At 40.2% G+C, this 1,153,433-nt stretch overlaps 6 protein-coding genes and 1 long non-coding RNA gene across 15 annotated transcripts; 4 read left to right on the forward strand and 3 right to left on the reverse strand.

The window, feature by feature from the left end:
* Window positions 1-24,048: 24,048 nt before the first annotated feature.
* Window positions 24,049-113,249, reverse strand: cnot6l (CCR4-NOT transcription complex, subunit 6-like). Of its 2 annotated transcripts, none has more exons than XM_072591619.1 (12): window positions 113,038-113,249; window positions 75,105-75,228; window positions 72,334-72,520; window positions 67,111-67,196; window positions 66,267-66,356; window positions 64,904-64,972; window positions 56,529-56,686; window positions 48,668-48,822; window positions 42,014-42,162; window positions 40,282-40,515; window positions 39,666-39,868; window positions 24,049-28,845 (listed from the first exon to the last, which is right to left on the reverse strand). In XM_072591619.1, exons 2-12 carry the CDS (start codon window positions 75,214-75,216, stop codon window positions 28,633-28,635), a joined length of 1,656 nt encoding a protein of 551 aa, XP_072447720.1. In that variant the 5' UTR covers window positions 75,217-75,228; window positions 113,038-113,249; the 3' UTR covers window positions 24,049-28,632. The 2 variants fall into 2 exon arrangements, with proteins under 2 accessions (XP_072447720.1, XP_072447798.1); XM_072591697.1 differs by lacking the exon at window positions 113,038-113,249 and adding an exon at window positions 112,786-112,804.
* An 8,126-nt stretch (window positions 113,250-121,375) lies between these two features.
* Window positions 121,376-196,877, forward strand: mrpl1 (mitochondrial ribosomal protein L1). The gene is made up of 9 exons (XM_072591735.1): window positions 121,376-121,533; window positions 130,076-130,181; window positions 134,068-134,341; window positions 136,489-136,572; window positions 137,204-137,275; window positions 148,019-148,130; window positions 161,184-161,284; window positions 178,640-178,721; window positions 196,660-196,877. The coding sequence occupies exons 1-9, from the start codon at window positions 121,434-121,436 to the stop codon at window positions 196,782-196,784; spliced, it is 1,056 nt and encodes a 351-aa protein (XP_072447836.1). The 5' UTR covers window positions 121,376-121,433; the 3' UTR covers window positions 196,785-196,877.
* A 32,410-nt stretch (window positions 196,878-229,287) lies between these two features.
* Window positions 229,288-694,615, forward strand: fras1 (Fraser extracellular matrix complex subunit 1). Of its 2 annotated transcripts, XM_072591717.1 has the most exons (74): window positions 229,288-230,156; window positions 259,358-259,389; window positions 411,704-411,811; window positions 413,972-414,064; window positions 420,022-420,181; window positions 423,993-424,126; window positions 433,904-433,987; window positions 435,033-435,134; window positions 437,692-437,883; window positions 440,366-440,455; window positions 452,981-453,019; window positions 453,744-453,891; window positions 456,646-456,789; window positions 460,999-461,133; window positions 472,846-472,989; window positions 474,881-475,021; window positions 479,735-479,872; window positions 485,791-485,964; window positions 491,090-491,230; window positions 493,542-493,685; window positions 494,325-494,477; window positions 494,590-494,736; window positions 498,680-498,826; window positions 508,645-508,785; window positions 510,220-510,360; window positions 515,374-515,514; window positions 518,955-519,225; window positions 527,858-527,942; window positions 530,551-530,871; window positions 551,289-551,451; window positions 553,085-553,263; window positions 561,670-561,792; window positions 562,089-562,203; window positions 564,262-564,399; window positions 566,477-566,509; window positions 568,501-568,632; window positions 575,834-575,956; window positions 579,712-579,959; window positions 583,260-583,396; window positions 590,918-591,080; window positions 592,785-592,917; window positions 596,331-596,521; window positions 598,054-598,207; window positions 603,974-604,237; window positions 605,462-605,650; window positions 606,076-606,195; window positions 606,895-607,074; window positions 608,718-608,842; window positions 611,764-611,904; window positions 614,254-614,481; window positions 615,217-615,330; window positions 617,485-617,635; window positions 618,848-619,007; window positions 622,377-622,545; window positions 625,428-625,674; window positions 627,526-627,870; window positions 628,180-628,340; window positions 631,407-631,554; window positions 633,396-633,601; window positions 638,481-638,637; window positions 641,421-641,621; window positions 643,572-643,759; window positions 645,786-646,061; window positions 653,848-654,080; window positions 666,830-666,990; window positions 668,123-668,337; window positions 670,547-670,697; window positions 670,789-670,896; window positions 672,590-672,749; window positions 675,827-675,943; window positions 677,137-677,303; window positions 683,521-683,726; window positions 684,558-684,704; window positions 692,910-694,615. In XM_072591717.1, the coding sequence occupies exons 1-74, from the start codon at window positions 230,084-230,086 to the stop codon at window positions 693,480-693,482; spliced, it is 12,003 nt and encodes a 4,000-aa protein (XP_072447818.1). In that variant the 5' UTR covers window positions 229,288-230,083; the 3' UTR covers window positions 693,483-694,615. The 2 variants fall into 2 exon arrangements, with proteins under 2 accessions (XP_072447818.1, XP_072447824.1); XM_072591723.1 differs by lacking the exon at window positions 566,477-566,509.
* Window positions 694,616-712,718: 18,103 nt separating this feature from the next.
* On the forward strand, window positions 712,719-780,229 carry anxa3a (annexin A3a). 2 transcript variants are annotated; one of them, XM_072591886.1, is made up of 14 exons: window positions 712,719-712,803; window positions 717,659-717,712; window positions 724,803-724,925; window positions 730,810-730,897; window positions 736,566-736,660; window positions 738,726-738,839; window positions 743,044-743,134; window positions 758,328-758,407; window positions 762,510-762,569; window positions 763,943-764,036; window positions 764,119-764,214; window positions 766,080-766,138; window positions 772,767-772,889; window positions 778,164-780,229. In XM_072591886.1, exons 2-14 carry the CDS (start codon window positions 717,698-717,700, stop codon window positions 778,221-778,223), a joined length of 1,098 nt encoding a protein of 365 aa, XP_072447987.1. In that variant the 5' UTR covers window positions 712,719-712,803; window positions 717,659-717,697; the 3' UTR covers window positions 778,224-780,229. The 2 variants fall into 2 exon arrangements, with proteins under 2 accessions (XP_072447987.1, XP_072448073.1); XM_072591972.1 differs by lacking the exons at window positions 766,080-766,138; window positions 778,164-780,229 and having other exon boundaries at window positions 772,767-772,884.
* A 3,823-nt stretch (window positions 780,230-784,052) lies between these two features.
* Window positions 784,053-811,298, reverse strand: LOC140493525 (uncharacterized). Of its 2 annotated transcripts, XR_011963713.1 has the most exons (5): window positions 810,797-811,298; window positions 803,654-803,758; window positions 788,185-788,243; window positions 785,600-786,167; window positions 784,053-784,813 (listed from the first exon to the last, which is right to left on the reverse strand). It is a non-coding gene; the product is annotated as an uncharacterized lncRNA (long non-coding RNA). The 2 variants fall into 2 exon arrangements; XR_011963707.1 differs by lacking the exon at window positions 785,600-786,167.
* Window positions 811,299-811,719: 421 nt separating this feature from the next.
* Window positions 811,720-915,295, forward strand: bmp2k (BMP2 inducible kinase). 3 transcript variants are annotated; one of them, XM_072591776.1, is made up of 17 exons: window positions 811,830-811,900; window positions 812,329-812,346; window positions 841,979-842,097; window positions 844,204-844,309; window positions 845,649-845,791; window positions 846,759-846,880; window positions 859,898-859,979; window positions 866,046-866,178; window positions 867,736-867,839; window positions 875,250-875,329; window positions 884,083-884,243; window positions 889,865-890,022; window positions 894,913-895,017; window positions 900,324-900,583; window positions 903,173-903,339; window positions 907,451-907,564; window positions 913,169-915,295. In XM_072591776.1, the coding sequence occupies exons 3-17, from the start codon at window positions 842,041-842,043 to the stop codon at window positions 914,599-914,601; spliced, it is 3,225 nt and encodes a 1,074-aa protein (XP_072447877.1). In that variant the 5' UTR covers window positions 811,830-811,900; window positions 812,329-812,346; window positions 841,979-842,040; the 3' UTR covers window positions 914,602-915,295. The 3 variants fall into 3 exon arrangements, with proteins under 3 accessions (XP_072447845.1, XP_072447850.1, XP_072447877.1); XM_072591744.1 differs by lacking the exon at window positions 812,329-812,346 and having other exon boundaries at window positions 811,720-811,900; XM_072591749.1 differs by lacking the exon at window positions 812,329-812,346 and having other exon boundaries at window positions 811,720-811,900; window positions 900,327-900,583.
* Window positions 915,296-919,457: 4,162 nt separating this feature from the next.
* paqr3a (progestin and adipoQ receptor family member IIIa) lies at window positions 919,458-935,650 on the reverse strand. 3 transcript variants are annotated; one of them, XM_072592302.1, is made up of 7 exons: window positions 934,330-935,650; window positions 933,820-934,008; window positions 933,136-933,229; window positions 925,352-925,507; window positions 923,995-924,192; window positions 922,469-922,559; window positions 919,458-921,672 (listed from the first exon to the last, which is right to left on the reverse strand). In XM_072592302.1, exons 2-7 carry the CDS (start codon window positions 934,002-934,004, stop codon window positions 921,533-921,535), a joined length of 864 nt encoding a protein of 287 aa, XP_072448403.1. In that variant the 5' UTR covers window positions 934,005-934,008; window positions 934,330-935,650; the 3' UTR covers window positions 919,458-921,532. The 3 variants fall into 3 exon arrangements, with proteins under 3 accessions (XP_072448403.1, XP_072448318.1, XP_072448493.1); XM_072592217.1 differs by having other exon boundaries at window positions 933,136-933,298; window positions 934,330-935,649; XM_072592392.1 differs by lacking the exon at window positions 933,820-934,008 and having other exon boundaries at window positions 933,136-933,298; window positions 934,330-935,648.
* Between the last annotated feature and the right edge of the window lie 217,783 nt (window positions 935,651-1,153,433).

A 1,153,433-nucleotide genomic window follows, 5' to 3' on the forward strand; every position in this document is an offset into this window, starting at 1 on the left:
ATCGACAAAGGTTGAGTAGAGTTGGGTTTTTTTTCGATCATATGGCCTTAATCAGGTCTGTCTCTTGATTAAACTTTAAAAGTATAAAAACAAAGATACTAAACTAGGCTGCAGCAGCATTTTTGGAGCAGTAGGACTGCTATTTTTTGGGTCTTAGACTATTATGGTGCAAAGATTGCCTTTAATAGAACCATGTGCTCTTCTTGTTGGATGTGGAAGATTAGGGAGAGATTCCATGTTACTGACGCAGGAAGTATGTTTGGTTGTGAATCCTATCAGATCGCATGGATCAGTTGGAGAGGCAGTTAGAGTCAATGAGAAGTTTACAAAAGCTTGGGGGTGTAATGGATGGCAGTTACTGGGGTGCAGGGAGAGATGAACCAAAGATGCAGTCAGGTAGATACATGACCTCCAGGTAGGAGAGGTAGGTAGATAGTGCAGGAGTCTCCTGTGGCTATTGCCATCGCAGACACATATGCTAATCACAGCAATCCAGGTTTGTTTAATAGATCATTTCAGTTGCACAACACTAATCTATTGCTATAATTTCGGTGTCTTATGGTCCTACTCTACAGATACCTGATGAAGGAGCAGCTCTCAGAAAGCTAGTGCTTCTAAATAAACCTGTTGGACTATAATCTGGTGTTTTATGATTTTTAACTTTGAAAATGTAAGGGAGTAATGGAATCTCCAGGGAGTATGGAACTGACAGCCAGGTTTTTGGTACCAAGACTGACTCGAATGTAACAAGGGGTACGCCAGGTTCCAAGTCATCAGTTGTGATAGGAAACACTCTAATCAGAGGCACAGATAGACAATTCTGCGGATGACAGACATCAAACTGATGCGTTGCCTCCCTGGAGCCAGGACTAAAGATGTCTCAGAATATTCTCAAAAGGGGAGAAGCACCAGCGGGAAGTCGTTTTACACATTGGAACTAGCATCACAGAAAGAAAAAAGAATGAAATTCTGAGGAGAAAATACAGGTGGTTAGGCAAGAATATAAAACGTAGGTCCTTGTGGGTAGTGATATCTAGATTAGTCCCAGTGCTAGTGAGGGTAGGAATAGAAAGATAGAGCAGATGAATGCATGCCTGAGGAGCTGGTGAAGGGGAAAAGGATTCACATTTTTGAGTCATTGGAGTATTCTGGGGTCAAAGTGACTTGTATAAGGAGGACAGATTGCACCTGAATTGGAAAGGAACGAATATACTGGTGGGGAGATTTGCTATAGCCGCTTGGAAGGTTTTAACCAAGTTTTTGGAGGGGGGTGGGGGGTGGGGAAGGGGGTGGTGGAGCCGGGAAGCTAGTGAGGAAAGAGATCAGTCAGAGACTGGTATAGTTTGGAAAGGAGTGAGTCAAAGAGTCAGGGCAGGTAGGAACAAAGCAGAAAACAAGGCAGGACTCTGATTTACCAGCATTTGTTTCAAAGCAAGAGGTCTAAACAGGGAAGGCAGATGAACTCAAAGCACAGTTATGAACTTGGAACCGGGTATCATTGCAATTACAGAGACACGGCTCAGGGATGGACAGGACTGGCAGCTTAATGTTCTAGGATACAGATGCTACAAGAAGGATAGAAAGGGGGGCAAGTGAGAATGGGAATGGAATTTTTGATTATGGATAACGTTATGGCTGTATTTAGGAAGGGTCTTCCTGTGAATATGTTCAGGGATGTTATTTGGGTGGAGCTGAGAAACAAGAAAGGGATGATCACCTTATTGGGATTGGACTATTGTACAATTTATCCACCACTGATGGCAGACTGATCAGTCTATAGTTCCCTGGCGTTTCCTCACAGCATTTCCTACATACCGCATTTGCACAACATTAACCATCCTCCAGTCTTCCAGAACTTCACTTATGGCTGTTGATGACACAAATATCCCACAAGGGGCCCAGCAAACCCCTTTCTATCTTCCTACAAAGCTCTGGGAAACACCTGATCAAGTCCTGGGAATTATCTACCTTTATGTATTTTAAAACCTCCAGCACCTCCTCTTCTGTAATATGAACTCTTTTCAAGACTATTATTACTATTTATTTTCCCAAGTTCCCTAATTTCAATGTCATTCGCCACAGTAAATAGTTGTCAGTCAGCAGGAAATAGAAAACTAAATTTCTAAGGAGATCTGTCATCTCTAAGAATAATAGACTGGTTATGGTCAGGGGTTTTAACTTTCCAAACATAAACTGGGATTGCCATAGTGTTAAGGGCTTGGATGGAGAGGAATTTGTGAAGTGTGTACAAGAACATTTTCTTTTTCAGTATGTGGGTGTACTTCCTACAGCAAGTTGCAAAACCTATCCTACTCTTGGAAAATAAGGCAGGGCATAGAAGATAACATGGCAATACAATCCCTCAGCCCTTGATGTCATGCCAACCTGTGAAACCAATCTAAAGCCCATCTAACCTACACTATTCTATTATCGTCCATATTTTTATTCATCCACCTTTTAAATGCTCTTAATGTCAGCGAGTCCACTATTGTTGTAGGCAGGGCATTCCACGCCCTTGTTAATAGATTAGACTAGATTCCCTACAGCATGGAAACAGGCCCTTCAGCCCAACAAATCCACACCGATCTCCTGAAGAGTAACCCACCCAGACCCATTCTCCTACCCTATATTTACCCCTGACTAATGCACCTAACACTATTTAGCATAGCCAATTCATCTCACCTGCACATCTTTGGATTGTGGGAGGAAAACCCACACAGATATAGGGAGAATGTGCAAACTCCATACAGACAGACAGTCACCCAAGGCGGGAATCAAACCCGGGTCCCTGGTGACGTGAGGCAACAATGTGAACAACTGAACCGCCCTCTGAGTAAAGAGCCTACCTCTGACATCTGTCCTATAGCCATCACCCCCCAATTTAAAGCTATGTCCCTTCATGCTATCCATCACCATCCGAGGAAAAAGGCTCTCACTGTCCACCATACCTAATCCTGATCATCTTGTATGCCTCTAATAAGTCACCTCTTAACCTTTACTCTCGAAATGAAAAGTCTTTCCGCCTTTCCTCATAAGACCTTCCCTCCATACCAGGCAATATCCTGGTAAATCTCCTCTGAAACCTTTCCAAAGCTTCCACATCTTTCCTATAATGCAGCAATCAGAACTTAATGCAATACTCCAAGTGCGGCCACACCAGAGCTTTGTACAGCTGCAACATGGCCTCATGGCTCAGTGGAGGAGCACTTTGGGGCCAGTGACCATAATTCTATTATTTTTAAAATAGTGATAGAAACGAATATAGACTGGATCTGAAAGTTAAAGTTCTAAACCGGAGGAAGGCCAACTTTGATGGTATCAGGCAAGAACTTTCAAAAGTTGACTGGGGGAGGATGTTCGCAGGCAAAGGAACAGCTGGATAAAGGGCAGCCTTAAATCAAAAGAGATAACGAGAGTCCAAAGACAGTATGTCCCTGTTAGGGTGAAGGGCAAGACTGGTAGGTGCAGGAATGTTTGATGATGAGAGAAACTGAGGTTTTGGTCAAGAAGGAAGAGGAAGCAGACATCAGAAATCAATTGATTCCCTCAGAATATAAAGGCAATACAAATACATTTAGGAAGGAAATTATGAGAGCAAAAAGGGACAGGAGATAGCTTTGGCAAATAGGGTTAAGGAGAATCCAAAAGCATTCTACAAATACATGAAGGGCAAAAGAGCAACTAGGGAGAAAATAGAGCTCACTTAAAGACCAGCAAGGCTGTCCATATGTGGAACCACAGGAAGTGGGTGAAATACTAAATGAGTATTTTGCATCAATGTTTGTTGTGGAGAAGGATATGGAAGATAGGGAACGTGGAAAAATAAATAACGACATCTTGAAAACTGTTCAAATTCTAGAGGTGGCAGTACTGGGTGCCTTAAAATACAAAGGTGGATAAATCCCTGGGACCTGATCAGGTGTACCCTAGAACTCTGTGGAAAGCTAGGGAAGTGATTTCTAGGCCCCTTGCTGAGATATTTGTATCATCGATAGTCACAGGTGAGGTGCCAGAAGACCAGGAGGTTGGCTAACACAGTGACTCTATTTAGGAAAGATGGTAAGGAAAAGCCAGGAAGTATAGACCACTGACTTGACATGGGTGGTGGGCAAGTTCTTGGAGGGAATCCTGAGGGACAGGATGAATATGTATTTGCAAAGGCCAGGACTGATTAGGGATAGTCACAATGGTTTTGTGCGTGGGAAATCATGTTTCACAAACTTGATTGGAGTTTTTTGAAGTAACAAGTAATAACGAGGGCAGAGTGGTGGAAGTGATCTGTATGGACTTAAGTAACATATTCAACAAGGTTCCTCGTGGTGTACTGGTTAGCAAGGTTAGATCTAAAAGAATATAGGGAGAACCAGCTACATGGATACAGAAACGGCTCAAAAAGGTAGATCTTTGGTGGTGGAGGCTTGTGTCGAGTGACCTGCCACAAGGATCGGTGCTGGGTCCACTGCTTTCTGTCATTTCCATAAATGATTTGGATGTGAACTTAAGTGGTATTGTTAGTAGTTTTGCAGATGACACCAAAATGGGAGGTGTTATGCACAGCAAAAAAAGGTTACCTCCGAGTATAATGGAATCTTGATCAGGTGGGCTAATGGGACGAGGAGTGGCAGATGGAGTTTAATTTAGATAAAGGTGAGGTGCTGCATTTTGGTAAGGCAAATCAGGGCAGGATTTGTACACTTAATGGTAAGGTCCTAGGGAGTGTTGCTGAACAAAGAGACCTCGAGACTGCAGGTTCATTGTTCCTTGAAAGTGGAGTTGCAGATATAGCGAAGGCGGCGTTTGGTATGCTTGCCTTTATTGGTCAGTGCACAGAGTACAAATGTTAGGAGGTCAGGTTGCAGTCATATCGGACATTGGTTAGGCTAATATTGGAATACAGTCTAGAATTCCGGTCTTCCTGCTATAGGAAGGATGTTGTGAACTTGAAAGGTTCAGAAAAGATTTACAAGGAAAGTTGCCAGAGTTAGAGGGTTTGAGCTACAAGGAGAGGCTGAATAGGCTGGGGCTATTTTCCCAACAGCATTGGAGGCTGAGGGGTGACCTTAGAGGTTTATAAAATCATGAAGGGCATGGATAGGATAAATAGACAAGGTCTTTTCCCTGGAGTGGGAGAGTCCAAACTTAGAGGGCATAGGTTTAAGATAACAAGGGTAAAGATATAAAAGGGACCTAGGAGGCAACCTTTTCATAGAGAGTAGTAGTGAGTGTATGGAATGGGCTACCAAAAGGATTAGCATAGGCTGGTACAATTGCAACATTTAAAAGGCATCTGAATGGGTATAGGAATAAGAAGGGGTTAAAGGTATATGAGTGAACGACCTAAAGACAGACCTGAGAAGAGCCATGAGGGAACATGAGAAGTCTTTGGCGGATAGGATCAAGGAAAATCCTAAGGCTTTCTTAAGGTATACCAGGAACAAATGAATGATTAGCGTAAGATTATGGCCAATTAAACACAGTAGTGAGAAGTTGTGTGTGGAATCAAAGGAGATAGGGCAAGTGCTAAATGAATACTTTTCGTCAGTATTCACACTAGAAAAAGACAAAGTGATTGAGAACACAGATACAAAATAGGAGTCTAGATAGGATTGACTACATAAGGAGGTGTTTGCAATTCTGGAAATTGATAGGCCTCCTGGGCCAGATGGGATTTATCCTAGGATTCTCTGGGAAACTTGGTGGGAGATTGCCGAACCTTTGGCTTTGATCTTTGTCATCATTGTCTACAGGATGAGTGCCAGAAGACTGGAGGATAGCAAATGTTGTTCCCTTGTTCAAGGAGGGGAGTGGAGACAACCCTGCAAATTATAGACCTGTGAGCCTTACTTTGGTTGTGGGTAATGTGTTGAAAAGGGTTATAAGAGATAAGATTTATAATCATCTAGACAGGAAGAAGTTGATTAGAGATAGTCAACACTGTTTTGTGAAGAGTTTGTTTTGCCTTACAAACCTCGCCGAGTTCTTTGAGAAGGTGACCAAACAGATGGAGGAGGGTAAAGCAGTTGATGTGATGTATACGGATTTCAGTAATGCTTTTGATAAGGTTCCTCACGGAAGCCTATTGCACAAAATAGAGGCATGGGATAGAGGTGATTTAGCTGTTTGAATCAGAAATTGGCTTGCTAAAAGACGACAGAGGGTGGTAGTTGATGGGAAATACACATCCTGGAGTTCAGTTACTAGTGGTGTACCACAAGGATCGGTTTTGGGTCCACTGTTGTTTGTCATTTTCATAAATGACCTGGATAAGGGCATAGAAGGATGGGTTAGTAAATTTCCAGATGACACGAAGGTCAGTTGAGTTGTGGATGGTAACAAAGGATGTTCTAGGTTACAGAGAGACATAGGTAAGCTGCAGAGCTAGGCTGAAAGGTGACAAATGGTGTTTAATGCAGAAACAGGTGTGGTGAATCATTTTGGAAGGAGTAGCAGGAATGCAGAGTACTGGGCTAAGATTCTTGGTAGTGTAGATAAGCAGAGAGATCTCTGTATCCAGGTACACAGATCCCTGAAAATTGCCACCCATGTTGACAGCGTTGTTAAGAAGGCATACGACGGGTTAGCTTTTATTGGTAGAGGGACTGAATTTCAGAACCATAAGGTCATGCTGCAGCTGTACAAAACTCTGGTGTGGCCGCACTTGAAGTATTGCGTACAGTTCTGGTCACCACATTATAGGAAGGTTGTAGAAGCTTTGAAATTGGTTCAGAGGAGATTTACTAGGACATTGCCTAGTATGGAGGGTAGGTCTTATAAGAAAAGGCTGAGGAACTGGAGGCTGTTTTCGTAAGAGAAGGTTGAAAGGTAACTTAATTGAAATACAAGATAATTAGAGAGTTAGATAGTTTGGACAGTGAGAGCCTTTTTCCTCAGATGGCGATGGCTAGCATGAGGGGACATAGCTTTAAATTGAGGGGCAACAGATATAGGACAGATCTCAGAGTAGTAGGGGCATGGAACACACTGCCTGCAACAGTAGTAGACTTGCCAACTTTAAAGGACATTTAAATGGTCATTGGATAGGCATATGGACAAGAATGGAATAGTGTAAGTTAGATGGGCTTTAGTATGGTTCTACAGGTTGGCGCAACATCAAGGACCGAAGGGCCTGTACTGTGCTGTAGTGTTATAGGTTCAAATGCTGGCAAGTGGGACGAGAGATTTAAGATATCTGATCAGCATGGACAAGTTGGACCGAAGGATAGGTTTCCATGCTGGATATCTCTACAACTTTTAAGTCTTTCAAGCATCATGCTCACACCAAATCCAACGGATGGCTATCACACTATGCAGCAAAGTGAGAAATAAATCTCACTCATACAGAATGTACCACCTGTCTGCATGACAAATACACACAGGAATTTTGAATGACATAAAGCAAGTTGCAAAGAATGTCGGTGTATTTCCCCCAACACTCGTCAAGTCCATAGAAGCTGCTGACACCATGCAAGAGTGAATATAGAACCGCTGGAGAAGTAGTAATGGAGAACAAAGAAATGGCAAAGGAATAAATCGCTACTTTGCAACCATTTTCATAGTGGAAAACACCAGCAGCATACTGGAACTTCAAGAGAGAGAGTCAAGGAACAGGAGTGAATGCAGTGGCCACCACTGAGGTGGTGATGTTGGGGAAGCTGAAAGGTTTGAAATTGAATAAATCTCACAGACCAAATGGACTAGATGCCAGAATTCTGAAGGAAATAGCTGAAGAGATTGTAGCAGCATTGGTGGTGATCTTTCAGAAATCATTAGGAATCAAGGAGGGTCTCAGAAGACTGGTAACGGCTAACAGAACACTCTTGTTTAAGCAGGGAGGGAGGCTGAAGACAAAACTCTATGCCAGTTAGCCTAACTTCAGACACTGGTAAGCTTTGAGTCCATTAAGGATGAGATGGCATAGTGGCTCAGTGGTTAGCATGACTGCCTCAGTGCAAGGGAACGGAGTTCAATTCCACCCACCCTTGGTACCTGTGCACATTTTCCCCCATGTCTACATACATTTCCTCCAGGTGATCCAGCTTTTTCCCACAGTCAAAATATGTGTGGGCTAACTGGATCAGCCATTGGAAATGCAAGGTCACAGGGAGAAGGTGGGATGCTCTTTGGTGTGGACTCAGTGGACTGAATGGCCTGCTTCCACCCTGTAAGGATTCTTTGATAAGTTGCCCATAGTATCCAAGGATGTACAGGCTACAGAAACACAGGCTTACAGGGATGGGTGGTGGTGGTGGGGGGAGCCAGTGTGGACTTGACAGGCTGAATGGCCTGCTCCCACACTGTAGGGATTCTTTGATAAGTTGCCCATAGTATCCAAGGATGTACAGGCTACAGAAACACAGGCTTACAGGGATGGGTGGTGGTGGTGGGGGGAGCCAGTGTGGACTTGACAGGCTGAATGGCCTGCTCCCACACTGTAGGGATTCTATGATGAGATTACAGAGTGCTTTCAAGTAAAATAGGGCTGAGTAAGCATGGCTTCATCAAGGGGAGGTCATGCCTGACAAATCTGTTAGAATTCTTTGAGGAAGTAGCAAGCACATTAGACAAAGGAGAGCCAGTGGACACAATCTATTTGGATTCCCTGAAGGCCTCTGACAAGGTGCCACACAGGAAGCTGCTAAATAAGATAGGAGACCTTGGTGTTAGGGCAAGGTATTGACATGGGTGGAGGATTAACTGACTGGCAGAGAATGGGTTAAAATGAGTCTTTTTCAGATGTCAGCCAGCTGGTGTTGGCACTGCAACTATCCATGTTATACACTGGCAATCTGGACAAAGGAATGCTAAGTTTACAGATAACAAAAATCGGTAGAGGGACAGGAAATGTGTTGAGGAAATAGGGAGGCTGCAGAGGACTTGAACAGGCTAAGAGAGTGAGCAAAGAAGTGGGAGATGGAATACAGTGTGGGAATATAAGAGAATATGAACTTTGGTAGAAAAAATGGACTGTTCTCTAAACTGGGAAATCTGAAGCACAAAGGGTCTTGGGAGCCCTAGTTCAGGGTTCTCTTAAGGTTAAGCTGAAATTCAATTGCTAATTAGGAAGGTAACTGCAATGTTAGCATTAATTTCAACAGAGATGTACTGCAGAGACTGTATAAGGTATGGTCAGACCACATTTGGAATATCATGAGCAGTTTTGGTCCCCTTGTCAAAGGAAGGACGAACTGGCTTTGGAGGTGGTCCAGAGGAGGTTTACAAGAATGACCCCTGGGACGAAGGACTTGTGGTTGAGGATTCTTGGTCTGTAATTGATGCAGTTTAGAAGGATGACTGAAACTTACACAACAGTGAGAGGCTTGATAGAGTGGATATGGAGAAGCTGTTTCTACTAGTAGGAGAGACTAGAACCTCAGGGCAGAGCCTCAGAGTGAAGGAACAATCTGAGATGAGGAGGTATCTCTTCAGCCAGGCAGTAATTAAACTGTCGAATTCATTGCCGCGGACAGCTGTTGGGGCTCAGCCATTGAGTATATTTGAGACAGAGAAAGATCGGTTCTTGATTAGTAAGGGGATCAAAAGTTATTGGAAGGCGGCAGGAGAATGGGATTGAGAAACAGATCAGTCACAATTGAATGGTAGAAGAGACTTGATAGGAGCAGAAGTAAGCCTATGTATTATACTCTTACCTTATCAAATTAATAGCCGGGCACAGAAAGAAAGGCAAACTTCATCAGAAAGTAATTAGAATTCAGTTAGGAAGTGAAAGAGACAGATGGACACCCCTGCTGATTCAGCCATGATGATTTTTTTTTCATACTGCCTGTTAAGTTTGTTCAGTTACAATGAAAGTTGCTATGTACTAATAATAAACACAACCATTTATTCTTCTCCAATTCTGAGCAGCATTGACAATATACCTCTCGGAAAGTCCCTTCGGTCCACATTAGTTGAACTTCTTTTAGAATTTGTATTTACATTTTACTTTGACATCTGGTTCAAGATGTTTCATGTGGTTTGTGGTTACTGTTGCTTGGAATTTAGAAATGAGTAGGATATAGCTGTCCATCAATGCTCTGAACACCAAAATTATCCAAATATTTTAGGTAAATAGAAATCCACACAGATTAATGTGGAGGTCATTTATTACTTGGAAGATGCACGTTTAGGTGGAGACAAAAAAACAGAAGAATCACTAAAAGTTGTTTCATGGGTTAATAAGGCTGAAAGAAGAGACAGTGAACCAAACATTCATATTGATTCAGACAGAGATGGAATTTGATACATTCAGAAGTTATGAAATAGCATTTTAAAACCAGAGTAGCTCTTACAATTCTGGTCACCATATTATAAAAAAGAATATGGAGGGGGCACTGAGAAAATTTACAAGGGCGATTCCAGAAGGAACTGGGTTATACATCGGGCTGGCTCTCCCTTCGTGGAAGATGGTGATAAGGTGACCCGTTGGGACTTTTAACATGATATTAAGATTTCAATGGCACCAATATAGTAAAAGTAATTGTTTTCTCTGCTAAGGAATATCATAACTGGAGGCCATCGATAAAAATTAGTCACCAAGATAGCCGAAAAGAAATTTAAAAACACTTCTTCATTCCATGGGTGGACCTCTTTATCCATATGGATAGTTGAAGTTAGTAATAGGGATGCGTTTAAGAGGTAACTAGAGAAATGCACATGGGAGAAGGAAATAGGTGTTCACCATGGTAGATTTAGATGTGAAAAGCTAGGGGAAAAACTCAAGTCAAAAGGTGAACCACTGTCACTGACTGGTTGGGCTGAATGACTGACCGTTGTGCCATATATTTTGCATAGAACTTTAAATAATGGGATTTTGGAGGGATAGACTTAAAAAGCAGGGAAGTGATGTTCAACTTGAATGGAGATTTGGTTAGGATGCTGCAAATATTTCTGGACACTACATTACATAAGAAGACACTGATGCATCGGAGATTTCAAGAACTAAAATATTGCAGAATAACAAGAGGTTATATCTGCCGTGAACAAACCACGACTCTCTAGTTTGGAAGCAAAGCTGAGGGGTAATTTTAGTGATCTTCAAGATGAGGCAAAAGTTTGATCGGTTCAGATGTAGATACTGTTACACTTTAGGGAGACCAGACCAAGTAAGGACAAATTGAAGATAGTCACAAACGCATTGAAAAGGAAATTCAAAAGAACCTTTTAATACAAAGATTAAAAATGGAAAAATTGGCTACCACATGGATAGATTGATGTGACTGGTGTAGACATTCGAAGGGGAAGCTAGATATGTACAAAAGGATACAGAAATAGTATTTATTGTTGGGGCTAGATGAAGAATAGTGAGCTTGCCTGGGGCATGACTTCATTGCAGCTTTGGTTCAAGCATGGACTGAAAGAGCTTAATTCCCAAGATGAGATGGTAGTGACTGATCATTATATCAGTGCTGCATTTGAGCTAGTGTTGCGCCATGGAGCAAAACTAGAGACAATGGGAATCAGGGGTGAGGATGGAGAGAAACTGTTTACTTAATGGAGTCATATTTAGCATAAAAAGATGCTTGTGATCAGAATCAGAATCCCTAAATTATGGAAGCAGGCCATTCAGCCCATTGAGTCCATACTGATCCTCTGAACAGCATTCCACCCAGACCCACACCCCGAGCCTATCCTTGTAACCATGCATTTCCCATGGCTACCCACCTAGCCTGTACATCCTGGACACTAATGAACAATTTAGCATGGTCCATCTACCCAACCTGTACATCTTTGGCATGAAAGGGGAAACCAGAGCACCAAGAAGAAACCCACACAGGCACAGGGAGAACCATGCGACACAGTCACCCAAGGCTGGAATTGAACCAGAGTACCTGGCACCTTGAGGCTCAGCTCCTGGATGTCACAGAAGGACTAACTCAGGGTAGTATCTGAGGCCCAACCACTTTCAGCTGCTTCATGAATAAACTTCCCGCCACAAGATCAGAAACTAGGATGTACACTGTTGATTGCACCATAGGACCTCTCAGATACTGAAGTAATCAATGACCAAATGTAACAAGACCTGGATTATATTCAGGTTTTAGCTGACTAGTGGCAAGTAACATTCACACAGCAGAATGTTAGGTGATAGCCATCACCAACGAAAGAATCTATCCATCACCTTTGACATTCTGTGACAGTACCATTGCTGAATTCCACATGTTACCACTGATTCAAAACTACAAAGGGACTTGGCATGGCTACAAGAGCAGGGATCTTGCAGCGAGTAACTCACCTCCTAAAATCTCGAAAGCCCAACCACAAGGCACAAGTCAGGAGTGTGATGTAATGCTCCCTACTTGCCTGGATGAGTGCAGGTCCAACAACACTCAAGAAGCTTGACATTGCCCAGGAAAAAGCAGTCCACTTGATTAAATTTCATCCACAAAAATTAACTCCCTCCACCACTATATATAGAAGTGTGCACCTTCTACAAGTTTACTTTAGAAATTCACCAAGGCTCCTTTCAAACACACAACCACTACAATCAAGAAGGTGGAGGGCACAGATACATGGGCAGAATCTTTCCAGCCCCTGAATGAAGTCTGCACTGTTGAGAAAGTTGGAGAACCTGTGAGAAAAGGCAACAAGTTTTCTGATGTCAAGGGCAAACAGTCCCATTTTCCAACCAAGTATCGAACAGTGAGACCAGATTCTTGTTAATGAACAGCGAGAGATCTACTTTCATGTGTTAACATTCTCATTATTACAGGATCTCACCTCAGAGTCAGAATTGGTATATAGTAACTCTAGCTTCCCACTTGCTCCTCCAGGTTTCCATCATTCAACAACTCAGGGCACGGTCCATGGGCAGCGACTACATGCGACTCCCCACCCCCCGCCACCCCCCAAATCAGGCAGGACCATCCAGATCCCTGTCAGCAACGCAGAGTGCCAATTTACCTCTGCAACATATCCGGGAAAATAAAATGAACCGGTGAAGGCAGCTGCTGTCGCTTTACTTAGTGCATGACTGAGCTTCAAAGATGGAAGTGGTGTCAATAATTTTGAAAGTCCCGGCAGTGGCCAGTAATGTCACCTATGGCAAGTGGGAGAACACAACGTGAAGGGCACCGCTGGGCTAAGGTACATAGTTACTGAGACAAGTTTTTGGCAAACATTACAAAACAAAAATTGCTCAGGCTCACAGAGAGAAGCCTTTTATAAAACTCATCAAAAATGATATGTAATCAAGTTTTACTAAGATTCAGCCCATGGTGACATTACCATTTGCAAGCTTCTGTCAATCAAAATCCAGGAACCATTTTACCAACAGCACTTTGGGTAGTCCTGCAACAAATGAACTATAGAAGATAGCATAAAGAGTAGGCCATTTGATTCCTTGAGCCTACTCCATCATTCAATGTGATTATGGTTGATCATCAAGCCCAATACTCTTATTCTTCTTTTCCGCCACCCCAATATTTCTTGATCCATTTAGCAACAAGAACTACATCTACCTCTTTTTAAAAACCCAATGCTTTGTCCTCAACTACTTCCCATGGTAATGAATTCCACAGGCTCACCACTCGCAGGGTAAAGAAATTTGTCCTCATCTCTGTCCTAAAAGGTTTGCCCTTTATCCTTAAACTATGATCTCCGGTCTGGACTCCCCCACCACCGGGAAACTTCCTTCCTGTACCTAATGTCTAATCATGTTAGAATCTTACAGGTAACTATGAGATCCCCTTCATTCATCTGAACTCCAGTGAATACAATCCTAACCAACTCAATCTCTCCTCATACGTCAGCCCTGTCATTCCAGAAATCAATTTGGTAAATCTTCACTGCATTCCCTCTATAGCAAAAAACATCTTTTCTCATATAAGGAGGCCCAACACTGTATATTATATTCCAGCTGTGGCCTTACCAATGTCCTGCATAATTTCAGCAGGACGTCCTTGTCCCTTTCCTCTTGCTATGAAGGCCAAGATACAATTTGCCTTCTTTACTGCCTGCTGCGCTTTCAGCAACTGGTGCCTGAGGACATCCAGGTTTCGTTAAACATTCTTTCTCTGAATTTACAGTCAGTTAATAATCTAGCTTTCTATTTTTTTGTTACCAAAGTGGACAATCTTTCATATACCTACATTATACTGCATCTGCCATGCATTTGCCCACTCACCCTCTATAAATCACACTGCAACATCTCGGCATCCTCCTACCAGGTTTGTATCACCTGTAAATTTGGAGATACTACATTTAGTATATCTAAATCATTAACATTTATTCTGAATAGCTTGGATTCTACTACTAATCTCTGTGGTACCCCACTAGTCATTGCCTGCCATTCAGAAAAACACCTATTTACTTCTACTTAATTTCCTGTCTGCTAACCAGTTTTCTGTCTATCTTAAGACACTACTTTTATATAAACCTTCAGAAGTGCGGGACTTTTTTTAAATGCTAGAGGAGAGTCCTATTGAATTTGAAACATTAACTCTATCTCCACAGAGGTAGGTATAGGAGAGGTTGTCCACTTTGGTAACAAAAATAGAAAGGTAAATTATTAACTAACTGTAAATTGAGAGAAACAATGTTCAACGAAACTTGGCTGTCCTCATGCACCATTTGCTGAAAGCGCATAGGTGTAGCGGACAGTAAAGAAGGCTAACTGTATGTGGGACCACCCTCCCTCATGGTCAACAATGCCCTCCAGTGAGTCTCCTCCACTTCCTGCACCTCCACCCTTGAACCCCACCCCTCCAATCACAACAAGGACAGAATCCCCCTTATCCTAATCTTCCATTCCACCAACCTCGCGTTACACCTCATCACCTTCAACCATTTCCGCTACCTACAAACACAGACCCCACCACCAGGGATATATTTCCCTCCCCACGCCTTCCAGCATTCTGCAGAGAGTGTTCCCTACACGACTTCCCTGTAAGGTCCTCGCTCCCCCCACCAACTCACCCTCCACTCCCGGCACCTTCCCTTGGCACCACAAGAGGTATAAAACCTGCGCCCACACCTCCATCCAAGGTCCCAGAGGATCCTTCCACATCCAACCGATTTTCCTGCACCTCCAAACATAGCAGCAGACACAGTAGATGACATGTGTCTCCTCTACATTGGGGAGACAGGACACCAACACGCGGAATGTTTCAGAGAACATCTCAGAGAATTCACAAAATACTCCACTGCCTTGTGGCCAAACACACCAACTCCCCCTCTGCCAAGGAACATGCAAGCCCCGGGCTTTTTCAACTGCCAAATTCGAGCCACCCGATGCCTCATCTTCCTCCTTGGGACCCTTCAACCACACAGATCAATATCAATTTCACCAGTTTCTTCATCTCTCCTCCCCCCACCTTATCCCAGATCCAACCTTCCAACTCAGCACCACCCTCTTGAACTATGCTACTTACCCATTTTCCTTCCCACTTATCTGCTCCACCCTCTGCTCTGACCTATCACCATTACCTGCACAGGACTGGAGTAATGGATGGGATTTTCCCATTGTTCCAATTTTTACACTGGACCTGTGTTAATGTTGGAGTTGAAGTGAGCCATTTGTCTGCTCTGCCATTCAATAAGATCATAGCTAATCTGATAAATTAACTTTGCCCTATAACCCTGATTTCCCCACACTGATCAAAACAAACTCTACGATCCTTGAACAACCTGGCCTTGACAGTTCTTTGTGGTCAAGAATTTCATACATTCAATACCCTCAAGAGAAGAAATTTCTCATCATCTCAATCTTGAGTGTGCGACCCCATGCTCCAAGATTATGCCCTCTGCTCCTACGTTTTCCCACAAGGGTAAACATTTTGCACCGGAACAGTATCTTGAAAATAAAATTATACACATATTGTAAAATAAATTGTGAACAGTGTATTATTAAATACATTTTCATTTGTAGAAAGAAAATGAAGAAACTCAACAGGTCTTGTAGCATCTGTGGACAGAGAAATAGAGTTAATGTTTCAAGGTCAATATGACTCACCTCCAGCATTTTAAAAAAGCTCCACACTTCTGAAGGTTTACATAAAACATAAAATGTTATTTGTTTTCTCTTTTCACAGTTGCTGCCAGACCTGGGTTTTTCCAGCATTGTCTGATTTTACTTCGGATCTCCAGCTTCCATAGTACCTTGCTTTGACAGACTTCTTCAATATCCACTCAGGAATATATCACATCCCAGATTGTTTTTTCCTCTTATCCATTGAGACTACAGAAATAAAAATTTAAACATTTATTTTAAATGGGATTAAATTCTGAGTCACATTGGCCAAACAAAAAAAAAAAATTGGTCCTAGAAAAATGACAAAGAATTAAGGATTACAGATAAATAATGTACCCCTGGATACTGCAGACAGAGTTTGAATTTTTCTGAGGAGATTTGTTTTTTTTGAAGAGTAAGAGAAGGCTTTTCTGGCACCTTGGCCAATATTTATCACTTACAAAAAGAGTTACAGATTAGTGATTTGGTCGTAGAGAGTTTATTCTTGAAAGAGAGAGAGCGAGAGAGAGAGAGAGAGAGAGAGAGCGAGAGAGAGAGAGAGAGACATGCTGACAAATCTTTTCAACTTGCATTCATCAAGACAGATGCAAAAGTAGCAAATTTCAAAAGGGAACAATAATGCATACTGCATGAGAAACTGGGTGCTGATTGGTTGGCAAATGGTCCCAGTCTGATCAAGGAATTGCCATAGAAAATGCACCAAAGAAGCTACCCCAAGCTATTGGTTTTTTATAAAAAAGGCAAACCAATATCAAGTGGTCAGCTATGTCAGAGGGAAATGCATTCTTCATGGCATTATTTCAACTACAGCATTTAATTTTACTTGCCAGAGGGATGTGACCTAGAATGGGAAAAGCAGGGAAAAAAATACATTAAATGTGAAGTCTATGCACATAGTAAAAGTGAAAATAAAATCCTGCTGAAACAATTGTGATACATGCAAGTGGCAGAATTTTTAGAAAACATTATCTGCATAAAGAATATGGATTTTAAAATATTGACACTATAATAATATTTTCATGATTCTTGAGCTTCTAGCAGTTAGGAATACACTGATGAACAACACGGTTAGAGAGGTTCTTTAAATGAAATCTTAAGTTCCTTGTGACCTGGCGGTGCCTCAAAGGCTCCTGCAGGAAGTACATTGTTTGAAAAGTTACTTCTGTACTTGTACCTACCTCAGAAGAAAAAAAGTGTTTACTTAGCATGTTGAAGCCAGTCACTCTTAAAACATAGGTCTTTCTAGTGTAAAATCCCAGTGGAAATAAGGCAGAGCATGATTAATTTCCACCACAACCAAAATGTGCCATGCCAATTTTGACTTCGCAACAAAAACTTTCAAGAAATGATGATTAACTAAGAAATATACACCTTTTCATCCATTAGCAATACACGGCAAGAGATTTTATGGAGAAAGGCACAAATCTGCTAAAGAACCAATCTGCCCTGTATCTGAGGGATTGCAATGTTTTCCCTGAATATATGCAACAGTGAACACTCTGATTAGTGAAACTTTTTACTGAAGTCAATATTCTTCAAGAAGATTTTATCAAAAAAGATTTGCTCTCCAATTCAATAACTTCTGATCTTAAAAAATGTATGCTTTCCTAGTATATGTTCTGAAATAGTCATACCAGGTTCTGGAATGTACTCTGGTGTCAGACCTGCTGAGCTTTTCCAGCATTGTGTTTGTTTCATACTTTCCTAAGACAGACAACCAAAAAGGTTAACACTTTCAATTACAGTGTAAAAAGTTTCACAATTGAGATTTACTTGTAAAAGGACATTAACTTCCAAAGGTAATAACCTGGTACCTGTCTTTATACTACGTCTCTAGTATTCCCCATGAATTCAATTTATCAGCGACTGTGATATCTAGATATATGTAGCTGGTAACTACTCCAGTGCCCACATTATGGATTGGTTCCTAGTGGTATCATTTTCTCTCATTGGGAGGTCCCATTTATTAAGATCATTTATTTAAAAAGGTGCTTGTGAACTCCCAATACTTCAAAGGCTGATGTGGAAAGTACATTCCTCAAAGTCACATCTGTACTTATACCCACCTCAGAAAATGACCTTGTTTATTCAGCATATTGAAGCCAATTTCCTTTAACAGCCTAGGTTTTCAGAATGCCTAGTGGAAATAAGGCAGAGCATGATTCATTCCTACTGCAACTAAAAGGTATGTTACATCTGAGAAGACCTGACAAAGCAAGACATAGAACGCTATTGCAAAATTTAAGCTTTGCAGTTACTTGCGAACCAGAAGAACTAAAGATCCATTGACTGGATCTGGAATCCAATTTTAGAAACAGAAATGGATCATGAAACCTAAGATGCTTATGACAACTCAAAATATACAAAGGAGTTGCATTCCCCCAACCGATCATGAAACTACAAGCAGAAAACTATTTAGGCCTTCGAACCTGCTCTGCCATTCAATATGATTATGGCTGGTCAAATTATTATTTCTTTCAAGTGCTTACCTTTTGCTGCTAATCAGTAGTTAGCTGCTGAACTAAGCCCCAATGGTGTTGTTAAAAGATCAAATCTCTTTTACTGATAATCTTAAATAGGATATCTAGCAAGCGACTTACTAATGACTGGAAGCATTTGTAATGTTATGTACCAGATCAGAATCCCATATAATTTGATGTTTATTAGGCAAAGTATTTTCCTTCTTTGATCCAATTGAAGCACCAGATGACTGAAGGTTGGCCAACGTGGTGCCACTGTTTAAGGGTGGTAAGAACAAGCCAGGGAACTATAGACTGGTGAGCCTGACCTCTGTGTTGGGCAAGCTGTTGGAGGGAATCCGGAGGGACAGGATTTACATGTATTTGGAAAAGCAAGGACTAATTAGGGATAGTCAACATGGCTTTGCACATGGGAAATCAGGTCTCACAAACTTGACTGAGTTTTTTGAAGAAGTAACAAAAAGGATTGATGAGGGCAGAGCAGTAGACATGATCTATATGGACTTCAGTAAGGCTTTTGACAAGGTTCCCCATGGGAGACTGGTTAGCAAGGTTAGGTCTCGCGGAGTACAGGGAGAACTAGCCATTTGGAAACAGAACTGGCTCAAAGGTAGAAGACAGTGGGTGGTGGTGGAGGGTTGTTTTTCAGACTGGAGGCCTGTGACCAGTAGAGTGCCACAAGGATTTGTCCACTACTTTTCTTCATTTATATAAATGATTTGGATGCGAGCATAAGAGGTATGGCTAGTAAGTTTGCAGATGACACCAAAATTGGAGGCGTAGTGGACAGCGAAGACGGTTACCTCCGATTACAACATGATCTTGATCAGATGGGCCAATGGGCTGAGGAGTGGCAGATTGAGTTTAATTGAGATAAAAGTTGGTGCTGTATTTTGGGAAAATCTTAGCAGGACATATACACTTAATGGTAAGATCCTGGGAGTGTTGCTGAACAAAGAGTCCTTGGAGTGCAGGTTCATAGCTCCATGAAGGTGGAGTTGCAGGTACATAGGATAGTGAAGAAAGCATTTGGTATGCTGTCCTCTTTGGAAGGATGCCATGAAACTTGAAAGGGTTCAGAAAATAAACAAGGATGTTGCCAGGGTTGGAGTATTTGAGCTATAGGGAGAGGTTGACTAGGCTAGAGCTGTTTTCCCTGGAGATTCAAAGGCTGAGAGGTGACCTCAGAGGTTTATAAATCATGAGGGGCAAGGATAGGGTAAATTGACAAGGTCTTTTCCCTGGGGTGGGTGCGTCCAGAACTAAAGGACATAGATTTAGGGTGAGAGAGGAAAGATGAGATACCCAAGGAGCAACCTTTTCAGGCAGAGGGTGGTGAGTGTAAGGAATAGGTTGCCAGAGGAAGTGGTGGTGGAGGCAAGTACAACTGCAACATTTAAAAAGGCATCCTGATGCGTATCTGAATAGGAAGGGTTTGGAGGGATATGGGCTGGGTGCTGGCAGGTGGGACTAGATTGCATTGGGATGTCTGGTCGGCATGGATGAGTTGGACCAAAGGGTCTGTTTCCATGCTGTACATCTCTATGACTCTGAAGTCTTTTTTTCTCCTCATGAAACAAGTTTCCTATCTGAGCATCAATTTCATGGTGCTGCAACGTTTTGATAGTTTTATCATCCTTCCCCAAATTCAAAATCCAAATCTTGACAACATTCTGACAACACTAAAGAAATTATTTTAATAGTTTTAACGTATTTCTGTAGTCCGTACCCTCATTAATCCAGTCTGGAATTTTACTTTTATTTTAAAAACAGATCAAAGTAATCTCCTTTGATTAAAAAAAAAAGTGTACATCTAAACCTCAAGTTCTTTAAAATTTTATTATATTTTAGTTCTAAAGCTGATTAAGGATTATTCCCTCATTTCTGTCTTTCATCAGTTTTGAAACCATGTTATCAATTTCCTGTATCTTGTATCAAGTCCCAATCTCCACACGTTGCATTTTAAAAATTCAAATGCTTAATCTGTTTTACAACTGTCCTTTTTCTGACATCGGTGGTCAATACTTGATCTTTTGGCAGAGGAGAGGCAGTAAATATTTTTGCAACAGGAAGATGTGGGAAAGAGCAAAGTCACTGTGGCTTACAGCTCAGGCTGCAAAGTTAAAATTGAAGTTGGATTCTTATTCATTTTGGATCCCAATGAAAAGATTTGTGCTTTTGCTATGTGCTCAGTAATGTGTGGTTAAAATTTGGACCATCAGCTCTTGACAGCTTCAGCGTAGACAAGTAAACTGGTTAATTGTCAATGTCTACCCCTCTTTTGTTTTTGTCAGGTGGAAACTGATTATATAATGCTCAATAAGTCACAATTTCAGACTTGTTTTCTCCTATAAGGTAAAACAAAAAATGTTGGAGAAACTCAGTAAGTTGGCAATATCTACAGAGAGAGAAGTGGAGTTAACATTAAGTCCAGTTTGACTTGTATAACTCTTGTATTCTAAACTCACTACACCAGTCAACATTCTGTTAGTTGCACAGATTGCTAATCAGCATTGATTGTAAAAGCACACTAAATTGAAGTTTTAGGGATTGCAATTCTTATACAAAGAGCCTTCATGGAGTGCATGCTTTTACTGTGTCCTGCCTCATATTCAATGTTGCAGACTGCTAATCAACTCATCAGTCATTGTTCTGCATACTTCTGTGTGTTGTCAAAAATTCCATACTTTTTATCCCATCAGCACTCCTAGTTTAGTATCAGCTATTGGATGCAAGTTTCCTTGCTGAGCTGGAACTTCGGCACCCTATTAGGTGAGATCTTCAGTGGGCCCCAGGCAAAGCGCCCGAGACCCACTGAAGATGTTACCTAGTAGGGTGATGAAACATTGGGAAATGAACCTTCCAGCTCAGCAAGCAAACCTATATCCAGAACCTCAACCTGAGCTACAAATTCTCTCAAAACTCGCTAGTATCAGCTATTTTTGCCAAAAATTATTTTGGGTTTCCAAAACAACTCACAAAAATATTAGAAACTGTCAAGTTTCCCATGATTGTAGGGACACTACTTTGTATTACCAGTATTTTCCCACCCTAATACAATCTGATCTTTGTTTTGAAGGTGACCAGGCATGTTGATGAGGTTAGTGCAGTCAATGTAATTTTTACAGATCTCAGCAAAGCCTTTGACAAAATCTCACATAGCAGACTTATCAAGGCGGCAAATGCACATGGGATACAGGGTAATTTGACGAAGTGGATTCAGAATTGGCTCAGTTATAGAAGACAGAGGGTAATGAAAAAAGGTTGCTTTAGTGATTGGAAGCCAGTGGCCGTAGCATGCCACAGGGGTCGGAGCTGGATCCCCTATTATTCAGCATTTACATAAATGACAGATGACTGTGAGGTTGAATTACTTCATTTTCAGATAACACAAAGATTGGTCAGGGGCTTAACAGGAAGGTCGAGTGTCGGGATGGTCACATGGGCAGATAAGCTGCAGTTAGAATTCAACCCTGAAAACTGAGGTGATACACTTTGGAAGGAGTAATTTGACAAGTATTCAAATGAATGGCATGACACGCGGAAGTTCTGTGGAGCAAAATCACCTTGGCAGATTTGCCCATAGATCTCTGAAGATGAAAGGGCATGTTCATAGGGTGGCACAAGAGGCACACTGTTCACTTACCTTTAGCAATTGAGGCATAGTTTACAAAAATAGGGAAGTCACGATGGAATTGTATAAAACGTTGCTGAGACCTCAGCTAGAAAGTACGGTGTGTAGTTATGGTCGCCACATTATAGGAAGAATGTGATTGCACGGGGCAGGGAGGATGTGGTTTGAGGTGCAGATGAGCTTTACCAGGATGCTGCCTGGGAAGGAAAGTTTAAGTTCGAGAAAAAGTTGGATAGGCTGGAGTTGTTTTCACTGGAGCAAGATGACTTAGGGACAATAGGATTGAGGTATACAAGGTTGGACAGAGTGGATAAGGAACAGCTGTTCCTCAGAGAGAGGGAGAGAGAGAGGGAGGGAGGGAGGGAGGGAGGGGAGGGAGGTTTGGCAGGGGGTGGGAAAACCTTTTTTTACTTGGCGAGTGGCGGCTGTCTGGAATATGCTGCCAGAGAGAGAGAGAGAGAGAGAGAGAGAGGGAGAGAGAGAGAGAGAGAGAGAGAGAGAGAGAGAGAAAGAAAGAGAGAAAGAAAGAGAAAGAGAGAGAAAGAAAGAGAGAAAGAAAGAGAGAGAGAGAGAGAGAGAGAGAGAGAGAGAGAAAGAGAGAGAGAAAGAGAGAGAGAAAGAGAGAGAGAGAGAGAGAGAGAGAGAGAGAGAGAGAGAGAGAGAGAGAGAGAGAGAGAGAGAGAGAGAGAGAGAGAGAGAGAGAGAGAGAGAGAGAGAAGAGAGGGAGAGAGAGAGAGATGCCTCACCTGGATGAATACTTGTCATGTCATAACATTCAGGGCTATGGGTCCAAGTGCTGCTAGAAGGGATTACGTTGGAAGGTCATGTATTTCCCACATTTGGGCTGAAAGACTTCTTCTGCACTGTACTATTCTATGAACTCCTCAAACAAATACACAAATCTTTGTTACCCTCAACCATAGATGAGATGCATCTTCAACTTAAATGACAACCATCTGCAGACTTTTTAAAATGTCAGAAGTTGCAACAATTCACTATTCAGATGGCAAGCAATGGCCAAAACCGCATAACACAAAATTTTGAATGGGCATTCTCTACCTAAGCCCTGTGACATTTGTACTTGTGACTTCTATCAATTTTCCAAAGTGCAGGAAACCAACCTGTAATGTTTTTCTCTCCTATGGTAGAAAAGTCCACCACTAGCCTTGGGTAAAGAGGGAAAAATAAAAATAAATCAACATAAGTCAGAATCATGCAATATGAATATTATTAAATCAGTCAAAAGCATAAAACTTATGAGAGATAATGCCCCAGAAGAGTTTTTATTTGAAAAATGTCACCCCTGGGATATTATAGTGTATGCCTTTATTTTATCTTTGATACAGTTGGAAATAAATTACCTGTTCTAATTCTGCAATCACTTTGTCCCAACACAGTAGCAAATGAAGTGGCAACAGCACAAAAGAAAATTTAGAGACTAAACAAACATCAAAACTTGATAGTTTTGGCTTCAGAACACCAGATAAAATAATGTCATTATTTGCATACCATAACATTTCTAAATTTATTCACAGATTGCCCAATAACAATTATCACTTAAATTTTCAAATTCCATGCTTTGTTCAGCCACTTCAAAGCGTAATTAAGAGTCAAATCACATTATTGCAAGTGCACAGAGGGCACATAATTTGACCTAAAAGGGCATTAGTAATGCAGATAGGTTTTCATGATGATGTAGTAGTTTCCTGGTCATGATTACCGATACTGACATTTTACTCCAGATTTATTTACATGAATATAAATTCTACAGCTGTCAAGGAGAGATCTGAACTTGCGTTTCTAGATCATTGGTCCAGGTCTCTGGATTATTCACCCGATAAATTAATTATACTACATTACCCCCAAAAAGTGTGGAAATCAAATTAACTCATTAATTTTAAGAGGCAGACAGAAGCCTCTATGGTGTTCATCTCCCAAATAGGTTTGACTCATTAAACACCAAAGAATAATTTTCAAATGACCATTTATTGCCTAGTCAAAGGAAAGAAAAAAGAAACTACACAGGTGCAAGGGAACAAGCAGACATAATTTAGCCCCATACATTTAGAGCAGTACCCGAACTCCATATGGAAAAATACTCATCTTTTTAAATCTTTCACATAGTAGTACAAGTGAAGCATCTCTGCTGAGCTGTCACAAGTTCAGAGATAGATAGAGAGTACAGCTACTGGCTTAGTTGGTATATTTCCATTGCAGTTAAATGACTGGAGACAAAACATAAATCTAAAGCAGATTGGATAATGCAAAAATACTTCAGTAAATTAAGCACTTTCACTTTTGGACTGATTTTAATAAAGAATAGCTGGTGAAAATTCAAAAACTTCATGCTTATTTAGTTCAAGTAAAATAGCACCCATCACATCAGTAAGAGGCAATTTACTTTTACTAAACCCTTACATTTTTACCCTTTGCAGAGTGTTCAAGAAGAAATAATCTATAAAAATAAAAAAAAAAGATTGTTGGGTGTTGGAAAGAAAGAAAGAAAAATAACATCCAACTGCTCAGACTTCAGGGAAATAAACACTATCCAGTGACCAATGGTTCTAACAGACACTGGTGATGCAACACAGTCCACTTTCATTTCCTATTAACCACCATGATAAATTTCTAATAGCAAAAACTATATATATATTTTTTTTAAAAAGGATGTTAAAAAAATAAAGGTGGTCAAATGCTGAAAATGTCTGATTCACGTTTTTTAAAAAAAACTAAATCATTGCTACCACATTTACAAACTATAATCCTTTAATACAATACAGGCAAAGTTTTGCAGACAGAAGCACCATAGGTCTCAAAAAGAATCATATCACTCATTTGTTTTTTGGTGTTGCACATAAATAACGCAACATCTAAAAATCCCCCAGTAATTTAACTAACATTTAACTACACAACACTCTAAAATCTCACTGTCCCTTCCCAATAACTATACCCAAAAGTATTTTTTTTTTAAAACTTTATTGGAATTTAATGTCCAAAATCTTTTGTTTTTAAATTTATTTCCACTTTCCAAATTAGAGCCCAAATGCAGTGTAATAAAAATGTTAATAAGCATCCTTTCTAGCTGTCTGCAAGATAGAATTTCTTTAGCTAGAATCATTTCAACAACACCTCAAATCTTCTGCTACTGATATACAACATGCAAACACTCTGAACCAATTTGTCATCTACCATCAGAATTTATTCTTGGCCCAATACCATGTTTGTAGGGGTGTGGAGGGGTGTGTGGGTGGTTAGTGATGAGGCGGCTCCAATCCACCAAAAAAAACCCAAACATTTTACTGGTTCAATTAGGTATTAACAAATCAGGTTTCTCTAGATCTAATCAAAAGTGCAACTTGTCACCAATTCTCAAAGTCTGATCCAATTTAAAAATGCCAGCAGTTATTTATAAATTGCCAAGAGTGTGTGCGGCTGGAAAGCCCACCACTTAATTAGGTCAATTCTGTAGTGCTCCTTTATTGAACTGTAAAAGTACGTGTGTTAAAGGCCAATATCATGGCGTATTTTTGATAGTGCTTTATGGTTTTAAATAAGCACTTTTTTTTTGGTTATCTGCAGCTTAGTGATTATCAGGCTGCCATATACAATTCATAGAAATATATAATTACTATTACAAAAACCTGTTTTTGTGACTGTCTTAAGTCATGAGACCCGTACTTCATTTTAAATGACATTATCAAATATGTACTGAGTGATATGAAACCTTGAAAGACTGGAATTCAGTAGCTTTTCAATCCATTGAGAGCTAGTAAGTACATTTGATAAAGGGAGTGAAGGGTACTGAACAAGAAAAAGAATCTCTCCACATCAAAATGCACAATACCCAAGAAGTGACAAAAACCTTTACGCGTTTGCAGGCTTTGTCGCTAAAGGTAGTACACTCCTGCATTACACAAAAAAAAAAAGAAAAGACAAGCCGTGCTGGGAATGAGACAGAAATAAAGCTTGTCTCAGAAATCATTGTGCCATATCTGACTTATGACGCAGTTTCCAATGTCCCACACTCCTTACACCGAAGTTAAACACATTACAGAGCTTGTACAAAACTGTTTTTAAGTTGTTTTTTGTGATTTTTCTTACATAAAATCTCACAAATCTTAACAGATTTATTGTATAGAATTTTAAAAGTTGCCTGGAGAAGGCCTGTCAGGTTTTCTCTGCTTGCTTGGGCAGTGCAGCTGCTTGAGCAAATTGAATGAGGCACGTTGTTATGAAACGAGGGACAAAACATAACAGAAACGTACATGAATCTGACTGTGCTTTCTTTATTTTTTTTGCCTGAACAATTAAGATAAACACACACAACAAACTTACGATCATCTCCATTTCATTTTTTTTTCTTAAAATGTTCTTTCCCTCACTTAGCTATTTTTAAAGTACACAGTTGTTGAAACTCTGGAAAAATGCGTACAGAAGCAAAGAAAACCTGATGAACATCCTCTTGCAACAGTGTCTTGATCCTTTTTATATTGAAAGCAGACAAAATTTGCAGCTATTAACAGTAAGCTTTCCCAAAAACTGTTTTCCTCTTCAATTATAAAAAACAAAGCGAAAAATCCAGTTATTGGGCTCCTTTGTAGTTCATATACAACCATTATAGGTAAATTTTAAATTCCATTTTATACAAACTGATCTGACAAAATATTGGGAGTGAAGTATGGTAAGTTAATATTGCTTGTAGTTATTAAAAGAAATGCATGAAGGAAGTATTTTAACAAGCAAGGACTTCAAATATTTTTAAGGACATGAAGTCTTGGAATTTAAAAAGTGTCTAAAAAGTTCAAATTTTTACACCTGAAGTGATTTCAAACCAAAAAAGTTTGAAATTTAGTTGGTGCCTCTAGTTTCTTTCATTCTCATTGCTCCACACTTCATGTCCTTAAAGGTTGTGAGGTTGCAGAATTAAAGTGCTGACTTAAAGCTTCAGATTTCAAATAAACAAAAACAATCTTGAAGTCAAGAATCCAGTCAGATATCAAAAGGTGGTTATTGATAAATTCTAAAACTAGACCTTGTCGACTTATGAACTTTATTTGATGTAATACTAGCATTATATATTAAACTTAAAAAAAAGATTTTACACATCAGAAGATATGCTGTCTGGCAGATTTCAAAAAACTTTCAAAGTGGGTTCTTAAAATGCAGTAATTTTTTTAAACGGGGTTAGGATATAGTTGAGAGGGTTCATTCGACTTATAAATTATATACTGCATCAATGAAAACCCAATTTCTTTATAAAGTGCAGTAGGTTGTTGGAGTATACAACATGAGAATTAACGACCATCAGATGGTGCTTATTTAGTACAGTAATCTTTTCGGTGCTTTACCTGACTTCATGCTTAAATTATTTATGATACACCTCAAATCACTGTTCACTGCATATTTAATTCATAGTAGAACAGAAAATGCGATCTTGCCCAGTAGACCAACATTGAATTGTACCTTTGACTGGTTGATGACAAAGCAGCCATTGGCAGTTATGTCCACGAGCCTCCTTCTCCCCAAAAAGGAGCAAATTATTAACAGTTCAATTGGGAAGACAAACAATCAAAATGGTAGTTCTTTGCTTTTTACAAAAAGGCTTTATAAAGCAATAGGATAAATTTAAAATCCGACAGTTCATTTTCACTAGCTGTAATACACGCTCAAACAGTTTGGAAAATTTGAACCCTCTGTCTACCTCTCTCTTTCTCTCTATTCAGATCAATAAGCAACAGGTATCCTCTTTCATGAAACCAGTTATGAATCTCATTCTGAGCAAAACAGGTTAATGTCATCTCAAGTCACAGAACCAACCCAGTCTCCTGGCCATCACCTCCACCTTTTGGTTTTAATTGTCTCTTGACTCCGGATCAGCCCAAGAAAGATTCCACTTAATTGTGACAGGGAGCCAGATAGGCAAGGCGAACTGTTGATCAGCCATCAAAAGTTGAAAAGAGAAGCACCAAAGAACTAAAGTGAAGTATGAAAAAACGTATGACTGAGACAGACAAGGAAATCAAGGATAAACAAATAGAAAGGCATTCATCAAAAATTCTCACACAAACCTGTGAAATGACTATGATTTCAGTCATGATTGATGAACAGATCTAAATAAAAAAAGGGCAGGAGTAAAGCTCAGAACAAACATCTGAAGATGTTCTGTTTGTTGGTCTTTGGAGAAGTAGTAAATGGCACCATCTTGTAAAGCATGTAACTCCATTGTTGCAATGCCAGATTATGTACATAATCCAACAGTAAAACCCAAACACTTGACACACAGCATTATAATACAATGCATTCAGAGTTGCAAGGAATGTCATCTCCAGTGTCTCCAAAGGGCTGAGTAGTAAACCTTTTCAAGTTTTTGTTTGTTCCAGCCTTAATGTTAATTGTGAAATAAACAATATACTTGAAACATACAGAATACATACATTTTTTGTTTAAAAAACAAATAAAGGTTTTACAGGCCATACTTCACTCCTTCATACTTTGACTTTACAACTGTACATGTCCATAAAAGTAGGCAGCATTTCCAGGATAGGGATCCACTACCTCCTGCTGGGTAAATGTACACCATTCATCAATGGTGGCAAGGAAAGCTGAAGTTCAAGCTGTATTAACAGTGAAAAGTGGTCAGAGGGGATATGAGGATGTGGACATCCAGTGATAGAATTGTCCACAAGCCACTGAGGATCCAAAGGGCCAAGAACACCCAACACGTTCATCAGAGTCTTGGAATAAAAAATGTAGTCGATAACACCCTGGGAAACAAAACAAAGGGATACCACATTAATAGATCAACAAAACAAGAACATACTACTTGAAAACAATACTCTAAGTTTCATGGCAGCACACACACTGAGGGTCTACACACTGATGGTCGCATTGACACTTCATGTCAATGGACCTCAGAGGTCCACACAGAAAAAAAATAGTGACAACGATGTTTCTGGAAATCTGAAATTAAGACACAAAGTGCTAGAAACGCTCAGCAGGTCAGGGGGCATTTGTGAAGAGAAAAAAAAAGTTATGTTTCAGTTAATGATCCTACTAAAAGTAGGCTGTTGTTTCTGTCATCCTTCGCAAGAATATTATGAAATAAAAGGTAACAGCTGAAGCATTGAGAACATGCCTTTTTGAAAAAAGTCAGGAAATAAGGTTCTTGAGGTCACAGATCATTCCTTCAGACTTTACTTGTGCAACTGTATACACCTCATAAAAGCTGAGTATTACTAGCCTTTTACATTTTTATTTCAGCAAAGTACTTACTAATGTGAACATGCACCCAGTTACCTTGAATGAGTTTATGTTAGCACAGTAAAAAAATGGTTGCCATTATATTACATAATGCAGTCAAAAACTGAAAGGTAACACAAAGAAATAGGAAGACAAAAAAAGAGCAGGTTGAAAATCTCACTCCCAACAAAAAACTAGTACATATCCAAGAGTAGCCCAAGTTGACATGGCTTGTGGATTTGCATGCTATTCTCGAGATGAAAGGTGTGCAAATGCTCTTATATATTTTAGAATTTGGAGCTCAAACTAATAGCAAGTGGGTTGTGGTCCATTTATATGAAAGGTTAAAATAACTTCAGTCTTTCTGGAGTCATAATTATAAACCAGTATAAATCAAAATTGCAGGTGACTGGCATCACATTGAGTGATAATTTGAGCTTGTTTGTATTGAGAGTTTTATACTGTGTGACAGAGGTGGAGGGAGAACGGGAAAGGGAAAAAAAAATACTAAAAAGGCTTCCCAGTTTAGAAGAAATTTTCTTCTTTGCTTAGGGAAAACCAACAGATTGGAAAGTCTTCCCCCCCCCCTCCCCCAGTTCACAGAAGACGATGCTAGTATTAGATTCACATCAACTTGGAGAAATTAATTCATTCAGAACAGTTAGGAATTAAGTTATCATAGTTTAAATGGTTTTAGTTTGAAAATTCAAAGCCAAAAATGTTTGGTTAGAAATTCGAAGGGGTATTTTAAGCTAAGAAATTTCATCCTCAATTGTGCGAATAATCAAGGAAACAGATATTAAGCTTTCAAGAATAAAAATTAGTAGCATTGCACGCATTCATTTTATTTAAATTTATGAATCTGTAACACCATTGTCTATAATCTCTGAAGTCAGATTTCATTATGGGATCAGATTTGTCCAGTAGTGACATCAGCTTGGATCATACGCTACTTGAAGGTAATATTTTAAGAGCATGGACCGGAGGACAAAGCAGAGACAGATTACAAAGTTGCCACTTTGCCCAAAACACAGACCCCAGAATGGAAGTCCCACCCATTGAGGGCTGCCAGCCAGAGACCAATGTTATTGAAAGGTAGTGCTACCAGATGATATGACACTCACGAGAAGCCCAAATCACCAGTGGTGCCCAGGCAAGTGGAGGTGGGCTAGGATATATGAAGGGAGTTAAAAGTTACGTTGGGTCAGGATGCTGACAGTATTCCACATGCTTTAGGGTTTTACCAAGCAGGTAAAAAGTATGCAGGGAACAACCCAAGAGCTTTAGACAAGGTGCTCAATTTAAAAAAAAAGAAGTGTTACAAAAGATGAGGAGTGGATCAGCTCCTCACTTTTTTTTAAAACTTCCCTTTCAGTCAGTCACAGCAATTATATTTAAAACACACAGCTATCAAAACTTCCAGCAAAGTACTTTAGATAACTAGATATAAACGAAGAAGCTTGTCCTCAATGAAAAGAATTCAACTACTTACTTTAAAAAAAAGTTAAAAATCACAACACCAGGTTATAGTACAACAGGTTTAGTTGGAAGCACTAGCTTTCAGAACGCTGCTTCTTCATCAAGTGGTTGTGGAGAATATGATTGTAAGATACAGAATTTATAGCAAACGTTTAGTGTGATGTAACGGAAATTATGTATTGAAAAAGACCTGGATTGTTTGTTAAGTCTCTCATCTTTTAGAATGACCATGTTGGTTTCAGTTCTTTCATATGTAAATCGCAAAACTTTAAAAGTTACATTCTGCAGTGAACTTTTAACACTTGGTGTCACGTCAGCCCAGATAATGTATTGAAGGTGTTAGCTTCCAGCATGAGGCTCTCTCATAATGGTCAGACCGATTCTGATCGAAAAAACAGATTTACAGAATCTTATATGGATTCATGCAATTTTTCAGCAAAGTAAAATATAATTCTGCAAGTTGAAACTCACCCCTCAAACTTGTGTGTGCATGTAGGGTTGTGGTGCGACAGTGTGCGGGTGCATGCGCATGCGTGGGGGGGGGGGTTATGAGTACCTGTGTGAGAGACCGTGTATAATGTGTCAGTGTGAGCGTTAAGGAGTACAAGGCTGTGAGAGGGCGTGTGTGGGTAGAAGGCCATTCAGGCCCACTGTGTCTGCACTAGCTCTTCAAATGAGCATCATTACTTGTGACATCTCATGGACACCTCTTTCTACTGTCACCTTGACCATGATCTCTTCTCCCATCACCAAACCATCATCTCCCAGACCATCCACAACCTCATCACCTCAGGGGATCTCCCATCCACAGCCTCCAACCACAGTCCGGGAATCTTGCACCACATGATTCGACCTCGTACGCAAAATACACAAACCCCGATTGCCCCAGTCAGCCCAGTGTCTCTGCCTGCTCCTACCTCCTTGTACCCTGACACCGTCCTGTCCCCCTTGGTCCATGAACTCTCCATATACATTTGGGACACCATCCATACCCTCCACAAGTTTTGTTTCTCCGGCCCCCAATGCCTTATCTTCACCATGGACATCCAATCCCTGTACACATCCATTTACCACGGCAAAGACATCTGTCGCCGACCCAACCAGTATCCCTCCACCAATACACTCATGCAATTGACGGAACTGGTCCTCGCCTACAACATCATCTCCTTCGAATCCTTCCACTTCCTCCAGACAAAAAGGATAGCCATGAGCCCCAGCTATGCCTGCCTCTTCGTCAGGTACATGGAACAGTCCATCTTCCACAGTTACACTGGCACCATTACTCAGCTTTTCCCCCACTGCATTAATGACTGTATCAGAGCCACCTCATCCTCCACGAGGAGATTAAACAGTTCATTAACTTCATGAGCACCTTCCAATCTGACCATCTCAGACACCTCCCTCCCCTTCCTGGACCTCTCCATCTCAATCTCCGACGAATGACTCAACACTAACATCTACTTCAAATCACCAACTCCCACAGCGACCTGGACGAGACCTCCTCCATTCCCCACTCCTATAACACTATCAGTTACTCCTAATTCCTCCACCGTACCTGCTCCTAGGAGGTGCAATTCCACTCCAGGACATACCAGATGGCCTCCTATTTCAAAGACCACAATTTCCCCTCCCACGAGATCAACAATGCCCTCCAGCACGTCTCCTCCATTTCCCACACCTCCGTATTTGAATGCTCCACCACTCCCCGGTCCCCAATTTCCACTCCATTAATCTCAGGATACAATTTATCCAACACCATTTCAACCACCTACAATCAGACCTTACCAGAGATATACATTTCCCTCCCCACCCCCATCAGCATTCTGCAGAGACCACTCACTTTGTGACACGCTTGTTAGGTCTACACCCCCACCAATCCACCCTCCACCTTCCCTTCTGCCTACACCTCCTCCTTCACCTCCATCTATAGCCCCAAAAGGATCCTTCCATATTTGGCTGAGATTTTCTGCATGCCCAAACACCTCACCTACTGTGTATGTTGCTCTTTACATGGTCTCCTCTACGTTGGGGAGGCAGGATACCAACTTGTGGAACGTTTCAGGGAACACCTCCGGGACATATGCATCAAACAATCACTTCAATTCCCCCTCCTACTCCGCCAAAGACATGCAAGTCCTGGGCCTCCTCCACTGCCAAATCCACACCATCCAACGCCTGGAGGAAGGACACCTCATCTTCTGCCTTAGGACCCTCCAACCACAAGCATCAACGTCGATTTCACAAGTTTCCTCATTGACCCTTCCCCCACCTCATCCCAGACCCACCCCTCCAAGTCAGCACAGTTCAAGAGGGAGGTGTTATCTGCCCATCTTCCTTCCTACTTAACTGCTCCACCCTCCCCTCCGACCTATCACCACCATCCCTACCTCCATCTGCCTAGTGCCTTCCCAGCTACCTTCCCTCAGCCTCAATCCCACCTTCTTATTTACATCTCAATAACCGCCTCCAAACCCCCACCATCAGTGAGGAAGGGTTAATGCCTGAAACATCGATTCTCCTACTCCTCCGATGCTGCCTGGACCTGTGCTTTTCCAGTGCCACATTTTGACTTTGATCTCCAGTATGTACAGTCCTCACTTTCCCCACCATTATTTCTTGTCTTTCCCCTATAACAATATACATTACTATTCAAATAATCATTCAATGTCTTCTTGAATGCCTATATTTCCAAGCAGCGTATTCTGTATCCCAACTGCTCGTATGTAAAGTGTTTTCTTTTCAGTTCACATTTGTTTTTCAAATCTGTGCTCTCAGATTCTTGATACTTTACAAGGTGAAATCATTTCTCCCTGTATATGTCACGACACTGTAAACTTGTACTAGATCTCTTCTTGGTGTTCTTACCTCCAAGGAGAACAGTCCCCATTTCTTCAATCTATCATCTCTGAAACCATTCGAGCTTTAAAAAATGGCTTTCAATCTTTAAATCTAATTGGGCTCTATTCCTTTTCAACATTGTATCCCTGGTAAAATCTAAATGATTCATTATTTAAATGAAACGTTAGCCTTAACCACCAGAAGTAGTGACTTTTAAATGTTGTCAAATTCACTCAGGTAAGTGCACTAAAAATCAAGCCCCACTATTCCTGGGATTGTCACAATTGTGAAAATTTGATGAAATCACCAAATTGCTCAATTCTACCTAATTGTCTAAAGTTGACAATATGCACTTCAGGTACTTTCCATCGTCAGGAAAATAACTTCATTGTAAATTAAACTTTTTTGACTAATGGGGAAAAGGAGACAAATTTAGCTACTAATCTATAACATGTACTCTCCCCCTTTCTTAAAAATCTAATTAACATAAGAACAGATGCAAAGTAACAGGATAAGACAGGTACAATGGGTAGGGAAAGAAAAGAAAGTTAGAGGAGTACATTTCCAGTGCAAGACTAATCACAGCGGATGAGTTATTTTCTTTTGACTCCTGATTTTTTGCTACTAACAAAAGGATGTGAACACCATCAATAGTCAATCTTTTGTTCACAAGTTCAGGAGTCACCCTTTCATGGTCTCAAAAAAAAAGGTGATTTTTTTTTCCCCTGCCTTTCCATAAGAGATCTGCAGAGGGAGCAGCTTGCAGAGAAGGGTGAGGGCAAGTAAATGGAGAGACAGAATGTTTTCTTTTTGTAGGGCAATATTTCTGTTGCATGGCTCACACAAATATGCCCAGGAAGCAATCAGTTGCTGTTACCATGATGAACCCCGAGGCCACAACAATTGATCCTGAAATAACAAATAAAGACTGCTGGGCAAAATTGCTTTAAGTACAATAAAGGTGGTACTATTCTGTCTAGAACCTTCCTGCACTGGTTAAATAAGGCAAAATTATAGATAACTCAATGCGGTCAAGTAACTTGCTTCAAAAATTGCAAACATCTTCTTACACGGTTACCCTGATTTTTCCCATTTTAGCCTTTCTGCTCTCCTTCCCCAAACTATGCCATATTATACTCACGCGGTTTTCTTCTCCAACTAATACATGATTTCATGTTACTAGTGAGACTAAATTCCTAACATTGCTACCTTGCATCCAAAATGATGACCCTGCTACACATCAGGTTCACGGAAATGGGTGAGCTTCACATTATACACTTTTGCTTGGATCACACAGCATTGCCCTTTGATAAGAAGGGCACTGCTTGGCACTGGCCACATGGGTGTTTTTCTTCCTGGTGGTGGAAACTGAATAAAGATTTGTTCACCTTGTGTCCTTCACTGTCTTATGTCTGCACACACACAACATGGGTGCTGGGGAAAAAATAAGCACTACGTCAGTTAGGTGGTATTGTGGGGGTAATAGAAAGAGAAAAAAACAGGAGTGTCAGGGGGTCAAAAAAAATTTTTGAAAATACATTTTTTGCTGATGGTTAAAGAGTAATCCACGAAAGGCTAGTCTGCCTCAAATGTCACTGTTATTATCCCTTATTTCAAGGATGGCATCAACCCAGGGTCTTCATGAAACCAAACAGACTGGTTATGACTTCCAGATCTTTGGGTGCATGGGGAAGGGTGTCCTAAGTAGTTAATGGAAACCAGAATGTAAGATTTGCTTTCTTTTCTTTTCAGTTGCTTTCCTAGCTCATCATTAAGATGCTTGAACTGTTATCACCCCATGGTAATGACCTGGCTTCATGGACAAGTTTTGATTTCCTTTTGTTTACTATAAAAAGGTCAGACATTGAACATATTCACAAGAGGCTGCCAATGTATCTTTAACAAAGATAGTCTTTCTTCTATATAATAAACTATAATAAAAACGCACAGGAACTACTGGAATTATTTCTCTAAAACATTAGAAAGATTTATCCCAGCAATACCCTTACAGACACAAACATCAGTGAAGAGTCACTACACCTCCACACAAGCATCTTGCATTGAAGTTCCTGAAAACAAGCTAATTCAATTCACCATTTCTTAACGTGGGATTACCAAAACTCCTGTATTCCACAGCCTTGTTGAATGTTTGTTCCCACACCTCTGCAGTTTTCTGCTCCTTAAGCTTTCTTTTCACCAACTCAGGTTCTCAGGATTTCTTCCCAGCTTTGACTGCTTTGAGACCACTGACAACATCACATCTGCTAGTATTTGCTTCTTCCCCTGTAGGAATCTGCATCATGATCCCCCTCTCTCTCTACTGCTGCCAACCTTCCCTTCCCCCAATACTGACCCTAACCCCAAACCTCTAGTCACAAAACTGAATCAGCAAACATCTCCCAAGATAGATTGCTGGCCATTTAGCTGAAATTACATGACTTCGTGCAAATATTATTTTGGATTCAATGTTCAAAATGACTGATCTTTCAAAGAAGAAATGTCAAATCTTCACAAGACTGAAAGAAATCCATTTTGTCTCCAGGTTAGAACTCAAATTAACAAATAATAAAGTTACCAATCTTTTTACAAGGATTCAAAGAATGATGCACCTTAAATCAATAAGTTATGCCATTTTGAATGATTGGCAGCAAGCTCCTTCCCATCATTAATGTTGATGTTGCCATACTTTAAAAGGAGGAAGAGGAGTTTTCAGTGAATCAGAGGTGCAGTTTTCATCTTCCATGAATGCTGGCCATTTGTCAGTGAAGTTCCTGCTGAAGGGTTTATGCCTAAAACGTCGATTCTCCTGCTTCTGAGGCTGCCTGACCTGCTATGCTTTTCCAGCAACACACACTTGACTCTGATCTCCAGCATTTGCAGTCCTCACTTTCTCCCATTTGCGAATGAGAATACAGGATCCACTGAAAGCAATGCTCTTTAGCTATCTAGTCTCATTGCCCAGTCCATTGCAGTTGGTTTTGCAGGAATGATGCTGGAATGTGAAGTCGGCTTCAAGCAGGACAATAGCACTTGCTCAACATTCCTTTCATTGAATCTGGAAGTGATGGCAGAGACACAACTGATGAAAATGTCTCAAAACTCTTAGATGTGTCACTGATATACATAGACCAGGTCTCATTGCAGTAGAGTGTGCTGACGACTGATCTGTACACTTCTTTTGACCTGGTTGGGGGTGGGGGGGGTCTTTGTTATCAAAGACTCAGCATAATCACTTGCAGGAAATTATTTATCCTTCTTCTTCTTGGCCTCATGGGTTGCGATGCCTTGGTAGATCAATCAATTCAACAATTTGTCTGGCCACATCAATCAACACTTAAATGTTACATGCAGACAGTGACTTAATCAGAGAGGTGATGTGCTTTGACCTAGAATGACTCCATGTGGTTCTGTATTTGTCCTCCTATCAGAAGATGGTGCAGTTTACCATTAGGCCATACTAAGCACGTCGGCCAACTGGAAAATGCTATTTGCGTTGGCTTATCTCATCCTGTTTTTCCCGCCAAAGGCCCACACCAGACAGACATCAGAATCGTAGTACACTCTGGCATTAAAGACCCCCAGAATGAAGATCCATTCTTCTGTTGGGATAGTGGTGGAGACTTTAAAAAGTCAAAAGAGAACTTCTTAACACCTTCAAGAGAGTCAAAGGTTAGGATATAGCTGCTGATAACATTATAATTGGATTATGGCAACTACTGGTGCAAGTGTCACAAGTGTGATTTTCATTTATACAACAGAGTTGTGGCAATGCAAAATCCTAATCCAGTTAATAGTACCAACTTCATGAATATGCAGATTACTGTCAGTCTTGCCTTTCCAAGTGGATCCCCCAACTTGTTCCTTAAACTGCTGTCAGAAGTCCCAACAAGCATGACTCATTTAAGGCGATGATGTCAATTTCACAAAACAAAAAAATTGTCCATAACACCCACACACCATGTACCACAGCAACATTTACTGCCCATCCCCAACTGCCCTAGAGAAACTAGTGGTAAGCTACTTTGTTGAACTATTCAGATGAAACAAATCACTCGACATTATTCATAAGTGTTCTAACACAGGGGGGAAAAAAAACTGTTACTGAGTCATTCCGGGTTATTATTTTCAGCTTTAGTGCCTGTTCCCAAGTTACTATAGCCATTGACCATGCAGTGACAATCACATTACAGGGGTGGTCAGGTGGCCAGCAAGAGAAGTGGCTACAAAATTGGTTAAGGGTTACAATCAAATGAGCTGGGGATTTGGATCAAGCTTGGTTGACCTCTTACTGAAATGAAAACTGTAGCCAGGACTTGTTGGAACTTGTCCTGTAAGCTGTGACTTGCAGTTTCCTTTGTTGATCAGATAAGGGAGGGGTCATAGTAGTCTGCTAGACATATTGGCATGACTATTACCTTATATGGAGCATGGTATTTGGCTGTTTATGACTTGGCATAAACATTTGGGAGTCGTTTACCAGTGAACTCCATTGGCTGTGACTGAACATGGTGATCAGGTTTGGTCAAATCATTGGCTGAATGCCAGAGAAGTTTCTGGAAGAACACACTTTGGGATAAAAGTCACAAGCACAAAAGGATTTTGCAGAAGTGACCACTCAAGGTCCACGTTGGTGAACCTCTTATTTCGTGATTGATATATTTTTTGTTATGGCATCAGTGCTTCCCAAGTGTGTTTTGTTGAAAACCCAATAGCTGCTTCAATAGATCTGGCTTGATGCCAAGCAATCTCAAATAAAACCACAGCATGAGTCCTCAACCACATGACTGAACGTGACAAAGTACGAAATTATGTGACTTAAGCAAGAATATGTACCATGTGATAAGACACTGCATAAGAAAAATTGCAAAATAAGAAGTACATCTCAAACTTGGTTTGAAAAACTGGATTGTCAGCATGTTAAGATTTTGTGTTAACTCAGTTAACACAAACATATGGACATAAAGCAGCACTCTAATAATATTTTAGATTTGATGCAACATCTCTGACATGGCACATACCGAACAGTGAAACTTTCATTTTCACCAATGAACCTCTTCAAATTGAGCCATTATAATGTTGGGATAAGCAAAAGACAGGAACTTATAGGAAAGTAGAGAAGGATGGCAACCATTCCACCAACATGCTTACTGTTGACTTAATGCCTGAAGTAAGGCTCTTTGTCAGAATTGGGGGAAAAAAGAATTGAAGAAAACTTAATATTAGTTAAAAACAAAATATCGGACTGAAACTTGGTGAATCTTTCAGCATGATAATTTTGGGTACTAAAAGGAGGCAATGGAAATAGCTCATGTTGGCTGTCAGCTTTTAAAACTCTGCAGATTCTGGATAACACCCAGTAGATCGAGGGTGGCAAATGCAACATATTATAAAAAGGATGGAGAGAGAAAACAGGAAATTACAGACTGCTTAGACTATTATCAGGACGAAGGAAAATGCCAAAGGAAATTGCAAAGGACAACTGGGCAGTTACAGTATTTTCCAAGTCAAAACAGACAATGAAAGGGAAGTTATAGTTGGCAAATCTACTTAAGTTATTTTGAGGAGAAAGTGGTTAGAACAGGTGAAGACGACAGACCAGTGGATATGTAGTATTTGGATTTTCAGAATACTTCAGATAAAAGTTGTATGTAGGAGATTAGTGTGCCCTAAAATCAAAATATTGAGACATACAAGACCATTAAAAGGCAGCTCCAGACCACAAATGTTCTTAAAAAAAGAGAAATTGAGATCTGAAACTGAATTAGTGAATACAAAACACACCTCTTTGTATTGTTAAACAAGCTAGATATAAAACTGTTCAGAAACACCTTTTTGAGCCAATTTTTCTCCCAAAGCACATGCGCTGTTTGTCTTAATGAACTTAGAATTTAAGTTTAAGCACTTCAACACTCATCAGAAAGGCATGAAAATAGAACAGTTATATAATCCTTATACCTCACAATTAACTGTGAAAAATATCAGCATTCTCTACAAAAGGATTCCACAAGCAGTGCAGCATACTACTTACTTTAAAGTCAAAAGTGTAATTTGTGTAAGGCATCAAGTTGTTTTCATAAGCACTCTTGAGTTGGAAATCATGAGTAATTCTACCATCAGAAGTTCCATTCTTCCCGTTACAACTGAAGTTCATCAAACACTCATTGTATCTCAGCTCCTTGAAGTCTTTGTGATTCTGTGCAACACCCCCAGTGCTTAAGTATTCCACAACACCTACATAACAAACAGAGATAAATGCAGTTGATAGACTGAACATACTAGTAATTTCAATTTACAATTCACTTGCAATAACCTCCATGTTAGATCTTACATATACATACACAATTTAATATCAGCTGTATAAAATAATAAAAATATTGTTGAATCTAATTACATTGTACAAAACAGAATCTATTCCTTGCAATGCCATTTTGATTAGTGTTATTTGTCCTAAAGCTACTCTTTCTAACAAAAGGTTACTCATATATACAAAACAGATCTGGACTTAAGGGCAAGAATTTCAATTATGAGGAACAAAGAGTTGACTTGACTCAAAACCCAAAGAAAGAGAGTTTACAGATTTTCTTTCCAAATTCATTAGCACAACGAAGATAGGAGTCATAGTATTTTGTCCTTGATGATCTTACCTGAATCTGGCAGTGAATTGAGATCTGCGCAGAGCACCAATGGGATGCAGTTAGGATCTGCAGAAGGGCAGTTTGGCCTAAGAGAAGCAGCTGACTTCTCTAGAATGGTTTTGAGTTCAGAGATAATCATCATGGTTTGGATTAGTTTCACATCAGAATACTCAGGGTCCCAGTGCATGTGTGCATTAGCCACTAGAATGAGCTGCTTTTCTGTACCGTGAAGTGTCTTCACACCTAAAATGGATGATACTTTTAGGGCATCAAGACTACTTAAAGAACAAGCAAATCTGCACTGATATAGCACCTTTAACAAGAAAAGTGAAACCCAGAACACTTTGCTACGATACAGCAGTGATTTTCAAGATAACTTTTTTTGCCAATAAAGACAATAGTCAAACTGTATGCAGAAATTAATTAAATGATCTAATCATTTGTTTAATTTTGATCGAAGAGTTCAATGTTGGTTTGAACACCAGAACAACACTCAAAATACAGGCACTGATTTTTTAAAAAAAAATACACCTGAGAAGTCAAATTGGGGCCCCGAGTTCAATATTCTGAACTTTGGTATCTTTAACAGCATATACTAAAGAAGTTCTATACAGAAGCAGTAGTCTTGATTATGTGCTTGAATTTAGAGATTCTAGAATCTAGAATCACCCCCGATAGCTCCTGAACAAAGTCACGATAGAAAAAGTACCAAAGATAATGTTTGTAAAATTGGCTGGAAATTATGCAAAAGGTCTCCTTATAAAAGTTCTTTTAACCAACAATCACAGACAGAGCACAATCTCTTCCAGTTCATAGACACCAACTTGGCATCAGAAGTTCCGAACCAGCAGTGGAATGGCAAATGGTCCATTTTACAAACTGATTAGCTACCTTTAGGATAATCTATTAACAGAAGACATGGCCAATTTGTCCAGCGTACATTAATAAAAGTATTTCTGAATTATGAAGAATGAAAAGCACATTTGCAAAGACAAAAGCACTCCATGGCATTTACCCCACATCTGGCTCCCTCTTCCCAAGTACAAGATTTAGAAACACTGATTACTTTGAAAAATGTCCACATACTTGTGTTTTAAGGGTAAAAGAAAAAGTGAATGACTGGATTCTTAGGATAACCCTACTTTTTAATTTATTTGGAATGGGTCAGTCATTCTCAAGCACCTGTAATGCAATTTAAGTTATATAGATGTTGAACATTTGCAAAATATTAAAGAATAAAAATGAATAGAATCAAAAATTGTTTCACAGACATTATCCTTTGAGCACATTGATCAGAGAAGTGTTAATACAACATTAACCATCAGGTAATAGCATATTCTGTATTAAAACAAAATTTTTTAAAAAAGATTTCTTAAAATTTTTAAGGGTACTTTGTTTCACCTTAACAGATTTCCTGAAAGTAGCACTAAAAGGGCAACAATCCACTGTTTTATTTAAAAGAAAATGGAGAAAGGATTGGAGGAGACTAAAAGAAGAAATGCTTTCTATATTAAGCATACACAAGTTTAAATGAAAGCTCTTGTGCAAGTTGGAAAACAATAATAAAATCATAAAGTTATTAATAATAGCAAAAGCATTTTACTTTTCCATTAAGAACATCAACCAGACATCTAAATTATCCCCTGATCTGTTGTTGGTCAAATCTTCACATACACTAGTTTTACCTAAAAAGTCAAGTATCTGGGTTTCAATTGCAATGTTAAGAGTATAAAGCAAGTACCTCCAAAAAGATCCTTGTGGACCTCTAAAAGCACTGCAACCCCAATATTATCTTTTGTCATCACCCGATTTAACATAGCTTCAGAGCCTTCCGAATTGGCCATTGCTAACTGGTTGAATTCCACTGTGTGTTTCTGCACCAATGCAAATCTGAGAGTAAGAAAGGGGAGAAAAATCAAGAAAGAAATAGAAGACTGACAACCTTTTAAAATCAACATCGAAAAGGGTTATAACAAATCACAGCAAATTCAGAACTGCATGTTTCACAAATTCAAGCAGTATTGTAAACGTACAGTCACAAGGATAAAGACTTCAATAAGGCTACTCACCATCACCACCTCAAATCAACCAGAAATGAACAATCAGTCTCAGCATCACCCACATGCAGACAATGACTGTTCTTCAAAATGCTATCACTCACTCAATGTCAATGCACCGAATATAGCAGACATTATTCTTGCCTGTTTGATCTTAAATTCTTTAGCAGACAGAGATACAATAAGTAGTGACTATATCTGCAACTATATCCTTCATTCCAACTCATGGCAAAAGAGTGATAGGATTCACAGGTAATAAGATTAGTGACAAATATATGAGCCTACCGTTCTTGGCTCATCTCATTTAGAATCCACATGGGAATAAAACCAACTCTGATTATATCAAGTTAAAGGACCAGAAACCAAAGTGAAAGTTCTGACAGATGACTGAGAGGAGAAATACATTAAAACATAACTATCGAAAACACGCCATGTTGTCCTACAGTATTACTCATGTTCAAAATAAAGTATACAAGAAACTAGCCACATCTTTTAAATATACAAATGCCATCTTTTTCTACGTCATGAAAAAAGAATGGAACAAAGTAAGTTGGCACTTAAAGTAGGGGAGGGAGTAGGTGGATGGTTTTTTTTGGGGAAGGGGCTACAGTGAAGATCGGGGAAGGACTTAGAATGGATTTTAATTCTCCCAGTTTCCTGGATAATATTCAAACAAATGCATTGTAATCCTGGGGTATCTTGTACGAGTCAGTGAGTAAGGACTCGAGGGGTCCATATGCGTCTTTTAGAATACCATCCAATACTTCTCTTCCAACAGGAAGATCTAGTCCTATGTAAATATTTAAAAGGAATGCTCTCAAGTGGCAGATTGAAATTCCATGTAAAATGTAAACATCCGATACGTTTGCACTCATTTCTTTACTAAGTATGTACCTTGTCTCTTTCCCTTCTACAAAGGCCTGATAGGAACACCCAGAGTAGAGGTAGTTTATAGCATGCTAAAAAGCTTACAGGTGGCCAGATATTTTGGTGAAGTAAATAGAAAAAAAAAGGTGGTGGTGTTATTATGGATTAAGAATATGGGAGAACCATTTTTTTCCTATCCATGACCTTTGCACAAAATGTAAATATGTATTTCTTCTCCAATAAATGGTACCTGAATACCTATACAGTGTTTCTTAACATTATAAAAAAGGTTAAACATTAAAAATAAAATTTATATGAAAAACTTAAAGCTTAGACTCATCGTTTTCAAACGATGGTTTTCAAACTGTGTCTCATGTGGAAGCATAACCAATATCCTGGGGTTACCATTAACCAGAAACTAAACTGGACTAACCAGACAAATACTGCATTACAGGACAGAGGCTAGGAACCCTTAAGCAAGTCCTTCACCTCCTGACTTCCCCAAAATAGAATGCCCACCACCTACAAAAGATAAAAGTCAAGGAGTGTTGTGGAATACTCCCCACTCGCCTCAAACTTAACACCCTCCAGGACAAAGAAGTCTGCTTCAGTAGTACAAACATTCATTCCTTCCACCACTAACACACAGCAGCAGGAGCACAGCCCATCAAGACGATTCACCACAGGAATTCATCAAGACTTCATAGTTAGCTCCTTTCACATCTAGAAAATCCCAGCAGTTACATGGGAATACCATTCACCTGCAAAGTTCCATTTCTAGCCACACACTATCCTGACTTGGAAATAGATCACAATTCCTTCACTGTCACTGGGTCAAAGGTCTGGAACCCCCTCTGAAACATCTCTATGGATTTACTTATACAAAACAAACTGCAACAATTCAAGAGCACAGCTCATCACTACATGCAAGGGCAAGAGATACTCAACTGGACAGCAAAATTCACACCCTAACTAAAATACATAGTTACAGGGTATTCTAGTGAATTTTAAAATCTCTGTTAAGACCCTGACCTCCTTTGGACTCCACATTCCATCTCTGCCAGGTTAGCAGAACACCTATAGCTTTTACTTGCAGCTAAATCCACCCTGAATAAATACACACATTCTAGCATACAAAAACACAAATAGGAGCAGACAGCACAGGTCAACTAAAAATAAATCATTTCTAAACTTTACGACTACTAAAGCTTCAATTTTGAAATTCAGTAGAGAATGGATTCACAATGCAATTTGATGTCCATGAAAATAATTTCAATTTACATGAACAGTAAGCTAGATGGAGTAAATTCAAGGCTGAAATTTCCTCCATATTGGTACCCAGAGAAAGAGACAATCTGTACATATTTTAAAAAGTTCATCTTAAAATAGCCAAGAACATTTAGTATTAGTGAGTTACCCATGCATACACAAACATTTTTGACTTGTTACAGTTTTGTTAATTAGCCCATTGAATCTGTAGCCATAGTAATATTCCATCCATATATCAAGGATCCTTGATTTCTAGTAATTCTCTTCAAACTACAACAACAGGATTGTTCTTATTTCTTGCTGTGCTTGCCAATTTCCTCATGATTTATTGCCACGTTTTAGATCTGTTCTACAATTTTATACTCAAGAGACCTGTAATATAGTTAACTTTTTTGAAAGAGTCAAGATGCCTCACAAGGAACCTAAAAGTTTTCTGATAGCAGATTCCTGAATATTCAGGGCTCAATGAATAAGAGTGATGGATAACTAAGCTAAATTTCCAATTTTCAGACTCAAATAAGGCCAGCGCTTGATTTTTGCTAATTTACATTGAGGCATCCAAAAAAAAGGTGTAACTGAAAGTGGGCATAAGGCTCACAGGAAGGGGAATATGTTCAAATCTAACTTTACGCATGCACCAGTTTCCCCTGCTGAGGGCCTTTCCGGCTCTGCCGCAAATGAAACTCTCAAGCATCCTAAGCATTGTTCCGATCCTTTCGGATTTAGAGAGAAATCAGAAACCTAGTTTCTTGAGCAAGGTTCAAGGGACCTGGGCTTGATTCAAGCCTTGGGTCACTTTGTGCATTCTCCCTAGGTCTGCATGAGCTTGTGCCAGGTGTTCCAATTTCCTCCCACGGTCCAAAGATATGCAAGTTAGGTGGATTAGCCATACTAAATGTGGGGTTATGGGGATAGGTTGGGGTAACTAGGTCTGGGTGAGATGCTCTTCAGAGTATCAGCACAGACTCAATGGGCCAAATAATTTTTTTTAAAAAAACAAACATACTATAAGGATTCTAAGATACTATGTAGACACATGTTTTTACATTTGTATACAAAAACAAATGTTAAATCATTATTGTTACTTCATTAGTTGTTTAAGTCTTGTTTATGACTACATATGCAATTCACTCTTTTTTATTCTTAAAATAATTTTCTAATACTTTACAGTATTTAGGGCAGATTCATCTTAAAGTTATATCACAATTCTCTAGAAACAGTTTTGGATATGAACATAGGAGTTATAGTTAGTATGTTTGCAAATGACATCAAAATTGGAGGTGCAGTGGACAGTGAAGAGGGTTCTCTCAGATTACAACAGGATTTTGATCAGATGGGCCAATGGGCTGAGAAGTTTAATTTAGATAAATGGGAGGTGCTGCATTGTGGAAAGGCAAATCAGGGCAGGAATTATACACTTAATAGTAAGGCCCTGGGGAAAGATTTGCTGAAATAAGAGACCTTGGAGTGCAGGTTCACAGTTCCTTGAAAGTGGAGTTGCAGGTAGATAGGATAGTGAATGTGGCATTTCATATGCTTGCTTTGATTGGTCAGCGCATGGAGTATAGGAGTTGGGAGATCATGTTGCAGCTGTACAGGACATTAGTTCGGCCCTTTTGGAGTATTATGTGCAATTCTGGTCTCCCTGCTATAGGAAGGATGTTTTGAAACTTCAAAGGGTTCAGAAAAGACTTGCAAAGATGTTGCCAAGGCTAGAGGGTTTGAGTAGGCTGGGACTATTTTCTCTGGAACATTGGAAACTTAAGGGTGACCTTATGGAGGTTTATAAAACCATGAGAGGCATGGATAGGTTAAATAGACAAGGTCTTTTCCCTAGAGTGGGGGAGTCCAAAACTAGAGGGCATAGGTTGAAGGGGAAAAGGAAAAAAATATAAAAAAAGGGACCTAAGGGGCAATTGTTTTATTTTTTCACACAGAGGGTGGTGCATGTATGGAACGAGCTGCCAGAGGTAGTGGTAGAGACTGGTACAATTACAACATTTCAAAAGGCATCTGGATGGGAACATGAATAGGCAAGCTTTATAGGGATATGGGTCAAATGGGACTAGATTTATATAGGATCTGATTGGCATGGACGAGTTGGATCCAAGGGTCTATTTCCATGTTGTATCCCTCTATGACTCAATAAGAACTATGAATAGGCAAACACTGATTGTCCACTAAGTGTTAGCCAGAAAAATAAGTTCAGAAGTGTGCAACTGCAGCTCGCTAGGACAGGAACTCAAATTCTTCAGCTCTGGAAAGATGACCCTCATCCCTATTGCCATAAGGAAAATGACCAACACCAGATGGGACACTTAAGTCAGCTATTGAGATATGTTTTGTATAAATAACTATGCAACATTCGTTTTCAAATTGAAAGATATAGTCCTATGTAAATATTTAAGAGTTGATAAAGCGCAAAGCTGGAAAAAGCACAGCAGGTCAAACAGCATCAGAGGAGCAGGGGATCAACGTTTCAGGTCAGAGCCTTTCTTCTGCATTCCTCACTATCTCGAAATATTTAAGAGTTCCTTCAAACTGCAGATTACAATTACTACGTGTGAAACATGAGCACCTGACAAGCCTTTGCAAAAGGATATGAAAAAGGTAAAACTGTCAGAAGCTATTAAAATTATTATAACCATGCACTTGGATAAGTTCAAGGCAGAGTCAAAATGGTTTTATAAAAGGGAAATCATGTTTAGCTAATGTATTGTATTCTTTGAATGCATAATTTGTGCTGTAAATAAAAGGAAAACCAGTGAGGTACTATAATGAAATTGCCAGAAGGCATCTGATAAGATGCCTCAAAGATTATTGCAGAAAATAAAAGCTTATGGTATGGGGTAACATATTGACCTGTGAAAAGAAGGTTGGTTGACCAACAGAAAGGAGAGAAAAGCAATCTTTTTCAGGTTAGCAGGATATCACAGGTGGCACTGCACAGGGGTCTGGTGTTGCGACCTCAACACTTCATAATTTATATAAGTGATTTATATGAAAAGGACAGAAGTATGGTAGCTAAATCTGCTCATGACCAAAAAAGGTAGATAACAAAGGGAGTTGTGAAGAGGACATCAGAAGCCTATGAAGGGGTACAGATAAGTTAAGTGAGTGGGCAACAAATCTGACAAATGCAGTATGATCTGTATAAAGTGAAATTGCCCATCTTAACTTAAAAAAAAACTTGTTTAAATGGCGAGTGGTTGCACTGCTCGGAGATGCAGAGAGATCTAGGCATCTCAGTGCATGAATCACAGAAGGTAGCATGCAGTTATAGCAAATAATTAGGAAAGCTAATATATGTTGTTTTATTGTAAAAGAATTGAACACAAGGGTAGGGAAGATAGGTTTCTGTAATACATAGCATTGGGGAAACTAAATGAGCAGTACTGTATGCATCACTGGTCACTGCATTTAATGTTAAAGCTTTGAAAGCAATTTGGAGAAGGTTTACTGGACTAATACCTGGAATGAGTGGATTGCTTGGAGGAAAGACTAGCCCTGTATTCTTTGGAGTTGAAGAGTCAGAGGCCAATTAATTGAAACATAAAAGAATTGAAACACTGGACTGGGCGGATACGGAAAGGACATTTCCTTTTGTGGGAGAATCTAGAAATCGGGATTGCAGTTGAAGATTGAGATGAGGAAACCTTTGCCCTCTCAGGATGGTCGAGGGCCTTAGCCATTTTCAATCTCAAAAGGCAGTGGATGTAGAATCTTAAAATTATTTTTAACACACAGACAGATAGATTCTGGATTGCCATGCTGGTAATCGTGGGTACACAGAAATGTAGAGTTGAGGTTAAAATTAGATCAGCTGTGATATTACTGAATGGGAGAGCAGGCTCGAAGAGCCAAGTGGCCTACTCTTGTTCAGAGGATCAAATAGTTAGAAAAAGCAATTTCTTCAGCACTTTAGATAAACACCAAAACCTTTGACATGAACACAAATTTTGTAGCTTTTCATCCATTCTTGTATTTGATTTACTTTCTAAGCCTGAACTGTAAATTCATGAAGTTTCAAGTTCTGAAGTAGCTGTGTTTTGTTGATAGTGAAAGCCAAAACACAAAAATGATTAGTGCAATTAATAAACCTATATCAACGTCCAAATAAAACTTACAAGGATTAGAAATTTAACAGACTCCAAACAACAATCAACAGTACATGACCAGGACATTAACTGGTCTACACGTACTTCTCAGTTTTGAAGAATATTGCACATCCATCAACATGCTTTCTTTCTTGCTCTGACATCAATTTGGCACGAGATTTTGGACAGAAGAACCCGTCATATCCACGCTGCTTCAACTCCGGCAAAAAAAGGTTAAAGTATTGCTCAGTTTCTACTTCCTATTAAAGAAAACAGAACAGTTTAAATTTAGAACTTCCATCAAAACGCATAAAAACAGGATTGGGCTAAAATGTGAAGGCAAAGGTGATCATTTTCAAATGTAATTCCTGGCATTCAGTACAAATATCACAAAAAAAAGGCTTGTGAACTTGGATCCAAAACAAAGTTTTCTACTTACAACCCTTCATTTAGATTTAGTGCCATGCCTCAGAATCAACTAAATCATGCTTTACTTTGAAAAATGAAGAATTCTACCACATTATTATGGTCACACTTCTTCAAGAAACCATGCACCACTGGATTGTCAATTATTCCTTTTCCATTACAGAATACTGAATCTAGGATGGACTGTGCTCAAGGTAGTCCAAACACTGATTCAGAAAGCCACCTTGAATGTATTCCAGAAACTCATCTGCTATGGTCTTGTTACTAATTTGATTTACTCATTCCATATGCAGATTAAAATCAACCATAATAATTACTGTTGTAAACTTATTGCTGCTTTCTCCAATTTCCTATTTAGCACCTTCACCAGTGTTAGTACTATATTCAAGTGTTTATAAACATCCCGCATCATATCTTACTGTCCGTTGGTATTTCTAAGCTCTACCCATGCAGCTTCTACTTCGTCAGAGCAAATATCCTTCATCACAATTATGTTTACTCTTTTGGCAGCAATGTCTTGATTGGTTCCTGGTCAAATGGCTACAGCTTTGTATGTGGACTGATCAGGAGCAGCTTTTTAGCCTGGAAAGAGGAATCACCTAAAATTTCTCTGTCCCTCACATGGAGATTTAACATAAAATCTCCTAGTAGTGGTTCTTACTCATCGCTTTCTTGTAAATTGCTCTCTCTGCAAATTCCCATTTTGCAAGTAAAAATGTGTAGGAAGGGGTCCTCAAGGCCCTTAAAAAGGAAATATCCTCAACCGGTCAGTAAAAAACTGAGATCAGTCTGACAAGAACCTTGTACCATTAGCAAAAATCAGAAGAAAAGACATGAATAGTACTCCTGTCTCGTCTTGTCTCAGAGTGTTCTACTTAGTTATGCGCAGAAATTTTAAAATGGGGTACAATTTGAGTTAATAGTTAACAATTAAGATTTCTAGGGTGTAGGTTTGCTTGCTGAGCAGTAGGTTTGATATCCAGACGTTTCATTACCTGGCTAGGTAACATCATCAGTGGTGACCTCCAAGTGAAGCGAAGCTGTTGTCTCCTGCTTTCTATTGATATGTTTGTCCTGGATGGGGTTCCTGGAGTTTGTGGTGATGTCATTTCCTGATCGTTTTCTGAGGGGTTGAGAGATAGATCTAGATACTATGTGTTTGTTTATGGCATTGTGGTTGGAGTGCCAGGCCTCTAAGAACTTTCTGGATTGTCTTTGCTCAGCCTGTCCCAGAATAGATGTGTTCCGACCTCTTGGAATCCTAGTAGCACACAAACCCACCAACACTCTCAAAACAAAAACGAAACAAACTTAAAAGACCCAGTACAACCCATGGACAAAACCAACGTCATCTACAAAATTCCATGCAAGGACTGACAGAAACACTACATAGGACGAACAGGAAGAAAGTTAGCCACCAGGATACATGAACACCAGCTAGCCACAAAAAAACACAACCCTCTCTCCCTTGTAGCCCTACACACGGATGAAAAAACCACCAATTCGACTGGGACAACACATCTATCCTGGGGCAGGCTAAGCAAAGACATGCCAGAGAATTCCTAGAGGCCTGGCACTCCAACCACAATGCTTTAAACAAACACATAGATCTAGATACCATCTATCAACCCCTCAGAAAACGAACAGGAAATGACGTCACCAAAAACCCCAGGAACCCCATCCAGGACAAACACAAATAGAAAGCAGGAGACAAGAGCTTTGCTTCACTTGGAGGTCACCACTGATGATATCACCTAGCCAGGTAATGAAACGTCTGGATATCAAACCTCCAGCTCAGCGAGCAAACCTACACCCTAAACCTCAACCTGAGCTACAAACCTTCACAAACCTTGCAATTAAGATTTCTTTACTGCCATTTCTTAAAAACAAATAAAGTTTGATTATAATAAATCTTTATTTCCTTGTTCATGTGACATGTATATATTCTTCTAATCTGAACTGGACAGTTAAGTAAAATTGGGGAATTTCATGCTTTATTGAAATTTTCATTCTGGAGCTTACTTTCTAATGAACTACCTTGGAGTTGTAACACTATCATTTGACAGAAAGATTAACTTAGCAGTATGTTCCAGGTCTTCTTCCTAATTTGTTTATTTGACCAAACAACAAATAACAAGCCAATACTGTACTGGCGGAAATCTGGATGTGACAATCCTAAATTGAGAGGCTAACAAATCACTTGAGCATCTTAAAAATAATACATTTGTCACTTAGTCAAATTAAAAAGGATTATGAATGTTTAGGACCCATCATCCTGCTGATCTCTACTTTTAAATTACATAACTAGTCTCTACCAAACAGACACTTTATTGGTCAAATCAGAACTGAATTTTTTCATACTTCGTACTATTTTAGTAAAACTCCCATCCTGGTTATACTTCCAAAAGTGCGCTAATCAGGAACGAAGACAGTATAGAATTCGAGGCCTCATTCGAGTCATGGAGATGTACAGCATGGAAACAGGCCCTTCGGTCCAACCTGTCCACACCAATCAGATATTCCAACCCAATCTAGTCCCACCTGCCAGCACCCGGCCCATATCCCTCCAAACCCTTCCTATTCACATAGCCATCCAAATGCCTCTTAAATGTTGGAATTGTACCAGGCTCCACCACTTCCTCTGGCAGCTCATTCCATACACGTACTACCCTCTGCATGAAAAAAGTTGCCCCTTGGGTCTCTTTTATATCTTTCCCTCTTCCCCCTAAACCTATGCCCTCTAGTTCTGGACTCCCACACCCCAGGGAAAAGACTTTGCCTATTTATCCTATCTATGCTCCTCAAAGTTTGTAAACCTCTGTAAAGAACACCCCTCAGCCTCTGACGCTCCAGGGAAAACAGCCCCAGCCTGTTCAGCCTGTCCCTGTAGCTCAAATCCATCAACCCTGGCAACATCCTTGTAAATCTTTTCTGAACCCTTTCAAGTTTCACAACATCTTTCTGATAGGAAGGAGACCAGAATTGCACGCAATATTCCAACAGTGGCCTAACCAATGTCCTGTACAGCCGCAACATGACCTCCCAACTCCTGTACTCAATACTCTGACCAATAAAAGGAAAGCATACCAAACGCCTTCTTCCCTATCCTATCTACCTGCGACTCCACTTTCAAGGAGCTATTATCCTGCACTCCAAGGTCTCTTTGTTCAGCAACACTCCCTAGGACCTTACCATTAAGTGTTTAAGTCCTGCTAAGATTTGCTTTCCCAAAATGCAGCACCTCGCATTTATCTGAATTAAACTCCATCTGCCAGTTCTCAGCCCATTGGCCCATCTGGTCCAGATCCTGTTGTAATCTGGAGGTATCCCTCTTCGCTGTCCACTACACCTCCAAATTTTGGTGTCATCTGCAAACTTACTAACTGTACCTCTTATGCTCGCATCCAAATCATTTATGTAAATGACAAAAAGCAGAGGGCCCAGCACTGATCCTTGTGGCACTCCACTGGTCACAGGCCTCCAGTCTGAAAAACAACCCTCCACCACCAACCTTGGTCTTCAACCTTTGAGCCAGTTCTGTATCCCTTTATTCCATGAGGCCTAATCTTGCTCATCAGTCTCCCACGGGGAACCTTGTCGAACACCTTACTGAAGTCCATATAGATCACATCTACTGCTCTGCCCGCAAGCTTCTTTGAGTTTTTTTGAAGAAGTAACAATCAAGTTGGTGAGACATGATTTCCCACTCACAAAGCCATGTTGACTATCCTGAATCAGTCCTTGCCTTTCCAAATACATGTACATCCTGTCCCTCAGGATTCCCTCCAACAACTTGCCCACCACTGAGGTCAGGCTCACCGGTCTACAGTTCCCTTGCTTGTCTTTACCATCCTTCTTAAACAGTGACACCACGTTAGCCAACCTCCAGTCTTCCAGCACCTCACCTGTGACTATCGATGATACAAATATCTCAGCAAGAGGCCCAGCAATCACTGCTCTAGCTTCCCACAGAGTTCTCGAGTACACCTGATCAGGTCCTGGGGATTTATCCACTTTTAACCGTTTCAAGACATCCAGCACTTCCCCCTCTGTAATCTGGACATTTTGCAAGATGTCACCTTCTATTTCCCTACAGTCTATATCTTCCATATCATTTTTCACAGTAAATACTGATGCAAAATATTCATTTAGTATCTCCCCCATTTTCTGTGGCTCCACACAAAGGCTGCCTTGCTGATCTTTGAGGGGCCCTATTCGCTTCCTAGTTACCCTTTTGTCCTTAATATATTTGTAAAAACCCTTTGGATTCTCCTTAATTCTATTTGCCAAAGCTATCTCATGGCTCCGTTTTGCTCTCCTGATTTCCATCTAAGTATACTCCTACTTTCTTTATACTAAGGATTCACTCGATCTATCCTGGCTATACCTGACATATACTCCCTTTTTCTTAACCAAGCCCTCAATTTCTTTAGTCATCCAGCATTCCCTAATCCTACCAGCCTTCCCTTTCACCCTGACAGGAATATACTTTCTCTGGATTATTATCAGCTCATTTCTGAAGACTTCCCATTTTCCAGCCTTCCCTTAACCTGCAAACATCTGCCTCCAATCAACTTTCAAAAGTTCTTGCCTAGTACCGTCAAAATTGGCCTTTCTCCAATTTAGAACTTCAACTTTTAGATCTGGTCTATCCTTTTCCATCACGATTTTAAAATGAATAGAATTTATAAAAGAGTTTATTATGATTTTGTGGGGCTTTTGTTCTTTATGACATTTATTTGTCAAAGGCAAGCATGCAGTCTGTCTTTTTAAAAACAGCATTTTTACTATGTCCTTACACCTTCATTTCTGCTCCTCTAAATTTGCACTGGTTTATATGTGCTTACTTCATTCTTCCTACTGAAATCAATTATTCTGCATTAACTTGTATTTCCTTGAGCCAGTTTAATTTTACTGGTTGATATTCTCCTGAATATTTTTTTTCCTTTACCATTTCTAAGGCTTCAAATTTTCATGCTTTCTACTAACCTTGAAATTATGCCCTGCACAGAAGCTCAAGCCATGAATAAATAAAAAAAAAAGTAATTCAAACATCGACATTATTATACATTTATCTCTAATCTGTCTTTTACCACTACGACCTTATGCTTCTTAGTTTTTATTCAATCAGTACACCCACTGCCCCTTTGTCCACATATGGTTAAGAATTTGTCAACAAGTCCAAACAGTGCTTTATAAAACACCTTTTTAAAGCCTAGATAGAAATCATTGCCAATACCCTCAGCCTACTCTAATACTTCAAAGAACTATTGTTACTTATAAATTTGTTTCCAACAAAGCATTGCTGGATTTTTTGTTTACATATTTCTCCAAAACCAAACCAATTTTCATCCAGATTGTCTCATCACCTACACTAGATTAACTGATCTGCAGTTATCAGGCTTAACTATATACTGTACTCATTTTTCCAACCCAGTGTCAACATTTGCAATTCTCAATTTTCTGGCACCACTACTGTATCCAAGAAGGATTGGCAAGTTGCATCATGAGCCTTCATGGCTTCATTCTTAATTCCTTCAGCAATCTAGGATGTATCCAATTGGCATGGATTAAATTTTGCCGTTTTACACACGAACAATATTTTAAAGACCACTTCAATGCTTTTATCATATTCAATATTTCTACTGCCTCCTCCTTTCACTGAGTAAGTCCTTTATTTAGTGATGACAGGTGGAAAATACTCAATTAGCAAACCACATCAGTGCTGGCTGATTCCACAAGATCTAATGCCTGAAAATCTGTCTCACCCATTGTTTGATTAACCTTTTACTGTATACAGATTTATTCTTGTAGAAATATTTGACTTGTTATTCCAATGCTTTGAAATACTTTGGAGAGATTAAAAAAAAAGTTATCTTTCTCTCCCTGGATGCACATATGCTGTAAAAAGGAAGATTGGTGAGTAGACATATAGAAGTGGACACAATGTACCCTACATATCTGACTTAACTTGCAGCGGGGTACACAAGTACTGTACTTGAACACTGTTGCCCTAGTTTGATGCCCATGAAACACTGGAGTGGGAGTAGTAATACTCCTCAGGCATATATAGAGGGGGCATGGAGATAAAAGGATGATCACATGCCTGAATAAGTTTTTGAACTCATAACAGAAGTTTCCAGTTTGCTCTTGAACACTTCTCACTGCATTGCACTGAGCACATGTTTTATAATGAGTTTTATTTTCTATGCAAAATCTTAATACTGCATGAAAGATCAACAGTAAGTCAAAAAATCTAGGTGTCATACAATTTGCCTTTGCAGAATCATCACATCTTCGCAATTACAGAACTAGCTAATGGAGCAGCCCAGCAAAGCTCGAGTTTTAAGAAATGAAAATGTGAAATTGCTCCAAATGCTTTACAGGAGGCTTCCAAATTTGTTGAGTTGTAGAAATAGAGCCAGAAAGATTCAATTATGTGGCATTTTCGAAATTCATGAAACATTCAAAGTCTGTGAGAAGATTTGTAGCTCGGGTGCTCATTGTTGTGGTTCTGTTCGCTGAGCTGGGAATTTGTGTTGCAGACGTTTCATCCCCTGTCTAGGTGACATCCTCAGTGCTTGGGAGTCTCCTGTGAAGCGCTTCTGTGATCTTTCCTCCGGCATTTGTAGTGGTTTGAATCTGCCACTCTCAGACAACAACACACCAGAATGAAGGACCTGATACCCAGCATGAGCAAAACCAATGTAGTGTACAAAATCCCATGCAAGGACTGCACAAAACACTACATAGGACAAACAGGAAGACAGCTAACGATCCACAGTCATGAACACCAACTAGCCACGAAACGACACAAACAGCTATCCTTAGTAGCCACACACACAGATGACAAGCCACATGAATTCGGCTGGGACAACACTACCATTATAGGGCAAGCCAAACAGAGAACAGCCAGGGAATTCCTAGAGGCATGGCACTCATCCACAGATTCAAAATCAATAAGCACATCAACCTGGACCCAATATACCGGCCACTGCAACGGACAGCTGGAACTGACAACTGGAAGCGGCAGGTACAAATCACTACAAATACCAGAGGAAAGATCACAGAAGCGCTTCACAGGAGGCTCCCAAGCACTGAGGATGTCACCTAGACAGGGGACGAAACGTCTGCAACACAAATTCCCAGCTCGGCAAACAGAACCACAACATTAATGAAAAACATAAAAAGTTCACTATCCATCTTGTGATTCTCAAGAAATGAACGAGTCTTTAAACACTTAAACTTTAAACACATTTTTCTTTTCTTGACTTCCTCCTCCCCATCTACATCTTCAGTGGATGAAGTGAGAAAATGTACACAAACACCCATTCAACAAATTTTATTCTTCCCAATGGCAGAATCTTACAAGATACAAATATTGCATCATGAGACTAATGAAATCACTTTACATTTAGACCTCCTATTTAGGATTCCAAATCTAAGTATTAGTTGCCTACCTCATTAACAGCATGAATAAACACGGTCAACTGACTTTGCACATGATACAGCATGCTTTCTATTACGTATTTTGTCTTACCTGAAGACTAAGAATGTCTGCATCACAGTTTACAATTTCTTCCATTATTCCCTTTTTCCTGTACTCCCAGTTCAAAGCCCAGGAAGGGCAGTAGCCATAGAGCTGCCTTGTGGCGTACTTGTCACACAGAACATTATAACACATGATAGTGAACAAAGCTGTAAAGAAAATCCATAAATATTGAAAAAGGTGTAAATTATCAGCATTTGCGAATACTAGGAGTTCTTTGATCAACATTCAATTATATCTACACACAATAAATCAAACATTTTACTAATAAAGAGCAGATGCAAACAGGAAAACGTATGTGGACATCATAAATGCCAATCTGCATGATTCAAAAGGTATATCATGAATACCATTTGTGAAACTTTAAAAAACCATACCCACAATTTGGTATGTTAATTGGAATGTGGGTGTCTCTTCAATGTAACTTAGAAGAAGCTGCAAACAGCTTGAGCTTTTATTAAAAGGCAAGTTTTCTTAAATTTTGGTAACTCCACTTCTCAGTACTGCACAGCATCAAAAGTATTTCCAGGTTCGACACAATTCCAGGAGTATGCTTGATTTATAATTCCAGGATAAGAAGCAATGATTGGACACTTCCATTTCTCATACCACCAATCTTTAACAGGAACATACTTTTACTTGGTATTTATAAATTAGCATGATCAACACTTTCTGAAATAAGTGAGCAACTTTGATAATCCAGAAAATGTTAAGGAGTACAGCTCCACAGATATCACAAGCATCATGATATCTTGGTCAGCTGCCCAGTTAGAGGGCTGAAGCTATTTGTGCTCATCTCTGTCTCCTGCTTTTGTAATTGTTCCTCACTGGAAATGTGCATTCGCTTTCATCTCTAAAGTTAAATCAAAAGTACAGATCCTCAACTGCTACATAAGAGAATCTAACCGAAGACTAGGATTTCACATTTTGTATCGGGTTACATTAATGCTAATTCAGTAGGTGCCTTTTTTAGCTAATCCATTAGGGGGAGCCAATTACTAATAGTCTTGCACTCGAGATGGATTCACTTTTTCCACTGCCAGTTTACAAAGAGATCTGACACCTGTTGTCTCGAGTCAAAGCTTTCATTCCACAAACCCAAACTGGATTTAAACTCAGGCTGCAAAGTGGCAAATAAACTAATCCATGACACCAATCAATCATTCATCAGTAGATTAAGTTTCACTGATTGTAAAAGATTGTAATTATACAGCACTTATCAAAGCATTTGCAGCAAATGAAAATACAAGGTAGAAGTGTAGTAACTGCTCTAACGTAGGAAACATGGGAGCTAATTTGTAAGCAACTCTTATTTCAGTTATGTGGAAAGAGATAAACATTGACCAGGATACCAGTAATAACTGCACTGCTGTTCAAAAGTAGTCCCATGGAAGCAGGCAAATGGGGCCTCCATTTAACGGCTCATCTGAAATACAGCACTCCTGACAATGCAGCATCCTCAGCACCATGCAAGAGGGCTACCATTAAGTTTTGTACCAGGACCTTAAGTCAAACCTGAATCCCAAATCTTATGGCTCTAGAGCGAGTGCCACTACAAAACCTCCATTGACATTTGATTGGTTAGCTGTAAAGCAGACCCAGGTTTGAGGTCAACTTTCAGAGTAACTGGGAGACTATCAACATTCTCCAATTTATAGAGAAAATTCAGAATCTGTACATGTCTAAAATGCAGAAATCATGGAAATACTGCCTGGGTTGCAGTGCCCATCCACATCCAGCGTGTCTTGCCACACAGACATGTCAAAAGCATACTAACCACATCAGAAAACAATAGGATTGGGAATCACTGGTGTAACAAATTTAAAATTGTAAGATGTCTTAATTAGGGCTAATTAACACCTTTGAAGTTTCAAATTTTGAAAAAAAAGTCTTATTCTTCCAGAAAAAAACCTATTTGTCTTCCTCTTAATTTATTCTGCTCCCTTTTCTTTGTTATGCTACGAAAACATTGAATCGGGAGTCTAGAACGAACATTCAATTCAAACTGCTCAGTTCAATGTGGTTGCCGTGCTCATTGGAAGCAGCATTTTGGAAAATTTTCGTTTTTTGAAGTTGCGACATGTAGGTTTTTTTGGGGGGGGAATAAAGAGAGAGAAAATAGAGGAATTAAAGTCTCTAAATATTGCAAATATGGCAGCCTCGCTGCCGGGAAGGTGGACTCTCAATGGCCCAGCATATACCTCCAGCCTCAAGGCGATTCCTCGAAATGCATTGTCTAAGCAGTTCAAGACTGTAATGTTTGAACTTTCAGCTTTAATTTCTTTAAATTTTTGACTTAAAACTAAGCAGGTCTGCAATGTCTAACTTTTAAAAAAAACTTGGCGTGTTTTATGCTATGATTAATGTGAAGCTTAAATTTTTAAACTTTGGTCGTTCTTTCTACCTTGATACCAAAATTAGGCACCTAAGAGGAGATCTTTCATGATGACATGATACTCTTTTCACTTTCCTCCTGTACTTTTTACTGGAGTACGTGACCAAAAAACCAAATTAAAAAATAAAATCAAAAGTTGCTACTCAAGTCTGCAAAATGCAATGAAAAGCAAGCAGCATCCTTTTCTGCTTATCACAAATGACACAAGTAAAACTGCTGCACTGCCTCCCTTCACATCTTTATTAATCTGGGAGATGAGAAGAAAAACCTGTTTTGCAGCCACGGCAAACATTGCTATTTCATTAACCACTCGAAGTGATATTAGAAGAAATTATTACAATGCCGCAATTTGAAACTTCGCTGCAGCGAAGCATGCGCTCTTTGCTTTGCATTCTTAACAGTGGAGCAGGAGGTTGGTTAGTTCACTTGGCTGGACAGCTGGTTTGCGATGCAGTGTAACACCAAAAGCATGGGTTCAATTCTGATGTCATCACAAAAGGCTCTCCTTTGCAGTCTCTCTCTTCACCTGCTGTATTTGTGATGACCCTCCAGTAAAGTTACCACCAATTGTCTCTCTTTAATGACAGCAGTGTTATGGTCTGCTGCACGATATTAACTTTACCTTTAAATGGAACAATTTAGCCCAAATACCCAGTTAATGGGTATCCCATTCGTAAAATTACATTTTGAGTGGATGGTCATGAGTCTGTGTTCTAATGCCATGCACCAGAAATACTGTCTGATTTTAGCCCTGCCTCAGTTCATATTTTGCGAAAAGCCACATTTTTCCTTTGTTAGTGCTAGACAGGACCATTCCAACACACTCCCTAGTAATCGCTCTCAATTTTCCCCTCAAACTGGAGGTCATCCAAACCTTTGCTGCTGTGGTCCTATTTCACAACAAGACTCGCTCACATACTGTTCACCAATCATCCTCGTGCTCACTAAAATACAGTAGCTCCTGGTCAAACAATAACTTCCCAAAACAAAAAAAAATTGAAAACAATGAGAATTTTCAAGACATTTCCCATATGGGCAGCACGGTAGCACAGTGGTTAGCACTGCTGTCTCACAGCGCCAGAGACGCGGGTTCAATTCCCGACTCAGTGCAGAGTTTGCACATTCTCCCCGTGACTGCGTGCGTTTCCTCCGGTTTCATCCCACAATCCAAAAGTGTGCAGGTTAGGTGGATGGGCTACGCTAAATTGCCTGTAGTGTTAGGTGAAGGGGTGAATGTCGGGGAATGGGTCTGGGTGGGTTGTGCTTCGGTGGGTCGGTGTGGACTTGTTGGGCCGAAGGGCCTGTTTCCACACAAAGTAATCTAATCACTGGTCTCTTGGAGTTACACAACACCCAACGTCTCCACACTCATCAAATTTTAGCCTCAAGGATCCCCAACTTTAATTACTCCACTGGTGACATGTTTTACTCTGTCTAGCTCCACATACCATATTTCTAGGTCTACGAGGTACTGCATGAAACCTACCTGCTCAACCAAGCTTTTGATCATGTGACCAAATTTCATATTTATGATATCCGTTATAATTCTCATGTTATTAGCACAAATTTATTCAGTAGTTGAAAAAAAAATCGAACAATTAAGATTAGAGTTCCAACAAAGCAGTGAAAATATATGGAATGAAACTGACTTTTCATTTATAATATTTAGGATTTTTTTTCAGCAAGTTCAGACTATGTAAAATTTACCAATAGAATGCTTAAAGCTGATAAGTCTCAATTGAGTCTAAAAGGGAATGGATATAATTTCTTCCTTTCCAAACATATAAAAAAGGTTTGAGACTAGAGCAGGAAACTGTATATGTATGTACAATGAGTGGAATGGCCTCCAAATGAAAATACTTAACAGTAAAGTAGCAATCCTAAAGTTATGTATGGAGTTCAACACAATAAAGACAACTATCAATTTATTCAACAAGGTGGCAACCCATCCCTGCCAATTACAGGCAGAAATCTATTAGGTGCTACAAACTATCATCAATGGTCAGATAAAGAGAAATCACTTAAGTCTGGCGAAAACATTTATCATCATGTGAATTTTGATTCAAAGATATTTAGTCATGCAGACTTTTGAATAGAAGTATTACAACTTTTATTTGACATTTCAACTAAATTTCAAATGAGTACGCACACCTGGGCAGAAACTGTTAGGTGTTTCCAGGAATCTACATGTTCTTGATTTTATGTTTACAGGTTTGTACAAGTTATTTTGCAACAAATTACTTTTCTATTTTTAAAAAAAGAGGACAGACTAGAAAATTCATGACAGTAGAAGTAATTGAACATCTGTTAATTAGAAATTATACCTATTTGGACTAATTAAAAACCTCTGTCCAATAGCAAAACAGACAATATAGACCCAAAGCACAACATTTTCATGGGATCAAAATTCACCAGCCACAATATCCATAATAAAAATTATACACTTCACAATGCCAAACAGTTTTACTTACAGCCCATGTGAGTCAATATATTTCACATGTTGCTGGCTAGTCAACTGATGAAATTATATTAATAAAATGAAAGCCAGCATGAATTTATTAAAAGCAATAAGACCAACTTGACTGAGTACTTTCATGTAACAGAAAGGACTGGGATGGGGGGGAAAGGGAGGGAGGGGAAAGGGAGGGAGGGGCGGCAACATGGTTGATGCCTGCAAAAAGTTGCAAAAAGACTTTTGTTAAAGTGGCACATAGATTGCTTGACAAAGAGTCAGTGACCGAGAGGAGATTACACCGTCTGTGTAAAAGAAAGAGGAGTAGCGACAAGATGTTTCTCAGTCTAGAGGGTGGCATGCAGTAGTGTCTCGAGGTCAGGTTTAACCTTGGCTTTGTTTTCCAAAGTGCAGCAACCAACAAGGTAGCGAGAAAACTACAGGCACTTTGCCCCATGACTTTATGAAAAAGACAAAAAAAAGCGACAGCGTTGAATACATTTAAAAACTTGTTGAACGTGTTGCAAACAAGGTGGATAAATAGCAGATATTCAATGGAATAGTTATACTCCCAAAAGGATCTGATGAAGTACCATATAATTTAACAGCTGGCGAGTTTAGGGTAATAGATTACCATAGAGACAAGACTGGCTTACAGAAAAAGTGTGAAAGTGCCAGTGTTGGACTGGGTGGACAAAGTCAGATGTCATATGGACACCAGGTGAAGTCAGATGAAGGAACAGCATTCTGAAAGCTTGTGATTTCACATAAACCTGTTGGACTATAACCTGGGTTTTGTGTGACTTCTGATTTTAGTGGAGAGGATGCCAAGCATTGGGTTAAGCCAGGCATCTTCAAGTTAACAAAGATCAGAATGGAGGTATCAGATACTTACTATCTAAATTAAATGAGTCAGACAAAACAGACCAAGAGGAATTATCCACGCTTGCTAACAACTTAAAGCTAGGTGGGAAAGCAAGCTACTAGAACATTAAAAGTTTGCAAAGAAATAAAGAGAAATTAAGTGAGTGGGCAATAAAAGGTGACAGATGAAACATTAATGAGGAGATGATATGACATGACACACGCATGGATTGCAAGAACAGAAAAGAATTTCGGTTTTCAAAAAAACATGACAAAACCTGTAAGTGTTGATGTTTCAAGGACCCTGGTGAACGTTATATGGAACATAAAGCTATCACGCTATGAGAAAACAAAATCACAGGTTAGCCATCACTACAAAAGAATTGGAACGGAGGAATAAACATCTTCTGTTATAATCATAGAGTTTTGGTGAGACCACAATTGGGATATTGTGTGCAACTGTGGTCTTCATATTTGGGCAAAAACACAGAGGAACCTCGATTTTCCAAATATCAATTATCCAAATTTCGGATTATCCGAAGGAGATCTCAAGATCCCGATAGAAACATTACGTCAAAGACAACCCCGATTGCATCTTTTGTTCACAGGTACACAGTGATTAAAAACAAATTTGGCGCACTGAAACGCTGCCGAGAACAGTCCTGTTGGTGTCCACTCTGGCTGCCCGGGGGAGGAGAGCCAGCAGGCAGGGGTGGAGAGTGGTGCGGGGTTGGACTGTGTTGGGGGCAGGGGCAGACGGGGTTGTTCACACACCATGTGCTACTGCCTAGGGTCCTGAACGGGGAGCCAACTTCACAGAAAACTGAGCCCAAGAGGAAAATCAAATAACCAAATAATCACTTATCCAAATGAAACGGTACCCATCCATCTCGTTCAGGTAAGAGAGGTTCTTCTGTATACAGTATTGGCATTGGGAGTTGCAGAGCAAACATTCACTGGACTGTTTGCTGGGCCATTGGGACATTGTGCCATGAAGGAATAGGTAAACTGGGACTACATTCTCTGGAGTTGAGAACAAAAAAAAAAACACAACAAAACTGCTTCCACTGAATCATAGAAACTTCTGACCGGGCTTTACAGAATAGATACCTAGTGGTTGTTTCTTCTGGCTGATACAAACTCAAACACGGGCACAGCGTCTCAAGATAAAGGGACCAAATTATTTAACAAATTAAAATAAAGAACTGCAGATGCTGGAAATAAAAACAAACGAAGAAGCTGCTGGAGAAAAATTAGCAGATCTGTCAGCATCACTGCTAACACACTCCACGGAGGCTGCCAAACGTGCTGAGACTTTTTCCAGCAATTTCTGTTGTTGTTACCAATCATTTCGGACTGAAAAAAGGAGGAATTTCTTCAGAGTTGTGATTTTTCCAGATTATCTACATCAGCAAGTTGTGGATTCTCAAACCATTAAAATGCATTTCAAATGGAGATAGACAGATTTTTGGTATCTCAGCTAACGAAGGGACATGGGGAAAAAAGGGAGGACAAGCAGAGCTGAAGCTGGTCTTCTGCCATTGCACTGAATGGCTGAACAGGCTCAGTGGGCTATATGGTCTACTCATGTTTCTACTGTAATTCTTAGATTCGTATGCTGAAATATGACAAACGAAACTCAAAGCATTCATGTGTAAATGGATTCAATTCAGATGAAGAATGAGCTAACAAACTTACAAGTGGGTAAATGCATACAAATCTTGAAAGGCAGCAGTTCAATTCTTAGAAGGTTATTAAAAGACAGAATAGGATTCTTAGCCTCATAAATAGAGTACAAAAGCAAGGAGGTTTGTTCAACATTTACAAAATATTAGTTAGGCACCAGCTGTACATTTTGTAAGGACATCAAGACCTCAGAAGATGCAAAAGCTTATTGAAATGGTCAAGACAGACTTCACTTACATGGAGATACAATAGAGAGCAAAGTATAATAATTATATTGATATCTCAAAATTAAAATCCTTACCAAAGGAACTGAACAATCATTAGACTCTTGAATATTGTTGTAGTTGGAGTGCTAAGATTTCTGAATGTGTCTCCTGGCACTGTGATCTTAAGAAAGTACACTTCAAATGAACAGAGATTGAGCCAAGCAGGAAGGGTAGTTGAGGAGCAGATCAGCTCTCGAAAAAATCTGACACAAGAAAGCTTCACAATGAGAATCAGCCCTTGTTTCAATATTATTATTAGAAGTTTTCTGGAAAAAATCCTTGAGATGTAATTCTGTATCAGTTTTTGAACTTTTTTGTATCTTTTTCTAAAATAAAAAACCAGTAAGAAGTATTTGATGACTTGGTGAGGTTGGGGTGGGGGAGCATGGACTACTTTAATACATTAACTTAAAAAGAGAGAGAATTAAGTCTGTGATAGAGTTATACAGATTTTGGCTAAAGTACAATTGCTTACATAAAAGTAAATATGATGCAATAATAAACATTTTACTTCTGTTCATTACTGACTCGCTATTCAAGATTTTAAATCAATTTGCTCATCATAAAAGGATGAAATATTTATCAAATAACTAAATTAAGCACACACAAAAACTACTTCTCATTATTTGTGCATCATGGAACCGCACGAGATTCAGAAGCAGTAGATCCACTTTAAAATATGCAACTTTGTTTCCTGACGTACCTGTTGGCAATACTTGGTCTCTTTCCTTCAAAGTGATCCATGGTCTCTGCGGAAGCTGCTCCGGATGAACTGGAGAAAAGAAAGCATAATTTTCAAAATGCAAGATTCCCATTTTACCTGCTCCCATGGCCACACGTACACACCAACTACCATTCTGAGAATAGCTAATTTGTAATTGCACAGCAGCATTTTTGAAGTAAAGCAAAATAATGCTGGACGAACTCAGCATGTCTGGCAGCGTCGCTGGAGACACAGCGAGTGCACAAGTTAAAGAAAGCACACAAGAGGAGAGTAAAAGAAAGAGCTCGTGAGGAGGATGTGCAGGAAGATGGGGAGACAGTTAATGTCTTGAGTCTAGTATGATGCTTCATAAAAAAGGGCAACACTTGACTCAAAATGTTAAAACTTTGTGCTTCTCTCCTCCCCCAAAGATGCTGGCTGCCAGACTTGCTAAATTTCTCCAGCATTGTATATACTGGTTTACATTTCTCGAGTAACCACTAAAAGCTGCGAAAGAAAATTGCTCAAATTGGTCTATTCTTCTTGCCCAAATTGCTGAGACAGATTTCAAATCCCGTAACACGATTTGTTAAATCTAAAAGTCAAACAAGTAGAAATCCATAACTTCAAAATAAATCAATAATGGTGAACAATAAATGGTGAAACATGGTCATTCTGGTGTTTTGGGGAAGAAAATTTTCTAGTCCTTGCCTGTATGTTTCCAAACCAACAGCAATACAATTGACTTGAACTCTCCTCTGAAATGGCCTCATATCTCACAGCCAACTTCAAGGACAAACATGTACTGTGAAATAAAAGCTCACTTTGCTAGCGTCACCCACTTAGAGAGTTTATTTGGGGTAAAAAAAATTACAGTTGTAGGAAAGCAGAAAATGACAGGTCGACAGTGGGAGAGAAAGACGAATGCAAGACATAATTATGTCCTGTAAGAAATACCAATAGATCAAACAACAACAAAAAAAAAGACAATACACTGGAACACAATTTTATTTTTCTGAGAGGCTGCATTTTAAGAAGTTTTTTTTGTTTTAAAAAGAAACTACATGTATTAAACATTGATTTTGAAAATCAGAGCCACATGACACCAGATGATAGCCCAACAGATTTATTTGAAATCACAAGCTTTTGGAGCACTGCCTCTTCATCATGTGAAGTGGTTTCTTCACTTAAAGGAGCAGCACTATGAAAGCTTGTGGTGATTTTAAATAAACCTGTTAGGCAATAGCCTGGTGTCATGTGCCTGACTTTGTCCGTCCACTTTCACATCATGTTTTTCGAAACAATTGGAAGTAGACATAAAAAACCTTGCTAATATAGTAAGTGGAAGGAGCTCACAAAATACCTGCTAAATTGTCAAGCATGTAGTTCAGTAGCTTTCTTGTTCCATCTGGTTCCTGATAGAGGTTCAAAATATCCTGTGACAAAGGATTGCCTGTCACCAGAACAAAACATTAGAATTGCGTATTTTCATATCTTACACAAGGTGACTCATTGCCACATAATCATAAAACAATACTAGTTTGTTGCACTGAATGATAAAATTTGACATCAGTACATTTTGACAAAATTAATTCCCCAATTTCAGCTCAGCCAATAAAGGTGAGCTGAGAAAAGGCCATGAAAGTCCCTCAAAGTACAGACCGGAATAAAATCAAACAGTAATTGATAAGTCACTTTCACAAAAATCAGTAAATTAAAAACAAGTAGTACTGACAAAAACTTGACAGAAATCTGTGATTTGCTAAAACAACTGGGCAATCAGTGTTGGAGGAGGGCCAGCAATCAAAAAGGAAGGGAACAAATATTTTTTCTTCAAAAGCAGCATTTGAAAGAGACAAAAATATACTTTGAGTGACCAAAACAAGTTAACAGGGACAAACACTGCTACTCAAGTCATTTTGTGACCTGTGCACTTTTAAAAGATATCTTTTATCAGACATTACATGGCAAACTTACACCTAACAAGGAAAATATATTCAATTACATCTGAACCCTTACTTTGAAAGCAAAAGTCTCCTCAAAAGTCACAAACATTTGGAGTGGCCAACACTTGTTACACTTAAAATTATGGTATTGGTTGTGAGGAGGGGAAAGGAATCAAGAAATCCATCACTAAACTTCCAGAAGTTGTCAGAAATGCAAGAGAGGGGTCATTAATATGCATAATAATACTAATTAGCCCTGACCTTTTAAACCCAGGGTCTGTAACTGGAACAGTCTTCCTAGTTCGTAAGGCAAAACCCGTAACAGATTGTTATTTAAAAGCAATTCCCTGCAGAAAAAGAAAAAAAAAAATTGCTTAAAACGTAGAACTTTTTTCCAGCTGTACAGATTTTTTTTAAATCTTAACATAAAAGACCTTCCTTTAACAACAAAAAGTAGAAAACAGTTCTGTTATCAGAGATATTCAACCAATATCTCTCTCCTTATGACCGCTTTAAAAGGACAAAGTTTAAGATCAGGAGATGCTCTTGCGCATGTTCACAAGTTATATCCACACTCGACTAACAATAATAATTTGGCTTTAAATACATGTTGGTTTTAGTTTTTAAAGGAGCCACCATTTTGAAATTTTTTCCAAAAAAAAATTCACTCAGGATGAGGGCATTACTGGCTAGGCTAGCATTTACTGCCCATCTCAGAGGGTAGTTAAGAGTCAACCACATTGTTGTGGGTCTGGAGTCATATGTAGGCCAGACCAGCTAAGAATGGTGGTTCCTTTCCTATAAAAAGGACATTAGTGAACTGGACACTAGTTCGCCTGACAAACAACAACAAATTCATGGTCATAATTAGATTCTCAATTCCAGGTTTTTTAAAAAAACATACCCTACCCTGGCTTCCCAGAACATCAACTGGGACTCTGGATTCATAATCCAGCAATAATACCAATCCAGCAATATTGCCTCCCTGCGACCAGTTTGTAAATGATAAATTTGACATGATCACAGAATTTGACCTTTAAATTTTACAACAGTGACAAGCTTCTCAAGACAGTCCTGTGCTGTAACCAACCCATGTATAATATATAGTTATACTAAACACCAAAAGTAATACACCCTAAACTACAAGCAGCCAGATAGGATATTCTGTAGGTCTGGAAAAGCACAGCAGGTCAGGCAGCATCCAAGGAGCAAGGGAAAAAAAAATACTCAAAAAAAAAATCAATGTTTCGGGTAAAAGCCTTTCATTCAGGCATTTGCCTGAAACATCGATATTCCTGCTCCTCAGATGCTGCCTGACCTGCTGTGCCTTTCCAGCACCATTCTAATCTTGACTCTAATCTCCAGCATCTGCAGTACCCACTTCTGCCTATTCTGTTGATCTGTCTGATCACTTGAATAACAGTGAAGATTAGATTAGATTACTTACAATGTGGAAACAGGCCCTTCGGCCCAACAAGTCCACACCGCCCCGCCGAAGCGCAACCCACCCATACCCCTACATCTACCCCTTACCTAACACTACGGGCAATTTAGCATGGCCAATCCACCTGACCTGCACATCTTTGGACTGTGGGAGGAAACTGGAGCACCCGGAGGAAACCCACGCAGACACGGGGAAAACGTCCAAACTCCACACAGTCAGTCAGTCGCCTGAGGTGGGAATTGAACCCGGGTCTCTGGCACTGAGGGGCAGCAGTGCTAACCACTGTGCCACCGTGCCGCCCACAAACACTCAGACATTAATGGGAAGAGGTTCCAAGAACATCCCTCATTCCCAACAAGCCAGAGTGCAAGAATCAAGAATAAAACAGCTATAAAGTGCCTTGAGTCAAGACAGCATTGAGAGAAATATCCTACATGATCTGAGATTCCAGCCTTGCTGGATGCCAGGATGGAGTCAATTTGTTGTGCTTCAGCATGCCACATGACATGAATAATAGAGTTAATAAAATCAACGGACCATGAAGATTATATGATCTGGCTTCATGGCTGCAGTGCTCAAATCTATGTGCCAAAACTAGTCACCCCTTCACACGAAGCTGCTTTGTGCCAATGTGACAACAGTGTTTGTTCTTTTCTATTTAGAATTACCCTTCACAACCAAATTGAACACTAGGTTAGAACCACTGGTAGTGGCTCTGCAAAACATGGTCACAAAAACTGTCCTTTCAGCCTACTCTAACAATCACATGATCAGGGATCCAATTGGAGGCGAGAGTGACGGCAGTTAATTGTCAATGTGCCCTCTCTGGAAATATTTCAGGATAAAAAGTATGCAAAAAATGTTTTGATAGGCTAGTGGTAGATGTATTCCTTATCAAATCAGCTTCAGGCTTTCACGAATACTTGAAATATTAAGGATTTTTGTTTTTTTAAAAAACAGCATTGTTGAGGAAGCCTAGCCAAACTGGACAGGGCTGTAGATGAAAATCACTGCTTATTTTGAAAGCTGAACAGGATCCTAGTTACAAAATAATTGATGATTGCTACCTTAAAAAAGTACTGACTAATCATTTTGATTCAATCCTTTGAAAACATCAGCAATTGCTTGTGAGACAAAAAAAAAGTGATTTATTTGACACAGTTCGGAGTTTCACGCTGAAAGATGATTAAAGTGCCTGTGTGCAGCCATACTCAACATCCTGTTGTTAGACCCTAAATTGATAGATGTACTAGTTCTGTTTCTGAACAATGGAGTGTTACCAAGCTTTCTTTCCATCAGACATACAACTTGGGAAGAATGACTGGCAGATGTTTTTCATGTGACACAAGTTTGCAGAAATGGCCAAATTCCATCCACTTCTACTTTCGAATATGCTTGCCTGAGGTCTCCCTTATCTGTGGTAGCACCTGAATGATCAGAACCAAAGCTCTGTCAGCTTTGGGACACATGGCTGCCAGAGGGAAATACCAGATTTATGGATGCACTAGGTGGTAAGTTAGATGTCAGCGGAGACATTTCTAACATGATGTTCAACCTTCAAATTCATCCAGGTTCAAGCAGTTACAAATTGATGCCAATACCAACAAGTCTCGGATTACTAAACACATGCAGCAACTTAAATTAGATCTCACCCCCATTGATGCAGTCATTAAGGCATTTGAAAAAATAAGTTTAATTTGTCTTTATTAATATAGATCATGCACTTGACATCTTTATCCACTGATGACTCAAATGATCTGCAAGACTACTTAGTCAAGGGATAGAGAAATTTGCACAAGATGCCTTGATCAGAGTTCCTCTACTTTTTCTGTTGTTTGATAAATGCCTTTATACATTTGTAGCTCATGAAAATATTTATCTAATGTTATGCCTGAGTCTCTAAAAACAGCTCACTCAAGATGTTCTCCATGTTTATGTCATAGTATTGCTTTGAGAACCAGTTCAGTATTATTTGAGATGTTAAAAAGGAATCAATCCAATTTGGTGTTGGAACAAAAAGAAGATTTGGAAGCTACATTTTGTGACTGTTGTTTTCTAGCCACAAGTTAGAAAAGGCTGCATACACAAACTAAATTGTATTGTTGGAGTGTGATTTGGGCCACTGACAGCCAAACAATTGTGTTTTCAAACTGAAGAACAGCTTCTATTACTATTATTTAGACATGACACTAGTGCATAATTATAGTAAACAGTACATTTTCAATTCAACATCAAGAAAATATTTCAGGTTTTTGTCATTTAAAACGAAGGATGTTTGCTGTCAACACATGCTAAATGAAAGTAAATATTCTATAAAATGAATTTACACCAAAGCCAGTCTTCAAAACAACCCAACAGGTTTTCCAATTCTATTCTTCCTGAACTTAGATATTTTACTTTCCTATAATATTTCCTCTCATGCATTGTCCTCTTATCCTGATCACCCTGGCTAAAAAATGGACTTCAAATCTCCTAACAGAGAAAAAAAAAAATTAGTTGTGAAAATGATAATGCAATTGTTCTCAGTTTCAAAGTTGGAATTCCATAAAGTCAGATAAATTTATTTCAGATATCAAAGGAGTCAAATTTTTATACCTAGAAAGCTCTGGATGTCAAATAATTTTATGACGTACAATACCAAAAAAAGACACGAAATCAGTTTGGAAGCTTAGATTTCTTAGCAATTTTGGCAACTTTTGAATCAGTATTTGGTATGTTTAACAGTCATGCATTTCCCAAGAATGTTGTTTTATGATGTATTCATCCAGGATTTGAATAATCGCCTCCAATCCCATGGATATGCAGGAGAAAAAAAAATTTTCTTTGAGATTTAACCCTCAAGTTTCATTGCACCTTGCATTGTTGTCACATCAGGCTTTATGCCTGAACAACAGTGAACATTCAGACATTAATGGGAAGAGGTTCCAAGAACATCCCTCATTCCCAATAAGCCAGAGTGCAAAAATGGAGAATAAAGCAGTTATAAGTGAGAGAAATATCCTCCGTGATCTCCGGAGATTCCAGACTTCCTGGATGCCAAAACGGAGTCAATTTGTTGGGCTTCTGCATGCCACATGGCATCAATAATTTCCTGGGGCTTCTTAATTGGAACAGTTTCATTTAAATCTTTTGATAAGAAACTGTAATAGAAGAAGAAGAAAACTAATCCTCTCTCCAAACCATAAGCAGCCAGAAACCAGATATATCAAAGCTGCATTTTAATCATCAGTCAGGGCAATAGGCACATTTGAAATATGAAAGTTGCCTTCACTTTTTAAATTATCCACTCATAAATCTAAAGATAGTGATTTAAAATATCCTAAAGATAACCTTTATTAATAAAATCACATTTTAAAAAAAGAACAGCATAGATTAAAGTCTAATGCACATCCTCAGAAACAGTATTTTGTTTAAAATATGCTATACAAATAACACTCACAGACATTAGGTCAGATAACTGGAAGACTGATCAAAAGAGAAGAGGTGTTAAGGAATGTTTCAAAGAAGGACAAAAACAAAAACTGAGGGGGGCAAAGAGGAACAGTATTGGAATTAATGCGCAGATGGTGGCTAACTGAAGGTGGAACCACTGTTGGTGGGGGCACTAAAGTTTTAGATGTTCAAGAGGTCACAATTAGATGAACACAAATGTCACACAAAAGTGTGGGGATAAAACATACTACAAAAGAGATAGAGTGGAAAAGCCAGAGTGGAATCCGAAAACAAAAATAGGCATTTTAAATTCAAAATGTTGTTTGCTTTAGATCATAAAAGTTAGCGAGCAGAGGACTAATAGCAGAACTGTTGTGGTTGCATCGGTCATGAAGTTAGACAATTTTGTTTGTCACTATTGTGCTTGTAAATGTGCAATTGCTGATGGTTGAAACTGTTGAAAAACTATTCAGGAAAAGGAATGATCTCAAAAAGGTAAATACTTCAGCGGATATTTGAGAAGAATGGCTCTGATGAAACTACCGTGAGAACTTCTAATTTGCAATAATTGAAGCGTTTGTTAGAAATTGATCTTTAAAATCACTTACCTGAGTGACACCATGTTTCCAAGCTCAGCTGGTAAACTGCGCAACTTATTAGAAGATAGATCCAAATAAGCTAGATTATGGAGCTTGGCAATATCAGGTGGAATGCGTGCAAGATTATTGTCCTTCAGGTGCAGTACAGTCAAGTGTGTTAAAGACCACAATGAAGTACTCAAGCTCCTCACTTTACCTGCATAGGGAAAAGGAATTTGAAAATATTGCTGCATATCTTGACTGAACAGGAAAATATTTTGCCAAATACCTATTGGAATTCTAGAGTGGTGAATGCTTATGTAATCGACTTTGAAGCCTCTTAAAAAGATTGAGACAGCATTTGTAATCTACTAGGTTTCTCCATTGCGGTCATGGTACCTTTATTAGGTCAAGAACTAAAACGTTCTGCTAACATTAACTTTACCAAAAGCACAAACATCAGAGTTATTGATTGTTGAAACCATGCAACAGAGGGGATTCCTGCATCCATAAGGATGGAGAACATCAATGTATAAACCATCACTTTCTGATGCACTGGGCGGCAAATGCCACCAATAAAACACAGCAGCCAGCTCAGGTAAAAGGAGTTAAAATAGAAGCAATTTCCAAAACGTATAAAATTAATAACATTGTACCTACTGAATGCATGTCAAATTTTAACAACTAAATATGTGGGCGGCACGGTGGCACAGTGGTTAGCACTGCTGCCTCACAGCGCCTCAGACCCGGGTTCAATTCCCACCTCAGGCGACTGACTGTGTGGAGTTTGCACATTCTCCCCGTGTCTGCGTGGGTTTCCTCCGGGTGCTCCGGTTTCCTCCCACAGTCCAAAGATGTGCAGGCCAGGTGAATTGGCCATGCTAAATTGCCCATAGTGTTAGGTAAGGGGTAAATGTAGATGTAGGGGTATGGGTGGGTTACGCTTCGGCGGGGCGGTGTGGACTTGTTGGGCCGAAGGGCCTGTTTCCACACTGTAAGTAATCTAATCTAATCTAATCTAATCTAATTCTTTAAAACCAACATTATCACAAGGTAAGTTGGTAATAGGAACAGTGCCACAGGATCTACAATTAATCCACATTTACAGAACAAAATATTAGACCAGTGTCCTCATCTGTTTGATGCAAAGAATGGTAACCTGGGGCTTGAATCAGAATAGTTACTCAGATTGTTTTAAGTCAACTATTGCTCACTTGCAGGTACTTTCTGAAATTGAACATGTTACAACACACTTCAAAGCAGGGTGGGAACCCAGGCCTTCAGACCCAGAGGCAGGGGCACTACCACTGCATCACAAAAGTCCTCTTAGGTAGTTGCTAGTACATTTAACATATCAAAAAAAGTTGGTCAAACCTCTTGGTCAATTTAGCAACTATTCGACGAATTATTTTTCTATTCAACCTGTATTTAGTGATGTTATAACACACCTCTGGAGCTGTGAGACTTGAACTCAGGCCTCTACCACTGTGCCACATGAATTTTCTTTCCCCTTATTTGTTCTTTCTCTACCTTCAGTAGAAGGGTGAAGCTGAGCGAAGATATTGTTATTTTAAAATCAAATCACATAACTGGGACATATTGGCCTTGAACCCAGTTTTCTGACTCACATGTAAGGACTCTCCCAAATACTACAACATTCCTGTCGAGCATTTTTCAAAACAACCTCTGTTCAGATGTGTAATGTCTTTCAAACATGTGGGACTTGAGCCCAAGCCTTCTGGTGCAGAGGTAGGGAGATTACCACTGTGCCACACAGCTGATGATAGACTTCAGTTGCATGCATTTTCTAATCAGAGCTATCACACCACTCTTCTGGAGCAGGCAAGATTTAAACCCAAGCCTTCTGAGTGAATCACTGTACCACAAAAGGCCTTTATTGCTTACTTATAGATATTTTGTAAATCAATCCAGTCATAGTTGCTATTACTTACCTCGAGACCTGGTGGGAATTGAACCCAGGCCTCCTAGCTCAGAGGTAGGTAAACCACCACTGCCGACAACAACTCTCTGATTAGAATCAGATTTCAAACGACGAGAGAGATGTGCCAATCTGCAGTCAAGATTTGATCCACTGGGTGGTACTTAAAAGTGCACAAGTTTTGTTTCCTCTAACTCTTTCTTTCCCTCCTAAAACTTGATCTGGTACAGTTCAAAGAGTGTTGACAATCTTTCAGTATTCTTGCTCAAGTGGTCACCTTTCATGACTAAACCCAAGCCATGTTTTAAAGTTGAATGCCTGCATATTTGGTGGCATCTTGCATAGTGCAGGTTTGCACAGCTATTGGTAACACATGGAACATAAAAAGTTGACTTTATCCTCAAGACCAGCACTAAGTGATGCTCTGAGGCAGTAGCAAACCAACTAGTCATGATATGATTTCGGTCAAGTATACCGGCCAACTCATTTAACAGGCTACATATATGCAAAGCAACAGATTCTAAAGTACAATGAGTTTACTATAAGATTGAGACTCTATTATGTACTGTAAAACACCAGACACAGATGCAATTAGGTCACTCTCCAAAACTGAGGTTACAGTTTAAAAGCCATCTATTTCAAATCAATAGAATTGTCAAAGCTTGCAAAATAAACAGCGAGGAGAGAAAGAACTCCGACACAACAAATAACAGAATGCCAAATGATCCTGAAAGAAGAGGAGGTACAAATAACACAACATTTCACTTCCTGTATTTCAACTTCAATGGAAACTGCAAATAGCTAAAAACTCTCATCGCACGAAGAAAGAGATAGCAGCATTTTAACAGTTACATCTACTTACCCGAGATTTCTAATTCTGCCCAGTGTGTTTTCTTCCCATTGGCTGCTTCTTCTAATGACATGATTGCATATATTCTTTGTAGATCTTTTGGATCATATTTTTCCTTTGGCATTCCTATGGAATTCTGGGGGAGAAAAAAATCTCTCATCAACATAACAGAGCAAACTGCACTTTATGAAGAAATATAGTGAAAAAGGCAAAAAAAAACTTTCCAGTTTACTTGTAGCTGGTAATCAGCAAGTGACACTGTTTGGGTTACATTTGGTTCAGTGATTTTTAAATGAACATTTGCAGAACCACAAATTGAAGTATTACCTCAAACTTATTCAAATATTTATATAGTATTGATTTATTTTTAAAATATCCTCAAGCAAAGACAAGAGGAGAAGATAAAAGATTACTTGAGCATTTACAGGCTGCATAATAAGTACTAAAGAGAAAAGTGAGGACTGCAGATGCCGGAGATCAGAGTAGGAGAGTGTGGTACTGGAAAAGCACAGCCGGTCAGACAGCATTCAAGCAGCAGGAGAATCAGATGTTGTTTCAAGCACAAGCCCTTCATCAGGAATGAAGTTTTTGGCTTATGCTCAAAAATATCCATTCTCCAGCTCCACAGATGCCTGACTGGCTGAGCTTTTCCAGCACCACATTCTTCAACTACACAATAGGCATATCAAGTCAAGGTTCTGTGGCAGGACCACTTTTTTAAAATACCTTAGAAGTGACAATATATTGGAATAAGAAGTAATATTTTCACATTTATTAAGGATGCCAAATTTGAAGTGTGGCAGACAATGAGAATGAGCATATCAGACAGACAGAACAGGCAGTTGGAATAAATACAGACAAATAGCAAAGTGCTATTTTTGATTGGGACACAGGAAAAACAATACAGACTTAACGGCACAATTCTAAAGAATGTTCAGGAACACAGGGATTTAAAGTTTCATGGGGATTGACCTTTGAAGATGGGAGGCCATGTTGGGAGAGTAGTTAGCAAAGTACATGCAATGCTGGGCTTCAGTAATGGAAGTAAGTGTACAAAAGCATGGGAGTTATGTTGAAACTTTACTTTAACATGCTTTGGTTAGGCTCAACTAGGTATTGCATCCTGTTTTGGTCACCATACTTAAGGATGAGAAGATGCTCAAGATATCCCAGAAATTTAGCACAATTGATCCAGGACTAAAAGGGATTTTAGCTACAGGATTAGATTGGAAAGTTGAAGATGCCATCTTTGGATCAAAGCAAGTTGAGGAGAGATCTGATTGAGAGTTACAAGGTTATGACAAATTAAATTTTAAAAAAAAGTAGACAAAGAAAAGCTGCTCCCATTTGTTGATAGCACAAGAAGTAGGGGTCACAGATTTAACTGTTTTGGAGAAGAAATGTTTAAGGGAAAGGGAGAGAGAGGTTTTTTTTAAAAACATTGCAGCAAGTAATAATGATCTGTAACTTTATGTTAATGATGGTGATGAAAGCAGAGACAAGTAAGAATTTTAGAAGGAAATAACTTTGGGACTTGTGAAAATCCAAATCTGTGTAGGTTTGATTGCAGGAACAGAACTGATTGGGACTTTCCCCAGAGATCACATATGAACTCAATAAGCCAAATGGATTCCTTGGTCATTGAACATAGAACATAGAACAATACAGCGCAGAACAGGCCCTTCGGCCATCGATGTTGCGCTGACCTGTGAACTATTCTCAGCTCGTCCCCCGACACGATCCCAATCATCATCTATGTGCTTATCTAAGGATTGTTTAAATCTCCCTAATGTGGCAGAGTTGACTACATTAGCAGGTAGGGCATTCCACGCCCTTACCACTCTCTGCATAAAGATCCTGCCTCTGACATCTGCCTTAAATCTATCACCCCACAATTTGTAGTTGTGCCCCCTTATACAAAGCTGACGTCATCATCCTAGGAAAAAGACTTTCACTGTCTACTCTATTTAATTCTCTGATCATCTTGTATGTCTCTATCAAATCCCCTCTTAGCCTTCTTCTTTTCAATGGGAACACACCCACGTCTCTCAGCCTTTCCGACTAAGACCTTCCCTCCAGACCAGGCAACATCCTGTTAAATCTCCTCTGCACCTTTTCCAATTCTTCCACATCATTCCCAAAATATGGTGACTATAACTGTACATATTATTCCAGGTGTGGCCACACTAGCATTTTGTATAGTTGCAGCATGATATTGCAACTCTGGAACTCAATCCATCTAGAAATGAAACCTAACACACCGTATGCCTTCTTAACAGCACTATCCACCTGGGTGGCAATTTTCAGGGATCTATGTACATGGACTCCAAGATCCCTCTGCACATCCACACTAACAAGAATCTTACAATTGACCCAGTACTCGGCCTTCCTGTTACTCTTCCCAAAGTGCATCACTTAATATTTAGCTGCATTGAACTCCATTTGCCACATCTCAGCCCAATTCTGCAGTTTATCTAAGTCCCCCTGCAAACTGTAACATTCTTCCAAACTGTCCACTTTAGTGTCATCTGCAAATTTACTAATCCATCCACCTATGCCTGCGTCGAAGTCATTTACAAAATGACAAACAGTAGTGGTCCTAAAACAGATCCTTGTGGCACACCACTGGTAACTGGACTCCAGGCTGAATATTTTCCATCAACCACCACTCACTGCCTTCCTTTTAGAAAGCCAGTTTCTAATCCAAACTCCTAAATTACCCTCAATTCCATGCCTCTGCATTTTCTCCAACAGCCTACCATGTGGAACCTTATCAAATGCTTTACTGAAGTCCATGTATACCACATCAACTGCCCTACCCTCATCTACATGCTTGGTCACCTTCTCAAAAAACTCAATGAGGTTTGAGTGACATGGCTTGCCCTTGACGAAACCATGTTGACTGTCTTAAATCAAATTGTTACTTGCTAGATGATTATAATCTTATAATCCTTTCTCTTATAATCCTTTCCAAAACCTTTCCTACAAAAGTAAGGCTCACTGCTCTGTAATTACCTGGGTCATCTGTACTGCCCTTCTTGAACAGGGGCATATTTGTAATCCTCTAAATTTGTACTAAGTTTGTAGACAATGACAACTCAAATATCAAAGCCAAAGGCTCTGCTATCTCCTCCCTAGCTTCCCAGAGAATCCTCGGATAAATCCCATCCGGCCCAGGGGACTGGTCTACTTTCACTCCTTCTAGAGTTGATGACACCTGTTCGTAACTAACCAACCTCGATCCTTTCTAGTCTAATATCGCGTACCTCATTCTTCTCCGCTACAATATTCTCCTTTTCCCCGAGTGAAAACCGATGAGAAGTGTTAGTTTAGCACCTCTCCGATCTCCACAGGGTCGACACACAACTTCCCACTTCTGTCTTTGACTGGCCCTATTCCTACCTAGTCAGTCATTCTTTTATTCCTCACATACCTACAGAAAGCTTTAGGGTTCTCCTTTATTCTATTTGCTAAGGACTGCTTGTGTCCTCTCTTTGCTCTTCTTAATTCACTCTTTAAATCCTTCCTAGTTGATCTGCAACTCTCCATCGCCCCTTCTGAACCATCGTGCCTCATCAACACATAAGCATGAGGAGGCTTAACGAGAGCTATAATTTCTGTAGTAAACCATGGTTCCATACTTCATGACTTCCTCCCTGCCTGACAGGGACATACCTATCAAGGATATGCAATATCCGTTCCTTAAACCAACCCCAAATTTCCATTGTCTGCATCCCCTGCATTTTGCTACCCCATTCTATGCATCCTAATTCTTGTCTAATCACATTATAATTGCCTTTGCCCCAATCGATAACTCTTGACCTGTGGCATGTACCTATCCATCGCTAAATTAAACGTAACTGAATTATGGTCACTCTCTCCAAAGAGCTCATCTGCAACTAAATCAAACAACTGGCCCGGTTCATTACCAAACACCAGATCCAGTGTGGCCTCTCCTGTTGGCCCTTTGATATACTGTGTCAGGAAACCCTCCTGTACATATTGGATGGTTCAGTTTTTGCCCAACGTACTAGATTTATAGCATTTCTAGTCAATGTTGGGGAAGTTAAAGTCCCCCATAATGACCACCCTGTTCCTGTCACTCCTACCCAGAAGAGTTTTGCTAATCCTTTCTTTCACCTCCCTGGAACTCTGCGGAGGCCTATAAAAAACTCCAAGCAGTGGGAAACTCTCCTCCCCAGTTTCTCACCTCAGCCCACACTACCCCAGTAGATGAGTCCTCGTCAAAAAGTTCTTTCAGCCACCGTTATACAATCCTTGACTAGCAAGGCCACACCTCCCCCTCTTTTACCACCTTGCCTGTTCTGAATGAAAGATCTAAACTCTGGAACCTGCAACATCCATTCCTCACCCTGCTCTATCCATGTCTCCGAAATGGCCACAACATCGAAGTCCCATGTACCTATCCATGCTGCAAGCTCACCTACCTTCTTTCAGATACTTCTGGTGTTGAAGTAGACATACGTCAAACCAGTTTGCTGTCTGCCAGCACATTGTGACCTGTAAACCCTGTCCTTGTCCTCTCTACTCTCATCCTCCAGTGCACTGCAACTACACCTCAGGTTCCCATCCCCCTGCTGAACTAGTTTAAACCCACTTGAATAGCACCAGCAAGTTTCCTACCCAGGATATATTCGTCCCCCTCTGGTTCAAATGAAGACAGTCCTGTTTGTACTTTGAATTTCATTCGCTAATTGCTCGCTCAATCTTTTCAATGCTCATTGTTGTCAATGAGTATTCTTTCCAAATCTTCCCCTTCCATCCTTTAGCGTAGGTTGGTATTTCAGTCATTACAATGTGACTAGTCAGCATGGATTGCAACAACAACAAAAAAAAAAGGAAAAAAAGTTGCTTAATCAACCTTCTTAAATTGAGAACATAAGAGAGTGCAGATAATGGTTACACACCAACTATAATTTGTGGATTTCCAAGAGGGCTTCAATAAGTACCAATGATAAGCAGAAGAATAAAAAGTGTCAGAGAATGTAAAGTCAAGGAACATGTTGCAGAATAATTCGCCCTCAAGTCAGCAAACAAGTCAGAGAATGGGAGTAAAAAGATAGTTATTCAGGAGTGGCAGAAGAAGGTGGGACAAGGGGTTTGATAAAAACGAATGCTGAACTTAGCTGCGCATAAATGACATCAAATCAAAAACACAATTTCCAAATTTGCAGAAACTAAAAAAGGGAACATCCAAACAGAATAGTACTGCAAAATGAAAAAAAAAGGACTTTAGTAAACTTGCAGAATGAGCAAACAATTAACAAAATGAAGTTCAATATAGACAAAATGTAAGGCGCTACAATTTGGCAGCAAAAAAAAAAAAAAAATTTTTTTTAAAAAGTTACTTACCACTTGGAAGGGGCATGTCTAGGTGGGATACAGAAACAGGATGGCAGGATACAAAGCAACCAAATCATTAAAAAGTTGTACCCTGGTTAACAAAGCATGTAAAAAAAAAGAGATGTATTGTGAGAGGAACAGAATGGAAGTGGAGGAGTTAGGCCATGTAGATAGATCCCTCAAATCCAACAACCTTAGGAACCAATGTCAGGGACTAAATTATCCATGCAGCACTGCCACCATTGCTCGTTTTTAGGCTGGCAATTTGGGACAAAGAAAGTCAGGTGGGATCAGGTGTCACTTGGGAGCACCTGTGACAGGCCAGTCTAGAAAGCAGTGAACTAAGCTGGACTGATTTGGAGAGTTGAACCGGGAACCTTCCTCGTCACAATGGACGTTTCCGCACTCTACACCAGCATCCCCCACAATGATGGCATCACGACAACAGCCTCAGTACTCAACACCAACAACTGCCAATCTCCAAACACCATCCTACAACTCATCCGCTTTATCCTTGATCACGTCTTCACCTTTGACAACCAGTTCTTCATCCAGACACACAGAACAACCATGGGGACCAAACTTGCACCCCAATATGCTAATATTTTTTACCCACAGGTTCGAACAAGACTTCTTCTGTATGTAGGATCTCCAACCAACACTGTACACCAGGTACATTGACAACATTTTCTTCCTCTGGACCCATGGTGAGGAGTCACTGATAAAACTACACAGTGACATCAACAAGTTTCATCCCACCATCAAACTCACCATGGATTAATCTCAGCTATCTGTCTCATTCTTGGACACGTGCGTCTCCATCAAGGCTGGACACCTCAGCACCACACTCTACCGCAAACCCACAGACAACCTCACAATGCTACACTTCTCCAACTTCCACCCAAAACATATTAAAAACAGCCGTCCCCAATGGACAAGCCCTACGCATACACTGGATCTGCTCAGATGAGGAAGAATGTGACGGACACCTGGAAGTACTCAGGGATGCCCTCACAAGAACGGGGTAGATTGCCCAACTCATCAACCGCCAGTTCCAACGTGCCACAGCAAGGAACCATAATGACCTCCTCAGGAGACAGACGTGCTGCAACTGACAGGGTACCCTTGGTTGTTCAGTATTTCCCAGGAGCTGAAATATTACACTATGTTCTTTGTGACCTGCAACACATTATCAATGAGGATGAGCACCGCACCAAGACCTTCCCCACACCTCCACTATTTGCCTTTAAACAACCACCAAACCTCAAACAGATCGCTGTTCGTAGCAAGCTGTCTGGCTCTCAGGACAACTCCATACAACCCTGTCACAGTAGGCGCTGCAAGATGTGTCAGAGTGTGGACATAGGTACCACCATTACACGTGGGGACACCTCCCACCTTGTACATGGCAGGTACTCATGTGACTCAGCCAATGTTGTCTATCTTATACAATGCAGTCAAGGATGCCCAGAGACAAGGTACATTGGGGGTACCGAGTAAAGGCTACGACAACAGATCAATGAGCACCGTACAACAATCAACAGACAGGAGAGTTCCCTCCCAGTTGGGGAACACTTCAGTGGTCCAGGACATTCAGCCTCGGACCTTCGGGTGACCATCCTCCAAGGTGGACTTCGGGACAGGCAGCAGAGAAAAGTGGCCGAGCAGAGGCTGATAGCTAAGTTCGGTACCCATAGGGAGGGCCTCAACCGGGATCTTGGGTTCATGTCACATTACAGGTGATCACCATTGCACTACACACACACACACACACTTTGTGGGGTGACTTTGTACTTGCAGGGTTACATTGTACTTTGCTCAAAAACTGCATGAATTTATGTAAAACTCACTTTTTAGATTGGAATCAATCTAAACATCATGGCATAGACAGAGAACACAGGGGGCCGACACCTTCAACATATTGTCTAGCTATCACCGTTGTTAACAGCCAACCCGAAAATGCAACTTTTAAATATTAAAAAAAGTTTTGTGATTTACACACGAAAGAAGTGAAATTATCACTGTATTCTAACAGATAAAAAGCTTAACAGACAATGTATAATTTCAGTTACATCACACTGTACATCTTTGCTATAGATTTTGTGTTAGGACAGAGACCTCCACTACCACCTGATGACGGAGCGACCCTTCGAAAGCTGGTGTGCTTCCGATTAGACCTGCTGGACAATACCCTGGTGTTGTGTGGTTTCTAACTAAGCTGGAGGCATCCTGCACCAATGCACAGCCGGTTGGATTATCCGTGCAGGTCGTTTTGTTGAGACCTTCACTCGATTACGATTAATGCATAGGTCATAGGGAAGGGGCCCCTCCTCCAGACGAGGACAAGGACGAGGACACATAACACCAGAGTCTTGCCACACAATTGATGACATTCATCAGTGGTATAAGTTTGGAAAATGTCCCGTGCCCTCTTCTTCTTTAGCAGCCTCTCCCTATACCTTTTTGACTTCCTATTCCTCACTGCAGCTGATAAAAGGGGCTACCCTCCAAAAGCTTGTGATTTCAAATTAACCTGTTGGACTATAATCTGATGTTGCACAATTTTGGATTTAGAGGATTAAAAGAAGGAGGCTTGTCCAAATGTCCAAACAATTCTTTGTTCATCCTCACCTCTGCTTCGCCCAGCCATTGTTCTACACTGGGGGTATTGCTATGCTACAAATCCAAGTATTTGTATAAATTAAAACTATGCAAAGAAAGTGATGCGCCGCTGCAGAGGGAAAACAAAATTACTAACACAGATTGCTGTACAAACTGCCCACACTTTAGCTATATTATGTAAAGTGAACACTTGGCATACCACGAATGCACAGATTATTTTGAACATTCAGTTGGGAGTTCAACCCAAGGGAGAAAATAAACTGTTCATTTATTTCACTTCAGTTTTACAGTTTTATTGCTGTGGACAGGAAAACCACATGGGTTGTAGCATGAATTGGAGAGAGGGTGGCTCAACAAAGTGCAAAGGCAAAGGCAGTGATTTTATTTGGAGGCAAGTTTAAGTATCCATTCTAACTTATTTGTAAAAAAGTGTTTTCCAAAAGATAGATTAGGACTGATTTTGATATTTCCCTACAAAACTAGGTATATGCATTGGATTTGATCCATGCAAACTAATGGCAGACATAAAAAAGGTACTAAGTAAATATAGGTCTGCCTTTCCCACAGCTAACAAAGCCAGCTGTTGCAAAGTTGTGTCAATGTCTGAGATAAACAGGTAGGCACATTTCACCCACTTAGCTAAAAGCTGCTGTTTATAGTTCTCTGCTCTTAACATGCCACTTTTTTTTAAATATAAAGGTGGAAGGTTGTGCAGCACTAGATTTGTCAGAGCAGTCCATCTGTTATTGTAACTTTGACACAAATCAGCAACAGCAGACAAAAACACAATACTGAAAAGCATAAATTAGTTAAGTTGGAAATGGAAATGTTCACTTTTCAATGTTCAAAACACAAACTAATCAAGCCCTGAAGGCTGGATGCACTAATGTTTTGTTTCCCAAAATTTAAAAATCAGGATATGCTTGCAACACATGATGCCATGCCCTCTATAAAAGCTGCAGTTTGGAAAAAAAACAAAATTTCAATGTAAACAGAAATTACCTTGGCACAAGAGAGCACAGCATAACAGAAAAATTCTAATCAAAATTACTGACAATATTGATTAATGTACAAGATCACTGAATAAGAAACTGGAGGATGCAGGAGTGAAAAGAGCAGGATGGTTAAGATTTTAACAAACCCACAGAAACTTAACTATTTTTTTCAACTTAATATGATGTTATCTCTACACACAGTTGTCTGATCTTATTTCCTTTCTATCGCCTGTAATATTGCTCTAAAGGGAACAATCTCCTTGTTCAACACCTTGAAACTGTTCAACAAATAATCCCAATAACTCAAAAACTTTATATAGTTATTATATTATCCTGCTATCTATACAACAAAGATTTTCAGAAGAGATTGACAAAGATGCCTTACACAAAACACATTAAAACCAAATAATTAGTTGTAGGTGTATAGCAATGAAAATAAAATCCACTGGGATTGACAGAAAAAGGAGTTATTTGGTTTGGAAGTGATGCACCTGACATATTAGTTCTGGATTCATTTGTGTTCTTAACATATTCTGATGATTTGGATGGGCATTAAAAGCACAATATTGAAACTGATGCTCTGCTAAGGTACAAGCAAACAGTACACTTGGGTATCCATCATAGTATGATATACATAAAACCAAACGAACTTTGTGCGAATGCATTTTAACCTAGTTAACCTATGGAAACCGGGTGTTGAAAATTCATATGGAGAACATACAAACAAGGGGCAGAAGGATGACATTCAGCTCGTTAAGCCTGCTGTAGCTGTGAAATGGCAATCTAATTGTAACCACAAATACACACTTCTGACTTGCCCAGAAAATCTTTCACCCACTTGCTTACCCCAGAATTTATCCCCTTCGGCCTCAAAAACATAAAGACTTTGTATCCACCACATTTTTGGGGACGAGTGCTCCCTTGATTCACAACCCTCGAAGGGAAAAAAACTTCAGTGATTCATAGAAAGGTCACAGCAGAGAAAAAGGTCATTTAACCCGTCTGAATAAGCTAGCCACCATTTGGATTACACGCATAGAGATTACAGCATGGAAACAGACCCTATGGTCCAACTCGGCCATGCCAACCAGATATCCTAAATTAATCTAGTCCCATTTGCCAACACTTTGCCCATATTCTTCATATTCATATACCCATCCAGGTGCCTTTTAAAATGTTCTAGTTGTAGCAGCCACCATCACTTCTTCTGGTTGCTCATTCCATACAGGCACCACCCTCTGCATCAAGAAGTCGCACCTTAGCTTCCTTTTAAAATCTTTCCCCTCTCACCCTAAAGCTCTAGTATCTACTCCACAAGGCTTACAGGTTCTTGCACTTCAGGTGCAGGTTCAAGATTTATTTTTAGGAGGTTGAGGGTTTCCACCTCAAAATAACAAATGAGGCAGAAAGTTTCAGGCACTCAATAGTTTCTGGACGAGCAAGTATTTCCTTAAATCCCATCAAACGACAACAACACAGCTTATCTAAAAAAAAGTGTTAGATTCAGTAACATTACAGAAGTGCGGCAACGTGCTGCTCAGCACACAATTGAAGCACAACTCTTTCAGATGTCCTATCCAGCAGTAAAGAACCACGAAGCAGTGCTAAAATCTGTTGGCAAATTAACAGTATCACAAATAGCTAAAATCAGCTTTCTCTGATGCTTTGTGGTTAGTACCTTTTAGAATACACTACATTAAAAATTGAAGGGTAAACGATTGTTTTTCCATTCCAATAGTAACAGGTTAGACAGCATTTATAGAAAAGGAAGATACTAAACAAACTATTGGGATTAAAGGCAGACAAATCCCAGGGCCAGATGGCCTAAAACCTAGAGTTATAAAAATGAAGTGGCAACAGTGATGACGAATGCCAAATTCCCTGGATTCTGGAAAGATTCTCGAAAAATGCTATAACGTCCTTATTCAAAAACGAGGGGGCGCAGAAAGTAGGAAACTCTAGATCAGTTAGTTTAACTTCTTTTGTTGGGAGGTTGTTAAGAATCGAGAATTAATGAAGTTGTAATGGGACATTTGCAATTCAAAGTCAGCATGGTTCTATGAAGGGTAAATCACGTTTGACTGATTTGCTAGGGTTGTTCAAAAGATCTAACAAGCAAATTGGATAATGGGGGTCCTTTAGATGTAGTATATCTGGACCAAGAAGGCATTTGATAACTTGCTGCTCAAAAGCTTAGTACAGAAGGTAGGAACACATAGGTTTTGGGGTAATATGTTAATTGGAATGCAGGATAGGATGAGTCAGAAAAGCATGAGTATTTTCTGGTTGACACATGGTGGGGTAGCAGAGGATTTGGACCTCAGATACAACTATTTACAATCCCACTAAAGACTTGGATGCAGGGATAGAATGTATGACAGTCAAATTTGCAGATGCACTAAAATTAATGAGAAAGTGAGTTGCAAAGAAGAAATAAGAAACTTACCAATGAATAGGGATTGGATAGCTGAAATGAGCCAAAATTTAGCAGATGGAGTTCAGGGTTAAGTGTGAGGGTATGATCAGATGAATAATAGGCTATGTATTATCTAAATGCAGAGAAACTTAAAAAAATGCTTTGGAGCCTTCTTTACCACCTTACCCACTTGTACTGCCACTTGCAGGAAGTGATGGACTTGCACCCGAAGATTCCTCTGTCTATCAGTGTCCTAAGGGTCCTGCCATTTACTGGATACATTGATCTTGTATTTGACCTCGCAAAATGCATCAGCTCACACTTGTCTGGATTAAACTCCTTCTGCCATTCTCCTCCCAAATATGTCCTTCTCTATGCATTAACAATCTTTTTCACTAACCAGAACTGCATAATTTCATGTCATCTGCAAACTAACTAATCAGATCACCAACATATTCAACCAAATTAAATTTAGATTTATTACAAACAACTTTGTAAAACACTGCTGGTCATAGACCTCCAGTAAGACAATACTCCTCCACAATGACCCTCTATCTTCTCTGATCAAGCTAATTTCGTATCTGATTTACCAATTCACCACAGATCCCACCTTCTGGATTAATCTACCATGAGACCCTTGTCAAAATACAAGTAAATCCAGCCCTCTGACTTCTCCAAAATATTTTTTTTTTTTTAAAAAAAAAGGACCTTGCCCACTTACTGTGCCCCATGCATAAATTCTCTCCTTTGTCTCCTGGACCCACTTTCCCCAATTGACCTGTTGCTCCTTTATATGTATAAAATGCCTTCGGTATTCTCCACTTGGCCAATCTCATTCTCCTGTAAGTGCTCTAGTATCGCCCCTGCCCTCATGGGGCAATCTACATATTATTTTAATAAGCCCTCCTAGATGCACCTAATAAATTCCATCTGGTCTAAGGGATTGGCACTAAGGGAGTCCCAATCAGTATGAAGGAAATTAAAAATCACCCACTACAATAAGTCTTTTTTTTAACCTCTTCTCATGTTCCTCTCTCTCTCTCCCACTAGCTACTGGGAGGCCTAAGTTATAACCCCATCATAGTGGCTGCACCTTTCTTATTTATAAGTTCTACCCATGTGGCCTCACTGGATGAGCCCTTTAAGATGTCCTCTTAATGCAGCAGGAGAGGTTCAGCCTATTTTGGCTCAAGTTTAGAAGAACAAAAGGAGATCTAATTGGCCTGCATAAGACGCTAATAAGGATTGACAAATGTAGAAGTAGAGCAATCTTTCCACTGTGGGGCAAACTAGAACAACAAGTCATAATTTTAATTTCAAGCGTGGCAGATTTAAAATGAGAGATAAGAAAGAATTGGAATTCACTACCCCAACATGCGCTGGATGACATGACACTGAACAAGTTTACAGAGGAAATAGATTTTTATTTGTTATTATGTTGAAACATTATGGAACCAAGCAGTGGGGTTGAGCAAAATGAGATCAGCCATGGTCGCATCAAAACAAACAGTAGAGCAGGCTCAGGGAGCTGCTCTTGCTCCTAGTTCATGTTGAAAATTGTTGGGGCATTTATGTATGAAATCATTTTTGTTAGCCTCATTTGAAAGTACATGCAGATACATTCTTCCTTATATTTAAAGATATAGTGTTTGAAATAATCCTGTGGAAAAGTAATGTTTTTTGTAACTGTTAGATGCTCAGAGAAATGATCAACATATGCTCTTCATCACATACAATTAGCAGAATGAGATTGTTAGAGGGAAAAGTTAAAAGTGAATGCAGTTTAGGTTAGGACACTGTATGGTCAAATTTTCAAACAGTCATACACAGTTTTCCCACTATTGGCAGGGGTACAATTTTCTAGGCATGTTCCACCTCCAACTAATTTGAAACACTCCATGTCACATTGCAAGTTTCCTTCGCCGTTCTGTTAATAATTGTTAATAATTGCTGCTAGTTTTCACATTCTCCCAGTATCTGCATGGGTTTCCTCCTGGTGCTCCAGTTTCTTCCCACAGTCCAAAGATGTGCAGGTTAGGTGAATTGGCCATAGTATTCAGGAATGTGTAAGTTAGATGGATTAGTCAGGGGTAAAATGTAGAGTAATAGGGCAGGGGGAATGGGTCTGGATGGGATACTCATGGAAGGGTTGGCGTGGACTTGTTGGGCCAAATGGCCTGCTTCCACACTGTAGGGATTCTATGAAATCTTTTTACTAGTCACCTCAAAATTTGTGTCTTCAGAATGTGACCTCAGGGAAACAGATCTTCCCCATTACTCATTATTTGTACACCTTTATTAAAAGGCAGCTGTCAGCCTCTGCTCTATGACCTGAGCTCATACAATCTTTCCCCATGCCTACAATTTTCAAGCCCAGATATTCTTGTGTTCTCTTCTGAACTCACTCTGGAACATTTTACATCTAGTGATCCTTCTTTGTAACTAAGGGTGGCACACTGCTGCCACACTGCACTAAGGACCTGGATTCAATTCCAGGCTCAGGCAACTGTCAGTGTAGAGTTTGTGCATTCACCTTGTGTGCACGGTTCTCTGCCAGGTGCTCTGGTTTCCTCCAAAAGATGTATCAGTTAGGTGGATTGGCCATGCTAAAAATTGCCCAGTGAGAAAGTCTATTACCTTAAAACTTATCCCTAAACATTGAGCCTAAAATGTAAATGTTGAATTAGAGAACACATTGGCTGCATACTAGAAAACAGACCCCCCGCGCCCTTTGAGCCTCCCTGCATGTCTGTTTTCTAGTGTGCAGCCAACGTGTTCTCTCATTCAACATTACATTTTAGTCTAAAAATGTTTAAGGACAAGTTTTAAGGAAATAGACTTTCTCACATGGAACCCAGGGGGCAGGTGGGAGGAAGACTGCCTGTGTTAGGCATACAAAAGGGATGATAGCCAGGGACAAAGAAGAGTTGCTAATGGGGATCATAAATAGGTAAAAAAAGTCAGTGACCAACATATCTGTCTGTCTGTGTGTGTCAGGCTTGCAGCAGTGCTCCAGCAAGGCTCAGTGCAAAATGGAAGCGCAGCATCACATTTTCCGCTTGAGAACACCGTTACCTTAAGAACTCAACAATCAGAGTTCAATACATTTTAGAACCGGAACACCACTTTCATGTCCTTCACTCATCCACACCTCAGGTCCTGTCAAATTGGTTACTTTCAAGGCAACCAACCCATTTTCAACTACTCAGTCCCAATTAGCAGCTCTTCTTTCACCCTGGCTTACCATTATCCATTTTGCCTGCTTGTTTCTCTCTCCCTCTGGGCTCTGTCGCCACTTATCTTATCTTATTCCTTTACCCTCTCTCCTTCTGTCTTCAGCATGCATACACCACCTTTTCATACGTACCATTAGTTCTGAAGAGGGGTCATTGGACTGAACAGTTAACTCTGCTTTCTCTCCAGAGATGAGAGCAGTCCTGCTGAGTAATACTCTAGCATTTTCTATTTTTGCTTCCTCAATAGATATTAGTCTAGTAAACCTCAAAACTGCTACCAACGCATTAGCATCCAATCTTACCCAAGGTTACCCAATACTGTACAAGTACTCCAGATGGAAGCCTGGTTGGTACAAGTAGCTGATGGATTTGGTGTAACTGAAGCATAAACCTCTCTACTTGTGTACTCCATTCCCCTCACAATAAATAAAAACATTCTATTAGCTTTCTCAATTATGACAAAAGAAGTACTTCAAAAAGAAAAGGAATAGTATGGATTGTTAAAAGTTGGTAGTCTCCTGCAGCAGAAACCCTTTCTGCTTAATCGACTTAGGACACCTTATAAAAAGGGGTTTATAAAACCTCTACAGGCAAAAATAAAGATGAACTTCCGAGGAATGAGCAATGCCACAAGAAAACAGCTGCACATACATCAAAAACCTAATGAAAACACAATAGTCTGAGCCAGTGGCCAATTTCAGGTCGGTACCAAAAAAATGTATTGTATATTATAAAGACATCTTATTTATCTGCATTTTTAAATTATGGACTGAAACAAGCAAAGAATGGTTTTAAAAAACTAAGGATTGCTACATGTTTTAAAAGCTAGGAAGCTGACACTCATAAGTACCATTTAAACTGGTGCAAGCTTGAACAGTGGTTCAAGGAAGGCAGAGATTGCATGACAAGTAGAGATCCCTCTCTTTTCTGCACTAAAAAGCTATTTTAAACCTGATGAAAGCCTGATCATCTTTCCTCCAGCAGTTGCCGTAAACTGATAAATCAGAGACTTTTTAAATAAGGGAACAAGCCACGCCTGTGTCTCTGGCAAATCAGAGGAAATATCCAGAGGAGGAAGACCAAAAAGAAGCATTCTCATCAGCACAATTATCACAAGAACCACCTCCTCATGAACCATAACTGCTTTCCTGATTTTCCATCCATCCAAAATGCCTATGTTGTGTGTGCATGCGTGCATGTATTTATATGAAGGGGAGTTTAAGAGAATTAGAGATTTTCTAGTTGAGTTGTATGCTGAGTTCATAAATGCTTACATGTAAGCTTGAAGCTAATTACTTGCAATTTATATAAAATTTCTGTTAAGTACAGAAAACTGACATATATCCTGTTAACTTAGATCTTAAATAGATAGATAAGTTGGGAAATTCTACATAATTTTAATCTTTATCTTACATGACATTTCCACGAATACTAGGCCTTGATTGCTAGTACGTACCTCTGGAGGTATAACAACAGACTTCAGCATATTAAAATATTTTGTATTCATATGCACTCCCATCCACAAAACTTTAGCTCCTATTAGTACACTCATGACGACTTCTTTCCCCCTCATAATATTTATGAACACTTACAATGGAAGTTGCTATACTAAACAAGTCACATTGTATCTAAACCATCTTGCTCTTAAGATGTGGCACTATGTTCATCCAGGATCACAGGGACACTACAGTGGCTCGGCAGTAGAAACCTCACAGCACCAGCGACCAGAGTTCGATTCTAGCCTTGGGTGATTGTGTGGAGTTTGCACATTCTCACCATGTCTGTATAGATTCCTGCTGGGTGCTCCAGTTTACTCTCAGTCCAAAGAGGTATTAGATGGTTTGGACACAGTAAATTTGTCCAGCCATGTCCAGGAGTGTGCAGACTAGATGGGTTAGCCATGGTAAATAAGGGTGACAGTGATAGGGTGAGATGCTCTTTGGAAGATTGGTGCGGATTCAATGGGCTGAATGGCACAATTGCAGACTATAGGCATTTGATGATTCATGGAGTTCCACAAATTCTTCCTCTGTAGCCCTTTTTAGTAAATATCCAAATCCCCTCAAGGGTACTATGAATCAGCTTCCACCACTCAAACATCAAGAACTGGACTTACATGACTTCACCAGTTCACCTCCCCACAAACTTCTGCCTAATGCTCCAGGCCAAAACTTGCTCAGAAAAAAGGAATTCCCAACACATTTTAAAAATACTTTTAAAAATTCAAAACTAAAAAAAAAGGTACAAACCAAATTTTTTTTTAAAATAGATAATTCATTATATTGAAATAATGTCTACAAGTTTTGCTTGTAGGCCTCAACTTCGCTCAAAGTCTGTGCTTTAACTGCATATCATTGTCATCTGACCACAAATGCTTCCTCAGGATTATCAGTGAAATCAATCTTATGCCCAGGGTAAAGTTTTCCTTCAGCTGCCATGCTTGCATTTCAGCATTACTCAAATTAGAATCCAAAGACAAAAAATGTTAAATTTGTTCATATCTATTAGCATAATGTCTGTTTTCTTCAAAAAAAAAGAGGCAAACATACAGACAGAAGTGGGCAGAGATTATTTTCTTGGTCGAATTTGATTTCTTGTTTTGTTAAACTATCGCCTGGACGGAAGGAAGGAATTTGGTCTGGTATTCAAAAGGGATTCTGTACTCTTGTTACCTGTCCCTGAAAGCACAAGAGGGGGAAAAAAAAAAGTGTAGAAACAGGAACAAGGATCAAGATTACATATGTAATGGGAGTGGGCGACGTAGGAAGAGGAGGAGAAGCAGAGAAAATACAATGCACAATTAACAGCAGAAAGAGACAATATTCACCAACTTACCATATGATACTTCAGCGGTACAAATATCTGTACTAGTTAGTTATTTATGGAAGAGCCATATCTTCGTTAACTAGAGAAAGATTCTAAGGAATCAATGTCATACTAAGAAACACAGGATTACATGTTTATCAACAAACCCTCATGTACTTAAATGATTCACACTGGATTGCGCTGCTTGAACACATTTAATTGCTACTGCTTTCTTGCATTAAATATATGCAAGTCAACTTTTCCAACCAAAATGTAATTTATATTTTCATTCCATAAGCAAAGCTTTAGCATGGTTCCACAAAAACAAGATGCAGGAGACTGTTTTGGATCACAAACAGAATTTAGCAAGATTGACTCTGAAAAATCATTCATTCCTACATTCCATGTTGTATCTGTATCTCTTTTAAAGAACTAAAGAATTAGGGATTCGACATTTAAAAAGAACCCCATGTTATCACCCTATACCCAAATAAATTCTCTTTGGCTCAAGAATTGGGTTTAAATTTACTTAATCTACACATACGTAAAACAAGTCCCTAATGTCAGGTTGTACATCTGTCTCAGTGAAAAACACGGTAAAAAAAAAACTGACAACTATATAATTTATAGTAAAATTATTTGAATACACCAGATGAATCTGACGCCATCAAAAGATAAAATAGCAAACTAAAAAAAACCTTGCCACAAAAGCAATGACCATAGTTTGATGATCTTGCCTGGGAATATATAGTCAGAAAACAGGAATATGAATGGCAGCACAATGGATTCATAAAAACCATGAGCTACAGGCTATAACACTGAAATTTTGTTAAACAAGGCTGAAAAGCAGTCCTCCTTGCCCTGTAGGCCCTGCACCATGAACAGTTCTGATCAGATACACTGTTCAAGAAAACAAGAATTAACAGTAGTAGACCATCTGGCCCATCTGCAATTCAATACAATCATGGTTAATTTTATGCTTGAACTTCACTTTCCTGCTCACTTCCCAAATGCCTCCTATCCTTGAGGGATGAAATATCTGTCAATTAAAAGTTATTCCATGATGGAGAATTTACAATCTTGTGAGGCACAGAAGTTAAAGAATCACAACTAATTGAGTGACAAAATCTCTAATCTTAGAGCCAAATAATTGGCCCTTTATCTGGAGATTGTGCTCCTCAGTTTTGGATTCCCTCATCACTGCCAGAAACACACACACAGTCTGTAACTACCCTATCAATTTCTTTCAGAATCTTGTACACTTCAAATGACATGACCGATCAATCATTCTAAACTCCAAACTGACTCAAATTGCTGAGCCTCTCAAATAACAAGTCCTTCAACCAATGGACAAATAGAGAAACTTCACTGTACTCCAGATGTGATTGCACCAAAAACGTGCTGTAACATTCAAACAAAACTTCCTAACATCTATACTCCAATATCTTGCAAAGGCAAACAGCACGTTTGACGTTATCACAATTGTTTCCTGTACCTGTGTACCAAATGTACGCACCATGCACGGGACCCCCAAGTCTCTTTGAACATGAACACTTGAAAGTTTCGTACCTTTTAAAAGTATTTTATTATTGACTAATGTGAATAACATCACATTTCCCGAAAAGTTATAATCCATTTGCTGTTACGCTGCTCTCTCACGTAACCTGCCCACAGCTTACTTGCCCATCTGGGCTTTGTATCATCGCAAATTTAGATACATTGCTCTTTGTAACATCTTATTAATCGCTAATGTAGATTGCAAATAGGAGAGACCCAAAAGTGACCCTTGTAGCACTCAATTATTTTCACTGCCTGTCAAATTGAAAATGACCCACTGACATTACTTTCTGCTTATTTACAAATCCTCTATTCACACAAATATATAACCATCTCCAAGAGCCCTTACCTAACCTATTGTCACATCTTATCAACGTGTGAAGAGATATTCATTTCCTTTTACATATTTATTTGTGGACATATTTTTGTCAGGGTCAGAACAAATAACATTGGTTTTGCTCAAGATTATGACAAGATAACAGAAGGAAACTGGAATCGCATTTGGTGTTGTCCTACTTCTCTTCTGTTCCTGGATGACTCACCAGTCCTGCATGTTTTTGGTGAAGTCAGCAAGCGCAGGACATACCAAGGCCTGGGTAAGATATTTTGTGGGACTGCAATAATAGAGACGTGTTTCTAAACGTTGAAATTATCCTCTGCACCATTAAACTAAAATGCAGCAACTTCAAATACTGCCTCCTCTGTTATATGTTGACAAGTTCCTGTTTATTACCAGTGTGCTATCAACTGCTGATCTTACAGTTAAGAAATATCATAGCTGTGCCCAGTTCTGTCTTGAACTGTTGCCCATTCACATGAACCTCCAGTATCACCAATGCTGAATCTCACAGAAATCCATTCATTCCAAGTTACTAACTGTCCAGGCGGTGGGGTGTTACAATTGATTTCCATTTTATAATTCTGTTCTCATGTTGACTTATAGAACATTACGGATTTGGGTAATCTAACAATTTAGGCTGTATTATAAAATTGTTCAATAACTTATTAATGAGTGCAAGTATTGAATTGCCTTTCACTTGAATTCAATAGCTGGAAGATATGTTTGTTCTGAATGTGTATTTGTTTACGTATGATCGAAACTGTTTCACTATGTAATCCATTGCACCCTCCTCAATGCTTCCTGCTTTAGGCGTTTGGTATGCTTTCCTTTAATTGGTCAGAGTATGGAGTACAGGAGTTGGGAGGTCATGTTGCAGCTGTACAGGACATTGGTTAGGCCACTGTTGGAATAATGTGTGCAATTCTGGTCTCCTTCCTATCGGAAAGATGTTGTGAAACTTGAAAGGGTTCAGAAAAGATTTACAAGGATGTTGCCAGGGTTGAAGGATTTGAGCTATACGGAGAGGCTAAACGGGCTTGGGCTATTTTCCCTGGAGTGTCGGAGGTTGAGGAGCGATCTTTATAGAGGTTTACAAATCCTGAGGGGCATGGATAGGACAAATAGACAAAGTCTTTTCCCTGGGGTCGGGGAGTCCAGAACTAAAGGGCATAGGTTTAGGGTGAGAGGGGAAAGATATCAAAGAGACCCAAGGGACAACTTTTTCACTCAGAGGGTGGTATGTGTATGGAATGAGCTGCCAGAGGAAGTGGAGGAGGCTTGTACAATTGCAACATTTAAGAGGCATTTGGATGGGTATATGAATAGGAAGGGTTTGGAGGGATATGGCCAGGTGCTGGCAGGTGGGACTAGATTGGGTTGGGATGTCTGGTTGGCATGAACTGGTTGGACTGAAGGGTCTGTTTCCATGCTGTCTATGACTCTATAATTTAAAAGGCATTATAAAGTTAAGCATTTAGAAATAAGTCCATAGGAAAGCCTTGTCATCAAAATAATAGTGAAAACGTAGTGCCACTCAGTGACAAGGAAATAAGAATCATCTTGTACCTTAGAATTATCCTAAAAGACCGGTTCAGCTTCAACTACAGTATTATGTTTAATTCTGGGAACCACCCTTAGGAAGGTGGAGGTAGCTTTACAGTGGTTGCAGGGAAGTTTTACAAGAACAGTTTCAGGGATGAGAGATTTCGGTTACCAGGAGATTGGAGAAACTGCAGTTGTTCAGTGGAGAAGATTAAGAGCAAATTTGATAGGTGTTGTTCAAAATCAAAAGTGCACCTAGACAAAGTAGCTGAAGAGAAACCATTCCTTTGGTGAAGGGGTTCAAGCACTAGGGGTCATAAAATTACCAGATGATTGGTGAAAGAATTAACAGCATGACAATTTCTTTTTCTCCTTACCTGCAAAGATATAGATTGCACACTGAAGACAATGGAGGCAGATACAACTTTTTGACATTTCAACCTGCTCTTTTCAACAATCCCTCTTTTTTATGCAGTCAAATTCTTCACCATTATTGAGTACAACTGTACTGTTGAATCTGCTTCCAACAATCTTTCAGGCAATACATTCCAGATCAAAAAACTCAATCTGTTAAAAAATATAGTTCACATGTCACAATTGGTTCTTTTACAAATCAACTTAAAACTGGGTGTCTTAGTTACTAACCTTCCACTATTGGAAATACTAAACAAGATTGAACTATTAAAACCATCTGTCCAATCTCTCCACATACCTGCACAGTCCTGCATTCCTCCAAAATCAAATTTAAAAGAATGAGTCAGTGTTGAACAGGTAGAAAACCAACAGTCTTCAATGCAAGGTCCAATTTCCTCATTTATCAATAGACAATGCTACAGGTAAAGACAAAGAAAAACACAAGGAAACTCAAAATTCTCCTTTGATAAAAAAGATAATATTGATATCAATGACTTGGAGGAGCTTGCTGTCACTCACTGGCAACGATTAGCCATCAAGCTAATATCACAAATGTACCTTATCAGAAGGATGTTGAGACAGTGATAAGGGAGGAAAGAAAAGAAGCAAATTTTTCAACTCTACCTCGCAAGACATCCCATCCAAAGCCAGAGCTCTATGGGTCAAGAATTACGAGTTAATCTCAAGAAGATACATGAAACCCCGAACACATCCCATCCGCAAGAGTCAGCTGATGACAAGGACTTTTTCTAAAAACTTTTAAAATAGCATTGTATCATTTGCTATTCTGCAGTCTTTTGGCATCACCCCCCAAAAAGAACACTGGACAACCCCAAAATGACCACCTATAATTTCCCCAATAAAGTCAAAAATGCAAGCCATCTAGACCAAAAGGATAATAATGCTAAGTGTATTCAATAGAGCCACTGCTTTCATTTTGTTTGCTACTGTAAACATCCTCTTCTCGAACAAAAAGATGCAAAATACCTTGTTAGCAGTTCAGCCATGCGGTCTCCAAGAAAGATAATGTTCCCACATTCTGTTAATGACATCAATATTTTCGATAACCTGTTTGGAAATGTTATTACACACCTCTGATGCAAGTGGGTTCTGAGCTCAGGTCTCCTGGCTCAGAGATAGGGTCACTATCATTGCAGCACAAAAAGTCACCAGTTAATTGTATAGAACTTTTTCCCAATCAACTTGTTCAGATGTGTTTATGCAGGAGCAGGGAAGTGGTGTGTTTGTAGGAAGTGTAACTGTGAACAAAGCCACTGTTTCATCCTTCACTCAGACATTCTTCCAAACTGTTGGAATAGACAACGGAGTAGCAGCTCATTAAAAGCTGTGCAGTTAAAACATGAAATAGTGATGCATATTATATAAATGAAGGTCTACAAAAGTGTTCCGAAGACGACCATTTTCAGCTGAAGGAACAACACCTGACTGGGCACTTTACAGGCTCTGGTCTCAACTTTGAGTTCAACAATTTTAGACCATTTTGTCAGATATGTCCCCCACGCAGTGTATGTATCTTGCTTCAGTGCGTTTACTTTCAATGAATCGTCCTTTAAAATGTTGCTACTAATGGGGCAAGATGGTGATGGAGTAGGACAATCCAGCTAGAGTTCATTCGCTCTGCACATTTTTCTTCCTCTTTCTTCTTTACTTTATTTTCTCTCAGACTCCCGGCCTCCAGCAAGCAAAACTCCCAGTCTCTGGCGAGCAACCTCCCAATGTGGTGTGGCATCCTCCCAGTAACCTCCTGGCCTGGCATGGTGGCATCCTTCCATTCAGGCCTCCCAGTATGGTGGGGAAACCTTCCAGCCTAGCACAGCAGCATCCTACCAAAAGGGGCCTCCTAGCAGGGTGAGGAGTCTCGTGCAGACTGGAAGCTAAGTGTCAGCACAGTCTGTTGCAATGAATGTTTATTTCTGTAATGCTGGACATTTTATTTCTCTATTATCTGAGATCTTGTAACTGAAGAAGTTGTGCCTAGATAGTTTTGTATCTAAGTCAGCACTATATTTGGCGATGTATAAAAGCTTTTCCCTATACTCATTAAGTAGATGTGACAATCAATTCTATTATGATGCACCAAAGCTTCTTTTTTTTTTCCAAAAATCTCTATGACAGATTTTCTACTTATTTTATTCCACATGTCTCCCTTTGCCTTCAACCTTTCTATTTTGTTCCACTTGCTCTTCTTCCTTTTTGACAATATATATTTCCACTAATCTTCAGTTCCAACAAGCAGTCAGTCAGTCAGATAGGACTTGGAACATTTACTTGGTTTCTCTCTCCACAGATGCTGGTGGAGAGACTACACTTCTAAGAAAATATAAGTAGCTACTGTTGTTATGATCCCAGCTGATGATAATACTGGTCACTTTAAACTTCAAGGTGAAAAACACAAAACTTTTTTTTGAAAAATAAAGCCAAAAAATTGTGGAGGTCAAATACAAATTCCATTTGCAAATGTCTGTCATTGTATTCTTAACATCTTGAGAGAAACAGGAACTACACTACAGCAGGAAATAAAAAAGGTTGGAAACATTTAATTACAAAAGAAAAATGATTCAAAATGTATGAGTCCTTTCTAACCATCACTATGCTTACAAAATCCAATACTGCAATGAAGCTTTCCCCACTATCTTCGCACCAAGAATGCTTGACCAGTCTAACACAGCTATGCTCGGTTTCCTTTCAGCAAATCTCTGCACATTCACTGGATGCTTCTTACTTCAGCTGGTATTCGTCCCTGCAGATTCAAATTAAAAAAAACTTTAACTCAAGAACTATTCACAAGGGTTTCATAAACTCAGATTCCAGCAGTCTCCGTCTGTCAGTCTCTCTCTCTCGGGCACATACCCACTAACTGCCTTTTAGGTTTTCCTGTGTGTCTATGAACAGCTATCACTAAGCAATGGAGTTTATCTGCTTCAACATTTTATTTCCCTAATAGACTGAACTTCTAAACCTCATGTCTTTATTGCAAGGTTTGTAAAATCTCATTTGCATGCATTTTTGAATAAACAAGCCTCCAGATGCCTGGCAACAAGTTCCAAAAATGATTTTAAAAAACTAAAGACCATGTACTCCCTTTTTAACAATCTAAATTAAGCTTGAAGTTGTATATTCTTCTTTATACTGGTGACTAAATAAAACAATCACAGAAAGTAATAATCCCCCAAGTCACTGCTCCAACAACGAGTGCACAGTTACAGGATGAATAAAATCAGAACAGAATGGGATTCAAAAGAGAGGTAGAAGTTGGTGTGGAAGTAGTCAGCTTCAATTCATGAGGAACTACCAGCAGACTATGGAAAGAGAGGGCACTTCAAGATAGGTTTCAATGAAGTTCGGGTGACACGAATAACTAAGGCGGTCAACAGGATTTCACCTAAATTGTGAACACACTGATGCAATTGATATTTACAAAGTTAAGAAAACAACAAAGCAATAGAGAGGTTGGTGTTACAGACAGTGATAACCAGAATGTGACAGTGAGAGAAAAAAAAACTCAAAATGCATGAACAAGGCCGACGAATTCACATCAGAGAGTCACAAAAATTCTCAATCACAGGGCTCACCAATAGGAGAAAAATTGTCTCCTAAGAATCTGAGGTGTCGCTTCTCCCAGATTTGCAACAAATACAATGGAAGCCATCTGTGATTGAAATAGCAGTGTGAAAGAGAGCAGGTATCGTGTACAGAGAAAGTTGCATAATCAACATTCAAAACTGTGGAGTGGCTGATGAGGCAGAAGACAGATAGAGTTTTTGGACCTTTCAACAAAAAGAATACTCAAATATAAATAATTCATACAAATTCATTTTGCTTCTCTAGCTTATGGTTTTAGAGGTCAAAAATGATAAAAGTGAAATGGATGTTATAGTCATAAACTGTCGATTGGAGTTAATATTGAAGTTTTATTTCAAAGATTTGCATTTGTGTATTGACATCTCAAAGCTTCTTGTACCCTGAGTAATTCACAGTACAATGACGATGTCAGGGAGACAAATGTACAAACATTTAACTGTGATCTCACCTATGCAAGGAAGCATGTTTCAGGTGATTGCTTTCTGTGCACAGAAGAATGCGCCTTTTTGTTTACAAACATTTGCGGTTAACTGACTGTTAATTTGATGTTTTCTTGTGCCAATTTAATACTTGGGTGACTCAGAAGTTAAATAGCACAACCTACAAGAAATGCATTCATTTTAAGAAAGCATGATGATTGAAGATATTGATAAAGTCTTCTAAGCACAGTCAAATCCCCGACATGCCAACCTAAGTGAAGAAAGAATTGCTATGACATGACTGCAACATCTAGTCCAGGAGTTAATGAGAATAAGAAAGGGAGTTGCTGAAAAATCAAAACGTGGACATGCAATTCAAAGTAACCACCTTCAGGAGAGGAAAAAATACCAATCAAATCAGAGCACGCAAACAGAAAGCGTGCCACAAGAGACATAACACAGTGACATCAGAGTTGTTGACGAATGATGTATTGGAAGGTTGGTATTACAGAGGCACTTTAGAAGAACAAGTGGTGGAGAGACATTCTGTAGGTTTCTTGTTAAGAAAAAAAAAGGTATGGAGTGAGAATGAAAACGAAAAAGTTAGCTGCATGCTTTCGTGGTCACGAGAAAAAAAAAAGGGTGTAAATAGGTTGGGAATGAGAAACGATGACAGGAAAATGCAAATGCCATTTCTGTAAAATTCTGCATGAATCTTAGTTAAAATCACATTATAGGATCTACCAATGTGGACTTCAAATTCAAGGTCTTGGACAGAAATTTTAAAATGCAGCCAGAATGTGTGAATTTAAGAATTTGTGGCTCCGCACACTGAAGTTCAAAAATATTGAATGGAAAAAGACAAGCTCACAACATCACTGGCTCCAGACATTACTGCCAGCAATTTCCAGAGAAAACAAATTCACACAACCAATCAGATCAGGAAGTTGTTAAGAAACAACTCCATAAAACATAAACCTTAAACTGAAGATTGACACCAGATATCATCCCACTGAGATGAAACAATAAGATCTTTCACTAATACTCAAATTTGATAAGATACTCACAGAAGAATACTCTTAACTGAGCATTAGTACATGTGGGAACAGATTTCACAATGAGAAACAACCCAAAATCAGAGAAATTTCTTTATCTTTTGGATGTTAATTGTGTAATCTATGACTAAACAGAACCTGCAGCAAATCTAAGAAAGTTGATGAGAAGAGATCTTAAGTACCAATGTTCAGAGATACAAGAAAGTTTTCAGCGAATGCCAAAGTAATATAAAAAAAGAGAGACATTTTTATCTTACTTATCAGAAACCAGTGATTCTACAAGCAGTGCTTCTACAAACAAACAAAGAGACTGGGAGCAGCACTGGTAGAAGTGAAAAAACTGGTAGCATTCAGATCCAAGGCTCAAACAGCAGCTGAGAGCAAATTATGCCAACACAAAAAGAATGCTTTTGGCAGTTGATATGAATGTAACTCCTCACATTCAGACATTCCATGACAAGGTTTTAGGCGAGAGACACCACACTGGAACGGATTTACAAAAAAGAAAAATCAGTGGCAAGCTCCATTAAGAATACAGAGGTTATACACTAAGCTTCAAAGTTACAATTCACTCAAAAATAAGAAAGAGAAAAAAGCCAGAGAGAAATGTTGCCAGCAGTGGTTCCATTTCAGTCAATGCAACAAACAGGCGACAGAAGATTTAAAAATAAAAAGATCTATCGTCAAATAAAAATAACACCATCTAAACATGTTTACTGTGGAAAAGGACATGGAAAATATATAATGTGGGGAAATAGATGGTGACATCTTGAAAAATGTCCATGTTACAGAGGAGGAAGTGCTGGATGTCTTGAAACACAAAAAAGTTGATAAATCCCCAGGACCTGATCAGGTATACCCTTGAACTCGGTGGGAAGCTAGGGAAGTGATTGCTGGGCCCATGCTATGATACTTTAGATGTAATCTAATCTAAAATCTAAAACTTCTATCATCGATTATCACAGGTGAGGCGCCAGAAGACTGGAGGTTGGCTAACATGGTACCATTATTTTAAAAAAGCTGCTAAGGACAAGCCCAGGAACTGTAGACCAGTGAGTCAGACATCAATGATGGGCAAGTTGTTGGAGCGAATCCGGAGGGGCAGACTTTACATGTATTTGGAAAGGAGAAAGTGAGGACTGCAGATGTTGGAGACCAGAGTTGAAAGGTGTGGCGCTGGAAAAGCGCAGCAGACCAGGCAGCATCCGAGGAGCAGGGGAAATCGATGTTTCGGGCATCAGCCCTTCTTCAGGAAGGAGGCTGGTGTGTCAAGCGGGCTGAGATAAAAGGTGGGGGTGTGGAATTTGGGGGAGGGGTGCTGGGAATACAAGAGGTGGAAGGAGGTGAGGGTGATAGCCGGAGAGGGAGTGGGGGCGGAGAGGTCGGGAAGATGATTGCAGGTCAAGAGGGCGGTGCTGAATCCGGGGGTTGGGGCTAAGATTTAAAAAGAAGGGCAAAAGCCCTTCATCATTCCTTTTGCCCGAAACGTCGATTTCGCTGCTCGTTGGACGCTGCCTGAACTGCTGTGCATACACTTTATCTCTGGGACTGGGACTGGCTAATTCAAAGAAGACAGAACCATGATAAATTGGTTACTTTCAGGTTGGCAAGCTCCAACGAGTGAAATGCCACAGAGTAAAATGGTAGCCTTCAATAATTTACAATTCATGTTAGCAACTTGAAGGCAAGGATCGACTTTTGCTGACCATATCAAAAAGCAGATGGAACCCGTGATGCAAAGACACAAATAGCCTATCAAGAGATATAGATATTTTAAATGAGTATGTTAAGATAAAACAACAGTATAATGTGGGAAAATGTGAGGTTATGCATTTGCTGGAAAGAACTGGAAAGCTTGTTCCTTAAACGAAGGAAGAGTTGCAGAGATATAAAGGACGGTGATACACGCTTGGGTCCAACTCATCCATGCTGACCAGGTATCCTAAATAAATCTAGTCACGTTTGCCAGCATTAGGTCCATGTCCCTCTAAATCTTTCCTATTTATATATCCAACCAGATGTTTCTTAAGTGTTGTCAATGTACCAGCCTCCACTACTTCCTCTGGCAGCTCATTCCATCCATACATCCCCTCTGCATGAAAAAGTTGCCCCTCAAGTCCCTTTTAAATCTTTCCCCTCTCATTTTAAACCTACACCCTCTATTTCTGGACTCCCCCCACTCTCAGGAGCTTGCTTGTTCATGCTACCCATGCCCCTCATGATTTTGTAAACCCCTAGAAGTTCCCCTGAAGCATTGGAGGCTGAGGGGTGACAAGCCTAGTCTATTCAGCTTCTCTATAATTCAAACCCTCCAACACTGGCAACTTCCTTGTGAAACTTGAAAGGGTTCAGAAAAGATTTACACCATCTGCACCATAACTGGGAGACCGGAATTGTACGCAGTATTCCAATACTGGCCTAACTAATGTTCTGTACAGCCGCAACATGACCTTTGAACTCTGAAACTCAGTGCACTGATGAATAAAGGCAAGCATACCAAACGTCGTCTTCACTCTCCCTGCGACTCCAGTTTCAAGGAGCTACAAACCTGCACTCCAAGGTCTCTTTGTTCAGCAACACGCCCTAGGACCTTACCATTAAGTGTATTAGTCCTGCCCTGATTTGCCTTTCCTCACAGTGCCTCACATTTATCTAAATTAAACTCCATTTGCCACTTCTCAGGCTCCGTGGTCTACAGTTCCCTGGCTTGTCCTTATCACCATTCTTAAAACAGTAGCACTACGTTAGCTAATCTCCACTCTTCCAGCACCTCACCTGTGATTATCGATGATACAAATATCTCAGCAAGGGACTCAGCAATCACTCACCTAGCCTTCCACAGAGTTTTAGGGTACACCTGATAAAGGTCCCGTGGATTTAATTCATTTTAAGATGCTCAGAACCTCCTCCTCTGTAATATGGCCATTTTAAGACACAGTCATTTATTTCCCCATGTTCTCTCTCTTGCATATTCTTCTCCACAGTAAACACTGATGCAAAATACTCATTTAGTATCTCCCACATCTGCCTTTCCACACATAAGTAGCCTTGCTCCCTAATTCTCTCCCTAATTACCCCTTTGTCCTCAAATGTATTCATGGAATCCCTTTGGATTCTCCTTTACCTTGTTTGCCAAAGCTATCTCAGGTCCCCTTTTTGCCCTCCTGATTTCCCTCGAGTATACTCCCACTGCCTTTTTAGTCTTCTAGGCAATCACTTGATCTCTGCTGTCTACACCTGACATATACTTCCTTCTTATTTTTAAGAAAAACCTCAATTTCTCTCGCCATCTAGCATTTGCTTTGGCTACCAGCCTTGCCCTTCACTCTAACAGTGATATACTGCTTCTGGACTTTCGTAACCATTATTTTTGAAGGCTTTCCACTTTCCAGTCATCCCTTCACCTGCAAAGATCCAGCTACAATCAACTTTTGAAAGTTCTTGGCTAATATCAAAATGGTCCTTCCTCCAATTTAGAACTTCAACGTTTAGATCCGGTCTATCCTTTTTCATCACTATTTTAAAAGCTAAAATGAATTATGGTCACGAGTCCCAAAGTGCTTCCCCAATGACACCTCAGTCGTCTGCCCTGTCTTATTTCCCCAAGAGTTGGTCAAGTTTTGCACCTTTTCTGGTTGGTATATCCACACACTTCATGAGAACACTTTCTTGTACACATTTAAATTCCTCTCCTAGCTCCTAGCACTACAGTAGTCCCAGTGTATGTTTGGAAAGTTAAAATCCCCTACCATAACCACTATTATTCTTACAGATAGCGATCTCAATTTCCTGCTGACTACTGGGGGGTCTGTAGGACAGCCCCAATAAGATGATCATCCCTTTCTTATTTCTCAGTTCCACCCAAATTATTTCCCTGGATGTTTTCCCAGGAATATTCCCCCCCCCCCCACCTCCAAATACAGCTGTAATGTTTTCCCTAGTCAAAAATGCCATCCCTTCATCTCTCTTGCCCCCACTTTTCTAAACTTCCTACAACATCTATATGTTGGAACATTAAGCTGCCAGACCTTTGCCTTCCTGAGCCATGTTTCTGTCATAGCTATGATATCTCAGTTCCATGTTCCCACATGTCCAGAGTTCATCTGCCTTACCTGTTTGGTCTCTTGCATTGAAATAAATACAATTTAAACTTATCAGTCCCACCTCATTCTCTGCTTTGTTCCTGCCTATCCTGACTATTTGACTTACTCCTTTTCCCAACTGTACCAGTCTCAGACGGATCTCTTTCCTCACTGTCTCTCTGGATCTCAACCCCATCTCCCACTTTCAATCCTCCCAAGCAGCTCTAGCAAGTCTCCCCATCAGTACATTAGTTCCCTTCCAATTCAGATGCAATCCATCCTTTTTACACAGGTCACTTCTACCCCAGAAGAGATTCCAATGATGCAAAATTGCAACTCCTTCTCCTCTGCACCAACACCTTCACCATGCATTCACCTTTCTATCCTCCTCATCCTACGCTCACTAGTTCATGACATCAGGAGTAATCCAGGTATCACGGTCCTTGGGGACCTACTTTTTAAAATTAGTGCTTAACTTCCTATATTTTCTCCTCAGAACCTCGTCCTTTTCCTCTTCCTATGTCCTTAGTTCAAGTGTGTACAATGACCTACTGCAAGTCCCCTTCTGTGGGAGAAAGTTCTGCACTCTCTCAAAGATATCTGTTATCCTGGCTCCATGAGGCAACAGACCGTTATGTCTCATTGTCGGTCTGTGCCTCTGAGTATAGAGTACCCGATCAATCACTTGGAAGCTAGTACACACCTCATCACTTCAGTCAGTCTTGGTAGCAGAAACCTGTCTGCCAGTGCGACATTCCCCTGAAAGCCCTACATTTTACAAAACAGCGTACATGTTTGAGGTGGGCATAGCCACAGGAGAGTGCTGCACGAACAGCCTCCCTCACCTACCTTTCCTAGAGGTCACCCATCTCCCTCCCTGCAACTGCCATCCATTACACCCCCTTGTTCCTGTAGATTCCTTACTGCCTCTAACTGCTGCTCCAACCGATCCATCTGATTCGACAGGATTCACAACCAAACACTTCCTGCAGACATAATTATCAGTAACATGGAAATTCTCCCTCATGTCCCACATCAAACAAGAAAAGCACATCACTTTACCAAAGGCCATTTTTGCACCTATAAAAAAAACCTACAGAAAACAGTGGTTCAATAAAGGATCTGGATTCCCTTAAACATGAATCATTAAAAAATGTTAACTGGCATATACAGCAAGAGGAAAGAAAGTGGGTTGTTAGTCTTTGGACAGGGAAATAAAAGTGTAAATTTAACTGTTACACTAAAAATGGCAGTAATGAGACCAATAGCACGGTTATGGTCTAATTTTTTTTAAAAAGGGGATATAGTTAGACAAATTTCACAAGGTTGATTTCTTGGAAAAATGGGTTACCTTATGGAGGAAACATTGAGTTGGTGGAGCTAATATTGTTTCAATGGGAATCAGTTAACTGACAGGCTGGGTGGCAAGGCAGAAGTGACACCAACAACGTGGATTTGATTCCAACACCGGCAAGCTCACCATGTGGGTTCTGTCTTCTCAAACTCGCCTTTCATTTAAGATGTGGTGACCCTCTAGTTACATTCACTGCCAGTCATCACTTTCAATCAGAAGAGAACAGCTCTATGGTCCTCTGGGACGATGCTAACTCCTATGTTTCAATAAGGAATAAGCAAGATCCTGAGTGAGCTTAACAGCATTGACAGCCTCATGAAACAATCCAGAATTTGGGTGCAGAGCTTCAGGATAAGGAATTTCCCAGGTAAGATGGCAGCGAAAAGGAATTTTTTTTCTCTCAAAGTTGTGTTAATCTCACAAAGTTTTCTATTGCAGAAAACAATGAAGGCTGGGTTGTTCAGTGCGTACAGGTTAGGTTAGGCAGATCTTTCATTTGCAAGGGTCAAAGGGAGCTGAAAATGTGTTGCTAGCAAAGCGCAGCAGGTCAGGCAGCATCCAAGGAGCAGGAGAATCGAGCAGGAATTCTGAAGAAGGGCTCATGCCCAAAACGTCGATTCTCCTGCTCCTTCGATGCTGCCTGACCTGCTGCGCTTTGCCAGCAACACATTTTCAGCTCTGATCTCCAGCATCTGCAGTCCTCGCTTTCTCCTCAAAGGGTATGGGAGACAAGCACAAAAGTCGATTTAAGGTTGGAGCAGATCAGCCATTATCTGTTGAGACACCAAATGGCCTGTTCCTGCATCTATTTCTCATGTTCTTAAAATATGTGATGAAGTGTGTATAGCACATTATATTTTAAAATTCAAAAACAAACAAAAAAAAAGAGAAAGATGGATAGCAGTCATGTGAAAAACGTGAACATACTTTTTTAAACAGGTCAGAAAGTCGGCTGAAACAGTGACTCGAATGCATCAACTCCAAGAAACAAAACCCTTAAATGATTTGTGCGTGAAAGTGAGTCAGTCATAACCAGTCTTACAGACAGATAATACAAAAAAATGGATGGGAAGGCAAGTGAATCAGGTAAAGTCTATGGAGGGACACAGGTTCAGTGAGTGTGCAAAAACTTGGCAGATGAAAGATTGTGAGAGAAAATGTCAAGATATGTGCTTTGATAGGAATTAAACGTTTCCTAATTGGAGAGGAAGACTACCGAAAGCTTCAGCATAGAGAGAACTGGGGGTCTTCATACATAAATCACACGCAAGCATTCAAGTTTAGCAGTTAATAGCAAAGACAAATGGACTGTTGGCCATTATTTCAAAGGGAATGGATTATAAAAATAGCAAAGTCTTGTTCGATAAACGAGTCAGACCACACCCAGAAAACTATAACTACTGCTGATGTCCTCCTTGAAGCAAAGAAATACTGATATTTTAAATTAGTCCAGAGTAGGTTCACCAAGCTGATCTTGTGAAGAGAAGCACTGAGTTGGTTGGATTTGCTCTCATTCGAGTTCAGAAGAATAAGAGTCAACCCTATTGGAACGTACACGATTCTTAAGAAGTTTGAAAGAGAGGATGCAGAGAGGTTGTTTTCCCCTTCTGTGGGAGAATTGAGGTGAACCATCAGTGGCAAATGGAATTCAATCCCACTAACTGTGAGATGATGCATTAGGGTAGGACAAACAAAGCAAAAGGAACATGAATGAGAGGACCCTGGGAGGTATCGAAAACCAGAGGGACCTTTGTCAGCGGGTTCTCCTAAGCTATCAGGACAGGTGGACAACGTGATACGCCAGTAAGATATATGGCATACCTACTTTTATTAGTCAAAGCAGAGAATTCAAGGTCAGGGAGGGCATGTTGAAAATGCATAAAATGTTGGTTACACTTGAATATTATGTGAAGTTACATTATAGGAGATATGCATTTGCACTTGAGAGGACGCATAGGAGATTTACAAGCATGTTACCTGAGCTAGACAGGTTTAGTTATGGGGAGAAAGTGAATTGACTGGGTTGTCTAGCTTTGGAGTAGAAAAGATGGGGGCAGGGGAATTTATGATTGAGATCTGGACAATTATGAGGGGCACAATCAGGGTCAACTGGTAGGAACTTTTCCCCTTGGAGGGAGCACCAGAAGACAGAGATTTAAGTCAATGTGATTTAGAGGGGATGTGAGAACTTTTTTCATCCAGATGGTGATGGAAATCCAGAACTCACTGCCTGCAAGAGTGATACAAGCAGAAACCCTCATAATATTTTAGTAGTATTTAGATGCACACTTGCAATGCCAGGGCATACAAGGCTATGGACCAAAAGGTTGAAAATTGCGATTGTAATAGTTAAATGGTTGATTTTCCCCCAGTGCAAATTCAATGAGGTAAATGGCCTTCTTTTGTGCTCTAAATAAACCGCAATGACTAGAGGGCATAATCTCAGAATAAGGGGTCACCCATTTAAGACAAAGATGGAGGGCTTTTTTTTGCTCTCAACAGGTACTGAATCTGTGGGAACCTCTCTTTAACCACAGAAGGCTGGATCATTTAGTATATTTAAGGTTCAGACAGAGTTTTAATGAGCTGGAAAATAAAGGGCGATGGCAAATGGCAAGTGGGATTGAAGATTATCAGATCACCTTGATCTCACGGAATGGTAGAGCAGACTTAATGGATATGTCTAAAGTTCCGTGGTCTAGAATCCCCACAGTGCAGAAAAAAGACAATCAAGTCCACACCAACCCTCTGAAGAACATCCTACCCAAATCTAAACCCACACTATCTCTATAGACCTACATTTCCCCATGGCCAATCCAACTAACCTGCACATCCTTCTACCACAGGAGGAAACTAGACCACCCAGTGGAAACCCAAACAGATATGAAGAGTCTGTGCTGGTATCAAACCTGGGTCCTTGATGTTGAGGCAGCAGAGCTAACCAGTGTGCCACCACACCACCTAGCAGAGCTTTGACTACAATAAGTTTAAGGTCTTACTCAGAAAAGAAAAATTAACAGTGTAGTTCAAAACGGAGAACAACTCTTCTCGCAAAGGAGTCAAGTTTTTTTATTCAAACGAGTCACCCTCACCAAAATATTGTAGCTTGCGGAGCTTCCACTCAATCAGGTTAAAAAGCTCCGAGTGGGGCAATATAAAAAAAAACTGCAAACAATTGACAGAAACCTAAATAGACGACAGAAACTTATTAAATCCAAATCATATTGTCCATGGTGATGATGCACCTCAGCCCCTGCAGTGTCCACAGTTTGCTAAAGGCATCTATCATGCCAGTGAGCACTGCACGTTCCTTCACAATGGACATCCAAGTGTAGATCTAACCATAAAAGAGGGGAAGACAGTCAGGTACAATGACCCTCTCCATGGCCTGCTGCCAGGACCTGTTAACTGCCTCTTTGGTCTGACTCAGGAGCAGGCCTGCGAGGATGCTCTACAAGCATTCCACCTAACCCCAGACAGGGTGCCCATATAACAGGAACATGGGGTTGAAGAGCAAAAATTTATGAGCAGACTCTTCAAAACTAAAAAAAGGGCTGCAATGGAAAACATTCAACTTAAGCGTGAAAACTGTTTTGCTCAGACCACAAAAACTAAGTACGGCCTGGCATCCAACATACTTGCTAAGGTTGCGTGCAGCATTTATCAACCCAGATCCCCGATGGAAAAAAATGGAATGACTCTGGATGTTAAATCACATTGATGTGGACCCACAATCATGCATAGGTCAGATGATTTCCTTTCCTAAAGGATATGAATGAACCACATAGGATTTTATGACAATTGACAGATTACATGCTGACCATTAAACTAGCTTTTAGTTTGAATTCAAATGTCAACATCTCCCATGATAGGATCCAAACTCCTGGCCCCAGAATATTAGCCTGGGATTCTGGAGTTACTAGTCCAGCGATATCACCACTACATCACCACCACTCCCTTATGGAGCTTCTAAACTTGGATAGCTTTGATGGAAATCTTAGAGTTGTTGGAACGGAAAGCTAACCAGAACTGTTAAAGGCTCATATTTGCAAGCTTAGAAAAGGAGTTACAAAAATGTATCTGCTGTCCAAGAAAGATTTTGGGAGAATTCAGTTAAGTGAAAACTTAAGACTTCAGCCAAGAGTAACCTTTCTGTGAAATTAAGGATCTGGAAAAGGATAGTGTTAGTGAACAGGTTGAAACTTGATTTTGCCACTGTAAGATCTAAGACAGTTTTATCTCAACTTTATTGCATGAAAGAAATAAAAACTATATTCTATAAATAACATAGAACAACAGTGCTAGTGCCTCACATGAATGGGAGTAAAAGGTAACAGATAAAGTCACCAGAGCCCTACCGGACCACAGCATTGCTCTCTCACTAGAGTTAAATGACTGGTGGCGATTCAAACGGAGGGTCAACACACCTCAGCTGAAGGGAGAGGTTGAGAAGGACAACTCTTCATGGTAACCTCAGCTAGTGCAGGAATTGAACCCCTATTGTATTAGCATTACTCTGCACTGCAAACCAACTGAACTAACCACTCCACCCCAAAGTGAGTAATCACCATATCAGCAATTACAAAATTACACAAAGCAAAGTTCCCTTCCCAAATCTGACTTGTCCAGTAGGACAATCAACTAGGATCTTAACAAATGCACAGTTCTAAAGTACCTCCTGGTTCATGCACATAAGCTCTTGAACCGGAGCATGAGTACAAAAACATATTAAATCTTGGGTGTCATTAAGTGACATATCAAATACAAACATATTCAGCAAACTTTCCCTACCTAGAAAAATAAATTGCTAAGATCCCAGCTGCAGCACTGTATTTAATTCTAGTTGCCAGAAGTTAATAAGGAACTGAAGGTCCTTCACAGAATGCAGGAGAAATTTCCCAAGATGATTCAATGTATGAAGGATTTTTATTAGAATATTACATAGGAGGAGGAGCTGGGCTTGTTCTACTTGGAGCAGAGAAGAGTGAGGAAACAGGAGGAAATTTACAGCTATACAAGGCTTATAAAGAGGCAAAAATATGCAGTGCTCATGAACTGATCATACAAAGTTCAAGGGACACATTTAGTTTCACCAAGACACACAGCGGGTTGAGAGAAAGATCTAAAAAAACCCAAGCGGGAATGACCTGGAACTTGGCATTCACTATAATACCAAAACAATAACAAGATATTATTTCAAAAGGTGTATGTGAAGAAATAAATTTGAAAATCTCCAGGAATACAGCAAGTAAAGAGAACTAAATGAACTGCTAGAGAACCAGCACAAACTCAACAGACCAAATGTTGTCCTTCTGTACTACAATGACTCCAGATGCAACACTAAAAAGTATTATATCTTCAATATTCAAAACACAATGCAATGGTAAATATTACTTTCAAATTTCCAAACCGTTACGAGTGGAATGCAGGTCATTGGTTTTTAGTCAGGCTGATAAGTGTATAATATGTAATGCAATTAAAATTGGTTATTACTGTGGAGAAATTTCTAAGCATCAAGAAGAAAATTCAGTATAAATTTCATATCCCCCTCCCTTTTATTCTCTACTTTTTCTTCTGCATGAATGCTTCACGAAACAGACAGGAAACAACATCTCACTTAAAACCTTGAAGCTCTCCACCAAAAGGGCCCACAACACAAGCAAATCAAACTCTAAAACTTGCTGGCTAAAAATAAAAAAAAAAGTTTTCCCCCCTATCACAAATACACCATCGATTGAATTTCCAGCTTTTAAAAGTGGAACTCTGCAAACCTACAGAGGGAAAGGATCTGATCGCGACACAAACATTAAGAATAAAAGAGAATACCTGAACTTCACCACCAAAATAAGTCATTTCCGAACCTCCCGCAACAAAAACCCCAATCGCTACCTTTCCTGGTCCCGTTCACGATGAATGCAGACCCTAAGGTTCCCGTTTCCTTCGGCCAGTAAAAGGAGAACGCACAGATTCAAACCCCAGGGATCCGCGATGGACTAAGGCCATCGCGCCGGCCCGTCCCTCCAACGCTCCGGGGCCTCGCTCACAGGCCCGGGCATCACCTCAACCGCCAGCAGGCCGCGGACAGGGCCCAGGCGGCAGCTCCCTGTCACCCAGAAGCTCAGGCCCAGCTCATAGACTCACCTCCAGCCCGAGCGGCGCTCACATCTCTCCGGAGATGCGGCGCTGGAGAGACCGAGAGACACCAACGCCGCCGCCGCCGCCGCCCCCCCGCCGGCGAGCGATCCGACTGCCCCCGCCACAACCAGCACCACCACCCGGAGCCAAGCGGACTCACTGAACCCCTGTCATGGCCCTGCCTTCCACCGACCGCCTCCCTCCCTCACACCAGCTGCTGCACAACACGGCGTGTGCACTATATATACAAATGTGATCTAAAACGTTTGTGCAATATACATGTACCACATGGTGCACAGTATACACAACATGCAAGATATACAAATTTGCACTATTGATACCATCCATATGACGTCATTTCGACAATGTAAACAATTTATATACTCCGTGCCAAAATAGTGGTCACTAAATACAAACATTCTGTATTCAACGTACAGTATCCAGACATAATCGTAAAATATTTACAATACAAAGGCCAATCAGCCCATAAAACCTAACCCAGTTTAGGAAAAAATGGGGAATCAATATACAACATAAGAGTAATGCATTCTATTCAGCCTAGTGAACTATGCAGTGTACAATACTAAATTATATGGAGGGATAACTATATATACATTGCAAAATACAGTGTCCGAAATAAGTGTAATGACATTCACCACATATAATGAATAGTACAGCACATATTTTGTGTGCATTGTGTACGCAATATTTACCACATACACTCTGTTCATAATGCAGTGTGCTTTCTATTGTTCACATTTATTATTTTCATAATATATTCATTGTATGTAAGAAATTTGCACAGAATGTAGCATTTACAATATGTACAGAGAGCACAACATATGCTTATACTATAGAAAAGAAACATTTCAATCCACTTCAAAACATGTAATTATAGATAATAGATAATAAAAAAAACTTATTCAGATGAGTGACCAAAAATTTAGTTCAAAAGGTAGTTTAATGTAATCTTGAAGTTAGGGGTATAAGTAAGAAAGCATGAGTTTAGTGTGAGAATTTCAAATTGTGAGGCATGGAGAGCTGAAAGCACAGGTGCCAATTGTAGTGGAAATGGAAAGAGATGTATTAACAGCCAGAGTTAAGGAAGTAGAGCTCCTGAAAGGTTAAGATCTGGAGGAGATAGAGAAAAATAAGGATAAGTAAAGTATAAAAGTTTTAAAATTGACACATTAATGACGAGGAATCAATGAGCACAGGTGTGATAGGTATTCAGGATTTCATATGGAGTAACATACAAAAATCATACTTTTGAAAGAGATCAAAATCTGGAGAATGGAGGATGGAATGTCAAGAACATATTCCTCCAGCATTGACCTAATTCCTTTCCCTGACAATTGTCTGAGGCTGAATTAGTCTGTACACAATTATAGTTTCATATTTGATCCCAAGAGGTGTTTTCAACCAGATATCTACATCATGATCAAAACTACTTCTGTCCACTTCCATAGTATTGACCAATTCTGTCCTCTCTACTTATCTGCTTTGGGTCAACAGCCCAAATATTATGGTAAAAACAATGACTGCAGATGCTGAAAACCAAATACTGGATTAGTGGTGCTGGAAGAGCACAGTAGTTCAGGCAGCATCCAACGATCAGCGAAATCGACGTTTCGGGCAAAAGCCCTTCATCAGGAGTAAAGGCAGTGAGCCTGAAGCATGGAGAGATAAGCCCAAATATTATCTCTGCCATTTAGAATCCAGTTTTATTTATAATGCTCCTGTGAAGCTACTTGGCATGTTTTAAAATGTTAAATGCATTATAGAAATATAAGTGGTTATGTTGTAGTTGCAGGCCTGGATGTAATCAAAGCAGTGAGAGGCTTTTCCCAGTTGTTGAGCAGATTCAACAACTGGGAAATTGTTGAAAATTCAAATGATTAGTAGGTGGAGATAGTCTTTGTGATGGGGAGGATATGGGATGAAAGCTAATCTCAATGTGAAATAATATACTGTGATTGTAAGCAGTCTGCTTACTGTTTCAGCATAGCCAAGGTGGGGAATGGAACAAGCGACCCAATTCCTAGAGGAGGTCATTAATATGTCTTCCCAATACAGTAGGTTCTGCTACAACTTGTGTTCCTTCAATGTGAATTGGCTATAACGCAATTGACGAATTTGGACCATTATTTCCTGACATGTATTGGCGATAATGTGATTCTGGTCCAATTAGTTTATATGGTGCTATTATTACTCAATCTTCTTACTTAGCGGGATTGCACAGGAACAAAACTATTGCACTATATCAGAACAGACTGTACTTAGTTTGAAATGATACATCCAGAATTGGCCTTTATGTAATCCTAGAGTCGAGTCAAGCCTCTGCCAATCAGATTTCTGTCCCTTCCACAATGCTAAATGGGGCTCTTCGATTAAAGTCACAAATGACATTCTACGTGATTTACAAAGGTAAATTTTGTCTCCACAACATTCTTAGCATTTCTCCAGCCTTGAGCACAGTTGAGCAGACTATTCTCTGCCAAAGTCTCCCCACTGTTGTCCAGCAGGACTGAAATGCTCCCACTTAGTTTAATTCTTATTTACCTAATCATAATTCAACAATCACTTGCAATGACTTTGTTTTGTCCTCCTACACTGATACTTCTGGTGATCCCCAAGAATTTATCCTTGGCACCATCCTTTATTTCAGCCACACACTATCCCTCAGCAACACCAAAGAATTAGTTTCAATCGTACATTAACAATCTACCTCTACCTCAGCACATTTTCCTTCAAGTCCTCCACTATGACGAAAGGATCAGATTGTTTATTCAACAGCCAGAGCTGATTGAAAAAGAATACCCCCTTATTTTTAAATATTGAAAAGACTGGATCCAGTATTTTTTATGCAAACTCCAAACCCCAACTACTGACTCCACATGGATTAACCAAGCTATTCACAGACTTGGTCATATTTAATGCTAAAATGAGCTGCCAAACTCATACTTCTACAGTCATTAAAACTATAACATCTCAGCAAATCTGGTGCTGACACCCTCATTTAACTCTAGACTATTCCAAAGCATTGCTGGTTGGTTACACACATCCTTCCTTCTCTAAACCTGAGGTAATCTGAAGCTCAACAACCTGTGTCTTAATTCATAGTAATGTCCTGTTCACTGATCACTTCTATTCCCTAAACATTTCTATAATCTAATCCAATATCATCTTTAAGACATGCATTAAAACCTATCACTTTGCAGGGGCCAAGCCGGAGAACATAAGTTATGGTGCTATTTCTGGCCTGGGCCCACTGGCAAACTGGAAACTGTACCCCACCAAAGTACAGAAGCGCCAACCCAGTCACAAATACAGAAACCACAACATGATCTAAGCACAATAAGCTCCAGCAACAATCCAAGCACAACAGCCCTAACTCACAAATAGTGACCCCACCTCCCCACAGTGGCCCTGTGACTCCCAGCCTTGCCCTTGCCTCAGGCTCCTCTCCCACATCCAACTTTACCCTCCAGGACCCAGTCCCACCCTGACACAAGTACAGTAACTCCACTCCGCCAACACTAGCCCAGTGGGGGGCCTCCTGGAGCCTCAAGCCCACATTCTTAGGTCCCAATGTACCCCCAGCCTGCAGCCATACCCCTCGACCCAACCCGGGCTCTGCCATTTGGACCAAACCATTTTTCATGAAACCTGATAACTCCATATTTTTGTCATAGATTATTTTATAATGTTACTGTGAATGTTCTTAGACTATTTCATTACAATAAAAGGGCTATATAAACGTAATGTTGTTGTTAAATTTCAAACCAACGTCATAATTTCACTTCCTTCCACTGTTGTGCCATTGTTCACTACTACCTTTACTTCATACCCTCTAAAATCTTTTTTGCTCTGTTTTTCTACCTTTGATGCCTCTAAAGCAGGACTGAAGGTGGTATAGGAGTAATTTATAAGGTTGACAAGGCTGATGTGTTATTCTGTGATCTATGAGTACAAAGTGACATTAGACAGAATGCAGAGAGGAACTTGTAACAGAACCCTAATTTGTGATTTTGGGTAAGTATAATGATATGGATCTAAAATGAAGAATGAAAATAATTTAACCAGGGTTAAAAGTATGAGGTTATACATTTGAAACTATTCTATTATTATAAACTAAATTATTTCAAGTTCTAAATTTTATTTTTCATAAACTTAGCAAGTTATTAATAATCAGATACATAGCAGGGTACCTCTTCTCTGTTAAATATATACCCTGTTCCATGTGGAAACTCCAGGAAGCTTCTCATATCTATGTCAACAATATGAGTAGGAAATGTTGTCAACCTGGGAGCTTGAACTCCAGATTTTGATACTTGAGCAGTAGCTCAGGTCACTTTGATGCATCCACATATCTGACGGCTATCGGGATAACATGTTTCCAGTAGCGGTCATCCCACATCTTATTATAGGGAGGTAGAAAAGGAATAGATGAACCCTGTATAGACAAGGAGGACCAGGCAGGGAATGCATGAAATTATTAAGTACATTTCTCTCTCTCTCTGATATTTCTTGGTGAGCACAATGGTTTCTTTTGCAATTGCAATAACAACCACACCAAAAAGATAATGAAATAAGAGAATATAATGTTTGCTACAGGTACAAAAGCAAGAAGAGATGGGTAATAAAAGATAGGCAAAGGGACTAAAATAGAAGCATACACTTGGAAGCAGAAGGAAACTTCATTTGCTGATGAAGGGCTTATGCCCGAAACGTCAATTCTCCTGCACCTCGGATGCTACCTGACCTGCTGTGCTTTTCCAGCACGACATTCTCAACTTGGAAGCAGAGTCATTTCCCAAGTACTAAAATAAGTATATTGTATCTGTCTTTACCAGGAAAGAGGATAAAACCAAAGTCATAGTAAGTCAGGAAATAGTTGAGATTGGCTAATAATTGATGAAAAGTACTGTTTAAAACGGCTGGCTCTACTTAAAGTAGATAAACTTCAAGGTTCAAATGGCAACTGTCCGAGGATGCTTGGCAAATCAGCTGGAAATTACAGAAGCACTGACCAGAGTCTTCCAGTCACTTTCGATACAGAAATGGTACCGGGGACTGGAGAACTGAAAAGTTTTACTTTTGTTCACAAAAGGGTGTAAAGATAAAAGCAGCAACTACAGGTGAACTTCAGTTCGAGAGTAGCCTTTAGAAATTATAATCCACACAAAATTATCAGTGATGTCAAGTAAAAAAGCCTTTCGAAAACATCAGTTCAGCCACGAGTATTGTGCCCAATTCTGGGCATTATGGTATATAGGTGTGAAAGGCCTTAGAGAGTCATACAGCACAGAAACGGACCCTTCAGCCCAACCAGTCCATGCTGATCATAAGTCCAAACTAAACTAGTCCCATGTGCCTGTGCTTGGCCCATAACCATCCAAATGTTTCTTATTCATATATTTATCCAAATATCTTTTAAACATTGTAACTATACCCACATCCACAATTTCATTCCACACAAGAACCATACTCTGTGTAAAAACAGTGCCTCTCATGTCTTTTTTAAAAATGATTCTCCTCTCACCTTAAAAATATGCCCCTAGTCCTGAAATTCCCCATCCTAGGGGGAAAAAAAACTGCCATTCACCTTATCTATACCCCTCATGAATTTATAAACCTCTGAAAGGTCACCCTTCAAACTCCTATACTCCAGTGAAAAACATCCAGCCTATTCAGCCTCTCCTTGTAACTATAACCTTCCAGTCCTGACAACATCATGGTTCATCATTTCTGAACCCTCTCCAGTTTAATAATATCCTTCCAACAATAATGATCAGAATTGGACACAGTACTCCAAAAGAGGCCGCACCAATGTCATGTCCCAATTCCTATACTGAAAGGTCTGAGCAATGAAGGGAAGCGTGCTATATGCCTTCTTATCCACCTTGTCTACATGTGATAGTCTTCTGTGTATAAAGGCCACCATTTAGATTCATAGAAAAATAGAGATGTACAGCAAGGAAACAGATCCTTTGGTCCAATTTGTCCATCCCAACCAGATAGTCTAACCTAATCTAGTCCCATTTGTCAGCACTTGGCCCAAATCCTTCTAAAATATGGGTGGCACGGCGGTTCAGTGATAAGTACTGCTGCCTCACAGTGCTGGGGCCCGTGTTCAATTCCCACCTCAGGTGATTGTGCAAATTCCATACAGACATTCTCCCTGTGTTTGTGTGGGTTTCCACCCAAATTCCAAAAGATGTGCAGGTAAGGTGAGTTGGCCATGCTAAATTGCCCATAGTATTAAGTGCATTAATCAGGGGTAAGTGGAGAGAAGTAAGTCTGGGTGGGTTCATCTTTCGAGAGTTGGTGTGCACTTGTTGGGCCGAAGGGCTTGTTTCCACACTGTAGGGAATCTTAATCTAAACACTTCCTATTCATAAACTCATCCAGATGCCTTTTATGCTGTAATTGTACCAGCTTCCACCACTTCCTCTGGCAGTTCATTTCCATACACACCACCCTCTGTGTGAAAACGTTGCCCTTAGCAGCCTTTTATATCTTTTCCCTCCCACCCTAAACCTATGCTCTCGAGTTCAGGACTCCCCCACCCCAGGTAAAACACCTGAGATGACAAAAAAGATTTGCTTGAAGGAAACAAGAATGAGGGGCTTTAGTTGTCAATAAAAATTAGAGAAACCGGGCATGTTCATCTTAGAGAGATAAGGTTGAAAGGAGATTTGATAGAATTGTTCAAAATTACGAGAAGTCTTTCCAGAGAAAATGTTTCCAGTGGAAGACACAACAAAATAATTGTCAAAAAAAAACTTTTATTTACATTGGTTACATTGTGTTCTGTCATGTGGCACAATCATGATTTTGCACTTGATATATCGACTTTTTTAGTACAGAAGCAAGCTATTCGCCCATCATTTCTGTGCCTGATCTTTAAACTAATGCAACAATTTAACCCCAGATCCTTGCACTTTCTCTCAAGCCTAAAATGTTACTCCATTTTAGGATATTTGTTCCCTTTTGAAAGTTAGAGAAACTATTTCCACCAACTTGGCATGCAGACATCCTAAATATGAGCAAATAAAAACTCTACACCCCCCACACCTCCCTCATAGCAGGAAATGTTATCCCGTAAACTCATACTTTATCTTTGGAACTTAAATCTAAAGCAGAATTACTTTCATTAGAAAGTTTCTTTCTTATTTAATTTTCAAGAATTTCTCACAAGAGTTAATCTCTCTTACAGAAATAATGTACTGAGGTAGCTGAAAATCTGGAAGAAAATCAAAAAATGCTGGAAATACACAGCAGGTCTGGAACATCTGTCAAGAAAAAACAAAGTTAATATTTCAGATCTAATCAGTTCTCATAAAAGGTCACAAACTCAAAATATTATTTTTCATGATTTCTATTACGATAGGTCAGTTGATCAGACATTATTTCCCTGCTTTGTCTTTTGTGCAATACTCAGTTGATAAAGTTAGCACTGAATTTTAACATAATAACTTGACTGTAAATCATAACTATTACCTTGCACATTTTACACTTGCAGTTGCTCCACGACCAGCATATTGTAATTTGAAGTTGAAATTATGTGCAAGATACTAAAGCAAATTCAGACAAACTGGATTGACAACAAATTCCAACAGTTTATGTAATTCCTATGTGTGAACAAGGATCATTTCAACTGAGTTGCTAACAGTCGTGACTGGAGGATCAGTTGAAGTTGTAACAAGGAATTTGAAGTTGTTAAAATTCCATTGTATTTTCTGCAATATCTTATGGACCTGTGCTGTACTTGTGGGTTTTTACTTATAGATAATTTATGAATGAAGTGTATTTTTAAAATAAAATATTGTCTATTCCAGAGACATATCTCCAGAATGTGGGAGGCCTGACCAAAGTATCAAGTTCAAAAACATTGTTATTATTTACATATAGTGTTATAATCTCAATTAGCAGTATCTCTCCAGCACTATATGATTCAGTTGTCCTTGGAAAACGACATATATGATTAGTAAAGATACATTGATGGAATATATATAATTAATTTAATTATGGTGGTCATTTTCCTACTGTATAGCACTTGCTTTAATTTGAATTATTTGCTTATTTTTAATGGTCCCCAAGAAGGACGCCTATCGTATACGTTTTATGTTTCCAACTGAAAAGGTCTTTTTCAATATATAATTTCAGTGGCATCACACTGTAAACTTTTGCTATAAATTCTGCGCCTTACGATCTTATACTCCACAACCACCTGATGAAGGAGGAGCGCTCAGAAGGCTAGTGCTTCCAAATAAACCTGTTGGACTGTCACCTGTTGTTGTGTGATTTTTTTTTAACTTTGTACACCCCAGTCCAACACCGGCGCCTCCGAATCGTGTTGAAAATGCACAGGCAGGAGCTGCGCGGGGTAGGAACTGATGTTCGGCGGTCTGCATGGCAGTGGGGGACACAAACACAAACGGAACACTGGGGAAACCGACGGCATGGCGGCGGGTGTCGCAGGACGGCTGTCTCGAGGTCAGTTGGTGACGTGTTTCAACCCAGCCTGGTTCGATTTGAGGGCTTTATGATGTCGAACGTTCCAGAAAACGCTCGAGATTTCGTCTCTCCCCCCCCCCCCCCCCTCGGGGAGAAACGGGAAGCGGCTCAGTTGTCAGCCCGGGCTGAGGGCTGGTAACGCCCCTAGCTCTGGGCCAGGAGACCTGGGTTCAAGTCCCACTTAACTCCAGAGGCGTGTAACAGCATCTCAGAACGAACGGGCTGGTTAGAAAATTTAGGTTTGTTGATGGCCCTCTGTGTGATCCTTGCCCCTGGATATTTCCGAGGGCCGGGGGCCGGGGGCTGGGGGCCGGTCCTTATTCCGGCGTCGGTGGGAGTCGCGCTTCAGGGAGAGGAGATCCTGCGGAATTCCCATCGCGGCAGACTCCCAGGGAACGGCCTGCGAAGTGGTGCTGGGAAAATTGCTCAGTGCCTGCAGCCCACCCCCCACCAAAGCCTCCATTTAAATCGGAGAATTCAAACAGCTCCGCTGAAGTTAAGTTTTAAAGAAGTTGCCCCAGGACCAAGTTAAGATAATTAAATATCCAGCTAAATTCCCGAGCAACTATTAGACTGACTCCTGAGTTAACCCACACGCCCCAACTACACTTCGCCCAGACCTCCATCATCCACCTCCAGCACTGACCCAAATTCCTGTCCCCTCACTGGTCCTGATAAACCCTAAATACTCTGCCTGCTGCCCTGATACCCAGCTCCCTATTGTTTGGCATCTTAACCCCTGCCCATTTGGCACCCCAGTCTTCTAACATCCTAACCTCGCAGTTGCCATACAGCTGGAGTCTGTGTTCTCATGTTTAAATTTCAGAATAGAACAGTTGACTACTGTGGACAAGGACGGTCTGTTTGTCTTCCTAGTACTTTATAGTCCTGCACTAAGAGGGAGCTGTCAGAATGGAAATACTATTCTTTCTTTCGAAAAGAGCCCTGGTCAGAGGCTCCTGTCAAAAATGTGGACCTCTTTTGTTGCCTAAGAAAAGGAGCAAAACTCTACTGTGCGAAGTTTCCACTCCTTCAAAAATGTGGCCCATTTAAAGGATCCACAGACCTGAAGTCTCCAAACTCCTAGTAGATGAGCAAGAATAAGGATGTGGCAGAAATCATTAATGCCTCCATAACAAAGTATGAAATTAACTTTATTAAAGGTGGTGATTAGTAAGCAGCAACCGAAAATAATGCTGAAATCAATTGGCTAGCAGTGAAAACCCAACAGATTTCCTTTTATACTTTATGGAATGAATCGTTCCACTCCTTCCTACCTTCAGACCATGTGACCTGGTTTACACAGTCATAATATATGGTTGACTCTTCATGTCTATTAAAGATATAAGCCAGTAAGTGTTTATTCGAATGCATGCTCAAGGTGACTTAGTTGAACAGTAAATATACCTTTGTTAATCCTAGCCATATGTCAAGAACAAACTGTGAAATCAGATAAATGTCCAGCCTTTTCATCTATGTAATTTGTTTTTTTAAATTCATATGTGAATGTGCTTGCTAGCTGGCTGGCTAGCATTTGTTGCCTATTCCCAGAGGAAACCCATACATACAGTTGCCTGAGATCAGGTGAATTGGCCATGCTAAATTTCCCATAGTGTTAGATGCATTAGTCAGGGATAAATATAGGTTCTGGGTGGGTTACTCTTTAGAGGGTTGAGTGGACTTGTTGGGCCAAAGGGCCTGTTTCCAAACTGTAGGGAATCAAATCAAATCTAATCTATTTCCAGTTGCCCTTGAGAAGGTGGTGATCAGCTGCAATCCACCTGCTGTGTGGGTTCACCCACAATATCATTAGGGAGGAAATTCAAGGATATTGACCCAGTGACAGTGAAGGAAAGGCAATGTATTTCCAAGTCAAGATGGTGAACAGCTTGGAGGGCACTTGAAAGTAATGGTGTTCCAATGTATCTGCTGCCTTGTCCTTCTAGATGGAAGTGGTTAGAAATGTGCTATTTGAGGATCTTTGGTGAATTTCTGCAGTGTATCTTGTTGATCATACAATCAGTGTCAGTGGTGAAGGGAGTGGATGCTTGTGGATGTATTTCCAATCAAGTGTGCTGCTGTATCCTGGATGGTGTCAAGCTTCTTGAGTGTTGTTGGGGCTGCACTCATCCAGGTAAGTAGGGAGTATTCCATCACACTCCTAACTTGTGCCTTGTACAAGATGGACAGGCTTTGGGGAATCGGGGAGTAAGTCACTTGTTGCTGTATTTCTAGCCCCCAACTTGCTACGTTTGCTACTGTGTTTACATGGGGAGGTGATGGCCTCGTGGGCTATTGCTAGCCTATTTATCTAGAAACTCAGCTAATATCCTGGAGACACAGGTTTGAATCCTGCCATGGCAGATGGTGGAATTTGAATACAATAAAAAAAACTTGAATTAAGAATCTATTGATGACCATTATTGATTGTCAGGAATACCATCTGGTTCACTAATGTCCTTAAGGAAAGGAAATTTACCATCCTCACCTGGTCTGGTATATATGTAACATCAGATCCACAGCAATGTGGTTGTCTCTCAATTGCCCCCTGAAATGACCCAGCAAACCATTCAGTTGTATCAATCGTTACAAAGTCTCAAAGAAATGAAACCGGACAGATCAACTGGCAGTGACCTATGCACAGCAAAAGACAAGGGTAGAAGCAGCCAACTGCAAAGTCATCTTTACTAGCATCTGTGGGCTAGTGCCAAAATTGGGAGGGTGTGGTGCTGGAAAAGCACAGCAGATCATTCAGCATCAGAAAAGCAGGAAAATAGGCATTTTGGGCAAAAGCCCTTCATCAGGAATGATGCTCATTGCTGATTCCAGCACACACTCTCGACTCAGATCTCCAACATCTGCAGTCTTCACTTTCTCCCAAAATTGGGAATGCTGTGTCACAGATGAGTCAAGGAACAGCCTGACATAACTATACTCTCAGAATCATATATACAAACAATGTTCCAGACACCAGCATCACTATCCCTGGATATGTCCTGTCCCAGCAGCAGGACGGACTTGGTAGAGGTGGTGGCATTGTGGTGGACAGTCAGGAGGGAGTTGCACTGGGAGTCCTCAACATTGACTCTGGACCCCATGAAGTCAGGTGCAACATGGGCAAGGAAACCTTTAGGTGATTTCCAAATACTGCCCTCCCTTGGCTGATGAATCGATACTCCTCCATGTTGAGCACCACTTAGAGGATGCACTGAGGATGGCATGGGCATAAAACATACTCTGGGTGGGGGATTTCAGTGACCCAGTACTACTGATCGAGTTGGTTGGGTCCTAGAGATTATAGCTGCTAGATTGGGACAGCAGTAGATAGTAAGGGAACTGATGAGGAAAAAACATACTTGACCTCATCCTTAGCAATCTGCTGGCTGAAGATACATTTGTGCATGTTCGTATTGGTAAAAGTGACCATCACATAGTCCTTGTAGAGACGAAGTTTCACCTTCACATTGAGAGTGCCCTCCATCATGTTTTGTGCTGCTATCACCATGCTAAATGGGACAGACTTCAAACAGACCTAGCAACTCAAGGCTGGGCACCCATGAGGCACTATGGGGCATCAACACCAACAGAATTGTACTTCTGACACCATTCTGGCAATAGTACTGAAGACTTGCTCCAGAACTTGCTGCTTCCCTAGCCAAGCTTTTTCAGTACAGTTACAACACTGGCATCTATCTGACAATGTGGAAAAGGGTCTAGATATGTCCTGTACATAAAAAGCAGGACAGATCTAACCTGGCCATTCACCGCCTTGTCAGCCTACTGAATCATTAGTAAAGTATGAAAGATGTCATCAACATTGCTATCAAATAGCAGCGGCTCGGTGACATTCAGTTTGGATTCTGCTAGGGCTATTTAGCTTCTGGACAAAAGAGCTGAATTTAAGAAGTGAGATGAGTGATATCCCTTGACACCGAGGCTGCATTCAACTGAATTCGGCATCAAGGAGTCCTGGAAAAACTGAAATCAATGGGTATGATGCGGCAAGCTCGCTGCTGGCTGGAGTCATACTTGGAGATAGGAAGATGGTTTTGTTCGTTGGAAATCAGTCATCACAGCTCCAGAACATCTCTGCAAGAGTTACTCTGAGTAGTATCGTAGGCCCAATTATATTCAGCTGCTTATCAGTGTCCTTCTGTCCATCATAAGGTCAGACTTGGGGATGTCCGCCGATGATTGCACAATATTCAGCACCATTCGTAAATCCAGATACTGAAGCAGAACATGTCCAAATATGCCAAGATCTGGACAATATTCAGGCTTCGGCTGACAAGTGGCAAGTAACATTTGTGCCACACAAATGCCAGGTTAAGACCATCGTCAGTAACAGACAATCGAACTACTATCGCTTGAAGCTAGAGAAGTAATTACTGGGCCTCTTACTGAGATATTTGTATCATCGATAGTTGCAGGTGAGTTGCCGGAAGACTGGAGGTTGGCAAAAGTGGTGCCACTGTTTAAGAAGGGGGTAAAGACAAGCCAGGGAACTATAGACTGGTGAGCCAGACCTCGATGGTGGGCAAGTTGTTGGAGGGAATCCTGAGGGACAGGATATACATGTATTTATTTGGAAAAGCAGGGACAGATTTGGGATAGTCAACATGGCTTTGTGCGTGGGAAATCATGTCTCTCAAACTTGAAGTTTTTTGAAGAAGTAACAAAGAAGATTAAGGGCAGAGCAGTAGATGTGATCTATATGGACTTCAGTAAGGCATTCCACAAGGTTCCCCATGGGAGGCTGATTAGCAAGGTTAGGTCTCATGGAATACAGGGAGAACTAGCCATTTGGATACAGAACTGGCTCAAAGGTAGAAGACAGAGGATGGTGGTGGAGGGTTGTTTTTCAGACTGGAGCCCTGTGACCAGTGGAGTGCCACAAGGATCGGTGCTGGGCCCTCTACTTTTTGTCATTTACATAAATGATTTGGATGCGAGCATAAGAGGTACAGTTAGTAAGTTTGCAGATGACACCAAAATGGGAGGTGAAGTGGACAGCGAAGAGGGTGACCTCAGATTACAACAGGATCTGGACCAGATGGGCCAATGGGGTGAGAAGTGGCAGATGGAGTTTAATTCCGATTAATGCGAGGTGCTGCATTTTGGGAAAGCAAATCTTAGCAGGACTTAAACACTTAATGGTAAGGTCCTAGGGAGTGTTGCTGAACAAAGAGACCTTGGAGTGCAGGTTCATAGCTCCTTGAAAGTGGAGTCGCAGGTAGATAGGATAGTGAAGAAAGCGTTTGGTATGCTTTCCTTTATTAGGCAGAGTATTGAATACAGGAGTTTGGAGGTCATGTTGTGGCTGTACAGGACATTGGTTAGGCCACTGTTGGAATATTGTGTGCAGTTCTGGTCTCCTTCCTATTGGAAAGATGTTGTGAAACTTGAAAGGGTTCAGAAAAGATGTACAAGGATGTTGCCAGGATTGGAGGATCTGAGCTACAGAGAGAGGCTGAACAGGCTGGGGCTGTTTTCCCTGGAGTGTCGGAGGCTGAGGGGTGACCTTAGAGGTTTAGAAAATTATGAGGGACATGGATAGGATAAATAGACGAAGTCTTTTTCCTGGGGCCGGTGAGTCCAGAACTAGAGGGTATAGGTTTGGGTGAGAGGGGAAAGATATAAAAGAGACCTAAGGGGCAACGTTTTCACGCAGAGGGTGGTATGTGTATGGAATGAGCTGCCAGAGGATGTGGTGGAGGCTGGTACAACTGCAACATTTAAAAGGCATCTGGATGGGTATATGAATAGGAAGGGTTTGGAGGGATATGGGCCAGGTGCTGGCAGGTGGGACTAGATTAAGTTGGGATATCTGGTCGGCATGGACGGGTTGGACCGAAGGGTCTGCTTCCATGCTGTACATCTCTATGACTCGATGCCATTCAATGGTGTTACCATCACTGAATCCCCCACTATCAATATCTTGGGGGTTACCGTTGACCAGAAACTCAACTCGACTTGGTTTGGTGACTCATTTCTTTGTAAGGCTGGGACTTGGCTGAGTTGAAGACAATGAAATAAATCAAAAGATTTGCATTATCGTGTAAAATTAAAGCACACAGGATGGGAGCAATGTTCTGTCATGGAAAGAGAACTGGTCGGAAAAAAAGTATAGCAATAAATGGATATTTTGAATGGCAGCCAGTGAATAGTGGGGTATTGCAGGGATTATTGCTGAGACGCCAGCTATTCACAATGTATATTCATAATTTAGATGAGGGGACTAAATGTAATATCTCCAAGTTTGCAGACAACGCAAATCTGGATGACAGAGTGAACTGTGCGGATAATGCAGATGTTCTTTGGACAAGTTGAGTCAGTGGGCAAATGCATGAGGTAGACTGGATAAATGTGAGGTTATCCACTTTGGTAACAAGAACAGGAAGGCAAATTATTATCTGAATGGCGATAGATTCACAAAGGGAGAGGTGCAATGAGATCTGGGTGACCGAGGACATGAGTTGCTGAAAGTAAGCATGCAAGCACAGCAGGAGGTGATAAAGGCAAATGGTGTGTTGGCTTTCACAGTGTGAAGATTTGAGTACAGGAGCAGGGATATCTTGCTGTCGTTGGACAGGGTCTTGGTGAGACCATGCCTGATGTATTCTGTGCAATTTTGGTCTCCTTATCTGAGGAAGGATGTTCTGGCTATGGAAGCAGTTGAATAGTATTCTGCCAGGCCGATTCTTGGGATGGCAGGACTGACGTATGAAGATAATCTGAAACTCGTTAGGACAGTATTTACTGGAATATAAAAGAATGAGGCATATCTCATTGCCTGTAAAGCTCTCTTGTCCAGACAGGAAGAATGTTCCAGATGACTTGGAGTTCAGAGCCAGGAGTCCCATTCTAAGGATGTAGGGTAGGAGTGAGATGAAGAGACATTTTCTTCACCCAGAGAGTGAGCCCGTGAATCTTCTGACACTGAAAGCAGTAGAGGCCCAAGTATTGAATGCTTTCAAGAAAGAGATAGATAAAGTTCTGAGGTCTAAAGGGATCAAAGGGTCTGGGAGAAAGCAGGAACAAGTTACTGAGTCAGGTGATCAGCCATGATCGTGTTAAATGGCAGAGCAACTCAGAGGGCCAAATGGCCTACTTCTCCTATGTTCTTGTGTTTCAAGCAAGAAAGCTGCCAATTGAAAATACTTTGGCGATTTTATGTTCTTATTTTACTTAATTGTTGAATTGTTTCTTTGCTAAGAAATTTGAGTGACTTTAAATATTCTGCATCTAACAACCTTCCAAACAGACAGTTGTTATTTTAGATGCAATATTTTTATTTTGATTGCTGTTGCTTCGTTTCATGGAATCTACAACATAGAAGCAGGCTTGCCAGTGTTTGCAGACTCTCACCTTAATTACCTATTCCAACCCTGTGTTCATCTTCCATGCAATACAACTTGTAATATAGTGGCTATAAGATCACTAAACACCCAATGGCATTTCAGTCTTAACTTGACTGAAAATGCTCCTAACAAGCCATGTGAGGAGATATCAGGTCAAAAAGATAGGATATAAAGGAGGAAAGCAAAGTGGAAAAAGCAAATGTGACTCATTGTAGGGATTCTATGTATAAAGAGGCCATTAAGCCCCTCAAGTCCGTACTGAACCTTAAAGAGCATACCACCCGAACCCAGCCTTCCACCCTATCCCCCAACACTGCATTTACCATGGCTAACACACCCGGCCCTGAACATTCCTGGGCCACTATAAGCAATTTACCATGGCTAATGCACCTAACCTGCACATTTTTGGACTGTGGAAGGAAACCAGAACACCTGGCAAAAATCCTTACAAACACTGGGATAACGTGCAAGTTCCACACAGACAGCCAAGCAATGCTGGAATTAAACGCAGGTCCCTGGCACTGAGAGGCAGAGTCTTAGCCACTGTGCCACCTATCCCTCTATCACCTGTGCAGTCATAGAAGGATTTGAAAACAAGGGTGCGAATTTGAAAACCAAAATGTTCTTTGCCCGGAAGCCAGTGCAGGTTGAGAGTACATGCATTATAAGGGAATGGTGCTATTCTGCTTTACACAATAAGCTGTCTTTTAAATACAATTGCTGCTGCTTCAGCCACTCCTTATGGAAGCAGGTTCCACTTTTTGGAGGAAAATCCTTTTTATATATTTTATTAATACCTGTCTTACATTTATCCTGGTCTGTTCTACCTCTCATACCTGGAAACAATTTCACTGCAGCCACGTTATTTACTGTGAATTTTTACACACTGACAATTGGCAGTGATAAATGAAGCTTCCTTTCATCATTTCTCAAGCAGCATATTTTCGCTGTGATACTTGACAAGTTTGAACACTGGACAGTGGATGATGTATCTTAGAAAAGTTATATTTATTGCTAATAATGATGTACTTTCAACTTTTATTTCAATATGTGAATAAATAAATGTAATATGTTCTATCTTCACTCACTTTGCAATCTAAAGAACTTTTAATTAAATATGGAATGATTTTTTGGGTGATTGGTTTTCTTTTATATTTCAGTGTTCATTGGATGCCATAAGCACACGTTAATAGGCGGTTACAGCAATACTGGCATATCTTCCTTATCGAAGAAACATCTTGCAGTCAGGCAATTTGCTGCAGTGAAGTAGGATTTCTCAGATTTGTTGAAATGTTTTATTTTGTGCAGGATGAATATAAATTATGTAGTTTTTTTAATACGTGTGTAAAAATCTGTCTATAACAATAGGTTACCATTTGCATGAGAGCATTATTAATCATGATTCATTAAAAGAAACAGCAACATGGACATTTATTTAATATATAATATGAGGATGGTAGGACAGGTTGAGAAAATTGTTAAAATGGAGCAAGAAGTACAAAAGCAAAGAATTGATGTATTCTGCCCAATTTTAGGGCATTACTTTTTCGCTGTAATGTGAAGGCTTCAGAGAGGGTGCAGAAAAGATATGAGAATATAAGATGTAAGAGCAGGATTAAGACATTCTGCCCACCATTCCATTAGACAGTAGGTGCTCTGGTAATCTACCTGCCTGCTTTTTCCTCATCCCTTCAGACCTTTTTAACTAAAAGTTTGTCTATCTCAGCTTTGAAGATTCTTAATGACACAACATCAGCAGCCCTCTGTGGTAAAGAATTCCATAGATTCATTACCCTCTGAGAGACAGAAATGCTTCTCATTTATGTCTTAAATGAGCAGCTCCTTAGCCTGAGGATATGCCATCTGTATCAAAACTCTCTGAAAAGGGAAACAATTGTTGTGTATTTATTGTTAAGTTGTCTAAGAATCTGTATGTTTCAATACCTGGTATTAGCCTGGAGAACCTGCTGTGGCCTTCATCCAATGACAATGTATCTTCACTTACATAAATGACTCTAAACTGTCCATAGAATTCCATGGAATCATTTTGCAAGATTCTTATTTTTATACTCCATTCACTTTGAAGTAAGAGCAGCATTCTACTTCCTTTCTGTAATCTGCTGAATTTGTATGCGAACTTTGTGATTTATATTCAGGGATATCCAAATCCCTCTGTGCTGTAGCTTTCTGAAGTCTTTTTCTACATAATTAATAATCAGCTCCTCTATTCCTCCTGCCAAAATGCACAACTTCATATTTTCTCACATTCTATTCCAACTGCCAAGTCTTTGCTCACTCGCCTAACCATTTATATCCCTCTGTAGACTCTGTGTCATCTTCACCACTTGTCTTCCCCTCTCTTTCTGTGTGATTGCAAACTTGCCAATTTACAATATTGATTCGAGGAGCGAAGAATGTTAAATATGTGGGGAGATTTAAATTATAATAATTGAGACAAGGTACAAACTAGATTTTGTTAGAATTGATATCTTTTTTTCGATCATGTATGGGCAATTGAGACCTGCTTGGAATTCTTGCATCATGTTTGAACCACAGGTTACCTCATGCATGTCAACATGTAGGAAGTGGTTTCAGCTGCTTGTACCCAAACTCAGCATAACTGAGTTTATGGGTAACTGAACTTGGTGGAATATGAAGAAGGTTAAGAATTCTTTGATTAGACATTCTAGAAGTTAAGCACTCTTTAGGTAGTGGGTGCTCATGATAGTGGATAGATTTTGATCAAGAAGAGAAAAGTAGTGCAGGACCTTTTTGAAGTGTTTGCCACTCTCAAATTAGTACTCCGCACTGGGAATTGCTGAAAGTTACAACACCTTGCAAGAGTGCAATCCAACCATGGTACCAATTATTAAGGGATTGCACAGAGAATTGTGCCCAGTTATAGCCCCCACACTTTTGGAAGAATGTGAAGGTTCTTGAGAGAGTACAGAAGAGGTTGACCAGACTGAACCCAGGAATGAGGCAATGTAGATGCAAGGTCCAGATGAGAGAAGCTGAGATTTGTGTTCTTTGGAGTAACAGAGATTGAGAAGAGATCTGATAAAGATGGTGATGGTACAAGGACTAAGGAACACATATTTAAAACTTTGGACAAGAGATGTAGGATGAAATGAGGAAGAATATTTTTACTCCATGACTGATGATGACCTGAAACTTGGTATATACAAGAATGATAATCAAAATTTTCAACAAGAAATTGAAATGTACTTGAGCAAAATTAACTTTCAGCCTTTCAGGAATAGAATGGAGAATTGGTTTCATTGGCTTTCTTTGCAGAGAGCCAGTATGGACTCAATGTGCCAAATGGTCTTCTCCTTTGTTGCAATGACTATACCTCTGTGATTGGAGAATTTGGGGTTGTTCTCAGTCGAAAAGATTGAGAGGCAATTTGATAGAGGTCATTAGGGCTTCAACAGAGTAGATCTTAAGAAGCTTTTTCTATTGGCCATAATCAGAGGACACTGTTTTAAAGAAACCATGACATTATGAGAAAAATTCTTTGCATGCAGCGAGTAGTTAGGCTATCGAACACAGAACCTGGGCGTTTGGTGGAGACAGATTTAATTGAAGCTTTCGCAGGAGAATTGAATAAGCCCCTGAAGAAACTAATTTGCAGGGTTATAGGAAAATCTTAAGGGAGTGAGCTCAATTGTTTCTGTGGAAAGTCGACATCGATATGATAGGCTATGTAGCTTTCTTTTGTGCTGTAACCGCTGTTATTCTCATCATTGATGAATGGAGCTAAGTTCGCATACTGACTTCTATTACCTGATGGATGTTCATGAGATATATTTGGAGAAAGTCTCCCGTGTCCATCCTTTAGCTAACAGTCCTATGGTGCAACGCATCTAAATTGTCTTTGGCATTTCCTTTACAAACTGTAATTCAAAGCTCAAACTGAGCTACAATTTTGTCATCTCAGAAATCATTGGATAGTTTTAGGCACAAGATTGACTTTGGAGGTGGTTGGGACACATTACAGAATTGCTTGTTGTATTTTGTTGAAACTTAGATGCAGAAAGTGGGAAAATATACAATTTCCAGCACACATGTTATTGTCTTTGAGTTCAGAAAATTATGATAAGAGTCCAAATTCATTTATTTTGTTGAAACACTTGCAACTAATCAGTGGAGTATAATCTGAATGATTTGTTTCAAGGTATAGCTTGAAAATTAGGGGATGCAATGCATTTAGCAAATTTGTCATTGCATTGTAGACAATTTGATACCAATATAATTTCAGAAGCAGTAGCAATATTGACAATATTGTTCCTGCTCCCAAGGAGTGAAGCTAATTAGGTTTCTAATATTAATAAAAACAGTGGGTTGGAATGTGTTTTGTAACATCAAAAACCTAAAAGAGCCCAGCAGATTATCTGGGCTCATCTTAATTGAAAAATTTTAAGTTAAATAAAGAAACATCCAAAATAAGATCAAATAATATAGAGTGAAAACAAGAGGAATTGCCTGTTCCAGAATATCTTGTACTAAACACGAAATTCTAAATTGGCATAGATTCAACTGCAGTTATTCTGCTTATCATTTTGCAATAATGCAGAAATTGACAAGCTATTGCTTGAGATATGTAAAATCTTCTGACTGTTCTACTGCTAGAGATGAGTTTTTCCCCCATCTTTCACATAGCTCATGTATTTCATTTTAAATATTCTGTGATATACTTCACAGCTTTATGCTTTTGATATTTGATTCTGATCTCTCTTCCTGCACCTTCTCTGTGGCTGTTACATTCTGTGCCACACTCTGTTCCACTACCCTGATGCACTTTGTATAGCACACAAAACAACACTTTGCATTGTATCTGTGTGTGTGACATCAATATATTAATCAATCAACTCAATAAATAATCTCAATCTTAAAAATTAACGTAAATTAAATAAAATTCCAAGATCCTTTGTTATCAGTGAGTTTGACAAGCTGTTTCTTTGGATGAACTGCCCACTGCACAGAAAATGTCCAGTAACTTATTGTTTCCTTGACTGACTTGTTGACTCATGCATTATGAATACAGCTTCACTTGTAGAATTTAAATTTTAAAAAAAACAATTTTGATCTGTGCATTGTCTTGTATTTGTCATAAAAAAACTATTAAATAATTTTCCACTTTTTTCAGTACTAGAACTGTCAAAACAGAAAAGAAAGAACCAAAGGAGGAAAACCTGAAACCTAAAAGTAACAGCAAAACAGACTTAAATAGACATAAACCATATGGTCTGACAGCTTGGGAGCCAGTTGATGATGTCTACCGGATCCAGTATTATCCAAAGAAAGTGCATGATATTGAAACTGCAATTGACATGCTGAAGAAGTTTCAGCAGTTAGACTTTACTTACCCACGGCAACCTGTTTATATTGATCTGCGGCTTGACATGAAGCTGGAAAAGAAGGTGAAGTATGCAAGCCTGTGCTTTACATTCTTGAGCAAAAGCCTGTTTTATAGAAAACTTTAGTAAGTTAAATCATTCAAATTAGTTGTTCTTAAATGTTCTATTATTAATTGATTAAGTTTCTCCAAATGTTTGGGTCTTTGGTTGTGCCACGTATATATTAGGCCAACTGCAATTGGGTATATCTTATTGGAATGCTTGCATTGAAAACAAGTACCTGCTGAAACATCAGTTGCTTTCATTTCAGAGTTAAAAATCTCACAACACCAGGTTATAGTCCAACAGGTTTAATTGGAAGCACACTCACTTTCAGAGCGTCGCTCCTTCATCAGGTGATAGGTTTCAGCCCTCCACTAACACACAGAATTTATAGCAAGAATTTACAGTGTGATGTAACTGAAATTATACATTGAAGAATTGATCATCTGTTAGAATAACGTGATAATTTCACTTTTTTCATGTGTAAATCACAAAACCTTTTTTTAAAAAGTTGCATTCTCGGGTTAGCTGTTAACAATGGTGATAGCTAGACAATATGTTGAAGGTGTTTGTCCCCTGTGTTCTCTGTCTATGTCATGATGTTTAGATTGATTCTCATCTAAAAAGTGAGATTACGGAGTTTTACATTAATTCATGCAGTTTTTGAGCAAAGTACAATGTAACCCTGCAAGTACAAATTCAGCCCACAAAATATGTGTGCATGTGGTCTTTGTTTGTCTGTGTGTGTGTCTGTCTGGGTTAGGGGTTGTGAGTGTGAGAGAGTGTATGTGTGTGTGTGTAGTGAGTGTAGAGTGTCTTAAGTCTGTGAGGGGGTGCATGTGTGACTGTGGGGTTGTGTGTGGGTGTCTGTGTGTGCGTCTGTGTATTTGTGTGTGTGTGTAGTGCAATGGTGGTCACCTGTAATGTGACATGAACCCAAGGTCCCGGTTGAGGCACTCCCTATGGGTACCGAACTTAGCTATCACCCTCTGCTCGGCCACTTTTCACTGTTGCCTGTCCCGAAGTCCACCTTGGAGGATGGTCACCCGAAGGTCCGAGGCTGAATGTCCTGGACCACTGAAGTGTTCCCCAACTGGGAGGGAACCCTCCTGTCTGTTGATTGTTGTGCGGTGCCCATTCATCCGTTGTCATAGCCTTTACTCAGTTTCTCCAATGTACCATGCCTCAGGGCATCCTTGCCTGCAACGTATAAGATAGACAACGTTGGCTGAGTCACATGAGTACCTGCCATGTAACAGCCCTCCACTATCACCTGATGAAGGAGCGATGCTCCGAAAGCTAGTGTGCTTCCAATTAAACCTGTTGGACTATAACCTGGCGTTGTGTGATTTTTAACTTTGTACACCCCAGTCCAACACCGGCATCTCCAAATCATTTCATTTCAGAGACCTTGTATCCAATACATAAATATTCTGAAAAATTCCTTTTTGTATCTAATCTGCATTTTTTTGGTGTTGATATAATAAGACCAGTATTCATGTCAGTTCAAGTTTGCAGCCTGTTTGGACTGTACAAATCAAATCTGTTAATGTGGATATTTTTCCCCTTTTATTGACTGTGCTGTTTCTCAGATGATCCTGGACTACATGACAAAAGATGCAAAATTTAAAACACTGAACAGAGTGGGATGGGTACAATAGATTTCCCCACTGTGCCATTCTATGTACATGTCCCCTTTTGGTTTTCAAATACAAAAAGCTATCAGTTTATTATGCTGGCAAACTGAAAGTGGTTAGTTCAGAGTGTATGATTATCAATTTCATATGTTTTTAAGAAATATATTTTAAAAATAAGTTAAAATCCTGTATTCATATTACTTTCCCTTTGACTTGTGGACCATCTCAAATCCCACCCCAAATCAAGCGAATAGAAAATTAATTGCTCTCAATGGCTGATCAGTCAAAGTTATTCATGATTTATGAGGTAGCTACAAGAGGAAGGGCTGTGGAGTCTCTTTGTTGAAAAATTAGTCTTCTTAGTTGAGATACATTCTTTGGCTCCTACTTACAACATCGTTGTGATATCAGAAACTAAGGATGGAATATCATGGAGTCACAATAAAACTGCTCACCGCTCTTTGTTAAGTAGTTTGAAAACAATTGTAAATTGCATTTGGTTTGTAACTTGTGTTTTCTGTTGTATCCCAGAAAAAAGTGGACCCATTTGTCAGCATCGTGCATTTGCCTTATGCTTTTACAACAACGGTCAGCAAAGTGCTGGTATTCACAGAAGTGAGTAAGAATCATATTTTTTCCTGCGAATTTCTGTAAAGCCTTATACAGGGGAACATCGATTATCTGAACGAGATGGGGGGGCACTATTTTGTTAGGATAGTCAATTATTCGGTTAATTGATTAAATGCCTTTCCTCTGGCGCTCAGAGTTGTTAAAGTCTGCTCCCCGTTTAGGAGACTGCAGAAGCACACAGCGTGCGAGCGAATGAGCCCGTGCCCTCAGCCGCGCCCCTGGCCAATTCTGTCCCCAGTCAATACCGCCCGCCTCCCAACCCTGTCCAAAACCGACCCACCCCCAACCCCATCCAACACCGCCTCCCTCAAGTCCCCCAACTGTCCAACATCTCCCCATGCCCCCCTGCCCTCACCCCTATCCCCATCCAGCACTGCCCCTTGAGAGTCTTTTTCAGATAGCAAATAATCTGCAATTTGATCTTCCACCCTGTAAATACATAACTGTTTAATGATTTTGTTTATTCCAGTTTTGTCACTTGAGAAATGTAAATTTTATTTCACTTACGGAATGACTTTAAAGCCAGTATTGACCAATTAAGGTACATTAAAACCCTCTCCGTGGCAAACCATTATGAGTGTTGCATTTGGTCTCTAAAATATTGTTGTTCTTGCAGAGTCCAGAAGAAGCTGCTGTGGCACAGAAACATGGAGCAGATATTGTGGGTGGAACAGACCTCATTCAGAAAGTATGTATTCATGAGCACAGTGATTTTCTAACAGTATAATAGAAATTATGCATCCATGAAAGGCTTTCTTTTGATGTTATGCTAAAACATAATTTTTCAATGCTTCAAGTTGTTTTCAGAATACAGTTTGAAAATGAGAAAAACAGTCTACAGTCTTAGAACTACAGGACATATGCTATATCATGAACTTTAACTGAGTCGGGATCTTCTGCCTCCAAGTTGTTTTGGGCCTGTTAGTTTTGTATCCTCATTGTAGACAGGTTAGCGTTAAGTCACGTCAGGTTTTGTGAGAAAGATTTTTTTTTGGTCTGGTGTGGAGCTCTTTACCCAATATCTATGGTGGCAGAGATATTTCTGTGATAGAATACTTGTAGACTGCTAGACTATAGATAGAAAAGCGTTTCTGCTGTTGTAGATGCTGGACAATTAATTCCCCATTTGACTAAAGCTGATCCTTTTGTAAGATGCTGTGTCCTTACACTCACTTGTGTGCACTGATCTCAACAGTCTCCCAAATCAAGGAAAGTACCAAAAAAGAGCGAGAATCCCAGTTGTTTGCTACTCAACGTCATTACCACTCAAACACCTGTTCAGCATTGGTGAATTGCACCTCTTCCTTTGTCCCCATTAATCTTATTTTTCTTAGTTTGTGGTGATGGTGGGTCTGCTTCTTTAAGGAACTTTGGTTTTGGGGAGTTATGATAGATAGAGACAAAAAACTGCAGATGCTGGAATCCAAAGTAGACTAGGAGGAGGCTGGAAGAACACAGCAAGTCGGTCAACATCAGGAGGTGGAGAAGTTGACGTTTCGGTTATAACCTGAAAAACTTCTCCACCTCATGATGTTGCCTGGCTTGCTGAGTTCAGATAGATGGCAGTCCTGGCTGTCTTTGCAGTTCTGTAGAATGATAGACAAACATAGAAAGCCCAACAATTTAACAGTTTTCCTTCTGATTCATTGTTGAATTAGGAACGTACTGTTGCATTGTCATCCATATGTAGGAACATCGAAAACAGTGGTAGGCCATTTGGCCCTTCGAGTCAGCTCAGCCATGATTATGATCACGGCTGGTCATCCAATTCAATAGCCTGTTCCCCCTTTAACCTCATATCACTTAATCCCTTTAGCCCCAAGTACTATATCCAACTCTGTCTTAAAGTCATAGAATGTTTTGATCTTGACTGCTTTCTGTGGTAGTGAACTCCACAGGCTCTCCATTCTCTGTTTGAAGAAATTTCTCATCATCTTAGTCCTAAATGATTTATCCTGTTTCTTAGATATGACGTGATTTGTTTTCTCTCTCAATTTATCCTCAGACTTTAGAAGTTTGTGTATACCAGTACTACCAGCTATTTCCTTGCTGGCTTTCATTGTTAGTCCCCTTATGTTGGTGAGAAATGTAATTAATGTGCTCCAAATGAGTGGTTTGAAATGAAATGGGAATTTACATGGAAAATGTTAAATCAACTGAACTGAATGCAATGGTGACATTTACCAGTGTGCCTGAATAGATGCCGATCCTCAAAGTTGGAGGACTCATTTAAAGTTACACAGGAAAAGTTAGAGGATTAAAACCGTGACATCTCCTCTCCACTTCTCTTCTAACCATTCAACTACACTTTTCTACATAGACACACATGCAAGCATGTACCCGTTGCAAAGACTATGACAATACCAAAGTACAGTTAAATGAGACAAAGGGTTTATTTCTCCCACTGAGACATGGGGAATGTTTTGTAACACAGGCACATTTACAAATGTACAAGAAGAGATAAAATTGAAAAAGATAGAGAGATTATTCAATTAGTAATTACACACATTTTTTTAAAAAAACAAGGTATTTCCTTTTATTCATTTGATGGAATAAAATGTGTACAGTGCTGGCTGGGCCACCATTTATTGCCATTTCTTTTTGGTCTTAAGAAGATGTGGTGACCTGCTTTCTTGAACTGCTACAGTCCATTGTACGTAGACCAAAATGCAATTCGGGAGAAAGTATTAGGATTTTGAACCAGTAGGGAGTGATATATTTACATTATCAGGTTTGGAGGGGAACCTGTAAGTCAGTGATGTTACCATCTATCTGCTTCCCTTTCTCTTGTGGATGATAGAGATGGTGAGTTTGGAAGAAGCTGTTTAAGAATTATAGAATATAGAACAGTACAGCACAGAACAGGCCCTTCAGCCCACAATGTTGTGCCGACCATTGATCCTCATGTATGCACCCTCAAATTTCTGTCACCATATGCATGTCCAGCAGTCTCTTAAATGTCCCCAATGACCTTGCTTCCACAACTGCTGCTGGCAACGCATTCCATGCTCACAACTCTGTGTAAAGAACCCGCCTCTGACATCCCCTCTATACTTTCCTCCAACCAGCTTAAAACTCTGACCCCTCGTGTTAGCCATTTCTGCCCTGGGAAATAGTCTCTGGCTATCGACTCTATCTATGCCTCTCATTATCTTGTATACGTCAATTAGGTCCCCTCTCCTCCTCCTCTTCTCCAATGAAAAAAGTCTGAGCTCAGTCAACCTCTCTTCATAAGATAAGCCCTCCAGTCTAGGCAGTATCCTGGTAAACCTCCTCTGAACCCTCTCCAAAGCATCCACATCTTTCTTATAATAGGGCGCCCTGAACTGGACTCAGTGTTCCAAGTGCGGTCAAACCAAAGTTTTATAGAGCTGCAACAAGATCTCACGACTCTTAAACTCAATCCCCCTGTTAATGAAAGCCAAAACACCATATGCTTTCTTAATAACCCTGTCTACTCAGGTGGCCATTTTAAGGGATCTATGTACCTGCACACCAAGATCCCTCTGTTCCTCCACACTGCCAAGAATCCTATCCTTAATCCTGTACTCAGCTTTCAAATTCGACCTTCCAAAATGCATCACCTCGCATTTATCCAGGTTGAACTCCATCTCCTACCTCTCGGCCATCTCTGCATCCTGTCAATGTCCTGCTGCAGCCTACAACAGCCCTCTATACTGTCAATGACACCTCCAATCTTTGTGTCGTCTGCAAACTTGCTGACCCATCCTTCAATCCCCTCATCCAAGTCATTAATAAAAATTACAAACCGGAGAGGCCCAAGGACAGAGCCCTGTGGAACACCACTCACCACTGACTTCCAGGCAGAATATTTTCCTTCTACCATTTGCTGTCTTCTGTTGGTCAGCTAATTCTGTATCCAGACAGCTAAGTTCCCCTGTATCCCATTCCTCCTGACCTTCTGAATGAGCCTACCATGGGGAACCTTATCAAATGCCTTGCTGAAGTCCACATACACCACATCCACAGCTCGACCCTCATCAACTTTTCTAGTCACATCCTCAAAGAACTCGATAAGGTTGTGTGAGGCATTACTTGCCCCTCACAAAGCCATGTTGACTGCATTTAATCAAGCCATGCTCTTCCAGATGGTAATAAATCATATCCCTCAGAATTCTTTTTAACACCTTGCAGATGACACATGTGAGACTTACTGGTCTGTAATTGCCGGGGATTTCCCTATTTCCTTTCTTGAAGAGAGGAATTACATTTGCCTTTATTATGGTGAATTTCTGCCGGGCATCTTGTAAATGATACAGAGTACTGCAACTGAGTGTCAATGATGGAAGGAGTGAATGTTTGTGAAGTTCTGCTAATCAAGTGGACTGTAATGTCTGAGATGCTCCTTGAGTGTTGTTGGAGTTGCACTCATTTGACTTGCGCCTTGTTGGTCGTTTAGCAGAGTCTGGGTGAGTCAGTTGTTGCAAGAGCCTCTGATCTGCTCTTGTAATCAAATTATTTAGAGAGATTTTCTCATTAACCTGTTCAGGGATGTTATTAAATACCTCTGGAGTAGATAAAACTTGAACCTAGCTCTCCTAGCTAAGAGCTTGGGGCCATTGTATTTATTTGACTAGCCCATTTCAGTTTCTGTCTATGGTTGATTGTGGAGAGTTCAGTAATGGACATGCCATCGAATGTCATGTGATGATTTAGATTCTCATTTGTTGGAGATTATCATTGCCTGGTATTTGTGTGGTGTGAATATCCCTCACATCATCAGCAACTGTCCCCACTTCTTAACTTATGATGGAGTGAAAGTCATTGATGAAACAGATGAAAATGGTTGAGGAAATCCCGCACAGATATACTGGATCTAAAATAATCAAGAACCAATAATCAGAAACATTTTTCTTTGTGCCAGGGATGACTCCAATGAACACAGAATCTTTCTGCTGATTTTCATTGAGTGCAGCTTTGCTAGGACTCCTTGATTTTACGTTTGGTCCAATGTCACCTTTGTGGAAAGGTCAGTCAACTTTACATCGCCTTTGGATGTGAAGCTCTTTTGTCCATTTTGGAACAAATAAGGTGTCATAAGGTGAGGAGCTGAGTGGCCTTGGCCACTGAGTGTTAGTGAGCAAGTTATTGCTAAATAAGCATTGCTTGATAGCACTGTTGATGACAACTTCCCTTTTGTGAATGGTGGGGAGTAGATCAGGGTGGTAATTGGGCAGGGTGGTAATTGGGCAGGTTAGAATTGTTCGTCGGTTTGCCAAGCCGGTTGGTTTTTTATTTGGAAACATTACATCCCACAACTGGCTGACATCTTCAGTGCTGTGTAGCCTCTGGATGAATCGTGTTGTTATGATGTACAGAATTGATATAGTTCTGTCTGTTGTTGCGTGTGGTTTTATTTCTGATTTGTACTGTAGTGGTCTGTAGATGGAGTCTGTTTCAACATGTTTGTTTATGGCACAAGTGGATGAATACCAGGCCTCCAGGAATTCCTGAGGTTGTCTTTGTTTTGTCTGTCCCAGTATCATAACGATGCCCTAATTGAATTGGTATCCTTCATTGTCAGTGTGTATTGACATGAGGCGAAACTGGTTATGTCATTTTATGCAAGCTGACGCTCATGTATTCTGGTGGCAAGTTTCCTGCCCGTTTGTCCTATGTAGTGTTTTTCGAAGTTGCTGCATGATATTTTGGATATCACATTCGTCCTATATGTTGTGGGTATGGTCTTTTAGTTGGTGAATGTGTGGCTGTTGGTTTGTGCGCTATCATTATTCCCAGAGGACGTAGGAATCTTGTAGTCAGTTCTGAAATGTTTATAGTATAGGGTAGAGTGGTCAGAGAACGTTGGGTTGCACAGTATCTTGGTGGTGTTCATATACTGGGCATTGGCTGTTAGTCTGTGCAAATAATGGGTACCCTTTGTATAGGTGTTCTTCTTCTCTTTTTGCAGCGATCTGGAGTGTTGCAGTGTGTTATAGATTGTTTAAACAAAGTCTTGACATAGCTCAATTTGTGGATGTTGCATTGGTTACTGTTGTAATTAAGAACAGGTTAGATTTGTCCTACTTTTTTGTGCAGGACAGGCCTGTGTAAATTTTCTCATTACTGGCTAGATGCCAGTATTGTCAACATACTGGAACAGCTTGGTTAGAGACATGGAAAGTTCTAGAAGTCTTCAGTGTTATTACATGGACGTGGTCAAGCCATAGCTCTCACAGTATGTAGTGCCTCCAGTTGTTTCTTGATATCATATGGCGTAAATACATTTGGCTGAAAATTAGCATCTGTGATGCTGGGGACCTCCAGAGGGGGCCAAGATGAATTATCCACTTGGTTCTTCTGGCTGAAAATTATTGCAAAAGCTTCAACCTTTTTTAAATTGATGTACTGAATGCCCTCACCATTGAGGATAGTGATATTTGCGAAGCTGCCACCTTCATTAATGACTGGCTATGATAGACTGCAGAGTTTAGATCTGATCCATTGGTTGTGGAATTGTTTTGCTGTGTGTTTGTCAGTCATGGCTTGCATAGTTTGGCATGAAGCAGTCTTGTTATGTAGCTTCATCAAGTTGGCATCTTATTCCTAGGGTCTGCTGCTGTTCCTGGCATGACTTCCTGCAGTCTTCACTGAACCAGGCTTGTTCTGCTGACTTGGTAATAATGGTAGAGTGAGGGATATGCCCGGCCACAAGGTTAAAAATGTGTTGGAGTACAAGTCTTCTGTTGCTAATTGTCCACAGTGCCTTGTGGATTCAACCAACCCAACCTCAAGAGTATGCTGCCAACATGCCACCAACATGTCTCCTGTCTCACCAGAGACCCAAACACCCTGTTCCATGCTACACAGCCACCAAAGATGCCTACCATTCCATTCCCTGCCCGCATTTTGGTAAATCAGACTGCAAGTCTGTGCTCCTTCTCCCAGTTTACAAGCAGATGTGAAAGCATGAGGATCCGGCATGGAAAGTTGGACACTGCTGGTCTGAGGTAACGGACGAGCTCCGACGTGACTGCTTGGAGTCAGTGGACTAGACAATATTAAAGAACTTAGTGGTCAACCTAAATGAATATGCCACTACCGTCACAGGCTTCATTGGTAAGTGTGTAGAGGACTGTGTGCCAAAGAAATTAACCAAAATATTCCCCAATTGAAACCATGGATGAACCTGAAGAGACACTCCTTACTGAGGCCCACGTGTTCTGAGGTGTCCAAGTTGAGTGACCCTGACCTAAATAGTCAGGGCACAGTCTTCACAAAACCATCAAGGATGCCAAGAGAGTACCAGACTAAACACAAGTTCCAGACTAATCATGCAAATGCACATCGACTGTGGCAAAGCTTAGATGATATACCTGGTTACAGGTGAAGTTGAGTAGAATCGCTGATAACAATGCATCTCTCCCTGATCACCTCGATGTATTCTATGCTTGTTTTGAACAGCAGGTCAGTGAAATGATGTCACCTGCCCTGACAGCCTCGGGTGCACCTGTACCTAATGTCACCGCTGCAGATGTTAGATCTGCCTTCTTGAGGGTGAACCCACAGAAGGCAACTGGTCCGGATGGAGTCCCCGGCTAGGCACTTAGATCCTGTGCGGACCAGCTGGTGACAGTATTTGCAGATATCTGTAACCTTTCCTTATTAAATGTGAGGTTCTCACCTGCTTCAAGAAAACCATTATCATTCAGTGCTAAAGAAAAATATGGCAACTTGCCTTAATGACTACTGCCCAGTGGCTCTGACATCCAACGTTATGGAGTGCTTTGAGAGGTTACTAATAGCATGCATCAACTTCAGCCGCACAGATTGCCCTGATCTGCTGCAATTCACCTACCATCACTGAGTCGACAGCAGAAGCCTTGACCCTATGCTCATCCCTGGAACATCTGGATAATACCAACATCAGGCTACAATAATTGACTCTAGCCCTGCCTTCAATACTTTAATTTCAACAAAACTCATCTCCAAACTGAGATCTAAGACTGTGTTCCTCCATGTGGATCCTTGACTTCTTGACCCAGGCCGTAATGAGTAAGCATAAACAACAACGCCTCCACAACAAGAGTGTTAAGGTGGAGATGATTGAGAGCTTCAAGTTCCGAAGACTAAATCTCATCAACAGTCTATCCTGGTCCACTCACGTTGACGTTACAGTCAAGAAAGCCCAGCAACGTCTAATTCTTGAGAAGGCTAAAGAAATTTGCTATGTCCATCATGACTCTTACCAGTTTTTATAGATGCACCAGAGGAAACATCCGATCTGGATGCATCACAAATTGGTATGACGACTGCTGTGTCCAAGACCGCAAGAAAGTGGAGATTTGTGAACGCAGCTCAGTTTATCATGAAACCCAGCCTTCCTTCCGTTGACTCTGTCTACACTTGCTGCTGCCCCAGAAAAGCAGCCAACATCATCAAAGACCCTTCCCACTCTGGTTATACTCTCTTCCATCGGGCAGAAGATACAAAAGTTTGAAAACACCTACCAACACATTTAAAAGCAACTTCTTCCCGACTGTTTTCGGACATAGGTCATATATTAGAATTGATCTTTCTCTGCACCTTCTCTGTAACTAGAACAACATTCTGTTCTGTTATCCTGATATACTTACGTTCAGTATGATTTGTCTCGGTAGTACGCATTACAGTACTTTTCCCTTGACCTCAGGACATGCGAAAATAATAAATCAGATCAAAGAATGTCAGTCAGAGTGCTGGATTTGCTCGGAGTCTATCCCATTGTTCACGGTCATTGTGTCACTATGGAGGATATTCTCACTGTGAAGACCGGACTTTGTTTCTACAAGAACTGCATGTTAGTCTCTCTAATTCATACTGTTATGGGCGGGAGATCTGCAACAGGGGTATGCTTGAGGATGTAGTCAAGTATGTTTTTCTCTCTTGGTTCTTGCACCACCTTCCACAGACCTCATTTAACAGCTGTGTCTATCAGGATTTGACCAGTTGGGCCACTCTTGGTGTTATTCGAGAGTGTGGTGCTGGAAAAGCACAGCAGGTCAGGCAGCATTCAAGAAGCAGGTGAATCAACATTTTGGGCAAAAACCCTTCATCAGGAATCAGGACTAACACTCTTGGCATTAGTCATTGATGTTCCCCACCTAGCTTATATTCTGTGTCCTTGCCATCCTCAGCGTTCATCCATGCCTGACGCCGATGGTGGGCAAGTTGTTGGAGGGAATCCTGAAGAACAGGATGTACATGTATTTGGAAAGGCAAGGACTGTTTAAGGATAGTCAACATGGCTTTGTGCATGGGAAATAATGTCTCTCAAACTTGATGGATTTTTGTGAGGAATTAACATGACGATTGATGAGGGCAGAGTGGTAGATATGATCTATATGAACTTCAGTAAGGCGTTCGACAAGGTTCCCCATGGGAGACTGATTAGCAAGGTTAGGTCTCATGGAATACAGGGAGAACTAGCCATTTGGATACAGAACTGGCTCAAAGGTAGAAGACAGAGGTAGGTGGTGGAGGGTTGTTTTTCAGATTGGTGGCCTGTGACCAGTGGAGTGCCACAAGGATCGGTGCTGGGCCCTCTACTTTTTGACATTTACATAAATAATTTGGATGTGAGCATAAGAGGTACAGTTAGTAAGTTTGCAGATGACACCAAAATTGGAGGTGAAGTGGACAGCGAAAAGGGTTACCTCAGATTACAACAGGATCTGGACCAGATGGGCCAGTGGGGTGAGAAGTGGCAGATGGAGTTTAATTCAGATAAATGCGAGGTGCTGCATTTTGGGAAAGTAAATCTTAGCAGGACTTATACACTTAATGGTAAGGTCCTAGGGAGTGTTGCTGAACAAAGAGACTTTGGAGTGCAGGTTCATAGCTCCTTGAAAGTGGAGTCACAGGTAGGTGGGATAGTGAAGGCGGCGTTTGGTATGCTTTTCTTGATTGGTCAGAGTATTGAGTACAGGAGTTGGGAGGTCATGTTGCAGCTGTACAGGACATTGGTTAGGCCACTGTTGGAATATTGTGTGCAATTCTGGTCTCCTTTCTATCGGAAAGATGTTGTGAAACTTGAAAGGGTTCAGAAAAGATGTACAGGGATGTTGCCAGGGTTGGAGGATTTGAGCTATAGGGAGAGGCTGAACAGGCTGGGGCTGTTTTCACTGGTGATCGGAGGCTGAGTGGTGACCTTATAGAGGTTTATAAAATCATGAGGGCCATGGATAGGGTAAATAGGCAAAGTCTTTTCCCTGAGGTGGGGCAGTCCAGAACTAGAGGGCATAGGTTTAGGATGAGCGGGGGAAGATATCAAAGGGACCTAAAGGCAACTTTTTCACGCAGAGGGTGGTACGTGTATGGAATGAGCTTCCAGAGGAAGTAGTGGAGGCTAGTACAATTGCAACATTTAAGTGGCATTTGGATGGGTCTATGAATTGGAAGGGTTTGGAGGGATGTGGGACTAGATTAGGTTGGGATATCTGGTCGGCATGGACGGGTTGGACCGAAGGGTCTGTTTCCATGCTGTACATCTCTATCACTCTATGCTTGGTAGTAAGATTATAAGGGAAACAAGGGGAAAAAACCATGCCCACCCAGAGCATTGCGTGTCTGTGTGTGGAAAACACTGTCCATTTTGATAGTTGAGGTGAAAACCTGCAACTCATTTAACAGGAACCTGGATCTGTATTTGAAATGCTGTAACCTGCAAGTTCACAGACGATGTACTGGTAAGTGGAATTAGAATGGGCAGCTAGTTAATCCAGCTGGTGCAGACATGATGGGCTGATTAGCTTCCTTCTGTGCTGTATCTTTCTATGTTTCTAAGTATTATTAGTAAATCTTAAATTAACTATTATTCCATGTGTGTGTTTTTTTGTATTACTTTTTAAGATGAGCTTTTAAGGTTCCTTCTTCTAAATTAATTTTGGAGATTGCAATTCCAAGCCCCAAAATGAATGTCTTGTCAAATCCTATATAAGCATTGAGAGCACAGCAGTTCTCCACTCTAATCTAAACTCTGGTTTCCAGCATCTGCAGTCATTGCTTTTACCTATATAAGCATTTTTTAGCCTTTTTGAATAAAGTGGCATTTACTGCAACCTCGAGTTTTTTTATGCCTCTTAGCAGTATCCACACTCTAACCTTTGCTACTCATCATAAATACCATGCAGTTTCAGTTAAGATTTGAAACAAGGCACCTTATTTAACATAAGACCTTTGCAACAGGAAGAGAAATTAAATTTCTATCAATTAGGTGGACTGAATTCAAAGAGTTTTCATAAGTTAAAGGAAACATTCTGTCTCATCATGTCATCTACTTCTCTGTAGGGGTGTTGGAGTACAAATGCATATCACTTTGAATTGATGCAATAAGAGACCAATTTGAAAGTGCATTTCGGTGTATTCAAACACACTTGAGTGAGCAAATTAATCTCCTTCATGGATGGTTTACAGTCACTTCTATTTTCAGATCATGGATGATGAAATTCAAGCAGATTTCTATGTGTCTGTTCCTGACATGGTATCAAAACTCATACCTCTCAAGAACAAGCTAAGGAAGAAGTTTCCCAAAAGCAAACGGGGTAAGAAAATAATGAAACATAATTAGTAATTTAAAATAATATATTTGTGAGTAAAACATCTGAAAATGTAAACTGTATCAAGCAATCATAATATAAAGTTTTCCATTAATAATCATTTCCTGCAGAAATCATAAGAAAAAGTAAATAATAAAGGTTGCCTGTTTGATGAAACAAATGTAGATTTTTTTTTTACAGATGAGACATAATTTTAACCTAAAAAAAATTGATGATCCTCTCCTTTCTCAGGAAGTGGATTAGTTATTTATGAGCTAGCTTTTTCAAGGAGGTGGTGTCATTATTTAAGTATTTGAAAGACATTGCATGACTTCATTTTAACAATGGTTCTATTCTTGTTCAGAATAGGCCAGGGAAAGATAATAGGTGAAAGTGAGCAAGAAGGAACCTATAATGTGTGGTTTCCCATGCCTATGTCCTCCCGCCTTGCTTCCCCCCCCCATTCCCTTCCTCCCTGCCCACCCTCCCTCCTCATAATGTACTGCAAGTTGTGCTGTGTTTAGACAATAATGTTCTCAGACTTTGTGTAGATTTTAGCATGTTAGAGCATGGATAGATTTGTGTTAGTACAATTTTTAAAAAAATGTTTTCTAATCTTTCCCCTTGTTTGAGGGTCCTGCAAATTGAATATAGGTCAAATACTTTTCTATTTCATTCCCCAGGAATGTTTATCGTAGACCATAAGGCATGGGCAGGGGTTACACTACCAAGACAAATTTGCCCAGATTGTGTGTATTTTCTAGCACAGACTGGTGCATTTCCTGTTAATCAACATCTCTACCTTTCCAACATTAACAACTGTTTCCAAGGCAGTTGACAGTGGAGAAATATGTAAATGCTGAAAAAAAAACATATTAAGAGGGTTGATCAAAAAGCTTAATCAAAAAGGATAGGTTCTGAGGAATGCCTTAAAGAAACAGAGACAGGTAATTTCACAGGGTTCACAGGTTTCTGAAATAACATTTGTCAGTGATGGTGAGGGATGTGTTGAGGAAAGGGTCCACAAAGTCCGGAGTCAGCAGTATGTTTTGAAAGAGCATTTGTATTGTTGAAAGATGTTGCAGAATTATGGAAAGGTAATGATATTAAGAGATTAAGATGCTGGGGAGGTACTTAAAATTGAAGGTGCTGAGAGTCTGGAAATCAATGTAAGTCAGAAAGCAAAGAGGTGATGCACAAGCAAGTCTCAGTGCAGGATTGTGTACAGATAGCAAGTTTTGGGTAAGGTAAAATTACCAAAAAGCAAAATATGATTTGCTAGTCCAGAGAATGAATTATTGAAAAAATAATATTTGTTCACATTGCAGAAAATGGATTCATTTCTTTATTAGTTACTCAAATAACCTACAAACATAAGAAACAGGAGCATGTGTTGAGATCCAGCCTTCCCATTCAATGATATCAGAACTGATCTTGTAGATGATTTCCCTCTTGTAGCTATATTTCTTGATGTTTGTAACCAGTGCAAACTTATCAATCTCCATTGTGATTATACTCAATAAATGAGCTTCCACAGTTTTCTGGAGCAGACAGTTGCAAAGATTCAGCTCTTTCTGAATGAAGAAATTACACTTCATTTCAATCCTAAATGGACCGATGGTCCACAGTTTATCCTGAAATTCTGGCTCCTGGTTTCTATTTGCTAACTGTACCTGCCTGTTAATTTCCATTGTCTTATAAAGGAGGATGCTGAAATTCCTTTTTGAATTTTCTTGTTGACCTTCAGAACAAAGTGCATAATCTCAGTTTTCTTCACATTGTGTTCAATCTACCAACTGTTTTCCTGCTTACTTAGCATTTCCAAATGTCCTTGAAGTGTCTTTGAATCTTCCTCATGCAATTCACACTTCCCTCTAGTTTTGTGTTACCTGCAGAGTTGGAAGTATTGCATTGAATAGCCTTATCCAAATCGTTGTATGCATTATGACTAGCAAGCAGTGATCCTTGTGGTATTCTACTATTCATAGCTTGTCAACTGCACAATGACCCATTATTTCCGACTTTATTTTCTATTCATTTAACCAAGTTTTCATCTGTGAAGATGCAGTGCTAACTGTTTATGAATCGTTATGACTGATTTACATTCTACCAATCCAAAAATATCCATTAACTGCTACTTTGTTTTGTGGCAATTCGCTTTTGACTCATCATCTGAGGTATCAGAAATTGCACATGAATCTCGAGCGCAGAATGTGATTAACTGTGGAATGGACTACCAGCAACCTTAGTGGAACACAGACGAGTTATGAGATTAGGCAGATTGTTGTTAATTAAAACAGCATGCTAAATTTAGAAAGAAGGTATAGAAAGAATATACATTAAATGATAAAATTAAAAATGTTCTAGTGTGCCTCAAAGCTGGTACCCTGTGGCATTTGTAGCAATAAAGCATAGGATGTCCCACCATTTTTAGTTAGATTTGGTTCTGCTCAATAATAAGGACAGGATTCTCTGCAAGTATTTTTATAAGGTACTTTAACAGTTCAAGGATCTGTGAACATTACTTCGAGCTAATTTCTTTAGTCATTCAGAGAAGTGGATCTAAGCAATGATTGTACCATTAGCAGGCTGCACAGTGGGTGGCATGGTGGCACAGTGGTTAGCACTGCTGCCTCACAGCGCCAGAGACCCCGGTTCAATTCCTGCCTCAGGTGACTGACTGTGTGGAGTTTACACATTCTCCCTGTGTCTGCGTGGGTTTCCTCCAGGTGCTCAGGTTTCCTCCCACAGTCCAAAAATGTGCAGGTTAGGTGAATTGGCCATTCTAAATTGCCCGTAGTGTTAGGTGAAGGGGTAAATGTAGGGGAATGGGTCTGGGTGGGTTGCACTTTGGCAGGTCGGTGCGGACTTGTTAGGCCGAAGGGCCTGTTTCCACACTGTAAGTAATCTAATCGAATTTAATCTAAACCCAGTTGCTGGATCTTTGCTTTAGAAAACATTGGGGCTAAAAAGAAGGCCTGGAGAGCTGCTGATAGTTCAGCGCAGCTGAGAATGTGGGGAAGGAAACCTAAAAGCAGTTTTGGACTTGGGTTTGTTGAAAAATACAGGAGAAATTCAAGGGAAGTGCCAAGCTGTTTGATAAATAGTTGAAATTGTGTCATAATGAGTTGCTTTAGAACAGTGTCAGGAATCCTGAGAAACATGCTCAGGAGAAAAGGTTGAACTACCAGGATGTGAGTAATTATTGAGTTTGTCTGTGAGGGATGAGGAGCAGGATGCTGCTATCCACTGGGGAAAAGTTAACCTTTGGTGTTCTGCCCAGAGAGGCTACAAATGCTAGAGTTTTGCCATTAAAGCAATACCAGAGGACAGTTAGAGTAGAAGTCTCTTTTCAGGAAATGCAACAGCTATTTCTTCAAAAGTGAAGATTTCAAATTCCTTCTGTTTGGGAGGATTGCTTAGAAAACTAGGCAATGCCCTGACCACATTTGTTGTTTGATGTACAAGGTGGTATTAATTCTAGATGTTGAAGATTAAGTTTGTTATTTGAGATGGTTTTGCTTTACTGACTTCATGTTGTAAAGTTTATTTTATTTGTTTACAAAACTGTGGAATCTTGTTGCTTTATCATTTTATTGGGTAGCTGTATTTAATACTTTATTAACAAAAATTAATTGTCACTAAACCATGCATTTTTGCCTCAAATTGTATGGTTTTCCACCCATTAGTCAACTTTCTTACCATGCTATTACATTCCCTTCAATACAATGTGTCGTGACTTTATAAGACAGAATTCTTTCTGGCATCTTATTAAACAGTTCGTGATCCTTTATGTCCAATAGCATAGATAGGAAGTGACAGAAATTTTGATCTGCCCCAGTAGTGGAAATTTGGAATGTCAATTGTACATTTGTTGTTCCTGATTATGAAACTATAGTGAATTCTTAAATTCAAATGAAGGCTGTGACACATGTATGAAGAAGATCACCATTTCCTGTAAACTAATCTTGATACAATTGTCAAATGCCTACTTTGCTGGTGTGTACTGCAAATAGAAATTTGTTCACTGTTCTGGAATCAATGATAACTTCAATAAATTGGAAAAGCTTAAAAGCAAGTTGAAATTCAGTTATATGTTCCTGTAAAAATAGCAATTATTTACATATGGAGCAAACAACTGTCATTAAAAACCCCAGGGGAAGTATCAAACAATGTTTGTTCCTGAGCAAGGTGGAGAAAGAAGCAAATGCATGGAGGAAAGGGATTGCAGAAAAAATACGTAACAGTGTAAGCACTAAATTTCTATTATTTCCAGAACAGCTACTAAGTTCCCATTTTCTGCTTTGCCTGAACAAAATAGCACCTGACATCATTATAATAAATCAATCATAGCAGTATCGGTAAACAGGAAACATTGATCTATTTTACGCAAGAGTCAGATTATAGCTTCAGGCTGAGGAATGGCAGAATAAATTTAATTTGATAAATGTGAGGTGCTGCATTTTAGAAATGCAAATAAGGGCAAAAATTATACAATTAATGGTAGCGCTGTGGACAATGTTGCTGAACATAGAGACCTAAGGATGCCGGTACATAGTTCCTTAAAATTGGAGTCACGGGTAGACAGGGGAGTGAAGAAGGCATTTGGCATGCTTGCCTTCATTGGTCAGTGCACTGAGTGTAGGAATTGGGATGTCATGTTTTGGCTGTACAGGACATTGGTAAGGACATTTTTAGAATACTGCATTCAATTCGGGTCTCCCTGCAAGAGGAAAGATGTTAAACTGCATTCCAAAAGTATTTTACAAGGATTTTGCCAGGATTGGAGGATTTGAGCTGTCAGAAGAGGTTGAATAGGCTGGGGCTTTTTTCCCTAGAGTGTCGGAGGCTGAGGGGTGACCTTATAGAAGTTTATAAAATCATAAGCAGCATGGATGGAGAGAATAGCCAAGGCATTTTTCTCAGGAATCCAAAACTAGAGGACGGAGGGTTAAGGTGAGAGGGGAAAGATTTAAAAGTGACTTCAGGGACTACTTTTCATGCATAAGGTGTGAGTATATGGAATGAGCTGCCAGTGGAAGTGGTGGAGGCAGGTATAATTGCAACATTTAAAAGGCATCTGGGGACTCAGCAAGATGGCGGCAATTCTGTGGAACTGCTGTGGACAGCTCTGCCTAACAGCCAAGGCATACCGGTGTTTTCTGCATCCCTGCCCAACTTATGTGGTGGAATTATGAGTTTAAAACCTGACAGAACACATATTTATTAATATTTGGGAGTGGGAAGGATGCCAAAGGGAAAAGGAGCGAGCAAACAGCAGCAGGGAGGAAACTCCCCTGCAGCACCAGGCGTAACAGAGACTATAGCAACAGCAGCCTCTCCTGAACCTCTTTCCCCCCCAGGGGACCTGACAGACTCTCAGGATTTGGCTGCGGCGATGGAGAGACTTATCTTGAAGGTTGGCGCTGCGATTGAGGAAATCCGTAGGGAGATTCATGCCCAGGTCCAATCTATCGCATCCATGCTGCAGAAGCATAAGCAGGAGATCCAGGGCCTCGGGGAGAGGCTGGAGGAGGTGGAGGGTCGAACTAAGGCCTCGGAAGCTGCAATGGAGTCCTCATCCAGTTGGATCCAGGTGCTGGAGCGAGAGGTGCAGGCCTTACGAGACCATATCGATGACCTCAAAAATTGAGGTCGGAAGATAAATCTCCGAATTGTCGGGCTTCCTGAAGGTGAGCAGCCAGTCAGCCTCTTTGAAAGCTGGCTGCCAAAGTTTTTGGGCCTTCACGTCGTCGAGTCCAGCAGGCTTTAGATTGAAAGAGCTTATCAGGTTACAGTGCACAGGTCAGGCCCAGTACCGCACCCCCGCTCCGTCCTAGTGCACTTCCATTCATATAAGGACATATAAAAAGTCATAGAAACTTCTAGATCCTTGGGAAATGATCCGCAGGCACTGCTGTACAAGGGGTCAAAAATCATGTTTTTCCAGGATTTCTCTGCAGCTGTAATTCAAAAGAGGAAGTCCTTCAATGAAGCTAAAAAGAGGCTGAGGAACCTGGGCATCCAGTACTCCATGAGATACCCCGCAGTACTTCATTTCAGCCACAAGGACTCAGTTTATACATTTGATTCACCGGATGAAGCTAAAAACTTTGTGGACACTTTAAAATAGACGGATTGGCCTGAAGAATCCGATTAATGTTTGTTCTCTTTTCTATCTTTCCCCATGTTTTCCCTTCCTTTTTTTATTCCTTTCTTTCTCCCGAATAATTTCCTTTTTGGAAAGGGCGGAAAAGACTTTGGAATAGGTTGGTCCTTTTTTTTTAATAACTGGATTTTTTGATGGGAAATTTTGTGGATGTTCTTTGTTGTCTCTCCCCCTATTTTTTGTTTGTTCTGCTTCTCTTTTAGTCACAAGTAGGGGTGACATGAAGCCAGGGATGGGTGGAGTACTCATCCTGACTTTGTCTTTTTTTCTGTTGATTTAAGGATCCTCCTTGGTTTTTTTTCTGGCCTATGGCTGGGGCACAGTCCGGGTTTAAAGGACCTCTGAAGGAGGGAATGGGTTGGCTGAGTGCCCCCTATGGGCAGGGGGGAGAGTCTTCCTTTCAAGGTTTTATTGTTGGTTTTCTTTGTAGTTTTTTGGTTGTAATAGTTGTTCGTAATCACGATAGATTAGTTTTTGTCTATATAGTTTTTCCATTCTGAGTCTTTACTTACTCATGCTCGGCGCTTTGTAAGCAGGGTTCTCCCTCCGAGGGGTTCAAGGGTGTCTAAAAGGGAATATGGCTAAGTGTTTTATTAAATGGTGCACCTGGAACATTAAGGGAAGTCATTCGCCTGTTAAAAGGAAAATAGTGCTTTCTAGTCTTAAGAGGGAAAGGGTTGTGATATCACTTTGTTGCAGGAAACCCATCTTGAACACCCGAAATTACAAGAGGGGGGTTATGACCAGGTATTCTTTTCATCCTTTATACTAAAAGTAGGTGAGTGGCAGTACTTATCCAGAAAAATCTTGCGTTCACATTATTAGAGCAGGTGAAAGATGAGCAGGGACAGTTTGTGATACTTAAAACCTTGATATATGGGGAGGAATACGGCATTTTAAATGTCTACTGTCCTCCGGTGCACCCCCTCAAATTTTTAATTAGTGCTTTCTCTAAGTTGAGTGCTTTTGGAACACAGTACATTATTAGAGGGGGGGGATTTTAATTATCTTTTGGATCTGACAGTAGACAGGATGCCTCGTGGGCCCCCAACTATTTCTTCACAGGCCAAGCAGGTGGTTGACCTATGCGAGGAGTTGGGGCTGGTGGATATTTGGAGATGTCTTCACCCTACTGGCAGAGACTTCACCTTTTTTTCAAACCCACATAAATGTCACACGAGGATTGACCTCTTTCTGGTTCCCTCGGCCCTTCTGGATTCGATTATGGGTTGTATATTGGGAATATAGCTATCTCTGATCACCCAGCAGTACATTTGGAGGTTAAGGCCAAGAGTGAGGGGTTGGTTTGCAGTACTGGCAGTACCCTTTTTTCCTTGAGGATTCCAAATTTGTGGAATACGTTTTGAAGGAGTTTCAGGAATTCTTGACTGTCAACTCAGGCACAGCTGGTAGTCCATCTATGCTATGGTAGACTGCTAAGGCCTTTGCTAGGGGATTAGCTATTTCCTATTCGGCTAGCCGGAAACGGCAGAAGGAGGAACAACAGCGTCTACTTGAGACGCGGTTGAAAGCAGCGGAGGTGGGAAATTTTGCGCGGCCTTCGGTGAATAAGCTACAGCGGATCACGGCCCTTCGGGCTGCCTTGAATTCAATACTGACGCAAAATGCAAAGAAAGAACTTGCTTTTGCTAGACAAAGGCTGTTCGAATATGGGGATAGGCCAGGGAAGTATTTAACGTACCTGACTAGGACAAAGCGTGTTTCCCAATCCATTACTGCAATCAGAGACAGCGCCGAGGTCCTTACATATGACGCTAAAAAGATTAATGAGGTTTTTCGGAGCTTTTACTCTAAATTGTATTGGTCTGAAGGTTACGAAGACAGGAGGGCTGAAATGGAGACCTTTTTTAAGAACCTGGACCTCCTGGGGGTAACCCTGGAACATGCCTCTCTCCTTAATGCCCACTTGACAGTTCAGGAAATACAGGAGGCAGCTAGGCAACTTCAGAGTGGGAAAGCGCCTGGCCCTGATGGTCTTCCGGGTGAGTTTTATAAGGAGTGTATAGGGATTTTGTCAGGGCTGACGTTGGAGATATACAATCACTCCTATGTGCATGAATGCCTACCACCATCTTTGAGAGAAGCTAATATTTCTTTAATTCTTAAGAAGGGGAAGGTTCCTGAGGATTGTCCTTCATTACAGGCCCATCTCTCTATTAAATTCAGATTCCAAGATTTTGTCCAAGATCCTGGCGCTGAGATTGGAAAGGGTATTGCCCCATATTGTTAAAGAGGACCAGGTCAGGCTTTATAAGGGGCCGTAGGTCCTCTAATAATATTAGAAGGTTGCTGAATGTGGTCCAAGTTTGTCAGCAACAATCGATTCAGGGGTTGGTGATTTCCTTAGATGCAGAGAAAGCATTTGCCCGGGTGGAATGGCTGTATCTTTTTTATGTCTTAGAACAGTTTGGGGTGGGTGGAGGTTTTATATCGCCACCCTCTGGCCGCGGTCATCACCAATGCGGTGAAGTCTGGGAATTTTACGATTGATAGGGGTAGTCGGCAAGGCTGCCCCCTCTCACCATTATTGTTTACGTTGGTGATAGAGCCACTGGCAGAGGCTATTCGTCAGAACGCCCACATAACCGCTCCAGAAGTGGGATTGAGGGCACACAAGATTACACTGTACGCAGATGATGTCATTCTGTTTTTATCAAACCTGATGACTTCCGTATCCCATTTGATACAATGTATCAATTCATTTAGGGCTATTTCAGGATATAAGATTAACTTTGCAAAATCAGAGGTTATGCCTTTGGGGGACCTTAAGGATGTGTCAGAAGTTGAAGGTGGCCCTAAGCTCCCTTTTAAGTGGTCACGGGCAGGGTTCCGATACCTAGGCATTTTTATTACCCCCAAGTTTGATCTGTTATTTTGGACTCACTTTGCCCACTTGCTCACAGTATTAAGCGAGATCTCCAGAGATGGGAGACTCTTCCAATTCCATGGCTGGGCCGATATATCTCTCATTAAGATGAATATTCTTCCTTGTTTGCTTTATCCCATGCGTATGCTCCCTATAATGTTTCCCAGGTCAACGCTGCGGAAGCTTATGGAATCGTTTGGTTCCTTTGTCTAGCATCATGGGCAGCCCCTCATCAAACTTACTAAATTGCAGTTGCCTCAAGGAGGGGGAGGAGTTGATTTCCCAGACATCAGGAGATATCAATTGAGTTCCCTGCTGTTCTTTGTTGTGATTAGGTAGGTAATGATCCAAACTCAATATAGCTGGATATTGAGGTCTCCCAAGCAAAGTGCCCTCTTATTAACCTGTTGTTCATGGATAAGATGAGGACAGTTATGGACCACTGCCGGAACCCCATTGTCATTAGTACAGTCAAGGCTGAGGGCGATGCGTCAGAGTGAGGGTTGTTTATCCAAGACTTCGTCACTCACACTTCTAGTTGGCATGCCAGGGTGCCAACCAGGGATGATGGACTCAGGGTCAAGCTATGGGCAGCGAGAGGAGTTTCTAGTTTGGGAGACTTGTTTAAGTCGGGGGGGGGGGCGGGGGTTTGATGTATTTTGAGCAACTGAGCTGCAAATATGGGTTACCCAACAGAGATTTTTCTGTTTTTTTTCAGGTTAGGGATTTCATCCAGAAGAAGATTGCACTTTTCGCTAAGCCCTATAAGCCCGATACAGAGACGTTGTTGCTACGTTCTACAAGCACCCTTTCGGTTAGTGCCCTCTGTTGCCTGCTGGGTAGGAGGGCCTGGCAGGATATTAACCGGTCATGTGAGCTCTGGGAGCAAGAGCTAGGAGTGGCAATCTCTTCTGAAACATGGGAGAACATATGGGAGAATACTCAAAAGATCTCCATCTGTAATAGGACATGTGCTATGCAGTTAAAAGTTTTGCACAGGGCTCATCTGGCACCAGACTGTTTGGTGAAGTTTAAAAAAGGGGCATTTTCAGTGTGCCCCAAATGTAAAATAAATGTAGGTACTCTTACCCTTTGCTTCTGGACATGCCACAGGCTCCGTGTTTACTGGAGCGCTGTGGCGAGAGAGATAGGGAGGGTATTGAGGACTGAAGCCAAAGTAGACCCGCTATCTCTCCCCTTAGGTCTACCGAATTTACCTTCTTTAGACAGGCATGGGAAGAAACTATTTATACTCTTGCATACTGTGCACGGAAGAATATTCTGATGAATTGGGTGTCTGAGAACCCGCTGGGCTTGCTGGGATGGCAGAAATTAATTATGGAGTACATTTCCTTGGACATTTTTAACAAACATGGTACACCACACAACAGACCATTTTTACAAGACATGGCAGCCCTACTTGAGTTATTTGGAAATAGATTTGTCAGTTGTCTTAACTAGGGCGTTTGTTTAACCAGGATGGTTAGATTTGTCAAGCCCTGGACCCTGGAGGGGGGGGTCTCCTGAGTTAATACAGGTGTATATACAATGCTCCCGTTCCTTTGTTTGGGAGCTTTGTGCCAAACGGAGCTGTTCTGTATTTTGTGGGTTTTTTTTTGCTTTTCTTTCTTTTGTTTTGGTGTTGCTTTGCACAGTCTTAGGGTTTGTTTTGTATTAGAGGGTAGGTTAATAGTTAGGAGACAGTAGTTGTATTGTAATTTGTGTTTTTTTTCTTTTTATTATACTTATACTTTGTATTTTTCAATAATTTTATGTTTGTAAAGTGAAAATAAAATTGCTAATAAATTATATTTACAAAAAAAAAGGATCTGTGGATGGCTGCATGAAGAGGAAAGCTTGAGAGGGATACAGTATTGGCCAAATACCAGCAAATGGGAATAGATCCATTCGGATATTTGGTTTGCGTGGACAATTTGGACCAAAGGATCTATATCCGGGCTGTGTAACGATGATTAAGTACAATGTTAATCTTAGCTCTCCAGAAGACTCACTTTCCCTGCTGTGTTAGATTGCAACTTGCAGTGTCCTTTAAAAGTCACTGCACTCAGCCTGAACTTCTTTAGATTCAACTTCTACCAGCAAGGCCCATCTCTACATTCCTTGTTCCTTAAATCTCCAAATATTCAGTTTGTTCTATTCTCTTTCAAACAGAAAGCAAACACCTACAAGCATCCTGTTTTTTCACAGCATTACCTGCCTTTTTTGTTTCTATTGCTGTCTCTCTCAAAAGCTTACTATAATTATTATAGAAAAGGTGACAAAACTGAAACTTGATTTCAACAGATTTCTTGTTCAAGTTTCACTCCCAAAGCAACTAGACTACAAACATCCTGAGCTGGGATGATTTTGAAAATCCCAATTTTACCTTAAATTGGTACATTTTAAAACATAATTATCTTGTAATCTCCAGCACAACTTTCATGTCTCTCCCATTTAAAAATGTTGTGGCAAGTTTGACATGTTTTTAATCCACACTTCTTGATCAAATACAATATTGGGCTGAGAACCACAACCACCCCTGCAAATGAACATGATATCTCCCACCCATCCTGACTTATTAAAAACACTGCATCATTTACCTTTGCATGATAAAACCAAAAACTGCAGATGCTGGAGATCTGAAATCAACAAAAATAGGAAATGCTGAAAAAACTCAACAGGTTTGGCAACATCAGATGCATCTGGTGTGAAGACCAGAATTTTTCCCTCAGTGTCAGAAAAACAAAGGAGCTGGTCATCAACTTCAGGAAATAGAGTGGAGGACCTGCCTCGCTTTGTGTTAATGGTATGCACATGGAGATGCTCGAGAGCTTCAATCTCTGAGGAGTAAATATCATCAACAATCTGTCCTGCTCCATGTCGATGCTGCAATCAAGAAAACACCCAATGCCCTCGCCTTCCTCAGTATGACTGTTAGCAATTTTTGTAGATGCACCATAGAAAACATCCTATCCAGATGTAATACAGCTTGGTATGTCAATGATCTGCCTAATCCATTAACTCCATCTATACTTCATGTTACCTTGGGAAAGCAGCCAATATAATGTTAAACCCTACTGCTCAGTTCTTCTCTCTTTTATCCTCTCTTGTCAGGCAAAAGATACAAAAGTTTGAAAAAAATGCAGACAAACATTTCCAGACCAGCTTCTTCCCCACTGTTAGCAGACTTTTGAATGGGCTCCTCATATGTTAATATTGATCTTTTTCTGTACCACCTCTAGCTGTAACACTTTATTCTGCATTATTTTCCATTACTCTGATGTATTTATATAAGGTAGTATGATTTGCCTGGGTAGTATGCAATACAATTCTTTTCACTATCTCTTGGTACATGTGACAATGATAAATCAAATCAAATTTGTGGAGATAAAATAGTTAACATTTTGAGTCCTGTTACTGGATTATTGGTGCTGGAAGAGCACAGCAGTTCAGGCAGCATCCAACGAGCAGCGAAATCGACGTTTCGGGCAAAAGCATTTTGAGTCCTGTGACTGTTCAACATAACCTTGTCCCCCAGGTAACCTACACACTTGATATCTTGTCCCACCAGGGATCCTTATCCACTACTCACTGGAATCTTAACACCTGGCACTCTCGTCCTTACCCATCTGGCAGTCTAATCCCCTACCCATCTGGTACCTACCATCTCAGCACCCTAACTTCACACTTTCTGTACAACTGCCAAAGTGACTGTAATTCTGAGCTTTTAACATTCAAAATACAGCAAATAACATGTGAAAAGGGGTTGTGTTTTGCTTCCCTTGATCCTTCCGCACTATGAAAAATCTGTCAAAATGGAAGTATGGCTCCTCATTTCTGAAGGAGCCATGATCATCATCCCCTGTTAGGAATGAAGGAGCTCTCTCCTTTTGTTTAAAAAAAAAAGGGGCAGAGTAGTGATGTAAAATTGTCATTCAAAAAAATCCAGCCTCACTGATTCTCTGAATGCCTCTTTTGTGTATTTGATCATTTTGTTTTCCAGGCTCTGTTGGACTAAATATCCCTGAGATGATAGAAATATTTAAAACTGGTCATGAATACCTGGTGGAGCGTGACTGTTACATTTTAACTAAAGTCGGGACGGTAAGTTCTATTAAAACAGCAAAGACTTCTTACATGTAGCGCATAGCATTTAAAATTTGTAAACCCATTATTTTTGTGATTGAAAACATGTTACTGACAAATGTAAAACCCATCTGTCAAGCCTGTTCATCCAATTGCAACATATTCAACTTGTCAAAATGCTCCTTTAATTTAGTTTTTTCAATCTTACATAACATACTCTGTTTTAAATACTTGCAGCATGTATTTTAGTATAATATTGTACTGTTAAATAGCTTGTTTGATGTAACTCTTATTTTGCAGTAATTAACTTGATTATGAAAACTAAACAACTACAATTTTAGAAAAAAATTCAAATAAATCGGGTGAATTCAGCTGATCAGATTCAATATTTATCCTTGAGTATTTTTGAATAATTAGTTACTGTATCTTGTATGTTTCGATTTACTGCAATCTCTACTTCCCAAGTAGTGTGGAACAATACTGATGAATCCAGTACACCAATGTTTACAGTTGCATACATTTGCATTTTTGAATTTCTGCTCTAAAATTAATGTTGTTTTGAATACACATATGTAACATATGAAATTGTATTAATCTCCGGTTAAATCTCACTAAACACATTATAGACTTAGACACTGTCTTAGCTGTATTATTAGACAGTTTTGTTCTAAAGGAAATAAATTGGGATGGTTTATTGTTTGATGCCCCTAAAAATACCACTTAGAGGGAATTAGTCTTGTGTATCAGTAGATAAAAGCAGATCTTGAGTATCACTAATTATTCATAGAAATGTATGGTAAGTGAAAACTGAGATGTATAAATTTGATTTGCTGTCTGTGTATGGCTAGCTTTGTAACGCATGGCATGATAAATGCGTAGAATAAAATGTAATCAAATATTTAGATAGCAAGACTTTTTGTTAAAATGTCATTTTTTTCCCTACATTCTTCTTCCTTTTAGAGTTTCAGAAATAATTTATATTTTTTTGCCTCCAGGGTTCTGCCTGACCCTTTCCCAATATTCAATTCTACCTCTTAAATTGATGCTGTTAGATTTCCTTCCTGTTAGAAAAATGGAGAGAAACAGAAACAGGAGCAGGAGTAAGCCTTTGAGCCAACTCCAAAATTCAGTGATATTGGAACTTAGCCGCTTCCACAATATTTTCCTGCACTATCCCTCCAACTCTTGGGATGATGCTTTTAATAGGTAGAATTCTGACAAGCTCAGTCTTAAACAAACCTATTCAGTGACTGAGTCTTCACAGCCCTTTGGGGAAAAGAATTCCAGAGAGAATTCCAAAGAGTTCAGAGGATGCTCTGAATGAGAAAACGTCTTTGGAATTCAATCTTGAATTGTTTGCTCATTATTCAAGGGCTTTATAACTCCCACCCAGGTGAACATCCTTTACGAATCTATCCTGTAACAGCTTGTGAGAATTTTGTATTTTTGAATGTGAGCACCTGACATTCTTCCAAACTCCAGAGAATATAGACCCAGTTTAGTTCATCTTTGCTTGCATAACACTTCTCCCATCCCAGGGATTAGTTTAATGAACTTTTGTTGCATTTTCTCCATGGCAAGTTTGTTGTTCCTTCTAAGGCTACCAAAACTGCACACAATGTTTTAGATGAGGTCTAACCAAGGTTCTATAAAATATTTACTTCTCTACTCAAATTCTCCTGGAGTAAAGACCAACATTCCATTCGCCTTAATCACTTGGTGTTGCTGTACGTTAACTTTCTGTGACCCATGGATACTCTGTTCCCTTTAAAGTTAAACACTTCACAAATTGGCATTGATAGGAAAAGAGTCTATTTTTTAACCAAAGTGGATAACTTGTTTTATTTTTCTTGACTGAGATCAAATGACAGAGCAGACTCGATGGGCCAAATGAACTAATTCTGTTCCTATATCTTATGGTCTTAGAACATAGAAGAACAATACAGTGCAGTACAGGCCCTTTGGCCCTCGATGTTGCGCTGATCCAAGTCCACCTAACCTACACTAGCCCACTATCCTCCATATGCCTATCCAATGCCTGTTTAAATGCCCATAAAGAGGGAGAGTCCACCAATGCTACTGGCAGGACATTCCATGAACTCACGACTCGCTGAGTTAAGAATCTACCCCTAACATCTGTCCTATACCTACCACCCCTTAATTTAAAGCTATGCCCCCTCGTAATAGCTGACTTCATACGTGGAAAAAGGTTCTCATGGTCAACCCTATCTAAACCCCTAATCATCTTGTACACCTCTATCAAGTCACCCCTAAACCTTCTTTTCTCCAATGAAAACAGCCCCAAGTGCCTCAGCCTTTCCTCATATGATCTTATTATCAACAGCAGCAGACACACTGTAATGTCGCAAGGTTTGTGAAGGTTTGTAGCTCAGGTTGAGGTTTAGGGTGTAGGTTTGCTCACTGAGCTGTAGGTTTGATATCCAGAAGTTTCATTACCTGGCTAGGTAACATCATCAGTGGCAACCTCCAAGTGAAGCGAAGCTGTTGTCTCCTGCTTTCTATTTATAGGTTTGTCCTGGATGGGGTTCCTGGGGTTTGTGGTGACATCATTTCCTGATCGTTTTCTGAGGGGTTGATAGATGGCATCTAGATCTGTGTGTTTGTTTATGGCGTTGTGGTTGGAGTGCCGGGCCTCTAGGAATTCTCTGGCATGTCTTTGCTTAGCTTGTCCCAGGATAGATGTGTTGTCCCAGTCAAAATGGTGTTTTCTTTCATCCGTGTTGCATTTCCATGGAGGAAATGCAACAAAAGTTCACTAAACTAATGGGTCTTTTAAGTTTGTTAGTGAGTTTGTTGGTGGGTTTGTGTGCTACTAAATCGGAATCCTAGTAGCACACAAACCCACCAACACTCTCAAAACAAAAACTAAACAAACTTAAAAGACCCAGTACAACCCATGGACAAAACCAACGTCTTCTACAAAATTCCATTCAAGGACTGCCACAAATACTATGTAGGACAAACAGAAAGAAAGTTAGCCACCAGGATTCATGAACGCCAGCTAGCCACAAAAAGACACGACCCCCTCTCCCTCATAGCCCTGCACACAAATGAAAAAAACCACCATTTCGACTGGGATAACACATCTATCCTGGGACAAGCTAAGCAAAGACATGCCAGAGAATTCCTAGAGGCCCGGCACGCCAACCACAATGCCATTAACAAACACAGATCTAGATACCATCTATCAACCCCTCAGAAAGCGAACAGGAAATGACATCATCACAAACCCCAGGAACCCCATCCAGGACAAACATATCAATAGAAAGCAGGAGACAACAGCTTCGCTTCACTTGGAGGTTGCCACTGATGATGTTACCTAGCCAGGTAATGAAACGTCTGGATATCAAACCTACAGCTCAGCGAGCAAACCTACACCCTACACTCTAATGTCACAGACCAGTATATTCTCCCCAACCCACCCATTAACCCCATCAGATTGATGGATCCAGAGCTAGTTCAGTGAATGGTGCGGGAAAGCATGTCAAGAACAGCACCAGGCACACCTAAAAATAGGACGTTCTTGGTGAAGCTACAACACAGGATTACTTACACACCAAACAGCACAAGCAGCATTCAGTACAGATGTAAGTAACCAACGAATCAGATCTAAGCACAGCAGTTCTGCCACATCCAGTCATGAATGGTGGAGAATAACTAAACTAACAGGAGGAGGACTCACCAATATACCCATCCTTAATAATGGGGGAGCCCAGCACTTCAGTGCTGAAAATGAGACTGAAGCATTTGTATTTTCCTTAGAAGTACCATGTATCTGATCCATCTCTGCCTTCTCCTGAGGTCAAGGATTCTAATTATAGTGATTTTGATTCACTCCATGTGATATCAAGAAGGAGCTGAATGCATTGGATACTGCATAGGCTATGGGTCCTGATAAGATTCCAAAATAGTACTGAAGGGTTGTGCTCCAGAATGAGCTGCACCCTGTACTCTTCCAATACTGCTACAATGTTGGCATCCACCCTGCAATGTGGAATATTTCTGAGCTATGTTCAGTCCTCCAGAAGCAGGACAAATTTAACCCATTGAATTAGTAACCAATCAGTCTACTCCGCCATTGGCAAAGTAATGGAAAGGGTCATTTGATAATGCTGTCGAGTGGCCCTTGTCATTGGAGGTCAAACATCTCTGCAAGATTTCGTGCAAATAGTGCCTAAGGCAGAACTATTTTCAGCTGCTGCATTGTTGACCTTACCACTTTTATAACGTGAGAAATGAAAATGTGGCTAAAAAAGCAAATCGAAGATGAGGAATCCTACAGCTTGTAACTCACCTCCTGACTGCCTACCTTGGTACAAGTCATGAGTGTGATGGAACACTGCCTACTTGCTTGGATGTGTGCAACTCCATCATCACTCCTCAAGAAGCTTCACCTTATCTAGGATAAAGAAGCCCACTTGTTTGGTGCCCCATCCACAAGCATTTACTGCCTTTTCCACCAATATACAGGTGGTACTAATATGCATCTTCAACACGATGCACTGCAGCAGCTTACGCAGACTCCTTCGACAGCAATTTACAAGCCCATAATCTTGTACCATCTTACAGGACAAGGGCAGTAAACGCATGGGAACATGGCCACGTACAGATTGTCCTCTAAACCACTTCACATCCTGACTTGGAATTGTAACACTGAGGCCGGGTTAAATTCTTGTGCAGAATTTTTGTTTCTCTAAGGCTTGAAGCAATTAAAATACATTTAGTTGGGTCCAATGAGAAACTGCAGTGCTTGATGTGGTGCTGACATATTCATGTCAACAAAATCTCATGTTTAGTCATTCATTTAGACTGAATTAGCCAAAGCAATGAGTAACACAGTTACTCCAATGCCATTATGCATTGCGTGGGGAAGAGCGTTTTCAAAATATGTGGGGGAGCTGTCCGCAATTGCGATCCAGCGACATCTGCTGTGTGTGTGTAAGGAAATGTGAAAACGACAACCAAATCTGTGATGATCCTTCTAAGTGATGATACCCTGTTAACATTGACTCAGGAGACTTATAGTGTATACTGGTCCATTTGGAATTGTATCCCATTAAAAGTTACTGTATTTGCATTAGGAGGAATGAGTTATGGTAAGAAAATATTTGGATAGAAATGATGATAAAATCATGGGCCATCATGATAATATTTCCAAAAAAGGTGCAGCAATAATGCAGCATAGTTGTTGTCTACCTGTTAAAACAATATTTAAAACTGCAGTACAGATTTGAATACTTCGTGGGTTTCAGAGGTACTTATTCTGTGGTATGGCATAATCTGCCTTCTACAATATGTGCCAGGATTCTGAGGCTCTGAATAGTTATTCATACACATGTAGTGCAGTTACTGCCATGTTTTGCATTGTTATATTTTATTGGCCAAATTAGAACATGAGAAACCTATTATCTGCCAATGAGTGGGTGTATGATGATTTATGAGAAATATTTCCTTTGATATTTCTCCGAAAGTCAGTGCCCATAATGGAATAAAATTGAGTTAATAAATTCAAAGGACCTTTTCACATTTAGAAACATTGAGTGGAACCTTCCAAGCTGTAGCTTACAAGGAACATTGGTTTGTTTATCCTCAAAGCATCTCCAGTTGTGCGCTAGATGATGCCAACCACCACAACTTACGACTGAACACCAGCAGCCTTCTCTCTGCCAACCCACCCTACCAGGGCACAATATGCCAACTCCTCACTGCAAAAGAGTAGAATTAAAGGCTATCCTTTGGTTTTCAAGGATACTTCGATTCTCTCAATCTCCTTCATTAGGTAATTCAGTCATGTAATAACAAACATCTGTGTTTGTATACGCGTTATACAGGGTATTTAGATTCACCCAGAAGCAGTGTCAAAATTTTTTTTTAATATTCCCAGTAAGTGTTAATCCCATGAAACTTAGATGTAAGGAAAGTGTTAATATCCTAGATACAACAGTATTTGGCAAAAGTCAACACGCATAGGTTAGTAAATGTTTTTTTCAAATTAACTGACATTTTTAGACACAAATTGCCATCACTCTTAAACACAAAATTTCAGATTTGCATTATCACATTGTCACATGTATTTTCATCACACATTCTTAAAAGTAGAATAGTTTAATCATGCAATTTCTACACTTTTTTTTAACTGCAGCTCAGACCTGACTCCCAGATTGAATATTAACAATTTAACACTTTTGAATACAATACTATCCATCATAGAGTTGATGAAAGAGTAACTGCTGCATATAAGTCATTTTAAATTATTGATACCACTTTAATTTATACATTAATCTGCCTCAGTGTTTTCAAGTTTGTCTAACTCATAGTTATCTGCTATATTAACACATTTGAAATGGTTCTGTCTTCTCTTGCAGCCTCCCTCTCTCTCCCACCCTCCTTGTAGCTGTGGCCACTCCCTTTCTTTGTGGCCTCCTCAGCTCTTCCTAGCCCTGTTACAGACTTTCCATCTCCTGCTGGTCCTCTCTGCCTTTCCATTCTCACTCAGCCCACTTTTCTTACCCAGCACCCTTGCAGCCTGTCCATTTCACTGCATCTCTCCCCAACTTCGCAGCCTCCATCATTGTTTCAACAGCCCCAAACAAAGATCTGGCAGCCAAACAGTACCCTTGGCAAAAGGAGGTTCTCTATCCCACATCAAAAAGGCTCCCTGGTCCTCCCCTTCCTGGCCTCAGTAAAACAGCTATCTGCTCCTAAACCTCAACACCCTGTCTGCAAAAGATTCCCCAGTGACTCCCCTACTCCTGCAAGTGACTCCTCGTAGCCCATCAGGACCAATCATAAGAGAGTAATAACCTGTGATTGGTGGAGTAGCTTCTCACATTTCCTGCAATTCTATTCACAGAGTATCTTCTCTGGTCACTCCATGAGTAAATTTTCTGGGCAGTTGGGAATTTCGAAGGTCATTGTTGCCCTCTATTCTGAGCACCTATCTGTTCTCTGTCCCTTTATATCTACCCACCTGCAACCCTTATCCTCAACCCTGCCCTGCCAGACTTCTCTTCTCTCCATAGCTAGTTATAGTGCCTTTAGAACCTTTAAACACTGGGACATAGCAGTTCAAGCTGTAAGAACAAGGTTTTGCTTGGCCTTCAATGCTGATATCATGCTGAGCTGGAAGCCTGTCAGATCAGATGTGCTCCGCATTTCCCAAGAGCCCAGATTTGGAATTTCTGGCAGAAATGCGGCGATCCAAACAAGTTTTAGGAAAAGGTATTAAGAGTGGCAATCTGACGGTGACTGAACTCCTCACAGGATTGGGGGAGGGGGAGTCAGCATGGACAACTGACCTTTTTCCCCTTCTGGTACCTTCCATAAGGTTAATGAAAGTGGTGGTAGTAAGAATGATTCCTTAGCTGAAAATGTGTTGCTGGAAAAGCGCAGCAGGTCAGGCAGCATCCAAGGAACAGGAGAATCGTCATTTCGGGCATAAGCCCTAATGATTCCTAAGCCAGGGCAGCTATTTATATGTTTGAGAGGAGTTGCTCAGCTCTGTCATTAAGCAGAAGGGTTTGGCCTGGAGAGGTGGTTACAGGAGCAAACAGGACAGTGTAGCCCAAGCTTGGATTTAACACATGCCTTTCTCAGGCAGCATCAGGAGAAGGGTTACACCTGAAGTGTTGACTTCTCCACCTCCTGATGATGCCTGGCTGGCTGTTTCTTCAGCCTCCTGCTTGTCCACCTTTCTCAAGATACCTGTAATTCTCTGGCAAATGTGCTGCTACAGTGCCACTTTGTGGCAAATGTGGAGTACTGCAGTAAAATTTATACAAGAGGCTGAGTTCAGTTAATTAATCTAAAACAAACTATGTTCAAATCAATCTGTTCAGAGATGTTATTACACACCGGGGAAAAAAAGGCACATGTAGGATTTGAACCTGGACCTCCTGGCTCAAACATAGGGATCCTCCTGTGACACTACAAGAGCCCTTGGAAGCAGAGGATAATTATGATCTTGTAATTATGATCTTGTAACGGTAGGTTACAAGATAGTGCCACAAACATGGCTGTGGCATTAGAAACGCTACCAGATTAGAAAACAGATTGTACCATATTCAACCTGTTTTGTTTAGCAAGTCAGGTTGTTGAAGGAGTACAGTATCTCAGTTTTGGTACCTCACTGTGCCTTTTTTTTTCCCAGTGAACATTCCAAGTGTAGTATTTAATGGATGAAACAGAAACACTTCGTTGAAACAGAAATATTTTTAAAAGTCAAGTGTAACACCATTGGGCTATTATGGCAGTAGTTACTTTTTATATTTTATTTTATCAAATAGTTGCAATTCATTTGAATGTAAAATAATTACTCACTAGGTTTCACATCACTTATTGGAGAATATGGTGATTAGATCTACTCACAAGCTTTTGACCTAAGGTTTCAGGATTTATCATTTCTTTTGGATATGTCACAATGTAATATTTATTTAAAACTCAACTGAACTTTGAGCCACTAAAGGTGATTGCAACAGCTGCTTCCTTTTACAGTAACTCTAGCAACTGTAGAATTCAGATGGCAGAAATCCTGTTTGGTTACAGCTACTGGAGAATGTGACTTTATTGATGCAACTACATGCGGTCAGTTTATCATCCTTCCTTGTCTCAGCTCGTCTAAATTAAAGTCCCAGTAGTAGCTTGACAAAATGGAAAAGGGACTAATTTGTTTTGTTATCTTTGGAACTGTAGTTTGGCTGATCGTGGGGCTGTACATTATTGTGTGCGTTTTACTTCTGTATTCAATTTGTTGTAAACCACAATACAACAATCATCAAATGGAAAATCAATCGCTGCCAACTGAAGAATTTTCAGAAAGTGTGTGACATGGACTGTGGACAGATTAAATGAAATGCATTTTTTGGAATGTTCGTCGGGGAAAAAAAGGCACAGTGAGGTACCGAAACTGAGATACTGTACTCCTTCAACAGCTTGACTTGCTCAACAAAATAGTTTGAACGTGGTACAATCTATTTTCTAATCTGGTTTGAAGGCATCGGTTTATGGGATTAAGAACGCTTAAGGTGTGATGTTACAAAAGATGGTGACATTCTATAACAAGATATATTTCATGAGCCTTTCCGCATTAATTATTCAATGTTTCCTGTAAATTTTTGCCTGCAAACGATTATGTTAATTTCATGTAGATTTATCTGGTACATTTTCTGATTTATTGTAGCATATTAATTTTGACATCTCTTTGAATTTGAATCCACAGTAAACTGTTTTTTTATTTACACGCACGCGCACACACACACACACAGGCACTTGCAAGCATATCTGGGAAATGTGCAATACTTTACATGAAGCTAATATTTTTTTCCCTGAAATGAAAATCATTTGTTTCTACTTAGCCTTGTGTTTACGTTCATCAAACTACATAGCCACTTTGACATTTCTGAACAAAACAGAAGAGATTGCAAAATTGTCCAAGATTAAAATTGACTGTTATTCAGTTAAGTATTCATTGTGCTGCAAATCTTCTGAGTAATTAAGTTGAAGATGAATAAAATATAAATCTATTTATTTTTAACCCAAATGCACATATATCATGTTATGCACAAAGATAAACCAGGTATGACCATGCACTTGAGAGCTTTTAAAAATATTTTTGCATCTCAATAAATATAACTATGAATTTAGATATTTTATTTACGTTCTGTGTATATAGGACTTTAAAAAGCTAGGTGTTGGTGTGCCCAAGCATTAATTTGATTAATCCAGGAAAACAGGTCAGGAATCCTTTATACAAAACCTTGGGACCAACTGTTTTTTGTATGAAGAATATTTACCCTTTTTGGAAATACGTGCATTCAGGTTCCTTCAGGCCCTTTGGGACGGGGGGAAAAACATTGCTTTTTGACATGTGCGGGGCACTTTCAAAGAAACTTTGGTTTATACCTCTTTTTGATATCCAGATATGTAGTTAAAGGATACCCAACCTGTAACAACACTCTGGGTAGATAGTAAACTATTGTGAAGAATGGTCACAGACCATACTGTTGTGAATGGAATGATTTAGTTGCAAGACAACTTTTGTAGTAAAATACTTTTATTCTATATTGACTAAGTACATTACATTCTTGCTGAGCAGAAATGCAAAGGTTGCTGGGGAGATTGAATTCACTGCCTTAAAGATAGAAGTGAAAGGGAATGCAGTATACAAGTAGGGATGTTTTGCTAAAACTATACAATGCACTGGTCAGACCACATCTGGAATACTGTGAACAGTTTTTGGCCCCTTATAGAGTCATAGAGATGTACAGCATGAATCAGACCCTTTGCTCCAATTTGCCCATGGTGACCAGATATCCTAAATTAATCTAGTCCCATTTGCCAGCACTTGGCCCATATCCCCCTATTCCTTTCCAATTCATATACCCATCGAGATGCCTTTTAAATGTTGTAATTGTACCAGTCTCCGCCACTTCTTCTGGCAGCTTATTCCATACAAGCACAACCCTCTGCATGAAAACGTTGCTCCTTAAGTCCCTTTTAAATCTTGCTCCCCTCACCCTAAACCGATGTCCTCTAGCTCTGGACTTCCCCACCTGAGGGTAAAGACCTTGATTATTTACCCTATCCATGCCCCTTATGATCTTACAAATCACTATAAGGTCACCCCTCGGCCTCTGACGCTCCAGGGAAAACAGTCCCAACGTATTCAGTCTTTCCCTATAACTCAAACCCTCCAAACCTGGATTTCTGGGTAATCCAAGATGGAGGATGGGAAAAGTTGTGGTTGTAAGAGTTGTTCCTTTTTTCTTTGAGGTATTTTTAGGTATTGGAGCTGATTTCCTTGAATTCTAGGAGCAGTAATTACTATTTTAAAAGCATTGTTTTGGAACTTTGGGGGGGAAAGTGCACAGTCTGCAGACAGTCAATCCATATAATATTTTAGAAATTCCATTTTGGAAATAGCACCACTCTGATTCAAGAATGGGATACAGACCGATTCTAATCTCACACCGTTTAATGCATTGTCTGAGCTGAGATGTCACCTTTTTTGTTTATAAAACCATTAGTTATCGAGAATGTGATTTGAAAGAAGTTCTGGGATTTACATGTTAATGAATGGAAACCTGCAACCCATTCTGAAAGATGATAGACTTAACAGCAATCTGTTTGTTCAATATATCATTTCAGTTGTGTGGCACTATAATCTTTTGCTATAAATCTTGTGTCTTATGGTCCTGCTCCATAGCTACCAGATGAAGGAGCAGTGCTATGAAAGCTCGTGCTTCCAAATAAACCTATTGGACTATAACCTGGCATTGTGTGATTTTTAACTTTGTCCACCCAAGTCCAACACCTGCTTCTCAATGTCATTTTTAAAGATAGAGAAGAGTCGATTTTCTTCTCTTGGATATTAGTTAATCTCTGGAATTCTTTATCATAGATAGCCACAGAGACTAGTTCATTAAGTATGTTCAAGCTGATTTAGACGGATTTTAATCAGTAAGGGAATGAAGGGTTATGGAGAAAAGACAGGAAAATGGTGTTAAGAATTTTCAAATCAGCCATAATTTTATTAAATGGTAGAGCCAGTTTGATAGACTGAATAAGATTAAGACTTTGGAATAGATTTAGGCCAGTCAGCCCATCAAGTTTGTTTTGTCATTTGAACGTGGCTCATATATATCGCAATCCCAGTAACCTTTGATCTACTTAACAATTAAGAATCTATCAAGCTTGATCTGCTTCCACAACCACTCTGATCAGGTCTCTCCGTAATCTTTAAGTTTCAATCAGACTCCACCTCATCCTTCTCAACTCAGTCACATACAGACCCAGATTCCTCAACCTTTCGCATATGACAAATGGGACCATTCTTGTAAACCTCCTCTGGACTCCCCTCATCACCAGTAAATATTTCCTCAGATGTGGGTTCAACATTCCTCATAAATGTAGTCTGGCCAAATTCTGCTCCAACATCTTAGGGTCTTATTGTGGAGGCAGAAACATCATTGCATTTGGAAATCACTTGGATAAGTTGGATGGTAGAAACAGCAATATGCCAAATGCCTTATTCTTTGATGAAATTTTTATATGTTTTTGAATGCCAATCTGAAATAATGAATGCAAACTTCAGTGCATGTTTATTCACCTGGTAAAACTGAGTTTCTTTCCAAAGTCGAAACACCATGGAATTTCTTAGTGCAAGAGTTATTATGCTTATAATAGTTATGGTTTTTTTGGTCTTACTTTCTTTCATGAATGCTGTGGTCATTATAATAAATTTCAGTATTAGATTTAAAGTATAAATTCATATGCAAGTTCAGTAAATTAGTTTAATTGGTATGAGAAGAAAAATACTGAAGTAAATGAAACAAGTGTTGGATTATAGAGAAGGTTCATTTGTATCTGAAAGAGAGAAGACAATGTTTTGATGTCAGCGTTTTTAATAACAAAGGGATAAATGTGAATCCATCTTTTCACTTTACAAAGTGATTGACTTGTTGTGTTTTCATCAATTTTGTTTTCTCCTGAGTTAGTTAAATATCTTTGAGAACAAAAAGTGGAAAAATGTTTAGCATTATTTGTCTTTTCAATAATAGTGACAATTTCAGTGAGCTGTCTCCTAAGTTGTTTTATCTTTATGCTGTTGTAATAGACATGAAACAGATTATGTGTTAAGTTTGAAAATGTTTTTACCAATGATGGAGTGAAAATATGGTATTTATTTTCCTTGCTCCCAATCATTACTGCATACTTAAAATGCGACACTCTTGTGTAACATCATCTCATGTTTCATTCTCTTCTATTAACAATGCAAAAGTGCTGTAACGATTGATCATGTTAAGATTGGAAGTACGTGTCAACCATTTGAGTGTAATTTGAAAAAATGGAAAAATATACAACACCAGAAGTGTTGGAGTATAAGGACTAACCAAAAATCAACTTCAGCTGTGTGTATGAGAAATATGAACTTAAGAACTCAGAGCCAGATTGGGAATTCACTGTTTAATATGTTATAGCTGATCTCATCATGGTCTCAAATCCACTTTCTTGTCCACTCTGCAAAGCCCTTTAATGCTCTCCAAATATAAAATCTCCTCCTCAAATTTAGCTCATGTGCTGGCTTCACCAGATTCTGGTGAATTCCACAGATTTATGATCCTATGAAAGAAATAATTTCTCTTAATCTCTTTTGAATCCACCTCCCCTTACTTGAAAGCTGTGACCTCTCATTCTAGATTCATCCACAAGGGGAAAATTCTGACCAATATTGACTTCATCAGTTCCCTTTGGCATCTTGTATACCGCAATCAGATCTTGCCTCATTTTTCTCAGCTGCAGTGAGTATAGGCCTAAACTGTTCAAACTTTCCTCATAAGAAAAACCTTTCATTTTTGCTTCCAATGCAATTACATTTTTCTTCACGTAAGCTGACCAAAACTCTGTGCAGTATTCCAGGTGTTGCCTTGTAGAATTGGAACAACATTTCCCTACTTGTATACTTGATTCTTTTGTGACATACCTTTGGAACCATGCCTTTTCTTGTTTCAGCATTGACAGATAATAGGCTTCTCATCCTACTCTAATTTGACCAGGAAAAAAATAAAAATGCCAAAATGTTGTAGTAAGTTCACTATGTAGGTATGAATAACTATTCAGAATCACAGGATCTTGGCATATATTGTACAAAACAGATTACATCATACCACAGAGCAACTACCTCTGAAATTCTCAAAGTATTCAAATCTGTATTACTGTCCTAAATGTTGTTTTATTAGGCAGACAACAACTATGCTCCATTATTGTTGCACCCGTTTAAGAAATACTGTGATGGGCAGGATTTTTTCACCATTTCTATCCAAATATTTTCTCGCCATAACTAATCTCTCCTATTGCAAAGAGAGTAACTTCATTCGGGTTACAATTCCAAATGGGGCCCCAGGTATCCATCATTTACACAAATAGAGCAAATGTTGCTGCGTCGCAGTCTGGAACAGCTCCCCCAGTTATTTTTAAAACGCCCTTCCCTGTACAGTGCACATGGACACTAACTGTATTGCTCATTCCTTTGGCTAATTCTGTTTAAATGAATATCAAACATGAGAGATTTTGCTGATTTAAAAAGGTAAGCACCACATCAAGCTCTGCTGTTTCTCACTGTACCCAAATAAATGTACATTTTACAGTAGTTATATTGTATAAAACAGTCAACCTATTGTTATATCATATGTTTAAACAGTTCTGTAAAATTCACTAATTACAAGATGAGGAATTAAGTGAGTATTGAACAGGATTGAGGTTTAAACTAGAAATGGATTGTAGTTTGTGTGTAAACTCATTAAGAAATATATCTATCCATGATTTGGAGGTGGCAATGTTGGACAGGGGTATTTGAAGTTAAAAATCACAACACCAGGTTATAGTCCAATAGGTTTATTTGGAAGCACTAGCTTTTGGAGCACTGCTCTTTCATCAGAGGACAGCTACCTAATGAAGGAATAATGCCCCGAAAGCTAGAGCTTCCAATTAAACTTGTTGGTCTATAACGTAGTATTGTGCGATTTTGAACTTTATATTTATCTATATTTTCAACAGTGCTGGAAAAGCACAGCAAGTCAGGAAGCATCTGAGGAGCAGGGGAATTGATATTTCAGGCATAAGCCCTTCATCAGTAATAAGGCTTCCGGGCTGGAGGGTGCTTTTGGCAATGAAGAGATCAAGGGCGGGTAACAGACCAGCATGGGGTGTCCAAGTGGATGGGGTGTGTTGTAGGTGGAAGAAGTGGTCTTCGGAGGGTGGGTGGGAGCTTAGATGGAAAAGGTGGACCTGGAGGTGGAGATGGCGAAAGAAACGCTTAAGGCTGCAATGCGAGTCAAACTCATTGATCTGGGAATGTAGCACGATGAAGGTGAGGCCTTTGCTGAGAATTTATCATTCATCCACAGTAAGGGGGAGGTCTGGGGGAATGGTAAAAACATGGCATGGCTGGGAGCTAGGACCTGATCCCATGCTGGTGTGTTACCACACACCCTATCCACTTGGACACCTTGCGCTGGTCTGTTACTCTCCAGCCCCACACCAGGTCCTAGCTCCCAGCCCTGCCATGTTTTTACCATTCCCCTTGACCACCTCGTTACTGAGGATGAATGATCAGTACTCAGCAAAGACATCGCATTCATCCTACTACTTTTCCAGATTAATGAGTTCATCTTGTGTTGCAACATGGAACATTTATTCTGCTGTCTCTGGGCCCACTTTTTCCGTCCAGACTCCTGCCCACTCTCGGAGGATCCCTTCACCCACCTCCAACACATCCCATCCACGTGGATGCTGTGTGCTTACCCACCCTTGATCTCTTAATTTCAACACACACACACACACACACACACAGAAAAGCTTATGCCCGAAATGTGAATTCTCCTGCTTCTAGGATGCTGCCTGATCTGTGCTTTTCTAGCACCACACTCTCAACTCTGATCTCCGGCATCTGCAGTCCTCACTTTCACCTATATTTTCAACCGTCTTGCAGCAAGTTTGTATTTACAATGTTTTATAATTTTAACTACAATGTCTTTACCACAGTTCTGTGGAGATCGAGGGTTGACAAAGAGCTGCTTTGTATACCCTATTAGGACGAAATTTAAACAATTCTTGTTACAGTTAAGATTTGATATCTGGGGTGGAAAGAATGCCGATCTTCGAGTGAATTCATTGGCCCCTGAGTCAGAGAATAATTGTTTGCCAGCAATCAGAACTAAAACTGGAGAATAAAACCTGAATTCCTTCTGCTTTTGTTCGAAAGAGAAGGTGCATTTTGCTTTTATATATAAACAAATCCCCATTTCAATATTGTACCATTTATATATGTGTTAACACTGTATGTGTTAAAACAACTTCTTTGCATTTTTTGATCTGGTAATTCAAGCAAACTGTCTTTTTTAAAAAGAAAGAATCTGTAGTTAATTATAAACTTTGTAATCATTTTAAAAAGAATACTGATAAGACTGTGTTTTCAATGACGTAAAGTAAATATGTAATATAGTACAGCAAGTACAGAATGAGCTAACAAACAAGTGCATTGCACCTCATTTAGATTGCGTTTTGTAATATTTTTACACCTGTAAGGTGCCTATTTAACTGAAATATGCTATTAGTGACACAGTTACAGTGAAATTGAAAAAAATCATGGCAGACACATAAATGAACTAATCACAGAGGCTCACCCAAATTATTCAAGTACATATGATGGTATTAAATTACATTACTGATAGAAGGCAATAGTTCCATTCCTGTGCGATCCCAGGTTATAAGAAAATTGCATAATAGCAACACCATTTAAAGCAATGGGACTAGAATCATGTTATAGCCAATACAGGGAAGGAAAGTTTGCATTCTACAAACCTGGTCAAAACTCTTCAATCGCATTGTAGCCAATTCATGTTGAAGAAATGCACATTATAGCGGAATCGACAGAATTGTAGATAACGAATGCCAATCATTATATCTCCTTTCTTGTGTCTTCATTGGACCAGTATATATATTGCTGTATTTTATTTTGATGAACAAGGAATTCAAATCTATGCTAAGTTGCAAGAGTTCGTTAGATATGGTTAGTTAAGTGATATAAACAGGTTGACATCAAATAGTTATTTGTTGGTGGAAAAATATTTTGCATGATGAAGTGACTGCCTTGTTAAATATCAATTTTTTTTGAAGAATCTTGTTATATGCTGGGACTTCACTGTAATATAACATTTGTTGCATGCTGCATATTTTGAAAATAGTGTAGAGTATACATGAAGGCATATGATACCTTATTGAGCAGCAAGAGCAACAATGTGGCTATACTTAGTCAATTTTAATGTGGAAATCATTCCAAGATCTTTACAGAATAGATGTTAAGGCAGAATGGGACAGGTGACCAAAGGCTTTATGGAGATCATTGGTTTTAAGAATGTTTTTTAAAAGGAGCACGGATGCTAAGTGTTGAGGAAGAGATCATACACTGCGGGGCTGAAGTGTTTGAAGGCTTTGCCACTAATGATAATTGTGTGCAAAAGATATGAGTAAGAAATCTATAGTATGTTGAAAGGAACATAAGCCTGAGCAAGTTTGCAGACATTGGACACAATGATGTGAAAGTGATTTGAACATTAGGATGGAACAGACGAATAAGAGTAAAAAGCACTGAAGAAAACGAATACTTGCCTTGAACAGACTAATGAACAGGAAAACAGACAAATAAAGTGAGCAATTTACTTAATGTGGAGTAATTGGCAGGATCAACTGTTGGGATGTAGGGCAGTAAAATCAATAAGTTGATGATGAATTTGCATAGCAATAGTGTCATCTCCCAAACTGTATAGCATCTTGTCATCCATTGTTATTTTTCAGGTGGATATGCCCAGGGAACACATTGTTGCTAATGTTGCCACAATTATCAAGGATGTTTGTACGCACCGACCAGTGGAATTTGGTGAGTGATATATTTTGAAATATTTTGGAGAAGTAAACTAAACATCAACCATATGTTTATTAGCACGTGTCAAAATCTTCACTCTTGTCAGCCCACTGTAATTTCAGAGACCGCCTTGCCGGTATGATATTTGTTGTGTGATCGTCCACTGGAACCATCTGAGATTCTTTGGTAGATTCTTTGGTAGATTCACTGCGGCCAATCCATTTTTCTTTATAATAATCTAAATTATTTGGAGATTTTAAAAAGACTTGTGAACGAGGTTGCAGATTCATTTGCCGAGCTGGTGTGGTTTTCTGCAGACATTTTGTCACCTCACGAGGTGACATCATCAGTGTGTCTTTGATACTTTGGTGGTCTGTCCCATATTTATGTATTTTTTTTATATATACTTCCAGATCTGTATCTGAGTAATTTGTCTATGGGGTTCAGTTCAATGTGCTTATTGATTGAGTTCTGTTTGGAGTGCCAGGTTTCAAGGAATTCTCACGCGTGTCTCTGTTTAGTCTGTGATTTGATGGTTATGTTGTCCCAGCTAAATTTGTGTCCTTGGTTGTCTGTATAGTTGGATATGAGAGAATACTCATGGTGTCTGGCAGTGGCGAGTTGACATTTGTGCACTCGTCTGGTCAGTTTTCTTCATGTTTGACCTTTGTAGTGTTTTCACAGATCTTGCAGGGTATCTTGTAAATAATATGCATCCTGTTGGATGTGGGTGTTGGGAAGAGCTGATGAAAGATGTTTACTGGTTTGTAAGCCTCAAAAGTTCTGAGAGATCTGAGTAGAGTCATAGAGACATACATCACAGAAACAGACCTTTCGGTCCAACCCGTCCATGCCGACCAGATATCCCAACCCAATCTAGTCCCACCTGCCAGCACCCGGCCCATATCCCTCCAAACCCTTCCTATTCATATACCCATCCAGATACCTTTTAAATGTTGCCGTTGTACTAGCCTCCACCACTTCCTCTGGCAACTCATTCCACACACGTACACATACATCTGTGTGGAAAAGTTGCCCCTCAGGTCTCTTATATCATTCCCCTCTCACCCTAAATCTATGCCCTCTAGTTCTGGACTCCACCACTCCAGGGAAAAGACTTTGTCTATTTATCCTGTCCATGCCCCTCATGATTTTATAAAACTCTAGAAGGTCACCCCTCAGCCTCCAACGCTCCAGGGAAAACAGCCCTAGCCTATTCAACCTCTCCTTATAGCTCAAATCCTCCAACTCTGGCAGCATCCTTGTAAATCTTTTCTAAACTCTTTCAAGTTTTACAACCTGTTTCCAATAGGAAGGAGACCAGAATTGCACGCAAAAGTCCAACAGTGGCCTAACCAATGTCCTGTACAGCCACAACATAATCTCCCAACTCCTGAAGAAGGGCTCATGCCGGAAATGTCGATTCTCCTGCTCCTTGGATGCTGCCTGACCTGCTGCGCTTTTCCAGCAACACATTATCAGCTCTGATCTGCAGTCCTCACTTTCTCCTCCCAACTCTATACTCAATACTCTGACCAATAAAGGAAAGCATACCAAACGCCACCTTCACTATCCTATCTACCTGCAACTAATATCTGATATTTCTTTGATGTACGGTATGGTCACTATTGTGTCTGATCATTTAATGTTTTCTTCTTTAGGTTTGTTGCGCAAGTATCAAGAGGACAGTGCTCTTGGGGTACACGTTTCGTTTAAATCCCATGAATAGGTGTGCCTGTTCTGCCTTCCAGAGTTCTGGGTTGCTGCAGTGTGTCCTTGCTTGTTTAATAGTGTTCTAATGCAGCTTTGTTTGTCCGCTGGTAATCTAACTCAGTATAGCACGACTGATGAAGGGCTTGTGCCCAAAACATCAGCTCCATGGATGCTGGCTGACCAGCTGTGCTTTTCCAGCACCACCCATTTTCTTTCTGATCTCCAGCATCTGCAGTCCTCACTTTCTCCTATGTTATAGTATTACGCCAGCACCCACAACTGAAGGATGACAGTAATACTAAACAGAGAAAACAAACAAACTACTCAGCGATACTGCTACTTAGCAACAGGTAATGATAGACCTGACCCCACAACTCGAGAACAGATCACCATGACACTAAAGCAACTACAGTTTACAGCGCAGCAGACATCAACAAAGTAGACCTGCAAAAGATTAAGTCAGATGGATCCCGCACCCCCTGATTTTACAGACTACCCAAGGTTCACAAAAAAAGAGCGCCCCCCCCCACCCCCCAGGCCTATTATATTACTCCCAGGGACACCTACCTACAGGCTAGCCAAGGGGCTGCAAACAAGACAAAATCCGAATCAAATTCTCCAACCACTCCATTCACTCCTCCCAAGAGTTCCTTAACATCATCAGAAACTCCACTATATAGGAGGACGAAATCATGATTTCATTTGATTTAACGGCGCCAAGAGTACCATTGCCATGTTATTGGATAAAGTGGTTACTAGGGCACCCTATGACACCAGCAACATCAACAATAACAGCATGTTAACTTCACTGGACCTATGCCTCAATACTCACTTTACATTCAAAAGAAAAGTGTACACTAATAGGCCACCGATATTAGGACTGACAGCAGAAGCAGTAATGCAATACTTAGAACAGCCCTCCCCATCATCCAACCCAAACTCTGGATCCAATATGTAGATGATACCATTGTCATCACTAAACATACCCAACTGAAAAGTTCACTTCCTTTCCTGGACACGTTAGTGGAACTCCCACCAATCGGTGAACTCCAGACCAGTGTGTACAGGAAGAACATCCATACAGACCAGATACTGAACTATAACAGCAACCACCCCAGCACCCACAAAAAAGTTGCATTAAAACGCGACTTAAATTAGCAAAGACACACTGAAGCAACCCAGAACCCAAGAAGGCAAAACAGGAACACCTATTGAGGGATTTAAACAAAAGTGTACCCCAAGAGCACTATCCTCTGATACTTCCGCAACAAACCTAAAGAAGAAAGCACGAAATGACCAGACACGATAGCAACCATACCGTACATCAAAGAAAAATCAGAAATGACTACCTGACTACTTAGACCCCTAGGAATCTTTATGGCTCGCAAAGCAGTAAACAGCTTTCACCAGCTCCTAACAAAGATTAAAAACTCACACCCACATCTAACAGGATGAGCATTATTTACAAGATACCCTCCAAGGACTATGAAAAACACTACATAGGACAAACATGAAGAAAACTGACCAGTGTGTGCACAAACATCAACTCACCACTACCAGATATGACCAGTAATCCCTCATTTCCAACCACACAGACAATGAAGGACAAAATTCAATTAGTACAATGTAACTATCCTATCACAGGCTAAACAGAGACACGTGAGAAAATTCCTTGACGCCTAGCACTCCAACCATAACTCAATCAGTAAACACATTAAACTGGGCCCCAGGTACAAATTACCCGGATACAGAACTGGAAGTACCAAAAAACAGAAACACATAAATACCAGGTGGGACAGACCACCAACCCCATATCAAAGACCCATTGATGGTGTTTCCTCGTGAGGTGATGAAATTTCTACAGAAAGTCACACCAGCTCGTTGAACGAATCTATGACCTAATCTAAATTATTGATACCTGATGGTGAAGGTTGCTCACATTGAGTCTTTGGCAGAAGGTAAGCTCAGTCTTGATAAATGGAATAGTTTATTACATATTATTTAGTTACTGGTTATGTTACCTCTGAGAAACATGAGTGTTTTTGGGAAGAGCTCATAGCTAAGAGTCAGTACACGTGACTGATACAGAAACATCCTAATGCACAATTTACAGACAACTGAACAAAAACCTAAATACTTGAATACATACTAAATACGTTAGTTCCCTCCCAAGAACAATCCTTTATATCTTGAGATCAGTTAACCCTTTTAGATACTAGTTGCCATGTCCAGCTTTTATTAGAATTAAATTTATGTAGGCTGTGAGGTGAAAAGAAGTGATATTGAAAGGGAGAAACCCAGTGCTAAAACTTACAAATACCAATTAGTCGTCATTCTTTGAGCTGTAGTGGGAATGTCGCTAGAAATTTGGATACTCATGGAGTTTACTAAATCTTGGTCAAAGTCTTACTAATTTGGGTGTTACACCCACACCAAATATATATCAGCCAGATTTCCTAATGGTACTACAAGCTTGACAGAAATGCAAAGACAAAAAAAAACAATATATAGGATTTTTCATGATCTCTGAATGTTTCAAAACCCTTACAGTCAATGTAGTACTTCTTTGTGTCTAATAATTGTTATAATGTTGGAAACTTGACAGTTAATTTCTGCACAGCAAGTATCCCCCAAACTTCAAGGTGATAATGACTAGGTAGTCCTGCTTTTTTGAGTGAGTGTAAATGATTGGTCAGTCTACCAAGGGGTAAACTCTTCTGCATTTCTTCTAGTGCCATTGGATCTTTTATGTCCATAGGACTGCAAACAAAGTATTTGTTAACATCTCAACCAAAAGGCAGCATTTAGAACTGCATTGAATGTTGGTTTCTGCTTTTGTGCTCTAATTCTAGAGTGGGAATGGGAAAGATATCCAGATAATTTTCAAAGTTTAATGCATTAAAGCAGATTAAAGAGATTTATTATGCATGTAACAACGACTACACCTGATATAGAGCATTCAGTTCAAACACTAGATTCTGTTCCTCAGCTATGTTTTTTTTAAAAGAGCACAAATTTTAAAATGTTTTATTTTGTGTGTCATTTATTTTAAAAGAATTGAAAGATGAGTATAGATGAATGACAGATGAGTTCAGGGTGTGGATTTGTGATGTTACTGCCGTCACAAAGATATGGTTGAACAAGGTACAGGCAACTCCATATTCCAGCATAGACGTTCTTCAGGTGTGTGTGAAAGAGGAGGTGGTTTGCATTATTAATTAAGGAGTCCATTATTGGAGTAAGGAGAAAGGATCTCTCGAAAGTGTTGTAAAATGTGCTTTGTGAGTAGAGTTTAGGAACAAAAAGATGTTAGGAATGTATTATAGGCAGGTAATTGAAAAGAAGATATGTAGACAATTCACTGAGGGTAATTAAGTGATTTCAACTTGCCCAAACATCATAAATCATAGAATCCCTACAGTGTGGAAACAGGAAATTTGGTCCAACAAGTCCACACTGATCCTCTGAAGAGTATCCCACCCAAACCCATTCCCCTACCTATTACTCTACATTTACTCCTGACTAATGCACTTAACCTATACACCCCTGAACACTATGGGCAATGTAGCATGGCCAGTTCATCTAATCTGCACATCTTTGGATTGTGGGAGGAAACCAGAGCACCCAGAGGAAACCCACGCAGAATGTGCAGACTCCACACGGACAGTATCCCAAAGGTGGAATCAAGTATGGGTTCCTGGCACTGTGAGGCAACAGTGCTACCATTGAGCCCCCCAAAAATGTTACAATCAGTTGGAATAATCAGAAGTTTAGAGGGAACAGATTGCTGGAAATCTATTCAGGGGAGCTTTTGCTATCAACATGTAGAATACTCTACAAGGGATGGTACAGTGCTGGACCTAATTTTGAGGAATGAAGCCAGTCAGGTGTTCAAGGTCGCAGTAGCGGAGCATTTAATGATTGCGACCACAACACCATATGTTTTTAAGCTTGATGTGGAAAAGGAAAATGATGGTCTACCAAAAAGAGTTTTGGATTGGGAAAGGCAGGTTCTATTAAAATGAAGTGCACCTGGCCAAAGTAGACAGAACTGCTGTTTGAGGGTAAATCTATAGGTGAATAGCAGAAGGATTTGAAAAAGGAATTGGGGAGAGGACAGGCCCATCATGTTCCCTTTTGGTGATTTGCAGAAGCAACAGAGCCGGGGAACATTTGGTGCTGAGGAATATTCAAGACTGGATAAAAACAAAAAGAGAGGCATCTAACCGTACATGAAAATCAACAGAGGCATTCTTGGAGTATAGAAAGGGTTGTGGGGGAGTCAAGAAAGCAATTCGGAGAACAGAGAGTATGAAAAAAAAGGGCAAGATTATGGAGAATCCCAAATCATTCGACAAGTATATCAAAATCAAGAGAATTACCAGTGAGCATATGGCACATTACAGACCGTGGCGGACATTTGTGTATGGAACTGGAGAACATTGGTAGAGTATTAAACAAGTATTTCACAACTGTATTCACTTGGGGGAAAGGAAGATGGACTGCGAGGTACTTGAGCAAATTAGTGTAGTGAGTGAGGAGGTTTTTGCATATTTAAAAATGGACAAAAACCCAGGTCTGAATGTATCTCAGGCTGCTGTGGAGAGGAGAAGGAAATCGCAATGGCCCTGAATCAAATTTTAAATTGTCTTGCTACATTAGAGGTGTCAGAGGAATGGAGGACAGCTCATGTGGTTCCACTTTGCAAAAAGGGAAGAGATTTACAGATCAGAGTCTCACATTATTGATAGGCAAACTATTAGAGAAAATTCTGAAGGAGACAATTAATCTCTTCTTGGAGAAATGACGTTTTATCAGGCATTGTCAACCTGGGCTTTGCTAAGGCTTTCAAAGAAGTCAAATACATAGGTGAGTAGAGTGCAGTTGATGTATATGGATTTCAGCAACGCCTTTGACAAGCTGAAAGTGATGCAGAGTACCTTGGCAATTTGGAGTCAAAATTGAATTAGTGGCAGGAGATGGAGGGAAATGGTAGAAGGCTTGTTTGTGTGACTGCAAACCAGTGTCCAGTGGTGTTCCACAGTGGTCAATGCAAGGTCCCTTATTTTTTGATATGTAGAAACAATGTAGGGGGGATGATAAGTAAGTTTGTGTGTGACACAAAGATTGGCCAGGCAGTGGACAGGTTTGAAGTTACAAGAGGATATAAACTGTTTGGTCAGATAGACAAATCAATGGCAGATAGAAATTCACCTGATAAGTGTGAGATGATACGTTTTGGAAGAAGTAACAAGACAAGGAAATACTCTGTGACTAGCAGGACACTAGGAACTTCAGAAGAGCAGATGGATCTCTGTGTTAGTCCACAAATCCTTGAAGGTGGCAGAACATGTTAGTAGGGTAGTCAAGGCATACAGGACACTTAGCCTTATCAGGAGAAATTGAGGACTGCAGATGCTGAAAATCAGAATTGAAAATTGTGGTTCTGGAAACGCACAGTTGGTCAGGCAGCATCTGAGGAGCAGGAGAGTAAATGTTTTGAGCATAAGCTCTTCATCAGAGGGGGCCTGAGGGAGGTGGGGCTGGGGGAAGGTAGCTGGGAATGCGATAGGTAGATAGAGGTGGGGAAGGATGGTGATCAGTCGGAATGGAGGGTGGAATGGATAGGTGGGACAGAAGATGGACAGGTGGGACGATTCAACAGGGTGGTGCTGAGTTAGAAGGTCTGCTCTGGGGGGGATCCAAGATGGCAGCAACCCAGAAAGTCTGAGTCTACAGTGCTCCTCCCAGGACTTGGGCAATGTGGGTCACCCACCCCCACCACACTCACCAAATCATTTAAAATAGCTTTTACTTAATGTAATTAGTTGTTTAGTATTTAATTTAAACAATTTAATCTCCAGTAAAAATGACTAAAGGGAAGGGAGCCGGCAGCTCTCAGCAAGCAGGAACCCCTTCCCCACCCTGTCCAGCTGCAGCAGAGACGTCCGCAGCCACCCCAAGGACTTACCTAAGGTGGTGAGCCTTGAGGAAATCATGTCCAAACTGGATGTGAAGATTGACGCTTTTTTCGAAGAATCCCGAAGCCAATGGGACTCCCTCTTGGCCACGCTGCAAAAGCACGACCGAGACATTAAGGAAATCGAGCGCCGAGTTGGAGGGGCGGAGCTAAAGGCTGCGACCTCCGAAACTACAGCACAATCGGCCATGGATTGGGTCCTGACTCTCGAACAGCGAGTCCGGACCTTAGAGAACCACATTGACGACCTCGATAATCGAGGTAGTCGAAAAAATATTCGTTTGCTGGGCCTTCCCGAATGGGAAGAGGAAGGCCAGCTTACAGTGTTCCTTGAACAGTGGCTTCCACAGCTTTTAAATCTGGAGGCTGGATCAGGCCAGGTAAGGGTAGAATGGGCCTACCGGGTTGCAATACGCGGGCTCGGCTCAAACCAGTGTCCCCGCCCGGTCCTGTTCCGGCTGCAGAGCTATAAGGAGAGGCAGATACTCTTAGAAGCCTCCAGCAATCTTGGAAAAGATCCCCAAGCCATGATCTATAAAGGATCCAAGATCATGTTATTCCAGGACTTTTCCCCAGCTCTGGTCTGAAAGAGGAAAGCGTTCGATGAGGCGAAGAAGTGTTTAAGGGACTTAAATATTCAGTACGCCTTGCGCTACCGAGCGACGCTACACTTTAACCATGAAGGATCTGTGTATAACTTCGGATCGCCGGAAAAGGCCAAGAAATTTTTGGACTCTCTTAGATAAATTGTAAGAGATAATTGATGTTGGTTTGCTTTTCCCCCCACTCTGGTTTACATCCCCCCTCCCTTTCTTTTTTATATATTCATCCTTTTTTTAACCTTACTGTTTAATATTATCTTGTGGGGTGGGGAGAGGGATTTATTTATTTGTTCTCTACTTAACGATTTTCTTCCCCCCTTTTTTTTATTCTATATATATATCGGCCGGGGGGGGGTCTAGTTAATGTTGGTGGGGGGAGGTGGTTAGCTTATTCTATTTTACCTCTGTCTCTAGGAGCGGGGTTGTTTTCCCTTCTTATTTTGTATTATTATATTTAATTATTACTTGTTGAGGTTGTAATTTTATAGTTATATATGTTTATACATGGTATTAACATTACCAAATATATCCAGGTGTTGGTGTGGATGGGGGTTGGGTGCTCACTGTTAACTCGAGGTCTGTAGTATATTTGAATTTTCCTCATCCTATTGAGGAGCGCCTGGGTCAAGGGTGGGGCACTGGTTGGGGGAGGATACGATGGACCTTTGGAAAGGAAGTGATACCCCCGGGAACAAAAGGAAAATCTCCATTTAAATATGTTTTTTTTAGAAATAGTTTTTTTATTATACTGTTGTGAGTGTATTAGAGAGCCTTTATTTTTGTGAATTTTATATGCTCTATGCTCCAGATGTTCTGGATAGGGTTTCCCCTCCTGAGGGGTCTCTGATTTGCCTGGACGATTATAGTTGATCAGTCAGTTAAGTGGTGCACCTGGAATGTTAGGGGGAGTAATTCGCCAGTCAAAAGGAAGAAAATATTATCAAACCTCAAGAAAGAAAGGGTTGATATAGCTCTCCTACAGGAGACACACTTATTGGATAAAGAACACTTGAAATTACGACGGGGTGGATTTGATCAGGCCTTTTTTTCTTCTTTTAGCTCAAAAAGCAGGGGAGTTATTATTCTTATTCGGAAGAATTTCCCTTTCAAAATTCTGAATCAGATAAAAGGCAAATCTGGACAATATATTCTGATTAAAGCCCTTCTAAATGGAGAGGAATATGGGATTTTAAATTTGTATTGTCCCCTGGCACATCCTTTTTAAATTTATAACTGAAGCCTTTTCAAAATTGATGGCTCTCGGTGCCCGTCATACAATTATAGGGGGAGACTTTAATTGTATTATGGATCCGGAAATAGATAGGATTCCCAAGAGTACTTCAGGAGTATCTCCCAGATCTAGACAATTGGTGGATCTGAACAAAGAATTAGGACTAGTAGATGTATGGAGATGTCTTCATCCATAGGGCAGAGATTTTTCTTTTTCCTCCAATCCACATAAATGCCATACCAGAATTGATATGTTTTTTGCCCCCTCGATTTTTTAAAGTTCCATATCATCCTGTAAAATAGGCAGTATAGCAAGTTCCTACCACGCTGCTGTATATGTGGAAATCAAGGCGAGGAACAATGAGACATCCCCCCGGCATTGGCGTATGGACCCCTTCCTGATGAAAGATAGTAAATTTGTAAGGGACTTCTCTCAAGAATTTAAAACTTTTTTAGAAATTAATTTAGGTATGGCTAGCAACCCATCAATGAGATAGGAGACCATCAAAGCTTAACGTGTGGGCTTTGATCATCTCATACCCAGCAACCCAGAAAAAATTAAAGGGAGCACAACAGCGTCTGCTTGAAGCTCGCTTAAAAGCGGCTGAAACAGCATATGCTGACAGACCTTCTATTATCAAATTGCAAAGGATTACGGCCCTTAGGACAGCTCTAAACACCATGCTTATCCAAACGGCTAAGAGGGAAATATTATTTGTAAAACAAAGGTTATATGAATTTGGCGACAAACCGGGTAGATACTTAGCATTTCTTGCAGAGACAAAGAAGGCCCCTCAAACTATCACGTCTATCAGGTAAAGTACGGGTATTTTGACTCATGATCATAAAAAGATTAATGCGATCTTTAGAGAATTTTATTCTGAGTTATATAAATTGCAGGATTGTGAAGATAGGACTAGGAGGATGCAGTCATTTTTAAAAAAATTTGACCTTTCTGGACCTAGTTCCGGAACAGGTATCGGTCCTAAATGCTCCTCTAACAATCCAAGAAATACTTGATGCAATTAGGCAACTTCAGAGCGGTAAGGCACCTGGCCCAGATGGTTTTCAAGCTGAATTCTATAAAGAATTTACAGGAATATTGGCTGGTCCACTTATGGACATGTATAACTACTCATACAGTCAGGGCTGTCTCCCGCCTTCGCTGAAAGAGGCAAATATCTCTCTTATCCATAAAAAAGGAAAGGACCCAGAAGATTGTACGTCATATGGACCAATATCCTTGCTAAATGTAGATTTTAAAATCCTCTCTAAAACGTTAGCATTGAGACTAGAAAGGGTATTGCCACATATCATAAAGGAGGATCAAACGAGGTTTATTAAGGGCCGTAGATCATCCAATAATGTTAGAAGGGTTTTGAATGTGATTTAAGCTTGCCATCAGGGAAAGATACCAGGAGTAGTAGTCTCATTAGATGCGGAAAAGGCATTCGATAGGGTTGAATGGTCATATTTGTTTTACACATTGGAAAGGTTTGGCGTTGGAAAGGTGTTTTCCAAATGGGTCTCAACATTGTATAGTGATCCCAAAGCAGTTGTGATTACTAATGGATTAGGTTTGGATAGCTTCAGTGTGGATTGGGGCTGCCTGTCAGGGATGTCCTCTCTCGCCATTGCTATTTACGCTAATAATTGAACCACTAGTAGAAGCTATACAGGCTGACCCTAATATAACGGCCCGGAGGATTGGTACAGGTAAACATAAAATTACCCTGTATGCAGATGATGTTCTCCTATTCCTCAGTAATCCTCTGATGTCTGTGCCTCGTTTAATCCAAGTCACTAATACATTTAGTGCATTCTCAGGCTATAAAATTAATTTCTCAAAATCGGAGGCTATGCCAATGGGTGGCCTTGCTATGACACCCCACTTAGTGGATGGATCCCTTTCCCTTTCCCTTTCGGTGGTCCCTGGAAGGGTTCTTATATTTAGGCATTTTTATTACCCCAGTATTTGGTCAGTTATACAAGGCTAACTTTGTGCATTTACTGGAAAGGATAAGGCAGGACCTCCAGCGATGGGGAGACCTTCCAATTTCCTGGCTGGGTAGAATATCACTAATTAAAATGAATGTCCTGCCCCATCTCTTATATCCTATGAGAATGCTTCCGGTGATGCTGCCAAGGCTGGCACTACGTAAATTATATGGCTGTTTGGGTTCTTTTATCTGGAATCATAGACGGCCCCTCATTAAGCTGAAGAAACTACAGTTTCCACAGGCAAGGGGAGGATTGGATTTCCCAGATTTTAGGAAATATCAGTTAGGTTCCCTATTAAGTTACATAGCTGATTGGGTCTTGTCTGATCCACAATCAATCTGTTTGGACATCGAGGCTTCTCAAGTAAAATGCCCACTTATTAACCTTTTATTTTCAGACAAGAGGAAAATCATTACGGATCACTGTAAAAACCCTATAATACTGAACACAATTAAGGCTTGGAATATAATGCTGCAAAATGAGGGTAATTCACATAAAACATCCCCCTATGCACCGATAGTGGGAGCATGGGGACTTCAACCGGGGTTTACAGATGCCACTTTTAAACTCTGGAGATCCAGGGGTATCTCTTGTTTAGGGGATCTATTTAAAGATGGGGTCCTGATGTCTTTTGAACAGCTGCATCAGAAATTCGGATTACCTAATGGAGACCTCTTTCGATACTTCCAAATTCGAGATTACATACGGAAGAAGACTACGTTATTAGAGAGTCTTTATAAATCAGATAGAGAATGTAGAGTGCTTTGGCCAATGGGGGTATCTTCCGTCAGTACTATTTATCATTTCCTACATGAAGAAGTATCGGGAGATATGGACAATCTGCTTAAAACATGGGATCAGGATTTGGGACTAGAAATCTCTATAGAAACGTGAAAACGCCAGAAGAATCACTATCTGCAACAGAACTCAGGCTGTTCAGCTGAAGATACTTCATAGGGCCCATATAGCACCGGATCGTTTGGCAAAATTTAAGGCAGGAGCATCTCCAGTGTGTCCCAAATGTAAAATAGAGGTGGGCACTCTTGGACATTGCCTATGGACCTGTCATAAGATCCGTAGATATTGGACTAAAGTAGCAAGTACTCTGACAGAAATCTTAGGAATGGAAATTAGAGTGGACTCTGTATCTCTCCTTTTGGGCTTTTCGAACTTACCCTCCCTGGATATGCATGGGAAGAGATTATTTTCTATTCTCTCTTCCTGTGCAAGGAAAAATATTTTGGTAAACTGGGTGGCTGAGGGCCTCCCTGGAGTTTCAAATTGGCACAGATTAATTATGGAATGTATTCCCCTTGACTTCCTTACAAATATGGTGCACCAAAAGACCGAATTATTCCATAAAATATGGCAGCCCTCCTTGAATTATATAAATACAGATATTTCGGCCACCCTAACAAGGGCTTTTATTTAATTGAGATGGCGAACCTGGCTGATCCGGGGCCTCTTGGTAGAGGAATCCCGCACGAATACGGGTTTTCTTACATTTGATAACACATTCCGAGCATGTATCTCACTATCCAATTTCTGTGTTATCCGTCGGGTTATTTTTCTTTCTCTTATTTGAATAATGTAAGAGACTTAATTGTACACTCTGGTTAGTTGTAGGTTAGATTGGTCGTTAGTTGAGTTTTGATTATTTTCTCTCGGTATTTTTCTTTTGTTAAATTTTAGTTATTATTTATTTAAGATTTAATTGTATCTCAATGTTTATACTTAGGATTTTTTTTATTTTTATAAACTTGTAAACATGTTGAATTTTCAATAAAAATATCTATTTTAAAAAAAAGGTCAGCTCTGGGATAAGGTGGTGGGAGGGAAAATGAACGAACTGGTGACATTTACATAGATCCTGTGTGGTTGGAGGATCCCTAGGCGTCCTTCCTCCAGGCGTCAGGCGGCTAGAGTTCGGTGGTGGAAGAGGCCTACAATTAGCATGTCTGGCAGAGTGGGAGGGGAGTTAAAAGTGTTCAGCCAGAGGGTGGTGGGGTTGTTTGGTGCACATGTCCCAGAGACTTTTTCTGAAACATTCTGCATGTTGGCATCCTGTCTCCCCAATGTAGAGGAGACCACACCAAGAGCAATGGACGCAGTAGATAATGTATGTGGAAGTATAGGTAAATCTCTGTTGTATGTGGAAGGATCCATTGGGGCCTTGGACAGTGGTGAGTAGGGAGGTTTTGCACTCCTTGCAGTAAAGAAAGATGTCGGGAGTGGAGGATGGGTTGGTGAGGGCCGTAGACCTAACAAGAGAGTCGCGGACAGAATGGTATCTGTGGAATGCAGATAGGGGTGTGGAGGGAAATATATCCTTCGTGGTGGGGTCTGTTCGTAGGTGGTGGAAATGGCGGATGGTGATGTGTTGTATCCGGAGGTTGGTGGGGTGGAAGGTGAAGACCCGAGGGGGTTTCATCCTTGTTGCAATTGGAGGGGTCTCCCACAGCTACCTGGACTACACCACCTCCCACCATGCCACCTGTAAAGACGCTATCCCTTACTCTCAATTCCTCTATCTCTACCACATGTGCTCCAAAGAGGACCAATTCCACCATAGAAAATCCCAGATGGCCCCCTTCTGCAAGGACTGCAATTTCCCCTCCCACCTAGTTGATGATGCCGTCCAGTGCATCTACTTGAACCTCACCCCTCCAATTGTAGCAAGGACAGAAACCCTCCCCCACCCTGCCTGGTCCTCACCTTCCACCCCACCAACCTCCGGGGTTCAAGGATGGAGGTGTGGGAGGTGGAGAAGATGCACTGGAGGGCATCGGTGACCACATTGGAGGGGAAATTGCTGTCCTTGAAAAAGGAGGCTGACTAGGATCTTCTGTGGTGGCATTGCTCCACCTGGGAGCAGATGCGGTGGAGGCAGAGGAATTGTGAGTAAGGAATAGAGTTTTTACAGGATGCAGGATGGGCGGTGGTGTAGTCCAGGTAACTGTGGGAGTCAGTGGGTTTGAAGTAGGTGGGTTTGAGTCGGTTGCCGGTAATGGAGATGGAGAGGTCCAGGAGGGGAAGGGAGAGATATCCGAGTTGGTTCAGGTGAACTTGAGGTCAGGGTAGAAAATGTTGGTGAAGTTGATGAACTGTTCCACATGTGCGTGAGGTGGCGCTGATGCAGTCATCGATGTAGCAGAGGAAAAGTGGGGAATGGTGCCAATGTAACTGCGGAAGATGGACTGTTCCATGTACCCGACGAAGAGGCAAGCATAGCTGTGGCCCATGCAGGTGCCCAGAGATGTTTTCTGAAACATTCTGCAAGTTGGCATACTGTCTCTCCAGTGTAGAGGAGACCACATCGAGAGCAATGGACACATATGTGGAAGTACAGGTAAATCTCTGCACCTCTTCCATGACTTTTGTTTCCCTGGCCCCCAATACCTCATCTTCACCATGCACATTCAGTCCCTATAACACATCCATTCAAATTGACAAAGGCCTCTAAGACCCCTCTCGCTGATCCAACCAGTACCCTTCCACTGACATACTCAACCGATTGGCTGAACTGGTCCTTACCCTCAACAAGTTCTCCTTCGAATCCTCTCACTTTTTCCAGACAAAAGGGATAGCTGTGGGCATCTGCATGAGCCCCAGCTATACCTGCCTCTTCATCGGGTACATGGAACGTTTCAACTTCCGCAGCTACACTGGCACCATTCCCCACCATTTCCTCCGCTACAATGATGACTGTATAGGCACCATGTCATGCTCCTTTGAGGAGACTGAACAGCTCATCAACTTCAGTAACACCTTTCACCCTGACCTCAACTTCACCTGGATCACCTTGGACACCTCCCTCCCCTTCCTGGACCACTCCTCCACCTTTTCCAGTGACCGACTCAACATGGACATCTACTTCAAACCCACAGACTCCCACAGCTACCTGGACTACACCACCTCCCACCATGCCACCTGTAAAGACGCTATCCCTTACTTGTGGGCGGCACGGTGGCACAGTGGTTAGCACTGCTGCCTCACAGCGCCAGAGACCCGGGTTCAATTCCCGCCTCAGGCGACTGACTGTGTGGAGTTTGCACGTTCTCCCCGTGTCTGCGTGGGTTTCCTCCGGGTGCTCCGGTTTTCTTCCACAGTCCAAAGATGTGCAGGTCAGGTGAATTGGTCATGCTAAATTGCCCGTAATGTTAGGTAAGGGGTAGATGTCGATGTAGATGTAGGGATATGGGTGGGTTACGCTTCGGCAGGGCGGTGTGGATTTGTTGGGCCGAAGGGCCTGTTTCCAGACTGTAAGTAATCTAATCTACTCTCAATTCCTCTATCTCTACCACATGTGCTCCAAAGAGGACCAATTCCACCATAGAAAATCCCAGATGGCCTCCTTCTGCAAGGACTGCAATTTCCCCTCCCACCTAGTTGATGATGTCATCCAGTGCATCTCCTTGAACCTCACCCCTCCAATTGTAGCAAGGACAGAAACCCTCCCCCACCCTGCCTGGTCCTCACCTTCCACCCCACCAACCTCCGGATACAACACATCATCCTCTGCCATTTCTGCCGCCTATAAACAGACCACACCACCAGGGATACGTTTCCCTCCCCACCCCATCCATGTTCCGCAGAGACAATTCCCTTCGCGACTCCTTTGTTAGGTCCATGGCCCACACCAACTCTCTCTCCACTTCCACCACCTTCTTTTGCCACCGCAAGAAGTGCAAAACCTGTGCCCACACCTCCCTACTCACCACCGTCAAATGCCCCAGTGGATCCTTCCACATCCAACAGAGATTTAACCGTACTTCTGCACGTCATCTACTGTGTCCGTTGCTCTTGGTGTGGTCTCCTCTACATTGGGGAGACAAGACGCCAACTTGTGGAATGTTTCAGAGAACATCTCTGGGAGACACACACTACACAACCCCAACGCCTTCTGACTGAACACTTTAACTGCCCCTCTCATTTCGCTAAGCTCATGCAAGTCCTGGGCCTCCTCCACTACTACACTCTAGCCATTCAATGCCTGGAGGATCAACGCCTCATATTCCACCTTGGGATATGTGATCAATGTAGATTTCACCAGTTTCTTCATTTCTGCTCCCCCCCACCTTATCCCAGAGCTGACCTTCCAATTCTGCATCACCTATTGAACTGTCCTACTTGTCAATCTTTCTTCCCATCTATCCCCTCCACCCTCCTTTCCAATCTATCGCCATCACCCCCCCAACTTCATCTATCTATCACATTCCCAGCTACCTCCCCCCACATCCCCTCATTTATCTCCAAGCCCCTATAAGCCACCCCCTCATTCCTGATGAAGCGCTTATGCTCTCAACGTCAACTGTCCTGCTCCTCAGATACTGCCGAACCTGCTGTACTATTCCAGCACCACACTCTGGATTCGCATCTCTGGGCCCAGTGCTGGAAATTGAGATGAATGGAGGTTTAGTATAGCTTTGACCTTACAGACATGAGGGGGCTCGTCTGTACTGAGAGATTCTCTTAAATCACAGCTCCCTGATTACAGCAGTTAAGAGCCAGGAACCTCCAGTTTGCACCTTGCTTATGTTGGATTAGCTATGGCAATGGAAATAATATAATTGACTTAAGTTTTGGATCAGGAAGAGGTAACTTGATTTTGCTGCAGATCCAGCAACCCTACCAATGTAACTATATGCTTTTTGCAAACAGGATAGGATTTAGTTGAATGCTTTCAGTGATCCTCTTTGGGGTAGATAGTCATGACAAGTTTACAAAGGCAGTTTCTATTTTAAACATGGATATGAAGATTTCATTGTGGAAAAAGTGAACAGGTACTCAAATGTAATATGCTTGATATACTGTACGCGAGAAGAGTGATAATTTTACATGTGAATGGAAAGGGAACCCATATTCGAAGAGCATATGACATAGGAGTAGAAGTAGGCCATTCAACCCATCCCCTATTCATGAGACTGCAGTTGATCTGATGATTCTCAATGTCACCTTACTGCCTTTTCCTCATCACCCTTGATTCCATTATTGATCAAGAATTTCTCTCTCAGCTTTAAATATACTTGGTGGCCCAGCCTCTTCAGCCTCCGTGATAAAGAATTCTACAGATACACTACTCTCTGAGAAGAGATTCCTCCGCATCTGTCTTAAATGGGTGACCTTGTATTCTGAGATTATCTCCTCTATCATTAATTCAAGACAAAACATGCTTAAAAGGAACATAATTCCACCATTTTAGATCAGCAATAACTCAGCTAAATAACAAAGTATACTGCTAAAAAGATGAGTCAATTTGTTAAAAATCTGTTGCTGCTAAGCTCTTTTAATTGCATGATTTAGAAAATATTGTTCTAAGTATGGAGTTTTCACTTGAATATCCTGAGTTTAATTTGGTTAATTGTTGATTTTTATGTTATATTTTTCAAATAACAGTTTAAATTATCAAATGTTTTATTTTTTTCAGGGCCATTTGTAGAACGAGCCATTATTTGCAGTGCAACCAGTGAGTCTTTACTGTTCAAAGTAGAACCTTTCCTTCCTCAAGTGACGACAGAAGATAATGAAGAGAATGAAAATGTCAATAATTAACTATATTGTATTATTAAGTATCGATGATCTGCTAATTGCTGTTGTATGTCCCTTTGGCAGATTGTGATGCAATAAAAGCTTTGATTCATGTGACATGAATGAACAAGTTAAGTTTGTCAGCTTTGCTTAAACAGGAGTTTTGGGCATTGAAATTGAATCAAGTAAATAACCAGTGTGCATCTTGTTCATGTTTGTTTAAGACAAATATTTGCTGTTGCACAGATACAATCCTGCTCATGTTTGTTCAATGAGAATGATTGTTAAATATTATTTTCAATATAGCTTGATACTATCAGAAGGATTACCTTCCATATGGTGTCTGCTAATATCTGGATGTCTCCAATGTTCCAAATTACCATATCTTGTATACCCTGCTTTAAAGTACTGCGATAATTTATAATTTGAAGAATTATAGTTGTCACATTAAAGACTGTCTGGGCTTGACTCAACATGGTTATAATTCTAGTATAACAATTGGCAAATTCTGTAGTACTTAACATATCCACTGAGTACTTTCTAAACTTGAAGCAGTTTCCAAATTTCCAATTAAATTCACATTTTCCGATGTTGTCAATGTACATGCATGAAACTATTTTAATATGTTCCTTTGTGAGCAATATTCAGAAAGACATGTTCGATTCTCTTACCTTCTCTTTAGAAGATGCAATTTTCATTGAATCACAAAGGCTGGAACAAAATATGCGATAATCATGAATCCGTGTGAAAACGTTTCAGGTGGACACTGCACTGTTAAAAGGAGAAGTATAAACTAGAAAACTAAATTAAAAGTTAAAATTCTGAACATAAACAGCAGGCCTAATTGCATCTTTAAATGGAAAAGTATATCAACATTCCTTATTAGGGCTGTCTTCAGAACTCTCAAAAGGTTATCTGAATGGGCCTTCATGTACGATAGAGGTTCTGAGGTGGGTTAGACAAAACTAAACTCTTCTTTACCTCATGAATGCATTGGGTTAACTCTTGTATCATTTGTGATTCTGCTAAACATTTCAGCTCAATATTTGTAGTTTTATATTATCATTTTTTTCTCATCATTTTCTGCTATGCAAAGTAACATATATCAACATATGTTGAAATTGGCAAAACTCCCAAGTTTCCTCTGTGGTGGTTTGATGTGACAGGTTGAACAATGTCTCCTGCAGCAGACATCCCTGTGGTACATGGACAGAGAGACTGCACTATAGATTTGTAAATGTCTATGATGGGCAAATGGCATCAACTTAGGTTTGGGAAGAGAACTCATTAACCACATGACGAGGACGACTGGTAAGTGATATGGTAATTATGATATATTTGTGTTTTGATGCCAACACAAAAGGAGGACGTGGAGTCACTAAGCCTGAAAGCAAGAAGCTGATTGTATGGAACTCCAGAGAACGTGGTGCAATGTGCAGTGCCTTCTCATCATTCAAGAAGAAGAGACAGCCACTGATCCTGCTGGGCTGTTTTCCAGTTCGGAGGATGACACCACCTGATATAGTGCCACATAATTTCTTCCTCAGCACAGATACTCTTATGTCAATTGGCAATCCCACACACAGCAACAACAGTACAACACACATGAGTTCCAGTATCTGATCGAGGCAGTGGTAGTTACGCCAACATATACTAGGACTGTGGTAGGGCGTGGTGATGCTGAGCTTCAGACTGATGACATGCCTCTGCAATCAACAACGTGGCAGGTGCTGGAGCTCTAGTATAAGGTCTCTAAATAGCTGACCGAATTTCCAAAAACTTTGAGCATCTTTCCATAAGTAACGGTGGATTCTGTGTGAAACGTGTATAGGCACAACTTTCTGCACAAGGCAACCTGAAGTGGTGACTCTTGTGAAGGGTCAGCTAATCAGACTGGTTGCCAGAAATGCAAGTAAATCTGCATCATCTTTGAGATCTATGGAGCAATAGCTGGGTGATAGGTGCTCACGCTCTCGGGAGAGCAATAAACAATGTCCTGAAAGGGTGAGAGTGGCAACTGGGAGTCTTCAAGGCTAGCCTGGACAGTGAGTTCTCCTCTTGTATAATGATGACATGAATGACTTGAAACTGCAAAGCAGGAGCTTGTTTCATGTCTCACCTGACGAGTCGAGAAATGGATGTAAAAGTGAGAAATGCACTACAAGTTGAAATGTAATCTCTTGGGAGTTATTGAAGATTGTGAACAACATGGGAGAAAAGACAAAGTCTGGGCTAGAACATGCTTTGTGCCTTCCCTTTTCAAAATATACAAGAACGTGAGTTCAAAACTCGTTTGACCTTGATGTCTGCATGCTAGTGGAAGAAGGTGTGCTACTAAGCTCAGGTACACATGCATTTTTCATGGTAAACTGGTTAGCAAGGTTAGATCATATGGAATATCGGGAGAACTAGCCATTTGGATGCAAGACAAGCTTGAAGTTAAAAAACAGAGGGTGGTGTTGAAGGTTTGCCTTTCAGACAGGAGGCCTGGGACCAGCAGTATGCCACAAGGATCGGTGCTGAGTCCACTGCTTTTATATAAATTGGAAATTATTTGGATGTGAACATAGGAGGTATAGTTAGTAAGTTTACAGATGACACCAAAATGGAGGTGAAGTGGTCAGCCAAAAAAGTTACCTAAAGTACAAAGGGATTTTGATCAGATGGGCCAATGGGCGGAGGGGTGACAGGTGGAGTTTCGATAAATGTGAGGTGCTGATTTTGGAAAGGCACATCAGAGCAGGACTTATACACTTAATGGTAAGGTCCTGGGGGAGAGTTGCTGAACAAAGGAGACCTTGGAGTGCATGTTAATTGTTCCTTGAAGGTGGAGTTGCAGGTAGATGGAATAGTAAAGAGGCTTTTGATATGCTTTCCCTTAGAGACCGAATATAAGAGTTAGGAAGTCATGTTGCAGCTGTATGGGGACATTGGTTAGGCCACTTCTGGAATATTGTGTGTGATTCTGGTCTCCTGTAGGAAGAATGTTGTGAAACTTTAAAGGGTTCAGAAAAAGATTTACAAGGACGTTGCCAGGGTTGGTGGATTTGAGCTTTAAGGAGAGGCTGAATAGATTGGAGCATTAGAGCCTGAGGGGTGACCTTATAGAGGTTTGTAAAATGAAAGACATGGATAGGGTAAATAGATAAGGTCTTTTCTCTGGGATGGGGGAATCCAGAACAAGAGGGCATAGGTTTAGGGTGAGGGGGGAGAAATTTAAAAGGATCTAAGGGGCAAATCTTTCACGCAGAGGGTGGCACATATGTGGCATAAGCTGCCAATGAAGTCTGATACAATTACAACATTTAAAAGGCATCTGGATAGGTATATGAATAGAAAGGGTTTAAAGGGAATGGGCCAACTGCTACTAAATGGGACTAGATTACGATAACTCGTCTGCATTGATGAGTTGCACTGAAGGATCTGTTTCCATGCTGTACACCTCTAAAACTGTTAGCTATGGGTTAAAGCTGTGGGTTAAATGCTGATGTGCCATGAAGGTAATAGTTGAATCTATCACTGACTACTCATTTCTGTGTTGCTGGTAAAAGAGACTGTCACTGGCCGCTAGTAAGCCAGTCAAAAGGAAACAGAACAAAAGAATTTCAATTTGCTTGTAAAACCAAGAATCTCAAAACCACTACTCAACTATCAAATTTCCACTCCCGCGCTTCATGAACAACCTCGAGACTGAACTATGTGTCTTTAAGTTTTTTATCAAAGAATCGTGGATGCTGTAAATCAGAGACAAAAATAAAAATAGCTGGAAAAGCTGAGCAGGTCTGGCAACATAGAGAAAGAGTTCGGGCTGAGTGACCCTTCTTCGATTCTGAGAAAGGGTCACTTGACCTGAAACATTAACTCTGATTTCTCTTCACAGATGCTGCCAGACCTGCTCAGCTTTTCCAGCTATTTCTATTTTTGTATATCTTTATTTTTGGAATCACCTCATTCTTATTTTGCATCATTATTTCTTCATACACTCAGAAAATGAATATATCCATTCTTTATTTAACTCAAGAAAACCTGATTAAATTTGCTCCTTTAAAAGCATGAATTTATTTTCTAAGAGAAATGTAACCACAAGGAAGTCTTTATGAAGTAACCTGGTTGTAAAAAATCACCATAGCCCATCATGACAGACCTTCTCCCAAATCTTTATCCTCAGAGAAACCATTGTGTTCTGGTCTAAGATATCATCATTATTTGAAATGTCTATCCTCTGTAATACCACAATTTTCAAAGCACAGAACATCAGCATGTTACTCAAGACCCTTCATGGGGTGTCGATCTTGAAGGCACATAAAGTCTGAAAATCTGGGACTGGCTTAGAATGATGGTATTGGAACATACTTCCCTGAAGCCTTAGACAGATATGAAGGAAATATTTGCAATGGCCCAAAATATTTGCACATTCAGCAAATTGAAGGTTTTCCTGTGGGAGAAGGCTACTGCCTGGACCTGGAAGTGTTGATGGTCATGTCTGATATCAAGAATAGTTCAAGGAATCCTTTCCATGGATGCATTGAGAAGCTCCCGAGACAAAAACATTCGGCATCACTGTGACTTTCACTGCCACAGGCAATGGATGTCCACCAGTTCCCTTCAAGGCTTAGATCATCTTCCATCATAGCTACACAGCTGAGTTCCTGTCTCCCTGGAGAGGTGCACATTTCAGTGACAATGCTGTTTTGACATTTATAGGAAGCAGACCATCAGACTCTCAGCCTTATTTCCTCCTTCTGTGCAAAACAGGCTGTCTGGAAACTCCTCTGCACTACTTTCCTGTATCATGATCATTATGCCTCTCTGGGTGCTGTCAACCCCTCAATGGCTGCAACTTTCTCCACTCTTTATTGTCATCCTCATTTGATATTTCAAACCTGGAGTGAATAAGCCCCATGTTAAATTGCTACATACATTTTACAAGGCCTCTCACATTCTCATTTCGTAAGACCATAAGAAGTAAGCCATTCAGTTCATTGCGTCTGCTCCACCAGTGAGATCAGGATTGATCTGATAATTGTCAACTCCATTTTCCTGCCTTTTCTAAATAAACTTTAATTCCAATAATTAAAAGTCTGTCATCTCAGCCTTAAATATACTAAATAACCCAACCTCAACCACCTTCTATGCTGAAGAATTCCACAATTTCACTACCCTCAGAGAAGAAATTCCTCCTCACTTCTGTTTTAAGTGTGTGATCCCCTTATTCTGAGATTATGCCCTCTTGTCCTAGGCTGTTCAATAAGGGTTGCTTCCAATCCTTCTATGTTCTCATAAGTATAGGTCCAATCTACTCAAACTCTCGTCACAACACAGCCCCCAGCCCACCATTTACCTGCTGTCAGTCTAGTGAACCTTCTCTGGACTGCTGTCAATGCCAGTATCTTTCCTGAGATAAAGGGTCCAAATCTGTTATTATTGTGAACTGCCTTGTACAATTTTAGCAAAACCTTTCTACTTTTATACTCTATGACCTTTCTTTCAAAGGAAATATAGAACAACTGTAGATTCAGAAGTCACAGTACAACCAAAGATTATTTTAATTTTTTACTTTTGCATTAATTCTGGAAATGCTAGTCTCATTCAAGATCTTCCCTAATGTATGTTCTTGAGTACATAAGATAGATGTATGTATTTTGTCATTTAGACATTTTTAAAATTGTATTACTTTGGATCTGCTATTGATGAACCTAAACTGACAACTTGCAAATATACTGCATATGATACAGTTTTGAGACACGTGCTTGTATGGAAAGGTGCATTTGCCCTTTTCAAAATAAATTAAAGCAAGTTTTGACTCCTGCGCAGTACTGAGGGAGCGCTACAATTCAGATGAGACATTAAGTAGTGTCTGCAGGTTGATGTAAAAGATCCCCTGGCACAATTCAAAGAAAAGCTGGGGCTTTCATTGCAGTCTATTTAAATCCTTAACTGAATCACTGAAGCAAATTAATGGGTTGTTAAAAATTATTCTTGCTAAAGTGTATTTGCAGATTCCACCGAAGAAAACATGAACCTTATTTGATATGCAAATTACTGGGACTTAATTTTGTCTCAAGGCTGCAAGAGGGGCAAGATCATTTGGCATTGTAAATTTTCCTTTTAATTATGTATATTGTGTCTTATTAGCATATTAGATAGTCAGGTACATTTACACCAGCAGATTGTTGACTACAAAATCTCAAGGAACTAGAAAACAGATTAATCATTCAGCCTTCCCTACTGTTAGATCGTATAGTTTTCAATGAGAGTCCAAGTTCGGTGGTAGTTTCAAGCAACCTTTATTGCTGTACAACTTTGTTACAGCTTCAGGTCTTCATAGCAAAAAGTTTCTAAACTTATTTTATACAGCTCAAACTCATAGCGCACAAAGCCCTTGTATAGAGTTGGTCGGCAGAGCTGAGTTATCCAAGTGTGATTGGATCTTTGGTACAGCATTTTATGCCAGCAATTCACCTCAGCATTTTACTTGCTGTCGTGTCCTGATTGGACTGTTACTTGACTCTCTTATCTCCCTTCTTGGTCTTTTCACAATGGACACTGTATTCATGTACATTCCTTCCCAAGCGTTTGCCAGCTGCACCATGTTTGCCAGCTAACCATAAAATTAATTAGATACTTCCCTATCACTAAAGGACCTTTTAAATTCCTTTGTAACCTCATTACAGGAAATGCAAAAGAATATTGAAAAAGAATTGTTATAATATCAGTTCCAACCAAGTTATGTGGTTACACCTCATGTTAGTGATTTTTCTGTATATAGGTAGATCTATAACTACTTCGGAATTTATATCTATGATTATCTTAAGGATCTTAATTAAAACCTACTATTAGTATTGTAACAGATTGATTTAATTAGTGAATTTCTCTTGAATTATTTAATGTAGTGTGAAATGCTTTTATCTATATCTTATACGTAAACAACTGTTAAAAATCACACAACACCAGGTTATAGTCCAACAGGTTTAATTGGAAGCACTAGTTTTCGGAGCGCTGCTCCTTCAACAGGTGGTTGTGTAGCTGTAGCTGCATATACTATCTCAGTTCTGTTAACTTGATTCTATTGAACTAGTATTGTTCTACTTGTTAAGACTACATTAAGCAAATATTTGCCAAGCTCTCTTCCTGCTGTCAGTCATATTCTATTGTATTAGCCATTTTGTGCTGCTCAGTCATCGGCAGCTCAAACACTTACCTTTTTGAAATAAATTGAAGAGGTGGAAAAAGTCAAAAAAATGAAGTTACTTGAGAAATTAATAATATTTTTATGTAGGTTAAAAAGAAACAAAAGAGTTACATTTATATAGCATTTGTCATCAGTGAACATTAGCACTGCTCTGATATAGTAAATGTGCCAGCTTGTTTGTGCTGAGTGAACTGCATAAGCAGCGATGTGATCGGGACTAAATAATCTGTTTTATTAATGAGGATGGTTTCAGACCAGAACTCCCTGAATGTTCTTCAAAATAAGACCATAAAATCGTTTGCCTCCACCAAAGAGGACAGACGAAGCCTTTTGAACTGCAGCTCCTATAACAATGCAACAATCTGTCAAAATGCAGCAGAGCCATCAAACTTGACTTTAATGCTCAAATCCTAGACAAGGAGTTGAATCCACAACCTTCTGAATTAGAGATAGGAGTGTTACCAACAGTCTAATGTCTGACATATACTACTTCAGTATACAATATTATTGCAACATTTGAATAAATGTCTAGATTTTCTTTGAAGTCAGCATGAATTAAAATTACAAGTATTGTTCATATGTTGGGCAAAGAGCTCCCATTTGCGGTTGCCATGAAAAGTTCTTGATTTTGTTTGTGATATGATGCAGTTGTTTCTGCTCATGAAGGTGTTGCACAGGAAAGCTGGACAGCATCTCAGTCTGGACTGCTTAATTTGCACCATCTAGTGATTGTTTTCAGAACAATTTTGACACCAGATTAACTATGTGTAGAAAATACATTGTCAAAGGAAATACTTTAACAGTCTGCAGAAACCGCACAAACAGTTCAAACTGTCCTAATGTCAACTTTGCTTTCAATTCTGCCCACCTGCCTTCTCTTGTTTGGGTCGCCGATCATCAAGCATTCTCTATAAATCCACTGATGACCATTGCTACCTTTGACTACACCTCCTGCTATTGCTAAGTTTTTCCAATAATACAAGATTCCTTACCAGCACTATGAAATGTTTACTTTATTGCTCAACTGAGAATTCTCACAACAGTGGTTAACAGGGTCTGCAACCACATCCATTCAATTTCCTTCTCTATTCCACATCACCAGCCTTTTAAATTCAACAGATGGACAAGATGGTGGCAAAGTAAGACAGTCCAGTCAGAACTCCACTGTTCGCCAGTTCCTTTTCCTTTCTCTTTCTTTTCTTTGTCTCTTTGCAGCAGTTCTTACTCACTACCCCCCCAACTTTTAACTTTTTAAACTACCCTACCCTACTTAGAAATGGAGACGAGGCGAAGGGAGATGAGAGGGAGCTGGAGCCCATGTGAGAAGCAGAGCGTGTAGGCTGAGTCCTGGAGCAGGAAGCTGAGTGAGTTGTGGCAGCAGAGCGAATGCGGACTGAGTCCCAGAGTGGGAGCAAAGTCAGCCGTGCACAGAGGCCAGCACATGGAGCCAGCAAGGGGGCCTTATATCCTGAAGAAAGCATGGACTCATCTTTGAAAAGGACGATAACTTGAGACTTTAAAGAGACATTTTATTCTCATTCTGGATTTTTAAACTCTGCATTCCCAAGGTAATCTATTTTTAACTACTTCAATTCTGTGACGACACTTACAGTATCTGTACCTAGTTACCCACTACCTAAGATGGCACTTTACAAACTTTTCACTGCACTCATTTGAATGCACGTGACAATAAGTACTATTCTATTCTATTCCATTCTTCTGCCACTGTCATTGCCTCCAACATCATGCCACCACAAATACATCTTCCTTCCATTTTCGGCATTCTGATGGGATTGGTCCTTCCGCAATACACCTAGTCATTCTTTGATCATCCTCAACATCCTGTCCCCTTCCCCTCCAAGCACAAGGGATACAGTACCCAGCCATTTATCTACTCTATTTGCACCATCCAAATTCTCATTCACACCTTTTTGGTTTGATTTGATTGATTGTAGTCAAAAGTATTTAAGTCCAACATAAAGCTTTGTTTTGTGAGCAGTACAGGCAGATCTCTGCTCACTCTCTGGGCGGAGCAGGTAACGGCTGTCTGATGGTGTTTTTTTTAAGTCGCGGTATAGTCCAGTTATTGTTTTTTTTAACGGCTAAAATTTAAAGTTTTTTTTAAGCGCCTAGCGGACCCGGAAGCTGGTGTCGCGCTAGCTTACCTGGGAAGGTTTTTTTTTCTTATAAAAGCGCGCAGGCAAGGAACCCGAGGCACTACAGCGGTAGAGCCTCCCACCCGCCCTCCTCCTCTAACCTAATAATACGACCCGTTGTGATAAGCAGGTAAGTGCTGAATTTTGCTTGTTTGTTTCTTTAGATCTAGTTTTTAAAGTTTACCTTTTAGAGGGATGGCAGCGAAGGCAGTGCAATGTTCCTCTTGCAACATGTATGAGGTGAGAGAAGCCATTAGTGTCCCTCCTGATTACACTTGCAAGAAGTGCACCCATCTCCAGCTCTCCAAGGCCGTGTTAGGGAACTGGAGCTGGAGTTGGATGAACTGCGGATCATTTGGGAGGCAGAGGTGGTCATAGATCAGAGCTTTAGGGAAGTAGTTACTCCGAAAGTTATAGAGAGATGGGTGACAGTGAGGGGGACTGGGAGGAAGCAGCCAGTGCAGGGACCCCCTGCGGTCATTCCCCTCAAGAACAAGTATACCGTTTTGGATACTTGTGGGGGGGATGACTTACCAGGGGTAAGCAACGAGGTTCAGGCCTCTGGCACGGAGCCTGTCCCCGTTGCTCAGAAGGGAAGGGTGGAGAAAGGTAGAGCGATAGTTATTGGGGACTCAATAGTGAGGGGCACAGATAGGTGGTTTTGCGGGAGTGACAGAGATTCACGATTGGTATGTTGCCTCCCAGGTGCAAGGGTACGTGATGTCTCTGATCGTGTTTTCCGGGTCCTTAATGGGGAGGGGGAGCAGCCCCAGATCGTGGTCCACGTTGGCACCAACGACATAGGTAGGAAGAGGGGTGAGGATGTTAGACAGGCTTTCAGGGAGCTAGGTTGGAAGCTCAGAGCTAGAACGAACAGAGTTGTTGTCTCTGGTTTGTTACCCGTGCCACGTGATAGAGAGTCGAGGAATAGGGAGAGAGAGGAGTTAAATGCGTGGCTACAGGGGTGGTGCAGGAGGGAGGGATTTCGGTACTTGGATAACTGGGGTTCTTTCTGGGGAAGGTGGGACCTCTATAAACAGGATGGTCTACACCTGAACCTGAGGGGCACCAGTATCCTTGGGGGGAGGTTTGCTCGTGCTCTTTGGGAGGGTTTAAACTAACTCTGCAGGGGCATGGGAACCTGGAGTGTAGCTTTAGGGTACAGGACCTTGAGTGTAGGGAGGTTAGGAACATGGCATCGATCTCGAAGGAGGGTGCCTGTAAACAGGAAGGTGGCTTGAAGTGTGTATACTTCAATGCCAGAAGTATAAGAAATAAGGTAGGTGAGCTTGCAGCATGGGTTGATACCTGGGACTTTGATGTTGTGGCCATTACAGAGACGTGGGTAGAACAGGGACAGGAATGGCTGTTGCAGGTTCCAGGGTTTAAATGTTTTAGTAGGGTCAGAGATGGGGGTAAAAGAGGGGGAGGTGTGGCATTGCTTGTCAAGGATAGCATTACAGCAGTAGAAAGGGTGATGGAGGAAGACTTGCCATCTGAGGTAGTTTGGGCGGAGGTTAGAAACAGGAAAGGTGAGGTCACCCTGTTAGGAGTTTTCTACAGGCCTCCTAATAGTCTGAGAGAAGTAGAGGAAAGTATTGCGAGGATAATTCAGGAGAAGAGTGAAAGTAGCAGGGTGGTTGTTATGGGGGACTTTAACTTCCCAGATATTGACTGGGAAAGTTATAGCTCGAGTTCGTTAGATGGGTCGGTGTTTGTCCAATGTGTGCAGGAGGGTTTCCTGACACAATATGTAGACAGGCCAACAAGAGGTGAGGCTATACTGGATTTGGTTCTAGGTAATGAACCAGGCCAGGTGTTAGACTTGGAGGTAGGTGAGCACTTCGGGGGCAGTGACCACAACTCGGTGACTTTTACTCTAGTGATGGAGAGGGATAAGTGTGCACTGCAGGGCAACAGTTATAGCTGGGGGCCAGGAAATTATGATGCGGTGAGGCATGACTTAGGATGCGTGGATTGGAAAAATAGGCTTCAAGGGAAGAACACAAATGATATGTGGAGATTGTTAAAGGAACAGCTAATGGGTGTCCTTGATAAGTATGTACCGGTCAGGCAGGGAGTAAAGGGTCTTGTGAGGGAGCCGTGGTTTAACAAGGAATTGGAATCCCTTGTGAAAGGGAAGAGGGCAGCCTATGTAAAGATGAGGCGTGAAGGTTCAGTTGGGGCGATTGAGAGTTATAAGGTAGCCAGGAAGGATCTAAAGAGAGAGCTAAGAGCAGCGAGAAGGGGACATGAAAAGTCCTTAGTTGGTAGGATTAGGGAAAACCCAAAGACTTTTTATAGGTATGTCAGGAAGAAAAGGATGACTAGGGTAGGTATCGGTCCAGTCAAGGATAGTAGTGGGAAGTTGTGTGTGGAGGCGGAGGAGATCGGTGAGACACTAAATCAATACTTTTCGTCAGTATTCACTCAGGAACAGGACATTGTTGCCGATGTGAATACTGAGTCACAATTAATTAGAATGGACGGCTTTGAGGTATGTAGGGAAGTGGTCTGGGGAATACTGGAAAGGGTGAAAATAGATAAGTCCCCTGGGCCTGATGGCATTTATCCTAGGATCCTCTGGGAAGCTAGGGAGGAGATAGCGGAGCCATTGGCCTTGATTTTTATGTCGTCGTTGTCTACGGGAATAGTGCCAGAAGACTGGAGGATAGCGAATATGGTCCCCTTGTTCAAGAAGGGGAGCAGGGATAGCCCGAGTAACTATAGGCCAGTGAGTCTCACTTCTGTTGTGGGCAAAGTCTTAGAGAGAATTGTAAGGGATAGGATTTATGAACATCTGGATAGGATTAATGTGATCAAGGATAGTCAGCATGGTTTTGTGAAGGGCAGGTCGTGCCTCACAAACCTTATTGAATTCTTTGAGAAGGTGACCAAGGACGTGGACGAGGGTAAAGTAGTAGATGTGGTGTATATGGATTTTAGCAAGGCGTTCGATAAGGTACCCCATGGCAGGCTAATGCAAAAACTACGGAGGTATGGCATTGAGGGTGCATTAGAGGTTTGGATTGGGAATTGGCTGGCTGGAAGGAGACAGAGGGTAGTAGTTGATGGTATAGGTTCATCTTGGAGCGCAGTTACTAGCGGTGTTCCACAAGGGACAAGCCCTTCCTGATGAAGGGCTTTTGCCCGAAAGGTCGATTTCGAAGCTATTTGGATGCTGCCTGAACTGCTGTGCTCTTCCAGCACCACTAATCTAGAATCTGGTTTCCAGCATCTGTAGTCATTGTTTTTACCTCCTTTATTGGTAAAGGAATTGAGTTCCGGAGTCCTGAGGTCATGTTGCAGTTGTATAAGACTCTGGTGCGGCCTCATCTGGAGTATTGTGTGCAGTTTTGGTTGCCATATTATAGGAAGGATGTGGAGGCATTGGAACGAGTGCAGAGGAGGTTTACCAGGATGTTGCCTGGCATGGTAGGAAGATCGTATGAGGAAAGGCTGAGGCACTTGGGGCTTTTCTCATTGGAGAAAAGAAGGTTTAGGGGAGATTTGATAGAGGTGTACAAGATGATTAGGGGTTTAGATAGGGTTGACAGTGAGAACCTTTTTCCGCTAATGAAGTCAGCTGTTACCAGGGGACACAGCTTTAAATTAAGGGGTGGTAGGTATAGGACAGATGTTAGGGGTAGATTTTTTACTCAGCGGGTTGTGAGTTCATGGAATGCCCTGCCAGTAGCAGTGGTGGACTCTCCCTCTTTATGGTTTATTTAAGTGGGCATTGGACAAGCATATGGAGGTTATTGGGCTAGTGTAGGTTAGGTAGGCTTCGGTTGGCACAACATTGAGGGCCGAAGGGCCTGTACTGCGCTGTATTTTTCTATGTTCTATGTTCTATCATAGGGTGTTTAGACATACAACGTGATGCATACAAGGTTACAGCTGCACTAGATGTGTATAAAGCAAGATCAACATTAACAAGATCAACAATTATTTAAATTAGAGATGTCCATTCAGCAGTCTAATAACAGCAGGGAAGAAGCTGTTCTTAAATCTGTTGGTGCATGTGTACCTATACTTATTTCAATTTGGCATGACCACTGCTCGTAGTGTGGTTGCCTATACATTAAGGAGAACAAATTAATATTGAGAAATTTGAGAATTATGTTTCAGAATGGGCCTTGTCAACAAAAATTGTCAGCAGAAATGTAATTATATTAAGTGGGTCACATCAAACCCCACTGAATCCAGGAAAGATTTCAAAGCTAATTATTACATCCTCCTTAAGGAACAAAAACATTGAATTGTTGTGACAGAAGATCAAGATTGTTTAGAGACTATCTTGATGGTAAAATTACCAGTTTCCTGCAATTAATTATCAGACACTTGTAAAAATATGGGTACCAATTTTGCGACATCAGCAAAATGAATAAAACACCAATGAGTTTTGACGTGCCCACAACCAAGCTGTGGAATGGAAATGTTCAAAGACAGTTCTAGTGAAAATCACAAGAAAAAAAAGTTCACAGTGATTCTAACTTCCATGATTGATGATTCAAAATGAAGCGTATGGTAATTGTGAATGTAAAACCTTGTTGAAAATCAATTTTCCTACTGGCATTTGTGGGCATGTTCACAACAATCATTGGATGTAGGAGGGTGGAGGGAAGTTTAGCTTATTCTTAATATAAATGCAATGTGGGTTATATTGTTTAGAGGTACCTCTTCATCTAATCAATTATATGGGATCTGAACATGTCCCATACCAATAAGCTAAACTTCCCTCCACCCTCCCACATCCTATGATTGTTGTGACCATGCACACAAGTGCGGTTAAAGGTATCTTTGTACAACTAATTTATTTCAAGAAACTGTATCACCATTAATTTAACAACAATTACTCTACATTTAAATTATTGAAACCAGCAAAATCTACATGAGTGGTTCACATCTTATTCTTGTTATATGTAAACTGACCCTCATTTTAGAATGATTTCTGTAGGCAGATAAGCCAACACCTACAGTACGTCTGAAGGTTCAATTGGTCTTTCTTCACCTCTAGATGGTGACAAATTTCCAAGGGGAGAAAAATGATAGGCAAGGCTAACAGCAGCTGGATTGTAACACAATAGTTCATAACTTCAGTATATTAGAGCACTTCAGTCTTGAAAGGATATTTTTAACTCGACCCAAAGGCTGTATTTTTATAAATGTTCTCGAATCCGACACAACATGCCCTGACATGCAGCATTAAATAGAAATTTTTGCTGCAAGATTTGTTGTTAAATTAACAAAAACAAGCAACTAAAGGAAGAATCATACAACCAAAAAAAGCTACTGATACAGACAAGTACTCAATAACTCTAATTTTTAAGCAATCTGTTCATTTGTTCCAAATTTTAACTATTTGAGTAGAAATTAAATGAAGTAATCATATCTGGATGTTTGGAAAGTCAGCACTTGGTCCAGTGCTAGTATTACCACTGTAACACCTGGTTTCAATCTCCTGTCAGTTCCTATAATCTAATTCCTACAGAAAGCTTTTGGTCATGTGCTGACTTGCAAATTTTTTAGTCTGTCCCAAAAATTAAAAATGTAAACATGTACACATATCAATAGCTGTTTCTTCAGAATGCCCTGCTGAATATCACCCTAATAGTAAATACCAAGGCAGAAAGATTGACAAATACGTTCCCTCAGGCTGCTAAATGCCTCAGGTCAGAAACACACCAGTCAGAGTCTTTTGCTCCATGGTAGTAAGCTTTTTGTTGTTCTAGTAATAATGCTCTGGTTTAAATGGTTAACGTTGTTAATTCTAGCACCTTTATAACCATTTGCAGCTATCATTCTTCACAGATTTTAAAACTCTGCAGATAAACTTTTATAGCTAATTTCTTAGGTCAGTATGGCATGCAGATATCCTTTTTAATATTTGTCAACCATTAGATTCCTCTTCCCTTGAATGTCATGCCTTTCCTAATGATACTGCCTCACGGTGAGATACATTTCCACAGCTGCCATCTCTGTGTGTAAGTGTGTGCTGTGTTGGGTGCGAAAGGGGTGGCGGTGACATGAAAAGAAAGCAAGAGAGACTCAGATTTATACCACTTTTAAAACCACAGCATGTTTCAAGATGTTTTGCATCCAATTATTCTTGAAATGTGGCCACTGCTGTAACATAGGAGGAGGGCCATTACAGTTCAATCTTATTCTCAGCCAATGTACCATCAGTAAGCACTGAAAAGTGAAGGGAAGCAGAAATCTTGGTAGAGTTATTTTATCCCCTCCTTGCCCAATTAGCAGCAGCTTAAAAATGTGTTGCTGGAAAAGCGCAGCAGGTCAGGCAGCATCAAAGGAGAAGGAGAATCGACGTTTCGGGCATAAGCCCTTCTTCAGGAATCAATTCAGGATTCCTGAAGAAGGGCTTATGCCCGAAACGTCGATTCTCCTGCTCCTTTGATGCTGCCTGATCTGCTGCGCTTTTCCAGCAACACATTTTTAAGCTCTGATCTCCAGCATCTGCAGTCCTCACTTTCTCCCAACTGGCAGCAGACAAACATTTGCAAACTTATACTGTGATCCTGAAATTAGCTAACTCATCACAAACTACAGATGAAAACTAGAATCTTCATGGTCTATGGGCCTCAGGTTCAGAGAGTCAATTATAATGTGTAGGGACATAGGAACAGGAGTAGGCCATTCAACCCCTTGAGCCTGTTCTGCCATTCAATGAGATTACGGCTAATCTGTGGCCTAACTCCGTATACCTGCCTTTGGCCCATATTCCCTCATAACCTCAACAAAAAATTATCTATCTAGATTTAAAATTGACAACTTATCTAGCATCAACTATCATTTGTGGAAAAGAGTTCCAAAACTCTAACAACCTTTGTGTGTTGAAATGCTTCTTAACATCTCTTATGAGCTATCTGACCTTATTTTTTGAGAATAATATCCCTAATTCTAGAATCTCCAACGGTTGAAATTGTTTATTTTTACCAACCCTGTCATTTCCTTTAAATATTTGAAGACCTTGATTAGATCACCCTTTAATCTTCTAAACTCTAGAGAAAACTAGGAGGCAATACTGGAGCTGTGTGTGTGTGTTGGTGTATGTATGTGTGTCAAAGATAGATTTGTGTCTTGTTATTGTGCTCATAATTTTACAAATATTAAAGATATTACAAGCATTTCCAAGCAGTAAAAAGAGAATTACCTATCTACTCCTTGTAACAAATTCATAAACACATTAGAATCAAACTATTTGTGATTTTACAATATGTATTTCAAAATTCTAATAAATTGAACTGCTTATACAAAGATAAAGAAAAGTACAACATCCTCAATGAAAAGAAAAACATAGGGCAGTGCAATAGACTAGGTGAAGAGATATTTTACAAATCAAAAACCGAAAGAACTGCGGATGCCGCAAATCAGAAACAAAAACCGATATTGCTGGAAAAGCTCAGCAGGACATCCACTAGAAGGAAGTGCAAAATGTCAAGTGGATCCCAGGCTGATGAAAACTCAGTCACCATTGAATATTGATCTCTTTACTTGATGTCTACTTAATTCTAATCCCATTCTTTAATGGGAGTGGTCTGAGCTATGTCAGGCCTCAACACCTCTATGAGCACTATCTTGCCTCTTAATTAATATTGTATCTTCCCTGAGTGTAAATTATTACCCGAGTTCAAGCAGGGCCCATAACAAATTCAATAGTTGGTACTTACTTTGTTAATGTCGAAGCAATCATTGACAGATACACTGGAAATCACAAACTCACCATGATCAGATCAAGGACTTGAAGAACTAACATTTCTAGTTCCCACCCAATTATCTGCTGTCTTCACTTCTCCCACTCCCAGTTGCTGCATGCTGGATAAGTATACCAATCCCTGAGGAAATCTGAAGCCTGAGCTTTTAAAAAAAACATGGAATGAATATTGACACTGCTGTATCTGCTAATGAATTGAAGGTGGGGTAGGACTTGGAATTTCAATTTGCACATACAACTATAGCAAGTGGGATTGTTTCTAGCATAAGGCAATCAGCAGAGAATGGTTGGATAAAATAACTTATGTGCCTGACTCGAATGGCAGTTACTTACAGCAACGTGGACTCTACATGTAATACCTTCACTGGTTTAGTGGTGCTGGAAGAGCACAGCAGTTCAGGCAGCATCCAACGAGCAGCGAAATCAACGTTTCAGGCAAAAGCCCTTCATCAGGAATGATCAGGTTCCTGATGAAGGGCTTTTGCCCGAAATGTTGATTTCGCTGCTCTTTGGATGCTGCCTGAACTGCTGTGCTCTTCCAGCACCACTAATCCAGTATTTGGTTTTCAGCATCTGCAGTCATTGTTTTTACCTATGTAATACCTTCATTCTGATCCTGACTAATGGGCTCTATTTCTTGGTTTGGGGCAAAATCCCAAAGTCAATTCAGCAAGTTAGAATCCATGCTGGCTTGAAGCAATTAATTTTGACTTCATTATTTTATGTCTGTAAGCTGTGCAGTGGAAAAGGTGTGCATTCACATCATGTTATCTCTGTTGTATTTAAAGAAGCAGTAAACATGTAGAAATTAAAAGTGTTTGTGATGAATATTGTTTATATTGTGGGTTACTAATAGACAAGTATACCCAATGATTCATAAAACTCTTGGTCATTGTTGAGTTGCTTGCATTGCCATCTATGTGCAGCTTTTAGCACCTTATCCCAATGATAATCCAGCCAGATAGATGAATACAGATATATACAGATTTTAGCCATGTCACCACAGGGAGGTTTACCTAGCTTTCAGCCTGAGCAAACAATCCATCCATCACTTGCCTTCTACATTTACATGCAACAAGTGCAAGATCCTCACCGGAAGTCTGGTAGCACCTTAAAATGAACCACAAGCAAAGAAAGTGAGCCCATTGATGATCTACGCAGCCACAGCCAATTCATGTCATTGATGTTCAGCAGGGACTGGATTCTTTTTTAGGTGCTGGAGATATGTGATCACCAGATGTCACGTTCTCAGCATGCAGAATTACTGCTCTTCTAACATGTCAAGGAACCTGACTCTAAACCCAATGACATGGGTAGTAATTCCTGTGACCAATCTCCTCTTGTATGCATCAATCTACTCCGCAGTACTCTCTTATATTTCACTTTTCATGCATATACTGACCCCACCACATCATGTTATGGTTGCAGTGCATGCTAACAGCCTACCTGTTCTGAAATGCATTAAACATAGCCCACACTGCTCTTAGCAGTTTGAAAGCCTTCAAAGTTTTGAAAATGTTGGATCTGACAAATGTTTACTAGAGAGAATGGAGATCACAGCAGCAAGTGAGTATTTAGAGTCATAGAGTCAACAGACCCTTCGGTCCAACCCGTCCATGCTGACCAGATATCACAACCCAATCTAGTCCCACCTGCCAGCACCTGGCCCATATCCCTCCATACTCTTCCAATTCATATACCTATCCAAATGCCTCTTAAGTAATGCAATTGTACCAGCCTCCACCACATCCTCTGGCAGCTCATTCCATACATGTACCACCCTCTGCGTGAAAAAGTTGCTCCTTGGGTCTCTTTTATATCTTTCGCCTCTCACCCTAAACTTATGCCCTCTAGTTCTGGACTCACCGGCCCCAGGGAAAAGACTTCGTCTATTTATCCTATCCATGCCCCTCATATTATAAACCTCTATAAGGTCAACCCTCAGCCTCCAATGCTCCAGGGAAAACTGCCCCAAACTGTTCAGCCTCTCCCTGTAGCTCAAATCTTCTGACCCTGGCAACATCCTTATAAATCTTTTCTGAACCCTTTCGAGTTTCACAACACCTTTCCGATAGGAAGGAGACCAGAATTGCACACAATATTCCAACAGTGGCCTAACCAATGTCCTGCCAACATGACCTCCCAACTCCTGTACTCAATGCTCTGACCAATAAAGGAAAGCATACCAAATGCCTTCTTCACTATCCTATCTACCTGTGACTCCACTTTCAAGGAGCTATGAACCTGCACTCCAAGGTCTCTTTGTTCAGCAACACTCCCTAGGACCTTACCATAAAGTGTATAAGTCCTGCTAAGATTTGCTTTCCCAAAATGCAGCACCTTGCATTGATCTCAATTAAACTCCATCTGCCACTTCTCAGCCCATTGGCCCATCTGGCCCAGATCCTGTTGTAATCTGAGGTCACCCTCTTCACTATCCACTACACCTCCAATTTTGGTGTCATCTGCAAACTTACTAACTGTACCTCTTATGGTTGCATCCAAATCATTTATGTAAATGTCAAAAAGTAGAGGACCCAGCACCAATCCTTGTGGCACTCCACTGATCACAGGCGTCCAGTCTGAAAAACAACCCTCTACCAGTACTCTCTGTCTTCTACCTTTGAACCAGTTCTGTATCCAAATGGCTAGTTCTCCCTGTATTCCATGAGATCCAACCTTGCCAACCAGTCTCCCATGGGGAATCTTGTTGAACACCTTACTGAAGTCCATATAGATCACATCTACTGCTCTGCCCTCATCAATCTTCTTTGTTACTTCTTCAAAAAACTCAATCAAGTTTGTGAGACATGATTCCCCACGCACAAAGCCGTGTTGACTATCCCGAATCAGTCCTTGCCTTTCCAAATACATGTACATCCTGTCCCTCAGAATTCCTTCCAATAACTTGCCCACCACTGAGGTCAGGCTCACCACTCTATAGTTCCCTGGCTTGTCTTTACCGCCCCTCTTAAACAGTGGGACCATGTTTGCCAACCTCCAGTCTTCCACACCTCACCTGTGACTATCGATGATACAAATATCTCAGCAAGAGGCCCAGCAATCACTTCTCTTGCTTCCCACAGAGTTCTCGGGTACACCTGATCAGGTCCTGGGGATTTATCCATCTTTAATCGTTTCAATACATCCAGCACTTCCTCCTCTGGACATTTTGCAAGATGTCACCATCTATTTCCCTACAGTCTATATCTTCCATATCCTTTTCCACAGTAAATACTGATGCAAAATATTAATTTAGTATCTCCCCCATTTTCTGTGGCTCCACACAAAGGCTGCCTTGCTGATCTTTGAGGGGCCCTATTCTCTTCCTAGTTACCCTTTTGTCCTTAATATATTTGTAAAGACCCTTTGGATTCTCCTTAATTCTATTTGCCAAAGCTATCTCATAGCCCCGTTTTGTCCTCCTGATTTCCCTCTCAAGTATACTCCTACTTCCTTATACTCTTCAAAGGATTCACTCGATCTATCCTGTCTATACCTGACATATGCTTCCTTCTTTTTCTTAACCAAGCCCTCAATTTCTTTAGTCATCCAGCATTCCCTATACCTACCAGCCTTCCCTTTCACCCTGACAGGAATATACTTTCTCTGGATTCTTGTTATCTCATTTCTGAAGACTTCCCACTTTCCAGCCGTCCCTTTACCTGCGAACATCTGCCTCCAATCAGCTTTTGAATGTTCTTGCCTAATACCATCAAAATTGGCCTTTCTCCAATTTAGAACCTCAACTTTTAGATCTGGTCTATCCTTTTCCATCACTATTTTAAAATAAATAGAATTATGGTCGCTGGCCTCAAAGTGCTCCGCCACTGACACCTCAGTCACCTGCCCTGCCTTATTTCCCAAGAGTAGGTCATCGACATACTGAACCAGAAAATTGTCTTGTACACACTTAAGAAATTCCTCTCCATCTAAATCCTTAACACTATGGCAGTCCCAGTCAAAAAAGGCCAGCACAAGTTTAAATACACACCTGTAGCTCAATCTCACCTGTTTCACTGGTCACTTTTGTGAACCCTAAGAAATCTGGGATAGAGTTAAATTTATAACAATCTCCCCGTCTCCCCCGCCCCCAATCCCAATATAGTCCTTTGGAAGTCATTAATAATTAAAACCTTGACTAACTTTGGTGTGCAGTTTACTCAAAGATGTTCAATCATGTTTGTTAAACCCAAATGAACAGGAGTCAGGATGCTGTTTCAGCTTACAGATCTTTAATAAATAGCATATGTGTCTGTGAAATAAAGCAAGTACTGAATATTCCTGTTACGTACACCTTGTGACCTGTAAGCCTAAGAAAGATGATTAAACTCAAAATGACATGGAAACAGCAAGAGCAGAGGATATTTGACCTCACTCATCTACCAGGAAACTGGCAGGAGCAGATCAGGCAGTGCTTTTTGCACTTCCCAAACTTTTTTGCCATTGACTATCTCAAAACACAGATTATTGCAGGTGTAATTAAGTAACCATAAATCATGCATTTTAGGCTATATTACAGTCCTATAATGTGAAATCCTTTGAAGATTTGAGCTAAGACCTACAATTGCAGGTTCCAGCTGCAAGTGCACCCCATAGGTAAACAATGGTCAGTCATGCAAAAGCTGTAGGTTTGTGAGAAGACCTGGCAGGCATCAGCAGTACCCGAGGGCAAAAGGATCTTTCACAGATTATAGCTTTAGCTGGTCCCCATCAGTGGTTGGAGCTAATAACACTTTGGTTTGTCTGTGTTTAAGTGAAGGTTATATTAAGATAAGAAGAGTCTATATAATAACCTAAAGGAAAGCCATCTTCAATTTGTACTGTCTTGCACCAAGATGGACTGATAAAGTGAAAAGCATTTCTACAAGTCGGTTGCAAGTGACCTCATCGCATAGATTGGCTGAAATTGAAAAGATTATCACTGTATAAAATATGTCACATTTTAACCCAAAGATCATAAACAAGTTAACTGGGGAAGACTAATGGAAGGCTTTTCAGAGGGCTCATTGGATTTCAGGGAAGGTAAACAGATTTACTAGACAGAAATATTGAAATAATTAAATAAAATAGACACACAAGAGTTTGAAACAGAAGTAAGATTCAAACAGGGTAAGGAAATAGAGAAAATTACAGAACTATAAAGGTGGCAGATGGAAATATATCACATTGATATCCTGAAGATAAATCTGAGCAGCTCAAAAGGGAGGTATGCAATACACTACTTAGGAAGAAGGACATTATAGAAAATGTGGAAAGATTGTCATTTTAGTTTAGATTACCAGCAGTAGGTTGAACTTGCTAGATTGTAATATAATTGGGTGAGCTTATCTATTCAATCTAAATTGAAATGACTGACTTTATGCCACTTATGGTAATTGAGTAAATCAACCTAGAAGAAGTAGAACCGATGTGGTGCTGAATTACTTTGATGTATTGAACTGTCTTTGTGAACAGAGATATTAGTTCTGTCAATTATATTGTGCACATTGAGGATCATGACAAATTAATATTAATTTGTTGTTAATTGTATTATCATAAATGAATTACTGAATTTCTCCACAACCATACAACCAGAATTCTTTCTTTCTTGAATTCTGCAAAACAAAAGTTTGTCCTGATATTATTATTTCTAGGGGAGGGTGGTGTCAAGAGGCAACAAATGGAAATGCAGCAAGTTTGGACTACAGATGTGCTGCTGAAATTAAATGTGTCATATTATGACTTAAAAGAAAATCCATTTCCTGCTTGGAAGCGATGAGGTTGGAATGCAAGACTGAAGATCAGCGATTGTAATTTGGAAGAAGAACGGGGTGTCAGTGATGAGGAGAGGCTGTACATGTTATTGACGGTCACAGCCCATGAAACATACTGGAAACGTGAAACTCTTAGCTCCCAGTCATCATTTCACTGCTGGGTTCCCTGATCCTGGAATACCTGCACTGCAATAGTGAGTTTTAAATCAGCACTCAATTCCAATATGGGAGTTATATTTGATGATGTTAATGGACGGGCAGGACCTCAAATGACACAATATCCAATGCCATTAAAAATAGTCTATTCAGAATATATCCACCATACATTTAAGTGTTTAATGCATCATCTTGCAACTATACATCCACTGTATGCTTGGGATGGGAGTTAATATTTTTGGAACTGATATGACGGTTCAGAAGAGTCAATTTTAGACATTGGTGCTTTCTTCGACTGATGATAAATTCCAAAATAGATTATGAGAGAGGGGTTAAGAGATCTTGCATTAATATTATTTATTTGTTGTCAAGTCTCAATGTTTTTACACACAGGTCCCAATTTAGAGTTAGAATCAAAGAGAATGTTAAAGCAATAAGATTAGTTTGAATATGAAGAAGATTAAAATGATCTTGAGATTGTGCTATCCATGATTAGCAACTGACTGAAATTTTTGTAAATTCATGATATTTTGTTACTCCAGAATATTAGTTTACTGTAATGTTCTCATAAAATCAAGTTTTTAAATAAAATATTGATTGGTTTGTAATAGTGATTGGAATAATTGCAAGCAGATATTGTCGATCATTTAACATCAGCCAGGAAGGTGAATGAATGATTTAAGTCATCCAATTCATCATGCTATCACCACACTATTGATGGCCTTACTTCCAAAATACGCAGTAAAGTAACAATGCATACATGTCCTTGGCGACTGCTGTATAGTGGCTTTATCAGGTGTCAGAAAATTGTGGAGGCAGATGTTAAATGTATTTATAAGAACATAGATACATCAAAAGCCGGCTAAACAAACTCAAAACCACTTTAATGGAAACAAATGAACAACATTAAGATCATGATCATTTTCTGTGCTGCCACTCAAATCATTCCAAATATCAACTTCCCAAAAAGGCTGTATTCTCAAATAAGGTGCAGCCCTGGCATATGCCGAATGTATTTCTGTCTTGTTACAATATCCTCCCTCTCTCAACACAATCTATGACAGTGCTATTTTGTCAGTGAGGCACTGTAAGCTTGTAAATTATTAGATAATGGCCATACTTGATACACGAATAATGCAGAGGATAATTTAATCTGCTCAACTCAACACTGCAACACTGGCAAAATTCCATAATGACAGCAAGAAGAAAACAGCTTATACAATATAATAGCAGCTAGTTTTTAAAGAATATTAATGAACATTTTCGTAGTGAAGAATTGATGAAGTTCAGGCATACAAAGGCAAGACTGATTTAAGCATCCATGGGTGCAGTGAAAAGACCATGGGTGCAGTGAAATGCTAGTCTTAATAGAGTATGAAAGCCTGTATGAAGCATTTCAATGTTCTACTTGAGAATACAAACTATGTTATGGATAAAGGTTAATCCAATATGCCAGGAAAGAATAAGTATTAAGCAAATCTAAAAAAATGGAAGATACAAGAAAGATAAAATAGGAAATTAACAAAGAACAGATCACAAATAAAAGCTCAAAAGAAAGTAACATCATTGAAATTTGGTATCAGAATTAAATAGTAGGTGTGTAAATCTAGAAGGTATTCAAAACAAAATTGGAGTATCAGAGCCATTAATAACTTTGCAGAAGTATAACATAACAGCTCTAATGGACCCATGGTACAAGTTCGAACAAGATTGGGAACTTAATATTCCTAGTCACAACATTTGCAAGAGAGATAATGATCCTAGCATTTATGGGGAGACAGAGAGAAAGTCCATGAGTAGGTGAGATGCATCCAAGAACTTTGAAGGAATTAAGAGTGGAATTTGCTGGGATACTGGCCACAATTTTTCAGTTTTCCCTAGACTCAGGCGAGGTGCCAGAAGATTGGGAAGTTGCAAATATCATGGATTTATCCAAGAAAGGTTGTGAGGACATATCCAGCAATTACAAACCAGTCAGTTTAACTTCAGTGGTGGGAAGCTTCTAGGGACAAATTATTTGAGATAGAATTAGTAGTCACATGGAAAAATGTGGGTTGACTACGAAGAGTCAGCATATGATTTCTAAAGGGAAAATCATTTTTAATTAACTTGCTGGAGTTATTTGAAAAGGTAACAGAAAGGATTGATGATGGTAACACTGTTTATGTGGTGTACATTTACTTTCTGAAGGTGTATTCAAAAGTGTCACAATAGACTTGTGAGGAAAGTTATAGGTCATGGAACAAAAGGGTCAGTAACAACATGGATTCAAAATTAGAAGCAGGAATTAATGGTCAATTGATGTTTTTTTCAGCTGGTGGAGGATTTGTAGTGGAGTTCTCCATGAGTTGGTATTAGGACCATTGCCTTTACTGATATACATTCATTATCTCGGTATTGGTTAATGGGGCAATCCCCAACTTTGCAGATAACTGAAAACTTGGACAAATCAAAACCTTTGAGGAAGACAAAATAGAACTCCAGAAGGACAGAGACAAATTGGTGGAGTAAGCAGATTGGCAGCAGATGAGTTTCAATGCAGAAAATTATGAGATGATGCGTTTCTTTCAGAAGAACACTGAAAAACAATATAGATCTTATTCTAAATAAGGTCAAAAATGAAACAACACAGGGTTATAGTCCAACAGGTTGATTTTTGACATTGTCCAACCAGTCCAACTCCGGCATCTCCACATTATTCTAAATCGGGTATATTAGAATTCTAAGGGGGTGCAGGAGCAGAGGGACATGGATATACATGTGCACAGATCATTGAAAATGCCAGGACAGGTAGAGAGAGCATATAGTAAACTTTATCAGTAGGGCATCAAGAGCAAGAAGGTGATGTTGAATTTGTACAACCTATGTGTTAGGCCTCAGCTGCAATATTGTGGACAGTTCTAGGTGCCACATCATAGGAAACATGTAAACACATTGGAGAGAGATGGAAGCCATTTACAACAATGGTTCAAGGGATTAGCAACCAGTTAGGAGGATAGATTGAAGAAGTTGGGGCTGTTCTGCCTGAAGTGAAGAAGCCTAAGAGGAGATCTAATAGAGGTTTTCAAAATCATGAGTGGATTGGATCAATAGGGAGAAGCTATCCTACCTGTAAAAAGGAACAAAAGGGTACAGATGACTGCAAAAGAAGCAAGGGTGAACTGAGGAAAAACGTTTTTATTCAGTGTGTAGTTAGAGTGTGGAATGAACTGCCTGGATGTATGGTGGAGGCAAGCTCAACTGAAACATTTAAAAAGGTATTGAATGATTATTTGGATTCAAATAATGTGCAAGAGTATGGGGGAAATGCAGGAGATTGGCACTAGGTAATGATGAGTCGATAAAGTGTGGAGCTGGAGGAAGTACAGCAGGTCAAGCAATATCAAAGGAGCAGAAGAGTCAATGTTTCAGGTCGGGACCCTTAGGATAATGATAGTCATTTAAAAAGCCAGTGCAAGCATGATGGGCAGAATGACCTCATTCCGCACACAACAATTCTGAGATTCTGTGAAATAAAATGGGGGGAGTGGGGGAAAAGGCAGATGGGTGGTTGTCATGGCTAGGAAAAATGTATGTGTGCTAAATTCAGAAGTCATGCTGAACTTGTTGGCAAAATTTAATTTGATTATCTTTTCCTTGCTTTCTACACAGAGCCAATAAGACTGAATAAGAGTGGGCTGGGGTCAAATTTTAAATTTTTAACCTCTCTCTCATTTGTAGAGGAGATTAGAATTGGTCCTCAGAAAGGTAAAATATGGGAAGTGGGGTGATAGTATTAATCCATGATTACTCAGCAGCAAATGTCAAGTATTTTAAATAGTTTTATTAAGCTACAACATACATGACTATATTCATTCATTCATATGTACTCTGCCTGAAGTTAGGTCCTTGGCTCATTGTCAGCTGCTGCTTTATTTTGATCTTTTTTCTTGATAGTTATAGTCAGTGTTGGGGGTTTGCCATTGCCTTCTACTCTCAGAGGAAGGGTGAGGAAGCATATCCAAAGTCAAACTCAACAGGAATAATGTTGGCATTATTCTGAATCACAGGCTAGCTAATTCAGCTAACTGTCCCAGCATAAATAACACCTTTTCCAAGCTGCTTCTAGTTCTGGAGAAGGGTCATTGAAAAACAACTTGAAACCATTACCTCTGTTTTCTCTCCACAGATACTGCCAGACATTATGAATTTCTCCAGTCATTTCTGTTTCTGTTTGTTTCAGATCTCCAACAACCACAGTTCTTTGTTTTGTTTTAATGGGGAATTAAGTTGGACATTAACAGGTTAAACGTAAATAAATGTACAGCAAAAATCAAATAAAATGGTATATTTTAATTATAGCAGTAGACTTCTTGTTGTTCAAGTGTGGCAGAGAGCTTGTTCAAATATGTCCATGTTGTTTCACCTCACTGGGCTAATGCAATGAAAATCATGTCTCACCATGACTGAAGCCCTCACAAAGCTAAAGATTTTATAAAAGTACACAAAATTCCTTAATTTACTGGTCTTTTAGACTCAAGTTGAAAACATTGACCAGGCTTCTGTTCTTAACAAGGATTACTATTTATTATAAATATATTCTAGCTATAAGTGAACAATGATGGACCATCAGAATATAACTAAACTACTCTAGTGAAAATTCTACCCATCCTGCCATCAATAAAACATCCCCTCCACACACACAAAAAGGATGTTATTGATAGAAGAAAAGACTGAGAAGGAAATTCAATTATCCCTATCCACAGGTTTACTGAGCTGATCCTTTTGCTTTACCAGGATTTGCTGTTCCCTGATCATCCTTCTCTGGATATTTTCATTTGCTCACAGGAGGCACAGAGTGACTGGTTCACACTTACAATAGTTTCTAACTTAATAGTTAAAAACCATAGATGACGAGGGGAAAATAAACTGGTGTTTTTCAGGACTGAGTTTTTTTTTACAGCAGAGAAAAGGACTGCACTTCCCATTTCAGAGGTCCAATAGTTTCTGACCAAACATTCACACCCACAAGGTGTTCAGTTATCTTGGAATCAATCACATAATTGATGTCTTGTAGAAGGACATCAGCAAAATATCACCATTCCACAGATCAATCAGCTGGTTGTCGCCAACTGAATCTCCCTCTGTACACATTCTTCTGGCTCTTGCCTGTCGGCAGTCATTCCCCCACTGCTTGAACAAGCAGTATTGTAAACTTCACTTTAATTGAATGACAGGCAGCTTTCTTTTAAAAAGTGAAACAATCCTTGGTTTTCAAAACAGTCTTTTCCCCGTTGCGGTCCACAACAAAAATACAGGAAAATGAAAGGATGGTCTTTACTTAGCTCACATCATCTGATGGTTTTCACATGACTGAAAGTCTGTTGTGGATTGACAACATCCACAGAACTTAGTTTCATGTTGTCATGGTTGCTGTCTGGAGGAACTAATAATGTGGTACCATCTCTGGCCTTCCTTCGGAAAGCTGGTGAAGCTACGGCCATTAGACCATAATAAGACTATAAGACTTAGGAGCAGAAGTAAGGCAATTGGCCAATTTAGTCCATCATTCAAAAAGATCATGATTGATCTGATAACCTTCAACATCACTTTCATGCCTTTTCCTCATAACCTTTGATTCCCTTACCAATTAAAAATCCGACCACTTCAGCATCAAATTGACACATTAATCTTTCAGTTATACATTCACCCCTTGGAGGAAACAGTTTACAGCCAATGGTGGGAGAAAATAATCTTTCACTTTTTGTTTACTCAAACTTTCCTCATATGATGAGCTGTTTATCCCTGGGACCATTCTTGTAAACCTCCCATAGATCCCCTCCAATGCTAGCAGATTCTTTCTTAGATAGGGGCCCAAAACTGCGCACAATATTCCAAATGTGGTCTGACCAGAGCCTTATACAGCTTCAGCAGTACATCTCCCCTCTTGTATTCTAGCCCTTTCAAAGTGAATGCTAACATTGCATTTACCCACCTAACTGCCACTGAAACTGCATGTTAACCTGAAGAGAATCCTGAACTAGGACTCCCAAGTCGCCCTGTTCTTCAGAATTCTGAAGCCTTTCCCCAATTAGAAAATTGTATATGCTTCCATTAGAGTCATAGAGATGTACAGCATGGAAACAGACCATTCGGTCCAACCCGTCCATGCCGACCAGATATCCCGACCCAAACTAGTCCCACCTGCCAGCACCCGGTCCTTATCCCTCCAAACTCTTCCTATTCATATACCCATCCAAATGCCTCTTAAATGTTGCAATTGTACCAGCCTTCACCACTTCCTCTGGCAGCTCATTCCATACACATACCACCCTCTGTGTGAAAACGTTGCCCTCTAGGTCTCTTTTATATCTTTTCCCTCTCACCCTAAACCTATGCCCTCTAGTTCTGGACTCCCCGACCCCAGGAAAAAGACCTTGTCTATTTATTCTATCTATGCCCCTCATAATTTCATAAGCCTCTATATGGTCACCCCTCAGCCTCCGACGCTCCAGGGAAAACAGCCCCAGCCTGTTCAGCCTCTCCTTATAGCTCAAATCCTCCAACCCTGGCAACATCATTGTAAATTTTTTCTGAACCCTTTAAAGTTTCACAACATCTTTCCAATAGGAAGGAGACCAGAATTGCACGCAATATTCCAGCAGTGGCCTAATCAATGTCCTGTACAGCCGCAACATGACCTCCCAAGAGTTCAAAATTAACATGAACGAAGTCTTCGATAAGCTCTTGGTACTTAAAGGTTGACAAAGCACGGGGACTTGATGAAATGCATCCAAAGGTCTTGAAGGAAGGGACAACATGGACTTGGAGGAGGTCCCAGAAGACTGGAAAACTGCAAACATTGCAGCCTTGTTGAAGAAAGGTTGTACAGATAATCTCAGCAGGTATAGAGCAGCCAGTTTAAATTTGGTGGTGAAGCTTCCAGTAATTGTTATTCTAGTCAAAATTAGCAGTCACATGAAGAAAGGTGACTGCATGGGATTTCTGACAGGGACATTGCATTTAACTAACTTGTTAGAGATTTTTGAAGAAGTTACAGGCTTGTCGAGGATAACATTTCAGCTCTCCTCTTTGTTATCCATCCTGGCTGTCCTAGGGAGTCTGGCATCCTTATAGCCTTGACATTATGCTGAATGGCATGCATTTGAGGGGATTAAAGCTCTAAAGTGTGACTTCAAATTACTTGGCTACAGTGGTGTCTAGATTTTGCTATCCTATCTCGCCCACATAGGCTGACAGAACAGGCTGTGTGCAGGGATCTGCTGGCACCACCTTCATTAATCAAAAGGGAAAGAGCTAATGATTCAGCACCTCAGCAAATCTTGAAACAGTCTTGGTTCTGTGCACATGTTGGAATGCATGCAAGGAGATGTTTATATTTTGCTTCTTTACTTAGAATTCACAAATTGAAGCCAGCGTGCATTTTAAAAATATTCAAGACTAAAAATACAGAGGAGTTCAATATTCTCTAACAACCCAGCTCCAAAACAACGTGTCTGACCCTCACAAAAATGGCGGCCAGTTGCCCAAGAAACCCGAGAGCTCCTTCGCCGGTGAAGTAAACACTGGGCCTGTGGGTTTTTATTGGAGGCCTCAGGTCTCCCCTAGGAGTTTATAAACTCCCCAGTCTCCCTCTTCCTGTGGTTTCCAATCCTACCCTGTCTCACGATCTGCTCTCCCCGGGGGCAGGAGCGAGGTCATGTCGCTCGGGCCCGGCGACCTCCCCGGGATGTTTCTGAAACCTGTTTCTGTTCTGAAGAAGGATCCCTTTATCCTTACTTTCTGTCTTCTCCCAGTCTGCCAATCCTTTGCTCCTAATACCGTGATCTCTTACCTTATTTAGCAGCCTCCTGTGTGGCACCTTGTCAAAAGCCTTCTGGAAATCCAAACAGATCATGTCCACTGGCTCTCCTTTGTCTAACTTGCTTGTTAACTCCTCAAAGACTTCTACTAGAATTGTCAAAACATGCTTATTTAAATTTCAGTGCTTGTTTCCTTGTGGACTAGTTCATTGCAGTGTTTTCATGAGAAAGGTGGATTACAATGCTGATGTTTTTGATTAGAAAATGTTATTGTTGTATTTGTAATTATCATTACGATCTTGCTTGCAAAGAAATAGTCCCCTATAGAAATATCTGCCTGAGGAGTCTGTCATAATTTGTGCAGAAGTCATGGTTTTCCCAACTAGGTTGAATTTTCTGGCAGCTGGTCTCCATGCTGTTACGTATTTCACGATGAACAACCTTGTTGTTTGTGATTTTGTCTTGCCATTGAATTGTTATGATGGCCACCAGAAGTTTTATTTTATTCATGGGACATGGGTGTCACTGGCTTGGCCAATATTTATTGCCTGACCCTAGTTGCCCTTGTCAAGGTGGTGGTGTGCTGCCTTCTTGAATCACTGTAGACCACGTGGTGTGGATAGACTCACAATACCCTGAGGGAGAGAATTCTAGGATTTTGACCCAGCAACAGTGAAGGAGTAGTGATATATTTCCAAGTGAGTATGGTGAGTGGCTTGGAGGGGAACTAGTAGGTGATGATGTTCCCATGTATCTGCTGCCCTTGTCCTCCTAAAATGAATTTCTATACCATCACTTTGGCTTTGCCACCTTTTCAACTTTTCCATTGTAATTGTGGTGGAACATTTTAAGAATTACTTTGGAATTACTATTACATTAAAAACTCAACAGATACTTACAAGAGACATAAAAAACTGAAGCAATAAAGAAATTGTCAGATTACAGCAAGTTTGGCAGTGGCATCACAGAGAGATGAGGTACGAAAAATGAATATGTAAAAAACGAATTGTTCGCATTGCATTTTAAAAAGTGAACAGTCACTGCAATTAGTGCTTATTCTGTAGCCAAATTGCCGAAATGTAAGTCTTTTTTTAAAATTTGCAAACGGATGCTGTTTACTGGTTTTAAAATTGACAAAGGCATGTTCCTCACACTGTGTGGTAAGTCAATCTTCCAGACAATTACACTCGAGGGCGCCATCTGTTGTCACGAGAGGAAGAAAAACAGTGAATGAATTAAAAAAAAGAAAGCAGTCACAAATAGGGAAAACGTTGCATCCACCAAAATAAAAGGCTGGAGACAGGGAAGTACGTTCGCTTTCCTTTCCATACATCTAGTTTAGGAAACAAGCCGCCTGCATTCGGATCTTTCCAGGGGAATGCGCTCTCGTGAATAAAAGATCAGTGCATTATTAAAACTGAGATTTTTCACAGGTCGCGGTACATGATGTGAATGATCTGGGGAGACTTACTCCATTTCACCGGATTACTACAGCATATTTAGTGTTACGTTAGGAACAGTCGGCTCTGGATGAACTTTTTTTTAAAAGCTTCTTGAAGAGAAAGCGAGACCCCGAGTGGGGAGGAGAGTATCGTGTTACATCCACGTGACTCGATGGAATCCCGGCCCAGCGTTTCCCAGTTACCAAGTAGCAGTTGCGAGTTTTGTCACAACTCTCCGGGCGCTGCTCCAAGCTCCCAACTTCTGCAAGAGGGGGGGTTTTCCTTTCTTGTTTCCCCCCCCCCTCCCTCCTTTCCTGTCATCTCGTTCAGTGTGGTCACTCCTCTCCACCAGCTCCGGGAAGCTGTGCAGAGCCGGATTTGCTGCATTCAAGGCAAAAAAAAAGGAACTCCCGCCCTCCTCGGTAGCTCGTGCAAGGAATACTGCCGTCAGCTCACTAACTCAGGCACCAGCTGCTGCTCAGGACGTTGGCATTTTTCATGTTATATTTCTTTCGCCTCAAAACAAAAGTTCACCAGGTTCCCGCGAGAAATACGTCGCGGAGAATTTTCTTTTGCTCGGATTGACTTAAGGGAAGGTGGCAAGGAGTCCAGCTCAGAAACGCTAGACGTATTTTATTGCCTGGTGTGTTTTTGTTTAAATTGGGGGCGGGAGAGGGGCGGAATGATGTCAAAGTGAAGTTCACATACCGAGCAGAAAGGTAAATCCGTGCTGGTGCAAAAAAAAAGATCGTTTGAGCACAGCGACAGCTCCGGGTACAGTGCAGCGCCGATTCTCCCTGCTCCTGAAACTCAGCACTGCTCTTGACTGCAGCTCAGTCCATCCCCCGGCAAGATCACCAGCCTGGAATCTGGACCAGCAGAAACATCAAAAACATTTCTTTCAGTCACAACTTGCAACTGCTCTCAAACAAATCAATGATTCATTTGTAGCCACCCGGATGCATTAACTTAAAACGGTACCAGAAATCTGTGAGATGCCATTTGGAAGTGCCTGTCCACCGACTTTCGACTGACAGGAAAATATCAGCAACCAAAGACATTTTATTTCAACTGGATCACCATCATGAGTGACTTGACATTTTGGGTTATTGCAGCCGTGTTGATCGGCTTTGTAACCTTGCCGCAGCAGAGTGAAGGTTGGTGCATGTAACATTTATTGAATATTGTACACGAGTGTTTGCCTTTCCAACCTTTGTGGGTTAAATCATCTATTTACTCTTAATTATATTACCGCCTATACATTTAACTTCAGTCAAGTATGATTCTTCGGTATGTTTGTTTGGCAAGCTCCTAAAATTAACAGTGACAGCGACCGAATAAAATAACACTTCAGAGTTTCCCAAAACTATGACTGAAACGAGCAAATTGAGAGGCTGTAATACGGGTACATACAGCTACATAATTTCACGAATTGTTACAATTGACTTAAATTGGTATTTATGAGAAATTCTGTTGCGCTTCCGTTTGTTGTCAATAATGGTCTGCAGACATGTTCCAGCAGTGGTTGCTGTTCAGAAGCAGAAGTCACTACAAATTATTCTCATTCATTTTTCACAGGCAACATTGTGATCGCTTAAGTTTCAAATTGCACTGCAATGGGACATCACAGCTTGCGCTGATACTGATGTAACTCCGATGCTCCTGTCCGTGTTTACATTTTGATTTGCATTTCGACTATTTACAGCCCCCACCCCCAACAACCACGAAGTGAGCGAATTGTGAACCTGTTGGTACTTTGTCATTGGTGCTCATTCATAAATCGGCCGTTGTTGTTGAACACATCTTAAAAGGGCAATGTATATATTCATGTAGGTATACATTTTTCATTCAGGAATGATATATTGCAGGAATTAGAAATAATCAACTACTCGATGTTTACTTCACCCCGATGTTCACTAGTTCACCTTGCAAAATCTGACACAATCTGGTGGGACCCACAATTTAGCGAGGGCCTCTTTACACAAATAATGTTAAAACAAAAAGAACTGCAGATGCTGGAAATCAGAAACACAAAAAAAATTGCTGCAATAACACAGGACTATCAGCATCTGTGAAGAGGAAACAAATTAAACGTTTTGGGTTCAGTGACTTTTCAGAATTTTTTTTAGCGAAAACGTAGGAAATGCTACTTTGAAATAAATTATAAAGGACAATTAAGCAATGTTGCAACGTCGCCGAGAGAGAGAGAAAATGACCACCTTAAGCAATAAGTTCTCATGCTTTGACATACGACTCGGGCCCCTGTTTCAGGAGCTGATCTGATCAGATCTCTATTGTCCCGCCACAAAACAGCACGTATTAAAAGGGAAATTGTTAACTACATTTTGCTCATTGATCCTATACGTTAAGATATCAAGAGGTCCTCTGTTCCACTCTGTTCTCTGCAAGGCAATTCCGCAAACGACAACAGTATACAGTATCACCATGAACAACCGATATCTTCACAATATATCTATATGTTTAGACTAAAGTACGCAATTAGTATTTTGTAATAAGTTGTCTGACGGGTAATGCTGATCTGACATTAGATCATGCAGAATATTAAAACACTTCTACGACTCCTCCAGAACTTCCAGTGAATGAAGTTGGTGGATCGGGAATGGTAACACCTCCGCCAAGCCGACCGTTTACTCTTGTTGGTTTGAATTTTATTCCGGATGTTTATTCAGCATTTGATAGATTGTTTCGGCAACAATGTTATAATAATTGTTGATGACCTGTACCCCTAAGCCATTCTCAAACAAATACACTCAGTAAGTCTGTTATGTTCTAGTTGAATGTATTTGATAACTTATTTTCAATAGGCCAGTGGATGAAAACTGCGTTGCATAAAAACAAACTACAGAGAAGTATCGTAGCGATTAGAGTCATAGAGATGAACAGGACAGAAACAGACCCTTTGGTCCAACTCTTCCAACCCGACCAGATATCCTAAACTAATCTAGTCCCATTTGCCAGCACTTGGCTCATGTCCCTCTAAACCCTTCCTATTCCTATACCCATCCCGATGCCTTTTAAATGCTGTAATTGTACCATCCTCCATCACTTCCTCTGGAAGCACATTCCATACACGTACCACCCTCTGTGTGAAAAAGTTGCCCCTTAGGTCCCTTTTATATCTTTTCCTTCTCATCTTTAAACCTATGTCCTCTAGTTCTGGACTCTACCACTCCAGGGAAAAGGCTTTGTCTATTTATCCTATCCATGCCCCTCATGATTTTATAAACCTCTATAAGGTCATCCCTCAGTCTTTGATGCTCCAGACAAAACTGCCCCAGCTTATTCAGCCTCTCCCTATAGCTCAAATCCTCAATTAGTTTCAATGACCCTCAATCCCTGTTATAGTAAGCAAGGGTTGTCTCTTGTTACAACAGTACATATAATTAAAAGAAAAGTTCAATTTGACTTAACCCAACTCACCACTCAAGTTAGGGGTTCACAGCATTTCGTTTTCCCATATCATTTTATCTTTTTTAGTGCTCTGGGAATTAACAGATGGAAAACAATTGAATTTGATTCTACGCCACTGAAGTAGACATGGCTAACTGAAAAACAATGACTCTTTTTAAAAAAACTTGCAGCTAACTTGTGTCCTCTTTTGAGGAACATAAAAGAATTATCTCTCAGGCGGCATAAATAATATAATCAAATGGCTTTTTTACCTGAATATCAGATCACACCTGAGCACAAATCCTTTACACTTATTCATTTGTGGACGTGAACGTTGCTGGCTTGGCCAGCATTTATTGCCCACCCTTAATTGTCCCTGGAAAAGGTTGTCTTGAGCTGCTGCCTTGAACTGCAGTACTTCTTGGATTATATAGACCAAGTGTTCTGGAAGGGAAGGGATTTCCAGTATATTGTACCAGTGACAGTGAAGGAGCCGTGATACCTCCCAGGTTAGGATTGTGGAACTTGCTGGTGGTGGTGTTTCCATAGCCCTACTACTCTTGTCCTTTTAGATTAGATTCCCTAGAGTATGGAAAGAGGCTCTTTGGCCCAACAAGTCCACAACGACCCTCCGAAGAGTAATCTACCCAGACCCATTCCCCTGCATTTACCCCTGATTAATGCACCTATCACCGTGGGCAATTTAGCATAGCTAATTCACCTGACCTGCGAATCTTTGGATTGTGGGAGGAAACTGGAGCACCCACAGGAAACTCCACACACAGTCGTATGCGATGGGAATTGAACCCGGGTCCATGGCACTGTGAGGCAGTAGTGCTAACCACTGAGCCACCGTGCTGCCCTTGAGCCATTGTGCCACCCTAAACCACCTTTTAGGTGATAGAGGTCTAAGGTTTGGAAGCTGTGGTCAGTGGACACTTACTTGTAGATGCTTTCTATGACTGTGGGTTGCTGGTGAAGGAAGTGTAACATAAGATGGTATACGAGGTCCCAATCAAGAGGGCTGCTTTTTCAAGCATGGTGTCAAAGATGGTATCAAGTTTGTTGAATGTTTCTGGAGCTTCAATCATCCAGGCAAATGGAAAGTATTCCATCACCTTCTGACTTGTATGCTCTAGATGGTTTATAGGCTTTGGAAGTCAGGAGGTGACTTACTGCAAAATCCTGAGCCCCTGACTTGCTGTTGTAGCCACTGTGTTTATATGGTTGTTTCAGTTCAGTTTCTGGTCAGTGATAATCCCCAGCATGTTGAGAGTGATGGTGTTGCATTCACATTTAAGGGCAATTGTTAGATTCTCCCTTTTTAAAGACTGGCATTGTGTGGCACTTTGTGTGGCATGGAAATTGCTTACCAGCATGAACCTGAATATCTGTCCATGTCTTGCTGCATAAGGACATGGACTGCTTCAGTAACTGAATGTTGTAAATAATGTTGAACATTGTTCAATCTTCAGTGAACGTCCCTATTTCTGACCTAATGTTGGTGGGAATTCCATTGAAATAGCTGAAGATTGCTGGGCTTGGGACATTACCTTAACAAACTATTGCAGTTGAGATAACTGACTTCTAACAACCATATTTTATTTCTTTCACTATAAAAAATCCACAAAACATTCCAGCAGTAGCTGTAAATCAGAAAATGGAAAGGAGAGAGGAACTTAGTAAAGTTGAAATCATTGTGGAATGGAAAATGGGCACACTGATGGAGCTGTGTGCTGACACATCCCTAGGAATGATGAAGGGCTTTTGCCCAAAACATCGATTTTCCTGCTCTTCAGATGCTGCCTGACCAGCACCACTCTAATCTAGACTATGACACCAGCATCTGCAGTCCTCACTTTCGCCTGACACATCCCCTGGTCATGATAGATTTCATCATTGTGTCTAAAGAGAGGTAGTTGATGAGCTAGTGCAAGGTGTGGAAAAATGTGAAGCTTCATACTTTGGCAGGAAGAATAAAAAAAATGGCTGTTACTTAAATGGAGTACCACTACACAATTCTGAGGTGTAAAAGAGCTTGGGTGTTTCAGTGCAAGAGTCACAAAATGTTAGTAAGCAAATAAAGCAAGGTGTTCAAGCTAATGGAATACTGTCCTTTATTCCATGGAACTTAAAGATGTCATGCTTCAGTCGTACAGGGCATCATTGAGCTCTCATTATGAATATTGTGTCTAGTTTTTTTTAGATTACAGATTAGATTACTTACAGCGTGGAAACAGGCCCTTCGACCCAACAAGTCCACACCGACCTGCCACCCACCCATACCCCTACATTTACCCCTTACCTAACACTATGGGCAATTCAACATGGCCAATTCACCTGACCTGCACATTTTTGGACTGTGGGAGGAAATCGGAGCACCCGGAGGAAACCCACGCAGACACAGGGAGAACGTGCAAACTCCACACAGTCAGTTGCCTGAGGTGGGAATTGAACCCGGGTCTTTGGCGCTGTGAGGCAGCAGTGCTAACCACTGTGCCACCGTGCTGCCCACTCCTTGTTTTGATCTCCTTATTTAAGGAAGCTTGTAATTGCACTGGAGTGGGTTCTGAGGAGGGGTACCAGTTTGATACTTGAAGTGAGCAGGTTGCCATATTTGAGCAAAGATTGAATGGACTGAGTTTATTTCCACTGAAGTTTAGAAGAGTGAGGTATGACTTGAGTGTTAAGTGTATGGGATCCTAAATGGTCTTGGCATTGTGGATATGGAAAAGGATGTTTCCTCTTGTAGGTGAGTCCAGATCTTTTGGGTGCTATTTTAAGATGGAGGTTAACTCTTTTAGGAGAAAGATCTGGAGAAATAATTTCTCTCAACGTTTGCGAGACTTTTGTAGCTCCCCGCTTCAGAAAGCGGCAGAGGCAGTGTAATTCAAAATTGAATATTTTCAAGGCAGAGGTAGATGGATTCTGTTGTCTAAGGTTAACAGGGCAGATGGAAATTTTAAATTCAAAACATAAGCAGATCAGCTATGACCTTATTGAATTATGGAGCAGGTGCCAGGGTCTACTTTGCTCCTAATTTGTATGTTCTTTTTCAGGCAAACTAAGTTTGACCATTTATATAAAAACGTGCACACCGTGTCATGAGGGTAATTGTGCAGGAATATGTGAAACAAACCTACTTAGTACGTGTGAAACTCTTAGTCCTTCATTCATTTCTTCAATGATGAAGTTTTGGTTGGGAAGTGCCTCTCTTTGTCATTGTCATGCTCACTTTCTGTTTATACTTTGAATTCTGCTGTTCATTTTGCAACTTTTGTTCGTTTTGGCAACTATATCTTATATCTTCAGCTAATGGGATAGGGTCAGTACAGACTCAATGAGCTGAATGACCTCTCTCTGCACTGTAGGCATTTTATTCTAATGTTAATGCCTCTTGCATCAGTCTTCATAGTGGAAGACACCAGCATCATAACAGAACTTCAGAGAGTCAGGGAACAGAGATGAGTATCGTGGCCATTGCTTCAGAGTTTGTACATGGTTTGTAGGTGGAATGAACTGCCAGAGAAGGGTGGATTCAGGTACAGTTACAACATTTAAAAGGCATTTGGACAGGTGTATGAATAGGAAAGGTTTAGAGGGCTATGAGCCAAATGCAGACAAGTGGAACTAGTTTAGTTTGGGAACATTGTTGGCATGGATGAGCTGGACCGAAGGATGGGTTTCATGCTACTTGACTCTGGTTCTATAAAAGTTTGAGCAAAGTAGTGGCAGATAAGATACAATGCGGGTAAGTGGGAAGTTATGTATTTTGGTAGGAAGGATGGTGGAGTAGACTATTTTCTAAATGGGGAAAGGCTTCGGACATTTGAAAGGGACTTGGAAGCTAGAAATGCAAATGCAATGTTAGCATTCATACAAGATGTACTACTGAGACTGCATTAGGCTCTGGTCAAACTGCACTTGGAATACGGTAGCGTGTTTGGCTCCATTTCTAAGGAACAATGTGCTTATATCGAAAGGGTCCAGAGGAGGTTCACAAGAATGAGCCTGGAAATGAAGAGCTTGTCATTTGAGGAGCGGTCGGAGTCTGTACTCAATGGAGTTATGAAGGACTAAGGGAATTTGATTGAAACTCAAAGAATACTGCGAGGCTGAGATAGTGTGGATGCAGAGAAGACGTTTCCACAAGTAGGAGAGATTAGGACCTGAGGGCACAGCCTTAAAGTGATGGGATGATCATTTAGAACTGTGATGAGGAGGAATTTCTTCAGGCAGAGGGTGGTGAATCTGTGGAAATTGATTCCAGCAGAAGGTGGGGAGGTCAGGTCTTTGAGTTTACTTGAGACATAGATAGTTCTTGATTAGTAAGGGAATCAAGGGTCATGGGAGAAGAAGGAGAATGGAGTTGAGAAACATATCGGCTGTCATTGAATGACACAGGAGACTAAATGGGCTGAATGGCCTAATTCTACTCCTATGTCTTGTAGACTTGCTCTGCAATTTTGATCAATGGCCTAAATAATGGGAAAGAATCTGGATAATATATTCACATACAGATCCATTGTTATAATGAATAATGGTTTATTGAAAAGCAACCATACTATTATAGTCAAGGTTTTTGAATTCCTCTATGCACAGGAAATTTCTTTCTTGGGTGTTTTCTCTGTGAGCTAATTTTTCATGAAAATATATATGTAAATACACAGTGGCGGGACATTGCGTAAATATCTTAGAAATTGATGTTTTGTTTGTGTCTATGAGTATAGTGAATGTCAGGTTTTGAATGTTTAACTTATAAATAAAGCTGGTATTAATCTAAGTAACATTTCTTAAAGGAATTTTGTAGTTAATCTTTAATTACAATACATTACATACCAGTGCACCTGGCATGAAATTATTGTACATGTATGCAAAGTCTCGAATGTTATTTACACAAAGGCATCCTGCTCCAAAATTAAGTTTGTCGTTCAAACAGCAATTATAGATGTCTGCATTCAGTAAATTCTTTTCCTCGATCATATTGCTCAGACATTAAAGGCATATTTGCAAATAAAAAGTGCATGTTATATTGTAGTGTATGCTTATACAGAAAAATGGGCCTTAAGGTGTTTCTCCATTTGGCATACACCAAAATTCCAAGGCAGTGAAATACATATCAATCTTCTATATTATAAACATTCTGCTATCTCATTATGTAGAACCAAATCTGGGAATAAAGAATTAAACTTGAGAGCCAGACAGTTTAAAGCCAGTGATAGGAAATGTACTGGAACCTGCATGCAAATAAGTGACAGAGCATTTAAAAACACCAAAACTAACACAACTTTGTTAGCATGGATTCTAAAAAGCTAAGTGATGCTTAATTGACCTGAGAATTCTTTGAAGAGGTAGTTGATAAAATAGACAAAGGTGATGCAGTAAAGGCTTTCTACTTTGGTTTTCAAAGTACCTTATGATAAGTCAAGCTCATGAAAAGATTAGGGCAAGTGGTTTGAGGATAATTAGAGGATGGGTAGCAAATTGAGTGAAAAAGACCAGGATAAAGGGTCATTTTCAGATTGGAAGTGGTTAGAAAGTGGTGCTCCACAAGGATAAATGTAGGTCCCACCTTTATTTATAATTTACAGTTAAGGATTGGTGAAGAATTGGTAGGTTATGCCTATTGGAGAAAAAATGAATAGATTAGGTTTTCTTCAGAAAAGTGAAAATGTAGAGGAATCTGAAAAGAGGTATTTAAAATGGTAAATGGACAGGTATTTCATGATGCAAACAGTTTCTTGGCTGAAGGCCTTAAATTGGAGGTCTTCTTACATAAGATGAGACAATGAATGATGGACTGCTGCAGTATGGGATTACCTAAATTGTCAACCTCATCGGAGGTCAATGATGTAAGCTGAAGCCTTTGGGTCTTTAGGACTCAGTATTGCTACACAGGTGAGTCATAGGTTTATAACAGTGCAAAAGATATCCCTTTGGTTTATCAAAGCAAATAATGAGGTCGGACTGATAAATTAAACTGCATTTATTTGAATGCAAGAAGCCCAACAAGTAAGTTCGATGACCTCAGGCATGTTTGGAAATATAGGGCTGGAACATCATAGTGATTACAGAGATGTGGCTCAGGGATGGACAGGGCTGGCAGCTTGATGATCCAGGGGAAAGAAGCTATAGAAAGGGAGGCAAGAGAGGAGGGGAAGTGGCGTTTTTGAATCTGCATAACATTACAGCTGTACTTAGGGAGGATAATCCTGAGAATGCATTCAGGGAAGTTACTTGGGAAGAACTGAGCAATAAGAAAGGGATGAAGAAAATTTTCTAATTCGGTATGTGGATGTACCAACTAGAGAAGGTGCAAAACTTGATCTGCTGTTGAGAAATGAGGCAGGGCAGGTGACTGAGGGGTCAGTGGGGGAGCACTTTGGGGCCAATGATCATAATTCTATTAATTTTAAAATAGTGATGGAAAAGGATAGAAGGATCTAAAAGTTGAAGTTCTAAATTGGAAGAAGGCCAATTTTGACGGTATTAGGCAAGAATGTTCAAAAATTAGGTCGGTGGGGGGGGATACTGGGGGAGGTGTGGAAGTTCATGGGTAAAGGGATGGTTGGAAAAAGGGAAGCCTTTAAAAAAATTAGATAACAAGTCCAGAGACAGTGTGTTCCAGTTAGGGTGAAGGGCAAGGCTGGTAATGCTGAATGCTGGATGACTAGAGAAACTGAGGTTTTGATTAAGAATAAGAAGGAAACATATATCGTGTGTCGACAGCAGAGATCAAGTGAATCCCTAGAAGAGTATAAAGATAATAGGTGTATCCTTAAGAGGGAAATCATGAGAGCAAAAAGGGGACATGAGATAGCTTTGGCAAATAGGGTTAATGAGAATCCAAAGGGATTCTACAAGTAGATTAAAGATAAAAAAAAAACAATGTAGAGAATAGAGACTGGTGAGCCTGACATTAAAGATTAGCAAGGCTGCCTGTGTGTGCAACCGCAGGAGATGGGGGAGGTACTAAACTAGTATTTTGCATCAGTGTTTACTGTGGTGAAGGATATGGAAGATAGTGAATGTGGGGAAATAAAGAGTGCCATTTTGAAAAATGTCTATATTACAGAGAAGGAGGTGCTGGACCTCTTAAAATGCATAAAGATGGATAAACCCCAGGAGCTGATTAAGTGTACTCTAGAACTGTGTAGGAAACTAGAGAAGAGATTGCTGGGCACATTAGTGAGTTATTTGTGTTATTGATGGCCACAGGTGAGGTGCCAGAAAACTGGAGGTTAGCTAATGTGGTGCTACTATTTAAGAAGGGTGATAAGGAAAAGCCAGCAAACTATAGACTGGTGAGCCTGACATCGATAATGGAGGGTAAGTTTTTGGAGGGAATCCTGAGGAACAGGATTTACATGTGTTTGGAAAGGCATGAACTAATTAGGGATAGTCAACATGGCTTACTGCTTGAGAAATTGTGTCTTATTAATTTGACTGAGTGTTTTGAAAATGTAACAAAGAGAATTGATGAGGGCAGAGGAGTGGACGTGGTCTATGTAGACTTAAGACCATAAGACATAGGAGTGGAAGTAAGGCCATTCGGCCCATCGAGTCCACTCCGCCATTCAATCATGGCTGATGCGCATTTCAGCTCCACTTGCCAGCATTCTCCCCGTAGCCCTTAATTCCTCTAGACAACAAGAACCTATCAATCTCGGCCTTGAAGACATTTAGCATCCCGGCTTCCACTGCACTCCGTGGCAATGAATTCCACAGGCCCACCACTCTCTGGCTGAAGAAATGTCTCCGCATTTCCGTTCTGAAATGACCCCCTCTAATTCTAAGGCTGTGTCCACGGGTCCTAGTCTCCTCGCCTAACAGAAACAATTTTCTAGCATCCACCTTTTCAAAGCCATGTATTATTTTGTACGTCTCTATTAGATCTCCCCTTAATCTTCTAAACTCCAACGAATACAATCCCAGTATCCTCAGCCGTTCCTCATATGCTAGACCTGTCATTCCAGGGATCATCCGTGTGAATCTCCGCTGGACACGTTCCAGTGCCAGTATGTCCTTCCTGAGGTGTGGGGACCAAAACTGGACACAGTACTCCAAATGGGGCCTAACCAGAGCTTTATAAAGTCTTAGTAGTACATCTCTGCTTTTATATTCCAACCCTCTTGAGATAAGAGACAACATTGCATTCGCTTTCTTAATCACAGACTCAACCTGCATGTTTACCTTTAGAGAATCCTCGACTAGCACTCCCAGATCCCTTTGTGCTTTGGCTTTATTAAGTTTCTCACCATTTAGAAAGTAGTCCATTCCTATATTCTTTTTGCCAAAGTGCAAGACCTCGCACTTGCTCACGTTAAATTCCATCAGCCATTTCCTGGACCACTCTCCCAACCTGTCTAGATCCTTCTGTAGCCTCCCCACTTCCTCAGTACTACCTGCCTGTCTACCTAACTTTGTATCATCGGCAAACTTCGCTAGAATGCCCCCGGTTCCCTCATCCAAATCATTAATATATAATGCGAACAGCTGTGGCCCCAGCACCGAACCCTGCGGGACACCGCTCGTCACCGGCTGCCATTCTGAAAAAGAACCTTTTATCCCAACTCTCTGCCTTCTGTTAGATAGCCAATCCTCAATCCATCCCAGCAGCTCACCTCGAACACCATGGGCCCTCACCTTGCTCAGCAGTCTCCCGTGTGGCACCTTATCAAAGGCCTTTTGAAAGTCCAGATAGACCACATCCACTGGGTTCCCCTGGTCTAACCTACTTGTTACCTCTTCAAAAAATTCCAACAGGTTTGTCAGGCATGACCTCCCTTTACTAAATCCATGTTGACTTGTTCTAATCAGACTCTGCTCTTCCAAGAATTTAGAAACCTCATCCTTAATGATGGATTCTAGAATTTTACCAACAACCGAGGTTAAGCTGATTGGCCTATAATTTTCCATCTTTTGCCTTGATCCTTTCTTGAACAAGGGGGTTACTACAGCCATCTTCCAATCGTCCGGGACCTTTCCTGACTCCAGTGACTCTTGAAAGATCTCAACCAATGCCTCTGCTATTTCCTCAGCAACCTCTCTCAGAACTCTAGGGTGTATCCCATCGGGGCCAGGAGATTTATCAATTTTAAGACTTTTTAACTTTTCTAGCACTATCTCTTTCGTAATGGCAACCATACTCAACTCAGCCCCGTGACACCCTTTAATTTTTGGGATATTACTCCTGTCTTCCACTGTGAAAACTGACGCAAAGTACTTGTTAAGTTCTCCTGCTATTTCCTTATCTCCCATCACTAGGCTCCCTGCATCAGTTTGAAGTGGCCCAATGTCTACTTTTGCCTGTCGTTTGTTTCTTATGTACTGAAAGAAACTTTTACTATTATTTCTAATATTACTGGCTAGCCTACCTTCATATTTGATCCTCTCATTTCTTATTACACTCTTTGTTATCCTCTGTTGGCTTTTGTATCCTTCCCAATCTTCTGATTTCCCACTGTTCTTAGCCACTTTATAGGATCTCTCTTTTTCTTTAATACATTTCCTGACTTCCTTTGTCAGCCAAGGTTGTCTAATCCCTCCCCGGTTAATCTTTCTTTTCTTGGGAATGAACCTCTGTACAGTGTCCTCAATTATACCTACAAACTCCTGCCATTTTTGCTCTAGTGTCTTCCCGGTTAGCCTCTGCTTCCAGTCTATTTTAGTCAGTTCCTCTCTCATGCCCTCATAATTACCTTTATTCAACTGTAACACCATTACATCAGATTTCGCCTTCTCCCTTTCAAACTCCAGACTGAACTCTACCATATTATGGTCGCTACTTCCTAAGGGTTCCCTTACTTTAAGATCTTTTATAGAGTCTGGTTCATTGCAAAGCACTAGGTCCAGAATAGCCTGCTCTCTTGTGGGCTCCATGACTAGCTGTTCCAAAAAGCCATCCTGTAAGCATTCCATGAATTCCCTTTCTTTAGATCCACTAGCAACATTATTTACCCAGTCCACCTGCATATTGAAGTCACCCATGATCAATGTAACCTTGCCTTTCTGACATGCCTTCTCTATTTCCCGGTACATGTTGCGTCCCTGGTCCTGACCACTGTTAGGAGGTCTGTACACAACTCCAATTATGGTTTTTTTGCCTTTGTGGTTCCTCAATTCCACCCACACAGACTCCACATCATCCGACGCTATGTCATTCAATACCATAGATTTAATTTTGTTCTTAACTAACAAGGCAACTCCACCCCCTCTGCCCACCTCTCTGTCTTTTCGATAAGTCGAAAAACCATGGAGGTTTAACTGCCAGTCCTGACCCCCCTGTAACCAAGTCTCTGTGATGCCTACTACATCATAATCATTCACTATTATCTGTGCCATTAATTCATCGGCTTTGTTATGAATGCTACGAGCATTCAGGTAAAGTGCCTTAATGCTAACTTCCTTATTAGAGATGTTGTAAGTCATATGTCCTAAGTTATCCTTGCTTTTTTCTGCATTCTCAGTCTGCCTCAATTTTAAATCCGCCTGGAAACATGCTATCCTGCTGCTTATCTTTCCATTTACCTCCATACTCCCTGTTGCTTTCACTTTCCCTTCCCCCCAACTCAGAAGTTTAAAGTCCTACTGACCACCCTATTTATCCTCTTCGCCAGAACATTGGTACCTGATCGGTTCAGGTGGAGACCGTCCCAACGGTACAGATCCCCCCTGTTCCAAAACTGATGCCAGTGCCCCATGAAGTGGAATCCCTCTTTCCCACACCAATCCCTTAGCCACGTGTTTACTTGCCTAATTTTCTTGTCCCTATGCCAATTGGCACGTGGCTCGGGCAGTAATCCGGAGATTATGACCCTTGAGGACCTGTGCTTCAATTTCCTGCCTAGTGCTTCGTAATGCCCAAACAGGTCCTCCACCCTAGACTTGCCTATGTTGTTGGTACCAACGTGGACCACAACAACTGGATCCTCCCCCTCCCGCTCCAATATCCTTTCAAGCCGGTCAGAGATGTCTCGCACCCTGGCACCGGGCAGGCAACACACCATGCGAGACTCCCGATCCGGCTTGCAAAGGATACTATCTGTCCCCCTAATTATAGAATCCCCTATAACCACTACCTGTCTATTAGCTCCCCCCTCTTGAATGGCCTTCTGCACCATGGTGCCTTGGTCAGTTGGCTCATCCTGTCCAGAGCCCTTTTCCTCATCCGAACAGGGAGCAAGAATCTCGTACCTGTTGGACAAGGTCAAGGGCTGAGGCTCCTCCACTCCTGAACTCTGGGTCCCCCTACCTGCCTCACTTACAGTCACACTCTTTTGTGCCTGATCACTAGCTGAGTGGGAATTAATTAATCTTCATGGGGCACTGGCATCAGTTTTGGAACAGGGGGGATCTGTACCGTTGGGACGGTCTCCACCTGAACCGATCAGGTACCAATGTTCTGGCGAAGAGGATAAATAGGGTGGTCAGTAGGACTTTAAACTTCTGAGTTGGGGGGAAGGGAAAGTGAAAGCAACAGGGAGTATGGAGGTAAATGGAAAGATAAGCAGCAGGATAGCATGTTTCCAGGCGGATTTAAAATTGAGGCAGACTGAGAATGCTTGAATAAGCCATTCTACAAAGTTCCTCTTTGGAGACTGGTTAGCAAGGTTAGATCACATGGAATAGAGGGACAACTAGCATTAGGGATACAGAAGTGGCTTGAAGAGAGGGTGGTGGTAGAAGGTTGCCTTTCAGACTGGAGGCCTGTGACCAGTGGTGGGCCACAAGGATCGGTTTCTGGGTCCATTACTTTTTGTCATTTATACAACTGACTTGGATGTGAATGTAGGAGGAATAGTTAGTAAGTTTGCAGATAACACCAAAATTGGAGGTGTAGTGAACAGCGAAGAAGGTTACCTCGGAGCACAACATGACCTTGATCAAATGGGCCAACAAGCCCACGTTTGGCAAATGGAGTTTAATTTAAATAAATGCGAGTTACTGCATTTTGGAAAAGCAAAATAGGGCAGGACTTAGACACTTAATGGTAAGATCCTGGGGAAGTTGCTGAACAAATAGACCTTGGAGTGCAGGTTTATAGTTCCTTGAAAATAGAGTCCCTGGCAGACAGAATTGTGAAGAAGGCATTTGGTATGCTCGCCTTTATTGGTTAGTGCATGGTTAGTATAGGAGTTGGGAGGTCATGTTGTGGCTGTACAGGACATTTGTTAGGCCACTATTGGAATATTGCATGCAACATTAGTCTCCCTGCTATAGGAAGGATGTTGTGAAACTTGAAAGGGTTCAGAAAAGATTTACAAGGAAGTTGCCATGTTGGAGGGTTTGAGCTACAGACAGAAGAATAGACTGGGGTTATTTTCCCTGGAGCATCAGAGGCTGAGGGGTGACAATAGAGATTTGTAAAATCATGAGGGGCGTGGATAGGGTAATTAGTCAAGGTCTTTTTCCCTGGAGTCCAAAACTAGAGGAATAGGTTTCAGAAGAGAGGGATAAGATTTAAAAGGGACCTAAGGGGCAACTTTTGACAGTGTAGTGCGCGTATGAAATGTGCTGCCAGAGTAAGTGATGGAGGCTAGTAGAATTAGAACATTTAAAAGGCATCTAGATGGATACATGAATAAGGAAGGGTTTAGAGGGATATGGGTCAAATAGTGGCAAATGGGACGAGATTAATTTAAAATATCTGGTTGGTATGAATGAGTTGGACTGAAGTGTCTATTTCCATGTTGTACAGTTTTATGACTATAAGTCCAGCTTCTCAAATCTAATTTTGTCAATAAAGTTCTTCATCCTCAGAATTGTTCCAATAAATCAGCTTTGCCACAGTTTAATGATTGTTGTATCGTTCATGTTTTATGGTAACCAGAAATGGACACACTACTCCAGTTGAAGCTGAGGCAGAGTTTTATAAAGTTTCAGTATAGGTTTTTACATTTGTGTCAGTAGTTGTATTTATGAAGATGCCTTGACCATTTGTTTCCAGTTTTGACCTTTGGCACCCGAATGTATTGGTTTCTGCTGGTGTACTGTTCCTTTGGTGTCTGCATTACCAAACAAGCCCAGCCAAGTGACTATTGTATTCACATGTTTCTGAAGAACATAAGAAAAAAGTAGCAGGATTAGTTCCTTGAGCCTGTTTCATCATTCAGTGTGGTCAAGGCTGATCTTCAGCATCAACTCCACTTTCCTGCCCACTCCCCTATCTTGAAATTCCCTGAGGAATTAGAAATCTGAGTGTCTCAATGATAAATACATTGAGCAACAGAGCATTCACAAACCTCTGTTCACAAGCATTCCAAGTGTTCATGCCTTTTGATTTAATAAATCTCTCCTCATCTCTGTTGGAAATAATTGGTCCTTATTCTGAGACTGCATCCCCATGTGATGGATTACCAGCTCGGAAAACAAACAAAATTATAACATTTAATTCGGCATTTGGATGAAGGGCTTATGCCTGAAACATACATTTATGCCTACTCTTTGCTTCCTGCTACCTCGCTATGGCAGGGATCCAGGTTTTATTCCAGCCTTGGTGACTGTCTTTGTGGAATTGGCATGTTCTCCCCATGTCTGCATGGGTTCCTGCTGAGTGCTTCGGTTTCCTCCCACATTTCAAAACTGTGTAGGTTAGGGATATTCAAAGTTTGGGAGAAGATTTGTAGCTCGGGTGCTCGTTGTTGTGGTTCTGTTCGCCGAGCTGGGAATTTGTGTTGCAGACGTTTCATCCCCTGTCTCGGTGACATCCTCAGTGCTTGGGAGCCCCCTGTGAAGCACTTCTGTGATGTTTCCTCCAGCATTTATAGTGATTTGTATCTGCCGCTTCCGGTTGTCAGTTCCAGCTGTCCGCTGCAGTGGCTGGTACATTGGGTCCAGGTCGATTGTGAATCAGTGGATGAGTGCCTCTAGGACTTCCCTGGCTGTTCTCTGTTTGGCTTGTCCGATAATAGTAGTGTTGTCCCGGTCGAACTCATGTTGCTTGTCATCTGTGTATGTGGCTACGAAGGATAACTGGTCATGTCGTTTTGTGGCTAGTTGGTGTTTATGGATGCGGATCGTTAGCTGTCTTCCTGTTTGTCCTATGTAGTGTTTTGTGCAGTCCTTGCGTGGGATTTTGTAGTGTATTACGTTAGCCTGGAGCAGTGTTTTGTCAAGGAATAAGATGGGGCTATTTTCTGGGTCTGCAGATTGGAAGAAGCAAAAATGGCCCTTAGTAGTGATATGCTCTTCTTGTCGAATGTGGGAGTTTCGGGAGAGTTTACCAGCTATTGAGGATTATATCTGCAATAAAATGCCATTGGTTGCATATCCTATCAGATCGAATGGAATGGTTGGAGCGACACAGGCAATGAAGAATTTACAAGAGCAAGGGATGTGATGGATGCCAGTTATAGGAAGGGAGAAAAGTCACAGATACAGTCACATAGATGGGTTAACTCTACGGAAGGTAAGAGAGGTAGGCAGGTAGTGCAGGTGTCTTCTGTGGCTCTCCCCATTTCAAACAAGTAAGCTGTTTTGGAAAATGTATGGTGGTGATAGATTCTCAGGGGAACGTAGCACAAACAGCCATGTTTCTGGTATTGAGATTGGCTCTAATGTAATGAGGGATACCTTCGGTTCCAAGAGATTGATTGATTGTGTTCGGGAACTCTCTTGTGCGAGGCACAGACAGACGTTTCTGCAGCCAGCAGCGAAAAATCAGAATAGTGTGTTGCCTCCCTGGTGCCAGCATCAAGGATGTCTCAGAGAGGGTGCAGAATGTTCTCAAGATGGAGAGGGTCCAGCAGGAGGTCATTGGTTCCAATATGTACAATGACATAGGAAAGGAAAAGGTTGTGGTTCTGATGGGAGAATACAGAGAATTAGGCAGGAATTTAAGAAGGAGGTCCTCGAGAGTAGTAATATCTGAATTACTCCTGGTGCTACAAGCTAGTGAGGGCAGGAGTAGGAGGATAGAGCAGATGAATGTGTGGCTGAGGAGCTGGTGTATGGGAGAAGGATTCACATTTTGGATCATTGGAATCTCTTTTGGGGTAGAAGTGACTTGTACGAGAAGGACGGATTATACCTAAATTGGAAGGGGACTAATATACTGGCAGGGAAATTTGCTAGAGTTGCTCAGGAGGATTTGAGCTAGTAGGTGGGGGGGGACCCAGGGAGATAGTGAGGAAAGAGATCAATCTGAGACTGGTACAGTTAAGAACAGAAGCGAGTCAAACAGTCAGGGCAGGCAGGGACAAAGCAGAGAACAAGGTAGGACTGATGAATTAAACTGCATTTCTTTCAAAGCAAGGGGCCTAACAGGGAAGGCAAATGATCTCAGGGTATGGTTAGGAACGTGGGACTGGGATAACATAGCAATTACAGAAATGTGGTTCAGGGATGGACAAGACTGGTAGCTTAATGTTCCAAGATACAAATGCTACAGGAAGAACAGAAAGGGAGGCAGGAGAGGAGGGGGAGTGGCATTTTTGATAAGGGATAGCGCTACAGCTGTACTGAGGGAGGATATTCCTGGAAATACATCCAGGGAAGTTATTTGGGTGGAACTGAAAAATAAGAAAGGGATGATCACCTTATTGGGATTGTATTATAGACCCCCCAATAGTCAGAGGGAAATTGAGAAACAAACTTGTAAGGAGATCTCCGTTATCTGTAAGAATAATAGGGTGGTTATGGTAGGGGGTTTTAACTTTCCAAACATCGACTGGGACTGCCATAGTGTTAAGGGTTTAGATGGAGAGGATTTTGTTAAGTGTGTACAAGACAATTTTCTGATTCAGTATGTGGATATACCTACTAGAGAAGGTGCAAAGCTTGACCTACTCTTGGGAAATAAGGCTGGGCAGGTGACTGATGTGTCAGTGGGGGAGCACTTTGGGGCCAGTGACCATAATTCTATTAGATTTAAAATAGTGATGGAAAAGGATTGACCAGATCTAAAAGTTGAAGTTCTAAATCAGAGGAAGGCTAATTCTTCCTGTTTTGGCAAGAACTTTCAAAAGCTGACTGGGGGCAGATATTCTCCGGTAATGGGTTGGCTGGAAAATGGGAAGCCTTCAGAAATGAGATAAATGAGAGTACAGCGTTAGCATATTCCTGATAGGGTGAAAGGAAAGGCTGGTAGGTATGGGGAATGCTGGATTTCTAAAGAAATTGAGGGTTTGGTTAAGAAAAAGAAGGAAACATATGTCAGGTATAGATCACATGAATGAGTATAAAGAAAGTAGGAGTATACTTAAGAGGGAAATCAGGAGGGCAAAACGGGGACATGATATAGCTTTGGCAAATAGAAATAAGGAGAATCCAAAGTGTTTTTACAAATATATTAAGGACAAAAGGGTAACTAGGGAGAGAATAGAGCCCCTCAAAGATCAGCAAGACGGCCTTTGTGTGGAGCCGCAGGAGATGGGGCAGATACTAAATGAGTATTTTGCATCAGTGTTTATTGTGGAAAAGAACATAGAAGTTATAGAATGTAGGGAAACAGATGGTGACATCTTGAAAAATGTCCATATTACAGAGGACCAAGTGTTTGATGTCTTAAAATGCATAAAAGTGTATAAATCCCCAGGACATGATCAGGTGTTCCCTAGAACTCTGTGGGAAGCTAGAGAAGTGATTGCTGGGCCTCTCGCTGAGATATTTGTATCATCGATAGTCACAGGTGAGGTGCTGGAAGACTGGAGGTTGGCAAACGTGGTGACACTGTTTAAGAAGGGTGGTAAGGACAAGCCTGGGAACTACAGACTGGTGAGCATAATGTCGGTGGTGGGCAAGTTGTTGGAGGGAATCCTGAGGGACAGGATGTACACGTATTTGGAAAGGCAAGGACTGGTTAGGGATAGTCAACATGGCTTTGTGCATGGGAAATCATGTCTCTCAAACTTGATTGAGTTTTTTGAAGAAGTAACAAAGAGGATTGATGAAGGCAGAAGTTTGACGTGATCTATATGGACTTCGGTGAGGTGTTCAACAAGGTTGCCCATGGGAGACTGATTAGCAAGGTTAGGTCTTATGGAATACAGGGAGAACTTGCCATTTGGATACAGAACTGGCTCAAAGGTAGAAGACAGAGGGTGGTGGTGGAGGGTTGTTTTTCAGATTGGTGGCCTGTGACCAGTGGAGTGACACACGGATTGGTGCTGGGTCCGTTACTTTTCGTCATTTACATAAATGATGTGGATGCGAGCTTATGAGGTACAGTTAGTAAGTTTGCAGATGACACCAAAATTGGAGGTGTAGTGGATAGCGAAGAAGGTTACCTCCGATTACAATGGGATCTTGATCGCATAGGCCAATGGGCTGAGTGGTAGATGGAGTGTAATTTAGATAAAAGTTGGTGTTGCATTTTGGAAAGCAAATCTTAGCAGGACTTATACACACAATGGTAAGGTCCTCGGGAGTGTTGCTGAACAAAGAGAGCTTGGAGTGCAGGTTCATAGCTCCTTGAAAGTAGAGTCATCGGTAGATAGGATAGTGAAGAAGGTGTTTGGTATGCTTTCCTTTATTGGTCAGAGTATTGAGTACAGGAGTTGGGAGGTCATGTTGCAGCTGTACAGGACATTGGTTTTTGAATATTGCATGCGATTCTGGTCTCCTTCCTATTGGAAAGATGTTGTGAAACTTGAAAGGGTTTAGAAAAGATTTATAAGGATGTTGCCAGGATTGGAGGATTTGAGCAATAAAGAGAGGCTGAACAGGCTGGGGCTGTTTAACCTGTAGTCTTGGAGCTAAAGGGTGACCTTTATAAAATCATGAGGGGCCTGGATAAGGTAAACAGACAAAGTATTTTTGCTGGGGTGGGGGAGTCCAGAACTCGAGGACTTTTGTTTAGGGTGAGAGGCAAAAGATACAAAAAAGCCCTCAGGGTGGTACATGTACTTTTGTACTCAGGGTGGTACATGTATGGAATGATCTGGATGGGTGTATATATAGGAAGGAGTTGGAGGGATGTGGGCCAGGTGTTGGCCGGTGGGACTAGATTGGATTGGGATATCTGGTCTGCATGGATGAGTTGGACCGAAGGGTCTATTTCTTTGCTGTACATCTCTGTGACTCTATGGGTCAAATGGTCTCTTTTCAAGTTGTAGGGATTCTATGATTCTATGTTAGTTTGATTTGCTGGCCTTTCCTCATGATAATTTCTCTTGTCTCTGTCTTCAACGGTATCAATGAGCAGAATGCTTTGACCCACTAACCACTGTGGGTATTGACAAGATAGTTGTTAACACAGTGATATCAGATTGACCAATTTTTGATATTGAGGGCAAAGTGACTGATTTTTGAAATAAGCATTGAATTGTAAGATGCTAATTTTGCTGGTGAGCAGTGAGAGGCCTATTTACACCTATTTCCATTGATAAATGTGTTACGTTTAGCTAAAATTATGCATAATTTCCCATTCTCCCAAGGCTTAGTGAAAAACAAGGTGACCATTCCCAACATGGAAGTCAGAATGATTATCTGGTGACCCGAGCTTACCACTTGCTCCTCCAGCCCTCCTCCTTTGAAAACCGACACCAAAGTTTTGTGGCACGTTCCATGGACAACAACCAGATGCATCTCCATCCACAAATGTTGACATTGGACACCACCAGCTCCACTGCACCATCGTGGCACATCTCCGATTCACTTACAATATGATTCTGTGCTTCAGTGCTGCATTTTGGAGTGCACTCAAAGTTTTGATTGTGTGCTGGTACAGACTCTGATGTCATGGATTTGATCAGGGTGCTCTGATAGCACTTTGAGTCTTTGCACCTACTTCAATGCTGACAGCATCTCAGCCATGATCTCATTGAATGGCAGAGCAGGTTCAAGGGGTTGAATGACTTACTCTTGTTCCTATGTTCCTATATCAATGACAAAATCATTTTGCCTGCTAGTGACCATGAGATCAGTGCTTAGTTAACTGAACAATTTGGGGCTGGAATGAAATATGGAGAAATGATATGATCTCCACCAACACAGGAGCTCTCTCTCTCTCTGCTGTCAAAACCCATTTTTAACCTGAAGAAAACCAGTTTAATTTTCCTTCAGCAATCATTGTAAACTATGATTGAAGATATGTCAAAGACATTTTAGGAGCACATCAACCACATTTAAAGCTTCCGCTGGTTTGCAGAGACACAAAAAAAAGTGACTGAGAATCAACATTCTGACCATCATAGGGATCATCTCACAACTTGGCAAGAGGAACCAATGAACGTGTTCAGTTTCTCTTCACCCATAATGTATTTCTCTGTGTGAGTGTGTGTAAGGGGGAGTTTGTAAAGGGGATTAGATTTTTAATTTGTAGACTTATGTGCTGATGGTTTTTACTGTTACCTTTAGGTAATTTCTAATTACTTGTAATAAATAATAATTCTTGTTACATGCAGAAACAGTGGAAATGTTGGTGGGGTATGTCATTCACAGTAAACAGAACCTTGGTTTTAACAGTGCACATCTTTGCCTGGCATGATGGTTTGACATGCCTTGGGCTCAGGGAGTAAAATGGGGAGAGGAACAGTGAAGTAAATGGTCAAATAAAAGCAAAATACTGGAGATGCTGGAAATCTCTAAATCATGAAACGCTGGAGAAACTCAGTGGGTCTGTTAGTATCTGTTGCGACAGTAACATGATGCAGGAGTTACTCACTTTGAACGTTGGGCCATATCAGATGGTCTAACTTTGTACCTTCACTGTTGTATTTGTAGCTGGAAAGACATTCACTCTTATAGCTGATGATGGCAATTGAATATTTATTTGCAAATCTAAGAATGCATCTACAATGAAGCTTCATCAGTACAACCATGGGCTCTCAGAAGGTGCTTGTCTTCTTTTCCTTCTCAGTATGTTTCAGGGTAGTCCCACGGTCCCCAACTAAGGTAGAGGGAACCTGCCGTACTGTGGAGCCTGTTAATCTTCCAATTTTGGTCAAGCAAATTCAAGAATATTTGTTGGTAGAAGGTGTGGACTTGCTGAGTGTGTCCTCCCCACAGGTTGGTACATCATCCTCAGATTGAACTGCCACAGTGCTGAGGGTGTTAGGTTGTAGATGAAAAAGCTGGCCAACTCTGGAGCCTCTTGAGAGCCCTGAGTGTGATTCCTCTTCCAACCCTGTCTCCTTGTGAGGTCGGGGAACCAAGAGTGAGGTCAGGGTCACTATTTCACCTGTTGCTCAACAGCTGGTGCCCTATTGCAGGTTGTTTTCTTCTATACACTGAGGCAAAGGGACGGATTGTGTGAAATGAATGGAACTAGCTAAATTGTTAGTATTGATACAAGTGCACTATCATAAGGGATTGAGTTGGCAGTACAGAGTCGATGCAGAGTTAGAGTGGCGGTTGGTGAGAGCAAGTGAGGGAAGAAGTTGCATATGATAATTAGAGTAGAGGTCCATAAGTCTTGATGGAATGTGAAGGCAATAGCAGAGGATGGATGTGAGGTTGCACAGAGATGATGGGAGCATTTATCTGCATGGAGGTGAGAAGGTCATTGACCTTGTTACTGCAGTGCCAGTTGATCCTTTGGAGTGTGGATACTGCATTGGCCAGGGTGGGAACCTTGGACTAAGCTGGGAGTGGTCGTCTTTGCTAGTCCTGGGGGAAGTGACAGTTCTTGCTTGCATCATTCCATCCTTGAGGACCTCCAGCTCCTGCTCACAAAAAAGGCTATCTGTTTCCCTCTGTCCGACATGTCCATAAAGCGTGCAGGGCAGCACCGGACTGACGTTCCCTTGCATGGTGAACAATTGCATTTTAAGTAAGGCATCAGCACCAGGAATCCTAATAGGTCCCAGCTGTGGTAAGTACTTCCACCTATTGTGAGAGGAAAGGACCACTGGGGTGCCACAGAAGCATGGTGGATGGGTAATGAGGTGACTTTTGGAAAATAGTGTCATAAACTTTGCTAGCTTTCATGGAGAGAAATCTCCATGATTTCAGCAAAATTGACACTTGGCTAATTTCTTGTAGAATTCAGCCCAATGTTAATATTTAGCTACTTTGTTTTCCAAGTATTGAAAAATCTCTTAAAATCTGCTTTTCCCTTCCAAGCTAGTTTACTATAATTTACCTCATATCTTTGCTTAAGCTTTTTGGTCGTTCATTGCTGGTTTCTTCAAGAAAGAAAATAATCAGGCTTACTTCTATTCTTCGCAAGCTTATAAGTCTCTTGAATATTATTCTTAACTTCTTTGGTAAGCCATGATAAATCTTCCCTTTGTTTTCTAATGGAATGCATTTCTGTTGAACATTTGTTTCTTTGCGTGCTTCCCACCTCATTTATAGCCATACCCTTTCATTTTATTTACCTAGTCAACTGTAGCCATCTCTTGCCTTATATGTGTGTAGTTTCTTTTGTTTAAGGTTTTTATTAAGTCTGGAGTACGTCAGTTCCAAACTAAGGCTCAGTATTGCTGAATTCTGTGTTACTGTTTTCCAGTGGGTCCTTAACTATAAGATTAAAGTTATCCCTAACTCATTTTACAATACTGGATCAACAATAGCTTTATAATACTTTTCGTCAGTATTCACTCAGGAACAGGACATTGTTGCCGATGTGAATACTGAGTCACAATTAATTAGAATGGACGGCTTTGAGGTATGTAGGGAAAAGGTGTTGGAAATTCTGGAAAGGATGAAAATAGATGAGTCCCCTGGGCCTGATGGCATTTATCCTAGGATCCTCTGGGAAGCTAGGGAGGAGATAGCGGAGCCATTGGCCTTGATTTTTATGTCGTCGTTGTCTACGGGAATAGTGCCAGAAAACTGGAGGATAACGAATGTGGTCCCTTTGTTCAAGAAGGGGAGCAGGGATAGCCCGAGTAACTATAGGCCAGTGAGTCTCACTTCTGTTGTGGGCAAAGTCTTAGAGAGAATTGTAAGGGATAGGATTTATGAACATCTGGATAGGAATAATGTGATCAAGGATAGTCAGCATGGTTTTGTAAAGGGCAGGTCGTGCCTCACAAACCTTATTGAATTCTTTGAGAAGGTGACCAAGGAAGTGGATGAGGGTAAAGCAGTAGATGTGGTGTATATGGATTTTAGCAAGGCGTTTGATAAGGTACCCCATGGCAGGCTAATGCAAAAACTACGGAGGTATGGCATTGAGGGTGCATTAGAGGTTTGGATTGGGAATTGGCTGGCTGGAAGGAGACAGAGGTAGTAGTTGATGGTAAAGGTTCATCTTGGAGTGCAGTTACTAGCGGTGTTCCACAAGGATCTGTTTTGGGACCATTGCTGTTTGTCATTTTTATAAATGACCTGGAGGAGGGGCTAGAAGGCTGGGTGAGCAAGTTTGCGGATGACACGAAAGTCGGTGGAGTTGTGGACAGCGAAGAAGGATGTGGCAGGTTACAGCGGGATATAGATAAATTGCAGAGCTGGGCAGTAAGGTGGCAAATGGAGTTCAATGTAGCTAAGTGTGAAGTCATTCACTTTGGTAGGAGTAACAAGAAGATGGATTACTGGGCTAATGGTAGGCTACTTGGTAGTGTGGATGAGCAGAGGGATCTTGGTGTCCATGTACACAGATCTTTGAAAGTTACCACCCAGGTAAATAGTGCTGTGAAGAAGGCATATGGTGTACAGGGCTTTATTGGTAGAGGAATTGAGTTCCAGAGTCCTGAGGTCATGTTGCAGTTGTATAAGACTCTGGTGCGGCCTCATCTGGAGTATTGTGTGCAGTTTTGGTCGCTATATTATAGGAAGGATATGGAGGCATTGGAAAGAGGGCAGAGGAGGTTTACCAGAATGTTGCCTGGCATGGTAGGACGATCGTATGAGGAAAGGCTGAGGCACTTGGGGCTTTTCTCATTGGAGAAAAGAAGGGTTAGGGGAGATTTGATAGAGGTTTACAAGATGATTAGGGGTTTAGATAGGGTTGACAGTGAGAACCTTTTTCCGCTAATGAAGTCAGCTGTTACTAGGGGACACAGCTTTAAATTAAGGGGTGGTAGGTATAGGACAGATGTTAGGGGTAGATATTTTACTCAGCGGGTTGTGAGTTCATGGAATGCCCTGCCAGTAGCAGTGGTGGACTCTCCCTCTTTATGGTTTTTTAAGCGGGCATTGGACAAGCATATGGAGGTTATTGGGCTAGTGTAGGATGGTAGGCTTCGGTCGGCGCAACATCGAGGGCCGAAGGGCCTGTACTGCGCTGTATTTTTCTATGTTCTATGTTCTATGTTATAACTCATTGGTTTATTCAGTTACTGTTCCAAGAACCAGTCAGGAAATGTTTTACAAACTCAGCTTTCAGACCACCTTTGCTGCTTTGAGCACAGCAGTTTGTAATGATTCAAGTCCTTTGTAGTAATGCATTGCTTTTGTTGAAATTCCAATGATATCCTGCTTGTTTCTCAATAATGGTACAACAACTGTTTTGGGGCGCATTAACAAATCTCATCAGCATTTCTTGACACTTACTTTCTCATATCTGCCTTTTTTGATTCTGCTTTCTTATGTTCTCAGGTAAGTTCCTTTCTTGTCGCAGTCCAAATGTAATCCTTTACTAACAGGTCTGCTTCTCCTCCTTTTCTCATCTCTCTATCTTTTGAAAATGTTGTGTACCCTTAAATATTCATTTGTCAACTTTGGTCACCTTATAATCATGACTACACAACTGCAATGGACTGTTGCAAAATGTGGAGGACATGAATCAGTCAGATCCTACTTTCATCCAGTATCCAGACAAATTGACTCTTCAGGGGCTGGAATCTTGAGTTTTTTTTAACCTTTTTAATTTACTCCAGGTTGAGGAGCTGATGGTAATACGTAGTGCACCCATGGTGCCTAATCTGAAATCCGTCAAACCAGTAATGTTTGAGAGTATCATACGAAGATGATAGTTTGCTTTCAAAATGTTTTAGGCTATTAATCAAGTTCAAAAACTGGACTTCTTTCAGCTCTGTAATCTATGCATATAGAATCTGACATTGTGCAGATTTGCAGTGTGAAGGTGCACTGGGATACTTTGGATCTGTCACTGGGACCTGCCAGGAATGTATCACAGCAGCTGATTTCTGCACATGTCCTGCCTACTGCGACATGTCCTTGCTGAATTGCATAATCACCACTTTTATTTCTAAATTTTAGTGATTTTCTTGCAGAAAATCCTTGCAGAGAGAAATTAATAATAAATTAATGAAATTATGTAACATTCCACATGCACTGTTAATTTCTATAAAACATTTGGAAAATGTTATGTTTTGTTCAATGAGGCTTAGCTGTATTTTTAGTGATGAATCAAGTCATAATTATTAAGACTGAATGGTTGTACGAAGCTTTTAGTCTTGCAATCAAGATTGACACAGAAGTACAAAATTGCCATGGGAACAATAACTTACTTACATAAGAAAAGGGTATTGATTGATTGACATAAGTCATAGGAGCAGAAGTTAGGCCATACAGTCCATCTAGTCTGCTATGCCATTCAATGAGATTGTGGCTGACCTGACAATCTTCAACTCAACTTTACTGTTTTGTCCCCATAGCTTTCATTTCCCTTACTGATAGACAGATTTTCAATCTCAACCTTGAATATACTTAATGACACAATATCAACAGCCCTCTCTGGTAAAGAATTCCATTGATTCATTCCTCTGAGGAGGCAAAATATCGCCACCTTTCTGTCCGGAATGCATGTCCCCATTACTCTGAGATTACACTCTCTGTTTCTAAACGAGCCCACGAGGGAAATAATCTTCCCACATCTATCCTATCGAGTCCCCTTAGAATCTTTTATGTTTCAATAAGGTCTTATTCTTCTATATCCAACAAGTTCAGGCCCCATCTACTCAACCTCTTCCGATAAGATGGTGCCTCCTTACCTAATATCAGCTGAGTGATCCTTCTCTGGGCTGTTCCATTGCCAGTATATCCTTCCTGAGATAAGTGGCCCAAAATAGTTCATGGTATTCTAGTCGTACTTGGATTACTGCCTTGCATACATTTAGAAGGACCTCCCTCCATTCTCTTTGAAATAAAGGTCAACATTCCATTTGCCTTCCCTATTACCTACTGAACTTGAATGCTAGCTTTTGTGATTCACGACAAAGACTCCCAATTACTTCTATTTCTTTGTGGTCTTTCGCCATTTAAATAATATTCAGGTCCTCTATTCTTCCTGCCAAAGTGCCAAACTCCTATTTTGTTACAATATATTCCATCTGCCAAGTTTTTGCCCACTCACTTAACTTGGCTATATTCCGTGGAGACTGTGTCATCCTCACCACTTGCCTCCCCACTATTTTTGTGCCATCTACAAATATTGCTGTTGTCCATTCACATTCCTCAACCAAGTTATGGATAGATATATTGTAATTAATTGTGGCCCCAACACTCATTCCTGTGACACAACAATAATTCCAGTTTACCATCCTGAAAATTCTCTTATCCCAACTCTCTGACTCCCATTAATGAGCTAATTCTCTCAACATGTTAAATTCTACTTCCAATCCCATGGGCTCTTATTCTATTAAGTAAAGTAATGTATGAGACCATATCAAACACTTTCTGAAAATCCAAATGTGTTGCATCCACTACTTCCCCTTTGTCTGTCCTGCTTCATACCACCTCAAGGAATTCTAATAAATTTGTCCGGTACGATTTTCCCCTACATTAAACCGTGCTGACTGCTTGATCATGTTACACATTTCTAACCGTTCTGCTGTTAGTTCTTTATAATAGACTCTAACGAAGTGTTAGGAGAAAGTGGGGACTGCAGATGCTGGAGTACCAGAATTGAAAAATGTGGTGCTGGAAAAACACAGCAGGCCAGGCAGCATCCGAGGAGCAGGAGAATCGACGTTTCAGGCATAAGTCCTTCTTCAGTGTTGCCTTGCCAGTTTTCCAATCCTTTGCAACTTCTCCAGAATTTAAGGATTCCCAGAGGATGACTACCAGTGCATCCATTATATCTCTGTTGATACTTTCTTTAATATTCTAGGATGTGTCCCATCCAGGATCCAGGGTGTCTTCTACTGTGCAAACTGGTGCAATGTATTGAAACAACTCCTGTATCATTTCCTGGCTATCCATTATTATTTTAGATTAGAGTGGTGCTGGAAAAGCACAGCAGGTCAGGCAGCATCCGAGGAGCAGGAAAATCGACGTTTTGGGCAAAAGCCCTTCATTAGCCCTTTAAACCCTATTCATTATTATTTCCCCAGCCTTATTCTCTAAGGGGCCATGTGCATTTTGGCATCTTTCTTCCTTTTATGTATTTAAAGAAACTCTTGTTTTGTGGTCTTGATACTCATTGCAAGTTTACATTCACAGTTTATTTTTGGCAAATTGACTCTGGTTAAGGCATTGTATTCAGTTGAGTTAATGAAGTCACTTGCTGAATGCTTCATGTTCTTTGCATCTAAGTTAGAATTAATGTTTGGAATGGTGAAATGTGCAACACAGAGATCTTTTGTGGGCAAACATGTATATTACTCAACTGTTGGAAATTTAAGATAATCCTAAAGCCCACTTCATTGCCCTACTGTTAATATATTGTGTTCTACTCATTTTCAACCTCTTGGGAGATAATACTTCAACAAAAAGTGCAATATAAATGTAGTTGTTGTCTTGAGGGAACAGTATTAGAGCCATCTTGATTTTGCTTGATGTGCAGATGTGTATGTTTCTGGAAGCACAGAGAATTTTGCAGTGGGAGCCCCAAATATTTTGTCTTTCGTTTTTGTTAATGGATATTCGAGGCTAATTGTAGTATTAGGACTATTCTGTTTGCAGTGAGACAACTCAGCACAGGGCAGGAATAATATGTTTCTCTGTCCATGTACATTTCCCCAATGAGCCATCTGAGCAGTAGGTGCTCTTTCTTCTCTCTTCTTTCAGTATAATACAGGAAACAGTTCTAAAAATGACAAAAATTGATAGCATATGCATTACTTGATGAATATTAGAATTGAGCTATTTTATCAGTTTCCATAATTAAAACAATTCTTTATCAATGAACTGACTTCCTGTTTCCTTTCTCCAGGTGCATGTATCCATCAGGGGTCACTTTTTGCGGTAGGTCAAAACTTTACCTTTATATTTTGTTATAGTTGCATTTTATTATATGTATGTATGACATTAACGGTGACTGTCAGAATTACTACTTTTTTTCTGTACAAGTATGGGATTTAGATATCTCCGTGCTAAACATATTGTTTCCATCAGGACATTCTAGGTTTCTACTATGTAGGCAAAAGTGTGGACTGCAGAGGCTGGAAATTATAGTTGTGTGTGTGGTCAGGCAGCACCTGAGGAGCAGGAGAATCAGCGTTTTGAGCAAAGACCCTTCATCAGGAATGAGGCTGTGAGCTGAGGGAGTGGTGAGATAAATGGGAGGGCGGTGGGCCTGGGTAGGACATGAACAACAGGTCATGAGAGTGGTGCCGATTTGGAAGGTTGGAACTGGGTATAAGTTGTGGTGGTGTTGGGAGGGGGGACGTTGGGTGGTAAGGGAGTGGCGATGGAGGAGGTCCAGGACCTGCATGTCCCTGACAGAGTGGGAGGGGTAATTGAAGTGTTCTGCTGCGGGGTAGTGGGGTTAGTTGGTGTGGGTGTCCCAGAGATGTTCGTGCTGGGCAAGTAGGCATCCTATCTCCCCAGTTTAGAGGAGACTGCATTGGGAGCAACAGATAGAGTAAATGTCATTTGTGGAAATGCAGGTGAATCTCTGATGGATGTGGAAGGCTCCTTTGGGTCCTTGGACGGAGGTGAGGCGGGAGGTAGGGTCGCAGGTTTTGCAATTCCTGTGTTGGAGTATGTGTAAAAGGACAACATTATAAAGAAGACTATAACAGTAATCCAGTTAAAACAAATTACCTAACTTTGAATGTGGGTTAGCAATGAGAACCACAATTGTATTTTGATGCAAAAGTTAAAATTAATCATGCCTAATATGTTACATTTTCAGATTATAACTTACTGTATTTGTATAATTAGATTAGATTCTCTACAGTGTGGAAACAGGCCCCACTGCCCAACAGGTCCACACTGCCCTTACAAAGAGAAACCCACCCAAACCCATTCCCCTAACCTATATTTACCCCTAACTAACACACTTAACACTATGGGCAATTTAGCATGGCCAATTCACCTGACCTGCACATCTTTGGATTGTTGGAGGAAACCCATGCAGACACGGGGAAAATGTGCAAACTCCACACAGACAGGCGGGAATCGAACCCAGGTCCTTGGTGCTGTGAGGCAGCAATGCTAACCACTGAGCTGCCATGCCGCCCTATGGATGGCACACGACTGCTTCACTTTCCAGGAGATTATAATTTGTCTTTATTCTATCACTGCTGTAAAATGTGAAATGAAATGAACCACTCACTATCACCGTAAAATTAGTTTGATATTAGGCTGCATTATGTAAACATTAGGAAAGCAGAATAGGTTTTCATTTGATTTGAAATGAAGTTGTCCTCCGCCCACCACTGTTTTGATACTCATTCGAAACCTGTTCGCATTAAATTATGCATCTGAAGGTCTGTATAATTCTCTAAGGAGTTAGACTGAAGTAAACACTGCTGGTTTGTAGTCTTTAAGATTGATGTTATCGTACCTCATTAGATGTGCTGTACCAGTGGAATTCTTAAAACAAGAGAAATGATCTGGTCAACACACACAAACCTTGAATTTAATTTCTTAATCAAGCAGCAGCATTTCCAAACATGTCAGAGATAAAGTTCTTTTGCACTGGTGATATCAATCAGAATTAGAAATGAATAATCAGGTTTATAGTTGAAAGCATTACTGTTAGGAGGATGTGCTTCTCCCTTTCGTTAATAACTGCAGCAGAACAGAAACCATCATTGAAGACCTGGGAATATGCAAGTGTTCAGGGCTTTATTGATTTGTAAGATTATGTTACCTTATATAATGTAATGCAATATTTCAAGTAGAGCTGTATAAACAGGAAGATTTCCTTAAGTACAGAATTTAGATTTCGGCAATGTTCTAACTTACTGTACAGGTCAATTAATTTTGCTTAATTGAATTGTTTTGGACACACCCCTTCCACTGAAAGATACTTCAGGTTACAGGACTGTGTTGAAAAAGGATAGTTATAAAGCCAATGTCAGGTATAGAAAACAATAATAAAAATACAGCCAGAATATGCAATGTGCAGGGGCATTTGAAAAATTAAATGCAAGGCAAGAGAGAGAATGTGAGAGGATTAGCGGGTATTGTAAAGGGGAATCTAAAAATCTTGTATCAATATGTACAAAGTGAAAATGTATTTCATGAAACGAGATAGTGCATGTGACATTTGATACCATAAATAACAAACTAAGCACAAAGATATTTCCTCTCTCAAAGCTATACAGAATTTAAAAACTGAGGTTAGATTGAATTTGTATTGAACCTTGGTTAGCTCAGACTCTGGTCCAAACTATCACCATTACTCCCCACCTGCGTCCACCTGTTGCCTTCCAAGCTACTTCCTGCCACCCCATCCCCTTCCGATTTATCTTTTAAGTCCCCTTGGTGGGCACACCCCCCACCCACCCCCACATTCCTGATGAAGGGCTTATGCCCAAAATATTGACTCTCCTGCTCCTCAGATGCTGCCTGACCTGCTATGCTTTTCCAGCATGCTCTTTGACTCTGACCTCCAGCACCTGCAGTCCTCACTTTCTCATACTCAGGAGTACTGTGCAAAGTTTTGTGTTATAGAAAGGATATGAAAATAATGTGAAGGTTTCAAAAGAGATTGACAAAGAACATCAGAAAAAGGCACATGGATGCACTATACAGTCTCTCAAGGCTGGTCCATTTTTCAATAAGAAGGTGAATGATCTTCAACCTGAACTCAATGATAAAAATTCATCCTGAGGAAAAAGAAGCTTTTTAAAGAGAGTTTGAGAGAACCATTGCTGACCAGGGAAGTCAGGGACAGCATGAAAGCAAAAGAGAAAGCATATAATGTGGCGAAGGGCAATGAGAAGCCAAAGGATTGGTAAGCCTACAAAGACTAACAGAGGTCAACGAGAAAAGAAATAAGGACAAAGAAGATTAAATGTGAGGGTAAGCTTGCCAATCATATAAAAGAAGGTTGCAAAAGTTTCTTTGAGATATATAAAGGGCAAAAGAGAGACAAAAGTGGACACTGAACTGCTAGAAAATGATGCTAGAGAAGTAGTAATGGGGAACAAAGAAATGGTGGAGGAACTGAACAAGTACTTTGTGGAAGTCATGAGTAACATCCCAAACATTAAGAGAATCAGGGGGACAGAAGAGAGTATGGTGGCCATTTCCAACGAGAAGATGCTTTTTAAAAAAAAAACCAAAAGGTCTGAAGGTGAATAAATTACCTGGACCACATGGACTACACCCCAGAGTTCTGAAGGAGATAGCTGAAGAATTAGTGGAGGCATTGGTGATGATCTTTCTGGAATCACTGGTATCAGGGATGGTCATGGAGGACTGGATAATTGCTAACTTAACCCCCCCCCCCCCCAATTAAAAAAGACAGGAAATTACAGGCCGATTAATCTGACCTTGGTTGTTGGTAAGTTTTTGGAGTCCGTTGTGAAGGATGAGATTTCTGAATACTTGGAAGTGCATGGTAAAATAGGGTAAAGTCAGCATGATTTCATCAAGGGGAGGTCATGCCTGAAATCTGCTGGAATGTTTTGAAAAGGTAATGAGCAAATTAGACCAGGGGATGCTAGCAGATGTTATCTATTTGGACTTGCAGAAGACCTTTGACAAGATGCTGCTCTGGAGGCTTCTGAGTAAGGTAAGGGCCCATGGTGTTAGAGACAAGGAACTAGCATGGATAGAAGATTGGCCGTCTGGCAGAAAACAGAGAGTGGGAATAAAAGGGTCCTTCTCAGGATGGCAGCTAGTGACTAATGGTATTCCACAAGGGTCAGTATTGGGATCACAACTTTTCATTTTATACATTACTGATCTAGATGAAGGAACTGAGGGTATTCTGGCTAAGTTTGCAGATGATACAAAGATAGTTGGAGGGACAGGTAGTATTGAGAAGGTGGGGAGGCTGCAGAAGGATTTAGACAGGTTTGGAGAGTGGACAAAGAAGTGGCAGATGGAGTACAGTGGGGAAGGTGTGATGTCATTCACTTTGGTTGGAAGGATAGAGGCATGTACTATTTTCTAAATGGGGAGCAAGTTCAGAAATCTGAAGTGCAAAGGGACTTGGGTGTTCTCGTCCAGGATTCTGTCATGGTAAACTTTCAGGTTGAGTCAGTAGTTAGGAAGGCAAATACAGTGTTGGCATTTATTTTGAGGGGACATGAATATAAAAACAGGAATGTACTTCTGAGGCTGTATAAGGCTTTGTTCAGACCACTTGACCCATTTTCCTCTAAACCCTTCCTATTCATACACCCATCCAGATACCTTTTAAATGTTGCAATTGTACCAGCCTCCACTTCATCTGGCAGCACATACATGTACCACACTCTGCATGAAAAAGTTACCCCTTAGGTACTTTTTAATCTTTCCCCTCTCACCCTAAACCTATTCCCTCCAGTTCTGGACTCCCAACCCAGGGAAAAGACCTTGTTTATTTACCCTACCCATGCCCCTCTTGATTTTATAAGCCTCTACAAGGTTACCCCTCAGTCTCTGATGCTTCAGGGAAAACAGCCCCAGCCTATTCAGCCTCTCCCTATAGCTCAAATCCTCCAACCTTGGCAACATCCTTGTAAATCTTTTCTGAACCCTTTCAAGTTTCACAACATCTTTCTGATAGGAAGGAGGCCAGAATTGCACACGATATTCCAACAGTGGCCTAACAAGTGTCTTGTACACCTGCAACACGACCTCCCAACTCCTGTACTCAATACTCTGACCAATAAAGGAAAGCATACCAAATGCCTTCTTCACTATCCTATCTACCTGCGACTCCACTTTCAAGGAGCTATGAACCTGCTCTGCAAGGTCTCTTTGTTCAGCAACACTCCTTAGGACCTTGCCATTAAGTGTATAGGTTCTGCTCTGATTTGCCTTTCCAAACTGCATGAGGAATTCTGCGTCTGTATTCAATGGACTTCAGAAAGTATGGGAAGTATAGTTTGTGAATGATTAAAAAAAATTTGTTAATGTTGCAAAAGTGAGCAAGATGGTGGATTATAGGAGGCTATAGATTGGTGAAATGGGCAGACAGATAGAAGGTGCAAGTTATTGCAGGCAAGTATGAATGCATTTTGGGAGAAAAAAATATAATAAGCAGTATCATCAAAATGACACTAGTGCATTGGCAAGAGAGACCCAAAGTCAAATTTGCATTTAGGTGCAGAGACATGTTTAAGTGTGCAGCGAACCACTTTTTTTTTAGAGTAAATCTGATTTTCTTCCAAATTCCCAGATCAGGCGTGCACACAGTCTCTTGGTGACTTTGGGATCTCCATCTTAAGTGGGGCTTTCCTTTCCACTTGGAGCACACACTGATAACTGAGGCAGGATATCTAACCGAACTGCTTCCATCCCCTCACACCTCATGGGTTCCAGCTAACCCTGGAAACTACACTGCAAACTTGACCAGTCTTGGGGCACTTTAAATTAGATTTCCTCCTGCATGCCATTTTCCACTGGTAATGTAGGCATTTTGAAGCCCATTCAAACCATTGAAGGTGTGTGAGTTCATGAAGAAAATGGAAAGGCTGCTGGAGAGTTTGGACAATTCTTTGAGTTAAAAGCAATGTGTTTTTAGGAGGTCAAATGTCAGTGGGTGCTGAGTTGGAATTTGACCTCATTTTTACTGTAGTGATTCATAATAAGGATTAGTCCTTTAAAGATATGTTGACTGTTACATTGACCTGTTTTGTATACTTGTTCACACGTATTACTTGTGGTTTCGTAATTGAATAATGGTATGGAGAAATGTTAGAAAATGTCCTGTCAGCCTGTGCTGTAATTTTGTGGATCTGACTGGTACATGTATATAAAAAAGAAAATGGCTTTGACATTTGAAAAAAAATTAACCAATTGTTTCCTGAAATTAATTTACACAGACTGCTTTAAATAAAAGTTAGCAACATCTGCTCCTTCTTTCCCAGACACTATCTGTCATTTAGACAGCTGTAGCCATTATCAAAGCTTAACTGTGTTTCTACAGCTAAGGAATACCTTGCTGTACTGAAAATATTCATCTGCGAATAAATGGCAGTTTCGAGAAATTGAAAATGCAGATTGTCCCTTGTAATTTGTTGTCACAAGTATTATAAGATGCAAAAAGCATCTTTTTCACTGTTTCACTATAATTAAGGCTTTATTAAATAGCAAAAACAAACTATTTTCTCCACTGACTTGTAAATATTGCAAAACTTTGACAATTTTATCCAGTGCATACTTTGTGAATGATGAGAATGGAGGATGCCTGGAATGGCATGGGTGAAAGGAAGGGGCATGGGCTGGAATGAGGTGTGGTTGAGGGTACTGAGGGAGGTGATGGTGAAATATGAGGCTTTCCTACGCAGTTGGAAGTTATACTGGGAACTGAGGCACGTCATCTAACCAAACTGCCTCCATACCTCCACACATGGGTTCCAGCATGCCTTAGAAACTACACTGCAAACTTGACCAGTGTTGCTGCTCTGACAAAACGGCATGTGAGGTCACACACTGGCCCAGTGTGCAGATTTTCTTGAGTCCCGAGGGAGTTTTGACAATTGGAGGTAGATTTTCACAAATCATTGAAAGTGATAGGACATTTGATAAGGTAGTTAATAAAATTAGGCAATTATTGACGACATGATAAGAAGCACTGAATATAAAAACAAGGAAGTTTAATGAGCCATTAAATATTAGTGGTTATCCTTCAGTTATGCATAATTTTGCAAAGCAAACTTCAGAAAGAATGTATAACGTTCAGAGGAGGTTGACCAGGAAGATACGAGGGATGAGAACCATCTGCTAAGATTGGAGAAGTTTGGATTCCTCTTTGAGCACAGCAGATTAATGGTGGTACAAAGAGAGGTATTCAAAATTTGGATTTGTCCTCATAGAACAAGTAAAGAGAAGGTCTGGCAAGTGGGTTTGTAACCAAATGCTATTAATTCAAAATATTTGGCAAAAAAAAACAGATGGGGAACAAGGAGAATTATTTCACTCTGACAATTGGTATGAGTTGGAACGTAGTATCTGAAAGGTGGAGAAGCAGGTAAAATAAAACTTTCAAACTTAAATTTGGTATGTATGTGAAGATAACTAATTAGTAGCTTATGGGGATGGACTGGAGTTGGGATTGAGTTGAACAGCTGTTTCAAAAAGCCATCACAAATATGACATGCTGAATGGGTCCTTCAGTATTGTATTCTGTGCAGTATGATTCTATGTTCCAGTCATGAACAAGGATATTGTTGTGCAAAATGGAAAACTTCTGGAAGTCTTGTAGCCTTAAAGGAGCAGTCCTATCAAGGGTAATTTCCTTGTTTAAATCTATTTCATCCTGAGACTGGCTGAGGATGTATGTTGACCTTGGTCTGACTCTCAATGTTCTATTAAACATTATGTTTCATATATAACGGGGAGGTGCCAAGTAAGATACATCAATTGTCTTATGGATAAGGTGGTTATAGATTTTGCTACGGTGGTCAGTTATTAACATTTAATATGCATGCAGCAGATGATCATTTTTGTGGAGGAATCAACAGCTTAACACCTTTTTAAAATAGTGGAGAACATTATTTCTTATTCAGCTAAGTATTCAAACTTTAAATCGCATGCTATAATGAGTGGGATTTTTAACTGAACAAGCCTATTTTAAATACAAACAGTTTCTTTCAATACAAGTAGAATTTCTCAAACTGTTCAGAAAATTCATAGTAAATTAGAGCTTGTGTTTTTTCTGATATTAATCTTTGAAAAGCATAATACAATTTCTGAAGCTTTGAAATCATTATGTGGGTGGGTAGCAAAGTAAATGTGATTAAAATATTGATTAATTGATTTAGGTGGTATGAAGTTTTCCATTAGTATTAGTAGGAAGTCTTATTTTTAATGTCAAGATAATAGAGTTTCAGTTGTTGAAAAACATTTTTGCAAGAAGCAAGGCAAAGTGAATGCAATGTTTGTAAAAAAACCATTGTGATCCAAGTTCTGCTGTTTCATATTGCATTAAAATATTGGGATTGAATTTTTGAACTAAGCAATCCTTAAGGGATTTAATAATGTCCTTTTATTGATCTGTCTTCAGTTCTCAAAATATTGTATTTGCTGGCTTTTAATTATGATGTGATCTGCTAGACATAGAACATAGAACATAGAACAATACAGCGCAGTACAGGCCCTTCGGCCCTCGATGTTGCGCCGATCAAAGCCCACCTAACCTACACTAACCCACTATCCTCCATATACCTATCCAATGCCCGCTTAAATACCCATAAAGAGGGAGAGTCCACTACTGCTACTGGCAGGGCATTCCATGATCTTACGACTCGCTGAGTGAAGAACCTACCCCTAACATCAGTCCTATATCTACCCCCCCTTAATTTAAAGCTATGCCCCCTTGTAATAGCTGACTCCATACGCGGAAAAAGGTTCTCACTGTCAACCCTATCTAACCCCCTAATCATCTTGTACACCTCTATCAAATCACCCCTAAACCTTCTTTTCTCCAAAGAAAACAACCCCAAGTGCCTCAGCCTTTCCTCATAGGATCTTCCTACCATACCAGGCAACATCCTGGTAAACCTCCTCTGCACCCGTTCCAGTGCCTCCACATCCTTCCTATAGTATGGCGACCAAAACTGCACACAATATTCCAGAAGCGGCCGCACCAGAGTCTTATACAACTGCAGCATGACCTCAGGACTCCGGAACTCAATTCCTCTACCAATAAAAGCCAGTACGCCATATGCCTTCTTCACTGCACTATTTACCTGGGTGGCAACTTTCAGAGATCTGTGTACATGGACACCAAGATCCCTCTGCTCTTCCACACTACCAAGTAGTCTACCATTAGCCCAGTAATCCATCTTTTTATTACTCTTACCAAAGTGAATCACTTCACACTTAGCTACATTGAACTCCATTTGCCACCTTTCTGCCCAGCTCTGCAGCTTCTCTATATCCCGCTGTAACCTGCCATATCCTTCCTCACTGTCTACAACTCCTCCGACTTTCGTATCATAAGTGGGTTTTTGAAGCAAAACAGCATTAATAGAATGTGAAGATTAAAGTCAAGAAAATTAACTTGGTTTGGCCTTTGAAGTTATAACTTGAAGACAGCAAAGTGAAATACGCAAGGTTTTACATTGACTTTGACAGTTGAGCTGAAAATCAATTCTGGCCAGTGTAATGTTGAGCTTTGCGGTTTTTCATTGCTTCTTTTATTAGACTAGAAAGTCTTACTGTGCAGCAAAACCAAAAAAATCCTATCTTTCTCTCTGTTATGTACATGAACCATTTTAAGAAATATCTAAGTGCAAAGCAGATCTTAAAAAGAGAATAAGAAGGGCAAAGAGAGAGTATAGGAATAGATTAACAGGTAACAATAAGGGGAAACAAGAAAGATTTTAAACACACAAATGACAAGATAAAAGTTGTCAAAGAAAGAGTAGGGCTGACTACGGACTAAAAAGCAGAATATGTGGGGAGGCATCAGGTGTAGCTAAAATTTTGAATGAGCCCTTTGAATTGTCTTCAATAAAGACAAGGATACTGCATGTATACCAGTAAAGAATTAGGTGTAGCAATGTGAGGTGGGAGAACAGTACGTAAATGGTGCACTTAAAGATAGTCAGTTCTTAAACTAGAAAAGTAGGTCAGTCCAAATAAAATAAATTCTAAGTTACTGATGGAAGTGTCGGGGACACTGAAGAAGATCTAGCTGTAATCTCCCACTCCTCCTTGAATATAGAAGCAATTTAAGTGCACCGGAAGAGTGTAAATATTCGACCCCTGTTCAAAAAAGGCAGAACGATTAATCAGACAGCAACATACCAGTTAGTCTAATACCTATGGCATGAGTCGGTTTAGATATAATAATCTGGGACAAATCTAAATGGCAGTTGGAAAACTGAGGTGATAAATTTAAAGTCAGAAAATTAGTTGCATAAGAGCTACTTTAAAAAAATGATCAGGTAGAGAGGTAACAGAGTTCATGTTTGAGTTCAGGGACCCTTAGTATCTTGCAGCCCTGCTTGCCCCCTTACAGTGATTCCCTCTTTTCACCACCCTCTTTTCCCTTGTTCTCCTGATGCTTGCTGTAGCTTTCTAATCTCCACCCACCCTCCTTGCAGTTTCTTTCTTCTTCATGTCTGTTCTGGAGCCTCTTTCTTCCATCACCACACCGAGCAGACATAACAGCTGAAAGATGGATGCCTGGCCTCTGCCAAGTATGTATTACCTGGAAATGTTACCCACTATTTTAAGTTAAGTTCAGACTTGTTCACTAACATATTGTGTGGTGCTGTTCTAATATCTAACCCAGCTCCACTGATGTTTCTTGTTGTATAATTGAGTTATTCTGACCAGAAGAATCCATGCTTGATCTCAGTTGAATGCAGGCAATGTTCGGAATGGACATGCTGTCTAAGATTTTACTTTGTTGGATGTAGACTATTTGGTTTCTCGTATTTCAACCCTCACTGTCAAGCCTGACAACTCAATGATGCATAGTTGAGATGAGATACTGCTGGGCAAACCATACTCAGATGGAAGCTAATCCCTTTTGTTGGATGGAGAACAATATAGAATGATGACTTCTTACTGCCTTCTCAGGCAGAGTGTTCCAAAGTTGCACAACCCTCAGAGAGGAAAAAGAACTCCCCTCTTCCCTGTCTTGAAGAGGCAACCCCTCATTTTAGAATATCGTCATCTTGTTCTGGAGTCTCCCACAATCCATTCTGATATCCATTCTCACTCCTGTATAATTTTCACAGCCATGCCTGAGGAACTTGGTGACTAGTGTCAATAAGTTCTTAAAGGTTGGTGAACTCGTAAAGGCAAAACATTCAAATAACTAGAGAAGTGGTTGTGAGCACATTTCAAAGACTAATCCAAGATCATTCATCATCACTGGTGCTGATGTTCTGTACAGAGGTATTTGCAGTTTTTCAAGAGTACTTTCTGCATGTATTAGTTTTCAAGTGATTAATACTTGAAGATGAAATACAGACTTTTCAGTTCCATTCCAAAATAAAAGCTCAGGACATTGTGTATAGAATGAGTGTGCTGACTCTGAGGGAGCCCAAAAGACTGCTCATGTGTTTTGCTTGGTCTCAAAATATTTTTGATTTTCCTTGAATATCTTTAGCAGTGCTGGCCCTCAAAATAACTTATTTTATGGTGATAACTGATTACAGTATATGTTTGTGATGTTTGAAAAGTTAAAAATATTTATTTTTAAACAAATCAAAATACTTATTTACTTTTTCAACAACATTGACTTACTAGATCTGAAACAATGAATAAATGAAATAATATTATAAGAGAAACATTCTGATCTCTCTTCCTCTGACTTTTATAGTTTAATAACCTGCACATATATAGGAAGTATTTTTCTAATAATCGTAACAAACTGTTAAGATAAACATCAATCTAAAACAATGTTTAATTTCAAGTTGTGAAAATTTTTATTATAATATTTTCAACATACTTGGCATTTGAGATCAAAGCTTTTCAGCTCTAATATAACAAATATTTGTCTGAAACTCCTGTTTTTAAGAGGCCATATATTTATGACACATCCAAGGGTATAATTAGTAAATAATCTGGCACCTAGTTGTATCTTGTGAAACTGGCAATCAAGACTGAAATGAAGGTAAGGAAAGCCACTTTGCTTTCAGGAAGGTGGAATTAATCTAGATAGGGTCTATGCTGTGATTGCACATCAAAGACAACATCTGTCATTGCCTCTTTGTTAGAATCTACAAAATGACCCTAGTGCTTTGTATGGGAGGTAGAATTGTTTTGACTGGAATGTAATTCCTAGCTTGCTTTTTTAGAGCACCAGGGTGTACAGAAAGAAAACACAATTTTATTGTGTTCAGACATGAAATAATAATGATTGTGAAAAGTTTTCAGTCTGAAAAAATGTAATTTTCTACATTTTATAGTTTTAATCTAATTCTGGTCTTTTCCTATCTGCTGTTTAATTACTCAAATATTTGCAAACATGCTTTCAGCTGTGCAAGCCTCTCAATTCTGAAATTCTCTCCATTTGGCCTCCACACTCTTTTCCTCTCCCACCACCCTCCGGCTACTTAAAATGTAGCTCTTTGACCAAGCTTTTTGGCATCTTTCCTGAAATGTGACTTGATATCAAAAGTTTTTTTGACAGTGTTTCTGTGAAGTACAGGACCCTGGTAATTTTTTTTTGTGCATTAAAAACACAATGTGAAAACCAGTTGTTGTTTTATGCTGTATGATCGTGAGAAGCAGTAAAAATGTACCAAATGAGTTTAGAGGTCTGAAGGCATATTGTGAAACCTGTGAAGGATAACAAAGAACAACACATGGAATGATGAATGGTCTGCATCAATGATGAAAGCTTTGATAACTGAGTAAGGCAGATTAATAGTAAACATTTGTCACCTTGCCCTTATTTTCTTCTGGTATTTTTGACAAAATTGATAGTAGAGATATCTGATCAAATAGTAAATACCAGTAATGGAAAGGTTAAAGAGATGTTGGACCTCTGAAGTAATCAAGTGGATTAAGCTAGTTTACAAACCTGTGTTATGTCTCGCACTCAGTATGTCAGTTACATGCTTATGATATCATAGCATTGTATCAAGGCATGTAACCTAAGGGTATAAAGATCTCACATTCCATCTTTCCTCAAGTCACCTGAGGCATAAAAGTCTTCTGAAGCACACCTCTATGATAACCTAACAGCTTAATATTATCTAAGACACTGATGTGCCTGAAGAATGTAACGTTGGTACACAATAGTAAAAATAACAGTCAGTTGCATTCTTCAGCTTTGTAATGGGAGATAACACAAGTATTACCACATAAGGGAAAACACTCTGTTGGACAGAAATTCTCCCCATGGTAACGGTGATGACTATCTATGAAAGATTAGAATGCAAGTTGTTCTTCAAGATAAAATACTTTTCAAAGATTCCCTTCATTAAAAGCAATAAAAATAATTGAATTGAACTTTTGAATTGGGATACAAAGGTAGTGCAATACACTACAAATAGCTGGAAGGCTGCAATTCTTTGTTTTTGAGAGTTGATATTATAAGCAATAGTTTCTTATAAAAGTACAAAGTCTCTTAAGGAGGGACCAGTTCTAACTTTGAGTAATTCAGAGTCAATGAAACATGGCTGCAGGGGTCCAGTGGAGTGTTTCTAAGGTGGAATCATTTTTTAAGATGTTTAAGGAGATAGTCAATTGCTCCCAACTGAAATATATTCCAGAAAGGAAGAAATATTGTAAGAGGGGGTTTAAAAAAAAGTCCATGGTTTTATGCAAGTAAGCGAAAGTTAATATAAAGACGAAAAAAAGGGAATACCATATTGGAAAGGTGAATGACAGGCTAGAAGATGGGAATATTTTAAAGGTCAACATAAGGTTACTAAAAAAGAAATCGATAAGGTGACATTTGAAAGAAAACTGGTGCAAAATATGAAAATGGATAGCAAAGCTTTTTTCAGTATATAAAAGGGAAGAGAGTAGCAAAAACGAATGTTGGAGGATGAGACCAGGAGTTAATATAGGGGACAGCAGAAAGAGCAGAGTCACTGAATAAATATTTTGCTTCAGTTTTCACAATGGAAGGCACCAATACCAACCCAATAGGTAATGTAGAGACTAGACAAAGAGGGGAACTTCAAATAATCACGAGGGAAAAAGTACTGAGCAAACTATTGAGGACAGACTTGCAAAAATGCAAGGGACAGGAAAATACATGCCTGGGTAATTAGAGACTTGATACTCCAATTGTTGAAAGATTGAATATTATTATTAAAAATTACATTCAAAACAACAAAGTATTCAAAACAATTGGATATTTTTCCACAATCTGTAGTGTTGCTTGACCTGAATAATTTCAGCATTTCCTGTTTCCTTGTATATGTAATATAATAAGTTATTATGTCTGCTGTAGAACCAAAGAACATAACAGTTTAAATGCTTTGCTTTACAATGAGCCCATTGATAAACTGCACTATAACTTAGCAATGATAAAAAGCAGCGTGGCACATTTCTTTGAACAGTTCAATCAATGGCCTTAATAATTGAATACTTTGTTAATAAATTGCTCCAGTAATCTAATTTATTGCAATTCATTTCTTTATGTTTAAAATCAACTTCTTTTGCATTAACTAATTTCCATGGAACAAAAAATTGAGAGTTATGCAAGCTCAAGGAAATTGCCTCGCCAACATCTCTTGCCTATCTTCCAACAGTGTCAACAATGCCAGCTGCTCCATTTGTCATAAAAACTAAAATCATTCACTTCAGATTTCCACTCACGTATTCCTGACATGCTGCTAACACTGCATTTATTGAAAGGTTGTGTTTCAGTCACTACATCACTTCCAATTTGTGTCAGGAGTGGAAAAAGATTTTCAGAATGGTGGGCTCGTGAATTACTTGTAAGTTGTGGGTAAGGTGAGTAAATGGGAATTTTCAGCTTGAAGAAAAGATTTACATTTCTGTGCAGACTTTTTAAGTTAAAGCATAAAACATCTTTTGTTTTGCTTTTTGTATTTTTTCAGCATAGTGGACAAATATGTCTTAAAGTTTGTTATAATCAGGGTTTCACGTTCTTTCGAGCTTTGTCAATAAAACTAATTGATTTGAAGATCATAGTAATTTAAATAGATAGTATAATGCAGGTGTTTAACAATGGAAGTGTATAGGTTATTGTTATGATTTAATTATGTGTTTTTCTGGGATAGAAGCAGCAGTAAGATAGGTTTGGATCAAATCTGAATCATCACTGCTGTATCTATTTTTGTTGTCATAGACTTTTCTGCTAAATTGTCAACCAGGCTTCTATGACTGTTTATAGCAGTGAAGTAGATTATTTCAGAGGAAAAGTATTCCCAAAGTCTGAACAACTTGTCTTCTGTTAGACAGCTGCTGAGTGGCATTGAGTGTTGAGGCACAAAGAGTCAGGGACAAATTCTTGTTCCCTCTTGTCTGAAACAGGAAGCAAAGTAATTTGAGAGCTGAAAAGAGTAGAGGAGACTGTTCGGAGGAAAATATTTTGAATTTTTAATGTAAGCATTCTGCTTAATTTGAGTGTTGAAAAGGGGGGACATGCTTCTCTTTTGACGTCCAACATTTTGTTCACATTTTGCACTGGTGATGGGAAGACGAAGTCCATGAGAAATAGGAACAGGAAAAGGCCATTCAGTCCCTTGAGCTGCTCTACCACTCAATAGGATCATGGCTGATGCAACATTCCTAACATCCATTTTGCTGCCCTTTCCCCATAATCCTTGATTCACCTACTGATCAAAAATCTGTCCATCTAAGCCTTAAATGCACGTGAGGACTCATACCCCCCACCTTCCCCAAGATCTTTCTGGCAATGAGTTCCAAAAGTATTTATCTCTCTGAGAGAAGAAGTTCTTTCTCAGCTCAGTCTTAAGTTGGTGCCCATTTATTCAGAAACTGTGCAGTCTGGTCCTTGACTCTCCCATTTGGGGCAACATCCTCTCAGCATTTAACCTGTCAAGCCCCTTAAGGATCCTGTATGTTTCAATAAGATCACCTCTCATTCTTCTAAACTCCATTGAGTAAAGTCCCATCTTGTCTAACTTTTACTTATAAAATAATCCCTTCATACTAAAGATCTTCTTCGTGAACCGCTGAACTGTCTACAATGAAATGATATTTTTCCTTAAATAACCAGGCCTACTCACAGCACTCTAGATGTGGTCTCACCAGTACCTTGTACAGTTACAGGAAGACTTCCCTACTCTTATACTCTGACCACCTTGAAATAAGCATTCCATTAGTCTTCCTGATTACCCATGTGCTAGCTTTGTGTTTTGTGAATGGGTACACCCAAATCTCTTGTGTTGCAGCTTTCTGCAGTTTTTCTCCATTTAAATAATATTCTGTTATTTTGTTTTCTCTTCCAAAATGAACAACTTTGCATTTTCCCACATTGAGCAAAAAGTTGGCAAATGGAGCATACTTACTTAACCAATCAATATCTCTCTGTAAACTGTTTGTATCTACCTCATGACTGGCCTTTCCACCTATTTTAATCTCATCTGCAAATTTGGCTACTGTACATTCACTTCCTTCAAGTCATTAATTGTAAACAGTATACATTGGAAACAGTAGTAGTCCCAGCACAGGTTCCTGTGGAACCCCACTGGTTACAGGTCACCAACCTGATAAAGAACCTCTATGACCTCTTGCTGTTTCCTGCCCATTAGCCAATTCTCCATCTATAAAAATATACTACTACCAGTACCCTAAGCTCTTATCTTATGACTTAACCTTTTGTGAGGTACCTTGTCAAATACCGTCTAAAGTCCAAATATAACACATTTACTGGCTTTCCCGTGTGTGTTCTGGTTGAGACTTTTAAAAAAAACTGTAATAAATTAGTCAGACATGATTTCCCTTTCATGAAACCATGTTGACTCTGCTTGGTTAGATTATGATTTTCCCAGTGTTTCTGCTATTGCTACCTTAACTGATTCCAATACATTTTCAACATAGATGTTAACCTAAATGATCTATAGCTACTAACTTTTTCCATCCCTTCCTTTTTGAAGAGGGGAGTCTCATTAACAGCTTTCCACTTGTTGGGCCAAAGGGCCTGTTTCCACTGTGGGGAATCTAATCTAATCTAATCTAATCTATTCTAATCTAATACCAAATGCCAACTTCATTATTCTATCCACTGTCACTCTATTTTCCAGCAGCTATGAACCTGCACTCCAAGGTCTCTACATTCAGCAACACTCCCTAGGACCTTACCATTAAGTGTATAAGTCCTGCTCTGATTTGCTTTTCAAAAATGTCGCACCTCACATTTAACAAATTTAAACTCCATCTGCTACTCCTCAGCCCATTGGCCTATCTGATCAAGATCCCGATGTAGTCTGAGGTAACCTCCTTCATTGAAAACTGCATGTCCAATTTTAGTGTCATCTGCAAACTTATATACTATACCTCCCATGTTCGCATTCAAATCATTTATATAAATGACAAAAAGTAGTGGATCCAGCACCAATCCTTATAGTACATGACTAGTCAGACACCTCCAATCTGAAAAGCAAAACCACACCATCACCACCCTCTGTCTTCTACCTTCAAGCCAGTTCAGTATCCAAATGACTAGTTTTCCCGATATTCCTCTAGATCTAACCTTGCTAACCAATCTCCCATGAGGAGCCTTATCACTGCCTTACTGAAGTCCAAATAGATCACATCCACTGCTGTCATCAACCCTCTTTGTTACTTCTTCAAATAAACTCAACCCAGTTCGTGAGACATGACCTCTCACACACAAAGCCATGCTGACTTTCCCTAATGCGTCCTTGCCTTTCCAATTACATGTACATCCTGTCCCTCAGGATTCCCTCCAACAACTTGCCCACGACCGATGTCAGGCTTCCGGACTGTAGTTTCCTGGTTTTTTTTTCTTACCTCCTTTCTTAAATAATGGCACCACGTTAGCCACCTCCAGTCTTCTGGCACCTCAGCTGTGACTATCGTTGATAGAAGGATCTTAGCAAAGGGCCCAGCAATCACTTCCCTAGCTTCCCACAGAGTTCGAGGTTATACCTGACCAGGTCCTGGGGATTTATCCACCTTTGTGTTTCAAGACATCCAGCACCATCACCCCTGTAATATGAAAGTTTTTCAAGATGTCACCATCTATTTCCCCACATTCTATACCTCCCATGCCTTCCTCCACAGTAAATACTGATGCAAACTACTCGTTTAATATCTCCCCATCTCCTGTGGCTCCACACACAGACTGCCTTGCTGAACTGTGAGGGGCCCTATTCTCTCCCTAGTTACCGTTTTGTCCTTAATGTATTTCTAAAAACCGTTTGGGTTATCCTTAACCCTATTTGCCAAAGCTATCTCACATACACTTTTTGCCATCCTGATTTCCCTCCTAAGTATACTCCTACTGCCTTTATATTCTTCCAAGGATTCACTCAATCCCACCTGTCTATACTTGTCATATGCTTCCTTGTTTTTCTTAACCAAAACCTCAATTTCTCTAGTCATCCAACATTTCCTATCCCCACCACTCTTTTCGTTCACCCTAACAGGAATATACTGTCTCTGGACTCTTGTTACCTCAGTTTTGAAGGCTTCTCATTTTCCAGTCATCCCTTTACCTGTGAACATCTGTCCCCAGCCAGCTTTTGAAAGTTTTTGCCTAATACCATCAAAATTAGCCTTCCTCCAAGTTAGAACTTTAACTTTTCTATCCTTGTCCATCATTATTTTAAAGCTAATAGAATTATTTCTGGTCCATTCTCCAGAATGGAGCCTTTTCCCATAACTTAAGTACATTATATTAATGTGACTACCACAAGTTTCCACAGTAGTCATTTTATTGTCTACCTGAATAAATAGCAATTAGAGCTAAGTTAGAGCACATTTCTGTTTTGTAGTTATTTGGAATTCAGTTAAAATAGTTAAATCTCATAAAAAGGTCATGGGGCTAGAATTTCATCTCCTGATGGAGGTAGGGATGGGGTCAAGAAACCTGAAAACTTTAAGGTCTTGCCTATAATAACTGATTTCCACACCCTTCATGACTCTCTGCTGTTTTTGTGTGACCTTTGTGGGTTGGAAAGGCTTTTGGTTGCGACTTCTCATGTATATCCACTGACATCAGAACTACCATTATACAAGCTGCAGGTAGGTTTGCCCATATAAGGATGTAGGTTTGCCCGCTTAGCTGAAAGGTTTGTTTTCAGACATTTCGTCACCATACTAGGTAAGATCATCTGTGAGCCTCCGGATGAAGCACCGGTGATTTGACTTGCTTTCTATTCGTGTTTAGGTTTCCTTGGTTGGTGACATCATTTCCTGTGGTGACATCATTTCCCATGGTCATGTCATTTCCTGTTCATTTTCTTAGAGTCTCTGCATGACTGCCTCTGCTAAGAACCTTGATATTGGAGATCCCATGGGTGTTCCGTTGGTTTGTCTGTAGGTTTTGTTGTTGAAATGTCATTTACAAAATAGCTTGCAAGAACTGTAACAAACATTACATTGGACAAACAGGCAGAAAACTAGCCACCAGGATACATGATGTCAACTAGCCATGATTCCTGAGGCTCTGCCTCAGCTGCCAAGCAGCACACGAATCAGTATATGTGATTGTCATGGCTTTCCTTGTCATTGACATGATGAGATGTACTGTAAGGAAGGGCATGTGCTACTATGTATTGGACATGGGAGTAAAGGGTTAGCCCAGGATAATTTTGATGACTGAAGCATTGTGTTACAATGGATGGCAAGCCAACTGTCAGATTGCAATGACCGTAAAATCCAGAGGTCTTCCAGGCATATTCATTTCCTGCTTAGTGGCCACTTTAAGGGGTAAGCCTGGGAATCCTCAGTTCATTGCACCATGTGAAGGGGAGTGTGTTGGAACAGATGAGATGGTGAGCATGTCTATATTCGAGTAAAAGGTGCAGAAGGTGAACAGTCCTGTTGAGGTGACTTGCAGAGCTGTGTGAGTTGCTGCATGATGCTTCTCTAAAAATCAGTTCATTTCAGAGGTAAGTAGCAGAGTCCTTGATGGATGTGTCGAAGTGGCACCATTGGCTTAGAATAATGATCACAGCAATGGATGTCAATCCTCTCAAAAGATATCCAGTCAATGGGCAGCCAGCTCTCATGGGGCAAAAATATTTCTGCCAATGCCTAACTCAACAGTACTTTAGGTATAAGGATCACAGTTCGCCTCCAATGGCCTCTTGGGGTTGTCTGTGGGCAGACCTTTTATGTGCCCTTTTAATGAGCAGAGAACAGGAGTAATATCTTCTATTCCTGGCATCTTCCTAGCCTGAACCAAAACCTGTACCCGTTCGGGAACCTAATACTGCACCTGGAGCTTGACCTGGCTTCCACGTCTCACAAATATATTACAAAGTGAGTTTGAAGGTGATCTTCCATTTTCAGAAGCTGCAAAAAGGCCCTCCATGAAAATTCAGGTTCCAAAAATGAAAAGGCAGTGTTCTACTATACTTGCTCTGTTACGTTTTCTTTCTTTCCGTTTGGATTGGATTTAATGAATAAAAGGTGTCTGTGGGATACTGCATCTTTTTATTAGCATTTGTAATACTGGGCTAACATTTTTCTATGCAAATCTCCATTGCTTTTGAAAAATAGTTTTAAAATGATGAATGAACTCAAAATGACAGACACTCTAATTAAAGTTGTACCCTTCATTCTGCCTTCCCTAGGGTCTGAGAACTTAGTAGTATATTCTGCTTGTCTGCCCACAAACATAGATACTGTGGCCAATAGGCAATGTTAGTGGCAGCTGTTGAAACTTTAAAGCTTGGAATATGCAAATCTCCATGTAAAAGGGTAATATACCCAAAGAAATCCTACCTTTCCTCTCAATTCAAGATTAATTAGGAGGGCCTACTTTCACACAGAAGATAATGAGTGAACTTTCACTATCAGCAGTACGTGAAACAGTTGGTGGTGGGTTAGATCAGTCTAATTATGTTACATTAGTCTAATTTTCCTTTCAACTGAAGTCAGTGGGAGCAGGTACAGTGAGGATCAATTCCTTTCTTTTTTCTATTGTCTTTCCAGTTCAAAGATACAGATGCGAGTGGAAGGATGAATCTTTGTTTCTGATCAATTGATGAGTTAGATCTGTTGGCAAGGGATTCTAAACACAAGATAGGTAATCAAACAATAGAACCAAAATCAAGGATTAGTTGCTGTACTTCAGATTGTTGTAGGAAACTACATAAGTGAACATGTATTTGCTTATTGACATTAGTAATTTTCTTAATGTTGAAGCGTTTCTAGCTGCTATGCCAATTTTTGTAATACTTATATGAGCTTCTCTGCACTGGAATATTTCTGCTAAACTCCACAGCTGTTTAATTGATGGCAAGGGATGACGTTATGATAAAAAGATTCACTAGCTACTTCCCGGAAGAAACTTCTATTTCTGAATGGAAAGGTGAAGCAGTGGATCAATAAGAAAATATCTTGGTTGTATTTTTTTTTCCTGTCTGTTAATCTTGATGAAAAATTAATTTGTGTAAACAATGGCACAGTCCCAACTCCAGATTCTCACTGCAAAGGTTAGGAAAGGACTATCCAGCCTACTAAACCTGCTGCAGCATTCCATGGGATTAAGGCTGATTTCATAATCTTCAGCTTCATTTTTCTGCCTTTTTTGCATAACCCTTAATTCTCTTCCTGACTTAAAAATCTATTCACCTCAAACATGAATATACTTAAGCGTTCCAGCTTCTACAGAGCTCTGCAGTAAAGATTCATTACCTTGTGCGGAAGATAATTCCTCCTCATTTATCCCTTAAATGAGGGACTCCTTACTCAATTATTCCCACTGGTTCTAGGCTCTTGCGCAAGGGGAGCAATCTCCTTCATGCCTCCCAAGCCCTGTCAAGTTCCTTAAGAACCTTATCTGTTTCAATAAAGTCTCCCCTCATTCTTCAAAATTCCAATGAGTACAAGCACAAACTACTCAATTTTCGAGAGAAGTTTCTTCCAGGCATTCTGTCAATTTAGAGAACTTGCTCTGGACTGCTTTCCATAGCCAATATATCTCCCCTTCAATAAAGGACCAGTTCAATAACGAGAGGTCACGCTTTCAAGGTGAGAGGTGAAAAGTTTAAGGGAAATACACGAGGCAAGTACTTTACACAGAGGATGGTAGGTGTCTATAACGCATTACCTGCAGCGGTAGTAGAGGCAGGCATGGCAGATTCATTTAAAATGCATCTGGACAGATGCTTGAGTAGGTGGGGTGCAGAGGGATAAAGGTGCTTAGGCATTGGGAAACAGGTTTAGACAGTGGATTTGGATCGGCTCAGGCTTGGCGGGCCGAAGGGCCTGTTCCTGGGCTGTAAATTTTCTTTGATCTTTGTACTGTGGTCTCACTAGTGCCTTGTACAGTTTTAGCAAGACTTGCTTAATTTTAGGCTCCATTTCCTTCAAGAATAAAGGCCAGTATTCCATTTGCCTTCTCTGTTACCTGCTGAACTTGGTCGCTACCTTTTTGTGATTTATGAATGAGAACCTCTAGATCCCTCTTTTTGCAGTCTTTCATGCCTTTTTTTAAGTTAAATAGGTTGACACCTGGAGGTAGACAGAAGACTGTCATATGAATGAGTTAAGGGGTCATTCTTCATTAGTGTCCATACTAATTTCTTCTGTCTTGTGTTTAATAGTAAGCCTAGCAGAACATTGGCAATTTCCTTCAAACAAAATACACAGACAAATCAAATGTTAGTTCCAATGATTATAAATTCATTCAGTAGACATAATTTACTTTAGTATAGAACTCTATTGGACAATAGACAATCTGGATCTACTATTTCTTTCACTCTGTACTCTGAGCCTTTGTACTAATTTTGCAGACTATTCTCTTTGACATCATGCCATTTTATTTGCATATCCCACTGGCAGTCCCTGACTTGCACTATCTTCATACAAACATTTTTCCATATGTATTTTCAGAAGGATAACTCTCTCCTTTAACATGTGCTATTATTTCACAGCAATAGTTCTTGCCTTTCCTTTGAAGTATTTCTTCTTTTATACTTCCTCTTATGTCCTCATAGGAATGGAAATTCACATTTCCCCAGACGTATTGTGATACATTATATTCTATTTAATGACAATCTTCCTGCAAGGAAAAGATTCTGTGATTTCTCTGTTCAGTGCAGAGAAAAGTTTAGGTTTTCACTGGTCTTTGTGTTGTAGCCATTGTGAATAAATCCAGAGCTGTTTTAAGTGACCTAGTAAGAAATGTTAGCGGATCATTATTACACGTGTTTCATGTGCCTGGTTTCTGTCCATTCACTCAAAATCACTTCCTTTGGTTGGCATGCAGATTCACTTGGCAGTTAGGAAGGCAAATGCAATGTTAGAATTCATTTCAAGAGGGCTAGAATACAAGAACACGAGGTTGTATAAGGCTCTGCTTGGACCAGATTGGGAATATTGTGAGCAGCTTTGAGCCCTTTATGTAAGGAAAGATGTGCTAGAAATGGAGTGGTAGAGAGGAGGTTCACAAGAATGATCCTCAAAATGAGGAACTTTTCATGTGAGGAGCTGTTGAGGACTTTGGATCTGTACTTAATAGAGTCTAGAAGGATAAGGGGGAAATATGATGGAAGTTTGCAGAATAGTGAGGGGTCTGTATGGAGTGGATGTGGAGAAACTATTTCCACTAGTAGGAGAGGCTAGGATTGGAAAGCACATCCCCCAGAGTAAGGGAACTGAGATAAGGAGGAGTTTCTTCAGCCAGTAATTGGGGAATCTGTGGAACTCATTGTCACAGGGGGCTGTGGAGGCCAAGCCATTGGGTGTAGTTAAGACGAAGGTAGTTTGATTCCTGATTGGTAAGGAGATCAAAGGTCACAGGGAGAAGGCAGGGGAATGGAGTTGAGAAGCACAACAGACATGATTGAGTGGCAGAACAGAAATCTGTGGGCCGAATAGCCCAATTCTGCTCCTGTGGCTTGTCGTTTATGCGGTGAAACCAATCAACACCTGACTGGTTTGACCAGGACTTTTCTCCTTTTCTTTCAGTGACTATTCTTTCAAAATCGCAACTTAGGAGGCTTGGAGAATTAGGTATAAGTCATTAGAAAACTGAAAACTGAAAATTTTCCTTGCATTGAACCAATATAAAGTGTCCAAGATCAATCAATACGTGGACATGACCCTCCTATTCAGATCCAGCACTTGCTGCTCAATGCCTTGGTCTTAGATAAGGGTTCTGTATGGGGCCTTGATGCTATTTTCAAGGTGACAGGGATCTTCTGTTTCTTCTGTTGTGTCCTAGTCATAATTATCCATTTGATTATGAGAACTCCACCATGCAAAAGATCTTGAGACAGAGAAATGAGTTAGATTTTGGAGGCAGGAGGATGTCGGGTGTGTGGTCTAAGTCGCTCTTCCTTGCACTTCATCTCAAAGAATAATGAACTTGACATTTAAATTTAATAAATGGCTAGTTTTGCTGTTTTTTTTTGCTGTTGCATGATACAAGAATTGAAGGATGGAATATGGGTAGCTTAATTAATGGACTAATTAATTCAGAAAGGAGATTTATTTGAATGAAGTACTCATCTGTGGTCCACAACATGATGTAAGCTATTTTAATTGTATAGGGATAATCAAGATATTTTTTGCCATATGAAAAGTAGAATGGGAAAGGACTGTTGGAATAATCAGGCCCACCTCATCCTTGTATATTGCCCTCATCTGTCCAAAACCTAACTCATTCCTGCCCCTTCAATCCCTTTATCACCTTCACTGTGAGATCTCCTGGCAGAGGGAAAAGACAAACAGAAAATAAATCTCAAATCAGTTCAGTATATATTATGTGACGTTCCTGCCACATGCAGTAAAGGCAACGAATCAGATTTCCATTTTAAAGATAGTGGCAAATCCATTTTCACCAAATAATGAGGGAATTTGCGTCAGACAGAAACGTTTGAGAAGCACCTACCCTAACTTTATTTTTCTTTTTGCTTATATAAATATTTTCTATTTTTGCTTTCTAATTATACCATTCCTGTCATATCTGACAGTCCCATTCTTTGATCATGTTAAAACCCTCAGTCAAATTTCTTTTAAGCCTTCATCTTTCTAACCTCCATGGTCATATCCCATGCAGTGTGGCTATACGTTATAATATAGAAATCTTTAGCTAGCTGTGCTGGATTTTCCTCAATATCCTCCATTGAGTGCAGGGATCTGAACAGCACACTATCTAAAGTACAATGTTTTGCATGATAGTAGGAGCAATAGCATCTAAAATGCTTGTTAGTAAGAGGAAATATGACAGTTTCTTTTGAAAATTAGAACATTTTTAAACCAAATGAGACCACAGAGCTTTTGATAAATGGATTTAAAATTAAGGAAGAATAGTCCAAGTTGTCAGAGAAAGAAACAGATCTCTTTGAACTACATGCTTAGTAATTAGGAATCATCTAATACTTTCTAATCACCCTGTTTATCAACAGTACACCAACAGTAGGTGGGAGTTGAACCCAGGTTTCCTGGTTCTGAAGGAGTGATAATACCAACTGTGCCACAAGAACCCTTATCAGGAATTAGGTGATTGGTTAGCTCAGTGGGCTGGACAACATGCTTTGTAACGCAGAGTGATGCCAATAGCATAGGTTCAATTCCAGCACCTGTCTGAGGTTACCAGGAAAGACTCTCCTTCTCAGCCTCTCCCCTCAACTGAACTTGGTGACCCTCAACTTGAACCACCAACAGTCATCTCATGAAATGGAAAAGATTTTGGGCAGAGCAGGAGGAAATATTATTCACATAAGATTATGAAACTGTGAAATACATTCATGGGTTGATGATTGAAGTAATGAATAGATGGTTGTCGAAAAGGGCTGTTTAGGTTCATAGATTATGACAGGAAAATAGATTTGAGTGAAGGGTGACATTAAAGCAAACTGGCTGGATCTATTTTCATTGGTAATCATGCCTTATTCCCTCAGTTTACTTTTGTGCAATAACTTGTGCTTCATTGAATGTTTTCCAGAAATCCAAGCTTCACTATATTTTTCTTGCTTCATAGACCATGTACTTTTTGACTGGTTTTCTGTCTTTTTACTACATTGCTATGGATTTGAGTGTTCAGATTTTCTATCTGCTCACTCACCAGCTTTTCTGTTGCCGTTCCTTGCTCTGTAAGTTTCAAAATCTGACTTGCCCTAATACTCTTGCTTGCATCCCTTCCTTGTTGCAAAAATAAAACAAACCACCAACTTGACTTTCCCATTTAGGAGTTCTGTCAACATTAGGAGTAACCCGATTTCGACTGAATGCTGGCTGTAGAGGTTGGCAGTCTTGAGGTATAATTTATTTTTTGCTTTTCTTCTGTCACTTAAAATGGTGCTATTGACCTGCTATTGATTTCCACATTTCCTTGTCTTTGCTGCCATTTGTTGGAGTGCGATGAGCTATATATGAAGCAGATCCAGTCTCTGTCACTTTCAGAGAGGTCACATCCTTGGGCTGACTGCCACAGCCTTGATTTTGAAGCTACTTGGATGCTGCCTGAACTGCTGTGCTCTTCCAGCACCACTAATCCAGAACAGTCTTGCACCAGTCATACACAGAGCAGGATGTTTACAATTAAGTAAAACACAGGTGAACATTTTTATTTATCACTGTCACTGAGACAGGTACAGTTAGTTTCCAATTCTGTGGTGATGAACGAAGAGAAGTTCAATGCATTTAGGAAAAGAAACACTAAACAATGGTTTGTATGGCTGAATTTTAAACAAAGATGAGTTGTCCTGCCATAGGGATTGAAAGCAGTACCTGATCCCACGTAGGCAGTGGTGGTTAGTTGAGAGGTCACCATCAGGATCATGAACCCATTGAGGATTATGGCTCACCTCCCTCAACCCCTGGCTTAATCAGAGGGCTGATAACACAATCATGTTGAAGGTAGCCATTGCTGAGGTGAGTTGAAGGAATAGAAGGTGCATCTAAATGGAGGTGCCCAAGAAACTCGGGAAGATATTTTTCCTTTTAATTTTGCTCAGGCCAGGCAGGCAGGCCCCCTCTGACCACAGCATTTCTTCTTGAGTGGCAATGCCTTAGCTGCCTTGGCTTTTACATTGGACTCACCTGGTACTTTCCAAAGCTATTCTCTCGGAATTATCATCTTATAGCCCATCTCCAATGATCGGGTGCAGTCCAATCTTATAAATTCACACAACTTGTCAAGCTGCTGCCAGAACATGCCACTCCCTGTCTACTTTATTTTTAGGATTGATTCAGGCAAAATATGGTAAAATTCAAATAAATTAGTTTACAGTTAAAGATACAAAGAAAAAGTATTACTGACTACATGGATTGAAGTTATTGAAACTTATTTCTTGGTAAATTATTGCACTGAACCTTTGTTCTGTGATTGCATTTTTTAAAAAAAAGTGAGATATTATTAGATATGAGGAACAGATATTTTTATCTAGTAAATGTATACCTTAGCTTACACTTGTCTTTCATAAAAAAATAAATTGAAGGAATGCATCTGCTTAGACTAATTTGTATGTTGGTATAGTGAAAACATATTTGTCACACTGCCATATAGTTAATTAATTAAATTCCAGTGGAGGGGGTTTTACTGCCGTGGGAAAGGTTAATGACCTGAGTGTGATTTGTGACTGAGATGGAAATGAGATGAAGGCCTTGAAGCACTATGACTAGGATCTCAAGTTCCTCCTGGCAGTACAGTTGTGTTTCAGCAAACTCTCTGAAGAGCGTAATTCGCGTGCAACTTTCAGTATGTAGCAGTCTCGAATTATAATACTATCTGTGTTCTAAAATTAGTATGGGTAACTGTTCTCCATTGTTGAGGCAAAAGAGAGGAACTAGTTTGGCAAAAAAAGTTTTTATTTAAAGAATTAGCATGATGATAAAGGTAACCTTAGAGCACAGTGGCCTTAAGAAAGCAAAAGACAATGCTGCAATGACCAGATAAAGTGTTTTCAGTGCTGCAGTTTGAGAGATAAATATTGGCAAAACAGCAAGAGAACTCACGTGCTCTTATTGAAATAATGTGACAGGATTTTGTATGCCTACTTGAGATAGCCTTGACTTTGATTTAACGTCTCGTTTGAAAGATTTAGCTTCCAACGTTGCAGCAGTTGTTTTGACTTCATTGATGGATTGGCTGAGATTATGAGGGTCATGTTTCTAAAATGGGGCCAAGAACCCACCCTTTCTGACATAGTGGTGTCACTGAATCAAGGCTGACACCTAAGGTATGGATTTGATACTACAGTTCTAAGGTTGAGTGCCCGGTGTCATTGCCCAATGTGTTACTCACTACCTGGAGGCCAAGCAGTCTAGGACAAGTGTCAAAACCCAATAAAGTCTCATCTTGAATAGTTTTGGAGATAAAACTGGATACAGTTGAAGCAGTCACATTCCATGTTCTCATAAAAAAGATTTGAGAACTATATAAATCAGACCTAAAATGTTAGTATTTTGCCCTGATTTGCTGATGAAAAATGTTTTCTTGCTCTAAAAAGGGATTGTTAACATTTATTTAACTACTTTTTAAATACATTCCTTGGTTAGAAGTCCAGCCTCTCTCAATTGGTTACATCATATGGACTGAATAGGCTGGGGCTGTTTACCTGGGAGCATTGGAATCTGAGGGGTAAACTTTATAGAGGTTTAGAAAATCATGAGGGGCATGGATGGGGTGAATAGCCAGGGACTTTTCCCCAGTGTAGGGGAGTCCAACACCAAAGGTTTATGTGAGAAGGAAAAGATTTAAAAGGAACCCGAAGGTTAACTTTTTCATGCAGAGGTTGGTGCATATATTGAATGAACTACCAGAGGAAGTAGCAGCATTTAAAAGGCACCTGAAGAGGAAGTGTTTGGAGGGATACGAGCCAAGTGCTGGCAAATGGGACTAGACTAGGTTAGGATATCTGGTCAGCATGGACGAATTGGACCAAAGGGTCTGCTTCTATGCTGTACAGCTCTGTAATTCTATAATGGAAACTTTGGAAAGGCTTACAGCTCAGTTCTGTTACAGCTACCAGTGCAGAATGTGGTGAAGAAAGTCTAAACATAAGATGGGGAAAAATACAATTAATATTGTCATTGTAAATGCTATGCAAAGGTTGAATATCCTAATGAGCTCCCAGATACATTCTTCATCGTTACTAATTTCTTCTATGCTTCATGACACATTTGTACTTAACCTTTCCACAATAATTAATATCTGTGGAGTGTCTCTTGTATCCAAACTGTGTTGCTTCAGGAATCAGGATCTATTTAGGAAGCTTCAGGAGTTGTTGGATTGTTTCCATTTGATGTGACAGAATTTATGCAATGATTTACAGTTTAAGATATAGTATACCATGTTTGACAAATCAGTAAGTAATCATAGATCACCTTGCATTGTCAGGCACTTGCTAATGCTGACTATTTGTCAAATTTCTAGTTGTCATTCTGGGCATTTTTGTTTTTTTTTGCTGTGGACCTTGATTTTGAATCAAATGGTCAGTAAAAGTTTAACATGAATGCACCAGATTTCAAAGAGCTTGATTTGACTACATTTTTTTCTAATTCTTGTCTCTCTTTTGGCAGGAAAGCATATTGTAATTTTATTTCACATGCATTTATAGATTTGATGCATTCAGGATGAATGAGCTACTTGCAGTTAGTGCTTGCTTTTCACAATGTGTGACTCAGCAGTTTGAGCTACTTAAGTAGCAAAGCTAGATCACAAGATTACATTTTTTGAGTTCTGGCTGGTTCCCCAATAATGATTAATCGTTTGGACTAAAAGCCATTCAGTCCAGCACAGTTTTCCTTCAGAAGTTGAACTCTGTTAAGATGAAGATTTTCTTTGTAGTTTGAAGCATGTTTTGTGGTATTGCTTTCAAATTTCTGACATGAAATTAAACATTTTGTTACTTGATTAGATTATTTCCCAAACAAACATATGGAGTTTGTTTGTCAGCTGATAAACATGGTACAGCAGTTCATTTGTATCTGTAGCTTCTGATATTTCCTTCAACTCTCTCAAATCAATAAGTCATTTCTTATGACATTTGATAAAACCAGTGTCCTTTTTAACAATGAGAATTTTCCTTCAATTAAATTTCATTTGCAACAAGTATGTATGTATGTATTGTTAAATGGCATTTGCCGATTGTATTGTTTAATGACATTTGCCAATTAACTATTCATTGTTCTGAAGAAGGATCACTGAACTCGAAGCATTAACTTTGTTTTTTTTCCCACATTCGCTGTGAGACCTACATTTCTCCAGCAATTTCCTTTTTCATTTCAGATCTTTAACATCCGCTGTTCTTTATTTTATTTCATCTATTCATTGTTGCTCAGTTTGGGTTTTGGCAGGCTCCTTGACTCCAATTCTCAGAGCAGATTTGATCCAAAGACCTGAATTCTGGAGGTAAGTCAAGCATGACTACATTTGACACGAAGACATCTCTTTACTTTGTGATAGCAAGAAGGAGCACTATAAATTGAATAGAAGTCAGTGTGGTCCAGGGAAATATCCCTGTAATATGGAGTCCTACCCAGATATATAAAGAATTTTGCAGGGTTCTTTGTTTTAGTTTTTTGTTCTGTAACCCTACCTGTCATCTCTTCTGCAGGAGTTATTTAACCTCAATATTACGTCCTTATCTATACCTTAGTATGCTGTATGTTCCAGCACTTTGCTTTGTGTCATCTCAGGAAACAATGATAATGCTGTGGAGGGAGATATTTTAACACTCAATAGAAAGTCTGTATTGTCATTAGACTAGTAATGTAGAGGCCCAGACTCTCTTTGGATATGGCTCAAATCCTATCATGGCAACTGGTGGAATTTAAAGTTAATTAATCTGAAATTGAAAAGTTACTCTCAGTTATGGTCACCATAAAACCATTGTCAATTTTTGCAAAAGATAATCTATGTGGTTCACAATGATCTTTAGGAAGAGAAATCTTCCATCGTTGCTTCTTCTGCCCGACACGTGATTTCGGATCTAAAGCAATAAGCTTGACTCTAAACTGCCCTTTGTATTAGTATCATAAGCCACTGCGTTATATCAAACCACTACATAGTCAAAAAAAGGGACAACACTGTAATGATCCAGGCAGTGGAAATGAGAACCGCACACATCGCCCTGTTGAACTTGCAAAGTCCTTTTAACTTCTGGGCACTTGTGCCAAATTTGGAAGAGCTACCCCACAGGCTAGTCGAGTAACAGCCCTATGTAGCCACACTCATTGAATCATAACTTAGAGCATGATCATCATGCCTGGGTATGCGCTGTACCATCAGTCTGACAGAACTATCAGAGTTGACAGTGGCACAAAGAATTGAGAGGGAATTGCCACAGACTCTTACACATACACACACAGCCCTCTACATGGACAATTTCATTGCCTGTCACAAGTGGTTCAGTAAAACTGGGGCACGAAGATCAATGTGGTTAATTAAACCTGCATGTGTATGGAAACCAACAAGACGAATAGACCTACCATATCTAGGCCTCACAGATCTCTCTGTGGCAAATGAATCTGTCTTCACAGACATATTGGTCACAGTGACCACTACACACACCTTTTGCTTGCTCCAGACCAATATGCAGCAAGACCTGAACAACATTCAAATTAGGTTGATGAGTGTCATAACTGTAGGAAGTCAGGTGGGTATTTGGAGATGGGTGGGATACCATTCATGAAAAATTGAAATACTGTAGTTACAAGAATGGGCCAGAGGCGAGTAACTCAACTTGTGACTTGCCCAAAGTCTGTCCCCCATCAACAAATCAGGCACATGATAGAATGCTCTCCACTTAGTTGAATGAGTGCATCACCAACAACACTCAAGAAGCTCAAATCTGTTCAGCGCAAAGCCTACTTTATTGGCACCCCATCCACAAACTTCCGCAATCATTCCCTTCACCACTTAGTCAGAAGCAGCAGTGTGTAACATCTATATGTGCACTGCAGCAGCAACCCAGGCTCCTTTTGCAGCACATTCCAAACTAGCATTCCCTCTGATTTGTTTTTCCTTGCAGACCTCTAAGATTCATGCATGACAGCAACTTCTGGAACCAGATGATAATGCTGCGATCTATGTCAACATGTGGGGAAATGTTGGAGTGGCTGTGCGTAGCTTAAAGGGAACATTGTCCCAAACCCATGACACCCATCCTCCTAAATTGGATGAAGACCAATTTTGGTGGTATTAGCAAGAAGTTTCAAAAGTTGTTTGGGGACAGATGTTCACTGGTAGATGGACAGCCAGAAAATGGGAAACCTTCAAAAGTGAGTCCAGAAACATTGTGTTCCAGTTAGGGTGAAGGGCAAGACTGGTATGTGTAGGGAATGCTGGATGACTTGAGAAATTGAGGTTTTAGTTTAGAATATAAGAAGGAAGCATATGCCAGATATAGCCAGTAGAGATCGAGTGAATCCCCACAAGAGTATAAAGGCAGTGGGAGTATACTTAAGAGGGAAATAGGAGGGCAAAAAGGGGACATGACATACCTTTTGGCAAATAGGGTTAGGGAGAATCCAAAAGGATTCTACAAATAGATTAAGGACAAAAGAGTAACAAGGGAGAGAATCGCATCCCTTAAAAGATCAGCAATGCCAACTAATGTGTGGATCTGTAGGAGATTGGGGGGGATACTAAATTAGTATTTTGCATCAGTATTTACTGTGCAGAAAAATATGGAAGGTAGACAACATGGAGAAATAAATTGCAACATCTTGAAAAATGTCCATATTACAGAGGAGGTGGTGCTGGACATCTTAAAACGAAAAAGTTGGATACATTCCTGGGACCTAATTAGGTGTACCCCAGATCTCTGTGGGAAGATATTGCTGGGCCCCTTATTGAGATATTTGTATCATTGATAGCCACAGGTGAGATGTCAGAAGAGTGGAGGTTGGCTAACATGGTGCCACTATTTAAGAAAGGTGGTAAGGAAAAGCCAGGGAACTATAGACCAGTGAGCCTGACATCAATGGAGGGAATCCTGAGGGGCAGAATTAACATGTATTTAGAAAGGCAAGGACTGATTAGGGATAATCAACATGGCTTTATGTGTGGGGAATCATGTCTCGCTAACTTGATTGAGTTTTTTGAAGAGGACTGATGAGTGCAGAGTGGTGGACATGATCTATATGGACTTCAGTAAGGTGTTTGACAAGTTTCCTGGTTAGCAAGGACAGATCACACACAATAGAGGGAAAACTAGCCATTTAGGTACTGAACTGGCTCGAAGTTAGAATAGGTGCGAGGGCTCCGAAAACTTGTGGTTTCAAGTAAATCTGTTGGACTGTAACATGGTGTCATGTGATTTTTTGACTTCAAAGGTAGGTAACAGAGGGTGGTGAAAGGGGCTTGGTTTTCCAGACCTGTGACGAGTGATGTGCCACAAGGATCAGTGCTCAGTCCACTGCTTTTTGTCATTTATATAAATGAGTTGGATGTGAACGCAGGAGGTATGGTTAGTAAGTTTGCAGATGGCACCAAAAGTGGAGGTATTGTGGACAGCGAAGAATGTTACCTCAGATTACAATGGGATCTTGATCAGAGAGTCCAATGGACCAAGGAGTGCTAGATGGAATTTAGTTTAGATAAATGTGAGGTGCTGCATTTTGGAAAGGCAAATCAGGGCAGGAATTATACACTTAATAGGGAGTTGCTGAACAAAAAGACCTTGAAGTGCAGATTCATATTTTCTTGAAAGTGGAGCCCCAGGTAGACAGGATAGTGAAGAAGGCGCTTGGTATGCTTGCATTTATTGGCCAGTGCATTGAATATAGTAATTGGGAGGTCTTGTTGCGGCTGTGCAGGACATTAGTTAGGTTACTTTTGCAATGCTACATGCCATTCTGGTCTCCCTGCTTTAGGAAGGATATTGTGAAATTTGAAAGGGTTCAGAAAAGATTTACAAAGACATTGCCAGGGTTGGAGGGTTTGAACAATGGGGCGAGTCTGAATAGGCTGGGGCAATTTTCCCTGGAGCATCGGAGGGTGAGGAATGATTTTATAAAATCATGAGGGGCATGGTTGGATGAATAGCCAAGGTCTTTTCTGGGCTTGACGGGGTCCAGAACGAGAGGGCATGGGTTTAAGGTGAGAGGGGAAAGATTTAAAAGGAACCTTAGGGGCAACCTTTTCACACAGAAGGTGGTGCATGTATGGAACAAGCTGCCAGAGGAAGTGGTGGAGGCCGGTACTTTAACACTATTTAAAGGGCATTTGGATGGGTGTATGAGTCGGTAGGATTTAAAGAGAAATGGGCCAAATGTTGGCAAATGGGACTAGATTAATTTCAGATATCTGGTTGGCATGGATGAGTTGGACTGAAGGGCCTATTTCCATACTCTATGACTCTCTGTAGAAGGACAAGAGCATGGTAACACCACCTCCTGTAACTTCCCTTCAAGTCATACAGCAGCATCTTGTCTTGGAAACATACTGCAGATTCCTCGCTTTGGCTGACTCAAACACTAGGGGCTGCCTTTCTCACAACACTGAGAGTATACCTTTCACCAAAGGTTTGCAGCGGGACAAGACAACTGCTTACCATCTTCTGAAGTTAAACGCTGACCTTGACAGTGCTGCTATTTCACATAAAATCATGATTAAAATGAAGTACACAAGTCTATCATTTTTCTTCTGGTTGCTGTAATATTTTTTGTCTAATACTCACTCTGCCTGTTCTGATGAAGCTCAATGTTAAATCAGGGAACAGCACCTCATCTTTTGAAGGGCAACTTAGTCTTCTGATTTGAACATTGATTTCAATCATTTCAGATCATAGCTGTTGTTCTCACTATTTTAGCAGTAGCTTTTGGCAATAATTCTGCCATTTAGAAATACTTTGAAGTGATCTTTTAATTCTTTACTGGTTCTATTTGAATTTCCTTTGCCTAGCTTCATCATTCCTTTTTTAATGTAATCTCCTCTATCTTTCACCTTTTGTTAGATCTGTTGTCTGTTCTCCACCCATTTCACTCCTTCCCCTTCATCTGCATTTGGTTAAAAAAAACTTTTCCCAGTTCTAATGAAAATAAACTAAATTGTTGACTCTCTTTCTCTCTCTACAAAGATTTTGATTGACTTGCTAAATAATTCCATAATTTTCTCTTTTCATTGAGGAGATATTCAGGGATGTGACTAAAGATTTTGTTCAGGAGGAAGGTTTTATTCAATGTTTTAGGGGAGATAAGCAAGAAGATTTTAGGGAGGATAGTTCAGAGCTAACGTTAGGCAGCAGAAGGCTGGACTGTTTTATAAGATAATGGACCTGTGGGGGTTAATGTTCACCGTCTCCAGCCACAGACTGAGTTTGATAAGGAGTTTCTTTTTAGTTTTCAGAGGGAACATATGTACCTGTATCAGCTCTTTAAGCTGTTGGTAATTATGCAATTATGCCTCACAAAAGTTGTTAAACCTATTGTCATAATGCAATGAATTGTCTAGTTATCTAAGAACAGTGCCTCTACTTTAGATGCTCCATGGTGGGATAGCCTCTTCCACTAATGACTGGATAGGCCCAAGGAAAAGAAGGATTTGTTGCAGCGGACTACCTCAATCAACCCTCCCCTGCGCCACATATTGGCAGAGCTAGCAAATATCATAGGGTATGAGAAGCGGCCATCTGAGAAAATCCCTTGATGCCTGTCACTGTTGGAGCAAATGAACTTGTATGGGATATTGGAATTGGATGAACATAGAACACTCGGAATGTAGGACTGAAGAAAGCAAAAGGGATGCCTGTGAACTTATGTAATATTCTGTTGATCAGAATGGTGAAAATCTGCATCTTTTTACAAAAAAAAATAAGTGTTAGGAGATTTTGGTGTCAGTGTTTACTGCAATATCTTTGCTTTTCTTGAAAACTATTAAAAATGATGCTCAGTCCTAGCATGAAATGCAGTGATGTCATACAAAAATCAATTGGCAGCAACTGAAATGAACAACTTTCTGATGATATTTTGTCCCCTTACTTTCAGACATAAGTATTATGTGTCTTTAAATTGGCACTGTACTCCCTGATGAAACACAGTGGTTATTCTTGAATTAATTAGACAATATTTATAAACTTTAAAACTTCTTGGAAATGATTGTCAATTAGATAATTGATGACAAGTTTAAGTTGTGCTGTAGTTATTTCTAAACAATCTTGCCAGACATGTTATGACACACATCAAGATTAGGTGGGACTTAAACCTGGCATCCTGGCACACAAAGTGGGGCTCTATCACTGTTGCATAAGAGCCCTAAACTGTACTGTGCAATTACTTCCAGCACTTGCTACTGAATAAGATACTTATTCCAGGTGCTCCAGCTGTTTCTGTCACCACAATAAATGCACGATGATTCTTGTACGGAGTCTTAGCGTTGATTCCAGGTTCAATGCTAAGTACATAACTCTTCAAAGACTGTTTCTTGTGATTGTATATTCCATAGTCAGTGTCTAGTTCTGGAATGAAACCATATTTAGTACATTTTGTTGGAAGATTGCTTCTGTTAGATTCTACCAATTGGTAGCAACAGAAGGCAATGGAAGTGAAACAGGCTATTTATTTATTTGCTTTTGGACACTTTTTCTTTGCTTAGTCAAGTATTAACTCTCACTACGGTGCAACATATCTACAAAGTCACGTCACAGCTGCAAACAAGATGAGTATAGAGTTTCTCTTTGAGTTCCATAAAAATGATGGGCTATGGGATATTTTCTGTGGCTCAGATTGTTTTAAAAATGCTTCCTAATGGCTCAGCACAAATAGAAGTGGTATTAGCCTGGGATTACAGCCAGATAGCAATATGAATTCAGACCGTTGACAAAATAGAACAACCCCCAGAGTTGACTGGCCCCAAATGATGAAATTCTAAAAGAACATACTTAATCAGTTGTCTCATTTTGATACAAAGATTAGTTTCAGTGCCATGAGTTACAATGAACATTTTCCCAACAAAATCTGTTTCTTTGAAATGTTTCAATGTGTGAATCTGATATGGATGCCGTAAATGGTACTGATTTAAAATCTGATGACATTGTGTGCGATCTGCACTGTACAAAGGAACTTCAATTTTCTGAACAACACAAACGGGAAGTATTTTGTTTTGATAATCGAATGTTCGGATAACAGTTTAGCCAAGAATTGGGACCTTGCGATCTTGTTCGGATAATCGATGTTTGGATACTCGAGGTTCCGCTGTACTGATATAATACTTTGCATTTATACTGCAACTTTGATGTAGTGAAATGTTCCAAAGCAAACAGAGGATTATTCTGTGCACCATTTGTTGCCTAAAACTCTGCTGTCTGGGATATTCGGAGTACAACTTTTACTACAGTTATCAGGTGAAGTTGTAGAACACTGCAATTCTTTCGGTAGCAAGAACATTTGAAGCATGTTTTCATGTCAAGAAGCCAAAAGGACATTTGGGTCTCCACAGGACTGAAAGTGACCAACAATAATGTACAACAATAATACATGGCTTGGAAAGGGTGGATGCTAGGAAATTGTTTCCGTTAGGTGAGGAGCCTAGGACCCGTGGACACAGCCTTAGAATTAGAGGGGGTAAATTCAGAACAGAAATGCGGAGACAGTTCTTCAGCCAGAGAGTGGTGGGCCTGTGGAATTCATTGCGGCAGAGTGCAGTAGAGGCCGGGACGCTAAATGTCTTCAAGGCAGAGATTGATAGATTCTTGTCTCGAGGAATTAAGGGCTACGGGGAGAATGCGGGTAAGTGGAGTTGAAGTGCCCATCAGCCATGATTGAATGGCGGAGTGGACTCGATGGGCCGAATGGCCTTACTTCCACTCCTATGTCTTATGGTCTTAATAGTATTTACTTATCGCATAAAATCATATTTGAGATTGTAACAGTTCTGCTAGTAAAAAATTGGCATCATTGCTATATTTGCACAAAACAAAAGAACATAACTAAAATTATTTGTACTTCCCTTGACTCATTACGTATTCAAATGTTAGGTTTCATGCTTGAACACTGCTAGCAACTGTAAATTTAAGACCAATTATTCAGTATCAGTCTCCTCCAACCATTGTTTTCAGAACTGTTCCCAGTTCAGTGATGTATTCCTAGTTATTTTGTTTCTCATTTTTATAACATTCTCCATGCTATCTAACATCTTGACTAGCCTGTTGATTTTAAAAATGTCCAAATATTTTATGTCTGCATATGGATGTAATTGTACATAGTTGAAATGTTTTATGTAAAGGAAGATACAACTTGCTGCATTCTATGTACTTTGAAAATGAGTTAAGCCAAGGCACAGTGTCTTCTGTGATTTTGGTTGCTAGTCTGATTGTGAATATGTTAGCCAGAACAAAATATTCCTTCTTTTTCCTTCTTCCTGATGATTACTTTTGACATTTTTTTCAGCTCTGAATGTGTATCTTTCCAAGTAATTGTACAATAAGTTGTTTTGTATAGCGAATGTTGTTGTGGAAGGTGTCCTCACCAGAGCCTGTTGATTTAAGATGTGTATTGAGATTTTCATGTAGTTCATTGGAAAGAGGAGTACTCGAGATGTGTTAAGTTCAGGGCCAGAAGTTTTGCACATTTTTGTTGGATAGAAAAACTTCATTGTTCTAACTAATGTGGTTTAACTTCTAACTCTGGTGCAACCCCATCTGGACATGCCTGATGATTTATTTTTGTATTTTTCCATTTCTGAACAGATAAATCTTAAAGCTCTCACAGTGCATTTTGAGTGATTAGTGATTGTCATCCCATGCAGACAAGAAACTAGATTTGTGACAGCCAAAATTCATTTCACTTGTGTTCATTATCAGGGTAGGTCACTTACATCTCAACAGATTGGGCTGTAATCAAATCAGACGAGCTAATGTGAGAGAGAAACATGTCATACTTATTTCCACAGCTATTTGAGATTTTAATGTGTATTTCATTACGAAATTTGTAAATCATTAGTGAATGTTTGTGTGTAAATGAAGCTGGAGTCAGAAAGTACTATTCCATATATTGACTACCGTACACATCTATTATGTCGTTGTACCAGCTTACTTGCTACAATGATCTTTCACTGATATGGCATTTTTTTAGGTATTGTTTGGTGATTTTAAATCCACTGAGCATTTTCAAGGATAACATTCTGAAATTTGTTTACCTACCTTTGAAATATCCACCTACTAACAAATGCAACATTTACTAAATTTTAAAGTTATTACTAGACCACCCATGGCAAAGTTTGTATAGTTTGGTACAGAAACGAGTTTATGCTATTTACGGTGGTGTCAGTGCACACTCAACTGACTTATTTGCTTTTAATGTTACATTTACTGAAGCAACACATCAAATGAAGTCATATAAGAAAAATCGATTCTAAAATTGCCTGCTTAAAAAAGATCTTCGTTTGGTGGTAGGTTGTAAATATAATTTTTGAAAAAAATCCTTCCTAATTCTCTCATTTTTCTGGACACAGGTTCATGATGTAAAGACTGATTTTTTTCTTTTCTGTATGTTTGATTGTGGACTGAAATAGAAAAAGGACTGTTTTAAAGCCAAGGACTGTGGAAGGAATTTGCTGTACTTTTAAGAAGAAAATTTTGTAACTAATTGGTGCTTACACTGCTGATTTGTTCAAGCAGTGGATGAAGCTATTTATAGATGGCTTGGCACCAAAGTGTGTACACAGAGTGAGATTCAGTCAGTGACAAGTAGCCGATTAGTTTGTGAAATTGTAATCAATTATGGATGCCCAAGCCTGATGACCGTCTCTGATGTCTTTCTGGGTAGCCAAACATCTTGCGGCTATAAAGTGCAGGAAAAAGCCTTTCAACCTCTGGAAGGGTATATGGTGTTTTTCCCTCGCTGGAGTAAAAATACTTGAAGAAAACCAGTTATTTTCTCCCACCAGTTGTTGTAAACTGTTGCCCTTAACTACTAACTAAGAGACTTTGCAGTTAGAACCTTTCAAGGTTCTATGCCTCTTGAGGAGAAGTGAAGGAACTTTGAGAAATGAGTTTGAAGATCAGCAAGTCCTGGTAAGCCAAATCAGCGAACCCTGTAGACTGATACTATTGAAATTTGATTTTTAGTTTTTTCCCCACCAGCTGTGAAGCCAATTCCTTTTTTGTTTGTGTTGCGTGTGTTGGCTTTTATGATTGGTTAACGTTTTAACTGCTGGAGCCATATGTGGATGGTTTGCAGATGTCTACTCATGAATAGACTTTAATCATTTGTAATAAACAGTGGTTCTTGTTAAGTATGGGCAATTGGTCAGTTTTTTTTCTATTGACTTGATTCCAGCATACAGGTAATTTGGGGATTTTGCATGCTTTGCAAATCATTAACTTTTGTAGTAACTCTGGGACCAGTGGAGATTGAGAATGAGTGCACTTTCCCAAGTGGGTTGTAACATCCATCGCCTGATCCAAACAGATACATGGAAAAGGAGATATCATCAATGCTTATAGTTCCTTTCCTCCCTATTTTCTTTTTGATTGCTACATTTTGTGTTTATCCCAAATATCTAGAGATAATCAAACAGAAAGTTTGAATCTTCTTCTTAAAGCTATTCATCCTGGTATAAAAGAAAGATATATAATTTATAGCATAGTATGTAAATTCAGCAAAGCAGGACTTTATGCAGCTAAGTTTTGTACTGAGAAATGTTCAAAGCTAGATTTCACTTTCAAGTAAATGAAACATATACTCACCTTTAGGGAGATTAATTTTCTTGGAGATTTTCTTTGTTGCCCCATATCTTTGGTAGCAACCTTACTTTTCGGCATAATTCAGGTTTCTGAGGCTGTTATGTTAGTAAAACCTAAAGGAAATTCATACCCTTGGTAGATATCATTCTGATTGTTTAGTCAGCAATACAAAACTAAAAAAACTATACTTTGTGAAAAGGAACTTTAATTTCTCTTAACATAATGAAGCAGCCTGCTTGTGTGAGGACAGAATTAATGATGCTGACATAATATAAATTAAAATAAATGTACCGTGGATGCTGGAAATGTGAAATAAAAATGAAGTTCTGGAAAAAACTCATCAACTCTGACAGATCTGTGGAGAGAGGAGTCGCAATAATGTTTAAAGTCAAATATGATTCTTTGGAACATGCTGCAGATATTCTGTGAAAGAAGAAACTCAGTTAAGATTTTGAGTCAAAGATGATGCTTCTTCTGAACTCCGTACAGATGCTACCACATCCGCTGAACTTTTCCGCAATTTCCTTTGGTAATGTGGATATATAGATTGATGAATTATTGTTTTACCTCTTGGATGAGCAAACTTATTAAATTTTGAATACCACCTGAAAGAACTTGATGAAAGCAGTTTATCACATTTGCAGTTAACCATTTTGGATAAGGGTGGTTGTTTTGGGCAAAACAATACATGTAAAGCCATGTTGGTAATAATTGTAGAAAGGTAGCAACAAACTCTTTCAACCTGGAGCTAGACTGTGTCATTAGCAAGGGCTTAATTTTGTTTTGTGAGTACTGTTGAAGTTAGCATTTGTTTCAGTATCCATTTGGAGTTTGACTTCTGATGGTATTGCGGTTGGCTGAATCATAATAAGAGGTTTCCATCCTGTGAAATACAGGTATTGTGAGCATAATATTATGCAGTGTCCATTCTGTTGTGAAAAATGGGCAGAGAAAAATTTGTTGACCACCTGGAAACTGAAATTGAATCCCTTCCTCCCTCCCCTCACACTTCACGTTGCAAAGGCTGTCAAAATCAGAGAATGTCGATAATTGGAAGTTAATTTGCTCTTTGAGAAAGCCATGAATTTGGAGATGTAGCTGGTTCCAAGACCATTCTGGTTGATTTTCCCTGTCTTTAATGGTGTAAGTCTCCTTTTAGTGCAAAACACATCTTTTTCTCCCCCCCGCTTGGTTCTGCTCCACATAAAGCAAAAAAAAAACTATTATTCATGTACAACTAATTGCCTAAGTTTATATAGATATCCTATTCCTGATTTTTGAAAAGTCGTTTTGAAGTCAGCCTCAGGCATTTGAACTTTATGGTCTGGTTCCCTTGCACCATAGAGCAGATGCATGGCCAATTTTTAATTACTTACTTAGCATTGATTGGTGGGATTTGATTTAAGTTGAAATGTCTGCATTCAGATTCTTTGGGAAGAAAAATTTAGACAAGGAAAAATTGAATGGATGTGCATTTGTGTTGAGCCAAGTTAAATGGATGACTTAACAGTTGCAAGTTGTAATTGTTTTCAGCCATCAGGTTTCAGGAGCGACCATTCTGGACCTGGTAAAACTGCAGTGGGTGCACATGGAATGTTTGCTCAGCTGGCTGTGTTATGCAGCAGCAGAGGAAGTGATATGAATGTCTGATGGGGGAGAAAAGATTATTATTTATGAAGACATTATCAGTCAAAAGCAAATTACTTGGTGATGACAAGCTTTGGTTTCGTGCTGTTATGACATGGGGTAAACCCCTCTGCTAATTAAAACAGCAACACAGAAAAGATTCACCCTGTCCTGTAATATGTTAAAACCAGAGAGGCAAAGAACTATCCCAGAGGTAAATATTTAAAGTAAAAATTAACAACTTTATTCTTTAAGTCCATCAGAGAATATTAAAACTAGCAACTATTTACAACTTATTTCTCTTAAACCTATCTTTTACCTCCCAGTCTACAATACTAATCCGATTTAAAAATAATCCTGATTAAGATTTACAAAAAAAAAATCATGTTTCAAAACCAATCAGCTTTGCTCAGTTTCCTCTGTAGATTTTCCTCTGTAGATTCTCTCCAGGTCGGTTTTGACGTTCTCCGGCGCAGACTCTCCACAGACAGGTACCTCTCAGAGAGCTCTTGAGCTAGCAGCCTACACGTGTTCGTCATTTGGCACTTCTTTCTCTAGCTGTTCAAAATGTCTGATTTTATATCCCAAAACATCACATTGTTTCATTGGTTTTAATATTATCAAAATTTTGGGAGAGGTCACAGGACAGAAACAGATAAGTTGAATAGCTTTAAGGGTGGCCTTGCTCTATGTCTGCAGTAGTGAATAGAGTGGGTTCTTTTTGATTATATGTTTTATTGAGATATGTCTCTTGATTAAACTTAAAAATATAAGCCATAAGTATTATATTAGCCTGGAGCAGTGTTTTGTAGAGGAATAAGATGGTGCTATTTTCTGGGTCTGCAGATTGGAAGAAGCAAAAATGTAGAGGGATATGCTCTTGTTGGATGTGGGTGTTTAGGGAGAGTTTACGGGTTACTGAGGATTATATCTGCATCAAATGCTGTTTGTTGCGAATCCTATCAGATCGAATAGATAGGTTGGAGCGACAGAGACAATGAGGAATTTACAAGAGCTCGGGGGTGCGATGGATGGCAGTTATAGGAAGGAAGAAAAGTTGAAGATACAGCCACATAGATGGTTTAAGTCCAAGAAAGGTAGGCAGGTAGTGTAGGAGTCTTTTGTGGCTATCTCCTTTTCAAACAAGTATGCTGTTTTGGACGATATAGGATGTGATGGATTCTCAGGGGAATGTAGCATGAACGGCCAAGTTTCTGGTATTGACACTGGTTCTAATGCAATGAAGGATATGTCGAGTTCCAAGAAATCGATTGTATTAGGGGGCTCTCTCATCCGAGGCACAGACAGATATTTCTGTGACCAGCAGCGAAAAATCCGAATGGTATGTTGCCTCCCTGATGCCAGGATCAAGGATGTCTCCAAGAGAGTGCAGAATGTTCTAATAGTGGAAAGGACTCAGTAGGAGGTCATTGTACACATTGGAATCCAATGACATAGGAAGGGAAAAGGTTGCGATACTGAAGGGAGAGTACAGCGAGTTCGGCAGAAATTTAAAAAGAAGGTCCTCGAGAGTAGTAATATCTGGATTACTCCTGGTGCTGCAAGCTAGTGAGGGTAGGAATAAGAGGATAGAGCAGATGAATGCATGGCTGAGGAGCTGGTGGATGGGAGAAGGATTGACATTTTTGGATCATTGGAATCTCTTCTGGGGTAGAACTGACCTGTACAAGAAGGATGGATTGCACTTAAATTGGAAGGAGATTAATATACTGGCAGGGAGATTTGTGAGATCTGATCAGGAGGATTTAAACTCGTAAGGTTGCGTTGGGGCGTGGGGGAAACCTGGGGAGACAGTAAGGAAAGAGATCAATATGAGACTGGTACAGTTGAGAAAAGGAGCGAGTCAAACAGTCATGGCAGGTAGGGACAAAGCAGAGAACAAGGTTGGACTGATGAATTAAACTGCATTTATGTCAATGCAAGGGGCCTAATGGGGAAGGTAGATGAACTCAGGGCATGGTCAGGGATATGGGACTGGGATATCATAGTAATTACAGAAAAGTGGCGCAGGGATGAACAGGACTGGCAGCTTAATGTTCCAGGATACAAATGCGACAGGAAGGACAGAAAGGGAGGCGAGAGAGGAGGGGGAGTGGCATTTTTGATAAGAGATGCATTACAGTTGTGTTGAGGGGGGATATTCCTGGAAATACATCCAGGGAAGTTATTTGGGTGGAACTGAGAAATAAGAAAGGGATGATCATCTCATTGGGATTGTATTATAGATTCCCTAACAGTCAGAGGAAAATTGAGAAACAAATTTGTAAGGAGATCTCCGTTATCTGTAAGAATAATAGGGTGGTTATGGTAGGGGATTTTAACTTTCCAAACATCGACTGGGACTGCCATAGTGTTAAGGGTTTAGATGGAGAGGATTTTGTTAAGTGTGTACAAGAAAATGTTCTGATTCAGTATGACGATACACCTACCAGAGAAGATGCAAAACTTGACCTACTCTTGGGAAATAAGGCAGGGCAGGTGGCTGAGGTGTCAGTGGGGGAGCACTTTGGGGCAAGCAACCAAAATTGTATTAGTTCTAACATAGTGATGGAAAAGGATTGACCAGATCTAAAAGTTGAAGTTCTAAATTGGAGGAAGGCTAATTTTGACGGTATCAGGCAAGCACTTTCAAAAGCTGATTGGGGCAGATGTTCTCTGATAATGGGTTAGCTGGAAAATGGGAAGCCTTCAGAAATGAGATAGCGAGAATCCAGAGAAAGTATATTCCTGATAGGGTGAAAGGAAAGGCTGGTAGGTATAGGGAATGCTGGATGACTAAAGGAATTGAGGGTTTGGTTAAGAAAAAGAAGGAAGCATATGTCAGGTATAGACAGGATAGATCGAGTGAATCCTTAGAAGAGTATACTTGAGAGGGAAATCAGGAGGGTAAAAAGGGGAGATGAGATAGCTTTGGCAAATAGAGTTAAGGAGAATCCAAAGGGTTTTTACAAATATATTAAGGACAAAAGGGTAACTAGGGAGAGAATAGGCCCCTGCAAAGACTGCCCTTGTGTGTAGCCACAGGAGATGGGGGAGTTACTAAATGAGTATTTTGCATCAATGTTTCTTGTGGAAAAGAACATGGAAGATATAGAATGTAGGGAAATAGATGGTGACATCTTGAAAAATGTCCATATTAGAGAGGAGGAAGTGCTGGATGTCTTGAAATGCATAAAAGTGGATAAATCTCCAGGACCTGATCAGGTGCACCCTAAATCTCTGTGGGAAGCTAGAGAAATGATGGCTGGGCCTCTTACTGAGATATTTGTATTATTGATAGTCACAGGTGAGGTTCTGGAAGACTGGAGGTTTGCTAACGTGGTGCCACTGTTTAAGGAAGATGGCAAGGACAAGCCAGTGAACTATAGACTAGTGAGCCTGACATTGGTGGTGGGCAAGTTGTTGGAGGGAATCCTGAGCGACAGTTCGTACATGTATTTGGAAAGTCAAGGACAGATTAGGGATAGTCAGCATGACTTTGTGTGAGGGAAATCATGTCTCACAAACTTGATTGAATTTTCTGAAGACGTAACAAAGAGGATTGATGAGAGCATAGCGTTAGACATGATTTATTTGGACTTCAGTAAGGTGTTCGACAAGGTTCCCCATGGGAGACTGGTTAGCAAGGTTAGATCTCATGGGATACAGGGAGAACTAGCCATTTGGATACAGAACTGGCTCAAAGGTAAAAAAACAGGGATGTGGTGAAGAGTTGTTTTTCAGACTGGAGGCCTGTCTGAGTGCCACAAGGATCGGTGTTGGATCCACCACATTTCGTCATTTATGTAAATATCTTGGATATGAACATAGGAGGTATTGGTAGTAAGTTTGCAGATGACGCCAAAATTGGAGTTTGTAGTGGACAGCAAAGAAGGTTACCTTGGAATACAACTGGATATTGATCAGATGGGCCAATGGGCTGAAGAATGGCAAATGGTGTTTAATTCAGATGAATGCGAGGTGATGCATTTTGGGAAAGCAAATCTTAGCAGGACTTCTACACTTAATGGTAAGGTTTAAGGGAGTGTTGCTGAACAAAGAGACCTTAGAGTGCAGGTTCATAGCTCATTGAAAGCAGAGTTGCAAGTGGATAGGATAGTGAAGAAGGCATTTGCTCCGCTTTCCTTTATTGGTCAGAGTATTGAGTACAGGAGTTGGGAGGTCATGTTGAGGCTGTGCAGGACATTAGTTAGGCCACTTTTGGAATATTGCATGCAATTCTGGTCTCCTTCGCATCGGAAATATGTTGTGAAATTTGAAAAGGGTTCAGAAAGTGTTTACAAGGATGTTGCCAGAGTTGGAGGATTTGAGCTTTAGGGAGGGGTTCAATAAACTGGGGCTGTTTTCCCTGGAGCGTCTGAGATGGAGGGGTGACCTTATAGAGGTTTGTAAAATTATGAGAGGCATAGATAGTGTAAATAGACAAGGTCTTTTCCTAGGGGTGTGAGTGTCCAGAACTTGAGGGCATAGGTTTAGGGTGAGAGTTGAAAGATATGAACGAGACTTAAGGGGCAACTTTTTCACGTAGAGGGTAGTACGTGTATGGAATGAGCTGCCAGAGGAAGTGGTGGAGGCCAGTTTATTTGCAACATTTGAAAGACATCTGGATGGAAGTGTTTGGAGGAATATATGCCGGATGCTGGCAGGTGGGACTAATTCCCGCCTCAGGCGACTGACTGCAGCGCCAGAGACCCGGGTTCAATTCCCGCCTCAGGCGACTGACTGCAGCGCCAGAGACCCGGGTTCAATTCCCGCCTCAGGCGACTGACTGTGTGGAGTTTGCACGTTCTCTTCAGCGCCAGAGACCCGGGTTCAATTCCCGCCTCAGGCGACTGACTGTGTGGGTTGGGATATCTGGTCGGCATGGACAGGTTGGACTGAAGTGTGTGTTTCTGTGCTCTACATCTCTATGACTCTGACTCTACTACATTCAAACTTACTTTGTACTTTTTATCTTGGACATAATTTAAACTGATTCGCCAAGTTTGAATTTGCTTTTGTCTCTGTATTTGTCTTGACCATGTGTTACATTGTTATCTTATTCAGTATACTTTGTGCTGTGTTCGGCAGTTTTGCTAGTTTTTCAACTCTTTTACAGGTCTTTAACATCTTAATAACAACATCATCAAAAATACTCTTGCTGATTCATGCCAGCCATGTTAAAAACATGTCACAATCACCTTCTTTGAACAGTGCTGTTATAAGGTGCCAACAAAACATAATGGTCATGTTGCAAATGCTGTGACATTAATTGAGATGCTGGATACTTTTCATTTTCATTTTTCTGAAGTACAAGCACTGATATCTTGCCAATTAACAATGTTTTGTCCAACTGTTAATTTTTTTAACTGGATCTAGAATGGGGATTGCATGCTATGGCTATGTGTGTCTATTGTAACAGTTCACTATTTTAACCTTCATAAAGGTTTTGCTATAATTTATATTGTTGTAATGTATTTAGGTTATTGCCAAGAGTTGACTCAAGTGTGCATGCATTCAGACTGTTTATTGGGATGATTAACTGGAGCATGAAATGAAAACGTTAAAATTTTGTGTTTGCCAGATATGAAGATAGAGAAGTGGGAGGTTTCGTGGTGTATCTTTGTTAATCCATTCAAATTAGATCATCAAATGCCTCTATGAAAATGGTCCAGAGCTTTGGTCTCCACTACTCTTCCATATCCATTTTATAATTGATCACCTAACCCCAAAATCATCTCAAAGTAGTTTGAATCCATATGATTATTTCCCGTTTTGCTGCTTTACTTTTCAATCTCCGAAGATAGCTCATAAACCTCTCTACGTTCATTTTTCAGATCCTTCAAATTTAGGTTAAAATACTCTGGTTTCTTGCATTGAATCATCTTGACTCATTCTCCCTTGTACCTTGCTCGTGAGAACTGGAGATTGTACCAAATTTGAGGGTGTGACCAGAGAACTGAAAAGTTTGATCATGGCTTCCAATGCATTGCATTGTCATCATTTAGCCAACATAGTCAATGATTATTTCATATTAATTGTATGTATTAGGATGAAATTCCTCATTGGAACATGTGCAAAAGGGGCAGCACCACATCAGCGGGAAAATGGTCTATCTGCTAAAGTAATAATTTTACTTTGAATGGGGGAAAACTGGATGATATGGTAAGCAGGATACTTTTGATGTTTAGATCAAAATTTATTAAAAGTACTACCTCAAGTCCATGAAATCATATTTTTGAAAAAGTCAGCAAATGGGGCTTTATGGTAGTAGAAATAGAGAATAAAAATCAATATGTGATGGTGCATATGTAGAAAAAATTGTAACATCATTTGAATAGAGTGTTGTGTGATTTGTATGTGATTTTTGCTTGTGAATGATGAGAGACCTCTGAATCCGAATGAATGTCCCATTATTAATTACTCTCATTTCGTTAAGTTCAGCTTCCCATTCTCAATGACCATTTCCGATGTGAAAATTGGAACAGTAACTTGGCAACTCCAAGTCGTTGCTTTCTCTTCCATCTTGGATAGCAATCACCAACACCTTAGTATGCTCCATGGACAGTGGTAGCATGCAGTTCCAATCCATAGGCATCAATACTGGGCATGTACCAGTCTCACCACATCCAGTTCACTTACAAAATAGTTCTGCACTTTGCGTGCAGGTCAAGGTACACGCTTCACTGATTGGACCAGGGTTGGTCTTGGGGGCTCCTTGCTTGCCCTCTTAGTGTTTACTCATATCATGCCTACTTTGATCCTTAGAGCATCTTTACGTTGCCTTGCCATGTCATGCCATTTGTGCATTGCCTCCTCAGCTAGATATTGAAGGCTCACGTTGCATATCTTGCCTTGCTGTTGAGCACAGACACCAAGCAAGGCAGCTTGCCATATTACGTTAGCTCTTAGACCATTTTCCTGCTAATGTGTTGTTGCCCATTTTGCACACCTTCCAATGAGGAATTTCATCCTATTACATACAATTAATATGAAATAGTCATCGACTTTGTTGGCGAAATGACATGATCAAACTTTTCATTTTTCTGGTCACACCCTCAAATTCAATACAATCTCCAGTTTTCACTCGCAAGGTACAAGGGAGAAGGAGTCAAGATGATTCAATAAACATGCATGGTTGTTGGCTGTGATCAGTCAAGAGGCTGGATTATGCTTTGTTGATCTCACACCTTGTGCCGTGTGTGGACCCTTTGTGTGTGGACTCTTTCACTGGTAGCATGTCATCAACTGTGTTGTGTTGGTGTCTGGAGCAGGGGCTCTTGGCTGCAGTAATCCCGGAGAGTGAACCTTGCAGAAATCCTGGAGTTAAGTTTGAGATCCTGGCTGATTAAACATGAACTTTGTTTAAGCACTTCCTTTTTATTCTTTTGTACCTGAAAATGGCACCGGATTGTGGCTACAGGCCACTTTTTGCCATATCCCTTTTAGTTATGTGTGACAATAAATCATTCAGTCAGTCAGTTACTCATGTGGCAGCAGAGCATGCAGCGAACACTGCATGTGTATCAACTAAATGGCAAAACTCCAAAAGTCTAAGGGAAGTGGTTCTTAGTCAAGTCAAGGGAGATATCCTTTAGTCAAGAGGTACTGGTGTAGCTAGTTGAGAGCATCCTCTGTTATCACCCTCTAAATTTGGCCTGGTGAATTGGCCTCCTAAATTAGGATGTCCAGGGCCTTTTGATGAGGGGTGACTGTATATCGGACAGTGCTAGGCATCAACCATGGTTAGTTCTTTAGGTCCAGATCAACCAGTCTAGAGAGTTCTAGTAAGTTAGTTGAGGACCTTTTATAGATATCTGTTAGGGATATCACTTAAATTGACTATAGTGTGTGATTGACATGACCAGACATGCCATGGTAAATTCTGTGTCAGTCCATTAAAAGAGATGGGGGGTGGAGTTTTATCAGCAGCTACTGCTACTGCAGCAGCTACCCCATATTGGAATGGGGATCATTGATAGTCAGCACTACCCTGGTGTCTACTTCTCAGAGCTCAGTATTCTGGCCCCAAGTACTCCTGATCACGTCATGTAACATCAGGAATCAATGCCACTAATTAGCTGTGACATGCAAGCAATAAACTGTAGCCTGGAAAAATTGATCCTAGTTGCCAAACTAGCAAGCACCTTCCAATACTGTGTTTTAAAAGATGTCATAATGGATACAGAAATACCATATAAGTTAGCCATTAATTCCAGTTATAGGCACATTGAAAACCCATATGTCACTAGGTCAAAATTTAAAAAACCTAAGGAAAATGATAAATATATTTAAATCCTTTCCCTCATATCACTCATGCTTGAGGCAACATGATTCAATTAACAGTGGCAGGGTCCTCCAGCCTCCAAGTTAACCTCGTGCATCCAACAAACCTGCTTGCTTTTCCTTTGTCTACTTTTAAGAAGTTGCTAATTGCTGTCAGCATGGGCTCCTCCCCAACCAGGGGCTGAGAGGTGCCTGCCCTCCAACAGTTCTAATTTCCAGCAGTGTGGAGAATTTCTTCTTCAACCTATGTCAAGTTGTGGCAGTGATATGCTCACCAACATGTGCTCCTGTCTCTAATCTAGCCAAACCTCCCGCCAAAATGTTTGTGTCTGAGCTGGTGGAAGGTGCAGGACGCAACCTTGCTGCTGCACCATCTGAGGGATCTTTGGAGTCTTTCTTAATTGCGAGACTTCTCCAGCTCTGAGACCATGCAGATGTTATTTGCACCTGCAGGAGACAAAAAGATGGAATGCATTATGAGCTGGAGGTAGAAGTTCAGGTTTGGTCAGAGTACATTCACTGTGGCAGAAATAGGAGAACAGCATAGCAATGAACAATGTTTCTTGCTCAGTTGTTGGGACTTGGAAGTTTCAATATTACAATGAGTGGTTAAGACCCTCACTGGTCTGGGCTAGAATCCTCATACAGGATACACAGCTGCATGTCAGACACCTCACCACCCATCTTTCTATTTTCTCCTGGTATGAGATGAAGGAAGGGATTGAGTGAGATTAAAGTGGCTGGAACAGCTGTCCGAGAGTAGGGGAAAGATGGTGAGGTGCCAAAGTGAGTGAGTGGGCCGCACAAACATCAATTCAGATTGATAGGGTGGGACAATTGAATGGGTGAGAACGAGTGAGGGAAGATGCTGCTTGCAACAGTGAGAGTAATAGAACATGAGCTTCGATGAGAAGTTTGCACAAATATAAACAATAGAGAGGGAGTGTGAGAGGGCAGAGAGAAGATGGTGGCACACCATACTGGAGTAGAATTGGTCATTGAACTGCTTCAGCATTGCTGATATTCTTCCAGGCTATGATGTCTTCCACATCGACGTGGTAACCTCAGATGATCAGGTGTCATGGTTTCCACTACCAGCCCTGAGCAACGAGAAAGACTCTCACCTGCACCATAACATCCACCAGGTCCCTATCGGCAGTGCAGGATGCCAGTTGGTCTTTGTGCGACATGTCAGGGTAATTGATAGGAAATGTGCTTTGCAGCTCTGGACTGGAACTGCTTGACTGGTACATAATTGGATCTGAAGTTTTGCGTTGAGATACCCTGGAGTTTGCAGCAGTTGCGAGTATTGTTGCAACAGGGAGGATACATGAGTGGCCACCATAGGGGTGTCTGAGGCATATTTGGGAAGATTGTGTGAAGCCTAGCGAGATTTCTCACACTGAGAAATCATCCAGAACATTTGCTAAAATTGGCAGTCAGCTGAATTCTGGTAAAAGTCACCTCATGATTATGAAGAATATCTTTCCATTAGAACCATTGAAACTAAACATCAATTTAATGGTGCTTGAAGGTATCAAAGTCAACAGACAGAAGCAAATGTTTCAGTGGTTGATGGATAGAGAATGAAGGAACATAATGTAATATAGTACAAAGGGCATGAAAAAACCTTTTACATAGTGGATTGTGAGACTACAGAATGCATTTCTGAACTTGGTCATATGATATCTTGTCAAGCTATATGAATAGGTCAGATAACTAGTTTGAGGAGAAATTCATGAAGGGATTTTGGGGAAAAAAAGGCAGGCATGTTTGAATTGGACTTAATCCTTATGTACGTGATAAACATCTGGGTTGGGCTAGAATGTCTGTTGCTGCACAGTAATTCCTACATTGATCAGATCTATGTCTCCAATTTTAGAGGTAATCAACCCCGTTTCTAGGTGAAAGTTGGACCACCTGCTGCATGCTTGACACTCTCCCTGTCAACAAATTTCTGTACCTCCACTCTCAATGCATGCCTTCTGAGCCAGTCAACACTGCTTACTCCCTAATCGTTTGAATGACAAAGTTAAAATGCCAGGAAAAAGAATATTAAATAGATGAACAAGAATTAATGATCGTGTGTAAAGAACCGATACAAGGGCGAAAATGGCCCCGGAGCATCAATTTCTTGTGCTTGATAAGCTGTTTAGATGAAATCGTGATGCTAATTTTTAATTTTACACCAGTTTTCTTTTGGAGCCCCTTTAAAGTGCAAGTGACGATCTCTTAATCTTGTCCACCGTGTTCAGTGACCAACATGTTCAATAGGCCATTAGTGCAACTCAAATGGTTTATCAACCATTTAATAGAAGCTCCTTCCTTTCTGGCCTCCCTGCTATAGGAGGAATGTTGCAAAACTTGAATTAGATCAGAAAACATTTATGAGATATTGCCAGGGTTAGAGGTTTGAGGTATAGATAGAAGCTGAATAGGCTGTGTGGCTATTTTACCTGGAGCATTGAAGGCTGATGAGTGACCTTGTAGAGGTGTATAAAATCATGAGGTTGCATGGTAGGGTAATTAGACAACGTCTTTTTTTTCCAGGATAAAGGAGTCTAAAACTAGAAGGTGTAGGTTTAAGGTGAGAAGGAAAAGATATAAAAGGGACTGAAGCGGTTACTTTTTTATTTGGAGGTTAGTGTATGTATGAAATGAGCTGTCAGAAGAAGTGGTGACATGATTGCAACATCTAAAAGACATTTGGATGGGTATATGAATAGGAAGGGTTTTGAGGGATGTGGGCAAAGTGCTGGCAAATGGGACTAGAATAATTTCGGATGCATAGTTGGCGTGGAAGAGTTGGACTGAAACCCAAACTCTTCATAATTACAACTCTTCACCTGAGGCAATATTCTGGTAAATCTCCTCTGCACCGTGTCCAGTGTAATCACATCCTTCCTACAATGTGGATTCCAGAACTTCACATAATACTCTGCAGCTGTGGACTAATGAATGTTTTATACAGTTCTAGCATAATGTCCCTGCTCTACCCTACGCCTCAACTAATAAATTTTCCATGCTGTACATCTCTTTGACTGGTACAGTCCATCCATGATGCCTAAAACATAGAGGTATGTCTTTCTCTCTCTTTTCTGTTAGTCCACAACAAGAAGCAGAAAAAGTTCCCTTGTCCTATCTGTGTGTCATGTGACACATTGTGATGGTGTGGCTGCCATGGTTGATTAGCTGCCAGTACATTTAAGCTGTGAGATGTGGGTGTGAAGCTTGGAACAATGCTAAGTCTCTCCTCATGAGGTGAAGGATATGAATTTTAGGTATGAGTTTTTACAGGGTACAGGTCGTTCTGCTATAATGTGCATTTCATTGATGCTAATTTGTTTCAATGTGATTGACGAATTGGGGGCATTTTTAAAAGCATGAACATTTAAAGCGTGTATTAGTTATAACATGATTCTGGTCCCAATAATTTGAGTGGTGCTGCTATTACACTATTTTCTTATAATGGGGAATTTCATGAGCACGGAACTACTGCATTATAGTGGGACCAATTTGTATCCGGTTTGAAGATACCCTCCTGACTTTGTCAACTCAAGTGAGTTCATTAAACTTCCTCCTGCATTACATTCAGACTGTTGGACCTACAATAGCATTAGACTCCGCATGTCATAGAGATCCACAGCAAGAAAAAGGCCATTCACCCCATTGAGTCTGCACCAGTCAAGAACAAACATCTAGCTATTCTAATCCCTTTTCTAGCACTTGGTCCATAGCCTTGTATACTTTAGCATTGCAAGTGAAACTTCTAAATACTTGTTAAATATTTGAGGGTTTCTTCCTCTATCAATCCTACAGGCAATGAGTTCCAGATTCCCATCCACTCTTCCCCCCACCTCCCCCACCAACCTCCTGGTCATCGAACCCTCCACGAAGGGAAGAAGTTCCTTCCTGTCTCCCCTGAGTATGCCTCTCATAATTTTATACATCTCAGTCATGCCTCCCCCAAAACTCCTCTGCTCCAAAGAAAACAACCCCAACACCGTATATCCAATCTCTCTTCATAACTAAAACTCTCCAGCTGAGGCAATATTCTGGTAAATCACCCAGTCCAGTGTAATCACATCCTTCCTGCAATGAGGATTCCAGAACTTCACATAATACTCGATAGTTGTGGCCTAATCAATATTCTATACAGTTCTAGCATAATGTTCCTGCTCTTACATTCTATGCCTCAACTAATAAAGGCAATATCCCATATGCCTGTTCAACCACTTTATCTATATTGGCTGATACTTGACAAGGCCAGTGGACATGCAGACCAAAGTCCCTCTGATCCTAGGTGTTTCCCAGGGTCCCACTATTCATCCTCTATTTCCTTATCCTTGTTTGAATTGGATAAGTGTCACCTCACACTTCTTCAGTTCAAATTCCATTTGCCACTGATCAGGTCATCTCACCAGCCCATCTATATTCTCTATCTGATTTTCACACAATCTGTGGATTTAGTAACTTTCCTACAATCAAGTCAGTATCACATATTTACCACAAAGCAAGGGCCTGCAACGCTTATCCTTGGAGAACCCCAATGGACACAAAGATCCAGACACAAAAGCACCCATGGCCATTAACACCTGCTTCCTGCCATTCAGCCCATGGCATCCCATTAGCCAAATTTCTTAGATTTCACTGCAGTTTACCTTTGCTATCAGTCACCCATGTGCGACCTTATTAAAGTAGACGATGTCAAATGCAGGACGTCTCTCCCTGGTATGTACACTACTCCACTTCTGGCCCCTTGAACGTTTTCAATTTTTATGGCTCAAAAAGTATTTGTTAAACATGCTGCTACCAACTAATGTCCCTGAGCTCTGGAATTCCTTGCCTGTCTATCTCTGTTCCCTTTTCTCCTTTAAAATCTACCTCTTTTACTTGGCCTTTGGTCGTCTGTCCAAGTATGTCCTTTTGTGGCTCAATGTCAAATTTTTTTGATCATAAACTTTTAAAGCACTTGGGATGTTTTATTAGTTAAAAGCCCTATCTGACTACAATTTGCTATTGAGTCCAAATATCAGACTTCTTGCAATTTGCCCTTTCACTTGATCCCAGCTCCCTGTTTGTGGGAGTTAGATTTTAGCCGAATAATCTTGGTATAGATTTTTACATGGCAATATAAAATTTGCTGCTGCCAAATGCTGATACTGGTCCCACCAAAGATGAACAAAATCATGTGTAAGCAAAAATGTACAGAATATGCTGGTATTGAATGAGCAGTAGATGCCTGTGCCTGTTTAATCTGTTATGTATTGTTAACATCAAGGTATAGTACAAAGGATGGAAATACAGCCTCAGACAAAGCCAATCAGTGGCAAAAATCAGAACGTTTACAAACAAGTGGCACTGGCTGCTGACAGTTGGGGAAGAATACTGGCAGGAAACCAAAGAAATTAACTTTCTTGCAAACACACTGGTTTCACTGAAATGGACATTGAAATTGTCTTAACCAATACCACAAATGACATCCTCCTTGATATCTCTGTGACACTTGTCATGGTTGACCTCTGTTATGATCGCACCTGATGGTAATTCAGATCCCAACAGGAACCTGGCTTCATGGATCGTTTACTTTGTTTTTGTTTACCATGGAGGTTGGTTGCTGAACGTACTTATGAGAGGCTGCCAATGCACTGTTAACAAAAGATTATTATACAAACGAAAAACACAAACGATATTACATTCAGACAAGAATCATTAGAGAGGTGGCTGAGGAAATAACGGAGACATTGGTTGAGATCTTTCAGGAGTCACTGGAGTCAGGGAAAGTCCCGGATGATTGGAAGAGCGTTGTTGTAACCCCCTTGTTCAAGAAAGGATCAAGACAAAAGATGGAAAATTATAGGCCAATTAGCCTAACCTCGGTTGTTGGTAAAATTCTAGAATCCATCATTAAGGATGAGGTTTCTAAATTCTTCGAAGAGCAAAGTCTGAATAGAACAAGTCAACATGGATTTAGTAAAGGGGAGGTCATGCCTGACAAACCTGTTGGAATTCTTTGAAGAGGTGACAAGTAGGTTAGACCAGGGAAACCCAGTGGATGAGGTCTATCTAGACTTCCAAAAGGCCTTTGATAAGGTGCCACACGGGAGGCTGCTGAGCAAGATGAGGGCCCATGGTGTTCAAGGTGAGCTACTGGGATGGATTGAGGATTGGCTGTCTGACAGAAGGCAGAGAGTTGGGATAAAAGGTTCTTTTTCGGAATGGCAGCCGGTGACGAGCGGTGTCCCGCAGGGTTCAGTGTTGGGGCCACAGCTGTTTGCATTATATATTAATGATCTGGATGAATGGACTGGGGGCATTCTCGCGAAGTTTGCAGATGATACGAAGTTAGGTGGACAGGCAGGTAGTACTGAGGAAGTGGGGAGGCTACAGAAGGATCTAGACAGTTTGGGAGAGTGGTCCAGGAAATGGCTGATGGAATTCAACGTGAACAAATGTGAGGTCTTGCACTTTGGCAAAAAGAATAAAAGCATGGACTACTTTCTAAATGGTGAGAAAATTCGTAAAGCCAAAGTACAAAGGGATCTGGGAGTGCAAGTCGAGGATTCTCTAAGGTCAACATGCAGGTTGAGTCCGTGATTAAGAAAGCGAATGCAATGTTGTCACTTATCTCAAGAGGGTTGGAATATAAAAGCACCGTTGTGCTACTGAGACTTTATAAAGCTCTGGTTAGGCCTCATTTGGAGTACTATGTCCAGTTTTGGTCCCCACACCTCAGGAAGGACATACTGGCACTGGAACGTGTCCAGCGGAGATTCACATGGATGATTCCTGGAATGGTTGGTCTAACATATGAGGAACGGCTGAGGATCCTGGGATTGTATTCATTGGAGTTTAGAAGATTAAGGGGAGACTGAATAGAGACGTACAAGATAATACATGGCTTAGAAAGGGTGGACGCTAGGAAATAGTTTCCGTTAGGCGAGGAGACTAGGACCCGTGGACACAGCCTTAGAATTAGAGGGGGTCAATTCAGAACGGAAATGCGGAGATATTTCTTCAGCCAGAGAGTGGTGGGCCTGTGAAATTCATTGCCGCAGAGTGCAGTGGAGGCCGGGACGCTAAATGTCTTCAAGGCAGAGATTGATAGATTCTTGTTGTCTCGAGGAATTAAGGGCTATGGGGAGAATGCGCGTAAGTGGAGTTGAAATGCCCATCAGCCATGATTAAATGGTGGAGTGGACTTGATGGGCCGAATGGCCTTACTTCCACTCCTATGTCTTATGGTCTTATAGAATGTTCTCATTACCAATGTCAGAAAGAAAGAAAGATTCATTCCTTTGATCTAACCAATACCTTGCAGCTACTGAAACCACAGTAAAGAGTCATCCCAATCTCCATGAAAACGCTCTTGCTCAGCTGTCCAACAGTAAATTGGCTTCCTTTCTGTAAATTGTATGCTAGATTAGATTAGATTCCCTACAGTGTGGAAACAGGCCCTTTGGCCCAACAAGTCCACACTGACCTTCCAAAGAGTAACTCACCTGGACCCATTTACCTCTGACTAATGCACCTAACACTATGGGCAATTTAGCATGGCCAGTTCACCTGACCTGCACGTCTTTGGACTGTGGGAGGAAACCAGAGCACAGGGAGGAAACCACACAGACAATGGGAGAATGTGCAAACTCCTCACACAGTCGCCTGAGGCTGGAATCGAACCCGGGTTCGTGGTGCTGTGAGGAAGCAGTGCTAACCACTGAGCCACCGATGCTATTTACTTCAGTTAAGCGGCATGGTGGCTCAGTGGTTAGCACTGCTTCCTCACAGTGCCAGGGACCCAGGTTCAATTCCCACCTGTTGTCTATGTCGAGTTTGTACATTCTCCCCATGTCTATGTGGGTTTGGTCCGGTTTCCTCCCACAGTCCAAAGATGTGCAGGTTAGGTGAATTGGCCACGCTGAATTGCCCATAGTGTTAGGTGCATTTGTCAGAGGGGAATGGGTCTGGTTGGGTTGATCTTCGGAGGGTCGATGTAGACTTGGTGGGCTGAAGGGCCTGTTTCCACACTGTAGGGAGTCTAATCTAATCTAATGTTTGTCTATAAAACCCTTGAAACAAATTACCTCAATATTACCAAACATGGGTTTCCTCAACATGCACCATCTCCTCTTACACTCCATAGCCTTCTGCTTATTGGGCTTTGACCTTGCTAACTTTTAAGCATCTCAGGACTTCTTAGTCCTGACTGTTTGGTCTCTGCTAATAATAATAGCTTTGCTATTATGGGTCTCTGGAAAGAGCCTACATCCAGTCTCTCTCTGTCTTTGTCTGTCTGTCTCTCTATTATTCCATTTGATGAAATTACACTTTGCTTGATTCTTCGCTCAGATCAATTATTGCAATGGTTTTTCTTTCATGTTTTACTCCATTATTTCCATTGCTAATGAAATATCCTTGACACTCCTCATCAACTGCCTGCTGTCCCTTAGTGATATAATCAGAAGTGGGTGATTAGCTTCTGTACATGTGTCCCTGATATATGATTGAGTCATTCCATCTCTTTCAAGCATGCCACACCTTGCAGTCCAAGATGGCGGCAAAGTAGGGCTCCTGTGCTGAAGCCCATTCACTCTAACCACTTTTGTTTTGCTCTCGCTTTGTACTTGCTTTCCTTGCACTGAGGTTGGACGGTATTGGCAGCAGTGAGAGCCTACTGTGGATCTCGAACAGGCTCAAGCTGGCCCAGGTTGCAGACCTCTGGCGGGCCCAGTGCTGAGGAGAGTGAACCCTTACTTTCTCTTCTGAAGCAAGTACAGGATCTGGAATAGGCAGCTGCTACATTGGCAGAAACAACATCAGTGAGATAGGCACCATCTTTTGCTGCTTGGCTTGAGGATCTGCAACTTCATTGTTGTTTAGGTCCAGCAGTGTTGCAGTGGTGGAAGGCATCATGAGTAGCGTTGGTGAGATTGGCCCAGCGATGGGAGACATGATTCTGCCATTGGGTCATCTGGCATAGGAGGCAACATGGCCGTGGTGGAGGAGTCTTAGACCTGTGGTCAAGAAAGTGCCTGAGAATCAATGACTTGAATCTTAGTTGGGTCTGGCATAGGTGACAGAGAAGCAATTGTGGGGAGTGGTGGCGCAGGCATTGTTGACTGTGATGAGCTGGCTCAGGAGTGCTGGATTCTCTTCAAGCTATTTTTTCCACATTCTTAAATTATTCAAAATGCTGTCATTTCGTGATGATAAATTAAAGCTTTCCACTGTATTTTAATCGATTTTTACTGTAAGATACACGTGACGATAAAATCAAAATCATCGAGGTTGTCAAACCGCTTGTTCAGGATCCAGCCTTAAACTTCCTTCAAAACAACATTGGTAGGATTGAAGCAATTGTCTGTGGTCCCTGCCACAAATCTTCCCACCAAATTCATCACTACTCTCTTCCTGAACCAGCTGTTTATAATCTCAGTGACTTAATTAAAAATATCCAAATCTGAGCTAGGGTTGTGTCATAGTCATAGAGATGTACAGCATGGAAACAGACCCTTCAGTCCAACCCATCTATGCTGACCAGATATCCCAATCCAATCTAGTCCCACTTGCCAGCACCCGGCCCATATCCCTCCAAACCCTTCCTATTCATATACCTATCCAGATACAATTGCAACATTTTAAAAGGCATCAGCCCCCACCACTTCCTCTGGCAGCTCATTCCATACACGTACCACCATCTGTGTGAAAAAGTTTCCCCATAGGTCTATTTTATATCTTTCCCCTCTCACCCTAAACCTGTGCCCTCTAGTTCTGGACTCCCCGACCCTAGGGAAAAGACTTTGCCACATGCCGTTGTGATTCCATGCAAGTTCTTCGTAATACATATGTCGAATGCTCCTTCACTTTCCAGTAAGCGGCTGTTAGCTCATTTGCCTGGTTTTTGATGCAGGGTGACACCAACAGCATGGGTTCAATTTCCATCCTGGCGAAGTTTGCCAAGAAGGACTCTGCTTCTCAATCTTTACCCTCATCTGAGGTGTCGTGATCCTTAGGTTAAACCACCACCAGTTGTCTCTCTCTCCCTCTCTCTCTAATGAGAGAGCAGTTCTGTGGTCTGATTGGTGACTTTACTGTCTAGCTCCTGGCACTAATTCATTTTTATAATTGTATCTGCACTCAAGCATCAAACAAGTCATGTAAAGTGTGTTAATCAGAAATGGTTACTGCAGAATCTAAAAATCAGTTAGTTCCTAACCTGTCTGGTGTGAGAACCTCACTGGCTAATCACAAACACATACTGAAATGGTGCAATGAGAGCAAAGCTTGGGTTAGTAGGTCACAGCAAATATTTTAACAACTGCCACTCAGCCTACCCACTCACTCCATTCTTGTTTGGAATGGGGAGTTGAGTCGATGTCATTACATTATGAGCCATGCAGTGTTGTCATTTTTATAGGGTTCTAAATTCTTTATGTAGCGAAACAGTTATACAGGAAACCAAGTTGATCCTCCTTCCAATCTCTCTCAAATACTTCTCTCTGCTCCATCCCTCAATGTCTCTCCCTTAATCCCCACCATTTCACCATTTCCTTATCTCTCACTCTTGTATCTCCTCTTTATCTTTCATGTGGCTGAGAGGAATGTAAGCTGGGGTCATTTGGCATGATTTGGAGGTGTCGGTGTTGGGCTGGGGTGGACAAAGTTCGAAATCACACAACACCAGGTTATAGTCCAACAAGTTTACTGTATTTAGAATCACTAGGTTTCGAAGTGCTGCTGCTTCACCGTCTGATGAAGAGGCAGTGCTTCGAAAGCTAGTGCTTCCAAATAAACCTGGTGTTGTGTGATTTTTATCTCTCATATGGCTGAGAGCAATGTAAGCAAGACAATCTTTCCCATACACACTTCTCTCTGAGCACTTAAGGAATCCTCTGGTTGGACTAGTGCTGCCTTTTAAAATACCATGATCATTGATGACTAGATGGACCCATTTCCACCATCTTGCCCAAAGCTTGTCAGCAGAGAAAAAGAAAACTCAGTTTCATCTGTTCTCTCCTATTCGTTAATAAATGCTTAACTAATTTTACGTTTTGTCTTCTGAAGTCAATATAAATTATAGAAATATTTTACAACATTTAAATTGGCTTTTATTCTATCCTATATAGGTAAATCATAATTATTTAAAATATATATATAATCTAATTTTCAAGGGACATTATATCAAATGGCCAATCTTGGCATGGCAACATGGAGCTTTTTACTTCAAATTTCTCATCATGATAGTGTTAATCTCTCCTGATTTTGATTCCCTGGGGAGTGAGATTTAATGGACAGTTGAACTGCAGCTTGCAAAATCAGATTAGCCACGTTTATTGTCTGTATGCATCGAGCTATCTGGGATCAAATCAAAGTAGCTGTGAGTTATTAGCCTAAAGATAAAGTAGGAAAACTACACAGAAATGTCCTGCACCTTTCTTGGAGAAAGATTTTCGTTATTTTTGTTATACAAAGGATGTCTTTGCCTGATTTCTGGCTTAAAAGGTGGTGTTAACAGAGACCCAAGAGTAGGTCATCAGCCTTTTTTATTCTGAAGCTTGACACATGGTACAGTGCTTAAAATGTGGGTGAGATTTTTTTTTAAAAGGTTGATGTTAAAGTTAATCCCTCGATAATGTATTACAATTTAATTGAAGAGTCCTGAATACTCTCCTGTAGGGGAAGAAAAGATTTTCTCATGGGACCTGTTCTGCAATACAGAACCAAATTGTATGCCAAGGACATCTTTCATTTATGGAGCATCTATTTCAGTGCATGTAAAATACAGTATAATGATTTGTTAATTGTTTCCAATTAAGTCACTGATATTTTTTATGTGTCTTAACTAGGTGTTAGTTACAGCTTATCTGTCTTGGGTTACCATTTTTGTCTGGCAAAGTGCTACTACTGGCACACATCAATGTGAATTGTTTAAGATATGAATTAAAATCGTGTCACTTTACATTAGACTGTAGTTAAGTGAATAGGGTATTTTGAGCATGGGTTAGTCACTGCCTGAACTGTGATGTATTCCATCCATTTTCAACAAGCTCATTGTTATCAAGCTTTGTAGCTATGCCACCAATCAAAAGGATTACTGTGTCAGTGAGCAATTTGCTCCTTTCTGGGAATCAGAGGGGACTGTTAGTAGTCAGTGAAGGCAGGAACTGTAATTATCAAAATTATTTTGTACAGATTATGTGAAGGTTCATGATGTGATTTTTAAAATATAAATGGATAATTCAAGTTTCAACAGTTGCTGCAGGTTTCCTTCACAAAATACAATAAGAAGTACTGGTGCTCATTTCCAAAAACAGGTTAAATCCACAGAAGTGTAAAATTGAAGAGACATTTATACTGTACTTTTCATTACAACAGCAGTCTGAGTGCTTAATAGCCCATGAAGTTGAAGAGTGTGGTGCTGGAAAAGCACATTTCCTGATGAAGACCTTATACATGAAACGTCAACTCTCCTGCTACTCGGATGCTGCCTGACCTACTGTGCTTTTCCAGCACCACACTCTTTGACTCTGATCTCCAGCACCTGCAATCCTCACTTTCTCCTCCTTAATAGCCAGTGAAATATTGTTTGAACTATGGTCAATGTTTAGATCAGAGTGGTGCTGGAAAAGCACAGCAGGTCAGGCAACGTCTGAGGAGCAGGAAAATAGTTGTTTCGGGTAATACTGTAGGGTCCAATATACACACAGCAAACACTCACAAAAAGCAATGTGAAGTTACTAGACTTGCAGGAGTTATTGGTTCACAGTCAGTATTGGTAAGTAACTGGTAGTCCTGCTGCAGTTACACTGCACTTCATGGCTGTCATCTTCTGACTTGGGACTTCAGCTAAAGCCTCCTGAAAGTCACTTGCCTGGCTGAGTAGTTGGAAGCTATGTGGTTGAATTTCTGTTTTGTGATGTCTCTATGCAGGAATGTCTCTACTAGCACTATTCAGTCAATTCCCAGTGCATAACCATACTATTTTATACCAGAATTTCTTCCCTAAAATATATGTTTCTGATTCATTTTTATTCATTTTACCTCGGTCATTCAACACTTTTTGTCTTTTTCTCAATTGTAACACCAGAGGATCTAGTGTATTTGTGTGTGTGTGTGTATTTGATTTATGTGTGTATACACGCACATGCACACACACAAAACATATCTACCAATGAATGTCACATTGCTTTGTCAGGGTTTAGGACCTTTCCAGGTAAGTGGGATTTCAGGATCCCCATTTTTCCCCTTGGAAATTAGTTCACCCACATTTATATTTTGTGTAAGATTGAATGATTTTAATAGTATACTATTACTGCTTATTCTCTGCTGTCTTTCCTCATCAAGTAACTCTGCACTTTAGAACTCTCCCAACAAACCTTTTATTTTGTTACCTATTTCCCTTCCAGCAAAAACTTTTCAAAAGTTTGTTTCAGTCTGTGCTTTTGGTCAATCTCTGTATGCATGATCTTCCTCCTCTTATCCCTTGTTTGAAATAGAGTCCCTTTATTTGAATAATGGAATGCAGGACCTACATGCAAGATGTAATCCTTGCCTTCTGCCAGATTTAGATATTTAAAACTGAAGTTCAAATTGATGAGGGGAGAAGGAGACTAACACTGTAGATTATTCTGCATTGACGAATAGGTCTTCAGATCTAGGATCTCTGGTTTTGTCTGAAGCTCAGTGAGTCATAAACTTTTCCTCATCCTGCTCCGTGTCCTATTCCTAGATTGTTAATTTCTTTTATCTTGAAAATATGTGAACATACTTCCAAAGAGCACTTTGTGTTTTTTCTAGGTGTGTGTTAACTTTAGTCTTACATAAAGGGAACCTGCTATTTCAAATGCTTGTGCCTGATAAGGACAGAGAGATGCAAAAAGGAATTGCAGAGATAATTTTGTAGCTTATTTAGGTTTTCATTTGTGCATGAGCTCAAAGTTGATAAACTGTGGCTTTGATGTGATTAATAAGTGGCATTAGAATTGTTGCAAAATTTTTATGTATTGCTAACTTAACTGATAGGCACTTGGTGTTTTGAAGTTTGCAGTATAACTAGTTTCCTCTAGTTATATCTCTTCCACCACATTTTATTTGCAAATAATTCCAGCATAATTATTACTTTGATATAACAAAACAACTCAATCTACTGGAAATTTTCAAGAAAAAGTGTATGGTTTTAATGGCCATACCTGTTTGACAAGAAAACCTGGCAACTGCAAACATACAAGTGCAAAAGAGGAAAAAAATTGAAAGGATTCTACCTTTATCCACACCATTACCACCGTTGGCTACTGACCTACGGCCAAAATGTTGAATGTGTTGCTTGTAACTATTTGACTCTCATTGGCTCCCATGTTGAGCAACATTATGATTTGAAAGCTCTCATACTTAAAAATCATGGAGAATTTTACAGCAGAGAAAGAGGCCATTTGCTCCATTGTGTCCATGTTGGCTCCCAAAGAACTGTCCAGCTCATTCCATTTTCTCGTCCTATCTCTGTAGCATTCTACATTCATGACTTTAATTGTATATACAGCTTTCTTTTGAAACCTCCTATGAAATCCATCTCTAACACTCTCCCAGGTAATGCTTTCCAAATCTCAACAATTCTGAGTAAAGAAGTTTCTCCTCCTCTCACTGCTAGTTCTCTTGCTGACAGTTTTGAAATTGTGTCCCTCAAGTTACTGACGTACCAACTTGTGGAAACCCAATATTCTTCTTTAACTTCCAAGATTGTTCATAATTTTGAACACCTCAATAAGGTCTTCTCTGCTCCAAACAGAATAAGCCCAACTTCTTTAATCTTTCCTTGTATCTAAAGTCCCTTATTCCTGATATTACTCTAGTAAATCTCTTTCAACTGTCTCCAGGGCTTTACCATCCTTCATTAAATAGGGTGCCCAGAACTGAACACACTACTCTAAATGTCGTGTGACCAATAATATATAGAGGTATAGGACCACTTTTATACAACATACCTCAGATTATAAACCCAAGAACCATATAAACTCATCAACAACTGTTTTGACTTGCCTGGCCATCTTCAGAGAATTATTCACTTGAACCCTGAGGTCCCTCTGCTCTGTACATCCCTCAAAGTTGTACAATTGAGCCTGTATTGTCTATCCATTTTCTTCCACAATGCATTACCTTCCATTTCTCTGCAGCAAAGTGAGGTGTCACCTTGTCAGTGTCTCTCTGAAGTCACTCTGCATCATCCTCACAATTCCATCTTTTCCTAGCTTAGTATCATCTACAAATTGAGCGATTTTGCCCTTAAAGCCTATTTCCAAGTTTTTTATATATATGTCTATATAAAAAATATATCAGTTTATATAAATTATGTAAATCTCTCCTTTGGCTCATGTCCTCCCAATATCTATACTCTCCTCCAGCTCCTCAATCCTTCAGTTATCAGTGTTCTTCTAACTTTGACTTCATGTGCATCTGTGATTTTAGTCAAGCCATTTTTATTTATTCGCTAATGGGACATGGGCATTGCTGGCTGGGCTAGCATTTATTACTAATCCCTAGTTGGTTTTGAGAAGGTGAAGGTGAGCTGTGTCTTGAACCTCTGCGGTACATTTAATGTAGGTATATCAACGTTACCACATTCTCGGTTGTCTGCACCTCAGGTTCTATCGTATACTCTGTAAATCACTCTACCTCAATTTCCTTCTTTAACACATCCGTTAAATTCTACCTCTTTGGCCAAGCTTTTGGTTATCTAACCTCTGCAGTTGGGCATTAACCTTGTTTTGTAATGCTCCTATTAAATTTCATGAGCTATTTCATTCTGTTAAAGGCACTATGTAAGTATGACACAAAATATTTCTTTTCCTTTTGCCTGGTGTTTCACCTATTTTTATACCACTTGCACTTACTGGTCTTTATGCTTTATTTCAACAATTTTGGTCTTCTGTATTGTCCAGTTAATTTTCAGCAGGTTTTGCAGAAGAAAGCCTGGTATTTGAACCAGTCAATGCAAAATGTTTATAAGTTCTTTATATAATGACTTGTTCCTATAAAATCTCCTTATAAGTCTACTCTTTGTGGATTGTCCAATTTTTGGGGGTCTTTTGGACTATTTGAAAGGGCGACTGGTGTGTTGTTTAGAGGGTGTGGCAAAAGGATCAGTATTTAATACCTCATTGTGGGAATACCCACTAGTGAACTGACATTTTCATATGCGTTTTGTAAGAGTTGTGCCTAAGTATGCAGCAATTTCATAGGTTTAACGCTGACAATTAACTTTGAAATATGCTTGACTGTGATGAGTTTGAAGTTCAAAGTCACAACCTTGGATAAAAAGTGTAGAATAGCTTCTTGCGGGAGGTACTGATTGTGGTTGGCACCTGTGGAACTGGAACCTAGCCCAACATGAGTCACTCCCTTTCAAAGTGAAGAGAAAATTGAAGATAAAGCAACATATTCAAAACAAAGGTTCAGTTAGAGTTTTAAACTTGCGCTTTTCTTCCATTTTAGCTTTTTGGCACTTGTCAGCACCTCATTTAGGTTGAGAACAGCAGATGGTGCGCATGTCATATTGAGTGATTTGGGATATATCCCCATAGGCTTTGGACCACCCTCCCCGCCGCAACCACCTCATCAGCATGTCCCTAAAAAAAATTGTTGAATGCCTAAAATACTTCCAATAGTGCAGTTCACAAACATGTTGCTTTGCTTTGAAAGAATTAACGATGAGTTGGAACTTAATACTGTACTAATATTTGGCAGAAGGCTCATCCTCCCTCTCCAATCTATCTTCTGATATATTGTTCCTGCAGAGCTGCGTCCCATTTCCCTTCCATAACTTCAAAGACCCATTTATTTATATAAGAACAGAAAATGCTGAGATGATCATGCAGCAGCTACAGAGAGAGAAATAATGTGAACATTTCTTGTCCGGTCTGGTGATAGACCATCAACTTGTAATTTAGCTTTCTTTCTGACATTGAAATGCTGCTTGAATTGATGAGTGTTTACAACATTTTTTAGTTGCTTCATATTGTACATCAAGTCATAGAGCTGTATAGCATGGAAACAGGCCCTTGGGTCCAAATCATCTATGCCGACCAGAAACCATAAATTAATCTAGTCCGTTGCCAGCATTTGACCCAGATCATTCTCGACCCTTCCTATTCAAATACCCATCCAAATGTTGTAATTGTGCCAGCCTACATCACTGTCTCTGGCAGCTCATTCCATTATATGCATTACTCTCTCTATGAAAAAGTCACCCCTTAGGTCCCCTCTCACCCTTAAACCTATGCCGTCTAGTTCTGGACTCCCCTACTCCAGCAAAAAGACCTTGTCTATTTACCCTATCCATCCCCTCACGATTTTGTAAAACTCTATAAGGTCATCCATTAACCTCTGATGCTCCAGGGAAAATAGCCCCAATCTATTCAAGCTCCCCCTATAGCACAAACTCTCCAATACTGGCAACATTCTTGTAAATCTTTTCTGAACCCTTTCAAGTTTGACAACCTCCTTCCTATGGCAGGGAGACCAGAATTCCAAAAGTGGCCTATTCAATGTCCTGTGCAGCTGCAACATGATATCACAATTCCTCTACTCAGTGCTCTGACCAATAAAGGCAAGCATACCTAATGCCACCTTCACGATCTTAACTATCTGTGACTCCACTTTCAAGGATCTATGAACGTGCATTCCAAGGTTTCTTTGTTCAGCAACACACTTCAGGACCTTACCATTAAGTTTATAAGTCCTGCTGTGACTTGTTTTTCCAAAATGCAACACTTTACATTTACCGAAATTAAGCTCCAACTGCCACTCCTTGCCCCATTGGCCCATCTGATCGAGGTAACCTAGGAACTGTGAGGTTGATAATTGTGTTGTTTTATTCATGTCAGAAGTTGGTAGATTTCCTACTGCTTGTTTGAAACTTGAAGAGGTGCCTTTTGTCTGTCAGTAGTGAGTCAACTTCCCTGTGTTTTGCAATAATAATTATACACTTAGTGATGTCAGCTCCTGCTTTGCACTGTGGACAAGACAGGTGTCAGAATTAAACCTGACTTGATAAATCATATGTTTAGTTTTTGCTGTTTATTGCCATAGTCACTGAAACATATTCAGAAGAATATTTGCAGGTTTTCTTAACTAACAGAACATAAATATATTTCCCAGAAACACAAAGTTTTATATATAAGCCAGAAATATCTAAATACAGACAACAAAAACAAAGTTTCAACCTATATTCAAATACTACCTTTTCACAGGTACTCAGTTCCAGAGAACTATAACACTTATCTGAAATCTTTAATTTTGTATTTACCCAGTTTTCTTTTTCCTTTTCCTGCTGAGACAATTTCACGAGACCTTTTTGGTCACTTCCCAAATGAATTTCTGGCATTTAAAAAAATAAATACCTTCATGGAACTGACTAAAGTGTATCTGCTCCTATTTTAAAATTCAAATCCTAAATGATGATAAATATATTATCCATTTTGTATCGCAACTGATGCCAAGTTAATAATTGTGGTCCCAGTATGTCATATTACAAGTTGTCAACTGTTTTTATCACACCCTTAACTTGAAGCCATGTTGTGCAGGAAAAATGTCAGGGAAAATAGTTTCCCAGATTTTCCTGTGCTTTGTTTTTGAATGGAAAATAGGATCTTAATGTTGAACTGTATTGGCTAGGGTCAGGGTTATAGTTAGGGTTCGGGTTAATCATAACCCTTATTCTAACTCTTAAGTCTAATATAGATTCAATCCTTCCTATACTATGCATTGGTACTCTGATATATTTTCTTGTGTTCAGCGGTTATGAGCCTTGTCAAACTTCTGTGTAATTTACTTTTTTTTGTAAAATGTTGCCTTTTGAATTCCAGTTAGCTCAGTGAAATAGACCCAATCACCTGAGGGAATTTCACAGGCACTACAGTCAGACGGAGCTGCAAATCAAAGACAAGCATTACTTGCTACCTTATCCTTTGCATGCTAAATGATCAAAGGGGTTATAATTACAGTGTATTGACTTTTGCTAAAGTAAGTATTTGTACAGTCTGTTCTATTCTGATGGCCACCTTTACAGTTACCTTCTGCTTAAAGTGTCTCAGGTTGTCATTTGTAAATAACATTTCTAATTAGCCAGAAAGCCACGCTTTGTTAAGCAAAATACTGCGTTTTCCCACAGGTAACCTTGAGTACAATAGTACAGTACATAATTGACCAATTGATAGTGACATTTTATCTTGGAAGCCAGCAATGGTCTCTCAGCTCCAGTTTACATGATAATTGAGGAAAGACTTTAGACGTATCATCTTTACACAAGATGGTGAGAATATTGAATTCATTGCCACAGGAGACTTTGAAGTGGATTGCATTGCAACGTTTAAAGGGCAACTTGAAGGGTTCTTGTGGCACACTGATAGTGCCCCCATCTCTGAGCCAGGAGGCCCCAGCTCAAGTCCATCCTGCTCCCAGAGGTGTATAATAACATGTGTAGCAAGTTTTGGATTAAAAATATTTTTAAAGGAAGCTTGGTACATATATGAGGAAAAGGGAATGAATGACATTGGGCATGTTTGGAATGTGTTGCGTGGAGAGAGACTTGTGTCAAACATTAACCACTAGCATTGATCAGTTGAGCTAAATGGCCTGTTTGTGTGCTGTTGATGCCTGCATAAGGAAAGTTACAATTTTCATGACTTGCTTAATTATAATAAAGCCAATGCTTTGCATTAAATATGGAACTTTAAAATATCCGAATATGATTGTCACAAAAGGTTTTGCGAACACACAGTTTATAATTAAGAAAATATTCCAACTATCCTAAACACACCGTTAATAAAGAAATTGTATAAAATCAGCTAGTCCAGCATTCAATCTTTGCATATACTATTGGTTAATCTCAGAGGAAGATGGTGATAGTACAATTGAGAGTCAAAAAGTGTGGCGCTGGAAAAGCACAGTGGGTCAGGCAGCATCCGAGGAGCAGGAGAGTTGACCTACCGGGCATAAGCCCTTCTCATTCCTGATAAAGGGCCTATCCCCAAAATGTCAACTCTCTTGCTCCTTGAATGCTGCCTGACTTGCTGTACTTTTCCAGTGCACACTTCTCGACCCTGAACAATAGCATCGGCAGTTCTCACTTTCTCAGAGTACAAATAACTCCAACTGGGTTGACGATAGGCAAACCAAACCAGGCTCTGCTGGAAAGTGGATGAAGTAGAATTGAGTTTGAACATGATGCACTCATGGTACTAGAATTGCCTACCCCCTGTTTAGATCAATGTAAAGGTTGGACATTGTGGGAATCCATGTACATTGCTATTTTATGACTAGAAAAGGAAAATGAATACATTGATTACAAGAAACTTCTCAGTGAAAGGATCATCAAATAAAATTGTTCAACAATGTTTTGTTGAATACAAAGATTGATGACGTGCAGAGGCAGCAGAGCTGGTAAAAGTCGATCAGTTCAAGGTTATTGGGAAGATTAATTATACTGATATACAGTGTGGGAAGGAACAAGGAATCCCAACAGATTCAAACTGTACCAGTTAATCATACAATGTTTAAGATAGGATTTATAGTGAAAGAAGCATCTTCAATTTGAACCATCTTTTAATAGTCTATTATCACATTTTTAAACCTGCCTAACGCAATCATAAGCAGTTTATGATAATCCCAGCTCACCCATTTCGATACCTGTAACTGACGAGGATAGAATCCAATACTGCCCAAAATCTCAGTTGTCATAACTTCCAGTGCTTTCATCTAAGATATTCCTAGTTCACGTCTGGTAACACTTAGATTTGAAACGTAAAGTGAACTGTTTTATGTGACTGCTTGTGCTCATACCTCCCTCACAGATAATGTGTTATATAGCTGATGTTGAAATATACCAATTTGTTTGTACTTTTAGGTGCTTGACTCTAAGCTCTTCAAACATAGGTCCTATCTATTTGACAGCAAAGACGATGTCAACATTTCGTTGATGGCAATAGTGACTCACATTTAAAAAAAAGTCAGTTCTTTACTGTGATAGTTGTGTTCTTGTGCAATTGCACTTTGGAAACAGCGTTTAAGTGTTGGCGATGTAATACACCCAATGTTTTTAAAGTTTGCACAACATCACCAATTTGTCAGTTTCGTTACATGAGATTCACATTAATGGGATGCACGTTATAGCAGAATGACCTGAATTGTTCTTTGCTTGGGGACAGCAATTATTAACCATCCTTTATCAATCTGAGATGATGCTGATAGACCACCACCTTGAAGTGAAGCATGTTGACTGAACAGAGTTGCTGCTGAGGGCAGTTAAGAGAACACCACAATGTTGTCACATGTGGGCCAGACTGGGCAGAGAGTCATTGGCTTGGATTTTCCACTGGTCAGACAGGCCGAGCTCTCTAAATTCTCTTTGCAGGACTCCATCCCTTTTTCTACCTAAGTCAAATATGTATCACTATCTCTGTTGGTTTGTCTTTCCCCTTTGCCCTGTAGTCACTCAGTGACATCCCTGACCCTGGCACCTTGGTGGGATCCTGGAGTGTCTTTTGCAGCCACAGACATGCTTGATTCGCTTAAATTGAATCCCCTACCACTGTAGCCTGATGTTCTTCTTCCTCCCACCATGTTCCCTCCAGCCCAAAAACTGCAGTGGTTCAAGAAGGCAGCTCACTGCCAGCTTCTCCAGAACAATTAGGAACGGGCAATAAAAGCCTGTGAAATCCAAATCCCATGAGCAATTAAAAATAATTAGCCATAAAAAAAAGGATCTAGGTTACAGCGTGAGGCTTCTTTATTTTGCTTGTTTCTCTATATTGTTTTCACCCATGTTGCTGCTAGCTTTGCCTATTTTCTGTTTTTTAAAGAAATATCTGAGCAGTGTCTGTGTATGACATTTGTGCAAAAAAGTATTGGAGTAGGGTCACTCATGGGTTTCTTTCTGCTTCTGTGCCATTTCATAAGAGAGTGCAATAGTTGAATTGATGACTGATGACTGTGGGCAGGTACACAGTCTTAAGAAAATATTTATGTCAGATTTTTCTAACATCTTGGGCTGGAATTTGTTTTTTGGATCATTTACCAATGTGGAGCTTTCCTGGGTCTCTTTTGTGCACTTGAAAAAAAATCAGACGCATTGTGGCCTCCAGGTTTTTCCTAAGCGAAATAATGTGTTATATGGATGCAACTGTTCCTCCGATGTGCTTCAAAACATGTCCTAGCCTTCAGTCGGATGGGAACTTGAACCACATGATTAATTAAGAAGAGACCTTCTCTCAACTGTTACTGTTGTTATCATCCTTTCAACCTTTGGTACCTACTTTACTGTCACTAGCTTCTTGTGACCTCTTGCTGACACCATGATGTGATGTCTTTTTCTACGTTCGTGCCCGTAACATGCATTACAGAAAGTTAGGTTATTTTCAAGACAGATGTCTGAAGTTGATTAACTACCAAATATGCATACTAATATAACAGTTTAGACTGACATATAGTCTGGGATTTGTGCTGATTTATATTGCTATTGCATTATAAACATAGTCAACTAGCTGACCGACTGCGCAGAGAATGTGAGAGAAACTGAGCAGTCTGGCGGCATCTGTGGAGAAGGAAACACTGTATGACTACTCAAAATCTAAATCTATCTACACCCTTTATTAATGTCAACAGAGTCATGCACAGGAATGTGGTTTCATTTGGCAGAAGTGCTTGAGTTTGTTAAAAATCAGTAACTTGTAAAAAAGGAACAAAAACAGAAATTGCTGGGGAAACACAACAGTTGTGGGAAGAAAGCAAAGCTAACATTTTGAATACAGGGTCCCTTCTTCAGAGTGGTCACTGAAGAAGGGAGATTGTCCAAGGCAAAGTGGCAAGCTTGATTGGCTGCACGTTCACAAGCATATTCAGTCACACTGAGCAGTGTGTACTATCTACAAGATATATCTCTAGTGAGAGAGTAGGACTGTGGCAACTTTATCTTTTCAGAAAAAAAGGGCAGCACAGTGTCTCAGTGGTTAACACTGCTGCCTCAGAGCACCAGGGAGCCAGGTTCGATTCCAGCCTTGGGTGACTGGCTGTGTAGAGTTTGCACATTATCCCTGTGTCTGCATGGGTTTTCTCTTACAGTCCAAAGATGTGCAGGTTAGGTGGACTGGCCATGCTAAATTGTCTGCAGTATCCAGATACGTGTAGGCCAGGAAGGTTAGCTATGATAAATGCGGGATAAATGTAAGAATAAGGGTGGGGGGGGGGGGGGGGGGGGGGGGGGGGGAGTTGTGGTGCGGGATAAATGTAAGAATAAGGGTGGGGGGGGGGGGGGGGGGGGGGGGGGGGGGGGGGGGAGTTGTGGGCGGTGGCTGAGTGTGCTGTTCAGAGGGTCGGTGCAGACTTGATGAACTGAATGGCCTCTTTCTGCACTGCAAGGATTCTATGATTCCATGACCACAGCAGAAGGTACCACTGAGGAATACCACTTACACGTTCCTCTCTGAGCTACTTACCATCCTTGGAAATATATTGCTGTTCCTTCACTGTCATTGAGTTAAAATCCTGGAATTCCCTCCATAATGACATTGCAAGTCACTTTGAGGGGACAGCAGTGGTACAAGAAGGCAGCTCACCACGACCTTGTCAAGGATAACTCGAGGTAGGTATTAAATGCTGGCCAGGCTGGCCCAACAAGTGAATTTTTAAAAAAAAGCTATTAAATAGAGTCATAGAGATGTACAGCATGGAAACAGACCCTTTGGTCCAACCCGCCCATGCCAACTAGATATCCCAATCCAATCTAGTCCCACCTGCCAGCACCTGGCCCATATCCCTCGAAACCCTTCCTATTCATATACCCATCCAAATGTCTCTTAAATGTTGCAATTGCACCAGCCTCCACCACATTCTCTGGCAGCTCACTCCATACACACCCTCTGCGTGAAAAAGTTGCCCCTTAGGTCTCTTTTATATCTTTCCCCTCTCACCCTAAACCTTTTGAAAAACAGTAAGTTACAGAATAATTATGCTATTTTTAAGCTAAATAATTGTTTTTTCTCTGACAAGTTGGTGCTTCAAACTAAGCCAATCAGTGTGAAAGCTGCCAGAATGCCTCAAAAATGTATTTAAACACAGAAGCCACATCATGTGCATTTAAATTACTACTGGGGAACTGGGATCTATTCTCTCTTGCATTCAGCAATGTTGTATGCCCTGTAGCTTGGTAGTACAGGGTTTCAGTGTAAGCAAAATATGACATAGTTTACATGCAATGTAGAGCATTCCATTTAGCTCAACCGAGATAAATCTAAATGTTCATATTCACATCCTTTGGTTTATGTTATTGCAAGCCAACTGAAAACCTGATCTTCAGTTAAAAATGCAAATAAGTCACTTCACCACTCCTGCAGGGAATAAAGCTTGATCTGCACTGTTTATTAGTGCAAATATTTGTTTTAATCTATTCGGTTCAGCTATTAAGTTTGTAAAGTAGTTAAATATTGGAGCAGCGTGATGTCATATTTCAGTAAAGAAAATAGAGAGGAAAATGAGATCGACTATAGATGTTTATTCAACTTTTAAAATAAAGTGCATGTTGACATTTTATAATTAATCCCAAAAAAGTCCACAGAGTATATTAACTTGCTGGCAGGTCCAGTATCCCTGCTGATAACTGACAAATTTCATTGAACTAAGCTGAAAGATTTGAATGGTAAGAAGCCTTAAAAGGAAGAAGAGCAGTTTTTTGTCATTGATTCAAACTAAAAGCCTGTTCAAAAATAGCCTCTGAACTGGTGGAAACATTGAGTCAGGATAGATGATCAAGAACCAAAACATAACACCAAAGTTGAAGGTGTAGTGGACAGCAAAGAAGATTACCTCCGAGTACAACTGCTTATTGATCAGATGGGCTAATGGACTGAGGAGTGGCAGATGGAGTTTAATTTAGATAAATGTGCGGTGCTACATTTTGTAAAGGCAAATCAGAGCAGGACTTCTACACTTAATGGTAAGGTCCTGGGGAGTGTTGCTGAACAAAGAGACCTTGGAGTGCAAGTTCATCATTCCTTGAAAGTGGAGTCCCGAGTAGATAAGATAGTGAAGAAGGCGTTTAGTACGCTTGCCTTTATTTGTCAGTGCATTGAGTAAACGAGTTGGGAGGTCAAATATGGCTGTACAGGAGATTGGTTAGGTCATTAATGTAATATTGCATGCAATTCCAGTCTCACTGCTATAGGAAGGATGTTGTGAAATGGGTTCAGAAAGGGTTTAAAAAGATGTTGCCAGGTTTGAAGAGTTTAAGCTAACAGGAGAATCTGAAGAGACTGGGGCTATTTTCTCTGGAGTGTAGGAGACTGAGGGATGGACTTACAGGTTTATAAAATCATGAGGGGCTTGAATAGGGTAAGCAGACAGAGTGGGGGATTCCAAAACTAGAGGGTGTAGGTTTAAGGTGAGAGGGTAAAGATTTAAAAGGGACCGAAGACACAACTGTTTTACGCAGAGTGGTATCTGTATGGAAGGAACTGCCAGAGGCAATGGTGGAGGTTGGTACAATTACAACATGGAAAAGGCATGTAGCTGGTTATGTGAATGGGAAGGGTTTAGAGGGATATTGGTCAAGTGCTTGCAAATGGGGGTAGATTAAGTTAGAATATCTGGTCAGCATGGACAAGTTGGACTGAAGGGTCTGTTTCATGCTATGTAGCTCTATGACTCAATGACTAGCTTCTTACTGCTACAGAAGAACTGGTTGTCTAAATTTTAATTGGAGAGAGGAACAGTCGCATGCTAAAAAGAATTTAAAATGTTTTGATGTAGTTAAGGAGGGTGAAAAGAAGAAACCTTTAGACCTGATTGTAATGATGAAGTCAAGATAAAAGATGAGAAAAGCTATGAAAATTGTTTCAATTACTTTTCCCTATTTGTTTTCATTTCCATACACTGGAAATACATAGGAAAAATGAAATTGAGATAAGTTGATCTGCAGAAAAGGTCAAATTGTGAGAGCACTACATAAATCCTATTAGAGGAAAAGAAAAATTCTTTGTTCAAGATGACTACCATTCCTGTACTTGTACTACCATAACTGCTAACATGATGTTTTTGTACCTGTGTACTAATGAACTAAAGTTAGTAGCATCATCATCTTAGATACATGCTGTGCACACTAGCGTAAGTAAAGGGAAATGGAACAGTACTGAGTAATGTCATTTCCTAAGTAATTCCACTGGAATATATCATTTTAAAATATTTGCATTCATCAAATCTAACCTAGCTTCGATGTGTTTATTTTTCTGTTCACCACCTGGACTGAAATTTAATTGATTTTTGTCTTCGACATGTATCAGTGGGAATTGCCATGAGCAAAATACAAATGAATGTTTATGCTTTTAGTCTTTGTAAGGCCTACATGCAGATCCTCTTACAGGTAACTTTGCCTGGCCTTTGTGTTCTTTAGTGCTTGCATCAGAAAAGTGCTCGATATGAAAATTGATGGCATTTCAGGGAGAAGACATAGAGCAAGCACCAACTTGACCCATTTTAGCAGGTGTTCCAATTGCACCACCAGTTGCTGTTAGAAGTGACACCAATATTCTTTTTCGAATCTGTTAAGTGCAGTTACTGTGTGCAAGAATTGTGAACAGCTGATTAAAGCCCAGAGAGAGAACTCTGCTCCTGAATCTGCCCGCATGATTCCCTGATCCATCACCAAATCTTTGCCTTTCTACACTCAAACTTTAAACAAATGATACTGCAGCACATGTTGTTCAGTAATGAGTAAGGCACCAGATACCGAAGAGTTTACAGATCTAGTTAGGAAATATTATGACCCCAAGCCGCCTCTAATTCTGAGACGCTGCCGGTTTTGCTTAGCAATTTGACAACCAGAGGAAGCCGTATTAGGATTTTGATGAGGTTAAGACGACTTGCAGAGACACGTGACTTTGGTTTAATCCTTGATGAGATGTTGAGATACTGTTTGGTATGTGGGATTAATGATGTCCCCATGCAAAAGCACCTAATAGCTGAAGCCCAACTGGACTTCAAACAAGCAGCACAGCTGGGTTTATCATTGGAAAATGTGGCTAGGAGAGCATATGAATTGCAGAGTATTCTGATGGAAGTGGACACCCTTGCCAGTCTACCTGAGCTTGGGGAATACTACTTGAGTAAAGACGATTGTATAGCCTCACTCAGGACATGTCCTGAACAGAGGGACTCTAGGTCAGTCCACAGCAGAACCCTAAAACAAAGCCAAGCCTCAGCCAAATGGTTAAAATTTTCTTCAGGATCCTGGCCGGCAAGCCACTGTGGTTGCTGCCAGTATGCAAACTCAAGTCAGCGAGAGTCCGACTAGACCTAAATTGTATAGAGAACTCATAGGCTGGTAGTGACCTACTTGGGCTAGAGTCAACAAGACCGGGTTATACCAATTGGAAGATAAAGTGAGGATGATCAAAAGGTGCCCCGGTTGCCATGTCAGTACTGGAGCTTAGGTTTTGGCTAACGAATTTTTATGAAAAATTCATACATAACCTGCCACCTTTCCATCAACCCTTAAAGAGGGTCAACCTTGGTAATGGTCACCTAGCCAAGTCACAACTTTCAGGAAAAAGAAGCAAAAGCTATCACCTTTCAAGGGGTTGACATACTATGATCCCAAGTGAAATCTGGTATTGACATGCGATGCTTTCCAGTACGACATCGATAATTTTAGCTCACTAGTGGAGAGGAATGCCTGATAGCATATGCATCCAGGAAATTGACCAATGTAGAGTAAATATGCCCAGATAGAGAAGGAAGGTTTGGTAGTCATATTTGGAGTCAGGAAGTTTCACCAATACCTTTACAGTCATAAATTTGTAATAACTAGCCACAAACCTCTGCTAAATCTACTTAAAGAGGACAAGTCAGTGCCAGCCATAGCTTTAGGTTGAATTCAGGGTGGCCTCTAATACTAAGTGTGCATTATTACAACTTTGAACACTATCTGGGAATCCAAGTAGTAATGTGGGTGCATAAAGTCATCATCCGCTGGCAGATACATCACCAGTAGTGCTGCCATCAGAAGAATCTGTAATGGTTTTAAATTTTCTGGGCACACTGCCAGTCACAGCTGACAATATCCAACCTTTGAACACAAAGATCCAGTCCTGGGAAAACTGAAACAGCTGGTGGTAATGGAGGAAGCCAAAGGATGTCACAACCACAATTGAAACCTTTTTGGACCTGAAGAGTCCAGATCACAGTAGGGAATGGCGTATTATTATGGTGAGCACGAATGATTGTCCCAATCAAAGGTCACCACCAGATACTGACTGAACTCCACCAAGGTCATCCAGGGGTGTCCAAAATGAAGGTGTTTTGTCTTGTGATGAGGAAAGCCAAAACTGGACAATGAGAGAGACCGTTTCCTTCAGAGCGTGAAGTTTGGTGTAGGAACCATGGAAATGGCCCTGCATGGGTGAGAGTCATGGTTGACGCGTCTTCAAAGGTATTGAGATTTTCTTTTAATCAAATTGCAGCTGAGAAATAACACTGGATAACATATACAGTCTGTACAGGTGATGTGTTACGAGGGTTTCTATGACATTCCAATAAAAGCTGCAACAAGGGGAAGTTTGTCCCAATCAAAACAGTCCTTCCTGCATGAAGTCACCTCTACTGTTAGTTAACTGTCATTTTAAGAGAGTTGCTCCTCATTTCTTTGTGCACAGGCGTTTGGATATTATGAAAACCATGCCGTGTGTGTGTGTGTGTGTGTGCGTGTGCGCGCGCGCGCAAGGCTGCTTCAGGGGATCTGAGGGGCAATGTTTTTTTAACATTGGCATGCATATGGAATGAACTGCTAGCAGAATTGATTGAAGTGGGTACATTAACAACATTTAAAAGGCATTTAGACAAATACATAGATAGGAAAGATTTAGAAGAATATAAGTTAAGTGCAGGGAAACGGGGTTACGTGGCTGGATGTTTTGTCGGCATGGACCAGTTTGGACAAAGGGTCTGTTTCCATGCTGTAGGTCTCTGTGACTATGATGCAAAGTCAGGTCCAGTAACATAAAAAGTTTGGGTAGGTGTGATGATCTTGAACAAGCATGTGGACCGTAGAAAAGCTGCAAATCTGCTAACGGTGTGGGAGCAAACGTACGTGGCTCCTTGTCAGCCTTTCAACTGTACCAGAACCTGTAGGGTTCTCCCTCTCTGTCAAGCACTGAAGACATCTCGGAATCTGAGATGGACATGGCAGATGTTGCCACCACAATTCCTTTGCCACCTTAAGAGAAATTTTTCTGATATGCTCTGGGCACAAGAGGTGAACTACGGTCCATCACATGCTGCTGTATCAGAGGCAGAGTTGGAGGAACCTGACCCTATGTGCTAAAACTCCCCAGGAGGAGCTACGAAAAAAAAACTGGCCTATGTCCTCTGACTAAGAAGTGGAGGAATGTTGTGATCGTAATGAATTCAGCCAAGTAGACGTTACAGAACATGAGTTCCCTGATTGGACCAGATTAACAGCCCCAGTCAGAAAGCCCTGGCTGACAGATAAGAACAGAAATGTCAGGGGTTCTGCTCACTCTGAGCTGGCTCTGAAGGAATTGGATCAGTGTCATGGACTCTCCACGTGTAAATAAAGGGTGACTTAGTGACAGGATACCAGCCTCTGTGATGCTATTTCAGCTTTCATCATGATTGTGTGTTGTCAAGTAATTCATTTTCAATTAGCTACCTCCTACAATTTTTGGATTCCAAATAGAAGGGCCCGGAGGCTAAAGCATTAAGCTACAGGAGGTTTATTATTAAACATCTAGACAACACTTAAACTAAGTCAAAATGGCCGATGATGCTACATTTTGTTAGGTAATTAGATTCTTAAAGTGATAGTCCCATACTTACATAACTATACAACACAAATGTTTTCCTTCAATATTACACAGGTATTTTTTTCTGTGAAGTCCAAGTCATTGACTGTATTTAAAACAGGTTCTTGATTAGTGAGGGGGTCAAAGATGAGGGGGCGAAGGCAGGAGAAATAGTCATACAGCACAGAAATCGACTCTTTGGCTCTACTTGTCCATGCTGACCAGGTTTCCTGAACTGAGCTACTCCATTTTGCCTGTATTTGGCCCATAGCCCTCTAAATTTTACCTATCCATGTACCTGTCCAAATATCTTTTCAATGTTGTAATTTTACTCAGTACTACTGCTTGCTCTGGCAGTTCATTGCATGTGCACACCATCCTCTGTGTGAAAAAGTTGCCTCTCAGGTCCCTTTTAAATCTTTCGTCTCTCCCCTTATATCTATTCCCTCTGGTTTTGGATTTCCCTACATTGGGGAAAAGACCATGGCTATGGTCTTAGCAATGCCCCTCATGTTTTTATAAACCTCTATATGGTCACTCTATAAGAGCCACCAGTCCCAGGGAATTTTAATTCTAATTCTGTTAGAATGAGGTTAAGAAACATAGTCATGATCAACTGATGGAGCAGACTTAATGTGCTGAACGGTTTAATTCTGCTCCTATACCTTATGAACTCACATGACCAAGAAGTTTTACATTTTGCACCAGTTAATAGCAGAGGTGAGCATTGCTGTGAATGACGTAGTTTGAATGATTACTTATATTGTAGACCCTGTGTTCCATTAATATTTATTATCACAAACATGAAGGTCAACAAACAATCTTCACTGGCATTGCAGATTATTTCCATCTTCCAGTTATTTTATAATTGTAACTGATAGCAAGGATCTCAAGTTCATAGAGGCAACAAGAAGATTTATTCCAAAAATGCTATCAATAGCATATCAGACTAGACTCTGGCAAGGCCAAAACTATTTTATATTTTCATTTTTGGGGATGACTTCAAGCGAAGTGAAGATTGAAAGTGTGACATACTATTATATACACAGCGTTTAGTATTTGAAATAAATTTAGGCTGAGTGCATATAATGCAAGCCAATACAATCTAAGGCTTGGTTGTGAAGCGGGATTACAGAAACTGGGTTTCCATTACTGGGAAGATAGGTTAATGGGTAATCGATTGAGTTTATTTAGGAATTTGAAAACAGTTGACAGGAGAACTGGAGAGATTTGTTTTCACTTGCGTGGGAGACTAAGATAGCTAGACATTATACTTCAAGTCTGAGCTAAGCCGCTCAGGAAAGTTGAAGTGTAATTGAAGTATGAAACTCTCTCACAGATAATATACTATCAATTATAATAATAATCATTTAATCATTTGAGATTGATAGATTTGGTGAGACAAGTATATGAAAGGATATGGAACAAAGGAATTTGAATAGTATTAAGATATAGACAAATAGGAGGATGGGCTTGGGGGATTGAATTCCTATATTTTCTTTAAAGCAAATCAAATGATCATTACACAAAATGTACATCACCATAGAAAATTGCTGAGGATCTTGCAGCATGTGCAGAGATTTAGACTCCCAATAATTTTATGACAATACGTTCATTTGCATTTTTCAATCAATATCTAACAGGTGTTGAAAACCATGACACTAAAATAACTTGCCTCGTCTGAACAAGAAGTTGTGAGCTGCATGGTATTCTTGGCATAACTATATTTGTCACTGTCATATTAATTATGGAGATATATGTTCTTCATCAGATGTATGGGTTTACTATGTCCATCTTATTGGGTTTAGTATACCATTTTGAATGTATAGTATTTTTTTGTAACACTCTTGTGATGTACTTGTATTGGCTATACTTTATAAAGCAAGAATTAAATTTTAGATTTTTCTGAGTGTTTATATTTAAGCATGTGGATTAAGAGTTATGGGCATTGAAGGAGTGCTTGGCAACCTGACAGATAAGCCTCAGGCTTTAGGATCAGCTGAATCGGATAACATTTCCTGCAGCTTTATTTTAATGAAGCCTCAATGGATTCAGCCACAGGACTTGTCTCTGTCTGACTGCTTGCATTTAATATAACTACGGAAGATTTGTGACTATTTAATGCGTTAAAGTGGACTTAAACCATCAGGTGGATTGTCCCAAAGAATCTCTCAGCCAGTGAAGTACTTTTGTGTCAAGTCCCTGTTGGAATGTAGGAAATACCAGAAGCCAATTTGGTCACAGTGACTAAATAATTTATTCTAGTTGATGATGGTTGAGGGGGAAATATTGGCCAGACCACAGAGGAGAACTCCATTGCTAGTCTTTGAAATTGCTATCTGTACTGTCAACCTGTGTGTGCAGAGGAAGCAGTGATTGAGCATTTTCTATTAAAAGTAATTTTACAGAAATGAATTTCTTTACTGTTCATCAGTTTATGTAGAGGCTATACTCTTTATCCAACACATTTAAATATAACAAGAATAAACTTCTGTTCTTACTCCGATATGGAGGGGTCTGGGTGTCCTAATGATGAATCACAGAAGATTAATATGCAGATATGGAAAGTAATTAGGAAAGGAGAATTGAATACAAAAGTAGGAGGTTATGCTTGAGTTATATAGGGCATTGGTAAGACCACATTTGGAGTACTATGTGCAGTAGTGGTCACCATATTTATGCAAATGTAAATACATTGGAACCAGTTCAGCGAAAGTCTATTAGATTACTACCTGAGATAGATATGAGTAAGCACGGTAGACTTATACCAGCTGGAGTTTAGAAGAGGAAGAGGTGATGGCTAAAATACACAGGATCCTGAGGGGTCTTGACAAAGTGGGTGTGGAGAGGATGTTTTCACCATCCTTTTCAAGAAGAGGGTAGTTTAATATTTTTTAAGGCAGAGGTAGATGGATTCTTGGTAGGTAAGAGTTGAAAGGTTATTGGGGTAGGCAGCAATATGATTTTGAGGTCACAATCTGATCAGCCATGACCTTATTAGTTGGAAGAGCAGGTTCAAGAGGCCAAACTCCCTACTTTAGCTCGTTGTTTGTATTTGCAGTAATCTGTCAGAATAGATCATTCATGGAATTAAAATTGAGTGGACTCTACAAAGGGCATGTGATTTATTCTGTCAATTCTGCCTGAGGTTGAAGAGAGTAGGGTAAAGACTAAGGTCTACTCCACTGGCTCTTCCCAGATTTTATTGACTTTGCAGTTTGAATTATTAACCGCTGTTACTTCATGTGTAATTTCTGTGACATACATTGTTTTTGATCATTCTTTGTTGAAATAATTTAGTTGAAAATCTCTTGCCGCGTATCAAGAAACTCAGTTGTCACCTGTGCGTTGTTTCTCTGAACAGACCATTTCTCTCTCTTTCAACTTTTTAGTGATAAATTAAGTTGACAGATGAATTTTCACTCTTCTGCAATATTTTTAATCTAATTATGCAATGTTCACAGTATGAAATAAAATGGAACTGACTCAAACTATGCAGCTGTGAAATCATTAGTATTGAAATAAATCTTAGCAATTACAATTTTCTTTTAAAGCTAGTCAGCCTATTGATCCACGTGAATTCAAAGACCACGTGCAGATAGATTCCAAGTCACTTACTTAATCTTTTGAAGAAAAGTTCGAGGTAAATATCTCTTGATTGCTGAGATAACAGCAAAAATGCAAATATTTACAAATCCTGTCGCTGTGAAGTATTTGCTCAAAGGAAATAGGAGCACGAGTAGTCCATTTGATTCATTGAGCCTAATCTATCATTCAGTAGGATCAGGGCTAGACTGATTGTTTTATGACTTCAGTTTCCTGCCTGGTTCCCATATCCTTTGATTACTAAGTTGGTCAGAAAATGGTATGATTCAGCCTTGGGGAAATTCAGAAACCCAGATTCTAATGCTGTCTGTCAAAGTGAACTCCATCTTCTCATGACTGTCTTGACAGAAGAAATTCTTCATCATCTTCTCTGCCCTAAATGGGATACTCCTTGCCTCCAAACTATACTCCTTCACTCTAGATTACATATCAAGAGGAAACGTCCTCTTGGCATCCATCTTCTCAAGCCTCCTCAGAATTTTGTATCTTTCAGTCAGACCATCTCTGATTCTTCTAAACCCTTCTCAATGAATATACAGCCAACCTGCTCAAACGTGCCTAATGAACTAACTTCTAATGAACCTTTGCTGAAGGTTTGCAAAATATATATATATACACACACATACACATCCCTCCTCAGTTTAGGAGACCAAAACTAAGTAATATTCTGTCATGAGCTATACAACTGCAGTGAGACTTTATTAATTTTATACTCCATTGTCCCTTTAAAATAAAACATTTCATTTGCCTTCCAAATTATTTGGTTTAACCGCATAATATTTTATGATTCATGTATAAGGAGGGGGGGGGGGGGGGAACACAAGTGTTCTGCAGTTTTTATGTTAAATAACATTCTGCATGACTATTTTTCATGCCAAATGAATAACTTTGTATTTTCTTACGTATATTTGAATGTGCGGTCAATCTTTTGCCCATTTAGTTTCATGTTTCCATATCTTTTTGCAAACCAATTCTAGCCTTCTCAAAATTGTTTCCCTACAAAACCTTTGATTGACTTAAAATGTGGCTAAATTAGAGCCTGTCCCATTACCCAAAACATGAACATAGACGTTGAACTATTGAGGCACCTCCACTGATCTCTGTGGCATTCTATTAAGTAGTGTTTGCTAGCCTGAAAACAACACTTGATCTGAACTCTGCTCATTGTTAGTTAGCCAATCTACTGTGCATGCTAATATCATCCCCAATATCTGTGGCATTCTGTTGGATGCCATTTGGAAATGCAAATATGCTATATTTGCTGGTTCCCCTTTATCCACCCTGTTTGTTGCATCCTCAGTGAACAGCAAATAAATTTTCCAAACATTTTTTCCTTTCACAAAACCCTGGTGAATTTTACGGTGTTATGGTTTTCTCAATGTTGTGCTATTACCTAACAACTAATAAATCCTGAAATTTTTCCAATGACAAAGGATTCTGGGTAATCAAAGATGGAGGACAGAAAATGTTCTGGCTCTAACAGGTTGCTTTTTTTTTTGAGGTATTTTAGGTGTTGGAGGTGATTTCCTCGAATTCCAGGCAAAGCAATTACTGTTTGAAATGTTGCATTGTTTTGGAACTGGGGTGGGGTGGGGTGGGGTGGGGGAAAGAAGTCAAAACACCAGTACTTTGAAAAGGGAGAGGACCAGACAAAAGCAGCACATGGTGAAGTCAGTGCGAGAGAGAGAGAGAGAGAGAAAGAAACCCATACTGCTCCCTGACACAGCAGTGAACCTGCGCAGTTACTGCCTTTGTTGTTTAATTCATATATCACTGGAAAACTGAGTGCATCTGGGTAAATTCACAAACATTCAAATTTACAACTGATCATTTCAGAAAGGTCATAGCACAGACACAGATAAGTGAATAGTTTTAAGTGTGGCTTTGGGGCGTGGCTGTAAGTCTGTAGTAGTGAATAGAGTGGGTTCTTTCTTGATAATATGTTTTATTGAGATGTGTGTCTTGATTAAACTTCTATTTATAAGCCATAAGTATTAAGTTAGCCTGGAGCAGTGTTTTGTAGAGCAATAGACAGGGCTATTTCCTGGGTCTGTAGATTGGAAGAAACAAAAATGGCCTTTAGTAGAGTGATATGCTGCTCTTGTCAGATATGGGAGTTTTGGGAGAGTTTACATGTTACTGAGGATTATATCTGCAATAAGTGCCGTTGGTGGCAAATCCTATCAAATCGAATGGATCAGTTGGAGCAAAGGTTTGGGGCAATGAGGAATTTACAAGAGCAAGGGGGTGTAGTGGATGGAAGTTATAAGAGAAAAGTCTTATAAGAGAAAAGATACAGCCACATAGATGGGTTAACTCCAGGAAAGGTAAGAGAGGGAGGCACGTAGTGCAGGAGTCTTTTGTGGCTATCCCCATTTCAAACAAGAATGCTGTTTTGGAAAATGTAGGGGGTGATGGATTCTCAGGGGAATGTAGCACAAGCAGCCAAGTTTCTGTTATTGAGACTGGCTCTTATGCAATGAGGGGAACATCAGGTTCCTAAGAACGATTATGTTAGGGGACACGCTAGTCCGAGGCACAGAAAGACATTTCTGTGACCAGCTGTGAAAAATCAGAATGGTGTATTGCCTTCCTGGTGCTAGGATCAAGAAGAGGTTGCAGAATGTTCTAAAAGGGGAGAGGACCCAGAAGGAGGTCATCGTACACATTGGAATCAACGACATAGGAAGGGAAAAGGTTAAATTCTGAAAGGAGAATGCATAGTTAGGCAGGAATTTAAAAAGGAGGTCCTCGAGAATAGTAATATCTGGATTACTCCCGGTGCTGTGAGCTAGTGAGGGTAGCAATAAGAGGATAGAGCTGATGAATGCATGGCTGAGGAGCTGGTGTATGGGAGAAGGATTGACATTTTTGGATCATTGGAATCTCTTTTGGGGTAGAAGTGACCTGTACAAGAAGGACGGATTGCACCTGAATTGGAAGGGGACTAATATACAGGCAGGGAGATTTGAGACCTGCTCAGGAGGATTAAACAATGTAAGGTGGGGAGGGTGGGACCCAGGGAGATGGTGAGGAAAGAGGTCAATCTGAGACTGGTACAGTTGAGAAAAAAGCAAGTCAAACAGTCATGGCAGGCAGGGACAAAGCAGAGAACAAGGCAGGACTGACGAATTAAATTGCATTTATTTCAATGCAAGGGGCCTAACCGGGAAGGCAGATGGACGCACGGCATGGTTAGGAACATGGGACTGGGATAACAGCAATGACAGAAACATGGCTCAGGGATGGACAGGATTGACAGTTTAATGTTCCAGGATAGAAATGCTACATGAAGGATTGAAAGGGAGGCAAAAGAGGAGGGATAGCATTACAGTTGTACTGAGAGAGGATATTCCTGGAAATACATCGAAGGAAGCTATTTGTGTGGAACTGAGAAATAAGGAATGATCACCTTATTGGGATTGTATTGTCAATTCCTTAACTTATTGAAACCGATTCTACATTTTGATTTCTGAACTGAGACAATTTCTCATTCCTGTCCTGATCTATTTCTTTATTCAGAGTCAGCCCCCTCCACCTCCTGCTCATGTCTTCCTGGCCTTGTGAAATGTCAACTATCTTTGAACATTCAGGTTCCTTTGTGGTCACATCTGTAACTAATCATACTTGAGGCTTAAAAGGAAAATGGCCCTCATCTTCTAATAGCGAGATTGTCTTTGCAGGAGCACAGGATTTGTGTACTGTATCTGTACGGAAGTCCAGATTGACTGTTGCCAAGGCAGTTGAAATCTCTGGGCAATTGCCAGACATCTGGAAAGTCTGAAAATATTGTCAATTCAGTGTTAGAACCTGAGATTTTTGAGTTTTCTGATTGATTGGCTTGGCTGAATGATTACCCAGGAAACATGAGAGGAATGAAAACTGGCTTAAACTCTGGTTAACAATGAAACTGACCCCCTCCCTAATGCATGTGCTCTCAACTTCCCCACGAACACTTGACAGAAACCTGACCTGACCTCATTCAAGCTGAAAAGTGTGTTGCTGGAAAAGTGCAGCAGGTCAGGCAGCATCCAAGGTGCAGGAGAATTGACGTTTTGGACATAAGCCCTTCTTCAGGAAGAAGGGCTTATGCCTGAAATGTCGATTCTCCTGCTCCTTGGATGCTGCCTGACCTGCTGTGCTTTTCCAGCAACACATTTTTCAGCTCTGATCTCCAGCATCTGCAGTCCTCACTTTTTCTCCTGACTTGATTCAACCCAACCCCATGTGTCTTGTGTGGCCCCCACTCCCCAACCTGATTAAAACTGACCCAACAGTCCCAAGCTCCGCCCAGACATTTTGCCCTAATCTACCCCAAATGCTTAACAACTTAACATCCCACTCCCTCACTTAGTCTTACCCTATTCTCTCACCCACCGAGCACCATATCTCACCTATTTTACTGTTACCTTCTGTTGGTAGCTGTGAAAGTGCCTTCAGATCTTTTTAATGCAGCAGGAATTACCAAGAGAAAAGCACACAGTTTCAATGCTGACCCACTTCATTGCTCACTGCATGGCTCCCTGCCCTGGACTAGACTGCTTCAGCTGCGAATGTTTGGGAATCCTGATCAGACGATGTGGCCACGAAAAGCTGCACCTCCTTCCCCATCTGCACCAGATTACCATGCTAACACTCAAATTCTTGCCATCTCTACTTAAATCTATTCTTGCATTTCACTGTCATTAGTATTACATCCAAAGTGTGATGTGAAATTGTTGTGCTATCTCAAATTGAACTGTGAACATAAATTGGTATCATGGTTACACATTCTGTTCTTTTTATACTTGGGTTGTGTCCAACAGAACATTTAAAACTGCATCATATGAAGATAAAATATTGGTGGTGCAAATCTGTCGTTGATAATAGTTCTTCAGTGAATGTTTTGAACAATTGTCACGTCACGTATCTTAAGCTACTAAAATTGTTGAGAAAATTGCAGATTCAGTCGTCAAAACCCTACAAATTCAAGGTTCTGGAATTGTTCTCCGATTGGAAAGCTACTGGTATGAGCATTATTTGAAAAGCAAGTAAAAGAGAAAGCAGTTAACTAATACTCCTGGAGAAGTTACGGGTATCATCAGAGAGTAAGTGACTGAACAATAAAAGCAAAGTACTGTGAATGCCAGAGATCTGAAATAAAAACAAAGTGCTGGAGAAACTCAGTAGACCTGACAACATCTGTGAAGTTAATGTTTCAAGTCCAATATGATTCTTCTTCTGCACAAGAGTTGCATCAGATTTGAAATATTAACACTGTCTCTCTGTCTTTACAGATGCTGCCAGATCTGCTTCATTTCTCCAGAATGTTCTTTTTTAAAAATGTATTACTGACTAATCCAGTTGAGTTGTTGAAGGCGTTCATTAGGGCAGTTGATAAAATGAATGCCTGTGTTACATATGAATTTCCAGATTCTGCGCAAAAGATGATTAGCGAAAGTGAAAATATGTTGAATTGAAGGTAACTCTCTGACACAGGCCACTAATTAGATGGCAGCTAACAGATGTAAAGTCAGAGTTTGTTCTCTGGAAGGATGTGACAGGTGGTGTTCTCCAAAGATCTGACTTTTGACCATGAATGTTAATAACTTAAATCAGGGAATAGAGTTGCATTTAAAGTTTGCAGATAACACTTGAGCCCAGATGTTAACTCCCATATGGGGTGTGTGGAGTTGGGAGAGTTTGCAGCTTTTCGAGCACAGCCTTTAAGAATGGATGGCTGCACATCAGATTTTTGGGAATGGGATTGCAATCTGGATTTTAATTCAGGTAGTGCATCTCCAAAAGAACAGTGAAAGATGCCAGAAACAGGAGGCAGGCTATTCAGACCTTGTGTCCCAGAGTTTCAGTGCTGTATCTAACATCAAAAAGTAAAGTTTGCCTCCAACTCCCACCTCCCCCCAGCCATCCACTCTACTATCTATCCATAACCCATCAATGCCACTTATACCATCTGTAGCTCCAGTGCCAACTTAATAGCATCTAATCAAACCATTTCTTGTCCAACACCTTACACCGTGCCCTAACAACATCCTTTCACCCCTGGCACTCTACACTGCATTCCCCACCCTAACAATTGCCTAAATGCTATCCCCTCCACACTTCATGTGAACTCTGAAGAGTCATCCAGACTCAATGTTAGTTTGCTCTCTCTCTCTATGGATGCTGTCTGACCCACTGTAATCTCCAGCATTTGTTGTTTTCAGTGCCAACTCACTTCATGCCCAGCACAGACACACTTCTGAACCTACGCTGAAATGAATAGATGGAATCAAGCTTTTTGGAGCTCTCCACATCAGAAGGGGTGGGGAAAAAAGTATTTGAATATTTTTTAAGGTACAGGTAGATAGATAGATTCTTGTCAGACAAAGGAGGCAGCAGAGTTGGGAGAAAAATCTTTACGAAGGTGACAGCAGTCGGTCTGCATTGTGGGACACTATTCCCGTGGTATGTCTCTACTTTCAGAAGAAGGTGGTGTGAGGGAGGGAAAGAAATCTGTTTTAAGAAATGTACTACTGTGCCTTGTATTTCTTCAAGGAATGTATGAGTTTAGACTTTAGTTAATGACCTGAGTAATGGGATGTTTTAATCCCCAATGTTGACAGCTGAGACTTGAGCAATTCACATCTCACAATTTGGTCAGGTGGAAGACTAGAGCAACGATAAATTATAAACAAGATAACTTCATAAAAGTACCAAGAGACAAATAACATAGCAAGGGAGGCAGAAACAATTGTGAAATAGGGTCACTATGACCCTGAGAGAATAAACATTCACTGCTCCAAACCTAACAAACAGTCTAGAGATTCCAAATGAGCTTCTTTTTATTACTTGATGGAGCTATAAAAGTGCTTGAATTTTGTTTCTGTCAATGGGATTTGAATAGGTGGTACATGAAAAATATTTTAAGTGACAATGAAGTCCATCCTGTTATCAAATTTCTGTTTTAAAACACCTTATAGCATGCAAAGTTGAAGGGTCTCAAGGACACTACGTGCTGACCACTTCCTGATGGACTTGTGGTCAAAGGTGTTTTCTTCATAAACTTCTCCACGAAGGACAGGTGATACGGGACGGTCCAACTACTCGGAGCGTTCCGCGGCAGCGAGGCCAGGCCCATCCTTCGCAACACTGGGGACAGGTAGAACCTCAGTACGTAGTGACACTTGGTGTTTGCGTACCGGGGATCCACACACAGCTTGATGCAGCCACACACAAAGGTGGCCATCAGAGTGAGGGTGGCATTGGGTGCATTTTTTTCCCCTGTTGCCCAGATCTTTGTACAGTGAGTCCCTTCGGACCTGGTCCATCTTTGACCTCCATATAAACTGGAAAATGGCCTGGGTGACTGCAGCGGCACAGGTTCTGGGAATAAGCCAGACCTGTGCCATGTATAATAGCAATGACAGTGCCTCACACCTGATGACCAGGATTTTTCTCGCGATGGAGAGCGACCGTAGATTCCATCTGCCCAGTTTCTGCCTCACTTTGCTGATACGCTCCTCCCAAGACTTGGCGCATGCCCCAGCTCCCCCGAACCAAATACCCAGCAGCTTCAGGTGGTCGGTCCTGACGGTGAAGGGAATCGAGAATTGGTCAACCCAGTTCCCAAAGAGCATGGCCTCGCTCTTGCCTCGGTTTACTTTGGCCCCCGAGGCCCGTTCGAACTGGTCACATATGCACATGAGTCTGCACACGGACAGGGGATCCGAGCAGAAAACGGCGACGTCATCCATGTACAGGGAGACCTTAACCTGCAGGCCCCCGCTGCCAGGAATAGTCACCCCTCTCAGGCTCCCATCTGTCCTGATGGACTCGGCAAATGGCTCTATGCAGCACACAAACAAGGCAGGAGAGAGAGGGCAAACCTGCCTGACTCCAGATCTGACTGGGAAGCTATCTGATTCCCACCCATTGATTGAGACTGCACTGACAATGTTGGTGTAGAGCAGTCTGATCCAATTGCAGATTCCATCCCCAAAGCCCATTTTGGAGAGAACATCTCTCATATACCTGTGTGATATCCTGTCAAAGGCTTTCTCCTGATCCAGGCTGATCAGGCAGGTGTCCAACCCTCTGTCCTGCACGTAGGCGATCGTATCCCTGAGGAGTGCGAGACTCTCAGCGATCTTCCTGCCCGGCACAGCACAGGTTTGGTCAGGGTGTATCACCGACCCCAGAGCAGACCTGACCCGGTTGGCGATTACCTTTGACAGAATTTTGTAATCCGCATTCAACAGTGAGATTGGTCTCCAATTTTTGAGTTCCTCCCTCTCCCTCTTCCGCTTGTAGATGAGGGTGATGATGCCTTTCCTCATGGATTCACTCATGGGACCTGCCTGAAGCATACTGACATACACCTCCAGCAGGTCCTGGCCAATCAAGTCCCACAGAGCGGAATAGAGCTCGACCGGTAAGCCGTCGCTTTTATTCTTTTCGAAGGACTCGAGGTCAACTCATCCAGAGATAGCAGCTGGTCCAGCCTCTCTCTTGTTCTGTCGTCTAAGACCTCCGTGATAGAGGACAGGAACGACTGGGAGGCCGCGCTGTCGGTCGGCTTTGCGTTATACAGACTGGCAAAGAAGGATTTACTGACCTCATGACATCAGCCTGAGATGACGTTATCGAGCCATCTTCTTCCTTCAGGCTGCTGAGCACGGAGCTCTCTTTGTGCACCTTCTGGAAGAAGAAACATGAGCACGTCTCGTCCTGCTCCACCGAGTGGACTCTGGACCGGAAGATTATCTTGGAGGCCTCCGAGGCAAAGAGCGAAGCTTGCTGGCCCTTCACCTCCTTGAGGACCTCCGTGACATCGATCCCCATCGTCTGTAGCAGGAGCAGGTTCTGCATACTTTCCTGGAGCTGGGATAGTTTTCCCCGCCTCTCTCTCGCCTCCTGAACACCTTTGAGGATGAAGAACCTCTTGATGATCCCTTTTACTTGTCCCACCAGTCCGCTGGGGACTAAAGAGGGGCTTCACAGTTCTCCAACCTGCATAGACCCTCTTGAGCTCCCCACAGACATCAGGATTATAACCTTGACTGTAGCCATGATCACCACATCACTACCTGCATTGACCAGCCTGGTTTGTTAAGCTTAGCCTTACAGTGACCATTGCCTTTAGCATTGAGCCTCTGGACAATCATTAGCAATAGTTAGAATAAGTACTTGGATAAAAATAATGCAGCACAGCATAGTTATTTTGTTCCGAGATTTGCATTTTACATTAATACTTGTATAAAGCTTATGGTTATGCAAATATGATAAGCTGCAATCTTTGTATAAAGATGCTGGCCTTTGTCAAGTTCAGGGCTTGCTGTGAGTCTCTATAACCACCAAAACTTCTTATTTGTGCCTTGTTTAAAGCGCTGTAGGCTTTATTTTCACCTTGTACCAGTAGCCCTGAGAGTAAAGCGATAATGGTCTAAGTTCTGACCCATCCAGCATTTTCCCACTATTCAGCACAATGTTATTTGAGACAAAGGCTGCACTGTTCATGGAGAGCACCTATGAACAGCAGCTAAGTGAAAGGGCAAAGTGCAACAGATGTTTTATGCAGTTTCAAGGACTATTCCTATAAATGGCAGAACAAAGACCGAGAGGAAGAATTGCAGAAAATCAATTACACAAGTTCAAAGAGATTTGGATTTTAGAGGTGCCAGAGAAATAAAATGCTTTAAAAATGTGATGAACTAGTTGCCTCATCAGCTTATGTACTGAGGTAGTCCCTAAAACCTATCCACTGTGCAGATTTATGGGCATGCTGTAAATTTAACTCTGAAATCAGCTTGAATTGGTCATAGAGTCATAGAGATGTACAGCATGGAAACAGACCCTTCTGTCCAACTTGTCCATGCCGACCAGATATTCCAACCCAATCTAGTCCCATCTGCCAGCAGCCGGCCCATATCCCTCTAAACCCTTCCTATCCATATACCCATCCAGATGCCTTCTAAATGTTGCAGTTGTACTTGCCTTCACCACTACCTTTGGCAGCTCATTCCATACACGTACCACCCTCTGCGTGAAAAACGTTGCCCCTTAAGTCTCTTCTATACCTTTCCCTCTCTCACCCTAAATCTATGCCCTCTAGTTATTGACTCCCCCCATCCCAGGGAAAAGACTTTGTCTATTTATCCTATCCATGTCCCTCATGATTTTATAACCTTCAATAAGGTCACCCCTCAGCCTCTGACGCTCCAGGGAAAACAGCCCGAGCCTATTCAACCTGTCCCTACAGCTCAAATTCTCCAACCCTGGCAACATCCTTGTAAATCTTCTCTGAACCCTTTCAAGTTTCACAACATCATTCCAATAGGAAGGGAACCAGACTTGTATTCAATATTCCAACAGTGGCCTAACCAATGTCTTGTACAGCCATAACATGACCTCCTAACTCCTGTACTCAATACTCTGACCAATAAAGGAAAGCATACCAAATGCTGTCTCCACCATCATATCTACCTGTGATTCCACTTTCAAGGAGCTATGAACCTGTACTCCGAGGTCTCTTTGTTCAGCAACACTCCATACATCCTGTCCCTCAGGATTCCCTCCAACAAATTTGCCCACCACTGACATCAGGCTCACTGGTCTATAGTTCCCTGGCTTGTCCTTACTATCTTTCTTAAACAGTGGCACCACGTTAGCAAATCTCCCGTCTTCCAGCACCTCACCTGTGACTATCGATGATATAAATATCTCAGCAAGAGGCCCAGCAATCACTTCCCTAGCTTCCCACGGAGTTCTAGGGTACACCTGATCAGGTCCTGGGGATTTACCCACTTCTATGCTTTTCTTGTCACCATTTATTTCCCTACACTCTATATCTTCTATGTTCTTTTCCACAGTAAACACTGATGCAAAATACTTGTTTAGTATCTGCCCCATCTCCCGTGGCTCCACACAAAGGCCGCCTTGCTGATCTTTGAGGAGACCTATTCTCTCCCGCGTTACGCTTTAGTGGTCTTCACATGAGCAAAAGCTAACATAAAGGGGTGGAGGTTTATGGCTAGCTTAAATTGTAAATATGCTGTAAAAGTTAAATATTTAGGCATGAATTATTTGATAGGATTTCGCTTCCACCTCATCATTTAATAGGAATTTTGACCTGCTTCTTGTAGGGACATTGGCCCAGCCATGTGTGTAGATAAAGCTTCATAATCACATTCAATGCAAATGTCAATTCCTTCGGTGAAATAATAGGAAAATCTATTGTGTTATCCCTAAGTATACTACACAAACTAAGATGTTGATACTGTTCAGTATTATACTGGTTTAGCAGTTTGGATTTTGTTTAATTTGGCTATGATTGCCATGTAATGGGATATATTGGCTCAACAATCCGAATGCATTGAGTAACCTGATCCTGCAGGCAGTAAATCTATTATGTGCAATGTGATTTTCTAAATACTGCAGCAGCTGTTAACTCAAAAAGTATCTAAAGGTAGGAGTATGACACTGGTAAGGAGAAAGAAAAAAGAATCGGGCCCTTTGGCCCAAAAACAAATAACTGAGTTACTTCCATTTTTAAAAGGAGCGACAGATATAAAATGTAAATGGAAACATCTGCAGGCTAGTATCAACGAGGTAAAAACAATAACTGCAGATGCTGGAAACCAAATTCTGGATTAGTGGTACTGGAAGAGCACAGCTGCTCATTGGATGCTGCCTGAACTGCTGTGCTCTTCCAGCACCACTAATCCAGAATCTGCAGGCTAGTGTTTACTGCGATAATGGGGACCTAGCTCAAGGATGAGCTGGATGTGTTTAAAATATTCCTGGTTACAGGGTGTTCAGAAATAAATGGAAGGTCGTAAAGTAGAAGTGGCAGTCATATTAGTAAAGCAGAGCATTGCAGTTCTGTAGAAATAGGACATTTCAGTGGATCCAAGGGCAGATTCTATTTAGCTTGAGCTAAATGTCAAAAAGGGTGTGTTTACATTGCTTGGTGTAGTCAAGAGACCACCAACTCATCAGAAGGATATAGAAAAACAAATCTGCAAGGGAATTAGAATGGCACAAACATCATAAAATAATTAAAAACCAAAAGGATTGCAGATACTGTAAATCAGAGAAAAATAGAAATTGCTGGAAAAGCTTTACAGGTCTGGCAGCATCTGTGGAGAGAAATCAGAGTTAACGTTTTGGGTTGCATGACCCATCTTCAGAACTGATGGTAGTTAGGAAAATGTTGGTTTATATGCAGAAGATCAGGGGTGAGGAGTAAACGATAGGTGGGGATAGAGCCCAAAGGGGGAGAGAAGAGCGTTTGGACAAAGACTGGATGACGATCTGGATAGATGGTGAATGGGGACTGTCAGTGGATAACAATGGGTAGTGTGTAATAGCAGACTGTGATACCAAGGCCAGATTGTGGGGGTTAGAGTAAGGACATGGGAGAGCTCAGCCTTAAAGTCGTTGAACTTGATATTGAGTCCAGAATGCTTCAGGGACCCCGGGTGGAAAATGAGGTGGTTTCTTCCAGCTTCTGCTAAGCTTCTCTGGGGCACTGCAGCAGACCTGAGACAGAGATGTTGGCCAGGGAGCAGGGTGGTATGTTAAAGTAGCAGGCAATTGGCAGTTCAGGGTCATTTTGGTGAAGAGAATGCAAGTGACCTGTTAAGCGGCCACCCAACGTACACTTTATTTCCCCTATGTAGAGACCACATGGTGAGCAGCATATGCAGCCAACTAGATTGTGAGAAGTGCAGCTTCACGTGGAAAGCGTGTTTGGACTGTTGGATGGAGGAAGTAAATGGACAGGTGTCACACTTTTGGCAGTTGCGGCAGACGGTGCCGTGAGGCTGTGGAAGGATGTTGGGAGTGAAGGAAAACTGGATCACACTGTCCTGGAAGGAATGGTCCCTGCGGAAGGCCAACAAGGGGAGGGGAATATGTGTCTGGTGGTGGCATCTCACTGGAGGTGGTGAAAATGGCGGCTGGTGATGCTCCGGGTGTGGATTGGTGGATGGTATGTGAAGACATGGGGAACCCTATTGCTGTTGTGGCAGGAAAGACTGGGGTGAGGGCTGAAGTGCAGCAGATCTGTCAGACCTAGCTGAGGGTTTTGTCACAACAGTGCTGGGGAATTCTCAGTTGAGGAAGAAGGTGGACATTTTGGAGGCTCCCTTGTTGAAGTTGGTGTCATCAGAACAAATGCGATGGAGACAGAAGAACTGGAAAATCAGAATAGAATCTTTACAAGAAGCAAGGTGCGCACTTGGTTAGTCCAGTTAACTGTGGGAGTCGATGGATTTATAGTGGATGTTGGTGGCCAGTTTATTCCCAGAAAGGGAAGGGAGAAGTCAGATATGGAATAGGTGAATGTGAGAGCCGGGTGGAAATTGAAAGTGAAATCGATTAAACCTTTCCAATTCCGGGCAAGAGAGGGAGGCAGCAAACGATATCATTGATATACTGGAGAAAGATTGTGGTTTGGGGCTGGAATAGGATTGGAACAAGGAATGTTTCACAGACCCACCAAGACACAGGCATAACTCGGGGCCCATGCGCATACCCATGGCCATCCCTCTGTCTTGAAGAAAATGAGAGGAGTTAAAAGAGAAGTTGGTGAGGGTGAGCATGCCCAGGTGGAGGAGGGTGGTGGTGGGTGGGCACAGTTCAGGCCTTTGTTCCAGAAAAGTAGTGGAGAGGCCTGAGGCCATCCTGGTGTGAGAAGAATATCCAAAAGGATTGCACGTCCATGGTGAAGATGAGACAGCTGGAGCCTGCAAACTGGAAATTCTGGATTTGGCGTAAAGCGTCAGAGAAATCAGAGTAAGTTCGTAGGAACTGGGCGAGGGGAGAAGAGACCGAGTCAAGGTAGGAAGAGAAGAGATCTGTGGGGCAGGAGCGCAGAAACAATAGATCTGCCTGTGCAGTCCTGTTTGTGAATCTTGGGGAGGAGGCAGAATTGAGCTGTCTGGTGTTGGTGTAGTGGGGGGAGATCGCCAGATTAAATGAAATTGGTGACTGTAATTGTTACAATGGCCTGATGTTCCATCATAGGGTCATGGTTCAGGGGGAGATAGGAGGAGGTATCTGACAGCTGGCCGTCAGTCTCTGCAATGTAAAGATCATTCTGCAGACTATAGCAGCACCACCGTTATCAGTAGGTTTAGTAACAAAGTCAGGATTGGATCTGAGATCACTGAGTGCAGTTAGTTTCTGGGGTGATAGGTTGGAATGGATAAGGGGGGCAGAGAAATTGAGATGACCAATGTCACGCCGACAGTTCTAAATGAATAAATCGAGTGCATGTAAAAGGCCAGAGGGAGGGGTCCAGGTGGAGGGAGAGTGTTGGATCTGGGCAAAGTGCTCTGCGGGACGTGGATTTACCCTTGTCCAAGAAATGGGCATGGAGGCGGAGGCAATGGAAGAAGAGTTCAATGTCATGTTGTGCCCAAAATTCATTCAAGATAGGGACTCCAAGGGATAAAACTGAAACCTTTGAGTGCAGAACGTTCACCATCAGAGAGCTGAAGACCAGGAGAGATGATGAATACATGACAGCAGATGGGGTTAGGGGAGGGGATGGAATCAGAGGGAAGAAGAGAGGGAGCAAGGTCTCTTAATTACAGTTATAGTGGGTGACTTGAATTATCAAATATAAACTGGCATAGTGTTCATGTGAAGCATGTTGGGGACCAAGCATCCTTGGACTGAGTTCAGGAGAATTTCTTAGAGCAGCATGTGTTTGGTCCAACAAGAAAGAAATCCGTGCTCGCACCCAGATTTTGGAAGTGAGGTGGGCTAGTGGGGGGATACTTAGGGGACAGTGATAATTTTTTCATGAGGTTTAAGATGATTGTGGAGAAGGACAGTGGTCAATGTAATGTCAGAATAATCAGCTAACCTCAGTGGGACAAGGGCAGAGCGGGGCTGGATAGAGTGGAACCAAACGTTGGTGGGAAAAGCTGCAACTGAACAATGGGTGACTTTCCAAGAGGAGATGATTCGGGTACTCTTGATTTATACTCCCGAAAAAGTGAAAGACCGGCAAACAAGTGCAGATCTCCCTGACGATGAAAGATATAGAAATAAAAATATTGAAGAAAAAGTGTGTGTGAGAATGGGTCAGGGTGAAAATAGAGCTGAGCACCACAGGGAAGGCTCAGAAGGGAGAATAACTCAATTAAGAGAGGCAAAGAGAAATTATAAGAATCCCAAGGCATACAGAGTGAAAACAATGTTCAAGTATTTTGTAAAATAAGCTAGTTTAAAGTGAGAATTTATTTTTTGTTCAGCGATTTAGAATGGTGCAGAATGTGTTGCCTAGAAATGTGTTGGAAGGAGGTTCAATCAAGGCATTCAAGAGGACACTGTTTCTGTTTAAATAATCACCTAATGTTCAGGATTATAAGGAAGTGGCTATAGATCTGTGCCAAGTTAAAATGCTCAGAGAGCATGTGTACATAAATGGCAAATGTCCTCCTTCTGCACAGTTTTGTTCCATAATTGTTTTATCTAGGTTCTCCATGTATCTTTTCCTGGTGTTTTCTTTTGTAATATAACCATTGTGCTATAAAGAATGGAAGAATGAACTTCTTATTGTGATTTCCAGATGTCCCATTAAACCAGTACATAGTTTTGAAATGTCGGTGTAATACCATTGGAAAAGTAGCAACTAATTTGGGAAAAAAAACTGTTAAATTAATTTGTTTTCTTGATTGTGAAACTTGAGGGATAATTATTGTGCAGGTTATGGGAGAAACTTGCATTTTCTCCATTTTAGTGCCCAGTGATTATGTGCATCCATCAGAGAGGCAAATGGTATAAGTTCTGATTGGAAATTCTGAGATAGATTTCCTAGGAGATTCTTTTTGTTTAAAGTGGATACGCATTGGCAGGAGAGATGAAGACCTTAGGGCACAGCCTTAGAGTAAAAGAAAGACCTGTTAGAGTGGAGATAAGAAGAAACTTCTTTAGACAGAGAGTGGTGAATCTGGGGAATTCATTGCCACAGAAGGCTGTGGAGACCAGGTCATTGAGTACATTGAAAACATAGATAAGTTCTTGATTGCCAAGGGGATCAAAGGTTACAGGGAGAGAGTGGGAAAATGGGGCTAAGAAACCTCTGAGCTATGATTAAATGGCAGAATAGACTAGTTAGGCCAAATGGCCTAATTTCTGCTCCGATGTTTTATGGTCATATTGGTGCATCAGGATCACTTCACCGAATAATTCAATCTTTGGAACTACTTTTTCTAGTTCTGCATTTTAAATCAGAGGTACAAAGTCTAATTTTGCTTATGCAAATCCTTTTTTTCTACCATCACTGCTGCATAAAGAAAATAAATTAGGTACACTCGACTATTAAATTATCTGATGCAACATTGCTGACTGAATACACATTGCCACAGAAATCCAAGCTGAACATTAGCTGGACTGGGTTCTCGGTGTTCTCTGATCTGGTTTGTGGGTTTTTTTGTATTATTTTCTGACCATAAAGTCTTCAATGCAATAAAATACATTTGTGAGTTTTAGAAATTCAAGCCATATGAGCTCAATGGAACATTCTACAGACTCATTAATCATTATACTGTATAGTTTCATGTAAAAAGGCAATGTGGTACTTCAATATTTACTAATGTTTGCTTCCAATATGTTCCACCATGTTTCTTGCAAAATAAAAACCCTGGATAGAAATATTTAAAGCTTCTTGAGTTGCATTAATTCCTGAACTCCAAACGAAATTTACAAACCTACACGAACAACTGCATATGTTGCTCACCTACAAGATTAGATTAGATTAGATTAGATTACTTACAGTGTGGAAACAGGCCCTTCGGCCCAACAGGTCCACACCGCCCCGCCGAAGCGTAACCCACCCTTACCCCTACATCTACATCTACCCCTTACCTAACACTACGGGCAATTTAGCATGGCCAATTCACCTGACCTGCACATCTTTGGAGTGTGGGAGGAAACCGGAGCACCCGGAGGAAACCCACGCAGACACGGGGAGAACGTGCAAACTCCACACAGTCAGTCGTCAAGATAGGACATGCATTAATCCTGATGAAGATAAATGTGTCACCTGGTACATGCAGCATTTCACTGTGACTCAGCTCCAGTATACTGAGCAGCTTGGATTTTTTTTAAAAGGCTCTATATTCAGAACAAAGACTGGTTGTATACTACCTGGTTAGGTTGATGAACAACCAAGCTCTCCTCTTGCAATTTCTGGAAGTCTGTGTAGTCCTTAATTGGATTACTATAAGAAATAGGAATGTAAGTAGCCATTCGTCCCCTCAAACGTTCCCTGCCACTTCGTAGGATTGTGGCTGATCTGACATTGCTCACATCCACTTTCCTGTCCTTTCTCCATACCCTTGATTCTCTACTGATGAAGAATCAATCCATTTCTGTCTTACATATGCCCAAGGACTCTGCCCAACAGCTCTTTGTGGCAAGGCTTTCCAAAGACAGTCAACCCTCTGAGAGAAGAGAGTGTTGCTTATCTTACTTTTAAATGGGCACCCATTTATTCCTAGACGATGCCAACTGTTCCAAGAGTCTTCCTTGAGAGGAAACATCTGTAGTGATTGTAACGAGCTCAGCCAGGTGGACCTCACAGAATATGAATTTCCTGATTGGTGCAGATTAACAGCCCCAATCAGGGAGCCTTGGCTGACAGGTTCTGTTAATTCTGAGAGCTGGCTTGAGGAAGTTGGATCAATGTCAAGGACATTCAACATGACTTGGTGATCGGATACCAGCCTGTGTGGAGTTATTTCAACCTTCTTTCAGAATTTACTCTGCCAAGCCCCTTAAGAATCCTGTATGTTACAATGAGATCATAGATTTATAGAATCCTTCCAGTATAGAATCTGACCATTTGTTCCATCAAGTCTACACTGCCCTTCCCCCGAAGAGCATCACACCCTATTCTCGTAACCCTGCACTTCCTGTGGCTAATCCACCTAGCCTGCCCATCACTTAGACACTATGACCAATCCACCTACCGTGCCCATCTTTGGACTGTTGGAGGAAACTGGAACACCCGAAGGAAACCCATGCACACATGGGGAGAATGTGCAAACCCCACACAGACAGTCACCCGAGGATAGAATCAAACATAGATCCCTGACACTGTGAGGCAGCAGTGCTAACCATTGAGCCATTGTGTTCACCTCTCATTCTTCTACACTCCAGTGAGTACAATCCGCACCTGTTTAACCTTTACTCATCAGACAGTCTTTCCATATATAGGATCATCCGAGTGTATCTTCTCTGAACTGCCTCAGCGAAGTTATATCTTCCCTTAAATAAAGGAGCCAGAACTGCTCACAGTACTTCAGATGTGGTCTCACCAGCACTTTGGACAGATGCAATAAACGTTCTGCCTCTTATACTCCAATCTAGGTTTCTGTGTTTTGTGCAGAAGTCCCTTTGTGTTTCAGCTTTCTGCAGTTTTCTCCATTTAAATAATATTCCAATCTTTAGTTTTCCTTTCCAAGGTGAACAGTTTCATGTTTTCCCACATTATTTTCTATTTGCCATTTTTTTGCCCATGCTTTTAACTTGTCTGTATCTCTTTGTATCCCTCACAACTTGCCTTTTCATCTTTTATTGTATCATCTGTGAATTTGGCTACAGTACATTCATTTCCTTTCTCCAAGTTATTAATACATATTGTAAACAGTTATAATCCCAGCACTGAACTCCACTGGTCCAAGGTCTCTAACCTTAAAAATAACCCCTATCCACGCTTGCTGTTATATGCTCATGAGCCAATTCTCTATCCATGCAATATATTGCCTCCAGCTCCGTGGGCTCTTATCATGTGACTTGACCTTTTGAGAGGTAAATTGTCGAATGCCATCTGTAAGACCAAGTGCAACACATTCACTAGTTTCCCTCTATCCACTATAGTTAAAACTTTCTGATTACAAACTCTCTAATACATTCATCAGATACAATTCCCCTTTCGTGAAGCTATACTGAATAGAATGTGATTGTCCAATTATTCTGTCATTACTTCCTTAGTAACTGAATCCAATATTTTCCCAACAGTAGATGTTAGGCTAATCAGCCTACAATCACCCACTTTTTGTCTCTTTTCCTTTTTTGAATAGGGGTGTCACATTAGCAGTTTTCCAATCTTCTGAAGCTTCTCCAAAATCCAAGGGTCTTTGGAAAATTATAGCCAATGTATCCACTTTTTGGATCCTTGCATGCAAGCCATCAGGCAGAGAGGGTTAATCTGCCTTTAGCTCTATTCGTTTGTCTCATACTACTACTTTAGTGATGGTGATGGTACTTAATTCCTCCCCCATATTCTTGAATTTTAATGGGTTGTTTGAAGTATTCTCCACTATAATGACTGATAAAATATGAATGTTTAACGCCTCTGCCATTTCTTTGTTCCACAAGTCTTCACATATTAATTTTCAAGGGCCGAATGTTCACTTTGAACTTTATTCTTTTAAAATATTTAAAGAAGCTTTTATTGTCAGCTTTAAAAATCACTAGTTTGTCCTCATAATTTATTTTCTCTTATTTTATTATCATTTTTGGCCTCCTTTGTTTGATTCTGAATTTATCCCTGTCTTTGGGGCTTTCACCGACTTTGGCTGCCTTGTATGCATTTTCTTTCAACTTAATACTCTCCCTCTCTTCCGTGGTTAGCCATGGTTGGTTTGTCCTTTCCTTAGAATCTTACTGCTTTACTGGGATGTATTTTTGCTGGTAGTCATGAACTACCTCCTTAAATGCCTGCCACGACTTGCTTATTGTCACTTTTGCTAACTCTATCCTCATTTCATTGTCATTCCCTTTATTTAAGTTAAATACACTTGTTTCCAACCCAACCTTATCACACTTGAAATAAGAACAGAAATTGCTGGAAAAGCTCTGCAGGTCTGAGGAGAGAAATCAGAGTTAACATTTTGGGTTGAGTGACCCTTCCTCAGAATTTAGTTCTAAGCAATTTTAGTTTTTGTTTCTTATTAACAGCATCCACTGTTCTTCGTGTTTTTATTTTCATTCTCAAACATTATAGAACTTAATAATGTGACAATCATTACTTTTGAGCAGATCTTTTACTTGAAGGTTATTTATTAAACCTGCCTCATTACCAATTACCAGATCCAAGAAAGCTTGTCCTCTGGTTGATTCCATGATATATTGCTTTAGGAAACTACCTATAACACGCTCTTCGAATTTGTTGTCATAGTTACCCTTACCAGTTGGATTAACCCATTTAACATTAAAGTCACCCATGATCATTGCTCTACTTGTTTTACATGCTCCTGTTATTTGTTGATTTCAAGTGGCTACTGGTTGGGGGTGTGGGGTGGGGTGGGCTGGTGGGAACTGTACTGTACTCCTACTAAGGTCTTCTTTCCTTGCTGTTCTTTCCTTCCAACCTGGATCATCTCTCACAACTGTCCTTGTTTCATTTCTTATCAACAGTGCTTCGCCACAATCTTTAACATCCTCCATGACTCTCTGAAATGTTAAATATCCCAGAGTGTCATTTTCCAAGTTTTGATATCCTTGTAACCATGTTTCTGTCATGGCTATGAGATCAAATTCATGTAATTCAATCTTTTACCGTCATTTTGTCTATCTTCTTCTGAATGCTTACGCATCAAGATACAAAGCCTTTGAGTTTGTTCTATTATTGAATTTCCCTCCATGTTTACGGTTCCTTGGTACAATACAACATGCACACTTTACATCCCTTTCTTTTGCTTTCTGGTAACAGTCAACCCCATCACTAACCTACAATCCTACCTTTTCCTTTACCTTTAGTTTTATAATTTTCCATGCAATTGAACCTAAACCCCACCACCATCAGAAGCCAGCTCCATTCTTCCCAAGTATTGGTGCCAGTGTCCCATGAGTTGAAACCCATTTCTCCCACACTAATCTTACAACCACTTGCTTAACTCTTTAATCTTGTTGACCCTGTGCCAATTAGCTCATGGCTCTGGTAGTAATCTGGATATTATTAATTTTTGCTTCTGCTTTTTAACTTCACTCTTAGCTGCTCATATTCCCTCAGCATAACCTCTTTCATCTTGCTGCCTGTATTGTTGGTACCTTGGTGAACCACGTCAACTGGATCTTTCCCATCTCACTCTAGGTTTCTCTGCAGCCCAGATGAGATATCCTGAACCTGGGCACCAGGCAGGCAATGCAGCCTTTGAGACGGTCAATCCTGACCACAGAGAACAGTGTCTATTCCTCTGTCCATACAATCCCTGATTACAATTACATTTCTCTTTTCTCCCCCTCTGAATGTCTTCCTCTCCCACAGTGCTGTGGTCAGTTTGCTCATCCTTTCTACACCCCCCACTCTCACCCACACAGGGAGCAAGGATCTCAAACCTGCTGGAGAAGCTCAAGGGCTGAGATTTCTGGATCTCTCTATCTGCCTCGCTCATTGTCACGCCCTCCTGTCCTTGGTCACTGACCAAATTTGAGGACATTCATCTAAGGGATATGACTGCCTCCTGAAACATCATGTTCAGGTAATTCTCTCTCTTTGTTCACAGCTCAGACTCCAGCTCATCAACTTTGAGCCAGATTCCTCGAGCAACCAGCACTAGTTACAGATGGGGTCATTATAAACCATCATGAGGTCCTCCAGCTCCCACACCATACAGTTATAACACATCGCCTGGCCATGCATCTTGATTTGATGTAGTTTTGTTCTTAATTAAAAAACATATCCTACTGGTCTTTTAGTTTGTAATCTGTAAATATTTCCCCTAATTAGCTTATTTCTGAAGGTAAGCTATAAGCAAATTAGTAGCTATTAGTAAAAAATAAACTTCTAGTTTCCTGTAAGCCCCTGATCCTGTTCAGTTTATCCTGTTCAAAAGAACTTTACAAAATCTCAGCCAAATAAAGCAAAACGTACCGCTTCCTTTCTGCAAGTAACTCTGATGCTCTAAAATCCCCAAAATACAGAGGAACCTTGATTATCCGAAGGACACGGGTGGGGAGTATTTCACTTGGTTAATTGAATTCTGGATAATCGAATGCCGGATAACATAGTTCAGCCGAGCGTTGGGACTTTGCGATCTTGCTGGATAATCGAATGCCAGATAATCGAGGTTCCTCTGTATATGCTCACTCTGCTGTGCCTCAATCCGGATGTGATTGCTCCTTACTGACTATGCAAAGTTTACTAATCCTATATACTCTCCATAAAGGAGCCACCATCTGCAGCTGAATGTTAATTCAACTTAAATAAATGTAAGAACAATTCATAGAAATATATAGCCTTGGATCTTTCACTTTGATTCGATTCACCTGAAGCTTGATAAGGAGTAGATTGAGTAGGAAATTAACTTAATTGGTCCTAAATAGAGAGTTCCAGATAGAGAGTGCATTTCCTACTCATGTAAAGCTTTCTTCTCTCTAGGAACATGTAATAATTGTTTCCTCAATTTTACTTCAGTGTTTCTGATTACTGAAGTGTCAACTGAGTTTGTAATATAGCTCTTGGTGTTGCTAAAACTGGGATTGTATTAACTTGGTGGAAACTGTGAATGAAGAAATGCACCATCCATGTATCCACTTTTTGCTCCAATTGATGAAAAGCTTTAGGTACTTTGCCCATTTCCATTATATGCCTAAGGTAATTAATTTGAGGCTTTAAAGTGCCAGGTATTAACTTGAGGGTGAAAAGAGGGATCTCAGTGCTACGACTAACTGTGCAGAAATACTGTTCTGTATGTCAGAAGAACTTTCGAGAGCTGATGCTTAAAATCTAGGAGAACGCAGAATTTGGCGACCTAAATGGGGAAGCTTTGGCTTAAAGTATGACAATCAAGTGAAGTGAAGATTTTAGCGAGGGGAAGCTCTGATAATAGGGAACAGGAGGAGAGCTCTCTGCAGAAGCTTCTACCACACAGCTTTTACAAAAGCAGGACTAGCTTCTGCAGGAATGATGCCCAAGGTATCTTGGGTACAAAGAGACATCAGTATTAAAATGTTTCATCTCCCCACACACCCACCCCAACCTACCACTTGAGATGGAACCTGACTCCAGAGTGAAAGCACCTTAACAATGGCTGTCAGAGACACAACATTTATGACCTGGCTTTTCTTGATGGAGCTGGCCGCTTCTTGATCTTATCCCGTTGGATCTGTTGTAGCGTTCAGAAAATTATCTGTTCTAGATGAGGACTATTCATTGTCTTGTCCTGCAGCAAGCGTGACGAATGGGAACACATAATTTTACCACGATTCCTGATTGTACAGTCGATGGTGTCCTGCATAGGCTCTTTCATGGTCCTCTGAGGAGGCATAAGAACTGCATGGGCTACTATTCTTAAAAAAAACACTTGCAGTTGGTATGCAACCATTCCCAATTCACCAACAGTGGTGAATACCTGCTACCTTGGCAGTAGCCTTGCATTCCTCCTTGTCAGTCAGCCTGCACATTGTTTTGCCTTGGTGGAAGTCACAAATTGTGACCCATGCCAAATAATCAGGACTTTATTTCTCTGTATTTTAACTTGAGCAGTTATTAGGTACTGGAATTTGTTCAGCACCATGGACGACATAAATAGTAAAGAAGCCAGTATTTGTGCACTGACTGTTGAAAAGAAGCCAGTATTTGTGCACTGACTTGATTTGCAATGATGGATGCTTCTGGTGAAGTGTCATCCGTCCTTGGGTGAAATCACTTGTCTCACATTACCTGCTAAGTTGGACATTGAAATATTCATTTCAGCAAATATCCTCCTATGTGCTGCTGATACCACTGAATTTTATAATATTGTCTTTAGTTGGGAAGGCAAATTTAATCAAAAGACTCAAAGAAATGTTGGTGCTTTACCATTAAAGAAAGAGGAGATGATGTGAAACCAGATTTAACATGTGGTTTTGATTTGCATCCCTAAGCATTTTATGTGATTGTCATTAGTTTGCCGTCACACTCCATTTTTACTTATAATCTCTTCTGGAACCCTTCAATTCCTCATGCTCTGTTTTAAAAAAAAAATGCCATTAAATGTTTTTTCTGTCTGAAGTGAACCGGCCACATTCCGTAGGCAGACTTTTCAAATGTCTCTAAATATGATACTAGCAGATTTTTCTGCCATACATTTATTTACAGTGTAGAGAGATGGTGCGTCAAAAAGATTCTTTACATGCATCCTGCAATGCGGTTTGGCAGAAATTAAGATGCTGTGGAAATCCTTGTGGTATAATTAAGTCACCACAAAATGTTCTGACAACTGGAGTAAGAAATTGATGAGAAATATTCATGTTAATAAATGGAGAAAAAACCTTTCAGAAGCAATAAAACTAATGACTTCAATATTAAAACTTAATTCTCCTTTAAGGTCCTTGGATATATTTTCATCGGCGCACATTTGAGAATAAATTAGAGAAGAGGAATAGACTCTTTCAAAGTCAAAAGGGAAATGTTTTTAATTGTTAGCCATGTGGGACGGCAGTCTATGCTGTTAGCATGAATTATTTAAAACCTGGCTATTTCTACAGGATTTAATTAGGCAGTTTCATATTCAAATGCTATTGATCTTGTCATAAATCTTTAAAACCTTCAGGGCTAAGAATTCAACTGCCCTATTTTGGGGCACGATTGGGGCTAGGCTGGTGTCTTGTGTGGGGTGATGGGAATGGTATCATAATTTGTGACCTGACAGAGCCAGCTCCATTGAAGGTGGGAAGTATGCAAGTTTTCTGCTCTGACCATACCTTGTTAATAGTGAGTTGGGCTGGACAAGTTCCCTTGTGTCTGGTATCTTTTGTGCTATCAAGTGCCTTTATGCTCAGCATGGAGTCAAGGCAGCACACTGTGCAGTCAGCCTGTTGTCATGAATGATAGGCTCTACCCCTCTAACTGGAAGCTGCATTGAATGGCATCACTGGAATTCAAAAAATAGAACAGAAAACACAGTGGTCCATGCATCTCTGGAGGCGTAAGGACAGGAGGTAGGCAGCAAGTTATGTACCAGGGTCTGGTGGGGAGATGTGTTTGAAAGAAGGGCAGTGAGGATCACCTTTGGCATTAAGTGGGAATAGGTGGCCGTGAGAATGTGAATATCACTTGGCAGCAGTTACTGCAAGATGGCTTCGGAATTTGGGTGTCATAGAGTCAGAGATAAACAGCATGTAAACAGAACCTTCGGTCCAACTTGTTCATGCTGACCAGATATCCTAACTTAATCTAGTCCCATTTGCCAGCATTTGGCCCATATCCCTGTAAATGCTTCCTGTTCATATACCCATCCAGATGCCTTTAAATATTGAAATTGTAACAGTCTCCACCACTTCCTCTGGCAATTCATTTCCACACACACCACCATCTGCATGAAAGGTTGCCCCTTAGGTACCTTTTATATCTTTCCCTTCTCACCCTAAACCTATGCCCTCTAGTTTAGGACTCCCCCAGTCTGGGGAAAAGACCTTGCCTTGTTCCCCTATCCATGCCCCTCATGATTTTATAACCCTCTATAAGGTCACCCTTTAGCCTCCGATACTCCAGGGAAAATTGCCCCAGCTATTCACTCTCTCCCTATAATTCAAACCCTCCAACCCTGGCAACATCTTCAAATTATTTTCTGAACTCTTTCAGGTTTCGCAACACCCTTCCAATAGGAGGCAGACCAGAATTGCGCGCATTACCCAAAAGTGGCCAAAAGATTGTCCTGTACAACTACAATATGACCTCTTAATTCCTATACTCAATGCACTGACCAATAAATGCAAGCATAACAAACACTTTCTTCACTATCCTATGTACCTGCAACTCCACTTTCAAGGAACGATGAACATTCACTCCAAGGTCTCTTTGTACAGCAACACACTCCAGGACCTGATCATTAAGTGTATAATTCCTGCCTTGATTTGCTTTCCCAAAATGCAGAATCTCACATTTATCTAAATTAAACTCCATCTGCCTCTCCTCAGCCATTTGGCCCATCTGATCAAGATCCTGTTGTACTGAGATAACCTCCTTCACTCTCAACTACACCTCCAATTTTGATGTCATCTGCAAGCTTACTAACCATACCTCCTATGTTAGTCAAGGTCAGAGAATACATCTGACATGCACCTTACCATGACCCCTCCTGCTACTCAGTCCAACACATCCCCAATACTCATATAAAATCATTCCTTGCCACTCAGAACTCATGACAACTATACAGGAACTCCACCTCACTTCATCTGTGTTCCAGTAATGATAAGCCTCACACCTAGCTCTTGCTGCCTCCAAGAATCACTATTCAGCACATAACCCAAATGCAACTCTGCACAACAAGTGATATTCTCATAGAAATGACAGAAACCAGTTGTGGGAATGTTATTGGCTTGGGAGAGGAAGTCCAAACAAATGGCCAGCAACTCCTTGGTCCCAGTAATGCTGTCACCTGGGAATGATGATCACTGCTGAGACTGCACTGAGCCATAGAAGGAAACATGCTCTTATTCACCCCAGAGTTCAAAATGAGTTTGAAATTTTGATCAGGCCAGGCTGTTGGGCCTTGAAGGAGGCAAAGGAGTGGTTGGGAAAAGCCTTTGAGTGACATAAAAGAAGATAAGCCACCACCTCCCTCTGTCTGGTCACTAGTCCACCAGGCTTCACTTGGACCCAACTTGATCTGTTGTTATATTTTTCCAGATGACCACTGCTGGCACCATGTGGTATCTCCACCTCCACTAGTATGTGGCACTAAGTAAGGGTTGTTTGAAGTGTGCAATGTTAACAATCTCCCTTTGTCTTGGACCCATCTAGTGATTGTCGTGGAGGATACCTACAGAAGAGGCACTGTTCTGAGGTATCCAGAGATTTATTTTGACAGCAATAACTGCAACGGCATTTACTCAGGCCTAATTATTGGACCTGAGGGAACCATACATCTGTTCCCTGCTGAAAGCGAGAGTGGACCTCCATGTCTGTTTAAATCCATAGATCATCATTGACTATGATGTCAGAAGAATGAGTGGAGCCAATGTACCAATAATCTTTCAGAATCATTACTGTATACAACACTCACCATGGATTAAAAACCCATTAATTAGCCTATTTAAGAGCTTCAAATGGCCCATGAGTGAATAGATCACTTGATGCATCCCCTACCACTGGTGCAGGCACGTAAGCAGTTGGATTTATGCTGTTGAAGTGGTGCCTGATGTTATGCCCCACTGTAAACTGCCTCCTTCATGGGACCATAAAAGTCCAGCCAAGGACCTATTCAATACAAAGGAAGCAGTTAAGATGACTTTAAAATGAATGAGTGCATTTCCTGAGACCTTTTGGGGAAATGGCACTTGGCTTTATGAGATTCCCTGTAATGGGGTCCTTGAAATGGGATATCGTGGAGAACATTGAGGATGGTAGCATATTCTTACCGTAGCGATCTTCTCAGCTCCCAGTAAATACTCATCCTGTTACCTGGTGTGACGAACATGCTGCTGATGATGTGACCATGGACTCTTTTGTCCCCACCGCTTCCCTAACACCAATGATTTCATGATTTTGTACCAAGAACTGGCTTCTTCCCAGTCATAACAGTGAAAAAAGGAAGAAATGAGCAACACATAGCATTAATTTAAAAAAAGCCCTGACATTTGATCTGATACTTGCAGTCACCAGCCCAGACACTGGAAATCAGCCCGAGGAAACCATGCTTAATTTGTCAGCTCACGAGAGAGCAAGGTCCCACAGAGGGTTCTGTTGCAGGGGTAGTAGTTGCAGTCTTATATGTGAAGCAGATAGGAAAGCTGTGAGACTTGTACACAATGATGTTGGATGAATTGGCTGACCGGTCAAATAGCTTCCTGTCATGAAAGCACAGAGAAATTGCTCCTAGCATCATGTGGTCCCTGATCCCTCTCTGCCACCTCTGATCCATCCACATCAGAGGCACTTCCAATGCTGCTCACTTACTTGATGTGAGCAACCTTCGTGTGGTTGTTACTTCTGCCCCCGATGAGGATGCTGTAACACTGTTTGACAAATCCAGAAGCCTAACATAACTCTTAAAAATGCTGCCGGCCTCTTTAAGAAATGCTAAAGGAGTTTACAGCTTAGTCTTTGTTTATAGTTGAGTGATTGAGAGCTTCATTGCCTGGACCTGCCTTTCCCAAATTTGGTGTCCTGGCTATGTGTTGAGCAGTTTGTCTGTGAGATGTCAGAATTTGCATGCATTCACAATCCTTTGACTCCAGCTTGGGTCACCTCTATTTGTGCACCCTTTACTGAATGATGTCATATATACAGTATGCCCATGCAGGAAGCAGCTGCTGGTACGTCTGCAATGAATTTTGGGCCTGAAGCATTTTGCCTCTGAGAACTTACGTTTTTTGTCAAAACTAAAACAATAATCAGATTAGTTGAATAATCAGAACTATTTACCCATTTTGGTTTAAGTGAATCAAAATTCATTTCCTATCGCACTTGCACAGATCCACTAGGAGAGAAATATATCTTTTGGGTTCATAACTGTTTTGTACACTAAGTACACTTTAGTACATGAATAATGAGGGTTCCACTCAGGAAGCATACAGTCGCCATTAGTTCATTTCTCAGTTAGTATTTAGGTGGATTTCACAGTTGCTGAAACTACAGAACTTGCATTCCAACAGTATAGCAGTGCAATACTATGTCTTCGCCGAAGTTTGCGTGTATTTGTTGAGCTCTGTGGAATTTGTATTTAATGTATATTGGACTGGTTTTATTAAAAGTTATCCAAGTAATTTTAAGGAGAACATAGCAGCTGTATATCAGTAGAAAATGCATTTTGCAGTTAGTTGGCTTTCACTTAACCTTCCAGCAAAATGTATCTTCCAGTGCATTTGTTTTTTGTCAGTTCTGGTATAAATTTTGTGATACATGATTCTGAATTGGAGAATAGAGCTGGAAAAAGTTTTCTCTCCAGCAAAGATCAACAGCTTGAGCTAGATGTAAACCAGGACTCACTTTGCTCAACCAAGGGGAACACTTTCTTGTTTGCAGTGCATGCAGTAAAACTGAAACAAATGCTTGTCAATACATTTCCCATGTTACTGCAAGGAAATCTTCTGTTTGAACTACTTGTGCCTCAGGAGTATAAGTAATTTGCCATGACTTCTTGCTCATCTTCATAGACGGCTCAGAAGCCATAACAAAGAAGTGCATAATTAACAGTTGTTTCGTGCTCTGTATTGCACCAATCAAGAATCAAATTGAAATTGCCTGAAGTGATTTAACATGGGACTTTAAGCTAAAAATCGAGGTAACTGTCAATTTCTTGGTTTGGTGGGATGAAAATGGAGATCTAGAAACAGTATGTTGACTTGCTTCTGCAAGAACAATTGCTTATTTATATTTCACCCCTCGATAACTAGGGATGCAAAGCACAGTCTCATTTGTATCGAAGTTGCTGTCATGTCTGCACATAATGATATATTTAACATTGACTATGTTGTTAAACCATATGGTCCTTGAAACATAGAGCGAGCTTATGCTGAATGCTTGCTCAGCCTGCCCATAGTAAATTGGTAGTCAGATTGTGAAAATAGGGCTCATTCTCTGGTAATTGTTAACATTTCAAAAATATGATAGTGTAATCCTTATAGTCAGATAACTATTAATTGAATCACTGGCAGTACAATTTTGTTACCATTGATAACAAGTTAAGGCATGGCACATATTTGACAATTTAACAAATCTACTTCAGTCAAATATACCTAGACTTCCTTTCATAAATATACCTCCACCATCTTCATAATCATTATATTGATACCACTTGACACTATTTGAAGATAGAATGTAGAAGCATTGAGAGGCTTTGGATGTGGAATACAAGATATTTGCTGGGTCTTCCTTTCCCAGGGAATAGCGTGCCTGGATTTCTGGATTGTGTGGTCAAATGTGATTCTCAGTATTCCTTTCAAGCAAGACATTGGACTTTTTTTTGTGGGGATTGACATCAACTTGTGCAAGAGCTAGATAACCTAACATGTAATTCAGGCTTGTGTGATCTTCTGATTTGCGGCAATTGCCTATTGACTTAAGGAATTAGACTCCTCCCTTTCTATGCTGTCTAAACATCAAATTTTCTCAGCATCATACCCCATTTGCCATCTTAATGTCCAACTCATTTAAACTGTCTGTATCCCTTTGCAACCTGTTTGTGCCCTTCCTACAACTTACTCTCTGTTTTTCACTGTTCCAAAAATAGATTGCATATAATTGAGATCACAGTACCAATGTTGTGACATTCCACTGTCAAAAATATCTAATTTTATTCCATCTCTTCGCTTTACTTTTGTTAACCATTCCGTTGTCTGTATAATATATTACTCCAGTTGTGTGAATTTTTGTCTTGTTTGTCACCTTGTTAAATGTATTTTATAAATCAGAATATATTATGGGTGGCATGGTGGCACAGTGGTTAGCACTGCTGCCTCAGACCGGTGCCAGAGACTGGTGATCAATTCCCGTGCCAGGCAACTGTCTGTATGGAGTTTGCACGTTCTCCCCGTGTCTGCGTGGGTTTCCTCCGGGTGCTCAGATTTCCTCCCACAGTCCAAATATGTGCAGGTTCGGTGAATTGGTCATGCTAAATTGCCTGTAGTGTTAAGTGAAGGGGTAAATGTAAGGTAATGGGTCTGGGTGGGGTTGCTCTTCGGAGGGTCGGTGTACACTTGTTGGGCCGAAGGGCCTGTTTCAGCACTGTAAGTAATCTAATCAATATTACATCCACTGGCTCCCCTTTATCTATCTTTTATACGACATCCTAAAAATATTCCAATTATTTGCATTCCAGTAGATTTTCAGACAATTTCCCTTTCACAAAACTGTATAGGCTCTGCTATTATGATTTCCAAGTGCATGATCAAGACTTCCTTAAGAGTAAATCATATCATTTTCTTTATGTATTCTTTTCATTTTCTGTATCATTTTCTGTATTCTTTCTCCCTTTTTTAGCAGTGGAATTTGAGTTGCAAACTTGCATTTGGCTGGGACCATTTTAAAATTCAGCAAATTTTAGAAGATAACCAATATATCAGTGTCGGTGCAGTCACCTCTTTTCAAGCGTTAAAACGTAGGTCATTTGATCCAGTAGAGGTGTTTGTTTTTCATCCCCTTTTTTATAGTGACTTTCCTTGATTGTTGTTTATTAGCTTGGGTGCCTCACTCACATTGGTTTCTTGTCCCCACTATATTTCATTTTTTTGTCCCTTCTACTGTAAAGACAAGTTCAAAACATTTGTTGACCATTGCTGTTACCTTATTCCCCATTATGATTTATTTTGTTTTGACCTCTAAGGGACTGATGTTTACCATTTGCTCTTAAAAAGTGCTTTTCTATTCCTTGCTAACATACTCTCATTCTGTATTTTTCCTTTAATAATTTTTTTTTTCGTCCTTTGTTGGTTTCCGAAACTGTCCCAATTCTTAGGCTTATCTCTTCTTTTAATTCAATCTCATCCTTAACTACTTCAGTCAGCTGCGGATGGCTCACTTTTCCTGGGGAGTTTCCATTTCTCAATGGAAGTTCAGAGAATATTGGATTATTTCTGTAATGCTTTGCCAATGCTTACATGTTTCTGTTTTGCTTAATTAATTTTCCCCATTAATGCCAGCCAGTTCTCCTTTATGATAATGTAACTGTATTTCTTTAAGTTTGACAACATTGTCCACAGTGTTTGGGATGCCTTGTGCTTGATTAATCACTGTAATATAGAACATTTGGATAGTGATGTAAGAATTAATTTCATGTGCAGTGGTGAGGCAAGTAGCATATATGAAGTTTGTGTCACTACACTCTAATCTGCATAGTTAGCTAGATGTGCAGTAAATTGGTATATTATGACTTTTGAATGATTTAAAGTGATGGTAATTCATAAAAATGCTGTATATGCAGCAGTGTTGAAATGATGTAGTTGCTTTTGCTGGTCTTGCCAGCAATGTTTCAAATGTTATTCTAAGACCAATAATTCAGTAACTACCACGTGAATTTAAAATGATGATTGCAAAAACCATGTAAAAGAATCGCAGTTGCAAGACATAAAGAGCTCATTTGGCTTTTTGTAAATCTTTTATGCCTTCTCTCTATTGTTTTCACTTGCCTAAAGTGTAGTGCCAGAACAGGATGCAATTCTCCAGTTAAGACTGAAGCAGTGCTTTATGCAAGTTTAACATGACTTCCTTGTTTGGTGCTCTACTCTCCCCATTAATGAAGCCTAGTCTGCTCTCTGTGTTCTCAACCTATTTCACCACCTTCAATGACTTATGACGTGTATATCCCCTTGCTGATTTCTCAAAACTGCCAATTTGAATGTGGTCGGTCATCCTTTGTCATTCTTGCAACCTTGTATAATTTGCTAAGTAGGTGTAGGCCAAGAAACTGTTTACTGCAACAAGCAATACACGTTTATTGAAGTGTTTCATCAGGACAATTCAAACAGGCTAACAATGTCCTTTAAATTAATTTGTAAACTTGCAAATGGTATGGTACAATTTAGGCCATAGATTCCTGGCATATTGTGGGATAAAATACCCTTTTTTGTCATGTGTACTTCAATGACTGCAATGAAAAGTTTGTAATGTCACCTCAGTGTAATCTTAGGTCCAGATGCTTGATGTGTTGTTACAGAATTGAAATGAAAAAAAAGACTAGCATGGGAATACAGAGTTTAAAAAGTCCAGAATGATAATGAAAAGTATATTTAAAGTACTCAAGTTATAGTACTTTCTCACTCAGCCTATGCTCACTGGGCTTCAGAACATAAGGCCTCTCTTCCTCCACCACTGACCTCTGTCCTGGACTTCCCTCTAGGACTTGTATTCCCAGCCTGTCCGTGACGGCTGTGCTCCCACTCCAGGCTCCAGCCGTGACTCAGCTCTCAGCTTGGCCCAAGCTCTGCTCCCGCTCTGGGCTCCGGCTGCATCTTGCTTCCCATTCTATTCTCCATTCCTTCTAGGTAGGGAGGGAAGTTATTCGTTGTTGTGGGGGAGGGGAAAGAAAGACAAAGGCTAAAAGACTGGCAAACCGAGGAGCTCCAGCTGGACTGTCTTACTTTATCTCTTCAGCTGTTCGTATCAAGCAAGGTGACCCTTGGTCGTAACAAACTGCGTATTCACCCTGTCCACACCTGCAAAGTTCTCAACACAGCATCTGAATTTAGATTCGATTCTGCAGTTGAACAATATTTGCTGGATAATTGAGCATGTGAAGAATTACACTGACAAATTTAGGATTGTCAATTGGATTCACAGTGTCATGCGCTTGGGTGTGGTGGAAGCCAGAAACATTAATACGCAAGGCCGTGTTTTTTGCAGACAGAACATATTTGTACCCTACATATGGTCCAGTTCACTTTATAGGGGACAACCATTTACTGGTTCACTTCTCAGGTCCATACCCTAACCACTGAGAGTCAAACTGTTTGATTTAAGAATTTAAATTCAGACTGGTCGTTAATAGTTAATCATGAATTGGCTATACTTGACCTTGACCCTTAACTCAAGGAGTAAATTCCTGGAGAAAATGGGATTGTACTTCACAAATTTTTATTCACTTAAAAAACATTCAGGTGAGAGAGACCTCAACTGGACTTTTGGATCCAGTTCTGGGCACCATAGTTAAGGATGGTTGTCAAAGTCTTGAAGGGAATGGAGGCCATATACCAGAAATAGTATAGGCATGAAGTAGTTTTATGACTCCACGAGAGAAATTGGGGCTGCTCTTCTGAGAAGAGAATTTTACAGGGAAATTTAATACACTATCAAGAGATACTTTGTTTCTCCCTCTATTTGACCAATGTTCACAGGTAGGAGGATCAGTCATCAGAGGTTGGCAGGGACTTGGAGATTTAAGATAATTAGTTTTCAAAGAAAGCCTGGTCAGAGTTTTTAAATTGAGTTACAGACTGCTTGAAAGATCAGCTGAAGCAGATTCAATATAAAAATAGTTATTATAGTCCCATAGGGCAATCAAACTGCACTGTCATTGGAGAGACACAACTGGTGGTGGTTTTAAATTGAACTGAATTTATTGTCACGTGTACCGAAGCACAGTGAAAAGCTTTGTCTTGTGAGCAATACAGGTGGATCACAGAGTTAAGTAGCAGAGATAAGTAACTAAAAGGTAAACAGAGGCAAAAACAAAACCACAGGTACAGGCAAATATTAAGGGTTTGTGATTCCATTCAGTATTCTAACAACAGTAGGGGAGAAACTGTCTCGAAACCAGCTGGTGCGTGTGTTCAGGCCTCTGTACCTTCTCCCTGATAGTAGAGGTTGTAGGAAAACATTGCTAGGGTGTGATGGATCTTTGAGAATGCTGGCGGCCTTTCCTTGACAGTGGGACTGGTAGATGGATTCTATAGATGGGAGGATGACCTTTTGTGATTGTCCGGGCTGAGTTCACCGCTCTCTGTAACTGTCTCCGATCTTGAATGGTACAGCTGCCGTTCCTGGTAGTGATACATCCAGACAGAATGCTCTTGATGGCGCACCTGTAAAAGTTGGCAAGGGTATTCGCCATCATGCCAAACTTCCTCAGCTGCCTGAGGAAGAAGAGACATTGATGGGCCTTTGTGACCCATGCGTCACATGAAGAGTCCAAAAAAGCTTGTTGTGGATGACCGCTCCCAGGAGCTTGACACTGTCCAGCCATTCTACCTCTGTCCTGTTAATAAAATCCTAACAAAAGTCAATAATGAGGTCCTTGGTTTTGCTGGCATTGAGAGCGAGGTTGTTCTCAGTGCACCACTTTTCCAGGTCTTCTACCTCCTTTCTGTGATCTGTTTTGTTGCCATCTAAGGCTCAACTGACTATGGTGGTGTCATCAGTGAACTTGTAAATGGCATTAGATTAGAGTCCTTCCAGTGTGGAAACAGGCCCTTCGGCCCAGCCAGACCACACCGACCCTCCGAAGAATAACCCACCCAGACCCATTTCCCTCTGATTAATGCATCTAACACTATGGGCAATTTAGCATGGCCAATTCACTTGACCTGCACATCTTTGGACTGTGGAAGGAAACCCACGCAGACACGGGGAGAATATGCAAACTCCACACAGACAGTTGCCCGAGGCTGGAATCGAACCTGGGACCCTGGTGCTATGAGGCAGCAGTGCTAACCACTGAGCCACCATGCTGCCCGCATTAGTCTGGTATTTGGCGACACAGTCTTGGGTATACAGTAGGGGGCTGAGTACTCATCCCTGGGGGGCTCCAGTGTTGAGTGTTAGTGAGGATGAAATATTGACCCCAATTTTCACTGATTGTGGCCTGTGGGTCAGGAAATAGAGGATCCAGTTGCAGAGAGTAGGGCTTAATTCAAGATCACTAAGTTTAGTAATCTGTCTTGAGGCGATAATAGTATTGAAGACTGAACTGTAATGAATGAGTAGGATTCTTATCTAGCTGTTCTTGGTGTCACGGTGTTCTAGGGAAGAGTGAAGGGCAAGTGATATGGCATCTGATGTGGATCGGCTGGTCCGATAGGCAAATTGGAGTGGGTCAAGAGTAGTGGGGAGGCTGGAGTTGATTAATGCCGTGACCAGCCACTCAAAGCACTTCATGACCAACGAAGTTAGGGCCACTGGGCGGTGGTCATTGACCTGTATTGCAGCATGAGCCTTCTTCAGCACAGGGATGATGTTGGGCCTCTTGAACAGGCAGGGACAGTGGCCTGCTGCAGGGTGAATTTGAAGATGTCCGAGAAGACCACTACCAATTGATCTGCGCATGCTCTGAGAGCATGGCTGGTGCACCATCTGGTCCTATCGCCTTCCTTGGATTCACATGAAGGAAAACTGATCTGACCTCTGATGCAGTGACTGTTGGGATAGGTTTGTCAGGACTTGTCAGAATAGGTGCTACCTCTCTGCTGACATTCTGCTCAAAGGCAGCATAGAAGGTGTTGAGATGATCTAGGGGGGGATGTGTCATCGTCTGCTATCTTGCACTGTCCTTTTTTTAGAACCTTTGATGTCATTCAGTCCTTGCCATAGTCGCTGGGTGTCAACAATGCAGCATCTGAGGAGCAGGAAAATCAATGTTTCGGGCAAAAGCTCCTTGGATGCTGCCTGAACTGCTGTGCTTTTCCAGCACCACACTCTTGATCTCAAACCAGCTGTCTAGCCAACTGAGCAAATCAATCCCCATTCAATCACATTCAAAGGGGATTGGAGAAATATCGAGAACAGAACGTTTTTGCAAGACTATTGGGAAAGAGCAATGGAGTGGAACTAATTGAATAGATTTTTCAAATAAGCAACACACTTCAAGTTACCCCCAATTGTGTTATAAGATTCTGTGCCATTCCTCCTTTGAGTAGCAGGGGAACAATTCTGCAGGACAAAATTGATTAAATCCAAGAATGATGTTCCAATGAATATAAATATTAAGTATTTATTATTCCAGTGATAGCAATCAATTAACAGTGAAGGAAAAACTGGATATTGTATATTCTGTGACAAGTTGGAGGGGTGACCGTATCGACTTCAAAGGCATAAACAGACTCGAAAGTCATGAGCTTCCAATCTAAATTGTACAATGAGATTTACTGCCAGTGAAGGCACTTTTCATACAGTCTTGTTTATAAAATCATGAGGAGTATGGATTGGATAAATAGACAAGGTCTTTTCCCTGAAGCGGGCGAGTCCAGAACCTAAAGGGCATAGGTTTAGGGTGAGAGGGGAAAAATTTTAAAGGGATCTAAAGGGCAACTTTTTCATGTCAAGGATGATGTGTCTATGGAATGAGCTGCTGGAGGAAGTAGTCGAGGCTGTTACAATTACATTAAAAAAGTATCTGGATTGGTATGTGAACAGGAAGGGTTTAGAGGGATATGGGCTAACTACTGACAAAAAGGACTAGATTAATTTAGGATATCTGGTTGGTATAAATGAGTTGGACTGAAGGGTCTGTTTCCATGCTGTATATCTCTATGACTTTAAGTAAATGTATTGCAATTATAATTACAACCTTGTGGCTCAGTTGCTCATACTGTTGTTACTGTGGCAAAAGATTGTATGGTTGAGCTCGATTACAGAGACTTGAGCATATCATTTGGGCTGGAACTCCAATACAGGTGTACAATCATACAGAATCACAACTTCCTTCCCAAGGGAATATAAAAAGTCCCATGCAGGGAGAGGTGGGGGAATTGTTTCTTCTGAATAATTTTGGCCAAACAAATCATGACTCCAATCAACATCTAAAATGTTGCTGTTTAATGGGGCAATGAGTTGTATTCATGACTTTTAAACCTCCTTCATTGTTACAATGAATACATTTTAAAATTTCTTGATATACTGTAAAGTATTTTTGAGGTTGGGATTTCATATAAATACAATTTGTTTTGTCTTCATAAAATATGATATCAGCTAATGCAAAACCATAAGTACTTGAGACAGGTTTCTGGCATCATGGCAGCATTGTGTCTTATTTGACTATGATTTAAATTAATAATCATCCTGTGGTATTTTTCAAAAGTTTTTGTTTATAATTGCAGTTGACTGTTTTTCATGGAGAAATATGGTTCCTGGTGGCCATTTTCCTTATCTGCATACTTAGATGTTGAATAAATGAGACAATCTTGTAAAAACACATTAACATTAATTGCAGCACCCATAATTCGTGTTTTATCCTAAGGTTAAATTACTTCCATACAGTCATCAATGTCTCCTGGTGTGATTCTATGGAACAGTTTTTAATGTCTAAACATTCCTGTACTTTGTTACATAATTTTGTTCTGTTAAATACTGCTCTTTGTTGAGTAATGTGATAGGGAGTTCAAGCTGAAAGCAGCATTGTTTAACTGCCAAGAATAGGTACTTCATTGGATGTAGATGTTGCCTGTACTTGTACCAGTAGTATAATTACTTCCAGTTTTGTGTGAGGTTTTCAACAAAGCCAGTGTGGAAACTTCATCTAAAGATACATGATGCTCCATTCCTACAAACAGACCTCGAGCATAAGCTACATTGAACGAAGCCCAATAATATGTCAGAGTGATTTTCAAAGCTTGTGACATAAATGTCTACAACATATTATTGGGATAGGCTTGAGGAGATGAGATAGTTGCTGTTTTCAATAATTGTTGACTTGAGTTGGCGTATCTTCGTGTTCCCACAAGTAAACCTTTCGTCTTATGTTTTAGTGATGTTAATGACAGACCATTCTGTAATTAGAGTAGGTGCAAACAGACTCAAGTCATGAACTTCCAATCTAAATTGTACGGTGAGATTTACTGCTAGTGAAGGCACTTTTTGTACAGTCATGCCCTGAAGGGTTGCATTCATGACTGATATGTCTATGATGATACATGGAGGAGTCTAATAACACCACTGGAAAGAGGACGCAAAATCATTCTTTTAACTTTTCTTAATATAACATTTTAGGGCTTGTTTCCATCCATGTAATAAATATGTGCAAACAGTCTCAGTTACCTGCATGTTTTTGTTTTCACCCTCATACTTTGATGCTTACTTTATGCAAGTGCTGACTCTTTTCTGCAAACAGTTACTCAAGATTTGACAGCCCTTTGCCCAGCTGCCAAATGGGCATTCTTAATAGGCGACTCTCGATGTTTAGTATGTTCAACTGTGAAAGTCATCACAGACCCGTTTCTGTCTTATTCAGTATCTATATATGCTACTTCCTGACATGCATTGTTGGATAAGGATCAGGAATGGACATCGTAACTTTTTTGTTAGTCACCTCCCTGACTTAGTGATGTTGAGGCCTTCAGTCGCTGTTCTGGGTAAGGAATCTCCGGGTAAATTCTGTAACTTTTCGCTCCGGGTTTGGAGTTTTGCTAGATAAGAGTACATGTTGGAGATTTGGGAGTGCGGGTCCACACGTTTACTTTGATTTCCTCACTTTCTAATGATTAATGAGATTTGTAAAATTGAACAAAGTACTGAAATGTTTTCTTGTTAATGTTAACAGATCTGCTTAACTTTGCAGTTGTTTTGTTACATTGTTGGATAGCTTTATGGCAATTATGCTTTCCGATTACATCTGAATCCATTTAGTTTACACATTGCTTGAACCTAAGTGATGGCTTGACTTGAGCAGCATCACTCTCACCTGAATGAGAAGAGGATGATAATTTATGCAGAACCTGAGGCCCAATATGCGAGAAGCTTTCCAACATTATTCTGACAGTGGGTGTCGCTTAGCTAACCCCACGTATTGAGAAATCTGTGTGCCCCGAAATCTGTGTGCCCCAAGGTTTATAAATTCAAATTCCATTCTAATTCTTGAAAAAATGGTCTGGGCATCACATGAGAGACTGCTGTAATGCCAGGTTAAATTTAATCTTACTCTGTCAGATTAACTGTAAATTTAAGGTCTGCTTGGTCATATGGATACAATGAAGTTCTCTTTTGTCTCCGAGTTGCCAGTATCTCTCAACAGATTAACCTTGATATTAACATCCCCAAAATAGCTCAGCGTTAGAAATGTTCAAACACGTAAAATAGTTCCAATTTGCATGCGTCTAATTTCTTTCATTGTTACTGTGCTGGGTATCATCTTGTTGAGTGTCTCACCTCTGAGATGGGATAGTTTGTTTAAAACTGTTAACAGTACAATTGGGAGCCTGATTTTAAACCTTACAGCTGCTGTGAGGGCTAACTGAGATTTGGGAAATCTGGCTTGAAAGGAAGCATCAGCTACCAGTCCATAGTGGGTTTGCATTGCTGCTCTTTACCACTAGCTACCCTTCCTATTTCTGTCTTCCTTAGAGGTTGGAAACCTCACTACTACCTTGTTGATTGCAGCCCGCTTCCTTCTGCTCAGCAAAGTCCTGATCCCTTCCAATTTCCATGGCTCATTCTCAAGCACTCATAGCTGTGGAGTCCTGCTAATTTCCTGTTGGTTTGGTTGGGAAATGGAAGAAAAAGAAATCCCTTGTGACTGGCAATTATAGTCCTCTCTCTCTTTCTGTCTCTCTCTCTCTGTCTGTCTCTCTCTCTCTCTCTCTCTCTCTGTCTCCCTGTAATTATCGGAACCTTTAATAGTTGTCTTGGTGGCTTTGATGTAAACTGACTGTGATTTTATAATTGTGACTAAACTTCCAAGGAGCGCTCAGCTGGGAACGTTGTGATAACCTATGGTCATGAAAACCGTTATGTTAAAAACACTTCCCTTCAGTATGTTCGAACTGTCTCGTTGACCCAATATCTTACCATTTTTTCCCCAAAAACGTTACCTATTTTTCAAATTAACTTGTTCAGAGATGTTATCACATACTTATGGAACAGATAGGACTTGAACCTGGATCTCCCAGTCCAAATGCAGGGACACTACCACAGTGCCACAAAAGGGTCCTCCAGTCTCTTACAGATGTAAGAATTTACCACTGATCAGTTAAAAAATTTTTCATTAACTGGGGAATAATGAGATCAAATGCCATTAATTACTCAGTGCAATCTCATCCAGTATCCGAGAGGAAGTAAATAAAATTCATTGTGAATACACTACCTATTGCCAAAACAGTGTTAAATTAACTCTCTCATCTGCAAGTTATTGCTCGGTTTTAATCTTTGCCATGATTACTAGCTAAAATCTGCCTTTGAGTTTGACATTAATTCAGTTTCACACCCTTATTTGATGTCATTTGAACAATTTTGATATATTAGTAGCTTGTGGTCACCCACAACTAACCGTTGTTTTCTGCAGATGTTTATTGCATCTGTAGTTTTCAAATATACACCTGTATTCCTATTGTATACTCTAAGTACAGAACTTCACACAATAAGTGCAAAAGACAAAAGCATCCCAAAGGTCACTCTTGCTCAATTAGTCAGTATTTTGACTAGAGTGGATATGTTGTTGTACCCTGATGGTATCTGACCAATTCAGTAAGCAGAAGGTGGCTAACAAACAAGAAAATGATTTTTAGCACTTACTGAACATGCAAGTTTCAAAAGATATTTCACTCTCAAAAAGGTTAATTTGCTCAGTATGCTGTTAAAATTCATGGTCTCTAGGAGATGGAACAAGAGAGTTGACTGGAGAGAAATGGGTTTGTCATTCTCTTGGATCCAACTAACTGAGCATTCCATGCGAGATTCAGTTTTTTTCTTGAATAAATCTTGCCACTTGAACCAAGAGTGGATGGCTGAACCAATGTCATCTGTTTTATAGTGTTGCCAACATGTTCTGAAAGGCTTTTAGCCAATTTTTGCCAAGTCATGAACTATGATTAATGTGTAAACACATTTCAATAATCTTCTGGGGAGGTAATGACTGAATGATATTACCACTGGACTGCTAATCCAGAGACCCAAGTCATTCTGGGGACCCAGGTTTGAATCCTGCTATGGCAGATGGTAGAATTTCAATTCCATTAAAACAAAATCTGGAATTAAGAGTCTAATGATGACCATGAATCTATTGTTGATTGTCAGAAAAACCCATCTGTTTCACTAATACCCTTTTAGGGAAGGAAATTGTCATCCTTACCTGGTGTGGACTACATGTGACTCCAGGCCCAGTGCAATGTGGGTGACTCCTAACTGCCCTCTGGGCAATTAGGGATTGGTTTAGCCAGCAATGCCTTCATCCCATAAATGAATAAAGAAAAAAAATACAGGATCAAGCTATTCCTATCAGAAATGGGACATTTCTGTTTTTATTTAAGATAGCTACTCTGTAAATTTTAGTTCACATTGCCAGATCTGAATCTTTGAAATCTTTGCACAAAGGCTATTGTGAGGTAAGACTGATTTTTATACAGTTCAATGTCATACATTTTGAATTTTTTGGCATTTTGAAAACTTGTTTCTCTGTGTTTTTGAAGAGGTTTAATTAGGAACTGAAGAAGTATTTCTGTAACTATGGTGATTTCTTAAACAAAATCAGAGTTCTTGGAGACAAATGGAAATTTATTTACTTTGGGAGAATTTAACAAAGTTCATTTGGCTTCAGTTGGAGGTTTCTGGAGTTGTTCTGATTTTGACTTGGGGTAAGATTCAGTTTAGAAGTGCTTTTTTGTTCCAGTTTGGCAGTTTTGCTAGTTTTGGCTAAGACTGGATTTGTAAAACAGCAGCTCCTGATGAAATAAAATGATTTAAAACAGATAAGAAACAGGTTACTCAATGTAAGGAGTCTAGTTATAAAGTTCCAGACTAGAATTGTTGGGTGAAAACCCTGAAAGAGTTATTGAATCTGACAAAATCTACATTCAGGTGTACAAAGACTCAAAGAAGAGGCGATCAGATCCTCAAGATGAGGAATCGAAGCCATAGTTATTTAAGCTCAATAGAGATGGTACAGAAGGGATTTCTCTTTGGTGTGGGTACTGTATAGAAGTGCTGTTGGAATTAATGGGATTGTATGTTATGGTATGTTTTGAAATCTTTAAACTTATGGAAATAGTTGAGTTTTTTTTTCTTAATTTCTTTTGCATAACAATTTTCTGTTCTATGATAAAACCAAAGGTGCAGCATCTGATGTTTGTGTTTCAGTGAAAGACCATCTCTTTAAAACCTCCCAAAAACAAAAGATCTTTCAAGCCAGATTCTATCTGGGGATCAGACTTGTTCAGTAATAATATCAGCTAACACTATAATCAGTGAATATTCTTGTGTCCTTTTACATTAAGTTGCTCCCACAAAATGAAAATTATATTTGTACTTATTCATGAAATTTTAACACGTCATCTCATTACAGCCAAAATCTATTTTGATTATTTAGTTATTCTGTCCCCCATTGTTGTGCCTGTTTTCTGAACTATTTTTCCTTTTAATTTTGATTTCTTGCCACATCCCCTTATTTTAAGCAAAGCCAAATATTTATTCATTTGCATTTTGAAGCTGTCTTCCACTCAGCTTGCACTGTTGAAGTGCAATGAACTTGAAATAATGGTTGATTTGTGGTGTAAATTGGGGCTAAAAGTTGCGAAGGTACTCGTGTATCAGACACCTGGCCCCAATCCAACAGCTTCCACTTTTACCTTGTGTGCCTTAGGTTGTTTGAGCCTTTCCCTCTTGTGAGTTGCAGAGATGGTTGCTCTTGTGCAGGGGCAAACTTAATTCGGCAATGTGGAAACAACCTGATGGAGGCAAAAGATGCAGAGTGCAGTCCCATCCTGCATGTTTACTTTTGCCATCTTCCTTATCATATGCCAGCCTCACTTCTCAGCCGCCAAGAGTACTTGAATACAGAGTAGTGCATGCTGAGAGACCAAGACTAAGGCAAACACCACCCCAACTCAGGTGGCAGACATGTTATCATCCACGGCACATACTGCAGTGATCATTGGATTGAATGTGTTCTTGTTCATAGAACTGGGAATACATTACTACAACATCTTACAACAACATCCCTTTCTTTCTTTTGGCTTCTTGCATCCCAATTAGTTGACCTTAATTCCTGGTTTAGCAAATTTTCCACATGACAGTCAAACTGAAGGGAGAGAAAAGCTGTCTGCTATAACTGTCAGTAGAACTAATTGCCATATGTGCTTATAATAGTTGCCACTATAATTAAATGTGAAGCATTTTAAAAATGTGTTATTAATATAGATGTATATATTTAAAATCTTGACATATATAGACAAAGCAGCGAGCAACATTAAAATCATTTTTATCCCATGGGTGAGGATAACTGTCATAAATAATGCATGACTTCATTACGTTTTGGATTATGTGGCTTTGCTAATTCAAGGGACGACAATGGGCTCAACACTTATTTTAAGTATAGAATATGAACATGGTGAAAAGACACCTAAACGTGGTAGATGTACCAGTTTTGAAAGCAGAATTCTACATTTGCAGTGCAGCTGCTCTAATTTTAGTTTTATATGCCATGACATACACTGAATATTCAGTATCACACTGCAGACAGTACTGTTTAGATGTCACTGTTCTCGTGTTTTTTAAATCTGTTTTTTTGGTTTCAAATTTTGTAAATGTTTTTTTTAACCAGGGATTTGGGACCACAACAAAGCTACAAAGGCACTTAAAGCTGTCCACTGACTCTGGATCCCTGCTGCTGTCTTCATTTTCTGTTCACGAATATATACCTCTGATATATGCTATATGCTGGGGTTGAATAGGGTTGATAGTTGTTGCAAGCTTGAAACAACCACCAACCATATATGGATGTGACATTTACATCCTCAATTTTAAAATATTACATCAAAATTGTAAGACCCTACAATGGATAGTGAGGACACCTGAGAGGATCATCAAGGTCTCTCTTCCCTCTATTACCAACATTTACTCCAGACGCTGCATCTGAAAGAGTAAGAGCATTGTGGAAGACCCCTCACACCCCTCACTCAAACTCCTCTCCCTCCTGCCATCAGGCAGAAGATACCGCAGCATTCAGTGTCTCATGGCCAGACTGTGCTGTAGTTTCTTCCCCCAAGCCATCAGGCTCCTTAACACAGTATGATCAGACTCTTTCCCATCTGAAATACTTTGCACAACTGCAAATTGCTGCCAGAAAAATGCCTATTATTTATCATTCTTTTATTACATTGTAACTTGTGTGTTTTGCACTTCTTATGCATATTATGCCATGTATGAGTGTGTAGTTTCTGCTGTCCATGTAGCACCCTCAATGATAGATTCATAGAGTCATAGAGATGGACAGCATGGAAACAGACCCTTTGGTCCAACCCGTCCATGCCGACCAGTTATCCCAACTCAATCTAGTCCCACCTGCCAGCACCCGGCCCATATCCCTCCAAACCCTTCCTATTCATATATCCATCCAAATGCCTCTTAAATGTTGCAATTGTACCAGCCTCCACCACTTCCTATCGCAGCTCATTCCATACACGTACCACCCTCTGCATGAAAACGTTGCCCCTTAGGTCTCTCTCATATCTTTCTCCTCTCACCCTCACCCTAAACCTATGCCTTCTAGATCTGGACTCCCCGACCCCAGGGAAAAGACTCTGTCTATTTATCCTATCCAGGACCCATATAATTTTGTAAACCTCTATAAGGTCACCCCTCAGCCTCTGACGCTCCAGGGAAAACAGCCCCGGCCTGTTCAGCTTCTCCCTGTAGCTCAAATCCTCCAACCCTGGCAACATCCTTGTAAATCTTTTCTGAACCCTTTCAAGTTTCACAACATCATTCAGATAGGAAGGAGACCAGAATTGCACGCAATATTCCAACAGTGGCCCAACCAATGTCCTATACAGCTGCAACATGACTTCCCAACTCCTGTACTCAATACTCTGACCAATAAAGCAAAGCATACCAAATGCCTTCTTCACTATCCTATCTACCTGTGACTCCACTTTTGAAGAACTATGAACTTGCACTCCAAGGTCTCTTTGTTCAGCAACACTCCCTAGGACCTTACCATTAAGTGGATAAGTCCTGCTAAGATTTGTTTTCCCAAAATGCAGCACTTCGCATTTATCTAAATTAAACTCCATCTGCCGCTTCTCAACCGATTGGCCCCTCTGGTCCAGATCCTGTTGTAATCTGAGGTAACCCTCTCCGCTGTCCACTACACCTCCAACTTTGGTGTCATCTGTAAACTTCCTAACTGTACCTCTTATGCTCGCATCCAAATCATTTATGTAAATGACAAAAAGTAGAGGGCCCAGCACCGATCCTTGTGGCACTCCACTGGTCACAGGCCTCCAGTCTGAAAAACAACCCTCCACTACCACCCTCTATCTTCTACCTTCGAGCCAGTTCTGTATCCAAATGGCTGGTTCTCCCTGTATTCAATGAGATCTAACCTTGCTAATCAGTCTCCCATGGGGAGCCTTGTCGAACGCCTTCCTGAAGTCCATATAGATCACATCTACTGCTCTGAACTCATCAATCATCTTTGTTACTACTTCAAAAAACTCAATCAAGTTTGTGCCTGGAGGAATGCTGTCTTGTTTTTTGCTGTATCAATTGTTTATAGTAGAAATGACCAATAAAAAAAACTACTGTCTCTTCTCTACACTCTCAAAACCTGGGAGGATTAAGCTGCAGTAAGAAAAAGTGAGGGAGCTAAAGACGGGTGAGCCTGACAGCAGTGGTGGGCAAGTTGTTGGAGGGAATCCTGAGGGACAGGATGTACATGTATTTGGAAAGGCAAGGACTGATTAGGGATAGTCAACATGGCTTTGTGCGTGGGACATCATGTCTCACGAACTTGATTGAGATTTTTGAAAAAGTAACAGAGGATCGATGAGGGCAGAGTGGTGGACATGATCTGCATGGACTTCAGTAAGGCATTCTACAGGGTTCCCCACGGGACACTGGTTAGCAAAGTTAGATCTCAAGGAATACAAGGAGAACTAGCCATTTGGGTATAGAAATGGCTCGAAGGTTGATGTCGAAAGTGGTGGTGGAGGGTTGCTTTTCAAACTGGAAGCCTGTGACCAATGGATGCCACAAGGATCAGTGCTGCGACCACAACTTTTTGTAATTTATCTAAATGATTTGGATGTGAGTATAAGAGGTGTCGTTAGTAAGTTTAAAGATGATACCAAAATTGAAGGTGTAGTGGACAGCGAAGAAAGTTACCTCGGAGTACAACAGGATCTTGATCAGATGGGCCAATGGACTGAGGAGTTCCAGATGGAGTTTAATTTAGATAAATGTGAGGTGCTGCATTTTGTAAAAGCAAATCTTAGCAGGACTTATACACTTAATGGTAAGGTCCTAGGGAGTGTTGCTGAACAAAGAGACCTTGGAGTGCAGGTTCATAGTTCCTTGAAAATAGAGTTGCAGGTAGATAGGATTGTGAAGAAGGCGTTTGGTATCCTTTCCTTTATTGGTTAGAGTATTGAGTACAGGAGTTGGGAGGTCATATTGCAGCTGTACAGGACATTGGTTCGGCCACTTTTGGAATGTTGCGTGCAATTCTGGTCTCCCTCCTATTGGAAGGATGTTTTGAAACTTGAAAGGGTTCAGAAAAGATTTACAAAGATGTTGCCAGGGTTGGAGGATTTTAGGTTTGGGAGAGGCTGAACAGGCCGGGGCTGTTTTCCCAACAGCGTCGGAGTTTGAGGGGTGACCTTATAGAGATTTATAAAATCATGAGGGGCATAGATCGAATAAAGAGACAAAGTCTTTTCCTTGGGGTGGGGGAATCAAGAACAGTGGTGAGAGGGGAAAGATAGAAAAGAGATGTAAGGGGCAACTTTTTCACACAGATTGAGCTGTGATAGGAAGTGGTGGAGGCTAGTACAATTGCAGCATTTAAAAGGCACCTGGATGTGTATATGAATAGGAAAGGTGGATATGGGCCAGGTACTGGCAAATTGGACTAGATCAGTTTAGGAAATCTCGTTGGCATGGATGAGTTTGAACAAGGGTCTGTTTCCATGCTATTGATTCAATGACTGTAACTGGCTGGAAACCCTAAAAAGCTGCTTTTATGAATAGTCTCTACTGGCAGGAATCCTCATTCAGGTGGCATATGGATCAGGAAGTCACAAATATGCTTTCCAGGAGTGCTCTATTCTATAAATTATGGGAACATTAATGCAACTTCACTGGCTCATGGTGGTACTGTGCAAGGGTTATCTTCCTCTCAATTACAATAGGTATTACACAGACATTACGAAAGAGATAGTGCTAGAAAAGTTAAAAAGTCTTAAAATTGATAAATCTCCTGGCCCCGATGGGATACACCCTAGAGTTCTGAGAGAGGTTGCTGAGGAAATAGCAGAGGCATTGGTTGAGATCTTTCAAGAGTCACTGGAGTCAGGAAAGGTCCCGGATGATTGGAAGATGGCTGTAGTAACCCCCTTGTTCAAGAAAGGATCAAGGCAAAAGATGGAAAATTATAGGCCAATCAGCTTAACCTCGGTTGTTGGTAAAATTCTAGAATCCATCATTAAGGATGAGGTTTCTAAATTCTTGGAAGAGCAGAGTCTGATTAGAACAAGTCAACATGGATTTAGTAAAGGGAGGTCATGCCTGACAAACCTGTTGGAATTTTTTGAAGAGGTAACAAGTAGGTTAGACCAGGGGAACCCAGTGGATGTGGTCTATCTGGACTTTCAAAAGGCCTTTGATAAGGTGCCACACGGGAGACTGCTGAGCAAGGTGAGGGCCCATGGTGTTCGAGGTGAGCTGCTGGGATGGATTGAGGATTGGCTATCTAACAGAAGGCAGAGAGTTGGGATAAAAGGTTCTTTTTCAGAATGGCAGCCGGTGACGAGCGGTGTCCCGCAGGGTTCGGTGCTGGGGCCACAGCTGTTCGCATTATATATTAATGATTTGGATGAGGGAACCGGGGGCATTCTAGCGAAGTTTGCCGATGATACAAAGTTAGGTAGACAGGCAGGTAGTACTGAGGAAGTGGGGAGGCTACAGAAGGATCTAGACAGGTTGGGAGAGTGGTCCAGGAAATGGCTGATGGAATTTAACGTGAGCAAGTGCGAGGTCTTGCACTTTGGCAAAAAGAATATAGGAATGGACTACTTTCTAAATGGTGAGAAACTTAATAAAGCCAAAGCACAAAGGGATCTGGGAGTGCTAGTCGAGGATTCTCTAAAGGTAAACATGCAGGTTGAGTCTGTGATTAAGAAAGCGAATGCAATGTTGTCTCTTATCTCAAGAGGGTTGGAATATAAAAGCAGAGATGTACTACTAAGACTTTATAAAGCTCTGGTTAGGCCCCATTTGGAGTACTGTGTCCAGTTTTGGTCCCCACACCTCAGGAAGGACATACTGGCACTGGAACGTGTCCAGCGGAGATTCACACGGATGATCCCTGGAATGACAGGTCTAGCATATGAGGAACGGCTGAGGATACTGGGATTGTATTCGTTGGAGTTTAGAAGATTAAGGGGAGATCTAATAGAGACGTACAAAATAATACATGGCTTTGAAAAGGTGGATGCTAGAAAATTGTTTCTGTTAGGCGAGGAGACTAGGACCCGTGGACACAGCCTTAGAATTAGAGGGGGTCATTTCAGAACGGAAATGCGGAGACATTTCTTCAGCCAGAGAGTGGTGGGCCTGTGGAATTCATTGCCACGGAGTGCAGTGGAAGCCGGGACGCTAAATGTCTTCAAGGCCGAGATTGATAGGTTCTTGTTGTCTAGAGGAATTAAGGGCTACGGGGAGAACGCTGGCAAGTGGAGCTGAAATGCGCATCAGCCATGATTGAGTGGCGGAGTGGACTCGATGGGCTGAATGGCCTTACTTCCACTCCTATGTCTTATGGTCTTATGGTCTAAGCTTAGAAGTTCACGTTTCAGGTGATAAATAGAAAATTGTAAAATTTACTCTTGTTCTTCAATGTAAATATCAAAAGTGGAATTTAAAAGTGAAAATTTCCACATGGCATTTTCAATCTGTTTTGTGAAACAAGGAAGTTGAAATGTGAAAAATAAAGTCAAGTGAACACTGTTTTACCATATACGATCACAATTATATCGTCATCGTCAACTATCCTCGTGGGGTCTTCGTGTCTGATTTTTACCAGACTATCCTGTCTATTTTCAAAGGTGAAGCAGGTGATACATCTTGACATTCACTTGCAGGTTCATTGATGTGATGAAAAACTGAATCAACAAATTAGACACAAGTGCTTTATAAAATATTCATGGAAAAAGAAATATTTAATGCTCAGGCTAGAAATAGAGCAGAGAAGAACTTGCACATCACTGTTTTGTTCTGAACATTGATTTGGTCTGTTGCAGTTTTCGTTTGCTGGTTTAATACAGATAGGATTTCCTTGCACTACTGTTTTCCTATCATCATATTAAGTGTTGTATATTGTACATGGCCCATAGTTTGGTCTTGTGATTAATTGGATCGAAGATGTTTCTGTGTTAAATGTGTGATTCCAAGTTGCTTTTATGCCAGTAAATTTGGCTGTGTTTCACACAAAATTACTTGCCTTCATTTTAAAAAAAAGCTTTTAATATGGAAAAGTAAAAGTATAAAGAAGAAATAATTTCATGAAAAGTTGACTAAAATGGTGAAAGCCTGTTTGAAATTGTGGGTTTTAAGAAGTGCTCTAAAAGTGGCGAGAGAATTATTCAAGCAGCACAATATAAAAGTGAATTTGTGCTGAATATAAGAATTTCCTTATGTCTTAGTGGGCTCGATCCTACACTCAAATTCATCTTTTAAATGGAGGAGTTGATGATTTCTCTTTCCTTGAATTTCTTGTTGAGAAGTCTGCTGATAGGTTCTTTGTTAACTGGAAGCCTACTTTTACTCATCTGTAAATGACTTGGCCTGATGGGCAATCTCATAAAGTCGGGCTTGAGCCATTTGTTCACTGTGCAAGCTTGCGACTGAAGTAAGGCGCATCAAAGGAATTTTTCTTGAATTTCATGCAAACTCATACACAGGCCTAACGCTATCACTTTTGGCTGTGAAAATTGCTGAGTCCACCGCATACTTTCCCAGAAGGGTAAAGTGTTTCAAATGTTTGAGCAACAGGTGATGGTAGCTATTTTGCACACTATTTAGCTGGAGCAACATGTGAGGTGTTTGCTGCTAACAAGATGTTGCTGTCAAGTTAAAAAAGGATTCTAACTGTCTCACAAATGACAAATGTAGTATTATGAATTTCAGTGCCATTGTGTTGCAAGTTATGTACAGCATATGGCGCATAAATTGGCAAATCATATCAAACAACATATCCCTTTGGCCACATGACTAAACACCATCTACAAGTTAGCTGATGACACCACCATTGCAGGCCAAATATCATACAATGATGGGTTGGAATACAAAAAGGTGATAGTGATTGGTGTCATGGTGCAGTGATAACAATATCTCTCTCAATGTCGGCAGAAGAAAAGAACTGAACATTGAATTCAGGAAGAAAGGAGGAGGAGGACATGCTGCTATCTACATCAACGGAGCTGAAGTGGAGAAGGTCGAGAACATCAAGTTCCGAGAAGTGACAATAACAAACTATCTGTCCTGGACCGCACATATAGATGCGATGGTCAAGAAGGCACAACAATGCTGCTTCTTCCTCAGGCAGCTTAGGAAATTTGGCATGTCCATAAGGACCCTCACCAACTTGTATTGAGGCACCATAGAGAGCATTCTATCCAAGTGCATAATGACCTGGTACAGCAACTGCTCTGCCCAGGACCGTAAGAAACTACAGAAAGTTGTGTGCACAGCCCGGACCATCACGGAAGCCGACCTCCCATCCATGGACTCCAAATGTACTTCTCACTGCTGCAGTAAAGCTGCTAACTCCAAGAAAGACCTCTGTTACCTGATAATACTCTCTTCCAACCTTTTCCATCAGGTTGAAGATACAGTAGCTTGAACACTAACTAACTAACAGGTTCAAGAGCAGCTTCTCCTGACATTAGACTGCTGTTATTAGACTGCTGAATGGATCTCTCTTAATTTCAAGCCTTAATGTTGATCTTGGTTTGTCTACTTTCTGTGCAGCTGTAACCTTGTAAGCCTCGCTCTGTCTAAGCAACCTATGGTCTGTTTGTTCTTGTTTGCTATGATCTGCTTGTACTGCTCGCTAAACAAAACTTTTCACTGTATTTTGGTATGAGAGACAAGAATAAATCAAATCATTCACAAGTACTCAGTGTCAAGCCAGCCAGTGTTTGCAAAATTTATAACACTGTGCCCCACATGTATTTTTGCACTTGGAAAATATTTGCCGTGAAGTTTGTGAAGAATCAGACTAATAGCTAATTTTGGATCATCAGCTAAGCTTGTAGTGTGGTGTGCTTGCATGTATTGGAAGTTATATATATTAATACACCAGGTCTTGGACTCTGCAGATGGAAGAAAACATGGCCAACAATGTTCCAACTCAACAACATTGATAAAGCTATTTTCTACTTAATTTCTCACTGCAGTGTCTGAATTGGAGTTACCCTGCTGGGTTTATCATTTAAGCAAGGTTTGACAGTTAACTATCTGTCATCATAAATTCGTACATTGTCCATTGCAATAACTCGACTGATCAGAGTCCAATAAGTTAGCACTCTCCTCTTATGCAACATAAATTTACATGGATATTCCTTGTGCTTGAGTGCAAGACAACAATCATGGACAAAATGCGTCTGTGTTTTTAGCAATACTCAAGAAATGAGTTCTTCGTACAGTTAGGGCAACTGAATTGGGAATTGGGGAAGCATAGAAGATCAGAATTGAACTTTCAAGATAATGGAAGGCACATTATGCTCGAGGAATTGCAATGGTAGATAGATCAAGGTAGTATAGTTGTTTGCAGATGAGGACAGGAACTGAATGCATGAAGGAGCTATTTATTGTGGGCCAATGAGTTAGACTTGACACAAAAATACTGTAGAGCATGACAATGTAGACTTCAGAACTTTACTGACTTCACGGATTCCATGACTCAGTAGCATCTCTTTCTGGAATAAATTGTTTCCCGAAATGAAAGGTGCAAGGAGAAGCTGTTATAAAGGAATTAAAAGCAGCACGTCCATTAACCATCCCTGGGAAGAAGAGGTCAAACCAACATAAACAAGCTGTTTCCTGGGAGAAAGGTGGTAACACTGCTTGATAACCTGCTGCTTCATGACAAATGGGCAATTAAGACTACCTGCGGGAAGAAAGTTCTGAGGTGGGTGGTACGGTGACTGTGGTTAGCACTGCCACCTCATAACGCCAGGGACCCATGTACGATTCCACCATAGGGCGACTGCAAATTCCACACAAACATTCTCCCCATGTTCGTGTGGGTTTCCTCCAGTGCTCTGGTTTCCTCCCATAGTCCAAAGATATATAGGCAAGGTATATTAGCCATGGCAAAGGCAGGGTTTGAGGGAATATGGTGGTGGGTAAGGGTTTGGGTGAGATGTTGTTTGGAAGTTCAGTGTGAACTTGATGGGCCAAATGGCATGCTTCCACACTTTTGGGATTCTATGACTATAAAGGGGCTACTGGGGATGAAAGAATATAAGGGATCATCAATAATATCACACCACAAAACTTGAAAGAGAGAAATTTATATGAGAATTCAACCCCGAAAGTCTCCTTTAGCAGACCTTTGAATAATAACGGTGCACAAGGATCGAATCCTGGACACTTCCAGAGACCGACATACTGTTGGTTGGAATTGTAGCTGATACCACTAAATGAGTGATATTCAAATTGAGTTTGGAGGCTTAACTTGATTACTTGAGGGGTCTTATTTTGGTTGTTACACCAAAAACTTTAGTCAAGTTTAAAATCATTGTTTCAGTACTTGATTGTCTGTGAGATTCCTTAATAAGTTTTTCAATTAAAGGTATCTTGTGGTAATTTACACACAACCAAGGTGTCAATAAGTTGATGTTTGTTGTAGGTGTAGATTAAGAGGCAACAAGGAAGAGTTGATGTTCTGTCTAAAGATGACAAAGGCAGGGATAAGGGCTTGATGAATCTGAAAAGTAAAGACAGAGATGGCAATGACTAGTTCTGTTTGTGAAAAGCTTATGATTCCCTGAACATATTCATACACAGACATTTGCTAAAGTTCAATTCCAAAATAAACTGCTGAAAAAAGATGTGTCTATTTCTAGGTCATGAAAAATTAATGCAGAGTTAATTAGAACATGGTTCCTGCAACAACCACAAATCTCTGATCATTCATAACTTGTATCAGTATATTAGATATTTTACTTTGCAAAGCAAATGGATCACAATAAAGTATTATCACAGTATTTTTGAGCAGCCTGTGAGAATTTACAAGAGGAACATAGCCAGATCTCAATGGCACCTCTATACTATTGAGATGAAAAGGTGACAAACTTGGTTCTTTTCACATTTGCAACTGCAATGTAAAACAGTTGCTGTGGAATTTTAGCAAAGACTCATGACTTCTCATTGCTTACCTCCTGCAGTTGCACAGTAAGTCAAGAACTTTATTTCTGGTTTTATAGAGTGCCAGTTCACATAAGGACTTTGACCAGTGTTTTTCACCTGTTTGTGACCAAGCCATTATCGTGAACCTTGTACTTAACATCTAACTCTTTCTCAAACTTGTAACTCTTAATTCCCCAGCTGATCAAGATCTATGTAACTTAGCGTTAAATATACACAAAGACTCTGCCTTCACAGAGGCAAGGAATTTAAAAGACTGACAACCATCAAGGAAGAAATTTCTCCTTATCTCAATTTAAATTAACACCCTTTTATTCTGAGGCTAAGACCTCTGGTCCTTGATTCTCCTACAAAGGAAAAATTTCCCTCAGCATTTTCTCTGTCCTCTATGTTTTAGTGCGATCACCTTTCATTCTTCTAAACTTCTCTCTGAGTAGAGTCCCAATTGGTTTAGTCTTTGCTCATAAGGCAATTCCAGCATACCAGGGATCATTCTAGTGAGCTTTCCCTGAACTGCCTCCAAAGTAACAATATCTTTCTTTGAATAAGAGGATCAAAGCTGCTCACAGTACTCCAGATAAGATCTCACCAGTACCTTGTACAGTTACAGGAAGACTTCTCTTCCCTTATACTCTAGCCCACTTGAAATAAGGGCCAACATTCCATTAGTTTTCCTGATCACCTGATATACCTGTGCTGCAGCTTTCTGCAGTTTTTCTTCATTCAAATACTACTTTGTCCTTTTGTTCTCTCTTCCAAAACGAACAACCTCATATTTTCCTACGTTGTACTCCATTTGCCATAATTTTGCCCACTTAACTACATAACCTCTCTTTCTAAACTATTTGTATCTGCCTGACAGCTGGCCTTTTCTATGGATTTTTATTATCTGTATACTTGGCTAAAATATATTTGCTTACCACCTTCAAGTTAAGATATACTATAAACAGCTGCGGTTCCAGAATGAATCCCTTCAGAATCACCCTGGTCATGGGTCACCAATCTGAAAGAGTATCCTTATCCTCACTTGCTGTTTCCTGTCCTTTAGTTAATTCTCCATCCTTGTCAATGTAACATCTCCAACATGGGCTTTTGTGAGTTACCTTTGTTATTTTGTGAGTTGCCAGAATGCTTTCTGGAAATCCAAATAGAACACCTCTACCAGTTATTTTCTATCCATTCTGGTCAAAACTCCCTTGAAACTGCTTAGTGCAGGTGATGGTTTGGTGGTATATTATCACTAAAATATTAATCCAGAGACCCTGGTATTGCTGTGAGGAGCTGAGCTCGAATCCTGCCATGGCAGATGGTAGAAATGGAATTCAGTAATTTTTGGAATTAGGAGTCTAATGAAAACCTTGAGACCGTTGTCAATTGTCAGGAAAAGCCCATCTGGTTCACTAATGTCTATTAGGGAAGGAAAATGCTGGCCATTTCTGACTCTCGATCCACAGCAATGTGGTTGACACTTAACTGCCCTCTAAGGATGAATAGTAAATGCTGGCCTGATCAGCGACGCCTGCATCCTGTGAATGAGTAAAACAAAAGAAACACTCTAATCTGTCATTTACAATTTTCTTTTCATGATGTCATGCTGTCTCTGCTTGATCAGGTGGTGATTTTCCAAATATACTGCTATTACTTCTTTAATAACTGATTCCAGCATCTTTCCAACAGTGGATGATAGGCTAATCAGCCTGTAGTTGTCTTCTTTTTGCCTGCCTCCCTTTTTGAATAGGGGCGTCATACTGGCAGTTTTCCAATCCTTTGGTACTTCTCCAGAATCCAAAATTATCAAAAATTTCAAACATTCACTGTCAGCTTCTTCTATTTAGATCCTTAGATGCAAGCCATCGGAACCAGGGACTTAGTCTATTAGTTCAAAGATATTTTGTTCCATGCACATATTACGCTGCACCTCCTCAGTTTAACACTTCAAAAAAAAAGCTGCTAACTATAGCTAATATAGGTACTGCTGAGAAACTTGGCTTGTATAAATTGCCTTTATTTTGCACCAAATCCTGCGCTTCTAGAAGCAGTTCATCACGTGTATTGCAGAACCAACCAAACTGCAGAACCTTGTTAGAATTAGTTATGGCCAGTGGTTTGGAATCCCTATGTCCCCCACACCCCAGCTCACTTTATGAAATTTCTAAGGGAGGAATTAGCACTACTCACAATGATCTCAGTGCAATGTAATTACAGATTCTGGCATATACTAAAAAAAAGTATGGCAAATGCTGACAAGAAGAAATTCTCTCTTGGTTTGTTTCTAATTTCACAATATATATTTCCAAATTAAATCCATTTAGGGGAGAATCTTTCAGTGTCAAAGCTTCCCTGAGGTTTAGCTTCTCCTGTTATCATGCAGCCTTAGGCTTTGTTGTCAGCTTACCTTTGCAGTTCAATTGATCTGAGCCAAAATAAATTTCAACCACACCCATATGACAATGCATCATGAGTGTCCTGTAGACAGAGAATGCTCAAATCTTGATGGATTACCTCAGTTTTGTAGTTTATTTAGAGCTGTCTAATGCTTTTGTCTTCTGTAAAAGGAATTGTATTTGAAATGAGCTGACATGTTAGTCGTATCAAAGAAACCGAGCTTATCATGTTATTCCATGATCATTGAAAAATGGGACTCTTAGTTGATGTTCACACTGTCTTTTCAACTTTTGAATGTAGATTTAAATCCAACCCAAACTGTTGTGGTATTTTCAAAGCTGTTTTACATTGCAGATGAGTCTCACGAGTACACACTAGCTACTGATCGGTTAGCTCAGTTAGCTGCATAGCTAGTCAGAGTGACACCAACAGCGTGGGTTCAGTTCCTGCACCAGCTGAAGTTATGATGAAGGGTTTATGAGACAGCAGCCTCGTGACATGGTCCAATAATAATGCCCCTATCTCTGAGCCAGGAGGCCCAGGTTCAAGTTTCAAAACTATGTTATGACATCTCTGAACAGGTTGATTAGGAAAATGTATAAAATACAAAATAAGAGGCCACTAAAACTTGTAATGTGAAGCTGTGCTCCACGTAAACTGGCTGCATGGTAAGGGCCCTACATTACATTTACAATCATGGCTGACCATGACAATTTGACCACCAAATGACACTGTCATCCATATTGGTAAGTGATGAGCTGTAAAGCTTAGTGAAAAATTAGGTTTGTTCGTAACTGATCTAAAAAGAATCTGGCAATTTAATGTGTAGTCACTGTTAACAGCTGGAAAGCAAGATAATACTGGCTTCAAAGTGAATAGAGTTTTGGACAGTCCAAATCCCAGTATTTAACAGATGTGGGCCAATAGAATGGACAGGCTAAGGGTGATTAGTTTGAGAAATTAAAATATGTTGTGAAGGTAGATGAGAGAAAGTTTGAGTCAACAATCATCTGTATTAAGTCTGATCTTGGCTCCAGCTGCTGAGTATAATGGATCCTGAAAATTTAGAACTGATGTTCAAACTGAGTAATAATGCATAGCCGCTCAGATGTAAAACCACCAGTCAGACTGAAAAAAACAAAGTGGGCTATCTGGCCTACCCTGGGGAAAATTGGCATATTTGGATTAAGCACTAATTTTATACTTTGTCAAAATATATTTCCATTAAATTTCAACCCATTTACAGTTTAGTCATTGGATCTTGAGTGAGAGGATGTCAGCTCTTCCTCCATTGACAAGCAGGGTTTTTTGTCCAATACTAAACATAAAAAGCTCAAACAGGTCTGGTAGCATCTGCATAGAGAGGACAACTGAGTTAATGTACTTAGTTTGTGACGAATCATCAGAACCAGACGTTCTACTCAACTACATTTGTGGGAGGACTCTCAGAATTTGGTGACTTAGGCACTTGTTCTCAATGCCTCAAACTCCATTGGCTTTGGTTCTAATTTTATTTTACTTTTTATTCTTTCTTGGGATGTGGGTGTTCCTGAATAGGCTGGCAATTATTGTTCATCCATAATTATCTTGGACAGTGCAATGTGAACTGCCTTTTTGAACCATTGTAATGTTTGCAATGTGGATATGTGAAAGTGCTGGGAGGAAAGGATTTCAGGATTTTGAGCCAGCAGCAGTGAAGGAATGGCTATGGAGTTCCAAGTCAAGCTGGTGAGTGGCTCGAGGAGACCTTTCAGATGGTGTTTGCATTTCCCTGCTTTCCATGTTCTGCTAGTGTTGTGACATTGAGACAGATAGCCGAGTCAAATCAGCCTTCCTACCTCTGTATTTGCAACACAGTAAAATTAAAATGACCCTCAAAATAATCTGCAGTAGCTCCTCAACAGACATTTTGAATTACTAAGTATGATACATTGGATTTATAACTCCAAAAAAATACTTAATTTATTAACCTGTTTTAACTTTTTAACTTTGATTTTTAACTATGTATACCCCAGTCCAACACTGGCACCTCCAAATCATAATTTACTAACAATACAGTAACAGAGCAAAATTAAATAACAAGCTAATCTAATTAACGCCTAAGATTTAAACTCATTAAATTTTAATTTCAGCCCATTCACACAAAAGGCAAACAGAAAAACAAACATGGTTAAGGATATTTTTTCAAAAAAGGAAAAATGTCAAAACTGGCATGGTTACTTAAGTGGTTTCCACAATGTGTTGCTTTACAGTTATATGGAATTGAGTCTTGATTCATTGGCTTCTTCAGAAAATCAACGGCAGTTCTTTGAGTTTATTCTGAGAAGGAGTCAATAAAACTTGTATCTTAGTTTCTGTTCTCTGAACTTCCAAGGGCTGTTAATGAGAGATTAGGCAGGAAGCTTTCAAATCTTCATTCCGTGGCATCAGCAGCCAAACTCCTCCTTTCAGAAATTCCCAGTTCACAACAGCGGTTCAAAACTCGTGCTCCTCCCTCATATCATAATCTCTCTCATACTTGGTGGTACCAATTCTCAGGTACTGACCATGATAATGACCAAGCATCTATGATCTGGTTAAGTATAAGGCCTTTCTTGAGATGAAGCATCCAAAGAACACTTTGTAAACAAGAAATAAACTTTCAGGCCTGGCTTCATGAGCAAATAACAGTTTGTTTGTTCTCTCTCTCTTTTTTTAAACACAAGATGCTTTCTAAAGTTCACCTTTCAGTTCTCAGCTCCCAGGTCTCCGCTCCAAAGCCAAAATGATTTCAAAAATAAAAGGAATAAAAAATCAGTGAGAGTTCTAACGCTCGTTGACAGAGGTCATGGCTTTGGCAGGTGTTGTCAAAGGTGTGTTCATGAGTTACAGCAGTACATCCTACAGGTGGTCAACACTGCTGTGTTGGTGGTGGAGGGAGTGACTATTTAAGGTACTGGATTGGTGGATTGAGACATTTGTGATGTTAGCACCAGAGAGGAAAGTAAACCATCCTGGAGTTAAGTTAATGGTAGCAGCAATGTCTATCTGCTCCAGTATTTAAAGACTCCCCGATCAGTGCTTCCACTCTTCTTCCTTCCCCTCCTGTGTATCTAGGTCATCAATGATACTCCTGTTTGTCTCTTACCACTGTCCTTCAAGGATCCAGCACCATCACCAGGATGGAAAACCAGTCAATGATCAGAACCTCGAATGACTCTTCCTTGACCTGTCTTTCACTTGGACTGTATGGTAGTTTTCAGTCCCTTCCCTGCCTGCTTGCCTTGAATTTGTGATGTGACCCACTTCTGTCGATGCCGTCCATTTAGTTTTCTAACTTTCTGATGTACCTCGGTGACTCCAACCACAGCTTGAGCTGTGAAACCAGGAGCAGAAGCTTGTTCAGCCCATGGCATTACCTGTCTTAGTCATGAGATGTGATCACAACTCCCAAATACTTTAAGTTTATACTTTTATTTCACTTATTGTAATTTTAGTTATTTTTAACTTACTTTAACCATACTGTTGCACTGTTAACTAAAATGTGGCGATTAGTAGAAATTCTTTGCTCTTACTCAAATTTAAGCTCCCTCTTCTGTGCCAATTAATTTTTCTTTACTAGTTTTGAAATTTTGTTTTTAAAACTTCTTGGAGTTGAAACACAGCTTAAAGCAGCTGTTCAACAATCAATCAACTCATGGCATTGCTGCTCTGTCACTCTGAGACATTTTTCGCTTCTCCTCATGCTATTTTATTTGAGCCCTCCCTGTCAGTCTCCCAACCCCCTACCTGCTGCCCCATCTTCCCGCTTTCCCCTTTCTCCCTCCTCCCTATCTCTCTGTACGTGTGCCTCTGTCTATCTGTCTCTCTCTCTCTCTCTCTCTCTCTCTCTCTGCATACTGTTAGCTGCTGGTGGCTGTTTCCAGATCCTCCTCCTCCCTCCTCCACTCCCACTCTTTTTGGATTGGAAGTGAAAATATATTGGTTAAGAAAGGTGTTTGATAGAAAAATGACATGACTCTGCATCAGTTGTCAGGAAATGGTTTGATCTGCTATTCATGAAATTTTGACAGTGCGAGCAGAAAATAATAATGGAATGGAAAATTATTATCAAGAGTCAACTTTATTTTTAAAAATATAAATCCTGTTTGACATGTTTAATATAGTTTTTAGATGTTACAATTATTAAATAAAGCAGAACTAATAGATTTGGTATATCTGATTTTAAAATGTCATTTGATAAGGCACAACGCAAAATACTTAGAATGGAGGTTCATGGAGATATGGTAATCTATCAGCATGGATAGGGGATTTGTTAATGGACAGGAAGTAGAATGTCAGGATAAAGAGGGCATTTTCAAGTTCTCAACCTGTAATTTGTGAACTGCTGCAATGGTCAGTGTTAGTAACTCAGCTGTTTACCAACAATATATACAAAGAGACAAAATCAAATATCTTAAATTTACTGTCAATAATGAGGAAGGGGAAGTGTGAGCTGAGGAGAAGGCAAGGAGGCTACAAAGAGATATGGATGAGCTAAGCGAGTAGCAACAATGTGGCAGATGTAAGAGAAGTTGGAAATCTGAGTTTATTCCATAAGGTGTAGGAGCAGAATTAGGCCATTTGGCCATTGAGTCAGGTTTGCCATTTGATCATGGTTGATGTGTTTCTCAACTCCATTCTCCTGTCTTCTCCCCACAACCTTTCATCCCCTTACCAATCAAGAACCTATCTATTTCTGTCTTAAATACACTCAATAATGTGGTCTTCTCCAGACTTCTATGGCAGCGAGTTTCACAGATTATGTACCATCTGCCTGAAGAAATTCCTCCTCATCTCAATTCTAAAAGTTTGTCACTTTGCTCTGAGTTTGTGTCCTTGAGTCCTAGTCTCTCTTACTAGTGAACACATCTTCTCCACATCCGCTCTATCCAGATCTCTTCGTATTCTTTAAGTTTCAATCAGATCCCTCCCCTCAACCTTTTAAACTCCACCCAGAGACCTCAACCACTCCTCATATGACAAGCCCTTCATCCCCAGGATCATTCCTGTAAACTTCCTCTCGACCCTCTGCAACACCAGCACATCGCTCCTTAGATATGAGGCCCAAAACTGCTCATATTATTCCAAACACGGTCTGATCAGAGCCTTATATAGCCTTATTAATATATCTCCGCTGTTCTGTTCTGTCCCTCTTGAAATGAACACTAATATTGCATTTTCCTTCCTAACTGCAACCTGAAACTGTATGTTAACCTTAAGAGAATCCTGGATGAGGACTCCATGTCCCTGTGTGCTTTGGATTTCCGAAACCTATCCTCATTTAGAAAATAGTCTGCAGCTCCTATTCTTCCTACCAAACTGCATGACCTCTCACATTGCCAAATTACATTCCATCTGCCACTCCTTTGCCCATTCTCCTAGTCTGTCCAAGTCCTTCTGCAGTCTCCATGCTTCCTCAATGCTATATACCCCTCCCTCTTATCTATATATAATCTGCAAATTTAGCAACAATGCCCTCTGTTCCTTTGTCCAAACTGTAAATACAAACATGGATAGTTGTAGTCCCAATACGGACCTTCATGAGGCACCAACTGTTGTCCTGTAAAAGACCCTTTTATTCCTACTCTTTGTCTTCTGCCAATAAGGTAATCCGAACACAACGGGCGGTCATCTTATTCAGCAGCCTCTGGTGTAGCAACTTGTCGAAGGCCTTCTGGACATCCAAATCGATCATGTCCACTGGCTTGCCATTATCCAACTTATTCATTATTTCCTCAAAGAGTTCTAACAGATTTGTCAAGTATGATCTCCCTTTCACAAAGCTGTGCTGATTCAGCCCTATTTTACAATGCACTTCCAAGTACTCTGCAATCTCAACCATAAGAATGGACTCTAAAATCTTAGCAACGATTGAGGTTAGAATAACTGGCCTATAATTTCCTGTCTTCTACCTCCCTCCCTTTTCCAACAGGCGTATTACATTCACTATTTTCCAATCTATTGGAACCCTCCCTGACACCAGTGATTTGTGAAGGATCACCACCAATGCCTCTGCAATATCATCTGCTATCTTCTTCAGAAGTCTGGGATGTAGTCCCATCTGTTTCGGTGATTGATCCACCTTCAGACCATTTAGCTTCCACAGCACTGTCTCTTCAGTGATGGCTACTACATGCACCTGTAACTCTCTTGAAGTTCTGATAGCCTTCACTTTGGTAGTAAACATTAAAAAAAAGAACGTGTTTAAAAAGTCACAAAAGTTGTAAATGTTGATTTTCAGAGGGCCTTGGGTGTACTTGTACACAAAACATAGAACGTTGGTGTATAGATAAAGGAGGTAAAAACAATGACTGCAGATGCTGGAAACCAGATTCTGGATTAGTGGTGCTGGAAGAGCACAGCAGTTCAGGCAGCATCCGAGGAGCAGTAAAATCTTTTACTGTTCCTCGGATGCTGCCTGAACTGCTATAGATAAAGGAAGCAATTAGGAATTGGCATGTTGACCTCTACTGGGTTTAAGAGTACAAGAAGGACGAGGTCATGTTATGATTGTATAGGCATTTAATGAGGCTGTTCCTGAAATACAGTATGCAGTTTTGGTCTCCATATTCAAGGAAAGATAAGTTTGCATTAAAGGCAATTCATTGAATATTTAATTGATTGGGCAGCCCTCTCATCTTGGGAACCAATTTTGAGAAGCTGTCTCAATACAGCCTCGACCTTCTGGAGTTTAGAAGCATGTCAGGAGATCACGTTGAGATGGAACAAGATGCTGAAAAGTAGATGTAGAAATTTTGTTTCCACAGACTCGAGAATGAATGACCTCAGAGCATAGTGTCATGAAAAGAGACTGCTCATTTTGGGCTAAGAGAAGGACTTGTTGAAGTTCAGTAATCCAGTGAGTTAATAATGCAGCCTGATGTAATATATTTAATGCTGAGCTCAACAGATTTCTTTAATACCTAAAGGAATCAAGAGTATGGAGCAGTGCACTTATACAGCCAAAGTTCAGCCATGGTTACATTAAAGATCATCACAGGCTTGAGGGGCTGTATGGATATTTTTTAAAGTGGCATATGTTATTTGTCTGAAACTTTTAAGTGTCATAATTATTAAACCTTTGTGATCATTTGATAATGAGTCAATGGTGTAAAGCATGATATCAATTGGCTCTTACCTTTGCACTGTCAGCACCTGTCCGAGTATTACATTTAAAGGACAAAACACTTCATGAAATTTACATTTTATGTCACTGAAAATGCATCCAGGTTAAAATTCAACTCAGTAATCTGGCTTCTCTGTTTAGTCGAGAGTCAGTGCCACTCGTTTGGTTTATGACACCGTTGCAAATCCGTGATGGCAGTTCTATTTTGTAGTGACTGTGAAAGGTCGATGTAATCTGTAGGTCTAGTTTCCAGGTGGCTGCCTGTTACTTTCGATAGCTAGAAATAAGGCAGCAATTCTGGCATTTAAAAACAAAGCATTTGTCCAAATCTCTGTGGGGCCGTTATAAACAAAAAATGAGTTCTTCATACATCTAGCTGAACAACTGAGGCATATGTGGATGAGGATTGTTTATATTCATTATTATTTTTTGAATTATAAAATTTAATTTATTATGAAAAGGAGCAGTGAAGCTAAAATTCAGTGTCATGTATAATGAGTTGTATGAATTGCCATAACTGATGTACCCTTCAGTTTGCAGCAGTTGAACTTTACCTGCAGTTAACCTGCTGTAAGTACACAAGTAGCTTATGAGTTTGTAAAGTGGGCCTTGCTGTTTGACATAGGTTTTTAACTGGTTTGTAATTTGCAGAACATGCTGGAAGTGTTAACTACTCTGAGCATGAACTGGATTGCACACTTGCTATGTTTTGTGTACGAGCAGGAACTATCAACAGGAATTGGGAAATATGTGGCTGAAAAACCAAGACAATGTGTAATTAGCTAGAGTGAAAAGCTGAGCTCGATCCAGGAACTGGATTTCCCTTTCTTCTCTTGTTTATTTTCAGTGGAAGTATTTTTGAGGTGCTCATTTGTTCAGCGTCAAACCTAAATTATGTTTTAAATTAAAACCAAATATTTTTTCCACCTTTGGGCTCACTGTCATTTAGAAAAGAACCTTAGAGAGAGGAAAGCTGATATTGGGGTACTTCGTATAATTGAGGAGACATAAAAATGGCCATTCACGCCATCATGTTTATGCTGGTTGTATGAAAAAAAACTGTCATGCTTAGTAGCGAACAGTCATCCCACACCTCCACTTTTTTGGTCCATAAACACATTCTATGTTCCACTTGTTTTTGTTCTTGTCCAATTCTCTTTTGAAATTTACTTATGGAATTGTCCCTCACCATTTTTTCAGTTACTCTTCAGATCCTGACAACTCTGACTGAAAGCATTCGTTTCAAATGTCCCTGGGGATATTTTGTCAGTTATTTTAGCATTTGACATCTATTGGTCCAATCAGTAGAGGGAACAGCCTTTTTCTATCCAAATAAGTCTTCCATCAATTCATCTCAACCTTTACTGATTTAAGCAAAGCAATTCTAAATTTCTTCCTCTCATTATAATTGAAGTCCCTCATAGAATCATAGAATAGAATTATAGAGTAGAATCATAGAATCCCTACAGTGTGGAAGCAGGCCATTCAGTCCATTGAGTCCACACCATCCCACCCAGACCCAGTTCCTACCCTATCCGTGTAATTCTGCATTTCTCATGGCTAATCCACTTAACCTGCACATCCTGGACCCTATGGGCAACTTAGCGTCATGGTGGTAAGCCTTCTCTGGACTCGATATAAAACTTTTACATCTTTCCTGAAGTGTGGTATTTGGAATTGTCAGCAATATTCCAGCCAAGGCCAACCAGTAAATTGTAAAATTTTAGCATATCTCAATTTTAAACATATTTATGAACTACAACTTGTCCTTCAAACCTTTTGTTCATGGACACACAAGTTCACCTCTGTCCATCTAAACTTTACAAATATGTACAATTTATAGCATATTATTTTTCAATATTAATCTTCCCTAAGTGCATCTCTTCACAGTTCTTGGCATTGAGTTCCATCTGTCATGTTTTAGTCCTTTTACAAAACCATCTGTTATCCTCTAGTCTATGACAATCTTTATGGCTGTCTGTTGTGTTGCCAACTTGTATACCATCTTAAAATGTTAAAATGTTGCTCACTACATTTAAGTATCTGTCTTTTACAGAAATTGAACAGAGACAAACTGAATCTAGAATAATAGCACTGGAAATCACCAAGTCTGAAAGCATCCATTGACCAGTGTCCTCTGCATCCTAATTCTCAGCCAATACTGTATCCATTTAGTCATGATCCCTGTACAGCCTGTGAGCTTTTAAAAAGAGATTCCATCTTCTCAAGAATTGTTGAAAGGATTATGCAACATTTCATGTTTTAAGACTTTTACTGTCACACACAAGTCTATTTAGATAAAAAGTTCCCAGCAACTAGCTGCTCACAATTCTTAAGTCAAATAGATTCAGTTCCTGAACCGTCTAAAATATGCTTCTAATTTTGAATTATAATACAATCCTTAATAAATGCTGCTACATCCTCAATTTTCTTCTCATTCATTTCTGAAATTAATAAACAAATATTAAAAACCCTTTCTTGGTTCCTCCATTTCTTCTTTAATGCATTCATATCATAATCCCAACTTGTCACCTATCGTATTAGATCTGCTTTAAGCATCTATTCCGTTTAATCTTCATTATTATCTTTCTTATTTTCCTCCACCTGGTCCTTGCATTTTATTTTAAAATTCTTAATTCACTGCTGTTTATGTCTGTCTTGTTGCTCCATTTTGTTATTTTCTGGGTTCTTTCAAAATTGCTGTGAAAAAAATTAGAATCAACAAAATTGAAAAGTCATTTATCCGTTGTGAAAAAAGATTTAATTTCTGCATTAATACCTTTTGTTATTACTGTATCAATATATAATGTGTGGATTTCACGAGCGTAATAGTCTTTCCTTACACTGGAATGTTTTAATACCTTCGGATTGTGTGTCTCTTAATACCCACTCTATACCAAACAAAATAAGGTGTTGAATAAATTCCACAACATCATGGCTGTTTTACAATCACTTACTGTATTTTTTCTCTGCTCTCATAAATGATATTTCAGGAAAAGGAGAACATTACACTGGCAGGAATGTCACAGATGTATGACAAGTGATAGAACATAAGCAAACATTGAGCAAAACTGTTGTTATTTTCTTTGAAGTCAATGCGAATAAAAATTAGAAGGGATGTAAATGGGACAGTCCATTCCAAATGTTCACAATCTTGAGAATGAAATTGGTCTCTTAGCCGTGTGCTTAACTCCTTCTTTTGAGCTTCGTCTTAAGTTATTTGTCATGCTGAGGATGGTGGTCTTGAGGTTTTGTGGATATTTTCAATCCATCTCTGGAGTAAGCCGGTCTTGAACCTGAGACTTCTGTTTCAGATACAGGGACACCGCACTGTACCATAAAAGCCGTTAGGTGAACTTGTCATCATTGAGTATCATGGACATCTGAGTAAAATTGCTTCCACTTGATTAATCACTCTGCCAGAAACTTGCAGAAGCAATATCTTAGTTCGTTGCTGTAACTGTGCTGGGAGATCAGTGAAAAGCTTGGAGAAATCTAGGGCAGCACAGTGGCTCAGTGGTTAGCACTGCTGCCTCACAGCATCAGACCCAAGTTTAATTCTAGCCTCGGGTGACTGTGTGGAGTTTGCACATTCTCCGTGTCTGCGTGGGTTTCCTCCGGGTGCTTCGGTTTCCTCTCACAGCCCAAAAATGTACAGGTTAGGTGAACTGGCGATGCTAAATTGCCCATGGTGTTCAGAGATGTGTAGGTTAGGTGCATTAGTCAGGGGAAGCGAAGAGTAATAGGGTGGGGGAATGGGTCTGGATGAGATCATCTTCAGAGGGTCAGTGTGGACTTGTTGGGCCAAATGGCCTGTTTCCACACTGTAGGGATTCTGTGACTGTATGAACTAATGGACCTAATCATTTCTCAAGAGTTTCTGCTCATGCATTGATAGGTAATTTGATGAACCCCATGTGTTTGGTGCCAAGTATCAAATGGGTAATGATTTTCTGCACCTTTTTTTCAAGCGTCTTCATGTCCTTCCTGTGATAGTATTAACCAGAAATGCATGCAGTATTCCAGATGAAGGTGCAGTTTTGTACAGGTTCACCATCCTTGAGTTGGTTTTCCGTACAATTCAAAATTACTTTATAATCACTGCCATTTGCTCGGGAGTTAGTTACAGTGAGCAGTCCATCAAACACCATCCTCCCCATAAATTTTTGATGTGCTCTATCTTGTACAAGTCATTCCGCTAGAAGCGGCAGTTGCGTTCCTCTGCAACCTCATACTGTATAAAATCACATTATGGAAAACTGCTATAGAAAATTACGCTGTAGAAAATTGCTCTGGCCATTCAGTAGAAAGTTGCATTATCGAAACATTGTCCACAATTTGTCATTTGTGTTACAGCAAATTCTGATTGATGAAATGTGCGCCATAGCGGTACGACCTGGAGATTAACACTGTTTAGTTTATAGTTTGAACCACTCATTCACCATCCCCAGACTCTTCAATGTGCACTTAGTGACACCAAAAGTAATTAACAATGCAATTTCCCATTCTCTTAGCTCATTTTGTCCCTAATCAATCTAACTTTGATTATTTTCAATTCCTCAACTTCCTGTCTCCCCAAATGCCTGCTCATATTTTGCTTCCCATTTTTTTTCTTTGTTTTTCTTTGTTTTTTCCTTAACTTCCACATTATCTGTCCTTGTCTCTCTCGCTCTTATTTAACTTACTTTCTCCATTCCATTTTGCCTGTTACCCTTTTCATTTCTCCTCCAGCTCACCTTGTGCTGCTGCTGTTTTTCCTGAGTCCCTGAATTGACCATTGAGTGGGAATTCCTGCCCATAACCTGAAGGGTGCTGAAATCATTTCAACCCACAGTGGCAGAAATGGCATTGCTGGCTGAATACCCTTGATCTGTTATGTCAAAATGTAGTTGAGAGCACAGCATAGCAGGTCTGGCAGCATCCAAGGAGCAGGAGAATTGATGTTTCAGGCATAAGCCCTTCATCGGGGATCACTTTCACCTATGTCAAAATGTAGCCTGGAACTCAAAATGCTGATTGGTTAATGTGCAGAGGATTGTGAAGTTGATGTCATGTAAATCCAAAAGGTCGGAGAAAGTGAGGACTGCAGATGCTGGAGATCAGAGCTGAAAATGTGTTGCTGAAAAAGCGCAGCAGGTCAGGCTGCATCCAAGGAGCAGGAGAATCGATGTTTCGGGCATGAGCCCTTCTTCAGGAATCCTGAAGAAGGGCTCGTGCCCGAAACGTCGATTCTCTTGCTCCTTGGATGCTGCCTGACCTGCTGCGCTTTACCAGCAACACAGTTTCAAATTCAAAAAGTAGTCAGAGCTACATAATTCAATCCAAGAAAATTGACCTCTTGAATGTGACATCTGTTCTACTTTTTTTTTCCCTGCAGAATAATACTGTTTGGAAGCCAGACTCTTGCCAAGATTGCAGCTGTCACAGTGATATTGTCCTGTGCGAGTTGACCCAGTGTCGGAACCCTCAGTGTGATTTTCAGAAGGTAATTATGTAGTTATGCATTGTCATACCTTTGAAATGGTTGATGTACAGTGATAACCTAGGATAAGGATAAAGTCTATAATTTGCAGAATTATTAGAACGTGCGTTACTTTGTTTAAAAATATGCATTGTACCTGGATAAGTGTGTTTCACTTCCCATCATTTATGTCTTTGAAATCTGAAAATCTGCTCTGTAATGGAAATGGATCATGAGCCATTGACCTCTGTTTCTAACAGGTTACCTGGTTGTGGCAGTGTCAGTCTGTCGGTGTAACTTGGTTGGGTGCCAATGGTATTTTGTTTTCATCTTGGGCACTTACTAGAAACTTGAATGTAAAATGTGGCACGAACGAACTGACTGAAACACCAGCTGAGAGATTTAATATTTCAGACCCCATAAACTACAATTACATTCCTAAGATAATGTATACGTTAGTTTCTTTCTGGTATCCAAAAGCCAGGATGATGGGCAGGAGGGGACAAAAGAATTTCCCCTTATGGGAAAGCCACCAACTCCCCCCTCACCTCGTCCACACCCCCTCCGCCCCATCCACTCTCCTCACCCTGTCCACCTTCTGCGCACTGTCCATCCTCAGTGCCCCGTCCACCCTCTGCACCCCCTCGGTGCCCCGTCCCCCCTCCGCACCACGCCCCCCCCCCCCCCCCGCGCGCCCTGACCACACTCCATGCCAGTCGAGTTTCACTTACTCTCTCAGGTGCATGTTTGTACTGATGAAAACTTTGACACGTCTGAGCCCTCTTTGCAAACCAATAGCTTTATGTCATTTGGAAGGAGACCTGGTAGTCTGACTCTCAACCTAAAGCAGGAAAGCAAATAAAAATCCAGACCAGAGTCTTGTCAGTTATGGTTATTATCCACAAGATAAATGGTTGTTGCAATGTGCCAAGGATCATAGAATTCTTTTTCCATTTAGACTTGTACTGATTGGAACCAGGTTGGAACCTAGTTGTGTGAGTTCCCGGATTGGCCCAGATTAACAATCCATAATGAGCCCTGGCTGACAGACAGAAACAGGAGTGTCAGAAAGCCTCCTCACTTTACGGACTGACTCTGAGTTTGCTGGCCAGAATCCATATGCACTTGTAAATAAAGGGTGACTTGGTGAAGGGATACTGGCCTCTGTGCAGTTATTTCAAAACTGATTGTTGGACATGACTAAATTTAATGCAAGGTTTGTACCGTGCTATGGAATTGCCAGCATGTCATTCCCTATACATGAAATAAAAATCCGTGCTGGGGAGAAACTAATATTTAATCAACAGAACAAAGCTGCCAGACAAGGGAACTGAAAGGGTGCTTGAGGTAACTTGAGGTAAAACAGGAAATAATGTGACACCACTCTTGCTGACATATGTGAAAAATAATAGAATTAAGGTATGCGTAATGTGGTGCTTGAATAAGGAACAGTTGTCTGGTATACCGTTTTAAGTTTCTTGAAAATGCCTTTATAAGAAGAGGCTGCTTGTGTCCTTTCTATTTTATGGCTCACGATCATAGAATCTTAGAATAAGGGCCTGGGTTCAATTCCAGCCTTAGGTGACTGTATATTGGAGTTTGCATGTTTTCCAGTGTCTGCATGGATTTTCTCCCACAGTCCAAAGATATGCAGGTTAGGTGAGTTAGCCATGCTAAGTTGTCCCGTAGAGTCCCTGCAGGCTCAGTGGGTTAACTACAGTAAATGTGTGGATAGGTGGGTTTGGAGTGGGATGTTCTTGGAGGGTCAGTACATGCTTGATGAGCTGAATGGCCTATATCTGCATTGTAGAGATTCTGTGATTTTATTGTATGTCAAAGTATTCTCTCTTGCAACAACCAGCGTCTCGATGGGAATAATATGTCACGTCAACATTAGTGATGTGTGTACATGATCAACATTTTGATTTACTAAAATCTTTAGTGACAATATTTGAAAGTATTGTGTGATACGACCGTGCTACTTACAACCTTTGCTTTTTAGGAATTGCAAGTTTATCTAGAATGTATCATGAAAGTGGTGCAAAGAAGTAATTTAAAAACTGTTACTAAGCTGTTAAGCAAGTATTGTCTTTTAACTGTAAAAGACGATCTTGGAATATTGCTCTACTTTTAACTTTTATGTACAATGTTTTATATCACATGCTTTGTTCTTACTGTTGTCAGGGTGAAGTCTTCAAAATAAGTCCAAACAATTGCTGCCCTGAATGTGCCCTGAGGACCCAAAGCTTCTGTGAATATGAAGGACAAGTTCATGGGGTAAGCATTCACATATCCTGAGATGTGTTCATGGTAAAACAAAAAATATTTTGAACAGAAGAAACATTTAAAATATATATTGCCTCAATATTCTCTGTGTGTGCATTGAAGTGAAAAAAAATCTATTGCCATTTATCATAACCATTCATGGTATTGCACCATGTCTGGAAGATAATTTACCTTATTGGCTTTAATTTAAGATTTTTTTATGAGAGTCACGGATGTGTACAGCAGAGAACAGACCTTTTTCAGTCCAACTCGTCCATGCTGACCAGATATCTTAAATTCATCTAGTCCCATATCCCTCTAAACATTTCATGTGCCCTTCCAGATGCCTTTTTAATGTTGTAATTGTACCAGTCTTCACCACTTCTTTTAGCAGTTCATTCTGTACATGCACTACCTTTGCATGAAAAGTTACCCTTTAGACTCCTATTCTATCTTTCTGCATTCACCTTAAACCTATGCCCTCTAGTTTTGAACTTCGGTACCTTGGGAAAAAGACCTTGGCTATTCACCCTATTCATGCCCTGCATGATTGTATAAACCTCTATAAGGTCACCCTTCAAGCTCTCATGGTCCAGCAAAAATAGCCATAACCTATTCACCCTCTCTCTATAGTTCAAATCCTCCAGCCCTTTTAAATCTTTTTCTGAAACTTTTCAAGCGTAACAACATTTTTCCTTTAGCAAGGAGACCAGAATTGAACACTTTTTTCCAAAACTGGTCTAACCGATGTCCTGTATAGTGGCCACATTACCTCCCAAATCCTATACTCAGTGTGCCAACCAATAACAGCAAGCATACCAAACACCGCCTTCACTATCCTGTCTGCCTGTGACTCCACCTTCAAGGAACTATGAACCTGCACTTCAAGGTTCTCGGCAACTCTCTCCAGTACCCTACCCTTAGGTGTATAAGTCCTGCCCTGATTTGCCTTTCTAAATGCAGTACCCTCACATTTATTGAAATTAAACTCCATTTGCCAGCCTTTGGCCCATCTGATCAAGGTCCCATCGTACTCCGAGATGACCTTTTTTGCTGCCCACTACACCCACAATTTTGATGTTATCTTCAAACTTATTAATCGTTCCTCCTATATTCACATCCAAATCATTTATATAAATGACTCAAGCAGTGGACTCAACACTGGTCATTGGTACACTGATGGTCACAGGTTTGCAGTCTGAAAATCAACCCTCCACCATCCCCCTCTGTCTCTCCTACCTTCAAGCCAACTTTGTATCCAAATCTCCCTGGATCCCGTGTGATCAAATCCTACCAGGCGAAACCTTGTTGAATTCTTAAGACTCAGTTCATAACTATAAGCGAAATCCTCAAATCTGTTAGGTGCTGTTTTTACATTTCTCAATAACATAAAGAATTTATTAATGTATTCAAATAGACGATTTTAGACATCAGGCATGGGGAAATGGCAGGTGAGCAAAATTTGTTGCATCTGAGGAGTTGGGCAGTACTGTGCTAATCTTAAAGGAACGTGTGTTGAAATGATGAGATCTTGGGCTGACCAAAGCATTGTCGAAGCTTTCAGCAGCAGCTCTGCTTTGGCAGAGGTTGAGCCAGGAAATATCCAAAGATGGAGTCATTGTTTATTTGATAGAGACAATGTGGTCAGAGTTCAGCTGAGGATTGAATATTTTGTTGAGTTTGCAAACATTCTGGTGGTCGAGGAATGAGATGGCATTGATGGTGAGGCAGTGGAGTTTGTGGTATGTTCAAATGTTGCTGGAAATTATGACTTTCAGATCACTAACCTTGGAACAGTTCTCATAAAGTGGTCAAGAGAGTTGGTGGGGCGGTTGACACTTTCTGTCTGTTTGTAAATGATGTTACCAAGGAGAAGCGTGAAGATTCTATTAAGCACTCTTTCAATTTTTAAATATTTTAAAAATTATTTTTATTTCTGTGGGATAAAGACTAAAGACATATTCACATCTATTTTTATCTTATTAGATATCCCAAATGCATTGCCATCCATTAAATGTTTTTGGTGTGTCTTCACTGTTTTCACAAGGTCCCACCTTGTGAAAGATAATGGTCAGAAAATCTGTCTATGATATTGCTTGAATAAGAAAAACTGGTCTAGTTGTAATGGAGAATATCCTTCTGTTTTTTGAAATTGCATCAGGAATCTTTGACACCCACTAGTGAGGGCAGATGGGACCTTGCTTAGTGTCCCATCCAAAACATTCCACCTCTGACAGGACAGCATTGTCCCTGGACTGCCATGGGCTGTCAAGCTAATTCTGTGAACTCTTCGTATTCGCACTGCATTTTGTGGCCTCATTTGTCTGGTGGGCACCTGAGATGAACTTCCTCCAAATGGAGCTACGATTTAATTTCAATTTTTAAAAGTGTGATTCATTCCCTTAACTTGTCAGAGTGTGGCAGGGTCAGCAATAGAATCATTGAATCATTCTGGTGTAGAAGCATGTCATTCAGCCCCTCAAGCCTGTGCCAGCTCTCTGAGGATTTTAATTTAGTGCCAGTTGCCAAATAACATTTCCCCCCCGTGATCCAGCTTGCTGTTTCTCTTTAATTAACCATCCAATGCCCTCATGAGTGTCTCAGTCTAACCTGTATCCACTATGTTTCCTGAAAGTATACACCAAACTTGATGGTTCACTGTGGAACAAAAAAGCTTTTCTCATCTTATATTTGCTTCTTTTGCAGAACGTGGTAAGACTGTGCCTTCTGGTTCCCAATCCTTTAACAAGCAGTAATAGTTTCTCCCAATTTACACTCTTTAGATACTCTAAGATTTTGAAAACTATGATCAGACCTCCCCTCTGCCCACTCCTCTCCAAGGAAAGTGGTCCCAAATTTTCCAATATATCCTCATAATGAAAGTGTCTCATCCTTGAAATCATTCTCGTAAGCCTCTTGTGACTTGCTCGAATGCATTCACATCATTCATGAAGTTTGGTACTTAGAACTGCATATAATACTCAAGCTACAGTCTAATTAGTATCCTATTGGAGTTCTTCATACTCTTCCTGCTGTTGTACGGTCTGTCCTTACGTAGGAAGCCTGCAAAACATTATATTTTTTTAAGCAGATCTAGTAACCTATCCTTTTACCTTTAGTGACTTACGCATCTATATGCTTAGGTCTCTCTGGTCCTGTCCACCCTATAGGAAAGTATCCTTTACTTTATATAGCCTCTTCATGCCAAAGTGCATCATCTCACACTACTCTAGATTGAACTTCATCTGTCACCTATGTGCCCACATGTTGAGTGTTTTTAAAGTTTCATATTGTCCACATCTTCGTTTACAAATTTCATGTTTTGTGTTGACTGCAAACATTGACATTTTCACCTGCGCACCAAAATCTAGATCATAGTATGCAGCAGAGAAAGTATTATACTGCACGTGTTACTGTAGCTTGAATAATACCCATTCACAATTAATATTTGGTTCATTTCACTCAACCAATTTTGTACAAGGTTGCTACTATCATTTATTTTCTATGAGCTATAGACTTCCTCACAAGTTTGTGGAAACCCATGTACAACACGTTTACAGCCTTGACCTCCCATCACTGCTGTTGTTACCTTTTCAGAATACTCCACCAAATCAGACAGACATTATTTTCCTTTAACAAATCTGTTGTAACGCTTTGCAATTAACTAAAATGTTTCCACATGTCTATTAATTCTATCCTAAGTAATTGTTTCTCGAACTTTCCCCACCACTGAAGTTAAACTGACTGGTCTGTAACATCTGGATCTGTCTTTTGTATAACCTTTTTTGAGTAGGGCGTAACATTTCCATTTCCCAAATCCTCTGGAGTCTCCCCCAATCTCAGGAAGACTGAAAAGTTATTGTCAGTGGCGCTGCAATTTCCACTCGCACTTCCTTAAGTGTCATTGGACGTATCTCATTCAGCCACAGTGCTTTGTCAACTTCATGTATTTTTACTCTATATTGACCAATTTTGATTTTACATCATCTGAAACTCTGTAATACAGAGCTCACTGTCCCCAAATGTCCCCCGACTGTCACTTGACCTATATTACCTCACGATTCCCAAGGCTCAGGTCTGGGAGTGCCTTTTGATTGGGGAACTTGAAAAATACTACATAGGAAATTATGCAGCGTACACACGACAGAGATAGTAGAATCATTGCTCGTAATGTTACAAGGATCTTTAGATTCCGGATAAGTAGTAAATTAGCACGGATAGAGGATTGACTAACCAATAGAAAATAGAGTTGGGATAAAAGGAACAATTTCAGAATAACTACCTGTGACTGGTGGAGTGCAACATAGATTAATGCCTTGGATGAGTGAAGTGAGCATATTAATAGTTTGCAGATAATATAAAATAGATGGGAAGGGGAGTGGTGAAGGTGATGTAATTTACAGATGTCTGCAGATAGTGAATAGGGAAATATCTTGGTAGATAATGTGAGCAAATGTGATAGTGGCAGGAAGAATAGAGGAGTTGAATATTCTTTAATGGAGAAATACTGCAGAAAGCTACAGCATGAAGAGATTTGGGGACCCTTGTGCATAAATCACAAAAATCTAGAAGTGTTCAGCAGGTAATAGGAAAGGCAGATGGAACATTGGCTTTTAGTTCAAAGTGGGTGGAACATAAAAAGAGATCATTCGTCAAAATTCTCAACAAATAGTCAGACCACTTCTCAAATATTGTGAATAGTTTTGGTCCGTTTATCTGAGGAAAGAGATACTTGCATTGGAGGCAATCTAGAGAAAGCTCGTAAGATTGACCCCGAACATGGAAAGAGTTTTGTGTAAGGAAGCATTGAATAGTTTGGTCTTTACTCATTGGAGTTTAGAACAATGAAATGTGACCTTATTGACAGAAAAATTCTTAGGGAGCTTAACACTATAGATGCTGAGAGGTTGTTTGCCCTTTTAGGAGGTCTAGGACATTAACTTCAGAATTTAAAATTGAGACTTGGGGAACTCCTTATGTCAAACGGTGGTGAATCTATGGCATTCTTAAGCACAGAGGGCTTTCAAGGCTGGGTCATTAAGTATATTCAAGATGCCTTATCATCTTATAAACTAGAAAGGAGAATTCTTCATCCTTAGTCAAAAATTAGCTTGCTCTCCTCTACCTGTAAATGTTTGCTTCTCCTATGTCAATTCAGAAATTAACATTTTTCTCAATTACTTATGGCGGCCTAATAGAGCAATTCTAGTTTTTTCTTGAGATTTTTAAAACAAAAGTCCACTCTGATGAGAGATCATTTAATCTGAAATATTAACTTTTGATTCTTTCTCCATAGATGTTCCCTCAATTGCCGATTATTTTCAGCCTCTTGTTTTTATCTTTAATATTCACATGCAATAGCTCAATAAAAAGCAACCAGAAACCACTTTGGTTTGATAAACAGAAGAAACCATAATTAATAAAGTAAATAATGCTGATGGATGTATTGCAAGAAGCAAATCATTATATAAATTGTACAATAATATAACTCTTGCAATGTTACAACTTCATACCCTGTTAGAGGTTTCACTGCTTCATGTTTTGGTTTGTTGTCATTTCGGAACAGGCAATTACTATTCTGTGCTGTCACCTTCATGACACAACAGATTTGAGCATTGTAGGCATTTCACAACTGCGTTTACTGCCTTGTCACACCTTCAAGAATTGTGTTACATTTTTTGCTTATGGGGAACTGTGTACAAATCGGTGTTTTGTATTCCACCCATTGTAAAATTAACTTTCAAAAATAAGACTTAGATGACAACAATCATGAAAGCAATATCAAAATGACGACAGAGAAGCCTATTGTTGAAGTGTGGTGACTGTATTAGAAAAGCACAGAACATCAATCAAACTTCTAAGTTAAATATGCAAATATTAGCAAGTGCTTTTTAAATTGATTTTTTACGAGCTATTTGTTGTTACTTAGAAGTGATGATGCTTGCTCTTTCTGTTTTTAATGTTTGCAGCATGAGACAGAGTGGATGACCTCAAGGTGCACTATTTGCTCCTGCGCCAACAAGAAAGTTGAATGTGGCCCAAAATATTGTCCCTCCATTACCTGTGGGAGAGGAGAAATTGAGTACACCCCAGAAGGAGACTGTTGTCCAAAGTGTGTCAAAACTGGAGGTAGGACAGCAAACCTTACTGCAGCTTCTGTGCATCTGTTGGGCATTACATATCATATAGAAACAAAGAAACTGTACAGGACAGAAGTAGGTCATGTTCGAACCATGTTGTCAAGTTTGTTTTATGGTTTATTTTGTTTTTGATGTTAACTCATGAATACTGGAAAAAAAATGTCGGCTAGATGAAGAATTCATTGAATATTTTCATGCCAGTTTCTAGACTAACGTAATACGGCAGCAGGACTGGTGAATTTAAACCTTGCTTTGACCAACAAGGTTGATTAATTACTGATCTCCTAGTGAAAGTACTCCAAGGGGGCAGTTAGGTGCTGGTGATGCATTAGCAAGCATCTACTAAGATGATCAGCACAGATATATTCCAAATAAGAAAAATTTTAAGGACAGACCAGCCATCCATGGTCAACTGAAAATTTCAAGGATAGTGTCAAACACTAAGAAAAGGAACATAATTGTGCAAAAAGAGGTGGCAGGTCAGCAGATTGGACATAATATTAAAAAGAACAAAGAAGGTTTACAAAATTGAGGGGCATGGATCGAGTAAATAGGCAAAGTCTTTTCCCTGGGGTCGGGGAGTCCAGAACTAGAAGGCATAGGGTTAGGGTGAGAGGGGAAAGATATAAAAGAGACCTAAGAGGCAACTTTTTCACACAGAGGATGGTTACGGGTATGGAATGAGCTGCGATAGGAAGTGGTAGAGGCTGGTACAATTGCAACATTTAAGAGGCATTTGGATGGGTATATGAATAGGATGGGTTTGGAGGGATATGGGCCGGGTGCTGGCAGGTGGGACTAGATTGGGTTTGGGATATCTGGTCAGCGTGGACGGGTTGGACCGAAAGGTCTGTTTCCATGCTGTACATCTCTATGACTCTATGACACTGACTCCATAACTACTAAATTATGAATTAAAAAATGAAAATTTAGTGTATGAGAGAAATTTAGCCAAAAATACAAAGGAGCAGAAATGTTTTGTCAGATATTTAAAAAGAAAAGGGGTAATGAAGTAAATGTTGAGTCCATAGAAAATAAAGGTGGGGGGTTACTTACAGAGAATAAAGAGATGGCAGGTGAATTGAACAGGTAAGTTGCATTGGTCTTCACTCGAGAAGATAGAAGAAACATCCCAGAATTAGCTGTAATCAGGAATTGGAAAGGAGTGAGGAACTCAAGGAAATGTTAATATTCAGAGAGTAGCAGGGAAGTTGTACTCAGTAAACTGTTGGAACTGCGAATTGATAAGTGCTCGGGTCCTGATGGATTCCATCCTTGAGTCTTAAATGAAGTAGTTAGTGAGGTAATTGATGTGTTGGTTTTAATTTTCCAAAACTCATCAGATTTGGGGAAAGTTGCTTGAGATTGGAAAGTAGCTAATGTAAACATCTTATTTAGAAAGGGAGGTAATCAGAAAGCAAGAAACTCCAGGCCAATTGGCTTTGCATTGGTCATAAGGAAAATATTCAGCTATTCTGAAAGAGATTATAACTGGGTTCTTGGTAAGCTTAAAGTAAACAGGCAGAGCCATATGGTTTTGTGAAAGGGAAATCATGCTTAACTAATTTATAGAGTTTTTTAAAGAATAACTTGTGCTATGAACAATGGGGAACCAGTAAATATGTTGTACGTAATTTTCACAAGGAATTTACTGAAGTGCCACATCAAAGGTTATAGCAGAAGTTCGAAGCTCATGGCGTTGTGGGTAACGTATTGGTGTAGACGGTAGATTAGCAGGTGAACAGGAAACAGCAGGAATAAATGGGTCCTTTTCAGGCTGCAGAATGTCATGAGTCATGTGCCACAGGGGTTGGTGCTGACACCTCGACTCTTTGACCCAAATTATTTATATACATTAGAGGGACTGCAAGTGTGGTAATGAAATTTGCTGATGACACAAAAATAGGTAAGAAATGTTGCACAGAGGATGTAAGGAGCCTACGAAGGGATAAAGATAGGTTAAGAGGGTGGGCAAAGAACTGACAAATAGAATATAAATGTCTATTTTGGCAGAAGGAATAATTAAAAAGCAGCATATGATGTAAATGGTGAAAGAATACAGGGATATCTGAGTGTCCTCATGTATAGATCACTGGTTAGTGTGCAGGGACAGCAAATAATCAGGAAAGCTCATAGAATGGTCACTGTTCTTACAGAGGGATGTTAATGCACTTCAGTAATTCAGAGAAATTTTACGAGACTAATACCTGGAATCAGTGAATTGCCTTATGAATGAAGTCTAGACAGGCTAAACCTATGTTCTCTGGAGTTTAGAAAAGTCAGGGGTGACTTAATTGAAACATAAAATCTGGAGGGGAATTTTCTGGGTGTATGTGGAAAGGCATTTATTTATGTGGGAAAGTCTAGAATTGGGGGGAGTCACAATTTAAAATTAAGTGATCACCAATTTAAGACCGAGATGTGGAATTTTTGTTTGAGAGTTGAGAGTCTTTGGAATTACCCTCTTCAAAGGGCAGTAGATACAGATTTTAAAATAATTGTAATGCAGAGATAGATAAATTGTTGTTTACCAAAGGGGATAGAGATATGCAGGAATATAGAGGTTAAAATCCAATCATCCATGATCTTATTGATTGGTGGAGCAGGCTCAAAGGGCTGAGTGGCCAATGAATGTTCCTTGTTCATGTGTTTGTAAAAGTGAAGAACTGTATGATGAATGAAAATTATTCCAGAATAGACACTTTGTGATATGCAATAGGATTTTAAAAAATAATTCATTGAGGTTGTGATCTTCACTGGCCAGGTCAATGTTTATTGTCCCTCCTTAATTGTCCTTGTGAAACTGATAGCAATGTGTCTTTCTTAATAGTTGGAATCGATTTAATGTAGATACACCTATAATATTGTTAGGGAGGGAGTTTCAGGATTTTGATCCAGCGACACTGAACAATTGGAGAAATATTTCTAAGTCAGGATGGTGAGAGGCTCGGAGGGTGACTTGTAGGTGGTGGTACTCCTAAGTAACTGCTGGCCTTGCCTTCTGGATGGTAGCAATTTGTGCAGTTGGAAGGTGCTGTCTGAGAAGCTTGCTAATTTTTTTTGTGTGCTTTAATAGTCCACTTGTCTGATTTCATCGCACTTACGGCTCTGAGTTAAATGATAATCAGTACAAACCACACTCGGAATTTGAGCATATAACCTAGAGAGGTAGTCTGACATCTCATTGTAGTATTCAGAGAATATTGCACTGTTGGATCTACCACCTTTTGGTCAGCATATCAAACACTGGCCCTGTATTCTTGTTCAGATTGACATAAAAGACCCTCATGGTACACGATAGAGAAGGTTAACCAGTTGTATAGCAAGCATTCAATCCTCAGTGACCACCATGAAAACAAATTAACTGGGCATTTTTTACGGCTTCCTCATTCATGGCACACAAGTGGCCGTGGAATTGTTTGTGAAGTTCTACTTGGATGTCTAAGGAATAGGATGTTATTTAACAGCAGTTGTTTCCTATTTTAGTTTTAATTGCTTTCAAATATGGTCAGTTCTGATAGAACGCGATAGTTCCGTCCTTGTGCGATCTCGTGTTATAAAAAAATTCCATAACAGCCGCATTTAAACTAACGGGGCTGGAATTGTGTTCTAGCCCATACAAATAACAGTCTAAATTTTTCAATTCGGTTAAAGCCAATTTGCGTTGAAGAGACATGTGTTGGAGCTGAACCAACTACGTAAATCTGTTCTTGCGTAATCGAAATAACAGGGCAGCAACGAATTTCACATCTTATTTTTCCATGTTGCTCATTTTTTGCATCAATTACTTATACAAACAGAGTCATGCCTTTATGAGGGAAGAATGTATAGGGATGGCGAAGACTGGAACTTAACCAATTGTTCCAAGTGTGTCTGCAGTAATGGTGAGGTGCAGTGCTACATTGCAGAGTGCCAGCTGTTATACTGTAAGAAGGTATGTGGCATATTCTTGTACTGTATTTAAATTAAAAAGTGAAAAGTCATCATCAGTTATCCATTCTGAGACAGATGTCAAGCTGAGACCTCCATTCCTTGCCTATATTTATTTTAGCACAGAACTTCACATGTCTTGGGATTTTATGCATTTCAGGACCTGGATTGCAATTATCAAACGCAAATCGGTTTATTGGCCCATGTGAAGCATGGTCACCATAGAACCTCCCCAGACACCAACCTGCTGATGAGTGTGGCATGTTGTGCAGCCAAATTCCTGTCTTCCCACAATTGACAAACTGCAGTGTGATGTCCATTTGGAACCTGGAGCTTACCTGTTGCATTTGAATAAGGTTGCAACCTGAAAATTATTGGGCTTTGGCTTTGACTTCAGGAAGATTTTATGCTGGGTTTTTTTTGCCAGTTAAGGACATATGAGTCAAAGCAATTTGAACCCATTGTTTCCTCTCATTTTCCCATATTTTTGTCTCCTCGAGACTTTGGGAAGTGGCGGGATAGTGTGTCCAAGGTTTGGGTCTGTCACTTCCCTAAGTAGGCCTGTAGCAGTGACGAAAGCCTGTGGTACTGAGGGAGTTAATGGAAAGGCCTGGCCTTGTTCTCTGGGACATTTGTCCATATCCCTACATCAATATGATGCCCCAGCCCCTCCCCACTCCAGCTAACCCTCCCCCTCCATCTGTCCACCCAACCCAGTCCTCCTTAGTGTTTCCTGTGTGTCCTTGATAGTAATTCACTCAGTGTCTACAATGCATGTAACCCCATTGAAAAGGCTTTGTAATAAAATTTTTTAAGAAAGGCTCTGACAGTCAAGGAAACACCGAATTCTTTCAGTGCATTTTCATAAAACTGTCAAATATTGAGCCATTTTATTCCATTGGCAGTCCGTTTACACAAAAACTGAAATCTCCTTTAATGCTTATTACATTGTGAAAAGTATCAAATTATTTTTTAGAAACCAAATCACAAAGACAGATAATTCTTTAACACCTGTTAAAACTCAATCCTCTGAACAACTGAAAAACCACCATATATGAAGTGTTTTGTTAGCTTTTGAAACTCAGCCACATATTCATAATGAAATCAGCTGTTAAAATAATTTCATTAAAACAAACCAGTACTATTACACGTAATTGAAATTACTGATTTTGAAGTCATGAACTGTTGATGAGAGAATTTACTCACCTGTCAGGAGTTTGTGATGTGATTGTTTTGAGAGGATTTTCACATTTATGACCTAACCACCTCAATTTCCTTAATTCCTGAATCAATTCCAAATGATTTTGGGACATAAAATCTGGTCACATGTTTCTGTTCCAACCACTTTGCACCAAAGCCTGTTCTTTAATTCTGAATACATTCTACTTGTAGCTATTTCCTAATCAGTCTGTTCAGAGATGTTATCACACACCTCTGAAGCAGGTGGGGCTTGAACCCAAGCCTCCTGGCTCTGGGATAGAGACACTACCACCATGTACAAGCACATTTCAAATTCCACTGCTGTGTTTTTTGTTAACATTTCAATTGCCTAATCACTGAATTGCTTCAGTACTCTGCCAAGTCATAATCTCTGGAGTTGATGTTTACAAGGTAATTCGTGGAAAGAAATTGCATTAAAATGCTATGTGTATTGTCTGCTTGTTTTTAACGTGCTTGAATTTAACGCAGCACAGGAAGAAAACATGACTCCACTGGGTTCTAATTGGCATAGAACATTGAATGATTTCATTGTATTTAAGATTTTAAACAGGCAACCAAAAGAGATCAGTCTCGAGTGCAATTTAGAAAACTTGCAGCATAGAGTTTCTTCATCATGCTTGCTTGCATTCACTCTGTACAGTCAATCTAATCTATCGAAGGAAACTGCTTTTATTTTACTGTGAGGTGATTAGTAAATTCAAAATATCAGCTTTTTTTTGTAGCTAGCCTTAAACAATGCATATAACTATGTTTGCCAGCCATGTATTAATTTTGCTGTATAAAATTATCAACATACTCTTGAAAATTTAACAACTTGCATTTATGTAGCTTTCTTCACTTGCAGAGAATATACAATTACCAAACCTGACAAAATTAACTCTAGAATATTAGTATAATGTGTTCACTCTTTGCACAATCCCAAGGTGCATTTGTTTGTCAAGTGAGGATAAGCAGAGTCACACTATATTAATGTGCTGAAATGTACTTTATTTCCAGTGAATTGTATAATAAATCAATGGATAGACATTGTGGAATTAAGCCAATTATAATCTCCCTATTAATCCGACACACTACTCAACTCTGCATTGGTGGTGAAAGATGTAAATGTTTGTGAATGTGCTGCCAATCAAGTGAGCTGCTTTGTCCTGATGATGCCAAGTTTTGTAAGAGGAACTGCACTCATCACTTAATTGGGAGCATTCCATCACATTTCTGACTTGTAGATAGCGGGCATCCTTTGGGAATTCGGGAGGAGAGTTGCTTGGTGCAGGATTCCTAGCCTGTGGCATGCTGTTGCAATTGCAGTATTTTAGTTGCTAGCCTAATTCATTCTCTGGTCAGCGCTCTCGCTAGGATATCGATTGTGTGGATTTCCGTGATAGTAATACCGTTGAATGTCAAGGGGCGACGGTTAGATTCTGTCTTGTTGGACGTGGTCAGTGCCTGGCACTTGTGTGGCTCAAAGGTTACTTGTTATCCCAAGCATGGATATCATCTGTGTCTTGCTGCATGTAGACATGTGTCTGTATCTGAGGCGTCATGAATGGTGCTGAACATTACTTAATCAAAAGTGAATATTTAGATTCTGACCTTATGATGGAGGGAAGGTCATTGAGAGAGCAGCTCAAGATAGTTGAGCTGAGGAACACTATCCTGAAGAATTCTCGCAGTGATGTCCTTTGTCTGAGATGGCTGCTTTTCAACAATTATCCTCTTTTGTGAGCGATGTGACTCCTGCAAGTGGAGAGTTTGCGTCCCGATTCCCACTGACTGTATTTTTGCTCAGGATCCTTCCTGTCACCCCTGTTGAATTGCAGCCTTGATTTTGTGAGCTGTTACTGTTACCTCATCTCAGAAGTTCAGCTCTTTTGACCATGTTTGAACCAAGGCTGTGATGAGATCAGGAGCTGAGTTTCCTTGAAGAACCCAACTGAACATCACTGAGCATGTTGTTCCTGAGCATGTACTGCTTGACAGCATTGTTGATGACTCGCTTCCATTGTTTTGCTTATGATCTAGAGTACACAGAATGTGTAGTAATTAGCTGGGTTGTATTTTTGTTCACAGGACATACCTAAGCAATAGAATCCCTCCAGTATGGAAATGGACCACTTGACCCAACCTGTCCACACTGGCTCTCTGAAGAGTAACTCAGTCAGATCCATTCCCCTACCCTATTATCCTACCTTTACCCCTGACTAATGCACCTAGCCTACACATCCCTGAACAGTATGGGCAGTTCAAAATGGCCAAATCACCTTACCGGTTTGGATTGAGAGAGGAAACCTACTCAGACACGGGGAGAAGGCACAAATTCCTCACAGTAGCCCACGGTGGGAATCGAACATGGTTCCCTGGCACTGTGAGGCAGCAGTGCTCACCATTGAGCCACTGTGCTGCCCTTGTCAGGTAAATGCCAATGTTGTAGTGGCACTAGAACAGCTTGAGTAGGGGTGAGGCATGTTCTGGAGAACAATTATTTATATTATTGCTGGAGTATTGTCAGGATCTATAGTCTTTGCAGTGACCAGTATCTCCAGCCATTTCTTGATATCATGTGGAGTGGGAGACTGGCGACTGTGAAGCTGGGGATCTCTGGAAGAGGTGGAGATGCATCATCAATTCGGCACGATTGCAAATCCATCAGTTTTAATTCGTGCGCTGGTGTTTTGAACTCTGCCTTCTTTGAGGATTGGGATATGCGTGAAGCCTCCTCTTCCAGTGAGCCATTTAATTGTCCACCACCACTCTCAGCTGGATGTAGCTGGATTCCAGATCTTCGATCTGATCAGTCTCTGTTTATCATTTACGCTGTTTGACATCCAAGTAAGCCTGTTCTATAGCTTCACCAGGCTGACACTTCATTTTTAGGTCTGCTTGGTGCTGCTCATGACATGCCCTTCAGAACCCCTCATTGAATCAGGGCTGATCCCCAAACTTGATGTAGTAGAGTGGGGGGTATACCAGGCCATGATATTGCAGATTGAGTAGCTGATACTCATGGGTGTTCAGTCCTGAGTTGCGCGTGTTCTCAATCTGAAGACCAGTTATGGACTTTGATACTGTTGAGAGCAGATACATCTGATGCAAGCAGATTGGTGACAATGAGATTAAGAATATTTTCCCTTTTGTTATTTCCTTACCAAGTACTGCTGAGCCAGTTTAGCAGTTAAGTCAGTTAGGACTCAACCAGCTCAGTCAAGAGTGATGCTTTGCGGACTTTGTTGTATGTACTCGAGCATTCTATGTGGCTTGTGGACAGTGAAGTTTGAAGATGATGACGAGAAGAATGTCATAAAATGTTTAAGTTTTTAAAAGTTTGAATTCAGATTTCAATGACCGAGTAAGAAGTAGGGACAGAAGTGAATGATGTTTTGGTATCAAAAGAATGTGCTGTCCATGAATGACTAGGTTGGCAAGAAGAACATAGAACATTATAGCGCAGTACAGCCCTTTCGGCCCTCGATGTTGCGCCAACCAGTCATACCAATCTGAAGCCCATCTAATCTACACAATTCCATGTATGTCCATGAAGGAAGCTGGGCTCACAGTCAAACAGTATACCTAGAGTTTGTAATTTGTATTCAATTTGGCATGGCAGCTTGAAATGCAAGGTATTAATTTTTAAGAGTGCTAAAGTTAATAGCTTCATTTTAGAGTAAGCCAGAGAGAATGATGTTCACAACTGATTAGGCTTAGGCTTAGGTTCTGGATTCCATCTCATTGTCATGGAATATGTAAATATATGGTTGATATGACTAAATAAAATTATTCTCCATGATACGGTATAGCACATTTCTTACATTAGCTAGAGCTGTATTGATTGATTAAAGAACACTGCAAGTGAAAACTTATCTTTATTAAAGCTGCTTAAATAAATAATAAGCTTTCCATGTCAAAGTTACATCCAAGTGCTGTACTTCAATGTATCTTGGATCTACATTTGCCATTGTTCAATTATTGATGCTTTTATAGTTAGTCTTTACTAGACCCTGTAAAATAAAATTATTCTGTTTGGAAATGAAATCTTGCTTAATAAGGACATTTGCTTCTATTTCATTTTAAGCAATTCAGCTTGCAGAGCTCAGTGTTTTAAATCCCCATCCCCCCAAGTTTGTCAAGATTACTTGTAAGTTAGTTGTAAATCTGGAAAACTAAAGAGAGAAGGAACAGTTCCAACGTGCAGGAATAAGACTGTAGTGCTCCAAGTGGTGATTGTATGAGTGAGGTTATCCTGCTGTCTCAATAGATGACAGTACTGCTGTTGCAAGAGCAAGTAAAGCTGTTCAATTTGAGGTGAAAAGAGAAACTATTTTGCCTGGATAAAGGAAAGGACAATTTTCTGAAGAAAAATTTCCAAACAAGTGCCTGTTCACTTGGAAGGTACAAGCCAGACGACTGATGAAGAATGTGATAGAATACTCCCTGGAGGAGAAAGTGAGGAATGCAGATGCTGGAGATCAGAGCTGAAAACGTGTGTTGCTGGAAAAGCGCAGCAGGTCAGGCAACACCCAAAGAGCAGGAGAATCGACATTTCGGGCATGAGCCCTTCTTCAGGAATGAGGAAAGTGTGTCCAGCAGGCTAAGATAAAAGGTAGGGAGGAGGGACTTGGGGGAGGAGCGTTGGAAATGCGATAGGTGGAAGGAGGTCAAGGTGAGGGTGATAGGCTGGAGTGGGGGTGGGGGTGGAGAGGTCAGGAAGAAGATTGCAGGTTAGGAAGGCGGTGCTGAGTTCGATGCAGGTTAGGAAGGCCATCCCATATTCCCAATTCCTTCGTCTCCGCCGCTTCTGAGGACCAGTTCCAATACCGTACAGCCCAGATGGCCTCCTTCTTCAAAGACCGCAATTTCCCCCCAGACGTGATCGACGATGCCCTCCACCGCATCTCCTCCACTTCCCGCTCCTACGCCCTTGAGCCCCATCCCTCCAATTGCCACCAGGACAGAACTCCACTGGTCCTCACCTACCACCCCACCAACCTCCACATACAGCGTATCATCTGCCGTCACTTCCGCCACCTCTAAACGGACCTCACCACCAGGGATATATTTCCCTCCCCTCCCCTATCAGCGTTCTGAAAAGACCACTCCCTCCGTGACTCCCTCGTCAGGTCCACACCCCCCACCAACCCAACCTCCACTCCCGGCACCTTCCACTGTAACCACAAGAGATGCAAAACTTGCGCCCACACCTCCCCCCTTACTTCCCTCCAAGGCCCCAAGGGATCCTTCCATATCTGCCACAAATTCACCTGCACCTCCATACACATCATTTATTGCATCTGCTGCACCCGATGTGGCCTTCTCTATATTGGGGAGACAGGCCGCCTACTTGCAGAACGTTTCAGAGAACACCTCTAGGACATCCGGACCAACCAACCCAACCACCCCGTGGCTCAGCACTTCAACTCCCCCTCCCACTCCACCAAGGACATGCAGGTCCTTGGACTCCTCCATCGCCAGACCATAGCAACACGATGGTTGGAGGAAGAATGCCTCATCTTCCGCCTAGGAACCCTCCAACCAGAGGGGATAAACTCAGATTTCTCCAGTTTCCTCATTTCCCCTCCCCCCACCTTGTCTCAGTCAAATCCCTTGAACTCAGCACCGCCTTCCTAACCTGCAATCTTCTTCCTGACCTCTCCGCTCCTGCACCCACCCCCACTCCGGCCTATCACCCTCACCTTGATCTCCTTTCACCTATCGCGTTTCCAACGCCCCTCCCCCAAGTCCCTCCTCCCTAACTTTTATCTTAGCCTGCTGGACACACTTTCCTCATTCCTGAAGAAGGGCTCATGCCCGAAATGTCGATTGTCCTGCTCCTTGGATTCTGCCTGACCTGCGCTTTTCCAGCAACACATTTTCAGCATAGAATACTCCCTACCTGCCTGGAATAGTGCTGCTCCAAAGACACTCGAGAAGCCCAACACCATCTAGGACAAAACAGCCCATTTGAGTGGTACTTTTAACTACAAAGCATTGCTCTCTATACGACTGGCATACAGTAGTAATAATGTGTACTATCCATAAGATGCAGTATAGACTGTAGTGAATTTAAGGAGGTCAGCCAAGTGGGCCTCATAGAATGAGTTTCCTGATTCGGGCTGTTAATTGGTCTGATCAGGCAGCCTCAGCTGACAGCTATAAACAGGAGTGTCAGAGAGCTGGCTCTGGGGAAGCTGGGACAGTGTCAAGTACTATCAGTAAATAAAAGGTAACTTGGAGACCGAATACGAGCCAATGTGGGGTTATTTCACAAACATTGACCAGTGCTCCTTAGATAGCACCTTCCAAATGTACGACCAGTACCATTTAGAGGATCCATGATAACACCGTCGTCTGCCACCTCTTCTCCAAGGCGGTCATTATCTTGACTTGGAAATATTCACTTGCTGGGTCAATTCTGGCACTCCCTAACATCATTGTGGTTTTACCTACACCAAATTGACTGCAGCAATTCAAAAAGACAGCTCACCACCTTTTTTCCAGTTAAGCATAGACAATAAATACTGGCTCAGTTAGCCATGCTCCCAACCCCTATTGTACAAAACCTTAACTTGAACTAAACATAATTGCCTTAAATACGCCCCTAATTCTGTAGAGTGACTGTAGGGCTGGTGGCAGAACAAATTCAATGTAATCTGCAAGGTTAGTAAATTTGATGGACTTTCTTTCTACTATTGTTACATGCACAGAAACCTCTCGAGATTCAGTTTGAATTTTCTGCCTTAAATCTGTAGGGAACTAATGGAAGTTAATTGTGAGTGCCTTCATGGTTACACATTTTTATTCATATTAAATTGATATATTTCAACCACCTGTATCTTAATTAAAAAAAAACGAAATTTGTTCTGGTAGTGTGTTAACACACCAACATAAAACATTATGAGGTTAGTTCAAACTGAAGGTTTGCTACCTGATCTGAACATGAAATGGAGATACAGGTCAAACCTCTATAGGGATTCTCCTGCTCATAAGTTATGATTGCTGAAAGTTACAACATTGTTAATTCCTGAGTGGTGAGCAGCAAAAAGGCACCAGGCCTCCTGCCCCTGAATTGTCATGGGCATCCCAGACTTCATTGATATTGTGCTATATTAGGCAATATAGCACCTTTGGTGTAGTCAATTTGGTGTAGGTACAACCACAATGCTGTTAGGGAGTGCCAGAATTGACCCAGCAAGTGAATATTTCCAAGTCAAGATAATGACCGCCTTGGAGGAGAGGTGGCAGACGATGGTGTTATCATGGATCCTCTAAATGGTAGTGGTCATACATTTGGAAGGTGCTGTCTAGGCATGGGGTAGCTGCTACCTTGTGAAGTTTGGGAAGGGCAGTGAGCACTTTCTTGGATTGGAGTAAGTCACCTAGGGAGGTTTTGAGAATGAGATAAGAGGGCTGTAAAGTCTGGGTCAGCACAGTCTTGCATGTTTCTGATGCACTCCAATGAAGCTCTCCTGAACCTTCTAGCCTACAAAAGTAAGCTTTGTCTTTAAGGTTTGGGACCTTTTATTTTCTGTTGCAGCAGGTTTTACTTGTGAGTGTGTCCACAGCAGGTGTCTAACCTAGCATGCTTTAGTGTTGTTGGTTTGAAAAATAAATTTGTATGTAAAGTGTCCATTTTGTGCCATTTCCTTGGGGCTTCCATGGATCTTTACACTCACAAGTAAAACCTGCTGCAACAGAAATAAAAGGTCCCAAACCTTAAAGACAAAGCTTACTTTTGTAGGCTAGAAGGTTCAGTAGAGCTTCATTGGAGTGCATGAGAAACATGCAAGACTGTGCTGACCCAGACTTTACAGCCCTCTTATCTCATTCTCAAAACCTCCCTAGGTGACTTACTTCAATCCAAGAAAGTAGTCGATGGATAGTCCAGTGAATGTCACAGAAACTCAGCCCTGCAATACATAAGGGATATGAAGAGATGGGGGTGTATCAAAATGTTAAGAGGAAAACTTAGAAGTATTCAGCAAGTCAGTTGATATCTTTGGAGAGAAAAATAGACTTAATATTTCAGCTTGATGAAAATTCTCTAGAATGGGTCTTTGACCTGAAATAACTTCTGTTTTTCTCACCTCAAATGTTGCCTGACTGACTAAATATTTTGAACCATTTTCAGTTTATACTTCTGGATTTACACCATCAGCATTTTGCTTTAGATGCAAAGTACTTTTGTTTCCTATTTTTTTCCCCTCTGTCAAGACCAGGGAGGAATTAACAGGAATGAGGAAATTATGGTCTGAAGCACTGGAATTCACGCATAGGGCAGAAAATGCATCAGAGATCTGGAGGCAATAGAAATACTTCTAATGTTACTTAGAAATTTTCCAATGGCTGGCAGTTGGGTTGCTATAAAGAATTTAACATTTGATTTGAAATATGCGACAATAGCAGAATGAGATGAGGTGAAATCAGAGCTTTTCTCCATCAGCCAACAGTCCCTTTAAGCCTGTAAATTGCTATTTTTATCTTATGGAATTTAAGTATTAATAAATTACAATTTCAGCAATGGATTGTACAATGCTTATAATTTATCACTTTCCCTCCCTCTTGACTTTAGGATGAAGATGTTGTAATGCAGGTTGGAAACTGCTGTCCTGAATGTCTGCCAAAATCCTGTTCATTGGCAGGGAAGCGGTACAAGGTAACCTTGAAGTTACTCCGCAACATCAGATGTTTGAGTTAAGATTTATTCTTCACTTGCAGGCCATGTTCCAGGTCTGACACTGTGATAAGCTGCTATTTGATGTTCCGTGGTTTCTCTTTTAAATGTGGTTAGGATCAGATTTTTAGATGTCTGTTTTGGCAGTCATGCTTGCCTTACTATGTAATATGTGATAAGGCTGTTTGTTTAAAGAAGAGGGGGGAGAAAAAAGAAAGATTTGCACTTATATAATGCTAAATAAAGAGAGTTGAGGCTTGAAAAATTTACTTGCAAGGGCCACTGATCCGTGTGCTTTTTATAATTTTTTTGCCATTCCAAGATTCTACTTGTATGTAACAAGTGCAGAAAATGCTGGAAAGCCTTCTCTCACAGGATCTGCAGCAAGAGAAGAGATATCGAGTTAGCCTTCTGAGTCCTGTATAACTGTTTCTGAATTTCAGTTCTAGCTCTTTGACCTTGATTCCTGTTTGGTACTTCCCACCTTCAACTTGCTGCCTCTCCCAACTCTGTAACTTGCTGACTTTCCTGAACTCTGCAGCTCACTAACTCATGTCTCTGCAGCTCCCTGCATACACTACAGACTCCCTTCCTCCATGACTCTCCTGTTCACCCCATCTTCTGCTCAACACTTCTCCCATTCACAACTTCCCTCCTTGATGCTCCCTCACTTTGCTGCTTCCCTTTGTCCCTACCAACTCCCTACATCAAACTACTGTTCCCTCTTCCTTGTTGTTTTCCTCACCTGAAACCGGGAGGTCACTGTGAGCAACCAGAGTCTATGGCAACACATATGTTTTTGAATATTTTGGATGATATGATACATCAAAGTGTCATCAAACAATTTATTTCCCATTGATTAATCAGACATCTGTTAGAGCTTGGCAGAGAATTGATTAGCATTATCTGATCCTCATAAATTGCTTAATCATCAATTGATTGCATTCTAGTTAATTGAGCAAAGCTATATCAAGGATAATTTCTGTCCAGAATGTTTATTCAAATGCTATACTCTTTGTTTCTTCAGCATGGCAATCAGTGGAAGAAGAATGATTGCACCAGTTGTATTTGTGACCGTGGTGAAATTAGATGTCATGCGCAGCTATGTCCATCACTGACTTGTGAAAAGGTAATTGCAGATCAATTAGATGGAAGAAATCACATTTTTGTCTGTGGGATAGCATGGAGAAGGGTTTATTTGGTGCTGCTCAGAAAGCATATTTAAATTGGGGGAAAAAAAATCATCTGTCATTAGATAGACCCCCAACATTCAGGTGAGGAGCTTCCCCTTTGTAGCAGCTCCCAGACAATTTGAAATGCCCAGGCCCAGAAACTGGAAATTTTGACCCCATATGTGTAAGCATCACTTCACTATTGCTTGGCTGAATAAGCTCACTGGCAAAATCCTTTATAGTAAGGAAATGCCCAAATATTCAGCTGGAATGTCCACACCAAATCCTGTTTATGTGGTGCAAACAGGGCTGAAGTTAAAATGACTGATTGGGACACTTCCCATGTAACAATTTGAATATGTCTTTACTTTTCAATTTGCATTTTCCAATTATGTACACTCATTAATTGTTGAGCAGGTTAATTGAGTCTGTGGTGGTGTGAAGTCAAGTGTATCTCAGCTGTTCGGTTTAATTTGACACTGGTTTGTCAAATCCAAACCAAAACAGCGTCATTGAATCATCATTCAGAATTTATACTGCTAAAGCTATCTGCTTCATGCTGATGATAGATCTGCAGAATTATGAAAAACTGGTGTGACAAGTCTGCAGTTGCTTTAAGGAAGCTGAATCTGACAACACCTGTACTGGATGTTAGTTTACAGATTTGGATCTCTTGGAAACTGGATTAAAGGCAAATTTTTAACACACCAGTACAGCCACTTCAATGAAGGATGGGCATCTTGCTAGTGCTCCTTTTCAGCAGATACAGAACAACTTTGACAGTGCTTATGATGATGCATTTTATTATGTAATGTAACCTTTTATGTTTTATGAGTGGCAGGATGCCTGCCTCCCATAAATTATACTTCATAAAACCTGTTGGGTTCTTCTCTCTGTCAACTCACCAAATCTTGTGGCATGTTTGAAGGCTTTGTGAGCAGTAGGGTGCTTAAACTTCACAGACGCTGCAAGATTTTTCAATACTGATTAAAGGGCATATTTTGGCTGTGAGCAAATGTTAAACATTCCCACCTGTTGTTTGATATGGCTAGCTCAGCAGATGCATGCACCTTATGTAATTGAAGATTTATAATATTTTTGGGTGTTCCCAAAATATACCAAGTAACTGATCCTCACCTGTCTCGGAATTGTAAACTCCGTAAATTTGTGTGTTTAGGAGGTAATTTCAATGAGGGACATGAGTATTTGTCAAAGAGCTTTTCTGTTGCCCTGAAGGCCAGAGTGTGTGTAGGGTGGGGTCTTTTGATGTATGTGTGAAGAGATAAGGGTGCTGTTATTGAACACTACGAAGCATTGTGCATGTACAGTTTTAACTTGGAGTGTTTAACTCAAGGACTTAAAGTGCAAAGGGAAAAACATAGTCCAAACAAAAGGTTGAAATTGCACAGGGAAGAAAGAACTCTCAATCCATCAAAATGACTCCGCTGACTGAAATTCTGAATGATTTTCCATTTGAAGCCACTTGCATACCATGAATGTAATTAAAACCAGCTTCCTCTTCTTAGGGATAGATGACAAATTGGTGCTTTGAATCTGCTGAAGATAACACTTTGTGTGTAGTTATTTGTAAATATATGTTTTTAATTGTACACTCAGTTACAGTTGTAAAGTAACATAGTTACCAGAGAGGAATCAGCCCATAATACAATGACATTTAATTATGGCTAAACTATTTGGGAAGTGGCTTTAAAAGCAGGAGTGAAAAGTATTCTTTGGTCATGGTCAAGATTAATATTTCTGTTCAGATACGGACCTAAGATCCTGTTTTCTTTTGTTGATTTATATACCTAAATGTACATAAATAATAAATAGAGGCAGTGAATACAGCAGTAGTTTATGATTTTTCATTATTGTTCAGCAGACAAGTGACAAGAAAACCAAGATATTAGTCCCAAGAAATGGGGTGGGTTTGGTATGGGTGGGATGTTGTAATATCAACATCAAAGGTGAACCCAACCTACCCTGAGCCTCTACCACATACCATATATCTGACACAGGAGTGAGGGACCTATTCAGTTCGAGGAGGAAAGATGCTCATTTAAATACTTAAGTGAGATTGAGGAAATTTTAATTTCGTTTTACATTTAATTCTGGCTGGACAGTGTTCCTGGATCTTGAGGAAACATGGTCAAGATTTCTGGCTCTGTTGAGTAACTGTCTTTCCAATGCAGCTAATGGGTCAAGAGAAGTAGGAGTGATCTTCCACAGGCCCAAACACTGTCCTTCCAGCATACCTGTTAACTCCAAAGTTAAAAATCACACAATACTGGGTTATAGTCCATCAAATTTAATTGGAAGCACTAGCTTTCGGAGCGCCACTCCTTCAGGTGATTGTGGAGTACACAATTGTAAGACACAGAGTTTATAGCAAATGTTTACAGTGTAATGTAACTGAAATTATGCATTGAAAAATACCTTGATTGTTTCGTGAGACTTTCATCTGTTAGAATGACCACTTCACTTCCACTTGATATTTAATATTTATTTCCACAGGGCCTGAATAAAATCAGAAGACCTGGCCGTTGCTGTGAGGAATGTGTGTCTGGGAAAGGGAGCTGTCTATATGAAGGTGTCACCAGGTATCATGGAGAGATGTGGAATGTAACTAGCTGCGAGTTCTGTATGTGTGAGAGGGGACAGGTCATCTGTCAGACTGCCGAATGTGCCAGGGTGAAGTGCTCACGGGTAAGGGAATCTATGTTATTGTTGCTATTGCAAAATGACAGTGTGACTTGTGGTAATTTGTGAAAGGACTGCATTTCTTTTATAAAAGGCCTATTAAAAAAATAGTTCAGCAAGTACCCGCACTTCAGCTTCACTGTTTTCCAGGCTGTAAATTTAATAGGTAATGTTGAAGGTATGTTTTTCATCCTTTGAAGTGAAGATGACCAAGTACATCAATTGATGAGCATGACTTGTGTAAATTGATTATAGTGAGGGAGACTTTGCGCATCATCATCCCTTACCCCAACATAACTTGGTCCAGTGGAATATGAGTCTAGACCACTGGAGATACATTTAGATCATATGGGTCACCAAGATGTGATCTGTGTCTTGTGTCCTACACATTTCATAACAAGATGCTTAACTGCATTCAAGATCATTGGAGCTTAGAATGGTCTCATCCATTCGATTCACATGAATCGATCTTTCTCACACAGGGTGAACCATTTTCTTAGTTTGTAAGAGAAAAAAGCCTGATAGCTGACTTCACTGGTTTGCCCTGCCCGTTGAAGTGATTTACGGGGTTGTGCCCAGTGATTCATACTAACAACCAATAGGAATCATAAGTGGGAGATGGGTAAAGGTGAGGACTAATATAGGTGAAGGTGCTTCAAAGGATGCAGTGAACCTAGCTGTGGGAAGTGCTGTCCCTACCTCTCAACCTTGTTGAAGGAACATCATACAAATGAGTGATGCTAATGAAAACCTGTCTTTTGACCTAAAGAATTTGATTTTATTTGTTTAAACCCAAAAATCATTATTTTAAATAAGAACTATTCATTTAGTGCCTTCTCCATAAAGCCTAGGAGTGTCTAACCTTCGGCAAGTAGATTCAGGATAGGTAAACCTCACATTGGACAGAGCGATCCTGATGATTTGTATCCAAAAGATATTCTGAAACTCTGCAACAGAAACATTAAGAATAGGTGGGAGCAGCTGACTTTAGTTTAGCTTCTCCCTCTTGAACTTCGTAATTAGTTTATCGAAAGCATTGTTAAACAAGCAAAGGAAGATCTTTCAAGAACAGTTAAAAGTATCTTCGATGGTTTTTTTTGTCAGTAGACAAACAAAGATCTTTGCTCAATAAATTATGAGCTACTACTTTGAAATCATCGTTGTGCAATCTAATTCCTTGTGGATAGTTTTAAACTGGATCATTGTGTTTTGGAGCACATTTAGAAATGGGAACTTTACGTTTGAAGAACCAGTACTCATCAGAGAGAAATGCAGTATGATTAGAGCATTTGTGAGGGAGCAGGTATTTGAAATTATCATGGATTCTGTTTTCTGGATCATCTCGACTAAGCTATTTTTGGAAGGCTGGGGGTTTGGTACCCTCCTTCTGCAACCCCCAACCTGCTCCTGACTATGTGAGCACTAAATGGGGAATTATGCCCATTATAGCATTTTAGGGTTCAACAGAGGCTTCAGCTGCTGAGAGTGCCATCTTAAGAAGAAAAGTATTCAGTCACAGTGGATTGGTTTATAATGTTATTATTTCCTGAGCCATTGAAGAACACTTGGCGAGCTCAACAGCATGTTGTTCTGATTTTCTGATAATGTCATGGGGTGGAGTTTGCTCACCACAAAAAATTAAATTATGCCAATCATACACTTTGAGTAGTTCCATTCAGGTTTGGGAGAAACCTTACCCTTAATTTCAGTACAGGTCCTTGAATTCAATAAAATATGTTGAATTGATAATCTTGATTTATATATTCATGAACACCAGCCAAACGTGCAGAAATTATGAGATTAATGTCACTTGCACACTCAATTAGTTAACTACCATGAATAGTCTTCTGACTTCTTAAAAAGGCTTCATCAAAACTACTTAATGGTTCCTACATCTGATGTACTATCGCTTTTTATATGGTAAATTATGTAAAGTAAATGCGTTTACAGTGCATGCAGATACAGTGTAAACATGCAGTTTTAATATTCAAACATATTTAGGGAAACACAGTCCACATTTCAATCACCCTTAGAATTATTCATTCGTAATATTATACTAATTATTCTTTGACCTTTCCACATGCACGATCAGCCAAGATTGGCCTCCGGAATTTTGGGTTCTTTATCTCTTTAGGTTTTCATTATGCTGAAGTGCCTTCTTCACTGGGACTCTGGACATCATCAAAATATATCTTGGCACTTGTTCAGTAATTAACATTCTATTCTCAGCTCACCCAGCACTGATACCATAGTGTGGTATCTTTGTGCTTGGAGCTCATTTAATAAAATTTAACCCAAACCGTGATCAAAAGCTATCCTGCCCAAACCTTAGTGATGTTCACACTCTGCAATGAAGCAGAGCTCCAAGGATTTTGGGCTTAAATAATTTATATTAATGTGTTTCTTTGCTAGTCCACATTTTAACACTTGTGATATAATATATGTAAATTATTATCTGATTTGAGAAAATGTTTGTTATTTTCTGCAGGGTGAGGAGTTGCTTCATTTACCTGGAAAATGTTGTCCTGAATGTGTGTCACTTGGCAGTTACTGTATTTATAAAGAGCAAGTTAAAGAGGTGAGCCCCTTTCAATATGTATAGTGCACTCATAAAAACCCAAATGGAGGATGTTTCAATCCTCGTATAGTTATGTGCATGCATATTAACTGATTGTGGTAAAGCACATCTAACGAAGGTATAGTTAGATTACATTAAATCCAGAGTGACTATGTAATTCAAATGCGCAAACTTTATTGGTTTTGCTTGCAAACTCCTGATATTCTTTGACATTCGGTATGCTTTTATGCAAAGCTGTTGTCTACATTTTGAACTTGCAGGTCTGGGCTGGAACTTGATGCATCTCAGGGCATTCAGACATTCTTTTTTAATTCCAGAAGACACTGATTGAGACTTTCAGATTGTGCTGCGGCTATCACCAGTGATTTAGGAAGGAATTTGACTTGTAAGAAATCCAGATTTTGGCAGCAGCCAACAAAATTTGCCATAATATGCCACTCCATGCCCCTTCCTCCTCCACGTTACATAGCCTTGCTACTGTTTTCAGAGGAGTAAAACTTAGTTCAGAGCCATAATTATCCAGGTATTGAGTGTCCAATGGAGAGTATTCAAAGGAGGAGACAGAGCTGAGAATGGAGGACTCCCAATCAAAGCCAACCATACTAAGGACTGAAGAGATGTACAGACTGAAAAAAAGGGCTGAAGTCAGGTGGATGACAGAGGTTCCAGGGGAGAAAGAGAGGAGGCTTTCTCATTGCATTTTGCTCAACTGCACAATTATTGCTGGCAATTGGGGTGAGTGGTGCTCCTGCATTGATTAATATTCTCCAACAATCCAACTCTGCAACTGCTTCCTGGAATTTGAGTATCTGGATCTCTGGTCGTAGTCATAGAGCACAGAAACAGACCCTTCAGTCCAACTCATCTGCAGCAACCAGACATCCCAATCCGACTTCATCCTTTTTGCCAGCATTTGGCCCATATCTTCTAAATTGTTTCTATTCATATACCCATCCAGACACCTTTTAAATGTTGTAATTATACCAGGCTCCACCGCTTCCTATGAAAATGTTACCCCTCGGGACCTTTCTAAATCTTTCCCCTCACCTTAAACCTATGCTTTCTAGTTTTGGACTCACCCATCCGAGGAAAAAGAGTTTGGCTATTCATCCTATCGATGCCCCTCACGATTTTATGAACTTCTACAAGGTTACCCCTCAGCCTCCCAAGCTTCAAGGAACATAGTCCCAACCTATTCTCCCTACAATTTTAAACTCTCCAGTCCCAATAACATCTTATCAAAACCCTCTCAAGTTTAACAACATTGTTCCTATAGAAGAGTGACCAGAAAAGTACGCAGTATTCTTAAAAAAAAAATGGCCTAATCAATGTATTACATCCCAACTGCTACACTCTGACCAATAACGGCAAGCGTGCCAAATACTTTCTTCACCACCTTGTCTACTTTGAAGGAACCACACACCTGCATCCCTAGGTCTCTTTATTGGGCCACATTCCACAAGACCTTAGCGTTAACTGTGTAAGTCCTACCCTAGTTTGCCTTACCAAAATGCATTATCTCACATTTATCTAAATTAACCTCCATCTGCCACTCATCAGACCATTGGACCATCTGATCAAGGACCCGTTGTACTCTGAAATAGTGATCTATTTTGGTGTTATCTGCAAACTTGCTAACCACGGCTCCTGTATTCACATCTCAATCATTTAAATACATGATGAAAAGCAGCAGACTTGGCACCGATCCTTGAGGCACAGACCTCCAGTCTGAAAAGCAACACCCTACTACCACTTTTTGCCTCCTACTTTTCAAGCCAATTTCAGAACCATAAAACATAGGAGCATAAATTAGGCCATTCAGCCCATCGAGTCTGCTCTGCCATTCATTCATGGCTGATAAGTTTCTCAACTCCATTCTCCTGCTCTCTCCCTGTAACTCTTCATCCCCTTGACAATCAAGAACCTATCTATCCCCGTCTTAAATACACTCAATGACCTGGCCTCCACAGCCTTCTGTAGCAGGAAATTCCACTGATTCACCAATCTCTTGCTGAAGAAGTTTCTCCTCATCTCCGTTCTGAAAGGTCTTCCCTTTACTCAAAGGCTGTGCGCTTGGGTCCTAACATCTCCTACCAATGGAAACATCTTCCCAAAATCCACTCTCTCCATGCGTTCAGCAATCTAGAAGTTTTAATTAGAAATCCCCATCATCCTTCTAAACTCCATCAGGTCTGGTCCCAGAGTCTTCAAACATTCCTTACATGATAAGCTTTTCATTCCTACGATCATTCTTGTGAACCTCCTCCAGGGCTAGTACATCCTTCCTGAGATATGGAGCCCAAAACTGCACACAATATCCCAAATGTAGTCTGACCAGAGCCTTATAAAGCCTCAGAAGTATATCCCTGCTTTTATATTCAAGTCCCCTCAAAATAAATGCTAACATTGCATTTGCCTTCCTAACTACTGACTCAACCTGCAAATTTACCTTGAGAGAATTCTGGACTAGAACAACCCAAGTCTCTTCCCTTCAGACTTCTGAATTTTCTCCCCATTTCGAAAAGAGTCCATGCTTCTATTCTAATTGACTAGCTCCTGTTGAATCCAATATGATCTGACCTTACTAACCAGTCTACCATTCAGAATCTTGTTGAATGCTTTGCTGAAATCTATGTATAAAACGTCTACTGCTCTGCCCTCATCAATCTCTTTGAGTTTTTTTGAAAAAGTAACAATCAAGTTAGTGAGACATGACTTCCCACACACAAATCCATGTTGACTATCCTTAATCAGTCCTTACCTGTCCAAATGCATGTAAATTCTGTCCCTCAGAATCCCCTTCACCAATTTACCCACCACTGACATAAGATTCACCGGTTTATAGTTTGCTGGCCTTTCCTTACAACCTTTGTTAGCTAATGGCACCACATTAGCCAATATCTGATCTTCTGGCACCTGACTCATGACTATCGATGATGCAAATATCTCTGCAAGGGGCCCAGCAATCATTCCCTAGCTTCTGACAAACTCTGGAGAACACTTGATCACTTCCTTGGGATTTATCCACCTTTATGCATTTTAAGATGTCCAGCACCTCCTCTTCTTAATATGAGCTCTTTTCAAGACAATAGTATTTATTTCCCCAGGTTCCCTCGCTTCCATGTCATTTCCATGGTAAATACTGACATGAAATGCATTTGGTATCTCATCAGTTTCCTATATTCAACACGTAGATGGCCATGTTGATCTTTAAGGGACCCTATTGTCTCCTTAGCTACACTTTTGCCCTTAACATACTTAAAGAATTGCTTTGGATTCTCCATCATTCCATTTGCCAAAGCTGTCTTGTGCTCCCTTTTTGCCCTCCTGATTTCCTTCTTAAGTATACTCCTACTACCCTTATACTCATGATGTGGAAGTGTCTGTGTTGGACTGGGGTGGACAAAGTCTGCAGTCACATAACACCAGGTTATAATGCGACAGGTTTATTTGCAATCGCAAGCTTTTGGAGCATTGCTCCTTCATCAGGTGAAGTCACCTGCAAGTCCCTCTTATATAAGTCATCTCTACCCCTGAAGAGATCCCAGTGGTTTAAAAATTTGACTCCTTGCCCCCTGCACCGGTTCCTCAGCCGCGCATATCATTTGCTTTATCCTATTATTCCTTCTCTCACTAGCACATGGTGCGAGTAGTAGTCCAGTTATAACAACCTCGAGGGCCTACTTTTTTAACCTCCTTCTTAGTTTCCTGTATTGCCTCTGCAGAACCTCCATCCCTTTCCCTATGTTGCTGGTGCCAATGTGCACAACGACCTCCTGTTGGGCGCTCTCCCTTTTCAGAGTAGTCTGCACCTGCACCCTGACATTCTTGACCCTGCAACAGGGAGTAACACATCATCTGAGATTTTAATATGTATATCCAATCTCCAGTTCCAAAGATTGAATTTCTAAGTGTGTCTCGTTAAGTAAGAACAATGTATTCATGAAAACAATTGAACAAATGAAATAAAGGAGAACATTATAGGTTTAAGCCCAAGACGAGGAAGAGAATGATTTTTTTTAAAAAAACATTATATTGTCTTTTTAATTACTGTTTTACAATGGACTGTTGCCAAATTTTTAAATGGCTGCTGTTGATTTCAGAATGAGCCAATTCTCTGATTCCATACGTTTCAAGGAAATACCACATCAGATGTGAGCTCATTACCTCCGGAATGTGACTGTCCTTGTCTGAACAGCCAATAAACATAAAAGATTACTAGACAGGACGTGTGGCTCAGATGTTACAAACAAAGGAGGCCATTGAAACCCATTGTTGCCTGACTTGGGGCAAATACTTCCATACAGATCCACTACAAAACACAATGGTTTCTTATAAAGGAACATCAAAGTCAAATTGTCAGCTGAATATCTCAACCCAGTGCCTCATTCACATGACTGAAATACCTAGTTTGTCTGAGCCATTTTAAAAATATATAGCATTGAACTTTATTTGTCAGATTGCTTGTAACATCAGGAAAATAAGCTTAGCTAAGAGATTTTGATCTTTGTATCTCTCAAAAATCTGATTTGTGGAAAGACTCCTGTGAAGTGAAATAATTTTCAGCCTACAGCTATGATATCTTCTAAGCCAGTAGCATCAAGGGTGGAGTGACCACCATTTCGGGTATAACTATTCAAGGGTTATACTTGAAACGTTGATTTCTCCACCTTTCTGCTTGTTTACTTTGGATTCTAACTGTACCTTCACTAGCATTTCAAATGTGTTTGGGCTCCTACGAAAGAGACTTCAGTTCATAGTCAACTGAAAGAACCTCAACTGGACATTACCTGACTGGATTCTCTAATTCATGTGAACTAATTCTTAGGTGTTTCAAGTGATTTCTAACTCCTTCCTTTTTTCCTGTGCTTCTTTCCTGGATGCGTGTTGTTTTGAACTTGTATCGAGAACCATCTCCCTAAGTTTTGAATACTCGAATAAACCCTACTTCTGTTCATCCCAAAATCTTTCGCTGTGGGTTATTTTAAGTCAAACTTACAAACAGTGTTTTGGCAAACCCATCACCACCTTTATTTAAAAAGGGAGAAGAAAAATTAATAACCATCAATATAAAGTGGGAAGAGAAGAGCAGAATGAAAATTTCAAATCACCTCTCCCTCTAGTCATAGAGTCATAGAGATGTACAACATGGAAACAGACCCTTCGGTCCAACCCGTCCATGCCAATCAGATATTCCAACCCAATCTGGTCCCACCTTGCAGCACCCGGCCCATATCCCTCCAAACCCTTCCTATTCATATACCCATCCAGATGCCTTTTAAATGTTGCAATTGTACCAGCCTACTTCCTCTGGCAACTCATTCCATACACGTACCACACTCTCAGAATCTTCCCTGATTGAGCTATTCCAACTATCTCAGTCTCAAGTCAGAAGTGTGATGGAATGCTCTCCACTTGCCTGGATGTTGCAGCTCCAACAACATTCGAGAAGCTCGACATCATCAAGGGATATGGAACCACACCCACAAGCATCCACTCCCTCTTCTACCCATGCTCAGTAGCACCAGTGTGTACCATCTATAAGATGTACTCTAGAAATACACCAATGATCCTCAGGCAACACCTTCAAAACTCATGACCATTTTCATCTAGAAGGACAAGTGCAGCAGATACATGGGAACACCCAACCTCTACAAGTTCCCCTTCTGGCCACTCAGTGTCCTCCTTGAAGTAGATTTGACTATTGTTACTTCTCATTCAGGTAACAACTGGAAATCAAGCCTCCATTCCTGAAGTAATCACAATAGTTAAACATTTTATTAAAATATGCAAAATCCCCAATTTATCTATCTGATTGATTTGGGTTAATAGAAAACATGGACCAGGTTAACAAGAATTACTATTTATTGCAAACAAATAATTTCTAACTACAGGTAAACAATTATAAACCATTGACATCTGATTCTGTTAGTTAAAAGTCTAATTTAATTCTTAACACCCTCTTATATTCACACACACCGGTGTCAACCTTAGTCCAGTGGTCACACATTTGTCTCAGACTGAGAAGGTTATGAATTCAAGCCTCGCTCTGAATTTGAGCGCATGATATAGGCTAACAATTCATTGCTGCTGTAAGTACTGTCTTTCAGCTGACATGTTAAAGCAAGACCTAATCTCTCAGTTGAGCATAAAAGATCTCATGGCATCCTTCAAGAAAGAACTAGAGGACAACAAAATATCCCTTGACCAACATCATTAAGGCTGATTAGTTGGTGAGATATTATGGATGGAATGCATGTAGTTACAGAATCACCTATCCTAATGCCACTCCATCGCATATAGATGCAGCAAATATATGACTAATGATTATGGAATTTTTCAATGAACGTCCACTGTGCTGGCAGTTATTCATTTTCAACCATCCATGCTCCTCTCATTATTTTCATTCCCAGCAAGAGAAGGGGTTGACTACTCATCGCAAGTTCCACCCATCATGATAGCTTACCGAATTGATAAATTAATACATAAGACTGGAAGAACTGTATTACAACTTAGACATGAAATTGAGGACTGCAGATGCTGGAGATCAGAGCTGAAAATGTGTTGCTGGAAAAGCGCAGCATCCAAGGAGCAGGAGAATCGACGTTTCAGGCATAAGCCCTTCTTCAGGAATGAGGAAAGTGTGTCCAGCAGGCTAAGATAAAAGGTAGGGAGGGACGTTGGAAATGCGATAGGTGGAAGGAGGCAAGGTGAGGGTGATAGGCCGTATTGGGGGTGGGGACGGAGAAGTCAGGAAGAAGATTGCAGGTTAGGAAGGCGGTGCTGAGTTCAAGGGATTTGACTGAGACAAGGTGGGGGGAGGGGAAATGAGGAAACTGGAGAAATCTGAGTTCATCCCTTGTGGTTGGAGGGTTCCTAGGCGGAAGATGAGGCATTCTTCCTCCAACCGTCGTGTTGCTATGGTCTGGCGATGAAGGGGTCCAAGGACCTGCATGTCCTTGGTGGAGTGAGAGGGGGAGTTGAAGTATTGAGCCACGGAGTGGTTGGGTTGGTTGGTCCAGGTGTCCCAGAGGTATTCTCTGAAACGTTCTGCAAGTAGGCGGCCTCCCCAATATAGAGGAGGCCTCATCGGGTGCAGCGGATGCAATAAATGATGTGTGTGGAGGTGCAGGTGAATTTGTGGCGGATGTGGAAGGATCCCTTGGGGATTTGGAGGGAAGTAAGGGGGGTGGTGTGGGCGCAAGTTTTGCATCTCTTGTGGTTGCAGGGGAAGGTGCCAAGAGTGGAGGTTGGGTTGGTGGGGGGTGTGGACCTGACGAGGTAGTCACGGAGGGAGTGTTCTTTTCGGAACGCTGATAGGTGAGGGGAGGGAAATATATCCCTGGTGGTGGGGTCCGTTTGGAGGTGGCGGAAATGATGGCGGATGATGCGCTGTATATGGAGGTTGGTGGGGTGGTAGGTGAGGACCAATGGAGTTCTGTCCTGGTGGCGGTTGGAGGGACGGGGCTCAAGGGCAGAGGAGCGGGAAGTGGAGGGGATGCGGTGGAGGGCATCGTCGATCACGTCTGGGGGGAAATTGCGGTCCTTGAAGAAGGAGGCCATCTGGGTTGTATGGTATTGGAACTGGTCCTCCTGGGAGCAGATGCGGCGGAGACGAAGGAATTGGGAATATGGGATGGCGTTTTTACAGGGGGCAGGGTGGGAGGAGGTGTAGTCTAGGTAGCTGTGGGAGTCGGTTGGTTTATAGTAAATGTCTATGTTGATTTGGTCGCCCGAGATCGAAATGGAAAGGTCTAGGAAGGGGAGGGAGGAGTCTGAGATGGTCCAGGTAAATTTGAGGTCGGGGTGGAAGGTGTTGGTAAATTGGATGAACTGTTCAACCTCCTCATGGGAGCACGAGGCAGCGCCGATACAGTCATTGATCTAGCAGAGGAAAAGGTGGGTGGTGGTGCCAGTGTAGCTGCAGAAGATGGACTGTTCCACATATCCTACGAAGAGGCAGGCAGAGCTGGGGCCCATGCGGGTGCCCATGGCTACTCCTTTGGTTTGGAGGAAGTGGGAGGATTGGAAAGAGAAGTTGTTCAGGGTGAGGACCAGTTCAGTCAGTTGAAGGAGGGTGTCAGTGGAAGGGCACTGGTTGGTACAGCGGGCAAGGAAGAAGCAGAGGGCTTTGAGTCCTTCGTGATGGGGGATGGAGGTGTACAAGGACTGGATGTCCATGGTGAAGATAAGGCGTTGGGGACCGGGGAAACGAAAATCATGGAGAAGGTGGAGGGCGTGGGTGGTGTCCCGAACGTAGGTGGGGAGTTCTTGGACTAAGGGGGACAAGACCGTGTCGAGGTATGCAGAGATGAGTTCGGTGGGGCAGGAGCAGGCTGAGATAATGTCTCAGCCTTCGTCTCCGCTGCATCTGCTCCCAGGAGGACCAGTTCCACTACCGTACAACCTAGATGGCCTCCTCCTTCAAAGACTGCAATTTCCCCCCAGATGTGATCGATGATGCCCTCCACCGCATCTCCTCCACTTCCCGCTCCTCTGCCCTTGAGCCCCACCACTCCAACCGTCACCAGGACAGAACTCCACTGGTCCTCACCTACCACCCCACCAACCTCCATATACAGCGTATCATCCGCCATCATTTCCGCCACCTCCAAACGGACCCCACCACTAGGGATGTATTTCCCTCCCCTCACCTATCAGCATTCCGAAAAGACCACTCCCTCTGTGACTCCCTCGTCAGGTCCACACCCCCCACCAACCCAACCTCCACTCCCGGCACCTTCCCCCGCAACCGCAAGAAATGCAAAACTTGCGCCCACACCTCCCCCCTTACTTCCCTCCAAGGCCCCAAGGGATCCTTCCATATCCGCCACAAATTCACCTGCACCTCCACACACATCATTTATTGCATCTGCTGCACCTGATGTGGCCCCCTCTATATTGGGGAGACAGACCGCCTACTTGCGGAACGTTTCAAAGAACACCTCTGGGCCACCTGGACCAACCAACCCAACCACCCCGTGGCTCAACACTTCAACTCCCCCTCCCACTCCACCAAGGGCATGCAGGTCCTTGGACTCCTCCATCGCCAGACCATAGCAACACGACAGTTGGAGGAAGAGCGCCTCATCTTCCGCCTAGGAACCCTCCAACCAGAGGGGATGAACCCAGTTTCCTCATTCTCCCCCCCCCCCCCCCACCCTTGTCGCAGTCAAATACCTCAAACTCAGCACCACCTTCCTAACCTGCAATCTTCTTCCTGATTTCTCCCTCCCCACCCCCTCTCCGGCCTATCACCCTCACCTTGACCTCCTTCCACCTATCGCATTCCCAACACCCCTCCCCCAAGTCCCTCCTCCCTACCTTTTATCTTAGCCTGCTGGACACACTTTCCTCATTCCCGAAGAAGGGCTTATGCCCGAAACATCAATTCTCCTGCTCCTTGGATGCTGCCTGACCTGCTGTGCTTTTCCAGCAACATATTTTCAGCTACAACTTAGACATGAGTACAAGAGCTTGAATGGGCTTGATTGTAAGCATCTTGAAGAAAAGTTTTGATGCCTGGAACCTTGTGGGAAGTGCTGCAATACAAACTGTCCAAGTTGTCCCAAATTATTGTCACCTGCTGAGTCTCCCACCTTTTCAACATGGCATGGGGCATACTAGAAAATGAGTGCCACTCAGAAGATTGTACCCTTGTTTGCACAGGGAGCTGCTTATATAGTATAAGCAGCACACTAGAATAGATTTATTTAACCACTTGAAGTTGACCAGTGTGTCAAACAGCTACATGTGCCCACTCCCCTTGACAGTAAAGTATCCTCTCAAGTGGTCCTCTCTGGTCTTCAAATTCCATGACTATCACTGCAGCTTAATTCTGATTCATCAAAAAAAAACAAGATACTTGGAGTTTCAGTTAAATTATATTTTATTTTCACTGATGTTGAATGATGAGAGTTTGGCGCTGGAAAAGCACAGGAGGTCAGACAGCATCCGAGGAGCTGGAGAATCAATGTTTCGGGCATTAGCTCTTCATCAGGAATCCCTGATGAAGGGTTGATGCCCAAAGCATCAATTTTCTGCTTCTCAGATGCCGCCTGACCTGCTGTGCTTTTCCAGCACACGACTCTGATCTCCAGCATTTGCAATCCTGACTTTCTCCTAATGTTGACTGATGTCTTTGTGCTCACTAGGCTTTCCTTTGATGCTTCTTCTTCATGTATATTTTCTACTGCTTAGTTATTTGCTTCTTAAAGTGGTTAACTTTTGGGAGCAAGCAGTGAGGTAAATGTCTGCTGCATATCAATAACTACATGTAGAAATTAAAAGCTGCTTAGTATTGCTATATACTGGATCAGCAATCATTTTGCAGTTTCAGGATCTTGCTGCTTCAACACCTATGTCTTCTGATGCATCCATAGTTGCTTGATAGAGATGTGGCTTTTCCTGACAGACGAGGTTTGTTCTGCAAATACAAGGCAAACATAAAACTGCTGGTGTTTAAGAAGACAGGCAGCCTGGAAAGCCCTCTAGAAACTGGTATTTCCAGCCACTGGCTGTGCGAGACCACACTGAAGGGCAGTCCACATGAGCACAAAGATATTGAACAATACAAAAACAGCTTCAGTTAAACAAATGTACCTAGCACTTAATGTGCATTGGTCAGCATGATGAGAGTTGTCCCTGTTTTAGTAGTGTTTGTGGAAATAGGCTGATATTTATCTGTTCAGCAATGCTGAAGCTAACTGGAAAGTGCCTCAACCTCCACTTTTTTTTCCACACGTACTTTAGAGGCAGATTTCCACAATGCAGTAATAATGGAAGATCTTTAACAAATTCCTTGATTGCTCACGTGAAATTGGTAAAGCTTTTCATTTATTTTGTTATGGGTAGTGCTGGCAAGGTCAGCATTTATTGAGCATTCCAAGTTGCTTTTAACAAATTTGTAATGAGCCAGCTTCTTGAGTTGCTGCAGTTCATGTCGCATCATTGCATTCGTATTTCAGTTCAGGAGGTCTGTCCAAATTTTGCATAGTGGTAATAAAAGAATAGTCTACATTCACAAAACATGGTGGCATTTGACTTGAAGAACTTGCACGCGGTGTTAGCATGCACCTGCTGTGTTTATTCTTCAAGGTGGTTGAGGCTGCAGGTTTGGAAACTGCTATCATAAAAGTCTAGTTAGGCTTATGCGTTATTATGTTGTGCAAGGTATACATTGACGCATTGGTAGCAGTGCTAAAGGAAGTCAATGTATGAGGTGATAGGGTGGTGATGAAGAGGGCTATTTTGTTTTGAATGTTGGAGCTGCACTCATCCAGACATGTGAAAAATAGTCTGTCACACTCATGATTTGTGCCTTGCACATGATCGAATTTGGGAAGTACGGGGTTGAGTTACTTTTTGTGGGATAACCGCAGTGTCACATGATTGATCCAATGAAATTGATGTAACCACCAGGATACAGATGGACAGTTTTGATAATTTTAACAATTTAGAAAATGGTTGAGGGTGTTCGCCCTCAGAGGAAGGGAAATTTCTGCAGTGCTTTGGCACAATATAGTGTGGCTGTTAGTCCTGAATGCAGTCCAATAACAAATAGTATCCCTCATATTCCAAGTTAGCTGTTTTGGCTGGTATATTTAATCAATTACCTTAATAAATCCTATCAAACATAACCCATGCTGCCTCATTTTTAATTTGCTTGGATATGGCGAAATATGCTTTAACAGGGAAATCTGTCATGGTAAATGCTACCAAAAAAATCGAGTTTGGTTCTAGACTTGTTTCAGTAACTTTCCTTGTTAATTATGTAACATTATTAAGGATTTTTATCAGTTATTTAATCTTGAAAGAAATATTTTTCATTGTTGCTTTTTTAAAAATCTGTTCTGAGTAATATTGTAACATGGCATTTTGAGTTTGTGATATTAGTTCCATATATTTTGCTGAAATTTCTCCTTCTGTTGATCCACTTGATGATTTATATGAGGCCAAATTTGCAATTTCCAGAATATGGCTTTGCTCAGTGAGAGAAAAAATAAACTAAGTTTTTGATGTATAAACAATTTATAATGCACATTACTGTGCAAACATGCAGCAGAGCTAAAAGCATAATTTGGAAGTATTGTACCACAAAATAGTTTGTGCAAATGCACCTTGTTGAATCGAGAAGTGCAGTAACATTCTGTACTTCGTGACCTGTCACCAATTTCTCCCAATATAAAAGCCTTTGTGTAAGGATGTGCAAAAAATAATTGAAAACACAGATTTGTATAGAAAGTATGAAATATGTAAAGAAGTAAGCTTTCATTTTTACCATGAGTGGTAACCAAATCAAGTGCAGCAATGTCTGATTAAAACTCCACCCAATTAACATTCCATTGATTTTGGTAGAAAAAAAACTGCATGGATTTTTAAATGAGTGAACGATACATTCCACCAGATGAGCAACTACTTGGTGAAAATGACAAATGACCACCTCAAAGTTCATGTTTATAACAGAATAAAATGTTATTTAATTTCTGTGCATAATTTGTATGTAATTGCTTTCTTTTGCCTCAGGCACATCATTCAGATTTGAAAGGTGAAAAACATCTGCAGGTATGTGGATCACAATCTGGGCCATTTTAGTATTTGAGTAAAAATGCAGTTCACGATAAAGCACAATCAGAGGTGAAAGAAGACTTGTTTAATCAGCAATGCAGCTGTTTGGATGGAGGTTCTTAAACTGTCCATCTGCAGAGAGACAGCAGAGAGCTGTAGATTCTTTTGAGGTTATACTATGAGCCAGTCACCGATTCACCATGATTAAGTAGTCCAAATACCTTTTAATCACAAAGTATTTATGCTGCAACTGTGGGGATTACGTTTATGATTATTGCTGTTTTACCAAGAAATCCATACATCTATTTATACTTCCTTTCAGAGTAGCTATCTTTGTCTTTTATAGCTGTTGACATCTGCTGCCTTTGTATAAGGTGAGAGCAGTTCTCCTAAATAGATATTGAAATGAGAAGCATTTTAATATCCTAAGCAATAAAGATTCCAGTTCTTCTTTTAAGACAAGTCAAATGTAATGTCACAAATGTGGTAGTTAAGGGGATTCTCATAGGCATAGAATGATCCCTGTCATTCCATTTAATGTTTGGTCTGCTACTTTTAATACAGTCCAGTAAATATGGGATAAATTGCCTAATATCACAACAGAAGTAACTCATTTGCCATGTCAGTACTACTTATGTATATTGACTTCTGGATAAATTTTAGATTAAAATAGTTTGTTGTTAAAATGCTTCATAATTTTTAAAATCTTTCTTAAAAATAGAATGGAGAAAAATGGAAGGAAGGCCCTTGTAAAGAATGTGAATGCCGAAATTCGCAGGTGATCTGTTATAAGCGCTCCTGCCCTTTGTGCCCTGTTGGAACCCTTGCTGTCAAAATAAAGGGAGAATGTTGCCCAGAATGCCAACCAGGTTTGTATATCTCTGGCAGGGAGACATTGTTAAGAATGATTGGAGAAAAATATGAATATGTGAAGGATTTTACATTATAAAAATTTGTAATATGAATTTTATTTCAAACATTTCAGAAAGATGGTTACGACCTAACTGCAGATTATACCTATTATCTCCTGGCCCCACATCATTTGCAAATATCCACATTTGTTTTTTATGTTTAAGAAAAGCACTGCTGGCAGAAGTGTATGTGTGCAAGTCTGTACTTAGATCATTGTGTGTGTCCCTGACCACCCAAGCATGCCACTTCCTTACGTATGTAAATAAAGACGTCTAAAATAAAGCTGTGAATGCCAAGTTTAAAACAGTATTGCCTTGGTTCCATGGTTATACTATTGTGCTCCAAGACAAGATGTTCCACTTTGAGCTTGTTTAAGTTACTTAGCAGCTGAATGATTACAAAATTAAGTCATTCCGTTATTAAAAACATCTACATGTTGTGCAAAGCCATTTATTTTACAGGGGTATGGTATAAAGAAGGATCAGAATTATGTGAAATGATGGTATGATTGAAACTTATGGTAGCAGAATGATTATCTATGTCTATTTAATGCGTTTGAGTTTAGCAACTGAACATTTTAACTAACCAAAATTATACGTTTTTTATAGAATAACGACAATACCTGTGAATTTTATTTGACAATCAACATGGTAAATTCAAATCATAATTCTCCTGACAGCCTTGTAAAATAGATTGTCAATGCTTCTATATTTTGATTTAAAATAATGAAGACATGTTGGCCTAGGAAAGAAAAACTACTGGAAAAACTACTAGAAATCCTACTGGAGTCAGTGTAATTCCAGTGGACTAGATTAGATCAGCCCTTGTGAGTTGCCGTGCTGGTCTCAGCATCTCACTTTCTACCAGGAATTTTTATACATCTGCCCAAGTAAATGGTCAGATGTGTTCAAATACCTTGAACAATAGCAAGTATGTTTTTTGGTATAAGTTACAGTATTCTACCTTGTTGTACTGGATGCAAGTTTAACCTTTAACAGAGAAATCCTTTAAAAGTTAAATGCATGAAAAAAATCCAATGTATTTTAGAAATTGGGCAATTAAGGGGATCACTCGAGAAATGGTTGAAAATCTACATAACACAACTCTGCTGATGGGAAATCTAGATAATTTTATATTTAACTCAAAGATGAAATGACATAGATGGGCAATTTAGAATGACCAGTACACCTGACCTACGCATCTTTGGATTGTGGGAGGAAACGGGAGCACCCGGAGGAAACCCATGCGGTAGAGGGGAGAATGTGCGCACTCTACACAGACAGTGGCCCAAGGCTGGAATCAAACCGGGGTCTCTGGCGCTGTGAGACAGCAGTGCTAACCATCTTATCTTGGATCAGTTGAAGCATAACGCTTAAGTAGACTTATGCTCCTCTGATGTAAACCAGCAGCTTAACATTAACTCAGACACATGTCTAATGTAATAATTCTCCATAATAGATAGTTGTAATAAATGTCTGTTGGATACGTTAACACCATGATATCCATGCCGGGTTTCCTATGTTACAGAAGAGAACATAGGCATTGGCATATCTGGTAAAAGCACATTTTTAAAGGCAAACTCACATTTTAAAAAAATTTGGGGAAATCTTAAATATTTGTGTCCACAACTTAGAGCGACAACCACCAGAAGACCAAGTTGCAAATTGGACTGAAATCTGTTGCTCTAGTTCCCTATATATGCCACCACCAGTGAAACTCCATGTCAGAATCAGGAATTTATAAAATTAACTTTCTAGTGTTCAGCACTTTCATTTCCCCATCATTATACAGTAAATTAATAGGCTGTTACAACCTTCCAGCTATCTCACTGCAAAATTAATTTGTTATTTTAACATCATGAGCTCCTGTGGGTATGTACATCACCTTGTACATGATACATACCTTGTCATGTTGTTCTTAACCCTAGAAAAGGGGCCCATTGTGCCAGACCATGTGGGTTCTCAAATGTGGTCCTGCTGTAATTGTGAACCTGTTTTTTTTTCAGGTGCTCGCTAACCTTTTTGTGCTGCTTGAGAATGTTAATGTTGATCTCCCATAGTAGTGCACGCAGGTGCCTGACATTTCAAATCTCCATTCAGCAACTAAATCAGAATTCCTTAAGCAATTGTAGAATTGGCTGTTTATGTTGTTTCTAGTTCCGTTCTGATGCTATTAAAGCAATAGATAGGGAGAGTTTCCACAAATAATTAAAGTAAAAGTGCAGTGGAACATATGTTTGCAAATTCTTTGTTTATTTCTTTGGTAGTGTGATGGATCTCAGGGGCACTTGAAAATTTACACACAGTAGCAGATTGATTAAGTTTGACAGTTATAGAATTCATAACTTATAACTTTTTAAATTAAACACACCAAATATATTTGGTTTCTCAACCGGACAATGAAACACATTTTCCTCACTGCCTATCTTTCTGGTACCTCTTCTCTTCATAAAGACAGTGCCCGTTCTCCTTTTCACATAGACGTTTCCCAGTCTGTTCTTCCATCCTCCCCAGTTCACAGTATCCATTACTCCTCACTCTCACAAAGTTAGTCTCCAAATTTAGTTCCCAGTAACAATGTCTCTACAACTACCTCACTCCTTACTCTCTGTAATTTGGGATGGCAATTTTTGACCCCAGAATTTCTGTGGGCGTATGTTGTAGAACTATTGCAAATAGTCTGGTGATTTTATTTTAATATTTATTTTTCAGTTCAGTGCCATGCTGATTGCCTGACATGCACACATTCTCCTGATCATTGTGACATCTGCTCTGATAAGAGCAAATTCTTACAGCATGGCCGTTGTTTGCAAAGCTGTCAGCCTGGGTTCTACAAAGAAGGTAGACTCTGTAAAGGTATGTAATGTATTGATCTGAACCCTCTGTTTGTGTTGAAATTCCCACTTACAACACAGAATACTCGAGGACATTTCAAGCACCTGGAATCTATGCTGACTGAAGTAGTTTGCATGGCTCAATGTAGAATATTTTGCCAAGCCATATGTTCAATGAACAGGTTCTCCTGGTTAAGATAATAATTAAACCACTATGCTATTGGAGTCTCAAAATAATGAATTCCTAATATCAAATTTTTGTTTCTCCTTTGTGAAAATGGGAATATATGTGGTGATACTACTTATGCCTGGTTCATCTCTTGTGTTGTCTAATCTGACAGATGTCTTTGACTGTAAAGCTTCACCTTTTTTCATTACGACTGCACACAAATACGTATTTCAGGAAAACTCATTATTTTTGTGATTTACAAAAATGTCTAAGATTAGCATCAACTTTGTCAAGAAATTTCTCTCATTCTTTTGTTCTGTAGGAACCATTAGTTAATTTGTGTGTAGCCATTAAATCTTGAATAGTGCGGAGCTCTACTAAGTGCCTATATGAGCTAGAGAGCTGTAATGTTGGCAGTGGTTTTAAAAGAGAAGATTTAAGTAGTTACAGACTTGTTTTCAAAATTTTTGCTCACAGGGATTTCAGTTTTTAGGTAAACATGAACTTGCAACATATATAGGTAGAGAGCAGATCATTATTGACAAAATTTACTGAATTCATTTTTTGAAATAATCACCATAGTCGATTTAAGAATACCTTTCAACAGAATGACATCGAGAAATCTCAACAATAATCATGATTTGGAGATACTGGTGTTGGACTGGGGTGTACAAAGCCACAAATCTCTCAAACCAGGTTATAGTCCAACAGGTTTGTTTGGAAGCACTAGCTTTTGGAGCGCTGCTCCTTCATCAGATGATTGTCACCTGATGGTGGAGCAGTGCTTCAAAAGCTAGTGCTTCCAAATAAACCTGTTGGACTATAACCTGGTGTTATGTGAATTTTGGCTTCAACAATAATTAGTTCTTTATGAAGCTAAAGCAAGCTGCTAAGGGTGAAAATGATAAGGTCATGATGTATATAGTGATTGATATACTTCAGTGTTGGTAAATGTGATATGATGCATTTCAGTAAATATCAACAATATGAATTATACTCTGGATCATACCAGATTTGGTGCTTTAGAAGGTCTGAGGGATTTTGGGTCCATAGTAAGAGTCCATTAAGGGCAACCGCTTGCGCTGATGAAACTGTGGGGAAGCTAACAGAATAAGAGAAAATCCAAATATGAAGTAAAACTTGAAAACCAGACCCATTATGGCACAATATGGTAGCAGTGTTTAACGTTGTGAAAGGTTGAAATATGATAAATGGGGAAGTTAATTTTTCCCATTTATTAAGGAATTTCTTGCAACGGGCCAGTGATATAATATTAAATGCATGAAATTTAGAACAGAGAACAGGAAAATCTCAACTCAGTTATACAGTGAGTCAAGAGGGTATCAAATTCTCAGCAGAATTGAAATCACAACTCAGTCAAATTTTATGTGGGATAAAGAAGGAAATTTTCTTGAATATTTGAGATGCTGTTGAAGTTCATGGAGTGCTGTTTTTAGTATGTGTTTTGCAATCTTAGTGTGTTTTCTGTAAACAGTTCTTACAGCATGGCCATTGTTTGCAAAACTGTCAGCCTGGGTTCTTTTAATTATTTTAATAGAATAAAAATTATTTTACTTTCATTTATTTTGCATCAGTGCATTTTTCATAATTAAAACTAATTCTGCAACGCTGTGTGCTTGTGTTTCAGTTAAGAAACCAAAGTTAAGAACCCCTTGTTAAGAACCAAAGAAACAAAATGTGATCTGTCAAGCCAGGTGTCAGTCTGGGACTGGACTTGTCCAATAATAATATAGCTGGGATCATAGTTATATTGAAAATGATGTAGCGGGGCATTTAGGAAAAAATGAAGGTAGGCAGAAAAAACGTGGTTTTGTGAAATGGAAATCACAAATTGAACTAAATTATTACAGATCTTTTGAGAAGTTAATACATATTATGGATAAAGGTGAGTGTGGAGTGATTGGACATGGTTCTACATTGTGGAAATAAAAACTTAGGTTGTAAAAGTATTGAAATGTTTACAACTTATACAAGTAACTTTGATGAAAGGACTGAGCATATTATTGCTAAATTTACTGACAATGCAACCATAATTAGGATAGTCAGTTGTGAAGAAGACATAAAGGAGATGACAAAGGTATGTACATAGATTACATGGATAGGCAAAGATCTATCAAATTGTGTATTAATGTGGAAAATGTAAAATTGGAATTAAAGATTTATACAAAGAGGCATATTATCTAAATGGTGAAAGATTACAAAGCTTTGCAATGCAGATTGATCTGGGTATCCTGGTACAGAATCGCATAAAGTTAGTGTGCAGGTACAGCATTGAATTGGGAAAGCTAATAAAATGTTATGCTTTATAGCGAATAAAATTGAGCATAAAATAAACAGTATTATTCAGAGATACAAGTCATTGTTGACATCTCAAGTACTGTGTGCTTTAAAGTAGTACATTAATTTGTTGGATATGATTCCGAAAACGTTTTGTAAGCTAATATCTGGATTGGTTGGGTTGCCTTATGAGGAAAGGTTGGCAGGGGGTAGGCTTGAACTTACTAGAATTTAGGAGGGTAAAAGGTGACTTGATTAAAACATGAAGATCTGTAGGATCTTTTTGAGGTGTATGTGGAAAGGATGGTTTGTCTTGTGGGAGAATTTAAAATTAAGGGGTCATTATTTACAAATAAACAATCGCCCATTTAAAAGAATTTTCTCTTCACTTGAGTCTCTGAAAGTTTCTAAACACGTGACTGAGACAGAGCCTGTGAACATTTTTCAAGGTAGAGGTAGATAACTGCTTGATGAGCAAGGGGGCGGAAAGTTATTTGGAATAGGCAAGAATGTGAAGTAATTAGTCTTCGTGTTGAATTATTTTCTTTAATAACAGAGCTTAAAGTTGCCCTAGATTCAGTCTGTCTGCTTTTGATGATTGTTGTTTGTAAGATGTTGTTGGCTAAATGTCTTTTGAATGTCTCTACATACAAACCAACTGCACTATCCTAATAAACCCTCACTGTTACTTCTTCAAAGAAATTGCAGAGCTTATATTCCGTAAGTGGTTGGAGCCAAAATCAGGTTGACCTCCTGCTTGCAAATAGTTTATAAAAACTGTCAAGCTTACACTAGCAAAGACAATTTATCTTTTCAGAAGGGGAAAAAAACATATTCCACATGAACAGAGGAACTTAAAAAATAAAGCAGGAGTAGGCCCACTGAGCCTACACCATTCAATAATAAGGTCTGGCTGTGTCCTTAACTCTACTTTCTTACCTGTTCTCCATAATCTTTGCCTTCCCTGTAAATCAAATGTCTATTGAGATCTCTCTTGAAAAAGATCAATGACTCAGCCTTCACTGCTCTTTAGGGGAGAAAATGCCAAAGATTAATAGCCCTCTGAGAAAATAGCTTCTTTGTCATTCCCATCTTAAAGTTTTCTGGATTACAACAAACAAGATGAAACATCTTTTTAGCATCCACTCTATCAAGCTCACTCAAAATGTTTTATTTTTGAATAAGGTTGCCTCTTATTCTTCTAAACTTCAGAGGCAGTCTGCTCGACTTTTCATCATAAAACAACTCCTTCAGCCCAGGACAAACAACCTCTTCATCCGAGGGTTCACATTTGTGAATTTTTCCTGAATTGCCTCCAGTGCAATCATGTCTCTACTTAAATAAGGAGATTAAAACTGTAAGCAGTACTCTAGATATGACTTCACAAATGCACTGTATAGTTGTAGAAAGATTTTACTACTTTTATACTCTATCCCTCTTGGATTAAAGACAAAAATTGTATTTGCCTTCTTAATTATTTACTGCTAACTTATTGAGATTCAGATACATGGATACCCAAATCCCTCAGTGCCACAGCATTCTGTTATTTGCAGCTAGGACCAAGGGAGGATAACCAAAAAAAAGTTGCATTGGATTCATGCGTATTGGGATTTGAATAGTATTCATACAGTTTCACAAGATCTGGATAAGATCTGGTGGCATTAACTAGTTCCAATCCAAGAGTGTTGAATTATTTCTCTGTGGCCTTTGTTTGCAAAGAAGCATTTGATCTAATTTGTACTTTACCATGTTTTTATAATGCAGCTTGTGACAAGACATGTGCCACTTGTCAAAATGAGTTTGAATGCATTTCATGTAAGGAGCCGCTGCTAATGGAGTTTGGTCAGTGTGTACCTTCCTGTGGGGAGGGGCTATTCCAGGATCAATTGCAGTGCTCAGGTATGGCCGTGAAAACCAATGGTTTGAATTATTCGGAATAATTTGTAAAATCGTACCACAGCTTCTAATCTGTTATCCTTGCTTACTATAATCTGCCAGTTCTGCTCATAACAAAGCTTTTCACTGTACTTTGGTACACATGACAGTCAATCAATATTCCATTTGTCTTAATGTCTGTATTAACACATATTCAAGATAACGTAAATATTTTGTCATTGCTTCCACAAATTGTTTTGAAGTAAAAGACTTGGATTTTCCATTGGTTTTGCCTGTTCTTCCACTGTTACCTCAGCAAATGATTAGTGAATTCCCAGGCGATTCAGTACAAAGTGACTCAAAACTGTTAGTGGGTACTGGTAACAAGTTTAGATTTTGTTTGCCATATTTTACATAAGACAGGAAGTAGGTCATTCAGCCCTAGCCCTTGGGCGGCACGGTGGTTCAGTGGTTAGCACTGCTGCGTCACAGCACCAGAGTCCCAGCTTCGATTCCAGCCTCGGGCGACTGTCTGTGTGGAGTTTTCACATTCTCCCCATGTCTGCGTGGGTTTCCTCCGGGTGCTCCAGTTTCCTCCCACTGTTGAAAGATGCGCAGGTCAGCTGAATTGGCCGTGCTAATTTGCCCATAGTGTTAGGTGCATGAGTCAGAGGGAAATGGGTCTGGGTGGGTTTCTCTTTGGAGGGTCGGTGTGGACTTGTTGGGCCAAAGGGCCTGTTTCCACACTGTAGGGAATCTAATCTAATCACCCAGTTTTTCAATCACTTATCTTGTGGTTGATCCACAAATCAGCTCCATGCACTTGACATTGTCTTGCATCTTTAACAGCCTTACCCAACAAAATTCTCTCCATCTTAGTCTTGAAAATTTCAGCACCCTTAGCTGTTGGGTGAATGAGTAGCAAGTGTTCAGTACTTACTTAAGCTGGGTAGTGCCAATGAAAATTAGAATCAACGAATAGAATCATAGAAGCCCCACAGTGTGGAAGTGCAAGAGTCCACACTAACCATCCGAACAACATTCCACCCAGACCTACCCCCCCCACCCTACACTTGTCACCCTGCATTCCCCATAGCTAATCCACCTAGCCTGGACAAAATTGTTATTGTTAATTTTATTTATTTTTGAATTTTAATTTTTTAAAAATTATTTTCACATTTCCCACTACTTGTGCAATTATTTTGAGTATAATATTTCTTTAATGCCAAACATTCCTTCAGTACAACCTGTTCACTCGTAGGCAGAGATCTGCTTTAAGTTGTGTTAAGTTTAAGATAAATGTATTTCTTTGGAATTTTGCCAGCTTCTGTGTAAGGACATCAGGAAAGTCATAACTCCATGGATTCTTGGATGTGTATGCTGTTTTGAACCCATGCTAAAATTATCCATGGACTGACTTTCAACCATATAATTTTTAATTTTTAAAACCAGATTTCACATTAATGGCCAGTTTGCATACTATCCAAATGTTTATAGTCTTTTTGGTGTGCCATAACTCTGGCTTGTCTGCATTGGGAAAATGAGTCAAGAGTGTGGTGCTGGAAAAGCACAGCATCTGAGGAGCAGGAGAATCGATGTTTCGGGCAACCTGGTTGAACATACCGCAGGAGAGAGCCCTCACACTCAGTTAAAAACACATGGAAAGATAGTAGATTTAAAAAAACGTGAGGAAATTATTTGTTTACTTCTGGGAAGTTCCCAAGTGCCTTTTTAAACACCATACTGAAACCAATGCCTTCTACCATCAGTCATCTGAGTTCTCATTTTGGTGTGAATGGAGCTACCACATGTTTGCTTTAGTTGTGTGAGATGCAATAAACATCTATCTGTCTGTTGTTCCATGATATGCATTTCAGTACAAAATTGTTGTCATGGCATCTTAGTTATTTTTTATTTCTACAAATGTTTGCATTATCCTTGTTTTATTTAAATTCTGAAATAATAAAAAAAAGGCATCAAACCATGATATCAACTCATAATTCTGTAAGGTTATGTATGATATTTTAGAAGTTATAATTTATTAAAAATAATATGTTCTTCAGGGAGGAAGCTGTTAATTCTTGCAAGCCGTAAAGGATTTTAAAAAATGGAACTGAAATATGAGAAGACTACAACTTCTCGTTTGAATCTCGTTTTCCTGGATTTACTTTTTACCCTATACTTCAGACAGATTTGTGAATCTAATTTTCTTTAGTTGTAGGAAAGAGCTAAGAAACACAATTCGTTTTGCAGAAATATCATTTTAAAAACCTTTTGGTTTAAATTGTATTGACAAATTGTATAAGCACAGGTACTAACAAACTAGTGTTGGGATGTGGTCTACCCTGTGCTCATGCACATAGTGACTTTTCTTTTGTCACTCTTGACAAAAAATTTATTAAGTATCAAAAGGAAATTATCAAACTCTTTTTTGGTGTGGTTTACTCATAAATAAAGCTTTTTTTTTGTATAAGGATATACCTTATACAGATGGACCCTGGATAAATGTTTGCTCACTGACCTGGAAGGTTCATTTTCAGACATTTCGTCACCATACTAGGTAACATCTTCAGTGAGCCTCCAGACAAAGCACTGCTGGTGATTCCTGCTTTCTATTTATATGTTTGGGTTTCTTTATGTTGGTGATGTCATTGCCTGCTCTTTTTCTCAGGGGGTGGTAAGTGGGGTCCAAGCCAATATGTTTGTTGATAGAGTTCTGGTTGGAATGCCATGCTTCTAGGAATTCTCATGCGTGTCTCTGTTTGGCTTGTCCTAGGGTGGATGTGTTGTCTCAGTCGAAGTGGTGTCCTTCCTTATCTATATGTAAGGATACTAGTGAGAGTGGGTCATGTCTTTTTGTGGCTAGTTGATGTTACATGAACGTTCAGCCACTTGAACCTGCTTCAACGTTCAACAAGACCGGTGCTGATATTTTGTGTTTCAAATTCTGTCATCCCACCTACTCCTGATTATCTTTGATTCAATTTCCCAACAAGGATGTAAACACTTCTGTTTTAAAATTATCCAGTGACCCCACTTTCACTACCCCTTGAGTCAGAGTTCCAAAATTGCACAATGCTCAATTAAGATCCTACTCAACTGCCTAAAGGTGTGACTCCTAGTTTCAAAATAGTGCCCTTTGGTTTTAGATTAGATTACTTACAGTGTGGAAACAGGCCCTTCGGCCCAACAAGTCCATACCGACCTGCCGAAGCGCAACCCACCCATACCCCTAACCTAACACTACGGGCAATTGAGCATGGCCAATTCACCTGGCCTGCACATCTTTGGACTGTGGGAGGAAACTGGAGTACTCGGAGGAAACCCACGCAGACACGGGGAGAATGTGCAAACTCCACACAGTCAGTCGCCTGAGGCGGGAATTGAACCCGGGTCTCTGGCGCTGTGAGGCAGCAGTGCTAACCACTGTGCCACCGTGCCGCCCACTACACTGACGGACAATGGAAACATCAAGCTGAATCTTACATCCTTTTGGTAGATCTGAGTCATGTCAGGTTTTTAGGAGGGAATTTTAAATTTTTTTATTATTCATCAATTTACTGTGAGCAATCACTTGCTTGGCCAGCATTAATTGCCATCCCTAACTAGCCACAGAGAAGGCACGAGGCAATCAAATTGCCATGGTTTAAGAATCAATCAAATTGCTGTGGGTCTGCACTAACGTGGGCCAACTGAGGATGTCCTGCCTCAAAGAACATTAGTGAAGCAGATGGGTTTTACAATAATGTGGTTATATGGTAGCCATCAGACTAACTCATTATTCCAGTGTTTAACTGACTTTTAATTTCACTATCTATCATGGTGGGATTCGAACTCAATGCACCATATGCCATTTCATCCATTTCTCCAGAACTTTAGTCTGGAATACTAATTCGGTGATATCATCACTACACCACTCATAATCCCAAACTACAAGGCCAAGCAAACCTTCTTGCTGTATTTCACCAAACTCTCTCGTTCCATGATCTACCAACCCATCCCATCACTGACATCCAATTCTGCCTCCATCTTACCATTCCATCTGAGAACACCTTTGTACCAAGCAGCTATCTGTGGAAACACCAACATCCTTTATATCTCTGCAATCTTTGAAAGGTTGCTGTGTATCCAGGAAACAATTAGTAATCTGACAATGCCCCTCACTGGCAACGTAAAGCCACAGTGCCCATTGCACACAGCATGGCTAGTACTCTGTTGATCATCCAATCTCATTCTCTGGCATTAGTTGCTGTTTAACCACCAGACTACACCTGTCTGTGGCTATGTCCTGTCTGAACGTTGTCTCAAAGTCAGTGCTGCACTTTTCCCAGTGCCAACTGGAAACCTGCACCTTGTGATGGTCCAGTAAGGTACATCACATGCAGGTAAGCACGCAATTAGTAATCCAGAGTTGTTTACCTTCTGAGGTTTTACGTTATAAATTTGACAGATAGTGCCCCAGAAGAGCCTCTTTCCTACTTCTGCCTGTCATTGATATTGATGTCCTCCCTCCTGCAAGAAGTTCTCCAGCCGAAAGCAGATAGACCGAACCCGAGCACTGGAAAAACAACACAGCAATTACTTGCTTTTCACTGCAGAAATACAGTGTCAATCTCCTCACTCGACTGTTCCCTACCACCACTACATTCCTTTCTGTACCCCTACACCCACACTGGTGGCTTTTTGTGTTATGGTAAGTTAACTCATCCAGCTCAAGCAATGTGATCAAAAAAAGCTAACTTGTCATTAATCTAAAAACTGTTTGTGGGACCTAGTTATGTGATAAACAGGTGCCATGTTTGTTTGTTCAGCAGCAGTGATTGCAGTGATATTTTGAATAAATGAAGCACATTGAGATGCTTCTTAAAAATTGATAACCTTATGTAGCAATGCAGTTTTGTTATTTCTCCTTCACCTTTAAGCTACTGGATATAGTTTTGTGGAGTCTAATGTTTTGAGCACTCTGATGCCACAGCTAATTTGAGTTGAATTGGAACATACCTTGAACATAGTGTGAAATAGCTCATTTTGGGCTTAGGTACAAGAAAAAAAATGTCAAATATTCAATAAATACTTCCATGTGTCTCAAAATGGCTGCTAATTATTTTCAGTGTCTTGCTTGCACAGCATTTTTGCTTCACTTAAATCATGTTTTTAATTTTTAGAATCATACAATTACATTTAAATTGGAAATATATTACACTTGCTTTATTAATATTAATTTTATCGAAGTGAAAGACTTTAGTGCATTTCACACGCTCGTAAAGGTATAAATAATTCCACTGCCACTAAATTAATTTTGAAGTCTAATCCGTGTGTGCATATTCTTTGTAGCTAATTACTGCATACATTCCTTATAAATTGCTAAGATAAATAGTCAATTATTCTGCATTGATTAATAGGAAGACTTAGCTTAAGACATTAGGAAAGCTCTACTCTTATCTGAATGGTGTCTTGAAACCTTCTACATCCACCTGAGCAGGCTATGGTAGAACACCGTATCCAAAACATTTTCGACAGTCGAATACTGCTTTAATACCAGCCAAGATTATGTAGACATCTGTGACTGCCAGTAGTGCTTAGCAAACCTCATAAGCAGCACATGATGTGAATAACTAGTTAATCTGAATTTAATTGAAAAATTAATTTTGGCAAAGCAACAGGAAAGGGTTCTCCTTCTCTTGAATAGTGTGAAATGGATTTTTTGTATATCCACCAAAGCCGACATTGCTGTCAGTTAGTGTCATCTGAAGGACTTTTGGCAAGGCAGTTACTCCCACAGTCATACATTGAGATTATCAGCCTTGGTTCGGCGCACAATTCTTTGAAATGGATCATATCTGTAAACTTCTTGCCCCTTTCTATTTTTTCCAATTCCTCTAGCCCATGTTTTAGCAGCATAGAATAGGAACAGTCTGGAAGCTCTTCCTCTGAAAGAATATCATGGATTTCTGCTCTAGTGAAGGCATGGGTTGGTGATTGAATCAGATATGCTGAAACAGCTGTTCTCCTTATGATAGGCGATCTGAGGATTTGAGAGTCAGATTGTGCTCCGTTTTCGATGCCTGTCTGGGGAACCGTGATGAATGTGAAGAATTCAGTTGTCTGTGATGCATGATAATATTGTAGCTGCTCTGTACTTGTAAAACAAAATGCTCAGACGTTGGTTCAGCCATTACATGGTGGCATTCCATACAAGGTGCTTTACATCAACAACTGTGGGGACCTAATAATGAATGAGCTAGAAAGATGTACGTGATTCAAGCCAGACTCTCTGCCCTGATGATATAGCACACTTTTGCTATCTTATTGTTTGTTCTTTTTATAACAAGGTTAAGGAAAATAAATTATTCAAACTTGTTAAAATTACATTAAAATATTCATTTACAAATTATGTTGAAGTGTTAAATGTCGATTGGTAGTATCTTATGTCATCATTCGTGAAATCAGCTCTATGAAATAGTATTAAATGATGAAAGAGATTCTCTACCACCTCCCATCTGCTAAGGTTATGGCCATGACAACATTCCAGCAATACTGCTAAAGGCTTGTGCTCCAGAACTAGCTGCACCTTTAGTTAAGCTGTTCCAGTATAGCTACTAACACGTCCATCTACTCAATGTGGAAAGTTGGCCATGTTTGTCCTGAATACACAGAGCAGAATAAATCTGACCCCATCAGTTACTACCCCTTCAGAATACTCTTGATCGTCAATGAAGTGCTGGAAGATGCCATCAACAGTGTTGTCAAGAAACCCTTACTCAGTAATATTCTGTCTCAGTGTTCAGTTTTGGAGCTTGGGTTCTGCCACTTGGCTCATTCTCTCATAGTAGTCTGTTCCAAACATGGACAAAAGAGTTGACCTTAAGCAATGAGGTGTAAACGACTGCCCTTGATATTGAGGCAGCATTTGCCTGAGTATGGAATCAAGGATGTCTCGCAAAACTGGTGTCAATGGAAATAGGAGACACTGTACTCAGATTGGAGTCATATATAGAACAAAGAAAAAAATTTATGAAGTTCAAGATTGATTATCCCAACTCTAGAACATGTCGGTTCTAAGTTCCTCAGGGATATTCCCACTACACACGAGAGCTGTTTATGTTGTAGTTTTGTTTTCCTAATTGGTCTATTCAGTGATGTTGTGCCGTACTTCTGGAGCAGGTTGGATTTGACCTTGGCCTCCTGGCTTCGAGGCAGCACACTACAACTGAGCTCTAAGATGCTGCAGGGTAGCTTTTTTTCAGCAACCTGTTCAGAGATGCCGCGACACCTCAGGAGCAGTGGGACAGGAACATATAGCCCTCAAGGATTAGATGTAGGGACACTACCACTGCACCACAAGTGCCCTAACACCCGAGTGATGTAATGTCCTCGGTTTAACCAACTTTAGCTGCGTTATCAATTATTTTCTCTCCATCATAAGTGAGAATGTTCGCTGATTGCTAATGTTTTGCACTATTTGTGATAATTCAGATACTGAATATGCTGCAAAATCTGGAAAAGATTCAAGCTGCTTACAGAAGTAGCTAAAAAGGCTTAAGAGAGGAGACCAGAGGGACATAAAAAGCAATAAGAAGAAATATTATAGTTATATAAAGAGAAAGCAGCTGGTTTAAGAGTATTGTTGGCCCACTGAAAACTGAGAGTGGGGATATTGTCAATGACCTTAAGAAGTAGCAGACATGCTGAATGATTTCTTTGCTTCAGTATTCATAGCTGAAAGGAGGATAGCTTGCTACAAGTGCCAAAGCAATCAACAGAGGATAAAGGGCAGGTTCTAAATAAAATTAGCTTCAGTAAATTGTCAGTGGTAGGTGAATTAATGGAACTAAAGAGTGACAAGTCCCCAGGACCTGATTGCTTCCACTCACAGGTGTGAAAGGAGGTACAAGAGCACATTGACAATTTATGCTTAAGGTATTGGTAATGTTCCCTGGATTGAGGAGCTGTACCTCTGGATTGGAAATTTGCTCATGTCACTCCACCCTTTAGGAAGGGTGTTAGAGGGAAACCACGGAATTTCGGTCCAGTTAGCCTAACATCCGACGTAGAGAATTTGTTGGAACCTATAATTGATAGATTAACTGATTACCTTAAATAATTTTAGTTAATCAGTGAAAGCCAGCGTGGATTCATGAGGTGAGGACATGCCTAACAAACCTCAAGGGTTTTTTTTGAAGAGGTGACAAAGATGGGGGGTAGAGGTAAGTCCATGGATGTTATTTATATGGACTTTCAGAAGGCTTTTGATAAAATCCCACACAAGAAAAGATTAGCTAAGGTGGAAGCCCATAGAATTGAGGGCTATTTACTAACATGGATGGGAAATTGGTTGAGTGATAGGAAACAGTTCGAAGAATGGGAAAGTAATTGGCAGGATGACTTGATCAGATAGACCAATGGGCTGAGGAAAGGCAGATGGAATTTAATTTAGATAAATATGAGGTGCTGCATTTTGGAAATGCAAATCAGAGCAGGACTTATACACTTAATGGTAAGGTCCTAGGGAGTGTTGCTGAACAGAGACCTTGGAATGCAGGTTCATAGCTCCTTGAGTTACAGGTAGATAGGATACTGAGGAAGGCTTTTGGTATGCTTTCCGCTATTGGTCAGAGCACTGAGTAGAGGAGTTGGGAGGTAATGTTGCGGTTGAACAGGACATTGATTAGGCCACTTTTGTAATATTGCGTGCAATTCTGGTCTCCTTCCTATTGGAAGAATATTGTGAAATTTGAAAGAGTTCAGAAAAGATTTACAAGGATGTTGCCAGGGTTGGAGTATTTGAGCTATAGGGAGAGGTTGAGTATGCTGGGGCTGTTTTCCCTGTAGCCGCTGAGGCTGAGGGTGACCTTAGTAGAGATTTGTAAAATGAGGGCCATGGATAGGATAAATAGACAAAGGTTTTTTCTCTGGAGTGGCAAGTCCAAAACTTGAGGGCATAGGTTTAAGGTGAGACCTAAAGGGACCTAAGGGGCAACTTTTCACACAGAGGGTGGTGCGTGCATGGAATGAGCTGCCAGAGGAAGTGGTGGAGGCTGGTACAATTGTAGCATTTAAAAGGCCTCTGGGTGGGTGCATGAATAAGAAGTGTTCAGATGGATATGGGCTAAGTGCTGGCAAATGGGACTAGATTAATTTAGGATATCTGGACCGAAGTTGGACCGAAGGGTCTGTTTCCGTGCTGCACATCTCTATGACTAGTCGAGTCCCGCATAAATCTGTGGTCGGTCCTCCATTATTCACAATATCTAGTAACAACTTGGATAATGGCATAAAAAGCCAAATATGCAAATTTGCCAGTGACGTAAAATTGGGCACCATTGTATACATTGTTGATGATAGCATAAAATTATAACAGTATGTTGATAGTTTAGGTGAATGGGCAAAGCTGTGGCAGATGGATTTTAGTATAAGTATAAGCAGGAGTGAGGTTATGCATTTTGGACCAAAAAAGGGTAGATCAGGTTTTTTTTATAGATAAGGCACAAGTCAAATACAGTGGAGTTAGGGGTTTAAGTACAGAGTTCATGAGCAGGTGCAGAAAATAGTAAAGAAGGCTAATGGATCACTGGCTTTCACATCTAAAGAGGTGGAGAATAGGGACGCAGTTACACAAAACCATAGTCAGATCTCACTGAGACTATGGTGAGCAATCTGGGCACCACAACTTAGGAAGGATGTTTTGGCCCTGGAAGGAGCTCAACACAAGTTTACAGGGGTGATTTCAAGAGTTAACTTTTGAGGAGATAGTAGACCTTTATTGTCCAGAATTTAGAAGGTTAAGGTTATCTAATTGAGGTTTTCAGAATATTAACAAGAAAAGAAAAGTGGATAAAGATCAATTATTTCCACTGGTTAAAGGGTCTTGGACCAGGCCATTCAGGAGAAATGATCCAAAGCACTTCCACACACAGAATAGTGGAGGTTTGGAACACATTTTCTCAAATAGCAGGTGATGCTAATTCAATTGTTATATATACATCTGACATAAACAAATACTTATAAAGTAAGGGTATCAAGGGATATGGCCAACATCAGGCACATGGAGTCAGGTCACAGATCAACCATAGTCTTGTTGAATGATTGGGCAAGCTCAAGGGACTGAATTGTTTACTGCTGTTTCTATGTTCCGATTATTCACACCAGACAAGTGGAAAAATTGGTTGTCTCCAACAAGAGAGAAACTAATCATCTGTCTTTCACATTCAGTGGCATAACTAGCACTGAATTGTCTGTTATTAACGTTCCAGGGATGACAATTGACAAGAAACTGAACTCAACAGTCTTGTGTGGCTCAAGGAGTAGGCCAGAGACTAGAAATTTATACAGTGTGACACTCAACTCCTGTGTTGTTAAGGTCTTTCCACCATCTGCAAGGTGCAAGCCAGGAGTGTGTTGGAATTCTCGTTCAAATTAGCCTGAGTAACTGCAACTCCAACAACACTCCAGAAGCTTGACAGCATTCAGGATACCACAATCCATTCAAGTAGCACCCAGTTCACTAACTTCAGCATCTTATTTCCTCCACTGATGGACAGTGGCAGCAGTGTATACCATCTACAAATGCGCTATGTTAACTCACCAAGGCTCCTGAGATAACATTTTCCAAACCAGCGACCTTTACTACCTTGGAGAACAAGGGCAGTAGACCCACAGGAACAGCGCCATCTGCAAATTACTTTCCAGTTGCACACCATCCTGACTTGGAAATATATATATAGCTGTTCCTTCATCTGTTACTAGGTTAAATGTTTGAAATTCCAATGCTAACAGCTTTGTGTGTGTATCTGTACCACATAGATTACAGCAGTCCAAGAAGGCACCTTCTCAAAGTCAAATAAGGTGAGCAGCAAATGCTGCCCTTGAGAGCTATGCCAGCTTACATCCCACAGAGAAATTTTTTAGTGTCTCAGCAGAATTTAGTGGGCACCTACAATTTTCCTTGTCATCAAAAAGGCAGACATTCTTCAGATGTAAACCTAGCCAGTAAAAGATGAAGGTCACTTGGTTATAATGAATGTTCAAGGGAACCAGACAAGACATCATACTGCTAGTCAAGTTTAAAGCAGTAATGTTGAACCATGTTAACATAATCAAGTGTGGCACTGTTACAGATAGTTGAGCACTGGATTAATTCTGTTCAGTACAAACAATCCAGCTTAAAATAGCTTTTTAAACTTTAGATTAAGTGTATACTCCTGGCACTTTACTACCTTTTGTGACAAAATTATGGGTAAAGTTTCATGTATACTATTGTGATACAGTGTTTCATGTAACTCCTGTCCACTTTCAGGATTTTGGTTTGTGCCTTTTTTTGTGTGTCTCCTTGATGTACCATTCATGACATAGAAGGATAAATATTAATGTTATTTTTAAATGGTGTCCCCTGTTCAAAATCTAACTGGTCTTGGTGTTAAAAAGTAAATTTAGGGGAATGTACCTTCAATTGAATGTTCATATCTATTACTTGTTCACAAAACTGACTTTATTATTTTGATCTTCACATTGAGTAAATTGCCATTTCAGTGGGGATAGTATATGGTTGGCATGTGGCTTAGAAGGCAGTGAATGGTTTCTGATAAAAGTCCCAAGACCCAGTAAGTAATGCTGTTGACTAACTGCAAGAAGTTGTAAGGTAATTTGGAGGTGGAGGCTTGTATAATCTATAGTTGTGTAATATATATATTATATGTGTATATATATCTAAACTACGTTTAAACTTATCTTTCTCAGCCTGCCACAAATCCTGCTTGATATGTCATGGCCCTTCAGAGACAGATTGTGTTCAATGTAGAGATCAATCGCATCTGCTGAAAGCTGGTGTCTGTGTTGCCAACTGTGGGCCTGGCTATTTCATAAAAGATGGCCACTGCCATGGTAAGCCATGATGTTTTACAGCAATTCCTTTTAAGTTTTTCTGAAAGCATTCATTGTTAGCTAATCAGTTATGCATCTATGTTTTATGGTATATGTATGAATCATTTACTACTCATGATATTGTATCTATAGTGTTATGGTTGTGTATAGGATTTAACCTCTTGTACAGTTGATGAAATTTGATGGCAGTGATGTGGGTATGGCTGACTGGTTGGAGAACAGGTGGTAAATATTTTTCACTTCTCAGGTGGTTATCTGACATAATTAATGTCTGAGGCAATCAACTGGTTAGCATCCACAGAATTCAGAATCTCAAGGAAGGAAACTCTGCCCATTAAAAGCTGTTGGCCACTTCAAAGCTGCAGCTCTCCATTGTAGGCAGACCCACTAGCAATGGTGACAATAACTGCTTAGGGACTCGGGGCCAATAGTGAGGTTGAAGGGGAGTTGGGGGTAAAATCAGAATGGTTGCTTTCTGCAGCTACACTCTTAGATAATGCAGGTCCTTCAATTGGGCACTAAGTGCCTTTGAAAGAGGCCTTTGACGCCAATCCTGATAGAGTTTGTATAGTGACATTCAGAAAGAACAGAAAAGTTGTGACACTTATTTAATCCTTCAGTCACCACTCATTTCTGGTATGTTGAGGTTAATAGTGTCCATTAGCTCGATGATGGATCTAACTGATAACCCAGCTTGAGTGGAATGATGTTTTTCTCCCATGTGCCTGGTCTGCCTCCTTCATAATTGCAGGATATTTTCCCATTACCAGGAGAATGGTGTGCAGCTCCTCCCATAGTTAGGTCAGCTGCCATGTTTCCCACCTTTCCCTAATGTCAAGTCTTTTGCTGTACCCTGGTGCAGCCTCATCAAAGCTGCTGTAAACCCATTCAGACATTTTCACAGATGAAAATCCAATGGACCATGAGATATTGCAGGTGATTTCAATTGTTAACAAGTGTAATTGAAATTTTAAAATGGTGTACCATCTGCAAATTTCTATTCAACTCCTCTTCCATAATCTGAGAGACTTGTGTGATAATATTATCTTGCTCACCTGACATCATCATCACAATTGACGTAGGAGACAGGAAAGCAGTACCTCCTGCAAAATCCAGCCCATTCAAAAGGAACTTTGTCCTTGTCTTCACAGCAGGAACACCGAAATAGTGCGCAATAGGGATCCTTTAAGAATTTCAAATTTAAAAAGCAGTCGGTATAAATTATTAAGTGATGCAGGAGGAATTAATGGCAAATAGAGGCAACAACTTCCTTGAACCTCATGACTTGCTTTTTAGGACTTTAAAAAAGGAAGCCGTAGCGAGAGCTTTCCCTTTTTAAAAAAAATTAAAATCTGAAGAGTCTGTTTCTGTGCTGTACGACTCACGATTGAGAATTATTACTTCAAATATTATTTGTATTGATGATTTTATTTCATTTTTGGTCTTGTGCATTTGAAGGCAGTTCTCCAGCTGTAGTTGAAGTCAACACCCACTCGGCCTTTTCATATATTAGACAATAGGTGCAGGAGTAGGCCATTCTACCCTTTGAGCCTGCACCACCATTCAATGTGATCATGGCTGATCATCCTTAATCAGTATCCTGTTCCTCAAGCAGTGTTTTATTTTAGACTATTCTTGAATGCTCAACATTACTTTCAGAACATATGAAAACACTCCATCATAACAAAGTGTTTTTGCTACATGGGAGCAGTCCTAAAATTTTACTGAAGTATCTGTAAGTAGAGCAATTGCTTGAGGCACTAAAATCATACATTAACTTAAACTGATTAGCTGCATATGTGAATGGTTTGGCTAATTGGCTTATACCATTTTACTTAGAAATAGTTTCATCTGTTTGTTGCTTGATTTCTTTTTTTCTCCTCTTGTGCAGCATGTGACTCATCCTGCTTGACTTGCTACCATGACAACCCAAAATGCCTGACGTGTTCTGAAGGAAAGGTTATGCACAATGGGAAGTGTGCCTCTCATTGCCCTGACGGTTATTACAAAGATGTGGCTAGTAGATGTGCAGGTAAGAACTAATGCTGTGCTAATGAGTAATAAGGTCCACATTTCAACATGAAATTAAATAACTCATCTGTGTTATTCGTACAATCTTCATGAAAAGTACTGTGTAGGAACAGCTCATTATACTGTCAGACTGAACCCTATTTATATTTATTTGACTTCCAACATAATGATGGGATGTGATATACTTTCTTATAGAGTTGTAGAGATGTACAGCATGGAAACAGACCCTTCGGTCCAACCCGTCCATGCTGACCAGATATCCCAACCCGATCTAGTCTCACCCAACCCTTCCTATTCATATACCCATCCAAATGCCTCTCAAATGTTGCAATTGTACCAGCCTCCACCACTTCCTCTGGCAGCTCATTCCATACATGTACCACCCTCTGCGTGAAAAAGTTGCCCCTTAGGTCTCTTTTATATCTTTCCCCTCTCACTCTAATCCTATGCCCTCTAGTTCTGGACTCCCCCACCCCAGGGAAAAGATTTTGTCTAGTTATCCTATCCATATCCCTCATAATTTTGTAAACCTCTATAAGGTCACCCCTCAGCCTCCGATGCTCCAGGGAAAACAGCCCTGGCCTGTTCAGCCTCTCCCTATAGCTCAGATCCTCCAACCCTGGCAACATTCTTGTAAATCTTTTCTAAACCCTTTCAACTTTCACAACATCTTTCCGATAGAAAGGAGACCAGAATTGCACGCAATATTCCAACGTTGGCCGAACCAATGTCCTGTACAGCCGCAACATGACCTCCTAACTCCGGTACTCAATACTCTGACCAATAAAGGAAAGCATACCAAACACCTTCTTCACTATCCTATCAACCTGCGACTCCACTTTCAAGGAGCTATGAACCTGCACTCCAAGGTCTCTTTGTTCAGCAACACTCGCTAGGACCTTACCATTAAGTGTATAAGTCCTGGTGAGATTTGCTTTCCCAAAATGCAGCACCTTGCATTTATCTGAATTAAACTCCATCTGCCAGTTCTCAGCCCATTGGCCCATCTGGTCCAGATCCTGTTGAATTCTGAGGTAGTCCTCTTCACTGTCCACTACACCTTCAATTTTGGTGTCATCTGCAAACTTACTAACTGTGTACCTCTTATGCTCGCATCCAAATCATATATGTAAATGACAAAAAGTAGAGGGCCCAGCACCGATCCTTGTGGCACTCCACTGGTCACAGGTCTCCAGTCTGAAAAACAACCCTCCACCAGTACCCTCTGTCTTCTACCTTTGAGCCAGTTCTGTATCCAAATGGCCAGTTTAGATTAGATTAGACTAGATTATTTACAGTGTGGAAACAGGCCCTTCGGCCCAACAAGTCCACACCGACCCGCTGAAGTGTAACCCACCCAGACCCATTCCCCTACACCTAACACTGGGCAATTTAGCATGGCCAATTTACCTAACCTGCACATTTTTGGATTGTGGGAGGAAACCGGAGCACCCAGAGGAAACCCACGCGGAGGAACCCAAGTTCTTCCAGTATTCCATGAGATCCAAGCTTGCTAATCAGTCTCCCATGGGGAACCTTGTTGAACACCTTACTGAAGTCCATATAGATCACATCTACTATTCTGCCCTCATCAATCTTCTTTGTTGTTACTTCAAAAAACTCAATCAAGTTTGTGAGACATGATTTCCCACACACAAAGCCATGTTGACTATCCCAAATCAGTCCCTGCCTTTCCAAATACATGTACATCCTGTCCCTCAGGATTCCCTCCAATAACTTGCCCAACACCGAGATCAGGCTCACCGGTCTATAGTTCCCTGGCTTGTCTTTACTGCCCTTCTTAAACAGTGGCACCACATTTGCTAACCTCCAGTCTCAGCAAGAGGCCCAGCAATCACTTCTCTAGCTTCCCACAGAGTTCTCCAGTACACCTGATCAGGTACTGGGGATTTATCCACCTTTAACCATTTCAAGACATCCAGCACTTCCTCTTCTGTAATCTGGACATTTTGCAAGATGTCATCATCTATTTCCCTACAGTCTATAGCTTCCATATCCTTTTCCACAGTAATACAGATGTAAAATATTCATTTGGTATCTCCCCCATTTTCTGTGGCTCCACACAAAGGCTGCCTTGCTGATCTTTGAGGGGTCCTATTCTCTCCCTAGTTACCCTTTTGTCCTTAATGTATTTGTAAATACCCTTTGGATTCTCCTTAATTCTATTTGCCAAAGCTATCTCATGTCCCTGTTTTGCCCTCCTGAATTCCCTCTTAAGTCTACTCCTACTTTCTTTATACTCTTCTAAGGATTCACTCGATCTGTCCTGTTTATACCTGACATATGCTTCCTTCTTTTTCTTAACCAAACCCTCAATTTCTTTAGTCATCCAGCATTCCCTATACCTACCAGCCTTCCCTTTCACCCTGACAGGAATAGACTTTCTCTGGATTCTTGTTATCTCATTTCTGAAGGCTTCCCATTTTCCAGCCGTCCCTTTACTTGCGAACATCTGCCTCCAATCAGCTTTCGAAAGTTCTTGCCTAATACTGTCAAAATAGGCCTTTCTCCAATTTAGAACTTCAACTTTTAGATCTGGTCTATCCTTTTCCATCACGATTTAAAAACAAATAGAATTATGGTCACTAGCCCCAAAGTGCTCCCCCACTGACACCTCAGTCACCTGCCCTGTCTTAATACCCAAGGGTAGGTCAAGTTTTGCACCTTCTCTAGTAGGTACTGAATCACAAAATTGTCTTGTACACACTTAAGAAATTCCTCTCCATCTAAACCTTTAACACTATGGCAGTCCCAGTCGATGTTTGGAAAGTTAAAATTCCCTACCATAACCACCCTATTATTCTTACAGATAGCTGAGATCTCCTTACAAGTTTGTTTCTCAATTTCCCTCTGACTATTGGGCCAGAAAATAATGCACAAAGAATTTGATATCACTGATATTTTGAGCACTGGAGAATGTTCAAAGGCGAAGCATTTTCTATTCACTGGCTTTCTGATACATGTTGATAGATGATAATTCCTTCTGTCATCTTTATTGGTATAATCAGAATTATATGGGCTATTGAATGGTTTCCTCTAACATTGGGCAAATAAGGATAGAGTTGTGAGAGGCAAAAACAGGAGTACTTCTTGTATAATGTTATTCACTATCTTCAATGTTGGAGGCTACCTTGAGTTGGAAATCATTCTTCCATACATTGAGATATTTACGTATTCTCTTTTCCTTGCTCAGTCTGCACTACAATGCACAGTATTCCAGTTGACAAATATCAAACTATGTCGTACCAATGCTCTACCAAAGCTGTCTAACTGGCATCAAAAGGTGTGGTGCTGGAAAAGCACAACCGGTCAGGCGGAATCCAAGGAGCAGGAGAGTCGACATTTCGAGCATAAGCTCTTCATCAGGAATGTGAATCACAACCACATGATGAAGGAGCAGTGCTCTGAAAGCTGGTGCTTCCAAATAAACTTGTTGGACTATAATGTCATGTTGTGTGATTTTTAACTTTGTACACGCCAGTCCAACACCAGCACCTCGAAATCATTGTTAATAATGCAACGTTTTCAGAAATTGCAACATTTAAATTTGTGATTTTGCTGAAACTTCTTTAATTATAGAGAAAATTAAAGTATTTTTGTTAGGATCAATTCTTTCCACACTGCAAGGAATTAGATTGATGGCCACACTTTATAATTCTCTATTATGATGTGATAATTGTTTAGTGCACTGTTATGTAGAGAGCAGATTTTGGAATTGAAGTGATTTTAATGCTAAACTGTGTTTGGATGTATTTTGCTAGACAAGTGCTTCGCAGCTGCCAGAGGAAGTGGTGGAGGCTGGTACAATTACAACAAATAAAAGACATCTGGATGGGTATATGACTAGGAAGGGTTGAGAGGGATATGGGGCCAAGTGCTGGCAAATGGGACTAGATTATGTTAGAATATCTGGTCGGCATGATGTGTTGGATTGAATGGTCTATTTCCTTTCTGTTCATCTCAATGACCCAATGACTCTAATTACTTGATATAATTTCCGAATTGCTAGTTTGGTCATCTGTTTAGATTCTCTCGCCTGGCTTTTCTGCTTACTTGTGCTAATGAGATTAATATTGTTTGCCTGATTTCTGTTCTTCCCTCCACAAATGCTGCTAGACCTACTGTGTTTCTCCAGTATTTTCTGAATTTACTATTCATGGTAACGCTTTTAATGTAATAAACCATCCCATAGGTGCATTACTAAACAAATCTACATGTGACTGCAGACACACAGACATGGGTCCACATTCCATCGATGCACTTTGTATCTTGTGACTTCCGCCAAAAATAGAACCAACCAATGTCGTATGTCCAAATCAGAGCCTGGAGCATCTAAGACAAATACTGATCTCACTACTCTTGACGTTCAGCAGAAGTGAGCCCTCCACCATGTCCCTGACTCAACCCCTTTTCTTTTTATTTGTATAAAATTGGAGCCTTGTTGTAAAGATAAACAGTGGGTCTGTTTGGAAAGTAGAAATGTATTGGTTTGTGGAGTGGGAGTAAGTGGGACTAATTGCTCTGCCAAAAAACTGCGAGAGGCTTGTTGGACTGGTGGCTTCCCTCATCGTGTACTTGTGCTCGTGAGTTGTTTGTTCTTTTATCACTTAGTAATTCCTAGCTCTAATCCATTACTTTCTTGTGTGAATCCACTGTTTATGTATTCACAGCTATTCCTGCTTCTTTGTTTCAGCCTGCCATATCTCATGTTCAACCTGCACTGGTTCGTCTGAGCATTGCACTTCTTGTTCCAACCACTTTTCCCGACACAAAGGCCAATGCCTTGTGGCCTGTCCTGAGGGATTTTATTCTGAAAATGGAGTGTGCCAAGGTAGGCAGAATGTTCACACATAATATTGTGAAATATAGTATGTATGATGCGGTGATTTTTGTTTGATAGTGACTAAAGTAAGTCCCATGTGAGATATGTTTGATTATTAGTCCCATGTTCTTCAGAATTTTCGTATGTTGCAGTTCTAATTGGTAACCTCACTAGAATTGCTTATTGCCTAATTTTGCTACGGAATCTGGAAAGAAAACATTTATCACTGACTTATGTGGGGTAAGTTTGATCTCCAAGATCAGATGGTTTGGATGCAAATGAGAAGTGCAAATGTTCACGGTTGCAAACTCTGAACCCAACATACCTGTTTTAACTGAGGCAAATAAGTGGGTGAGCCTACTCTGTGTGCTTCCATTATTTTCGACAAACCTTTTATATTTCAATCAATTTGAACATATTTACTGGGACTTGGGGAACCAATGTGTGAAATGGAGGCAAGAAGGGCTTGATAATGCACAACTTCTGGGTGAGGACGATTGGGAGAGGTTGAGTAAGTTGTGCTTTTACTCATTCGAGTTGAGAAGATTGAGACACCATCTTATAATAATAGGTAATAACTGATAATGTTATATGGGATTTTCACAAGATATGTACTGAGAGGCTGTTTCCTTTTGTGGGAGAGTTTAGGACCAGAAGGCATAATCTCAGAGTAAGGGGTCACCAATTTAAGGCAAAGGTGAGGATTTTTTTGCTAAGGGTCATGAATCTGTGGAATTCCTTATCAAAGAGGGCGGTCGAGGTTGGGTCATTATGTACTATCAAAACTGAAATAGACAGATTTTTAATCGGTAAGGGAATCGAGGATTATGGGGATAAGGTAGAAAACTTGAGTTGAGAATTATCGTATCAGCCATGATCTCATTAAATAGTGGAGCACATGCAATGGACCAAATGGCCTATTTCTGATCTTACATCTTATGGTCTTAAGAAAGTTTCAAATAGTAGTGGAACCGAACAACAACCAGGAACCATTTAGAAAATTCACTGCAGCAGCACACCAAGGTTTCTTCATTAGCGTCTTCCAAAACTGTGACCTCCACCACTGATTGGCAGCACCACTATCTGCAAGTTCCTTTCCAAGCTCCACACAATCCTGGCTTGGACCCGTTAATTTCTTCACGTTACTGGGACAAAATCCCAGAATTTCCTTTCTGATAGCTTTGAAGTGGGGGGATGGTGGCAGAGCAGTATTGTCACTGGGTTAGTAGCTGAAAATGTGTTGCTTGTGTTTCGGGCATGACTTTCCTCATTCCTGAAGAAGGGCTCATGCCCAAAACGTCGATTCTCCTGCTCCTTGGATGCTGCCTGACCTGCTGCGCTTTTCCAGCAACACATTTTCAGCTCTGATCTCCAGCATCTGCAGTCCTCACTTTCTCCTAGAAGATTTTAACCTACTGCGAATCCTCTTGCAAGAATGCCTTCCTTGAAGAAGCTCTCTTCCTCCCTCTACAAGGATTTCAGTGAGTCCCTCTCTCACTGCACACCCCAGGTCATCTCCTCTAGCCAGAAGCTCTTCAGCTACGTTCTCAAACAGACTCGCTACCACAGCCACATCTCCTTCCTCAGCACCTGCCTACGGAACCGACTGACCCCGCACGGACTACGTTCAGACCAACAAAATTTGGACCCAACCAGGACAACCAGTACCTGCAACAAATCCGAAGCCTCCAGCAACAGACCTCCCTCCGGATCCTCCGCTCCACGCTTGCAGCCATGCGCCGCTACCTACATTCCCTGCAATTAGACCTACCCCAGGTCAGGACAACGCTCTCACAGATTTGCCAAGGACCTCTACAATCGGCTTCTGAAATCACATGGGTGCCATTAACCACACGGCCGCTGCAGCCATGATGTTACTTCCATGATGTTACTTCCGCCCCCACCGACCTTGCAGCCTCCAAGATCGCCGCCCAGACAACCGCCTCCACGATCGCCAGGAAGACCATCGCCGATAGATTCGCGGCCTCCGCAGGATGCACGGCTATCGGGAACAACACCGTTTCTGCCATCGCCACAACCGCTTCCAGCCCCTGGGTTGCCGTCGCCGCAGCCACTTCCGTCCCCAGTGACATCACTCACCTGCACAACGACCATGCCGCATGCGTCTCCGCCCCCACGCCGATCTCCGTCACCACGCCTGACCCCGCCCCCACGCCAATCTCCGTTCGCACGCCTAATCCCAGCCCCACCCCGATCTCCATCCCTGCCCCGATTCCCGCCCCCACGCCTAACCTCCCCCCCCACTCCCAGCTCCAGCCGCACACCAGGTCCTAGCTCCCAGCCCTGCCGTTTTTTTTCACCATTCCTCCAGAACTACCCCTCTCTGAGGATGAAAGATCAGTCCTCGGCAGAGGCCTCACCTTCATTCCCCTATGCTCTCGGATTAACGAGTTCAACATGCGGCGAGACATCGAACAATTCTTCCGCCGCTTTCGCCTCCGTGCCTACTACTACAACCAGGATTCTCGCCCACCCTCTGGCGACACCTTCTCCCGCCTCCAACACACCTCATCCACCTGGACACCCTGTGCTGGCCTCTTACCTGCCCTCGATCTCTTCATAGCCAACTGTCACCGCGACATTAACTGCCTCAACCTCTCCACCCCTCTCACCCACTCCAACCTCTCACCCTCGGAACATGCAGCCCTCCACTCCCTCCGTTCCAATCCCAACCTCACTATCAAACCGGCAGACAAGGGAGGCGCAGTAGTAGTTTGACGCAATGACCTTTACACCGCTGAGGCTAAACGCCAGCTTGTGGACACTTCCTCCTACTGCCCCCTTGACCATGACCCCACCTCCCACCACCAAACCGTCATCTCCCAGACCGTCCATTATCTCATCACTTTCCTCATTCCTGAAGAAGTGCTCATGCCCGAAACGTCGATTCTCCTGCTCCTTGGATGCTGCCTGACCTGCTGCGCTTTTCCAGCAACACATTTTCAGCTCTGATCTCCAGCATCTGCAGTCCTCACTTTCTCCTCACTGGGTTAGTAAACCTGGGCTATTGCCTTTGGGACATTGGTTCAAATGTCACCATGGTTGGTAGAATTTAAATGCAACTAATTTTTAAAAATGAATGAATTAAATAAAAACTGAAATTGAAACTATGGTGCCATTGAAACTATCATCGATCATTTCAAAAACTCATCTGGTTCGCTGATGCTTTTTTTTAAGGAAGAAAATCAGCCATCCTTATTTACATGTGACTCCAGACCCACCGTGGTTTGATTGCCTCTTAAATGTCTTCTGAAACAGTCATGAAAGCAAATCCATTCAAGGGAAGTTAGGAATTATCAACAAATACTGATCTTGGCAATGATGCCTAGATTCGTGAAAAAATAAATAAATTGTGTGCCTACATTAGATGGGCTACATTTGTTCTATAAGGCAGGTCATCACCACTTCCTTCAAATCAATTAGGGATGAATGACAAATGTTTGCCTTGCCAGCAACATTCATCTAATATTAAAGAAGAAAAAAATATTGAACCTGCGCAATGTTTGCAAGCATGGAAGCAAAAATCCAGATATCTCTGTGGAGATGGTATTAAATGTTAGAATCAAACAATTTTATTCACAAGAGGTTTCCACTCTCTCTGTGCTGGTGTTTTTAATAATAATGTTGTTGAAGCTGATTACGAAACATGTCACACATGATGTTTCTTGATGCCAATTCTGCAGCACAAGTTTTCATTGTGTAGCATTGTCTGTTCCAGATTAGTAGGTGGTCGTCCTGTACCACATGTTACCTTGAAGACCTTCAATAACTTCAGCAATAGTTTCTCAACCCAAGGTTGAAGTTTCAACCAGAAGTGGGCATAGGTTCAAGGTGAGAGGGGGGAAGTTTAAGGGAGATGTGCGAGGGAAGTTTTGCACACAGAGAGTGGTAGGTGCCGAGAATTCACTGCCAGAAAAGGAGGTGGACGCAGGCGCATTGACATTTAAGAGGCATCTGGATGGTTGACATGAGTAAGGAGGGAATAAAGAGATATTGACTGAATAAGGCCAGAAGGTTTGTTTTTTCAGTTTAGTTAGAGCATGATGATTGGCACAGGCATGGGACGCCGAACGCCCTGTTCCTCTGCTGTACTTCCCTTTTGTTCTTTGTTTTATTAAGAGCTAATTTTCACAACATGCAAATATTTACATTGGATTTTTAAAGAATCATGTATAATACATTTCTGTAGCACTGCAGCTTTAGTTAAAAGAATGTTCATGAGATACGAGTCAGCTCATGTTCATTTCTGACTGATTCTGTTTTCCTTTACAAAATCCAACTCTCTAAGTGATGCCCCTAATTTTGTGATCAATGATGAAGAAACTGCTCTTGCCATTTATCTTTCGGAGAGGCTCGCTCTAATTTTGCTGCTCCTAAGGGATTTCAGGCAGAATATATAAGAGTGGTCATTCACCCAATTGAATTGAGGAATCCTCATTGAGCCTCGTGTCTAAACCAGGAAGCATGAGCTGAGTTTTGGCTGAGGAGAAAATTCTGAGGAAATGCTCACATGTCAGAAAGCCAGTCTGATCTTGTCTATATGGACTCAGAATTAGATTGCAGAGAGGAAGGGTTGGCTAAATTGTTTTGAGAGTTGATGCTTTGGATGGTTTCAGGCCTTGTTCGGTGACTTTTATGGATCTATGCAGACAGTTTAAAGCCTTTGTTGGATAATCTTTGTCCGTTCCTCTGAAGACTGCAACTGTTTGATTTACATTTGAAATGCTGCCAGTCATTACAGGCAGGGATCATGTTTGCAGAACAGTTAGAGAGAGAGAGAAAGAGCCCACAAGGTCTCTTGCTGTTACCCACTCAGTTAATATCCAGCTGATCTGTTCTAGGAAAGCGGTTTCTTCATTTTTAAATACGTGCAGGCTTAGCTTGCCATAGGCATCTTCACAATCAAGCTGGTTACTAAATATGGTCACCAAAAACTGGGGAACCCTTGTTATAGGCCAAGGTATTCTTTGTCAACCTGTTCAAACATGTTATGAAACACACCTAGAACATGTGGGACTTGAATCTGGCTCAAAGACACGGACACTGCTACGCTTTTACAGTTCTGTATTTTTTAAATCAATCTGTACAGAGATGTTGTTAGACAACTCTGGAGCAGATGGGCCTTGAATCCAGTCCTCTTGGTCCAGAGGCAGGGACACCGCCAGGCCACCACAACACCCCGTTGTTGCAAGTCTATTTTTAATGTATTAATTGTTTACTTAAGTGAGTCGTCTGAATGATCCAGAGTCTAATCCTGGGGTCCATCGTCCGAAGTGATGACTTTAACTGATTGGAAACCCTCTGTGGCATAGTGGTAGCATCCCTATCCCTGGACTGAGAGGCCCTGGTTCAAGTCCTACCTGCTTCAGAGGTGTGTAATAACATTGCTGAGCAGGTTGATTAGAGAAATGGGTTAATAAAATAAAAGCTGATCCATCAACACTCGCTTGAATGAATAGATATGTATGACTAGTTCAGGGAATGGGCCATTCACACTCATTTAAGCTGGTTATTCCATTAGTCCACTGTCAAACAGTCCGTCTCCTTTTTGATAGCTTTGTCATTTTCAAGGTTAAGTCCAGTAAATGTCCAGCCTTTTGAAAAACTGCTATTTCGACGTCTTAGTACTGTGGACAGTCTTTTTAAAAAGAAAACGTTTCTTGCAGTTTCAATCCACTCAATAAATCAAGAAATTATTGATTTAAAATAAAACATGTTTTATCACAGGAGAAAAAGCTGATCTCCACCATTTGCCTTTTTAGATGTCAACGCTGAAATGGGAACTCATTCTCTATGATTCTTATTTAGTAATGGGAGAGTTTTGATGAAACAGCATTGTCCTAATTGTGTAAAAATGATTAAAGCATAAAACAATGGATGGTCATTATTATTTTGTCCTCTTTAAGCCTGTAGCCATCCATGCCGGGCCTGTGTTGGCCCCAAGCAGTCAGACTGCACTAATTGCCTCAAACCAGAAGAAGTTATTCAAATTCAAGAGGATAGCCATGAAGTACCACATGGAGAATGTGTGGCTCATTGCAAATCCCACTTCTACATGAACAGTGCGAAAGTATGCACAGGTAAGTTGCTGTCAGTTCATTCAATTAGATTTTTGGGGCATATTGAGCTTTAATGTCATCATACTTAATAGTCCAGTTTTGAAATATTTGTGCTGTTTTCAAAATTTGAAAGATGTTATGATTAAAAAGGTTAAGATTCTTGAAGTTTCAATGCTTGTAAGTAGCCTTTTGATGCTGAGGGATGTCCAATTGTACTTAACACAAGAACACAGCTTCAAACTGTGGTCACCTCTCAAACAACTATCAACCCCTCACAAGTTAAATTGCACAATATTCATTCAGGGACATGATAAACCCTTAGTCACATATTTAATTTACTTAATAGTAGCTTTGATGTAATCTAATATGTTCCAATCATGTGTCAGTTTCATGGTTGTGTTAATTATTGATGAAAGGAAACAAATGGCAGCTGTTGAAAGCTGGTTTCTTTAAGTCTTTGCAAGATCACCCCATATATACACAAAAACATATTGTCTAGCATAATTCTACACACAAGTCCAGCAAGATCCTGTGATGACCAATTCTCCCCCGACTCTTTCTCTCCCCCCCCCGCACCCCCCCCCCTTTAAAAGTGAGACTTTTTTTTGTACTGATGGTTAATGCCGACAGAACGTTAGAACCATTTTTTCTGAACACTCCACAGAACCTGAAATACAAATCCTAAATATCAGGTTTGAACTTAATGCTTTTCTTGGCATGGTGTGTTTCTTTTCATTTCATTATTCTGATGATGGGAGCAATAAAAACAATGTTTCAAAATTCCTTCTTCAATTTGTTGAATCACCTCTGACAAGAACTTCAATGAGTTATGTCACTTTATTCTAGAAATGTTTCCATTGGCCTTTCAATTTGTTGCTTCATATTCCATCTTAAAATGTTCCTTTTTTGCCTCTTCTCCTAATATTGCTTTGCACTCCTCCTGCAAAGCACCTTGGGACAGTTTACTGTATTTAAAGTTGCGAGTATTGATATAACTTGGCATCCGCATTTCTTATGTTTCTGAGTTTCATCTTAACAATGTTGCCTTTTTATATGTGACCTGAATCAGATCCATTAATCGAAAATGACTTGTATTTAATTAAGAAATGACACTTAAGATTGGAGATCCCTCGAAGGTGCTATGAGCTTGAGGGGAAAAAGAAACACTATTGATTGCTTACTTTGTTTTACATGGAGAGAGCCCTCTGAAATGGAGCTTTAGATCAATTCCCAAATCCATTTAAGGTGATGGCTCTCTCTAAAACCAATGGAGTTCTAATGAGATGCATGCATACAATCCAATTTATGTCACTGAAGCTTCTTTGGAAATAAAATGGACACCCAAGTTGTTTCTCAGTATGGCTGGCATAAGCAAGCTGAATCTAGGTTATTTGCTTCGAGATGCCATATGTAATTTTGTTTTGAGAGCAGTAGGGAGTACTTTAAATAAAAATGTGTTTTCCTCAGGCATCCTCCTTCATAGTATAGTAATGCTGTTTGCAAACTAATTTTCAGTTTCACCAAGCTGAATTGCAAGTCACAGGTCTTGTCTTTACTGTGCTATCATTGAAGTTATGCATGTCTGAATGATTTGAGGCATTCATTCTCAGCTTCTAATTATTTTAAGCAGATTAGATTCTGCAAACTACAAAAAAAAAGTGACTGCATGACTGAACCGACAGCGATTTTGCTGAGGGTTACTGTTCCATGTGTTCATAATTGGAGTATCTTTCTATGTTTTGCCAGAACAGAAATTGATCATATTTTTGTGAGGAGGAGCAGGAAGAAAAATCAAATCTGTCAAAGTACTAACAATCTGGAATGAACATTTAGTTCAACTAATATTGGAATAAACCCCCCCAAATACTCAGAGTCATAGACGTGTACAGCATGGAAACAGACCCTTCGGCCCAACCCGTCCATGCTGACCAAATATCCCAACCCAATCTAGTCCCACCTGCCAGCACCTGGCCCATATCCCTCCAAACCCTTCCTATCCATATACCCATCCAGATGCCTCTTAAATGTTGCAATTGTACCAGCCTCCACCACTTCCTCTGGCAACTCATTCCTTACATGTACCACCTTGTGTGTGAAAAAGTTGCCCCTTAGGTCTCTTTTATATCTTTCCCCTCTCACCCTAAAGCTATGCCCTCTAGTTCTGGATTCCCCCACCCCAGGGAAAAGACTTTGTCTATTTATCCTATCCATGCCCCGCATAATTTGGTAAACCTCTATAACATCACCCCTCAGTCTCCGATGCTCCAGGGAAAACAGTCCCAGCTTGTTCAGCCTCTCCCTATGGATCAAATCCTCCAACCCTGGCAACATCCTTGTAAATCTTTTCTGAACCCTTTCAAGTTTCACAACATCTTTCCGACAGGAAGGAGACCAGAATTGCACACAATATTCCAACAGTGGTCTAACCAATGACCTGTACAGCCGCAACATGACCTCCCAACTCCTATACTCGGTAATCTGACCAATAAAGGAAAGCATACCAAAAGTCGCCTTCACTATCCTATCTACCTGCGACTCCACTTTCAAGGAGCTATGAACCTGCACTCCAAGCTCTCTTTGTTCAGCAACACTCCCTAGGACCTTATCATTAAATGTATAAATCCTGCTAAGATTTGCTTTCCCAAAATGCAGCACCTTGCATTTATCTGAATTAAACTCCATCTGCCACTTCTCAGCCTATTGGCCCATCTGATCAAGCTGCTGTTGTAATCTGAAGTAACCTTCTTCGCTGTCCACTACACCTTCAATTTTGGTGTCATCTGCAAACTTACTAACTGTACCTCTTATGCTCGCATCCAAATCTTTTATGTAAATGACAAAAAGTAGTGGACTTTCCAGCACCAATCCTTGTGACACTCCACTGGTCACAGGCCTCCAATCTGAAAAACAACCCTCCACCACCACCCTGTGTCTTCGACCTTTGAGCCAGTTCTGTATCCAAATGGCTCCCTGTATTCCATGAGATATGGCCTTGCTAATCAGTCTCCCATGGGGAACCTTGTCGAACACCTTACTGAAGTCCATATGGATCACATCTACTGCTCTGCTCTCATCAATCCTCATGTTACTTCTTCAAAAAACTCAATCAAGTTTGTGAGACATGATTTCCCACGCACAAAACCATGTTGACTATCCCTAATCAGTCCTTGCCTTTCCAAATACATGTACATCCTGTCCCTCAGGATTCACTCCAACAACTTGCCCACCACCAATGTAAGGCTCACTGGTCTACAGTTCTGACTTGTCCTTACCACCCTTCTTAAACAGTGGCACCACGTTAGCCACCTCACCTGTGACTATCGATGATACAAATATCTCAGCAAGAGGCCCAGCAATCACTTCCCTAGCTTCCCACCGAGTTCTAGGGTACACCTGATCAGGTCCTCTGCAGTCATTCCAATGTAAATATGATTGAAAAATGTCTGACATCCATCACTGGACCATAGGAGGTTGAGTAGTGAACCAGTTGAAGTTTATAAAATTATGAGGGACATCGATAAGGTAAATAAAGGTTTGCTCCCTATTGTGGGGGAGTTCAAAACTAAAGGGCATATTTTTAAGATGGAAGGAGAAATATTTAAAAAGGGCACAGGACATCTTTTTTATACAGTATGGTTAGTTTTTGGAATGAACTGCCAAAGGGAAGTGGTGGGTGCACTGTGATGTCTCATTTGTGAAGGTCTGCTGCTTTAACTGGGAAGTTATGGACAATCCCTGCAAGTAAAGGTCCATGATAGAGAATATAATGTTGCTGAGAACTGCTGGTCAATTGGAGACTATTTCCTCATCCTTGTACCACCTGTAAAATGGGGACTGCTGGCAGTAAATGCACTTGGCAATGATTCATGCTCACCAAGAGAGATGGGCTATAGGTAAGGGATGATCATAAAGGCATGAAGGTTGAGAGTCAGCAGCAAGGTTAGTTGTGGGGCTGTCACTATGCTTCCTCCATAACCCTTGTAGGGTCCTATAATCAGGCTTTAAGTGACTTGAGCCCAGGACTACCTCCTCCTCTGGAAACTTGCAAGCAACTCAGTTGGATAAGCTTTCCCAGTATTATGCCTGGCAAGTACCCTGAAGAACTGAAGGGTCTCAATTGACTGTTGGTCTGGAAGGCTGACCATAAGGCTGTTCACTTTGAGACAAACATATTTTTAAAGTCAGAGGAGCAAGATTTAAGAGATCTGAGGGGCAACGTTTCCACATTCATATGTGGAATGAACTGCCAGAGGAATTGGTAGATGCAGGTACAGTTACAATATTTAATAGACATCTGGAAAGGTGTATGAATAGGAAAGATTTAGAAAGATGTAGGCCAAATGCAGGCAAGTCAGACTAGTTTAATTTGGGAAACTTGGTTGGCATGGACTAGTTGGACCGAAGTTGGACTGTTTCTGTGCTGTATGATTCTATTACTCTATGTGCTGGGAGATTTAGGGGATCAGTTATTCATGATGTCCTATCCATTATAATCTTGATGAATTAATATGGAATAACACATCCATAATTTGGGACTCAGCTCTGGAATGTTTGCTGTTAGTATCTAACAGTGATGACACAATGCATTCCATGACATGAAACGTTTTGTTTTCACATTGTTCTGTAGAGTGTGAACATGAGAAATATATGACTGTCAAATCTTGTACATATTGACTGAATTGTTTATGCAAGATAATGGTTCTGACAGGCTCCAGACAGTTCCAGCGCAGGTGGATAAGAAGTCGATAGGCCATCCACTGGACTTCGCGCACTCCCTGCCCACAAGCCGGCTGGTGCGAATCATAAAATCCAGCACTAGATTGCAAATCACAATTCTAGTGCACATCCAAAATGGATGTATGCACATTAGTCAGCCATGTTTGACTGACTAATAGAAGTCATGGATTATATATGATCAGAAGTGGAAACATTTAGTTTTTCTACAAATTAGCTATCAACGGAGATGTTCATTTTCCAATTAAAACATTGGTAAATTGTTCAGAGCATCAGTAATATAAATATCATGAATAAAGTAGAATTTTTTTTTATTCCAGTCCAAAGGTAATAACTTACTTGTGACAACAAAAGAAGTGGAGTATACTGGATATTAATCTTTTGTGTCTGATCTCTGTTATTTTGCACACAGAGTGTCATGCCACCTGCACAAGCTGCACAGGGAGCAGTCCTCAGAACTGCACAGCCTGTTCTCCACCAAGAGTCCTGTATGAAAACAAGTGTCTGCATACATGTCCTGAGGGGTTCTACCGTCATGACGATGCCTGTTACTGTATGTCTGCTGCTTTTGCATTGCTTCATTTTCTACTCTCACGTATTACTTGTGTATTTTACAGCCATGTAAAATTTAGGATAGAATAAAGATCGGATACTGGCTGCAAAGGATGCCAACTGGAGAGGGCAGAGGATGCCAGATGAGTGGGTGGGAGAGCGCCAGCGAAGTAGTGTGCCAACTATGGGAGGGTTAGGGTGTCAGTACTGGCTGCTGGATGAGTAGAGGGTATGGTGCCAGATATCCTGAGGGCAAGGTGTTAACTTGTTAGGACATATGGTTCCAGATTGTTATGGACCAGTCCAAACACACCTAAAATATGTCAAGGAGAAAACGGAGACCCTAGCTTGCTATTTTCTTTAAAGGCAAGTGTAAAGTGCTGTGTTTAAGATCTGATTTATTGATCCAGCACTAGATCTTAAGCAAAGCATACTTTATTCTTATAACACAGTTAAGATACAAGCAAAAAAAGAATTGGCATACCTCATAAAACAATATTATTGAACTACTAATCATCAACTGTTTAAATATAGCAGCCTCCCATAAACCTAGCCTTGGCAAAACAAATTCACTACAACAGATTTTCCTCACAAGCCATCTCCCTTCCATTCCAGGAGAAAGAAACAACTTGGCAGCAGAGAGAGAGAGCTGTATCTATAAGCTTCAACAGCCAGCTCCAAACTCCCAAATGAAAGCAAAACTAAAATCCATCGTCTGTGTTAGCCTGACATTTTTTGTCTAATTTAATAAAAACAGTCAGTGAACCCAAAGTTGTTTGTCCACTGCTTCTGAAGCAGGCATTCTTGTACCACTGTGGCAACATCTCTGTGCAAGAGAAACAACACAGAACAAATCTCTCTTAAAGGCACAGGACCCTCACAAGGTGGGGAGACTGTACTCGAACCCCTTCCCACTTGGCAATGTGTGAAAGTAAGTGCTTCAGTTCTCTATGGTAGGTCAGAATGAGTGGGAGAAACAAGGTTGGTGGGGGTGTGAAAAGAGTGGATGACGGGTCGGGGCATTGTGTCTGGGGCAGAGGTTTGTGTCATGTTTACCTGGGGGCTACGCAACTTGAAGAGATCAGGTTCAAACTGGTGCTGGGGGGTGGAGAGATGTGATGTGGGCGTGGGATACAATATAAATAAAAGGGCCTAATCCTTAAGGAGTACAGGAATAGAGAGATTTGGATATATATGTGCATAAGTCACAGAAGGTGGCAGGGTAGGTAGAATAAGCAGTTGATAAGGCATAGTGTCCTCGGCTTTATTAATAGAGGCACAGAATGCTGAGCTCATACGAATTTTGGTTCAAACTCATTTGGAGCATATATGGAAGACAGACGTTTGGAAACATGTGAACACATTTAAAATAATGCAGAAAGGGTTTATAAGAATGATTCAATGGATTAGAAACTTCAATAATGAAGGTAGATTGGAGAAATTGGGATTGATCGCCTTGAAGAGGAGAACACTAAGAGGATATCTTACAGAAGTTTTCAAAGTCATGAGGGCTGGACAGAATATTTAGGGAGAAACTGTACCTTTCATAAAATGAGGAGGAAGAAGAAGAGGACACAAACAGAATGCAATAGAGGGAAATGTTTTGCAAAAAAGTTGCCTGGAAGTGTGGTGGTGACAAGATTAATTGTGACATTCAAGGGTGGGGGGGGAGGGGTAAGGTGATTACTTAAGTAGAAACAACATTCAGGATTCTGGGTAAAGGGCTGGAGAATGGCAGTTAGCCATACTGCACATTTGGAGGATCCGATGCAGACTTAATGGACTATATAGCATCCTTCTGCATTGCAATGATTCTGTGACCAAATGAATGCACAAGTGTTTTGAAATGGATGTCAGTGTCGTAGAAACAGACTCTGCTAACACTCTTGACTGCACATTTATTTACTTGGTGGGTATGTATCAAAAATACTAGTTTTTCAAAATGTGTGTTTGTCAATTTATTAATTAATGAACAAAAGTTAGCAATTTTTAAAAGAAATCTTTCGTTAACCAATGCACAAGCTAGTCATCATAGTTTTGAATAACTGATGAAGGAAGGCTAATAAATGTAGCCTATCAGATCTAAAGTACACATTTCTGTTTTACAAATTTGAGTGTTCTTGCATATGTGGAAGGATTAAATTATGGCAGAAATTAAATATGTGCCAAGGCTTTCAAAATTAACAAAGTTTATGTAGCACATTGAATATACTAAAACTCAAGAAAACATTTGATAATTCAGCTTTTTTTAGCTTTTCACTAACAGCCTCTGCAGTCCTCTGTTTTATCTTTAATTTTCTCCATGTTTCTAGCATGCTATCCTTCCTGCAAACAGTGTGATGGCCCCTCAGACTCCGATTGTTTGACATGTCATCCTCATGTTACGTTGCTCAATGGATATTGCAGAACTAGCTGCAGAGAGGGGCAATACCTGAATCAAGTTGGGTACTGTGTTGGTAAGTATACACTTTAGCAGCCATGACTTTGAGAGCATTCATTCAAAGTGAAATGAAACAGAAGCCCATTGTGACTGCTTTCAGTGTCCCCGCCAGAATCTAATTCCAAAAAAAGTATGAAGCTGTATTTAGCCTTTCCAGTAAGATTAGGCAAAGCATTCATTTCCCAAAATGCTTTTAGGACCAGGATTGGAATCCTCTGAGATCAGAATGGATCTCTTCAGCTGTCAGGAGAAGGACAGCAAACCTTTGATGTCAATGTGCGAATTCTTTCTGTGACTCACAGTCTCTCTGTCTGTCTGTCTTGGTTTCTTGTTCCCACTCTCTCTCTCTCATCCATTTTCCCAAGATTACTGAGGCATCTCAGGAGTAGGCTGCAAGATCTCAAACATAAAACTTCATCCCAGTGAATGAGAAGTAGATCAGTAAGAATACAGCTGCCTGTACCTTCTTTGTTGTACATTCTAATGCCATATTGTCATGATCTGTAAACCAGGTACATAACAACCCCATTGGATCACAGTTGATTGCTTTCTGTAATGAAACTAGAGTTTAATGGTTTAAAAAAAAATTAATTACTGTCAACTGTTCTAGGCTGATATTACATCCAATATCAATTTCTTTTTATTTCTACTTCAGATTGCCAACCTCAGTGTCAACACTGTACAGCTGATCTTAAAGATACAGGTAGTGTCTGCCTCTACTGTAAGAATCCCAGTGAGATGCTGCTTGGAGACACTTGTATTTCTCAGTGTCCCGTAGGGTACTTTATGAGCAGAGGCACTTGCAAAAGTAAGCAATCGGGGAAAAAAGTATTTTGAAATGGACTCCCATTTGTTTTCTTTAAATTCTTATCTTGATTAGTATAAAAATGCTGAGATATTCTTGTCTTTACTTTTTCCAGGATGTCATTCTTCATGTAAAGCTTGCAGTACTGAAGGAGCTTATGGCTGCACTGCCTGTGCAGCTAATCTAGTTCTGGCTGAAACTGGCCAGTGTGTTACTTCCTGTCCCCCAGCTTTCTATAGCGACAACCAACAGATCTGTCGGGGTATGTATCTTTGAACTGCAACCATTGTATTGTTACATGTGCTGACTGTTCAGAATTGGACAATTGGCATAAACCTAACTTCACAGTATTCTTAAGGTACCACAGCCACCTGAAATGCATATCGAAAATTTGACTCCGGATTTTTACTGGAATATTAGTTGGAAAAATTACTTACCGTATGCGACTGCTGATATTGGGTAGCAGGCACTTTTGCTGCATAACGTAAAAGAAAACTATACTATGATAATGTACTGAGTGCAAGTTTTATTTTTGCATTTATAGTTTCATAATTAAATCACTGTTTCAAGTAAATTTTACAAGTTATAGACAATAATTTCTGCTGAATTCTTTCCTTCCATTGACATCCCTTTTTTCCCTCCACTTTCCAAACATTGCTAATTTATGTTAGTGAATAAATTCTTCAGCATTAACAGCCTCCAGTGCAGCTGTAAAATAGTATTTTTTTTGTTTGAATGTAAGCATGGACATTATGCATTGAAAGCACCATAGCCAAGTTTTCACCTGACTTTAATGCTTAAGGGCTTATTTGTTGACCTTTATTCCCAGGGGACGTGCATTTTCCTAGCTGTCACTGCGACTAGCACTGCTGCCTCACAGTGCCAGGGACCCAGGTTCGATTCCCACCTTGTGCAGCTGTCTGTGTGGAGTTTGCATATTCTCCCCATGTCTGCATGGGTTTCCTCCAGGTGCTCTGGTTTCCTCCCACAATCCAAAAGATCTGCAGGTTAGGTGCATTGGCCATGCTAAATTGCCCGTAGTGTTCGGTACATTAGTCAGGGGTAAATGTAGGGGATGGGTCTGGGTGGGTTGCTCTTCGGAGGGTCGGTGTGGACTTGTTGGGCTGAAGGGCTTGTTTCCATACTGGAGGGAATCTTAGAAACATAGAACATAAAAAAATACAGCGCAGTACAGGCCCTTCGGCCCTCGATGTTGCGCCGACCGAAGCCTACCTAACCGACACTAGCCCAATAACCTCCATATGCTTATGCAATGCCCGCTTGAATGACCATAAAGAGGGAGAGTCCACCACTGATACTGGCAGGGCATTCCATGAACTCACAACCCGCTGAGTAAAAAATCTACCCCTAACATCTGTCCTATACCAACCTCCCCTTAATTTAAAGCTGTGTCCCCTAGTAACAGCTGACTCCATACGCGGAAAAAGGTTCTCACTGTCAACCCTATCTAAACCCCTAATCATCTTGTACACCTCTATCAAATCGCCCCTAAACCTTCTTTTCTCCAATGAGAACAGCCCCAAGTGCCTCAGCCTCTTCTCATACGATCTTCCTACCATGCCAGGCAACATCCTGGTAAACCTCCTCTGCACCCGTTCCAGTGCCTCCACATCCTTCCTATAGTATAGCGACCAAAAACTGTACACAATACTCCAGATAAGGCCGCACCAGAGTCTTATACAACTGCAACATGACCTCAGGACTCTGGAACTCAGTTCCTCTACCAATAAAGCCCAGTACGCTATATGCCTTCTTCACAGCACTATTTACCTGGGTGGCAACTTTCAGAGATCTGTGTACATGGACACCAAGATCCCTCTGCTCATCCACACTACCAAGTAGCCTACCATTAGCCCAGTAATCCATCTTCTTGTTACTCCTACCAAAGTGAATGACTTCACACTTAGCTACATTGAACTCCATTTGCCACCTTTCTGCCCAGCTCTGCAATTTATCTATATCCCGCTGTAACCTGCCACATCCTTCTTCGCTGTCCACAACTCCACCGACTTTCGTGTCATCCGCAAACTTGCTCACCCAGCCTTCAAGCCCCTCCTCCAGGTCATTTATAAAAATGACAAACAGCAATGGTCCCAAAACAGATCCTTGTGGAACACCACTAGTAACTGCACTCCAAGATGAACCTTTACCATCAACTACTACCCTCTGTCTCCTTCCAGCCAGCCAATTCCTAATCCAAACCTCTAATGCACCCTCAATGCCATACCTCCGTAATTTTTGCAGTAGCCTGCCATGGGGTACCTTATCGAACACCTTGCTAAAATCCATATACACCACATCTACTGCTTTACCCTCGTCCGCTTCCTTAGTCACCTTCTCAAAGAACTCAATAAGGTTTGTGAGGCACAACCTGCCCTTCACAAAACCATGCTGACTATCCTTGATCACATTATTCCTATCCAGATGTTCATAAATCCTATCCCTTACAATTCTCTCTAAGACTTTGCCCACAACAGAAGTGAGACTCACTGGCCTATAGTTACTAGGGCTGTCCCTACTCCCCTTCTTGAACAAGGGGACCACATTTGCTATCCTCCAGTCCTCTGGCACTATTCCTATAGACAACAACGACATAAAAATCAAGGCCAATGGCTCCGCTATCTCCTCCCTAGCTTCCCAGAGGATCCTAGGATAAATGCCATCAGGCCCAGGGGACTTATCTATTTTCACCCTTTCCAGTATTCCCCAGACCACTTCCCTACATACCTCAAAGCCATCCATTCTAATCACTTGTGACTCAATATTCACATCAGCAACAATGTCCTGTTCCTGAGTGAATACTGACGAAAAGTATTGATTTAGTGTCTCTCCAATCTCCTCTGCCTCCAAGCACAACTTCCCACTACTATCTTTGACTGGACCGATACCTACCCTAGTCATCCTTTTATTCCTGACATACCTTTCGAAAGCCTTAGGGTTTTCCCTAATCCTACCAACCAAGGACTTTTCGTGTCCCCTTCTCGCTGCTCTTAGCTCTCTCTTCAGATCCTTCCTGGATACCTTATAACTCTCAATCGCCCCAACTGAACCTTCACGCCTCATCTTTACATTGGCCGCCCTTTTCCCTTTTACAAGGGATTCCAATTCCTTATTAAACCACGGCTCCCTCACAAGACCCTTTCCTCCCTGCCTGACTGGTACATACTTATCAAGGACACCCATTAGCTGTTCCTTGAACAAGCTCCACATATCATTTGTGTCCTTCCCTTGAAGCCTATTTTTCCAATCCACACATCCTAAGTCATGCCTCACCGCATCATAATTTCCCTGCCCCCAGCTATAACTCCTGCCCTGCAGTGCACACTTATCCCTCTCCATCACTAGAGTAAAAGTCACCGAGTTGTGGTCACTGCCCCCGAAGTGCTCACCTACCTCCAAGTCTAACACCTGGCCTGGTTCATTACCTAGAACCAAATCCAGTATAGCCTCACCTCTTGTTGGCCTGTCTACATATTGTGTCAGGAAACCCTCCTGCACACATTGGGCAAACACCGACCGATCTAACGAACCTGAGCTGTAGCTTTCCCAGTCAATATCTGGGAAGTCTATCTAATCTTATCTAATCTAAAAAGAGACTGAGAACTACTTTGCAGAGTCTGCATTCCATTTTATGTCGATCCAAGAATTCTGGATGTGCAGAGCTGTGCTTGAGCAAGAGTAGGCATAGGCCATTTAACCAATGGAAATTTTTCAAAAGGAGACAGTTGGGGGTTTTCATCACTATTTCCTAAAAGAGTTACTCAGTTGGCACCTCATAGCACTGTGGCATGCCCCAGACTCTCACGGCACCATGTCCCAGATTCTTCTGAAGATTGGAGTCTGACAAAAGAAGGACTAGTTGGTGATTAGTTTTAATCTTCAGAGCTCTACACTGAATGTTTAGAAGTATACAGATTCTTCTTGCTGCTATACCTGGAGACCTGTCGATTACATTTTCTGTCTTTTCTGCAACTCTGGGTCTGAGGTACAAAACAGTGTTCATCTGGAACAGGAAATTTTAACAGCCAAGTGACAAATGAAAGCTCTTAATCAACTAACAATTTCAGGCTTTTTTTACGAGCTGATTCATTTTCACGTAAGATGGGTTCTGCAATGTTATAATCAGTTTGTTTCTTTGAAGGGTGAGAGAATATTTCAATAGATTACCTGTTTTTGTTTCCTAGCCTGCAATAGCCAGTGTTTGACCTGTGAGTCTAATTCAGCTTGCTTATCCTGTAAAGACCCCACTAAAGTTTTGCTTTTTGGAGAATGTCAATACGAGGTCTGCGCCCAGCAGTACTACATCGATTACTTGACAGGAACTTGCCGAGGTAGGACAAGCCATTATTATACTTTCTCTCTCAGTTTGTAGTTTACTCTTTCTCAATAGTTTGGCTTATTTTAACAGTTTAAAAAGACTTATTCATTGTAACATGCTGGTGATGCATTTATGGATGATATGAGGTACTTAATTCGAGAATGTCTGTTCAGATGTAAAACAAAAAGGTAGCTTTATCTACTTCTCATGGTGTATGCCCTGGCTGTAAAGATGCAAGCATGGGTGCGTCATGCAACTGTCAGAAGAATGCAGAAAATGGGTGCATTGAGGCACCACAATGAGTCATTTACAATGACTTGGTGCAGAGGTTTGGGTTCCTGGTAGCGTCTGCAGCGAGGATGTGAGCCCAGCGCCATGGAGGTGAGTTTGGTTCCCCACAGTATCTGCATCCAGCACAGACTCCTGGAGGTGGCGGCAAATGCAGGTTTGGACCCTGTATGAGACCTGGCAGCATTGGTGATGGCTGCATTGGTGAGATCCAGTGAGGACGCATGGTGGCAGCAGCGTCGGAGGAGGTAAGATGGCGCCGAAGAGTGGCGACTCTTGTTCTGGTGACACAATGACGCTGGTTGCTCTGGGCCTGGAGAAGGGCTGTAAAGTTGAAATGTTTTATTTTATTTTCTTCCTTTATATTCTATCTTTTCATTTATTTTCTGCATTTTAAGATGACAGGGGAGAGTAGTGACACCGCACAAGTTTCCATTGTATTTTGTAACAAAATACATGTGACAATAAATAAATCAAACCAAATGTCAGTTTTACGATATGTACATGACATATCTTTAAGAACTGCCATCTGATTCTGATCAGGAGCAGAAGGAAATCTCCACAAGTGATCTAAAAAGGATTCACAAAGGGAGTTTGTGATGAGGCTTATTTTATTTTCTGTTAGGTAGAACAGGCCAGAATTCTACATTCAGTGTAATTGGAGGTGGTTCAGAATGATTTTGGATTCACACTCAAGTGGTGCTGGAATGGAGTTAACAAGGTGGGAAAGTGTGCTTTAGTGATGGGAACTGTAGTAGCAGTGAATGAATGAATAATCGAATGAATGAATGATTTATTGTCACATATGTCTTAAAGATACAGTGGAAAATGTTTTGTCTCCACAATCCACCACCATTTTGAGTTACAAGAAGAATAAAAAGAAACTACCTAAATAAGAGTTCATTTTCTGTTGAAACTGGGGTCTTGAGCAAGGCATCAGGGCTTCTGTAAGGTATCTGGAAGGTATTCCCATCCTCAAAGAGACCCGCTCCAGGGACAGCAATGACAATGCCGATGCCCCAGGGGACCCTAGCTCTGCTATCACTGCTGCCTTGCCAACATCACCAGGAGACTCCGGGCACTGCCAACCACCATCAGGTGTACCAGTCCACACCACTGATGCTGCAGCCACTGCCCCGCTCAACATTTTTCCGGCCTCGAAGATGAAGAAGGAAGGAAGATAACAAAATTTTAAAAATGAAAAGTACTTCGAGAAAACGGCTTGGAGAAGATTGACACTGACGAGCCCAAATGCCACCTACCGTGCTGTTGCTATCTTGAAAACTTGTCTCAGGCTACAGCATGACGAAGAGATCATGACAGGCAGTCGAGAGGGGAATCTGTGTGCAGAGGGAAAAAGAGGGAGAGGGAAAGAGGGGTTCCGTTTCATGGGCATTGGCATCAGCCTTGGAACAGGAGGGATCTGTACTGATGGGGCAGTCTCCACCTGAACAAATCTGGACCCAGTGTTCCAGTGAAAAGGATAAATAGGGTGGTCACTAGGAACGTAGAACAGTACAGCACATTACAGCCTTCACCCCTCGATGTTGTGCTGGCCTTTTATCCTAATGTAAGACCAGACTAACCTACATACCCTTCGATGTGCCTATCCAGGAGTCTCTTAAATGCCCCTAATGCATCTGACTCTACTACCACTGCTGGTAGTGCATTCCACACGCCCACCATGCTCTGTATAAAGAACCTATCTCTGACGTCTCCCTTAAACCTTCTTCCAGTCACTTTAAAATCGTGCGCCCCTTGTGATAGACATTTTCACCCTGGGAAAAAGGCTCTGGCTGTCCATTCCATCCATGTTTCTCATTATCTTGTACCCCTCTATTAAGTCACCTCTCATCCTTCTTCGCTCCAATGAGAAAAGCTCTAGCTCCCTCAACCTTTCTTCATAAGACATGCCCTTTAGTCCAGACAGAATCCTGGTAAATTACTTCTGCACCCTCTCCCCAAAACTTCCACATCTTTCCTATAATGACATGACCAAAACTGAACACAATATTCCAGATGTGGTGTAACCAGGGCTCTATAAAGCTGCAGCATAACCTCACGGCTCTTAAACACAATCTTTCTGCTAATGAAAGTCAATGCATCAAATGCCTTCATAAGAACTCTATCAACTCGGTTGGCAACTTTGAGAGACCGATGGATATGGACTCCAAGATCCCTCTGTTCCCCCACACTGCCAAGAATCCTGCCTTTAACCCTGTATTCTGCGTTCCAATTTGACCTTCAATGTGAATGACTTCACACTTTTCCAAGTTGATCTCCATCTGCCACTTATCAGCCCGGTTCTGCATCTTTGCAATGTTCCTTTGCAACCTACAACAGCCTTCTACAATATCCACAACTCCATCAACCTTCATTTAATCGGCAAAAATACCAACCCACCCTTCCACTTCTTCAACCAAATCACTTATAAAAATCACGAAGAACAGAGGTGCAAGAACCGATCCCTGCCAAACACCGCTGGTCAACAAGCTCTAGGCTGAACACATTCCATCTACGACCACCCTCCATTTTCTATGGGCGAGCCAATTCTGTATCCAGACAGGCAGATTTCCCTGTATCTCATCCCTCCTTACTTTCTGAATGAGCCTACCATGCGGACCCTTATCAGTCACTTGCTAAATTCCATGTACACCATATCCACTGATCTACCTTCATCAATGTGTTTGTCACATTCTCAAAGAATTTAATAAGGTTTGTGAGGCATGACCTGCCCCTCACAAAGCCATGGTGACCATCTCTATTCAAACTATGACTTTCCAAGTAATCATAACTCATGTCTCTTAGAAACCTCTCCAATGCTTTGCCCATGATTTGGAGATGCCGGTGTTGGACTGGGGTGTACAAAGTTAAAAATCACACAACACCAGGTTATAGTCCAACAGGTTTAATTGGAAGCAATTGGAAGCAATAGGGTACTTCCAATTAAACCTTTTGGACTATAACCTGGTGTTGTGTGATTTTTAGCTTTGCCCACCACAGACATAAGGCTGACTGGTTTGTAATTCCCAGGAAAATATCTATTCTTATTTTTTGAACAAGGGAATAACATTTGCCATAACTCCAGTGGACAGTGAGGCTGCAAAGGTCATCGCTAAAGGCGCAATAATCTCTTCCCTCACTTCCTTGATGTAACCTATGGTATATCCCATCTGGCCCAAGGGATTTATCTATCCTTACACTTTTCAAAATTTTCAGCACAATCTCCTTCTTAACATCAACCTGTTCGAGCATATCCATGTCTGTTTTATGCTTTCCTCAGAAATATCACTGATAGATTTAGTCTACAGGCCACCAAATAATAACGTCACATTGGGGTGGGCAATTAGCAAAGAAATAACTAATGTCTGTAAAATTGATATGGTAATCATAATGGGGGATTTTAACCTACATGTTGATTGGTCAAACCAGCTCAGTCAGGGTAGCCTTGAGGAGTTCATTGAGTGTACCACAATAGTTTTCTTGAACAGTATGTTGTGGAACCGATGAGGGAGCAAGCTATCTGAGACCTGATCCCATGTAATGAGAAAGGAATAATTAATGACCTCCTAGTTAGGGATCCTCTTGGAAGGAATGAACACAATATGGTTGAATTTAGAATACAAATCGCGAATGTGAAGATAAATTCCAAAACCAGGGTCCTGTGCTTAAACAAGAGAAACTACAATAGAATGAGGGATGAGTTGGTTAAAGTCGACTGGAAACAAAGATTTTATGGTGAGACAGTTGATGAGCAGTGGGGGACTTTTAAAGCAATTTTTCAAAGTGCTCAGCAATAGTATATTCCAGTGAAAAGGAAGAATTATAAGTAAAGGGTTAATTTGCCATTGGTCTAAGGAAATAAGTGAAGGTTATCAAATTGAGAGAGAATGCACACAAAGTGGCCAAGATAAGCAGGAAACTTGAAGATTGGGAAAGCTTTGAAGGTCAACAGAAAGCCACAAAAACAGCTATAAGGAAAAGTAAGATAGAACACAAGGAAAAACTAGCACAGAACATAAAGACAGATAGCAAAAGTTTCTTTTACTATATAAAATGGAAAAGAGTGGCTAAAGTAAACATTGATCCTTTAGAGCTTGAGAAGGGGCATGATCGAGGGATATGATGAAATGGCCATTCACAGTGGAGGACACTAATAACATGTCAGTAATTGACAGAGACCTAGGTAGATGAGGACTTGGAAACAATTATTATCACAGAAGAGGTAGTGTTGGGCAAGGTAATGGAGCTAAGGTTTGGTCTCCTTACTTAAGAAAGGATGTACTGGCACTAGAGGGGGTGCAGAGGAGGTTTACTAGGTTGATTCTGGAGTTGAGAGGGTTGGTTTATGAAGAGACACTGAGTAGACTGGGGTTATATTTATTGGAATTTAGAAGAATGCAGAGGAATATAGATACTGTAAGTGAGTGGGCAAAAGTCTCCTGGCCCTGATGGTGGGAGAAGTAGCAAGTGCACTTGTGGTAATTTTACAAAACTTGCTGGACTTTGGGGCAGTCCCTGCAGATTGGAAAACAGCAAATGTGACGTCACTGTTTAAAAAATGATAGACAAAAGATAGGGAATTATAGACCAGTTAACTTAACTTCTATTGTGGGGAAGATGCTTCTATTATCAAGGAAGAAATAGCAAGGCATTTAGGTAGAAATTGTCTCATTGGGCAGACACAACATGGGTTTATGAAGGGCAGGTCATGCTTAACTAATCTTTTGGAATTCTATGAAGACATTACAAGCATGATAGATAACGGGGACCCAGTAGATGTGATGTACTAGGATTTCCAAATGGCCTTCAACAAGGTGCCGCACAAGAGGCTGTTGCATAAGATAAAGATGCATGGCGTTCCGGGTCAAGTATTAGCATGGATAGAGGATTGGTTGACTAACAGGAAGCAAAGAGTGGGGATAAATGAGTGCTATTCTGGTCGGCAATCAGTAACTAATGATTTGCCTCCGGGATCAGTGTTGGGACTGCATTAATCACAAGTTGCACAGATAATTTGATGGGGACCACGTGTAATGTGTCAAAGTTTTCAGATGACACGAAAATGAGTGGCAGAGCAAAGTGTGCAGAGGACTGTGGAACTTTGCAGAGGAATATAGATACTTTAAGTGAGTGGGCTAAAGTCTGGCAGATGGAATGCTATGTTAATAAATGTGAAGTCACCCATTTTGGTAGGAATAACAGTAAAAAGGACTATTACTTGAATGATAAAAGGTTGCAGCATGCTGCTATGCAGAGGGACATGGGTATCCTTGTACATGAATCACAGAAGGTTGGTCTGCAGATGCAAACAATTAGGAAGGCAAATGGAAGTTTGTCCTTCATTGCCAAAGGGATTAAGTTTAAAAGCAGTGAGGGCATGTTACAACTGTATAGGGTGCTGCTGAGGTCACACCTGCATGTAGCTTTGGTCTCCTTACTTGAGAAAGGATGTACTGACACTAGAGGGGGTGCAGAGGAGGTTTCCCAGGTTGATTCTGGAGTTGAGAGGGTTGGTTTATGAAGAGACACTGAGTAGACTGGGAATTCATTGGAATTTAGAAGAATGAAGGGGGTTCTTATAGAAATATCTATTCGCTTCATAATTTTATATAAGATAGACATAGAAAGGATGTTTCCACTGGCAGGCAAAGCAAGGACAAGAGGGCATAGCCTCAAAATTTGCGGGAGCATATTTAGGACTGACTGAGAAGGAACTTCTTCATCCAGAGGGTTGGAAATCTATGAAATTTGCAGCCCAGTGAAGTAGTTCATAGAACCATGGAATCCCTACAATGTGGAAACAGGCCCTTTGGCCCAACCAGTCTACACTGACCCTCTGAATAGTAACCCACCCAGACTCATTCTCCTACCTTATTACCCCTAACTAAGGCACCTAATCTATACATCCCTGAACACTATGGGTAATTTAGCATGGCCAATTCACCTGTCCTGCACATCTTTGGATTGTGGGAGGAAACTGGAGCACCCAGAGGAAACCCACGCAGACACGGGGAGAATGTGCAAACTCCACGGACAGTCACCTGAGGATGGAATCAAACCCAGGTCCCTGGTGCTGTGAGGCAGCAGTGCTAATCACTGAGCCACTGTGGCCCCCCTTGATGCTACTTTAGTAAATGTTTTTAAAACTAAGAAGGTTTTTTTGAACACTAAAGGAATTAAGAGTGATGGTGTGAGGATGGGTAAGTGGAGCTGAGGCCAAGAAAAGATCAGCCATGATCTTATTGAATGGCAGAGCAGGCTCAAGGGGCCAGATGGTCTACCCTTGCTCCTAGTTCCTATGTTCCGAGTTCTTAAGATGTATGAAGAGGACAAGAGGCATTAAAGATCACTGCATGTGAATACAGACTGCTTTAGTACCTCGGAAGTGACAAAAGGCATTGAACATAGTGTACTCATCAGCACACATCCCAACTTGTGACCTTCTGATACAGGGAAGAGCAGCGGGATTTATGAAGAGAGAAAGGATAGGAACAAACTGCTGCTCTGAATCTTCTCTGTGACTCCTGATGTAATAACCACTGTCACTCATCTCCCCTCCACCCACCTGATCCCAGATCCAACCCTCCACCTCGGCACCACCCTCCTGAACTTCTCCAACCTGTCCATCTTCCTTCCCACCTCTCCGCTTCAGCCTCCACCATCACCTCACACCTGTATCCACCTATTGCCTTCCAAGCTACCTTATACCCAACCCCACCCATCTCCCATTTATCTCTGTCCCCTTGGCCTACCTGCAATGTTACTGATGAAGAGCTTATGCCCGAAACATCGACTCTCCAGCTCCTTGGATGCTGTCTGAACTGCTGTCACCACACTTTTTGGCTCTTACCTCTGTCACTGTCAACTATATAATGCAGATAGCTATCTCCTTTAACAGCTCAGGAGAATGCAGGTATACCTATCCACTGTCACCTCTTTGCTACGTGCTACTGTTATTGCGAATTTGTCCTGCAAGGGCAGAAGAAGAATGGCAGTGAGGGTGATGCAATCTGTTTGGGTGATAAGCTTACAATAACCAAATAGCTGGAGGTATGTGGGAACTGCAAGAACATTCCTGATGTAGCGCTATTGCCTGAAACATCGACTCTCCTGCTCCTCGGATGCTGCCTGACCGGCTGTGCTTTTCCAGCACCGTACTCTTCGACTCTGATCTCCAGCGTCTGCAGTACTCACTTTCTCCTCCCACCAGTTAAGGGAATGTGAAAGAGACTTTCTGAATGTTAGGCTGATGTGTGATTGATTGAGATGTAGTTCATTGAAGAGGATGAAAGATTGGTGATTTAATAAACAGGAGATGGGATTTGAAGTTGCATTCACTCACTTTGTGTATAGATATGAGATCATTAAACATTTTCTGATACTGCATGTAGGTTCTCAGATCACACATTATGAACTGACATTTATGACCATACGCAGCAATTCCCTTCACTGTGTGTACTTTGAGGGCCCTCTAGCCTCTTGTGGAAACATCATCCATTGCTCCTGCATTCCACATCCTACCCGACTTCAAAGAACCTGGGAACTGTCTCTCCGATCTGCTGCCCCATTTCAAATCCTCTTCCATCCATAAAGGTCATCGTGCTGAGAAGGTTCCAGTAGCTGAGTTCAGCTTCTCAGTAAGAGGCATAGGTTACCTTTCTGAAAAGAAAGGTTTCCTTTATGTTTTGTGAGCTGCACATATTGAAAGTCCCTTCTTGGGCATGCAACCAGTTATCAACACAATTTGAACTGCACTTCAAGCTGCAGTCATGTCAATCAGCTGGTAACAGACAGTTTGCATGCTTCCTGCCTCATTGGGATAAGGTGTGGCACAGTAACTAGAAGATTAGATTGTTTGGTTGGTTGATAAATTAGTCTTAGTATTGGCTCTGTCAGTAAATGGAATGCTATTAATGAGAACATTCACATCAGAATAATCCTTGTATCTGAAATATTATTGCCACTGTACTTTGCACAGTATTAGATTGATATTATTTTACTCCACTCTGTCATTATTGATATTTCAGATCACTGAACATATGTTAGTATTAATTAATTATTTAGTTACATTTTTATCTCCAGTGTCTTTGTTATTGATCATTTCCTTTTATTTCTTTATATCTTTACAAATCTAATGTCAGTTACTCAGAACAAAACTCATAGTGGAAATTACTGCATAAGAATACTGCATCAAGGTGAATTGACCTACATTACAGCAAAGGTTGTCTCCAGACATTTCCTTGTGCACTTTCAAAATTTCCATTGTATGCAACGCTGTGATCTTCACCCATGCCAATTTATCCATCTTAGATTGGACACCTGAACCGGTTTGACTAATGATTCTTTGTAAAGCAAATTCTTTTGCTTTGCTTCAGATAGCATCTTCACTTATCCTACCAGCTTTACCAATTGCTCACTGTAAGCCTAATTGCATGACTCATTTTAAATCTTACATGCCTTTATCAAAGCCCCTTTGGTGTCAAATCCAATTGGTTGTGGATACTGAAAACCCCTCTCCTGATGTCCAAAGCTTACTGCCAGAATTACCATTTATTGAGATCAGTTTGATGGTAAAGTTGGAAGCATTCTCACATTATCCAAATTTCTCCATAGTTTCTCCCATTGGACTTCTAACTTTGGAAGACCATGGAAATACTGAGAAAGGGTGTGAGTAGCATTTGCACCATGTCTGCAAGATTTCCACACTGCCCCTATCCTATGTCAAATAGGAGACACCTTGTAGAAATTTGCTTGTGATTTATTTTTAAACAGTTTTTACCTCTTCATTATTTCACCATGAGTGACAGTGGGTTAACAAGCCTCTGGTACTTCTCATTTTGATTCCATGAACAGCAATTAAACTGGGAACTTGTATCATCTGTTTGGCTAAATATCACATGACAGTGCATTTATCTACTGAAGCATTTGAGTGAATATGTGATGACCTGTTTCAGAGCAGAGCTAAGGTTGTTATATTGTGTTGTATATCTGAATTGTCAGAGTAGCTGTATTTCATGGCCTTCACGTCTGAACTGCATGCCAGCACTATCGACTTTTGAATGATAACTTCAGTAGTCAGTCTGGGTGTTTGTGCACGCAGAATAATAAATTTGTACAAGGTATGCTGGTTGTGGAGCTATCTTTGACAATTATATAGCCCAATTATATTGCAAAAGCTTTGAAAGAAATGTTGCTTCAGTATTGACATTGTGCTCTGGAAATTAATAATTACATATTGCGCCAAATGAGCATCATTAGAAGTATTTCTTCTCTAATTTCTTGTTTAAATTAATTGGCTTGTGAGGTTACTCCTGTGTCAAACCTGAGTTGAGTGAGCAGGTTAGCTAGCAGCCCATAAATATATCTTACCTTGATGATCAGTGGTGTTTTCTGTGACCTCATTATGATTGGCACCCTCTCTTTTGGTAGGCTTATTATCCTTCAGTGACAATTGAACATTTTATTCTTTTTCTTCTTCCATTAAGTATTTTTTGTGAATTTGTTGTCTTTAAATAAATTAACCGCCCCTTTTTTTGATAGAGTGTGACTGGAGCTGCAATGCTTGTAAGGGGCCCCTCAAAACCGACTGCCTGCAGTGTATGGATGGTCATGTATTGCAAGAGGGCTCCTGTGTAGAACAGTGCGCAGCAGGCTTCTACAAAGCAGGAGAAGAATGTATCCGTAAGTTCATTACAGTTTCTACACCAAATTATATGCCAATGTAAGAAAGGCCAGGAGCAGAAAGTAATGTTCCTTCTCCTTTTGGAATTCAGTTGCCAGTAAGTGGATAGTGAGTGTTATCATCCAGTCGAGATTGGCAGAAATGCCTGAGGCCAAATGGGGTTATGTTTATTGAGGGATTAATGGATGAGAACTTGACTAGGTGTATAGATGGGAACAAACAATCAATAAGGTGCGAGTCTAACTAGAAAAGCATGTGCCTGGAGTCAGTGTCTAACCAAAACTTAGCCTTTAGTGTTTAACAGTGTGGAAAGGAAACCTCCTCCTGAGATTTTCCAAGGCTGGGAGAAAGGCAGTGCTAAAATTTAAATGGCGAATCACAATGAAGCACACAGCCTAGTTACCAAATTTAAACTGCCAGTTTATCTCATGGTACTAATTTAGAGGCACCCCACTGTGGTTCCACCTCAATTAAAATCAGAAATAGACAGATTGGAGTAAGGACTCATATTTTTAGTGCCTCAAATTTCCACCCAATCCAAATCACCATGTAATTCGGTTAAAATATTGCTCCCCCCTCCCCCTGCCCCTCTTTTCCCCCCCCATCCATGTAACATAACTTTGGGAGTACAGGTATGGCATTCAGTTTCTCAAGCCTGCTTCAATATTCCATATGATAATCTGTGTTGTGTTTTTGAATTCCACATTCTCATCTACCCAATAACCTTTGATTCACTTGCCTAACAAGAATTGACTTCCCTCCTCCTCAAAAATGCACAAAAACACTGCTTCCACCATCTTCTGAGGCAGAGAACTGCAAAGTCTTACAAGAGAAAAAGATATTCCTCATCTCTGAGTTGGGGACCCTAAAATTTACACTGTGCCCCGAGTTCTGGACACACCTCTTTGTCAAGGATTTTATACAATTTAATCAGGTCATTCTTCAAAACTACTGTGAAAACACACCCTGACGAATTGTTTCTCATCAGACAACCTACTTATTACAGATATCAGTTCAGTAAACCTGCTCTGAACTTCCTCCAATACATTTCCTCTTTTACATATGGCAACCCAATGGTAACCTACTATTGGCAATTTGATTTTTCCAGTATAAACATAGAGTAACATCAGTCATGACTCTTGTCATCACTTTATCACAAGAACCCAATATTTCTTCTTGCGTGCTTCATCCTATCTTGCTCACTGTAAGGTCATTTTGTTATCTTTGTAATCGTGGTTGAACATTTCTCATGCATTCCTTATTCACCAATTGTCGAAGTAATTTTTATGTTTTGCTCATCTTTCCTGAACGGTTTCCATGTACCATTTGTTATCAACGCTTATGAGGACATTTAATAAAATATTTATACTTAGGAAATGAAACCACATGCAGTTTAACTTCAATAAACACTGTTTTAATTCTACGTTCTGTAGGTTGTGATGAACGCTGTGTGAAATGTAGCAGCCCCGGTGTGTGTAGCCAGTGCGAGTCACCTTACCTACTGTTAGAAACACAGTGTGTTCATGACTGTGGGAAAAGATATTACTCTGATCACAGTCAGCAAAAATGTATAGGTAAGATTTAATGTTTGTTGCATAAAGAAATAAATACATTTTCATGCATAAAGTCTGTTTGCTTGTAGTGATATATATGAAAACTTAATTAAGCTCTTGCTATATCTCCATTTATAATTCTATTATTGTGCTTACAAGCTGTAGATATTACAATTGGCTCAGTTTGGCTCTGGAGGTGTCACACTGCATTCTGTTCTGTTACCCTGATGTACTAATGTAATGTGTGACTTGTATGAAAACAATACCTTTCACAATATGTCGGTCCGTGACAATGATAAAACAAGTCTAATAGCACCAGTAGTATGATCAGGTCTATGCTCCACATAGGAGGGTCAACATTTAATAAATTTTCACACAATGATCATAGAATCCCTACAGCATGGAAAAAGACTATTCAGCACATTGAGTCCACACTGACCCTCTGGAGAGTATCCCACCTAGACCAATGCCCCTCTAGCCTGTCCCTGTAAGCCTACATTTCCCATGGATCATCCACCTCGCCTGCACATCCCTCAATACTATGGGCAACTTAGCATGGCCAATCCATGGACAGTGGGAGGAAACTATAGCATCTTGAAAAAACCCACACAGACAGAGGGAGAATGACACAGACTGTCACCCAAGGCTGGAGTCAACCTGGGTCCCTGGCACTGTGAGACAGCAATGCTATCCACTGAGCCACCATGCTGCCCTATACACAAAGATGAAAGAGACTCTCCATTCTCGGGCACCAGATCTGACACTACTTCACACATGTCCTGTAGCTATGCTTAAGAACAAAGATATCATTTACATTTTTTTTCTGTATATACCCCAAGTTTCCTTTTAGCTCATTAATCCCACATCCACCCTCTCCATAAGCATCTCAAAGTTTCTTCCATCCAAGGTTTCTGTCTCCAGCCATATTCTCAGGCCTTTTTCAGGATAGGGGGATGGATATACACCAACTAATGCTCCTTTGGAAGAGGAAGAAAGTAAGTCAGCAGATTGGGATTCCATCCTCTGATGATAATTGGAATGTAAGGGAAATGGCATTACATTTCCATTCTTGAACTTGAAGCCAGCCAAGAGTGAACATCAACATCTCTGGATCCATCCTAAGAATTATTCAGTTCTGAAGGAGGAAGAGGACTGGGACACATGTTTCACCTGAAGGCCACTCCTCTATTAGAGTCTCGCTATCATCAGACAAGCGCTGCTGCTTGTTGAGATTCACAAGTGACTGTTTCTCTATCAGTGTAAACCAAAAAGACACTTAGAGCCAGTGAAAACAAGAGGAATGGTGACAGCATTCTTCTACCTTCAAACATCACATCATATCAGGTTTTAATCTCATCTGAAAATTTGGACTAGTAAAATGTTCAGAGTTGAAACTCTGTATCTCCCTTTATTTTGTGTTGGAATTCCTTCTTCAAAAGATTCATAACCATTCTGAGATTGACTTTGTCTCTCAAATTACTAGTGTCGTCTTCTACAAAGTTTGAATGAAGATTTCTGTTCTTTCTCCCAAGTGTTTGCTTTTCAGTTATAAAATAATCACTCATTGATTGTGGATGAATGTTTTCCTCAACTAATTATTAATAATGATCTTTCTGTTCTGAATATTTCAGTAAGAGACTTCCTTTCTCCTCCATCAAAGTATCATGTTGTTGAATCAGTTTGTAAGAACTGTGGCTATCCTTTGCATGATTGTGGAAATCTTCCCTGAGTTTTTTTTTCAGTTAATAATTTCTGATTTTCTATAATCACACTTGCCGATGGACTGGTAACAATTCCTTTACATTCTTGAAGTAGTAATATTCATTCACATTTGTTTCTTTGCTGTGGTTCTTGAGCAACCATTTGGTTACTTCTGTTGGAGGTGATTTGGCGGTCGTCTTTGTATTTTGTGATCTTTTCAAGTGGCTATTGCAAACATTGATTTCTATAAGAAATAATTACTTTCCACTCTCGAGGACTTGATGTCCCTGTGTTACCATTGATAGTTAGACTTGTAATTTAGCAGTTTCTTTTAGATAGTTGGGCGTAATAGGCCCTTGAATAAAATTATGTTCAAGCTTAACTTGGTGCTGAACCTTCACTTTTACTAAGATACATTTTAACTGAAGAGGTTCTATGGTTTGGGTTTCTGAACAATATGTTGTTGGATTCCGAGGCTTGCTGATGATTGTAGACTCCAGTTAACATTTATGCAAAATAATAATTAATAATTCGATTCATAATTGACTTGATCTAATTTGGACTTGTTTTTTTCTATTCCCTGGATAGTTTTTCATTAGCTGCTTGCAGTTGTTGACCTACTGCTTGTTGAGCTATTTGAAGCTTTTTTCTGAATATTCTTTTTTTTTATTATTGTTGTAAGTTTATGTTTTGGCTCTCAGAAACATCCTTCCTGCTCCATAATCCAAGCCTTTATCATTATCTTCTCCCAGTAGATAATGTTCTCTGCTACTCTTCCTGAAAGTTGAAATTCAGTTTTAGAATTCCCTCTTGCAGCTGGTCACCTTATTTCCTGATCGCAGTTTCTCCCTCTGTTCTGGCCCCTCTGAGAGAAATGAATGCAGTGTGCTTAGAGTTAAATAGAAGACAGTCAAAGAAATCACCACATCAAACACAACAAAGGATCTGTCAGAATGGACCAGAGCTGACAATCCACTTAAACTTAATTTTTTTTTAAAGCATTAATCACCATACCTGCATACCAGAAGTTGAGTCAATGTAATCAGCAGATCTGAAATCCAGTAGTGTGCTTGTTACATCTGGGGACCAGAAGTCATCTATTGGGTCAGTTATATTCCTCCCAGGAAAATAATCATCACATTCCTCTATTTCTTGAACAGATTGTTGGTTGTTTTTATTTTTTGGTGTCACTGGTCCTGTTCCGAAATGGCCTCCCTCCTGGGATTTGTGACCCTCTGTATCACTGGTTGGGCAGTGTTCCTCTGTATAGGGTCCTTTAATGGCAGGGACCTACTCTGTGGCTTCCTGCACACTCTTCTGGCAGACTTTATGTGCATCCTTTCATTTTCCATCTCCATGTGTAGCAGTATTCTGCCTATATACATCTACCATATGGTTTTCAGCTGAATGGCTCTGTGGCTCGCTGCTTTCCCTGCTGTGGCCTTTTATATTTTTCCCCTTATTTCATGCAAGCTCTGTCGATTGTCTCCAGAGTTTCCTCCCTTGGCACAGCTTTTCTACACTTCCCTTGTCTAACTAAATAGTCCTAGTACTTTGCTGTAATCTTAAGGCTTCCCTGGACAATCACCATGGGCCCAATTGAGTTTAGATATTTACTGTCTGTTGATGCTCTTGTCTTCCCTTTCAAGTTGTCACTTCTTTCTGAGCCTGCTGTGGACCATTCCTGGAAAATTATTTTTTCCCTACTTCCTGCCTGTTGTGATATTTTTGTACCTTCCAGACCAGGAGTCCCTGTAGTTGGTTCTTTGTTCTGACTGCTTCAGGTCTCTCTAGGTCCTTTCACTGCTACCACTACCTAGTGAAAACATCAAGCCTGCACTCAGGGAAAACATTTAACAGGTTTTTTTGAACATAATGATATACAAGGGATGGTAATAGTGAGCCTGACTGAGACACTGCATGCTCCTGTCCATGTTGACTGACATTTCTCCTTTTGTACACACTCCATCACAATTCTTAGAAAAAAAGCATTATAAACTGTTTGCCTAGAATCTCCCAAATCTCTCAAACTGTGTCTTTTTATACTTCCTGTCTGGAATACAGAAATCCATGGGTTCATGACCTTTGAGTAAAACAAATCCTCCTTATCTCTGTCCTAAATGGCCGAGCTCTTATTTTGTGTTTGTGATTCTTAGTTCCAAATTCCTCACTTGGGAAAACATTGTTCCTGCATCGACCTTGTTAAGCACCTTAAGCTGTTTCCATTAGTTCACCTCTCATGCTTCTAATTTCTAAAGATTATAGATCTCGTCTACTCCATGTCTCTTCATAGCAAAATCTTATCTCACGAATCAGATAGTAGACCTTTGTTGCACTCCTCCAGCATATATAACCTATTGTAGTTAACAAGACTAAAACTTTGCACAGTAATACAACTGTGCCTTCACGAAGATCCTAAATAACTATATAATAAAACTTACTTTCCATTGTTCTTCAATCCTCTTGTTATTTATGTTAACATATCATTTTACCTTTCTCGTTGATTACACAACCATCATATGACCTTCATGTGATTTGTGTACAAGGACAATCCAGTTTCTTCTGAATGTCAACATTTCCTACTCTGTCATGATTTCAAAAATACTCAGCTTTTCTATTTTGTTTATCAAACTGGAACTTTTATGATTCCCCATATCGTTGTGCACTTAGCCACTCTCACTATTTTTTGCTTTTCTGTACCTTAACCCATATATGTTTATTATTGCATTTGCCATCCCATGGCCTTTAATTTTGTATCATGACCTTGTGGCATCTTATCAAATGTTTTTTGTGTCAGTCGTTTCATTTACTCTTCCAGTTCCAACCTCAATAGACTCTTAGGGATGGTGAAGCACAAGCTTTTTATTCCTTTTTAAGAAATAATTATCTCCATTGTATACGTCAGATGTTTCCAGGGAACATTAACTGTTTTAAAATAAGTAGAATCCCACAGAGATATTGATTGTGTGGTAATTATTTTGTAGATGAAGGCGTTATCTTACTGACACAAAGTCAACATAGATCAAGTTGACACTTCTGTTCATAACGCTTGCTTGGTTCATTGAATATAGAGGAATTTGCTTGGTACAGCATAGTGCATTATTTTCCCTGTAGTGGAATATTCAACCATTTGATCTTCCCAAATAATTGATGAATAATTTAATAAGTTCCTTTGATGTTTACCTCAGATGTCCCCACTGATTCATACCTGTCACATTTAATTTACTTGGCTTTGCATGTTTTGAATCACTGTTGTTCGTTTGTTGCTCCAGGTCTCCTCAGTTTCAACAGTTTCATGTCTCACATGTTTCTTTTTTTTCTCTCAACTTATAGCCTGTTCTCCTGGGTGTTTAGAATGTGACAGAACCTTGCAGTGCAAGTTATGTGATAGCAGCAACTTCCTGAAGAATGAACTCTGTGTTCCTGATTGTGGTCCAGGTTACTATGGTAATATGTCCAAGAGAATTTGTAAAGGTAAGAAACAAATAATAGCTGACTCTGCAATGGTGTGGGAAATCCCTCTGCTGCTGCATAAGTCTATTTAAGTAAGGTGACCTCGTGATCTGCCAGGTCAATTTAAACAATTTACATAAGTGCCTTGTATTTTTGGGGTGTGCGTAGAACATTGTGGTAATGAGCAGGTAGGAAGTAGAGTGCAGCAGCTTTTGAAGGGCTGTTCCTCTAAAAATAGCAGTATTTATTGACTTTTGTAGCCTCAGATTTGTTTGGAACTTGATGCTAACCCCAACTCTGCAAATCATAGGGCATAATGTAACATCCCTGTTGAGCAGGTGTTAGAGAGAAGGTTGACAGCTGAAGTTCTGAGCAAAGCGAAGGCCTGCATTTCAAAAATTCAGCCAAGTACAGCTGTGAAATGAATTGGTGCCCGTAATGGGTACAGAAATATCAAGCTGTTCAAACAAAAACTTGAGTCGGAGTGAACCAGCAGAGAACCATTTATAGTTGTATTTATTAAATTGTAATTTTTGATAATTTTGAGAACGTATTGAGTATGTGCGCACCGCCAGCATTGGCATCAAAAATCATCTTCTTGTGCTTAGATTCCAGGCTGCTTACATGCTGGATATGAACAAGCTTGCTCAAGAGTGATATTGAGGAAATTGATCTTCTAATTCTCATCTAGTTTACAAAGCCTCTTGGTTGTATTAACACTAAAAAAGATGACAAGCCATGGCATGGTTAACTCGACTAGATAAACATTTGTCATTCATTTCATTGATTCCATGGAAGATTTGGAACTATAGTACTGATTATGAATGCAGTAGACAAAATATAAGAGAAACGTGCAAGCTTTTGATCAGAATTCAGGTAGTGATTAGATCTTTTGCCTCAGACATCAGGTCGAGGTACACCTAGGTTTCAGATGACAATCAGTGTCAGCACTGTTGAATACAAGACTGCATTTTATAAACAATGGTTTGTTTTGAAAATAACTGTGAACAAATGGGTCATAATTGAAGAGCAGCTGAAGCCATCAATTTTCTTTCGAAGTCATAAAATAAAATTGAGATGCTTTATGTCCAGATGTCATTTGTGTTAATTTGGTCTGTCGACTCCATTATGAAATCTGTGTCTAAAGTTACTTAGAAAATGGCCCCAGAGTAGAAAGTGGAACAAAACAGACCTGTTATAGTACGATTTATATATCACCTTCCACAATTTTAGGCTGTCCTGAAGTACTTTGCATCTAATGAAGTATATTCACAATTGTAACATAGGAAACACAGAAGTCAGGTGCTGCATGGCAAGAACACTGTGATAAATTTAGACCAGATACTCAGTTTTTAATAATGTTGGATGAGGCATAAAAGGATACTGAGGAGGATTTTGCTGGAGTTCTTTAAAATAATACCATGGTAGTTTAAACATTCATCTGGGAAAGAAGCTGGTCCTCAGTTTATCAGACTAGATTTTGTGTTCTAGTCTCTGGAGTGAAACTTATGCTGACACTCTCTCCTAGGTAGTCCAAGTGGCAAGTGTGATGAGATATTCTGGTGCAAGGTGAAATTTAAGCAGTTTAGGTATCGTAGCATGTATAAATATGTGGGAATTTGCCACCTCAGAGATAATTTTGGCATGAGATGAAACTGCTAAAACTCGCATTGCAAACCCTTCTGATATATGAATGCCTTAGATTCATTATTGTTATCACATATGTGGGTTACTTCAAAATATTTAACTTTTCTTTCAGTCGTGTAAATATAAATTGCATTTTAAATTTTGGAAGAAGTGTATCTTAATGGCCTTTCACCCTGAGACATGGCTTCCAATGTAATTCAACCTGATGGGATTAAAAATCGTCTTTTATTTAATGGGACCCTGATACTGTAAGGAAAAATAAACTTAAGAAATAGAAGTGGAGTAGGCCATTCAGCCCTCCAGCTGACTCCTCCATTGAGTGAGATCACAGCTGATCTACATCTACACTATTTTCTTGAACAATTCTCATAGCCATTGGTACATTTAGTATGTGGAAAATTATCACTTTTCAATCTTGAACATACTCAACAACTGAGCCTCCACAACCCTTTGAGACACTGAATTCCAAAGATTCATTATTGCCTGCAGAAATTCCTCCTAATCTGAATCTTAAATGGCCTCCTTTTTATTCTGAGACTGTCTCCTCTTGCCCCCTCCCCACCAAAAAATTAGCTGGGGGTCACATTCTTTCTCCTTTCAGCCTGTTGATTCCTGCAATAATTTTTAAAAACATTTTGGAATCAATCACCACTCATTCTTTTAAAGTGCAGTGAATATAGGCCCAGTCTGTTTAATCTTTGCTCTTAGGACAATCCCTCCATCCCAGGAACTGGTTTCATAAACCTTTGCTGCACTCCCTCCGTGGGAGATATATCTTTGTTTGGATAAGGCAAGTTAGAGCTGTCTGAATTGTGTTTCAGCTTCTACTAAACTTCAACATTAAACTTCTGCCATGACGTGCTGATTGATAATGTTATTTGGGTTGGCCTGAAGTTGGCTGCAGGAAGTAGAAAATAAATGCCATATTGATGCAGTGGTTCTAAAACTGGAGCAGCAGCTGGAGGCAGAGTTGTGAGCCAAATGTTGGGAGCACAATGCAGTTGCCACATATACAATATAGAATGGGTTAGCTTTCTGCCCAAAGTGTGGAGTGCAGATGGAACAAGGTTCAGTACGGCGCAAAATCAGAAGGTGGTCCCACGTATATTACAGCTGCTGGTGGGCACCTCTTCAATTGAACGTTATTGGAGAGAGGCAATTTATTATCAATTTAAGGACTCTGTTTTATGCAGTCAGAAATAATAATTAAATACCTGCTTCCTTAACACCATTAATGAAATATTCTTCGCATGTTTCTATTACCCTTATGAGTGTTATATAAAATCATATTTTAGGTTGTAGAAGGGTTTTGAAATTACTGAACCTTTTCATCATGGTTATTACAAACAAAAATATCTGACAGAAGCTGTAATAGTGCTGTTGACCTGGCTACAAGGTTTTAGGCTTAAGGCACTCAGTTAAAGTTGAATGGAGAAATTTTACTTTGCAACTTTCCATTGGGCCCTCTCCCAATTAACTGGGCTGCCCCATGAATTGCCATGACCCCTCTTACTGGTGATCTCTGGGCTTAATGATCTCAGTTTTGAAAGAGCAGCCAATAGACCCAGATGCTTGGTTTTGCTGTTGTTTCAACCTTCGCAAACAGCAATGATGATTAGGTGGCTGACTGCCTTCGTTGCTGAAGCCAAGGGAAAATAATTCTAGGTCACAGCAAGATAGAGGTGGGAGACTTCTCCATCCAATACTCCTTGTGTTTTATCCTCTGTGAAAGCCAATTTTTGGGCAGTATAACAAAGGAATATTTCGTACTATTACTTAGTGAACCAAACTTATTTTATTTTTTATCTTTGCAGTTAATATTTATGCACCAGTCCTTCATGCAAACAGATCTGTAAACGTGGGCATAGGTGGCAGTCAGGTACTGGACCCTACCTATATGGACATTTATGATGCAGACACACCCACTGAAGATCTCATTCTCCACATTGTTAATCCCCCTGACAATGGGAGACTGATTAAAATGGCAAAAGGGAAGCAAATCCACCTTCAGAAAGGAGATACGTTCACCATGCAAGAATTAAGGAAGCACAACATCCTCTTTATTCATGACAAGAAAAAATCAAGGTAAATATGTTCACTACAGCACACCTCTTCACTGTACCCTGCTTATTCCCTCCGTCTGTGGCATTATTAAAATCAGCATGCGCTGTTGAAAAATACATTTGCTTTTAGCTGTGAATTGCCTTTGTATTATGTGATGTTTGAAGAGCTTTTTAGACTTCTATAAATCAATTTTGAAAGCCATGATTTGTGACCATATTCAGTGTGCTTTAATTTTTTGACACTGCATCTAATTTTACTATAATGGAAATGAAATAGATCAAAATAGTTTCAAGAAAATCATTTGAGAAACAATCAATTTTATGGTTTTCTTATCATACAACGTTAATAATATACATGGGATGCAAAATCACTACATACCATGTAATTGTAAATGAGGTCAATAAGTCAACATTAGTCAAAACCCAGAGTTTGTGAGCTCTTCCCTAATAATAAAGTGTACACAAGTGTAATAAAGGAAAAATGCCAGACAATAGTATTGACTGTGCTACCTGTAGATGAATGCCATCTTTGCTCACTCAGCATTCTAATTGTAACAACATTTCAGGATTAAGCACCTAATGAGAGGTTCATATATCCTTCACTGTCTTTGTATAGACATCTCTGCTATCACAGGAAAGGTTGAGCATTTTGTGGAATTTACTATCTGACTGCATAAATAAATAGCTGAATGAAATGTGTACCACCAAATGTGATCACCTGACTTGCAAACTTTTACTGAAATCATGTCAAAATGTTCGCAGTGAATCAATTACAGCTAACGTAACATAGGTGAAAGTGAGGACTACAGATGCAGGAGATTAGAGTTGAGAATATGGTGCTGGAAAAACACAGCAGGTCAGGCAGCATCCAAGGAGCAGGAAAATCGACATTTCGGGCAAAAGCCCTTCATCGGGCTTTAGTCCAAAACACCAATTTTCCTGCTCCTTGGATGCTGCCTGACCTGCTGGGCTTTTCCAGCACCACACTTTTAACATGGGGCAGAGTAACCTAGTGACTGGTGCATCACTCAACACTAATATTCAAACCAAACGTAGTTGGAATAGTTGCTGAAGCAAAATAATGAGATGCTAATTGTACAGTTATTAATCACAATATTACATGCACACTTTGTGGTGTAATGCAGGTGCATTGTCTCAAACTGGCTAATCAAAAGCTGGAATTGTCCAAAAACTAGTCACGTTCTCTGAGGCACTGCTCCTGGAGCAATGTAAACATGGCAAGGTAGAGGCCACCTTTACTCATTGGCATCATTGTCTGGGCCAGCATTTACTAACCTCAAGTTGCTCTTGAGAAGCTATTTGTGAACTGTCTGCTTGAACTGGTGCATTCTATTTGGTTTAGGTAGACCCACAATGCCATTAAAAGGAATGGTGATATATTTCCAAGTTGGGATGGTGAGTGGCTTGGAGAAGAACTTACAGGTGGTATTGTTCCAATGTATCTGCTGCTCTCATTCTTCTAGATTGTAGTGGTCCTGATTTTGAAAGGTCCTGTCGAAGGAGCCTTGATGAATTTACATAGTGCATTTTTAAATTATATATACACTGCTGCCAATGGGTGTCTGTGGTGAATGGATATTTGTGATTGAGGTGCCAATCAAACCGACTGCTTTGTCTTGGATGGTGTCAAGCTTCTTGAGTATTATTGGAACTGTGCTCATCCAGGCAACTGGGGAGTATTGCTCTATTACTGTATTCATACCTTGTACAAGGAGAGCAGGCTTCGGTGAGTCAGGAGGTAAGTTACTCATTGCAGGATTCCTAGCCTCTGACCTGCTCTTGTGGTCAGAGTACTCATATGACTCATCCAGTTCAGACTCTGATGGAAAGTAACTTCCAGGATGTTGATAATGGGAGACTTCAGTGATGGTAATGCCATTGAATGTCAAGAGGCAATGGTTAGATTCTCTTGTTGGAGCTGGTCATTGTCTGGTACCTGTGCGATATAGCTTGTCACTTGTCATGCCAAACTTGGATATTGTCCAGGTTTTGCTATATTTGACCATGTCTGCTTCGGTATCTGAGGAGTTGAGTAGTACTGAACATTGTGCAATTGTCAGCCAACATTCCCACTTCTGTCTCTGTGATGGAGGCAATGTCATTGATGAAGCAAATGTAGATGACTGGGCCTAATATACTACCCTGAAGAACTCAAATTCTTGTGCTCATTGTTAGAGGTTAAAATTTGGCCCCCCTCTATTCTTTAAATACTATGTTGCCATTTTCACTGGAAGGAAAATCTCAAGCGTAAGGCAGTTTTCAGGGAGAGGCTCAGAAATCCATTCATTCTTTCTGTCCCCATTATTGCAGTCGCAATGAGTGCTCTTCTCCTACAAGAATTATTTCAATTTACAGTTCATATATTTTAAAACATTTGCCCAATCAAACTTTTAAATCTTCAGTATTTCTGTGTCTATTGATTTTGAGGCATGCAATTTCGCTCTAGAGTATGATCTACAACCCATTTGTTTTTATGACATTAATGGTCAGTGCAGAATGTGCTACAGAGACAGTTTGTGTAAAGGAGGTGATTTCAGAATTCAAGAAAATTGAAAATCTGGTACACTGTTTATCTTAAGGGAGCAGAATTTGGGACACTTGGGAATTTTCAAAGAACAATTGAACTATAAATTATGATTAAACAAATTGTAACAAAATAATTGTGCACTCTGATTTTAAAATCTCGGGAGTTTTCATAATTTTCTATTAAAACTTGAACAGAAAACTAGGAAATAGCACAAAAGTAGGAGGTGCCTGGCTTATGTCAAGTCTACCATGTTTCTCATTTTTGAGAGGTGAATGTCACTGGCATTATAATAGAAAGCCAAAAGATTACATATGCAATATCGGAGCGTTAGTGCAGGTTTTTGAGTGTTCATTTAGGAAGATTAGTTCAGTACAATCCCTAATGGCTCAGAATTTGCTCTATTAATAATGGTGTAATTGTCAGCATTTCATCCATTGCAAATGACAACAACTTTTGGAATCTGCACAAATCCAATGAGAATCCAGAAGTTGCTATTAATAATTCCATATTTCTTGAGTGGGTATCCTCCTCTCCCAGGCCCCTCCCCCCTCCCCATGACCTGTCCCAGACTGGAGTCATTGAAATAAATTATTGAGAACATCCCTTTCATATCAACATCTCAAAAAACAGATAATCAATGGTTACATCACAGAGACTACACAAGCTAGGATTGTATTTCCTGGTAGTCAGATGGATGATTTGACTCACATTTTCGAGGTTAGGGTGACAGAGATGATTGGGAGGAACTATTTCTGCTGGTTTGACTATTTAAGACTATAGACATGAGCTATCAATTATAGTCAGATCTTTGAGGAGTGAAATTAGAAAATGTTTAAACAGGTGAAGAGTTGGAAATTTGGAATTTGCTTCCATAAGTGGGAATTGATAAACAAATTGTTCCTTTTACATCTGAGGTTGATGGGATTTTATTAACTAAAGGAATAAAGGTATATTGATTAATAATGGGTCTGTGAAGTTTCATTCCTAATCAACAGTGACCTCATTGAAGGGCAAAACAGATTGAAAGGACCACTTAGCACCTTTGTTCTTGTTTTACATTCTTGCATTCATCACCACTGCTGCACACCAAGACACCCTTTCACTTGGCACCAAATGTAAACTGCCTTTGACCAAGGGGAAATCAAGATCCAAAGAGCTTTGTGGGCACTTGTCTTTGAGGTCAGCAGAAGGCATCATTGATTTTTAATGTGAATTGCATTTTTGTATTGGTGCTGTTCGTGTTGTGTGACTTGATTACACCTATGGGAATCTGCAGTTTAAACTTGTCTTTGGTATTGTTGACCATGATGTGGAGGTGCTGGTGTTGGACTGGGGTGGATAAAGTTAAAAATCAAACAACACCAGATTATATTTCAACAGGTTTATTTGCAAGTACAAGCTTTCGGTGTACTGCTCCTTCGTCAAGTAGTGAGTTAGCCTAATAAAGGAGCAGTGCTCCAAAAGCTTGTACTTCCAAATAAACCTGTTGGACTATAATCTGGTGTTGTGATTTTTTAACTTTGGTACTGTTGAGGATGAAGCTCAACTCTGGTTTGACAACTGCTTGTCCCACTTTGCTACTGACTCCAGCCAAATGCAGAGGGTGACATGACGGAGGCAGGACAAGATTTAGAGGAAATGTAGCTGCATGCAGCTGAAATGCTGCCACTTATTCTAATGTTGCAAGAAAGCTGATGATCAGACAGGGCGTTCGAGTAGTTGAAAGGTTGGTACAGCTGATGGTTTGGTCTAAAAGCTCAAGACCAACAATTGTTTAGATAAACTGGGCAGGTTAGAATCCAAAGCAGGTCAGTGGTATTGTCGGCTCAATGGATCTGGTTATTGGGCAAAGGAGAACCATCGGAACAGTGATTTTATATCTCAACAGTTGGAATCTAATCTCAATAATTCGATTCTGGGATGCAGCATTCAGAATCCAGTGGGACATATTGTCAAGAGAAGCGATTGAGCAACAGAGAGGTTAGTAGTCATTGAGGCAGTGTGAGTGGAGCAAGTACTGAGGGAAATCAGAAAGTATACGCTCAAAGGAAATATGCTTAAATTTCTCATAAGGATAAAGTTCTTAAAAGCCTTTGGGCTCCTGTTAATTATTGGTACCTGGGTGAGTTTCTGAGAAATTCATGGGATCTGGCTTCACTGTCTCTGCCACTGTAGTGAATGCGTAAATTCATTTATACACTACTTGTGCAAGTTTTTTGTGGTTTAATCTATAAATAATTTATATGACATTATTTCCAGGTTCTGACTTGCTCTTCTCTTCAGCTTGATATCAAGCCACCAAGGGCAGTGTTCACTTGGGCTGTTTGAATATTAATTTCAGGAATTGTCAAACTATCAATCCAATTTTAACATTTTGCTGTTGAGAACCTTATGCATATCAGTGAAATATGAAATGGGTATAAATAAGTGTTTAAATCCTAAATTCATTTACAAATGAAGAGAAGACAATGGCTAAGTAAATTAATCAGAATGAAAAGCATTTTACAAAGTATTACCAGAATACATAGACTCAAGTTCATTGTATTGGCGAATACACCAAAGGTGGTTCCAGATAGATTGCGAATGCAGCGACCATTTATCAATAACTAATATTAGTGGTTCTTTGCATTGTTGTTTTTTTTTTCTTTTACTATTTCATACTTCATTGTTAGAAATTTCCAGTTCTTTTTTCATTATGAAGCTGCTGTATAATGAGAGCCAGTAATAGGTCAGATGGTGCAATGGTCGTGGGCCGGAGGTCAGGGTCAAGTTCCTCATGTCCTGGGGCTGTGTCATAATATGTGTAAACAGGTTGATTCATTTATTTTTATTTTAAATCTGTACTGCTTTAAACAAAACAAATGGGGATTGGGTTCAGTTGTATGGACATTTATGGAAAAAGTTAAAAGAAGTGTTTAAAGTTAAAGAGCTCAGCAGAGGTTTAAGTTCCCAGAACAATAATAGGACAGAGAGTGTGGAAAGGGAAGAGAATCTAACCTCAGGCACACTAAGGGGCTACTATGAGAAGGGTGGACAGTCATCACAGGACTGAGAGTGTTCTGCTTAAGTGCACACAGTACATGAAACAAGTAAATGAGCTTGCAGCGCAGATTGAAATTAGCAGGTATGATGTTGTGGGTATCACAGATGTGTTTGCAAAGGGATCAGGACTAGGAACTAAATATCTAAGGATACATGTCCTATTGAAAGGACAGGAGATGGGCAAAGAGGGCAGTGTTGTCTTAGTAAGAAATGAAATTAAATCAATAACAAGAGTGATACTGAATTGAAAGGCACAGACTTGTATGGATAGATTTGAGGAATCACAAAGAGAAAACAGCACTTGTAGGAGTGGGTACAGACCTAGCAGTAGTCAAGATCTAAGGAGGAAAATAAATCAGGAAATTTAAAAAAAAAAGGTATGTAGGAAAGGCATGATTACAATAATCATAGGGGACTTCCATGTGCAGGTGGACTGGGCAAATCAGCTTGGTAGTGGATCTCAAAGAAAGGAAATATGAATGTCTAACCAGGGGTTTTTTTTGGGAGCAGCTTGTTGTAGAGCATGCTAGGGAACAGGCAATTCTGCTTTTGGTGATGTGTAATGAGGCAGAATTGATTAGCGAGCTGAAGATGAAGGAACCCCAAGAGCTTCCATAATATGACAGAATTCACCCTGCTGTTTGAGAGGGAGAAGATTGAAACTGACGTAGTGGTTTTACATGGGAAAAGTGAGGACTGCAGATGCTGGAGATCAGAGTCGAAGAGTGTGGTGCTGGAAAAAGTACAGCCGATCAGGCAGCATCTGAGGAGCAGGAGAATTGATGTTTCAAGCATAAGCCCTTCATCAGGTGGTTTTACAGTTGAGTAAAGGTAACTGCAAAGACATGCGGGAGGAGCTGGCCAGATGTGATTGGAAGGAGACCTAGCAAGGAAGACAGTGGAGCAGCAATGGCAGGAGTTTCTGGGGGTAATTCTGGAGACAAAACAAAAATCCATCCCAAGGAAGAAGAAACCTACTCAAGGAAAGACAAGGCAGCCATGGCTGACAAGGGAAGTCAGGGAAACAAATGCAAAAGCATAGAATATGGTGAAAATTGTTGGGAAGCCAGAGGATTGGAAAATGGTTAAAGCAGTAAGGAAGGGATAGATTAAATATGAGATATGAGTAAGCTAGCTTGTAATGTAAAAAAAAATTGCAAGAGTTTTTTTATTTAGATATCTAAAAGTTAAGAGAAAGTCAAAGGTGGACGTTACACTCCTGGAAGATTAGCCTGGAGAAATAGTAATGGGGAACAAAGAAATAGGAGAGGAACTGAATAGATACTTTGCATCAGTTTTCACGGTGGAAGACACCAGCAGCATATGGGAACTTTCAGTGTTAGGGAGCAATGGTAAGTACAGTGATCATCACTAAGGAGAAGATGCTGGAGAAGCTGAACAATCTGAAGGCAGATAAATCACCCAGACCAGATGGAATACTCCCCGAAGTTCTGAAGGTAGTATCTGAGGAGATTGTAGAGGTGGTGACCTTTCACGAATCAATGGAGTCAGGGAGGGTCCCAGTGGATTGGAAAGTAGCTAATGTAACACCCTTGTTCAGTTTAAGAACGGAGGGAGGCAAAAGATAGCAAAGTATAGGCTGGTTAGCCTGACCTCAGTCACTGGTAAACTTTTAGAATCGGTTATTAAGGATGGGATTGAGGAGTGTGTGGAAGTTCATGGTGAAATAGGGCTGAGTCAGCATGGCTTTGTCAAGGATAGATCATACTTTAGAAATGTTAGAATTCTTTTGAGGAGATAATGAGCAAATTACACCAAGGTTAGTCTGTGAATGTGATCTATTTAGATTTCCAGAAGGCCTTTGACAAGGTGCTGCACAGGAGGCTGCTCAATAAGATGAAGGATAAAGGATTGGCTGTTTGGCAGACGGCAGAGAGTGGGGATGAAGGAGCCTTTTTCAGGATGGCAACCGATGACTAACTGAGTTCAGCAGGAGTGATTATTAGGAAATGCATGAAGAAACTAAGGGCATTTTTGATCAGTTTCTGGATGACATAGGTGGAGGAACAGGTAGTTTTGTGGAAGTGGGGAGGCTGCAGAAGGTCTTGGACAGGCTTGGAGAGTGGGCAAAGAAGTAGCAGACCGAATACAAAATGGGAATGTGTGATGTGCACTTTGGTAGAAGGAATAGAGATGTAGACTATTTTCTTTGGGAATCTGAAACACAAAGGGACTTGGGATTCTAGTCCAGGATTCTCTTAAGGTTAACCTGCAGGTTCAGTTGGCACTTAGGAAAGCAAATGCAATACTTGCATTCATTTCAAGAAGGTGAGAGTAAAAGAACAGAAATATACTACTGAGGCTTATCAGGTTCTGGTCAGAGCGCATTTGGAATATTGATGTTAGTTTTGGGCTCTGTGTCGAAGGAAGGATGCATTGGCATTGGAGAGTGTCCAGAGGAAGTTTGCAGTAATGATTCCAGAAGTGAAGGGCTTGTCATTGTGAGGAGCAGTTGAGAATTATGGGTCTGTACTTGATGGAGTTTAGAAGGATGAAGGGGGGTCCTGATTGAAACTTACAGAATACTGAGAGGCCTGGATAGAGTGGATGTGAACAAGACTAGTCGTAGAGACTTGGACTCATGGGCATAGACTCAAGTTGAAGGGGCGACTTTTTTGAACTGAGATGAAGATTTTTTTCAGACAGAGTATGTTTAATCTGTATAGCTCGTTGTCATAAAAGGCTTTGGAGGCCAAGTGACTGAGTGTATTTAAGACCGAGATAGATTCTTGATTGGTAGGGGGATCAGGGGTGATGGTGAGAAGATAGGAGAATGGGATTGGGAAAAATATCAGCCATGATCGAATGGCGGTTCTAACTCGATGAGTTGAATGGCCTAATAATGCTCCTTTTATCCTTATATCTTAAACAGCTCACCATGTGTTTACTTTCAAAGCTGCAACTTCCAACCTCTAAAGTCAAATCCTCTGATGATCTTAATAAGCTTGTATGAGTCACTTAAGTATCTTTTGTAAAAGTTCATAGCATAAAATTGAGCATTTCTTTTAATTTAATGTAATGTTTTTTTTTCTGTTTTTGTCAGGAAGGGTCAGTTTACCTTGAAAGCGAGTGACCACCAACTATACTCCTTTCCAGAAACCATTTCAATTCAAGCTCTTTCATTGAAGGTATCAAATTAAATTAAATTAAATATTTTCAGCTTCTCCTTTTAAAGCTTTGAGCATATTCAACCTCTATCTGAAAGAAATTGAGGTTTCTTGCTGTAAACTAAATTGGAGGACAACAGTGTCCAAATTTTAACTTGAACTGATCATTTTTCACTGTTGGCACAGGCATTGTTGAAGCAGTCTTTCACCAATTATAATCTGTGGCAATCACCTCCCAGAACGGAATTATAGCTTTAGAAGAAGTTAATTGTCATTTTATAATCTTAATGAAGCAGAAATGATTTTCATGAGAACAAGGGCTTCATATTGTGATCGCTTTCTGTCTGGAAATAAAGGATTCCAGTCAAGATTTGGTATTTGCCCAGCATTTATCTGAACGAGTAAAATACAAGTAGTAAAAAAAAATTTTCACATTTGTGCATCAGTTCTTGTTAACTCCCTAAACTGGTAATATTTGCAATAGGGATTTCTTGCATACACTTTGTTTCCTTGACAATTAAAGCATTTTCACGGTAGTAGAAATAATTTGTTGTGGGATTCATTTTGGGTGCTTGCTTTCCTGATGGTTCACCTGTGAGATAGAAAGACATGGAGGTGTTATAATTGAGACAATTGCATGGATAAATAAAAAGATAATTTTTTTGATGAAAACAATGGGAAAACAAACTGATAGGGACCGTTTTTTAGCTACTCCCCAAATTAATTGAAATTAAAACTTCACACTTTAATTGCAGTCTCTTTTATTTAAAAAGATGTTCGATTGAAACGCAGAATTACAAGTATTTGATTTCCATTAACACTCCTGACATTGCCTTTGCCTTGTCTTTCCTGTTTCCATATTTTCCCAAATTTGCTCCCTTCTCCCCACAATTTGTTTTGAAAGCCTATCTAATCATTAATTATGTGGCTCACTGGAAGATTGCCATTAGCCCAGCTCAAGTCTGGGAATGGTTTCAGGGAATCTCAAACTAGGGGACATAGTTACAGATAAATGGATACTTATTTAAAACTGAGAAATGAAAGAAGTTCTTCTCCAAGAATGTCTGGAATTCTGTAGTCCAGAAGAGTTTTGGTGGCAAGATCACAGAAAGTATTTAAAGAGGACCTGGATCGACTTTTGAAATATCAGGGAGTTCAGGGTTTTGAAGAGTTGGCACAAAAGAGAAATTGACGTCTGGGCCAAATCAGCTGTGATCTTATTTACTGGCAGACAGGATTGAGGGGCTGAATGGCCTCATCCTGCTCTTATTTCTTATGCATTTATAACACCGGCAAGATTCAGAGGAGAGTGTGGCTGGACTGGCAGAGTTTAAATAGAAAGTGGCCACTGTGGCTCTGCCCTGTCCTTGGCATAAATTGAATCTTCTGTCAATCCTTTCAAGTAGATTATTGCTGAATAATTAACCAGCTCAAAAATTATCTTCCAGACTGACACAAGATCTCTTCTGATCTCTACATGTCTCGCATAGATATACCTACCACCATAATGTTTTAAACTGACATCCTTAAGCATTTTTGTGGAGGGCAAAATTACTGGTGCTCAACATAATTAATTATTAATTTAAACATAAAATTTCTGTCTCCTGATTAATTAGTGCTAAATAGAAAACCTCCCTTGCATGGACCTGAATCTTTGTTATGAGGAGCAACAAATGATTCAAGCTGCTAATTCAACTTAGGACCATAAGGGAGCCCCATTGCTCAAGAAGCTTAAATTTTAATTGCTTGCTTTGCCTTATCAGGTCAAATTTAATGTCTTCTACTTTGACCTGAGTGTGAGTTCTGCTGCATGCAATGGGCCAGGCAAGTCTTCTATTTAAATATGCAAGCTGCTTGTTTGCTCTTTTTGACTGATTTGTAATATTTGAAGACGTAGTCCCTAAGTGCACTCATTCATGTGATGTTATTGTGCTTTTTGTAGCATTGTATCCAGGTCCTCAGAGCTTGACTACTAACGTTGACTACTACAATGATTCGGTCCTACCACCTTCTTGGATTTTGTTTGTCTGTTGTCTCTTTGTTCCCCTTTTTATAGAACACATTTTCCATGCAGCTACTTAACTGAGGTCTTTAGTACAGCATTGAAAATTTCATATTGTTATTTCATATTGTCCCATTACTGTTTTATTGCATGTTAAGTGAATTCCACAACTACTCTAGCACCAGTTCCAGCCATGCTGTATCTCCCCTTCAAGAGATGAAGGTTGACTTTAAATTGTGCACTTGAGCATTATGTGCTGCCAATGTCCTGTTAGTTTGGGCTCACACATGGCAGCCATTCAGGAGCATGGTTAACAATGGCTGCACACTGGAAGTTATGTTGGCTGGAAGCTAGCACAAAGGTGATTGCTGCCTGCATGGGAAGGATTGGAAATGATTTAATCTGATTCAGTATTGCAGCACCAACACCAGTTGGATTTATTACGTGAAAATAATGTAATATTTTTTTCTTGTTCATCTAATGAAGTGATTCCGTGAAATCACGTAGTAATAAAACCATTTATTGAGAATTCACATTTACTTTCAAAATCTATCCAGTACTTCTTTTCAAAACAAGTCATTGAACAGATAGATAAGTGATTTTTAATTGATGTCTGTCTCTTTCCAGGGGCCCTATGTGCTGAATAATAAAGTCTTACTGCTCGGTAGAGGTGAATTAGGAACCATCTCTAATCTGATCTTGGACATTCAAGATGATGACAATCCCTCGGAAGTGGTACTAACAGTCTTGGATCCTCCAGAACATGGCCGCCTCCTTTTGCACCCAGCAGATGTAAGCGTACAGCAGTTCCAATTGAAAGATCTCAAAAGTGGACAGCTGCATTATGTTCATGATGGAACCAACAGCTTGCATGATCAAGTGCTTCTGCAGATCAACGATGGCCACAATATCCTGAATATTCTGTTCCAGATCAAAATTACTGAGCAGGTACTGATCCCTTTACTTTTTCACAAATTATATTTCTAATGTGTAAAAGCCATGATCCAGTGGGGTCTTGAGTTATGTTAGCTGAGATGTAGCCAGAATATGTTCACAATATTTTGTCTTCTGAGCCTTAAATAAGGCACCACTTCCACTTCCAGCTGCAGCTGTGTTCTGCTTAACAAAAATCTATCTACCTCTGTCTTAAAATATTCAAGGACTCTGCTTCCCTCACGTATCGTTCTGTATACGATTGTCAAGTTAGACTAAGTTACGGTCTTTTAAATTATTTTAATTATTCTGTTGGTCTACAGTTATGAAGAACTGAAATTGATTCTTGAATCACAGTACTAATTTGACTCAACTGATAGTCCACTAATTTGTATGGAATTGAAATGCTTCCCCCAATGCTAAAAGCAATGAATTTTAATAATTTTTATTATACAGTTCGGTATAAAATCCCCTCTCTTTTACACGAGTCATCTGATCCTATTCAAATTGCCACTTGATTGACCTAGCTGTGCATTTACTTACCTTCCTTTGTCCTGACCCGAGCACATTTTCCAGGTTCAGACTAATTCTAAAAGCTCTGAAAGGCTCATCATACTATTTCTGCTCCATTGCGTTTACTGCCAAAGATTGGGAAAGAGAAACCATTGTTGCATCCCTCGCAACATAACCTTTATTGTGTTCTTTAGTCATTGTGTAGCATGTGTGATAAAGGTGTATATAATTATTATTTGCAAAGTCGAGTTGTGAAATGGAGATAAATGAGATTTTGATTTTCAATTTCTGTGAAGGTGACTTTTTTTGCTAAAAATTTTTTTTTTTATAGCTTTGGGTCAAAACAGAACTTTCAGGAAATCATACCACTGAAGCCAAATGTCTGAATAAAATACCCTGTAAGATATCAGCTGAGTTGCTCACTAAATAGAGCTGTTATGACTAGGGATGGAGAGACCAGAAGCCAGAGCAGGTTGATTCGAAAGAGAGGTCCAAATCAGATGTGCTATTTAGCAGTCTCAAGTTAGTCTGAGTAACTTAAAAAAAAACTCAGTTCATTGAGTTTTGTCACTGAGTTAGTGTCAATCTATGTATCTGCTGGAGAGACTGGTGAAAATGCAGAAAGGTGCTGAAAAGAAACTTATGACCTTGTCAGTTGGGTAAGAAATTTTATGGTGGAGACAGGAGCAATATTTCACTGAAATTGAGTGCCTTTGCAGAATATTGCTGGGAGAAGGGTTGAAATGTTCTGTTTGCTATTTTTATCAAATCTTTCTAAATCATTCATCTGAAATAGTTTACTATTTAATGATAGAATATGTTTAGGCACAGATCACCATGGTAACCAGATGACAAAAATAAAGATTGTGCTCTGCCCTGTCAAACTAGATTTCACTTTGATTTGTTGTCCAGTATGACCATCAGCTGAGACCATATCACATTACATGACAGGCAATGGGAAATTCATTGTAATAGATCGTATAACATAACATGCCTTTCAATGGAAAATCATTGTGATACCTCCTGTAAGATAAAAGACTGGAGAGGCCGACAGGAGAAAAAGGGTTTTGACAATTTCTCATTTGTCTAAATAGATAATTGGACCTACTACAATCAATATCACTGGTATACATATTGTGTTAATTTCAAATGCTCATAGCTAGGCCATATGTTTCCAGATCCAATGGTTTCTTTCCATGTTCCCGTGTTCTGTAATGTTCAATCTTAGTTTACTATATTGTGACATCCTACCATGCAACACCCTCATACATATACATGCTAAAAACCTTTGTCCTTCATTTCTGATGCCAACTAACCCAATGTTTTCTTGTTCTGTTGTCTCCCATACTCTTCCGCCCTGTATTAACAGAACTTGTTACATCCCAAAGTACTATACTCCAGGATTTTCCTTGCTGTGGAAATATAAAACATCTGAGATGTATCAGCGTAATCAGATAAAAAGCTCCCCAATGTTTCCACACCCTTATTGCTGCTGAATTTTCCTCAATGCTGCCAGATTGTAAGACCACACTCAACATAGCCATACCACTTCACCATACATGACCTCCTTTCCATCAACATCCCCTGTCCTTTTGCGTACTGTCAGACACTTGGGCTCCAAGGCTATGGCACATAATAGAAGTTGATCATATCTCAGCAATTGTGATGCCACCTCTGTACTTTTTTCCTGTAATCAGTACTCATGGACCTTGGGATCTCCAGTAATGCTTTCAAAGCCTAGTGCCTCACTTTATGTCATTAAAGTGAAGTAATTCTATGGAATCTCTCCCCACTACTGTAAAAACTCTATAAGAAAGACCTGAAAGCAATTTCTGTATTCTCCAACTTCCAAGTTTCTATTCCAATCCAAACTTAATCTTAGAGTCCATAAAAGGTGAATTTTCTTTTGATTGCCCCTCATAGTTTTGGCAGGAAAGATAGACATATCTTGGGTAAATGGTATAAACCCACATGAAAATTAACACCCACAATTTTGCCTTAGACAGTAATCTCAGGTGTAAGATCATGCCAGTTTTGTTTTGAAGTGGGAAATAACAAGTGCATATTTTCCAAAGTATGAGTTAGTCGATGATATCAGAATATCTAACCACTGTTATCGATAAAACACCTTACAGAAGATGCTTTGAGACATCTGCACATTATTTTGCCACAGGCCAATCAGATAAAAGTTTATCTCAATTCATTCAATCAGTGTAAAAACAATCACAAAGCACTCCAGGAGCCTTAATGATTGGTGATTCAATAGTTGATGGTTGTTGTAACATTGTAAGTGAATGTGCTTTCATTTAAAGCACTGTCAGATTTTGTCAGAAGCAATCTTTTTATAATTTATATACATACAATTTTCAGTATGTACTGCAGATTGGCACCAAATTATGCTTTTTGTTTACATTTCCTAAAGTCAGGGTGTATTAATTTGTATATTTTGTCTTGTTACTTGCTGTAAATCCTTTAGCTTGCAGAAACCTTTATTTCAGGGTAGATTTTTTCAGTCCTCATGACTGTGAAATACATAATTCTTCACAAACATTCAACCGCTCGAGTACTCTTAACCTGTTGAGCACCTCAACACTGGTGGTAAGGAGGAAAGTTCCACTTCAATTTACGTTCAAATCTCATGTCAGATCACCTATTTTGACGGTGCTTCCATTTGCTGGCTGGTCCAACATCTGACATCAATGGATACCCACCATATCCATGATGAAGAATTGGCAGGTACAAACATTCAACTTAGACACACAGATGCTCGATTATGCCATGCCATTCAGTAACATCATAGCTGATCTGCTTCACTGTCAAATTCCACATTCCCATAAACACTACCCAGCAACTTTTGTTTCCCTTGCCTAACAAGAATTTATCTACCACCATCTTAAAAATATTCAATGACCTCTTCTTGGTACTGTGTATGAGTTTTTTCAGTCATATGTACTGACTGAATTCTCCAGTCTTTTAATTGAAAAAAATAGTAGAATTTTGCAGGGAAGGACAAACTGTTGTGCAGATAGAACATAGACCGTACGACATAGGAAATGGGCCCTTCAGCCCACGATGTTATGCTGAATATGATGTCAAATTAAACTAATTCTTTTTGCTTGCTTTTGGTCCATATCCCTCCATTCCTTGCATATTTATGTGTCTATCTGAAAGTCCCTTAAATGCCCCTGTCATATCTGCCATCACCACCACCCCAGGCAGTGCGTTCCACCCTCTGTGTAAAACGCTTGCCCTTCACATCTCCTTTGAACTTTCCCCTGTCCCTTAAAAGCAAGCTCCTTAGTATTAGCCATTTCAACTCTGACCATCAATAAAGGATCAACTCCTTAGTTTAAGTTTTATCTGATGTGTTCCTTTCTGAAATCCTGGATAGTATTTCACTTGCTTTTTCCTAACGATAGCATCATTGTTACTGAATTGCATGATGACAATTTAATCAATAATCTGCAGTGTGTGTTTATGTATCTTGCCCCAAGGTGCTTGTTCTTCACTGAAAACCATCATTATAAACTACTCTCCCCTGTCTCTTCCATCCTGATCTTCAACAAATGCAATGAGTGCATGAACTTATTTGACATTAACATGAAGGCCACCTGCTTGGTTGCCTCTGAGGCCTTCCTCCTTTTAATGCAGGCCAAGCTTCCATTTTCACTACTTCAAGGATAAGAGCAGGAAATTGGGATTAGTGCACGTTTAGTGGTAGTCATGTTAGTGCAAACTCGATGGGCTAAAGGGCCTGTTCTGCACTGTATGCATCTATGAATGAGAGTAAATAGAAGAGAAACTAAAGAAACATTTGTTTTTTCGAATAAAGAAAGGGGAATATCTTGGGAAAGCTTGGGATGAAATGGGACTTAGAAAATTCTTAAATGACATCTGATGTGATTGTGATCAACTATGCCTCTCAACCTTCTCAGCTAGCCACTTCATTCTGTTTCACTGCCATTCCACCAGTATCCAGATGTTTGTTATTGCATTTGCAATTATTTTATTCTGATATCCCTCAAGGATCTTTGCTTGCATTCCTTCTCTATTTCAAATACATACATGTGATCAGTGAAAGTAGTGTTGGCTTTCCAAGTATGCTGGATCCCTGAGCAGTAACTTACAGATATGTCTGACATCCAGTTCTGGATAAGCAAACACTTCCTTCAAATAATTATTGAGATGGTCAAAGCTATTTTCTTCAGAACCAGCCCCAAGCTCCATTCCCTAGTCACATATTTTATCTGTCTCTGAAAACTGAGGCTGAATTAGATTGTTAACAGTCTTTGTGTCACATTCATCCTGAGATGAATTTTCAAAAATATATTACAGCTGCTTTTATTTATCATCTTAACATCATTCAACTCTGCTAATGCCTCACCTCATTTATTGCTGAAATCCTCAGCCATGCCTTTGCTAACCTGAGAGTTGACTAATCCAACACACTCTTGGTCAACCTCCCACATTTTACCCTCTGTAAAGTTGAGGTCAAATTTATGAGGTTATCCAAAACTCTGCTTCCACGCTGCAAATTACCTCTCAATTCTCCAAGCTATTTAAAACTGTGAATCTGATTGACCAACAATTTTTTGATTATCAGGATATCACTTTTTTTGTTGTTTCTTTTATCATTGTGTAATAATTAACATATTAAATATTCTGGAAGGAGCAGACCATTTTTACCTAATTGATCTATCTAGTCTAATCACTCACCTTCCCCTGAATCATTTCTGAATCCAGTAACCCTGAAATCACACCAATTCCCATTAATCTATCTCCCCTCTGATTAACAACCTAGCTAAGCAGTGCCTCAATTTTGGAATATTTGCTCTTGTTTTCAAACCCCTCCATGGCTTCACCCATTTGTTCAATATCCTCCCAGTGGTATAACTCTCCAAGAAATATTAAAGGCTGTCTTTAAAGGTAAGTTGAAATTGTAATATATTGTGAACCTTTAAAACACCGTTGACCTTGTTATTCAAAAACAATGAAGCAATAAAGAGTTTATTACTCTCATAAACTCTCTGTGGAGTCACTTCCCCATTTTGGCAATTATAGAGGTCATGTAATGAATGATACTTAAAAAGAAATAACAGTATGGCACACTGGAGATAAACATAATTATCTGTCTTGAACAAGTGTTGGCATTGATTTTCATGCAATAAAACAAGTTGCAATCCATTAAAGCAATGCTCCAGCCTGCAATTTCATATGCAGATAACTAAACCCTCCAAGCTGCAAATGATCTCTCAGTTCTCCAAAACGTTTATAACTCTGCTTGCAGATCTGATTAATCAACCTTTTGTTGATTATCAGGGTAACACTTTTGTTCCACTTATCCTTGCGTAGTAATTAACATATTAATTGTTTTGGAAGGAGCAGATCATTGATCTATCTTGTCTGTTCATTCACCCTACCCTTGAAGGAGAACAAAGAACCTTACAGCACAGGAACAGGCCCTTCGGCCCTCCAAGCCTGCGTTGACCCAGACCCTTTATCTAAACCTGCCGCCTGTTTTCTAAGGATCTGTATCCCTTTGCTCCCTGCCCTGTCATGTATCTGTCTAGATACATCTTTAAATAATGCTATCGTTCCATTAGCTACTCCACTGGATCCTCATCACCCACTGCGTAAAGAACTTTCCATGCAAAGCTCCCTTAAGCCTTTTCCCTCTCGCTTTGAACTTGTGACCCCTAGAAATTGAATTCCGCACTCTGGGAAAAAGCTTCCTGCTTTTCACCCTGTCTATTCCTCTCATCATTTTGTAGACCTTAATCATGTCCTCCCTCAAACTCAGTCTTACTAATCAAAATAATCCTAATCTATTCAGCCTCCCTCTTCATAGCTAGTGCCCTCCATACCAGGCAACATCCTGGTGAACCTTCTCTGCACCCTCTCCAAAGCATCCACATTCTTTTGGTAATGTGGTGACCAGAACTGTACACAGTATTCTAAAGGCAGCCACATCAAATTCTGTACAACTTTAACATGACCTGCCAACTCTTGTACTCAATACCCCGTCCAATGAAGGAAATCATACCCATATGCCACCTTGACCACTTCACTGACCTGCATTGCTACCTTCAGGGAGCAATGACCTGAACACCCAGATCTCTCTGTCTGTCAGTTTTCCCCAGGACTTTTCCATTTACTGTGTCGTTCACTCTTGAATTGGATCTTCCAAAATGCATCACATCACATTTACCCAGATTGAGCTCCATCTGCCCATCTCTCCAATCTATCTATATTCTACTGTATTCTCTGACAGTCCCCTTCACTATCTGCTACTCCACCAATCTTGGTGTCATCTGCAAACTTCCTAATCAGGCAACTGGTACCTTCCTCCAAATCATTAATATATATCACAAACAACAATGGTCCCAGCACAGAACCCTGTGGAACACCATTAGTCACAGGTCTCCATTTTGAGAAACTCCCTTCCACCACTACTGTCTGTCTCCTGTTGCCTAGCCAGTTCTCTATCCATTTAGCTAGACCACCCTGGACCCCATGCGACTTCACCTTCTCCATCAGTCTACCATGGGAAACCTTATCAAACACCTGACTAAAGTTCATGTATATTACATATACAGCCCTTCCCCCATCAACCAACTTTGTCACCTCGTCAAAGAATTCTATTACGTTTGTAAGACATGACTTTGCCCGCACAAAACCATGCTGCCCAACACTGATAAGCCAATTTTCTTCCAAATTGAAATAGATCTTATCCCTCAGTATCTTCTTTAGCAGCTTCCCTACCACTGATGTCAGGCTCTCCAGTCTATAATTACCTTGGGACAGCATTAGCAATTTTCCAGTCCTCCAGGACATTACCCATGTTCAAGAATGCTGCAAAGATATCTGTTAAAGCCCCAGCTATTTCCTCTCTCGCTTCGCTCAGTCACCTGGGATAGATTCCCATCCGGACCTGGGGACTTTTCTACCTTAATGTCTTTTAGAATACCCAAAACTTCCTCCCTCCTTATGATTAGATTAGATTCCCTACAGTGTGGAAACAGGCCCTTTGGCCCAACGAGTCCACACCGACCCTCCAAAGAGTAACCCACCCAGACCCCTTTTCCCTTTAACCAATGCTCCCTACACTATGGGAAATTTAGCATGGCCAATTCATCTAACGTGCACATCTTTAGATTGTGGAAGGAAACCGGAGCACCCGGAGGAAACCCACTCAGACACTGGGAGAATGTGCAAACTCCACACAGACAGTCGCCAGAGGTTGGGATCGAACCTTGGACCCTGGTGCTGTGAGGCAACAGTGCTAACTACTGAGCCACTGTGCTGCCTTATGCTGACTTGATCTAGAATACTCAAAGATCTATTCCTAACGTCAACATCCATCATGTCCCTCTCCTTGGTGAATACTGATGCAAAGTATTTGTTAAGAATCTCACCCATTTCCTCTGACTCCACGTAGAACTTTCCTCCTTTGTCCTTGAGTGGGCCAATCCTTTCTCTAGTTACCCTCTTGCTCCTTATATATGAAGAAAAGGCTTTGGGATGTTCCTTAACTCTGTTTGCTAAAAATATCTCATGACCCCTATTAGCCCTCTTAATTCTTCATTTCAGATTGGTCCTACATTCCCAATATTCTTCCAGTGCTTTTGTCTGTCTTCAGTAGCCTAGACCTTATGTACGCATCCTTTTTCCTCTTAGCTAGTCTCTCAATTTCACCTGTCATCCATGGTTCCCTAACCTTGTCATTTTGATCCCTCATTTACACAGGAACATAGCTCTCCCGAACTCTAAACAACCTCTCTTTAAAAGCCTCCCCCTTATCAAATGTGGATTTACCTTCAAACAACTGTTCCCAATCCACAGTCCCAGCTCCTGACTAATTGAGCTTTAGTTGGCCTTCCCCCAGCACTCTTCCTTTAGGACCACTCTCGTCTTTGTCTGTGAGTATTCTAAAACTTATGGAATTGTGATCACTGTTCCCGAAGTAATCCTCTACTGAAACTTCAACCACCTGGCCGGGCTCATTTCCCAACACCAGGTCCAGTATGGCCCCTTCCCGAATTGGACTACTGCTACATACTACTTACTGCTCTAAAAGATCCTGCAGGATACTCCTTACAAATTCTGCTCCATCTAGAATTCCAATCAACTTTGGGAAAGTTAAAATCTCCTCTCACCACCACCCTGTTGCTCCTACGTCTTCCCCACGTTCCCTGTTGGGAGGCCTGTTGAACAGCCCCCACATTGTTACCGCAGCCTTCCTACTTCCGAGCTCTGCCCATATTGCCTCATTGCTCGAGTCTTCCATAGCGTCCTCCCTCAGCACAGCTGTGCTATTTTCTTTGACCAGTAATGCAACTCCTCCACCCCTTTACCTCCCACTCTATGTTGCCTGAAGCATCAAGATCCTGGGATGTTTAGGTCCCAATCGTGCCCTTCCCTCAACCAGGTCTGAGTAATAGCAGTAACATCATGCTAAAAGGTACTAATCCAAGCCTTAAGTTCATCCACCTTACTTACTATACTTGTTACATTAAAACAAATGCATCTCAGACCATCAGTTCCTTTGCATGCATCATCTGCTTCCTGCCTCCTCTTCTTCTTGTCATGCTGACCTCATTAACTAAAGCCTGCAAGGAACTAGATACTGCTTCCTTACTGTCATCTAACCTCATTTGGTTCTGAACCCCTTGTCACATTAGTTTAAAACCTCCCTAACAGCGTTAGCAAAAGCACCCTCAATGACATTGGTTCCAGTCCAGCAGGTGGAGACTGTCCAATTTGTAATAGTCCCATCTCCCCAAGAACTGGTCCCAATGTCCTAAAAATCTGAACCCCTCCCTCTTGCACCATCTCTCAAGCCATGCATTCATCCTGTTTATTCTATCATTCCTATGTTGACTAGCGCGTAGTACTGGTAGCAATCCTGAGATTACTACCTCTGAGGCCCTACTTTTTAACTTGGCTCCTAACTGTCTAAATTGTGCTTGTAGGACCTCATTTTGTTTATTTACCTACATTGTTTGTGCCTATGTGCCCCACAAAAACTGGCTGTTCACCCTCCCCCTTGAGAATGTTCTGCAGCTGATCCGAGACACCCCTGACCTATGCACTTAGGAGGAACATAGCATTCAGGAGTCTCATTTTTGACGACAGAACCGCGTATCTACTCCCCTTACAATTTAATCCCTGAAGCCGATCGCTCTTCCACTCTTTTTCCTGCCCTTCTGAACAGCAGAGCCAGCCACGGTGCTATGAACCTGGCTACTGCTGCCCTCCTGTGGTGGACCATCTCCCCCAACAGTATCCAAAACAGTATGCCTGTTTTGGAGGACGATGACTGCAGAGGACACCAGCACTGCCTTCCTGCTCTTCCTCTGCCTTTTGGTCACCCATTCCCATTTTCCCCATAGCAATCCTAATCTGCAGTGTGACCAATTCACTAAATGTGTTATCCACGACTCCCTCAGCATCACGTATGCTCCAAAGTGAGTCCATTTGCAGCTCCAGAGCTGTCATGCAGTCTAACAAGAGCGGCAACTGGACACACTTCCTGCACTTGAAGTAGCCAGGGACATCAGCTGTGTCCCTGAGGTCCCACATTGAGCAAGAGGAGTATAATACGGGTCTGAGATCTCCTACCATTTTTAACCTTAAATTTAACTTTAGTCTTGGCGTAGGTAAACAAAAAGGAAAGTTTTCATCAAATCACTTGATAAAACAATTTTTAAAAAAGGCAAGAGCGAAACCTTACCTGATCAACTCCCCACAGAGTCCACTTTTTCTTTGGTTAGAGGAGGAGGGTGGGTGGGAGACACTATGTGTACAGTGTCTCAGGTTCAGACACTACCCAAATAAAATGATTTCAATCGCCTTCCCAGCAGCCCTCTGGTCCTTGCTCTCACCCTGATTAATTTCTGAATCCAATAACCCTGAATCCTATTTTCTCACAGACACCTGATCGCTGATTCTTATTTTACATCTGTTACTGGCTCTGTGCTCCATGTACCATCCTTTTAATGAACATAAATTGCCTCAGTTTGTCATTTTCGTTGTTTGTCTTTGACTTGAAAAATGATCCTCAATCTTAAATTTGACCACAGTTTATAAAATTACCTGGATCCAAATTTTCTTGATCTTTTTAACTTGGCAAGTTTTCTTGTGTAAACAGTGTTCTGAATATGTAGAGACCTCACCCAGTTCATGTGTGATCCTACTAAATTCTACCAAGTTGTGTCTGAAAGTGCTACTCAGCACATTCTGTTAGCTTTAAACTTTAATTAGGTAGTGTATATTTAAATTGTGTTGGTGTTTAGCTTCCGTGTAAGTATTTACAATAGACGTGGCCAGAAAGTGTGGAATGTACATGGTCCACATGGAAGGAAATTTCTAGCTTACAGCCTATAACTTTACAGCAATTAATTTTAATGAGTGGACATAAATCTCTGTGCCCATAATTTCTTGGGGACACCAATGTCCAATGCAAATGTCAGGTTAGGGAGCTTTCCCTATATTTCCTAAGTATCAAAGTCATTGGTTACAGCACACAGCTGGCCATACTTCATACACTATTCTAAACAATAGTTATTTAGTTGTGAGTACCGATCTTATCCCCATCCATTGACTGTATGTGCAAATCACTGGACTGTGAACTGGAGCAAGAAACTGGCTTATACTCATCTTATTTTACTAGGATATACCAATTACTCCTGGCTTATTTTCCCTATGGCAGACAACCTTGAGAACCTCTGTCTGTTCATCCTGACCCCTAACAAGTATGAGGAATTCATGGACTACTTCATCACTTAAACTGAGATCATCCAATAAATTGTCTGTGCTCCATGCCTCCCTTCCCCCGAAACTATTAAGCTTAATTTCCTTTAAGAAACCCTCCCATACCTTCTTTCCCCAACCCCAGCTATGATCTTACATCTTTCTTTAGTTTCTATCAATCCCCTGGTGCTCTGTCTCTCTGAGCTCATCTTGTCCATGAGACCCACCTGCTACATGTGTTCAATTCCCATTAAACTGCTGACCTGCCTAGCCCTAACCTTATTGCTCCTCTTTGACTCCCATGGTAGCTGCTTTGTTAACAATTCCCTCTCCTTGTATATACTGTTGCTCTCATCATGAAATGATGTAAGTATGCTCCGGTTTGCTATGTGACCGTATCAAACCATTTTGCTATTCAAGAAGATCATTTCTCATTTTCTACCTCAACTCCAGCTTTCTGCATTCTTCCCAAATCCCGTAATTCGCTTACTAGCCCAAAGATTATTGACTCCAACTTAAATGTGCAGGACAGCCAAGTATCCACACCCCACAGGGGTGAAACTTACAAATATGTCACTGAACCTCTCTTTGAGTGAAGACGTTTCTTCTCATTTTGGTCCTATGTGTCTGACCCCTTCTGAGACCCATGTTTTAGATTCCATTGCTAGGAAGACACCTTATATGTATCTACCTTGCCAAGTCTCTTGACCATTTTATATTTCAGTGAGATCACCACCTATTGTTATAAACTCAAGAGAATACAAGCTTAGCCTACTCAATCAGTCCTCATAGAACAATTCATTTACCCCAGGAAAAAGTCTTTGTGAACTTTCATTGCTTTCTCTTTTGGAAAGTATGTTCTTCCTGAGGCAAGGCCACTAACACTGCAATCTGTATTCCAGATTTTATCTAACGAAGTCTTTTGAATACTGAAGTAAGATGACTTTACTCTTATAAGCTAATCGCTTTGGAACAAAAACTAAGACTGTGAGCGTTACTAATTACTTCAAATTCATGTTTGTTTTCTGTTACTCATGTGCAAAAACATTTAAGTATCCATGAATACAAACATTTCCCAATCTCTCACCACTTCAGAGGGATTCTAGTGTTTCTCCCCATCCCATTCTTTTCTGCGATATTATTGTCCATTCATCCAATCTATTTATATCACCCCGCAGCACCTTTGTATTCTCCCCAATACTTGCTTGTCCAACAAAGTTTGTATCATTACAAAATGTAGGTATGTTACACTTAGTCTCATCATCTTAATCAAGGATATAAATTATAAATAGCTGAGACCCAAGTATACCTTATTAGTTACATTTTGCCAGTTCCAAAACGTGGAATTTATTCCTTTTCTCTATCCTATCTGTGAACTGCTCCTCGATCCAAACTAATATGTGACCATTAATTGATTGAGTTCTGATTCTGCACACATTTACTCTGTACGTGTTTTGTGTCTTGAGGACTGCTGTGGACCATTGGAAGGTTTTTATAACATTAACAACCTGCTTTAAGACACAGAAATGTTTCTGCAGTCAACAAGTTGTGGAGTGGAAATTGAACACCAAGCCTTCAGACTCTTGGCCCCATGTGAAAATTGAGTTTCTTTTTAAAAATCCAAATACGCTGCATTATTGGTTCCTCCTCATTCATTCATCAATTAAAGGCCCATGATGGACCTTGTGATCAGTTAAGACCCTTAAATGACAATTATTTCCCACTTAAGAACTTCAACACACCACCACTGATATTAACCGAGCAGCAGGCAGAGGGATGGGCCTTGCTGTACGTGAAATGTGACAGGAAAATTCTGCCATGTAACCTCCGTTTGACCATCACTCACCTGAGCCTGGCTCTCTGCACAATTGGGTTGAAGTACAAGCAGCAGCCATTGCTTCCCCGTGGCGCTGCTGATTACAGAAGAGCTGGCAGCCTCTGATTACTCAGCAATTCTTGGCAAGTTGGACTTTTGTCCCTGGAGAATGATCGGCTGTTGGCATGTTTCACAAAATGAAAAACTGAAAAGATTCATTCTGGCTAAAGACGTAGAATTCCTACAGTGTGGAAGCCGGCCATTCAGTCCATCAAATCTACACCAATCCTCCGAAGAACATCCCACTCATACCCACCCCCCTACCCTTTGGTTCTATCCCTGCATTTTCCATAACTAACCCACCTAGCCTGCACATCCCTGGGCACAATGGGCAATTTGGCATGACCAATCCATTTAACCTGCACATCTTTGGACTGTGGGAGGAAACTGGAGCACCGAAGGAAATCCCACACAGATACAGGGAGAATGTGCAACTCCACACAGACAGTTACCCGAGGGTTGAATTGAACCCTGGTCCTGGCACTGTTAGGCAGCAGTGCTGACTACCGTGCCAATTTGTCTGGTAATTGCATGGTTTAAAGACTATGCCTTTTAATGGCTCAATCTGATTGCATTTTTTAACAGACTGAATGTTTGGTAATCAGTGCTTTAAAACAGAAATTTAAAGCAAAAACCCATTACAATGAGAACTCGTGCTGTTAATTCAGATCATTGAATTTGTTTCAAATGGTGGATGAATGAATCCAATTTTCTTCATTGTCTTCATTACTGGCTTCTTATGAACAAGAAAAGTCCTTTACTTTCCTTAATTTAAGACATTGATATTCATTTCACATGTCCTTTTCTGGTCCAGATAAAGATTTTTGATGTTTTAGATCTGCCCTGAAATGTACAAAGTAATTAATACTTTTGTATTCCCCAATTATTATTCAAAACAACACATCTCAATTTTTAAGATCAAAATCTTTGATTGCATTGAGTCCATTGACTGTGTATTTAAACATAGTTAAAAATCACACAACACCAGGTTATAGTCCAATAGGTTTAATTGGAAGCACACTAGCGTTCGGAGCGATGCTCCTTCATCAGGACCATCACCTGATGAAGGAGCGTCACCCCGAAAGCTAGTGTGCTTCCAATTAAACCAGTTGGACTATAACCTGGTGTTGTGTGATTTTTAACTTTGTACACCCCAGTCCAACACTAGCATCTCCAAATGATATTTAAACATAGAATGCTATTTTTAAGCTAGTCAGATCTTAGCTGGAATTTTTCAACCTTCAGGGATGATATCAGGGTCTTAGAATGAGTACGGGAATAGAAAGGATGATTAACATTTAGGTTTTCACCTAGAACTGTTGGGATCCAGAATGCTGTGCCTGACGAGGTGTTGGAAGTAGTTTCTGAAGGTAATTTTGAAAGTGATGAGCAAGTAATAATTTGAAAACAAAATTAGGTGGGATCAAGCAAGACTGCTGTTTCAAATAGAGAGCAGAGGTAAGATGGATCAAATGACATTCCTCTGCACTGATTTTAAAAAAACCTTCCAAAGCCTTTTCACAATGACATCTTGCTTTGAAACAAGACATGCAACTAAATGCACGAGCTTCATAACAGCAAGAGACATATAAAATTATGTGCTCACCCTTGAGCAGTGTTTTGTCTTAAAATGGAAAAGCTGCCAGAGGAGTATTTTGATGCTGATGCATCTTAGCATTGTGGGGGAAGAAAATAATTATGCAGGTTTTAACTGTGAATTTGATGAAACAACATAAATAAAGCAACACTGATAGATAAAGAAAGGACTGAAATAGTGGATGAAGATTACTATGGAGAGGTAGAGCATAGTTATGCTGCAGTTGAACTGTTGTACAGTTCCGAAGTGATGTATTAAAGGATTATATATTGAAAGGTTCTTCATTGGTAGGAGGTGAACAAAACAACTTTGCACAAGATGGTCCAAGCTGATTTGGATAGATTTGTGGATACACGTAGAAGATCCTTTATCTGAAACGCTCAGGAGCAGCTGTTTTTCGGAATTTGGAATCTTTCGGTTTTCAGAATATGACAAATTAATGAGGCAAATGCAGATTTCCTGCCTTCCTTTCGAACCAATTTCCCTGCATGAGCAGTTTGCATTACCTTAGCATGTGATTGGTGACATTCTGGTCTACTCCAGCTATGTGGGAGGTCCTGAGCAGCCTGCATTCATTGAAGTGAATTGATGTGTACAGGATCTTTCTGCACCCCACAGCTCCTCCAAGGAGATTGGAGAGAGATTTACAGCCCTCTCTGACTTTACCATCATTTCGACAGGAGCTACATCCTGCCCTGGGACAGGTCTGCAATAGGCGTACTGGAAATGTTTCAGATATAGAATTGTTGGTGAACACTCAGGCTTCTTTATACACAGAGACAAGTTAAGGAGTTAGGAAAAAAAAACATGTTCATGCCCACTAATGTTAACATTTCAAATGCCTGTCTCATTACGTGACTTTAGAGTTAGTTCACTCCAACAGTACAGGATAAGCAAAATTCCTTAATATGCTGAATTTCAGTTCCTGTCGATGACAACATGAATCACTGCCACCCTCTGGACATATTGCAATTGCAATGCATATTATGTTTTAAACTCTATTGGACTTAAGTCAAGTGCCTCATTGTTTTGTTTCCAATATTCATTTCATGTCATGTAGCTACTCCCTGGCTTAAAACATTTGACACTTTAACAAGAAAAACACTTGTCCGTTTGTAGAAACGGTGAATAACAGCTTGAAATCGCATTATTGCTCTGCATCATACTCAGGCTATTGGAAGGGAAATGAGTTTCCTTTTTTAGTTGGTGAAGGTATTTAAATTGTGGATAAAGTCAGAATGATGCCTTGCTGTCTGCACACTCCAATTGTACATTGGAACATTGCGTGCAGAATAAATGTACAGGAATGTTATCAGAATTGAGAGGATACACCTTTCAGAAAAGGTTCAGGAAGCTGGGCTCTTCTCTGGAGAAGCAATGAGAAAGTGACTTGATGAGATTTTTATGAAATTATGAAGGGATTTGATAGGGAGACACTTTCCCCTTTTGGAGAATAAGTGGATCAACAAACCGATCAGGAAAGAACTTAGGATTTTTTTCTTTAAAAGATTTGGGAAGGTGTAATGTATTGAAAGTGAAATGATAGAGGAGTAGTTACTCGACACATGTTTAGGAAGATGATGCACAGTACACTATATCCCCTATTGCTCGAATAATTTCTCTAGCGTGACAGTTGTTCACATTTGCATCAACAGGGTGATTACTTTCTTTCTAGATTCTCTAAATCACTCATGTAATTTAAGTACTAAATCAGGAGAATTCTCATGAGAATCTTATATTGGGGTCAGCGAGCTCTATCACCATCACAGTAATTACTCTTCTTGCCCATTACCAATGAGCATGAATTTCATAGCATGGGCACCAGATGAGAATCGTGAGCTGGAATCTTAATTGATTAATTTATATCCATACAGTCTTTCCACGTGTGCCCCTCAGGTAATTGTAGTGCCTTGACAACTACAGACAGACAGGTCATCATAGCTAGAACCATCACTGGTTGTCCCTCACCATACCACACTGAATTGAACAGGAGAGTTATCAGCGAAGAATGTTTCTATGAAAAATCTATTTCATAGAAGAAAAAAAATGATAATTTACAGAACACAATGGCAAAAAGCTGAATTTTGTTTATCACATTTTCAAACCAGAGTTGGAGGCAATGGCCTAGTGGTATTATTGCTGGACTGTTAATCCAGAGACTCGGGTAATGCTCTGAGGACCTGAGTTTGAATCCTGCATGGCAGATGATGAATTTGATTTCAAGAAAAGAAAATCTGGAATGAAGAGTCTAATAATGACCATGAGCTCATTGTCAATTATTGGAAAAAGCTTTTTCTTTATGCAAAGATGAATTGCAGCCCACAACCTGACCTATTCATTTGTTAATGTGGATGGACTTGTTATATCCAGTGAAATTGTTTTACATTTCAACATTACCTCTGTTTCTTTTTGTGAACATTGCGTGTGGTCATATGGGTGGTTGTGAGCAACAAACAGGACTTTAATGGACCCCGTCAGACTGATGCTCAACATTGCATTCCCTTCATAGGATTTTATTTTATTAAGGGATAGATTGAACAGTAAATCTGAAAATAGTTCCCTGTAAACTTTTACAAATTACCTATGAAGTTGAAAAGGAAATAATGAACGAATAGCGTGTGCTGAAATTATTCAAAATTCAATGGAGTTTTGCCATCGATCCTCTTACTGCAATCCAGCCATGATTTGGCTCACGTTGTAGGAATCAAAGTAGACAAACCAACTTCGAGAGTGGATGTGGAGTGGAAAGATTCTCAGTGTGTAGTTGTATGTTGAGAAAGAAACTATCTTAGCTGACTCCTGCTGTTTATTATTTAACTGCAGAATGCTGGATGTACAGAGTGCTTTCCAGCTACTGCCTAAGTGTGATTCTTTTTTTCCTTTTTTTGAATCATTCTCTCCTATTTTCTCTTCTTTACTCTGCGCCCTGAAAGTGAAGACTAAGGTGGGGTTCACAGGATATGAATTTCATTGGCAAGATCCAGTTATTGCCTGAGAGAGATGGACCATATTTTTTAAACCACTGCAGCCCTTGTGAAAATGCTCCCACAGGATTAGCCAGAAGATCAACACATTTGACATATGTGAGCACCAATGCCTTTAGAGGCTCAGATTTTCACAGAAAGCTGTTGCTGATATCTGCAGCCTCCTGCAAAAGGAACTGTTTGTCTGAGAGCCAGGTGACCACTGAGGTTTCAATCACCAGCAGGTTTAAAAGGCCTCTCTCACACCATCAGCAAAAATCACTTATTACTAGCCCTTCACATCCTGCAGCAGCATGTCCAAATAAGAGTGAATGCCTCAAGGAGCAGCCTTTGCATCTCTCTTCCATTCTGATGGTTGCTGAAGTTTCAAGAATCCGTATTCTGACTCCTGCAGGATCCCTTTACTTAAAAATCCCTCTTCTGACAGATTGAGCACGTCATCCATAAAGCACCCATGGACTTATCTGGAAACCCAGAAGAATAGCCTGCTCTGTTAAAATGTGCCAGATGAAATAAAATTCCACTATGTAAGTTAGTTAAAAAAAAAATTCTAAATTGGAGAAGAATATCCCATTGTTTCCTGACAAAAGAAAAAAATCAATTCAGGAAATGTGTATGTAGTACACCTGTAAATGTTGGCATTTATGTGTGGATCTTTCTCTTGACTACAGTAATGCACGTAACAAACTGGGTACCGGTAACATGAAAGGTAGCTACTTTAAAATTAAATTGTAACATGAACCATTTCATACACAAATCATACTTGAAATTCATTTGTGTTCATTGATCCTATGATGGCTGTGTGGAACTACAAACACAAACTTTATTAGTCAGCATTTTGAAGGACACCGTCTACTCACGAATATTCTTACTTCTAAATGTGTAAATTTTACTCTGAAGTTTGACAGCATATTATGGAGTTTTATGGTCATAGAAACTTAGATTACCTTGGGGGCTAGTGTTCAGATCCATAAATTTTTATCTGTACACTGTACAAATAGCTTTTGGTTGTCATTTAGCTTTACCTTATTATGTTGCACTGCAACGTGTTAGATAACTAGGAGGCATTGTAAATCATGAAGCAGCGCAGTATGGCACAACAGCATAATTCACATTTCCTTAGGTACCAATTTTAGTTCCTAGTTTTCTTGTAGTTATTGATCTTGAAGATAAAACCCGGAAAACAAGTTTTAAAATTGTAACTGTTGTCAAATGGTTTTAACAAAGCCCTTCAACAGATTAATCAGAGGAAAGATAATTCCAGTAATTTACTCATTCTCTCTTCCTACAGAGATTCAGACAAAGAAGAACAGCACAGTGTGATGAACTAAGCTTTATTGAGGAAGGCTCTCTGTTGTTTATACAGTGTAATTTCAGCACCAGAGGAGCATTCCTACCTCAATAGAATGAAATTTTCTGGGCTCTTATGAAATTTCCAATTTTGAAAATCCTGTGCTGTAGAATTTCTGCTGGCTCAGGAGTCACTAATGAGGATTCATTAATTTAAAATTGTCATTGAGATTGAGAAGAGAGGTTGGAAGGAATGTCTGTACTCATTAAAAATGACATACTTGGACACGAGGGAGCAGTTGAGACAGAGAGAGTCCCAATTGGAAGTTTTGTTACTTTGGCCTGGATGTTCCAGTAGCTAGAGAGTTGGAATAACTCCGATAAGAGCTGCACGCATTCACTATGCAAAAGTTGAGGCGCAGCAGATTCTGTGGGAATTCCTCAGGAAATTGAAGATTTTCACAGGCAGTTTGGAGACTTCCATAAAGATGGAAGATGCAGAGTGTTCTGTGTCTGTTAGTAGTTACCCCGAAAGTCAGCTGATTCAAAAATATAGTGCAACTATCTGGTAAGTATTAAGCCAAACTTAGCACAAATTCTCCCACATTACACGACTTCTAACCCTTTTTATCCATTCTGAACTGACACCCATTTGTTCTCCTGTCAAATGCTCATAGGCTCTGACAACTCTTCCCCCTTCTGCCACTCAGCGCCATACATCCCCCCCATTTCCTGTTGGTGATGGCAATGACATCTAGTATCCTGTGGACCTTGGACCCTAACACCTAACACCCTGAACCAATTTGCACCCTAACTCCACCTTTACTTCGTCTCCTTACCCTTTCACAGCAGCTGACAAAGCAACTGATTGTGCTGCTCGTCATTTAAATTTCCAGTGTGGCAGAGTGACTGCTGTGAGGCATGGTTTGATTTCCCCCGACTGTGCTGCTCTAAAGGGGATCTGTGTGAATCTCACTTACACTCTGCATTTCTGAAGGTGCTGGAATTGAAACTCCCAGCTAGAAATGTGGATCTCAGTACTAATGTTAAAATAAATAACAGGAGTGGAGTGTCAATCTGACTCTGATTAGCATTCCTTGGAATATTCAAACCATAGTTTCCTGTTGGGAAAATGCAGAGTGTGCAGAGCAAACAATGATGTGGATAGTACTCTAACAGAGACATGATAGGCTGAATGGCTGTCTATATTTCACACCTGTCTGATACTTCTAGTGCACTCATAGGTGATTCAAGTATGTATGACGTAGGAATCCTGAAATTGATTAAATAGCCAAGGTTTTTTATTCCACTAATGAAACACGGGTCCTTAAAAGTAAATGGATACTCTTCTAATCCACAGTGCCATTGAATTGAAATTGTTTGGTATGTTGCATTTTAACTTGGTTTATTTTTATTTCAGAAGTTCGATAAAGGACCACAACTCCTGAATAATGTGCGAGGATGGGTCACTGAGGGTGGATTACTACAGATTACCAACAGACTCTTGCAGGCAGCTGACAAAGATGCCAGTGACTCTGAGATCATCTTCAATCTAATACAAGAAAAGGAAATCCCTAAATTTGGTAGCTAATGATTGATCTTGTGAACATTTCACCAAATATCTTTGAACTCTTGTACTTTTATATTCTAATACAGTTAATTTCATTCATACTGTCAAAATTCTCATGTCAGGACTCTGGAGTCATATTAATGCAATGAAAAGAGCTCTATTTTCTTTAATATGTACTCAAAAATAAAGCTTTATAGCCATATATTAAACATGATCATTATATTGAAACTTACACACACTTTCGAACTGAACATTGCTCTTTTCTATCATAGAATTCTTATTTCTGATGTTCCGTTATCTTAAATAGTTGTTCATATCTGCTTCAATATCTCTCGCAATCATTAAATATGTGTTGGTGATCTAAGGTAGCATCCTTCAGATATTAAAGGAGGAAGTTATTGCAGATGCTGGAATCTCTACTGAAAACAACATGAAGGATCACAGTGGGTCAGACAGTACCTATAGAGAGAGAGCAAGCTAACGTTTTGAGTCTAGATGACTCTTCATCAGAGCTGATGTGAAGTGTGGAGGGGGTAGCATTTATTTATTTAGTTATTTATAACTAGTAGGGGTGGTGGCGTGTAGAATGCTGTTTGAGAAAAGATGTTGATTGTTCAGACTAAGTGATCAGAATGTGAAAATGGCAGAATAATGGTGTTTCTGACCGCTAAATGTTAAAAAGCAGGCAGTCCCGTTGGGGTGAGAGAAGGGGAAGGGGACACGGAAGAGGACATGGTGACAGAGAATGTAACAAGTAAAGCTAAAAGGTAGGGAAGAAATGGGAGTTGCTTCACAATTTGAAAGTTTTTTTCCAGCATAATTATATAACTAGTCTGGATGTCTAGTTTGTGGTCCAAATTGATGCTAACAATATGGGTTGAGTTCCTGCACTGGCTGAGGTTACCATGAAGGACTCTCCTTCTCAACCTCTTCCCTCACCTGAGGTGTGGTGACCCTCTGGTTAAAACCACCAGTCATCTCTCTCTCTCCCTTGCTCTCTCTCAAGAGAGAGCAGCCCTATGGCCTGAAGACTATGCATCTTTACCTTTTATTACCCCAGTTAGAAGAACACACATTGTTTTTTTTTAATGTTGCTTGATATTACACCAACCTTCTGGTGCCAGTTTATGGCTCGATCTTAGCTTTCAGGAAAGCTTCCCATTTTTGATTAGTGACCCATGTACTACTGCCTGCTCAGTTTAACCAGGGTTCACCTCAGGCATGGGCTGCACCTTTTACCCCACGTTGTGATCTCCTTACCTAAAACAGCCTCCTCACCTTCACTTGCAAGAAAAAGACTACTTTATGCTTCAGTGCATCAGGTAATTTCAAGAAGAGAGTGAGAAGTATTTAAAATGCTACTTCCGGGGTTGTGAAAATTCTTGTTTTGAATTTGTACTTGACTTGAAGGGCAAGACAGGAAGTCAACCACCTTTCCTACTTTCAGTTAGGTACAAGGACTTATTCCACTGATGGCATTCTCATCCATGTAGCCATTAAATGGTATATTTCAATCAAGTTCAGTTCTGTGCAGATGTACAGATTCAAATTTTGTGCTTGTCTGGTGCTTCCAGTAGTGCCAGTTATACAGAGCATATTTCATGTTAAGTTGCTGTGCATTTACTGTTACATTTAATTTTCAATAGGTGATGTGATTCTTTTGGTCCCAATGCCAGCTGATGGCCCAGCAGATGGGTGGCAGAGACTGCCTGATGGAAAAACAGCTACTGCGACAAATTCATTTAGTCAGCAAGATCTTAATGATGGCATTGTATGGTATCAACACTCAGGGGTAACTTCTGCAGAGGATTCATTCAGGTTTCAGGTACTGTCATTGAGGGTCTAGTATAAAGTGTTCTTAAGTTGCTTTGAAACTGCTGTATTGCATTGCTTGGCATCCAATTAATTGGTCTCACAGAGCTATCTATCACCTACAATAGACATTTTGGAGGGACACTAAAGGATACTAACATTGTATCATGGTATAAAAAGAGGGAAAGGAATACCCCAAATAACTACAGGACAGATACAGAAATAGAATATTCTGAAGGAACTCAGTAGGTCTGGGAGCATCTGCGGAAAGAAAACAGAGTTAATGTTTCAATTGCAGTGACCCTTCTTCAGAAGTGACATTGTTATTTGGCAATCAATTAAAAAATAAAAATGTTGAGAGAGCGTAAATCGTCACTTGGAGAGACGAGGGGAATCAAGGGTAGTAGAAGTCAACATATATTTGTTTAAGCAACCAGATTTCAGCAAGGCTTCTGGCAAGATTCCACAGGGTAGATGAAACAGGAAACAAGGACTCAAGGGATTGAAGCTTAAATAACAAGTTGAATCCAAAATTGGTTAAGTGAAGAGTGGTCTTTTTTGTGACTGAAAGAGTGTTTCCACTGGGGTTTTCAGGGCTTAGTTTTGGACCCTTTGCAATTTATCGTTGTAGAAACATTATTCAGACTTGCATGTAGGGGGGCCTGATTCAAAAGTTTGTAGTTCATAAAAGATCTATAAAAGATCTTAAAGTAAGGGAACCCTTAGGAAGTAGCGACCATAATATGGTAGAGTTCAGTCTGGAGTTTGAAAGGGAGAAGGCGAAATCTGATGTAATGGTGTTACAGTTGAATAAAGGTAATTATGAGGGCATGAGAGAGGAACTGACTAAAATAGACTGGAAGCAGAGGCTAACCGGGAAGACACTAGAGCAAAAATGGCAGGAGTTTGTAGGTATAATTGAGGACACTGTACAGAGGTTCATTCCCAAGAAAAGAAAGATTAACCGGGGAGGGATTAGACAACCTTGGCTGACAAAGGAAGTCAGGAAATGTATTAAAGAAAAAGAGAGATCCTATAAAGTGGCTAAGAACAGTGGGAAATCAGAAGATTGGGAAGGATACAAAAGCAAACAGAGGATAACAAAGAGTGTAATAAGAAATGAGAGGATCAAATATGAAGGTAGGCTAGCCAGTAATATTAGAAATAATAGTAAAAGTTTCTTTCAGTACATAAGAAACAAACGACAGGCAAAAGTAGACATTGGGCCACTTCAAACTGATGCAGGGAGCCTAGTGATGGGAGATAAGGAAATAGCAGGAGAACTTAACAAGTACTTTGCGTCAGTTTTCACAGTGGAAGACAGGAGTAATATCCCAAAAATTAAAGGGTGTCACGGGGCTGAGTTGAGTATGGTTGCCATTACGAAAGAGATAGTGCTAGAAAAGTTAAAAAGTCTTAAAATTGATAAATCTCCTGGCCCCGATGGGATACACCCTAGAGTTCTGAGAGAGGTTGCTGAGGAAATAGCAGAGGCATTGGTTGAGATCTTTCAAGAGTCACTGGAGTCAGGAAAGGTCCCGGACGATTGGAAGATGGCTGTAGTAACCCCCTTGTTCAAGAAAGGATCAAGGCAAAAGATGGAAAATTATAGGCCAATCAGCTTAACCTTGGTTGTTGGTAAAATTCTAGAATCCATCATTAAGGATGAGGTTTCTAAATTCTTGGAAGAGCAGAGTCTGATTAGAACAAGTCAACATGGATTTAGTAAAGGGAGGTCATGCCTGACAAACCTGTTGGAATTTTTTGAAGAGGTAACAAGTAGGTTAGACCAGGGGAACCCAGTGGATGTGGTCTATCTGGACTTTCAAAAGGCCTTTGATAAGGTGCCACACGGGAGACTGCTGAGCAAGGTGAGGGCCCATGGTGTTCGAGGTGAGCTGCTGGGATGGATTGAGGATTGGCTATCTAACAGAAGGCAGAGAGTTGGGATAAAAGGTTCTTTTTCAGAATGGCAGCCGGTGACGAGCGGTGTCCCGCAGGGTTCGGTGCTGGGGCCACAGCTGTTCGCATTATATATTAATGATTTGGATGAGGGAACCGGGGGCATTCTCGCGAAGTTTGCCGATGATACAAAGTTAGGTAGACAGGCAGGTAGTACTGAGGAAGTGGGGAGGCTACAGAAGGATCTAGACAGGTTGGGAGAGTGGTCCAGGAAATGGCTGATGGAATTTAACGTGAGCAAGTGCGAGGTCTTGCACTTTGGCAAAAAGAATATAGGAATGGACTACTTTCTAAATGGTGAGAAACTTAATAAAGCCAAAGCACAAAGGGATCTGGGAGTGCTAGTCGAGGATTCTCTAAAGGTAAACATGCAGGTTGAGTCTGTGATTAAGAAAGCGAATGCAATATTGTCTCTTATCTCAAGAGGGTTGGAATATAAAAGCAGAGATGTACTACTAAGACTTTATAAAGCTCTGGTTAGGCCCCATTTGGAGTACTGTGTCCAGTTTTGGTCCCCACACCTCAGGAAGGACATACTGGCACTGGAACGTGTCCAGCGGAGATTCACACGGATGATCCCTGGAATGACAGGTCTAGCATATGAGGAACGGCTGAGGATACTGGGATTGTATTCGTTGGAGTTTAGAAGATTAAGGGGAGATCTAATAGAGACGTACAAAATAATACATGGCTTTGAAAAGGTGGATGCTAGAAAATTGTTTCTGTTAGGCGAGGAGACTAGGACCCGTGGACACAGCCTTAGAATTAGAGGGGGTCATTTCAGAACGGAAATGCGGAGACATTTCTTCAGCCAGAGAGTGGTGGGCCTGTGGAATTCATTGCCACGGAGTGCAGTGGAAGCCGGGACGCTAAATGTCTTCAAGGCCGAGATTGATAGGTTCTTGTTGTCTAGAGGAATTAAGGGCTACGGGGAGAACGCTGGCAAGTGGAGCTGAAATGCGCATCAGCCATGATTGAATGGCGGAGTGGACTCGATGGGCCGAATGGCCTTACTTCCACTCCTATGTCTTATGGTCTTATGGTCTTATATGAAAATTGGCCGAATCATTGATAGTGAGGAAGAAGGCTGCAAATTGCATTAACTTAGTAGAGCAAACAAGTAGCAAGTAGAAGTTATTCTGGAGAACTGTGAGGTAATTGAGGACTAACAAGACAACAATTCATGTAATGGTAAGTTTCTAACAAAAATAGAGGAACAGAAACACCTCAGGCTACAAAATACAGATCACTGAAGATAGTCAGGCATAGTTAGCGTGATTAAAAAGGCATTTGGGTTGGGTTCCTTTACTGATTGAAGACTAGGACCTAAAGAGGAGGAGGCTTCTAGGAATCGTCACAAAATACTTGTTAAAACATAGCTTATGGGTGCTGCTGGGAGAACTGCATACAGCTTTGGCACTAAATTACAAGAAGGACGGTATCACACTGGAGACCACATAGAAGGGATTTACAAGGATGTGGCAAGGAATGGAGAATTTTAGCTGAAAGGAAAGATTGGGTAGGCAGAGTTTATTTGAAACTGAGGAGGCTGAGGGGATTTTAAGTAAGGCATATGAAATTAAGGACTGAGACAAAGTGGATAGAGAAGACATTTTTCCCTCTGGAGAAAGATAAATGACCAGAAATTGTAGATTTAAAGTTGTTGGTGGATTGATTAGAGGGGGAATTGAAGTGTGACTTTTTTTACATAGAGTGATGGAGCTCTCAAATTCACTGATGGGATAGTAGATATCACCATTACAATTTTTTAAACATTTGGATATTTACTTGAATTACTGTAACCTACAGGACTGAAAAAAAGCAAGGAAGGTGGAGTTAGACTGATTAGCTTCTTTCCAGTTGGCACTGTGTTAGAGAAAGTGGCCTCTTTTTGTGCCATGGATTTTTTCATGTTAGCTCAGAATATCCCAAAGCATCTTTTAACCAATGAAGTAGCTTTAAAACATTGAAATTGTTGTTGTGCAAGAAATATGGCAGCTGCATTATGGTCAGCAAGCTTCCATAATCTGTAATGTTGATAATGGCAAGATAATCTGTGTTTTTCCGTGTTAATTAAGTGTTAAATATTGGCCAAAAATCCAAGGATTTTGCCCCATCTTTTCTACAAGATAATGTTATGGGATCTCTCATTCTCTTTTGTTATATTGATGGAGATTGATTTTGATGGCTAAGCTGAAAGTCCAACATTCCTTTTACCATCCACTTAATGACTACTTGCATTCAAGCCTCTGATATGAAACTTGAATCTACAGTCTTGTGACCTGGGGTGAGATACCCATGGTTTTTTTTAACAGTAATTCAGGAGTCGCATGGCTCATATTAGCTTTATATCTGAGATTTTCTTTTAGTTAATTCTATTTGAATTCCCCAGCAGCCATTGTGGGAGTTAAAGTCATGGATCTGAATCATCAGACCTGGTGTTAATGTTTCAGGTCAAATGGCCCTTCCTCAGAATGGTGCTGAATGTTACAGGTCAAATGGACCTTAGAACGGTCCTTAAACATTTACTCTGATTTCTCTCCATGGTAGCATTGTGATTGTGTTACTGGATGAAGAATCCAGACACCAGGTCAAATGATTCAGATCCATGACTTTAAATCGCACAATGGCTGCTGGGGAGTTCAAATACAATTAACTAAAAGAAAATCTCAAATATAAAGCTAATATGAGCCATTAGCCATATGAGCTAATGGATGCCAGGGTCCGAGATGTCTCGGACCGTGTCTTCAGAATCCTTAAGGGGGAGGGTGTGCAGTCAGATGTCGTGGTGCACATTGGCAGCAATGACATAGGTAGGAACAGGGGTGGGGAGGTCATTCAGGAGCTCAGGGAGTTAGGCTGGAAGCTAAAAGCTAGGACAGACAGAGTCGTCATCTCTGGGTTGTTGCCGGTGCCACGTGACAGTGAGGCAAGGAATAGGGAGAGAGTGCAGTTGAACACGTGGCTGCAAGGATGGTGTAGGAGGGAGGGTTTCAGGTATTTGGACAATTGGACTGCATTCTGGGGAAGGTTGGACCTGTCCAAGCAGGACGGGTTGCACCTAAACCAGAAGGGCACTAATATCCTAGGAGGTAGGTTTGCTAGCACTCTTCGGGGGATTTAAACTAATTTGGCAGGGGGATGGGATCCGGACTTGTAGTCCAGCAAGTAGGTTAGCTGTTTTTCAGGATGTCCAAGAATGTAGGGAGGCTGTAGAGAAGGTAGCACTGACAGGGAATACTTGCGGACACAGGGATGGGTTCAAGTGTGTATATTTTAACGCAAGGAGTATCAGAAATAAGGTTGGTGAACTTAAGGCGTGGATCGATGTAGGACTACGATGTGGTGGCCATCACGGAAACGTGGAGAGAAGAGGGACAGGAATGGTTGTTGGAGGTTCCTGGTTACAGATGTTTCAGTAAGATTAGGGAGGGTGGTAAAAAAGGAGGGGGTGGTGTTGCTAATTAGAAATGGTATAACGGCTGCAGAAAGGAGAGGGAGATCTGCCTTTGGAGGTAGTGTGGGCTGAAGTCAGAAATAGGAAAGGAGCAGTCACCTTGTTGGGTGTTTACTATAGGCCCCCCAATAGCAGCAGAGATGTGAAGAAACAGATTGGGAAACAGATTTTGGAAAGGTGCAGAAGCCACAGGGTAGTTGTCATGGGCGATTTCAACTTCCCAAATATTGATTGGAAGCTCTTTAGATCAAGTAGATTGGATGGGGCGGTGTTTGTGCAGTGTGTCCAGGAAGCTTTTCTAACTCAGTATGTAGATTGTCCGACCAGAGGGGAGGCCATATTGGATTTGGTACTTGGTAACGAACCGGGACAAGTGATTGGCTTGTTAGTGGGTGAACATTTTGGTGATGGTGACCACAATTCTGTGACTTTCACCTTGGTTATGGAGAGAGATAGGTGCGTGCAACAGGGTAGGTTTTACAATTGGGGGAAGGATAAATACGATGCTGTAAGACAGGATCTGAGGAGCATAAGTTGGGAACATAGGCTGTCAGGGAAGGATGTCGTGGAAATGTGGAATTTTTTCAAGGAACAGATACGACGTGTCCTTGATATGTATGTACCTGTCAGGCAGGAAAGAGATGGTTGTGTGAGGGAACCTTGGTTGACGAGGGAATTGAATGTCTTGTAAAGAGGAAGAAGGAGGCCTACATAAGGTTGAGGAAACAAGGTTCAGACAGAGCGTTGGAGGGATACAGGATAGCCAGAAGGGAGCTGAAGAAAGGGATTAGGAGAGCTAAGAGAGGGCATGAAAAATCCTTGGCAGATAGGATCAAGGATAAACCCAAGGCATTTTATGCGTATGTGAGAAACATGAGAATGACGAGAATGAGGGTAGGTCCGATCGAGGACAGTAGTGGGAAACTGTGTATTGAGTTGGAAGAGATAGGAGAGGTCTTGAATGAGGACTTTTCTTCAGTATTTACAAATGAGAGGGACCGTATTGTTGAAGAGGAGAGTGTGAAACAGACTGGTAAGCTAGAGGAGATACTTGTTAGGAAGGAAGATGTGTTGGACATTTTGAACAACTTGAGGATAGACAAGTCCCCCGGGCTTGATGGGATATATCCTAGGATTATGTGGGAAGCAAGAGAGGAAATTGCAGAACCGTTGGCAATGATCTTTTCGTCTTCACTGTCAACGGGGGTGGTACCAGGGGACTGGAGAGTGGCGAATGTTATGCCCCTGTTCAAAAAAAGGGAATAGGGATAACCCCGGGAATTACAGGCCAGTTAGTCTTACTTCGGTGGTAGGTAAAGTAATGGAAAGGGTACTGAGGGATAGGATTTATGAGTATCTGGGAAGACACTGCTTGATTAGGGACAGCCAGCACGGATTTGTGAAGGGTAGGTCTTATTGAATTCTTTGAGGAGGTGACCAAGCATGTGGTTGAGGGTAGAGCAGTGGATGTAGTGTACATGGATTTTAGTAAGGCATTTGATAAGGTTCCCCATGGTAGGCTTATGCGGAAAGTCAGGAGGCATGGGATAGAGGGAAATTTGGCCAGTTGGATAGAAAACTGGCTAACCGGTCAAAGTCAGAGAGTAGATGGTAAATATTCAGCCTGGAGCCCAGTTGCAAATGGAGTTCCACAGGGATCAGTTCTGGGTCCTCTGCTGTTTGTAATTTTTATTAATGACTTAGAAGAGGGAGTTGAAGGGTGGGTCAGTAAATTTGCAGACGATACGAAGATTGGTGGAGTTGTGGATAGTGAGGAGGGCTGTTGTCGGCTGCAAAGCTGATGCAGAGCTAGGCTGAGGAGTGGCAGATGGAGTTCAACCCTGTCAAGTGTGAGGTTGTCCATTTTGGAAGGACAAATAAGAATGCGGAATACAGGGTTAATGGTAGGGTTCTTAGTAAGGTGGAGGGGCAGAGGGATCTTGGGGTCTATGTTCATAGATCTTTGAAAGTTGCCACTCAGGTGGATAGAGCTTGTAAGAAGGCCTATGGTGTATTAGCGTTCATTAGCAGAGGGATTGAATTCAAGAGTCGTGAAGTGATGTTGCAGCTGTACAGGACCTTGGTAAGGCCACATTTGGAGTACTGTGTGCAGTTCTGGTCGCCTCAGTTTAGGAAATATGTGGAAGCTTTGGAGAGGGTGCAGAGAAGATTTACCAGGATGTTGCCTGGAATGGAGAATAGGTTGTATGAGGATAGGTTGAGAGTGCTCGGCCTTTTCTCGTTGGAACGGCGAAGGATGAGGGGTGACTTGATAGAGGTTTATAAGATGATCAGATGAATAGATAGAGTAGACAGTCAGAAACCTTTTCCTCGGGTACAACAGAGTGTTACAAGGGGACATAAATTTAAGGTGAAGGGTGGAAGGTATAGGGGAGATGTCAGGGGTAGGTTCTTTACCCAGAGAGTGGTGGGGGCATGGAATGCGCTGCCCGTGGGTGTGGCAGAGTCAGAATCATTGGCGACCTTTAAGCGGCAATTGGATAGGTACATGGATAGGTGCTTAAGCTAGGACAAATGTTCGGCACAAATCGTGGGCCAAAGGGCCTGTTCTGTGCTGTATTGTTCTATGTTCTATGTGGCTCCTGAAATTCTACACTATGCTTTATTTTTGCGCAAGAATGCTCCTTTCTGTTGACTGCTGTCACAGGCACGTTGTAAGGATGTAGACAGAAAACTGGCTTTGAAAGATACCAATAACACACAGTATGTTGTAGAAAAGGAGGGAATGCAGCATGGATTCATTTAAAGTGAAACCTTGGACTCACTGTGTCGAAGACTACTTGTACTAATTACAGCTTGATTCACTGGACTCACAAAGAGCAGATGCAACTAAATGCAGATTTTATTTTGGTCGACTATGAAACATATTGCACTTCTTTGGAGCAAGCCTTTTAAAAATGTCACTTTAAGTGATACAATAATATCACCTAGTAAGGATGCCAAGGAAATAATTTCAGTCACATTTTTTTTTGGTTACAGGTTACAAATGGTGGCAGGACCTACACTGGAACTGAAAGTCATATATTTGAAATTGGAATCTTACCAAAAAATGAAAATGGTCCACATCTAGCTTCAAACATTATCACTCCTCTGCAAATAACAGTAAGCATTACCTTGTTGAGCTGGCACATCCCACCTGCCAACATCCCTACTCCCAGCTCTGGCTACCACCATGACAACTCTTAATTATTATAAACGTAATGTAAATAGAAATGTACTCTGATATTTAATCTATTATTAGGCTTGTTACTGTTAGCATGACTTATACCAATTTGATTTTTTGTATCTTGTCATGAAGTAAAACAAAAAGTATTACATTTGATAAACATGATAAATAATCATTAGGCTTGTTACTGTTAGCATATTCAAAATACCTTTGAATAATGCTTTCTCGCTAGGCACTTGAAGATCGGGTTACAGTCATCCAGTCGACACAATTGTCGTTTGTAGATAGTGACACACCAAACCAGGATTTATTCTACAACATTACTGTTCCACTACCCCCAGAATATGGCAAGTATTGATAATCCATATAATGGGAAAGATTTCCTCTGTTCCTCATTAATTGATTTAATAGTTTGAAACATTATTTTTGAGAGAGAGGAAATCTTCCTTACTGTTGCTTTGAGATTGTTATTCAATTTGTCAAATGTGACAGTGAATATAAACGTAAACAGATGGAAAAAATAATACTTTGTATGAAAAAACATAAAAGGACAATTGTCCAAAAGAAATTATCTAAGACCTTAATTTACTCATCGTGCAATCTAATTAAATTTTGAATGAGTATTTTGTTTTCATATTTGTTCTCATGGTGCGAGTAATGCCAGAAAAACTGCATTTAATATACATCTGTGTTAGCCTTACAGCAAAGTTGAATTTGACCACTTCAGTAGTTATCAGGACATTTGGCTCTGTAATGTCATAGGCCCTTTAACAAGCTCATTCAGCTTAATGGGCCATTTATTGGCAGTGAGAGCATTCCTTGTTTCCCTCAGCATCTTGCACGACAATGGTAGCGCATCATACCTTTGACCCAAAAGGCAAGAGGTTCAAGTCCCAACTCCTCTGGATTTTTGTCAAAACACATTTGAAAGGGCTGATTTAAAATATGAACAAAATGGTGGGGACTGAAACAGCAAATCCACATTTATGATGAGAAGATTGCTAGATTTTGAGAGGGCTACACACAGGATAACCAAATTTATTTCCTTTAATGTAAATAATCAAGCACTCACTTTAAGACAGCTCTTGTGGTGCAGTTGTAGTATCCCTACCTCAGAGTCAGGTGGCCTGGGTTCAAGTCCCACCTGTTCCAGAGATGTATATCTGGACAAGTTGATTAAAATTATCTTTTGAACCAACCTCTGCCACTGTAATTTTAAATCTTATTTGCATTTGACCCTTTGTAAATATAGCAGCAGTGTCTCATCTGGGGAACTTCAATTGGAATTTTTTGTTAAATGTAAAATGATCTAGGAAGCAAACTGAAGGGAAGGTGGGATTTAGAATGACAAAGTGTCAAAGTAAATGGAAGTCAGTTTTTTTTTTGAAAGCCTATAAAAATACTTAAAATCTGAAGGTTTGAAAGTCAGTGTTTCCACAATCCCTCCCCTCCCCTCTCCATTCCAGTCTCTCTCAAAGGAAAAGTCAGTTAGAAACAAACAATGTTGAAAACTGGCCACCGGATCTGATCACTCCTCAGTGGAGAGGAAGCTGGCAGATCATGTAGTCTGGCAGTTCCAAAACGCTATCGTGGATGCTACATGGACTGCAAGGAGATTGAGAATAGACATTGGGTTGAGCTTCAGATTTGGACACCAATTGGGAAGGTACAATGACATTCTTTCCTGCCGTTTTAACAATTTTGTTTTTATAAATTGCCTTCCCACTGTTTCTTGCTTCCACTGCTCAATCTATTATAGATGTAGAAGCAGATTAAATGCCTTAAGTTTACATTAATTGGCTAGTTAAGGGTTTGAATAGTCTTGTGGGTGGCAGACAAGTGGGCATATTATCTATGATATGCCTGGGAATTGAATCGGGGTTGGCATATGGCAGTAGGCTATCCGTGCTTTCTATTTTTTGTGCACCCCCACTCCCCCATTGAAATCAGACCAGGGTTGAGGCATGAGATTCTACTCTTTAAGTTTTTAAGGTGTGGGAGCTTGTTTAGCAGTAGTTAAAACTTATCCTGTTAAATATTGACTTATATCTGAATATGTAATCCCAAACATTATGGAGCATGTTTAGCAATTCTCCAGCAGGAGGTACGGCAACTTTATGCCCTTCATATACTGGAATATGGAATCTGACAGCAAGTTACCAGTATAGGGGAGCTTTTGCAAGAGCAGGACAAAATGCACTGCAACTTCTGGATCTACGTATGTATCTCTATTTGAGCAAATGCTGGAGGATGCTGCCCAATTTACTTCATGATAAAAGTAAGCAATGTTAGCATCACTGTTATTCTACCCACTGACTCAAGGTGCACATACATCAGCACTGCAATAGGTGGCCGATAGCTTGTTAGTTTTTGTGTTGTATAAATATTATGTTGCCTTCTTGCAGGCACTATTGAACACTCTGACAGCCCTTTGTTCCCAGTCACATTCTTCACTCAGGCTGACATTGACCATGGGAAGATTCTGTACCGTCCTCCAGGATCATCTTCACATGTGCAAGGCTTTTTCAAATTCTCTTTCACTGGTAAGAAAGATTCTGCAAGTTGTTTCACGGGATAATATTAGTGCTACTTATTCTAAGACCTGTTGACCTTTATCATCCACAATGTCGGTACTGCACACATTTTGAGAGAAGGTATAACTTGCACAGTGTCGTAAGGTCAGGAGGAGCTGTGACCCTGACAATTCTGTCAGCCATCTTATGATTCTACAATAAATGGTGTGTCAATTTTGTGGTAAGACATTCCAAGCAGTCTTTTCCAGGGTGATTCAAGTCACAGCTTACACGTGACATGGTTTCTGATTCTAGGCTTTTAACATTAATGAGGAAACTATGTGAGCATAGAGTCACAATTGAATTTCCTTTATATTACTCCATGATCACTTTGGTCATGTTTCTGCAAGGGAGGAATGTTAATAAAAGTTCATGACATGAACAATTTCATTCACACTAATTACTGAAAGTACATTTGACTAAAACAAAGTTTGGTATTGAAGGCTGTCAAAGAAAAGACTTTCCTCTGAATTTGGTTGAGCATAAAGGGTCAATTGGACACAATTCACAAGATCAAAAACCTTCATTTTGTCCATTCACGGGATGAAAGAAAGCAAGTGGATGCCAGTACAACCAGGACCCTTCCATCTCCTACCAATCAATTTTCATCTACACACTGTGACCAATGAAAACAAGCAGAAGATCCACTACAGTATTAAATTGCCATCTTTTTGTCTGTTCTATCAGAAACTGTACCTTAGCTCATTGTCTGCTCATGCTCCTTCCTGCGACATTTGTCATGACAGTTCTTTTGTTATCAGTGGTTTTCCATTGTACCTCTGAGAAGGGAGGGCAATGAGGTGGTATCTGTCAAGTCTACCTCAGTGTGGGAATTGAACCCACATTATTGATGTGGGTGTGAATCCCACACTAGCCATCTAACATACAGAACTAATTTATCGTTTATTTTAAATTTACTGGATGAATTTTGTACCCATTGATGGTGAGGAAAGTCAGTGCTGGGGAGCAGGATGTGTTTACATCTTGATCATGTCCAATCAGTCTCAATTAAGTCTAGTTATAGCACTATAAAGGCCGCTTAACTTCTGAATTTTGCACACAAGCAGTACTACTCCCGGTAATTTTAATGTCTTAGAAAAAGGTAGAGATTACCTAAACTAATGATAGTTAACAAATAGTACTTTCACATCATTAAAATCATAGAATCCCTACAGTACAGATAAAGGCCATTCGGCCCATCAAGTCTGCATGACCCTCCAAAGACAACCTCTGTAACCCTGCATTTACCATAGCTGATCTACCTAGCCTGCACAACCTTGGACACTATGGGGCAATTCAGCATGGCCAGACCACTAAACCTGCACGTGTTTGAGCTGTGGGAAGAAACGTGAGCAGCCATGGAGAGAATGTGCAAACTCCACATACAGCCATTCAATGTTGGAATTGAACCAAGTCCCTACCACTGAGGGGCAGCAGTGCTAACCACTGAACCACTATGCTCGTTGAGATGGATCTCAGAAGTGAAAGTCAGTTTCTAAATCACTGGATGTTTAAGCCGTCACAGTATAGATCCTGCAGGTTATTACCTGCAGGGCGGCATGGTGGCTCAGTGGTTAGCACTGCTGCCTCACAGTGCCAGGGACCCGGGTTCAATTCCCACTTCGGGCAACTGTCTGTGTGGAGTTTGCACATTCTCCCCGCATCTGCGTGTGTTTCCTCTGGGTGCCCCGGTTTCCTCCTACAGTCCAAAGATATGCAGGTTAGGTGAATTGGCCATGCTAAATTGTCCATAGTGTTAGATGTAGGGGAATGGGTCTGGGTGGGTTGCTCTTCGGAGGGTCGGTGTGGACTTGGGCCGAAGGGCCTGTTTCCACACTGTAGGGAATCTAATCTGTAGGGAATTTAATTATTGTGCTGATATACAGTATTTGTGTTTATTAATCTGTTAACTTCATGCACTTCAATTTTTATGGTATTCAGGCTGAAAACCATTGTTTGTACAGTCGTAAAGGTGGATTTATTTATTCTACTTCCAATAGTGGGCATCTTCAAACTATGTAATTTGAACCTGATTTCATTCTCCTAGGTCTGCCTGAGTCGGTGAACTTCCTTTTCACAGGTATACTGTTCCTAAATATGAATCTTCCTCAAATTGGTTTGAGTGTATACATTTTTAACGCCCTCACCCAAGTACTTACTGGTTGCTTTGAATGTGGTGTAATTGATTCCTAACACTGTTGTACCTAACAGAAAGCTTTGGCAATGGCTGTCAGATACTTATACAGGAGCAACTTTACATACCTGCATGTCTCTGCATACTTCATCCCAAATCTCATGTTTATACCAAATGACAGTTTTCTATGACTGTAACAATAAAATAACCACCAACTAAATTAAACCTTCATTTCAAAAGTCACATTTACTGGAAAACAAAAGCAGCACGATAATTCACACGTCATATCCTCTCGGCGTTTAATATATATTGAGTGGAATGGGAATTATTCTACAAGCATGTAATCTCCATTACTGTTAACATCTTCTCTGCATGGCTGTACAAATCTGGGTTCCAAATAGCAACAATTTTATAAAAACCTTCTTTATTTCAGTGTTATCTATGCTACTGATACTAAAATGTTCGATTTGTTTAAATGGTATTTGCATTTTTCTGAAAAGAAAATTATTTTTAGATCCAAATAATTAAAATGATCGCTGGAATTTTCTCTCTGACGAGCTAAGCTCAGTACATCTATAGCTGAAGGATAGACTTGTCTTGTACTATAAGAATTGCCCCTTTTTTGGGTCCACTCTTTCTTCAATCTCATGTAAATTACATCTGCTAGCTGAAGAGAAGGGACAAATGACTTGTTTCCATAATAATTCCAGCATTGGCCTGTAATTGCAAAAGATCTACAAAGATAACATAAGGTTTCCTGTCTGGAAGTGTCACTTCTCACTTTGTGGGAAGGTACCATGGATGCAATGTATTGAGTTTGCTAAGAGAAACTTGTGGTCATTTAATATCCTCAGGTCTAAAAAAAACCCTACGGAGATTTCTCACCGTTGACCCGAGCAAAAGACAAAGGACTGAATTTTAGCTGTTTTCCCAGAGTCAGGATGGAGAAACAGCAGGGCCACCTGCCAACGAACAACACTTGATAGATTTAAAAGCGAATTGCCGAAGGCATCTAGGATCTTCCAGCTGGCCTCCAGGCTCCCCACGTGCAGCAGGGACAGAATTGCCTTGACTGCTGGGATTGCGCTGCAGGTCGTCTTATGGAGATGTTGCTTCCTCACAATTGGCAGCCAGTTTCTGTGCTTTTTTTTTAGAAAAATAGAATCCATACACTGTGAAAGCAGACCATTTGACCCATCGAGTCCACAGTGACCTTCTGAAGACTGTCCCACCCACAAGCAGTCACCCCAGGATGGAATCGAACCCAGGTCTCTGGCGCTGTGAGGCAGCAGTGCTAACTACTCAACCACCATACTGTCCAAATGTTAAATTTTAAGAAATTTGAGAGAGGGTGCCTTAGATGCCATTGCATCCTGCTGCCATTTCCAGTTTTGAGAGCAGATCTGCTGTACGGAATTAGATTGTGAACCTTCCTGTCCAACTGACCAATTTGGGGACTGGTATACATGGTATCGGCTCCTGTCTCAAACTTGAGCCTGATGGCCGGGCCTTGAAGCATGTTCGGAAAAATTTGCTTTTGAGTTCAATATACTTAGTTCATGATTCTTCCACCCTACGCCCAATATACTTAGCTTCTCGAACATCAAAAATAATTCCATTAGCTTACTTTATTTAATGTACTTCATCACTCTGATAAATCAGAACCACTCATGAAATACCAACTGTTTTGCATTTTGCTTCCAAATAAAATATTGAAGAGCCCACCCTCGCACATGAGAGGATGGTGCAATTTTGTATAGCATATATCATGTTACCATGGATATTAAGCTGAATTTTCAAACTGAAATATTCAGTATATAACAACTGTTCTGTATTATTGACATCTGAAGCTCATTTATGTTTTACTTCAGAACATAAAGAGAGCATATCTATTTGGAGATGTCTGGAGCCTTACATTGTTTGTTTGCTTTGTGCAGTTTCTGATGGTGAACATACATCCCCAGAAATGGTATTTACCATTCATCTACTATCTACCAATCAGCAACCTCCTGTTTTTCAAATATCAGAGCCCTTCTTAGAGGTCAGCCAAGGAGGAAGAGCAACCATTGGTAAGACATTTGTTTTATTCAGTTGCCTTTTTGAATGTCTCTACTTCTGCCTGTTTAATATCTAGAATATTCAATTTCCAACCTCTGGGATTAGCAACATAATATTTATATGACTGTATGCGTCACAGTGTTCCACATATATGTGTAGATTTGATGAATTCATACTTCCAGTGTAGTCCATTGCACTGTGTATTGGAAGTTTTGGGGGTCAGTAGGCTTTGTAGGTTTTTAATCAATTTAATTTATGTTTATTACATTTTATTAATTAAATCCTGTGGGATGCACTGACCTTTATGCCCAAATTCTCTTGATGTACTTCCAGTATGTCGGCACGGTGGCTCAGTGGTTAGCACTGCTGCCTCCCAGCACCGGAGACCCAGGTTCAATTCCAGCCTTGGGAACTGTCTGTGTGGAGTTTGGGCATTCTCCCCATGTCTGCATGGGTTTCCTCCAGCTGCTCTGGTTTCCTCCCACAGTCCAAACCTGTGCAGGTTAGGTAAATTGGTCATGCTAAATTGCCCATAGTGTTAGGTGCATTATTCAGAGGGAATTGGGTCTGGATGGGTTACTCTTTGGAGGGTCGGTGTGAACTTGTTGAGCCAAATAGCCTATTTCCTTAGTGTAGAGAATCTAATCTATATCAAGAGCAGAAATTCATATCATCTATCCTTTAGAAACACAAATGAGCTGGCAGTGGTTTGTCTGAATCTATTTCAGTTCCACGATGTGCCAGTTTAGAAACACAGTTTACATTATCCTCCACATACAGTTGGCAAATATGGAAACTTTATGTTTTAGCTTATAACTCTGGACAAGTTATTCTTCACTACCAGCTCTGTTCTGTGTAGAAATCCCAAACAATTTACATTTGGAATTGATGTAGTTACAGAAAGGGATGTAGAATTTAATTTCTCGGCATTATGAAATCATGCTGCAAATTATACGGAAGCATTTCATTTATGCTCTCTTACACGTCAGTAGGAGTTTCACCAGAACTTAAATAGATTTTCTTTGTTCCACCTCTGATATGATATTTGATTGTGGGAATGCTCTCATTGTTATTTGGTGCAGCTTCTCCACAATCCCAGGGAACTGGTTTGAGATTCCTAAAGCTCATTTTATGTAGCACCTGCAGCTGTGTGAAATGGGAGACTTCAATTCTATTAGTTGGACTGAATTTGAGGCCACATTTTCCAAATGGAGGTGAGAAGGAGAGCCGATCCTGTGTCATGATCCCACCTCCCATGCCAGCCCATGGGGAAATGCAGTTTTCGTTGGGTTAAGGCTTTCACTTACCTAAAGATGAGTCTGACCTCATCAGAATACACCGAGACTGATGGTGGGCCAAGTCCTGAGGCGGCAAGTTAAAACATCTGTCTCTGTTCCTGCCTGTTCCCAAACACATCAAAGTAATTCTTTCAATGGAATTAGCGACAAATATTGAGCTGCATTGGAAAACCCTCAATGCATTTATAAGGAAACTTCCTAAACAATTAAATTACCCCACCTCACTCAAAATCCCCATCGCAATCTTGGTTATACCCTCCACTCATTTTCCATCCATTTCCACCCTCCATTCATGATCCTCTTTAAAAATGAATGAATTCACAAGTCCTACTCTTCAAATTGGAATGCTACCAAGAGGAATAGCTTGCACCTCCTTGGCCCAGTAATGCTACAGGGAGCAGCAGTGGCAACTGCTGAGTCCTCATCCAGGAGCAATGATGGAATCTGTAAGGCAAGTTGAATGACCTCGCTGGAGCTAGTCAGGGAGGAGATAGTGATAAGAAGGCCATTAATTTAGCCAATTAATGGTGTCAGTCGTCCCAAAGACCACTTCGCACTCCTTCAGTTGTTGCAGCAGAGGCAATGTGTATGGCATTCTTCCCTCACACCCCCACTCTCGCCATCTTCCTCAATTCTGTTACCGACATGATCTTTTTTCAGAATCATGTATAAAGTGAAAAGTTGTGGTCCCAACACTGAGCATTGCGGAACACCACTTGTCACCGGATGCCACCCTGAGAAGGACCCTTTTATCCCCATTCTCTACTTTCTACCAACAGCCAAGTTCCTATCCATGCTAGTACCTTGCCTCTGATGCCATGGGACCTTAACTTACTGAGTAGCCTCTATGCGGCACCTTGTCCAAGTCCTTCTTGAAGTCCAGGTAGATAACATCCATTGGTTCTCCTTGGTTTAATCTGTTCATTACTTCCTGAATGAATCCTAGCAGATTTGTCAGGCACAACCTCCCCTTGATGAATCCATGCTGACTTTGCCCAATTTTACCATACACTTCCAAGTATACAGAAATCTCATCCTTCACGATGGATTCCAGGATCTTACCCATGACCGAGATTAGATTAATTGGTCTGAAATTTTCCGTCTTCTGTCTTACTCCCTCTTTAAACAGATGTGTCACGTTAGCCATTTTCCAGTCCTCCAGTCCTCATGATCACTAATGCCTCCACTATCTGTTCAGCGCTGTCCCTTAGAACTCTGGGGTGCAGTCCATCTAGTTCAGGTGATATATCCATCTTAAGGCCAATCATTTTTTCTAGCACCTACTCAGCTCTGGCTCCTCATGCTTTTGAATTTTTGGGAAATTACTCATGTCTTCAACTGTGAAGATTGACATGAAGTAATTATTCAGTTTCTCAGCCATTTCTTTGTTCCTCACTACTATCTCTCCTGCATCGGTTTCCAGTGGCCCAATGTCTACTTTTGCATCTCTTTTGCCCATTATCTATCTAAAGAAACTCTTACAATCTTCCTTTATATTACTGGCTATCTTACCCTCATATTTAATCTTTTCTGTCCTTTTTTTTGCCCTCTGTTAATCTTTGTAAGCTTCCCAATCCTCTGGTTTCCCACTGTTCTTCGCTACTTTATATGCTTTTTATTGGGTTTTATGCTATCTCTGACTTCCCTAGTCAGCCATGGTTGCCTCATCCTCCCTAAACCACACTTCTTTTTCCTCGGGATGAATCTCTGCTGTGTCTCCTGAATTACTCCCAGAAAGCCCTGCCATTGGTGTTCCACTGACTTTCTTGCTCGGCTCTTCTCCCAGTCAATTCTACCCACCTCCTCCCTCATGCCTCTGTAGTTGCCTTTATTCAGCTGAAATACCGTTACCTCTGATTCTGTCTTCTCTCTCTCAAATTGCAGAGTAAATTCAATCATATTATGATCACTGCTTCCTAAGGGTTCCTTCACCTTAAGTTCCCTTATCAAGTCTGCATCATTACACAACACTAAATTCAGTACTACCAGTTCCCTGGTGGCCTTCAGCACAAGCTGCTGCAAAAAGCCATCTTGTAGACATTCCACAAATTCCTTTTCCAGTCAACCACCACCAACCTGATTTTTGCAGTCCACCTGCATATTGAAATGTCCCATGATCACTATAACTTTGCTTTTCCTAGATACCTTTTCTATCTCCTGGTGTATCTTGTGATCCAGCTCCCGACTGCTGTTTGGAGGAATATACATGACTCCAACTATGGTTTTTTTTAACCTTTGCGGTTCCTTAGTTCAACCCACACAGATTCAACACCATCTGACCCGACTTCATTTCTTATTTAATTTCATTTCTTAGTGATAAGGGAACCCCATCCCCTCTGCTCACCTGCCTATCTTTTCGATTGGATGTACACCCTTGAATATTCAGCTCCCAATTCTGATCCTGTTGCAACTACGACTCTGTGATGCCCACCTAGTCATTCCTGCCGATTTCGATCTTTGCCTTAACCTCATTAACCTTACTCCTTCTACTGTGTGCATTCAGATATAACACCTTGAATCCTCTATTAACTGTCCCTCTTCTCATTGTCATTCATTTGTCCAGTTTACTTGAAGTTTTATTACAACCCTATCCAGATACTCTGGCCTATTTGTTTCTGTGCTGGAGATTTTAATAACCTCTCCTGATTTCTGCACTCTTACCTTCTCTTTTAATCTGGGTTTTCTAATTTCCCCTGTAACTGAACCCCTCCCCATTTAGTTTAAAGCTCTGTCTACAGCCCTTGTTATGTGATTCACTAGGACTCTGGTCCCATCTGATCAACATTCTGTTATACTCTAAGGTAACCTTCTTCGCTGTCCACTACATCTCCAATTTTGGTGTCATTTATAAACGTATGAACCAGACCTCCCTTTTTCACTTCCAAATCATTTATATAAATGATGAAAATTAGTGGACCCAGCACCAATCCTCATGGCAGAATGGTGGTCACAGGCCTTCAGTTTTTAACCACCCTTTACAACCATCCTCTGTCTTCTACCTTTGAGCCAGTCCTGTATCTAATTATCTAGTTCTCCCTGTATTCCATGTGATCTAACCTTGCTATACAGTACACTATGAGGAACCTTGTTGAATCTCTTCCTGAAGTCCATATAGATCACGTCCACTGCTTTGCCCGCATCAATCCTCTTTATTACTTCTTCAAGATACTCAATCAAATTAGTGAGACATGATTTTCCATGCACAAAGCCATGTTGATTATCCCTAATCAGTCCTTGCCTTTCCAAATATGTATAAATCCTGTCCCTCAGGATTCCCTCCAACAACTTGCCCACCACTGATGTCAGGCTCACCAATCTGTAGTTCCCTGGCTCCTCCGTACCACCTTCCTTAAACAGTGGCACCACGTTAGCCAACCTCTAAAATCCGACACCTCAATGGCTATCAATGATACAAATATCTTAGCAAGGGGCCCAGCAATCACTTCCCTAGCTTCCCACAGAGTTCTGATCAGGTTCTGGGGATTCATCCACTTTTATGCGTTTTAAGACATCCAGCATCACCACCTCTGTAATATGGACATTTTCAAGATGTTGCTATTAGTTTTCCCACATTCTCTATCTTCCATGTCCTTATCCACAACAAACACTGATGTAAAATACTCATTTAGTATTTCCCCCATCTCCTGTGGTTCCACACATAAGTGCCCTTGCTGACCTTTAAGGGACCCTATTCTCAGCCTAGTTACCCTTTTGTTCATAATGTATTTGTAGAGTCCCTTTTGGATTCTCTTTAACCCTATTTGCGAAGGCTGTGTCATGTCCCCTTTTTGCCTTCCTGATTTCCCTCTTGAGTATACTTCTACTGCCTTTATACTCTTGTAGGAATTCACTTGATCTCTCCTGTCTATACCTGACATATGCTTCCTTCCTTTTCTTAACCAAAACCTCAATTTCTCGAGACATCCAGCATTCCCTACACCTACCAGCCTTGCCTTTCACCTAACAGGAACATACTGTTTCTGGACTCTCGTTATCTAATTTCTGAAGGCTTTCCACTTTCCAGCCATCCCTTTACCTGCGATCATCTGCCCCAATCAACTTTTGAAAGTTCTTGCCGAATATTGTCAAAAGTGGCCTTCCTCCAATTTAGAACTTTAATTTTTAGATCCCATCTACAGTATATCCTTTTCCATCACTATTGTAAAATTAGTAGAATTATGTTCCCAAAGTACTCTCCCTCTGACAACGGCCCTACCTTATTTCCCAAGAGATTCAAGTTTTGTACCTTCTCTAGTGGGTATGTCCACATACTGAACCAGAAAATGTTCTTCTACACACTTAACAAATACCTCTCCATCCAAGCCCTTAACACTATGGCAGTCCCAGTCTATGTTTGGAAAGTTAAAATCCCCTACCAAAACCACCCTATTATTCTTACAGATAATGGAGATCTCCTTACAAATTTTCTTCTCGATTTCCCACTGACTATTAAGGTGTCTATGGTTCAATCCCAATAAAGTGATCGTCCCTTTCTTTTTTCTCATTTCCACCCAAATAAGTTCCCTGGATGTACTCCCGGGAATATCTTCCCTCAGTACAGCTATAATATTATCCCTAATCAAAAACGCCACGCCCCCTCCTCTCTTGCCTCCCTTTCTATCCTTCCTGTAGCACCTATATCCTGGAATGTTAAGCTGCCAGTCCTGTCCGTTCCTGAGCCACGTGTCTGTAATCACTATGATATCCTGACCATGCCCTGAGTTCATCTGCCTTACCTTGTTAGGCCTCTTGTATTGAAATAAATGCAGTTTAATCTATCAGTTGTACCTTGTTCTCTGTGTTGTTCCTGTCTGTTTGACTGACTTATTTTCCCAACTGTACCAGTCTCAGACTTATCTCTAACCTCACTATCTCTCTGGGTCCCACCTCTCCTTTACTCGTTTAAATCTTCCTGAGCAGCTCTGGCTAATCTCCCTCTACATTTTCCAAAAGACCATACTCGTTAGAGGTGGGCATAGCCACAGAGTGCTGCACTACCTGCCTCTCTCTCCTACCTTTCCTAGAGGACACCCATGTATCTGACTGTATCTTTATCTCCTTCCCTGCAACTGCCATCCATTACATCCCCTAGTTCCTGTAAATTCCTCATTACCTCTGACTGCTGCTCCAACCGATCTACGTGATCCGATAGGATTCACAACCAAACACACTTGCTGCAGCCATGATCATCAGTAACATGGAAACTCTCTTTACTCTGTCATATCTGACTGGAAGGGCACATCACTTCATTAAACACCATCTTTGCTCCTTAACAATCTACAGACCCAGAAAATTGCGCAGTCTTACTGCTCTTGAAACACTGCTCCAGGCTGGGTCTGTACCTATGTTTTGATATTTTCAATGCTTAATTAAGAGACAGATCTCAATAAAAACATAACATCAAAAAGAGTCCACTCTACTCAATATTGTACATTTACAAAAAAAAAAGTAAGGTTACACTTTAAAACTAGCCACTTAACTGCTCGCCTGTTGTGAACTCCCCCACATAGGGTTCACCAAAGTCAGCTGTGAATTTTGCTGGTTGTTTATCTTTCTTAGAATGAACTCCAATGCCCAGAAACACTTGAACCCAGACAGCAAAGGTAGATGTTACGCAGGTTACTGCTGGGGCATACAGCAGTGTAGGTTTCTATCTCCATTTGAATCACTTCCCATGTGGTCACTGCCTTTGTGTCCCTTCCTCCTTTTTTCATGTGCCGTTGTTTTCATTATCTTTCTCCCAAAGTTCCAAACCAATGCTAAATGTAAAATTTGAGCTAGTATTGTGATGAATAAAGCTTGAGCAAAATTCAAGAGGAGCCACAACATGCGCAGAAAACTATTTTCAAGTAATTTGTCAAGTGATAAGCTACAGCAATTATGAAATTGAACATTACTTTATTTCTGTGTTAAGGTTTGACCCAGTTAGCGGTTCGTGATGCAGATACATATCCTGATGACCTTCTGTTCGAGCTATTGGAACCTCCTCAGTTTGGGGTACTGATTAAATCAGACAACAGACAGCCACTGGTAAAAGGTGAGTGACAGTTATACCGCTATTTTCATTTCTCCAAAGGCAATATCTGCACCATGTCTGCAGTTTCTCTGGCTGAAGTCAACTAATTCAGCATGTACCAAAGCTATGCAAATATTTGCATGCAGGTGGTTGAACGTTAAAGCCACAGTTTACAAGTTTAAAAGTAGAAAGCAAAGTATAACTGGAAAGGATAAAAACTTGTACGCCATTAATCCTGGGAATGATGTTCTGTTTCTGACGGTAATTCCTCGGATGAGCACATTTGTCTGGACTTTGAGTTGCATAGCCTAGTCAAATAAATTTGGTGCAAACAGCTACACAACAAAGTTGTGTTTACTCAATCCCAGCTAATCAGATCATTTTCAGATTGCTGCCTTTTTGGTAATTTGAATGAATGGATCCCTTGATCTAGGAAAGTTTGGAAGACTCTCCAATGGGTCACAAATGCACATCATAGGTGGTAAAGTTAAAAACTACCGCCTTTCTCTTTCTCACCCCGTCCTTCAAATGTCAGTTATTTTCATTTATAACAATTTTAGATTGATTCTAATCTAAAAAGTAAGATTACGGAGGTTTACATGAATGCATGCAGTTTTTGAGCAAAGTACAATGTTGCCCTGCAAGTACAAATTCACCCCACAAAATATATGTGTGCATGTGGGTCTTTGTCTGTCTGTGTGTATGTATGTCTGGGTTGGGGGTTGTGAGTGTGAGAAAGTGTGTGTGTGTGTGGTGAGTGCAGAGTGTCTTAAGTCTGTGAGGGGGTGCATGTGTGAGTGTGGGAATGTGTGTGTGTCTGTGTGCACATCTGTGTGTATGTGCGTCCAGATGTATGTGTGTGTGTGTGTGTGTGTGTGTGTAGTGCAATGGTGGTCACCTGTAATGTGACATGAACCCAAGGACCCAGTTGAGGCCCTACCAATGGGTACCGAACTTAGCTATCAGCCTCTGCTCGGCTCGGTTTCGACATGGTACATTGGGGAAACTGAGCAAAGACTACGACAACGGATGAATGGGCACCGCACAACAATCAACAGAAAGGAGGGTTCCCTCCCAGTTGGGTAACACTTCGGTGGTCCAGGACATTCGGCCTCGGACCTTCAGGTGACCATCCTCCAAGGTGGACTTTGGGACAGGCAGCAGAGAAAAGTGGCTGAGCAGAGGCTGATAACTAAGTTCGGTACCCATAGGGAGGGCCTCAACCGGGACCTTGGGTTCATGTCACACTACAGGTGACCACCATTGCACTATACACACACACAGATACTCCTACACACACACACTCTCACACATACACAGGCACTCCTATACGCACATGGACACACATACACACAGACACCCACACACACCCTTACAGACACACACACTCCCACACTCTCTCGTGCACCCCCTTACAGACATAGTACACACAACTTTATCACACTCGCAACCCCCAACCCCCCCCCCCCCCCCCCCACATACACATTTACACACACACACGCACGCACACATATATTTTGTGGGGTGAATTTGTACTTGCAGGGTCACATTGTATTTTGCTTAAAAACTGCATGCATTCATGTAGAACTCTGAGCTCAAAAACTGCATGAATTTATGTAAAACTCCGTAATCTCTCTTTTTAGATTAGAATCAATCTAAACATCATGGCATAGACAGAGAACACAGGGGGCCAACACCTTCAACATATTGTCTAGCTATCACCATTGTTAACAGCTAACCCGAGAATGCAACTTTTTAAAAAAAAGGTTTTGTGATTTCCACATGAAAGAAGTGAAACTATCATTGTATTCTAATAGATGAAAGGCTTAACAGACAATTAATGTTTCAATGTATAATTTCAGTTACATCACACTGCAAATTTTTGCTATAAATTCTGTGTTAGGATTGAGCCCTCCATTATCACCTGATGAAGGAGCGTTGCTCTGAAAGCTAGTGTGCTTCCAATTAAACCTGTTGGACTATAGCCTGGTGTTGTGTGATTTTTAACTTTGTACATCCCAGTCCAACACTGGCATCTCCAAATCATTTATTCAAACATGTAGCTGCCAGCCTCCTGGATTCCATCTTTTGGTATGGAAAATGATATGGCATAGGACAAACTTACTTTTGTCATTTTGGTTTATCGTTGAATTTTGAATTATTTGCTGAAATCTTTTCTGTCTGTAATTTTCTGATGTGGTTGGAAATGAGTGACTGTGTGGAGTTTTCACATTCTCCCTGTTTCTGACTGGTCCTCCAGTTTCCATCCACAGTCCAGTGATGTGCAGGTTAGGTGAATTGGACATGCTAAATTATCCCATTGTGTCTAGGGCTGTGCAGGGTAGTTGGGTTAACAGTGGTAAATGTGGGTTTATGGAGATAACGTGGGATGCTGTTCAGAGAGTTCGTGCAGACCTGCAGTTCCTGCAGGCCATTTGGCCTCTATCTGCACTTGAGGGATTCTATGATTCTATCTCATTTAGTATTTAGGCTGAAATTATTACTGGGAGGAATTTCATCGCAAAATGATGCACCATTAGTGACCTGTTACTTAGATGAAACCTGAGTTCCAAACTCTCATGACGATGGAGAAACAATTGTTCCTTATTCTTTGAAATAATGCATTATTTCCAATTGCATGTTACTATTTAAATGTACAATTGCATGAGCAATGTATATCCTATGTTCAATCATTGTTCTGTTGAAGAAGTACATTGTGCTCAAAGAATGCAATGTTTTTATTTGCAAATCTTGTATTGTCCAATCTGAAAGAAAATATTTTTATTTCTGAAATTTAAATGCATGTAATGAGATTTGTAGATCGGTCACCAAAACTGGGATTATTAAAACTTGTTTATTTCCAGTTAACATTATATTTACATCACAAACAATATTTTAGCTATTTTTTTTAGTATGAGAAAATAGTTTCTAACTTCAAATAATACTGATATTGTTAATGTTGATCTTGCCTAGTGCACGTCCTGTGCAGTGTAACCTGTGTGCCTTGCTCTGTCAAAGTATTTTTTACGCACTATGATCCCTGTTGTCTTGCTTAATATGATCTGCTTGTCATGCTCACAGACAGAGGTTTTCATTGTATTTCGGTACATGTGACAATAAATTAAATCAATCATCATAATTTACAAAAATCAAATGAATTTTCTGTTCTTAATCTTCTTAAGAAGTGGTAAAGGAAGAGACCTGTAGTCAATCTTCGCCATTTTAAATTTATTCACAAAATGAGACACTACAAATCTATCGGTTGTTATCCGACAATCCTTCACCAGAGTTGATAAGTGTCTCTTTCCAGACTTGAATATATGCAGTTGTCTGATGAGTGGACCCTGCTTGTTCACGCTTCATTTTAATTCTTATAGTTAAGAGTCATGGGTTTAGATGATTTTAATCCACCTGTCCAGAGATGTTTGGACACACAACTAAAGCAGGTGGGACGTGAACCCAGCCCATGTGACCCAGAAGAAGGGACACTATCACTGCACTAGAACAACTCTATCTATGATTTATTCTATCCATAAATTGAATTTCTTAATTATGTTATTGTTTTGTATTTACTGCTGAGTAATATTTTCTAATTAAATTGTTCAGAGATCATATTAGACATCTCTAGAGCAGGTTAGACCTGAACCTGGAGTATCTGGTTCACAGACAGAGGCACTACCACTGTATCACAAGAGCCTTTAAGAACTATGGGTTCATCATTAAGAGCTTAAATGCCAGATGATATTCTATTTTAATTACTTTCCCATTTTCTACAGGAGATACCTTCACACATGATGATGTTGCACGAAATGCAATTCATTACATTCATGGTGGCACCCCAACAACGCAAGACGGTATGCAAATCTTAGTCACAGATGGAGTTACCACGGCAACAACACTGCTGGAAGTTCACATCTCAGCAATAGATGGTGATGGACCAAGGCTTGCACCTGAATCTCTGTTGACCATTTCAGTGCCTGCGAAAAGCTTTGAAACTTTAACAAGATCTCATCTGGCATACACTGTATGTTAACTCTTTTACTCTGAGCAGTAGCCAGCTTATTTTTAGCTTATTGTGTTCTCTTCTAAGTATTTTTGACTCATTAAAAATATAGGTTAATTACACATATCGACTTTCCAGAAAAATAATGCACTTTTACAGTTTGCTTTATTAGATGATAGAAGTTAGTTTATTCTCATGGACTTATTTCAAAATTGTCATATCTTTTGATAGCTAAATATTAACAATTCATAGCATGAATGTTCTTTTACTGTATTGTGCCTTTTTTGTGATATTTTGCTTTTCCCAGATGGTCTCGAAAATTGTTTTTACTGTTTTGTGCTTTTTATTTTATTTCATTTTAATTTTGCTTTTATTTTTCACTTCTTCTGTATTTTTATTTCCATCCTTCTACTTAAAAATGTCCCAAGACAGGTAAAGCATCCGAAGAAATAGCACCTTACCTAAAATTCTGAATTAGATTCCAACCTTGCATAATTCTTCACCCTAATTCAAGCTGTGAATCACGAGAAATGTTTGCTCTTACGTTATTGAATGCGATTTGTTTTTTGCTTCCCTTCCTTGAAGCACAATTGCACCAAGCTTCATTATCTGGCTGTACCATCATTCTAACAAATGCGTTCACTGGAACAGCCCAAACAAAGCATCCTTTCCCTATTCATGCAGGGCCAAATATTGTGTCCATTCTCCCAACCTGACAACCAGGCAAGGCCACTCACCAAATGGAAGATTCAAATCTAAATCCAAATGCACAATTGAAAGCCTTTTTATGTGAATGCTATGTCTGATAATGCAATACTAACCTTTCAGTGGCTTTCCACTTCTGTACTTTATGTAGTAATTGTTGAACACAGAACAGTACAGTCCAGGAACAGGCTCTTCTGCCCATGTCTATGTAAACCAGTCCCACGTGGTCTGTATCCCTTTATTCCCTGCCTGATTATGTGTCTGCCTAAATGCCTCTTAAATGTTGCTGTCATAGAAGTTCATAGAATCCCTACAGTGAGGAAACAGGTCCTTCGGCCCAACAAGTCCACACCGACCCTCCGAAGAGTAACCCACCCAGACCCGTTCCCCTATCATCCATTTACCCCTCATTAATGCACCTAACCTACACATCCCTGAACACTATGGGCAATTTAGCATGGCCAATTCACCTCAGTTGCACATCTTTGGACTGTGGGAGGAAACCGAAGCACCCAGAGGAAACCCACACAAACTCAACACACAGTCCCCCAAGGTTTGAATCAAACCCAGGTCCCTGGCACTGTGAGGCAGCAGTGCCAGCAACTGAACCACTGTGCTGCCCTGTCATATCCACTTATACCACCACCCCTACCAGCATATATCAGGCACCTGCCACGTTCTGTATTAAAACAAAACTTGCTTCACTTATTTCCTTTAAATCTTCTCTCCCTGACTTTAAACCTATGCCCTTTAGCATTTGACATTTCCACCCTGGGGAAAAAGAGTCTGACCATCCTCCCTATCCTGGCCTCTCATAATTTTATATACTTTCATCAGATCATCCCTCAGCCTCCACCACTCGAGCAAAAGCAACCGAAAAGTTTGTTCAACCTCTTCTTATAGCTAATATGCTCCAGTCCAGGCAACATCCTGGTAAACCTCTTTTGCATCCTTCCTAAAGCATCAGCATCTTGCCCGTAGAATGGCAAGCAGAACTGGGCACAGTACTCCAATGTGACCTAACTAAAGTTTTATGCAGCTGCAACATAACTTGCCAACTTTCATACTTGGTGTCCCAACTGATAAAGATGAGCTGTATGGCTACTTTACCACTTTATCCACTTTCAGGAGGCAATTGACAGGCGCTCCAAGATCCCTCTCTATGTCAATGGTCCTGCCATTTTCTGTTTACTTTCCTCTTGCATTTGACCTCCCAAAATGTATTACCTCTCACTTGTCCAGATTAAACTTAATCCATCGTTTCTCCAACTAACGTTCCAACTGATCAATGTCATGTTGTATCCTTTGACAACCTCCCTCAATATTCACAGCTCCACCAACTTTCATGTTATCTTCAAGCTGACTAATGAGGCCACCTACATTTCATCCAAGTCGTTTACATATGTTATAAACAACAGAGGTCCCAGTGTTGATCCTTGCAGAACAGCATTGCTCACAGATCTCCACTCAGAAAAACATACCTCCACAACTAAATGAAATGAAAAATGAGGTGTTGCATTTTGCGAAGGCAAGCTAAGGCAGGACTTACATAGTTAATGGTAGTCCTCGGGGGAGCGTTGCCAAACAGACTTAAGGGTGCGAGTGCATTGTTGTTTGAAAGTAGAATCACAGGTAGACTGGGTAGTAAAGAAGGCATTTGGCATGCTTGCCTTCATTGGTCAGAACATTAAGTATAGGAGTTGGGATGCCATGTCTCAGGTGCACAGGACATCCCAACTCCTCTATTTAATGTTCTTACCAATGAAAGTCACTTTCTTATATGAAGGATGTTGCTGAGAGAGTGCAGAAAGGATTTTCAAGGATATTGCTGGGACTGGAGGGTTTGAGTTATAGGGAGAGGCTGAATAGACAGGAGCTTTTCTGCCCTGGAGTGTTGGAAGCTGAGGGGTGACCTTATAATGGTTTATAAAATCCTGAGAGGTGTGGATAGGGTAAATAGCAAAGATCTTTTTTCTTGAGTGAGGCGGTCCAAACCTTGAGGGCACAATTTGAAGGTGAGAGGGGAAAGATTTAAAAGGGACCTAAGGAGTAACTTTTTCACATCTAGGGTGCTGCGTGTCTGGAATGAGCTGCTAGAGGAAGTGATAGAGGCTGGTTTGATTACAACATTCAAAAAGCATCTGAATGGGTATATGAATAGGAGGGGTTTAGAGGAGTATTGGCCAAGTGCTGGCAAATGGGACGAGGTCAGCTTGGGATGTCTGGTCGGTGCCGACCAGTTAGACAAAGGTTCTGTTTCCATGCTTTGTATCCAACTTGTCAGTTCTCCATGGATCCCATGTGACTTAATCTTCTGGACCAGCCTACCATCTGAGACCTTGTCAAATGTTTTAATAAATGCTAAAATAAAACACAACCAGTTCTGAAGAAGAGTCACTGACTCAGCATTACTCTGTTTTCTCCCAACTCCATGCGGTTAGAACTGCCAAAGTTCACCACCAATTTGAGGTTTTGCTTTAATAAATGCTTTTGATTTGATCTCTTGAAGTTTCCAGAAATATTCACATTATTTTTGCAATTGTGTTATGTGAAATCATGAAAAATATTAAAGAGGAACCAACTAGCTGAACATAACATTTACCTTTTCTTCTCTAGGATAATAATTCTCCCGACAGTAAAATCCGGATGCAGCTGATCTCTCTGCCCATGTATGGTATTCTCACTAATCAGGATGAGGAACTGCTGGAATTTTCTACTTTTACAATGGAAGATATTGATAACCAAAGAATCAGGTAAAATAATTGAATATAATACAGAACATATGCAATATACAAGTTTCACTTCTTCCTGTAAAAGAAGTCCTTCGTAATGCCTACAATTTAATGTTTTTAATACTCTTACGTAGACTTTAAAACACATTTCAGTCCATTGAGTGATGTTGGTTGATATGTGTATGATCGAAATCCAGAACCTAAGTTAGTCAATTAAAGAGACAGACATGAATTATTGTAGAATATGTTGGTATCCTGGAGAGACCTTGGGGTGTAGGTTAATCGTTCCTTGAAAGTTGAGTAGCAAGTCGGTAGGATATTGAAGAAAGTGTTTGATATGCTTTCCCTTATTGTTCAGAGCATTGAACATAGGAGTTGGGAGGCCATATTGCAGTTTTTCAGAGCATTAGTTAGGCTGCTTCTGGAATATTGCTGGAAAAGCACAGCAGGGCAGGTAGCATCCAAGGGGAGCAGGAAAATTGACCTTTCAGGCAAAAGCCCTTCATCAGGAATATTGGGTGTAGTTCTGGTCTCCCTCCTGTTGGAAGGATGTTGTGAAATTTGAAAGGGTTCAGAAAAGATTTAAAAGGTTGTTGCCAGGGTTGAAGACTTTGAGCTACAGGGAGAGGCTGAACAGGCTAGGGCTATTTCCCCTGGTGCTTTGGAGGCTGAGGGGTCATCTTATAGAGGTTTATAACATAATGAGGAGCATGGATAGAGTAAGTAGACAACTGTTTTCCCTGGGTTGGGGGAGTCCAGTACGAGAGGGCTTAGGTTTAAATTGGGAGGGGAAAGATTTAAAAGAGGCCTAAAGGGGCAGCATTTTCAGGCAGAGGATGACATGTGTATGGCATGAGCTGCCAGATGAAGTGGTGGAGGCTGGTACAATTACAACATTTAAAAGGCATCTGGATGGGTATTTGAATAGGAAGGGTTTAGGGAGATATGGGCCAAGTGCTGTTAAATGGGACTAGATTAATTTCGGATATCTGGTTGTCATTGACGGAGTTAGACCGAAGGGTCTGTTTCCATGCTGTACATCTCTATGGCTCAATGGCTAATCCGTCCCATCAAGCCCCTGATGTGATATGTTTACAACATACCCAACAATTTATAGAAAATATTTCAAGGAAACAGGCACTGACCTTGAAATCAGATTATTGGATACAAAGTTGATAATATCTCTATTGATTCAAAGTTAAGTATATTCTATAAACAATTATACGTATGTTAAATGCAATTTCCTTTTACTGAGCCAATTAGGTACTTCAAGTCATTGAGAAGAGTGCACTAAGTAGGGGAAAAAAATGGCCTGAAGGCTTTGCTTCAATGGTCCAGTAATTCTGATGGAGCTAATTTTCTATTTTAGCAAAATACCTCATAGTATATCAGTTGTTACTGCTGTTGAAAACATTATTTGAATCAAGTCAAAAGCTGTACTGCCAGCATCTGTGCACCAACAGTGAATAAAATATGTGAAGTCATGTTTTAAGAATCATTTCCACATTGGACAGATCAATAGATGAGGTGTGAGGTTTCGTATAGAAATTAGATTGGGCGGCACGGTGGCACAGTGGTTAGCATGGCTGCCTCACAGCGCCAGAGACCTGGGTTCAATTCCCGACTCAGGTGACTGACTGTGTGGAGTTTGCACATTCTCCCCATGTCTGCGTGGGTTTCCTCCGGGTGCTCCGGTTTCCTCCCACAGTCCAAAGATGTGCAGGTCAGGTGAATTGGCCATGCTAAATTGCTAAATGTTAGGTAAAAGGGTAAATGTAGGGGAATGGGTGGGTTGCGCTTCGGCGGGTCGGTGTGGACTTGTTGGGCCAAAGGGCCTGTTTCCACACTGTAAGTAATCTAATCTAATCTAGATGGATATGTAATGTGACAATCTATATTTTCCTGCTCACATTGAAAGACAAGTTACCCCCTTAGTTGTTGGTGCATTATAACATAAAAATGCAAAATTAGTGACTAAAGTTATTTTAAACACAAAGATAACCAGTACTTTTAACACTATATCACACTTCACAGTGTCAGGTTTGCAGATTGTGTGCTGAGTTCACATGGATTGGCATAAGTATCACTGATGTGAATGAATGTCAATTTCTGAAAACATCCATGCAAAGACTGACCCTGTCTTAAACTGATGCACATCTTCCTAAAGCAGCCTGTGCCATATCCTTGATCCCTTGCATGCGCTAAGTAAAACATGCCATCATGGGTGAACATTTGGGGCTGATTATTGATGTGAATAGAGAAGGGTGTGGCTGAAAAAAAACAAAGAAGAGAAAAAAAGGAAATCTGAGGCCAGAAAAATTGGGTTGTCTTTTGAGTCAGTTAAGTTTATATACATTATATATGCATAAAACAAGTCACACCGAGACTTATGGTATAAAGGCGATTTTTTTAAACAAAAAAACCGTGTCGTATGCTACTGGGTCCTGTTATTTCAGTAACCTCTCTTTCCCCAAGGAGCAGACATTACAAGCATCTGTTAATCTGTAGGTTTGTCCTAACCATATCCTCAGGAGGTGCCTGTTTACAGCAATTAGATTCTGTGGTCCTAAGAAGATGGGAGTGATGAAACACACCTTTACCTTGGCAAAACTATAGGATGCTGGTCCTGATGATACTTTGTGGATGCTGGCAAATAAATGCTTAATGTATTTCTTTAAATCTGCTCTCCTCGATTTCGGTGGAGACATGAATCCATTTAAAATAAATATGTTACTATTTCCATTTAAATAGCGTGGAGTGGACTTTCCGATGTATATATTGAGCATGTGCACCCAAACATCGAAATGTCTTTGTTTTTCATACTGTAAACAAGATCTGCTAAAATATAAAAACATTTCACAATCATTGCCTTCTGTTGGTTGATGAAAACTTCCTCTGCTACATTAATTCCCTAATTATATGTCAAGGTCACCTTTAGGACAATTTATTTCCAGTTAATGTGTGGATATATTTATTTGCAACTTTAATATCTTGTGCTAGTAAGAACCAGAATAGGTTGCAACAACCCCTCACACACTTAGCCGCCTCTGTTTGGTATCAGAATTACATGTGATCAGAATATAACAAAATGATCATGTTCTTAAAAAAAATAAATCCCAGGATAGAATTTTGTATGGACCTGAATGATGTGGACGATAGACAGGAGATGTGGCAGAATCAGCGAGAACTATCTCCATGTCAGGAACAACTCATTTCAACTTTTAACAAGTTTCTGACACGAGCTGAGATTCTCATTATGCATCAGTGAGTTACCTATTAAGAGGCATTATTGCTTGTTAACAACTTTATTAACTGCAGATCTCGCCTCATTAATATGTAGTTTTCTGTTGTACCAAGCACAATGAGCAAAATAGATGCTGGGAATTCTCCATGTGGAAGTCAGAGCAGGTACCTGGTAATTTCAGTTTGCTGCTTATTCCAAAGGAACCACCGTGTTTGATACTATGCACCAACATCTCAGAATGCTCTGTGGGCACTAGTCCACAGATGGTGGCATAATGACCTCTGCCAGCCTCTAAGAATCCTCATGGCACATTTCTGATGCAGTTACAGGCTGCTTCTGCACTTCAGGGCTGGATCTCAGATTACATATGATAACTATCGTTGTAATGCTGCAGTGAGAATGCTTTGGATTCGGGGCCATACATTGAGCTTGTGGACTGGACCCGGCTGTGTCTCCAGGCTGTTTGCTTGCTGTCTTAATGCTCCCTCACTTTGAGCTCAGTTGGATGCTCTCAGCATCTCTGCCTTATCTCAGTTTTCCTCTTTTCACCTTTCCCCTCTGTCAGAGTTACTCAGTTCACAGTACTGCTGTTTTGCAATATAATTTAGTGCAAGTACAAAATCAAAAAGCTCATCATGGCTGTCAGCTGTCCTCAGTCATGGTGGGAGATGACCTACAGGCAGTGGATCAAAGGCAGTCTCTGATACCAGTCCAGGAACTTGAGCAGGTCAGAGACTGGATTCTCTCTAAGAGGTAAGAAGCTGGGTGTTGTACGTCCCTCCACCCATTTTGACTCCTTCTGTCCTAATGTAGCTGTTTTCCATCTGAAATGGGACAGGAGCAGATATATAAGGAGAGAAAAGTGAATGGCATGGCTGTTATTTTTGCTGCAGGTGGGGAGGTGCCCCGAGTGAATGAGTAAGCAGCACAGAGGCCATGCAGGGTTGGTGATGTTGGGTTTGAGGTAGATGATAGTGAGTAAGGGAAGATGTTGCAGACAATGAAGAGAGGGGTAGTACATGACTCTTGGTTATAGAGGTGGTTGCAGTATCGAGGACGGAGTGAGTATACAGTATTGGAGAGATGATGGTAGCACTTATGCTGACAGAGTAGAGAATGGCATTGACCAATTTCAGTGTTGAGCATTCCTCCAGAGTGCTGAGACTGCACTGACTCTGATCAAATTGGCATGGTGTTGTGGCTTCCAGTTTCCATGCTGAGAGGAGGTCCAGTCTGGTATGTCAGGTCTCCAGGTCCTTGCTCACAAAACCAATTTTTCCCTGTGTGCCACCTCTGGGCAAAATGTCAGGAACTGTGGAGGGCAACTGCAGACTTAAATGCTTGTTTGGGTTCAAACAGCCTTTTAAAGATGGCACCTGTGCCAGAAATGCCAGTCTACTTCAGGACATCCTGGCAGTAGCTGTGTGTAGTCAATAGTAAAGTGGGACTAGTTCAAACAAAAGATGGGGTAGGTCGATAATAGTGCAAACTTGGCAACATATCATGAGAAAACTCGCTAAACCTCATGGAGAGAGACCCTCCATAAAACTCAGCAAAACTCACATTGAGTCAACAAAGATTCTGCCTACAGCCTCTGAATTGCCATGAACAGCATAATCATAGTCCTGCTACTGTGTATTTATTATAACAATGACATTTCAGTATGGTTTTGATGTTTTTTTGTTAAGACTCGATAAAGCAAAAGAAATAAACTACAGTATATGGTCATGAAATACATTGAATTAAGCTTAGCTAAAGAAGGCCAGTGACAACAAAGAATACAATAAAAGAATGCATGACATGAGGGAGAAAAGAAAAGCTGACTGGTAGTGGTGGTATGCACTTGTCTTAATTTCAGAATTAGGTGTGACAAGTTAGAGACTCAAGCTAGCACTGTGTGTGAGATGGAATTATGTTATGGGTTGGTGTGGATGATCGCAGTATAGCCAATTCTGTAATACAGCTCTAAACAGAGACGATGTGTTAGAGTGTTAAAAGACTAAAGCTGTAGTTAGTGTGAATGCACTGAAAAGAAAGACTAATAGGTGTTTACTATTGATCCAGAGTAGTGAGATATGGAGAGAGCAGCAAATCTCCAAGCGTTTCTGGAAATGTGAAAAAGAATACTGAAGTAGAATTAGTAGGGAGTGTAATACCGTAATATGGAGTAGAGGAGGAACGATGTTAAGGACAGGCTTATGAAGAATTCCTGAAATGTGAAGTGGAGAACTTGATCAGTATGTTTCTAACCCAACCAGGAATAAAGCAGTCCTGGGATCTAATTCTAGAGAATGAAGTTGGCAATGGGAAAACATTGGGGTAAATGTGGTCATGAGGAAATTTTTTTAAAAAGAGCAAGATTAGACCAGATGGACTTTGAGCCTGCCCTGCTACAGCAAACTTTGTTTTGACCAGCACCTTACGAACCGCACTCTCAAAAAAAACGCCAAAAAAATGTCAGATACTGGCAGTTTCCTGTATTATCGCGATCTCCGCGATGTCTGAGTAGTTAGTTGAGAACGCGAGTGAGTAAGTTCTCTGCTAGTTTTATTTAAGGCAAACTGGCATTATTATTTGTGATTTATACTGTAAATAAAGTATGAGTGTTGTGTATTATTTCGTATGTGATTTTTACATTGATTATGTGGGCCTCTTGCTCAAGTGGGATAGTTGATCATTCGTTACACTCCTGTCCCATAAACGCTGGTTAATAAAAGGTTTACTTATATATTTAATAAGATCATGAGTGATATTCTACCTCAACTCCACTTTTCCAGCCTGTCCCCATATTGCCTGACCAAAATCTGATCAGTCTTGAATATGCTTAATGACTGATATCCAAGCTGTTTTGGATAGAGAATTCCAAATATACCATTCCCACTGAAAAAATGCTGGCTAGTCTCATTTCTAAATACATGGCCCCTCATCCTAAGATTATAACCACCAGATTCTGTGGGAATCAGACTCACTGTACCTACCTTGAGAAGTTCACCCACGAATATTACGTATTTCAATAAGATTCTTATTCTTCTAAGTTTCTGAAAACATTTGAAGACCAACATTGTACGTCAGATGTGACTTAACCAAAGTCCAAATGCAGCAAGATTTCCTTACCTTTGTACTTGTCATTAGGTATAATGTAGATACGGAAAGAGACATGGAAAGTGACGAAGAAAGTCAATGGTGAAAATACTGTATTCGAAGGCCTAGAGTTTTGGCCTAGTTGCTCAGGTTTGTTTGGTGCAATTTCCCAGATATTGCTGTAACTGGCACAATTTTAAATGTAATTTACATTCAGCTTGATTGAATTTCCACTATTTTTTGAGCCAGTTAAAAACAGCTAGTGCTATAGAGGCAGATTCTGCTGACAAAGCTGAAGAGTTAACTGTCGGGTGAAAGAAGATGGACAGACAGCGTAACAAAATGTGGAATTTTTCTTTGCGTCTGCAAGTGTTAGAAACCTTAAGGATGCCAGAGAAAACTGATAAAGCAATTTAGAAAATGTCTACCATTTTAATACCATGGATTAGAGCTTTCACTTTTGTAGGGAGAGTAGAGACAACATTAAAGAAAGACCTGACACAAGTATTCCAATTTATGAAGCATTTTAAGAGAGTTGGGATCTCTCAAGTAGGTCAATAACCAAAGTAAAATAGATGTAAAATAATGAACAAGAAAACTGCAAGGGAAATGAAGAGAATTATGTTACAGTGAACTGTTGCGACCTGAAGCATGTTCCTTGAAAAGGTATGGAGTCAGGTTCAGCTTTGAAAGGTCACTTGAACATTTGAAAAGAACTAATTTGAAGGGCTATGGAGTCAAAGTTGGAGTTTGGGACTAAATTGAATGCCTTCAATGAACCAGCAAAAAGGCTATAGGTCGAAGAGCCCCTTCTGTGCTTTTGTGTTTGCTCTATTCTTTCCTGGGGTTAGCTTTGAATTGTTCTAGAAAAGAGTCTGATCAGACATGATGAAGGGAGTGACCTTTATCTGTGCTGTTGTGGAAGTGTCATAATTGACTAACTGAGAAGTATTCTTAATTAGTTCTGTTCTTTACTACAAAATGATGTTAAGTCAAAAGACTATTATCTATCAGTTACTGATTTAGCTATGACTTGCTGTTTCTTAATGATCTAAATCTTGACCATGATTAGACTTAATTTATACAGTCACAATGTAACATCTGTAGAATGCTCAGTAACATTCTTATCACATATGCAAGACATTTGTAGTTGATATACTGATAAACAAATATCTTTGGTTAAACTTACTATTTGTATAATTTACTTTTCTAAACAGATATACAACAGACTTTGACATTGAAGATCAACCCATCACTGACATTTTCCATTTTACTGTCTATGATGCTGATAACAACCGCCTTGACAACCAAATGTTTACCATCACCATCACTGCTGCCGAGAGCTACTCACCACTTGTTAATGTCAGAGATGAAGTCACTGTAAGTACAGAAATAGTCCGAAGTAGAGAACACCTGTCAATTGATTCCATATAAGATTTTTAATTCCCTAATTAAATGGAATTTGAGTTAAAATTGGACCTGATATGTCTGTTAACTTCATATGCAAGTCTCGCAAGTGAATGACTTTCCTCCTCATATCCCTGTGTACAGTTCAAAGGATGTGCTAAAAGTGGCAATAGTTAAATTTTCATCTTTGGCTGTCAGTGCAGATATTAACTTTCATGATGCTGACATAGGACTCAATTTTGACCATTAGTACTATCTAAAATTTTGAAGGCAATGTTGAAATATGATTCACACTTCTCCTTAGCCTGTTTTGTGGGTCCATGTTTTGTGTTCCAAAGGGGTTTTGAAGTGCATTGAATATCATGCTGACTTGGTAGTATTTGGGCATCTCCCATGGCCACCTTGGAGAGACGTTTGATTCCTCATGTATATAAGCAGGGACATAACACCTGTTAAAGGAATTGCTCTGAAATTGGTTCAAGACTAGGTGGAATATGCAATGCACTAACTGGCTTATCAGACATCTTTAGCAGCCCTGAAAGAGATAGCCGAAAGATAAGGTAAGTAAACTTTTTATTACACCTGAATATGAGGCTGGGAGGAGTAAAACAGTATCCATATCCCTCGAGCAATACTGCACCCACCCTGCTCTTTGACTTGTCTTTAAAACACCACCAGTATCCACAGCCATCACCATGTTTCCCCCCCCCCACCAAAAAAAACCAGCTCACTCTGGGATTGACAAAATTGAACTTACAGATCCTACACCAGAACTGACTGACATGTGGTAGAATGTACATTTGACATCCACAGCTCACGAGTTTCATGAGAACTGATTTGAAATGATCCTGAACTGATTTCTTTTGACATGTTTCCAGCCATGCCACCCTTTTCCATGCCCATGGTGTGATGTCAAACAACTTCAAGTGCATTTTGGGTAATCCAAATTAGCTTTTATGTTTGTTACATATCCTCAAAAAGAGTGTCAGAATAATAGACTATGAAAAGATATATAGCAAACATTTGGAAATGTTAAACTAAAACAAAGAACCTGTAGATGTTGAAGATCTGAAACAAAACCAGAAATTGCTGGAGAAATTCAACAGATCTGACTGCGTCTATGGACAGAAGGTAGAGTTAATGTTGTGAGTTCATTAATCCATCTTCAGAAGATGCTTCTGAAGAAGTGTCACTGGACTCAAAACATTAACTCTGTTTTTCTCTCCACAGAAGTTGCCAGACCTGCCGAGTTTCTCTCAAAGTTTCTGTTTTTGATTGAAAATACTCATGTTGTAAGGAATGGCATTGGTCTGTGTTATTAAAATAACTTATTAAAGAACTTTCGGTGTGAGGTGATGACTTAATAAAATGTTGTGTAATCTCTTTTGAAGTTTGGCTATTTTCTTGATGTGAAAGGTGTGTGATTGTCCCCAAGAGTTAATTCTCAATGTTAAGTTCTATAACACAGAAACTGTTGATTGAAAGAGAGGAGTACAGTGTTTGCTGGCAAACTCCTTTTGGATCAGAATTCCACAGCCTGTACCATTTCACGAAGGCTGGGAAGATGCGTGACACAGGAAGGAATTTGAAAAATCTGACATTATTCCATCCACTGAAATGACAGTGCAGGTCATCTTCTGGTGTATTTAATTAATTATATTCTTATATTGGCTGTAGGTGGAAGAGGGAGGAAGAATACTGCTGTCATCACACAGTATCCTAGCAACAGATCCAGACACACCAGAGAAGGACCTGTTGATAAAGATAACCTCTGCACCCACATTTGGCTACATTGAAAATCTGAAAAGAGGTATTTGTACCCGCCTTAAATCACCATTGTTTTAAATAAAGGAATTAATGATAACTATTTTCTCCTAAGAACGTATGAAAAGAGACGGACAAGAAGCAACCTACTCGTCCAGTCAGCCCATCCCACGTTACCCATATACTTGCCAGCCATTTCTTTTCATTCACTCACAGGACATGGGCATCATAGATTTTCTGCCTGTCCCTAGTTGTCCTTGAAAAGTTGGCAGTGAGCTGCCATCTTGAACCACTGCAATCCATTTGGAGTGGGTACACTCAAAAGGCATTTAGAGAGGGAGTTTGAGGACTTTGACCCAGTGGCACTGAAGGAATGGTGTTATATTTCCAAGTCAAGGTGATGAGTGTCTTGGAAAGGAGATTGTAGAGGGTGGTGTTGTTGTTTTTTATATGCTGCCATTGTCCTTCTAGATGATAGTGATTATGGGTTTAGAAGGTGCTATCTAAGGAGCCTTCATGAATTTCTGCAATTCATCTTGTAAATGTACACACTGCTGCAACTGAGCCTCAGTGATTGAGGGAATGACTGTTGTGCGCTGCACTGATTCAGCCAAGTGAGAAGTATTCTATCACACTCCTGACTTGTGTCTTGTAGATGGTGGGCAGGCTTTGGGAGTCAAGAAGTAAATTACCTGCTGCATTCCTTACCTCCAACCTGCCATTGTAGTCACAGTATTTATATAGCTAGTCTATCTCAGTATCTGGTCAACAGTAATCCACAGAATATGGAATGAGGTGGACTGGTGGATTTTGTCACCATATTCAGGGATATGATTAATTCACCTAGACCAAATTTGTACTATCTTATTCCTGGCATTGACAGACATATAGCTCCATTTGCATCAGGTTCTGTGTGCTTTGGTAATGAGTCAAACAAAGCTTATACAATGTTGATCCTTAGTGGATTTGGCAGTAGAATGAGATGTGGAAAAGAAACACAGCTTGTGCTTTTAACAGTCACCAAACACCATGAGCAACAACCACTGATTGAGCAAGTTCTTTGAATTAATTTTGTGAGATTAAGCAAACTAAACCCTTGGCTAAGCAAATGAATTCTAATGGAGGAAAATTTTAAATAGCAAAATATAAACTGTTATTAGTTCATTTATTTCCCTACCCTTATCTCTCATGCTATGTCTCTTTGTTGTTCTCTCTCTCTCTCTCTGTCTCTCTCTCCCTCTGTCTCTCTCTGTGTCTCGGCTCCATCTCCACCTATCCACTCACCTCTCCCCCACGGTGGCTCAGTGGTTAGCACTGCTGCCTCACAGCACCAGGGGCCTGGGTTCGATTCCACCCTGGGTGACTGACCAAACCCCGCACAGACGTGCTTCCTGTTTCTGCGTGGGTTTCCTCCCACAGTCCAAAGATGTGCAGGTTAGGTGAATTGTACATAGTCTCGGTGGAATAGCAATGAGAAATGCAGGGGAGGGTGTTGGTGGGCCTGGGTGGGTTTGGTGTGGACTCGGTGAGCTGAATGGCCTGCTTCCACTTTGCAGAGATTCTATGATGAATACCTCCTTCAGCTGCTACCTGCACTGACCAGTCTCTGCCACTAGATAGAGCCTCGAACAAACAACTGTGAAATGTTTAAATATTTATTTACAGTATTTCATTTGTGTTGTGGCTTTTATATTTTTAGATTTATTCTATAGGTTGTTTTATTTATATATGTAGGTATTTGGGAATGTACAGCATTTCAACTTAATGTTTCAAACTTTATTTTTCTGCTGAGAAAGGTCATAAAGTACCTAAATAAATAACAAAGAACCGGCCCTACTTTCAAAACTCAAAGCTGTCAATTGAACTGACAAGGCACAAGCACCCACCCCACCGACCCAAAAGATAATAAGATGCATTTTTTTTATTCAAAAAAAATTAAAATGCTGGTGAGTTTAAATGTTTTAACAGCTTGACAGTTCTACATAAATAATTTCTTTGGAGTATTCATGTCTACTTGTAACCATCCTAGAGGGTACTTGACCTCCTCTAAACACAGTGTAACACAACCAAACGGGTGCCTGGGCCTCTCCAAAAGGGTAACTTACCTCTCCTAATAGTTCTGACAGCTTTAGATCTTTTGCTCCATTATTCTAAAGCCAGGAGGCATTTTTGGAAATTTAGAATTGGATCTGTTTGAATGCAGCTGTAGCTCCTTCTGTGGATATGCAAACTCTAAACTACCATCGTCCAATCTCTTTCTCACCACAGCCCCAGCGGCTGCTATAGGCCTGGTGGGTGCCAGGTTCAGGGATGAGATGCCTGGTGTCAGAGCTCCAACACCATCATGTCCAAGACACACAACCCTTCTGACGCAGTGCAAGTTCAGCACTGAATGTTCGAATTTCAGAAACTGTCAATTCAATTAAAATAAACTATTTAAAGATGTGTATTAAACCTCTGCTTGCCACTGCACTATTATGTACGGTTTGTGCTGTCGTGGCTGTTGTGTGTATGTGCTATATTTGAAACTGTGTTGGTTTGATCTTGTACACACAAGACTGCAGTCCTCCCATCCCTGGAAAGTGATGAGGAAAGTGACGAGAAAGATAAATTGAATGAGGTTGAGCTGAAGAGATTCTCACCCATTTCTCGCTATCCAAAAATCCTTACTTGCTGGCAAGTCAAGAAAGTCATCAATAAATGTGATCAATTAACGGTTTCAATTTAGGCCTCAACTTGCCACCGCCCTGATGTCCTGTCTTATTGAAGGATGAATAATGAGGTTATTTTCATGACCAGTGGCCAATCTAGCATCATTAGGGGGCAGGACAAGGATCGGGGTACATGCAAGGAGGTGGCCCCTGCCCTTGTCTCTGACCCCACCCTGACTCACCCCATCCTGTAACTTCCCATCCAATGAGACTCGAAAGAAAGTCTCTACCTTCCCGCTGTTGAATCCCTGAACACGAGGCCACCTCAATGATCTCTTAGGAGCTAGCAACATGCCAGCTTCTGATAGGCCAGCAGTTTCCAGTGAACGAGAACTTTAATGTTGAGGTCTGTAATTCACCAAGGAGCTTAACCAGTCGGTAGATTGGAGTTCAGTCCAGAAAGCTTTCTTTTGATGGAAATGGCCAGTCAGTTAATCTCAGCCAAAGTTGGAAATGCTTTCACGCTGTTTATATAAAAAAACTCAATTTTGAAACAGATTAATTTCAGCTGTAATTAATTTTGAGCGTCTGTAGGTCTAAACCTCATAATATAAAGAAATGTATCGGCAAAGGTTACTGCCTAATATATTTATGTGAATGTTGGAATATGGCCTGCTTTGATCTGTCCAGAGGAGACAATGGGAGAGCAGGAAGTTGAGTTGATTTTTAACCACTTAATGTACAGGACCTGCTTGTGATGATTAATTAACAGGATAAGAAGTTGTGATTTCATATTTGTTTCTGACAGATGGGAGAACTGATCAAGCTGTCATCATCAGTCCTGATGTGCCTTTCTCGGTTCAGGATATTCTCAACAATAATATTTATTACGTGCAGAGTGTCCATCGCAACATCGAACCAGTTTCAGACAGCTTTGACTTTTATGTGACCGATGGTACCAGTCAGTCTCCAGTGTATAACTTCAACATTAAAATACTGGTAATTGTATTTCACTCTAATCTCATTGTGTAGAATGTTCAACACAAAGAGACAAACAGATTTTTAGATGCCTGATGAAGGGATTTTGCTCGCAACATCGATTTTCCTGCTCCTCGGATGCTGCCTGACCTGCTGTGCTTTTCCAGCACCACTCTAATCTAGACTCTGGTTTCCAGATTTTTAGAAAAGTAACACTTTACAACTGGCTGGTAATTTTAACTGAATTGACCAAAAATACAGTTCAGAAACGTGAAAAGATTGTCGACCACAGTGCCTGAAAAAATTATCCGCACAGAGTCTGATGCTTATTTTAAACCAGGCTGATTCTGTACTCTTTTAAAATAAATAGGGCATGAAATTGAGCCTCCAACTTAAACACATTCTGTTCTTGCTTGGGCATTAGTTAAGAATTAGCAAAGCATTGAAGGTCTGGTTAAGTCTCGATATGAATGTGAAACTATTCTATGATAAATAATATTTACCAAATTTAGAGTTTAGCATCATGTATAAAATTACAGCCAAAGTGGTTTTACACTCCTCTATCTCATTGTAAATTGTGGACAACATCTGTCTGTTGTGTTTAAATATACCATCACACTTGACTGTGATTGAATGCTCACACCTTATCTTCTCAATCTTCAATGTAGATGATACTGTCCCTGAGCATCTTCTGAGACCTCTCTCCTGATGCTCTCTCCAGATGTCAGTCCTTCACTTCCTGTTGCCATATTTATGAGGAGAGTTTTATATTCATGTTTCTCAGCAGTGACCCAAGAATTGACAGCGAAGGTCATTTCATTTTGAACTAATGTTTGGAATAAAAGCAATGTTTCTCAGTCGTCGAGGTACATTGATTAGATAACATAGTGAGCTCACAACCGGCTGGTTCATCACAAACAGAACTGTGAATGGATCATGTCCATGTAAGTTACTGCCCCTGCAGATGTGTGGCTATGACGTTTTCACATACCCTTTGGACCATCGTTTTATCACCTTGGTGTCAGCAAGCAGTCTCTAAATTCTTAAACTTAGCCTTTACTGAGAGTTTGTGCAAGGTGCAGAAAACAATAGGACCTGTTTTAACAAATGGTCTGCCGCTGTACTGTCAATACGAGAGAATGTCTGCCTGTTGCGACTGTGAGGGCACATCCTCACACTGAACAGTTTGTTCCCACTCTTGAATGAACAATACTGTTTTAGATAGTCCCTGCTTGGGCACTGCAACAAAAAGTCAAGGCATTAATGGAAATTGATCAAAATTAAATACAAATATCTTTGGCAGGTGTCATGATATATCCCAACAGTTTGTTTCCATATTATATTCTATTTTTGTGTAATTCTGTATAAATCAGAGAGCAAGTAGAGGTTGAGTTGACAATATATGGCTTAATGAACTTTGCATAAATTTTCATATTTGTCTTATATTGTGAGTGAAAAATCAATCATTGCCAATGGTTAATGCTGGAAAAAATTATTCTAAATACACATCTAAAGGCCAGAAATTAACCCATTTTCCTTGTTTCTATTATCAGCGGAAGAATGATGAACCTCCCAAAATGAATGTTGAAGCTGTTTACGTAAACGAAGGGGCGGGTGTCGTGATTCGAAACTCCTCACTTAGTCTCCTGGACTTGGACACACCAGAGAATGAGTTGGTTTTAAGAGTGACCAAAAAACCCAGCCATGGTAAGTCCATGAACAGATCTTAATGAGGGGTTTGACAAGGTATCTGAGAGTTGCATCATTCGGAGCGTCTTGGTTCAAGGTTCTCAATCAAGCAGTACTTTAAGTTTTAAAATTCTCATTTTTTTTGCAATTTTACCAAGAGGTTTGCAAATAGAACTCTGTAATTGTGAAAACTGGGCAGTAAATTGGACCAAAGGGTCTGTTTCCATGCTGCAGACCTCTATGACTCTATGAAAGCAGTCAGTACTTTGGCACCAAAAGTGGGTGCTGATTTTGCAAGAGTAAGGGAGCCTTTTACCACTGCTGGCCAATGGGGAAGCTGTCAAGGTGAGGATGGTTGGCCCCCCTCTCAGACTCTCAAAAGGGGCCAGACAGCTCAGCAGCATCACAGATGGAGGTGGCCACTGCTGGAGGCTACAGGAAGGGAGGGAGGCTCCAGGCTGACCCCATTTAAACCAAGGTCAGTATTTTTTTCAAAATATAAAACTATAAACTATGGATGATGGATATCAGTAACAAAGACAGAAAGTTCCGGAGAAGTTCCGCAGGTCTGGCAGCATTGGTGAAGAGAAAAGCAGAGTTAATGTTTCAAGGCCTGTGACCCTTGTTCAGAATTTACCACGATTGGACCAGACAGGTCCTGGTAATCGAGCAATGAGTCTTGCAGCAGTAGCGATGGGGACAGCTGTTGCTGCTGGAATTCATCGCAGCCAATTAATGAGAAATCACTAAGGAGTCCTCAGTGCTCCCCAGAAACCTGCTGGAAGGTCGTGGAGCTTTCGCTGGACATCAGTCACCCATGAGGTAGCAGACCCTCTCTAAGGCAGTAAATGCTTCTACTGTTGTCCAAACTTCTTTTTTGTTCTGAAAATACTCACGTAATTTGTTCAGAACAATCTAACTGAGTTGAATGTCCTTTAGATTTATTTGGCAATGAATCTGCTCTTTTCTGAAGGTGTTGAATCTTTGGTGGATTCCTTTGGTGTATTGGTATCAGTCAAATAGGTGTTGCTCATATGTGAGGATTGACCGAGAGCCACAGACTTTTCAATGGTAGCAAGCATTTTCTCCTCACGTTGCATATTTTCCAGCAGAGAATGAGCAGAAGCACATCCATAGCCACTTGCCCCTTCCCTAACCTGGGATGGTCAACCATAGAATTCTTACAGTGCAGGGAGAGTGGCTATTCAGCCCATTAAGTCCACACTATTCCTCTGAAGAGCATCCTACCCAGATCTAGATCCTGTGCCCATCCATTCCCATAGTGCTGCCTTTACTGTAGTAACTCTACCTAACCTGCATATCCCTGGACAGTATGGGGCAATTTAGCATGGCCAATCCTAATCTCCACATCTTTGGGAAGAAACTGGAGTATCCAGAGGAAACCCATACAGACATGTCCACCTGTGCAAGCTCCACTCAGACAGTCACCCAAGACTAGAATTGAATCTGAATCCCTGGCGCCATGAGGCAGCAGTGCTAAACACTGAGCCACTGAGCCATAATCTAGCCAATTGTAGTTTCCCTGTTGCTGCTCCAGATATGATTAATTGATATGCACACAGTGGGAGTCAAACCTCCATTCTTCTTGGGTCACGGTAGCTTAGGAAGAGTATCCCTTCGAGTTGCTTCCACCAATGCCCTGAATTTCTTTAATCAAAACTTTTTTTGTCATATATTTTATAAACTTTTTCCTCATCTCTTCCTCCCTCATAGATTTTCCATCCCAAACCCATCTGCCAAGAAAACCCTAAGATTGTCTCCCAGTCAATGCTGCTTTCTCAGTTGATTTTGTGGGAGCAGTGAATTTGACTATCACATTGTTTGTCTGACACACTGCCGAGAAAAGTCAAAATTTCCTTTGCTCAAACTTCAGTTGTCCAAAACCATTGGGCAGAAAGTATGGGTAGACAGGAAGAGACTTTTCCCCTTTGTGCAGGGATCAGTAATGTGGAGGTCCCAGCATTGGACTGGGGTGGACAAAGTCAGAAGTCACACGACACCACGTTATAGTCCAACAGGGTTATTTGACATCACATGCTTTTGGAGCGCTGCTCTTTTAACAGGTGAAGTGGTGGGAAGCGCACAGGCATAAAATTTATACATGGCAAGACAATTCTATGTGATTAAAGGTGTCAAAAGATAGTACTGGTAGTGTGACTTGAGTATTGACAGGCTAAAACAAATCTTTTCAGGTGATCAAACAATGTCAAACAGTGTGAGTAAAGTATCAATAGCTGAGTAGCAAGTGAAGGGATGACCTATGATCCAATTCATTAAGGCAAAGAAATAATTACAAAAAATAAATCATGAGAAATAAGATGGTACTAAATACTTATACATTTGCACCAATTTTTGACACTCTTCACTACCTAGAATTATCTTTCAGTGATCTCTCTGCCTATAAATTCTGTGCCTGTGTGCTTTACACCACTTCATCTAATGAAGGAGCAGCACTCCGAAAGCTTGTGATTTCAAATAAACCTTTTGAACTATAAACTGTTGTCGTGTGACTTCTGACTTTGGAGAGATTAGTGATAAGGGGCATAGGTTTAAGATAAGGATCAGGAGATTTGGGGGGATGTCAGGAAATATTTTTTCAGTCTGAGGGAGATTGAAATCTGGAACTCGCTCCCTGTAAGGGTAGTAAAGGCAGAAAACCTCATAACATTTAAGTAGGAGGTAGAAGTATGCTTGCAATGCCAAGGCATACAAGGCTATAGGCTAAGTGTTGGCAGATGGGTTTAAAACAGTTGGATGGGCCGAATGGCCTTTTTCAATGACTTTAGGTTTAGGAATGCACTGATCACAAATTATGAATGTTTCCAATTGGCTCAGAATCCTTAGAGTATAAAGGCAGTAGGAGTATAAGTAAGAGGGAAATCAGGAGGACAAAAAGGGGACATGAGATAGCTTTGGCAAATAGAATTAAGCAGAATCCAAAGGGAACTTACAAATACATTTAAGGACAAAAGGATAACTAAGGAGAGAATAGGGCCCCTCAAAGATCAGCAAGGCAGCCCTTGTGTGCGTGCAATTCTATTTCCATCAGAAGGATGTTGTGAAACTTAAAAGGGTTCAGAAAAGATTTATAAGGATGTTGCCATGGTTGGAGGATTTGAGCTATAGGGAGAGGTTGTTTAGGTTGGGGGCTGAGGGGTGACTGTATAGAGGTTTATAAAATCATGAGGGGCATGGGTCCCTCATAGACAAAGTCTCTTCACTGGGGTGGGAGAGTCCAGAAATAGAGGGCATAGGTTTAGGGTGAGAGGCGAAAGATATAAAAGAGATCTCAGGGGCAACATTTTCATGCAGAGGGTGGTAAGTGTATGGAATGAGCTGCCAGAGGAGGTGGTGGAGGCTAGTACAAATGCAACATTTAAGAGGCTTGTGGATGGGTATATGAATAGTAAGGGTTTGGAGGGATATGGGCCAGATGCTGGCAGATGGGACTCGATTGGGTTGGGATATCTGGTCAACGTGGATGAGTTGGACCGAAGGGTCTGTTTCTGTGCTGTACATCTCTATGCCTCTATGACTATGACTTGATACAGTCCCATCTCCAAGAGATCATGTTGGAGATGGGCTGTTAGCAGCAGGAACCAATTAGGGTGAACTTAAGAACTAACTTCAGGTCAAGGCTGGATTCCCCCAACATCTGAATAAACGTCTGCACAACAGGGAGATGGTCTCCCAACAATGGGCAGGGACTCACATTCTGAGCTATGACCATTCCTGCAGATGGGTTTCCCCAACACACTGATGGCCCTAAGAGCAGTGGGCCTTCTATATTGTCAGATTTTAGGCTGGCCTATGAGAAAGCATGAGCAAAAATTATTTAAATATTTATTCAAAGGATGCTAGGCCAGCATTTATTGCCCTATCCCTGACTGCTCTTGAGAACATGATGGTAGGCTTCTCCTTGGGTGCTGCATCAGTTCAGTTCTGTGGGCCGTCTGACTCAGGAAAGCCCCTCCTGACCTTACTTGAGCGACAAGCAGAAAAATAGCTTCTGAATTTGCCATCTTCTGGAGGTCTCTCTCTATCTGCACAACTCTGACCTCCTGCAAGTTTGTAATCAGTCTTCATGCCAGGAATATTTCAAACTTCAGAAGACTTCGCCCATTGGATGGAAGCTTGCTTGAAGATGGGCCTGCCTGCAAATATCATATGGAGATTTTGTCAACAGACTAATACACTCTGACCTCTTGGTGATCTGTTGTTTGTATTATTTTCAGGATGTGGGTGTTACTTGCTCAGCCAACAGTTGTTGCTTAACCCTAATGTCTCTTAAGGTAGCTGATTTTCTGAACTGCTACACCCCATGTGGTGAAGGTAAGCCCACACTGGAGCTGAGGAAGGGCATGGATTTTGACCCAATAATCATGAATGAATGGCCGTATTGTTCCAAGTTGAGGATGTGGTCTTTACCACCATCTGCCCTTGCTCTTTGAGGTGGTAGAGGTCACCCATTTGGAAGGTGCTTTAATAAAGCTGTGATGAATTGCTGCAGTGTATCTTGTCTGTGGTACAGCAGCTACTCACAGCAGTGACAGGTGGTCAATAATGATTAATCTGCAGACAAATGGAGAGAGAGGGGGGTCTCTTTCAGGATCTTCTCAGTGATGGAGCAGGTTCACTTATGTCCAGGAGCACCCTGATGCTCCCATAGTAGGATAGATGGTCATCAGTCAGATGTTTATGTACCAATGGTAATTAGGGTAGTTACAGCCCAAATAATTCATTATCTTTTTGAATTTGGATTCATGCTTTTGAGGTCACTTAGATTTTAAGGGGCTCCTTTTAAGGCCTGAGCAGTTTTTGCCTCTTCAGTGGAGCTGCGAGCTGTCCCCATGTTGGCCCTCTGACTGTGATGGCAGCCTCCGGAATCTAGCTGCTGTCCATAATTAGACAGCATAGGTTGCCCATGAGGAGGTCACATCCCTGAAGGTCATTTCAGAACAGGCACTGCACACGTGTGGGGATTGGAACCCAGAAATGGTCTCCTCATCTGAAAAGAACGAGCCTTGGAAGGTTCTTAACTATGTTGTAACTTTCACTTACAGCCTTCACTGATTCTGAAGCAGTCTGCACATGTAGCTTTGTGAACCCTTAACCCTGAGCAGGGCCATGCCTGCATTATTACTTATCCACCCTAATTTGCATATTCACCATCTCCAAATTCAGTCACTTGGTCACTTGTCCTTCTTGTCAGCTCTGCATTTACCTCATCTTCCAATATCTGCAATTGCTGTCCTTCCTAATTCCCTTCTACACTTCTGTGTTCATTGGCTCCCTTTGCTCCCATTCACATTTATAATTGCCTTCCCCATCTATATGATGAGGTCTCTGCTGCCTGTATATCATCTGTGGAATTGTTATACTCAACCTCATCACCTCTTCAAAAACTTTCTTCCAAGCAGTTAGTCATTGATTTTAATAACTCTCTTCCTGTCTTTGTTGTCATTCACTACATACCGATCTGTGAAACACCTTGAAATGTGCTAATATAAACTCAACTTGGTATTTTTGTTCAGAGTTGTATGTATCTGCCTGGAGTAATTAGTGTTTTCACCCCCTCGCTGATTTTTCCCATCATAACCATGATTAATACTGGGGATGTGCTACATGAAGGATCATGGGCATAGCAGCAATTTCATGGGTTACCTCAAAGTATTGCACTTCTGTAATGTTCTGAACATTTTTTTTAGAAATGAGGCAAGTACTGTTGATTAAATATTTATTTGTTTTACTTGATTACAATAGGGAAGCTGCGGAAAAGGCAATTTTATTCTGAGCCTCTGGAAAATGGCAGAGTCTTGACACAAGGCTCCTCTTTCACGTATCAGGATGTGCTGGATGAGCTCATTGTTTATACCCACGATGGGACCAGCGTACAATCCGATGAGTTCCGCTTTGCATTTACAGATGGTCTGTACACAGAAAATGGAAAAATGGAATTCTTTGTGGAAAAGCAAAAGAATGAGGCGCCGAGATTAGCAATCAACCGTGGTTTACAGTTCTCAGCAGGTAAGAATTAGAATCACAGAATCCTTACAATGCAGAAGCAGGCCATTCAAACTATCAAGTCCACACCAACTCTCTGAAGAGCATCCCACCCAGACCCACCCCCTACCCTATTTCTGTATCCCTGCATTTCTCATAGCTACTGCAGTGAGCCTGTACATTCCTGAACATTATGAGCAATTTGACATGGTCACCTGCCTGCACATCTTCGGACTGTGGGAGGAAACTGGAGCACCCAGAAGAAACCCAAGCAATTGAGTTTGAGGATGTGCAAACTCCACACTTCACCCAAGGGTGGAATCGAATCCAGGTCCTTGGCACTGTGAGGCAGCTGTGCTAACCACTAAGCCCTTCCAGTGAATCACTGAAATCTTTAAGGAGCTCATTTCTATCCGAGCTCTCCCTCTTCTTAATTGTGGTGGGCACCTAGAGGATCCTGGCACAGCACTTCCATCATCGTCCTTCTGGAGCGTTCACAACTTGTGCTTAAGTTATGATGGATGAGCAGAGGAACCCCCAGCAAATTTATCTCATTAAATTTGAGACAGAAAAATATGTATTTAAATTTTGCCACAAGGATTCTCTCAGTCACTTTCTATAATATTATGCTTTCACTTGTATCTACAATTGCAAGTGTGCAGGTATCGCCATGGAAACACCGAGCATCCATCAGTTGGATTGGTGGAGTTGGAAGGTTGGGGAAACATTGGTTCTGTGCTCAACCAATGTCCAGATGCTCTGCCAGAAGTTGGATATATGACATGGGATGAGCCAAGGATAGGGTTCTGCTCTGATGCTCTGACTTTGAATATCTTGCTTATATGATACTGTTGAGAATCCTGAACACTTCAAACCTACTGCAGAAAGGGGTCTTCACTCGAGGAGAAAGCATATTAAAGTGTTAACCAAGGGACAATTGAAAATCAAACAATTACATCTCAAGCAAAGTAAATTGACCTTTGAAATGAATTATTGCCTTGGAGTCCACAACATTTTTTTTCTCTCTAATACACGTAGAAGTGTCAGAGCCACATGCATGCTTTTGAGGGAACTGTGGTCATAGACAGTGCATGAAAGAAATAAAAGAGGTGTAGTTACAATCATTATAACTTGGCAATAGACTAGCTATCATTGCAAATAATGAATGGTTTAGTTTGCAATACAAGCCAATAAATGAACGGTCAATTAGAGAACCTTGGATTTAATTAAGTCATTTTTTGCACTTAGGCTCTGTATCGGTAATCACACAGCAGCACCTGAAAGCTACAGATATTGATTCTGATGATGAGAAGCTTACATTTGTCATAACCAAAGATCCTACAGTTGGACGTTTGCAGATGTCTAAAAATGACAATTTGGTTCAAATCTCAATCAGAGGACCCATTAAAAGATTTACTCAAGCTGACATTAACAAAGGTAGGTGAGACTTCAAATACTGACATGGTTGTTTAGCAGAATCTCGGATCAAGAACTGATAGCTTTCAGTTCTTTGATCTTTATATGGTAATAATAACTAAAATAAATCACATCGAGATTAATGTTTGGATTGTTAGTACTCGCAAGGAACTTTCCTGCAGCAAAGATGACGTAGGAATTTAGACACATTGTCCACAACTTTGTGACTGATTACCACCCAAAATATTTGTCGACTATCTGTTCTGTAGAAAATTGCTTTGGTGTTGATGAGAGTGATCCTTTCCTCAGATTCTGAAAGGAAAGCTAGACTCTTTTAGTGTTGTAACATTTCAACTGTATTAATGATTTTGAAATTGAAATAATAACATTGTCAAAACCAAATTGAACAACTAAATGGCAATTATTTTTCCATCAATCTTTTATAGGATATGTAGAATATAGACATGAAAAAGGAGAGCCTGGTGGAAGTTTTGCTTTCAAATTTGATGTTGTTGATACAGATGGAAATAAATTAATTGATCAGTCCTTCTTCATTAGTGTGCTAGGTAAGAGTACCCTTGTGCTTCTAATAACTGTTTCATGGTGTTCTTCATTGCAAACCACTGCTGCTGTAAACTTAAAGTCCACTTTGTTTACCATTTCTGCTATTTTATATATTTACAAACCTTAATGCTCTAAAATTGACATTGTTGCACAAGTCGGCATCATTGCCAGGATTTACCCTTGAATAAAGTCAGCCTCTGATTCCAGCAGACTTTCTGGGATTTGTGAAAGTTTGTTTGAAAATGTGCCAATGGAAAGGACCAAAGACAAAGGGATGGCATGTGATTGACCTGGCACTGACAAAATGCTGAAAATGTCAGCAAGGCTAACAAGCTGGTGTACTTTTGAGCCCTCTCCATAACTGTGTACAGGATCACTGATAAATATTCAAGAAATCATACAGGCTTCTTGACAACTCCTGATCCTGGCCACATGCATACACTCGGTGACCTTCTACTTGATCTTTTTTAGACTAAGAAAGTGGAAACTTGAGGGAGCCTGCAGCAAAGTTTCAGTAGATGCAGAAGCAGCCGGTACTGAAGGATAGTGGAAGATGTGTCATTTCTGAGTGTGTAACCCCACATTTTATTATTTAGTAATACTAAGCTTGACCTTTGAAATGTTTCCTAATTGCTAAGCAATATAACCACCTTTTGTCGGTTTTCTCATGATTATCATTAACTTGATTTTTGATTTTGCAGAAGATAAGCTTCCACCATCCATTGTAGTTAATAAAGGCTTGGTGCTAGAAGAAAACACAGTGAAAAAGATAACAACCCTACAGCTGTCGGCTACTGACCAGGATAGTGAGCCTGGTGAACTGATGTATAGGTTAACCAAACAACCCCAGTTGGGTCATATTGAGCATGTTGCTTCTCCAGGTAAAATAAACAAAGATAACATTTTGGTTTCTTCTAGGTTAGAGGAGTGATAGTTCAAAAATTATTATCTAGAAATGTGTAGCAATGGAATAAATGGCTCAAATGACAGGACAACTGTTAGCTTTAATTTTGTATGGCAATCAATAAATGCTGGAGATCATAGTGTCTGAGATCACAGTGGGTCAGACAGCATCCATGTAGAGAGACGAAGCTACTGTTGAGTTTGGATGACTCTTCAGATCTGCTGTGATGAAGAGTCATCTGGACTTGAAATATTAGCTTGTTGTCTCTCTATGCATGCTGTCCAACCTGCTGTGAAATCCAACATTTGTTGTTTTCAGTACAGATTCCAGTATCTGCAGTAATTTGTTCTGAGCTTTAATTTTGTGCTAGATTAGATTAGATTAGATTAGATTAGATTAGATTAGATTACTTACAGTGTGGAAACAGGCCCTTCGGCCCAACAAGTCCACACCGCCCCGCCGAAGCGTAACCCACCCATACCCCTACATCTACATCTACATCTACGTCTACCCCTTACCTAACACTACGGGCAATTTAGCATAGCCAATTCACCTGACCTGCACATTTTTGGACTGTGGGAGGAAACCGGAGCACCCGGAGGAAACCCACGCAGACACGGGGAGAATGTGCAAACTCCACACAGTCAGTCGCCTGAGGCTAGTTTCAAAGTCCATCTGCAGTCTTTGAATTAGGTGCATTTTGAGGATTCAGTTCCCTAGGCTGGAGCCCAAACAAAGTGCTGGTTTCAACTAAGACTATCCACAAGGTGGAATCTCCATGTTGAAAGCCTTTAACTTGCATGTTTTCTTCCTTCCGTGACTCCCAATGTTCTTTTGGAGGTGAGAGAGTAATTGACAACTGGCAACAATTTGGATCAGTAAACTCACGTAATCTGGGAAATTTAAAATAATGGACATGTGAAATCTTTTAAGGATGGCTTTTATTTCTTCTTGAGAGTTAAGTGAGAAATTAATTTGTGTTTTTTTTTGTGCCCCCTCTATACGTCTGGTACTCTGATCTTAACTGTTATCAGCTCAAATTTGCCCTTTCAGATGCATCATTTTTATTTTGTTCTGCAGTTCTGAAATGGAAACTTGGAAATAATTAATTCATGGTTTGTCTTCCTCTCCCAAATTGTGATTTGGTTGTAGGATTAGTCACTGCAATTTTTTGATGTTAAAGCTACATCAAGTTCTGTTGTTTTTGGAAGACACATGGTACAGGAAATCATTATTAGGTATAAAATCCATTTATTTATGGCCATCAGTGGTAAGGAAAGGTTGTGTATGGCTCATCATCACCCTTCTGGAAAGCTGAGTCTGAGTAAATTACTAACCTTCCTGCTGAAGCTAGAACAACAAGTGAGACTAATAGATCCAGCTTGAAACGTTCTTTTCCAGACTGGACATAGAAATAAGAATTTCAGCTGGAAATTGTTTAAGCAGTCCCGTTTGAATCAACTGAAACCTCTAAACTGTTCTTGTGGTTATTTGGGGAATCTTTGTATTTAATGGTAACAGTTAAATCGACAATGCTGCTGAAATATTCCAAATCTTTAATGTTACTTGAACCAGTCAATCTTTGTTGCATTATAATTTTCATTTTATCCTCTTCAACAGGAACAAAGGTTAGCTATTTTACGCAGGCTGACCTCGCAGCCCGCAGCATTCAGTATGTTCACACTAGCGATGAGGAAAAGCATTCCGATGATTTCACCTTTTCTGTGTCCGATGGTGTCAACGAGGTAAAGTATAAATTATTATGGGAGCAGTTAAACAGCAGGTACCATATTAATACTGATGACCTGTATTCTAAAACACTTCTGTCTATCATGATGTTATAAAACAACATAGTAGCAGTAGGGTGGCAAGCAGAGAACAGTGTAACAGCAAGGCTTAGGGTAGGGGAGTCTGTGTGGATGTTTCATATGTTTGTTGAAAGCAGGAAAAGAGATTACCTCTTTGGTTCCATTGGAGGTAAATATGAATGGACTGATGCTGGGGGAGCAAAAGTTTCTTACAAACATTGGAACATTGAAGTCATCGCAATTGTTAAGTTAACTGAAATCATAAAGGGATTTGAGAATGCAGACAGTTATGGGAAACTTAATCTTTGCCTGAATTGTTGTTGATGTGATGGTCTGTACTTCCTCCTTATCCTTATTTGAAAGCTGAGCACTTGATGGTATAAAGAAAATCAACATGGTGGCAGAAGTTAATGAGAACAGCTTTGATTTTAACAAAATAAAGCTGGACACCCTTCCTGAGCCTCGTGACAGGAAGAAGGCACTTGCAAAATGTAGCAACAACCTTTCAGTAAATGGAGACAGAGTTCAATATTGTTAACATCATCTGGTGGCACTGACAGATGGTAGTACATAAATGATGAGGTGACAAAGGATGGACCTCAGGAATACCTTGGAAATATCAATGCAGATAGAGATGGAGAAACTTGCTTCAGATTCAGAAAACAGCAAGAGCTGAAGTGCAGATTCAAGATGATAACGAACAGATGGAATGACCACTGTGTTTAAGGCAACATAGGTCTGAATGAGAATGAGGAAAGATTAAAACTGATCACAATAATGTTGACCATTGAGGTCTAGCTGTTTGTGGTGAAGCCAGATGGAAGTATGAAATGTTGTGAGAGGTGGCAGCACAGTTCTGAGGTGAAGTCTTGTTGTGGAAGCTAGATGTCAACTTTAGTCTCCCGCTATTTGACTGATCACTATCTTAAAGCAAATCTAAACCAAATGATTGAATTCAGTTCTATAACTACTTTTACAGGAAGTTCTTTCTTGGTGTCCTTGTTTTTGCCCTTCCCTACCCCAAATCAGCAGCCAGCTCCAGAACTTAATCTTCCTTTCTAGCAACCCTGTGTTCTTTAAAACCTCATCTTCCTGAAGGCTTTATAGACAACATCGTAGAGCGCATTGTGCTCACTCTTTCTCCAGGTCGTCTTCATTTTCTCTTTGGTTTCAAATCCCATCTTTGTTCCTCATCTAAAATACACCCCACTCACGAGTTATTTATCTGTGCTCTCTGTTGTACGTTCCAACACCTCTCTGTGGGCTTCAGCATCAGCCTTCCTTTCCCTCCCATGACATCCAGTCTCTGTTGGCTGTCATTTTGCTCTGTAGTCTAGACAGCCAAGACACTCCACTTGTGTGCATTGGTATCACAAGTGGTAAAAAGCTTCAAAACGTGAGAGAGAAAAATAAAAGGATGAATTACCAAAAGAATATTTGTGTCCAACCCCACACTATTCCAGGAGCAGTGACACAACACTATCTTCAAAGCCAAAAATTAGTGATTTGCTATGGACTGAGTTTGGTACCCAGCTGAATGTATGGGCAGGCATAGCAAACAAACATCACTTAAAAGGCAAACAGCAGCCAGACTGGGCTTAATACTGTCTTCCCAAGTGGATGAGATGGAGGTGCAGACAACCAGTGGTTTGGGTATCTAGCTCTGGGTGGCTCCATTTATTTATGAAGCCTCACTGATCGAAACTGCAGTGGACAGGGGAGCTACACTCTCCCCTCCATCTGGAAGTAGAGTCAGAGAGAGCCAAACAACAGCAGAGCTGGAAATGGCCATGGGGACACCTACCCTAACATTCATCTCTCACATAACATCATGTCTGTCTGCTCCAGTGATGACAACTCCGTGCCAACTGCATGAGAAATTGATATTGAAATACCCCTCTATACAATTTCACTGAGGTAATTCCTTGCTGTGTTCTAGAAAGATGTGCTCAAGCATGTCCCACAATCTGTGTTTGACACACTTGCCATTCAAAAACTGCAATCAGTTTGAAAATCTCATTGTGTCATAGAGGTTGTGGAAACCAGTGACATTTTTTGAGTACATAAATTTCCTTGCCCACCCCCACAGGAAATTGAAAATTCAGCCCTCAATGTTTCTCACCTTGATAACGGCTGAAGTTTGGTGTAAACCTGTTCAGTTGTAACATCAGTAAAGACATACTTGAGTTAAGAATGGCCATTATTTTAGGTATTATGCTTCCGATGTGATCAAATTATATATATTTTCCAAGCCTTGAGAAAAGTCCAATGTTTTTAAGACTAAATTGAGTTACAAAGTCACAAGGATACAAATGCAAATATTCACAAACAATAGATTAGATTAGATTACTTACAGTGTGGAAACAGGCCCTTTGGCCCAACAAGTCCACACTGACCTGCCGAAGCGCAACCCACCCATACCCCTAACCTAACACTACGGGCAATTTAGCATGGCCAATTCACCTGACCTGCACATCTTTGGACTGTGGGAGGAAACCAGAGCACCCGGAGGAAACCCACGCAGACACGGGGAGAATGTGCAAACTCCACACAGTCAGTCGCCTGAGGTGGGAATTGAACCCGGGTCTCTGGTGCTGTGAGGCAGCAGTGCTAACCACTGTGCCACCGTGCCGCCCACGTAATTTTCTAAAAACATTTCCAAATAATTTTCTAAAAACAGCTAGTAAATGTAATTTAAGTTTTTTTCATCTTTTATCTTCCTGCCCATTTATTTATTACTTTATTCTGTAAAAATTGTGAACTATGTAACATTCTAATGATTACAGTTTTATGCTGCCTAAGGGTCACTGTCATACTTGACTGAAAAGAACATTTCCTTGTTTTCTTTGTTAAATCAGGTGTCTCAAGCGTTTTACATTACTATTCGTCCTGTGGATGATGCGCTGCCTGTAGTACAGATTCCTGGAATGCGAGTACAAGAAGGAGTGAGAAAAACTATCACTGAATTCGAATTGAAAGCCACTGATGCAGACACTGAAGTGAGTTTTCAGTACAACCTTACTCTCACAAGAACTTTACCTCTATGTTCTTCCTACTTGATCTCTACTTGTCCTGCTTCCAGTCTACCTTTGCTCACATTATTTTTGCTCAGTGCAGGATATTTTTGTTGCTATCACAACTACAGGAAAAGCCTTTACATATCAAAATGACTCGAGCAATTCCCAGTTATGTTATCAAACATCATGAGCCACAAAAGGACGAATTAAGTCAGACTTCAGATAGGTAGATTTTAATAAGTATCTTAAAAGACAAAAGAAAGATAGGGGGGGATTGGTTTAAGCAGGGATTTTCTGAATTGAGAGTTTTAGTAATTGAAGATCGTCTATCTGTAGTGGAGTATTTAAAATTGGGGATGCTTGAAAGATTAGAATTGGAAGAGTGCTGACATGTTGCTATGTGGGACTAGAGGTGAGATTACATTACCTACAGTGCGGAAACAGGCTCTTTGGCCCAACAAGTCCACACCGACCCTCCGAAGAGTAACCCACCTACTTACTCCCTACTAATGCATCTGTCACTATGGGCAATTTAGCATGGCCAATTCACCTGACCTGCACATCTTTGGACTGTGGGAGGAAACCGGAGCACCCAGAGGAAACCCACACAGACACGGGGAGAGAATGTGCAAACTCCACACAGACAGTCACCCGAGACTGGAATCGAACACTGGTCCCTGGCGCTGCAAGGCAGCAGTGCTTACCACTGTGCCACCCCCACTGAGTGCAGAATAGAATTGAGCCAAGATTTCATTGAAAATGAAGATAATAATTTGAACATTGACACATTATTTAGTAGGAACCAATATAAGTCAGTGAACATAAGGGCGAGTGGTGAAAGGCAACTGTCGCAAGTTAAGACACAGACAACGGAGTTTTGAATGACTTTTAATTTTATCGAATTTAGAAGATGAAGGCTAGCAAGGAGAGGTAACAAAAGCATTGGAGATGGAGAGGGGAATAATCATTAGATGAGACAAGGGAAGAATCAGGTGATATTATGGAGATGGAAATAAACAATCTTACTGATGATGATATGTGTTTAGAGACCATCTTGGAAGTGAAAACCAATCTGGTTCAGCCCTAAACAGTTGTTGGCAAGATGGGCTGAATGAGTAGTAAATGAAGTTTGTGGCAAGAAATGAAGACAATGGTTTCATCTTCTGTATTTGCAGAAAAGTTTTTGTTCTTCCATTATTAGAGCACAGTGGAAAGAGAAAATACTGTAGGTGATTCTCTGGTTATGACTGGATAGATTAGATTAGATTCCCTACAGTATGGGAACAGGCCCTTCTGCCCAACAAGTCCACACCGACCTCCAAAGTGTAACCAACTCAGACCCATTCTCCTACCCAAATTTACCCTTGACTAATGCACCTAACACCGCGGGCAATTTAGCATGGCCAATTCGCCTGGCCTGCGCATCTTTGGACTGTGGGAGGAAACCCACACAGACACATGGAGAATGTGCAGACAGTCATCCGAGGCGGGAATCAAACTTCGATCCCTGGCACTGAGCCACCATGCTGCCATAAAGAATGCAACCCGTAAGTTCAGTCTGACCCAACTGGGCAACAACTAGCATGACAGCCACTGATAGTATGGGGTGAATGGAAGAGAATTCTATTTCCACTTGTTTTTTTTTTGACATTGCAGCATGTTTCCATTAATATTTAAAATTGAAATTTCAGTCATTCATGGCGAGGGCTAATCTCACTTTGAATGTTTTTTCTATTTTACTCAGAAGTTGATAGTACTTTATTAGATTCAAACTAAAAATGTTTATTTTCTTTTCATTGTACAACTTACTTTTCCTCCATCTTTAATCTCACATTTTAAGGCTGATTCTTACTGCTATATTCAGGGCATCATATTAATCTGAGGAAGAACCACTTGACCCGAAACGTTAACTCAGATTTCTCTCCTCAGATGCTGTCGGACCTGCTGAGCTTTTCCAGCAATTTCTGTTTTTGTTTTTGACATTAATTTACATGTCCAATTAGACATTAACCTGGCAGACTGATTAGTCAGCCCCTAATAGAACGCACTCGACTTCCATTCCGTTGATTTAAATAGATCAGAGAAAAGAGCAGGCACTAAAGGAAAAATATATAGAAAGGCAACTTTGCTTTTGTGGGACACTTTTTGTGACCTCAAGCTACCCCTTCAGTTGATGTAAAAGGACTGGAGGCACCTATTTCATTAGCTTATCACTCAGGCAGTAAAGTTGTAAACTTCTGTTATTTTTAAGGTAATTTTGATACATTGAACTTGACAATATGAATTATAACCTGAATACCTTGGTTAATACTATCAACTCTAACACTACAGGCAGAATCTTTAACTTTTGTCATTGTACAACAACCACGCCATGGAACAATTGAACGTACTAATAACGGTCACCACTATCGTCAGACCAATACCTTTACAATGGATGATATTTATCAGAATCACATCAGCTACAATCATGATGGTAGTAATTCTCTCAAAGATCGCTTCTCTTTTTCTGTATCTGATGGGACAAATCCTTTCTTCATTGTTGAAGAGGCAGGGAAGGAGGTGAGTGTATTGTTTGGAAATGTGACAGGTATTAATTATTTGAAAGGAAGTTTTCAGAAAACTTAGTTTTAACATTGCAAGTTTGTCCTTCTGATATTTTGAGCTTCACTTTCTAATTTCCTTGATGTGTATGTCTGCTTACTGAGGAAATAAATTTCAACACAAGCAGAAAATGGCCCTTAGCAAATTGGAAGTGCTTCTCCACTCCAGCTAACGTTCTGTTCTATTGAGTTCAATTTTTAAAAAACAGAAATTCAACAGGCTGACAACCTGACCATAACTTTTCTACCATGCAACTTCTACTCCCGCTGCAGTTTAATTTCACCCCCAGAATATTGCTTTCTCTGCCCTTGTCCACAGGTGAACTTTCCATGCAATGTACTCTGGATGGAGCCTGACACTCAATGAAATAAAATATGAATATGTGGTATGATGGCAGTTGGCAAGTCGCAGAGCCCTCCAAAGCTTGTTGGCACTTTCCTGTGTCAGAGTTCATCCAATATGCATACCAACTTCTGTGTGGAATGTCCCCATTAATCCCAGCAGTGCTCATTTTGAATGCGCTTTGGGTTAGTAATCAGACAAATGGTCTGATGACATATAGGCAATGGAAAGGTTGTGTGAGGTAGTGGGGATATTGAACTGTAAACCTGTGTAACAGACCTGCACTATCACTTATGATTTGGAGCTGTTGCGAACTAAATACTTAATTTTGTTCTGATTGTTTGAAACCAGATTCTAACAGCGGCTCCCCAGAAGTTTAAGATTGATATTCTGCCCGTGGATGATGGCACACCAAGAATTGTTACCAACCTGGGATTGCAGTGGCTGGAATACATGGATAACAAAGTAATTAAATGTCCAGCATTTATAACCATGAGGGTTAAAAACATTAAACATTGATAACTGTATATGTGCATCATCTTACTATTACAGTAAGCTGTTACAGCAAGCCAAACCAAATCAACTTCCCTAACCCTGGACTCACAACACAGTAAAATTAAAACATTCATGACCTTCAAAATCACTCAATTGTTCCTAACCATACATTAAGAATAACAACTACCAGATAAAATTTTATAACTTAAACAGAAATTAACAATTTATTATTCATAATGTAACTTTAACAAAACTTAAGTAAACAGCAATGCAATCTACTTAATGTCTATGATCTAAGCCAAAATCATCTTTAGCCAGACCCCACTTCTCACTGACAGACAGACACAGTTAAGAGAGAATTTTTTAAAAAATTGTAACTTGTCAATTCAGCAGTTTCACAATGGGCACCAAGCCTTCTGAAATCTTTGGTTAAAGGGGTTGTTCACAAGCAAGTAAACTGTTAGGGTTGCCTGAATTCATGCAAACAAGTCCAGTGGCCTTCCAGGATTATTTACCAACTTCTTACAGTGGGGTATTTTCTTATTAGTACAGCCAACAGTTTGAAAACTGCAGTGAAAAACAAGGAGAGAGAGAGCAAGCGAAACACAGCAGCACCATCCAGAAGCTTTTTGTCAAAACACTCATATATTCAAACCCCAGTCATAACTGGTTCACTTTCTCTTTGCTCTCTTTTATCAACATTGTCTGTGATTGGCTAGGTCACACTGATCTCCCCCCCCCCCCCGCCCCCCCGCCCGTGACTGACCAAGTTAACATTCAACCAATTGCTAGTCCTGAGACTAAAACATCTCAGAGTTCTTATTTTTTAGAATAATAATTTAACCTGCAATAATCTTTCCAGGCGAGTTCCCATAAAAAGACATTAATTTGTTCGTTCTGTCCTCCTTTGCACTACAAGCTGCTGCTCAAAATTCTCAACTTCAGCACACAGTTTCAAACCAGAAATTAGAAAAATAAAAATCAAATAATGAAGGTCTCAACATTATAAATTATGCAGTTTATGTTAATTTGATGCAATGCTTAAATTTTAAATTAATCAGGTGATTTAATTTTTAGTGCCATAGAAGAATGATTGAACAGAGTTTATCTTGTTAAATTCAGGGAAAGGTATACTTTTTCTCAAAAAGTTTTCTTTGGTGAGTGGTGCATTTGAATAAAAATTAATGCTTTACAGTGAAAACTGAGGTTTAATCTTTGACAGTGGTAAGAACACTTAAAAGGATGAAATAGGAACATGCAGACGAGTCCCTGCCTCTGAACCAGGAGACCTGAGCTTAAGTCCCACCTGCTACAGAAGCATGTCATAATCTCCCCGAACAGGTTGACAGGAAAATATAAGAAATATGAAACATGCAGCTGTAAGATTTGCCTTACAGAGCCATCCAGTGGCCAAAGTGTGCATTGTGGCTTCAAGACAGGAAGAATGAATAAGGAAAAATTGAATCTTCTTTCTAGACTGGTGCAATAAAAGTACTCCATAGTAAATCAGAAAATACTATTTAAAATAGTATTTAATGTAGACCTGGGCCCTACCTGTAAGTTGCTCTAGTCCCATGCAGTAAATGTCTGGCAATATTGCCACAGCTAACAGGACAATGAAAATTCCAGCTCAGCTGATTCACTGTCGTGGCTTCTCAGAAGACAATAATTTAAATAATATCCACAACAAAAATATTTCTCATTTAGATTGCTTCTCCTGATAACTTTGATTCATACACTTGCTTGAAAAAGATTTTGTGTTAAATATTTAAATTTTGCTATGCTTTCTGCTTCAGACAGTTTATGGAATATTACTGAAATTTTCTTGGAGCTCTTCATGCTCTGTCCCCTTAACTTTGGCAGAACTTCAATTAAAAAAAAAACAACTTAAGCAAGTAAACAAACTCTCTGTTGTCCTTTGCTGAAGTTCAAGGCAGCAGAGAGAAGCACTGAATAAAATTCCGACGATTACTGGAGAATAAATCAAAGAAATAATTGTACATTGATTTATTTATACCAAAATACTTAAAACATGTTTTCATACCAAGATTTATATCATTTGTATGCACTATCCTATTCTTTCATATCTATTAATGCTGTGAAATAACGATCCTTCCAATTCAGGCCATCAACCTGATTACTAAGAGGGAATTATTGACCATAGATCCTGACACTGAAGACAAACAGCTGGTTTATGAGATCACCACAGAACCAAAGCATGGACACCTGGAAAACAAATTAAGGCCTGGAATCCCACTAAAATCTTTCACACAAGGTGAGTTCTTGTGCAGTGTTCGTACTAATCCTCATGGAATTAGCTATTTAAGATCAGCATGGAATACTGTAACTATAAAAAATGGCATGTTATATTAGCCAGTGACATGTCACATTCATATTAAAGTAGTCCTTCACATTGTTTGGGAGTGAGAATTTGGAGACTGCTTCCTGTTTGATGTTGGTGATAAGTCACATGAAGAGGAAACTGGGTGTCACCAGAAATTCCTTAATTTAAAAGAGGGTAGAGAATAAAGCATCTATCACTTTGTGTATCTTTGTCAATGTACTTCCTCCTGCAGTGTTCTACTACTCCAGGTGTTACTGACAACAACTTTAGTCTTGTTCAACTGTTCCCTTTCATGGCCCAGGATGGTCTGTACCAATCCCACAATCTTCTCAGTCCCAAAGCTTAATTCTAGTACCTAATTCCTCAAGGCGCATGTTCATTGCCACATCAGGGAAAACAAAAATCACTGCCCTTCACTCACTCAGTTTCCTTTTGTCACATTCTTAAGCTTGTATCCTGTTCCTGAGGTTCACCATTGACAAGAGGCTCAACAGGAGCAGCCATTTAAATACAGTGGCAGCACAAACAGATTAGAGGCTGTATCAGGTTTTAGTCAAGAAGAGAGAATCATGAAAAAGGACAAGACTGATTCCAACAATGAGTGGATTGTCCTACAGGGAAGGATTGATTAGGCTAGGCCTACATTCATGGGGCTTTTGCAAAACTGAGAGGAGATCCAATTGAAACATATAAAATTCTGAAGGGATATGACAGAGTAAACTTTGGGAAAAAATAATTGCCTGGCTGAGAAATCCTGAACATGGGATCAATCTGTCAAAACAAGGAATTGTTTAGGACTGTGACAAAGATTCTTTTTTAATTTAAGGAGATATGAATCTTTGGAATTCTCCAATCCACAGAGCTGCGAAACCTCAAGAGGGATCAATAGATTTTGAATATTATGTGAATCAACGGATATGGAGATATGTATTAAGTTCTCTTGAAATTGTGCCTTTTTGAAGTCCATACTGTACATCCAGACTTTCCAGATGTGCTTTGGAGAAGCCATTTTGAAACCCATTTGTTTCATTAAGTGTTGTATAAATCTAATGCCATTCAAATGTATTTCTGTAAACATTTAAGGTGGATGCCATATGTATATTTATGTGTAATATGCCCTGTACAAATCTTATTTTCTTGCAGAGGATATAAACTTGGGTTTGATCTGCTATATTTTAAATGAAGATATGATTCAAAAAACTATGGACACATTCAAGTTTTTGGTGAAGGACAGCAAACCTAACATTGTCCATGATAATGTGTTCCATATCCAGTGGTCTCTAATCAGCTTTGAATATACCAGGTTGGCCTTTATATTTTGTTGCAATCATTTTCCATCATTTTACAATCGTAACCACACTTAGCCCCATTAGTTGAGAAATGCTTTGAGTTGTTCTGAAAGCAAATAGAATTTTTCTTCAGCCAAATGCACAAGTCTTGAAATCTGTTGAGGCTGCATATGTTTTATGTATCTCTATATAACCTTTGCTCATTTTTCCTTCATCAGTCAAAACAAAGATGGTTTTGCAATGAAATCATTTCTGTAGCAAAGGAAGAAAAAGAAGAAGGCTGAAGGGTGATAACACCCTGAAGACTTGCAAATCTCTGTCAAGAGAGTTGGTTAACACCTTGAGGATGGAGAAGAGGATAAAAGTTGCTCATGTCCCTCCACTGAGTTACTTAGAGACCACTAGCCCAGAAACAGCCATCAGCCTTTTGTTAGAGCTGGCAGAGGCAGCAGCAGTAAGAAGGAAAACCTGGTGGTTGCCAAGTCCTGCCTCTTTTCCAGCATTCACATATGAATGGTGGTGAAGAGATGACAATTGCTTATTCTGGTCAAGGTGGGAAGAGCAAACATTGCAGTTGTCACCCTGTGCATTTTTACTGGGATGCCAATGGAATATCCAGCCAAAACAAAAAGCCTTGATAACCAAGTGGTTCATCTAATGCAGGCACATCTTCAAGAACCAACAGCCTCAACTTGATGGCACAGTACAAGATAGAGATGAGGGGCAACTGGCTTTGCTGCAAGAAATATGGGAAGCTGGGTAATAGCATGTTTCAGATAATAGCCATAGCCCAGTTGGGATGCAGTGTTTGGGAGAAGGGTCAGTGGGTAACTTCAAGCAAACTACAAGGTTCAGGCAGTCACTGCAGAAATTCCCTGAATATGTTGTATCCAAAAAGCAGTATTGTGAATCCACTACCAGTGATGATAATGATACCTTGGGGAAGTACATAAGAACATGAACCTACATGACTGAGAGACTTGTGGAGTAAGGCTATGAGTATAGATAGGAAGCATAAGCAACTGTGGAATTGCAGTTATTTTCGGGAATTTCATAGGGGAATTGACACTGGGGAGGATACAAGATGATGTGCAGTTTTACACACTCACTCTCACACTCTCTCACACTCATATACACTCTTTCCAGGGTTCCCCAGATTCTGCTAAAAATATGTTCTGAAGTTAAAGAGCTCACTGGCCTCACTACCTCGCCTGTGCTGTTAGAGATTATCCAGAAGACTCTGTTTCATCAGCACCTCTGAATGGGTCACCTCTACTCCATAGTCACCACGGGTGCTTGGAAAAACTGCAACTCCAAACCCCAAATGTGACCTCTCTGACTTCATTGGGGACCAGAACCCATAGTTTGTGAACTGCTGATAGATGGACTTGGATAAAGTACCAAATTAAAAACTTATTCAGAAGATCAGAACACATGGGATTGAAGAGATGGTGTTAACTTCAGTATTTAGTTCCTTCCAAGATAGGAAGTGAGAGTTGTGGGGATTAGTATTTTTCTGATTGGAGTGAACTGTGCATCAGAACCTTCCAGGGATTGGCATGAGGACCATTGTTTTTCTTGGGCCTGTGATCTGGATTTGGGAATCATCGTCATTGACTTGACTTGTCTGCTCAAAGACAAGTCTGTGGTGATTACTTATCCCACCGTAGCAGAGTGCTTTATTGGCAAGGTGAAAAGGTCCAAATCTACCTCAGCTAAAATAGACCATGCTGTTGGAAAGAACTTAATCTGCACACTAACCATCTAGCCAGCCCAATTTAGTTACAGAAAAAACAGATTTGTACGTTGTAGATGATATAGAACTTAAAACATGGTAAATAGCAAGCAGCATAGTAGCATATTTCAGGGATGATGAGACAATGTAGAGAGGCAGTATAATCTAAACTTGAGTGAGTGGCAGAGCATGGAAAATCAGAAAGCCCTGGGAATCATATTGACAAATTTTTGGAAGTTAAGGGAAATTTAATAATTTAGTTTGGAAAGTGTGTGGGATGGTTTATAATATGTAAAGAAAGAAGTAATGTGAAATCTTTACAATTTGCTGTACAGGCCTCAGTTAAATTATCATCCACAATTTTGGATATTGCATTTTAGGAAGGGTGTCAAGGGTTTGGAAAAAACACAGAAGAGGTTTACCAGAATGACCCAAAGGATGAGAGACTGTGCACACAACATAGAAGAAGTTAGGATTATTTTCCTTCCAGCAGAATAGGATGGGGGTACTTAATAGAAGTACCCCAAATTATGAAGAGCTTTATAGAGTAAATAGCTTGTACCTATTTGCTCAACCAGAGGCCTTGGATGTAAAATATTTGCAAAAGAACGAGAAGGGAATAAGTAGAAATTTATTCAATTGGAGCGTTGCTAAAAGCTGGAATGCGCTACCTGAAAATGTGCTGGAATTGGATTCTTCAGTAACTTAAAAAGGGCACTTGGACAACTATTGAAGATATCTGATTTTCAGATTTATGGGAAAGAGCTGGAATGTTGAATTAAATTTAAGAAGGCATAAGGGATACTTGCCTTTAGTCGTCGAAGCATTAACTACAAGTGTAAGGAGGTCAAGATGGAACTATTCATAATGTCAGACAATAGCTGGAACTGTGTATAGTTCTGGTTACCACAATGTAGGAAGGATTGCACAAGAGATGGTGCAGAAGAAATTCACCAGGGTGTTGCCTAAGCTGGAGTTGTGTGAAGAGAGACTAGATAGGCTGGGGATTTTTTCCTTTGTGCCAAAGAAGGCTGAGAGTGAATCTGAATCATGTATACCAAGCTGAGACAGGATAGGTGGGCTTAAAATGGAGGAATATGAGGCAAGTTCCTTCAGATGCCTGCACTCTGACCGATCTAACTTTGATATTAACAACTCCCTATTAACAACAACCTAGTGCATATGGACATGGTACAGGAAATGCCTCCTCCATTTATCGCCAATAAAAGCAGAAATTTCTAGAAAAACTCATCCAGTCTGGCAGCATCTATGGAGAACATTTCTAAAGAAGATTTGCTGGAGCTGAAATATTAACTGTAATTTCTCTCCGCAGATGCTGCCAGACCTGCTGAATTTTTCCAGGAATTTATATTTTTGTTTCTAATTTCCAGCATTCGCTGTTCTTTCAGTTTTCCATTTGGTCTTCTTGTATCCAGCTTTATAACGTATATATGTATGTATAGACATATTCCCAGGCTAACTATCGGTTGCTAACCTCCTCAGGATTGGATTTCCAATTGTCGTCTTCATATCTGATTCCAGCACTAGGTGCTTTTACTTGTTCTTTATCCTTATGCCAATAAATATTCTCAGTGAGGACGTTCACTTTTAAAAAAAAAACTAATCTCAGCCCTTGTCTTGTTTGCAGTTACAATGTCAGTGAGAAGGCCGGCTCTATAAGTGTCACAGTGAAGAGGTCTGGGAATCTCAATCAGTATGCCATTGTACTGTGCCGTACTGAACAAGGGTCAGCAACATCTACATCTGGAGCAGGCTCAAAGCTGGGCCAACAAGATTACGTGGAGTACGCAGGACAGGTACGTGCAAGCATCATAACTGCATTGCATTGGTTACATGTTAGGACAACAGAATAAGTGATGGATGAACTAACAGCTAATGGTTACTTGTCTGAACTTGTTGCTTTAAATTGTAAAAAAATTATGCTTTCCACTGACAGGCTTTTTTTTTCTTTCGGATACAAAGTTGGTTGGATGTCAGCTGTGCACATAAGGTGGATACAGAAAGTCAGAAAATGTAAAGGGAAAGTTTGCTGGAGATCTCCTCAGAGCTGGTTTTGATCTGACACTGTAACTTTATGCTGGGCCTCAAACATTTTTCCAGTGAATTAATGGTACTGGGTCAGGAGCAGTTCCAGAAAGCTCCAATCGTATATGTCCTACAGTTACAAGTTTTAGTGAAAATATAGACATGAATATATGTGGAAACAATGTTTGTCCGTAAGAAATTGCAAATGGAGAAAAATGTATCTGTAGGAAAGCAAAAGTTCTATCAAGCAGCTTCAGGTTAATCTGTCAATCTAGGTTTTTTTTATTGTTGGTATTATTTAGACCTTAGCAGTAGTCATTTTTTTACTAATTTCACCTGATAGTGGTGACTGAAGCAATCACTGTTAGATTGATTCTCTTTTACATTACAATTTTATAACCCATTAAGACATACAACAGGCATTCAGTCCGATATCATTTGTTTAACTTCATTGCCAGATGTTAACTGGAAGATCAATTTCCTTTATGTCCAGTTTTGGGAGTAAGCAATGCAGTAGAGATGGGAGTATGAAATTGTGTTTAAATGAAATTTAACAAACTCAGAAAATGTCTCAACTTGGTTTGAGCCTTTACCAAGCCTGAAGTGGGAAACGACCGCAAAGCGACTGGTGAAAATGAAAGGTCAGCAAGACTAAGTTGCAGACATCAATTTGTAGGGGAGTGACAGAATAACCCAACACCCTACCATTTGTTCAACAGCTGCTGATGTGACTTTGAAGTTGTTTGCTGGAGAAATAAATTGGGTTTTGCATCATCCCACACTGCTCCCTGGCCCCAGTCCACACCAACTTTTTCATTAGCCAGTTCTACTGTGTGCCAGCCATGAGGTCACGCTGTATTTCTGGGCACAGCACAGCATAACCTTTTACTGAATGCTCCGACATTGTGCTTGCAGCAGTACCAGCTGGTTCTCTGCTGAGTGCTACACATTACTAAGGTGCCAGATCAGGGCAACCATGGAGCTATGACAGATGAAATCTGGGCATATGCACCTCCTGAAGTTATGCTTCCTCTTAATCACGCAGGCCTTGTTTCAGGAAGTCCCTGATAACGTGACTTGGTGATGGAAGTCCACGGAAACAAGGCTCAATATTTGTGTGTGTGTGGGGGGGGGGGAGCAGGGGAATCTCTTCTTAAGGGGTACTTTGATTTGGAGGGGTCCCTTCAGTTTTTAGTGGCTTGGTTTTCATTCTCATGAATCTCTTTTAGGTGGTGCACTCACATAGTCATTACCTTCTGAATCTCCATTGACGTTTGGATTATTTCGACTTGCATAGAAGCATAATGCATCAATAACATCAAAAATCATCAATGCCATCTAACTTAAAGTCAAAACACGTAATGATAGGATTAATTTCTGAGGTAGCAAGGTGTTTAAATTGACACAAGATAACAGACATAAATTAGTAACAGAAGTTTAGTTTTTAAAAAAAACTGAAACATACTTCTGCACACTAAGAAAAACTATTAAGCTGAGCATACCTTCCATAGACTGGTAAGGATGCAGCTAATGTGTCTCCATTGCATATGTACAAAGCTGAAACATTTTAAGAGGGCAGTTACTACCCCTTTGCTGCATTCTCAGATTTAAATTTAATAGTGGGTTCATTACAAAAACATTCACTTATTCCCACATAGATCCTGAATAAATGTGCCCTTAAGCTAGAGATGTGACATATATTTGCAAACAGGTCATGACCTCAGTAATTACAAGTTTTTCAAGCTCCTCAATAGGGTGACTTTGCCTTTCATTGCCAGGTTTGAAACTGTTCTGTTTTCTTTGCAATTGCTATCTCATTGTCTCAGGGTCAGTCTCCAGCCCCTTACCCTGTCCTGACACCTTTTTTGTTTCTTTTCCCTTTCCTTACACCTTCCTTTTCTCTGTCACCACCATTTGAGGTCACCCCATCGTCCCACCTCCTGCAGCACTACAGCTCTTCCAGCTCTTTGTTCCCCCCCAGCCTGATGTCTGTTCCCTCTTCACTTCTTATGCAACCTTTCACGGGGTCTATAAGCAGTATGATTGATACCTACCCTGTCAGATAAAGGTTTGCGCATGGAATTGATAGGTTACATTCTACAAAAGAGAATATTTCCTAATAACTTAGTTCAGAAGTTCATCATCAAGTATGTAGTGGGGTCCATACAGATCTGACAGTTCCTCATGTATTAAGTTGATTGATTTCAGCTGGTATAATAATTGAGCACAATTGTCAGAGAGTGTCCTGAAGCTATTTGCTATTTGTTGACTCCTACTGAAAAGTGCATGGGTCTGGACAATGGATGAGTAGATCACCAACTCTCCTCTTGCTTTCTATGACTATCCCTGTTGACACTCAATTTTTGAGATTTCCACATGAGAACACTTAAAACTTGGAAGAGGTACAAATGGACTGTATCCATAGATCCTCTGGGGGAAAGAAAAAACAGCCTCTATCAATTCCTTATGCAGATGAGGAAGAAAACTAGAGCTAGGACACAATATATTTTAAGTGAAGGTTAACATTCCTTGATGGAGCAGTGGCACTTTACAGTGAAAATGCATTATGACCTGATGAGAAACAATAAACTTGATTTCCTTTGTAGTGTATTAAAAACATTAAACAGTCTCAATATGCTTGCTTTTTCAATAGGTTCAATTTGATGAGAGAGAGGATACCAAGGCTTGCACTATTATAATAAATGACGATCAGGTGTTTGAAAACCTCGAAAGTTTTAATGTGGAGTTGAGCATGCCTGCATATGCCTTACTTGGGAAGATTACAAGAGCTAAAGTGAACATCAATGACACAGAAGATGAGCCCACTCTACAGTTTGACAAGAAATTATATCGAGTCAATGAAAGTGCTGGATTCTTGTTTGTCCCAGTAGAAAGGAAAGGTCTGTGTTGATTTTTTTTCAGTGAATCATATTACTAATTAAAAATGTGTAAATTTTTGATACAGCATTTGAAGAAAAGAAAATAATGAAATCTTGTGATTTTTTTTAACAGTAAAATGCTATCAACTTGCACCTCAAGCAACAGATCAAATTTTTAGCTTTCTCCTAAATATTAATCAGCACACTGAATAGTAAGTGAGTAATTGCAGCTCTGAGATCAACGTTAGGTCAGATAATTTTAGTCCATGCCATACTCCATTCTTTAAATTTAAGGCTTTAGGATTAATTTTAAATATTTCTTGCGATGTGACTTTTACCCAATTTGCATTAATGTCCCCTATCATAAACTAGATTTAGTTATGATTCGGAGATGCCGGTGTTGGACTGGGGTGTACAAAGTTAAAAATCACGCAACACCAGGTTATAGTCCAACAGGTTTAATTGGAAGCACACTAGCTTTCGGAGCGACGCTCCTTCATCAGGTGATTGTGGAGGGCTCGATCGTAACACAGAATTTATAGCAAAAATTTGCAGTGTGATATAACTGAAATTATACATTGAAGAATTGATTGTCTGTTAAGCCTTTCATCTGTTAGAATGCAGTGATAGTTTTACTTCTTTCTTGTGTAAATCACAAAACCCTTTTTTTAAAAAGTTGCATTCTCGGGTTAGCTGTTAACAATGGTGATAGCTAGACAATATGTTGAAGGTGTCGGTCCCCTGTGTTCTCTGTCTATGCCATGATGTTTAGATTGATTCTAATCTAAAAAGTGAGATTACGGAGTTTTACATAAATTCATGCAGTTTTTGAGCTCGGAGTTCTACATGAATGTATGTGGTTTTTGAGCAAAATACAATGTAACCCTGCAAGTACAAATTCACCCCACAAAATATATGTGTGCATGTGGGTCTTTGTCTGTCTGTGTTTGTGTCTGTCTGGGTGGGAGGCTTAATGGAAAAAAAAATAGAGGTTCACCACCTACCCAGAGAAAGGGAGGACTGCAGATGCTGGAGATCAGAGTTGAGACTGGGGTGCTGCAAAAGCACAGCAGGTCAGGCAGCATCAGGCAGTGTCCGAGAAGCAGGAGAATCGAAGTTTCGGGCAAGAGCCCTTCATCAGCCTACCACGTACCCTCCCACTCCTGTCCTCACTGCAACTATGCCAGCAGCAGGAGTGGTGTCTGGTGGTGCACCCTCAGGGAGAGATTAATGCCAACATAAGGGCCTCATCCCACCATTACTGCCATTTAATAGCATCAGGAGAGGCTCACACAAACAGCTGCCCACTCTCATCTCCATCCACCTCACCCTCCCATTGAATTCTCAAAACCGTGTCCCAGCACTCTGGGCAACAAATGGGCACACACAAAGTTCCGTTCTGTTGCAGCTCCCCTCATCACGAAAATGATGGTGGGTCACCACTACTGCTCGTGCTGCCAGTACATAAAGAGCTGCCATCTTCAGATTGGCTGCAGCTCCCTGACCTGGGGGCCCCTATTTCGGAAGGTCTAAAATCCCACCTCCATCCTATTCAACCCAACCCATTGAAGGACACTTTCTTCATCAGGCAGAGGCTCACCCAATCCTTAACATGGAGCTGGAAGTGGGCCTGAATGGGACAATGCGTGGCACTTTGTGTACTTTAATCCAAAGAGTTTTGCAATACTGCAGTACACAGTCTTAGCTGTTTCTTCAACAAGGCAGTAACTGCCATAGCAAGTGAACGATGCTAATTAAAATAAGTTAAAACACAAAAACAATTACTTATGGCTGTGCTTTTACACGACATATATATGATTTGTTTTTGATTAAAAAGTATACTCTATGTCTCTTTACATTGTCAATGTATAGGAGACACCAGCAGTACAGTCTCAGCAATCTGCTACACTATACCAAAAACAGCCAAAGGCAGCAGCCTGTATGCTTTGGAATCTGGTTCCGATTTCAAATCCAGGGGAATGACAAATGAGAATCGTGTGATTTTTGGCCCTGGAGTCAGCATGTCGACGTGTGATGTCCAGGTGATTGATGACAGTGAATATGAGGAGGAAGAAGACTTTGAGATCACGCTGGCTGATGCATCATACAATGCACGAATCGGGGAAGCTGCAACTGCCAAAGTGATTATAAATGGACCCAATGATGCCTCCCTGGTTTTTCTTGGGAACTCTTCTTTCACTGTTAGTGAAGATGCAGGTAGGTGCTTGATTAGTCCCATTATCATCAATCCACTAAGCTCTCTAGTTGCAGCAGCGTGAACGGAGTCATAAATATGTTATGGATTTTTTTCGAAAGAAATCCAAATTATTTTGCTTATTATTTTGATAAAACATGGACACTAGGTCGAATTTGCACAAGTAAATGGGGCTGGTCTGTGAGCAGACTGAATATGATGAAATGTTTAATTGTAATTTATAAAGTATAATTTTTCTGTCATAGAGCGGGGTTAATACTTTCTTACCAGGTGGGGACACATTGTCATATTAAGATGTATTTATTTTATAGGCACCATTGAGATACCAGTTATCAGACATGGCAGTGATTTGTCCACCCCCACTTCAGTGTGGTGTGCTACCCATCCTTCAGACCCTCCTTCTGCAACTCCAGGCATTGACTATATCCCCAGTTCGAAGAAGATAGATTTTGCACCTGGCAAAACAGAAGAGGTAAATGACCTTCATATACAGTATATCACAGTGCGCACAAAGCTGTATTTACATCAAGGCATTGATAAATGTATGGTGCCAATATATATGAGAGGAGAATTAATATGGAAAAGTTTTATATTAATGATTCTTCTAGATATTAAGTTTACAATCTCATCCATAGGTAAAGAAAATTCAAAGATTTTCTTAGAGGGATAAAGACACTTGATAGTTAATTTTCCAAATCAGTCCCATCAGTGAGGATTCATAGTTGAGCAGCCAAGGGTTACACCGTGCACCTGGTGGGAAAGATTGTCATGTATTCATTCATGGGACATGGGCATCATTGACTCAGCCAGCTTTTATTGCCCATCCCTAAGAGCTGTTGAGAAGTTGGTGGTGAGCTGCCTTCTTGAACTGCTGCAGTCCATTTGGTGTAGGTATGTACTCAATGCCATTAAGGAGGGAATTCCAGAAATTTCTTCCAGTGCCACTGAAGGAACAGCAATACATTATGAAAGCATGATGGTGAGTGGCTTGAAGAGAATCTTGTCGGTGGTGGTCTCCCCCATATACGTGCTGTCCTTGTCCTTCTAGGTGTAATGGTTGTAGATTTAGAAGGTGCTGTCTCAGGAGCCATGGTGAGTTTTTGCAGTGCATCTTGTGGTGAGTACATATTGCTGCAACAGAGTGACAGTGGTAGAGCAAGCAAATGTGGTTGCTTTGTCCTGATGATGTCACCCTTCTTGAGTGTTGTTGGAGCTGCACTTCCATCCAGACAAGTGGGGAGCATTCCATTACACTCCCGACTTGGGCTTTGCAGATATTGGACAAACTTTGGAGAGTCAGGAAGTGAGTTAATAACTGCAAGATTCCTAACCTCTGATCTGCTGTTGAAGCCATAGCATTTATGTAGCTCATTCAGTTTAATTTCTAGTCAGTATTAATCCCAGGATGTTTATAGTGGGGGATTCAGCAATCAGTGCCAATGAATGTCAAAAGACAATGGTTAGATTCTCTCTCTTGTTTGAGATGGTTATTGTCTGGCACTTGTGTGGTATGAATATAACTTGCCGTTTATCAACACAAACCTATGTATTATCCAGGTCTTACTTTATTTGAATTACTTCAATATCTGAAAAATTGTGCTCAAATGCAACTTTGACGTCAAGGGCAGTTACTCTCACGTCACCCCATTGCTCCACGAGGGTAGTTCAACACGAGTTGCTTTATTGAGCCAAGAATTCAACATGTCTCCCAAAGGGAGAGAAAGTTCCATCTTCGAGGTCAGCAATCAATCTGATTGGCCAGCATCTCTCCCACATTAAGCAGTGTCAGAGCTTAATCATGCACACAACCACCTCCATAAAGAGAATTTGCAAACAGACCCATATTATCCCTAAGCTTTGTTAGCAGGAAGGGATTGAATATCCGAGGGAAGGGGTAAGGATTAGGGTTAGGACCCTTTCAGGGAAACATAAAATGTGCTCTTTGGAGGAGGTGGTGTTCCTGACACATACAGGGCATTTGTCAAAGGAAGAACACTATCTCCTTCTCACCTTTTCAACGAACATTGATACGATGTCCTTCCACTCTGGCCTGCCTTCCATGCTGAGCATGATATGGCAGTGATAGGAAAATGAGGTCCTTTACTTTCCTTTAATTGGCCCAAGGAAAGGCAGCTTCATGGGAATGGTCTGACTTGCTGTGGCATGTTTGGTGGCAAGGAGTATTTGATCAGGCAGGAGGGCAGGGTGTAGTTATCCTGCGGCCTTACTGCCTCAGTTCCAATTGAGTCTGTGGTAGGAAAGTTCATGACCTACCCAGCCTGCTGTGTTCAAGATCCACTCAATGCCTGAACAAAGAATGTCACAGACGTAATGGAGGTCCTTGCTGAAAGTCATTTCCTTGCCTTTGCTGCTGTTTTCCACCTGCAGATAACCTTGCTCCGATTACTTAACCATACCTGGAACTATGGCCTGGACCAAGAGTAAAATCCACAACTGCATTGATCCGAGACCAGAATGCTTCCAACTGAATGTGGTCATGGCAATTCAAATATATAACTATACAACACAATATCCAGAAATAGATCAAGAGTATCTTGAGCCTTGGGTGGGTATGTTACCAATAGGAGTTGCCACCTCCTGGGTGATGAATGTTTTTTTAATTCATTCATGGAATATTGGTGGCTAGGTGAATGTATATTGTCTATGAGTAGATGGTTGTAGTTTGCTGCAGGTTTGAACTGCTGCAATCTATGTTCTAGGCATACACTATAGGAAGAGATTTTTAGGTTTTGATCTAGCTCCTTGAAATAGTATCATTTCAAATTGGAATGTTGCTTGGAGAGGAGCTTATGCCATATATTTATTGCCCTTCTACATCCACATAGTAGAGACCATAAGTTTGGAAGATGCTGCCAAAGGAGTCGTGTTGAGTTGCTGCAGCACATCTTGCAAACGGTACATCCTATTGTCACTGTGTGTTAGTCGAGAAGGTAGTAAATGTTCACGGTGGGAGTTGGAGTGTCAGACAAAAGGGCTGCTATGTCCTAGGTGGTGTCAAGGTTCTTGAGTGTTGGAGCTGCACTTATCCAGGCAAATGGAGAGTATTCCATCTCTGACTTGAGCTTTGTAGATCTTGTACAGGCTTTGGGGAATTAGGTGATGCATTAGTCTGCACAGAATCCCCAGCCACTGATCTACTTTTGTAACCACGATATTCAAATAGCAGGTCCAGTTCACTTGCTGGTCAGTGGTAACCACCAGGTTTTCACACAATGAAGAGCTGCCAGTCTGTGTTTGGCTGGCAGTTCTCAATGGACGGGACCTTCCTGATTGGCACTTAATATGCAGACCATCAAAAAGAGGCTGTAGGGGGGTTCTCTACTTGACTGGCAAGGTCCCTGTTGCCTTCATTTAACACCAACTTCTGTTTTTCTCTCCACAGTTGTTGCACTCAGCAGGTGTGCCAATGTGTTCGGCATTTTCTGTATCATTTTTAAAATCATTTCATAATCATATCAAAAGAGTTACCTGATGGCTGAGGTTATTCAAATATCCTATTCCTTTTTTTTCCCTACAGACCTGCACTTTAACTATTTTGGATGATGTGCAGAATCCAATCATTGAAGGGAATGAAACTTTCATTGTATTTCTGAGCTCAGCCCAAGGAGCAGAGCTAACTAAACCCTACCAGGCTATCGTCGCTATCAATGACTCCTATCAAGATGGTAGGTTGCTTTAAGTAAAGAGAAGGCAGAAAGTTAAAATTACACTTTTGTAAATTGACCATTCAAAGCTTCGACTCTTTCAGTATAGCTTTAAAAGTCTTCAATGGTTACGAACATGGTAAATTGCTGCCAAATTCTGCAGTAGTTAAGTAATCTTAACTATAAATGTTGGAAAGAAATTTAATTGCATATCAATCTGTTTCTAACTAAATGATGAAAATAAGATTGCAGTGATAGAAGTTTCATTAATGAATGTGGGGTCATATATTTTGTATTTTTATTATCTTTTGAATATTGCACTGTGGTCAGCTTATTGATTTGTTATGAAAACAAATGTTAGACCTGTTTGAGTGCCAGAGAAGCTCAACAACTGGGTATATCGGGGAGGAAACGAAAGTGAATATTTTGAGTCCAGTTGACTCTTCTTTTCAGAATGTCAACTTGAAGCATGTCATCTATTTCTGTCTCCAGAGTAGCTTCTGCCAGAACAGCTGGGTTTCTCCAGTACTTTGTTCTGTTAGAAGTTCATACCTCCAATGTCTGCAGGGTAGCACTAGATCTATCTAACCTGCCTGTTCTTGTTGGATTAGGAAACTATTCAGATGTTTTTCTGAAATTGGGTTTCATCAATGCTGGTTAAGCAACACTGTAATTTTAAAAATGTTACCTTTGCTTTTGAATCACTCCATGGCCTCACTTCTCTCTAGTTCTGAAATCTACTCTGACTCTACAATCATTTGAGATATGCTGCTTTAGTCTCGACTTCTTGATTGTCCCCAGTTTTATTTCTCCATTGGTGGTCGTGCCTTCAGCTGCCTCTAAGCTAAGCTCTGGATCTTTCACCCAGAATCCCATGACTTCTCGACCCTTCTTCCCTTCTTTAAAATGCACTTTAAAGCTTACCATCTTACCAAGCTTTTGGCCATTTACCCTAATGATCCTGTTCATCCAGTCTATAGATATTTTGAGAGTGGATATACAGCCAAATGTGGCACTTTAGGACACCATTAAAGTCCCAGCTGCTGCTCCTTCGGAATTGCAATTACTTGATTTTCCAAAGGGAAATTCTCCTGTTCATTGGGGACATAGCCAGAAAAGCTTCCAACGATATGTTATAATTGGAGATTTAGGACAAATTTGACTTGTGCGTAAATACAAACTCTTTACTTATTTACTTGCATTTACTTATTTTTCTGTGTGTTACTCTTTTTCTGTCTCTCTCTTTCTGACATCTCTTTCTGTCCAGGTATAGATCTCTATCAATGTTTGCATATCTCTCATTCTTTTGCGCTCTGTCCATCTGTTTGTCTCTCTCTGCATGTATCTGTTCTTTTCTGACGCTCACTTTACTTGCATTTTTCAGGAGGTTGGTAATCAGCAGGCATTCTTCTTTCTGTACCCTCCACAGATTGAAGAAATTTAGCCTTACTTAGTTGGTGTTGGGGAAGACACACACTGAGCATAAATGTGAAAATATTGTTATGGCAAACCAGGATAGATGTTCTTCAACTCCAGAATTGGTGTGTGTGTTGTTAACAGTTTCCACATCATAATGAGGTGACCGATGTAATAATGTAAGGAAAGACCAGTAGATGATCGAAAAGCTGAAAACATCCAGGTTCGACAGCATCTATGGGTAGAAAGTACAAGTTAGTAACCTTGGATTGGGTATATCATTAAAGAACTATCAGTTCCTATTCTGTTCACTATATTAAAATTTCAGGCATAAAAAGCCTGATAAAAATATAATGAGGCTGTCCTTAATACGTCTCAAATAAGCCAGAATTACTTTGTTGCTGTTATAAATAAAAAAGAATTTTAAGTCTAACTGGATATTTCAGTTCCTAGTATGCAGTTTGGGAAGAATATCTACAGAGTGAAGGAGAAAGAAGATGAATTACATGTTCCCATTATCCGAACTGGGGATCTTAGCTACGAGTCTTCTGTGAGATGCTACACTCGACAGCTGACTGCAGAAGTGATGGAAGACTTTGAAGAAAGAAGGAATTCAGATGATTCACGCCTTACTTTCCAGAAGGGAGAAAAGGTAAACCTGTCTTTAACTTGTCCAGTCACACATTTATCTGCCTCCTTCAGATTTCTGCCAAACTTGACAGAACAGTTAGTTTTACAGTAATTCGATCATTCTGCCCTTCAGATAGGCAAATGAGTGCAAACTGCCTTTATTCAAATTTTTAAAAATGTTCTTCAAGTGTTGAAAGTAGTTGAAAAATGATGGTTTTAATGCAATTGAAATGGGAGGAGGAGTGAGTGGATCAGATGTTGAAGGTTCCCACAGCTCTGAACTCTTAATTTATTAGGTATGGGCAGTTCAGACAAGAACAACATTAATCGCCCGTCCCTAATTGTCTTGAGAAAATAATGATGAGCAAATGTTTCCTCAAAACTCTGCAATTACATGGCTATGTATGTTCCTGTGTAGGTGAGCTCATTCAACTGTTAGAAGTTTCTGCATCAGCATCATGCACTTCAAGTTGACAATACATTTTAAAAAAACAAGGGACATTGACTGTGAGCTATATTCTAGAGGTTCTGCAGCCCAGGTGGTGACAGTAGTTTCACAGATGCAAGATTTTGATTCCATGATGTTGATGTATTGGTATCATACTTAACATGTCAGGATTGTATGTAACTTGAGGGGAACTTGCAGGTGGTGGTGGTTCCACATTTCTACTGCACTTGTCCTTCTAACTGGCACAGGCTGTGGGTTTGGAAGGCACTGTTGAAGGAACATCAGTGAGTTGCTGCACAGCATCATCTAGTTAGTACACACTGCAGACACATTACACTGAAAGTGGATAGTGTTCAGGTTGAGCTGATTGTTTGTTTTGTTCTGCGAATGTCGTTGGAGCTGCACTTGTCCAGGCAAGTGTAGAGTTTTCTATCCTGATTTGCGCTTCATGAATGATAGAGACACTTATGGAATTAGAAAATGAGAGACTTGCTCCAGGATATCCACTCTCTGAGCTGTTCTTGTAGTCTCAGTATTTATATAGATGGTGCAAATTGACCAGTGGTGATTCCAGAATGTTGATGGTGAAGGATTTGATGTAATTGTGCCCCTATTGAAAGTCAAGCAGTTAGATTCTCTTCAGGTGATCTGATAAAAAGAAAGACTGTGTTGGCACAGTGAAGTTGGTGGCAGAATAGGAAATCATTGTGTTTTGAGAGTATATCTCCTAAATGAGAGTTTGTAAAGTCTTCGCTCCTGCCAAAGCTTTTCTTTAGGAAGTGCACTACATTGAAGCAAAGGACAAATTTGAATCGTTCAACTAGCAACTGCCCAAAGCATTTCACAGCAAAAGAATTGCATTGGAAGTGTAGAAATAGTCGTTAAGTGAACAAATTTGGCAGCCGGTTTTCAAACAACCCTCAGATGTATGTTACGGTAATGGATTAGTTTAAACCCCACTGTGCATGTCTTAGAAGCACAACAAGTACATACAACAGGAGCCAGTTTGGGGATCAACTTGCATACCCAAACTATACATTTGGGAGTGAAATTGTCCACAGTTGTCAAAAGGATTATAGAAGGCTTCTTTGAGAGGCCAACCGAATGTCCTTTGCTGCTTTGTGGCCCAGGAGGACTATTGGGAAAAGTGCTTTCCTTGTGATGCCATCAGTTCTCTCTTCCCTTTTGCAATTGGGTTTTGCAAATCCTGACAGCAACTGTAAAGTTTAAATGGAAAATGTAGTTGAAGAGTGGGAGACTTATTTCCAAATATATTGAAGAACACAAGAAATAGATACATGTCTAGGCCATTTGGCCCCTCAAGACTACCCCACTATTCAACAAGCTGCACCAGGCCTCCACTCTTCTTCTGTGTGAGCTCCCAAAAGTCTACCTACTTGGTGATCTAGTCTCCACAATCCTGTGGGTAAAGAATTCCAGACATTCACTAGAGTCTGGGAATAGAAATCCCGTTGCATCTCACTTTAAATGAGTGGTCCATTATTCTGTAATTATATCCCCCAGTTTGAGATTCCTCCACGAGTGGAAACATTTTCTCAACATTTATCCTGATAATCGCTTTCAGAATTTTGTCATGTAGTGACAAGATAACCCTCTTTCTTCTAAACTTTGATGAATAAAACCCTAACCTGTTTAGCCGTTCTTGATAAGTCAATCCCTTCACCCACGAATCAGACTAGTGAACCTTTTGAACTGCCTGTAATTCCGGTGTATTCTTTCGTGAATACAGGGACCAAAACTTTACACAGTACTTCAGGTTCAGCCTCACTAACCCTGTATAGTTTTAACAGGACCTCACTCTTTTTAATTCCCAACATCTTAACAATAAACACCAAAATTGCATTTGCCTTTTTAGCTACTTGCTATACCTGCATGCTATCCATTAGTGTTCCATGCACAAGAAGACCCAGATCCTTAGGTGCTATACATTTTTGGAGTCTCTTTAACCATTTAAATAATAATCTACCTTTTGATTTTTCTTACATTCGGCACGAACTTTCACTGTCTCCTGCATTAATCTCCATCTGCCATGTATTTGACCATTCGCTCATCTTACCTATAACCCCTTGCAGATTCTTTGTCTTAATCACAATATAAACTTTCATCTATTTTTGTATCATCAGCAATTTGGATATAATACATTCTGCCACTTCCTCATAATCATTAGTACAGTTGGTATATCATTTGAAGCTTTAAGACTGATCCTTGAGGTGCTCTACTAGTTAGGGCTTTCTGAGTTGAAAAACACCTGTTAATATTCAAAGTTTGGGAGAAGATTTGTAGCTCGGGTGCCCGTTGTTGTGGTTCTGTTCGCCGAGCTGGGAATTTGTCTTACAAACGTTTCGTCCCCTGTCTAGGTGACATCCTCAGTGCTTGGGAGCCTCCTGTGAAGCGCTTCTGTGCTGTTTCCTCTGGCATTTATACTGGCCTGTCTCTGCCGCTTCCGGTTGTCAGTTCCAGCTGTCCGCTGTAGTGGGCGGTATATTGGGTCCAGGTCGATGTGTTTGTTGATAGAGTCTGTGGATGAGTGCCATGCCTCTAGGAATTCCCTGGCTGTTCTCTGTTTGGCTTGCCCTATAATGGTAGTGTTGTCCCAGTCGAATTCATGTTGCTTGTCGTCTGTGTGTGTGGCTACGAAGGATAGCTGGTCGTGTCATTTCGTGGCTAGTTGGTGTTCATGTATACAGGTTGTTAACTGTCTTCCTGTTTGTCCTATGTAGTGTTTTCTGCAGTCCTTGCATGGGATTTTGTACACTACATTAGTTTTGCTCATGTTGGGTATCGGGTCCTTCGTTCTGGTGAGTTGTTGTCTGAGCGTGGCTGTTGGTTTGTGTGTTGTTATGAGTCCTAGTGGTCGCAGTAGTCTGGCTGTCAGTTCAGAAATGCTCCTGATGTATGGTAGTGTGGCTAGTCCTTTGGGTTGCGGCATGTCCTCGTTCCGTTGTCTCTCCCTTAGGCATCTGTTGATGAAATTGCGAGGGTATCCGTTTTTGGCGAATACCTTGTATAGCTGTTCCTCTTCCTCTTTTTGCAGTTCTGGTGTGCTGCAGTGTGTTGTGGCCCTTTTGAATAGTGTCCTGATGCAACTTCGTTTGTGTGTGTTGGGGTGGTTGCTTTCATAGTTTAGGACTTGGTCTGTGTGTGTTGCTTTCCTGTAAACCTTTGTGGTGAATTCTCCGTTCGGTGTTCTCTGTACCATCACGTCTAGGAATGGGAGTTGGTTGTCCTTTTCTTCCTCTCTAGTGAATCTGATTCCTGTGAGTGTGGCGTTGATGATCTGGTGTGTGTTCTCTATTTCTGTGTTTTTAATTATTACAAAGGTGTTATCCACATATCTGACCCAGAGTTTGGGTTGAATTTGCGGTAAGACTGTTTGTTCTAACTTTTGCATTACTGCTTCTGCTATGAGTCCAGAGCTTGGTGAGCCCATGGGTGTTCCGTTGATTTGTTCGTATATTTGGTTGTTGAATGTGAAGTGTGTTGTGAGGCACAAGTCCAGTAGTTTAAGTATGCTGTCTTTGTTGATAGGTTCAACGTCCTGTTGTCTGTTATGTCTGTCCAGCAGGTTGGCTATTGTTTCTTTGGCTAGGATTTTGTCGATGGAGGTGAACAGTGCCGTTACATCGAATGAGACCATAGTTTCTTCCTTGTCTATGTGTATATTTCTGATGATGTCAACAGAGAACAGCCAGGGAATTCCTAGAGGCATGGCACTCATCCACAGACTCTATCAACAAACACATCGACCTGGACCCAATATACCAGCCACTACAGCGGACAGCTCGAACTGACAACCGGAAGCGGCAGAGACAGGCCAGTATAAATGCTGGAGGAAACAGCACAGAAGCGCTTCACAGGAGGCTCCCAAGCACTGAGGATGTCACCTAGATAGGGGGCGAAATGTTTGCAAGACAAATTCCCAGCTCGGCCAACAGAACCACAACACCTATTAATATTGACACTGTCTTCTGTGTGTTAGCCAATCCTCACTCTTAGTCACAATACTGTGAGCTCCAACCCTGTGCAAAACTCTTTCTGTGGCATCTTATTGAATACTTTCTGTTAAAGTTGTGCCTTTTCAGATCAAGCCAGCCGGTCACCACAAAACATGCTGCCACATTAATGACAGTGGGCACAGACAAAGCAGGTCGATTTTGCTTTTATTACTCCCAGTATCCCTGAAAACCCCATGGTAGGTGTTAGGTAGAAATGTGTACTCTTGATCAGTGGTTGGAACCTCAAGCTCCATTTATGGGAATGACCGCTGTTTCCTAACACAGATAATACTTATTCTGAAAGCAGTAAATTGTGAAGAGCATCAACACTTTTTTTCTTCTTTGTTAAACTCCAAACTGAACAGTACACTGGAAGTAACATACTCAGTTTGAAGAGCAAGCACTTGTTCTCTAATGTGCACATTTCAAATAAACAGGTGAAGAATTGCACAATATTGATAAATGATGATACGATCTTTGAACCTGAGGAAAGGTTCCAGCTCCATCTGGGCAACCCCTTAGGCAATCACTGGAGTGGAGCCAAGGTTGGAAAAAATGATGTTGCTACTGTAACGATATCAAATGATGAAGATGGTAAGCTGCTTTCTGTTTTATCATATTAAATAGTTGTAGATTTGCCTTATTATAATCACTAGTAATTTTTAGATTATTATTCTTAGAACATGGCTGTTCTACAAATTGATATAAAGACTAAGATTGAAATGTATTGGGATCAATTTTCGGTGCATTTGTTTGGTGTTAACAGTCTCAACATGTGTTGGTACCCTTACTGTACCTTTAGTACAGGTAGTGTCCAGATTCATTTTGTAAAGGAAATAACACTGTGTGTCCAAAATGCCCACCACTTTCATGTTTGGAATTTGATCTAGTATCGCGAATCTACATTTATGCTACAAGTGTAGCTAGTGTTAACGATGTAGTGCTGAGGTCACTTGATGGAGAGTTAACAGACCAAAGCAGTTAACATGTGGAATTTGGTGACTAAGTGAATCCTAAATGCATGAAGGAAGAGGTGCTGTTCTAAACGTTCAACTACAGGATATAAAGAGGAATGTAGTCATTAGAGTGCACAGTGCAGTTAAAGTGATTTTAAAAAAAACCCATTTTCTCTGGCCAGGAATGTGTCCAAAAGGCTTTATTGCCTTATTAGTACCAGGACTAGGAACATCTCAAGTTGAAGGGGTACATGAAATGAGAGGAAGAAGTGTCCTTCCAGCATGGTCCATGTGGGACAACAACATTGACAGGACTAAGAGAAAGCTTCTGTTAAGGAAGTATACACAGCCACAGGCTGTATTAACAAGCTGAATCAGATCGCTGGATTACAATCAGAGTGACCAAATTGAACAAATAAGGTCAGAGAGTTAAATCTGTGGCTCAATGATTAATGCTAGGAAGGTATGTTTCAATTCATGGGCCAAAGGCATCAGAACTTAGGAAAGAGGAGCTAACTTAGAGCAACCTTCACACGAAGGGAAGCACAGTGGCTCAGTGGTTAGCACAGCTGCCTCTTGGCACCAGGACCCTGGGTTTGATTCCATCGTCTGGCAACTGTCTGTGTGGGGTTTGCACATTCGCCCTGTGTCTACGTGGGTTAGATGGATTGGCAATGTTAAATTGCCCATTGTGCCTAGGGGATGTGCAGGCTCACTGGGTTAACCATGAGAAATGCAAGGTTTCAGGGCATGAGGGTGGGTCTGGGTGAGATGCTATTCGTAGGGTCCGTGTGGACTCGATGGGCCAAAGTGGCCTGCTTCCACATTGTAGGGATAGTATGATTCTATGCCGAACAGTGCCAGGGTGAGTTTTCTGGCAAATCTGACAAAGCAAACATAAGGCTGTAGAGAAGGTTTTAAACTAAACAGTTGTAGGTTGGGGAAAGGGAAGATTCAAAGGTTAATGAGAAAGGACAAAACAATAGCAAATGATAGTGCTGCAAGAAATGACCCGAGTGTGACAGGAAGGGATAGAGCATTAAGAAACATGAAAGCATCAACAAATAGGGTTCTAGCAAATAAGGAAAGATGATTAAAGGACAGAATGAAAGAATTTATATCAAAATGCATGCAACACTCTTAGAAGGATAAAAGAATTAATAACACAAATAGAAATATGGGTCTGAATAAGAGGTCTCTCCTTTAAGGTGGAAGCAGGAAGAATTTCTTTTCTTTAATATTTATAATTCTGTACACAATGATCATTGGATATATTCAAGGTGATGTTGGAAGGTTTTGATCTATGAGAGAGTTGAGGATTATGCGGGCAGACAGGAGAATGGAGTTCAGACTCTGATCCAGATCAACAGTGATTTTATTTTAGAGAGGAGTTGGCTAAAGGGGTGGAAAGGCTTACTCCTCCTTCTGTTTTTTATAGTCTTGTTATTTCTCAGTAAAACTTACTCTGAGATGCTGTGACAAACTGGAACAGATTTCAGACAGGCAGAGGCAAGGGCAAGTTCAGATCTTGTTCAAAAGGCATCAAATAGAGGCATGAGTTACATACTTGTCTACACTCTCTCCAATGCATGTTTTGTAATGTGCTGGCAAGAATTAAATGAAATGCTTCAAAAGTGTAAGCTGACAGGTGCATTGTCAAGGCTTTACATGATCACTGCAATCTTGTATTTTGGCCTTGTTGTGCCCAATACTGTTTCCTTAGTGATGTTGCTCCATTTTGTGGTGTAAATAAGATAATTTTAAAAAATATATAATTTTAAAATTCTGTCATGGCCAAGCAGAATTTATTGCTCATCTCTAGATGACCTTGCGAAGGTGGTGGTGAGCTGTTTCTTGAACCACTGCAGTCCATTTGCTGTGTGGGTTGATCTCCACAATGCCATTATGGAGGGAATTCCAGGATTTTGACCCAGCAATATTGGGAACAATTTATTTCCAAGTCAGGATGTTGAATGGTTTAGAGTGGTTTGGAGCTTCCCATGTATCTGCTGAACATGTCCTTTTAGATAGTAGTGGTTGTAGAGTTAAAAAGTGCTGACTTAAAAAGCTTCAATGAACCTTAAGATGATACACTGCTTCTCTTGTAAGTTCAATATGTGCAAAGTGTTGTAATTTTGATAGATCATTTATAATTTGTTCAGAATTCAATAGAATAATCAGTGTGTGAAATGCTAACTGTCACAAACATTGAATCAGTAAGAGATTATCCAGAAAAGAAATGAATCAGAGGTAAGCAGTTCCTCAATACTGCAAGTAGAAAGAAAATTATCTCTTGAGATGAAGTACGATAAGTTCCTGTCCAAATCAGAGATGTTGACATTTGTTTTAATTTGTATTGTATCATTTATTTACTTGAATGCTATTCTAATTCAGCCTTTATTTTGATATTTTCTTTTCAAGCCCCAACAATTGAATTTGAGGAAGCAACATACCAAGTGCATGAGCCCCCAGGCCCTGATGGTATTGCGATACTGAATGTCAAAGTGATCAGGAAGGGAGACCAGAACAGGACTTCAAAAGTTCGCTGCAGCACCCGGGATGGATCAGCTCAGTCAGGCATAGACTATAACCCCAAGAGCAGGGTCCTTAAGTTTAGCCCAAGTGAGTAATGTCACAACATTTTAAAGATTTTAAGTTTGGATTTAAAAGGATTTGAAACCATAATATGTTTTCTGTGTTAGGCCAACTGAGTAAACTTGTTATTTGATTGAACTTTATCAATCAATTTGCTGGCTTCTTTTTTTAAATGGAGTGCCTGTAACATCTCCAGTCTGAAGCCTGACCTCTGCAGCTGTGTGATAACACTCAATCACTGGAGATATCGGTGATCTCTAAGTTGAGACAGATTGTTCAGGTTCCTGTACACTACACTGCCCCATGAGCATTGTGGAATAAATCAAAGGCATTAAACATAAGCTACCAAATGCAGGATACTTTTAGGAAGTAGCAGAAAAAAATCTACATTAACTAATTTCGAAAATGGCATAATAAAATGCAATCTCACGTTATTGGGGTGAGTCCATTCTTTCTTTTGGAAGGTTTCCATCATTGGCATTTCAGAAATTCATTATCTTAAATATATGGACCTTCAGACCTTTGGACCTTTGGGGCTAGTAAGGGACTGAACAAAAATTGCAGTTCTGCTGACCATCAGTAAGAGCAGGCACTGTCTGCAGCAATGTGATTGAAGGAGTTGAGAGCACGGGAAAATCTATAGTAGATCATGCTGATTGGTTGGCTTCCTCCAGAGACTGAATCAATGATTGGAAGAGCAGCAATGGCAACAGAAGGGAACCAGTGACATGAGAGAGCCAGAGCAGTTATTTCTGCTGCAGAATTTTGGCTGCAGAAACATCAACCTCCTGAGGGGGCTGAGAGGCAGAATAACAAAATGATAAAAAGAGGGACTTTTCACTAATAACAAGGCCAGGAAGTCTTCACTTGACCTCTCAACAGGCTGGATCCTTTGTTCCTTTAAAGTAAATCTGCATCCTCGCCAGACAAATGACTGATAGATTTAGAGCCAAACTGCATTCATCTGAAGGTACTTTTCCAATTTCCAGCCGTTAGAATTGGCCGAGGAGTATTTGCATTTCACCACAGATGACTAAAAATGCTAAAGTCTCCATTCCCTCATTTTGCAGTGAATTTACTGCTTTGTGATGTAAGGTATACACAATACTTTGACTCACAGAAATTTCAAACCTTTTTGCCTTTGGCTGCTATCGTCCCCATATTAGTTTTGAAGTTGTGCAGAAATTAATCTGTAATAAAGCTGTGGTTTTCAATGAGATTTAAATATTTGGCTTATTACCTGCTTATTATCCATAACCTATACCCATATTGTGAAAGTATTCAGAATTACAACTGCACCATGATCTATAACTTTTGAATTGCAGCTGCTTTTTTTCTTAAACCTAATGCACATTTTAAATATTACAGGCTCAATTGAGGTTGATGGAAGGAAAATCATACTAGGTCTATGATGGGCAGCTAACCTGCTTCACCCTTTCTATCCTGACACGCAGAGGGTGGCAGAGGGCTGGAATGCGTTGCCAGTGGAAGTGGTAGGGGCGGGAATGATAGTATCATTTAAGATGTATCTATAAAGATCCATGAATGGGCAGAGAGTAAAGGGATACAGATCCTTAGAAAGTAGGTGGCAAATTTAGACAGAGGATCTGGATCAGTGCAGGCTTGGAGGGCTGCACTGCCCTTTCCTGGCCTGTAAGTTTCTTTGTTCGTACAAAAGTTGGAAACTACCCCTGTGTGTTATGTACAAGGATCAATCACAAATACAGAAATAGTGACCTTGTAATGTTACACCAGGAAATAATGCTATGATGCTGAGGAAGTCTTCATCAGGGAGGATGTTGCTCAACCTTTGCTCCTATGTACTTCAGCTTTGAGGTCCAATTTTTTTTTTTTGTTTTGAAAATACTGCATTGCCACTGTGAGGCGAGATTTAGTGTACCATTACTGACTCTGTAATCAGTAGGTGCAGTGAACTCATTAGCCACTCATTACCAATATTGATTTCTTTCTCCATAGGCATTGACCACATTCTATTTAAAGTAGAAATCCTGTCCAATGATGATAGAGAATGGCATGAATCATTTTCTCTGGTGCTGGGCCCAGACGATCCAGTTGAGGCGATTCTTGGTGACATCACCATGGCCACAGTGACCATTCTTGACCAGGAGGCAGCAGGAAGTCTAATTTTGCCAGCACCACCTATTGTAAGTGGGCATATTAATCGCCAGTTGATGTATTTGTACTGAATCCCCTGGATTTATTCCAGTTTATATGTGAAGCCTCCATTTATAATTATTGCTGGAATACCACCATCTGTACTGATGTGTTGTTACTGTATATTTGCTGATACTGTATGTGTTGATGTGATAAACAGTTAAGAAAGTATTTTCTGATCAGGTTTGCTTGATTTTTGGATGTGAAATTGTATAGCTTGGTCAGTGAAATGGGCAGAAATGATTTGCTTTGAAGATGTATCACCTTTACATCATTCACCAATTTCCAGCCTCTGAAATCTGAAAAATCAGGCAATTCCACCTAAAACAGATGGCAGTTTAGATATATTCTAATCAACCTGTTCAGAAACATCATTTCACTTTCTGGAACAAGTCGGACTTGAATTCAGGCCTCCTGTCTCAGCGGTGTGGGCAGTACCACTGTGCCACAAAGCCCTCAGAGAACAGTTTAAGTAAAATATTAAAATATGCAACACATGAACCCCCCATGATTCATAGTTATAACCCATGATATGAAATCACTGGATTGGCAACTACTGGAAGAAGAGAGAAGTTCATATATAAAGACTTTATGCCAGGCGTTCTGCTGCAACTTCACTTTTGACACCAGTGCCAATGCTGTCATCAATACTTTTCAATCAAATGGAAATATCCCCATTTACATTTTTTTTGGAGAAAGAAAGAGGTTCAGTACTGTGAACCAGTCAAATGTATCTGTGTTCTTCTCCTCCTCCTCAGTCTGTACATATTTTGTGTATTTGTAGAAGTCTCTGTGCTTAGTTTCAGCAGCCATTCACTGCAGATGAAAGCTGCTGTTGCCAATGGAGGCAGTGATCGTGGACTCAATGGCACAGGAAGTATTAGTGGATGCCAGGGTTGACCTATGTGGATGGTGCCATGAAGTGGTTCACAGAATTTGTTCTCCAGTTATCCACCTCATTCTGTACAGATTCCTGTGGGTGATGAGCTACTTATTCATTGATCTGATCCTGCACATTTGGTGTGCAGTTACTTTTATGCCTGTCTCTATTCACCTTTGGCAAAGACTGTCAATGGATTGAAATGTACTTCAGGACTATGAGGAATTTTTCCACTTTTTTAAATATTTCCCTTTAACTGTCACTTTCACAAATGTTACTTGCACAAACTGTTCTGCTTTCGGAGACATTCAGGTCAGCACCCAGAGCTGAATTGTGTAAACTGCACAGTTTGGGTAAGCATTATTTCTGTTTAAGCTATTCATAAATAAATTGCACCCATAAGGTCAACTTTCTTGAGTACCCATTCAGGAACTAAATTAACTAGAATTATTGTTCCTGCAAATTATCTTCTGTCTCTGTGCCAAGACAGTGCAGTTGGAGTGGTTGAAGATCAGACTTTGAAGCTGGTTTTAGGTCTGCTGGATTCTTGCCACTTTTGAAAACCTAACCTGAAGTGTGGGCAGGCATCTTTTGTGAGTGTTCCTTTGGAAGTCACGGAAAGGAATTTTTATGTGATCTACTGAAATTCCTACTAACATGCCAGGGCCTGGTCCTGCTCAATGTACGGTGCCCAAACCTTTTGTGAAAGGTTCTGTATCTGGGTGCCATGTAATCACATCACTGTTCGACTTAATGTAGACTTCAACGTTATGCTACATGACCTTGAAGAGACTTCAAACTTATGCTGCAGGGGCACTTGTGATTCTTGTCTGTGGTGCTATGGATTTTCAGGGCCATTACATGCAGTTGAACTATAATTGCATAATGTTTTTTTCTTTTGTGTCAGGACAGGATCAAAAATAAATGTGGAAATGATTAAATTTACAAATGCTTGGAGAGAAAATCTGAGCACAAAAGTTGGAATGTGTTACGCCTGTATTTTTCAATGGCAGGATAAACACAAAACTACTAGGTTACATTTGAGTCACTCTAGTCTAAGTATTTTATGAAATGTGATTTATAAGGTGCTTCAATACATTTGGGTTGGATGTTTATTGTTGTCTGTATTGCTCTAGGTTGTGTCTCTGGTTGATTATGACCACGTTGAAGAAGTGACAAAGGAAGGAACCAAGAAGAACCCATCTCCTGGCTACCCACTGGTGTGTGTGACACCGTGTGACACACATTTTCCGAAGTACTCTGCTATGAAAGAACGCTGTGACGAGGCAGGAATTAATCAGTCTACAGTTCGTTTCAGCTGGGAAGTGGCCACGCCCACTGATACAAGCGGAGCCAGGTCTCCCTTTGAGACTGTAACAGATACTACTCCCTTCACTAGCATCAACCATATGGTAAGTGTTGAAAACAATACAACCAGCAGGGAATTTGCAACAGCTTAAAAGGTCAGATGAAAATTAAGATACCCGGTTATTTTATTAACCTTTTTGCAGCGCAAAATTGAAAATGAATGCAATAGGCATTATAGAAATGACTGTTGGCTCAATGCAAAGAGAGAGGAGCAGGAAGAATGTAGTAAAATCGCCAGTTTGATGGGATTGAGATTATCTGACAAGTGATAGGTTTATTCTAGCTGGTGGCCTTGTAGGATTAATATGAGTTGCTGTTTCTCCTGCCTTCAAGCTTAACGTACAATATTTATTTTATTTTAAAATCTCATTGCCTCTAGTGTTTTTTTTGTAAATTATATAATTCATTCTTTTGCTATTGGTATCAATGGTGAAACCGGCATTCATAACCCATCCCCAGTTGGCCTGAGAAATCTACAATGCGCCATCTTTTTAAAATCTTGCAATCATGTGGTGAAAGCATTCATACAACATGGCAGGGCGTTGTACACTTCAGTGAGGGACATATGCCTGTGTCAGCCTGGTGTGAAATAGGGAAGTTGTGGTATTCTAATGCACCTCTGCCATCTCATTCTAGACAGTATAGATTTCAGGTTTTCTTTAACCAATTCCCTTTGATCCTGAAAACACTACTTCATAGTCAACTCTCTAATTCCTCTTTTTTTGTTATCATACTTCATAAAGTAAATGTTTGAAAGTCATTGACAACCAGTTTTTACTATATGAGAAAAGATGATCATAAATAAATCAAATGGTATCATCACTGATTTTGTTTTTGGAAGTAGAGGGTTTGAATTGAAACTCGGTCAAGTTCTACACTTCTTTTGGAATATTACTGAAAAAACTTGAAAACATTGGCTCGTGTGAAAACTGAGTTGTGACCCTTCGAGTCACATGAAATTATAAAGTAACTGTACTAGTGTGCGCTACCCTCAATTCTTCCAACGGGTGGCACTGTAACCTTGAAAGACCAATAATTACAGCAATTTACATTTATACAACACCTTTTACATTGAAAAATACAGCTCCAGGTGCTTCCCAGAAGTATAAGTTAACCATAAATCAACAGTGTGACAGAAGAAAATATAGCAGGAAGATGAACAAAAGCTAGTCTGAAAAATGTGTTTTAATGAAGGTCTGAGAGGAAAAGGTTTGGAGAGAGGGAAAAATCTGAGAGAAAATAGTGTCACGATTGAATTTGTGTTTACAAAGCATCCTTGATGGCCTCTCACAATATCCCGAAATGTTTCATAGCTGATCAAGTATCTCTAAAGTGTAGGCATGATTGAGAAAGAAAAGGAACCAATAATAGTTCTTTGGGAATCTCCGAGTATATAGGAAAAGAATCAATTTTTGAAGACTCTGGCATTTATTTGGTAGGTAAGAGAAGTGTACAATGCCACTGAGCCAGATAATGACAGAAGAGGTGTGGGGAGTCCTGACAGGAGAGATTCAGATATGGAATTATAGGGAAGTGATAACATATTCAGTGATTACAGAGGAAAAAAATGTGGAGTATGGAAGTAAATTAAGGAAGAGACAATTTTTCTATTTGTGAACAACATTTATTGCCCCTTCCTAATTACCATTAAGAAGCTGGTGGTGAGGTGTTGTCTTACTACTGCAGTCTATGTAACATGGGTACATGCACATTGCTTTCGGAAGATTTCCAGGATTTTGACTGTGCGCAATTCCTGATGAAGGGCTTTTGCCCAAAACATCGATTTTCCTGCTCCTCGGATGCTGCCTGACCTGCTGTGCTTTTCCAGCACCACACTCTCGACTCTAATCTCCAACAACTGCAGTCCTCACTTTTGCACATTTAAGGAATGTCAATGCAGTTTCACCATGGGATGGAGAGGAACACACAGGTGATCCCATGCACCTGCTGCCCTTGCCCTTCTAAGTGGTTGAGTTTGCAAGTTTGAAAGGTGACATTGAAGGATTAACAATATTAGGGACACTTTCGAAATGCAAGTCATATATGTTACAATTAAAAATATGTGCAGGTTAATCCTTTTAAAATTTTTCTCAGTTGTGTGGACATAACTTTAAGCATAAAACACAAATTAGGCAATTTCTGTCATATCTGAAAAAATAAAAACTATTTTAGCATACAGTAACATGCAAAGGTGCTGTTTGCAACTTATTTTGCCAATGTCAGATATGATTGGTGTTGGCATTGTGTAAGAACTAAAGTCCATCTACTTTCCCTAATCACCACATAAAACATCAACCCATTATGCCTCCCTAAAAGCAGGAAAAAGAGTGAAATTACCAGGGTTTAAAACTGGGCTTCCCAGCATCCAGTTCACTGCTTAAATCAAAGGAGCTAACAGAATTTACCCATGCAGAAGTGAGATTATTTTTCCAACTCCAATCAAAGCACCCTGTAAAAGATTGTATTGCAAAACTGCCCACTGGAGCAATATCACATTACCTTCCCCAATGGCCAGTAGAATAGTTCCACAACCAGTGTACAGCCCGTCAGTTGGAGAGTTAATACCATTAATGCAATCAACTTTCATGAGCTGAATGGCCTTCTCTCATTCCTGACTTCTCTTATTCTTTATAAAGCAAACTGCTTCAGGAACTGAATATAACTTAAAAACATTTTCCAAAAAAGTGGCAAAAGCAATCACATTGTGAGAATTTTAATTGTATGCAGTGCATCATTCCCATTAATATTTTTTATCCATCTGTTTATGTTCTGTGTTTGACCAGGTTGAGCCAATGGGATGGATTTCCGATGACAACATGTTGAGTTTACTTTTGCAAAACAGATTTTGCTGTAAAATTTAAACCTTGATAACTTGAACCTATCATAACCACCCAATTTCCTGCACTCTGGAACATTCTTGTCAGTCTTAAGCTAAAACATTTGCCTCACAGGCAGTGATTGTTGAGAGTTTCTTTTGCAGTAAGTGAAGCTAATCAAGCATAAATCCACAAAGAAATCCAATGTTGCTTTTGTACATCAATCCTGTAAGTTTACTAAACTATTACTAAAATAGTTGATAGGAAGAATCATCAAGAATGCATTTAAATGCCTTTCAGAATTATTTAAGACATATCACCTCCAAGTAAATTTCCATATGTCACTTTTTGGAAAGAAGGTTTCTATCAGGTAAGCCAGATATCTAACTGAACACTGATAGGTAAACTGTGAACTCGACTGTTATAAAGCATTTGCCAATAAATTGTAAAGTCCCAAAATTAAGAACCTGTTGTGTTGAACAGGGCAAGGTATCAAATTCCATCCATGTCAATGGAAGAGTGTGTCATTGGTTCTCATCAGTCAAAATCAATTCAATTAGGAAATTATAGGGGTAGAATTTTTGCTTGCTTGCACCGCTAAAAATAACATTGTCTAGGTGCAATTGGTTAACCAAGTATGAAAGACCAGGGAATTTTAAAACTGGGATACACACAAAGCCAATTTAATATTTGCCATGATCTTTTGTGCTAATTCGGGATTCAATTTTCTTGGATCAGGCTGTGTATATTGAAATGGCAACGTTTGTCCTTTGCACTGGTTTGAGAAGATTCTTCAAATTGTCCTAATTATTATTAAGCATGCACGAAGTAGTCACTTTTTAAAAGTTATGAAAGATTTTTCCATAAAATATGTAATTTCATAAATTGACCAATGTACATCAATGAGACTATTAAAAGGTTCATTTTTTTCCCCTTCATCATTATCAGTTCAAATTCAGTTCTCATAGATGGAAGATTAGACATATTTTACTAGAAAAAAAATTGCATCAATTTACCACTCTTAAGTATATCAATATATACTTAGCTCTTTAATGGAAGAATTTTATGTTGATGATTAGGCAAGTTAAGTTTGAATTAAGACCTAACCAGCACAACTTCAAATATATTTTATGTATGGTTTGTGATCAAAACAAAATCTCCACTGCATTTTATCATGTTTGGTCAGTAGGTTACTTTGCTGAATACGTTTTAACAAAAGTAACAATGACCCCTGCTTAAACCAAATGTTAGAATCTGGATGTGAAAATGACTTCCTGTTTGCAGTTGTTGATGTGTTAACTGCATTTGAAATGTATGATTTTGGAAATGCAATTCTGTCACAAATGCTATTTTTCTATTGAAAAGGAATTTTTATTTGCATCCAGACAAACAGCTTCATCTTACAGAATATTTCACTATGATGAGAGACTATACTGACATAATGCTGAATACAGCACAGAGAAATATTCAACTTAGTACACTCTCTTCCACTGTTAGCACTGAGCCTTCTACCTGTGCACAACATTAACAAGATCAATTGAAACTGATACATTATGGTCCCAGGACATGATTCCCCTGTAGCCATAACTTTACTGTGAAGAAAACTGATAAATCTGTGCTGTTACTGTCAACATTGAGCATTGTGCTAAAACAGGAGTTTGGGAATATACAGCAATTCACAGCATCTCTATGTGTAAATACTAAATGTTTTATCTGTTAGGTAATAAGAAACAAATGCGCAGTAATAGCTGGTGTGGGACATTTCTTTAAAAGAAATCTCAGGTAGTTTGGAGTAAATTGAGATTTGCTATGTTTACCACGCTGCGTTACATTTGCATTTGGAGATGTTTAAAACAATTCTTGACAAATGTATTCACATTTTTATTTTTGTAGGCCTCAAAAATATACAGAAACCTTCATTGATGAATAGCTATCATTACTGACTGTTTGTTTGGAATATCTCCCAAATTGCTGAATACATATTAAATGAATTACTATCATAATTCCCAAATTCAGAAGGATTATCAATTTTACGCCGAAAACAGAAACTATCCACAATGACACATTGAAGGAGCTTATAAGTTTAGTATTAACAATATTTCATTTATATCCAAAAATGTGAATCAGAAACAGGCCTTTAAACTCTTCAGCCTGTTTTGTCCTTCAATAAAATGTTGATTTATTTGATTGCAACTTCAAATCCCTGATAACTTTTCATCCCCTTAGCTTAATCAGAACCTATTTATTTCTACCTTAGAGATATCCAAGTGCTAAGCTTCCACCATCTTATGAGGAAGAGATTTCCTAAAATGCTTAACTTCTGAGAGAAAATAAATCGCCTAATCCCTGTTTTGAATGGGTGACCCTTGATTTTTAACAGCAAACCCTACTTCTAGATTCTCCCATGAAAGGAAACATTCTCTCCACAAATAACATGTCAAGATCCCTTAAGATTTCATATGTTTTAATCAAATTGCCTCTTAATTTTCTAAAATCAAGCAGGTATAAGGTTTCCTCTTAAGGCAACTCACACATTCCAGGTATTAGTTTAGTCAACTTTCTCTGCACTGCCTTCAAAAAAGTAGTTGAGGAGCTTTATGTCAGGGAGTCTTACTCCATGGAAGTTGAGTTGGGATGTTACACTGATTTGATACCAGATCCAGCAAACAGAAAAGGGATTTTTACGTTGTTAGGTAACCGAGGTGAAAAGACAGTGCTCTAAAACTTTGCACAAAATTGTCACATTGACTCTCAATAATTTAAATCCCCTCTTAAGCTTTGTAAAACTGATAAACAGCCTATGTTGTGCTGAAGGAACATTTGGGACCAATCTTCATCATTTGAGACTGTTCTGAATTTGGGATGAAAATTGTTTTATATGTGTGTCACACATGGATGTGAGATTCGCTGATAAGGCCAGCATTTATTGTCTGTCTCTAATCACACTTGGGCTTAGCAGCTTGCTGGGTCATTTCATGTAAATAACAATACATGGGCAGTTAGGAATAAATTGCATTACTGTGGGTCTGAAGTCACATGTAGGCCAGACTTTTCAATAGGACATTAATGAACCAGATGGGTTTTTGACAATTGGCAATGGTAACCATTGACCCAGCATTTAATTTTAGACTTTTATTTAACTGAGGTTGCACTGTCTGTTGTGATGGGGGTTTGGATTACTCATCTAGTGACGTTGCTACAATGCCATCATCTCCCCAGGGATTGTGAAGAGCTTTCTTATCCTATAATCATCCAAAGAGCAGATTGACATTACCAACCAAGTCCAAATAAATGACAAGGAGAAAGTGAGGACTGCAGATGCTGGAGATCAGAGCTGAAAATGTGTTGCTGGAAAAGCGCAGCAGGTCAGGCAGTATCCAAGGAACAGGAGAATCAACGTTTCGGGCATAAGCCCTTCTTCATTCCTGAAGAAGGGCTTATGCCCGAAACATCGATTCTCCTGTTCCTCAAATAAATGACAAGCCAATGTATGAAGTGGCTTTTACCTAAGTTGGGAGAATATCTCTTATCTTCTCTCTTGATTTGGGCTGAACAGAATACAGAGGGGCTGCCAAAACAGAGGGAAGAATTATAAAAGGAAACAAAACACAGAAAGACATAGATTGTGTGGTTTAAATAAGTTATTTAACTTTAAACTGCAGTCACTGATTAAAGGAAATGATTGGTAATTTTACAATCTTCAAGTAAACCCAGAGATTAAAGGAATCTTTCCTTCAGAATAGTGAATAGGTAGAATAGTCTGTCATCAAAGATAATTAATGCAATGCTAATTAAAACTTAAAAATAGTTGAACGGATGTCTGATTATAAAAAGGATTGAAGTCTCTAAAGTACCGTGTAGGGATTGATGATCAAATACTCTTTGTGCAGCTTTAGCTTTAGGCCTTTTGGCACCATCAGTGCACTATCTATAGAATGTGCTAAAGCAGGCTGGGTGATACAGGCTGTGACATTTGACTGGCACCATGGAGTTTTAATCACTTCCTTGGAGTCGGAGGAAGGGTGGGGTGGGGAGAAAACATGCTAGAATTTGTTTCCTTGGATTTTGAGAGATGAAACAAATTCAGCAGACTTGTTCACATGATAATTTGTATTTATGTAGAACTTTTAAGTAATAAAGTATCTAAGTACTAAGATGCTTTTCATGAAATTGCAAGATGTGATATCAAACCCATAATGATGCGAATGTGAAAAGCTTTAGTAAAAGCAGGCGATCAGAGAACTTGAGAGGTTTGGGCAGAGAATGTCAAAGCTTAGGGCCTAGACAGTTAAAATCATAGTCATTAAAAGTGCAGAAGTTAAAATAGGGGTGGGAGCTAAGAAGCTCCAACAGCTCAGCATTGTGGAGCTGGAGGGTAATACAGAGACATGTAGGCATTTGGACATAACAATGACATTTTTAAAACCTTGGCATTACTTATCCAGGAGCCAGCATAGGTCAGTCAATGCAGGGGTGGTGTGTGTATTTAATTTGGTGTGAGTGAATTCAGAGTTTGCATAACCTCAGAATGTAAGGCATCATCCAGAAGTGCATTGGAATAGTCAAGTCTATAGATCACAAAGACATGATTGAAAGTTTTATTTGCAGATGAGCTGAGATGGTGCAGAGTCAGATGATGATAAGAAGAGGTTAAAGGCAATGTGGGTATATGATTTTGCTGCTCCTCGGATGCTGCCTGAACTGCTGTGCTCTTCCAGCACTACTAATCCAAAAAAAGTATATGATTGAAAGCTGACCAGCCTGTGAGGTTCCAGAACACTACCCAAGCAAAGTGTGGTTTGACAGGGCTTCCTGCAAAGAGTCAGTACAAGTCTCTCACCAGCTCTTCATTAGTGTGAGAGACCCCCGACTATCCCACAACAATCCAATCCCAGGTCTCCAAGCATATATAATAGAATTTTTCCCATTGTATTATAATGTACTTGATGTTGTTACTAAGTTTTTAAAATACTTATCCAGCAAACTAATGTTTCTTCCCATAATCTTGCACTAGGTTCTGGATAGTATCTATTTCAGCCGGCGATTCCATGTCCGGTGTGTTGCTAAGGCGGTTGACAAGGCTGGCCATGTTGGGACACCACTGCGGAGCAATATTGTCACCATAGGAACAGATAGTTCTATATGTCACACACCTGTAGTGGCAGGAACAGCAAGGGGATTCCAGGCCCAATCTTTCATTGCAACTTTGAGGTACTTAGATGTCAAGCACAAGGAGCATCCTAACAGGTATTGTACAGAGAGCTGATCATTATTTTGATTGCACAGCCTTCACAATGCATTGACAAAATTTAAATGCTGTGTGAAAATCCAAATATTGTGACAGGTATTCATAAACTGTTTTCCAGTATTACCAATATTTTCTGTTTCAGCTGAATCCTTCTGTGCTGCAGTAAATTTTAGTTTCAACATCTGATCATTTTCATTGCAACTCCACTGTGTAGTCACACAACATGTATACATCCCACTGTCTACTGTAATGCTTTGGTTTCCTAATCAAGAATGTATGAATTTCTATATCTGGTCTGTTTTAACAGCTAATCTCAGCTGTAAGACCAGTAGGGGTGATGCAGTGGGATTCAAGTGAGTCCTTGATCTCAGGAAGGTGAGGGTAGGACCCGTCTCAGCAGTGATCTTTTGTGGGATCATTGTCTAAGGGCAAGTGAAAAATGGCTACGTCTATGTTCCAGAGATCTACTCCCCTGCCTGTGGAACAAAATATCAGCATGACCTGGCAGTCTGAGAAAGGAAACAGCAGATGATGATTATGAAAGGGAAAGAAACGATTCTAAATTGTGAAACTGTCCCTTGCTGGGAAAGTTAAGTAATGCTTTTTAATTTAGTTTACATTGCGATCATGCTACAAAGCTGCAATGTAATCAATATACACATTATAGTGTTAAACAGTGACTGAAATTTGGAATTAGTAGTTTACTCCAGCAAACTGTTTTATGACTGCAATTTAGTGCTGCACCTTTTTAAATTTAATGAGTCGATCTGCCATCGCATTGTTCATAATTGTACATGGACCGGGTTAAAAGATCTAGCAGTCTATATTATATGGCATTTCATGGTACACCTATTTGGAAGTAGCATTCAAAGGGTGTGCACCTTGAGAATTTATGAGTCTCCAGACTATGAGCTAATTTTCACATTAGAGGTGGGAAGTGAGCATTAAGCAATTACCAAATATGGCGCATCTGCCTCAAGGAAAACTGCCCTGAATGATAGTATTTTGTTCTTGGTGACAGATGCTTCCTGGATTTGGATCCATCGCCCAATGTAAAGTTCGGACATGGCCCCGGGCTGCCAAGTGCCACGGTTAAAAGGCGCTCCCCTCGTGCCATCACTAATCATCTCTATCACATTTCCCATTCCCAAGTCCCATCCTTTACTAATGCATACCGTTCAACCCAGTCCTAACGGCCTCTCATACTCTGCAGGCCAACCTTTGGTTCGCTACACTTTCCCAATGACCCATCAAACCCTCCTTCAGAACCCTTACCCTTCCATATATGCCCAATGGTCCCATAAACACCCAATTCCATCCCAATACCAAATAATAGCAACAAAAACATAACTTGCAGGAAAAGCTCAGCAGATCTGGCAGTATCTGTGGAGAGAAATCAGGTTAATTTCGGGTCAATTGACCTTTCTTTAGAACTCCAAATAATAGTATTTCCCTGGTATTCACCAGTACACACAGTATACAAAACCATATAGTAATAATGATATAGTGGAAACATTTGTTTTTAAAAATAAGCCATTCCATAATTTTCCTAAAATGCTGCTACAACAACTTGATAAAAATATCAATTTAAAATAAAACTTTAAAACTGCAAATACATGACACCACTTTCCATTGCATAACTAAAAATTAGATTTTTGAAAGTCCAAGCTTCCATTAGCTTGATGCATAGTTGGAAAAAATGTTCCAGAACAACAGTTTTTGACACTTCTAAAATGCCATTAACCATGAATTCTTGAGAAGCTAGTCTAAATCCATGAAAACTGAGTGGCTAAGATATGACTAAAATAAGACAATAGAGGCGGCCAGTTTGGGAATAGGGGAAGCAGAATCGCTGCCCACACCCTTTGTCCATGCTGGTAAAAATGGGAAGGCTGGGAAAGGGATAGGAATTACAGAAGCAGTCTAATCTGCCACTTTCAAAGTTCAGGCTGCTCAAAAATCCAGCGCTACCATTTTCCATTCATTTGAATTTGAATTTGTGACATCTCAAGAAGCACTTTGTTTTCATGCACTGCTTCACTGGACGCATCAGCATTTCCATACAGATCAATCAAAATGCATGTTGTAACAATCTAAAGTTACTAATTAATGTCATATACTATTCTCATGATAGGCTCTTTCACTAATATATATTTTATCAATTCATGCTCCTGGTACAAGCTTTGTACTTTGCAATGTATGCAGACTTTCAGTTTAAGATGGAGATGCATAAGTGATGGAGGAATTATTGAAGGGGATAGAGGAAGGGGTTCAAAAATACAATATTTAATTAAAAAAAGGAATCGGAGAATATCTTACTCTCCAGGATAACTCTGTAGTAATGGAGTAACTTGGACACAGAGAATGATGTATAGCATTGCGTTTAATGGTCAATTCCAGATTCAGAGCTGACCACCAGGTACTCTTCTGTTTTCCTTTGGGGAGACTGGTAGAGAGAGAGAGAGAGAGAGAGAGAGAGGGAAAAAAAACCATAATGTAGAAGAAGAATGTTGTTAAATGGGGTGTATGAAACAGCAGTGCCAATAGGTTTGTTGGCTGGAGGTGAGAAAGTTGTGAGTTTGAGAAAGTGTTTGCAAAGATCTAGAACTAGCACCATCTAGCCATGTATAGACGATATCAATATGATCTGTAAAGGAAGGTCAATATCAATAATTAGTGAAATGATTAACTGGTCAAATGTACAAATGTTAGACATGGCGAGGCTTGATGAGATGGCTAGAACACATTTATGACTGGAACATCTTTTGGAGAATAGGGCTTAATGAGAGAAAAATAAGTGAGCTTGGTGAATTGTGGTGAAAACTAAAATGATCAAGGTTGAGGGGAGTTGCAAGGCCACTTGGTATGAAGACAAATGAGAAGATAGACTTTGAAGGAAAAGTAGGAGAGTAGTAGAGTATTAGGTGATTTTTTAAAAATGAGATGTTAGCAGAGAGGATAAGAAACAAGCTGAGGCTTCTAATACAAGCCAAGTGTGGAGAAAATGGTGAAATGTGTAGCCAGGCCGGCTTTGTGCATGGGAAATCACGTCTCTCAAATTTGATTGAGTTTTTTTGAAGAAGTAACAAAGAGGATTGATGAGGGCAGAGCAATAGACTTCAGTAAGGCGTTCGACAAGGTTCCCCATGGGAGAGTGATTAGCAAGGTTAGATCTCATGGAATACAGGGAGAACTAGCCATTTGGGTACAGAACTGGCTCAAAAGTAAAAGACAGAGGGTGATGGTGGAGGGTTGTTTTTCAGACTGGAGGCCTGTGACCAGTGGAGTGCCACAAGGATTGGTGCTGGGCCCTTTACTTTTTGTCATTTGCATAAATGATTAGATGCGAGCATAACAGGTTAGTAAGTTTGCAGATGACACCAAAATTGGAGGTGTAGTGGACAGCGAAAAGGGTTACCTCAGATTACAACAGGATCTGGACCAGATGGGCCAATGGAGTTTAATTCAGATAAATGTGAGGTGCTGCATTTTGGGAAAGCAAATCTTAGCAGGACTTATATACTTAATGGTAAGGTCCTAGGGAGTGTTGTTGAACAAAGAGACCTTGGAGTGCAGGTTCATAGCTCCTTGAAAGTGGAGTCGCAGGTAGATAGGATAGTGAAGAAGGCGTTTGGTATGCTTTCCTTTATTGGTCAGAGTATTGAGTACAGGGGTTGGGAGGTCATGTTGCGGCTGTACAGGACATTGGTTAGGCCACTGTTGGAATATTGCATGCAATTCTGGTCTCCTTCCTATCGGAAAGATGTTGTGAAACTTGAAAGGGTTCAGAAAAGATTTACAAGGATGTTGCCAGGGTTGGAGGATCTGAGCTACAGGTAGAGGCTGAACAGGCTGGGGCTGTTTTCCCTGGAGCGTCGGAGGCTGAGGGGTGACCTTTTCGAGGTTTACAAAATTATGAGGGGCATGGATAGGATAAATAGGCAAAGTCTTTTCCCTGGGGTCGGGGAGTCCAGAACTAGAGGGCATAGGTTTAGGGTGAGAGGGGAAAGATATAAAAGAGACCTATGGGGCAACGTTTTCACGCAGAGGGTGGTACGTGTATGGAATGAGCTGCCAGAGGATGTGGTGGAGGCTGGTATAATTGCAACATTTAAGAGGCATTTGGATGGGTATATGAATAGGAAAGGTTTGGAGGGATATGGGCCGGGTGCTGGCAGGTGGGACTAAATTGGGTTGGGATATCAGGTCGGCATGGACGGGTTGGACCGAAGGGTCTGTTTCCATGATGTACATCTCTATGACTCTAAGAATGGGGAAAAGTTTGGATCCAAGGCAGTATCCAGAATTTTGGAAAGTGGCAATGCTAAGCTGTAATTTCTTTGTTATAATTAGAAGATTTTAAATCTCTTCCTAGGTGGAAAATCACAGACTGCAAGAGTGAAGTGTTACAGATAGTTAAGCAATACTGCATCTCCATCTGTCCTCCAGCACTTCAATTGCACAAAGTTATCCTTTATTTAGGTTGCCCACTGTCTTCTCCTATTAATTACTATAAACATTTTTCAAATACAATTAAAGAGTGATGAAGGAACCATGTAATGACATAAGTACTTCAGTACTAGAGAAAATGTTTTTTGTCAAGGATGGACAGAGCACATTTTTGTAATAAGAGAAAGGAACGCTACCGTTAAAAATATTTGGGTATAAATGAGTGTTTTCTGATATATCGTTTATAATATTTGGCTTATCTAGAGGTTAAGTGCTGCTTAAATTACTGGGATAGCAACAGTGAAAGGCACAGAAGGCACAATGTTCTTGCAGTGCATTCACGAGAGCATTTTTTGGCCAGCATATAACAAGAGGGAGGCTGCAATTCTAGATTTAGTCATGGGAAATAAAGCTGGGCAGGTAAACACAGATAATGATTTAAGAAATTGCCATCATAATGCAGTTAGATTTTTCAATATTATGGAAAGGGACAAAGATAGAATACAATTCATAGTACTAAATAGTTGAAAGGTCAATTTTACAAAAACTGAGAAATTATCTGGTAAATGTAGACTGGATACAACTATTTGAAGGAAGATCAGTGCGAGAAATGCAAAAGCGAGATTCTACAGGGACATTGTAGACATGCCTGCCCAAATAAAAAGGGTGATACTGTAAAATACAGAGGTCCTTGGTTAACCAAAAGTGCACAAGGTAAGATAAAGCAGAAAAATAGAGCTTCTAACAATCTTTAAAAGAAGTAACACTTTAGGAAGTTTAAGATATAGAAAGTGCAGGGAAGAGGTGAAAAAGGAAATTAGAAAAACAATGAGAGGAAATGAAAATCAAAAGATGCTTTGTTAGTATGGTAAAAGCAAGATCTACTAAGGAAAAGGTTGGGCCTATCAAGAGATATATGTGCTAACTTGTGAGTGGATTTAAAAATGTGAGTTCTTAAAGGGGATTTTGTCTCTATCTTCATAAAGGTGAGGAATGATGCAAACTTTACAATTAGAGTGGCATGAATGTTTAGATAAAATTAGCATCGTGAGAACAGAAGTACTGGAGTGTCTGACCTTCTTGAAGCTTGATTAATCAGTAGAAGCAGATGATTTGTGTCCCAGGCTGTTGAAGGAAGTTAGAGAGGAAAAAACAGTTGCTCTGAGGATCATTTTCCAATCCTTAGTCAGTTCAGGCAAGGTACCAAAGGAGGTCCGAGAACTTTGAAAGCTGTACCATTATTCAAAACGTGTGAGAGATATGTCAAATAATTATAGGCTGGTCAGCCTCACCTCACTAGTGGGCAAGTTAGCTGAATCAAAATTGAGAAATAGGATTAAATGTTAAAATTAAACTTCGGCACGGATTAATCAGGGATCAGGAGCATGGTTTGTGGAGGAAAGGTCAAGTTGTCCCAACTCAGTTGAATTTTTGAGAAATTAAGAAGGAGGATTGTTCAGGGTTGTACAATGGATGTTATCTGCATGGATTTTAGGAGGTCGTTTAACAAGATCCTAGCTATAGACCAGTCATAAAATAAAACCCATAGTATATGTAGAGGAATCTGACAAATTGGATGAAACATCGGCTCAGTGATAGGAAACTAAAAGCAATAGTCCATAGATGTTTCCTGAGTTCCACAAGATTCAGTGTTGGGTCCCTTTCAATTTGTGTTATATTAATAATTTAAACTTAAAAGTGAGAGCCAAGATTGGTAAATTTGCAGACAACTCAAAAATGGGTGGGATATTGACTGCAGGATGATATTGATGGTTTGGTTCTACTGAGCAGACAAATGACAAATGGAATTCAATCTTGAGACGTGTGAGTTTATACATTTGGAAGGCAAACAAAACAAAGGAATATACATTAAAGGGGAGGCTACTGAGAAGAGTGGTGAAAGTGGGAGACCTTGAAATGCATGTCCTCAGGACCCTGAAGGTGACAAGGCAGTAAAAAAAGGCATATAAACTCAAAGACATTTACAGAAGGAGGCCATTTGGCCCATGGTGTCTGTGCCAGTCAACAAAGATCTGACTACACCAAACCCATTTTCCAGATTTTGGTCCATAGTCTTGTGGCGATGGCAATGCAAATAAGCATATAAATACTGCTTCAGCGCTATGAGAGTATCTGAGTCAACCTTTCAGGCAGTGAGTTCCAGGCTCCCGTCACTGTTAAAGTAAAAACATTTCCTCTGCAGTGCAATCCCACCCAACCCATAACATGGTAACCAGAACTGCCTGCAGTACTCCAATTGTGTCTTAACTAGTGTTTTATACAGTTCCAGCATAATCTTCCTGCCTTTGTATTCTATGCCTCAGCTAATAAAGGTGAGCATCCGATATACCACCTTACTCGCCTTATCTACTTGTCCTACTATTTTCACACCAACATTCATCTGATCTTCAGTACTTTCCAGCATCCAATTATTCATAGTATTTTACTTTGACTTGTTAATCCAATCCAAGTGCACAATCTGTCACATTTAGAGTCATAGAGATGTATAGCACAGAAACAGACCCTTCGGTCCAACCCATCCATGCCGACCAGATATCCCAACCCAATCTAGTCCCACCTGCCAGCACCTGGCCCACATCCCTCCAAACCCTTCCTATTCATATACACATCCAGATGCCTTTTAAATGTTGCAATTATACCAGCCTCCACCACATCCTCTGGCAACTCTGGGTTAAATTACATTTGCTCTTTGCCCAGCACACAAGTTTGTTGATATGCAGCTATCCTCCTCGCTACCATTTTTGTGCCATCCACAAACTTTATAACTATACCCTCTACATTTACATCCAAATCATCAATTTACACAAGCTATAAGGGTTCCAGCATCAATCTACTGGAACAGAATTCTATTCCACGAGTACTTATGGGAATCTTTCCTTCGTTGGGCAGGATACCGAAAACAAAAGCAGGGATGTAATTCTGAAACAATTTAAGATACTGGTTAGGTTACAGCTCGGATTTTGTGTGCAGTCTGGTCACCAAAATTATAGGAGGGACATAAGTCTGGAGCGAGCATACAAAAATGTTGCCAGGGCTTCAAAATTATATGTATGAAGATAACTTGAACAGACAAAGATTATTTTACTTAGAACAGAGGTATTGACAAAATGAGGGGCTTGGGTAGGGTGGACAGGGAAGACCTATTTCCCATAGTGAAGAAGTTGATTGTTTGGAGGCACATCTTTAAGGTGACTTGTAGATCGGGCCAGGAAGAGAGATCTGCTCACATACAGGATTGTGGCTGCATAGAATTTGCTGCCTGTTTTGATGGTTGAGGCAGAATCTCTAAATTAATTTCAAAAGTATTTGCATGTGCACCTGAAGTGCATTAACCTGCCAAGTGCTGGAAAGTGAGATTAGAGTGGGAGGCTAGTTTAGGGAGGGTGACAAACAACACAGAATGACAGGCCAGTTAGTCTAACATTAGTAGTGCGGACAGTGCTAGAGTCTATTATAAACGGTGTGATAACAGAACACTTGAAAGGCATTAACAGAATTGGACAACACCAGCATGGACGTATGAAAGGTAGTCATGCTTAACAAATCTACTGGAATTTTTTGAGGATGTAACTAGTAGAATGCATAAGGGAGAACCAATGGATGAGGTGTATTTGGATTTTTCAGAAGGTTTTAATGAGGTCCTTCATAAGATGATACTGGGAAAATTAAACAAATGGAATGGGGGTAATTTATTGGCAGAGATAGAGAATTCAATGACAGAGGAAACTGGAAAATAAATGCATCTTTTTCAGAGTATAACGCAGTAACAACTGAGGTACTATAGGGATCAGTGCTTGAACTCCAGCTATTCACCATATATATAAATGACCTGGATGAAGGAACAAAATGCAACATTTCCAAGTTTGTTGATGGTAGAAACAGGGTGGGATTGTGAATTGCAAGGAAGATGCAAGGAAACTTCATGGTTGTTTAGACACATTGAATGAGTATTGTAGAGTGGGGCGCTGGAAAAGCACAGCTGGTCAGGCAGCATCCAAGGAACAGGAAGTCAATGTTTCCAACATAACCTCTTCATCGGGAATGAGGGGGTGGCCCAAAGGGGTTGAGAAATAAATGGGAAGAAGGTGGGGCTGGGAGGAAGGTAGCTAGGAATGCAATAGGTAGATGAAGGTGAGGGGTGATGGTGAGAGGCTGGAGAGGCAGATGGACCGGATGGGTGTGAAGGAAGATGAACAGGTAGGAGAGTTCAAGAGGGCAGTGCCAAGTTGGAAGGTCGTTTCTGGGATAAGGTTGGGGGGGAGGGGAAATGGTATGGTTTGTGGGTCCCAAGGTGGAAGATGTGGCGTTCTTCCTCCAGGCATCAGGTAGCTAGAATTTGGCAGTGGAGGAGGCCCAGTACCTGCATGTCCTTGACAGAGTGGGAGGAGGAGTTAAAGTGTTCAGCTACAGGGCGGTGGGGTCATTTAGTGCGTGTCCCACAGATGTTCTCTGAAATGGTCTGCAAGTTGACATCCTGTCTCCCCAATGTAGAGGAGATCACACCAAGAGCAACGGACACAGTAGATGATGTGTGTGTGGAAGTACAGGTCGATCTCTGTCGGATGTGGAAGAATTCTTTGGGGCTTTGAAATGTGGTGAGTAGGGAAGTGTCGGCACAGGTTTTGCACTTCTTGCGAGGCAAAGGAAGTGCTGGGAGTGGAGGGTAGGTTAGTGGGGGTCGTAGAGGGAATGGTCTCTGCGGAACACAGATGGGGTGGGGAGGGAAGTATATTCCTGGTGGTGGGGTCTGTTTGTAGGTTGCAGAAATGGCAGAGGATGATGCGTTGTATCTGGAGGTCACTGGGGTGGAAAGTGAAGACCTGGATAGTTTGTCCTTGTTGCAGTTTAGAGGGGTGAGGTTCAAGGGATGAGGTGTGGGAAGTGGAGAAAATGCACTGGAGGCATCGTCAACCACGTGGGAAGGGAAATTGTGGTCCTTGAAGGAGGAGGCCATCTGGGATGTTCTCTGCTGGAATTGGTCGCCATTGGAGCAGATGCGGTGGAAGAATTGTGAGTAAGAGATAGCGTTTTTACAGGAGCCAGGGTGAGCGGAACTGTAATCCAGGTAGCTGTGGGACTTAGTGGGTTTGAAGTAGATGTTTGTGTTGAGTCGGTTGCCGGAAATGGAGATGGAGAGGTCCAGGAAGGGGAGGGAGGTGTCCGGGATGGTCCAGGTGAACTTGAGGTCAGGGTGGAAGGTGTTGGTGAAGTTGATGAACTGTTCAACCTCCTCGCAGGAGCATGAGGTGGCGCTAATACAGTCATTGATGTAGCGGAGGAAAAGATGGGGAATGATGCCAGTGTAACTGCAGGAGATGGACTGTTTTACGTACCCAACAAAGAGGCAGGCGTAGCTGGGCCCATGAAGATGCCCATGGCTTTTGTATGGAGGAAGTGGGCTGATTTGAAGTGAGGGTGAGGACAAGTTTAGCCAATTGGCTGAGAGTCTTAGTGGAAGGGTGCTGGTTGGGTGATGAGAGATGAAGAAACGGAGGATTTGGAGGCCTTTGTCATAGCAGATGAATGTGTACAGGGACTGGATGTCATGGTGAAGATGAGGCATTGGGGACCAGGGAACCAAAAGTCATGGAGGAGGTGAAGGGCACAGGTGGTGTCCCGAACATATGTGGGGAGATCCTGGACCAAGGGAGACAGGACAGTGTCAACGTATGCAGAGATAAGTTTGGTGGGGCAGGAGCAGGCCGAGACGATAGGTCGACCAGGGCAGTCTAGTTTGTGAATTTTAGGTAGGAGCTAGAACCGGGCAGTGCAGTGTTCCAGACCATGAGGTTGGAGGCTGTGGATGGGAGATCCCCTGAGGTGATGAGGTTGTGGATGGTCTGGGAGATGATAGTTTGGTGGTGAGGTCGTGGTCAAAAGGTCAGTAGGAGGGGGTGTCTGTGAGTTGGAACCTGGCTTCAACGGTGTAAAGGTCGGTGCGCTAAACTACTACTGTGGCCCCACACCCCCTTTGTTTGCAGGTTTGACGATGACGTTGGGATTGGAGCGGAGGACTGTATGTTGCAAGTGTGAGAGATTGGGGTATGTGAGGGGGTGGACATGTTGACGCAGTAAATGTCACGGTGGCAGTTCAAGGTGAAGAGATTGAGGGAGGGTAACAGCAGCACGGGGTATCCAAATGGATGGATGTGTTGGAGGTAGGTGAATCGGTTCTCAGAGGGTGTTCAGGAGCCCTGATGGAAAAAGTAAGCCCAGAGGCAGAGGCAGTGGAAGAAATGTTCAATGTCACAACACTCTGCTTTCTGACCTATCACCTCAACCCCCACCTCTATCTACCAGCTACCCACCCCTATCATTTAACTCTTAGCTCCCTTGGGTCACTCTACTGTCCCTGATGAAGATCTTATGCTCAATACGTTGACTCTCCTGTTCCTCGGGTGATGTCAGACCTGCTCTGCTTTTCGAGCGCCACACTCTACAACTCTTATCTTCAGCATCTGCAGTCCTCACTTTCTCCAGGTTCAATGAGTGGGCAAATACATGTCAAATGCAGAATAACATGGCTCAATAGAGTCATAGAGATGTACAGCATGGTCCAACCCATCCATGCCGACCAGATATCCCAACCCAATTTAGTCCCACCTGCCAGCACCCAGCCCATATCCCTCCAAACCCTTCCTATTCATATACCCATCCAAATGCCTTTTAAATGTTGCAATTGTACCAGCCTCAAGCACATCCTCTAGCAGCTCATTCCATACACGTACCACCCTCTGCGTGAAAAAGTTGCCCCTTTAGGTGTCTTTTATATCTTTCCGATAGGAAGGAGACCAGAATTGTGCGCAATATTCCAACAGTGGCCTAACCAATGTCCTTTACAGCAGCAACATGACCTCCCAACCCCTGTACTCAATACTCTGACCAATAAAGGAAAGCATACCAAACGCCTTCTTCACTATCCTATCTACCTGCAACTCCACTTTCAAGGAGCTATGAACCTGCACTCCAAGGTCTCTTTGTTCAACAACACTCCCTAGGACCTTACCATTAAGTGGATAAGTCCTGCTAAGATTTGCTCTTCCAAAATGCAGCACCTCTCATTTATCTGAATTAAACTCCATCTGCCAGTTCTCAGCTCATTGGCCCATCTGGTCCAGATCCTGTTGTAATCTGAGGTAACCCTCTTCGCTGTCCACTACACCTCCAATTTTGGTGTCATCTGCAAACTTACTAACTGTACCTGTTATGCTCACATCCAAATCATTTATGTAAATGACAAAAAGTAGAGGGCCCAGCATTCAGTGTGGAAACAGAAAGGAAGAATATTATTTAAATGGTGATAGATTGGGAACACAGATGTATGAAAGGATCTGGGTGCCCTTGTGCACCAAGTCAATGAAAGTGGACTCGCAGATGCAGTAAGGAAGATATATAGTTTATTGGCCTTCATTGCAAGAGAATCTTAATTCCAAAGTAGGGATGTCTTAATGAAGTTATAGAGGACCTTGGTGAGACTCCATCCACAGTATTGCAAGTAATTTTGGTCTCCCTCAAAAATTACAATAGAGCAAGTGCAGAAGAGGTCCATTAATCTGATCCTGGGGATGGCAGCAATGTCATATGAGGAGAGAATTTACTGGTGATTACAAGGATGAGAGGCAATATCATTGAAATATATAAAGTTCTTGGCAGGATATAGGCAAGGAGGAGGTTTAAAAATGGGAAAGAGTGTTAGGATAATGACTTTTAGGACTGAGATGATGAAATCTTTCCTCCAAAGGGTAGTGCACCTGTGGAATTCTCTACCACAGAACACAGTGGAGGCCAATTCACTAAATATGTTCAAAAAAAGATTTTTTTTTAATTTTAAAGGCATCAAGGGGTATATAAAGAGAAAGTTGGAATATAGCAATGAGATGGACAATCAAATTGACCTGAATGGTGGAGCAGGCTTTGAAGGCCCTAATGGCCTACTCGTGTTCCTGGTTTCTATGTTGCTATGGCCAAACATTTACACCTGTGTGGTAATGTACAACATTGCTAATGGAAATTCGCTTTGTCTTGACTTTGCATGGCCAATGCCATAGAAGATGTCCTGACTGAAAGGTTTTAGCCTGCGTGAAGTGCTAAGGTCTGGAGAAAAGAAGAGCAAACAAGCAAGTGGTTATAAAGCCAAATTGGCAGTGACAATGTAAAAAGACCCATTTGTCTTCATTGATTAAAATACTTCTCAGTACTTTGAAATGTTGTTTTAGTAATTTAGATTATAAGCAGTAGAATTCAAAGGTTTTTAATGGCTGCGTTTCTTTTTGGTCAGAATCCACATTTCTGTGCAGATTCCTCACCAGGATGGAATGTTACCTCTTGTGTCCACCATGCCACTACACAACCTGCATTTTCTCTTGTCAGAATCCATCTACAGGCACCAACACATCTGCTCCAACCTGGTGACACTCAAGGACCTCAGGAGTATAACAGGTAGAATCCTGAGCGAAGTCGGAAAATCCACATCCTCTCACCAGCCAAGTTTCTGGAAACTTCATAACTTAAAGACAAAAACTGTAATATGTAAATCTTGATATATTTAAAACTTGAAGTTATGGGTGTTTCAGTAGACAACTGAAGAGTAAGCAAACATTTACATACCTACCCAATAATTCTTCAGGGTAAAATTCTTCCTCTTGATAATTTTAGCAGGCAAGTCAGCAAGAATCCATAAGAGAAATACCTATGCCAATTTTTTTCATTAGAATTATTAATCACAGATCATGATTAGATGATATATACAACAGTTTCTCTCTGTTTACTTTCTTTCTTCAACCTATCCTTTAAAAATAAACTTAAAAACAAGTACGGAGGTTTGTGTTCTGGAAATGAAGTTCTGATAATCTGCTGAAGAAATTGAATGTTAAACTGAAAGGAAAATACCATAGTTATTTTGCCACAGTAAAAAGGTGAGCCTTCACCACATTATTGACCCAAAGGTGCTACTTCAATGCAAGTTCCATGAACAGAATAGTTCTAATTTGGTGACAGCTAGTTCCTTTCCCAATGGCTGTTTCTTTCACAGTTGTAATGCTCCAGTTTTAAAACCATGCTCCAATAACATACATACTGTCTGTATAGAATATAATTATCTGGCACTAATAATAGAAATGTTGTCAAACCTGAAACTTTATAATAGATGATCCTTGATAAACAGATCAATATTTCTGCTATGTTCATTCTGACCTTTTTTTTTATAAATCCTGCATGCATTCATGTATGTTTTTATTTCAAATGCAGGAATTCTATGAAATGCGAGAAGTACAATTTTAGAAAAATGTGAAAACATTTTACCTTTATCCATGTTGATGACCCCTTTGACTTAGCATCCTTTTGAATTCTAGCCATAATTTGCACTGTTAATCTTCACCATAAAATAATTCTAATTCTAAAACTAATACCCCTCAGAATTCAGACTTAAAAAGCAACACTGCATTTATTTTCTATGCTTTCTGTTCATTCATTTAAAATAAATATCCTTGCTCTTAGTAGAGAGTTGGAATCTATCTGTTATCAGCTTAGTATTTTATGATAGCCAAAATATTCAGTAAAGTTGTATTTGCAGATTCTGGATTTCTCGATGATGTCAACTATGATAGCATCACTCTTGGTCCTGGATATGATCGGCCATTCCAGTTTGACCCGAATGTAAGAGAACCCAAGACCATTCAGCTGTATAAGCATCTCAATCTAAAGAGTTGTATTTGGACTTTCGATGCCTACTATGACATGACAGAACTGATTGATGTCTGCGGTGGTTCAGTGACAGCTGACTTCCAGGTGATTATTTCCAGAAGAGTTGAAGAGCTGATGAGATACTTATCCTTATGGTTCAAAATCATTTTCCTGACAATGCTCCAAATTATAAGTAACTTCACATTCTACCTTTTGACAATTAAATCAAATCACAGTAAGAAAAGGGTAAATTTGTTTTGTCATTTTCCATTAATCTATCTCAAAGGATGTAATAATATTCAGAATATTTTTATTTAAAGCACTGTGCATAAGGGAGATTTGAATAACATCCAGTGACGTTCTCAAAACTCTTTGAGGTCAATTAATTACATTTGACCTGTTGCTGCAAAGGTCAATATGGAAGGCTCAAAAACAACAAATTAAATGAGTGGTCTAAAAGCTTTTGGTGCAGAATTTTTGAGGTAAGACTACTCGCTAGAATATCAGAAGAATTATGACTCTATTTTGAATAGTATCATTAGATCTATTGCATTTACATAAACTGATGGACAGAACCTTACTACAATATTTTATCTGAAAGGTGGCTCTACAATGCAGCGTGGCCTTGGTACTGCATAGACATATGAATCTAACTCATGTGCTCAAGACTTAAATTAATAATTGAACTGACAGGGATAAGTTTTGGCTTTAAATTGTAATGTGCAATATCAGCTCAATTACCATGATACACCTTTTATAATATGTTTCCATTGACTTCAATTGTGGCTAAGCTGATTTTTCTCATTTTGCACTATCACCTGAGATCATCATCAATGCCATATCTTCTCATTCAGAGTTAGAATGCGAACAAATGAGCTAAGCATACACAGTTAAAGTCTGTGTCAGAAAAAGCTGTTTCAAACAAAGTTGAACGATTACTTGCTTTATTTGGACTCTTTTTCACCATTGTTCATTCAATTAACTACATAGTTTATTCATACCCTTTTCCGATTAAACCTTAGCTTGTGCAAAGTAATGTATCCATTGTCATGGGTCTACAATACAGTGTGCTTTCTACATATTTTAAAATCATTCATATCATTTTCGGTTATTAGATTTGTGAATGAGTGGCATGTGGGATTTTTGTGTATCAGAAAAGTTTTAGTAATTTAACAATTTCTGGATTTTAAAAATAATATGAGAATAGAATTCTTGGAGGCTAGTGGAATTTTGTTTACATTCAGTGAGTTTTATAAGCAATCAGAGTATGTGTTAGTTATTTTGGAAGATTCTGGAATTGTTTTTGGTTTAGGGGAAACATCCATAACTTGAAGTTTCAGTTTGGCAGTCTTCGCTAAAATTGGATGTCTCGTACAGCTGCTCCTAAGGAAGGGAAATTGTTTAGAATGGTTCAGAAATGGATTACCCAAGTGAATGGAGTTTTGCTTTAAAGTTGCAGAACAGAGGTTTTTGATTAAAACTGAGAGTTATTTAAAGCTAAAAAGGTCTAAACTCAATTAGATTCTCAAGACATGGAGTTGAAGCTACAGTTAAGCCTTATTGAAGTGGAAGAGAAAGGAATTATCTCTCTGGTGTGTGTGTATTGCAAAGGAGTGCTGTTGTATTAGATTAGATTAGATTACATTACAGTGTGGAAACAGGCCCTTCGGCCCAACAAGTCCATACCGACACACCGAAGCGTAACCCACCCATACCCCTACATTTACCCCTTACCTAACACTACGGGCAATTTAGCATGGCCAATTCACCTGACCTGCACATCTTTGGACTGTGGGAGGAAACCGGAGCACCCGGAGGAAACCCACGCAGACACGGAGAGAACGTGCAAACTCCACACAGTCAGTCGCCTGAGGCGGGAATTGAACCTGAGTCTCTGGCGCTGTGAGGCAGCAGTGCTAACCACTGCCACCGTGCACAGTAAACTGTTTGATGTGTTCTATTTTATCTTCATTCTTTTGTGTATTCTGTTTGATTGTTAAACTAAATCTGTAGCATTGCATTATTATGTTTCAGTGGGAAGAAAAACCCCAAAAAGCAAAATATTATCAATCAAGCCAGATATCATTCTGGGTTATGATTTGTCCTGTGGTAATATTAGAAGACACTCTGACAGTATATGCATATTAAGGGTTGAGAGCAGCAGGAGACTTTGCAGAATTATTTTTGAAAGGTTTTGAATTGTGATGAGTTCATAGTGAAGCAGATCATGTTCATAGACTGGGCAGCACAGGGTTTAAAGGGCTTAAAATGTATTTTCCTGTGTCACATTTCTTTGTGTTCTGACAATTGGCAGGTACGAGATTCTGCTCAGTCATTCCTGACAGTATCAGTGCCACTGTACGTCTCTTACATTTATGTGACAGCACCAAGAGGCTGGGCATCACTCGAGCATCACACTGAGATGGAATTCTCATTCTTTTATGACACAGTTCTTTGGAGAACAGGTTAAAAAAATGATATTAAAGAAATTATATTTTAAATTTGTTTTTTTATTTCATGTGAACATTTTCATTTTTACTGTGTTACTTACTGCAGGTATACAAACTGACAGTGTATTGTCAGCACGACTTCAGATCATACGGATTTACATAAGGGACGATGGTCGGCTTGTCATTGAATTCAAGACCCATGCAAAATTTAGAGGTAATTTCCTTGTGAATTGAAGCATGTTAAGAAAGGGCAAAGCAATGGATTTATGGAATAATTAAATGTTGGTTATATTTCATATTTTACAAGAGACAATTATACGTTCCATAAATCACTTCTAGAACAATAAGAATTCATATTCAACAGTTTGTTTTTACAGTCTGTGGCCAGTGAATCCCAATGTGTAACATTACTTTTGAATACAGCAATTGAGGAATAAAGGGTCCTAAGAGAGTTTTAAATACATTGATGCCCAAATTCTGCACTTGTCTCTCTATCTCCATGACATAGAATTACAACACAAAAATTACTGTATGAAACATCTGTTCCACCATAAAACACCAATAGATTTGTTTTTCTTTAAATTTCAACATTGACATCAGATTCTTGCCTGGAAATCCTTGCTGGTTTTATTTAGTTATTGATTTAGTTTGCTCCAATTGCACTATAAACGTCAACCATGGGTATTGCTGTGTTACTTGAGTTATATAATAACAATAATAGATTAATGTTGCAAATGCATCAAAAAATAAATTTTAGGCCCTTCCCCTGGAGTTCTATGCTGAAGAACAGGTTCAGGAAGTCATTGGGTAGTTAATTTTCCTGTTTTCCTTGCCCATAAAAATAGCCACAATTTTCATTTGCTCATTTTCAGATATAACATGTCCATCTATCTTTTGTTTGCCTAGCTAACCGCATGAATGATGGTAGCTAGGCATGTGGACTGCTCTGTTGTGTTTCTTTTCCTTAACTTTAAATGTTTATCTGCCTCCATACCTTTCTAATGATATGAAAGGTATTACTGTCCATTCCTTTCTTCCCTCAATTTGCTGTATTGCCTGTGGATTATTGCTGCTTCTCACCATACCACTTAACAAAAACTTTCCAAGAATGCTCATTCACTTGTCTCCACTGTTAAGGTACAGTGCTGACTGCTTGCTTGCTCACCATCCCCAACCCTCCCCCCCACCCCCCCATCACTCAACTAACTGCTGCTGAAGAACAAAGTTATCATTGGAAAGCTGCCATTACATACTCCATTGATTCAAATGCAGAACAGTAGAACTGAGTTACAGCAGGTTCAGACCAGCCGATAGATGCCTTGTTTCAACCAGTTCCAGCAGTAACTTGCCATGAACTAATTTCACTGAATAATTTTTACAGGAAAATATCCTCATTGTTATTTTAGTATCTATTTTTTCTGTGTTACGATTCACATTTGAGCATAACTCCCATAGAACTTGATAATGTGGATGCAGCAGCCATTGAAATTAAATCAGATTTGTTCTCAATTTAAGATTTTCATTGAGACTTCAAAACTGGTCCTAAGGCTGGTTTTCAATCAATGAAATTTCTTTTTAAAAATATAAGTTCCGCCCACTTCCAAGGTGGAAAGTAGTCAGCCATGAGGAGAAAGGCACTTGCAGAGATTAGGAATGATTACAATAGGGACAATGGGACTTGAAGTGATAAAGTAGTAAAGCAGAGGTATAAGTTGAAAGAAATACTGCACACTGCTTTGACTCTGCAAATATCAAATGATTCCTCATCATTATCATTATACGTTAGTAAAATGTATGTATAGACACAAGTAACAGTACAGGACAAAATAAGGTATAGCTGTTTGGGCACAAAACTGTTGTTCTGAACTAAGAAAGAAGCCTCACCTTGTGTGCATGTCCCTCTCCAGGTCACTTTGTAATGGATCACCACACACTGCCAGGGCAAAAGTCTCAAATTGTAGCTCCTGATCATTTAGGAGGCATTGAATTTGACTTGCAATTGCTGTGGAGTGCTCAGACGTTTGATTCCCCATACCAGCTCTGGCGAGCAACCAGTTCCTATAACAGGTAAAGTATAAAGCTATTTTTTGCTAGACTAGTGCTTTTCAAGGATGCTACACCTTGAAAGTAAATTTTAAACATGCTGGTATTTTATGTATGATAACAGGGTGCTATTTTGTTCTCAACTGTGTTCTGCAATATTTTAGAAAAAACAAATGCAGATCTAACTATTTCATTGTGGGAATGAGATGCATTGTCCTGTTCATATTGTTTGTTGTGGAAAGGATAGTTATGAATTATTTTGCTTTTATCTACATCCATTTCAATAACTGTAATGCAAGATTTTAAAGCAATAGGTAACATTTTTCATTGAACTTTGATTCATATAATATCTGTTTGGCTGATTAGTCTAAATTCTCTGATTGCACAGCCACACAAAAAAAAAAGCCGTCTAGCCCTTTGAGGGGAGACAGCCATTATTAATTTCCATGCGGGCTCTCAAGCATTCATCATAACTTCAGAAGAACATCTGTGGAAAGCTGGAGAAAAAGCAACAACGCAATTTACAACGTTTCACCAAGGTTTCCACAGATTCTTCCTCAAAGTATAATGGATGATCCAGAGAACCGAGCCCCATTGTCACCCCACTTATGCTGTAAGAGTGCCTTAATTAAAAACTGTAATATTCCACCGTACAGCAGCATGCAGGTTAGAATGTTCAATAAATAATTTTAAATTATATTTTATATGCAAAAAATTCTTCTTGATTGTTGTGTGCCTAAGATTTATCTATTTACTTTAAAAATAAATTAGTTCTAGGGACAACAAAAAGCATAACAGTTCTGTTTTGAAACCAGTTCCAGACAGTATTCATGATATGTCATGATGCTCTTCAGTTAAATGGTAGGGTCCCAACACAAAGTGGACAAGTATAAAATGTGACAATAGACAGAATCGTATGGAGGTCTGAGCGATGCTATGCTGAGATTTGTGGCAGAATCAGATGAGATGTCCAACGAGGGTAGTCTCTACATTTAGAGCATCTTGCTCTGTCTTTTATGTTTTTGACAAACAGCTTGGTGCATTTCTTGCTATGCAGTAGTGAGTTGCCACTTGCTGGGTATGATTTCTCATTAAACATCTTGTTAATGGTTCAACACATTTCATTAATGTTCAGCTTCTTACCTTATGCAAATGCACTTAACAAGTGAACAACGAGAAATCTCAACAATCAAACCAAAGCAAGTACTTGTTCCAAAAGATCTGTAGGTTGGACACCAGGTATTGGCATCTTAGCACACTCCATGGGCACTGGCCATGTGCATTAGCATCTAATATGTGCCAGTGTTTAATAAGCCTCCTGGCAAATGTTCGATCCATTTAGAGGATGTTTCTGCACTGGCGACTATGTTGTACTGTTACCAGAAGGGTAGTGTATGCTCAGATACATATACCAACAGCTCATGGACTTGACCAGGCTGCATCTCCAGGCTTTTTGCTTGCTGTTACAGAACTTATTCACATCAATTGGGGAGAGGATGGTGGCATCTATCCTGTTGGAGTGGTGAATGTCATTGATCTTCTTCCTTATAGCGCTATTCATTTCTCCAGACGTTTGAGACTGCTTCAAACTGTTGGTAACCTTAGACCAGGCTGATGTGGTCTGGTGCCTTCACTGAGGGAAAGAGCAAGTCCTGCCTCTGCACCAGCCCATCCAATAGGACCTCCAGATTCCTGCCAACAAAGCATGGTGACAGTTTTCCCATCTACCATGTCCAAGGCAAATGTGAGCAACTGTGGAGGGATTGATATTGTTTTGACCAGGTGCACAACATCATTTTAAAGATTGCATGGATGCAAGGGATGCCAGTGAATTCCAGAATATCTATTCATTGGCAAGTTGTCCCAGAACAGCGCATGGTAAGATGGGGCTGAAATCAGACAAAATCAGCCGACTTAGCTAAGAAAATATTTCAGTACTCATAGTGGATGTAATTTTAATGCAAATTTTGAAAGAATTCAGACCATTTCAAGTCAGGCAATGTGAGATTGGTAAGACAAAAACAGCTGCATTCATATAAGCCGAGAATATTTTGTCAGATGTATCAGTTGACCAATGTCTGATGTGTTGATGTTCCTTTTCTCAATACAAGGAACAAGCAAAATTATATAAATGGAACACTCTTCAGATAAAATCAGTAAAAGTCAATGTTAGATCTCAAAAGTGATCCACAGAATGATTAACTTTAGAATGAAATGACTGGGATGATCTAAATACAGTTCAGTAAGCAGTTGGAAAGTCGAGTACAGGCAGTTCTTCTATAACGTGATGGTTGTGTTCTTGTGCAACACTGTTATTGAAAAATTGCACTTTGGAAACAGCACTAAAGTGTTGGTGATGTAATTACGTTATAGCTGATGCACATTTTAAAAGTTTGTGCTTTAGGACAACATCCCCAGTTCGTCAATTGTGTTACAGTGAATTCGCATAAACTAAACACGTCATAGCAAAGCGGTCTGTAATTTATAAGAATCCAACAATTCATGTAAGGTATGTTACAACATTCAGCAAGACAACCATCTTCATAATTCTAGAACTTGTAAGAATATTTGGCTCTTTCAGGCTGCACAAGTCCAAAATTAATATCCAAAAACTTTGTTTTGGGGTTAACGTGACAATGACATAACATTGAATTCTATAGAATACATTTCGGAATCTAGCAACGTGAGATTTAGTTCTGTGAAAGAGAGACAAGTCTGCTGGATTTCTTTGCCCTGCCTTGTACAGAATTGCAAAAAGCTCTTTTATCTTTAATTGACGTGGTTTTTTGTCATTACTGACTATTTCTGTATAATTTTTTAGCCTGTCAGAATTTGAAACTGAGTAAGTATATTTCTCAGCAAACTACCATTTGATATTCTATTTTTAACAAATTATTACATACAGGGAAAGAATTGCAACTGTTAGAATAAAGCTATCCTCAAGCTGGTGTTAAATTTAGTGCGATTTTGTTAATAATTTAGGTTAAATGAGATACAGTGTGTCTGTAGACTTGAATCAACTCATAACAGAATAACTATAGCTGGCAGCAACTTAAAGAATTTGCATGACTTTTTTTTCCTTGTGTTTTTCATACCCACAGAAAAGATTATTCTGGAGAGTACACAATCTTTCTGATCCCCTGCACTGTCCAACCCACACAACCTTGGATCGACCCTGGAGATAAGCCATTGGCCTGTACTGCACACGCTCCTGAAAAGTATGGGCATATTATGATGATTCCACTATATAAATACTTTTTGAACTTCTGCACAAAATGCACAAATATTTTCCAAATGGATTTTTCTCCTTTTTTTCTGTCATGGAAAATTACATCTTGCTGTTTTATCATTGAACATGCATAGATTTAGATGTGTAAGCTCTGTCCTATCTTGGGGATTCAGATTGCCCAGTCAGTTGCAGTGTCCAAGCTGGAGTTAAAATTACAGCTTCCTTCGCATTGTACCTCAAAATCACTGATCATATTTGTAGGTATGCCAATAAAAATGAAAAGAGGTGTATTGCCAGGATTTCAAACTGAGTGATTGTTATTACCATAGCTGAATATTATGTTGTCACATGTTGGACAGGAGAGAAAACAAAACAACCCTGTTTATCTTCATTATCTGAATAAATGTTCTCAGTACGCACATAGTAGGGTCCAGCAATATTAGCAGTTACTTTCTCTGTACAAGTAGGGTCTGTCTTAGTTTAAAGACCTGGATTTGAGTTTTGCAAAGTCAACTCCTGCGCAAAAAGTATTGTTTTATCGAAAAGAGTAACCAATTTGTAATTCTGTCATGACTTGTAAAAAATGAAGTACTGGGCTGCTTTTGTTGCTTTATATCTATTGGTCCTGAATTTACTGGGCTTTACTGGGGAGATGGAGTGTTACAGCTGTGCATAAGTAATTTTATGGGCGAGTTCTAGGATGGCTCCTGTTTCCACTATGTTTCTGCTCAGTTAAGTTTGTAGTTTCCATCAAATATTGCTACTTTCTCTGTGTTTTGTTAGTGCTATGTCAAGAGCAGAGCTGACATCATGCTCACTGGCCTTGAACAGAATCAGAGTTGGGAAACTAAACAGATCACCTTTAATTGGCACTGCATTTCTGGTTCCCACCTGGAATGAAAATTGACCCTTTATTTTTCTAAAGTGATTATACCTTGGTATTGATGCAAGATTAACATTGACATATTAATATGTCTATTGCTAATGTCTACGGTAAAGAGTACTGAGAGAGAGCAGATTTATCAACTGCACCAATTGTCATAAGATTTCCAGTTCTGATGAAATTTGGCTTTCTAGCTATAGTTGCTGGTTAGATCTATGCCAGAGAATATACAACTGTTAAGGTAAATATCTTCTAAGCTAATGTCAGTACATTGAATTTGTTATTTTCTTTCCATCAAGGTTCCTTGTCCCTATTGCATTTCAGCAGACAAATCGCCCAGTTCCAGTTGTCTACTCTCTCAACACAGAGTTTCATCTTTGCAATAACGAGAAGGTCTTTATGATGGATCCATCTAAAACAGAGATGTCCCTGGCTGAAATGGATTATAAGGGAGCCTTCTCTATGGGTATGTGGTTTTCTAAACTCATTTTGTAATAGGTTTGACTATTACAAATCTCTCCTTTCCAACAGTTTATGTGACCCTAGTTGAAGCATTTTCTCCTTGTTCCAGAAATGACAAGAATGCCCTTCATATTTCATAGAATCCCTACATTGTGGAAACACAGCCTTCGGCCCGACAAGTCCACACTGACCTTCAAAGAGTCACCCACTCTCCTACCCTATTTCTCTACATTTACCCCTGATTAATGCACCTAACCTACACATCACTGAACACAATGGACAATTTAGCATGGCCAATTCACCTACCCTGCACATCTTTGAACTGTGGGAGGAAACCCACGCAGACTCTGGGAGAATGTGCAAACTCCACACAGACAGTTGCCCCGTGGCTGAAATCAAACCTGGGGTGCTATGAGCCAGTAGAGCTAACCACTGAACCACTGTGCCGTATTATTCACTCAAGACTTTTCAGCAAGGGTAGATGTGAGATTTTGCTTTTCTATGATGGTGTAAAATTTGCAAAAGTAAATCAATTACCTGTTTTACATTTGTCCTGATCTATTTCCAGTTCTTTCCACACCTTGTTTGGTGACCACCTGTTTTAGATATGGTCAGACATGCCCTTCCTAACTCTCTATACGGCAAGCTCAACGTGTGTTGCTTTTTTCATAACATGCCGTTTAAGGCTTTATTTTAAATGGACATGACCTGCCATGTCTGTCAATCAGTTGATCAAATAATGTACTATTTTCATTGCACTATTCTCACAAACTTACATCACTAAATTTTCAAAATCAAACTTTCTAACCTGAAGAATTGAAGTCATATCAGACTTGAAACATTAACTGTTTCTCTTTTTGCAAATGCTGCCAGACCTGCTGAATTTCTCCAGCAATTTATCTCTTTAATTCAGATTTCCAACATCCAGTAGTTCCAGTATTTTGCTTTTATTTGCATGTGAAGTCTGCACCCTGAGCTATAGCTGACACTAATAATGCCTGCAGAAATTTGTTTTGCTATAGATGTAGAAGAAAAGAAATTTGTAGTTATATACCAATAAGACACACCATTGCTGTTATATTCACTCAGCCCATTATGGATTCCAAAAATTGAAATATTACTAAAGAAACTATAATTTACTTTAGAAACACACAAGCTTACTGATAACTTAGCTCCTAAACAAGCCTTCCCTTCCCGAAGAAAAACAGTATGCCCTCACGAATGTGAGTTGCTTGGATTCAAAGTTAGGCAATTCACCATAGCCTCACCCCAACCTCCTCGTGCTGGACTAGAATTCACTTGAAGTCTTTTTTGGCATTCCAGATTCCCTAAATGCTGTGATGTAAATTATTCTTCCCTGCATGTGGTCACAAAACTTGCATCCAAAGCCTCAGTTGAGATGATAGAATGGAAATCAAAGGTCCTGCAAAGTGGGCCCACTGTACTTCTTACCCTTGGCCTGTCTGCAGCTCCTTATATCTGGTGTTTTACTACAAACTGCAGGCAGTGCCTATGACTAAGCAGGTGGCTCCATGGTCTGACTAAATGATGAGGTGCTATTCTGTCACACTCTCTGCTCTTCTATTACTGTGCAAGCAGTTCTTTGATATCTGAAAGCAGGAATTGAAAAGACACGTTTTGGTTCAAGGAAGGTGAATAAGAAGCAAAAGGTCTGTGGTCACACATCTGTAGCTCGTTCATGATGCCAGACAGCAGGACAAGGATTAGCTGCAAGGTGGTGAAGATACAAAGTATCTCATCCTCAGTGTTCTCAGCAATACCAGATCTTGCAGGTTATGACCCATGATACAGACAGCCATTTCCTCCATAGAGCTCAGGAAATGCATTTGTCAGTCACCAGTTTGCCTCACCTTTCAATTCTGTCACCTTGACATGCAGGTGAAAGAGAAAAAGTGAATGGTTGTGTTTGTGTGATGAGTCACCTTTTAGATGATGGCTAGAGATATGTGGAAGCAGCAAGAAGAAGTAATCACTGGAAAATGTGAGAGGGTAAGATGCAGAATCGAACAAGGCATCATTAGAATCTGAGAGGGGGGAGGTGAAATATCTGGATATTCAGTTCAAATGCTTATTGCCAGACTACTGAGTGAGTATCTGGTTTGAATTTCAAGATAGGTCAATTACTTTCCTTTATTACAAAAGGTTAAGAGATGTGGGGATAGACCAGAGAACTCGAATTGAGGTAGAAGATCTAGTAGAATGGCAGAGTAGGTTGTGGAGTACTCCAGAACTACCTGATGAAGGAGTGGCGCTCCGAAAGCTAGTCCTTCCAAATAAACCTGTTGGACTATAACCTGGTGTTGTGTGACTTTTAACTTCATTGATGTTGACCAGCTATGTAAGTTCATTAGACTTCTTATGACAGTGCTGCCAGTTTTGGTCACGTTCACAAAGTTGTCATTCCCCTACTGGGGAATTATGGCCTCACTTCCATGACTGAGGCCTCAGTGCCACATTCAAACTAGGGAGCACTCTCTTTGAAAATGGTATTCCATTTTCCTTCTTCAAAATTGCAGCAATGGCATTTAACAGCAGCCTGTTGTGAATCAGTATTCCTTACTATTGTGGGAAACTTTAGGAAATGCAGGCTGTTTGCACTATTTCCTGTTGGCACACATTGATCACCCTTGCTGAATTTCAAGTACCTGCTCAAATCAATGACACAATCTGCTAAATGAGGGATGACACCGAATCTGGATGCTATCTACCTCTGACCCCAGGCATTGGCAGATCATGGCTGTGAACCCCATCCCGAGAGACAAGGTGGAGGATAAAAACCATCTAATAAAGCAAACTAAAATAAAAATAAATTCACGTTCACCCACAGTAAAAGGCCCAGCTTTAAGGACCCAGATCAAACTGCAATAAACAAATGAGGCGTCAACTCAATTCAGTTCAATTTTTATTTTAAATGTGGTGGAGTATCTTTAAATATTAATTAGATTCGGTGTTGCATTTGAGCTTTGAAGATGCACACTTCAAGTTATTTTACTGATAGTAAAGGGAATTTCGTACCTGCCTCCAGCCAAATTGCCTCAATGAGCTATCGGACAGAATTATAGCCAAGCTAACCATCCTGAAAAACTGAAAAAAAAAAGGCAAGTTTGGAGTCAGGGCAGCAAAATGGTGCAGGGAGAAGACCCTGCCAGCTTCCACACTTCCAGCAAATTAATTCTGGATTGGAAAGACTCTTGGGCCTTTCCACCTGAAATCCAGTTGAGGGTCTTAAGTGGGTGAGAGTGTCATGACACATGTAATCTGAAAATGGGCTCCTAAAATGGGATCCCACATTCAGAGGCACTCTACATTAGAAAATGACAAAGGGGATACAGTGCTGAAAGCTGTCCCATTTCCTGATTCACTCCTCTCCCCAACCCACTCCACAATCACTATAAATCACACATTCACCTTTTATCTTGAGCTCCTCATTGATTCTGGACTTCTAGTGGGTATGTTACTGACAGCTACCACTGCTTCTGGGATTGCACCCCTCAGGATCCTTAATCCTGGGAAGACCTAATGATAGCCACTAAAGTGCCTGATGGACAGTTGATGTACAGGACATTGGTTAGGCCACTTTTGGAATATTGTGTGCACTTCTGGTCTCCCCCCTTTAGGAAGGATGTTGTGAAACTTGAAAGGGTTCAGAAAAGATTTACAAGGATGTTGCCAGGGTTGGAGGATTTGAGCTGCAGGGAGAGGCTGAATAGGCTGAGGCTGTTTTCCCTGGAGCGTCGGAGGCTGAGGGGTGACCTTATAGAGGTTTATAAAATCGTGAGGGGCATGGTTAGGGTAAATAGATAAGATCATTTCCTTGGAGTGGGCGAGTCCAGAACTAGACGGTATAAGTTTAGGGTGAGAGGGGAAAAATTTAAAAAGGTCCTAAGGGGCAACTTTTTCACACAGAGGGTAGTACATATATGGAATGAGCTGCCAAAAGAAGTGATGGAGGATAGTAAAATTACAACATTTATAAAGCACCTGGATGGGTATATGAATCGGAAGGGTTTGGAGGGATATGAGCCAAATGCTAGCAAATGGGACTAGATTAGGTTAGGATATCTGGTCAGCATGGACAAGTTAGACTGAGGGTCTGTGTCCATGCTGTACATCTCTATGATTCTAAGCGGCCCTTCTCCATGTGAGATGCATTGCCATTACAAACATTTAATTCTACCCTTCTGTTATCAAAGCTAGGTCTCCATAACCCAGGGACAATTGGACCTCCAGCAGCAAACATGCCCACCGGTTCTAGGCCACCACAATAATTTGACCTGGTCAGCATTCAGGCATCAAACAAGATGAGGCAGTGCTGGGACAAATGTGATCTCTTTACAGGAGAAGGGAGGTATCAGTGCTACAAAGGCTCGGGTTGTGACATTTGGAGGAGCACTCATCCCCTCTGAACTATAAAACTAAAGCCAAAGTTCCTAGATCCTTTTGTGACTGGGAAACCGCTGAAATTGTACTAATTGTGCATGCAATCTGTTCTGCATGGTACTTTTTTAACCTGGTAATTGAAGTCCTACTTGCATCAAAAGTCCTCGAAAATTTGGAAAAAAAACACTCTAACGAGGGCCCAAACAATGGTCAATCCTTTGTTATATGCCACTATCCACATTTTGCAGAACAAAGTAGGAAATGGTACCAAACCATATCATGGTCCTATTGCCCTGGAAATGCCAGGTAAGAGGGCTTAAAGCCTCCCTCATTTCTTAACGCATCACCAAAAGGTATTAACGTAAGAGGAATAGACCAAACCAACTAGTGGATTTCGGTGAACCTCCACAGAATGTTAGTGTTCAGGACCATTTGTTCGAAGTTCAGTTGCACTGAAGGTCAGCATCACAGCAATGACTGTTGCTTCCTGTCTCCCGAGAAAGAATTACTATTCCTCTAACTACTGGAAATCTATAAATATGCTGCAGCTACTGTTCACCTACTCCTTCCCTCTTTGGTTAAGAATGCACAAATATACTTATCAAAATCAGTATGGAATGTTCTAATCAGTATGCTTCCAAAATCAAAGAAGATTTGACCATATGATGCAGTCCTAAGGGAGTTTACTGATTATTGCATATTACTTAGTTATGTTACCCAGTCAAGGCACATGTCATTCTTGGAGAGCTTTGTGGTAGGTCTGGAATCTTGTACCAGAGCAAAAGGGTTTTGTCTATAATATCTGTTTTTATAGACTCATAGTAAATTTTACAGATTTTAAATTAGTGTCTCACTTGCATGGTAATATGGAGTGAGATGCATTTACATATTGCCATTCACAGCAGTTTTCATTTTTCTAAAAAAGTTCTAAATTAAAAGTTATGAAGCAGCAATTGAAATTTTTTTCCCTGCTTTTCCAAAATTTGTCCAATTTGAGGTTTTCGGTTCCATATTTTTCTCTCTCCCCTGGGACAACTGGATTATCAGAACTATTGGCTAATTCACAGCTGCCACCACTGCCCAACAGCAAGTTGTATGATTTAGTTCTGATCAGTCAGCAACCCTTCTTTCTTCGGAAGTAATACCTTGTATGACTTTCCATCCAGTGGACCAGCAGAGAGTTCACAAGCTTCCCATAACTTAAAGGAACCAGCAGTCCTGCCTGCTAATTTTTTTTTGCCTTAGCTGTTCAACTATGAGCTGTTTGTAACACTCCATAGCTTTTCTTAAGACTCCAAAGGAAAGCTGGAAGACTTTGAGATACTTCCTTAACTACAAATAAACAAATGAACATGTTTTATTTTTAGACATCATTCAATTCACTGCAGTCTTTCATTATTTTTTCTTTTTCTGACTCTTAACATGGCAGAATTTAAGGAACTGCTCTGTACCATATTATTTAAAAGTTCTGTATAAGATTACACAGCAGTACCCATAATTAAAGCTCTTTGCTTTAGTCTGTCTCGGCACTATGGTTAAAAAATAAACAATTCCTGTTTAGCCCACTTTCAGATTGTTCTCTTTAACTTTGCATCTGACAAGTAAAACAAGCAGAAGGATAATTAGAATAAGTAATTATTTTCCAGGGAGCAGTATGTATTATCAAATCATTTCTATCCTGAAGAGATATGAACGTATAGTAATCTCAGAGTGTGTTTATATATAACAAGACATGGTCAATTACTGTAGACATGTGTTGTAACCACATGATGGAATGTTGCCCAGGAGACAATGATTCACTTATGTTCTCATTTTAATAGGTCAGAAACTCTATGGACGTGTGCTTTGGAATCCTGAACAAAACCTCAACTCTGCCTACAGGCTACAGCTAGAGAAGGTGTATCTCTGCACTGGAAAAGATGGCTATGTCCCTTTCTTTGATCCAACTGGAACTATTTATAACGAGGGTCCACAATATGGCTGCATTCAACCTAACAAACACTTGAAACATAGATTCCTCCTTTTGGTATGTTTACAACATAGGTTTTCAAAATTTTGTGGAGACAACCTCTCCCATTTTTCAACTTTAATATATAACAACCTTTATATCATGAAGTTAGCCAACCAAAATGTACATACAAATGATCAGTTGGATGTTTTACCATTTATAGTATTGAAGACAGTAAACAGGTTAATTAGGCTTGCCCTCTGCTGTGCCTTAGAATGTGGGAATCTCACCTGGATACTCCACTGGCCTCATGATAGACGTGCAGGTGGATATCGAAGACCACCTCATCTTGGACTTCAAAACACTAAAAGCATTTCAGTCACCCTGTGTGAAATGGAAATTACATAAACTTTCAACTGTCTCTGAGGTCTATTTAAGTTCTGAGAAAGGGTCATTTGACCCGAAAAGTTAAGTCTGATTCCTCTCCACAGATGCTATCAGACCTGTTGAGTTTTTCCAGCCATTTCTGCTTTTGTTTCTGATTCACAGCATCTATAGTTCTTTATTAAGTTCTCTATAGACCCGGAATATTGGTTCCACAGGCAAAGAGGACTATCTACCCAGTAAGTTTGGTAATAAGACTCTAATCCTATTCTAGTCTTCTATTCTGTCTGCCAGTTTGTTTTGTATTTCCAATGCTATCTGTGTATTATAAACTGGCTCTTAAATAGCTTTGATGTGCAACCCAGTATTGAACTCTAACTTGTGCAATTCAAAAGATTCATCCTGATTACCAATTATTTGGTAATGATTATTCAGTCTTAGAACAGGCAGTGCTTGCCTAATATAGAGTGCTTCGGAAATGTTAGACTTGGTTGAATATTAACTTTTTTTTTGCTCTTTTTAAAGGACCGCAACCAACCAGAAGTAACTGACCAGTATTTTCATGATGTACCCTTCGATGCTCAGTTTGCATCTGATGCACCAGAGTTTCTCACAATGAGGGATGTGCCCGGAGTGGATGGTTTCACTATGAAGGTTGATGCTTTATACAAGGTTTGTCTGCTTGTTTAATTTACATTATTAGGGGCATTACATTGGCACTTTCCTGTTGCATAAAGATGGCTGTCCAATTTGTTTCATATGGAACAGCCCTGAGATTGTCCCTTTTTGCAGTATTTAGCCTGAGAACAATTCAAATGAAAGGAAGCAATGACTTGGATTGGACATTTTTTTTAATTAAGAAGTACATTTTACAACTTGCGCCAAGATGCACATCAGCATTAAAACCTTTAACAATACACAGCAGTGATGTGTGTAATCAGGATGAAAACTTCCTGATCCTGCACAGCAGAGCTCTAAGGTAAGGTGGGAGAAATAAGTTGTTGGGTCTGTGACCTGACACATCCCGCTCTCCGAGTGATCTTGCCAGAGTCTGGTCATCACCAGCAATAGCTAGTGTTCCCACCCGGCTACCTGCTCTCAGAAACTAGCGGCAGCAGGAGGCAGCTGCCCAAGGCGTCTCTAAGGCCTCCTATGCTTACTCCCAACAAACACAGCAGGAACCAGTGGGTTACAGTTGTGGCTGCAGGCTGCTCTATGGACTGATTTCCTCTCCACAAAAGAGGCTTGGCAGCTGCGGGTACAGCTTCTTAAAAAGGTTGAAAGGACCTCAGAGGGCACCACGAGATGGAGGCATCATTTTGTTTCCTTCTGACAGTCCCTACGTTCACTTCAGCTGGTAGGGCTGCCATCTTGTCATGGTAATAGGCTGGCTAAAAGGACCTGAAGCTGCCATCTTTAATTAGCAGTCCTAGAGGCAGCCTTTTCACTGGAGAGGAGGATTGATGGAAATTGTCTTATCTTAGGGTTGTCCTGAAAGGAGACAAGATTCTGCCCATAGTAGAGTTTAAAATGTCACACTACACTAAGTAACAAACATATTTTCTGCTTCTGTTAATATTTAAGTGGCTGCAGCAGAGAATGTCCTGTCTAATCTACTCTTCACTGATTGCAGTGTACTGAGAACATTATGAGGCACAAATTGTGCCAAGACTCTGTTAAATTTCTGGCATAAATGAAAGACAAAGACCCAGTTCAGTACAGAACTCAACCATTAAATATTAAGTATTATGACTTAAAGAGGCCATATGAAACTTATTGTTTGAATTTTGACAAATACCCAATCGGAGCAGGAGAAAAACCCATTGACCGCTGGTGTCTGTTCTGCCATTTGAAAATATTCCAATTGATCTGATAGTGGCCTGAACTCTCTTTTTTCATGTCTACTCCCACTTCCACCCTCCAATACTATTCAATTCTTTTGTTAGTCAAGAACCTGTCGACCACAACTGAAGTGTGCACCCTACCAACCCTGTGCTCTGGTGAATAGAGTTTCACAGATTCATGACTCTCAGAGAAATATTTCTCCTCATCTTCACCCTAAATGGGAGGTCTTTTGTTTTTTAAAATAGTGTTCCCTACATCCAGTTTCTTAACTGAGGGGAAATATGATGATAAATGACTATTGGGTACCACTCCCTCAGCCACTGTTTTCCATATCAGATTATTTGTCAGTTAACTGGACAACTCTATACTGGAGAACTGCAGTTGACATCAAGTTAGGGAGCATCTGCTATACATGCATTGATAAGGCTTAAAACCAATGGAGTGTTGGAACATTTATAATCAATCTGACATTGTGAATTCACATAGAAAGGAAAGCACCAAGAGCCTGATCCCAGAATCTCTACAGTGTGGAAGGCCATTTGGCCCATCAAATCCACAACGACCCTTCAAAGAGCATCCCCGTAACCCACATTTCCCATGGCTAATCCACCCACCTTGCAAATCCTGGGTCACAATGGGCAATTTAGCCCGGCTAATCCACATTCCTGTACATCTTTGGACTTTAGATTAGGTTAGATTCCCTACAATATGGAAATAGGCCCTTCGGCCCACCAGGTCCACACTGACCTTCCAAAGAGTAACCCACCCAGATCCATTCCCCTATGCTATATTTACCCCTGACTAATATACACCTAACACTATGGGGAATTCACCTGACCTGCACATCTTTGGACTGTGAGACGAAACCGGAGCACCCAGAGGAAACCCACGTAGACATGGGGAGAATGTGCAAACTCCATAGCCAATCATCTGAGGTGGGAATTGAACCCAGGTCTGTGAGGCAGCAGTGCTAAACACTGAGCCACCGTGCCACTGCAGACTGTGAAAAGAGATCAGAGCATCAGGAGGAAATCCGCTCAGATACAGGGAATGTGTGCAAACACAGACAGTCACCTGAAGTTGGAATCAAATCCTGGTCACTGGCACCATGAGGCAGCAGTGCTAACCACTAAGCTAGTGTGCCAAGCCTGATGTTTACATATTACTTCTCAGATTAATTGCTTTACTTCCTAACTCATTCTGCCAAATTTACTCAACCATTTTATCTTGGTGAGAAATACAGTTTGTAAAATTGATAGAAAATATTGAATCCACCTTGATATAATTCATTGTTTTTTTAGGTGAAATACTTAATCATCTCTTAACCAAGGTTATATTGTCCTTGACGTGGCTCTCGTTAATTTATTCTATATTGCTGGAACCTTGGACCTTGTGAGAACAGGACATAAGAGCTAGGAGCAGGATAGGCAATTCAGACCCTTGAGCCTGTTCTGCTGTTTAATACAATAACAGCTGATCTCAGCTTGGCCTCAACTCCACTTTTCTGCCCACTCTCCATAACCTTTCAACCCATCAATCCAACTAATCAAAAGTCTCCTCCTTAAGTTTACTCAATATCCCAACATCCACTGAACTCTGGAAGTGAATTGTCCAGTGAGAGAAGTGATTTCTATTGATCTCGGTTTTAAATCTGTTACTCCTTTTCCAAAAACTATGACCATTTGCTCTGGATTGCCCTGCATGAGAAAACATCCATCCTGCATCTACTTTATCAATGTCTATGCATCTTAAATGCTTAAAATAAATCATCTTTTCATGCTCTAAACTTTAGAGAGTTCACATTTGCAAAAATTGCAGCCAAAGAACTCCTGGCAAGTTGTTATAGTATTATTTGAAGATTACAAAACCTGCTGTCATTGTACAATTGTGGGGGAGTGTTGATCAAGCCTCCATCTGTTAGGAGTATGGTTTAGACTATAAGATATAGGAGCAAAAATTAGGCCATTCAACCTATCGAGTCTACTCCGCCATTCAACCATGGCTGATAAGTTTCTCAATCCCATTCTCCTGTTTTCTCCCTGTATCCCTGGGTCCCCTTGACAGTCAAGAACTTATCTATCTCTGTCTTAAATATACTCAATGACCTGACCTTCACAGCCTTCTGTGGCAGTGAATTCCATAGATTCACCACTCTCTGGCTGAAGACATTCCTCCTTATCTCTTTTTAAAAGGTCTTCCCTTTACTCTAAGGCTGTGCCCTTGGGTCTTAGTCTCTCCTTAGCAATGGAAACAGCTTCCCCACATCCACTCTGTCTAGGTCTTCGGTATTCTGTAAGTTTCAATTAGATTCCCCCCAGTGCCCCCATCCTTCTAAACTCCATTGAGTATCGACCCAGAGTCCTCAAATGGTCCTCATATATTAAGCTGTTCATCATGGGACCATTCTTGTGAATCTGCTCCGAACACGGTCCAAGGCCAATACACCCTTCCTGAGATATGTGACGCAAAACTGCACACATAAGTCCAAATGTGGCCTGACTGGAGCCTTGTCGAAAAGTGTGGTGCTGGAAAAACACAGCTGGTCAGGCAGCATCCAAGGAGGATGAGAGTTGACGATTTGAGCATAAGTTCTTCATTCCTGATGAATTATTCCTTATGCTCGAAACGTTGACTCTCCTGCTCATTGGATGCTGCCTGACCGGCTGTGCTTTTCCAACACCACACATTTCAACTCTGTTCTCCAGCCTCAGCAATTCCTTCTCCTGACCAGAGCCTTATACACCCTCAGAAGTACATCACTGCTTTTGTATTCAAGTTCTGTCAAAATAAATGCCATCATTACATTTGTCTTCCTAACTACTGACTCAACCTGCAAGTTTACCTTGAGAGAATTCTGAACTAGAACTCCCAAGTCTCTTCGCATTTCAGATTTCTGAATTTTCTCCCCATTTAAAAAATAGTCTCTATTCTTCCTACCAAAGTGCATGACCTCACACTTTCCCACATTGTACTCCATCTGCCACTTCCTCAAAGAATTCTAGCAGATTTGTCAGGCATGACCATGATGAAACCATATGCCCTATTTTACCATACACTTTCAACTATACAGAAATCTCATCTTTCACGATGGAGTCCAGGATCTTACGCAGGACTGAGGTTAGGCTAATTGGTCTGTAAAGTCCGTCTTCTGTCTTATGCCCTTTTTAAACAGAGGTGTCACGTAATGATTTTCCAGTGCTCTGGGATCCTCCATGATTCTAGTGACTCCTGAAAGATTACTACTAATGTCTCCACTATCTCTTCAACTCTCTCCCTTATAATTTTGGGATGCATTCCATCTAGTCCAGGTGGTTTATCCATCTTCAGCCATTCAGTTTTTCTCGCACCTTCTCCTTGGTGGTGGCCACAAAACTGAGCTCTGCCCCCTCACTCTCTTGATTTTTTTTGGGAAATTACTTGTGTCTTCAACTGTGAAGACTGAGGTGAAGTAATTATTCAGTTCCTCGGCCATTTCTTTGTTCTCTGCTACTATCTCTCCTGCATCATTTTCCAGTGGTCCAATGTCCACTGTTGCCTCTCTTTTACCCATTATTTATCTAAAGAAACTCTTATAGTCTTCCTTTACTAGCTTAGCCTCATATTTAATCTTCTCCCTCTTTATTTCATTCTTGTTGCTCTCAGTTGGTCTTTGTAAGCTTCCCAAATCTCTGGTTCACTACTTTATATGCCTTCTCTTTTGCTTTTATACTATCATTGACTTGCCTAGTCAGCCATGGTTGCCTCATCCTCCCTATACCATGCTATGTTTTCCTCAGGGTGAATCTCTGCTGTGTCCCCTGAATTACTCCCAGAAAGCCCTGCCATTGGCGTTCCACTGTCTTTCTTGCTCGGCTCTTTGCCCAGTCAATTCTACCCAGCTCCTCCCTCATGCCTCTGTAGTTGCCTTTATTCAGCTGAAATATTGTTACCTCTGGTTCTGTCTTCTCTCTCTCAAACTGCAAAGTAAATTTGATCATGTTATGATCACTGCATCGTAAGAGTTCCTTTACCATAAGCTCCCTTATCAAGTTGCACAACACTAAATCTCGAATTGCCTGTTCCCTAGTGGCCTCCATCACGAGCTGCTGCAAAAAGCCAACTTGTAGACATTCCACAAACCACTACCAACCTGATTTTCCCAGTCCACCTGCATATTGAAATCCTCCATGATCACTGTAACTTTGTATTTCCTACATGTCTTTTCTATCTCCTGGTGTAACTTGCGCCCCAGCTCCTGACTACTGTTTGGAGGCACATACATATCTCCAATTATGCTTTTATTACCTTTGTGGTTCCTTAGTTCAACTCACACAGATTCTACACCATCTGATCTAAATTTATTTCTTGCTAATAAAGCAATCCCATCCCCTCTTTCCACCTGCCTATCTTTTTGAAAGGATCTATATCCTTGAATATTTCCAATCCAGATCCTCTTGCAGTCACGTCTCCATGATGCCCACCTTGTCATACTAAGCTAATTTATCCTATTCCTTCCAAGCATTAAGACATAACACCTTGAGTCTTGTATTGATTGTCCCTCTTCTCAATATCATTCATTTGTCCAGTGAGCTTGAAGTTTGATTGCTAAAGCTTTCCAGATACTCTGTCCTATTTGTGTCTGTGTTAGAGATTTTAATGACCTCTCCCAAGTTCTGCACTCTTATCTTTTAATTGGAGTTCTCTAAATTCCCCTATAACTGAACCCCCACCCCATTTAGTTTAAAGCCCTGTCTCCAGCCCTAGTTATGCGATTCTCTAGGACTCAGATCCCAGCACAGTTCACATGAGGAGCATCCCATTGGGACAGATCCCTTCTTCTCCAGTACTGGTGCCAGTGTCCCATGGATTTGAATCCATTTCTCCCACACCAATCTTTGAGCCACACATTTACCTACTTAATTTTATTGACCCTGTGCCAATTAGCTCATGGCTCAGGTAGTAATCCAACGATTATTACCTTTTTTTGTTCTGCTTTTTAATTTAGCTCCTAGCTGTTTATACTTCCTTAGCAGAAATTCTGCCCTAGTTTTATCTGTGTCTTTGGTACCTATGTGGACCACAACCACTGCATGTTTATCCTCCCACTCCAAGTTCCTCTGCAGCCCAGAAGAGATATCCCAAACCCAAGCACCAGGCAGGCAGCACAACCTCCAAGACTCTTGATCATGGTCACAGCGAACATTATCTATGCCCCTAACTATACTAACCCAATTACAACAATCTCTCCCCACTTGAACCAAGGTGCTATGGTCAGTCGGCTCATCCTCCCTGCAATCTCCATCTCCATCCACATAGGGAGCAATACTCTTGAACCTGTGGGACAAGGATAAGGGCTGAGCCTCCTGCAACTCCACCATTGGACCCCTTGACCGTTTCACTCAGCCACAATCTGTTGTTCATGACCACTTGCCAAATTTGTTAGCTATTCTAATGGATGTGATTGTCTCCTGAAACACAGCATCCAGGTAACTATCCCCATCCCTGATGTGTCGCAATGTTTGAAGCTCAGACTCCCAACTCAACATTTATTGCAGCAACAAACATTTATTGCAGATATGATCACTGGGAACCACAGTGACGTCCACCAGCTCCCACATCACACAGAAATAACACATCATCTGACCCTCCATTCTTATTTTATTTAATTAGTTTTGAATTTGTGTTTATTTTAACTGTTTTTATACTTCTGCTTATGCAATTTGTAATCAATAAATTAGCAAGATTCAATTTAGCACAGATTCCAATTTAGCAGGCCCTTATTAGCCAATCAATAATCACAGCCCTCCTGTGACATCACCTTTCAGTTTTCCATTCAGATTCAGCAACAGAATCACCCACCTTCCCAGAATGCTCTTCACTCAGCCCCTCTCCCAAAGTAAAAGTAAAGACCCCAAGTTCACGCGGTAAGTTTATATACCACTTACTTTCCTAGTCTGCTCTCCGCTTGGCTCCGCTCCTGAAGATGTAGCCATAGATCCAGACAGTACCGTAGTATTAATCTCACAGTTCCAAATACCACCATGACAGTGGGTGCAGTTTAAATTTAATTAACCTATGTGGCATTGAAAGCTAGTCTCAATGATAGAGTCATTGAGTTGTACAGACCCTTCGGTCCAATAAAACCATCATTGAATACTATAATGCCCTTTAGCGAATGAAATCAGCCATCCTAACTTGCTTTGATCTCCATATGACTCCAGACCAACAGGAATAAGGTTGACTTCTAACAGCTTTATGAAATGCCCTAGCAAACCAATCCATTCAAGAGCAATAGGGTGTGTTGCCACTGACACCAACATCCCATAAAGGAACAAAAGGGAGAAAAGAGATTGAGAGATGATCCTATTGAAATAGATGTAATCCTAGTTGGGGCGATTCACAGGGTGGATGCTTTTCCTGTGGTAGGAACTAGAACTAGGGGACACTGTTTGAAAATAATGAGTCTCCTATGTAAGATGGAGATGTGATTCTATTTTACTCTAATGGTCATTAGTTTCTGGAATAGACTTCCCTAGGAAGCAGAGGAGACAAAGTTATTGAATATGTTTAAGGTTGAGTTAAATAAATTCTTAAATGGCAAACAAATCAATAGACACTAATTAGAGGCCACAATCAGATCAACTATGACATAAGCTTGCTTTTTGCCACTAGGTAATGTCAAATGTTATTCCTGCTCCTAATTCCGATGTTTGTAAAACAAAACTGTTTATTCAGAATTGTGTCAAGCTTTTTTGAGTATTGTTGCACTCATACAGACAAGTGGGGTTTACTCTGATTTGTGCCCTCTAGATCATGCATATGCTTTGGGAAGTCATGAAGTGAGATAACTTCCTGCAGTATTCCTGCTGTTGTAGCACTATATTTGTACAGGGGTATGGATAAGTCTCAGAGTGTTGATGGAATGGGAATCAGCAATGGCAGTGTTATTGAATATCTAATGGATATGGTTAGCGTCTCACTTGATAAAGATTGACATTGCCAGGTCTTGGTTATATGTTTTCTATTACTATATGACTTTGTTACTTCTTTTAGGTTGAAGCTGGCCATCAGTGGTATTTACAAGTCATTTACATTATTGGTCCAGAATCCCTTTCTGGACCACGGGTTCAACGTTCACTTAACTATCGATTCTCACGTCGAAGGCGAGACCTGGTGGACAAGAATGGCAAGTTAACACTTGATGACTCTTTGATTTATGACAATGAGAATGATCAGGTCAAGAATGGCACAAACATGAAGAACTTGAGGCTGGAGTCTGAGGCTGTGGCATTGACCTCACACAAAGAGGCATCAATTGGAGGTGCTGTTGCTGCTATCATGCTGCTACTTCTGTTTCTCATTACTGCTTGTTTTTTAGCAAGAAAATGTAAACATAAGAAATTACCCAAGGAGATTCCAGAGGAATATCCACTGAACACAAAAGTTGAAATTTGCAACAAAGCACTGAATAGATTGGAAAAGAACTTAAATGGCAAGCACTGCACAGAGAAGAATATCAACATATTAAATAAAAATGATATCATTCGGGTAAAGGGTGTCAAGGTTAAACAGGTAAACCTCAATGTTAAGCTTCAGAATAATTTGCAAGATGGTACAGAGGTTTGATGATTGACATTTTATTACAAAATGTCATTCTTTTGTGGTGGGACGTGGGGGAAGAAAGAGAACAACCTTGAAAAAAAAAATTGTAAACAAAGGGAATATGGTCTGAGTGGTCATGATTGTGTGTGTGATTCTTTTGCAATTGAGCTACCTCATTCTTATATACACATGTACCACATTAACACAGTACTCATTAAACCTGGTGCATATCTGTTCTTGAACTCTTTTGAAAATTAGATGCCTTTGGGAAATTCTTTTTTGTCTGCTCATAATCTCAATACTTTTCTGATGGTAGCTCAAGGATTGTGCATGCTTTTAAATATTGAAAGTTTCTTTTTTCATAGCTGGGCTAGATGATAATCTGAATTGTCTAAAAATACCTGTAAATGATCAAACCACTTAATATTTCACTCTTGTTATACTGCTTTGTTTCCAGCCATGTATTCGTGTTCATGTAAAAGTTTGTTTTTAACTGGATATGGTGTGTAAATATCCTTTAAGTGCAATTCCAGTTTAGAGGCAAAGTTCACCCAGGCTTATAACCAATCATTCAGAAACACACAAGATGATTTTCATTTTCATTGGCTTTGTTAAAACTTGAAGAAAATTTTTTTTCAATTATCATTTTTTATACTTGTGGTAAATTGAACAGACTGAAAGGTATTGTTAAATATTTGGACATCAGCATCCCCAGTGTAATCAAAGTTTGTGTTTTATTTTGGACAAATACTATTTTATGTACTGTATTATCTATTGTTGGGTTTTGTATCCTCTGTATGGAGTAGTGCAGTCAAACTTCAGGGTTTATGTTTAACTGCTTAATGGAACTGTGAGACAAACCATATTTGGATTGCATTATTACTGTACTGTATTCACATGAGGATCCCAGCAATGCTGCTGGTGGAAGCCATTAGCACATCTACTTCAATTAAACTATTATATACCTGTGAGTAACAAAAATGCTGTCCCATTTCTTTTTTTAGTAAGGATCAGCCCACTCAGTGAGCACTTATCCATGTTGTTAACTGAGTGATCGAGTTGTAGTGTTCAAGGTTTATCATTGCATTGGTGATGAGAAAACTGACTACTACATGACACATCACAATGTTTCAACTAATAAAGAACATTCTATTTAATGTCACTGAATCCTGTCTTTATTGTTATAGTTCTTCTCCCTTTTTATATTTTAATTAAAGCATTTTAACTAAAATATATATAGAGAACAAACTTAAAATATCATCTTGATGCTGAAGGGCTTGAAAGGGGCTACGTGAATGCAGGTTTCTTTTCTTTGCATGACAGACAGAGGCTAATTTTAAAAAAGACATAAAATCACTGCAATGATGAAAACAAAAATAGAGTTTTACTTTTGCCATCAGGCACTAATCTGAATGTTGAGGATCAGCTGTTCTGCACCCCACCTAAACAGCCTTTGTATTAGTTTAAAATGGGTGACGTGGAAACATGGAGGATGTCTCTGCATCTGTTGGTGAAAGTTAAAATTAACCAAAATACAAATAATGATTTCAAAATATAACCACATTTATTCATCTTTAATGCAACTTCTGAAAATCATAATAGGTAGCAGTGCTATAGAATATTCCTTAAATCGCTACATGAAAGTCACAGATGTTATATTTTCAGCATGTCTTTGCAGACAGTGCTGCAATGATGATAACTGTCAATCTGAATTAATTATTTGTAAAATTTTCTGTGCCATTAAAATGTCAAAATGGAAATGTAAATCCACTAATCCCACACAATAGGCAGTCACACTCAAAGAACATAATATTTATTCATAGGGAAGCAACATGAACATTAGCTCTCTGATCTGACAATGGCTCCCTCCTGGGACAATGGAATGGGGTAAATTTATTAAACAGTTTGTTTGTGTTAATGCAAATATTGGAAAAAATATCATCCACAATATTATTTTAAAAAGCTTCATTTATGGTGCTTATCAAATTCTGTTCATTTCTAAGAGAGAGTCCTATATTTTCTAGAAATTGAAGTGGTTACTTGATAGAATGGGCTATGTCAGGCACTTAAGACTGGGACTTACAAATTTTCCTTAAAGCCGAGCAGGAGTAGTCTTCAAATGGAAACCGTGCCTATCACACTGGAAAATATTTTAAAGATTTTATGGAAGTTAATAAAAAAGTAACTTGGATAAAAGACCCTAAATAATGACAGGTTCCTCCATTTGTTCAGTGTGGTTTTACTGGGTGTAGAAATTGAGCATTGCAAAAATATGTCCCTTAAATTTCATGTAATAGGAAATGTTACCCAACTTTGGTAGATTTTTTTTTCTAAAATCCCACAAAGCCAGACAACATTTTGATCTTCGAACTATTGTGCCATCCAGTACATTGGCAGCCTTCCACAAACTGTCATGCGAGGTATGAAACAGAAGCAGGCACTTCCCCAAAGGGGAAGTTGTTCCAAGCCATCTGTTTATTCCTCCTTGCAGCTAGTTTATTAAGTGGATTTTACATCAAGTTGCTCTCTGCCCATTACTATAAGATCATCAAGAATGAGAGAGGATGTAGGAAGCAAATATAGAATCACAGACTCCCTACAGTGTGGATACAGGCCATTTGGCCCAACAAGTCCACACCATTCCTCCAAAGAGTAACCCACCCAGACCCATTCCCCTAAATAATGCACCTAACCTACACATCCCTGAACATTTTGGCCAATTCACCTGACTTGCACATCTTTGGATTGTGGGAGGAAACCAGAGCACGTGGGAAAGGTGAGGTGGGGTGCCCACACAGAGGATGTGCAAACACAGACAGACAGTCACCTGCCACTGGAATCGAACCTGGGTTCCTGGTGCTGTGAGGCAGCAGTACTAACCACAGCCACCCCAAATCATCACAGAATTGTTACTTTGGGTGGAGGGCCAGTTAAGTTGACCAGATGTCTGGTAAGCGAAGAAGCTAACAGCACAAGTTCAGTTCCCATTCTGACTGAGGTCACTATAAGGATCCCATCATCTTAAGCTCACCCCTTGCCTAAGGCATAGTGACACTCAGCTTAAACCACCATCAGTCATGTCTCTCTGATGACAAAGTAGCTCTATGGTCCTCTGGGAGAATGGCGACTTTACATTAGAAGCTATTCAGTCCATTGTGTCTATGCTAACTCTTGACAAGCAATTTACCCTAATTCCATTCCACCCTCTGCCCCGCCTTGATAATGGCCCAGCTCTCTATTTCAAATCTATTGCAACTCAATCTACCTCCCTTACACTGTGATGTATAACAATAGTTGCTACCAATGGATGTATTACTTTCCAGACCTGAAACATACACTGCATGAAAGATTTTTCCCATGTTGTTGTTGTTGATCACCTTCACTTTCAGTCCTTCCACCCATAGGAACAGTATTCCCTTGTCAATGCTGTCCCTTGTGTTTTAAATTGAGGTATCAAATCTCCTTTTATGCAACTTCTTTAATATCTTCACATCCTTTTGAAAGTGTTATGCCCAAAAATGAACATTGTGCCAGTTGAGACTGAGTCAATGTTTTTGTATGCAGGCTTAACACCGTTTCCTTGCACTTGTAGTTTATGGAGTTCAGGATCCCATATATATTATCAATTCTACCAACCTACCCTGCAACCTTCAAATGATCTGTGCATACATGCTTTCAGTTTCTTCTGCTCTAAAATTGTACCCTTTATTTTATACAAAATGTCCCATAAAACAGTTCTAGAATTTTCCTATTCCCTTATTGTATCTCCAGTGGAGTCATGATATCAGAGGTAATATATTTGCATGGATGTATAATAGGTGGGAAACAGCAAGTGGTGATAAGGAGTTCTCTTTTACGTAAAAGAACTTGATTAGCTGGTTGCCTGGAAATGACAAAACACATTCGAATTAAGCCAATGAGTTTAAATTATACCCCCAAAAAAGTAAGAGAACTGCCAAGCCAATGACATCTGCAGAGAAAATAGCTCTTTAAAAAAGGTATCTTTATCAATCAGTAACCTGTGAAGCAGGATCCCCAAGGAGGAAAGAAGACCAAAATACCGAGAAGAATGAAAGCTGCCTGGTTGAGAGAAGACCTTTTGTTCTGTAAATCATAATCAGGAGTGTTATCAGACTAGTATCATAGAAGGGAAGGTAAAAGATAGCTTAGAGTAAGGATTTGTAAATTAGGTGTTAGTTAATTATTCTCTTCTACTTTAAGAAATAAATTTGTTAATTTTTACCTTAAATAGTTCTTGGCCACTTGAATATTATTTACAGATTACTGCACGAGATAAATCTTTACTGTGTTGCTGGTTTTAAATTAAGCAGGAGGGTTTACCCCGTGTCGTAACAAGATGAGCCATGATTCCTACTGAATGCAGAGCAGGCTGAAGAAGGGGCCTACTCTAGTTCCAATTTTTTTTCTGGTGTTTTGAACTACTGATCAAAACAGCTGGGGATTTGGTGTCGGGACATCATTATGATTCTAGGTCTGCTTTACCAACCCCTCCCCATTTCTACAATGGCAGTTAAAAAGCAAGGCTTCATTTAGAGAGCAAGAGATTCTATTTGTCCATCAAGTCAAATGATAGAAGTTTAATATTAAAGGTAGACTGGAAAAATAGTGAATGGGGACTGCATGCATAAGTAAAATGGAGTACAAAATATGTAGGCAGTGTGGATTAGTTTGTTCAAATGCTAGCTAACTAAAATGTGGTGCAGAATGACATCAATAGAACAAGTTCAATGCCACTGCTGGCTGGGGATGTTCATGTCTAGCTTACACAATAGTGTCCCCAGGTTATCGACTCTAAGTGCCAGGCATGCTTATGTTCCTTTGTGGTTTGTGTCTGATTATCTTAGATGCAATGTATTATAAAAGAAGAATTAACAACCTGTTCAAATATACATTATAAAAAGAAAAATACTTAAGTCTGAATTAATTTGTCTTTATATTTGTGGTGGTTAGAAGTATAGCATTCCACCTTTCACAGGAATTGCAAGAACTCCTTAATTGAAACAAATTTTCTTCAAAACATTTTTAAAGTTGGATTTCAAAAATACTTAGCAATACGACATTCAAATATAACAACAGTTCCATTTACCCACAAGGCAGGAATCTGAATATATTATGCAATTGTGGAACTCAATGAATGTTTCTCAGCTCAATCAGCAAGGGACTCATTTTGTCTAATTAAAAAGGTGCAAAATCTCATGCACAAGCTCCCAATTAAAGTAGTCTACCAATTAAAGACCGGTGATCAATGCACAATTATTCCTTCAGATTACAGAAACACCTATTTACATTGGCATGGTAATTATTGATTTAAATTAGTAAAACAATTTTAGATGTAATGCATGCTACACTTTTATACAAATGATAGTTATATTGTACATAATTTGACACAAACTCAGCCATCACACCACAATAGATCAGGCCGGAGCACTGCAGTTCTGCTACATCCAGTCATGAATGGGAGCAGACAATTAAATGACAAATCTTAATGAAGAAGCCAACCCAAGGAAAACAAGTGTGACAACATTTGCACCCATCCCCCAGAACAGCAAATGAATGATCCATCTCTACGTTATCAGAAGGTACCCATGAGAGATGCCAGTCTTCAGCCAATTTAATTCATATCAAGAAACAATTGAGTACACTGGATGTAGCAAATATTGTGGCTGTGACAACACTGGCCACAGTGATGAAGACCTGTGCCCCAGAACAAGCCATGGGGCCTAATGTAATGTAGACATTTACCCAGTCAGGATAATGTCAGGGATGGGGAGAAGAGGAAAATTTCTTCCCTGATCACACCTAGCATACATGATGATTATTAGACAGTTGTTAGATGCCAACATCCATTACTTGCACAAATATAAATAATTGAGGAAAAGGAAAACAGATTTGTTCAGGGGAAATTGTATTAATTAATTTTCTTGAGTTTTTCATGAAGTAATAGAGTGCCTCACCAACAAAGTCAATATCTGATTAACAGAAGGGACACAGATAGTGGCAGAATGTATACAAAGTTAACTGAGGAAGAGGAAGTTAAGTGTACTGGTGAATAATTGCTTTTCAGACTGGAGAGTAGTGTGGTTCTCTAGGGTTGGTACTTGGACCACTGCTTTTCTTGATGTATATCAATGACTCTAGATTTGGGTGTACAGATCACAATTTCAAAGTTTTTAGATGACTTGTGAAATTTGAGAAGGAAAGTGATAAATTCAAGTGGACATGGGCGTATGGTGGAATGGAAAGATGAAACGATGCAGTGAAGTAATTCATTTTGATATAAAGAATTATGAAAGGCAACACTTTTAAACATTATATAGGAACGGAGACCTCAGGGTATGTGTGTGCATCAGTGAAGGTTTTGGAGAGACTGAGAAAGTAATTTTTGAAGAAGAGATTTACAGGATTCTGGACATTATAAATGAAGACATAGGAAGTTAGTGAACCCTTATAAAAATGCTGTTTTGACCTCAGTTAGGTTAGTGTGTCTAATTCTGGCATATCTGAAAGAAAGAACGTGAAAGCTGTAGAGAAGGTGCAGAAAATTTTATAGGAGTAGTGCCACAGATGAGGGATGTCAGTTACATCAACAGTTTGCAGAAGTTGGTGATGTTCTCTTTAGAAAAGAAAACGTTGAGAGGAGATTCAATGGAAGGGTTAAAAATCATCAAGGGCCTGTGGTAGACAAGTAGATAGATTGAAACTGTTCACACTGGCAGAAGAGTCAAGACCAAGAGGATATACATTTAATGTGATTGAGAAAGGAATCAAAAGGGAGCATGAAGGAAAACTTCTTGATGCACAAGTGGTTAGGATCTGGAATCCACAGCCTGAGGGGGAAAATCAACCATGGCTATCAAAAACGAATCTGATAAACACATGGGGGAAAATAACTATTGTGCTATGGAGAAATGGAAGGGCTGGCACTAACAGAAGATCCCTACAGAGACCAAGCACAGGTTTGATAGGCCAAAATGTGCTGTAACCATTCTGCAAGACTTTGCTGCTAGAACTTTGCTACATGTGTTTCTCAGGAAACATTTATTGGCCCAGCTAGCTTTATTTTCTTCATTAAATGACATTCCCTCCACTATAAAATCAAATGCTGATGATTGGATAATGTTCAGTTCCATTTGCGAATCTCCAGTTGGTAAAGGTCTGTGCCCACATCAGCGAGATCTTGGCAATATAACAGGGCTGGATTGATAAGCGGTAAGTAACATTCACACTGCATGAATGCAGGCACTGATCATCTTTGACATCTTTCTCATCAAAGCTGACCATCAAACATCTTAGGGTCCCCATTGATTAAACACAACTGAAATTTTACAGGAGTACGGAGATTACAAAAACAGGGTGGGTACTTCATGATGAGTAACCCAACTCCTTACTCCCAAAAAAGCCCATCAATCACCTCCAAACTGCAACTAATGAGTACGATGGAATAATTTCCACTTGACTGGATGGGTGTAGTTTTAACAACACCTATAGAAGCTTAAATCCATTCAGAAAAATGGCCTGTTTGATTGACACACCATCCACAAATTGAGTCCCTCCATCACTGGTGTACTGTGGCAGCAGTATGTCTCCTCTACAAACTCTGCAACAACTTACCCTGGCTAATTCAAGAGCAACTTTCAAATCCAAGTCCTTATTCACCTAGAAGGTGAAGAGCTGCTGGAGTAATTGGAATATCACTTGTCTTGAAGTTTATCCTCAAGCCACATATTATCTTGACTTGTACTATTTCTTCATACTTGCTGGATCAAAATCCTCCTCTGAGCGCACTGTGGTGAACTTCAACTACTGAAACTGATGTTGTGTGAGAGAATGATTCACCAGAAACTTCAAGGGTAGTTAGTGATGAGAAACAAATGCTAGCCTTTCCAGCAATGCTAAAACCTTATGAAATAATGAAAAACATAAGTAATGGTGTTATAAAATGAATATATAATCATTGATATGTATTTTATTATTTTCATTTCTTTATGCTGCTGTTTATACGTGTACATGAAATGTGAAATGTAGTTAAGAGTTTAAAAATGTGGATGTGTTTTAATTAATTGGTTTTATATTCATTTATATCAAAAAGCTGTGAATGATCCTGAAACTGATAATAGCATACTGGAAAACACTCCAACTCTGAACAGTATTCATGTGTAAGGCAATCTCAATCCTACAGTAGTTTTGGGAGGAGAAACTCCATTCAAATAACAAAATGACTAATTAGTTTTTTTAAAATTTTGAATTACTGATTATTCTCTCAAGGACATAATTTCATATCTTAATGAGTTCAGTTGACTGCACTTGTTTAACCCCTGGTTTTGAAACAGGGCACAATAGGTGAGTATTCTAGATTACTAGAACAATTAAATACATAAAGACAGAAGTCTATAAACTAATTTTACAAATAAATGAAGAACATAATAATGTTCTTTAATCCAATTCATTAAGGCTAGATATATTCAATACTGAGCACTATTTTCTAATGCACTTGTTTTAAAGACTCAGTTGCTTTCTACCGATCTCAATTGGATCATTTGATTACTGACAGACTGGAGTGTGATCCTGAACAAGTTACTTTCAAAGTGTAATATTTTCCTTTTTCAGCTTTATAGTTATGTTTTATTACTGAGTGAAGGCTTAAATAGAGTGAAGACCTTTTTATCTTGATCATTTATAATGATGTTATTTTGTCTACTTTGTCTTCATACTTGCAAATTTCCTGTCTGTCAGTATATAAAACCTGTTAAATGACTGTGGTTGTCAAATTTTACACTAGTATTCCATCAGTGGCAGTCTTCATTTGCTGACAAATCCTTGTGTACCTGATGTAATTATGCACATGGGTGTAACATTAAAATTTAAAATTCATTAAGAAAATTGAGAGAATAAAGGGACACATTTAAATTGAGGGAAGGGAATTTCTTCTCCCGAGAGACTTTTATAGACTAGATTACTGAAAATATTTAAAGAGGAGTCCGATAGATTTTCTAGATCAGCCATGGTGATGTTGAATGACAAAGCAGGCTTAAGGGGTTTTATTGGCTTATTCCTGCTCCAATTTTTTATATGCTAAAGGTATTCTGCTCTTTATCTTATTTCTCCTTTAAAAGCATCCTTAAAATTTACACCACAAAATCCAGCACTATAATGCTGGTCATTTTGGTGGTACCTTAGCAGACTGAGGTGAAGAGGGGTCAGTGCACTCATAATAACTTTTAAAACAGTCTGTGTTAATAACACATTGATAGTGTGGATGTTCTATGGATATGCCTAAGTAGGCAGATCATAACAGTACCCTCTAACTAAAGGCTAATTCGTCTCATCTTCTATTTCAACCCCCAGTCTCCTAGTTAACCTCCTCACTTTAACACACAAGTGCATTCAGTGGCACAGGGATCCACAAATTAAAAAAGGGGTCAACTTCTACCTGCAGTTCCTTATTCCTACCGACTGGCTCTTACCCAGTCTGTAGAAGTAGTGATTGGTAAAAGAGATCTGAAAAATTGTTAAGTCTAAAGTGCTGAAAGTTGAGAAGATCTTGTCTGTTGCTGCATGGAGACCAAGTATACTCTCTGCTTCAAGTCAAAAGGGAAAATAGCTGCAGTTCTCCTTTAGGCTACAGCCCCCAAGGAGATGGAACAGAGGCAGCAGGATCGAGAAGTTGCTCACAGACGACAGGGGTGCGGGGGTCTCAGCAAGGGGCCTTCATTAACACTTCTCCTTTGTATGTTTAAGCCAGAGGCCTGTGTGTTCAACAACTGTGATTCACCAAGAAAGTGATCACAAAAAAGTGCCCCTGCTGCTAAGCAGGGCGAGGATGGCACTGCCAATGGCAGTCAAGGTAGTCACTGCTCTGAACATTTTTGCTACTAGATCCTTCTGGACTGGAATAGATGACAAAGTAAACATCTTGCAATTCATCACCCATAACTGCATCCTACTGGTCCAATCACATTGTATATGAAGATAGAGGTCATAATTAATCTTCTTTCTACATGCAGCATATACATGGCTTTGCCAGACAGCAAAATCCTAAACTCCCTCCCTAATGGCATTGTGGGTCTACCTACAGCACATGGACTGCAGCAGATCAACAACGCAGCTCATCAGCACCTTCTCAAGGGCAGCTAGGAACAGGCAATACTCAGCTAGAACAACTTCAAAAAGCTACCATTCACTCAAAGTGCAGTTATTGCATAACCATCCAGAATGTCACAATCCTGTAGCAGTTATGTTTTGTTCCTCCACTGCTAATTCACTGCTCCATCTTTCAGCTCTCACATCAACCAGAGGGTGACTGCACAGTGAGAAGGCCACTCCAAGGCCACTCTATACCAGTCTGAAGACTCCTTGCAGCATCTCCACCAAATATCAGCATTCCTGAGATCTGTGCTCCGTTTGACCAAATTAATATAGTGTGCTGAAACAATTCAATTTGCCTTGGCTGCTCTGAAAAAGGTCCTTGTGCACCTGATGGTCTGCTTTCTGGAAGGCTTCTGAACACCTGGAGGGGGGGGGGGGGCGGGAAAGGGAATCTCTCTCCCAAGCTACAACTCAAGCACAACATCTAAATATATGTGAGCACTCTCTTGTGACTTGCATCAATTTTGTATGTTCCTGAAGGTCTTCAAATATGGCTCAAACTGTTTCGGCCCAAGCTGTAATCAGAATGCACAATGCCTTTAAGAGGTGCAGGCTGACTTTCCATGCTAAGCTGTGAATGCATGCAGCTCCTCACTCATTGCTGTACAGCATTGCAGATTCATAGAAAGCAATAGGCAGCACTACATTTGTGCATCTGTCTGCATAATTTTGAACACCACATTTTTTGGAAGCTTCAACTCCGGAAACCTCAACTTCAACAACTGAAAGCTAAACTAAAACCCTGGGTCTTTGTAAGGCTTACTCCACCCACTCATGGCTTCTTTTGTCTCTTTTTTAAATTTAAAGCTCAAAGCTATTTACTCTATTTTCCCATGCAGACGCCTTGTCACCAGGTTTACAACACCTCTCTACCAGAGGAACAGGATAGAACAAAACCCTCTAAAGGCATATTTTGTCACAGCAGAAAAATAAAACTAATCAGCTTTTAGTTTGAATGTCACTAAGATACAAGAGGAAAATAGCAAGGCCTAGTTAGGGTAATTAAACAACCCACAGTCGCTTAGACAACTCATTGATTTTCGACCTCAAATGCTCTAAAGCTATGTCTATATGTTTCTAAGAACATCAAAATACTGACAACCTATTTAAAATCAGTAACTTATACTTACAGCCGATTCTAGTGCTGCAGATGTTGGAGGGCATTCTCATTGTGAAGGCAGGACTTTGTCTCCACTAGGACTGTATGGTGGTCACTCTTACCGATACTGTCGTCATGGACAGACACATCAGCAGCAAGCAGATTGGCAAGGTTGAGATTAAGTATGTTTTTCCCTCTTGCTGGTGCCCTCATCATTTGCTGCAGATCCAGTCTAGCAGCTATGTCCTTTAAGGCCAGACTAACTCAATCAGTAGTACTGCTGTCAAGCCACTCTTGATGGTGGACACTGAGATCTACGTTTTGTAGCCAGTCTACATTTTGTATCCTTGCCACCCGTAGTGCTTTCTGTAAGCGCTTTTCAACTTGGAGGAGTATCAATTAACCAGCCAAGGGAAGATGGTATGTGGTCATCAGTAGTGGGTTTCTTTGCCTATGAGACTTCATGGGGTCCAGAGTCAATGTTGAGGACTTCTAGGGTAACTCCCTCCCAACTGTATACCATCTCTGCTGGGTCTGTCCTGCTGATGGAACAAAACATATCCAGGGACGGTGATGGTGATGCTGGTGTCTGGGTCATTGTCTGCAAGGTACAATTCCATCAGTATGACTAGATCATGCTGTTGCTTGACTACACTGTGACAGCTCTCCAAGTTTTGGCATTAAGCCCCCAGATACTACTAAGGAACTCTTTGCAGGGTTGACTGGGCTGTTTCTATCGTTGTCTTTCCCAGTGCCTAGGTCAATGTCACATAGTCTGTTAGGTTTCAATTCTTTGAGATTTCGTAGTGATTGATACAACTGAGTGGCTTGCCAGGCCATTTCAGAGGGCAGTTGAGAGTCAACCATATTGTGGTGGGTCTGGAGTCACATGCAGGTTAGACCAGGTAAAGATGGTAGATTTCCTTCCCTGAAGAACTTTAGTGAACCAGATAGGTTTTTCTGACTATCAACAATGGGTTCCTGGTCAATAGTGGATTCTTAATTTCAGACCTTTTTTTAAAAAGATTTCAAATGCCCCCATCTGCTGTGGTGGAATTTGAACCTGGATCCCCAGAATATTAGTTGAATTTCTGGATTAATAATATAGTAATTCAAGTCCCCGTTCAACTCCTACCTGTTCCAGAGATGTGTCATAATATCTCTCAACAGGTTGATTCAAGCTATACAAAAACTCACCAAACACCACAACATCAGGAAAACTCAACAACAACAAAAAATCAAAGCATGTACATGGCAGAGTCAACTAGCAGCTTGCTCCAAATGAAATCCATCTTGGATTTAGGGCAACAACATCTCAGGGCATTATCCATGGATACCAACCACACATATTTCACCTGCAGACATTGGCAGGTACTGGTTGCCAACCCATCATGCTCATCGTGGCACCTCTCTGATACACTGGCAGGCTGATCTCGGGACACTGAACTCCCTGGTGCAGTGGTAACCAGCACTGAGATGGCCGCAACTGACATACACAGACAGTCACGCAGCTCCTGATATAGACCAGGCTGCATCTCAGGACTGTTTGCTTGCTCTCTTAGCTTTCATTCATTTTATGCTACTTGCATGTGCACACCATCCATGTTCTGCCTTGCCACACTGTATAGGAGGAAACAGGTTCCTCCTTTCTACTCTATTGCTACCTCTCACAATTTTATATATCTCAATAATGTTCACCCATTCAGCCTTCTCTCTTCCAAAGAGAACAACCCCAACCTCTCCAATCTCTCCTTGTAGCTACAGTTGTCTACCCTGGCAACCATATTCCTAAGTCTTGTCTGCACTCTCTCTAAAGCAATTACATCTTTCCTGTAATGTGGTGCCCTGAACTGCAGACAGTATTCCAGTTGTTGCCTCACCAGTGTCTGTACAGTTTCATCATCATATCCCTACTTCTGTATTCTGTACCTCTGCCAATGAAGGAGGTGGTAATGTTCCCCTACTGGATACTGACAAGATGAGAGTGGGCAGTGGGTATTGTTGACTTAGAGAAGGAGCGTTCAGATCTGATATCGCTAAGGACAGATAAAATGTGTTAAAATATGTGGTGGTTAAACAACAACTTGGCTGAGAAAATGAGAACACAATTGTGACAAAATGACAAACATGCACTACAGACAGTGTGGTTTTGCCTCTGCTGTGCCTTTTGACTGTTGATGAGCGGCAGTGTCAAGTTAGCATATTCATCCAGATGCATGGCAGCCATTCAAAAATGGTATTGGAGGGAAGAAATGCTGGTGTTTCAAGTGAATTCCACCGAGTGACATGCAGGAACGCTGCATGGTATGATGGGGCACGAGATATCATAAGGACAAGGCAGATAATTAGTGAGGAGAGTTTGGTAGGATACAGCAAGAAAACTCACTGAGGCTCACAGCTTCAAAAATAACTCCCAAAAAAAAAACTTGACAATGTAAACTGATCAAAAAAAAAATTCAGCCCTATGTCTTCTCCTTAACATAAAAGATGGATTACACAGTTACCTAAATGGGGCTCAGTAACAAGATAGAAATCAAAGATCCCAAAGGTCCCGAAATGTTTATCTTACCTTCAATAATACTGTGAGGTACGGAGCTGGCGGTGGAGGGACGGACGAAAGGACCCACACACATTAAAACTTGCAAACACTACATACTGGTCTAATTCCTCTTGCGAGATCCCTGAATTTAAAACACTAATTAGCACAACTGAGTTCACCTGTTTTCTACACACATACCCAATGTTTAAAGTGGTTTCTAATTATGTTTCCAATTTTCAACAAGTCCAACTCTTTCACTTGTTCTTCACCTGCTTTAACATTTCTCAATGGTGTTAATTGTCAGTTAATCATACGAAGGCCAACATCTTTTACCCAAGTTATCTGTTGAGTTGACTGAATTTCACATGTTCTAGTAAAACATTCCAATTACAAAAACAAAATTACAAAGCAAGATTCATTGACCATGTTAGATATATGATTACCTTTTGATGCAATGAAGGTACAAGCTTTGGAGTTGTATGCAAGTAATATTGTCAGTCATTGATAAAATCTGGGAAACCATCCAACAGCAATTAAAGTCGGGTTCATAAACAATGAAGGAAAGGCAGCAAGTCAGTAAAATATTTCCGAACATGCAAAAAAGATAAAGACACAATGTTATCAAGGCAACTAATTTACGTCTATGAACTCAGTTCTTACTGATTGTGAAATATAAATTAAAGTTCTCTGACATTTTCTGCAATGTCAGCAACCAAGCAGTCTTATAGCAAATGCAGATATAAACATCAGCACTGTGCATTGCTCAGATAGAAGCACCATGCAATATTTAGAAGGTGATGTTTGAGTTTAAAGGCACTAACTAAATGCATGTTTTTTTGATGTGACTGGTCAAACACAGAGTCAAACATAAATGGATGTTGGTGATTAAATGAGAGAATAGTACAAAACGATTATACATGAGTGTCTGCAAACCACACGCCTTGTGGGTTGCTTGATCCTATTAATAATCACAGGGTGCAGGCTTTCTCAGACATTATAAATTGTTTCCATCCAATTGACACCCTAACCAGGAGAAGATTTTACAGTAAACATGACTGAATTCAGTTTGTGTGAAGAACGTACAGTAGTAGCAATGAGGGCAGGATTAAGACAGTTTGCAACTGCTTACAGGCTATGTGGGTCTCATGTGAACAGTTTTACATGATGCAGGAGTACAAGAGCAAACATTTAGCTCTTAGTGATATTGCTAGTTCCAGGATGCAGCCATTCACAAATGATTCAGGTACAGAACCTAAGAACAACTGAACTCACAGCAAGTTCATCAAATGTCCTCCAGCAGATACTTGAGCAGGAGTGACAATTAGGGGTGGCATGGATAGGATAAATAGACAAGGTCTTTTCCCTAAGTTGGGGGGTGTCCAGAACTAGAGGGCATAAGTTTAGGGTGAGAGCAGAAAGATATAAAAGGGACCTAAGGGGCAACTGTTTCACGCAGAGGGTGGTGCGTGTACGGAATGAGCTGCTAGATGAAGTAGTGGAGGCTGGTACAATTACAGCATTCAAAATTACACCATCTGCATGGATATATGAATAGAAAGTGTCGAGAGGAATATGGACCATGTGCTGGCAAATGAGACTAGGTTAGGTTAGGCTATCTGGTTGGCATGGATGAGTTGGACCGAAGGGTCTGTTTGGGTGCTGTACATCTCTTTGACTCCCATGCAGCTACCGTGTTGCCTCAGCAGATGTGCAGTATTTCTGCTTGCATAAATTTTAAAATTAGATTACATTTGGATCCATGGAAAATACATGCCAGAAATGGGAAACGTGTTATAAATCATCACACTTACACAACAGCAAATGAATTTTGATGTCACAGTCATAACGTGTTTTTCAGTCATATATAAAAGACAGTAACATTCAATTACACTGAATATATGTTGCAATTCTTTTATCATTCAAATAATAAAGTGGAATGTTTCTTTCTTCTGAAATTAAATCATAATGTGATTTTTACAAACAACTTTACAACATTGTTATGTACAGCATGCAGAGGGATTCCTCCTCTGAATACTTACTTCTGCTGCAAAGTACTTCAGTTCTTAAACAGAAAACAATAGCCCTTAAGTTCAGAACATGCTGGCATTGGGAAGACTACACAATACAACTGTCATACACTTTGTCTCTTGCTACATATCTTGATCCACTATTCATCCTTGTTGAATTGCATTTAAATGATTGCATTATGGAAGAGGGGTTCAGTGTTCAAGATCTCTTTTTAAAACATTTTTTCATTACCATTTTTGTTTGCTTCTTGTTAAGTAGATGAATAGTGATTTCAATGTTAAGATGAGAGATTGTTCCTCTCAGAGGCAAAACAATGCATATTTGCAAAACCCCTTTGTGTTTTACTGTGTTCAGAAGTTATATCAAATGAATACAATGATTCATTAACCTCATTGCTCTGTGTGATTTATCAACTGAAGTAAACTTGTTTACGTTTCAAAGCAATCTTCACAATGCCTGTGTCAAATCAGTTTATCTTGAGAGAGACTAAAAGGGTGTACACGTGCTTCAGATGTGGAAATCCGACCCAATCCGATCCACTGCTCAATTAAGTGACTGGCATCAGTATAACTGCAAAGATACTTGCAGTAGTTTTGAATTTATAAAAGGGGGCAACAGTAAGCCCTATAATCAAGCACAGGCTGACAGATCAACAGACTAAGCAATGTCCCCAAAAGCTGTCATAGAGTCATAAAGATGTTCAGCATGGAAACAGACCCTTCAGTCAAATTTGTCCATGCCGACCAACTATCCTAAATTAATCTAGTCCCATTTGCCAGCACTTGGCCTACATCTCTTTAAATTTTTCCTATTCATATACCTATCCAGATGCCTTTTAAATATTGTAACTGTACCTGCCTCTACCACTTCCTCTGGCAGCTTATTCCATACACGTAACACCTTTTCCATGAAAAAGGTGACCCGTAGGCCCTTTTAAATCTCTCCACTCTGACCTTCAACCTATGTCATCTAGCTCAGGACTCACCCACTCCATGGAAAAGACCTTGTCTATTTATCGTATCCATGCCCTGCATGATTTTATAAATCTCTATAAGGTCACCCCTCAGCCTCTAATGCTCCAAGGAAAACAGCCCCAGCCTATTCAGCTGCTCCTTATAGATCAAACCTTCCAACCCTGGCAACATCCTTGTAACTCTGTTCTGAACTCTTTCAAGTTTTACAACATCCTTCCAATATGAGGGAGACCAGGCACACAATATTGCAAAAGTGGCCTAACCAATGTCCTGTACAACTGCAACATGATGCGCCAACTCCTATTTTTGATGCTTTGATCAATAAAGGAAAACATACCAAATATCTTCTTCACTATCCTATCTACCTGAGACTCCACTTTCAAGGAAATATAAACCTGCACTCCAAGATCTCTTTGATCAGCAACACTCCCCAGGACCTTACCAATAAGTGTATAAATCCTGCTATGATTTGCCTTTCCAAATGCTGGCACCTCACATTTATCTAAATTAAACTCCATCTTCCACTCCTCAGCCCATCTGATCAAGATCCCATTGTACTCTGAGGTAATCTTCTTCACTGGCCACTACACCTCCAATTTTGATGTCATCTGCAACTTACTAACTATACTCCTATGTTCACATCCAAATCATTTATATAAATGATGAAAAGTAGTGGACCCAGCACCAATCCTTGCAGCACACCACTAGTCACAGACTTCCAGTCTGAAAAGCAACCCTCCACAACCACCTTCGATCCAGTTCTTTATCCAAATGGCTAATTTTCCCTGAATTTCATGTGGCCTAACTTTCCTAACCAATCTACCATGTTAAATGTCTTAATAAGGGTAGTGCAGTAGATGTGATCTCTGTGGACTTCAGTCCATATAGATCACATCCAGTGCCCTACCCTCATTAATCCTCTATGTCACTTTTTCTAAAAGCTCAAGCTTGTAAGACATTATTTGCCATGCACAAAGCCATGTTGACTGTCCCTAATCAGTCCTTACCTATCCAACTACGTGTAAATCTTGTCACTCAGGATTCCCTCCAACAACTTGCCCACCACCAATGTCAGGTTCACCGGTTTATAGTTCTCTGGCTTCCTGTCCTGTGATACGATTATTGAGGGGGAGCACTGCCAGTGGTGTCTGTGTCTGCAAATCTTCATGGATAAATTAGCCCACCTCAGTTACTGACAGGCATCTTCCTGATGCTGAGCAATCACATAGATTGTTTTTTTTTCATCATGTCCAAGCAACTAACTCTGATGCAGCACATCCACTGCCAATAGTCCTTTGATTTACTAATGGCTTCTCTGCATCTTTGACCAACCTTGAGCTTTCTTCTTCTCACAGATGAGCTGCACCATTGTACAGAGAACAGAACCTAAGCAACATATAACTTGCAGATGCACAATCCACATGATTAGATTAGATTACTTACAGTGTGGAAATAGGCTCTTCGGCCCAACAAGCGCACACTGACCCACCGAGACCCATTCCCTTACATTGACCCCTTCACCTAACACTACGGCCAATTCACCTAACCTGCAAATGAGGAAATTGGAGCAGACACGGGGAGAATGTGCAAACTCTACACAGAGAGTCACCTGAGGCGGGAATTGAACCTGGGTCTCTGGCGCTGTGAGGCAGTAGTGCTAACCACTGTGCCACCAACCACTGTGCCACCGTGCCTTCAACTCTTTACTGAAGGATTTCACTCCTTTAAAACATTCTCAGTGCTTTCCTCCACACTAAATGGGAGCAAATAACTATTTTCTTTGATGTACCTCAAAAAACAAATACATCTTTCTTGAGCTAAATCCTTTTCAGGCTTTACTTAAAAACAACTATATTACCCCTTGTGTGGCTATAAAGAATGGTAGAGTTAATACTAAAGGAGGAAAACTGTACATCTTTTACATTAAAATTTCATCCATAAAGCAAAATATACCCCAAATTCTGCATTTTTAAAAGTATTTTAGTAAACGTACAATTTATTGAGAGGGCGTTTTCTATATTCGACACATTGGTACTTGCCATCTGAACAGCTTAAAGTTAAAAGGGTGAAATGTTTAGTGGGAATCTGATCATAATCTTGAAGTAATGTGTCAGGTACAAGAGTGATACATAATAGAAAACACTTTTAGCAAACGCTTGACAATTATAGATAAGATGCATTCTGGGCGAGGCTTTATTCTATTTTTAGTTTTATTGCATTTGGCGGAATTTTATCAAAGGGTTCCCACTTCAGTTAGTGGCCTGAATCACAGCTTTAAAAAAATTGATTTTGTGCAGTCTGTGGAAACTGCAGCTCTGGCGAGCATCTTTGGTGTGGTTATAAAATGAACCTGCAATTGAATGTGAAAACAGGCAATTCAGTAGTTCTTTGTGCAAACCACAAAAATGTATTGCAATGTCCAAACTGCATCACTTCCTCTCCGTTATTATAGATATAAAACGGGCTCATGAAACTTGAGCTGCACTGCACTTCTGCCTTATGTTGGGACACAGAGGGAAGGGTCACACACATGTTAAGGTAAATAAAATCAAAATTGTTGCACTGCGTTTGAGACTTATATCTATAATATTTATTTTAAAAGATACGCTTTTAATGTATTGCTTTGTTGACAAATGCAAAATGAATATTGAAAAGTTAAATATGATCAAATCACCGACACCTGAAATAATTCTTGGTCGCATTCCTCCTTGTTATCTAACAGCAAGTTCTGCGTTCCCATATCCGCTGAGTAAGTACGACAGAAATGCATAAATTGATGTACATGAATCTAGACTTCTCTCAAAGACGATGTTGAAGTTCCTTCACGAATTAGAAATGGCATTGAATCAATGATAACTTGACTCTTTCACCACTAATTTTACGGCTGAAACAATTGAGAAAGTTGCACCTTGCTGAATGAGTAGCCAGACTTCTTATGGCCTAGCAATTCCACAGTTACTGCTAACCAGCCTCACTGGCTCTCGAAAAATAAATTGATTTTTTTTTGGTAAATATCATTTTTTTTCATTGTGATACAAAATAATCTCATTTTAAAAAAATATTTCTTTGTTGTATTTAGCTTTTATCTTGATCCTATGTGTACTCCAAATCATGCTGTTCCGTTAAAAGTGAAGGATGTCAGTGTTTTATATTTTCGCGCTTGTTGCCTGTGAATTATTCCGTGATGTTTCCCGTGCTTGCTCATCTCTCTGCTGCTGGACACGTGATGATTTTCTTATTTTGTGGGCTGAGTCGAACTTTTGTCAGGGATAAGAAAATTTCAGCTGAAGGCAGCTCTAGATCTTTATTGGAAACTAAAAGAACACTACTTGCTGCATTTATTTTAATCACTGACTGCAAAGTCTCGCCCCTAATGAACAGTATCCCTTACAATGAAACAGATTGGCTGAGGTAGACAGATGCGTTAGCAAGAAAATTGGTTGACATTTTGTTTTATGTTTAATTGATAATATTTAATTTAAAAAATGAGGCATTAGGAAAAAAATAAAATTTGCATACAGCAAAGTAAAAGCAATAGCTTTTAAATATGGCCTAATGGTTAGCACTGCTACCTTACAGCGCCAGAGACCCGAGTTCGATTCTATCCTTGGGTGACTGTGCGGAGTTTGCACATTCTCCCCTTAACTGTGTGGGTTTCCTTCAGGTGCTTTGGTTTCCTTCCACAATCCAAAATCGTGCAGGTTACGTGGATTGGCTGTACTAAATTGCCCATAGTCTCCAGGGATGTGTAAATTAGATGGATTAGCCATGGGAAATACACGGTCACAGGAAAGGGGTGTGGGGGGTGGAGATCCTGGGTGGGATGCTCTTTGGCGAGTTGGTGTGGACATGTTGGGCTGAATGCCCTGTGTCCACATTTAGGGATTGTACAGATATGTTTTATTTAGTGCACTGCTTCATGCAGGAAATCAGTCCTTGGGGGAAGTGTAGGTTCACAGTGTTGGTTAAGGATTCCATCCTTCCCCAGTAAAGAAAGACAACCTTGGGTGCTATGATCTGTCAGGATGCATATGGTAGCTAGAAATGGGAAAGTTCAAGGTTCAATTTTCTGCATCTTTAGAGTTCAGTAAACAAATTGTGATGAAAGTTTCAGTTTGAAGAGATGTGTAGAAATAATATTGGGTGATTTCAACTTTTGCAAAATAGATTAGAATTATAGTATGCAAGTGATCATGTTTTGTTGATTGCATTTGTTTTTGCTACCAAAATCTGTATACTACTGTAACTATAAGAAAAGCATTGCATAATTTTTGTTCTCGGTACTGAGTCAAGCAAACCATAGATATGAGAGTTGAACAACAAAGTGTATACAACATGTTAATTGTGAGAATAAACATACACAACGATGTCAAGGATTAGCATGCTTGACTGGAAAAAGGTAAAAGTTCAAAAAGATAAAAAGGGATCTTGCTCAAGTTGATTGTACAGAAATGTTGCCAAGATGACAGATTAGCAGTAGGGGTTTCAACTTTGAGATAAAAAGAAGATAAATTCAGTGGAAACACAGATACAGATGTATCCAAAAAGATTTCTGTGAATAGATTAAAACGAACCTGAAACTTTTAAAGGAAAGATTTAAATGTATATTGTACCTTTCATCATTTCAGCACAGCATAAATAGGAAGAACACAGTAGATGTAGTTTTATATGAAATTTTACAATGCCAATTTTAAGGTAACTTGGTTAGAAAGTTGCCTAATTAATGAGAAATAAAAAAAGAGTGCATGTATGTTAGGTGGAGCCAGAACGTAAATTTAGTAAGTATCAAATCCACTTTCTTTTTTATCTTTAATTATTTTGACTATCAAAAATCTAATGCAGATGGGAGTAATTCCAATGAACTAGCCTCCCCTGTTTTCTGAGAAGAGAATTTCACAGACTAACAACACTTCCCTAAAAATAAATCCTCATCTCCTTCTTAAATGTGAGGCCTGTTATTTTTAAACTGTGTCCCTTTGTACTTGTTTCTCATAAAAAGGGGTAATTCTCTCAAAATATATTCTGTCTAGTGTCCTCAGGATTTTACATGTTTAAACAATATCACTACTAATTCTTCTATACACCAGTGTGTAAAGTTCCAACTGTTCAACCTTTCTTCATATGTTATTCATCCAATGAATGAGTCATGTTTGTTGACAGACAATAATGACTGTACTTCAAAGTAGTAAGTGCACTGTACAGAACTATAAGATCGATGCAAGGTCAGAAATGTGAAGCGCTTTATTTGAAAACTTTCACTTATTTTGTAACAATACTTCAAGCAGCTAAGATTTTTATGTGCCATTACATGATGTTCTTGCTAGATGAATGCTTTGAAGTATGGAAATGCCATAAAAATGCAGTCACCTCACACAGTAATTAGTTCATTTTTAATGTGTTTACAATTAATGTTTCCTCTTATGTGTTCTTCCTTTGAAAATGAGAGACTGAGTAATTTTATCTTGAATTTAGATAATGTTATGTTTGGGCTACATTTGATTATACTGTCAGGGTTGCCTCTTATTAGTTGCTTGTCTGTGATTGACTGCATTATGTACTCTGTTATAATTATACCAAGTACAGGATGTTATCATGTCAGTCTTTTCAGTGCTACTTGGTTGAAAGCATGTCCTGACCATGGCATAACATGTCTCAGTAGTAACCAAGGCATAATCTTTTGACTAAAGAAAAAGAATCATATCTAACAATTAGCTGAAGAAATTTGTATTTTTACTCAAGCTTTGGTAAGATACACTGTGGTATAGATTGGCCTTCTGGAATATTCTATGTGTAACCCTCGTGCAAAAGCAAGCCTGCATTTAAATGTTATTGAAATCTATGCCCTCTGGTGCACTGGGAATAATTATCTATTATCTAGTTCTGAGAGAAAAAATGTGCAAAGGACAATCCTTGGTCTCTACCAAGTCATGTTGAAGGTAGAATTGCAACAATTGGATTTGGATATAAACTTGAAGAAGAAAAAATACAAGGCTTTGAGAGATGAGAAAGGGAATCAGGTTGTTGGATCTTTCCTCTGAAGAGATGGCACATATGCTATTGGTTGAAAGATTTTCTGTATGTTATATTCCATGATCCAAATTGGATCCATGATTTTGAAGCCAGAGCAGATAAGAACTGGTGAGAGTTGCTGCTGCTTTCTGTCTCTTCCTACACCAACTTATGAACACTTTGTCCAGTTAGAGAAACCCAAAATGAGGTGTTAACTATTGTATGCAGGCCTGTGACCATTCAAATACAATGGGTTTCTCTAATCTGTGAAGAGCATAAGTGTTCTTTGGAGCTCTCAACAGCTGGGGAATACTCAGGTAAAAGCGAAACACAAAACACAAGTGGAAACTTAAGACTTTAGGACTGCAGGAAACAAAAGTAACAATTGTATTTTTTTTCCCTGTTGGAAAATTACATAAGGCCCAAAAAACAACACCCTTCCAGTACATTCCCACCACAATTCTGGTAGAGTGCAAGGAAGGGGTTGGAAACTGGCAGAAAACCACTTATAATACTGCATTACTATTATCTGCGAGATGAGGTGAGGTGCTAATTCTCCAATGATCATTCTAAGGATAGAAAGACAAGGACATGTAATGTTGGGAGATCCCCTGTCTTTGAACTCCCAGGGGACAAGGTAACATCATTTAAATAGAAATCCAGAGCATACAGAGATGTGGGATGGCATGAGAGGTGGATGGTAAAATTTTGAATTCAATTTTTTTAAAAATCTGGAATAAAGGAAGTTAGCCTAATGATGACCTTTGCTGATTGTCATAAAATAAAATGTTGTTTAATTATGCCCTTTAGGTAGGAAATCTTGATCCTTACCTGGTCTGGCCAACATGTGACGCCTGATCCACAGCTACATCATTAACTGTTAACTGCTTTCTGGGCACTTAGAGATGTGAAATAAATGCTGACCTAGCATATCCCAGGAGTGAATTCAAAAACGGACAAATTTTTTTCAATGGTGCAAGACCAACCCAGAAAATTGTCTGCTGCTCCTGGTGGTTTTCAGAAGTCAATTTTCTTATGCTTACCAGATTATTTTACGTAGGAGACTATTTGGAACTAATTTTACATATTGCTGGGACAAGATCCTAATAACTGTCTGGATACTGACTCTCCTAGCCAAAGTGGAGAGGTTGTGATGTACCCAAGAGGTAACCTCAGTAGCATGGTAACTGCCGGTCCTATATCAGTCAGGTGCCCTATCCCTGCATACTGCCCCAGGGTCACTATTAGTGGGAGTGATCTCAGTGAAAATGCCAGGATCATAACCTGTGGAATTTTGTGCCTATATTTATTGCATGCATGTATTAAAATTAATTTAGATCCTTTGTGACAAATTGTAACTTGTACATTTTTGTTTGTTTTGTAGAGTTCTCATCCTTAACAACATTCTTAAGTGAAGAGGAAAATGGCATCCACATGGGTAAATTATAAGTACCATTCAACTTGAAATTTATCCAAGGAAGAATATCTACCAGTTTTGATTAGCATTGAAAGAACCATTCTCCCAAGATATGGGAGGCTAGTAACCTAAACAGAGATCTTTGAATTACAGGGATTTGAATCAAAGGATTATCTTTGCATACTTTTTCAGTAACATTTGTAGATATATGCAACAAAAATGTCATTCAGTGAAGAAACAAACCATTTATATGATGTAGCCTCCATGTCCACAATTATTTTGAAATAGTTTAAAAAAAAAGCATGCCTTCTTTACATAAGCTACATTGCTGAAGTCCTCACTGCAAACAACAGTAAATTTCTTGTTATGCTGATTTTCCTGTTAGCCCATACTGATTCCAATAACAGTGAATTGTTCATCTGCCTGTTGTTGACTTTTCCAGGAACTGAAGCAGCTTGAGTAGTTGATGACACTTTCAAATTTGTCGTTGATGCTGCTTCATATCAATTTATTATTCCTGGCAGGATTAACCTTGTGTATTCATTAGAAATGGAAGTCAAAGAGCGGGATTTGTTTAGAAAATTTGTGGAGACAACTTTTCAATTTACAAAATCTGAGGTAATGCTAAACTTATACAAATATTGGTTAGGATATTGTGCCCAGCAAAAATGTCAAAGCCATGGAGAAGGTTGAAAGGTTGATGCCAGAAATGAAAGGCTTTAATTACAAGGAGAGTGTAAGGAAACTGAGACTTTTTTTCCCATGAGAAGAGAGGTTAAGGAACAAAATGTAACTGATGTTTACAAAATTATAAGTTCAATGATCGGAATAAAAATGATCTGAATTTAAAATATCACAAACATATTAAAATGAGGACTTATAAGAAGACTTGTTAAAAGTGTACAGTTAGGGCAAAAGACAAATTTAGAGACAGAATAAAAGCTTGAAAAGGAAAATGGATAAATACTTGAAAGGAGAAGTATGAAAAAAGTACAGAGGATTGGATTAACTATATCCGCTGTTTTCAGAAGAGCTGGCACATGGCTGTTTGAGAGAATGACCTCTTTCTGTGCTGAAAAGTATTGTCATTCTGTTTAATCATAAATAAATAATATGCATTTGTATTTAAATATTGGTTTAGCTATATTTAGGGGAGGTTTATGAGATTCAGAAATTACAGGAGTATAGAGGCATTTCAACAAAGTGGGTTATTATGTGGTATTTGAGTTCTTCATCATACTTAATGTGGGAGAGGGCACTGCCCTCAGATCAGATACATCTAAGTATGTAATAGTATGGCTTTGCTTTAAAGGACTATATTTTTCTGAGCAAATATGGAATCTTTTTTTTTTCAGAATTATCCACTTTTAACATCGAAAGATGAAAGAATATCACTAATGGAAACTATGGGTTATTTCTTCTTAATTTAAACTGGTTAAAGATACAGCCTACCACTGACATATAAGAACATTTTTTTTCTGTAAAATAAACCCTCCACTAAATTAATAAAATATCCAATTAACAAACACTGCACATCCAAGGCAGTGAAGCAATAAGAAAAACAAAAAATGGCAGGAGTACTGCTTGAAACAAGAGAGAGACTAAATCAATATTTGCCACTTTTGAGAAGATTTGTAGCTTAGGGTAAGGTTCAGGTTGTAAGTTTGCTCGCTGAGCTGGTACACTTGGTTCTCAGACATTTCATCACTGTGCTGGGTAACATCATCAGTGAGCCTCCATTGAAACACTGGTGTTCTATCCCATGTTCTGGGACCAATCACCTCAACACCCACAAAAGGATCTGCATCAGGAGTCACAACACATTGCAGCAGGAGGAACTATGAGTAGCAGAAGAAAAATGCCTTTACAGTATATTCAAGAACAACTGATACCCGATAAACACAGTCTGCCGAATCTTAAACAACAAACTCAAACAAGAAGACACAACATGCCCGGAGACTCTAGCCATACTACTATATATCAAAGATGTCTCGGCGATGACTACCAGACTATTCTGACCTCTTGGCTTCATGGTAGCCCACAAAACTACCAACACACTGAAACAGTAACTGATGAACCTACTGATGAACCTAAAAGACCCTGTACCAACAACCAACAAATTGAATGTCATGTATAAAATACTGTGCAAGGACTGCAACAAACATATATTGGACAGACAGGCAGAAAACTAGCCACCAGGATACACGAGCACTAACTAGCCACCAAAAGACATGACCAACTATCACTAGTATCTTTACACACAGACAAAGAAGGACACCACTTTGACTGGGACAACACAACCATCCTGGGACAGGCTAAACATGGGAATTCCTAAAGTCCTGGCATTCAAACCGGAACTCCATCAATAAACACATTGATTTGGTCCCCATTTACCAACCTTTGAGAAAAAGAACTGGAAATTATAACACCCACCTTACCAGACCAAGACACATAAATAGAAAGTGGGGACAGAACACCAGCACTTCAACGGAGGCTCACTGTTGATGTTACCTAGCATGGAGACAAAACGTCTGAGAACAAACCAGCCAGCTCAGCAAGCAAACTTACAACCTGAACTAAATCAATACATTGTTATTGGAGGAGAGAATGTACTCCGTTCTCAGGGTGCCACCTATCTCTGAAAAAGCAGAGACACCCATGTAAGGATGTGGCCATGGAAGAGAAGCAGGCAGTCAGGAATTGCAAACCCTTCCACAGCTCACCGTCCAGATCTAATGATGGCTACTTTAGCTAGGCTCAGGAGTTGACCCCAACGAGGTCAAGAACCATGTTTTTAAAAAAATCTTATTAACCCACTATGAAATGATCTAATCACCTAATCAAACACTAAATACTGCCCACCAGAGAAATAATTCAGTTCAATGTTTTTATTCAACCTGTTCAGACATGTTATGGCATACTGTATCTCTGGAGCTGATGGGATTTGAACTCAGGTTTTCTACAAGAACACAAATCTCAAAAGTAAAGTCCAATGAGCACCACCCACTGTCAATCAACTCTAGAGCTGTTCTGCTTTGCTGTTAAAAGGATGCGCATTGTCACACTAATACTCACGTCTTCTCTAATCCTTCCTACAATCACCTTAACGCTCTCTGATAATTGACCTCTCAGATAGGTACCTCATAATTTTAAATTAATTCATCCCTCAAACTTCTCTGTTTTAGAAAAACAACTCTCATTTCTATCCAATCTTTCCTAATAACCGCAATTGTCAATCCCTGGCAACATTCTTGTAATTTTCCACTGTACTCACTTCACAGAAATTATGTCCTATCTGTAATGTGGTGACTAGAATTGTAGAAAGGTTCCAGTTGTGGTCTAACCAATGTTTTATACACTTGCATCATTACATCTCTGCTCTCGCATTCTATACTACATCCAATAAAGGAAAGCATTCCATATGATTTCTTTACCAGTTTATCCACCCATCCCGCCACCTTCAGGAATCTATAGACATGCACTGTTAGGTTCCTGATGAAGGGCTTTTGCCCGAAACGTTGATTTCGCTGCTCGTTGGATGCTGCCTGAACTGCTGTGCTCTTCCAGCACCACTAATCCAGTATTAGGTTTTTTAATTTGTCTAGTTCTCTCAATATCCTCCAATTCACTGTATATTCACTACATTTGTTTGTCTTCCCCAAATTCATTACTTTTCACTTTTCTGGATTGAATTCCATTTGCAACTTTTCTGCTCACTTAATCAAACCATTGTTATGATTCTGGAGTTGCCGACTATCAAGTTTAGGGCAATATTTGTGTAATTTCTCAATAATGTAAGTCCAAGTTATTAACATATGGAGTAAGCAATATGAGCACCATCAACGAGATCTGTCAAATGACATTAGAAACCACTTTGACCTTGCAACTCTACACTTTGTTGTCTATCACCCTGCCAAACATTGGATCCAACTTGCCATATTTGCTGGTATCCCATGGGATTTCACTTTAGCGACAGGTTTGTCATGTCGGATCTTGTTAAGTATTTTACTAAAATCCGTTCAGACAACATCCATTGCACTACCCTCATCAACCCTCCTTGCTCCTTCCTCCACAAATTTGACTATATTAGTAAGACATGAGCTTCCCCTTAGAAAACCATGCTGACTGACTCTGATTAATATGTGCCTTTCTCAATGACAGTATATTCTGACTCTCAGAAAGGGTTCCAACAACTTGACAACCACCAACGTCGGACTAACTGCTCTACAGTTATTCTTTGCATGCTTAACATTTTTCATGTTGCATGTTCCTAGTTCAAATCTTTCTTTTTTCTAGTTTAGAAGAGTTTTATTCTTACTTTGTCTATACAAATAACTTCACAAGCTTCAACATATGTATGAGAGTTTATATCTGGTGCATTATACTGTTCAGCATTATAATTGCAACACTGGTACAAACACACTGCAGTGTTGCTAGCAAAGTCAGGGCTGCAGGGGGCAACACTGTAAAATTGTTGAATTGTTAGAAATAGTCTGTACCACTGCCAGGTGCAGTGGTATTGTTATAGAAGTAGTCATTCAGAAGAGTTGACTAATAGTCTGGAGACACAAACTCAAATCCTTCCAGAGCAGCTGGTAACATTAAATTCAATGAATAACCTGGAACAACGAGATTGGTGTGAACTGCCCTTTAGCCAGGAAAATCTGCTGAATTAGCTTGTCTGGTGTATGTATGATTCAAAGACCCACAGCAATGTGGTTCACTGTCAACTCTTAAACTCCACTGTCCCAAACCACTACTAAAAATGCAAAAAAGAATTAACCCTGCAAAGTCTTCCTCAGAAATCTCTGGGAATTGTTCTGGGAGAGTTGTTGAAAAGGCTAGACAAGCTAACATACTGATATAGTAATTTTTCTAATCATACCTTTCAGCCAATATTCCAGTCACCACCTCTGACTATGTGCTATCTCACTGCTGGCACAAATCTCCACAGAGGTAGTAACACAGTAGTGTACACTAGCAATCCTCAATATTGACTCGGACCCCATGATGTCTTGCGGCATCAGGTTAAACATGGACAACAATACCTCCTGCTGATTAATACTTCCATGCTGATGAATCAGTGCATCTTCATGTTTAATGCAAATTGGAAGAAGCACAAAGAGTGACATTGAAACAAGGAAATGTTCTGTAGGTGGGAGACTTTAAAATCCATTCCCCAGGTTAACTAAGTAGAAATCGGTAGTTACCAAGCTAGTGAAGTGCTGAACCCCTTACCTGTGAGAGTGAACCTCATCAGGTCCTGAGAGAATCAACAAGAGAGAAAAAAAAATCTACCTGACCTCATTCTGGTCATTCAACCTATTGCAGATGCATCTGGCCATGATGGTATTGGTGGAAGTAACCACCACCACTTGTCAAGATGAAGTTGTGCCATCATATTGAAGTCACCACTGTGCTGCATGGCACTACCACCATGCTAAATGGGGTAGATTTTGAACAGATCTAACAACTCAAAACAGGAGGTCATGTCATGGGCCATCATCAGCAGCAGAATTGCATTAAATCACAATCTGTAATCTCATGACCTGCATTTCCTCTAACCTGATTAACTGCATCCATTGCTCCGATGTGTCCCGATGCTTCCTACATCGGGGAGATAGAGTGCAAACTCTATTGGTTCGGGGACATCTATGGCCTGCATGCTCCAATCAACCCCACCTACCGGTGGCCAGCCATTTCAACTCCCCCTTCCAATCACCCAACGACATATCCATGGGTCAAAATAACGCCGCCACACTAAAACTGGAGGAAGAACACCTCATCTTTCATCATGGGAGCTTCCTACCTTATGGCCTCAACATACCTTACTACCTTATGGCCCCAGCTTCCAAATCTGCCCACCCCCACCTCATCTCAGATTCAGCCCTCCCTCTCTACCTACTCCCTTGACCTGATCTAATCTGTCCATCTTCCTCCCCGCCTATCCGCTCCCCTCCGCTCCACCCCTCCCACTGACCAATCTCAATTACCTCCTACCTACATCCACCTATCACCGTCCCACATACCTTTCCCCCAGTCCCACCCTCCTCCCGTTATTTATTTCTCAGCCACCTTCCCTGCCCCCAATCCTGATGAAGGATTCCCCCCTACCCCCGAAACGGCGTTTCTCCTGCTCTTCTAATGCTGCTTGCCCTGCTGTACCTTTTCCAGCTCCACATTTTATTGACTTTGACTTTCTAGCATCTGCAGTGCTCACTATCTCAAAGCCTGAAATTTCCTCTACTCTACTATTACTAACCAGCCAGGGATCAGCCCTGGTTAATTGAACAGTGCAGAAAAACATGCCCAGAGCAACACCAGGCATACCTAAAAGTTAGACGCCAACCAGATGAAGTTAGAACACAAACAATGGAAGCAACAATGTTTGGACCTAAGTAATCCTATTTACCAACTGAGCAAGTCAAAGCTTGCCACCCTACCACATCCAATTGTGAATGATAGTGGACAATTAAACAACTAACAGGGGAAGGTGACTCCTCAATCATCCCCATCCTCAATGTGATAGGGGAACTCAGCAGGTTACTGCAAAAATTAAGGCTGAAACATTTGCTACCATCGTCAGCCAGAAGTGCTGAGTAGTTGATCCATCTTCACCTCCTCCTGAGGTTCCCAACATCACGTGTCAGTTTTCAGAGGTTTCATTTTACTGTATTTAATACAGTGAAGGCAAAAGGGCCAGACATTCTGGCTGTAGTTCAGAAGATTTGTCCTCCATTTATAAGGAGCACACTTCACTAGAATTATTTCAATAATTCAAAAAGTCCTTTCTGACAGCACTTTAAAAACCTCTCACCTCTCCCATCTATAAGGACAAAGGCTACAGTTGCATGTGAATACTGAAAGTTCCTCTCTGAACCAATGTCGCGGTATCTTGGTACTTTCTCCCTAACAATGTCATGGGTGTACTTGTGCCAATGGACTGCAGCCATTCAAGAATGCCGCATTATTTGGTAAACTTTTGAGGGTTGGGAAGGATGGCTGTTGATTGAGGGCATAAAAGAGGGAGTCGAATCCTTTATAGAATGTATATTGGCTTTAAAAAGTATTTAATTTGCACCTTATTTATCATACTTCTTCTTGCTGACAGTCTACTGGTGGGGCATGTGAGTCCTGGTGGCCGAATGGTGGGTATGCTCCCGTGGGCTGTGGTGGCATTGGTGAGCAACTTGCCCCAGGAAGTGATCTGACTCCAGCTCCCAATGGTGCTTTTGTAAGTCTGTTTCAATCTTTCTTACTCATATAATTTTAGATGCCAAAATTGCACAATATGTTCACCAGCTTAAGAAAGAAAAAAAATTGATGTTTCAAGAAATGATCTTTCATCAAAATATGCTAATTAACAAAGAAAAATTATGAATACCATTCCATATTTGAGTAATAAGGAACTGATGAATAACACCTAAAATAACTGACTGTTTGTTTGTTTCTCTCAGAGTTACAAACATGATCATGGCATGTGTGGAAGGTTTCTCGCGTGTCATGAAAGAATAGCAATTTCCGTTTTTATAGCAAAGAGATATGTCCTAAAGTATCGAACAGGAGCATTATAAAATAAAGTATAATACCAAGCTACAGACTTTGGTGACCAAAATCTGGGTCAAAGAGCTAGATTTTAAGGATTGTGTTCACGGTGCAAAGCCTGGTAGAGAGATGGAGAGACAAAAGGAGAGAATTCCACAATCTCGAGTCTGGACAACTGAAAGCATGTCCCCAGTTGTTAAGCAAATATAGTTGCTAATGCACTAACAGTCTGAATTAAAAGAGGACATAAAACCTGAAGGCTTGTGGGATTGGAAGTGATTATAGAGATAGGATGGGATGAGGCCTTGGATTGATTTGAAAACTCTTGAACAGATTTTTGCTGAGTTTGTTTGCCTTGGGAGCCCATTGAAGTTGTTGACCAGGAACAAATGCCTTATCCTGCATGTCATTAGAGTCAGAGATGTACAGCATGGAAACAGACCCTTCGGTCCAACCCATCCATGCTGACCAGATATCCCAACCCAATCTAGTCCCACCTGCCAGCGCCCGGCCCATATCCCTCCAAACCCTTCCTATTCATATACCCATCCAAATGCCTCTTAAATATTGCAATTGTCCCAGCCTCCACCACTTTCTCTGGCAGCTCATTCCATACATGTGCCACTCTCCCTGTGTGAAAAAGTTGCCCCTTAGATCTCTTTTATATCCCCTGTCACCCTAAATTTTATGCCCTCTAGTTCTGGACTCCCCGACCGCAGGGAAAAGACTTTGTCTAATAATCCTATCCATGCCCCTCATATGTCTTCCAACATTGAGTTCAAACCTATTATGGGTTTCCTCACTTTGCTCCTTATCAAAATTTACAGCATAGCCCTCACCTCTGTTGTTACTGGACTTTATTTAATATTGCTTTGCATTTGACTTTTACATGTATATTATTAATTTATTATTAGAATATTACTATTCTTCTTCAGAACCTTTTGATATTTTGAAGTTTGTGCATTAAAGTGTTGAGTTGTCTAATAATTGAAATTAGGTAATGCAAGTAAAACTGCAAAGTGGGAATTTAGTGTGAAAAATTCAGTCAATGAAAAACGTGTTGGATAAAATTGGCTTTTAGATTTGTTATAAGCTCACTACGCTCGAGATGATGACCAATTTCACTCCTTAATTTGTACATAATTTGAAATATTATATTGCTTTGAATTAAGGGTAGACTGTAAATTGAGTATTGTAATCAGATTTAAATAATTTAAAGGAAAATGATCAAATTTGGTATGTATTTTTATTTTACAGGTGAGCTTGTAATAGACCTTTCACAAGGGAAAAAATCTCTAAGCTCATGGCTAATCAAATTTTTACTTAAGTGAAATGGTTTAAAATAGATTTGAGACTTGCACAGTATTTGAAGTACATTCTAATGTAACTGAGAATTTCTAATAGCTTATCAACAGAGCACTAGCCAATTACTAACAAGAGCCTTGGTTCATGTCATGTCCTGTACAGAATGATATACAGCAACATTTGACAGGTTACATATACTTCAGCTTATGGGGTGAAATTCTTTTTAAGGATATTTGTCTCTTGCTCCCTTTTCCCATTCTTGGTCTCCTTACATCATTTGTGAGTCCTTTGGATGGTAATGGACAGTTCAATGCACTTTAAAAACCAGTTGTGAAGAGACGTGTACAAATGGCCTGGGGCTGATCTCCCTCCAACATGGGGAAGTGCCTGGTTTCTGTTTTGTGCCTCATTGGCAGCTGTTTTAAAATTTGGCATGTAGAAAATTGTTAAAACAACTTCGATCCTATTAACATGATGGTAATAATTTGCGTAGCAAACATTACCCAGCGTATCTTGTGTAGAAATTCATAAAGTTTGACAACATTTCCTGTTGCATCAAATTATCCCCAACATTGCTCTAAGAAAGGAATGTGTGTAGATATTTTTGCAATATTGAATTTCTACACCAATGAAACTACTTTAGGCAAATTTAGGAACATTTTTAAGTTAGGGACTTTCTTTAGTACACATCATTTGAAAACTGCACTATATTTATTCAAACTTTAATCACATCATCAAGATTTTTTTAAGGTAGGAAAGACATTGAGCAGAATCTTACAGTGATCTGAGCCAAATGGGCTATGATAAAATGTGTAGCAGATTCAGACGACAATTGCAGAGAGGCCCATCTCAGCATCAAGATCATTTTGCCCCATTTTTAGTGCTTTTCACAAGTGGCATGCCAAGATTCTCACTAGGCAGCAGCAAGATGCAGGTGATGCTCATTATTGTTTGTTCAATGTTATGTGAATGCCACAACTTAGCTCATTAATGTTCAGCTACCCATCTTACCAAATTTGCCAAAGAAGCTGGATGTCAAGAAAACTCGACAGGGAAGCCAGTGAGTGTACCAAGCAGAATCAGCTTGTTCCTTTCTCCAAACTGCCTCCATGTTGTGTGCAATCAAACTGCAGACCAGGCAAGATCAATGGGCATTTACCAAACACACCCCTCCTCCACAGTATTGGCATCTGGCAGTCAATACTGACCATCCTGGCATTTCTGCTTTGTTCTGACAGTATGCCCTGTAAGCACAGACCTGTATTATATGGCACACCAGCAACTAGCTTTGAAAGGCTACAGCCCAAGGACAATTTGGGATCCAGCTTAGGGACTGAACCAGGCTGCACATTAAGGATAGTCGCTTGCTCTCTTAGCACTTGCTCACTTAGCACCTACCTGCATGCTCACAGCATCCCTTGCCTTGCTTTGTGTTGTTCTGCCAATTACACAAACAGGCAGCTTGTCTTGCTATTCAACAGTGCTCAGTTAAAGGGGTGTACAACCTGCTGTGCTATGTCAATTTTACACCTACTTCATGTACCAGCAGATTATGTGGTAAACACACCAGTTTTGCCGCAAAAAGTAATTATCTTTCAAAGACTTAGGGGAGTAATCCACACTGAAGCCCACGGATGCACCCATCAGTTAGGTACACAAAGTCAAGAGCACCCTCCCGTTCCGGTCCTAAGGATTGGCCACAGTCAGGAATCCAGTCAGTGGGATCTAAGTTAAGGTCCTATGCCTCTGCAGAGCAGGAAGTAGGACAAAGTTAGTCCATTAGCTCCATAGTACGAAGTCTGGGGCAGTAGGATGGTGAGATTTATAGTCATCAATCAGTGGTCTCAGCACATCTTGTCTGGTGGGCTATGGGTCTGTTCAGAGAAAATCAAGAAGTTGGAGCTGGGGTGGCCTTTGCCATGGACATTTGCCTCATCTTTGGGACAAAGGGCAGGAGGCACAGTAAGGGCACAGTATAATTGTGAAGGATCAGGTGGATTTGCAAACAAGAACAGCTGAGTGTAGGTGAAGGTAAGCACGTTTATAGTGGGATTTGGGGAAACCTGTGGGGTTAATGGGATGGACTACCAGGAAGGGGATGTGGATATTTGGGGGATCACTAACATGGTTAGGCTAAGTCTGGACGCAGCTTGAAGAGGAGTATTTGGTGTTTCCAGCCCTCATCATAGAATCTGCACAATGGGGAAGAAAATGGCTGCGAACAAACTTGAAGTGGGAAGGGTGGTAAATGAGGAACCTGTAAGTAAGGAAGCTGCAGCAAACACCACTCCAAGGGACTTTAAAGGTCACATGTCTATGAAATGTACAGCACACAAGCTCCTATTCACTGGCTACTCTTCAGCATTGGCCCTCTCTGTATGTTACAGATCTCTGGCACAGCCACTGCTAGACAAAGATATCACCAGGAACCAATGCCGTATGTAGGGATAGGGAGGGAGAAACGTTTTTCAGGGAGTGGAGAATTCTACCCTTGCTCCTGTATTTTGCACCAACTCATTTGCCCATCACCAAATGTAAGATCTGCCATGACCCAACACAATTGGGCAATGTATTGAAAGTTTGATTTCGAAAATATATTATTTTAAAAATCCTTCTAATTGTTTTGCTTGAAGAGAACTAACCTGGTGCAGTTTGATGTGAAAACAATTTATCACAAAATGAAAGCAATTTTAATCAGAGGGATACAGATCCTTAGGATACAGGCGACAGGTTTAGATAGAGGACCTGGATTGGCACAGGCTTGGAGGGCCAAAGGACCTGTTCCTGTGCTGTAATTTTCTTTGATCTTTGTTCTTAATCAGTGTCATCCACAACCTTGAGTATTGCAAGCATTGGAAAATGACATTTAATAAAAACTATCTAGGTCCTTTTCTCTAATTGCAGGTGGCTATAGTAGTCAGCAGGAAAGAAAAGTATACTTGGAAATGGACATGCTGGTACTCAATTCTAAGTATAAAAGACTAGTCAGATTAGTGAGTCTCATCTTCCAGTTTCACTAGTTTTTCCTTCTGTGAGATTGCTTAAAGTATCTAAAGCTTGACCCTCACAAAAAAGTTAAATGTAACAGTCAACTTGAAGACCTCCTAATAACTACAATTAGTAGAAACTCATAATGCTGATTAGTTTGACCTAGAGGTAAGGCCAGTGTTGTGGGCAACACTAGTTTCTCACATGGTGTTTTTAAAACAGCCAAAAAGGGCTGCAGAAACCTGATTTGGATATATTTGGGCTTGAATTTCTGGAATACTTTGCTTTGGATTGGCCAATTTTGATTACATTCCGCTGAGTAAAACAGCACAACTTAGTGGAAAACTCATGGCCACACTTCTATCTTTTACCCAAATTACAAATGAATGTAAGCGGAAGAAGGTCCATTCAGTAGATGACTTGTGCTCTCACTCTCTCTACTTTGAACATAACCAAACCTGATTTGATTTGATTTATTGTTGTCACATGTACCAAGGTACAGTGAAAAGTAATGTTTTGGTTGCTTTACGGGCAGATTGTATCATACAAAAGTGCATCAGGTAGCAGAACAGAATGCAGAATACAGTATTACAGCTGTAGATAAAATACAGAGAGAGAGAGATGAACATTAACATTTGAGAGGTCTTTACAAAGTCTAATAACAGTGGGGAAGAAGCTGCTCTTGAATCTGTTCGTATGTGTAGTCAAACTTTTATATCTTCTGCCCAATGAAAGAGAGTATAACTGGGATGGGAAGGGTCTTTGATTATGTTGGTTGCTTTCCCGAGACAGTGGGAAGTATAGATGGAATCAGTGGATGGAAGGCTGGTTTGCGAGCTGTGTTCGACTCTCTGTAGTGTTTTTGAGATCTTGGGAAGAGCAGTTGCCATACCACACTGTAATGCATCCAGATAGGGTGCAGCCTATGGTGCATCTATAAAAGGGTCTTTGTGGACATGCCAAATTTTCTTAGACTCCTGAGGCAGTAGATTTATTGTTGTGTATTCTTGACCATCACATCAATGAGGCTGGACTAGGGCAGATTGTTGGTGATCACCACCACTTGTCATGAATGCCAGAAGATAACTGAATATGATATAAGACCATAAGACATAGGAGCGGAAGTAAGGCCATTCGGCCCATCGAGTCTACTCCGCCATTCAATCATGGCTGATGGGCATTTCAACTCCACTTACCCGCATTCTCCCCGTAGCCCTTAATTCAAATGATATGCAAACGTTATTTAAAATATACTTTTATATTCATTAAAATCTAAATAGGTTGGGAGCCGTGGAACCGTGAAAGATTGCACATGCTTCAATGTCGGCAGGGACGTTGATAATCTTCGCAAGGCGATAGTAGGACTAGGTAGGCATATGTTAACTCTGAATTTGCGCATTAAAGTATAGCTCGAATCATTTCTGTATCAAACTTCTAATTGTAATTATTTGTCCCAGTTATTTTGGCAAAGACAATATTTAGCGTGCTTATTAATACTTTTATTTTATACAGTTAGTTCTTGTTCAATATGAATAAGTGAAGTTATTCATTAAGTCCACAAACTGAATATTACGAAACCATATCTGTCTAGGTAAATCTTCATGAAAGTAATGTTAAATCTTTAATCTCTTGTAAAAGATGGAAAAGTGTAATGTTCCGACACATGAAATGGTTAAGGTGAAAGGTTAAGGATAAGATAGATGCATTTGAGAGAAAGCTAGAAAACCATATTAGGAACAAAGATATAGAAGAATATGTTATTAGGATGGTGTGTGATATAGTAATTTTGGTGGACGTTCAAGTGGAACATAAACACTAGCAGGACCCTATTTACCAACCTCTCAGAAAAAGAACCGCAAGTGATATCACCCACCACAACAGACCAAGGCACATAAATAGAAAGTGGGACAGTACACCAGCACTTCAACGGAGGTTCACTGATAATGTTACCTAGCATGGTGACGAAACATTGGAGAACAAACCTTCCAGTTCAGCGAGCAAACTTACAACCTGAACCGCAACCTGAGCTTCAAATCTTCACAAAAATTGCAAATACCATAAGGGTGCAATAGGCTCAAACTAGTCCTTAGATGGGAAACCAATGCAATCTGACTGAGTGCCACCCGTGAACAATTGTGCTTTCTACATGAGTGCCTCAGAAAACTGGTATTACCATGATGTGTCAAATACAAACCACCTCTCAACACCCCATAAGCCAGAAGAACAGCAGAACAGAATGGCTGCAGAATGTTAAGAGAAATGACAAATGATGCTCACAACTGATTCCACAAATACGATTGGGTAATTTTGCGCCAAACAACTCTGTACACCAACGTGACTGACCAGGAATGGACAAGTGTACTAGAACCTACCATCAACACTAAATAACAGGGGGCCAAGACATTGAAAAGACTAGCCCGATAAGAAAAACTGGACAAGCTCACACAGCAATATCACAGACAATTCAGAGGCTTGGATAAAGAATCTATTGAACCAACCACTCTCAGATACGGAAAAGGTCGTCCTAGTACGAGGGATGAACTTCAACCACAGGGACGCAGACAAAAAGAACTTCCTAGCAGCATTGGAATCAACCATGAAAGGCAATGTACTTACTGAAGAAATCCAGCAGGCCATCAGACAGACAGTCATACCAACACTAAGCAGAAAGATAGAAGGGAACACCCTCAACACACAGGAAAGGAAAGCCTTGGAAGTACTTAGAAAAAAACAGAAATATTGTAATCCTACTGACAGACAAAGGGCGCATGACTATCATCTTGAACAGAAAATAATACATTGAAATAGCAAACACACTACTCACAGATACCGACACCTTCCAACAGGTAGCGATGGATCTGACTCTACAACTACAATCATATTAAAGTAACACTCAGGAAAATCCACAAGACAGGTGAAATGAACAAAACAGACTTCCAAAGAATGAAACCTGAAGGATCCAACCCACTCCATTTCTACGGATTACCAAAGCTACACAAACCAAAGACCCCCTTTAGATCCATAGTCTCACTTCCTGGCACTCCAACATACAGACTAGCAAAGGATCTTCACCGTAAACTGAAATACCCAGTAGAAAACTCACATCACTCCATCCACTCCACCCAGGAGTTCCTGAACATCATCAAAGACACCAAGGTAGAGGACAACAAGGTCGTGGTTTCCTTCGATGTGATGGCCCTATTCACATCAGTAAACATCACCCTGGCCGAAGAAACATTGGCCTCACTACTAGATGAACCAAGGATACAAACACTAGTCAACACCAGCATCCTCAAACTAGTAGACCTGTGCCTCACTACCCACTTTACCTTCAATGACAAGACCTACAAACAAATCAATGGAACACTCATGGGATCACCAATTTCAGGCAGAAGCAGTTATGCAGAGGTTGGAACAGCCCTCCTCATGGTCCAGCCCAAGCTTTAGATCCACTATGTGGATGACACCTTTGTCAACATGAAATGGAACAAATTAGAAGAGTCCCACACCACAAACACATAAACAACATCCTTAACTGGTATAAAGTTGACCAAAGAGGAAGAGAACAACAACAGACTCTCCTTCCTAGATATCATAGTAAAACGAAAAGCCAATGGTGAACTGCAGACCAGCGTCTACAGGAAAGTGACATACACAGACCAGATACTCAACTACAGGAGTAATCATCCCAACCCACACAAATGGAGCTGCATCAGGACATTATTTAAATGAGCCACGGCACAGTGCAACAGCCAAGAACTATGAGATGCTGAAGAAAAACAGCTGCCTGATAAGCACAGTCCACCAATTCTTTCACAACAAACCTAAACAAGAAGACACAACATGCCCAGAGACTCTACCCACCTTACCATACATTAAAGACATCTTAGAGATGACGACTAAACTACTCCAGCCCTTGGCATCATGATAGCCCATGAATCTACCAATACACTTAAACAACTCTTGATGAATCTAAAGAACCTTTACCAACAACCAGCAGAACAAATGTCATATACAAAATAGCCTGGAAGGGCTGCAACAAGCATTACATTGGACAAACTGGTAGGAAACTAGCCACCAGGATACACGAGCATCAACTAGCCACCAAATGACATGGCCAACTATTATTAGTATCCTTACACACAGACAATCAGGGTCACCACTTCGACTGGGACAATATATCCATCCTGGGACAGGCTAAACAAAGGCACGCATGGAATTCCTAGAGGCCTGGCATTCAAACTGGAACTCCATTAACAAACACATTGATTTGGACCCCATTTACCAACCCCTCAGAAACAGAACCAGAAGTAATATCACCCACACAACAGACCAAGAACATAAATTAAAAGTGGGATAGTACACCAGCGTTTCAATGGAGGCTCACTGATGCTGTTACCTAGCATGGTGACGAAACATCTGAAAACACATTTCCAGCTTAGCGAGCAAACTTACAACCTTGACACAACCTGAGTTACAAATCTTCACAAAAATCGCAATGAGAAGAAAGTTCCAAACAGCACCAATATGGAAATCCCACATTAACAGTGAAGTAGAGCAAAATACATTTCTAAGACCATTGACTCTGCTTTTGTGCAGCATGAGCTTTCTGACTGGAATCTATTGGGACTCCCTTTGAGAATGGTTGCACCCCCGTATTGGCAGTCAGAGTTAATAAACACACTGACAACTCAAGTTTGTGATGGATCAACCTACATGTTGATCACCATCAGAACTGACTATCTGAAGGGTTTTGGTTTGCACTACTATTATTACTACCTGCTTTACTGTAATCAAATTTTAAAAATTAGTTTTATAATCAATAGGAAATACCAATAAGAATCTTGAAATGTTTCCAGAGCTTTAGCCAGATTTGAAAGATCAAAATTAAAATCAAGCGGGAAGATTACAACTGCTTAAGATTTCATTTGTGACTTGAGCTGATCTGTTTCAGATGAGACAATTAAAATTGAACAATCTATTAAGCCAGAAAAGGAATGCTGAGTTTTTCCTGGAGGCATCACAAGAGCTGTGTAAATAAGATACCTTACCTGTAGGCAGCTGTGGATGTCATTTGAGGGGCTCTAACATTCCAGAGCAGTTTGGAACTACTGTGAATTTGAAAAGTTTCAACAATTACAGAAATAAAGACAAAGTCAGTAGCTTTCAGTGTCAAAGATGCATATGTCTAAAAGCTATGCCCAAGCTTCAACCAGAATTCTGAACAAATTTTGCAGTTAAGATTTAACAAGCAATTACAAGTCTTTATTCTTAATTATCTAAAATACTGTTAGTTCTGCTTTTACCTACAACTTGCTTTAGCAAAATTACTATGATGTTACCAGATGTTATTACTAGACGTGTAGATCCAAGTCGATATCCTGGTTTGATAGGTCATCTCTTCTTTTGTTTAGGTTTTAATGAAATGGTCTTTCACTGAAACATAGGCACACAGTGTTGCAGAATTTTGCTTTAACAACAAAACAGAAGCTACTATGAAGTGAACAAAGACAAAATACAATAATTAATCTATTTATCTATAATACAAACTCATGGGTTTTAAACATTGCATTTTAACAGAAGTGTAATCCCATTAATCCCAAAATATTCCTTTATAAATTGAGAAGAAAAGAAAATTTTTGTACAATACCCAAAAGACCCCTCTTGATACAGTACTCAAAACACTGCTTGTGTAACGCCTTTGCAGGTTTAGATCACTTGTAATTTCAATCTTATACAGTTTCACTTTAAAGGCTTTTTCCTGGAGCTATCATACATTTTCTTCAATATATTCAGCTTTGTAACACCTTCAGGTTTTATCCCAAAACCTCTCATCTGGCACTAACACTAACATTTCACCCCATATTAATCTAATTTATTAAATCTATCATTTTCAGGAGCACTGCTGCATACAGCCATCCTGTACCAAGGTCTTCCCATTACTCAAAATTAAAAATAAAATTAACATTCTCTTTCCCTCAGCTTCAGGCATTTCTATTCAACTTAAAAGAAAACAATTTCTAGAATTCCCACTAAACCTTTGAGGTACCATGCTGGCCACAAACAATCTAAAACAAACACAGGGAAACTTCACCAGTTTCCTCTTTTCCCCTCCCCCCACCTTACCCAAGTTCCAGCCTTCCAGCTCAGCACTGTCCCCATGACCTGTCCACCTGCCTATCTTCCTTTTCACCTATCCATTCCACCCTCCTCTCTGACCTATCACCTTCATCCCCATCCGCATCCACCTATTGTACTCTGTGCTACTTTCTTCCCACCCTCACCGCCCCCGTCCCCCCCCCCCCCCCCCGTCCCCCCCCCCATCCCCCCCACCTCATTTATCTCTCCACCCTGCAGGTTCCCTGCCTCTATTCCTGATGAAGGGCTTTTACCCAAAACGTCAATTTTCCTGCTCCTTAGATGCTGCCTGACCTGCTATGCTTTTCCAGCACTCTACTCCAGACTCGGGTTTCCAGCATCTGCAGTCCTCATTTTTACCTAAAACAAACACAGTCCATCAGTGCACAAAATTCATTCACTCTACAGCAAGGTTTCAAAAACAGTTCTATTAAAAGAAATCCCCATGGTTATAGAAAACTTACATCTAAATTCTTAACTTCAGACACCCAAAGAAAACCTGCCAGTTACAAACTCAAACCATAAATCTAAGCATACAACAACTAACATGAAAAATCATACATATAAAACCCATAGTGTTTATGTTACCGTATTTATATTTAACAGCAAGATATCCCACTATCATAATCCAAGAGTCTTCCTGTAACATGTTCCTCATGTCCAGGAAGGGGAAATTGGGTACTTTTTGTACTTGTATAATCTCCCAGCAAAAATAGGGTTTTTCCATTGGAAGTTACTGACTTAGTTGTTGCTTGGCAGGGGATTTTGTCTTGCTTTGTCACTAATTTTCATAGCAATATACACATAAATATTTTGGGATGTTCATGCATCATATGTTCCTAACTCCTACCTAGACACCTTAATGAGAAGCTGATTTTCATTTTAAATCTAATTCTAGGAACCAATGAACAAGCAATTATTGAAATTCTGACACACAGAAGCAACTGGCAACGTCAACAAATTTGCAAAGAATACAAGGGAACCTGTGGACGTGTGCGTACCAGACTGTTAAGATAGTCAATCAAGGGCTATTAGTTTTGACTCTGTGACATTGATGTTTTGATTTGACTATAATGCATGCAGTTAGATTTCTTGCTTTCCTTATTGCTCAAATTATGATAAGTCACAATAGATAAAGCTTTCCAAAAGGGTTTTTTTCTCCCTTTCTTTACATAACCCTTTCCACCACCTACATCTCTATCATTTCAAATCTACTATACTACTGAGAAGTCGGATATCCACAATGGCAATATATTGGTTGTCCTATTTTGCTGTCATTATCTCAGTTATTATTGATAATTATCAGATTTTCTCTTGGGATATATTTATAATTGTGTAAGATTAGGTGCTCAGCACTAATAGTGGATTACAAATATGAGTCAATATTCCATGTTAATTGTAAAATACTGCACCTTCACATTGACTGAAAGATACAAACTATTTGTGGATTTGTTCTTTTTCTCACTACAGATATATTGATAAACAAAATACTTACCTATTTAAACACTGACGTGCTTACTTCAAACAATTCAGAATTCGGTTGTCTGGGTAAAGCATAAAAACAAACAACTGCTGATGCTGGAAATTAGAAACAACAGAAATTTCAGGGAAAACATAGCAGGTCTGGTAGCTTCTTTGGAGAGAAAGCAAAGTTATAATTTTGGGTCCAGAAGGGTTACTGGACCTGAAACGTTAATTCTGCTTTCTTTTCACAGATGTTGCCAGACCTGCCGAATTTCTCCAGGAATTTCTGTTGTTATGTCTGAGTAAAGATTTTCTGCCCAAAATCTCCTTCCGGGGAATCCTGGAAAACTTAAATGTGGTAATTATCACTAACGAGGAATTAAAACAAATACAATCCTGTTAGAATAAACAGTGTGTAATTACTAGTTCCCAAAGGACTCACAGACAACGATATGTCCTACTCTTATTTTTGAAATATTTAACAATAGGAATCTAATAGTAGGAATGTTATTGGAAATTGCTATTAAATAAATCTTGTGTTAACAAGTAGAATGTTGTTAAAAGAGTGCATACATTAAACTGTTGATTGGGTGATTTATGTTCTGATTAGTGTCAAAAGCATCAAATACTATGATCGTAATTTATAACTTCCCCTCTTGTTATGCAACTGAACAAAACCATTATGACTGGTATAAACCAGCAGTGGAGTGGCACAAGAACAAGCCTGTAATGGTGGCCATTACACTTTTACATTATTACTACTCAATCTGTTCGAACTAAAGAGTAAATTAAAACAAGTTTTTTTTTCTATTCTTATCGTATCAGCAAGACACCATCTTAAATAAATTACTGGAGGATTTTGTTTATGAAGAGACCAAGTATAATATAATGTAATTAATTGACAGACTCATTAATTAAACCCTTGAGTGTGTGAACACTTTATAATTGAAGAGCAGATAAGAGGAGGTTCTTCTGTCATGGACTAAAGAAAAGCTAACTTAATTAAAATGTCAGCATGGTCAGTGATGCCACCTGTGCCTTAGTGTCAGAAGTTTACATTTTCAAATCCCATCTACAACCAGAGCCATGAGACAGATTTTTAAATACATTTTCATTGAGTATTGTATTGTTACCTCAGCATAAAACCTGTGTTGTGAATTGACAAGCTGCCAAAGTAAGTGCCTGATTTTAATTTCCAGTAATTTGTCTTTCAAATTTTATGATCATGTAAATGTAAAAGACCTTTGAAAAATAGGGATTTTTTTCTGTTGTTCTAACCAACCTTCATTCCTCAAACTATACCACTTGAGTTGATTAACTAGTTCCTATTTTATTGCTGTCAGTGAGACAGATTGTGTGCTGTCACTTCCCTGCAATTCAAGAACGACTATACTTAAAACTGATTAAATGTACAGTGCTTTAGGATTTAGATGTATTGAGGATATAATTGATACTACATAAATATCAGATTGAACAGCAGGGCATTTCAGAGATTATGGTGCAGGGTACCAGAATAAGTAATTGCTAAACAATTTCAGAAAAAAAAACCTATTGTTATAACATTTTATTTGGCTAGTCTGCTTTTCTATTTCAGGAGCTAATAGATGATCTAAAAGGTGACCTTTCTGGTGACTTTAAGCATGTGATCACTGCTCTGGTGCTGCCACCAGCACTATTTGATGCACAGGAGCTAGAAAGAGCAATGCGGGTGAGCTTGATTTTCTGTCACTTTCCGGCTTGTCCATTTCTATAAATTGGGAAATAGGTTATTTGCTTATCAACAATTGCACAACTTCTTTTTACATAAATTCCATACATCACGTCTTGTCTGTACTTCATATTGTAGGCTTTGGAAAGAGTGAAATGCAATAATTTCTGAAGTTTTCCAGATGTCCAATTTGATCCTGTTCAATTTCAACACTTACATTTGTTCAGATTATAGGTGAATTAACAGCTTGTAACAGCATATTGCTCCTTTAGTAAATGTTTTGTACCCCAACATAAAATATGCTATAGTCATGAACCAGTACCTCAGTGTGGTAATTGAATGAATGAGAGGCTTCTAATCATGGTCAGTGGAACTTGGAGGCCTGATTCCAGGAGACAGCAAAGTTGGGAAATGCCTCCTTGCTAAAGTGTGAGTAATGATGTTGAAGCTTCTTGAATATGGCCGATAACGAGAACTCTATGAATGGCCTTGGGTACAAGAAAGGTCTGCTGAGCTGTGATCTGATGGTTCACCATAGTAATCATTACTCCTCTTTCTCCTATAGTCAAGAGGAATTTCCAAAGGAAAGCTTTGCATTGAAAACTGTTTCCAATCAGAGACCAACATACTGAATATTGGCTGAATAGTAGGGATTTAAAAAATGAATGAAACCAATCAAAAAGCAGCAAAATAAGTGACTTGCAATAGCACAGGATATTATAGATCAGGGACTTAAATTCTGGACACCTGGAAATCTGTTTGCATATTTTTTAACCTGAGGATCTGGTTCCCAAATGAATTAAAAACGAAACCATGGGGAAGTCAATTAAAATGTACACAATTTTTCAGTCCTTTAATGAAGTATATGCACTTCAGCAGTCTCAGTTCAGTCGGATAATATTAGCAACAGCATCCCAGAATTTCAATTCAGTGCTGCACATCCCTCTTATCAAGTCTTTTGTGTAAGGAGTGAAGTGGGTAGACTCATCTTCCATCAGTCAGTTTGGGCTGAATTTTAAACTTGCCACTCTTTCACAGCAGGGTTGACCAGTAGTGTTTTGGAAACAGTGAAATTCAAATATCAGGGTTGTCAGCAAGTTTTCTAATTCAGCCATGGCATTTGTGTCTGACTTCTGAGTTTCTCAACCAGTTGTAGATGAAAGTGTAGTGATAACCCACTGATACAGTTAATGCTGCACGATATAATAACCTCTGTAATGCTGAGAAAAGAAGTAGATAGAGCCAGACATTTTATGAATGGAAGATCAACAACAGAAGGTTGTGTTGTATATAGATAATGGGTTAATATTAGTGACTGCATAAAGCTTCATCCAATTAGATGAGGTCACTCTGGCTAGGGTAGAGATAAGGCAGAACATCTTATGATCATTTAGAGAATAGACCCGTAACAATGGGTCTTCTCATAGTCTTCTAAAAAGAACTTTTAATCAATCTCTTTGGACATGTTATGACATGCCTTTGGGGCAGGTGGGATTTGAACCTGGCCTATCTGGCCCAGAGCTAGGGACATGACAATTGCACTACTAGACTCATCGCTTCAAGGTCTTAGTATCAATGTCTAACAAACAAATATAATTTGCTTCTCTGGTATCATGCAATAACATTCATTTTATTAAGACAAGAGCCTCTTCCTGTTAAGGCTCAACAGTGGCTAATCCTCTACTACTGTAAGCCAATCAGACATTTAGACCTAGTCAAATGAAAGAGAATTGGTGGCTGTACTCTTCTGGCACAAGTTGCATCTTAGTTCTCTAATGCATTCTTGACATTTTGAATGATCATTCCTGAGCTCACCTGGCTTCAGTTGTATCTACCTTAAGTGTCATTGGTAGGGCTTCATTCATACCCTTAGAATTTAGCCCTTGTCTTCAATGTCCCTTCTGTTGAGTCTGCTAGGCTGTGCAAATAGATTAGATTAGATTACTTACAGTGTGGAAACAGGCCCTTCGGCCCAACAAGTCCACACCGCCCCGCCGAAGCGTAACCCACCCATACCCCTACATCTACATCTACTCCTTACCTAACACTATGGGCAATTTAGCATGGCCAGTTCACCTGACCTGCACATCTTTGGACTGTGGGAGGAAACCGGAGCACCCGGAGAAAACCCACGCAGACACGGGGAGAACGTGCAAACTCCACACAGTCAGTCGCCTGAGGCGGGAATTGAACCCGGGTCTCCGGCGCTGTGAGGCAGCAGTGCTAACCACTGCCAGTTATTGGAGAATTATTGATTCAGGATGAAGGCATCATGGGGATTCCCTGTTTATCTCTCACAGATGTGTATGATTTTGTTTTTGGCTGGTTTCATTCTTAATGCTGAAACTCAATAGAGTGGAATCCATTTGACTGATGTATCTTGCTGGTTGATATAAGGGTGATTGTGTTGGTAAATGTGTGCAGTCAATGGCTGCATGATCTATGGAAATCCAGCAAGGGGAACAAATCCCTGGGCCCTCTTATTCAGAGTGGCCTCAATAGTAACAAAGTACAGACAAGTATTAGTGCTCCCAAACAATGTTAGCCACTTGGAAGACACACATGTGCTCAGCAAATTGTGAAGTCCTGCACAATAACAAGCAGATCACTGGAAAGTGCAAGAGGCGAAAAAGAAATCCAGAGCTATTGAAATCTTGAACCTCACTGCCCCCTCCTGTCTACTTGGCAGGAGGGGGCAGCAGTAATTTACTTTGATAATGTTCTGTTGGGTAAGGGAAATGGTTCAAGGTAGGGAAAAGATGTTGCGGTATGGTACAGCTCCACCATCATTCAATTGAATTTTAGAGGTTGAATAACCTGCCCATATTTCTTTGAACAGTTGAAGTGAACAATAGGAGGTGTCAACGGTTCACATTTCCAGCAAATCATGAAAAACTCTTGAGCTGAAAGTGTAGGGGCAAGTCTAACTCATGTAAAATCCTGTCAGATGCCCTGTTACTGTAAAATTTGACACATCATTGTTCTTAAATTGACCTAGGTAGTGAATGAGTCAATGTGCTGTGAAAGGAAGTGCTTTACCATTATCAAAGGCATAATAACAGACATACTGTGACTAAGCAAATGGGAACATTTCTTCAAGGAAGAGTATTGCTTTTAAAGAGAGCAATTCATGTTTAAAATGGAAGCAAACAGGAACAGAATCGTTGTGAGATATGTATGGAAGTGTGTATACATCAAAGAAAGTTGATCAGGATTTTTGCATATTATTTAGATGCATCAACATATTGGAATCTAGAATTAAAGAAAATATGGCAGATTTTCCTATTCCTGGATAAACTGGAACACATATTTAAGCTGAAGACACTCTCCACTAAGATCTTTGGTAGTACCAGCATGCTAAATTAGAACAATTAGATTATGATTGATAGATTAAAGCTGTTTAAAAATGATCAGTCATTAAACTGAACAGCCTTGAACCATCAACACCAGCAGAACTAAATCCAATCTTCGTGGCTTGGAATGTCAAACTGACAGACTGAAGTATATGGAGCATGCAACTCTGTTTGCATTTTCTCTTATTCACTTGATTGAGACAGTGCAAAATGCAGAGGAATAAGAGCAAGTAAATGTGTCTCCGTACCCTCTCTGCTAATACTATATCTGTCTTCATATTGTCTGCATTCGCCAGCCTGGACTCCAGCTCAAATGTGTTTGCTGCATATTTCTTTTAGTTTTATAGCAAATGTGTAGCATTGTCCAATCTTATCTGAACACATCAAATACATTAAGGATATATCAGAAGTGAAGGCACAATGTGCGAGCATATTTAAACTCATTAGTCATTCCTGCTCCAATGACCTATAATTATTTTAACGAACCTGCTTAGACAGACATCGGGGGAAGGTAGGACTGAAACCCGGGCCTTCTGGTTCTGGGTAGGAACCCTACCACTACGGCAAAAGAGCCTCCAATGCTCTTTAAATTTAGTTTAGTTATTTAGCGCACTTGAATTTCAGTTGTTGTAAAAATAAAAAGGGAATGATGTTGCTGAAGAGAAGAGTGAAATAACAGTAGGATTACTGCTCTACTCTGTTTTCCAGCAGTAGATTATTTAGAAGTAGAAAATTCAGCTTGAGAACATTCAGAGAATAGTGTCAATGGGGAAAGAGCATTCAGTAATAAACATTATTTTTAATTTAGCTTTGCTTTTGTTCCGAAATTTTCTTTAATTTGATTTCTTTAGGGACCTGGTACAAATGAAAGTGTGCTGATCGAAATTCTTGCTACAAGAAGCAACCAGCAAATAAAAGAAATAAAGGAAGCTTACCGTTCAGGTACACGTAATTTTTATTGCACGTATTTCATTATGTCCAGAGACTACAAGAAAACTGCTTTCTGACATGCTTGCTAAATTCATTTCTTTAAAAAATGGATTCAGGGCTGGTAGTTTTTTTTTGCTTAACTTGCTTGTTGGAAAATGTGCTGGAATAACATGGGTGGATCTGGTTTATTTAAGGTTATTTGCTAACATCTTCAAAGTCATCAGTTTGTTTAAAAATTAGCCTGAGAATAGACTATTCAATCTAAAAACAGTATTACAAGGTTTTTGTTTACTTCAGGAGCTTCAGAAGGTGCACTTTATAGATCAGCAGGCAAAACGGATGATTTGCAAAACTTCAGGATCATTAACAACAAACTTTGCCCTCTAAACTAAGATAGGAATAAAGATAAGCTGTTCAGCTCTTTTCTCCATTTTGGAATGCATTCAAAGGGATCATGGTTAATATGTAGTATAACTACATAGTTGCCTGTGCCCCTTATTGTTATGAGGACTTCCAAGCCTTTTTTGAAGAGTACATTGCAACTAGAATGCTTTGATGAACATTTGTTGCTTGCCACAAAACTTTAGTATCCACTGTAAACTGTTGTCCTCGTTCTGAGTGCTCTACTTTACATGCATGTCTAAGTATGCCTTTGCAAAAACTAAAAACCTACATATCTAAGAGGTTATTTTAATCAACGTGTGCAGACATGTTATTACACACCCCTGGAACAGGTGGAATTTGAACCTATGCCTCTACACTGTGAGATAAGAGTCCAAACTAACTTTACAAGTGTAAGTATTTTTAACCATCCTGTATTATAACACAAACCTGCAGCAGGTGAGATTTGAACCTGGACTTCTTGGCAGAAAGGCATGGGCACTATCCCTATACCACAAACATCCTCCTTCTACATCAGAGTAGATATTTTCTAATCAACCTGTTCAGGGATATTATGACAGACCTTTGGAACAGGTGAGTCTTGAGTCTGGGCTTTCTGGTTCAGATATACCAGTGCACCACAAAGACCACTGTACCACAAGGACTCTTTAAATTCTGGATGTCTTTCATCAACCTGTTCAGTTGGGTTATGACACACCTATGGAGCAGGTGGGACTTAAACCCAACCCTTTTGGATCAGAGATAAAGACATTACCACAAAACACATAGTTACCTTAATACTTTTCACTGCTCGGTATTTCACTTGAGAAGTCCCCTCTTTTTATGAGTGTTTCCCATCTATCCTGAAAAGCCTGGCTCAAATTCTTAGCTTGTGACATCCCTAACTCCATCCCTAGGTTAAAAAATTGATTTCTTTATGGGATGTGTGTATTTTGATGCATCGTGCACTTATTGCACACCCCTAATTGCCTTTGAGAAAGTAGTCTTGAGAGTAATCTTGCGGTTCAAGTTTGCTGAGTATATCCTCAGTACAGTTAAGGAGGGACTCCAGAATTTTGAACCTCAACAGTGAGGGAAAGATGATATAGCTTTAAATCAGGATGGTATGTGGGTTGGAGGGGAACTTGCAGGTGGTGGAGCTCCTGTGTATCTATTGCTCTTGACCTTAAGCATGGTGTTGGTTATGTCTTTTGAAGGTGCTATCAAAGAAGCTGTGGTGTTGTTACAGTGCATGTTGCTGATGGTGCAGCCTGCTGCGACTGTGCTACTGAAGGGAATGAATGTTGAAAGTGATGGACAAAGTAGTAAAGTGGCTTTCTTTGCCCTGGACAGTGTCAAGCCTTTACAGTGTTGCTAAACTTACACCTTTCCAGGCAAGTGGAGAGCATTCCACTACATTCCTTCCTTGAGTCTTGTAGATTGATGGGTAGGCTTTGGGAAAATAGGCGATGAGTTAATTCTTTGGTGAAGAATTCCGAGCCACTGACCTGCTGTTGTGATCATATTTTATTTATGTGGCAGTTCTGGCTCAGTTTCTGGTCAATGATAACCCCAGAATGTTGACTTTGGGGGAAATCTGTGCTTGTTATGCCATTGATTGTCAAAGAGAGATAGTTAAGTTCTCTCTTGTTGGGGAAGCTAATGGCCTAGAACTTGTGTCGCACAAACATTACTTATCACTTATCAGTTCAAGCCTGGGTGTTGTCCAGGTTTTGCGACATATAGGCACTGTATTTTTGGTGTTGAACATTTTGTCATCATCAGAGAACATCCCTACTTCTGACCTTATGATGGTGGGAAGCAGCTAAATATGATTGAGCCTAGGATGCTACCCTCAGGAACTTATGCAGAGATGTCTTGGAACTAGGAATGATCTGATTTCCAATAACCACAAACATCTTTGTACTATTCCAACCAAGAATAAGTGTGAGGTGTTGTACTGAGGGCGGGACAAACAAGGCAAGTGAGATGAATGGTGGGACCCTGGGAAGCACCAAGAATCAGAGGGAATGTGATGGGCAGGGCCATGGTCCTTTAAGGTAGCAGGACAGTAGATGGAGTAGTTGAGAATGCATATAATATTTTAGAACATAGAACATAGAAGAATACAGCGCAGTACAGGCCCTTTGGCCCTCGATGTTGCGCCGATCCAAGCCCACCTAACCTACACTAGCCCACTATCCTACATATGCCTATCCAATGCCCATTTAAATGCCCATAAAGAGGGAGAGTCCACCACTGCTACTGGCAGGGCATTCCATGAACTCACGACTCGCTGAGTAAAGAATCTACCCCTAACATCTGTCCTATACCTACCACCCCTTAATTTAAAGCTATGCCCCCTCGTAATAGCTGACTCCATATGTGGAAAAAGGTTCTCATGGTCAACCCTATCTAAACCCCTAATCATCTTGTACACCTCTATCAAGTCACCCCTAAACCTTCTTTTCTCCAATGAAAACAACCCCAAGTGCCTCAGCCTTTCCTCATACGATCTTCCTACCATACCAGGCAACATCCTGGTAAACCTCTTCTGCACCCGTTCCAGTGCCTCCACATCCTTCCTATTGTATGGTGACCAAAACTGCACACAATACTCCAGATGCGGCCGCACCAGAGTCTTATACAACTGCAACATGACCTCAGGACTCCGGAACTCAATTCCTCTACCAATAAAAGCCAGTATGCCATATGCCTTCTTCACTATTTACCTGGGTGGCAACTTTCAGAGATTTGTGTACATAGACACCAAGATCCCTCTGCTCATCCACACTACCAAGTATCCGATCATCAGCCCAGTACCCCATCTTTTTGTTACTCATACCAAAGTGAATCACCTCACACTTACCCACATTGAACTCCATTTGCCACCTTTCTGCCCAGCTCTGCAGCTTATCTATATTCCGCTGTAACCTGACATATCCTTCCTCACTGTCAACAACTCCACCGACTTTCGTATCATCAGCAAACTTGCTCACCCAACCTTCTAGTCCCTCCTCCAGGTCATTTATAAAAATGACAAACAGCAATTGTCCCAAAACAGATCCTTGCGGAACACCGCTAATAACTGCACTCCAAGATGAACCTTTACCATCAACTACTACCCTCTGTCTTCTTCCAGCCAGCCAATTCCTAATCCAAACCTCAAACTCACCCTCAATGCCATACCTCCGTATCTTTTGCAGTAGCCTACCATGGGGAACCTTATCAAACGCCTTACTAAAATCCATATACACCACATCTATCGCTTTACCCTCGTCCACCTCCTTAGTCACCTTCTCAAAGAATTCAATAAGGTTTGTGAGGCACGACCTGCCCTTCACAAAACCATGTTGACGATCCTTGATCACATTATTCCTATCCAGATGTTCAGAAATCCTATCCCTTACAATTCTCTCTAAGACTTTGCCCATAACAGAAGTGAGGCTCACCGGCCTATAGTTACTAGGGTTATCCCTACTCCCCTTCTTGAACAAGGGAACTACATTTGCTATCCTCCAGTCTTCTGGCACTATTCCTGTAGACAACGAGGACATAAAAATCAAGGCCAATGGCTCTGCAATCTCCTCCCTTGCTTCCCAGAGAATTCTAGGATAAATGCCATCAGGCCCAGGGGACTTATCTATTTTCACCCTTTCCAGAATTTCCAACACCTCTTCCCTACATACCTCAAAGCCGTCCATTCTAATTAATTGTGACTCAGTATTCACATCGGCAACAATGTCCTGTTCCTGAGTGAATACTGACGAAAAGTATTCATTCAGTGTCTCCCCAATCTCTTCAGCCTCCACACGCAACTTCCAACTACTATCCTTGACTGGACCTATTCCTACGCTAGTCATTCTTTTATTCCTGAAAGCCTTTGGGTTTTCCCTAATCCTACCAACTAAGGACTTTTCATGTCCCCTCCTTGCTGCTCTTAGCTCTCTTTTCAGATCCTTCCTGGCTACCTTATAACTCTCAATCGCCCCAATTGAACCTCCACGCCTCATTTTTACAGAGGCCGCCCTCTTCCCTTAAACAAGGGATTCCAATTCCTTATTAAACCACGGCTCCCTCACACGACCCTTTCCTCCCTGCCTGACAGGTACATACTTATCAAGGACGCTCAATAGTTGCTCCTTGAACAAGCTCCACATATCAATTGCGCCCTTGCCTTGAAGCCTACTTTTCCAAGCCACGCATCCTAAGTCATGCCTCACCGCATCATAATTTCCCTGCCCCCAGCTATAACTCTTGCTCTGCAGTGCACACTTATCCCTCTCCATCACTCGAGTAAAAGTCACCGAATTGTGGTCACTGTCCCCAAAGTGCTCACCTACCTCTAATTCGAACACCTGGCCTGGTTCGTTACCCAGAACCAAATCCAGTATGGCCTCACCTCTTGTTGGCCTGTCTACATATTGTGTCAGGAAACCCTCTTGCACACATTGGACAAACACTGACCCATCTAACGAACTTGAGCTATAGCTTTCCCAGTCAATATCAGGAAAGTTAAAGCCCCCATAACAACCACCCTATTACTTTTACTCTTGTCCTGAATCATCCTCGCAATCCTTTCTTCTACATCTCTTGGACTATTAGGAGGCCTGTAAAAAACTCCTAACAGGGTGACCTCACCTTTCCTATTCCTAACCTCAGCCCAAACTACCTCAGATGGCGAGTCTTCATCCATCGTCCTTTCCACCGCTGTAATACTATCTTTGACAAGCAATGCCACACCTCCCCCTCTTTTACCCCCACCTCTGACCCTACTAAAACACTTAAATCCTGGAACCTACAACAGCCAATCCTGTCCCTGTTCTACCCATGTCTCCGTAATAGCCACAACATCGAAATCCCAGGTACCATCCCACGCTGCAAGTTCACCTACCTTATTTCGTATACTTCTTGCATTGAATTATACACACTTCAAGCCTCTTTCCTGTTTACAGGCACCCCCCTTTGAGATTGATGCCATGTTCCTAACCTCCAGGTCCTGCACCCTAAAGCTAGAGTCTAGGTTTCCCATGCCCAGTTAGTTTAACCCCCCCCCCCACCAAGAGCACTAGCAAACCTCCCCCCAAGGATACTGGTGCACCTCAGGTCAAGTGTAGACCATCCTGTTTATAGAGGTCCCACCTTCCCCAGAAAGAACCCCAGTTATCCAGATACTGGAATCCCTCCCTCCTGCACCATCCCTGTAGCCATGCATTTAACTGTTCTCTCTCCCTATTCCTCGACTCTCTATCACGTGGCATGGGTAACAAACCAGAGACAACAACTCTGTTTGTTCTAACTCTGAGCTTCCAACCTAGCTCCCTGAAAGCCTGCCTAACATCCTCAGCCTTCCTCCTACCTATGTTGTTGGTGCCAAAGTGGACCACGGCTTCAGGCTGCTGCTGCTGCTGCTCCTCCTCCCCCTCCCCCTCCCCCTCCCCCTTAAGGACCCGGAAAACACAATCAGAGACGTCACGTACCCTTGCACCTGGGAGGCAACATACCAAACGTGAGTCTCTCTCGCCCCCACAAAACCGCCTATCTGTGCCCCGAACTATCGAGTCCCCAATAACTATTGCTCTGCTCTTCTCTACCCTTCCCTTCTGAGCAACGGGGACAGGCTCCGTGCCAGAGGCCTGAACCCCATTGCTTACCCCTGGTAAGTCGTGCCCCCAACAAGTATCCAAAACGGTATACTTGTTCTTGAGGGGAACGGCCGCAGGGGGTCCCTGCACTGGCTGCTTACTCCCAGTCCCCCTCACTGTCACCCATCTGTCTGCAATCTTTGGAGTTACTACTTCCCTAAAACTCCGATCTATGACCCCCTCTGCCTCCCGAATGATCCTAAGTTCATCCAACTCCAGCTCCAGTTCCCTAACACGGTCTTGGAGGAGCTGGAGATGGGTGCACTTCCTGCGAGTGTAATCAGCAGGGACGGCCATGGCATCCCTCACCTCAAACATGTTGCAAGAGGAACACTGCGCTGCCTTCACTGCCTTCCCTCTAAAAGTAACCTTTTAAAATAAAAACTAGGTCTAAAGAATAGAACAAGCAAAATGCAGCACTTACCCACCTACCACGACGGGTCTTATTATTAATTTTGTCCCCATTAACCACTGCAGAGAATTTAAAAGGAGAGTGATTATGCTAGAACTGTATAAAATGTTGGTTAGGCCACAGCCAGAGTATCGTGTGCAATTCTAGAATCCACGTTATAGGAGGGATGTGATACTTTAGAAAAGGTACAGAAGCATTACCAGAATGCTGCCAAGACCAAAGAGTTTTAGTTATAAAGAGAGATTGGATACACAGGAAGAGGAGATAAAGATGGTCATGATTGAGGTGTATAAAATTATGAAGAGCATTGACAGGATAAACAAATGAAATATTGCCCTTTGCTGAAGGGAACAATTACCAGGGACAAAGATAAGGTGCAGGAGGTTTGGAAGGGATGGGAGAAAATACCTGTTTCACCCTGAGGGTGGTGAAAATCTGGAACTCACCACTGTAAGAATGGTAAAGGTAAAAACCGTAGCATTTAAAAAGTATTTAGATATACACCTGCAATGTCAAGGCATATAAGGCTATAGGCCAAGCGCTAGAAAATAGGTTTAGAAGAGTTAGGTCCTTGTTTATGACCAGTGCAGACTTGATTGGTTGAAGGGCCTTTTTCTGTACTGTAGACCTCTGATTTTTTTCAACTGAATTCCATTGACTCATGTTGGACTTCATGAGTTAAATGTTGTCGTGATGTCAACAGTGGTCACTCTCATTGTATCTCTGGATTCAGCTCTTTAGTCAATGTTTGGACCAAAGCTTGAATGAGGGGAGAATCTGAATGGCCTTGGTGAAATCCAAACTGAGAATCAGAGAGCAGGTTATCCTTGAGCAAGTGGCACTTGATGATCCCTCCCAGTGCTTTTCTGATGCTTGAGAGTAGAAAAATGTGAAGTGATTCATTTTGGAAGGTCAAATTTGAATGTTGAATGCAGGGTTAAAGACAGGTTTCTTGGCAATGTGGAGGATCAGCAGAATCTTGGTGTTCTTGTACATAGATCCTTCAAAGTTGCCACCCAAGTTGATAGAGTTGTTAAGAAGGCGTACGGTGTTTTGGCTTTCATTAACAGGGGATTGAATTTAAGAGCTGCAAGGTTTTGCTCTGAAAAACCCTGGTTAAACCACACTTTGAATATTGTGTCCAATTCTGGTCACCTCATTAAAGGAAGGATGTCGATGCTTTAGAGAGGGTGCAGAGGAGATTTACCAGGATGCTGCCTGGATTGGAGGGCTTATCTTATGCAAAGAGGTTAAATGAGCTCGGGCTTTTCACACTGGAGAGAAGTAGTAAGAAAGGTGACTTGATAGAGGTGTACAAGGTAATGAGAGGCATAGATAGAGTAGATAGCCATTTCCGCCCTGGGGAAATGTCTCTGGATGTCACAAGGGGTCATAATTTTAAGGTGATTGGAGGAAGGTATAAGTGAGATTTCAGAGGTAGGTTCTTTAAGCAGAGAGTGGTGGTGCATGGAACACATTGCCAGCAGTGGTAGTAGAGTCAGAGACATTAGGGACATTTAAGCGACTACTGAACAAGCACATGGATGGCAATAAATTGAGGAGTGTGTAGGTTAGGTTGATCTTAGATTAAGAGAAATGCTCGGCACAGCATCGTGGGCCATAAGGCCTGTACTGTGCTGTACTTTCTATGTTCTGTGGAGTGTAATTGGCTGGGTTTGATTTGTCTTGCTCATTAATTTTCCACATTGATAGGTATTTGCCAGTGCTGTAGCTTCACTGGGTCTACTTGGTTAGAGGCATAGCTAGCTCTGCCTTCAGTACTGTTACAGTGTCCAGTGCTTCCCACTGTTTCTTGATATTATGTGGATTGAATTGAATTGAATTGGCTGAAGAATGTCACCTGTGATGCTGGGGATCTCTGGAGGAGGCCAAGCTGAATCATCCACTCGGCACTTCTGGCTGGGGAGAGTTGCAATTACTTCAGTCACAACTTTTGTTCATCCCAATCATGACTTATGGCAGGGCTGCAAAGTTTAGAGCTAATCCATTGGTTGTGGATTTGTATTGTTTATCTACCGATAACAGCTGACTATTTCAGTGCTGCTTTCTGACTGGAGCTTTGAATTTCTATATTATCAGCCTATTCCCCAATCACTCTCATCTCACCTCCGGAATTCAGCTCGTTTATCCATGCTTGGATCAACGCTTCAATGAGGTCAAGATCTCAGTGGTCCTGGCAGAACCAAAGCTCAGTGTTAGTTAGCAGGATCTTGATAGGCAAGTTGTCCACATGGTATGTTCTCCATCAACCACTGTTCGAAATTTTTTAAGTGACTACTTAAAAAATTCAATATGTCCCCAGGCAGGATGATCTCCCTTCAACCCTCCTTCCAAAAACAGCCCAATTGAACACTCCACCTCATTTCCCTCCAGACCAATATACAGAATTCTAAGGGATATGTAGCATCAAAATAGTTAATTCAGCCTAATCATCTATTATTTCACCTTCACGTGTCTTTTTTCGTCCTAATCTACCATTGAAACTCTTTCTCCTGCAGATATTTGTCTAGCGTTCTCTTAAATGCATGTATAGTGTTTGTTTTAATTACTTCCTGTTATTGTAAATTTCATAATCTCCTCACTTTTTGGAATAAGGAAGATTTTTCTGAATTCCCTATTGGATTTCTTGGTGACTATCTTTTATTGATGTCCATTAGTTATGATCTTCACCATAAATGGAAGCATTCTGCCTGTATCCACTCAGCCAAAATATCTAATGATTTTAAAGAAGGGTCATAGAGTCATAGAGGTATACAGCACAGAAACAGACCCTTCGGTCGAAATAGATTTCCTAAATTAATCTAGTCACATTTGCCAGCACTTGGTCCATATCCCTCGAAACCCTTCCTATTCATATACCCATCCAGATGCCTTTCAAATGTTGTAGTTGTACCAGCCTCCACCACTTCCTCTGGCAGATCATTCCATACACACACCACACGCTGTGTGAAAAAGTTGCCCCTTAAGTTCCTTTTACATTTTTCCCCTCACACCCTAAACCTATTCCCTCTAGTTCTGGACTCCCTCACCCCAGGGAAAAGACCTTGCCTATTTACCTTATCCATGTCCCACACAATTTTATAAACCTCTACAAGGTCACCCCTCAGCCTCTGATGCTCCGGGAAAACAGCCCTTTATCAAGAGGAAAGAAACCAAACTTCTGATCATTTTCTGATATGTATTTCTGGAATTATCCTTGTAAAACTTATCTGCACCCTCCCTAGAACTTCTACAATATTTTTTAATCTATGGTAAATAGAACTTCACACAATACTCTGAACCAAAGTTCAGTAGCGTTTTAACATACAGTCAGAGAGTCATAGAGATGTACAGCATGGAAACAGACCCTTCGGTTCAACCTGTCCATGCTGACCAGATATAGTTCCAACCCAATCTAGTTCCACCTGCCAGCACCTGGCCCTTATCCCTCCAAACCCTTCATATTCATATACCTATCCAAATGCCTTTTAAATGTTGCAATTGTACCAGCCTCTTGCAGCTCATTCCATACATGTACCACCCTCTGTGTGAAAAAGTTGCCCCTTATGTCTCTTTTATATCTTTCCCCTCTCACCCTAAATCTATGCCCTCTGGTTCTGGACTCCCTGACCCCAGGGAAAAGACTTAGTCTATTTATCCTATCCACGCCCCTCATGATTTTGTAAACCTCTACAAGATCACCCCTCAACCTCCGAAACTCCAGGGAAAACAGCCCCTGCCTGTTCAGCCTTTCCCTATAGCTCAATTCCTCCAACCCTGGCAACACCCTTGTAAATCTTTTCTGAACCCTTTCAAGTTTCACAACATCTTTCCGATTGGAAGGGGACCAGAATTGCGTGCAATATTCCAACAATGGCCTAACCAATGTCCTGTACAGCTGCAACATGACCTCCCAATTCCTGACCAACAAAAGAAAGCATACCAAACGCCTTCTTCACTATCCTATCTACCTGCGACTCCACTTTCAAGGAGTATGAACCTGCACTCCAAGGTCTCTTTGTTCAGCAACATTCCCTAGGACCTTACCATTAAGTGTATAAGTCCTGCTAAGATTTGCTTTCCTAAAATGCAGCACCTCGCATTTATCTGAATTAAACTCCATCTGCCACTTCTCAGCCCATTGGCCCATCTAGTCAAGATCCTGTTGTAATCTGAGGTAACCTTCTTCGCTGTCCACTACACCTCCAATTTTGGTGTCATCTGCAAATTGACTAACTTAATATCCTTATTTTTTCAATTCCTTTCCTGTAGAATTAATTAAAACCGTGTGTGTGTTTTAATGATAGCATGTGGCTGAACCTTTAGAAATCAGTCAGTTTGCTTTTCTACTCCATCTAGACTTGCACTGCCAAATTTATATATGATATGCCCATGTTTCCTACTGTTGCTCTATTCAGTAGTTTTGGATAATTATTGTTAGGGATTTACAAGGTTCTTCGTTATCTCCTGGGATAAAAAACCTTCTGGATTCTGAGAACTTGTTCTGTTTTAGAGCCACTATTTGTTTCACTTTAGTTATTTGCTTACAGTAGTTTTGGTGAGTCCCCATCCTGATCCCATGTTTCCTTGGTGCTTCCACCATTATCTTCCATTAGTGAAAGCACTGATGTAAAGTGATTGCTTAATTTGTCTGTCAATGCATTATTTTCATTGACAATATTGATTTTTTGAGGGACTCGCATAATATGTAAATAAGTCATCATACTATAAGTATTTATTATTCATAATCCTAATCCCCACTCTAACTTTTTTCCACTACTGCACTTAACTATGAAACAATTTAATAGTGATAAACCTACTAATAGTTGTGAATGAAGCAGCCCTTACAAACCATTGAGTCAATAGACACATTTTGAATGCTTAGAAAATGTACATATTCCTACATGGTTTGAATTGAAGCATGCATTTATGCAATTGTTTTTGAGATCATTTCATTTAATTTGTACTAAAAAAAAACAGTAAAATTGGAAAAAAGTTATGTTAAAAGGTATTTGTGACAATTGGCATGTATTCTAGAAACAATTAAACATCTGCACAAAAGCTATTAGGAGAATTAACTTGCAATGGTATATTGAACATCAGTGTTGTAAATGGGGCTTCACATGTAAAAACAGCTGTCAACAGCAAATGTATTGTTTTCTCTTCATTTCTTACACTTGGAAATAAAGACTGCCTGACTTGTTCCAATTACAGAAATGACCCACTTTCATGGGTGTTATGACGTGTTGCTAGATCTGATGGTTCCACTTTTGTTTTGTGTAAATGTAATCAGGGTAAATCAATATCAGCAAAGCAAGTTAACACGATTCCTCCAAAGCTATGACTGTCATTTAAAAAAATTCCTGCAGCAATTCTCAGCGCTTTGTAACGGCTTTGAGTGGGACTGAGGGTGCTATTTTTAGCCACAAAGATCACCACCAAAAACTTAACATGATGGTGCTTAATCAATTAAATCTGAGAAATGTAACACAACATATTTCCCAAGACTTCTCTGCTCTCATTCAAGAGACTGACCTCAGTCGGTCATAAAAATGTCTATCACTTGAACCCATGACAATAGAAACACTGTAAGATATAGTTCTGTTGAAGTTACATAGCTATAAAATTATTTTCTGAATTCCCACAATGGAGAAAGCCACAATTCATGAATTTGCTCATGCCAAAATATTACCTTATTGTCCAATAACTGCGCACCATGTTTGGAAAATGATTTAAAAGATTTTTTTAAAATATAAGGATTGATGCTAACACGCCCACCTATGTGCCTCACAGAAATCTGCCATTCCATTCATAATAGGAACCTACAATGAGATTAGTGACAATGTAGAGTTCTTGATCATTTTGACATTTTCTGCCAAACATAAAATATTAATCAAAATTATTCATATTGCGGACAAGTGAGATTTTTAGATGATTCATCATTATTTATACTCTAAACACTGGAAAATGTATTAAATAAGTTTCAAAAAAGGAAGAACATAGCTCCAGAATTCCTTGAAATGGAAAATAAGTCTAATTGAAGTCTAAGGTTACAAAAATTTCTTTCTCAGAAACACATCACAATTACTACAATATTTAACGAAACTTAAATACTTATACAGATTGTGAGCATTGATGTTTAAACATTTGTACTTTGTTGATAACACTATTTGTCTTGGGTCGAAATCCTTTTTAGGCCTCAGGTGTGAAAGAACCTGGAAAAAATCTTAACAGATGTTGTCAATGCTACATGATACTTCGGGAAACAAGCAGTTACAATGTAGAAATTCACTCTTTTTTTTCATTTACTTAAATATCATCTTTTCATTTTCCGTCCTCTGTTCCACCTCAAGTTCCTCACTCAAAATTAGACCAGCATTTCTCAATCTGAGAGGTCTCCACAAATGCAGTGCTACTCTAGGCATTTGGGGTAGCAGGCAAATGAGAATAAAGTGTAAGGTAACACTTCATGGGGGTATTAAACCTTGGCATTTCTTTTTAACCTGGTTTTACATCACACATTCATGGGTCCACAGGTTGTGCCATCACATCAGCGCTCACTTTACAAGCAGACGGAATCAAAGTGGTCATCCAACCCTATTCACTTTGGTGCTAACAACCCCATCTTACAATCATTAAGTGGTTTCAGAACGTAGATTCTCAGAAAATAGAACATCCATTTCTCTAATAGTTCAGTAGTTGAATCATTACATATTGATTCTTTATTATCTAATTTCTTTCAATTACTTAAAGCCACAAGGTTACTTTTTATGAGCAGCTTCCATTATGGAGCCTCTCTTGGCAGTAACATTGATTTAACAATTGAGTACAGAAGTTATTGTATCTGGTTCACCACACTTCTGATTTTCCAGTAATTAAAATTAATGACCAAAGATTTGGTAGTGTTTCAAATTGGGTCAGTTAGGACCATTGTGCTAGCATCGAGTAAGCTTCCACGTTGGAAATCTTGACTCTGGAAATCTACAATTTTAACATCTGTAGCTAGCCCAGCCAACAGTTACAACCGCCACCTATTTAACTTCAAATAGACTACAGTTATATGCACTAATTTAGTGCATATTTGAATGCAGTTTCACTTCCCTGTTACCCTGAGAGAACTTCAAGAAATGCTTATAAAAATATGCAGAGCCCCAGTACCAATTTGTACATTTTAAGTCAACTGAAAGGACAGGCAAGAATGTCCATTTTTAAAAATATATTTTTAAAATAGCTTCAGGCTATACTTTACTCCATGAGGTGATATATTAATTAGATTGGGATCTGACTTTATATTATATTGTTACTTTTACATTGCTACCAAGCCAGATCTGTGAGGCAAAAATAACCCAATAACAGTTTGCTACATCCTTCCCCTATTTACAGTCTTTACTTCCCTATTTCCTCTGATCTGAAATAAACCTTCTTCGCCTATAAGAATTTCATTTTTTTTTCGGTCCTTAATGCTTAATTTCTTTCAGCAATATTTTAACAGCCAAATCCGTCAAGAAGTTGACAATGTTAGCACATATATTGTTCTCCCATTCCTGAACAGGCACATTTTACACCAATAGACAGGATGATTTCTGATAATCTATTTTCCCCTACCCAAAGGGTGGGAGAAAGCTGGAGATATTGGGGAAAATGAAATAAAAGTTTGCAGATAGAAATCAATAGATTTTTGTTAGGTAAAAGTAATCAGGGATGTAGAGGGAGGCGAGTGAATTTGAGACACAAATCTCAGTGAACATGCTCATCAAGTGCCCATTGTAATATGTCAATGTTGCTTACTGCCAGTCTCAAGTTTTGTTTGTTTAAACTGAAATTACTTTAAACTGCCTTTTTCTTTGGTTTCTCCTAAACTGAAAACATGCTGTCCTACTTTCTCTTTTCCCCTTCATTCTCATTGCAGTAAACTCAGGAGTTTCCACACTAACTCAATTTTTATGAAGATCTCTGATCTGTGGCACATGCTGTTTTTCTCAATCTCTCCATCCTGTAATCTTCAAGTTTTTAGCTCTTAAGCTTGGTCTCTACTATAACTGTTTTCTCATTTCCTTTGTCTTCCTTTTTATCCACCTTAATGATGTTACACTTGGCAAAAACAACTACATGACAAGGAAAAGAAATCACATTGTGATATTATATTAGTTTCTTTAAAGATGTGGATATTGCTTTTATGGTCTATTAATATTCAAATGTAATCAATTCAATATCTGTGAGGTATATAATTTTAATACTTTTAGGCTGGCACAATGGCTCAGTGCTTAGCACTGCTGCCCCACAACACCAGGGACTTGGGTTTGAATCCAGCCTTGGGTCACTGACTGTGTAAAGTTTGCATGTTCTCCTGATGTCTGTGTGGGCTTCCTCCAGGTGCTTCAGCGTCCTCCTGCAGTCCAAAAATGCATAGGTTAGGGGGTAAATTGTCCATAGTGTTCAGGGATGTGTAGACGAGGTGAATTAGTCATGGCAAGTGTTGGATTATGGGGATAAGGCGGGGGACCCAGGTCTGGATAGGATGCTCTTTAGAGGGTTGGTGCAGACTTGATGGGCCAAATGGTCTCTTTCCACACAATAAGGATTCTATGATTTAACTGAATCAGAGTCTTTATTTTGAAATAATTTTCTTGTATGATGATTTAGTAATCTTATTCCTTGCTCATATCATTATTACTAAAGTTTGATTTAAAATACATTTGTTTTATAATTCTTGTGATTGTTAGGTGCAAAATATTTACATGTTTCTTCACAAATAATCTGTTTCTAGAATATAAAAGGGAATTAGCAAAGGATATTGCTGCAGAAACATCTGGGGATTTTAGAAGAGGTTTGCTCATCTTGCTAGAGGTATCTATTTAAAAATTCTTTATATGTTTAAATTTTTCATGTCTTATTTTCCTAGGGGTAGCTATGTGTTTATCTTTTTGAATATATCATATTCAGTTTATTCCAACAGATAATCTGACAATACATTTCAAACCAGCAGAACGTATCCAGTCAAATTAGAAATCATGCCTTGTTCACTCTAATTCTTGGAAATGAGATGGGCCAAACAGATCAGAAGTTAGTGCAGAAATATTTAGGGGATGGTGATCATCATATTATAAATTATTCAGATTATGATAGACCAACACAATAGGTAGTCTGGTGTAAGAAGAAGTAGCTGGGCAGAGCCAATTTCAGTGGGGCAAGAACAGAGCAGGACGAGATAGACTGAAACTGAAGGTTGAAGGAAAAATCTGTAGCTGAACAATTGACCAACTTCAAAGAGGATGTGATTTGAATATAATCAAGGCATATACATCAAAAGGGACAAACAGGACAAACAAATCTAAAGCTCCCTGGATGACAAAGGTGATAGAAATTAAAATATGGAAGAGAAAGTATGACTATCGCCAGTGTCCGGTAGAAGAGAAAATGGAAAACCCAGAGAATACAGAAGGCTTGGGGGAAGTGAGTAAGCATATTATAGAAGCAAAAAGGGATTATAAGAAAAGACTAGTCACCAAAAAGGGGGAATCCTGAATTCTTCTGTAGGCACATCAATAGTAAAATGGCAGTAAAAGGAGGAAGAGGGGATATTAGGGACCAAAAGGGGGATTTGCAAGGCAAGAATCACAATTGAGGTGTTAAATGAATACATTGCATCTGACATTACTCAGGAGGGAGATGCTACCCAGCTCAAGGTAGTAGAGAAGGAAGCCTGCCCTAAATTGATAAGGAGGAATTGTTTGATATTCTATTGAAACTTAAAGTTGACAAGGGCACCAAGACCAGATGAGATGCATCTGAAGGAAATTAGAATGGAAATTGCCAGGGCACTGACCATAATCTTTCAATCTTGGAGAAATGGAGAATTGCATACATAATACTGTTGTTCAAAAAATGGTTCTAAGAATAAACCCAGCAATTTTAGACCAGTCAGTTTAACTTCAGATTTAGGGAAGTTTCTAAAAACAATTATTTGGGATAGACTTAGTATTCAAATGGGAAAGATGGGTTGCTTCGGAAAGCCAGCATAGGTTTCTAAAAGGGAAATCATGTTTGGCTAACTTGCTGGAACTTCGTGAAGACTTAACAGGAATGGTCAATGAGGATAAAGCTATTTAAGTCGTATACATGGTTTTTGAAAGGGCATTATTTAGTGTCACATGACAAACTTTTGAGAAAAGTATAGCTGACAGAATAAAAGGGTTATTGGTAATGTGGTTTCAAATTTGCCTAAATAATATGAAATGGAGATTAATAGTTAATTAACATTTTTCAGGCTGGAGGGAGATTTGTAGTGAAGTTCCCAAGGATCAGTAGTGAGCCCTTGCTTTTCCTGATATATATTAATTATCTAGGTATTGGTGTGCAGGGGATAATTTCAAAGATTGCAGGTGATACAAAATTTAGAAGTATTCTGAAGTATGAGAAGGATAGTGCAAAATTATTAGGACGATAGGGCAGCACTCCAAAAATAGTTTGACAAATTGAAGTGGGCAGATAGGTGGCAGATGAAAGTTAATGCAGAAAAGTGTGAGGTGAGGTATTTTGGTTGGAAGAACATTGGGAGACAATTTAAAGTGACTAACAAAAGGAGCAAAATAGGGGATACAATAATTAAGGAGGTGCACAAGCGGAAGAAGCTGGCATATATGTGCATAGGTCACTGAAGGTAGTAGGAACTGTAAATAAAACATTTGCAACCCTGACCTTTTCAATAGGGGCAAAAATTATAAGAGCAGGAAAGTTACGCTGAATTTATATAAGATGCTTATTAGACTTCACCTTTGGTATTATGTACAGTTCTGGGCTCCATACTTCAGAAAGGATTGAACACATTTGAAACAGTGAAGAAGAGATTTACAACATTGGTTCCAGGGAAAGAAAATGTCTATTATGAAAATAAATTGGAGATTGGGCCTGCTGTACTTGTAGTTGGGAAGGCTGAGAGAAGGTGTGAACTTTCTGAATCCTGAAAGATCTGAATAGAATAGATAAGGAGAAACCATTCCCATTGAAGAAAGGATCAATGAAGAGAGGCCACAGATTTAAAATGATTTACAAAAGAAGCAAAGTGCGAGGTGAAAACAAAATAACCTTTTTAACACAAAAAGTGGTCCTGGTCTAGAATGTACTGCCTCAAAGTGTGTTGGAGACTGAGTCAGTTGAGACATTCCAGAGGACATTGAATGTAAGCAGATGTAATGTTCAAAAGTATAGGTAAACGACTGATGAATGATACTAAATCATAATGCTTATTGGAGAACATGTGCCAATTTATAGCCTCTTCTTCCAATATAACAATGCCATGATTCTGAGAAATTGGAACAAATTGGAACAAATAAATGCATTTGTCTAGCATTTCAGTATGTCCTTCGGATGTTCAAAGTAGTTCACAATTTTGGATAACTTTGAAGTGTTGTGCTCTCCTGAGGATATCGCACAGTCACATTTTAATACTTTAAAGGGCAGAACTTGCTCGTCCAATTTTTATGGCACGAGAATGCACAATGACATGGATGAGGAAATCTGATGTCAAAACCTAAACTTTCTTCTGGCACTTTAGATTAAATAACCTTTTCTAGATCATTAACTCCTAAAGTAAAAACTGAAATAATCTTAGAAAAATACACAGTCATAGAGATGTACAGCATGGAAACAGACCCTTCGGTCCAACCCGTCCACGCCGACCAGATATCCCAACCCAATCTAGTCTCACCTGTCAGCACTTGGCCCATATCCCTCCGAACCCTCCCTATTCATATACCCATCCAAATGCTTTTTAAATGTTACAATTGTACCAGCCTCCACCACTTCCTCTAGCAGCTCATTCCATACACGTACCACCCTCTGCGTGAAAAAGTTGCCCCTTACGTCTCTTTTATATCTTTCCCCTCACACCCTAAACCTATTCCCTCTAGTTCTGGACACTCTGAACCCAGGAAAAAGACTTTGTCTATTTATCCTATCCATGCCCCTCATAATTTTGTAAACGTCTATAAGGTCACCCCTCAGCCGATGCTCCAGGAAAAACAGCCCCAGCCTGTTCAGCCTCTCCTTGTAGCTCAAATCCTCCAACCCTGGCAACATCCTTGTAAATATTTTCTGAACCCTTTCAGGTTTCAATACATCTTTCCAATAGGAAGGAGACCAGAATTGCACACAATATTCCAACAGTGGTCTAACCAATGTCCTGTACAGCCGCAACATGACCTCCCAACTCCTGTACTCAATACTCTGACCAATAAAGGAAAGCATACCAAACGCCATCGTCACTATCCTATCTATCTGTGACTCCATTCTCAAGGAGCTATAAACCTGCACGCCAAGGTCTCTTTGTTCAGCAACACTCCCTAGGACCTTACCATTAAGCGTATAAGTCCTGCAAAGATTTGCAAGTTGTTGGAGGGAATCATGAGGGATAGGATGTACATGTATTTGGAAAGACAAGGACTGATTAGGGATAGTCAACATGGCTTTGTGCGTGGGAAATCATGTCTCTCAAACATGATTGAGATTTTTGAAGAAGTAACAAAGAGCATTGATGAGGACAGAGCAGTAGACGTAATCTATATGGACTTCAGTAAGGCTTTCAACAAGGTTCCCCATGGGAGACTGGTTAGCAAGGTTAGATCTCATGGAATACAGGGAGAACTAGCCATTTGGATACAGAACTGGCTCAAAGGTAGAACACAGAGGGTGGTGGTGGAGGGTTGTTTTTCAGACTGGAGGCCTGTCCATCAGTTCTGAAAAAAGGCAGGTTTTATTTTTGGATTAGCACCCTGGTAAGAATCAGAGGATATTCAAAACATTTTATAGGACTTAAGTATAGAATAAGAGAGTTAAACCATGCATTTAAGATAGCTATGAAAGGAATTTGGTACAAGCAATGCGAACTGTAATGTTTAGCCTTCAGCCATATGCACATATTCTATGACATTTTAATTTTGTTTACTACCAGGCTAGGAGGGATGAAAATTGCCAGGTTGTGGATGAAAGACTTTTTAAGAGTGATGCTCAGGTATGGTATTTTTAAATTAAGAAGTTTGATTTGGTAATGGGCAATTATAATTACAAATGTTGCCAGAATGCTCCCTGGAGCCATAACCACACAAGGTGAATTGTTACATTCTTCAAAACTAGGCACACCAAGTTTCCCAGCAGTCTGTTCTGTTCTGAAATGTGGTTACATGTGCTATATTTCTACTATACACAAATTAGACTTTTTCCAGATTTATTGACTGTACATAATCATGTAAAGACCAGATCAGAAAAAATATTTGTGGAAAAATTGTACCGAAGTTAATGGGGTTCATTTAAACTAAGATTGGAACTGTGAATCATTGCAATTATAACAAGTCATTTACTGGACTTAGGATTTTAATTTAGCTTACATTAAAACCTGATTTGTGATTTATTTATAAATGGGATCATAAATCATTGGCCATAGAAATAGTAATAAACTTGGTACCAGTTTCGGTAATACAGTAATAACCTAAGACCAAGAACATATATCTGGGATCAGTTTTTTGTAGAGTAGGCCAGCTTGTATTACTCCTGACACTGATTTCAAATCATCCTTTGATTATCTTCCTCTAACATTACATTAAATGCTGAGTTCCATGAAATATGAAGATATTGGATGTTATACTTACCAAACTCCAAGAATGCATAAATTGCTTCAGTTCAAAAGTTTAATGTAGTATGGAATTAAGAAACAGAGTGTGAATGTGTTTTGCACTCTTATGATATGATGATGGCAACTGCAGAGAATCCTCATGTCAATTAGCTTCACTGACTATTAATCAAAATCCTGAGTTAACCATCCTGAGTTTATCAAAGCGAACATGAACCATTTCTTTTCCATCTGATTCCCAAGCAAGAGAAACATTATTTCAGCAGAGTGCGCAAACTGAGTTAGTATGGGTGACAGCAATATTGTAAAAGCAATCACACAAAATCTAAAATATACAAATTCTGCTTCAGTCCTGCTGTACAGATCAATTCACATCTTTGCAACCACTTCAATGTATTTGACTTTATATTTTGCTGACAAATTATGTAGTAGGTAAGATATACTAATGTACATAGATACTAGGTGTGTTTTTCTCTCTAATTAATAACTGAAGGCAATTTTCCTCTCTGAAATTATATGCTTCAAACCCCATATCTTCCTATACATCAATTAACAAATCAATTATATAAATAAATTCTATAATATCATTTTTCATCAGAAGTCTAATTTATCCTTCGTGTGCAATCCAAAAAGGTAACTTTGTTGTTCCCTTGACACCTCCTTCCAAAATATAAAATTTGCACAGGGGTTTGACTCGTAACCAACACAGTTGCTACTGAACTGAGTTGTTCATGTAATTGTCCTATGGTATCCTATAGGCTCTTTATAAGGCCGGTGAGAAGAGACTGGGGACAGACGAAGCTAAATTTATCGAAGTCTTGTGCTTAAGGAGCCCTGCACAACTACTAACAAGTAAGACAATTTATCTGAAATCGTTTATATTTCCCTCCAAAATGGAACAAAAAAAAATGTTTTTAAAAAATTTTTTTTTTAGCATTTGATGAGTACAAAGCAATTACCAACAAGACCATAGAAGACAGCATTAAGAGCGAAATGTCTGGAGATCTGAAGGATTTGATGTTGACAATGGGTAAGTCAAATGAGACGTACAAAAATTTGAATGTTAGTTAATGGTGTGTTATAGTCCACTCCAGAGGTTCAGGTTGCTGTAACAGGATGCACTTTTTATATGTATATTGTTGTCTGGAACTTGGATAGCGATGATAGAGGCTCTGACATTCTGACCAGGAATCTCCTCTGGTATAACTGTCTGTCATGGGTATGTTTTGGAAAGATTTGTAAGTTGGTACTGAACCTGCTTGTCATCATTTTGAATACTTGGATCCCATCTATTCATAATATTTATGAATGATTTGGCTGAGACAACTAAATGTAATATTTCCACGCTTTCAGATAATGCAAAGGTGGGTGGGTGAGATCTATGAAGAGGATGCAGATATGCTTCAGTGTGATTTAGATGAAGTATAACATGAATAAATTGAGGTTATCCTCTTTACTAGCAAAAACAGGAAAGCAGGCTGTTATCTGAATTACATTAGATTGAGAAAGGGGTGTCTTTGTATGCCAGTCACTGAAAGTAAGCATGCAGGTACGGCAGGCAGAGAAAAAGAGAAATGATATGCGAAACTTCACAGTGAGAGGATTTGAGCTCAGAAGCAGGGATGTCTTGCTGCAATTTCAAGACTTTAGTGAGACCACACCTGGATTACTGTGTGCAGTTTTACTCCCCTTATCTGAGGAAGGATGTTCTGGCTTTGGAGGGAACAAAATAAAGTTCTACCAGACTTATTCATGGGATGGTAGGACTGATGTATGAAGACAGACTGGATTAGTTCATATTATATTAACTGGAGTTTAGAAGAATGAGGCAGGACCTTTATAGAAATCTATAATTCAGTACCAGTAACCAGGGGTCACAGACTAAGGATACAGGGTAGACCACTTAGGACTGAGATGAGGAAAAATTTCTTCACCCAGAAAGTGATAAGTCTGAGGAATTCTCTACCACAGAAAGCAACTGAAACACTGAATATTTTCAAGATGGACATAGATATAGTTCTTAAGGTTAAAGGAATCAAAGGATATGAGTGAAAGCAAGAACAGGCTAATAGGTTGGATGATCAGCTGTAATCTAAGTGAATTCCAATCAGGCTTAAAGGGCTGAACATCTTACTCCTATTCTGTGCTTCTATTTTCTATGTTTTCAGTTCATCCAATTTGATCATCATACCTTTTCTCTTCTTTTTTCCTCATGCAAATGAGCTTTCTCTTAAATGCATTTTTGCTGTTCGCTTCAACTCCTTCTTCTAGTACTGAGTTCCAAATTCTAACAACTCCCTTAGGTAAATGAGATTTCTTGAATTCTCTATTCAATTTATTCATGACTAACTTTGTTTTATGACCCTTAATTTGAGTTTGATCTCTGGCAGGAAACATTTTTGCTACACCTAACCTATCCAAACCATTCATAATTTTAAATACTTATTTTAGGGCACTCCTCGGCCTTAGTTTCTTATAGAGGATAAAAGCTGTTCAACTTTTCTTGATAGGTTACAATCACTTTAATTTTGTTAAAAATTTTGCCTAGCCCTTTAATGTAATTTTCCTTTCTTTTATAAGTGGCATGACATTATGAGGTGCATTTTCTATACTGCTGTTATGTGGTCATCTTTTGTGTCTTCTTACAGGTACAAGCAAACTGCTTTGACTACAATAATAATTCTGTGCCAAGGATGTAGGTCAAGGTTTAAATCTTTAATTATCCAGATCTTCTCCAAGAGGTGGAACTCTAGGTTATATTTATTCACTAGAAGAGCCGAATATGCAATAGTTTATTAGATTTTTTGCTGAGCTGATAAATGAACGGGAGGAGGAGGTAAACAAATAGAATTTCGGTATTCTCTTCAATGATTATTTTTGTATGCTTTGTTTTAGTTAATTGTTCAAAGTCCACATCTGTCTATTTTGCTGAAAGGATCCACAAAAGTGTAAAGGTATGTTGTGTTATTAGACCCTGCATAATTTTTAGATTCTACAGAACCCTGTTGCCTGGATTCAAACTTGCAGCAAGTTTACCCATCATCCCTTTGCCTGCTAACCTAAATTTTGCACTGAATTTTCTTCAAGTCATTTAACATCTGCCTCACAATAATGAAAACATTTGAGAGGACATAGAAGAGAAAAATGTTTTCAGAATTGTAAACTAAAGATTAAGTTGCCTCATAAGGCATGTTTGGATAATGGGTTAAATTATCAATCTCCAATATGAATAAGTAAGTAACTATACAGTCTTTTAAAATCACATTCACTACTAATTAAAGTTAAGAAGCAACGTGACACCCTTGCAGAAATGGCCAAGATAATTACCACTTGAGCTGTCCCCAAATGTAATATTGAGGCAAATGGACTGTTCCTCTGATGTTTTGCTCCACTGTTCTTCTGGACAGAAAATTCAACTTCCTGAGCAAAGAAACATTTCATATCAGTTATAATCATTGACCTCTTATCCTGAGGCTGTGTCGTCCATTTTTAATTCTCCAGATGGAATATATAATGGCTTAGTAGCTACCCTGTCAAGCCTCTGCATTATTTAGTATATATTTTTTTGAATATGATGAACTCTCATTCTTCCACACCCCAGAGAATAAAGACCTAATTTACTCAGCCTATCAATTGGATAGTCCTGTCATCCCAGGAACCAATTTAGTAAGCCTTCACTTGATTGCAATGCAAATATATCCTTGCTCAAAAATGTAGAGCAAGACTGCTGCAGACGCGGTCTCACAAAAACCTTATACAATTGTAGCTAGGCTTTATATTGTAGTTCAACTACTTGCAATAAAGGTCAACATGACATTTACCTTCCTAAATGGTTGCTGCAACAGTGTGCTAACTTTCTGTTTTTTTTCTATGAGTACAGCAAAATATTCTTGGGCATTTAAAAGTTTTATGCCTTTGAAAAAATATTCTCCTTTTCCATTCCTCCTACCAAAATGAATACCTCATACTTCCACACAAATATTTCCCCGCCATATTATTACCCATTCACTAAACTTGCCTGTAACTCCTTGCAGTTTCTTCTCTCACAGCTTAGATTCTCAACGAACATTGTATCATCAACAAGCCTGATGGATAAACCTTTGTCTTTTCTTAAGTCATGAATATACATTATAAATATCTGAGACCCCAAAACTGATCCTTGTGGCAGTCCACAAATTAGAGTCTACCAATTTGAAAATGGCTCATTTATTTCTCAATCTCTGCTTCCTGTAATTTATCAATTGTCCACCCATGTTAATATATTATTACCAAATCCTATTAACTCGTTTCTTGCATATTCAGTTTTTATGTAACACATTATTGAATAGCATGCAGAAGTATTACATCCACTGGCTGCGTTAATTGGAATTTAAATTGAATTTCTTAAACCCACTTTTCTTCCACACCCGCAATATACTCAATTCAGATACTTGCTAAAAATTGGAAAACTAACTGATTGGTCTTTGAAGATTTGTATAACAATGGAGATTTTTTTGGGCCTACTGCTTACTTTCAAAAGGTTTGTTCCTTCAAGCTCCTTCAATGGCCTATAGTAAGAAACTCCACAATTAACAGAGGCAATTTGAGCAAATTAGTGTGGTCCCCTTGGATCTGAACTCTCCCAGTTCTAATGGTGTTTCGCTCTGGATCTTTGCATCTTGCTGTTGCTTTTTGTTTATAAGACAACTCACCATCTTGCATTGGCAGCCCTTTAATTAATAAAATGTTTAAAACCTTAAATCCAACACACAACATTTAAATTAACTTTGTCTCAGAGATGTTTTCTGTTCTTCCGAAGCCTAAAAACTAAATGGCTTGAACCCAGACCAGTTCTTAATAACATATATTGACATTTCTCTTAATTTTTTAACTCCCAAGTAACCTGATCATATAACTTGCTGTAAACCAGGTGCTTTATCATTAATCAGATCCTACAGAAACCCAAGGGACCATCTAATATATGTTTCTAGTCTCAAAGGCACATTGGCACAATTTTCCAGACATAATTTCTATACTCATTTCAAGTGATGTCACTACGATTTCCTAGGACATGTTTAATGATAGATTCTAGCATGAGACTAATGACTGATGTTATGCTTTAGGGCCTCTTACTTCCTATTTTCTTTTTATCTTTCTATATTACAGTGATACTACAGTGCTAATGTCAAATCTAATGGAACAATTCTAGAATCTAAGGAATCTTGAAGAATCATCTATCATCTCTGCAGCAACCTAACTTAGAACCTAAGGTCATTGCCCATCAATTCTTTTATATTCCTTTTAAATCCTTTACATTTGTCTAATATCTTTTCTCTGCTGATATTAATTGCCTTCACACATATTCATCTCCGATTAGGCATAAAACAAGTATTCAATTCTTGTAAAATACCTTTGTCATCATCCCTTTCTCTCCAATAATTTATTCTATCTTCTGCCTCAAAGGGACCCATATTTACCTAAGCTGAAATTTACTTCTTTATTGTATTTCCTCTCTTTTTATCAACTTATTAGAACCTATTGCTGGTTCCTAGCTATTCCAACCATTCTTGCCTCTTGCATTAATATAATGCAATACTTAATTTACCTATTAATCCAAGGAGAGAGATACTTCTTGATGAGATTTTGTATTTTAATAGAATAAGTTTGCATTGCTGGTTGGGTCCACAAGATTTTTTTCCAGCAAAATGTCACAAAAGCTTTGAATAAATTCATTTTCAGGACTACATTTGCTGACTTTTAAAAAATTCTGCAAGGATATTAAAATTGCTCAAATTATTTAATTTCCCTCTTACAAGCAACAATTATTTCTTGCACATTGTTCTCACCAACGGTATAACAACTTCCGGGGACCTACGACCTAGTGATCTGATCTTTGTTCTTAATCTTCATTCAAAACAATTCTATTTCATGCTTCTTGGAGCCAAGGGACTTCCTTAATATTTCCTTGTCATCTTTTACTATTAAGATTATTCTTATTTCTTACTCTGTCTTTCTGAAATCCTGCAATATTTATTTTCTCACCTTGATCACCATGTCACCACCTCTCTGACTGGTGGTTAAATCTAAACAACTTATGTCTATTTGTGCCATTGATTAGTCCAACTTATACTGAATATTTACACATTCTAATATTTGAGCTAGTCTCTCATTTATGTACACTTGACCCCTTTCCCTTGCTCCCTGCTTGTCCAGTATTCATTGTCCATCCCAAAATGTTGGTTTATGTTTTTTTTTGAAATTATCTTTTCCTTGTGTAAATTGTAAGACTTGGTGTTTTGCCTTACTCTTGGAAAACAAATCCATATTATAACTTTTAAAACTCTTGACCTTGTTCCTTGTTCAGAATCTCAAGTCAATGCCTTCTGCTTAAATGATTTTTAATGTTTGTATTGATTGGCTTAATCAAACTTCAGTAGACAAGCAGGAGGCTGGAAGAACACAGCAAACTAGGCAGCATCAGCTAGTGGAGAAGTCGATGTTTCAGGTGTAACCCTTCTTCAGGTCGGGAGGTGGAGGTGAGGGGAGCTGCAGATAAATGAGGAGTGGGGGAGGGTCTTGGGTGGGGTGAGGGGCAGAACACTGAGGTCAGGATAGGTGAACATGGATGAGGGTACAGCCCGGTTGGTCGATGGGAGGAATGTGTCCAGTTGGTGGCTGGAAGGAAGGGTAGATGAGAGGAATGGAAGGGAGGGAGAGAGGCTGGAAAGGGAGTTGGGGGATGGGAAGGGAGGTTATGTGAAATCTGAGAACTCAATGTTGGATCCTTCAGGCTGTAGGCTGCTCTGGCAGAAGATGAGGTCAGGTTGGCCCCTGCAGAGCAGGCTGAGATGTTTGACGAAATGTGCCCTTAGTTTACATTTAGTCTCACTGACGTAGAGAAAACCACATAAGGAGCACTGGATACAGCAAGGGCTGACCTGACCTCCTAGTCACCACCCATTTTAATTCCTCTTCCCATCCCCTCTGCAACATTACCATCCTCAGCCTGGTTCATGGTCACAGTGAGTCAGATTACAAATTGGAGGAACAGCACCTCCTTCCGCCTGGGCAGCCTACAGCCTGGAGGACACAACATTGAGTTCTCCAATTTCAAATAAACTTCCTTCCCATTCCCAGACTCCCTTTCCAGCCCCCAACGCCCTTACATTTCACTTACTGACCCTTCCTTCCAGCCACCAGCTGGATTCATTCCTTCCTTTGACCAACCAGGTCATACTCTCTACCTGTGTCCACCTAGCCCAACCTCACCATTCTGCCCCTCTCCCCACCTCCCTTTATTTGCTCTCTTCACACCCACCCCTAGTCCTGAAGAAGGATTATACCTAAAACATTGACTTCTCCACCTCCTGATGCTGCCTGGCTTGCTGTGTACTTCCAGCCTCCTGCTTGTCTACTTTGGATTCCAGTATCTGCAGTTATTTTTGTCTTTAATCAAACTTCAAATATTTGAATGGCAAGCACACATAATTTATTATTCTTACATTACAACTACTTTGCTAAATATATGAGCTGGGAAATTGCAGTTGGCAATGTTATCTCATGAATGTTAACATGAACATATAAAATTCATCTTTCCACAATTGAACAAAGATATTAATCGGTTTGTTTAAAATGGATTATTACCTCCATTTAGTTGAGGAGAAAGGAATTTGACAGCAGCCCAATAAGTGTCCAAGCAGAAACATGTTAACATCAATTTTCATTATGTAACCATTTGAATATAGTGCAGTGTGCACCCAAATGTACAGTACTTGTTGCCATTAATATAGTGTCCTATTAATCTTTTCATAATTTAGTTTAATTTATTTCAATTTTTGTTTTCTTTTATATGGATATGTTGTAATTATTACTACCTATTCAAAAATTCTAAAAAATAAGGAAATACAATTTGTCTCTGGAAATTGTACAGAATGGATGTAGGCAAACTAGCATCCTTCCATGAAAGAAAGGAACAAATCTCAGCAGAGTGTAAAGTCTGATTTGCCAGCATTCATTTCACATTAAAGCTCAAGATTAATCTCAACTCTGAAGAAGAGAAGAGTAAAATTTGAAAGCAGGTATTTACACATGCTGAAGACTAAAGATGTTTCAGTATTAAATTTTTTTTTAAAAAAATTGGCTTCATAATATATATAACTTGAGAACTTGAGATTTGATCAAGTTTACATCTTCCACAAAATGTCTCACCAATGCAAATCCAACTACAATTCTACAGTTTATCTTGTGCCACTGCAAGATAAAAAGTCTTTTCCAGTAATACAGGAACAGGGACTGATACTATTCCTAGTAGAAGGCATTGTCCATTTTGAGGGCAGGCCTCATTGCCATTCAACTAGTGCATTATGTGCAACAATCAAGTGGTCTGCAGGCTGATTTGGGTCAGTAGGGAAAGGAGGTGGGAGTGGACTACATCCTTATGAAAGGACACATCCAGTGGTACAATTGCTTTATGTAGCCTGGAGGAGTATTCCTGCTCTTCCAGCATCAGAAAACAAGTACATTTTAACATCTACTAAGCTCTCTCTCAGCTGGACTGCATCTGATACTGAGCAGTACATCAATGCTGACCTAAGCCAGTATTAGCAGCCTTATTACCCTTGTAACATATCAGTTTGAATATTTACATATAGGTAGTTCTGGGATAATGCATGTTTCAGCAGCACAATTTGGCTATAATGTCACTGAAGAAGGAGAGAACGGTATTTTTGAGAATGCTTACTTCTGTTTGAATAATGCGATTCTAGCAGGCATTGTTTCATATATTTTGTACTGCACATGTGCCGATGTCTGTACCATCCTGCACTTGTATCAGTGTCTGTGCCATTCAGCCCATGCGTGGCGCTGGTGCCAGTCTTCATGCCATTTTGCACATGCACCAATATCAGCTGCCGACAGAGCAGTTTTCTGTGAGAGGTACTGACCTGAGAGTAGAGTTTTGTTTTACATTTTTTAAACGTATTGTGTTAAATTTACTTTTGCTTCATTAATAAATATGATTTCAACCTTCACTCAGACTGTGCTTTACTTTGTGTTAGACGTTTGGCTGATTTTTAAGCGATTGTAAGTGGTATTTGTTGTTGGTCTGCCCCTAACCTCACTTTTCCCATAGGCCCCATTATCTCTATTAATCAATATTCTACAAAGTGAAGTTTTGCTGGAAAGCAGCTGCGTGTTATAGGGGAGCTACCTGTACCTAAGGTGCTCTGGCCATCTTGGGTGGAATCTGGAGAAGTAATGGATGCCTAAGCAGTCAGTGGAAATGGAGCAATAAGTCAATCCCTAATCATTTTCTAACATCACATCATCATTCATACTATATAGAATGACTCAAGATCTTCCCCAAGGAATCTATCTGACTTAATACAGAAGGATATGAAAATAAAAAGATTTCTTTATGGTGAATGTAGAATTGCAAATTACACTAATCAGACCAGATAAGTCATAATAAACATAAGATAATTAATGTGCCAATGTATAAAAGCAATTAATGAAGATATCCTGCAGATATCCGTTAACCAACTGGCATTTATAACATAATAGTCTGTGGCGCTGATAAAGTAAGCGTATGGGATTCTTTTGCAGGGCCTCGGTACTGATGAGAACACTCTTTCAAGAATCATGGTCAGCAGGTCAGAAATTGATCTCCTGGATATACAAGATGAGTATTTGAAGCTGTATGGCAGATCCTTGTACGCTACTATCAAGGTAGGTCTGCAATCTTGTTGGTAAACAGCGCTTCTCTCAACTGTTTTCTTTCTCAAGCTGTCACTGAATCCTCTTGACTCATTTCAATATACTTCAGCTCATACAATGGAGCTTCAGAATTCTTGAAGATCAGCAACAAATGAAACAGATTAAACATCCGAATAAATTCATTATTGTTCACAATAATTCCGGGACCAGAAAGTAAATATGTTACAATGTTGGTTATTTCTGTTTAAATTGTAAGTGAGCATTGACTCTAAGTTCACAATGAATGATTTAGAGATAGCCTAAACTGATAAAAGTGTATGCCAGACTAACTTACTTCAGAGTCAAGGCTGTTTCTTATTTTACTGAGAATTACACTTCCTATCATGATTTTGAGTAAGTTTTAAAAAGTTTTCAAAAAGTTTTCAATGATTGGTACATTCACATAGAAGCTGACTATATGATCCTCACATCATGCCAGTAGGATATAAGGCACTTTGTATACAAAACAGAAGCTGGGTTAGAGATGACATTGCAAACCCTTACAAGGTTTTTCTATGTATTGAAGGCATATTGCAGATTTAATGTGGTTGAATAAGGAGATGCATTGAGTGCATGTATTTGATATTTGGTAAGCTTGTAGATATCAAAGGGTTGCTATTCACAATTAATGCTGTGCTGCACATTAGCTAATAGCAGTTCAGAATGACAACAAAAGCAACTACAGCAATTCAGAAACTTTTGAGACTACTGTTTGTAAGGTGCAAATCAAGGAATTATTACAAAGTTAGGTTTACCTTTCTTACAATTACATGTGTCCATCACTCAAAAGTACAGTTTAAAAAAACTTCTTCCACAAGGAAATACTTCTGTTGAAGCACTAGCTTAGGCAAGTATTGTAGATTTTCATAAAGGGGAAATACTGAGGAAGATACAATCGAGTAAATTTGCACTTTTCAGGTGAAACTCAGGTTGGTTTTATAATTGGGATGCAGATTACACAGTTAGAATTGAAATTAAGTTATTGGGTGAAGAAGAAAATCTATTCCAATAAGTACTCAAGTACCTCATAGTATTGGGGAAATAAAAAAAAGAGTTGATGTAGGAGAATGGTATGGGTTATTTTATTAGTCCTCTTTAATGGATGCATGTGAACAACGCACTTGGACAATGAACACACAGCTACTTGAGAGCCCAATATTAGACCCGATATTAAAGATCCCTGTCTGCTTCTGAGCCTCAGTTTCTTCTTTGATCTATTCAGCAGCATTGCACAAAATTTGTATAAAAGTCCTTTTTTAAAGCCATGACCAGACTGAAATTGGAACTCTGTCTTCTAAAGTCCAAGTTAAAAGTTCCTTAAATGTCATAGACAGTCACTCTCTGCACATTTCTTAGGAACATGTAAACATATGCTTTAGGAGCAGAAATGGTGGTTTGGCCTCTCAGGCCTGCTCAGACATCTAACAGGATCATGGCTAATCTGTTTAATCTGTTTGTGCTCTGAAGTCCACATTCCCATCTACCCCTTATAACCTTTCATTCCTTTGCCTGACAAAAGTCTATTTATCTCGGTCTCAAAAATATTCAATAACCTTGCTTCCTCCCCTTCAGAGACAGAACTCCAAAGCTACACAAGTCTCTGAGGGACATCATTGCTCGTAATTTCTGCCAAAAAGGGCAACCCCTAATTTTAAAACTGTGCATCTAGGTCTGGACTTATTCACAAAAGGAACCAATTTTCATGTGCACCTTATCTAGACCATTCAATATCTTAAATACTTGAATCAAGTCAACTCTTCACTCTCTGAACTCCAGTAGTAACAAACCCAGAATTCAAACGTATCATTAGAAGACAACCCACTCACTCCAGGCATAAATACAGCACATCTCCTCTGAATTTCCTCCAACACATTTACTTTCTTCTTTAAATAAGGAAACCAAAACTGCACAGAGTATTTAAGATGTGGTCACACCAATGCCACTAAGAACAGCCTCACTTTTCTGTTAAATTCTTCTTTTAATAAAAGGATAGCATTTCATTAGCTGTTATTCCTAGACCCAGATGAATTTCCCCAATTTGTTATAATTCCTGATGGCAACAAAGGAACAGTTACAGGCCATTAAACTTGTCGAATCAGCTTCTCCATTCAGTACAATCATGGCTGATTGAACAATTCATTGCCTTTTATCCAACCAATTCCCATAATGCCATTCATAATCATTAACTCCTGGGGGAGAAGTGATGAAGTGATTTGCCTTTATTCACCCAGTCACTTTGTTGGTCACAATAAAATTAATTTTACAATGGATCCCTTCCCTTGGAAATATTTTTCTCCCAGACTCAAATTAACTTACGTGTTAAAAGGAACCCATTTAACCAGACTTTCTTAAAATTACAGAGTGAGTTTATCTATTACTTGACACAAAAATACATAGCATAGAGTAGAAAGAAGAATTGAGTCCAAACTGGTGTACGTTTTAGAAGAGAATATATGGATCAGTTTCTAAATTGTTCATGAAGAGTGGAGAGTTGAACGTTGTTACTATTGCAGAAGAGGTTACTATTAGCTTTGACCCTGGAAGCTATAAAGTTGATTTCAAGATTCCTGCTTCGACAGGTTGTTTGAGATTCTGTTCTGATTTTTTCCAGCCAGAGGGCAGCACATTGGCTCAGTGGGGACCTGGGTTCAATTCTAGTCTTATGTTAGTGTGTAGAGTTTTCATGTTCTCCCCATGTCTGCATGGTTTTCTACTGGGTGCTCCATTTTCCTCCCACAATCCAAAGATATGCAGGTTAGATGGACTGACAGTGCTAAATTGCCCCATTGAGTCTTGGGATATATGCAGGCTAGGTGGATTAGTCATTGTAAATGCGGGTCAAGCCAGGCATGGGTGGGATGGTTTACAGAACCTTCAGTGTAGATGTGATGGGCCAAATGACTTATTTCTGCATGTAAGAGTTCTATGATTCTAACCATGATTACACGCAGGGTGAATGACAGTCCTGTGTTGTCCTATTTCTTTTTGCCTGGTTTGTTAGCTAACTCGCTGCTAGCATTCAGAGTGAGAGAGTCTCTTATACCTGCAACACAGAGGTGACTTGTGGATAGTTATTTCACCTACACAGAACACTAATACTTAAACTCAAATTAGGACATCTGAGTACATTAGCCCAATTTCCAGAATCCTGGGTTCAATTCCCGGGCGACTCTCTGTGTGGAGTTTGCACATTCTCCCCGTGTCTGCGTGGGTTTCCTCCGGGTGCTCCGGTTTCCTCCCACAGTCCAAAGATGTGCCGGTCAGGTGAATTGGCCATGCTAAATTGCCCGTAGTGTTAGGTAAGGGGTAGATGTAGGGGTGTGGGTGGGTTGCGCTTCGGCAGGGCGGTGTTGACTTGTTGGGCCGAAGGGCCTGTTTCCACACTGTAAGTAATCTAATCTAATCTAATCTAATTCAAGTCTCTTGGTTTTCCCCTGATCTTGGAAGATTAAAAAGAAATTGTTTGTTGTGTGTGGGGAATTACTTTTAGTATAAATGTCTTCCCTCAATTAAACATTGTAGCAAAGAAAATCTACTAAGTAATTACAATTTACAACTTCTCTTCCCAGTTCTTCGAGACCTGCTGTTTCCATTTTCACACCTTTACAGAAAATTTTTGCAGTCAAAAACAGCATTTGGAGCTGAAAAATGATTAGTTCCATGAAAATCCCATGATCCTAGAGAACTGCTCATTTAAGAGCCTGTGTTGGTGTCAAAAGCCAGGGAGACCGGAGATAACAAGTTAAGAGGAGTAGATAGGAAAATATGCACAGTTTTCACCAGGAAGCACTTTTTATCTTAGAATTTTCCCACTTCATTAGGGAAAAACAAGTATTGAGAGTACATGCTACTGCTTACTTTAACAGAACAACTCTAAGGATTATTGATTTGTTACACAAAAAGCAGTATGTAAGAGCTTTCATTTTCTCTATTCTCTCATGGGACTCACTGACATTTGTTGCCCAGCCCTTGTTATCCTTCAAATAAATAGCTTGCTGAACCATTTTACAAGGCACTTCAAAAGTAACCACATTGTAAACCAGACCAGGCAAGGAGAGATTTCTTTCCAAAAAAAGCATTAGCAAATCAAATCTTTACAATGATCAGTAATAGTTTCATCATTACCAAGACTAGCTTTAAATTTCAGATTTATTATTTGGATTTGAACACATACCCCAGAAACTTTAGGCTTGATCTCTTTATTACTGATCCAGTGACATTACTGATACACCACCTTCTCTCTTACTGTTACTGATATTAACTTTCACCCAGCTGTCTATTGAGAAACATGTAATTTATCTATTTATTATCACAGAAATGTAAGAAATTCAAGCATAGGATGATGTTAAATAATTTGACATAAAACTGGGCACATTACTCAGGAAAGAGCATTTTTAATATATTTATTTACATATTACCATACTTATCATTAATTTGCTGCTAATCAGCTATAAATTGTTTCAAAATAACAATAAATAATTATTTATTAATAAATCCTCAATATGGATATCATTGAAACTAGATATTGGCTTGAACCTATTGAGTTATGAACCAGTGTTGACTTTCCAACTCATTTCAAGTTTCTCCCTAGTTACTGTCCAGACATTTTGAAACCAGATTTTGTGCAGATTAATAAACTTTACTTGAGACACAGTTGTCATTCTAATTTATATTGACAGGAGACGTTTTAATGATAGTTAAATTTTCTGGTTTGTGATGAGTGTTGTCATTTGCTGTAAGGAATAAAACTATAGTAAAATTATCTATACATATCTGCAGTTCCGCTTCTAATATGTTCATGGAGAGATGCCTTGAGTTTCACAAGCTGTAACTTTATTTTAGGAAAATTTCAGTGTACTTCACATCAGTCCCACACAAGCCACCACTTTGGTGCTCGCCTTACCTTCTAGCTCTTTCTTCTTACCTTTTATCACACATTCCAAATGTTCACCTCTAGTTCCATTCATCCCTCATAACCTTGCTGTTGCCATCTACATTTCCTAATCCAGCCTGAACTGGTGCTCATGACTCAGTGTTAACTCTGAACAAAATAAATGGAATCAAGATTTAGAAAGAAGGGAATTCCTTCTTACACAACAAAAGTAGAAAAGGAGAAGTTTGAGGGGAGTATATTAGTTTTGTATTTGATCAATATTATGTTCTGGTGAACATTTTTTGATTATTTTAGGTGTGCCTTTAATTGTTTACTTAAATGATAACTTATTGCCTATTTGTTTCTTGTTTTAGGATGAAACTTCTGGAGATTACAAGAATACTTTGCTTAAACTCTGTGGAACAGGAAACTAGACAACCATTAAATAGCTGAACAAAGTGCTATGTAGATGTTAATGTAGAGAATAAATGCGCTTCTATTGTGTAATTAAAGTGAAAAAATAACAATTGACTGTCTATCAATAATCCACAATATTTCATCTAAATTGCATCATTTTAAATATAATGTCACACACAGATTGGTTCCTACTTCCTCCAAAGGGTGTTAAATTGGATCAGAGGGAAGAGTAGGGTATGGTGTTATTTTTGCTCCTATCCAGTGTAGCCACTCGACAAGTTAATCATCCTGGATTTGCTGTAATCACCGAATCTGTTATTGCCGATAAGAATTTTACCATAAAAAGGTTCTTTTTTCAGGATCAAATCTAAAGAAGGTAGAATAGAAATTGTTGCATGGAATTAGATATAAACCACAGTGTATGTAAGCTTATCTTTTTATATGAACAAAATTTATCAAATACATTATCTGCTATTTAATTGTTTGATTTGATTTGCTCTCTACACTATTGTCATTTTTGTCATCTGCATGCAACAATTATTTGGATAGGCAAATAATAATTTGTCTCAGTTGTCACTGCAGAATCCAATGTTTTTTTTCCAATACCTTTAGTTCCATTGAATGAGTCCCCTAATGATTGTTGCAAAATATTATGGTCAGACAAATTGATAGTGTGAAAGTCAATACACCTGGAAAAATGGTATCTGACAGAGAGAGCTGTACAGATTGTTATTTCAAAAGCTAAAAGTTTAAAGAGCTGTTTAACTCAATATCTCATAAGACTCAGCACTCAAATAATCACTGACAAATATAGTAATTTTTTTTATCCACTTAAACATGCTCACATAAATATTTAAGTCACACAAAACACTTTAAAAACACAAGCATTATCTGCAAGTTTTTTTCTCTCTGAAGTACCTCGAACTTTGTGCGTATTTTCTTATGGTTTCATTTGTGTGGTGTAGAAACCATGAGCATGCTGAGCTTTTTTAAGAATTATTTTAGAGTTTACCAGAGCTATGTCACAAACTTTGAAAATGCTTATCATTCATGTTTTGAGCAAAATACAAGGAATATATCCATTTTACTAAGACTCTAATCACCGAAGGGCACTGGAAAGCAGTATATTATATATAATTGCATTATGCTCATAAAACTTTGTGTAAACTATCATTTTAAGCATTACTAAAAAGAAACAAATTATAGATGTTCATCTTACACTCAAATTTATGACATCAGAAACAGACAACAAAACAGCCAACTCAATTTATAACAGAGTAAAAAGAAGTTGTTCTTTAGGCTCTGTCAGCGTGAAAACACAACATGAATAGTTAATTGTTGATCTTCATTCTCAGACCAGGTGGGTAGACCCTGAATGGTCAAAATATTGCCATGTGAGTGCAGCAGAAATTGGCGGTCTCCCTAACTCTTTTTGTCTCCAATGATAAAAATGCAACATATGGACAGGTTCCTTTTGCTGACATAAAACAGAGCCTTGCTAACATATGTAGCTTCTATCACATCCAAATTCATCACATGGCAACTTGTCTGATAAAATAAATTGAATTCCAGTATAATTTTAGTGCTGGTCCAGATTATTTAATAAATACTGTCCAATAGCAGTATTATATGTAATGATGGACATGTTTACATTTTATTATATGAAAATGGCAAAAGAATATATACAAAGCATTTTTTAATAGTAACCATGCATATACACTTACTGACTTACAGTGTTGATCACTGATTATAATAATTCATAGATATTCAACCAGCCCCTCTGAAATTAAGGCTTAACAATTAGTCTGTAACAGCATTTCTTTAGTAAGCTACCAAATCAATGATAAACAGTTTACTTATTCAGAATCCAAACTTTTAACTGTTAATGATTTGCTTTGTTTGGAGATGTTTTCACTTGAGTTTTGCCTGCTTAAATTCTGTTCAACCGCACTTTTCACATTATGCTTTGTAACATCTCCCTTATATCTTAATAAAGAAACAATATACAACAAGTACATTTCAAATTCAATCCATTTTGTAATTTATGTTTTTTTAGTTGGAAGGTTTTGGCTTTCTTAGCAGACAATATTTATATTGATGAAAGCTAAATCCAGTTTTTCAGAGGCCAAGTAATTGTTTCAGAAGCACAGATGAGAGTTGTACATGGCACCATGCAAGATTCCTATCATAGCACACTCCGAAGAAATACCTGGGAAATTAAGATTCCACTGGGCAATTCCTCAACACTTGTAAAATTGGAAAATTCAGAGGGTTTTGTTGAAGTTAAATAATAACTACTCAGGAAAAGTTAGCCTTAGTTTAACTCCCCTGTGACTAGCAAACTGACACCTCAATTTACCTCACACGTACCAAAATATATCACCATATCCCTTACACTGCTGTATCCTGTGACCTGACAATCCCTCTCTATGAAACTGGCCTGACACCCATCCACTCCCTCTTTCCCCACTCCAAGTCTGACTCTACAGCCTTCCCAAGTCTGGATCCATCCCTCCCCCTGCCTCAGGCTCAACTCTGTCTCCCTGTCCCATACTCCAGATTAACCGATGCCTCCCCTGATCCAAACTCACCATACTGCAGACCCAACTGACACCATACTCACCTAACACCTTACCCTCTACCCACTTGACACCCACCACTTAACACCTTTCCCTTACCTTTTGATAGTAGTTTTCAAGTTACTTGGTGATTCTGGATCTTTAGATTACAGAATATGTCAGCTGGCTGCTTTAAAGAAGGGGTGCAATTTCATTTTCCTCAACAATTCTGTACTATGAGGGGGGATCTGTCAGAATCAATGTATTCCAATCTCCTGTCAGAAATGTAGAGTTCTTTTGTGATGTAAAAAATGAGTGATGATTTGTCAGAGATTACCACTCCTCAGAAAATCTAGACCCAAACTAGAAATTTGCCGAATAAAAATCAGCTGCAGTTATCATTGTTTATTGTTAATAGAAAAGTGAAAAATTATTTTCCACAAATGACATTGTGCCAATATTGGGCAACGTCATGCCAGAATGTTACAATCTCAATGCAATTTAACTTTAACTTTAGAAGAGGAGCTTTAATATAACATAATTTTCCATTCGCACACTCCCTTGATCTGAGAAAAACATCCAAGGTCACAAATTTATGCAATGTTTGCCTTCATGTGAACAATGAACACATGGGATAAGATGGGATCTGGAAGTGGAGAATTTACTGCCTTTCCTCTCCTGCTCCTGCTTTTTCTCATCATCAAGACATTATGAATCCAAGCCTGACACAGGTCTTTCATGTTTTTATGACCAATATTGCTGCGCTTCAAGGAAAGCTTCAGAATGTCTGAAATATTCTCCTATCACCATCATCCTCAAGGTCCTCACTGATCAAAAATCTCTCTAATTCAGTCTTCATTGCCTTTTGTGAAGAGAATTCCAATGTGTGATGACCCTTGGAGCTGTAATTCCTCCCAGCTGATTATTGATTTTAAACTGTGTCCACCAAGCTCTAGGCTCCCCCATGGTTGAAAACACCCTTCCAGCATGAACCACAACAAGCCTCCTCAGAATCATAATTCTATAAAATCAACACACCTAAAGATACAGATCTAACCTGCAGAACCTTCTTTCATAAGGCAATCCCTTCGACACTTAAGTGAGCCTCGTGAAATGCAACGAAACCAAAACTGCATACAATATGTCATTTGTAGTCTCACAGTTGTAGTAAGACTTCATGCCCCTTTCAGTATTAGTTCAACATGCCAATTACCTTCCTAGTTATCTGGTATCTGCATGCTAAGCTTTTTGATTCATGTACAAGGACACCCAGATTCTCTGTACTGCAGTTCATTTTCCATTTAAATAATAATTAGCTTTTCTATTCTTCCTGGCAAAGTGGACACACTCACATTTTCCTATATTATACCGTGTCTTCAATTTTTTTGACTAGTCACTTAACATTATTTCTATCCCTTTGCAGACTCTTTGTATCCTCATTATAACTTGCTTTCCTAACTATCTTTGTATTGTCAACAAATTTGATTACAGTACAATCTATTCCATCATCCAAGTCATTAATATGTATAGTTTCAGCCCTAGCACTGATTCCTGCAATATACCACTAATTTCAGTTGCTAATCTGAAAATGACCCATTACTGCGACTCTCATTTCCTGTTAGTTAATGTATCATCTTTCTATGTTAATATATCATCCCCAACACCATGAGTTCTTATTTTGTGTGGTAACCATTTGTGTGGCACCTTACTTTGGGTGCCTTTTGACAATACAAATATGAAACACTTGGTTTCCTTTTATCTACTTTGTTTATTACTTCCTCATAGAACACTAATAAATTTATCAAACGTGAATTTCCTTTCACAAAACCAAGTTGACCCTGCATGATTGTATCATAATTTTCAAAATGTCCTGATACTACCTCCTTCAGAACAGATTTCAGTATTTCCCCAAGAGTTTGAACTAACTGACCCATTAGTGGTTTCAGTTCCCCCTCTTTCTTTTAAGTGTTGATACATTTACACATTTACAATCCATGAGACCTTTGCAGAATCTATGGAATTTGGATATTTGCAACTAGCGCATCCATATCTCTGCAGCCACTTCTTTTATAACCCTAGATTGCAGGCTATCAGGTCCAAAGGTACTAAGGAATAGTGAGATAGCTAATGCATGGGTGGCTTGAAATACTGAGGGTAAAGTTGCAAATCTCAACTCACAGTGTGAAGGATTGCTATGCAAAGCAGCAGTTGTAGACTTTTTTTGTTGAACTCCTTTTAAGTGAGGTTTGATACCAGATTCACAGCCTTAAGTCTATCCCCGTGTAATTACAGTGTACAATGTATTTGATTTTGGTGCCTATGTGAAGTTAGATCTCCTAAACATGATGGCAGTTTGTAAACTCAACTTCTTTATAGCCACTTCTAGATGTCATCTGAATGCTTTGCAGCCTAGTGGGGAATCTCTTTGTAGTTGTTGATTAAGTAATTCAAAAAGGTCATCAAATACTGTCTAATCAACTATTTTGGCTTTATCAGTAGGTAGGCCTATCTATCTCCTAAATTGCCAGCAACTTGCCAGGGTCATCAAAACATGTGTATAGCATGGAATGCTTCTTAATTGAAAGGATAGGCAGGGAAGCCATAGACCAATAAATCTAATGAGCCAAAGCCATGGCCAGGTGAAAGCTTGTGATCCACAGCACTTCTGAATTGTTTCCAATGATTGACAGGTAATTGCCAATTTTTTGGACATCATTCATTTTGCACACCACTCATCTTCATCTGCACTTTCCTATTGCCAGGCTGCATCATCACATAGCAGCAGCTTATGCAACTGTGGCATCATCAGAACCCTTCTACTCCATTAGGCAGGGAGGGTGGGCATAGTGATACAGTTCTAAAAAGGCAAGAACATCAACACAGTATCTATATATAAAGGATAGGCTCTCCTGACCTGTTTAAGCACTAGTGCCTTAAGAGGTTCAGATTTAGGATCAGCGCTGTGAAAGCTAATGCTTCCAAATAAATCTGTTGGACTATAACTTGGTGTTGTGTGATTTTTAACTTTGTCCATCACAGTCCAATTCTGGCACCTCCACATCAGATTTTTTTATGGCAGTAATTCTTGACAGGGCAGATGAATATATCCATTTGTAATCGTATGTCTAGATTAGACTGGTGTTGGAAAAGCACAGCAGGTCAGGCAGCATCAGAGGAGTAGGAAAATCAATGTTTCGGGCAGAAACCCTTGGGCTTCTGCCCGAAATGTCAATTTTCCTGCTCCTCGGATGCTGCCTGACCTGCTGTGTTTTTTCAGCACCAGTCCAATGTAGACTCTGATCTCCAGCATTTGCAGTCCTCACTTTTGCCTATTTGTAATCATATGCTGTATGCTAAAATTATTTTATTTTATGTAAATTAAACAAATTTACATACTTTTTAGTAGCAAAACAGGTACACACCCTGAAAGTTATTGTCTTGCTGAACTGATGGCAATGTGGATGGCAAGACTAGCACAAAAACACTGCCAATGTAAATTTCCAAACAATTTGCGAACCTTCTTGGATCGGTTTGTTACCTTTTGGAATGAGACTCATGGTTCCTGTTCTGGTCCTGCAAACTAAGTTTAATGTCAGAACTATAAATCAACTCATTGACAGCGTCCTGACAACATAAATTACCATTCCCAAAAGGCAGCAACAAAATTAATTTACACTAATGGCACCAATCCAGCAATTTCACGATGTGGAATTTCTTTGAATGAGGAAGCTTCTGCAAGATAGATCCCTATCTGGTCAAAGCTCACGATGCAAACCATCCAGCAATTTGTACAGAATTGCAATTCATTATATAGTTTTTCCTCACCATAGATTAATACAATATTTGCAATCTAATAACGGTAGGTACTGTTAATTCACTAATACTTCTCCAGAAATTCAGGGTAATTATTACTATGCTGGAAAGAAGGGACATTATGGGTTAATTTCCCTTTTAATAGTTTGAAATGGATGGAAGATCACTTTTTTCTTTCTTGTTAAGTGGTCTTAAAATATATTTGGTGCAATGCCATTGCCACGTTAGCAGGTGTGCTGTCAAAAAAAACAATGAAGATCATAATGTAGTTTTACAGAGTCTTAATGATATGAATTTATAAAGATGCTTGCTCCTAAAGAGATGAATTTTCACATTTCATTAATTATCCCATGTAGTTAAATTACAAATAATCAAGAAACAAAACATTACACTTACTAATAACCAAAAATGCAGTTGAAATACACATGACAAGTTTACTGTTTTCATATACACCCTGGACTTAAAAAGGAAGTAAGGCCATAAAAGACAGGATGTAGGTTAGCAGGAAGGATGGCTGTAGTTTAACAATGAGGCGCAAAAAAATTAAGCATTTTTCTTTTCTGAAGGGGGGTGGGGGGGTTTCAAATTTACAGAGCTGTGCCTGCCTAATCTGTGTTTATGCTTTGTTAACATTCAGTAGAAAAACATTGGCAACTAGGATATAGATTTAACAGGGAATGGAAAACTGCAACTCTGGGATAACTTTTGAATTAATTGTCTTATTTTTGTAAATACAATACATCTTCAGCAGGAGTAAGGTAACAATAAAAAAAAGCAAAATGTCTTAATGTTTGGAGTTTGTTCCATGCCAAAATAGATAATAATCTGGCTTGCAACACATAAGACATCAGGAGTTGAAATTCAGTTCAAACAATGAAGTATTCTTATTTAAAAGAAGTGAATGCTGACTACAGCCACAGAAACATACGTCTGACAAATGGCAAACTTAACATGTCTCTGTTCAGGACATGCTGTCAACTGCTAACATTTATCCAAGAAATTTATTAAAAATCCATACTTACATGGAGATAGTGCCATTTACCAAAATGTTGGTGAATATATGTCCTTCCACAAATTAGATCCAACAGTGAGAAAACAGAAAAAAGAGGGGAGAGTGGGAGATAAAACCTTGGACATTTTAAAAGAAAAATTCTGTCCATAAGCCATGCCACAGGATATTAACTAGTCAGTTAACAGTTGTTCAATGGTATATTACAGCTGGTTTTGTTCAGAAAAATTCAAATGAACTCAAACGAAAGCAGAAATGCAAATTAAATCATCATTGTGATAACAAGTTGTCTGAAATTTTCAACAAAGGTCCATTAGCTGGCTGCATATGTTCTTCTTTAGAAGAGATTGGGCAAGCACAGACCAGTTTCTAGTGGGCATTGAACCAAAATTGGCACAGTTGACAATCTCACTCAGGCAGCACAGTAAAGCTTTTGAAGAAATGAGAAATGCCACATAATTGCTTGAAATGTTACAACACAGGGACACATCTGGTCCATCGAGTCAGTGCCAATGCTTTTCTCTACCACCACTTAGTTAATCCCTCTTTTCAACTTGTTCTTCAAAGTCTTTGATAATCATCTTTCGAAAACAAAGATCCATTTACTTGATTAAAACATTTATAGATTCTTGTTCAACAACAGTTTATTGTAAATTTTAATTCCTAACTATATAAAGATTTTTTTCAAGATGCTTCCATCTTATTTTTGTGCCTTTCTGTTACCATCTTGCTAAACAGTGGAAACAATCAATTGCTAGTTACTTTCTGAGAAGCATTCTTTATCTGAAAACCCCTATCAGGTCACCCTTTAATGTGCTGATGCAGTTCTCATGAAATGTCAACTTGTGTAGAGTTCTCTCCACAGATGTTGCCTGACCTATAGAGTGTTTCCAGTATTTCCTGTTTTTGTTTCAGATTTTCAACAGCTGTACTCCTTTATAACTTGCTAAATCTTTTTAGTTCCAGTGAAAACAAAGTCCTCACTTCTTATGTCATTATTTGTGAGTGTAACTCTTTAGCTTTGGTAACAGATTAATGAGTGTGTGCTTTCCATTGTTTTTATATCTTTCTATAATGGAGTTCCCACGGGTGTGCACATTAACCCAGCAGACCTAAGGTCTTGTAGAAGTCTGACATCACATCCCCGTATTAGTGTTTTCTGCTTCTAAATCCATTCTGAATAACACCATTAATGTAGATTCTCCAAATACCTTACAATTTCATCCCATGGCTAGATGATTTTCTATAGGCAAGATTTTATACTGGTATTGTTAAACGTCTGGCAGATCAACTGCAGATGAGGAAGAAAATTGAACATTGGTCTAACTCATCATTAATCTACCACTACTGTCTTTCCCAAGATTGTACTCTAATGATATCAACTCCCACTAAATTTGCCCATATTTGGGCCAACATATCCATTCTTAGATTTACACAATCATGGCGGAATTGTTTTAAACATTGCAATCTCTGGTGATACTACACAACAGTCTCGAAATTTAACAACACCAATATGTTCTTGGTATCCAGATTACTATAGCAGATGAGTATGAAATTAAAATCCAAAAGGCCTCAAATAGAGTTCAACTGACTGCAAAGTAATCTAACGTTAAGTAAGTTTTCGGCATTATACTGCTCCAGATCTTCGGGTTTTGTGACAGCCATTTTCTTGTCCCTCTTTTATCTTACACCAACCCTCTCAGCATCTAACATTAAGCTAATGAGGGTAACCTCAGAAAATACATCAGGGTCAGTCAGAGAGATGTCAGGCAGGTAAAAAACTAACAGTGCAAATTATCTAACTTAGTGAATCATCTTGCCTTCATAATCTGCCATCAATATAAAATTACCTTGAGAGATTCCCACAGAATCCTTAGAAATAGAACACCACAACACATTAGGCTGTTTACCTTAAGGTTTGATTAATGTCTTCTATATCAACTCTTCTTGAAAAACAATTCAAGTTGTACATTTATCTTTGATGCTTCAACAGCTATGCAACTCTTCATTGACAACTATAACAGAGCACTTATTTACTATTCTTAATGAAGTTATGATTAAGATGCATTTAGAAAACTTTTCCACTGATTTCTATGTTTGTGCTAATTTTATTTTATTTCTTACCTTGACTTTTCTAATGATCATTGATCTAGCTTTCTATCTTAATGTTCTTTTACTTTTATTGTTTGCCCTCCTACACATATAAATGCTTGGTGAAAGTTCATCAATCTAAAACATTAACTCTGTGTGTTCCTCTCCACAACCACTACCTGATCAGTCACAAATTTCTAGCAATTTTTGTTTGTAGAACTGCACAAAATGGTTCATTAATTTCAAATTTATTTAAACCCATGGCCACTGTGCTGTCAAATTATTTGCCTGAAATTCAGTATTGAATGAATTATAAACTTTTCTGGGTCATTTTTGGGAAGACTAAAGGTCCTTGCCCTTACTATCAACTCTATACCCTTTCCAGTATGTCATCCAGAGCTGAAGCAGATAATTTACAACCAGACTCCTCTTCAATCCGAAGGTTTCTGATTCCATGTAACTCCACAAAGGCTGCAAAGTTTCACTTCTGTCTGACTTCAACCATACCTTAGCCATCAGGTGATGAAACCCTCGTCCATGGTTTGACCACCTCCAGACGTGATTAACTGGAACAAAGAACAAAGAAAGTTTACAGCCCAGGAACAGGCCCATCGGCCCTCCAAGCCTGAGCCGATCCAAATGTACTATCTAAACCTGTCGGTCAATTCCTAAGCTCTGTATCCCTCTGCTCCCCACCTAGTCATGCATTTGTCCAGACGCATTTTAAATGAATCTACTGTGCCTGCCTCTACCACCTCTGCTGGCAACGCATTACAAACGCCCATCACCCTCTCTGTGAAGTACTTGCTGCGTGTATCCCCCTTAAACTTTCCACCTCTCACCTTGAAAGCGTGACCTCTTGTTAATGGAATCCTTCACCCTGGGAAAAAGCTTGACTCTATCCACCCTGTCTATATCCTTCACGATAGTGTAAACCTCAATCAGGTCCCCCCCCCAATCTTCTTTTTTCTAATGAAAGTAAACCTAAACTACTCAACCTTTCTTCATAGCTAGCACCTTCCATACCAGGCAACATCCTCGTAAACTTTCTCTGCACCCTCTCCAAGCGTCCACATCCTTTTGGTAATGTGGTGACCAGAACTGTACACAATATTCCAAATGCGGCCGAACAAACATCCTGCACAATTTTAACATGACTTGCCAGCTCTTATACTCAATACCCCGTCCAAAGAAGGCAAGCATACTATATGCCTTCTTGACCACTCTATCCACCTGTGCAGCCACCTTCAGGGTACAATGGACCTGCACTCCCAGATCTCTCTGCCCATCAACTTTTCCCAAGGCTCTTCTGTTCATTGTATAACTCGCTCTAGAATTAGTCTTGCCTAAATGCATCACCTCACATTTGGCTGGATTGAAATCCATCTGCCACTTTTCCGCCCAACTCTCCAGTCTATCTACATCCTCCTGTATTCTTTGACAGCCCCTTGTGCTTTCTGCTACTCCACAAATCTTCGTGTCATCTGCAAACTTGCTGATCATACCAACTGTGCCTTCTTCCAGATCATTTATGTATATTACAGACAACAGTGGCCCCCAACACTGACCCCTGAGAAATACCACTTCTCCATTTCGAGAAACTCCGTTCAACTACTACGCTCGGTCTCCTATTGCTCAACCAGTTATTTATCCACCTAGCTAGAACATCCTGCAAACCATGTGACTTCACTTTCTTCATTAGTCTACCATGGGGAACCTTATCAAACACCTTACTAAAGTCCATGTATATGACATCAACAGCCCTTCCTTCATCTATCAACTTGATCACTTAATCGAAGATCTCTATTAAGTAGGTAAGGCACGATCTCCCCCGCACAAAACCATGTCGCCTATCAATGATAATATAACTCTATCATTTCTTGAATGGCCTAATGTTCTTGAACATCCATAAGCATACATTCATCTAAAATTTCATCATGTAGAACTTACCCTGCACCAAGTTTTGTCCACTCATCACCATTGTTCAGACTGAACTATTCTGGCTCCTGATCCCTCAATGCCTCAAACTTAAAATTCTGATTCTGGAGTGTAAGGATCTTGATGATCAACTGCTCTCTATTTTCATAATCTCTCCTGAAAGTTGTGTTTCACTGGTTCTAGCCTTTTCTTCATTCTTTCTTCCTTTACTGCACCTTTGACGGTCATGCTTTCACATCTATGCCCACATTTTGAAATTCTCTCCAGAAATTCCTTTGCCAGCGTCTGCATCCTCTCCTTTAAGATGTTCATTGAACTAAACTTCTGTGAGAAAGTTTTCAGCAACTTGCTTAATATTATTTTTGATTTGATTTTTTTAAAAATTCTTTACACCTCCATGAATTGCTTTAGAATTTTTCATATATATTGAAAGAATTATTAAAATGCCTTGGTACCATTATTAGGATATATTTAATTATTTTTTAAAAATTTATAGGTTAAATATTTTTCATTGTTGGTCATCTTTTCCTTTAATTTGATCTGAGTTAGATTTTTTTTAAAACTCACTATAGGATGCCTTGATCCAGTTAAATATTTTTATCCAGAACTTTTGCTTTGTCTATTATTACACTAAAACTAATTATATTGTGCTCACTGTTTCCCAAGATAATCCCTGATCTATCCATCACTTACTTGCTCCACTTCAGAATTAGGTCAACTAATACTTCATAAGAATATAAGAAATAACAGCAAGAGTAGACCATCTAGCCCCTCAAGCCTTTTCCACCATTCAATATGATCATGGATGATCTTTGGTTTTATTTCCATTTTCCTGCCTGCTGTCAACATCCTTTGATTCTCTGAGAGATCAAAACTGATCTATCTCAGACATAAGTATACTCTGCAGTGGGACACATCGATATTGTCCAGTTAACCTGTTCAGAGAAGTTATTATACATGTCTGGAGCAGGTGGGACTTGAACCTTGGTCTTCTGGCTCAGGGGTAGAAACATCATTGCTGCCACACAAGAGTTCTATGGAGCATATATACACTGTTGTTGGCAAGTGAACTTCTAAGATTGGATTATGTTGTGCTAGGTCAATGAGTTCACAAATATCACTTCTTTTTGTGTGTAATTCCAGCTTATGGATGTTGTACAAGGAAATTAAATTGAGGTGTAACTAATTTATACAAAAGTCAACCATATTATCTTTTGCTTAATTGATTTGTGATGGCCTTCCTTCCTCAGAAAGGATTTCATCCCAGTATTTTTGAACATTTGCAGGATTTTTTCTCTCCAGCAGTGCTACAGAGATGAATAGCAGTGAGTACTAAGAAAATGGTTTGTTTCTATGTTTTAGGACAGGATCAACTGTGGCACACTTATTGAGGCAGAATTGTTCCAACATAGGTAAACCCTCCTGCTGAATTTGAACCAGCAACACAGAAAAGATTTATCGCATGCAGTAATCTGTGCAAATTCGAGAGACTAAGAACTATTTAAAGTAAAAATTAACAACGTTATTTCTTAAAAATATAACAGAGAATAATTAACTAACTATTTCAATTCATTCCTCTAACCTATCTTTTACTTTCCCTTCTATAACACTAGTCCGATAAAGCTCCCAATTAAAATTTACTGAAAAATTCAAATGTTAAAACCAGCCAGCTGTCAAATCTTCTCTTTATATCTTCCTCTATAGATTTGCTCTCCAGGTCGGTGTTGATGTTTTTCTCTCTGCAAACTTCTTCTCTAGATAGGTACCTCTCACAGTTTTTGACTAGCAGCCTACGTCTGTTGGTCTATTGGCAGTTCTTTCCCAAATGTTCGATTTTTCCTGGTCTTATACCCCCAAAGTATCGGAATGTGTCATTGGCTTTTAATATTTCCAATATACTAAATTCAAACTTGATTGGAGTTTGATTTTTTTGGGGATATAATTGAAACTGATTGGCCTATTTCAAATTTGTCTTTGTCTCCAGGCAACCAGCTGCATGAGCCGCTGGACCATAAGGTTACATCATACCTGTTCAGAACACTTGGTGCTGTCAGATAGTTCTGCTAGCTTTTAACTTTCTTAAAGGTACAGTACACCCACATCTTCATAACAGAACAGGAACACCAGAGTTTCTACATATTAAGTTTTAAAGGATATTGAGAGTAATTTTTAAATTTGGTCACAGGATTTCAGTGTCTTTGGCTAGGTCAGCAGTGATTGTCCATCGTTAACTGCTCTTGAGAAGGTGGTGGTGAGTTGAATATATTTGATTCTGATGCCAGTTGTGCACAGTAGAAAAATAAAATTAGTTAAAATAGAAAATGCTGAAAACACTTGGCAAATCAGTCAGCATCTGTAAAAACAACACACAGCTAACATTTGAAAATGTTAACAGGTTATCTGCCTAAATGCTTCCTGTCCTGCTAAATCTTTCCAGCAATTGCTAACTTTTCCCCAAATTTCTACCATGTGAAGTATTTTGCCTGAAGAAGAGTCATGTCAGATTTGAAGTGTTAACAGTTTTCTCTCCATAGATGATGCCACACCTACTAGGTTTCTCCACCATTTTCTGTCTTTCTTTCAGATTTCCAGTATACGCATTATTTTGTTTTCATTTGAACGTTAATTTCTCATTTTGTTGCTCTGTATTTATCTGATTAGAGATGTACAGCACGGCTACAGACCCTTCCAACTGACATGTCCATGCCGACCAGATATTCTAAATTAATTGGTGTCATTTGCCAGCACTTGCCCCATATTCCTTTTAAGCCCCTTCTATTCATATACCCATGTTGTATTTTGATGCATAATTGGTATTCAATAATCAACTTTGCTAAAATTTATTTTACATAATGTCTCTAAGTTTGATTTAAATCTTAACGCATTACCAATTAAGCAGGAACTTTTCAACATGCCATTGCCTAATTATGATACTTAAAATTCAGTGACACATATATCATCTGCATCAGCACTATTACATTGTATTTGAAAAAAGCTATTTCACAAAACACCAATTCGCGGATATGGCTATTCAAATGTTTGCATTCATTAAAAAGCTATTTCTCCTCTTGTACTATGAGCAGTGAAATTCCAGAATGTTTGAAAATAAGCAGGTATTGTGATGGGAAATTAATGGGGCAGCCATAAACTTAGTGCTTCCTGCTCATTTACATGATTGCAGCATGAAACTAACACCAAACACAATGTTGAATGGCTGAATCCCCTGTGCAGATTGTTCAAAACTGCAAGATTATCACAAGTTCAAACTAGTCTGCATCTTTGAATACGGTAGTGAGTTTCTTCTGGGAGAGAGATGGGATTACAATAATAAGGCAGAAAATGGGGTCCAAGGTTTGCTGACATTGCATAGGTGTAGGAAGTGGATAGGAGTCCCTCCAAATAAACATTGAGGAGATAGTAAGGGCATGTAGTCATTGCAGTCAATGCCAGCTAATCTAATTCTGATGGCATGTTCAGTTGACGCATCCTTACAACTGAATCGTTAGCCTCACACATTGCTTAATGTACTCCATCACTTACCAGTCAAGTTTCCCTTCAGCCATGACTCATACTTTATATTCATATCTTCATCTCACACTGTCATGCTGCAAGCTTCAGATCTACACTCTATAATTCAGTTACTCAACCACACAGAGTGCACAACGCTCTCTGACAAATTTGCAGCTATCTTGTTGAACAAGGTGATGCACAATTGAGAACAGCCACATCAAACTAGCAGGGAACAAGCATTACCGCATGTCTTTGCCCTATGGAGCTATCAGTGCTGACCATCATTGTAGGATCTCTTCTCATAAACAAATTGCAGGTCTTAAATTGAGTCTCCTGGTTTCTCTTCCCATTTTAACCTCTCCATAATGCCATCTTAAAACATTCACCTGGCAGCTATCTGAGAACTGCCACCTGGCTGGGTACTAGTGTCAAAGCAGGATGAGGAAGTAGGAGGAACTGATGATGAAAAAACATCATCAGTCACTCTCATGTTCTTAGCTATCAGCTCTGATGATCTTGATGGCAGAACTGTATGAGGTGCCAGAGTCTCCGTCTCCAGGCTAAAAGATTAGGGGCACAGGAAGTAGGAGAGCCCACTACAGGGAACACTGGCTGCTCTGCAGCCATTTATTGGTAGCTAAGAGGCTGAGGACAAAATTTCTACCCATCAGGGTGTCCCTCCTCAGACAACCACCGGGCCAAGCAGAGATTGGCAGCAATCCATTACTGGTAGCACCATAAGGGGCAGCATCCAATGCTGATAAATCGGTCAGATTTTGACATGGCAAGCTCTGCTGGATCCAGCTCATCAAGGAGTCAGGGATCGTCCTTGCAAGGCCAAACTACTAAACCTCTACAAAGATGGTGGGTCTGAGGCTAGTGAAGTCATAGGACAAGGGGGACCATTTAGTTAACATCCAATAACCAGGCGGCTGGTTAAGGAGGGACTTTCTATTCTCCATAATCAGTCGACACAGGAAACCTGCCATGATTGGTACTTGCCAAGAAAATTTCCAACCAGTGTTGGCAGAAAAGGGTCCTGTAGTCAGTATTAATTAATTTCCCACTTAAAAGTCTCAAATAGTTTACAGTGGTAAAACTGCAGTGGGGCCAGCAGGTAGTTGGTATACTAGCAGTCTATTGGAATTTGTATTGCACCGCCCCTGCCCCCATACCTTCAAACCAACTGACAGGAAATCATATTGAAGACCAGTTTAGAGATGGGATTTGCACACAGTGAAGTTCCAAGCCAGAGTGGTTTGCAGCCACACAAGCGTGAAGGAACAATACGGGTGTCAACTCACCAGAGGGCAAGACTGCAAGTGACTTCTGTTTCAGAGGTACAACAGGATGTTTGAGTACAGAAAAATGGCATGATGGGTATGCAGGTAGAAATGGTTAATCCATTTACAAATCTAACAGAACCCGACAGCTACTGTCAAGGAGCATGGAGAAGTCCAATGCAAAACTTGCACAGGCCTTTTCGCAAAGCTGAGAATCAATCCGTTTTAGCATCAGCTGATGATCAATTTCATTCCCATACTTAGATATTCATTTTTACAAAATCATTAGTGTGATGTGGATGACTGGCTCAGCCAGCATTTATTGCCATCCCAAACTGCACTTGAGAAGGTGGGGGGGTGACTACAATATCTAGTTATGTAGCTCAGTTTCACCCAACCTAGATGACTGCCATGAATTTGGAACAGCATTGCACAAGTTGGTTCTCTTACTGGGTTTTGTGCTGCATCAGCAGCTACTCCTAATGAAGCTAGCTGTGTGAATCTTAAAAAGATGCCTTATCTCCTGGGAGTGCTAGAACTGCTGGAAATTGGTCATATTCTTATGATACAGTACTACTGGCAGACAATGGCCAAATTTGGACCGTGGAGATTATTGTCTCAAAGATTAACCATTCAGCTGAAAGAAGTGTTTGTTATTTAAAGGGCCAGGCATGCAAACTTAATTTCATGAATTTCTGCAATTGCAAAGTACTATGGAATATTGTTGGAGGCATTATTGAGTGATCTTGGATTTGGTGGGAAATTTTACTCTATCTTTAAATGAAGGGCAGGGGTTCTGGTAAACTGTCCACACAGAGCCTTCAGTAGGTATGGAATTTACAATTGCAGAGTTTCTGTGTCAGAAGCATAATTGAGGCTGCAGAAAGAGCAGGGTTTGTGAAATTCTCCCTGCCAAATTGAAGTTAAAGAATAGGAGGAGCAGGTAATTTAACCCATTGAGCCTACTCCACTATTCAATAAGAAATTGGCAGCTGTGGCCTTAATTCCACGTTTCTACCGGTTCTCCCATTACATTTCAGTCCCTCATCAACCAAAACCCTTTCTAGCTGAATTGTAAATATATTTAATTACCCAGTCTTCACTGCTCTCCATGGAAGAGAATTTGAAGGACTAATGATCCTGAGAGATTATCTTCTTCCTTATGTCTGTCTTTAATGGGAGACTCCCATTTTTAAACTGTGCTGCATAGTTCTGGGTTCCCTCCAAGAGAGGAAACATTCTTGCATAGAGTCATTCAGTATGGAAACAGACCCTTTGGTCCAACTTGTGCATGTCAACAACCAAATTTCCCAAAATAAACTAGACCCCTATGCCTGCATTTGGCCCATATCCCTCTAAACCAGTCCTATTCACGTACCTGTAGAGTCATAGAGCAGTTTCTATTCTATCATACCTAACAGAATCTTATGTCCTATTCAGGTGCCTGTACAGAGTCACAGAGCAACCCTGTCAGACCTCTCAGAATCTTATGTTTCAATAAGAAATATATTTCTGTTGCTCACATTTTTAAAATTTCCAATATAGTCTGACCTGCCCAAACCTTCCTCGTAAGACAAATCACAGCATTCACGTCTCATATCCATCAAAAGACTTCCTATGTCTCTGCGCACAATGCTGTCTGCCTCTGCTCAAATTTAACTTCAACCCTGCACTGCTGAAAACTTGACAAGCATTTAGCTCAAAATGTTTAGGTGAAATTGTCTGCAGAAAGTACTCAAAAGGCAAAAAGCTCAAGTGGTCGCAAATCTCTTTATAATGTAGTTGGAGTGTGTTTCAGTTGAGAATTGCAAATAAGAGTTAAGTATCTTTCACAACATTTCAAATTCTCAAAGTGCTTGACAGGTAGAACTCCCTTTTCTTTAAAATAGTGCCAATTACATTTACCTGAGAGAGTATTTGAAAGACCTGTCATGGTGAAGTACTCCCTCAGAACTGCACTGGAGTGTTAGCCCAGACTTTGTACTCATGTCTATGTGGTGGGACTTGAACCTGTGAACTTCTGACTCTTGAGGCTGACTCAATGAGATATGCAATTTTTAGATTATATATTTGAATAACTGGTTAATCTTATCTGATCGTCTATGGGCTTTTGTATCGGCATGGCATAATTGAATTGTAAAGCTTTTGGAGAATGCCTGGCATCTCAATGTTTATTTTAAGATTATTTCTAGATATTAGAGTTAATGACTAATAACGTTCAAGAATGATATGTGACTTTTTGAGATTACAATTTAAACAGTTTACATATTGTTAAGCAACACAAAACCATAACAAACCAAAAAATAACAGATTATGATAAAAACAGAGATCAAGTAAATCACCAAGTGATTGAGGTTTTAAGAAATGCTTGACTGGCAGCACTAAATTGGATGAGTCAGTTGACAATGTGAACAAGACATAAAAAGGCGCCTTCCCTCTTGGTTAAATATATATAGTTAAAAAGGGGAAATATATATAAAATGACGAACCTAGCAATTGCAAACAATAAAGAAAAAGACAAAAGTAAAAATTCTAAACAAATAGAATTGGTGGCCTGAATAAATATTTCATTTTGTTGTTGATTTAATTTCAAGTACTGAGAGCAGATACATTCATATTCAAGTTAACTGGGTAGACAATGAAAACATTTTAACATCAGAAAGCAAAGTTTGATATGCAATGGATTGGAAAGAGAAAAGAATAGGTTTACTCAGCAGTCTTGATAGAGCAACAGAGTACAAAATAATTCATGGCATTCTATCTGTCAAGATGTTCTTGTAGATATGGGCATGTCCAATTGATAACTCAACCCAGAACGCAATTATGCTAAAATGAAACATATTGTCCAATTACTTATTAAAGCAATAACTGTTAAAAGAGTTCTCTTCTTGAAATTGGGTGTTGGGTCAGTGAAAAAATTAAATAATCATTCTGGAAATGGCAACCTGGAGTTTTACTATAGTGACTCATTGGAACTGGTGGGGATTGGATCAGAAACTTGTGGGGAACCTTCATTACTACCTTTGGAATAACAAAAATACATTATATATATTTTGCTTCTTTTTTAACCACCTTGTCTGTTACATCTTAAAAATATACAACAAATGTATTAAATATGATTTTCTTTTCACAAAATCCACTGAGACCTACTGCAGAATCTAGGGAATTTTGGATGGTTACAACCATGCATTCACTATCCCTGCAGCCACATCTTTTCTTTGTTAATTCCTCGGACTCGTCCTCTGAGGGACCAATATTACGCCCTTTCTATATGCTCAGAAGCTATCACTGTTTTTTTTGGTATTTTGTACTGATTTTCCTTCATTCTTTAAGATCTCTCTTTTCTTTGAATAATTTTCTGCTAGTTTCTAAAATGCTCCAAGTTTTCTGGGCTACCATTCGTCTTTTGCAGCATTGTACACCTTTTCTTTCAATTTAATACCATTTTTAACTTTTTGGGTTAGCTATGGATATTGCACACTTCTAATTTCATCCTTCTCAATCAAATATATCTGCGTTGAGAATTATGAAATATGTTAAATGTCTCTTCAGTCTTCCCTTCCAATCTATTTTCCTATTTCATTTGAGACAAATTAACCCTTTTAGCCTTCTAATGCCTTTAACACTTGATTTCAGACCCAAGTTTTCATCCTCAAACTGATTGTTAAATTCAGAGGTCACAGACAACTTACATAGCAACACAGAAAATAGGAGGAGTAGGCCATTCAGCCCTTTGAGTTTGAACTGTTATTCAACATGATCATGGCTGATCATCCAACTCAGAATACTGTTCCCACATTTTCCCCATATGCTTTAGCCCTAAGAACTAAATCCATCATTTTCCTGAAAATATTCAATATTTTGGCTTCAACCATTTCTGTGACAAAAAGTCCCACAAGCCCATCACTGTCTGGGTGAAGAAAACTTTTCCTCATCTCGGTTCTAAATGGCCTACCCCATATTCTTAGATTGTGACTGATATGAGTGTTAAGAGACCATATAGCCCATCGTGCCTGGACCAGCTCATTAAATGAGCATCAGTACCTAGTGCTAATCTCCTGGTTTTCCACATATACTTGCACATTATTTCTATCTAAATAATCATTCAAGGTCCTCTTAAACATCTGAATTGAACTTCCCTCCACCATGCCTTAACTACTCACTGAATGAAGAAACTACTTCTCCTAACATATTAGCTATTTTTGCAAAGTTCCTTATACTTGTTCATGGATGTGGGCACTACTGATTAGGCTAGCAGTTATTGCCCATATCTAGTTACCCAGAGGGCAGTTACAACTCAAACACATTGCTGTGGATCTGGAGTCATATTTGGCCATACACGTTATGATTGAAGATTTCCTGCCATGAAGGACATTAAGGAACCAGAGTGGGTTTTATGACAATTGACAATAGTTATTATCACCAATAGGCTAGCTATTTTTTAAACCCCAGACTTTTACTGAATTCACAATTCACCATCTCCAATGGTGTGATTTGAACTCATGTCCCCTGAGCATAGCTTGGTTTTCTGGAATACGAGTCCAGCAACATTGCCACTGTGGCACCACTTTCCCAGTCTAAAGTTTAATCACTTTAAATCTATATTCTCTCAATCTTTTCCTTGTACAAGTAAAAACACGTTTGTCCCCATCTATTCTATCCAGCTCATTCATGATTTTGAAAATCTCCCCTTAGCCTTCGTCTCTCCAATGAGAACAGTTTCAACATCTGCAATCTACCTTCATGACTGAAGTACTTCAATCCTGGATACATTTCTGTAAACTGCTTCTACATTCTCTCTAGTAAATTCACATCCTTCCAATAATATGATGCCCAGACCTTTATACAATACTCCAGCTGAGATCTAATGAGTGTCTTATAAGAGTTAGCTCTTGTACTCTATCCCTTTATTAATAAAGCAGAGGATACTGTATGCATTACTGACTCCTCTCCCATCTGCCCTGTCACCTTTAATGATCAATGCACATGTACACCTTCGTCCCTCTGCTGCTACACCCTCATTTAGGCTTGTACCCCTTATTTTGTGTTGTCTTCCAATGTTCTTCCTACCAAAATGCATCACATTTCTCTGCATTGAAACTCATCTGGCACTTAACTCACACTCCGACAACTTAGCCTATTTCCTTGTGGACTTTTACCTTACTTTCCTCACAGTTTATAGTAGTTTAATGTCATCTGCAAACTTTGAAATTATCCCCTACACTCCAAGATCTAGATATTAATATATTATTAGATCATTAATATTTCTCAGGAAGAGCAAGGGTCCCAGTATCCACTCCTGCTTAACTCTATTAAAAATGTCCTTTGAGCCTGAAAAAGCCTGTTTCCTATTACTTAGCAAATTTTGTACGCATATTGATGTTGACCCTTTATTCCATGACCTAAGTCTTTCCTCACAAGTCTGTGTGTGACACTGTATGAAACACTTTTGGAAAGTCTGGTTACAACAACCCACATCAACAGCATTATTCTCACTGAACCTTTATCTCTTCAAAAAAGTCTGCAAATTAGTTCAATACAATTTTCCTTTTAGAAATCAACGGTGACTCTTCAAAATCAACCTACCTTTTTCCATGTGACTACTAATTCTCTAGAAGTTTCCCTGCCACTGAAATTAAAATAGGAGAAAGTGAGGATTGCAAAGGCTGGAGAATCAGTGTCAAAAAGTGTGGCACTGGAAAAGCACAGCAGGTCAGATAGCATCCGAGGAGCAGGAGAATCAACGATTCTGCATTAAACTGCCTAGTCTGTAAATGCTGTTTGAATTAACTGATTAAATTCAGACAAGGCAGATTAATTCTGATTGTTCAGAGTATTGTTATGGGAATGCAGCAGGAATTGGCTTACTCCACAATTCTTTATTCAATGAAAAGATTACAAAATGTGGAGATATTTATTCATACACAGAGGAACCTCGATTATCCGAATATCAATCATCCGAATTTCAGATTATCCAAAGAAGATCTCAAGGTTCCGATGGAAACATTACATCAAAGACCCTAAACCCCTCTTCCTCAGATAATCTCTCCAATATTGTCCCGTAGAGGCAAAGGATGAACCTGTCAAAAACTTGCAGTAAAAAGTTGCGTGTGTGCATGCGTGCACGCACGCTATTTTGAGACTCACCCCCCGCCCCCCCGGCAAAGGCAGCAGCAGTCTTACTGTTGGTGTCCAATCCAGCTGCCCCAGAGAGGGGGTGGGGGTCAAATAGAGGGGGCGGAGGCAGACGTGCGGCTGACGGGAGCAAGGCAGCCACATCAGATGATCAGATGGAGGGGCAGGGGCGCAGATGGTGGGTGGGGGTGGATGGGGGAGGCAGGATTGGACGGGTTTGGGGAGCGGGTGGGGCGTGGGGGGCGGATGGGATGTAGGGGCTCACTGTGGTGTGCTGCTGCCTAATCTCCTGAATGGGGAATGGATTTAACAAGTGCTTGGTGGGTCAATTCAATTGAACTAAGTGGGGGGGGGGGGGGGGGGGGGGGAGAGGAGGTTTCAGCAATGCAGCATGTAAATTTCACACAAGTGTGTGTCTGCTCAGAAACAAATCCTGAGAGGGAGCAAGGCAGGCAGAGCGAGAAAAAAGGAAACTTCATGAAAAATCTGAGCCCTAGAGGAGAGGCATTGAATCAATTAACCGAATAATCAATTATCCAAACGAAATAGTGCCTTGTTCCTCTGTACAGGGCAAAAAGAATGTCACGTCTGGCACAGGAAAATGAATCACATTGCAGACCCAACCAATAATCTTAACGTGGTTTCTCAGTGTAATTCTAAGCATAGTCAGGAATATTTAATACATGCTTTTCAACCACATAATCATAAGTAGTGTTAAAGATTATGTTCTGAGTTTTATAAATATAAGCTGGTTGAGGATGGTCTGCATGCTACCTGCTACATAGTCAAAGGGATGTGTTGTTTGATATTGCCCATCAGTCCACTAGAAATCTTACATACCTGGCATCACACCAGCACTGAAACCTATGCACCACATCATTCACTATAAATTCTACCATGTCATCATCACTCTTATGTATTATTCTTTACTATGAGGTCATTAATTAATCCTGTTTCTTTACACATTACCAGGTCGATGATCGTGTGTTCCCTGCTTGTTTCTAGAATATATTATTCTAAGAAACAATCTCAAATATACTCTCAGAATTCATGCTTCTGGCTAGTTTTGAAATTTAGTTGGTTCAATCTACATAAAGATGAAAATCTCCCACCACGACTATGATATTTTTTATTAACAAGCTGACCATTATTTTTTAACTTTTTACCCTGGACTGCTTTGGAAAACTTTTTAATAATCAAAAAATGTGTGGTCATCTGTTGTATCCTCTGTAATCTTGCAATTATCTCTTGCCACCAAGCACACAGCATAAAAAATCTGGACTGAAAAGCTATCTTTATGGTGATGATGTAACTACTGTTATTACAAATCCATCTAAGTTACTAATGTCCTTTAGGGAGCAAAATCTACCTTACTTACCTGGTCTGACCTATATGTAACCTCTCATTCATGACTCTTAAATGCCCTGGGGCATTTAGAGAAAGGCAACAACTGTTGCCCTAGCCAAAGATGCCCACATCCCTTGAATGAATAAAAAGAGGTTTCTATCTATACTGGTGAATACTTATAGTATTCAAAAACACATCAGTTGACTTCAAACTCTTGCTCACTCTCTTCATTGTAAACGTAATAGACTGCATAACAATTCTTTTGGAAAGTTACATTGCTAACGGAAACTACTGATGGTGGAGAAGTTGCTTACAGCTTACTTTGTAAATGAATATAATTTCTACATTATGTGAAGGGACAACTGCAGTTTAATGTATTACATATTAACTGATGTTCGAGTGAAACCCCAGTTATACTATTACAAAGTATGCTGTTTTAGATACATAGTAATTATCATATGACATAAATAATTCCCTTATATAATTTCATGTCATCAGTCAGATAACACACAGCTAACTAAAGTAGTTGGCAGAGTGGATCATACAATTGTGAGGTGCTGTTGTTTATTATATTAGCGAGTTTTGAGATATTAGCTTTGTGTTGAAATTCCAAAAGGCTAATCCTGCAGCATACAACGTATTTGCACAAATAAATGATGAATTACTCAATTTACTGGAATGTAAAACCAAAGCGCATGATCTGCATAATGGGCCAAGAGTATGAATATTTCAAACAAATCTTCTATGGCAAAGTTCGAGTACAGATCATGGATTTGGACACTATACATGCCCTGAATAATGCTGGAAGTATCGGGCTGGAAGTATCCTTTTTTAACAAACAGTTTAAAAGCAGTATTCGTATTCTTTCACAAAACAGCAAAGTACACAACAATGCACATAGCTCATCCTCTGACAACTTTTTTTTTTCTCATATTCACAGCAAAGAATTGCTCCAATCAGTTTATCACAGCTCTTGTGCTATTAATATCACTGGAGGCAACATTTCCCAGAAAGAACCCCAGAAAGTGTCAAGTTTAAGAAGGCAGGGATGTGATGGTGGCCATTACTAAATATATGTCCCATATAGTCATGGGTCCTGCTGAATTGCTTGGTTATTCTGAAATAATTGTGATGATGTGAAAGATAGTTAATGAACAGGGATCAACAAAAATCTTTTTCTCAACATGACTGGGATTTCAAATTCTAGCGGTAGTATGACGAAATAAATTTCTGTTCTGTCAACTATGATTAAGCATCATAAAGCTCCATCAATAGTATAGGTAATATATACACGAGGAACACCGGTGCATGGAAAATGCTTTTGCAACTCAAGGATACTCCCACTAATGACACTACTGCAGTAAGGTACACATACATGGTCAATCATGGATGATGAGAGTATCCCTGATAATTACATCTGCAGAAAGTGTATCCAGCTTCAGCTGTTCACTGAATGAATGAATTGGCTTGAGCAGCAGTTGGAAACACTAGGGAGCACACAAATGGTGGCGAGCATCAAATATCGAAGTTATAGAAATGTGGTCTCACCCAAGATACAGGAGGATAGATGGGTGTCTGCAGGACTCCCCTGCAGCTGTTCTTCTGTCAAAGAAGTATTCCAATTTGGATAATGATGAGGGAGATGGCCAATCAGGTGACCGCAGCAACAACAGTCACAGCAGTGGCACCACAGCTGGCCTTGCTATACAGACAGGACGGGCAAAGCATAGCAGAGCAATAGCAATTGGAGATTAGATACTTACGGACAGAGATAGGCACATCTGTGACCATGAGAGAGAGACTCCAGGAGGGTATGTTGCCTCCTTGGTGCCAGGATCATAGATGTTTCTGAGTGGACACAGGATATTCTGAAACAGGAGGGTAAACAGACAGAAATCATTGTCCATATTGGCACAAATGACACAGGTAGGAAGAGTGACAAGGTCCTGCAATGACAATTCAGTGAGTTAGATGGTAAACTAAAAAGCAGGACGTCTCGGGTAGTAATCCCAGGGATGCCTCCCTGTGCCATGTGCTACTGGGGCTAGGAACAGAGGCAGACTGCAACTGGATATGTGACCAATGAACCGGTGTCCCGGAAGGGTTTCAGATATATAGATTATTAGCATATCTTCCAGAAAAGCTGAAACCTGTACAAGAAGGATGGGTTGCACCTCAACTGGAGGGGCACCAATACCCTGGCAGGGAGATTCAAAAAATGCCACTCGGGAGGGCTTACACTAGTGTGTTGGGGGTGGGGGTGGGGGTACAAATGAAGCAGCAGGTCAGAAAGTATAGAGATTAGGGAAGAGTTTGAGACGAAGGCAAATACAGTTAAGAGAAAGAGTAATCAGGGAGATGTTGCTGAGCTCTGTGGAACTACAGGCTCGCACTGTATTTGCTTCAATGCAAGAAGTTCAACAAATGAGATGGATGATCTTAGACCCTGGATTAATGCATGCAACTATATATTGCTATTTCAGAGACATGGTTGAAAGTGGACAGAAATTGGCAGCTTAATTTTCCGGAATAGCGATATTTTTGATGACACAGAGGAGAAAGCAAAAGAGATGGGTGAGTTGCATTACTGATTTAGGGAGCACATCTTAGCTGTGTTGAGGGAAGACACCCTGGAGGGATCTTGCAGCATGACATTATGGGTAAAACTAAGGACTAGGAAGGGTGCAATCACAATGCTGGGATCTTACTACAGACCTCCCAGCTTCCAGTTGGATATAGAGGAAGAGATATGTAGCCATATTGTGAAAAGATGTGAAAATAATAGAGTTGTTGTGGTGGGTGATTTTAACTTACCTCATATTCAATCAATCAAGTGACTGGGACTCCCTCAGTGCTGGAGGTTTGGATGGACAGCAATCTGGTAGGTATGTCCAGGAGAGTTTTTTAAAAAGTATGTGGATAGTCCAATGAAGGAGGGGGCCATACTGGTCCTAGTATTCGGAAATGAGGACGGCCAGGTGATCAAACGTTTAGTGGGGGAGCATTTTTGGGAATTGTGATCATAGTTCGGTAAGTTTTCAGATACTTACGGATAAGGACACGAGTGGACCTTGGATGAAGATATTAAATTGGGGGAAGGCCAACTTTAACTGAATTAGGCAAGAAAGTGGATTGGGAGCAGCTGTTCGGGGATAAGTCCATCTGACATGTGGAAGTCTTTAAAAGACCAATTGATTAGAGTGCAGGACAAGTATATTCCTATGAAAATGAAGGACAGGAACGGCAGGATTTGGGAACCTTGAATGACAGGGGAAATTATCAGCTTATTCAAAAGAAGAGGAAGCATGCCTCAGGTCTAGGCAACTAAAAACAGATTAAGTTCTTGAAGAATATTGTGAAAGTAGGAAGAAGCTCAAAGGGAGTGTCAGGAGGGCTAAAACAGGCCTATGAAATGTCCTTGGCCAGCAGGGTTAAGGAGAATCGCAATACATTTTATACATACATTAGCATCAAGAGAGTAGCTAGGGAAGGAATAGGCCCACTCGGGGTAAATAGACCAGGTCTTTTCTCTAGCTCACTGTGGAGGATCTTCAGCAGGTATACTTACGTCTGTAATAATGTCAGCCAATATGATAATACCGTGCCATGGCCAGAATTCCTATAGTAATGAAACCATTGCAATGTAGATCTGCTCCAATACAATTCTGCCACAAAAATATCCTGCTTGGCATGAGCTTCTAGAGGAGTATCATGTGTCACATTTTAGGCAAAAAGTCAAAATCAATTATGACATCTATTTTCTCCATCAAATTATTGGTGAAATTTTTATCCTGGATGAAAAATCTACATATACTTAAATCAATTTTGTCAATAAATGCATATGATCTGCATGTTCAAGGAACACTAACCCTTACTATTAAGAAAATGGATAGTGCTACCCACATGTGAATGAATGATAATGAATACAATCAGTGATATCTTGTATTCTAGGAAGGTCACAATGAAACAATTGGGAACATTCTCCAGCTAGAACTCCTGTTGCACTTGACACATGCAGATGTGTCGTAAGAGACAGCATCAGCAAGCACTATGTTTCAGTTTTGAATTCCTGATGAGCTGACTGAAATGTGGAAGGATCCACAGACATCAAAATTCTACTGAAAGCACAATTCAAAATTGCTTTTCTGCAACTGAATACCTGTTGATTGCAGCTTCTTTATGCACTTTTGCTTGATCAAATAATGCTAAACAAAAAGCTGATAATACCAACATTTCACTGGATAGTTGACAGTCTCGAGCTCAGGGTTTCCAGGTTTTCTTACACCTGCTCAGAAACATGGAGCAAATAACAAATATTTCACGTCAGCTTTAAATGGGAGAAATTTATGCGAAGTTAGGAAATAGACTTTTGCAAAGTTTTAATTTTCACTTGAACTGTTGTGCATCAAGTACAGGGCGACCCCATATCTGCTGAATCGTTTTCCATGGTTTCAATTACACGCGGTTTAGCGAGACCTGAACATATTAAAGGGAACCTTCCAGAAACAGGAACCAGGGAGCTGCAAGGAAGGTAAATTTCCCATTTAAATGAATGGGTTCCCTCCTATCTGCGGTTTCAGGCTTCCATGATAGATCTTTGAACATACCCCCCACAGGTACGGGGAGGGGGGGGGGGGGTGTGGTGGTGGATCTACTGTACCTAGTAGATAAAATTACATGTTTACTGTGTGTACTTTACGAAAATTTAGGAGAAAATTCAAAAGTGGACTGTCCTATTTAATACAAATGTTCTGAGCATTTGATACAACATAGAGTAAATTAAACTTAATTTTCAAGTAAACATTTTTACTGTACTTTTTTTTGTTCAATAAAGTACTATAAAATAATATGCACCAAGATTTATACATCAGTAAAATTGATTCCCCTAACATTGTTCCCCCTTCCCTAAATCCTGACAAAACTCATTTTGACCACTGGACTAGTAAATTAAGCAAATAAAATTTGGAAGCAAAATAGAGTATGAAATAAGGTGCTTTGATTTCTAATTTAGATTCCATATTACATTATATCCTAGATTGTAATTGATTAGCAACATATCTGAATCATAATGCTACATTATTCCCCTCGTGTTACACTTCAGTAGGAAATAACATGAAACAATTAGATCAGATGAAAGTAATGATTGTAAAAATAATGACTACAAAAAAGCATTCAAACTGCACATGAAGGCAAAATATACAGGGTAGATTGGACTTCACCAATTTGTGTCTGTTGTAATCATATGGTTGTTGGTTCAAGATGTCTCCCAGAATTTAAGACAGTGATAGATATTTTCTTGATTAGTGAGAGGAACAAGATGGGAAGACGACAGGAGAATGGGATTGAGAAACATATCGGCCATCATTGAATGGCAGAGCAGACTTGGTGGGCTGAATGGCCAGATTCTGTTCTTATATCTTCTGGTCTTAATTATAACTTATACTGAACCTTCAATGCAATTCTGAAGGAATACATTATTAGAAATGTCATTCTTCTGATGAAATGTTAAACCACATCCCATCTGATTTTTCTGATACTTAAGTAGAGAGAGCACTATTCTAAGAAGAAATGCAAGTTCACTGGATAGTGTTGATTGTTTGATCAATGGTGCTAACAAAAAAATACCTTAACTACTATTTCATCCCATTGCTGTCATAGAATAGTACAGCCCAGAACAAAGTCATTTGGACCAAGTAGACTGTCGAGCCCTTTTGAGGAATAATCTAATCTTTTTCATGGTTTGGAGATGCCGGTGTTGGACTGGGATGTACAAAGTTAAAAATCACACAACACCAGGTTATAGTCCAACAGGTTTAATTGGAAGCACACTAGCTTTCAGAGCGACAATCCTTCATCAGGTGCTAGTGTGTCGACATGTGCGATCTTCTTGGAGATCCTCTCCACTTTAAGCCGGCGGCTAGTGGTGTTGATAGTAGTCATGATTTGGAGATGCCGGTGTTGGACTGGGGTGTACAAAGTTAAAAATCATACAACACCAGGTTATAGTCCAACAGGTTTAATTGGAAGCACACTAGCTTTCGGAGCGACGTTCCTTCATCAGGACACAATCACCTGATGAAGGAGCGTCGCTCCAAAAAGCTAGTGTGCTTCATATTAAACCTGTTGGACTATAATCTGGTGTTGTGTGATTTTTAACAGTCTTTTTCATGCTTTTATTCCTTTCCCATATACTTTTTTTTTGTCTTGTATGTATTCATACAATTCCCTTTTGAAACTTATTATTGACTCATTTTCAAAACCCTTTCAGGTAGTGCATTCCAAAAGCTAGCTAATTGTGGATTTTTTTTTCCTCTTACTTTGCCTCCATTCCTTTGGATATTCAAGAGAAAGACTAACACAGCAACTTGTATAGCACCTGCAATTTAGTAGAACATCCCTAGGTTTTTCATTGGAGTGCTACCAAACAGAAATCAACACTGAGCTAAAACAAGGAGATACCAGGACAAGTGACAAAAGAAAATACCCTGATCTAAGAGATGGGCCTTAAGGAATTTCTTAAGCATGCAGAGAGAGTGGTTTAGGGTGTATAAACTTCAGGGACCAGGGCTTTGTGTAAAACTGCTGACTACAATTGCCTACCATATTGAAATAGACAAAGCAATTTAAAATAATTAGTTGCAGTTAAAGCATAAGACATAAAAATGTAACTGAATATCAGTGGTCAGGTGACCATCAGTTTAGATATTAGTATACAAGACTTGGGTATTAATGTAATTAAGCTGTGCACTAGATGAATGAACTTAACCTTCATGTTGTCATTTAATATTGATACAAAAATTTTACTTTTCCAAAACTCCTCTCATCTTCTCCAAAGCTACACTGTAAATATATTGACTTACTGAAACCTCCAATACCCGCACTCTATTGTGTACAAAGTTCCATTTTCAATCACTTCAGTCTCACTGATCTCCATGTCTATTATCCACTAAAACATTGCTTTAAATACTGTTCTTGTAAACAAATTATGCTATGACCTTGCTTTACCATTTCTTTAATGTTCTTCTCATTCAACCTAACTCACGTTCCAATGATTGTTCAACCTTACATTACCAATGCTGGCTGAATGCATTTGAGGAGGCTTCATCACATTGCCCATTACCTCCAACTATTCTGCCCTGCAAGTCTTATTTTTGGTCATCCTCAGTATGTTTATATCTATTAAAACAAAAAAAATTCAAAGAAACCTTAAGAGGAGTTACAAAGGGCGAACAAGAACACACAAGCTCTATGGCTTCCTTCTGCATTGCAACCATTCTAATCTGATAGAAATGCCAGACCGGCTCTATGGAATTGACAACACTAGTCCATTTTCCTAAATTCAAATTAGTAGTAAATTATTCTGTAATGACATGTCTGCACTTGGATTTTATTTTTAACCACAAAATAATCCAAGTGCATCTTCTTTAACTCCTCCATTCATTCACCATCATGCGAAATGCTGAGACAATTTGCTGTTTCAAATACTTTATACATGATCAATTGTTGATGACACAAAAAAATTTCATAGTTCAAAACTGTACAAGCAGCAGGGCAGGAACAAGGTCATAATTTATATTTTCAGTTTTGATTTGCTTAATCTGACATTTCATCAAAAACCATAAGGGATTTTTGATTACTTGTTTCCTCACAAAATATTTGGGGATAAATTATGTTGTTGTGTTTGAAAATAAAATTAATTGTCACAGATTTTAAAAAAAACCTACAGGCCATATATATTGAAGCCGGATGAAATAGAATATTGTGATTCATTCTCTCTGAAGCTGAGACAATAAAGTTTCATTTTCTCATAAGACACAATTGTCCCTAATCATATTGAGAATAGCAACTGTTATCTTTAAGCCAACACACTCAAAAGAAAGGAGAAGTAGCTTGATTTATTAACATCTGCTGTAAGAATACTGAATAGGGAAAAACAGTCACTGGGACTTCCCACCAATTGGTTAGGATCATAGAGAAACAACAAGTGTCATAAGACTTGCTCAGAGCAGCATGCTCCAGTGAGAGGAATCCTGTTTATTGTCAGCTCACAGCTAGTTAGGACAAGAGGGCTGAGCAGATATGTTTTTATTTGCTGTCGAGGAGGCTTCTCTAGTTAATTGATTTAGGGTGAAATTTGTTTACATTGTTTAAGCTGTACATTCAATTGTTTGTAAAATAAAGCAGTGTACAATTCATATTTGCCTTGTCCTACAAACTATTTCAATCCATCCTTGAAATCCACTTTACTGCCTGCCTCAATGGCAAGTCAAATGGTGGGATATTGTTGTATTTGCAGAAAAACAAAATATTCATATAAAGTCCAATTACTTCAAATTTAGGCATTTAAAAAAAAACAAAAAAATCTTATAATTACTGCCAACACCTCAATTACAACTGTTACAATTATATTCCTTCAAGTATTAATCATTGTTGACAATTTAAAAAATAATTTTAATAACTATTCTTTTGTATTTCCTCCCTCACTTAAAATCATTCTTTTCTTTCCTTACTGTGCCAGATTTGAAATTGAGATATAAAGTCAGAGTCATTAGAGTTCACCCACTCTAATTTACACTTCTTACTACTGAATTTGAGACCTTCAATCTGTGAATCTGGGAGGCGTCGAAATTAGCTATTAGAAACTGCTTGAAAGATACCATAACAAACAGGAACCAGTTCAAAATTGAAATCTTGGACAGCTCACCTTCACTCGAGATTTAGAGCCATCGTTTTGTTTTGAAATATGGAGCATTTATAGTTGCAAGGCTTGTAATAAAAAGAACAAAAACAACTGCAAAATTTGGAAAGCACCATCAATAACATTGATATATAGCATCTGCATGTTATTTTCTTACGATCAGCAATTAGGGAACCTTCCTTAAAGTAAATCTTAATAAATACTTAACCTGCATCACAATTGCACTGTTTTCAGGCGGTAGACTGCACTTCATGGGCAATTTTGTTTTAAAACAAAGTACTTTCAGTTCCTTTAAAGTGGCCACACTTTTAAGTTTCAAATTAAACGTTTGGGTGGGGGTGGTGGGAAGCTGGAGTCCACGCGAACGCACAACCACCATGTTTACCAAAACCCTGTCTGCTGAGGAAACTTGGGTTTATTTGTTTGATTCAAAATAATTTTTCTTGCCGTTTCGCAAACTTAAGCTTTCGGCAGCTGACTTATTTAACCCCTGCACAAAAATAAGTAAACGAACAGATTACTGCGACTAAACAACTAACCGCCCACCCCAGTCTTCAACACTCTTCCGCGTCATGACGACTCAAATACGAAGCGGATTGAACTGATGGACAGCATCGTCCTCCAATCGACATCGAAGTGAGGGCGGGGCTAGAACGGACGAACCAATGGTTGTGGTGGGTGGTCAGTCAGTCGGTGGGTGGGTCGGTCGGTCGGTTGGGTTGACTGTGGGGTCAGAGTATGCTGAGTAAATAGAACCACACACGGCCGGGTCGAAGCCTGGCACTGACCGGCCTGACTCGCGCGAGGACTGGAATCTAGAAGCTTCGAATTTCGAATCTTTTGAAGTGGCCAGTGGAACGAGATGCCGTTAGGTTGCTAGTGCCCATCAGGGAGGGCAATCGACTTGTTCCCTCCCTCCCTCGCGCGATAGCGTCTCCTCCGCTCGTGCGCAGCATCTCCTCCCCGCGCGGGTGGCGTCGCGGCTGCGCTCGCTCGGTGCCGACATCCCCCCCCCCTCGCGACTTGGCGAGGGAGGCAGCGCCCACGGTTGGTGGGTGGGGGGAGGTGCCTGGCAAACTTGGTTTGTTTTGGCGCTCCGCACCACTTTTAAGAAGTTGCCTGTCCGCTCTGTGAGCCATGAAGAAATTCTCACGCATCTCGAAGCCCGAGGGTGCGGGTTATGTCGGAGCTGGTGGAGGAGGAGGAGGAGGCGGCGGCGGCGGGTCGTCGACGGGAAGTGCCGCCAACTACCTGGGCAGAGTGTTCAGCGTGGGCCGTTACCAGGTGACGGTGGAGGAGCTGATCGCCGAAGGTGTGTTTGTGTAGAGGGCCGGGGGTGGAGGTGAGGAGGTGGGAGCTTGTGGGGTGAGGTTGGGAGGACGGGAGGGGAAAGGGCGGGGGGGCTGATGGAGTATATTGTAACCCCGGGCAGACCCGATCCACCCAGTCCACTATCTCTCACTTCTCAATACTGACCGATCACTCTCCCCGCCAACCTCCCCTTCCCTCCCAGCCTTTGCTCCGTTCGGTTTTTATTTTGCACCGTTTATTCATTCACAAGTTCTTGTCAGACAGAGTTTTTCTTTTTAAATGATATTGGGGTTGGGTGGTGCCGAAGTATGTGAACTGTGGAGATATTTTGACAAACGACACTTCGCCTACAATTTTCTTTTAAAATACCTGTTTGCCCCGTGCTCTTATCGGATTTTATTTTAATGTTGTCTTCTTTTGATCCCTTAGCCTGCGGTGTGTTTTAATGTAAGTGTGACAAATGTCAGTATTTTTTTCTGCTCTCTGCAGTCCTGTTTGTGCAAATCAAACTTACCAAATACATCTGAAAAAATTTGTCTGTGCAGCATAGCATGTTAGTGTACTTTTTACTGTCCAGTAACATAAGGGTCACAGTATTGAGTCTGAAGCGTGTCAATTTGCTTGCATTATGGGATTGTTTTCCATCTCAGTGATGAAGCACCATAATTTCTGACAAGTAGAAGTTGAGTGTTTTTATGATTTTGACACATGATGTGTACATGTAAGATATATTATTGCATTAATTTGTTACATTATTTCTCAACTCAGTGCACAGGACATTCAGTGACTACTGAAATATAGCATGTAACATTGTATCACAGTCAAAGCTAAGTGCAGGAAAGGGTTGTTTGATCATGAATGGCACAATACCTACTTTTTAATGAACAACATAAGTAGGACATGAATTTATTTTGCAAAATATTAATATCTTGTAAAATGACTTGACTTTCTTGTGCTGCACAAACTTGTTCTTGATTTCTGTGCATTGAATAGTAGAAACAAATGAAATAGGAGCATTTAACCCCTGCCCTGCCATTGAAAAAAAAACAGCTGACAGTATTTGAGTTTTGAATTCCACATTCCCATCTACGTTGATTTGTCCAGCAAGAGTCTATCTACTTGTAGTGAAGTAATGAAAAATGCTGTTTATCTGAAATAAACAGTGATGAAGAAACTCACCAGGCCAAAGACGTCATTATTGGACTTAATGTCAACTGTTTATCCCCCATTGCCAGAGCTGCTTAATATCTCAGGAACTCAGATTCATAGATTAATGGGGTGGCACAGTGGCTCAGTGATTAGCATTGCTGCCTCATGGTGCCAGGAACCCAGGTTTGATTCCAGCCTTGGCAACTGTATCTGTGTGGAGTTTGCACATTCTTCCTGTATCTGTGTGGGTTTCCTCCATGTGCTCCGGTTTCCTCCCACAGTACAAAGACGTGCAGGTTAGGTGAACGGGCCATGCTAAATTGCTCACAGTGGTAGGCTGACTTGTCAGCTTTGTAAAGCTTTTTTTCCCCCCCCACTACCACTTAGGTTTTGTCTTCATTCCACTTGGTGTCTTGTATTTGTTTGACTATTTGCTTTTCATAACTTGGAGTTGCTTTTCCAATTTTCTTTCTTTCTCCCAATTACATCCCACTAAAATATTAGTACAATCAAAGTCTAGATCCGACTAAGAGGCATGATTTTGATATTTTGTTGTAAATGTTTTGAAAATTGTGTTGAATGGATTATCAATCAAATGGTCCTAGAACCAAACGGTGGAGAGAACTTGGTTATACATGTTACTTATTTCTGGCTTCTGTAATGATACTGGACTTGTGTAGTCATTTAGTTTCTAACATTGAGAGGTTTTTAAAAGGTACCTTTATTGTCAGACCAACCCAATGATACAAATCTTGTTATATAGTCAAGAAATTATTTTGTAATATGGTCACATTAGATATCGGATGAATTTTAACGAAGTCTGTTAGAAACATGGTGGGAGGGGCCAGATATTGGCATGGGAAGACCCAGGTTGGAGTCCTGAAGGCTGGCTAAAGGAGTGCCATTCCTTGAAGCAGAAAGGAAGGGAAGCAGTGATGCTGCTTAGTAGCTCATGACATTTGTCAATTTTACTGCTCCTCGGATGCTGCCTGAACTGCTGTGCTCTTCCAGCACCACTAATCCATTACATTTGTTGCCTACCTATTAATTGTCATATACATCCCTGCTATTTAAATTTTACATGCTTTTTAACTTCACCATTAGCGCACTGTACTTCAGAAACTGGTCCATGATGTGGTTTTTTCACAACAGTCCTCTGACTTTTGCTTTAAAAGCTGAAATGATTTCTATTCGTGTAAGGGTGGGTAGGATAAAAAGAAGAATGAGCTTTTAAAGGAGGTGTGATAAAGAGGTTAAAACATCAAGGAATTGTGCGCACAAAATTAAATCCATGGTGCAGAGCCATCATGGCAGCCTTCACCGCAGCAGCAGAAGTTACAATTCACAGATTGGTAACAGACAACACAAGACCAGACAGGATGGTTAACAAAAGCAGACAGAGTAGCAACACAACCCAGAATCTCCAGGATCTGAATGAACTGCCTCCAGAGAAGCAATGCCAGAAGAGACTGCATCTGTCCTGTGAGGCTGTCACTGAAATGTGCTCAGTATGACGATGACCTACACCCACGGAAGTCAGTCCCTATCTCTGGTATTTCAACCAACACTGCTTCAGAAAGTTCCATTCTGGCAAAGATGTGCATACCCAAAGATATTGACGATGGAATTTCTCTGTTGCTCTTGCATGTGAGTTAGGAGCAGAGTCCCTCTCGTCTGCCATTTAATAAAATTATGGCTGATTGATTGTAGCCTCATCCTCCTTTTTGACAATGTTTCACCCCATCTTGCTTGACTAAAATCCATCTTCTGCCTTCAATATTTTTAAGGACTCCTTTTTTTCCCCCCAAAAAAAATTCCAAAAAGTCTAAAGACTCAGGAAAAAAAATTGCCTAATCTGTTTTTAAATGGGTCAACCGGTGATTTTTAAACAGTAGCCCGAGTTCAGGATTCTCCCATAAGAGGAAGTATCCTTTTGACATCTACCTGGTCGAGACTCCTCAGGATTTTATATGTTCCAATAAAACTCCAGTGAATACAAGCTGACCCTGTAAAATATTTCTTTGTAAAACAACCTGTTTGTTCCAGGTCCTTGTCACCGTTGCAGTCACATCACTTTAAAACATTTGTAGGATAGCGATCACGTTCTTTCGGTAATCCATATAATGTTTGAGTTGGGTTGTTGAAAGCAATTTGAAAAATAACCCAATTTTAATGAGTTTGCTTGCTGTTTGTAGGTATCTAATCCAACAGTTAACAGTTTGTCAGTTGTACAGTGCCCTTGACTGCATCAAGTTGCACATTCCAGGCAGAGTGTTGATTTAGTAGTATCCCAGTACTTCTATTTCTTTTCCTTTTCTGTACAGTTTCCTACTAGTAGAAACTTAGTGGTTAGCAAATACAATCCTTCACTACGTCAAAATTCAAAATAATAGTATTACTCTTGCAGATGTCATGAAAATACCCCATTCTGACTGATCACAGTGGACCTCCACCATCTGTTATACGTTCTAGTCTGTTGGAATGATCGTGAAGGCTACTCGTAATTAAACTATTGTCTGGTTACCAACATTGATGACATTACAAGTGCTTTGTCAACAGAAGTGCTTGATCTTTAAACTGCTTTCATAGTTTTTAAACATTTTATGTTTTTCCTAGTTGTAACATTTGACGCGAATTTGTCAGCTAGTATCATTCTTTTCCTGGAATAGCAGATCTGTAAATATTTTTCTGACTGCTCTCGGAAGTCTCAACTTGTAATTTTCTGTGACAATTTGCAAGCATAAGCTTAGCGTAAGGCCAAGACTTGTGTAAATTTCAATTCACCTTTTAGGAAATTCTCGTTGGATTACTTTTTGTTAATTAGTCACTTTGTCGTGCATGTTCTCTTACTGTGTTTAGCAATGATAGGGTACAATTGTTTTCATGATTGTATGAAAGAAAAAAACTCACTTTTCAATTTTGATGTCAGAAATGACATCTATAGCAGTTCTTGTTCCTTGCATTTTTCTTGGATTTGTTGTACAATGCAGATGCTTATTGTAATAGAGAAACAGGCTGGATAAGGTTGATTTCATATAGACACTATAAAATTGGGTGATTTTTTAAAAAAATTGAGCAAACATTAAAGAAACCACTTAAAAAGATTCAACAGAAATAAATTCTATTAAAATACCAAATCTCATCAAGAAATGTCCATCCATCTCTGAATTGCCAGGTAAATTAAGGATAATATTGTTTTAGTAGAAGTGGCAAGCATGGTTGGAATGTGAGGAAATAGAATATAAAAGTAAATTTGCCAGAAATACAATTTGCTGAAGATTAGTGATTAATCTTTAATAACTAGCTGAGGGCAACTAAAAACAACAGTAAGTGTGGGGAGGATGAAATGAGGATAAGCTAGCTAGTAATATAAAAGGAAGTTTGCGCGTTTTTTTTAAGATATCTAAATGCTTAGAGAGAGACAAGAATGAACATTAGACCATTGGAAAATGAGGCTAGAGAAGTAGTGATGGGGAACAAAGGAATGATTTGAACTGAATAGGTGCTTTGCATCAATTTTTACAGTGGAAGACACCAGCAGATTTCACCAGATACATATCAGAACTTAGAGTCAGAAAGCAGGGATGAGTACAGTAGCTATCACTAAGGAGAATGTGCTGCGGAAGCCGAAAGATCTGAAGGTGGATGACCTACCTGGACTGGATAATCTACACTCAGAGGTTTGAAGGAGATAGCTGAGAAAGTTGTGGAGTCATTGTGGGTGAATCGTCAGGAATGGTCCCAGAGGACTGGATAATGACTAATTAGTCCTAGTGAAGAAGGGTGGGGAACAGAAGACAGGAAACAATAGGCTGGTTAGTCTGACCTCAGTCATTGGTAAGATTTTAAGAGTCCTCTATTAAGGTTGAGATTGCAGAGGACTTGGAAGCACATTCTAAAATAGGGTTGTCGGTACAGCTGCTTCATGCTTGTTAGAATTCGTTTGAGGTGGTAATGAGCAAGTTAGAGACAAAGAGCCAGTAATCTATTTAGATTTCCAGAAGGTCTTTGGAAAGGGGCAAGGGACATGGACGGAGAATTGACTGGGGTGAAAAGGGTCTTTTAGAGGATGGCAGCCTGTGACGAGTGGAGTTTGTGTTGAGACCACAACTATTCATGATATACCGTAATGACCTGGATGGAGGAACTGAAGGCATTTTTGCTAAGTTTTCAGATGATGAAAGGAAAGATGGATGGGCATGTAGTGTTGAGGAAGTGGGGAGGCTACAGAATGACATGGGAAGGCATGGAGACTGTGCAAAGAAGGCTGTGGTTGGACCACATTTGGAATATTTTGTGTAGTTTTGGGCCCAGTATCTAAGGAAAGGATGTTCTAACATTGGAGCATCTCCATACAAGGTTTGAGGATACTCTTGGGGATGACAAGTTTATGAGTGGTTGAGTTCTGTCTGTATTCAGTGGAATTTTGAAGGACGAGGGGAATCTGATTGAAACTTACAGAATATGGAGAGGCTTGGATAGAGTGGATGAGTAGATGATGTTTCCAGTGCCAGCATGAAAGTAAAGGGACAACCTTTTAGAACTGAGATGAGGAGGAATTTCTTCAGCTAGAATGTGGTTAATCTGTGGAACTCATTGCTGCATAAAACTGTGGAGTCCAAATTATTCAGTGTCTTTAGGGCTGAGAGATTCTTGATTGGTAATGGGATCAAGGATTACAGGGTGAAGGCAGGAGAATGGGGTTGAGAAACATATCAGCCATGATCGAATGACAGACAAAAAAAACCCCTGCAAATGCTGGAATCCAAAGTAAACAGGCAGGAGGCTGGAAGAACACAGCAAGCCAGGCAGCAGAGTGAAAGGCCTAATTCTGCTCATATGTCTAATTGTCTTTGGTTCTTCAGAGAACTTCTCCAAGTTTTTATTGTTCTAACTATGATCAGTGATGAAAGGTGTCATCGCCAGTGCTGTCAACCAGCACTTGCTGCGCAATAACCTGCTCAATGATGCTAAGTTTGGGTTCCACCAGGGCCAGTCAGTTACTAACCTCATTATAGACTTAATTCAAATATCCAACTGACTTGATTTTGGCCAATTGTGGTGGAAAGGAGCTCTGTTAAAATCAAGTCAGTTGGATTCGAGGAATCTGGCACGTAGGGAGTTGTTTTGATTGTTTGAAATCAGTCCTCTCAGCTCCAGGATAACACTGCAGTTGTAGCTCACGTTAGAGTCCTGGGCTCAAACAACTTCATCAATGACCAACCTTCCATCATTAGTTCAGAAGTGAAGATGGTCACTGCGCGATGTTCAATATAATTCTTGACTCACGTACCGAAGCAGTCCATAACCAAACGGATATCATCCTGGTTCTGGCCAGCAAGTGGAAAGTAGCATTTGTACCACAGGGTTAGGTTACAGTCATCTCCATCAAGAGAGAATCTAGCTGTTGCCTCATGATGTTCAGTGGCACTACCATGACTGAATTCCCCCACTATCAACATCCTGGGGGTTGTCATTGACCATAAACTGTATTAGACTAGCTCTATAATATCTGTGGCTGCAAGAGCAGGCTAGAAATCCTGCAGCAAGTGACTCACTTCATGTTTCCCAAAGTGTGCCCATCATATACAATGGATCAACTCAGAAGAGTGATGGATTACTTTTCACTTCCCAAGATGAATGCAGCTGTAACAATACTAGAAATTTGATACTATCTAGGATAAAACAGCACATTTGAGAGGCACCACATCCACACTCATTCACATCACCGCCGATGCACAGTCACAGCAGCATACAATATGCAATGTAGAAATTCACCAAGATTCCTTAGATAACACCTTCTAAACTCATAACCGTTTTATCTAGAAGAACAAGCACCGCATATACACGAGAATTCTGCCACCTGCATGTTCCCATTCAAGCCATTTGCCATTCTTTCTTCAGTATCACAGTCAAAACTTCAGAGCTTCTTCACTAATGGCACTGATACCAAATAGATTGCGATAGTTTAAGAAGGCAGCTCACCACCACATTCTCCAGGAACCGGCAACAGCCACATCCCATGAATGAATTTTTTGAAGAATGCCCAGTCTAGGAATGGGAGATGATAACTGCTCTTTACTCTCGAACTTTAGTTGAATTGTGGAGGCCTCTGTTGTCAAACGCTTGCTGCCAAAATTTGTAGAGGATCAAGTTGTTGTAGTGTTTGATAGTTTCAATGTTGGCCCTTTCAGGGTGGTGGTTGGCAAAGCATGGGAAGTGCTGAACATATATTAATTTCTCTCCTGCACCATATGTGGAAAGTAGAATATTTGGTTGACCAGCTGTAAGTGGATATGAGAGTTCAATTTTGACAACATTCAAGGACAGATCATTTTTAATGGCTGAATAGTCCCACTCAAACTGTAAATTGTATAGAGAATATCGCTGTTTTTTGACTTGAATTCAGATTCTGATGTTTCCGATGACCAATTCAAGACAGTGCTAGACACAATAGCATAAATTCAATGGCAATATTTCCATTTTTGACACATAAATATGGCCTCCATTTAAGAACTAAGTTTTTAGCTATATTTAGAAACGTGGATTGTACTCACTGTTAATAACTTCACATAGGGTCAGCGGCCAGAGTGTCAAGTAACTGGCAAAAGAATCTGTGGATAATGAGAACATGGCGAGTTATGAATGCACTGCATGAAAGGGTTCAAGAATAACATATAAAAAGACTGATATGGACCCATGCAGACATGGATACACAGGATAGAACTTTCAAGGAGCCAACATAGATGTGATGGGCCGAACAACCTCCCATGATGAAGAATTCAATTTTCATGTTGTGATTATCCAGTTTTGATTGAATAGATACTCGATGAAATAGTAGTTACTTGATGGTACAAAAGAAACTTGAAGTTTCTAATGTTTAAAATTCTTTACTCACTTATTGGAATAATATGGGGTACAATAAATTTAAAGAAAATTTGCAAGTAGCATAAATTAAAACAATTTTTGATGAATGCACACAACGAAGGAGTGTGAGTTTCATGCAGTACTATAGTCAGACAGCATGGGTAAAGACCCTTGCCATTCATCTTATCTCTTTTGTTCTTGATTTTATAAACCTCTATTCAGGTCACCCCTCAACCTTCTATGCTCCTGTGAAAAAAGTCCCAGTCTGTTTTTATAACTCATACTCAAATGGCAATGTATTGGTAAACTTTTTCTGAACCCTCTCTAATTTTATAATGCCCTTCTGGTTGCCCTGCTTTAACAACTACACATTGTACTCCAGAAGACATGATTTGGAGATGCCGGTGTTGGACTGGGGTGTACAAAGTTAAAAATCACACCAGCTTATAGTCCAACAGGTTTAATTGGAAGCACACTAGGTTTCGGAGCGACACTCCTTCATCACAATCACCTGATGTGTGATTTTTTTAACTTTGTACTCCAGAAGAGGCCTCACCAATGTCCTGACAACCTCCAACATGATGTCCTAAGTCCTTTACTCAGAGAATCTTCGCTAAATGCGTTATTAACTACGCCGTCTAACTATGATGCAAATTTCAAAGAATTATGTACTTGAACCCCTAAGTGTCTCTGTTCGACAGCACTACCCAGGGCCCTACCATTAATGGTAAAAGTCCTGTTGTAGCAGTAATTTAACAACTGTGGTGGAGAAATTGGACTACAATGAGAAACAAGTAATTTATATATTCAGCTCAATAGATTATTAAACATAAAGGCTTATGTAAGTAGTGACAGGAAGCCTAAGATAGGAGCGAGGCAAAAGTGGGTACTGTTGATGCTGGAAATTGGAGTCTAAGTTAGAGTGGTGCTGGAAAAGCACAGCAGGTCAGGCAGCATCCAAGGTGCAGAGAAATCAACGTTTCGGTCAAAAGCCCTTCATCAGGAATGGGGTTGCGAGCCTCAGGGCTGGAGAGATAAAGGGGAGGGGGGTGAGGCTGGGGAAAAGGTAGCTGAGAGTGCAATAGATGGATGAAGGCGGGGGTAAAGGTGATAGGTCGGAGAGGAGGGTAGAGCGGATAGGTGGGAAGGAAGATTGACAGGTGGGACAAGTAATGAGGACAGGGCTGAGCTGGAAGTGTGGTAAGATGAGGGGAAATGAAGAAACTGGTGAGGTCCAAGTTGATGCCTTGGGGTTGAAGGATCCCAAGACAGAAGATAAGGCGTTCCTCCTCCAGGCGTCTGGTGGTAAGGGAGTGGCAATGGAGGAGGCTCAGGACCTGCATGTCCTCAGCCGAGTGGAAGGAGGAGTTGAAATGTTCAGCTTCGGGGCGGTGGGGTTGATTGGTGAGGGTGTCCTGGAGATGTTATCTGAAATACTCTGCGAGTAGGTGTCCAGTCTCCCTACAGTAAATGAGACTGCATCAAGAGCAACGGGTACAATAAATAGTGTGTGGAAGTGCAGGTGAAACTTTGGATGTGGAAGGCTCCTTTGGCTCCTTGGACAGAGCTGAGGAGGGATGTGTGGGAGCAGGTTTGCACTTCCTGCAGTGGCAGGGAAGGTACTAGGAGGGGAGGGTGGGTTGTTAGAGGGCATGGACCTGACCAGGTAGTCTCTGAGGGAATGGTCTTTACGGAAAGTGGGGAGGGATTTGGTGGGGTCTGTTTGTAGGTGGCAGAAATGTCAGCAGATGATGTGATTGGGGGGGGGGGCGGGTTCTGTCCTTGTTGCAGTTGGAGGGGTGAAGTTCGAGGGCAGAAGTGCGAGGTGTGGATGAGATGCATTGGAGGGCATCTTTACTCATGTGGGAGGGGAAATTGTGGCCTTTAAAGAAGAAGCTGTCCATAGTGACAGCAAATGTAAACTGGAATTGGACCATATCAAATCCATGTTTTCCATAATTTTTCATGCACTGATTTCACCCCATAGTAGGTGGAATGCAAAAGATTGGAAATTTTTCAGAAACAGTGCTGAATCGGTGTTGCATTGACAGATGCCTTTTAGCCCATTTGAGTTTAAGCCAGCTCTCTAAAGAGAAATCCAGAGGTCACAGTTTTTAAGGAGATGGGGTTAGCTATTTTAGGACAGAGATAAGAAATTTCTTCACCTGGAGAGGAGTGAGTACTGAGCCTATGAAATTCTCTATCACAGAAAGCAGTTGAGGTCAAAATGTATTCAAGGTGTTAGCTATGCCCTTCCTACTAAAGGGATTGAAGTGTATTGGGAGAAAGAACAGGGTACGATCAGCCATACCCACATTAAATGGCCTACTCCCACTTTGTTTTTGTGTGCTACCTTTATTAGTACGAGCAACATGTTTTAGCTATGATAATTCTATTCCAAAAAAGATCAAGGTAAGCATTTTTAGTATCAATGTTTTCTACCAGAGGTGGAATTCTTGGTTAGATGTATTCACCATCCAAGTAGAAGCATACACAGTACCAAGTTTGACTGCTCTGAATAGCTTTGTTGTATTTCCTTGTGTTCCCCACCATATGTCACCATTCCCACATGCTTCACTGCTTCATTAGTTTTTTGCTGAGCTGGTAGGTGCAGCAAGGTATGGAGGGAGTAGGAAACAAATAGTTTTGATATTCACTGAAAGTTATTTTTGTTTGCTTTGTTTTAGTTGTTCAAAATCCACACCTGCCTATTTTGTTAAAAGGATCCAAAGAAGGACAATATATAATTTTGATTGCTCGATTCTGTGTATAATCTCTTAGATTCTGCAAAACTCTGCCTGGATTCAAGCTAGCACAAAGTCTACCCATTATCTCTGCGCCTGGTAACTTATTTTGTCCCTTGATCACCAATCCCAAGGTTTTGAAATACTCACTCAAGTCTTTAACCCTATTTATTATGTTGCTCCTTCCTTCCTCCACAAAGTTTGACAACCAAACAAACCACCAAGATATTTATGCTCATCAAATTCTGGTCAGTTGAGCATTTCAAATTTTTTAATAGTCTACCAGTGGTGGCCTGGTCTTCAGCCGCCTCTGTTCTATGCTCTGAAACAATCTCCCAAATGTTACATCGCTACCTTGCTTTCCTACTTCAAAGGCACTCCTAACCAGGACGTTTTTTTAAAATCAAGATTTTTGCAATTAATCCCAATAACTCTTTGTGACTTGTGTCAAATTTTGTTTCATATAGCTGGATTAAAGTGGCTTTTAAGATTTGACTATGTTCAATGCTGTATAAATGCAACTTGCAGTTGCAAAATAAGATGAAAAAAGCTTTTTGTGCCATTGCTTTATTCATCACTACTTTTTAGTCAGGCTTCTTTCAAAAATACAATATTCATTATGTTGCAGAGTTGTAAACAGAAGAAAACTGGTAAAATCATTAAAGTTTGGGCTGAATTTTCTTTAAGTCATTTAACATCTACCTTATCTACCACATGCTAATGAAAACGTTTGAGAGGGCATGGAGGCGATAAAATGTTTTTAGGATTGTTAACTAAATATTAAATTGCTTAACAAAACACATTAGGGTAATGGGATTAAATTTATAAATTCCAATGTGAACTAACTATCCACCTTTGTTAATCTGAATTTTCACTACTAATTAAAATTGAGCAGTAACGTGACAATTTTAGAGTAGGCCAAGGCAATTATTACAGCCACTGATTACACTGTACAAAATAATGGGGCAAATGAAGTACTTTTGTTGTGTTATGTCTCATAGTCTTCTGAACAGTCAATTTAAAAGATTCAACTGAATGAAGAGTCTTATGCTGTATAAATGTTTGAAATAATTGACCTCTTAGCCTGAGACTGTGTTCCATTCTCAGTTTAAAAATCACACAACACCAGTTTATAGTCCAACAGATTAAATTGGAAGCACACTAGCTTTCGGAGCGCCGCTCCTTCATCAGGTGATCCTTCATCAACCACCTGATGAAGGAGTGGCGCTCCGAAAGCTAGTGTGCTTCCAATTTAACTTGTTGGACTATAAGCTGGTGTTATGTGATTTTTAACTTTGTACACCCCAGTCCAACACAGGCATCTCCAAATCATGTTCCATTCTAGATTTTCCAGGTAGGTAAAAATGGTTTAGCAGCTACCCTGACAAGTGGCTCAATCCTTATCTTTGAATGGGATCAGCTCTCATTCTTAACTGCAGAGAATAGAGACCAGATTACTCAGCTAGTTAAAAAAGGATCACCCTCTCATCCTGGAAACCTTCACTATTTTTCTATGTAAGTTTATCCTTGCTTAAGTATGAAGCCCAAGACTGTTGTGTCAGTGTGGTCTCTTCAGAGCCCAGCATAATTTGGAGCAAGACCTTGTGTTGTAGTTCAATCCCCTTGCTTGCTGTGTTCCTTGTATGAATACATCAAAATCTTTGTGCCCATTTAGAAGTTTTGTCTTTTTTTAAAAAAAGATTGCTTTTCTACTTTTTCATACCAAAATGTATATTAATGAGTGGATGATTAATGACAAAAAGCAGAGATTGTGGACTGAATGAATCATTTTTAAAATTGGAAGTCTGTAACTTGTGGAACGCCACAAGGATCAGTGTTGGGGTCTTGTTTATTTACAATATATACTCATTACTTAAATGAAAAAGCAAGTAGTCATGTATCCAAGTTTGCTGATGCCCCCCCCCCCCCCCCGCCCAATATGTCACATTATTACCTGTCTTAACTTGTCTGTATCTCCTTGCAATGTCTTTGTTTCCCTCACACTTTAGATTTTCACCTAACTTGGGTATGATACATTCGCTTCATCGAGGTCATTCATATATATGTAGCCCCAGCATTGACCCCTGTGGGTTATACAACGCCATCCTAAAATGCCCTGCTTATCCAAGTTTTGTCTTCTATTAGTTAACCAATCCTCTATCTAAGTTATCTACTACAGGCACACAATCCTTTTATCCGAAATCCAAAAAACTCCGAAATCCAAAGTTTTCTTGATTTTTAAAAAAAAGTGTGTGTGTATATATAGAAAACAAGGTTGTTTGGCATGCGAACAGGTGACCCAACTCCACATCCACTTGACCCACGTCACTCAGATATGACATGGCAGCGTGGCCCAGAACTGGTAGCGATCAGTTGTGTCTCAGTGTTTGTACTAGTCACACATGAGTCTGCTGTTTGGTAAGTTTTTTTTATTTCACTGTGAAAATGTCATTTATTCTGAAATCCGAAAAGTTCCGAAATCTGAAAAGCAACTTGCCCCAAGGAGTTTTGGATAAAGGATTGTGTACCTTCCTTCCAACACTCTGAGTTATTATTAAATAGACTAATAGTTTGACATACTGTGGTTGAAAATTTAAAATTTGAAATAAAGGTGACTAAGAATCAATGTATAGCAGCAAAACGAAGTGCAGTTTTGGTACAGGATATGAGCAGCAAGTCTTGGATGGCAGGTTTATGGAGGCATTATTAGAATAATTAAATATAGGGGTGAGCCTTGGATAGTTGAGGATAGTAGTGGAAATAGATGATATGGAAGTGGAAGTGAATGGTCAATTTGATGAAGGGACATGCAAGATTTGAAACTTTGCTTGTTTTATTCAGATGCTGAGATTGTGAATATCTTGGTTCAGCCCAAAATTGAGGAGGAGAAAGGAACTGTTGGCATAAGTTTTTGGTTTGTGGTGATGTGCACTCATTTATCTGAATAAGCAATGGAAGGATTGAGAGAATATACTTGGAATGAAGCAATGGCTGTCATCAGCTTTGTATTTGAATTATTTCTGATTTTTGTATCCACAGTTTTAGATTTTTGAATTTTGATTCAGTGGTTTAGAAATTTTGCCTTAGGACAGTGTGTGCACGAATGAGGAAGATAAAGGGCATATTGGCAGAGATATTGCTGCAGAGCTTGATAGGAGTGGTGACAAACAAGAATGGTCTCACTGAGCTCAACAGTTAAAGTGGAATTTTTGATCAAATCAAAGACTGCAGGGAATTCAAAGTGAAAAAATGAATCAGCATCATGGATGCAAAATATTTTAATTTTTGTTCAGGCAATGCCTGGGTGGAAACCTATTTTGGAAAAAATTATTGATTAGAGCTGTGGAAAAGATGGACAGAAATTTGGGAATAGTCAAAATATTCAGGGTTGCCAAGATTAAGTTTTTTTTATATATTTTGTCTTTTGTGTTCTTCCAGTATTTCCACTGGTGAACTTAATTTTAATGAGGATCATGCTTAAAAATGTTAGCTGGTTTATTTTGCACACTTTTAATATACAAGTTATTTTTATAATTAAATTTCACCTAATTTTAACTGCCGGATCATCTTTGAGGGTAACTCATTCTCAAAATGGGCCTGATGCTTACTTTCTGAATCAAAACTACATGCATTCTACTCCAAGCCCCAGTGCAGTACCTTCTTTCCTTGGGGTATCGTACCATTGGTGCCTTTTTTTTTGCTTGATTGTGTAATGTCCTGATTCTGAAAACAGATTTGTCATCTTGGTGACTGCATCACTTTGCCTGTGCTTCAAATGAAAGAGTATATAAACAGAATAGGTGCAGTGTTTTTATGATTATTGTGACAAGCCTGAAAGATTATAACACACAGGAGCAGAAGTCGGCCATTCCACTTTTCAAGTCTGCTCTCCCATTCAGTGAGATTGTTGATCTCAATCCTCAACTCTGTTTTTCTTGCTTTTTTCCCCCATGACACTCGAATCCCTTCCTGATTTAAAAATCTATCTGTCTCAGCCTCAGATATGCTAAATGACCCATTCTCAACTTAATTATTCAGTATTTAACCTCTGAATAAATAAATTCAGTTTAACCTATCTTACTACCTTTTGTCTGAATGTCCTTTTTTTTAAAAAAGAACTTAAATTTCTATGCATAGTGGCTGCTTTTCAAAAACTTAATTTAACTGTTCCTTTTGCTCCCCCCTCAAAATTCTTCCTGAGTGAAAACAAAAGAACAATACAACAGTTTAATATTTCTAATTTAATCAAAATTAGTCCATAGTTACTGAACATTTGAAATAAAGATTTGGACAATGGACAAGCTGATCAATTTCAAGTTGTTCTGATGAATTACTATGTTAATTTCCTAAGAAGGTATTTACAGGTTAGCATTCTTGGAGTATCAAGTGAAATATTTCAATTTTTAATAAAAAAGTTGTCACCTCTCCATTCTGAATTTAAGTTTATTTTTAAACACTGCAGTAGATTTACCTCTTTGATCTGATTTGACATCATGCATTTATTGAGCTTTTCCCTCCTATTTGACTTCTTTCTGTAATTAACGACTTTCTTTTCCTAATACTTCTCCATTACTCATTAGATTACTCTTGCTGGTACCTTTTCAGCAGAATACTGTTTTTTGTCGAATAATTATAAGAATGCAGCATGAGCCCAATTCTGACTTGTGAATAGTGTAACTTAAGAAAAAAATCTTAGTTGTTTTCTGGTTGCAGTCTTTGGCTTAACAATTCCATTACTCCATTGTAGTTCTCAGAATATTTGATCGGTTTCATCTGTATTAATGTTAGACCTTAATTCTGCTGTTTTATTCTAGCTGCAGGGAAACTTGAGCAATAACTTTGATTGTCTACTTAATGATAAAAACCATGCTACATGATATCACAAATGTTAATGGAGTGTCTCCCAGCATCCTTGATTCTGATTTTTGTTCTCTTCCTCTTGTAAAATAGTTGTAATTCTTTGAATCTCTATCTTAATTCTGTTCCTGCTTTTGTCTCAAGAATAGAATTGTTTCAAAAGCACATTAGGCATCTTTACATTGTGTTCTCTAAGTTTCATCTACATTTCACATTTGTTGGATGTTAGTGGTGGTTTGTGCTCAAGATGCTGACAGACTGATAAATTAAGTTCCACATCCTCAGATGTATAATTCGAAAGTATTTACATTTCATTCACCTATGATGTTCTACCCACCCCCATCACCTGTTCTCACCAACTGATTCTCCGAGACCTATGGGTGAACTGAAACAACAACCAGTAATGGGCAACTGCTTTTATCTATTCACAGCTACTGATTTTCTATTTGTGGAGTTGCAGACAGTTTCAAATTGGAAAACTGGTGACAATTGACTGTTATTTAATTTGAGTAGTTAGCACATGCTAGTTTGGTATTGAATTTCTTGGAATAGAAGCACAAAAGGCACTTTGTTTAATTGAGAGCTGGGGTAACCAATTTACATTTTGTCGAAAAGAGAGGTTATGGAAGAGTGTTAAGAGGAAAGGACAAAAATATTAATTGTCTAAAGTAGTAATTTTACTGCATTGTCATTGTCTTTGAAGCAAAGAAACGTGGATCATATTTCTGACGTTGACCTTTGTGATAATGCTGCTCCTTTAACAAGGTTCTGGTGTCCTTGGCTTTTTTTTCCCAGAGGTTGTAAAAGGCACAGACTCTGAAAAGTCGAAGTTTGATGGGTTTCAGAGCCAATTTCCTTCAGGAAAAAGGCTTTCAAGTTTAAAAAAAAACACTTGTACAATGAAAGGGGAATAGCCAGTTTCTTACAGCTCAGCTTTCCTTCTTTTGTTTGATTTTTTTTTTGGCAGTCGGGCTCTTCACTGAAAGCAGTCAGGCAGTTGTGAAGCTGCTGGTCCATGCTGACCCTCTCACTCTAATATCTCTCTTGTATGACCCTTTGCTTGATTTTACTTTTTGTGCCAAGGCGTATTTTTGGGGATTGTTGCAATTATTGGGAGCATCACGATTAAATTGGTATAATCTGTTGGGTTTCAATTAGGTTAAGTTCTTTTATATGTTCTTTTTTGTTTGTGTTTCAATCGGTAATCTTGTAAATAAATTCTGCATTGTTCAAAACCAAAGTGGTTTGACCAGCTGCATCCCTCCTGGAATATCAGTGTTGCACCTTTTGAAACAACTAGTAAAGTTTAGGTTCTGGGCAACTCTCTTGGCATGTTTTGAGGAGGTCTGGCCCACTCCATGACAACACCTTGGTGTTGGAGGCTGAAACTTTGTTGCATGATACTTTAATTTCAATGCTAATCCAAATTTTGTGCTGTTGTTTATCACTGGCCTACTCCAGAAACAAGCAGCCCCCCCCCCCCCCCCCCCCCCGCCCCCATACCCAAACAATCTGCATGATCACCTGTATTGTCAGTTGTCTGAACGTTTGGAAATGGCAGCCGTTACAACAAAGCAAGGAGTGTTACCTGTGATCCGCCTTTTATTATTGCTGTCAGCAAATGTTTACACCAATGGATCACAGTTGCCATTCCTAAAGGAAGACCTGACTGCAAGGTTGGGAAAAGCAAGGAGCATAACTTGCAGACTCTTGTTGCGCAATAAGTTACATGAGGTTGAGAAACTCCAGTTAAGAGAAATCCAGTCATGACATTTGTCACATGGATTGCGTTTAATTAAGGGAATTCTTGTCTTCACTTCTATTGGGAATTAATATTGGCGAAATGCTGCAAGTTTGGAATAACGAAATGTCTGAATAAGCGAGTGTGAGTATTTATTGCAGCTAGAATGAATTGAAGAATAATAGTACAGAAGAGGTCCTTTGGCTTGTCAAGTCTGTCACCATCTAAATACTACCGACTTTTCAGCACCAGGGTCATTAGCCTCAAGCATTTCAAGTGCTCGTCCAAGTACTTTTTAATGGTTGTGAGGTTACCCACTTCAATTAATCTCGTGGGTTGGTGCATTCCACATCTCTGTGCCCTTTGGAGAATTTTTTTTTCCTCAAATTCACTGTACACCACCTCACTTTTCACTTTATTGACTTCAATTAAGAGGAACAGTTGCTTTCTATTCACCCTATCCAAATCCCTCATATGCTTAAACATCTATATCAGGTCCCACCTCAATCATCTCTGCTCCAAATAAAGCAACCCAAGCTTATTTAGCCTATCTTACCGGAAATGCTGTATCCTAAAGTAAATCTCCTTTACACCCCCTCCAGTGCAGTCACATCCTTATTTTGTGAGTTTTGTACAGCTCCAACATGACCTCCCTGCTCTTAAAATTAATGCTGTGAATATATAATGTTGTAACTTTCATAAATTTACAGGCAATGGGAGATAACAATGTCATGGAACTGAGTCACAATTTGTGTTGAATTGTTGACAGCTCAACTGATTTTCTGATCTTCAAAATAATATGTTGCATGATGTTTGGTTATCCCACCTTGCAGTTTGCATTGGAAATGTTGTAACATTTGTGTCTATTCTTCTGGTTAAAATTGGTTACTTGTCTGCAGATTAGTATCGGTTCTGTTCATTGGTTTCCTTTTCTTTATTTCAAAATTCAAATCGATGCATATGATGTTTACTGAGATTCTCCTCTGATCTGTTTCCCCGTGTCCCTGATCAGTGCATCATGCTTTATTTTGATGTTGATGTTCACTTTAAATAACCAGTTGGGTCACAGTTAACAAGAAGTCGTAACCTCCCCTTCTTCCTGAATGACTCTGTCTTCCTCTAATAAAATACATGATATTTAGCTGAATATGCAATGCTATCATTTTTTGGCACTTAATTAATTTAGCTGGAACATTTCCAACTGTATCGAGAAGTGCTGGTGCCGAATGTGTTCAGTCGGCATGTTATTGCAGGAAACCGATAACTACAGATTGAACCTCCAGACTTTTGAGTTAATGTGCTTAGGAAGATAATGGGAAGCTCTGTTCGCAAAGTTCATGGGAAGTATAATTAGCACATTCAAACTTCTGTTTATTTGACAAATAATAAAACTCAGGAGCTTGGGCAAGCATGGCAGAATCTATCCTTTCTGGAAAATATTGACTATATAGGTTACAAATGTAGTTCATTTTTGGAAAGAAGTTTCTTCAATTTGCTGCTGTACATGACGATCAAATAACTTTTAGTGCCATGTTGTATTATCGTCATGTCCATAAAACATAGAGATCATAAATTGTTTTAAAAGCTGTACTTCCTTGTTTAAATTTTTTAATTTTTCTGTATCAATTATAAAAAAAAGCACGTCTGCGTTTCCCTTAAAAGCTTATCTAAATTTGTTCAAGCAATTGAGATTTTTGTTATCGTTAAGATACGTTGTCATGGTCATTGGTGTAATGTAGGGAAACTTGATACCGAGTTTGTACACAGCAAAACCCCACAGACAGCCCTGTGATAACTAGATAATCTGCCTCGTGTTTTTAAGGATCAATATTAGCTCGCACTCCTCTGTGCAAATTAATATAGTTGCAATCTTTAATGCCTAAATCAGAAGGAAAATGGGCCTTCATTTTAATGTTGCATTCAAAAGTTTACATACAGTGCAATAGCTTTTGTACTGAATAGACATTATACAGAAAAAGTACAACTTTATTTTATAAATATGTATAGTGTTGGAAAAATCAACTTCTTTCAAACGTTGTTTATAATGTGTACTCAAACTTAAATTATTTTGAATTCTTTCCCTTGCTTTCATGAGGCGTGAGCTTGACTTGAATCAACTATATTTTGTCTCTGAACTGAGTGACTTGCTCAGCCTTTACAGAGGGCATTTGAGTAACTTGGGTGACACAGTAGCTCAGTGATTAGCAGTGCTGCCTCACAGCGCCAAGGACCCGGGTTCGATTACAGTCTTGAGCGATTGCCTGTGTGGAGTTTGCACGTTCTCCCAGTGTCTGTATGGGTCTCCTTCCACAATCCAAAGGTGTGCAATTTAGGTGAAATGGCCGTGGTAAATAGCCCATAGTGTTCAGGGTTGTGTAGGTTAGGTGCATTAGTCAGGGGTAAATATAGGATATTAAGGTCGGGGAATAGGGTTGTGTGGGTTACTGTTCAAAGGGTCACTGGGGACTTGTTGGGCTGAAGGGCCTGTTTCCATACTGTAGGGATTCTATGATTATATTTGCCAGATTTATTGTTGATTTTAAATTGCACCAGCCATGGCAAGAGTTTAACCCACAGTGCAATTGCCTGTGGTAAAACATTGTTGCTAATCATGGAAATGTTACTGCAAATGAATAGGAAGCAAGTCTTGCTCCAATTGTATAGGGTCTTAGTTGTAGGTACTTGCTTGTTGAGTACATTTGAGACTAAGGCAGATGTTTGGTAGTAAGGGATATATGAAGATAATAAAGGAATGTGTAGCTAAAGTAGAAGATCACCCATCATATGATATAATCCAGAAAATGAATAGTTTATTCAACATGATGCCTGGTATCTTTGTTTTTTTTAAATATGGATATTTTATGTTTATTATTTAGGGATTTGCTGTTAATCCAGTAAGACAATATAATTGTATTTCAGCTCTATACTTAGGAAACATTGTGACCATCTTATCAATGTTCACAAGTTTTACTATGTTTGCAAACCACTTCCTTTTTAGTAAGAGTAACAGTATATGCTAATTTTATCCCTGTGACAGGCATAAAATATTTCTTGAAAACAAAAGAGGAATATGTACACACACAAGATAATAGTTGAGACAGCTGGACTAAAACAATCACCCAAACATTTTGTTAACAATCACGAACCACTGCCCACTGTTGGAAGTTGTTTGTGTTTACATAGTGAAGACAAAACTGTATCTCCCTGTTTATCACCTGCAAACATGCACTGCACAAACTTGCAAGAAAGAGTATATAGTCACTTGAAAATGTACTGGAGTAAATCTTGGACCAAACCATACTGCAGTTTCTGAAGACGAGGGGAGGAAGTCTTAAAACGGAAACCGTACAAATCCAACAAAATTTGAGTAGATTTAAACAGAACAGAAAATTATCTGTTTTATTTTTATAGAATTGTTGTTCACAACTCAGTTGATCAATGACACCAATGACGATTAGTGCCATTGCCAAGTGTTGACAGTGAGATTTGGGTTTAGAATTTGGGGTGGAGTTGAGATTAGCATTAAGGTGAGAAACCACTTTTGGAAACAGTTTGCTAGTTTGTACAGCTGATAATGTAGGCCAGCAGGAGGCTGGAAGAACACAGCAAGCCAGGAGGTGGAGAAGTCAACGTTTCGGGTGTAATCCCTCTTCAGGACTGGGGGTGGGTGTAAAGGGCGCTGCAGATTGGGGTTTAGGAGTTGGGAATGGGGGGAGGGGTTCCTGGGTGGTTGTGGTGGGGCAAGGATAGGTGAACACAGGTACAACCTGGTTAGTTGATGTGAGGAATGAATCCTGTTGATAGTTGGAAGGGACGGGGGAGGGCCTGGAAGGGAGTAGAGGATGGGAAGGGAGGTTATTTGAAATTAGAGAACTCAATGTTGAGCCCTCCGGTTGTAGGCTGCCCAGGTGAAAGATGAGGTGTTGTTCCTCCAATTTGCAGTCTGATTCGCTGTGGCAGCAGAGGAGGCCAAGAATCGTCATGTTGGCAAGGGAGTGGGAAGGGGAATTAAAATGAGCAGTAACCATGAGGTCAGGTCATCCCCTGAAGGCCTGGTTGAGATGCTTGACAAAACATGCCCTGAATTTATGTTTGGTCTCCCCGATGTAGAGAAGGCCACATCGGGAGCACCGGATACACTAAACTAGGTTGGATGAGACACAGGTGAACCTCTGTCTCACCTGGGAAGGACTGTTTATGGCCCTGGGTGGGGGTGCTCTGTACTGGCAGGTTTTGTGTCTTTTACATTTGCAGAGGAAGGTATATCGGGGGTTCTGGGGCATGGTGGATAAAAGGGCGCTAACCATGGATTGGCGAAGGTGGGGAGGGATATATGTTCTTGGTTGTAGCCTCTATTTGGAGTTTGCAGAAGTGTTTAAAGATGATATGTTGGATGTGGGGAATGGTGGGGTGGTAGGTGAGGACAAGGGAAACCCTCTCTTTATTGTGTTCAGACGGGAGAGGGTTTAGAGCAGTGGAGTGGGCAATGAAGGTGCGGTGGAGGGCTGCCTAGATGATCCAGGTGGGGGAAAGCTGGCAATCGTGAAAATTGTCAATAATAGAAATATTTAATAGAAATGTTAATGACAGTTTTGTTCAATTAGTGTTGGCCTAATCACTGATTCTGATTAGCTTTGCACATTTTTACTTTTCTAAATATTTGCTATTGTTATTCAGGTTTTACCTAATCTACATTTTACAGACAGACCTGTGGGTTGCTTTGATAGACAGAGGTATTTGAAATTTGTATTTAATTTGGGGTCACAACACTTTTTTACATATTTACTCACAAAGTATATTTTGATTTGTTTAATAATTTTCTTTTTCTGGCCACCCTGTAGCCAATTGCCTAAGGAGTACATATAACTATGCTCCAGCCACTGCTAAAGCCCTCTGGTGTGTGTAACACCAGATGTGATAAACAAAATCTAAAATTAAAGGCTCTTAATTTGAATAGAGTCATAGCTTCATAGAGTTGTACAGGACAGAAACAGACCCTTCAGTCCCACTTGTCCATGCTGACCAGATATGCTAAATAAATCTTGTCCAATTTGGCCATATCCCTCTACACCCTTCCTATTCATTTATTCATCCAGATGCTTTTTAGATGTTGTAATTGTACTAACCTCCACCACTTCCTCTTGCAGCTTATTCCATGAACGCACAACCCTCTATGAAAAAGTTGCCCCATAGGTCCCTCTTAAATCTTGCTCCCCTCACCTTAAACCTATGCCTTCTAGTTTTAGACCCCCCCCCCCCCACCCACCCCAAGGAAAAGACTTTGTCTCACTTTTATCTTAAATGTGTGATTCCTTATTTGAGGTTATACTCTTTAGTTCTCGACTTTCTGCACCTACCCTGTCAAGCTACCTAAACATCTTGCATGTTTCAATAAGGTCACCTCTCATTCTTGTATGTTCCATTGATTCAAGACCCACTCTACCTAATCTTTCCTCTAACCTTTTCATGCCTATTATCAGTCTAGCGAACCATCTCTGGATTCTCTGCAATGCCAACATATCTTTCCTTCAATAAAGGCTCCAGAATTGTTCACAGTATTCCACCTGTGTTCTGATCAGTGTTTTGTATAATTTTAACAAAATCTCTCTATTTTTATACTGTATTCCCTTTGAAATTGACACCAGTATTCCATTTTCCTTCTCTGTTATTCCCTGAACTTGGATGCTGCTACTTTGTGACTTCTGGATGAGGACTCTGTATCCCTCTTCTAGAGCTTTCTATAGTCTCTCTTAATTTAAATGATATTCACCGACTCTTCTTTCTGCCAAAGTGCTCATAGGGCAGACCTCACATTTCCCAATACTATATTCCATCAGCCAGGTTTTTGCCTACATTCTTAACCTGTCTATCCATTTGCAGATTCTTTGTTTTCCTCTCTGCTTGACAGCCCCCTTTTTTTGTCATGGGCAATCCTGGCTATTGTATGTTCACCTTCCTCATTAAAATCATCAATTTATATTGTAAATCATTGTAGCCACAGTATTGATCCCCGTGGTAGTACAGATTTGCCATCCTGAAATTGTCCTCCTCATCCTGACTCTGTTTTCTATTAGTTAGTCAGTTTTTTTGTTGTGGTTCTGTTCGCCGAGCTGGGAATTTGTCTTGCAAACGTTTCATCCCCTGTCTAGGTGACATCCTCCGTGCTTGGGAGCCTCCTGTGAAGCGCTTCTGTGCTGTTTCCTCCGGCATTTATAGTGGCCTGTCTCTGCCGCTTCCGGTTGTCAGTTCCAGCTGTCCGTTGTAGTGGCCGGTATATTGGGTCCAGGTCGATGTGTTGGTCATGTCTTTTAGTGGCTAGTTGGTGCTCATGTACCCTCGTGGTTAGTTTCCTTCTCGTCTGTCCAATGTAATATTTGTTGCAGTCCTTGCAAGGTATTATCGCAAACATGGCTAACTATCACTAGTATCCATTCACACAGACAAAGAGGAACGCCAGTTTGACTGGGACAATACATTCATCCTCGGACAGGCTAAACAAAGATATGCACGGGAATTCCTAGAGGTTCGGTATTCAAACTGGAACTCCATTAACAAACAGGCTATCGTAAAGGGCATAATTTTAAGGTGATTGAAGGAAGATTTAAGGGAGATGTCAGAGTTAGTTTCTGTACACAAAGGGGTGGGTGCGTGGAATGCACTGCCAGTAGTGATAGAGTCAAATACATTAGAGACATTTAAGCAACTCTTGGATAGGCACATGGATGTTAGTATCAAGTAGGGTACATAGGTTAGTTTGATCTTTAGAGTAGGATAAAAGGTCAGCACAACATCAAGGGCTGAAGGGCATGTACTGTGCCGCACTGGTCTAGTCCTATATCGATTTTGGACCTCTATTATTAACCCCTCAGAAACAGAACCTAAATTGATATCACCCACTGCAACAGACCAAGAGACACACAGCAAGTGGAACAGAACAACATGCTTTATCAGAGGCTCACTGATGTTACCTAGCATGGTGACAACTTGTCTGAGAACAAATCTACCAGCTCAGTGAGCAAACTTACAGCTATGAGAATAATATCCCAAATTGAGAAGCTGAGTATATTAACCTCCTACCTTCTAGAATTTAGAGGAGTGAGAGGTGATCACTTTGAAACTTGAGTCTGATGGGGCTTGATAGGTGCTGAGAGATTATTTTCCTTAGTTTAGAATCACAGAATCCCTTCAGTGTGAAAGCAGGCAATTTGGCCTGTTGAGTCCACAGCAACCCTCCAAACAGCAGCTCAGCCAGACCCACCCCTCACCCTATTCCCATGACCCCACATTTCCCATAGCTGAGCTACGTAACCTGCTCATCTTTGGACTGTGGGAAAAAACTGGAGCACCTGGAAGAAACCCATGCAGACGCAAAGAAAATGTGTGGAGTTTGCACATACAGTAGCCCGAGGATGCGAATCAAACCCGGGTCCCTTTTTGGTGTGAGCCAGCAGTGCTACCACTTGGTTGGAGAATTTAGGTTCACCAAGGTTCCTTAGACAGCACGTTGCAAACCCATTTCCACTTGGAAGGACAAAGTGAGCTGATACCTGTGAATACCACCATCTGCAAATTCCCTTCACTATCCTGGATTAGAAATATGTTGCCATTCCTTCTCAGTTGCTGAATCAAAGTCCTGGCATTCCATCCCTGATGACATTGTGGGTCAACCAACAGCACGTGGGCTACAGCGGTTGAAGAAGACCGTTCACCACACCTTCAAGGGCAACTAGGGATACAATAAATGCTGGCCAGCCTATATCATGCAAGTTCCACTGGTGAATTTAAAAAAAACTGAAAGGCATAGTCTCATGATATCTAGTCATTCAAGACTGAATTAAGAATGTTTCTTTTCATAATTTAAATAGTGTGAATGCTTCTTGCTCCCTAGTGACTAAGTTTAAGTTTGAGAATTTTGGACTTGAGGGGAATCGAGATTGGATATTATGTGGGTAAGTAGAATTGAGATAATAGGTCATTCACAATCTTATTGAATGCCAAAGGAGGCTTGGGGCACTGGACCGTTTACTGCTGCTGCTAGTGCTTTTCTTTTGTTAATATGAGCACAAAAAAAGCATTTTCAGTTGTAGGGAAATTAAATCCAACACCAATGTCAGTAAGGTAAATTCCCCTCTGGAGACTTGAGCATAGAATTTAAGCCGACTGTCCAGAGCAGTTCATGAGTGCCGAGCATTGAAGTGCTTCCATGCCTGAATGAATCTCTGTGCTAAAATTTGGACCCTAGTCATTCTGGTGGAATCCAAAGTGGGAAACAAATTATTGGCGAATACATGTTACTTGTACGATTGACCATTATGATACTCTTGACGCCTTCCATCATCTGATATAATTGAGTAGCAGCTAATGGAATGATCTATGGGCAAGTTGGATTTATTCTGTCTCGTGGATTTTTTTTAATGTTATGTTCTTTGAAAGTGGGTGTTCTGGCATGGTCAGCATTTATTGCCCAAACCCAATTCTCCAGGTGGTGATGCCCTGAACTGCAGCAGTTTATATGGTTATAGGTGTACGTCTAGTGCTGTTAGAGTGAGTTCCATAATTTTGACTCAGCAGCAGTGAAAAAATCTTGTTAATTTTCCATGTAAGGTTAGTGAGTGACTTGGAAGAGGACCTTGGTGATGATTCATGTGCCCGTTACATTTATTTTTTGAGGTGGTAGGTGTTGGGAGTTTAGAAAGTGTTCTTGAAGTAACTTTATCAGCAGTTAGAATGCTTCTTTCAATTGTTACACGCAGCTGTCATTGTGCAGCTGTGATGGATCGCATGCCAATAAAGTGGGCTGATGGTTTTGAATGCTTTTGATTTTTTTATTGTTGCTGAACTTCATTTAGCCAAGCAATTGAAGAGGCTATATGATTACTTAAAAGGCTGCTGTGACACATTGCTAGTGTCCCTACTTCTGAGCTACGTAGGCCTGGGTTCAAGTCACATCTCCTCGAGAGCTGTGTCAAAACTGGTCTAAACAGGTTGACTTTTTGTTTAAAAAAATGCTCTTGTGGCAGTGTCCCTTCCTCTGGGTCAGGAGAATCTGGCTCAAGTTCCAGCTGCTCCACAGATGTGCAACAGAGCTCTGAACAAGTTGGTTAGAAAATGCCTCAATGAATTATATAAAAGGCCATTCAGTCCAACTATGTAGCTTTTGGTCTTTCCTTAGCTTACAGACTTGTCACCAGTATTCCATCATATTGCTGACTTTTATGCTTTGTAGATGGCAGACAGGTGTCGGAAAATCGGGAGAGGAGTTATTTGCTGTAGAATTTTTTGCCTGTTCCACATTTATAACCACAATATATAGCCAGTTGTTTCTGGTCGTTGTCACCCCAAGATGCTGATGGTGGGTGATTCTGAGATGGTAATGCCATTGAGTATCAAGAAGAGGTTAGGTTCTATGTTGGGAAAGTTTCTGCCTGGGACTTGTGTTGTTAATGCCACTTCCACTCCTCAGTCCAAGCCACAATATTATCCATACCTTGCTGCATGAGGATACAAAATTCTTCAATATCTGAGGAGTTGTGAATGGTACTGAATCTGACCATGTGTTGAAGCTGCAGAATACAGTTCAATGTAGGAGACTAACCTGAAGACCTGCAGCAATGACCTGGGTGAGTTGAGCTGAGATGATGGGTCTCCAACCACTGCAACCATCTTCGTTTACTAGGTAAGACTGCAGCCAGTGGTGAACTTACCCCCTGGTTCCCATTGACATAATTAATTTTGGTGGTGTTCATGATTCTACACTTGTGTCCTTGACATCAACGCTATATTTGACTATCTCTCACCTCACCTCTGGACTTTCCATCTTTTGCCTATTTGAGCTAAGGCTGTATTGAGGTCCGGAGCTATCTGGCCCGACAGTATCCACGGTTAATACTGTACAAGTGCTACAGCTATCTCTGTTAACATCTTTGCTCCCATTGCTGGGCCTTTATATTAACTGGATGCCAGAGTCATTTTTCTATTGCAACTGGTTGACTTGGGGATTGATGACAGTTAGTCATGGTGACTAATTATGATGCATATGTCTCTAGCTCAGTTGCCAGAATTGTGTTAAGGCCTGTTGTCTTTACTATATCCAGTGTATTTATCTGCTATGTCATGTGAAGAAATGCGGATACTGGAATCTACAATGTCAATCTCCAATTATTTTCTTCAGCTCAACTTCTCTGTTGAAGAGTATAGGGTTGCCAGCTTACCACATCAAGTTGCAAACATCTAAAGTCAGCTCTGCTTTGGCTCTTGCTCTGAAGCTATGCTCTGACCTGATTGAAGTGGCAGATATTCATAGAACTGCCTTACCTTGTGCTTAGTTATTGATTTAATGTATTGAAAATGGGACCACTACTTCTATCTATAGTTTGAGGTTCTTAATGTAAGTATTCAGGTAATCCTGTGCAATAGTTTTGTCGGCTTGAAATCAGCTTCCAATGTATGCATAGTGCTCTTGGCTAGTATTCTTTACTGTGATGGCAAAAGTTTAATTGCTTGCTAGCCTTGGAGAAAAGAGAGACATTAGGCCCAACTTACTGATTTGTTGCAATGTACAATGCCTTATCCTAAGATCCAGCTTTAGAATGGTTAGTTTCTTTTTTCTGACTGTGTTTCATTTTATGCAGTGATTCTGCAATCTGCAGAGTTGAGGGTTTGTGGTGGTGACTCCTACCAGTGGTTATGAATGGTCATGTGTGATGGGTATATTTGTGAGATTGAGCCGAGGAGAAAACTTGTTGGATTGATTCTGTTGCCAACTGATGGATGTCCAGTCTAGCAACTATACTGTAGGCTTGGCCAGATCATTTAATAAAGGGATGACTGAGTTGTTGTCAGTGGACATTAAAATTTTGTTACCAAAAGTACATTTGGTAGATCAATTCCCATGTGTCCTCCAAGTGGTAAACATGGAGAAGTTACTATTTCATTGGAACTATATAAATATTTACAACTCAAATTGTTCTTTAGTCCAGCTAATACATTTGTCCTCCATATGAGCAGTTGTCTCAAACTAATGATCTTCCACATGACTGATGTGAAGGATTGTGATATGACCAGGGTTGTACATTTAAAAGCAAACACTTCTTAATTGTCCTTCATGAAAAGAAAATCATCTGAGCAAACTTCTAAAAACGTTCTCTAATTCTGGCCTCTTGAGCATTCCAATTTGCACTGAGTCACCATTCATTGATTGCTTACTTGCATTCCTTTTGGCGATGGGCTTTGCTGGCTGAGACCAGCATTTATTGTCCATATCTAATTACCACGAAGGTGGTGGGGCACATCTTTGAACTGCTGCAGTCCATTGGTGTAGGTACATCTGCAATTTGGAAGGGAATTCTAGGTTATCAACCCAATGACAGTAATGGGTGGCAATATATTCTCAAATCAGAATGGTGAGTGATTTTGAGGAGACTTGCAAGGGGAACTCACATGCATCAGTTATCCATGTACTTGTGAATGGTAATAATTTGGAAGATTCTATCTAAATAACCTTGGTGAATGTCTACTGCATCTGGTACATGGTGCACTCTGCCTTGACTGTGCATCGGTGGTGGAGGGAGTGAATGATTGTGAATGTTAAATTGAGTTGCTTGCCTTTTCCTGGATGGTGTCAATCTGGAGTGTTGTTGGATGGAGCTGTACTCACCCAGGCAAATTTGGAAGTATTTCATCACACTCCTAATTTGCACCTTGTGGATGGTGAATAAACTTTGGGGAATCAGGATGAATTATTTGCAGCAGGTTTCCTAGCCTCCGACCTGCTCTGGTAGCTACTGTATTTCTATGGCAAGTCTAATTCTGTTTCTGTTCAGTGGTACCACCAGGATTCAAATAACTTGGATTTGGCGATGATAATACTGTTGCATGTCCAGGAATTATAGTTAGCTGCCTTGGAGATGCCATTACCTGACCCTTGTGTGCAGGGATGTTATTTTCCACTTGTAACTTGTCAGCCCAAGCTTGTATATTGTTAAGGTCATGGCTTGTTTCAGTATCTGTGGAGTTGTGGATAGTGCTAAACACTGTGCAATGTTCACCAAACATTTTCAGTTCTGATCTGATGATTGACAGAACAGCTGAAGATGGTTGACCCTAGAACACTATCCAGAGAAACTTAACAGCACTTGTGGTGCAGTGATAGTATCCCTATCATTGGACCATGAATCCCGGGTTCAAACCCTACCTGCTCCAGCAGGGTGTAATAGATTGTTTAGAAAATATCCACCTTGAGGAATTCCTTCCTCCTGACATCCTAAATTCTCAAATTCCTTCCTTAATCCCTCCACCTGTTTTTCAATTTTGAGAGTTCTTCAAATCTGTATGATATTTCTGCGGCCTAAAGGCAAATTTTGTGAGATACTGCTCCTGTGAAGTGGCTTGGGACATTTTATTATATTGAAGGTATTGTATAAATACAGAATTGTTTTCTGATGGAAAATTATGGAGCTACCATTTCTGTGTCATAAGCCAGGTTTTTACTAATTCTTCTTAATCTGGGCAAGAGACTAGTGAATTCTCCTATTAAATCTTCCTAACTCTTTGGAGAGCAAAGCAATTAAAATACTCGAAGTCTCCTGTATAGATGTTATCGAAGTAGAATACTTCAGTCAAAATGTTTAAGCTGGTGTAATTCACAAGGTGCTTTTTGTTTGAAGTAGTTCCTCTATGTCACATTAAAATACTTTTTAAAAAAATTTTAAAATGTTTATAGGTGGATTCTCCATCGTGTTCTTGGCTCGAACTGTCAGTGGTGTACGTTGTGCCCTAAAACGCATGTATGTTAATGATGCCTATGACCTGAACATCTGTAAAAGAGAAGTCACTATTATGGTAAGGAAATTTTGATTTGGGTAAATTTGATTTGCAGTGACACCTGGAAGAATATTTATACAACTCAATCATGTCCCCCTTCATTCTCCTCTGCTCCGAGGAATACAATCCCAATTGGTCCATTCTCTCTTCATAATTGAAACTCGCCAGAATACGTGTGCACATCAATCCCTCTGATCATCAGTGCTTCCCAGGGTCCTACTGTTCATACTGTATTCCCTTGCCTTGTTTGTCATTCCCAAGGGCATCACCTCTCATTTATAGTTATTTGGAAACCAATGGGATACTGCCAGAAGCGTGATTGTATGCTTGTTGCTTCTCAACTCTTATCAAGTTAGTTCTCTTTACCCCTTTTAATGACATTCCCCCTTTCCAAAACATTTCTTCTGAGTGCTGTCACACTCCCTCTGTTCATTCTTCCCTATTTTAGACACTTTGTATTTTCGAACATTAAGCACCCAATTCTTATTATTTTTTGTTATTTTGTTAAACACTTGTTGCATTACACCTGGTACAAACACAATGAGTTAAATGATTCTTTCTGTACTGTAGCCTATGGTTTCTAGGTTCTAAAAGAAAAGCTGTCATCGTCCTACCAAAACACAGAGTTGTTCTCTCATTAGAGAGATAGACACACAAGTGATGATGGTTTAATGTGAAGTTCAGCAGGCATTAGGTGAGGAGAGAGGTTGAGGAGGACAGAACCTAGTCAGTCATGGTAACCCCAGTCAGTGCAGGAATTGAACCAATGCTGCTGGCATCACTCTGCATCACAAACCAGCCATCCAGCCAAGTGAGCTAACTGACCCATACTCTTAAGTTCTAGGAGACTCTCACTCAAATACAAATGGGTTGCACCTCGTAGGACTAGGACTAATGTGTTAACTTGAAGTGTTATTTTAAGATGTCCATGAAATGTTTTGTCTTTTATAGCTTTATGCTATACACAAATGCTTATTGTATTATTTGTATTTTTTACTTAATTACCTTAGTTGCCCTTTGAGCTGAATATCCCCTGAGAAACCCAGTGACTGGAATAAGAGATTGCTTCCACTAGCCACATTTCCTTTTAATGTCACTGTCATATTTCCACATGGCTATTTGCGTTTGTAGTTCAGCAACTTTACTTTTATGCGAGCATTGTAAACCTGTTGAATTATTTGCAGTTTGTAGTTTCTTCCTATCATAATATGACACTACTTCCTTCTCTAAGAACACAAGAAATAGGAACAAGAGTAGACTGTATGCATGTTGAGCCTATTCTGCCTTTCAGTATGGTTGTGTTAATCAAGTACTATCCAACATTCCCACTTATTTGTGCAGTTTTTTCCCCCCCATTTTCTGCTTTTAAATGATGTTTCCCATTCACCTGCCAATTTAGTTCAAATTCTTGCCAACCACAATAGTGAACCTGTAAAGACATTAGTCCTAGTCCTACTGAGGTGCAACTCATTTGTATTTGAATAAGAGTCTCCTAGAACTTAAGAGTATGGGTCAGTTAGCTCACTTGGCTGGATGGCTGGTTTGTGATGCAGAGTGATGCCAGCAGCATTGGTTCAATTCCTGCACTGACTGGGGTTACCATGACTGACTAGGTTCTGTCCTCCTCAACCTCTCTCCTCACCTAATGCCTGCTGAACTTCACATTAAACCATCATCACTTGTGTCTATCTCTCTAATGAGAGAACAACCCTGTGCTTTGGTAGGACGATGACAGCTTTTCTTTTAAAACCTAGAAACCATAGGCTACAGTACAGAAAGAATCATTTAACTCATTGTGTTTGTACCAGCTGATTAAACTACCTGCCCATTCTAATCTCATTTACCAGCAATAGCACTTTGCCCTGCAGCGCTTCAGTTGAGGATCCAGGTTGCTTTCAAATGAGTTGAAAGTTTCACCTCAAGCACAAAATTGGGCTGCAAATTCTAGGCACCCACCACCCTATGGATGAAAAAGCTTTAAGATAGGTCAATGAAATTTGAGCTTAAGTTGTGCGATGTACATTAGTCCACTAAAGTGTGCCGTTGTGTAATGCAACAAGTGCTTAACAAGAATGTAAGATCTTAATATCTTTTTGTTGTGAATTCTGTTTTGCTTTCTTTTAGAAAGAGCTCTCGGGCCATAAAAATATTGTTGGTTATTTGGATTGTAGCATTACATCAATTGGTGATAATGTTTGGGAAGTGCTTATTCTCATGGAATATTGCCGTGGTAAGTGTTATTTTAAGATGTCCGTGAAATGTTTTGTCTTTTATAGCTTTATGATATACGCAAATGCTTTGGTTTCATTTGTATTTTTACTTAATTACCTTAGTTGCCCTTTCAGCTGAATAATCACTGAGAAACCCAGTGACTGAAGTAAGAGATTGCTTCCACTAGCCTTAGAAAATCACGGATTATTAAATTTTTGACTACTATTAATAGTTCAAGCAAATAATATTTGTATACTGATTTTTTTTTCTTTTGCAAACAAATGTTCAAAGGTGAAAAGTTGTCAGGACTGTACTTTGGGTGGACTTAGAGTCATGGAGATGAACAGCATAGAAAGAGACTCTTCGGTCCAACTCCTCCATGCCGACCAGATATCCTAACTTAATCTTGTCCCATTTACCAGCATTTGGCCCATATTCCCCTCAACCCATCCTATTCATATACCCATTAGATGCCTTTTAAATGCTGGAATTGTACCAGCCTCCTCCACTTCCTCTGCCAGCTCATTCCATACATGCATCAGTGGCTGTGTGGAAAAAGTTGCCCCTTGAATCTTTCCCCTCTCGCCCTAAACCTATGCCATCTAGTTCTGGACTGCCCCATGCCAGGGAAAAGTCCTTGTTTATTTACCTATCCATGCCCCTCATGATTTTATAAACCTCTATAAGGTCACCCCTCCGCCTCTGACGCTCCAGGGAAAATGGCCTCTCCCAGTAGCTCAAATCCGCCAACCCTGGCAACATACTTGCGCATCACTTCTGAATTGTGTCAGAAACTTGTGCAGACTCAGGATCCTGGTTCTGAAGTGGCTCTGAATGTTCAGGAACAATATAATGCATGCGAAACATGGCTGACCCCCTCTGTCCCCCAATCAAATTAACTTAATCACACTATTGTTTGGATTTCACTAGCTGTACAGTGTCTGTTTTTGCATTCTTTGATTGTATGGACAGAGAGATTAGCAAAGCGCAAGGGGGAATGTTATGAAGACTTTTTATTGTACTATCCTAACCCTTTCCTTTCTTTAAAAAAAGGAGGAAATAATGTTTTCTGTCCAAAGTACAGCTGTTGCTGTGTTCTTAAACAAAAATCTACCTTTTTTATTGGAGGCTTTTGCTCAATAAAATAAGGTGTGCCAACACTGGAAATTAAGTACTTTCCATTTTATCCTTCACGTGTCAGAATCGAGTGTTTGTGGATTGGGGAGATTTTACAGACTTATGACTTCAATGTGTGGGAATTTTACATGCTAATTAATGTGTTAACATCATGAATCATTGACTTCCTGAGATTGAAACTTTTGTACAAGCAGAAACTGCTTCATGTATTTATTTGACAGCGGGACAAGTGGTGAACCAAATGAATCAGAGGCTGCAGACAGGTTTTGCTGAAACAGAAGTTCTGCAGATTTTCTGTGATACCTGTGAGGCAGTTGCAAGGCTACATCAGTGCAAAACCCCAATCATTCACAGAGATCTTAAGGTAAGAATCAGTGAAGTAAAATGTTGAACATTTTTTCCATTCTAGCGAGTTGCACAGGTTGTAATAGTTCAAAATTCTAATTAATTGCAATATCGTGGATATTAGCTCCTCCAATATTCTGTTGATTTGCACTGAATTACAGTTGAAGATATTTTCATTTGAGAAATCAATATCACCTGATGGCTAAATCTCTAGATTCACTTTGAGAATTGAGCTGCACTTGGCCCCTAATCCCTTACTATCTTTGCTCTACAAAAAAATTATCTATCTCTGATTTAAAATTAACAATAAATCTAACATGAACTCTTGTGGGAAAGAGTTCCGAACCTTTGTGTAGAAGTGGTTCCCAATATTTCTCCTGAATAGTTTTGCCTTAATATTTAGACTTTGCCCCTAGTTTTAGAATCTCCAACCATTGGAAGTACTTTATTTACCCTGTCTTTTCCTGTTTATACCTTGAAGATCACCTCTGAACATACTAAATTGAAGAGAAAACAGGCCTAATTTGCATAATCTGTCTTCGTAACTTAATCCCTGAAGTCTTCCTATCAATCTATATTGTATTCCTGCTGAGGCGAATATAACTTTCTTAAGATGTGGTGCCCACATCTGTTTTCAGTACTCCCTGTAGGGTTTAACCAGGGTTCCTTGTACTCTCCTAGATACAAATTCCATTGGCTACCTTGATTATTAGCTGCACCTGTTTGTAACATATGCGCCTGAACCACCAAGTCTATTTGGATACCCACAATACTTTACCTCCTAATGTCTTGAAAAGTATCCTAATCTATCCTTTTTTTTGGTTCACCTTACATTGAATTCCCAACTGCTGTCATTCTGTTCATTCATCTAATCGGAAATTATCCCTTTGTTATACTGTGACTATTGTCAGTATAAAATTACAATGTAACAGTATAAAACGTGTCCTTGTAATGGTAATATTTTCTTGTTTTTCAAACTTTATCAGGTTGAAAATATTTTGTTAAATGATAATGGAAATTATGTACTGTGTGATTTTGGAAGTGCGACTCACAAAATTCTCAATCCACAAGTACATGGTGTCAGTGCTGTGGAGGATGAAATCAAGAAGTAAGATCTGTTTTATTCATTTTGTTTACAAGCTTTACTTGTGTCTTTTTCAATATTCTGAAAGCTGACACAGTATTTTGCATTTCTGTTCATTGGCCATAGCAACTGCACTCCAGATGTTTTGCCCTTTGTTCTTTTATGTAGTTTCCACAATCATCATTCTATTGACTTCTCCCTTAATGTCTTCCATATAGCCATTGCACATTGCTTTTCAAATCAGTAGCTTTTCTTACACTTAAACTGCTGATAACAGTAGTTTTATATTTTTAACCTTTCTGCTGAAACACCATTTCTACTATACTTATTTCTGCTTTGCTCAGATGCCAAAATTGACTTCATTTACTTGTAATCACTCTTGATGTAATTACATAGTCACAATCAACTGTGCACACTCCTTTTACCTAAGATGCAAAAACAGTTTCAAAAACAGCTGTTCAGACTTTGTTGATAGACATCTTGCTTGTATTTTGTAGATTCTCATGAAAATGTCAAATTTTTGAGACCTATTTTTAGACCAAAAGTTGGGTGTTAACTTTTAGGTGCATAACGTTTCGAGGAATTAGCACATATTTGATCTTAGATCCAAAGAACTCAATGACGTAAAGTGAAAATTAACGTTGCTAAACAATTAATTTAAATTTTCTTATTTATTAAATAACATTACAAACTGTGCATACTTTATCTGATGTATAAAAATACAACATAATTTAATTGCAGCACTTTGCAGAAATCCTTTGAATCATTCTGAATCACTCAACAATTTGCCCCAATACCCTGGTTGCATAGCAACAACATATGGCATTTCCTCCTTTTTCTTCATTGACAGTGCTAGTAACTTCAGCATCATTCCACAAGTAATTGTCCTTGTTACTGTTGCGTGTTGTTGATATTTCACATTATATGCTTTTGTTTGGCAGTATTTGGGATCAGTTTTGGGCTTATTCCATGACTCTGGGTCAGTGTTGTTATGAGAGTTCTTGCATGTTTCCATTTTCAGCGATTTTATTTTGTTTTAATTGTCTTCCATATCTAATTGTTCCTTTTTTTTTTCCACACTTTGGAGAGGCTTATTTGTACACATTCAGGGACTGAACAGCACTTAAGACTCCTCAGAACAACGGCCATATTAATGTTTGTTAATCTCACATCACAAACTATATTGATATCAAGATGGGGTTTGAACAATAACTAGATCAGCAAGTGTGTTTCTTTTGTGCAATCATTTTTGTCTGTAATTCCACACTTTGAACTATTTCTTGCAACCATCTTCATCCATTGTTAAGACAATTAATCACATTTTATAATTATTTGAAAACTTAAGTTCTGAAGTGCAGGTGTGGTGCATACCTTTGATTTGTATTTCTATATTGTGTGTTAAGGGCAGATATATTCTTGGTTTTATTGATGAGATGTAAGTAGTGTGCAGTTTTTGGAAATTTATTGGTTTATGTTGTGGCTATAGAGGATATTGGTTGGGCCACTTTTAGAATGTTGTGTTCAGATCTGGTCTCCTTCCTATTGGAAGGATGTTGTGAAACTTGAAATGGTTCAGAAAAAGATTTACAAGGATATTGTCAGGGTTGGAGGATTTGAGCTACAGGGACAGGTTGTGTAGCGTGGGGCTGTTTTCCTTGGACTGTCAGAAGACGAGGTGGTGACCTTATGGAGGTTTATAAAATCATGAGGGGCATGATTAGAGTAAATAGGCATTGTTTTTTCCCTGGGTTGGGGGAGTCCAGAACTAGAGGGCATCTGTTTAGGGTGAAGATGAGAAAGATTTAAAAGGAACCGAAGGGGTAACTTTTTAACACAGATGATGTATGTATGAAATGAGCTGCCAGAGGAAGTGGTAGAGGCTGGTACAATTATACTTAAAAGGCATCTAATGAGTATATGAATAGGAAGGGTTGAGAGGGATATGGGTCAAGTGCTGGCAAATGGGACTAGATTAGGTTAGGATATCTGGTCAGCATGGATGAGTTGGACTGAAGGGTCAGTTTCTGTGCTGTACATCTCTATGACTTTCATGTCACAGTTAAACCCTTGAGGTGGGCAGTTAAATATATTTAAGAGTAAAAGATAGAAGGGAAAAAATACTGCTGTTGCCTGGTAACAGCAGTCCAGCATTACAAAAAGAAAGAACCATTTAAAAGAAGAGGCTATGGGCAGTACTCTGTCAGAGAGAACAAGTTGGTAGTTGCAGAGTTGTAGATTTACAATCTTCAAAGTAGTCTGGGCTGAAAAGTCATCCTGATTGGCTTAAAAGTCAGGAAGAGAGGAGTTGCAGATGCAGAAGGCAGTGGTTGATCTGAGTTTAAGGAATTTAAAAGTAAGTGAATTGTGTAAGTATTGGAAAGAGATATTCTATTCAGAAAATAGCATTGAGTGAACCTTTGCCAAAAACAAACCAATGACAGCTAGATCAAATGAACAAAAACTTGTGGAGATGGGCAACCTTGCGCTGAACTTTACAATCAGTAAGGGTTCTGCCGAGGTTAAAAGAGTTGCATTTTTATTTTTAATCTTAAGACCATTTCAAATAGTTCTTATGAAGTCTAGTAAAGTTTTTTATTCTTTTTCTGTAAGAAAACCGCATTCTTTTGTTTAGAATATATTCGGCCCTGACCTTACAAGACAAACAAAAAACAAAAAGTTAGATTTATAGTATGTCAGGCCAAGTTTCACTCTAGGGTCTTTATTGCCCAGCATTACCATCATCTTGGATTATAGCAAAGTGGACATTCTTTTTTTTGGATTAATTGTTTGAATTTAAAAGGGATCTGTCAATCTTCAGAAACAAGTACATGGATGTACTAAACACAAGAGAAAAATTGGTCTTTGGTTCTAAGAACACATACCTGGAACAATCAGGAAGGAATAGATGGTTTGTACAGTCAAAATTCTTCCTTGGTTATTGCTAATAAGAATCAGACCAAGTGAATATTTTCTGAATATTTTATTCCAAATAGGTGTTTGCTTATTATTTTAATCAAGTAGCCAAACCAATAAAGATGTTGAGAGAAATTGAAATACAACAAATGCTGATGCAAGATGATTATACAACTTGTCCTCCATAGCAGCTGCTGATAGAGAAAAGTCTTAATTGGAAGTACCTTCTATATCTGAAGATTATAATCTGGTCCCATGTGTATTGAGTTGGATTAAAAAATAACTTACTAAATGGAGAAGTTGTACAGGTTGTTATTTTATCCAAAATGCTCGGGACCATCAGTTTTTCGGAACTTGGAATTTTTTGGTTTTCAGAATGTGACAGTTTAATGGTGAAATTTTTAAAAATCTTACTGGAGAAGCAAACTTCTAACTAAGAACATGCTTGGCTATGCTCTCCCACGTCCACAACCCACCCCCCCATGTCGCATCTGAGTGACACACACACAGTGGGTGTCGACATGGGTTAACTGTTTGCTCGCCAAGCAGCCTTGTTAATGAGAAAAAATCCTTTGGATTTCTGAGCTTTTCAGTTTTTGGATGTTCGGATAAAGGATCTTCTACCTGTATTTGAAATAGTGTAACAAATCCCAAGAAAATACCTTTAAAGGTGACAGGATCAGTGAAGAAAACAGTTAATGCAGGGCCCCCTATGTTAGTAGGGGTGTCGAGTACAAGAGTAAGGAGGTCATGTTGAATTTGTGTAAGACATTTATTTGACTTCAGCTGGCGTATTTTGAACAGTTGTGGATTTCACATTATAGAAAGGATGTGAGTGCACAGAGAGTGGAGAAGTGATTTTTGAGAATTGTTCCATGACTGAGATGCTTCAGTTATGAGGATAAATGGCAAAAGTTGGGACTGTTCTCCTTGGAGAGAAAATGGCTGAGCGGAGATTTGAGGAACAAGAGGGCATAGGTGATGAGGGAAATGTTTTCACTCTGAGTCATTTAGGTATGAAATGCACTGCCTGGAAGTGTGGTGGAGGTAGGTTCAATTGATTCATTCAAGTAGCCATCTATTTAGGTAGAAATAGTGTGGAAGGGTGTTGAGAAGAAGCCGGAAATTGGCACTAGGTAATAATGCTCATTTAAAACACCGGTACAGGCATGATCCGTGCCTCCTGTGTTGTAACAATTCTGTGATTAATTCTGACTGTTATATCTGATCCATAGGCTCAAAGATTAGATCAGAAGATGATGAGTCTCTTTGCATAAGAAAGTTGATGTGTCAATTCAGTTATCTGAAACTATTTTCGAAAGCATAAATAAAAAGGAGGAAGGAAAAGAGAATGAGGCCGTGATGCTTCGCTTCTCTTTAAGAGAAATGTAACAAATGAATCCTAAGTTGATAGCTGTATCAACAGCCTACTCAGAAATTGAATGAGGAGTTACTGTTTTTTAAACAGACAACCTATTAGTGAGAAGATGGAGATCACCAGCTTGTATTGATTCAATAATCAATCAGCTGGCAGTTCCAATTGAGAATCAAAACAAAATTTTACAAGTGGCTCTCAAATGGCTGTTTGTGTGATGATACCATGGCTGTAAGAGGTGCATTTTGTTGTTTAATTTTTGGACAGGATAAGACATACGACATAGGAGTGGAAGTAAGGCCATTCGGCCCATCGAGTCCACTCCGCAATTTAATCATGGCTGATGGGCATTTCAACTCCACCTACCCGCATTTTCACCGCAACCCTTAATTCCTTATTATATCAAGAATTTATCAATCTCTGCCTTGAAGACATTTAGCGTCCCAGCCTCCCCTGCACTCTGCAGCAATGAATTCCACAGGCCCACCACTCTCTGGCTGAAAAAAATGTCTCCGCATTTCTGTTCTGAATTTACCCCCTCTAATTCTAAGGCTGTGTCCACACGTCCTAGTCTCCTCACCTAATGGAAACAATTTCTTAGCATCCACCCTCTCCAAGCCATGTATTATCTTGTAAGTTTCTATTAGATCTCCCCTTAACCTTCTAAACTCCAATGAATACAATCCCAGGATTCTCAGCCCTTCATCGTATGTTAGACCTGCCATTCCAGGTATCATCCCTGTGAATCTCTACTGAACACGCTCCACTGCCAGTATGTCCTTCCTGAGGTGTGGGGACCAAAACTGGAAACAGTACTCCAAATGGGGCCTAACCAGAGCTTTATAAAGGCTCAGTAGCACATCGTTGCTTTTATATTCCAACCTTTTATAAGTCGGAGGTATGGAGCAGTCTACTCTGCGACTGGAGTAGACAGTTTGTAAGGCATTGGGATTCTTTTTTTTAAAAAGTTGAAACAATAGAAGCAACCTAAATGGGTGGGGTTAGGCCCCCATAGAATCAGATTTTTAGTTTTCAGAAGTTGTTGTTGCTGGGTTTTGAAAATGGATGGAAGCTGCAGTATATCTCTCTCTGCCGCACCACCACAGAAGTTCTTCTTAATGTTTTCCTCCTGGAATGGAGAATTGGCTGAGAGACAATCTATTTTTATGAACTTGTCTTTTATCAGGGATATGTTTATGGAATGTTACTTTTGTGTAGCACTTAGTGTTTAGTATTAAAAATCTATTATTTTAAGTTTATCCAATAGAACTAAGCTTTTTCAATTTCTTTTTCTGGTGAATTTTAACTATAGTCTATGAATAAAGTATGTTTTGCTTCAAATCTGGTAGCTTGACCAGTCGAATTGCATCTGGAACACAATGCCTTACATTTACCTTTTAAGTTAAGGAAAAGTTGGTCTAGACCTTATCATCTTATATTTTGAGGGGGTTTGATCTGATCCATAACACATGGCAGATTGCTTGGTATTAGGTAAACACAGGTTTAAATACTAAGGACTGCATTTGCAAACAGATTTACTGACAAATCATTTTTATTGGCCAGGTTTACATAAATAATTGGTTAAACTTGGTCAGACACCTTTTTAATTTTGATTTTGTTATTTCAAAAATATATTTATAAAAATAATCTTAGTCACCAATGCAGCAGCAGATCAAGGAAACAAGCAAATATTGGAGTTTGACTCTGTCAAGAATAACCAAAACTATCTCTCACATATATATGCAAGACAATATTTACATGCATATGAGACTCTAGGAAGGTCCAATAACTGAATCCTCATTTAACCTCAGACAGTGGTCTTTCCCCACTGCTCCTTGGAGACAGACTCCCCAAGCTTTAGTGCGTCCCCCAGAACGTAGTCCTGGACCTTGAGATATGCCCATCTGCACCACTCAGCCGAGGTTGAGACCAAGGAGTGTCTTTCGAAGTTGATGGTCCTCCAGGGACAGTTGACGTTTGTCTTGGTGTGCATCCTGGGGATCAGACCATAGAGCACTATGGAGTTGTTTGGGCCGAACCTTGAGAAAAACACTACATCTTTCTCCAGACTTTCTTTGCTAAGGCACATTCCAGAACGAGGTGTCTGACAGTCCCAACCACTGCCCCCCACCATGAGATTTTTCACTTCTTTTACATCATATTGTTTTAATTTGAATAATCTATCATTTAGATGTATTCAAAGAAATAATGAATAGTTTGGAAATGAAACAACTTGTATCTTCTGCATTTCATTCACAATGTCATTTTTGTAAAGACCAAGATTAGAGTTTGTTGTTCGGACTGTCCTAATGTTTGGGATAAAGGAATTTCCTTGTTACTGTTTGCCATTAGGAATGCCCCTAATGAGTCCACTGGATTCAGCTATTTTGAACTGATTTACAAGCTTGAGATGAGAGGACCTCAGTTGTTCTTGTGACAACATTGCTCCCTTAACAAGGTTATGTTGTCCTTGATTTGTTTTTGAAAGTGTTGAATAAAAGAGTTGCCTAGAGGCAAATTTGATCATTTGCTAACAATACTGCCTCATGAAAAAGGCTTTCAAGTTCTGGGGGAAAAAAACGCTTGTACAATGAAAGGGGCGTGGCCTGTTCTCCCATCTCAGCTTGTCTCTGGTTTGGTTATAGCAGTCTGGCTGTTCAGAGAAAGCCGTTAGTCAGTTTTGAGGCTGCTGGTCAAAGAAACCGCTCCATGCAAAAAAAGGTGTTCCATGTTGAATCTCCCTGCCATCTCCTCTCACTCTCTCACACCCCCTCTCTCTCTCTCACTCTCTCTCTCTCTCACACTCACTCTTTCTCTCTCTCTCTCTCTCTCTCTCTCTCTCTCTCTCTCTCACACTCACTCTTTCTCTTTCTCTCTCTCTCTCTCTCTCTCTCTCTCTCTCTCTCTCTCTCTCTCTCTCTCTCTCTCTCTCTCTCGCACGCACGCGCGCGCTCTCTCTCTCTCACGTAAGCAAGGGCGTTTATGGGGATTGTTGCAAGTAGTTGGAATAGCATCATTAAATTGGGATAATCTGTTGAGGTTTTGGATAGGTTAAATTATTACAGATTATGTCCTTTTTTGTTTGGGTTTCATTTTGTAAACTTCTAAGTAAATCTATTTTGTTTATAATTAAGTGGTTGGGCCAGCTGCATCCCTCCCTGGACCATCCACATTATGCCTGCTTAAAATAACTGGCAAAGTTAGGGTCTGGGCTACTTGAAATGTTTACAGGTGTCTGGCCTGGTCCATAACACTCTTCTGATCTGCTGAGAAACACTATATAAAGTATTTGGCTTGGCCAAAGAACATTTGAAGACTGCTCAACAGACAATGGAAACTAGTGCAGATAAAAGGCCAAAGCTAAATTTTATTGTTGGAGGTGAGTTATTAGTACTGTTGCTTGATTTTGGGAAACCATTGAAAGCAATTTTCAAAGAACATTATCAAAAATACTATCTTAAATTTTTCTATGCTATAGAGTAGTAGTGGATTTTCAATTTTTTTTCTGACCTGTAGTACTGTTGTGGCATCTAACAAATATGTTAGAAATGGGTGATAAACTTGAAAGGACAGAGGAATTTCAGTTTCTCCAACATTGAACTGTTTGAAGTTATAGTTTTGCAAGTTAGCTGTTTCTTTCTTGTCTTTGGTTAAAACTGCTTAATTGCAGTAAATAGTAGTTTTGTTGTTAATAAAAATCTGGTGTGCATATTCTTATAACCTGAATTAGATGATTAAGTGAAGTTTAGTAGTTTAACCAAATTTTCACATTTGTGACGATTCTGTGGATCGTGGGGCTTGATTTCCAGGGAATTCTGACTAAATTTGGCTCTTTTGCCACAAGTTTAAAGTAAAAACAATGTAAGACTGGGTGTAGAGTTGGTGTAAGTGAATAAAGGATAAAGACCATGTTTTGTCTTAAGAAATAAAATGGCTCCAGGAACTGCCAAAACATTCCTGCCAGCTATTTATGGCAAGTTTTAAGAGATTAGAAAAGCTAGGTTGGTGGAATTGGCAAGCACATTAGAAGTGGCATTACCTGCATAGCCAAATAGTTCATGTTGAGTTACAGTTAAAGCAAGTTGAGCATGAGGAACATGAAGTAGTTTGAAATAGAAAGGGAGTGGGAGTTGAAAAGAATGGAAATGAAAAAAGTTAGAATTGCAAGGAAGAAGAGAATAAGTACATAATCTTTAAATTATGCACTTTCTAAAAACGAACATCAGATACTGATGCACATTGAGATGAAAAAATGTGAGTCATAATCTCAATTCCAACATGTAAATGTTGTACAGGCCCTTCAACATTTGAGAAAAAGTATGCAGTGTTGTTCCATGTCATTTTGAGGAAAAAGAAAGCAAGGTAACTAAGTTGGCTGATGGAAAGCTAGGAGAAAGTAGCACTGCAGATGCTCAGTAGGCTGAGGAACTGAATAATTTCGCATCAATCTTCATGTTGGAAGACATGAATAATATCCAAAACAATCAAGAAAGAGTAAGGGGGCAGAGCTGAGCATGCTGGCCATCACCAAGGCAAAGGTGCTAAATAAACTGAATGGCTTGAAGGTGGATAAATCACCTGGATAAGATGAACTACACCCTAGCGTTCTAAGGGAGATAGCTGAAGAGATAACAGAGGTGTTAGTGGTGATCTTTCAGGAATCGCTCGAATCAGGAAAGGTCTGAGGACTGGAAAATCACTAACATGACATCCCTGTTTAAAAAGGGAGTAAGGCAAAAGACAGGAAATTACAGACCAATCAGCCTAACCTCAGTTATGGGTAAGATCCTGGAATCTATTGTGTAGGATGAGATTTCTGATAATTGGAAGTATATGGTAAAATAGGGCATCATCACCATGGATTCATCAAGGGGAGGTCATGCCTGACAAATCTGCTAGAATTGTTTTGAGGAAATAATGAGCAGGTTAGACCAAGGAGAGCCAATGGATGTTATCTACCTGGACATCAAGAACACCTTTGACAAGGTGTCGTTCAGGAGGCTACTGAGTAAGATAAGGGCCCAAGGTGACAAAGGCAAAGTGCCAGCATGGATAGAAGCCAAAAGCAGAGTTTGGGGCTGGAAGGGTCCTGCACAGGATGGCAGCCAATGACAGGTGGTGTTCTGCAAGGTTTAATGCTGGGACCACAACTTTCACTTTAAACGTTTAACAATCTAATTGAAGGAACTGAGGGCATTCTGGCTAAGTTTGCGATTGATACAAAGATAGGTAGAGGGACAGGTGGCATTGAGGAAGCGGGGAGGCTGCAGAAGCGTTTGGAGAGTGGACAAAGAAGTGGCATTTGGAATACAAAGTGGGAAAGTCTGAGGTCATGCACTTTAGCAGGAAGAATGGAGGCATGGACTATATTTAAAATGGGGACAAAATTCAAAGTCTGAAAAGAGACTTGAGAAAATCCTGGCCTAGGACTCCCAAGGTAAACTTAGAAGTTGAGTCAATAGTTAGGAAGGCAAATGCAATGATGGCATTTATTTTGAGAGGACTTGAATATAAAAGCAGGAATGTACTTCTGAGGCTGTATAAGGCTCTGGTCAGACCACATTTGGAGTATTGTGCACAGTTTTGGGCCCCATATCTCAGGAAGGGTGTACTGGCCCTGGAGTGTGTTCAGAGGAGGTTCACGAGAATGGTCCCAGGAACGGAAAGCTTATCATATGAGGGCCATTTGAGGACTCTGGGTCTATACTCTGTGGAGTTGAGAAGGATGAGGGGATACCTAATTGAAACATACAGAATACTGAATGGCCTGGACAGAGTGGATGTTGGGAAACTGTTTCCATTGACAGGAGAGATTAGGACCTTAGAGTACTGCCTTAGAGTAACGGGGAAGACCTTTTAGAATGGAGGTAAGGAGAAACGTCTTCAGCCACATAGTGATGAATCTATGGAAATCATTACCACAGAAGACTGTGAAGGCCAGGTCATTGAGTATATTTAAGACTGAGATAGGTTCTTGAATATCGAGGGTTATGGGGAGAAAGCGGGAGAATGGAGTTGAGAAACTTATCAGCCATGATGGAATGACAGAGTAGACTCAATGGGCTGAATGGCCTAATTTCTGCTCTGTCTTCTGGTCTTCTGCTGGAGAGTCAGAGTCAAAGTGTGACACTGGAAAAGCTCAGCAGATCAAGTGCTTCTCGAAAGTATACCGTTGCCCATGCAAAGTAAATTGACAGCTAGAGCAGTTGAAATGAATATTTCACTGTCCAGAAAGGTTTCTCTCACCCTCTCTCCTGACAAATTCTATTCTTGAAACGGAAAGGAGAATTTTTACCACTTAATGAAAGGTTGCGAATAAGAATATCCAAAACCTTGTGTCCTAATCAGAGTCAAAAGGATTGGAAGGGAACAGAAGGCAGACAAGTTACCTATACATAACATGACTTTAAATTAATGAACTACAGTCTGTTCTATAACGTGATGGTTCCATTCTTGTGCAACCCCGCGTCATAGAAAGTTATGCTTTAGAAACAGTGCTTACTGTTGATGCTGTAATCACATTACAGCCAAAACATGTTTCAATAGTTTGTGTTGTAGAAATAGTGTCCCCACTTCGTCAGTTGTATTGCAGTGAATTTGCGTTGACAAAACACGTGTTATAACAGAACAACCTGTATAACAATTACTGATGAACAATTAATCACAATTTGGTTCGATGGCTGTAAGTTTGGGGTCGACTTTTACATGAGAAGTATGAAGAATTTTTTTTAATGCCAAAATGCATGAGGTTGACATTTAGATATGACCTTTTTTGACACTAGTTTATGCAGTTTGAGTCTGGAAAACATGACTTATGCTTTAATGAAGAATGGAAAAATGAGAGTAGCATCTACTTCGATTTTTCAACTGTGCTGAAAGATGTGAGATTTACACTTTTGAATGTTAAATTAGTGTTTATAAATTTGGTATGTTTGTGAAGTGTCTTAATAATTAACCAGGTCAGTCTTTTCAGAACATGATTTTAAACAGAGCAGATGACTGGAGGCCTCCTGGAAAGTTCATGGGTTTTTGTTCATGTTGTGGGGTTTTATAACAAGAGAAAACATATATCAAGCTACCATTTAGTAGAAGCTTGCATGAATAAGTTTTTTTTTAAAACGTAAGTTAAACTTTTAAATTCAGTTATAAATAGACTGGATGGAATTCAGATGTAAGAGTAATCTCTCCTTGATGGCGGAATTTGTGCAGAGCAGTTGAGGGAATAAGCTAGCTTTTGTAAGTGTCTCAGTTATGTGAGTCAAAGGGCAAGGCCCTGAAGTTCTCAGGACTGAAATTGAGCAGAAGCAGTTAAGACTACCTACAAATTTGATGTGGCAGGAAAGTTTCTTTGGATTTTAACTACAAAATGATGGAATTGGGGAGCTGGTGGGACTTTGTTTTGCAATGTATTTGAAATCTTTTAAACTGCACTTTTTGTAGGCAGCTTGCTTTCCTTTACATTATTTTTTCTTTCTTTTGAATAATAATATGTTTAATTGTTAAAACTGAATTTTTAGCCTAGTGTTTTGTATCTTGCCATACTCAAAGTGAAGAACCTGTGTTATTTTGAACTATTTATCATTTCAGGAATTAGAATATTGTAACTCCCCTTGTAATGTTTATTGGGAAAATAATCAATTTATTATTAGGTGTAACATTTCACAAAGATAAAAAAATTAATTTGCTTTGTGAGAAAAGCATTGATCCTGCAAATATCTGTTTGCTAAATGCCTAGAATATCCTGATGAAGAGCCTATGCTCGAAACGTCAACTCTACTGCTCCTCAAATGCTGCCTGACCGGCTGTGCTGTTTCAGGACCACATGTTTTGGCTAGAATATGTAAAGTATACATTTCAACTACTGGAAATTTCCCAAAGCAATTTACAGTCCCAATCAGTCGATACAGTACCAAATAGTCATACCTGAAATCATGGCATTTAACAAAAATGCATGCCACAAGTGTTGCATTATAATCCATAATGCCAAACATGTTTGGTAATTGCACATGTAATGGTTTGACATGATTCTTGTCTCCACTGGGGCAGACGTTGAATAGGAGCCAAGAAGCTAATCATTAGGTCATCAATGTGAGGGAAATACAAAAACAAACAAAGACCATGTCAAATTTGAAAATTTCACTTTGTTCTGTCTCTAGTTGGGAATGGGCATGTATTATAAGTGACACAAAGGTTTTGTGAAAACCTAATTAGTTATCACTTTTAGATTTTCCTATGTAAAGTTGACTCATTTGGTTGTACAGAATTTGAGACACTGAAGACACAGTAATATTGATGTGAAATTGAACCAAGCATTTTACAAATGTAATGCAGAGGGTCGTGAAAAAAGGCAGGTTCTTAATTTTAAAAAGCCAACTGGCTTGGTGTTGTGCACTTCAAGTGTGATCAGTTGTTCCATAGGCATCAAGTAAGTTTCAAAGAACAAATACAAGAATTAACTAAAAGCAGCTTTGGTATCTGGAAACTTATTGTATTTCTAAATCTGTTTTCTCTGCCCTCATCCAGATCACTCCAAACCTTTTCAATATTTCACTATTGTGCTCCTATCTTTTTTTTTTACAAAAGTTCTTGTGTGAACCCCATCAATTATATTTAATTAGCAGTGTGTTTTTCTATATTTTGGTTCTGTAATTATTACAAAGTCAGAACAAATGTAACAGGTGTTTAAATTAACTATGGGAAAATTATAGTAGAACAGATTACATAAAAGTAAATGTCTTTTTTTTGCTTTCTAGATATACAACGTTGTCTTATAGAGCCCCTGAAATGATTAATCTTTATGGAGGAAACTCAATTACAACAAAATCTGATATATGGGTGAGCAAAACTTTTAAAATCTCTTAGGACTTTACAAGTATTTTAAAATATGTGGGATTAGAAGGGAACAGATATACTTGCCAGATCCTTGCAGGTGTGATGTGAGTAAAATTCTGTATGGTTGAAGATGGAACCCTGCTTGAGGAAAGAGAACCATTTATCATCCAATTGGTTTTGCAGGAAGGACATAAGGGGCGGTAAACTATTAAATGGGAAAAGTGTGCCAGGAATAGGAATTGTCTCTGGCCTGAGGTGATTCAGAGATCCTCAAGTAAATAAGACATGGATTCAGAATGAGAGTGGAGAAGCCTTGACAGAGACTTGGTCTGGTGGGAGAGGGGAAGGGAATCGCATTTAGTGTTTATGGTATCTTTGAATGTGGTTAATACATTGTGGAAGTTTGATAGAAGTAGGTAGCAAAATTATTACATGTGCTTTTTTTTGTGACATCTGTGTAGGTTCTTAGGTTGCCATCCTTAAGTGCTTGCTCTAGTTATTGTACGAAAACTGTCCGTTTTTGCCAGAGATAGGAGACTTCCGAATATTTATCTTTCCATGTTTTGGCACAAATGAGTTCTGCTATTTACAAAGATCACCACTGCCCTCCAGTGGCACAATGTTTTGTCGTTCAGTACTTTGTATAGAGCAAACTTGAAAGCATCCTTCATTTTGTTAATCATGTGCAATTGTTAACACCAAATCGGTGTTATGTCAAAATGATCTCATGCTAAATTGGTTTTTCTCCTCTGGTATTGCAGACAAGAATACAAAATCTATTTACCTCCTGTTCAATGTCTCTTAGTTTGTTTTCTGTTTCTGCTGCTTCCTTGCTTCCTGTCTGTCATTCTCTAATATTTTCTCTTTATTCCCCTCTTCCATTTCCTTTCTCTTGTACTTCACCAAATGCCTAACTCTAACCCTTCTTGTGACTAGCTAAAATTGTATGAATTCAGATATCAGAGGCATTGTTTTCACCTAGAGCTGGTTTTTAGTATTTAAATGTTCATACTGTTGGAATCTGTTGGTAATAATCATGGATATCAAAGATACTACAGTATTTTATGATTATATGTTCTTAGGAAGAGAAATGTTTTTAATGAAAGTTAGCTGATCTCCTGCGATGCCTGATGCAATACTTTAGTTTTTGTAAAACTGCAAGTTTAGGAAGGACACTGTCACCCAGAGTACATATTAGGGAATTATGAGTTACTTCCTGTTGATCTTGAATTTATAAACTGTCCAATACTCTGTAAAGAGTCTGCTTAAATAAAACCTATTATAATTTGAATTTTTTTAAACTCAGGTTTGGTGACTGTCAACTGAAAAAAAAATCTTTCTACAGTTTGCAATGTATCTCAGAAAAGTAAAAAGTACAGACAGTCTTAGAGTACAGAGTCCAGAATTTCACCTGTTATGGTAACATAAGTTTATATCTGTAATGTAAAAATCTTTACAGCATTCTAAAACAAAGTATGCTGCAGGTAGTAATACACCAAATAGCCAAAATTTTGTTTAGAGATCGAATAGAAGGACTATTTAAGGAGAAAAGCGAGCATGAAGGTGTAGCAAAGAAATTTCAGAACTTGGAACAGCTCTGAAGTGGTATGGTCACCAGTGGTGGAGCAGTTACGTAAAAGCAAAATAGCATGAATTCTGGAAATCCGAAATGAAGCAAAATGCAGGAAATGATAAGCAGGTCTGGCAGCATTTGTGAAGAGAGAAGCAGTGTTAATGTCTCAAGTCAAGAATCTTTCTTCAGAGCTGAAAGTAGATATGTAATACATTTTAAGCATTTGAAACAGATGTAGGAGGAACAACAAAAGGAAAGGCATGTGATAAGGTGAAGGGCAGGAGAAATTAACTGACAGATGGTTACATGGTTCAAAAAGTAAAGGAGATGGTAGTGATTGTAGGAAAGAAAGAAAAATATTACTGAGAATGGTTGAGTGTGGCCGAATAACAGTTGCAATGAAAACCTTGACAAAATGAGATTTGAAGTGTGAGAAGATGATGGTGGATGAAAAGAGTGCATGGTTTGAAATTGTTGAACTCCCATTGAGTCCAGAATGCTGTTAAGTGCCTAAGCAAAAGATGAGAGTCCACTCCTCACACTTTGCTGCAACAATGCAGAAGACAAAGGATAAATCTCCATGTGAGAGCAAGATAGGGAGTTTAAACTGACAGTCTGTTAATTACTCCTGAGTTTTGCTGCAGAATGAGAGAAGATGTTCCATAAATTGTCCACCCATTCTGCAAGTCGTCTCCCCACCGTGGAGGAGTCTACTTTGTGAGCAGCAAGTAAAGTACACTGAATTGAAACCTGGCAAGGGTGTTTGGGACATTGGATGGTGAGGAAGAAGAGGTAGAAGACCAGGTGTTTACATTTCCTGCACTTGTTTGGAAAGGTTCAGGTGGTGGGGGAAGGGTTTTAGCTTTTGTATCCCTGACATGGGAAAGGAAGATGTTTGGTGGTGCCATCACACTGGATGTTGCAGGAATGGTGAAGGATGATCCATTGAATGTCAGATTGGTTGTCTGGTCAGTGAGGACAAAGGGAGAACCTTACCAGTTGGTGGAGATGGTGAGAACACAAGTGTGGAAAATGGGTTGGAAGTATTTGAAGACCCTGTCAAATGTGGGGGGTGGATACTTGGCCTAGGAAAAAGAAACACATGTCAGAAGTATTGTGTTCAAAGGTTGCCCCATTACTAAGCCAGTCATCATACCTAGTTTTCTGCTAGTCAGTCAATCTTCCATCCATGCTCATATGTTACCTTCTACAACATGAGCTTGTACTTACAGTAAATGTTTTGGGACCTTGTCAAATTCCTTCTGAAAATCCAAGCATGGTATGCTGCAGATACAGCTGTTCATGATTGATAGTACCGATAAGCATGACGTCATAGAGATGTACAGCATGGAAACAGACCCTTCGGTCCAACCCGTCCATGCCGACCAGATATCCCAACCCAATCTAGTCCCACCTGCCAGCACCCAGCCCATTTCCCTCCAAACCATTCCTATTCATATACCCATCCAAATGCCTCTTAAATGTTGCAATTGTACCAGCCTCCACCACATCCTCTGGCAGCTCATTCCATACGCGTACCACCCTCTGTATGAAAAAGTTGCCCCTTAGGTCTCTTTTATATCTTCCCCTCTCACCCTAAACCTGTGCGTTCTAGTTCTGGACTCCCCGACCCCAGGGAAAAGACTTTGTCTATTTATCCTATCCATGCCCTTCATAATTTTGTAAACCTCTATAAGGTCACCCCTCAGCTTCTGACGCTCCAGGGAAAACGGCCCCAGCCTGTTCAGCCTCTCCCTATAACTCATCCTCCAACCCTGGCAACATCCTTGTAAATTTTTTCTGAACCCTTTCAAGTTCCACAACATCTTTCTGATAGGAACGAGACCAGAATTGCATGCAATATTCCAACAGTGGCCTAACCAATGTCCTGTACAGCGGCAACATGACCTCCCAACTCCTGAAGTCAAAGCAGACGTTGTCCTACCTTCACATTAATTACATCTTACATTGTATTGTGTGGCACTAAGAAACAAACTTTGAACAAATCTCTGTGTATCCATGTGGCATTATGGGCCATCAGCAGCAGAAATGTACTCCAACACATTGTGCAACCTCGTGGTTTAGCATATTTCCCACTCAAACGTTATCATCAAGCTAGGGGTTCAACACTGATTTGAATGAAGAGTGCAGTAGGGCATGCCAGGAGCAGTGTCAGCCATATCTGAAAGTGATGTTACCTGGTGAAGATCCAAAACTGGATGACTTTCATGCCAAACAGCATAAATATCATGTGATAGAGCTAAGTGATTTGACAATCAATGAATCAACACAAAAAAGAAACTAAAGCATTCAAAACTATATCTAGCCTGAAGTATCCTCTGAATGATTCTCTTGGCCTCCTTCACAATAAATATTTGATCATTTCATTCACCTTTTCCTTATTAACCCCCCATTATCAATGTCTAGAGGACTCAAACTTCACTTTAACTACACTTGTCCTTTTTAATTCCTGTAGAAACTCCTATCATGTTTATGTTTCAAGCCCTTCTCCACTGATGCATAGAGGTGGGTGGTGATAGCTCTTATGAAGCTTCCTGACCAAGGTTTGACCTGATTCCATATGATTTCATGGGGTTCAGAGTTGACTTTGAGGATTCCCAGCACAACTTAGCCTTGACTATCTTTATCACTGTGCCTCCATCCCTGGTGGGTCTGACCTGCAGTTAGGACAGTGTACACTCCTAGGTGGTGATGAATGAGATGTTTTTCAGTATGTCTACATTTGTATATTGTCACCTGACCTATCTGTGAGCCAACTCTCCTAATTTCAAGCCCTAGATATTAGTAAGGAGGATTTTTCTTCCAGTTTGCCCTTGTCATTTCCAATACTGTCTGGTTTATTTCCATTGTGGCAGTTTGGTTTCCAGTAACAATGTTCAGACTTGATAGGCAGCATTTTAAGACAAACTACATTAACAATATCTCTTGAATATTGATTTTTAATTTCCCATATTAGTGAGAGCTGTATGATTGCATTTGCTTTTGTTATGCACTTTTTTTTTGTTTATGATAACAATTATACCCGGTAATTTTATTTGACTTTGCTTTAAAGTTGGCTAGACCAAGAACAATTCCTTGGAGCGTACTTGCCTAATTCCTGTGTGGCTGTTAATTTCCATAACATAAGCTCAGAAGCAAAGTTCCATGTGGAGTAGAATTGATCTTTTGCTCTTTACTCATTTTGGTACTGGAGATTTATGTTTCTCAAAAGCTTGGATTGTTTCTTCAGCTTGAAGAACTCTTCACATTTTCAGCAATTGATGACAGGTTTTCTTTTAAAAATTAGCATGGTGGATATGGTATTCTGACACGAATGTACAAAAAGCTTATTTATCCTCCTAAGACAAACTAGTTGTAACTGAAGTTTCAAGAAGATGCTAGCTTTGTAACAAGTTTTTTTTTTAACCTTGTCAATAGATTAAACCAGTTAAAATTGTTATGCCATTGAGCTGTTCAGGTTCTCAGCTGTTTATGCCATTGTCACGGTAGGTGGGCTCCAATGGTAACTCCTCAAGAATGAGGCTGAGCTATGCTGATCTTTTATTTCTATTGAGTGAGGTGACTAGGTTTACATGTAAAATGTCCTCTCTCTTCTCCCTGCTCCCACCCAAAAAAAGGGAATACTGTATAGGTTTATTTCTTATGTGAAAGCAATTGAGATAATAGGTGTCTTCCCAATTTTGATTGGCCACTGTTTGTTTTGTTCATCCTTGTCAATGGTCAGCAGTGATATAATGTACTTTGTTTACAGGCCTGTTGTTGCTATTGTTTAATAGTTGCTTAATGGCAACATGGGCGAATCCTCTTTCTGCCTAAGAATGCTTTAACCATTCGAGATATGTAACAGAATGTATAGCAGGGGGATGGCATGATGGCTCAGTGGTTAGCACTGCTGCCTCACAGCACCAGGGACCTGGTTTTGATTCCAGCCTTGGGTGACTGTGTCTGTTTGTGATGAGTTTGCACATTCTCTGTGTCTGCGTAGTTTTCCTCCAGATGTGGCAGTTTCCTCCCACAATCGAAGGATGTGTAGATTAGATGAATTAATCATGCTAAATAGCCCATAATGTTCAGGGGTGTATAGTTTGGTGCATTAGTCAGGGGTAAATGTAGAGTAATAGAATAGGGGAATGGGTTTGGGTGGGATACTCTTCAGAGGGTCATTGTGGACTTGTTGGGCCAAAGGGCCTGTTTCCACACTCTAGAAATTCTGTCCGATTTCTAACAGAATTCAACATATCGCCATTCTTGCAGATGAGAATACTGTTCCAAGCTCTCATTCCCCAAGGTGTGCAAGGTAGAATCTAATATTTACTATGCATTAATGGACTGTGAGTTAATTTGATACAGGGCCTTGATAGATTTTTGTTTCATAAAGTATCTATATGATTTACTGTTGAATTTGTAGCTAACTTATTTAAAAGAAATTTAAATATTTTTGATGATATTTAATGAGATTAATAAATTTTCTTTAGGCTCTTGGATGCTTGCTGTACAAACTGTGTTTCTTCACCCTCCCCTTTGGAGAGAGTCAAGTTGCGATCTGTGATGGGAGCTTCACTGTGCCAGACAACTCGAAATATTCTCAGAAATTGCACTGCTTAATGCGTATGTACAACAGTTTGCTTTTCTTAGAATGATTTGGGCTCAATTTAGTTCACTTGGAATGGTTGTAAATATATTCGTTCCTGAAGTGACAGTTATGCGCTGACACTTCCTCTAAGTGTATTTTTTTTTTCCCCTCACTGATAACATTTTATTTAACAATGGATACAAGGCTTAGTCTGACCTTGAAACTTGTACCCTAAAATATTGAGATCTCTTCTGTGTTTAGAAACATTCTTGTCTTGCTGATGAAAACTAAAATAGCTTTGGCATACCTTACTGTCCAGAGAAATGCTGCTGATTTCAATTACATTCTTGACCACATGCTTGGAAAGTGTGGAATGTGCTAAAATACTTCCCTCCTTCATATTCCTTCATGCTGAGCTCTAGAATTATTGAGGCAAACGGATGTCCATGTTCAATGCGCATGAAGCAGAAAACAGTATGCAGGGCATACTCAAAGTTTATGGTTTTGTTCCTAAAAAATCATGGAGTTCAAATGAACTAACTTTAAGTGAAGCATGGTTTACCCATAGGAATCTGTTAAAGCCAGATTCTCTCCAAAAGACAAACTAAATTATTAGTTCTGCTTGAGAAACAATGTGCAGGTTGAAATCCTATACTAAATATGGGCAGTACTGTGTTTTCCTAGCTGAAATAACTTAACAAAATACAATGAAACACCTAAATAAAAAAGAAATATCATACAAAGCCATACATCATAGATTTATAAATAATTACTTGCCTAATAACTTTAGGTTGACCAGGTTCCATATAATTGTAGACATATTGGCAGGTCAGTAATTGTCTCCATTGTCTCTGCCACTAGGCCAGAACTTCAGTGTGTATCAGGAGGTTGAAACTGCAAATGGAGAAGAATAGTATAGAACAGAGGGCAAAAGCAGGAGAAAGAACCATGGTGGTAGGCCTGTTAGAGCCAGGATGGGGCAGGGTGCTTACTTACAGGCCAAGAGCCTGGCTGGGTGGGTGTATCGAGAACCTGACTGGGAAGGGCTGAGTCAGAGAAGTGCCCTGTTGTTAGAACAGACTCTAGAGACTTTATAAATAAGAATGGAGGTTGGGAGTAGGAGCCAGGTAAGAGGGACTTAATTGAGTGTGTTTCTGAGAGAAGAATAAGGAAAGCATTGGGGAAAAGCTAATGTGGATTTCAACCACAGAGCAGGAAATCGGAGCGAAATGATGTTAAAGCAAAACGCAATGTTAAATGCATCTATTCATGATGTTAAAGGAAATCAACATTAAGCAGGAGCACCTTTATATCCAAAGTGAAAACTGAATGCAATGTTAATTGTGGCTGCTACTTAACAGTAAGATATAGAAATGATATAACTTGTATTGAAAACGTTTTTGAAGCAGGTACGTGAGAATATTGAGCTGAACAGATCCTTCTGAAAAAAGGAGGGTGCTTAGAGTGCAAATAATATTTTTAGTTCCCTGCACAGAGAAAAAACTAACAGTAATTTAGTTTAATATACTGTGAACTTAATTTTTGTATTTAATTTGCATATTTTAAAACGTTTTGATTTTTGTGTCTAAAAGGCTACATGCTTGAACCAGATCCAACCAAGAGACCTGACATTTACCAAGTTTCAACTTTTGCATTTAAATTGACTGGAAAGGAATGTCCTCTGCCAAATATATTTGTAAGTATGTGGTTTTTTTATATATAGTGTATTATATGGTGACTCACTAATAATTTAGTTTGTCTTTTGGAGAGAACCTGTTAGCTGAAGAAGCTCTGACTGCAGTAAAATTTTGGCACTATGTACATTACATAGTAATCTCTAATTTGTACTGCTAAAGTTTTATGATGTTCTGTTGCTATTATTTAGTTAAAGTCAGATCTAAAGCAAAATAAATATAAAACTTAGAAATATTTCTTGCAGTGATGTTCAGTCAGCTGTTCGCCTATGCCTGTTGCTTGTGCTGAATTCAATTCCCTAGCAAACAAATTTGGGTAGCGGGACTGTAAGACCTGCTTTTAAGCTTACATGGTTACCAGTAATGTAATTGAAATTTTTGATTGTGTGTCATTGCAACTGAGCAAACACCATCAGACGTTCATGTCAGAATGTTAGATAAAATTTGTATAATTAATTCCAAGAAACTACAGCTTGTACTTCACCGAACACTGCACCTAGACACCAAGCACAATAAAAAGGAGTAGGGGCTTGGTCACCTGATTTCCAATATTTTCATACTGTACTCGCTTCACTGATGAGGAATGTTGAATTGATTTACTTTTACTGTTCCTCCTTTGTCTGAAATAGAGGTGGTGTTTAATTTTGTTACTTTATTTTTCTCTTCCCTTTTAAAACAAGGAATGGTATTTTCCTTCAAACACACTACTTGTGAAGCCCAATTTAAAAATTGCCCCAGCAAGGTCTTGGGGGTTTAATTAGAGTTCAAAGAGACCTTTGGGGCACCTTTTTCATAGAGAGTGCTGTGTGTATGGAATGAGCTGCCAGAGGAAATAGTGGAGGCTGGTACAATTGCAACATTTAAAAGGCATTTGGATGGGTATATGAATAGGAAGGGTTTGGAGGTATATGGGTCAGGTGCTGGCAGGTGGGACTAGATTGGGTTGAGATATCTGGTCAGCATGGAGGAGTTGGACCGAAGGGTCTGTTTCCATGCTGTACATCTCTATGACTCTATAATCAAAATTCTGGGAAATGGTTGATCTCTCTCCCCTCACTCTCTCCAACCCCCGCTCTCTTCTCTCCACCCCCCCCGATGCTCTCTTCCCCCCCCCCCCCCCCCCCCCGACGCTCTCTTCCCCCCCACCCTTGCGCGCTCTCTCTGGCACTGTCACTCCGTATCTCTCTCTCGCTCTCCGTTGCTCTCTGTCGCGCGCTCTCTCTCTGTCGCGCGCTCTCTCTCTGTCGCGCGCTCTCTCTCTGTCGCGCGCTCTCTCTCTGTCGCGCGCTCTCTGTCTCTGTCTCTCTCTCTCTGTCTCTGTCTCTCTCTCTGTCTGCCCCTGCCAAGAACCCCAGCTCTGGGCCTACGACCATCAGGAGTCCCCATTCTATCTGTCATCAAGGATCTAAGCTCTGGCCCTGCTGCCATTGGGAGTCCAGGCTGTGGATGTACAATAACTTGCAGTTTGATGCATTTCAGAGTGCTAGAAGCTACACGCTCAACATCCTGTTTTATGCAGGCCAGGGGCATTTATACATTTCACTTCCTTCAAAGTCTCTCTTTTTTTTTTCACCCCCTTCCTGGTTCTGATTAGTGTAAAACAAAAACTTAATTCTAGTTTCTGTTCTGCCAAGCATGTCTTTAAAGTGAAATAAATCTTTAGGTAATACCATTAGCTATGTCCTACCAATGTTTTCTGTCTTGTAACTATCCTGTACTTGCATAGAACATAGTACAGCACAGGAACAGATCCATCAGCCCATGATGCTGTGCTGACCGTAATGTCAAGTTAAACTAATTCCTTCTAATTGCCCTTAGTCCATATCCCTCCATTCCTTGCATGTTCATGTGCTTATCTAAAAATCCCTTAAACTCCCCTATTGTATCTGCAATTCTACAATTCACAATTTTCTTGTGATTGTAAATTTTGATTTCATCAGCTGCTACGTCAGTATAGAACTGTTTAAATGTTTCAAAACCTTCCAGTAGCTACATTTCTTCACTGTTCCCAGATTATTTTCAAGTTTTTAAAATTTAAATTTCTTTATTCTTTACCACCGATATTCAAGTTTGCTTATGTAGTACATTTTTTAAACTTAGGCCAGTAAGCTACTTCCGATTGCTTTCAGGCATGATTTACAGTATAATTTGCTGAATGCTGCTGCCATTATTACAATCAGCTTAGGAACCATTGACTTTTGAAGAGAAATCCAAACACTCCATTTTATTGTCACAAGATTTCTTGTTTTTAAAAACCAAAAGCTTTGTACATGTAATGATACATTACATGGGATATTTTAAATTTGATAAATGCAAGGTATCACACTTCGATAAAGCAGGGCAAACAAGGGCAGGACTTCTACTATTAATGGTAGAACCCTGGGTAGTCTTGTCAAACCGAGAGACCCATGTGTTCAGGTACCTATCACTTTGAAAGTTGCATCACAGGTAGATAGGGTATTTAAGACATTTAGCACGCTTGCCTTCATTACGGAGACCTTTGCGTTTAACCTAGTTTTGGACTCCCCCACCCCACGTAAAAGGCTTTGTCTATTTATCATATCCATGCCCCCCATGGTTTTATAAACCTCTATAAGGTCACCCTTCAGCCTCCAACACTCCAGGGAAAACAGCCCCAGCCTGTTCGGCCTCTCCCTATAGCTGAAATCCTCCAACCCTGGCAACATCCATGGAGTGTTTGGATTTCTCTTCAAAAGTCAATGGTTCCTAAGCTGATTGTAATAATGGCAGCAGCATTCAGCAAATTATACTGTAAATCATGCCTGAAAGCAATCGGAAGTAGCTTACTGGCCTAAGTTTAAAAAATGTACTACATAAGCAAACTTGAATATCGGTGGTAAAGAATAAAGAAATTTAAATTTTAAAAACTTGAAAATAATCTGGGAACAGTGAAGAAATGTAGCTACTGGAAGGTTTCTGAACCCTTTCAAGTTTCACAACACCCTTCTGATAGGAAGGAGACCAGAATTGCACACAATATTCCAAAAGTGGGCTAACCAATGACCCGTACAGCTGCAACATGACTTCCCAACTCCTGTACTCAATACTCTGACCAATAAAGGAAAGCATACCAAATGCCTTCACTATCCTATCTAACTATGACTCTACTTTGAAGCAGCTATGAACCTGTACTCCAACGTCTCTTTGTTCAGCAACACTCCAAAGGATCTTACCATGGTGAAGAATGTCCATATTATAGAGAAGGTGGATAAAAGAGAATAAATCCCCAGCAAGGTCATTGGGGGCATTTAAGAGACGACTGGACATTCATATGGTCACACAAATATGAGGGTGCATACATGAGGATCAGTGGTCAGCACAACATCGTGGGCTGAAGGGCCTGTTCTGTGCTGTACTGTTCTATGTTCTATTAAGTTTGTAAGTCCAGCTTTGATTTGCTTTTCCAAAATGCAGCACCTGGCATTTATCTAAATTAAACCTCCAACCTGAGCTACAAATCTTCTCAAAACTTGCTATCTAAATTAAACTCTATCTGCCACTCCTCAGTCCAATCGCCCATCTGATCAAGATCCTGTTGTACTCTGAGGTAACCTTCTTTGCACACCTCCAATTTTGGTGCAAACTTACTAACTCTACCTCTTATGCTCACATCCAAATCATTTATATAAATGACGAAAAGTAGTGGACACAGCACCAATCCTTGTGGCACTCTACTGATCACAGGCCTCCAATCTGAAAAGCAACCCTCCTCCACCACCACCACCTCCTACTTTCAAGTCAATTCTGTAACCAAATGGCTAGTTCTCCCTGTATTCCGTGAGATCTACCCTTGCTAACCAGTCTCCCATGGGGAACCTTGTCGAACACCATATAGATCACATCCACTGATCTACCCTCATCAATCCTCTTTGTTACTCCTTCAAAAAACTCAATCAAATTTGTGAGACATGATTTCCCACGCGCTCTTCCTAATCAGTCCTTGCCTTTCCAAATTTATGTAAATCCTGTCTGTCCCTCAGGCTTCCCTCCAACAACTTGCCCACCACTAACGTCAGGCTCATTGGTCTGTAGTTCCCTGGATATTTCCTTGCCAGCTTTCTTAAATCGTGGTACCACATTAGCCAACCTCCAGTCTTCTGGCACCTCACCTGTGACTATTGATACAAATATCTCAGCAAGGGGTCTGGCAAGCACTTCCCTTGTTTCCCACAGAGTTCTAGGGTACACCTGATCAGTCCTGGGGATTTATCCACTTTTATAGGTTTCAAGCCATCCAGCACTGTCTCTGTAATATGGACATTCTTCACCATCTATTTCCCCACATTCTATATCTTCCATGTCCTTATCCACAGTAAATACCGATGCAAAATACTCATTAATATCTTCCCTCATCTCCTGCAGCTCCACACATAGGCTGCATTGCTGATCTTTGAGAAGCCCTACTCTCTCCCTAGTTACCATTTTGTCATTAATGTATTTATAAAAACTCCTTTTAACCCTGTTTGCCAAAGTTATCTCATGTCCCTTTTTTGGTCTCCTGATTTCTCTCTTAAGTAAACTCCTACTGCCTTTATGCTCTTATAAGGATTCCAAAAGATGATCATGCCTTTCTTAGATCCACCTAAATAACTTCCCTGGATGTATTCCCAGGAATATCCTCCCAAATACAGTTCTAATGTTATCCCTTATCCAACCGTTACTCGCCCTCCTCTCTTGCCTCCTTTTCTATCCTTCCTATAGCACTTGTACCCTGGAATGTTAAGCCGTCAGTCCTGTTCACCCCTGAGCCACATTTCTGTAATTGCTTTGGTATCCCAGACCCATGTTTCTAACCATGCCCTGAGTTCACCTGCCTTCCCTGTTTACCTCTTGCATTGTAGTAAATGCAGTTTAATTTATTAGTCCTACCTTGTTCTTTGCTTTGTCCCTGCCTGCCCTGACTGTTTGCCTTACTCCTTTTTTTCAACTGTACCAGTCTAGATTTCTCTCTTTCCTTGCTACCTCTCTAGGTTACCCCAGCACCCCCACACACACACCTTACTAGTTTAAATCCTTCTGAGCAGCTCTAGCAAGTCTCCCTGCCAGTATATTAGTCCCCTTCCAATTCAGATGCAATCCATCCTTCTTGTTCAGGTCACTTCTACCCTGGAAGAGTTTGTAATGATCCATAAATGTGAACCTTTCTTCCATGCACCAGCTCCTCAGCCACATATTCATCTGCTCTATCCTCCGGTTCCTACCTTCACTAACTCATAGCACTGGGAGTAATCCAGATATTACTACTCAAAGACCATCCTTTTTAAATTCCTGCCTAACTTTCTGGTTTCCCTGACAAAGAAAGCATGTTAATAAATTGGGAACATTTCAGAAAATTATTTATCAGAATATGGATGCTGGTTTGCTTGCTGAACTGGAAGGTTTATTTCCAGACATTTCGTCACCCTACTAGGTAACATCTTCCGTGGGCCTCTGGGCGAAGCACTGCTGATGATTCCTGCTTTCTATTTATATGTTTGGGTTTCTTTTGGGTTGGTGATGTCATTTCCAATTTTGATGCCATTTCCGACAGCGATGTCATTACCTGTTCTTTTTCTCGGGAGGTGGTAGATGGAATCCCTGAGAAAAAGAACAGGAAATGACATCATCAACCCAAACATTTAAATAGAAAGTAGGAATGATCAGCAGTGCTTTGCCTGGAGGTTCACTGAAGATGTTACCTAGTAGGGTGATGAAATGTCTGGAAATGAACTTTCCAGTTCAGTGAGCAAACCTACATCCAGAACCTCGACCTGAGCTACAAAACTTCCCAAAACTCGCTATTTATCAGAATATTGCCAGGAATGGAGTGCTTAATTTCCAAGGATTGGCTGGGACCTTTTTTCACTTAAGCATAGAATATTCAATGGTAACCTTTTGTAGAGGTTTATAAAAACCTAAGGGGCATAGGTCAAGTGAATTGCAAATGTCTTTTACCTAGGATTGTGGGGGAGGGGGGTGGGGGAGTTGAAAACTCGGGGCATAATTTAAAGGTGAGGGGAGAAACATTTAAAATGGAACTGAAGGGCAATGTTTTGACGCGGTGATTCGTATGTGGAATAAACTACCAGTGGCAGTGGTAGATGCAGGTTCAGTTAAAACATGTAAAAAACATTTGGACAGGTACATGAATAGGAAAAGTTTTGAGGGATGTGGACCAAATGCAGGCAAGCAGGACTAGTTTAGTTTGGGAAACTCTTCCCAAGAATTCTCTTCCAAAACACCTGAATCTCAAAATTACTTCTATTGCAATCAACCATAAATGTCCCATATATCTGTGGAAAATTCTGCACCGCTCCATCTGTTCTCTTCAATTCAAGCAATTCTCAGTGGTAAATCCTTCATTTACCTTGTCTTGGATATTTCCATTCTTTATACAAGTTACTTTTCAATATTTCCAATATAATCTGCTCTTTGTTTTCTTTGGCACAAGTCTCAGTGGAAGACCACTGTAGACTTTCTTACTCCTTTAAAATTAGCCAATCTTTGATCTTCTGATTCCTCTCAAAATTCATACTGTGATTAAATCTCACCTTAATTGCATACATTTGTAGGGTTGATTTTCTTTTTTCAACTTAGAGTGCAGTCCTGCTAAAAGTCTTCTCTCTTTCGGGTGTAATCCAAGTGCAGACACCATTTCCAAGACAAAGCTAGCACTCAACAGAACTCTAACTGAAACCAGAGAACCCTTCTTTTTTGCTTAATCCTCTCCATAAAGACACAACCTACTCTTAAACGCAAACGTAAATTGCTGGACCAACTCAGCAAATCTGGCAGCATCTGTGAAGACATTCTGAAGAAAATTCACAGGAGCCAAAACCTTAACTTGGTGTTTTCTCTCCATAGATGCTGCCAGATCTGAGTTTTTGCAACAATTTCTGTCTGTTTTTGATTTCCAGTATTCACAATTCTTTTTTTCCATACAGTCCATTTCTGAGATGTCCTCAAACCGACCTTTGGATTCAATATATTTACAATTTCTTATTTGATCTAACTGTGTTTTGTGACCTTTTTATGATTTACTGAATGTTGCAAACAAATTTAGTTCTCACTCTCAAAACAATGGCATCTTCCTGATCTGCCTTAGATTGCAAGCATTGTGTCTCCACTTCTTTGAGTCCATCTGCTGTTTTTATCTTGCCTTTCTGGCTGTTAACCTCAAGTCAACACGACCCTGCCTTTATTCAGTGTAATAGACTTCTTGCTTGCTTTACTTGCATTTGTATAACCTTTCACAACTGGGAGACATTAACTCACAACAAAAAGCTCTACTCTAAAATGTATGAACTCTGAACTAGATATTCACAATATATTATTCTCTGCTCAAAAGTATTTTGGTTTGTAGCAAAATACTTCAATTGTTAAATGTTAAGTTTTGTAATTCTCTTTTGTAGAATGTTCCTATACCAACAGTACTTCCTGAGCCCATGACCGCCAGTGAGGCAGCTGCCAAGAAGAGTCAAACAAAAGCTAGGTAATTATGGTGCATCAGTCAGGGCTGCCAGTAACAAAAGATTTCTGATCTCATCAGCAATTATAATAGTTTAATCAGATCCACATATAGCATTTAAATTGTGGCAATGCTAATGCATTAAATTTCTTAATTGCATTACAGATAATGGTTATGGTATCAGATTTGTAGGTAACATCTATCTGTCCTAAGGTTGTACTGTAGTAGTCCTGTTCTCTTGTAATTTGAATGTTGCCACAGAATGCCCACAGTGCACAAATTGCTTACCTTTTGAACCTCAAGAACTGATGTGGCTTGCTTCCCATCTGAAAATTTGCACTAGATTGGGGAAAAGTAGATGAAAGACAGGTACATTAAATTCACTTCAGTCACATGTATTTAATATGTGCATGTTTTTAAACTGGTTCATTTTGGTAATATAATAATCTTCCTGAACTATAATCGGTTGCAGATTGTAATCATTACAATGATTGAACACTTTTTCTTTGTGTCTGTTGGAGAGTTTTTCCAAGATGGTGCATCACAGTTTTCAATCCTTACCATAAAATTCATTCCTTGGCCACTGACTTCATCCGTCTTCCTGGCAATTGTCTTACGATTGTAAACCTCATCACAATTTTTGATACACTATACCTGAGGATGAATTTCAAAACATCCTTCACATCATGAAGATAGTGTATCTTCACCTCCATAAACACCACCTGACTCCTTCCCTGCCTCAGTTTATTTGCTACTGCAACCCTCATCAATATCCTTGTTGCCCTCAGACTTCATAATTCCAGAAGACCCATGACTGGTCTCAATTTTTTGGCTTTTCTCTGCCTGACTAGGTCATCCAAAACTTTGTTCTCAGTGTCTTAATTTCAGCCAAGCCCAGTCAGCTTATCCTGTGCTCACGCACCCATGTTGGCACTTAGTTAAGCAAGTCTATAAATCCCAGCCTTGTAGCCTTGTCCCAACCATCTCTCATCACCTCGTGCCTTGCAACTCTAATTTTTTTTATTGTTTCAACAGTAGTGGCTGTGCCTTAGTGCTGAAACCTGTTCTACTTGTCCTTCTCTAAACTTTTCTGTCTTCTATCTTTTTAAAAATGCCTTTAAAGTGCTCTGTAAAACCTATGTTTTGATCAGTCATTTAGCTCCTATAACCTTGCATGTTTCACTGTCAAATTTTGTTTCATAATTTTCATATGATGCACATTGGGCTGCTCTACCACATTAGAGGAATTGCTTCTGGTCTGTGGTGTCACACTTGTTGAGATTAGAGTATAGATGTGTCCAGATCACTGCTGTGGGTATCTCCGACTGCGTTGTCCTTTCTCCTGGATTGGCTACTGTTGATCCACAAGTCTGACTGTGACCCATCCCCTGGAGTGCAGGGGCACAGATCCGTGAGTGACGATACCCCAAGCAGACTTTGGCCAATTCACTGGACTGGAATCGGAGACAGACCGTGACTTGCTGCAACCTGTTACCAATGAAACGCCACAGGGATTAGTGCAGGAGCCACAATTGGTTACCATGTCTACTAAGACTTAGTTGAGGAGAGTACTGGAGGAAGTTTGCAGATGGCACAAAGGTAAGTAGGAAGGCAAGTGGTGATGATGACACAGAATACAGAGGGATATAAATCACTAGGCCAAAACTTGGCAGATGAAATGTGAGGTTATGCACTTCAGGAATAACAGAGGAGCTGCGTATGTTTTAAATGGAGAAAGACTGCAGAAAGCTACAGAACAATGAGAATTTTAAACACCTTGTCCATGTATCACAAACAGCTAGCATCCTAAATGGAATGTTGTCCTTAATTTTAGCAAAACATACTACTTCTATGCTCCATTTCACTCCTTTAAAATAATCAGGGCACTAGTCAGAGCCCAGCCAGTGGACATGATCGATTTGAACTTGCGGCATGTCTTTTACAAGGTGCCACTCCAGAGGCTGCTAAATTAGATAAGAGCCCATGGTGTTAGGGGTAAAACACTGGCATGGATCAAGGGTTGGCTGACCAACAGAACACCGAGTGGGCAGGATGGCAGTTGATGACTGGTGGAATTCTACAGGAGTCAGTGTTGGGACCACTAGATTAGAGTGGTGCTGGAAAAGCACAGCAGGTCAGGCAGCAACCGAGGAGCAGGAAAATCGACGTTTTGGGCAAAAGCCCTTCAGGACCCAAAACGTCGCTTTTCCTGCTCCTCTGATGCTGCCTCACCTGTGTTTTTCCAGAGCCGCTCTAATCTAGACTCTGATTTCCAACATCTGCAGTCTTCACTTTTGCCCGGTGTTGGGACCACAACTATTCACGTTATACGTTAACGAGCTGGATAAAGGAATGGAGGGCATTGTTGCTAAGTTTGCAGATTATGCAAAGCCAAGTGGTTTCGAGGAAGCAGGGAAACTTCAGGAGGCCTTGGACGGGCTAGGAGAGTGGGAAGAGAAGTTGCAGATGGAATACAATGTGGGGAAAATGTGAAGTTGTGCATTTTAGTAGAAAGAATGGATGTATAGACTATTTTCTAAATGGGAAAGGTTTCAGAAATCTGAAGTGCAAAGGGACTTGGGAGTCTTAGTTCAGGATTCTCTTAAGGTTAACATGCAATTCATGATTAGGGAGACAAATGCAATGTTAGCATTTATTTCAAGAGGGCCAAAACATGAGCAGAGATGTTCTGATACTGTGTAAGGCTCTGGTCAGACCGCATTTGAAATATTATGATTTAGCTTTGGGTCCTGTTTCAAAGGAAAGTTACGCTGGCATTTGAGTAGGCCCAGAGGAAGTTTATAAGGATGATCCTGGGGAGGACAAGTTTGTCATGAGTAGCAGTTTTCTTCAGCCAGAGAATGGTGAATCAATGGAATTTGGCATCCACAGCCTTCTGTGGAAATAAAACATCGAATGTATTTGTAACAGAGATAGGTTCTTGAAGGCAGGAGAATGGGGTTGAGAAACAAATCAGCCAAGATCAGAACAAGAATTCTTTCAATCCCCTCAACCTTCTGATCCTTGCCTTTCTCCAAGGGGAAAGAATTTTTGCGACGAACTATCTGTGCCCCTCATCATCTTATGCACATCAATCTGGTCCCTTCTCAGTCTTCCATGCTCGAAGGAAAACTACCATAGCATATCCTGTGTCTCTTCATAACTGAAACATTTCCGCCTTCTCAACATCCTGGTGAATCTCCTGTACACCAGGAGGGGTGCAATCATATCGTTCCTATGGTGTTGTAACCAGAGCCACATATTGTGCTCTATGCATGGCCTCGTTCCATCATAACTTCGTCTCTCTTGTATTCAGTGCCTCAACTTTTAAAACCATCTGTTCCATATTCCTTCTTAGCCACCTTATCTACCTGTCCTGTTGCCTTTAAGAATCTCTGAACATGCAAATCAGTTCATCATATACTCCCTTGCCTTATTATTGCTCCCAAAGTGCTTCATCTTGTACTTTGCAAGGTTAAGTTTAACTTGCCATTGCACTCTGCCCCTCTGATCAGCCTGTATATGTTGTCCTGTAGTGTAAAGTTTTCCTCCTCATTATTTACCACATTGCCATATTTTGTCATCTGCAAACTTACTGATCAAACCCCCAGTGTTCATGTCTGCCTCAGTAGCTTACACTACAAACAGCTATGAACCCAACACCGAACCCTGCTAAACCCCACTGAATGCAGGCTTCCACTCACAAAAACAACCATTGGCCATCACCCTCTGTCTTCTGCTGTTAAGCCACTTACTCATCCAATTTGATAAATTGCTCTGGATCCCAGGGGCTTTTACTTTCTTGACCAGTCTCCCTTTGTGACAGGTAGTCACACAGAAATATGCCTCATAGAAATCCATGTAGACTATATCAGTTGCACTAACTTCATCCACACGTTTAGTCGTCAGCTCAAAAAAAATTAATCAAACTTGTCAGTCATGGTCTATCCCTGACAAAGCCATGTTGACCATTCTTGAGAAATGCTGTCCAAGTCTAATTTAGTTTTGTCCCTCAGTTTTTTCCCAAACCCTCCCCTGCCTAATGTTGGAAATATTAGTTTTCATATCTGGCTCAAAGTAAGATTGCTGTGATAGTTGAAGGTCAGTCATTTCAACCACCGTGTATTGCTGCAAAAGTTCTTCAGGTCACTGAATCAAATACAGCCATCTTCAGCTGCCTCGTCAGTGACCTTGCCTCCATCAAAAAGTCAGAAGTGAGGATGTTTATTCATTATTGTGCAATGTTCAATATCATTCACGAGAACTTAGATATTCAAGTGGTCTTTATCCAAGTGCAGCAAGAAGTAGACATCTGGGCTTGGGCTGATAAAGCGGCATGTAACATGATTCCCATAATAGTGCCAGACTAACCTCCCTTAGACATTGTGTAATACTGTTCCTGAATACTCCATCTACATTGTTGGGTGACCACTGAGTAAAGCTGAAGTGCATTGTGGCTTGAAATTGTGCAATGAGTTGCCTCCTGTCCATTATGTACAAGGCACCGATCAGGAGTACTTTACACTTCTTTGGATGAATGAATATGCAAGAAGTTTGACAACAAGCAGGACAAAGCCAATGCTTGACATATACCCCACCTGAAACATTCGCTTGCCCAACAGTTTATCAACAGTGACAGCAATGTACCCAAAACAAGTAAGTACTAGATACTGGAACTCAGCAAGATTTCTTTGACAGCACCTTCCAAACTCATGAACTCTACCATCCCAAAGGATACGGCAACAAATGTTCCTGTAAGTTCCCCTCCAAGCATCATCCTGACTTGCATCTATGTCACGGTCCCTTCGCTGTCACTTGGTCAAAATCCTGGAACTTCACTCCTAACCGCACTTGGTATAATTACACCAAATGAATGGTAGTGGTTCAAGGCAGTAGATTCCCTCCTTAAGCAAAATTAGGGTTGGGCCACAAATGCTGGACCTGGCATTGTTACCACTGTTATGTGAAAGAATAACAAAACAGCTTTGATTCAATAAGGAAGTTTGCATATGAGAAATTACAGGACAGGTGAGGTTATTCTGTTGGTGATTGTACTGTCCAGAGTAATCACGTTTTTTCTCAATTTTTAAAAATTCTTCCTTTTGGTTTGTTACATCTCCATTTAAATTCTGTACTGGTTTCTCTAACCTGGCCATTGTCATGAAACATCATGTAATTTAAACAGCTGTTAATTCAACAACCTTCTCAAGGACAACTCAGGACAGGCAATAAATACTAGCCAGCTATTGGCAAACACGTCCATCAAGAATCTTTTTAAAAAAGAACCTTCCTCAAATTATCATTAACTGAAAGCTGGGCATCTTACCAGAAATCATCTCCTCATAGAAACTTGGTTTGTAAATGGACCATCACCGATATAAAAAAATAGCTTTTCTTCCCAAAAGCAGGAAGGCCAGCACATTGTAATACTAGGTATAATGTATGGGTGGCAAAGAAATAAACGTATTCATCTGCAAACTTCTACAAGTATTCGATATAGCATTGGAAGGGACATTGCAGTCTTACTGTTTGCCTCCTCTCACTCAGGCTAAGAATTCAGTTCCCATTAGGGGTTTGAACACAGCCTAGGCTGACACTGAATTGTCATTGTGGTTTCTTCTGAATGAGTGTTAAACCAAGAGCATATCTGCGTGTTTAGCTAGATCAGAAAGGAATCCCATTGCACTTGCGTTCTTCCAGTATCTAGGCCATAGTTACATGTACTGATAGATGGGTGAACATAGGGATGTTCAATGGAAGAAAGAAGGAAGGGAGAGGAATGTTGTTGAACTTAGGGCTATTTAGATTAGATTAGATTCCCTACAGTGTGGAAGCAGGCCCTTTGGCCCAACAAGTCCACACCGACCCTCCGAAGAGCAACCCACCTAGACCCATTTGTCTATTCACCCCTGACTAATGCACCTAACTATGGGCAACTTAGCATGGCCAATTCACCTAATCTGCACATTTTTGGAATGTGGGAGGGAAGTGGAGCACCCGCAGGAAACCCACGCAGACATGGGGAAAATGTGCAAACTCCACCCAGACGGTTGCCCAAGGTGGGAATTGAACCCGGGTCCCTGGCACTGTGAGATCGTAGTGCTAACCACTGAGCCACCGTACCACCCTTTATGCCACCATTAAGCCAGTGTATGTTTCATTAGTGACATTTTTTTAAGAATCTGAAAACTTAGGTATTTACTAAAAGGAGGCGGCTACAAATTTCAAACTTGAAAATCAAAAGAATTTTTTCCACAAACATCAAAGCATATGGATAGTCATAATTACTTCCAAAGTTAAGATGAGCAGTTAAGATATTTAAAGTGCAATAAGAATACATTCTCTAAAGCAAACTTAATTGCTTAACTTTTCTTCTACACCCATTTGACAGAAAGCAAATAGACCTAAGTCAGATATTTATCCACATTAGGAAAATTACACACTTAGTCTGAGTGCTATTTTGATAGTTGCCCTAGAAACTAGGAAAAGTAGCCAACATGAAGTTAATTCACTTCATGTCACTTATGAGTGTGGTTACTTGAAGTTAGAAAATTCGGTGTGCTGGCTAAAGTAGTTCAGAACTTGATTAATTGAATGATTTCTAAATGGTGGTTAGCACTGCTGCCTCACAGCACTAGGATCACAGGTTCAATTCTAGCTGTTGTGGTTCTGTTCGCCGAGCTGGGAACTTGTCTTGCAAACGTTTCGTCCTTTGTCCAGATGACATCCTCAGTGCTTGGGAACCTTCTGTGATGTTTCCTCCAGCATTTATAGTGGCCTGTCTCTGCCGCTTCCGGTTGTCAGTTCCAGCTGTCCGTTGTAGTGGCCGGTATATTGGGTCCAGGTCGATGTGTTTGTTGATAGAGTCTGTGGATGAGTGCCATGCCTCTAGGAATTCCCTGGCTGTTCTCTGTTTGGCTTGCCCTATAATGGTAGTGTTGTCCCAGTCGAATTCATGTTGCTTGTCATCTGTGTGTGGGGCTACTAAGGATAGCTGGTCGTGACGTTTTTTGGCTAGTTGGTGTTCATGGATACGGATCGTTAGCTGTCTTCCTGTTTGTCCTATGTAGTGTTTGGTGCAGTCCTTGCATGGGATTTTGTACACTACATTGGTTTTGCTCATGTTGGGTATCGGGTCTTTCGTTCTGGTGAGTTGTTGTCTAAGAGTGGCTGTTGGTTTGTGTGCTGTTATGAGTCCTAGTGGTCGCAGTAGTCTGGCTGTCAGTTCTGAAATGCTCCTGATGTATGGTAGCGTGGCTAGTCCTTTGGGTTGCAGCATGTCCTCGTTACGTTGTCTTTCTCTTAGGCATCTGTTGATGAAATTGCGAGGGTATACATTTTTGGTGAATACCTTGTATAGGTGTTCCTCTTCCTCTTTTTGCAGTTCTGGTGTGCTGCAGTGTGTTGTGGCCCTTTTGAATAGTGTCTTGATGCAACTTTGTTTGTGTGTGTTGGGGTGGTTGCTTTCATAGTTTAGGACTTGGTCTGTGTGTGTGGCTTTCCTGTAAACCTTTGTGGTGAATTCTCCGTTCGGTGTTCTCTGTACCATCACGTCTAGGACATTACAGCGGACATCTGGAACTGACAACTGGAAGCGGCAGAGACAGGCCACTATAAATGCCAGAGAAAACAGCACAGGAGCGCTTCACAGGAGGCTCCCAAGCACTGAGGATGTCACCTAGACAGGGGACGAAACGTTTGCAAGACACACTCCCAGCTCGGCAAACAGAACCACAACAACGAGCACCCGAGCTACATATCTTCTCCCAAACTTTCAATTCTAGCCTCGGGTGACTGTCTGTGTGGAGTTTGCACATTCTCCCCTTGTCTGCATGGGTTCTCTTCCGGGTGTTCTGGTTTCCTCCCACAGACCAAAGACGTGCAAGTCAAGTGAATTGGCCATGCTAAATTGCCCATAATGTTAGATGCATTAGTCAAAGGGAAATGGGACTGGGTGGGTTACTCTTCGGAGGGTTGGTGTGGACTTGGTGGGTCAAAGGGCCTGTTTTCACACTGAAGGGAATCTAATCTAATCTAAAGGTGATTTGAACTTCATGAGATAGCCAAGCTGAGGAGAATATTTCAGGACTCGCAAATTAGAGTATTAGAATCAGGAGTGTTACTAAGATATTAGCAATTCTTGCGTTGAACTGGGAGAGTACAACTGAAAGATGGTGAGAGGAGATTTGAAGGGAAAATCTTGATAAACTAAATGGAAGGTCCAAGAAATCTCAACCTAGGGCAACTATCAAAATAGTACTCAGACTAAGTGTGTAATTTTCCTATTGTGGATAAATATCTGACTTAGGTCTATTTGCTGTCTGTCAAATGGGTGTAGAAGAAAAGTTAAGCAATTAAGTTTGCTTTAGAGAATGTATTCTTATTGCACTTTAAATATCTTAACTGCTCATCTTAACTTTGGAAGTAATTATGACTATCCATATGCTTTGATGTTTGTGGAAAAAATCTTTTGATTTTCAAGTTTGAAATTTGTAACCGCCTCCTTTTAGTAAATACCTAAGTTTTCAGATTCTTAAAAAAATTTAACTAATCTCTACTGAGTATAAACTTTTTGTCAAAACTCACTACCAGCTTAATATATCTCAGTTTGTTTTCTAATTAGTTCTTTTCTAATATGTTGTCAATATATGTTCTGATCAGTTCATGATTTGTTAATTTTCAATGAGCTACAATCAAATATATTCACTGCAGATATTTGGATTAGTTAATTACTTTTGATAAATGTGTTTATATCCAAAGTATTCATTTCCTCACAGGCTAAGTGAGGCAGTAGGACCAACAGAGACATCAATAGCCCCAAGGAGAAGACCAAAAGCCACTGTTAGTGCTGTAAATACAAATGTTTTACCAATCCAGAAAACGGTAACTCCAATGAAAACTGTAATCTCAAGTGCCTGTGGAAATCTTGGCCGAAAAGGTAATTCTCCATATTCTACAATTTTAGATCCCCAATTTTAAATTAAAGTGGGAAATTTCATAATTGGAAGCAACATAAATTTTCAAATCATGAATATTTTGCACAATGTACCATACTACATATGCATTTTGGTACTTGGGTAAGGATGTATAATTTGGAAAGGAATTCTTTCTATGGAAATTTGCTTACGGTTTAAATCCAGTGACACTGTCTTTCTGGAGCTATGTACAATGTCTGTGAAGACAATATGGCATATTTGTAAGTTAGGCCATTGAATCGAAGGGAATTAGAAAATTTAGACAAAAATGAGGATTGACACTAGAATCCATGTGTTGAAGTGCCTCCCTGGCATCTCTGCTCCTGAGTCTAGAGATATTTTACGGGACAAGGAGGTTCTCTAGTTTTAAAGCTTGGGAGAAGATTTGTAGCTCGGGTGCTCATTGTTGTGGTTCTGTTCACCGAGCTGGGAATTTGTCTTGCAAACGTTTCGTCCCCTGTCTAGGTGACATCCTCAGTGCTTGGGAGCCTCCTGTGAAGCGCTTCTGTGCTGTTTCCTCCGGCATTTATAGCGGCCTGTCTCTGCCGCTTCCGGTTGTCAGTTCCAGCTGTCTGTTGTAGTGGCCGGTATTTTGGGTCCAGGTCGATGTGTTTGTTGATAGAGTCTGTGGATGAGTGCCATGCTTCTAGGAATTCCCTGGCGTTCTCTGTTTGGCTTGCCCTATAATGGTAGTGTTGTCCCAGTCGAATTCATGTTGCTTGTCATCTGTGTGTGGGGCTACTAAGGATAGCTGGTCGTGTCGTTTCGTGGCTAGTTGGTGTTCATGGATACGGATCGTTAGCTGTCTTCCTGTTTGTCCTATGTCGTGTTTTGTGCAGTCATTGCATGGGATTTTGTACACTACATTGGTTTTGCTCATGTTGGGTATCGGGTCCTTCATTCTGGTGAGTTGTTGTCTGAGAGTGGCTGTTGGTTTGTGTGCTGTTATGAGTCCTAGTGGTCGCAGTAGTCTGGCTGTCAGTTCGGAAATGCTCCTGATATGGCTAGTCCTTTGGGTTGCGGCATGTCCTCGTTCCGTTGTCTTTCTCTTAGGCATCTGTTGATGAAATTGCGAGGGTATCTGTTTTTGGCGAATACCTTGTAGAGGTGTTCCTCTTCCTCTTTTTGCAGTTCTGGTGTGCTGCAGTGTGTTGTGGCCCTTTTAAATAGTGTCTTGATGCAACTTTGTTTGTGTGTGTTGGGGTGGTTGCTTTCATAGTTTAGGACTTGGTCCTAAACCAATGTAGTGTACAAAATCCCATGCAAGGACTGCACAAAACACTACATAGGACAAACAAGAAGACAGCTAACAATCCGTATCCACGAACACCAAATAGCCACGAAATGACACGACCAGGTATCCTTAGTAGCCACACACATGGATGACAAGCAACATGAATTCGACTGGGACAACACTACCAATATAGGGCAAGCCAAACAGAACAGCCAGGGAATTCCTACAGGCATGCCACTCATCCACAGACTCTATCAACAAACACATCGACCTGGACCCAATATACCGGCCACTACAGCAGACAGCTGGAACTGACAACCGGAAGCGGCAGAGACAGGCCACTATAAATGCCAGAGGAAACATCACAGAAGCGCTTCACAGGAGGTTCCCAAGCACTGAGGATGTCACCTAGATAGGTGAGGACCCATGGTGTTCGAGGTGAGCTGCTGGGATGGATTGAGGATTGGCTATCTAACAGAAGGCAGAGAGTTGGGATAAAAGGTTCTTTTTCAGAATGGCTGCCGGTGACGAGCGGTGTCCCGCAGGGTTTGGTGCTGGGGCCACAGCTGTTCGCATTATATATTAATGATTTGGATGAGGGAACCGGGGGCATTCTAGCGAAGTTTGCCGATGATACGAAGTTAGGTGGACAGGCAGGTAGTACTGAGGAAGTGGGGAGGCTACAGAAGGATCTAGACAGGTTGGGAGAGTGGTCCAGGAAATGGCTGATGGAATTTAACGTGAGCAAGTGCGAGGTCTTGCACTTTGGCAAAAAGAATAAAAGCATGGACAACTTTCTAAATGGTGAGAAAATTAATAAAGCCAAAGCACAAAGGGATCTGGGAGTGGTAGTCGAGGATTCTCTAAAGGTAAACATGCAGGTTGAGTCTGTGATTAAGAAAGCGAATGCAATGTTGTCTCTTATCTCAAGAGGGTTGGAATATAAAAGCAGAGATGTACTACTAAGACTTTATAAAGCTCTGGTTAGGCCCCATTTGGAGTACTGTGTCCAGTTTTGGTCCCCACACCTCAGGAAGGACATACTGGCACTGGAACGTGTCCAGCGGAGATTCACACGGATGATCCCTGGAATGACAGGTCTAGAATATGAGGAACGGCTGAGGATACTGGGATTGTATTCGTTGGAGTTTAGAAGATTAAGGGGAGATCTAATAGAGACGTACAAAATAATACATGGCTTTGAAAAGGTGGATGCTAGGAAATTGTTTCCGTTAGGCGAGGAGACTAGGACCCGTGGACACAGCCTTAGAATTAGAGGGGGTCATTTCAGAACAGAAATGCGGAGACATTTCTTCAGCCAGAGAGTGGTGGGCCTGTGGAATTCATTGCCACGGAGTGCAGTGGAAGCCGGGACGCTAAATGTCTTCAAGGCCGAGATTGATAGGTTCTTGTTGTCTAGAGGAATTAAGGGCTACGGGGAGAATGCTGGCAAGTGGAGCTGAAATGCGCATCAGCCATGATTGCATGGCGGAGTGGACTCGATGGGCCGAATGGCCTTACTTCCACTCCTATGTCTTATGGTCTTATAGGGGGTGACACGTTTGCAAGACAGGTTCTCTAGTTTGTTCTGCAATGGTAATTCTTCATTAAGGATAGATTTATGGTCTCTATCTCTGGAAAAAGCGAGAAACTTCAGGTCTCTGGCACTGTTGCTCAGAAGGGAAGTGAGGGAAATAGAAAAGCGCTAGTGGTAGGGGACTGTTTAGTTAGACGGATTAACAGGAGATTTTGTGGTCAGGAACTGGACTCCCGGAAGGTGTGTTGCCTTCAAACATACACAACCAAAGTTGATGTAGAATTGAACAGATATAAAATATTAATTCTCTGCCTGTGTAATAATTTCTGAATAGCTGATTAAATGAAAACGAGTTGCTCTGCAATATATAATTCACTGTCTTGTAGTTGATTTGTAAAATGTGGTTTGACATTCTAGGCTGGATTTTATTGTCCCTCGTTGGTATATTTGAAGGCATCTTAAAATGAAGGAGGGAACCTTCCTACTGCGTTGCATCCCAGCATTGACCTGTCTCCCACCTTGTTAGGTAGGGAGGTGCCAAACAGATTGTCTGCACTTAAGCCTTCTCAGGCTTTTAAGTGGACAATTAATGCCCCCTATCTATATGTTAACTCACCCAGCTGGCCAGTTTGTTCTTGACCAGATTTGGATCTTTAAGTCCGTGTCCCATCATCACTGCCTTGCAGGTCCCAGCAGTGGTCAAGGTCAGTTCTTGAGCTACTGAGACTACAGAACCGCTGGCAAACCATAAAGGAATGGAAATACCACTTTAAAGTGATTTAGTTCCACTCCCAGTATAACGTTACTTTGGAGCAGCCGGGTTTTGGCTGGTAGATCAATGGCCAATCTTTTGGTCAGAAATGCAGGGAATGCAGCAAGCCATAAAATCCAGTCTGTTGGGTAAGAACATATGAACTAGGAATAGGTCATTTGGCCTCGAGCCTATTCTGCCATTCAGTAAGATAATGGCTGATCTTTTCATGGTCTCAGCTCCACTTACCCCCTACCTCACCATCACCCTTAATTCCTTTACTGTTCAAAAAAATTCTATCTTCGCTTTAAAAGCATTTACTGAGTTAACCTCAACTACTCACCATGGGCGGCATGGTGGCACAGTGGTTAGCACTGGTTCAACCCTGCCTCAGGCAACTGTCTGTGTGGAGTTTGCACATTCTCGTCGTGTCTGCATGGGTTTCCTCCAGGTACTCCGGTTTCCTCCCACGGTCCAAAAATGTGCAGGTTAGGTGAATTGCTCATGCTAAATTAAGTGGTGTTAGGTGAAGGGGTAAATGTAGGGGAATGGGTCTGGGTGGGTTGCACTTCGGAGGGTCACTGTGGACTTGTTGGTCCTGTTTCCATACTGTCAGTAATCTAATCTAATCTACTTCACTGGGCTGGGAATTCCATAGATTCTCAATCCTCTGGGTGAAGAAGTTCCTCCTCAATTCAGTCCTAAATTTGCTCCGTCTAATTTTGAGGCTATACCCTTCTCTCCTAGTTTCACCTGCCAGTGGAAACGTTGTCTCTACTTCTATCCTATTTATTCCCTTCATAATTTTATATCTTTTTTTATAAGATCTCCCCTCATTCTTCTAAATTCCAATGAATGTAATCCCAGTCTATTCAGTCTCTCCTCATAAGCCAGCCCCCCAACTCTGAAATCAACCTAGTGAACCGCCTCTGCACCCCCTCTAGTGCCAGTACATCCTTTCTCAAGCAAGGAGACCAAAATTGCACACACTACTTCAGGTGTGGCCTCATCAGCACCCAATACAGCTGCAACATAACCTCTCTGCTTTTAAACGCAATGAAGGACAGTTCCATTTGCCACCTTGTTGTAACTGCAGATCAACACTCTCTGTGATTCGTGCCCAAGGACACCCTAGGTCCTTCTGCACAACAGTATGTTGCAATTTTTCACCTTTCAAATAATATGTCTTTTTACTGTTATTCCTTCCAAAATGGATGATTTCATATGTATTAGCAATATACTCATCTGCTAGCCCACTCAGTTAAACTATTCATTTCCCTTTTGTGGAAAGTTTCACAGTCCTCTGCACACTTTGCTCTGCCACTAATCTTAGTGTGTCATCCACAAACTTTGACACGCTACACATGATTCCCAACTCCAAATCATCTATGTAAATTGTGAATAATTGTGGTCCCAACACTAATCTCTGAGGCACACCACTAGTCACTGTCAACTAGAAAAGCACTCATCTATCCCCCACTCTGCTTCCTGTTAGTTAACCAATCCTCTATCCATGCAAATACATTGCCCATAATGCCATGCATCTTTATCTTGTGCAGCAGGCGTTTTTGCAGCACCTTGTTGAATGCCTTTTGGAATTCTAGACACACCACATCTATTGGGACCCTGAAGTCCACCGTGCTTGTAATATCTTCATGGATTTCCAGTAGATTAGTTAAGCATGACCCTGCCCTTCATGAACCTATGCTTTATGCCCAATGGGACAATTTCCAACTAGATGCCTTGCTATTTCTTGATAATAGATGCAAGCATTTTCCCCACTACAGAAGTTAAGCTTCTTTTGTCTTCCTCCTTTTTTAAACAATGGCGTCACATTGGCTGTTTTCCAGAATTCAGTGAAAAGTATACGGTATAGTAAATGTCTGGAAAATCATTGGTCTGTTTCTCAATAAATATTTTGTGAATGAAAATTTATTATGTTGCATATCAATGACTTGTAGGAGCAATTCATAGTATGCTTTATATGATCTATTTTGGATTTTTGACTTAAATTACCGCTTTTTTTTGTTATCTTACTATTAATTTGTATAATTTCTCACAGCCACTGCACGAGCTGAAAATGGACATTTCTTTCATATGGCTCAGGGGACCAATCAACAGCAGCATAGAGTCCTGCAGCAGATACAACAGGGAGACTTGAAGCAACATCAACTCCAACAGTTGCAGCAGCAACAGATAGTTAACTGTCAGACCCAAAAGGTAGTGTCAAGCACTCACTCACTTCATTTTAAAGAAAATTATTAAAAGCTTGCTTAATGATTTGCCAATCCATTTCACAAGTAATTTTCAGGTTACAGCATATTAGAATGGCAAACTGCAGAACAGTGGGACATGGATTCAATAACAAATCTAGTCATCGTAGGAACAAATAAATAACAACTCGAGCAGGCCACTTAGCTCCTTGAGACTGCTCCAGTATTCAACTCGATCATGGCTGATTTTCTATGCCATTCACCACCATTGAACAATCCCATATTCCTTAATTTAATTCTTCGGTATCTCCATCATTATCATACTGTAAGATTGAGTTTGCATAACTTTTTTGGCCAATGAATTTGCAAGGCTCTCCATCCTCTGAAGAAATATCATTTCATCTTGGCCTTACATGGCAAACTGCTTATCCTGAGACATTGTCTCTCATTTTAGACCCCTAACATTTCTTCCCCACTCTCCTGTCTCTTCTTTTTTCCCTTCTTTCTTTTTAGCTATCTCCCCTCCCATCTCCTCACACATGCATAGAAACATATGTGCACATATAGGCAAAATCCATAAAAATCATGGAAATACATTTTGAATCATTGGAGCACAAGCACTGACCCTGAACCCTTCCAATCCAAACATGTGAATGTTTTTTAGATTAGATTAGATTTCCAACAGTGTGGAAACAGGCCCTTCGGCCGAACGAGTCCACACTGACCCTCTGAATAGTAGCCCACTCGGTCCCATTTCCCTCTGACTAATGCACCTAACACAACGGGCAATTTAGCATGGCCATTCACCTGGCCTGCACATCTTTGAACAGTGGGAGGAAACCGGAGTACCCAGAGGACATCCACACAGACACTGGGAGAATGTGCAAACTCCACACAGGCAGTCGCCAGAGGCCAGAATCGAATCTGGGACCCTGGTGCTGTGAGGCAGCAGTGCTAATCACTGAGTCACTGTGCTACCCCTTTTAGTTCTACAGTTTTGTCTATTTTAATCAATCCCTAATCTATGGCAGTACCTGCAATCTGATGTTCACCAGTTTTGTTCACTAACCTCCTTATTTTATCAAAAGCCTTCTGAAAATTCAAAGGGACCTCATCCACTCGTTCTCCGACATCTATTCTGTTCATTACATCCTCAAATTTAAACATGCTTTTCATGTCATAAATCCATGTTTACTCTGGTCACTCTGTTAATTTGTAATTGTCATTAGCATTTTCCCTGTGATTGATATCAGGCCTTGAGTTCTGTAGTTCCCTATATCCTTTCTCCCTCCTTTCTTAAATATTAGGATTACATTTGATACTTTCCAATCTACTAGAACCATACCGAAATTATACTTTTTTTTACAAGGTAACAATGCACCCACTCCTTCCAACACTGAGATGCTCATCATTACATCCAGGTAGAGTTGCATACATTTTTTTTCAGAACTACTAATACCAATTTCTTTCAGTTTCTTGATCTCAATCATCTCTTGGTACTGTCATAATTTTGAGAGGGTTTATTTTGTGAAGACAGACACAAAGTATTAGTTTAGTTTCTCTGCCACTACTTCATTTTTTTTTATTATTATTATTATTTATTTCCATATTTGTACTCTACATAATTAATTCTCCCATTCTCTGCCTGTAGTGGACCCACATTTGTCTTGGCTAATCTTTTGCTTTTTTTTTAAATAACTTTTTGTTTCTTGCAAGTTTACATTTCTAACCTATTTTCCCTTTTTTACTACCTTAATCTTCTGATGCTACATTCTAGAATGCTCCTGACCATCAGGCTTCTTACTTTTATTGGCAATGTCATGAGTTTCTTCCTTTGATCTAATACAACATTTAACTTTTCTTGTTACCAATGGTTTAATCATTTTTCATGTTGGGTTTTGTGCCTTGATATGGTGCAAATGTGCTCATATTTGCATTAGTAAACTATGCACTGATTTTTTTAAAGGCCAGTCATTGCCTGTCTGCTGACATACCCTTTTCAAAGTTAAAAATCTCACAACACCAGGTCATAGTCCAACAGGTTTATTTGGAAGCACTAGCTTTTGGAGCACTGCTCCATCAGGTGGTTGTAGAGTATAAGATCATGAGACACAGAATTTATAGCAAAATTTTAAGTGTGATGTAACTGGAATTGTGTATTGAAAAAGACCTGCATTGTTTGTTAAGTCTCCCATCTTTTGAAATGACCATGTTGGTTTCAGTTTTTTCATGAGTAAATCGCAAAACCTTTTAAAAAGTTACATTCTCAAGTGAACTTTAACAATTGGTGTCATCGAATTTTGAGAAGATTTGTAGTTCAGGTTGAGGTTATGGATGTAGGTTTGATCACTGAGCTATAAGATTCATTTTCAGACGTTTCATCACCATACTTGATAACCCCTTCAGTGAGGCTCCGGATGAAGCATTGTTGATGATTCCTACTTTCTATTTTTGGTTTGGGTTTCTTTGGGTTGGTGATGTCATTTCCTGTTCTTTTTCTTAGGGAGTTGTAAATTGGGTCCAAGTCAATGTGTTAGTTGATAGAGTTCTGGTTGGAATGCCATGCTTCTAGGAATTCTCGTGAGTGTCTCTGTTAGACTTGTCCTAGGGTGGATGTGTTGTCCCAGTCGAAGTGGTGTCCTTCCTCATCTGTATGTAAGGATATTAGTGAGAGTTGCAACCGGAACTCTATCAACAAACACATTGACTTGGACCCGATTTACCACCCCCTGAGAAAAAGAACAGGAAATGGCATCACCATAGGAAATAAAATCACCAACCCAAAGACACCCAAAAATATACAGTAGCGCCTCGACATACGAACGACCCCATTCACGAACAAATCGGTTTACGAACAGGATTGTACGTAAAGTTTTGCTTCAACGTACATACGAAATTCAAGATACGAACGCAAAAAGCCCATATGCGACCATGTAGTTTCATTGTTCTGCTTTGCTATGTACGCTTTGAACACAAAAGCAGTGAACATTTTAAATGACAATGTGATGTCCCATTTTCGGAAAATTCTGCAACAAAGAAAAAAAACAAGTTTCTCTGGATTGTTTTCTTGTGGCATCACCAACCTCCAAGAGACAAAAAAGAGAAAAGACACCGGAAATATCCGAACAATGGGAAAAATTGATTCAATTCGCGAACTTTTTGGTTCGCGAACCGGGTCCCGGAACAGATTAAGTTCATAAATCGAGGCGCTACTGTACATAGAAAGCAGGGATCATCAGCAATGCTTTGTTCAGAGGCTCACTGAAGATATTACATGGTATGGTGACAAAACATCTGAAAATGAACCTTCCAGCTCAGCAAGCAAACCTACATCCACAATTGGTGTCATGTTGGCTCAGAAACACTTCCCAGAAATGTTTCCTGCCCCTCGATGTTTCTTAGTCCCATCCAACCTTATTTTATAGAATCCCTATGGTGTGGAAGCAGGCCATTTGGTTCATACTGACTTTCTGAAGAGCATCCCATCCAAACCCACCCCCCCAGACCCCATAAACCAACATCCCCCATGGCTAACCTCCACAACCTTTGACTGTGGGGCAAAACCAAAGCACCTGGAGGAAACTCATGCAGACACAGGGAAATGTGCAAATTCTACACAGACATACATCTTAATCTTCCAATCTAGATCCTCCCTTGACCAATATTATGATTTCATTGTTTATTAACAGCACTACCCTGCCTTGTATTCCTTTGGTCTATCCTTCATAAATGTCAAAAAGCCCTGAAATTTCAGTTCTCAGCCTTAGTCACTCTACAGTCATTTTTAAAAAGTGAAAGTAGCTGTCGATGGTGGGAGGATTCAGTTTCTACTAAACATATGTTTTTGTGTTAATCTTTTTTTTTGGATAGTTTATTTGTCCCTCAAAGATTTTATTTTTGACAAGTTCACACCAAAATCCTGGATCTTCATAATGAAACCTTATTAAAACTGCAGGCAAAGAAATGGAACTTATGCTACGTATGTTTATTCTCTTAATGCATTGTAATACATCTTGCAATTAATTTTATGAATCTGTAGTAAGTACAGTTTAGAAGTGTTGAGCAACATAGAGTTTTAAAGCACATAAACAGACCCTTCAGTCCATTTGGCCCCACCAACTAGTTAATCTTGTTCCATTTGTCAGCATTTGATCTACTTCCCTCCAAACCCTTCCTTTTCATATACCTATCCAGGTGCCTTTTAAATGTTGTAACTGTGCCAGCCTCTCCACCATTTCTTCTGGCAGTGTATTCCATACATGCATCACCCTCTGCATGAAGAAGTTGCCTCTCTGAACTCTTCTAAATCTTGCTTCTCTCATTTTAAACCTATGATCTCTAGTTTTGGACTCCCCTACCCTGGAAACAATTCTTGGCTGTTGACCTACTCCATGCCCCTCGTGACTTTAAGGTTCAGTTTACTTCATAATACTTTGAGGGTTTTGTTTTTAAAGTTTACCTTTAGAGAAGTCTATTAACTCATGATAATGGGAGAGTATTAACTTTCGCTAGCCTGTGAATAAATAAATATCAAACTTCAAGCAGAACATTGCTAGTGTACTTCAAAGTCTCCAAGCATGGGTGGTTTGATACTGCTATCAAGATTTAATAATATGCATGCTACCCAAGACCAAGTTTATTTTCTCCGCTGGTGGAAAACATTGCACATTGTATTTTTAAGTTTTGCTTCAGCAAAGACATCTCAAGAAATGCCGGTCAAGTGAATTAAAATGTCAAAAATGTAATTGTTTTTATTCAGTATTACTACTTTTTATGCCTTATATAAATTTTAAAATTTACTTAAGCCTAAGCATGTTGTTGTTATATTTATGATGCAAATAAAAGTAGTAATGAGACTTCTTGCTCTATATCTAAGTTATTTTCATTCCTTTGTCAGTATCCACAGGCTTTGCAGCCATCAGCACAGCAATTACAACAGCAACAATTAATGATGCAACCAATGTATTATCAACAGCAGCAAATGCTTCCCTATTCAGCTGTGGTAAGAGACTTTATTTATATATAGGGGAGGGATGTATGTGGCAAAGTGAGAGACAGATACTCATCCAATTGGATTATTCAATTTAAGCTGAGTAATTGTGATACTTTTATCTGCATTTTAAAGCTAACAGAGCATACTTTAGAAATATTGTCAGAGCCCTTGTGACTGTGTCTTTCAAATCCATGAACCAAAAACAATGAGACTGTTAAAGGTTGTAAGATCATTAATGATCAGAAAAGCTACTTAATCTAAAATATCTCATTAATTGAAATAACTAGGGGTCACAATTTCAAAATTCAAAGGAGCTTTAAGTGTAAGATTATGAGAAACGTCTTTGCTCAGATTTGTTATGATATGGATGCCCTGCCTGGGGACTGATGGTTTTGAAAGTGAGCTGGATATATATTTGGAAATGGTGAAGTTAGAGGGGTACAGAAATAGGACTGGAGAATGGGACAAGCTGGATAGCTCTTTTGGGGAGCCTGTACAGACATGTTGGGTCAAGTGGCCAGCTTCTGTATTGTAAAGTTATATGTACCTCAAAGTATACTAAATACCTTGGAATTTGGCATCAGGTTTTCTTTTTCCCCTCCAAGACCATTTGGAAATCCACTCCATATATTTACAACTGTCTCATTTGTCCTAAATTTGACTTTTATTGGTTTGATTATGTGCCTTTACTGCCATCTTCCAAATTTAAATTTTCTCCTAAATTACCTTTTTATACGCTCATCCTCATATATTCAAATCTCTACTATTTTCCCTTTTTAATTTGATGTGAGGCTCAATCTGTTTGTTCACTCAATCAATTGAACTTTTGTTCTTCGTGCATAAATTTATATAAAGAGTAGGCTATTTAACCCTTTTGCTGAAGAATGTGTTGCTGGTCAGGCAGCATCCAAGGAGCAGGAGAATCGACATTTTGGGCATAAGCCCTCCTTCAGGAAATCAATCCTGTGAAATTTAACCCTTTGTGCCTGCACAGCTGGTAAATAAGATAATGGCTGATCTGATTTCAAGTTAATTCTACATTTCTATATATTCTTCATAATCTTCTGTCCCTCCAGTAATCAAGAATCTACATAGATGTGCACCTCTGCCTTAAAAAGATTTAAAGATTCTGTATCCAGTGCCATTTGAGGCAGAGAATTCCAAATATTCTGAACACTCCATTTGTTTCCCCACATGTCTGTGTTGACAATGGTTTTGTGGTCATCGTTAGACTGTTAATTCCATTTTTATTCAATTCAAATACCACCATCTTCCATGGCAGGATACGAACCCAGGTCCCCAGGATATTACCGGACTTCTGGATTAATAGTCTAACGATAATATCATTGGATATAGTCTCCCTAACTTTCCCATATTATACTCCATTTGCCAGATTTTTGCCAACTCACTTAACCTTGCCATATTCCTTTTTTTAGGCTGCTTATTTCCCCTTTCAATCTACTTTACTTCACATCTTTGTTATTTGCAAATTTAGCAACCATTCCTTCAGTCCTTTCATTCAAATCATTTATATAAATTGTTGAGTTGAGACCCCAGCACCCAGCCCTTGTGCCATACCACCTGTAACATCTTGCATCCTAAAGAAGACCCAATTATTCCCACTTTCTGCATCTTGTTAGCCAGTCAATCCTCTATCTAAGCCAATATTTTACACTTTAACACCATTTTTGTTTTATTTTTCGCAATAACCTTTTGATGTGGCACCTTATCAAATACCTTCCTCAAATCCAAATGCAAAATTATGATATCTGCTAGTTCCCCTTTATCCACAATAGAAGTTATTTTTTCAAAGAGCTCTTCTAAATTTGTTAAACACTTCTTTTTTTCCTTTGCTTTTGGCTTCCCTCCCTTTTTGAGGAGTTTACGTTGGCTAATTTCCAGTCTAAAGGAACCTTCCTTGAATCTAATGGGTTTTGGTAAATTATCTCTGATTCTAATTGGATATAATATTCCGGTATTGTAGTTTGACTTGAACACAGCAAAATTTGATCACTCCCTTCTGAATTCTGTCATGTTATTTTAGTTTTATACATCAACTTCAGAATAAAGCAAAATGCTGCAGATGATAAATTGAAACCAATTCATGCTGGAAACACACTGGTCAGATAGCATACGTGGATGGAAAAAGAATTGATGTTTGAGGTTGAAACCCTTTGGGAGAGTTCATCAACCTGAACATTAACTTTGTTTCTCTGTCCACAAGTTCTGCCTCAACTGAGTGTTTCCAGAATTTTCTACTTTTCATTCTGTTGGCTTTATTGAATTGTGCACTGCATTGGTTGTTAACATTTAATCATTATTTTTTAAGTTTTCTGTGTCTCTTCTCACCTTTGTCTTAAGCTATTTGAAACCTTAATTTTGCCTTCCTTTATCCAAAATTTTACACTGTTCTGCATTAAATTTAATCTGTGATTATTCTTTTCATCTGTCTTTCATTTTAACAAGACTGAGATAGATTAATTTTTACATTTGAAAAGAAAAGGGTTGAGCAGTGAAATGGTATTGAAGTAGATGATCTCTTTGCACCCATAGATGATCTCTTTGCAGGCATAGAGCAGGCTGGAACGGCTGAATGGACAACTGCTATTTTGTGTGTTTATAATCTCTAATTTCCAATATGTTATCTCCAATTCCATTTATCTTCAACTCCAATCTCCAGTCTAGTTTGACATTGGCAAAATAACCAATCTGCCCTTTCTCTGACATATTCTGTTTTGGTTTTTCAAATATTTTTTCAAATTCTCAAATATAGTCTAGCTGTTACTATTACTCATCATTTTTTTAAAAAATGTGGTTTGACTGAGATCTAGTGATCTGAGGTGGGGACTTTCTCTTTCTCATGATTAGTTTGAATCTGACACCACATCAGGGGATTTCAAAGTCCTAACAATGTTGATGTCCCTAAACAAAGAAAAAGCCAATTACGTTGTTTTCCGCCTTGCAGTCTGTGGGAATACAAAAACCATTAGGTCTTTTCAATTTTTACTTTTACAGCTACTGCAATAAACTGCAAAGTACTTGTATAGGATTAAGGTAGAAGTTAAAATATAATAACTTGTAACATATGTACATTAAAAATGCTGATATTTTTGTACAAAAACTGACATTTTAAAAAATGCCTCTATAAAGAGTAATTTTACATTGAGGTTACTTGATGATATTATTCAACTTAGTATATCACTTTAAAATACTGTTATATCACCCAACAAGATGTAATGTTTTTGAGGGTTTTTCCAGAAAAACAAAGAATGGAAATTCTTGTTGGTTCAATGATTTCTTATGGATTACAGACTAGAAGGTATCAATAGGGTGCCCTTGAGAGAAACATAGAATCAATGCAAGCAATTGTGCTGACAATTGATTTATGAAAGTAAATTCAAATTCATTAGGTTATCATTGACAAACATTGACAATATAGATTGTTCTAGTTTGGAAAGCAATTGAAAACTAAGCTGAATGAAAACGTGTACTGCAAGGAGCCTGAGCTGAGTGGGTATAGTGACTTTTCCTTCAAGGGGAATTGGTCGCAGAGTGATATTGACACTGGACTAATGGTAATGTTACACGGTAATGTTTTGGATTATGACATAAGATCAAATCCCACATTGGCAAATGGTGAAATTTTGAATTCAATAAAAATCTGGAATAAAATGCCAGCCCAATGACAACGATGAAACGTTTTCAAAAAAAAATCCAACTAGTTCACTAGTTTTCTTTAGGGAAGTACATTAACTGGCTTTACCTGGTCTGGCCTACTCATGACTCCAAATCCATAGCAAGACGTTTAACTCTTAACTGCACACTTGCATCCCATGAACAATATTAAAGAAAACTTAATCACTATAAAACTACCAGTCTAAACCATTGCTGTCTTTGCACCTTTCACTACTCTTGTCATAGAGTCGTAGAGATGTACAACACAGAAACAGACCCTTCGGTCCAACTCGTTCACACATGTACCACACGCTGCACGAAAGTTGCTCCTTTCGGTCTTTTTTATATCTTTCCCCTCTCACCTTAAACCTATACCCTGTAGTTCTGGTTTCCCCCACCCCAGGAAAAAGACCTTGTCTATTTACCCTATCCATGCCCCTCATGATTTTATAAACCTCTATAAGGTCACCCCTCAGCCTTTGACACTCCAGGGAAAACTGCCCTAGCCTATTCAACCTCTCCCTTTAGCTCAAATCTTGCAACCCTGGCAACACCCTTAAATCTTTTCTGAACCCTTGCAAGTTTCACAAAATTCTTCTGATAGGAAGCAGACCAGAATTGCATGCAATATTCCAAAAGTGGCCTAACGTAGCAGCAACATAGCCTCCCAACTCCTGTACTCAATACTCTGACCAATAAAGGAAAGTATACTAACCGCTGCCTTTACAATCCTATCTACCTGTAACTCTACTTTCAAGGAGCTATGAACCTGTACTCCAAGATATTTTTGTTCAGCAGCACTCCTGAGGATCTTACCATTGTCAGCTGGAACTGACAACTGGAAGCGGCAGGTACAAATCACTATAAATACCAGAGGAAAGATCACAGAAGCGCTTCACAGGAGGCTCCCAAGCACTGAGGATGTCACCTAGATAGGGGATGAAACGTCTGCAATACAAATTCCCAGCTCGGCGAACAGAACCACAACAACGAGCACCCGAGTTACAAATCTTCTCCCAAACTTTGAGGTGTCTTAAGTCCAGTGAAGATTTGCTTTCCCAAAATGCAAGACCTTGCACTTATCTAAATTAAACTCCACCTGCCACTCCTCAGCCCATTGGGCCATCTGCTCAAGATCCTTTTGTACTCAGAGGTAGCCTTCTTAGCTGCCCATTGCACCTCCAATTTTGGTGTCATCTGCAAACTTACTAACTATACCTCTTAAGCTCGCATCCAATTATTTATATAAATGATGAAAAGTAGTGGACTCAGCACTGATCCTTGTGGCACTTCACTGGTCACAGGCCTCCAGTCTGTGTGTTCGCACTTTTTTTTGTTACCTCTAACATGCTCCACTATGACGAAGTCATCAGCCTTCACACTCTTAAAAATATGGAATCATTTTCCTAATATCTTGTTTTCAAAACCTGTTTCTCTAACCAAGACTTCAGTCACCTTTCTGACATTTGTAATTTCTATTCCACCTGTTTTCCCCAACCTTTCAGTGGAGCTTATGGTATCATTGAACTGTAATTGACTTTATAAAATAAATAAGGTAAAATAGAGACTACTTATACTTTTTGACTATAATTACATTCAGCAAATGCCAACTTTTTTTGTTTTCTTCTCTTTATATCCAGCAGGTAGAACAACATGAACAGGCTTTTGTACAATCTCCAGTTGCTGTGCCACAGCATTCACAATTTCAGTGCTCACAACATGAATACCAAACTACTTCAATGGCATTTGTTTCTCCAACCTCACCAATATCCCATCAACCTGCTGGCCATTATAGGATCCAGAGTGATGTCTCGTATGGTTTGGCTTTTGTGGTCACTGGCAATAACTCTATGCAGCCTGTTGGAACAATGACAGTTGAATCTTCCAATAAATCAGTTAGGTGAGTATTCTAGAAATAAAATGAGAGTTGAGTGTCATCAGTGCATTAGTTTTGGATTATAACAGTCTAATATTTCTATGAAAATAAGAGTCTGTATGCACCAATTGTACATTGGGCAAGACACATCTGAAATGTTGTTTCTTATATTGTATAGAATTGTTTGTGGTTTACTTTATTGCAAAGGTACAAGTTGTGTTACCCCTGTAACACTTTGTTCTACCCGATCTATAGTTCAGAAACAGTAGTTCCTACTACCACCTGGAAAGGTGTCTGGAACGGTTTGCATGCAAACTGGTCCCACGCTGCAGCTGCCAGCACGTGTTGCTACTCTTGTCCCCTCTGTGGTAAGCAACAGGAGTTTGGATTTGTTAAAGGTTGGGTAGTGTCCACACTTCCCTTAAAACTGCAATGTAAATATTTCCCGTGGGAATTCCAAAGTTTAATGCTTGCATGTGGGTATTTAAGAATAAATATATTTATAATGGAAATTCCTGGTTGCATTCTCAGTGTTTGGAGAAATAAATACCATTGTGTCTAGCAAAACATAATTTGCTGCCAGCTGCTCATCCCAGATTTCAATCTATGATAGGATCACAATCTCAATGTGATTTTATTCGAGGCCTGTCTCCTTAGGCTGGATCCAATATGTTCTAGCTTTGTGCAGTGTTTCCACACAGCCTGAATAGTTTCATTTGTGGATAATGGGACTCTTAATTTCAGAATAATCATTTCATATTCCATGTTAAATAGTTAACTTTGCTTAAATATTTTAGTCAAAGATAATTTTGAATTGTTTTAACAGATGTACCTGAAAAGTATAATAAGCAATTCTCCATATTTGAAGTTCAGAATCTTTCTTAACTGAAAAGTCCTAACTCTATCTTCACAGTTTATTGAATTACCAGGTCTGTTTTACACACGGTACATTACTTAAATAATAGACAAACTGAATATAGAAAGTTACCCTTAAGTTTTCCTGGGTCTAAAAATATGGAATTTATGTTTATATTAATTAAAGGAGTGAATTGTTAGAACTGAAGAAGAATCTTATTTGACTCAAAATACTCACCAATTTTCTCTCACCAATTTCTGGTAGCTTCTGTTTCCATTTACGATTAGCAGTATTTTGCTTCTATCATAGTCCTTTTAATGCTGACACTTGGCACCAAGACTTTAAATAGGCACGTGCAGGAAGTGTTGACTCCAATTCTTGTGCCATGAATGAAATAGCCTTCAGAAAACCATGAGCTGATTTTTTTATACAAATGTCTACCTCTGACCTTCCCCTACAATCCTGAGAGCTATCTCCTATCAGTTTTACACGGCTTCCAACATGAATTATTTCAAGGCCAGACTTTTGCCATTTTGTTAGAGGATATGTTGTCTGAGAGAGCTGCTGACCAATTAGATGGCTAGCAGATGGCTAGTCCCAGAAACTCCATGCAGGAAAGATGGTCACGACTAAGTCAGCTAGTCCTGACAGACAGGAGCCCAGACTCTGATGTCAAGTATCACTTGATAGTCTGGCAGGCCCCAGGAAGGCATAATATGGTGCCTGGTTTGAAAGGCCGAGGAGAGTCAAAAGGGAATGGATTTTAGGTGTCAAATATCTGAAACCAACCCGTGTGGAGCTTGATTTGAGCCAAAGTCAGCTAAAGCTATGTAGCCTTCCCATGTGATGTAGGCCTGTCATAGATTAAATAACGAAGCAAATAAGTTTCAGTAGGACTGAGGCAGGCTGGTGCTTCTGCATCTCCTGTAGCATTTCAGACATGCTGAGGGCAGGTAGTTAGTAAATAAGAGAATGAACACCTGTATTTCCCACTCCGTCCCTGCCTCCAATTTGCCAATGGGGCAGCATGAAACCCAGCCTCCTGTTTGTTTTGTAGCAATTGTGCAACAATCCACATTTCATTACTAATAAGTATAAATGTCAAGGAAAAAAGGAGAGTAAAAGTACTATAATGTTTTGTATATAATTATTTAAGGGTGATCTTTTATTTAGAATGTGGCAGGGTTCTTTTCTAGTGTTAGTAATGTAAGTATTTCTAGATGAGAAAATGCCAATTTCCATCCAGTTTACCTTTTTGCCACCCAGGTAGTCTTATATTATCATCATGTGGTTGTTGACTAATCACAACAATTGCCAATAATTAATCTCTAACAGACCCAGACAATGAGTTGAGATGCTGATGGGAACTGTGGTTGCCAAATCACTGGTTACTTTCAAACATGCACATTTGCTTTTCTTCATGTCTGAAACTACTTCAAGTTATATCCTAAAACATTACTTCCTAATGAACCTTTCCATTGATTGGACACGAAGAAATAATGTTTCTCCAGGTTTGTTCAAATTTACCACTTTTTGGTTTCTACTAATTGAACAAGGTAAAGTAGCTTTTCATGATCTGTATTATCTAGTCCCTTTTAAGATCCCAAACTTAACATTTTTAAATGGAGTTTATATTTGCAAAAAAAAAGCTAATTTATGTTCTTGTCAGCTGTTTTGTTAATTTGTTATATTTATATATACAAATGTGTACATTGGTGTTTTGCTTAGGATGAAGAGTATTTCTTTCCACTTCACAGGCCAACTTCTTTAGAAATGGATGGTATTCTCAACTGTCCTCCACAGAATATCAGTAACCCTCCTGACATGTCTGGATGGAATCCATTTGGCGAGGACAACTTCTCAAATTTAACTGAGGAAGAGCTACTTGATAGGGAATTTGACCAGCTCAGATCATATATGAGTGGTAATGATCCATGCATGGTTACTTTTATTTGCTTTCCTTTCACCCATGATAAAAACATTGTGTGGACAAAATTTAGCTTAACCATAAAACAGAAAATGTTTGTATCTTTTTTAAATGTGCTTGAGGTGACTCATAAGTAATCCATTGGCAGAATTAACTTCATAGTCTTGGCACACCATACCTTGCTAACATGCACTAGTATATTTAATTGCAAAAGATACATCAACGACACTGAAGGGGATGCATTCCAATCAATTAATTTGACATTGACTCTCACACTCCAGTCAATAATAATACTATAAATATTTAAAAGGAAAACTTCAGCTGTATTGGCAGCAGTACAGTGAAAAATTGAGATGGATTTGTGAAGACTCAGTGTCCTAATTTTGCTGAACATTGACCAAATTGTGCAACCTAATTTAATTAATCTCTGCATCCTCTGCTTTTCTGTCATTGCTGAGTTGTAATTTCATCAGACATTAAAGTTCTTTTCTTGCCAGCCTTCAGAGAAATTGTGAACCAAATTCCAGCAAAACTGCTCATGCCAGTGATTGCTCCCACAAACTATGCCAAAATGAAGGATGAATCTACCAGAGTCCTTAAATTTCCAAGGATTAAGTCTTTTCAACCAAAGTGCACCTACTCGCTCACATTGCTGTCCAAAAGAGTAAACGGCCTTTTCACTTTGTCTTGCTAACTGTCACTCTTATCTCTCTCTCTTTCTCACTCAGCAGAGGTTTTGTTCAGTGTTTTTCTTGGAGGAGCAACAACGTTCTTAATTTTAAATGTTAAATTTATATTCAAATAAATTCTTCCTCTTGGCTATATGGTATCAGTATGATTTACGAAAGAGTTCAGTTAGAAAGTGCTGCTTTCCTTTTCTTTCTGTCATGAGCTTTCAATGTTGTTGTCTGTTTTGATATCTCTTGCTTTTGGTTTGAATGTAGATTAAATTCTGGCTCTTTTAATTCATCTCCAGCTGCTGTTAACTTTTTTTTCCCAATCTGAGCCAATTTGACTCTTTGGATCCAACTCTAACTGAAACTGTAACTTGCATAAAACGATTACAGGCAATCATTGAGTTTTGCAAAGTACTAGGTTTCCCTTTGCAATTTTAATTTCAACAAATTCCCATTTCTAACATTACTGAAGATGGCATCATCTTAACCTCCAGTAAAATCACTTTCTTTATCAGTGATAGGGAAATTTGAAAGTTTTCCCACAACGATGATACTTGAAATTAAACCACATTTTAAATTAACTGGCATTAAATAATCTCCGTTAACACCCCTAATTGATTGATTGATTGAGTTAATGTTAACAAAATAACCACTCTTCACATTACCATTGTCCTTGAAACAACTCTAAACAGCAACCTTCACCACCTCGCCCCATCCACCCATCCGGCTCCCTGAGGAAATTTGTCCCACTTACATTAAGATGTAACTCCTTTCTCTTATGACTCGTGGTTGTCACCCATTCTCTCTCTGCCTCTAATCTGCAGTGTGACATTATTCTTCTCTGTTTACAATTTACAACATCTCCAAATTTTATTTCATCTTTAAATTTTGAAATTGTACTAAGTACACCAAACTTTAGGCCATTAGAATATATCAAGAGAAACCATGGTGTAAACTTTTGCTATGCTTTCCCACTAAAACATTCTCCAGTTTGATCAATCTTCTTCTTAATTATTTCCTATCACTTAGCCAACAAATATCCGTACAGTTCATTTAATGTCATGGATTTCAAATATGCTGGAAAGCCTTCCAAATTTTATATTTTAAGCGTAGATGGAACATTATGGCTTGTACTATGTACTTTCCATCTGTACTTCCTTCAACATTTTCGGGTACATCCTGTTTAGATGTGATAGCTTATCAGCTTTAAGGACACAGCCTTTCTGATACTTCCTTTTCCTTTTTTAGTCCATGTAATATCTCAACTATCTCATCTTTCACTATGATCTTGGTAGAAACTGTCTTGACAAAGACGAGTGCATTCTTTCATACCTCTGCAGTTTGCTTCTTTATATCGCTCCCAATAGTTGTTGACTACTTGTGTTTTATATCTTACGATTTCTTGTAATACTATCTGCCTCACCCAATTTCTGTGTAACGTGTTTCCCCTTTGAATCCTGCATTCTGGTTTCCATGCAAGGGATTAAATGTTTATAAGTAGGACCCTAGAAGGTGCATTTGGTCACTGGGAGCTTGCTGTACATTTCTATAAATCTTTAAAGGCAGCAAGATGAGTACATAAGGTAGATTACATGTGAGATACTCACCTTTATTAGTCAAGACATTAAGTAAAAGAGCAAGGAACTTGTGCTGGTGTGTATGTAACTTGAGTTAGGTACAGCTGGAGTACTGAGTGCATTTCTGGTTGCCACACTGTAGGAAGGATGTGATGGCACTGAAAGCATGCAGAGGAGATTCACCGGGGCATTACTTGAGTTGGAGTGATTCAGCTAGGAAGAGAGACTAGGGATGTTTTCCTTCGAGTGGAAAAGGCTGAGCTGGGACCTGATTGAGATGTATCAAGTTTTGATAGGGATAGATAGTTCTAACGTACGGAGCAGGCGTTTTAGAGGGAATTTGAAGGTGGCAAGTGTCTGGAATTCACTGCCTAAAAGGGTGTTAGAGGCAGGAAACCTCAAGGTTTAAGTAGTGCATAAATGAGCACTGAAACACCATTATGACATAAAGCTATAGGCCAAGTGATGAAAAATGGCATGAGATTAAAAAGATGCTTGATAATTGGCATGGACACATTGGGGCAAAAGGTCATTTTCTGTGCTGATTTACAATAAAAAAGCACTCAACCCTCTTGCCAAATGAGTTTAAATTTCTGTGAGCCCACCTGACTTAGCTTGGTACCTGACCCCTTCACACCCTTTCCTCAGAACCCATATTCCTAGCTGCACATTCATCTGTCCTATTCTTTTTTTTCAAATTTAATAACATCTGAAGAGTACTACCTTTTGCTTATTCTCTTTCCCAGCTTCCTAAAATCTCCCAGTAGCAGCAGCTTATCCCATTTTTTTCTATACTTATCTTTGGTACCTGTATGGACCAAGGCCACTGGTTGTTCTTTTTTGCACGCACCCAACCCCCACCCAATCCCTTCCACACAAGTCTTTCAACCACATTGCATCCTTATCCCTTGTACCAGATGTAAAAATATCTATTTACTCCCCTATTAAATCTCTGTCACTATAACTTTCTCTCATAGCTTTCCTCTTCTGCACTCTCACCTACTCCTCTGTAAAGTTGAATCATCCTGGGTGCCATTGACCAAGCTACCCTAAAGCTTAGGGTTTTCTGACTGGTGACAGAGGACAGCAGTAATTGTCAACTAGAAATCTCCTGAAAGGAGGTGATGTAATCATTTAAAATTTTGTACCCCTGGCTCTGCAGCTGGATGCCTGGGATTCATGGTCTGTTCATAGCTGCAACTTCACTGGAAGCCTGTGTTGAGGTGCTCAACCAAGTCACCAAAGAGGTCATGAGGTGGCTGTTCCAGTTTGTTCCCTTCTGTTTCAGTCCAATTACAATTGTTGCTTGGCCCGCTCCTGTCTTGAACTCCATGCTCGTGGAAATAGGAGCTACCCACTAGTGCTACTCATATGTATGGTTTCATGATTAAGCTGGACTATTGTTGCAATTTGCATTCTAAGTGTTTCTAAATTGCTTTATGTATTACAATCCTTCTGATTTAAAAAGGGCAACGGAAGTTGTAAAATAATTTTAGATAGCAACATCTGTATTTTTCTCAGATTGCTGACAGTCTATTGAAGATTTACTATTTCTGGTCCTAAAACCTTTACAATTCACCCAAGTAGTAAATTCATCAAGCAGCTATTGACATAGTACAAATGTAGATCTATTTAACTTTTAGATAAATGCTAACTCAAATAATGGATTCGGTGCCAACTAATTAATGCCATACATCATGTAATACAAAATTTAAAAAATAATGAAAAATCTTGTGCAGTATTAGGAAATATGCTGATTTTCCTATTGCAATACTTTGCTTATTTAAATAGCTATTCTCTGTATGAACTGAGGTATAGTTTTCAGACAGAAAATGCCATTTTTTTTCCCTTGAGGTAAACCAGAGCGGAGGAGAACATCTATCGAGACAGAAGTTGAGCCACATCCGGTTCCCCACACCCCAGTTAAAGAAGATTTGTTTGGCTGTATTCCATTTGTTTCTGAAGCAGGTTAGTTTGATTCTTTTAAAGATTATACAAAGTTTATGATCATGGCTACTTTGAACTTTAATAAAGTTTCTACTTGGAACAATAGGTTTTAATTACTCACGATACAGAGACAGACAGCTGAATCAAAGGAATCTCCTAACTCTATTTGCACCACATTACAATTAAAACTTTCAAACGCCCTCAAAATCGACTCCACTGGTTCCTAATCAGACTTTTTAAGTAACTAACCCCAGGTTTTATGGCTAATCAATTCTGGACACCTGGTTTGTCAATCAAACAGACTTAATCATTTGTAATCAATACAGTGACTTAGCAGAGCAAAATGAAACAAAGTCATCTAGTACCTGTGATTTTAAATCCAATAACCTTTGGTCCCTGTCCCATTCACACAAAAAACTCACTCAAACAGTGGATAACGTTTTTTAAAAAGACAAAGCTGGCCAGGTTACTTAAGAGATTTTCAATTGTGTTGTTCCACAGGCATGTATGATTGTTACTTGGTTGATTTTCTGAAGACATCGATTAGTGACACCTTTTCAGTTCACTCTCAGGAAGTTTCAGTTATAGTGAGTTTTGAGATTTGTAGCTCAGGTTGAGGTTCTGGATGTAGGTTTGCTCGCTGAGTTGGAAAGTTCATTTTCAAATGTTTTGTCACCCTACTAGGTAACATCTTCAGTGAGCCTCTGGACAAAGCACTGCTGATGATGCCTGCTTTCTATTTATATAGAAATTTAGAAAGCAGGAATCATCAGCAGTGCTTTGGTAGTGTGGCACTTATACAAATAGACCTTATTGTCTGAGGATCCAAGCACCACCACTCCTTCCTGTTCAAGTTCATTTCTCCTGTATGGTTCTGCATCACTATTGGTGTGGCGTGATATGGCAATTTCCCACTGTTGGTTAAAGTCCAGATGATTTTAGAATTTGTAAATAAATCTGAGTAAGTCAGTGTTAGTACAGCACAGATCTCTGGAGCAATTTTAGCCTTGGACCCTGCCATCCCATATGAAACACAGGATAAAAATTTAATTTCCTTTGTAGAGGATCATGATTGAGAATTTCAGAATTCATGCTAATTTCCTAGAACTGTTTTGAGAAATGTTCATTTGGAAGTTTTCAGAAATGGCAGAAGTGCTTGCAAGTATTCTGGTATGGTTCCTAAAACTGCACCTTGTTTCTGGGTGAGTATGTACTATGGATATTGTTGGGAAAATACTTCTAATGCTCATCGATAAAATATCAATGATTTTAAGATATCTAAATAGGAAGTGTGCTATGGTGTAGAATAAACCTGCAGGTTTCACATTGACTCCACAAGCCATATCTCCTCAACCTGACTATAGATATTTCAATAATTTGAGCAAGGTGAAAATTTGAGCACGGACCAGAACTAAGTTCTAAGACATGCAGCAATATTGTTCTTCACCCGAGAAGGATGTGCTTGTTTACTTCATCTTGTACAAATATTGTTTCTACTTCTCACGTTGAGAGAGTGTGTCATCGGATGTAAGGTCACATTTCATATTTTGATCAATCCATTTCAGTTCATTGCTTTCAATCAACATCTTGTTGAATATTGACAAGATCTTTGGATAAAATGAGCTTCACATTTTAATACACTTTTGTATTACTGTTAATTGCTTCCTAATCTTGTTCTTGGAGAACATGAGTGTAAGAGGAGGTTTTCTGTTCCTTTTTTATTTCTTTTTTGAAATTACACATTTTAAGCAGCTGGTGTGTCTCCATTTTCAGTAGAATAAAAGCACATTGAAACAGACTGAAGGGAACTCACTTTGAATGGTAACCCTCATAAGAATCATGTGGCAAACAGCTTTGGATTGACAATATGTTTCCAATTTAAATGCAGCTTCAAGTTACTCGCCAAAACATTTCTACTGATAAATCAGAAGGCATGTAATTACAAGTTACAAGACATTCATCAATTTTAATCTGTTGTCTGGGGAAAGAACATCAAAAAAAAGTTCTTTTTATTTTTAAAGATTTGATTAAAGATGCTCTTGTGTTCCACTATTGGAGATTATGCATTGTGTTTAGAAACGTGTACATGATTGAAATTTGTAATAATCTTTGTGCATTTGCAAAATGTATTAAAAAAGCATATTTATAGCGACTTACACAGATTTACATTTTCAAACTGTTATCAAATGGATTAATAATTTTTCAGGTCATATTTAGTGCAAGATGATAGTTTAATGCATGTTTGAAAGGTAATGCTTTAGCTCCTATATTTTTGAAATAATTTTATTGAGAGCTTATTGGATGTGGTTATTACCAAAAGGTTACTCTGCGATTGTGTAGGAGGTGGGGTACGCTTATTTACTGTTTCTGATGATAAGGAACTTGTTGGAAATAGAATGTCGCATTTCGAGTGGTTTTTTTTTGTTTTAAAGTAACGATATCATTAACATGCTCAAACAAGTTGATTTTAAAAAAATGTTATGGACCAACCTTTGGGCAGGTGAGACATGAACCTGTAACTTCTGGTCCAGAGGTCAGGACACTCGCTGTTACAGGACCTTCCAATCTCTATTTAATTTCTGAGCCACCCCTAAATTGCAGTGGGCTCAAGGTTAACAGATGTCACTTGGCTCATTAAGGAGGAAAATTGACATCCTGGTGCTGACTACCAGGAATTCTCTGTCAGACCCTTCTGTTCTAATTTAATTGGAGGAGGTTTAATCAGGAAACTGATGCTGGGCCACTCCTACGATTATATGGGCCTGACCACTGTGGTCCCCATTGCAACAGCTTGCATAAAATCTAGCCTTTGAATTGGGCTTGAATCCACTAACTTATTTAAGATTAGGGTACTCTTTTATTTGAGTCTAAGGTAGCAGGTGGGCATTGCAATTTTACATAAGACAGTGTAACCATCAGCCTCACCATAGCTTGGGCACTATTATCCATTGAATAGTGATTCCAGCCTCTCGAGTCTAAATGTGTTAGGTGTACAGGAGTCCGCTGACATACCTTGTCCTGTAAAATTTCCTGCCAGCGTGGGCGGCACGGTGGCACAGTGGTTAGCACTGCTGCCTCACAGTGCCAGAGATCCGGGTTCAATTCCCGCCTCAGGCGACTAACTGTGTGGAGTATGCACGTTCTCCCCGTGTCTGCGTGGGTTTCCTCCGGGTGCTCCGGTTTCCTCCCACAGTCCAAAGATGTGCAGGTCAGGTGAATTGGCCATGCTAAATTGCCCGTAGTGTTAGGTAAGGGGTAAAGGTAGGGGTATGGGTGGGTTGCGCTTCGGCGGGGCGGTGTGGACTTGTTGGGCCGAAGGGCCTGTTTCCACACTGTAAGTAATCTAATCTAATCTAATCTAAGCTCACTCAAAATTTACATGAAGATTAATATTATCAAATATCTGACATATTTGTCAGTAGCACTATCTCACGATTTGTAAAGTTGTGGGCTTAAAGGTCATTACAGAGTCTTTGTTGGCTAAAAGTTAACCATTCGCCAACATCTCAATACTATTGATGGAGCTTGCTTGTGTATAGTTTCCTATTTTAAAGCAGTGACTACACTTCCAAAGTATTTCAATTGGCTGACCAAGCACTTTGAGACTGTCTATGGTCATGAAAGGTATTATATAATTACAGCTTCATTCTTTCTATTCTCATTCTCTGAGTGTCTATGTATTTGAAGATTGTTGTCATTAACTTCTACCTTGATGGATAGCAAGACTGGTGGGGGCTAGATGCTAATTTTGGAGCAGATTTGGAGCAGTCAGTCACCTGGAACAAATGGTGCACAGAAGCCCATTTGAATCTTGACAACTGCAGTTATATTGGAGATTTAATGGTTACAAAGTTCAAATGGGCCAATCCAAAGTGCAGGATGTACCAGACAATAGACGTTTCACTTGTGAGAGGGCAAAATTACTCTCTTTAGTATTTCTAAATGTATATAATTGTTTATGCAATCATATGGCAGCTCATTGCTTAAAAAAAACAGCCTCATTCAAAGCAGTAAATATTAAGATTGTTTATTGTTTTTACAATACATTTTATTCTGAATTACTTTTTTTTATTCTGATGAATAACTTGGAAGGCAGAATTTGTATATCTTGTAAAGGATGTCAGAAGTTTATTACAAAAAAACTTAAAATAATTCTACCCAAGTTTTTTTTGATAGGCTCTTGATTAGTAAGAGAATCAGGGGATATGGGAGAAGGCATGAAAGTGAGGTTGAGAAACGTTGGCTGTGATTGAATGGCAGACTACACTTGATCAGCTGAATGGGCTAATTGTGCTCCTCTCTTATGGTCTTATGGGTTTTTTTTCAATGAACTTCGTATTTCATTTGAAACACTGCCTGAACAATTTAGTTACAGTTGTACAAAAATGTTGGATGTTATGCAACTGACTAGACAATATATATGAAGAAAGAAACAAAATTTAGCTGTTAGGTTCATAACCTTTGATGTGAAGTCATTTAAGCTGAAAGTTAATTGCTTCTTTTCACTCTGCCCAACTAAAAACAATTTCATATTAGGGGAGGTAATATTATTACTGGACTATTATTTCAGAGACCCAAATACTGTACTGGGAACCTGGGTTCAAATCCCACCATAGCAGATGATGGATTTGAAATATAGCTCTAATGATGACCACAAAATCATTGTCAATTTTGTCGGGAGAAACCAAATGGTTCACTGAAGTCCTGAAGGAAGGAAACTGCAATCGCTCTCTGGTCTGGCCTACATTGACTCCAGACCCACAGCAATGTGGTTGACCTTTTTAACTGACCTCCTGGAATGGACAATAAATGTTGGTCAGAGATGCCCTCAGCCATAAATGAATTAAAAATAGAGCTGATTTTGTTTCAGATTTTCACCATCCACATATCTTGACTTTTATCACCGTTGTAGTTTTGCTTGACCTGTTCGATGTGTTTAATTGACACTACTTTGTCGAAAGATATTTTTTCATTGTGAGTTTTAAAATTATGCAGATATCCCAGTAAGTCAGATTCCATTTTATTTGACTTTCCTAATCTAATCCCTCACGAAATATAGTAAAATCTACTTGCTAAACTGGTTTGTGCTTCAATACTAGCTTGAAAAATATTTAAGATTTTTGCCTTTTTTTTCTAGATTTTGTACCTCAAATGTAGACTTGTTAGATGCTTTCAGATGCTTGTAATGACATGCTTTTCTTCTGTGTATGTGCTACTTAAGTTGTTGTATTTAATACAGAGGAATTAAACTATTTACATTTGGAGCAGCAAGTGTCAAGCATTTGCAGGGTTCAGCACGAGAGGGAGAAAAAAGACTTTCTACACTGCCTCAGCAGTATTCTCCTGTTATATTCTTAGAACATCAGCTGTCCTTGAGGTCTCTCTGCACAAGTTTCCTAAATTAGGGCCTATTTTGTCAACTAGTAATTGAACTAAACTACCCAAACTCACTTTGGACAAGATCCTGACAATTTATAGTTAAAATATTTTTTTTCCCTCTGAGCTGGATTTTAATTTAGGTTTGAGTGAAAACTAGTGCTCTTGATGCTTTCAGTTTATTCTTTAATTTTTGTAATGGTGTGATTTTGTAATATTTTCATAATGATGTTTTTAACTTTTTTTTAGGTTCAAATGGAAGAAGTGAAGAAAATGCACCAATTTCAAGTACTGTTTCAGAGCATGGATTTAAAATTGACAAACTAGGACATGGTGTCCTGCCACTTAATTGTCAGAGCAAGGAAGAGAGAAAAAATGACTCAAATTTAATCATGCAGCAGGACCATAATAAGAAAGGTCAAGACTCCGACAGTGATTTTGAGTCTGACCCACCTACCCCTAAGAGCAGTGAAGAAGAGGAACAAGAGGAGGAGGGGTTCCACAGTGAACAAGGTGAATTCATTGATGTAGAAGCAGAAACCTTTGGGCAGAGGCCTCTGCTAATGGACTCTGATGAAGATGAAGTGGATGAGGAAGAAAAACATAGCTCTGATTCAGACTATGAACAGAAAGAGATGTATACTATAGCAGAACCTGGTTTAGAATACAATGCTGATGCTGAAAGTATTGCAAGTGCAGAATCAGCAACAGCCCTCATCACCCCTCCAGATTCACCTCAAGTTAAAGGGAGCAAACCATTACAGGGTGAAGTTGATATATTTGGTGCTGTGCCATTTGTTGGTTTGCATCAGCCTGCACAACCCAGTGAAAGATTGGAAAGCAAAGAGAATTTTCAGAAGATGTGCTTCAAATCAGTCAGTCATAAAGAGCAGGAAGAGTTTGATGTATTCAGTAATGCACCTTTTACTAAGAAATTACCTCAAACTGTTCAATATAGTCAGGGTACACTCACACAAACACCACCTATTTCACCTAATGATGTAGACATGTTTGGTTCCACTCCATTCCAGCCAATTCAGGCTATACAGTACACAAAGGAAAGCAATGAGGATGTGTTTGGGCATGTTCCTTTTGAAGAGATCACAGCCAGTCAACTGCACAAGATGAAGCAACGCAGTTTACAGAAACTTTCATCTCGGCAACGGCGTACCAAACAAGAATCGTCTGGTGGAACTGGCAAGCGACATCATGGCACACCAACGACGACGAGAAAACCTTCCAAACCTACCTATAGAACTCCAGAGCGGGTGCGTAGGCACAAAAAAGTAGGGAGGCGTGATTCACAAAGTAGTAATGAACTCCTTAATATCTCTGACTCTAAAGAGAATATTGGTGTGGCGCTTACTGATGGAAAGGAGAAATGTCAGTCATTGCCTGCTGATGAAAGCTTGCTCGATCCCTTTGGTGCCAAACCATTCCATCCACAAGAACTTCTAAGAAACACTCAGTATCAAGGGCTAGGTGATTGTCGAGGAGAACACCTTCCAGTTGCGAACAGATCTAGACCAGGTTCTGTACATGGGGCATTTCTTACTGGAGAAGGGCTAACAACAGATGATTTTGGTGCAGTGCCCTTTACTGAACTAGTATTATGTACTGTTCCACAGCAACACAGTGACTTTGATCCATTTGGTGCAGCACCATTTCCTTCCAAACAGTAAAATAAGTAGTCTTCCAGTACAACAGGTTCCATATGTACATTGTTCAAAACTCATTTTCCACCATAAGGCCTTATTACCTTTTCCCCAATGCTACGCAATACCTCTGAGCCATTGTAGATGGGGATATCCCAGCTGACACTCTCTCTTTAAATTTTTATTTCCATTATCTGGAATTAGATTGTGTAAGATTTGTTTCATTCTTAATTCTGTATTTTACAAAATTTATAACTTACTGCAACAAATCTGTTTTTTTTAATTAACCTTAAATTTTAGTGAAAATGATCATGATTGTTACAAAACAGAACTGCAACTACCCGTTAACCTTTGAGATTGATATTAGAAAGGGATTTGATGCCTTCAGACTGTGGAATTTGATTATGTAAATTACGTAGTTTGGTTTTTGAGGTGAAGGGTTTCAGAATGAATTCCAATGTGGAATATGCTCCTAATCCTCGGACTAGCATAATATCAGAATGTGTTTTGCTGCTAGTCAAGTGATCAGAATATCCAGCCACAGTTTTAAAAAGTCAAGGCTTATATGCTTAAAGCTGGATTTGAAATGCCCCTGTATTTTTGTGTTTTAAAGCTTGTGTTCAGCTATGCTGCTTCTGTGTGAATGGAAATCAAACATCCAGCATATAGTCTATTTTTATTGCTGCGATAAAAGTTTAAAAAGTGCACTTTTCAGACTTGACTTGAAAGTGAGTAAGTCTCCTTTTTCATATTATTAGTTTAATTATAATTTGTTAAATTTATCATTTTGTATTGATCACAGTCTGCTTTATGGTTTTCTTTCCATTGCTTAACACACTGAGAGCTCTGATATTTACTGTTTTCTTTGCAAACTTCAGTTTTCATTTTAACAATATGATTAGTGATTTGGTTTCCCGTATTCCCTTTGTTTATATTCATAACTGCTTTCCAATGAAGCAATAAATTCCACTTGAAGTTATGGTTATAATGGATTGACTACTTCATTTTTATTAAGGAAAGCAGAGAACTTTTACTTAGCTCAAGCTATCTCAAACTCCAGTTAATTTAACTATGTTCCTGTTTTAAATTTGTGAAAATTGAGTATTATGATAAAATAGCGAATAATCATGGTGAGATTCAACTTATAGGCTGCAAAATTGGTAATAGCAGATTGTTCACTCATTAGACATGATATCTATAGTTCATATTGTGCAAAACTTCACAATCCTTTTTTTTGCACCACTATACTGCTCATTCTATGTCTGTATTAGGAATAAAATAAAAGGATTGATGTCTTCCCCAGTGTGGAAGAATACTTGTTAATCAGAAGAAATCAGTTGACAGAGAAATCTACAATATTTTCCCAAAGAAATAGAAAAGATAATGGGCACGTTTCCAACATATGACTATGTCTTCAGCTCAATGAGCAACACGTTGGAAAAAAAAGAACTTTTTTAAAACAGATATGCAGGATCCAAGCAGAGTCATAGTGGCTACATAATAGTAATACCAATGTTGGTTATTTAAATGAGGGCGGAATATTCATTCTGTACAAGTTACTGGAATGGAATCCTCATTTATTGTACATTAAATTATCAGTCAAAAGGAGAATCACTTTGATAACTATACCCCCATGGGAGACATGAGCCATTAAAACCTCACTACTTGGAGCCCAGTCAACAGTTAAGTGAAATTTAATTTGGGGCACAAAATGGACAGTAGTGAATCAGCTGCCTGCAATATAGAGGATTACATATAAAAGGGTATACAGCACAAACAGACCATGCTGATGGTCATAATTTAATCCAGCTTCATCCCGTCTTTTCTAACTTACTATTGTAACCACTTATTTCCATTTCCCTCATTTGTCAAGCCTCCCTTTAAATACATTAAGGCGGCATATTACACAGAGTCATAGAGCTGTACACCATAGAAACAGGCCCTTTGATCTAAGTCCTCCATCCCAACCAGATAGACGAAATTAATAGTCCAATTTGGCACATATCTCTTTAAACCCTTCCTATTCATGTACCCATTCAGATAGCTTTTAAATGTTGTAATTGTACCAGCCTCCTCCACTTCCTCTGGCAGCTCGTTCCATACTGGCACCACCCTGTGTGGAAAAAGTTGCCCCTTGGATCCCTTTTAAATCTTTCCCTTCACACGTACGCCAATGCCCTCTAGTTTTGGATTCTTTTCCCCCACCCCAGTGAAAAGACCTTGTCTGTTCACCCCATTCATGCCTTCATGATTTTATAAACCTCTACAAGGTCACCCCTCAGTCTCCACCACTTCCAGGAAAATAGCCCTTGCTTATTCGGCCTCTCCCTATAGCTGCAACCCTGGTAACATCCTTGTTAATTCTTTTTTGAACCCTTTGAAATTTCATATCCTTCCTATAGCAGGGAGACCACAATTGCACACAGTATTCAAAAGGTGGCCTAACCAACGTCCTGTACAGCCGCAGCGTGACCTCCCAACTCCGACACTCAATACTCTGACCAATTAAGCAAGCATACCAAATGCTGCCCTCACTATCCTATCTACCTAAGACTCTACTTTAGAGGTACTATGGAACTGTACTCCAAGGTCTTTTTGTTCAGCAACACTCCCCAGGACCTTACTGTTAATTGTATAAGTCCCGCCCTGCTTTGCCTTCCCAAAATTCACATTTATCTAAATTGAACTCCATCTGCCACTTCTCAGCCCACTGGCCTATCTGCTCAAGATCCCGTTGTACTCTGAGGTAACCACCTTCGCTATCCACTACACCTCCAGTTTTGATGTCATCTGAAAACTTGCTAACCATACCTCCTGTGTTAACATCTAAATCATTTATATAAATGACAAAAAGCTGTGGACCCAATCCTTGTGGCACAACACAGATTAAATTTTGTTAGTGTCACTATAATTGTTGTAGCCCTCCTCAATATTGACTATTCCTGATTTTTTTGTGTGGTCTGTGAACTTAGAAATAGTGTTTGGATTCCAAAACCTAAATTTAATGCAAATTGTGAACACTCCCGACTTTACTCTGTGTCTTGAAGCCAGCTTGCAATCCATTTTACCACTTGTCCCAACTTCACGTCCTCTTATTTGGAGGAAAAATATGTACTGCAAATGCTTGAGATTGTAAATAAAACTGTAAAGTGTTGGAGCAACTGGGCAGAGAAAGTTAACATTTTGATTTCAGCCCGAAAGTAGTAATCAAACTCTTTCTCCCTCTTTGACTTGTAGTTTCTACAGTACTTTCTGGTTTTACTCTACATTCTCTGACAGTTATTCATTATAGTATCATGGGGTAATTTATTTGGAAATTCTAGATACATGCTATCTATCTTACCATTATTACTCTTGACCATCTCGCAAACTCAACATTGGTCAAGCAAATGTTTCCTTTTGAAATTTGTAGTGACTAGTGGATTATTAGATTTCTAATTTTTTACAAATCACACTATATTTGTTTCGCTCTCTCAATTAATGTTCCTATTTCTGCTGTGGTTCTCAACCTGGTTTTATTTTCCAACCTCTTGAATCAGGTTTTTATTTGTCCTGCCACTGATGTTGATCTAACTGAGCCATGATTTCTGGCACATGTTCTGTCTTCATTCTTAAAGATAGGAATTACAGAAGTACTCACCTGCCAGTCCTCTGGCACTACATACTTTTGTGGCCAATTAAATGAATAATAGAGCAAATTACTGCAAATGCTGGAATTTCTACTGAAAACAGAGCTGGAAATCACAGCGGGTTAGGCAGCATCGTGGAGAAAAAGGAAGCGAACGTCATCTGGACTGGAAACATTAGCTTGCTTTTCCTCCATGGATGCCACTTGATCAGCTGTGATCTCCAGCATTTGTCTCAGTTTGGGTTTCTACTGTTAATCTTCACATGGCTATTGTAGTGCTGGGGAAGTGTCCCTACCTTTGAATTAGGAGACCCAGGTTCAAATCCCATCTGTTATCAGTTGTTTAATAACATTGTTAAACAGGTTGAATAGAAAATACCTTTTAATCTTTACACCCTGACTTGGGTTTTTTTTTGGGGGGGGGGGGGGGGGGGGTGAATTACAATGTCTGGCTTTGTAGATTGATTACAGCTTTCACTTAATGCAGTAAACTTTGTTTTCACCAGCACTCTCAAACTTGCAAAAATTATATCCCTCATGCTGGAAGTTTACTGTATTATTGTGACCTCTGCAATGTCTACATAATTAGTTGAGGGTGCAAGTGAGAAGGTGGTCTGCCAGTAAGTTAATAATGCAACTTTGCCTTAAATAAAAGTTATTTATGCTGTAAATGAAGTATAACCATGATGTTTATATCCCTTGCAATATGTTTCTCTTACTTAGTGTCTGTTTTTACACTGATTACATGGATCTGTTGGTCAACTTGGTTCTTTAGATTAGATTCCATAAAATTAGATTCCACAGGCCCTTTGGCCCAACGAGTCCATACCGATCCTCCGAAGAGTAACCCACCCAGACCTATCTCCCTGTAGTACAATGGGCAATTCACCTAACCTGCACATCCTTGAACTGTGGAAGGAAAACAAAACACCCGAAGGAAATCCACGCAGACACTGGGAGAATGTGCAAACTCCACACAGGCAATCACCTGAGGCTGGAATCTAACCTGGGATCCTGGTGCTATGAGGTAGCAGTGCTAACCACTGAGCCACCGTGCCAGCTCACAATATTTGCTATGTCCTATTTCTCACAGCCCAACTTCTTTCAAAATGATCTGATGTTAATAATTTTGGATTTTCCTCCTGTCATCTCTTCCAATATTTGTCAGATTTTAAATACTCCAGCTGTTTTGATTCATTCCACCACCTATCTAATTAATGAAGCAGGTATTAAATAACATTTTAAAGAGTCATAATTCATGTTGGAAAATGTTTTATTGATAGTTGTCCACAGAGGAGAAAAAAACAAACTAAGCTCCCAATAATTTGTCAGGCAGAAGACATCTTTTCTTGCATGTCACCCTTCAAAATAGACATCCAATTCCAGGATGTGCACAATGCCCATCTTAAAAGACAGGCAAGTCATGTGATTCAGATACTTAACAGCAAGTTTTAAAAATGACTTTTACAACTCCCAATATGTACCACCATTTTCTAACCATACTAGTTCTACCTACCGGTAGATGCATTTTCAATGCATGTAACACAACTTTTAAATTGCACTTTGCCCTTCTTGTTTAACATTTCAGTGTAAACCTAAAACCTAGTAATGTACTGTGTGAAGTTCTGGGATAGATACACAGATTGTATAATTTACCCTTTAATAGTCAATGGTTTCTATATCATTATAGTGTTACCTGAAGAGTCTAAGTTTTTCCTTTTGAGGTTTATTGCCTTTCATGACTAGTCTGTTCTAATCCACTGGCTGGCTAATTCAATAAAAAAACAAGGTGCCAAGACAATCCTGCTGTATGAGGAGGTACAGCAGAACTAGAAGACTGTTTTCCTCTACATTTATCAGACTTTAAATTTCAATTCTCCTACTTATTGGACAGTTGTCCTGAAGGTTCAGGCAAATGGTCAACTCAGATTATACTTCTCCAGTCAACTAGCCAGCCAAGCTGTTAGAACATACTAAACATAACTGAAGGGGGGGGAAAAAATCCAGTTCTAAAATTATACGTTTGGTATCTAAATTAGCATCACTTCCACCATGATATTTGAAATGTGGAAGGTCACGCTACCATAGGACTACTCTCAGAAAACTAGTGGTTCAACCAGAGGGTTAGCATGCCCCAGGCACGGGGAGATTGAGAAGAATTTTTCATGGTAACCTCAGCCAGGTGGGAATTAAACCCACTGTTTGCATTACTCTGCATTGCAAACTACCTGTCTAACTACTTGACTGAAATATGGTATGTGGTAGAAAGTGAAATATGGCATAAAACTTTGGTTATGAATAGACTACTTCCTAATAACCTTAGTCATCTGCAAGACTTGATCAAGCAATTTTATCTTTTAATAATGAAATTCTTTCCATCATGCTTATTTCTAAATGCGAACATTTTAGATGTCTGTTCCTATGAAGATCAAATGATGTCCCAATTTTGTTTACATTGTTCTCACATACAGGAATCATCATCTTGGAGATGGAAATTAAGTAGTTAGCAATTCTTTCCCTGATTTTGTTTCAGGATATATATATATTTATTCCAGAATACAAGGGCTTTTTTTAATATTTCAATTTTCCCACATCCCGTAGCCTTCTTCTTTGTCTCCCAGCTTTGAGGGAACAAGACTTAAACAACCTCCAGTTTAAACACATTTGAAAAAAGATAGCATACAATTTTCTACATTTTTACCTATGAAAAGCAGCTTCAAATGTACATTAATACAAAAGTGTAGTACAGTCTTAATGAAATCACTTGTTTGAGCTGATATTCATCCAGTGTAAACAGGGGTGAGGTACCCCGGGAGGTAGCCTCAAACCACTTCCATTCAGGGATATTCAATGCAGTCGAGCACTATTCTGAGATTAAAACACCATTCACTCGCAAACATTAAAACATAGCCATGAGGCAAATGAATCTGCATACACACATTGTCACTGCAACTAGCAATTGGAAATTTTAGCCCAGTTTAGCACCTGCACTTTGCAGGTTCTTGAATGAGATCCACTGCATTGGTGTATACAGATTTTCCCTTTCTGTAATAAGGTAGGAAAATTGTTTGAAGAATGACTATTACACCTTAAGGTGTAAGTTCATTTATGGAAATGCCACAGACATCAAGCTATTGAAAAATATCTGCAGGATGTTGAGACCTCTTTAAAGTAACAGATTATTGAAAACTGGAAGTAAAGAGGTCTCTGCACATTTAGGTTGACAGAATTTTAACACATCCCTTCCCATTTTCTGTTTGTGTATCTCTGCAGATTCTTAACAGGCACTTTTAAAGTTGTTCACCGAATCACAAGACACTGATGTTGCAGTTATGTACTCATTAGTTCTAAACAGGGTTGTTTGTGTCTGTACTGCATGATATAGACTCCAGTTTGGTGCCACCAATAAAACATCAATACAACAAGGATATGCCAGCACTGATGACTAGAACCGAGGTAGTTGAGCTGACCTGCAAAAGGTACAGAAATGTTAGCAACTCCTACTCTTTGCTCCTCTGAAGTCTGTTACTATGCACCATGTTTGGTCACTTTATAGTCAAGAATGTTAGAACAAACCATCATTGGCTATTGAATTGTTTAATTATAAAAATGAAAGCTTAAAAAAAAACTTTTTAAACAGCGTTCTTCTAAAGAAAAGACAAAGGTTAATTTCTCAAAGATTAATTTAAAATCACTGTGCAAACTGTTCTGAAGCTAGAAACTCTACTTTTCAGTGTTAAAAATCACAACACCAGATTATAGTCCAACAGGTTTATTTGGAAGCACTAGCTTTTGGAGCGCTGCTCCTTCATCAGGTGCTTGTGGAGTATAAGATCGTATATTCCACAACCACCTGATGAAGGAGCAGCGCTCCGAAAGCTAGTGCTTCCAAATAAAGTTGTTGGACTATAACCTGGTGTTGTGATTTTTAACTCTGTACACCCCAGTCCAAAACCAGCATCTCCAAATCATGACTAGTTTCCAGAATGAATGCTAAAATATCCTGAAAATATTGTGTACCAATTACTCCCCACTGTTCTCTTGTTCCCTCAGATTCAGTAATTTAGTTTTGATACAGCTTCATCCTCTTTTGCTATATTTCAGATATTACTACTTATTAGTAAAGCTGAAACTTGGTTGTTTTGGGAATATTTTAAAAATTGCTTTAGAATGTCACTTGGACAAATAATGTGTTATGAGGTTAGTTAAGTAACTTGCTCTCCTACTGTGATTTTCCAAAATTCCAATTAGCCTCTGCATACCCACCTGGAAAATATCTTTCTGGAATTTTCGTAACGTAGAGAAAAATAGCTACTGCACCCATCAAATACATCACAAATACACGTGGAACAAATGCCTGGGAAGACAGTAATTAAGTTAAGAGAAGTTACACAAAAGGATCAAGATTAAGCTTCAAAAAAGTGAGCTATGAAAGCAACAGGAAGGGATCTCACTAAGTTACTGCTATGAACCACTGGTCTTCATGCAACACTACAATTTAATTGCTGACAACCAATGTGGGCTAATTTCTGTACAGTAATGGTAATTTCTAACAAACCTTCCACTGGTATAATGTCCTTCACATGGAAAAACAGCAGGAGAGACTTTCTAAAGCAGTACTAAGACAAAGTGAACAGGAAAATTAATGAACACATTTTCCCAAAGATTAATTTTTAGGATAGACTGGCTTGAGGGATTTTGTAGAATAGGGGCTAAGTGGTATGAGGGGTGTGAGAGGAAATGACACCAATATTGGAGGGGTTTCTTCTGTACAGTTATCTTACAAGACAGGATAAAAGTAGTTGACAATAGGCAAAATGACTTCCTTCACTATACTGATTCAAGGATTCTTTTTCAGTAATGTAACTCAATGGCCAGAAGCACAAGCCTGAACTGGACTAAATCTTTCATACCTTTATCACTTGAGATAAAATTTTCCACTTATCAGTCTTGTCCCTTCCAAATATGACTCATTCAGAATGCCAGTTTATACCCTCACCTCCCTATCCTTTTTCTGAATTAAAAATATCGTTCTCAATTTTTAATCCCTTCAGTCCCTTGCCATGGTACCTCATTTCCTTCAGCCATATACATACACTCTGTACAATTAAACATGAGCTTATTCATTACCTATTCTGCTTAGTTGTTAGCTCTAATGGTCATGCATTATGCCTTTGTCTTGCAAACTTCTATTGCTAAATAATACATACCTGAGGGTATGTTTGCACAAATCATTGAAAGTGGCAGGGCATGTTGAGACAGATGGATCATCAGAGGCGTAGAGCAGAAAAGGAAGTTAGGACGAACTTTCATAAAATTCTGTTCAGGCCGCAACTGCCAGTGTCCCCCCCCCCAAATTCTCAGAAGGATGTGAAGACTCTCCTCAGTACAGAAACATTCAGGTTATACCAGAACCCCCTCCTTGATGGTACTGTCATGTATTCTATGATAGAATAGAATACGTCTTTGAACGTATTCTATTCTGCTATGCCTTGTTGGATCATAAGCACAGAAATGCACCACCTACCTTAAAATATTAAAAGGTCCTATTACTAACTACCAAATAAAAATTTACCTAAAGCTAAACAGATTTATTCAGAATATCTATATCCAAGATCAGATACAGGTTCTATAGGTTAAACTGTGCTAAGTTTGATGTAAATTGTTAATGCACCTGAGGCATTGTTATTGGAAAGAATGAACTATTTACCACTTGAATTAATGCTTTACTGACTCATTTCTTGTTTGCCTTAAACTAATTAAACATGTTAAATTGATTTTATCTCACTCACCTGAACAATTGGTGTGTTCATCCCTCCATTCTGCCAGATCCAGTGTATTGTTGGGATAAACCCATACACAGAGACACAGCAAAAGATGAGCGCCCGTAGGCTGTACCACTGCTTTGTGAGGTAATATGGATGGATTTGTGCAAAGAATACTGCCAGTATCATAGCCAGCACCATTATTAAGTACACCTGTCGCCAATACTAACCACAAAACAAATTTAAGTGTCAAATTATTCAACTATTAAAAGTTTAGGTTTCAGAGTTAAAAACATAGATTATCACATTAATTGAATTACTAAGTAAGATAGCATATTTATGAAAGTTGTGATTACTGGTAGTTTTATTTAGTCAGTTAAGTAACCAGACAGAAAAATACAATGATCAGATTTAGGATTATTTGCAGGTAAACAGCACCTTTAATGTAACAAAACATCTTAAAACATATTGTGGGAGCAATATAAAACCAGTACGATACCAAGACATGCACTGAGGGATTAGAAGGGATAAAAATTTGGTCAAAGTGGGTTATTTTAGTGTCTTGGAGGAAATCAAAGTAGAGCTGGTGCTGAGAGAGAGAATACATGGCTACAAACGGTGAAGTAATTACAATTTTAAACAAATGGCAAATTAGAGGAGTACCAATATCTCAAAGGGTTGTGGAACTGAACAAAATTACAGGGATATGGAGGTATTTGAAAACTTTAATGAGAATTCAAAAACAAGATATTGCTTGACCAGAAACCAATCAAATTTAGGGAAACAGGATGCTTACAGAAATGGGACAGTGTGATTTAAGGGCAGCTTAGCTTTAGATGATCGAATTTATGGAAAGTAGAATGAAAGAGATCAGCCAGAAGTGATTTGGAATGTTGAGTCTAGAAGTGACAAGGTTACTTGTTGAACTAATAAGTTTAGCTGTTTTAGAGAGTCTGAGACAGTAACACATTCACAGAGGTCACAGGCTTAGTGATGAGAAGTTCAACTTGAATCAAAGTGATAAAGTTGTGAACATATTGATTTAATCTGACTGTTACCAGGAAAAGGAATCAAGTCAGTAGCTAAGGAATGGAGTTTGAAGGGGGTACTGGAAGTAATACTTTGTTGCTTGAGGTTTTAAAATAGCAAAAAGAAAATACTGACTGCAGCTTAGTATGCCACGAGATGTTTTTCCCTTCCCCCATCAACAACATAATTGAGAGAGGGAGCTTACATTTCTCAATGCAAAGGTCGTTTTGTTGACTTGTGGTCAAAAAAAGCACAAATTTCAATCAGGGCTTAGTTATTCAGTTATCAAAGAGAAATGTCATCAATATGTGAAGACAACTCAAAACATTTGTGCATGCAGAGCCAAAAAACTCACTTCATTGCAGTAAAAGGCATAGAATACTGCAGGGACATAGCAGCCCAAAATCCCAATGGCAATACCAGCATAATCAAGGGCCATCCAGCGTCTATTTGCTTTCTCTGAGCGATGGCAGCAGAATAGATGATAGCCCACTGAGCACAGCATACAAACCTACAAACCAAATACTATAAATTAACTAAGGAAAGAAATGCAGTAACAACTGTATCAAAGAAAATTATCTACTACGCTGTCTAGTATCTAACCATGCATGAAAAATTATTTTGATGGCTACAGTTCACAACTATAAATACATCTCAATAACATTGTGGTACTGCAGTAAATAGTTTGTCATAAAAATGTCATATTAATATGTACATCGTTGTCAAAAACAAAACCAGGCAACCATCTTCATTAATTACAATTTCTTGAAGTGGTGAACATGTCCATATGCGTTTAAAAAGCAAAGGTATGAGGCACTTAGAATTAAGGAGAACCAGCTCACATTTGAAAATGGAGAGGCTTATCTTTTTAACTGCATTCTTAACAGAGGGCTGAAGTTTTTCAGCAGTAGAATTATACTTACTCAGAAAATTGAATAATTTTAAAAATTTGAAATATCCTCTTAAATGTCTACCACTGCATCTCTATTGAACTAGCCTGGTATACTGATTCACTTCAGCTAGTTCACTATTCATGCCCACATTGTTGTCCTTATTTAATTTTAAAATGCTACTCTTAAACCTAATCTTCCCCTTTCAAACTGGATGGAAAATTCAATCTTGTGGTCACTGCTACCAAGGGATGCCTTTACCACAATCTGCTCTTATTAGATGATTAGGTCTACTACCTACTCTCTGCTCAGTTTTAGAATGCGCTGTTCTCAGAAATGATCTCAAAATCATTCTATGAATTCCTCATCTAAGCTAATGTTAATATGATCTTTTTTCAGCTAATAAGTAGATTAAAGTCACCCTGATGATTGCATCTTGTTATCATAACCATATTATTTTTGTGTACTGTGGCTACCTTTTGTCCACTGTAGTCTACTCCAACTAGCAACTTTTTTCCCCTATTAATCTCCATTTGAACCAATTCTATCTTCTTCTTCTGAACCAAGGGTATGTTTAATTATTTGCACAAATGCTATCCTCGACTAACAGTGCTACTCTCCACCTTTATCAAGCTTCGTATTCTTTTTGGATAACACATCCCTCAATATTCAGGATCTAATCCTTATCCTGCAGCCACATCTCTGTAATGGATATTAGTTGATATTTGTTTACTATCAATTTGTTACTTTATGATGAATGTCACCTATATTCAGATACAGAGCCACTAACTTTATCTTTTTATCTTTCTAACATCTCATCTTAACTGTTGGTGTATTCACAATTTTGTTTCTACACTGTCCCTTTTTGCCACTACCTGACCCTCATTTTCCATCTTACTTTTCTTCTCTTAACCTTGTTTCTACTCTTTGGTATATTATGTTTTCATATGATTTCCTGCCTTCGCTATTTAGTTTAAAATCATCTCTACTTCTCTAATTATGAGGCTTGCAAGAACACCCTTCCCAGCACAATTCAAGTGTAGACCATCCCAGCGGTACAGCATCGACTTTCCCCAGTACTAATGTCAGCGACCCAAAGTCCCGGAATGCTAGTCTTTGAGCCATGTACCCTGCTTAATTTTATGCACCCGACACCAATTTGCACATAATCTCTAGATTATTACCTGAGTTATGAGCTTTGAGATTCTACATTTTAGTTTAGTACCTAGCTCTTCGTACTCTATGCAGCATCTCTTTCCTAGTTAAACGTCATTGGTGCTGACGTGGATCACAACCACTCACATGGTAAGTTCCTTTCCAGCCCCTTCGAAAGAAACACAAACATCTGGACTCTCGCTTTGCTGCAGAGGGGAATATCAATCCCCCTCAAAATGGAGACCTGTGACCAGTGCTGTCCCACAGGGATCCATGCTGGAACCACTGTTGTTTGTGATATACATAAATGATTTGGAAGAAGGTCTAGGTTGCCTCATTTGCAAGTTTGCAAATGGACACTAAGACTGGTGGAGTCACAGATAACGAAGGGAACTGTCAGAGAATACAGCAGAATATAGATAGATTAGAGAATTGGACAGAGAAATGGCAGATGGAGTTCAATCTGGACAAATGCAAGGTGGTGCATTTTGGAAGATGCAATTCTAGAGCGAACTATACAGTAAATGGAAAAGTCCTGGGAAAAATTGATATACAGAGAGATCTGGGTGTTCAGGTCCATTGTTCCCTGAAGTTGGCAATGCAGGTTAGCAGAGTGGTCGAGGCGGCACACGGCATGCTTTCCTTCATCTGACAGGGAATTGAGTAAAAGAGTTGGCAGGTCATGTTACAGTTGTATCAGACTTTGGTTTGGCCACATTTGAATACTGCGTACAGTTCTGGTCACCACATTACCAAAAGGATGTGGATGCTTTGCAGAGGAGGTTCACCAGGATGTTGCCTGGTGGAGGGTGCTAACTATGAGGAGAGGTTGAATAGATTAAGATTATTTTCATTGGAAAGGAGGTGGTTGAGGGGGGACATGATTGATGCCTACAAAATCATGTCAGGTGGAAACAGGGTTGATAGCAAGAAACATTTTCCCCAGAGTGGAGGATTCAATTACTAACAGTCACAAGCTCAAAAGTGAGAGGGGAAAAGTTTAAGGGAGATATGCGTGGAAAGTTCTTCATGCAGAGGATGGTGGATGCCTGGAAGGCTTTGCCAGAGGAGGTGGTAGAGGCGGGAATGTTAGCGTTATTTAAGATGTATCTAGACAGATGCATGAATGGGCAGGGAGCAAAGGGTTACAGATCCTTAGAAAATAGGTGGCAGGTTTAAGTAGAGGATCTGAATCGACGCAAGCTTGGAGAGCCGAAGGGCATGTTCCTGTGCTTAAGGTTCTTTGTTCTTACTATATTATCTTCTACTACAGGCCTTATTGCTTCCCTGACTTGAATGGTTTCCTCATCCATCCTACAGCACCTATTCTCATCCCAACGATCCACTCAAAGCTACTGCACAATTGCAGAGGCTGCAATGCTGCCCTCTCGGTCCCTTACCACATCAGAAGACCCCATCCTAAGTGGTGTGATTGCCTCCTAATACTAAGAATCTGAATAACCTACCCCCTTCCTAATGCATCCCAATGCCTGTAGTTCAGCTTCAAACTCAAACCCTGTGCTGAAGCTGCTTGGAACTTCAAACACTCACAGTGGAGGTCAATCATACTAGTATCCAGGAATTCCACATGCTGCAGCCTTGACATAACACCTGCCCTGCTGTCATGAATACATGTTAATTTATTAATTATATTATTTACTGATGTTGCTTTTTGCAAATTTTATTGATTTTACCACCAATTTGTATACCATCTTAAAACCTAAGAATAGAAAAAGCCCTTAATCACCGAGAAGAGACTCAACATACACCTAGCTTCTTTCTTGGGAGAATAGCAAGATGCAATTCAAATCAGATCCAATTAATCTAGCACTGTCTGAGTCAGCCTGCCAGAGTACTTACCTAACCCACTGTTCGAAGTGTTGCTTACTGCTTGTCACAGGTCCTCACTTCACTTAATGGAATTTCATCACTTGTGAATGATCACTTTCTACCTCTTTACAATGGTCCCATATCTTCATTATTGCCTTAGGTGCAATATATTTCACTGAAACCTTTCTTGCAACATATATGCAGTGCCTTGGCAGTTATTTTTGTAGTTCATGAATACTCTGCTCAAGCAAAACAACTTTAATCATGGTTCAGAACATTAGAAGCTGTAGGGCCATTGGTCTGTGGAGCCTGCTCTGCCATTTATTAAGGTTATAGCTGATCCAATTAGGCCTTGACTCCAGATTTCTAGCCTGTAACCTTTAAATCTCATCAATCAAAAACATATCCCATTCTTCTTCACCTTGGCTTCTCTGCTGGAAAGCAGGCCTGACCTAATGTTATGAATTAGATACTGGCAAGGTAAGTCTCAAATCCACTCCAATTTGCACAGGCATACCCAAGGAGTACAAATGGAGTTGTACAGCACAGAAGAAGCCCTTTAAAGTCTGTGATGGTCTATCTATACTTGAAATGGTATAACATTTCAAGTGCTAATCCAAGTACTTTTTAAAGACTGTGAGGTTTCCCATTCTACTGCCCCCCCCCCACCATGCAGTGCATTTTAGATTCCCACTACCCTATGGTGAAAAACTTTTCCTCAACTTCCTTCTAAGCCTTCTACCCTGCATCTTAAAATTATGCCACCTTGTTATTAAGCCTAGAATTAAGGGGAACTGCTGCTTATTGACCCTGTTCGTGTCTTCGTAACCTTACACACTTCAAAAATTTCTCTTCTCAGCTCTCTCTGCTCTAAAGTAAACAACCTAAGCCTCTCTTAACCCCAGGCAACATCCTGGTGAATCACCACTGTTCCATCCCTCCAATGCAATCACATCCTATTGTGTGGTGATCAGAACTACATGCAGTACACCAGTTGTGGCCTAACAAAAGTTTTGTCCAGCTCTAACATAATCTCCCTGCTCTTACAATCTATGCAAGTATCCTGCCCCCTTTGGGGAATTTGTGGACAAGTACCCCAAGATTTCTCTGGTTCTGAGATTTCCAATATTATTAAGTAATCCTTTTCCTTGTTCTTTCAAAGTGCATCACCTCACACTTTTTAGGATTAAATTCCAGCTGCCTCTGATCTGCCCATCTGACCAATCCATCTATATCTTCCTATAACCTCAGAACTGCTTCTTCACTTTTAACCACCTGACCGATTTTGGTGTGGTAACATCCACTTTTACGTTATGTTGCACTGTAGTGCTATGAATAATGGTGGTTGAAGCTCTGATTTCTTTCCATTTTGTGGCTGACAAGGAATCTCTCCTGTCGGTAGGAATTTGCAGATCGATATTCAAAGCTGTTTGGCAACATTATAATTACATCTATCCCTCAAGTGAGAACTGATGTCGAAGCTTCTGGCTCAGAGGTAGGGACACTTATCCATTATACCACAAGACATTCACTGAATATTTTCTAGGCTGAGTTGGCAATGACCAAACTTCCACTGCTTGGTGGGAAGGAGAGTTTGAAATACTACTGACACTACAAATTACTTCTCATCTACATCTTAAATGGGAGATTTCTTATTTGAAGTGTACTCCTTGTTCTGTTTCCTTTCATGTAGGAATTATGCTCACATCCAAATCATTTTTATAAATGATGAAAAGTAGTGGACCCAGCACCGATCCTTGTGGTACTCTACTGGTCACAGCCCTCCAGTCTGAAAAACAACCCTGCACCACCACCCTCCTCTATCTTCTTCCTTTGAGCCAGTTCTGTATCCAAATGGCTAGTTCTCCCTCTATTCCATGAGATCTAACCTTGCTAACCAGTCTCCCATGGGGAACCTTGTCGAACGCCTTACTCAAGTCCATACAGATCACATCTACTATTCTGCCCTCGTCAATCCCCTTTGTTAATTTTCTGAAGGCTTCCCATTTTCCAGCTGTCCCTTTACCTGCGAACTTCTGCCCCCAATCAGCTTTCAAAAGTTCTTGCCTAATCCCGTCAAAATTGGCCTTTCTCCAATTTAAAACTTCAACTTTTAGAGCTGGTCTATCCTTTTCCATCATTAGTTTAAAACTAATAGAATTTGGTCGCCGGCCCAAAAGTGGTCCCACACTGACACCTCAGTCATCTGCCCTGCTTTACTTCCCAAGAATAGGTCAAGTCTTGCACATACTGAATCAGAAAATTTCCTTGTACACACTTAAATTCCTCTCTGTCGAAACCCTTAACACTATGGCAGCGCCAGTCTATGTTTGGAAAGTTAAAATTCCCTATCATAACTACCCTATTAGTCTTACAGATAAATGAGATCTCCTACAAATTTGTTTCTCAATTTCCCTCTTACTATTAAAAGCTCCAATCCCAATGAGGTGATCATTCCTTTCTTATTTCTTAGTTCCACCCAAATAACTTCCCAGTTTGAATATCCTCCCTCAGTACAGCTGTAATGCTATCCCTTATCAAAAATGCCACTCCCCCTCCTCTCTTGACTCCCTTTCTATCCTTCCTGTAGCACTTGTATCCTGGGACATTAAGCTGCCAGTCCTGTCCATTCCTGAGCCATGTTTCTGTAATTGCTATGATATGCCAGTCCCATGTTCCTAACCATGCCCTGCATTCATCTGCCTTCCCTGTTAGGCCCCTTGCATTGAAATAAATACAGTTTAATTTGTCAGTCCTACCTCGTTTTCTGCTCTATCCCTGCCTGCCCTGACTGACTCTCTTCTGTTCTCAACTGTACCAGTCTCAGATTGATCTCTTTCCTCACTATCTCCCTGGTTCCCACCACCACTCCTTACTAGTTTAAATCCTCCTGAACAGCTCTTGCAAATCTCCCTGCCATTATATTAGTCCCCTTCCAGTTTAGGTGCCATCCATCCGTCTTGTAGAGGTCACTTCTACCCCAAAAGAGATTCCAATGATCCAAAAATGTGAATCCTTTTCCCATACACCAGCTCCTCAGCCATGCATTCATCTGCTCTGTCCTATTCCTGCCCTCACCAGGTCATAGCATGGGGAGGAATCCAGATATTACTACTCTCAAGGTCCTTTTTAAATTCCTGCCTAATTCTCTGTAATCTCCCTTCAGAATCTCCAACCTTTTCCCTTCGTATGTTGTTGGTTCCAATGTGGACAATGACCTTCTCCCCTGTGAGAACAGTCTGCACCGTCTCTGAGATATTCTGGATCCTGGCACCAGGGAAGCAACACACCATTCTGATTTTTCGCTGCTGGCCTCAGTAATATCTGTCTGTATCTCGGACTAGAGAGTCCCTAATGCAATCAATCTCTTGGAACCTGACATACCCCTCATTACAATAGAGCCAGTCTCAATACCAGGACCTTGGCCGTTCGTGCTACGTTCCCGAGAATCCATCACCCCCTACATTTTCCAAAACAGCATACTTGTTTGAAATGGGGATAGTCACAGAAGACTCCTGCACGAACTGTCTACCTCTCTTACCTTTCCTGGAGCTAACCCATCTATGTGACTGTATTTGCGACTTTTCCCCCTTCCTATAACTGTCATCCATCACATCCCCTTGCTCGTAACTTCCTCATTGCCTACAATTGTCTCTCGATCTGATCCATTTGATCTGACAGGATTCGCAAACAACGGCATTTATTGCAGATATAATCCTCAGTAACCTGTAAACTCTCCCTAAACTCCCACATCCGACAAGAGCATATCACTCCATCACGTGAATGAATTTTTTAAAAAGTCACTTTAAGCATGCATAAACATTTCTACTTACAGTAGATGAAACTCTTTCTGGAACCAAAGTGAAGGAATGATAATAAATAAACTAGGCACAGAGGTGAAATTCTTCCTATTTTACTAATACAAAACTGTAACAGTTTACTCTATCGAGCACATTTGAATGCTACAGTAGTGAGAAAATACTTTTCTTACTCAGACATCAGTGTATGGATGTGACATTTTCATAATCCTCACCAACATCTGCTACCTGGGTCAAATGCAAAATTTACACCATCATTCTATTTTGTGGCAACTGACAGTAAAATAATGCTTTTGAGATGGTCCCTTAAGAGGGGTACTCGTCAGATCATAATGTCAACTAAAATATAGTCACTGGAGTATCCACTGTACATGGAAGGGAAAAAAAGACATGCATTCCAATCCAACATTCCCTTAACATTTTTTTTTAATGGATAAACTACTTGCCTGGAAGCAGAAGAGACATATGGAATATATAACATAATCATCTCTAGAGGCACTTGCCGCAGGAAGTACAGTGGTCATGTCATAAATGCCAAGACTGAAAAACAGGAAAAATCCAAGTAGATGACTCCAGATATTCACCGTCTCGTTAGAAAGGATGAAAAGACTGTAGAAGAAAGTATTATATTATCCCAATGCAAAATACAGGAACAATTATTTGAGTAACAAAACCAATTTCCTAAACCAAAAACAGAAATTGCTGGAGAAACTCAAGCTTTGGCAGCATCTGTGGGAAGAAAGCAGAGTTTACATTGTGAGTCCACTGACTCTTCTTCCAAACCTGCTGAGTTTCTCCAGCAATTTCTATTTTGGTCTCAGATCTCCAGCATTTGCAGTTCTTTGTCTTAATTTCCTAAATCTTCTGGAGAGCTAAGTAAAATATCTTTGCACTGGTGCTAACATTTTGTACATTTACCATTTCAGATACATTGCATTTATCAAGTAACGGTTAAATATTTTTATGATTGGCACCAGATCTTTAATACTTCCAAATTAGTTACTAAAGTATAGCTTACAATTTTGTTTGAGGGCTAATGATTGATTTGTATTCTGGAAATACATTGCTATACAAAACATGTATGAAAATTAATTTGAGAAAGATCTTACTTATTTTAATCTATAATTTACCTTTTCAAGCATAATTTTGAAGGTAGATAAGCTCTATATCCATCTGTAATGTAAGGATTATCCTTAAGGAAGGATGGAATTTGTTCGTAAGTATACAGACGGATGCCTCGTGGTACAAGAACAGGCCAATAATGGTAGTTTCCTAGTTCAATATAGTGGGCACTTTTAAGCAACTTCTGAGGCATGATGCTGGAAATAATAGAGAAATGAAAAGAACACGTCAAGTTTTTTTAACATGATGAACGTATGATTAAGTCAATAAGATTCCTTTAACAATATCATGAGTGATTAAAGGCTGCCCATTTGAAAAAATTACAAGAATCTCTTGGGTCTCCTGTATTCTGAATAATCTATTTTACACCACTTGGCAAAATATTCAATAATACTTTTCATCTGGAGGTATTTCACCTTATTTAGAATCAACATTGTGGAAACATGCTAGGAGATGATGCTGGAGTCTGATATAAGCTTGACTATTTCCTCATGATATAAACTAATGATATTTCTCACCTTATGCCTATGAAAATTAGTTCAACAAAGTGAATGTTCCATCAAGTGGCTATAGAACTGCTCCAAAATAACCCATTGTAAATGATTTTTTTTTCCCAAAAAAAATTGTTTGGTTTAACAAAGTCCCGCGGTAACTTCTCTGAGTGAGTTATCGCTGTCAGTGAAAGGTCCGCCGCAGGGACAGTCCCCCACCCGCCCCTACATTAACCAGTGCCCGTCTGCACACGGGGACACTTCCAGCTGGCATTTCACCGCCAACACATCGTCACTCGGGCCGATAGGGAGGGACAGTGAGTGAAGGCGGGGTGTGAGGGTCAGTGAGGGCCGGGAGGGTCAGTGAGTGAAGGCAGGGTGTGAGGGTCAGTGAGTGAAGGCGGGGTGTGGGGACAGTGAGGGTCAGTGAGTGAAGGCGGGGTGTGAGGACAGTGAGGGTCAGTGAGTGAGTGAGTGAAGGCGGGGTGTGGGGACAGTGAGGGTCAGTGAGTGAAGGCGGGTGTGAGGGTCAGTGAGCGAAGGCGGGGTGTGGGGTCAGTGAGGGTCAGTGAGTGAAGGCGGGGTGTGAGGACAGTGAGGGTCAGTGAGTGAAGGCGGGTGTGAGGGTCAGTGAGCGAAGGCGGGGTGTGGGGTCAGTGAGGGTCAGTGAGTGAAGGCGGGGTGTGAGGACAGTGAGGGTCAGTGAGTGAAGGCGGGGTGTGGGGTCAGTGAGGGTCAGTGAGTGAGTGAGTGAAGGCGGGGTGTGGGGTCAGTGAGGGTCAGTGAGTGAAGGCGGGGTGTGAGGACAGTGAGGGTCAGTGAGTGAAGGCGGGGTGTGAGGACAGTGAGGGTCAGTGAGTGAAGGCGGGTGTGAGGGTCAGTGAGCGAAGGCGGGGTGTGGGGTCAGTGAGGGCCGGGAGGGTCAGTGAGTGAAGGCAGGGTGTGAGGGTCAGTGAGCGAAGGCGGGGTGTGGGGACAGTGAGGGTCAGTGAGTGAAGGCGGGTGTGAGGGTCAGTGAGCGAAGGCGGGGTGTGGGGTCAGTGAGTGAGTGAGTGAAGGCGGGGTGTGGGGTCAGTGAGTGAGTGAGTGAAGGCGGGGTGTGGGGACAGTGAGGGTCAGTGAGTGAAGGCGGGTGTGAGGGTCAGTGAGCGAAGGCGGGGTGTGGGGTCAGTGAGGGTCAGTGAGTGAAGGCGGGGTGTGAGGACAGTGAGGGTCAGTGAGTGAAGGCGGGGTGTGGGGTCAGTGAGGGTCAGTGAGTGAAGGCGGGGTGTGGGGACAGTGAGGGCCGACCCTGCGGACTCTGTTCTCTCGAGCCCGAGGCCTTAGGCCTTGAACCGGATGGGATCCGTGCGGGGGCTTCCGGCTTAACGGTTACCCTCGTGACGGGGTCAGACTGGATCAGAGCGAGGGGTGGGGGGAGATGTGTCACTGAGTCAGACTCCGTGAGGGAGGGGAGGGGAGGGGATCACATCAGACCAGTTCAGACCAGACCGCGGGTGGGTGGGGTGTTGTGTAATGCTGGATCAGATCCTGGGAGGTGTCACACTGGATCAGACCCCCAGCCGTCTTATCACTTTCTTCATTGGCTGTTATTTTCAGAAACAGCACAAAACATCATTCTCTTAGGTGATTTGTACAGCCCCAGGTTTTATCCCCCTGTAACTTTGCTGCCACTATGTTAAGGTTGACCTGCCCGTTGTTTACTCTTTATCATTAAGATGCAGCTGTCCTTCAGTGCCCTGCACCTCTGCCCAGTGCAATCTGAAAAATAATGGCCAGAATTTCTATGATTTATTCCCCTGTTGCAGCTTTAGCAGTCTGCAATCGATGTTTCGTCTGAGCCCAGTCGTGTATCCAGTTTCAAGAATGCTCAACAATATTTGGGTGGCACAGTAGTTAGCACTGCTGCCTCACAGTGCCAGAGACCTGGGTTCAATTCCCGCCTCAGACGGCTGACTGTGTGGAGATTGCACATTCTCCCCGTGTCTGTGTGGGTTTCCTCCGGGTGCTCCGGTTTCCTCCCACAGTCACAAAGATGTGCAGGTCAGGTGAATTGGCCATGCGAAATTGCCCGTAGTGTTAGGTGAAGGGGTAAATGTAGGGGTATGGGTGGGTTGCGCTTCAGTGGGTCGGTGTGGACTTGTTGGGACGAAGTGCCTGTTTCCACACTGTAAGTAATCTAATCTAATCTTAATACTTCCTCCTTCACAATGTTTATTCATTTCCAAGGTGACCAATGCTGAGCAATGAAAAGTAAACACACTGGTGTTGGTCAGGCAATGCTTTGAAATGGGGTGTCTGGGTGAGTTAGGGAGATGAACAGGTAAAGGGATGTTTTGAATTTGGGAGTCCTTCAAAAACGAGCTGAGAGTCCAGAGGCAGTATGTTTCTGTTAGTGTGAAGGGCAAGGCTGATATCTGTAGGGAATGCTGGATGACCAAAGAAATTGAGGTTGTGATTAAGAAAAAGAAGGAGGCGTATGTCAGATATAGACAGGCGCGAATGAGTGAAGCAGGAGTATAAGCAGTAGGAGTGTGCTCTAGAGAGAAACCTAGAGGGCAGAAAGGGGATATGAGATAGTTTGGCAAACAGAGTTAAGGGGAATCCAAAGGGATTCTACAAACACATTAAGGGCAAAAGAGTAACTAGGCAGAGAATGAAACCCCTGAAGTTTTTTGTGTGCCTTACTGTGAAGAAAATCTGAAGCTGTAACGAAGTTGTACCAAATTACAGTTACACCTGAATCTACCACAGGACTCAGATGGTCATTGTAAAATCTGAGATCTAACAGTAGAGTACTGGGGAGTGTTGCCATACAAAGAGACCTTGGGATGTATGTTCACAGTTCCTCGAAAGTGGAGTCGCAAGTAGACAGGGTAGTGAAGAAGGTGTTTAATACACTTGCCATTGTTGGTCAGTGCATTCAGTGTAGGAGTTGGGATGTCATTTTGCAGCTACAGGACATTGGAATACTTTTGGAATACTGCATTCAATTTTGGTCTCTACTACAGGAAAGATGTTGTTAAATTTGATATGGAGGAGCCGGTGTTGGATTGGGGTGGACAAAGTTAAAAATCACATAACACCAGGTTATAATCCAACAGGTTTATTTGAAAGCACTAACTTTCAGAGTGCTGCTCCTTCATCAGGTGCTGCTTCCTGATGAGGGAGCAGCGCTCAGAAAGCTAGTTTTTCCAAATAAACCTGTTGGATTATAACCTGGTGTTGTGTGATTTTTAACGTTGTTAAATTTGAAAGCATTTACAAAAGATTTGCAAGGATGTTGCTGGGGTTGGTGGATTTGAGCTATAGGGAAAGCTGAATAGGCTGCAGCTATTTTCCCTAAATCATTGGAGACCGAAGAGTGACCTTATAGAAGTTTGCAAAATCAAGAGGGGCATGGATAGGGTGAATAACCAAAGTATTTTTCCCAGGGTAGGGAATCCAAAACTAAGTGACATAGGTTAAAAGTGAGGGGGGAAAGATTTGAAATGGGAGAAAGTGTGGACTGCTAATACTGGAGAGTCAGAGTCGAAAAGGGTGGCACTAGAAAAGCACAGCAGGTCAGGCAGCATCCAAAGAGCAGGAGAATCGATGTTTCGGGCATAAGTCCTTCATCAGGATTTAAAATGACCTAAGAAGTAACTTTTTCATGCAGAGGGCAGTAAATGTGTCAGCTCATTGGATACATTTGATGGTGGAGGCTGGTACAATTGCAACATTTAAAAGGCATCTGGGTAGGTACATGAATAGGAAGGGTTTAGAGGGATCTGAGCCAAATGCTAGCAAATGGGACTAGATTAATTTCAGATAACTGGTCAGCATAGACAAGTTGGACTGAAGGGTCTATTTCCATGCTAAACAACTCTGTAGCTCTAGAAGTGGTATTGATGTTGGTGAGACTGTGAGTATAGTGAAACTTTTGAGACCTTGCGATCATGATGCTGCTAACTTGTATCTCACCATGGGACACCTGTGGAAAATGTGTGGAAGTGTTGCTTCAATAGAAGTCATAAGACTCAGTCTTGCTTCAGCAGCAGTCATAAGACTCTGCTATCGGTGGTGGGGGAGGGGGAGGGGGAGGGGGAGTGGGGGGTGGTTGCATGCTAACAACAGGCCACAGACGGATGTGGTAAACCAATTAGATTAGCAGCTGCACAAAGCAATTGCAACTGTCACATATGAGGTAAAAGGGGAAGTACTGAGAGACTCACAGAGACTGTCTAAAAATGCACTGATATTGTTAAGCGGTGTGCCTACTTTTTGGACACCCGCTCTTCCAAGAACGTATGAATAAAGACTGCTTCGGAATTTGACTCGGACTAAAATTAGTTGGCAGTGAGCTTCGTTTCTCACACACCCAAAGGGCAAACCTCAAATCTTCAGCACCCAGTGCGAGTATGGAAACAAAGCCTGCAGATACAGAAGCAGTTTGGAACAAAACATTCCAGCAAGACCGCACATGGGACAAGAGGCCAAATTCCTGGAAGATTCTGGGACAGCTGGAAACCCTGTAACATCCCTCCTCCATAACTCTGTAATATCAACTTTGTCACTCTCCTGAAAACAGAAGTAAAATATTCATGAAAAATAATGGTCACGTCTTGCACCTCTTCATGTAAATTATTTTAATGGCCTCCAGTACATGTACTCCTCCCCCAGGTTTATTATGGCTGAAAGCCCTTAAATTTCCCTTTTCCCCATTGCCCCTCTGTGGCGATTGTCTCAAGCTTTAGTTCATCATTCAGCGTGAGGTCCTGGACCTTGGGATATTTCAGTCTGCAAAACATTGTTGAGGATAACTTACCACTGGAAGACCAGCCAGTTTCAAGAACTAAAGAGCAACTTTAACTAAGTTGATTGTCCTCCAAACACAGTTCATGTTTGTCTCAATTTATGTCCCTGCAAACAGCCCATGTAGCACAAAATTGCAGAGTTACACAGCACAGAAACAGAGCCTGCAGTCCAACTCATCCATGCGAACCAAGTTTCCCAAACCAATCTAGTCGTAGTTGCCTGCATTTGGCCATAACCCTCTCAACCTTTCCTTTTCATGTGCCTATCCAAATGTCTTTCAAATGTTATAACTGTACCTGCAAAAAACATTTTCTCTGGCAGTTCATTCCACACAAGCACCACCCTCTGTTTGAAAAAGTTGCCCCTCAGGTTCCTTTAAATCTTTCTCTTCACACCTTAAAAATATGCCCTCTAGTTTTGAACACACACACACACACACACACACACACACCGTAGGAAAAGACTTTGGTGTTCATCATCTATGCCCCTCATAATTTTATAAACGTCTATAAGGTCACTCCTCAACCTCCTACGCTCCAGTGAAAAATGTCCCCGCCTATATCTTACAACTCAAACCCTTTGGTAAATCTTTTCTGAGCCCTCTCCAATTTAATAATATCCTTTCAATAGCAGGGTGAACCTTGTCAGAAACTATTGCATCTCTTTCTGGACTTTCCAGCAAAAGATGGACGATAATCTCCTCCAAAGTAACCACTTTGAGGACACCATATATAGGGGATGAAAGTCCAAGTAATTATCCAAGGACCTGAGAGGGAAAATCTTTTGCATTACCAGCCTGTTTATAAATATATCTTCATGCTTGTTTGAAAGTTTTGCTGATAAAGTATTCTGTAAAGAATTTAACACTCTACTCAGAGAACAGTCTTATACAGCCTTGCTCCTTGAATGCTGCCAGGCCTGCTGTGTTTCCAGCACCACACTTTTGGAATGGACATACATTGTCAACATCAAGCTTTTTGAAATGGTTTTGAGGCACCTTAGACTGAGTGCATCAAGAAATGTTTATTTCTATTGAATCTCTGGTTATTTCCAATTTTAAAATTTTGCATGGAATGTAAGTTATAAATATTAAGCTTATTACAATCACATTGAAGTATCTAGGGCAACCTAGATACTTCCACAATGCTTGGTGGACATTACATGTCAACGTCTGATCGTTAAAAATGTTTTTTTTTAGATGCAAAACTTTTACACAAGGAACAGCTAATACAGCTGCAGAGTTTTATGGCACTGTGGCCAGACTCATTTTCGCAAAACCAGGGACAGATAGAACCTCAACATGTGTTACACTCTGGTTCCATTGTTGCAGATCTACACCAAGATGACCATCAGGATGAGGGCAGTGTTTAGTTGATTTTCTTCCTGTTTATTTAACAGTTTGCATGTCATATGCTTGTGAAAATAGTCCAAATTTGACATGTGGTTGAGATGGAAGAGAACTCTGGTGATTGCCTCACAACAAGAATGGGAATGGAGCAGACCTACAACATGTACACCTGCATTGTGAGAAAGCCTTCTATCTGATGCCCAGTACTTTCCTGTAATGGAGAGAGAGAGAGAGAGAGAGAGAGTCTCTCCTTCATGCCCAATTTTTGTTTTACCATCACTAATTACTTCTCACAGATTTTAGCCACATACCAAGGATCCCCCAATTCATTTCCCCAGCACGTTGAGGTGGTTTGATCTGATGGTGAAGGGGACAAACAATTATTTGATCCAATTCCCAATGAATATGTAACAAGGATCTTTTTATTCATTATTTCCAAAAACATTTTGTAATCATTATTTTAAAACTGCATTATGATATGTTTAGGTTTGAACATACAGAATTTGTTTACCTCAATGTGATTGTAATAATCTTAACATTTATAACTTACATTCCATGCAAAATTTTAAAATCGGAAATAACCAGAGATTCAATAGAAATAAACCTTTCTTGATGCACTCAGTCTAAGGTGCCTCAAAACCATTTCAATAAGCTTGATGTTAACAATGTATATCCCTTCGAAATGTGTGGTGCTAGAAAAGCACAGTAGGCCAGGCAGCATTCAAGGAGCAAGAGAGTCAATATTTCAGGCATTAGCCCTTCATCAGAAATGTGAGGGTGATGAAGAGGGCTGAGAGGGTAAATAGGAGGGTGGGGGTCAGGGCTAGGTAGATGAGCATCTACCTATTGCCTTCACAGCCACCATTCCCCACCCCTAACCCCACCATCCTATTTATCTCTCAGCCTCTTCCTCCCCTCCACATTCCTGATAAAAGGCTTTATACCCAAAGCATCAACTCTCCTGCTCCTCAGATGCTGCCTGGCCTGTTGTGCTTTTCCAGCACCACACGTTTTGACTCTGATACCCAGCACCTACAATCTTCACTTTCTCCCAATGTATGTCAGACACAAAACCATGTGATGATAATGCTCCTTTAACAAGGTTAGGTTGACCTTGGTTTTTTTTTCTCAGGAGGTTGTAAGGACACAGACTCTGAAAGGTCTGGGGTTGATATACTTGAGAATGCTTTCAAGTTTTTAAAAAACAAAATTGGACAATGAAAGGGAAGTGGCAAGTTCTCCCAGCTCAGCTTTTCTTTGGTTTGGTTTTAGCAGTCTGGCTGTTCACAGAAAGCAGGCAGTCAGTGAGGCTGCTGATCCAAGAAACAGCTATATGGAAGAAGGTATTGCATGCTGCCATCTCTCTCTCCTGTAAGACCCTGTGTTTGATTTTACCTTTTGTGCCAAGGAGTGTTTAAGGGGATTGATGCAAGTGTTTGGAACAGCATCATTAAATTAGGATAATCCAGGGGTTTATGGATAGATTTAAGTTATTCAGTATTCTGTTCTGTTTTGTTAATGTTTCATTTGGTAATCTTGTAAATAAATACTGTTTTATTTAAAACTAAGTGGTTTGACCAGCTGCATCTCTCCTGGAATATCCAATCTACACCTGCTTAAACAACTAGCAAAGTTAGAGTCTGGAGTAGTTTCTTGGAATATTTTGAGGGGCTCTGGCATAGTCCATAACAGATTAGGGGGTCTTTGTGGGATTTATTCTATAGTTCCAATTTGAAATTAGGATTGCTGGGCTTGAAAGCAGCGAGTGGTAGTTGTTAGTGGCTTTTGTTCTGGGTGTTGAAGTTGATTGGTTTGAATAGTCCTGGGATAGCAATTGCTCTTTCAGTCACCAAGAGTTTTCTGGGGGTGGAAGAAGTGTCTTTGGGGGTTTTGCAAAAGGTGATTAAGGCCAAGCTGCTGGAATTAGCAGACAAGCTGGGATTGGAGCTGTCTCTTTCTATAAGGAAAGGAGAGATAATTACAGCAATAGCTCAGCATTTAAATTTGCTGGAAACACTATCAGAATCTATAGAGATGGCTGAAATTCAGCTTGAGTTAGAGGCAAAAGTCAAGGAAAGCGCAACAGAAATGAAACAGTTTGAATTACGATTAAAAACAGGAAAGAGAAAAAGAACAAATCACTTTTGCAGAACAAAAGGAAAGAAAGAGAGAGAAAGAGAGAGGAAAGGAAGAGAGAGAGAGTTTGAACTTCAAAAATTGGCAGTTAGACTGTAAAGTCAGTTTAAAAGGCTGGAGATGAAGGCTGGAGGTAAGCTTCACGTGGAAGAGCAGAGAGTTAAAATGGCAAAATTAGCAGCTGAAATGGCTGATGATTATGAGTTGGTATATAAATCAAAGTTTGGCTTCCAAACTCAATTTCAGTCCATGATGGATAGAAATTAGGGAAAAGAGAAATTCTCGCGTGGAAACAGAAAGGTAGATTTCAGTGATGATCATAAAGATAACTTACCATAGGGTATAAAGGAAATCCTTGAAGGGGAAAGAGAAGTTAAAACACTCCAGTGTTTTTACTGCAATAAAGTAGGCCACATGAAATGACAATGTTGGTGGGTTAGGAAAATTACTGGGAAGCCAGATATAGGAAAACAGGATAAGCCAGTGAATTTTGTTGGAGTGGGAACAGAAAGCACAGTGGAGGCTAGAAAGCTCCACGACAATGTACAAGCTGGTTGGAGGTTGGTTGAGGAGGAAGTGCCAGATCTTCTTAAACCATATACTTGCAATGGTAAAGTTTACTCACAGGAGCAACAGATAAAGATGTTGCAATATTGAGAGATACAGGATCCTCTCAATCTGTGTTGTTGAAAGATAAGGAAATATGTTCCCTGATGGACTATTGCCAGAAAAGGTATTAGTAATGGGAATTCATGGTGAGACAAGAAGCATGTGGGGTTGGAGCATCCAGTGAAGAGTGGAGAAGTAATGGTAAGAGTACTGGACAAACTCTTAGCTCCAAGAATATAATTTGTCCTTACTAACGATAAAGCTGGTTCACAGGTAGGAGTGCTGCTAGTTGCAGATGAAAACCTAGTAGAAACTGAGGCAACTGAACTATTGCAGGACGCATATCCTGGGATTTTTCTGGACTGTGTGGTAACGAGGTCACAAAGTCACCGGTTGAAACAGGAGAGATCAAAGAGCTCAGATTTAGCAGAACCCCTTTTTGATCTGTTGGTTGAGACAAGCCAGGAGTAGATAGATGACACAGCAGACATCTTTAGCTTAATAAATTAACTGATTTACAGCAGAAAGTTGAAAATTTAAAGCAATTGTATCAAAAGGCATACACAGAAAAAGAATCTGAATGTATCCCTGAACGTTACTATCTTAAAAATGAGGAAATGGAGACCATCACATATTCAGGCAGATGAGAAGTGGACAGAAGTTCATCAAGTCATATTGCCAATGGGTTACCGAAAGGAGATGTTGCGGGTGGTGCATGAACTACCACTAGGGGGTCATTCAGGAGTGTGAAAAACTCAAGCTAAAATACAAAAGTATTTTTACTGGCCTGGACTGCACAAGGATGTAGTTAAATTTTGCCAGATATGTCACACATGTCAGGTAATTGGAAAACCACAGGCAGTAACAAAACCTGCACTTTTAATACTCATTCCTGCATTTAAGGAACTATTTACAAGAGTCTTAATTAATTGCATAGAACCCCTATATAAAACAAAAAGTGAGAATCAGCATTTGTTAACAATAATGAAACGACAAGACTTGCAGAGGCCATTCTATTATGCAATATCGCAGCTAAAAGGTTTGTTGAGGAATTACTCAAACATTTCACCAGATACAGACTACCCACAGAGATACAATCAGATCAAGGGTCAAACTTTACATCAAAAGTATTCAAGGAAGTTATGGTGAGCTTAGGAATAAAGCAATTCAAATCTGTGTGGACCATCCAGAGTCACAGGGAGTGCTAGAAAGGTAGCACCAGACATTAAAGACCATGTTGAGGACTTATAATGAAAACTATCCAGATGATTGGGATAAGGGAACTCCATTTGTACTTATTGCAATCAGAGATGCACCAAATGAATTGACCAAATTCAGTCCATTTTAACTAGTTTTTCAGCATGAAGTGAGAGGACCACTAAAATTAATTGAAGGGAAATTGGTAAGTCAGAATTCAGAGACCACATATTTGGAATGTGTGTCAAATTTTAGCTAATGATTAAATAGAGTGGGGATGTTGGCTAGACAGCATTAAAAAGTATCACAGCAAAAATGAAACAGGAAGCAGACAAGAAATCAAAAACTCACCATTTTGCTGTTGGAGATAAGGTGTTAGTGTTACTTCCAGTGATAGGTGAACCTTTAAAAGCAAGGTTTAGTGGACCTTATCAAGTCGAAAGGAATTTGAATGAGGTGAAATATTTGATAAGGACTCCAGACAGAAAGAAACCTCACAGAATGTGTCATGTGAATATGCTCAGAAAGGTATTTTGACAGGGAAGGAAAGCCAAAGGAGATTGTTTTATTGGTTACAACACAGAAGGAAAAAACAAGTTCAGAGAATTCTGAATTGGACATTCCTCAAATTAAATTGGACAATGAGGAAGTTATCAAAAATAGGGATAAATTATTGAGTTACTTTCCAGAGGAAAATTGAAATAACCTAAAAGAATTAATACTGTTGCATGGGGAGATATGTGGAAATAAACTGGGAAGTACTAACCTAATTATGCATGATGTAGAGATAGGAAATGCTGTTCCGATTAAGCAACATTCTGATAGACATAATCCTCTAACGTTGGCATAGGTTCAAAAGGAGATTGAATGCTTGCTCCAAGATGACATAATTGAAGTGAGTTACAATGACTGGAACTCGCCCGTAGTAATGGTGCCAAAACCAAATGGTACCCAACAGTTATGTGTGGACTATTGCAAAGTCAATGCAGTTACAAAGACTGATGCATATCCGATTACATGTTTGAAAGACTGTATTGAAAATGTGGGACAAACAACTTCTATTTCTAAGTTGGGCTTGCTCAGAGGATACTGGCAGGTAGATTTTTTTTTAGATTAGATTACTTACAGTGTGGAAACAGGCCCTTCGGCCCAACAAGTCCACACCGCCCCGCCGAAGCGTAACCCACCCATACCCCTACATCTACATTTACCCCTTACCTAACACTATGGGCAATTTAGCATGGCCAATTCACCTGGCCTGCACATCTTTGGACTGTGGGAGGAAACCGGAGCACCCGGAGGAAACCCACGCAGACACAGGGAGAACGTGCAAACTCCACACAGTCAGTCGCCTGAGGCGGGAATTGAACCCGGGTCTCAGGCGCTGTGAGGCAGCAGTGCTAACCACTGTGCCACCGTGCCGCCCACCTTTGAGCGAAAGACTGAAGATCATTTCAACTTTCGTAATGCCAAATGGACTGTATCAATTCAAAGGAGAAAGTGAGGACTGCAGATGCTGGAGATCAGAGCTGAAAATGTGTTGCTGGAAAAGCGCAGCAGGTCAGGCAGTATCCAAGGAGCAGGAGAATCGACGTTTCGGGCATTAGCCCTTCTTCAGGAATGAGGAAAGTGTGTCCAGCAGACTTGCCTCATTCCTGAAGAAGGGCTGATGCCCGAAACATCGATTCTCCTGTTCCTTGGATGCTGCCTGACCTGCTGCGCTTTTCCAGCAACACATTTTCAGCTCTGTATCAATTTAAAGTCATGCCATTTAGTATGAAAAATGCGCCAGCCACATTTCAGAGGTTAACCAATAAAGTCATTGCCGGATTACCCAATTGTGTCGTATATATTGATGACCTGGTGATTTTTACTCACACATAGAAGGAATATTTACAACATTTATCAGACTTGTTCAGAAGGCAGGCTTGGTGATAAACCTGGTGAAAAGTGAATTTGCTAAAAGCCCAAGTCACCTTCCTGGGCCACGTTATTTGACTCAGACAAATGGCCCCACAGGATGCAAAAAGAAAGATAATTGGAGAGTTCTCATACCATCAACAAAATGAGCAGTACTATGGTTGCTGGGATTGGGTGGATTTTATTGAAAATTCATACCAAATTTTAGCAGTGTGGCTGCTCCACTCACTGAATTGCTAAAGAAAAGCAAGAAGTTTCAGTGGACAGCGGACTGTCAGAAGGCATTTAACAGCCTGAAAGCTGTGTTAACCACTGCCCCAGTTTTTGCCACACCTAATTATGCAAAGCCATTCAAGGTGAGAGTGATGTGGGTGTCAGTGCTGTGCTCTTGCAGGAAGATGATGAGAAGGTAGAAAGACCTATCGGGTATTTCTCCAGAAAATTGAACTTCATCAGCTGAAATATTTGACAGTTGAAAAGGAGACTTTGAGCTTAGTGTTCAATGTTTATGTTACCAGTAATGTATCTGAGACAATCATATACACTGACCATGCCCCATTGAAGTTTGTGGAGAAATTTAACAAAAATACCAGACTGTTTAGGTGGAGCTTGTTGTTACAGTCGTTCATCTTAAAAATTGTACATGTGGCAGGATGAGAAAACGTGATTGCCGACGGATTGTTAAGACTTGGATGAGAAATGGAAGTGTTTGGTGGCAGGAGTACAGCCGACTGAAACAAAATGTAGTAGTGCATGTTTGCATAATTATTGTCAGTGTAATGTATATGTGTGTTGTAAGGTACTAACAGTTTACAATTAAGGGGTTTTAAAATGAAGACATCTTTGGATATTGATGGTTCTTCTTTAAAAGGGGAAGGTGTGGTGATGCTACTCCTCTAACAAGATTAGGTTGTCCTTGGTTTTTTTTCCAGGAGATCATAAAATCACAGGCTTTGAAATGTGTGGAGTTGATCTACTTGAGAATGCTTTCAAGTTTTGAAAAAAAAACATCTGTACAATAAAAGAGGAGTGGCCAGTTCTCCGAGCTCAGCTTTTCTCTGGTTTGGTTTGATTTTACCAGTCTGGCTGTTCAGAGAAAGCAGTCAGTCAGTTTTGAGGATGCTTGTCAAAGAAACAGCTACATGGAAAAAGATGTTCCATGCTGAATCTCTCTGCCACCTCTTTCTCTCCTGTAAGACCCTGTATTTGATTTTACCTTTTGTGCCCTGGGGTGTTAAGGGGGAATTGTTGCAAATATTTGGAACAGCATCATTAAATTGGGATTATCTGTTGGGTTTTCAAGTAGGTTAAGATATTTGGTATTTTGTTCTCTTTTCTTTGTATTTTATTCAGTAATCTTGTAAATAAATTCATTATGTTTAAAACTAAGTGGTTTGACCAGCTGCATCCTTTCCTGGACTATCCACATTATACCTACTCAAAATAACTAGCAAAGTTACAATCTGGGCTACTTTCTTGAAATGTTTACAGGGGTCTGGCTTGGTCCATAACAGCCAGAAGATTGTTACAGTTTCTAACTCTTCAGTCTGCTTGGCTGGAAGGCCTTAGATGGCTACCTCTCCCTATTGTCTCTCTGCTCAAACATTAGTGCATTTCCCAGCACCTTGTTCTGGATCTTGGAATGTGCCAGAATGCAAAACTCTGTCAATGTCAAGACTTTACATTGGAAGAACAGCACATTTTAGACAGGGCAAAGAGCATCTATTCCTTGCGGCATAGTTAAAGTATATGAGTCCCCTGAACAGCCTGTACAACAAAGTCTTATTTCATGGAACTGCTTAGGTCAAACCTCAACAAAACCATTGAATCTCTCTCCAGACCTTCTTTGCAAAAGCACATTCCAACTGGAGATGGAGAAGTTTTTTTTTCACACAGTAGCCACCTTGAGGACAACATGAGGAGTAGGTAAGATTCCAGGCATGTAGGAAAGATCTGACACAAAGGGTCATTCTCACAACCAGCCAAGCTGTGACATGGTGCTTAAGCATTCTGCTGATGAGGTATTCTGTCAAATGACTTTGACAACCTGCTTAGGAAATCATCCATCAGGGCCTGCCATCACCTTTTCCCACAGTTATATGTTGACCACTGCCTGATAGAGTTGTGATCAATTTTTTCTACATAACCCTCTCAATGGGGAGCATGTATTTCTACACAAACCAACTGCCTGGAACACTCCATGTTAATGGTGACAGAACAATCCTTTACAATACCAAGGACAGATGGAATACAGCGCGTAGTGTCACTTAGAGTTTGTATTCTGAGTATCTATACACAGTTTGATGCAGCTGCACACAAAGGTGGCCATTGGGAAGAAGGTAATGTTGGATAAGACTTTTTTCCCCCTTTAAATAACAGCTTGTACACCATGACCCTGCAAAAATGATCCATTTTTGACAATCATTTAAGAGAGAGATGGGCTTACATGATCAGCACGGCGCAGAAGTGAAGATTGGGCCAGACCTGCAACACATACAGTAACACTGGAAGCATTTTGTGCCTGATGACCAAGTTCTTATTCCTGATGCAGAGGGAGCTTCACTCCATTATGTCCAGAATTATATTACTGTTGCTTCTTGCAGTGTTTTGCACATGCCTTGGCCCCTCTGAACCATATTCATCACATTGTCAGGTAAAAAAAGTATAAGGAATGTTAAACCGAAGATTCATGTAGAGCTGCGGGCTGAAGTTGAAATGAAGCAAGTTTTGTTTGATCACTATAGGATCAAGGTATCTATACAGATTTCTGGTCAAGAAGTTAGATAGATTTGGGCTGTAATTTGTGCACAGCAAAAATAATGTTATGTAGGAATAAGAAATTTACATCTTGAGTTCTAATATTTTAATAGCCTAGCATTGGAATAATATGGAATAAAGAAAGCAGCTCCATCAGGATTTTAAACTTAGTTCACTTCTTACTCATTGGCCAGCTGGTGCACAGAAAACATATCAAAATAGCCAATGAATGACAGTGCACAACTCTGATGACTGGAATTTAAAGTTTAATTCCAACCGAAAGCATTTTACTATATTGCACTGCAACCTGGAGAAACCAACATTTAGAAATCTAAAATTAGCAATATACAGTTCAGCATTTGAGTATTGTGAAAGGAAGACATGATGCTGAAGCTTTCTGTCTTGAGTTATGGGGATAATTCACAAGAAATTCCAATGTAACGGGTAAACAACATTTGTACTGCATAAGAAAACAAGGCTGATTGGTTGACCTGTACTCTGTAATCAGCAGAGGTTCTATGTTATCATGGCATCTAGTGGAATTTAAACATAATTAATAAAATCTGGAATTGAAAACAAGCCTTGGTGATGATGACTATAATGAATTAATATGCAAACTCAACTGGTTCATTCTGCCCTCTACGAAGGAAATCTGCCATCCTTACCTACTCTGTGTTGGGTCTGCATGTGATTCCTACATGTGATAGAATAGCCATAGAGAAATGGATGCACATATTGTATACCTGCACTTGTATTAGTTGACATTGCTTGCATCAAAACAGCTAACAATCAAGTTTGTATTTATTGCTTTGGGAAGATAACACATCATTTTACTTCTCAGATATGTTTGATCAGGTATACCTATTTCAGATTTGCTTTTCCGACATAGAATAGCAATGCTTATAGGATCCTAAAGGTGTCAGTCTTCCACTGCTGAGATCATAATTTCCCACAAATGACCTTTTCTCTCTTGTATAACATTTTATGTTTTAAGAACATTTGAACTTGAAAAATTTGTACAACGTGTGATACAAACTATAAAGCACCATCTAAGGCCATTATATCAAATTTATTTAAAATTTTGTCTTACAACATAGTAAACAACATATTTATTTCATTTGGAAAAAATCAGTCAGAAGATATACATAATTAATCAACATATCATTTTGTCATAAATTGGTTTTACTGATTGCAAGCATAGATCCACAGTTGACACTTGGTTTATCATGTATCATTTTTCACACTAAATGTGAAAATCTTAAGAGTATATAATATTAAAAGAATAAAAGAAAAATCATGCACTTTACTCCATATTTAGTAACTATAAGATGTACAGATCTACATTGTTTTATTTGTCAGCTTTTTGCAAATGTCAGAATATTTCATTACATCCTCAGAATGAACTGTTTACATGGAAAATATACAATATGCTTTTGAATGAGTGTACTATAAGAGACAGCAAAGCATTACATGATATGCTGGAGCAGAATATTTTCATTTTATGTGTTTTGGCTTCACGCAGCAAGCTGAAATAAATTCAAAAGTGGCATAAAACATACATAAGAAGCACTGGAAGACTTCCAATTATTCTGCAACTTATTCCTGACACGAAAGGCACATTATGATAACATAGTGGTTGACTGAAGAGTGCCCATCTTGATATTCTACCAGTCTTATTTTCCTTACGTGAAATAATTGTATACAATAATGACATACAAATATGTCTTGCTCATTACCTTTATTCTTTTTTCTTGAATTTTGAGGTGTCTGAGAATGTGATCTCTTGCAGGAAGGAAATTTTAGTATAGCCTTTGAAAAATGATATAGATATTTCTCTTCTAGCTCGTAAATGAAATAATCAGAATAAGAGAGCAAGCAGTATATTACAAAACTAACATAATGAGCATCAAACACAAACAATTCATAACTTAGCTTGTCACTCAGAAGTCAAATCGTTTTTCTTTCATTAAGTTTAATAACCTTGGTGTAATATTTTGAGTTGTTCTACTATGAAAATTTCCACAGTAAAATTAAAAGTTAGCTTTATTGATTTTATTTTAGGACCTGGTAATGTTTCTGCATTTCTAACTTGCTTGCAAATGCCAGGAAATCTGAAAATAATCTCTGTTATAGGTATTTTCAGTTGACTGCTGGGATGGTTTCCATAGCTAGCTGGCATTGTGGGCTCAATGTTGTTTTGCTGCAGTGAATTATCATTTTAAATTTCTCTGCAGCGAATTAATATTCTGTCACTATACTAAAGATAGAACTGATACTGGAGCAACAAAATTAATTTATAAATGTAAAATTGCTGTCAGTTCAGATAGACTTTAGATTTTGATGACAGCCATCTCAGATTTCTGTAGGCTTTCAGTGTTACGTGCTGAAATGTTAACATTTAGTTCATGTACTAACTGTCAGCCATTCACAGTATATATGTCTTGATTTTGTCTTTGTACCTTTTAAAGTGTTAATAATTTTTTCCAGTAAAGTGACAACAAGAATTTTTTTCCTTTCTGTGTCTCAAATAGGTTGCTGATAGATTTTGACAAATAGAATGTTTTCCTTTTTGCACTGTGTGATTATGTCAAGTGATCTGCAGTAATGTGGAGTTTATTGTGATAAAGGCTCAGAATAACTTCCCACAAAATCTCCCTAAAAGATTACTATTGTTTCAGCTGTATTTTTTTAAACTAGCTCAGATAGACTGCATGCACATTTTGTTGAACACATCAAAAATTAAAATATAATTTTACTAACAGGGTGCTCTCTTGCAAATTCTTATTTTATTTTGAGAGAATTCAAACTATTCACAGTGAGTAGACTGCATTTGGAAAATGATAACTGCTGAAAGTTAATGTATTTTGGAAGTTTAATGTGTGATTGTTTATATACATATGCATGAAAGCAAATTTAAAAAGCATTAGTAATGATGAAGGGTGCTCAGACATCGATAACAGAACTGTCAGCATGTACTATGTTTGTCATTTGTCTAACTTTTGATGCTGCAACTGGACCAATTTATCACAAATTTCCAGTGTTGAAAATTATCCAAAGTAGCAATATTAAAGAGCAATTCCCTAACCATTCATGAAATACCCACAAACATAACACATTTTGCTGTTCAATATACTCTAAATTGTACCATTGTTTACTTAAGTCTTTCAAGTTTGATGCAATTTAATTTTTCAATTCCAATCCATAACTGAGCATTTTTGTTTTCATTCTGCTTCAAATTCACCTTTTAGGGCTGCAAATAAAATATTAGCTATTGCAACAGTGCTATAAATTAATGACTGTGACTGTGCATAACTTGAGTTGCAAGCATGGTAAAAATTCAGAACGTACTATTTCATTGCAAAAGTATAAATAATCATAAATAATTCTGTTAGGCAATATAATGGAGTGTGCGAGATAGATTTGAATTTGAATTTTCCCTTTGGCATATTTATTAATCTAGTTATCCTGAGTCTACTCTATCCATGTAATAAAAACACAGTTTATGGGGTTTTCTTAAATGCAGATACCACAGCATGACTCCAGTTGAAACTGCTGGTTTGGCAACTAGTGTGGATTCACCTTTGAGAAAATAGACTACTGGTGTTAACTACAACCCAGCTGCTGTGCTTCTGTACCACTCCCTTCAACTTTATTTTTAAGGAAACTCCCCATTGCCTCCTGGACAACTTAATGTGTTTGATGACTAAAAAGTGCCAATGGGATGTTCAACCCTTTACAAAGTAGACATTCATGTATGGATGCACATAGCCCTAATTTGGCTGAGTACAGAGCAATGCAGTATTGGTTGGTGAATCAATTCTCTAACAATATTGATATCAAACTGTGATGGTATTTAGGCAGTTGGTTCAAACTGGAGAATTAATGCCATTTAAACTAAACTAGCTCCATATGTTGAAATTGATGTTGGAATCAGGATATGTAAGAAGTGACTCTACAGGTGGTAATGAGAATTTCCTGGAAGTATTTACACCTTATATTTATCAAAACAAAAAAAATACAGTGAATGAAAATAAATGTGCAAATTAGGAATTGCTATGGCCTAAAGTAAGAAAGTGAGATGATGTTTTATACGAAGCTCAGGGATATGTGGAAAGAGGGTAAGTGTTAAAATTGGATCTTTTTGCATTTTAAAGATTATTCTCTCTTGTTGTCTGTAAGCATTCTATTAAATGTGCAGAGCTTTTCTACAACCTTACATAAAACATCATCATCTTTATGGACTGTATCATATTGTGCAGTAATGTGTTTTATTGTCCACAGAATAAGCTTTTCTTAAAGATAATTGGAAACCCTGAAAACTGCTGCTATCTGGTGATTTTAAATACATTATTTCTGAAATGTGGCTGGTGTAATGATCCTGCCTGTTTAAGATTTATTTTGCTGGAGAAAATTGATCCATTTCACCTTTGTCTAATGGAAATTTTTATCTGGTATTATCTGTTTATGTAAATGAATGCTGCTCTGAGGAGAAAGCGAGATAGTGCCATAAATCTCAACGTTGTAGCCGCCCTCTGAGTCCAAGACTGTATCTCTGTTGAACTGTGAGCTCAGTGGCATTTAAAATAATCTGGTAGCATTTTAAAAATGGCTCCTCAATTTTCCATTATGCTATGCATTTTGGGATATGCCACGCAGATGGTGTAAGTCTGTTTTTGCTGCACTAAATAAATTATAGCAAAGAGGTGGCCTGGCAGTTGTCTAGCTGCCTAACATTGAGCCTTTTCTTTTCTGTCAGGTGGTGATATACACAGAAAGCTGCACTCTAGTCTTTTTTGCGGTCCTGATGGTTGAGCATCTTCCTGCCTGTAATTTGTTGCTAATCAGCTGTCAGTTTAGAGCGATGATGAGATGATCATCTCTCACCCAGGGTAATGGCCTTAAAAGTCACAGAGTCAATGTCAATGGGATAGCTTCAATTCAATCAGTGACCAGAATGAGCGATGGCACCTGCTGACATTACCAGTCATTTTGAGCTCAAGCATCTGGGTCCTTGTAAATAACCATCAGTGGGTGGGTCTGGAGGACAGATCATTAGTCCTGCAAAAAATAAATATCTCCCTGTTGATGGCTATGAGTAATTTAGCTCAGACTAGGAAATTTCACCCTAGATTAAGTATGATGATCCAATATCAGTCAAAGGAGGCAAACACTGAGAGCCTGATGAGATGAAGTGAAATTTGCATTCAGCTTGGTAAACGTAATACGTATTTAACAGTGGAGTGAAGAGAGATTGCTCTAAAATGCTGGAAAATAAATAGAAAGCCTAATGCTTTGACATTTAAAGTGACCACTCCACTCTGTCAGTATACACAGGCAAAATATTATAAAAATACAAATTGACTCCCTCTGGAATGCAATATCCATAAAAAAGATCCTGCTGACTTAATATAATAGTATTTATTAAAACTGAGCATTTTGCTACCTGATTCCTGTATCTGACTGTCCAATTTGAGTTGTATCACTGACTGAATGGTTTTCTGCAACCATTGAATAGGAATTGCTATTGAATACAGACAAAAAAATAGTTGTCCCAATTATCGATCAAAGAGCCGAGAAGTACGAATATCAGAAATATAGGTTGCTTTAGAAACATAGACTAGTGCTTCAACCCCAAAATGATTTGTAGAAATATTGAGTATGATTAGTGGTGTCCTGTAGACTTAAATTGTAACACACTATGCCATATGTACTTTCATGCCTGATCAGGCATGTAATTTCATACTGCAACAGTATATTATGTAAACATGTGTAGCTTGTTTTCATTAGCTGGTTATCATTAGCTTTTTGAAATTACAACTTAATCCTTCCCTTCATGTCAAAATCTATCATACAAACAGAGCAAATTTTTCATTGTATATTCCTTTACCACTCATTTCAATGTTGGTCATGAATAAAGTGCTAAGAGTGGAAAGACATAATCAAATGCAGACAGGAGGAAATGTATTGGCTCTTTGCTGACCTCTGTCTTTTCTTAACACATTTTATTTCAGCTTCCTGTACACAGTAAGATATAAGTTAAAAGATGTGTACAGTTCGGTGTGTAGACATTGGTAACACAGTGGCCTTCTAAATAAAGTTCAGTCGTATAGAATTAGTAGGAGGATTTGAAATTACTTGGGGTTATAAGAATTAGTTGAATTCTTATACACAGTAAGTAATTCTTCATGCTATTGGTCCTGTGCCAATTCTCCTTACTAGTGGAGATTCATAGGACTTGAGTTTTGGACTATTGCTCTTCATCATTTTGAATGAATGAATGATTTTATTGTCATGTGCATTTTACAGTGAGAAAAACAATAAAATACAGTGAAAAGCTTTTTCAGTCACCACGATCTGGTATCAATTTGAATAGTTTTCAAAATAAGAAAGAAAGAGATATAATTTAAAGACAGTCCATCAGTCCTGAGGCAGCTCATCGACAATAATGCGTGTGCCACTATTCCTCCTCCACTGCCTCACGTTTGTCAACATTGGACCCAACCAACACTGATGTTGACATTCTTCAGGAGCCATCTTCCGTCACTGTCTCACTGCTGCCGTGCTGGACCCATCAATGTCAGAGTTGCATCTCTTGCCACTGGGCCCACCTCATCAATGTTGCTATGATGCTCTTCCATCACTGCTTTACTGCCACAATGGACCCAACCAATGATGAAGTTGCCAACCTTCAGGCTCCACAGGGCCCACTCACTGATGTCACCTCTGCTGATATAGCAGCAGCCAATTCCAATGCTGAGTCCCATGCTCACCCCAGAAAATGAAATAGAGGCTCACTCACCAACGAGATCCACGCCGGGACTCCTGGCTGCCGCCGATGGTAATAAAAGGATAAATTAAAGAGAAAAAGTACAAGTAAAGAGATAAAAGAGAAAAGTGGTCAGAGCAGACTAGCCCCAGCACAGGAGCACTACTCTGCCATCATCTGGATCATCTGTGTTTATCAAGATTTTCATGAAGACATTGGGGCAACTTCTTACAAGTTTGCGGATGATTCAAAAATGATGTGTAAGATCTTTATGTAAGAAATATATTCGTAAATCTAGTTGTGCTGAGTAAATACACCTACATATTACTTGTGTAATTTAACAGAGGCAAATATAGAGCCACACATGTATTACCTTGTTTCTATGTGGTAGATAATATAGAGACCCTGGAAAAAGGTTTGAAGAAGAACCATTGGAATGATCCTTGATGCAATAATCTTTGGTTATATAATGGGTTTACTGAGCTGTAGAAAAGTATAGGTTTCAATGTCTTTTAACTGAATACTTAAAGCAATAAATAAACTTCGCTACTACCATGTAAAAAAGTCTACTTGAACTGGACAGGTTCAAGGAGGGCAAATCTGTAGACTATTGGTGGAATCATTTGTTTTTTGACAATGTGTCAATTTTGTCAAGTTTTATGGAGGGTTTCTCTCGGTGAGACTAGTCAGTTTCCTTGTGCTGTTGTCCGAAACTCGCCTCATTAATTACCTCCTGCTACCCCATCCCTATTGCTGCAGAAGAGAAACACCTTCACTGCAAAGTGAAAGCATCAAAAATCTCTCCCTCTTTGTTTTGCTCTTTCGCCTGTGAGAACATACCTGAAAGTGTACAGTACCAGCTAGCTGTTTTCCACTCACCTTTGTCTGCAAGTTGAAGGAGCAATTAAAATGCCCTCAACAGTGAAAGGGCAAATTCTCACCAATGTGTGAAGGAGAACATATGTGTCCAAACAACCGCATTTGATCAGAAAAAAACTTAAAGAAATGGAAAAGAGGCAACTCATCAACTCCTAAACACAAAAAACTAAAACAACTACAGATGCTGGAAATCAGAAACAAAAGCTGAAACTGGTGGAGAAACTCAGTAGGTCTGGCAGCATCTCTGGAGAGAAATCAGAGTTAACATTTCAGGTCCAGTGACACTTTATCAGAACTGGTGCTATCGGACTGTGTTTTTAAGAATTCTTCCTCCACCCTCAATTTCCACAACTTATGTGTATTTGTGTATCTGTCTATTGTGATGGGGGTGGGGGTAGGGGGGGTAGGTGACACTGGTTCAGCAGGGGCAGAGTTAAAGTTAAAGAGAGTACAAGTGAGCAATTCATATTTTGCAATAGGCATTGATTAAAGTCAATTTGTTTGTAATAAATAGCTAATTTCTTGTTAAGTACAGAAACTTTTGAGTGTTCTCTTTTATGTTGAGTTCATCAGTCAGTAAATTTAGGAGTTTGGATGATTTGATGAAATCTTTTCACATTTGTGGTCTCTTTGGGAAGAGTGGAACAAAACCAAAGATTGCTGGAAATGCTCAGCAGGTCTGGCACCATCTGTGAAGAGAAATCGAGTTAACGTTTCAGATCCAGTGACCTTCCATTTTTGTTTCTGATTTACAGCATCCACGGTTCTTTCGATTTTTATTGGGAATAGTGGAGCTTGATTTGATGTGCCCTTTCCCAGTAAACTCAACATATGTGAAACTGGATGGAAAAAAACCTTACATAAATTATCTTTTGAAAAAGTGTATTTATTGTTGTACAATACAAAATGTATTGTTGCTGTGTTATTGCTTGTTACGGTGTCTGTCAGAGAAAACATTCAAGTAACAGATGTTTGAAGCATTTCACACATCTTATGCAAATAAACATTGACATATTGATAAAAGTGATCACAGAAAGAATACTTTATTATAAGATCTTAAAGCTGTCAATCAAGTAAAGTCAACAGTTCTGTCCATCTATCAATATAGAACCCTGTTCTGAGAAAATCTATTAAGGAATCTGGACTCTTACTCTAGCATAGGTAATGAGACCATCCAGTTTTACTGGAAGAGTTTTAACGCCTGTATTCTGCACGCAAGTCTTCAATGTTCGCTCAGCAGGATGGTTTGGTAGTATTACCAGCAGAGAGCTGGCCAGTTCCTGGGGCTTTAACTGTCAGTCTGCATCAGATGGTGAGAGAATCAAGATATGGAAGTAAACAACTTAATATCATCGTAATGAATCTACCTATGTCAGACATATTTGTCTGAAAAATACTGATAGAAGTGATAATTTGTAAATCCTTGTAAAGACAAAGGATATGAACTTGCTCAGGGACTTTCTTGATCAAATGGTTTTAGTAATGTGAGTATGAGGCTTAATGTATTTTCAATCAAAGTTATAATGGCTGGTGGGAGAATCTGGTTGTCTCAGAAACAATGACAATACATCAGACTGAGATGCCATGTTAGGCTATGTAGTTCAATAAAATTGAGTGACAATATGTCCCCCTTTCAAAGGGACTATTTTGTATTTGTTCCCCCTAATGGCTGCTCTGTACATTTTGGAAAATGTAGCAAATTAGCCACCATCTTCTGCCTCCTGATATCTGATGCATGTTATAACTAACTTCACCCAAATGGCTGCTGTTCCTGAAATGTTGTAGGAGCGGAAGAAAAATGGAATCTTTTGAGGGCACATTAGTGTCATTGCACTGTATGTTGATGCTTACATTTCCCGAAAGGTTGATGATTTTGCCATACATTGCTTGAGTCTTTGTTTAGCCCTGAATGTAAAAGGAAGTATTATGGAGCAATGTCTCTGTTAATGGCCTACTACAACATGTGAAAGCAAGATTAACAAGGAGTATATAGCGTAATGGGCTCTGTCAGCACCATTGGTCCTCTTGGTCAAACATTACTATTCTTTCCTGTGTTCAAAAGTCTTGAATAATTTGGTCAGCGATGTTGGGGTAGGGAAATATTCAGCACACAGGGAGCCAATGCTTTAAGGTGGGGAGGTCTGCATCCTTGTACACTGCATGTGTGTAATGTTGTTTCCCTTTACAGGGTTTTGCAGCCCCTCTCTCACAGGTCAAGACACTTACCCACCCATTCCAAGTGTGACGATTGCCATTTTCTTTCCCATTGCTTACTTTCAATTTCCAGCACGATGAAAGGTGACAGGGAGCATTCTTTGAGCAGTGGTTTTCAGCCTTTGCCTCCCACTGTCAGGGAGCCCCCAAATATCCAGATCCCCTTCCTGACCACCATTCCAATTAACCCCTAGGGCTTTGCCCCTCTCCAGGTCACTACCCAACTTGTTTACACAAGCCTGCAACTGTCCCCCTTCCCCTATCCCCTGGCCCACAAGTCCCTAGTGTATGAGGTGACCATACCAGGCATTATGATACTCTTGAAGACAGGGTGCTCCTGACTGTGCACTAACTACCCTCCCATATGACTATTATTCTCATCTATTCCCTCTTCAAATGTCCTCTTTCACAACTGTCAGCACCCCTTTCCCTCCAGCCTGCAATTCCAATCTCCATAAATAGGGTCCCAAGTCTCCTTCCCACAATAGTGGCTCCCCTTGATCCTGTCCTTCCACTTGGTTTTCTCGGACAGACCCAATGGACTGACCATGGACCACCCGGTTGAGCAACCAAACCGGAAAGGTCCATATAAGAGGTGCCGAGACTCCTAACTAATGCCCATCCATCTCTTGGACTGGCTGTTATGTAACCATAGGACTTACTTACTGAGCTTGATGGATCAGGAGCTGCTCTGACAAGATGACAGCATCTTTCTCATCCCAATCAGTGTTGTCTCTGTGCTCTCGGGTGACCTTGAGCTTATCTTTCTCCCTTTCCCTTCAACAGCCCTTTGAGAATTGGTGATTGATGATCCAGGAAAAGAGAACATGCAGAGGGAGGTAGTTTTCGGGCATGTGAACACATTGATCTGACTATTGGAATTGGTCATTCAGGAGCAAGGCTTCAATACTGGCAGATACAGCAATATGAATGATGCTCATATTGGTCCAGTGGTCCTCCTATTTGATCTGCATTTAAACACTGTTCGTGGAAGCTGTCAAGGTTCCTGACATGACATTGATAGATGATCTAGGTCTCGCTGCAGTGGAAGAAGGTAGACAAAACACTGTTGTAAAGATACATTTTCACAGCTTGAAGAAGGTAGCGCTCACAGAATGATCAAATGTCCCCATCAATGATCGTCCCTTGGAAGAAGCAGCTGCCGAGATATAGGAAGCGCTGAACAGACCGGAGAGCCACTTCACCTACATAGGTATGTGTGAGATGCTCTACTGTTTCAGGGAAGATTGGTCGATGACTGTCATCTTGTTGTCTCTGTAAACCTTGTTGTTATTTAAAATCTGAGAATACTGTTACCTGTGATCAATGCAAGATCCCTGAGTAACTTGCTCCAGCCTTTTAAACTGACAATTAGAATTTCATTTAAAAGTAGAAAGTAAAGGGTTGTTTACTGTCCACAGGAGATTTCATGAAGGATATGTTGATGGTTTTACGTAGCCAGGCATTAGGACCACTTGGCCACAAATCAGCAGCCAAGAGGAGAATGTGCGCTATCGGTATTCATTATGCCACATCTGCTCTATCACATTGGCTAGATCAAATGCACCAGTTCTTCTAAAAGCTCATTTGACTTGGAATTTTTCTCCAGGGGTCAGTCACACAACGTTTTTAGATAAAAATTCTTCTCTAATTTGTGTTTTGATTTCATGGCCAGCAGTGGTGAAATTACAGTTTACAGCAAATCTACATAACTGCAAGAAGAAAAGCTTGACAGATTGACACTTGTGTTGGTTAGCCCATTGAAATATGATTGATTCGGATGTTGCATTTTGCTTTGCAATGAATGAATGAAAGGATTATTTCAGTTTTCATAACCAATATGTATGGCTGTCTTGAATCTCTTCACCTACCTCAATGCCACAGGCATCATTATGTTGGTCAAATTAGAATATGGGATACTATCCTAAAGCATATGGTACAGTATTATTATTTGGATGGCTAAGGCTTTACAGGTTTCTAAGACTATGATTATTTATTCATTTATTGCAGACCCAAGGCCTGTGTAATTTATAATAATTAACAAATCTTTGTAATTCCTTGGAAGCTACATTATGGACAACTCTTTCATTAATATTCTTGAATTATCATCATCACTGAAGTGTTATGTTTGTTTTGAATATCTGTCAGCTGTAAACCTGGTGGTGGTACCAGGACGGTGGCCATTGGTATCCTGGTTCTGATCTCAGCTCGAGGTCACTTCCTGATTGCCTGCACCCAGACACTGCCTGAAACACAACAATTGTGTGTGTGTCTTTATGGGAGGATAGGGGAATGTTAGCAGACAAAACATCAGATTAGAAAAGATTTCAGTGCCCTAGGGGCACACTCTTCCTTCTCACAAAGGAACTAATCTCTGGGGCCTCTCTGGTTGGAACACCAAATGCCAGACACTCCAGCCAGTAATGGAAACTGGAGTCCTTTGAAAATCAAAAACCCTCATTAAAATTAGAATTTTAAAAAGGGTCTACTGCCTTACTTGGAGTGTAACAGGAGAACACTCCCAGTGATTCCTTGCAATTTGCATTCTGGCGCAATAGGTCCACAGCAGATGCCATCTCCTTTAGCCTACACTCATCCCTGCAACATCTGGACACTTAGGATACCTATGCAAAAGTGAGGACTATAGATGCTGGAGATTATAGTTGAGAGTGAGGTGTGCTGGAAAAGCACAGCAGGTCAGGCAGCAACCGAGGAGCAGGAGAATCAACCTTTCAGGCGTAAGCCCTTCATCAGGAATGAGGCTTGTGGGCCAAGGGGCCCGGACCCATAAGACTCATTTCTGATGAAGGGCTTATGTCCAAAACATCGATTCTCCTGCTCCTCGGATGCTACCTGACAGTGCTGTGCTTTTCCAGTACCACACTCTTGACCTCCACCCATGTTGAAGCAACAGTAAAGAAGGCACAAAAACTCCTCTTCTTCTCAGGAAGGGAAGCAGAGGACTCATCAAAAGCTGTTGAACCTTAAACTTATTCTTTTATTTTCCGAGCTTAAACTAAAAAAGAGTTCAAAGTAAACTATTACCTGTTCCTTTATTTTTCTACAATTCTATGAAATAATGCTTAATGTTTTAACTCTTGTTTCTCTTACTATTTTGTACGTAAGTTTTTTTGTACCTAGATACCTTGGTACCTAAGATGGCACCACCATCTTGGTACCACCATGTGTGACGACGTTATACACTTTTCACTGTATTCCTGTCCTTCTCTACTCGAGTATACTTGATAATAAAATCTAATTATCTAAACCTTGACTGCACCTACACTTCCTGCTACCTCAGAAAGGCAGCCAACCTCATCAAAAGACCCCTCCCAACCGGTTATAATCTCTTCCAACCTTTTCCGTCAGGCAGAAGATACAAAAGCTTAAACAGATGTACCAACAGATTCAAGAACAGCTTTTCCCTGCTGTTATTAGACTTCTGAATAGACCTCTCAAATTTCAAATCTAATGTTAATCTTGTTTTTTGTGCACGTCTTTGCAGCCATTGCAGCCTTGCAGAATAGCCATTCTATCATCCTATGATCTTTGTATGGTATGATCTGCCTGGACTGCAAGCAAAACAAAACTTTTCACTGTACCTAGGTACATGTGACAATAATAATGAATCAAGTCAAATGACCAGAGCATTCTTACCACGGAGCATCTGGTAGAGGAGAAAACCCAAGTTGAAAGGCAACTGCAGTAACACTGGAGGAACTCTTCATTGCGTTAGAACTGCACTAATACTGGAGGAACTCTTCACTGGGTTATAACTGCAGTAACACTGGAGGAACTCTTCAGTGGGTTATAACTGCATTAATACTGGAGGAACTCTTCACTGGGTTATAACTGCAGTAACACTGGAGGAACTCTTCACTGGGTTATAACTGCACTAATACTGGAGGAACTCTTCACTGGGTTATAGCTGCAGTAACACTGGAGGAACTCTTCAGTGGGTTATAACTGCATTAATACTGGAGGATTCTCTTCACTGGGTTATAACTGCAGTAATACTGGAGGAACTCTGCACTGGGTTATAACTGCAGTAACACTGGAGGAAATTTTCACTGGGTTATAACTGCACTAATACTGGAGGAACTCTTGACTGGGTTATAACTGCAGTAACACTGGAGGAACTCTTCACTGGGTTATAACTGCAGTAACACTGGAGGAACTCTTCACTGCAACTCATCAGGCCTTACAGACAAAAGACCTTGATTAAAGAAATGAAAGCAATGTTTTGAAATTCAAATCAAAGACAGATTGATTTATTGCTTAAGAGCTTGAAGCAAAAGAATCATACAATTTTCCAGAAAGGCAGGTTTCTAAAGATGGATAATGATATTTGAAAATGATGCTTTTGAGGTTATTTTGCATGCAATAAACAGAAGAACATTAACAGCACAAGCCTAAGTATATAAAATACCTTATAGAACTTGCTCCGTTCAAAAAGATCATGGCCAAATCTTCTGCTTGACCTTAACTTCCCCACCTTGGCCCTATGTTCCCTGGAGAAAGTGTGGACTGCAGATGCTGGAGACTCAGGGTTGAAAAGGTTGGTTCTAGAAAAACACAGGAGGGTAGGCAGCATCTGAGGAGCAGGGAAGTTAATATTTTGGGCATAAGCCCTTCATCAGAAATGTGGAGGGGGAAGGGGACTGAGAGATAAATAGAGGGGTGGAGATTGGACTGGGGGGAAGATAGCTGGGAAGATAATAGGTGGGTGCAGATGGGGAGGGAGCATAGTTGTGATAAGTCGGTGGGGAGGGTGGAGTGGATAGGTCGATAGGAAGATGGATAGGTAGGACAAGTCAAGATGGTGTTGTCAAGTTAGAGGGTTGGATCTGGGATGAGGTGCAGGGAGGAGAGATTGGAAACTAGTGAAGTCGATATTGATGCTGTGTGATTGAAGTCCTTGACTTGGTTAGTGCTCAAAAGTTCTATCAATTTCACTGTTCAACATATTAGTTGACTGAATCCTCTAAGGAATAGAATTCCAAAGCTTCACAACATTGTTGGCATTTCTCCTCATTTCATTCTAAATGACTAATCCCTTACCATGGGATTACATTCCTTCATTCTAGGTCCATTCAGCACCTCCTCAGTCAAACCTTTGGAGAAAGTTATACGTTTGATTGAGATTATTTTTCATTCTTCTCATACTAGGGAATTACCTGCTTAATCTCCCGATATAGGCTAGCTCTCTCATTTCAGGAATAAATCCAACGAACAGTTGTTTCACCCTCTCTCTCAGTAAAGTTTATGGTTCATTAGATAAGAACATGAGGCTTTGTCCTGACCAAAACATGGTATAATTGCAGAAAGATTTCCTTATGCTTAGTCTCCAATCCTCTTGCATTAAAGGCTAACATCACACTCTCCTTGCAGGCATCTGCTGTACCTGCATATTAACTTTTTATGATTTAAGGAGGAAATGGGGAAAGTGCACATAGTTGGCATTCAAAGCTTTCCTTCTGGCGAAAGTGTCCAGAAGCATGATTCAGGACTTTTGTTGCTGTCAATGCATTCAGAGAACTTGATAGCCAACATGGACAAAGATCCTAATTCTAATGGATGATGCCTAAAAAAGCTGCTCATCACATTTTGACAGTAAATATCTGCTCCAGTATGGATAAATGATGTGTGTCCTTAGAGCCTGTTATTCGTGCAGTGCTGTCCAAAGTAGTCATGTAATCTTCCAATGTTTGAATGCCAAGCATGCATGACAACACACTAGTGAGATGGATATGCCATTTGCAAGTTCCATTTGCATCTGCTATCAGAATATAATATTAATCATGCTTCACACACACATTCTGTTAAACCTAGATGTTCGTGGAGTCGATAAGCTGATGTCATGGATTCAATCAATAAGGCCCCATCCCAACACTATGCCTATTCTCCATGCCCCACCCACCATAACAAGCATCAACATGGCTAAAACAAAGCCTTGTCCTGTTTCTGTGGTTATTCAGTGAGAAGGAAATACAAGTGTTGCCCATATTAGATATGCTTCATCAGTTGTTTGATACATAAGTTCATGGCAAATTGACTGATTCTACAGATGATCCTTATGTTAGCTTGAAAAGAAGGAAAGGTATAAGTAGGTGACCATGACAGCCACTGGCATTGCCAGCCTGTGATGGAGGTTGGTAGTAGGGGTCCTTATGACAGATGGTATAGCTCAGCAGCTGCATTCATGCTAACCCAGACGCTGTAGAAGTAATTCCTATTGGTCTTTGCCAGGTAACGGTTCCAGGGTTCACAGATTCATTTGGTGCCATAATGCAAGTGGAACAGTTTGGTTGTGGTGCCAGAAAACAATCCAGAAATTTCTTCCTGAACACTGGAATTTTTACCATGTTATTTTCATTTCTTACTTCCTTGGAAGTTACCTCTTCAATTTTGTGTTCTGTACTCTTCTACTTTTCTCATGTCACGATTATTACTTTTATTCCTTCTTATAATGTGCCATGCAATATTCTTCTGAGGGAGACAAAACATAAAAGCCAGTTGTTGCTCAAGAGATCATTGTGTTTCCTTGAGTAATTCTTTGTTTCCAGCTCATAGCTCAAAAATGTCCGATTATAAAATACCTTTTTTTGACAATTTTATTCCAAGTTATGTGATTGTTATAAAAAGGAACTAATCATAATCAGAGTCATGTTACTTCAGACATACTCTCTGTTTACAGTACATATTTATTATTCTTGATGCATCATTTTCTGATCTTTTTTTTGAAACTTTATTTTTTTCTCTTTTTCTGGATTTCCCCTCAGTGCTTTTCCAAAGCATAGCTCAGCTTTGGCTTGTGACCTGTATACTGTAAATTATGACAGCAAAGTCACTGCCCAGCAAACCTGCCCAAACATTATATAACATTGGATGGCACTGTTTCCTCGATACGTTTTTCTACTCTTGGCAAAGATCCAATGCTGAAATTTTAAACACAGAAAAGTACTGTTATTTCTGAACTTACAGCATAAATGGCAATCATATAGGGGTATTCATGAAGATATTTTCGTATTAGCAAAAATATATGACATGTCTTCGTTTTTTTTTAAATTCAACCTGTTCTGACATGTGATAACATATCTCCAGGGAAGGTGGGACTTGAACCTGCACCATCTGGCGCTGAGGTAGAGACTCTATCATAACACGTCAAGATCCTTTGTTTTATGTTTTGATAAATATTTGCTAATAGTTATTGAAGGTCGCTGAGACGAGCTGACAAAGTACAACAGTGGGAAATAAAATAATAAATTCCTGGAAAATAAATCAATTTTAAAAAGTCATGTAATAACAAAAGTAATAAATATTGTGATGTGATTAAAAATATGAATTCAAGGTAAGAATGAAGAAATATTCTTCATTTATAATAAAAGTAGTGATAATGTCACAAGACTAGTAATCCAGAACTCCACATTAATATTTTGGGGACACAGGTTTCCCCTCCTCCCACATTTGAATTCAATAAATTCCTGGGATTAAAAGCTGGCCGAATGACAACTATGACAATAATGACCTAATAACAAAATTAGTGTAAATGCCCACTGGTTCATTAATATCCTTATGTGAGGAAATCTGTCCCCCTTACCTGATCTGGCCTATGTATGACTCCACACCCACAGACATGTGGTTGACTCTAAAAGGCCCTCTGAAATGGCCTAGTAAGTCATTCATTTCTATTAATTCACTATGAATCCTAAGGAAGGAATAAAACCAGATGAATTGCTCAGCATCAACTTAAGCACTGGAAATGATAGTGACAAACATAGCCCTGTTGATTATCCAAAGCCCTGCTTACCATTATCTATGGATTTGTGCCAAATGCGGAAGAACAGTCCTGGAGTCCTGGAACCTAGTCAAGGAGCAGCCTAACTCAGTCATATTCATGAAATGATATTTTCAGACAATATCCCAGACATCATCATCAATATCCTGGTATGTCCTATCTCACTTCAGGACAGACCCAGCAAAGGTGGTGGCACAGTGGTATATAGGCAGTGTGTCATTGTTTTGGAAGTTCTCAACAGTGACTTTGAGCCCCATAATGTCTCGTGTATTCAGGTCATGGTAAAGGAAATGTTCTGCGGATTACCATCCACCAAAACCCTCCAACTCACTCTCTCACCATGATTCACCACCCTTCAATCTCCCGCTCCACCATTTCATCAACTGACATATTCTTTCATGTTGAACAATACTTGGAGGAAGAACAAAGAACAGTACAGCACAAGAACAGATCCTTCAGCCCACCAAGCCTCTGCTGACAAACGGTGCCTTTCTAAACTAAAAATTTTTTGCTTTTATGTGGTCCATGTCACTCTATTCCCTGCCTGTTCACGCACTGTCAAGATGCCTGTTAAATGTTGCTCTTGAGAGTGGCAAGACACAAACTGTACTCTGTGTGAGGGACATCAATGTCCATCATCAAAAATAGCATCATGACTAGCTGACCTGGTGTAGGGGCAAAGGACATGGGTAAGACATGGGTGTGGGATTGCAGCAGGTAGAGAGAGAAACAATAGCAGGGAAATATCTACCAGTCCTCACCCTGAACTACCTATTGTAGATGCATCTGTCCATGACAATGTGGGTGGGAATGACAACATTTATGAAGGAAAAGTCCCATCTTCATATCAAGGATACCCTCAGGAATGTTGTGTGACTTAAAAACTGATCATAATAGGACACCCATGAGATGCTAGGAATAAGTTTAGGACCCATCAGAATCAACAGAATTGCATTCAATCACAATCTGTAACCTACCATTAGCATCACGCTGGGAGATCACCCCTGGTTCAATGAAGACTGGAGAAGGGCATGCCAGGAGTTGCACATACCAAAAAATGAGGTGTCATCCTGGTGACGTTACAACACAACACAACTTACATTTCAAACATCATGAACATCAAGTAATAAATAGAGCTGTGAACCCACCACCAATGGGTTAGATGTAAGCTCTGAAGTCCTACCAAATCCAGTCATGTATGGTGTTGGATAATTAAAGCAGGTGACAAGGCTCCACTAATATACCCATCTTCAATGATGTGGAGAGATTAGCACATCTGTGCAAACAACAAGGCTGAAATAATTGTACCCATCTTTCATCGAGAAGTGCCAAAAGGATGATCCATTTGGCCTCTTCCACAAGTACCCATTAAGATGCCAATCTTAAATTAATTAAATTCACTCCATGCGAGATCAAGAAGGCACTGAAGGCACTGGATGCAGTAAATATTTAGGGACTGACAATATTCTGGCTATTATATTGAATACATATGCTCCAGAACTAATCATGCCCCTAATCATAGAGTCATAGAGTCATAGAGATGTACAGCATGGAAACAGACCCTTCAGTCCAACCCGTCCATGCCGACCAGATATCCCAACCCAATCTAGTCCCACCTGCCAGCACCCGGCCCATATCCCTCCAAACCCTTCCTATTCATATCCCCATCCAAATGTCTCTTAAATGTTGCAATTGTACCAGCCTCCAGCACTTCCTTTGGCAGCTCATTCCATACACGTACCACCCTCTGCGTGAAAAGATTGCCCCTTAGGTCTCTTTTATATCTTTTCCCTCTCACCCTAAACCTATGCCCTCTAGCTCTGGACTCCCTGACCCCAGGGATAAGACTTTGTCTATATACTCTATCCATGCCCCTCATAATTTTGTAAACCTCTATAAGGTCACCCCTCAGCCTCCGACACTTCAGGGAAAACAGCCCCAGCCTGTTCAGCCTCTCCCTATAGCTCAAATCCTCCAACCCTGGCAACATCCTTGTAAATCTTTTCTGAACCCTTTCAAGTTTCACAGCATCTTTCTGATAGGAAGGAGACCAGAATTGCATGCAATATTCCAACAGTGGCCTAACCAATGTCCTGTACAGCCGCAACATGATCTCCCAACACCTGTACTCAATACTCTGACCAATAAAGGAAAACATACCAAATGCCTTCTTCACTATCCTATCTACCTGCGACTCCACTTTCAAGGAGCTATGAACCTGCACTCCAAGGTCTCTTTGTTCAGCAACACTCCCTAGGACCTTACCATTAAGTGTATAAGTCCTGCTAAGATTTGCTTTCCCAAAATGCAGCACCTCGCATTTATCTGAATTAAACCCCATCTGCCACTTCTCAGCCCATTGGCTCATCTGTTCAAGATCCTGTTGTAATCTGAGGTAACCCTCTTCGTGTCCACTACACCTCCAATTTTGGTGTCATGTGCAAACTCACTAACTGTTCCTCTTATGCTCGCATCCAAATCATTTATGTAAATGACAAAAAGTAGAGGACCCAACACCGATCCTTGTGGCACTCCACTGGTCACAGGCCTCCAGTCAGGCTCTTCCAATGTAGCTACAACATTAGCACTTATTGACAAAGTGGAAAATAGTCTAGAACTGTCCTACCAAAAGGAGGTCAAATCCCACCTGGCCAATAACTGTCCTATCAATTAGTTCTTGCGAAGTTATGTTTAATGGTGTTACCTCCTAACAATATCATGGGGGGTTACCAGAAATTGGTAACCAAAACTGTCAATCATAAATTGACCAGAAACTGAACTGGACAAGTCATATAAATGCAATAGTTATAAGACCAGATCAGACACAAGCAATTCTACAGCAAGTAACTCACCTCTTCATTCCACAAAGCATGTCCACCATCTACAAGGCACAAGTCAGGAGTGTAATGGAATACACCCCACTTGCCTGAATAAGTGTAGCATCAAAAATCTTTGAGAAGCTTGACATTTTACAGGATGATTGGGATTTCGAAGCTACTTGGATGCTGCCTGAACTGCTATGCTCTTCCAGCACCACTAATCCAGAATCTGGTTTCCAGCATCTGCAGTCATTGTTTTTACCTCGCTGATTTTACAGGATGAAGCAGCCCACTTGACTGGTACCCCATCCACTGCCATCAACGTATTTCCTTCATCATTGATGAAGCACTGTTTACCAACTATAAGAGGCAATGCAGAAATGCACCAAGGCATCTTCAACAACACCTTTGAAACCCATGGCCTCTTACATCCAAGACCAGAGCAGTAGAAACATGGGAACACTGCCACCTACAGGTTCCCTTCCAATCTACTCACCATCCTGACTTGGAACTATAATACTGTTCCCTTTTATCTCTGGAGGAAAATTCCAGAATTCTCTTCCTAACAGTATCATGGGTGCTCCTACACCTTAAGGATTGCAGCGATTCAAGAAGGCAGCCCATCACCATCTTCCCCAGGGCAACTGGAGATGGCTAAACAATGACCACACTGTATGAATGAATGAAAAGAAATGTTGGAAAAAAAACAGGAAGCGTGAGGAAATATTATACCCTTCAGTGTTTCTGTGGCATTTATTTTGCTTTACTGTTTACATACTGTGCGTAATGAAACATTATATTGTCATGCATATATTTTGCTTTGGCATTTTCAAAGAAACTTATTTTTACAGATGTTGCATGATACAGCATGTTACAGAAGATCCGATGAAATCAAGATTAAATATAGACATTCATAATATCAGACCAAACATCACAGATTAATGCGATGTTAAAGAAAATGAAATATGTTTACACTAAAACTTAGGATTCTTTTTATTTTGAAGTACTGTACAATAGATGATTAAACAAGCCGAAGAAAAATTTTAATAAATAGGTTTAAAAATATAGTCAGGCGGATAGAGAAGGATTTATCTACTTGGATGAACTAAATGTTTGCCTAATTCTAACTGTGCAGACAAGAACATAACAAATGAAATGGAAATCAAAATCAAGCCAAAACAGTTTGCAAAGCCACAAAGGAATATGCTACAGCTGAAAAATTATTTGAAGCATTATGAATATTTCTCATCAAAAGATTGGGGATTTAAAAATGCCCACAGAGCTTCTCTCTTGAGCATGAAATTAACCTTGAAATTCAAATGCTGATCATATTTTGGATCTCAAGCTGCCTCAAAACAGATTTTTTTCAAAATTAATGAATAATAACAGATTGCATGAAAACAACAAAAAAATCTATTAGTAGCTTATAATTTCAGAACAATATGAATTAAAATTGCTGGCCATACTTTATTTGAGCAATGTTAGAATCATTAGTATCCTTTAGCACTGTATCAAAATGGTACCGATACTTCAATTTCAGAGCAAACTGCTAATGATGCTGGAGACTGTTGATTTTTCCAGCTCTACGCCACAATTCACGACACAGTAGATATGCAGAATGATTTCAGGAAACTTTATTTCTCAGCTTGTTGCTAATGATAATTGGCATGACTTATCTGCAGGTAAAATCTACCAAGAGTCCAATTCATTCACAAAACTTTTCTGTAACATACTAATTTCATCATCATCATTTATTAGTACCTGTGAGCATAGTTTTGTTTTATCCAGTAAAGTAGTGTCCTGTGACAGAATCTTCCCAGGCACTGGGAAAAAAACATGGCCTACTTTACCTGAGCTGGGATCACAGTCCCAGTGAAACACTTAACTAGAGTTGTTGAGAGGGCTGAGGTTCAGGCTGGGGGGTATGGATATGGCAACATTTCCAGGCTCCTTACAGATTAGATTACTTACAGTGTGGAAACAGGTCCTTCGGCCCAACAAGTCCACACCGACCCACCGAAGTGCAACCCACCCAGACCCATTCCCCTACATTTATCCCTTCACCTAACACTACAGGCAATTTAGCATGGCCAATTCACCTAACCTGCACATGTTTGGACTGTGAGAGGAAACCGGAGCACCCGGAGGAAACCCACACAGACATGGGGAGAATGAGCAAACTCCACAGAGTCAGTCACCTGAGGTGGGAATTGAACCCAGGTCTCTGGCACTGTGTGGCAGCAGTGCTAACCACTGTGCCACCGTGCCACCCTAATCTGATAATCATACCCAGAATGGGATGGGAAAGACAGAATATGCAAGTGTAAAATAAAAGCAGTAAATAGGATCAAATGTGAAAAAAAGGGAAGAAAGCAAAATCAATAGCTCCTTACTTAAATGCGTATAGTATTTGGAATAAAATAAATTAATTAACAGCACAAATAGAGAATAAAAGATATGATGTTATAGCCATTACAGAGTCCTTGTTATGTGCCGATCAAAGCTGGGAACAAAATATTCAGGGGTAATTGTTTATTTGAAAGGACAAGCAGGACAAGGTGGGTAGTGGTCTAACTCTCTTTGTATGAGATGGAATAAATACGATAGCCAAATATGATCGAGGATAGGATGACGTAGAACCTATAGGGGAAAGGTATGAAATAACAAAAGGAAGAAGAGTCTAATGCGAGTAGCCTATAGCCCCCTAAACAGTAGCTGTTCTGCAGGGCAGGGGAATAAATCACAAAATAATTTCAAAAAAGGTTACATTAAACATGGGTTGTATTTATTTTCATATAAATTGGGAAAATCAAATTGACAACGGAAGCCATGAGGAATAATTCATGGTGTACTCTGGACAGTTTCTTAGAACAATATATTGTGGATCCAATCAGGAATCAGATTATTTTAAATCTGATGATGTGTAAAAAGGCAAGTTCTATAAATAATCTCAGAGTAAAATATCCCCTTGAATACAGCGACCAAAACATTTAATAGAATATAGTATTCAGTTTGAGAGTGAGAATCTTGGGTTGGAAACAACTGTACTAAACTTAAATAAAGGTAATTACATGCAGATGTGTGCAGAACTGACCGGAGAAGACTGGGAAAGGTGATTAGCAGCAAGGGTAGTTGATAAACAATGGCAGACGCTTAAGAAAGTAGTTCATGACTCACAGCAAATATATATACCAGAGAGGAAGAAGGATTTTAGGAAAGGGATAAACCAACCATGTTTAACCATAGAAGAGTAGGATAGAATTGGGAAAGTTTTAAAAACCAACAAAACAATGGACAGAAATAATCTATGAAGGCAAACAAGCAAGTGATATAAAAAGGAATAGTAAGATTTTATTTAAAAATATTAAAATGAAGAGAGGGAGAAAGTGAATACAGGTCCCTTAGAGAATGAGGCTAGGGAAATAATAATGGGGAACCAGGAAAAGGCAAAGGAGTTGAATCTAAACAGTGACAGCGGGAGTGTCCCATGATATCCTCAATCTGTGCTGACACTCACCTGGAGGAAATGGTATTGAGGATGATAGATTCTGGCCCTTGTATATCTATTACACATACTGAGGGGACCTTCAACTGTGACCAATTCATGTGGCATCTGCATGGCATCTGATGGTGCTGAGCTTTATGTCACATCTTTCCTCACCCATTTCTCTGTGCCTTTAAGGGCAACAGCAATGATAGTCACTTCTGTGGCTCTCAGCCACACTTGCAATGAATCTGTGTGAGGACTGTAAGGAACAAAACAATTCCTTAGTAATGGGAGCACTGAGCATTCATATCATTCACAAATTATGACTTTGTATACTGCTCCATACTGTGGGGCATATAGCACTCCGACAAAGAGGCCAGAGAAATACTTTGCATAAAACTTTGGCCTTGGACTTCATTCTGATCAATGCACACTACAGCACAAAGAAGCAGGTATAGGTTCGAACTGCTGTATGATTACTGAGCTCTTCTTCTTTGGGCCCATCCCCCAAGAAAGGCATCTTTGGATATGAGACCACCTTACGTTATATGTATAGTTCAAATTGAGAGCGAGTCAGTGCACAGAGTTGTGCAGCCTATGAGGTCTTAGCTTTGTGCTTTGTGGCCCATAAGCGCCACTTTTAAGGCCACATTGGATTATTCTTGAATCACACAGATGGCTATCTTCAATCTACAATAGTCAATGACTTCAGCCTGCAAGTGCATGATTGACACTATTGCCCCTTAAAGCACTTCCTATTGCTGACATGTGGAACCTGCATTTTGGCCTAGAGAGAAAAAAAAATCACTGACTCTGCTTTCTGCAGGTAAGGTAGCAGCCACTTTTCAATCATAGGCTGCATTTAGGAACCAGGAGATTGTGGAAGACAATGCAGGTCTCATTTGGCACGGTGAGTCTTAGAGTCAGCTTGATCATTAGGCACACACTCCCAAAGCCCCCACCCCGAAACTCCATGTCCCTTTCTACTGACAAATATACAAACATATTTGAAAGTGGGGACAGGGTACTGAGTTAGATGATTAGTCATGATCATATTGAGCAGACTCAAAGGATACTCCTGTTCCGATATTTCTATATGAATAAAGAACAAGAGTAGCCCTCCCATCCAGTCAAGCCATTCAATAAGATCATTTGATTCTGAAATATTTGATTTTAACCTTCATGCATACATTCATGCATACATCTGATAATCAAGAAGCCATTTTTCTTTACCTTAAAAAATGTTTAAAGATTCTGCATTGGTTGCCTTTTTAAGACGAGAATTCCAAAAACTCACAAACCTCTGAGAGAAAAAAGATCCCTGATCTCTGTCTTAAGTGGTCATCCCCTATTTTTAAAATTTTGACCCCCAGTTTTAGATTCTGCCACAAGAGGTAACATCATTTCCACATCCACTTAGCCAAGTCTCGACTTCCTATACCCTATATGTTTCAATTAATTCACATCTGATTTTCCTAAGCTCCAGAGCATTCAGGCCTCAGCATTGACCACTGGGACACATCGCTCATAACATCCAATCAGCCCTGAGAAAGACCCCTGTATTCCTACTCTCTGCTTTCTATCTTCTATACATGCTAATATGTTACCCCCCAAGACCTGGGGCTTTTATTTTCTGTAAGAACCTTTGATATGGCAACTTATCAAAAGCCTTCTGGAAATGTAAACATAAGACATCCACTGTCTCCCCTTTATCTACAGCACAAGTTATTACTTCAACTTATTCTAATAAATTAGTTAAACATGATTTATCTTTGACAAAGCCATGTTGAGTCTGACTAATTTCCTTGAACTTATCTAAGTGCCCTGTTATAATAGATTCTAAAATTTTCCCTATGCTCGATCTTAACCTAACTAGTTTGTAGATTCCTGCTTTCTGCTTCCTTCCCATTTTGAATAAAGGATTCCATTAGCTATTATCCAATCTAAAGGAACCGTTCCCAAATCTAATGAGCTCTGGAAAATTAAAACCAACACATCAATTATCTCACCGCTTTAAAACATTTCCTATGATGAAACACATTAGGACCCACAGTACCAACTTCACTGGTAATTGTAATTTTCTTGAGTTAGATTAACAGGCCCTTCAGCCCAACCAATCCATACTGACCCTCTGAAGAGTAAACCACCCAGACCCATTTCCCTCTGACTAATGCACCTGGCAATTTAGCATGGCCAATTTACCTGACCTGCACATCTTTGGACTGTGAGAGGAAACTGGATCACCCAGAGGAAACCCACACAGACAGTTGGGGAGAATGTGCAAACTCCACACAGACAGTTGCCTGAGGCTGGAATTGAACCTGGGACCCTGGTGCTGTGAGGCAGCAATGTTAACCACTGAGCCACCGTGCCGTCCATCCGCCCTCCTGTTCAAATACTGATTTACAGCTATTTCTGGGATATTACTTGCATCCTCTTTAGTGAAAACGACAAGTACCTGACACTCCCTGGATAGCCGCTCACTACTGCCATGTCTCACTGGGGGGTAGAACATTGGAATCAAGCCCCACCATTTCCAGTCCCATCACAAAAGTCAACAATTTTAAAATAAGTGCACATAATTCCCCAATTAACCTGATTTTCAGAAAGCACGACAATGTTTCTATATTTAAAAACAATTATCATTTATTAAAAGTAATTAGACTTTTGTTAAAGGTAAACAGTAAAATCCTCTTACAAATTCCAACTTTGTCTCTACTCAGATACACAAAAGATAGGGAAAAAATAGACTATGGGCAGAGAAAAATTGAAATACTGTTCCGTTGTTCCTTATCATGGGTTGCTGAGATGATTATTATGATTCTTATGCTGGTCAGAATGTTGCACCTCAGTCACTTTTCTCTGGATGCCTCTGCAGCTTTTCAGACACATAAGTGGTTAATGTGTTTCTAAAAGGTCTCAGACTTATCAGATAAAGGCTACTGCTTCCAAACGCTGCTGAAAGAAAGATGAACTAGTTTTCTGCAGGTTTAAAATAGTTTTTGATGGCAGAGAATGGAGAGACAGCTTCTGTGCTGATGGAGATCAAATCACTCTTCCCTATTTTATTCTAGCCCCAAACTTAGTGAATCAAGAACCAATTACACGGTTGTTATCAGGCAAAAGATTTTTGTCATTGATAACTGATAACTAGTCTACGGACCAAACAACTTCTTGCTTACATTCAGCTGTATCTGTGCGCAACTCCTCTTCTCCAATAAATCTGCAACCATTTCAATTCCATCCTGTTCAAACAACTATTTACACAATATTTGCTATAAGTGTCGGGTTACTTGCTTGTGATGATGCTATGGCTTTAAGAGGTCATTTTGTCCTAGTTTCTTTTAAGACAGCAATTGAATGAAAGATACTGAGCAGTCTGTGGTAACAGAAAACGCTTGTGAGGCCTTGGGATTTTTTAAAGTTGAAATATTAGAAGCAGCCTGGATGGGTACGGCCAACTCTCACAGACCAGGATTGCTCGTATTTCTTTTAACTTTTAGATTTGGCAGAAACTGTTGGAGTCTTGGAGAAGTAGACACTATCTTTTCCTCTCTCTCGGTTACAGCTAGAACCTGGGTTTTTGCTTCCTATTGTGGGCATTGCATGTGAGAAAGTCTTATTTCTGAATTTGCATTTTTGCTAAGCAGTGTGTTTATGGGATGTTACTACATCGCAACAGTCAATCAGTAATAGTTACTGTATCTATTATCCTGTTAAGTTTTCCAATAGAGTTACGTTATTCTAAGTTCTTCATTCTTTTATTATATTTTAACCATAGTGTTAAATAAGTTGTGTTTTACTTAATGTCAAGTAGTTTGACCAGTCAAGTTGCTTCTGGAACACACGACTTTACATCTGCCTTTAAAATAAGAAAAATGTTAGGGTCTAGGCTACCTTCTTAAAATATTTTGAGGGGCATCTAGTCTGGTCCATAATATTACTTTCCTAAAAAATGCAGGAATCCTTTAAAACACATGTTTCAAAACATTTCTTGTTTTAATTTCATTTGAACAGCTCTGCTCTACCATTCAATGAGATCATAGCTGACATGATAATCTTCAACTCCACTTTCTTGCCTTTTCCTATAACTCTGGATTGCCTTCCTGATTAAAATGTCTACCTCAGCCTTGAGTATACTTTGTAATCCAACCTTTATAGGTCCCTGTGGTAAAGAATTCTACAGATTCACTAACATCTCAGAGACTAAATTCCTCCTGTAATCTGTTTTAAATGGGTGACCCTCTTACTCTGAGATTGTGCCCTTAGATGCTGGAGCCTCCCACAAAAGGAACAATCTCTCTGTATTTGTCCTGTCAAGATGTCTAACAATCTTATATTTCAATAATGTTTTCTCTGATATTTCTAACCTTTAATGAGTACAGGCCCACCCTACTAAATCTCTCCTCATAAAATGTCTCTCCATATCAGCAATCAACCAAGGGAACCTTCTCTGAACTAACTCCGATGTCAATATATTTTTCCCTAGAAAAGGGACCAAGACTATTCACAGTATTTTAGGTGTGATATGAATAGCGACTTGTATAGTTTTAGCAATATTCCCCTATTTTTATTCTCCATTTCCTTGAAATAAAGGCTAACATTCCATTTGCCTCATGTATTAACACCTAACCTAGATGATAACTGTTTGTGATTAATGCACAAGATTTTTTTGAATAAGGGCATTACATTGACAGCTTTCCCATCCTCTTGGATTTCTTTCATGATCCAACAATTCTTGGAAGATGTCGAAAATACTTCCATCACCTTTTTAGCTACTTCATTTATAATTCTAAGATGTGCCCCATCAGACCTATGATTTTGCTAGTACTTTTTCTCTAGCAATAGAATGTTTATTTCTTCCCCCTTGAGCCCCTTGACCATTTATATTTTCGAAATGATATTAATGTTTTCCAAGGTGTTTTTATTCTTTCCTGGAATGTGGACATTACTGGAAAAGCAGGGATTTCTTGCCCAGCCCTAATGCCTTTGAATTTAGAAGCTTGCTCGTTCATTTAGAGTCATAGAGATGTACAGAACAGAAACAAATCCTTCACCAATTCATCCATGCTGACCAGATATCCCCAATTAATCTTGTCCCATTTGCCAGCACTTAGTCCATATCCCTCTAAATTTGTCCTATTCATATACCCACCCAGATGCTTTTTAAATGTTGTAATCGTACCAGTCTCCCCCACTTCTTCTGGCAACTCATTCCATACACACACCTTCCTCTGCGTGAAAAGTTGCCCCTTTGGTCCCTTTTAAATCTTTCTCCCTCACCTCAGACCTATGCCCTCTAATTCTGGACTCCCCCACCCAAGATTTGGTTAAGAGTCAACTGTCTTGCTATGGGTCTGGATCATATGTTGACCAGACCACGCAAGGATGGCAGATTTCATTCCCCAGAGGACATTAGTGAGCAATTGCACTCATTATTTAGAGCAGGTTCAAATAAAAATTATTCTGTACTGACAACTGTTTCTGATGCCATTAAATATCATTAAAATAAACTGACTGTCATGAATGATTGTGACTGGGAAGACTGGGGCCATGGCAATGAGCCAAAAAATGATCTGTGCTTCAATTGGTCAATGAATTATTTTGTGAGAGTTACTATAATGCATGTAGCAGAGCATAAAATCAATAACCACTGACATTAGTAACCATATTATGGACACTGTTCAAAGGTAAATTACTAACCCATCTATAGTTTTGTTTTAATACTGTCATGCAATCTGTTATCCTGAAACTTCCTCCATTAGTTGATGGCATTCCAAAGCACCAGAATTAATTTTCTTCTGTTTGGTGTTTGATGTTCCTTCTCATGAGAACTCTGTCAGATTACATTATTTTGTGGACTTCATCTCTATTCTAACTTTTATGAAAATTCTATAATCATTAGCATGAAGGCCTTTGAGAGTTTGTAAGGACAGTAATCTAGGTGGCTGCATCTGATATTTAGGTCTCTCAAGGAGACACCAGGTCACTAAATTGCTTTGGCAATTACAGTTGCGATGAGCTACACAGTACATCAGCCGAGAGCTCTACAACACAACAGATTCCTGCTATAAACAATTTACATCTTGGTAACAGAAGTTCAGTGAGCAATGTTTTAGTTTGAGCATATTCATAACCAATCTTTCATTTACACCCAGTATTAATATCTACTGAGTGCTTTTCTCACTTCTTAATAATCAGTTGTATTCTCTTTGCTTTGTTCTGTGATACTTGTGATCTCTAATCCCCTTTGCCTTCTAACCTGCCCTTATGTTCAACTTGCTTCTCCCTATCTTTTCCCTACAGAATGAAACCCATCACTTTTCCACCTCTGTTCGGTTTGAAGAAGTCATATTGAATTTTAAATGTTCACTCTGTTGTTCCGTCTCTGTAGACGCTGCCAGAACTACTGAGTTTTTCTGATGTTTTCTGGTTTTGTTTCAGATTTCCAGCATCTGCTTTATTTTGCTTTTGTTTATAAATAATCTATTCTCCTGGATTTACTGAATTCAATATTGGTTCCTTCTGGTTTTATCATACCACTTAAGTGTGAATAGTAGACCCATACTTAAATTGCTCACAAATGTTAGAAGTCTGAACAAATATTTCACCTTTGTTTTGTGTGGTGTGTTGCTGTCATTTCCTCTTAAAGAAACCTGACACAGATCAATACATTTCATGGGAAGTAATAATCAGACCTATTAAGTGACAAAGGTTTATTCTGTAACAGCTGTGCTGGTGGGATAGGAGAGCTTGTCTGACTAATGAATCGTGAAATAATCAGGCAATAGCCATTTGTGTTTAGATCTGTAAATATGGTCTGGTTCAAGTGCCAGACCATTGCTGGCACTCCAGCTGGGGGCACAGATGGTCGGCATTCAAAGCTGCAGAAGAACAGTTTTTTTTTTCAGTTCCATGCCACACCATTGCAAGTAACAACTTTTGTCTTCTCGAAGTTATTTTCTAGACAGAAGGAAATATGAGGAACAGGAGGGAATGGACATCTTTTGCACCTAAAAATATCATTTTAGACAATTACATATTGTTAAATGCAATACATTGCAGCTTTTATATACTGCGTTTACAAACGCTAGATTATCATTTACGGTCATAAATAAATGAGATAATATATCGATATATATGTATATAAAATTATAAATAATTTAAAATGTAGCTAGTTAAAATATAACAAAATCTATTTTTTTAATGCACACAGATGCATTTGTACCTAATGATAGGTAATTCCTAATGCAAACCTGGAGTTTAATAAGGCTGTGATGAGAATACTTTATACTGTGACTAAACTAACTTTATCAATGATCACAATGTGTTCTTAACTTTTCTTCCTGGACGAATTGTACAAATGCTAATGTATATTTAAGATGATAAAATTTAATCCTGGTACACAATTAAATAAAAGCTTGTGCACTCAAATTGTGAGGCTGACTGATATTTCCTTGTCCTATGCATGGTCATATATGCGTACTTTAAAGTTGGATGTCATCCAGTAGCTAAAAATGGAGCTGGGAAATAATTTGCTAGCATGTGGCTCAAACCATCACTACCTACCCTCCTCTTGCTCTTAGGTAAGGTTGCTCAACTCTATTTGCTTTAATTGACATCTTGATCCTGAAGGAAAACATATCAGAGAAAGAAACAGAGAGGGATAGGGTAAATGTGAATGGCAAATGTTTGAATAAGAACCATATTAAAAAGTATTGGAAATGGCTAAGGAAATTAGATCAAACTAGATAGCTCCAAGTGGACACTGAGCTTTCTTTTGATCTGAAATTTCAATGATATTGCAATCACTGCTGTAAAAATTAAAAGAAATTACATCATTACAAATTATGGAATATTTGGCTTTACAAGCTACAAAACTAATGTAAAATAACTCCCCTTCTCACAATTAAATTCCAGATGCCCTGTACTAATTAATTTATTTTGCTAGCATGTCATTTAAAACAATATAAAATAAATATTACAGATAGGTCAATAAAGGACAGTAGCCTTGACATTCCATAGAGGTTCTGTCATTTCTTTCTGTAACCTTGGCAAGAGATCAGTGGAACTCCCACAGCCGTTGCCAATACAATAAATTACAGAAAAAGAAATGAGATAAAAATCTGACTAAAATGTCACTCTAGGGAAATGTCTTATCTGGGTATATTGTATTAAGTGCATATCAATACCGTTCTACCACAATAAAAATGGTAAGACTCTTGCTTCAAGCAATTGGCTATGATAGGGAGATATGGATAGAATTACCATTCTAAAAAGCCGCTAAACTCTAAAGCAGTTTGTCTAGTCTTAATAGAATCATAGAGTCATACAGCATGATAACAGACCCTTCAGTCCAACCTTTTGATGCTGATCAAGTTTCCTGAACTAAACTGGTTCCATTTGGCTTCATTTGGCCTATATCCCTCTAAACCTTTCCTTTTCATGTACCTGCCCAAATGACTTTTAAAGGTGTAACTGTACCTGCATCTATCACTTCCTCTGGCAATTCATTCCATATATGAACCACTCTCTTTATGAAGAACTTGCCACTTAGGTTCCTTTTAAATGTTTCTTCTCTCACCTAAAAATTATACCCTCTCGTTTTGAACTCTCGAATTGAATCGTGGATCTTTTTTATTGCAGAGGGCTGTAGAGGCTTGGTTGTTAAATACATTTTAGGCTGAGATGGATTTTTAATCAGAAGGGAATCAAGAGTTTTGAGGAAAATACAGGGTGGTGGAGTTAAGGATGATCAGATGAGCTATGATCGCACTGAATGGTGGATCAGATTTGATGGGCTCAACAGTCTACTTCTGATCTTGTATCTTACCATTTTATAACACAAGAATGAACAATGGTTCTTACTCAGTTACTAGACATAGATGTACCTCCAAAAGACTGATCCCCATTCTCACCAGTAAATGCCAAAAACATCTCCTTTTAAGGGGCGAGGAGTGGATCGGGAATCCCATAAGGGCTCTTGGAATGAGAGACATAGAGAGCATGACTAAGTGAAAATGGTGGCTGTTAGTGCAGTGCTGGGGGAGGGGTGATGGGGTTCCGAGTGAATGAGTAAGAGGTGCTAAGACCATGCCGGGTTGGCAGTGATGGGAGGATTGGGTGTTTAGAGCAGAATCAAAACGAATTGTGGACATTCCTTTATGAGGCTTGCAAGCATGGACTAATTGAGCATGATTCGCAATTTATCTAGTCTTAATAGAGTCAGAGTCGAAAATGATGTATTCATTTTTCTGGTCTTCCACTTTTCTGAGCCTCCACTCCTGGCATTACAGAGTATCACAAGTTGGAAAGACAACTCATCTTCTTAGAATTATAAAGGGTTCCTGAGATCTGTGGAATAATGACCTGAGCGTAGGAGGCTGAGGAGTGACCTTATGGAGATTTATAAAATTCTGAGGGGCACAGATAGGGTAAATAGACAGGTCTTTTCCCTAGGGTGGGGGAGTCCAGAACTAGAGGGCATAGGTTTAGGGTGAGAGGGGAAATATTTAAAAGGGACCTAAGGGGCAACATTTTCACACAGAGGGTGACGCATGTATGGAATGAGCTGCCAGAAGAAGTGGTGGAGGCTGGTACAATTGCAACATTTAAAAGGCATTTGGGTGGATATATGATTGGGAAGGGTTTAGAGGGATACGGACTAAGTGCTGGCAAGTGGGACTACATTAATTTAGGATATTTGGTCAGCATAGACGAATTAAACTAAAGGATTTGTTTCTGTGCTGGACATCTCTGACTATCTTCTTTTTGTCCTTTGAAGAATAGGAAACTACTCTGCTAAATAAACACAAAGATGCACATCTGTAAATTATCCTCAAACATTAACTTAATGCTTTATTGGACATACAACATGACTAGATCTAGTTCTTATATGATTACTTTGACTCAGCTGTGTAGCTTCACTCTGTGGTGTGCTGTTTTCCATTATAGATGAACGCATATCAAGTGTTATCAATGTCTGGTTGCTGTCTGATGTGATACTTTCATGGTCAGACTCTTCATCTTGTATGAAGGACTTTTAGTCACATATATTTCAAGTATGTTGCTTATTTTCCTGTATGATTTGCCTATTGTGTGTGACAACATTGTATGACCTAGACTGTACACATTGTAATGTCTTTCCACCATCCCATCTACTTGAACAAAAACCTCAAACTCTGATGCTTTATTCAAGTTTAAGTTGGAGTAATTGTCTGCATGTTCATTAATCTTGTACCTTTGCTGTTGTACCTTTTCCTCCCTTCTCTGCAACAATGTCTCATGCAATTGACTGGTAACAGTGTGTGAGGCATGGATTGTGTGGATCTGTATTCCAAACATGAGTACTTCCACTAATGGCAGATGAGTAGCGTGTAGACTTAGTATGGTTATACATAAATCTTGGCAACTGGCTTTGCATTTAATGTTCATGGACTTTACTATATGGACATTGCATTTCGCAAGACCATGAGACTGAGCATTGTGAGGAGAGCAGATCATTTGTTGAATACCTAACTTCTTCCATACCTTGGAATGGTGCACTCGTGCATTATGGACTGTTGACAATCGTATTCCTGATGAAGGGCTTTTGCCTGAAACGTCAATTTTCCTGCTCCTGAGCTGCCGTGCTTTTCTAGCACCACTCTGATCTAGACTGTTGACAGTCATAACTTGTTGAAGAACACTAAACATCGTGGATATACTGGCTAATTTGTCGACAACTGTTGCATTAGTGATATCTTTGTCTGTCTAACTAAAGGGAAATTTGTCAAAGAGGTGTGTTAGGCCTTATATCAGGACATCATCAGAAAGAGATTACTGAATCTGTTCTGTTTTGTAATATTCAAAATAAATGAGATCAATGTAGAGACTATCTTCAACTTGGATTCAACGATGTTCAGTTGTAAGTATAGAAGAATATCCTTTTTCTGAGTAGGATTGGAAGTTGTTGAAGAGCACCAGGAATAGCCATCTTTGATCCAGGTTTGCACTATACTTGGAAATTGTATCCTTATATCTCACAAGTAGACATTGTCGTCATGGAGGTCCACTTGTGGCAGGATTTTGACAGATAATTTCAAATCTTGGCAATGAAATGCTCACTGAACAGATAAACGTGGGATGCTTGTATCCTGAAAACCAAAACAAGAGCTTTATGGTTTCATTTTGAAATAGTCTGTCTGAGTTGGTGTAGGGACTTTAAAACCAAATGCAAGAGGCCTTGGCATCTTGTAAGACACATGACCGAAGGGATATAGAGGATGCATCTGCTTTCAGTATGGCAAACCTGGAGGGATCAGAGCATTGAAGCATTTTTGAGAGATTGAAAATGACATTGTTAATCTTCCTATGATGTGTTTTGTGGGGCAAACCTAGAAGAACGGGTACATTGGTCACAAAATTTGGAATGTAGGGGATAAAAGGTTGGAAAACAAACACATTTGTCTTATCCAGTCACAGCATTTTTCATGCCTTCAATTTTGGTTGGATTATTTTTCGTACTGTTTGATGAGTAAATTGATGCCAAGAGAAAGATTTGGCTCATGTCAATTTGCTGTTATGTTTTCAAATCAAGACATTGCTTTCTTGCCACTGCCACGAGCTAATGAAGATTTGTATCACGATTATGTTCAGTTGTCTTAAGAATTGCAATGTTACCTGCAGTGCAGAGACAACTTGGTGGATGCTTGATGATAAGATTCATACGCTGTTGGAATAAATTCTGGTTGACTGATAATCCAAATGGCAATCTGAGAAAACAGTTTCTGTCAAAAGAGGATCTAAAAATGATCAATTCCTTTGACTCTACAGAAAGATTGATGGACTAACATCCATTCTTGGCATTGAGCTTGTAAGTGCTTCAAGTCTAAAAATGTGGGCTTCAGATCTCTTTCAAACAAGAATCATGTGTGGATAATATTTTAATACAATGTTCAACCTCCTTGGATCTAATTATATATGTCGAGTGCAATCTTCCTTCAAAACTTAATTAATGCTGATGCATCAATCAGTGTGATTGTGAACCAGATGGTTTTGTACCACGGACTCCACTGGTAATGTTGAATATAAATACTGCACTTATAAGGAAGGGTGATGCCAGATTAGGCATGATCGTTTAGATGTCACACAGAAACCTTTACAGTTACCCATACAATCAAGTTAGTTGGCTCATGAATTGACTCAGTGTTGGAAACTGGGATTTTTGATGTTGGAATTGATGTATTGGTTAACTTGTGGATCATAATGCTTCCTAAACTGTTATGCTGTAGATCAATAATAAAAGGTATGCTGTACCAATGATATAACTGGTTTCAGTTGTCCATCCAGAGGAGCCATATTGACCTTAGGACATATAATGCCATTGCAAGGGATATCAGACACATTGTGAGTAGTTGGCATTTTGGCATATCTTAAGACCATAAAACCATAAGACATAGGAGTGGAAGTAAGGCCATTCGGCTCATCGAATCCACTCCGCCATTTAATCATGGCTGATGGGCATTTCAACTCCACTTACCAGCATTCTCCCTGTAGCTCTTAATTTCTTGTGACATCAAGAATTTTGTGACAAGACATGTTGTGTGGATTATACTGTATTGTGCTAGTTCCTAAATATATGTTATGTAAGATGCATAAATGGGTGATCTTTGCACAAGCACCAGTGTCAATCTTGGCACTTAACATGTTTTGCCCGTTCCTGTTGGAGTACATTACTTAGGCTTTAGTGGTTCTGCAGCACCCATGTGGTGTGTCAAAATGACCACGTGTACGACCTGACTGGGATCAATTTCCTCTTGTTGACATGCTTGTGTACCATAAAGGGGGCCTTGAAACCATCTTTAACTTTGCTCTTTGGTTTCCTCTTCTTTATACGCTGCTGTGGAGCATTATGTTGCACTTTGGATTTCCCAAGCACTTAAATTTCTTATACATTTTCGACCAATGTCCTCCTGTAGAACATACATAGTTCAACTCAAGAAATGCTGGACACTGTTTTGATGGATGAGATGATCCATATCTCACACAGGAACAGTATATTTTACTGATCCTGTTGAAAGTTGCAGTCGTCATGACAGAGTCAAGCACCTGGCTGTTGTCCTGCTACAGTTGCTTTGAAATTGAATTCACCTTCTAGCACAGTGTCAGTGGTTTAATCTTTAGGCTTATCCAGAACTTGTGCTTTTGGAAAGATTTGATAGGTGTTGAGGCCAATTCCATCAGATTTTCAACTAACTTCCCTCGCGGTGAAGTTACATCCTGTACCTTTATGTTGGCATCCATCTAGGATTTTGTTGTTATTTTCCCTGGCAATTGGCAGTTTGAAATGAGCTTAAACATTTTTATCCTGGAGTTGACTCAAACCCTACATTTCCCCTAATGTTTCATTCTGCTGAGGGGATGACTGTGGGTCTGTATATGTCAGTGGCTTCCACAAACAGAGTCAATATGTTGATCCTGTGCACACAGCATGGAGCTTAGAGAGAATATTGCTCAAACCTAGTGGTGATCTTCTAATAAAACTAGAAAGGACTTTTCAGGATCTTTGTTGTCAGCATTAGAAATATTGGAAGATTGGATTCTTTGTTTTCCTTCCTAAAATAATGAGGCCTTTGATTATCTGTTTTTCCTTGTCAATTATCTGTTGAGCTATGAAGTGAAAATTATTTCTTCCTTTGAATAACTGGAATTCTGACAGAAGGTCACTAGAGTGTCATTCCATTTTCAGATGGTTGCTGGTGATGCTCATTTTGCTCTTTGTGCTCTTAACTATAGTCAGCATCTGAAGGATCTGAATTTGCAAGGTAACCATTCTCTTATTTTGTTGGCTTTTTTCTTTCCTTTATTTCTTTGCTATTTCAAAGGTTGTTGATTTTATCGTGTGAAAGGTTCTGAGCTGAACCACATTTTTATGATCCCTTTTTGAAGGAAGAGATCATCCAGTAGCAGTTGGAAAGACTCGTTGAATAAGATTTCATGTTTTCAGATTTTTACTGTGACAAACTAAAATCAATTTGAACCACATATTAGGAGAAAGTGAGGACTGCAGGTGCTGGAGATCAGAGTCAAAACATGTGGTGCTGGAAAAGCACAGCCAGTCAGGCAGCATCCGAGGAGCAGGAGAGTCGACGTTTTGAGCATAAGCTCTTCATCACGAGTTGGAGGTGGGGGGGAGCCCAAGTGGGCTGAGAGATAAATGGGAGGAGGTGTGGGGTTGGGGGGGAATGTAGCTGGGAATGCAATAGATGGATGAAGGTGGGAGAGAAGGTGATGGGTCAGAATGGAGGGTGGAGCAGCTAGGTGGGAAGGAAGATGAACAGGTAGGACAGTTCAAGAGGGTGGTGCCGAGTTGGAGGGTTGGATCTGGGATAAGGTTTGGAGGAGGGGAGATGAGGAAACTGGTGAAGTTGATATTGATCCCATGTGGTTGGAGGGTCCCAACATGGAAGATGGAGTGGGCGGCACGGTGGCACAGTGGTTAGCACTGCTGCCTCACAGCGCCAGAGACCCGGGTTCAATTCCCGCCTCAGGCGACTCTCTGTGTGGAGTTTGCACATTCTCCCCGTGTCTGCGTGGGTTTCCTCCGGGTGCTCTGGTTTCCTCCCACAATCCAAAAATGTGCAGGTTAGGTGAATTGACTATGCTAAATTGTCCGTAGTGTTAGATGAAGGGGTGAATGTAGGAGTATGGGTCTGGGTGGTATTCGCTTCGGCAGGTCGGTGTGGACTTGTTGGACCGAAGGGCCTGTTTCCACACTGTAAGTAATCTAATCTAATCTAATCTAATCTAATCTAATCTAATGGAGCGTTCTTCCTCCAGGTATTGGATGGCTAGAATTTGGCGGTGGAAGAGTCCCAGGACTTGCATGTCCTTGGCGGAGTGGGAGAAGGAGTTGAAGTGTTCAGCCTTAGGGTGGTGGGATTGTTTAGTGTGTGTGTCCCAGAGATGTTGCCTGAAATGTTCTGCAGGTTGGCGAACTGTCTCCCCAATGTAGAGGAGACCACATCTTCAGCAACAGACATAGTAGATGACATGTGTGGAGGTGCAGGAAAACCTGTTGGATGTGGAAGGATCCTCTGGGGCCTTGGATGGAGGTTTGAAGAGAAGTGTGGGCCCAGCTTTTACACCTCTTGCGGTGGCAAGGGAAGATGCTGGGAGTGGATGGTGGGTTGGTGGGGGGCGTGGACCTAACAAGGGAGCCACAGTGTGAATGGTCTCCATAAAATGCAGATAGCGGTTTAGAAGGGAATATATCCCTGGTGGTGGGCTCTGTTTGTAGGTGATGGAAATGGCAGAGGACGATGCATTTTATTCACAGGTTGGTGGGGTGGAAGGTGAGGACTGCGGGGTGGGGGTGGGGGTTCTGTCCTTGTTGCAATTGGAGGGGTGGGGTTCTAGACGGAGGTGTGGGAAGTGGAGGAAATGTGCTGGTGGGCATCATTGACTGTGTGGGAGGGGAAATTGCGGTCCTTGAAGAAAGAGACTATCTGGGATATTCTATAATGGAATAGGTCCTCCTGGGAGCAGAAGCAGCAGAGGCAGAGGAATTGGGAGTAAGGGATAGTGTTTTTACAGGAGGCATGGTGGGAGGAGGTATAGTCCAGGTAGCTGTGGGAGTAGGTGGATTTGAAGTAGATGTCTGTGTTGAGTCAGTCGCTGGAAATGGAGATGGAGAGTCCAAGAAGGGGAGGAAGGTTTCTGAGATGGTGCAGGTGCACTTGAGTTTAGGGTGGAAGGTGGTTCACATATTATCAAGCAACAAGTACACAAACTTAAGGAAAATATACTTTTGTATTGAGCAATTAACTCAAACAAAATATGCCATGCAGTAAGTTTTTCCTTTATGCCAAGCAGATGGGAAATAATACAAGGTTCAGCTTAAGGCACTCCAAGCTTCTAGCAGGTTCATGGCTACTTCCTACACAAGGTCAAATCTTCTGGTGTCCTTCGGAAGTCTGTCCACTAAGACAGAGCAACCTAGAACAGACTTACATTTGCAATATCTATAAGAGTGGCTCCTTATCTTTTCAATTTCAATAAGTCTTTTGGCTGTCCTGTTTTCTGTATTTATTAGACAGAAAATTGTGTGTTAGTTTGCCAACTTTTGAAAGCAGTCTGCTGAACTATTAGCACAGGAACAACTCATCGTACTCTTTATAATGAATCTCTAGTCCCACAGCGTCACTGTTTCTCTATATCTTTACACAAATAGTGACCATCTTTTGTGTCAAAGTGTGAAACCAGTTGCTTGAGTTTCAATAGGTTTAAGCTAATGTGCCTGCCTCCAAGTTAAAAATCACACAACACCAGGTAAGAGTCCAACAGGATTGTTTGTAAGCACTAGCTTTCGGAGCACTGCTCCTTCATCAGTAGACTGAGCAAGATCACCAGCCTCCCATCTCCACGGTATTCTGTTTCCATCTTAAGTCAAAGGAGGTATTTACATCATGACCATCTTGTAAAGTCAGACATTACTAAGAAGGATTTGAGTGTGACAATGTGTCCGCAGAAGGACACAGCGAAGCAACACACCTAAATGGTAACCAGCTTGATTAGCCCCTCCATTCACGATCTTAAATATCTCCCAGCTCACAGTGGCTGCCATGTGCACCATTGCCAACATATACTAAAGAAACTCAAGGCTCTCAGGCTACTTTAATGACACCTCCCGAACCCGAGATCTCCACACCTAGAAGAACAAGGACCTCAGACGCAAGAAGCAACACCACTTGCAAATTCCCTCAAAGTCACCCAACATCCTGACTTGTAATATATTTCCCTTTTTTCATTAGTGGTCCAGTGAGTCCTGGAAGTCGCTTTACAACAAAACAGCGAAAGTTTTTCTGAGAATTGTTCACCCACTCTGCCCATTGACCTGTATTGCATGTGGGAAGGTCATGAGGAAATAAAAGACATAAATCCTGGCATAAAAAGTCTGTTGCAAATCATTATGATGAAAACTACCATATTTCACATACCGCTTTAAGCAAATGTCATGCCCAGCAGTGGCATGGTGATATTACATATTTTAAAGTCACATTTAAAACGTAAGTATAGAAGCATTTAAAGTTGCAGCATATCTTGGGACCTTTGGAAGGATTAGCTCCAGTTGGTTTTGAAAGTCAAGCAAATGATTAAATATGGACAATCACAGTTACTTGTAAAATTCTTATTTAAGGATGGACTGTAAACAAAAAAAAAGACTACAATGCACCAACAAACACATTTTTCTGCTTTATTGTGGGCAAGAGACACATCAAAACTCAATTGTATTAAACAAATATGAAATGGATCCCATTGATCTTTTAATGTATTGTGATGGCTTTTCATCTAAACACAATGACATTTGTCTCAAACACCGAAGGTGTGAAACGCCAGATGTCCATTGGCCTAACACACAACCTTGGACTTGCAGCAGGTCACGTCAGTCAAGTTTGTTACCCGTTTTTAAAAATAACAGCAGAAGCTATTCTGAGAGGGAGCTGCCATGTAAAACCACGGAACTAGGTGCAAGACAATTATACAGTCAAGGTAAAAAACAGCAATACTTTGAAAGTTGGAGAAAGCATCTCCACCAACATGTTCTAATTTCAGGTTCAGCTGTGAAATGATGTTCTGGGAAGTAAATTACAGGAAGCCTCACAATTTATAAAAAAACTCTTATAAGACCTCCACTGCAACTCAAACACCAATTCCACTCAGAAGCAATAGGCCAGCTATGCCATAATTTCTAATTCTAAATTTTCTCTTCATAGAGTCATACAGCTCAGAAATAGACCCTTTGGTCCAAGTAGTCCATGCCGAACATGTTCCCAAACCAAACTAGTCCCAAATGCCTGAGTTTGGTCCATATTCCTCCAATCTTTCCTATTCATGTACTTATCCAAATGTCTTTTAAATATTGTAACTGAGTTTGTATCCATCACTTCCTCTAGCAGTTCATTCCACTTACGAACCACTCTATGTAAAAACAGTTGCCCCACATGTCATAGTCATAGAGTCATAGAGATGTACAGCATAGAAACAGATTCTTCGGTCCAACCCGCCCATGCCGACAAGATATCCCAACCCAATCTAGTCCCACCTGCCAGCACCTGGCCCACATCCCTCCAAACCCTTCCTATTCATATACACATCCAGATGCCTTTTAAATGTTGCAATTGTACCAGCCTCCACCACTTCCTCTGGCAGCTCAGTCCATACATGTACTACCCTCTGCATGGAAAAGTTGCCCCTTAGGTCTCTTTTATATCTTTCCCCTCTCACCCTATACCTATGCCCTCTAGTTCTGGACTTCCCCAACCCAGGGAAAAGACTTTGTCTATTTATCTTATCCATGCCCCTCATGATTTTGTAAACCTCTATAAGGTCACCCCTCAGCCTCCAACACTCCAGGGAAAACAGCCCCAGCCTGTTCAGCCTCTCCCTGTAGCTCAATCCTCTCTTTTTAAATCTTTCTCCTCTCACCTTGAAAAAAAATGCCCCTAGTTTTGAATTCCCCCACCCTCGGTAAAAGACCCTTACTATTCACCTTATCTATGCCCTTCATGATTTTATAAGTCTCCATTAGGTCATCCCTCAAACTCCTACACTCCAGTGAATAAAGTCCCAGACTATCCAGCCTATTTTTATAACTCAAATCCTCCACATGGGCAATATCCTGGTAAATCTTTTCTGAACCCTCTCTAATTTAATAGTATCCTTCCTCTTGCAGGGTGGTCAGATCTGTACATAGTATTCCAGAAGAGGCCTCACCAACATCTGGGAAAACGCAACATGATGTCCCAACTCCAACACTCAAAGGTCTGAATTATGAAGGCAAGTATGCTAAATACTTTCTTAACCATCCTGTCTACTTGTAAGAAAAATTTTTATAGACTAATGTACCTAGATCCCTAGGTCTTTCTGTTCTACAACATCACCCAGGGCACTACCATTAAGTGTATAAGTCTTGCCCTTGTTTGTTTTACCAAAATGCAACACCTCACATTTATGCAAATTAAACTCCATCTGCCAACTCCTCAACCCATTGACCCCATTGATCGAGATCCCTTTGTAATCTTAGATAGCCTTCTTCACTGTCAACTGTACAATGTGGACAATGATGACAATTTTAGTGTCATTCACAAACTCACTAACCATGCCTCCTAAATCCTCATACAAATCATTTATATAAATGACAAACAAAAGTGGACCAAACACCAATCCCTGTAGAATACCGCTGGTCACAGGCCTTGAGACCGATCTCATCGAATTTCTATGCGTGATAATGTGATTGAATCAATAGTGTGAGAAGGCTTTTTTTAAAAAAAAGTTAATAAATAACTCTATTTTTAAAACCACAAAAGCATGTTGCTATATGATTTAAACTGAAAGCACATGAGTACCTCACACACAAAAAAAAATCCTTTGTTTATGGATAATGGGAAAATGCGTAAATCTGTCTATGATCCCAAAAGAACATGACTGTGTGTAATACAATATGTGGGTGGTTTGTATTTAATTATCTTACCAGTGGCAGAGAGTTCCCCATTTCCACATCCCTGATATTCAGTGAATCCACGACTCTGGTTGTTTTCAGTAGCTCCTCTTCACTAATTGTCAGCTGCCGTGATCCGAACAGGACCCTCTCTGGTTTTTACTCTTCCCTGGTGTTCCATTCTCTTCCTTCTGAAAGGTAGGAAAGAATAGATCTATCAGGGAGTGTAATTATGTGCTCTTGCTATGCGTCAGAGATCTGGAATTGCATTTGGGTAGGTTTCAATGGAAGTGGTAGACGGACATTTTGGGATGTGAGAAAGTGCAAATAAAAAGAAGGAGCAATCATCTGCAAAGTATATGATTGTGAGGATGCATCTGATGAAGTAAGGTTTCAAATACAACTCTCTAGTGAAGTTAAAAGACATCACTGTTCACATGCTTATTCCAATACTGCTATTTACACAATGAGGTGCTGGTCTGGGTGTTTGCACATGAACTGGCATTGGCCCTGGCCCTGGGTCAACCTTTATACACTGCAACACTTCTTTATTTCCATTTGTATATGCTAAGTGCTGAAATACAGCTCTCTAGCTTAGTATCTAAGACCCTTCTCTTCACAGGCCCATTCTAGATTCCTATCTTCTCTCCTGCTGATGTCAACATCATGTAATCAGTTACATCATCATGATATGCATGAATCTCATTATACCATATGATCTGCAACAAAAGGAAACAGTTAAAATAACTTTATTGGGCTTGTTCTGGCTTTAATCCTTCTCCTTGTGAGAATAAACTGAAAAACAATCACTGAATTTCTCAAAGACTTAACCATTTATTAGAATACTTTTCCTTACCTGGCTACCCTTCAGATTAGTTCTTCAGAATATACCTTCTAAAGGTTTGATGTGCCTATTCTACTGGAGTTGCATGATATTCTCAATTTATTCAATTGCTGATAACTGAGCAATCCTCTCTTTCTGTCCTTAAAAGAAGTCTGTTGGGAATATAGGAATCATTTGCAGTGAATAATTCTGAATGTTGTTCTCTCTGCTGGATAGGAATGAGGTCTAAATGCTGCAGGCACTGAATTTACAGCCCCTTTCCCCCATTGTTAATAGCAGTGTCAGCTGTAGCTCAGCTGGTAATGCTTTTCCCTCTAAATCCAAGAGTCGCTGGCTTCCAGCCCTTGAGCTCAAAAAATCAAGACTGACACTCTGCTGCAATACTGAGGGGGGTCTGCACCATCAGAGGTGCTGTCTATCAAGTAAGCTGATATATGGACTCCCTGTCTGTCCTTTGAGGTAGGCAGATCCCACAGCACTATTTTGATGAAGACCATCAGAGTTATATCGAGTGATTTAAATAATAACTTTCCTTGAACCAACATCATAAACACTGATTATCCTGCCATTAGCCCAGTGCCTTTTTGGGAGCATGCTATATGCAAATTGATCTTATATTATGAATGTCACTACATTTCAAAAAGGACTTCATTGGTTGTGCTGTGGGACACCCTGAGGTCAAGAAAGACAATATATATTTGTAAGTTTTACATTTAGTGTTGTACCAAAATGGAAGAACTTGGGGCCAAATTTACCTGTAAGTGTAAAGGCAGCCATCTTGTATGCTAATATAGTCATTAATAAAATTCCCCCTAGTTTCTGTTTGTTGTTAAAGTATGCCATCACAAGGATGGTGGTGAAGTGTCACAGTTGTTTCTTCCTGCATCAACTGGGTGGCAATTTTAAGTTTTCAGACCTGCTTTTAATGTGCATCTGAAATATGGCATGCATCCAAAGCACTACTCCCAGTACCATCACCTCTGCAGATTGGCCTGCTTCCATAGAGAGTACATCATGGATTTAAATACAGACATTCCATTGTAATGCTCAGCCCATACTCCAGCCACAGTCTGATCCATGTTTAATCATTTGAGCAATTTGAAACAAATCTATTAGCTATAAATCCAGCAGCTGTCAGACCACCAGCTGTCACTATTTTAAGTCTATGTGGCACCAGCATGATCCTGTAAAATCAGGATCAGAATTTTTGTTCTGTAGGTGGTGTGCCTAGTAAGGATTACCTTCCAACTGTTACTGCTGTGGGCGAACAGCAAGATGTTCCAGGGAAAATATGGAATGCTTTAAAGATTGTGTAATTCATTTACTCCATATTTTCTCCTTCTTTTGTGGCGTTTAATGGTCACAGCTAAGTAGATGTCTCATTATTGTGCAACACTCCAATTTTAATGAAGAACAATGTGATGGTTTTACGAGCAGTTCCAATGTTGGTACCCACCGAACAAAAATAGTGTGGGTAGAATTTCCCCGTCCCGGTTCTGGTGTGAGGATTGGTGTGAAAGATAGGAAAATACAGAGAGAATGAAGGAATCAGAGTTGATGTTGGGAAACTTCTTCCTGATTTTGCCTTTGAGCCATTGCGCTGTGGCAACGTATTTCCGTATATTTGTGTCTTATTAAAATCTCAACTTGTCTTATTTATGCAGCACTTCCAATTCTCCTGTCATTCACCGAAGAGCTGGACATTACAATTGTGTGTCTCGTAAATCAGAGCAGGTACCAAATAGGTGCTTGTCCTGACCATCATCCAACTGCTTCTTCAGAACAATGTCCGTGTGCTCCATGACTACCATCCTCACTCCTGCTCCACCTGCCTGTACCTTACATTCTGAGGACTTTGCAATTCAGTAAATGAACCACTCACCGTCCTCGGGCAAGGCAAGGTGCAGTGGGATCTGCCTCCTGACCAACACCATGTGGTGTGCAGAGATGGCAACCTTGGCCAGTTACTGCTCACTGGAGCTGGAATATCTTACAGTGAAGTGCTGTCCATACCTCTTGCCATACAAGTTCACCTCTGCTATCCTAGAGGCGGTCTACATCTCCACTCCATTGTGGAAGTGAAGCATGCACTTGAAGTAGACAACTACAAAGTCTTGAGACAGAATATCCTGAAGCCTTGTTCATTGTAACCAGTGACTTCAGCCAGGCTACCCTCAACAATGTGTGACAAGATTAAACATGAGGACCCAGTACAGGAAGTAGTGCAGTGTTGCTCTGAGGAAACAGAGGGGCCTCTATGGGACTGCTTAGAGTGGTGGACTGGTCCATAATCAAGGGCTCAGTGGCCAACCTAAACAAGTGTGGCCACTACTGTTCCAGACTTCATTAGTAAGTCTGTAGATGATGGTGTGCCGAAGTAATTCATCCGAATGTTCCCCAACCAGAAAGCATTGTTATGACACGGGGTGAACTCTCTTGCTTTATTCATAACCAGCAACACAGAAAAGATTTATCTCATGTAGTAATCTGTAAAGATTTGAGTTGTCGAGAATTATGTAAAGTAAAAATTAACAACTTTATTTCTTAAGTATAACAGAGAATAATTAACCAACCACAATTTACACTTTCTTTCTCTAACCTATCTTTTACCTTCCCTTCTATAGAACTAGTCCGATAAAATTCCCAATTCAGATTTAGAAAACAACACCACCCTGACATCGGTGGTGGGCAAGTTATTGGAAGGAATCTTGAGGGACAGGATGTACATGTATTTGGAAAGGCAAGGACTGATTAGGGATAGTCAACATGGCTTTGTCCATGGGAAATCATGTCTCACAACTTGATTGAGGTTTTTGAAGAAGTAACAAAGAGGATTGATGAGGGCAGAGCAATAGATGTGATCTATATAGACTTCAGTAAGGCTATCGACAAAGTTCCCCATAGGAGACTGATTAGCAAGGTTAGATCTCAGGAATACAGGGAGAACTAGCCCTTTGGATACAGAACTGACTCAAAGGTAGAAGACAAAGGGTGGTGGTAAAGGGTTGTTTTCCAGACTGGAGGCCTGTGACCAGTGGAGTGCCACAAGGATCGGTGCTGGGTCCACTACTTTTCATCATTTATTTCAATGATTTGGATGCGAGCATAAGAGGTATATTTAGTAAGTTTGCAGATGACACCAAAGTTGGAGGTGTAGTGGACAGTGAAGAAGGTTACCTCAGATTACAACGGGATCTTGATCAGATGGGCCAATGGACTGAGAAGTGGAGAATGGAATTTAATTTAGGTAAATGCGAGGTGCTACATTTTGGGAAAGCAAATCTTAGCAGGACTTATACACTTAATGGTAAGGTCCTAAGGAGTGTTGCTGAACAAAGAGACCTTAGAGTGCAGGTTCATAGATCCTTGAAAGTGGAGTCGCAGGTAGATAGGATAGTGAAGAAGGCATTTGGAATGTATTCCTTTACTGGTCAGAGTATTGAGTACAGGAGTTGGGAGGTCATGTTGCGGCTGTACAGGACATTAGTTAGACCACTGTTGGAATATTGCATGCAATTCTGGTCTCCTTCCTATCAGAAAGATGTTCTGAACCTTGAAAGGGTTCAGAAAAGATTTACAAGGATGTTGCCAGGGTTGGAGGATTTGAGCTATAGGAAGACGTTGAATAGGCTGGAGCTGTTTTCCCTGGAGTGTCAGAGGCTGAGGGGTGACCTTAAAGAGGTTTACAAAATCATGAGGAGCATAAGCAGGATAAATAGACAAAGTCTTTTCCCTGGGGTGGGCACGTTCAGAACTAGAGGGCATAGGTTTGTGGTGAGAGGGGAAAGATATAAAAGAGACCTAAGGGGCAAATCTTTCATGCAGAGTGTGGTATATGTATGGAATGAGCTGCCAGAGTAAGTGGTGGGGCTAGTACAATTGCAATATTTAAAAGGCATCTGGATGGGTATGTGAATAAGAAGGGTTTAGGGGGATATAGGCCAGGTTCTGGCAAGTGGGACTAGATTGGATTGAAATCTCTGGTCAGCGTGGATGAGTTGGACTGAAGCATCTGTTTCCATGCTGTACTTCTCTATGACTCTATAACACTTCTTATCTCAAAACCAGGAAGCTGTAGGTTCTTGTCTTTGGATCTTCCTGTGTCTTTTTTTTCTCCTTGTTCGGATAATCACAAATTATTGGCCAAAAAGGTACTTTTAAGAGATTTCTTTCAAGCAGTCTGTTACACTCGAGGACTTGGCAGTTCCCCTCTCAACTGTACAATTTTCCTCAGTCTTACACCCCAAAGCATCAGATTGTCATTGCTTTTAAGATTATCAATATATTCTATTCAAACTTGATTGGAATTGGTATTTTTTCAGGGTATAATTTAAACTGATTGGCCAAATTCGAAATTGTTTTTGTCTCCAGGCAACGAACTAATCGAGTTGTTCGACCCAGTATTACATGGCTGCCTTATTGAGAACACTTGGTGCTGTGTCCAGTAGTTCTGCTGCTTTTAACTCTCTTAAAGGTACACCCACATCTTCATAACTCCTTCCCCCTTAAGAAAAAAGGAACCATTATAATGAAACGATGGCTTCTTTTTTTCTACATTTTAAACACATTACCCTAATATACAGATAACTTTCATGTAAGTTCACTATAATGTCTTCCCATATATCTATTTATGTGTGTGTATATATATACATAAAGCATTAAATAAGGACAAATCTCATCAAAACTCTCTCAGTTAAATCTGCAATAACGTGTCTGCGATTAGATTCTTCCGATCAGCAACATTGCAATTTTTAAATTAAAAGTCTGTAGCATAAGACTCCAATGAAATAGTCTTAAATTCTTGTCTTTAAGTGAATGTAAGTGGATTGTGGTCAGTGAACACAACTGTCTCTGACACATTGTTTGTGACATATATATTAAAATGCTGTAAGGCCAGTACCAAACTCAATAGTTCCTTTTTGATTGTGCAGTATTTCCTTTGGTGGATATCCATCTTCTTCATAAAGTAACCAACTGGCAGTTCAATCCCGTCCTCATCTTCCTGTAGGAGTACAGCTCCAAATTCAATGTCACTAGCATCGATGGTGAGTTTAAAAGATTTTGAAAAGTTTGGTGGAGTTAAAGCTGGTTTGGTGGTTAATATTGCTTTCAAATGGTCGAATGCCTCCTGACATTGTTCTGTCCTCCGAAACTTTGTGTTCTTCTTCAGCAAATTGGTTAATGGTGCCACTACACTGCTGAGGTTTGGAACAAACTTCCGATAGAATCCGCTGAATCCAAAGAATTGAAGCACCTCTTTCTATGAGGTTGGCCGTGGAATTTTCTTAATAGCCTTCGCCTTTGTGTTCCGTGGGGCCAACCTTCCATGATCGATGTTATGTCCCAAGAACATCACTTCTCCTTTCACGATTTCCATTTCATTTAGTTTATCACCAGTTTTGCTTCTCGTAGTCATTCAAAGAGCTCTGCCAACTATGATCTTTCCAGGACTTCCTAAAGATCACTACATCGTCTAAACAGACTGCATGGTTTGTTAACTAGCCACAACCCTGTGCATGAATCTTTAGAATGTGGCGGGTGCGTTCTCCATTCCAAGCGGCATTACTTTAAACTGATATAGCCCACTTGGGGTTACAAATGCCGAAGTTTCTCTTGCTGTCTCTGATAAAGGTACCTGCCAGTAACCACGCACTAAGTCCAACTTGGTGATGTAACTGGCTTGTCTGACTTTCTTGATACAGTCTTCCAATCTAGGAATTGGATATGAATCTGATTTTGTAACAGATTCACAAACCTGACTTCCCCAGTTGACCCATTGCCTCAGCCTGCACTTGTCCCACCGACCTCATTCTTTCTACCTCGACACTGTCCTGTCCCCCTGAGTTCAGGAACTCCCCATCTATGTTCGTGACACTACCCACGTCCTTCACTTCCTCCAAGATCTTCATTTCCCTGGCACCCAATGCCTCATCTTCACTATGGACATCCAGTCCTTGTACACATCGATCTCCAAGCCCTCCATTTCTTCCTCTCACACCGTTCCAACCAGTACCCTTCCACCGACACTCTCATCCGCCTGGCTGAACTGGTCCTCACCCTCAACAACTTTTCCTTCCAATCCTGCCATTTCTTCTAAACCAAAGGGGTAGCCATTGGCACCTGCATGGGACCCAGCTATGTCTTCCTATTTGTCAGATATGTGGAACAGTCCATCTTCTGCAGTAACACTGGCACCACATTCCACTTGTTCCTCTGCTATATTGATGACTGTATCAGTGCCACCTCATCTTCCATGAGGAGGTTGAACAGTTCATCAACTTTACCAACACCTTCCACCCCGACCTCAAAATCACTGGGACCATCTTGGGACACCTTCCTCCCTTCCTGGACCTCTCCATCACTGTGCCCAGCAACCACCTAAGCACAGACATCTACTACAAGCCTACCTCCTGTAAAAATGCGATCCCTCATTCCCAGTTCCTCCGTCTCCGCCAGATCTGTTCCTGGGATGACCAATTCCACCTTAGAAAGTTCCAGATGGCCTCCTCCTTCTCCCAAGATTGCAACTTCCCTTCCCAAGTGGTTGACAATGCCCTCCAGTGCATCTCATCCACTTCACGCATCACCACCCTTGAACCCCATCCCTCCCAACTCAACACGGACAGAACTCCCTGATCCTTACCTTCCACCCCGCCAACCTCCGCATACATTGCATAATTCTCTGCCACTTCCGCCACCACCAAACGGACCCCACCACAAGACATTAACTTCCCACCTCCCCACCTGTATCAGTGTTCCAGAGAGACCATTCCCTCTGCGACTCCCTTGTCAGGTCTAAGCCTCCCACCAGCCCACACCCCACTCCTGACACGTTTCCCTGCCACTGTAGGAAGTGCAAAACCTGTGCCCACGCCACTCCCTTCACCTCCATCCAAGGCCCTAAAGGATCCTTCCCCATCTGTCAAAACTTTACCTACACCTCTACCAATGTCATCTACTGTATCCGTTGCACCCTATGTGGTCTCCTCTACATCGGGGAGACAGGATGCCTTCTTGTGGATCATTTCAGAGAAATCTCTGGCACCCACCAACCCCATCGCCCCATTGCTGAACACTTCAACTCCCCCTCCCAATCCATCAAGGACATAAAGGTCCTGGGCCTCCTCCACCGCCAAACCATTACCACCTGTCGCCTGGAGGAAGAACGCCTCATGTTCCACCTTGGGACCTTGCAGCCACATGGGATAAATGTGGATTTCAACAGCTTCCTCATGTCCCCCCCCTCCACATTATCCCAGTCCCAAGCCTCCAACTCAGCACTGCCCTCCTGACCTGTCCTTCACCTTTCCCATCTATCCAACCCATCCCCCGACCTATCACCTTCTTCCTCACCTTCATCTACTCATCACTTTCTCAGCTACCTTCCCCCCAAACCCAGCCCCCTCCTAGTTATCTCTCAGCCTCCGGCCCACAAGCTTCATTCCTGATGAAGGGCTTATACCTGAAATGTCAATTCTCCTGATCCTCAGATGTTGCCTGACCTGCTGTGCTTTTCCAGCAACACACCCTCAACTCTGATGTCCAACATCTGCAGTCCTCACTTTCTCCTAGTTGACTTTGTAATGACGCTGACCTTCCAATAATTCACGCAGAATCATTGAGTCCCGTCCGGTTTGGGAACTAAGATGATCGGTGAACTCCACTCGCTCTGGCTTGGTTCAATGATGTCCTCGTCGGGCATGGTCTCCACTTCCATTTGGACCTGTCTGTCTTTGAGAGGATTAAGCCCATAGGGATGTTGTTTTATCGGAGCAGTACTCCCTACGTCTACTTCATGTACAATAACATTAGTCCTCCCTATCTGATTCTTACATATGTCCTTGTACTGCAGTAACAAATCTTTCAGCTCCGTTCTGTGCTCCTGAGACAGGTAGCTTACTAACCTATCCCACTCCTCAAGGACTTCTTCATTTTTTAATCTATTTTGAGGCACCTCAAAATCCATATCATCTGGATTTAATTCCTCACACTGTGGGGCAGTAACTAACACCTGTTTCTCCAAATCTTTCTCTCTAGTCTAAAACGCTTTCAACATGTTCACATCACACATCCGATACCTTTTTGTCTATCTGACATCTTTACTGACTCAACTTTTTCTCAATTTGATAGGGACCACTAAACCTGGCTTTGAAGTGATCTCCTATCCCTGGTGACAGTACTAACACTTCATCCCCTCGGGAAAACGTCTGGATCTCAGAGTTTTATCTGCCACCTGTTTCATACAACACTGTGCCCTCTTTAGGTGCTGTTTAGCTAACTCACTTACTCAACTTAATCTCTCCCTCACTTTCGATACATTATCTAATTATGAGATCTCTAACTTTGGTCCTGTCAATTCTTCTTTAAGTAATTTCAAAGGGCCTCTCACTTCATGACCGAATATTAACTCAAAGGGAGCGAACTGAGTAGATTCATATGGGGCATCTCTAATGGCAAACAATACGAATGGGATACCTTTATCCCAATCATTCAGGTAATCCTGACAGTATGCTCTCAACATGGTCTTCAAGGTCTGATGGTACATTTCTAAAGCTCCCTGGGATTCAGGTTGATACGCAATGGATTTAAAGTGCTGCATACCTAAACTGTGCTGCATCCTTAAACAGCCTAGCAGTAAAATTTGACCTTTGGTCTGACTGAATCTCTCTGGATAGCCCATACCATGTGATGAAAGCTTTGATACTCTGTAATGGAATTGTCTCCAGAAATCTGGCAGACGCATCCATTATGGTTAGCAAGTGCTGGTTCCCACTTTTAGTTCTTGGGAGGGGACCTACACAATCAATTATAACTGTGAAAGCTTCTTCAAATTGGCAACAAGGGTGGTGGTTTTATTACCGCCTGTGGCTTACCTATCATTTGGCATGTATGGACACATACGGCAAAAGTTAATCACATCTTTGTGCATTCCAGGCCAATCAAAATGCTTTTGTACCTTAGCCTGAGTCTTTTGTACCCTTAGATGACCTCCTACCGGTAGTTTATGTGCTACCCGTAACACTTTCTGTTTGTATGCTATCGGCAACACAACCTGGAGCATTTCGGTCCATTTCTCCTCTGCACTAACCTGCCATGGTCTTCACTTCCATCTGAGGATTCTATCTTACAGATCATGGCCCTCTGGAATATTCTCTGCCTTCTTTTCAGAGTATGCATCCACATATATACCTTTTATCATCTTGTCTTGCTGCTGCAAGTCTCTTAGCCTTTCAGGAGTAAAATCCTCTTTCTGACCTTTTGCCTTTTCAGGTTTTTCCTGCACCATTACGTCAAACAGGATATCCGCTAACTGAACCTCAACTCCTTCATCTTTCTGTTTACTTTTCACTTCATGCTGTGGCTTGTGATGGTAGGATCTGGTTACCACACAGTCTGGGAAAATACCATGATATTTCTGTTTTACCCCTTCAGTTTCTCAGTCTTCCTTTAGCTTCTCCACCACAAGGGGTGTCACTCCCACCTTGGATCCTGCCAAATCATTCCCAAGAACAAACTGAATTCCTGGAACTGACACTCTGTCAATCACTCCCACAGTTACACCCAGTCTTAAGTTGGGAAACTGATCTTACATCAGGGAATGGTAAATTTCAGTCCATCTATCCCACAAGTTACCACACTCTCGGAAAACAGATCAGAGAGAGTGCATATTCGCTCATCCCTTACTATCAGCAACTGGTTAGATCCTGTATTCCTCGCAATTATACCTTCTTCTCCTTCTCCCCCTGTTCTTTCAGAGTAAACTTTACCCACAGAGGTGAATTCTTTGTAGAGATCAGGTACTAACTCCATACCCAGCCCCTGCCCTGGCTGTGCACTCCCCTGCAGCTCCTCGGCTCTTCTTGAGGTCTCCTTTATTACCTTCACTAATGCCATTGGCTTAGCTTCTTTTATCCATCTTTTCCCACAGTGCCTTTCTTTAATAACCAGCACTGTGGCTTTACATGTCCCACTTTACTGCAGTAGAAACACCGACGGCCTTTACCTCCTTTCCACCCTCTTGGGCTTCCTTTTTATCCTGTGGTAAAATCTTACCAGAGTTCTCTACTGTTGGTTTAGTAGTGTCTGATCTCCCCTTCTCTCAGCTTCCTCACAGGATGAATTTCTGGCCGGAAGTTTGTCTTATGCACCAACATGTATTTATCTGTTAATTCTGCTGCCCTTCTCTCTTCCTGAACTTTCTGTTCCTCCACACGAATTCTTACCATCTCTGGAAGTGAGTTTTAAAATTCCTCCAGCAGAAAAATCTCTCTCAGAACTTCAAATGTTCTATTTTCAAAGCACGTACTCATCGATCAAAATGACTATGTTTAATTCTTTTGAACTCAAAATAAGTCTGACCTGGTTCCTTCTTTGTGTTTCTGAACCACTGTCTATATGCTTCTGGTACCAATTCATAAACACTTAAAACAGTCTGTTTAACCTCTTCATAATCTTTTGACACTTCATCTGACAATGTGGCAAATACCTCACTCGCTCTGCCTACCAATTTAGTCTGAACTAGCATTACCCATAAATTCTCAGATCACTCCATCTGCCTAGCCAATTTTTCAAATGAAATAAAGAAAGCTTCAACATCTTTTTCATCAATATGTGGCAGAGTTTTGACATATTTATATATATATATATCTACCTTCTCTTTTAATCTCCATCCTGTTAACTTGACTTTGCTGACTAAGTCACAACTTCTCAAGTTCAAATTCTCTCTCTTTCTCTCTCTTCTCCCTTTCTTCTCTCTCTCTTTCTGTCTCCATTTAATCTCTCTCTCTTTGCTCAGCCAAGAACCTTCTCTCTCTTTTACCTCTCTCTCTCTTTCTCTTCTCTCTCTCTCTTTCTCTTTATTCTCTCTTCTTTCCCTTTCTCTCTTCCTCTCTCTTTCCTATCTCTCTCTCTTTGTTTATTTTCTAACTTAATTTTCCTTCCTCTACTGCACTTGTCTGTTTCCCTGATACATCTAAGTGTTTGAGTAACCCCTTTACAATTTCAACTTTACTTCTGTCCTTGGTTAAACCAAAATCTAACTTATTTGCTAATTCTAAAAGTATGGCATTTTTCTTTCCTTCTAAACTTTCTTGGCAAATTTGAGAATCTTCTTCAAATCCTAGAATTGCTTTTGCAATTTTAAGAGCAATTTCTCTCACCTTTAATTTAATCAACCACAAGTCACCAAAATTAAACACATCGTCTTACGTGCATCTTATTTAAAGATCCTGGACACTAACCTGCATGTGTTTAAATCTGCTGGGATTTTTCATACCCTCAAATCTATTCAAATCTGTCTAAACCAGTTCAAATCCCAGACGAGTCCCAAACCGTTATGACATGAGGTAAACTCTCCTGCTTAATTTAAAACCAGCAACACAGAAAAGATTTGTCCTGTGCAGTAATCTGTACAAATTTGAGTGGCCAAGAACTATTTAAAGTAAAAACTAACAATTTCATTTCTGAAAGTATAACAAAGAATAATTAATTAACCACTATTTACAATTTCTTTTTGTAACCAATCTTTTACCTTCCCTTCTATGATACTAGTCTGATAAAACGCCCAATTCAGATTTACAAAACAACACTTTTTATTTCAAAACCAGGCAGCTGTAGGTTCTTGTCTTTGGATCTTTCTGTGTCTTCTTTTCTCCTTGTTTGGAATTTCTGCGTCACAGGTTACTGATTGAAAAATAACTTTTGAGAGAGATTTTTTTCAAGCAGTCTGTTACATGTTAGAACTTGACAGTTCTCCTCCCAACTGTTCAATTTTCCTCAGTCTTATTACCCCTCCCCCCATGCCCCCCCCCCCCCCCCTGCCAAAGCATCGAATTGTCATTGGCTTTTAAAACTGCCAATATACTCAAATCAAACTTGATTGGAAATTAGTATATTTTTCGGGGTATAATTTAAATAGATTGGCCAAATTTGAATTTGTTTTTCTCCCCAGGCAATGAACTAATCAAGTTGTTCGCCCCAATGTTATATTGTTGCCTTACTGAGAACACTTGGTGCTGTGTCTGGTAGTTCTGTTGCTTTTAATTCTCTTAAACGTACACCTACATCTTCATAACACCATCGATGACCAGGGAGATCCACTTCCCACTGAACTTCAGGCAGTCAAGTCAGGTAACCCCGGCCTATGCAGGAAATCAAGGCATTCATAAGGCTCTCAGTGACACCAAGAGCAAATACCAAACTAAAACTGAGACCAAAGCTAACCACATGGACACTTGTCATTTGTGGCAAGGCTTACACGGCACAATAGGCTACAAAGCACAGTCGAACAGAATTGTGGGCAACAATACATTCTTAACTGATGAGCTCAATGCATTCTATGTTGATTTTGAACTGAAGGAAGTAAAAAAAAATCACCTATCCCATCAGTCTCAGGTGCACCTATAGTTTGCTTGAAATTATGGTGTTGAGGCGGAACTGTAGTCAACACGTAGGAGCCTGATGTAGGTATCCTTGTCCACATGATCCAGGAATGAGTATTGGGCCAGGAGAGATGGCGTTTGCCATGGACCTCTTGCGCCAGTTGGTGATTTGCAAATGATCAAGGCAATTTGGGAGGCTAGAGTTAATGTGAGCCATTTCTGTCATAAATAGGGACCTCTAACTCTGAGACTAAACCCTCTACTCCTAGATTTTGGAACTTCAGGACAGCTATGATTTGCATGCTTCTGCCAGGTGTTTCAGGGACTTTCTTATGAGGAGAGCTTGAGTAGTTGAGACTTGTACCCATTGGAGATTCAAAGAATGAGAGGAGAATTTATCAAAACATATGCACTTCTTAAGTTGCTTGACAGGGGAAGTGCAGAGAAGGTGTTTGACCTTATGGCAGAATCTAGGATTAAAGGGCTTAATCTCAGGATTGGTGGTCCCCATTTGTGATACAAATGAGGAAGGATTTCTCCTCTCAGAGTGTAGTGAATCTGTGGAATTCTTTACTGTGAAAGGTTATTGAGGCTGGGTTGTTAAGTAGATTCAAGACTGTAATAGACAATGTTTTAATCAGTAAGAGAATCAAAGGCTATGGGGATAAGCCTGGAAAATGGAGTTGAAGATTATCAGATCATCCATGATCTCACTGGTTGATGGAGCAAACTGGATTGGCTGAATGGTCCACTGCTGAACCTATTTTCTTATAGTCTTTGAGGTCGGTCTTTATGCAGGAACAGCATGCACCTCACGTCTCTATAATGAGTATTTTTGTACTGACAGGGCATGTGCATTTTATGGCTCTTAGCCTTCTAATTCCTTTACTGTTTACTTGGAGTCTGGCAGCCTCTTTCTGGCTCACTTTGCTTTTTTAGCACACACTGGCTTCAGCACTGACTCACAGACTGCCAGCATCAATGTGGGTTGTGTTACTTTCCTTCTTCACAGGATCTTCAGTTTCAAGCTGCCTGTCACTGTGGCTGTGACTGTGTCACAAGTGAAGCGGGAGAGGCAGGCAGCCTGTAATGGTGGGAGACTGAATTGTCAATCTATCATCAGACAGGGGGTGGACATGCATGCAGCATTGTGCTCCATCAATATCATACCTGGCACTTGGTCTTACCAGGGATCTATGTTCTTGCAGTCCATGGATTGGATCATAGTCAGTCCTGAAGGTCAGGTCAAGCAGGAATTTCAGATAGGTCAGTCGGGGAGCTGTTGAGACATCAATCTGAAAAGTAGGCTGTCAACAATTGACAGCTTTCTAGACAAGGGGCCCATGATTTCTCCAGAGGATTTGGTCAGTGATGGTTCGGGAGTTTATCGAGGAGCAATCCATGGAGTCTTGGGTTACTGAGGGAAAGGTGACAGTGAGAGGGGTGCTATTTCAGATTGTGGATGAGGAGTGCCTATGCTTTTCTTACCACTACTTAGTCCTCTCCAGCTACCACCTTCTTCCCTGGGGTGTGGGCACTCCTCGGAGTTAGGCAGTACCAACATCATTACTCATATTACTGCTGCTTCTGTGACATTGTATGCAAGCTGTTTGGTGGCATTCCCAATAAACATGGCAATGCACAAACTCCTGCGTGTATCATATCCACTCAATGGCTCTCACATATGAACATATAATTCTACTGGTTCAAACATTAATCCCTCGGAGGAGGAAACAAGAGCAGTAAGTGTAAGTGTTCATACATGATCAGGAGAGGTGATGAGATCTCAATAGTGAGTGAGTAGGAGACACTGAGAGCAAGGAAGGGTTAGTAGTTTGGGCGGATGAGATAACTTTTAATTAATAAGTCAGGTACTTTTTATAAGTGTGAACCAGCTCTTGTTGTTTCTACATCTGGAGAAGGAAGACTGAGGAGCAGCATTCTGATCAACACAAGAACCATCTCAGCAGATGGGGAGAAATTTCTTTCTGCTACAGAACGCAGTGTAGGCCAAAACATTGAATGTTTTCAACAAGAAGATAGAAATAGAGCTTAGAGTTAAAGGGATCAAAGGGTATGGGAGAAAGCAGGAACAGGGTCCTGAGTTGGATGAGCAGGCCCGATCATATTGAATGGTGGAACAGGCTTGAAATGCTGAATGGTCTACTCCTGCTGTTATTTTTAATGTTTTAGTTTACCTTCAAGTGGAATCTCTTTATTTGTCATAAGTAGTAGTTTTTGTGTGGTACAGAAATCTGGTCAGTGCTTTCTGTCAACCTGGATCTGAAGGATAAATAAATTGGGGAAATCTGCATGCTTTTAAAAATGGTTATGTTTAGTGAGGTCTCTGGGAATAGAGGGCTTGATTTGCAGCACACTACCCCAGTGAGGTGTGAGAGCTGTCACTGATACAGTATGTGCCAGATTACATCGCCTCTTTCTGTTTCCCCTTGTCAAAGTCAGTGCTTTGCTAACATTGCTGGCTCCCCCCAGGTGCAGCAGGCTCTGTACACACATCATACTGAGAGGGCCAGATCAAAATGTGGCTGAGTTCAGCAACAAAAAGGATTCCAGTTCACCAATGTGTAAATCATCTGTGATCATGAGAACGACATCTCAGGATTCTGTGTCAGGAACACTGGAAACTCTCCAGAAGCCTGTCCCTTGAGAACTCTCAGGTCCTCATTTTGTTTAAGATCAGAATGCCTGATGACGATGGCTGCTGGGATACCAGGGCTCTCCTCTCTGACCATGCTTGGTGACTATGTTACACAACCTCCCCTACTGAACGTAGATACAAAAGCAGCCCCATTCTTCCATCTTGGTCATTGTGGTCTCTTGCAGATGAGGTTCTGATGCTTGGATGGGTCTGAGGGAGTGTTCCAGTAAATTCTGGACAAAGTGTGCCACATAATCTGAATGTGCTATGCTTTGCACAACTGGAGCAAGCAAAGAGGGAATGCGATGGATGATGAAGAGAAAAGAGAACAGAAGCCGTCTTCTGAGGAGGGAGCTGAGAGCATTGAGGAGCATCACCTTCACCATGACACAGCAGAGCATCCTCAGGCACAACAAGCCAGTCAGAACCCAATAGGACTTGGTTAAGAGAAGTCACCATTTATTGACTGTAAATTTGTTGCCACTGGAAAGGTTAGCAGACCCTGTTTATTCCCAAATGCAGCTTTTTTGTTTCTTCTTTCTTTGCTTTTTCCATTGTGCAATACAAGTTAAGGTTAAAAGTTGTTGGAAGGCTTCACAACATCTGGTGCTCCTGCATTCAACATGACTATGATGGATATTAGGGAAAGGAAGTGTGTTAACATTGGGTAGTGCTAAGCAAGAGTAGCTTCTGTAATTTCATTCCTTGCAGCTGCAGCTAAAATGATAGTCAATTGGGCAACTAAGGATTTAATAAGGTAGGATGCTTACAAATGTTACTACTTAGAATGAAGTCTCATCCAGGGCACACATTTGTCCTCAGAAGGTATTCTTTCGATCTTGTCCTGCCACTTAGTGTAGGTGCAGCCCCAGGGTCTGCAGCTGTGATGGTAGGAACCTTTGCTACAGTGGGGCCAATTGGCCTTGGGTTTTGGGGTGTTGTGGGGAGAGGAGTGCATCGTATGATAATGTCTAGAGGACCCAGAGGTGTTGAACGTACCCTGGCTCCCTCCCTCCTTGGCTTGATCTCCCATAGGGTTTAGGATCGCAGGCAGGGTACCTGTGGAGAGGCCTGAGATGGGATGCTTTAGGGTGTGTGGTTTTTCCCCTGGCTGGATACTCTCTGACCCTTACCTATCTCTGAGAGAGAAAGGGGCACTTGGAGTGATGTGGAAAGGAGACCTATTCTCTTGCTACCTTGCTGTTGCTGCTGAGCATCAAAGGTGCAGTTGTGGAGTGCAACTCCACGTGGATCTTCAGTAACCAGCATTCTGCTGGATCTGGCTGTCCATCACAGCTGTCAAACTGTCGATGGACATAGCAGGACACATAGATCATGTTCGCGAACTTCTCCCCCAACCTTTGATCCAGTTTGTCAAATAGCACTGACAAACTCACCTCTTCTCTTGTGTCTTTGTATAAAATTATTAATGACTGGCACCATGAGCTCCTCTCCTGCTGGGGGTATGGGGAGGGAGGGTGGTTGGTGGGGGAGAAGTGGGTGTTGGGGGTGAGCGGCTGCCTGGTTTCTGGCAGTGCTCCGAGTGCCAGAGACCTGGGCATTTCTCCCTTCATTAGTTGCAGTGATGTGACAGTGAGGTGCTTACCAGTACATGCTCCAGACCCGAATCCAGCCAAAAGAGCCACTTCAGGATCTGTATCTGTGTAGGTGGAGGTAGCCTCCAGTCTCTAATCAAGCCAACATAGCTACAGCGGTGTCAGTATCGGAGCTGGTGGAGGGTACAGGAGGCAGCCTTGCCAATGATTCCTCTGAAGAAGCCATACTGTCTTCCTCAGCGAGGGAGGACGGCACATGTTATGGAGTGCCCCCTTGACCCTGAGACCACGTACGTCTCATTGATACCTGCAAAAGATGAAAGAGAGAACCTCGTAATTGAGTGGTAGATGTTGTGGCTCGTTAACAATGTCGGGGGAGGCAATGGGAGAAGACGTGACAATGAAAACTGTTTCATACTTGGTTTCTGGAACATGGAGGTTGCACCATCTCTGCACAAATGGTCTCCCTCTTTGCCGGCCAAAACTGAGATCATCAGGGCTGAGGAGGTGACTCACCAACTGCCCTGGCCCTTTCAGCCTGTTATGGGCTTCTTTTCCTGAAAGGGAGGAATTGAGTGAGATGAGAGTGTGTGGTACAGCTGTGGAAAGGTGGGGCGGTGACAAAAGTGAGTGAGTAGTCATTGCAGAAGGCATTCAGGGTTACTAATGCCAGAGGTGAGTTGGGATGGCGAGAGTGAATGAATGAAAATGGTGCAAATGATAGATAGTCTTTTTTTTAAAAAAAATCATTTTGTGGGATTTGGGTGTTGCTGGCTGGCCAGTGTTTATTGCCTGTCCCTAGTTGCCCTTGAGAGGGTGGTGATGAGCTGTCTTCTTCAATCACTGCAATCCACCTGCTGTGGGTTGACCCACAATGCCATTAGGGAGGGAATTCCAGGATATTGAGCCAATGATAGTGAAGGAACGGTGATATATTTCCAAATCAGATGGTGAGTTGCTTGGAGGGGAATTTGCAGATGGTGATGTTCCCATATTTCTGTTGCCCTTGTCCTTCTAGACAGAAATGGTCATGGGTTTGGAAGGTGCTTTCTGATGATTAGATTTGTAGGGAAACAGGCCCTTCGGCACACCAATACTCCAAAGAGTAATCCACCCAGACCCATTCCCGTACACTATGCTTAACCTTGATGATTGCACCTAACACCATGGGCAATTTTGCATGGCCAATTCGCCTGACCTGCACATCTTTGGATTAAGGGAGGAAACCGGAACATCCGGAGGAAACTCATGCAGACAGGAGGAGAATGTGCAAACTCCACACGGTTACCCGAGGCTGGAATTGAACCCAGGTCCCTGATGCTGTGAGGCAGCAGTGCTAACCACTAAGTCACCGTACCACCTATTTGGTGAATTTCTGCAATGCATCTTATAGATAGTACACACTGCTGCAACTGATGTTCGGTGGTGGAGGCAGTGGATGCTTGTGAATGTGGTGCCAATCAAGCAGGCTGCTTTGTCCTGGATGGTGTCAAGCTTCTTGAGTATTGTTGGGTCAGCACTCACCCAGGCATGTGGGGAGTATTCCATCATAATCCTGACTTGAGCCTTGTCGATGATGGACAGGGTTTGGGGAGTCAGGAAGTATGTTACTCATTGTAGTATTCCAAGCCTCTGGCCTGCTCTTGTAGCCACTGTGTTTATGTGGTGAGGCCAGTTGAGTTTTTGATCAATGATAACCCCCAAGGTGTTGATACTGGGAGATTCAGTAATGGTAACACCATTGAATGTCAAGGGGCGGTGGTTAGATTGTCTCTTATTAGTGATGGTCATAGCCTGGCATTTGTGTGGCACAAATGTTATTTGCCAAATATCAGCCCAAGCCTGGATATTGTCCAGATATTGTTGCATTTGGACACGGACTGCTTTAATGTCTGAGGAGTCGCGAATGATGTTGAATATTGTGCAATTATTGGTGAACATCCCCACTTCTGACCTGATGATGGAGGGAAGGTCATTGATGAAGTAGTTAGAAATGGTTGTTCCTAGGACACTATTCTGAAGAACTCCTGCAGAAATGTCCTAGAGCTGAGATGACTGACTTTCAATAAACACAACCATCTTTCTATGTGTCATATATGACCCTAACCACCAGAGAGTTTGACCCTGATACCCATTGATTCCAGTTTTGCTAGGGCTCCTTGATGCCACACTCAATCAAAGGCAGACTTGATGTCAAGGGCTATCACTCTCACCTCACCAATGGAATTCAGCAATTTTGTCCATGTTTGACTGTAATGAGGACAGGAGCTGAGTGATCTTAGCAGAACCCAAAATGGGCAACACTGAGCAATGATTACTAAGCACGTGCCGCTTGATAGCACTATTCATGATGCCTTCCATCACTTTACTGGTGATTGAGTGTAGACTGATGGGACGGTAATTGGTCGGGTTAGATTTGGCATGGTTTACAAACAGAACATACTTGGGCAATTTTCCACATTGTTGGGTAGATATGAGTGTTGTAATTTTATTGGAACAGCTTAGCTAGGGGAACAGTAAGTTCTGGAGCACAAATCTTCAGTATTATTGCTGGGATATTGTCAGGGCCCATAGCCTTTGCAGTATCTAGTGCCTCCAACCGTTTCTTGATATCACCTGGATTGAATCAAATTGACTGAAGACTGGCATCTGTAATGCTAGGGACCATGGCAGGAGGCTGATATGGATCATTCACTTGGCACTTCTGGTTGAAGATTGCTGCAAAAGCTCCAGTGAGCTGTTTAATCGTCCACCATCATTCACAACTGGATGCAGCAGGACTACAGAGCTTAGATCTGTTCTGTTGGTTGTGGGATTACTCAGCTCTGTCTATCAGTTGCTCCTTATGCTGTTTGGCATGCAAGTAGTCCTCTGTGGTGGCTTCACCAGGTTAGCGCCTCATCTTCAGGCAAGCCTGGTGCTGCTCCTGGCATGCCTTCCTGCACTCTCCACTGAACCTGGGCTGATCCCATGACTTGATGGTGACGGCTGAGTGTGGGACATGAGGTTACAGATTGTGCTGGAGCACAATGCTGCTACTGTTGATGGCCCCCTGCGCCCCCTGGTGGCCCAGTCTTGAGTTGCTAGATCTGTTCAAAGACTGTTCCATTTAGCACAGTGATAGTGACACACAACACGATGGAGGCTATTCTCAATGTGAAGGCAGGGCTTCATCTCCACAAGGACTGTGCGATGGTCGGTCTTACTGATAGTGTCATGGACAGATGTATTTGCAGCTGGCAGATTTGTAAGGATGAGGCCAAGTATGTTTTCCCTCTTGTTGGTTCCCTCACCACCTACAGCAGACCCAGTCCTTTAGGACCCGACCAGCTCAATCAGTAATGCTGCTGCCGAGCCACACATGCTGGTGGACATTGAAATCCCCCACCCAGAGTATATTAGGTGTCCTTGCCCAGGCTTCCTCTCAGCGTTGTTCAACATGGAGGTGTATCTATTCATCAGCTGAGGGAGGACGGTAAGTGGTAATCAGCAGGAGGTTTCCTTGCCCATGATTAGCCTGAAGCCATGAGACCTCTTGGGGTGCAGAATCAAATTGAGGCCTTCCTGAGCAACTCCCTCCTGACTGTTTTCCACTGTGCCGCCACCTCTGCTGGGTCTTTCCTGCCAGTAAGACAGGTTATATTCAGGGTTGGCGATGGTGGTGTCTGGGACATAGTCATAGTCACGGAATCAAACCTTACAATGTCAGGCTGTTGCTTGACTAGTCTGTGAGACAGCTCTCCCAAATTTGGCACCAGCCCCCAGATGGTCATAAGGAGGATTTTGCAGGGTCAACAAGGCTGCTTCTGCCGTTGTCTTTTCCAGTGCCTAGGTCAATGCCAGTTGATCCATCTGGTTCCATTTCTTTGAGATGATGCAGTGATTGGTACAACTGAATGGTTTGCCAGGACATTTCAGAGGGCAATTGAGAATCAATAATATTACTGTGGGTCTGGAGTCACATGTAGGTCAGACCAGGTGAGGATGGCAGATTTCCTTCCTTGAAGGACATTAGTGAACCGAATAGGTTTTTCCAGCAATTGATAATGATTTCATGGCCATCAGTAGATGTACTTAAAAGAATGACTATATATGTCAAATAGATATATTCTAGCCATGGGTAAGCAATATTGGCATATAACCCTATTAATTAAAACTCTAACCACTTATAAACCCCACCCTTCCCTGTTCACACATTCAGACAATAAAAATATGGGTGTTATGATTGGAGAATGGGCAATAAATGTTACGTAGGTAGTTCAGTTTTCCCTGATCACAGGATTTTCCAGATGATTCTTGTGTTGATCAGAATACTGGGTCTTAACCTTCCCTCTGTGGATGCTTTCACTTGTTTGTGGAAGGCACCGGAAGACTGGTTGACATTTATACAGCTCTCTGATATATTAATTAACACAACAGCTTATAGCAACTTCTGAAGGGAAAACAAATTAGTTTTCTTAAGGTGTCTCTGGAGAGAGTAGAGACAGTTCATGAGCATGTGGAGATTTGATAGCTTCTCAAGAATTTGTTCACAATTCCAAATTGGTCATCCATCTGTCATGTTGGCAGTCAGAATGCCTTTGTCATTAATAACTGGTTACTAGTTCACACAGCAATCAGCTGCTTGTTGCTCTCTGGATCGCTTTTGGACATAGTCTTTGCTCTAGCTAGTCTGCAAACTACACTTGAACTACTGCTTAAACAAGCAGCTGTGTAAACAGCAATTATAATGAGCTAATAGGTTTTTAAAAATGCAGAAATTCCTCAAGAATCCTTGCTTTTTCCCATTTCACTCCACAATCAAGTATACAGAAAAATAAAAGAGTGTTAATGATTTTTGAGGAGATTTGTAGTTCAGGTCGATAAGTCTGTAAGTTAGCTCTCTGAGCTGGAAGGTTTGTTTTCAGACATTTAGTCACCATACTAGGTAACATCATCAGTGAGAGTCTCTGGTGAAATGCTGGTGATATGTCCCACCTCTCTAATTATAGATCTTGGTTTCTTAATGTGGGTGATGTCATTTGCAGTTCTTTTTTTCATGGGAAGGTAGATAGGATCCAAGTCGATGTGTTTATTGATTAAACACATCGACTTGGTTAGAATGCCATGCCTCTAAGAATTCTCGTGTTGAAGAGTGCTGTCTTTAAATCACTCACTGTTGTAACTCCAGGTTCTCATCAGCAGTTTACATGAAAATGTGTCTTTGTTAGAGAGTGTTTTCTAACTTCTTTGAGAGCAAGATGTTAGATGGGTAGTTAGCTCCCTGGCAGTTGCTAACCAACCAATTTTCAAATGTCCACATTCTTTTATACCCCCAACATTGGATCATCTCATTGGTTCGAGGTGCTGCATTTTGGAAAGGCAAATCAGGGCAGGATGGTAACATCCTGGGGAGTGTTGCTGAACAAAGTTTTCCCAGAGCTCCAACCTTACACAATTGCATCAAACAAACACTGCAAGTTGGCTTTCAACCCTGACTCTCTGCTATATTGAGCTATGAATTGTGCTCTGGTTTCTTTTGGCCTGTTCACAGGTCCTAACATTTCCTGAGCCCTGAGTATAACTCTATATTGAAAGGCAAGAAATTCTGCCCCTCGTGCTATGCTGAATTGAAAATACCTAATTTTTGGAAACTCTCCAATGTAGCAAGTCTTAGATATTTGTTCCTTAATATAAAAGTATCATGTATAGGAGGTGGGCATCACTGGCTGCACCAGCATTTATTGTCTATCTCTAGCTGATCTTGGGAAGGTGGTGTTGAGCTGCCCTCATGAACCCCTGCAGTCCATTTGCTGCAGGAATTCCAGGATTTTGACCCAGCAGCACTGAAGGAGACCAAAAACTGAACTGGACCAGCTATATAAATATTGCAGCTGCAAGACAAGGTCAGAGGCTAGGAGCACTGAGCAAGTAATCTTAACTGGTCTGGCCTACATGTGACTCCACACCTATAACAATATGATTAGCTTTTATTTCAAAATTGGCAATAAATGTTGGCCTTGCCCATAAAAAATAAATGATAGAATGCTGGCTTACAGCTCAAATTACCTACAACTGAAGAAGGATTCGTCACATTTAATATTCACTCTTATATGAGAGGAAAATAAATAAAGTAAAAATCTGCATTGGATTTGTATATTTAACAGTTGCAGAAGCCTTGGAGTTAAAAATTCCCAGATAGCAGGTCCTTAGACCAAAATATCCTATTGTAGGATTTGAGATTTTCTCAATATTCCTGTCATTTTGTTGACCATTAGTTTATGAAAGATCAATCTTTCGATGTTTTTAAATTGTGTAACACAGGATGGCACTGACAGAGAATGTTGGGTCTGACGGTTAACAAGCCGTGTCAACTAAACTAAAAAAAAACCCTGCCATCCTCTGCTTCATGTAGTTCCTGTTTCCGTATTCTTGGATGTTGTGTTTTTTTGTGAGGAGACCCCATTAAAATGTAAGCCCTATGCTACAGAATTAACAAAGTCCTAGTGGCAACAAGCAACAGAAAATTGAAAGAAATGAAAAAAATTATATCCCCATTGGTAAAATTCCCAATTATATTAGATTCCCTACAGTGTGGAAAAAGGCCATTTGGCCCACCAAGTCCACACTGATCCTCCAAAGAGTAATGCACCCAAACCCATTCCCCTACATTTATCCCTGACTAATGCACCTGACACTATGGGCAATTTAGCATAGCTAATTCACCTGACCTGCACATCTTTGAACTGTGGGAGGAAACCCATGCAGACACAGGGAGAATATGCAAACACCACACAGACAGGAGCCCAAGGCAGGGAATTGAACCTTGGTCCCTGACACTGTGAGGCAGTAATGCTAACCATTGAACCATCATACTACCCAATGGAGTAGAGGGGCTGAGAGATTGGGTTGTGTCAGCACAAAGGTTGCAACTAAAATGGGAATTGAGTCTTTGTGTTGAATGTTACAGGCCATCCACATGGGGTTGTAAATTTGGGTGTCCATCTGCCTATCCCTGACCCTAATGGGTTTGGGTAATAGGGAATTAATGGTTGTCCATGTGGTATCCATTAATGCCTAAGTGAAGGCCTCCTCATTGTGCCCTCCACCATAGCAAGTGGTGGGAAGAGCCATATTTCCAATGCTGGATTAGTGGTGCTGGAAGAGCACAGCAGTTCAGGCAGCATCCAACGAGCAGCGAAATCGACGTTTCAGGCAAAAGCCCTTCATCAGGAATAAAGGCAGTGAGCCTGAAGCATGGAGAGATAAGCTAGAGGAGGGTGGGGGTGGGGAGAGAGTAGCATAGAGTACAATGGGTGAGTGGGGGAGGGGATGAAGGTGATAGGTCAAGGAGGAGAGGGTGGAGGGGATAGGTGGAAAAGGAGATAGGCAGGTTCGACAAGTGCGGACCAGTCAAGGAGAGTGTGCTGAGCTGGAAGGTTGAAACACTCCAGACGTCCCCAACAGTACCCTTCCACTGACACTCTCATTCGTTTGGCCGAACTGGTCCTCACCCTTAACAATTTCACCTTTGAATCCTCCCACTTCCTCCAAACCAAAGGCGTAGCCATGGGCACACGTATGGGCCCCAGCTATGCCTGTCTCTTTGTTGGCTATGTAGAACAGTTGATCTTCCGTAATTACACCAGCACCACTCCCCACCTCTTCCTCCGCTACATTGATGACTGCATTGGCGCCACCTCGTGCTCCCGCGAGGAGGTTGAGCAATTCATCAACTTCACCAACACATTCCACCCTGACCTTAAATTTACCTAGACCACCTCTGACACCTCGCTCCCCTTCCTGGACCTCTCCATCTTCATTAGTGACGACCGACTTGACACTGACATTTTTTTACAAACCCACCGACTCCCACAGCTACCAGGATTACTCCTCTTCCCACCCTACCTCCTGCAAAAATGCCATCCCGTATTCCCAATTTCTCCGCCTCTACTGTATCTGCTCCCAGGAGGACCAGTTCCACAATGGAACACACCAGATGGCCTCCTTTTTTAGAGACCGCAATTTCCCTTCCCACGTGGTTAAAGATGCCCTCCAATGCATCTCGTCCACATCCCGCACCTCTGCCCTCAAACCCCACCCCTCCAACCGTAACAAGGACAGAACGCCCCTGGTGCTCACCTTCCACCCTACAAACCTTTGCATAAACCAAATCATCCGCCGACACTTCTGCCACCTCCAAAAAGACCCCACCACCAGGGATATATTTCCCTCCCCACCCCTTTCTGCCTTCCGCAAAGACCGTTCCCTCCATGACTACCTGGTCAGGTCCACACCCCCCTACGACCCACCCTCCCATTCTGGCACTTTCCCCTGCCACCACAGGAAATGTAAAACCTGTGCCCACACCTCCTCCCTCACCTCTATCCAAGGCCCTAAAGGAGCCTTCCACATCCATCAAAGTTTTACCTGCACATCCACTAATATCATTTATTGTATCCGTTGCTCCCGATGTGGTCTCCTCTACATTGGGGAGACTGGGCGCCTCCTAGCAGAGCGCTTTAGGGAACATCTCCGAGACACCCGCACCAATCAACCAAACCGCCCCGTGGCCCAACATTTCAACTCCCCCTCCCACTCTGCCGAGGACATGGAGGTCCTGGGCCTCCTTCACCACCGCTCCCTCACCACCAGACGCCTGGAGGAAGAACGCCTCATCTTCCGCCTCGGAACGCTTCAACCCCAGGGCATCAATGTGGACTTCAACAGCTTCCTCATTTCCCCTTCCCCCACCTCATCCTAGTTTCAAACTTCCAGCTCAGCACACTCTCCTTGACTTGTCCGGACTTGTCCTACCTGCCCATCTCCTTTTCCACCTATCCCCTCCACCCTCTCCTCCTTGACCTATCACCTTCATCTCCTCCCCCACTCACCCATTGTACTCTATGCTACTCTCTCCCCACCCCCACCCTCCTCTAGCTTATCTCTCCATGCTTCAGGCTCACTGCCTTTATTCCTGATGAAGGGCTTTTGCCCGAAACGTCGATTTTGCTGCTCGTTGGATGCTGCCTGAACTCCTGTGCTCTTCCAGCACCACTAATCCAGTATTTGCTTTCCAGTGTCTGCAGGCATTGTTTTTACCTCATATTTCCAATGTACAGCACATAAGGTTTAACCCTGTCGGCTGCAGGTCAGTGAAAGGCAGTATACATATATTCTGGGTTTCCTGTGCTAACAGTAGTCCCCCACATGCATCTTTCCTTCCACAACCCCAACATCCCTGTAATGATTACAGGGGTCAGCCAGGTGGACCTGATAGATTATGAGTTCCCTGATTGAGGCTGTTAATGGGGTCCATTCAGGGAGCCCTGAACTGACAGATAGGAACAGGAGTGTCAGACATCCTGTTCACTCTGTGAGCTGGCTCTGAGGGAGCTGGGACAGTGTCAAGGACTCTCCACAGGTAAATAAAGGGTGATTTGGTGACAGGATCCTAGCCTCTGGGGAGTTACTTCAATGGTGACAAGAAAAAAGCACAAGCCTGAAAAAATCTGCTTGCACCAGTTGTCTTGGAGCTGGGGCAAGGATTTCTGGCATCATACCATTATTTGGGAACCTTGACTCATTCCATTCTGCCATTTCAATGATAGCAGAACTACACTTTAGCAAAATTCACTCTGGATCCCAAACCTTAGGTTTGCACAAGACCTTGGCTAGACTGAGAACCTCCACTGGGGAACGTTTCCAGTTAAATGGTACAACATCAGTTCTAATCTCTTCTGAGAAGCAGCTGGTTCAGTTATCACTGAACTAATCATCCAATTGTCTGCTGGAAAAAGCTGTCCAACCTTTGAAGGCAGGCTTGAAGAAACAGCCTATAGGTTCACTCAATACCAAACTGTTCCTGTTCCTGTTTGATTGTAGGACCACCCCTATGCAGCTACAGACATAGCTGCAGCAGAGTTGCTAATGGGGAGAAGATTCCATAACATGTTAGATCTGATCTTCCTGGATCTGGGGGTGGAGCGGGGGTAGGGGGGTGGTGGTGGGGGGGGGTGGGGGAGGGGAGGGGGGATGTTGTTGGTGGTGAGGAATGGGTGAAATGGCATCAGGAATGCCAATACCAGACACAAGAATCTTCAAAGTGAGAGAGACAGTTTACTTCAGAGGACAAAGTTTGGTGTAGGAATGATGGGACTGGCCCAACCCTGCATGGGTACCAGGCATGGTAGATGTGAGGTCAGGTCCAGTGATATAAAAAGTCAGGTAGGTGTGATGGTTCTGAACACACATGTGGACCATATGAAAGCTGCAAACTAGCAAACAGTGCAGGAGCAAAAGGTGCCCAGCTTCTTGACAGCCTTTCTGATTGTTCCTGAACCCATGGGGTCTCCCTCTCCAATAGTGTTGAAGATACCTCAGAATCTGACTTGGACACAGTGGTGTTGCTGCTTCAACACCTTTGCCAGATGAAGCAGAGAATGCATTTCTTCCGAGATGCTCCAATGACAGGGTCATCTACTGTGCATTTCCTGCTGCCTGTATCAGAAGTAGAATCGATGGAACCTGACCCGGTATTAAAACACCCTGGAGGGACTACAAGGGAAGAACCCGCTTTTGTCCTTGGCCTCAGAGGGGTAAGAATGTACTGATCGGAATGAGGTCAATTGGGGCTGTTAATCTAGTCCAATCAGGGAGATCTGGCTGACAGATGTAAACAGGAGTGTCAGAAATTCTATTCCTTCTAAGAGTTGGCACTGAGGGAGCTGGATCAGTGTAAGGACTTTCCACATGTAAACAACGTGTGACTTGGTGATGAGGTATCATCCCCTGTGGAGTCACTTAAATCCGACAGTGCCCATGCCGGGGCTGTCAGCCTGGCCCCAGAGAAATCTCCGACCTAATTCAGGAGCATTGTTGAACACCACCTTGTGCCCTACATGTCTCATCAGCAAGGGTCACTGCTCCTGCTTGGCACTAAAGGTAGTTAGGGTTGCTGGCTTCTGATTGGGCAGCTTCTGAATGATGTAGTAAATCCTCTATATGGCTGAGTGAAATTCAGATAAAAAACCAAAGCAACCAGAATTCAATGAAGACCTGTTTGCCCCAGATATTTGCATGATAGTGCAAAAGGGCCATACTCAATGTAAAAATCCAGCCTTTGCATATGGAGGCATTGGGTAAAAAAGGCAAAGTGTTAGAAATGAATTGATGTTAAATATTGGCTCTGGTACCGTAAGAATGTTATGTGCAATTGTGCATACTGCATGATGTGAAGAATGCATTGGACAAAGTGAGATTTATATTCATTAACCTGGAGTAAAAGAATATAATTGAGACATTGAAATGAAGATCAGGAACTGTATAGCAGAGATTATTGACTTGAGATTTGGTCGGAGTGGCCACAATTATGGCAGGGTTTCAGTTGGTAAATAGGGAAAGTTTGTTTTTCCCCACTGGTAGGTGAATTAGTAACAAAGGGAGGATTCATTAGAGGATAGTAACAAATTGATAAACAAAACATGCTATGTGGCAAAGATTAATGGGCAACCAAAGATTGGGAAGGTTTTCAGCAGCTTGCAAGGGTGGCCAACAATATAATGTACAGGGCGTAAGTAAATCATATGGGCAAACTGGCAAGTAAAATAAAAATGGCAGACAGTAGAGACAGTAAGCACTTCTTTAAATATCTGAAAAGGAGTAGAGAGTAAAGGTCTCTGAGAGAATCAGACTGGGGAGATATTAATGGGGAACCAGCAAATGGCAGAGGAGTTGAATAAATACTTTGTGTTAGTCTTCACCACAGAGGACATCAATTATGTTCCAAAACTACAAAATAAACAAAGGGTGACGGAGAAATAAGGTTTATGCTGCCAGACCTGCTGAGTTTTTCCCAGCAATTTCTGACTTTGTTTCTGATTTCTAGCATCCACAGTTCTTTGATGTTTTTAGGTGAATGAGGAAACAGGGAAGCCATTTTTTATTACTAGAAGCACATAGTCAATGACTATGCTCAACATCAGGCAGTCTTAAATTGTGTCTGTGACCCAGTGAGGAGGATATGCACAAAACCATATTTTGTCATGATACAGAGGGGCCTAACTAACAATGTGGTTCTGTACTATTTAGTGTGAGATGTAGATTGTCGTTGGTGTGAGGTTGCAAATTTGAGACTACAGAGATTTGATGCATGTTATATTCACTGGGACACCTATGGGGTTTATTGTACAACATCTGCAAAGTAGCAGATCATCAGTTACTCTGCATTGAAGCCAATGATTTTGTTCCATTGTAAGGCCTTGTCTGAGTATGAACAATTCATAAAGAAAAATTCTGAGACACACACATCATATTTCAAGTGCCCCACTTTGTCATACAAGTAAATCTCTGTGGCATCCTTAAAACAAACAGAAAAAGATTGAGAAAGAAAACTTACCATTTCTTACTGTTTCCTTTTAACCTTGACTTACAAGCAAACCATTCCAAAGAACCTTTCCCATAAATAGAAAAATCTTTCTCATTGACTTCAAGTTCAACAGATCCAGAATGGGCTGAATGGGCTGAATGGCCTATTCCTGTTCCTATATGCTTGCAATATATATACTTTGCAACATCATAGGGACACAGCGGTGACATAAAGCTCTAGCTCAAAGGCTGAATAATACATAATGCATTGCTTATTATATTGCTCCAACCCTTATAATAAAAGTTTTCATCTAATTATGATAAATGTGACTGTGGCAGATCTACTAGTGAATGTCAAATGATTTATTTGAATCCTTTTGTAAAACTTAGCTTGCGCCAGTACCAATAGCAAAATTTAGTTTTAAATAATCTCAGGAAATGTTAAATAGGGCCCACTATGTCTTTAAATCTACTTTAAATGTGAAATCTCTTTACACTGGTAGGAGTATGGAGAAGACTTATGGAAAATTAAATGAAGTATGAATAGCTGTGTGACAGTAGAAAATTACCACCTTTAAAATCACATATTTGTAAAGATTATTCCTCGTGAACATGAACAATTTCCTTACACTTGACCCCTTTCCATTGCCTTTTCAATGCTTGAACTCTCCTTGAACTTTTAAGATCCATCCAGAGAGTGTGATATGGCCATCTCTTTTGCATCTGGTTATTTTAGCTCCAATTTGCAGCCTAATATGGCAATTACCTTGATATATTGCCCAAGTCACCCAAGGTGGATTAGTATATTGGATCAGCACATTTATGTAAGGAAGCACCTGATGGAGAATCTGACTGAGGTTTTAAATGACCTGATTAAAAACAGTTTTCCTAGCAAGAGCTAACCATGTGCTTTCGTTTCTTGGTAGTTTAAACACATAGTGTACTGGGTGATGATAGCTGTCACTTCAATCACACTTGAGAAAGATGCAAAAAGCAATTTATTAACATGAATGCATTTTTATTTCTATATTCTAATTTCCTTTGCTATTTCCCCCTTTTAGTACTTTCCTGCAGGCAGAAGGCAGAGCAATCACAGCCATTCATTTATTCACCCCATGGTTATTGAGAATGTACAGCTAGTGTGCTATGCATGTTGTGTATGACGGATCCAAGGTTGCTACAAGTTTCATGTTTTAAATTGATAAATCATCAACTGTAATTAAACATATTTTGGATTAAATGAATTAATAACTTCAGAGAAACAGCACTGCTAGGTAATAGGGCAATGGTCGTATCCCCACCTTGGTGCCAGGAGGCCGAGGTTCTAGTCCCACATGTTCCAGAGGTGTGTAATGATATCCTTGAAAATATCTAAAAGCACCTCTAGGTAGCAGTGACCACAATATGACTGATGTTTTTAATCTTTTTGAAAGGATGAAGTCTGAGTCTCAGACTAGTATTATAAATTTAAGTAAGGGCACCTAGGTGGGTTTGAAAGCTTGAGCTGGATGAAGTGCGCTGGTATACTCGGCTAGTGAATAGATTAACAAGAAATGTAATGGCAGACATTTAAAGAACCTTTCAGAATAACTATAATCTTATGATGAAGAAAAGCTTTACAGAGTTAACCTACTATTCAAGGTTAATGAAAGAAAGTAAGGAAAGCATCAAAGTTAAAGTTTAACTGCAAGAAGACAAGCGGCAAGTCGGAGATTGGTCAGATGTAAAGGGTAACAGAGAATCACTAAAAGGTCAAGAAGGAGGAAACAGAGGACATGCACAAATTGGTCTTTTTCTGATTGGCAGGATATGATGAGTGGATTGGTGCAGGTGTCTGTGTTGCAACTTCAACATTTTATATATCACATCAATCACTTTGAGGAGGAGAGCACAGATATGAAGCTAAATAAGCAAATGGCACAATGAAAGTATGTTGTGAGGAATATATAAGGAGTTTGTAAACGAATATTGATAGGTTTGAGAGTGCGGTGCTGGAAAAGCACAGCAGATCACGCAGTATCCAAGGAGCAGGAGAATTGGTGTTTCGGGCATAAGCCCTTCATCAGGAATTGCTTATGCCCAAAATGTCGACTCTGCTGCTTTTCAGATGCTGCCTGACCAGCTGTTCTTTTCCGGCAACACACTCTCGACTCTGATCTCCAGCATCTGCAGTCCTCACTTTCTCCTCGGATATTGATAGGTTGACAGAATTAACAAAATCTAGTAGGTGGAGTATAATGTGAGAAAATGTGAAGTTGTTCATTTTAGCAGGAACAGTAGAAAAACAGGGAGGACGACCAAGGAGTTGTGAGGTGCAGAAGGATTTAGGTGTTCTCATGCATGAGTTACAAAAGGTTAGCATGCAGACATAGCTCCGAATCAAGAAGTCTAATGAGGTGCCATCTTTTATTATGAGGAGAATTGAACACAAAAATAAGGATATTATGCTTCATTTACATAAGCAATTGGTGAGAACACATCTTGAATATTGTGTGTCATTTTGGTCTCCATATTTAGGAAAGCATGTAAGTGGTTCTGAGGAGGTTTAATAAATTTATACCTGGAATTAGTAGCTTGTTTTATGAAAATAGCTTGGAAAATAGCTTGAGCTGGTTTTCAGTGACGTTTAGAAGAGTGAGGGGTGACTTGATTGAAATGTATAAGATCCTGACTAGTCTTGACAAGTTGGATGTGGAAAGGATGTTCACCTGTGTGGATCAATTCAGGAGCTAGGTGCCACTGTCTCAAAGTTAGATGTCTCTTTTTTAGGACAGAGATGAGGAGACTGTTTTGTGACGTGGAACTTTCTGCCTCAGAAGTGGGGTTATGGAATATGTTAAGGTGGATATAGATTCTTGTTAGGCAGGGGAATCAAAGGTTATTTGGGGTAAATGGGAGGGTGGAATTCTGAACACAAGCAGATCAGCCATGATCGTATTGAATAGCGAAATAGGCTTAAGGGGGCAATGGTCTTGATTTGCTCCTACTTTATATATTCATACATATTTGCAAGACAGAGCTTGTCAGGTATTTTGCAGTTCATACTGTTAAAGTTTTTAGTAAAGCATTCCGTGGATTATTTAACTCATAGTGGCCTAGAAATAATTGAGCAATGTTTTTATGCAGAACTCTTAAAATGCACATCTTTAAATCTATTCCTTGACATTTGAGAGCAACCTGCTTACTTAAAATTATTTTATTCAAATAGCAAGTTAGTTAACTTGCTTGAAATGTACTATTTGAACAATTACACTGTTTGCTATCATTTCCATGCTGTTTTTAACAGATTCATTGAGTTCTGGATAACAAACACTTATATTTGTCAGATTTATCTTGCCTTCTGAATTTTTAAACAGGATGGTACCTAACATAGTACTGATTTAATCTTTTCTGCTAGTTCTAGTTACTAATGAGTAAGTTTCTTTACATTACTTATCAATGGTTTGGATAACAATAACTTGCATTTATATAGTCTCTTTAAAATGTCCTAAGTTGTTTAACGGAAGTACGATAAGTAATAAATCAGTTATACATCAGTTATAAGCATATAATTAATGTAAGAAGATTTTAATACACTAACATTTCTGAACTTTGTACACTGAATATTAGCTTTTCAGTAATAAAGCAGTTATTTTCTGAAGAATAATTACAATGTAACAACTAATGGAATCTCTTCATTCACTGACAAAAACAAAATTAAAATTAATTTTAGAATTCACTAATTTATTTATTATACTATCGATCAATCTAAAATTGAATTTCATATTATTCCATTGTTATATGAATATATGTTAACATTGTACAATAAGAATAAATTGCTACCATAAACTTTCATGTCATTAAATAAATATTGGCATCCAGTGGGATTTTGGAAATGGCAGGACAAGATATAAAATGCACATCTCAAAATTGAATGGAAATGATTGAGTGTCTTTGTAATAATTGTTATATTAAAATATAAATTATCTTGCCATTAATGCTATAGCCTGGTACTGAAGCACAATGGTGTACAATATCTATTAGATCAGACTTTAATTTAACCTTGAGTATACTTTGAGTATGGTAGAGGACGAAAAATAAATAATGCTGAAGCTATTTTACATTATTGGCAAAATTCATTCACCCAAACCTTCAGGTGTGATAGCTAATATTCAAGTCATTTAGTGAATTTAATAAAATATTCTTATCACAGTCAAATAAACAAAAATTACTGAGTATATTTTAATCATAATGCTGTTGATTGCAGTCAAAAATGTCTTGGAATTATTTAATGCAGCATAATTTCAGTTTGTAAAGTTATTACCATGAATATTTTTAGACAAAATACATATAATGACTGGAACATAAAACCAATTTTTATTAATGTTATTCTGAGAATAAATTAGAAAATGTTATCCGTGTCCTATTGTGTGAAGTGATCCTGCAATGGAATTAGTATCCATGTAACATTTTATTTACATTGCTAATCCTATTTCTATTTGCTGTCAATTTTCCTCACGAATGACAAAGACTGTTAAAAGGATTTTGCTGACAGCCTGTGGATGTAATGAAGCTCTGAGTCAGTAAGTGACTTGACCACTGTTATTATCTGCATGAGTGACTAGGACTGAATCTTCAGATATGAGCGTAAAGCAACTCATTGTAAATGTGTGCATTGATCATTTTTAATCAGACCAAAAGGTCAGGGTGTAAAAAGACAGGGATCTGTTAAAGGCTGACAAATGAACCAGTTGAGCTAAGGGGTATTAATGTAATATGCAGACAGAATGAAATGCTCATTTTCTTACAGTTGTCCATTTTCAATGCTATGACATGAGGAGAGATATTATTGTGAAATGGGAGAATATTGTTTTAATTCTTATAGCATTGCAAAGAAATAACATATTGCACCAACTATCAAATACATTGCAATATATCTTATTCAAAATCCCTTTGGAGGATTATTTTGGCTCGAAAGAAATGTGAGAGATTGCTTATATTTGAGTTTATGTGATTCGCCTCCGATACAACATGAATGTTACCATTTTGGCTGAAACACTACAACACTTCACCTTTTTTTCAGGTGTTTTCAGCAACAGTTCCTTTTCCACACTTCAAATCAGAGAATGTACTTCTAAATTCTAAGACGACAGAATCGATTCGACCTGGAATGGAACACAGAGAATTAAATAAACCTGAAAGATTCTTGGTAGCAGTTTGTAGCAACATTATAACTTTTTAAAATGAAATCTCACTCACATGTGTATTACTTTAGTTGTCCTGAAATCTGTTATTCCAGCAGCTGACATCACTCAGAAATAGACTTCAGACTTTCGTTATTTCGAAATTAATGACCTCTTACTATGTAATTTAATATAAAAAGGTTCGTTTTGATAAAATGGATAGAAATAGAACAGTGAATAACATAATTTAATCAGCAGCATAACTTTGAAGTACAGATATCTTGTTGGACCTCTAATTGGGATGAAGTCAGAAGTTACACTACACCAGGTTGTAGTCCAACAGGTTTATCTGAAAACATACGCTTTCTGAGTGCTGCTCCTTCATCAGGTGAAGACTTCTTCTGTTCATATCTTGAAGACTTCACTTGACAAAGGAGCAGTGCTCCAAAAGCTTGCGATTTCAAATGAACCTGTTGGACTATAATCTGGTGTCATGTGACTTCTGACTTTGTCCACCCCAGTCCAACACCGGCACCTCCACAACATGGCTAATTGGGGTCGACATTGTTATGTGATATATGTCTATCTGCACAGTGAAAGGGGCACAAAGCATACTATCATACTCATGGGATGGCCTGAGCAGGTTTAAGATCTCAATGCTAAATTTGTGGGTAAATTGATTTTTAAAAAACATTTCTGAGGAGTAGGGATTCTCTTCCCAACTCCAGAGTCTGATAACCCAGCCTGCATATCTCTGCACTGCCTAATCTGATACTGGATTAGTGGTGCTGGAAGAGCACAGCAGTTTAGGCAGCATCCAATGAGCAGCGAAATTGACGTTTCGGGCAAAAGCCCTTTATTCCTGATGAAGGGCTTTTGCCCGAAACGTCAATTTCGCTGCTCGTTGGATGCTGCCTGAACTGCTGTGCTCTTCCAGCACCACTAATCCAGTATTTGGTTTCCAGCATCTGCAGTTATTGTTTTTACCTCACTGCCTAATCTGAACCCCTTCCCAGAACTGATATATGGGCTGGGGCTGGGAATGAAAACTGAAAGTAGGCTGTGTGAGGAGCTACAAAAGGCACCAACATCTCATTCAGAAGATATTTACTGACAAATTAATTTTAAAAAATATTATGTAGATGTGCAAATCTTCTGGAAGCTTTCAAATTGTTCCAGAACACTGACTTCTATTTCAAAGAACGAGCATAGGAATATCGGAATGAGAGTAGGCCCTTTAGCCCCTCGGGCTTATTCAGCCATTCATGGGTGATTTGTGGCCTAACTCCATGTAATTCCTTCAGCCTGTATCCATTAATAACTTTGCTTAACAAAAATTTGTCTATTTCATATTTAAAATTAACAACTGATCTAGAATCAACTGCCATTTGTGGAAAAGAGTTCCAAATATGTGCCTTCCTTTTTGGAACAGAGGTCCTTCCTAACATTTCTCCAGAATGGTCTGACTCAATTCTCAAACTATGCCCCAAACTAGAATCCCCAAACCAGTGGAAATGGTTTATCTTTATTTATGCAGTTAATATCTTAAAGACTTCGATCAGATACCCATTTTAACTTGTAAATTCTAGAGAAAACAAGCCTAATTTGTATAACCAAGCTTCATTACTTCAACACTTGAGGACTAGCTATCTTGTTTTCTTTGCTTCAAAGGATGTTTCACAATTGATGGTGGAAGTTTCTTGCAATGCCTGCAGAGTCATTTGATCTGGTTTCTGATCTGTGAGTGAGTTATTTTGGGGAATTAAATGGTCCCCAGTCCAGAAGTTATTAATTATCAGTTCACGCAACTATTCTCACACTATCATCACAGTGACTCTCTGAAACAAGCCAACAGGAACCATTTTCAGAATCTCTGTCTGGAACATGAGCTAATCTCACTGAAGTCGTGCATGGTTAACCTATAAACCTTTCTATTTTGAGATTATTTACAATTTACAAACTACAGGACTTAATGGCTAAGATTTCCTGTAAAATAAGGCCACAGTGGGTGACATAAACTATACATTTTGGTGTTTAGCATGCTGTTTATAACTTACACCATATGTTGCTGAATTTGTGTCAGGAACAGTTCAGTGATAACAATTTCTCTGTGTCACAACATCCTGCATTCAAGTTCCACTCCCAAGCCTGAGCAAAAAGTTCTATACTGACACTCCAGTACAGTGCTGAGCGACTGCTGCAATGGCATGTCTATCATTGTTGGAAGGTTATGTTAAATTAAGGTCCCATCTGCTTTAGTAAATGTGAATGATTCCATAGCAGTGTTTAGAATCAGAATTGTAGAGGGCTACAGTATGGAAAAAGCCCCTTCCACATTGAGGCTGCACAGGTCAAAACCAAGCACCTAACTTTTCTAATCACAATTTCCAACACTTGGCCTTATAAACCTTGGCATCGCAAATGTACATTTAATTAATTCTTAAATGTTATGAGGGTTTCTAACTCTATCACCCTTACAGGCAGTGACTTCCAGATTCCTACCAACCTCTGGGTGAAAAAGAAAATCCTCATAACCCCGTTAAATCTTCTGCCCCCTTCCTTAAATCTATGACCCTTGGTCATTGATCTCTCCGAAAGGAGAAAAGTTCCTTCCTGTCCACCCCTCATACTTTTATATATCTCAATCATGACGGTCTTCAGTGCCCTCTGTTACAAGTAAAGTAACTTCAGTCTAGCAAATCTCTATAAAGCTCGCTGCAATATCTTGGAAAAAATCTCATCTGCATCCTCTCCAGTGCCATCGCATCCTTCCTATAATGTGGATTCCAGAACTAATCACATCTCTCCTATAATGTTGATGCCAGAAGAAGAGAAATTGTTCCCACTTGTGAAAAGGTGGGCACAGGTTTAAAATAATTCTCAAAAGAAGTAAAAATGATAAGAGAAAATTAGTTTGGAATTATGTTCGGCATGGATTGATTGGACCTAAGGGTGTGTTTCTGTGACGTCTGACTCTAGGACTCTAACACTATGTAGCGAGTGGTTAAGGCCAGGATGCTTTACTTGAGGACCTGGTGGAGGCAGGTTCAAATTAAGGTATTCAGAATGGAGTTGCACTGTTATATGAAAAGGAAGAATTTGCAAGGCTAGGAGGACAAGTGGAGAGATTAATACAAGAATGGGAGACTTGGAGAGCTGGTGTAGTTAAAATGGAACAAATGGTCTTCTTCTGCACTGACAGAATTCTGTAATTCTGTGAAGATTTGGGAAGTTCGCCCTGGTATTCAGATCAATGCTCATTTCTCAAACAACATCATAAAAGTTAGATTATCTGTCATTATCACATTGCTGCTTTTGGAAGTTGTTGTTTGCAAATGTGTTTCCTGTTTTGCAATAGTGAGTTTAGTTCAGAAAAGTACATCGTCAGGTGGAAATTGTTTTGTGGTCTTCAGCTGTTGTATAAAGTGCGATCTTAATGCATTCGGAATTTGGAATGGATTGAACTGGAGGAAGTGGAGCAGCAGATCAGAAGTTGCACATTTGTGATAATTTTACATTATGTTACTCCAAAGGTAGTTTCTGGTACCTTCATATAACAATATTTTTTTATCCATTCATGGGATGTGGCTGTTGCTAGCTGGCCAGTATTATTGCCTGTACCTAGTTGCCCCTGAAAAGGTGGTGGTGAGCTGCTTTCCTGAACTGCTGCAGTCCATGTAACAATGCTCTTAGGGAGGAATAAACAAGTTTTTTTTTTAGATTTCATTACAGTGCGGAAACAGGCCCTTCGGCCCAACAAGTCCACACCAACCCGCCGAAGCGCAACCCACCCATACCCCTAACCTAACACTACAGGCAATTTAGTATGGCCAATTCACCTGGCCTGCACATCTTTGGAGTGTGGGAGGAAACCAGAGCACCTGGAGGAAACCCACGCAGACACGGGGAGAACGTGCAAACTCCACACAGTCAGTCGCCTAAGGCGGGAATTGAACCCGGATCTCCGGCACTGTGCGACAGCAGTGCTAACCACTGTGCCACCGTGCCGCCCAAAGTTTGATATTTGGTTTTCCTTCAGATGGATTAAGCACTATTGCTTTATCTCTATACAAATATTAACTGTTTATTTTAAGTCTTTTATTTATTTATGAGGGACTATTTTGCTAAATAAGCTTACAGAGAAGCAGATTAACAATAATAAATGTTTCCAAAGGAGACTTTGTTACAAAAATTCTTAAATACCGGTTTAGGTATTATCAATGCAATTAAGAACTTAGAGAAATTCTAGATCCACTCAGGATGTCAGGCACTTCTTGTACAGAGGGAAGAAATGTTTGAAGTTGATGACCTTTCATCAGAACTGAAATGAAGAACTTTGATTTTGGAATTTGGTGATTATTAAGAGCCGAACAGTTCCAGCTTTCATGGATAAAAATTGAGAAGGAAAACAGATTTTTAAAACTTTTGAGGCTGATATTTTGTTCTGAAATAATTCTACAGATGAGTCATAGTCACAGAATATGGAATTCTTGAGTAATGAAACATAAGTTTAACGAGCCTTTTTATTAAAGAAATGTTCTTTAGTAATTTGAACAATGATAGGGATCCAACATTGAAGTATGTAATTCACAGCCAGAGGTCACAAAGTTTTTTGTTTGTTAACAGAGTGTGAAATTTGCTGACAAAGCCAGTATTTATTACCCTTCCCTTATTGCCTTTGAAAAGGTGTTAGTGAGACACTTGCTTGAACAGTGCTGCAGCCCATCTTCTGATGGTATTCCCATGGAGTTTTGAGAGAGGGAATTTGATTATTTTAGCCCAGGGAGTAGTGAAGGAATTGTGATATATTTCCAAGCCAAGATGTTGTATGACTTGGAAGGAAACTTGCAGATGATGGTGTTCCCATGTGCCTGCTCAGTGATGTCAAGCTGTTTGAGTATTCTTGGAGCTGTAACCCATTCAGGCATGTCCATTGCAATGCTGACACATGTATTGTTGATGTTAGACAGGCTTTTGGGAATCTGAAGGCAAATTGTTGACCGCAACATTCCCAAACCTGGATCTATCTGTTCTTGTAGCCGTAACAAATGTGAGGTAAACCAGGTAAATTTCTGGTCAATGGAAAAATCTCCAAGATGTTGATGGTGGAGGTACATCCTATGGTAATTCTACTTTTGTATGTTTCATGTTTCATTGTCATTTGTAATTGTTCCCATAGGGTATTATCATACTGCTTGACATTTAGCTTTTTAATCACCTCAGGCCAGGCTTTTATGTGTGTTACTAATGACTTTCTTGAAATTTTCAATGAGCAATTCCAGTAATACTATTTTTCATGTAGCATGTAGCCACACTTGCTCCACATAACACCACCAAGCCCTCACTTACCTTTCACTTTGGTTCCACCCCTGTTGTCAAGCAATGGTTGCAGACCCAGTAGTGGCAATTGAACTCTGTGGCACTACTGAGATCAGACAGCTGCCAGCTGTTTGATGGAGGTGAGAAGTCCTTGTCAGAACAGGGTACAAGAGCTACTATAAACTAATGAATTCAGGTCTGAGTGTTAAATACCTGTAGGGCAAGCTGTGAGGGTGTTGGAGAGGGGAGTGGGAGGGGAGTGACACCTCCTCAAGGGTGCAGGCACCCTGGCACCCTGTTAAATCCAGTCCTGTGTGTTTTCATGTCCATCAAATCAAAATATATCTGTATTCAGAAGAATCTGTTACTGTTGAATTCAACCATTCACTGTACCTTGAATACTTCATCTTTGAGGTGGCACTAAAATCATGTGTTGACTTTCTGGGAGAAGGGCTGCAGTAGAAATACTTCTAGATCAAGCTGTTTCTGTGTTGGATTTCGAAATCACGGGTCTACCATTTCATTTCTCTCAGCCTTGTCTGCGGGACAGAAACTCTGTTCTCTCAGGTTTGCCCGACTTCTGCTCTCAACCCGAGTCCAAGAGCATGCTCGGGGGAGAATTGTCCTTACGTTGTTGCATGGAAATAGCATAATAATGCCTGAAAAACATGGCATAAAGCTTATTGTACCATTCGGGCTCTGGTTGATGAATACTTGTGAGATGCTGAAGAAACTCAAGAGGCCTGGCAGCATCTGTGGAGAGAGGAGCAGATTTAACAGTTTGACTGTTCTTTGGAACTGAAGAGAGTTGGAAAGTTGTGGGTCTTATGCCGTTGAAGGGTAGCTCAGGGAAAGATTAAGGGAGATTTGAGATCAAAGATGCCAGGTAACTAAAGTCAAAAGGAGTGATAATGCTGTAGAGAATAGAAGATGTAGATCCAGAGCAGACACTAATGACAAAACAAAGGTGAGGTCAGATTGACAGCAAAACCACTAAAATCAAGATGCAGGCACTTGTGGTGGGAAGGAGGGAGTTGGATATATCAAAATGCATGGCAGAGTTTATGGTCTAATACTATCGATCTCAATATTAAGGCCAGAAGACTGAAAAGTTCCTAAGCAAAAAAAATGGGATACTGTTCCCCCAATATGTGTTGGGCTTCATTGTGATAACGCAGTGTCTAGAAATGGCCTGGGTCTAAGGTAGATGATAAGGGAACTAACAAGAGGGAAAATCTACTTGACCCCATTTTTATCATTCTGTGAGCTGCAGATGTCCATGACAGTATCAGTACGAGTGACAGTGCAGACTCCTTCTGGAGACAAAGTCCTGAAATCACATTGAGAAGTACCTTCACTGGGTTGTTTCACACTATCACTGTGCTAAATTAGACATTCTTCAAATAGATTTGACAATTCAAGATTAGAATCCCACGAAGTGCTGTGGGCCCTCAGAAACTGCAGAATTAAACTCAAATGCAACCCGCTACCTCAGGGCCTGGCATGCCAACCATACCATCAAACATGACTACAAATGGTGTATCAGCCTGGTGAAGTTACCAAACAGGACTAATTGCATGTCAAACAGTGTAAGTAGTGAGTGATAGCCAGGGCTAATTGATTCCATGACCAACGGTTCATCAGTTGTGATGGTGGTGGACACTTAAACAACTTACTGGAGGAGATGGCTCCACAAATATCCTCATCCTCATGATTGGATGGCACATGACATCAGTGCTAGAGATACGGCTGAAGCAAATCTAAAATCACAAATCTCCAGTGGTTCCCAGCACTACAGATAATAGTCTTCAGCCAGTTCAATTCCTTCCACATAAAAACAGGAAATGGTTCAAGGCACTAGGTACTGCAAAGGCTAAGGAGCCTGACAACATTCTGGCAACAGCACTGAAGACTTATGCTCCAGAATGTATTGCTCCTATAGCCAATCTGTTCTGGTACAGCTACAACACTGGCATCTACTCGACAATGTGGAAAATTGCCGAAGTCCTGTACATAATGCCAGTTCAAATCTGACCTGGCCAATTGCCCCCCAGTCAGTCTATTCTCGATCATCAGTAAAGTGATGGAAGGTGTCATCAACAGAGCTATCAAGCAGCACCTGCTCAGTAATAACCTGCTCAGTGACACTCAGTTTGGGTTCTGCCAGGGCCAATCAGCTCCTGACCTCAATACAGCCTTTGTTCAAACATGGACGAAAGAGTTGAATTCCAGATGTGAGGTGATAGTGACAGTCCTTGACATCAACACCACATTTGACCGAATGTGGCATCAAGGAGCCCGAGCAAAACTGGACTCAATGGGAATACATTTCAAAAAGCCTTCAACTCCCTGATAGTTCAAAAATCTATCTGCCGGACAGAGATGTATCTTTAAATAAATTTGACACAAATACTGAATGATGCAAGATATTTAGAAAGAACAAGAAAATAGGAAATGTTTGAGACTTTGCCTCTGTTAGTCAATGAATACTTTAGGACAACAGAGCAAGATGACTGAAATTCAGGAAACCAGGAAGTGGTTTGACAGAAAGCTTTGACAAAGGGTCAGTTAGACTCGAAATGTCAGCTCTTTTCTCTCCTTATAGATGCTGTCAGACCTGCTGAGATTTGCCAGCATTTCTCTTTTGGTTTCAGATTCCAGCATCCACAATAATTTGCTTTTATCCAGGAAGTGGAAACAGTTTGGGTAGAAATAAGAATTCAACCAAATGTGGTGTTAAAGACATTTAGGAGCTCTAGCAAAACTAGAATAAATGGTATTGGGGGTAAATTCTTCACTAGTCAGAGTGATGCCTGGGGCATGTCTGAAACAGGTTGTGTTTGTTGGACGTTAGTCATCTCAGCTCCAGTACATCTCTGCAGCAATTCCTCAGCATAGTGTCCAAAGCTCATCCGCTATTTCTCCAATGGCCTTCCCTCCATCATAAGGTCAGAAGTGGGGAACTTCACTGATGATTGCACAATGTTCAACACCATCTGTGACTCCTCATGTACGGAAGCAGTCCATGTTCAAATGCAACAAGATCTAAACAGTTTCCAGGCTTGTATTAAATACCCCATTATCAACATCCAGTGGGGTTGCTGTTGAACAGAAACTGAACTGGACTAGCCATATACATACAGTGAATGCAAGATGAAGTCAGATGTTAGGAATCCTGCAGAGAATAACTCACCTCCTGACTCCTAAATCTAGACTTCCACCTACAAGGCACAACTCAGTCATGTGATGGAATGCTTCATTCTGCAAGTTCCCCTCCAAGCCACTCACCATCCTGACTTGGAAATATATCACTGTCCCTTCACTCCTATGATCAAAATCCTGTAATTTCCTCCTTAATGGAATTATGGAATTATCTACAGCACATGGCTGATTGAGCTTTAGGAAGTCAGCACCACCACCTTCTCATGGGCAACTAGGAATGGGCAATAAATGCTGGACCAGTCAGTGATGCTCACATCCAGGAATGAATTTTTCGAAGAAATGAGAGTACTGAAATAGCAATTGACTGGGAGGCCAGGGTCATACTTGTGGACTGAGTGTGGTGTTCTGCAAAGGTCACCTGGTTTGTGTTTGATCTCCTCACTACCGAGGAAGTGTGTTGTGAGCAGAAGATGCAGTAGATGAGACAGATGGAAGTTTAGGTCAATCACCACTTTACCTGCAAGGAGTGTTTGGGGCATTGGACATTGAAAAGGGAACTGGTAAAGGTGCAAATGTCAATTGCATTGGAAGGTGCAGTGGGGTTAACCATTGGGGGTGATGGAGGAGTGGACCAGGGTGTCATGGAGGAAATGGTACCTACAGAATGCTGACAGAGAGGGGAGAAGTGCTTGCTGGTGGCATACTGCTGGAGGCAGTGGAAAAGGCGATGGATGATCCTTTCAATGTGTTTGTTCCCCTGGAAGAGAAGGAAATAAATGAAGACAGATGTGTAGGAAATGGGTTGGAGACAGCTGAGGGTGATGTCCATCACAGTAAAGGGGAAGGAGAATGGTTCTTGGGTAAAGAAAAAAGAAGACATTTCAGGAGCATCAATGTGGAAGGTATTGTTATTGAAATATATAGATGAGGATGAAGAAACTGGGAAAATGGAATGAAAACAAGGTATGAGGAGGTATAGTCAAGGTAATTGTGGAAGTCAGTGGGTTTGTAGGGATTATTGGTGGAACGTCTAACAGTGAAGTCATGGAAGGGAGGGGAAGAGCCAGATAGGGATCAGGTGGGAGTAGGTGAAGGATGGAAATTGGAAACCTTATCGTCTGGTCACTTTGATATTGATTCCCACTCCATTGCCAGGATGGAGATGTGGGTCACACTGTCAGAACTTTCCTGGTTCATGATCCTGCCTCGAAAATAGATACCAAATATATATTTAAATAACTAAGAAGTAACTCAAAATTGTGGGAACTTATTTCAGTCAGACTATTTAAAAACAATATTCTGGATTAGTGGTGCTGGAAGAGCACAGCAGTTCAGGCAGCATCCAAGGAGCAGTAAAATCGACGTTTCAGGCAAAAGCTCTTCATCAGGAATAAAGGCAGAGAGCCTGAAGGGTGGAGAGATAAATGAGAGAAGGGTGAGGGTGGGGAGAAAGTAGCATAGAGTACAATAGGTGAGTGGGGGAGGGAATGAAGGTGATAGGTCAAGGAGGAGAGGGTGGAGTGGATAGGTTGAAAAGAAATTAGGCAGGTAGGATAAGTCATGGGGACAGTGCTGAGCTGGAAGTTTGGAACAAGGGTGAGGTGGGGGAAGGGGAAATGAGGAAACTATTGAAGTCCACATTGATGCCCTGGGGTTGAAGTGTTCCGAGGCGGAAGATGAGACATTCTTCCTCCAGGCGTCTGATGGTAAGGGAGCGGCGGTGAAGGAGGCCCAGGACCTCCATGTCCTCGGCAGAGTGTGAGGGGGAGTTGAAATGTTGGACCACGAGGCGGTGTAGTTGATTTGTGCGGGTGTTCCGGAGATGTTCCTTAAAGCGCTCTGCTAGGAGGTGCCCAGTCTGTCCAATGTAGAGGAGACCGCATCGGGAGCAACGGATACAATAAATGATATTGGTGGATGTGCAGGTAAAACTTTGATGGATGTGGAAGGCTCCTTTAGGGCCTTGGATAGAGGTGAGGGAGGAGGTGTGGGCACAGGTTTTGCAATTCCTGCGGTGGCAGGGGAAGGTGCCAGGATGGGAGGGTGGGTTGTAAGGGGCGTGGACCTGACCAGCTAGTTACGGAGGGAACGGTCTTTGTGGAAGGCGGAAAGGGGTGGGAAGGGAAATATATCCCTAGTGGTGGGGTCCGTTTGGAGGTAGTGGAAATGTCGGTGGATGATTTGGTTTATGCGAAGGTTTGTAGGGTGGAAGGTGAGCACCAGGGGCGTTCTGTCCTTGTTACGGTTGGAGGGGTGGGGTCTGAGGGCGGAGGTGCGGGATGTGGACGAGATGCGTTAGAGGGCATCTTTAACCACGTGGGAAGGGAAATTGTGGTCTCTAAAGAAGGAGGCCATCTGGTGTGTCCTATGGTGGAACTGGTCCTCCTGGGAGCAGATAAGGTGGAGGCGGAGGAATTGGGAATGCGGGATGGCATTTTTGCAGGAGGTAGGGTGGGAAGAGGTGTAATCCAGGTAGCTGTGGGAGTCGGTGGGTTTGTAAAAACTGTCGGTGTCAAGTTGGTTGTCATTAACGGAGATAGAAAGGTCCAGGAAGAGGAGGGAGGTGTCAGAGATGGTCCAGGTAAATTTAAGGTCAGGGTGGAATGTGTTGGTGAAGTTGATGAATTGCTCAACCTCCTCGCGGGAGCATGAGGTGGCACCAATGCAGTCATCAATGTAGCGGAGGAAGAGGTGGGGAGTGGTGCCGGTGTAATTACAGAAGGTGGACTGTTCTACGTAGCCAACAAAGAGACAGGCATAGCTGGGGCCCATACGTGTGCCCATGGCTACCCCTTTGGTCTGGAGGAAGTGAGAGGATTCGAAGGAGAAATTGTTAAGAGTGAGAACCAGTTTGGCCAAATGAATGAGAGTGTCAGTGGAAGGGTACTGTTGGGGATAATGGGAGAGGAAGAAATGGAGGGCTTGGAGGCCCTGGTCATGGCGGATGGGGGTGTAGAGGGACTGGATATCCATGCTGAAGATGAAGTGTTGGGGGCTGGGGAAACGGAGGTCTTGGAGGAGGTGGAGGGTGTGGGTGGTGTCTCGAATGTATGTGGAGAGTTCCTGGACTAGGGGGGATAGGACAGTGTCGAGGTAGGTAGAAATGAGTTCAGTGGGGCAGGAGCATACTGAGACAATGGGTCGGCCAGGGTGGTCAGGCTTGTGGATCTTGGGAAGGAGGTAGAATCGGGCTGCGGGTGGGAGATCTCCTGAGGTGATGAGGTTCTGTACGGTCTGGAAGATGATGGTTTGGTGATGGGGGGTGGGGTCATAGTCAAGGGGGCGGTAGGAAGAGATGTCCTCGAGTTGGCGTCTGGCTTCAGCGGTGTAGAGGTCAGTGCGCCCCCTTTATCCGCTGGCTTAATGGTGAGGTCAGGATTGGAGCAGAAGGAGTTGAGGGCTGCGTGTTGTGAGGGTGAGAGGTTGGAGTGGAGGAGGGGGGTAGACAGGTTGAGGCGGTTAATGTCCCGGCGGCAGTTGGAAATGAAGAGGTCGAGGGCAGGTAATAGGCCAGTGCGGGGTGTCAAGGTGGATGCAGTGTGTTGGAGGTGGGCGAAGGGGTCCTCGGAAGGTGGGCGGGAGTCCTGATTGTGAAAGTAAGCTCGGAGGCGGAGGCGACAGAAGAAGTGTTCGATGTCACGGCGTGTATTAAATTCATTGATGCGTGGATGAAGGGGGATGAAGGTGAATCCTTTGCTGAGGACTGATTGTTTGTCCTCAGTGAGGGGAAGGTCTGGAGGCATGGTGAAAACCTGGCAGGGCTGGGAGCTGGGATCTGGTGTGGGTGTGGAGCTGGGAGTGGGTGGAGGGGTCCTGTAACTGGAGTGGGTGTGATGGTGGGAGGAAATGGGGGTGGAGTCATGAGCAGGGGTGGTGTTCCTCTCAGGGTTCTGGGGGACGGGGATGGTGACAGTGGGATCTGTGGGGGGGCGTGTCAGCAGAATGCAGGTGAGTGGCATTGGTGGGGGCGGAGGTCACTGAGCGTGTGATATCAACAATGATGTGAGGGGCAGAAGTGATGTCACATGTGGTGCATGAGGAATTGTGAGGGGCAGAAGTGGCTGTGGAAGCGGCCATGATGGGGGCGGAAGTGATGTCATCAATCAGTGTGGGGATGGTGGCTGCACCAGCTGCATGGCTAATGGCATCTGAGCAGTTCCAGAGGCCGGGGGAATCTACTGGAATGTTTGAGGAGCGCTGTTTATGGAGGTGGATAGATAAAAGTTTGTTGAACTTACAGTTTTGGATGTTTGAGATGGAATTGAAATACTGTTCGTTGAGAGTATGAATTCTTCTGAGGATGTAGTACAGAGTGGGTCCTTTGCAATTCTGAGAGAGTGTGGCAGGGCTGACTGTAGAGAGGTTAGGTGCTGGCGCATTGCTGCAAGCGTGGAGCGGAGGATCTTGAAGGAGAACTGTTGCTGGTGTTTTTGAATCTGTAGTCTGTACTGTTTGTCCAGTTCGGGTCCAAACTCTGCTGGTTTAAAGGTGGTCCGGAGTCCGTGTGGGATGAGTTGGTTATGGAGGCTGGCACTGAGGAAGCAAATGTGGCTGTTGTAGTGAGTCTATTTCAGGACATGGTTGAAGAGCTTCAGGGCAGAGGAAATGACCTGGGAGTTGCAGTGGGAGAGGGACTCCCTGAGATTCTTGTAGAGAGAGGAGGAAATCTTCTTCAAGGCAGGCATCCTTGCAAGAGGATTCACAGTAAGGTTCAAATCAATAGGTAAAAATAGAAAGAGCAAGTGTCAAGGAATGGGATGTGCATTGGGGGGTGGGGAAGTGGGCTTGAGCTGAAACCTGGAAAAGGCAGGATCAGATTAACCCATGATAAATGCAGAAACCCCACAATACCACTTATTACCTCTGCATGTATTTACATTCACAGTTCCAGATCCTACCCATTAAGATTGGGCAGTAAAAGTGGGGAGACAGCCATTTCCAGTGATATTTAAAGGGATTCAACAGCTCTTGAGTAAAATGCTGGAATGTTTTAAGAGACATTTTTGTTGTGTTACATTGTGGTTTATTTTATACCTACATGTTACTTGTCAGAATGTTATGAACTCTTACAGGATTTCAAACAAAGAATATTTACTACAGTGAAGTTGACTACATCAGCTTTCTCTGGTGTCTCTTCATTGTAGTCTTGTTGGGTGGTGCTGTTTTCTTCATTCCATTCTAATCTAATTACATTCAGAGAATCACGTGTAATAGTTTCTCTTCTTGTTTTGTCACTATTACCTTTGGTGTCTCCTCCTCTTTCTTATCAATGGGCTGCTCCTCAACAACATCCTCTAAAAACAGAGTCAGTTTTCACAGGTCCAGTGACAACACCTAGCTTGATCTCAAAACTGCCTCTCTCGACTCCTCAACTGTTAAATTTCCAGGCTGCTTATCTATTATCCAGTATAGGATGAGTAGAAATTTTGTCTACATATATCAGGAATACTGATGCTTTGATCTTTCATGGCTTCTTTAAACCCCTTTCTCAGTCTCTTGCTGGCAACTGCCCGAGGCTGAACCAGACAATTTGCAACCACAGAGTCATGTTTTGACATAAAATGAGCTTCCTACACCATGTCCATGCCAAAGCTAAGACCACCTACTTCCATTTCTCTAACATTCTCTGGCTCTGCCCTGTGTCAGTTCATCCACCACTGACTCTTTTGTTCTGTGTCTTTGTGCCTCTGGACTTGATCATTCCAATCCTTTCAGGATAGTTTCTCATATCCAACCCTCTGTGAGTTAAAGGTCATCTGAAACTCTGCTGCTTGTGTCAGTGCTCACACCAGTTCCCTTCTTCTATCATCCCTGTGCTCATTGACTCCTGATTAAGAAAAATTGGATTATATATCTGAAACCTCTGTTTTCATATCTCTCTATTGTTCTGCTCCCAATTGTCTCTGTATTCGCTTCCAGTCTTATACCATTAGTTACTCCATTGGAGGCCATGCATTCAGTTATATAAACCCCTGTAATTCCCTCCACTTCTCTCTGTTTCTCTTCATCCTGCTCCTCCTTTAGGAGGCACCTTAAAACCTACCTCTTTTGGCCACTGGCCCACAATGTTGCTTTCCATAGTTTGGTATCAAATTTCGATCTATGGAGCACCTTTAGACATTTTGTTCTATATAAATACAAGTTATTGTTGGCATTGTGTATCCCCAGTCTGCAAATGTGTCATCAAAACTATAATTGTTATCTCTTAAATGAATGGAACTTCGTTGTGAAAAATATGGACGATACTTAGAAATGTACCTGCAATTTGTACTTGTGAATTAAAGAGTGACTAGTTCCTGGCCATTGATATGGGATGAGTTTAATGAAGGGATCTTGTACTTAGAGATGAACAGAAGCAGCCGGAGTGGTTCAAAGAAATGTGCATTCCGGGCATTTAATAAATCCAAGTCCCAAGTTGAAGTGAATGAATGAAGAAATGTTGTTTAATTTTAGTACTGGAAACATTAAACTGTTACAGAATCAACTCATGCAAGTATGCCATGCTTTGTAAAGCTAGTGAGACCTTTTCTATGCATTGTGTACCCTGATGATAGACTGCAGCCAATAAAAACTAATATTAGCTTATATTAAGTCTTTAATTTAGTGTAAGATCCATAATCTTTGACAAAGCAAAAGCACAAATTAAAAGAAAATTAAACAAGTGGCCCCAGATATGGTTGAAGAGGTAAGAAGGAAATAACATATATTTATATAGCACCCTTCACATCCTCTGGATGCCCCAAAATGCTTCACAGGCAATAAATTACTATCGAAGTGTTGCTAATTGGACAAACATAGCAGCTAATTTGCACACAGCAAGGCCTCACAAATAGCAATAAGTTAAATGAATAGTCAATCTGTTTTGATGGTTTTGGTTGAGGAATAAATGTTGCCAGGACACCAGACTCCCTGTCCTTTTTCTGACAGTGTTATGGGACTTCTCATTTTCCTAGAACCATATAAGTTTATTGCATGGAAGAAGGCAATACTGTCCATGCCAGCTCTTTGCTAGAACAGTCCAAGATTGCCTGTGTTAATGCCCTGCTCTCCCCATAGCCTTGTATCTTTCTCTGCTTCAAATATTTATCCAATTTTCCCTTTCCCTGCCTCAACCACTCCCTGTGGCAAAGCATTCCATGCTCCAACAACTCTTTGCATAATGTATTTCTCCTACTCTTTCTCTCTTCACTGTGTTAGCGATAATTTTAAATTGATGACCTGCTCATCACTGATTCACGAACCAGAGGAAATAATCTTTCCCTATTCACCCCATCAAACTCTTTCGAATTTTAAAACCTTCTAATATGCCTGCCCTTGGCTTTATCTGCTTCAGTGGAAATAGTCCCAGCAGCTCAACACTGTCCACAAAACTTCAGTTTTCTATTCTTAGCACGTACTGGTAAGTCCCATAGCCCTAACCTTTTCTTTTATAACATTGTCCTATGTATACAGCCTTCTAATTGTGACCTGACCAATATTGTATGCAAATGTATTATTACTCTCATACTTTAAAAAAAAACCTAAAATTCCCTTTGGTCTATTTATTTCTTTATTTCTTTGCATTGTCACATTAAAGAACTGATGTTTTGGGATAGGTGGAATGAATTTTCTTTGGGCGATGATAGCAGACTTGGCAGCAGGATTACTGTCAAATGCAACACTCAAAATGTCCAGAATTTCAGTTGCAGTTGCAGCATCCATAGGAAAATGTATCCTTCTGTTGTTTATCCATATCCTTCAGTAACATTCCTTTCAGCATATCCTTATATTTCTTGTTTTGTTTTGCCTTCTGCAATACATAATTCCCACACTTATTTGTGACAAACCGCACCTACAAACTAACCTCCATTCTATTAACCTGCAGATATTTTCCTGGGATCTCTTACAGTTCTCCTCACTGTTTGACAAATTTACTGCTTTTGCGTCACATTTGCGATTGTGCTTCCTGTACTCAATCCCAAATCATGCCAGTAAAAGTGATGGACCTTGCACTGATCCTTAGATAATCCTTACTCAGTCCAAGCAAAATCCATTTTCTTAAACTCTATTATTTTCCATTCACCATCAATTAAAATAGATTCATTATATTGAATTTTCTAATGTAAGTGCAATTATTGTCTCACAAGTGCTCTCAACATTTATTGCCTGTTCTTCTAATTCTTGAACACTAGATGGTGGTATATGATGTCACTTATTAATCTTTTTTGCACTGGTTCTCAGCAATGTTTACCCTTGGCTTTTAAAATTGTTATTTATTTCTCTGTATTGCTGACATTTCCTGTCCTGTTAGTATTCAAAGTATGAACAGCTCTTTTAATCTCTCGCTGTGAAATTTTCAACAAAATCATTTAATTAAAGCTTGTGAGGGTAAGAAAACCATGCTTAAGCTTGTATTAAAATTGTGCAGATGGTATTTCTCTTTTAAAGTTTAAATTAAGATTCTATTGCTAACACTATCAAAATCTGAACTGTGCACTTTTATTTTATCTTTTCCCCAATATGGCTATCCCAGTACCTCACCAAGAGAGTGGTGGGTGAACTGCCACATTTGCAAGGGATATGCAAGACTAACCTCAGAACGAAAGTACTATTCACTTCCTTTATTTCCCTTTAGGAACAAACCTGGACTTTGCTCAACATATTCCTAAGCGAAAGAAGTGAGATTGCAAACTGGGTCAGACTGAGACTTATGGGCTGACCTCCTGAGACCTACAGTTGTTAATGTCATGACCTACTGGCCCAAGCATTGCACTACTTTGTGACCTAATGATCCTTTTTATTAAACTATTTGTCTATTTTTTAAAGACTATGTGGCTTCTTTTTTAATGTTCATTTATTTTTATTAGCACTAGGTAATATGTATTATGTAAGATAGTATACCAGTGAGTTTTTGCGGTGCCTTAAGGTCCGATACACTGACAAATATATCAGCCCCTATTTGAATCACAGCTTGCCGAACAGTTTTGACTACAGCTGGACAGGAACATGGAATAGCAACTCTCTCAGTTAGTGCATGTCAAAAATAGTATCCCGTGGCGAGATAAAGGAGGTGCACTTCACTTTTACAACTGTTTATACCCATAAAAATGGAAATGATCCAATCCAAACCTTCTTTCTTACCTCAGGTTTAACTTGCTATCAAATGCATAGATAATTTAGCAAATGGTTGAAACCCAATATTAGCTATAATTTAGCTAAACAGTGTTGCCCAGGGCATGGTGCTATTTTTAAAAATGTCAATGTAGGGGCAGCAGCAATGTTTCACAATCTCTCTTGCCAACTTTTCCATCTTCAGTATTCTAGCCAAGAGCCCTACAGCTGTATGTTCTCACCTCACTCCAGGCTGACTGTTTTTCTGTAAGTGCCCTGTGCACATGTAGATACGATAAGTTCACTCCATTTCTTTCCATCTCCCTGCCCCTGAAATGGTGACGAAACCTATGAGGCTGGCCATTCGTATTAAAGATATTTCAGAAAGTTGACAGTAACAAATTGCAAGCAACTTGAAGATAAGGTAGAAAAAGCTCACAGCTAATTTAGTATTTGAATGAACAGAATGAGGTGTGTTTAATTCCAAATTAAACAGCATGATTTTATTAGTGGACAGTAGGGCATTTCTTGTTACCTTAGGTGAGAAATGAAGAAAACACATTTTGGTTTGACTCCTTTAATGTCTTCTCTGTAATTGTTGGTTCTGCTATTGCTCCTGTCAAATAGTAAAATTTTTACTCAGGATGGCCTTATGCATTTACAATCACAGGATTTTAAATTGTAATGGCCAAACAGGCATGGATATATAATAACCACTAAGGTCTTCCTTAATGGATGAGCTAGCCTTTTAACACAATATGATGCAAAAAATTGTATTTATATAGCACCTTTCACAGCCTCATGGTGCAGAAAGCAGTTTAAAACTGATTAAATTATAGAGTCATCAGGTTGCAGAGATGGACAGCATGGAAACAGATCCTTCAGTTCAACTCGTCTGCACTGACCAGATATCCTAAATTAATAAGGTCCCATTTGCCAGTATTTAACCCATGTCCCTCTAAATGCTTCCTATCATGTACCCATCTAGATGCCTTTAACTAGTGTAATTGTATCAACGTCCACTACCTCATCTGGCAACTCATTACATACTTGCACAACCCTCTGTGTGAAAACGTTGACCTTTAGGCCCCTTTTAAATCTTCCCCTCTCACCTTAAGCCTATGTCCTTGAGTTTTGGACTTCCCTACTCTGGGAAAAAAGACATTGACCATTCACCCTATCCATGCCTGTCATAACTTTATTATATTATATATATTATAAGTCTATAATATCACTTGTCATCCTCCAGGAAAAATAGCCTCAGCCTGTTCAACCTCTTCCATAGCTTAAACCCTCCAACCAGCAACATTCTTATAAATGTTTCTGAACCCTTTCAAGTTTAACAATACCTTTCCTATAGAAAGGATGCCAGAATTGAATACAGTATTCCAAAAGTGGCCTAACCAGTGTCCTGTACAGCCATGACATGACATCATTTTATTTTTACAATGTAGAGAATTTGTGCAGTGAGGTAATTGGCAATTATTGGCAATTAATGAGATAAAAAGGCATACAATCTGGTATCGAGATCTTGATTGAAGTTTAAATATTGACTAGGACATTAAAGGGCTCAAATGTCACCATTTCAGGTTGAGTCATTGATCTGAAATACTGAATGAAACTTTCTTGCCTCGCTCTAGCTTGCTGAGTGTTTCCAATTTGTTCTGTTTTTAATTCAAATTTCCAACATCTGTAGTATTTTCTTTTGTAATTCAATTGAGATCCCAACCTGACCTTCTCTGAGTAGTATTCATTATGTTTACAGAGGAGGTCAGATAAGGCATTTCTTTATCTGAATGATGGCACCTATGCACCCCCAAAAGTCTGCAGAATTTTCTTGACTCCATGAACATTTTTCCAAGATCACATCTGATCTGAAAATTTATTTTAGACTTAAAATCACCTGGTTCAAAGATCATGAGTATGTTTTAAAACAGCATCACCATGCACTGAGCTCACAGAATCATTACAGTCTAGTAGGAGACCATTCAGCCTATCGTCTCTGCACTGGAAACATTATTACATTTAAAGTTGCTCCAGTTACCACTTGAGATTTGAATCCTTATCCCTGGAGCATTTGACTAGGCCTCTGCATTATGAGGGTGGCTTGGGGAAGAGGTAGTGTATTAATCACAAGACAGGAAATCTGATCTCAGCAGGGCCATTCAAAATTCATGTTGAGATCAAACAGACTCCATTTTGCAGTTCCTCGGAGCTTAATCTACAACATAAGAGCCACATACATTTGTGAAGGATGAATAACTATCTTGAAGTCCACTGATCTGAAGATATTTTTGAAATCTTCACAGATCTAAAGGTATTTTTGAAATCTTCAGCCATTAAGCATGAAAAAAAAGACTGAAGTTGTTATGTAGATTTAAAGAAACATGTTCTTCGAGACTGCTTTGATTGACAGGTCATTTGGTGGATGGTTGATAAAACTATGATTTATCATTGAGGCTTCAACTGAGTTCTTTTTTGACATTTTCTAAGGATTATGAATACAGCTAGGGTCATTATGAATGCTTGGCTGAATTTCATAAGCATTCTTTTCACTGGGGAGTGGCCTCATTTAAAGAGGCTTTTAGATGATTTACCTGTTTTTAAAATAGTTACAAGACAGAACTTTGCGTTTATAACAGATTGAATACTTGAGGGATTTAAAATACTTTGGTGCGTTTCATGAGCAGATGTTTTTCAGTATTGCGTATGTATAAGCATGAACGATAATAAAATGGTAGAATTTTATTTATTTATTTTACCTTGACAGAGTCTTTGATATCTACACATTAAAGATGAATGGTTATGGAGGAGCTATGAGATGGTAAATAGATGAGTATGAGGTGTGACTGAAGAAGGATAGAAAGCATTGTTGCTTCTAAAACACTTGGGAAAACATCCCCAACAATTAAGTCAGAGCTTCTGATATCACTGCCACAGCACTGGCCCAACCATGTGGTCCCCTACTGTCTGATTCCTGCATTGCTACATTCAACATGATCCAACCTTCACCTTTCCAGACTAAAATTGGATATGACCGTTACTGAATCTGTAAATTTCCTAACTGGAGTTAACCACCTTCATAACAAAAATTCACCATTTATTTTTCAAAAGTGCGTAAAATACATTGTAAATATCTTAATTTTTGTACTAAAATTCTATTATATGTGATCATATCCTGATTGAAAGACTCCCAAGATAGTCTTCTGCAAGATCTCTGGGTAAAGATCATCGTGTTACATGCTGTTAGTACTTTCCTGACAACACCTGGAGTAACTTACTCACTCCTCACCCCCTCTCTCCAAAAATAGCTGGACTGATAACCTAGCTAAACTTTGGGGGCTCACCAGACAGTAAATCACGGTTGCATCTGTAAGCTATCTGGCATAACACATTGCTCACTGTGTTGTTGAGTTGTTCTCAGCTGTATAGAAAATGTTGAAGGGGATATATATCTTTGTACACACAGAAAAAAAGCTGCTCATTAATACCTTAAAGCAAGATTTTATAATCCAAAGTAGGATGGAATAAAAACTTTAAATTAGAACATGATCAAAGACATTGTGTAGGAATTGAAACAACATATCTGCTAGAATGTACCACAAGGTGATTATTTCCTGGCAGTCAAAATAAATATCATCCTAACCATGATCTTTGGCCTTTAACATCTGCTGTTTCAGGACTTTCATTTAAATGACCCTAACAAAAAAATTAAAGATAGATTCCTAAATTCCTGCATAAACATAATTTTTTACCAGAATGCTTCATATACGACTCAAAGGTTAGTGAGAAATACAAATATAAAAAGGGTGTTGTTGATATCAGCCATGCAAGAATCTGGGGGTGGTCCTATAAACAAAGAATTGTTAATAAACACTTTGCTCTCATGGTATTTATAGGAATGCCATTAAGCTATAGTACTGTAGATGAAAAAATAGAAATGCAGGAAAAGCTCAGCAGGTCTGGTAGCATCTATGGACAGATATCAGTTAATGTTTTGGATTGAATGACCCTTCCTCAGAACTTGCTCAGGACTTCCCCACTTCTGAGGAAGGGTTACCAGGCCCGAAATGTTAACTCTGACTTCTCTCTAAAGATGCTGCCAGACCTCCTGAGCTTTTCCAGCAATTTCTGATTTTGTTACTGATTTACAGCATCTACATTTCTTTCGGTTTTTATTGAGTACTCTAGCTGTCCTGTTTGGGTTTTAATATAAATTCTCTTGCACGTCAATCATGAAGTATTGGTGTGAATGAGCATCGTTGTAGAGAATACATGCAAGAAATGTGAATGTTCACGATCCACCTGAAAGTAAGATTCTGCTTTAAAACTGGTAAAAACTACTAATGAAAGAAAAAAAAACCTGAGTTTGAAAATATACTGTGTGGTATTCATAAAAACATGGTACTGCACTTCTACACAATTCATTTCCCTCCATTTAAACAAAGGTTTGCTCCATTTAATTCAAGATAGCCTTTATTAAAATGGCAAATACAGGAATTAAAATAAAAACATTAGTTACTTACATTGCACACTGAGTTTTAATGTACATTTATAAAGTAAATGTATACAAGTAGTTCAATTTTTGGGATAATCCAAAACCAAATTTGTAAATGTGGCTTGAGCTGGTAATTAATTGCTTAACCTGATACTGTGAGGATATAAATTTATTTTATGAACACATTTCAAAGTAAGAAAGAAAAATAGATTAACATCAGCTTTAATGTTTGGTCACACAAGGTCCACTTTTATTCCTGTTCTCCACTATTTCCCTCTCTCTCTGCCAATTTCTCTAGCTCTATATTTACTTCAAACTGTTAGAGTATTGCCTGCCAGGATGACAAGATGGCTATATAGCCCTCCAGCCAATCAGACAGCTTGGCACACACCAGAGAGCCCTGGCCAGCTGATCTCCGTTTATACCTCCTTCATCTGCTCCTCCAAAACTTTTGGATTCACGTGAATTTTTCTTAGTTTTATGGTGCATTGCACTAGCCCAATATGGCCTGTAGTAAATCAGAGCTGATAAAACAAGCTCAGCGTAATATTATTACACCACATGAGTGGTGATATGTCAATTACTGACAGGCTGTTTCAGAGCTAATGTAGGGTGAATGTGGGGTGAGAGGAAAGATTTAGCCTACTGGCAATACAACATGAGATATTAATGGAAATGTATATTTAATAGTAATTATTTAAAATGTATTTATGGAATATTGATAATAAATGTGATAAACACTGACTCAGAAGTTTTTTTTTATACCCAGGAATCTTACTTGTTGAGAGTCACAGCTATGGTTACTAGTTATATTTCCACTTAGGTGACAGAGTGGTTCTATGCAATGACCATTCATATATGTAATGAATTATATAAGGTTAAGAGGCTTTTATAATATTTCATAAGTGAAAATATTAAAAATGAATGCTGGTTTTGTTTACATCATTTCAAGTTGTGTTTATCTGGATGGGGACTCCATGGCTGTGTACATGAATACATTCATTTTCTTACTTTTCAGTTTGGAAGACGTTTCTGTGATTTGTGACCTCATTTATAACTTTGGGTAGACTTCTTTTACATCTTCCATTGGGCATCGTCGGAGCTGCACTACTCACTCCTCGAAAGGTTTGCGGAAAAGTTGTTTTGCGTTACAGGTTTCCTCCAATGATTGGAAACAACCCACCAGTGGCCTGAGAATTATCCCCAGTTATTTGATTTATAAAGCTGGAATTTATTCAGTGTTTTAGGTTTAGATTTAGACTTTACTGTCATGAGTGCAAAAGTACAGGAATACAGTGAAAAGTTCTCAATGTCACCACACATGACCTCATGTTAGGTACATGGACCTGGGTATAAGAATTTAAGAGCAAGGTAGAAAGAACGAAGGAACAATGTTAAAAGTTAACCATTTCTTCACACTTAGTATCAAGTCAAGAAATTTTTAAAAAAGCTAAAAGTTCAAACATTGCAGTCTTTCTTAAGTGCTTAGCCAGGATGGGACCACACAACCTACAAAGGTTTGATCTCCTCCGGTTTGGCACACTTGCCCCACACTGGCCTGATTTCCCGTGCTCTCGTCCTCACTGCAGGTCTGTGTGGGGATTAATATAGTAATATCCCGTGTACTCTAGTAAATTTGTCATGATCTGACCCCGATGAGGTTTTCCAATTCATTCCAGATGGGGTGTCCCAAACTGTTATACTCTTGGGTGAGGAGGGATGAATTGGCTTTGTTCTTTATTCACCCAGCCCCTAAGTTGGCTGCAACAAGGTTACTTTAAAAATGATCCCTTTTCTTGAGGATATTTTTCTCCAAGATCTAAATGAACTTATGTTTTAAAAGGAACCAATTTAACCAAGCTTTAGTGATTTAGTAGATGAGTGGCTTCATTAATTACTAAACAGAAGAATAATTAGTAATGCAATACCCAAACACACAGGTTTAAAATAAGGGGTGAGTCGAAAAGGATAAAAGTTGGGGAAAAAAAGCAGACATATAGGCGAGTCTCAGAATTGTTCACTAAGAGTGGATAGTTCATAGAATCCCTACAGTGTGGAAACAGGCCATTTGACCCATCAAGTCCAGACCAAATCTCAGAAGAGTAATCCACCAGATCCATTCCCCTAACTAATGCACCTAACCTACACATCCCTGTACATAATGGGCAATTTAGCATGGCCAGCTCACCTAACCTGCACATCTTTGGACTGTGGGAGGAAACCGGAGCACCTGGAGGAAACCCACATAGACATATGGAGAATGTGCAAACCCCACACAGACAGTCGCCACCCCCCCCCCCCCCCCCCCCCCCCTCCATGGTTGGAACTGAACACGGGTCCCTGGCTCTGTGAGGCAGCAGTGCTGACCACTGAACCTGCTCATTTGAGTGTTGCAATCATTGCAGTGGAGGTGATTAGTAATGTAAACATTGGGAGTTGAACAGTTGGTTTCACAATCCTTCATTTTGCAGATTGGCTGACATTCTGCAATCCTGATGTTAAAAGTCATAGAGTCATACAGATATACAGCACAAAAACTGATCCTTCGATGCCGTACATGCCGACCAGATATCCTGAATTAATCTAGTTCCATTTAGTAGCACTTGGCCCATATCCTTCTAAACCCCTCCTATTCATGTACCCATCCCGGTGCCTTTTAAATGTTGTAATTATGGCAGTCTCTACCACTTCCTCTGGCAGTTCATTTATACGTGGACCACCCGTATGTCAAAAAGTTATTTCTTAGGTCCCTTTCAGATCTTTCCCCTCTTACGTTAAATCTATGCCCTCTAATTTTGGACTCACCTACCCTGGATAAAACACCTTGGATATTCACCCTATTCATACCACTCATGGATTTTAAAATCTCTATAAGGCCACCCCTCAGCCTCTGACACTACAGGGAAAATAGCCCCAGCTTATTTAGCCTTTCCCTCTAGATCAAACCTTCCTGACCCTGGCAACATCCTTGTAAATCTTTTCCGAACCCTTTCAAGTTCATCAGCATCTTTCCTGTAGCAGATAGACCAGACCTGATCGCAGTATTCCAAAAGTGGCCCAACCAATGTCCTGTACAACAGTGACATGACCTCCCAACTCCTATATTCAATGCACTGACCAATAAAGGCAAATGTATCAAATATCTTCTTCACTATCCTGTTGACCTGCAACTCCACTTTCCTTTCAATTGTGATTAAATTCAAGAATTCCAGGTGAAAAAGAATCTGTCACCTATTTTGTTTTGTCTGGTTTCTGATTAGCTGACTTCTAGTACTTGGAGTGAGAAAGAGGTTTTAACTTGCAAGACAAGGGTGACTAGGGGATAATTCTTTACCGGTGATGTTCATAGTACACTAACAGTTGAACACTTGAAAATGATCAACCCTATTTCCACACAACAATCCAGTTGAAACAGGTTTTTAACCTCTTTATTTTCTTCAAAGGGGAAACCACAAAATGGTTTGCAGTTCAGGGTATAATTTTAAGTGGATGGAGAAGAGGATTGTCAGTCCTCGTTATCATTATAGTTATAAGAGATCACAGTTTGGTATCTTTTGATTTACTGCTTCCCCTCTTTGAAGTTCCCTTTACTCCACTGGTGTGACATTCCATGGATCTCTCCCAATCCAGCCAGGAAGCTAATTTATATGCACAGTTATTTTGTTTTATTAGCAGTCTTCTTTTAATAAACACATTTTAGAATTAAAGGTTAAATGTTTCAAGATTCTGACCCTTCATTGCAGCAAATTCCTGCATCTGCTTTTTTAATGGATGTGGTCATAATTTCCAAAGAATGGAGTATTGCCTACATTAAAGTAGTGGATCCAGAATTTGCTGAGTATTTGATGAGTTAATATAATATGACAGTCTAGTTTTCAGTCTAGAAGAATAGAAACTGAACTGTGAGAAGGCAGAAGGGGTATATTATCCCGAGGATCATTTCCTTCTGTGTGTGATTTCTTGGATGAAGAAACTCGGAGGAAAGATATCCAAAATATGCAGTGTAATAAAAGGCATGCTAAAAAGAATATAATCCATATAGTGAAGCACACAGCATAGTGTACTAATGTACTGTAATGAAATATACTATAGTGCAACAGCAAATTGCATGTCCATTAAGTGGATTGCAACATGTAGCACAGACTAAAATTAGTCATCCTGATATCACAATCTTAGGAGTGGGAATATTGGATATGACAAGCTCATTGTAAGAGTCTCAAAGGGGGTTCTTCGCCTGCTTTGGAATCTGCCTCAGGGAAAACCAGAAGGAGGTGGAAAAAGGTCAGCCTTCTGACCCAATGTCGATTTCCGGGGGATCTAACTCCCTGTAAGCACTGAAACCTGGCTCCCCTCGGGCTATTTCTCTAGATAGACAATGATGAGAGTTTATCAATTTAAAACTGTCACTACAAGAGTGAGGAAAGGTTTTTGGAGATCTCTCTTCACACAGAATGCTCTCTCATAACATGGAATACTTTGTTGGCAGAGAGACCATTGCATGTTTGAAGGGAAGCTGATTAGGTGGGTATGTTAAGCAGAGACTGATACAGGGCTGTGAGGAAAGACCAAAGCAGTGAGATTAGTTTTGGATTACTCCAGCAAACACAATGAGCCAAACGGTTTTCATCGAGTTTCACAATGCTTTCAGTCTAGTGCCTGATATCACAATAAGCAGAATTTTCAATGATGTGGTGCCTTTTTATTTCCCCAGGATTTCTTAAAGTAATTACACATTGATTATTTGGACCAAGATAATAAAATCATGACATCAAAGTTCAGCAAACAGTAAATGTGATACATGATCAATTAAATCTTTTTGAGTGGGGATTCTATGCTGCAATGCTATGATAATTCATTATTCTTCTGAAAATAGTATATGCAATCATTTACATTCACCTTAAGAGGAAAATGGGACATCAGCTTAAATTATCCACAGAATTATGGCACTAATCTTGTAACCAGCCTCAGTGCAGACAGAGCTATCAGTCTATGTTAAGGAACTAGTGGGCGGCATGGTGGCACAGTGGTTAGCACTGCTGCCTCACAGTGCCAGAGACCTGGGTTCAATTCCCGCCTCAGGCGACTCTCTGTGTGGAGTTTGCACATTCTCCCCGTGTCTGCGTGGGTTTCCTCCGGGTGCTCTGGTTTCCTCCCACACTCCAAAGATGTGCAGGTCAGGTGAATTGGCCATGCTAAATTGCCTGTAGTGTTAGGTAAGGGATAGATGTAGATGTAGGGGTATGGGTGGGTTGCGCTTTGGCGGGGCGGTGTGGACTTGTTGGGCCGAAGGGCCTGTTTCCACACTGTAAGTAATCTAATCTAATGATTGGGGCCTGAAACTTGTAGTTGGGATTTGAACAATACCAACTTAACAAACATAACACTTAAGTTGAAAACTCACAGAAATACCTGCCCAAATCCTGGATTTAAAGCAGGCCTTTCATATTCCAGGGTAGAGTTCAACCATTACCTTCCATCACTTTCATTGATTCGGCATCTCCATACTTCCCTTCAGATAACCTTGCAAATCAAGGAACTAGTCAAGCCATAACTGTGTCCCCTGTAGTGGTTCGGCACTTGCATTTAGCTGGTGAATCACCAGCACTATCCATGTATGCACCCAGCACTTAGTCCTAAACTTATAGCATCTTGTGATATCCATGCTGAATTACAATTGCTGCATTTCATTGTCAGTGGACTGATGCAAAGGATTCACGAACCATTGTATGCAATTAATTCACTGGCTGGTGGTTGTACCATTGAGCTCTTATAATCACAGTAATGCCCTTGGAATTTGGACTCGAGTTTGTTTGGCTGTGAACTTTGTGGAACAGTGTATACTTATACAGTGTATACAGTCTGTGGTGCACTCCTTGCTGATGTTACCCTGTGAATAAATAAAAGTAGTATCATGGGCTTGACTAGTACTTATTGCCCATTCTTAACAGTCAACCACATTATTGTGAGTCTGTTGTCACGTTAATAACAAACAACAAAATGGCATGGAAAAAAAACAGATGATTCAGTGAATTATTGCAGTATTTTTATTCATGATTATACAATGCTTTGGTGAATTTACTTATTGTCCAGATTTTGATCATATACAATTATCATGACTTTGGTGTGTATCTTTATTTTGTGGGGTACTGTCTGGCATCATGAATGCATGTATTTCCTTTGACATAAATACATATTTTTAAAAAAATCTGGTATGAAATTGTAAGAATCTAAGAAATCAACATGTGTGCTGAGAGAATGATTATATGCAGTTTGGATATGTTGTCGAGAGGGTGTTGTTGGGAAAGCGCAGCATGTCAGGCAGAATCTGAGGAGCAGGAGAATCGATGTTTCAGGCATAAGCCTTTCATCAGGAATTAATCTGTTTGGATATGTTGTCTATTTCTTCCTGGGACTTAACCATTGTTCATTACAATGTCGTATGATGTAGGTTGGAGCTACACATTCCAAGCCTCCCATTGTTTCAAAATGTCAAATATCATTCAATATTCAGGTCCCAGTCTTAATCACCTTGCAACCATGTATCTGTAATGAATCAGGTTATGCATGTTAAATCCTATCTGTGCTAATGATTCATCACTTTTGTTATGAATGTGGTATGTTTTCAGATATGAGGCCTTAAACTCTGACTTTTCATCATTTTGCAATCTCTGGCCTTAGCTGCTTGTGCATTCTTAACTTTGAATTCTACAGCCCTCCCTGCCAAATTCATGATATCATCACTCTGCTATATTTTCTCATTTTCCTTCATACCACATCCCTCTTTAACAATTTATTCTCTTTACTATTTATTTGTTTTATCTACTATATGTGACATAACAGAATACTTGTCACATCATGCTCCAAGTCAACACCAACCCAATGAACAGCCCTCAATTTCTCAACTCTGGTACCAATGCTGCATGAACTGAAATGCTCTTCTTGTGCAATAGTCTTTGTATCACTCATTGATCTCTTGAATCTTATTTACCTTATGCCAATTTGTTAATTGTTCAGTTCACAATCTAGAATTAAGGTCCTGTTCTGACATTTAGACCATGCCTGCTCACAACTCCCCTACCCGAACCCCCACCAATGGCAAGTTCCTCTCTCAGCCAGAGCAAATCTCTCAATCCTTGATACATAGCAGACAGCACTGTCCTCTGGATTCTCACTCTAACCTAAAGGAAATGCTATTCCCAACTTCCACAATATTCCTGCCTACTCCCTGTCTTGGTTTCTTATATTATTATGTCATGGCCACTTCATGCATCCACCTTGCAACTTCCATTCTTATTCAAACCAGGTGCAAGAGCCTCAAACCTGCTACACAACTACAAAACTGGTTGGACAACTACATACCAGTATCCCTCACATTCTCATCCTCTTGTCCCTAACCACTAACCAAATTTAAAGACCCCATCTATCCTAAGGATTGCAACTGGCTTCTACAACAAAGTGTATCCAGAGGAACCTCAATTATCTGACGGACACAGGCGGGGAATATTTTGTTTGGTTAATTGAATTCCAGATGATGGAGTGCCTGATAACATGGTTAGCCAAGTGATCTTGTTTGGATAATCTGAAATTCAGTTAATCGAATGCTGGATAATTGAGGTTCTCTATTTGTGAGCTATCCACAATACATCTCTTTCTCTACTGTGTCTTATTCTCTTATTATGCATTCGTTGTCTTTTTTCTTAGTTAATTAGTAAACCTTACTATGAGTAACAAAACCTCACTGATAAATTACCCAGGTTTTGGAATAAGTTTATTTTTTCAATTAATGCTATCCCTAATCTGTCTGTCCATCTATCTATCTATCTATCTATCTATCTATCTATCTATCTATCTATCTATCTATCTATCTATTAACTTCTTCGCAGTTTCTTCACACTTTCATTATCTTTGGCACACTCTGAATCCAGACGGTCTCTGAATTACTCTCTAGGAGCAACTTTTGTATCTATTGGATGCTGAAAAAAGGAATAGAGAAGGACTCTCTTCTCTCAACACTGAATCCCCATGTCAACCAAACTCCAAAATGCATATTCTATGTCTGACTCAGGGTTAATCTCACCTCATGGTTTCTCTTATTCTCTTGTTTGTTGTGCGTAACTTACATCTTCTACTGCAAAGGCTGACAAAAAATATTTGTTCAATGTCTCTTTCATTTCTTTATTCCCCATGATTATCACTCTTGTCTTTGCTACTCCTACATTTAACCTTAGCTAGTCTTGTCTCATTTATATTATTATAAATGCTTTTATAATATGTTTTAAAATTCATGGTTAGGTTATTTATACTCTATTGGTCCAAATCTTCCAATGTCCATTTTGTCTCTAATCCATCATTTATTTAATGGCCTGCTCTGCATTTCTGGTCAGGAACTTCTCATGCTGCTCTCTTCAGAAATGCAGACTGTTAAAATTAGAGTCCTGCTGTTACAGCACCTGGAGCAATATTCTGGTGACAGTGCATTGACTAACTCCCTGAAAAAGTTTAAGGTATTTAAACAGATTTTCAGTCTTTGGTGAGTGTGGGTGAGTTAAATGGGTAAGGGCATGGGGAGTGAGATAAGTGTGTGATAAAGTGCCACTCCCAGTTGGGCAGGTTGGCTGGAACCATAGTTTGGCAGGTGGTATGTTGGCAAGGAGCAGGATGGCTGGTGGGTATTGGGCAAATGGATAGAGTGGACAGATAAATCAAGTCAGTTTGGAATTGTCAGTTCAGGTGCTTGTCAGGTTAGGTTGGAGGTCAGGCAAGGCAGATAATAGGAACTAATTAGGGTGCATCAGTGGAGAGTCCATGGTTCATGATGTCAAATGTTATATAGTTACCCAGATACTTTAATCTGCCTAAGACTTAGTGAGTGCCTATACAGATAGATAGGTTGCAACCCCCTGAAGCCCCTAAATCTAACACTGAGTAGGAGACATTTTCAGAGGCTGTTGGACAGAAAGACAAATCCCCATCAGATGTTCAAACATCTTGGCCATTCCTGTGGAGTCAGTGTATTGGGACTTTAGAGCTCTTCCAACGTACATGTCCAATTGCATATCTGATCTCTAACCATGTGGAGACTGGCAAATATGAACTATTATATCCAATTTTGTCAACATATTGGTGTCCCTTTGCTGCTAAAAAAAACACATGCACTTCCTCAGATGTATTATCATTCATTGCACATCATAAATGTCTTCTTTTAATCCAACTGTATTCTTAAATTCCTTAGTATGATTGATCCTCTCAATTCATTAATAGAATATATTTTTGTTGAACTTCTTGAATTTTCTTAACATGTTTCCCATTGGTTACATACTACCATTCCTTTAAGTTTATTTGCCCAGTTAAAGCTATCTAGCTCTTTCACTATACCTACATAACCGGCTTCTTCAAATAAATGATAAATAGTTTCAGTCCCTGATGAAACATCTTGAAGATTTGGAATTTCTATTCAAGGTAAGTATTTATGAGCTGTTACCAATCTTAAGTTATATATTTATGGATTTTTCATATTATAAGTTTGAGGATCATTTATACACCTCTATTGTTTTGCACCATTTTAAATAGGAGAACTGTGAAATAAAATATTCTCTGTAAGTGATATGAATAGAGTTAAGATATTATGAATAGAGATGGCAAAGACATTTTTCAGAATATTTAACAAATCAGTATTACCTAATACATTTAGGTCTGTAATTTCTACAGGAATTGGACTAAAGTATGCCAAGGGAGAAGCAAGCACAGCCATTTCAAGGATGGAGATTGTTTATCTGGGAGTTCTGATGATTTGCCACTGAAGTTACAATGGACATTTAGATAAAAAAGCAGAATTTCAGTGAAAGAATGAAAAACTGCAAATGCTTAAAATTGCAAACAACAGAAGCCCTATAGTGTGGAAACAGGCCATTCAGCCCATTAAGCCTGCACCAACCCTCCAAAGTGCATCACACCCAGACCCAATCCCTCCCAACCTAATCCTGTAATCTTGTATTTTCCACGGCCAATCCACCTAACCTGCATATCTTTGGACTGTGCAAGGAAACCAGAGTACCCAGAGAAAACCCACGCAGATACAGGGAGAATGTGCAAACAAAATAAAAACTAAAATTCTGAAAAAGCTGACTATATTTGGTAAGAGAGAAACTGAACTTTAGTGCCTACAATCCTTGTATCATAAGTAGAGATGGGGAACACCGTCAATAGGAATGACAATTCTTCTATCGTCTTGGTGCTAATAAGTCTGATATACCACAACTCTCACATTGTGAAAATGAGTTAATGGAATCCAAATAATATCTGTAAGATTGAGCACTTTCCCATTTCATTTGATTTTATGAGTGAGGTAGTTACAATTTACCAGTTTTTTTTAATAGAACCATTTTCCCGCACAGCATGTTTAACAGCAGAACTTATAAATGGACCTCATGTACATTTAGGTCTGTAATTTCTACATATTTAGTATTCAGCTTTTACAGAGCTGTGACCAAAGGATTAACATTCAGTTTACCAGATTTGTCCTAGGTGAAGTGTTCTGCTTACCAGATGAGATAAAGTCTAATTTTATTCTACATCAACACACTTTGTTTGGTTTGACATTATTAAGTACAGTTCAATATTTATATTCTCCAACAGCTAAGACACTTGCTCATAATGAATTAGAAAAGCAAGACATAACAGTTTGTAAAATGCTAATACAATACAAGATATAAATATAAAGAAAAATGTCAACCATGAGGTAATTTCACTTTGTAAGAACAATGCAACAGGCTATAGACAGACTGGAAATGTGAACCTGTGGAAATGACAGACAGAAAAGGCAACTGAGCTAATCAACCTGCTGCACACAATGACGCTGGTTTAAGGAGATATTATGATTAAATATCTCCTATTCCAGGCAAAAAGTAATACAAATAATATTTCAAGGTCAATTAGCACAAGACATTTGTGGAAAATGCATGGTAAACTCTGTGTTGCATGAAACCAGAATTATTTCAGTGGACAGATTGGAAATGGCAATCTAAACTACAATTGTTCTGTTGAATATAGAGGAAACTTATGATAAATTTGTAGGTAAACTGGATGCTTACATTTAAGTTCCATTTGCAAACATTGGTACTTATCAATTCTCCCTGATTTGTGTCACATTCACTTAAAGGCAGGCTGCAAACTTTAGGGATGGTGAAAAGATATTGATGCGATGTATATTCTTGCAAACTGAACCCTTAAGCAGAGAGAGGATACCAGACTGATCGTTATGCTGAGGTATTAAAGGATCAATGGTTTGGGGACAGACACCAATCTGGGTGTGTATAAGAGACCCAAAGGATGCCACTCAGAAGGAATGGGAGCAGAATTGGAATCAGTGTCACAGCATATCAAATGAGCAGCATGGATGGTCAAGTTCAGTGAAGACACCTTCAAGTGATATTCCCTATCCAACAGAATGCCAGCCTCTCACATTTCTCAATGTATCACATGGCCATCATTTGCCCAGCTGCACCTTTTAGTTCTTAAACCTAGCATCCAGTTAATTTACCTCACTCAGTCCTCAATGCTGTCAGTTGCATGTCCTCAAACTGCTGTCTCTACATACTTCCAGCTATTCTGCAAAGACAATCACCCAAACGCAATGCAACACCGTCACTGACATTCTGCATCTCTCTTGCGGGATAAGGTAGCACACAGTGGATGGAAACAGATCAGAGCTGGCAAGTGAAAAGGATGCCTGCAACTCCTGGGCCTGAAAGAGGAGATTGATTGCTGCATTGCAACAGGGCCTGCAGCATCCAACATTGTTGAGAGCATTCTCAATTCCAAGCAACCCCTCGCTGTGCTATTTAATATGATGGGCAAACTGCAGACTGTGTGATCATGGGCCTCTTGCATCCTATCTAAACCCTTTTCTCTCACAAGTTGTCCCCTCTGTTCTCCTCTTTCAGACATCCTAGAACTGCTCCAGCACAGCCACCACCCAAAGAAAGAAAGAGAAACAGGACAATGCTGAGGAAGATGTTCTGTCACTTAGAGCCATCCGCTCAGACATTTATACTGCACTTAGCTTGATGGCAAGTGGAGCATTGAGATTGGGATATGGTAAGTCTGTGGGCGTGAGCATGTTAGTTCACCAGAGGGTGAGATAGCAACTCAATTTTGAAACTCAGACCCTCTGAGTGAACTGGAACACACATAATTGATGGAGAGTTTGACCAGCTTTGGCCTTAGAATTGATCCTCATGGTATTCAAGAAATCACAGCTTATCAATCTGAAAATAACCTATTTATTCCTTCTTCTTGTTTTCTGTCCATTTGCCAATTCTCAATCCATGCAGTATATTACAGCCCCCCATGTGCTCGAGTTTACTAAGCTCTTGTTTGGGACCTTGGAAAGTCTTTTGAAAGTCCACCTACACCACAACCATTGGTCCCTTCTTATCTATTCTGTTCAGGAAATCTTTGAAAATCTTCAGTTTGTCAAATGTAATTCCCCTTTCCTAAATCCACATTCATCCAGTCCAATCTTATTACCATCATTTTCTCAGCATCCAGTTATCACCCTCTTTATAACAGATTTCAATATTCTCCCTATGACTGACGCGAGGCTAAAAGGCCTGTAGTTGCCCATTTTCTCTCTATCTTCTTTCTTAAGGAATGAGGTGACATCTGTTACCTTCTCATCTCTAGGAACCATTCCAAATCTATGGAACTTTGGAAAAAGATCTCCGATGTAACCATTGGGGTGACACAGTGGCTTAGTGGTCAGCACTGCTGCCTCACAACACCAGGGAGCAAGATTTGATTCCAGTCTCGCGTGACTGTCTGTGTGGAGTTTGTATGTTCTCTCCGTGTCTGTGTGGATTTCCTTTGTGTGCTCCAAATTCTTCCCGCAGTCCAAAGATTTGCAAGTTAGGTGGATTGGCCATGCCAAATTGCCACATTGTGTGCAGGGCCATGCAGGATAGGTAGATAGGCATTGGGAAATGTAGGTTTATGGGATAGGAGCAAGTCTGGGTGGAATGCTCTTCAAAGGTTTAGTGCAGACTTGATGGGCTGAATGGTCTCTTTCTGCCCAATAGGGATTCTATGATTATCTTTATAGCCACCTTTTTAATGCTCTGGTATTCTAGATCACGAGTCTGAGGGGTTTATTAAATCTTAGTTCCATTAATTTTTTCCAGGACTATGTTATGACTAATACAAATTTCTTTCAGGTCCTCATTAACATTCATCCCTTGGAACTATAGTATTTCTGTTTTTCTTGTTTTTTGCACTGTGAAGACAGATACAAAGAGTTGCATTTTCGCAGCCTTTGAACAACGTGGGCAAGGTTGAGTCACTTGGGAAATTATGGCCGCGTTGGAAGTATGTGGTTTGAATTTTAAAGAAAGGCTGGGACTTTTTCCACTGGAGTGTAGAAGGCTGAGAGATAATCTTAGAGAAGTGTATAAACTAATGAGGGGTATAGACAGAGTTAATGGTAGCTGTCTTTTCCCTAGGATAGCGGATTTCAAGACTAGAGGGCACGTTTTTAAGGTGAGGAGAGAGATTTGAAAAAGACAGGAGGTGCAAAGTTTTTTACACGGAGGGTGTTCACGTGTGGAATGAATTTCCTGAGGAAGTTGTGGATGTGGATAGAATTACAATGTTTAAAATATATTTGGATAAGTACATGATTAGGAAAGGGAGGGATAGGGGCCAGGAGCAGGTAGGTGGGACTAGTTTAGTTTGCGATTATGTCCAGCACAGACTGGTTGGACTGAAGGGTCTGTTTCTGTGCTGGATGACTCGATAATCCTATGAGAGTCTTGACATCAAGGAAAGAAGTTAAAATTTGCACTTAAGGGTTGAATGGTGAAATGAGATCACTAGTGAGTGATGAGAGACTATTTGTATGCATTAACATCACATTATTATCTGTTCTTTCCTTGCTGTTTAGCACAGCCACAAAGCCAGGCAGCTTTTCATGTTTTCCAGCAATGGTCAGTCAAAAAGGTGGACATGTTGCTTTAACTGAGCTACAAAAATGTCACACCACCATCATGTGTAAACAGCTTATACAGCGAAGACACTGCATCAGCTTCAACAAATGGTCATGTCCGAAAGCCTAAAGTGAGTAAGTTCTCAGTCAATTCAGGTCAAGTCAGTGGATACTGGCACAGTGAGCCAAGAGTATTATCTAACAATATTGCAGAGGCTTGGACATGGTCAGTGAGGTGCATGGAGCATTCAGGAACAGGAGTTCCACATCATTACAGTCTGGGAGTGGGCCATGGGCCCTAAGTAAATCGAGGTCAACACAGAGATCAGTCAGGAGTCTATTAATTCATTAGTCAGGACTGTCGTTCAAAGTCAGTTGGAGCAAGAGTTAATGGTAGTTGTCTTTCCTCTAGGATGGGGGATTTCAAGACTTGGGGGCACATTTTTAAGGTGAGAGGAGAAAGATTTAACAAAGACATAAGGGGCATTTTTTTACACAGACGATGGTTCATGTGTGGAAGGAACTTGCTGAGGAAATTGTTGATGTGGGTAGAATTGCAAGTTTAAAAGATATTTGGATAAGTACAGTACATGAATAGGAAAGGGAGGGTTATGGGCCAGGAATAGGTAGGTGAGACTAGTTTAGTTTGGGACTATATTCAGCATGGAACTGGTTGGACTGAAGGGTGTATTTCTATGTTGTATGACTCTATGACAAGATGCATACTCCCTTAGACAGTCTCTAACATGGTACAGCGCTAATGTTGGATAGTCTGAGTAGCTTGATTCTCAGATCTGTATTTACAATGACAGTCAATCAGACAGATGATGATGTCAAGTGGTAGTACACTTACAAATGTGAACTTTGATTTGCTATGTGTATTTCCATTGGTTGGAGTCATAACTGGCACATAGAAAGATGTTTGTGATTGTTGGAGGTTAGTCATCACAGCTCCAAGACATTTTATTTCAAGAGTTCCTCAGGGTAGTGTCCTAGACCCAACCATCTTCAGCTGCTTCATTAATGATGGGGAATGAATGCTAGATATTCACTGTCCTGAATCATCTCACTGTAGCTTTTTCCTCCATCATAAGATCAGAAGTGGGGATGTTCACAGATGATTGCACAATGTTTGGCACCATTTGCGACTCCTTAGATATTGCAGCAGTCCATGTTCAAATATAACTAGACATGGGGAACAATAACTATCTTTGGACTGACAAGAGGGAAGTGATTTGCTGGCGCACATCATTCCAAAAGCAGCATAATGCTTGTGTTTTATAGAAATCTTGAGTGCATGGTACCTAATGGGTGAATCTTCCACATTGATTCACTAAACTCTGTTTTCTCGCTTATTGTAGAAGAAAACACAAAACCTGAGGGAAGGGACTGTACATGGGTCACTACAAATAGCATCACTCACAGACACCGAGGATGAAGGCCTGATGATAAGTAGCATATCAGTGTCTGTCCCAGTTGGAGATAACGAGACAATGGGGTCCCATATGGGAAGGTGACTATCAATAGCGGATGGATAATTAAAGAGGTGATGAAGGTGGGAGCTAGTGAAAGAGGAATAGGTTGTGAGGAGTTATGTAACAGAGTATATTCATCAGGACAGACCAAGAAAGGGACTGAAAAAAGGGTTTGAAGTAAAGAATATTGTAAGTGAGCACAGGTACTTGCTTTCCACGATTCAGTTAGACCTTTAAAGCAGTTTCTTCAATGATTTGAGCTACCATTTAACTATACTGTCTTTAAAATATAACCTTAGATTTCTCCCACTGCTATGAAATGATCTTTTGTTCCTCAAAGTACTCAGTGGTAATTCCAGGATCCATAGAATCCTGGCGTTGCCTTTACTCTATATCCATCAGCTATCCTTGAATATCTCCTATTTTGATTATGGCACTGCCACTTTAAATGTAGCTGAACTCACGTTGTTCATGTGCATATCACACCCGTTGTGCAACTTGCAGAAATCAAAACCTGGAAGTCAAAACAAATTAGTACAATTAAATTGAGATCACAGATTCCATCAACTTTGTTGATTTCCATGCTTCCTGCAGACAATTCCCCACCACCCTGTAATGGAAGCTACCTTCAGATTAATATTCAGACCACACATTTTTACTGGCCTGGATTTCAAGACACTCTCTTCTCAGTCAGATGTTTAAACATCATTGCTGTGTTTTGTTTTAAACCTGCATTGATGAAATTTCAGAACCTATACTACAAAAAGAACATTATTGGTCAATGTCGAGTAAATCTCCTGATGAATAGTTTTTGCCCTGCTGCTATTTCCTGCGACAGCCCACTAATGTACCGATTGTCTAAGTGTTAATTGTGCCTGTAAAATTCAAGTGAAATGACAGCAGTTTGAGGAGTAATTCAGTGTTCTGCAGCTGCAGCTGGTGGCTAGTTTAATGCTGTAATTGATAGATTCTGCCAGTCACCAGTAGGCTGTAAATTAATATCTAGATTATCATCATTAAGGGTCATAAGCACACATTCTGATTCTTACTTGAGCCATAGTGGGTGTTTTATTTCTCCGACATTGTCTAAGAAAATATAAGTAAGTGTTCTTTTTGCATCCCATTCATTTCTTTTTCATCAGCATTTTAGGCACTTCTTGTTTCCTTGAAATATAGAATTACTTAAATAATAAAACTTCAACTTAATATCTTTTGAGAAATTCACAAAGCCATTGAATTCACATTGCTTTGTAGATTGGCAGCCATTGGATGGCCAATGTTTATGTCTTGACTATATGATCATTATAATAGATTATTCAGTCATTAACACTTTGCTGGCTTTGGAACCTTACTGTGCAGAAATCAGCTGCTACATTTTCTATGTCACAGGAAAAAAACAACACTTTAGAAGGACACCATTTAATCAAGTGCTTTGGGCTTACCAAATTCTTGAAAAGCATTATTCAAATGCAAATCTTTCTTTATTACACAACTACTTCGTTTCTTATATATAATGTGTGCATCTTGCCTTAGAATTAAGCTCCCAAGTCAGTGATATTCATCATGTGTCCAGTGTCACTGGAACTCACTTCCAGCCACCCAAGGCCAATGTTACTCTAGGCATTGTTGAATGGACCACAGTCTGGGATACTGATAGAGCCATGAGATGTACATGCAGAAACAGAAAAGAATTGACTAAAATGGAAGTGTTATGAAATATATATTTATGGTGAGAATGGTCACAATAGCCATTTAAATTCCTGCCTCTAAATCAGTTCACGTATCATGAAAGACTGCCCTTTCTAACCTCTCTCTTTGCTTGAGGCCTGGTGACCCTCCCATTGAGAGAGCAACCCTAAGCTGTGGTAAGTCTATGGCAACTTTACCTTTAACTTTTACTTACATGACAGCATTGTGAGCAGTCGGGTTACATTTATGTTACTGCACAGGGGCCTGAACTAGTAAATCAGAGAATATTATTTCAAATCATACCAAATCAATTGCAATAAATTTAAATTTGAATCTGGAATAGAAAAATCTGCAATCATAAAAGTGTTTCAAAAAAAGCCAACCGATTCACTAACGCTCTTGCCTACTTCTTTTTTGAGCTGATCAGTATATGTAACTTTAGTTTCCTATTACCATCTTCTGAACTGCCTGACCCAGTCACAAATGCCAGTCTGCTGAAAAATTAACAAGTTAAAAAAATCCAATCAGCTGCACCCCAGATAATAAATCAAAACAAAGGCACAAAGACCATAGGCCTCAATAACATTCTGAAGAAGGATCACTGGATCTGAAACATTAACTCTACTGTCTCTGTATATCTACTGCCAGACCTGCTGAGTAATTTCTGTTTTTCACGTTTGGCTTCAATAACATTCTGGCTGAAGTGCTCCTGGACTAGGTGTACTTCTAGCCGAGCTCTTCCATTTGGTGTAAAACATTGACATTTTGTTTATGGAAAACTGTACAGGCCATTCTGGAATAATGCGCTTTTTGTCAATGTGAATTGGCTGTAATGCTTTTGACGAATCGTGGACTCTGTTTGGATAACGCAAACTTTCTACTGAATGGATATAGTAATTTTCTATTGTGATCTTCTATAACATGATTTTCTACAGTGCTTTTTCATAGCATGATTTTCTAGAGTGGTTTCTCACAGCATGATCTTCTATAGTGCGAGGTTGCAGAGGAACCCAATTGTCGCACTATACGCACCGTACTGTCCACAAGAACTCAATCACTTATACTCTCATTGGCCTACCTGCAGTCATCAGGGAGTGATATAAGGTGTTGGCAATAGTGCAATTAAGTAGCACCTGCAACTCACTCATCCATGCTGAATTTCTACCAGGGCCATATGACTCTAAACCTCGTTACAGCTTCTTACAAACATGGACATAAAAGTTAAACTCTGAGATGTGGCTGAGAATAATTTCCCTCAAAATCAAAGTAGCATTTGACTAATAGCCCGATCAAAAGCTGTAGAAATATTGTTGCCAATAGAAATCAAGGGCCAAGGGTTGGAGTCTTATCAAGCACAAAGGAAAATGTTTGGTTTTTGGACATCGGTCCTTCTTCAGGAATGAGGAGGGTGTGCCAAGCAGGCTAAGATAAAAGGTAGAGGGGAGGGACTTGGGGGAGGGGCATTGGGAATGTGATAGGTGGAAGGAGGTTCAGGGCAGAGGAGATGACCTGGGGGGTGCAGTGAGAGAGGGACGCACTGAGATCCTTGTAGAGGGAGGAAGAGAGCTTCTTCAAGGAAGGTATCCTTGCAAGAGGATTCGCAGTAGGTTAAAATCAACTAGGACAAAGTGACTGCATGGTGGCACAGTGGTTAGCACTGCTGCCTCACAGCGCCAGAGACCTGGGTTCATTTTTTGCCTCAGGCAACTGACTGTGTGGAGTTTGCACATTCTCCCCGTGTCTGCGTGGGTTTCCTCCGGGTGCTCCGGTTTCCTCCCACAGTCCAAAGATGTGCAGGTCAGGTGAATTGGCCATGCTAAATTGCCCGTAGGGTTAGGTAAGGGGTAAATGTAGGGGTATGAGTGGGTTGCGCTTCGGCGGGGCGGTGTGGACTGTTGGGCCGAAGGGCCTGTTTCCACACTGTAAGTAATCTAATCTAATCTAATGATTATGCTCCATTCAGCTTCACTCTCAGTTTTCCAGTTAGTGAAACCAGCTGCACCTACAAAAAATAATGTCTAGGTTCAGACTACTGATCTAAGTGGCAAATAAACCTTGCAATATGCAGATTCCAGGTAAAGCTTATCTATAACAAGTGACAGCCCAATCACCTCTGCTTGACATTGAATAACATTACTGACCTCTCGCGATCATCATCTTTGGGGTCAACATTGACCAAAAACACAACTGGAACAGCCACATTTTTGTCTTGGTTATTAATACAAGTTAGCAGTTAAGTATTCTATGGTGGTCGTTCTTATTCCTCAAAGTTCTTACAGATTAGATTAAATTCCCTACAATGTGGACACAGGCCCTTTGGCCCAACCAGTCCACACTGACCCTTCAAAGAGCAACCCACCCACACCCATTTCCCTCTGACTAAAGCACCTAACACTACGGGCAATTTAGAATAGCCAATTCACCTGATCTGCACATCTTTTGGACTGTGGGAGGAAACCGGAGCACCCGGAGGAAACCCACGCAGACATGGGGAGAATGTGCAAACTCCACATAGACTGTCACCCGAGGCTGGAATTGAACCTGGGACCCTGGTGCTGTGAGGCAGCAGTGCTAACCACTGAATCACCGTGCCGCCCCCTAGAAACAAATTTCCACTCGGATGATGCTTACAGCATTGTATATCCTCTTTAGCATTATGTTTCTACCCATTAGGCAAAGAGAGGCTACTTCCTTAATGGGGAAAATAGTCTGAGATCTCTCAAGCACCAACAGAGTCCATTTGCACCCAAGAATTATGAAAAAGAATCTCTGACCCTGGTAGCTCAAAGGGAAACCTGCACCATGTTGAAGGTTCCCAGGGTCGATTGGAATGCTCCACAATATGGCACAGCTGTTACCTTTTCAATATTCTTACCAGGAATAGCTTTAAGGGGTGGCACCAAAAGGATTACACTGGGATAGACCAGCTATTTCATGTGGGGCAAATCAATTAATTCTTCTGTTGACTGACAATATTCTTCATTTCATAACATGATCTTTTTCTCTCTCCTCTTAAAATATTTCTGCTACCACTTTTGTTCAAGGTCATCTTTTGATCTGGAGTCCTCACGAGGAAAACCTCACAAAATAGACTTAAATTATTATTTTGCATTTAACCTACTTGACCACATATAAATACTTTAGATGTGTTTTAGTACAAATCAAACCTAATTAGTGAATATTAATGACAGAAAGCCTTGCATATGCTCGAACTGGGAAGCAGAAGGTTAATAGATGGACAGTGTTGTGAGATACCATTTATCAGTTTCTATTTATCTCTCCTTGGGAGGTGGCAGGTTTACAGTAAATACCTTCTGTCCTCCTAATTTCCTAATGATGGGGATAATGATGGGGAATGGTGAAGTCATTAACTGGGACAGGCTCTCTGCATCACTCTGTCATCCTTGTCTTTCCCAAGCCTGCAATGAAAAGTGATGGAGTCCAGCTGTTCAGAGATTAGACTGTGGGTTTAGGTAAGGAAAGGTGTGTATATTATATACATTATGCTGCATTTACAGATGTACACATATTGTTTCCAAATACAACAAGAACATTGCATATTTTGGAATCTGATGTTTCAGAAGTCTGGTGTATATATGAGTTTAAAACATGTTTTTATCAGGGCTGAAAAATACAACATTTTGCATCCTTTTGATTAAACTGAAAAGCAATTGAATCATAAGCCACTTGCCAGAGAAAGCCTGGTGAATTTTGAGTTCAGAGCCACAGCTGTTTCTACATTGTATTCTCAGCACTGATGCCTCTAGCAGGGCACAAATCAGGCTAAATAGAGGATATGATTTGAAACATCTGTCCTGCTATAAATAAGGAGAAATGTATTAAGCAAAATGGAAATGAATTTGCATGTGACAAATTCATGTTAATGCACAGGGACCAAGACCAGTAACTAATCTGCATTATAATCTAAAAACAACACATGTAATAGTAAGAGCTTTTAAAAGAAGAGCCATGTCATTCAAATTGAAATTTTGAAAGCACCTAACAAAACATTTGACATACTATTCAAAACTACTGTGACAATGTTTTTTTGATGGATTTAAATCTGCTGTTAAAATGTGAGGAAGAAAACTACAGGCTGACCTGGAACAAGAATTCTTGATTTGGATCCTTGAGCAAGAGTTCTGAGAACACTTTATCATTGATAACCATTGATTCTCCAGTAACCCTTCCATGGCCGTTTTGTTTTCGATCACATTCCATGTTATTTAATATAAGACCGTAAGAAATAGGAACAGAAGTAGGCCATTCAGTCCATCGAGGTGGCTCCTCCATTGTATAGGAACATCGCTGACTCAATATTCCTCATATCCACTTTCCTCCATTTTCCCCATAACCATTGATTCCACAACTGAACTAACTTAGTCTTAAATATACATAATGACTCTGCCCCTACGGCTCTCTGTGGCAAGGAGTTCTAAAGGCTCACAATCCTCTGAGTGAAGAAATTCCTCCTCACCTTAATCTTAAATTTACGGTATCCTATTTGACTGTTAACATTTAACCATGTAAACATGTTTCTCTGAAATCACCATTTAAAGTTTGTTTTTTTGCCAGGATTTCAACATCTAATCATTCTCTCAACTTTGTTTGAAGATATATGTACTGCATGTGATGCTCCCTTGGAGGGGAAAATCCCCTGCTGATTGGAGTTTTATTCTGAGAATGACAACAAAACTAAGGTAGTGATGCTATTTCCCCACTCTAATGAGATAGAGGCCAACTGAGAATGGACATGAACAGCTCAGCATCCATGCTAAAGAATTTATCATTCCTTAAGTAATTAGAGGACTTCCACACATACTTCAACTGAAGGCCACTCTTCTACCTATATCAAGGGTGCTTGGTCACCAGGAAAAGAAATGTCACCATCATGAGCAAGAGAATATTTCAAAAGTAGGATCTCTTCTTTAGTTGAAAGGATCTGCAGAAAGCTTTTGTGCAACATTCTGATCTGTGGGCTTGACAAAAGATTGGGCGATAAACTACACGTACTGGCCTATGCTTTGGTCTATTACATTCTAATTGTCATTATCTCATCCAAGAGTTTGGATCGACTAGATACTAAGGGCTAAAGTTTTACATCTTACTCCATATTTTTATTTTCCAGTTCTTTATTTAAAAGATCACAATCATTTGCAATTCATTACTTTTGAATGAAGGCTTGCTTTTCCAGGATAGTCTGCAGCAAATTAAATGAAACTCTCTATTCTCTTATGGGACAGTTCCTTTCCCAAATGTAAGATCATAACTTGTGGCTTGGGACACAATATTTTCTTCAGATAATATTTCACAGTGGTCTTTGAACTCTGCATGTTTTATTAAAATACAGACCTTTACTCCCATCAGAATATTTCTTTAATGTTGTGTAGGATCTCTGGCTGCTTTTGCACAGGACTTGAGAAATTCTTCTTTCAGCTTTCCTTTTCAATTGTGAATTCCTATGTTTTACACTAAGGAGTTTCCTGTGAACTGTTAACAACTCTGCTTGTTTGTATAAGCAGTAATGTCATTCATGATCTATAACTTTACTGGTCCTTTGACTTAGAGCCCTTTGGCTTGTTTTATTGCCTTACCTAGGAAATGCTGTGACTGTTCACTTTCACTTAGACTCTGTTCGTTTACAAATGCTAAGGATTGATATTGCTAGTCAAATGATAGTTGCTGGCTTGCTGATCTCTCCTTCCAACTGTATCAGCAATTTACCTGGACTTCTTTCATAGAATTCCTACAGTGTGGAAATAGGCCATTCAGCCCAACATGTCCACACCGATCCTTTGAAGAACATCCCACCCATACCCATCCCCAAACCTTTTCCCTGTAACTCTACATTTCCCATAGCTAATGTACTTAGCTTGTACATGCCTGGATGCTGTGGGTAACTGAGCATGGCCAATCCACCTAACTTGCAAATCCACCTAATTTGGATTGTCGAAGGAAACTGGAGCACCTGGCTGAAACCTACACACACATGAGGAGAACACACAAACTCCACGTAGACTCTTGCCCGGTGGAATTGAATTAGGACACTGGTGCTGTGCAGCAGCAATGCTAACCACTGAATTATGGTGCTGTCCTTCAATCTAGTCTATTATGTTTGCTGCTCACAACGTGGTCTCATCTAATTTGGTGAGACCAAACACAAACTGACTGACAGCTTTGCACAACATGTAAACACTAACTCTGCTTTTCTCTCCAAACCTGTTAGGTTTCTCGAGAATTTTTGGTTTCTTTCTTACTTTGGATTCTCAACATCCACAGTACTTTTTTTCTAATTGCTATTCATCAGCCTCTTTTAGGTAAGCAGAATTCTTTGACACTCACCTACTCCAACACAGTACAGTTCCAGTTGTTGCTCAAATTTAAGCTTATCTGTAGGTGCTAGGCGGTTTTAGGAGCTCTGTTGCCTTATCTTTTCCTTCCTTACTTCAATGCCTCCCTATCCTGTTGATGACACTCATTGATATCATTTTTATACAAATTCATGATCTCAATGTCCAAAACTTAGAGTTTAGAGTTATGTGTCTCCTTTTCCCTGAATAGTTTTTTTTAACTAGCTGTTTGAATTTGTTGAACTACCTCTTGGCTGGGTGTTTCTGGATTATCTCAGACTGAATCAAATTCAACTTTCATTTCTATTCCCATTGTTGTAAAGCTGTGTTGAAAATCTGAGACTTCTTCACTGCAGGATTGAAGATTTCTTTCTGACTTTCTAACTCTCAGATTCTGTGGTTACTTTACTAGCTGCAGGAAGTTTTAGAACTTCACTTGCTTTCGTTACTGATCGAACAAAGGGATTTTTTTGCATCTCAGTAGAGGTCTGGTCGTATACAGTGGGAGGAACCTTTTCATCCAATTACACAGTGCCCTCTGAATTAAGAAGCACAGGAACATCCAGAGTTTCTGAATCTAATTTGATTTGATTTATTGTTGTCATATGTATTGGAGTACAGTGAAAAGTTTTGTTTTGTGAGTAGTACAAGCAAATGATAATATCCAAGGACGTACGGATCAGGGGCTATAGGCAGAGCAAGGCACACATTGTTATGGCTTCACAGGAGGCACATAAAAACAAGATCATTATTAGATTCGAAATTAGAGAGATCCATTCAGCAGTCTAATAACAGCAGGGAAGAAACTGTGCTTGAGCCTTTTGATACATGTGTTCAGGCTTCTGTATCTTCTGCCTATTTGAAGAGGGTGGAGGCTAATATTACCGGGGTGGGAGGGGCAAAGAGAAGTGCAGATACAATGCATAGATGAGAGGTTGGCTTCTGTGATGGTCTGGGTTATGCTCACAACATTGTGTAGCTCCTTACGGTTCTGGGAAGAGCAGTTACTGTACCAAGATGCACGCAGATAAAATGCTTTCTATGATGCATCTGTAAACGTTGGTGAGGGTCCTTATGGATATGCTGAATTTTCTAAGGCTGCTGAGGAAGAATTTTCTAAGCCTGCATTGTTGTGACTTCTTGACAATCACATCTACATGGGAGGACCGGGACAGATTACTGGTTATCATCATTCCTAGGAACTTGCCGCTCTTGACCCTCTCTATCTCAGTTCTATTATGTCAATAGGAACGTGTCCTCCTCCTCTTTTCCTGAAATTCAATGATCGGTTCTTCAGTTTTGCTGACATTGAGAGAGAGATTGTTATCTTTGCACCACAACACCAAGCATTCTATCTCCTTCCTGTATTCTGACTCATCATTGTTTGATATTCAGCCTGCAACAGTGGTGCTGTCAGTGAACTTGTAGATGGTGTTCATACAAGATTTGGTCACACAGTTGTGAGCATACAGGGAGTACAGTATAGAGCTAAGTACACATCCTTGTGGGGCGCTGGTGTTGAGGATTATTGTGGAGGAGGTGCAGTTGTGTTTCTTCACTGATTGATGTGTGTGGATCAGGAAGCTGAGGATCCAGTTGCAGAAGGCGGAGCTGAGACCTCGGTTTCAGAGTTTAGAGATTAGTTTGTTTGGGATTAGTTTGTTTGGGATTAGAGTGCGGAAGGTAGAGCTGTAGTCAATGATTAGATTCATGATGTAGATATCCTTCTTATCCAGATGCTCCAGGGATAAGTGTAAGGCCAGGGAAATGGCTCCACTGTGGACATGTTTTGCTGGTAAGTAATTTGCAAGGGATCAAGACAGGCTGAGAGGCTAGAGTTGATGTGAGCCATGACTAATCTTTTGAAGAACTTCAAACTTATGGAGGTCAGAGCCACTGGGTGGTAGTCATTGAGGCACGTTGCAAGTGTTTCTTTTGGTACTGGGATGATGGTCGAACAGATGACTGACTTGTGCGCTGGTTTCCTGCTCTGTGTCCACAATATAAAAGAACAATCCACTGTCTAATATGTCCTCTGGTTTGCTGGCCACTGCCTCCTTTGAGACTTGTTATGTCTCACAGCTGGTATGCAAGATTCCATTCCATAATATAGCAACATGTCACATTAACACACTTCCTAAAGAGCATCCCTCATAAGTAGACGGAATACTGGATGCAAGCAGAGCAGAGATCTGATCCTACAGTCCTTTAACTCCAGATCCAGTGCCTGGAAAATAAAGGTTTGTTACGCAGTAGCGTGGAAGTAGATAAACCACCCTATGAAATATGGGAAGTCTGGATTATGCAGAAACAAAAATAATCCAAAAGATGAGAATAAAAGAAAAGGTCAAGGAAGCAGAATTAAAGTTTACTTTTCCTACACAGGCAGGCGCTGAGTAAGTGAGCTCTAAGAGAACATGCTGACAGCTCTGAGATGCAGCCTGGACCAACTAGTGAGTTGGGCACCTCTCTCTCTGGGCAAAGTGTCCCTGCAGCAGCCTCTCAATACCAGTTGTTGGTACATCTTGTGATGCAGATCTGTGTTTAAGAAGTATCCTGCAAGTGGATTAAGAATATTCCAGGAGGATCCTGAGGGCCACTATCAGATGCAAATAGATGGAGAGCCCGTCCAGCTAATGCCCATGGATCCTGTCTTGAGTTGCTGCTGATTGATAATGAATATGGAGGCTCTTCACAGCCAGCTGTGAGTTAAAGTCACCAGTTACCTGTTCTGACCTCCATCTCAGGAATTCTCAGTGTATGCTTTGCAGCGTCTGATAGGATAGGAAGCTGTATATTACTGAGGTGAGATGTGCACTTAATAGGCTATGTTAACAAGCTAAAATATACAGCTTAATAGACAATTAATAGTCAACACACCATACCCTCGCAAGAAACTAATCTCGAAGTCTGGAACTTGGTAAAAAGATGCAATGAATTGCTCCTGACATCAAGCAAGATCTCACCAGACTTCACGGTCACAAATCTTGCCAGAGTCGACATTGTTTAGACTCCTGTGAGACTCTGTCTATTATGTTAGCCTTGACCTTTGAGGAGAAAGAGAGAGAAATTGGTCATTGCAGATACTGGAGATCAGAGTCGAAAAGTGTGGCACCGGAACGGCACATCAGATCAGGTAGCATCTGAAGAGCAGGAGAGTCAATGTTTTGGGCATAAGCTCTTCATAAGGACTGAAGCCTGAAACGTTGATTCTCCTGCTCCGTGAATGCTGCCTGACCTGCTGCGCTTTTCCAGCACCACACTTTTCGACTTTGACCTTTGAGGAACTGAGGCAGAGTTTTGGCTCAGGGCTTTGATTGCAACTTGGTTTGAGTGGAATAAAAGAAACATGCAACTGGCAGCAACGAACCATAGCAAGTTCATCCTCCTAAATCTACGACTCTGTATAACCATTGCTGAACATACAAAAAGGAGCCATGGGCCTGCAATGTTTCAGGACTTCACCTCAGGGAAAACCAAGTGTGACAGAGAACATTTGAACTATTAATTTCTAAATGCATATTATGTTTTGTAATCATAATCTCTTTGTATGTGTATGAGAATGCGTGTTATTTTGAGAGTGTCTGCATGTCTGAGTATGACTGTGTAAGTAAAAATGTGAGTGCTTGTCTCTGCTCACGTGAGTATGTGCTTGTGGTACAATGAGCGAGTGTGCATGTGAGTGTGTTTGTAAGACTATATATGGATTTGATTGTGAATATATTCAGATATTAAATAATGAATATTTCGCTTTCTAAAACACACTTAAGAGAAAATCTTTGATTTATGTCTTTTTGACAGTTGCAGCACTCAGGGTTAAAACACTATTCGTAAATACATCTGTCTCTGGTCAGTTGAGAGATTGGAAATCAAAAAACATCCTTACCATCTGTTATGTTAATAATATTATATAATATTGTAAGCCAGATTGGGGCAATGGAAATACAGGGCCTACCATATTTCTTAAGGCATTTAAAGTAAGACTCAAACTGCTAATGGCCTGCTCTAATAACACTCTTGAAATATCTTATATCTATTCTGTTTCTCTAACTGTGGACTCCCCGTGAGCAAGGTGAGCCATGATTTCAGGGAATGCCACAAGGCATGAATCAACCACCATGACTGTGTATGTTTCTGACTTTGCAATGCTGCTGCTGTTTTGGATTGTCAAATGATAAGGGTGCCATTACAGCTTTCTAAATCATGATTATTATCATGAGAAATAGGATGGTTGGTAAAACCCTTGATTTGACATTGATGTTTCATGTTAATGAAACTGAGGGACTATGATGGAGGGATGACCATAATATCTGATCAAATGCTCTCTGCACTGTTTTATTTGTTTATGTGATGTGGGAACAGCCACCAAGGCTAGCACTTATATCCCATTCCTACTTGCTCTGGAGAAGATGCTGGCAGGATTCCTTTTCGAACTTCTGCAGTCCATGCAATGTAGTGAAACTCCCAGGGCTGTTAGGAATAGAATTCCAGTGTTTTGACAGATGCAGGCACCAGTTGTTCCACTGTTCAAAAGCAGAAAGTTGGATAGGGAGGGTTGGAAGAAGGAAATGGGATGGGGCAGAAAGTGATGTCTCCATGTTCCCACCATCACTGGCTTGCACTTTGTGCTATTATCAGGATAAGGGAGCTTTACGCAGGGCCATACCATTACCATCACTGTTCTGGGTTCTGCCACAGCTGACCTCATGATATAGAGGCCCATGTCCTCCATTGGCCAGGAGAGATGTAGGTGTGGCCTGCCTCTGGTTGGTCTCCTCTGGCCCCCATCATTGTGCCTTGTCCTACAGGAGAGAAGGAAGAGTGTCAGTGATTGTGTTGCACTGTATTCGATTGATTGCTTTCCAATGCTGAATGTGTAAGAGGGGACTGCAAGGATTTAATCTGGTGTCATTTTTGTGATTAAATCTGTGTTAAGGTGAGGTGGAGTACTGGAATCTTGATTGCATTTGTAGTGTGAAAGTTAGCAGAGAATGCCATTTGAATAAGGACCTTGACTACCCTTAGTGAGGCTGTTTATTTCCTTATGGCACTATCATCGGGTCCTCAGGCCATACTCCAGGAGTTGACTTCCTTGCCCATTTCCTCATGTTAACTTTACAGGATATCCCCTGAGGGTTGTGCAGTTCTGCTCAGAAACCTTATGCTTAATCTTCCCATATTTTCCATAATCTGTGTGGTTTCATGGATGGGGGTTTCAGTTCACGTTTTCTCATGTTACTGTCCCAAGTTCACATTGTTAATGACACATCACACCCCTTTAATGCCACTTTTGTCTGTTGCTAGCCTGATTCTTACACTTGTTGTCAGCCTCTGCAAGAATAAATAAGGTGGTCCTTATATCTGAGACACTGAAATCCTTTTGGAAGACATTTATTTTCCAGTTTTGGAAGACGTTCAGGTGCTTAGCAGCAATACTCTGATGGGGATACAAGAAAAATTGATTATTGACTGGAAAACTGATGGAAATGAAGGCTCTTAAAATAGCAAGAAGGTTTGTATGGGCACAAGTGCTGAGGCTTGCTGGGTCAGGACCATGAAAAATGAGCTTTTGGTTCAGGAAGAGCTTAACATTTCTGTACTAATAGCAGAAGCTCAATTTGAAACTGGGATGACAATGTCCAAAAATGAGTGTGCCAATGACAGATGGCAGACTGTTACATTATTTCATGCTTTCATTTTAGAACCATAATGTTCACTGTTTATATTTAGCCTATCATTAGGTGTGGGGCTGAACATACTGTGTTTTGTTATACTCATATGGTTTAATCCCTATTATATGTGCACGGTCTGTATTTATTATTTGTATTTCAATGGCTTATTCAAATTTACCAGTTGAGATTAACTAAGCTCAAATAGATATGAAATATTTAATTTCCCATTGATTTCAAAACTAAGATTTCAGCAAAGATATAAACAGGTATCATTGCAATTTTTGGAGCCTGGAATGGTTGGGAAAGTGCCACATAGTTCTAAAAATACAGACAAACACATTTTATGTGGAATAGAAAAATCAGCAGATTGACTCAAACCTTTGAATAAATCAGATTTTTCCATTCATCTGATATCATAGTAAACCCAGCCAAGCAACACTTTAACAAGATTTCCATTTTACCTCCTACTTTTAATATTTCACCAGATCTGCAATTGCAACTCTTCAAAGTAATAATGTCAGTTAGTGTAGTGTTATGTTCCTCCATCTGTAGGTTCCTCTGTCTCCTCTTATACAGAGCTGTGCCTCTTTGCATTCACACATTTAGGACAGATCCATGGAACATTCTGACAAAATCATTTTTCATCAGATAAGCAAACAGTGACAGGAAGATCTTGAAAATGGAGCTTCTAGAGTAGTGGCCAATAGACTGTGCATAAATCTGTTTAAAGCTAACAGCTGTAAAGGAATGAACATAAGGGAAATGCTATTTGCTGCATGAATTTCATTTGGAAAGGTATCAATCCTGTTTAAATGGACTTTTTTGTTGACTTTGTCAACCAGTGCAGCTTATCCGCATTCTTTTGATGGAAATAGTTCTTTAAAATAATTCAAATGCCATTGGTATTAATCAATTTTAAAGCAGGCAATTTAACTGATCAAACAGCTATGCGGTTGATTGACCATACGTTATAGGTAAAGATGGGCACATGATATCTCTACACTGAAATTCTACATTATCATGTAGAATTTGGTTTGATCATTTCATAATCTATTCCAAAAAGGTGAAAAATATCCCCAGATGTTTCCACTGACCTTTTGTCAAGATGTAGTCTGTTGTTCAGATACCTGAAGAGCTAACAGTAGTGAGTTCAGTGGGACCACCACCACCACCCGTGAGTAGAGACTGGAATTTCCAACAGGGATAAGCAGACAATTGCCAAGATGCACCCAATGGGATATATGTCAGGCTAAAGCAAATGTGAATCCCTGACACTGCAGAGCCTATGTAATGACCAGGATCATGATTGGAGAAAATTTATTCCAGAATTTTCTTCAGCTAGCTGAAGGGAAGGTGAAATAACTTGTTTCTTAAAATAGACTCATGTTGTTAGGCCGTGCAGACCTGTCTCTTTTTCAGAAATCTACCCTGTCTACCTGTCTCCTTTCAATTTTCCTTGATTCCTCAAGTGTCCCCTGAAACCATTTATCTTGGATGAGTTGGTGTCCCTCTCTGGCATTAGAAAAACTCAAACTTCAGTATCTTGTATGCCTGTTTCTCTAAAACTAAGAACAAAGCAGTCAAATGAAGTAACAGTGCAGAAGAAGGATATTTAACACAACTATTGTCAGTGTTTATCCTCACCTGACTGCACTTTAGGTCACCCCATTAATGTACATTCATAATCATTTTTTGATCATGTACTTACCTATCTTCACACTAAATGGTTAAGTTAGGGTTGCCAATCCACAGTGATTGCCCTGAAAATCTATAGGAATTAAGGATTCATCTTTATGGTTCTGCTGCAAAAAACCCCAGAACACTGCGGTTGTATTGGAATTGCTGTTTTTCATGCATTGATCATTGGATTATTCATTGCAAAAACATCAGGTTGAATAAAGGCTCTTAGAAAGCAAACAATCATCCAATTGAGGGATGAGTCTCTTCACTTGTTGATTTGCTGTGGGAAAGTGCTAGACCAAAAAATATTTGTGTTTTTGACTATCAATAACATAGTTGGAGACATAAGGTCACATGAAGCCATCTTCATAAATATGTACCGACAGAGTGCACAACTCTGTTCTAATGCCAATATCTATTTCCTCAGTTTTTAACTTCTGATGTGCAAGTAATCCATGACATTTAAATGTTGGAAGATTTGTGACAGGCACCTTGGAAGCCATGAATGAAATTCAGATTTTAAACTTGATGTTTATCAATGAAAAATAAATATTATAATTGCCATTTGGCAATCTGAATAACAATTCAGCTTTCATAATAGAGTGATTTTTTTTAGATTAGATTACTTACAATGTGGAAACAGGCCCTTCGGCCCAACAGTCCACACCGCCCCACCGAAACGCAACCCACCCATACCCCTACATTTACCCCTTACCTAACACTACGGGCAATTTAGCATGGCCAATTCACCTGACCTGCACATCTTTGGACTGTGGGAGGAAACCGGAGCAAACCCACGCAGACACAGGGAGAACGTGCAAACTCCACACAGTCAGTCGCCTGAGGCGGGAATTGAACCCGGATCTCTAGCGCTGTGAGGCAGCAGTGCTAACCACTGTGCCACCATGCCGTTTGTCCAGCCATCGACCAACTTTAAACAAAGACAAAGTTCCCCAATTAATCAAGGCATCAAACAGCAAAAATCATAGCTGGAAATGTTGCAGGCAGTGACTGAGCAGTGTCAGACTGTAGGGAAGTTGCAATAACACAGTTACAATAATGATCATGACTAATGGGGGTATAAGTAAAACACTTTTTATTACTTACACCAGGAATGTACAAACTGGTTATGAAAATTCACTCCCTTGAAACATAGTAATTATTTCTTTCGCTTCCTATTTCCCATTATGTTGTTCAAAGAGATTTCTTTTTGGAAGTTGTACAGGAACATGGATTATTCCTGAATCCAGTAGAGACTGTACTTTATGAAATCTTCCTTGGGGCTTGATTGGAATAAAATAACAAAGATTGTCTTTGACAGCAGCAAAATGAGGCTAACCAATGCCCTAATGAGGATGTGCTAAGCGAGCCTGATCCATCCTGCTGAATTTGCATTATGAGTGCAGATCTGCATGTCACAGCTCACTATTACATTGACTTGCAATCATTATTTTAATAGTTTTTGTTTATGTAGAGTGTATGATAATATTGTGATTTCACTCAGTCTGAAACTAATATTTTTGAATTTAATTATGTAAATTACAGTACATTTGAGTACTCCCAAAATTTTACACACAGTAATCTGTTTAAAATTAATTCATTCACATCACACTGCAACTGTGGTGTTGCTTGCAGCAGTTCCTATCCATTTTACCTAGTTTCTAGAAAAAAGGCATCTGTATCCTTCCTGGGTTCAGATTCTGTAGCGGGAACTACTTCCAGTGGCAGTTTTAAAGTATCATTATTCTTCAATTAATGTATTGTAATTATTATGCTGATATGTTTTCAAGGCCAAATTAAGATTTCATTTAAAGATCACACAAAATGCATTTTCTGTCCCAAAACAGGAACATGAGTAGACCATTCAGTTAGATCCTGTTGAGCTGTATCTTAATTCTATCTACTCATTTTTGTTTCCTAATCCTTCATACACTTGCTTATCTAAAATCTGACTATCTCAGTGCCACAGATTTCAGTAGCTCTCCATTCAACATCATTTAGGGGATGAGAGTTCGGTTTTCTACTCTCCTTGGTGTGAGGAAGTGCTGAATGATGTCAATTCCAAATTGTCTAACCGAATGCAGCTTTGCTGTGGAGTCCCACAGCTCGTCAATGCAATTCCTTGTCAGAATGTAGACATGATAGGGCCAAGATGGGTGGTGTCAAGTGTCTACACAACTTTTGCAAACACCTTTCTCGAGCTAACTCATTTCATCCTATCTCATGCCAAACAAATATCTTGCGTGGAGTTCAAATATGGGGCTGATGTTTGATTTCTGAGGAAAATGCAGGGGAAGGAAATTCTGCTGTCTTCCTGATTCTCTCTAATCAAGTTCTGAGCAGGTAAACTTCCCACTCGGCAGTCAATTCAGGCTCTTAGGTGCCACTTAAGGGTTCAATCTGCTGCTGGCATTCAACTGCAATGAGCAGGAATGCCGCATAGCAGTGGGCACTTGTTTTATATAACAAGAGGCAGTTTAATGTAGAATAACCATGGGTACAGGTCATATTGATTAGTTTGGCATAATTTCTTAAGGTCATCAGGAGCCCTCCTCCGTCGTTAAGTCCTTACTATCTGATGCCTCATCTTCCTCCTTGGGACCCTTCAACCACAATGGATCAATATAGGTTTCAGCAGTTTCCTCATTCCCGCTCCCCCAACCTTATCCCAGATCCAACCTTCCAACTCAACACTGCCCTCTTGACCTGTCCTACCTGTTCACCATTTTTCCCATCCAGCTGCTCCATCCTCCTCTCCGACCTATCACCTTCACCCCAACATTGTCTACCTATCGCATTCTCAGCTACTTTCCTCTCAGCTCCACTCCCCTCTCATTTATCTGTCAGTCCCCCTGGGCCACTCCCTCTTTCCTGATGAAGAGCTTATGCTCAAAACATCGATTTTCCTGCTCCTTGGATGCTGCCTGACCTGCTGTGCTTTTCCAGCACTATTGAAAATATAGATAAATATAAAGTTAAAAATTACACAACACTAAGTTATCATCCAGCAGGTTTATTTAGAAGCCCTAGCTTTTGGAGCGCTCATTCATGAGTTTGTATGATATATAAAGTGAAATAATAGCAGACAATAATAAAATAATAATGAGAGTATTTGAAATGTTGTACATTAATCATCAATTACTTCAATTCTCACGTGGATTAGGAGAGTCAAATTAGCAGAAGTAGCCATGACAAAGAATTCATAGAATGTATACATGACAGTTTCCTAGAACAACACATTGTGGGTTCAATCAGGGATCAAGCTATTCTTGATCTGGTAATGCGTAATCAAGCAAGTTTAATAAATGATTTAAGAATAAAAGATCCCCTAGAAATCAGTGGGCATAACTCGGTAAAATTTATTATTCTAATTAATTAAATTGTGAGAAACTTGGGTCAGAAACAACAGTGCTAAACCTAATTGGATAAAGAAGGAATGAGGGCAGAGTTGGGAATGAATTGAGAAAGGAGTTTAGCAGCAAAGACAGCTGAGGAGCAATAGCAGACATTTAAGAAAATACAGTAACTATCACCAGGAAAAATGTACTAGTGGAACTAATAGGGCTAAAAGTCAATAAGCCCCCTGGACCTGATGAGATGCATCATAATATATTAAAGGAAGTAGATACAAAACTAACAGATACACTGACAATAACCTTCCAAGATTCCTTTGATTCAGGAAAAGTCCCAGATGAATGGAAAACTACCGCTGTAACACCCTTATTAATAAAGGAAAACCAACAAAAAAGGTTAATTATATGCTAGTGAGCTTAACATGTTATTGAGAATATGGTGGAGTAATTATAATGGATATAATAGCACAACATTTAAATATATATAATATAATCAAGCAGAGAGACCATGGCTTCATGAAGGAAAAACCATGCCTGACAAATTATTGGAATTCTTTGAAGAGATAGCAAGCAGGACAGATAAAGAGAAACCAGTAGATCTCATATATGTGGCTTTCTAAATATTGGGACTACAATAATTCCAATACATATTGAAGATTTGGATGAAGGAAACAAAATGTATTATAGCCAAGTTTGTAAATGAAAGAAAAATAAGCAAGGAGTCAAGAGGTGAGGATGATGCAAAGAGCTCAAGAGGGATATGGACAGGTGAGTGAATTGTGAAAAACATAACAGATGGAGTTTAATGTTGGAATATGTGGAAGAATAGAGAAGCTGAAGGTCAATTGAATGGAGAAGTTGCAGTACAGAGGGATTCAGGACTCCTTGTGCATTAGCATAAAACACTACCATATAGGTTCAGCAAGTATTGTGGAAAGCAAATTACATGTTGGTCTTTATTTCAAAGGGAACGGAGTCTAAAAATAAGAAAATCTTTCTGAAATTATAGAAGACACCATTTAGACTCCACTTGGAATAGTGTGGAGATCAAAGGAAAAGCATAGTGGCATTGGAGGCCGTCCAGAGAATGTCCATGGGATTGTTTTCCTTTGTGAGAAGTCTATGACTAAGGAGCATAATTTCATAGTAAGTGTTCACCCATTTAGGACAGAGATGAAGAGAACTCTGTTGTTTCAGAGGATTGTGAATCTGTAGAATACGACATTAAGCATACTCAAGGCTGAATTAGCAGTTTTTTAATCAGTACAGCAATAAAGGGTTATAGGGAAAAGGAAGGATGATAAAGTTAAGACTTAAAAGATTAGCTGTGACCTGAAGAAAACTTGACACAGGAATTTACTTGATGTGCTGAAAGATCTTATTGTTTAAATGATCTGATCAGTGAGACTATTGACTCACAGTAGGGCTGTATATTTCAGGGTTCCAAGTGACATGCCTGACTTTCATATACAAAATAGTATTTGTACAAACAGGATGCTGATGTTTGCCACACAAATGGGTAATGTGATATGTTGTCCATGTTTTGGACACTTTCACCAATTTATATATTAAAAGCACTTTATCCAAGTGCTCTTGTCAGTGAGCCGAACAAAGAGTCGCAGAATTCAGTTTGCAGTGGAACTTGACTTCATTAACAAAGTATTCCTTATTCAGAAAACCATGTCAGCTTTTCCCAAACTTCCACAACAACTACACTCTATCCATCTGAGAAAGGATATTATCTGCACTGGTCCACGTGTTTGAGCTGGGCCATTGTGATTCCTTCCTCCCTGAGAAAAAGCTGGCTGTCTTCCACGAAGGTGTGTTTCACAGGTCAGAGTGGATCTTCTCCTGGGTCTTCTTGGGTTGCAGCAAGATCTTCTGCCTGAGTCTTGCTGCAGTCTTCACTGAGGGGGTGCCTTCCAGATGTATGTTTGTATCCCCCTTGCCCCAGACCAACTAGAATGCTCTGTGGTCTATGGACAATGGGGTCATGAGCTGGGTTCAAAGCATCCAAGTGGGGTTGCTTCAACACCTTTCACTATTGCTGTGCTTGGGAGGTAAAAAGTACACATTCTTAGGCACTGGCTGGAAGTCAAGGTGCCAGAAAGTCTGATTGATACTTCGGCAAAACACAATCCTCAGGCCTGTAACTGGCTTCTCCTGAACCTTTGTAACCTCTTTGACTTTGATTCCCAACATTCTCTGTAGCTGATAGCTGCTGGCTGCTGTTTAATTTAGTTTGACTAATTTTCTTTCAGGTCAAGTTTCTCTGTGGATCAATTTAGAATGTCCAATTTTGATCCTGTGGTCAGTTTACCAGATATATGACTTTCTTTGCTGATATGATGTTGCTCCGTAGGCTATATGTCTCAGACACTGGTGGTTTATATCAAACAACAAGTCCCTTTGATTATTCACAACTTGAAATATACTAACCATACTCAAACAGCCCATGCTGCCAAACTTAAGGCCTAATGTCCAACATTAGATGTGATTCCATAATTAGACAATAAGTGTTAAATAATCCTGAATGTGCCATGTATTACATGGATACCTAATCTAAGATTGTCAGCTGGGCTAACATTGTAGCACAATTACCTATATTTGTGTATTCATATACCTGTGCTTTCTCAATCAGGAAGACTATATACTTACATTGCACTGGTTAAAACCTAAAAAAAAAGCAACAGTCATTCTCTCATTCTTTATTTAGGGCCAATACAATGACCCCTCAGGGTCATCCAATCTAGTTTAAATCTAAAGAAAGTTTGAATGTTAACTGTCAGTCATCATAAAAATTATGCCTTCACTATGGCAATGCCTCTACCAATGAGAGTTGACTTGACAACCAATTTATGTGATATAAAATGTTGTTCTTCTTTACCTTTGTATTTTTGTTAATTTTCTGGTAAGTGAATGATAAAAATGCCTCAATAAAATGTGGCTTGTTTCAGCAACAGTCAATTTTGGTGCCACCAAATGACTCGTTTCTTCCCCCCATAGTTCACATTTATATATTCATGAAAATAATTACATTTATCATTACCCTACCTTCTCCCAAGTCTCTGTTTTCATACATTCAGGTAGACTGGAGGTTTCACAATTCTTCCAGTATACATCCTCTTTAGTGTTGGAATAATGGTAGATCTTTGGCTTGAGGACTTGAACTTGACCTTGACCTTGATCACTATTCGGATCTTGACCTTGTCAGGTCTATAGCATAATGTCCTCATGAATTTTCTCATTGAGCATGTCCCAATCACTCATTGGTGAAACAATGTTCTACAATAAGACAAGGCTTCTGAGGTTCCTTCATACAACTCACTTGGCTGTCCGGGCACAATGAAGTTACTGCTGGTGCATGGCCTCCTGAAAGACCATACCATTCCTGATAATGTCCCTTACTCCCATCTGTTGTGCTTGGCCTAAGTATGGCAATTGTGCATTATGATGTCTATTAATGTGCTCCAAATAAAATTGTTCCTTAGTTTAAACATTTCTGTAGTTCTATGGATTCATCTGAGAAGTCAACTTCTCTGGTCGTGCTATGATTACAGCTGGTAATAATACTGGACAACCCAGGTGCCAGAGTAAAACTTGACTTCATAGGCTATAATTTTTTTTCTTTTCACTTACATTGGAGGTCAGATACTGAACATTTTCACAAAGGGATTTTAAGTAAAGAACCCAGTTTGTTGCACAAAGGAGAACATACAAATTATATTACATTATACAAGACCTATTGGAACTATCTCATTATAAATATTAAAGATAAACATTCATCCCTTTTACCCAAGCATCATCCTTATAGACACTTGTACCTCAGTGAAGAGTCATGTCTGTCTCCACACTAAAGCTTCTTGCTCAGTTGGCATGGTTGTGATAAAATTCTTTTAGACAAATTTCAAACTTGTATTCACTGGATGCTATTTCCTTCAGTCAGTGTTAATCCTGGAAGATTTAAAAGAGACTACTAACTTAATTCATGTATTTCTTAGCATGTGTTCTCCAAACCCATGTCTTCAATAGCCTTAGAGGATATCTTGCTCACTAACACCTCTCCAGCCTCCTACTTCTGGAGTTTTCTTCTAAGGACTTCTCCCCAGCCCCATCTACTTAGAGACTGCTAACAAAGGTATCTCTGCTTTAATGGATTTATTTGTTCTAAATGAACAATCTGGTCTTTCTCTCTCAGGCTTGTAACACTCGATCAACAAATATCTTAATGATTTTCTTCCAAGATAGCTTGCTCATTGTTTAGCAAAACCTCATGAGTTGTTGTTAATGCTGTTTGAACTCTTTGTTAAAAATGGTTTTCTCGCCTTTTAAAGAAAAGTCAGACCTCCAAAGAATTAAAAATGAAAATCAATAATTTTCTCCACTTTAAGACCTAAGTTTTTAAATTATATATTATAAGCCTTTGTCATGTTATGACAAAAAGATAGTCTTCAGTTTTCTACACATCAGTGATTCTGATGGCAACAAGCCAAATTGGAATGAAATGGACCTCTACTTTATTCAGGCTGTGTAAAAGTCAATATTTTTCTTCAAAATTGATTAAACAGACTAGGCTTCCTGTTCAGTGTTATACTGTGGGGATGGGAAATACTTAATGTCAGAGATGAACCAAATGGAGGGTAGGATTGGAAATCTTAGAGAAAACAATTCTTAATGATTAGAATTGGTTTATTACTTGGGGTCTGCCGTAGGCTAGTAGTTTCTTTCCTTAAAGGAGATTAGTCAATCAGATGGCTTATATCTGATGATCGAAAATGCTTGCATTGTCTTCATGAGACACTTAATTCCAGATTTTTATTGAATTGTCTGGGTGTCTAGTATAATAGTCTATTGACTATCGCTAAGCCATTGCCTCTCCTTCTACGTTAGATTATCTGCTTTAGCTTTTACTCGGTCCCTTTATGTTGCCTTAGTTATTCATTGGTATAAAGTAATTCTATAGCCTTTAATTTGCCTGCTTTAGCTGTGCTTCATGTTCTGAACTCCTGACGCCGGCAATATTCACTGTGAACTGTAAGTACTCTTTTTTTTTACTTCTTGTATTCTCAGTGCCCTCTCTAGAGCCTGAGCTTGAATTATTCCTTTTCCTGCAGGGATTTTTAATTTTATTGATGGAGCTCTGATATGTTCTCTTCCTAGCCAGACCTTTAACTTGAAATGCTGCTGTAGATCCTCATTTCCCACTGAAATCTGTAACTGCCAGGTCAACTAGTCTTTACTACTTCAGAAAGAAAACAGTATAAATAAATGACAATGGCCATATCGATGGGGTTCTGTTGCTGCATTACGTAGCTTTAGCGGGAGATTGCATCACCTCTGAATTTCAGATGGAGCGGCCCATGGTAAGAGCAAAAATCAGGTCACTATCTATAAATACAAGTTACAATGCTGACTGTATTTGCTGCTGTTAATTTAGAATATTATTAATTTATTTTTAATGTAAGTCATGATGATAACATATAAAATCTATCTCCTCAAAACAATATAGTAACAATTTCTGATAGCACAAATCTGTTGAGGGCCATGAAACAATTATTTGACATGATCTTTTTTTATAGAAGAGTATTGGCTTTCTGACTACTGTATACCCATATTAAACAAATTTAATAAAGGTGTAGTATCTTTATCAGTTTATAAGGTGACCATTACTAATACTTGAAACAGATATTTATGCAGAAAACTACATTATTGCTAATGGTTTGAGATCACTGCCATACACTCAGTTAAGTTGCTCACTTTATTTTGTGAGGTGCTTAGCATCAATAGGACTGATTTCACAAGATCGCATTATTAATAAGGGACCTTGCCTGCTTGACAGATATATTAGAAATTTGGGTGCCTATTTCTTCAAACTCTTCATCAACAAAGACAAACTTTTGTGTACAGTTTCCCAATATCCACAAACTTAATTGGAATGCTGAAAGTCTGATATAAGGATAGAATATGCTGGAAATACTCAGCAGAAACACAGATAAATTCTCAACTTAGTTTTGACAAAGGGTTATAAACCTGAAATATTAACTGTGTCTTTCTCAGCACAAGTGCTAGCAGCCCTGGGTCAATATTTCTAGCAGTTTCTGTTTTGGTCCTAATGTACCTGCTGATTGCTGAGGCTCTGCACAAGGTTGCTAGAAGCACAAACTGCTCAAATTGAAGTCAGGTACATACATGGAACATATTTCCAGCTATCACTTGCCTGTGTTAAGTGAATATAAGAGGAGTATTCTCCTAATTTAAGAAAAAAAGCATAGAAATGTATATTAGTTAAATGCTTATATATCAAAGAAATAGCGTGACCACTTTGAACATATGGCTTTTTACCAAAGTGGAGAATGTTGCAGCTGATGTGAACTCCAAGTAATGGGAGACCTATTACCACAGATAGTTTCAGATCTCTCACTTCAGAGTGCTCAAGAGATTTTTGTTGACTTGACTTCCAAAATTTACTGGCACTATCATATTGCTGCGCTAAGCTGCTTTCTATCAACACAAAAATAACTGCATGATTGCATGTTAAGGATCTATACATCCAACTGCCAGAAGGAATTAACATCAGTTGTAGGAAAATTATACTGTTGATTATTTATTGAGGTAGTACTATGAAGGACCTGCCTTTTCAACCTCTCCCCTCACCTGAGACATGGTGACTCTCAGGTTAAACCACTACCAGTCACCTCTCAAATGAGAGAGCAGCCTTATGTTCTGCTAGGGCTATGGTGATCTGCAAGTCTCGGTTTAGTTTTGCGTGTTAAATTCTCAGCAATTAATCAACAGTTTGTTACACAGCTCTTGGAAAAATTATACTAGCTACAACACTTAACTTAATGACAAAATCTCTTCACTGAAGTCATTCGTCACAAATGTTGTAACGAAACAATTGTATAATTATAAAATTTAAAAACGTATAGTTTTCTTCATCCACTCATTGGTGTCAAATATCAGTACCTCACAGTAGAACTACGTGCAAGTCTTGGGAATTATTCGTTTCTCTTTGCACTGCTGAGCTTTAAGGCAAACAGGTTCATTCATCAGTGTGTACAAATCATGGGAAGACAGGCCGATCTGCAAAAAGCCACTTTTTTTTCTTCCCTCCCCTTTGCTATGATCCCTTCACAGCCTGGCAGGCCAGAAGGTGGGGTGGTGCCTCAGGATAATGGCAGCAGAAGGCACAGGAAGCTGACAGCTGGCAAATGCTGCTCCAATATGTTTCCATGAACAAGGCGAGGAAATTTCAGAAGATGTGATGCCTGACTGACACACTCAGTGGTGGAGGGAGATTAAAAAAAAATTAGTTAACATCTTGCTTATTTCACCCCACGATGCACATTTCAGTGGAGGAACCTGATTGTGGCGGCCATTTACATTACAAAAAAAGCAAACCAAAAACTTACAGTTAATTAGAGAAAATCAAGCGCTGTTTCCTGAAGCTGATCCAGAGACAGATGTGGCCTAAAAAATAATTTAACTGCAACCCTTGCTTTTGTGTTCCAGCGTATCAAGCTGCTGAAATTCTAATTGATTACTTTTCCTGACATTACCTACTATAGCTGCACTTCTAATGAGGTGTAAAAAATGCCCATTAATGACAGAGATATTTAGGCCTGTGAAAGGTAATTGCTTATAATTTCTGTTTACATCCATCAGGTTATTAGTAGACAACAAACCTATCTATTCTGCACGCCTGTTAGACTTGTTGTAAATGGTATATGTTCTGTCAGTTTGCAGGTTGTTCTAAACATTAGTTGATCACAATATATCATTTTGTTCCAAAGCTAAGTGCAATTATACTGATGGAAATGAAACTACTTCAGTGCTACTTGCTCACAATTTAATTGGCAGATAATGTAAGATTAAAATGATGCTACATGTCTACAATTGTTAAATCTGACAGTTACTCATACTGCTTTGTAAGTAGTTACACTTTGAAATAGTTGGAGGTCCATGTAAAAGATGGTAAGAAAGACTTTGCAGAGATAGTTTTTGTGATTGACAGATGCTTTGACATTATTTACTAATTGAATATAATTAAGTGCTGAAATTCATTCAGCATTTGTTCAGAATAAAGAGATCCAGCTCTGTAGGTCATCCTTTTATTCATCTTGTAGCTTACAATCCTTTTTCACTGTTGATTAATTGCTGAGAATTTAACATGCAAAGTTAAACTAAGACTTGCAGTTCGCTAATCATTACTGAGATTGCCTGTTGTACAGTACTTCCATTTTTCTATTTTTTATTCATTCATGGAGTGTGGATGTTGCTGGTTCGGCCAATTTATTGCACATGCCTAAATAGACTGGAGAAAGTGGCAGTGAGCTACCTCCTTGAATTGCTGTAGTCCTTGGAGACTGGGGACACTCGCAGTGCTGTCAGGAAGGAGGTTCTCAGACTTTGAATTTGATCTTCAACAGTGAGACAGTGATAATACAGTTCAAAGTGTTTTGTGTCAGCTTGGAGGGGAACTTTCAAGTGGTGATGTTCCCACATAACTGCTGCCCATATCCTTCAAGGTAGTAGAGGTCACAGCTGAAAAGTGCTGTTGAAGAAGCCTTAGTGAATTACTGCAATACCATCTTGCAGAATGTGTATATTTCTATCACTGTACATCAGTGGTGAAAGGAGTCAATGTTGAAGGTGATGCATGGGATGCCAATCAATCAGGCTGCTTTGACTTGAATGGCGTTTTGCTTCTCAAGCGTTGTTGCTATGAGAGTGTTTATGAAAAAGAAATAAAAAGAATTGCATATGACAATGCTCATGCCTTCAGGACATTCATGCCATCAGGATGCTCTCTGAGAAAGAGAATTCTGAAATCACTCCACAATGGCCAATATCCTGCTCCAAGTCACCCTTTGTTTACACATGAACTGTCCTTGACTGTGGTACTGCCTCATACTGAGTTGGACACTCAATCTTTTATGTCAGCTAGGGCTCGCTGATTGGACCAGATTAATAGCCCCAATCAGGGAACTCATCTTCTATGAGGTCTGGCTGGCAAATCATGTCAAATTCCATAGACTAACAAGCTCTTGAGCAAAATAATTCCTTTTCATCTCAGTTAACGGGAGGTATCTTATTTTTGGACTGCTTCCCCAATTCCACACGTTGTTCCCTCTAAGTCCATTCAGCCTCTGGGAAGCTGTGCACATGTCAATCTGCCAATGAGTAGTTTTCATTTCCAAAAACCATTGCCATGCATGGACCTCTGAGTCTGTGCAGCAGCAAGAAACATTAAAGTGAATGTAGGTTCAATATTCTTCTATTTAGGGAAACATTCCTCTCAACATTTAGACTGTCAGGTCCCCTCAGGTTTTGGAATATTCCAATAAGGTCAGTCTGATACTTCTAAACTCCATAAATATTGACCCAACCTACTTGACTTCTCACCATAACACAACTCTTTCTTCTTGGGCATCAGCCGAGTGAATCTTCTCTGAATTATTTTGTATGCAAATACACTGCTTCTAAAGTAAGGAGAGCAAAAATGTAAAAACCATGTTTACTCTACTTGAATATCTGATTTTCTAAATTACTTCCTTAATAATGGATTCTAACATTTCCCCCTTGCAGATGTTACACTAACAGGCCTACAGTTTCCTGCTTTCTGTCTCCCTCCTTCCTCGAATAAGAGCATTACTTTTTCAGTTTTCGAATACCAAAGAAACTTTCCTATGTCCTATGTCCTTCTCCCTCCCTCACACACTAGGCCTTGTGATCACAAGAGCTGCTTTCACTACAGCCAACCCATTTCACCTGTTGATTGCCCCCTCTGAAGCTTCTCCTTCTCCCCAGCTCACCATTATCCATTCCGTTATCTACCCAAAGACTGTTCTCTCTCTCTCTCTCTGGAATTCACCTATTACTCAGTCCTACCTTTCCCCACTCACCTTGTCTTCGGCATGTACACAAACATTTTCCTAGCTACAATCAGTTGTGATAATGAGTCACCAAACCTGAAACGTGGACTCTGCTTTCTCTCCACAGATGCTGCCAGACCTGCTGAGTTTCTCCAGTTAGTTCTGTTTTTGCATACACTATCTCTGTAGAATTTACTGCGGGCCATCAAGTCATAAGACCAAAAGACACAGGAACAGATGAAAGTCATTTGGCGCACCAGGTCTACTCCACTATTCAACCAGGTCATGGCTGCTCTGACAATCCTCAATTCTACTTCTCTGCCTTTGACCTATAACCCATGATTCTCTTAATGATTAGCAATCTGTCAGAAATCTCAGCCTTGATTAGAGCTAATGACCAAGCTTGACATCCCTTTGAAGTAAAGAATGCCACAGATCCACTACCCTCTGACAGAAGGAATTCCTCCTCCTCCTTTTTGTCCTAATGGGATGATCCTCTACTCTGACATTATGCTTTCTCATTCTAGACTGTCCCACAGGTGCAAACAATGAGTCTGGATCTCAGTTAACATCCATAAGAATCTTACATATTTCAATAAGGTTTCTTCTCATTATTTTAATTTACAATGAGTACAGGCCCAATTTACTCAACCTTTCCTCATAGGAAAAATCCTGCAAAGTCAGGATCAACCTCATAAAACTTCCTTGGACTGCCTCCAAGTATATCTCAGATAAGGGCACCAAAACAGTTCACTGTATTCCAGATGTGCTCCGGTTAGTGCCTTGTTTAGTATTAGTAAAACCTCCCTAATTTTGCATTCCATTTGATTAATTAGATTAGATTACTTACCGTGTGGAAACAGGCCCTTCGGCCCAACAAGTCCACACCGACCCTCTGAAGAGCAACCCACCCAGACCCATTCCCCTACATTTACCCTTTCACCTAATACTACAGGCAATTTAGCATGGCCAATTCACCTAACCTGCACATCTTTGGACTGTGGGAGGAAACCAAAGCACCCGGAGGAAACCCACGCAGACAAGGGGAGAATGTGCAAACTCCACACAGACAGTTGCCTGAGGCAGGAATTGAACCCTGGTCTCTGGCACTGTGAGGCAGCAGTGCTAACCACTGTGCCATCGTGCTGCCCAACATTACCTTCTGAACTTGTATGTTAGCTTTTTATGATTCATGGACAATGGCCCTAAATTCCCTGTATGTGGGGATTCTACAATCTTTCTACAAACAATATTCAGCTCCTCTATTCTTCATGCCAAATAAAAATATTTGAGGGGACTTGTCAGTCTAAGGTTTTAGTTTTGTCCAATACTTTTTCTCTAATGGTCATTCTTGCATTAAATTCCTTCCTCTTCTTTGTATCTACCATTCCTGGGGTATTTGTGTTTTCTACCGTGAAGAAAATTACAAAAAACATGTTTGAAGTCTCTGCCATTTCAGAGTTTCCCATTCGTAAATCCCCAGTCTCAATCTCTAAGTGACCAACACTTTCTTTAGCCATTCATCTTTTTAATGTAAATTTTAGAGCATTTAATGTCTATAATTAAATGTATTTCTAGTTTTCTCTTTTCATTTTAATTTTCCCCTCCGACAATCTTTTCAAGTTTTAAAATAACAATGTCTAATTTTTGCAGCATCACATGCCTTTTCTTTCAATTTATTAGCATCCTTAGCTTCCTTAGATAATAAAGGAGCATGCTTCCTACTTTTAGAGTCACAGAATTACACAGAAGAAGGCTATTTGACCAATTGTGTTAGTCCCAGTTAGTCCCAATCTCTAGCCCTATTTGGATGGTCCTCTAAATTCATCACTTTCAAATATATAGAATCCTTACACTGACCATTCGGTTCAGTGAGTCTACACCAATTTTCCAAGCAGTATCCCACCCAGGTCCACTTCCCCTCTATCTCTGTAACCCCCATTCCACATCATTGATCCACCTAATCTGCACACCCTAGGCACTACAGACAATCTACCTAACTTGCACATCTTTGGACTATGGGAGGAAACCAAAGCATCTGGCAGAAATGGGAAGAATGTGCGAACTCCACACAGACAATTATCCGATGCTGGAATTGGACTCAGGTCCTTGGTGCTGTCAGGCAGCAGTGCTAACCCCTGAGCCACCATGCCACCCTAATCCAGGTATCATTTGAATCCTGTATGGAATCTGCCTGCACCATTCTCCCAGGCAGCATATTCCATACCCTAACAGCTGACTGAGTAAAGAAGTTTCTCCACATCTCACCTGACCTTGTTTGTATTACAAAAGTGTAATGCCTTGCATTTATTCAAATTAAACTCCATCTGCCATTCCTTGGCCCTTTGGCCCGATTGATCAAGATCCCTTTGTAATCTTAGATAACCTTCTTCACTGTCCACTATACCACCAATTTTGGTGTCATCCACAAACTTACTAACCTGTGCCTCCTAAATTCTCATCCAAATTGTTTATAGAAATGACAAACAAAAGTGGATCCAACACCGATCCCTGCAGAACACTGTTGGTCACAGACCTCCAGTCCAAAAAATAATCTGACACTATCACCCTCTGTCTCCTACTGTCAAGCCAATGTTGTATCCAATTGGCAATCTCTCCTTGAATCCCAAGCGATCTAACTATACTAATCACCTACATGTGGAACCTTGTCAAAGACCTTACTAAAGTTCGTGGAGACAATGGCTACTGCTCTGCACTATCTATCTTTTTGGTTATGTCCTCAAAAAATACTCAATCAAATTTGTGAGGCACAATTCCCTACGCACAAAGCTGTGTTGACTATCCCTAATCAGTCCTTGCCTCTCCAAATAGATGTAAATCCTATCTCTCAGAATCCCCTCCAACAATGTACCCCCACCACTGATGTCAGATTCACTAGTCTATAGTTTCCAGGCTTCTCCTTACAGCCTTTCTTAAATCAAAACACAACATTAGCCAACCTCTAGTTCTCTGGTACCTCACCTGTGGCTGGAGATGATGCAAGTATCTCTGCTAGGGGCCCTGTAATAACCTTGGCATAAATTTTAGCATGAATCAGTTGTAGCTAATTGACTCTTTCTGAGCAGTAAATGCTTGTAATTATTGTCCCTAATGCTGCCCTGTAAGTTTCTAATAGATACCCAATACATCTAGAAAGTAATATCTTATCTCTTGTCTCTTTTTATAAACATTGTCCCTTTGATAATTCTTTCTCCTGAATATGATGCTGAGATGTGTCACCACACAAATGTAAAGATCACCTATCTGAATGCAGATAGAATCTAACAATAGGGATTCGGTATTTGCTGCTGTCTGTACTGACCAAAATGGTGCAGCTGAAACATTTCTTGTAGCAGCAGTTATTTACAGTACATTGTTACTGTTTTCTGATTTGTTACTGTTTCTTGATTTATTCTTTCTGAGCTTTTTTTTTGACAGTCAGAATCCTCTCACAGATCATTTATTTCCCCATACTGAATTTAGGGGCTGAATATAGCCACTTTTAAAAATACAATTTGGCTCTACTTTCGAGTTTATTACTGACTACAACAGTCAGATGGTGTTGTATTGTCTACTATTCCAAATTCTGTCTGTACCAGAAATTTTTCAGATTGTTGTCAAGAATTCTGCAAGGAAAACAAGGCACCATTTGCCTCATGGTATGGTATCCTACTGCATGGTCAGACAATGAAAGGAACATGACCATAGGATCAAGGATGAGTTAAGAGCACTGTAGAACTCAGGCCTTACACAAAATGTGAAATGGCAATTCTCAGAAACAATTTCTATTGGGACATATAATTAAGAACAAGGAATCCCAGTGGATTCAATGAATCCAAGGGACATAAGTGAATTTCCAAAAATGAAGTGTGTGAACTGGTATTCCTTAGTTCTTAGACATAAGGATGATTTTTCCCACTTGATCCACTAACTTCATCAATGACACTCTCAACTCCTGAGCGAGTATTTTAAGAAAAATGTTAGCATTGAGACTGAAGCAGGAACAAGTTACAGCATTTCACAAATGTAAGAAGAAGCTCCACTCCAAAGATATATTATTTCACTATAATCCAGACTTACTTACTGTAGCCGCTACAGATGCATCTTCGACAGGACTAGGAACAATCCTTATTCAGGTACAGAATAATGGAACAAGAAATGTATTTACATTATATATTTCATATTAGAAGTTTTAAAGGAAACTGAACAGTTATGTGACAAATGAAAATGAAGCATTGTCTGATCCATGGGGATTTGCAAACTTTTCAGACCATCTGATAAGATTGAGATTCCAGGCCAAAATGGGCCACAAAACATGGATAATAACTATTAGGATCAAAGGAGATCATAGAATTATCATAGTGAATGGAGAGATTCAGTCACAGACTGAAAAATGATGATCATGAAATAGTCTGGATTTGAGGCAAGGCACTACTAATGGCAGACACATCTAAGGGCAGCAATCAGACTGACAAAGAACATTGAACTCTTATCAAGGAAGTGGAATCAGTTTATACTACAATTATCAGTCCAAACTGGTGTCACCCTGGGAGTAAAGGAGAGTCACCCTCGTCTCCAAGGGACTGTCGATAATGATGACCAACACTGAAAGAAATCGCAAGAATATTTGTGCAGCTCAGATATCAGATGAACTGTGAACACAGTTTAGGTAACTCTGAAAGGATGGATGAAATACTGTTCATCAAATCAATTTGCTTAATGTCCTCATGATCGTGAGAGGTTGTGTTTGACTGAAAACTGTAACTTAGCAGAGATATGTCTGTTTTCAACCTCCTTGCAATTAGTAACTCAGCTGGTAATTATATTATTTATTGGTATTGCTCTGTACTGAGTAAGGTTAATTCACAGTCTGCAGTTTTTGACATTAGTGACTTTATGGTCTTGAACAATTCTCCAATTGATTAGATTCCTACAGTGTGGAAACAGGCCCATCGGCCCAACAAATCCACACCGACCCTCCGAAGAGCAACCCATCCAGACCCATTCCCCGACATTTACCCCTGGCCATTGCACCTAACACTACTGGCAATTTAGCATGGCCAATTCACCTAACCCGCACATCTTTGACTGGGAATGAAATGGAAAACTTGTCCCCCAATCGATACCTACGTCTGAAATGAATGTTAGTTCAAAAATTGAGATGTTTTGTCTGAAACGAGCAAAAATAACTCTTTAACAGGTGTGGAATTCCTATTGGTAAATAACCAATGAATGGTTATATTGAAGTCATTGAGATAAGGGAATGTAGAAACTTCCCATGGGGGACTTTAAATAATTGCATTGCAGAGCAAAAGTCCAACAGTCAGGCATTTCTAAAGAAATATAAAATTTTAATTTCATTGTCATACATATCAACAGTCAAGTGCCAACAGAATCAACAATTTCTTCAAAACTTCTACAAAGGGCTGTAGGGGAGGCTAGCAATGAATTTATTCAACTTCAGTATGTTCAGTCCTAGATAACCATTACAGAAGATGGATTGAAGTGCGATTAGTTAGTAAAATGAATTGTGATCCAAATTTATATGATCCTATGTCGTCATTGCAATGACCAGACCTCCTAGAATATGAGTTCCCTGATTGAGACTGTTAATCTGGTCCAATGAGGGAGTCCTGGCTGATGACTAAAAAGGGGAGTGTCAGAGATACTCCACTCTGATAGCTGATTTTGAATGAGGCTGTACAGTTCATATGTAAATAAAGGGTGACTTGCTGATGGGATACTGGCCTCTTTGGAGTTATTTCACTACTTTCTGACATTGACTTCTTGGGCTTCCTTGATGGAGAGGGAGAGAGATTCAGATCTTACATACCAGGCTGTCAATCAACAATCAACCTCTTCAGAAACATTAGCTCTGTTTCTTTCTCTCTCCACAAACGAGTTTCTTCAGCAGTTTGTTTTAGTCGCATAACAATATATTAGTTGATGAAAATGTTACAATTTGTGTTGAATTAACTGACTTCCTGGAAACATTTCCTTATATCAACATTGTAAAAATTAACCCAGTTTAGCAAATTTCATGCCAGTCTGTTCCCAGGCTTTTGGTGGAAACTCACATGAGATGGTGTGAAAGCCCATACACTGAAATGAATAAGCTGTGGACAATATCAGAAAATGACTAGTGCACAGTACTTTTAGTTCAGAGTGAGAACATTTGATACTTAGAAGCAAATTAAGGCTTAATCATAATATGTCCATGTTTTTCTAATACAAAATTACAGCACTTTTTGAGCATGTTTTTATGTTATTATACAATAGTTCAGATGATGTCACCTATCTAACAAAGCAATAGTGCTTAATTAGTCATAATTTTGAGCTTTGAATTTGTAGGTGTGTTCAAAGTAGACTGCTAGCAGAACATTTACAACTGAACAGGAGTTTCTTCACAGATCTTGTAATAGTTGATCGATACTGCTAGAGGATGGTAAATATTATCCCATCTGATTTAAAGGGAGTCACGGTCCTATAGACAAACTGAATTCATAAACCTGTCAGGTTCTTATCAGAGTAATATGTCCAACAGGTACGTTGTGACCGAAACCTATAGCACATCCAGATTGGTTCACTGCCAGGTTTATGCAGTAAGGATTAGGGGGAGTACGGAAAATATATATGAGCATGGTTATTAAATATTTTTAATATTCTTAATGCTTCTGTCCTGTTTCAGAAATCCTCAAAGGGTAACCTGGAGGGAAGAGGAATTACCCACATGCTCCTGATTCCCAACAAATTTAGTTTGGCATTAGTTGCTAATCTAGGAAAATGGGTAAAGCCGATTACAGAGCAGCTTTTATAATTATGCAGCTTTGTTGATCAGACAGTTTGTTATATTGTTAAAAACTAGTATTACCAACACTAATGCTGTAAACTGTTCATTTAGTTTAAAGATGAAAGTGAGTGAGGATCAAGGTTAACTAACTAGCATTTCCACCTGGATGCAGTCTTAATGCGTTTCATGTTGTCATGGGAATGAGGGCAGTGGAAGCCAATTTTGAGATCAGATCAGATTAGAGGCTTCCTTACAAACAACCAAATGCACAGACAGATAGCAGTTCTCTATGGTCAGCAGGGAGAAAAGAAAAGAGTTGCTTGACTTTATGAGCTCCCACAATCAGATCTGAGAAGGAAAATATACTGGAGTCAAAAGAGATTTATCTCGCAGTGTAAATGCTGGGAGTTTTATTCTGGCACAGCTAGGGGAAGGGAGGATTCTTGGAACAGGCTTTACCACTGGTGGTAAATATTAGAAACTCATCAAAAACCACAGAAAGCATGTGGCGATGGTCACTTGGAGTTACTGTGGAGTGAAATGGAGATACAAACCAGTTGTAATCTAGGAGCACTATGGACTGTTTGTTAAAAAGATTACAATTCCATGGAGATAGTGATGGGTGGAAGAATATACAGGAGACTATCATTTTCTGTAGTTAAGCTCAGTGAGTGAGATTCATGGCTCCTGGTCTGCTGTGGCTCAGAGTGTCTGCTCAAGCAATCATCAACTCTTCTCGTTAATTTTGCAACCTGGCCATTCAGGCCATTGTCATGGAATTACAAAGCAGGAGAATGGAAGTGCTCACCACTGTCCGGACCTTCTAACACTCACATAGCTGATGTTATTTGTAAAGCCTAGTTGTATACCACTTCAGATGATGCAAGCTGGGAACTGGCTCACTCTGTGACACTGGTGCGTGATAGCACGAAGTTTTGTGAACAGGGACCTGGAAGTACTCATAGACAGAATGGATTCAGCAGAATCAGACTCTTAGTCTGTGACAATGCCCCATTCTGGAGCTCCTACTTCCCTCCAGTTATCGACAAAGGCCCACTGTTCTATCCAAGGTTTAATATTTTGTATTGGTTATGGTGCCAGTAGCAAATTTGATGCCCATTGCTAATTGCCCTGAAACATATTTGCTTTCTAGACTATCTCAGAGGGCAGTTAAGAGTCAACCTCATTGCTGTGTGTATGGAGCCAGACCACGTAGGGAGGTAGATTTCCTTCCCAAAAGGACATTAGTGAACCAGATGAGTTTTCATAACAATAAATGGTCACTTTCATGGCCATTGTATCATTACATTTCCAGATTTATTAATGAATTTAAATTGCATGAATTGCCTGGGTGGTATCTGAATGTACAGCTCCAGAACATTCGCCTTTCTTTTTACCTCTCAGCCCCTCCCATCCCCCCCAAAAATTCCTGATTGAAGGGCTTATGCCCGAAACATCGACTCTCCTGCTCCTGACATGCTGCCTGGCCTGCTGTGCTTTTCCAGCACCACACTTTTTGACCCTCAGACTCCTGAGTCCAGCAATATTATCTCTACACCACCATCCCCCTTCCATTGTTATTGATCGATGTTCTGTGGACACCAGTTCAAATTCCACCAAAGCAGATAAAAAATTTGAGTTCAGTAAAAAGTCTGGAATAAAGAGCTGGCCTAATGGTGACTGTGTAAGCACTGACAATTTGTGTAAAATCCCATTTGGCTCCCCAATGCTCCTTCAGGCAGGAAATCTGCCATCTTTAACTGCTCTAGCCTACATGTGACTCTAGACACAAAGCAATGTGACTGATTCATAACCTACCCTGCACAGTTAGGGATGGGTTATAAATGCTGGCCTAGCTATCGACATCCGTATCGAACAATGAATAAAAAAATTTCCCAAGCAACACTGTGCTGCAAACCCTCTCCCCAGTCTTGAATTGACCATTTTCATGAAAATGTTACCCCACATACAGTACAGCCCCCACTGAGTACAGTCTGACCCTGAATTGATGTTTCTGCAGTACCCTAACTAACTTACAAGTAATCCTAGGAATGCTTGCACTTGACTTCACAAGACTGACCATGCTCCAATCCTGGGACAAAGATTTGGATCGCCGAGGGGTAGGAACAAGTGTTTGACTGACCATAGCCCAGCCCATGGACTGGAATCAGACAAGCCCTTTGGTTGTGATGGCACCCCTGATTGACTGGAGTCTCCCTTCACCCCACAAAGGATTATTTCCCTTTGAATTTTGCACAAAGTCATTTGCTTGAAGCACTTAGAGTGCGTTTCTTGCATAACCTACTGGAACATGTTCCATTGTAGCAGAGTGGTGCACATTGACATGTCCCCCTTTGACTCTTCAGTTCCCTCTGCCATAACAGCTGTCTGCCTCTCCCTGTGCGCTCAAAAGCAACATAAGCCACACAGGGGCTGAGCAGCATATAAGTCAGATCTAAAGTTAATGAGTGTGCTCTGAGGAAGCAATGTGAACTATACAAAGGCCGGCAGTGTCAACGAAAGTGGAAAGTACGAAAGCAGGCTAAGTGCCAGGAGATGCACCCTGTGGAGATGCATGAGATGCAGTCAAAGTGACCTGGCTAAAGCATTCTGAGCATTGAAGGACTTACATGTTGTGTTAGTTTAGCTGACAGCAGGCATGCTGGTGTCCTGAGGCTGGTGAGCTTGCGTGGAAGAAAGGAAGATGGCAGCCATGGTGCCTGCAGTGACATTGTGGTGAAGAAATAGTTCAGTCATGGCCTGGACCAATATTTGGTGAGCTGTAACTCTGATTTATACATAGATACTGCACCATCTGGGTTTTTGAAGAAAAAGAGAAGAATTAGCAGTGTCACATATACGGGATGTAGGTAAATTACTGAAATGCGAATCCATACAAATAAGGAAGTTACTGCTTAATGGCAAGATTCTGAAGTCTCACTTATAGCTTAAGGAGAAATTGCAAAACTTTTTCTCAACTTGGAGATTCTGACATTTTTGCATTCTTTCTCCATTTTCCCAACTTTCTCAAAATTGCTCATGCTACTCCAGGGAGGGGAACGTTTGCTCACTGTTTAGATGATAATTTATTTTATATTTTTATATTTAGATTACTTACAGTGTGGAAACAGGCCCCCCCTTCAGCCCAACAAGTCCACACCGACCCTCCAAAGAGCAACCAACCCAGACCCATTCCCCTACGTTTACCCCTTCACCTAACATTACGGGCAATTTAGCATGGCCAATTCACCTAACCTGCACATTTTTGGACTGTGGGAGGAAACCAGAGCACCCGGATAGAACCCACGCAGACATGGGGAGAATGTGCAAACTCAGCACAGACAGTTGTCCGAGGCTGGAATTGAATCCTGGTCCCTGGCGCTGTGAGGCAGCAGTGCTAACCGCTGTGCTACTGTGCCGTCCCAAAATTATTTTAGTCAGTTGTTGCAGTAAAATCTTAAAATGCAACCATTTTTGTGCCATTATTTAAACAAATAACTTGAAGTTCTAATCTCTTTTTAAAAATTATTAGTGTTTCAGTGTTTTTATCCGTTAAAATCACAATATCAATAAAAGTTAGTAATCAAAGTTAAGGTAACTAGGCTATGAATAACCTCTCCCAATTCTGATAGAATATGATCACTAGCAGATAAATCCTTGAAATTCATGTCGAAGTCTGCTGCTTGTATTCAACTTTGAGGCCTGGATAGTGGGAGTCTATTTCCCAGGGTAGAAATGTCAATTACAACGGGACATAAGTTTAAGACAAAAGGGAGAAAGTTTAAAGGAAACGTGAGAGTACCTTGAATGCGTTGCCTGAGGAGGTCGCAGACGCAGATACAACAGCAACGTTTAAGATGCATCTTGATAGACACATTAATCTGCAGGGAATAGAGGGATACGGACTGCATAGAGGCAAAAAGTTTTCAGTTTAGAAAATGAGTTGGGACAGGCTGGGTGGGCCCAAGGGCCTGTTGCTTGTCTGTATTGTTCTTTGTCCTTAAGACTACAACCATCTGAAATCACCATACTACTCCAATTGGACCTCTCTCATATCCTATATTTCCATTGTTCCACTTTTTAGGGAGTGTGGCTGTAGGATGTGGGAGAAAACCATCAGCGTTGTTGGCTCAAAGCTCTGGAATTCGTTTCCAAAATGTTTTGGCTCTCTACCTCTGTCACATTTTAGATGCTCCTTCAAACCGAGATCTTTGACTGAGCATTTGGTCAGATTCTGGATTAGTGGTGCTGGAAGAGCACAGCAGTTCAGGCAGCATCCAAGTAGCTTCAAAATCGACGTTTCGGGCAAAATCAGGAATAAAGCTATCCTAATTTTTTTTTAGGTGTTTTAGTACGAAATTTTGTTTCATAATGCCCTGACGAAATGTCCTAGAACATCTTTACTCTGTTAAATGCACCACATAAATGCACATTGCTATCAACATTTGGGAGCAGGAAAGCAATTGGAGTTGCACATCAATATGGAGTGAATTCCTGATTTCCTATAACACGTATTGGGTTCAAAGTGGCATACTTTCTGAAATATCCTAACTAGTAATTGTACAAAATATTTTAGAAAGCTGTATATTGGTCTCGGGAGGCTGTGAGTGGATTAATACAGTTAGCTAAACATTCTGCTTTCTGAGCTCCTTGACTCCTATTTAGGTGACAATCAACTAGTCTGCTAAACATATTATCAGGTTCATACAATTAATTGTTTTTTGTGCTTTATTAATCATCTGAACTTTCACAAACCTTCAATCCAAAGTCTCACAGCTGTGAAATTTTATAATTTTTAAAAGTAAACACCATGATCCCAGTTTTGAAAATATTGGCCTGGATATTCCAACATCTGAGTAGCACTTGGAGTAGCACAGACTGGAGTTGTGATCTAGGATCACAGACACAGCTGGACCTGTGGGAATTGCCAAGAAAATTGAAAATTCCAATTGGCAATTCCCCAGTGTATGGAACCATCAAAAAACCTCCCCAAATGTCAGAGAATTTGCCATTAAGTTAATAGTTATCCAGGAAAAGTTGGACAATTAGAAACCTACTATAATGCCTGGATAACTATTAAGCTGACCCTCCAACTTAATACAGACACATCCAGCTAAACCCTCCCTGACCCCCTTACACTCCAGACCTCTGACGTCTGACCTCTGACCATCACTGCCTGACCAGACTCCATTCCTCAACCCCGCCCACCTCCTGAGACCCCCTGACAACACCCTCCCTCCTTCCACCTCTCTGAAGCCCCAGTAGTCACCACTACCTGCTACCACTACCCCTTGCTGGCCTCATTGGCACCCCTTGCCAGCTCAAAGACCTGTTTAATTAGGTCTTAAGAAACTGACTGGTTGAAGGCAGGTGGGTATACAGTGGGGATACGTAAGAGCAAAGTGTGGCTGGGCACCTTGTAAATGTGCCCTTAAGCGGCACATATGGCAGAGATGGTGGGCACTCAGTACCAGGAGTTTGAACTTGGTCGGACATGTTGGAATCATGTGGAGCAGGGTTGCTAAAGGAAGAATCCAACTGGGAATGAAGGTATAGCTTTCAGAATTTGGACTCCGTAATGTTGGGAGGTAACAGGTTTTACAGGAATGCAGAGGAGAGCAAAGAGGGGAAGGAGGACACTGCAGCTGAAGCTTCAACAGAGGCTCGATGAACAAAGGCAGAGCTTACCTGAAAATGACTTAGTCTAGCACCACAGACTCAGACATCTATACCCTCTTTGCTTAATACCTTGGACAATGCTGTACTAATCTAAATATTCTGCCAAAGGCCATCAAATTTCCTGGTGGTTTGAACTTACTTGCTTCCAGTTCTTTTCAAAGATCAGCTAGGGATCTTAGTGATGCCCTACAAGTAGCTGCACAAAGGCAGCATGCCAATATATTCCCAAAGGCAACTAAATATGGGCAATAGATGCTGGCCAGCCAGCGATGCCCATGTCCCACGAGTGAATTTTAAAAATCCTGCTGAACCGACTGCTCCCAGCCTGCATAAAGTTCTCCAAGACTTACCTGGCAACTTACTCACCTAGCATTTTGGTAGCCCATTTGCTTTGCACCCTGTAACTAAAATGCTGCCCTAACCCCTATACTTAACTTAGATATTTAGTCTTTCAAGGCAGCTATCAAAGTATCTGGTTATGCTGTTTGGGCATTTAAACCTCAAAATATAACAACTAACAGTTATAAAAGAGGAGGAGTGGTTTGACTTCCATTGACATCCTGCACTACAAAGGAATTGCGCTAGTTTCAGCTACATTCCAGATTTCTGGAGGAGCTAGAATTGGGATTCCCAGTGAGAAATACACATATCAGTACTTATGCAAAGAAATATCAGTACAGTGGCAAGCCAACTGTGATTGCCCCTCCCTGGTCTGTCGGGGTCTTTGTTAAAACGTCAGACTGTCAAGGAAGCTGTTATTACATCCAAAACAAAATAAACTTCATTAAAGAACTTAATCTGAAGTTAATTGTATGCAAAACAAAATAGATCCTAAAAGCTTAACTCTTTTAACACTGGAGAAATTTAACTTGCATCTTTCCTGTTTAAAATAAAATGAAATAAGTAATTGCATGAATCACTGTGAATGTTTGAGTATGTGTCATCACCCTCACAGTAAAAACCTAATGAAGCACATTGAGAGTGGTGAATGATAAATTGATCTAAGTAGTGAGTGATGCAATGTACCCAAGAAGAAATGTTAATGCAATTCTCTCTCTCCTTCTTCCAATGTAAATGGTAATGTTTTAATTGAGATCACATACAATGCAATGGAAGAACATTTGAATTTTAAATGGGTGAGAAACCTGACTTGGATGAAAACAGAAAGTTTAAAATTATGGTGTTGTTGACAAGCAGCATATGGGCTAATGGATTTCCTAAAATGTCAAATGGCTTTTGGGCTTGATTCATAATTGAGTTGGATATGACTGCCTATATTGGAATTTCTCCTGAATTGTTTATCTTAACAAAACATCATAGAATTCAAATGTCCAGAACAAAAAAAAATTAGTAATCATAAATTATATATATATATTCCATATGATGGACAATAAATGCTGGCATTGCCAGTAAAAACAAAATTGCATGAATTAATAAAATACCATCTATAAAGATATACGACAGGTATTTTTTCTGGTACATTTTTAAACTTGCATGTGCTAGTTGATGAAATCCTCCGTTAAATATAATTTTCTAGCTCATTTGATATTATTGACAGGGATTTTCTTTTCAATGTACATGTGCAAATGTTTTTCTTTCTGATATATTACTCAATTATTATGGAAGTAAATCTGGAAAGGACTGCTTTGTTCCCTTTTATTTTTAGTCAAGCCTGTTTTCTGTAACAAGTGCTAATTTGTGGGAACCTTATGAATTCAGATTATTATTATCTTTCAGATACAAACCTCGATATGTCATCAAATGAGAAAATGGTATTTCCTTGAATCATTGGGTGTTATTGCAAATGCAGATTATAGAAGCTTGCTTTATTATTTATTCTGATTCCATGGTACGGTTTATGCATAAGTTGTTTTTCATTCAAATTGAATTTGAAAAAAGAAGCAAGATTTACTGGACTTCAAAACTTTAAGAAAAGTTTGAAAATTGTAAATTATTTCCCAGTGGTAGTAAAGAGCTTTTATAATCAGTTAATTAAATAATAATTTAAAGCACCCAGGGAGGTGGTATAAAACATAGTTTTAATCAGCCATTTATGAGGGGGTTATTCCATATACTCCCCTGTAATTGAATTTTATTGATACACATTTCTAGCTTTCCTCTTTCCTACTATTTCATTTTAATCTATTTACATAACATTGTTAGAAATGAACATGCCCTTGGTTGCAACTGATGCAGTCAATGCAAAGACACATTTAATAAAACTAAGTTCAATAAATTATTGGCAAATTCATACCTGCAATGCAAACAAATCTGTCAAGTGATCACTGATTCCTTTCATCTGTATTGGCAAATCAATTCTGGTATTAAATATACTTTAGGATGAGGACAGAAGATTGATTTTTCTTTTCTTTTTAGGTTCAGCCTTGGCTTGGCAGATCCATAAATTAAAGATATGATTCGAATGAATAAAAAAAGGTCTGATCTTATTAACCAAAGCATAATTCTCTTTAACTGGAAGACATAATAAACACAATACTGATAAAGAAATGGGTCTATATTCATTCCTACCATGTTAGGGACTGTACACAGAAATAAAATGCATGAAATCCCACTTCAAACAACACAGGAGCATCATGTTAAAAAGTATGCACATTTCACCTCTATTCATGATCCTGTGCACATGCCACACACCTCCACACCCCCCTCCTCCCACCTCCACTGATTGCAACAAGCCAAATCGATGTTCTCCATTTTAGCAGAGTTAATTGACTAGCCAATCTAGTAGTTATTCTGACTTAATGCAGATCTTGCTGATTATTCATTTTTCTCTAATTTCAAAATGTATGCAATTGTGGCGTTTCAGAGTATTGTTTGTCCTTTTTAGATGGGAAGATTGGAGGTCTTGAGGCCAAGTCTGTTCAAAAAGTTGGTGTTTTTAACATCGATAAATAGTGATCAATATTTTCTGCATGTTCCAATATCTTACTCTATGCATTTTCTTTGCTGAGACATCTTCCAGTAATCTTGATTGCTGAGAATTTAAAACAGCACTGTCCAAAGTGATTAGCATGGGTATGCCTTGTTGCATTGTGAACATGCTGAATGCTTCAGATGAGGAAGAGGTGTTAACAAGAGGCCACCAAGTGCCGGTGCAGTGACAACTGAGGTGCTGTTTGAGCATCTGTTACTACTTCAGGACTCCCTCAGATGTAACTGAGGAAAACTGTTCCTGTTCCTTCCACTTCACAAGGGTGGCTGCTGTACAGGTGTGCCACCTGCTATCTGATTCTTCCAGGATCATGCACCATATCAAGCAGTCTGCACTGTGCAAGCTGTCAACTAAGTGACAGTCATTGTATTTGCAAGGGGCAACATTGTCATCACTTGGACTGTGGTTAGGCAGGATGCACTCACAGGGCTGTATTCTTCCTTAAATGTAGAGCTAATGCAAATGCTAATCATGGAGGTATCTTCAAAAATTATAATGCAGAGTATGTGAATTCATTAGTGTGTAGATATAAAACTGAGCTTATTTTAGCGAACAACACCATGTTTCAGCAGCCTGAAGTAAGAACAGCAGAAGTGACTGGGCATTATGAGCAGTTTGTTAGCGCATCATATGAATAGCCCTGTATAACTGACAGTGGAATAGATATAAGTAAGAAGCTTTTGGAGCTTCTAAAATGCTGGAGACAAAGTGTTACTGGAAAGCTAAAATCTAAAAGCCAAAGGTCAGGGAGTACAGCTTGAGTTGTGGTTCGGGCAAAGGTGAGGTAAGATTGTTTGATCAAGTCCAGAAAAAAGACCAGCAAACCACAAGGCTAGTGGCTGGTGAAAGGCATTAAACATGGCATTTTTAACCCAGAGTTTGATGCATCATAGTGTATTCTGAAATAAAATAACACATGAGAGGAGCAGTAGGCAATGTTAATACTTCATATAGGCGTCCGGAAAAACAGTATGATGAGGGACTTTGGTTCTGCTTGATGCAGTAGGCAATGGAATATAACTTGTAAGGAAAATTCCAGCCAAACACTCCTGATTGGTTCAAGAAGTCAAGTAGATTTGGATGCCAAGGAAAGAAGTGGAGGAAAAGAAAAGTTTTTCCTGTATGCCAGTCATCCTTCACAACTTGGATTGATATTGAATACTGGTCAGCCTATCTTTGGAATCATTGAGTCAAAAGGTAGTCCAAGCATGAATAAGAGTTTTAACAGAAGGTGTACCTATAACTAATATTACTAAGATGAAGGTTGTTGGGCTTGGTAATGAAGTGATACAGGGTCAGAAATGCAACTCAATGTGACTTAAGATTTCACTCTAGTGAACATATGGTTATAAAACATATGCCGTGGATTGAAGACATCCTTTGGGATATTTTGTTATTAAAGGCATGCATTCAATGCAAGTTGTGTTGTTAGAATTCACCATGTTCTATGTTGCACAGGATGTCATTGGTGACTTGGATAAGAGCCATTTGAGGGCTTTGGCAGAGGGAATTTTAATGGAGGGATTCAAACATTGATTTTGAAGGTGACAACACATTCTAAAGTTTCAGAAAGGAGAGGAGGCTTGGGGATGGGGTGGCAGTTTGAGAGAGTGAGTTGTTTAAGATGAGGGTAATGGTGAGAGACTTGAAATGGAAGAGAGCAGTTCCTCTGGCGAGTCAAAGATATTATTCAATATGGAGGACAGGATGGGTAGTTGGGTGTCCAAAGATTGTTTAGAATATGTTTCAGGGAGCAGGAGATGGATCTCATGAAGAAGATGAACTCAGAGATGTCATAATGGATATTAATAGGGAAACTGCAGAAAGGTGTGAGTTCAGGTTAAGGTAGAAGGCAACCAGAGATAAAATTTGATCTTGTGGAGTGGGTTAGGCTAAAGTGGCGGTGTTGAATCATTGTGATTTAAAACAAAAACTGATGGGCTGTTCATATTTGTTGTTGGAATGAGAGTGGATGAGGCAGGGGAGGAGGGTTCATGAGGATGATTGACGTTGCTAAAGTGGTGTGTTACAATTCTCAGGCTGACTTTGTAACAATGACCAGTTTTAGTAGAGGACAGCAGGTTCCAATAGCGCTTTATGAAGTCTAGCCAGATCGTGTAATGGAGGATAAACTAGTCATCCAACATATATGTTCAAGACTGTTTTCCTATGACATAAACAGGGGAAAGGAGAGTAGGATAGGTCTGGTAAGCAATATAAGGAAGTGTCCACAATGGCCTTGCCTGTTATTTCCAGTTCAAGATTAGAGATGCAATTTGAGGCAAGTCCAAAGAGAAGGCCATGAATCTTCTAACATGTGGTTTGATGCCACACTGTGAGTTTAGGTTTGATACAGACTGGTTGTAGGGAGAAGGCAAAGTCAAGCACTGTCTTTAAGTTAAACTTTAAAGTAACACTACTTATTATAATTCCATACTAAATACTGCTCTAAGTTGTAATCATAGACATACCAGACTCTGAGATATAGTTGCATCAATTACAGACTAATCTATCTTCTTAATGAATTCATATTCTGGATTAGTGGTGCTGGAAGAGCACAGCAGTTCAGGCAGCATCCAAGGAGCAGCGAAATCGATGTTTCGGGCAAGAGCCCTTCTTCAGGAATAAAGGCGGAGAGTCTGAAGCTTGGAGAGATAAGCTAGAGGAGGGTGGGGGTGAGGAGAAAGTAGCATAGAGTACAATAGGTGAGTGGGGGAGGGGATGAAGGTGATAGGTCAGGGAGGAGAGGGTGGAGTGGATAGGTGGAAAAGGAGATAGGCAGGTAGGACAAGTCCGGACAAGTCATGGGGACAGTGCTGAGCTGGAAGTTTGGAACTAGGGTGAGGTGGGAGAAGGGGAAATGAGGAAACTGTTGAAGTCCACATTGATGCCCTGGGGTTGAAGTGTTCCGAGGCGGAAGATGAGGCGTTCTTCCTCCAGACGTCTGGTGGTGAGGAAGCAGTGGTGAAGGAGGCCCAGGACCTCCATGTCCTCGGCAGAGTGGGAGGGGGAGTTGAAATGTTGGGCAACTGGGCGGTGTGGTTGATTGGTGCGGGTGTCCCGGAGATGTTCCCTAAAGCGCTCTGCTAGGAGGCGCCCAGTCTCCTCAATGTAGAGGAGACCGCATCAGGAGTAACGGATACAATAAATGATATTAGTGGATGTGCAGGTGAAACTTTGATGGATGTGGAAGGCTCCTTTAGGGCCTTGGATAGAGGTGAGGGAGGAGGTGTGGGCGCAGGTTTTACAGTTCCTGCGGTGGCAGGGGAAGGTGCCAGGACGGGAGGGTGGGTTGTAGGGGGGTGTGGACCTGACCAGGTAGTCACAGAGGGAACGGCCTTTGCGGAAGGCGGAAAGGGGTGGGGAGGGAAATATATCCCTGGTGGTGGGATCTTTTTGGAGGTGACGGAAATGTCGGCGGATGATTTGGTTTATGCGAAGGTTGGTAGGGTGGAAGGTGAGCACCAGGGGTGTTCTGTCCTTGTTACGGTTGGAAGGGTGGGGTCTGAAGGCTGAGGTGTGGTATGTGGACGAGATGCATTGGAGGTGGAGGAATTGGGAATATGAGATGGCATTTTTGCAAGAGGTAGGGTGGGAAGAGGTATAATCCAGGTAGCTGTGGGAGTCAGTGGGTTTGTAAAAAATGTCAGTGTCAAGTCGGTCATCATTAATGGAGATGGAGAGGTCCAGGAAGGGGAGGGAGGTGTCAGAGATGGTCCAGGTAAATTTAAGGTCAGGGTGGAATGTGTTGGTGAAGTTGATGAATTGCTCGCGGGAGCATGAGGTGGCGCCAATGCAGTCATCAATGTAGCAGAGAAAGAGGTGGGGAGTGGTGCCGGTGTAATTACAGAAGATCAACTGTTCTACGTAGCCAACAAAGAGACATGCATAGCTGGGGCCCATACGTGTGCCCATGGCTACCCCTTTGATCTGGAGGAAGTGGGAGGATTCGAAGGAGAAATTGTTAAGGGTGAGGACCAGTTCGGCCAAACGAATGAGAGTGTCGGTGGAAGGGTACTGTTGGGGACGTCGGGAGAGGAAAAAACGGAGGGCTTGGAGGCCCTGGTCATGGCGGATGGAGGTGTAGAGGGATTGGATATCCATGGTCGATTTCGCTGCTCCTTGGATGCTGCCTGAACTACTGTGCTCTTCCAGCACCACTAATCCAGAATCTAGTTTCCAGCATCTGCAGTCATTGTTTTTACCACCTTAATGAATTCATATCCCTGCGCTCTCTGTGTAACCTCCAAAGAATCTCATTCTCGTGTCTTCCAGAATGTTCCTTCCAGTCTGTTCTAACTCCACTCACACTCTGTTATATATGTTCAGTCATATGCAGCCTTGAGACATCATTGCAAGGTTGCTCCAGGGTCCAAAAGACCTTACACGACAATGAATACGGTTGGCAAGTCTATGTGGAGGAGTAAGTTAAGTGTGGAGAGGAGTCTGGTGAAATCAGAGAAGATATAAGCTGGAATGAAGTTTGAAATTTCTGATGATATAGAATTACCTAGTTCAGAAACTGAAGAAGGAAAGCAGTGACAAACTTGCTGTGGTATTGATTGGATGATAGAAGTTGAGAATTTTACCAGAGACAAGAAGGATAGAACATGACATATTAAGTCCTATGCTGTTAGTTTACTTACTTTCTTTGCTTCTATTCATGCAGATAGTTGAACATTTACTTTCCAACTGTCAAAACTGATGCAAGAATGTTTGTCTTTATGAATTTTCAGTGTGGTTTCAATGTTCCTGAAGAAAGCAGGAACTCAATCTGTGCCAGTGGAGCAGCTTGCTTAACACCATGGCTATGACCAATGAAATTCTTTTACTGCCAATGCTAAACATTGCACCTTTGTGAGACATTCAGTTTAGCTAAATAATGCCAAGCTTATGACTACATAGTTGGAAAGTAGGCTTTTATTTGGGGGACTAATTAATGCGTGCTGTTTTCTTCAGTATCCAGTGTTAAGCAGTGTGTGTTCATGAGACTAGACAGCCAAGAATATCTAAAAAGTAAACACATGTTTCTAAGTAATTGGATGAAGTAACAATGCAACAAAGGGACTACTGGCTAAATTTACTACTACAAACAAAAAGTTAAGTTGGTAATTCACATTAAGGACAATTAAGTGTGACTTTTTATTCATGCTTTGAAATTCTTGCCACATAAAAATTTATATTTTACATGAAGGTGATGTTACAAGTCTGAATAATAAGCATCTTGGAGAAAGCATCTCACAGTGAAATATTTGTCACTGGTGACAAATCTCTCCCCATTGTCTGGGCCGACCACTCTTCACCCATATTTCCTGACCACTTTGGTGGGAAGTTCTCCTCGATGCTTCCCAGTGGCATATGCCTGTCATTTGCTGTGTTAATAAATTCAGTTTCCTTCAGCACTGCATTCATACGCAGGGTCAGTGAAGGCAGTCCCAGTGGGGTATATCTCAGCATCTAAACTCAAATAATGTATCCAATATTATTCCGAGTGTTATCAATGGCCCATAAATCACATTTGGTTCAAGTTCACATTTTCATTCAAATGAGCAAAAACTAGAATGTTAATCCTTTTAATTTTAGTCCTTTTAATTAAATACTTTTAATTTTATTCACTGTACTAAGGTGTCTTATAAACAGAATAATATATGATAAATTGCTATTGGATGCAATTTATATAGCACTTGTAGCAATAGTTATCTTTAATTTTGCTTTTTCAGGTTAATCTAACTATGGCTAGAAATTGTACCCTAAGTCTCTCCATTGTGTATCCTTTGTTTTTTCGTTGTTTCTCTTGTCACCTTGGCTCCATGCTGCTATTTCTTCCACAAATACTGATCATTTGCTTTGTAGAAATTAGGTTCTCAAAGGGTTATAAAGTATTAGCTGGTCACTGCTTTCTTAGCTCAAATTAAAACAGTGGCATTTTGCTTCCCTTTTATTCGCATTTTCTGTAGATATCGCTTTGGTTGGCCAATTTCTGCTCATGCAGAGTCATCTGCCATGAAGTCTATTATCATCATTTATGGTGATATGTTTGTCCTGATTATGGCAGCCCACAGCAGCCTCTTCTCATAATGACATTCTGCTCCTGTTGGCAGAGCTCCACATCAAGCCTTGTCATCCAGGAAGAAAGCTGCTGCCTTTGTAATTGGGATGCAAATAAAGGTGCTTTCATTTTAAGATGACTAAAATATGTAGGTCACTTTACATGGGGTGGGCGAAGGAAAGGCACTGACCCTTAAGGGATAAAGACATCCTGAGTGTCTGCATAATCTCAAGAAAAGCAAAAATATGTTAAAACAGACAGAATTCATGCGGCTTAGAAATCTGGGTTACTCTGAAGCATGATTCCCCACCATACAGGAACAGGTTGAAGTCCTGGAATGGCTGGCAGGCTGTCTTTTGGATTTTACAATGCTGGAAGGTTGGCTCCATCCTTTCTGCCTTTGGTTAAAAGTATACATTCTATGGTGCACCGCTGAAACACTCTGAATGATTTCAAGGTTTTGTTATATTGTTACTTGTTTAGTTCTTACTTGAAATCGGATCATTCTAAAACGCTGCTGTTGAAATATTTCACAGACAAATTACTCGCCTCAACTCGGTTTTAAAAAGAAAATATGGTTGGACTCCACACAATTTATGACTCCAGCAGTAACACACAGCCAAACACAAATAAATCCGTACATAAGAGAAAGTGACATTCCAGCTGACCCACATTTATAAACTGATGTATGAATTATTTATATGAAAATTAACATTTTCATCTAGTTATCAATAGTGCTTTTTCTATTAGGCCTCTTTCTGCACAAAAAAAAACACGAACTCACATTCTGTCATAATAACTGGTGGAGATATTAGTTTTCAAAATACTGGAAACTACTATTTCCTTGAAATGCAATTATTTTGCAAGAAATTGAAGAGTATCTCTTGTATGGATGAGGAAGGCAATGAGGTGATAAAAAGGTGAAATGAAAATTAGAGAGCTTGACCAACCTTTAGAGACTGAAAGGCCTCTGAACCTTATTTACATTCATTCTCTGTATGTAAAAGAGCACCAAGAAAATGTCAGCCATGGACAACTGCATTTCAAAAGTTGAAGGTGATGCAGAGTGCGTATTGCTGGAAGAACAGGGAGAGTGCAATAGCTTCTTCTGTCCTGACAACTTCTGATGATGACCAGGTGGGATGTGTTATCCTAACAGTCTGGAGCTCTTGTGAATTATTTGCTGATAGATATAAACAGCTGTTATTCTTGGTAATGGAAAGCAATTAGAAACATCTGTACTCTTGGCTGTGAATGATGTCTGCAATCCGCACTGCTCCCAAGTGCCACTGGGAAAAAATTACATCATCAGCACAGGGCTGGTAATTCAGTGCACATTATGGGCTGATGATTAGTAGTGAACTGTGAAGAACAATGGGTGATTTTGATTAACACACCCAAAGTCTACAGCAGGAATAGCACCATGATTACATTTTTTCTCAACAATTAATCATCGGATGATCATAACCCACAATCAATTTTTGCCCTAGTAATTTCTAATGCAACAATGGTCTCTCAGTGAGTTTTGCTAAAATTGCACATTTTTTGTGTCTTTTAGATGATAATGCAGAAGTACAAAAGAATTGCAGAAATTCTGGCGACATTTCAAAATCTGTTGAATTAAAAAAATTGTTCAATTATGCAATCCCTCCCCTAATATTTATGTTTTGAACTCTTGACCCCTGTGACCTACTTCAGCTTTATGGCCCCACATCTTTGGCCAATTAACTCTGGCCAGCCTTTCCTTCTACCATTGGTCTGTCATTTGGAAACTTCCTTCCCAAACCCCTTGCATTTGTTCTCTTTAATACTAAATACTTTCTCAAAATCCATCAATTTAACCATCTTTTTGGCCATTTTCCTGAATTCCTCCTCCTCTAGCATATCATGTTTATGCTATCATATTCTTCTTAGTTAATTTGCATATTTTTCAAAATACGAGTAATAAATCTGTCATGTTCATACCAAAGCAACAAAGAGGTGCATTCCATTCAGATTTGGCCCCTCTATGTGCATTACTAAATGCAATGGAGTTAGCAAAGTTAGTAACTTGACAGCAAGTTCTATTGTGCTGAAGACCCATTCGCCGAATCTAGCTGCTTGTCGAGCTGCTTCTAGCACTGCTATTTTCTTGATTGAAGATTGTCCAGTCAAAGGAGCCAATGGGAAAGAAACAGGCAGATCAATTTTTTTTCGGTCTCACTATTACCTGAAGTTTACACCTGTAGATTTTTTTTCATTAAATCGTGCGATGTGGGCATCACTGGCCAGGGACAGTATTTATTGCCATTACCTAGTAACAGTTAAGAAGGATGAGGGGAATTTAATTGAGACTTACAGAATACTGAAAGGCCTGGATAGCGTGGATGTTGGGAAGATGTTTCCATTGGTAGGAGAGACTAGAGAGGGCGTAACCTTAGAATAAAGAGAAGACTTTTTTAGAATGGAGACAAGGAGAAATTTCTTCAGCCAGAGAGTGGTGAATCTATGGAATTCACTGCCACAGGAGGCTGTGGAGGCCAGGTCATTGAGTATATTTAAGATGGAGATAGATAGGTTCTTGATTGTCAAGGGGATCAAGGGTTATGGAGAGAAAGCACGAGAATGGGGTCAGAAACTTATCAGCCATGATTGAACGGCAGAGCAGACTCAATGGACTGAATGATCTAATTTCTTCTCCTGGGTTGTCTGATCTTATTAAGAGCAAATCAAATTGTCGTGGATTTGGAGTCACGTGTAGGTCAGACAATGAGGATGGCAATTTCCTTCTCTAAAGGATATAAGAGAACCAAATGAGGTTTTTTTTCCCCCTGATAACTGTCAACAGTTTTAAAGTCAGATTCTAGACTAATTCCAGTTTTTTTAAAATTGATTTCAAACTTCACCACCTGTCATGGTAGGATTTGTTGATACCTGGGATTTCAGGATTACAATGATTATCCAGCTAGGACATTGCCCACCACTTCTCCCACGATGAGTAGTTTAGCAACATTCTCTTCTCATTTTGTAATTCATATGTCAGTTGATGAAATGGTAAAGTAGAACAAAATGCTATTTTGACAATCTAGATGGTTTATTTGAAACAAACAGGCATGAGTGGATTATTACTTTTCAACAAGTATTTGGAATATTGGTGTATTTAGATTGACTCAGAAACCATTCCACCACCAAGTATCAAGTAAAGAAGATTGTAGTAAGTAAGGCCCTTGGAATTGAACCGATTATTCAGTCCACATATATCACCTCGTAATTCATTTTCCTATTTTCCACAGCCATTACTTTAAGCTCTCCTGAGTGAACCTGTCAATTTATCAAGTGGAGGGTATTTATAGAAACTGAATTTCATTTGATTGTTATTTTCCATTTTCACCCTTTGTTAAGTAATGGTAAAAATTGTATGAGTTTTAGGGAGAAACAAGCAGGACTCGCGCCTTGCTCATGGACTTTCATTCTGACCATCATGCTGTAGGCCTCCTCTGGGTGAGCTGAACTGGAATTTCCCCCAAGCCTGTGGCATTGTTAATATATAACAACATGATATTTGGAAATAATGAAATGTGTTTGTGGCAATGCAGGCTGCTTTGCAGCTATAGTGAATGCCAGTAGATGGTGATCTTAAGTTGTGAACCGAATTAACAACAGTTGTTGTCTTGCATTTCCCTAGTTCCCACTTACTTTGTCTGACTAAATGCCTGGAATTCTCTTTGAAAAATATCTGCTCCAAAGGATGTTATATATTTTGCTATTTATAACTGAATAGCATTCCAAAGTTTTACCTAATCTTCATGCATGCAGGCATTAATGTATTCATCTTAATTTATAAATACATTGTCATTTAAACCTACAATAGGAGAGCAAAACCTCTACTGTTCCTTATCATGATGGGACTCTGACAACACAATTGTCAAGTGAAATTGAAACACTTGTGGTTTTTTTGATTCCTTCTGACATATAAACTAAGCAGTATTTGGAGCTCCAATTATTCCATTCCACTATTAACTGAAAGGAAGCAATCTGTCTTTGTTATTACAAAAGATGAATTAATTCCTAGGTTTTAGTCAGAAGGATTACATCTAACTAGAGAAAATTGGACCCTAAATGACAAATCTCTCTTTATTTTTATCCTTTCTCTCTCACTCCATTCCCTCTTTTTCTTTCTGTCATTTACACTTTCTCAATTTCTGCCACTCACGAGCAAACTATCGATAAACAGGCAGGCCTAGATATTTGATTTTGTCTGAAACAGACCGTGGACAGGGCACATGGCTCAGGGATCACAAGAAATTGTTGTTGTCAACTCATCATGACAGACCAAGCAACAGCCATTGCTATCCAAGCTGATTGTAACCTGATGCCACTTAAAGGCAGCCTCTTAAAGGGGAGGGTCACTTTGGTTGCTGACAGATGAGAAAATGCACAAAGAAATATCTGCAAGACCTGCAGTTTGGGAAGAGACAAAAACACTGCAGATGCTGGAATCCAAAGTAGGTAGGCAAGAGGCTGGAAGACCACAGCAAACCAGGCAGCATTTCCAAACTAGATAGGCAGCAGGTTGGTATCCAAAGTACCATGCTGCCTGGCTTGCTGTGTTCTTCCAGTCTCCTACCTGTCTACTGCAGTTTGGAAAGGCCTGATCTTCAATGCTGCCTCAGTGTTCCTGGACCAGACGCTGGACAACAGAAGGGCACATTACCCACACCCACTCACAGCCCTGACAGACCACTATGGATAAAGAAACTTCTTGTGGTAGCACTTATCACCAGTTGGATATGTCAATCTGAACATGCCCGCAATGTGGAAAAGAGTTCAGTGCCTTCAGCAGAGTTGTTCAAGTCAAGAATGTTACCCCTTCTGTCAGGTACGTTCTCATTATAGTGACACCATCTTCAGCCTGAGTAGTTACAACATTTCCTTTCTTGCCTCCCTTCACATTTCTACCATTACTGCACCATTTTCTTGGTGCATACGTCCTTCCCTTCATTGTCATACCCATCGTATTTTCAACTCTGACCAGTATTAAAACCCCGAATTGCCCAAGTCTCACACCTTGCTCTTAATGTCAGCGCTTTTCAGGCAATTCTCAAAGATGCTCATGAACTAACATGATTTGTAGGTGCCGATGTTAGACTGGGGTGTAAAAACTTAAAAATCGCACAACATCAGGTTATCGTCCAACAAGTTTATTTGGAAGCACTAGTTTTTGAAGCTCTGCTCCTTCATCAGGTGGTTGTGGAGTATAAGATCATAGGACACAGAAGTTATAGCCACAGGACAATAGGACAACACCATACAATCTTGTCATGGTAGATGCTACAAGACGTGTCATAGTGTCAACACAGATACCACCATTATGCAAGAGGACACTTCCCATCATGTACATGGCAAGTACTCACGTGATTCGGCCAACGTTGTCTATCTCATATGCTGCAGGCAAGGATGCCCTGAGGCACAGTACATTGTCAAGACTGAGCAAAGGCTGCAGCAACAGATGAATGGACACCGCACAACAATCAAAAGACAGAAGCATTCCCTTACAGTCAGAGAACACTTCAGCGGTCTGGGACATTCAACCTTGGACCTTTGGTGACCATCCTCCAAGGTGGACTTTTGGGCAGGCAACAACGCAAAGTGGCCGAGCAGAGGCTGATAGCTATGTTCATCAGCCATGGGGATGGCCACAACCAGGGCCTTGGGTTCATTTCACACTACAGGTAAACTCACGGCCACACACACACACACGCATAAATTTGTGAGGGTGCATTTGCACTTGCAGAATTACATTTTATTTCGCTCAAAAACTGCATGAATCCATGTAAGATTCTGTAAATCCCCTTTTTAGAGGTTGTAAATTCTGTGTCCTACAATCTTATACTCTACAACCACCTGATGAAGGAGCAACTCTCAGAAGGCTAGTGCTTCCAAATATATCTGTTGGACTGTAACCTCGTGTTGTGTGATTTTTAACTATGAACTAACATAGTTTCTTTCTCCCCTTTTTAGGGGAAAATTGCACACTGATTGAGGACTGTCATTTAATCAAGTGTCCCTTGCTTTGAGGATGAAGTCACATGTTCCTGTCATGAGTCTTTAAAGTAAGTAAGCAGGCCGATTCTCAATTCATCGAACGTTTGGTAGATTGGGTAAGGCATTCTATGAGGTAGTGGGATCAGACTGCAGGATTTGCATCCTTTTCTCTCCTTCTCTGCCACCACTCTGCTTCATCATTAAAGCATTTGGATTTAATAAATACTTAGTTGAACTAGCAGATAGCAGCTGGAGAAGCAAGAGGCACACTGCACAACCTTTCTCGAAGTTGACAGAGAAATAGGGAAACCAGGATGCAGTCTTAAAAGAATCACACGTTTTACAGAAGAATAGTAGAGACAAATAGCACTAGAGTTAGAAGTAGTCAGGTATTAAGGAAGCAAGATGAAGAGGGAATAAGAAGAAGGTCTAAAAGAAGGTTTGCAGTGCATTCATGTGAGGCATGGTAAATACAGTTGGTGAACTGCACATGCAAGTAGACACTTGGGTGTATGATGTTGTGGAAATCTGGCTCAGAAGAAAATGCAAGACTAGGTACTAAATATTGCAGCATATAAAACTTTTGGGAAAGATAGAGAAGGTAAAAATCTGAAGGGGCTAATAGTATGAAGGAATATAATTGTGTGCATTCGAGATGATGTCCTAGGGAGGTCAAGGACAGATTCTTTTCAGCAGGAGCTAAGAAACAATAGAAGTAGCATTACATAGATCATCAACTAATGGCAAGAATATTAAGACACCGGTTAGTGAGAAATTATAGCAAGCTATAGAGTAGAGGCAATATGAGGCATCGGTTATCCTAATATTGACTAAGACACTAAGTATTTATTATAGAGATTCTATGACTGGGAGAGTAATAGTTTAAAAGGCAGAGCTTCTAAAGTATGTTCAGGAAAATTTTAATGATTAGTATTTTTCCAGCCTAATAAAGAAGGATGATTTATTGGATCTGTTTCTGGAAAATGAGTTGAATAAAGTGCTGATGGGACAGTATTTATAGATCAGTTATTGTGGTGATATGAGAAACTTGGACATGTTAATGAAAAAAAAAATTATTTACTAACTTAATTAAGCTTTTTGGTGCAATAACAGAGAGTTGATGAGAGTAATTGGCTAATGTCGTGTAAAATGAGCTCTAAGAGACATTTAATAAAGTGTCATATAATAAACTTGCCAGCAAAGATATCTGTGGAATAAAATTAATGAAGTAGATTGACAAAAGAACTAAAGTCAACAAGAGAAAAACTTTGTTTCTGCAATGACTGGTTAGGATCTGGAATGCACCACCTGACAGTATAGTGGTCAAAGTATTAATCACGAATTTTGAAAGGAAATGGGATAAGACCATGAAAAGAAAACAACTCAATAAGCTTTGCATGGTCTGAAAGGAGAGATCAAATCTAGTCTGTGACATGGCCCAAATAGTATATAGTTTCTGAATTTCAGCATAAGAATTCACCGCAGAGGGGAGGAGGTGCCTTTTCTTGCTATTTGGTTCAGAGTTTGTAAGGTTACTTTTTAAATGGATAAGTTGAAGTCCAAGTTTGGGGACCTGCACCAAACAAAGAGCAATATCACAAAAAAAATTAGTTCATTGGTAGGTAGTAGCTGCTAATTTGACTATTTATTAGAGGTAAATAGAGGTAAATAATGCAAACAAATTAAGAAGTAAGTAAATAAAATAAAGTTGCCAGACCAGGAGATGTTTTGTGCCTGCATGACAGGGGAGCGGGTGGGTCCCATTGTGGTTCATAGTGACCACATCTTTAGTAAATGTTGGTTACTTGAGGAACTCTGGCTCAGAACTGGTGACATAGAGAGTCTGAGCTTCAAGCATTGTGATACTTCAGGGAAAGGGAGAGCTGCCTAAAGGCAGTCACACCCATAGATTAACTACCTCAAATTTGGTCAGTGGTCAGGAGGGTGTGACTATGAGCTAGGCAGGTAGAGGGATCCAGGAGATAGTCTGGAGGAGCCTCAGCCTTCAGCCTTCAGCTTATCTAACAGGTTTGAGATTCTTGCTCCTCGTGTGGATGAATGTGGGCATTGTAGGGAGGATGAGCAAACTGACTATAGCACCGCGGTACAGGGAGCCATTCTAGAGGAGGGGGAAAAGAGAAATATAGTTGTAATCAGGGAGCATGTAGTCAGGGGAGTCGATCCTGGCCAGGATCGAGAGTCCTGGGCTGCAGAGGAACTTGGAGTGGGAAGGTAAAGATCCAATTGTCGTGGTCCACAAAAGTACCAATGATGTAGGTAGAAAGAGGAAAGCAGTTCTGCTGAGGGAATATGAGCAGCTAAGGGCTAACTTAAAAGGCAGAACCGAAAAGGTAATACATTCCATACTACTACCTGAGCCACGAGCCAATTAGAACAGGTGTTAATAAAGTTAAAGAGGTAAATGCATGGTTCAAAGATTGGTGTGGGAGAAATAGGTTTGAATTCATGGGATATTGGCATCAGTATTGGGGAAGGAGGGGCGAGCACCACCTGAATCATACTGGGACCAGAATCCTGGTGAAGTGGATTGGGCTTAAAGTAAATAGTGGCGGGTGGGGTGGGATGGTGGGTTCAATTACATTGGAAAATTATAAATTCAAAAGTAAAGGAGAAGATAATATTGCAATGATGATGTTGATTGTTACCAGAAAACAAAAGGGACAGAATATGTGGATATCGTATTGTACCAAGGAACCATAAAAACACAAGGAAACGCAATAATTGAACAAACTTAACAGCTTTGTATCTTAATGCATAAAGCATTCAGAATAAGGTAAACAAACTGACAGTGGAAATCAAATGAAGTGAATATGATCTCATAGCCATTATGAAACATGGTTACAGTGTGATCAAAACTGAGAACTTAACTTCCAGGGATATTTGACCTTTCAGAGAGACAGAAGGGATGGAAAAGGTGCTGGGGTAGAACTGTTTAAAAGAAATTAAATTAGTACAGTTGAAAGAGATGCTCTAAGCTTGGATGATGTAAAGTCCATTTGGGCAGAGATAAAAAAAACAGCAAGGGAAAGAAGAATTTGTATGTATGGATCACTCTGTGGGAAAGGCTATAAATTCACAAACAATCGGACCATCTAAAAATAATAGGGCAATAATTATGGGTGACTTTAATGTTGATTGGGTTAACCAAATTAGAAAGGGAAGCTGAGACAATGAATTCATCGAGTGCATTAATGAGAGTTTCCTAGAGCAACATGTAATGGAGCCAACCAGGGAGCAGTCTTTGGGATCTGGTACTGGGTAATGAGACATTAATTGGGTTAATAAATGACCTCTTAAAAAAGGATTCCCCAGGAAGGTGTGATTATAACATGACAGAATTTAATACTCAGTTCAAGATTGAGAAACTTTAGTCAGAAACAACTGTGTTTAACTTAAATAAAGTGAATTATAATGAATTGACGATAGAGTTAGTTTGAGCAGATGGATTAGCAGGAATTATTGTAAGCAAGAATGGCAGGCATTTAACAAGTTAGTTCATGACTTTCATCAAAAATATATCCCTAAATGGTGGAAAGATTTTAAGAGAGGGATAAACCAATTCTGGCTAAGCAAGGAAGTTAAGGAGATTGTTAACATGAAAAAAAATGTGGATAGGAGCAAAGTCAATGCTAGCCCCAAAGACTGGGATAAATTCAGAATCAAGCAAATGAGGACTAAAAAGATAATTAAAAACAGCAACAATAAACTATGAGGGCAAACTAGCAAGGAATATAAAAACTGACAATAAGAGCCTTTTTTAAAAGGAAGAGAGAGGTCAAAGTAAACATAGGCCCCTTAAGAAATGAATCTGGGGAGATGGTTCCGGGCAACAAGGAAAATGACAGAGGAGATAAGTAGATATTTTTCATCAGTCTTTACGTGGAAAATATTTTGAACATTTCATTAAACTAAAGAATACGGGTGAGGAATTAAATGCCATCAACATCACTGGAGAGGTAGTATTAAATATACTAAAGGGGCCAAAGGCACATAAGTCCCCTAACCCTGATGGCTTGCATCTTAGGATCCTGAACGAGGTAGCTACAGAGATAATGGATGCGCTGGTTGTAATTTTCCAAAAGACATTGAATTACGGATAAGTACCAGAGGATTGGAAAACTGCCAATGTGACAATCCTACTTTAAAAAGGAGGGATGGAAAATTGGGTAACTATAGGCCTATTAGCCAAATACCTATTGTTGGAAAAATATTAGAATCAATTATTATGGAAGTAATAGCAGAACATTTAGAAAATCATAATCTAATCAAACAGAGTCAACATTGCTTCATGAAAGGGAAATCATGTCTGACTAATTATTTTTAGAGTTTTTCAGTGAAGTCATCACCAGAATGGGTAGAGGGGAATCAGTAGAAGCTGTTGTATTTAAACTTCCAGAAGGACTTTGACAAAATATCTCACAAAGCCATCAGATAAGAACTTTGTTGGAGGTAGTATATTGGCATGGATAGAGAATTGGCTTATGGGCAGTAAAGAGTAAGTGGGGCTAACAGGTTCTTTTTCAGGATGGTGACTTATGACCAGTGGGGCTCCACAGGAATCAGTGCTGGGACTGCACCAGATCACAATATATGTTTATGACTTGGAGATGCGAAAAGAATGTATTGTAGCAAAATTTGCAGACAACACAAAAATAATTGGAAAGGCAAATTGCGAAATGAATACAAGCCTATTGATAGATTAAGTAAATGGGCAAAAAATTGGCAAATGGAGTATAATGTGGGAAAATGTGAAGTTATTTACTTTAGAAGGGAGAACAAAATATTATTTAAATGAAGAGAAACTGTAGAAAGCTGTTACACTAAGGGACTTGGGGATACTTGTGCATGGAACATTCAAAGCTAGCATATAGGTACATCAGCTAATCAGGAAGGCTAATGGAATATTGGCCCTTATTTCAAGGGGGTGGGAGTATAAGAGTAGGGAAATCTTACTGCAACTGTACAAGGTATTGATGAGATTACACTTGGAGTACTATGAGCTGTTTTGGTCCCTTTATTTAAGCAAATATATCATCTCATCATTGGCGGTTCAGAAAAGGATCACTAGGATGATCCTTGGTATGAAGGTTAGGACCTCTACTTACTTGAGTTGAGAAGAATGAGAGAAACATACAGGGGTTTGACAGGATAAATGCTGCGAGGATGTTACCCCTGATGGGAGAGTCGAGGACAAGAGGACATAGTCCCAAATAAAAGGGGTGCCAATTTAAGATGGAGATGATGAAGAATTGGAACTCCTGGGTTGGAACTCCTTGCTATAGAGAGCTGTGGGGGCAGTGTCCTTATGTATATTTAAGTCTGTAATAAATAGGTTTGAACTGTGAATGATTAGGGATTACTGGGAAAGTGCAAGAAAGTGATTGTGAGGAGTGTCATATCAACCATGATCGTATTGAATGATGGAGCAGTTTCGAGGGGCTGAATGGCCTACTTCTGTTCCTTTTTCTTATGGTCTTTTGCTGGGTTATAGCAAAAAGGCAGGAAAGTAGGACTAGCTGGGTTAACCTTACAGAAATCTGATAGGACATGATGGGACAAAAAGCTTCCTTCGGTGCTGTAACTATTGTATGGGAGAAGTTGACTTCTAACAGTTACAGATACAAAGGAAAACAGTTTGTTTTAATTTTGTATGCAAACTACAGAGCATACATAAAGAAAAAAGACTCAAATTCCTCAATTGCTCTTTGAAACGTGTATAACACTCAGTTGAAGTTACATGATGTCATTTTACCTTTATTTAGATTTGTTTAGATTAGATTAGATTAGATTAGATTAGATTACTTACAGTGTGGAAACAGGCCCTTCGGCCCAACAAGTCCACACCGCCCCGCCGAAGCGTAACCCACCCATACCCCTACATCTACATTTACCCCTTACCTAACACTATGGGCAATTTAGCATGGCCAATTCACCTGGCCTGCACATCTTTGGACTGTGGGAGGAAACCGGAGCACCCGGAGGAAACCCACGCAGACACGGGGAGAACGTGCAAACTCCACACAGTCAGTCGCCTGAGGCGGGAATTGAACCCGGGTCTCAGGCGCTGTGAGGCAGCAGTGCTAACCACTGTGCCACCGTGCCGCCCACAATTATATACATAGAGCAGAATACTTTGGATGGCCACTCAAGGGTCATTGGGGAACGCATCTTCATTGAATCTGATTTCCTTACAACTACCTAACCCTCAGTCAGGCAGTAATTGGCTAAAGGTGAGATTGTTGCCATCATGTGGGGAAGATGTTCCACCTTAGACAGCTGTTGCCCAATCAGATTTGGTTGGTGGCCATTTCAGGAACCAGTTTTGAAGTGTTTAAGACCCATCTTCAGGTAAATTAAAGGTATTCCCGTAACGGAATTGACAGGCATCTTAGAGTGCAATAGAGGTTTGGATGGGAGATGTATTGTGTGTTTGAGAAGTGGTAGGAGGAAGTATTGTGGAGGTCACATAATCCCTTATGGAGGTTCCTCTTATGGGCACAGGGTACCCCCAATGAGGTCCATTCCTTTGCCTGAAACCAGCTGACCAAGTAAAATCTGTTGGGTTTCCGACGTGGCATATTCCTCCCTTTGTATAGTCAGATCACATCTGAATTGTTGATAAAATATAGTCCATACACTTGTCAACAACCTTTATTCAGTGTAAACAAAGTACAGGATCAGTAAAAGAAGAAACCTTTGGAACCCTGAACATGACAGTCCTAGCTTCATGTGATTTGACATAGCTACTTATGTATATGCTCAGTAGCTATCATTAGTGTAAAGATATAGTGAACCTTTCACTAAATACCTGGCTGTGGATAAAACAGTGTGAGGGTGGGATGAGGCACTTAAGTGGACATAAAGGGCCTCAATACAACCAAGGGTGGCACAGTGGCTTAGTGGTGCCTCTTAGCACCAGGGTTCCAGGTTTGATTCCATCCTCAGGCGACTATGTGTGTGGAGTTTGCATATTCTCCCTGAGTTTGCATGGGTTTCTTCCCGCAGTCCAAAGATATGCAGGTCAGGTGAATTGGCCATGCTAAATTGCCCACAGTGTTAGGTGCTTTAGTCGGAGGGAAATGGGTCTGGGAGAGTTAGTCTTTGGAGGATCAGTGTGGGCTTGTTGGGCTGAAGGGCCTGTTTCCACACACTGTATGTTATCTAATCTAAAGGGTGAATAGGCTGCCCAATGCCTTCACTTCTCCACCATACAATAGGAGAAAGATCAGGGCAGGTGGGCACAGAGTTGAAGGTCAGATTTTCTATTTTATGATGTCCTCTTAACTTGACAGTGGGCTGGTTGTGGGGTTAGGGTGAGAGTATGGGGTGCAGGGTATGGGAACGGTGGGGGGGGGTGGGGGGGGGGGAGGGGGAGGTGAGAGGGTGAGGTACTGTAGAAATTCCACTTAAAAGTTGTCATGGTCCAAAAGGAGTCCATTGATTCCATGTTAGCTTTCTGCAGAGCATTCCAGTCAGTTGCACTGATCTACCCATCACTTACCCTGCATGTTTCTTTCTATTGTGTGCCAACCAATGTATTAACTTTTATTTGCTATATCAATGGCACATACTCCTTTTACATCATTTATAAAGTTTTCCTTCAATTGAAAATACAAATTATTGAACTTTTCATATGTGGAGAAAATGTAAGTACACCAAAAATCTGAACAACAGGCATGTTATGCTGAAATTTGCCATTTTTACCTACAATCCAGGATTTAAAATTGTTATGCTGTCCAGAGAGATAAGTGTTTTTCTTGGAAATCCAAAAATCCAGGTGCTTTCTAAAAGAATAATCCTAAATAAAAACATATAATATAAAGAATACAAAAATCACTGTTTTAAAAACGCTTTTCTCAGGTAATGAGAATATTGGCAACAAGATGACTTAATTGGGCAAGAGTCCAAAAATCTAATTCTAGGTGTTGAGAAAATCCCTTATGATTCAGTCCTCATGCCTTAGACAGCGAGTTCAGAGACTCATCACTGGGTGACAAGAAGCTGATTTTCTTACAGTTGCATCTCACTATTAACCCACATGGCTGTGTGAATATCACATTCCCAAATCGAGAAACTCAAAGGCACAAGAAACTGACTGGTAAAACAGACCAGTGACCTGTCTTGTCAGTACCTGTTGCAAGCTGGGGAATGGCTGTGTCAAGAGTGTGATGCTGGAAAAGCACAGCAGGTCAGGCAGTATCTGAGGAGCAGGAGAATCAACATTATGAACATAAGCCCTTCGTCAGGATTCCTGGTGAGGGGCTTATGCTCAAAACGTTGATTATCCTGCTCCTCGGATGCTGCCAGACCTGCTGTGCTTTTCCAGCATCACACTCTTGACTCTGAGCTCCAGCATCCGCAGTCCTCACTTTCTCCCAATGGCTGTGCCCAGCTATCTCACTTCACTTGACATGGAGCTGCTTCTTCTGCACAAGGTGTTTCCATGGTCAATGGCCATGTTCATCCTGTCCCATCATTCACACAACTTGGCATTGGCAAAGAACCTTTCCCTGGAATAAACACAAAAAAAAACCCAGCAGCAGCTGGAAATCTAAAACCGAGCAGAGAACACTAGAGAAACACTGCATGTCTATCAGCATCTGTTAAGAGAAAATCAGAGTTAACTTTTCTAGTCCAGTGACCCAACATAAGAACATTTTGCCTGCTTTTGGCCCAACTCCAATACCAACGCAGAGTTTTCAAGGATTTCACATCTGACTTTAGCAACATTTATGTACTACCAAGCAGTTATTAAAAGTATTACAAGTATAATGAATACAGCTTTTTATATATACTCTGGATGAAACTTCTTCACTCTAAATTTCCTGCTACATTCCTTTTCCTTGAAAAATTCATGTCATATATAAGAAATTTAACCATTCTATCTGAATGCTATTTCAACGATTTGTTTAGGAATTGATATATTTTGGAACTTCCACTTACACCGAGAGTCACAGAGTCATAGAGCTGTGCAGCATAGTAGCAGACCCTTCGGTCCAACTCGTCCATGCTGACCAGATATCCTAGATTAATCTAATCCCATTTTCCACCATTTAACCCATATCCTGGCAAAGCTTTCCCTTCCAATTTCCTCCAAATAGGCCACAGTTCAGGGTATGTAATGGTAGCCTACTGGGTCAAAATTCTCCTGGTTCTAAAAGTTTCACTCCAAAGACATACCTCTAGGAACTTTCTGCATATTCTCCGTTTGGCTATCTTAGAAATCCAATTAACTGGTGGTGGAGTTCTTCAGTTGTCAAAGATTATAAATGCTTCTTGCCTGCATACAAAATTTCAACTGATTTCAGCTTTCTGCAGATAACTTGATCTAAACTAAATTAAAAACAGAAAATACTGGAGAAAATAAGTAGGCCCAGCAGTATCTGTGAAGCGAGAAACAAAGTTAATGTTTTGAATCTGATATGATTCTTCAGACTCAAAATATTAACTCTGTTTTTCTCTTCACAGATGTTGCCAGACCTGCTGAGTTTCTTCATTTTTTTGAATTTCAAATTTATAGCATCTGTAGAATTTTGCATTTATTTGACCGAAACCGTTTAAAAGCAAGAACTGCGCATTCAGGAATTCACACCCCCTATAATTATCTTGCTAAGATTCTTTTAGACAATAGACAATAGGGAGTGCAGCGTAGATTCACGAGGTCAATTCCTGGAATGGCAGGATTACCTTACACTGAAAGACTGGAGCGACTGGGCTTGTATACCCTTGAGTTTCGAAGACTGAGAGGGGATATGATTGAGACATATAAGATTATTAAAGGATTGGACACTCTGGAGGCAGGAAACATGTTTCCGCTGATGGGTGAGTGCCAAACCAGAGGACACAGCTTAAAAATACGGGGTAGACCATTTAGGACAGAGATGAGGAGAAACTTCTTCACCCAGAGAGTGGTGGCTGTGTGGAATGCTCTGCCCCAGAGGGCAGTGGAGGCCCAGTCTCTGGATTCATTTAAGAAAGAGTTGGATAGGGCTCTCAAGGATTGTGGATTCAAGGGTTATGGAGATAAGGCAGGAACAGGATACTGATTAAGGATGATCAGCCATGATCATATTAAATGGTGGTGCAGACTCGAATGGCAGAATGGCCTACTCCTGCACCTATTGTCTATTATCTATTGTCACAAGCAATCTATTTATCCTTTGGTAATCTCTAATTATTTACTAGAATGAGAAAATGTAAATATACAATAAATAGTAAATACATATTACAAATTCAGAATTTATCAAACTTTCGAAAGAAAACAAAATATATTCTTTTGTTTAGAACAGTAATTAATATTTCCTTCACCATAAATTGCTCATGGAATTAGGAACCAGGAGTCTGGTGTATTTCTGTGATGTCAGGGCCATAGAATTCCTTGGAACTGCTCCCACTCCACAGCTGTCACTTTGTAGAAAGAATGATGGAAAATCCAGACCAATGTTACATTAGCCAATAGCTTCTAGAGGAACAAACGTGGAGATTTCTCAGTAGAGTAGATTCATTGCATATCCATTACACTATTGGTCTAAGACTAATGTAACCATAGGCGAATCTGTCTTGTGCTAAAATGCATTATTCAGCTTTTGCTACTCAAAAGAAATGGAAGATTATGAACAAAAGGCAGAAGCACTGTTTGGCTCTTATTTCCCTTAAAATAAGTCACTTCCCTTCAACAAATTATAAATGTCTGCTGTCTGCCCAGAGAAAGGCAAGACATGGCATTTACCAAGAGGAGAAGAATGAACAACTTTATTGTTTCAGATCTCTAAGTTCTCATGGTGGGAGGAAGGTAGGGGAAGGAGTTGTAATGGGCAGTAGTGGTGGGAGGGAGGACATTGAAGGCAAGTTGAGCAGACTTCCGGTATTCAGCCATAATTGGTAGGATTAGGGAAAACCCAAAGGCTTTCTATAGGTATGTCAGGAATAAAAGAATGACTAGGGTAGGAATAGGTCCAGTCAAGGATAGGAGTGGGAAGTTGCGTGTGGAGGCTGAAGAGATTGGGGAGACACTGAATGAATACTTTTCGTCAGTATTCACTCAGGAACAGGACATTGTTGCCGATGTGAATACTGAGTCACAATTAATTAGAATGGACGGCTTTGAGGTATGTAGGGAAGAGGTGTTGGAAATTCTGGAAAGGGTGAAAATAGATAAGTCCCCTGGGCCTGATGGCATTTATCCTAGGATTCTCTGGGAAGCAAGGGAGGAGATTGCAGAGCCATTGGCCTTGATTTTTATGTCCTCGTTGTCTACAGAAATAGTGCCAGAAGACTGGAGGATAGCAAATATGGTTCCATTGTTCAAGAAGGGGAGTAGGGGATAACCCTAGTAACTATAGGCCGGTGAGCCTCACTTCTGTTGTGGGCAAAGTCTTAGAGAGAATTGTAAGGGATAGGATTTCTGAACATCTGGATAGGAATAATGTGATCAAGGATAGTCAACATGGTTTTGTGAAGGGCAGGTCGTGCCTCACAAACCTTATTGAATTCTTTGAGAAGGTGACTAAGGAGGTGGGCGAGGGTAAAGCAGTAGATGTGGTGGGATTTTAGTAAGGCGTTTGTTAAGGTTCCCCATTGTAGGCTACTGCAAAAAACACGGAGGTATGGCATTGAGGGTGAGTTTGAGGTTTGGATTAGGAATTGGCTGGCTGGAAGAAGACAGAGGGTAGTAGTTGATGGTAAAGGTTCATCTTGGAGTACAGTTACTAGTGGTGTTCCGCAAGGATCTGTTTTGGGACCATTGCTGTTTGTCATTTTTATAAATGACCTGAAGGAGGGGCTAGAAGGTTGGGTGAGCAAGTTTGCGGATGATATGAAAGTCGGTGGAGTTGTTGACAGTGAGGAAGGATATGACAGGTTACAGCGGGATATAGAGAAGCTGCAGAGCTGGGCAGAAAGGTGGCAAATGGAGTTCAATGTGGGTAAGTGTGAGGTGATTCACTTTGGTATGAGTAACAAAAAGATTGGGTACTGGGCTAATGGTCGGATACTTGGTAGTATGGATGAGCAGAGGGATCTTGGTGTCCATGTACACAGATCTCTGAAAGTTGCCACCCAGGTAAATAGTGCAGTGAAGAAGGCATATGGCATACTGGCTATTATTGGTAGAGGCACTGAGTTCCTGAGGTCATGTTGCAGTTGTACAAGACTCTGGTGCGGCCGCATCTGGAGTATTGTGTGCAGTTTTGGTCGCCATACTATAGGAAGGATGTGGAGGCACTGGAACGGGTGCAGAGGAGGTTTACCAGGATGTTGCCTGGTATGGTAGGAAGATCGTATGAGGAAAGGCTGAGGCACTTGGGGCAGTTTTCATTGGAGAAAAGAAGGTTTAGGGGTGACTTGATAGAGGTGTACAAGATGATTAGGGGTTTAGATAGGGTTGACCATGAGAACCTTTTTCCACGTATGGAGTCAGCTATTACGAGGGGGCATAGCTTTAAATTAAGGGGTGGTAGGTATAGGACAGATGTTAGGGGTAGATTCTTTACTCAGCGGGTTGTGAGTTCATGGAATGCCCTGCCAGTAGCAGTGGTGGACCCTCCCTCTCTTTGGGCATTTAAATGGGCATTGGACAAGCATATGGAGGATAGTGGACTAGTGTAGGTTAGGTGGGCTTGGATCAGCGCAACATCGAGGGCCAAAGGGCCTGTACTACGCTATATTCTTCTATGTTCTATGTTCTATAATTATCTCTTATGCCAAGATGGATATGGCCTTGATGCTAACAGCAATACCCTCGTCCTTGGTTTTGCAGGATAATGCCACAGAGAGTTTTGTGAAGGAAATGTCTCTCGCACATCATCATTACCCTCACCTGGCACTCATTGAAAACCAACAGAAAAGTTCTGTAATGGAAATGAATATAACAAAAAAAATCAATAAATAAACAGGATTTGGACGTTTTGGTCTCGACCAGCTTTTGTTGCAGATCCCTAATTGCCCCTGAAAGGTGGTCGTGAACTGGTTCCTTGAACCGCTCTAGCCCATCTAGTTTAGAAATACCCACAGTTAGGGAGAGAGGTCCAGGATTTTGACACAGTGACAGTGAACAATCAGCAATTTGTGGATTGGACGGTCATGTGAGAAAGTGTTTTAAAAATAATTTCTGACTCATTACCGAATTGTAATTACACAGCTCCCTAAACATGAAATGATTGCCTTACACAACCCGAACCTGACTCCTCTATTATATCACATTCCTCTCACATCTGTTACTTCACATCTCCTCAGTCACACATTCCTTAACTGTCAGATAAATGTCATTTACGTATCTCTTCAGAAATTAATGTAGTGTACAACACTTACAAAGGAAGACTGTTGAAGGGAGCGTTCGACCACTATTCATGTGAAAGGCAGCTCCTGGGAAACCCCAGTGCTTCCCATTGAAGATGCCAAAAATGGCAGCATCTTGCCTGTACTAAGTAACTGACTGCACTTCCATAGTTGTTCCAGTGACGTTCACACAGCTATAATCTGCTAGCCACTTCTCTGACTCCTCCATCGCTAGAGGGTGACGCTCGTGCATTCTCATCTTCCCTCCCTTCTTTATGTGCACCCCCATAAAATGTGGCATAAGAGTGGGTGAAGAGAATGATGCAAATGAACCAAGCCACCCACGAGCAGTAACTGCAAGATATTATCGTTTGTCAGAAAAGCAGAACATGTCCCACCTTCTTCACAGTGCTCCTCACCATGGAACATGGGTCGCAAGACTTGGCTGCCCAGCATCACACTCGGGAGATGCAGCCAGTAGCAGTTTCATGCCAAGTGTCAGTGCCACGCCATTTAACAATGGTACCATGGTCTGAAATCCCAAAAGCCAACTGTTAAAAGTACCAGCCTCGCTGGTGGCACCTAGAAGGTACAAAAGAAATGCCTGTAGAGAATTCTATGCTTGGTCTTGATGATCACTGATGTTGCGTGGGAACAGAAAGGCAGTTTGAAAATCTGTTGACGTGTCAACTGTTTGAAAGTAGCAAAACATATCGGAGTCACTCATTGAGAAATTGTCACAAATAGCCAACATATTCATGAGGCAAGGGGTTTCAATGTGTGATAACTTGAAAGCAGATTGGTTATACCCTTCAGAAAGTTAGAAAAATGTTCTTGCTAATTATAACCCATCACTTATCCAACAGCAGATTTCTTCACTTGTGGCAATGGAAGTGTGACACAAGTGTTTTACCACTGCACCATTTATTACACTGAGACACATTGCACTTAAAATACTTTGTGCTCATCATGATGAACATGTATGCTTGACTAATCTCTGCCAATGTTACACTGGGTGAGTGAAATTAGCTCTGCTACAAATAATGAGAGTGGTTTAAAATGATATTTCTTCCTAACGCTTTTATTTTAGTCTATATCAGGGCAGCATTTTATTTTCACTATGTGACTTGCTGCTAATGGCAGTGGTGATAAAGATTTGCAGCACCGCGACACTAAAAAGTTATTTTATTTGACACAGTGTTCCAAAATTATACGCCACAAGATGAATATTTCAATATATCCCTGTCAGTCATTGGCACTGCTGTTATTGTGCTGGGAAGGCTGGAAGGAATGAAAGATATTCTGCCAAAATTTAAAATGCTTATTCCAGGAGCTAGTATCATTGAGTTGAAATAATATAAAACTGGACAAATTACATGTGTGTTCTGTGGGATCCATGCCCAGTTACACCTAAGTAAGGCAAAGTGTGGAATAACATTCCTGAACAGATTGGTTAGAAATTTTACTTTATTTTAGAATTTTGTAACAATTACAGGTGGACAATAGCTTCAAGATGATATTAGTAGAAGTGCTATGCAACAAAATGTTGCAAAAAGCTATTAATGACATTGCATTTCTGTTGTTCATTTTTACTTTGTCAGGTAAACTATTAAAAGTGTGCACTATTACATAGTGCCTTACCTCATGCTATTAATGTTATTACCAAAGAGATACTATTGTGTTCTAAGTGATTCTTAGTAAGGCACAATGAATACACTGACCTGGCTACCCAGAGGACGCAAGTATAGGAAACAAATCTCAGTCGCTATTTGGTTGAACATGCTCTGAGCAACAAAAAAGATAATATTTCAATTAACCTCCAAAAAGAAAATGTAAGCGTAGGGATTGAAGGTATTAGGGATAAAAATAGAGAGAGGAATGATCACCGCGACAAAGGTTTGAATCTGGGGCCAGGGGCATATAATCTGTGAAAACAACCAGTCAGGATTGGACGTCAGGTGAGCAAGTGCAAGGTTAAGGTGAAGGTTTGCTTCATGTTCTTTGGATGTTTTACTCACCTGCCAAAGCACCGCTCTTCTGAAGCTGGTGAATCGGATTCTGTTTGAGGTACGAATGGATGTAATATTCAACATTGCAGCTGTAGAGCATCCAGAACCTGACCCAACAGCATCCCCCTCATCCAAGCCTGACACCACTGCCCTGCTGCTAGACTTGAGGACACTTTCACTATTCCTGGGACACAACAATCCATCCCCACCTCCTGACCTGTGGCACTCAATACTCCATCTCCTTTCCCATTCCTTTGGGACATGAATCCCATGTTCCCTACTGCCAGATCTGCCCTCTACAACAATACCACCCCTGTGACCCACACATACCACCCCACCCCCCTTTCAACCTGGCGACCCATCCATTCCCTATAACAGCCCTGCCAGACCTAACGTCTCCCACCCATCCCAGCCTAGCCTAAATGCTGCATCATATCTGGCACCTACCCACCTGGCTCCCTATTTTCCTGGCATCTTACCTCCCAGTCCAACCCCACACTACCTTATGGACTTACCCAACACATAGTGTAAAAGTGGTGATCTGTGATGCAGGATATCGAAAGTTCAGAATATGGGAACAGTCAGCTACCAAAAATGGGGCATGGTTTGCCTTCTGCTGACTGTTCTATGCTACAAAGAACCTATCTGAATTAAAGTATAGCTGTGAATTTGTAAAGGACCTGTTGGAAATGTGGATTTCATTATGTAAAAGATGTCCCAATGTCTATTGCATCAATACTAACCATAGAGTCATACAACATAGAAACAGACCCTTTGACCCATACCATCATGCTGACCAGGTTTCCTAAACTGAGCTAGTCCTTTTTGCCTGCACTTGGTCCACAATCTTTTAAACATTTCCTAGCCAAACCTGTCCAAATGTCTTTTAAATGTTGCAATTGTGCCCACCTCTACCACTTCCTCTGGCAGTTCATTTCATTTACACACCACACTCTGAATGAGAAAGTTGCCCCTCAGGTCCCTTTCAACTTAAACCTATGCCCTCTACCCTCGGGAAAACACCTTGGCTATTCACCTTATCTATGCTCCTCATGATTTTCTAAACCTCTATAAGGTCACCCCTCAGCTTCTTGCTCCAGCACTAAAAGTCCCAGCTTATCCAGCCTCTCCTCATAACTCAAACATTCCAGTGACAGCCATATTCTTGTAAATGTTTTTGTACCCATTCCAGTTTAATGACATCCTTCCACCAGCAGGACAATTATAATTGTAAGAAATGTGGCCTTACCAATGTACTGTACAAATGTAATATGATGTTCCAACTCCTGTACTCAATGCTGTGATTGGCGAAGGGTTGAAAAGTGTGGTGCTGGAAAAGCACAGTAGGTCAGGCAGCATCCGAGGAGCAGGAGAATCAATGTTTTGGGCAGAAGCCCTTCGTCATGAATGAATTGAATTGAATTGAATTTGTTGTGACATGTACCAAGGCATGGTGAGAAGCTTTGTCTTGCGAGCAACACAGGCAGATCACAGAGTTAAGTAGAATAGATAAGTAAATAATAGGTAAACAGAGGCAAAAACAAAAACACAGGTACAGGCGAATGTTAAAAGTTTGTGAATCCATTCAGTATTCTAACAACAATGGGGTAGAAACTGTTACGAAACCGGCTGGTGCTTGTGTTCAGGCTTCTGTACCTTCTCCCCGATGGTAGAGGTTGTAGAAAGACATTGCCAGGGTGGGATGGATCTTTAAGAATGCTGGTGGCCTTTTCTTGGCATCGGGTCTGGTAGATGGATTCTATAGATGGGAGGTTGGCCTTTGTGATTGTCTGGGCTGAGTTCACCACTCTCTGTAACCTTCTCTGACCTGGAACAGTACAGTTGCCATACCAGGAAGTGATAATCCAAACAGAATGCTCTCAATGGTGCACCTATAAACATTGGCAAGGGTATTTGCCGTCATGCCAAACTTCCTCAGCTGCCTGAGGAAGAAGAGACGTTGTTGGGCCTTTGTAACCTGTGTGTCTACACAAGAAAATTTGTTGTGGATAACCACTCCCAGGAGCTTGATACTGTCCACTCGTTCCGCCTCTGTGCTGTTAATGTGTAGGGAGGCATGAGTAACATCCCGCTGAAAGTCAATAATGGGTTCCTTGGTTTTGCTGGCATTGAGAGCGAGGGTTGTTCTAAGTGCACCATTTTTCTAGGTCTTCCACTTCCTGTCTGTAGTCTGTTTTGTCACCATCTGAGATTCGACCAACTATGGTGGTGTCACCAGCAAACCTGTAAATGGCATTAGTCTGGTATTTGGTGATGCAGTCATGGATATACAGTGAGTACAGTAGGGGGCTGAGTACGCACCCCTGGGGTCTCCAATGTTGAGTGTTAGTGAGGATGAAATATTGTCCCCAATCTTCACTGACTGTGGCCTGTGGGTCAGGAAACTGAGGATCCAGTTACAGAGAGAGGGGTTTAGTCTGAGCTCACTAAGTTTAGTAATCCATCTCAAGGGGATAATCATGTTGAAGGCTGAACTGTAGTCATAGAGTGGAATTCTTACGTAGCTGTTCTTGGTGTCAAGATGTTTTAGGGAGGAGTGAAGGCCAAGTGATATGGCATCTGAAGTGGATCTGTGGTCTGAAAGGCAAATTGGAGTGGGTCAAGAATAGTGGGGAGGCTGGAGTTGATTAATGCCATGAAGGGCTTTTGCCCGAAACATCGATTTTACTGCTCCTCGGATGCTGCCTGAACTGCTGTGCTTTTCCAGCACCACTAATCCAGAATCTGGTTTCCAGCATCTGCAGTCATTGCTTTACCACCTAAATGCCACGACCAGCCTTTCAAAGCACTTCATTACCACTGAAGTTAGGGCCACTGGGCGGTAGTCATTGAGACATGCTGCATGAGCCTTCTTGGGCACAGGGGTGATGTTGGCCCTCTTAAAACAGGTAGGATCAGTGGCCTGCTGCAGGGAGAGGTTGAAGATGTCTGAGAAGATCTCTACCAATTGATCTGCGCATGCTCTGTGTGCACGGCCTGGTACTCCGTCTGGTCCCTTCGCTTTCCTTGGATTCACACAAAGGAGAACTGATCTGACCTCTGATGCAGTGACTGTTGGGATGGGTTCGTCAGGAGTTGTCAGAATAGGTATTACCTCTCTGCTGAAATTCTGCTCAAAGCAAGCATAGAAAGCATTGAAATGATCTGGGAGGGATATGTCATCGTCTGCTATCTTGCACTGTCTCTTTTAAGAACCTGTGATGTCATTCAGTTCTTGCCAGAGTTGTTGGGTGTCTGTCTGGGTCTCTAGTTTGGATCGGTTTTATTCTTGGCTGTCTTAATGGCTCTGCAAATTGGATTCTTTATATTTGAGTGGGTTTTCTGATCTGAAGGCCTCATGCCTGTTTTTTAGCAGGTTCTGTTTGTCCTGATTCATCCAGGATTTCTTGCTGGGGAAACACCTGGATTGGCATCCTTGGTATGCACTCCACCACGCACTTGCTGATAAAGTCTGTGATTGTGGTGGAGTATCCATCCAAAGTACCTGTGAACTGTTTAAATCAGGTAATTCCAGACAGCACCAGAGTTGATCCTGTGCCTCTTCCGACCAGCACTGGACCTGTATCCATGAGGGGATCTTCTGCTTGAGCTTTTGCCTGTAAGCCGGGAGAAGAAACATGGCATTGTGGTCAGAGTTCCCGAAATGAGGGCGGGGGATGGAGCGATAGGCATCTTTCACAGTGGTGTAGCAGTGGTCTAAAATGTTCATGCCTCTGTTGGGGCAGGTAATATTCTGGTGGTACTTGGGCAACACCTTCCTTAGCTTGGCTCGATTGAAGTCACCAGTCACAATAAACAAGGCCTTGGGGTGTTCCATCTCTACGGTGTTAGTGGTGGAGTACAGTTGGGGAGGGATGGGGGCTGAGAGATAAATGGGGGGGGGGGGGGGGCTGGGATTGGGTAAAGGTAACTGGGAAACTGGGAAGGCAGATGCAGGTGGGGGGCGATGGTGATAGATCAGAGTGGAGATGGAGTGGAGAGATTGGAAGGATGATAGACAAGTAGGACAGTTCAAGAGGGTGGTGGCGAGTTGGAGGGTTGTATCTGAGGTGAGGTAGGGGGAGGGGAGATGAGGAAACTAATGAAATTGAAGTTGAAACCGGGTAGTTGGAGGGTCCCAAGACGTCAGGTGGCTTGGATTTGGCAAGGGAGAAGAGAGTAGGCCCAGGAGCTACCTATTGCATTCTGAACTATCTTCCCCCCCAGCTCCTCACTCCTGTTCCTATTTATCTCTCAGCCCTCTTCTCCCTCACCACATTCCTGACAAAGGGCTTATGCCTGAAATGCCGACTCTCCTGGTCCTCGAATGCTGCCTGACCTGCTGTGCTTTTCCAGCACCACGTTCTTCGTCTCTGATCTTCAGCATCTGCAGTCCTCACCTACTCCTACCCCCTGATGAAGTCAAACATGCCTAATACTGCCTTCACCACCCTGTCTACTCCACTTTCAAGAAACTATGCATCTGTACCCGTAGGTGTCTCTGTTTGACAGTATTTTCCAGGGTCCCATCATTAATGGGTGGCACGGTGGCACAGTGGTTAGCACTGCTGCCTCACAGCACCTGAGACCCGGGTTCAATTCCCATCTCAGGAGACTGACTGTGTGGAGTTTGCATGTTGTCCACGTGGGTTTCCTCCCACAGTCCAAAGATGTGCAGGTCAGGTGAATTGGCCATGCTAAATTGCCCATAGTGTTAGGTAAGGGGTAAATGTAGGGGCATGGGTGGGTTGTGCTTCGGCGGGGCGGTGTGGACTTGTTGGGCCGAAGGGCCCGTTTCCATGCTGTAATGTAATCTAATTAAGTCCTGCACTGTTTTGAGTTACCAAAAAGCAACGTCTCACATTTATCTGAATTAAACTCCATTTACCATTCCTGCACCCACTGGTCTAGTTGATCAAGATTCCATTGTACTCTTAGGTAACATTCATTGTGCACTATACAACCAATTTTTAGGTCATCTGCAAACTTACTAACCGTGCCTCCTATATCCTGATCCTAATGATGAACTATAATAAACCCAGCATCAATCTTTGCATTACACCAGTGGTCACAGGCCTCCAGGCTGAAAAACAATCCTCTACCACCACCCCCTGTCTCCTACAGTCAAGCCAATTTTGTATCCAATTGGCTAGCTCTCCCTGGATCCCATGAGATCTAACCTCGCTAACCAGTCAACTATGTGGAACCTTGTCAAAGGCGTTGCAAATGTCTAAACAAACAATGTCTACCACTGTGTCTTCATCTATCTTCTTGTTTACCACTTTAAACAAACTCAATCAAATTTGTGAGACACAATTTCAATTATTGTCATGAAATAAACCCAGTCTTGTTAACTACAAGAGACTGTTCCAGATAAGTCAGGGAGTGTTTTTTTTTCACTACCACACTGCATCAAGCAATGGAAACTTGAGTTCTTGACAGAAACCAACAGAGACATGGAGAGAACTCCAGACAGAAAATCACCCAAGTCTGGAATCGAACCCAGGTAACTGACACTGTGCCACAGCAGTGCTAACCATTGAGTCAGTATGATTGTGCTGTTAACAATAATAACTTGCTTTATGTAGCACTTTTAAAATGTACAAATATCCAAGGTTCATTCAATTGTGTAAATTGGCAACATGAATTCAACTTCTACTTTGCTAACCTTGTAAATCCAGACCCCTGGGAGGGGCCTCTTGATTCCGTGATCGGTCAAATAAACACTAGCAGCTCGGTTGATTCAGCAAGATTTAACAATTTATAATGACACCAGGCATAGGTTATCCAGCAACACAGGGGTTAAGCACCTCTGTGCACTCTGGAAAAGCTGCGCGCTTTAGCTTAAAACACAGGTAACTTTTGTAGGTCTCTTAAATTAATCCAATAAAATGACAAATAGACATAAAATTAAGCCAATGATATTTCCTGGGAACTGACTTGTTTTGCGTGTCTTTATCTCTGGGGACACCTGGTTTCCAAGGTCAATTTAGGATACTTTAATAATGTCATGTCTTACTTAGTTAATTCATACTACGAACAGGGTACTATTTGCTAATCTCTTTCAATTAGTTCAGAAATGCAGTTTTCAGCAGAGATAGATGAAATTACAAACAAAATTGTTAATTTGCTCCTATAAGCCATTTTGTTATGTTACTTGCATTAAGAAGCCATTTTGTAGTTAGTAAAAGCATGCATTAAGTGGTTGCTTCTGACAACAGCCTAAGTCCAGATTTTAGATTGTAAATCTGACAATCTGAAATCATTTTTACAAAATAATTTATCTTTACGCAGAGTGGTAAGGGCGTGGAATGCCCTCCCTGCTAATGTAGTCAACTTAGCCACATTATGGAGATTTAAACAATCCTTAGATAAGCACATGGATGATTTTGGATAGTGTAGGGAGATGAGCTGAGAATAGTTCACCAGTCAGCGCAACATCGAGGGCCGAAGGGCCTGTTCTGCGCTGTATTGTTCTATGTTCTATGTTCTAAAATTATAAGACCATTGAGCTGTTGGTTTATTATAAAATTAAAATTGGTTTATTGATATCCATTGCAAGGAAACCTGCTGGTTTGGTCTATGTGTGACTTCAGTCCTAATTCAAAGCAATCGACTCTTCATTGACTATTGAATTACCTTAGCGAGGCACTCAGTTTTATCAAACCATTGAAATAAATACTTTCACCAACATACCACAGTGCTCCTAGAAAAAGGGGTGAAATGGGAATGGGAAAACAAATGCTATTCTGCTTGTCATTAATGTCCAAGCTCTGAGAATAAGTTTTGTAAAGTCATCGAGTTAACATCATCAGTGTATGTACGTATTTATCTTTTATGTGAGAAAATTAAATTATATCTGTTCTCCTATTCCTTCAGCTTTGTATCCTTATCCATCTTCCAATCTAATTGTAATGAATGGAATGCATGAACTCTCTTGAGGAATCCTGCCTGAAATGTCCTGCTCCTTGGATGCTGCCTGACCTGCTGTGCTTTGTCCAGCGCCACACTTTATCCACTCTGACTCTCCAGCATCTGCAGTCCTCACTACCTCCTGAACTCTTACTGCCAATGATCAGTATGTTTTATATGGAAAGGGGTGTGTTTTTTCTTACCCTTTAAATATAAATCTCAATTAAATAAAAACAAACATGCAGCATGTTTTTGGGAGTTTTAAAACTAAAACATGTAACTTATTCTCACACTTTTAGTCCTAATTAAACAAAATATTTGACAAAATCTGGTTTCACTCATATACCCCCCCCCAACCCCCCCCCCCCCCCCCCCCACACACACACAAAGATTAGATACAGATAGAGATAATGTACTTTTATAAACTTTAGTTTGTCTCAGCCTCTGATTTATAATCTCCAGTCTGCCACATGGTAGGTTTGTGATTTCTTTGAAGCCTTTGATGGTGATTCATAATTCAGTAGGGAGCCAAACAGGTGAGGAATGAACAATGAGTGGCAAAGTGACCACGCTGCTCTGCTGATCTTGGAAAAAAAGCTTCCCAAAAAGAGCAATATCTATGACATGTATTCCCCAATTACCAAAGTTAGTTTGAATCTGATGCCACATCAAGCTAATCTCCAAACATCTTGGAAAGTGATGTTATCAAGCAAGATAAGAAACCATTCACATTGAGGAATTTTCAAAGGCAGAAATATGTGTGCATTTTGTACTAAAACTTAGGTATTTGGTATTCCCACAAATATTAATCTTGTGGGGGTCATAGAGGCTGTTCAGTAGTAGTTATGAATTTGGCAAACCATAGAAACTCAATTGCATATTTAACTCGGTGTAACTTCCAAAGGTTACAGTGGACCTAATAGTGTCAAAGGGCAAAGGGCTGTGTCAGCTAAATGATTTCACATAATGGATTATTCAACAGTACACACAATGCAGAAGCATAGAAACACTGTCAGCAGCTTTTGGATTTCCTACATGTGCAGAGCCCAAACATTGCTGCTAGTTCACTGTCTTTCCTCTTCTAAGCTATGCCAGTTGCAATTATGACTGCAACAAATCTCGGCTATCAATTGTAACAAGATAGCCTGATGAAGTGATAAATAGGAAAGGAAATCATCTTGTGGAGACAGAGGGCAGGGCTGATGCACTAAATTACAGAAAAAAGATCCCTTCCAACGTCCCAGTAATGCTATAGAAATTGGACAGGGTAAAAATAGTTTTTGACAATTGGCAATGGTTTCACGGTCATCAATAGATTCTTAATTCCAGATTTTTTCAAAAATGTTTTCAAAAATTGAATTCAAATTCCACCATCTGCCAGACAGGATTCGAACCTACATCCCCAGAACTTTAGCTACGTTTCTGGATTAATAGTCTAGCAGTAATACTACTAGACCATTGCCTCCCCAGATAGGTGGCAGGGTGGGGCCAATTAATTATAAATACACTATCACATTTGTAAATATGTGTTCATGTTTCATTGTCAGCTGTTTGAGTAAATGACATTTTATCTGCAACTACAAGTATGGAGAGGTTAGCTTTCCTTAATGACACACAATGTTGAACTTTGCCTGAGTGATAGTTTTCCTTTCCATAGCGCCCATACTAGCATGAAAATTTGTTGTGACTGAATGGGGGAGCACTTTTGTTGTAAAAGCTTTCGTCAGTTTGTAACCTTAACTTTTACTAAACAGTATGAAAGATCAAAGCATTCAGCTGCACTTGCAGTTGAGGTTATACAATGGCATTCTGACCTCTATATCTAGATAACATACTGTCCCTCTGTCTTTTATCTTCATAGCATTCCATGGAAGTCGAGTGACTGTGTTTCTCCTGCATCTTCAGTACATCATAAGGGTGCTGCAAGCTCCACTGCAGGGGATTGGCTCCAATCTGCTGGAGGTTGATGCTGGTCATGTGCTTCCACACCCATGTGTTCCTCATCCATTCATGTAGTGACCTTTAGTACAGCAGACATTGAGGTGATCGCAGCTTCTGTGACTGGACCCTTGGGGAAAGTTCTAATGAGCCTATTTGGGCAATATCAGAAACAAAGCAGCTCCTCGGTAAAATGATCATCCAGCAGTCATAGTACACACATTTTAATAGTATCCTACAAACATTGGGACATGGAGGTCCCTGATAAGGAGACCAGTAGAATGCCTCTGCATGGAGGCTGAAAAATCCCACTGCAGACAGGACAGGTAGCTCTGAATATAGGATGATGGCAGTGATGTTTTAAAGTCTAAGGTGTGCAGGCTATAGCATCTTGGAAGGTGATTCTACCTTTGCAACGGGAGTGAAAATCTCCAGGCTGCAATGCATTGCTTGTGGTTCATACCATTAGTAGGATTTATTTGTCCTGTGGAATGATGTAGTCAAGCTTCCATGTAGCCAGGATTTCTGGTCAATACAAGGTCAATATATGAGGTCTGCATACAGTTTTTTGTGACACAGATGTGGTCCACCTAGACTGTGTGAGTGTTTATTTCACGCTATTGCCATTGGAGGATCTCATACTGCATAAACATTGAGCATTTCCCTCAGTCCGTGAATAAAATCATATACCGCACCCACTCTGGATGCTGGTGGCAGCCATTTTCAGATTCATTGAACTTTTGTGACTTGCATGAGGATGGAAGGCAGCAACGGTTTCACTTCCTTCCCACCTGCCCTCTCTGTCAATCTCAGCGGCCATTCCACCAGTGCTTCATCTGGAGGCTCACTGATGATGTTACCTAGTATGGTGACGAAACGTTTGAAAATGAACCTTCCAGCTCAGTGAGCAAACCTACATCCAGAACTGATCCAGAACTACATCTACAACCTGAGCTTCAAATCTTCTCAAAACTTGCTAAGTGGTTGTTTTTCAGATAGATGGGATATTTCAAGCTGTATTCCCCAGTGATTGGTATTTGGGGCACTGTTTTTTAAAAAATATACAATATAACTTGTTTCAAAGTTTATAGATCACACTAAACTTGGAATTGCAGCAAACAGAAAGGAATATAGTAACAGACTGACAAAATGGACAGACATATGGAAGTTATAATGTAAAGCAGAGAAGTGTAATATGCTAAATGTTGGTTGGATAAATGAAGAGAGAAACTAAAAGTAAGGGGCTGCAGGAAAAGAGATCTGGGAATAAATGGATCCAAATATTGAAGATGAATGGATATGATAAGATGGTTATGTAAAAGGTATATGGATCACTGACTTTACTTAGTATGAAAGCAGTGAGGTTATGTTAAACTTTTATAAAATACTACTTCTATACTACTACTATAAAGCACCTCAGATAGAATTTTTCATCCAATACTGGACAACACTGTTTAAAAAGGGTGTAGATGTGATTTACTGGAATTAAATCCAAGATACTGAATGCTAGTAATATGAAGAGTTTGAAGCTAGAGTTACTCTCCATAGAGCAGAAAATATTAAAAGGAGATTTAATAGAACATGTGAACAAAAGAATGAGGAATAAGCAATTTGGACCCTCAAATCTCTTCCTTTCAATATGATCATGGTTGATTGTAACATCAAACCATATTCCCACCTATCTCCCAATAGCCTCTGAGTACATTGTTCGTAAAGAATCGATTGACCTGTATCTTTAAAAAAAAACCCTTCGACCGTTTCCTGGGGAAGAGTGTTCCTTAAAATTACAAGCCCCTGAGAAAATAAAAATTTCTCTTCCTCTCCGTGTCAAATGGAAGACTGCTTATTTTTAGTTCTCGTCTCTCTGACAAGGAGTAACATCCTTTCAACCTCCATCCTGTCATGTTTTCTCAGGATACATGTTTTAATAGTATCACCTCTCAAACTTCTAATCTCCAGTGATATAGGTCCAGCCTGTCCAACCTTTCCTGTTAAGATAAACTACCTCACCCCAGGTTCAATCGAGTAAACCTTCTCTCAACTGCTTCTGACTAATTTGTATTCTTGCTAAATAAGAAGAACAATATTGTACACAGTACTCCAGATGGAGTCTCATTAACACCAAGTACATCTTTGCATAATGAGCAAATTTAACAACATAGATTGAGCCCATACATCCATAATATAGATTGTAGATAGTTGATGTCCCAGCACTGATCCTTGTGGTATACCACTTGTCACATCTTTCAAAACAAAGTAAACCCATTTAAGTTGATTTGTCATGTTCTGTTATCTAACCAATTCCCCCATCCATGTTACTATGCTATCCCTAACACCATAAATCCTTAACTTACAAAGTGATCTTTGAAGTGGCACTTTGTCAACTACTTTCTGGACTTCAAAAATGTAGGCTTCTAAATAAGTACAATTCCAGATTTCCTTTGTCCACATTGCATGTTACTTCCTCAAAACTCTTCAAAAATTGAGTCAAACAGGTTTTCCCTCTTCCAAAATCATGTTGACTCAGCCTTCTGCATTAAGATTTTATAAGTGTTATATCCATCCTGATAAAAGCTTCCAGCATTTTCCCAATGTTAGACGTTAAGCTAACTGGCTTTAAGTATATTCCATTCTCACCTCAAGATCAAATCCCATTTCTTCTACACCAATCTTTGAGTTACACTGCAAACTATCTAAGCTGATGCACCCTGCAACAAATATTAACTTTTATAGAAAAATCATTGAGAAATAGTATCCAATGGTGGAAAAGGAGGTAATTAGCAAACACAGAAATAGGATAGAATAGACAATTATTATCATGTGTACTTTTAAATGAAAAATACAGTGATAAGTTTTATAAGTTTCCCCAACATGGCACCTATATCAATGACAGAAATCATGCATAATAATAAGAAAACTGTAAAATTAAGACAATGTTCATCACAGTTCAGTTAACGGCTACTGGGCTTGGAGAAAGCCGACTAAGGGAAGATGGATTATTCTGAAGACGCAGCCCAGATGAGACCACCATGCCAGGCTGTTAGAAGACTGGGCTAGAAATCTCCATCGAAGAAGACCACCATGCTGGACTGAGTCAGCAGACTGCCTTCCAGGCCACTGGAATACCTGGAAGCTGAAAATGAAGAAGACCTCTGCATGGGGACAAGATTGCCATGCTGGGACAAGACCGCCACACCAGGAGTCAGCAATGCTGTGCCAAGATGGCCACTTCCCCTCCTTCAACTGCCTGGGCCTAGCTGCGGACCTGGTCCCTCAGCTTGGCCTGCGAGTCTGGGCCAGGGCAGTCAGTCTGGGACCTGCTCCTCACTTGCTGGGAGACCACCAGGCTGGGTGGAGCTGTGTCCGGTTCATCCTCTTTTTGCTGTCACTGGAAGCCTCCTTCCTCACTTGTCACTCTCCCCACTTAAAAAGGAAAGAAAACAAAGAAACAAAAAGAAAAGGAGATAAAGGAAAAAGAGAAATAGAAAGAAAGTTGACAGGGTTGGATGAGACACAAGGCTCAGCCCACTCACTCCGCCAACATCTTGGAAAAGAAAACAGATGTGAAATAATTGCAAAAAGAACCAGGGCTGAGCTGCTGAGAATTACTTTTATGAAACAAGTTGGTTTGATATATAATACATTGCCAGATTCAATAATAACTTTCAAAAGAGACCTGGATATATGCATGAAGAGGAAGAATTTGCATGACTGTGGGATAATGACAAGGGAATGAGCCGAATTGGATTGACGTTTCAAAGAGCTGGCAAAAGAACAAACATCTGAATAGCATCCCACAGTGATGTTTTATATCATCATGCAATAATGTCCTCCCAACTCTTCCTGCTTATTGGTGATCTATGCTTCATTCACTTTATCTCAATATCTTCATCCTTACTAGTGTATGTATCTGGACTGGTGCTTGAAGCAGCAAAGGGACATGTTGGATTTGATGAGTAAGATGGAAAAGTGGGTGTTCTGGAGCTGCCACACAGATTTATAGATCTTTATTTCTGGAAAGGGTTAACATTTGTGTGGGACACAAAGGACATTTGTTTTAGAATGGCATATTTTTGCAACTGAATAGAAGGCCTGTAAAAAGGCTATGTCTAATGACAGTGATCCCTCACACTATTGCCTGTAAAATGGCTTTTAATTAATGTGCACTATTTTAAAAAGTCTGTTTTGTCACATGAATCTTATGAATGTAATGGAAATTAAAGTGCGAAATAAAGTGGCTAAGTTGTTTGCTTGGTAATTTATTCATAAGCAAGAAATGAAATAGGTTAAAATTCCATTGTAAGGAAGCCATCCATTTTAGAGCTTTTCATTTACAATTTTGTTTTTGTCTCAGAAAGTTGAGAGTGGACCAATGAGATGTAGGTGTATTCACATTCATGGAATATGAGGACAATTCACTTAAGCCAGCACAGAGTTTAGAATATGAAGCTAGTTTTGAAGCTAGTGTGGAACTGGTATAAGTGTGATGCACTGGATTAGTGGTGCTGGAAGAGCACAGCAGTTCAGGCAGCATCCAACGAGCAGCGAAATCAACGTTTCGGGCAAAAGCCCATTCCTGATGAAGGGCTTTTGCCCGAAACGTTGATTTCGCTGCTCGTTGGATGCTGCCTGAACTGCTGTGCTCTTCCAGCACCACTAATCCAGTATTTGATTTTCAGCATCTGCAGTCATTGTTTTTACCTAAGTATGATGCACTGTTAGTGTAGCAGCTTCACTCTCCAATTATACAGTTGCATCAATAGGCATGATAATTGTGTTTCATTAGCACAAAAATTTCAGCATGAGTAGTTCATGTAAGTAAAGAAATAGCAACTGGGAAACATTTCTGAGCATGTGCAAATGTCTTGTGTATCTAAGATTGGGCATGTGGGAAAACAATTAATTTGGAGATTTACAAATATTAAAAGAAGATGCAGGTTGTGGGAGCTTTGAAATCTCAATAAACAGGTGTCTTATGAGTTGACTTGGTGCTTATTTAGAAGAGCTTATACTGAATAAAAATCTGATTTGGATGAATGCTTATCAGATTAAGTAGAAAGTTTTATAAACTCCAGCAGCTATTAACCATTTAAGAGCTTGGTGGGTTTTTTTCTATACTTTGTAATGTGCATATGTATAATTTTACTTCACTTTTACAAGAATTTGTGAATATTTTGCAAAATGGATGGAAGCAATCTGCAAAATACAAATGCATTTATTTTAATCAATAAATAAAACAGTTATTTTTGAAAAAAAAAGATCTAAAATTTCAGTGGAAGTAAAAAGAAAATGAAATAAGGATTCTTTCCTTATCAAAAATATGAGCAGACAGGAAACACACAAAAGGGGACTAGTAAAATATTTGTATGTATTGCTCTTCTGTTCAATATTCGGCTTTGAAAAATAAATTGACTCATGCTTGTTAACTAACGTAAAATACACAAAGAGGGTGGTTCTCTCCTGATATTTTGTCACTGAAGTGACTCCAATGTGAGCCAAGATGAGGTCTTAAATTGAAATGTCACCTTATCCCAGGCTTAGTGGGAAAGATGGTGGTGTAATGGTAATGTCACTGAACTCATTATCGAGCAGGATCAGGCCAATGCTCTCGGGGCATAGGTACAAATCCCATTATGGCAGCTGCTGCAGTTTAATTTCTGGAGCTCTTGTGGTAGTGTCCCCACCTTTCTGTCAGGAGGCCCAGATTCGAGTCCCACTTCTTTTCGATGTGTGGCATGATTTGCCTGAATAGGTTGATTAAAATAACTACCCAAGACTGAGTGAAAGATGTAAGTTAGATAAAGGAACTGGAGCCTGCTCGAGAAACAGCTGCCTAAAGCATCATTAAGGGGCTAATTGCCACTTAAAATGTTTATAGGCTGCAAGGCATTTTGGTGCCTAATGTTTGAACTCACAGCCATTTTTACATTGACCAGCTGATTGGGAGTATAAATTATTGCATAGAACTTTGAGAATTAGAAGTATGTCAGATTTTAGTGCTCACCTTATTGCTAGAAGCTTGAACAGCACTTCTGAGACTCATTGGGAGAAATTCTGGAACATTTGTTAAGACACTACCAATCAATGCTTATTCCCAGTAACTTTCTGAAGAGATCTACAAACAGTAGCGGCATTACTTTTCAACCTAATTGGATCCCTTGTAGGTGTAACTAGAGGGAAATAAAAGAGTGTTTTCTCATCATCAGCATCTTTCTAGTGGAAGAGAAACAGAAGAGGGTATGGGTCCAGGCACCAGCTATTGCTGCTGTTGGCGACAACAGGGCAAAGTATTTTGGTCATCATGGACCAGTTTGGGCCAAAGGCCTGTCTCTGTGCTTGAGGGCTCTATAACTATATATTCTCCTCTGTGTGTTTAGAATATCCTTCATCCTCTGGAGCTCAGTGCCACATTTAAGAACCAGTGTAACCTCTCGCTTTACTCCCCACAACATAACAGTTGTCTGATGGCCAGCAAGCAAATTCCACAACTTCAGTGGAAATGGGTCTGTGGAGTCCACATATGGGTTCATGGAATTGGATTCTAATCAGCACTTGAATGTTAAACCTACAGATGTCTGCTTTAGCACCTCCAGCAAGTTCTAATTATGTTAATCAGCAATTAGAGCCAAAATTGTGTGCTAAATCCAGACTTGCAAACAGACATGTCTTATTAGCACAGCACCCATTTAGCACCTGTTTACACCCTTTCATCACAATAATCTCAAAATTAACTTTCATCGTGCATTTACAGCACCATTTTGGCAAAACTGTTTACCTTTGTCTTGTATATTTGTGAATATTTAAGTAAGAAGAAAATCAAATACAAAATCTTTCTGGCTAATGGCAAGTTTTGAAAGTGGTGACACTTTAATGATTTTCAATAGTTTTTCTACAGCCGTACTTGCCATACAGATAGAATGTTATCAATTGGAGGAGGCTACCTGACTCAGGTAACAACATCGCAGAGATTTGTGGCTGTAATGTTTGCATTTTTAAAAAGTAAAACCACCTGTTAATATTGGTAAACAGCAAAAATGGAACATAAATATTTGCTAAGAAGATGAAATCACGTGTAGTAATTTTGTAATTCTCAGTGAGGATGGAGTTGTGCGGCGTATCGTTGGTGGTCATGCTGGGATATTGAAAATTTAGAAATGTGTTGTGTTCAGTTTCCCAAACTTTTAACTTAAATGACCAGAAAATCAGACATTGTGTTTGATTGAATATGCACACCTCCAAATATTGGCTGGTTAGCAAAGATAGTTAGAGTATGATTCTAATCATGCTAAGGTCAGGGGTTCAAACCTGTTTTTGCCAACATTGCTGATTTCCACATGAGAATTTCATGCTTGGGTGGGGGGGTTCCTCTGGTGCAGTGGTAGTGTCCCAATCTGTGGACTAAGAATCACAGGTTCAAGTCCCACCTGGTCCAGAGGTGCATAATAACATCTCTGACAAGGTAGATTAAAAATATCTGTGCATTCCTTCAGAGCAAAAGAAATGCAAAGTTTGTAAGTTATCCCTTGTACAATCCAGACTGTGACCTGTACGAGTGTCATTTCTGAAAAACTCTTGGAATTTGAACGTTTCTTTGAATCAGTAACTAAATCCAATTAAATTCAATATGACTCCTCTTCCTGCTGGACTTGCTCAGTAGTGTCTAATGTCAGAGCTGAAAATGTGTTGCTGGAAATGCACAGCAGGTCAGGCAGCATCCAAGGAACAGGATGGCCCGAAACGTCTTAATTTAAAAATCATCCTCACCTTGATCTCCTTCCACCTATCGCATTTTCAACGCCCCTCCCCCAAGTCCCTCCTCCCTACCTTTTATCTTAGCCTGCTGGACACAATTTCCTCATTCCTGAAGAAGGGCTTATGCCCGAAACATCTTAATTTAAAACCTCCTCTATATTGGGGAGACAGGCCGCCTCCTTGCGGAATGTTTCAGAGAACACCTCTGGGACACCTGGACCAACCAACCCAACCACCCCATAGCTCAACACTTCAACTCCCCCTCCCACTCCACCAAGACATGCAGGTCCTTGGACTCCTCCATCGCCAAACTATAGCAACACGACGGTTGGAGGAAGAGCACCTCATCTTCAGCCTAGGAACCCTCCAACCACAAGGGACGAACTCAGATTTCTCCAGTTTCCTCATTTCCCCTCCCCCCACCTTGTCTGAGTCAAA

Source organism: Chiloscyllium punctatum, chromosome 1 (assembly GCF_047496795.1).
Source record: "Chiloscyllium punctatum isolate Juve2018m chromosome 1, sChiPun1.3, whole genome shotgun sequence".
Classification (NCBI taxonomy): Eukaryota; Metazoa; Chordata; class Chondrichthyes; order Orectolobiformes; family Hemiscylliidae; genus Chiloscyllium; species Chiloscyllium punctatum.

What these genes read in the sequence shown, in the direction of transcription:
- fras1 (XM_072591717.1), top strand. Translation starts at nt 230,084, where the DNA reads ATGAGTGACTTGACATTTTGGGTTATTGCAGCCGTGTTGATCGGCTTT. An exon ending in TCACTCCTCTGCAAATAACA is followed by an intron (nt 561,793 to 562,088) that starts GTAAGCATTACC and finishes CTTTCTCGCTAG; the next exon opens with GCACTTGAAGATCGGGTTAC. An exon ending in CACTGTTAGTGAAGATGCAG is followed by an intron (nt 627,871 to 628,179) that starts GTAGGTGCTTGA and finishes TTTATTTTATAG; the next exon opens with GCACCATTGAGATACCAGTT.
- paqr3a (XM_072592217.1), bottom strand. Translation starts at nt 934,004, where the DNA reads ATGCCTCAGAAGTTGCTTAAAAGTGCCCACTATATTGAACTAGGAAAC. An exon ending in ATGCCTTTTACTGCAATGAA is followed by an intron (nt 924,193 to 925,351) that starts GTGAGTTTTTTG and finishes TTTTGTGGTTAG; the next exon opens with TATTGGCGACAGGTGTACTT. An exon ending in TCCAGAAAGATATTTTCCAG is followed by an intron (nt 921,673 to 922,468) that starts GTGGGTATGCAG and finishes TACCTTTTGCAG; the next exon opens with GTCAGCTCAACTACCTCGGT.
- bmp2k (XM_072591744.1), top strand. Translation starts at nt 811,726, where the DNA reads ATGAAGAAATTCTCACGCATCTCGAAGCCCGAGGGTGCGGGTTATGTC. An exon ending in CAACAAAATCTGATATATGG is followed by an intron (nt 859,980 to 866,045) that starts GTGAGCAAAACT and finishes AATTTTCTTTAG; the next exon opens with GCTCTTGGATGCTTGCTGTA. An exon ending in TTAACTGTCAGACCCAAAAG is followed by an intron (nt 890,023 to 894,912) that starts GTAGTGTCAAGC and finishes TTCCTTTGTCAG; the next exon opens with TATCCACAGGCTTTGCAGCC.
- mrpl1 (XM_072591735.1), top strand. Translation starts at nt 121,434, where the DNA reads ATGTTCGGCGGTCTGCATGGCAGTGGGGGACACAAACACAAACGGAAC. An exon ending in ACATGAAGCTGGAAAAGAAG is followed by an intron (nt 134,342 to 136,488) that starts GTGAAGTATGCA and finishes GTTGTATCCCAG; the next exon opens with AAAAAAGTGGACCCATTTGT. An exon ending in GAACAGACCTCATTCAGAAA is followed by an intron (nt 137,276 to 148,018) that starts GTATGTATTCAT and finishes TTCTATTTTCAG; the next exon opens with ATCATGGATGATGAAATTCA.
- cnot6l (XM_072591619.1), bottom strand. Translation starts at nt 75,216, where the DNA reads ATGCCAAAGGAAAAATATGATCCAAAAGATCTACAAAGAATATATGCA. An exon ending in AGACCAAGTATTGCCAACAG is followed by an intron (nt 56,687 to 64,903) that starts GTACGTCAGGAA and finishes TTTTCTTTACAG; the next exon opens with CTTTGTTCACTATCATGTGT. An exon ending in ATTACACTTTTGACTTTAAA is followed by an intron (nt 28,846 to 39,665) that starts GTAAGTAGTATG and finishes TTTGTTTCCCAG; the next exon opens with GGTGTTATCGACTACATTTT.
- anxa3a (XM_072591886.1), top strand. An exon ending in ACAAGGGAACCTGTGGACGT is followed by an intron (nt 736,661 to 738,725) that starts GTGCGTACCAGA and finishes TTTCTATTTCAG; the next exon opens with GAGCTAATAGATGATCTAAA. An exon ending in GGATTTGATGTTGACAATGG is followed by an intron (nt 764,215 to 766,079) that starts GTAAGTCAAATG and finishes GCTTTGTTTTAG; the next exon opens with TTAATTGTTCAAAGTCCACA.